Source organism: Osmia bicornis, chromosome 8, assembly GCF_907164935.1.
Source record: "Osmia bicornis bicornis chromosome 8, iOsmBic2.1, whole genome shotgun sequence".
Classification (NCBI taxonomy): domain Eukaryota; kingdom Metazoa; phylum Arthropoda; class Insecta; order Hymenoptera; family Megachilidae; genus Osmia; species Osmia bicornis.
The window spans coordinates 4810211-5963643 of NC_060223.1; the positions used below are offsets into that span (position 1 = coordinate 4810211).

The following is a 1153433-nucleotide window of genomic DNA, read 5'->3' on the forward strand; positions in this document are numbered from 1 at the left end:
TTTCCATCAATATTCCATTTATGTTAAGTCTTATTTATATTCTTTTTTTAATCAGTTAAAGTTCTTCATTTGTAATACCAGATTTTGAACTTTAAACGTAATGTTTTCGAATTTCTTATCATATCCAATAACGAATTGCAAAAAATATTTTCGACAAGCAACACGGGCAAAGAGCAAAGTTTGAGCCTTAAATAAACACTATAATCATGATTAGCACCGAGAATCTAGTGTTGTTTTCCACAGATCGATAAGAGAAGCATTTTTATATCGATAAAAATCTATTATTGTGCCGCGACGTATTAATTTCGAATGTTTTCTTTTTATTAGTACTTCTTGAATTTGAAAATAAATTTCAATCTATCAAAGAGGAATAAAAGTTCGACGGGTATTAGAAGGTAAATAATAAATAAAACACTGAGACATAGGTGTTGATCAACATTTATTTATACTTCACGTTCGTTAAATAGTAAGATTTGCTCGTACAAAAATAGAGCATTCACTCCGAAACATTGGTAAACCTTTGTACAAAATCCATCCGTGAAAATATATTTACAACCTTACAGGGTAATTGCTAGAGGAAATTTTTCTAAAGTTAATTCCAAGTGTCTTCACCGAAGCCTCTTCAACTGATACCAACTTTCGAATCTTCCGAATGAATGTCACGAAGTTCCTGCAATAAGGAGCAACAAAAGAAAGAAAATGGTCACATATATTCGTAACTGCGATTGTAAAGCGTTCACTTGATACTGAAGCAACAGCAACAACAACAACAAAAAGAGGAAGAAAAAGTGCGCGAACGTACGTGTAACATCTGATAGTGGCCTCCTTTCACTTCGTGTTGCTCAGTTTCTTCGCTAGTATGATTCGTTAGAAGCGTTCCGTTTTCCACGTCCAATGGGCCAAAGGTCCATCCACCTTCCCCGTTAAAAAGTAACAATAATTTGTGATACTTGGCGAGGGAAGCCACGCGATGGGTAATCGTCAACAGGGTGATCCCTTTCTTTTTCGCCGTTTCATATATCACACTCTCGGCCTCGAGGCTCACCGCGCTGGTGCATTCGTCCAAAAGCGCGTACTGCGGGGCGTGATAGAACAAACGGGTCATAGCGAGCCTTTGTTTCTCACCGCCCGACAAGGTAGAGTCCCAGTCACCGAAGGCATCGAGTCCTTCGGTTTCCCTCTCAGCCAATCCTCGTAGATCAACCTCTTCCAACAGTTTCAGGAGTTCTTCGTCCGAACACTCCGTTGTCTGCGACTCCGAAGGATATATGATCTGGTCCCGCAGGCAACCGACGGTCATGTAAGGTTTTTGAGGGATGTAAAACAAGGCTGGCCTTCCACTCTGTGCGGAGAAACTGTCACCGGGTCTCACCAGGATGCCTCCATAAACTGGCCACAAACCAGAGATTATGCGAAACAGGGAACTTTTTCCACAGCCGTTAGGGCCAGTGATTAGTATATGGTCACCTGGATTTATCTGAAAGCAAATTGATATTTGATATTTTGTTTCTGCTGTTTTCTTTGTCTCTTATCTCGGGGTACTTACAGTAAGGGTTAAACTAGGTACAATAACTTCACAGTTGGGTGTAACTATTGGCACGTCGATTAAACTTATACTGCCATCTGCACTTTCGCGCACAATTCCTGTTGAAGCATACGTATTAGTATTTAACGAAGCATATCTTTGGATTGTGGCATTATGTATGTTACCTTTTATCACTGGTGCACCATCCTTTAATTCAATTATTTTATCTAAGGCATGGTTTGTTGTACCATTTCCTATTCTCATCGGGCTATTAACAATATTTCTTCTATATTTACATAATGCAGCATCCTTAAACACATCTAGCATTTCACTAACTCTGGCTGCGTACCCTGCTAGTGCTACTAATTCCTATAACAAATAGAGTTGTATATGTATATATTATGTTATTTATTGGAATTTTCTATACTATTGTAAATCTTACTTTATAAGATGACATAAGCCTTTCTACAGCATCTGCCCCGGAACTAAGAAGATTTTTGGAAGTTGTTAGATATCCGGTTCTCTCGCTAACGCCACCTAGTTATTAACAATTTTATTAATACTTGATTTTTATGAAATTAATTTATATTAACATTTACACACCGTCACCATTATCTATATGTGTACTTCCAGTGGCTGTGTAAAGGAGAGGCAGAGCAATAACTAAGAGTCCAGTGCCAGACCACACGTACTTCATCAGCAGTTGTTCCAGCATCACGTACCATAATTTCAAAGCCAACACTCTTCTTAAATGCGATACAAGAGATCTGTACGCAGTGATCAAGTAACGGTGCTCTGTATAGTGCCCACCATAAAATGCAATTTCTTCTGCATGAGCACTGATACGAGCATGAGCTTCTCTCAATCTACCACGCTTTGATGCTTCTTCGGCCACCAGTTGACCAAACTTAGGTGAAGCTAGACGTAGGATCTGTCCGGTGACAGCAATAACTACGGATGCTAACAGTGGTCCTGTAAGACGATGCGAATGAAATTTAAATGCAGTTAATTATCATACAATTTATATTGCAAATGACCTGTGTCATTTATATAATTCATGAGCGCGCCGATTAACATTACCTTGTATCTTTCTTGCTCCCATTTTAGAAGAAAATGAAATAAGCGCAATGCCCACTAAAGCACAGTCCAACAATGGTTTGGTTAAACTCGAATAAAGATGCGCCACGGAACTCGCCAGTTCAGACAAATCGTCTGTCAGTCTTTGTTCTGCACCTCCAAGTCTATTGTCCAGTGCTGACACTCTATAGTACGTTTGTTGGCTCAAATACATTTTGTAAGCATGCTCCACCAGGCGTCCTCTTTAAAAAACAAACGAGATACTTAAGGCTAGTTGAACGCTCGCTAAAAAATGATGGAGATAGAATATTCAGCGGGTTCAAATACCTAAAGCTAAGAGCCAATCGACCCTCCAGATATCTGATGGCCGAATTGACGAAAGTCGCCGGGAGGGCGATGGCGAACCATCTCGTGAGCATCAAGGAGAACCCGTGAACATCTCTCAGCACGATCCTCTTCACGATCTGACCCTCCAAAGTGGCCACGTAAATCGAGAGGAACGTCCTCGCTAATAGCGTCAGCGTCGCGCATGTTAACAATCCGGCTTCCCGTGTTCTCCATCCGGGCACCATGATCCTCAACAGCGCGATCAGCTGTTTAATGAACTTTCGGTCCAGACCGACGCCAGATTTCCCATCGGTTGCCTCCGATCTCTTGCCGACGGCATTGTCGTCGCGTCGGTTGGAAACCTGAGAAACCTTCTCCGCCTGTTTCCTTCTTTTCTGGTACTGCGTTATGCCGAAACTCACTAACGGATAACCGATTTTCAGGAGGTATAGCGTCGTCGCTACGCCGACCACGCCACGGATCAGCTGTTCGTGTCTGATACCGTATTTCGCGGACGTCTTGTCGATTAGCTTCGAGAACACCGACGACATCCTGCCGGTGGCACACTCTCATCGGGAGTGTACTGGCGATGAGTGGTTCCTCGAACCGTTTAATCAAAAACGGTCGTTCGACGGCGAACTCGTCAACGACAACCGCTCATCGTGTTGTGGCTGGACGTCTCCTCCCGTCTCCTCTCCTCTCGCCAGTCAGCACGCTTATCGCGCGAATCGCTCGGCGAACGCACGAACGAGAGAGAAAAAAAAAAGAACCGAATCCCGCTCCGACGACTACACACGATCCACGTAGACCGGCAACCAGCTGGCGACTGCTCGTTGCGTATCTCGTAGACCACCGCTCCCGTTCTCTTTTGGACCCTCTCCGCGGCAACAAGCAGTCGCGACTGGTTAGCTCGTCTATCGCTGGACTTGGACCCGAGTTTATAAGTTACCCGTTCTCTCGAGGCATCCGTTACGAACGCACATGCTCCTCGACGATTGTCAACGAACTCTTCTCGCCTCCTTTCACGAGGACCGTGGACGTGGTAGCGCGATTGAATTGAAAAATTGTCTAATGACGCAGAGTTGATAATTTTCAACTCGGATAAATCCCCACTAGAGGGCTTGCTTCTCTGTCGTTGATAATTTATGAAGGCAATAGTGTTGATCTATCGCGCCGGCAGACGATGAGTCATTTTGGGATAATATCTACATATCTACATGTCTCATTGTTGGAAGTTTCGGACCGATACATAATTTTTATTTAACGAGGAGACTCGACAGTTCGCAGGAAACTCGAACACGTGGTACGTTTGTGGATCAAAGTGCCGCTATTTAACTGTATTCGCAACCTTCCTCTCGTCTCCTTCGAAGATAAGGCTACACACGTACGCAGATTAATCGCGTTATATTGGTCGTCTCGTGACGCGTCTTCCATATGTATACACAGGCTTCAGATTTTCTTTGTCCTTTCGGTATTCTTATTTCTCCTCTTCCTTTGGTTCTTCTTTCTTTCCGCTCTGTTTACAATGAATTCAACGCGGTTAAGGGACAGCGTCAGTTGGACAGATAATTCTGAAGACTTTTGGCCGACGCTGATTGTTGGCCACTGATTTATTCTTATTTTAGGTACAGTCGGGTTGCACACGGCTCGTGCTCTCTCTGTCCGCCGCTGTTGTGATTGTATAAAACCAGAGGCTGTTGCAATTTGTAATTATAATAAATCATACCCGACCCATGATTATTTATATCTTAGACAAAGAGATTCCATGTTTCTTTTTTACAGTACACATGGATCCTGCGCCGCGCGCAGCGTACAGTGACCCCTGGTGTTCTCACGATTCATCATTGGTGCGTGAAAATTGCCTTATGAATTGAGAAGAAATCATTTAAGTGTTTAACACGTTTTGTTCCACGTGGAGCTTTGTTTTTTGACAAAACGTGGCACGGAACGTGTTAACATGGATTTTAGGACCTTTTTGTTGTCATACCGCGTACGAGTCATCGTGGAAGCATTTAAACGAAAGAAAAAGTGTTTGATACCAGTTCCACGGCCATGGTGATATCTTTAAATGTCCCGAGCGTGGAAGATGCTCGTGTAGCAACCGTCTCTCATGAAATATGGAGAATAGCAAGGTCAGTGCTCTGCTCTGATTCGCGTTACGTGCTTCTCTTTCTTCCTGTTTCTCGAATCATGCTTTTCTGCGATTCCACGTTCCACAGAAGAGCACGACTCCCAATGGGAGACGCGGAAATTGTACATTGGCATTCAGCTGCTGTTATCTACAGTCCATGCTGAAACGTATCCGACGTGACGTAATACACGTCGAGATACGACTAGACTAGACTTTACGCTTTGCTTCTTATTATTTTTCTTCTTTCTCTGTTTTTATCGTTGATCATCTGAATTAATTAAACGATCAAGCTTCGTCTTTATCTGTACCCGAAACTTTCTAGAAGACGGTCATTTTTTTGAAATGGTTATGTTTGATCTAGAATGACTCTTAAATGTAAAGAAACAGCTCGGGCTGCACGGATGTTGCAAGAATTTGAGGAAATGTTTTAAAAAGGTTTAAGGTGTGGGATTAAATAAGATTTCTTGGTGATACGATATTATAAATCTGAAGGGAAATTTGAAATATTATTTAAACTTTTTTTTTTATAATTTATTATCTGATATTAACACGAGGATTAATAGACATCACAAAATATTTCTTTTAAAGGAAATAAAATAACTTTTCCGGAAATAATAATATATACTTACCGAAATTTCCGGGAAATATTTTGTTTCGCATAAAAGCGGACGTGATGCAAGGAAACATTCTAATCAAACATTTTGCAATCTCATGATTCATATAAGGAAAAAAAACTAATTGTCGTTTATTTTCTTGTGATGCACTGTTAATAACCTAAATTAGGTTAGGATATCGTTTGATTAATTTCGTTCCATTCTATTTTGCAACGAGGCTAGAATTAAGTAGCATAGTGAATTGCATAAAAGCGATGTTAAAATGTAGAAACAGCGTCATTGAACGAGCGTGGACAAAGATGGCAAAGTTTGACAGAAAATGAAAGTTATTTCACAGCAGTGAAATGCAAATAAATTTAAAATTATGTATTCAAGGAAGTTGAGAATCAATCTTTTATTCATTTTTAATTGGAAGAATTATTCCTTTCATTATTTGATCTTCAAATTGTTCAATTACTTTTAAATGTTTTTTTGCGTATATAGGAATATAGTAATAGTTAATACATATGTTCATGACACTTCTTTTCAAGTTATTAACACGTGTATAGATATGCAAAATTAAGTCACTGATAAGTTGTGATAAAAATTTGAACTTTGTTCATTTCTAAGCAAGTTAATTTTCCTTTACAATTATTTATCTAATGAACTTCGTGGTAATTTGTTTATTTAAATTACACAATTGTAATTGTACAAATTGGATAAGAATAAATTACACGAACAGTGCCGGATTAAGAGGAAGTCTAAGGGGGGTTACAGTCGGGGCCCCATTTTCTAAGGGGCCCTCTACCAACCCTTTATTATTATTAATAAGAATAAAATTTATAAAAAGCCTTTCTAATAATTCTAAGCTTTTATAAGCTCTTACTTACTATGTCAAATCATATCGAATCAAATCCTTTTTATTGTTTAATTTTATTTAGAATAAATTTCAATTTTTGAACCAAGGGGCCCCTCAAATATTCAGAAAGCCCTGGTCCCCGGAAATTTTAATTAGATTCTGCGCATAAATATGACAATCGTAAGAAATTTGTTGAGCTCGAAAGTGTTCTAGTCATATGAATCACAAAAGGATTCTGTAAGTGGCCACGAAGAGATCAGACAGGACGAGAGGGAAAGCGTACTCCTTTCGGCTTTTACTTTACAACGCGCGACACTGTTTTGCGTTTCGTGCAGAACAGAGAAAGTAAAAGTAACCCATCGTTGGAAGCTGGTTTCTTCCATCATTCGCTTTCGTTCTCTCCGAATGTTTCGCGGCTTTAACGAGCTCCTCCGCCACATTTTCAGACAAAACATTTATGATAGTTTCACTCGAATGTTTAATTTTTTACTACTCCTTGAAAGAAATTCTCCTATGGCACTTTTATAAGTTTGGATTATTTTAAATATCATTCAAATGTTATTTTTTATTTTTTATAAACAGCGCAGTAAAAATTTATTTAGACAAAGTTAATTAATAAATATCATAAAGTACAATTTCTTTTTAAATAAGGAATAAAATAATATTTCATTTGGGTTAGATTTTTATTAAATTTTATTTAATATTTCTTGACAAATTGTTTACAAAAAAAATTACTAAACATTGATGTTACTTAAACGGTGACTATTTTAATGGACATTACACTTATCTTGTATCTTATTAAATATACGAAGAGGAAGTTGCTTGTTAAAGAAGAAAGTTGGAGAAATTGACTTCCTTTTTTTTATTTTTTTAGTTCATTAGTTACGGGGTCTTCCAAGGCCACGTTTATTTTCGTAAATGAAAGCATGTTCTTTTGTTACATAAACCGTGCCGTGTCGAATACATCGAATCAAACAATTCATCTACCGGAAACGGGATGTAACGATGTTCCATGTTTGTTTCGCGTTGTAATTTGAAACGATAAATCAGCATCGTTATGCGAAATTGAAAGCGCCTATTGACTTTGGGTCAATGTTCATGACCTGTATCTTATCAAGTGAAAAGAAAAAGATAAGAATTACATGTGACTTATTTTAATAAATTTGCAATGAAATGTAGTTAGCTTCAATTAATGAAGAGACGTAATTTTACATAAGCAGGGCCGGCCCTGGGGTTAGGCGGATTAGGCGGCTGCCTAGGGCCCCCTAAAGTCCAGGGCCACCCATGGTCCCCCCATAGGTAAATACAAATCTAAATTAGTTATACAAGCTTTAATGTTAATTTTATAAATTTTATTTGAGGAAACTTTTTAAGATGTCATATGTAAAGGGGCCCTTTCTTGGAGCTCGCCTCGGGCCCCCGAAATCTCAGGGCCGGCCCTGTACATAGGTTGAGAACATAACAATTTTTACATAAGGTTAATAAAACTCTCATTAGTAGAGGGATAATTAAAAGAAAAATTTAAAAACGCATAAAAAGGTGTAATGAAAAATTTTTTTGCAAATTTCAATTCATTTCGATTTAAACGTCAATTAAATTTAATTACTCGTATGAATTAATAACAGATTAATGACGAAATTCAAAGTTCATTCTTGAACAATTACTAGCACGTAGAAATGATTTTACGGGTTACAGCAAACGTGAAATGTACTTTTTTTCCAGTGCAGATCTCTCTCAGAAAACGGTGCAAAGTAAACTGTTTAACTGAAAGTCTTAGAAAATCTAGCAATGATTCAGCAGGGTCGTTAGGAATGAACAAAAAAATCAGGGCGTAATACGTAATTGTTGAGGATAATTATTAGGCCTGAACGAGGTTGTGCACTATCGATGGTGCAATTTCTACGTGGTTACTTTCTTTTACATTTTTTTTTTTCTTAAATGGAATTGTGTATAATTGGGTATAAAATACATCAATTGAAGCGTTATTTTATTCTCTATAATAAAGTATTATGTTACTTGGATTGAAAATCGATTAGTTGAAAAGTTAATTTACAAATTTTTTTTTAGGAACTTTGCATTTGAAGCCAAAGTCTGCGCCTTGTTATTCTCTACAAAAAGTGCAAGGGTTCACAATCTTTGATTCCTGACCTCTCTTTTTTTAATGGTAGTTTATTATTTTTTGACTACCTATCACTGCAGTTTTTATAGAATTTAAGTTATCTTTTCCATCCAATTCGTAACATCGTTACGGTATCGTATGCTTATTTGCCATTGCAAACAATTATTTCTTGCAATTTCAGTTTTGATCATATTTAATCATATTATATACAAATTTGCTATTATAATATCAAATAAGCGCGTGTAAATTTATGCTGCCGTAGCGATGTTAATGCGATTACTGGATAATGAACATAATTTAAATTCTGTATAAAGTTCAGCGTATGTAATGAATTATTAATAAATTAATAAACAATACGTAAACAAAAAGAACGAAACTGTCATTAGAAAAGAAAAAACGTTAGAAACCAAGGATTCGAACCGTGGACCTCTAGATTGTGATTTACTGTGACTTATACATATACCACTAAAATAAAAATAAAATAAATCTTTTAAAATGGAATATCACTTCGGTAATATAATTTAAAATTAGATCGATCGATTGTGCTAAAAGTACCCGCAGTTAAAGGGTTAATAACTGAGCGTAACACTTAGTGGCCTCTCCCTAAAATATTTTTTGAACTAATCAATTTTTTATCCAAATACCATAATACTTTATTAAAGAGAATAAAAAGACGTTTCGATTGATATATAGCAAAGCTCACAATTCCACTTCACAAAATTTTATCGGTATAACACCTTATGATACGAAATGGCCTATAGATCAATGTGAACTCTCATTTATGACTTTGGTCCTTTCTCTGACACTTTTATTTTATCCCCCCAACGAGGCACGTGTCAAGTGAAAACCATCAGTCTGTACACTTTAAATCTCTCCAGCCTGAAATTTCTCAATAATCAATCGGCTACCAGATTGCTAGTTTTCAGTTATCGAACCCGTGATTTTCTCTTTTCCTCGATGGTTTGGAAATTTTTAACGAGCAACACCGTTCCCTTTCAAGTATGTCGAATTGCAAAAGCCAAAGGAATCGTACGATATTTTTATGCAACCATTTCCAGCACGTTAGATTTCGTAGAAAGGCGAGCGTTTAGATACAATCGTACCAGTCATCAAATTTGTAATCTTGAAACAGGAACATATCAGGATATAGGAATATAAAAAGATACTTTTAAGAATTTCTTGTAGATCTTGCCTTAGATATTTTTATTAATTTTCATAAATTTTAAATAATGATTGTTTGAAAATGATAAAACAATTCTAAGTTTATAAAATCAAGAATTACATGTTGATAGAAATTAAAATGTTTCACGGATGAAGTGTTCGAAACACGTTTACGATGAATGTAGAATTACAAGATCAAACGTTTCCCGAAGAGATTGATTAACTAAAAATGTTAATTCCCTGAGAAGACAGTCAGATTGCAATCTTCTCACGTTGAGAAAACAGTGTGGTCGTTGGCCAAACCTGGAAACCTTGATGACACGATGGTCATTTATTACCTGATTATCCTTGCGAAAGATACTTGTCAACGGTCCTTTTATAATTTCTGAAAGAATAAGTTTGATTTTTATCACTCCAATTGAAAAGGTCGATAAAGGGTAATTAATCATGTTTTTTATCAGATCGTTTCTAGAAATATATGTACATTTTAGAGGGCATCGAAAACTATTACATAACAACGCGTTTATTAATGTATTTTTAGTGGTCTTAATGGACACGAACGCCGTGACCCTATGCAAAATTAATTACATTACGTACGTACAATATCTTGGGTGAAATATGACGCAAACGTTGAAGGAAAAAAGAGTTTATATAAACTTTCTAAATGTAGAAGCGTGTTGTTAATTTTGAGCTTGTTTTCCCCGGGATAATATTGTAGACTTAATTTGTTTTCATCATTAGGAATAATTGGAATGATTCATGGAATGGTACGAAGGTGTGAAATTAGTCAGCGAGAATCTGAGTCAGATTTAATGGAATCGTGTGAATGACGATATACAGTCGTTCAAGAAAATATTTGAAATTTGTGAAATAGTATTCTGATGTTGGAATTTACGAGCATTAGAATATTAGAATGTTGGAATTTTTGAAGCATTAGAATATTAGAATCTTGTAATTTTGAGGCATTAGAATATTAGAATATTGGAATTTTTGAGTATTGCAGTTATGGATATTAGAATATTAGAATATTGCAATTTTCGAGCATTAGAATATTAGAATCTTGAGGCATTAGAATATTAGAATATTGCAATTTTGAAACATTAGAGTATTAGAACCTTGTAATTTTGAGGCATTAGAATATTAGAATATTGTAATTTTCGAGCATTAGAATATTAAACTTTTGCAATTTTGCAGCATTAGAATGTTAAAATATATGAATTTTTGAGAATTGTAGTTTTGGATATTAGAATATTGCAATTGTTGAGTATTAGAACATTAGAATATTACAATTTTTAAGTATTAGAATATTAGAATACTGTAATTTTGGGGTATTAAAGCATTAGAATATTGCAATATTCGAGCATTAAAACATTAGAACATTGCAATTTTCGAGTATTAGAAAAATTTCTAATTCCTCTTACACGTGAATACTTTCATTCACTGATGTACTAATTACTATTTATCTATCATAGTACATAAACTATTAAATACCTCATAAACATCTTCCAATCATCATCCTAATTCACTGTTCCCAATCATCATCATCTCTGATGTCTTCAATTTCAATACATAGGGGAACCAGTTTGCCCAACCATCGAACGATTATCAGCCACTTCGTTAAACCTCGACGATATCTTATCAGAAATCCTATCTGATATTGATTTATTTTCAAATTTCAAGGCACTTTGTGGATACGAAGGCAACGCCTCCAAAATACGAGGTGGATGTTTCTTCACCGTTTGGTTGTGAAAGGAACTTTTGTTGAGCGAATTTTCTTCTGCCATCCAACCAGGACGACTAGTTCTACCGGTTGGTAGATTTTGGCTAGGTTTGTAATTATCCATTTCGCCAATTACCGGTGTGCTTGTTTGCAGATTTAAAGCGTTCAATTGGAGATGACCAGCACCGATTGGTATGCAATCTTCAGAACCACCTGACTTACTGATGCGATTATTTAGCTCTGCAAGGTGATTATGTCATTTTTCTATTATCTTAGATGTCGTGTTACACAGAGTAGGATATTATTTTAAATAATTTTCTGACAGAAATTTCGTCTAAAGCAATGATATCGAAGAATAAGAAAATAAAAATAAAAATTCAATTAGTTGTTTGAAACTAACAGGAAAAATCAAATTTTATTTAACTATGTATATTAATTCATAATGATTTATAAAATTTTAAGCAAGACTTAATTTTTATTTATATTATACTAATATTTGAAATAAAAACTTTATTTCTTTAAATTGAATATTATTCGCTATCTTCAAATAATTTTCATTCTTTGAAAATATGTATCAGAAGATTATTTAAAATAATCTACTCTTCAAAATTTTATGTCACAATTTTCTAATTAATTATATCAACAAATGATCAAAACCAAATATACCTAAACTTACCGAAAGTCTTTGCTTGCCTAACATGAGCCAATAACTTGTCAATTCTACTCCGCCGGAAGTACGTGTCCACAATGTCCAATTTCTTGGTATCCTCCTGCTCGCTGCTTTCCTCGTTATCAGCCTCATTCCCAATCTCATCCTCGTTATCCTTACTATTGTTATTAAGATCAGGCTTGGAAGGCACAATGGTATAAGGCGTATTATCCTTTGGTACCAAGGAAGGTGGCGGAAGCGGTATGTGCGGGGAGACATCCGGTAACCTCCAACGTCCCAATTCGTCACACCAGGTTGCAGCTGCTCTAACAGCAGCGACGTCGCGCAATGGACAACCCGGTCGAAGATGAGGAACCATCGAGTCGCATATTTGCGAGGTGAGTAATTCTCTTCGTAAAAGATCGCGTCGTTCAGCGTCCCAGGAAGCTTGGAGATCGGCGGCTTCCGCTTCCAGTTGCTTCACACGCTTCGCCATCCGCTTCAAAGCGTCCTCCGTTGACCTGGAAGAGAACATAAATTCATTTAACACGGTGCAGGAAGAAATTCTTTCTACATCACCAATTTCAAAAATTCTTCTGCAATATATGGTAAAAGTTGGGTAAGTACCCGGGCAGATCCATTGGATAATCATCCCCAGCACTCAGGGAAATTCCCCTTGAAAAACTGGGAAGCTGGAGCAGTGAATAGTTTAATCTGATCTGAACTGGAATATTGAAGGCATTTTTTGATTTTTGATTTTTTTTTAAATGAAACTTTTGCTAATGTAATTGAGCTTCTTCTGATTAAAACGAGACCAAACACTATACTAGTTTGATTTAATTTTAATTAGAAGAAGAGTTTTAATTAGATTCTAATTTTAGAATTAAATTAAATTAGAATTAGATTCTAATTTTAGAATTAAATTAAATTAGAATTAGATTCTAATTTTAGAATTAAATTAAATTAGAATTAGATTCTAATTTTAATTAGAATTTTAATTAGAAAGTTTCATTTAACAGAAATAAAAAATAAGAAGGTTTTATAATTAAATTAATATTGTCTGAGCAATATGTTTTTCTGGGTTCCTCTGATTCTCAGACCTCCCTGTCGTTTTCTAAATTCGGCAACACTCAAACACTTAGTCCCAGCCGAAAAGACACCCCCGTTTCATAACTGCCCGCATTGGTTCCCGATTTCCGGGTAGTTATCCAACATTTACTGTGCAAGACGGACCTAAGTTGCCCATAGACTTGGAAGACACTTCCATTGCCCTCCTGGGCGCTGGACTCCAAAGCCGAAGCAAGAGCTTCAAGTTTCTTCCTCCTCTTCTCTCTTCTTCTTCTCAGTTCCGTGTTCCCTTGTTCCTCTCCGCCGATGGTCAGCTTCTCCAACCTCTTCAGCACCTCTTGCATCGCTGCTTCCCGTTTCTTTCTTCGCCGCTCCTCTCGTTCCAGGTCCTGCTCGTCCATCGAAGGCGGAGGAACAGGCTTGGGGCTGACAGTCTTAATTGCACCAGCTTCGTAATGGATCTTAAGCGCCTCCAGTTCCTCTCGGAGCTTCTGAGCGGATAGATTAGAATCTTCGCATTCTTTCTTCAGCCTCTCGACCTCTTCCGCGTATTCGACCTCTTCCCTCTGCATCCTGGTCTCCTCGTCGTCGGTTTCATCCTTCACGGAGGAGATTATCTCTTTGACGATCGTTTGATCGTTCGATTCGAGCATCTTCTTTAATCGTTGCAATTCTAATTGATACTGTCTTAGCAGAGCGTCCTTCGGGTCCTCGTTGATCACAGGCTTGTTTTTTATGCATCGCGCTCTGGCCGCGTATCGCAGGGTGCTCAGCGTCTCTTCGGCGTCGGCGTCGCTGGGACTTACGCAGGCAATCATCAGGGTTCTCGCGTTGCCGCCCAGACTGTCCCTTAGGAGTCTTGTCAGCTTGCTGTCTCTGAAAATGAATATTTAATTAATTGTTAATGATTTTTTATCTTATTTTTCATCCCCTGTTGGACAGGTATATGGATACCTGATATGAACAACATTGTAATTGGTTTATTTAGCGATTTACAATTTTTGGATTCTATTTTTTATATCTGCTGTTTGTATTTGTTAGTGTAATAAGAATTTAAGTAGGATAATGTATACAGTTGTTAATCTCTATGCATTATAATGAGTTTTTTAAATTTTGGACGGCGGACCAGGGAGAGACTCCCAAAACGGAGAGAGTCACAATTTTAATTGCTAAATCCCACGCTGTTCTTTTAAAAATTATTAAATAATACTTTATAATTAAAATTACAGAAAAGGGTTAATCATTATACAGGAGTCAATAACTGTATACGTTACCCTATCATTTTTTTCTTATTTTTCTAAGTATTCAAAACACCTATTGATCAAGGACATGAAATAAATTTTAAAAAGAATTCTCCAATTGTAGATAAAAATGAAAAATGAAACTTTACCATTTAAATAAAAATTTGTACGAAGTAACAAACTATTGGAGATAATCAATTCTTTATCAATACCTACAATGTTTTTAAGACCATATGTCAGAAAATGTAAATTTACAATGTTTCATCTTTAGCATAATAAATAGTTCCTAAGTATAGATCCTAGACAGCAAAAAGATAATTTTTTAAAATTCCTTTGTAACAATAGTTACAATATTATTTAAATCACGTGTCAATATGTAGTTACACCATTGATCTACAACACTTTGCTCGATAGTACCTATAGGGCACGTGTCTTCCTTGGCCAGCCGCCAAGGCGCTAATTACATTCCCCAGCGCCGAAAGACTCAAATTAATACTGGCTGCTTCTTTCAGACGATCACCGGTGGCCCCGGTCCTCGCTTGCCTCTCGGAACCGGCCAGGTCCACCAGGTGCAATCTACCCCTCTTCACCGTGTTCTCCGTCTTGCTGTCGTCGTTAATAGCCAACGTCTCCAAGGACAATGTAAGTACAGCATGACTTCTCGAACTGGCAGCGTTCATTTTCGTAGCCGCGGCAGCTCTTCTTCTGTCGCCCTGTTCCACCAGACGGGCGCATTCCGCGGCATCCTTAACGGTAACCTCTCTCAAACCACCGGCCACGTAAGTCCCTCGGCTAGGATCCTCCTTCAGGGTCAGAAGGTCGCCGATGCCGTCTTGGAGCAGGTCCCTCAGTCGCTCGTTGTAGATCTCCAGATAACTCAGCAGCGCCAGGTACCTCATCTCCGAGCTGGCCGTCGACGTCGCCTCGAAGATGTGGTCCAAGGTGCGTTCGATGAACCCTCGCATCGTGTGAGACTTTCCGCAGCCCGTTTGACCGTACGCGAACACCGTTCCATTGTAACCGTCGAGAACAGCCTCCACGATCACGGAGCCCACGTTCTCGTACACGGTCTCCGTGCTGGCTTCCGGTCCGATGGCTGCGTCGAACTGGTACACCTTGCCGCTTCCGGTACCACCGGTTGGACCCTCCAGGGTGCAGCATTTCGACGGTGAGTCGATCGTTATTACGTTCTATAAATATGAGGATTAATGAATTTTGAAGATGAAGCACTGTTCACTATTAGGATAAGTTCCATGAGAATAATGCAGTCTGATTGGTCGCGCCCTACTTTTTTTATTTATTAATAGTATTATTGCTTCTTTATTGGCTCTAGAACAAATTTTAGCATTTTCTTTTATAAATTATTCATATTATTTAAATTCGAAATCTTTTATTTTTTTGCATCTACTAATTAAGTTCGTGTAAAACTTAATGGGAAAATCAAGTTAAAAACATTTACGATCCTTCTGCGATCCTAAGTTAAAAACATTTTAGCATTTTCTTTTATAAATAATTCATCTTATTTAAATTCGAAATCTTTTTTTTTGCATCTACTAATTAGGTTCGTGTAAAACTTAATGGGAAAATTAAGTTAAAAACATTTTAGCATTTTCTTTTATAAATCATTCATCTTATTTAAATTCGAAATCTTTTATTTTTTTGCATCTACTAATTAGGCTAGTGTAAAACTTAATTGGGAAAATTAAATTAAAAAATTATTAGCAGTTTCTTCTATAAATCATTCATCTTATTTAAATTTTATTTCTTATTTAAATTTGAAACTCGTGTAAAACTAGGGGGGGGGGGGCAGTCCATGGATGCTTAGTGAGCAATAGATACGGTGAACTCTCGCTATATTGCCAAAACTCTATCAATTGACAATATAGCGAGAGTGTACTGTATTTGCAAAAAGGGTTAAATTTTGAATTGTTTTTAAATATTTTTTTTTAGAGGAATTAAACTTTATCACCTTGAGATACATTCAATTTGAATGGCTTTTTCCACAGTTATTATGATAGTTAATCAATTGCATTCTGAGAAATGTTGTGCAGCGTTGCAATAACATCGAACACATTAGCAAAAACGTGTTCATTATTTGTGGCATCGCTTTACTGATCGTTTATACCTTCTATCGATTCGGTTTCGTAGAAATACTTGAAAGGCTCTGGCAATTCGAAACTTTATTCTTTTTTAACTCCTTTGTAACCTCGGCGTTTTGTAATTTTACGTTTCTTTTTTTTTATGTAAAGCTGAATTACTGCTTGCAATAAAAAATAATGATTTGACGGTTTGACTAGGACACTAGGGTCATTGAAGATCTCATTGAAATATATCTCATATATTATTTTTCACGATATTTATTTTTATTTCTCTTCGTTTATTATTTTCGTTCGTTCGGTTGAAATTGTACAAACACAACGATAATTTCTTATCGCCTCTTTTTAATATTAATGATCATTTCTGCGGTTTTGTAAACACGTTACAAGCAGAAATGATCAATGTCTCGAAAAAATTATTAGAGAGAGGAAACTTTGAAAAGTATTGTCCATTTTTAGCCAGATTTGTCCGTCAGCGTTTCTTCATGAAATGCGATATATCGTGTACCATGAGTCGTCATCAAATTTACTATTCCATAATATATTCATCAGGCAACAAGAAACGTAAGCACGCTAACTGATCGGTGCATACACGGTGCATAGATAGCGGTATCGAACCACACATCGTTTTACCTACGTATGTACATTGTCGTTCACAAGTATTAGCACAATTGTAATTTCATTTTAATTATGTAATAATTTTCCTGAATTGCAGAATTATCATATCTTGGATATTCCAATACTTTGAAAATTGCAATAATTTAAATATCAACAGTTTGATAATTTTAATAACTGTAATATGTAACATTGCAAATTAAGTAAATAATAATTTTCCTGAGTTACTAGATTTTTATATCATGGATATTTGAATACTTGAAAATTGCAATAATTTTAAATATTAATAGTTTAGTAACTTTAGTAATTGTAATATGTAACATTATAAATCATAGCATATTGCAAACAATAATTTTTCTAGGTTACTGAATTTTTATATTCCTCTGTTATTTTATATTTGATTAAGTAGACTTTCATTTCTCATAATTCATTATATTAAGATTAGAATAATAGTTTAATAACCATAATAAATTTAGTAACTTATAATATTAAAATATCCAATGAAATGACTTATGAGCAAACGTGTATATGTACAGTTGCAATAAAATCAGATTTCTCTAGGGAAAGTAAGAATTCTTAAAATATAATAGTAATATTAAAAATAATATAGTTTTCAATTATTAAACATTATACAATTTAGTATATAATTAAAAAGTACGAATAACAATGTAAATATTAATTCAAATTTTCCCGCGCATTTGCCTGTGGTGGTCCGCCACAGGCCTATATAAACGGGGCCTTCTCCCCTCCACCGTCATTCTCTTCGAGAGCGGCTAAGGAGAAGGATGGCAGTCCGGGACATCATTTTTCTCGGGAAAACCTGATTTGATCGCGAGTGTACATTCACATGCTTATCGATGAAACAGAATATATGCCAAATCGATGAAGCTACATATATACGCTACTATACTGCCTTTCCTTTTTTGTTTGTGCTCATGCATGACGACATACCTGGTTGACACAGTGCCACGATGTAGTACACGTGTATATGCGTTCATTTTGAATGTGATTTTACATGGTTGCAATCGTGTGATTTATGAATATAAATAAAAAAGAAAAGAAAATACGTTTATTTATGAAAAGTATTACAGTATTTCTTGAGATTTATTTTGCATTCTTATCATGGGAGGAATTGTGTGTAGGGGTGGAATTAATTAGAACATAGGGGATATATTTTTTAAAGTTCATTATATCTTTGATAATTAAATTTATTGCCTCATAAATATTCAAGAGGCTTATTTTATTCAACGAGTTTTAATCTCAAATGCAATAAACTTAAATACAGTGACTTGCCAAAAATGTCTATTATAGCAAATGAGGATTATTCTGTTATGGAAGTACAATTGTATACGTCGAACTAGAGATAGACAGTTCCAATTCGATAAAAGATTCAGCCTCTAGAACTAGTCTTTAGGAACATTTATAGTCATTCAAGCCTTCAAGGACATGGTAAATTGCTATAAACAGTAATCATCCAAAAATCACTTAATGTCCTTTATAAATATACAAAACTAATCTAAAAATCATTCTCATTAATTTTAGTTAATTATTTAACATAAAATTGGTCCTGATTGTCATGTATCTTCATTTTAACACGTTCGAACCCGCTCGGGTACATCTACCCATAACCGAGAGCTGCTCTCGAGTGCCCCGGGCTCCATGTTAAAAATACTAATTAAATTGTCATCTTCAATAACCATGCAGACATTGGTACAAATTCAATAAATTAAATTGGGGAGATGAAATAATAACATATTTCAAATAAAGAAGCAAGGTACAGTTGAATCCTCAAGGTGACAGATGTGATCCTGAAAAGTCATCCCGCAGGAAAATTGCAACGCCGATGCATGCCAGTCGTGTGTTTTGATATGGTCGCTAGGCTACTACGCGTTCGATATGACGAGTTTTCCGTGCATTCAGGTGGATAAACAAAAGGAGAGAGAAGCGGAAGTGCAGGGTGCTTGCGTGCGAGATCAAGCCAGAGAGCATCGCTTGTCTCGTTCATCGTCCTTCGCCATTGCTCACGTACCCTGCATCCCTGTTGCAGTTCTCGAGCGTTCATCGGCCGACATCTCACGGCCACTTTCACGGACTCGGACATCTGGAAATAAAAGAAATTCGTTTCAGATCTCCAGCTTCCCTTTTTCCCTCTCCTTTCCATTAATTTTTCATTTGGAAAAGTGACCCTTCCAAATGCTAATCCTTTCCAAAATCTTAATCTATTTCAATTTATGGAACTGGATCCTAATTTTTTTTAAGTTCAAAAATTTTTAAATTACTTTAATTTACCACCACTCAACCGACAAAGAGTGATCCTAACGTCCCCTCAAATTAAACTATTCCTTATATTCTGTTCTAATATTAGATTAATTTTTTAAGTAATAAATACATTTTTAATTGGGTAGTAAAAATACCTAAATTCTACATAAAAAATCATATTATTTTACAGATTTATTTAAAAAATGGATGAAAGAATTAAAATAATTTCAATATCAAAAATTAAAAAAAACAATTGAAGTTAGGTTATTATAACAAGTTAGAAAATCAATTGATTTATCCTTGAGAGAGTCTCCGATTCTTATCATAAATTCCATTGATTTCTTTTTGTACAATTTCGATATGGTTCTAGTGACGCCACTAAATATCGTGCTTTTCAGGAGCACGTTACTTTTTTTCTTTGCTCGTTAAGTATTCCATTCGTGTGCCGGAGGAATGTGTGCGTTGCCCTTGAACCCAGTTCGTTGAATCATCCCAAATTGTGGCGTGTCTGACCACGCGCACGTTTCTTTGTACCGACTATAGATAAAAAGTTGATATATTTCAGTAAAAAATATTCGAATTTCATTATTTAAGATTGCAAGATGCAACAAGGACATCTGGTAACTAAGACTTGTAATATAAGAGCACGTGGATATTATTATATCTAATGATTCTAATAGCAGAGTAGAAGTAGTAATAATGAATGATAACATAATTTCGTTCATTAGTCTTAATAAAGACAGTTCATAGTAATTACTTTGATATATGACTTGTTATGTATCATGTTTCTACAAATAGTACAAAATAATCTTGAATCTATTCCTATAAGTGTTTACATTATGAATTTAAGTTAAACATATCTACATCTTTCTCCAAATATCATGAACACCCACGCATGCCAAGTGGGCAATGGACAGAAGTGGGTCAAGTGTAAGAGGTTAAATGGTGGTACAGTATACATACATATAATAATCGTATACAGATGTCGCTAATGTGGTAGTAACGATAACAATTATGGTACACCATAGGTATAGGGGTAACAATTTGTATGGTCATATATCACGGAGTGTTAGGAATGAAGTAGTTGGGCAGAAGTTAAATGCATGTAACATTCGTTTCGCGTACTTTACGTCGCGTTTACGCTTGGTATGTAGATGAATTCTGATCACGAAGGGTAGATAAGAAGACGGCCCCCTAACCGAGTAACTCTGCGATTTGACCTAGTAGAAAGAACACAGCTTAACTATAATCTTGTCTATAGTTGCAACTTAAACGTAGGTTCCTTTTTTATCAGTAAGATAAATTTAAAAAATTGTAAATATTGAAATAAATGGATCTTTATAACTATAATTATTTAATTAGAGTTCTTTTTTCCTTTGATGAAAGACAAATTTTGAGTTCTCTTACAAGTACATTAAAGCACACAATTTAAATAAAAATATTTCAAAAATTAAATAATATCTTCGCAAATGATTAATTGAAGAAAAATTTAATATAAAATGTAGGTGCAATCGAAGCTTCCTTCAATACTTACTTCAACGGAATATCCTATTTCTTTCTTGGCATATATGAATTATTCTTTAATCAAAAAGATAAATTGTTCTCATGTGTCGTGCGAGAATAATTTGTAACGTACAGTGCACCGCATAACAAGCACACCTGAACTGACACGCAAGTTGTGAATTACTAACACCTTCGTTGTCGACTTGCGCTCATTCGAAAAATCATAGATATGCGCGCGCATATGGTCTCGGCGTTTGATTGGTCGTTGAGAGCAGTGTTGTAATATTCGGGGGCATAAAAAGGGCGCGTGACGTAATTAAATGTCCCGTTTGGTTTTCCTTATTGGTGCACACCAAGCAAGGGTAAATGGTATTTTATTTTAGTTAGTATTAGTATATGGACATATGATTTACATATGAAACTGTGAATAATGTACAGTAACGCCATCAACCGCTAGCCATAAGAACCAGTATGTAACGTCTCCCTGTCCCCGAATATTGCAATCATGGTATCGAGTATAGAGTTAAAACATGTGCTTGCCTAACCAAATTTGTACATACTCGTTTCGTATATTCGTTTAAAATTTAACAATAATCATTTGACATGGCAGGATACAATTTGAAAGATGCCGATGAGGTTAAGGAATACCTGAAAAATCTTCATATCGAGTATCAGTTCGGTTGTCTGAACGAAAAGAGACCTGATGGTAGGTATTGAAAAAGTTCACCATTCTAACCTCTTTACAATGCCTTCTACTTTTTAAACAGTTTGTCATCTACTGGGAGATTATAACGACGCTATTAAACAAGATTATAACGAAGCCGCGAAGATATATAAGGATAATTGTGACACAAGGAATTACAATAAAAGCTGTACCAAGTACGGTGAATATTCTTTTGCGGGTATGTTTATTCTAGATGGCGCGTAAGTAGTCCCGCCAAATTCAATCTTTAATATTTAATGAACTTAATGGATATAGGTAGAGGATGCGAGAAAAATATTCAGGAGGCATTCAAATACATGAGAAAGGGTTGTGAACTTAATGATCCAAAGGGTTGCCTAGATGCAGGTGCTTTTGCAGTGTCTGATGAAAAGCTAGAGAAATCAAGGGATACTCAAGTTTCACTTGGAATACAAATGTTGAGAAAAGCTTGCGATGCTAATGAGGAAAGGGCTTGTTTTTATTTATCCGGTATTTTCTTGAAAGGAATAGAAGGATTTGTTGAAAAAAATATGAGGGAGGCATATGTGTTTTCCTTGAAGTGTTGCGAGGCAGGAAATCCTTATGCTTGTGCTAATGTATCGATGATGCATAAAAACGGTGATGGTGTGCAGAAAAATGAGGAGATGGCAAAAGCATTTAAGACTAGATCCACTGAATTGTTAAAAGATATTAGAGAAGCTAAGAGACAGTTGAAATTTCAGCAAGGTATTAATCCTTAACTGAATCTTCGATATTAAACATTGCATTGTATAGTAGATGTATTGAAATATTCATGTTGTAATTAATACACGAATATGTATTGTTATTTATTTGTAATTAAAACAGTATAAAATTTCGGCACATTTGTATGTTGTTGAAAGAGAATATTATCTTATTGTAAGGTAATTAAAATAGTAAGTTGAAAACATGCCTTATTTTTATTTTTCAATTTTAAAAACAGTACAGCTGGTATCTAGCCGCGAACCATCATGAACTTCTTATAACCACCTAATGGTAAACGTCTAAAATTAATGGAATTTACACAATAATAATTACAGATACAAAAAGACCGACATGCCTTTGATTTTTGGAGGTTCTAGACACCCCCGATGAAATTTGGTTTGCATATATACAGCACAGTCGATATGATAATCGTATCTGTCTTACCAGTCCCTTTTCTTACCATATTTTGCACTAACAACAGAGCAGTGATGAAAGATTTTTATATATTTTAATTATTGTGTAGAAAAAATTACATTATACTATATGTAATTCATGAAAAATAAATTGTATTACGAATAAAAGTTATTGTTTCTTAATAAGTTTGTATAATTAGTTCTTATATCCTTCTTATATATTTATGTAATTCTAATTACAAACAAATCAATTTTAATTCTATTTATCAAATGTGTTTATAAATTATTAATTAATATTTTGTCGGCGCGCAGAGTCACCGGGGTCCCTGTCACCCCAAGATATTATTAGATCGGCGCGCAGAGAGCCACCGGGGTCCCTAATACCCCATATGATATTTTGTCGGCGCGCGGAGAGAGTCACCGGGGTCCTCGATACCCCAAATAATTTTAGATCGGTGCCCAGAGAAAGTCACAGGGGTCCTCGACACCCATGATAGTTTTAAGTCGATGCACAGATTGTGTCAGCGGGGTCCTCGACACCCCAAGATAGTTTTAAGTCGATGCACAGATTGTGTCAGCGGGGTCCTCGACACCCCAAGATAGTTTTAAGTCGATGCACAGATTGTGTCAGCGGGGTCCTCGACACCCCAAGATAGTTTTAGGTCGATGCCCAGAGAAAGTCACCGGGGTCCTCGACACCCCAAGATAGTTTTAAGACGATGCGCAGATTGAGCCAGTGGGGTCCCCGACACCCCAAGATATTATTAGATCGGCGCGCAGAGAGCCACCGGGGTCCCTAATACCCCATATGATATTTTGTCGACGCCCAGAGAGAGTCACCGGGGTCCTCGATACCCCAGATAATTTTAGGTCGGTGCCCAGAGAAAGTCACCGGGGTCCTCGACACCCCAAGATAGTTGTAAGTCGATGCGCAGAGAGCCACCGGGGTCCCTAATACCCCGCGATAATTTTACGTCGATGCGTACATAGAGTCACCGGGGTCCTCGACACCCCACGATAATTTTAGGTCGGCGCGGCGCGCAGAGAGCCACCGGGGTCCCTAATACCCCATATGATATTTTGTCGGCGCGCGGAGACTCATCGGGGTCCCCGACACCCCAGATAAGTTTTGGTGATGCACATAGAGAGTTACCGGGGTGCCCGGAACCCCAAGAGTGTCAGGACGGCGCGCAGGCGGCCACCGGGGTCCCTAACACCCCATATGAAATCAGGTCCGTATGCAGAGAGCGCCACCGCTGCATCGGGGTCCTCGACACCCCGGATGCCTAATATCGATATACAAAGAGCATTATCGGCACTACGGGGTCCCTAACACCCCAATATGATACGAAGTCGGTATGCAGTGATAGTTCCGCCGCAAAGGGGTCCCTAACACCCCATATGAAATCAGGTCCGTATGAAAAGGGCACAGCCAGTATAATAATCGTCCTTTAATTTCTTTCCGGAATTTAATTTACTTTATTAATTTTCTTTGCATATTAAATAAGCTCGTCGAAGGGGAATAATATTTATGATTGTATTCCTCTTCTGGGCTTCGGCCGAAGGCCCCTTTTATTCCACTTTTTCCAGTTATTTATATAATTTTATCCCTCTTTATAGGCCAAGGTCACCCCTTTCAGTTATTAATTAGTTTATGCTTCTTTATGGGCCAAGACCCAGGCTCCCTAACTATTTATTATCCTACTCCTCTTTAGGAACCAAGGTCTCCCTTGGCAGATATTTATTTCTTCATTCTTTTTATGAGCCTCGCAGGGACTACCACTAAATCACTGTATCTCCGTATCCCTTGTGTTTAATAAAATAACAATAGATACAAATAGAATCATTTATTTAATCTTACACAATGTAAAATATAAATATTCTCATTCTTTCTTTTTTCTTTGATCGAGAGGGTTATATCTTAGAAACATGTAATAATAAAGTATCCAAGAATAAAGTACTCCTGTCGCGCAATATATGGATGTAATTGCTAAAGGTAGGAATGGTAGTTTGTCGCCAAATATTAACTTATGCAATACTGTTTCATATACCGTTAATATTGGCAAAATAATCACATATATATATTCATGAAAATAAAGCAGCTGCTGTTTAAACTTTCTGGAGAGAGTTAAAAACGATGCGACCATGTATGTTAGAAGTAACAATATTTTCAATGGAGTTAAATTTGTAGGATAAAGCAATGGTAGCAAGGCAGTGTGTCCAGCACTGCTTAAAATTAAAAAAATTCTAGCATCATTTTTATCAGTCACAGCCAGAACACTGAAACATATAAAAATTGTATTAGACTGAAATAAAATAAAGAGCTAATATGTATTTCTTCTTACCACAATGGAATGATAGCAGTTAAAATAGCTTTCTCGTGTACATGCCAACCAAATATGAAAGAGCATAAAGCACAAAGTATTAAGCTCCTCACAAATTGTTTCGGATTTGTGCTATAATCTTTTTTGAAAAAGAGGCAGTATAATGTAGGCTGCAATTTGTACAGCGTTTAAGTACCATGATCAGAAAATGTTACAAAGGTTAAACAATGCTCAAAACACCCACCAATATTGAAGACAATGTTAATAAAAATGTCACAAGTGGAGTAGGTGTTGGTAACACTAAGAATGATTGCTCCTGTACTAAACCACCAGTCATTACTGCTAGTTTAGTGGTTTTTAACAAACCTAATTGTTTTAAAACTAGAGATAATAATTTATCTGCACCTATGTATAGTGCCCAAGCATTAGCAGCCCAGTAAGCATGTACTAAGCCTCTTTTAAATGGAAACAGTCTTGATAATACCTGAAACAGTTATTATTAGCTTCAGGAAAGAAGATAGTGAAGATATTATTTACCTGAGGTAACTGAGAAATAAATGGACCAAATGAAACTGCTAATGTGATTATAACTATACTTCCAAGCATAAATAAACGTTTAAAAAATTGATTACCATTCATACAGTATGATTTAAGTAACCAGATTACGAAGACTGGAGCAACATATAAATAGATATGTTTCAAATTCAACAACAATGCAAACCACAGAGTTCCTTGCAATACAGAAACCTGAAAAACAGTCTCTTTAAGTAAGTCAAATTAAGAGACATATTTCCATTTACCTGATCATTTATTTTAGAAACATTTGCAACAGCTAACAGAAAAATACCAAGTAGAAACCCATTGTACTGAAAATGTATATGATCTACTACTAACAATCCCATGTTGCATAGTGATAAAATCACAAAAATAGCATAACTATCAAAAGAAGAGCAGAATACTTTTCCAATCCTGAAATTTATAATATAAAATATACATAGGTGTTATCTCTTTAATAAAGAATATTAATTTTTTGGGAACATACTCTTTCACTCCATAAGCAAATATAAAATCCAAGAATATAACAGTGCTTCTTTGAAAATAGATAGTATTCGATGATGCATAATTTAAGTTTTCTACTTTAAGCATCTCAGGATCAATAAATTGTGCTATACAACTCAGAATATATTCAAACCATGCAAACATTGGTGGATAATCCAATGTCCATTGTGATTTGGCATTTGTGTACCATTCTTTGACTGGTAAACTGTGCGTTATGGCAAGCCAGTTGCGGTGCACCTCAAAGTCTGTAGAGTGACTAAAAAATGAAATGACTTAACTACTGTAATAGTAAATTATTGTGAATATAAGTACAGTATTGTTTAAACATGTAAAGAGACATACTATGTAGGTATTAAGAGCAGCTTGAGACAAGTGATCAGAGTAAAGACACGAAAAACTATTCTATTTGCATTGTAATTTGTAGATGGAAGATCTACTTTTTTCGCCTTTTTTGATGTAGAAACATGTTTATTATCCATAGTATTTGTTGTTGATATAATGTGTTTCACGTGGCATCTTCTAACGCATTCCTGTGACTACAAATACAAAAAGACTGAACATGCATTTTTTCCCGAAACAAGGGGTCCCAGAAACCCCAAGATGAGGTTACATCCTATAAAGCAATTTAAATTTTTCCCGCGTTTTGGGATATGGTGGCGCTGAGATCTTGGCACGCGACCTTATACATTGCTTCAATGGGAAAAGTGGGGGCCTTTAGCAGTCCATAGGCAAAGTCTTTGTCAAAGGGTTACATCTGCATGCAGAAAGCTTTGTATTTTAGCGCCAATAATGTTTGCGAGGCAATATAGGGGAATTTTTCCCCCGAAACGCCATCTTGGGCTTTGCCCAAGAAAACTAAAGTGTAATGTAATGTAATGCATGCAGAAAGCAATGACCGAAAAACCGGCGGGGCCATCAGGGCCCCTGATGTTGGGAGTGGGAGCTTTGCACCTAGCCCAAGTAGAAGCTGGCACGATTTAAAAAAAAATAGGATCAAAGGGAGTGAAAATTGGGTCTTTTCAGTTATTTGTTTGAGGTGCAGTAAAAGAGTGACTGGTAAAACAGGCACGATTATCATACCGGCTGTGCTCTCTGCATGGGGTGTCTGGGACCCCATAAACCATGTCCCCTCGAAAACAAAGGCATGTCCAGTCTTCTGTATGATAATCGTATGTAGGTAAATTGGCGTCTAGTTTATTTACCGTCGGTATAATAGATTTCTGTATAAAACACTCATTTTCAATTCTAAGAAGTTTAAAAAATTGATATCATTTTGCAGAATTTGTCTGATTTAAAAACTGATTATGATTAATCATGATTGATTAGTTAATTTAACAAATGGTATCTATAATCTGTAAAAAAATAATTACTCTGATTTTAACTTTTGACCAATTAATACAAAAATCTTCATCATTTACCTTTTTGATATTAGCTATAACTCTTTTCATAAACCTACAAACGCACCTTTTAACATTTCTTTTCCATTGTCCTATTGTTTGAAATGCTGGCCTTCATTTTAATAACTCCTGTGGGTGAATGTCATTAGGGGTTGATGTCGAATCGTCAATTCTTCCAGAAAGATTATTATAAGCAAATGGAACGTTATTATAATAAAATAAATAAAAATATTTAATCTTAATTAATACTTATAATAAATACTCATAATATTTCATTCACACACTGGTGTTATCTAATTAATTAAAAAATTGAAATTTATCGTATTATCTTGTCTGATAATAGTATTATGAAATATGGAATTGATATGATTGTAGACGTACACAACTCAGAATTGTTCTTAGACAGGTGATGTCCAGACTCAATTAGTATGCTTGATGGCCATTTCCTCCTATTGTACCCTAAGTATACTTTCTTTCTTAGAGAAGGATAATATCTACCTTGTATTCTTAAAATTTCAATCGTTATTCGAATATAATCTACAGAACTATTTATTTCAATTGCTTTGATGGCTAGTAGAAAGTTTTGTGAAATGCTTTCTTCCTATTATCGAGAAGAGAAACGAGGTTCTAAAGGCATTTCGAATAATGAACTTTTGTTTGTCCCATTAGCAGTTTGCTTAAGCTAAGTATGCTAATTACAAGAATAAATTTTGTTAGTCTAGTTTGCACTTTATTTACATACCTTTTCTCGAAATGAATGTACGAAACAATGTTGAGTTTAAACAAATTTCAAATTATAAATTAATAGTCGGCTTTATTTGATCTAATTTACTGGAGGGTCATTAAGAAATGCTTCTAAATTTAGATAATGTGTAATCAGTAACTGTCCATTTCCATCAACATTCGTATCTGTACTCAATTTTAATCGACGTACTTTTCCTTTATTTGGAATAAATATCTCTATCGTCAACTTCCGTTGTATCAGATAAATTGTCTAACCTCGCTATCATTATCCATGTTTATCAAGAAAGTTCTTGCAGAAGTAATTATTTATTTAAAATCCTCTATAACTTAAGATCTACTGGATCTCTTCTTTATTTTAGAAATATATAGGGTGAACTCTTGAGAGAGGTAGAATTTTGCAAGGTGTATTTATATTAAAATTAATTGAATATTGAATGTTTTTTTATTTGCAACAGTTGCTAATATTTTAAAAGTAATAATGGGGCATTTGATTCTAAAATTTTACGATCCTAAATTTCTAAGATACTAAAATTCTAAGATCCTAGAATTCTAAAATTTTAAAATTCTAGAATTCTAAAGTTCTAAAATTCTAAAGTTCCAAAGTTCTAAAATTCTAAAACTCCTGATAAATTAGAAATCTTTGATCTCCAAGGTTTCGCCAGATCTTGATTAAGATACAACAATTTTCGATATGTCTAAATTGTTTGAGACCTTGAATAAGTAGTTTCAAACACCCATAAAGTTGTTTAAATGTTTCAAGTACCACCAAGTGTATTATTGATTACTCATCTCCGTCTCTCTTTGTCTCTCCCCTCTCTCAGTTGATCCCCTCCAACATTTTCGAGTCCTCCCACCCTTGCATTTGTCGATCATTCTATGCATAAAACGGTGGTTTAAAGAGGTGGCCGGTTTATCAACCGACCAGAGCGACCATGAGGTGCTACCTGTTCACCTCGAGCTGCTCGCTCGCAGTTTTTTTCGCGTTCCTCAGCTTGGTGAGTTTCCTTATTGAACTTTTCAAAATTTTCCAAAGCACTCGATTGGCATTCAACTGTTTACATTTTATCAGTTGCTTTACTTTATCTTTTGTGAAATTAATCCATTTGGCAAATGAGTGGCTAAATTAATAATTTAATAATAAATACTGGATCAACTGTGACCCAAACTTATAAGGATGCAGTAACATAAGACAGGCATCCAAATTAGTGTAAAAAGATTTTATTTCAAACTTATAAAAAGATAAGGGTCTAAAATTAAATTTAAATTGCCTCTATCTAAGATCCACTGTCCAATGGTTGATTATATAATTTATTATACGATTGTCACCTTTCTTATTTTTAATTTAATATCGATAAATTTCGTACTTTGGTATGATGATATTAAGAAGCTGTCAGGAGAGAAGTGAATCCGGTTTTCAAACACGTTTGTAACGTATAACAGTTAGAAATTTGGTTGATGGGTTCCTATTAATTCTTTCCTTATGAAGAATATTTTTTTCTTTAAAATACTAACGAAAAAATTATGAAGATTCTATTGAAATATTATTAAACATAGATAGGAGGAATTTAATTTGCCTTGAACGATTGAACTCTATGAATCTCCATACTGGGACTGACTACTTTCACCATGAACTCTCACTGAGACTCCATAATATTTTAGTATTTTAAAATGTACAATTTATTTTCAAACATCCATAATAAATAAAAGATATATCTTTTTTTACAATTACACTACTTGTATTATATTAATATTCAATTTAATTTAATTTATTTACAAGTATTCATCCTCTATAATTTTGATATTTTTTAAATATAAAATTATTAAAAATTTCAGATTTGCTTTTAAATATCTGTAATAAAAATCAATATCTTTATTATTATTTATTACAGCTTGGTATTTTTTCATGAATCTCAATTTAATTAAATTTATTAACTAGCATTCACCCTTTTTCAATATAAAATTATTAAAAATTACCAATATACTCTATTACCACAGGATAGTTAAGTTACACTGTTTCGATAAACACAGTATCTTCAGAAGGAAAGATAGGATTGTGTGAAACGCAATTAGATACTGTTATTCTAGAACCGGCACATGGTCATTTAGCGCTCCTGATAATTGTGCAGGTGGCTGGTGATGAACAATCATACACGGTCAAAGATGTAGGAGTCTACTATGAATCACTGTGCCCCGATAGCATACGATTCATCAAGAATCAATTGGTACCAGCGTACGACGCCGTGAAGGATCACATTCGAGTTACACTCGTTCCTTATGGCAAAGCTTCGGTGAGAAATATTTTTAATAAAAACAACTCTGTCTATCAATTCTTCGTTACCTAATAAAAATAATATTTAGAAGCTTCGTTTAGCACACACTGAGAAATTATTAATTTTCAAATTGCAATTTCCATCGCTCGATGGAAATTAAATTTTAGAATTTTCAGACTTTTACTGTTCTATTTATTAACTCTTTGTTATCTAATAAAAATAATATTTAGAAGCTTCGTTTAGCACACACTGAGAAATTATTAATTTTCAAATTGCAATTTCCATCGCTCGATGGAAATTAAATTTTAGAATTTTCAGACTTTTATTGTTCTGTCTATGAACTCTTTGTTATCTAATAAAAATAATATTTGAAAGCTTCGTTTAGGACACACTGAGAAATTATTAATTTCCAAATTGCAATTTCCATCGTTCGATGGAAATTAAATTTTAGAATCTTCAGACTTTTACTGTTCTGTCTATGAACTCTTTGTTAATTAATAAAAATAATATTTGGAAGCTTCGTTTACGACACACTGAGAAATTATTAATTATCAAATTACAATTTCCATCGCTCGATGGAAATTAAATTTTAGAATTTTCAGACTTTTATTGTTCTATCCATTAACTCTTCATTACCTAATGCAAATAATATTTGGAAGCTTCGTTTAAGACACACTGATAAATTATTAATTTTCATATTGCAATTTCCATCACTCGATGGAAATTAAATTTTAGAATCTTCAGACTTTTACTGTTCTGTCTATGAACTCTTTGTTATCTAATAAAAATAATATTTGGAAGCTTCGTTTAGGACACACTGATAAATTATTAATTATCAAATTGCAATTTCCATCACTCGAAGGAAATTAAATTTTAGAATTTTCAGACTTTTACTGTTCTATTTATTAACTCTTTGTTATCTAATAAAAATAATATTTGAAAGCTTCGTTTAGGACACACTGAGAAATTATTAATTTCCAAATTGCAATTTCCATCACTCGATGGAAATTAAATTTTAGAATTTAATTTAAAGTAAAATTTGCAAATTTGCAGCCTCTTGTTTTCTATAATTTTATTGATAATTATCTAGCATATTTGAGAAATAATTTATACATAATTATTAAATGTGTAGCACAAACGGAACGCTGCAACCGAAGAATGGGAATTTGCTTGCCAGCACGGACCTAAAGAATGTCAAGGAAACATGGCTCAAGCTTGTGCCTTACACGAGATTCAAAACAAGGAACCGGCTGAAAAGGTTCAACAACTCAGCGTATCTCTTGTTGGTTGTGTAATGTCAGCGAGAAATCCAGCGTCGTCCGTGCCACAGGTAATTTGTTTTTCTCTCGGATGAAAAGTAACATCCTGAAGGTAATTATTGGTCACAGAAGGCTAGTTTCCCTTAGCCAGGGAAATGCGTTCCTTGCGTAATTTCGAGGCTGAGAGATAGCTATCAGTTAATTGACGGTCATTTACATGTTGCATAGTTAATTAGAAATTAGAAAAATAACTTTGGAATTTTTTAATTGTTGATTGAAAGTATTCAATTTTTCAGAGAATGTAAATATAACTTTCAATTTCATATTCTAATTTTTATATTCATATTCTATACTGTTAGGACATTGATGGGTATATTGAAAATATCATTTTTTATTACATATGCAAAATTTATGTTAATATCTATTCATGTTTTGAGATATTTAACGTATTAGTATCACCCCTGGTCTACCCTTCCTCTATACCCAGGGTCGCGAAAATATTTGCTCGGGTAAAGGGGTTCGCCAAATGGAAAACTAAGATTCTAAAATTCAAAAATTTTAAGATTCTAAAATTCTAAGATTCTAAAATTCTAAGATTCTAAAATTCTAAGATTCTAAAATTCTAAGATTCTAAAATTCTAAGATTCTAAAATTCTAAGATTCTAAAATTCTAAGATTCTAAAATTCTAAGATTCTAAAATTCTAAGATTCTAAAATTCTAAGATTCTAAAATTCTAAGATTCTAAAATTCTAAGATTCTAAAATTCTAAGATTCTAAAATTCTAAGATTCTAAAATTCTAAGATTCTAAAATTCTAAGATTCTAAAATTCTAAGATTCTAAAATTCTAAGATTCTAAAATTCTAAGATTCTAAAATTCTAAGATTCTAAAATTCTAAGATTCTAAAATTCTAAGATTCTAAAATTCTAAGATTCTAAAATTCTAAGATTCTAAAATTCTAAAATTCTAAAATTCTAAGATTCTAAAATTCTAAAATATCTATTCAATATTTTGAAATATTTAACGTGTTACTACCACCCCCGATCTACCCCTCCTTTACACCCAGGGTCGCGAAAATATTTCCTAAAGTAAAGGGGGTCGTCAATTGGAAAAGTTTAAAAAGCCTTGATTAAGCACCCTCTGGGAAATGACTAATTTTCAAATCTAATAGACTAATATAAAATTACGAATGGTGTCTTCTGATTTGCTCAAAATATTAATTAATGTTCCAGTGTGCCCAGAGTGTAGGACTTAGCCAGGAAACTAAAACGAGCATCGACCAATGCATCAGTGGTTCTAAATCGAAAGAGCTGTTGGTTGCAAATGGCGAGAAAACAGACGCCTTGAACCCTCCCCTCTCTTTCGTTCCAACGATCACTATTAACGGAGTAAGTAATTAATTAAATCGAAGAATCTTAAATAAAAAGCCTTCATCATTCCTCCCCCTTTTCTTTTTTCAGGTGACCTCGAAGGAGATTCAAAACAAGGCGTTGAGTAATTTCTTGAAACTTATCTGTGACATGATACCTCAGGACTCGCGTCCAGATAAATGCAGCACTGCCTAAAAATTGACACTAATAAATTGCTTAGAAATAACATTAAATTTGATGCAACGAATTTGGAAAATAACAGAGTGAAAGAATACAAGAAAATTGAGATTAAGATTAAATAAAACGATTAAATTCTTTTTTAAATAAGAGAGTTGAAACCAACGGTAAAATCCTAAAAATCCAGGTAAAAGTACTTATAATTATAATCAGAATCATTGTATTTAATGATTAATATATACAAGCATTTATGTACAAAAATATATCTGATTCCATCTGTGTATAAAAATCAAGTATAAAAAGATGGGAACAAGTCTTTGGAAGTATAGTAAACCTCTGTATAACATAATGAATATAAAAGTAGTTAATACATATTTTCGTCTTATAATGTTAAATAAACATTGCGTTATACAGAGGTGTACCTTATGGCAACGAGTTGCCATGAGATCGATTAGAGTATTCTTCAAAATTCATCTCAACCATCGATGAATACAGCATCATCCAGGTTGCTCAGTTCGAGAAATTGTTGCTCGATATCGGAGCCTAGCTCCTGGAAATCAGGAACTTCATCTTCCACTTGGTATCCTGAAAAATAATATCACAATGTAGGTATTTGGAATTTTTGAACATATCAAAATTCTCGAGAATTAGAATAGGATTTCAAAAGAATGTCGAAGTTCCTATTTTCTTAATTTATAATCCAAAGCTTAACTAATCACACGTTATAAATAAAAAAGGCACATATGGTAATGTTTCATGGAAGGAACAATTATAGGTAAAGGGTTGAGGTGTGGAACCTCTCTCTAAAAATAGACACTCATGAAATAATTAAAATTCATTTAAAGATCGAAAGTAACTGATTGAAGCCTAAACAATGACACGTTATAAATAAAAAAGGCACATATGGTAATGTTTCATGGGAGGAACAATTATAAGTAAAGGGTTGAAGGGTGGAACCTCTCTCTAAAAATAGACACTCATGAAATCATTAAAATTCATTTAAAGATTGAAAGCAACTGATTGAAGCCTAAACAATGACACGTTATAAATAAAAAAGGCAGATATGGTAATGTTTCATAGAAGGAACAATTATAAGTAAAGGGTTGAGGGGTGGAACTCCTCTCTAAAAATAGACACTCATGAAATAATTAAAATTCATTTAAAGATCGAAAGTAACTAATTGAAGCCTAAATAATGACACGTTACAGGTAAAGGGTTAAGGAATGAAACCCCCTCCTACTGAAAATAGACACTCATGAAATAATAAAAATTATAAAAGTAATAACATTGTATAATTTTTCATATACATACATCATTAACCCTTTGGGTTAATTCTTAAGCTTGTACAGAGTATCATTAATTTAAATTAAATCCTTCCCTCCCATATATTATAAATCTTTAATGTCTACATTTATAGCTGATTTTGATATCAAAAATATAATGTAAAGAGAAAGAAACAGGGGTAGCTACCCTTATAGATTTATAACAAGTATCTGCTCTTATTAGTCCATCTGTTATTCTTTCGAGTATTCTTTTTGGTCAGGAGAGGGTTTTGGTGATCTAAGAAGGATGATCAATATGGTATTTTCGTTCGGATAAAAATCGCGGCCGCGAGGGCTGGAATTTAAAAGGGCGCGCGTGTGTCGCACGTGGCAAGTAGTGTCGTATGTTTTGGCGCGTGCGTACGTGCGTGTGCTCCAGCGAAAAAAGCGTGGAATATTATTTTAAGACTCGGTGTGGGGTAAACGCGTAAAGCGGCGAACCTCCTCTGAGATTAAGCATGGAGGACCTAGCGTACTGTCATCATCGGCTTCGTTACCATTCAACGGGACAGAAAAAGGCAGCACGCGCGGACCCTGTACAATAATCATTTCAAAACGAACAACTTCTTTCCTTTTTTTTAAGTCACTCGTGGTCATTGGAGTAATTAGAATTTTTCCATGGAGAGGGGTAAGTTCCTGAGTTGTTAACAGTGATGAGGATTTTTTATTTTGCCAGGGGATCTTAGAATCTTAGAATTTTTGAATTTGGGAATATTAGAAGTTTAGGAACTTAATATCTTGAAATTGTGGAATTTTGGAGTATTAGAAATTTGGAACTTTAAAATCGTAGAATTTGGGAATTTTGGAATATGAGAATTTTAGGACTCCAAAAGCTTGGAATTTGGGAACTTTGGAATATTGGAATTGTAGATCTTAAAAACTTGAAATTTGGGAATTTTTAAATATTAGATTCTTAGGACCCTAAAATCTTGGAATATTAGAATCTTAGAATCTTACAATCTTGAAATTTGGGAATTTTGGAATATCAGAATTTTAGAATCCTAAAAGCTTGGAATTTGGGAACTTTGGAATATTGGAATTGTAGATCTTAAAAACTTGAAATTTGGGAATTTTTAAATATTAGATTCTTAGGACCCTAAAATCTTGGAATATTAGAATCTTAGAATCTTACAATCTTGGAATTTGGGAATTTGGAAATTTTGGAGTATCAAAATTTTAGAACCTTGAACACTTAGAAACTCAGAATTTTAGAATCCTAAAATCTTGGACCCTGAGAATTTTTGAATAATAGAATTTTAGAACCCTAAAATCTTAGAATCTTAAAATTTTGGAATATTAGAATTTTAGAAGCTTAAAATCTTAGAATTTTGGAATTCTAGAACCTTAAAATCTTGGAACTTTGAAATTTTGTAATATTAGAACTTTAAAACCCTAAAATCTTGGACCCTTAGAATTTTAGAACCCTAAAATCTTGGACCCTTAGAATTTTGGAATATTAGAATTTTAGAACCCTTAAATCTTGGTACCTTAAAATTTTGGAATATTAACATTTTAGAAGCTTGAAATCTTAGAATTTTAGAATTCTAGAATCTTAAAATTTTGGAACTTTGAAATATTGTAATATTATATTTTTAGAAGCCTAAAATCTAAAAATTTTGCAATTCTGCAATATTAGAATTTTAGAACCTTAAAACCTTAGATTTGTACAGTTTCAAAACGCGAGAATCTTGGAGAGGCAAAAACATTCCTAAAACGTTAACACTTTTTCTCTTACCTGTACCGTCCACGTGCGAGCTGACGTCGTCGATGAGAAAACGCTTCACCGACTCGATCGGCACGTACTCTTGATTACTGTCAAGGCTCATGGAAATCCTATCGACCTGACACAAATTCGTGTGGAACAGGTCCGCGTCCTCGTCCGGATAAGAATCCGAAGTCTTATACGTCCGATAATTCGATTCCCCGTGGAACGGGAGTGACGTATGCGGTTGCTGATGTTTCGACGCGTTCGAAATCGGATCTTGTCGCGAAGAGCAGCTGGAATTATTGCCAATCACGGTTGCTTTGTTCTCGGACGTCAACGAGAGGTTGGACAGAGGATTCGTTGGTTCTGTATGGTTCTTCACGTGTTTTCGAAGGCTCGATGGATCCGTGTATCGTTTACCGCAACCGCTCACCTGACACGCGTACGGTTTCTGCAAACATCCATCGACATTTTCATAAAATCACTTTTTCCAATCATTAAATTCTACATTTTCCTATTTCTTAGACATTGAACGGGAAAAAGGATGATTTTTGTAAAATTTTGTTGTGATCGACAAACTGGATCTTTCAATTTCGGGCCTGATTTTAAATTATTCTGGGCTTTTAAAAAATCTGAAAAAATTCTGAGATGTTTATTGAAGCTTCTAATTTAATATACAAGTGACATTTAAGCGAAATATTTAAATCTTCATGCAATAAAAATAAAAACTCGCCTGGAACTCAGCGAGGGTTCATTCAAAATGGCTTATTCTTAGTTATAACGAATGATTCTTTTCCGCTATAGTAATCAGCGAATGAAATGATAAATTTACCGTGTCGTAGTGTGTCCTCTGATGTTTCGCACGATCACTGCTGTTACTGAACGCTTTCGTACAACCGCGATGCTGGCAAGCGTACGGTCGCTCCCCTGTGTGCGATCTCTGATGGATTTTTAAATTTTCCAGCCTTGAAAATGCCTTCTTGCAGCCGGTAAACTATAAAATAATTGCGATCGATCAATAATCAAATTTCGAAGTTATTTTCCTTTTTTCAAATTAAAAATAAAAATTGTTTAACCCTTTGACTGCTGAGTACTCTAGGCTTAAACATTCTATGCATAACTATTTCTCTTGGGTTAATTATTAATTACTAATTTACTAATTACTAATATGTACTAATTGGATTAGTATGTAATTAATAAGATACATTGATAACTTTTATTTGATCATGATTAAGATATACAATAAAAATTTTATTAACACGTTGAACGCCATGATGGTCACCGGTGACCCGCTCCGCAATTTATGCGCCCCTGAATAATTAAAAGAAAACAATAGAAAAACATTATTTTAAGTAATATTGCTATGTGAAATAGAAAGCTTGAAATTTGAAAATCATTCTTAGTAATTACAGCTTTAATACCAATTTCACTGTGCTGTTCAACGTGTTAAACTTAGCACATAGAATTCTTACATAAGATACAATGTTATTTTCTATTGCTAGCAATTATTCTTTATTTGATTATACAACTTTAGTTCTAACTCTGATTCTTATTCTGATTCTCATTCTAAAGGAAAAGTGTTACTGCTTTTAAAGTGTCGGAAGTCTTCTGAAAGTGATGGGAATGAGGATAAGGACCAATAGGATACTTAGATATTACTGAGGTTCGAAGGGTCAAATTTATGATTAAATGGTGAATATGGAATTCAGATTTAAAATTTACTTATCTCAACTAAAACGCGTACCATCTTCATATCAACTTCAAATTATCATAATTAATCACTTCAATAGGAATTGCAAGAGAATTTTTAATTAAAAAGAAATTAACAATTTAAATATTCTATAAAAATATTTGCTTAGCCTATGACATTTCACCTATCATATGTTTCCATAGCAATCAAAGGGTTAATACGTACCGGACACTTGTTCGGTTTCTCCCCGCTGTGCACTCTCATATGAATCAACAGCTTGTATCTGGCATTGAAGGGTCTGGCACGCGGACACCCTTGCCAGAGGCAGGCGAATTCGTCCTGTCCACCGGAATTCGCGAAACCATCACCCTCCTTGTCCTTATCCTTGTCCCTGTCCCTCTGAATCCTTCTGCCGTGCCCGTGGGAGTTCGAGGAGGATGATTCCACGTGTCTTCTCTCGATATGCCGGACGAGACCCTCCTGTTCGGCGAAAGCGCAGCCGCAATCTATCCATCGGCACTGATACGTCGACGTCAAGTTGTCGTCCGTCGTTGAACAGTCTGGGGAAACAAGCGTGTCGTCGAACGTTTCAGACCCGTGTAAACATGGCCGGTCGGGGTTGGCTCGTTAGGGAACGTTTAGCAAGTGCCACTCGAGTGGTTTGCCCTTTTATAAATACGGATGTTTGTTTAGAACACTTTTGTAACAACTTTGCCCCCCTTCTGACTGGTAGGTGCAAGTGAAATGATTACTGGGATTGTTTGGGGATGATGAGGAGGATTTTAGTGAATGTGGTTAATAATACATTTGTTAGGTATGTTTAACATTGGGGAATTTTGGAAAGGAACAATTGGAGGTAAAGAAATTTGAATAGTTTCATTAGTGATGTTAAGGCTCATTTTTATGGTACCATCTTAACTCACTACTCGTATCAATTTCAAATTATCAGAGTTATGTGAATTATAATAAGGTTAATTATTTAACACTAGAACTACTAAACCAATCGAAATGGCTTCAAGTTTCTTATTTTAATTTTATCAAATAAAATAATAAAATTATTCATTTTCATCCTTTATCTATTTCTAGTGTTCTAGTAGTTCTAGTGTTAATAATAAATTTGTTAGATATGTTTAACATTGTGGAGCTTTGATAAAAGATAATTAGAAATAAAAGAATTTGTAAGGAATTTGATTAGTTTCATGAGTGATGTTAAGGCTAATTTTTATGGTACCATCTTAACACTCTACTCATATCAACTCAAATTATCATAATTAATTTCTAATTAAAAAAAAAATTATCAATTTTAATATTCCTTTTTCAAATAAACCAATTGTAACAAAAAAATGTCTAATTAAAAACAATTAACAATTTAAATATTCTTTTTTCAAATAAACCAATTCCACCAAGAAAATTTCTAATTAAAAAGAAATTACCAATTTAAATATTCCAATTAGAAAATGCCTAATTAAAAAGAATTAACAATTTTAGAATTCTTTTTTCAGATAAACCAATTGAACCTTAAATTGGCATCAAAATGAAATTCCTCAAACTCACCATAAGATTTGCTTCTCTTCTCCACCTCAACGTTAGACTTGGACACCGGAACTCGTCTATCGGTGAGCATCAACCCCTCGTTCCTGGGCAGGACAACCTGGTTCCCGAATCCCTCGTTCAGCACCGTGTCATTAACAAAGTTCAACATCGTAACGGTGGACTGTTGTCCGGAAACCAGGTGCCCGACCGCGTAACACGCACCATTGACATTGGAAAAGGGATCCTGAAGTTCGTCGAGATAAGTGGACGAGGGTGAGGAAGGAGACTCGACGTTGCACAAGAGCGACGTAGGATCGCCTCTGATCAAACTCAGATCGAACTCATCAGTGGCAGCCTGCATTGACCCGGTGAATCCTTGATCCTCTTGATTGTGCAGAATCAAAGGTAAGGACACTGACACGTCGTCCTGGTACTCCTGGTACTCCTGGTAACCTTGATACTCCGCGTAAACGGTGTTACTGAAGCTCCTGGAGAAGGAGAAGGCAGAACCGACGGGGGGCAGCCTCTGGGAGTTGTCCGTGTCATTGTGGATGATCCAGGTCGGCGTTGTCGCCTCGCTGCCTGTGCTCCCTGGAGATCTATCATCGGTCGAGTACTGTTGACAGGGATACTGGAACACCGTCGCGAGTTGTTCCCAATCGTTGTACTCCCTCGGACTGGAATTATTCGGCAGAATAGGGGAGGGAACACCGTCCATCTGAGAAGCGAGCCAGCAAGGCTGCTGCCCGAGGGTGTTGATCGAGGCGATCGGGGCTAGATGCACACCGTTGAAGTCCTCCTGCTTGATACTCTTCGTACAGCCGCGTTGGACGTCCTCTTCGCCCCTGTTCACGTGGTAGTCCTCGAGGTGCATCGTCTGAAAATCGACGGGAGACGTTTAGTGGATGGACAGTGGATGTCGAGAAATTGTTGCGGGCATGGAAAATCACGGTGTTTTTAAATCGAATCAGATTGGCTGCGAATGTTGTAACGATAGGTCACGCGTGACATTCGCAACGATAGTGCCCGAAAGTGTCCGTATCTAGCGGAAGAAATTCGTCGATCGATTTAAAGCTATCCTGGTTAAAGAAAAGAGCACTTTATTTTTTAAATAAATAATTTAATAATTGATCGATCAAACACAATGGTCGTCACTGGTCACTTACGAGGAGATCAGCCGCACGGATCCAACTTTTTAAACAAGAACTCCACGTTTCGATGAAATGAATACTTTGAATGAGCTTATCACTTGGTCGACAGCCGCGTGGCGCGCGGTCGCGTGATCTTAATCGCGAAGAGGAAGGAACGGAAGCAGGGAACGTGTCTGAACGTGATGCAACACGAGGTGACCCGAAGATAAGGCAAACTCGGATCCAGCTGAACACCCGTTCCCGCGTCTACGCGACGACTATCAACCGGGACAAGACATCGGACAGTTTTTCCAGCAGACAACGCGACTAGCTGGAGCAGATCCCCTACCACCATTGCGCCCTACGTCTTGGAGGAGCAAGGGAAGAAGGCCTTCGAGAAGGGTACGCGCCGCCCACTCGCGTGGCCGTGCCTAGTTCCCCCTCGAGTGACAGAGATACATGCTCTTGGTGGCACTTGTGCATCGATGCACTTGTCGTTCTTCGCTCTTCAGACTTGATTCTTCTTCTTCTTCTTCTTCGGGACGAGTCAGGGTGGCACATCTGCGCGCGCGTCTGTCGTCTCCCTTTTTCGTGACTCTTCTTTCGAATTCGTATGTTTTTTCACCCGCGCCTAGATTCCTGGAACGATTATGCTCTGAATTGTCCCGAGGCTGACGAACCGATAGATTGCGTCATTTATTGTCCTCGGGATTCCTTGGTTGATTCTTGAAACAGGGGTTGTTGAATAGAAATTTGGATTTATTTTGGAGGTTCTTTGATTTATTGTTGGATAGCTGATTAATTGGGGATTTATTAAATTGGGGGGGATGTGAATGACATCTTTAAAAAGTTTTGTGGCCATTATTCTTCAAATAAATTATGATGAGGGTTGTTTGAAATGGTGCTCGTTGTCAGAAAGGGGTGAAATTATGTAGAATAAAATTGAATTTTAAAAATGATAGGATTTATCTTCTGCCATCTTTAATACTAGAAGATTAAAATCATTAATCTTAGATTTTTTATTTTAAATTTCAGAAATTATTAAGGTGCTTTTGTTGAAATTTACATTGATTTTTGTCGTGATAAAGAATAATTCTATATGTTAATTTATGTTTCCTTTTTTATTTATTTATTTTTCTACTGTATTTTTAATACCTAGAACTATCAAACCCATTAAAATGACTAATCTGAAATTTTTTATTTCAAATTCCAGAAATTATTAGGGTGCTTCTGTTGAAATTCAAAATGATTAATCTTAGATTTGTTATTTTAAATTCCAGAAATTATCAGGGTGCTTTTGTTGAAATTTAAAACAATTTATCTTAGATATTTTATTTTAAATTCCAAAAATTATTAAGGTGCTTTTGTTGAAATTTAAAATGATTAATCTTAGATATTTTATTTTAAATTCCAAAAATTATTAAGGTGCTTTTGTTGAAATTTAAAACAATTTATCTTAGATTTTGTATTTTAAATCCCAAAAATTATTAAGGTGCTTTTGTTGAAATTTAAAATGATTAATCTTAGATATTTTATTTTAAATTCCAAAAATTATTAAAGAACTTTTGTAAAAATTTACGTTAATTTTTGTCGCGATAAAGAATAATGCTATATCTAGTTTACGTTTCATCTTTTATTTATTTATTTTTCTACCATAAATGCCGGTAGTTGTATTAATCATAGGGGTGGTTCACCGATACAAATCGCAAGGGTTGAAAATCTGAACCCAAGCAATCAATTTGTAGCCGATAGGTGGTCATCGGCGCGTCTCTTTGAAAGTTGGTAGGAATATTCCAAGTCGAGGTGCAGCGAGAGACAAAAAACAGAGAAAGAGAGAGAGAGGTGGGGGTGCATAGGACGATCTTTCGTCGGTCGAACCCCGAGAATCGGGTGCAGGGGCAAAAAACGTAAAACCAGCTGCCGCACACGCGTCACTTATTAACAACAGCTTCTTCGCGCGCACACATGAGGGCAAGTCGTTCACTCCTTCCTCCTATTACAGGCTACTATTATTTCACCGACCTCCCCGTTCTCCTCCTTTCATTGCCTTTCAAACTTTCACGCGAATGCGACTGACATCTCTCGCTTCCTTTGATTATCAAATGAATCCGAAATAAAAACCTCTGTCGTCCAATAGCGCGAACATAATTGCCCCTGAAAACAGGCAATCGTGATTTCTGACCTGATCACGTGACAAGCGAATTCGGTTCAACTTCGCTCACGTATACTTTTGTATTGTATATCCTCGATTGGATGTTTGTTGGAGTCATTAGAACCACCTCTTAAGTAAAATCATAAAGCAAATAGTATAAGAATTATTGTTTTCGTTTAAGGAACGCACGACGCGAAACGCATTGTTATGATTCCAGCACGATTCTTGCGCCTGCATTATCCCCCGTTCTCGGTTTCTTCCAAGCAATACGCACACAACCTCCTACACACGCATCCTTCTGCTCAAGACCTCTATGTACACACGCGTGTTGCATCTTGGCTGGTGCAGTCACGCGAGCACGCTCACGTGTTCACAGTTGCATCTTATGGTCGGGTTATACGTCATATTACGGGTAGATAAGTGATAGAGTGGCACATGTGGCATGCCAGCCCTCTATGCTTACATTATACATACTATGCCCGCTCTCGACCACGCTTTTTTGCCCGGGCACCTGTCAACTCCGTTCGTACCATAGTCACCGCATGTGTACGACTGCCATTAAAATAAATATACTGGAAAAAGGATTTCGATCGTACACCCCATACGGATGCAATAACAGACAGAGAACGAAGGAGAAAGGAGGAAAAAAAAAAGGAGGGTTTAATCGGACAGGAGAGGATTAAATGGGGGGGTTTGCTTTTTCTAGATTTTGTAATTAATATTTCATTCAATAGATGGATTTGGATGTTATTTTGAAACTTTACCAATTGTTCTTGGGATAGTAACTTTTGTTATAAATAATTTAGAATTCCTTTTATAACCTGGCACGAGTTCAAATTCTAGTATAGAAGTTAATAAACACTAGCCAGGATAATAGATATATCAGAATCATACTTCTTTGTAGAAATATTAATAAATTGATATCTTCTTTATTTTTAGTAATATTAATAATATTCTTTATATAGAATTGTTTAACGATATTTAAAGAAATCATTCATTGGTATAGTATTTACTATACGGTTCATATTAAAGTCGCATTTCTCGAATCGTAAATAAAGCGGTTGCCTGCGATGATAAACTGAGTTCGAGGAATGTATATTTTGGTTAGGAGGGTGTTTCAAACAAGGGAACTTTGGTGGTTAATTTGTATTCGGTGTTGTATAGCGGTACGAGTGGATAGAGAAGCGGTATTGGAAATAGTGCGGGACGCATCGCGTACGTACGTGTCGGCGTTCAGCATTCGGTCAAGCGACGTAAAAATAGAAAGACGTGCGCTCTGCATGTGACTTCGTATAATTAGGTACCGAACCCGAGAGCGATGGCGTTGTATATCCCATACGTTAGGAAGCTAGCACATTAGAGCTTGACACGGGTCCCGGCGATCTTTTTTTTCCTTCAAGTACGTTGACGAATCGGTTATAAAATATTATATAATATCTGTCGGAATGCAGCATGACGCTCGAGATGCGATTTATTGCTCTTTCATACTCGATTTAACGAAATATATTTGTAACACTTGTATACTTATGTACACTTATAAATACAAATGTATAAAAACGGGAAAATAGAATCTTTGTAGATTGCGATTTAAAGGTTAATTAACAACGCTAAGAGTACGTGGAGGTTAAATTGAAATTATACGAATCGTTCCGTAATGAAAACGAATGCGACGTTAACGAATAATTTGTTTTCACGTTAACTGTGCTTTCTTCTTCGATTATGGGAAAATGTTGTATACGACCACTGTTCCAAGCGATCGTTAGACAAATTATACCGGATTTGTCGTCGCATTTCTGATAGAAATTCATGCAATTCGGAACTTCGCCTGTAAATCCTTTAATAAGGCAACTTGGTTTAACTTCGACCACCCTAGATAGCTTTCCGACCTTGGTTTTGATTAAGGCAATCCAGGGGCTATCCTAAATAATTAGAAATTCATTTAGAATTTTATCACATCAGGATGGAACTTAGATAAACCCTACCTGAAAAAGTATAGCAAGATATCTTCCTGTAGGATCCCATTCCATAGCAACTATTCTTCCACCGACAGTAACGTAATCGTCGTCCGATGAGAAATTGACTTTTGTTAAGTCTATCAAGGGTACAGCCATTTTTACATCGTCAAAGGATGTTTTCTTGACGTCGAAAATGTTATCTTGTAAGGGTAGAGAGAAAACTGTAGCAGGATCTTCGGTGGACGCGAATAGAAGGGTTAACTTTGGGCCGAAACACGCAGCTGCTACACGACCGTTAGGTACTGTCCATTTATCCGCATGCCATGGGGTTGCGACTCCGGTATTCCAAATTCTATGAGTAATTATTAATGGAATTAAGAGAAAAAGAGAAATGAAAATATGCGTAAGGGAAGGGAAGATATACCTGAATATTTTTCTACATGTAGCAGATAATAAATGAGAGCCACAGGATGACCACCGTGTAAAGCATAAACCACCACCTCCTACTCTCTTCAATGGAACACCTTCCTTCCTGGATATATCCCAGACAATCATACTGGTGTCTGCGGGTGAACAAGATACCAGCAGATCGCCCTGTGGGTGCCATGTAACATTTACTACAGGTGCATGATTGCGCTGTTTCAGAAACACTGCATGGCTAAGAGAGTTACTGGCTGCTCCTAATTCTATGGTCCAAACCAAAACACCTCCATGACAGGCTACCGCCAATTCCTTGCCAGCGAGGGGTCTCCAGCTTACGCAGCAAATTGATTTTTGAGCACTGTGCCTCAATACTGGCACTACTGGTATTCCCTGAGAAAATATGCGTATACGGTCATCCCTTGTAACCACTGCCAACCGTGGACAATGAGGATGCCAGGAAATACACCTGATCTGAAAATTGACATAAGGAATGATACACGAGTTACTTCTAAAATTAAATTGTCCGTATTGATTTCTTACAAGAGATGCTTCCCAATCCCGCGTGTGAACAACATCTGCAACTGATCCAGTTCCAGAAGTAGGTAAAATTTCTCTTTGATATAATCCTTTGTCCAATAAATCTAACCCCTTTTTAAGTCTGAAATTAAAAACCAAATTAGTTTCCAAAGTTAAATGAAACTAATACATCGGTTTTATTATTAAAAACCTTGTGGCTATCCAATGTATGACTGTTGTAACTTCTTCTGGTTCTGCGGATGCAGCGACACAGATAGCTTCAACTAAGCCTTTCTCCCTCCAAATGCTAGCAAGTTTTTTAAAAATACTATCATGAACTGGCAAAAATAAATCATCAGCGCAAACGGTGCGTGCCGTTTCACGCGTAGCTAGAATATCCGGGGCGATAGAAACTTCTGGATATTGTCGTATATATTTGAAAAAGGTTTGCAATTCATCTTGCAGATGTTCATAATTACAATAGCGCAAATTATTTCCTATAAACCCAACGGCTGCTTGCTCCTCAAAAGAAGGAGAATCGAAATCGTGCAACGATAATATTTTCAGCATGACTGATCGTTTTAATAATTACGTATCCCTGTTTAACCTATAAGAGCACAACATAAAACAATGAAAGACAACATTCGTTCAATTAAATATGACACAACAAATTTATTAAGCAATAACTTTTTCATTAAAACATACAGAGATTGATACAATAATTAATTTGAAGTTATTTCAACATATTTCGCGATAAAGCCTCTCATACCTTGCACAACAGACGCCGGATAAAATGGCCACTGACAGTTTATATCAGTTGCTACGGTAACGGCCAATCGTTGTGCAGGATCGGCGCGGTACTGCGCATGCGTCGTTTAGCCGCCATTTAAAACATCTTACTCCTGAAGAGAAACTTTGAATTAATATTATTGCTGTAAACTTGCATGACACCCAATATCTGTACGTTTATGTATTATAGTTTAATTCAAGAAACGTATACAAGTATTTTTTTCACGATAAAATCTTTCCAAAGTAAAGAAATATAAGAAAGAATTGAACGCGCGGCGGGATGCATTGAATACGACAGAGACAGAGGTAGGGGATCGTCGCTAGCAGGGTGGGGACCAAAAGGGAGGGGTGAGGTGGGGACACCAGCAGTATGCGGTCGCTATTCGAGCGGCGTAGATTACGTATTAGAATTGTCTTCTGCTACGGGCAGGCCTCGTTCGTCGGTTCATTTCGTTGTAAAAGCTATTTATCTCGCGAAGACTAGAAACGCGGCACACACTTGTCGGCGGACAATTGATAAAATGCTACCGCGAAGGTAGTGGCAAGATCTGTCACGATCAACATGATTTCGGTGGAGCTTTCGTTCTAGAAAGTCGGCCGAGATCGCTGGGGAGACGAGAGACAGAAGGGAGGAGGACCAGCTCGGTCTTCGCAAGAGATGGGCAAGAAGGGTTCTAAGCGAAAAACTCGATGGCGAACTCTAAGCATTGGTGGTGAGTTTCATTACCGAATAAAAATCGTTTACCAAACGTAAATCGCTTTCCCAAACCGTTCGTTCCTTAATGATACTTCTTTCAACTGCATTTAATGGTCGCATGTTCATGACTAATCGTTGTTGATCTATTACCAGAAATAAACCCTGTTACCGTAATACCCATCGTAGGCATTTGAATGCGTGTTGAACGTAGACAACCGATCAGGTATTGCCATTTTTGCCGTCTATGTAGTATCGAACGTGCATCTCAGCCACCATCGTGGGCCACAACTCGCTCCGTTTACAACCCCGCGTATACTCTTCAACGAATCACGTACACAAGTATCGTTTAAAGAAATACTTTCACGCCAGGTGCTCGTATTTATCGCGTGTCCCGTCTTCTTTGCCCGATAACTGAAAAAATGGCACCGCGTACCCGTGTCACGGGATAAACAAGGGCACGAGATGATTGTCGCGTAGATGAACGAGGTTACAGTGAGCCGTTTCATCCGGTGACAGTGCGCGATACTACGAGCGGAATTTCGTCGTTTCTGTCTAGGACCGTTTCCCCAGCCGGGCATCGATCCGTGGCACCCTCCATGATTTTCCTTCGTCGAAATGTGTCTAGCTAAAGCAAGTGCTTTACACGCGACCTTACCTATGTCTAGGCTGTTTCTCGTGGAAAGCCCGTCTCTCGTTACCGGTGTATCTCGCTCGTCGATGACCCGTTTCACTATTACGCTCTGCTTCCATCTATACCCGGCCTAGTGACATATCTAGTGTAAACTCGAACGGAAAAATTGCATACTTTATTCCATACTTCCGCATGCTTTCTTATAACCTCGTCTGTAATACTTTTCGAACAATATTTCGCGTTTACCGTCGGTAAACTTTCGACCAACCAGTAATGTATGTTCTATCTTTGGAGGGTTCTGTCTGTCTATACAGAGATTTCCAAGAGACTATTGAAAAATACTATGTGAAAAACGTAGAATAATCGAAAGGGCTGGAAAATATGGTTTGGTTAGACCAGCGACAGCATGCTGTTGAAGATCGGTGTGTAAGATGGTGGTGGTATTTAATACCGTAGATTGTCTGGATTTATCATTATGAGACAATACATTTTTTAATTTTCATTTATCGAATAGATAATGTTCACTGTAGCCGACATGGCGCTGAAAATATTTCATTGTAATTTGTATTTATTTTTACACCGTGTGTTGAAACACGTGCGCCTTTTCTATCATTGTTTCGTGAACGTACTATATTATCGTCGGCCATCGGAATCGTAAACACCGTTTTGTTTTGTTTATAACACGGCTTGTAGAATTTATTTATTTCGGCTTGAGATGTCATACACGGTCAATGTTGTACGACGTACGCGCTAGGTTAGAACAAGCTAAGCACGTGTAATTACAGAATCTAATAACACGTTCATGTATATTCTCATTGATACATTTATTTTTCAAAAGTCTAGAATTTACATGACACATCGGTGTTTATCAGTCTAGTTCGCGTTATCATCGTTCGATAAGGTTATAAGGGTTTACGTTCAACTAAATCCCATGTATTAGCTAAGAATGTGCTTTTTACCCTTAATCTTACTCTTTCTAAACGTTATATATTTTTCGCGTTTAATTACACGATTTTTGGTAGATTTTTATTAAATTTTGATTAAATACATAAATTATCTCGTCGAAAATTCAAAAATTTGGGATTTCTCCATGGTTTGCCGTCCGATGGTTAATGAAAATATATAGATGGAGCAGTAGTTCGTATCAAAAGGGTCTCTAATATCAATTATGTCAAAAATGTCGTTTACATTGAATCTTGAGTGATCTTGAAAACTTGACCATACGTAACACCAAACATTATACAAACATACTCGTTTCGCGCGCTTCGGTGTGACAATAGTTCGGTGAGGAAAGATAGCGCAGTGCTTTTTCCTGTTCGCGATGAATGTAGTGGAACAAATTCAATATAATCCCGTGTTTTCGTGCTTGGAGAATAATAATTTATTTTGAAAATTGGAAACATACCGGCAGAATTGCGCAACGGCCTTTTTCGCGCGCGGAGGTAGGTAAAACGAAGGTTATGTACATGTGCGTAGATGTAGTGTTTGATAACGAATTCTCGCACCTTGAGTATTTTAAAATGATCTATGTATCTTAAGCATTATAAATTAAATTTTAAACACGATATTAATATTTTATTTTACGTTTGAAACGCTGCCAATTATTCCACCCTCTACGATGATCAAACTGACAATTTTATGCATTGTGAATGTAAGAAATTCCGCGCATGCGCAGTTCGCGTAGATACATAGAAACTGTTATAAGATGAATGAGTAGGTTAGAAAATGAAAAATAATTTTTCTTTTTAGTCTCACATGCCAACGGTATTGCATCTACAGTGAACAAGATAAAATAGGTACGTTGGCATGACAAAAGAATTAACCTAAATTCTTGTTTCACGAAATAGAAAATATATACATACATATTTCTCTTTCAAAAGTCATAACCACTCGTTGCGTCATAGAATAATTTTTCCGATACGTCGATATTCATTAGCTGTTGAATAATTCCCACCCGCTTTCATGGGATTAATATTTTGTAACAGTTGCTATCTAATTAATAGACGATGATTCAATTGACATCTATTGAAAAGAACGAATCGATACGTGTGTAGAAGAACCGTCAAACAAATGCGCGGGAAATTTAAATTTGTTCAAAATGGAACAAGCTTTAGTTTCGGTCTCGTAATAACTACAACTATGCTTCTATATATAAGTATGACTTAAATATGAAATATTATTCATATAATACCGTTACTTAGAGGCTGATCCACATGAACTAGTTCATCTAATGCAATTAGGATGTAGTTGAAGACGGCGATGGTTTCATAAAAGAGTATAATTTAACGATGACAAATCAGTCGTGATATAAATTTAATATAATTTCTCGCCTGAAATCACCTTATGTCGTCTCGGGACATCCTGTATCGGTTAAATAGCCTATTCAGTCGATTTCGTTCGATGGGGGGTGATCCAGTCTGTCCCCCCACAAAAATGTACGTTCGCCAAGAATTCAGGATCCGCAACCCTTGACATTCACGGTCCTTCTCTCGTGGGGGTCAAAGATCTTCGGAGGAAACGAGAGAACTATGGCGGGCTGAAAGAGAGAGGGGTTGAAACCGACCGAATCAATAGGAACAGCCGTTGCGCCTCGATCGCGATGCTGCTCGAACTTGGGAACGAATCCTATTATGTTGAAAAAAAGATGGAAAGGATGTTGTTACAAGGGTGCTTCAGCCCCTTACGAATGTCTTTTGAAATAATGCGATTGCCTCAGGCTGTAGTACAAACCATATCTCTATGGATAATAAAGGAGGATGTTAATTTTCATAAATTTTTTATGTTCAATTTTCACAGACTTTATTGAAAAATATGACAAATTACCAGTGAACTTGATATTTTATACAGAAATATTATTTCGCGTTTAATATACATTTAGTTTCTCCTTTGTTCGTGTCTGTCTTCCATAAATGGAATTGTATGAATGTCCACGCGTTCTCTGAGTGTTATTAATCAATTCACTGAATTGTTCATACAATCTGAATTCAATAAATTGACTAGACTTAATTGGGATTAAACGAGCACTGAAAAATCGTTGATAAACCAGTGATAACGTTGTGATCAATTTAGAGCATGAAATAATGAAAAAGTTTCTTAGATTAGTTATGGAGATTCATTGATTTTTGTGTATTTGCTCATGGTGTTTCCTGTGATTCCCCATAAGTAGCGTCAGTAGTTGACTTGTACTACTTGCCGCGGAAGAATACGTTCCTTTCTTCTACTTAAGTTCTTCCATCGAACAGTATATTACTTTAATTTTAGAATATAATTTACATTTTCGTATTATGTGGGTTTAGAAACCATATTTAATAAAAATAAGCATTCAAATAAAATGACACACTAGGTGCGTCATATCAATTTAATCAATGACGCACCATATGCGTCTCAATAAAGAAAGTCATATTATCAATCAATACTCAAAAAGATGTTAAATATACAAAAGTAAAATGTGGAAATTAATAATTAATGTTAATTAGTGTTATAATACTCAAAGATGAAAATTCCATTTGTTCAAAATTGTTTTATAATATGATTTTGTATTGAAAGTGAGCATCTAAAATAAAATTAAGCGTCTATACGAGAGAAAAAGGTACACATGGACGTCTAGACGTGAGAAAAATGACATATTTGAAAATTTGAATATGAGATTAGACCGTGATGAACTTTTGATATGTGTGTAAGGTTGCTTGTGCGTGTGTAGAGATGCTAAGTATAACATTGACAAAGCAGAAGGAATGAGGATGAATATGCGTGAACACACGTGCGTTTAAAGTTGGGCCACATTGCTTGTTACGTAACCGTCGAGTCTCGCTTCACACTTCGCTATCGATTCTCGAATAGTCAGACGAATAAGCACGATGTGCTGGAAACAGTAACAACCTCTTTTTTTTCATTTAAACACGTTCCATCGTAAAACTGATAATAAAGCGGTGGATGATTGTTAGTTTAACTTCACTCGTTAGTGGTTTTCGTGTTAAGAATAGCAATAAACGAATGATAAGTAATAACAGTACAGTAGCAACACTTGGATCTATAATAGAAAATAATAATAATAGAATTATTATAATATACTATAATAGAAATAATAAAGAACAATAGAAGAATCATATATTTTAACGACAGTTTTGAAAATTTTCAAATACTAAAAATGCCTGTTTCCAAGCAATACAGCATTAAATACCGGTACTCAAGCCACTGACGCATTGAGCATCGGCAGTACAAAATATTAAGTGCCTTGAGTACCGGTATTCCGGCTAATAAACTTCCCGAGTACCGGTACTCCGACCACCAAATCACTTGGAAGATTACACATTTGCGGTATTTCGAACATAAATCATCAAATACTGGTACTCAATCCACTAAATAATTCACAGTCGTAACTTCTTCGTGGAATCAACTTACACCTTCTCTTTCATACATACAATACCGAATGTAATCACATAAACGATGACCATGATCATGTTTTCACTGAACACAAACAATCCTGCTGTTCGAGGAACAATTTCGCGATCGTGTATTGATTTTGTTTAAAAAAAAGAAAGCATTATTTTCTCTTCGAAGAGACTGCATTTATGCATCAGCGTGGCACGTGGTTGCAGATCGTAGACCTTCTCGACGTTCCCGCGGATTACGTAACAAGCTTGGGGAGCCACGAGTAATAAAGCGTGGCTTTGCATGCGTTACGTGTGTCTGCTCGAATAGAAGTGTTGGTACATCGCGTGTACAGTTGCGTGTGTTTAGTTGTGTGAAAAGATTTAATACGGTGACTAGCTGGATCGTCTCTTATCGTGATGACTCCGTTTTATTTCGGCCGAATAGGTGAATGGATAAGGTGGTGGAGAGAATAAATTTTCTTGGGAAAAATAGCACAGCAGTAGAAAATAGAAGAAAATCAAATATAATTAAATTTAATGCAGTACAGTGAAGCTACGAATTCTATTATCGTTAGAACTGATATCTGATTGAAATTATCGATGACAATCAATCAATTCTGATCTGGTATCGACTAGCATTAAATTTCGTTAAGCCAATTTGGTGTAACCAAATTAGATAAAACCGAATTATGATACGTGTGACTGTTCACCTTAAAATCCGTTAATTGTTCAGAAATTAGACGAGTCGTGTGAAGTTGTTGAAATTACAAATTGAATCATGCGACTGTTTTATAATATTCGCAGTGTAACATAAATTTGTAATCACAGAATTAATTTATTTATTTTCTAAGCAGATTTTTTCATATATTTAACTGTTTGATAAAGTTGATAAGAAATGGAAGAAATTCCTGAAGAAATCGTCATATGTAGATAACAATTAGTAAACAAGAAAGTAACAGATATATTTTACCGTTTGTAAAAGAAGTTTGTAAATGTGTGGTTCTTTTTATCGTATAAACTATACTAACTTAGACAGTGTTATGTATTCCATTGAAAATCAACGAGACAATCGTATAAAAGTTATGCGGTGATTTGCGGTTGCGCGCAAAAGTAGGAAAGTAAAAATGTAATAGTCACGTAACGACTACATAATCCGCAAAATAGTTTAACATTGTTGAATCTATAGACTCGTTTAATTTTTATTGCATCGAAAGAATTATTTTTAAAAATTAAAGTACACACTTTATGTTACATTTTTCAATCGCAACGTTGCCGGGTTAAAAATTCAACATATTTCAATGTTGTCGTTGAAAAACGGCGATGTTCACCATTGTAAAAGGTTAAAGCCGTTGCACGTGGGAATGCAATGCGTATCCGAGCGCACTCACATGTCTGAACCGACGCTAGGCGACGCGACGCGTCTGAAAACTGCGCGCGGAACGAACCACCTCGAGTTCAAGTTATGAATAGCAAGTGAGTGACCACGAGGCCCACATCACATGCTCGACCTTTCCGCATTCGAATGATTCGACCGTCACGAGACGTTTATACTTAACTTTTCGAGCGACACGCGAACAGGGAATCCCGTGCGGGGTGGACGAACCAATTTTTCTTTTCCATCGCGCGACATTTTTGCCAACTTGCGAAATCTTCAGCTCGCCGCATCATCAGTCATTTGATATTATGTAAACGCGATAAAATTTTCGGAGTTAGTATTATGTAAACATTCGCAAGGAAATCGTTATTTTATCGACTCGTTGAAATTTTAATTAATGTTCTGTTGAATAAAATTCGAGACGGATACTTGATAGAACCAGATTACCGTTTGAAACGTGATGCTTCAAGCAGCAATGGAAGAGCAATATCTGAATTGAAATTAGACGTCGAAGCTATGCAAACAGAAAAGTACAAAAGGATAGCGCCGAGAGGAGCGCAAGTCCGGCGATGCTACATTTGGCAAATCGTCAAAAGTTCTTTAACCTTTCGAGGCAAGGTGGCGGAAACCGCGAAAAGGTCCTCTTATAGTTATCAAACAACATAACATCGTTCGTAGATTATAGTAGAAGAAATTTCTTGAAATTTTCCAATAGTTAAAATATTGAGTACCGGTATTTAAGCGCATCCTATGCGCTGAGTACCGGTATTCAATACATTAATCTGTTTGAGGATAGCATAATTGGAATATTAAACATATTGAGTACAGGTATTTTTTGGTGTCGATCACAATGAGTACTGGTATTCCAAATATCAGACATATTAATTTTCCAATGCATAATTCTTTCTTTAATGAAGAGATGTATAGCTTTAAATTAAGAAACTGTTTATATTATAGAAATTCATTTTTAAAAAATCCTGTACCACTGAAAATTTTAGTACTCTGAAATATATCAAATATGTGCAAAGTGTTAAATATTTCAGTTACTTCAGCTATGAAATATTCTGCATAAATTATCCGATCAAGTTTTAATGAAGTAGGATTTTCATTCTGGTATGCGATTTCTCGGAAATGTGTTACATGAACGCGAAAGTGATTCACGGAAGAGTCGTTTGTGAAATTAATAATGGTTGTATTTTTATTTCTTTTCATTATTTATTGCTGATGTTGTTACGTTCGCTTATATACGTAACCTTCTTTCACGTCATTATACGACGTATTTGCGATAATCTTTTGTGTTTTCTTAGTCGCTTATTTGGATTTATAATACCCGTAGGTTGAATTTCTGCAGAAAGGCGATGGGAAGTGATTTTCCTTTAAAATTACGAAGTGCGAGGAAAAAAGCAGTTGCATTCGAGAGAGGAAACGATAAAAATAGAGCTTATGTTAAACTGTGAATTAAATGATAATATTTGTATTCAGGTCAGATGGTGTCGTTTTATTTGAAAAATAGATCTAAGTAAATTTCATACGTTTAATTAATCAACGAGTTACACTAATGAAGGCGACGAAGGGTTAATTGCTTGATTTTATACAAAACTCGAAACGTCGCGTCAGTGAACAGCTGATTTCTTAACACGATGATAGCCGATAATTATTCAATGCGTTATTCATTGTTCGAGAAATCGTAACCAGAGCTGAACGATTGCGCGAGAAATTAGTTGGCAATGTTCTATCGTTGTCCTGTGCATCTGCCAACGAAAGGGTTGGTCCATTGAGTTCATTGAGCACAGTTTAGTAATGCTTCTTCCAAATATTTCGGCGATGCCTGTCACCGAAAATAGCGGTGTGATTTTCTTGCCTGTTCGAATTCCTTTCCGCGAACGATTAATGTATCGGTGCCAGGTATGAATGGATCCATTAACACAATACTTACCGCTCGCTGATTCGAATTTCCCATTAAACCTCAGAAGGCGGACCATAGAGAGAGACACAATCTGACTATAATTTTGTATTTCATATTATTTTCATTTTCTTTAAAAATTATTCTTCCAATACATGAAACTCTTTCGTTTGAAACGTTAAAACGTGAAATGAGATGTCTTTTTGAGCTGATCAGACCTAGCTTGCGAATAATTTTCTTTCTTTTTTGACGATGACTTATGGGGGGGAGGGAGTCAGCAAAACAAGCTGGAGGCACCCATGAATATTCCGTGAGCCCCCCCTCCCACCCCCGAGTCAGCTTAACAGCAATCCCGAATAATTGGAGCTCTCTTCCCGGTCCGCTATCTGAAGCTGTCCGAGGCGGACCATGGAGAGAGCCTCAATTTTAATTTAATTTTCTATTTCATATTATTTTCATTTTCCAAATTTTACACGGTTCCATTAAAAGATATTCTTTAGTTTAACTTTAGGTTAATATCTTTGTTCGGGTCACGATTGACCCAGGCTCTGCTGTTTAAGAATTAATATTACATAAATTTCCTAAAATATCAAGCAAATAGCAGTAATTATTTTTTTAAATCAACCACTTACAATTAATTTCCAGCTTAATTAATTCATAAGTAGCCTTCGTTTTAAGCAGTTAATTAAGGATATCCTATGCTTCCACTGAAAAATGCTTTCCATCAAAATGAACAGATTGAATGATAGAAAAATTAATGCTACGTTTCACTTGAAAACATTCGTTGGCCAGTCTAAGCTTCAGCTGTGTCGCCAGTTAATCAAGACAGTATCTATGCGAGAACAATTTCCCCGGACTTCACTCGTCTAATTCAATTTTCACGTGTGATTTGTGACACCGTTGACGGTTAATAAGCTTAATGATCACCATTATCGGCCATTAGATCTGTAATCCAAAACCGAGCACCATGATCCTTTTCCATTTATTACCCACCGATCGATGGTCAAAGGATGTCACAACACGCTTTTTTTTTTCTCGCCCATATGGGATCCTGTAAGGGATCGTATTACTTTCTGTGACCACAGGGTTTTTACGTTCCCCAAAACAGAGTGCAATCTCGGGTATCGTATGTCCTCAGGGTGTTCCATGGTTATTTGTTATTTCAGTCGGACTCGATGGATATTTTCCGAGAAAGCATGGTTCGGACCCGTGAAAAAGTCCTGATCATAGAGTTTCTGGAAGGTGATCATGGGAATCCTTACTAAATCAAGTCCAGGATTTTTCGAAGCGAATAGGGGGTGCTAAGGAGTAAACCTACGTTGTCAGGAATGATTGCACAATTTATTAGAAAAATACATTTCATGGTGTAATAAAAAGGAATGGTAGAATTTCAGAAGAATGAAGAGAAGAAAAAGAAATTGCAATGACCTGAAAAATATGTGTCATTCCAATCAGAACAGCGGAATGTTTCTTTGCAATAAGTGCATGAGAAACTCGTCCATCTTCTTTAATTTTTCACATGCAAAGGAATCGATTGAGCCGAGCGGAGCTCGACGAGATACATTATCGATTTGGTTATTTATTCTTGGAGCCCGGAAACTCGACGGTAGACCGGCTTTAATTAACCCTTCTTGACCCGCGATTATAAGTGTTAACAAAATATGCAACGCAAAGTATTCTTTCCATAAAAAAATAATACATTTTTCAAGTTCATTGGTTCGTTGGTAACTTATTTTTTGCAAATTATCGAGCAACTCTTATTACAAAATTAATATGTGACATTGGCATACATTTTAATATTAATATTAGCAGAAGGATTCAATTTGTGACACCTGAAAAGCTAAAAATATTTAAGTGTTATAATGTCCCTAGGCCCTCCCTGGATTTTCTCTAGACTCCTCCTTGCACTACTTAGAGAACCTAGTGTATCTAGAGTATCCTAGAGTGAACCCAGTGTAGCTAGGGAACACTAGAGTGTGCCCCACTGTACCCTAGTGCACTTAGGGAACCGTAAAGTCTACCCCAATGTATCTAGGGAACCCCAGATGTTTCCCAGTATATCTAGGGAACCCTAGAATGTACTCCAGTGTATATAGAGAACCTTAGAATGTACTCCAGTGTATCTAGGGAACCTTAGCTGTATCCTAGTGTACCTAGGGAACCCTAGAATGTACCCAAGTGTATATAGGGAACCTTAAAGTGTACTCAAGTGTATCTAGGGAACCTTGGAAAGTATTTCAGTGTACTCCAATGTGTCTAGGGAAATCCAGTGTCCCTAAAGTGTATCGCAGTGTACCCTGGTGTATCTAGGGATCCCTAGAATGTATCCCAGTATACCTAGGGAACTCTAGGGTGTCCCTAATAGACAGAATTTGAACTCTCGAACGGTGGGTCATTCTTGACCCAGCTACCAGGTTTCCAGAGGATCCCCACCAGTTTCATAAACTATTAAATAAAAATTTCTGGTGTAAATGTTTACACGATACTAGCGATAAGGCTTCCTTCGCCTATATCGCCATTTTTCTTAAAGAAACCTATCATGCTCAACATTGTACACTCGTGTAAGTACATCTATGTCTCTTTTGACCATCTCAATGAACTCCTAGTGAAAATAGTAGAACACTGCTTCCAGTCACATAAATCGAATTAGTTGTTAGTTTCTAACAGAGTCAGCTACGAAGAAGGTTGACTTGGCAAGGTGATCGTGCGACAATCGTGCCGAAGGTGTCACGAATTCGAATCTAGTTAGCTAGCCGACATCAGAGAGGGAGGAGAAACTCGCGGCCAATGTTTTCGACAATGTTCCTAGCCGATTCTATAATGGTCCGACGTTCCAAATCACTTATGTCTGCTCGTTCTACGTATCTGCCAGCCACCCTTATAAGATCATCTAAAGCCGTGGGGACTACGACCGACAACGAAGTTCCGTGCTTCGTTTTCATCGATTTTGTCGACACATCATGATGCGAACTGTTCTCCTCGAACCCTTACATATCCTCCTGAACCAAATTCTCCTAACTATTTAGTATTTCAGTAGAAAAGGAAAGTACCATTCGAGCCGTTCAGAGACTAAAGTGATCAACTCCATCTTTTTAATTTTTTTAAATTTTAGTGTCAAAGCACTTGATCGGTACTTAACTCTGTATACTTTTTTAATTTCCCTAACTTTTGTTATTTTTAAGTTAATTGATTTGGCAAATGGGCAGCTCATTTTAGGTAAGGGTGAAAGAATTTCTTTTTCAATTTTTCAAAATTTGATAATAGAGAATTAAATAAATTTTTAAATAGGTAATTTTATTCATAATATTATAAATTTATGGGATCATGGTCCCAATACAGGGTTAGGGTGAATCGGTAAGGACGTGGGAAATTCTTTTGCAATTTAAAAAAATTTGATAATAGAGAATTACATAAATTTTTAAATACATAATTTTATCCATAGCATCATAAATTTACAGAATTACTATGGTTCCCATAAAAAGTAATGGTGGATTAGTGAGGATAAAAGAATTTCTTTTGCAATTTTTCCAAATTTGATAATAAAGAGTAATAAAAATTTTTAAACACATAATTTTATTAATTAAAAATTTGTTGGATCACTATAATATCTATAGAGATTTTTGCAGCATTGTTAGGGGTAGAGAAACGGTGTTAATTCCGCCCCCTTGGTAATTTTTCTATTATAACAAAGAATTAAATTTCCAAAAAATTATTGATCGTCCAAAGAAATCCCTTAGGCACTTTTATCACACCCTATACATTCGACCGGCGAATTTGCTGGTACTTTAAGCTCCCTCAAACCCTCTGTTATTCTCGTCTAGCATCTTTTCTTTTCTGCATTCCCACGTTGCTCTAGGCTTCTTCTTTAGATCGCGCTGGCAGAATCCTGAAATTTTTGAAATAGAATCTGAATAAATCACAGCGATTCTTCCAGATTTTTCGAATTTATCCTTTGTCGAGTATACTGGTAAAATAAATTCTACTCCCAGAGGGAAAATAAAGTACCTTTTGTTTTATTCGATTTTTCTTTTTGCCTTCTGGTTTCTGTTGTTTACGCTTACTTTTCTATTTTATTGAACTTATTTACCCTTCGTAACTTCAAAACTTTTCCAGAGTTCAATGTTCTTTCTTCGCATATAAATATATTCTGTTTTGTTGCTATAAACAATTTTAATAACGTTTGTTTAATGTTTCTTCTTAATGGTTGTAGTTTCAAGTTCCTAGTTGAATTATTAATAATTAGATAAGTGGTATCGTTCCCCTTGAAACGGATGATAATGGTACGAAATACAAATTCGTATCTGAAGCGTGACTAATTATGCAGTTTCCAACAAAATTGTCACGTTGTGTAACATTGGGATAACGATTTAGAACTACGCACGGTTTAATTCGATTTACGTTGCACCGTGGAAAAATTTCTTATCTGAGCTTGGAACTCATTCACTCAGGCTAATCGGTGTTCAGAAATGAAAACTAAGATGAAATGTAGTCCAAGGCTTCGGCAAAACGGTTATACTTGTACATTTTTTCTATTTCATTCTACTACAATTTTTAATTAGCATTGCTAGAAATTTCGGAAATTTCTTTATTAATTTTTCAGTACAAGAAAATTTATCTTCAATTTTATTCTACTACAATTTTTAATTAGCATTGGTAGAAATTTTAGAAATTTTCTATATTGATTTTTCAGTACAAGAAAATTTATCTTCTTCAATTTCATTCTACTACATTGTTTAATTAACATTGGTGGAAATTTTGGAAGTTTCCTATATTGATTTTTCAGTACAAGAAAATTTATCTTCTTCAATTTCATTCTACTACAATTTTAATTAATGTTGGTGGAAATTTTGGAAGTTTCCTATATTGATTTTTCAGTACAAGAAAATTTATCTTCTTCAATTTCATTCTACTACAATTTTTAATTAACATTGTTGGAAATCTTCTATATTAATTTTTCAGTACAAAAAAATTTATCTTCAGTTTCATTCTACTACAATTTTTAATTAACACTGTTGAAAATTTTGAAAATTTATCTATATTGATTTTTCAGTACAAGAAAATTTATCTTATACTTAATTTTTAATATAATTCACCTTTAATTAATTAATTTAAAGGAAATCATTAAATCTAATTTTTTCTAATGTAGACATCAACCCACTTGGCTCGTAAGATGTACAACTTCTTCGGATAATTACTAACGTTAATATTACTTGCAACAATGATTCACTTAGGCCTGTCTATCGTTTCTAGTGACAATCGTATTTAACAATGGCGTTAATGCCAGACAGAATATCCAGCTCCTCAGGTCCCTGTGCCAGGGTTACCGTTTACGTAACATGCCCACGCATCCAAATGTACGGAAAGGAACGTCGTTTTATCTATATTTATCGAGCTTATCTCTTCGTACAATATCGGGTAGCTGTCCATCGTTCAACATATTCACTGGTTACTCTTGTTATAATATAACATGATCTTCGGCAGCCGGGACTTCCTTCTTCTAATTATACCATACCGTTTTCTGTAACCCTTTGATTTCAGATGATTGAGATTTCAGTAAATCATTCAAATTGCACGAAAGCAAAATTGTGTATATCTTGACAAATTTTATTTGATAAAATGATCAATATTTTAATTATTAAATTTAATTTTATAAAGCCTAAGGGGTGTTTAATTACATTAATTAGTAAATAGTGAAAATGGGCTATTTCTTCTATCTAGAAAATTTCTAAAAAACTATTTATTTTTCTGTGTTTTCAAAATTAACCCTTAGATATTAACCTAAAGGTAAAAGCATAATTTTTAAACAAAAGCGTGTCATATATTAGAAGGATAATTTTTAATTTCATACAAATTTTAATTTCATCAAAAATTCATAGAAATATAGAATTAAATTAGAACTGTGGCTCTCTCCATGGTCCGCCGACTTAAGAGGAATAATTTTTAAAGGGACAGTGAAAAATTAAATCATTAAAACAATATGAAATACAGAATTAAATTAGAATTGTGAAACTTAATACATATTGGGGAGAAGTGATCTTGATTCTGTAAAAATATTTTGAAAAAAGGTCATTCTGATGTCCTAGTCTCTTCATAAAAAAAAGTAATCTAATGATCCTTAATCTGACGATCGGAACCCTGATTTTGAGATTTGAATCATCGAGAAAGGTTTTAATTGGACAGCTTAATGTACCGTGGTGAGAAAGTAAACCGAAATCGCCGATTAAAATTTCACCGAGAAGGGACGTCGTTGGCCAATACAGTTGACGTAACGTAAGGGGTGAAAAGGGGTTGAATATGTATACGAAAAGGAAAGTGCGGCTGCGCGCCCGAACGATCGGCTACAGAACAAAGTCGCCAACCAGTCGCTAATACATACAATACACCTTCAATAACAGGGGAGAAATATTGTTACAACTTTTTTCAATAAAAACACAACATTAACCATCCCCTATATTTTTACAAAGTTTCATAATTTTTGGGATTTTTAACTTTGAGATTTTCTTTTGTTATGTCTGTAGTGTTTGCAATTTTATGCATCTTCTGTAGTCTAATATTTAGATAAATAAAAACTGGTATTTTTGATTCTATTCGTTAAATACTATTAGATTATCAAAATAAAGGTGAACAATTTTGTGTCCCTCAAAGTGAAGTTAAATCGAATTTGGAAGCCATTATTTTGAGAAGTTTTAATTATTCTAGTATTGATTATCAATAAATCATTAATATCTGTGAAAAACCAAAGCCTAGAATATATAATCAATACATAAATGTTTATGTTCACTAGTAATACATATTTGCTATTAAAAATTTCTACATTAATAATGCTAATAGAATTAATCCGCCACTTACTTTTAAAAATATTTAATTAGCTAATATTTAATCAGCTTATCGACGTATGTCGGGTGGATCTCGATAAAATTGTTTGCAAGTGAAAAAAGGGTAACAAAATGTTTATACAATAGATTGTTTTTCCCTCTCGAAATTATACCTCCGTTAATGCATTAATTAATTTCTGAAATTAAAAAATAAAATTTATTATTTTGTTAATTGCAAATAGGAATATATGAATTTCAGAGCTTCGTTAATAATTTCAGAAGTTTCATTATCAAAATATTAAATCACAATTCGATTTTAAAAACGAATTAACCATCTAATTATTCGCGAAACCCAATTTACTTGATGAACTCATTAAAACCGGAAATTGCTCGGCAATGGCCATTGTTTCTCCGCTACAATTTATCGAAACCACTAAACTATTTTCGTTTTACAAAGAAAAAAGAAATTATTGATCGATCAAACGTGACAAATAGATTCGGTTGTAATCTGTTGCCGGGTGCAGCCTCGAATTTGTATCTACGACCCAGAATCGTATCGTCGATAAAAATGGAAAAGCGTCTGCGCACTCGAATTTGTCATTGTTACATTGCATCGTTTTTAGTTTAAATCAAATAAAATACAGAACAAATAGATTGAAACACCATGTGTTCCATCTTCCATATGAGGATTTTCTGCTTTCATAAATTTCAATGATATTTTATTCGAACTGAACATTTCAAACTTTGATGAAGGTTCTCATCGAGGTGGAATTATGTACTTAAAATTATTAATTTAGGTGAAATTGCTTAGAGAAATATTAATGATGTGACTATATTGAATCAGATAATTAAGTGGTACTAATAGATATTATGAACTGTTTCCTTCACATTACTTAATGAAATTATCGTAACAGGCTATACCACGCTTAATTAATTACAACAGATCTAAATGAGAATTCTCTATAGACCGTCACGTATCCGTGATGTATGCATCACCACATTGTATGCAACAATTATGCATCGATTATGAACGTGATGGATTTATGGAAATTTGTAAAATGAATAATTAGATACAGGAGATTATTAAAAAAAATGCAAAAATTCAAATATTCCTAATAATAATAAAATAGAGAAAAATCGTCAGCAATTATTAGTAATTTTTATTTCGTTATATATTTTAAATTAGAATCAGAGAAAAATAAAAAACTAATCATCAGCAATTATTAACCAACTATTTTTATTTTGTTATATGCTGTAAACTATAATCAGGGGAAGAATTCTTCAAAATAATTCCATTTCCAAAACAGAGAAAAATCATCAGCAATTATTAATCAAGAATTTTTATTTTGTTATTAGAAACAGAGCAGAAAGATTTCAAGATAATTCCATTTCCAAAATAGAGAAAAATCGTCAGCAATTATTAGCCAATAATTTTTATTTTGTTATATATTATAAATTATTATAGAATCAAAGGAGAAAAATTTCAAAATTATCCCATCAGTTCACCCCCGTGCGGCTAAGTCGCGTGCCTTCGGTCAAGATTTAACGAGGTAAAAGAACAATAATCCGTTTAACGTTATCCCTGCGGCCGCGTTATTCGATTATAATGTTACAGGGAAACTTCGATGTCAACGAGAGTCTACCCTTGCAATTCAACGAACACTTTTCTCTACCCTGTTTGAATAAATTTCTCACGCTATAAAATCGTGAAACAGAATTCTCCATTATAAAAAATTATAATATTACGTGTAATTTTATATTTAAAAATATTTAGACACAAATCTATTTTTAATATTATAAATTTCATCAATTTCCACCCCATTTAAATTCAACATGAAAATGTTGAATTTTATCAACTGACGAGCAAGACTGTCATTAATTATCACGGCGTGTTGGCAGTTCCTCTGGCGAGAAAATAATTATACGGTTAAGGGGTTGAAGATGAACCGTGACACTTGAGCCACCCTGTACATTCAACCCTCGGTCATAGACACGGGCCGAGCAACTCGCCTGGCGACAAGACTCGCAGGCTTGCGCAGATCTGCAAACAGGAAGTACGATCATTTGGTTGGAATCACGCATGCGACGGGGGTGTTGGCCGAGAGGGTGGTAGGGGTTAAAAAGGCGGCCGTATGACTGGGGAAAGGGTTGAGACGGGACAATCTGAAGGATAAGGAAACGTGAACTCGAAGATGAATGACAGATGCAGAGAAATTGAAGATAAGGGGTTGAAGAAAATAAAAACAAATTTGAAGATTTAAACGAATCGTTTAAAAATGATATCATTTATTCTTTTTAAATTTTAGAGGATTGAAAAACAGAGATTAGAAGGGGTGAAAAAATTGAGGGAAAATAATAGAAACCAGAAGGGATGAAATAAAATTTGAAAAATAGGGCAACATAATTTCGTAAAAAGTAGAAAATATAATATAAATTATAATCCTATTTGGAAGAAATATTCGGGCAAGTACATTAACCTAAAGTTAAATGTATCATTTTTAAACAAGATAATAATAATTAAATAGAATGAATAATAGGAAACTAATAATAATAATAATTTTTAAAGAGATACAGAATTAAATTAGAATTGTGACTCTCTCCATGGTCCGCCGTCTTGGAGGTCTCTCTCCATGGTCCGCCATCCGAAAATCGAGAAAAACATATTATATTTCCTACTTTTTTAGAAGAAGAATCAATCGTTGTATAGTGATCAACAGCTATGAAAAAGAATGAAATTATATTGAGTTAAATGACTGAAAAACGATTAAAGAAAAAAAAAAATGCAAAGGAGGAATGAAGAATAGGTGTAAAGAGGGGGTGGAAAGCGCGCGCAGGAGGGTGGGCAGGGGTCGACGTAAAATCGTTTCAGCTGCACAGTCGCAGGAAAATCGAAGCCAACCGCCAGTGTATCGTACAGCAGCACGGCATTCACTTCCGTTTCCTCCATTTCGCTTCGCCCTTCGTCCGAAGAACACGCGGAACCATGCTGCTGGACGCCGGTTGAACCTTCATCCCTTCGAATCGCGATAAATGTATCGAACTCGCGAAGTGTCACCATCGATGATTTATAACAATAATTGTATTTTGGCATTGTGTTTCCTTCTTATCATTCTCCAACCTACGAATATAATTCGACGATGAAGTTCAATATACGCGAAGTGTCGATTCATTTTTTGAATGATTATTCAAATAATTATTCGAACTACCGTGTTTTCTTCTATAATTCCCAAAGGTGTTTGAGAAACGTCCTCCTTTCTACGTGATTCGCAGGTTTGAATTTCCATTCGCTGAAACTGAACGAATCAAGATTTTGCTTAATTAAAATTGTGATTTTATTGCAATGATGAACTTTGAAGCCGGTTTGCCGGTACCGAGAACAATCTTTGAACAGACCAGAATTCAAGGCAACTTGTGTGATTGGAAATTTTGTAAAATCATGGGTAGAAGTAGACGGTGATAACGTGTTATTTTTAAAATGATTTGAATAATCGTACATGTGCATAATAAAAATTGCCTGCAATATAGGGGAGGGGAATAATAATAATATCAGTAGTAGATTATTATTTTAACAGTATCATATGTTCATCATGTGTGATACTGAAATAAAAATATAGAAAATTAGAAATATTTATTATATCATTGAAAGATAGTTTGAATATAAACGTTCCATATCTGAGGAATCGTATTTTCCTGATAAATTAGATGATTATGGAATTCAAAGTTCAGTGTTCAGTTATCTATAAATTAAACTTGTTAATTAGTTACATTTCAAGCAGACTCATTGTAGCTCGAAGCTATTTGAGATACTAGTTCTGACATACAAAACTTATTGCAGTAATAACAAGAATTAATATAGTTCCTTGAAATAATTGTTAAATACTGTAAATTATGTAAATCAAATAATTGCTAACAGTTCAATTACACTTCTGTGAAACGATCTGTTATTTCATCTTATGACAAGATGGTGTGTTTCTCATGGAGATTCGCTGCTATAGATTCCTTGTTATATAAGACAAACTCTATTGCTATTACTTTGCTAATTTTAATTCTGCGCTACTCGAGCTGAAAATAAATTTCAAAAGCAACAAAAGAAAATTTTTAAAAATGTTTTTAAAATTATAATCTGTTCCATGGAGGTAGGCATGAACTTTGGAAGCCTCACCATTTATATCTCTGACTGGAATTTTTTAAATTTAAATACAGTTCTTTTTAAATCTATAACGAACACCGAATAACACCACTCGATGGTTCAACGTTGACACACGCGAAGCCTCGAGCACGACTATTTCCAGCCTCCCCAAAAATATTGCACACTTTGTATCGCACTTGTAGTAACGAAAGGGTTACGACTGAACTCCTCGGTTACGGAGAAACGGCTGAAATTAATCAGGAAACCGGAGACATCGGGCACGTGAAGTGACGAAGTGCTGGTGTCGTTCATCATCCGTCTCGTGAGATGGAGGCGAAACGTGTACCGCGCGTGATTGCATCACATAACGCAAAGTCGGGAAACCTGACAAGGAACGTGTCAGGAAAGTCTGACGCTGAACGGGAGCCTTGGTGAAAATGTAGAGCACCGCCTACGGTACGAACTGGTCGAGGTTCTCTCGAAATGTCGTTATCCCGATCGATCATCGAAGCTTGGCGCTTAAGTATACATTACTTTTCTGGAAAAAAAAAATGTTGAAACGATAGTGGAATTACGATAACGGCCTGTTGCGTAACACAGAACGAGCACGTTCTCTTCCGTAACTCGTTATCTTCATCACGAGCCATAACTTTGCGTGTTCAACACCGGCGACGCACCCTGTGCGTCTTGTGCTATTTATGCGATCTAACGAAGGACGCATCGTATGCGTCTCGTATTGTATACAAGGATGACGCACCGCATGCGTCTCGTATAGTATACAAGGGCGACGCACCGCATGCGTCATGTATACGATACAAAGGCGACGCACCGCATGCGTCATGTATGGGATACAAAGGCGACGCACCGCGTGCGTCATGTATAAGATACAAAGGCGACACACCGCATGCGTCATGTATATGACACAAATGTGACGCACCGCATGCGTCATGTATTCGATACCAGGGCGACGCACCGCATGCGTCATGTATAGGATACAAAGGCGACACACCGCATGCGTCATGTATACGATACAAAGGCGACACACCGCATGCGTCATGTATACGATACAAAGGCGACGCACCGCATGCGTCATGTATAAGATACAAAGGCGACACACCGCATGCGTCATGTATACGATGCAAATGTGACGCACCGCATGCGTCATGTGTAGGATACAAAGGCGACGCACCGCATGCGTCATGTATGGGATACAAAGGCGACGCACCGCATGCGTCATGTATACGATACAAAGGCGACACACCGCATGCGTCATGTATACGATGCAAATGTGACGCACCGCATGCGTCATGTGTAGGATACAAAGGCGACGCACCGCATGCGTCATGTATGGGATACAAAGGCGACGCACTGCGTGCGTCATGTATAAGATACAAATGTGACGCACCGCATGCGTCATGTATTCGATACCAGGCGGACGCACCGCGTGCGTCTCGTATAGTATACAATGGTGACGCAGCATATGCGTCACGTATCCAATACACTACGACGCACCATATGCGTCACGTATCCAGTACACTACGACGCACCATGTGCGTCACATATCCAAAACACTCTATGACGCACCAGCTGCGTCTTCTGAAAAACTTACCACCGAGTATTGAATAAACAGTTTTGCATGAAAAATTCTACTGCTTTCTCTGATAAAAAAGAAACATAGGATCAATGAAACATGCTGATATTACCGGTACGTGCCAGATATGATCGTAGCCAGGCTGTCCAAGCGACCATAACTCACTTGTACGCTAAACGAGAATCTAGAGCGCGGCTTACACTTAACGCGGCAATGTGTTAGCGTGCAAGGCGAGCGGTTCGAAGCGGTCTCGTTCGAAGGGATTAAGGGAAAATTGTTTAATATGCGCGTTACGGGGAACATACAGGGGGGGGATTTCATTCACGTCAGTCCGCGAAGAAATTGTTGCATCACGATGGTGAATTCTGGGTCAGCGAGAAGATTGGATGGTGGTTTGATAAATGCATTGTTGGAAACTGAGAGACTGCCGGATGCTAAGGTGAAGGTTGCGGAGAACGAGAAACGTGAGGGATCTGTTTCTGGATTACGCGGAGGACGTACAGGGTTGCTCGATAAGAATACTGATACTTCAACCCTTAAAGCTTGAAAAATGTATGAAATATTGGAAACAGAGGAGAAATGAATTATTTCATTTTAGACTCCATAAGAATTAATCAAGGGCGGAATTGAAATAAACTTACAAGGACGCACCTTATGCGTCTCTTATAGTTACAAGGACGACACACTGCGTGCGTCACGTATACGATATACTCAACGACGCAATGTGTGCGTCATGTACAGTATGCAAGGACGACGCACCATATGCGTCACATATCTAATACACTCCGTGACGCACCCTATGCGTCTTCTGAAAAAATTAGAAAATGAAGTATATTCAAGAATTTTTATAAAAATTTTAAGTTCACTGATCATGAATCATTAATTCCTTACGTCTGCGTTACTATTATGAAAAATTCTTATGAAACACTGATATTAAGGTTCATAGATGGTTATCTATTGTTTCATAATGTGTTTTGAAATCGTCTAGAGAATTCTTATCGCACAATGAATAGTAATACGTTTGAAAGAGGAGTAAAAAAGTAACCTTTGCACCACTTCAATAGTTCATCAATTTATCGTTGGAATAACTAGAAACAATTTATATAAACTCAAACAAGGAATTTAGAAAGGAGAAAAGAAATTATTGCAGTGCCAGGAGGATCAATTGATTATATTAAAATTTATTAAAAATATCACTTGCCAACATCATTGGTCCAAAAATCATCGAAATCTAATTAACTCAGTTAATCTAAAATCACATGAAATTTCCAATCACATTTATAACAATGTATTTAAATATACAATACACGATACAGCACTATGCAAAATAACGATGTCGTAGATGGCCGGACAGTGGTTCATATTCTCAAAACATTTTCTGGCAGCCTCTTGGACTTTCGACACTTGGCTCAATCGATTCCCAACTCTCTTTTGCAACTTCATTTGCACGGATATCGGTTCACTTGTCCGTTCGATAATTGACCTATTTGCTCGATTCTGGTGCGTGTACTTCGAACAATCGTGTTACTCCGAACAGCATTCTTTGTTGCTACTCTAAACACTCCCGAATAATGATAACACAATGTTGCTCATTTTATTGCTTACTACAGGGTTATTCAAGTTAAGTGTCACATCTTCAAATTAAAATAAAATATCAACTATTCAAAATTCGATCGGGGTTGCTCGAATAATATTGCATTTTAATATTATGATATAATAACGAAGGACGCATCGTGTGCGTCTCGTATTGTTATACAAGGATGACGCACCACGTGCGTCATATATAGAATACAACGGCGACGCACCTCGTGCGTCAATAATAGTAATGCAACAGTGACGCACCTCGTGCGTCGTGTATAGTACACAACGGCGACGCACCGCATGCGTCATGTATAGTATACAAGGGCGACGCACCGTATGCGTCCCATACAGTATGCAAGGACGACGCACCGTATGCGTCATATATCCAATACACTTTATATTAAAATAAAAAGAAACCAAATCTCAAATAAGGTGTTTTATTTAAAAATGAAGATGGGACATTGATTTTGGATAACCCTATATATCGGTCCATTTCTTTTGATATTGTTTCACTAAGCTTGAGAAATATATCTGAAGAAATTTTGGTAAAAATCTCTTCAGTTACGATTTCTCTAAACAAATTGGAAAATGATGACAGAAAATTTATTTTTGATGATCGCCATTGTCCCTGGGGATGTCTACTATGCTCGATGTTGCACAAGACAAACGTGTCCATTGATCCAGAAATAACCTGTATTTCGGTAAAACGTTTTCTCGCGTATCCTATGATTGCGATGCACGTGTTTACATCGAGGCTGGCGTTTTAATTCATCGCTAAAGAGAAACGGAAACAGCTCGAGCCCGCGTTTTCTCTCGTTGTGTGCGTCACTGATTATTATTAAAGATCGCGGTTAGACTAGAGCTGTGGGCAGAAATTAGTGTCATTTAGTGATGGTGGGATAATTGCGACGAGGTTCAGCCGTCGCCGTTGCGTTCCTGACCTTTCGGGTATTCCTGGTCGCTTTCAGGTGCGCGATTTCCGGCCATCGATTTCCGTTAATCGGTGGAAAACAATGCACTTAAAAAATTCTCGAGAGAAAAAATAATTCTTTTGCAATATTCGAATATTTCATATGAAATAAGAAAAATTTTTGAACGCAATTGAAATTATACTAACAATCTAAAATTTTTAGTTAATTTCAAAATTGATCCACGTCTGTTTCTTACAAAGTGTATAACTAGACGCAGCGAGGTGTTTCAAGTGCTTTCTATTTGTTACTTAAAATACCCTTGTTGGCTCTCGTACGTTGAACCTTCAAATTTGATTAGCACCGAAGCAGCTGGCTTTGCTTTGAACCGTAGTCTGAAATGATGAAACGGCAATAATCCTTATACCGTGAAAGTAGGCCGTGTCTCGTATTTTGCATCAACGGGGGGATAGAAAAAAATAGATTAGAATAATCGATCTTTTTCTATCGGTGATACTGAACAGTTCTTCGCTGTTGAATGCGCTAAACAAATTTCTGAACTTACGTAACGTCCATCGACTGTTCGAAGGAATATTTTTAAACTCGAGCTATTGAAAGAATATTCGCAAAGGAGACTAGATTTTCTAGAAAATTATACTTGTAAACCTCCTTTGGTAACCGTGGACTATTTTATATTAATAATAATATTTTTTTTTTAATGTAAATTGAACCTTCTTAAGAACAGAAGAGAAACAGAAGTAAGAAATATAATATAATGTATTTCTTCACCCTTGGATGGCGGACCACGGAGAGAGGCCTAAAACAGTGGACCATTGAGATATAATTCCAATTTAATTCCCTTTAAAAATTCTTCTAATACATGGAACTCTCTTATTTAAAAATTATATATTCAACTTGTCACACTGGACCCACGCTCCGCTGTTCAAGGATTAAATAATAAATATAATTATCTTTTATAACCCGAATAGAGTTATAGTTTATTACGTAAGAATCGCATTATATTATATTTTCTACCTTTCTAGGAAAAGAGTCAATCATTATACAGGGATCAATAACTGCATACGTTACCCTAGCTTAAAAAACATAATTACTAATTAGTGAGGATCATTAATTTTGTACGCGCTTAATACACAGGGTGTCCCATTTTAATCTATTCATACATATGATTAATTTTTAAATTAGTTGACTAATTAATTAAGGAATAACATAATCAAAATTGTTAAATAAAATATAGATTTTCATTAAAAAGAACATAGGTCACATCTCCCTCTGTTCAAAAGACAGTTATTCGTATAAATTGAAAGGCGACGCCCGGCGTGTTCTCCAAAATGGCGTCTTCGCCCGGAACGGGAGGAAAGTTCTCTGGTTAATTGCTAATCCCAGGGGGACGGGATGAACGAAAAGTCGCGGTTCTCGGACGACATGGTTCGCGGCACCGATGGCCAATAGACCGGCCGTTTTCTATTCTAATTCCGATGCTATTCTAGTACACGAACGCCGGCCAATGGGCTACGTCCGCCAGTAAAGCGTTCTCTTCTCCTCGCCGTACCCCTCTGCACCCCGTTCCTCGTGTCAACCGCAGTCGTTCTCGAGGCATCGCGTGCACCAGATTACAGAGCCAGCCTCATCCTCCTTTTATTTGGCGCGTTTATCGGCCACCGTTAAGCCAGGAAAGCGATAACAATCGAGGGAAAGAACGCGGCTGGACGCGTGTCCATTTTCGTGACCATCGAAGTGGGGAGAAGAGACACTAAGGAGACCCCGGGGGATCGTCTCCCTCGTCTAGACGGACCGCAGAGAAACGGGAAAGGAAAACGGAAGAGTGTGCAGTTCGATAGTGTAACACAGGGTGACTAAACGTTCGTTTCGATCGAGGGACATTGAAATAAAACGGTGGAGGACAAGGAGTGAGACTTTCGGAGGAGCCTTGCGAGGGAGAGATGCAGTGGCGTCGACAACGAAGGGTTACCCACGTGATCGGCTCGTCCAATCACGTACTACTATTAGCGAGGTACCAAGACGGTACGGAAAGCTTGTGGAAGAGACTGATCATGGTTCTTAGCGGAGAGCTTCCGGTTCTTGGTTACACTCGGACACCTTAGAGAATTTTCATCGTTTTTCTATTTATTTCTTCGTTCGTTTTCTTTGTTAGTGGTGCTTTGATCGTTTCATTAATCTTTGTGTAATTAGAGGGTACACGAGGGGGTTGATTAATTACTGTGCTGATCATTGAACTCAAATGCAGTTTAATGAAATAATTTAAAAAATTGAAATTGGATGAAATTAGCTATTAGTATTTTTAATAATTAACATATCTATGTTATTTGTATAATAATTTATAGGCGATGTAAAAAAGAGGGGTTCGGTTGTTAATGACAAAATTATTTTTCGAAAAATACAGAGATTCATGAAGTGATCCAGAAAATAAATAGAGTAGATAGTGCACATGCTTACAGCCATGACCAGTCACGTTTCTTTTCTAGAGAATGAATATCGTAGTGATAGGACGTGTTCTAGTGCATTTGTATAGACCAGAGGGAAGGATTAAGTAGTAAGAATTGCACGTTAATAAGCTGCAATGCGATCTAATTCGATGCGGTTCTAACTGGATTTACGCACGTTAGGAAACAATAGCAGCTTTCGTACGCATTAAGGCAATTAGTGGATGTATTTTAGGGAGTTAGAACCGCCGTAGTGTGCTTTCACTGATGCTGACGTATATGATGCTGACGTATTAAATTAGAACTTTGCATTGTTAAAAATAATAAAACGTTAGAGAAAAATTTATATATAAGAAGGGGTGGTATTATGGCTCCTTGCTGGTAATTTCACCCTCTCGATAATTTTTATATTAATTCATCTTAAAATCAGGTAAATTATTTTTAAGGAGCCATATTACCACTTTTTTCCTTGTGAGAAAGGGTTAAAAGTGAAGACGCACCGTTTGCGTCAAGGGGTTAAAGGTGAAGACGCACCAGTTGCGTCAAAAGATTAAAGATGAAGACGCACCATTTGCGTCAAGGGGTTAAAGGTGAAGACGCACCAGTTGCGTCAAAAGATTAAAGATGAAGACGCACCATATGCGTCAGTACCGACGAAAGGGTTAACACTTTGACGAATATTTATTTGTATAACAGTTTGATTCAATAACAAGCTTATTGCTTTATAGAATGATACACTTATTGAAGTTTGATCGCGTCTTTTTCTCGTCAAAGGGTTAATAACACTTAATAACAGCTGATCAGAATGCACACGATGTCACCGTCGTATAGAATCAACATATCGAATGCATCAACTAACTCGATCAATTAATTCGATAAACTTTATTGATCAGTGTATATATTTTCACTAACTGCATGCTTTATCACTGTTTAATACAAGACTAACGTAATAATTCATTTTAGAAATTCGACTGGAAGCCCAGTTGTAAAAAAAAAATAGTTTCAAACTAGATTTCTTTGAAATTTATCTGAATCATATCGTCGTACACATATCAGAGTTCATGGCTTCTGATAGTGGTCACTCAAAGGGATTAGTTTATAGATAGTGCTTGGTGCACTCGGATAACAAAATTCCACTGTAATTCAACTCGGGTAGGTTTATGATCAAACGATGGTCTTTTGCTTGGGGAATCACGTAACTGGTAATAAACAGGATTTATGTAACAAATAAATAAAACAAACAAATGTAAATGTAAATAATAATATTTGCAAGTGGTAAATTTAAAATTCCCATAAAAAATATTTAATAACATTGAAATTGTAAATCTTTTATGGAAGAAGAACTCAAATAATATTGCAATATTAATGCAACATAAAAATATTAAAATGAATTAAAATCAAGGTAATGATCATCCATTTCTAAATTGCACCAAATCAACCCTTTCCAAACTCAATCCTTATAGGACCATAAAGGGTACACTTGTACTCCATCCTTTTTACTATAGAAGTTATGTTAATCAATATTATTTTCATTCATTTCATATAACATAAATTTTGAATATGGAATAAGGAGGGTTAACCACACCCTAAAAAATATTTAATAACATTAAAATTGCAAATCTTTTATGGAAGAAGAACTCAAATAATATTGCAATATTAATGTAACATAAAGATCAAGGTAATAATCATCTATCTCTAAATTGCACCAAATCAACCCTTTCCAAACTGAAACTCCAAACTTAATCCTTATAGGACCATAACTTGTACCCCATCCTTTTTACTATAGAAGTTATATTAATTAATATCATTTTTATTTATTTTGTATATGGAATAGGGGAAAATTAACCGCACCCTGAAAACAGCCCGGAAATCTCTAAGAATCTAATCAGTCTCACATCGATTCAACTTTGTTTGCAGCTCCACCCGGCGAGGAGGACGAAGAAGACGGATTGCGAAACGGGTTCGCGAAGGGCCAGGAAAATGACACGAGCATGCACAGTTACAGTCGGAATGGACAGGGTGGTTACAAGCCTCGCAGGAGCGGAAACGGTGATGCCGGGACACGATCTCACAAGGACGAGTCGTCCGGTTCACCGTCTCAGCCAAAGATCATCTTCAACGAAGACGAGTACACGAGGATCACTACCCCTCGCCAGGATATGCTGTTCAAGAAGGGCTATCTGTCGAAGAAGAAACCCTGGGCTGGTAACGCAAACACCAGCGCAACGTCGTCGACCACCGAGAGCCAATCCGCGTCTCATTCCACCGCAGGTAGAGGTATAGGTAGAAACGTGATGAAAATTTCATCGAATTTCTGACTTTTTCTCGTCCGTATCGTCCGTCCGTGTGTGTCCTGGTTGATGACGTCGTATCCTGCCAGCTTGGAGTTCCTCTCAACATTGTATGTGTGAAAACGATACCGGTACTCTGTGCATTAGGTTGTTGACAGAATTCAGTAGAAATAAGATCCTTGACCATAAAAAGGATGATTGGAAAATTAAAAAATTTAGAAAATTTGCTAAGTTTCCTTTCTTTTCTAAACACTTTGATGGCTGCATATTTTGTAAAATTGATAACTTTTCAAATTGCAGATAAAAATAAGGCAAAGGATAGTGATAGCAGCCATTAAAGCGTTGATAAAATAAATTTTGTTGATTATTTAATCTAACAATAAGTTACAAATTTCAAATTAAAATTCCACCATTGTCGAATTAAAGTTGTACAGAGTATCATCTGGCAAGGTAATCAATCATCAAATTAGTCGACCTAAGTACGTAACAAAAGCAAAGGGGGGGAGTTCCACTGTCACACACCTAATCACCGACACTCCTAAATCTAAACTTACGTGGCTTCGATGCGTTGTAAATGTCGCACTCGAGTTCCTCCTCGACGTGATTTAACACAATTTATCGTCTCAGATGGCAGCGAAACGACGGAGGATCAGCAGCTGTTGGACCGAGACTGCGGCACCGGCGAGTACCCACCGATGATCGAACCTGGGGCCCAGTTAGGCTACGGAACGTTTTACGACCATGCTAGCGGTTACTACTACGAGTACCCTGTGATGTTGGTTGGTCCCGCGCCAGTTCCTGCACAGGTTGCGCCCAGTGTCCTGGCGGCCGTACCCTGTGGACCCGTGCCACTCAGGCCGATAGAGTGGATCAATCCTACCTTTGTGCCTAAACTGGCCGGGCAACCTTACTACATGATGGATTATGAGGTACTGTCAACTTAAACAAATCTCTTAAAAATTTCACGTTCAAATAGAATTAGAATTAATTTGCATATCTGAATTGCAGACCAACCAATGCGTGGAGACGGCAGTGGTATCAGAAGAGCAAGAGAATGTGCTACCAGTGGAGACCTCGAATGGAACTTGCAACGAGAGTTGCACAGGAAGTACCAGTTGCAACGGTAGCGTGGCTGGCGAGGTTGAAGAGCAAGGAACTGAAGGCAACCCGGTGGAGGATGAACAGCAAGGCGATGAACAGAACGAGGAGCAGGTAGAAGAGCAATACTTGAACGAGCAACACGTGGAAGAACAGCAGTTGGAAAATGGGATGAACGGTGTTCCTTACATGGAGCCAGTGTTGATGCAACAACCAGTCCACGTGTCCCACGTGATACCGGCGGTCCCACAACCGTACATGTATCCTGGCCACTACATGTTCGGCCCTCCTTTGGTCAACGTGAATGGTTAGTTGATTAAAGAACCAGGAGGCTAACGATCTCCCTTTATCTTTGCCCATTGGCAGTGGACTCTTGAAAGTTACCTTTGCTCCCTTGCTATCTCGCATGATTTTAGAGAGAGACTTATCTCTCGTAGCTTTCGTTCTGTTCACGGACAGATGGACGGAACAACGGGCGAACACAAGCGAAGGTTGTTTTCTTTGGCTAAGAGAACCTGCGCACTTCGGGGAGGGAACGATGCATCGTGAACGTTGATTAATTCGCTTCGTAGGCGATGATGGATCGTTTAAAATGTTATGGAATGTTTGTTTCCTGATAGATCTGTCTCCCGTGACTTTAGCGAGATTCTTGAGGAAATATTTTAGTTAATATTAGGAGATTATTGGTAATTATTTATCACCAATTAGGGGTAGTGAAAGCAATTATATTTTTGATGAAAATAGACTTTGAATTTAATTATCAAAGACTGTAATTTATTATGAAATATTATGAATATTTTTGAGGACAAGTTTTTAGGAAAGCTTTCTGTAATCTTTCTTTATTTTAAGAGAAATTGATTCATCTTTGTTCAATTGTAAGTTGAACAGTACCCAAATGAAAAGAGAGAAAAAAGAAATAAAAAGCAACGAACGATGCATCGTATAGCTGTATTCGATCGCCCCTTCCCCGCGCTGCGTCAGTTTAAGCGTTAGTACGTTTGATTGTACCTGTTTCTAATGTTAAAACGAGAACAGTGTCGGTTGGATGCGCGGCCAGGAGAAAGGGATATAGCCAGATTCATGACTGCTGTCCCGTCCATCGGCATCATTGCTGTTTTATTACCGCCGTGCCTCTACCACATTCAAGGTAAAAGGTAATAATTCGCAAAGAGAGCTGCTTCTCTTTAGATACGATCGCGGAGAAACCGGGGGGTAATTGATGTGTCGTCTTCAGGCTAACTGATGATTAATTATTTTTGCCAAGGATTTACTTGGAATAGGAAGATACTGCGAACAGATATGATAAACATAAGCAAAAAAATAATAATGCCCGAAGGAAGGAAGGAATATAAAACGTATTCCTATTATTATTCTTTTATTATTCAATTATAGGATGAGAAAAAGAAAAGGATATTCCAAATGCTATTAATATTTTATTAAAGACATAAAATTCGAAATTGAAAAATTAGATAATACTGTAAGTTCCTTGAAGACAATATTTATAAAATTAATATTTAGTGAACTAGAGAAATTTCTAATTGTGTACTTGGCTGCAAATTGAAAATTTAGATAATACTGTGACTTCCTCAAAGATAATATTTATAAAATTAATATTTAGTGAAGTAGAGAAATTTCTAATTGTGTACTTAATTGCAAATTGAAAACTTAGGTAATACTATCACTTTCTCAAAGATAATATTTATAAAATTAATTTCTAATTATGTACTTAGCTGCAAATTGGAAGCATAGATAACACTATACCTTCCTTAAAGAAACCATTTATAAAATTTATATTTAATGAAGCATAGAAGCTTCTAATTGTGTACTTAGCGTACCACACAACGTTATAACCGTTACCACTGCGCCAGTGAACGCGTTTGAATAGCAAAAATTATCCAAACATATCCCTGAGGACATCAATCATTGCCCAATAGACGTTTCGCCACTCAAAGCCATACTACAACAATAAAAATAGAACGGGGAAAGCTCCGTTGTGCTCATCTTGGACAGCATTGCTTTGCTTTGCGTCACCGTACACGAAAATAGTTGACTTGTTCCACTGCGTGTTCCCGGGGTGATCCGACGATCGTACCTAAAGTCAACAACACTCTACCCCACGCTCGATCTATGTATGTGTGTTACTTTTTCTTGCATACATCGTATAATTATCGAACGAAACCATTGTTCACCGTAATTCCTCATCGAACCACGGCACGTTGCACAGGAAAATAGAATAAAAGAAAAAAGAGAAAAGGCGTTTATCATCCCCGGCTGGTTCATTGACTCGTGAACGTTTCACAAGGATACCGCACTCGCGGTACCATCATCGACATTTAAACCTTTCGACGGATTACACGTTGTCAGCCGCGCGAGGGGCGTCGAAAGTGGCTCTGGCAAAGCTCTGTCTCGAATAGAAACCGATTTTAAAATAGCTCCGTTGCGCGGAGCTCGATCACGGTACGGGGAAATAAAAGAAAGAGCCAAGTTCAGTATTCGCACCCTTCGACGCGTGTCCAGGACGTCTTCGTGTTCGCACCGACCCGGTCGAATACCCTGGGCATACGTGTTTCTCGTGTCGACACCTTAGATTTATGATTATTCATTTATAAAACCGATCGATTAATGCTCGACGTTTCTGCTGTCTAAGGTGTCACGATACAAGGTGGACCCATGATCAGAACCACGGACGTGGCGACTATGTCGGCGGCCTGTGCCAAGAGAAGAAAGAAAAAAAAGAGAAGGAAGCAGAGAAGACTTGCTACGGTAAATACCAGAGTGGATGGATGAGTGGAATCGATTAACACCAGGGTCTGTCCTGAGATTTCGGGGGTCCTAGGCGAGCTCATATATGACATACGAAAAAGTACCCCGAATTCATAAAATTAACGTTAAAGCTTGTATAATTAATTTAAATTTGCATTTGCATCGATTGATATTCAAGTAAACTCCTCTTATGGGGGCCCTAGGCGGCCGCCTAGTCTGCCTAGCCCCAGGGCCGGCCCTGATTAACACGTCTAACTTTTTAAATTCTCTCATTAATTTAAGAAATTAATGGTTAAATTTCTAAATTAAATTACTTATTCAGGGTAACACGGAGGGGAACACGGACGAGGAAGAAGGAGAATACAGCTCCGAATGTGATACCGGTCTACCGTCTTCCCGGCTGTCCTGGACAGCGTGTTCAACATCGACCACGACAACGACCACGGCCAGCAATCGGCCATTGAACCCTGAATGCCAGGAGTTCAAGCTGCGACAAGTCGTCGAACCTGATACCGCGTTATCAACTATTCCAACGTCAGCGAACGCGCCGGCCAGCGAGGAGTGCACGACCAACCAGCCGGGCACGTTGTCGTCCGACGCGACCAACGCCGGCAACGAGAGCGACCAGGTGTGCAACGGCGTCGTCCGCGACGAGTCGAATAACCGGAAGGGCGACAAGTTGATCGCGAACAATTCCGACGACGTTGGATCGTCGTCCTCGTCGTCGTTGTCGTTAGAGAAGAGTCAATCGACGTCGCCGGACGCGACAAACTCGAGCGACGAAGCGAATAGACTGACGAACAGTCTCTTCGAGCAGGAAGAGACGAATCGTTCAACGAACAAGGTGGTCCTAGAGGAGACCTTGGAGGTGGAGAAACTGCCAAACGCTAACGATAACGAAGCAGCGAACGACGCGTCGTTAGGAACGACGATTAAGGAGATGAACGGTGTAGAGGAGAGGAGCCTGGTGAACGGGAAGATGGACTCCGATTCGAACAACGAAGACGCTACGATAGCGACACCGAAACCATCATCGCCTTGTAACGACGAACGGACGCGCTCTAGATCCGTAACGCCAAAGACTGCTCCCTTGGAGAACGGAGGGATCCGCGAGGAGAATCATTCGTCCTTGTCCAGCAGTAAACCTTCGTCGAACAGTTTGCCGAAGAGGAAGTACAACGCGAAAGGTGCGAAGTTCGTGAGGGAACCAACGCCCGGTCCAGACTTGGACGGCACCGCGGAGCCGGAAATCGAGACCAAGGTCTTAACGAACGATTTGAACGATTTAAACGAGAATTTGGAGAAAGCGAATCTGTCGAATGACTCGAAACCGGATTCCATGTTCGAGCATCGCAGCAACAAGACAGAAGACGATCAAGTGTCGAGTAAGTTTGCATCGGAGAACGTTTGTAATCATTTGAGCAAAGACGATCCGATCGAGGCGTCGAACGAAGACTCCGGCTTCGAGAGTCAGACACGGTTGTCCGATTATCCCATCACGGACGCGGTGACGGAGTGGCTACGCAGAGCGAACTCGCCAGATATATTCATCACGTCGAACGTCTCGGTGGACAGCGAGACGGAGGACGAGGATGACGTGGACGAAGAGCCGCCAAAAAACTTGCAAGGCAACCCCATGCCTGCACTATCTGCTAATAGCGGCGTCGCTGACAATGCGTCATTGTCGCGTGCCGCTAGCAGCGAATTCGCAAGGATCAGCAACGTGAAGTGCCAGGAACAGCTGGACGCAGCCAACGGTGGTGGTTCGAGGAAAAAGAGAGAGGCGAAGAAGAGATCCGGTGAACGAAGGCGGGTTAGACACACGGATGGCACACGTTTGGACCACGATGTGGTGTCATCGTCGGATTCGTGCGGCCAGATGGAGGACACGGTGAACAGCAGAAGGAAGAATCCGTCGAGGCAGCTGGAGACTGTTGGTGATGTTTGCGAATTAACTGAGAAGGATAGCGTTGCGGGTATGAGGGTTGCTTCAAATTCTCGGATGGACTCGAAGAGGGTCAACGTAAGGCGAACGAAAAGACAGGGGAGATCCGGTCGGGATCCCACGAGCATTATTGATACGAAGATCCGTCGCACGAAGGACGCGGACGAGAAGAACGACGTCGACTGCGACGACGACGGCGACGAGGGTATCGTCGAGGACACGATGAACGTAAGGACCTTCGAGAAGGGTGAGATCGTCGTCTCGGAGGAGGGGAAGTTGTTGACGACATCCGCTCACGAGCCGGTATTGCGAAACAATAACGACGCTTCCACGACGATCAAAGCGATCGGGACGAGCGAAACTGCGATAGATACGGTTAACCGAAAGACGGTGGATAGAAAGAGGAGAAGCAGCGGCGAGGAGGAGAATTGTAGCGGGAGAAATTCCTTGGACAGCATAGAGGAGCCTGACGTGTTAGAATGCTGGGAAGCGGAGACGATTGAACCTGTGATAACCCCGAAGAGGATGTTGCAATGCGAGGGGGTAATGTGCGAGGGCGAAGCTGCTGAAGACGATATCATCGAAGTTGAACAGGTCAACATCGATTACGTTCAGAAATATTATAGATTAGCTCGGGAGAGTGCTACTAGCGTAGAGGATGATACGAATGGCTCTAAGATGAACGTAGATTTCTCAGCATCATCGAAATCAGTGCCAAATCAGTCCGAGCAAATTGATGATATCCCGACGCGCAGCGGTGACCTCGTCGGCGACAAGAACGTCCCCATAGACGAGGCTTTTGAGGTATACGAAAGCTGTTACACCGGCAAACCTCCGTTCCTGCCAATCGATTCGAAAGTTTTCAAGTCACGAACGTTCTACGGTCAAGAGGGCGAACATCCGATACCGTGCAGAGCTGTTTGTTGTAACATCCAATGATTCGCGACTGTTATCGAGAGCCTCGCTACGAGTACTTCTCCACAGGGACTGTTTCTGTATAACTCCGGCGTACCTATGTCATAGGCCGTCCTTTTCTAAATATCCCTAAGCCTCTGACGTTTTACTATTACTTTGATGGATGATTCGATCCCATAACGATGGACCGTACATTTAATCACCGTTAACCATTCATTATCGTCACGTTAATTACATTGAATGAAACTAGAGAAAAAAGAACCCTGTGGATGATCGTTGTATGGATGCAAAGATGTTGAAACTTGGGGGTATGCTCAAAGGGCAGCGGATAATATAGCAAAAGCCTACGTATTGCTATTCATTTTTGTAAATAGCTTTAAGAGGTCGCTCGCAAATCGTGTTTCATGGAAACTTCGTTGAAAATTAACATATGCATTGAAGCATATATATATATAATATATATATATACAAATATTTTTGACATTATCGTCAATGTTACTTGGTGCACATATTCTTTCATTTAATTTTCTTCTTTCATTCGATCATATTTTGTTCTCCTAAATTGTACCGCATGAAAGTTTCGTTACGTTGGATCGTTTTAAAATGAATCGTGCTTAGGATGTTTCATTCGATATTGTTGCGAATACAAAATGGATCTTAAAGTCTGAACTCTGCGAAACCAGAGTAAAAGAGAAACCAACCAAAAATCTCACACCAAATGTCGTTTCAGTTGTTCTCGCACTAATGTTTTTTATATAAGTACCGAACACGAATTACATTAACATCATGTTGACTAAGGCATATTTTTTACAAAACTTATCTAGAGGGTAAATTTTAAACTACGAAAAGAGTAAAATGAAAAAAAAAGAAAGATTAATAAAAACACTAGCGTCGTTCATCGCGTACCACGTTAGATGGCCTTTCGTTTAGGGAAATTTGCTCGTGTGCAAGTTTAAACGTAATAAAAAAACGCTGCAAACCGTAATGTGCACTCTCGTCGTTTGAAAATTTCTAAATGGGAAGAGATAACGAGATCCAGTAACCGAGCTACATTTTAGAAAAAATAATATGCGACAGTCGTAAATGATGATACGTTTGGCTAAGGTGCAGAGAGTAGTTGATGATATGAAATGGATTGGTAACAAAGTGAACTATATAACTTGTACTGTAGCTGTTATGAAGCTAACATAAGATGTATATAGATGAAACTTACAGGAGACAAGCAAAGAAGTTGCTATGGGATTTTTTTGTTAAAACGGTTAAAAGAGGAGCATTTTTTTTTTTTTTGTAATAGATGTTTGAATTTGAAACTAGGAGAACACATTTCACTCATACACATTATTGTACAACATATTGAAGTTGCACTTGTTACAACATAGTTCACGCTTTAGTTGAGTTGTGTCAAGTAGGTCGAATACCTCAGGTTGCATATTATGTAAGTTGATTGATAGATGTGGTTCGTGAAAAAAAAAAAAAAATCATACATACATATATATGTATATGTACCCCATATCATAAGATGCGAAACATACCTCAAATGATACCTGTATATATAAAAACTACCAATCATCCAGGCATAGTAACATCAAGTATGATAATGATAATATTAATATTAATGATAATAATAATGTTAATAATAATAAAAAAAAAAAAAAAAAAAAAACAACTATTATCACAACAGCGATATAGGCACAATCGTTCCTGCGAAGCTTTAGATTCCCTAGGCACCATTTGACATAACACAATATCCAGGACGATCCATATACTTATAGAAATTCATTGACATCCAGTTACATTAAAGATAAATATATTGCTATATTAAATACGTGTTGCATCAATTGTGTGCCTTATTCTGCGGCTGACATTTTTGTAACCATTTCAAAGCATTCTTCTCAATGGAAAAAAACACACAAAATGAAACAAAGGAAACAAAAGGGCTATCGGGTGATTTGCGAACAATTGACATTTGTTAAATTGACAAGATGACGACGACAAAATGGGAGCGATTGAGTTTTATAAAAATGATGGTCTTGTCAGGGCATGCATACCAAGCCGAAATACATTGATTTTTTTTTTTTTTTTTCATACGTCAACTAACATGTTCATTAGGTGTTTACAACTGATGTGCATACATTCATACGCATATAAGCATTAACATTGCATCTTACACGAGTCATGTTATCATATAATTATATTTTAGTTGAATTAAATTAAACGTGTAAGGAATAAGTGTACTTGAATTTTGTTGTGTTTTTGCTTAAAAAATATGAATAAAATGTTTCAATTAATTCGCCATATTTACAATTTACCACCATAAATATAATTTTTAATAATAACTTTGGCATTACAATTATAAATCATTGGGTTAATTATAATGTTAGGAAAAGATGACAATTTAAATAAAACAAATATAAATTACAATTAATTATTTTCTAAATAGGAAGTCAATTAAATTTACAATTTCAAAATTCATGCTTTAAAATGCGCAAGCGCGCGTTGTGCGTCAACCGCCCAAAGTCTATCGACGAAAGCGCCACCAAGTTCAATTCGATAGGTCGAACACAAGATGGACGTCGATACGATACGATATAAAGCGAGATACAACTGAGCGTACGGTGGTGCTACCGAACGGCCGAAAATGGAAGCATAACCAGTTGGTTGGACGAAGATGAGACGATAGGAACCGCTAAAAAGAATGAAGGTGAGAGAAAGAGGGGGTGAAGGGGGTTAGCGTTGTAATGAGAAAGAAGAACAGAGCCGGATCGTGTCGTGGCTATGAGACAGTCTTATATAGATGGACACGCGCAGGTCACACGACGAAAGGTCAGGAGTGTGTGCGTTCGCATAGAGTAAGTGTAGCGGTATCTCACTCTTTCGTACCGCGACGGGATCGGAGGTGGTGCGAGAGTGAAAGACGAAGAAGCGAGCGAGCGAGCGAGGGCGAGCGCGAGTCGGGCCAGCGAGCGTGGAACGGTGTAGAGCGAGCGAGCGTGTGGTGGTGGTGGTGACGACTGGTGCCGTGGACGGACGGTCGGTCGGCGGTCGGACCGTGGTGTGTGAAGAAGTGAAAAATTCGCAAGTGGTGTGCTGGGTTGGTGAGCTGGCTGGTTAGTGGTGATATATCGGGGTCGCGCCACGGACAGTGTCGGGGATTTTTGGTGATCGGGGCCTGTTGCCGAGACGTCGAGGGACGACGCGTGGAACCGAAGAAAGAGACCGCGTTAAGAGCAATGTCTGACCGGGAAAGCCTGGACGACCAACCGCAAAGTAAGAATCAGAAGATTCAATGAAATCCTCCCATGTACGAGTGTTCGACGTGTTTCGTTATTGGATAGGATCTTTGATACGTGTTGAAAATGTGCCCGACCCGACATCTTTCCGTGTCCGTGGCACCGTGTGCTGCGCCTCCGATTACCAGGACCGTCTTTTTCGTGAGCAAACGCAACGACCTCCGTTCGCGGTTGATCCGCGCCGTTACTCCGCGCACGGTCTGTGAGTACCGCGGGCTCGCACACGTCCGATCGTTCCTTTGGGCCCTCGTGGCGTTCTGTCAACCGCCGAAAAGAATTGCTATTTTTCAACGATACCCAGGATCCAAGATGGCCGGCCGCGTATCGGCCGAGAGACAAACCCTGTCCTCTTTCTTCCTTCGACTTAATCGCTCTTTCTCACTCGCTCCCGTTGGATCTCTCTTTCTCTCTCACACCTTTTTCTCTCTGTCTTTCTTCCCCCTTTTGGCTCCCTCTTTACCGCGCACCCCGTACTCCTTTCTTTCTCTCTTTTTCGACTCCCTTCCCTATTACTCTCCTTCTTTATTTCGTGCTTTTAATTTTTCCCCCCCTTTTTTCTATCCTTTTTCCTCTCTTCCTTCTCTCGTTCTTCCACGTCCTCAGCCCTCGCGGAGCTGAACATTGGTAACTTCTCGATACTCTATGCATCCCCGAATGCCGGTTCTCTCCCAGCTGTTCCCTTTGAATGTCCCGCTCCCTAAGAACCGTGCTGGTCTGTTGTCAGTTCCGTGTGACAGGCACCCTGACCGCGCTCGACCAGACAACCGGAATAGTCCCGGGTGAACACGCGTGATGTAACTTGCCTATCCACCTATCTGGCACACACGCAAAGGCACACGAACGCGTTCGACAGGACACGCGCACACGCAAAACGAAGGAACCACGTCTGGCCACGATTCGCGTAAATTTCACACGTGCCATAGGCGATCCCCACCCCAGAAACTGCCTGGCTCTTGGCCTCGAAACGAAACGGCCACGACGTGTATCTACTAGCGATGGGAGTAATTGCATTATCGTTTTAAAAAAGAATATACGCTCGATCGATGGGAATCTCGATAATCACGTACCGATATCAAACGAGAATTCGCGTCACCGTACAATTCTCATACGTATTGCAACCGTTGATGCCTGAACAAACATTGATTTGCAGAATACAAATATTCTTAGTGAAAACAGAGGATCAATCAATATTTGAAAATGTATTTGGTACAAGTGTGTTCATATACGGTAGCAGGAATCGAAGATACACTCGCGGTTTCAGTTGAAACGAACACGGTATATAAATTCAATCGATGTAATGTACTTGATAACGTGAGAAAATTATGTAATACTTTTTTCATGGACACATGTGAAACCGACGCGACGGTAGAGAAGTTTGTCAATTATTCAGCGGTTACTTATAAGATTAAATAATTATAAAAAATCGACTTGTATCGCTATATATCGTTTAGAAATTAATTAACGAATATATATTACAAGGAAATCGTCGATGCCATTTGGTAACGGTATCCTATCATTAGGATTTGGAAATCATGAATAACACGCGTTTCTTCGAGGTCAGCCTCATTAGCATAATCTACAACTGCTTTTATTTTTCTTATTCTCAATTCAAAAAGTCGCAGCAACAACGTTTAGTTGTATTATTTTGTAATTAGGTTAAGTTTCATAACAATGGTTTTATGAATTATGATTGGAAGTTGTATAGGAATTTCAGTGCAGAATTTAGTAGTTAGGTTACCACGATGTAAACGCTATCTAGTGTGCGTTTTACGATTCTTAGAGCGGGAAAATATTTTTAATACCTGTGGTTGATAACTGGCACGAAAGCGTCGCCCTTGATATTCGTTTTATTTCATTCTTACTCAAATACTCGATTGCTAACAGTCATTTTTTATTTCCAGGATATGGAAATCCAGGCGGTATGGACGCTGGAGGAACCGATTTCGATCCTAGTAAGTAAAGCAAATAAAAAGAAAGAATTTATACTCTTTCCGTTCCTTGTTTCTATAACAATCCCGGTAACATTGCTGCTTTATATTTAGTTTATGTTTATGTAATTTTGGCACCGGCCCAACAATATTCCGCAAAAATTATGTAAAAAGATTGCTCGATTTCACCGAACAATATTGACCTCGGTTTTATCGAGCGATACCAGAAGACCAGGGTGATAAATCGTAACGTGGGCTTGAACATTCAGATAAATCAATCTACACCGTGTTTTATTTTAATAGTTCCATAAAAATCGTCGCCTTGCTAAATTTCTACGATATGCCAGGAATATCAATGAAATTAACAAATTTAATAATGTTTAATTATGTGTTAAAGCATGGTGTAACAACGCCGCTTGTGCGCTTCAAATTATAGATCTCTTTGCAGAATCTCGTTTCCATAGCGTCTATGTATATTCTCGACTCGAATTCTTCACGAAAAATTGTCACCTTCAACATGGAAACTGTTTTCCGAGATCTGTTCTTGGAGCGTTGGTAATAGGACGCGTCCTATCCCGTCAGTTTCGTTGGGTTCGAAATGGATTCATGGAAAAATGGATGTCGGGAAAAGGAGTGCAAGTAGCAGCAAGACGAGGAAGAGGAGTAGGGAACCGTACTAGCGCAGTCAGCTGGTCGTGACGTCATCCGATCATGTCGTGGTGCTGGGTCGTGTGGTGGGAGGTGCGACGGTGTCACGTGGTCGGGCTGTGAAGTCACGTGGCGCGTGTGGTTCGCGAACGCAGAAGCCGGTGCTAAACGGCCCCTGATTGGTCGAGACGATTTCACCACCATGATGTGCGCATTCCATCGGCATGACGGCGGGCTCCATGAATGACCGGCACGTCATTCGTGTACAATTTCGCGTTCGACGGCGCACCGTCGTTGTTCGGTATCGTTGTTGCCGTTCAGTTTTTCACATTCGACGAATAATGTTCTGTGAGAACGCGCGTTGTGCTGTGCGGCATCGAGTGCGAGCAATCGCGACGACAATGCACCCGACCAATCGGCGAAACGCGATGTGTCATCGCGATATGACTGCACTGTTATACTGACGGTTTCTTTTTTCTTTCCTTTTTTTTTTGCACCGCGCTCTCGGTTGTGACACCGTGTCGTTGTACCGATTTTTCGCCGTGTTCTCGTTCCGCCTTCTCTGTGTGTGAAAGTTTCGAATGGGCTGGCACCGTGATATTTCGTTCGCCGTACCTTTCGACGCCGTTTGGAAATCCTGCTTTAATCTTTTAGCGGTAAAGCCAGCTTGAAGTCCGTTGCACCGTGAAGATAGCGCGAGTCGGTGATCGGTCGGGCGACTAACGAGTCACTCGTGCGATCAATCGGGTTCACGCATGAAATCTGTTGCTAATTTTTCTTTCCTCCTCGCGACAGTGCCTTATTTTATCGTCGAACGTGGATTACTCTCCGAGTGAAACAGCTGTTAGAAAATTGTGATGTTTTACCTTTCTATCGCTAAAAGTGGACAATACAGAGATTTAAACTGTGATTGGCACTGTTTCTAAAAGTATATCGAACCTGTCATTCGATCAAGTGTTTTCATGAGAACTGCGTTCAGTGATGTTGGACAGGTTTTGGGTGGATTTACAAACGAACCCGAACGAGGATCTCGCCTTATGAACGATTTTTATGACACAAGGATATTATAGATTACAAGTGTTTGAAATAATTCAGAAAATGGGAGAAATCGTAGAAATTTCGCAAGGTGACGTTCAGGAAAACACGGTGAACGGCTGGGGTGACACTATGGGCAAAATACAGTACTGGTGTCCTGAAGGTAGCTGTTACTCAATATTCGTGGTAGTTAAAAGCTTGATAACATACCGTTCCTCAGAAATACGATACAATATTGATAACCTGCTATCGTTAATTTTATTTATTCAATTTTTCATGCTAACGTACAATAAACGTATGAATTATAATTTTAAATTTACATAAAAATGACGTATCATCAGTTAAATACCAATTCACGTTGATATTATCACTCTTTTCTAAAAAGAATCATTCCAAACGTTACAAACTCTAGTCCTAATTTCATCATAACGAAATCTAAAAACATCCCTAGGAATTTTGCATGAACGGTCTAGGTTAGGTCGCGTGATGCAAGGCCTGGAAATAAGCCGTCGTTTCGTTGGCATTTTGCGGAACGGGAGGAAAAGAAAGAAAAGTTTCTAGGATTTGGAACACAAGTAGTTACGCTACTGAAATACTTGTTCGATGATTCAGTAACGGCGGTAAATGTTAAGAACTGGGGATTAAAAATAGCTGATCTGGATGAAATGATAAAAAAAAAATAACTAACCCTTCGCTGTAGTCTCGCGGAAATTGAATTGTTCACGAGATGCCGAGCGACACTGATAAAAAATTAACCAAGCTTTAGATACAAGCATCAAGTAATTAGAAAATAATGTATGCAACCTCACGAATCTCGGTCTCGTTCTTTATCGGCCAGCATGTCTCTCACGGAGATAATTTACCGACCGTGAGAAACAGACGAACGCGGAATTCGCAGAAATCCATTGGCGCTTTCGTCACTTGTTCTAACGAAACCAAAGTTTGGAAATGGAGATTCACTAAATAGTCGCACTCTTTTTTAAATTCTAAATTTAAATATAGAAAGATGGAAATGAAGTCTTGATCTAACCTCATTATTCATTTCGCCTAGTTATTTATTGAAATCTGCCTCTAATTAACGTTTTCTACGTCAATGAGTTTGCTCCTCGATCCTGCTCGTATGTTATTACGTTTTAGATTGTTAGACTTTGAACAGTTAGAATGGTCGAGCGAACCGATAAGCATGCAGTCGAGTATTGCCAAGGACTCGAGACGGTTTTCTAGTTACACGTGCTTTTTTAAATGGGGAATTTAACGTATGACAGCGATTGGTGTCTAGTTAGTTGGAAATGTGACACATACGGTGTCATTCGTTCATGATTTTATTTATTGAATAAGTGTCGCGGATCTGCGACGAGTTAATTGAAATTCTAGGTTTTAATTCGAATGGTATCGACGAGTGGTTGTAATTAAAAGTAACTAGGTCGAATCTTAAGCCCGCCAATTAGCATATTCGTAAAATATTACTAGTTTCCGCGTCGTTTTGTTTGGTTCATTTTTAAATATCCACAAATTTGGTTAAATTTAAATTATTATTGAATTAAATAAAATAAAAATTTTCAAGAAATTAATGCTGTTCTGGGTAGATGTTTGGTGTTGCTGATAGCGCAAGATCAACGGTTTTAGTTACACACTGAGTCAGCGGGGGAAAAAAATTCTTTTGAATGTGACTTTCCTCATCAGTGACGAAGCTGATTAATCATTCTTCCGCTTTAATGTCGATAACCATTTTTCATAAATATTAATTTCAACCGAGATATTTAAGAAACGAGTCTTTTGTCATTTAATAGTAGCATTTCTTAAATTTATTATTATTTTTTTTTTCAAAATTAATTTATGACGTCTATTCGAATGAAATTTCATTGTTTTATGACAGGAAATAGCAATGAAAGGTAACCTCTTGATCTGGTAACCTCGAATAAATTTATAATATCGTATCAACTGAAATTTCATTTGTCACATACTTTTTTAATATTCTTCATTCGACCGTGTTAAACGATGCGCTTAGATAAGCATATCTTTCAAAACCGAAACAAAACGACGGAGAGTTAAACTAAATAATCAGAAATTTAATTTGTTGCCTTTTTTACAACTTGGCGTGCAAATAATTTTCAATTACCTAATAATCCCATTAGAGAAATAAATTATAATAATTATGCGAATTTCTTTAACAGCTACAAATTGTGTAACAGAAAACGCGAATAAATTACTTTTATCGGGAACGTTTTACACATGTTCGAGCAGGAAGTTAAGTAGACCGCGAACGCGGACAGAAATGCATTTAGTAGGTAGGATTCGGAATCGGCGGTGCATCGTTGAAGAACCTTTACCTCGTTTCTAACGGTACAAAAATTCAACGAGCCCGTGTTCATCATGAATCATGCATGCCCGCGATGTATTCATAGCCCGCACAGTCTATCTTCAACAATCGCTGATGCGTGTCGGCTAAGACAAGTTTGAAGAGTGTAGGCAGATGAAAAGATGCGATGCAGTAATAACACACTCCAGTTCATCCATCTCCAAGAACATTAAATTACAAATTTTATAATAATTATTCAAACTTTCAAGTGATGGAAGCACGTGGAAGATTTCATTAGAATTAAATTAGAAGCGGGGCTCTCTCCGTGGTCCGTCGTATTGAGGCTCTCTCCGTGGTCCGCCGTCTTGGGAAGAATAATTTTTAAAAGGACACTGTAAAATTTAGAAAATGAAAAGAATATGGAGGGGAGAGTTAAATTAGAATCGGGGCTCTCTACGTGGTCCGCCGTCTTGGGAAGAATAATTTTTAAAGGGACAGTTTTCTAAAATTTAGAAAATGAAGAAACATGAAGTGGAGGGTTAAATTAGAATTGTGGCTCTCTCCATGGTCCGCCGTTTTGGGAAGAATAATTTTTAAAGGGACAGTGTAAAATTTAAAAAATGAAAAGAACATGAAGGGGAGAGTTAAATTAGAATTGTGGCTCTCTCCATGGTCCGCCGTCCGGGGATTCTATATTTTATAGATAAAGGGTTAAAAACTGTATAAATTACCCTACACCCTTTTATTTCAAGCCCCCAAGGAAAATTTTCAGTTCTCAAAGAAACCGCCCAATGTTCCAAAATCGCAGTAACATTGAAATTGAAATGGCCGACCGATTGAATAACCCCTTTAATTTCACAAGGAACCAAAATACGCTCCTCTGTTTCAAACCTCTAAGGAAGATTTCCATAGAAATCATCCACAGCTTCCGGAATCGTGACGGTATTGAAATGAAATTACTGGATCCGTTTAAAGGCCGTTTTAAATTTACAAGGGACAAAAATACGCGACTCTATTCCGAGCAGCCGTGGAAGACTTCCAGCGTTCATGGAAACGGCCGTGAGGCTGGAACTGAAGCGGTCGACGCCGAATTTGGGTAACGAAGACGAGGAGAAGATCGAGAGGGATCGTGTACACTAGTGGAATTAATCCTGGACACTTTTAAATTTTCACTTGAATTTCGCATTTATCCAAATTATTTAATAATCATTGTTTTCTAATTTTAGGCCGTCGCTAAAGGCCATTTACATCCGTACTTTTAACATACAATAAAAATTACAATTTCAGCACATCAAAGGAGGTAGAAAAAAATTAATATTTCCTGTGATTGGCTATTTCACATCATGCGACGTTTCCTGTTGCCAGGCGCAAGAACAAAAATAACAACACAGTTTAGATTTTTTTTAATTAAAATTTTCAAACATTTACAAACCAAATCGCGTGAAAACATTATAAACTACAATAAAAATATTCCGGTATCAATTTATCATAACAGAATATACATTTTCTGCCCAAATATGAAATAAAGAATATTTTTATTCAAACTGTCCAGAATAAATTCCAGCAGTAGTACGCGTGGGGAGGGCTGGGGTTGAGTCGACGCGCAGAGGCGTCGAAGGCAGAGCATCCGTGGTCGGGGCGGTCGTTCATGGAAACGAGGTTCCGGCGGTGGGGAGAACGGAAATATGCAGTTCGTATTGAGGCAGGTCGTTGCAGCGCCACGAGTCGCGCTCCAGGCGCAGAGATCAATGCGCCCACCCCCATCGCGTCCCGTCTTCGACGTCCGCGTCGAGTCCTCGTAAACCCGCGAGGAACAGGACCGCGGCGACAGCCCACCAGCTGGGCCAGCTAGTCTCGAAAATACGCGAGGAAAATGGAAGAACATTCCACTTACCTGAGAAGGAAACACGTGGAAAGGGTGTCGTTGATCAAAACGGATCTATCCTTATTGTGAAAACTTACTATGGGAACTTGAAGATTCGTCAGAGATGATCCCGAAGGTGAATTCCGCGCGGCTATCGTGAAGTAGTGAGAAACGGACCAAGTAACCGAAGCACCGAGGCTAAGGACTGAGGTGCTTTTGGAAGAGAACGTAACATGGAGTAGAAAATTTGAAAGTTTTCTTATTAAGCGATCCATTTCGAGGAAGGGCCAAGGATGTTAACCAAGAACCGTCCTCCCTGGCAGCCCGCAGCAGCCAGGTTCCTGCCGGATACCCAGGGCTGCATCGGCCATCGATGAGCAGTCGGAGCGCCTGCCTCGTCTCCTGATAATAAATGGTGACCTAGTAGAGGCAGGGAGCCGAGGGTGGAGTTGAGCCGCGCGAGCGAGAAAGACCTCGGGGGTGTCGAAGAATGACGGACCGTGTCGGGGTGCCGGGAGACGCAGGGACACAGCTCGGCAACGAGGAGGAGGATCGAGATGGACGCGGTATAATGGTCAGCTTCTAAACGGCGATCACTATGCCATTTCCAATGGACCGTTCCCATGGGTAACCCGGTGGTAACCTATCCCGGAGGGAACAGGACAACGACTGTGTTAACCGAGCAGGAGAAGACCTAACGATGCGGAGTTGAAGACGGTTCTTTCGAATTGGGCTGAGTTTAAAGAGACTGTTATGAGAGGAGCGAAGGGAGTGCGTGACGAGGACGCGTATCGAGGGGATGTCGTCGAGCAGAGGGTTTCTCTTCGCCCAGTGTTCTCGACCCTGTCCCAATTCCCAGCCAGATCGAGGCAGATCGAGAACGAGATGTCACGGATTAACCGGCTAACGGATCCACGCCGAATGGATCGGGATTCGGGGAACAGGAGCTTCTGAACGAAGAGGATACGAAGAGGCTGGGATTTGGGAGCGAATGTAACGCGAGGGATGACGAGTAGAGGAGTAGGTTCAGGTGCATGAACTGTCGTTACGTGTAGGCAGAATGTTCAAGAGCAGGATCTTCCAGGGCGATCTCAGCCCTGTCCCAATTCCGGGCAGCCTGCAACAGTCCAGTACGTAACAATGAGGGGAATCCTTTTACCGTACGATCGATCGGTCGACGCACGTTTCGCACTGGGCATCGATCAGAGGCCTTTTTTCATTTACCAACAATGGGTTGTTTTCTTTGAAATTCAAATTTTGGATATTCGACTTTGGTTGGGACAAAGTGGACCGGTTATTTTGTTACTTTGGATTATTCATATTTTTGTTATTATTATTGTTGATGTTATTCTTTCTTTTTGAAGGACTAGAAGTTGCCATTTTATACCCCCTGTAATTTAATGATCAATTAAAATTGAATTCATTTGTGTAGCTTTCTTCTAATTACAACGTAATTATCAAAGTTAAGGTAATTGGATTTTGAACGTTAATGGACATCATTAAGTCTGGTGATAGGCTTATAGTCTGTGAAATGTTAATGATTTTTGATCATGAAAATTTAGTTAAACTAAGTTAGATCGTTCATGTTTATTCTGAGACATTTCCAGGCTAAAGTGATTAACTCCACTTTTGGAATCTGTTAAAATTTGATTGCCATAGCACTTAATTGATGCTTAACTTTTTATTATTATTATTATTTTAGAATTAATTGATTTGGCAAATGGGCGGTTAAATTTTCCCCTAAAATTTTAGTACCATACCACTTAATCACTGCTTAACCCCTTATATTTCATTAATGTCTATAGTTTTTATTTATTTTTTTAATTAATTGATTTGACAAATGGGCGGTTTAATTATATCAAAAATTTTCCCCTAAAATTTTAGTACCATATCATTCAATCAATGCTTAACTTTTTATATTTTATCAATTTCTACATTTTTTGGGGGGGGGATTAATTGATTTGACAAATGGGTGGTTCAATTATACATCAAACTTCCCCTTAAAATTTTCCCCTGAAATTTTAGTGCCATATCACTCAATCAATGCATAACATTTTATATTTTATCAATTTCTATATTTTTTATTTTTTTTTTTTTAATTTTCAATTCAAAGTTTTCCTTAAAATTTTCCCCTAAAATTGTAGTACTATATCATTGAATCAATGCTTAACTCTTTATATTTTATCAATTTCTATACTTTTTATTTTTTTTTGAATTAATTGATTTGATAAATGGGTTCAATTATACTTCAAACCGTCCCTCTTCATCCCCGTTCAATTCAAACGAAGAAACAGAACAGAATGAAGACATTCCGAGGATAGAAGGTTAAGACGAGGCTGATAACGCGAAAAACTAGGTGTATCCGGGTGGAGTGGGATACCAAAGAGGTCGTTGACCTCTTTGGTGCAGCTGTTATTGATCGCCCGACGAGGACTAGCAACATTGCTTCGCGGTTTCGTCGAACGCTCGTTCTCGTCCTGTCCCGCAGGATCCGTCTATATTTTCCAACCGTTAGAAACGTGTCCGTTTCTAACCAGAGGAGACCAGGATTCGCCGTTCGTCCTCCTCGCGATTATCGTATTTCAGCAGCTCGACCCAGAAACGTAGCTCGACGAGGGAATCCGGCAAAGAGCGTGGCGCTAGCTGACCTAATAAATACTAGGTGACCTCTTTCCGGACTCACCCTCGTCTCTCCCTGTCCCTCTTCTTCCCTTTCGATGGCTGTGAAACAGCAATGGTCGTAGGAATCTTTCGATGGAATTCCTATTCAACAGGGAATGAATGATAGCGTTTGAAAAACTATGGAAAATATGGAAATAGGTAGGTCGAGAAAGGGGTGAAATCGAGCTGGGACGAGTTACTTGGTGCTTGGAAGATTTTCTTCTTTTACTTCATAAAATGATATTCTTACAGAAGAAATTTTGTTAAATTAAAATTTTCTAATTAAATTGAAAATATTCCCTGAAAGATTGTAAAGAGTAATGTTGTTTAATTTCAGGCCAGCAGAGTCAGCAGGGTGAACAGGAGTTGGCGACGAAGATGTTGCAGATTCAGAGCAAAAGATTCTATCTGGATGTTAAACAGAACAGACGTGGAAGGTTTATCAAAGTAGCCGAGGTATTTCATATGGAATTTTCATCGACTTTCCATTCGATAGCAATGAAACTTCAACGAATTTCAGAGAAAATAAAAAGGAAGAAAGGAGAATCTTTATTTTGTCATTTTACAGATTGGTGCGGACGGGAGGAGAAGTCAAATTTACCTGGCACTCAGTACAGCATCCGAGTTCCGGAACTACCTTTCAACGTTTAGTGACTTTTACGCATCCCTAGGTAAACCGCAATCTTCATTTATCCCTATGACACCAGATTTCATTCAACTTTGTTACCTGTTATAAATAATAAAAAGTATACTGTTCCAATAGATTTAGGATTATCTCCTTTGTCCAAGGAGAAAGTTGAAACCTATAAGAATCCCAAAATCAGTGAAGTTTATTAATTTACTAATGAGAAGTATTTAAAATCTCTTTTCTTGTTCGACCCACTGATCATGCAGGTCCGCCAAGCTCGGAGAACGTACCAGACGATGGGAAACTGAAGTCAGAAGTGATGACCAAGGATAACAGGCGGTATTATTTGGACTTGAAGGAAAATACTCGCGGCCGTTTCCTGCGGGTGAGTCGCCCCTGTATGTACCAGCCAATGCATTTGCTTTCTACATTAAAGCCTATCAATCTTGGATACACCCCTTCAACTGAAAGGGTTAAAGGTTTACAGAAGGATCAACCCATATAGTCATTCTCATAGTTCATCTGCTTTTATATTTAAATTGAAAAATTATTTCTCCTATTAACCCGGATTATTTATTTCGCAGGTGTCGCAGACGATCACGAGAGGAGGACCGAGGACGCAGATCGCGATACCTGCACAGGGTATGATCGAGTTTCGCGACGCGTTGACAGACCTCCTCGAGGAGTACGGTACGGACGATGGCGGTTTCAAGGGTGACTTACCAGAGGGACGATACATGCGCGTGGATAGCAAGAATTTCTATTTTGATATCGGCCAGAATAACCGTGGTATCTACATGAGAATTTCCGAGGTGCGTACAGTGGCGTGCTAAAAATACAGGGTTTCTCTTGATCCTTTCAGCTATCGCACTGATTCAGCTGAAAACTTTACGAAGATACTCGAAATTTTCTTGTATTTCGTTCCATTATTTATTGACTGATTTTCTACCCTTTGAAGATATTTGAATTTGAATTTTGAAATTTATTTGTGTTCTAAAGATAAAGACAAAGATCAATAGAATTTGTTCAATTGGCACGAATATTATGTAAATAAGGGTATGTTTTTACAGGTGAAGACGCACTTCAGAACAGCTATCACCGTACCAGAGAAATCATGGGCGCGTTTCCGTGACATATTCGCGGATTACTGTGAAAGGATGAGAGAAAGAGGTGCCGGAAGCAACGTGGGCATGAACAGCGGCGGCGGTGGAAATGTCTTACCCGAGGGGAGGGGCTCGGTGGTGGCACAGGTACCATCACCATCGACCTCACAACAGCCTAACCCCAATCCAAATTTAGACTCTCCCTTAATGAAGTGAAAAAGGCTTTAACTTAACTCGAACATTTGGAATTATAACCGTAACTCGTTTTCAAGTCATTAAGCGAAACTAAACAAACAAACCGAGAGAGAGAGAGAGAGAGAGAGAGGGAGAAAGAAAAAAAAATAAGGAACTTGTCAGAGTCTATGCCATCGTCATCGCCATTTTCATCGACATCGACATCGTCATTGTCACCGTCACACCGTCACCGTCATCGTTATCGCCACCGTCACTATCACCGTCACTCGTCGTCGTTAACTGAAAATGAATTTAAATAGAAAAGAAAAATTAATGAACATACACACACACACACACTCGGGGAAAAAAAAGAAGAACTCGCCTGGAACGGGTTTCCGCGTTACCGCGGAGAAAATTCGAGAAAATTCATAGATTCGTGATCGCAAGGAGATTCGTTTAGGAAAATTTTCAAATCGTCGCACGCGATGTCGTCATCGGATCGCGTTCACTCTGATCTTGTCGACCACGCGAGAGAGAAGATAAATAGATGGGTTAAACGATGAGGAATAGCGAAAAGGTAGGATGATTGTGTGTGCGTGCGCTGTAAGAAAACGAGCCCTGTCGTTGGGCGCGATTAAATCAGGAAGCGTTCAACGACAGGATCGTGAATTATATAGAATTATTGCGCGATGTCTTTTTAGGTGGATACGAGTTGCCATCGATTAACGTTATAAGTACTACCGTTCATTTCCCTCAACCAGTTTCCGCGTGCCCAATCGCGCGGACACGATTCCGTTCGCTTCTGTTTCTTTTTTCTCGCATATTCAAAATTCCCGCTTCGTTATTTCTCTGATCAATTCGATGGGGTGGGATCGGGGAGGGTGTACGGTGAGGAGGAAATCTTAAAAGAAATGAAAATATATAGATCGTCGATAGGAAATGAACTGTAGTGGAAATCACGTTACAATTGAATTTGATCGTTCAGAATTTATGAATAAATGAATAGTTGTTATATTAACGATTATATCGCCTGGGTGGTACGCGTCATTTAGATAAAGAAAGGAAAGAAAAATCCGGTATCCACTTGTTGTCGATTTAACCCTAGAATAAAACGAGACAGCCCCGCGGAGACGGTGAGTTCAGAGATGATTCTGAACGACGCTGACGAAGCGAGCCTCGTTTCTTTTTTTTTTTTTTTTTAAATCACCCGGTTACGCGAGAATTATCAGCGTCGCGTGGGATCATCCACGCGACGTCCATCGCGTTATCATCTTTTTCGTCGACGGGTTGAGTCGTCGTCGCTGGTCGAGGAAGGGAACAAAGGTAGAAGCGTTTATTCGCTCGACGAGCGAACGACACCCGTACACACTCGTTTGCTAAACTGAACGACGTCTCTATTAAAATGAAGAAAGAAACAAAAAAAGAAAAGTAATTATGAAAAATAATATATAAACATATAGATGAGAGAGAAATAATGGAAGAGTGCGCGTGTGTGCGTGTGTGTATGAATGAGAGGTAAAAAGAAATTCTAGCCGAATACGAATCCCTATGATAATGTATATTGTACGAAGTTAATTATGTTACGTTTTGTTTCAATCGATTCGTACTGAAATATTGCGCGACATACGCGTGGCTGTACAGATTCCAGAGACCGCCGGTGCAGAGATATACGTGTACACGCATATACACATACACACATGGGAACATACACACACGTTCATCGTTGAATCACCTAAATGTATCATCGTATACATTTATTCTACACAACGGTCGCACGTAAACACGGTAACAACGGATAATAAGAATTATATCGAATCACGAAAGACGAACGGTACAAGAGACGGTGTGCACGCGTACGTGGTTTACGTTACGTTTTCAGTGACGGCCGAGTTCTAACACAATTGCATATTAGGTATGTATTATACGAATGCATATTAGGTATTTATATAGAATCTATATAACTGTATAATTGTAACGAAATGCCAATGTCCAATGGACCCAGGCGACTGCGTACCGCCCTGGTGAACGCTGTGATCAATCGAATTGAGGGTGTTGCGGGCCGGCAGTCGCTTGGGTCCTGTCTCCATGGACGCAGGAGTAAAGAAAGGGGGGGAAAGAAATAAAAAAAAAAAAAAAAATGGTAACCACGAGACAAACAGAGAGATAGAGAGAAAACGAGGAAAAAAAAGAAAAGTTACAAAGAAATGATAAACAAAAAAAAAAGATATATATATATATATATATAAACAAAAAATCGAATGGAAGTGAAAAGGCAAATAAATAAATAATTTCATGACGAACGACCGAGTCGGAGGAGAATATAACGCGAGTCGAGTTATTTCTCAGTGGAAAAGGAAAATCTTAATACGCTTTGATTCTGCAACGCTGTGCTAATATCAACAAATGATAAATGAAAATGAAAAACGTAAAAAATGAAAAAAAAATACAAAAAAAAAATAAGATAAGAAATGATATTCTATCCGTTTTCTTGCGTTTCTTCGAATCGAAACGACGATTAAACCGTAAAGAAACAAAAAATAATAAATCTAAATGTTTCGCGCTGGTGCGAAACAATCGTGAACAGAGAAAGAGAGTCGGAGGGCGGCATAGATGCATTAAATAAAAAGAAAAAACGCATAAAGTGCTATTTAATTAAAGTAAAATGATAAAGATAAATGGAGAACGCGTACCGATTCCCGTTCGCGTTCGAAGAGATGAGTAAAAAAAAAAAAGAAGAATTTTATTTATTTTTTAGCAATGAACCTATTATCTATTTCGAATAAGGATATTTCTTTAATTGCATTTCCTTCGAGAGAAAACATAGAGAAAAAAAAAAATGGTGAATGAATCGACAATTTCGGCTGGTCTGAATTTACTTAGCACGTAGGTTTTGATGATATAAATGGAAATATAAATCACAATTAACAAATTTGAATACGCACGAGTGAGTGGGTGAATTCATGGTACGAAGAACCCCGATCCTCTTCAATTTCAAGTGAATAGTTTGAATTCTTTATTTTCTCGTTCTAAATCATTGTAACGTCATTTTTAATATAGCGAATTATTAAAAAAGAGAAAAAAAAATGATATCTAAGATAAGTAGATAAAAATGAACAGCTTGTTCGTGTTTTCCTTTGATCGATTGTTTCTTTATTTTTTAAATTCCTTTTTTTAAACACTTTGTCAAACTGTTTCGTTGAGTTCAAGGGGGTCGGCGAACCCGCGATCTGTGCACAAGTGTATAAAAAAAAAAGAAGAAGAAGAAGAAATGTCCAAACCGAGCGTTCTGATGGAAACGGCTAAGAAAAAGGCATAGATGAAACGAGATCGTTCAATGGCGGGAGATGGTATGACATTGTGATCTATACAAAATTACAAATTACAAAGCATCAACAAGTAGTAGATATTTAGGATATTAAAGAAAACAAAATACACACACGTACACCTACGGTGAGACCCTGGACACAGTGTCTGAACACACATATATCCAAAAAAAAAAAAAATAAATAAATAAATAAATAAAATAAACAAACAAATACACGTTATTAAAATGAGGACGACGACTACAGCGTACCTAACTAGTAAAGAAGAAAAGAAGAAATGGAAAAACAGAGAGGAACACAAAGGGACAAGAGTCAAAAAAAAAAAAAGGAAAACGAAAGAAATCGTCTGACAAGTATTTAAAAAAGAAAAAGGAAAAGGAGGTGAAAAAAAAAAAAAAATTGAAAGGACAGAATGGGAATGAAAGATGAAGAAACACGATGCTCCTGCCACGCAGCGAGTCCTTAGACAGCTTTAAGATAATAATTATAAATGAATAAATAATAATTATTATTATTAAAATAATTAACGATAAACTTTCTATATGTTGAATCGTGTCTAGTGAGAGAATTACTATTGAAGTAAAGCAAAACAACAAAAACAAAAAAAGAAGTAACGTCTACTATCGCCACACACATACACATACACACGGATTATAAACGAGAAGAAGAGAAAAAAATAAAAAACACACACACACACATACACAAAGTTTATAATGACCATTAATTAGTTATCTATCGAATGTTTTTTTTTTTAATTTTTTTTTTAAATCAATATAGCGAAGAAAAAGGTGATTGTTAGAGAATAGCTTGGTGTTTCGTTTGCTGTTTTAAACAAAACGTATAAAAAAAAAATACATTTTTGAACGGGTTGGTGATCGGCGAACCTTCTTTTTTTTTTCCTTTCTTCGTCGACGATTGAATATTAAAATAAACAGTGAGATAGAGAAGAGAGAAAAGAAAAGAAAAGTTAGCCGATGATCCACGCCTAAGTTTTTATATTTGGTGGGTCTTTCACCACTACTGTTATCATTATCACTGCTATTATCACGTAGGGTTTCCATACCAGAGCCGTGTTTCGCAAGCTGTTAAATAAAACGCGTGTAGAACCAAACGACGAATATGTCCTGTTAACTAAATATACAATAATCAATCTCCCGTAGGAGAAAGAGAGAGAGAGAAAGTGTAACAAAGAGAGCGTTTTACGTGTGCGTGTGTTTAAGCGTGTATATGTTCCTGCGTATGTTTGTGAATATATAAAGTTTCGATTTTAATTAACTACACTTCTCGCTGGTGTAGCTCTGTTCGTCTATGGCGAGGCGTTTAGATAATTTAACCCCCGAATTTTTATCGTCACGACGTTTTTCTCGCATTAACCCTCTATAGGCCGAATTTTCTGTTAATCAATGATGAAACTCTAAAGCACAGTATTTCCTTAATTATTCTATCATTTAATTATTATAGTAGAGTAACGTGTACAGTTGTTGATCACTGTACAACGATTGACCCTTTAAAAAAGTAAGAATATGATGTTTTTCTCAACCCTCGAACGGCGGACCATGGAGAGCGCCCCAAGTCAGCGCGGCGGACCATGGAGAGAGTCACAATTCAAATTTTATTTTCTACTTTATATTATTTTTTTTTCCTGAATTTTACACTGTAAATTTTATCCTTGTTTAGGACACGATTGACCCAGGCTCCGCTGTTCAAGGGTTAAATAATAAAATTTAATTATCTTTCGTAGCCCGAGTACTTTTTGTTCTTTCGAGTAGAGTTATAGTTTATTATGTTATATTTTCGGAATTTTTTTTTGGAAAGGGTTAATAACCGTATACGTTACCTTACTTGTAAGTAACATTGGTGCACAGTGGAAAAAGATGAGAGGAGGTACGTTTCGAAAATTTGATACGTTACCTGAAAGTTACTCGCGCCGATAGAGGGTTAAAATAAGCTGTTCCCTTCTCCGCTGCTTGCGACAGGAGATAATCGAACGACGCCCACGGTATGAAAACCCTGCGCACGCTGCGATTATTCTTATTATCATTATTATTATTAATTATTATTATTACGATTATATTGTCATTATACTTATTATTACGATTATCCTCCTTATTATTACTATTATTAATACTACTAGTACCATTTTATTGCGAGAGAATACTATCAGTTGTGTCCTGGCTGGGTGATCGCACAGGACCGGCCTCGAGGGGGCTGATTTTTTTTTTTTTTTTTCATTTAGTTTGCAAATTTATTTTTTACTTTTTCAACATAATCTCACACCGTCTACCATTCTTCTTGCTTGATTTCAAACGCGTTCGCTATCAGGCTGTTTCTTCCAATAAGGGATGAAAAATCAAACTCTATCGTATAATCTGAAAAATAATATAATTTAATAAGTTATATTATTTTAGAAGATAAGTGGTCTATGATGGAATTTTTTTTTCTTTTTTTTATCGAACACTGTTAACGAACGCGTCGATTGTTCTTCATCTTCTTTTTATCGTGTTTACGTTTGTCATTTCTCGAGCGTGTTACTTTTTCTTTCTCTTGCTTTTTCAATTGGCCCGCTCAGGTCTGGCGTGTAAGAAAGTTACGTGCAAAAAACGAAAACGCCGTGCGAAATATACGGGGGCGGGGAAAAAAAAATGCGATGAATAGGAGCGGAAGGTGCCGAACGGCCGCCACTTTTCACACCTCGATCGACGATGTTACATTTTCTTTCTTTCCTTTACCGTTCTCGCGATAATCGCCGTTTTCTTGTTTTCTCTCCCTTCGCTGAGAAAAAAAGGGGAGAGAAAAAGGGAGGATGAAGTTTTTCAGCGTGGCGTTTTCTTTTCTTCCTCTTAGCGCGCTCTCGCGTGTGTGCATGCGTGGGTGTATGTGTTCATGTGCGTGTATACTCGAGATAACCGACGAAGCGAGCTATCTCATTAAGAAAAATGAAGGAAATAGCGTGTGTGCCGATCGAGGGGATGATGCACCCTAATTATCTCGTAGAACAATTTCTCACCCATCGCAAGGCCGTTATTGTTTAACGTTGTATTTCATTGTTGATGCAGCGTGACACTGGACGATCGAATCCTTTGGGATACAAAATTTAGGAAGATTCTATGAATCCATGAAAATTATCCTCTTTTATTACTCGCACTCCGTGGACTTCGAGTTCTTTTAATTAAAACGGGTGTACAGGTGGAGACATGTTTTTTTTAATTTTCTCTCCTTACACTTATTTTTAATTAAGAGAAAGCTACGTTCACTCGGAGTGTACACTGTTCAAAAATATTTCTTCATTTGGTATCAATTTTTATTGATTTTTACAATTCTATGAATAATAAACCCACCCTCCTGATTTTCATATGTAAATTTTTATTATAATATTCTTCAGTTTACTTATAATTTGGTAATTTAAATATTTTTGAGCAGTGTTAGATGTCCACATGGACACTTTCCTTGATTAATCTAAGATTAAGATATAATCTTGCATTCGTTTAGAAATTTTCTTTAGAATTGTTCTTTCACTGTATCGTTGTCGGTTCGGAATCTTTTGTAAAGTTGCTGGCCAACTGATACAGAAAAAAAAAACGTTTCACGTTGCAAAGATTTGATAGGTATACCTTTAGATCGTTGATATACTTTTCGAATTATTCTTCACCGATCTTTGAATGATATCACTGCCTGAAATGTCCATTGCCTTCGATGGCAGATAGTTAATATTTCGGCAGAAAACGGTCCGAGCGTTTCTCCTTGTATACGTTCACGAGTACCGCGATTCGTGCCTTTTAATCTTATTATATTTCATTGCCATTTATGAAATTTCCTTTAGCAAACTTTGTAAATAGTTAAAAGAATTGATAGTTAAATTGTATTCTAGGTTTCGTCCGAAATGTCCACAGTGCTCAGCGGTCTGCATTGAAACGAAAGGATAAATTAATGAAAATTTTTCTGCATCGATTCCCTTTATGATTTCTCGAATGGGAAAATGATAGTTATTATTTTTCATTCTCATTGTGCATCATCTCCGGTATTGGTAAAACGCTATAAATGACTCTAGGAACGTTCAACAGCTCTTAAACGTTATTTATTTCGAGGATCGATATCAGCATAATATTATTGTTATATATATATATGAAAGAAAAAAGAAAGAAGAAGCTAATCGAGTCAAGTTTTCAAAATGTTACGAGCACGAGGATAATCCGCCGGATATATGGTTCATACTAATTATTTCTTCGAATCAACGTTTTTTCGCCATAGTTTGTAATATTTTAATATATTAACTATTAAAAGTGAAAAACGAGGGAGAGCCGACAGGGCGAAAGATCGTGTACCGAGTGGTCGAACGGATAGAACGTGTCATCTTATAATTATTAATACAACGATCGATAATCAGTGATCGACCGTAAGCGACCACTGGTGACGAGCCTTCGTCCGCATTGTAAGAAATGATCCAAAAATGTTGCTAGAAAAAAACAAAACGATAAAAAAGGGAATAAAATGAAAATCGAACCACTGGGGTACACACACGTGCTACAAATGCGTGTGTGTGTGTTCGTGTACGCGTCGATTGATTGTATGATTAGAAGACAAGAAAATCGTAAAAAAGAAAAAAAATATTAACAAAAATATAAAGGGAGAGCAAGAGAATGTGAGAGAGAGAGAGAGAGAGCGAGAGAGAGAGAAAGAAAAATAATGATAAGAAAAATCGACATTCATTTTAAGCATGACACAACTGTCCGTCTATTTGACTTGTGTGTTCGATGAAAGAAACAAGACAAAAAAAAAACGAAAAAAAAGAAAAGAAATGAAAGCAAAGAAACTGAAAACACAAATGACAGAGAAATAGAAACAGTACTACTACGGCTCACAACACGTTTGAAAACGAAAATCATTGAACAACAAGAAAGAGAAAAAAAAAGAAAAAAAAAATGATTCATCGCCTCGATGTTAAATGTAACACGTTTTACAAGGTAACAGAGCATTTCATTTTATAACATTTCTACTGTCTATACTTTTACCCGGACATTATTATCACCGTGGACGAAAGAAGTTGATCGATCCAGTAACCGCATCACCCCCCTCCGACCCACCCACCCACCCTCGTCACACTTCCTATTTCCGTTTGATAGCAAATTGTTTAGCGCACTCGATGCAACCTGCGTTCGAGACACGTACTTCCGGCGAACGCTTCTTTCCAATGAGAATATCTTGACCACGTTTGCGAAACACGATATATTGTGCAGCATTTAAATTTTAGTTAGAATGTTCTGTAACTGAAGTGAAACGAGAATCTTCTTATAACAAAATACACTTTATTCTGGTATTAAAATGAGATAAGCGAGAAGAAAGATACTATAGGATACTACCCCCTATAGAGTCATTGATTTCTATTTTTAGTTTATTTTTATTTCGTTAATAGAATATTTTCTTTTCGGCTTAGATAGTTCGCTTAGCTTGGAGCATTTCTGTTTGAAATTGAATTTTTCTTACGCGAAGGTAGAACAGTTTGTCAGAGACCAAAGGGATTTTGTTATACTCAAGTAGTTATCCGGGAACAGTTTCGGATTGAAATTGTTCTTTAATGGTTATACGATTTGCAAAATCCTTGTTGAAAATATCATTTCGTCGCGAAGAAGATGAACGTTGATGCTAACGTATCCTAAGAGTATTTTTCATCAGCGGTGCAATACGTGGAGCGTTTGCTCGACGTTCGTCTTCGATATTCTAAAAGAGATTTATTATTTTAAAGATCTTGTCGATGGTTAGAGATCGTCTTTAAACGTCCACTCGAGTTGGTTTAGGGAAACGAACATTTTTTATCTTCAAAGTGTACCACGAGGTAAATGTGTATGCACCATCTGCATAAACATATAGGAATTAAATGTTGGTCTTAAACAATTTTAACTGCTTTTGTTAAAAAAAGAGGAAAAAGGGAGAAAAAGTTTGTTAGAAATATTTAGTGCCTATTTTTTCATCGTATCGTTTGTGTACAGGGTGTTCCATATAATGGGATATGATTATAGCTGTTTTCAATATAAGAATAGACTAGAAAAATTATGCTTGTTAAAATCTGCTTTTACAGTTTATTTTTTATTTTCTAATTTGTAAAAAGCTATAATTATTCTTGATTACACGGATCACTCTATAGAATGATTAGAGTTCCTGGAAGAAAACCAGTAAAGAAAAGAATATTATTTTGAACGAGATTGTAATATTTGAATTTTCCCGCCATAAAGCTATTATTTAAATCTACCTTCTTCCCGGCACTCTGTTGTCATTTCTTTTTTTTTTTTTAATGATCCTTAAGGTATAGCAATGATCTGCGCGTCAGAAAATCCTACACTGACATATTGACTTCGACAGGTAACGCAGAAAGTCGGTGGCGTAAAAAACAAAACGGAAAAGCGGCAGGCCGACCAACGACAACGTGAGTCCCTAAAACGACGCAAATCCCTGCCACGCCAAGCGGAACCATCCTCGATCATTCCTGAAAAATCCATGTCCGCTCCTGCTTCACAAATCCCGACGACCACTGATATCCCGATGTCTTCTGGCTCTGCTGTAACAACGTCGAGCGCAAGCAAAAGCACGATGTCCGAGGGGAATATTTCTAGCGGTTCAACAGCGTCGCAAGACATTCAAGAAGTGCCGCGCTTAGAAAGTGTGCAGGTGTAATACTGCGCAGGTGTTCTGCGCACCCGCGCATGCGCGATCATAAGCGCGGCAGTGACAGCGTGGGTAGCGCGATCCGGTTTAGTATTTGCCGCGCGGAGCTTGGGGTTGTATCGTTTAAGTTGTTACTTTGTGTTCCGAATCGTTTCGTGAATAATTTAGTTTCCCTAAAATAATATTCAACTCTTACGGGAATAGTTTGCTTGTTGATTATTGAAAAGTTTAGATTAGTTTCAACGCGGGTTTCGTGTTAACAAGTGGTGCGTGCGCACGTGCTTCCATGGGCTTCTGGCGTTTCAAATAAAGTTACATTTTCGGTGTTTCCTGTCACGGTAAAGTTATATTTTATTTTGTTTTCATTACAAATACCGTTATGCATGAAAATTTCGAAGAAACTTTGCGTAAATTAAGTTAGACTTAAATATATTAATCTCTCTTCAATATATTAATACCGGTTACAAAACCTGACTGGGTTTGAGTTCAGACGCCATTTTGATTTGGTAGCAAATTCAAACTATCACGAATAACGCGTAGTTGAGAATTAATGTGTACACATGATACAAAATTGAAACACCAATATATTTTAATAGACAAAATCGGGCAACGCACCATTTTTTACACAATTTGAAAACGAAGAAACGTTATGTAAGTGTTGTTAAGTAGAGAAAAGAGGCATCGAATATCATGATGCGAATTTCTGTTTTTTTTTCTCATTTATTTTAGTAGAGACGGATAGGTTGCGTTAATATTTTGCTTGTTCTTGCATGAGATAATAATGATAAGTTTTGCAATAAACGTGTCTGGTTATTGATTGGATTTGACCCTAGATTCGCTTACTTTAATAGTAAAAAACAAAATGCGGAATAAGAACACCCATTGTATGTGAATAACAACTTAAGTTAGTTATCACATTCTGTTCAAAACCATTAAATTTATATTATGCACTTAACCAATAATTTAATAAAGGTATTTTCTTTTGATACTATAACTTTCACATCTTAATTTTAATGTTATATATTTCAGATATACTAATACATTTAAAAATTATACATTTGAAACAATATCTTGATATGAGTATTTTAAGTTTACATAAATCTATCACATATATATAATTTTATTAAATATTATTTTAATTTAAGAGTAGTTCTCCAAATAACTTTAACCATTGAGGAAAATGCAGCAACAAAGTTATTACGCTGTGCTTGTCTTCAAAATAAATGCTTTCTAATGTTCTTAAAGTTGAATTTTTAGAATCAGTTGTATGATACTCTGGTTGTATTTGCAGTAAAATTATAATTGATTGTAAATTTCTTGGGTAAAGATCTAGAATGTCATTGTCTTGATTTTCACAGCAGTCTTTAATGTGTTTCAACACTTTTTGTATAAAATTCATAACTGTGGAGGCATAATCTAATTGTATAAATAATTCTTTTAAAAAGGCACATACGAGTAGAAAAATACATGTAGATTTACTAGCAAACTCATACAATTGACTTAACAAATTGATACTCTCTGAGTTATCTATATTAACATCTTTATTTAAATCTGTACATAACATGAACTCTTCCAGTAGTGGTTGTTCTATTAATTTACATCTTTGGGAATTATATATACTTTCTATCGTTGAAAAATTCAGATTGAAATTAGCATCCTTCTGTACAGCATAACATAACAAATAGTCACTTTGATCACAGGATTCCAATTCCACAAGTTTTAGAAGTAGCTTTTCTACGTAATAATTATAATATGAATTTGTAGATGCTAGACACATTAAAGCACTGGTTAATGGTAATAGGTCGTCACTTGAATCGCATGTATCTAAGATATCATCTGTTATATACTTTTCTACCAAACTGTTGAGAAATGTTAATGTTTTCTTTTGATCTGTGAATATTTTAAAATTTTGAAGAGCTTCGTTGATCCTACACCAATCTCTTAGAGCACTCTGAAACAAAATTAGTTATCAAAGTAATATAATAAATCTTGTCTAATTACAAAAGTACATACAATCACATGAAGACGGACAGTGTAACGTTGATATGCTTCCTTTGAAACTTTGTAAGAGAGTAACTTTGTTAATGATACACAAGCTGCATTAAATATACCATTAGATGTTGGTAGAAACTGGTCGTCTTGTAATAATTTTTGGAAATCCTTTGATTTTTCAAGATCTTTTGTGACACTTTCACAGCTGCATAATATTGCTTTCAGAATCCTTTTATCCATACCTTGATATCGTGAAATAATTATTTAAATATCACAGAAAGTAATAATGCAATTTCGATCAAAATTAAAAAATCTTTAATCACACTTACTAAGGTTGTATTGTTAATTGATGAAAATAAATATTGTTAATCTCAGTTCTTGAACTGTATTATACATATACCCTTAGTTATGTTAGTTTCTTCTAATTATAATAAAAGCTGAATAAATATATTTTGATTTACTTTGATCTTGATAATTTAATTCATATAGTGACTACAAATTGCTACAGATATAAAAAGACAGGATATGTCATTATTGTTATGATTTTGGGGGTCCCAGAGACCCCACAGGCGAGGTTAGGTTTGCATAGAGTACAGTCGGTATGACAGTCGTGTGTATTTTACCACAATACACAGGGGCACCGACGAGATATGATAAGACATTTTGACCCCCTCTAATTTTATTTCGTAGGAATTATTTAAAATATACCACGGGACAGAAGAATTATTAAAATAATTGTTTAACAAATTCGTATTCACTTTATGTGCCTTGGTAAAAGAATAAACTGTAAAAGTTGTAACTTTTATTACTGTAGTGTGTATAACATTCAATAACTGTTCGATTTTTGATAAATTATAAAAATTAAATTTATATTAAAATACAGTAATTACTTCTCAATCTCGTTTTACAAAAGATAAATAATTCATACAAAGCAGGATATTTACTCATAAAAGTTATAAAAATAATCAATTTCAATATGTAGAAATTAAAAATTATACCAAAATCAATTGTAATAATAATAATAATAATTAAACATAATTATACAAGATATTCACGCGTAAAGGTAATAAAAATAGAAAATTTTAATACATATAACAATAATTTAGTTAATAATCAATTGTACAATAAAAAATTGTAATAAAATAAATTTTAGTAGAATAATTTAAAATTCGCCTCAAGGTATTCGGTCCTGGCGGTAAAGCGGAACGTTACGGTTGGTTGGGCACGTCGCTACCTGTACGACCTACAGCGAGGTCATACGTATTTAGTCTTATCGCGACCGGTGAGGGGTGCGGATCTACGCGTCAAACATATATCGGTAAGAGTCCACGTTTAGATTATTAATGCATATGCTTAGTGTTTTTTATTATGTGTCCACGCATACCTATGGGAATTTATTAACACATTTTATGGCGTGGTTCCCCATGTGTCTACATGTATATTAATGTGTTCCCTTATGTGATAGCGCATTTATTAGTGTATTCTACGGTGTAATTATTTATGTGTTTTGACATATTTTTGCAAATATTTTATGGTATTGGTAGATGTGTATTTCCAAATTGTTAAAAACATTTTATGAGGTTCTAGTGTTGTTGTTAGCTATGTATGCGTTTCTGCATGATTTTGCAAATGTTTTATGGGGTTGTTAGTTACATATTTTGGAAAATATTTGCAAATGCATTACTTTGTTTTATGGTATGGTTATGGCAAATTTTTCATTTTAACGTTTGCACGTTTGCATGAATGAATTCGTACACGTTAACTGTAACATGTGTAAACAGAATACGAACTGAGTTCCTTAATCGTTTGTTATTGTTTCTGTTTCAGAAGAGTGCTTTGACCACTGAGGGTACCAACAGACGAGCTGCCCAATCTTGATCGCGTCACAGCAGCGGATTAACCATGGGTCAATCGTGGGTCAATCATGGATCAATCGTGGATCAAGCTCCATGATGCGTGGCGAGTGCAGTGGTACAAGTCAACGATCGGTGTGTCGCATGTTTTATAGTTCCTCCGGTCCCCATCATGTCGTAGGGCGAATGGTCCGAATCGACACGGGGACCGGTTGTAATATTTATCTTTTGAGCAAGCATAGTGACTCACGAATATCACTGTATCATTTATACAATGATAATCGTGCAAATTGTTTTTCTTTGTATTTTATTTCTTAGCTCAGGCTAGGGTTTTCTTGTACATATTTATATACACATATTTCGAGTTTAAAAATGTAGAGAAGTCGGATGACCCTCCGATTTCAGAATACATTTTCTTTTCTACATGTACAAGAAATTATTTCGCGTCGAGCAGATTTCGATATCAAAGTAATAATTATGAATATCTTTGATTGTTTAGATTATTTATTTTGATATTGAAATTGCTCTTGATATTGTAACGTTCTTTAATTTTATTCATATTATTTTAATGATATTCTTTTTTTTAATAAAGTTAAAATATCAATGAATTAGTTTTTACTGATCATACGTTTTAGCTTAGGCATTTCAGCACACATGAAGAAAACTGGTAGGTGGAAATTACCATTGGCCTTGTTCATTTTATGCCCAAAGCTCATTCGGGTACTTAGATGTACTCGCGTGGGTGGAGGGCGGTGAACAAGGTTTAGTATTAAATATAATATATTTTGGCGGCTGACAAACATAGTGAACCATACACGATATAAGTTCCACATGTGTGTGTGTGGTTAGGACGTGGGACTTGTATCGTTTATTAACAACATTAATTTGCTATAATATTACCATACAATTAGAAAATACTTATCGAGAATAAATTGAAAAATTATTACAACTCATGCATGTTACATTAGATATTCAATGGAATATGAAAATAAAATATATTAATTTTTGTACAATGTTCACTATTAATTGTCAGTCGATTTCAGCTAAAAGGTATGATTTTTAGAGTGTGAATGTTGAATTGAACTCGGGTGACGGAGGCGTCCCGGGACGTTCTCTCTAGGTATAGGCATTTTTGCACCCGGATGGTACGTATGAGAATCGTGGAGTGAATTTTTGTGAGAATGCTTTTTGCCCTTTTTAAATATAGCAATAGGCAGGCAGGTAGTTTACTTCTGGTGTGAATGAGTTTAGTTAATAAGTAGGCAGGGCCAGAGCAAGCTTTCATGTTTCTCTTCGTATTCTCCTCCAATACGTGAGAAGCTTGTATCTGGGGTTGGAAAACAAAAAATCGAGAGAAAAAATGAGAATGCAAATTAATTAATTAATTTAACATTCTCTTGATTTTTCTTAAGGTCAAGCCTTAGTTTGTAAGTCGCAGTCGTGGTATTAGACCCGATTGCAAAAATGAAGTATCAAAGTGCAGTGAAGTAAAATGAAACTTAATTTGTGCTTGCTTCTTTTTACGAAGCAAGTACAATTTTTATGAGTGATTTTTTTGAGGCTATTGCCGAAGAAGGAAGAGGCTACGCGCTGAAGAGCCCCGGCAAAATTTGCCACAGAAGAGGGGAACTATTAATGGCTGTCCATCTTCGGATGGAGAGTCATTTTAATGTCACTATGCTTGCTAATTTGTTTTTTTTTTTTCTTTTTTTTGTATGTCTTTTGCAGGTATTTTTAAATAATATGAGCAATTCCCTCAAGTATATATTAAGCTCGAAATTTTACGAGTTTAATATCTACTAAGCTTCTATTGAATTATAGAATTCGGGTTTTATTTCCCTCTTTTTTCTTCAATTTATTATTTTATTTTAGAGAATTATTTTCTTATTGATTTCTCATTTATTTCCTTAAATGGTTTTGAGATTGCTATGTTAATTCTCTTTTCTGTATAATCGCGAATAGGAAAGGGTGCTGTTATATTTTAGGTAAGGGTGCACACGGGGATACATTCGAATAAAAGCGAATTTTCTTTACCTTTGCTCGCGTTTTGCGTTTTCCTTTATTTTATTATTATTTTTTAAATCAAGTTTTCTTCATTATTTTATTAACTTCATTTTCCATTCTGACGAGTGCAACATTAGAATAGCAAGTACAGTAGGGACCTTGTAATTAGTTTTAAATTAAGAGACCATCGAGAGTTATCGTGGGGTCATTGAGGAATTTATTTGTTTTGAATAAGTTTTAAGGTGTTTCATATTCCATAAATAAATTTTTTAAAATATCAGTATATAGCAAATATTATAGAAAAAGCCTTGCTAGTTTAAAAACTTCGAAATATGCTTGTTAATAGTTCGAAATAAAAATTAATATTTTCAACTTGGATGTCAATTATTTTTTTAAATAAAGAAATAAATACATATCGCTTTATTTTAATTTTATACGAGACATACTTCAGTTAATGAAAATGAAGTAACTAAAAGCTTTGTTTAATTATAAATGTTAATAATATGTATTTGCTATATAATTTGATACAATAATGGAAAGGATAGTTAACAAAAACTATATGTACGATTTAGAATTACAATCGTTACATTATTGGTTTAAAAATACTGCATCACAAAACCCTTTAAACAAATATAACAATGTGTTAAAAATCATGCAAAATACAATTTACAAAAATGATGTATCAGGTGTTACAGGTACTGATATCCAACACTGTACAAAGTAAGAATCCTAAATTCAAATTTTGAAAATAATAGAATCATACAAAATTGATCTATCCTTATTTATGTAGCATTATTCAGAGATCACATATTAATTTTCATAATAGAAGGATTTTGAGAAATGTTTTTGAACATTGGAAAATTTATGTTATTCATAAATTACATACAAGAAGAGACATGTATAAAGCAAACTATTATTATAACAAGAAGTTACAGAAAATGGTGTTAAATATATTATCAAAAAATGTATTATTAAAATGGCAACACATTGTTTTATCTACAAATAATTACTCTAATAATATTGCACCTTCTGTAAATTACATGAAAGCAGAGGAACATTATTCTAAAACTTTGTTAAAGCAATATTTTACATTCTGGCTTAAGTATATTTCAATCAAAAATAGAAAGAAAATATTATTAGAGAAAGCTGTTACATTTTATAATATACATTTCTTGAAGAAATGTATTTTTAATTGGAAAATATATGTAATGCAACAGAGACAAAAGAAAGCAATGCAGGATAGAGTATGTATAGTAACATTAACACTTGATTAATAATTGTTTCCTTCCTAATTTATAAAATTCTAATGTAGGCATATAAATTTTATACCAAAGGTATCTTAAAAAAATATATGGCAGCTTGGATTAGTTTCTGTGAATTCACATCATTGAAAGATAAAATAAATAATGCAATTGTGTTTCATAATAATAAATTATTATTAAGATACTTTTGTGCTTGGAAGAGATATTACAAAATTAAACTACAAAAATTAAATATTGAAGAATATATTCAAACGTATTATAAAAAGAAATTATTGAAACAATATTTCAAACAATTCATTACGGTATGGTTTTTATAAAATTAATTTAAATTTTGCATTCATATTTCTTCTTATTAAACTTTACTTTTCTTCTGTAATAGTATGTAAATGAATCTATTGCTGATAAAATGGCGCAAGAAAATGCCATAACATTTTACAATTTTAAATTAATGCAAAAGGCATTTACTGCGTGGCAATGTTGGTACAATAAAAGGATAGAAAATGCTGTAAGAATATGTAAAATTCAAAGCATATTTGAAAGTACAAAAAAACTTCAAGTATTGAACAATTGGCGTTTATATGTATTTACAAAGAAATGCAAAAGAAGAAAAGTGTTTATGTCACAGAACTTCTATAAAAAGAATTTAGCAATTAAAGTTGTAAGAAAACTTCATAGTTATGCTATTTATAAAAAGGAGAAACGAATTAAATTGCATTATTTAGATGATAAAAGTAAAAATATTATTCAGAAACTGCAATATATTTACATAGAAAGATGGAGGCTAGCGCTTTGTGCTGCTGTACAAGAGAAACAAAAATTAAGTCAAGCTATGCAATTTTGGGAATTAAATTTAACTCGTAAATATTTCTTCCATTGGAAAGATTTTTCTCAGCAATATAAAATAAAAATGCTTCATAAACAGAACTTGTATGCAGTAGCTACAGGTTTTCTGTTGAAAAGATTTATTCTTCGTTGGCATGATAAATTGAAAGATGTTCTTGTTGTACGTAAAAAAGAGTCCTTGGTGATTTCCATGATAGAACATAAAATGATGAGAAAGTGTATCGTATCATGGAAACAATATGTTGCAAGAAAACTAGAAACGAAAAGTCATATTGAAATGGCAAAAGAACTCCATAAGAAATTTTTACTACGTGAAGGGTTGAAAGAAATTTTAAGAAATTCTCTTCACAGTATTGATGATAAATATGATATGCAATTGGAAAATGTATTAACGAGATCATTTACAAATTTCGAAATTCTGAAAGAATATTTTGATAGGTGGTACTTTGTAATTTATTCAAAGAATCAATCTAAACCTTTATGCCAAATTATAAACGATACTTCTCACCTCTTCCACCCCCAAACTTTGAATAACAATGTGTTTGATAATCTTGAAAATAGCTGTTTAATTTTACCAGAGTATATGAAGAAAAAAATTACAATTAAATATACAAAATAAATGTATATTTAATTGTCACGTTTTCATAAAAGAATGGATCATTCAATTTATGTATATAAATAGCAACAAACGACTTGTACAAATCATTTATTATATTCGAATTGTTTATGTACATTTTATTACCTAAAAATAATTGTAGTCTGTATAATACAATTATATTAAAAATATAAGCTGCATTATATTAAAGATGAATGAAAAATGTAAGGAAGCTTGTATCATTGTCTGGAAATGTTGAAGTTCTAAAACATTTGATTAAATTTGAAAATTATAAGAATCTCATAAAACGCTAATATAGCGATTATGATTACCTTAATGTCGTTGAGATTTCGCGTTATTTTACTCCAAATTATTAGTATTTCCTCTACGAGATGTTAATATTTAAGATAGTGTGTGTAGGAGATATACTTATTCTACAATTGTTACTTCTTCCTTTTCAACTTCTTCAATTCATTCTGCTGCATAGCAGCGTCACCAAAGATTTCTCTAACTTTGCGTTTTCGTTCTTCGTCGTTTTTAATTTGTTCCTTTATTTGTAGTTTCGCCAGGAAAGCCCTGTCCCTTCGTATTTCACGCATAGCACCTTTCATTTCCTTCTTGTATTTATGTAATAATTTTTCCCGTTCTGCTTTCACCTTAGACGTGGTCCTGTGTTTCTTACCGTCATACCTGAAAAATGATTTACCAATTAACATAAAACATATCAATGAAACTGAACAGTTATATCTGAAACTATTACATACACTGCTTCAATTCGAGGCTCGTACAATCTCAATGGTTTTGGCTTCTTCTTTTCAAGCACAATATATTCTAGTTTCTTATTCTTCAATGCTTTCAAGTCTTTTCGCAATTGTTTAACAGACTTCCTCACACTTTGCGGATACTTATCATAGCTATTCGGCTTGAGTAATTTAACAACCGGCTCGAATATAGAATACACTGCGTCAAGTTGTTCCAGATGGTTTTTAAATTCATTTAATAAATTCACAGCCGTTAGAAGAGCTCTTATCTTAAATTCATCATCCATCTCTCCGTCTGTTAAATCACTTGCTTTCATAGATGTGGTATTTGGCTCGATATCTAAATCAGTTTTGTCCTCGTAAAGGATTAATAAGTTACTCAACTCTCCTGCTGTTTTAAACGGTGGTATCATTTTTATTCCTTGAATCAGGTGTTTAGGCGTAGATACGTATATTACTCCACGTAAGAAATTGATTACGGATGGAGCAAATCTTTTGCTTAGTACCGTATACTGAAAATATAATGGATACATTATATTGTAACATTATATTCATACATTACATTAAAAAGATTAGATTACTGTTACATTACCTCCAAAATAAGTGTGCATATAAAAAGACCTTTTGAAACATCCACTTTGTTTTTAATACGACATCTGAATAATATTTGAGACATAAATATTAAACAAGGAGTGGTAACAGGATGTCTAAAGTCAGACGTTGGAAATATTAAAGAAACTAATTTGAAGAAAATAAGCTGAAAGAAAAAAATGTTTATTATAAACTCGTAATTTGATTTGTATAGTGTAATTAAAAATTAAACGTACCGTGTCTAAACTAGGATATCTCTTTTTGTTTTTCTCAAATTCTTCGTGCTTTTCTTTAATTATTGCCTGCATAACATTTTTAGTATTTTGTGGATCTACATGTGCAAGATCGTATAAGAAAGGCGATAGTCTGGAAAAAACATATATTATTAAATTTAAATAATGATGAATAAAATCTTACTGATAATGATTATTAGTTATGTATTACCTATCAATAATTTGAAAACATTTGATAACACTTTCAACATCATCCTCAACAGCACAGTCATTTAAGTGTTGTAATAGTAATAAAAATAAGTTTGATAATTTTTCTTTATTTTTATTATCTAGAGACCAGTGGTTGCATTTAATAATACGATCTACAATAAGTGACTGATAGTCAGGATTACGATTATGTAATAATTCTTGCAATTCTTCAAAACTTTCTGGTATTTTGTAGGTATAAGGTAATTCTTTTCTTGCATTTTCCATGATTTCTTTTCTTTTTAAAAGGTCATCTCTAATCTCTTGTTCTCTGGTTTGGTCATTCAGTTTGAAAACTTTTGTATCATTTTCTGACTTCAGAGTTAATTTCTCTTTTGAGGTAATTTCAGTATCAGTTTCATCTTCGCTAGCAGATTCTGACTCTTTTAAGTCTGATAGATTGTCTCCTTCAGAACTTTCAAATTTTTCTACATTTGAATTTTCATCCAATTCACTTTCAACAGAATTCTCAGTATCTGTTTCTTTTTTAACAATGCCATTCATTTCAACAGCATCTGACTCTTCATTTACAATTTCTTCTTTATCATTATTAGAAACTGAATCATCAGCATCACTGTTATTATCTTTGTCATCATCATTATCGTTATCTTCAGTATCACTCATATCACTAGCTTCTTCGTTATTTGAATTCTTTTCTGAATTTTTGTTTGAATTAACTTCATCATTTACTGTTTCATCTTCTACAGTTTCTAATTCAAAACCATCATCAAGATCATCCGCAGATTTGTGTTTGATTTCACTATTTGAATCACTTACAAATCCTTTCATTCTTGCTAAACGGTCTGATTCAAGAGCCTCTAGCTTCTCCTTCTCCTCTTTTATTATTTCATCTTCAGATTTCAATTTATCTGATGGCATACCTTTGGCTTCATATTTCAATTCGCGTACAGCAATGTCATAATCATCAGCTTTTGTTTTTTCAACTGTCTCTTCAATATTCTTATTAGCAGTTGATATAATTGGAAGAAGATCTCTCCATTCAGAATCAAGTTTTTCTGTTAGGTCTATAGTTTGTTCGCGTATCTTCTGCTTCTCAGCTTTTCGTTTCTTTGATTCAGCTATAAGTTCATCTATGATATCTTTTCTAGATTTTTGGGAGTCTGATTTTGATAAAATTCCACCACCGAAATGAGCCTCTCCAACAAATTTATCGTGTAATTTTCCAGTTGTATTTTCATCTTCACTGAACTCATCATCGCTTTTTGGATCATCAAATTTTTCAATTTCTTCTAAGGTTTGTCCTCTATGCGTTAATACTTCCTCGTCATTTAAATTGTAAATACTTTTTTTCTTATGAGCTTTCACGCGTTCTGCTGCAAATCTAGCTATTGCCTTCTCTTCTTCGTTCATGGCTACATTTTTCTCACCTATACGCTTATCCAAAAATAGATTATCTTTGTTCTTTAATTTATACTCCTGAAGAAGCGTTCCTTTACGTTTATTAATTGCTTTTGCACGTGAAATTCCTGGAAGTCCTCTATCTGTTTTACTTCTTTTTCCCAAAACATTTTGTTTATCTTTATTTATGTGCACTTCAAATGGATTCAGGCTTTTCTTATTCTGCTGATTACGCTTTTGCTGAGAAATCTCTGATAATAACTTCTTTGTTTTGACCATTTTTAATTTCAATTCTTTAAACACTTACAAAGTATTACAACACATGGGCTTAAATCTTTGTGTTAAAAATTATTATTACGTTTTGACAGCTTATGTTACTGTTATGGAATATACTGTCATCGTAATTATATTATTATTTCTTTTATTATATGCTAAGAATTACTCTGCTTTAATCCATAACCTCCTTTCTAAGAAAATGGATACCAAGTTGAAATCTTGAAAAAACAAATATACTTTTATATTATTATAAGTTATACCAAATAGCTTTTTATAGAAGTGGTAATTAATATTAAACTTTTGTTTTGACAAATTTTTCTTATCTATTCAATGTTTTACCGCTACCCACGTGTATAATGTAAATATCCATACAATATCTTTGACTTATTGAGTCTGGCTGAAATGGGCTGAAACACTATCCCAGACATAAACTTCGTCTGTGGTTATGCTGGGTTATGGTAAACAGTACATTTCGAAAACGATCATATTAGCATCGTATTATATTATTATTTTAAGTTTAGAAATTTATAATTAAAAAGTTTTCATTTAATATTTAATGATTGTTGCTTCATAATATCAGTGGCTATTGTATAGCTTAATTTATATGAATTTATTTTGACATAACCTAAATGTAAAATATACATGATCATATATAAATTTTATAAGTTTTCAAATACTTACAAAAATGATATCAACATATAAATGTGGTGTTTATATTTTTGGAAGATGCACACAGGTAATATGTATCACATTATATTTTATAAACCTTATTACTGTGTCTTGCAGAAATTATTGATTATCATAATATTTTTCAGAACAATTTGCCTTTAGCATTAGCTCCTATTAATTATCCACTGTACAATGTCACGTTTCAACAATCTAGAAGTATAAAAAAACATTTCAATCAAAAATATCGCAAAGAAAGAGCACAAAAGTTTATTAAAGTGGATCTACCAGAGTTTGATAATGATGGAAATATAGCCAAAGATAAAGAAAGATCCACGATGAAAAAGTTAGGAATCTTACCACAAAGACAATGGACAGAGAGACCTATTCTTATTAGTTGTACACCTCAAATATTTGAATCCTATGTTGTTCCAGAAGGTGATGGAAAATTCTCTGCCATTTCTACTTCAGTATGTAATTATATTTAATGTATAATATTTGAGAAAGAATTGCAAAACGCTTGTACACGGTGTTAACTTTATGTTTATTAATCAGGGAGCAAAACAAAGGGTTGAACTTCTAGAAAAAAAGAGTAAATCTTATTTGTCTATTAGAAAAATTAGATCGTACGATGAAGAGTTTTCAACTAAGACATTCGGAGAGAAGGCATTCGAGATTTACTTAAAAGCTCATGAAGCCTTAGTGGCGTAGGTGATATTTATTAATCTTGTGTCGTTATATTTCTTTGTTTGTTACTAAACTATTGTTTTTGTAGTTGTTAGTAGTAATGTTAGTAAACATTATTTTAAATGAAATTGTTTTCAGTAAAGATGATAATGCACTGCTACAGTACATAACTGAAGCAGCATTTCCTGTAAGTTTTGTGCTTTTAAATTTACTATTATTATTTCATATTCTGGAACACAAATATTCGATTATAGATAATGATTCATAATATGGAGGATAAAACAATTGTATGGAAATTCATAGAATCTTTGGAGCCACCACGTCTTGTACATGCAAGGAATACAAGTATGATAACAAAAACAAATGAATTCGCTCAAGTAACCGTTCGTTTTCACACTCAACAGGTTTTATAAGAAACTTTATTGCATTATTTCTCACAATGTACATTCAGATTGTTACATAAGAAATTACTTTTTAGATACTGTGCATTTACGATAGATTCGGACGATTGATGTTGGGTAGCGAGACAGTGAAAAAGGATGTTTTAGAGTATGTAGTGTTTGAGAAGCATTTATCTAATGTGTACGGTAACTGGAGGATACACGGTAAAATTATACCAAAGTGGTTGAAACCGCAAGAAGTAGCGGCGAAAACTTTTGTATTACCAAAAGAAAAAAAGGAAGCTCCGTCTTCTGATGCTGAATCAGTCGCTCAGACAGTACGTCCCGAAACGTTGGACGCTAATCCATAATGAGTAAACGTATAATATAATTACTTAATGTAAAATTATTCATTCATTAGTAAAACATTTTAAAGTGAAAGAAAAAATATCTTAATTAGTATAATAAAACGTCAGCTTTTCAAGTATAAGGACAACAAGAGCTGTTAACAATCCTATACCGAATACAATTAGTATCAGAACCACATGTTCCATATTAACCGGATCTATTTCATTACTTTCTTCTTCCTCCACATTGTTTGATTCTATCCAGTACTGCTTTAATCGGTTCATTAAGCCGACTTCGTATAGTTTTATTATTCTGCATGGATAGAATTTTGTAGAATAAGATAGAATAATATTTCTTCTCGTTATGTTTAGTTTATCTTATAAACTATTTACCCGACGTCGATGCTTTTCTTGTACTCGAAATTCCACGCAATTCCAGAACTTACCACTACCGTGTAAACAGATTTTCCGACTGGATTTAATCGACAGATGCGCAAGCCATTAGCTTTCTTTATGTCTGCGATTTGCGCCACAGTAAATAGCTTGTTCGTTGAACATCCCATCCTGTATAGCTCATCCATCGTTTCTACGACAGTATATCGTTTCGTTTTTCTCAATGCCACCGCATTAGAGTCGGCTGTCTGAAATCAGTTGCAAAATAATGAACCGCGGCACCGGGTTTAATCTTGATCCAGTTCTATAATTCTGTTACCATCAATGTTATATGCGGCAAAGAACCCGATTTCAGAAGAACATGGTACGAGGAGCTGCTGATTAAAGTAGATAGATCTGAAAAAGGTGGTACGGTAATAGTTTTTGTCATGTAACAAATTACAATTGCACCGAAACATGTTCTAATTAGGGTAGAAAATATATTCAACCATAATTCCACTAGGTTCGAGCTCTTAAGAAGACTTGGCGGAATATAATCTGAAAAATAAATGTATTTTCTTAAATTATTACAAATTATTCGTTTGAAAAATGCGTTATAGTTTCTTCTTACTTTGACCACACATCACGCCAAAATTGTAGAATATGTGGTCACTCAGTTTTACATGAAACTTCTGATATGTAAGTGCCACCGCTGTCTTTTGACAAGCGTAACTGCAAACGCTTAGCAAGAGATACGTCCACCCTATTGCGTACCAAACTTTTGGACCGAATAATTGCACCATCCAATCCAACAGATGTTGCTCGTTACGTTTGATGTAAAATCGTTGTCTGTATATTAATTAACAGATATTTACTAAGCACAAAACATGTAACATAAGAATATTCAGGAATTTTATAAATTTAGAGTCTTGGAATTTTAAAATGATGAGGGGACCAGTCCACAGTGTGGAGAGACCAGGATTATCCTGCTGGCTACATAGATATGACAATGTTTATTTATTAATTTAAAGCTTAAAATTGGTGAAAAATGACTGCACAACCATTTTACTAATGATTTCTGGATATGTATTGATTGATATAGTATAAGTAAAACCAACTAGCCTGGTTATCCATAAAGGCATAGAAAACTGAGTAGCACCGGAACGTGTGGTAAAAGCTTCCACTCTTGGTATCACATCCGTTTCGTTTCCTTGAATAATCTTCAATAAACCGTCTTCGTAAGATCCATTAGGAAATCTACCTCCTAATGTTGGATATTTGCTTAAGATTGGTTTCAATCTGAAAGGATTAAATTTAGCTGAAATCTTACGTGTTTCTTATCGTGATAATCAACAGTCTTTCTGAATGGCTCTTTCTTTACGTGAAATTTAAGTATTGCGCTAAAATGTGCCACATTTCTCCAATCGCCCCCGACACTTTGGTTCCATTTGCTTCAGTGTCGACGAGATTCTTTTGCTGTGAATTGTACAGTAATGTTAAATAAGAAATTAATAAAAAAATCATCTTAATAATTTCTATAACTTAAAATCTATGATTTGAAAGGGTTCAACAGTATTATACTGATGGAATAATAATCAAATCATTAAACTGAAGAAACTTCACCAAGGAAGTTGAGTGACGTTACCTCAAAATAAGTGAATCGTACAACTTTCCCTTGGAAATTGTGCGTTTCTCGTTCCCGACTTCGATTAATAATTTCCTGATTAAATGCAGCAAAATATGGATCGCTGAAAATGGGCACGAAATTCCCTGATTTCTTATTCCATATCACTCCATTCACAGAATGAGCAGGTTTAAAAAATTCGCAAATTACTAGAAGCAATAGTAACTCTTTCAAAAAGGCAACTTTCCTTGGACCGTTTCGTTTCGAACGAGAACCTTTCATGACTGCTTTTTTTTCCTATTGTTCAGGATATCGTTATGATGATACAGAAATTATCGTGATATCTGACGTTTTAGCGTGTGGCTATTATAACCGAATCGATCTCCATTTGGTTTCATTTCATTTGATGAACGCTGTTATAAAACGTTTTGTACGGTGAATTAAAGCTTTAGATATTGTTTGATATAAGACACTTTTATTTTGTTTAATATTAACACAATGGAACTGTGTATCCATTGAGGTCATTAGGGTTTTTGTTTAGGGTGGGTCAGATTACCTAGCTTCATTTACATTTGGGTGCAATTTAGGCTTTTGTTGATTAATGTTGGACTTTTATTAGAGGAAGAATGAGTTATCTCATTGGTTGCTTTTAGTTTTGAGAGAAGTTAAGGAAAGCCAAAGTGGGCTCGAGGAGCTAGAGTAGATTAGGAGAACATAGGGAGATCCAAACTTAGAACTTCTTGTCATTATGTGTGCATTTGGATGTAATATAGGTTTTTCTTGATTAATGATTGGCTTTTATTAAGTGAAGAGTCTTTGCTTTTAACCCTGGGAGAAGCTAAGAGCAAAAGACAGCGGAGCTAGAGGTGATGAGGAGAGTATAGAGAGATTCTTATCCCCAAACCTAGAACCACTAGTCCTTAGACTTTAAAATCATAGCCAAATAAGGCAAGTGGCAGAATAGTCTATTTTTTCGACTTTCCAAATAAGGCAAGTTGCAGCACACTCCATTTTCTCCATTTTCCAAATAAGGCAAGTGGCAGAATACTCCATGGTTCCACTTTCCAAATAAGGCAAGTGGCAGGAGTCTCCTCTTTTTCCACTTCCCTTTGATAAAAGAATCCCAAATTGTGTATGACCACAGGTACTTATACACATCACCCTTGTAAACCCCAAGAGACTTGGATGTATACCCAGTCTTTTATCTTCACCATCCCCATACATTTATCCTACTTGCGTGTCTGTTACATCAACAATCAACGAATTCACTTTGTCAGATGGTGTTACGATTCGTGATCCTGCATTTCTTTAATGCATCCACGATGCACTGATAATCACCCTATCACGTAATCATAGCCGAGACTCAGGTCACTGATGGAAATACAATGTACGACGCAAATCTAGTATACCATTTTATGAAAAAAAAGAAAAAAGAAAATAGAATCTAAGGAAGAAGGTTTCTAAATTCGAGGCATAGTTTTTAACATTTATTCGTGGAACCGATCAGGATCGAGCGTGGCGAGGGAAGAAATGAACTGATCAGTTTCATTCAGAAAACATGGATCGTGTATATATATGTATAAAGATTTTAAACTTATGATCTCTTGTCAAAGCAGTTTGACATAAATTAATTGAACGTCTAACCGACGACGAGCTTTCGACGCGGCTACTAGTATTACCGCATAATTAATACATACACTGATTCGTAGGTTCGTCATTATTGCATTATTTCTTACAATGTACGTATTGTATCCAGATTGTTATATAAGAAATTACTTTTCATATACTGTGCATTTACGATAGATCCGGACGATCTATGTTGGGTGTTGGGTAGCGAAACAGTGAAAATGGATATTTTAGATTATGTAGTATTTGAGAAGCATTTATTTAATATGAATTGCAACCGCAAGAAGTAGCTGCAAAAACTTTTGTATTACCAAAAAACGAACAGGAAGCTCCGTCTTCTGATGTTGAATCAGTCGCTCAGACAGTACGTTCCGAAACGTTGGACGTATAATATAATAATTATTTCATGTAGAATTATTCATTAATTAGTAACATTTCGAAGGGGAGGAAAACAATCTTAATTAGTATAATAAAACGTGAGCTTTTCAAGTATAAGGATAACAAGAGCTGTTAACACTCCTATACCGAATATAATTAGTATCAGAAACACTTCTTCCATATTAACCGGATCTATTTCATTACTTTCTTCTTTCTCCACGTTGTTTGATTCTATCCAGTACTGCTTTAATCGGTTCATTAAGCCGAATTCGTATAGTTTTATTATTCTGTATGGATAAAACTGGGTAGAATAAGATAGAATAATGTTTATTCGCGTTATGTTTAGTTTATGTTATAAACTATTCACCCAACGTCGATGCTTTTCTTGTACTCGAAATTTCGCGCAATTCCAGAACTTATCACTACCGTGTAAACTGATTCTCCCACTGGCTTTAATTGACAGATGCGCAAGCCATTAGCTTTCTTTCTGTCTGTGGTTTGAACTACAGTAAATAGCTTGTTCGTTGAACATCCCATTCTGTATAGCTCATCTATTGTTTCTACGACGGTATATCGTTTCGTTTTTCTTATTGCCATTACATAAGGATCGTTGACTGTCTGAAATCAGTTGCAAAATAATGAACCGCGGTAACGGGTTTAATCTTGATCCAGTTCTATAATTCTGTTACCATCAATGTTATATGCGCAAAAGAACCCGATTTCACAAGAATATGGTACGAGGAACTGTTGATTAAAGTAGATAGGTCTGAAAAAGGTGGTACGGTAAAAGTTTTCGCCATATAACAAAGTGCAATTGCACCGAAACATGTTCTAATTAGGGTAGAAAATATATTCAACCATAATTCGACTAGGTTCGAGCTGTTAAGAAGACTTGGCGGAATATAATCTGAAAAATAAATGTATTTTTTTAAATTATTACAAATTATTCGTATGAAAAATGCGTTATAGTTTCTTCTTACTTTGACCACACATCACGCCAAAATTGTAGAATACGTGGTCACTCAGTTTTACATGCAACTTCTGATATGTAAGGGCCACCGCTGTCTTTTGACAAGCGTAACTGCAAACGCTTAGCAAAAGATACGTCCACACTATTGCGTACCAGACTTTTGGAGCGAATAATTGCACCATCCAATCCAACAGATGTTGCTCGTTACGTTTGATGTAAAATCGTTGACTGTACATTAATTAATAGAAATTTACCAAGCGCAAAACATGTAACATAAAAGTATTAATAACTAACGTTTATGTGCATTGTCATAATTAGAATTTTTTTCTGCTGGGAAACAACTTCACAAAATATTAAAATATTAAGATATTAGAACCTGAGTATTCAGGAATTTTATAAATTTAGAGTCTTGAAATTTTCAAATAATGAGAGGACCAGTGCACATTGTTGAGAGCCCAGGATTATCTTAGTTATGATAATATTTATATATTAATATGAAGTTTAAAATTAATCTAAAATGACTGCACAACCATTATTACTAATTATTTCTAGATATGTATTGATTGATATAGTATACGTAAAACCAACTAGCCTGGTTATCCATAAAGGCATAGAAAACTGAGCAGCATCGGTTCGTTTGCTAGAAGCTTCCACTCTTGGTATCACATCCGTTTCATTTGCTTGAATAATCTTCAATAATCCATTATCGAAAGATCCATTAGGAAGCCTACCTCCTAATGTTGGATATTTGCTTAAGATTGGTTTTAATCTGAAAGGATTAAATTTAGCTAAAATCTTATGTGTTTCTTATCGTGATAATCAACAGTCTTTCTGAATGGCTCTTTCTTTACGTGAAATTTAGGTGTTGCGCTAAAATGTGCCACATTTCTCCAATCGCCCCCGACACTTTGGTGCCATTTGCTTCTGCGCTGACGAGATTCTTTTGCTGTGAATTTAAATAAGAAATTAATCAAAAAGACATCTTAATAATATCTATAATTAAAAACCTATCATTTGAAAGGGTTCAACAGTATTATACTGATGGAATAATAATCAAATTATTAAACAGAAGAAACTTCACCAAGGAAGTTGAGTGACGTTACCTCAAAATAAGTGAATCGTACAACTTTCCCTTGGAAATTGTGCGTTTCTCGTTCTCGACTTCGATTAATAATTTCCTGATTAAATGCAGCAAAATATGGATCACTGAAAATGGGCACGAAGTTCCTAGTTTTCTTATTCCACATCACTCCACTCACAGAATGAACGGGTTTAAAAAATTCGTAAATCATTAAAAGCAATAGTAACTCTTTCATAAGGGCAAGTTTCCTTGGATCGTTTCGATTCGAACAAGAACCGTTCATGACTGTATTTTTTTTTCTATTTCTCAGGATATTGTTATGACGATACAGAGATTATCGTATGATCTGATGTTTTAGCGCATGGTAATTATAACCGAATCGATCTCCATTTGGCGTTCATTTGATTTAATAAACGCTGTTATAAAACGTTTTGTACGGTGAATTAATGCTTTATGTATTCATTGATATAAGACGGTTTTATTCTGTTTAATACTAACACAATGGGCCTTGGCATTCAATGAGGTAATTAGGGTTTTTGCTTAGGGTGGGCCAGATTATCTAGCTTTATTTACGTTTGGGTGCAATTTAGGCTTTTGTTGATTAATGATGGGCTTTTATTAAAGGAAGAGTCTCTGCTTTTTGCAATGGGAGGAGCTAAGAGCCAAAAATAGTTAGAAGAGCTAGAGGAGATGAGTAGAGTATAGAGAGATTCTTACCCCCTAACTTAAAACCTCGAGTCCTTGGACTTTAAAATCATAGCCAAATAAGGCAAGTGGCAGAATACTCCATTGTTCCATTTTACAAATAAGGCAAGTGGTAGAATACTCCATTGTTCCACTTTCCAAATAAGGCAAGTGGCAGGAGTCTCCTCTTTTTCCACTTTCCTTTGATAAAAGAATCCCAAATTGTATATGACCACAGGTACTTATACACATCACCCTTGTAAACCCCAAGAGACTTGGATGTATACCCAGTCTTTTATCTTCACCACGCCCATACATTTATCCTACTTGCATGTCTGTTACGTCAACAATCAATGAATTCATTTTGTCAGATGATGTTACGATTCGTAATCCTGCATTTTTTTAATGCATCTACGATGCACTGATAACCACCCTATCACGTAATCGTAGCAAAGATTGAGGTCAATGATGGAAATACAATGTACGACGCAAATCTAGTATACCATTTTATGAAAAAAAAGAAAAAAGAAAATAGAATCTAAGGAAGAAGGTTTCTAAATTCGAGGCATAGTTTTTAACATTTATTCGTGGAACCGATCAGGATCGAGCGTGGCGAGGGAAGAAATGAACTGATCAGTTTCATACAGAAAACATGGATCGTGTATATATATGTATAAAGATCTTAAACTTATGATCTCTTGTCAAACTTGTTTGACATAAATTAATTGAACGTCTAACCGACGAAGAGCTTTCGACGCAGCTACTAGTATTACCGCATAATTAATAAATACACCGATTCGTAGGTTCGTCATTATTGCATTATTTCTCACAATGTACGTATTGTATTCAGGTTGTGATATAAGAAATTACTTTTCATATACTGCGCATTTTCAATACATGCGGACGATTGATGTTGGGTAGCGAGACAGTGGAAAAGGATGTTTTACATTATGTAGTGTTTGAGAAGCATTTATTTAATATGTACGGTAACTGGAGGATACACGTTAAAATTATACCAAAATGGTTGAAACAGCAAGAAGTACCTGCAAAAACTTATGTATTACCAAAAAAAGAAGAGGAAGCTCCTTCTTCTGATGTTGAATCAGTCGCTCCGACAGTACGTCCCGAAACGTTGGACGCTAATTCATAATGAGGAAACGTATAATATAATAATTACTTAATGTAGAATTATTAATTCATTAGTAAAACATTTTAAACGGAAGGAAAACAATCTTAATTAGTATAATAAAACGTGAGCTTTTCAAGTATAAGGATAACAAGAGCTGTTAACACTCCTATACCGAATACAACTAGCATCAGAAACACTTCTTCCATATTAACCGGATCTATTTCATTACTTTCTTCTTCCTCCACGTTGTTTGATTCTATCCAGTACTGCTTTAATCGGTTCATTATGCCGAATTCGTATAGTTTTATTATTCTGTATGGATAAAACTGGGTAGAATAAGATAGAATAATGTTTCTTCTCGTTATATTTAGTTTATCTTATAAATTTACCCGATATCGATGCTTTTCTTGTACTCGAAATTCCGCGCAATTCCAGAACTTATCACTACTGTGTAAACAGATTCTCCTACTGGATTTAATCGACAGATGTACAGGCCAGTAGCTTTCTTTATGTCTACGCTTTGAGATATAGCAAACAGCTTGTTCGTTGAACATCCTATCCTGTATAGCTCATCTATCGTTTCTACGGTAGTATATCGTTCTGCTTCTCTTAATGCTATCATAACAGAATAGTTGCTTGCCTGAAATCAGTTGCAAAATAATGAACCCCGGTAACGGGTTTAATCTTGATCCAGTTCTGTAATTTTGGTACCTTCAATAATATATGCATCAAAGAACCCGATTTCACAAGAAGATGGTACGAGGAGCTGCTAATTAAAGTAGATAGATCTGAGAAAGGTGGTACGGTAATAGTTTTCGCCATATAACAAAGTGCAATTGCACCGAAACATGTTCTAATTAAGGTAGAAAATATATTCAACCATAGTTCCACTAGGTTCGAGCTGTTGAGAAGACTTGGCGGAATATAATCTGAGAAAGAAATTGTATAGAAATGTATATTTTAAAATTATTACAAATTATTCGTTTGAAAAATGCGTTATAGTTTCTTCTTACTTTGACCACACATCACGCCAAAATTGTAGAATACGTGGTCGCTCAGTTTTACATGCAACTTCTGATATATAAGTGCCACCGCTGTCTTTTGACAAGCGTAACTGCAAATGCTTAGCAAAAGATACGTCCACAGTATTGCGTACCAAACTTTTGGAGTAAATAATTGGACCATCCAATCCAACATATGTATCTCTTCACGTTTGATGTACAATCGTTCACTGCACGTTAATTAACAGATATTTACTAAGCGCAAAACTTGTAACATAAAAGTATTAATAACTAACATTTATGTGCATTGTCATAACTAGAATTTGTTCTGCTGTGAGACAATTTCACAAAATATCAAAATATTAAGATATTAGAACCTGAATATTCAGGAATTTTATAAATTTAGAGTCTTGGAATTTTAAAATAACGAGAGGACCAGTGCACATTGTTGAGAGCCCAGGATTATCTTAGTCATGACAATGTTTATATATTGATTTGAAGCTTAAAATTGATCAAAAACGACTGCACAATCATTTTACTAATGATTGCAATATATGTATTCATTGATATAGTATAAGTAAAACCAACTAGCCTGCTGATCCATAAAGGCATAGAAAACTGAACAGAATCGGTTCGTTTGCTAGAAGCTTCCACTCTTGGTATCACATCCGTTTCGTTTGCTCGAATAGTCTTCAATAATCCATTATCGTAAGATCCATTAGGAAGCCTACTTCCTAATGTTGGATGTTTGCTTAAGATTGGTTTTAATCTGAAAGGATTAAATTCGGCTGAAATCTCATGTGTTTCTTATCGTGATAATCAACAGTCTTTCTGAATGGCTCTTTCTTTACGTGAAATTTAGGTGTTGCGCTAAAATGTGCCACATTTCTCCAATCGCCCCCGACACTTTGGTGCCATTTGCTTCTGCGCTGACGAGATTCTTTTGCTGTGAATTGTGCAATAATTAAAAGACATCTTAATAATTTCTATAATTTAAAATCTATCATTTGAAAGGGTTCAACAGTATTGTACTGATGGAATAGTAATCAAATTGTTGTTAATCAATAGTAATCACCTCAAAATAAGTGAATCGTACAATTTTCCCTTGAAAATTGTGCGTTTCCTGTTCCCGACTTCGCTTAATAATTTCCTGATTGTATGCAGCAAAATATGGATCACTGAAAATGGGCACGAAATTTCCGGTTTTCTTATTCCACATGACTCCACTCACAGAATGAACGGGTTTAAAAAATTCGTAAATCATTAAAAGCAATAGTAACTCTTTCATAAGGGCAACTTTCCTTGGACTGTTTCGTTTCGAACGAGGACCGTTCAATACTGTATTTTTTTTTCTATTTCTCAGGATATTGCTATGATGATACAGAGATTATCGTGATATCTGATGTTTTAGCGCGTGGTAATTATATCCGAATCGATTTCCATTTGGTGTTCATTTCATTTAATGAACGTTATTATAAAGCATTTTATACGGTGAATTAAAGCTTTAGATGTTCTTTGATATAAGAAACTTTTATTCTGTTTAATACAAACACAATGAACCTTTGTATCCATTGAGATAATTAGGATTTTTGTTTAGTGTGAGCCATATTATCTAACTTCATTTACATTTGGATGCAATTTAGGCTTTTGTTGATTAATGTTGGACTTTTATTAGAGGAAGAGTGACTTACTTATCTCATTAGTTGCTATTAGTTTTGAAAGAAGTTAAGGAAAGCCAAAGTGGGCTGGAGGAGCTAGAGTAGATGAGGAGAACATTGGGAGATCCCAACTTAGAACCTCTTATCCTCATGTGTGCATTTGGATGCAACATAGGCTTTTCTTGATTAATGATGGGCTTTTATTAAAGGAAGAGTCTCTGCTTTTAACTGTGAGAGGAGCTAAGAGCCAAAGAGGGTTAGAGGAGCTAGAGGAGTTGAGGAGAGGGATCCTTGCCCCCTAACTTAGAACCTCTAGTCCTTGGACTTTAAAATCGTAGCCAAATAAGGCAAGTGGCAGAATTCTCCTCTTTGTCCACTTCCCTTTGATAAACGACCACAGGTACTTATTAACATCATGCTTGTGAACTCCAAGAGATCCTACATACATCATCCTTGTATACCTAGTCTTTTATCTTCACCACCCCCATACATTTATCCTACTCGCGTGTCTGTTACATTAATAATCAACGAATTAACTTTGTCGGATGTGATCCTGCATTTTTTTAATGCATCCATGATGCACTAATAATCACCCTGTCACGTAATCATAGTGGAGATTCAGGTCACTGATGGAAATACAATGTACGACGCAAATCTAGTATACCATTTTATGAAAAAAAAAGAAAAAAAATAAAATAAAATCTAAGGAGAAAGGTTTATAAATTCGAGGCATACTTTTTAACATTTATTCGTGGAACCGATCAGGATCGAGCATGGCGGGGGAAGAAATGAACTGATCAGTTTCATACAAAAAACATGGATCGTATATATCATACTTGATCGTGTATATATATGTATAAAGATCTTAAACTTATGGTCTCCTGTCGAAGTGGTTTGACATAAATTAATTGAACGTTTAACCGACGATGAGCCTTCGAAACGGCCACCAGTATTATCTCATAATTAAGACACCGATTCGTAGGTTCGTCATTGCCAAGAAAAATTCTATAATTTTTCTTCAACTTAATCGTTTACCTCTAATCGTCTCCTCGTTTACAATGTTCTCAAGCTTTTCTCGATGAAACGTTTCATCCGAATAGAAAAATTATCAAAAGTATAATACAAAATTCATTCGTACACACTCATTCACACTCTAGGCTCTCTCGTTACTTACTTACGACTCTATTATATTCACTCTATCGCTCTGAACAAGCGTCATTTAGTTTTATTTCTCACGTATTATCCAGTTTCACCGAATGCTGAGACTAGTTTTGAATCATTCGGGGACACGGATAAACGTCCATCCCATACAGTCGCACGTTCTACGCTCTATACACGAATGATAATTATGTTCCTGTATAATTTACACAATTAATAGCGTTGACAATTCCAATAAAACTCGTTGAAACGTCTTTACTACTAGCAGTCATGTGTGGGATGTACAGATGTTGGACAATTGATTCAAATCAGAAATCACATCTCTAAAGCAATTTGTAATTTACTTTCCATTAATTAAGTTTCCTTAAAACTGGGAATCACGAATTTTAGATAATAAAAAAATAATATAACATTTTGCTAGAAATTAAACCAAGATGGATCATTGACAAAAGGTAGCCCATATAAAATAAAAATCAAATCTTTCAATTACTTTGTCCAACTTCTGTAGATTCCTTAACTCTTTAATCGGCTTCCTTAACTTAATTTAAGAGATTCATTTGAAAAATTACCGTGTAAGTTCTGACAGTCATTTAGAACAAGTGATCCAGTTACATCAAAATATAATACCAAACAGTGATAAACGAATTTCATCTAAAGAAAGTACACGCTTAGTTTGAGCAGAATAATTGCTGTTCGTATCTCGATATGATTCGAATTGCTTTTCATTTTCGGTACGAATTAAATACACTGATAGTCCGCTGAATTCGTTTCTCCTTAAACGCACAATTAAATCGCGTATTGACTTAATGCTATAACTGATACTTTTTATTATTGTGCCATTCATGGATACCGGTTTGATGAATCGTTCGTAAGTGAATGATCTAAAGTACATCGTTTACCAGTCCGTTAGACATTACAAACACAACTAACGTTACATATTTATATTACACCCTAGCAACAATATATCAGTCGAAAGTTAATCGGTATCGCGTATGCAAAAATATAACTAAAAATCATGTAAAAAGTCTCGATAAAAGTTACAAAGATTTACAAATTTTTCTCACATAGACAGTACCTTCTAACATTACCACAGAGTAAACGTTCATTTTTCTACGTATAAAATCAATGTATAAATTGATTATTCCTTCGCCAGAATGATTGAAAAAAATACAAATAATTATTTGGAAAAGGTACACGCGAACAACATTAACGGTACAGTCTACTGGTAATACACGATTCATGTATTTAATTACCTGTATAAAAATTCTCAAATATTGTACCACCGTCCGACTCGTTATCGCCGGTATAAAATATGTAAATCTCAAATATGAAATAAATAAATACGGAAACGTGGCAGTGATTAGGTATCAGGGACACGGTACCTATGTTCAAGCTTCCAAGTACCCTAGAAAAACGTACCGTATAGATATCTTGTACAGCGATTATTGTAAATACGTAGAAACAATAGAGATTGATTCGCGAACGCGTTCACTTTGATACCCTGGTCTCGGTGGTGACCTTACTGGGGTCTGGTAACCTGACAACTAACTGCGCTCCGTTTTGCATTGGTCTGGTGCCGTTCGGCGTGTTCGTTTTCCCTGGTATTTGTGGTGCCGAAGGTAGAACCTTTTTAGCTCCGCTCAATTTCGGCGAACAGCACTGTTTGTCGTCGTATTCGTTCAAATTAACGTTCGTCGTCTGGTTCGGATAACCGGTTACCTTCATCGGCGTACCGTGTTCACTGAAACCACAATTCAGCCTTTGCTCGACAGGATTCGAATTCTGAAAGTTCGGCGGTAACATTTTGATCCCGTTACTGTGATCGTTCAGATTGCAGAACGTCTGTTCCGTTCCCTTGAAGTTCATATCCTTCGGATCGCATTTGTAGATTGGCGCCGACAACTGCGTGGAATTCGTTTTGTTCGTGCTTTTGTGACTGCTACCTGAGTAACTGGTGATCGACTCGTTACAAAAATCGCTCAGGTATGTTTGATTTATGTACCAGTTGTGCAAACGATGGTGAATCTCCGGGAACTGTGGTCTACGGTTCGCCACCTCGTGCCAACATTCTATCATCAGGCTGTAGATCATTGTGGGACAGTCCTCGGGGCAGGGTAGTAATTGCCTTGATCGTATCATGTCTATCACCTCTTGATTATTGTATCCGTAATACGGCTGTGAATTAAAATTAACATTAGTGATCGATACTTCATTAGATTGTTCATTACGAATAATTACCTGCAAACCATAGCTGTAGATCTCCCACAGTACCACTCCAAAACTCCACACATCCGATTCGGTTGTAAATTTGCCATAAAGTATTGACTCTGGAGGCATCCATCGAACGGGTAGCAGGCTCTTAGATTGAACTCTATAGTAATCGCTGCTGTATATGTCACGAGACAGGCCAAAGTCAGAGATCTTCACTGTTAGATTATCTCCAACCAAACAATTCCTTGCAGCTAAGTCACGGTGAACGTAGTGATGACTAGCTAGGTATTCCATACCTGAAGAATGATATTATTAATAAGAATCCTTAATTATAATTTATAAATGGATGGCAAGTAGCTGAGCTAACCAGATGCAATCTGTAAAGCGATGTGTAAGAATTCTGGCTGTTCCAAAATCTTTCCAGTTGCATTGTTCAATGGAACGTCTGATCTTGGGGAATGGCAAATGAGAAACTCGTGCAGATCGCCTTGAGTCATGTACTCGAATAACATACACATTGGTTCCCCTTTCAATATCACACCCAGCAAACAGATGATGTTTGGATGCCTAAGATCTGTCATAAGATCAACTTCCCTTTTGAAATCACTTTGTGTTTTTGGACTTGCGTTCTCTTTCAATGTTTTCACAGCTACGTAAATAGGTGGTTCGCATTTGTTGCCCGTTTGTAATTCCCCTTTGTACACTTTTCCTGAAGAAAGCATGAAAGGATGTTATTTATTGTATTATAATCGCAGATGAGATCTTGCTATTTTATTTCATGTTTACCGAAAGCTCCTTCTCCAAGTTCCTGTAGAAGCACAACATTGTTGGTAGTAAACTGTGGCACTCTATTATTAGATGTCCTACTACTACCGCTGCTTAATGTCCCAGTTCCTGGAGTTGTATTACCAGGGCCAGCTAACAGAGAGCTCATTTCCATAGGTTGCGTAGTGCTCCGTCGTCCGTCGTATATATTCTTGTCACATTGTATACCCGTTAACATCTGTTTAACGAAAATTTAACGTTCATTAAATGTTCGATTTAAACAAAGCTTCAGATAAATTCTTACTTTATTCGCTGGCAAGTGATTCATTTGTCTTCTAGATTTTCTGCTTCTATAGCAGCAGCAATAACAGACCAATATGACAACAAATCCTCCTGTTAGCACGAAACCAACAACTGCATAGATCCATAAGTTCTCAACTGCAAATAAGAAAAATTTAACATCATATTTAAACATTTTACTTTGATTTTTATTGGTTACATATGGCAATAGTTAAATTTTAAATAAAGCTAGGGAACCCTAGATTAAAATCCTAGTTACATCAAATAGTGTAGCCTTGGACCATACAATAACAATTAAGGGTTAAATTTTATATAATTCATTATCAAAATAAATATTTCATCCAAAATGCAACTAAGTATAAAATATAAAATCTTAATATTCTTAATAAAGCTAGGGAACCCTAGATAGAAATTCCAGTTACATCAGTCTAATAGCGCACCCTTGGACCACACAATAACAGTTAAGGATTAAATTTTATATAATTCATTATCAAAATAAATATTTCATCCAAAATGCAACTAAGTATAAAATATAAAATCTTAATATTCTTAATAAAGCTAGGGAACCCTAGATAGAAATTCCAGTTACATCAGTCTAATAGCGCACCCTTGGACCACACAATAACAGTTAAGGGTTTAATTAGGAGCTTACCACATTTAGGTATATTACAAAATTCCCTCTGTGGTTTGCTATCGACATAAACGTAACACCATGGTTGCGCTTCTTTATCACCCGGGTTACGGCAATACGAATGTTTTCCAGCTAATTCGGGGTACGCGGAAATCTGGAGATTGAACTCGCCATGCGACCATTGCATGCAAGGTCTTCCGCTGATGCTTGTCTTTACGATACCTCGATAAGACTTTCCGTTTCCCCAGTAACAATAGTCGTCTGTAAAAAATAATTTGCATAAATTACACGTATCCATACCGAGGCTTCTTTTAAATAAGGTAACTTACTTTCTTGCACATTGTTCCCTGAGGAAATTCCAAGACTCAAACAATCATGAGCTTCAGGGGTATTTTCCATTGGCAAATCAGAACAGTCGATTAAAGGCACTTGATGTCCAATCAATGGGTGTCTCTTAGCGATTGCATACTCTTGTCTACACAAGTCATTCTCTAACATTTCACATTCGCGTCGACAGATCCGTCGCAGTTTACGATTGATCTCGTTTCTGCTAGATGACTGTGCATCGCCGTAGCTCTGATTAATTATTTTCTTATTGGAAGGCTTTCCATCCTTGTATGGATTGAATTCGGAACCAGGACCCAACGTGGGGCTACGTTTTCTGGGAATACCGTGTGATCTTGAGATATCATCCATGTCATCTCCATCACCTGTGTCCCTTGATAAGTCGCCTTGATTCGAATTTAACAGGTGGAACAAACTTGTGCTTACTTCTGAATTCTTAAGTTTGATAATACTGGCAGGATCACGACATACTGGGAATGCAGAGTAACACAATGATGGTTTTGCATACCCTATACAACTTAATGAAATCTCGCTGAAATATGAAAAATGCAATTTGTATTTGTTTATCATATAATTCATTGTTGCAATTGGTTATATGTATAACGCACACTTACTTTGAATATTTAATAACACCAAAAGCTTTCATCAGTTTGTCATCGAGTAATTCCTGTGTCATTGGGTACGGAATATAAACTGATTGATTTCCTAAGAACTGGGCACATGTTTTTCCTACATATACCTAAAAATATAATAGATAATTTTAAAGGGAGAAATCATTTGTTAGTTTATTTAATTTAAAGTTGATATAAAAGGTTCCTTTTATATACCTCACATTTTCCTTCATGATTGTCTTTTCTCCCAGGAGATAATTGCATATTGACGTTTCTAAGGCCGCCGATTGTATGAACGTCGATATTACTAGATTGAGAACTAGTTGGTTGTGGACTTGGTGATAGTATACTAAATGGATTTGTCGAAGCCAGATGAGAGATGTGTGGCGTTGACATTCCAGTCCCTGAGAGGTCTAATCCATCCCCAGGTCCAATGCTATAAATAACAGAAATCAATTTAATATTATTGCAATAAAATAAAAAGATATATGTAATATTATACAAATTTTTATAGTAGGTTTAGCAGGTTAGGAATGCAATAATATTTTGCTTTATTGTTTTGAAAAATAATACATTTTGAATGTTATATATGGATACACTGATTCATTTTTACTCAAAAAGAAAGTATCAATTTATTGATTCATAAGGTGAATATTTTCTGTCATGATTTTCCCTAAAATAAACCATTGTTTTTCATAACATAACCTTACTCAATTACGATCAGAAGCAAACCAAACAACATCCTGATGATAAGATAAAATGTTTGAAAATCATAATAAAAACAGGCATATATAATTGTCGAATATTTATTTGATTTGTGCTAGTTACATTGTCTTGTACATAATAGAAAAACGAATTCGCGGTAGTTTTCAGTAACCTCACTCTAAAGACAACAAAGAGTGATCACCTTGTCTTTGTAATATTAGTAACATTTTTGACACTATTTATGGCACGTACAAAAATACACGTATTTCGCAACAATACTAGGTACAAGAGTAGCTTCATAATTATAAATTATCTATGAAAATTTTAACAGAAAGCTTATGTCATTTGACACCACACCCGGCGTCCATTTGTAGTTTGTAAACTGACGCTAATCATAACTTTTGGCGTGGGAATAAGGAAGTTTTATTATTTTATATTAAACATAATTTCTGAATGAAACAATAACAAAAATTTATATCAATTGAAACTCGATATTCTAATGAACTATTTCATATCATAGTTAATCAAATTTAAGCTCTTTTAGGTACTTTTATTTCTCTTCAAAATATAAGTATTTCTGGAGTAACAAAGGGTATCCTTTTCTTAGTATTTATAATAAATAAATTAGATATTTACCTATCTAAGAAATCACTATCTCCAATCATATCCGGGGAAAATCTGTCGTCTGATGTTTGACTGATAGAGTGGTCAGGATGGACAGGAACTGTAAAATAAAATTTTCAAATTACAAATGCATATAAAATATTTTAAAAGAATTTTGAGAAATTATAAATCGTGTTATATATCAATCAAAGCGTATTTTTATTCTCTACAAAAAAGTATTAAGGTACTTGGGTCGAAAATTCATCAGGTCAAAAGATATCTTAGGGAGAGACAGGGAGATCCTGGAGGTCTCTCCCTAGGATATTTTTTAAACTAATCAATTTTCGACCTAAGTACCTTAGTAATTTTTTGTAGAGAATAACAATACGCAGCAAATGACGTCGAAAGAAGTGAAAAATTCCCAAAAAATTTTTTCCAAAATTTAAAATGATATTCATATTTTTTTTGGAATTTTGTACTTTGCTATACATCAATCGAAGCGTATTTTAATTCTCTACAAAAAAGTATTAAGGTACTTGGGTCGAAAATTCGTCAGGTCAAAAGATATCTTAGGGAGAGACAGGGAGATCCTGGAGGTCTCTCCCTGGATATTTTTTAAACTAATCAATTTTCGACCTAAGTACCTTAGTAATTTTTTGTAGAGAATAACAGTACGCAGCAAATGACGTCGAAAGAAGGGAAAAATTCCCAAAAAATTTTTTCAGAATTTTAAAATGATTTTCATATTTTTTTTGAATTTTGTACTTTGCTATACATCAATCGAAGCGTATTTTAATTCTCTACAAAAAAGTATTACGGTACTTGGGTCGAAAATTCATCAGGTGAAAAGATATCTTAGGGAGAGACAGGGAGATCTCGGAGGTCTCTCCCTGGGATATTTTCTGAACCGTCGAATTTTCGACCCAAGTACCTTAATACTTTTTTATTAAGTATCAAAAAACGCTTCAAATGACGTATAGAAAGGTACATAGTCGTATTTAAAAAATCGAAGTTGACCTTGAGATCTTTAAAACGCCTCCACTTCCGGTACCGACATATTCATCAAGTTATGCCCTATTTTACACCATTTAATTTTCCCTAACGACATTTTTTTCTATCCTTTATCGTTCTAGAGATATAGTTTAGTTCAATTACATAGAACACTCTGTACGTGTCAAAAAACTGTTAGTAAAGTTTGAAATAGACGGTGCGATACGAAATCGCCTAAAATCTCTCCGGTCCAGGGTGTTCCTCTGTGGAGGGAGGGCTTTTTGTACGCCGGGCACGTCGCCTAGTCCTTTTGAAAATCTCCGGGTCTCGCGCGAGCCTGCATTTGCAGTTACGGTTTATTCTCCACCCTCTTGCTCGGCTTGTGCTCGCCTTTGTGCCGTTATAATTCTAAAAAGAGTTGGGACACGATGAAAGAGGCGTCCGCTAAAAATTCCCGACCGTCGAATTTCCCGATCTCTCCTCATTTTCTTTTTCTCTTTCCGCCGGTTTCTATTTCTGTACCAGGTGGAAAATTACAGCTTCTCCTCTGTGCGGGCTGATAGAATTCATTGAAAGAAATAAAAAACAGTGTCACTTCATTGAGATACACCGGTTTCAAAGTTTTCCGCGGTACCCAAAGAATTTTCCGGATTTTCATCAGGGAAATTTCGCGATAGCTACCCCCACGTCGGAGAGATTCTTTTGAGTATTACGAAAAGTAATTTCGTGTCGTAATCGAGCCGGTTTATTATAGGTGAATTGGTCTTCGGGGAGATGCCCCTCTGTGTTTGTCCTGTTCGCAAGATCTGCCCAAAGTCCAGGGGCTGGTACAAAGTAAATAATATCGGAAATCTGAATCTACCCTCGGATCGGTCTCCAAGGAGACAACTCGCTACGCTTCCCAAAAACTTCTCCAGCCATGTTGTTCGAATGACACTCGATAGGGAGTTATGTGTCTTTGAACGATTAAATAAAAAGTAGTATTAAACATTTGTTTGTGGAACCAAAAGTATTCGGGCTACGAAGGATAATTATATTTTATTAATTAACCTTTGAACAGCGAAATCTGAGTCAATCGTGAACCAAATGTATAATTTTTAAATAAAAATAATTTTTAAGGGAACAGTGTAATGTTTAAAAAATGAAAGTAACATCAAATATAAAATTAGATTAAAATTAGGGCTCTCTCCATGGTCCGCTGTCCGAGAGTAAAGGGGTGTTAAATAAGAAAGAAAATTAAAAATTTATTTGTGGATTCGGAATTAATGTTTATTAAAAATTCAACATATACATCTTATTATATGCTATTACCTTAGTAATTTCTGAAAATTTGAACTATGTATCTATCAACAGAAGAAAATGGTTGTTTATTTCATTTTAACCCCTTTCACCGAAATACCATTTGTGGTACCAGATAATATCTCTGTGAGCTTTTATCTGAAACAAGTTCTTTTGATCTTACATTAAAATAGACAAAGAGAACTAGTACTTGTCGAAGCCAATTTTGAAACTATCAATATTTTACAAAATGGCACCTGTTTGAACATTTTATAGTTTCAGAGATAAATTCTCAACTTCTTTTGTTAATAAAAAAAGAAAAAATTCACGAATCAAAAATTCCCTTCCACAAGTACTATATTTTAGTCTTAAAAATATTACCACAAAGTTTCATCCAAATTAGTTCAGTAGCCTTAAATATTTCTGGTATCGATTTGGAAAACTGTCTTTAAAGTTTTAATTGTCTTACTAGTAGATGCGACACGTTCTAATTGTTAAAGTTATTAATTCAATAGCTCTACAAATTCTTAAATGAAAATTTGGGAAAGTATTCTAGAAGAATATATAATACAATTTTCGAAAAATCGATTTTTTCCATTTTATCAAAGGCATGTAACTCCTTAAAGAAAATAATAGATTTGAGGATAAACAGAGTATACAGTCTTCTGGTTTCACCTTGATAAGTAAATCAAAATGGTTTACAGAATCAAGATGGTTTAGCAGAATGTTTCCACCATTCGCTTCCATTTATCGTGAATTCCATTCACGTTTAAAATAGAAAGCCTCCTATAATTACAGCCATCTTTTCATCGAACGGAAATATTTGCCGTTCGTGCGCCAATGGGACGTTAATAAAGCTGAACTGATGAATGAGATGTGCATAAAAAAAAATAAAAAAAAGAGCAAAAAAAAAATGGAAAGCTGGCTCGATGCTTTATGGACTTATGGAGTGGATTTTTATGCAGCTTCGTCGACAACCACATATAACTCGTTCGCATCGATTCTGTTTTGATTTCAATTATCTTTCATTACACGGACCGCATTGTATGATTTCCGGCCGCGAATTCGATACACGATACGACTCGGTTTCCGTTCGATTTATCGTGACGCTGATAACAGATGGCCATCGGGATGACTCTCTCGTTTTTTTGGGCTATTTTATTTATTGAAATTGAAAAGGTCCCCATGTGGAACGAAAGGAAATAAACGAAGAATCGTAAACTCAAATCGAGCGTAACTCGATCGAAATTGTTTTGAAATGATTGATATATTTGGTAACAGAAAATAGATTTTCAGTTGTATTGATGTATTTGATTTTGTTTCGTGTCGTGTGACATTTCTATCAAAAATGGATTTTTTAAAATAAATTTCACAATGTATAGTGATTCAGTAATATTTTTATAGTAGCACTATATTTTTTTAAGTATCTTTGTTCTTTTTAATAATAGCTTTATTTTATGATAATTCGAAGAGCATTCATTTAATTTGTTTTTTAATTTGGGAAAGAAGAAATATCTCTTGTTATTTACTGTCAATGATAGTATTAAAGTTTCACAATCAGTTGAAAATCTTTAGATCAATTTTGATTCAAATAATTAATTCTGTGTATAAATTATTTAGAATGAAATTATTTGCGAATGAAACAAGAAGGTGAATGGAAGTTGAACGAAAAAACGAGCTCCAGATGCGAGCCCATTGCGGGGGAGGGGTTATTAATGACCCACGAGTTGTCTTATCTTTTCCACTTCCTGTTCGAGATACATAATACGTGGGTTGGACACGTAACCGCTGCTGCATCTCTGTAACATAGTGCGTTCGACTTTGGTTCTTGTTCTACGACTCGTTTTCACCGATAAGAATCTATTTTTTTTTTCATATGTAGAGTTGTAGGTGTAGTATAGTTTAGAAAACAATTTCAAGGAGTGTCATGCACCATTAAATTTAAAAAATTTGAGTCAAAATTCAATATGCAATGTATCTAAATACAAAATATAAGGTGTTTATATTTTTAGTAAAACTAGGGAATTCTAGATTAAAATCGTAGTTACATGATTCCAATAGGACACACTTGGATCTTAATATGACAATAGCTAAATTTTAAATAATTTATTATCAAAATAGAAATGCATCTAAATACAAAATATACAATTTTGATATTTTTAATAAAGCTAGGGAACCCCTAGATTAAAATTCTAGTTACATCAAATAGTGTAACCTTGGACCACACAATAACAATTAAGGGTTAAATTTTACATAATTAATTATCAAAATAAACATTTGATCCAAAATGTAACTAAGTACAAAATATGAAATCCTAATATTCTTAATAAAGCTGGGGAACCCTAGATAGAAATTCTAGTTACATGAAATAGTGTAACCTTGGACCACACAATAACAGTTAAGGGTTAAATTTGACATAATTAATTATCAAAATAAACATTTGATCCAAAATGTAACTAAGTACAAAATATAAAATCCTAATATTCTTAATAGAGCTAGGGAACCCTAGATAGAAATTCTAGTTACATCAAATAGTGGACCACACAATAACAGTTAAGGGTTAAATTTGACATAATTAATTATCAAAATAAACATTTGATCCAAAATGTAACTAAGTACAAAATATAAAATCCTAATATTCTTAATAAAGCTAGGGAACCCTAGATAGAAATTCTAGTTACATCACTCTAATAGCGCACCCTTGGACCACGCAATAACAGTTAAGGGTTAAATATCACAATCGTCGAGCCAGTTGCAATATCCAGCAGTTTCTCTCACCATTTTGGTCAGCCACAAGATTTCCAATTATAAAAAAGAATAAACCAGAAAGGACAGAAGAAAACGAGCCACGACAGCTTAATTCCCTCTGCGGTATATTCGATAACAATTTCATCCTCGATATCGTTGCTCGATTAATCGAGTAACACCGAAGAAGAGGAAGAGGAGTAAGAAGAGATGGCGAAAAGAAGAAAAGGAAGAAAGTGAGATTCAGAGGGCGGCAGAAGGCAAATCACGTACACCGCCGCCTTAGCCGGCTACTGAATTGAATTTCGGACAACACTTACCACGCCAGCCTCATGAATAATGCATTCACCGGAGTGGTTGGTCGCGGGTGTCGCGCATGGAAAAGTGTTGACCCCTTTGACCAAGATGGATGAGCCAGCCGTTGATTATCAAAGACAAACGTGGCCTCCAACCGCGTTTCTTGCGCCCGACTCTCGGCACACCGTGTACACGTCCACAAAAGGGAGCAAACGTGTACGAGGGTCTTTGGCTGAAATTTCCTTCGAACCAGGAATAAACAACTCCTGATGAATTATTGAGCAACGATCGAGAGGGGGTGCATCGATCAGAAAGAGATTTTATATATTGGACAAATAGTATAAAAAGAGAATAAATTAAATTTTAATTTCCATTGTCTTCGTGGTCCAAGGGTTAATTATATGAAACTTAAATTTCGGTATTTTAATAATTTTTCACCCACCAAAATTAATTAACATATTCTCATCAAAATAATTAGAAAATTCAAAGTTACTTGCATACTACTTATTAATATATTTATTTTTTAATTTTTGAAAAGGTAGCACGTTTCGACAAAAACTTACTAATAATTACGAGAGGATATAATTTTGTAGGACGATGTAACAAGACGATACGCGTTGATACATTATGCTATTACGTTTCATTGCTCGACATTAGACGAGATTACGTTGCATCCCTTGATATTACGCTGGGGACGCTGACTTAATGGCTTATTTCATCATCGTGCTTGCGAGAATATATTTCTTTTTCTCTCGTTGCCCATTTTCCCAAGGATCTCGCGGTATCTTTAACGCGCCGTGTAATTTGTACCCTCGTAAACGAGTCGGTGAAAATTTGCGGGGGACCCAGATTCTATGGACTGCAGTAACTTATTATTTTTATCGTGCCGATGGTTCGTTTAACCTTTCCCTAGGAAGAAATGGGAGAAACCTTTCTTGGATTTGCGACGAAGACTTTCTTTGGTCGATAACATTGGACGACAAATTTGATGTATCTTCTCATTTTAATGAATAATTTAATCGACTCTATAAAAATGAAAATAAAAAATTCGTTGCAATATTGGTGTAACAGGTTTGTAAACGTAACCGGCAAGCGGTTTGCAGGAAATTAACGCGCGTGACCGCTGCCGCAATAATCAGTACTCGAGCGAAAACCAAACGCATTAACGATGCAATTAATTAGCATTCGTAATACGAGGAGCGTTCGGCCGGCACGAAATCATCGAAATTTGATCGGAGGTAGACGGAAGTTGGACGCAGATGGCGTACCGTAGTTGGTGCACGATTGAAAAATGCATCCGAGAAAGGAGGATCGGTGCAACGAGCCAGAGGCGCATCTAATTTCCCCGTAATTTCGCTAATGGGCTCTCGTAGTACCCATGATATAATGCCATTAACCACACTATTAAATCGCTTTTATCGTGTCCTATCGGTATTCCATTAATATTAATGCTCGCGGTGCTACTGATCGGAGATGTTTCGATCCGCCTGTCGTTTATCCTTGACGCTCATTCTACGATCAAAATTAATTTATAGAACGAGAAGATCTTTCTGGGAAAAATTTGAAAAATAAAGCGTTTAATTTGGTCAAGATTTGAGATTGTAAAATGATATCTTATTTTTATTTGCAGTTTGAAAAATATTGAAACTCCCCAAGTGTTACGTTCACTTATTATTAATAATTATAGAACTCGAATAATCATAGAAGTTGGATATGCCTATATTGCATTTTGGGAGCAGACGTCTAATTGTTTAAAAGATATTAACATTGCATAATATATAACAAAAAATTTTTATTTTATAGTAAATGCAATGTAATTAATAAATTAATTAAAAAAAATAAAATTTTAAATAAAAAAAATTAGGGAACCGAGATTCGAACTGGGAACCTTTGGATTTGCGGATATTTGTATGCATAACCCTTTGTATGCATAAGTGTTATACTTTCGAATGTAATTTATTAAATAATTAATCGTCTGCCTCTAAAATGGGTACAGGTATTCTATATAGTGGTAAGGTTTCGTTAATAAATCAGCCAAACATTTGTGGAGCTCCCTACGTTAGATTAGCCACCATGAAAGTATAATAAGAATTCGAAAAAGGTAGTCTCAAAGTTATGGTCGTAATTCCAGAGAAAAAAAATGGTAAAATGAAAATTAGCAAGGAAATATATTCATACATACGTAACGTGTAACCCTACCACGGCGTCCCTTAAAGTATACCATCCGACAAGACTGCGTACCCCCGAAAAATAATCCCCCTCCCTAGGCCCGTATTAAGGTAGATTACTGCTTAAACCCGCACGAGAAAGTTTCACCTTAATAGTATTCTATGTTCGCCCAACGGCTAATCCCCATTAGCGAAATTACATGAAATTATAATAAAGCTTGCTACCGCTGGTTCCATCGTTAAGCCACCCCCTTGAACCCCCATTTCAGTGGCGGGTTCTATACGAAAGTATCCACGGTGTATGCAGATCGGAGTTAATACAACAATGGCCAGGGAATTGGGGGTGGTTAATACAATATTTATGAGAGATACGTATCCCGTGCCAGTGATCCACGATGGAGGAAATTCGTCAAAAGTGTTTCACGTGGAAAAACTCGTGGAGTATGGGGAAATATAAATGGGGTTGCATAATTCTTTTTTGGGGTAGCTATGGACAAGGATGATAAAATTGGAGGATTTTCAATTTTTTATAAAAATTTTTAATATCAAAACAATGGGAAGCACCATGACAATTTTCAGAACTGAATTAGAACAATTTATATTTTAAAATAAAATTGAAGAATCTCTAATTTGTATTAAAAATTTATAATAAAACCATGGGTAGCACCATGATAATTCTCAGGACTGAATTAGAAAAATTTATATTGTAAAATAAAATTGAAGAATTCTTAATTTTTATATAAATTTACAATAATAAAACCATGGGCAGTAATACAAAAATTTCCAAGACCGTATTAAAATTTCTGGGGCCCTGGAAAATAGCCCCCCTTAGACTCCCCCTTAAATAGAAAAATGTGAAAATTGTCGTTTCGAGTTATTCCAACGTTAATTTTCTTGAAAAGTGAGAGTGAATCTCGTCTGGCTTGTCAGCAAGGATTTTTGGATTTTCAATTATCCTGAACGTCGATGACACGTTGCGGTTTGGGGGGATAGAAAATTGACCGCTCCTGTGTTTGAACGCTTTTCTGCCAGTGTATATTTTGCTCATCCAACGAATTCCCCGTTTGACGACTTTATTTCCCTTCTGACAAGCAATTCCACGTTTGTTTCAATGGCGGAACGGAAACGTGTCTGGGAACGAGTGATAAGAACTGACAGCCACGAACCGTGGCCTGTTTTATTGGAAATAATCAATTACATCGTTCGATGTTCACTCTTCACCTGTAATTTTGTTTCCGATCGTCTGTTGATCTTTCACCGAAACGTAGACGTGTTTCATGATTAGCTGAATGAAATTCACTTGGTCCGCGCGGAATTTAATCGATCGTCCTTTGGAAACATTTGCTTGCGTGAACGAGGAACTAATGTATTCAGAAATAATATTCTTTTTCTGTCTGGGAAGCTTTTCTCTGTTTTAGCATGGTTTTTCTTCTTTAATCAAACTCTTATTGGTATTGATTCTGATAAAACTTGATCAGGAGTAATAATTAAGTATTAATCCTTGAACCTAAAGTTAAATGTATAATTTTTAAACGAAAGAGTTTCATATATTGGAAGGAGAATTTTTAGAAAAACAGTGTACAATTTAGATAAATTAAAATGGGGCTTTCTTCATGGTCCGCCGTTTTGGAGAGTTTCTCTATGGTCCGTCGTTCGAGGGCTAAGTATTATGATCTTTAATTTTTTATTGTAGACTCTGGATAGGCTAAAACAGGGACGGACTGGACATCGGGAGTTTGTGAAAATTAGAAATTTGGGGGTTTAATTAATTAAAATTAAGGCTTGTATTTTTTAAGAGGACCCTTCATGTTACTAATCTTCCAGGAAAATTTCAACTCCCAGTTCGCCCCTCGGTCAAAAATAATGAACAATGTAATAATGTGATTATTTTGTAATTATCCCGATTATCTCGGTGATTTGAATCATTGCTATGAAAACACAAATGCATATAAAATGGTGAGATTAGCAAGTAAAAGTTTTAATCTATCGCGAGCAAAACGTTCCGTCAGAGACGATCATAATTCTCTTCTCGTTAATTGGAAACACTTCTACGAAGGCCGCAGGCTAATAATCCTCCTGCTGATCTTTTTCCCGGATTATCCTGGCTGCGGGCGAACGGTTCCCGTGGAAATTGCCTCCTTTAGTGGAGCCATAATTCCCGTGGAATTTATAGCGGCTTCGACACCCTTGGACGTCGAGCGTACTCGATTACCATAAGTCGTGTAAAATCGAAGATTTATTGTACACCCATAAACCGTGTCTCAGACCAGACTCTCTAACTTTACCGTGTCTTCCATTGATGGCCCATCGAACTGGGAAAAGTCTCGCTAATCGGTTCCTTTTATGATCTCATTTCTGCTCCACTTTGAATTCCAGATCTTCGAATATTCAGAGAGAATCCTAATTATCTTCAGACTCGATTATTTCTTTATAACGCATTGCAAGGGAAAATTAATAATTGAGATTTTGTAAAATAGTAATTTTCAGATTTTTGGAAAATTGATAGTTTAAATTTGGTAAAATAATAATTTTTAGATATTTTGAAAATTGATAGTTTAGATTTTGTAAAATAATAATTTTTAGATTTCTGGAAAATTGATAGTTTAAATTTTGTAAAACAATAATTTTCAGATTTTTGGAAAATGTAGTTGTTCGATGGAAAATTTTAATATTTCATATTGCCAAGGGAAAAAATTAATTTACTCATATAAAATCATATGAGTGCAGTTTCCGAAAGAATCGATCCCCCTCCGATCGAAAGGGTTGAAAAATTGTATATGTATAAGTAAAATTGATATTGAATATGAAATACTCGTATTTCAATAGGGAGAATCATTAAATTTCACGAGAAATAAACAAAAAGAGATACTCACGATCATCGACAGCCAACAATAATTGTCTACTACCGTTTGTACGTGGGGTGGTAATTAAATTTCGTCGGTAACAGTACGTTTCTCCTTCCTTTTTTCCAACGTATTTCCCGAGGTTTTTTCGATGTCCATGTGTCGTTAAAATACGACACGAATACAGTGCCGTTTCCGCGGCTTGGTCCACGAATTCCGCGTATATTGTTCTCGCGATAAATCAAGGTAATTTCGTTCCGTGTTATTAAATGAAATTAAATCACCGTTTAAACAGCCGCCGCGTGCAACAATAAATTAACGAAATTGAGCAACTGCGTCGTGACGGGAATTAGCATGGAATTATGGGGACAGGAAGTAGTGTAGGGTTGAATAGGGTGAAAGAATGCGAATGTGCCTGATTAGAATTCATCTACAGTATACTACAATATATTACAGTATATTAAATCAAAAATGATTTAACACTTCATTTCTTAAATGTATTATAGAAATTATTTTTCAACTATAAAAATTTATAGAAATTATCTAATTGCAAAGAAGGGTTAATCCTAGATCCTAGAGTCAGAGTATTAAATTCATTTTTTTGAAAAATGAATAACATTTTTAATAAAAAATTTAATTAATATTGTGGCTTTCTCTATGGTCCGCCGTCAGAGCCAGACAGTATCAAGTCCAATTTATTTTTTTTTTCAAAAAACAACAATGTCCAATACATAAAACAATGCATTCTCTATCCGTGTTAAAAAAATTACCTTCATGTCTCTAACGATTTCAAAATTACAAAGATTTTGCATCTTTGATTTGCTCTTCAAAATTTGAAAAGTGTGACTTGATACACTCTGTCCCTGGAGTGCAGATATTTACTACATACTCCATTTGCCTTTCCACTTGTTCGTCCAACATATTTGCCTGACAACGGTAACAGACCGCTAAGTACACCGCTATTTTATTAAACCCCTTTGATCCCGATAAAGCAATAAAATCCCGAACGATCGGCACTCGAGAAACAAAGCGAAAGGAAGAAACCAGGATCCAGATTGCTGGTACTCGGATGTCGAAGTACCAGGATCTTCTTTTTTTTTTTTTTTGCATCGCTTACAAGCAGTTCCGACGATATTTAGGATCGAAGAACGCTTATGTACGAGACTGGCTACCATTTATCTCGTTGCATTCTCTTCCCTTCGCGGTACACGCCCGTGTTCGTACACCTATATCTGCTTTCCACCGACGAAACGATCGCATCTACTCGCTGAACCAGTGGCTCTCACAAAGTTTCGACACTTTAATAGAAGGTAGTTTCAGTTGGGACAATTTCCACTTTCGACGTGTCACTTGGACGTGGCCGTAATTCACCTGGAAATTGCCATCTTTGGTACATATTCCTGATTAACGTTATTTGAATAGATTGCAAAAATCTTCTCGTTGGAAAATTTCCAAATCTAACTGTTAATGATATAGAATTCATCAAAGTGACATAGGGTAATAGATTTTCTATTTCACATTAATTATATAATAATTCCATTAGCTAGTTTATTTATTTATTTTTCTATTTTATTTTCAATCGAACGTCCATAGATCTACCACTGTGAAGCATTGAATTTCTAATAAATTTTTAGTAAATCTAGGGATCCCTAGGTAAAAATCCTAGTTACATCACTTAAATCCTATAATAACAGTCAAGGGTTAAATTTTAAATAATTTATTATCAAAATGAATATTTGCCCCAAAATATAAATCCTAATATTTTTAATAAAGCCTTGGATCATTTCATTAACATTATTTCGATTGGTTGCAAAAATCATTGTGTTGGAAAATTTCAAAATCTAATTAATAATAATAGGCATGCAAAATTAATTTTCAAATTAAACCTCATCAAAATAATAGATCATAGATTGACTTTTGTAGAGCTAAAAAATAATTGCATTAGTCAGTTTATTTATTTATTCTTCTATTTTATCTTCAATCGAACCATAGATCTACTACTGTGTTTTGTATTATTAGTATAATACTGATGCTACTTATCATCGGAATAAATAACTCGATGATATTGCATTTGAGGTGGTGGTAGCGACCCTCGCAGTAGTCAATTGTGACCCCAACCCTGCTTGAAAAGTATAGATCGCCACGAAATGCCACATTTGTAGCCGGTCGTGTTTAATAAATACACGGTCTCTGTGCGTTGCATAGTTTACAGAGAAGAGCGTTTCACGTACGCGCGGCTGGGTGGCCCGAGGATTATCCAAAATGTCGATACAAAGCTGGCCACACGCGCCGTTCCAATTTATCCGTTTTGCCGGCTCCCAGCCGCCCCATCAGTTTCACGATCGCTGCCAACTATCTAAAGAGGTGGCTTCTAATGGAGCACGAGCCCGTACTGTGCACCGTGCACGGTATTAACCGCTTTCGAATTTCGAAACCGGACGCCTGCGAATTTTGTTACATCCGGTGCGTTACGCGTTTCTGCGCGATTCCAGGCGATGATGGACGATGATCGCGCCGCGTCTTCCGGTTAACCCTTCCGGTTCGACGATTCGCTACAATCCATAAATAGGGATCGAAGAGTGGAAAATGAATAAGGTTGTACGTGGCGAAATTCAATTTTCGTGCAATTTCATCTTAAGTGCAACGATGCACTCGAAAAGTGCATATGCAGTTTTGTTTGTAAATCGAATTGCACATTTCTGTTGCATTTTTTACATAGAAATTTAGTTGGAAATAGAAAAAGTTGACTAGTGTAATGGTCATTACCTGACTGTTTTCATAAGTGCATCGATGCACTTGGAAAGTGCATATGCACTTTTGTTTGTCAATGGAATTGCATATTTCGATTGTACTTTTTTCAAGATTATTATACAAGAATTTAGTTGGAAATAAGAAAAGTTGAACAGTGTAATGACTATGATTTGACCATCTTCATAAGTGCAACGATGCACTCGGAAAGTGCATATGCAGTTTTGTTTGTAAATCGAATTGCACATTTCTGTTGCATTTTTTACATAGAAATTTAGTTGGAAATAGAAAAAGTTGACTAGTGTAATGGTCATTACCTGACTGTTTTCATAAGTGCATCGATGCACTTGGAAAGTGCATATGCACTTTCATTTGTCAACGGAATTGCATATTTCTGTTGTACTTTTTTCAAGACTATTATACAGAAATTAAGCTGAAAATAGGAAAAATTGAGCAGTGTAATGGCTATTACTTGACCGTCTTCATAAGTGCAACGATGCACTCAAAAAGTGCATATGCAGTTTTATTTATCAATAGAATTATATACTTCTGTTTATGTAGATCGATTCCTTGGAACATTCTGAGTGAAAAATTATTATGATAGGATATTAAAAAAATCAACAGTTTGTGAGATATTTTTATTGCATTTTCTGCTTGCATTTTCTGGATGCATTCATGCACTTACACCAAAAAGTGAAGTCGTAAAAGTTTTCTTAAATAAATTTTATAGCTCCTTACAATGTTCCTCCAATTCATTTCAAATCATCAGAAAATATAAAAGATTAAACATTTGCATTCCAAAATGGAGGTAACAAACGTTTAGCCTGTAACGTTTTGGAATCGTTTTCATCGGCTTATTATTATCATTTCGAGGCAGGTAGCGTTCGAAGGCTATTTATGTGTATTCGTTATCGAAGCACGAAATAAACTGTAATGCTATTAGGAGGGTGTACCGGGGTGGTATGGTGTACTACCACGTATTTACAATGAACGGTTCTGCACTTTAACTCCCGTTTTATTAACGCCCGTGTCACCGCGTGCACGCGAATTATTGAAACGAAATGGAATCTCGTCGGAACCCGTCAATAACGATTCGAAAACGTGTGCCCTTCCCGGACGTGTCGCTCTTTAATTGCACTATTAATCGACCACCGTATTGCCACTCCCTGAAACGTGGACGGAAACATGTATCCATTTTCTAACATTTTCTAACATATTTTTTCAATTAAACTATACAAAAAATAAATTTAATTCACCCTAACGTAACGTAATAGAGAAAAATATAAAATCAAATTAAAATTATAGCTTTTTCTCTGAGGCTCTCTCCATGGTCCGCCGCGCCGTTTTGGAACTCTCTCCATGGTCCGTCATATTATTTTTTCTATTTTTTAAAGAAAAGGGTCAATTATATAGGGATTGACAACTGTATACGTTATACTACTGAGAATTTTAAAAGAGGATGTTTGTATGTTGTTGATTCCAACATCCGGCGAAGCTTTACAGTAAAGGGGCGTAGATAGGAGACGATGAAGATTCATGCGAGATTACGTGAAACGCGAATTGTTAAGTCTCTTAAGCCGGGGATTTTCGAGGGACCTAGGCAGTCCTGGCTCCACGCGGAATCTATACGCCGTTTATGGACGATTATGTAGCCGCGTTTCCGGTTTACGTGCTCGAAAAATTGCGATTCGACGTCCACGATAACGCGCGTCCGAACCATCGGGGACTGTGTAAATTGCAAATTTGTTGAAAATATCGCCGGCAGTCGAGCGAAATCCCGAACCGATCGACTGCATACGATTTTCACGGTCGAAAAATGTTCCGATGAATACGGTGCTTTTAAAATCCTTCGAAAAGGAAAATTTAATATATATACATTTTTTTTTTTTTTCGAAACATTGTTTCCAATGAAAATACAGACAGAAATTGCGTTTGTTATATTTCATTGTTTTCCTTGTAACTTCGTTTTCAATATTCCTCTGAATTCTCTTTATAAAACACAGTTTCCAATTAATCGAGAATAAAACAATCATAAAATAAAAGGGAACAATTTAAAAAATTTATAAATACTTGTATCATAAAAGTTAAAAAATAGCATTGATTAAAAGTAATTTTATTTTGGGGTTAATTTTAACCCCCTCAGGGGTCCCCAAAATACGAACAAAGCACCTCGTTATTTTCATCAAAAATCACTTTAAAAATCCACAAAATTTAATTGGAATCGGTTAGAAATATTTCTTTTTAAACGAGAGAGGAACAAAACTCTTTTGTTGACTTGGCTCGAAAATGTCCGCGGACGACCACCGGGTGAAAGAAGAAGGGACAAGAAAAAAAAGAGATAGAAACACGTGGAAACGTGGTGGTCGCGGGTACACGAAGAAACGGGTCGAGATAAGGTCGATCGAAGGGTGGAATCCGTAGGCGCCACAGCACGAAAGGGTAAAAAAAAGGGGAAGAGCTGTTAGGTAGCGTGTGTGGCGTGCAGTGTGTTGCGACCTTCTAATGAATAGGCCGATACCGACACCCAGGGAATTATATCGGTGCTTCTCGTACACCAGGGAATCGTGCTGGCGTGCTGGAAAAGAAAAAGGAGCGAATCGTGGAAACGAGCTCTGGACCCAGCTGAACGATAACCAACCGACCTGTTTCATTTGTTTTCCTTTTTCTTTTTATCGGGGTGTCCAGGTTAATACGCTTTCAGGTATCTACCTGAAGTGTGGTGTCCGCTAATGTGCAGCTCCTGGAGATTTTGTTCCCTTTGCTCCTGTTTCTTTCCGGTCCTTTAATTGGATTTCAATTAATCTTCTGAGGACAAGGTATATTGTTAATATGCTAAAAATGATATTTCAATGGGGCCCAAAGGATTTGATAGCCTTGGGTTACAAAAATTTTAATTCGATCCTGGTATTTCTATCTTTTTTTAAAAAATATTGATTTCCCGAAAAGGGTCCTTAAGGATTTGATGGTCCCAAGTCTCAGAAATCTTAATTTGGTCCTAGTGTTTCTATCTTTTTTAAAAAATGTTAATTTTCTAATGAGGGCCCTCAAGGGCATAATCGCCCCAGACTCCTGAAATTTTAATTCGATCCTGGTGTTTCTATCTCTTTTAAAAAATCCTAATTTTCTAATGAGAGTCCTTAAGAGTTTGATATCCCTAAGTTCCAAAAATTTTAATTCGATCCTGGTGCTTCTATTTCTTTTACAAAATATTGATTTTCCAAGGGGGCCCTCAAGGAGGCTTGGATACTTCCAGGTCCCAGAAATCTAAATTCGGTCCTGGTGTGTTTATCTCTTTTGTAAAATACTAATTTTAATTAAATTTAATTAAAAGAAACTAAATTTTCATTCGACCCTTGTGTTAAAAGTATCTAATCACATTATACTATTTAAAATGTCATATTTTCAAACAGGGTTCTTTGCAATAATAATTTTTTATTTAATAAGAACTTCGCAAACAAAATAATAAAGGGACTATTTTATATCTTAGGATCATCGTTTCATAAATTATTACCTTCTTCACTTCCAATTATTACACAAAATAACATCTTTGAGAAACGTAGCAGAGGAAAGATATTCAAGTAAAGATTACGGTGAACGAGTGGATAACATTAACGCGTTATCAGTACGATTTATAAAGTGAAACTCGAAATTATAGATCGAACACGATACGCTCGAACGAGCCCAGACCAACCGGTCGCCTTAATGGACCAATATAGGAACGTTGCTGTGATTACTCTTTGCCACGTTCGATTATCGACGATTTGCATTCATCGATAGGAAACCTTGTCCAAGTGGATGCAATTTATTTAGCAACATTGCAATTCATTCCAAACACTCTTAGCTCGTTAAAATTGTATTTAAAATTAAATTTGTGTATATAGGAGGGAAGATGGTCATCGTAATCAATGGGGAAGGATGATCATGATAATTATAGAAATTACAGGAGATAATATATGTTTGTTTTTGTAACAAATTTTAGTGGATATAAAATGACCCTACACAAGTCAAATCACATCGATTATCAATTTTTTCTTTCATTGAGCTGTTAATTAAATATGTAATCTAGAGATTCCCAAATCGACGGACCATGGAGAAAGCCATAATTTTAATTCAATTTCGTATTTCATATTATTTTCTTTTGTTAAAAATGTCATTTTCTTTCAAAAAGTGAATTTAATACACTTTGACTCTAAAATCCAGATACGAAGTCTGAGTGATTAACCCTTCTTTGCAATAGGAGGATAATTTCTATAAATTTTTCTAATTGAAGTCATTTCAAATTTAAAATGAAGATATTAATAATTTCCCATAAGTGATCGCGATAATTCTCCCTTAATTAGTCACGAGGATATTAATTTTTTTTAATGAAAATTGATGCAAATTGCAGAGTTCCTTAAAGATAACATACATCCTTCATAAACTACTATCATCTTTCATAAGTTATAACTATATCCTACGTGCTTTGAAAGAAAATAAAACTTGGATCATGCCGAAGTCTAGTATCGTTCTGAGTGAAAAAGTTGAAGTTCTCAAAGCGTCGAACTGTTTTCGATTGAATTCGGAAACCTGACTGGCCCTACAATATCGGTTAACAAGCCGTCGAGAAACTGTCAGGACTTGTTCGGGAGTTCCAGGAAAGTTACTGGCCGTCCCCTCGGTGGAGATTTAAAGACGACCACAGAACTCTTTTCCGTCGGTCGAGTACGAGGAGCACTCGTGAAAGCACTCGATTTCAACCGCAAACTAACGCTCGTCTCTTTCGACTTCCCTTAACCGGTGTGAAATTACACACCTGATTTATCCTAGCTGCACGCCTAAACACTCGAGACACCGCAAAAGGTTCTTGAAACCTGTCGTAATTATCACTCCACCGATTCAACTTTACTGCAAAGTAGGTACAGTTACGATGAAAGCTAGCTTCCGTAGGAAAAATAGAAAAATATTAATTTTGACGATATTAATATTAAAAGAATAAAATTTCAAACATTCTCGGTGGTCAATCGACGTGAAATTCGGAGGGACAGGGGGAGGGTGGAGGAGGAGGAAAAGGAGGAGGAGGAGGTAGGGGATCCCAAATATCAAGCGATACTTTCATCAATCTATCAGTTTCTGAAATATTAATTCAAAATTTTTCATATTTAGATGTAATTAATAATGCAATAGTATGAAGATATCGCTTTATATTTGGGGTCTTCTACCCCCTCCCCCGCCCCCCAAATTTCGTGTCGATTGGTCACTGGGGATATTTGGGATCATAGTCTATTAAAATTAATTTAGAAACAAAATAATATAATTTTTAATTATTTTATATTATGAAATTTAGTATGTAATAGAAATATCAATTCAAATTTCCCGCGTAAATGTTTACACGCAAGTGGTGGGGCGCCACAGACATATATATGGGACGTTCTCCCCTCCACTGTCATTCGCCTCGGGACCGCCTAGGGAGAAGGGTGCGAGTCCGGAATTTCTTGAGAAATCTTTGATCGTGGATGTACATACTTATATGTGCAATCATGTGTCATTTATTCCTTTCTAAAAGTATTTTTTTTCTACTTGAAGTTTTATTCAAATCTAAATGAAATAATTATTTTTGACAAATCTTTTAATAGAAAAATTTGAATTTTTATTCAATTTAAATGAAATAATTATTTCTGATAAACCTTTTGATAGAAGAATTTAATTTTCTGTGCTTGAATTTCTATTCAGTTTAAATGAAATAATTATTTTTAATAATTCATTTGATAGAGAGAAGTAACAATTTTTTTCTAATATGCAATTATTTTAAACTGCAATTTTAAAATATACAATTTGATATTCTTGTTTTTGGGGAGTCATTACAGATCGGTATTTACAATTTCGACAATTCTAACTTATCGAAAATTGAACAGAGATTCGATGACCGAAGAGGTCCAGCGATATCACCAATATTAACGATCAAAAGTAGCATAATACCAGTTCTATAAATTTCGATTGAGAGATAAGCAAACACCCTCTGCCACTATTAAAACACGGCACCCCGGTAACTAATTAAGATAAGGGGGAATATTATTAAGATTTAAGTTACATTCGAATTTCATCCGACCCAAGGCTCTCGGCTACGGATACGCCCCTGGTGTTCAAGGTTTTACCAGTGTGGTTATCCGAAATTATCCTTGCAACCCCTACGGCCTGGGGGCGAATCGTGTGTTCCGTGTGCGTTTAATGCACACGAAACAGATGTCTGTACAACGACGAGTCAACGACGCTCTTGTGTATTGTTGAATTCATAATTTTATTGACAACAAAAAATTATACATCAAACTAACAATTAATTTTATGAATTGCATAAAATATTTATTGAAGGCGCAATAAATTTTGAAGTATTTTAATAAATTAACCCTTTATTGCATAAAATAATATCCTACAGAATTCTAGTATTTTTTTAAACATTTGTAATTATAAATATTTCTTTTATTATACAATTTCTCTTTGAATAAATTATATCTTTTAGAACTTGCCTCTAAATTTTTATTTTTATTGCAAAAAGGTTTAAGTATTTCAGTTAAACCTCACTTAGCTTTAATAAATATCTCAGAATTTTTTCAGATTTTTTAAAAATCAGGTACGAAAAAACACCCAGTTTAATGGAGGGTTAAAAAAAAACAAAAATTATGCAATAATGGGTTAAAAATAAATTAGGTATGCAATGATGGGTTAAAGTATGTATCTAAAAAAACCCGTTTCACACTATTACTCAGCGAAAGAAGAGCGTCGAACGTGCAACAACGATCAGGTATAATAGGAAGAAAGATAAAACGAGGGAGAAACTTGGTAAGGTGTAGAAACCCTGAGAAGGAGTTTCAAACTGTAGAGCCATGTAATCATATACAGATAAGCAGGGTACGTATGTATTCACGGGTAGTATCCAAGATTCTATCGTTGCAGCAGCTGCAACGTAAGAGGATGTGGCGAACCTTGGTGAAAAGCCTGCACACCCGATTCCGTCGTGATTTCGTTGGGTTATTTAGCGGTGGGTGGAGAGAGAAGGGTTCTCGGGAAGTTTCGGTTCGCGATATCGAATCGCCTAACACAATGATACAATGAACAGGGAGCATACACGTCGTTCCTCTTGCAAACCTGTCTTCAGACGCCATACAACCTATGGCTTTTGTGTAATTTCAGAAAATAGACGATTCGACAGCAATACTGTGAAAAGGGACATTTTATAAAAATTGAATTGAATTGAAATTGAAAAGGAGTGGAATTTTATTTTATTTTATTTTATTTCCTGGAAAATTAATTTTCTGTGTCCTCTTCATAGACATCCATGGGAAAATTACAATAAAGGGAAAGGGGTTGGTTGTAGCTGAATTAATTCTGAACAACTTTTTTCTTTATCAAAATACTCGTCAATGTTTACTTTTTGAATTATTAATAAAAAACAGCGAGCAATCAGAGCTCACAGATTCAGCCTCAGGAATCCAATATTTCCAATCTATTCTCTAGTACAATACAAATTTATAGTGATTAATTTTTCCTCAGGAAACCATTCGTACCTGTTCGGTATTAATTAAGCAAACCAATCAACTAGCGGACGCGAGTGAAAAATTAATTTTCCATATTTGTACGCTTCCAATCTATCCTCCAGTGGGATAATTAATTTCTCCCTAGAAGAGCATCTGTATCTCTGTTGAAAAATGATTAAACGTTAGAATTTATGTTTGAGGGTGTTACCGAAGCAATTCAAGGAGTAGTTTCGATCGTTCAGGCGAAGGCCAGTTATCAGCGAGGAGTCAGGAAAATCGGGTAATTGATGGTGCACCATGGCCACGAAACGCAACAATGCCCAGTGCGAAATACATTTCCCCGGGCGTGCTTTAACGACTATCTACGAAATATCGGCTACGCTTGCAAACCGACCACGATTTACAGTCAGCCGCGATTAAGTAGCTTACCTGGGAACTCTGTGCCCCGCCGGAAACTTCGGACGGCAAGTTTCGACGTTGCAACTTGCCATTGCATCGTCGCTCGAATGAGTTTATCAAAGGATATTCGGCAATAAGACGAGAGAGATTGGTCCGGTTCGTTGCTCGACAGAAACTTCAAAATTCTCTAAATTTTTAATTGAAACAATTCTTTGAAATATTTTTAATTTCATCTCTGCGAATTTTCAATGTTCGCAAGATTTTTGATTAGAGGAGTTTTGAGAAATATTTGGGAAATCTTGGAAGCGTTTTGAATTCTCGGCTCGGCCGAGACGAACAGAAATTCTAAACACCAGCCAGAGGAGAATGATCGAGCTTATCTGGAATCGACGGGCTCAGTCACGCCTGCCTCGAAGACGCTTTTCAGCCCGGGGCAAGGTTTCAACTTGATGCGAAAGTTAGCTGGTGCGCAAGCCTCCATGCTTGAAGCTTCAGTTTCATCGTGGACGTGCTTAACGAGAGGTATCTTGGTTTAATGATACGCCAGACGAGCCGTCTCTAATTATACGCCTCGAAATTTGTTAACGAATTTATCAGCAAACTTGGCTGTTCCCTCTCGTTACCTTCCCTACGCCTGGGTTATTTTGTTGTTTGTTATATTCTGCTTTTATTTTGATAGAATTTTTCTTTTTTCATAGTTATGATGATGATTTTCAGTATTCAAATTTTGTTAGAGACAGAAAAAGATTGAATATTACAAGGTTTTATTCTCAAGTGCAAGGATGCACCTAAGAAATGCAATTGCACTTTTTCCTTAAACACAACTGCATATTTTTTTTCATTATTGATTTTTGTGACGTTGTATCCTTTTATAGAATTGATCTATGTACACGAAAATATGCAATTGCATTGGTAAGAAAAAGTGCAGTTGCATCCTATGGATGCATCGATGCATTTTTTTCATAATTAAGATGACGATTTTCAGTATTCAAGTTCTGTTACAAGTAGAAAAAGATTGAACGTTGGAAAGTTTTATTTTTAAGTGCATCATTGCACTTAAGAAATGCAACTGCACTTTTTCCTTAAATATAACTGCATATTTTTTTCTTTATGGTTAATTTTTCAAAGAAAAAGTGCAGTTGCATTCTAAGGATGCATCGGTGTCCTTTTGTCATAACTAAGATGATGATTTTCAGTATTCAAATTCTGTCAAAGACAGAAAGAGATTGAATGTTATAAGGTTTCATTCTTACATGCAATGATGCACTTAAGAAATGCAGCTGCACTTTTCTTAAAATTGCACATTTTTTTCTTTATTATTGATTTTTGTGACATTGTATCCTTTCAAAGAACAGATTTATATAATCAAAAATATGCAATTGCATTGATAGAAAAAAGTGCATTTGTATTTTGCAGCTGCATCGATGCACCTATGCAACAGTTCCAATTTCTGACGATAGATAGCTTCGTTCTTTTCTCCTAATTGAAAATGAAATTTTTTCGACTGAATTAACAATGTCCATTGGCTTCTTGAATCTATTGTTTCACCATAAAAATAATTCCAATAATTCCTCAATCGGATCGATCATCGTGAAAAGGATGACCATCAAATTGTCCCCGGCACGGTCAGCTTTTCACGGAAACTTTTTCAATTATTTCCGCAAAATAGGCGGATCAAAGTTGCCAGCTGGCCGCGTAGATTAATAATTCTGGAATTAATTAAAATTCGGCCGCGACGAAGGCGTAATAAGGCTCAGCGAAGCGAAAGAGGATCCGACAATCAGTCGATATCAACCCGGGGCCGGTGTAATTGTGAATTAATCGAATCAACCGGAAATACGACCTATCGAATACCGTTGAATATCCTTTTACGATTGTTCTTCTGCCGTTCGAGATATTAGCACCAATTATTCTCGCAAATATAAAATTCAACCCTCCAAGAATCATGCGGAGTTCAATTAACCCCAGCGGTTTTAAAACTGTTCTGCATAAAAAATTGATAAATTCTTACGTTGGAATTTTTAAATAAATCGTTGCATTTTTATTTAAATGATATATTTGTAAATAAATAATTTTGGGGGTGAAACTAATGATTTATGGTGTGACTTTTATTCACCCGGAAGGGTTAAATTAAAATATCTTAAAAATTGACGATTTTATTCTCAACAATTGCATATTTTAGTGAAAATTCGTCGGTTCGAGGAAAGTCTCGTAAGAGATTAAGTAAACACTAGCACCTGGCTGACAGAGTTTCAGGGATAACTAAGTGTTCAGGCTGTTCGTTAAAAACCCGAGGGCAACATGGATAAGTGAATTAGGAAGGTGGGGGGTCAGACGTCCTTTTAGTGCAGCCATTTACCTTCCTCAATTTTCTCTCCTCCCTTCATCCTTTCGTTGTTGCGAGCTGGATAAAAAAGTCGCCAAGTACCCGGTCTAATAGCTGCGAAGCTTTCCGCAAAGGTGGAAAAGATGAAAATCGTTTATGTTAAAGGGTTGCTTGTCTCGTTATTCAAATATCACCGTCCTATTATAAATTCAGTTTCTCAGAAAAAAAGAAGAAAATATTTCCCATTGAAAATTTAAATTTTATTCGCGGTTTCGGTAAAACGAACGATTACAGGGGAAAGAGTTAATAGGTTTCCGATAAGTAAATTTAACATTTAACGAGGTTTATCTACTTCTGTTTAAACCCTTTGCGGTGTCAGGGTGTTACTTCACGAATCATTAAGTTCCACGCCGCTTAGATGGGTCAACATCATCCCCGAAAACAACACCTTCCCGTAAAAGCCCCGTTAGGCTGGCAAACTCGTTCCAATCGTGTACTGCCGGCAAACAGTTTCGACACGGCTTATTACGCCTGCCCTGAATAATTGAGCACCGTGTTAATTAACTCGACTTCTCACCCCTGAAATTAAACATCACAGGACAGGATGGGAAAGAGACTATGAGCCATGTTGATCATGTTTCGTGAACGGGCGACGAAATTGTAGGAAATAAATCGTAGTCGTTCGTGTTGATATCGTTTCTAATTTGCCATGGAAAGAATTTATTTCACAAGGTAATTAATTCATTAGGAGTAGAGTGATAATTACTCTTCAATATATTCTGTTTCCAAATTTCTTTCACGTATGATTGATTTAATTAACTCTCGAAGGACGGACCAGGGGGAGAGCCTAAAGACGGCGGACTCAAAATTTAAATATTAATTGCATATGAATAAATATGTACCTAATAAATAATAATAAACTTAATAACTTTAAATAGTGGTTATAACCACTATAATAATTATTTGTAGAACTTCCTTGAAGGGTTAAATTCATTTCCAAAATAAAAATCTATCTCGAGATTTTCAATTCGACCATCTTGATCTTCTTCGAATCCTCGTTCCATCAACCCCCAAAAGGGAGAAAAGAGAGAGGGATGAAAAGAAGTTTGAAATCCTTGGTAGAGGGGTGAGTTTGACTTGCAGAGTGCTAATATTAAAGTTGCTCGTTGCGAAGGGTCGACGAGGGGCCGGCCATCGGTGGACGAAAAGGGGAACGAGGAGAGGGTTTTCTTCGCGCATCGGACCCGATTAGATTAGAATTTGTTAGGGGTGTCGCCCGGTAACTTCGTCAGAGGAACGCTGTCAGTTTTGTTTCATCGCCGACGGGCACAAGAGCTTTTTGAGAAAGTTTCTCGCACGAAATTCCGCGTCGAGACACGCTGAAAACTTTCCGGCTGAATACCGACTTATGAGGAACGACGTGGGTCAGAGGGATGGGGGTGAATTAGCCATGGCATCGGCCTTAATACGCGTCTCAACCGTCCCTTCCTTTTTTTACCAGAATCTTTTTTCTTCATACTTTTATTTCCTTTTCTCCGTTGGATATAAATGGAACTTGCAATTTTTTTTGCATCATTTAACCTTTCAACTAAGAATGACTAATTGCTCGTCACAGGGAAATGCTTCTCTAGTGTGCATAAATGTATCACGTTTTAAAGAAAGAGTTTCATATATTGGAACAGTGTGAAATTTAAAAAATAGAATTAGGGCTTTCTCCATGGTCCGCAGTTTTGAGAGCTTTATCCCTTCTTAAAGGGATAGTGTAAAATTTAGAAAATGAAAATAATATGAAATACTAAATTAAATTAAAATTGTGGCTCTCTCCATGGACCGCCGTCAAAGGGTCAAGAAACGTATTATATTATATTCCAAAGGGTCAAGAACTGTATACGTTATCTATAAAATGATATTTCAAGTGGTTCTATTGTAACTAATGTAAAGCAAAATTGTGAGAGTAGAAACGTTAGTAGTTTTCCTTTTCTCTCCCCAAGGAGAATCACACCACCGGAGGGAATCAATTTCTCCTCACGTTCCTGGGGAACAGACGTCAAAGGGGAATTTCGATGAGTCGAATTGACAGTTTTACGATCTCTCGCTAAAGCTTCCTATATTTCGTTCGTCTCCTCCACGGATCAGGAAAAGCTTTTCCTCGACATCGAGGACACTTGGCCAAGATCCGGACGTGTTTTCTCGTCGTCTTAATTCGAATACCACCATGAAGGAATGACGTTTCCACTTACTTTCACGTAGAAGAACGATTTTTATGACCTACGTGTCTTTATTTAATTTTTATCCTTTATTTTATTAACATTCTTCTTACACGATTCTTTTTCGATTTCTCACAAGAAAATTAAAAGAATCTTAAAGTTTTTTTCATTGATTTCATTTTTATTTTAAATTGCTTATAGATTATTTTAAATAAACTGTATTCAAAAGTAGGTATTATTTATAGGATAATAAATTTGGCATGGAAAATTACATTTTTTTAATCGAAAAGATTAATATTTCAAATTACATTAAGAGAATCTTAAAATTTATATTTTTAATTATTTTCTGTTGTGGAATTATTTCATTTTTCTCAGTAATAAATAATCTACATTCAAAAATGGATATTATATTTATAGGACAGTAAATTTAGGAAGGGGAAATTACATTTTTATAATTGCAAATGTATTTCTCACAGGAAACTTATTAATATTTCAAATTACATTAAGAGAATCTTAAAATTTATATTTTTAATTATTTTCTGTTGTGGAATTATTTCATTTTTCTCAGTAATAAATAATCTACATTCAAAACTGGATATTATATTTATAGGACAGTAAATGTAGCATGGAAAATTACTATTTTTATAATTGAAAACGTATTTCACTCACCATGTATGCTTTTGGACGAATCAACTCGAAGTATTCCCTCGCTTTGTATCTGATCCTTTCCATTAGTAACTCGACAAGTGTAGAATCCCATATCCCCTACGTCCAAGTTGATGATTTTTAAGCGACTTCCGGCGATGTTTTTCGCTGCATGCTCGTGTGCCTTATCGTTAGTAACAAAACCATTTATATTTATGAAAAAACAAAAGATACTCTTGAAACTTTCCTACTAGATAGATTTAAATCGTTCATTTACAAAAAATAGCAATTTGGTGATGTTACCTGTGCATGTATCTTTTTGATAGTAATTTTCGGTCGTTTCTCTTCAACTGGTGCTTCATTTTTGAACCATTTAATTTTGGTTGGCGGAGGATCGCCAACAACCTCGCATCGCATGTGAGCGACTCCACCAGCATCCTTGGAAATATTCGATAAGGTCCGTATGAATTTTAGAGTGCCACTTTTCGCCCCTGACACAGCCTCCATATCGGTTCTGTAAAGCAAACAAGAAAAACAAAATTACATAAAATTTGAAATATTTTCAATTAATAATCTGTTCAATTATTTTGCTGAAACAAAAGTATTAATTAGGTAAATTTCATACAAAATTGGCAGTATTTCATTGTTTTCTTTATTACACAACCTAATATATAACTTTCGACTTTATTCTTTAATTTTTTGAACTAGAAATATTGCAAAATGGCAGAGTTATTTATTAATTTCTTGCGTTAGAACAATAATCAATTTCTACCGATGATAAATCAATGATTCTCACTTTTGCAACACCCGTTAGAGAGTTCTCATTGAAATTGTATGAGCAACATGTTGTCACGAGAAATTGACCAAAGAACGTTCAGGAGTCGGGTGAAATTTTTTATCGGTTCTCGGTTTACATGCACCGTTTAGCATGATTGCAGGCATAGACAGGCAGCTGGTATGAAAATTCAACGATTATTATACCTTGTATTCGAATTTTTACAACGTGTAAGCGTCGTCGAGCTAAATATTTCCTCCGATGGCTGGGAGTTTGTTACATGTATTACAAGCGCAAAACATGTACTATAGAATCGTTCAAAAATGTCCGTCTATTAAATTACACAACGTAAGCGACGCTTTTTTGTTTTAATAAATTTCAAAATTAATTTCATTAACCCTTGAAAGGCGGAGCCTGGGTTAATTGTGAAACAAATTAATATTGTGGCTATTGAGGGTTAATTCTACCTCTCAAAAATTTCTAATTTTCAGTGGCAAATTTAATTAATACTTTATTAATTTTTAGTATTTTATCAATTCTTTTATTTTTATTTTTTGAATTCAATCGATTTGGCAAGTAAATAATTAGATTATTGAAAAAAGTAGATTTTTTTAAATTCAAAATTTCACGAATAATAAAATATGTGTTCATTAACGTATTAGTTTAGAAAGTCGCTAGAAATGGTATAAAAAATTCATAATATCGGTCGAGAAGTTTAAATTGACTTTATCTTATGTTCACCTATACATTCGCGCTACTGTAGAGCGCTCGTGAATTATGAAATTAGTTGTCCCTGGAGGATGTGATTAATTTTAGCGTGGCAACTTTGAAGAACCCTCGTAAGAATTTATTGAAACAAGCTATAAACTCGAGCACGCTCGAACTCACTTCGAACTTTCGAGTTGTTCAAGCATATTGAACTCGTGTTGAAGTAACTCTTAATTGTAATTTATCGCAGCACAACATCTCAACGTAATACAAATATTTCCTGTTTATCTTACGTTTCATTACGGAATGCGTTCGCTAATTCCCTGTCAGGTAGGTCTTATGCTTATTACTCTTGCTTAGATAGACGCTCGATAATTCCGCGTTTCTTAGAATTGCCTTACAGTTATTTAAAATTAAGCAAAAGTTATCTAATTAACCCTTGAATGGCGGAGCCTGGGTCAATTGTGACTTAAATAAAGATATTAATATAAAATTAAATATATAATTTTTTAATGAGTGGGTTTTATGTATTAAAAAAATAATTATTAAGGAAATAGTATAAAATTTAGAAAATTAAAACTGGGGCTCTCTCCATGGTCCGTCGTCTGATAGTTAAAAAAAAGGATTTATACCGTCCGCTATTTTTAATAATACAAAATATAAAATTGAATTGAAATTGGGAATCTCTCCATGGTCCGTCGTTTGAGAATTACGAAAAGAATTTAAAATGCAAGGTATTTTATATTTTTCGTTATTTTTAATAATATAAAATATAATATTGAATTTAAATTGGGACTCTCTTCATGGTCCGTCTAAAGGTTAACCATGGAACGTGTCAGTGCAAAAAGATACGAATCATAGAAGTACAACCACCTTCCTACTATTTCTCATCATTGGCTTAATCAAAATTCCTTCGTCAATCGAGCGAAAGTTTCAACGAACATCACAGATAAAGCTGGACTCCTTTAATGATCTCTGTTTCAAAGTTCCATTGTTAGCGAGCCAGGTTGGATGATGAAGCGGGTCCGAACGATCGATCTGCATGTGGGTGGAAACACAAGCCTCCGGGGCATACGATGTAGGATCATGGTCCCATAAAAATCCACCACGGACACTGACCACTTTCAACCATGGGATTCGAAACGAATCGTTTTAAAACACCGATGGAAACTTGAGATATCCGGTTGCAATTCCTTTTTTCTTTTGACTGGCTTCTATAGGGTGTGGTTTTTATTTTAAGGGGTATCATGTTACTTTATATTCTTTTATTTTAATTTTCTATTTTGTTGTATTATTATATAATTTTATTCGAAGGTTGGTTTCAGTTTTGACACGTTGAATGCCACGGGGGTCACTGGTGACCCTTGCAAATTACACATACTCAAATAATTAAAAGAAAACCATAGATTATTCTGAATAGTATTGCTATATTAATAATGTAAAAATGAACTATTTTCATTTTTAATAATAATTAGAGATTCAATATGTCTCATAACAAATGTTCATTTTCACTGCAGACAACGTGTTAAATTTATTGAAATTGCCAAGATTTTTAATTTTGGAATTAAATTTTATTTATTTAATAATTTATATATACTTATTTTGACACTTATTTTTTTTATTGTTCAACAAGTTTTAATTTTTAAATTAATATACCATAAGACCATAAGTATGACATTTAACAATTCTTTGATGTCATCAAATTCTATTATACTTCCATGTTTCAAAAATGATTGTTTTATAAATATATTCAATTTTCATATTGATTGATCGCTAAACTAACTAGGATAAGTCGATCGACTGAACTAGTTCGTCTGAAAGACGCAGTTGAAGCGCGTCAAGGCGAAACGCCCGATGGAAGTTGCAATCAATCGTGACTTCCGGTCGATCTCAACTCGGCTGGGAGAAAGTAATCGCGTATATTAGAGCAATATAAATCCGTGAGGGCGGACGTTGTCGCCACGACGCTGTGACTGGAATATTAAGTATGAATATGTTAATGCACTGCCACCCTATTCTTCTCACCCTCTCGCGAGTTGCAACACGACGAAATAATGCATACTGTGCGGACTTCCCCCTTATCGCCACGGTGATATACGATCATGGGGTCGCGTCTATTTACCCCGAGTGTTTCTGGAAATGGACTGTCCTCAAGATTTCTCTGTTCCTTTATTTTTTACCTTTCCACGAGCACACTTTGTCTTACTTTTATTAAAAAACAACCCTTTTGGATTTATTACAAATCCTTCGATGCAATTGCATTGTACTGTAAAATCAACCCTTTTAAAATTTATATGTTCTTCATGATTTTTAGGTTTTTTGAGAAACCACCCTCTTTGAATTTATTTAAAAATACCTGATAGAGGTACATTACGTTATGAAATTCACATCTGATATGAACAGCATTGTAATTAATTTATACCAGGTTTACAGGAAAGTAATTTACAAGTTTTTACATTTGCTTCTCTCCATTAATATAGTTTCTTTTTTCAAATAGTTCATATTTTCTATAATTCATAATATATTTTTTTTAAGATCAAAAATTAACAATGTTTCATTTTTGGCAGTTAAAAATAATTCTAATTCTAATAAAAGCATGGTTTTCTAGACAGAAAAAGAGATATTATAATACTGCAAAAAAATTGCAATATTGTTCATATCAGGTGTTGATATTTTAAAAAATCAAGTATCCTATATGTATTCTTCATGATTTTCAGTTTAATCTCTTGCATTTATATTTGATAAAAAACCACCCTCTTTGAATTCATTTAAAATTACTTAATAGAGCTACATTACATTATGAAATATTTCCTCTACATTGTGCATAATAAATAAAATTATCCAATATTCTTATACAGTCATTAAATCCAACATCCTCGATGTCATTTATCAAGAACCTTCTTACATATCCAAGTAACTCAACCGTACCATTACTCAAACCGGAAACACTAGCTCTGCGCAAGGAGCCAATCACCAAGTTTGCTAAGAGGGTGGTATGTGTGTTGGTCCTTAAATGCACAGACACGCGTACGATCGTGTGTTCCTCGTGTGTTTACACGATGGAACGTGATTGCACGTGGCCACCGAGAGTAACTAACCCCGTTGGATATTGAATATAAATCAAGTCATGATCAGTAAGTCATCGGTAAGTTCTCCTGCACCTGCGGCCCGCAGCGTTAACCGTTCTTGACGTCGAGATGCATTATTGCATTCTGTTGCAAGTATGCACTCTATAAGCATCTCATCAGAAAATTAGGAGAACATTTGCAATTTAATAAAATTTTTATTTTACTTGTAATTTTGCATTGGGGTTTAATTATGCTAGATACACTCCATCACAAAATTAGGAAAACACTTGTGATGCAATGCAGAATGCATAAGATTACGAAAATGCAATTTTTAAAAATTTCTATTTTATTTGTAATTTTGCATTGGGGTTTAATTATGTTATAGACATTCCATTGCAAAATTAGGAAAACTCTGGTGATGTAATGTAGAATATACAAGATTACAAATTTGCAATTTTTAAAAATTTCTATTTTTTTTATTTGCAATTTTGCATTGGAGTTTAATTATGCTACAGACACTCCATCACAAAATTAAGGAAACGCTTATGATGCAATGCATAAGATTACAAATTTACAATTTAAAAAATTTTTGTTTTATTCACAAATAGAAATTTTCATTTTCTAATACATTCTAAGAGAGGCAAAAATTTAATTACTGTTATTCTCTTATTATTATCATTGGTAAGAGTTTAGAAATGTATTTTATTTTTTTTGGAGTCCAACAAAGGGTTAAATGTCTGATTTATTATTTTATTTGAAAATCACGTTTATTTTCTTTCCAGTATAAAGTCTTTCACTCGGTGTTTAGAACTTTTGTTTTGATAAATCCACTCGAAGCTTCGTCATCAAGTGGTCGAACGTTTGAAACTAAACGGGTTATTTTTCCGTTGCTTCCTGCAATTTTCGCCTTTTCATCGAGGACTTTTCGTTGGTCGTTATGAAAACAAGAGTCGCTCGTCAGTCGAGCGGCTGATAAACTGAGCCTCCTCAAAATGCATAGAATTACTTTGCATGGTAAACACAGAAGCAATGCTTGCTCCCTTTTTTTATTTTCTCTCTATTTTACACCCCATCTAGTTCATGGCAAAATTTTCCGGACGATGTTTAATTTTGCTCGTGTCGTTCGACGTCGAATACCGCCGGGACGTCGTTAAACGCGTGCACCGGTGATTTCAATTCCCTTTTTGCTTCTTTTTTCCAGAAACATGCCGAGCGTAACTTTTTCGTCCTCGGTAATTCGATAATCCTCTAATGGCGATGGAGAAAATCGACCGAGACGGGAGGGTGGTTAATCGAAAAACACCGTGAATTATAAAGAGATTGTTGCGAATTAAATTTCATGACGTAAAAGTACTAGAAAATAGCATTTATGGTAAGGGAGTCATCGCGATAATTATAAAAATTCAAGGAGATAATTCATCTTCGTTTTTGTAACAAATTTTAGTGGGTATAAAATGACCCTACACAAGTCAGATCACATCTTTCATTGAATAATTAACACATTGAATGCCACAATGATTATGGGTATTTCTGTGGGACGCATTGAAGTTCTAATTATTAAGAATAATTAATTTTCAAATTTTTAATTTCAAGCTTTCTATCTGCTATTTTACATTATTTATACAATAGCAATATTGTAATAACAAAATTTTTGTTGTTGTTTTCTTTTAATTAAACATGTGTAATTTGCGGTTCCGGTGATTGATGACCCCCATGGCACTCAACTTGTTAATTTTTTTTATTCTCATGAAGTAATAATAAAATCGTACCTATGAGCACTTTAGTCCATTCACCGAGCAAACATGGCATTCAACGTGTTAATTAAATACGTAATATAGAAACTTCTAAAACGGCGGACCATGGAGAAAGCCCCAATTTAATTTTGCATTTCATATTATATTCATTTTCTAAATCCTGCAGTGTCCCTTATGTAACTTTTTCTAATGTTTTTGATGATTTTACTTAAAATCAAAACCTTAACAGATACTTTACTTGTAATTAAAATATTTGAAAAAAAAATCAGTTTAAGTTTGTGAAAAATAGCCCAATTCGAATGTATTCATAATTTGTCGATTATTTTAAGTCGAAGTTCAAGGTTTGATAAAAATGATCCAACATAATAAACAAATAAGAATTTCTCGTACAATTTTATTTACAATCAAATTAATATTTTGCAACAATATGCAATCTGCACCTAATCCATCGTGAATCACCCCCAATCAGAACGATCGATCGCCGCAGTCACCCACGGAAATATTTCAGTCCGAACAAAAGGCATGCTTACAAGTTCCGGTTAACAGGAGAAAAGGTGTTAAAACGTAGCTAAGACGGGGTCGACGAATCGTTAACACTTTGACGCGCCCACCATGTTACGTCACTTCCTTCGCTGCCGGTTTTAAGCAGTCAGAAGACCGTCTCAGACAGGGATTAGGCGTTCGCGGGGTTTCTATAAATAATGCAACGTTTAGCCAGGCTCGGAGGGATCGGTTTTGTCCCTCAACCCCCCCGGACACGGGAACAGCGTTTTAAAGTCGCCATGCAAATCATCGAAGAGGCGTTGGATTATCGAGAAGTCAATCCGTACATTTTGGCGAACCTATTGTTTCGTTTTATGCGATGTTGTGTGGGTTTAAGTGTTTTCTGTCGTGAAAATTTGTTCAATTCTAAATAATGGAGGAATAATCGGATATAAAATGAATATTTTCATGTACTTTGATTACAATTTTTAGTTAAATTATTATTCATATCTTGGTGGACCGATACAAGGTTGAATTAGAACTGGGGCTCTCTCCATGGTCCGCCATTTGAGGGTTGTGTATTTTAGGGGTGTTCCACAGTGTAAATCACATATATTCGAATAATTAAAATAAAATTATAAATAAGTAGGTATTATCGTGAATAGTAAAAATTTGAAGACTTAAAATTTGTAATTTTTCTTATGATAAATTATAGTTTCAGCATTTCTTAGGAAATTATTATTGAAACCGAGCAAATTATAATTTTGTAATTAATTATTCGTAATTTTCGTTTCATTAAATGATTAGAGCGAGCACGAAATAGATTTTAGAGAAGCATCGTAGATTTACGGGGCCATGTTACGGGGTGATAATGCGACAAACGTGATTGAAATTACGTGTCGTAACCGATCGTAACGGGGGCATTATGGTTACGATATCGTGCGTACACGGGTCGACGACTTTCAGGCAACTACATTATTCCTGAACGCCACGTGGCTCCATTAATATTGATGCACCGATTCTCTGGAACCCCTTCTGCAAGGGATGTCGAGGGAGAAACTGACAGAGATTCTGCTAGACGTTGTAGCGACACAGGCTTTAGCTCTCGGTGAATCTTGCGGGATCAATTCTTCCTCGATCCAAGCATTGTTCGAATAAATTTATTTCACCCTGAATATTCAAATGATCTGTCATACGAGACGATGAGTTTAGCCTTAAGTGTTTCTGTTGTTGAAAAATCAAAAATTAAAAAATTGGAATATTCTAAGATTTTAAGATTCTATACTTCTAAGATTCTAAGATTTTAAGAATTTAAGATTCTAAACTTCTAAGATTCTAAGATTTTAAGAATTTAAGATTCTAAGATTTTAAGAATTTAAGATTCTATGATTCTAAGATTCTAAGATTTTAAGATTCTAAGATTCTAAGATTCTAAGATTCTAAGATTCTATGATTCTAAGATTCTAAGGTTCTAAGATTCTCTGATTTTAAGATTTTAAGATTTCAAGATTCTAAAATTTTAAGATTCTAAGATTCTAAGGATCCAAAATTCCAAAGTTCCAAAATTCTAAGATTCCAAAATTTCACAATTCTGAAGTTTTTAAATTCCAAAATTTTTAAATACTAAAATTCCAAAATCCCAAAACTCCAAAATTCTATTGCGGCGCATGCAAATTATTCGTTGGAACAAAAAGAAAAAAGGGAAAAAATGATATAAAAAATAATTAGATAAACAGAAACTACTCTTGATTCTTAAACATTGAATTAGAAAATGTTTGCGACGTTGCTGGGAAAATTGTTCCACCCCGAAAATCTCAGATTCGACGAAGGAAACGCGTAAGCGAAATCCAAGATGAGGATCCGATTCGTTCGGAATTCCGATTGGCCCTATCGACGCTTCCTGGTTGAATTAGCCTGTCAGAAGGAAGGAGAGAATTCAAATTTAATCACGGCCACATCTCACCCAGTTCCACGACACACGGGAAGTGGCATTATTACCTTTCGAATCGAACCAATCGAGCCGTTTCCTTATTAAGCCCTGCGGCATTCCCCGGCTCTTGCTTTTCCATCGTACCAAACCCATGAAATCCTTCAACCACCCATTCCCCCACCTCTCCTCCCTTTTTTAATTTCACCTACATCTCCGATAGAAAATTTTACTCTTCCCCGTTTCTCATCTGATTCTCATCGATTTCGACCGATAAATATGATTGAAATATACGATCTTCTGTCAAAGGTGTTTTTCAAATAACTATCTTGGATTTTATTATCATGGTGTGATGGTAATAATTTTATAGTTGGGAAATTTGATTTTATAGTGTAATTAAAAATTTATATTTATTTTAATTAACCCTTGAATAGCGAAATCTGAATCAATCGAGACAGAAAATTACAAAATATATTATATTAAAATTGGGGTTCTCTCCATGGTCCGCCATTCGAAAGTTGAGAAGGAAACAAGAATAGGAAAATTTTATATTACATATTCGGACTTGTGATATTTTGTAAATAATCAAAAGATGAAAATCTGAAGATTTACTATATTTACGTGTGAAAAATTAAAGAAAGTAATATTCATTAACATACCCATTAGCAGTTGCGTCAAAAACATCGTTATAGTCTTCATCGGTGCTGTAATCCTGAACGTCAGGATCCAAATCCTCGATTTCGCCGTTTCCTGCAACTAAAATAATAAAAAAACATAACAAAATTTATAATTTAGATACTCATGCAAAAGGAAATATTGCAAGTTCAGGTTTATCAACAACAAATTAACACCTAAATTAATGTATACAAAACTAATCGTTGAAAAACTAATTCCAGTGCGAGGCATTATGTTTGATAAAAATGTAAAGCTTTTTTTCGTTTCATCGCGATAAGGTAGAGCAACCCCTTTCTCGGTCCCGACACCCGTCACCCTATCAGGCCACGATTTACCCCATAAGCACGCTAGACACACTCGGTGCCGCGTCTCAAGTTATCCAACTGCCTAACAATGTAACAGCTAACTACTTCGAACAACGGTAGCCGTTCGTTGTTTCGTACACCTGCGCAAATACCACATCAACAGCCGTCCCTTGAAGGGTCCTACGAACAAACGTCCAACCCTTCACCCAACACGGTACTAGAATGTATACGAGGATTTCGCGATTGACTTCTTCCGTCCAGCGTCAACTGGACTTAACTCACTCTATTATCACAAAAGAACTTTTGATGATAAGATATTTTATCGTAGAAATTGATTTATTTTCCTTTATTATCAGCTCTTATTTTAATAATCTTATTTCTTTACCTACATTTTAATTAATATTTAAAGAATTTTAAGGGGGTGCACTTGGCACACAGAGTCGAAAAGTCGATCTTTTTGTAGAATTTTTCTTATAAATAATGGCTAAGTGAAAAACTTCCTGTATTCGACTTTGTTCTTTAATTTTTTTAACTAGAAATATTACAAAATGGCAGAGTTATATATATTCATTAACCCTGAACCCACGTGATCTAAGATGAAATATTATTATATTAAACCTAAAATGAAAAATTCTGTTTGATTTACAGATAAAAATGTATTACTCACAATGTAGTGTAGGATTTTTAAAAAATGTTAGTAATTATAGAAATGGCGACACTTTGAAGACGAAAAATCTATTTTTATTTAAAAATTGAATTAAGAATTTAAATAATTGGAATTTTGAAAAACTCCTACGCTACATTATACAATAATTTATGGAGAATATTTCCTGAAAATTTGAAGAAATTTGAGAAAACAGTTTCAAGAAAAACCTAAAAAAAGCCTAAAGTGCTATAATTTAGCCAAAAATTTAAATTTAGAAATTTCCCTTAGACATTGCATTCTATACACCTCCAATTAAAAAAAAATTTTTTTAAATTGATTTCTTGAAACCGTCTGACAACTGTATCCCCATAAGTCAAGAAAAATAACAAAAATAGCCTGTTTCAACCCTTTCAACGATTAATCCATATTTTTATGTAGTTTAAAATAATCAGGTGATTTATGATTGGAAAATTTCAATCTATACGCAATTTCTCGTTGCACGACCTAAATCGCAGCATACTATGCATAATAATGCACCGTGACAAGATGGATTACACCATGAGATATCAGGTAATCCCATGATCTGGATTATAATGTGATTTGTCGCGAAATGACCAGTATCACTCCATAATCTCTGACATCGTGATCTAAATCACGTGTCATGATCCCTCTCATGGTGAGCAATAAGCTACCCTATAATTTCACTTACCCCCATGAGATTTGCAATATATGTATTCCCATAGATCTCTATCGATCGATGAAATATTATCACATTTAAATTGTATTAAAATAAAAATTCTAAATGAAGTGAAATTTTTCTACGATAAAAATTCTCTTCTCGCGTTTGTTAATTAAGACATCTGGTCGCTGGTTAATCGACTAACGAGCAATTTACCATGGAAGGTTTAATATAGATCGCAAGTGGAGAATGTCGAGGCCAGACTGCTCAATGTTGTAGCTAGGCGCCAGGCCAACCTATTAAATAATCGAGCGAATTATACGGCTTCCTGCATGCACCCCTTTTCACCCCTTTCCACCCCATGGTTCGCCTGCTACGTCAGCCGATCAGGTGCCAAGTGCAAATTTAAACTCACAGTTTCCTGGCTCTTACTATTCGCCCAACCTCCCCTACAATCTTCTTTCCACCCTCCAGATCGAACATGATAAAGGATATATCCAGTGTACATGGAACATTTTGAAAATAATGAAAATCCATGGAGTATTTCAATTTTCAAATAAGTGAGATTAATTTTGCCATTATATTAATTATTCGTATTTCGAATCTTATTGTTAGTAAGGACTCATAAGAATGATTTTTAATTAGGGTAATATCTAATTTAATTAGGAAGTATTAGGTGTAGAAATTAATTTGCTACCTTTAGCATTACACCTTCTTAATTACTAAAACATCAATTAAAATTTAAATTAATTATTCATTTACTTTTTTAGCGAAAATTTAAAAATTCGGTATTTTTATTGAGAAAAATAAAATTAAGTATTATTCAATTATAATTGAATAATACTTAATTTTAATATATTAATTAAAAAAATATCCATTAAGTACACTTGACCCTTAGGAATAAAATTTTACTTTAAGCTGTCAATTATTTGCAAAATTATAAAGGAAATTTAAAATCAAATAAATTTTTTATTTGTGAGTAGGATGTAGGTATTAAAAAATAATCAAAAGGAAAACCGATTTACTGAAAAATAAGAGAAAACAGAGATTATTTTCTCAATAAAGAAAAGAAGACAGATTATTGATAAATACGATTTAAACAATACATAGGTGGTTTGTTTATGAAACGTAGACACCCTGTATGAAACACGGGGGTGGAAAAGCGTGCACGATTCCCCGGAGTGTAAGGTCGGGAAATGATGTGAGCACGTAACACATAGGCAAGAGAGAGCCAATAAAATCGAACGCTATTGTATTCCCGCGTTTCTTTTTGCTTGTATTTATTTGTTTTCTTCTATTGTTCTCTCTTCGTCTACATCTATCTCTATCGATTTCGTTCTTGTTAAACGAACCTCGACGTGTCGGCTCTCGAACAGGCCATTGAAACGAGGATTTAATTTTGTGAAAATGTTGGTGTCTTGCTTTTAGTTTCGCAAATGTAATCGGATATAATAATAACCACCTTTTCAATCGAAAATTTTCATAATTAAAGGTGGAAATATCGAGCTTAATACACAGACGAAACATGTGTTCAGAATTAAAAAAAGGCTTAATTATTAATTTATCAAAGAAGGAAGATTAACTAAAATCAGCTTCGAATGAGAAATTTTATAACAGACAGTTTTCATCTTTTTTATTTTTTGGTCGGTAGAAGCTAGTTACATTTTGTTCCCTTCTTCCACTTTTTATCCCTCGAATTTTGTTCATTCCCGACACAGCCGTCCGGCATTTAAATTGCTGGAAAATTCCGGGGATTCGATGGTTACGTCTGGTGTCATCGATAACGAGCCTTTATTTCTACTGGGTGTCCTAGGTGTAAGTTCAGAATTAGGTATTAAAGTCCAAGAATCTAATTTCCACTCGAGACAAAGGAAATAGAGTTAAAGTGCCGTGCGTCGCCGACTTTCCGGCAGGATTTTTAATTTAATTTCAGTCAATCGCGACCCAAAATTGCAAAATATATCAAGGATATTAATCTAAAGTCAAATATATAATTTTTAAATTTTGAAGTTTAGGAAATTAAAATAATATGAAGTACAAAATTAAATTAGAATTGTGATTTTATTTATGGTCCAATAATTATAAGTAATCCTTATTCCCTTAGCAATTAGTTATTCTATCAAAAAGGGTGAAAATCGTATTTAAGATTTAATCCTTAACCCTTCGTCCCATAATTATCTTAATCCCCAATAAAATTTGGAGGAGGAATTTTCCAGCTATCCGAGCTGATACGCCATCGATTCGTTTCATGCTGGTAAAAACGGATTCCCGTCGGGTTTTGGCCGATTTGAGATTATTTAAAACGGTCGACGACTCGTTTTTCCGCCGCGTTGCGGCCTGTTATTGTCGCGTTAATACTTTCCGGTTTGCTGCGACGCCTGATCACGTTCCCCGGGGCTGAATTTATTTTTCGACTCGTCTGCTTCCGATACTCGTCCATCATGCCTATGTACTCGTTAACTCCGGCTCACTGGAATTTTCGATAATTCCTTTCCTTTCCTTTTTTATTCGCGGGTAAGCAAATCGTGTTTCACTGCTACCGAAGAAATTTCGATACCACTGATCGTATTAATTCAACTAATTTGTAATTTTACTAAAAATAAAACCAAGTAATTACTAAACTAATTTACTAATCATTAAACTTTTGTAATTTTATTAATTATAAGAACTGCTAATTATTGAAACAATTTGCTAATTACAAAAATTACTAATTACTAAATTTTTGTAATTTTAGTAATTACCAAAATTATTAATTACCAAACTTTTGCAATTCTACTAATTTAAAAAATTGCTAATTCCTAACCTTTGGTAATTTTACTAATTACAAAATTAATTTACTAATTCTTAAATTTTCATAATTTTGCTAATTAAAAACTATCATCGACTTCAAATCTTTTCTTCTAAAAATAAGTGCAATTTCCACTCTTTCGTTCAACCCTTTCAGGGCAAAATGACATCTTTTAAACATCTATGTAAAATCTCAGACGTCCACGAAAGTGTAAACAACCCTTAATTATTGTATGAATGAAATCACCCTTTGTTAGACTTAGAAACGTGTCAGAAGTGAAAAACATAGACACATCAGAAACAAGTGGCCATTTCTTCTGGTCCATCGCGATCGTGCCAGTTATTTGACCTGTCGATAGATAACGAAACTCAAACACAACGTGAAACGGATAGCGGAGTTGTCGAAGAAGCCCGAGGAAACTGTCCGTAGCAGTCGACCGATGAAAACACCCCCGTCGAGAGGGGTTGGAGAGAGGTTGTTGCCGACAAGCATGAACTTTCCCCGGGTCCACTGTTGCGGCTTCCTTCGCCGCGTTATCCTGATCCACCCTTGCGGAGAGCCTTCCTCTTCAGCATCTAATTGCCAAGTACCGAGCGGCAAAGTTGCCGGTGCCAATTGCAGGGGAATGAAAAATCTGACGAGCTTCAGAGCGATACGGGCTCTCCTGCAACTGGTATAGGGGTTGAAGATAGATAGCAGCATGTAGTTTGTTCGAATTTCGAATTGGCCATATTCAAAGTATTTTTTGGAGGAATTTTATATTAAAGAGTTGAATTAGAATTTGTAATTAATACATATTTTTTTTGATAAGGTAAAGAGGTAGACAAATTTAATAATTAAATTAGAATTTCACTTTCAAAGTGAAAAATGCAAAAAGAGGAATACGTAAATAATCATCTAAATCAAAATAATTCAAAAATAAATAATACAAAATTATAAGTAATCATTTACAATAGTTAGTCATTAGTGCAACAATTTTTAGGATAAATTTATGATGAATTTTAAATTAATTAAGAAAAGGGTTGTGATCGGGAAGTAGTTAGAACCACGAATAATTAGAATTTACGATTCGTAAATCTTTCTTCAAATTGGACAAAGAGGTAGATATAATTTTCTTTTACATTTTAACAAATGTAATGATTAAATCATCATTTCACTTCCAAAGTGAAAAATGATTAATACCAAAAGGAGCAATATTTAATCATTAAAAAATAATTAATAAAAAATTGTAAGTAATCATTCAAGATAGTTAGTAACTAATGTAACAATTTTTTAGAATTTTATTATGAATTTTAAAGTAATTAGAAAAGGGGTTTTGTTCAGGGACCAGTTTCTTAAAAATGTCACACTATATTACCAATTTTTTTTATTTCTATATAATCAAAGCCATGAATATTTTTAACCATGCCCAAAGGTCACACCATGAACGCCATAAATTAATCGCCAGCAACGTTCGTGCGTGTTCTATACACCATAATCGATTCCCACGACGATGGTGTCCCATGGTCGCAGATAATTCACATCGGAACTAGACAAATATATCTCTCCCCCCATGCCGGTTACTTAGCCGTTAAATGATTCTAACGAACCGTCGAACCATCACAATGGTCGTTCTAAACGCGAACGATATTTCATAGGGTGTACAATGCTCGTGAGTCGTTCGCCTTTTTATTTTGACAGCCACTCTGCGGTCCCTGGAAAATACAGGGGTGCCATTCTCAATCATCGACCTACAACCTTCTCTTTCACACCCCAAAACTTCCACCATTAATATTTGAGGAATTGTGTAGACGGTGAAAAGATGCGATTTGAAATGCAGCTGTTGAAATAGTATGCTGGTTCAAAGATCGTGGTCGAAGTTAAATTGCTTGGAAGATATTTATCTTTCATTTTTCTGATGTAAAAAAATCCCTTTTTATTGCTTATTTAGATCCAGTAAATATTTATAGTATCATAATTAATCATAGAAAGATCAAATATTATTTCTAATGTTTCTAATATTGTCTTTTTTAAAATTTTTGAACGGCGGACCATGGAGAGAGACCCAATTTTAATTTCACACCGTTCCACTGTTCCCAGTGTAAAGTTTCCTCTTTAATCTTTTTAGATTTAAATTATTTCTCCCATTTTTTATAAAAAATTGCCCCGAACCATTCTAATATTGTCTTTTTTTAAATTTTCGGACGGCGGACCATGGAGAGAGACTCAATTTTAATTTCACACCGTTCCACTGTTTCCAGTGTAAGGTTTCCTCCTTAATCTTTTTAGATTTAAATTATTTCTTCCATTTTCTATAAAAAATTGCCCCAAACCATAGAAAATTTTTAATAATTTTCAAATTTTGTTCCGCAATCAATATCCATTATCCGATCTCGCTGAAAATCATCGAATTTCTCCTGCATACAATTCCCAGTAGGATTTTCTCGAGCAAGATCCATTGCATCCAACACAGCATGGTACGTCCCTGAACGCATTATCGTGTCACAATAGGAACAGACCGGGCGTAGATTTACGAAAAGATTTTTCAAAAGCCGTTGCGATGCCTGTTCCTCGAGGACAACGTGTGAAAGGAGCGCAGAGAGGCGAGGAGGGGGTCTAAAGGAGCACGAAATTACCATAAGAATAAGGAAGGCTGTCAACGGTGTCAAAATACGGGCCATTCGAGACCCTCGACAGACGAAAATGGTGCATTCAGTCCTTTCCTGTCTTGCTTTGAAAATTTCATCCCGTAAACTATTCTACGGGTCGTCTTAATTTATTTTTCAACCGTCTTACCATTAGTGAATTATTTGATTGCTGATTATTCAAAAAAGGGGGAGAATTAAGGCGATCAATTTTAAAATTAAAAAAATTTAAAGTTTATTCTTTTGATGACTATAGTCATCTTACAAGAGTTTCACATTAAATTTGCCATTAAAATATTCGAAATACCTGTCAGGGTATTAAATTTTTATCTCTCAACAAATCCCTCTGACAGATCCCTATTAATCTTAAATCGTCAAGATTGCCCACGCTTCATCGCACCGTCATTCGTCATTCTGCATAATGGGATATACAAAGTCTGCAGGCATTTTTTCACACCCAGAAAAGCAACAAGAAATACTGACAGATAAAAGAAAAGGTGTGAATGCAATGCAGTGTATAGACAAATGCATTTCATGCTGCATATGGTCGTATGATTCTTTTTACACAGTAGTACTCTCCTGGAGGAATTTAATATTATTGGATAGATAACATTTAGAGTTAGAAACTTTTTCCTAGTCCTTGGAATCTTCCTGGTACCATGCTCTCATACCAAGAATCCTGCCGGAAGGTCAGCGACGCACGGTACTTGGATTCTATTCCCTTTGTTTCGAGTAGAACTTAGATTCCTGGGCTGTAGTACCATTAGGTAGACGGAATTTGGACTTAGAAACCTTTTTGCGATCTTCGGGGTCTTCCTGGTACTAGTACCAGCAATTGTGCCAGAAGGTCGGCGACGCACGGTACTTGGACTCTGTTCCCTTCATCTTGAATGAAACTTAGATTTTTGGGCTTTACTACCATTATATGGGTAAGCTTTAGACTTTCTAGTCTTTTCCTAGTCCTTGGAATCTTCCTGGTACCACGCTCCCATACCAAGAATCCGTCCTTAAGGTCGGCGACGCACGGTGCTTGGACTCTATTCCCTTTGTCTCGAGTAGAACTTAGATTCCTGGGCTGTAGTACCATTAGATAGACGGGATTTGGACTTAGAAACCTTTTTTTCGATCTTTGGGATCCTCCTGGTACCATACTCCCATACCTAAAATTCGTCCGGAAGGTCGGCGACGCACGGTACTTGGACTCTATTCCCTTTGTCTCGAGTGAAACTTATATTTTTTAACTTCAGTACCATTAAATAGATGGGATTTGGAATTAGAAACTTTTTCCTAGTCCTTGGAATCTTCCTGGTACCACGCTCCCATACCTAGAATCCGTCCGGAAGGTCGGCGACGCACGGTATTTACACTCTATTCCCTTTGTCTCGAGTGAAACTTAGATTCTTGGACTGTAGTACCATTAGATGGATAGGATTTGGAATTAGAAACTTTTTCCTAGACTTTGGGATCTTCCTGGTACCACACTCCCATAGCTAAAATCCGTCCTTAAGGTCGGCGACGCACGGTGCTTAGACTCTATTCCCCCCGCCCCAAATGGAACCATTAGATTTCCAGCCTTCAGTACCCAACTAATCTTACTTTGATAACATCCTAGCATTACTCTCTGCAACACCAGCATCATAATCACATCCCTTTCGCAGCTCCACCTCATCCATCATTTCTCTTTCATCGAGCATTCTCCTCTTTCCAAATCGCACCAGGAAGCAAAGAATCAACGTCGTCAACCCCACGGTATCGTCCAAAAATCTTACAAAAACTTATCGCAGACCGTTTAGCCTCGTTCCTCCCCCTTCTACCACCAGCACCCTTTTTTTAACTGGAACCTTTGCGAAGGCGGGCAACAGCGAGGATCGCGAAAGGAGAAACGCGTGACGCAGAGAAATGGCGTTTCTAAAGAAGGCACGGGAGGAAGCTTCTCTGACAAGGCTCACAATGCCACGGGACGCCCTGTTGGATTTATGCGCGTGTCAAAGGCTCGGTATGCACGCGCGAGACTGCACGCTGCACACGTGCAACGCCCCGGCTTCGAGATGGAAAATTCTGACAGCACGCCGTGGACGAATGCACGCTCTGATGGGGATATTGTCGGACCCTTCCTCAGGGTCGAAGGTCATAACAACGCTGTTCTAGACGAACTTTTCACTACTCCGGTTCTTTTCACGCGACGGTCATTAATCGGACGTAAGGTTTTTTAAATAAATTTAGTTTTCTTGTTCCTCGATGCACCGTATAGAAACATAGATATATAGGAAAGCTGCACTTTTTAAAAATACCCTGCGACTTATATTTTTAAAAAGAAAAAAAATAATTAAAAAGAACATTTAACCCTTTAACTTCATATTTATTTTTATTATACTTTTATTTTGTTATTCAAATTTTTGGGGTTCAATTTGTTAAAAAATATTGGTATATTTCTCATGGAATAAGGCACCTCAGAAATTCCATCACTGATGTTTGACACGAGCTCAACAAAAATAACAAATTCGAATGAAATTTTATTTTACATACATATATTTATCGTTTGCTCTAGAACCAACAAAAGAAAATTATTTTTTTAAAAATGATAATTATTTGAATCCAAATATTCAATTTTATTTAAAAAGTTCTTCAAACTTTTAGCAATAAAAATAAAAATATACAATCTATCATCTTACCAATTAAAATTTCAAGTTAATCAGTCCACTACTTTTATCTAAATCATGTCAACCAGTTGCAAAAATGTTATTTCAAGAAAAATGCGTTTTTGTGGGTATTATTTAAAAAAGAAATCTTTTATTATCCTTTTGAATGAAAATAGACAGTTAGAAAAAGTTGGGGAGATTATATGAAAAAAGGAGGTACAGCTATCTAGATACATAAACACAAGTCGTTCACCCTGGAATGGAATGAATTAATATCAAGCAGAGATTCCATCGGTAATGTGCGTGCAACAGGACCTTTCTCTCGACAAATTCGTAATCTAGATCGGAATTAAGCGAACGACCGGAAGAATTCGCGTGCGGAATAGCGAGAAAATCCAGCCGTCACGGCTGCGTGCGACCGCGTCAACCCCATCGTCCTCGTCGTCCTCCTCGTCGTCGTCGTCGTCGTCGCAGAAACGTGTCGCGAAAGGTTCGTGAACATATTTCTCGGTGGCGAGTGAAACACAGCCGGCATCGTTCCTTATCGCGGCGAATATTGGACGCATTATTCAAGGTACGTTGCCGGTATCAGCGGATACGAGTGTTGCGTGAGCGGCGGCGAGCCGCGTGAGGACTGCGTTCGCCACCGCCCGCGGTGAACACGGAAATCGTGCCGATGTCGCGTCCGCTCGTTTTCCTGTCGCCCTTCGGTCGGCACTGCCGAGGAAAAATATTAAGGGAGACTTTGACTTTTCGTTTGGGAAAATCTGGAGGTGCTTGGGAGTTTTCAGTCTCCAGATTCAAGCTGATTAGTTTAAGAATTTTGAAAATCTAGGGAATTTAAAGAATTTTTGATCTCCAGACTCGAGTTACTTGGTTTTGAGAATTTTGGAATTTAGGAGAATTTTGAGAATTTTCATTCTTTAGACTTGAGTTGCTTGGTTTTGAGAATTTTTGAAATTTTGAGAATTTTGAGAATTTTTAGTCTCCACATTTGAGTTGCTTGGTTTTGAGAATTTTGGAAATTAGGAGAATTTTCATTTTCCAGACTCGAGTTGCTTGGTTTTGAGAATTTTGAGAATTTTCATTTTCCAGACTCGAGTTGCTTGGTTTTGAGAATTTTGAGAATTTTCATTTTCCAGACTCGAGTTGCTCGGTTTTGAGAATTTTTGATATTTTGAGAATTCTCACTCTCCAGATTTGAGTTGCTTAGTTTTGAGAATTTTGAGAATTTTTAGTCTCCACATTTGAGTTGCTTAGCTTTGAAAATTTTGAGAATTTTCACTCTCTATATTTGAGTTGCTTGGTTTTGCAAATTTTGGGAATCTTGAAAATTTTTAGAATTTTAATTTCCAGGCTCGAGTTGCTCAGTTTCCAGAATTTTTAAAATCTCGACAATTTTGAGTGTCCAAAGAGCAGAATTTTGAGAATTTGTAAAATTTTTAAAGCCTTCTGCCTACACATCTTTAAAATTTCATTTCTTCCCTCCTTCCAAATAAGTAATTAATCCATCGATGACGAGATTAATTGTTCAATCATCGCATCAGAAAATAACCAATAGAAATTTAATTACTTAAGAACCAGAACAATTGATATTAATTTGTTTGTAATGAAATGCTGATTGAACGACAAATACTTGATTATCTCCAAGGATTTTTACTCCACCGAATGCCAATTAATTAATATCCGTTCAAGCATGAAACCCGATTCGAATCAACAATGAATAAACAAGTAGCACTTAATTGAAGTCTAATTATGTGAGAGAAGGACAATTGAATAGCTGAGGAGTGAATATTGATCGTGTATATAAAGCATCAAGGGCAGGTTGTCTTAGAAGATGTCGGTTTGATTAAACACTCGCTAATAAATGACCATTTCAGCTTCGAAATCCGATCGCCTTAGCAGATATTGTCTTGGCTAAATACCACTTAATGATTGATTGCCACTGCCTGAACCTGATCACTCCTCTAGATAACGACTCGACTAAATAGTGATTAATAACTAAGCTTGTACCGAAGCTGTTATGCCTTCATCATCGAGCTAATGACTGGAGAAAAAGAAAAAAAGTTAATGAACGATTGAAGGTGAGATTAGTTAACACCTTCTGATTCTTTGGCTTCATTATTCACCCTTTCGTTACCATAGACAAACAGAAATATTTAATAATTGGTAGATTATTATCGAGTAATTATTTAATTATCATCTAACGACTATTAGATTTTTCTTGGGATGACTAATTCCTTTTCTATTTGGATTTTCCTAATTACTATTACAAAAATTAGATTTTAGATTTTTCTTAAGAAGACTAACTTTCTTTCTAAGCATTTTCCTAATTAGTATACAAAAATTAGATTTCAGATTTTTCTTAGAAAGACTAATTTTCACTCCAAGTTGCATTTTCCTAATTAATATACAAAAATTAGATTTTAGATTTTTCTTAAGAAGATTAATTAACTTTCAAAATTAAATTTTTCTAATTACTATAGAAAAAATTAGATTGCATATTTTTTTAGAAAGACTAATTTTCTTTCCAAGTTGCATTTTCCTAATTAATATACAAAAATTAGATTTTAGATTTTTCTTAGAAAGACTAATACCTTTCTAAATTAAATTTTCCTAATTACTATACAAAAATTAGATTACAGATTTTTCTTAGGAAAACTAATTTCCTTTCTAAATTAAATTTTTCTCATCACTATAAAGAAATATTTACTATTTCGAAAAGTATTATTATTAGTAGATTATTCAAACCTGCAATATACTACTAATTTTCTTCCTAAAAAAAATATCGTCGCAGCTGCACTGATTAATAGATACAAACGAACTTCAATACAGAGTGTACGTGTACACTGGTGCTTTCTTTCCAGCTGTGCGGCATTAATCTTAGATTCTTAAGTGAAAAACAATGATTAATGGGAAGTTCTCGCGCGTCCGTGCTAATAAAGCGATCACGATGAAGAGAAATATCTAGCGTTGCCGGTGGCGTGCACCCTTGCCACCAGGGGCGGTGGCAAAATAAATGTTGCCTGATATAGAAGAAACACCCTCTTCCATTACTTCCTTAAAGTTAAATTGTTTCTCGACTCGAGTTCTTCCAGTAACGTGAATTGCAGATTGTTTCCATTACATTACTTTTCAAGAAGTAGAAACTAACTTGTAAGTACAACGTGAAATATCATTTTTTTAAAGATAGATATGCTCTTTGATAGTCAACTTGCAAATAATTGCATCATTTTTAAACAAAAGAGTTTTATATATTGGAAGAATAGTGTAAAATTCAGATTATAATTAAATTAAATTAAATTATAATTGAGGCTCTCTCCATGGTCCGCGGTCCAAGGGTTAAAAAATTATTCAATTTTTATTTAAAGATAGAAATGCTCTTTGATAGTCAACTTGCAAATAATTGCATCATTTTTAAACAAAAGAGTTTTATATATTGGAAGAATAGTGTAAAATTCAGATTATAATTAAATTAAATTAAATTATAATTGAGGCTCTCTCCATGGTCCGCCGTCCAAGGGTTAAAAAATTATTCAATTTTTATTTAAAGATAGAAATGCTCTTTGATGACCAACTTGTAAATAATTGCATCATTTTTAAACAAAAGAGTTTTATATATTAGAACAATAATTTTTAAATGAACAGTGTAAAATTCAGATTATAATTAAATTAAATTAAATTAAATTATAATAGAGGCTCTCTCCATGGTCCGCCAACTCGAGGGTTAAAAAATTATTTCTCCCTTTTTTAGCAAAAGGGTCAACGACTGCATACGTTACCCTACATAATTAAGAAACGTGAATTAATTTAAAATTAGAGAAATTAAATTTGAACTCGTTGGAGGGTTAATAACGAGAAACGAAGAAATCCCCCACGATGAATGAAAACGAAACGAACCGAAACAAGAGAACGGTGGTAGAGGAAATGGTGAAAATTCGATTGATTGTATCGGCTGGCATCAAAGGCGCATCATCCCTCGTGTCGCCCGTGTGTCCACAGGTGTACAGAGATAGGAAGCGGTGAGAAATGGGGTTGAATCGGTTCACGTGGCGACGGAAACACTTTCGGCGTTGGCCACCTACTAATTAACACAGGCCGAATCGAGTTTTCAGTTACGACGTCGTTTGCCCGCCAGCCTGTACACCTATCTTTCGTTTAATTTAATCGAAGTAATTACGAACGAATTCGATAGCCGGTACCAGGGTTAGGAATTAACCGGGACGAGGAGGAATCATCGGCTACCAGAGCCTCGTGGTTTAATCGATACCATCGAGTGTCGTTTTACTGTTTGTGTGCGGATAGTGTTTGTCGAAAATCAATACCAGACAATGTTTAATAGTGTTCCGAAAATTACTCTGACTTTGAATAAATCACTTGTTCAAAGTGTCGATTTTTATAAATATTTGTAAATTTTATTTTTTCATATTTTTATCAATCTTTAAAATTTCAAATCAAAATTTCAATTTGAATTTTTAGTAAATTTTTGTTATAATAATAGAATAATATTATAACTAATAAGTACTCTAAATCGTTGAGCAGGTAACGTGAAATTCAAGCAATTAATTAATATGAATTATTCAATCATTGAATCGACTCGTAATTCTACATTAATGAAATAATCCGCTATAATCGAAACGAGCAATCTTTTGCCCGTAAGCGCCATGCAAATGAATCGAGACGGTAATAATATTTGAATTTATTAACCTAACATTACTCAGGCCGATTAAATTCAGTCAGTTTGCATCATGAGGGGTGAAATTATGTTATTATGTTTATCTCTGATTTAAATAATATGAAAATAATATGAAATACAAAATTAAATAACAAATGGGACTCTCTACATGGTCCGCCACTCGAGCGGTAAAATATATCTTAACTTTTCTTAAAATTTAAAATATAAAAAATGATTATAAATTAATTCAAGAATAATTAATTAAAGATTCAATAGAATTTTCGTCGTCTTGGGGGTCTCTCCATGGTCCGTCATTCGGGGGGTAAAATATATCTTAACTTTTCTTAAAATTTATACAACAAAAATGATTATAAATCAATTTAAGAATAATTAATTAAGGATTCGATAGAATTTTCTCCACATAAAAATTTCTGTCGTTATGGGGATCTCCCCATGGTCCGTCATTTGAGGGGTAAAATATAATATTTTGACTTTTCTTAAAATTTAAGGTATACAACAAAAATGATTATAAATCAATATAAGAAAAAATTAATTAAAGATTGGATAGAATTTTCTCCACATCCAAATTTCTGTTGTCTCGGGGGTTTCTCCATGGTCCGCCTTCGAGGATTACTTTACTTTTTTTTTAATTTATGATATACAACAAAGATGATCACAAATCAATTCAAGATAAATCAATTAAAGACTATTTTCTCACCACCAAAATTATCAAACGTCTCGTCTCAAACGTAACTTACAAACAACCACGAAATTAATCTAATACCGTGCTATTCTCGATTTGCATAACGTAACAAACACTATTCAATTTGCCATCGGACAACCTAATTATCTCAACAATGTCGTCGTTGTTTCCGGCATACATTCTCACCCCCTCGACAGTATCTCGTCTTCCCGTTCCTCCTCCATCCCCAAACAATGACATAATTGTTTCACGACAGGAAAGGTTCGCGAGACCGTGAGTAATTCCATCCCCTTTCACGAGCCATAGAAAGAGCGAGATGGATAGTATTCCTCGGTGTCGATCGCAAATTAACTCGCTTTAATTAACGGTCCACTTAACCACCCCAATTTCGTTGGAGCGTTCAACGATCAAGGCGATGCGACCGAAAGAACATTCTCTTACAACCCTTTCGCTTTCCACCAAAACCCTTCTCTAAAATGAAAAGATCCGTACATACACACGTATGCCTGTGTACTCTATTTCAATTTGACCCCCGATATTTTCCTGTATTTTTTATTATTAAAACCCGAATGATTCTCGGTTAACAGGTGAAAAAAAAAAAATGTCCAACCGAACGGTTGCCGTTTCCGTTTGAAGTCGACCTTTCTCTCCGGGCGAATCGTGACGAAAAAAACTCGACCACCTCCCCCGAAACGTAAAAACCACATTCACCCCCTGAAAACACTCGTGCCGGGGTCCTCGACGAAATTTCAATAAACGTCGCGCAAAGCTGAGCGCGGCATCCGGCCATTAACCCGACATTGCTCAGCCAATTTCTCGCCACTTCTGTTCTAACCCCCGTACCACCCCCTCTGTGTGTGTAGCCGTGCGAGGTTGCATAAGGGGAGGGGGTGGAGGAAAAAAAAGCCTCAGTTAAAATCGATCCGAAGCTTTTTCCACGCGAGAAGTCGAAAAAAACTGGAAGGAACCGCGAACGCAATAATCGCGAACGAGTACGTCACACAGAGAAAACCTCGCCCCTTCCCTCCCCCTCTCCTCACCCTCTCGCCATCGTTTCGCTTATAAAGAGGGTGAGCGAACGAATTCGAGGCAGTGCAACCGGCAGAGAGAAACGCAGAACGTTCGGTTGTTTCACATCAAAGAGATGTTTTGTCCCGTTCGTTGGAGGGATTTGGCGAACGACCAGAGAGGGTGGTTCGCCACAATACGCCACGCGTAAGGGTGCGTTCCCAGTGAGAATCCGACGGATTCGACCTCACGGTCAACCGACCGGATTTTTCGGCGAGCTGGTTAGGGGACCTTGCGGTATTTCCGTGGCTGTTTAGTTATTTCCCGGAAGGGGCGGTTTACAGGTTTGGACAAAATTTATTTGCAGCTTTCGGGGGATACGATGATTTATATTTAGCTTGATATATTCGTTGCTGATGATGGGAAGTTATATTTTTGGGGTTCGGGAAGAAGGGGTCATTAGATAATACGTTTTCGCTTTTGTAATAAATTTTACAAGAAGTCAAATCACGTTCATTGTTACTTTTTTCTCTCATTAAGCTAATAATTAATGTAATAGGGCAACCACTAGGACGGCGGACCATGGAGAGAGCCACAATTTTAATTTAATTTTGTATCTTATATTATTTTCATTTTCTTAATTCTACACTGTCCCTTGTGTAACTTTTTATAATGTTTTAAATAATTTAACTTAAAATTAGAATCTTCTACTTGTAACGGAAAAGTTTGAAAGAAAATTAATTTAAAATGAAGATATTAATAATTTGCCATAAGTGATCAATAATTCCATTCTCCCTTGTATCGATTTGAAGCTCAGGGTTTGATAAAAATCACCTAATATAATAAACAAATAAGAATCTCTCATATAATTTTATTTACAATTAACAAATTAATCATGAAAAAATTAATTTAAAATGAAGATATTAATTATTTGTCATGAGTAATTCTCCCTTACATCAATTTGAAGATTAAGGTTTAATAAAAATGACTTACAGTCCACAAATTATTAATAAAAAAGAATCCATTTAAAATGAAAATATTAATAATTAGTCATAATTGATCGCCATAATTCCATTTTCTTCTATATCAATTTAAAGTTCAATGTTTGACAAAACCACCTAACATAATAAACAAATAAGAATCTCTCGTATAATTTTATTTAGAATCCACAAATTAATAATAAAAACAATGAATTTAAAATCATAAGTAATTCTCCCTTACATCAATTTGAAGTTTAAGGTTTAATAAAAATAACATAATGTAACAAATAAATAAGAATCTCTCGTTTAATTTTATTTCCAATCCACAAGTTATTAATAAAAAAATTCAATTTCAAACAAAATAACCCCATTATTCTCCCCTGCACCCTTTTTCCACTACCCCAGTATAGTACGACATTTGGAATTGATTCATTTCAATGATCCATGGTTACATAATTTTCTGCCGGAAGATAATCAATTTCAAGTACTTTCACCAACGACTTTGAAACGGTCAATTGATTTCAGTACACGACGACGGAGTAAAAGAGACCTGCACCGCCTCGACGACAATACGTTTCAGCTCCATTAACTGGCAACGAGGAGCAATTAAAATTCTGCTCGCGACACGGTAGCCAGCCTTATCGGCGAACTGCAGCCGCGAAACGTTTTATTTCAGCAAGGCGTGACGCCGCCGGCGGAATTACGCGGTAGTCGTCTGGACGTTTTAAGAGAATAAAAGGGAGAGAAAAAGAGACAAGGTAACGGACGACCGGAGGAGAAGAGGAAAAAAAAAGAAGGAAAAGGAAACGCGTGTTCACACGTGCTCGAAAGCTAGGTTCTTGAAGAAGAAAAAGGAGAAGAGTTTGGGGAAGGTGGATGGGGGGTTGGATTTAACACCCGTGTCAGACGATGATGACTTCTGCCACCCTCTTATGTCACTCGAACTATTAGTAGCTTTTCATGGGACACGAAAAGCTGATCTTCAAGAATTGATTCAACGTTCATTAGACTATTTATCAAGTACTTTATTTGTCTATTTATTAGATGAGTTTTGAAAAATTTTATTCCAACCCCATAGGAAGTTTGTTAAATATGTAATAGGGCGATCTCCAAGACGACGGACCATGGAGAGAGCCATAAGGGAACACTGTTCCTTGTGTAAAATTTTATAATGTTTTTAATAATTTAACTTAAAATTAATTGAAATTTAAAATAAAAATCAGAGTTTGCATTATTAGTTATTAGTTAAATATGTAATAGGGCGATCCCCAAGACGACGGACCATGGAGAGAGCCACAATTTAAATTTAATCTTCTATTCCATATTATTTTAATTTTCTTAATTATACACTGTCCCTTGTGTAACACTTCTGCAACCCTCTTATGTCACCCGAACTATTAGTAGCTTTTCATGGGACACGAAAAGCTGATCTTCAAGAATTGATTCAACGTTCATTAGACTATTTATCAGGTACTTTATTTGTCTATTTTATTCCAACCCCATAGAAAGTTAATTAAACATGTAATAGGACGATCCCCAAGACGACGGACCATGGAGAGAGCCACAATTTAAATTTAATTTTCTATTCCATATTATTTTTATTTTCCAAATTATACATTGTCCCTTTTGTAAATTTTTCCAATGTTTTTAATAATTTAACTTAAAATCAGAACCTCTTAATCATCATCATAATTCACTGGGAATTATTGAAATTCAAAATAAAAAATGTGAATTTGCATTATTCTGGGGAAACCAGCGTACTAATTGCAAAGTAAATAAAAAGCTAAAGATAATCTTCGGGATCCAGGCTTTCAATCCGCAGTCTCGCAGATAATAATCGATCGAGACACAATTACGGGGGATGAAAAGCTCGATTCTCGAAAGACACCGGCTAGCAGGAGGGAAAAAAAGGGGTGTACGGGATCGGGAGGGGGAGGGAAGAGAAGAGCCATAGAGGGAAACTCGTCGATATTCCGCGACTTTATCGGCCTGCGGAATAATTCATGAAAGAGGGCGGATAGTGCCAATTATAAAATAACGAAGCCGCCGTAGTGGCGTAGAAGAGACCGTAGGAACAAGAGGAGGGTAGAAAGAGACGAACAAAAGGATCCTGGTACGCTGCAGTCAAAGACAGACAGAGAGAAAAGCTACGAGTAGAGAAAAAAGAAACAACAAGCGAGGGGTTGAACGAGCAAGAGAAAGGATACGCATTTTTGTACATGTAAAGGGATGAAAGAGAAAGCGAAGGGTGGTGAGTCTTTGTTGCAGGAAGAAAAGAAACAGATCTAGATAGAAATTATTAAAATTAAACAATTTATTTTCATTTATCACATGGGGTGAATTAATTAAAAATTTCAAATGCATTTTACGCAGGATCGGATTAAGGATTTTAGGGCCCTGGGCTATGGAACCCTCGAGGGTTCTATTGGTTGCTGAACTTGGTTTAAAAATTGAAACTTATTCTAAATAAAATTAGGTAATATTTATTTGTGAAGAAGAAGAGTGACAATAATTCAATATTTCTTGACAGAGTAAATAGAAGTTTTTTTTCTCAAACAACAAGGGAAAATATTTTTTGATAGTATAAATAAAAAGCCCCCTTAGATCCCTTAATTTGTAGAAGACGGACCATGGAGAGAGCCACAATTTTAATTTAATTTTGCATTTTGTATTAATTGCCCTAATTAGCACCCTTAAAGAAGCCAATAATTTAATTTTAAAAGATTAGTAGGAAACTCACTAGTTAGACCCCTTAATTTGTAGAAGGCGGATCATGGAGAAAGCCACAATTTTAATTTAATTTTGTATTTTGTATTAATTGCCCTAATTAGCACCCTTAAAGAAGCCAATAATTTAATTTTAAAAGATTAGGAGGAAACTCACTAGTTAGACCCCTTAATTTGTAGAAGACGGACCATGGAGAAAGCCACAATTTTAATGTAATTTTGTATTTTGTATTAATTGCCCTAATTAGCACCCTTAAAGAAGCCAATAATTATTTTTAAAAGATTAGGAGAAAAATCACCCTAGAAAATCATGAAAAAAAGAAAATGAACATAAGATAAACCATCCCCTTTGCGGATGGTCTTGAAAAGGGTTGAAGAGGTCCCCTAATATATCCTAACTCCAGAAAGATATAAAATAGAGAAATTGAAAAAAGTAGGGTGTAACTGTGTCCACCCTTGATTGCAGTGTTACGATGACCCTCCTCTGATTTGACCAGCAATTTCGTACGTCACTCGCAGCAGCTTCGATTCCATCCCCTTTCCTGTCCAAGAGAGACTCCCCCTCTCTCTTTAGTTTTTATTCGTCTTCGTTCGCCAGGAATTTTACCGGCTTTAATTAAACTTTAATTCAGTTCGTTCCAGCTGTCGTTTTGAAAATAGTGGCGAAGGGTGTTCGACGACGTGGTCGTGACTGTCTCGTAAGTTTTGCGGGGGTGCTGGGATAGTTCTCTTTGGTGATCTAAGGGACGATCACGATTTCGATGATAGTTTGGATAGTTCTTGAAATTAGAATTGAATCTTGATAGGAAGGTTTAAAAAAAATATGAATACTTAAAATATTATTTAACAAAAGGGGTGTTGTTCTTATGGTAAAAATTGATGATATAAAAATAATTTAAAATAGCACTTGTGATTTATTAATTTCAACTTCAAAACTTCCGCAAAATGTTTACATAGGCTTTTCATTAATAATCCTAATACAAAATGGTTGATTATTAATTACAATAAACAATGAATCAGGGTTCAAAGTGCATAGCTACTCCATGCTACTGGTAATTTAACATGAAATTTAATTGAATTACAGTTAATGAACACACAATAGGTACAGTGTTAGTTTAATAAATTTTGATTAGAATATATGGACTCTCAAATAGGCACATATAATTAACTAAAATGTATAATTGTAAACAAGAGTTATAATAGTGTAATTAATTTACCTTAATGAATAATATATACTTATTGATTTTATTAAAATAATGTAATGAAGTTTTCGAATAGAATTGAACAGTAATGAGATGCTTATTTAAATATTGAATAATGTTGTGGTTCCATGCAACCCTGAAATTATACATAAAACATCTGTGTTCATTATGTAATGTTATTCGAGCCTTCAGAACGCAAGTATATTATTATTAAATTTAATTCACGCCTCTAAATTTATTCATATTCTGATAATAATAAAATATTTCGAACAAAAATTGTATGATATTAAATTTTGAAATGTATAATTTTTTAAAGGAACAGTGTAAAATAATACGAAGTACAAAATTAAATTAAAAGTGGGGCTCTCTTTATGGTCCGCCATATGAGGGTTAAATGGGTCTGTAGTATAATAACTTTTTATTAGAGTATGATGATTATTTTACACTATTATCTTTAACTTAATTTTTTCTACTAATTATAATTTAAAAATTAGATATTCTACAGCGTGTATTAAACAAAATTTTCAAACTTAATAATCTGCTACCAAATATAAAAGAAATTTTAAATGTTGAGAATAAAATCATTTTATAAAAGAAAAATACTAATTAACATAAAAAGTTTCCACTAATTTTGACGAGGAAAACAAATTAATCGACGTTCCTGGTAAAAATTCCTGCTCCTCTTTTCGGGAAAAAACGAGACTGGACTGTTCATTTCGTTGTCTCCGACGGTGAATTTTAATTAAAGGCGAAAAATTTCGTATGGACGAAGGAGGCCCCGCTGTGACGGCCTAGAAAGGATAAAATGATTCTCTGCAAGTGACATCTGAAGTCAGGGAGGGGAGGGTGGATCAAACCATACCCCAGGCAATTTCTCATCCTGCCTCGAAAGGTGGATTGAAAAGAGATTATGTAGATAAAAGGCGAATCGTGTTCATCGTTACCTCTTTATCTAGAGTAGAATCTTATAATACAATAACACTTTGCAACAAAAGCTATTGAATCACTGAACACGTTTCCTTCTTGGAAATTAAAATATTTATTTTAAATTATATTAGAAATTATAATGCTTTTTATTTAGAATAGGGATTTCCAAATTTTGAATTTTGACCCATGTATATTAAATTTGAAAAAAAAGAATGAAAGTAAAAAGAATGATCAAAATTAATTTTAAATCAGTTTCTCAAATTATAAAAATTCATATTTATTTTCATCTCAATAATCAAAATTAATTTCAAATCAAAGTCTCTCAAATTATAAAAATTCATATTTATTTTCATCTCAATAATCAAAATTAATTTCAAATCAAAGTCTCTCAAATTATAAAAATTCATATCTATTTTCATCTCAATAATCACTTTCAATAATAAAAATTAATTTCAAATCAGTCTCTCAAATTATAAAAATTCATATTTATTTTCATCTCAATAATAAAAATTAATTTCAAATCAAAGTCTCTCAAATTATAAAAATTCATATTTATTTTCATCTCAATAATTACATTATATTTTTAATTAAACAAGCATACAAAAAGCAACAACTTATTTCAGAGTGCTTTATAAACACTGTTGAAGGTTCAAAAGCTTTCTCGTAGCACAATATTTCACTAGTTTTATGAAAAAACATTATCGCGAAAAGAGTCACGAACACTGTGCCACCCTCTGTGTTAAATAAAGAACGCCGTACGACGGTGGTTGATTTTCCGTGGAAGTAATTAACGACCATTAACACGCCGTTTTTTGGTCGAGGTCGAGGCGAAAGATCGCGCGAGTGGATAATTAAATCGCTTTCTAACTATGTACTTTGCACCTTTTACGCCAGATTAACGACCTTACACCCCCGTTGCCGGAAGATCGTGCATAAGTATGCTGTTTCGCGCCCCCTTGCGAACAAATTTCCGCGTCTTTTCACGCTTCGAATACCGAGGGAGGCATTTCACGGGGGCAAATTTCACCCATGGAAAAGTGTGTCTTTCTTTGATATCTCATTAACTATTTAAACTTCAACCCTTGCGTTCCAATGAAATTATTTCAGATTCTTTTCCATTGAGAAAAATGTTTCATTTTTTTTTCCATTATTCCTTTACATACATTGACTCTTTTCCTTAAAGAGTAAAAAATATAATACAATGCATTTCTTACATAATAAACTAAAATTCTATTTGGAACAAAAAGTATTCAAACTATGAAAGGTAATTATATTTTATTATTTAATTCTTGAACAATGGAGTCAGGGTCAATCGTGACCCATATTTATGAAACATATACAAGGATATTAATTTAAAGTTGAGTGTATAATTTTTAAACAAAAGAAAATAATATGAAATGCAAAATTAAATTAAAATTGTGGCTCTCTCCATGGTCCGTCGTCCAAAAATGAAGAAACGCATTACATTTCCTACTTTTTTAATTTAACTTTAATTTAATTTTTTCGTTTTCCATTCCAAATATCTTGTTTCGAAGCTTCGATTTTCAAGCTTCGTTCTCAAAGAAAATCGAAGGAAATTACCTTCGAACGAAAAGGGACACCCTTAAAAATCGAGAGGGGTCGCCGAAGGTTTCCCTTTATTTTCCTCTCTAACTGAATCACATACTGTAAACGATAATTTTGTTTGCTACGTATTTCCCCGTCTACGTGAAATTAAAGATCCTGCAGGAATCTTTCGACAGAAACGAGCAACCAGGGGTTGCTCTAGAGACGAAGATCAAAAGGGAAGAAAACGAAATTGAGGAAAATATAGTGGAACAATTTCTGTTCTTTCTAAAACAATGAAATAAAATTCTTTTTATAGAACTCGAGTCTCCAGTTGAAAAAGAAATTTATTACATTTTGCTTTCTACATAAATTCTTAATTTTCTAAAAGGCTCCATCCACCCCTTTGCCATTCAACCCTCGAATTATCTAATCACCAGCACACCAAAGAAAAAGGAAACAGGAACCGTGTCACGTTTCTCTCCCTTTCCAACAGGGGTGGTCGGTTGTTTACCTCGGCGAGCGTCCACCCCCAACCCCCGTGTTTTCCTTTCCGTCGAATCGACGAATGACAACGAAATTCACCGGGGAACAATACTTACTTTCCTGTCCAGAACGTTTCGGGGAAACACGAGCGTGTCCTTTCGCGCGTGAAAGAAGAGGACCAAGGGGTGCTTGGGTTTCGCGAAGGGAGAACCAATGAACTTCTGTTTTAAATCCAAATCGCAGGGACGGTTCTTTTTGGTGAAACCGGCTCCTATCAAGGGTAGGGTGTTTTAAATAAAGCGGAGTCTCTTGGTGAATTTTCAATAAGATGTTCATCTAGGGGGTGGAAGAATTTAGGGATGCATCGTAAGATAATTAGCCTTCTGTTTGTTAAGGGTGTCTTTGCTCCAGAAATCTGCGAAGGGGATGATTTCGATGAAAATTCTTTTAATTCTGAAATAGCAAAGTCTGGGTCAATTGTGACCCAAATAAGAATATTAATTTAAAATTAAATGTATAATTTTGTAATGAAAGGCTTTCATATATTGCAAGAATAATTTTTAAGGAAACAGTGTTAAATTTAAAGAACAAAATCAGGGCTCTCTCCATGGTCCGCCATCCAAATTTTTCTCAGATAATTATTAATTTGGAGGAATTTGAAAATAGGGGTTGGAAAAAATCGAAAGAAACAGTGTTAAATTTAAAAAACAAAATCAGGGCTCTCTCCATGGTCCGCAATCCAAATTTTTCTCAGATAATTATTAATTTGGAGGAATTTGAAGAGAGGGGTTGGAAAAATTATTTTTGTAAATTTATAATAATCCAAAAGAGGGTAATTCTTTGTTACACCATTTTTTATATTGTCGAAAAATATTCCAAGGACCAGTGAATACAAGAAAAGGGGACGAAAGGGTAGTCGCTTTGAAACTGAAAAAAAAAAAAAAGAAAGATTTACGTACACTCGCCTGACATCCACACTGGTACAGGGTGCATAAGTGGTTTCGTTATCTAACAGGTGGAAAGAGCTGCCGGCTGCAATTAAGGCGCAAAAGCAGGTTAATTGAGGGACGGTAGCGGGTTACACGCCCCCGCGGAGAACAACCACTAATTTTCTAATTAAAGGAACTCCAGCGACCCTGTCGAAATTCTACGCGAAACCGTTTCGTCGGCTCTAATTCTCCCCGTCGTTATACTGTATATTTTCATTTTATTTCTCTCGTATGGATCGTCGAAACAGGGGTTGATTTATTATTCAGACAGGCAACGGTAATTGGAAAACAGCTTCCATACGTGACGATTGAATTTCAATGTTTTATATTGAAGTTTAATATTGAAACACAGAGTAGTTGATAATTAACTTTTATTTTAGAAAAATATAATTGGCAATTAATGCTAATTAGCAGTTCTATGTATGGAATGTGCAATTAGCAATCATACGATTTTACTGAATTATTTTAATTATGAATGGAAAATAAAAATTTCAAAATTATAATTATCATGATATATATTTCACAGTAATAAATGATACAAATCAGAGGAGTGTTAATTATAATTTATTATCATTATCAGAAAACATTTCTAATTTTCATAAAATGATTTTGCTAAAAATTAAATTCAAATTAGCACTGCCTTAGCAATTCACTATCCAAGGGTTGAAATATTTTTCTAACAACCCCCCAAAAAGTCTACGATATAAGTGACTCGGCTATTTGATTAAAGATAGCCAAGCAACGGCTCGTGAAACGTAGAAATAACGATCGAAAGCTGTGGTCGCGAGCGGGTTGATAGCGGTACGAGGGCGGAAGCGGCGTAACAGAGCCGCAAAAGACGGTTAATTGGGGGAGCACGTAGCAAGGGGTGCAACGGGGTGCACGCGTCTCCGTTGGCTCGAGAACCAGGGATATCCTGACCTGGACATCAAAGCCAGAGCTTAAAGCGACGTATCCGTTCGCCTGAAGCGGGTTTAAGGGGTGAAATTCACCCCTGTTGCGACGCTACGGATATCCTGCTAACCACCCCTGTTGCAGAGACCACCGGCTGAATACGTTGAGAAAATCGGTGATGGTCGACACGGAGATGGAAAACAGATACGCGATCCAGGACGATTTAAATTTTGTTGAAAATAATTGAAAATTTCAGTAAATTAAATTAAATTAAATTTGTAGTAGTAGGGTAATCTTATTACTTAGGAAATTATAAATTTAATTATTTATGAGATAATAAATCAACCTGCTCATTTTATTATCAATAAAATTTTAGAAAACATAAGGTTGTAAATTTGTGATATTACAAAATTTTATTTTAAATAGGGTAAATTATCAACCTCTATACATATAATAATTAACCCTTTTCCTTAACATTCGGACGGCGGACCATGGAGAGAGCCCCAATTTTATTTTCCAAATTTTACACTCTTCCAGTATGTTTATAAAATTTAATAAAAATATTCATCGTAAGAGTTAAAAAATATATTTCTCTTTTTAAACCAAAATTAAGGAAATTATATAACAAGAAGTTACATTAACTGGAATAAATTTTCTTCGTATCGAGTCATTAAACAATAGATTGCCGGGAGATTAGTGCTAACGATCGTTTGATTATCCTCGCAATAATCAGTAATCGTCGCTGGAATAGCATTCAGGTGTCTTAATGACCGGTTCATTAATAAACGCGTGTATTATTCAAAAATCGAGCAGGCTTTCACCGGTCGTAACAACGTCCGAATGTGTTATCGGTCGCGATAACACCAGGTGCACGCGATTTTCGCGACAAAATCGCAATCAGCCGGTACATTAAAACGCGTCGGTCTCGTTGACCCTTTTATCACGCTCGCGATCTAACTGCGTGCAAACTTTACCAACATATTATTCCCCGATTTCACGCAGCTGGAAATTCATTGATCCGTATCTAGTGCTATCGACTTTCCTTCCTTATTTTATTTTATTTTACCTCGGAATAGAAAAATACTTGCGACAAGTTTTCGTGTAAAAATTTGTTGATTCGAATTTAAATAATCATTTGCAACGTGTGTACCATGTTAAACGTTGTATCAAGTGGTTTGCTGTAGTTTATGGAGACAAGTTTGTTCTAGTATCTGATTTACGAGTGTTTTTGTGAAAGTACATGTTATGGAGACAAGATTGTCAGAGCTGTTTGAATAACTGGAAATGAATGATTTATGAGTTGCGATTGTTTGATTGATTAATTAATGGGACGTGAATTTAGACTAGATTTAGGAATTATGGAAAATTTGTATTTCGTAGGTTTTCTACGTCAGCAGTGACTACAATTTTTACTCTCTTTGATTCTATTTGTTTTTTTATAAATCAGTCCAAAGCAATTAACACCGAAAGATTATTAAAATAATTGTTTGACAAATTTGTATTCATTTCATGCGCCTTGGTAAATAAATCATTTTAAAAAAGCAACTGAGTTATTATTTTATTTAACCAATTTCAGTTCTGAGTTATTTATTTAATGCATGTAATCTTTTTTCGAAGTTATTTATATATATATAACATTCAATAACTGTGTGATCTTTAATAAATTAGAAACATAACAGTAATTACTTTCCAGTATGAGGAGTTTGACATAGAACGAGGTGCGACCTCCTCAGTCTTATAGCGACCGCCGAGGGGTGCGGATCAACCTATCAAACATACATATACTTCTAATTGTCTTTCGAGGTTTATTTAATTTACTTTATTTATTTTTTCTGCTTATTAACAAGCTCATCAAAGAGGAATAAAATTTAGGATTTTATCTCTCTTTTGGGCCTCGGCCGACCACCCCTTTTATTTATTATTTTATCCTTCCTTGTGAGTTTCGCCTCACTTTTTCCAGTTATTTATTATTTTATCCTTCTTTATGGACTAAAGTCCACTCTTTTCAGATATTAATTATTTTATTCTTCTTTATGGGACACATCCACGCTTCCTAATTATATATTATTTTATTCCTTTTCATAGGACTTGCGGGGACCACCCTTCCCAGTTATTGTTTATCCTATTCCTACTCTTTATGGACTAAGGCTACACTTTGCAGGTATTTATTTTTTTCATTCTTTTCATGGACCTTGCAGGGACTACTCACAAATCACTGTATCCTTGTATTCTTTGTATCCCTGCATCCCTTACATCTTAGCACTTCTTATATCACTGCATTCCTTACATCCCGGAATTCTTTATATCTCTGCAACCCTTCCATCCCTGCATCCCTTATATCCTAGCACTTCTTATATCTCTGCATTCCTCACATCCTGGCATCCCTTACATCCTAGCATCCCTTATATCCCAGCATCCCTTATGTCCCAGCATCCCTTATATCCCATCATCCCTTACATTTCGCCAAAATTTCTGCAAAATTTAGTTTCCTTTTTCGCCACTAGATGGCGCTGATTCGACGTCGAGAATTTAGTTCACATTTTTGCCGCTAGAGGGCCAAAATTGTAGCACGATTTAGTTCCTTTTTCCGCCACCAGATGGCGCTGATTCGACGTCGAGAATTTAGTTCACATTTTTGCCGCTAGAGGGCCAAAATTGTTGCATGATTTAGTTCCTTTTTCCGCCACCAGATGGCGCTGATTCGACGTCGAGAATTTAGTTCACATTTTTGCCGCTAGAGGGCCAAAATTGTAGCACGATTTAGTTCCTTTTTCCGCCACCAGATGGCGCTGATTCGACGTCGAAATTTTAGTTCACATTTTTGCCGCTAGAGGGCCAAAATTGTTGCATGATTTAGTTCCTTTTTCCGCCACCAGATGGCGCTAAATTTATTCGTACTTTAGTTCTTATTTTCACCACTAGAGGGCGCTTTTTCGAACACCGAAAACGTGATTTCAGGGATCAGTAAGTGCTAAAGGAATGTAAGGGAAGCAGGGTTGTAGGAGGAACAGACATTTAGGGGATGGAGAGATGTAAAGGATTGAAGGGTGTAAGGGACAGAAAGATGTAAAGGATAAAGGGATGTGAAGCATATGGAGATGTAAGGGATGAGGGAATATGAGAGATGCAAGGATGTAAGGAATGGAGAAATGTAAGGGTTGAAGAGTTGTTAGGGGTGTGAGGAATGCTGGGAATAAGGGATGGAAGGATTTAAGGAAAGAAGAGATGTCAGGGATGGTGGGACATGAGGAATAAGGGGCCGCAGACGACCTGGGTGGGGGCCCAGGGTGTCATTGCTCGCGGGCCCCAGAATAAAGCCGGCACTGGGTGCGACCCCCGGTGTCGGTCGTGAAGCGAGCCTGCTTTAAGGCTCTCTAGAGAAAGGGCACGAATGTGCAGGGGATGTTCCTGTGTAATATATATAAGAACCCGGAACCTCCCCTTAACGTTCGAGTAGGTCGCCGTGGGGTTTTAGTCGGTAAGAATCCGACACTCCCCCGCTGCCCTCCCCCAGGGGACGGTGGGGGGTCTTATGCAAGATTTCCCCACGTTAAAAAAAAAAAAAAAAAAATACGTAAGAGATGCAAGGGACACGCAAGGGATGCAAGGAATGCAAGGATTACGCAAGGGATGCACGAGATACGCAAGGGGTACAAGGAATACGCAAAGGATGCAAGGATTACGTAAGGGATGTAAGAAACAGAGATATAGGGGTTGCTGAAATACATGTGATCCAGAGACGTAAGAAATTTAAGGGTGTAAGGGATGCAGGGATGTAAAGAATGCAGAAAAGTAAGGGTTAGAAGAATAAAACATGTACAGAAATACAGAGATATAAGGACAGTCGTGGTCCTAGGGAGGCTCATAAAGAGGGATAAAATATTAAATCAGAGGGAATATTAAGTCGAGTCGCACACGAGGGATGAAATCAGAAATCTCCCCCCTTATGAGCTTAATTAATAAACTACGAAAATAAAAAAAGTAAATTAAATAAACTCAGAAAATAAATTAAAAGTATATATATATGTTTAACAGGTAGATCTGCACCCCTCGGCGGTCGCTGTAAGACTGACTAGTTTTCACCTTGTCCCACAGAACATAGGTGCGTTAAATGGATAAAGGACAAATGACTGATAATAATCAAACAATATTAATACAGCACACAATTTATTTAAACAATACATACAAGTAGATATACATGAAGGGTTGAAATTGAAAAAGAACAGGATTTTTTCATCATAATTTTTCCCTTACAAATACACTTCACCAGTGGTCATCGAACATTTTGAGGAACGGGCTGGATTGAAATTTTCAAAATCATGGGGGCCGGTCAAAAATTAAAACATACATAGGTGTTGGACGAGCATACATAAGCGTAGGAGAGACCGGTGGACAAAGTGGGAATGACAATATTGGGACAACGTGAGAAACATTACTGTACCTGGAAGTCTTATACCAAATTATAATAGAACAATAGAAGAATCGTTGTTGTATATTCACAACCGAATCATACAATTTTATAAAATTAATATTTTTTATAATAAAATATTTATAAATAAAAGTAAAAATCTTTGGAAGGCCACTGCACTACACACTACTGCATACGAATACAATTATTGTATTAGAAATAAGAGACATATTTTTATCGACTGATTAAGCATAGTAGTAAGTTAAACATTAATTATAGCAACCACGCACAAATACAATTGTTAGAAAATAAAGTTCATGTACATTAAACCAAATACAGTAAAATTACTCTTAATAAAAATTTTGTTCTTCAAATAAGACCAAGTTGATGAGTTTGTCTTTCTATATTTGAATTATTAATTTTTTCTATATATAAATGAATATATTATAATATAACAAAGAGATTTTATAAACAAAATAAGGCCAAGCTTCATATATTCAGAAGTAAATACAGTGTTTTAATTTAAATTTCATGTACATTATATTTTTAATTTATTAAAGATTAAACAGTTATCGAATGTTGTATGAAGAAATTTTTGAGCAAAAGAGTTAAGTACATTAAATAAATAAAATAAGAAAAGAAATGAAAACTATTCGATATATCATACGCGAGGCTTATTTTTTCACGTCGGGACAAAATGCGTCGCGTCGCATCAGCTCAAAGTAATCTGTGGATCTTGATTTTCCTGCGCCAAGGGACCAAGCACGTCCACTGTATTTGTTTGTTCCTATTCCATTTTCAACGTACTCAAAATCCTTCTGGGATACCCTGGAAAATCCCTGGTCCGTGTTCCACGGCTCGTTCCTTGGATATACGCGGTATGTCTGTCGTCGAGGAGGCGCGTTTAGGTAGATCAGCGTGTTAGACGGTGCAAACACGTAGCCAGTCAACGTGGCTACGTGATACGACGAGAAATCGCGATCAGCTAGCTGAATATCACGACACCTTGCGTTTTCTCTCTGCTTTCCAGATGCTCCTTCGAAGATACTTGGTCTATCGTAACCTGTTACCTAATCTGATATATGTTACCTAACTGATTAATTAACCCCTTTCCTACTAACGACCCCTAGGAGATATTAGATATTAAATCTTTCTATAATATATGCTTTCTGTACAGTGAAATCTGATAAATTTATCGTATAATTTATTTTGTAATTTGTTTTGTAATTTATTTTCTAATTTCTTTTCTTTTCTTACTAATTTCTTTTTTAATTTCTTTTCTTTTTTTGAAATATATTTTCTAATTTCTTTTCTAATATATTTCTTTTCTAATTGATTTTGTGCATACTTAAAACACTTTGCATACTAAAGAATTTCGAAGATTCCAATAATTAATTAAGCAATCAAATTTTACTAATTTCTTTTCTAATTTCTTTTCTTTTTTTCTAATTTATTTTCTAATTTCTTTTCTAATATATTTCTTTTGTAATTGATTTTGTGTATACTTATGATACTTTGCATACTAAAGAATTTCGAAGATTCCAATAATTAATTAAGTAATCAAATCTTTCTAATTTCTTTTCTAATTTCTTTTCTTTTTTTCTAATATATTTCTTTTGTAATTGATTTTGTGTATACTTATGATACTTTGCATACTAAAAAATTTCGATGATTTCAGTAATTAATTAAGCAATCAAATTATTCTAATTTCTTTTCTTTTTTTCTAATTTTTTTCTAATTTCTTTTCTAATTGATTTTGTGCATATTTATGATACTTTGCATACTAAAGAATTTCGAAGATTTCAGTAATTAATTAAGCAATCAAATTATTCTAATTTCTTTTCATTTTTTCTAACTTTTTTCTAATTTCTTTTCTAATTTCTTTTCTAATTGATTTTGTGCACACCTACGACACTCTGCATACTAAAGAATTTCTAAGATTTCAGTAATTAATTAAGCAATCAAATTATCAATAAGAAATTTCATCAAATTTTCAAGATAATTAAATACATTTTCGTATCTGAAAAGGGTAAGAAAAAACAAACTCTTGCACGTGGATCTCTCGACGTGAAGAGTCTCTTAGAAGAAAAAAAAAAAGAAAAAATATTAAAACGGCACCCCATGAGTCACAACCGTGATTCCATGGTGAATCGGTTCTCGAGAGGCTGAAGTCGATCGTTTCAGAACGCGTGGCTCTGTTCTGGAGGGTTGGAGAAAGAAAGAGGGGTTGCCAGAGGAACGAAGGAAGGATTTAATAGGGGAAAAGTCCCGCGTTTTGCAACATAACCGCAGGGACGACCCCGTAGCTACAAAGAATCACTCGTCACCCCAACGATGAAGAAAGCTACGATCAAGTTTTCAGGCTCGTTCGGGTAGAGAAGGGAGGGTGGCTCTCTAAAGAATCCAATCCGTATTCCTCAACGCGTCGACGCGCTTCCAATGAGGCCACGAATAAAGAAGCTTTCTCATTCCTGTCGTTGACAGAACGACGATTATTTCGCGTTACCGTATAATCCGTTCGTGTACACGAACTCTCGCTTCGTTGCAACGAAACGGGGCACGAGAAAGCCGAATTCAAATAAAGGAACCTACCCTGGTTCAAGAATATTAAATATATAAGAATTTTATTTAAATTTTGCTCATTTCCAAGATTTCAAAAATAATTATCCAGGTCAATGCGATGGATAAATTCCCAGGGTCCACTGTCTTGGGGCTCTCTCCATGGTCCGCCATTTAAAGGTTGATGAACTTTTCTAAGTTGGTTTTTAATTTGAAGGAATTTGAAGATACGGGTTGGAAAAATTATAATAATCCAAAAGAGGGTGATTTTTTCTTATAAAATTTTCGGTATTGTCGAAAAGTATTGCAAGGACCAGTGGACCAGGAAAAATATAAATATAATATAACAAGGCTTCTTACATAATAAACTATAATTCGCCATGAAAGATAACTATATTTTATTATTTAATTCAATTAAAATTGTGGCTCTCTTCATGGTCCGCCGTCTAGGGGAGTCTCTCCATGGTCTGCTGTCCGATGGTTAATGAACTTTTCTAAACAGGATTAAAAGAAAAAAAAAAGGTTTTTAATTTGAAGGAATTGGAAGATAAGGGATGGAAAAATTATTTATGTAAATTTCTAATAATCCGAAAGAGGGTGATGTTTTGTTAACAAAATTTTGGGTATCGTCGAAAAATATTGCAGGGACCAGTGGACCAGGAAAAATATAAAATATAATATAACAAAGCTTCCTAGATAATAAACTATAATTCTATTTCTAAGAAAAAGTATTTGACCTATAAAAGATAATTATATTTTATAGAGACTCTCCCCATGGTCCGCCATCCGAGGATCAAGAAACCCACTATATTATATTTTTTACTTTTTTAAGAAAAGGATCAATCATTCTATAGAGTCAACAATCTTGTATATTAAAAATAAAATGCAGGGATTACCAAGAGCTTTATTTTATCCTATGTTTCACCAGGCAACAAAAATATATCGTATCGTTTGAAAGAAACAAAGCCGGTTATTTCAGTGGTTTTACGGATTCTTCCTACGAGGCGATGGAAAAATATTTTTTTCGCAAAACAAGAGTTTCCTTATATTCGTCGAAACGTGGAAGGAAAACTTGGCAACATATTCCCGGTCTGTTGTCCCGTGAATTAGAAAGACAGACAAAGGTGTATCCTCTGTTTGCGTCTCGGCTTTGGGAAGTCGGATACCCGTGTCACCGTTGCCCTAAGAAGAAACCCCGTGGCTGCCGATGGAAGGGATGGAAAAGGATCGTAGGACGAAAGCGGAGCAGCGTAAAACGTGGAAAAGCCGTTAGATTGAGTTTCAAGTTGTATGCCAACGAAACTCACCGCTCTCTCGTCTCCAGCCTCTTTCCTGAAACGGCACCGGCACAGAGCTCTTATTTGCCTTCAGAAACGTAATTACAAGTCGTGTTTCGACGTTGGAAAGCTATAAAACCGGCCAACTCTCCGTTATTCGTTCTACGGCTAAAAGTCGAACGAGATATATATGTATAGACTTCACTTTTCTCACTTGGTCGTCCTTTGAGTCATGTATTTCTGTGTTACAGTGTGACGTGTAATTTTTGAATTTTGAATTTTTGGATTTTCGGATCTTGGGAACTTTGGATTTTTGGAACGTTGAGAGTTTGAAATTGTGAGACTTTGGGACTTTAGATTTAAGGAATTTTGGAACTTTGAGACTTCGAAATTTTGAGGCTTTGGATTTATGGATTTTTGGAGCTATGAGATTTTAAAATTTTGAGGCTTTGGATTTAAGGATTTTTGGAACTTTGAGAATTTGAAATTCAGAGGCTTTGGATTTATGGATTTTTGAAGCTATGAGATTTTAAAATTTTGAGGCTTTGGATTTAAGGATTTTTGGAACTTTGAGAATTTGAAATTTAGAGGCTTTGGTTTATGGATTTTTGAAGCTATGAGATTTTAAAATTTTGAGGTTTTGGATTTAAGGATTTTTGGAACTTTGAGAATTTGAAATTTGGAGGCTTTGGATTTAAGGATTTTTGGAACTTTGAGAATTTGAAATTTGGAGGCTTTGGATTTAAGGATTTTTGGAACTTTGAGAATTTGAAATTTAGAGGCATTGAATTTATGGATTTTTGAAGCTTTGAGATTTTAAAATTTTGAGGCTTTGGATTTAAGAATTTTTGGAACTTTGAGAATTTGAAATTTAGAACTTTGGGATTTTGAATTTATTAATTTTTTGAACTTTGGAACTATGAGGCTTTGAAATTTTGGGGCTTTGGAAATTTAGGGCTCTGGATTTATGGATGTTTGGAATTTTGAGACTTTGAAACTTTGAAACTTTAGAATTTTAGAATCTTAGAATGATAAGGGAACCAGTCACTATAAGTAGCTATTAAAATTTGATCACCTATATTCCTAACACATTATACTAATTACAATTACAATTTTCAAACCTCTGTACCGATTTCTTCTGTACCTTTCCTTCTCATTTCCTGAATAATAGTGTGCCAACGATATCCGCGCGTCACCAACTTCACCACGGAAGCTGGTTTTAACGAACGCTGTCATTATCCGGTAAATAACGTGCCTTGCAAACTTTGTGGCCGCCTCAATAACGAGTCACGCCGCGTTGTTTCCTCAAGTACACAACGCGGACGGTTTGTTGTCGCCGTCGCTGCGTTTATGTTACATAGCAGAAAATTTCCCCCGTAAAACTAGACGGCAGCCTTTCCAGCCCTGAAACTCAATCTAACGAGGCTGCTTTGTCATCCGCACCCCCTTCAACCACCCCACCAGCTTCTTATCCACTCGCGTTCTTCTATTTCGCCCACCTCTTCACCCCTTTATTACCCTCGGGCGGTACGAGAATCTCGATTTTAGAAACAGCCTGGAAAAGGTAGATGCTTCTCCTTTCAGACACATTCAACGACCAAAAAGGCTATGCAGAAATTTCTATTTGATCGTATTTTTACGGAAAAAAAGAATGAGAAGAGGTGTAACACTTTTTTATTTCTTATCACCCTATAGAAATGACTCTTTTCCTAAAAGAGTAGAAAATATAATAAATAATAAATTATAATTCTATTTGGAACAAGAAATTAAATGTATCATTTTTAAATAAAAATGTTTTATGTAGTGGAAGAGGAATTTTTTTTATGGAATGAAAATGAATCTAATATAAAGTACAGAATTCAATTAGAATTGTGACGTTCTCCATGGTCCGCCATTCGAGAATTATGAAATTTAATTAATAAATCTTCGAGATTTGTCATCTTTCTAATAAAATGATATACAATTATTAACACTGTAATTACCAACGTTTGATGTTCACTTATTTTTAAGTGAAAAATAATGTAGAAAATTAAATAAATAAAGGAAGAAACATAATTTAATATATGCATCGACTTTTTATCTCGACAATAACCATTTTAACAAAAATGCCTTGATAACATTTATAATTTAAAATAAGAAACTTGAAACCAATTATTTTGACTGGTTTGGTAGTTATAGTGTTAATTTAGAGTTAATTGTATTACAGTACATATTATAGTAGAAAATAGAATCCAAAAATTGAAAATGGAATTCTTCTTTTAACAAATAAGTCCCTCTATTGTTTCGCTATGAAAAAATAATGAAAAATAATCCACATAGACGTTTGGTAGTTCTAGTGTTAATTAATTCTGAAATTTTCAAAGTAATTATATGTTCCTAAAGAAGTTAATTAAATGCCATCCAAATCATATTAATAAAAGGACGCAGAGGACAGTAAAATATTATAGTAGAAAATAGAATCCAAAAATTGAAAATGGAATTCATTTTTTAACAAATAAATCCCTCTATTGTTTCGCTATGAAAAAATAATGAAAAATAATCCACATAGACGTTTGGTAGTTCTAGTGTTAATTAATTCTGAAATTTTCAAAGTAATTATATATTCCTAAAGAAGTTAATTAAATGTCATCCAAATCATATTAATAAAGGTACGCAGAGGAACAAGGTAGAATTAGCCCTAAGCGCATCCCCAGATCTTGTATTTCATTCTAATTTCCTGCATGTTTCCGGAACCACCGACAACAGGCCGAGTTCCGGCGAGCAGCACGAACTGGCAGCGGCAGGGAAACACGAAGAAGACGACTCGGTTAGATTGAGTTTCAAGTTGTACGCCAACAAAACTCAGCCCATTCCTCGACGGAGGCACCCTATTCGCCAGGGGCAACGGGTCAGGGGCGTATCCACGATACCGTGAACAGGGGCTGCAACTGCTTAGGGGTTGACTGATCGCAATACTGTCCGAAGCTCGTTCACGCGTGATCTATCGAGAGTTTTCAGTTTCCTATTCGCTTGTTGCGTTTTTCTTTTTTCTTTCTTTTTTTCATCCTTTCTTTCTGCACGTTTTCCGCTTTGAATCTCGAAGACATGCTCGACCGATCTCCGCTCGATCAGACGGGTTTCTTTTCTTAATGAACCTTTCAGAGCCTACTTGACCCTTGAGTATTCCGCTTGAGGAGCTGAGTACTTTTGGAACGATTCGAGGGGTGGGATTACTCTGTGATTCGTTGGAAATAAAGAGCTTCTTGGTAGATTATTTTTCTCTGATTAAAAGACGAATATAAATAATTATTTCACCTCCCTTGAGCTATTTAGGGTAAATTGGAGACGGTTTGATACAACAAAACTACTTATATGTACCAAAATTTTCCATAGTTACCTGACATTATTAAGCCAAAAAAGTTTCGCTCTATGACAAGTATTATCCAAGTTATTAATAAAAAATGGAGACCTCTGATCGGTTGTAATACTGCATATTACAAAACTAAAATATTTATTGATTTAAATTATAATAATAAACGAAATAAAGTAGAATTTGTAATCAATTATTCTCAATTGCTTCTCAAAATGGATACCACGGCACCCTAGGGTGCCGCAAATACGCCACAAGGGTGCCGTGAAATTTTGAATTGTTTATATGGAAAAGGTCAAATATTAATAAAAGGCTTCATATATTTACTAACTGTAAAAGCGCAAAATAATAATAATAATATGAGTGCCATGAGTTTTGTCCTGTCAGACAAAAAAGTTTGAAAACCACTTAATTATTTTATTAATTATACACGTCTGCTGTGATTCCAAATATCATTTTTCATTAAATCTTCAAAATTTATGTTAATATCTATTTAATATTTTAAGATATTTCCCTTTACATTCCCAAAGTTTAAACCACCCCCTCACAATAACAAATAAAATCACTTCCTTCCCTTAAAATTATAAAAATTCTTCATCACCCGCAAAGATCGCATCTCCAACCGCTATTCTCCCGTCTCGCACCCCGGCAAACAATATCCACCCCCGCGAACACTGACACTCCTCGGCTGGCTGTACATAATTACTTAATAACAGCAGGCTCTACTTAAACGAGAAGGCATCGGAGGAAAACTCTTGCCGGCTGTTTGCCAAGCTTTCAGCTCTCCCTTTCGCTTGAAATATTTATTCAGGACAAGGAAAAAAAACCACCCCCTCCCCATCTTTTGTCCACGAAACTGGCGTATCGACGAATTTAATACGCGTCATCGAGGCGAGGATGAACCCCGGGGAAGGATATTCGCGCCACGCGACCCTGTTTATTCTTCCCAGCTAATCCATCCCCGTCGTTTCCCTCCGCCCCTCGCTTTTTTTTCCCCCGGCAACCAGCCTCGAAAAGACGGCTCTGTTTGCCCCGACAATTTATTCCGGCTCGCGTCTCTCTTAATACGCCACTGACGCGATATTTCGCTGGTAACAACGATGGATATCTCGTCACTGCTTTCCAATTCGACGGGGTGCATTAAAGATCGAGGGGGGTGGATTAATTGGGAGATCTCGCGCTACTAAATCCCTGCTTGTATACTTGCAGCATCGATTCGTTCTTGTTTGAATGCTGATCAGGGTACCGACAGGGTGGAATAGGCGAATGATGTAAATAAGATTTATGGTATATGTATTTTTAAGGGTAGTGTATTTAGGTAACCTGGTTGGAAAAATTGAAATGATTTATTCAAATGATAGTGTCTGTTGGGATTATTAATGATTTATTATTTGTTTTTTTAATTGTATTTTGTTAGTGATTAGTTGGGTAGATTTATTTGGTAACAGGGGTGACTGATTATATTAATTGAGAAATATCGTGCTAAGGGATTGTGTATTTCAAGATTGGTTCTTCAAGTATTCAAGATGACTGTTACATTAAGTATGCTCTCGAGATTAGTTCATTAGGGAATCTATTTAGATAAATTGAAAGTATACTTATGAGGGGAGGTTTCGTCAGGCTGAATACATCTACACCTCATTTTGGGGGTAGACGACTAATTGTTCAACAGACATTAATAGTTAAAATTAATTATCTCCTTACATTCTGAAGTATAACACACTCGAGCATACATCTGCAAATCCGAAGATCCTCGGTTCAAATCTCGGGTTCCCTAAAATTTTTTTTTTATTTAAAAACTCATTTTCATTAAATTAATTTATTAATTATATTGCACTTATTATAAAATTTAAATTATTATTATTATCCATTACGTAATGTTGATATTTTTTAAATAATTAGACATCTGCCCCCAAAATGAGGCACAGGCGTAATCAGCTTGATGAGTTCCATTAATTGTTTATTAATTATTTCTTAATACTTGGGGAATTTCAGTGAAATTGATGAAATATAAATATTTTTCAACTAGCAAATAGAAATAAGAATTCCAAGTCTCAATTAAATCGTACACTATTCTATAATTCATTCTATAAATTAATTAGTAGCAGAATATCCACTGCATCTTCATACACCTACCTAATTTTTATTTAAAACATAATAAATAAAATCAACAACGATTAAAAATGAATCACTTCCTATAAACCATCTAACTTACACGTCGATATATGATTTCAGCAATGGTTTCGGAAGCATCACTTCCAAGCATGGTTATTCTGATTCACGAATGGGAAAGGGGATGAAAATCCCGTTGAAAATCGGTTTCGGACGACGAATCCAGCAGCCATTGGAGGAGCAGGGAACATTTGACAAAGGGACAAAGTGTGTTCCACGTGTGTTCGACGACGCCAAAGTGAATGTCAAGGAAATGGACGGCGACCAGGCAGAAAACGCAAAATAAAAGGAAAGAAACGTTGAGCGCCCTAATATCGGCCCTGTAAGAGGGAGCCCGAGCAAAAGAGCTCGGAAAAGAAGAAAAAAAATGAGAATGCTAATACCTGGCCCCTCTATCGTGGCGTGGAAAGGTATTCAAAGGAACTTTTATGGATTTCTCGTCGTTGATTTTCCTTTTCCTGGTTCATTTTCCAGTTAAACCTACCCTCGTCCTCGTTCCAATATTAGGTCCTTCATGTAATTATGGATGCTTTAATATAGACGGCTTATCGAACAGCTCAGACTTGACATTCTCATGGTATTATCATTCTGTGATTTTTAGAAGAATAATTTTTTTTCTGATATCATTTTAATAAAACTTCACCCTTCAATAAATATTTATAAAAATGTAATTTTTATTTGAATTTTTTGTAATTTCCAGAGGTTCATTTTATATAAATAAAAATCCCAGAATTTTTCTGAAACTTTTCCCATTTCTCTATTTAGAAACAACATTTCCACCATACTCTGGAATATCCTCCAATCTCTCTGACAATCACTTTTCCATCCTATTCAGAGTAAAGAGGACATTTCACATGAATGATGTTATTGTCTCAGCCGCCACAATACACGATGGTTCTTGCAGTCCAGGAGAGAACAACGTTTGACAGCAATTGTGTTACATAAATGGAGCAAATGATAAGCCGACGGGTAAAAACACTGGTCGTTTGAATCGGGACGAGAAAAAGAGACAAGGTATGTATTCCCAAGACCATAAATTGCTGTGCAATCCTTCCAGAGATTCATCATGGACTCGGCATTGATGGTATTGGAAAAAAAATGGTACAACGAATGCTCGTAGATGTAAAAGGATAAAACTGACGAATGGATTTCATACAAATAAATCACATTCAGAGAATAAAATTGTATTAACTATCCAATTTTCAATATTGTATAATTATTGCTCCAATAAATTTTTAAGATTGAAAAGTATTTGTTATTATTAAAAATTTTGTTTCATCTATTTGCATCCCATATTCAACCTAAAGTTAGATTTATAATTTTTAAACAAAAGAAAAAGAAAATTATATGACATACAAAATTAAATTAAAATTGTGGCTCTCGTTCTGGTCCGCTGTCAGAGCCAATTTATTTTTTATTTCAAAAAGCAGCAATGATTTCACTTTTAAACGATAATATTTTTAAACTAGATAAAGAAAATAATATCAAATACATAATTGAATTAAGATTGTGGCTCTCTCCATGGTCCGCCGTCAGAGCCAATTTATTTTTTATTTCAAAAAGCAGCAATGTTCACTTTTAAACAATAAAACGATACACTCTTTATCTCTGTTAAGAAAATTACCTTTGTGCCTCTAACAGTTTCAAAATAACAAGGCTTTTGCATCTAAAATTTGAAAAGTGTGACTTAATACACTGTGGCACTGGGGTCCAGATACATATTTGATTTTCAGCGAAGAATAAAATAGAACGAGATGCTCGACACGTGAGAAACAAGGCATCAGGAGTAACTGTAAGCCCCTCATATGTCGGCACATTCACAGAGGTTCATCCCTAGCTGCTTATTTCGTCCTTCGACAGCAGTGCTGTCCACCCACCCTCAAGGACGAGGAGGCTAGAAATGGGGAGAAGCACGCGACACTCGAAGGGGTGCTCGAGTGCACCCTTCACGAGAAATTCGGGCACAGGAACCCCCCGTGGTGAAAGGTTCGAGCAGCCTGCATCTATCGGGGATACAAGTGTCCCAACATACGTGCCATGTGAATTGACTTCGCTTTCTCGACGTATGCTCGAATCGAGTCAGCCTGTAACTTAATTTCCCGTCTTAACGAGCTCTGTTCTTCGTTAATGAATCGCGTTCGCTGTTGGACACTCTGTCAATTAACGTCTTTATTTCCCTACTCGCTTTATGCGGACGTCGAGTTTTCACATCCCTTTGTAAATAAGGGAAAGAAGACGACGTTTAATCGTTGAAAAATTTTAAAATAAAATCTAATTAAAAATCAACAAAGTTGCAAATTCGGAAATCTGTGATTAGCCAAAGATATGTAATATTTAAATATAATATTTTATATTTAGATAAGACTCCATAAATTAAATGTGTTTTATATTTCTATATAAATTTTGTCACAAGTCATCATTGAAAAATTTTAGAATAAAATTGGATTCAAATATTTTTTTTAATATTTAGATAAGATAATATTCCATAAATTTAATATGTTCTATATTTCTACATTTATTTCGTCACAAGTCATACGTTTATAAATGGACGAATAATAGGACCATTCATTGGACACAAAGTGTTAATTTCATTTCTTAATGTCCATCGTTCGAGGCAGTAAATTCATTGTACTGGGTGTCGAATGAATTTAAGGATCGTCTCATCGCGCTCGTACAGTGGCAATCTAAAAGTCGTAATTCACGTGACCATTTGACCGTGTCACCGGAAATCGTGTGGGCAAACTATGAAACGGTTGCATTCGAGTATGGTGCATAACGATCGAGAGAAAAGTGTCTGATTGAACCGGTCCCCCGTGCGATGCAATTCACCGAATCAAAGTATCAATCAACGCGTGAAATTCGTCGAGTAGTGTTATTACCTTATCATGGCTTAGAAATTATACTATGTCTGAGTATTCGTTAGTTATTTATTTTTTAAGAATACCACTTTTGAACCTTTTATTATTATATTGTTTTATTAGTTAATTTGCGAATTGTGAATTTTTGAATTTGTGTACTTGCAACTTTGTGAATTTGTGATTATGTGATTTTGTAATTTTAGGACTTTGCATATTTGTAACTTTCCAAACGTGGAATTTTGTTACTTTGAGAATTTGCAACTCTGCAAATGTGAGAATCTGGGAATTGGCGGTTTTGCAACTTTGTTGTTTTTGAATGCCTCAAGAATTTCTGGTCTCGCGACATTACCTACTTTTCGAAAATTGCGAGTTATGGGATTAGCAACTTTGTTGACCCCGAAGAAATTGCAATTTTATTGGCTATCGGCGAGTAGCGAATCTCCGGATTTTCAACTTTGCTGGTTTCTAACGCGCCGCGTGATTCTGGATTTGCAACTTTGTTAACTTTTAGCGCCCCGCGAACCCCGGGACTTGCGACTTTGTCGTTTTTATATGCCTCGCGGATTTTTGGTCTCGCAACATTGCCTAATTTTGGCAAACTGCGAATTATTGGATTAGCAACTTTGTCGACCTTCGGCAAATTGCAATTTTGTTGGCTATCGGCAAGTAGCGAAAACTCTGGATTTCCAGAGATTGTTGGTTTTTGGCGAATCGCGTAATTCCGGATTCGCAACTTTGCCGGCTTTTAGCGCGCCGCAAATCCCCATGTTTGCAACTTTGTTGTTTTGAACGAATCGCGGATTTCTGAATTTTAGACTTTGTTGTTCACAGCGAACCTCCAATTTCTGAATTTGCAACTATGTGGCTTTGGTAAACACGCGAACCTGTAGCTTTGCAACTTTGTACCTTCGCAAATGTGTAACTTTCTGACTTTACGAATTTGTAATTTAGTTAATTACTGAGTTTCTTCTTACATCAATTTAATTTGCTATTTCTGCAGTGAACTCTAAGACGTGTAATATTTATTTGATGAACTTTGTGCAAATTAATTTTGCCACACCTCTGCTTTTTATTAGCAAAAGAAGAACCTTAATACCGTCTGAACATTGAGATACGTATCAGATTATTGCCGATTGATGACTGACGTTATTGAACATTGATGAAACTCTTAACGAGATTTCAAAGGGGTATCTTCTAATTTACGACGAACACTTTACGACTTGTACGAATTAGAGATCAGAGATTTATGGGTGGCTGCAACTCATGGGATTACGATCCTCTTCGGGGGCAATCAGGGTGCAATAACCATGACGACTGGTTAAGCGAGATCATTTTATTGTCAATGACTCCACGAAATATAACACTCGAAAGCAATACTAAAAATAACATCCTTTTAAATAAAGAAAAAGAGAAGAATCACTATTAATTTGAAAAATTCATTTAACCCTTGAATAGGGGAGCCTGGGTCAATCGTGACCCAAAGTTAAATTTTTAAACAATGGAGTTTCAAATAATTCTTAGAGGAACAGTGTAAAATTTAGAAATGAAAATAATATAAAACACAAAATTGAATTAAAATTTGATCTCTCTCCAAGAGTTATTTTAATTAATTTACACTATCATTTAAAGGGAACTCCCTTACTTCCTTTACAAAATATTTAAAAGAAGTAGAAAAGAATGTGTCTTATAAAAATGAATTCCACCTTCGTCGAGAAGGTCTCGAACCACCCTCCAGAGATCTTCCCTATCTCGTCCATCCGCTTTCTTCTCGAGAAGACAAAAATTACCCGTTATCCGACCAATTCCCCGAAGTCCGATAATTAACATCGTTTGTTCTCCGCACGGCGGGACTCGCGTCTCGATCAGACCTCTCTACAAAAGCTAATTAACGACACGGGGCACCATAGCAATCTCTGTCCAAGACACACGTGTCACTCTTTGGAAAGACCGAGTCATCGAGCTAACGACCAAGACGTATCCCCAAAGAAACGTTCGACAATTCGTTTCCTCGTGTTCGAACGAGAGAAAGGTTCGTTAGAAATAAAGTTAATTATCAAATTTAAGCATCGACAGGGACCGGTAGGAGGGAAGGTGTTAAATGATCGGAGACGACGTCGGACGTCGTTGTTGCATGATGTCTCGCAATTTTCTTCCCTGCTTTTCGCACGAGGAACGAGCGTCTTTATTAGAGGTTCCTCCCCCTCCCCGTGCGTTAAACGTGGCTCGTTAAAGGCCCGTTTTCGTGCTGACATCAGATACGCCTCCGACGTTTCCAGCCACACGCTCGTGACTTTGAAGCCAGAACAGAGATTAAGTTTTATTGTTCCGGGCATTTGTAGATTCGCGTTCTCGCGACGGTATCTGATGCTGCTCGCTTCCGCGAACGTGACCCCTCGAGTACCCTTTCCGCTCTGTTCTTATTGGGATCTCGTTATATTGTCATTTTCCCCGAGTTTGCTTACCGGGGGAAAAAGGGGCCCTTCGTCCTTACAACTAGACTGCGGAAGTTTATGCAGTTATGTGCACTGAATGTGCAGAATATGTGCACGATGTATGCAAAGTATGTGCAGGATGGAATTGACGAGTAAGCATTTGAGTAGGAAATAGAAAATTTGGATAATTGTGTTTATATGTGTAATAGATGAATTGTTATAGAAATAATTATGATTGAAATAATATAAAATTATTATAAAACTAATATGAAAATGCAACATAAATATCAAAACTTTTAAACGACTTTGCAATTATATTATTAAACTGTATTAAACATTTTATCTATTGAACTATTGAATTATTATATTATGTATTACTGTATATTCAGATTTAACGTATAATTAAAACCACAGTTATTTAAATAAATTGTAAACTTACAATGATTAAATTGAGCAAGTTCTAACTATTACTGAAGCTAATTAGGGAATAAATTCTGTATATGAAAGAAATATAAAGATATGCAAAATATATGCAATATGTAAATTTAAAAATCTTCTAATTATGAAACATATTTCTACAAAATCCTATTTGTTTCATTCATTTCTTTAAAATATACATTTTCATAAACTTCCACAGTCTACTTATAACTTAAATGGTTAGTTTGTATAATTGAAAATTTTAAATGTGATCCTCTAATTTATTCCGAATTTAATAAAATGTCAATTTCGATTGTATCTATGGATTTCTAAAAATAATAATTAATGCAACAAAATTATGATTGATTAATTAGCAGAAGAACAAATGATCTCAGATAAATGAAGAAATAAAATTGAACACGAAATATCGCGAATCATATTGATTGACATCGAACAATAGGAAACAATAGGAAATAAAGAAAGAGAATGAAAGTAGTACGCGGTTGTTCGATCTTCGAACTTTCGTTCACCTTAAAGGATTACGAGCTCGGTGCAGTCCTTTTCAGGATACGTTCCCGAGAAGAGGACTCGAGTGCGGTATCAAAGTGAGCTCCAGAATACAATGGTTGACACTATGAACCTCCGACGGTTTGATTTTATTGCGATCCCAGCTCGTTTCATCGTGTTTTTCCTCTCTTGTTGCCTATCCACAGGTAGCGATATTGTCTGCGGATCCTTGCTCGAGTTTCCTCCTCGAATCCTTTTCATGAAATAACTTCCGCTCAAGGAATACTGATTTCGAAACTATTTTCTGATATTCTCCAAAAAAATAATATCTGGAAGTAACTCATAGTTTAATTCATAAAATCAATTTTCGAATGACGGACCACGGAGAGAGCCACAATTTTAATTTAATTTCATTTTTATTCCTAAATCCTACACCGTTCTTTTAAAAATTATTCTTCCAACTCTTCTTTCTTTTCATTTAAATGAAAATTAAGAAAATTATTTAACAAAAGCCATTAAATTGAAGGACTTTGAACGTAGATCCGAGGAACGGCTGGATGATTTCGAAGAAAGCGAATCAATGCCGTATCCTAGACTGATGTTACGATGATGAAGTAGACGTTTCAGGACGCATTAAAAACCGCAGGCTTGATGCGAGACACGCAACTGCAGAGACATTCATAAGAGAGCACTTCCTTTGAAAGCAGACGCATCTTTGATGGTCGCACCGCTGGTAGCGAGGATTGTTCCTCGACCGGAAGAGGAAAACGCGGCCTAGACTGTCGGGAATGTCTTGAGAGAATTGCGGGCGAAAGTATTAAACGGATAGCCGGTGTTATACCGTCAGTGGAATTAATATTTCTACCGTGTTTAATAGCGCCGACGAACGTCGAAGTATCGTATAAAATGAAAGTGCAGCAAAAGTAATGAAAAAAAGAAAAAAAAAATGTCTCCTTAGTTGATTTTTCAACAATTGAAAAATTTCAAGTGTACCTACAGGATGAGTCAGATAAATTATGGCAGCTATCGATCTACTAGTTTTTCTTTTTTCTAAATTAAATGGTACGAATGGTAAATTTTTTTAAATGGCAACTGTGGGGCAGAATAAACTGACGTTTTTTTTTCAAATAGATTGCTATAATCTTTTCTTATTTAAACAGTTTCTATTAAATTAAATTTTATTTTATTTTTCATGGTTGACACTAGAACAACCAAAACTTGATTTCAAGTTTCCCATTTTAATTTATAAATTTTATCAAGGTACTTTTGTTGGAATTTATGTTGGCTATTGTCCGACCTTATGGTGGCCACTTTAGAAACACTTTTTACATAATTAGACATTTTGTATCACTTAATTAAAAAAAATAATTAGGTCAATAGCTGCTATAATTTGTAACACTCTATCTCACTGGCCTTGTATAAAATAATGAATTTGTTTGTGAATTTTTCGACATTAAATCCGACAATAAGAAGAAATAAGAATAATAATAATGAAAGAAATATGAATTACAGAGTGTAGCGGAAAGATCTGAAAAGGGTAGCGAAGATGGAAGAGGAAACGGGACAAGTGGCTGTGGCTGGTGGAAATTAATAACAAAGTAGAAAGTTACCGGTTTGTCGTCTGGAAACAAAAGACCCCCGCGGCTTTCCAGGTGGCCTTCGTGGCCCGTTCCTCCATTTACGTCGCTTGCATCTTGGAGTGCTTATCAGAAAACTTTCCGAGGGACGAGCACGACGTAGCCGTGTGTAAGGTCCCCGAGGAGTGAAAAAATCGGCACAACCGCATTTGTTCCGTCGGCTTTCTATCTAGGATCAGCATGTAGCGAACGTGTGGCCGGTTTCTTCCGGCCGTGTACGAAGGGAGAAAACAATGGCCACGTTAAAGGCAATATTAGTTTTTGCCCCGGTTGCCCTCGCCAACGGAATGCATATAAGCGGATGAGAAATATTCTCAGCACGTTGGATTATTGACGGATAACTTTCTAAATTCTTAATCCAACAAATTATTCGTCTTGATAATACCATTATTGATATTAAAATATTAGAATATTTATTTTAATTAATAGGGAAGAATAGGGTTATTGTGATCATATATGGAAAATTATTAATATCTTCCTTTTAAATTCATTTTTTTGATCATTAATTTGTTGATTGTAAATAAAATTATACGAGAGATTCTTATTTGTTTATTATATTAGGTCTTTTTTATCGAACCTTGAGTTTCAAATTGATATAAGGGAGGATATGGCAAATTATTAATATCTTTGTTTTAAATTGATTTCTTTTCAAAACTTTTAATTATGAGTAAATTAGAAGATTTTAATTTTAAATAAAATTATCAAAAAGATACATAAAGGGCAGTGGAGGATTTTGAAAATGAAAACTATGAAATACAAAAGTGAATTAAAATTGTGGCTCTCTCCATGGTCCGCCGTCTTGGGAGTCCAAAGGGTTAATAAAATCAACTACTTGTATCATTTCAGTATTAATTTTAAAGTTATTTATGAAACTTAATAATTAAAAACCCACCCTTTAACGCTGTACAACGAGAAACTCAAATTATTAAATAAAATTCATTTTTTAAAAGAACCTTTTGAAATTATTTGCTTTCTATAATAAAAATTTTCTCTGGAATAAAAATAATTTCTGACCATCGTTCACTACGATGATCCCTGTTTTCCCCTAACATTAACAAATTTCAGAATTCTTAAAAGAAACCTCATCGTACCGAATCTCGAATATTAAAGGAAACAACAGCTGAGAAAAGTAAGGGTTAGTGTTAATAAAATTCGAACGACGAACCTTCAGAATCGTTTTTGGGGGGACATTTTACGTCCGGGCCATTTTCCTCGGTGCACGAGACACAAAGATGCTCGGTGTTTCACTTCCACGCACAACAAAGAAACCTGTAACGCCGCAAAAAGCCCATTAAGGTGTCGTTTCTATTCCATTCGAGCGGATCAATGCGACGAGGAAGTCCATGGGCCGGATAAAAGGAGGCTGTGCAGTAAAAACTAATATCCAACCCTTTACAGCTCTATAGCTATGTTTGGCCGGCCGTGAGAAACGTAATTGCATCAAGCAAATTGGAGAATGAAGAAAGCGGTTGAAAGTATCTCGTTATTAAACCTTGGAATGTTTTCTCAGACTGAGTTTTATCTTAAGGGTGAGCACTGATGAATGTTAATGGGGAAGGTAATGAAGTTCACGCTGCTACGGTGGTGCTGAATTATTCTTTATACGTGCTGTTTCATTTAAAATGAATATTAATTTGAGAAAATCAGAAATTAGGAATTAGTAATTGAAAATTAGGAGAAATGAGAAATTATAAAATTAGAAATAAGAAATTAGAAATTAGAAAGTGGAAATTAGAAATTATAAAATTAGAAATAAGAAATTAAAAATTAGAAAGTGGAAATTAGAAATTAGAAAGTGGAAATTAGAAATTACAAAATCAGAAATTATAAATTACAAAATTATAAATTAAAAATTGAAAATTAGGAATGGGAAATTACAAAATTACAAAATTAGAAATTAGAAATCAGAAATCAGAAATAAAACATTAGAAATTAGAAATCCGAAATCAGAAATAAAAAATTAGAAATTTGCAATTTGAAGAAATTTGAAGTTTAAAATTTTTGAAACCTTCCTAGACTAATTTATTTGATTTTTTAAAACCTTATAGTTTCTTGTCGAGTTTCCATTTAAAACTTCTACTGAATTTTTGTTTGATATTGTTTCTAACACAGCAAGTTTAATTTCGAATTATAATAACGTAGTTCTGGCTATCTAGATCTCATTTGAAGTTCATAAACTTGAAACGAGATTTCCACTTTGATTCAAATTTTGTACACGATAAGAGAATACTATGTATGATAATGCACATTGCCGAAAATTTCGCAGAAAATTGGTACTTTAAGTTTTGTGTCTTGCATACATAATACCAGAGGAAATGTATATCAAGTGCATATATCGTATCATAAATTTTGAAAATTAATTCAAGCATAGCGCAATTCAAATATAATTTGCAGGTTACTTGTTTCACAACATCAATTCAATTATTTCAATCTGCAGTTGGCTTTAATTAAAGAACTTTAATATCATTTACAAAATTAATAGTGTTAAGAACTTTAATACAGTTTGGAGTTAACAAAATTTCACGAAATATCAAACTCTTTAATGAGCTTCAATTCATGGAAATTTTATCAACTTTAAATTACAACATCAGAGTTTTACAGAATATCAGAAATATGAAATTTTATTGCATAAATCACGAAAATCTAATAATGTCATATGTTCACATTTGTCATATACTTGTCATATATTCCACATTTTATTACTCAACTTTGCAGTTGAATTCTATTAGATGCAAACCCTTAATGAAATTCTCAAATGTATAATTTTTGTAATGAAAGGATTTCATGTATTAAAAAAATAATTTTTAAAGGGACAGTGTACGATTTAGAAAATTAAAATAATATGAATACAAAATTAAATTTGAAATGTGACTCTCTACATGGTTCGTTGTTTTGGGGCTCTCTCCATGGTCCGCCGTCCACGAGTTAAAAATTTATAATTAAAAATTATATTGTATTTCTTACTTTTTTGAAGAAGAGGGTCAACAACTGTATACGTTACCCCACATTTCTACCAAATTTCACAAAATTATTTAAAGTAAACTTCTGTAACCTCGCCTTGCACGAAATGAAGAATGATTTTTCGTAGGAAAAATATTTTCATTCGCTCGAATAGAAAGCAGTCTTTAATCTTGCGATAACTCGGTTTTCTAAAGATAAACGATCACGCTGCAAGGGATATATCAACCCGTCGACGATAATCGAACACTGTATGTCCTAGAAAAGGGGTGCTCCTGCGAGGGGTTCAAGTCGAACCGACACCTGAACGCGTCGACGTCGTGAAAAATGCTTCGTCCTCAAGGTTGACAGATAATTTGAAAGCTTTGTTGAAGTTTCGTGATAAATCGTTCCTGCTTCAACGAATGAAGAATCGATGACTTTAAATTATTGAAAAGTGTTGCGTTTACTTTCACCGGTTTAGAAATCAATAAATCAGGTATAATAATAATTGTTTGGATAATCGATTGCTTCCTACCTAGCTACGCTACTGTTTACTAGATTATTTACAGGAATATTTTAAAATTTCAGAATTTTAGAACATTGGAACTTTGGAATCTTGGAATTTTTGGAACAAAATTGAAAAATTAATAAAAAGGGCTAGGTCTTTCCACGGTCTATTAGAATACATGTTCAAATCATTTTTTCATCTAAACATAAAAAAATGATCCTTATTTCTAAATCACTTTGATTCGTTATATCTCCTAAATTAATGTCGACTGCCACCTAATTTTTGCGAGGAATCTCTCAGAACCCTCCACCCTACAATATATCCAAATGGCGCTCAAATCGGAGTGACCCTTAATTTTTACTGTATATTAATATAGTAAAGTTTCACGCGTCGAAGGGTAGACGCGAGGCGTCTGTCTGGCGTCGCTGAAAACAGATGTAAATTCCGACTTCTCGAGAGAAAGTTACCCTTCGGCTCTTGATTCGTCGATGCATGAGACGACGGTCGCAAACGCGTTCCTCGCGATTCCGAACGCTTCGCGTGTTCCGATAGTGTCCCGTTCCAGCACGAGTGCAGTTGCTGGAAGAAGCCGTCAGGTTGACTGGAAACAAAGGAGACGAGCGAACGGTGATTGCCGAAGCGCGACAGAAAGAGGACACAGGTAAAAGACGATGAGGAACGGAAGGACCCGAAGAGAGAAAGACAGATGGAAACGGATAGAGGGTGCATAAGGGATGCGTGATTTATCTGACGGATTACGAGGAAAGTTTTCCAATTGTTGGTGAACGACGACATCGGAAACCGATAAGTTTTCGCGTCCCCGCGAACGTGAGGAACCGGAAGCGCACCAGAGATAGCCACCAGAGACATTTGTTCGTATTTGATTTGGCCGATCCGTCGTTGCGTGCCGATTGCGCTGAAGGATAGATGGGAACGTTCAGATAGTCAATTTCTAAGGGATTCGAATATTCGGGTAGCAATATTTGAAAGGAATTAGGCAATAAATGTGGTAATGGTATAATTAGGTACGGGTGGGCCAAATTTCAAAAATTGGAGTTATTATTCTAATACTCTATGATTCTAAAATTTGGAAATTCTAGAGTTCCAAAATTTTAGAACTGTAGAACTCAAGGACTCCAGGATTCAAAAATTTCCAAATCTTGAAGTTCTAAAATTTCAGAACTCAAGAACTCTAGGCTTCCAAAATTCTCAAATCTTAAAATTCTAAAATTTCAGAACTCAAAAGCTCAAGGACTCCAGGATTCCAAAATTCTCAAATCTTAAGGTTCTAAAATTTCAGAACTCAAGAACTCTAGAATTTCAGAACTCCAGGATTCCAAAATTCTGAAAATCTTAAAATTCTAAAATTTCAGAACTCAAAAACTCTAGAATTCCAGAACTCTAGAAATACAAAAAAAAAATTCTCAAATCTTAAACTTGTAGAATTTCAGAACTCAAGAACTTTAGAATTCCAGAACTCCGGGATTCTAAAATTCTAAAATCTTAAAGTTCTAAAATTCTAAAGTTCCAAAGTTCAAATTGTCCAAAATTCTATAATTTTAAAGTTTTAAAATGTCGAAGTTCTGAAGTTCCAAAGTTTCAAAATTTTGAAATTCTAAGATATCAAAGTTCCAATGTTCTAAAATTCCTAAGTTCTAAAGTTCTAAAATTCTAAGATTCCGAAGTTTCAAAACTCCAAAATTCCAGAATTCTAAAATTCTAAAGTTCCAAAGTTCTATAATTCTGGAATTCTAAAGCTTCAGAGTTCCAAAATTCTAAAGTTCTAAAATTGCAAAAGTCTAAGATTCCAAAGTTCCAATGTTCTAAAATTCTTAAGTTCTAAAGTTCTAAAGTTCTAAAATTCTAAGATTCCGAAATTTCAAAACTCCAAAATTCCAGAGTTCTAAAATTCGAAAGTTCCAAAGTTCTATAATTCTGGAATTCTAAAGCTTCAGAGTTCCAAAATTCTAAAGTTCTAAAATTCGAAAGTTCTAAGATTTCAAAATTCTAAAAAATCTAATAATCCTAACAATTTCAAAGTATTAAACATTACTCCACGAATCGTGTTTCCGCCTTATTTACCCAACAAACAATAATTTCCTGGAAAAACTTTGGATATGCGCATGCAATTACGAGGGAAATACCGGACTGGCTGGTTGCGCGTACGTAACAGGCGAATACTGTCTTCTCCATGGAAACTTGGACGACACGAGGGTAGGACAAAATGACTCGTTTAAAGTTACGGTGAACAGTCACGTGCCTGGCGCATCTCTCGAATGTCGTTCGCGTGCCCAGACGTCGTTTACACGACGCCATAAGATTCATGGCTCGAAATTCTACGATCAAATACTATGAAGAGGGTAGAAACGCTCTCAATTAATTGATATCGAAGATGTAGCATTCAATTAACAACATTAAAGGGTTCAACTCCATAGAAACTTAAATTATTTCGTGCTTTACCTATTTTCTAATTTAGCTAATTAGAAGATTTTCGTAGCACAGTAAGCACTTGATAATTCCCTGTATTTGAAGCTTTGAAGAATCACACTTCTAAAATATGGGGAATTATCGAGCGCCAATGGCATTATATTTATTTGTATAGCACAGCTGTCCATTCATTGGCTACCTAGCATAACAGGAAATTAGAAGGAATTAGAAAAAATTAGAAAGTACCTACTCTACTTTATCCCAGGGTGTCACCAAATTTGTTGAGAAATAAATTGAAATTTTTAAAAACATGGGAACCAAACGAAAAATAGAAAACAGGCGTGGGAAGAAACCGGTGGACAAATTGGGTAGAGCAACATTGGGACAACGTGAGAAACATTACTGTACCTGGAAGTCTTATACCAAATCACAATAAAACAATAGAAGAATCGTTGTAGAATTAATATTTCTTATATAAAATATTTATAAATAAAAGTCGGGGGTCGGATCCGACCCGAGGGCAGTAGTTTGGTGACCGCTGCTTTATCCATCTGCCAACGAGGCCATCATTCATAATATTCCACGTTTATACAACCAGCTATAATGCTAAACTAAACTTGCTGGCGTTAGTCGAACGAAGGGATGCTAACGGACTGAGGATTAACCCTGTAAGCTAAAGGGTGGGCGCGAGTTCGTTGACTGGTTCAACCGGAAAACCGTTCGAACCCTTCGATGGCCTAGTTTTGGAAGTCTTTCGATTGGAATGTTGAAGCTGTTTTGATGGATCGATCTCACGATGCTAAGTTATTGCAGATTTAAAGGTGCAATGCTGGTAGAGGTGCATGGGGTGAGATGGTGAATATTATTTCTTGCTTCTCTTATTAACACATTGACTGCCATGGGTGACGAAATTGGGTGAAATTTCAATAGGAATTCATCACTTATATTATTAGGAATTTTTTGATTTACTTAATTGGAAATACTAGTATTAGATACTTGAAATTATGGATAAAAATATAATATTTATGATTAGAGGAAAGAAGTTGCTTAAAATATCGAAATCGGAGGAGTAGCTTCTCTACAAGTACACCCTTAATAGCGAGGCAGTCGAAGTGTTAATACATGCCAGTTTTTATTGTTATATTATTTCTGCTAAAGTTCGGCATGATAGAGTATAGACCATCCAACGAGACGAGATAATAAATGTGTATAAACTCACGTGCTCGAAGCAAACCTCGACCGAAGCGTTTGAAGAACTGGAAACAACTGTGCTTCGACCCTGCTCGAGCGCGTGAATTTGTAAACATATACTGACTTTTCTCGTTCGACGAATGGAGTTTAATTACAACAATGGAAAGTTCACAAGTGTAGCTTGTAAAATTTTTTCAGCATATATTAATAAACAGAAAATGTATGCATATATTAATAAAATCGAAATTACGTAAATGTAGATATTTTTCCATCATATGTTAATAAATAGGAAATGCATGCATATATTAATAAAATCGAAATTTCATAAATATAGCTTGTAATATTTTTCCATCATATGTTAATAAAAAGAAATTTTAATAAAAGTGCGTATTGCATGGGAAGTAAATTTTGGCATTTATACAAATGCAGAATTGAATATCACATAGTAATTTAAGATAGTTTTAATATTTAATTATTATCTGCATAATTTATATGAGGCAAGATGGCAGGAGTAAGGTGGTGAATTTGCCATTTTTCTGGGATAATTGTTTTATCTTACAATTAATGTATTTCAGAGTTACCTGAGTTATTTTTTCAACCCTTGGATGGCGGACCATGGAGAGAGCCACAATTCTAATTTAATATTTCATATTATTTTTATTTTCTAAATACACTACCATTTAAAAATTATTTTTTTAGCACCTCTTTTGTTTAAAAATTCTACATTTTATAGTTATCCATCTTACTCTATCCTTTCTTTTTTTTTAACTATCGATGCAATTAAATAATCTTATCAATTAGAAATCTTAAATTAAGTTCCCATTCTCTTTTTTTTAATGCAACTTTATTTAACTTAATCACTGAAAAATCGTAAGCCACAGAGGATAGATGCGAAATCTTCCCTTCGTTTCGAAAGCACAAGTTTGAACCTTCTGAAAAATTCAAGCGAACTCGACGGAATTTGAATGTCATCCAAGAAACTGTCTAAAAAAGTGCTGGAGGAAAAGAAGGGCGCAAAATAATCAGCTGCCTGTTTACGTTGAACCAGGGTCGCGGAGGGATTAGATTTACTCGCGTGAAAGAAACGAGCCGCGAAAAAGTTCTCGTTCACGTTCGTGAAGTTTTTAAAATTCATGTCGGCAACTCGTGGAACCCGGTGAGCACCGGTGGGAAAAAGTTTTTCTTAACCTCGAAAACGTTTGACGAAGAGGTAGCCCTCTTCCTCGTCAAGAAGAGGCAGCTTCGTGAAACTAATGAAAGTAGAGGAGAATTAATATTACACGCCAAGCTTTTGGGGTGAGAACGGGGTGAAATAAACGCAAAGACGAGATATTGCTGCCAGAGATTGTATATTCTCTGCGGTTCTTACAAATGGCCTAAGAATTCATATTTCAAGTTGCACTGGTTATTATTATCTTCTTGCGTTATAATTTTAATTAATTTTTATACCTATTCGCGATAAATTGAAAAAAAATGTGGAGTTAATAAAAATAATTTTAATTACAAAATTTAGTACTTATAAAATTAGAAGAAAACATGGTTCTAATTAGTCCTTAATAATATCGCAATTAATTTTATTAATTATAAAGTAGAAAATTAATTTTTCATTTCACGTTGAAATTCTAATTAATTTGTACACCAATTTGCGATAAATTGTAAATAAAAATGTGCAGTTAATGAAAGAAATTTTAATTAAGAAATTTACACTTATTAATGAACCATGTTTTCTTCTAATTTGATATCTAGTTAGTCTTTATTAATACTGCAATTAGTTTTATTAAATACGAAGTAGAAAATTAATATTTAATTTCACATTGAAATTTCAATTAATTGGTACACCTAATTGCGATAAATTGTAAATAAAAATGTGGAGTTAATAAAAGAAATATTAATTATGAAATTCAACACTCATTAATGAACCATATTATCTTCTAATTTTATATCTAATTAGTCCTTATTAATATTTCAATCAGTTTTGTTAAATGCAGAGTAGAAAATTAATTTTTCCAGATACAAGGGTGAGATTGTTAAAATACCAGTTTCACAGTTATTTCGTTAAACAAAATTTATAGGAACAAGGTGGTTACATTTATTAACGATAATTACGGGACTGGTAAATTACCCTCATTTTTACCAACACGTTTTCGCACTACCGCGTTCTCCTTAACCCTTTGCAACCCCAAACAACTTTTCCTAACAATTTATGAGCATACATCCTTTTTACTGCCTGATTTCCTGCATAAAAACACGACTTTAAGAGCCCCTTTTCTCCTTCATGGCACTAAAACATCTACGTTATACCCACATCTAATTTTTGTTCTTCCAGAAAATGAAGAATAAAATGAAAAGTGAAAATCTCACACATTTAGAAGAGATAAAAAATAAATAATAATAATCTATTAATATTTAAACTTCATAATATATCATCTCTTTTTTATGTATGACTCCCATGAATCGACGTCATAAAATTTCGAATTCCAGGTGTCAGATGAAGGAGAAAAGGCAAGTAGGGAGCCAGACACATTTCCTCGTTACTTTTTCCAAAACTTTTCCAACAGTTCCGCGAAACTTCCCACCCCCATCGCAACGTTCCACCGGCACGTAATAATATTTCATTTGAGATATCGGCCTCCTTCTTCTCCTTGTTCTCTTCACGTTTTCGCAAACGCCTAGGAAGTGAAAAATCACGGACGATAATAAATTCTGCGAAGAGGTCGGAGGATCGTTTCCGGCGGCGATAGGGATGCTAACCGCATACCGGGGGGGGTGAGAATCGGAAAGTGAATCGGTTCATCGCCGTTTCTTTGAACACCTAAATTGCTTATCATTTATGGATCGTTCTTGACGGCATAATTTCGAAGTTAGTCAGGTTTCTGATAAAAATATTATTTATGGGGGTAGGAAATTGTTTTCATTAGTAAAGTAGTGAAAAATATTTAGCAAATAATGTAAGAACATTCCAGATGTAAATAAATAAAATTTCAAGTACGAAGGAATTCGCACCCCATCTTTTCCCTTTAATTCATGTGACTCTTAAAAAGAGCAGCGAGAGGGTAACGCGAACGAAACTTACCCTCTGGTGACATAAAAGAAAGAGAGCTTAATGGTCTTTGTTAAATAATTTTCTTCGTTTTAATTTAAATAGAAAATAATTGGAAGAATAATTTCTAAAGGGACAGGGTTAGGAAATGAAAATAATATGAAATACAAAATTCAATTAAAATTGAGGCTTTCTCCATGGTCCGCCATCCAAGGGTTAAACAACACATTATGTTATATGTTTTATTTTTTTAGAAAAAGGGTCAATCATTGCAGTGTTTAAATTTTTACCAATTTTTAGAAAGTTATTTAAAGTAAAATTTTGTAATATTGCAAAATTGTAAATCTTGCGTTGCAATAAATAATGAAACATTTTTCAAATATTTCAAAATAATAATGCAACAAAATTCCGCATCTGAAATTTCGGACAAAATTCAAAGTACGAAGCAATTCGCACCCCATCTTTTCCCTTTAAATCACGTGACTCAAAAAAAGAGCAGCTAGAAACTCACCCTCTGGTAACACAAAAGAAAGAGAAAAAAAGTGACGGAGAGCGAAAAGGTTGGGAAAAAAAAGAAAAAAGAAAAGAAGAAAATCTGCGACAAACGGAAGCTGACAGTATCACGAACACCAAGCGGAACCCTTGTAAGAGTAATTAAAGGACGAGAAAGAAAGATTTAATTCCCAAAAGGACGCGACCTTCCCTTTCGCCTAACTGAGTTTTAACGAAGGGAGACCTCCCTTCGAATGGGTAGAACTCCTACGGGGTCGTAATACGTCACATAAGGCTCATCCCTTAACAGAAGTCTAATGGCTCACAAAGGAGCAAAGGGCTGATTACATAAAAAAAGAGAAGAGGCTGTATCTGAACCAGTAAGTAAAGGAATAATAAAAATATTGCCATAAATCTGTCAGTTCATTTTTTTTGTGCTTCTTAGCTTTTTGATTCTCCTCTCTGAAATATTACTTAATTAATTTTGCCAAAATATCTTTTAATTACTTTAGTCAAATTAGGTGTTCAAATTAATTCAATTCTTTCAGTATCACGCTTTCTTAATTACTATTTTAAATTTGAATATTTTCCCACGCTTCTGATTATTTGAGTGATACAAAAATTAAATAATAAAAATGATTATTTAAGTAATTGAAATTACTTACTAAAGGAATATAATTAATTTCTACACCTAATACATTAGAGTTAGAGCTTAGATTACACAGAAATTGAATCAGAGATCCAATTAAGTTATTTCCTAGAGAATTTTATTTTTAAATAAATTTTTTTTCAATCTCACCATTGATCATTATTCTCAAAAGCAACAAAGCTGCTTGAATGTTCTCCTTTTTAGTATTCGACATAATGCAATTCTATCGTTTAATATTATTCTTGTACGTCTAAAAGCGGAGATGATATTCAATGCCCTCTTTCATCTGCTTCAACCTATATTCGCGAAGGGTGCACATAGATTCTTATCTATTACGTGCAACGGCCTTAGATCCGCTTAGAAGACTCTTTGTCGTCGGGAACGTAAGGTCTGACGGAAAGAAGGAACCATTTCCAAGAGTTTCGGAAGCATCCAAGATCTCGACCAAGGACTCTCGTCCACCCCCTTTAATCTCTCCTCTCTTTTATGGTGTATCGACTGCTACCCTTAGAGAATGTTCTATGCTGCTTAAATTTTGAAATACACTAGTGTGATTGGTCAAATTTTCAAAAAAATATTATAAGGTAACTTAGTGTAATATGTTCTTTTTTAATAATTTCTTATTTAATTCAGAGATGATGATAATTAAGTGTGATTAATTAAATTTCTAAAAAAAATATTACTCGGTGTAATATGCCACCTTGGGTAATATACTATTTCTCAATAATTTATTTCAACGTCGAGCCAATAAATTATTTAATTCAGAAATTACAATAATTACATGTGATTAATTAAATTTCTAAAAAAAATATTACAAGGTATCTTGGTGTAATATGCCATCTTGGGTAATATACTATTTTTCAATAATTTATTTCAACGTCGAGCCAATAAATTATTTAATTCAGAAATTACGATAATTACGTGTAATTAATTAAATTTCTAAAAACATATTATAAGATAACTCGGTGTAATATGCCACCATGGATAATATGTCCTGTTTCAATAATTTGTTATTTAATTCAGAGATGACGATAATTTCGTGTTTATTTTGTTTAGTTTAATGCCTACATTACAATAAATATTTACTTTTATTTCCATTTATTTTCAACTGATCCACATAAACTATAAAACTATCATCTTAATATAATTCTATGCTCTAATTAGAATACAGATTATTGACTTCTGCAAATAGTCACGTAGCTAATTAATAAATCATAATAAACTACACTAATAAATCCGCTAAATCTTATTAGAATTTCATTTATAGAATGAAAGAAGAAAAATGAAAAATGACAAAATACAAGTTGACCCAAAGGAATATTTCGTATTTCTTTTACTACAAATTTTATTAAAATAAATAAGAAAAATAAAAAATGACTTTTATCTCAGCCTATATTTCCCATGGAAATATTATACGACCCCTATGCAATATGAAACAATATAAAACCAGTTATTCTCCTCGAAAAAAATCTCTGTTCTATAAATTTTCAAAAGATATAGAACATCCCGGCGAGAATTTATAAGGAAAGAGAAACGGTCGCCGTCACCATAACGAATAATGATCACCATCGATTCTAACCGGTGTGTCGTGAACGTCGGGGAAGGAAATATTCGTACAATATCAGTGAGTGGAGGCAACGAAACGTCCCGTATGAAACAGAAATGAAAATTCTTTTCCCCTACGTCTCTCTTACCCAGCGTCATCCGCGCGAATAAGATCGTCGAGTTATGGACCGAGGAATTTTAGATACTCAGGAATTGCTAGCTCGCGGGGAATTCGTAGGAAAACGGAAAGCAAGTCGAGTGTTACATGCAATATTTACGGCATCGGGAGAGCCAATAAAAGAGGCTTCCTGTTTCCGATCGAAATAAAAGCATCAATGTCGCTTCAACGTCGAATACAAAATAATAGATCGTTCAATTATATATGTATCTCGAAGTTATTCTCAACGGGATCGTTTTTAAATCGACGATGTCCCGACAGGATCCGCGGCGAATAGGACTGATGTTTATTTCATCGGATCCAGGATCGTGCAAGTTGAGAAGTTTCGTAAGTTTCGCGAACTCAAACAGCCCCTTGTTCGACTCGAGTGTTCAATCGATCTCTGTCGACGCTGTGTCGAGGCTCAGAAACGAGTGCCTTCGAGCAGACAGCTCGAGCGACGTTGAAAATGCAGTCGGTTGTTCGAACGGCGAAAAATAAAGCATTATTTTAAGAAAATTTTTATTTCAATTCTAACTCGTGATTTGGAAGGTACTGAAAATACCTCGGTCTGACATTTGGAGGAGTTTAGAAATACAGCATTATTTTAAGAAATTTTTTATTTCAATTCTAACTGGTAATTTGGGAGATAGAGAAAACTACTCTTATTTGAAATTTGGAGGAGTTTAGAAATACAGCATTATTTTAAGAAATTTTTAATTTCAATTCTAACTGGTAATTTGGGAGGTATTGAACACTATCTCTATATGAAATTTGGAGGAGTTGAAATATACAGTATTATTTTGAGAAATTTTTTATTTTAATTCCAACAGGTATTTTGGAAGGTACTGAAAACTACTCTTATTTGAAATTTGGAGGAGATGAAATATACAGCATTATTTTAAGAAATTTTTCATTTCAATTCCAACAGGTATTTTGGAAGGTACTGAAAACTACTCTTATTTGAAATTTGGAGGAGTTTAGAAATACAGCATTATTTTAAGAAATTTTTTTAATTTCAATTCTAACTGGTAATTTTGAAGGTATTGAAAACTACCCTTATCTGAAATTTGAAAAGGTTGAAAAGGTGAAACTCAACTGGTGAAAAGGTATAACAACTACCCCTATCAGAAACTTTTTAAAGTAACTTTAATTTAAGATCACTTAATTGTAAAACAACCTGAAAATAATTGAAACCTTTGTGAAAACTTTCACGATTCCTGAGTTAGAATAAGAAATAGCGAGAAGGCAAAGTACCTAGGTCGTTACGTCAGCAAAAATTTCCCGTTGATCCCAGCGGATGTCCCGCAATCACAGCAATTTCCCGATTGAAGAGGTCGATCGATAACAGAGTCGAAGAGAGAGTAGAAAAAAAAAAAGAAACTAGCGTCGAAGAACACCTGACTCCAAGGCAATTTCATCGATCCCAGCTCGGCTTTGAGGATCGTTCGATCCCTCTGGGATAAATCGCGAGGCTCGTTGACCACGCCTGCTCGAGCTAAATCGATCTACCTCGAACGATGTAATGCCAGGTAATCACGATGGCCGTAATGACTGTGATAACGAGCCACTTCCCGTCCGAAAAGGTGCTCGTCCCCTTGGTAATTGATCGTTCGCGGTGAAAAGACGCGGTCAGAAATCTTATCGTGACTTTGAAACTGCTTAGAAATTGATTAAGAGACACTTCCATGATTCGTGCGGGTCCTTTCTGTTTATGGTGTTGAAATTTCTTTTTGTAAACACGTTTTGTTTAGAAGAAAATTCAATATCAGAGTAGAAGATTTCTATTATTATTCCCAATATTTGAAATTTACTAATTTTGGATACATTTCAAAACTACCCTTTGGAATTTTTTAAAAATTTCAATGCCAATGCACTGGATTTAAATTTTATCGATTTTTCTATATTTCATATTGTGGAGTTAATTACTTTGGTAAATAGGCTGTTTAATGAATGATTAGAAAATGCTAATGCAGATTCTTTTTGGAAGAAAATTTAACATAAGAGTAAGAGGTTTCCATTATTCTCCTCAATATTTGAAATTTACTACTCTTGGATGAATTTCAAAACTACCCTTTCGAATTTTTTTAAAATTTCAATGCCAATGTATTGAATTTAAATATTATAAATTTTTCTATATATTTATTTTGTGCAGTTAATCAATTTGGCAAATAGATTGCTTAATTGATAATTAGAAGATTCAATATGAAAGTAGGAGGTTTCTATTACTCTCCTCAGTATTTGAAATTTACTATTCTTGGATGAATTTCAAAATTTTATAAAAATTCCAATGCCAAAGTATTGGATTGATATTTTATCAATTTCTCTATTTTTTATTTTATGTAGCTAATCGATTTACCAAATAAGCTGTTTAATTTTTGATTAGAAAATTCTTGATTGAAGAGTACTGAAATGTGTATCAACCAAGGCAGGTAGCATATAAAAACGTTCATCTTCATTTTTCTTGGCCGAAGGGCAGCGCGAGACACGAACGAATGGACAAGTAAAAATTTACAGCGGTGCACGGACGTGTCTCGGTCGATCGTGAAAGAACAATTGAGTCACGCGTCGAAGGATCCGAAGCGGAAAAGAAAGAGGAGACGACGATTGCCTTCTGGAGGCGTTCGAACGGGCGCCAAGGAAAGGAAAGGAAGGGGTTGCTTTTCAAAAGGACGTTCGTACGTGACGTCGGTGAACGATTCGCAATATTCCCTGTCCGTTTCGCCTTTCGATCTCTGCTACCCCCTTCATCTGCCTTATTTACCTCCCCTCTATCCATCGATCTAATTAACTACCCCTTTTTACCTATCTTCCCATCCTCTACTCGTCACATAGAAATTTCCTTTTATATCATCTATCTGATTTCTTTTAACTGGAAATATCCACCACTTTCCGATCATTCTCCTGGAAGGAATTATTTTCATTCCAGAGAAAGTATTTTAAATAGGTTCTCTAATGAATGCTTGTTATGAACAGCAAATAGCTTCAAAGGATTCTTTGAAAGAAGGAAGAATGAAGAATTTTATTAGTGAATTTATTCAATTGGAAGAGGAAATAAATTTTATTGAATAATTTGGATTCTTTAATTAATAAGTTTCGTAATTAATTTTAAAGTTAATACTGAAATGGTACCAGTGGTTTTATTAATTTTGGCATGGCGGACCAGGAAGAGACCCCCTAGAGCGAGGACCTTGGAAAGAGTCCTAATTTTATTTTTAAATTTTACATTGTTCCTTTAAAAATTACTGTTCAAGAATTAACTAAATTAAAATTATTTTGAAAAGTATTAAATAAAAAGATAGTTTTCAAACTTGAATACTTGAATTAAATTCTCTGCTCTTTATTATAGACATGCAGAATAAAATGAAAACGAATGCCTCTATAAAACCTTCATTTATCTTCTTTTTAAAACAAGATTATCTTTCCCTTGCTCAGACTTCGTCATTATTATCACCGTTCATTTACCACTGTTCCAACTTCCTATCCATATCCGACCATTTTTATACTTTTCCCTCCATTTCCGTCGTGATTCTCATATTTCTGTTTCCGTCTGCGTACCTGCCTCCCTCCCCATTTCTCCATCTGTCCAACAATTTATCTCCTTTCACCCACCCACCCCTTTATTCTCGTACGTGTGTCGAATAGACACGTGTTCCTGATTCAGGCGCCGACTGATTGATCGACGCTGGAAACCGGTGCTTAAGGATTCAATCCAACCAAGATACATGCGCGAGTTGCCTTAATCTTGAAAAGAACGGATGTTGGATGGAATCTTCAACGAAACGGGTCTTTTGTTAGTTTTAATTGTTTCTTTTGTGGGATTTGTAAAGAGCATTTCGTTGTTTCTTCCTGCAAACACCCTGTTTACCTTTCTATTTACCCCTATTTTTTGGGAAATGAAATGAAATAGAGGGTGAGATTTTCTGTTTTAGGTCTTGGAAAATATTTTATTGTTTTTCATAAATTTTAAGACAATTGTGATAGTTTTCTTGATTATAATAAGAATTATTATTTATTTTACTTATGATATTTTCTATTTTTTTTTCTTTGACTATTAAATTATTCCTTTAGCTACATTGAATCTGTGATTTTATTAATTGCCTTTATTATTTTGATAACTTAATTATTATATTTATATTTTAAAAACTGTAAAAACATGAAATGCAAAGTTGATAAAGTTTCAATGAAAAAATCCAAGAAATTATTATTTTAAGAAACCTTTTGATAATTTTTACAATTATGTGTTTTCTTATTTATAATAAGAATTACATTATTTATTGTATTTTGCTACCTAGAATGTTTTATAATAAACCTCGAAACAATTCTATTTACTTCCATACCTTCTTTTATAGAAATAAGACTATTTCTGAAACCGCCTGTAAACGTGGTGGCATTGAACGAGCTCGATTCGAATGGAGGGTGAAAAAGAGAAAACCCTAACTAGAGATATCGCATTGAAATATCAATACCGTGTATTGACAAGCCGGAACACTTTTACCAACCGCTATCGATAAGTTAATCGAGTCGAACAAACATGGAGAAAGGCATTTAATGGTTTTATCTGGTCAGGTAGGTATTGAATGCGTCGGTTTTTCAACCAGAGAAAGGTCGATCTGTCTTCCCGTCCACCCCTATCTCTATTCATACACGATATTACAAGTGGACTTGCTGGTTTTTATTATACACGATATTTCATAATAAGCAGCTCATTATTATTCTATCATAGTTTATTATAGAAGGTAATTTGCAAAATGTAATCCTCTATAATATTGCTATTATTGCTACATTATTATTCAATTCAAATTGAATTCAGAGCAAATAGAAATTATATTTTAACACGTTGAAATAATTGAAAGAAAACAATAGAAAAATAAAATATTATTTTATACAATGTTGCTATTTTACAAATAATGTAAAATAGCAAATAGAAGACTAGAAATTTGAAATTAAAAAATTAACTATTCCTATTTTTAATAATTAGAACTTCCATATGTCTCGCACAAATGCCAATCAACGTGTTAATAATGAACTTGGGGTTAATGAAAACATGATTCGAATCTATGAAGTTCGAACTTAACCTTGACCCAGTTAGAATAAAATTTGAATCTTAGATGTAAGATCCATTTAGAGTTAACTAGAAGCAAATTTAAGCAAAACTGGAACTTAATAGATACCTAACCATGGCCTAGTTTCCATTATGGGCTTAGTTCTAAGCCTGATAATGATTTAGGGTGAATTCAAACCTAACCGAAGTTCAACTCAGAATTAGAAGTACCATTAATTATCAAAATTTTGCTAAATAAAATTGTTAAATAAAAATTCAATGAATAATTGAGAAAATTTATACATTTCAATTCATACAATCTAATATAAACGTAACCTTCTCCCTAAATTGGAGGGTAGCAAAATGTGACATCAAATAAATTACTTAAATAGCATTCCATGGCTATAAAAAGGACACGAAACGTCCACTAAAGGGAATCTAATCTGTTGGAATAGACATTTGTAGTAAATAATGGGAAAAAAGGGTGGCGTAAAACACGCGCCACTGGGAAACTTGAGGGAAATTCTATTAGGCTAAATTACTATAAATCATTCGACAATGGTAATTCAAATTTCAATTTCGCTGTTCATCGAAATGCTTCGTTTTAAATTGTTTAATAAACGCAGAGCTGGGTATGCGATATTTTGGAAAAATTTTCAACCATGGGTAGCCAGATTCAAACAGTATCGAACCGAACAACACACAGTGGGAAATTAACAGAAGGCAATAAAGCGACCTCCGTTCCGGCCAATCTACCGTCAGCTAGATTCAAATCCGCCTCCGGCATTCCGGTCGATGATTAAATTTCACCTACACCAGGCTCTGGAATATTAGTCTCGTCGGCATTGACCGTTGTTCCTCCTGAGAGCCATCATCGGCACGATGGTGCACGTCGCGATCGTAAATTCCCCGGCGTTCGTCCATGGGACCACATGGGCAAAGGGACGGAAACCAAGGAATCGAGGATAGGTCTACGTTGTGACGAGCGAAAAGTGCTGGTTAAGGGAGAAGCGACAGGGGATATATTGATCCGAGCATCGTTGCAGGGTCCTTTTGACCCGGGATGCAAAATGTTGAAAATTGAATTGCAAAGAAAATAGATATTTACTCTTATATAATGACCGAACCTTTTACTAAAAAAATTAGAAATTATAATATGAATTATAATTCTATTTAAAAGAAATATTCGGGCTACGAAAGATAATTGTTTTCCAAGTTTTAAACAAAAGAGTTTGGAAGAATAATTTTCAAAGGGATAGTAATGATATGAACAGTAGAATTATTAGGTGTACAAATTAATTCGGCTTTAATATTACACTTGCTTAATTACTATTTTAAATTCGAATATTTTCTCACGCTTTTGTGAATTTGAAAAATGGTACGAGAATATGATATCGATAACGAAAAATTCTATAACTACTTAAAAATAAGCCATTAATTAACTTGTACACCTAATAATTAGAATTGAGGCTCTCTCCATGGTCCGCCGTCAAAAAACGCATTATCTGTATTATATTTCTTATCTTTTTAAGGAAAAGGGTCAATAACTGTATAAGCTAGTCTATTATATTAGTGAAAATGATCCTTTATTCCTCTGCAAATGTTCGAAATGTTCGAAGAGGATCATTTCGTAATTAGTTAGCGGAAGAGATTGATTACATAATAGTTCCTGAAGACTACTGTTTCTGGATACCACATTAGGTAATAATTGATCGATCGAGGCAAGTCTTCCGATAGGGAAAGGAAATTGTACCGTTCGATAGTAAAAGAGTGGTTGTCGAAGGTTACTGTTCATTATTATAGTGATGTATTGCTTTAGGTATCGTTTTCGACGTCTCAGAGTGGATAACGCTGTCGAAGTGATGAGTAATGATAGATTAGGGAGAAGATTAATAAAAAGATTGATATTGATGATAGTAGAAATAATTGAAAATTAATATATAAATCAAATTAGAAGGAAATGGAATTCTAGACAGAAGCTTCAAATCCAATCAAGAACAAGGCATTAAAAAAATAAATATAAGAGAAAATAAAAACTAATATATAAATCAAACTAAAAGAAAATGGAATTCTAGACAGAAGCTTCAAATCCAATCAAGAACCAGGCATTAAAAAGGGAAATATCAAAAGAAATAAAGATTAATATATAAATTAAATTGGAAGAAAATGGAATTCTAGACAGAAGTTTCAAATCAAATCAAGAACCAGGCATTAAAAAGGGAAATATCAAAGGAAATAAAAATTAATATATAAATCAAACTAAAAGAAAATGGAATTCTAGACAGAAGCTTCAAATCCAATCAAGAACAAGGCATTAAAAAGGGAAATATCAAAAGAAATAAAGATTAATATATAAATTAAATTGGAAGAAAATGGAATTCTAGACAGAACCTTCAAATCCAATCAAGAACAAGTCATTAAAAAAAATATAAAAGGAAATGAAAATTAATATATAAATCAAATTAGAAGAAAATGGAATTCTAGACAGAAGCTTCAAATCCAATCAAGAACCAGGCATTAAAAAGGGAAATATCAAAAGAAATAAAGATTAATATATAAATTAAATTGGAAGAAAATGGAATTCTAGACAGAACCTTCAAATGTAATCACGAACAAGACCCTAAAAAAAAAGAAATATAAAAGGTAATAAAGATGGGAGGAAAAAGTATCAGAAAAATCTCGAGACTATAAACCTGAGAACGAAACAAAGGAAGGAATAGAACCGATAGAATAGTGGGAGGTAAAAGAAGGACACGTACTCGTGTCTGCATATATCCTAAGGGAGGATTCCCTTTATGGGGTACGCTGCATCCCATGCACGGTATCTCAACGGGGGACCAAGGCGTGCAGCATGACGTAGCCCGCCATTATATGAATCCCTGAAATTATGGGAAGCCATGTACGTATGGGATAAAGTTTTCTCTTCTATGTGTATGTACAAGACCCTACATGTCCTTGTTCCATGGAACGATTCGTTTCCAAAATTATGCCTCGCGCATGCCGTGAAGTTAAATGAAAATTGTATCTTTGTTCGAAACGGTGATCAGGTGCAGCTGCTTGAATATCGATACTTCCGGTTTTAAGGTAATGGATAACTACTTACAGCTCAGCCAACGAGACGAGACAGTAAATGCGTAGAAATTCACGTGCTCGAAACAGGACCGACAAACAGTACACAGACCTCGACTGAAGCGGTTGAAGAACTGGAAACAACTGAGCTTCGACCCTGCACGAGCGAGTGAATTTGTAAACATACACTAACTCGTCCCGTTGGACGGATTATAGAGTTTAATTACAACAATGGAAAATTAGAACGAAATAAAAATTTCCCAAGTGTAGTTTGTAATATTTTTTCATCATATATTAATTTAAAAAAAATGTATGAATATATTAATAAAATCGAAATTTCATAAATGTAGCTTGTAATATTTTTCCATCATATATTAATAAATAGAAAATCTATGCATATATTAATAAAATAGATATTTCATAAATATAGCTTGCCATCATACATTAATAAAAAAAAAATGTATGCATATATTAATAAAATCGAAATTTTACAAGTGTAGCTTGCAATATTTTTCCATCATATATTAATGAATAGTATGCATATATTAATAAAATCGAAATTATACAAGTGCAGCTTGCAATATTTTTCCATCATATATTAATGAATAATATGCATATATTAATAAAATCGAAATTTTACAAGTGTAACTTGCAATATTTTTCCATCATATATTAATTTAAAAAAAATGTATGAATATATTAATAAAATCGAAATTTCATAAATGTAGCTTGTAATATTTTTCCATCATATATTAATAAATAGAAAATCCATGCATATATTAATAAAAGAGAAATTTCATAAATATAGCTTGCCATCATACATTAATAAAAAAAGAATATATGCATATATTAATAAAATCGAAATTTTATAAATGTAGATTGTAATATTTTTCCATCATATATTAGTAAATAGAAATTTTAATAAAAGTAAGTATTGCATGGGAAGTAAATTTTGGCATTTACTTCTAAAGTAAATAGAGTGCAGAATTGAATATCACATAGCAATTTAGAATGGTTTTAATATTTAATTGTTATTTGTATAATCTATATGAGGTAAGATGGCAGGAGTAAGGTGGTGAATTTGCCATTTTTCTAGGATAATTGTTTTATCTTACAATTAATGTATTTCAGAGTTACCCGAATTATCTTTTCAACCCTTGGATGGCGGACCATGGAGAGAGCCACAATTCTAATTTAATATTTCATATTATTTTTATTTTCTAAATACACTACCGTTTACAAATTATTTTTTTAGTACCTCTTTTGTTTGAATTTGCCATTTTTCTAGGATAATTATTTTACCCTAGCCTACTCTTCTTTCGACATGTATTCCTACAATATTTCTAACTAATCTATGATATTACACTAGAAAGAAGACCATCTGAAATCTAAAATCAACGGTGGGATTTGCGTGCCTGCTGAACCACATTTCCCAGAACACTATCAACAGTTCCGCGGCGAGTACATCATCCCCTTGGAGCGCGAACTCCCTCGGGAGTCTTATCCCAACTTGGCTCCATAAAAGGGCGATCCAACGCGAGAATCCACCCTCTGCGCCGACCTATATATACGTAACATCGCGCAGTCCTGTATCCAGATAAGAATTGCCGGAACGAATTCCCAGGATCGCGGCCGGTGTATCGACGGGATCAATTCGATGCTTTTAGTCGCCACGGGACCCGTAAATTCTCGCCAATTTGCACCGGCCTAGGGGGTGCTTTTTGTCCGTGGGAAGGCATGGTTAATAAGGGTGGAAAGTAGGGGATGTTTGTGAACGAACCGTTGTGAATGAAATTGGATCAAGTGCTTTGAATATGATGCTTCTTCCTCCATTTCATTTAGTTCAAAAAATGCAAAATATGATTCACATAAAAAAGTTGAAAAATTACCCTTCACTGTTTTCTTTCACGATTTCAACAAATTGTAATTTTTTAAAACGACAAAAGCACATTTTGTATAACTTCACAAAAAACCTAAAGTCATTTGGTCCAATTTTAAATGAGGTATTCTGTTTTAAAGAGGGTTTCCAAATTTTTTGATGGTACATACAAAAAAAAATGTACTGATCGAATTCCTCCTCCTTTTTCAAAGTTGGTTAAAACTAAAGCAGTTAGCCCTATAAAACCTACATGTAGGAAATAAAAGACGTATTCCAGAATATTCTGGATTCCACTACTGATGGCAGGGGGTCGCAGGGGGTCAGCGACGACGACGTATGGGGAATAGACGTGCCCTGCGACGAGTCTGCAACGAATCCGCGACGAATCCGTTTTATTCATAGTTTACGTAGTTTTACAGTTTATAATTAGTTTAGGCACCTAGAATTAATAAAACCTATATATATAATTTTTTGTCCAGCATAGGAAATATTATCAGAAACCACCGTCAAATCAAGGCACCCAAATTATCGGAATCTAACCAAGATAATAAATATAAAAGGTGAACTTAATAATACAATCGTATATCAGTCATACAGTGATCGTCTAATTAAACAATTAATTAAAGAGCAGCTGAAAGTGAGCTCGTAGCTCAGATATTTATAAAAGACCCTATCATAGAATCAAACGATTTCATTCGAAGCATCGGTTTCTTGAAAATACGAGCAAGATAAGAGGAATAGAATTGTCGAGGAACAAGAGTGGAACGCAAGTTCCGTGTCGCAGTACGTGTACACGAAAGTCGTATCGTGCATTTCAAAGCGTCACCAGCCCTGTCCAAGGTGTAGAGAGACTCGGTTAGAGGAGATACTCGTAGTTACCTACTAATGAGCGAGCCAATCCCTTTACGTGATACGCATTCCAGGACGGACCTGAAAGAGGGACCTCGGTTCATCGCAAAAAGTCACGACACCGGGTGCCTCCAACCTACCGGTTCCCTGTCCCGCGTCGCGTCGTTGCAATTAAGCGTACTTTGTTTCCGAATACAATTTGTTGTTATACCAGCTCGTTTGTTCCCTGGTCCGCCAGTTTTTTCCCGCTGTTTACTCAACTTACCCCCTACGCTTTTGTTCCCACTTTCGCGATACATTCGTTTGCTCGCTCGCTCGTTGTCTCGCTATTGATCCGGCTTGAGCCTGTACACGCGACAACCAGGCGCACGCGATGCGATCCCATGCGTTCGTTAGACGCTGTCGAGCGCGGATTCTGGCGCGAGGAAAGTCGGAAGAATGGATTTTTCTTTCATTTTTCTGGAGAAATGAATATCTCCGAAATTTGACTACGAAGGAGGCGGGTGTTAGAACGAGCTTCCAGGGTTCTGCCTGTGTCAGAAAAAAAATGACGACCTGAATTTTCGGATACCGCACACCCCTGGCGGTCTCACGCTTCTATTAATTATCCTTATGAAATAGGAGCGTAGAAATTTTAATTAAACATTTTTTGTTTTGCAATGTGTTAGGGTGGGAGACCAACGTCCTCCCTGTAACTGTTTCTGTGAGCATAGAAATTTTAATTAAACATTAAATTATTTTTATATTTTAACTCTCGGGCGGACCACGGAGAGAGCCCTGAAACGACGGACCATGGAGAAAGCCACAATTTTAATTTCATTTTGTGCTACATATTTTGTGCTACTAAAATTCTTTTGTTTAAAAAATAAAATGTAAATGTAATGATATGAAGTATTAAATTAAAATTTTTAAACAAAAGAATTTCAGGTATTAGTAGAATAATTTTGATATTAATGGGTCACGATTGACCCATGCTCCGTTGTTCAAAGGTTAATACTAAAAAATGTCTTATTTTCAAGTACGCAAAGGATATAATAATAGGAATTTATTTCATCTGAATATTTAAAAAGCAACCTAGTATCTAAATGAGCATTTTTCTCGCGACCCTAGGCGAGCTTGTTGCCGCATTTCAAGCCAAGATGCGAAAATAATTAGGAATAATTGCGTCTCGAGGGTGAAGGGTGGAACCTTTCACGTGCAACTGCACCCCTTAAGTGAAATAAATGTTCATAGACGGTTAGAACCGGTACGTTCGTCGCTTTTTAACCAGCCCCGGTCGGGCTGCTGGTTTGCCCATTCAGCGGTAACTTTAATGCGACCTGCGAATTAAATATTACATCGGGGACGAGTTAAAATGCGCGAATTACACGAAATATCGGTGAGCTTCGTTACTCTGGGGTCGAATCAGCCCGTAATGCGAGTCTAACTCGTGATTGAAGACGGGAAATGAACGAACCAGAAGGGAAATGAAAAGCAAAAACCTCTTCGAGGGATGAAGAAACAGCAAAATTTGAATTTTCTTTCTTTAATTCTTGGTATTGAATCTAATTGAACAATTTTTAAATAAAATACTTAAAATATATTTTGAATACACCGCCTAATTTTGAATAAATTGAATTATTATTTTGTTTGAATAAATACCTATGTATTTTTTAATAAAATAATTCTACAGTGTTTAATGTTTCTTGTAAAAATATTCCAAAAAGCAACGTCGCACTACGAATACATTTGACAAATTCAAACATTCCTGAATCCTGTTTTCAATTTCCCTATAAAACAGTCGGGAAGTAAACTTGTAAATTTGCATTCTCAAAGTAACCAACTTTTAAAATCCTCTCTCCGCGTAAGAACACTTGCCAAAACAACCCCAAACATTTTAAAGATTCATTCCCCCTTTACGATCAAGGAAAAAGACTGAAACTTTCCTTCCTCTTTTTTTCTTCCTCTCCAAACGAAACAAAAGCCCGAGAACCCTTCCACGCTCAACTTCCTTTCACGCTAAAAGGAAAACCAACCGTTTTCCGCTCAATAAAATTATACAATTTCATGCAGCGATCGATGGGAAACGTTGCCCGGTTGAAACATCACGGATCTCTTCCTCCCACCGCCACCCCCCTTGAACCTGGAACGAGCAAATTTTCCCGGTGAATCCTCGGGCTGGAATTCGACGAGTATCGCCGGCTTGAATTCCACGGGAATTCGAGCTACGCGAATGCAATTTGATTCATAAGTTTCGCTCGCAATGAAGTGCTCTCTCGGCAAGGCCTAGGGGTTGTCGTTCACTGTATTTACGTTCGCCCGACGCCATTTTCCCTGCTTTTAAACGAATTTCTCTGGGCGACGAGACGGGACCTTATGCCGTACACGTCCCATAAACGGGAACTCGACTGGAGGACTCGGGTCCTTCTCATCTTCCAACGGTTGGAAAGCTAGACGGTATTTGCCGAAGAAAAGGACAATTTCTGAGCGAATTTCTACCACCTCGTTTCTCTCTCCCCTACGCTTTATTATTCCTCCTCTGTATTGCATTTTTCTATTCTCTTTCGACCGAACTTCACTTTCGGGGACGCGAAATTGTTGACTATTTTTTATATATTCTGATAGTATATCACGAGTGGAGTCCGAAAATACCAGTTTTAAGCTCAGGAACCTACTAGTTCAAAAGTTATTGCGGTTCAAAAGTATTTTGAGGTTATTTTGACGCCATATTGATTTCTACCCATAATTCGTCCAATCAGCGGAGTCGGTGATTCTAAATAGATCACGTGGGCCCAGCCATTTTGGCGGGAAATTCAAATAGTATATTGTCTTTAGCTAGATGTGTTTTATAAATGTTGATGAATGAGTACACTTTCTTTCCTTTGAATTAAGTAAGTTCGATGATCAAAGTCATTTGACTTCCCGCCAAAATGGCCACCACCAATGGGTAGAAATCAATATGGCGTCAAAGTAACCTCAAAAATTTGCTAAAAACGCTCAACTTCACATAGGCATAACTTTTGAATGCTTGAATCCCTAACCTTAAAACTGGTATTTTTAGATTCTATTTGTGAAACACTATTAGACTGTCAAAATAAAAGTCAACAATTTAGTGTCCCCAAAAATAAAGTTTAATCACTAAATGCTGTATTTCTTTTAAGAATCATGCAACGAGGAATCTTTTCGGGGTGAAAAAATAGGGATGAGAAATGGAAGATAGCCATCGATGAATATGAAACACAGTGACGATGGAAAAAAGAGGTGTTGAATTTGTTTCGCCGCCCCTATGGATTCTCGTTCTCGAAAGACACGTTAAGAGCCTTTTAATACCCCGTGGCAGGATCCAGTACGTCACGTGAACGTGGCCAGTAACACCCCGGCGTAATAACATAATGGCGTGTTACGGGTATTACGCAGATTACGCAGCTTCCGTTCGGTCACGCATGACGAATCCCAATTGGGGAGAGAAAGGGGAAGCTCCGGCCCTTGTTCACGGTGTTTATGCGGGCGTGGAGGGCGGACGGCGGGGCCGCGAGACGACCCATTAACAGATTAATGATTTCATAAAGGCCACGCGGATGGCTAATAAAACGAAAATCTAGGATGCGTTTCGCGAGCGAACTATCAACACGAGGTCAGCAGTTGTTTAATATTCAACGGAGAAACAGGAAATGCGAATTGTTTAATTTTTAGAATAAGTTAGTACTTGGAGAAAATAGCCTTCTCGATCAGCCGACAAGTATTCGCACCCTTACCATCGCAAGCCGCCCACATTTCTCACTGTCTCTTCGAGGAAAGACCGACGCTCTTTCGTCACGACGCGCGGAACCCTCTCTTTTCCGATGAGAAATTGTTATCTCTTCCAGCAGAAATTCCTTCGTTCCTTATGACTCACGTTGAAACAAATTACGCTCAATTTGTAAGCGAAAAAGTCATTTTTTTTACCCGGGAACCGTGAATAACAGACAACTTTACATTTTAATTCCTGGGAAATTTTCATTTATCACTAGAGTTACGTATACAATTATCGATCCTTATGAATTACCCTTTTCCTAAAATAGTAGAAAATAAAATATAATGCGTTTCTTACATAAAAGAAAATAATATGAAATAGAAAATTAAATTAAAATTGTGGCTTTCTCCGCGGTCCGCCGTTTAGTGGGAGTCTCTCCATGGTCCGTCATCCGAAAGTTAAAAAACGCATTATATTATATTTCTTACTTTTATTCGAAATATGACAAGTAAAATAGTATTCAATATTTTTGTCACCCTTATAAAAAAAATTAACACCCTAGAAAATTCTCATCCCTTGAAAGATAATTCCGACTTTGAAAAGGAATTTTTTCTCCCAAGATCGGGAACATTGTCCTGCAAATTGTGACGTAACACAGGCTCCATCGTTTTCGAGGGTTGCAGTATGGGGTGGCGTAGGACACTGGCGATGGTGGATGGGTCTGAAAATGAAATTCCGCGGAGAGGCAAATTCCATTCTGTTACGTGTGTGCGCACGGAAAATCGAGTGGAAAGGGCAGGCCCTTCGCGTTTACGTATGCATTACCAGCACCGTGAATTTGCGAGGGGAATAAACTATGTCTCATAGTTAATTAAGCCTGGTATTAATTGAGGTTGATCTTAAGGATTTCTCCTAACAGTATCCATGGGGTGAAAATTATTCGAATAATATTAAATAAATAACAAAGAAAAATAAGGCTTCTGCTAGAAAATGTGTAAATGAAAATGCAAAAACTTGCATAAAAAGTTTATATGAAAAACTGTTTATACAATTTTTTACACTGTAAAGCGAATAAACCTGTATTATAATTTGAAAGCTTTAAATAAAAGAAAAAAAAACTTCCACCATGGAAGAGTTCGAATGATACGAGCAGAAAAATCCTGACACTTGCATTATTTTCCTCCAGCCACGGCAATAAGCTTACGGATGCGACTTCGAGGAAGCCAGAAACTCGGAGGAACGAGGGTGGGATCGTAAGAGCAAATGGTAAGAATCAACTCGAGGTGACTGGAATATCGTGGGACAGTTTTCCGATATCGTGCATTCCCTCAGCCAGATACTACGGTGATGGTCCTATGGTGCACATACGTTTCTACAGGTCCCTGCAAAAGTTCCATTTCACCCTTTTCCGACACCGCAAATTACACATGCTTGAATAATTAAAAGAAAGCAATAGAGAAACATTATTTTAAATAATATTGCTATTGCACAAATAATGTAAAATATCAAATAGAATGTATGAAATTTGAAAATTAACTATTCCTATTCTTAATAATTAACCCTCTGCACCCTTTACTTTTTTTCCCTCCCAACAACTCCTTAATTAATTTACACAAGAGATACACAAAGAGGGTCTTGATAAAATGTTGTATTGCAACATTAAAACATTGAAATTTTTAATTATTTTAAAAATTGCGTTGTATAATGTCGTGTCACACTCGACATAGGAGTAGAAAGGGTTAAAGCTTCGATACGTCCCACAATACGTCCCACAATAATTTACATGATTTACAAGAAGCTATTCTAGAATCTGCGAATTTCCATAGGTCCTTCATTTCAAAAGAACAAGAAAAAATACCCTAAATCAGAAATTCAAGTGACCTTAAAGTATCAGCTATAAAAGTTTATTTCAGGTGAAAATTCCTGTCGATTTCACTGGGGAGGACTCGACGTTCCCGCAGAGAAACCGACCGCAAAGCTCTGATCGTAGGTTAAGCGAAACAAATCAGCCAGGGTCGTATCGAACGGAAAGGTGGCGTTCGTTCCCTCCCACGCGACCGATCGAGCCAACGAAACGATTCCGGGCCGGTTTTTCGATTTTACTACGGTCCTGTATTTATATATCGAATTTCACGAGGCCTCGTGGAAACGGGAAGGATTCGAAGCGACGAAAGACGATTCCCGTTTCGTTTCTCGATTCAACCTGTTCTCCTTTGCCCCCCTTTTTTCTTTTATACAGAGCCAGTTCGCAGCTCGATGGCAAATTGGACGTGGAATTTCATTTCACCGGATGAGAGGTCGGCCGGGTACCGGAAAGGAAGGAAGGAAAAGCTTTCCGGAAGAATGCAATATTCTGGTGGCCTGTAGAAGACAAAGAATGTCATCCACACGCGAAACTGGATACCCAAATGAAATTCAATATGGCAACGCAGAAATCATCCCCCTAAGCTCCACGATCGAGGCTCGCAACGGCTGCTGCACTATCGCGATGCGATTGCCATAGTTTGCATCCGTCGCTTTATGAAAACTATTTTACTTGGAGGAATCTTTATGGGCTCTTCGTTTTTCTGTTTTTAAAAATCTGCTGTGTTATTTTATGAAGGGTGTACGAGAAATGCTGAGAATTCGTTGGTTTGATATTAATTAGACGAATGCTGTCGTTGATTTATAATTGAGCTAATCATCTGCTAAATTGATTAACTCCACAAAATAAAAAAAATGGAAAAATTTATAAAATATAAAGAATTGAACGTTGATAAAGTATTTGGGAATAAAATTTTAAAAAATTCAAAAAGCAGAGTTAATTACTTTGAGCTATGAGGGACTATATTAGTAGAGGAAGATAATTTTCAAATTAAGTCAAATTTCAAGCAGTTTAAATTTATAAAATAATGTAAAATTGAAGGATCATATCACCTCGATTAAAAATCTTCAGAAAGACTTATTTTTCAAACACCCCAATGGTTCCAAAGGCTCGATTAAATTTTTGCAAACGATTATAAGAGATTGGAAATTATTATGCTATTATAATCCCCTCAATAATTTTCAAATTTAGTCAAATTTCAATCAGTTTAAATTTAATAAATAATGCAAAACTAGGAAGCCATATTACCACCACTAAAAATCTACAGAAAACCACGAAAGCCATCCCTTCCAATAACTCTAACGTTTCGATTGATCATTGGCAGAAAATTACAAGGGATTCTAAATTATTATAGGATAATTATCAAATTTAGTCAAATTTTAATCAATTTAAATTTATAAAATAATGCAAAACAAAGGAGTCATATTACCACCACTAAAAATCTACAGAAAGCCATGAAAGCCATCCCTTCCAATAACTCCAAGGGTTCGATTAACCTTTGGCAGAAAATTACAAGGGATTCTAAATTATTATATTATTATGACCCCCTCGATAATTTTCAAATAGAGTCAAATTTCAATCAGTTTAAATCTTTAATTAATATCAAATTGGGGGTCATATTACCACCACTAAAAATGTTCAGAAAGTAACGAAAATCATCCCTTATTTCTTAAACACCTCAACATCTCCAAAAGTTGAACTGAATTTTTACAGGAAATTAGAAGGGATTCGAAAGTGAAATTAGAGAAATTTCAATATAGCATCATCAAGATCGCGCGAATGGCGGGCCGTTATTGGATAGAAGGGATAATCTTTCCTGCGGGCGCACCATTATCCCGGCTAAATTGGTATCCATTGTTTGTTGATGGGCTTGCTAATTACCCCGCGCCTCTCACTGACGTCCTAAAGGGTTCGAGGATTAAGTAGATCGGTAGGTATTAGTCTGCGGTTCCACGGTAAATGCACACTGTCTAGTACAGGCCGCTCCTCGCAATAAGTTTCCTTAATGCCCGTGCCACCGCTGTATCGAAATGCCCGGATTAATGAGACCTTACTCGCGAACTGAATCGATCCGAATCGATGTCACAGGTGGAAACTGATTGGATCCCATCAGGATTTCAGGTGTAATCGAATCTTCTTCGATCTGCTTGATTCTATCAGCTGGGTAATATCATTCGTTAAAATTTTAATTAATATTATTTTTAAATATCGTTTATCTTTAATATTTTTCATAACCAGATAGAGGGTGGTTAAATATCAGACAACGACATCCACGTGTTTCAACGTCGTTTCAAAAATCGTTTGTCCCCCTTATGGTATTACCGCCTCCACGTGAACCCCCGATGGGTAGCACGCGATGATTCACTCGATCGCGTCCGGAAAACGAACAGATTCGGAATGTCGTGCGTGCCCGACGACGATAATGATAACGCACCACGTGGGCCACGATAACGTGGATGGTTTTTCGAGGCTGATTCACAGTACCTTCCTGGGTTAAACCTGGGTTAAATAACGTTCTTTGATAAGGTAATGTTCGGTAACAGATATATTTTGTTGATACATTGTGCCACTTTCTTTGTTTTCCGTTTTCTATATCGGTTGCTGTGGACTGAGGTGTGATAATATATTGTTATGAATGCAGAAGTTAATTAGATTTTATCATTTTGAAGTTCTAGAGTTCTGGAGTTTTATGGTTTTAGAATTCTAGAATTTTAGAATCATAGAATCATAGAATCCTAGAACCATAGAGCCACAGAACCATAGAATCTTAGAATTCTAGAACCTTAGAATTCTAGGACCCTAGAACCATAGGATCCTAAAACCATAGAATGCTAGAATAACAGAATCCTAGAACTATAGAGTCGTAGAACTATAGAGTCCTAAAACCATAGAATCCTAGAACCATAGGATCCTAAAACTATACAATGCTGGAATAACAGAATCCCAGAACTATAGAGTCCTAGAACCATGGAATCCTAGAACCATAGAGCCACAAAACCATAGAATCTTAGAATCCTAGAATCTTTGAATGCTAGAATCTTTGAATCCTAGAATCTTTGAATCCTAGAGTCTTTGAATCCTAGAATCTTTCAATCCTAGAGTCTTTGAATGCTAGAATCTTAAAATCCTAGGATCTTAGAATCCTAGAATCTTAGAATCCTAGAATCCTAGAATCCTAGTATCTTAGAATCTTAGAATCCTAAAATCATAGAATCATAGAATCATAGAATCCTAAAATCATAGAACCCTAGAACTTTAGAATTTTGGAATCTTAGAATCTTAGAATCATAGAACCCCAAAACTTAGAATTCTAAAACTTTAAAATTCTTCAATCATAGAATCCTAAAATCCTAGGATCTTAGAACCCCAAAATCTTAAAATTTTACAGTGTTAGAATCTCTAACCATCCATTAAGAAGCATTGTCGTGTGTCCAATCAACATTTCCTCATCAGTTACTTCGGGTTTCCTTCGGCGAGCCGCGGAATAGAGCTCGGGGCAATTTCTCTCGGATGTTTAGTTGTCCGAGTGCTCGTAACTCCTCGATACGAGGGCGTAGGAAGAAGATCTTCAGGGCACGCAGCAGAGAACGAAACAAAGGACGTAATATTGCTACAACACGGGGAATTAAACTGGTCGAATTTAGTGGACGTTGCCGGAAGATAGTGGCTTAACGTTAAAGCTTCCCGGGTAAAATCTCTGGTTACACGCAGATGGACGGGATATCGGGTTTCCACCGCCACGATGTCTAATTACAAGGGATGCTTTAAATGTCTTTTCTCGATGATATCGATGCTCTAGAGCGGAAAGTATCGTCTACTGTGGTCTAACCGAAAGAAACCAGGAAAATTGTTGAATTAAAAGGACCGAAAAATAAATTAATCTATTCTGCTGGAATATGGATAGATTTTAAAGAAATTTATTAATGAAAGAAATAATTAGCCCTCAGTTAGCACACTTCCATATAGTTAGGGAAATAATATGAAGTATAGAATTAAGTTAGAATTATGGCTCTCTCCATGGTCCGCCGTCTGAGCGTTAAAAAACACATTATACAATATTTTTTACTTTTCTAGAAAAAGGGTTAATTATATTACATTTTAATGGACCAATTTTTCACTTTTCGTTTTTGAGAAAAATCCTATGGTGGTTTTTAAATTAAAAGTATTACAATATTACAGAGTCTGCTGGACTCAAAATACTAACCAAGGGTAAAATGTTAAAAGAGATAATTAATAAGAGAAATAATTAAATAGTAAATATTTTGTTATTATTTAGATCCAATTGAATTTCAACGTTATCAGACAATCTTTCCCAGTAACTCGATATCGGTTATAGTCTATAAAGAGTGAAATTTTCAAAGATTAGAACGGAGAAATCGAAACAATTTGCGAGCGTGTCGTTTTACGCAATTAGCGTCGACTAACCAGAGGCAACGGTGCCACTTATCGGAGAAACGATAACAGAGAACGTTTGTACACGACGACACCGAGGAAAACGTTTTATTTGTTTCTCGCCCTTTTTCCTTTTTCTCGATCACCGGACGATGGCTTAATTGTTCCAGACCAGTCTGAACGAACGATATCTTCATTCGAAGGCGAGAGAAAAAGCGAAGGGAAACGGTGAAGAAACAAGTGCCCGTCCACTCGCAATTAAAGATCGCTAATGAGACGTATGCAAATACCAGAGGCTCGTTAAAACTTCCCTCTACTTGTCCTTTTCCGTGGTGGTACCCACCGCTCCTGTAACGATGGGAACCTGTTCCCTTCGACCAGGAAGCTCTGAACAGCCTTCCTTTTTTCAAGATATCTCACACGAAAGTGCACATATATTTGTCGAATTTTTTAAATTGAAGTACACAGAAAAGTACAATTTTTTGAGTATTTTACTACTCGAAAATTCGGGTACCCGAGCATTGGGTCGGGTCGGGTAATAATCAAGTAGGCTTTTTTTAATAATAACCAGTGGGCTTTTGAAATTTGTTTGGGTACCCATAATTTCGGGACTCGAATTTTCAGGATTTGAACTTTCGGGACTCGAATTTTTGGGAACTTGAATTTCGGGGACTCGAATTTTTGGTGACTCAAATTTTCGGGACTTGAATGTCGGGGATTCGAATTTTGAGGACTTGAATTTCTGGAACTCGAATTTTGAATACTCGAATCTATGGGGACTTGAATTTCGCGGACTCGAATTTTTGGGAACTTGAATTTCGGGGACTCGAATTCTCGGGGCTCGAATTTTCAGGACTTGAAATTCAGAGACTCGAATTTCGGGAACTCGAATTTTGAGGACTCGAATCTTTGAGGACTTGAATTTCAGGAACTCGAATTTCGAGGACTCGAATTTTCGGGATTCGAATTTTTGAGGACTTGAATTTCGGGGACTCGAATTTTCGGGTACTCGCACATTCCTAAATCCCTATATGATTAGAAATTTTTTCAGGGCTACTTATAAGGAATTTTTAATTAATTTAAATTGAATTGAAAAATTGAAAATTGATCAGAAAAGGGTAAACATAGGGTTGGCACGTGTTCAAGAAGAAGGGAGGAAAAGCAAGAAGATTCGATTGGGATAACAGGAACGCGAACGGAAATCGAAAGCGATCGAAACATCGCCAGGTTTTGCATTTCGCGAGCTGCATACACGCGCGAGCACGCCCGGTGTAATGGGATTCTTCGGGGACTATCTAATTTCTTCCTCGTCCGTTTCTCTCGAAACGGAATTCCTGGCCGTAGGTTCCTTAAGTAATGATCCGGCAACGCGAAGTGAATTTACATTTCGATGGGATCGACTTCATTTCTCGATCCTCCCACGTTCTCTGCTCTGTTTTCAGCTTCGATACCTTTCGTTCTCCACTTGGATCCTCTTCGTTCAATAGCAAACTTGCCTCTAGTCGTACAATTTTTAGAAACCCTTTTCTTTTAACATTTTTCATCCATCTTTTATTTATAGTATTTTTAATAATCAGATACTATGTGCAATGTTCAATTTAATCAATATTTAATTTTACCATATATTCAAATAGCGTATGTTAATCAAGTCAGAGACTTTTGTAGATAATTAAAATGAAAGTAGAAATTTCTCTTCAAAAGAATTGCTGTTGGATCTTCTTCGTTCAATAGCAAACTTGCCTCTCATAAAATAATTTTTAGAAACCCTTTACCCATCTTTTTCATAGTATTTTTAATATTCCAATGCCATATTTAATTTTACCCTATATCCAAGTAGTATATGTTTAGGGTTGAAACAATCAAGTCAGAGACTTTTGCAGATAATTAAAATGAAAGTAGAAATTTCTCTTCAAAACAATTGGTGCTGGATCTTCTTCGTCCAATAGCAAACTTGCCTCTGATCAAATAATTTTTGAAAAAATTCTTTTCTTTCACAATTTTTCATTCATCTCTTTTTACTCTATTTTAAATTCCAGATACTATGTGCAATATTAAATTTATAAAATTTTTAATTTTACCCTATATCCAAGTAGTATATGTTTAGGCTTGAAACAATCAAGTCAGACACTTTTGCAGATAACTAAGATGAAGGTAGAAATTTCTCTTGAAAACAATCGATGTAGAAAGTTGTCGAGTTAAAAGAATGTCAGATAACGAAATCCTCGAATAATTCGTCCGAAATTGAGACTCCCTTCGAGGGAAATCTTCAGGGAGATCCAGTAACTGTCCGCCTAGTTACGTCGAACGAGTGCCGTTCATTTTCCTTTTTCCTTCTCATCCGCTACTCTTCTTCCTCTCCGTTTCCTGCCGGACCTCTCGATCGTTATCTAAACGATCATCTCGTGCTCCTCCGAGCGGCGACTCGGGACAAGATAACACTCTGCCAGGATCTCTCGTCCTCGGGACCACCTTCAACGATCGTCTGGATCCAGCTACTCTCCTCCTTGAATCCTTTCTTCCCGCGTAGCCAGCGAATTAACTATTTCCATTGTTAAGTTATTAGACGATAGGAGGGAGACTCTGGTGTCCTTCTCGTTGAAATTCGTTGCCTCGATCGCTCTACCTTGATGAATTAATTAACGTGCTCTTTGTTAAGCTCGGCTGCAAAGATGAGGCAACTTCGAACGGAGAAAGACGAGGAAATTGAGGAGGTTGTGCGATGGAATATTCAGCTTTGATGGAAGTCTGATCGAAAAGGGATGAAGTTACTTCGAAGCTACTTTGGATTGAGCTACGTAGTTTACATCATTTGACAGTGAATTTCAAATTTTCTTCTTATAATCCTTTGTTGCATTATGCACTATGTTGCAAATATTGTCTTCATCTTCGTTCATCGATGTCGTTCATTTTCAATTTTCACCAAGTAAGTTTCTAGGGTTATTTATTATTATTGCAGTAACGAGAACAGACACGACGATTTCTGTGAAATATTCATCGAAACAGTCCGATAAATTTGTCGACGCAACAGGTTAAACGTAGAAGCATCTACGCGTTCACCCTCTTTCTACCCCCGGAATGTCGAGATAAATAATTAATCCGACCCTCGAATCTACGTCTGACTGCGTGAAATAATTAATAAGAGTTGATTTCGTGAACGGAAGTTCGAAAAAGGATCTGAACTTTACTCTAGGGGACACAAAGTTGTTGATTTTTATTTTCACTGTCTAATAGTATTTAACAAATAGAATCCGAAAATACCAGTTTTAAGGTTAGGGATTCGAGTATTCAAAAGTTATGCCTGTGTAAAGTTCAGCGTTTTTAGCATATTTTGAGGTTACTTTGACGCCATATTGGTTTCTACCCATAATTCGACCAATCAGCGGAGTCACTGCCTATAAACTGATCACGTGGATGGTGGCCATTTTGACGGGAAGTCAAATGTCTTTATCTACTTATTTAATTCAAAGGAAAGAAAATGTACTTAGAAATATTCAATTTAGAAAATTTTTAAAAACACATACAGCTAGGGACAATATACTATTTGATTTTCCCGACAAAATGGCTGCGGCCCACGTGATCTATTTAGAAGCAGCGACTCCGCTGATTGGACGAATTACAGATAGAATTCAATATGGCGTCAAAATAACCTCAAAATACTTTTGAACCACAATAACTTTTGAGGTAGTAAGTTCCTAAGCTTAAAACTGGTATTTTTGGACTCCACTCGTCAAATGCTATTAGACTGCCAAATTAAAAGTCAATAATTTTACGTCCCCCAAAGTAAAGTTCAGCTAGAAGATTTCGCATTAAAATTTATATTTTTACCAACCTGGCATCAGTTACCATTGATTTGAATTCCAAAAAATATTCAACAATATTTGAGAATGAAATTTCTGATGAGAAAAAAAATATCCGAGAAAGATCAAGAGCAAAGCTGCAACGAACATCGTCGTCGTTCATCTTAAAATAAAGGATACTTCCCAAGCAAAATACGTCCCCGAAGAGAGGCAAGGAGACTCTGTTTAAAAAACGATCGCCATAAATCTCTCTGGGGTTCGGTTCACAGGGATTTCTGTCCTTGAAAGATAAAGTCAATACGATAAAGGGGACGATGTACGCGATCGGAGCAGACGTCACAAAGAATACCGATAAAGCATCATCGCTGATGTCCGCTATCGTTCTTGATCGGATCCAAGATGCCTCTCTTTGATTTGCAACGCTATTGATCCCTGAGGACCAAATGGTAAAAGGAAAAGAAGAGGAAAAGAGGTTACGACGTCGGGGAAACCGGTCTGACCAAGAATTCTACTTCGAATAAGATTCTTAAAAGAAATAATGCAAAATAAAATTACATATTTAATAATTTACTTAGCCTCCTAATTATCAAAACTACTATTCTAATATAAAGTTACATATTTAATAATTTATTTAGCCTCCTAATTCTCAGAGCCACTGTTCTAATGTGAAGTTACATATTTAATAATTTATTTAGCCTCCTAATTCCCAGAGCTACTGTCCTAATATAAAGTTACATATTTAATAATTTATTTAGCCTCCTAATTATCAAAGCTACTATTCTAATATAAAGTTACATACCTAATAATTTATTTAGCCTCCTAATTATCAAAGCTACTATTCTAATATAAAGTTACACACCTGATAATTTATTTAGCCTCCTAATTATCAAAGCTACTATTCTAATATAAAGTTACATATTTAATAATTTATTTAGCCTCCTAATTATCAAAGCTACTATTCTAATATAAAGTTACATATTTAATAATTTATTTAGCCCCCTAAATCTCACAGTTACTGCTCTAATATTTTTCTAATTTTTTTTTTTAGAAAGGCGACGTGATGCTTCGCTATATACTCTTCTTTTATTTTTTCTACGCTCAGCAGAATCGAAGAAAGGTACAACAATAGAAGCTTCTGGGAAGCCAAGCGACAGCTCGTTTACCGGAAGCAACGCAGACGATAGGGTTGTTTACGGACGGTAGGCAACCAGGCAAAAACAACACTGATAACGCAGCGTCGTCACCGTTCCCGGAACGTTTAACGCGTCCTGGGGCCACCCGCGGCGGTCTACGTCGGGAATTCGAGTTAATTTGTCGCTTGATCGCCGACGGATTCGTGGTACCCGCGGGATTTCAGCCGCTTCGAAATCAGCCATCGTCCGACACGCCATAAGGCTCGACGCGCCGGTTAATGGAGCACCATGCGTATCCCTTTGTCACACCCTGTTAGATCGTCAAACCTCCCGATTAAACGGCAAGCGTTCGAAAAATCAACTTTATTTCGTTTCAATATTTTGTAAAAATTTGATGAAAATAATTGGAGAATTAATAGAGTTGGGATTAAAATTGCAAGAGCTTGCATGGTTTATTTATCGCGTATTGGAAAAATTCATTCCTATGCCTATTTTATAATGCCTTTCTTAATTATCGGACGGCGGACCATGGAGAGAGCCACAATTTTAACTTAATTAAATAATATATATAGTTATTACCGCATTATAGTATATTTTTTACACTTTTCCTGATCCATGGTCCTTGGAATATTTCCTGCTAATACCGAAAATTTTGTAACAAAAAATCACCCTCTTTTGGATTATTAAAGATTTACAAAAATAATTTTTCCAACTCCTATCTTCAAATTTCTCCAAATTAAAAACTATTCCTTTTTTTTTATTCCCATAAAGTAATAAGTCGTACCCATGAGCACTTAATCCCATATGCATGATGACTGAGGTTACCTAAATAAAGTAAAGGGCAATATGGACATGAATTATGAAAACAAGGGAAAAGAATTCCTTTAAATTAAAAATCATTTTTTCCAGTTGTTTCATGAGGTTGTTTAAATTAAAAACCATCTTAGAAAAGTTCCTTGATCCTCGAATGGCGGACCAGAAAGAGAGCCCCAAAACGGTGGACCATAAAAAAGCCATAATTTTAATTTAATATTGCATTTCATATTACTTGAATTTTCTAAATTCTGCATTCTTTGAAAATTATTGTTCCAATATATGAAACTGGAAAGCAATCGTGGCAAGAGATTGTGGTTAACATAGAAACAGCTTGGTTCGATGAAAGCACGCGGCAACCCCTATAAACTACCTACCCCGAATAGATAGGAAACGTCCAATCGAAACGTTGCAATTGTGAAAACGGTAGTTTCTTCATTCGCCAATAGAGTAATTCGATATTTTCGTTAGTTTGGTAATCCTAGATTTTCCGTGCCATCTGGCACCCCCGGTGCCTACGGGGGTCAATTTCGACGGGGTTCGGTTAATTTTCGCAAAGGCCACTTGCGCCTTCCCATTTCGCCAACAATTATTGTACGAGTGCAACCAGGGGGAAGATCGACGGAGTTCGTTCCTTTTGTGGAAAACGGAGACGAACAGAAGCAGAGGGTGGCGAATGTCGTTAACAAGGCCTGTTCGACCCTTGTCTCCCATTGCATTTCGAGACACGAGGTGTAAAATTGCGTACCAGTTGTGTTTTCGATGCCTTCGTTTCGATAGAATCGATTCGGTATTACTGGAGAAAACTTTCAACCTCCAATGGGGTTGAATTCATAAAGATTCTCAATTTGTTGGGGACAAAAATAATCGTAAACTTCAAATTGAAATTATACCAATTTTATGTAATATTTTTGAAGTTAAGTTAGAAAATTAATTAGAATTAGCAATCAATCTTTCACCGAGATTTTATTAAATTTATAAAGGGTTAAACTATTTGAGCCTGTTTGATATCTGTTTGAACTGAAAGGTAAAATCAAATTAAATTTCACGATCACAAAATTCAGAAAATTAATTAATTCAAAATTTTTTTCTGTGTACATCCGCAATTAATTTTTCACTGACAATAGAATTTTACTAAATCTGCATTTGAAACTGTTTGAATTCGGAGATGAAATCATATTAAATTAAGGATTACAAAATTGAGAAAATTAATTAATTTGAAATTTTTTCCTCTACGGATCAGCAATTAATCTTTCACTGAGAATGGGATTTTATTAAATTTGGAGAGAATTAATTAAATTTGCATTTGAAACTGAATTGGGAGATATAAAATCGTATCAAATTCATGATCACAAAATGGAGAAAATTAATTAATTTGAAATTCTTTCCTCTACGCATCAGCAATTAATATTTCACTGACAATGAGATTTTATTAAATTTTAAAAGAGATAATTAAATTTTCATTTGAATCTGAATTGTGAGATAAAACCATATCAAATTCACGATCACTTTTAGAAAATTAATTAATTAACCAAAATTCTTTTCTCCATATATCAGCAATTGATCTTTCACTGAGAATGGGATTTTATTAAATTTTCAGAGGGTTAATTAAATTTACATTTCAAACTGCTCGATCCTGTTTGATATCTGTTTGAATTGGAAGGTAAAATCCTATCAAAATGATATCGATATTATCATAAGCGTATGAAATTGAAGTTAAACATCCCTCTAGTATTATGAAGTACGCTTTAGCGTGACAGAAACGTCTACGAGGATTTTCCGTGAAAAGGCACGGTGAACGGGCTACGCTTGCTGACGCGTAGATCGGCAAGCATAAATCAGGATCTAGCCGAGCTATCAAGAGCGCAGCTCGACGAAATCTTCTTAGAGCAATTTGTAGTACAAACGAGCCTGAGCGCTCGTATAAAAGGGTCGTTTATGAAACGCGACGAAGCAAAATGCTTCCTACGCTTCCAGCGACGACAAAAACAATGAACATCTTGGAAATGGAAGGAGATGTATATCACCCGAGAAAATAGGTCGCCGAGGAAGATTATCTCTCTCTAATGTGGGTTTGCTAGAACTACACAACCAAATATTAACTTGAAGTAGCTATTTTAAAATACTTGATCATTTCAATTTAATTTAATTTTATTTAGATAAAATTTAATATTGATTTTCAATGCTCCAAATTCGATATGACACGATGATTAACACAAAATTTTTAATCCCAAATACGGCGGACCATGGAGAGAGCCTCAAGAGGGCAAATTCTAAATTTTACATTATTCTTTAAAAATTACACTTCTAATATATAAAATCTTTTAATTAAAAAATCATATATTTAATTTAAATACTCTTGTATACATTTTTTAAATTTGGGTCACGATTGACCCAGCCTTTGTTGTTCAAGGATTAAAATTCAAAAAAATTTTATTAACTTAGTTTTAAAATTCTAAAAAATTGCACAAGATTCCAGAATACTCCTGATATCTTTTCAGATACTAAAAATACTAGGTCCAGTCTACAGGATCACCAGGTACGTGTAATCTTAGCCGAGTCACGCGATATAATCGCCGTGTCCTCGGAGCACGTGAATTGAATAAGACTTCGTCGTATTTGCTTCGTTCTTAGGAGCTAGCGTGACGATATTACCCAGTTGATTTATCGTCCCTGTCCTGCGAACGTTTAATACCCTTCCTTTATTTTATATTTTCTTCGTCGACTCATTTTTATCAGACGTTGGTGGGTATTGAATCTTAATTCTTCGAAGATTCGACGTTCTAACCCTTTAGAAGACGGACCATGGAGAGAGCCACAATTTTAATTCAATTTTGTATTTGATATTATTTTCATTTTCAAAATTTTACATTGATCTTCTAAAAATTATTAGCGAATGGCGATATAGTAATTAATTATTATTTAATTATTAAATAGTAGTAATTCTTAAAACCTTATTAAATAGTAAAGATTTGATATTTTTAACCCTCGAATGGCGGACCATGGAGAGAATCCCAATTTTAATTTAATTTTGTATTTCATATTATTTTCCTTTTTTAATTTTACACCGATCTTCTAAAAATTATTAGCAAATGGCGTTATAGTAATTAATTATTATTTAATTATTAAATAGTAGTAATTATTAAAACCTTATTAAATAGTAAAGATTTGATATTTTTAACCCTCGAATGGCGGACCATGAAGAGAATCCCAATTTTAATTTAATTTTACACTATTCCTTTGCAATAAATGAATCAATTTTCAATTTTTCTCATTTAAAGTATCATATTTATAGGACAAAGGTAGACTTAAATTATCATACATTCTCGAGTAACAGTTAAAAAAATCTTGCTGTTTTTCTCAAATTGCGTTACGCTCGTTGCTCTCCTTTCGCGTCGACTAATTTATCGTTCGTCGTGTGTATTAACTGAAAGTTTCATTAACCCCGATGAATCCGGGCTGCGTATGCCAGGCAATTTCGTGCGGCGCGCCACGCAATTTATTTTCCATACAATTTTCATGGGTCCTTAACGAGCCCCATGCTCGTGACCATCGCAGATCACAATTTAATTTGTTCACGATTATTGCTACTTGTTCGTTGTTAATCGAACGTCCAACAAATTTGCATATCCACTTTGTTTCTTCAACACCGATTGTTAGTATTTTTCTTTTCAAATAAAATTTTAATACTGCAATATTTTTAGAGTGATTCTGCTGAAGGATACTCTAAATTCTTTAATTAATGGGTTTTCTTAATGAGAATTTTTAAATGAAAATGACGATACCGATTAATGTAAAAATTTTCGTATATATTATAATAGATTTAAAGAATACATTAAAAATTTTTTAATCATAAATATGTGTAAGTAATAATATCTCAGCTGTCCTGTCGTAGCCTCCCCCCAAAAAATTTGTGGACGGTAACCACGATTGTAGTTGTTATTATTATCAAAAAGATTTTAATTTGTACGAGTGTATCTATAGTTTGACCTAGAATCGTGGAAAAATATTGAAAATTAAAAAAATTATAGCGTTTTTATTTTTGTGCTTCTATTTTCAAAATAAAGTTCCACAGTCTTTTATTTTTCAAAAATTTTTTTTTAAACGCACCGAAAAAATTTTAGGTCGAGCGAGAATTATATATCTACTGAATGCACCCCCAAAATTTCAAATGAATCCGGCCAGTTTTAGAAATTAAATTAATATGTGGTAACGTAGTTTTAGGTCTCAGCGTAGTATTATATTTCTAAAGACAGGAAGAGAGTTGTAAAAGAGAAAGGCGATGACGAAAACCAGGCCCAAGGGTTGGTAAGTGTTTTTCTGGGTGAGACCTAGGGCCCTAGCGAGGGGTGCGGGTGTAAGCAAAGCGAGGTATGTGTGTGCTTTTGCGGGATGCGGCAGACTTGAGTTGGCCTTCGAGGAAAGAAGAACGTTGAGTTGCGAGCTATCTAATCAATTTTTGTATTTTATTCAATATCATTTTTATTTTCTAAACTAATAAACATAAATCATTCTTATTACCACAAATTTAATAATTTTGTTTAATTTTATTTTAAAGAAGTTAAACTTTATGAAAATGCAATAAAAAAAAAAATTCGGTTATTGGTTTTCGAACCGATACACCAGGGGAACCCCTTAAAATCGTGGAATCCATCGCAGCCATCACAGTTGGGGGAATACGCGTAGCGCGTAAAATTCCCTAGAAACCGTTGATCCACGCCACTTGTCCGAAATTGCACCGCCGTTTGTGATCGACGGAATATGCATTTCACCGAGGGAAAAATTGCATCTTCCGTTGAGATACGTATGCATATGCATACATCCGTGAAACAACGGGCTTTTGCGCCACGCGTGCCACGCCATGGGCCACCGGGGGGTTCGGTACACCGTGCATTGTGTACAAGCCTTCATTCTCTTCCTCCTAGGGCGGCCGGCTTTTAATTAACCCGTTTGTTTGCCCACGCCGGAATTCCCGAATCGTTGTGCACGCGCCGCCCGCGAAATTGCATTTTTCTTCGTCGCCATTCTTCGGACACCTGGGTGTCGCGAAATTTCTGCGTTCGACAGGAACGCCATCGGAGCCCGAACAATGCGTATAAGGGCATTTTTGTTCGCTCGAATCGAACATCCACGCGGAAAGACGCTCGGAAGAGGGAAATTGTTTCGAACCATTCATCGTCCGTCGATCGATGTTTGCCTCGATGGTTCAGACAGGTTTTGTGACGTTGTAAACGGATCGTATGAATCGGAATGATCCAAGTGAAAGGCTCCTTGTTTCGAGCACTTTCCGTCTACTGCGATTGTTGAGGATTGTTGACGATAGGACTCGTGACAAAGCTTCTGGTTACGACTATTTTTGGATTTAAGGATTTTTATTTTTATAGCACTGTGTTTTGAGATATTTCAAACAGAAGAGAAACAGTAGGAATTTAATTAGGTCAAATATTAGAATTATAATTCAGAATTTCGTTCAATGGATATTGAAGTGGCTAATTAATTATTAGGGTGTAATAATTTGTAAAAAAATACGGTGGAAAAGAATGGAATAAAGATTATTTATCATTAAATATAAGAAAATATTTTGTTCACTACTTAATTGTTCATAATCTCCACTCCATATTAAAAAATATATCTTTTTTCAAAACGATCATTGGTAGGAATAGATATACATGAAGTACCTAAAAATTTAATGTTAATACCAGATATAATAGATAAAAATAAGGTGCCATTAACCCTTGATAAGCCTGGCAAGTTGAATTAAAATTGGGGCTCTCTCCATGGTCCGCCGTCCGAAGGGCGAAACAATAGAACCAAATTTGAATTGGCAAATTGAAATAATAATTGTTAACTTCTGTTATACTATGACTAAATTTTTGACAAAATTTCAAAAGAATCCCACGAAAGTTATTTCATATCCAATCCTGATATATTTCACGGTACTTTATGACAGAATTTTATAGAGGAATTTGAGATATTGAAGTCGCATGAAATTTCCTAGCGTCCCAAAGGTGTCTCGTTTAATATTTCCATGGATGTCATAGCAATTTCAAAGTGACGACCGATCAATATAGGTGGTCGACCGCGAAAAACCGATAGAACTGCCACCTGGAAATCGTACGTGAATCCTGAGACGTTCTTTCGTTTCGAGCCAGCTTGGAATATTAAAAGCCGGCCAATATTGCATTTCTACGGAAATACAGCTGCTATTTACACGCTGAGATTTGAATCAGTGATCAGCTGCCAAGATAGTTCCCTTAACGTTCAATTACTATTCTTAGTATAAATATCTTCAGAGTTAAAATTTTGATAAATCCGAATCGTCCCATCTTCCTAACTATTCTCCTTCAGATAAATCTACCATTTCAAAGCAAATCACCATAATCGCCATAGTCGATCAACGATCTCCGCGATGAAGTAATCGGACGAGGATCGCGCGAAGAGGGAAATAAAGCGTTCTCAACCTCCGCTATCCCGCTCGTGGCACTTATGCGTCCGCCGGTCCAATTTATAATAGACTGGAACACGGCGTGGATTTAACTTGGGATGTAGGCCACCCAGTGGCATGTGGACCCGCGTGCGGATCGCCACCGAGTGCTCGTGAACGTCGTCCAAACTTCATCCGAATCGGACGATCGACGAAGCGGTCGAGGGGCGAGACAAAGGTAGACGACACGGCGAACAGGTGCGTTCAAATTCGATGAATTTATTCTTGAAACTTGTACACGAGTGTCGTTAGATTCCCCGCGACGAAATAGGAAGTCGTTACAGTTTGAACAGATTTTAGAGATTTCTTCTCGAGTGACCTCGTGCAGAGGATTCTTTGAGATGATTCAAATAAACGTGTCCGTTTTTCAAACTTTGGGAATTAAGTGGAATTATTTGGAAGAACGAGATAATTCGACGTTTTGAATTCTAATTATTAATATTTTAAATTAATTAAAATGAATTTGTGGCTCTCTAGATGGTTTGTTACTTTGGGACTCTCTACAGGGTCCGCGCTTTCAGGGGGAATGTTTAACAATTTTACTTTGTTTTATTTATTTTTATCTGTGTTATAAATCATTTCTTTTAGGCATTATATTTGAAAGAGTTACTATAATTTTATAGGATAAAATTATCTAATGGGGAATATCTAATAACTTTGTTATATTTATTTTTATTTATGTCATAGATCAGAATTTGCATCCTTTTTAGGTATTATATTTGAATTAATTACTATAATTTTGTAATATAAAATTATCTAATAACTTTATTTATTTTTATTTATGTTATAGATTAGAATTTGCATTTTCTTTTAGGTATTATGTTTGAATTAATTACTATAATTTTATAGTATAAAATTATCTAATGGAGAATATATAATAACTTTGTTTTATTTATATCATAGATCAGGATTTGCATTTTCTTTTAGATATTTTATTTGAAATAAATACTGTAATTTTAAGCTGAAAATTACCATCTTTCGCGAGCTCGATGTGTTAGAAATGATTAGATTTCAGAGTGTTTCCATCGTCGGATCCGCGTTTCATTGAGCCATCATTCACGGTAGCCCGTATCATGCAATTATAATCACTCGAAATTCCCGGCTAACATGTTTATGGATCAATTTCGTCCAACGAACGCATCCGACGCATAGAATCAGACAACTGTACGTCCAGTTCATTCATAAGTTTATGGCGCGTGAAATGTGCTGCAGGAATTTACATACCGCGCTCGCTGTTTCGTTCACCTTAACCGTAACTTGACCGCTACATTTACGACACTTTTAGTTGGAAAATCACCCCTTAGAGAACTAAATTGCCGCGTTATCGCCTCTTAATTAATATATTACACGCCTCCTTATTCAATTTATCAGCTCTCACTATACCGTGTTCTCCTAAGTGGAAGACTTTCAACAGGGAATTTTATATTAAATAAAAGGTATATTCTAAGGTGAAAATTTATTACTTTATAATTGTTTATGTTAATTACAAATAATACCTTTGAAAATCACTGAAAGTTTAAAATGAAAAATTAAATAATTACTTCTTTAGTAATGCGTTGGATTAATTATTGACTCAAATTAACAAAATTAAAAAAAAGATGGAACAAAGTCCATTTCTCTCTTCATTCACATGTCACCATCAAATTATCTGAATAATCGGTGTTCTAAATATAAATTTTCAATAGAAAATTTTTTGTTAAATAAAAGATATATTCTAAGCTGAAAATTTATTATTTTATAATTTATGATATTAGTTACTGATAAAGCGTTTGAAAATTATTAAAATTATTATAATTTTAGTAATACTTTGAATTAACCTTTTAAAATTATATAAATAACATGTTAATTGCTAATATCAAATAGCAATCTGGCTTATATACTACTAAAATAAATATAAAAAAAAATCCTTTAAATTAGAATATCACTTCAGTAGTATAATTTAAAATTAGAGCGATCGGCTGTGCTAAAGGGTTAATTATTGACCCAGCGATTCCGGTGATGGCTACCAGGTTAAGAAAATACAAAAAAACTCACAAAGCCTAAAAAAGATCAACTGTTCCACCTGCCAGATCGAACAAAATCCATATCTCTTTTCATTCACCCGCCACCATCAAAGACCCTCTCTAATCCTCAAGGAACCGGCGTTAGTCCAAAATTGACCCACGTGTCACTTAAATAGCTCCACAAGTAGGTTAACCTTCCTGTCCCAAAATCAGCAATGAGAAAAACGACGTTTCCCTAGATCCTCGTCGTTTAAGTATCATCAAGGTTGCGATGAAAAATCGAAACGTCGACCTTCCGAAGGCGATCATCCACCTGATAGGGAAACTCGCGCGAGGAAGAGAGAGAATCGATCACGAGCTGAAGAGAAACAACGTAACTCGCGTCGGTTCTTCGTTTCTGGGGTAATTTTAGATCGGTGAGATAGCACGCTACGTGTACGAATGCGTGCTCCAAGGGAGAAGGGGGTGGCCGGGATGGGTGACTGAAAGAGAAAGAGCAAATCGCGAGATGGGTGGGGAGAAACAACGACGAAGAGGGGTGAAAGAAAAAGTGGAGGAGAAAATCGGGATCAACCAACGTGAAATGTTTACGAAAGAGAAAAACGAAACGAGGGGAAGGTGTTGGAGGAGGGAAAACGTCCCTGTGAGAAGAACAAGGCCAGACACCGAGGAAAAGATCAGGGTGAAGATAGCGATGGGACTAATTCAATTGCCAGTGAAAAATACTCCTACACTCGGATTCGGGGGTTTAAAAAGATTTTATGTTGCAAGTGGATATAAATGTGTTTTATGTTGACGCGATACCGCGTTTTCTTTTATGATAAACGTTTATTCAACCGTCGCGTAGTAAAATGTTATTTAACCCTTGAACAGCTGTCTGGGTGAATCGAGATTTAAATTTATAAAACAAGGATATTGACCTAGAATTAAATGTATATTTTGGAAGAATAATTTTTAGAGGGAGATTAAAATTGGGGATCTCTCCATGGTCCGTCGTATAAGGGTTAACATATTCAGTGTCACAGTGAAAATGTCCATATATAGTCAGACGCGTTTTAATTGTAATTATGAAGTAGAGTGGCTGTTATTTAATTTTAGAAAGACTAAAGGAAGAATCACCAATTGAAAAATACTTTATTCTTTTCATCTAAGAAATTGTTAAACAATAATTGATTCTCATTAATGCCTTCAAGATTAGCACTGAAGAAGTGATTTTAATTTAGTGAAAATATTAGCAAAAATAGAATTAAAAATAAATCCCAATTTTTCTAAGATTAATACTACGTTTTCCATTTTAGAAAATGTTTTATTGAAAAAATAATCAAAGGCTAACACTTTCAGTGGTACAGTGAAAATATCCATATATAGTCAGACAAGTAATAACTGTAATTATGAAGTAGAATGGCTATTATCTAATCCTAGAAAGACTAAACAGGATCAACAATTGAAAAATACATTATTCTTCTCATCTAAAAATTGTTTAAAAAATAATTTATTATCACTAATGCCTTCAGGATTAGCACTGAAGAAGTGATTTTAATTTAGTAAAAATATCAACAAAAATAGCATTAGAAGTAAATCCCGCTCTTTCTAAGATTAATATTATATCTTCCATGTTAGAAAAATTAAATAAAAAGCCTCTAACGTTCTGTCTAACAAAAATTTCTCAAATTGTAAGAATGACAGCTGATGATAAAGCACCTGTTGCTCTATAAAAGTTTAATATCGTTGAACGTAGTATTACATTCCCCTTTTATATCGGTAAAACTGAATGCATTCTGATGTTACATCAGGTTTCTAGAATTATAAGGAAGACAGCTGATGATGGAGTAGCTTTTGCTTTATACAACTTTTCCCATTTGTAAAATTGGAGTTAACAGATGTACTATTTGAGTTTCCAAATACCACCTAAAATGTCTCGTCATTTCACTAAAATTTCAATCATTTCAAAACTAAATTTTCTAAAAATTCTAAAATCCACCTGTCTGCAAGCAACGTTCACCTTCCCGTCAAATGCAATCTACTTAACTTGAAATTTCTGAAAATTCGAACGCCCAAGTTCTTTTAAGGAGCACCGAGACGCTCGGAGACGCGAGGCGTCTCGAAGCCAGCGCTGGCCGTCAGGCACGGAGCTTTGAACGCGGCCAAGATAGAGAAGGCTCGTGTAACGCGAGGAAAAGAGAGGGAGGAGCGACGAAGAAGACTATTTTGCGTGGAGGCGAGGAAGGAACGATGGAAAAGGAGAGAGGCCACAAGTCCGGGAACGAGTGGTCTACTCGAACGCAGTTATGCCGACCAGCTCAAACCGGGTGCCGCCAAATCGAACCCTGGTTCGAATTCCGCACGGCCGTGGCCGCGAGGAAAAGGAAAGCCAACAGAGACAGGGGGAAGAGGAGGAAGAGGAGGGAGAGAAAAAGGGCTCGTGCCGGTGAGAAAGAAAAAGGTACGTCGAGCGCGAAGAAGCTTCCTGCCTTCCTGTACCAGCGTGAAAAAGAAACAACGGTCTAAAAAGAAAAAGGGGTTAGAAGAGGGACGTGGAGAGTTGAGCAGTGGGTGGGACGGGTGTTCGACGAGGGAACAACCCGTGGAGAGATAAAAAAAAAAACGAGCGAAAAGGTTGGCCAGCGTGCTCCCGGTCGTTAGTGAGGTGCTAGTAAAAGAAGGATGAAAAAGGCATTGTTGTTGGTCCGTTCGTTCTTTTTTCTTCACCTTCCATTTCTTTCTTTTGTGATTCGGTGAATGTGTGTCGCGTGTGACGACCGTCTTGTCGCGTTACTCAGGAAGGAAACACCGGCTTTCCCTGGTGCAACCCTTTCTCTTTTCATCCACCGGGTCTTCGTTGCTCTTTACACGAGCTCTTTCTTGTGGTGTTTCTAGTGGGAAATTTTATGAAGGTGGAAAATTTTGGAAAATTCGAAATTAATATGCGAGAATCGAGTTTTCTCTTGTGGTGATTTGAGTGGGAAATTCTTATGTGGGTGGAAAATTTGGGGAAATTGAGAGGGTGGAAAATGCAAAGCTATCCTTCTGGAATTAACACGCGAATCAATTTTTTTCTAGTGGGGGTTCGAGTGGAAAATTCTAATGAAGGTGGGAAATTTGGGAAAATGGGAAGGTGGGAAATCCGAAGTTAATATGCACGGGTGAAGTTTTCTTTGTGGTGATTAGAGTGGAAAATGCTCGGGAATAGGTCGAAAATTTTGGGAAATTGTGTAGATGGAAAATCCAAAGTTAACACGCAAAATTTCGGGAAATTTGGAAAGTGGAAAATTCGAAGTTTTCTTTATGGTGGTTCGAGTGGAAAATTCTTATGAATAAGGTGGAAAATTTCGGGAAATTGTGGACAATCCTAAGTTTAATTAAAAATTTTTATAAAGAAGGTGGAAAATTTCTTCAAATTTATAAAGTGAAATAACGAAAGTTAGCAGACGCGAATAAAGTTTTCTTTATGGTGGTTCAAGTGGAAAATTCTTATGAATAAGGTGGAAAATTTCGGGAAATTGTGGACAATCCTAAGTGTAATTAAAAAATTTTATAAAGAAGGTGGAAAATTTCTTCAAATTTATAAAGTGAAAAAACGAAAGTTAACAGACGCGAATAAAGTTTTCTTTATGATGGTTCAGGCGGAAAATTCTTAAGAAGAAGGTAGAAAATTTCACGAAATTGTAAAAATTGAAGATCCGAAGTTACTCTTCTGAAGTTAACACACGCGAATGAAGTTTTCTTTACGATCGTTCGAGTGAAAAATTCTTACGAAGAAGGAGAGAAATTGAGAAGATACTGATCGATGGTAGTCGGTTCTTCCAAAGGTGGAAAACACGGACGCGGTTCCTTTGGGCCGAGGATATTTTCTGCGACGATGATTCAGAGACGGCAGGCAATCATATGGTTCGTATTTACGACGCGGAACGATCGAGATTCGACTCGTTATAGAGATTGATAGCCGGGACAGAGAGACAGTGAGTGTAAAAATTGTGCCACGACCAGGTTTTATCTCCAAAATCATCCTGAACTTGGTTTTTAAAATTCATATTCAAAGCAAAAATATTTTCAACGTAAGTAGATACTTCTAAAAATTGGAAAATCATCAAAAGGTTAATAATCTGTAGAATTATTCAATTTTTAAATAGAAGACAAATTTCAAAAACCAACTACTTTATAAATATTTAGATAATTTTAAGTAATAAAAGGTTTCTCCAACCATTTTTCAGAAATTGAATAAGTTTCCTCCAGGAAGTAATTTACTTTGAATATATACGGAATACTCTGTAGGTAATAAATTATGTAATTTTTAGACTGATTTAAAAGCGAGGTTTGAAGACATGAAAGAATGTATATTTGAACAAGCTCAGCTTTTAACTTGTTAATCAAGGAAGAATAATATTTATAACCCATCAAAGTATCTAAGTTTTCAGAAAAGAAACTTGAAAAAAGAAAAATTACGAATCTTCTCAAAAATATAAATTGATTTTGAATAAAATTAATCAATAGTGAATTTTTAAGAAAATGTGTTTAAATATTTTGTTTATATTTGTAATTATTATACAATTTTTTTAAATGGATAATCGGTTAATGAAACAATACATTGGCTTGGAAGTAAAGCAAAAATCCGCAAGAAGAAAAAATTTATTTTCAGACTGACCGCGTGTCAGCTGTTCGACGATTGTCAGACATCGGTCGCTGAAAATTTTCACTGTTTTCTTTTCTGCCTATTAATACCCAGCTGTTTGGATTACGAATGGTGTGGCTTTAGGAATGCACATACGTCTTCCCTTTCGTTTCATTCACAAAGAATGCAATTTTCCTTTGGAAATTTGTTTTCCAATTCTCGGGGATACATCGACCGTTCACATTTTTCTCCCTCTGCGCTCGTTTCTTTCTCGTAAAACCGTGGGAAAAGTAGACAAGTTTTATTATCTTTTCCAATATCGAACCAAACAGACCTGTCGAAACGTAAGTTTAGGTTTCTGGCTTTAAATTACAGAATTTATTAAATTGCAGAAGGAACAATTTCGAAAAATTTTAAATTAAGATAGGGAGGGGAAAACTTAAATTGAAAAATAAAAGAAAAATTAATCATCCTTCGATCCTTACTCGAGACGCGATTTTAAAATTTCAAAAAACAATATACTACTCCCTCGTAAATTTTCAGCTACATTGAAATGAAAATAATCATCGTGCCATGTTTTGCTTTATTAACGCCTTTTATTAAAACAAGATAATAAACATTCCTATTTTCCAACCATTAAAAACAGTTTTAACGTCAACAAACAAAAGAAAATTGACTTCAGAAACGCGAAAATAAGTTCTGCTTTTTAGTTGCCTCGGTATAAGTATCAGTAAACATTAAACTAAAAAGGAAAACACGTGTCATGAACACGGTGTACTATATCCATTAATTACCGCGAATAATTGGAAGAAAAAAGTATTAATTAGCAACTAGGGAATTAAGTAGATTGTGCTGAATGGAGCAGTAATTGAGAAAATAAATGCAAAAAGAGATTACAAGCCTAATTGCACCCTCCTCGATTATTCTCAATTTTTATATGGAAAAAAATATGCAAATTAGAAGTCTAATTATGAAATTAGATTAAAAAAGCCTTGGTCAATCATTTGAAGAAAAATAAAAGTTAAACTTCAGAAACCAACCCCATCGCCTTTCTCAATTATAAACAAAAGTCTCATAAACATTACTTAATATTAGAAGAAAATATTATCCAGTTAATTAATCGCTCTTTCTTCATCAACTACGAAAGTAACACCACAAACACCACTGAACATCCGACAAAAAGGACTCGGTTTAATAACGCCAGGACTTCTTCCTGTCCAGACTCTCATTTAAACTAAAGAAAAAGAGGGGGAAGCAATTTCAAGAGCACCAACTTCGATGATGAATCCCTCTGGTAGAAAACATCGTCGCGAAAAAGGAAACGCTAGATCAAATTGCACGCGTATTCGTCAACTGTCCCGCCGCTCGAGCGCGGACCATGGAGACGTTCCATTGCACCCAGGGTGAAAAAACAGATTCTTTCTTTTTTTTCCTCCCTCAGTTAACCGCGCCACTGGCCTTTATTACCAACCCCCCTTTTTATTGCACTGGAACAGCCTCGAAATGACTTCGCCGAGTTCTGACCAGTCGAAACATGGCTGCACCCCTGAAATATAGAACGACGAGGGTTGTCTGTTACCGCGGGCCTCATTTCTCGGACGCAATTCCGTCGGCCCTCGGTGTTTTTCCGTTTTCCTTCCCTCGCCACTGGGAAATTTCATTTTCCTTGTCAGCCATGCGAACCCGCCCACCTCGTTGGGAAAGCTTCGACGCGTGTTTTTGACAAGGCTAATTGGGGAGGCCGGCCGGGAAGGGGATGAAAATTTGTGAGCACCGATCCTGCGGAGTTTCGGGTGGTTCATGCGATCCTTCGCATAACTGTTCGTTACTTTGCTGATTTCGACAAATTTTGGTTAAAGATTTTTCAAAAGTGTTATAAAAAGAGAGATCTGAAGTACTTAAAGTTGAATGATTTGGAAGATATACATTTTGAAATGTAATAATTTCGCACTTTTTTGAGTATCAAGAGATGATACGTCGCTCGTAAACGAACGGTATGATTGATGTTTGATTTTCAAACGGCGCCGCGACGCTATTTCGGTGCGGAACTGAGAACTTGTCGAAAAGGAAGGAGACTCGTTTGCGGAAGATCGATCAAACTTTCATCGCGACGAATTTTGGATAAAGAAAGCAGCGTTAATCGCGAACTGTTGATGAGAAATTTATTCTGCTTGCTTTTTATTCCGCCGCTGAAAGGGATCTCGTATGTGGCGAGGTGCTTTTAACTCGACACGTGGAATAAAATTACAAAAAGTAAGAAGTTTTAACATTTCGTGAATTCCTTCGTTCTACTTGCAAAATTTAAAAATATCGAGTAGCTAAAAAAAGAAAAAGAAAATTTTCTTTTTCTCCGAAACCATTAGAAATATCGCAGAACTTCATGAACGGAAGTTGTTCGTCTTAACACTTTATCTACTGAAAGATTAATAGGCTTTTTGAAAGTATCGATTGTTGAAGAAAAGTCAATTAATAATTTTTTGATTATTATAAATTCACATATAATTCTGTTGAAATATTGAAAGATGTTCTTCAATTAAGAGGAAATTGAAAAGAAAAGTTACACCTTCTAATCTTTAATTATTGTTAATTAGGAGGAGGAAGAAAATTAATTAATAACCTTCTGATTATTACAAATTCACATATAATCCTGTTGAAATATTGAAAGTTAGATATTCTTCAATTAAGAGGAAATTGAAAAGAATGGTTACACCTTTTAATTATTAATTATTGTTAATTAGAAGGAGAAAGAAAATCAATTAATAACCTTTTGATTACTACAAATTCATATATAATTCTGTTGAAATATTGAAAGTTAGATATTCTTCAATTAAGAGAAAATTGAAAAGAAAGGTTACGCCTTCTAATATTTAATTATTGTTAATTATAAGGTGATAATGCGTACTTATTTTATTTATGGCCGGTGGGTAATGTGTTAATATATAACATTTTTTGGTGTCGAAGCAAAAGATTGATTAAACAATTATAAAAAGTTACAAACAAAAATGTTTCCACATAAAAAAATGCTGTACATTAAAAGGAACAAGTTTTGCTTATGAAGTTCTTCGATACCTCTAACGATTCCGTAGAAAAAAAAAATCAAAAAAAGACGTAAAACAGTCGAAATTTGAATGGCTATTTTCATCCCCTTAGATTAAAAACTGGCGGCCATAAAAACCAGGGTGTGTTTTAATTAGGAGAACATCCCTTTCATACTAAGTTTCATAATTTTCCGAATCATTTCTTGTAAAAAAGCAATAAAATGAAAATGAATAAACTCACAGTACTGAAGAATCCGGTAAATGATGAACAAGCAGCTCGATGATAATAAATTAAATAAATTCACCTGAAACAAAAAAGAGAGACAGAAATTAGAAAAAATTCAGATACAATAAAAAAAAATTGCACCCTTAGCATTTGAACATTTTAAATCGAACCCCATCGCATTGGCAAGCCGCAAACTTTCAATTTCCACCTTTCCCTTTCGATTCTCAAGCTTTTCCATGACCGTCCCGAATTTCCTTGCCGGCAAGTCACCCATTGGGTCAAGAGCTCGCCCTCGGCTCACACCCTTCCAATTTCACGCGTCCCATGAATCACGTCCGCGTCTCTCAAAACTCCATAATCGTCCTGCTCGTCGGAAAAACTCCTCGGGCCAATTTATCCCGCGACAGTTTTCCCGGCCGCTTCCGAGCCGGTTGTGAGAGCAGAGGGGGGTGAGATTCACGTGCCGCGTGATTTAGGGGATGGTAACCCGCTTTCGAGGACAGAACGATAACCCAAGTTTAAATTGGAGGGTCGACCACTTAAGATTCAGTTCCATAAACTGGAAAGTTCAGTCCCACTTTCCATAGGGGTAGAAGCGGCGACGGCGAGAGGGGGTGGGCAGCTTGACGCTGCAATTAGGCGAGTATTTTCGATCGAATTCAATTAGCCTCGAGACGAAATCGCGAAGACAAAGTTCGCGGTGTCTGCGAGTCTCGCGAACCAACCCCCCCCCATCTGCCGTTCGTCGGGAATAAAATCGAGAGGGTAGCAGGCGTGATTTATTTTATTGTTGAGAAGAAAGCATCGTAGGATTCGACGGTACAGAGAAGTTCTCTCGGTTTCTCCGCGCCTTTTGTTTCATTTTTCTCGGCTCATTGTTGCACGGGATCTTTGAGGATGAAATGGGAAAGCTTGTTACCGCGGGGGGAGGACGAGGGTAAGTTTGTGCAGAGGGAAATTGAATTGATTGTACTGAGTAGACGGGGGATTGCGGTACACTGGCGGACAAAGTGAATTTCAAACAACTCGGAAGAAGCGTGTGGCAGGAATTTTGTTTGCTAAATAATTTCATTGTCGTGTGGAACAATGGAGAACAACAATTTACAGAAATGTTATTCTATTCTGAAATAAAGTAACGTATATATATATGATTGATCCTTTTTCTTAAAAAAGTAGACAATATAATATAATGAGTTTCTTGAATAAAGGAAAATAATATGAAATATAAGATTAAATTAAAATTGGGGCTCTCTCCATGGTCCGCCGTCCAAAATTGAAGAAATTCTATATATTCTTACTTTTATAGGAAAAGGGTTAACTGTATACATTACCCCATAATTTTTACCAAATTTTACAAAATTATTTAAAGTAAACATTGAAACCTTGCGTTACATGAAATAATGAATCATTTTTTGCTCGAATAGTCTTGTCTCTCTCCATGGTCCGCCGTCCAAAATTGAAGAAATTCTATATATTCTTACTTTTATAGGAAAAGGGTTAACTGTATACATTACCCCATAATTTTTACCAAATTTTACAAAATTATTTAAAGTAAACATTTGAAACCACGAAATAACAAATCATTTTTCGGACACAAAATATTTTCATTCGCTCGAATAATCTTAGGGGCTCTCTCCATGGTCCGCCGTTACAATTACCCTCTACAACACTTTATTTTATTTTCTAAACTCCCCCAAAATAAAACAAATTCTCCCTACTCATGTTATCAATTTTCGATTTCAAAAGAAGTATGTATTTCCAAAAATGTTCGCAATCCACTTTTGTGCGATTGGAGAAAAACCATGTCAGCGCTGAAACGCTCGGAAAAATTGACTCTCGCGCGGCGTGTTCGGGCGGATACACGGGAGAACCAGTGAATCCCCGGCTCGATCGAGTGCATAGAGCGAGAGTGAGCGCGAGTACGAGTGCCGATGACGGTGCATTTGCGACACGGTCGAGGTAACGACAACCCATGGATTACTCGCGCGACACGTGTCGACGACGTTTACCCGCGTCACGTTAACGTGTGCATCCGCGTCGTTCCGCGTAAGTGCGCGCGGAAGTGCGGGTACACGTGGTTTCGATCCGGTTGCGGATGATTTACATGCGGTCGCGCAACACCGGCCAACCAACCTGCCGCACAACGACACCCGACACTTTCCGCTTTTGCGTTTTAGATCCGCATGCCCCGCTGATTTCGACTTTGCCAAACGACCCTGGAGATCGAACCAGGCGCCGACCTTTCGCTCGTTTCGCAAATCCTCCAGGGATACGAGCTTTTCGAGAACAGGGAATGTTCGGTGGCTCGAAAAACATCCCCAATATTGTTGAAGTTAACACGTTGATTAGTGGTCACCGACATTTCGAATTTTTTACAATTCAATAATTAGTAAAAGAAAATGAAAATAGTAAAAAATAGTAAGTTAGTAAGTTAAATATAAAAATAATAAAAGAAAAGTTTAAATAAATTTGGTATTATATTAATAATGTAAGGTACTGATTTAAAATTTTTAAATTTTACTGATGAAAATTAATTGATTATACCTTTGATAATTACAGGTTTAATATGTCTGACTACATATGGCTTTTTCTACTGTGGCAGTCAATGTCTTAATTCTTCATTATCTAATTTCTTTTTAATTTTGATCTTAGAAGTATATTTGAAAGAGTATTGTATAATATCGAATTTGTAAAATTTACTAAAATTTATAATTAATTTATGACATTATTTTAAAATTTCAACATTTTGTTATAGTGAAGTTATTAAAATTTTTATCTTAGAAGTATATTTGAAGCAAAGCAATATAATACTGAATTTCTAAAATTCACAAAAATTTCTAATTAATTTATAACATTATTTAAAAACTTTAGCACCTTGTATGGTGAAGTTATTAAAATTTGTATCTTAGAAATATATTTGAAGAAAACTGATATAACACTGAATTTCTAAAATTTACCAATATTTCTAATTAATTTATTTTAAAATTTTAGCACCTTATTATGGTGAAGTTATTAAAATTCATAGTAAATGAAATAGAGAATTTTCAGTGAATGAAAAGCACATACCCCTTTTCCGTTCAATTCGTATTGATAAAACGCCTCAAGGTTTTCGAATGATACGAGCTATGCTCGAAGCGATCAACAAACTCGAACGAAGCGAAAAAGGATGAAATAATCGGTTAGAAAGGAAGGTCGTGTAATTCCATCGTAACGACTCGTCTGCTTTACGTCGTCGAACCGATCGCACGTAACATACGGCCATCAGAATGCGTATCGAACTCGCAACCGGAAATCGTTAAAATCGCGCCAGCTGGCTAAATACGATGTTTTCCGCCTGCAATACCATTTTGAATTGTCAACGTTGCTTCCTTGCATCATTTCAATTCCTATCAGCAATAAATGATGCAGTATCAAATACTAGCAATAATATATCTTTGTAAATTATTAATAATTTATTTCAAACTCTTTTTAATTTAATCCTTATTGATAGTTGCACTTAGGACACTGTGGGGTATGAGACGACCCCAGGTAATTAAGCTTTTTTCCTTTTGGACTAAAATTCGTCCCTTAAAATGTCCAATCTCAAGAGTGTCCAGCTAAAATTTTAGCTATTTATATGAAAATTTTAAAAAGTTATGAATTTTTGTGTGAAATTAATTTTTTCGATTTTTCTAGGTTTTTCAATTTTTTTTTCATATTCAATATTTAATTTCACTAAAATTAGCTATGAAATATGTTAAAATGATTTTCGAAGATTATCTAGGAATTTTTTAGTAATTAGGGTCTTAAACGCTCCATCTATGTTATTCTGCTGAATTGCAAAGATTTTTTATTGAGATTATATAGTTTGGTTTAATTCCAAATGATTGAACTGCAGGAGTTTTAATATGGAAAATTTAATTTCAAATTTAATAATACATCTGAAAACGAATGGTTCCTTCATGATTTCACACTTCATTGTTTAATCTGGCACGTTTTCCTTCGGTGTTCTGTGATTTTTCACCTGTGACTTCTTATTTACAAGTGAATCCTACGATTTACTGCATTGTTTGGCTAAGAAATTGTTTCTAAATTTAATCCACCATGATTTCGAATTGAGGTATTGGCACGATAGAAATATATTTCCTCGTTTGAAACAATAAATTTCAATTTCTGATGTAAAATTATTAATCACAGAACTTTAGAAAAATTGTTATCCTATTTTCATAATAAAATAATTTTCATTTCTGATGTAAAATTATTAATCACAGAACTTTGTAGAAAAATTGTTATCCTATTTTCATAATAAAATAATTTTTATTTCTGATGTAAAATTATTAATCACAGAACTTTGTAGAAAAATTGTTATCTCATTTTCATAATAAAATAATTAAGGAATGAAGTTCTGTCAAAATAATCATCAGCTTAATCAATTCAAGCGTTTAATTGTTATTTCTAGCTTCATCTTTCCCAAACTATATTCATCAAACCATTTATATCCAAGCTTCCAAGAATCCTCCAAGTTTCCTCGCAGCAAACGTCGGGAGAAGAGACATTCCTTCTCCTTAATCCCCCGTCCCGTTATCCTTCTCAGCTTGTGTACCTTAAAAGACCCCGTCCCGTTCTCTGATAAGTGTCACGCTAATGCACGACACTTAACGAGAGCTAAGTTTTTGCTCGACAACGCGGACAACTTTTCGAATTGAGTTCCTCTCTCGTTTGTGGCATTAAAATGCATCCGTGTTCAAATGAACGTGATTACGGTCGCGAATATTTCGGGAAACCGTGGAATCTCGTTTCCAACAACGGCAAAACTTTCCCTACGGTGAATTGAAAAATAAAGAGAAGAAAACTCCTTCTGATTACCCGCTCGACACGTTTCTTCTTGAATAAAACGAGTACCGCTTATTATAATGACAATGTGGAATTTTTTTTTTTTAATTAAAAAAGAATTTTTCTATTTCCTTCTACTGCTATTAGTGGCAATAACAACAGAATGTTATTTTTCATTAAAACAAATAGAATTGATGTAAAAGTTTCAATTGAAATTTTTTTAATGAACTTTGATCAAAATAATTAACCCTTTAATAACGAAGGTTGGGTCAATCGTGAAGCAAATTTACAAGATATTGTAAAGTTAATGTATAATTTTTAGACGAAAGAGTTTCATATATTGGAAAAAATACTTGTAAAGGATTAATTAAATTAATTAATTGTAATTGTCACTTGTAATTAAATTAAGATTGGGGCTCTCTCCGAGGGTTAAAAATATCACATTCACTAATCATTTTTAGTTTAGAAGAAGAGTTTAGAAGAAATTTTAGAAAATGAAAATAATATGAAATTAAATTAAAATTGGGACTCTCTTCATGGTCCGCCGACCAAAGAATCAACACGTTCACTGACACAGTGAAAATATTCGTGTACAATCAGACACGTTATAATTGTAATTAGGAAGTAGAACGACTATTATACCTAGAAATTTAAAAATAATATGAAATACAAAATTAAATTAAAGTTCGAGCTCTCTCCATGAGCTCTCGAATGATTTAAATTTTCAATATTAATTCAAAGTTCTTTCCATCTATTTTATAATAAATTATAAGACTCTCTTTTACGACTTAATAATCTTCATCTTTTGTTCATTTCTTTTTTACCTCCATTCTGCTCTCAGAATCATCTTTTTCGAGCTCATTCTTTTCTCCCTTCTGTCCCTCTGTTTGCATCTTTGTGTCCTAGTGTCTCCTTTCAAATCTCTCACTGTTAATCCCTCTTCATTCAGCCTCCCTCTCTTAATCCATGCGTTTCTTTCAGCTCCCCTTTTCTAGGATTCCGCAGCTTAATCTCTTTAGTCTCTGACCCTCTTTTCTCTGGATTCAACTTCCCCTCCATAGGTGAAGAACACTTCTTCTTTTAATTCTTCTCTATTTAAATCACTCCTCTTCGGTGCCTCTGCTTCTTACGTCTTTTGATTCACCCTCCTGTAAACTACCCTCAGGATTTTATTAATTTTTATCCTTCATCCTCGAGAAAGTCTATTTTCTTCAGGCAATTTGTTTTTACCAGTCTCCTCTATCCTTTCAACCCTTCTTCGCCATTCCCTTTTCTCTCCACCTTTCTTCGTCCCTCTTTCCCATTAACCTTTCTCCTCTTCCAGAAGCAACGTTCCCCGTCAATCTCTCTGTGACAGGCCGAAAAAGCAGCGTATCCCACAAACGAACGACGATATGCACCTGTGCTTTCATCCTCCTCCCTTATTCCCCCCACCCTCACTTTCTCTCCCTCTGTTCCTCTCTTTCCCGGCCACGCGTTCCTCTTTGATGTCACTTCTCAGACTCTGTGTACCGTGCACGGTAAAAAGAGACGAGCTGAAACGCTGTTCAAAGCATAGATTTACGTTCCACCGCCGCTTTCCAGCGAGAATGTTTTCCTATTCCATGTATATCAGCCGGGCAAGCGTGCAGCTGCGGGGGTGCGCGACACGTTACGCGAGGGGTGAATCGGCCCGCTGGCGAACGCTTTAATCGACCGTCCCCCCAGGGGAGGGAGAGCGCTTCAAAACCAAGACGAACCCGCGTACGACCCGGATTTTCCACCCACGAATTTTTGAGACTATGCACCACCGCAAACGCTGATGCTCGTTTCTCTTCGCGTTTACAGAGAACCCACGTCCTTACCAGGGAAATTTCAATTTCGGTCGCTACCCTTTGAGCTCTTATTTGGTAACCTCGGTTTGCTGCTTACTTTACTGTCGCTACGCTACCTACGAGCTAGCTGAAATTTTCAAACCCCTGACTTCAATATCGTTGATTTCTGGGATTTTTCAGATTTTATTCCATGTAATTTTGAGATATTTTAGTTTTAAAATAATTAATGGTGCATCAACATCGTAGATTAAACTCTGGGATTTCTGGAATTTTACGGGTGTTTATTACTGTGCTGAGACTGGTTTTTAGATAATTATTATTTACTGCTTTTTAAATGAGATATTGCAAAATTTTTATTTGATTAATTTTGAGATAATTTATTTTAAAAATAATTGATCGTGCATTAATTTCTCGGGGTTTTTAGAGATTTGAAGGGTGTTGAGATATTGCCAAATTTTCATTTGATGTAATTTTGAGATAATTTATTTTAAAAATAATTGATATTGATCTATTTCTTTTTGTTTCAGAAGAAGGAGCATCAGAGAAATTTGCAAATCACTTATGGAATTCAGACTATAATTTCGGTTCCTGAAGAAATGAAAAATTCGAGGATAAGGTTTTTTGAAATATAAGAGAATAACAATAATTTATGAAGATCCATCGATAGAGTAGACAAATTTAATTAAAAGACACTTCTCATTGAGAGGATAGCGGAGAAATTCGCAGAAATTCAGTGAAAATGTCCGAGATACCATGGAAAAACACCTTGGACGCGTGATGGGATGGCCAGGAACGTGAAAAAATTCGTCGGCGATAAATTCGGATCACTGGTGCGAATAAATCCAGAGAAATCGAAGGGAGAGGTAGACCGGAAGCGGGCTAGCCCGCGGCGGAAGATCGCGAATATATTGAAAGAAATACAGAAGGACAACGGTGGACAGGAAAGGGTGGGAGAGAAAACGCTTGAATACGCTGATAAACGGTTGAATAATGGCCACGCAAATTGCGTCGGTGGAGAACCGTGTGATAAATGAACGACCGATGGAAATTCCTTCGGGTGCAACGTGGATGCACCAGGCCCGGTTGCACAACTCGTTGTCGCTTTCATTCAAACAATTCTTATGAAATCATTCAGCTATTCTGAATCTGATTCAGAGCTGTTCTAGGAAATTTCATTTGGAACTCGTGGTGAGTTTGAAAATTCAAATGGGACGATCGTGACCCATATCTATTAATTAAAGAATTAGATGCAAAAACCAGGCAGCTGCATTTTTATTAAATTCACAGGAACTGAAGAAAACTGTTTAAATATTTTTTTCTTAAATATATAATTAAATTTCAATTTCTATAAAATTAGAGCTGCCTGGTTTTTGCATCAAATTCACCAATTAGATTGGTGAATTAAGAATAATTAAAATAATTAATTATAATTCTTTTTTAATGTGATTTCAATCTTTTCTCTTTTTAGAGTTAACTAATTTGGAGGAACTTTGAAATAAAAAGTTTGTGAAGAAGAAGAAAGGAAATTTGGAAAAGTATCAAATAAAAAAGAAGCAGAGCCACAGACACAGTTTCTTCTTATAAATAAAATTTAAAGTTTAGGTAAGTGTTAATAGTTAAATTTTAAGAAACAAGGGGATATACTAATAATAATAATACTTTTAGGATAAACAGAGCTGTAAGACCCATAGAAGGGAAAGAAGTTTGTGAAGAAAGTTGGAAAAGCTGGAAAATTGCATAATAGAAGATAATCTGAAGAAATATAAGAAACTAAGGAGGCAGCATTCAGTACTTTCCATAAGGAATAAAGTTTCATATAAAAATTTATAAAAGAAAAATTTAATTGAAAGACATTTTGAAAAATATAAAATTAAAAATTCAGCAACTACAGGTGTGAAATTGAAAACTGGATACTGACAGAATTATCAGAACGGATGCTGAGGAAAAGATTGCATGAAAAGCTTGCAAAAGAGAAGGAAAGCTGCAGAGGGATGTAAGAAAAATTTAGAGAGTTGGAGGGAAAAAGGAAACAATAGAAAAAGTATAAAAGTTTAAGAAGGGAAGCGTAGAATCTGGGAAGGATCCAGAAGAAATTTAATTTAAAAAAATCCAACAGGAGAAAAATATCGTAGAGAAGATTGTAACAAGAGAAAAAAAAGGAAAGGCAGAACCAGTGGAAACTTCGGAAGCACTTTAAGAAGGAAAGCAAAAAGCTAAAGAGGAATCGGTGCAAAATCCAAGGAAGGAAAGAGACGCGACAGTGATTTACAAAGTCTCTGGGAAACCATTAAAGAAGAAGTAACAATTCGAAAATCGAAGAACAAAACTCTAATTGCAAAATAAAATATAAGAAATATATATTTCAGATCGATAAAGCAGAGATTTAAGAAAAAGAAAAGTAGAAAATTATTAAATGTTTCGCTAATTAACTAATCAATCGTCATTAATTAATAGTACAAATCTCATAAAATAAATTAATTATTAAATCTAGATTGAAAAATCTCCTAAAGCAATTTAGTTTTCTAGTAAAATTTTGTTAGTGTTCAATTTAAGAAGTTCGTGAACTGCAAGAACAGTGAATTTTAATTGAAACTTCTAATTATGTCAGAAATTTGCGATCGCTCGTTTCGAACATTCTAATATACTCAAGTGTGTTTTTGTGATCGCGGTGAGATTGTAAATTAATAAAAATGATGGCGGGTGCTGGAATGTTGAGAACCAGACGCAGGGACGTGAGTGTGAAACCGAATAGGAAACTCGACCGGAAGTCGTCGAGGGGGATGATCTACGAGAACGAGGAGCTCAGGTTGAGGACAATTAATATCAACGCTGAAGTGGAACAAGGTAAATATCCTTTTCTCAAACAGGAATCATATCAAAACCTGTAGAAACATTTTCTGAAATTCTCCATTATTTTAAAAAATCTTTTCTGTTACTTTAATTCAATCAATAACCACAATATATTAATTACAAATTTAAAAAAATAATTAGAATATTGTCTATTAAAAAGGCTATCTTTTACATATCTTTTACAAAGAGCGTAAAAAATATGCCAAATGGTTCAACTATCCATTTAGCCATCCTGGAGAAATTAAAGTGTACTAGTGACTAGGGACTTTATTCAAAAAACATGGCGAGCCTGCACGCTGCCAGTAATTCCCCGCTAGAAATAGACACTGGTGTTCACTAGGTTCGTGCGTCGAATCCGCTGCAAACTATTTTGGAAACTTGGCCAAACTTTCTGTTCGACCGGCATCTGTCGAGGTTCCAGCGGTTCCATAACTTTTCCAACTTCTTTCCTCGATAACTAGTGCTAATCGCGTACGATTTAACGCGAAAAAAATCCCTAGTTTAATTCGGTGCAGTAACCATTGAAAAAAGATTGTGATAATAAAATTTCGGGAAGGATGAGGCAGTGAAACGTTTTAAAATAGTGCAAATTGAATGAAAAACGGTGAATTTGTAAAAATTTCTAGAAATTAATTTGGAGACTTTAATTATGGTAAGTGTATCGATATTATTTGGAGCAAAGAATAGATCGTTGAATAGCGTGTTCAAATTTAAATGGAATTTTGAAATGATTTACGAAACTGTAGGATAAATGTTCAGTTGTTGAGGGGAGTACATTTTATGAATTGTGTACACACTTTTGATTGATATATGTGTGTAGAGGGGATGATTATGTAAGCAATATTAGCGGCGATTTTTGTACCAGTGGGCCAGATATTTGGAAGCGTAGAAATGATGGTTTAGATAGCGTCTACGGTGTATGAAATATATTCTTTTATAAATAGAGAACGCTCGTGAGACGCTAATAATAAGAACAGAATTTTCTCGACGGTTGTGAGTTAAAAATTATATCAAATCGAGGGTGCAGATTCTAGTTAGCTATGAATCATATCGCAATTTAAAAAAAAAATTGCAAAATAAATAAGAAGGCTTAGAAACTTACAAATAATTATCAGAATATTTAGACTGATTAAATTGAACAAAATTAATTTTAATTTTATAATTTTTTCAAAATTCTTAAATGTAAAAAATCGTGATCTGATTGAAAATATTGTTAGATCCACGAATTTCTAGAAAAGTATAAGACAATATATGAATGAGGAAACTCGAAAGGTCAACAATTTTCCGAAAATCTGTTTACCTGTCGTGCCAAGAAAAGCTTTGTTTTGGCAACAGTTCCCGCCTACGGATCATTTGTTCTCCAAAATGCTCTAGAATACCCAGATGTCGTTTCTATACGGTTTCTCAAAGAGCTCGTGGAAATGTGTTCCGAAAATGAAAACAAATTTCATCGCCAATTGAAATGTTGACTTTCCAGAAATTGATGTATTATGGTAGAAGAAACAATTTAAAGCGGATGCTCCGGATAGTCATTGTTCTTGACTGCATCATTTAACCCTTGACCCAAAACATACAAAATATATGCAAAAATATTAACTTAAAATTGAATCAAAAGAGTTTCATATTACGGAACAGTGTAAAATTTAGAAAATAAAATTAGGGCTTTCTCCATGGTCCGTCGTCCAAGGGTTAATTATAACTTATCAAATTTGCAATTTAAAATCTTCGATGTTTTATTAATAAAACAATAATATTTAATAATAATTCAATGTTAAATTAAAATTTTATAAGGTATAAAAATTAAGGTTCATAAATTTTTGAATAAATTAAAAATATTCCCATCGCTTTATACTAAAACTATAAAGCATATTTGACGCTATCTCTACTAATTTCCAAGCTATTATTTATCACCGTGTTTTCTACCTCAAAATTTGAATTATTCACCGAGACATAAATATTCCAGTGCACTCTTAACATCTGGTTACTTTCAACAACAATTAATCAACCTTAAAAATCAATGAAGTAGATTTAGAGTATAGACTTTGTTGCAATTTGCTTTCTCATTGGTCAGAAATTATTATCAGTATAATATACTATCATTTGAGCGCATCGGTAGGCCTTGATTATTACATGAATCATTAAACCCCATGCAAGGCTATTAAAACGGCTTAAGAATCTAAATAAACGGAAGCCCAGTTGCAAAAACACCTAATCCACTAACATAAATGTTTCTTATAATTCCTCTACGAATTTTACGTCAGATTCTCAGCTTCTGATAGCTGTGATTCTTTGAATCTTTGTTTCGAAGAATCACCCTCAATGTCAGGGATCACTGTTAAAATATTCTTTATTTCTTCGCCGATACCAGGGATATTTTTGGAGTTTGCATAATTTCATTCTATCAATCGAAAGTTCCCTCGATTGAAAAATAAGCAATTACCCATGACGGTAACAGCATTGGAAGTGTAAAGAGTTGGTAATTTCCGCTGAGAAATTTAGAACAATATACACCTTTCCTTGTTTGTTCGGATATTTCTCGCGATCAAATCAGGCTTTCATTAGGAAAACAGTGAATTAGGGGAGGCAGGGATCAACAAATCTTAAAATTAAGTATCCATTTTCTGAATCCCTCGAAGTAAAAATGAAATTGAAGAAAATGTAATTCCTTCAGAGACGAAAAATCTCTGAAGAACGTTTAATTTCGAGGGAACGTCGATTTGAAAATGTTGCTGGCAAGTCTGGAGCCTCTTGTTCAAGCTATTTCTACCTGTATCGATCCCTCGATTTCGATGGGGCCTGTTTTCACGACGTCACACGAAAGCCAGACGCCCCGTGCGTCATGCTGGCTTATTTTCAGGCGCTTTTCAAGACGCTTGACAGATTACACCGAACCGCGACGAAGACACGCGTTTCTAATCAACGGATTTGTCAGCGATCGCCGAACAACATCATTTTTCATTCCTTCCGTATGCTTTCTGACACGTGTGAAAACAGCGATGTTTTCTCGGTTTTCCTTATGAAACTCGAAACTTGGGGCACTTTCAAGTGAATGAAATGAAAATTGTTAGGGTGCCTTTCGAAACAGAAGAGGAATATTAGTATTAAATAGCAGGGGATAACAATTATTGTAAGTTTGAAAAATGAAGAAAATAGAAAAATATGCGACCTTAAACAATTAAATTAAATTAAATTAAATTAAAGAGAAGATTTGTGGAATATAAACTTGGGGCACTTTCAAGTGAATGAAATAAAAATTATTAGGCTACCTACCTCAAGACGAATATTAGTATTAAATATCAGGAGATAACAATTATTGAAAATTTGAAAAATGAAGAAAATAGAAAAATAAAGAGAAGATTTGTGGAATATAAACTTGGGGCACTTTCAAGAGAATGAAATGAAAATTATTAGGCTACCTTTCGAAACAGAAGACGAATATTAGTATTAAATATCAGGGGATAACAATTATTGAAAGTTTGAAAAATGAAGAAAATAAAAAAATACAGAGAAGATTTATGGAATATACTGTAAGAGTTTCTTTTTATGGAAAGATGACACACGGAGAAAATTCATGGAAAATCATGATTCATACAAAGTAGAGGACATCTGTTTCCCTGGAAGAATTTCCTTGTATTCAAAAGAGTAAAAAATTGATGACAAATAAAACTCAGAAAGTTTAAATACAGTTATGAAATAAAATTTTAAATAATATAATTAATATCATATTAATTATATAGAACAAGTGGAAAGGCTTGAATTATAATTACAAGGTGTCTGACTACATAAGGCCTTTTCTACTGTGCCAGTCAACGTATTGATCTTTATCACTTAAACGGCTAGTAAAGGTGCAAAAAGCAATTGATTTTAAATAATCATCTACCTTTTTATAATATAAATAATTATTCTAGGGTAATATATACAATTGTTGACTGTTTTCCTAAAAAAATAAAAAATATTGGACGGCGGACCAGGGAGAGACCCCCGAGACCTTATGGCGGACCAGGGAGAGAGCCACAATTCTAATCTAATTTTGTATTTTATATTACTTTCTTGTATGTAAGGAACGTGTTATATTATATTTTCTACTTTTTTAAGGAAAAAGATGGTCAATAACTGTATACGTTTAGAATAAATTCTAAATTTTATTAATATCCCTTAAATGAAACATTAATCAGTGGTCATAAAATTCAAAGTCAAAATAGAATATTGAATGAAACGAAGAAACAAAAAATGGAATATTGAATCAAGCAAAGAAAGAAAATGGAATATCGAATCGAACTTAATACAGGACAGCAAAGAAAAGGGTTAAGAATCGAAAGCACCCCAAGACGAGCCTGGAGGCTGCGTAACACCATGGATCCTCCATCATCCATTTCCGTCGACACGTGACGAAAGAATCTCCCTCGAGGCTGATCCAACACGCCACGGAGCAGCTACTACAAAAGATTTAAATAGTAGCGCCCGTGAGCGAGAAAGAAACCGTTCCGAAAGGAGAGGGCTGCCAGGCTTTCGGCACCGATGTACCCAATCCGCGAACTAGTTTTCTCCGGCGACTCAAAACGGTCAGCATGCCGGCCTCTTTTCACGGAAACTCATATTTTTCCATAAGCATGGGACACCATGCTCGATCAGTTAATTCTGGGATACGAAAAACCATCGACACTTTCATTACCAGCTGATCGATCTCAAATGTTTCGGTGTCAGTGAGATACTTTTGTGCATAAAAATTAAGTGCATTCAAGAAAATAAAAAATAAAAAAAAGGGTGAAAATTGAAGAGAATTTGATGAAGAATTTGTGATGTTTTAAAGAGGAATAAATTTATCCTTAATTGGAGGGTAAAATGAAATCAGTGTTGATAATTAACAATTTCTTAATTTTTTAATTGTATGTATTAAGTGTAAATGACTTCACTGAATGATATTTATAAATTGAAAATATTTATCAATGGAACTTAAATTTTTTGAAAAGACGCTCAAGTGTTTTGATAATGATACAAATAGATTACTTTAATCATGAGTTTAATTGAAATGCAAAGATGGTTTATTGAAAGTCGTAACTGAGCTGACAGTTCGTAAGCTGTAGCAGACATTTATCATTGGGCACGAGTGCGTTATTTCTGTCTCGAAACAATATCCAGCAACAGGATACACACGATGTAACGTTAGGAATGTGATGTTTGAATGATTCGAACGATTTACAAACCGATCATTTCGTTACTTCGAGAAGAGATTAATGATCATCTATTGGCGAACAGATTAACAGAGAGTTTGGATCTCGAATTTTAGAAATTGGAGAAATTTTTAAAGAAATCAACTCCTCCAAATTTCCAAATAATCAAAGAAGTCACCTTCTCCATATTTTCAAAAATTTAAAGAAGTCACCTCCATATTTCCAAATATTTAAAAAAGTCACCTTCTCCAAATTTTTAAATATTCAAAGAAATCAACTTCTTCAAATTTCCAAATAATCAAAGAAGTCACCTTCTCCATATTTCCAAATAATCAAAGAAGTCACCTTCTCCATATTTTCAAAAATTTAAAGAAGTCACCTCCATATTTCCAAATATTTAAAAAAGTCACCTTCTCCAAATTTTTAAATATTCAAAGAAATCAACTTCTTCAAATTTCCAAATAATCAAAGAAGTCACCTTCTCCATATTTCCAAATAATCAAAGAAGTCACCTTCTCCATATTTCCAAATATTTAAAGAAGTCACCTCCATATTTCCAAATATTTAAAGAAGTCACCTTCTCCAAATTTTCAAATATTCAAAGAAATCAAGTTCCCCAAACTTTAAAATATTTAACGAAATCAACTTCTCCAATTTTTCAAATAATCAAAGAAATCAAGCTCTCCAAATTTTCAAATATTCAAAGAAGTCAACTTCTCCAAATTTCCAACCAAATCAAGAAACAATCCAACGAATCGAATAAAAAGGGAAGAAGGGTCGCCCTCGATCGAGATACCAAGGGATTTCTGGATCAAATGGATCTAGAAATGTAGATCAAGGACGCGGTGTCACAAGGTGGCCAAGTCTCCCTTCCAACGCGAGGGAAGAACCGAATGACCCATCGGTTTTTCGAATATTCCTCGCGTTTCATTCTCGGAACCATTCAGGATGACGTTCAGGTGTGCCACGGGCGAGGCCTTATTTGTTGACAGAACGCTGACTATGATTATTTGATGACTCTCCTCGGAATGACTCCGTCAGCTCGCGCGGGATCCGCACGTTTGTCAGACGTAAATCAGGAGTCGTGAGTTCGCTCGAAGCCAGAATTATAATTCACTGGCCGCCAAAAGCGAGAGGGGGGAAGAACTAGTCGTTTGGAATGGAGAGATGGACAGAGAGAGACGTACACGATGCAGAGAAGAGAAAGGGGACGAAGAGGGGAAGACGGACGTGGTATGTTTTCTACCCTCCATCAGGGATTTCTCAACTGATTCCTGAAATATAGATTGTCATCGCCTGTGAAATTCAACAGTTTCTTTCATTCATTTTCTTAGTAATCAAATTGAGCTTCAACAGGGAAAATAGTGATATAGGGAAATCTGAGATCCCTAGGGAACCCTTTGATCACGAGTGTACATCATCTATCACCCACAAATAAAATAGATAAGCTTTATCATCTTAATGATTTAAATAAAAATTCAAAGGGGTAACAATTTTCTTTAATTAAAATACACCTGATCTTTGCTAATTTTAATGAATTTTGGGTGATTAGCCTTCACGATACTAAGTGAAAAATGGCAAAATAATTATCTTCCAATCATTTGAAATGGAATAGAAGAAAGAACTTGAGAATTATTTCCTAATTAGCTGCTGAACCCTATGCAATTATTAACCCTTTTCCTACAAAAATAAGAATTATAATATAATGCGTTTCTGAACCCTCGGATGGCGGACCATGAAGAGACTCAATTCGAATTTAATTCAATAATAATAATTCAGTAATAAAATATAATTATCTTTCATTCCAAATAGAATTATAGTTTATTACGTAAGAAACGCATTATATTTTCTACTTTTTTAGAAAAACAGGCAATCGTTATACGAATATAGCGTTTTTGAAATACCATTTACTAACTGCTATTATTTCATTTCTAACAAACCCATTTATCCAGCGGAAACATCTCGAGTACGTTTATCTTCTACGCGCAAGGAAACTCTGTCGGAAAACTGTCTGAACTAATTCGGAAAAACTGGTCGGATACGGTTGAGGCTGCAAGAAAGCAGCTTTCATGCTACCTCTAACGGAGCCACGGTTCACGAAGACGCTTTATGGAAAAAGTTTTTAATATTCTCTCCTTCGCCGCCCCTCTTCAACCTCTTTTGCACCAGCATTGCCCGTTAGCGAAAAAACGAAGACAGGATATAATGACCAGAGGGCACAGGTGGATATGATTTTCACTGATAGAATCTACATGTACTTTCTTCTTCTTTTCACCTTCAAGCGTGTCGGACGAAGAAAGAGATATCAGGAAAGAAATTTCCTGCGAAGGGAATAGAAAATGTCGACGGTGGAAGAAGAGAAGGGGGTGAAAAAAGCTCGTGAATACCTCCGGAATTATCGTTTCTTTCGTGATATTAAATTCTCTCGAGGATTTTTGCAACCTCTTTCGGACCACTCCTCGATCCCTCTGATTCTTTAACGGATTTATTTATCTTTCTCTTTCGGTCATTCCCTTTGTTTAGATGTTTCGAGTAATTGTTGTTTGAGAAAGCTTCTGTTTGTCCTGATTCTTTTTATCCTCTCCTCAAGCTTGTACATACTTGATTCAATGAGATTTTTCTTATTCCGTTTGCTGCCTTGGAGCAGAGTTTCTTTTAGAAAGAAATTCTTAAATGAAATGTTTTCTACTTGCAACATACCTGTTTTGTTTGGAAAATGTAATTTTTCTCTTAATATGATTTTTTTAATTTAATGAACTTGATCTATTTTTCTATTTTTCATTTCATTAATTTTTCTCTTATTATGATTTTTTAAATTTAATGAACTTGCTCTATTTTTCTATTTTTCATTTCATTAATTTTTCTCTTATTATGATTTTTTTAATTTAATGAACTTGCTCTATTATTTTTCTATTTTTCATTTCATTAATTTTTCTCCTATTATGATTTTTTTAATTTAATGAAATTGCTCTGTTAGTAACATTTTTCATCTCATCAGGACACAAATTGTAATTTTTCTCTTATTATGATTTTTTTAATTTAATGAGCTCGCTCTGTTATTTTTCTATTTTTCACTTCATCAGGACAGAAACATTCCTAGAAAATCTTTTTGCAAAAGTAATGAAGTACAGAATCTCTCGAGGGAGTCGCGTTGTAATTACATTAAAGTTTTAACACAATTATCCACTGTAATTAACTTTATTGGAGCTTATTAAGCGAAAGTACTAATAGCAGTTTCCACTGCACTCTACTTCCCCTGCGCATTATGGAAAATTTATTTCAACTTTGATGGGAATTACAGGATCATGGTGTGGTGGAAACGAGGCTTTAATTGGACAGTGATACAAAAAGATATTGGAATCATTGATTCGTTTGATTTTTAATTGATCTTCTGAAACGAGATCTCGTTAAAACGATGTTAATTAGAATTTTCAAAGCGAATGAGATATATATTAATTAAATTTGATAGAAAATATGGGAATGGTAGAAACCTTAAAGAAGGTCAAGTATTTCTCGAAAATGACAGCCATCAAAATAGAAAGATTTATGGAATGACTTTATGCTCGAGACTATAAATTTGAAAGTACCAGCAAGGTGGACTTATTTCACTTCACTGCATCGTAAAATCTATTTCCAACTGCACAATCACGATCACCTGAGTATTCACGTAATTTTACCCCCGGATGGCGGACCATGGAGAGAGCCACAATTTTAATTCAATTTAACAACACTAATCAAGATTTATCTTTCTTTTCCTTGTATTATTATTATAAATTTGAGACGCCGGTGATCACCGTGACGGTCACCTCGTTAATGAACGTTCTGGGTCGGCGAAGACCCACGCGGCGCGGAACGATGCACCCTCGTCCAGCGCCAGTCGGCTTCGACCGCGTTGCGAAAGCACGTGACTGCATTGGCAAAATTAGCATACGCGAGGAACGCGATCCGCCGGCTGGATCGTCAGAAAACGCGAGTTGACAACGCGACAATGAACCACTCGCGAGCAGGATGTTTCGTTACGTTTAAACGAGCCTTCTATCCGCTCGATCGACGCGATATTCGACGAAATTGCTGAGAATTTTCCGTTTCGACTTGACGGATGCAGAACAGTGAGTAATTTGTGAATCTTTTCGTCTAAACTCGATGGATAGAATGGAGATTCGTTTTAATATTAATTAAGTAGAATTTTAATTTATTTGAAAGTGAAATGTATAAGTGGAAAGTTTAGGGGCTTTCTCCATGGTCCGCAAAAAATTAATGGCAGGGATTGTAATTAATTTTTAAAAAATTAATTTTGAAATATGTATAGTTCCGGTTGCAATTTGCAAATGAAAGTGGGTGAAGGGTGCTGGAAATATTCCATGGTCCGCTGTCCGAGGGCAAAAAATTAATGGCAGGGATTGTAATTAATTTTTAAATACGTATAGTTTCGGTTGGAATTTGCAAATGAAAGTGGGTGAAGGGTGGTGGAAATATTAATAATTCTACTGAACGAGTTCAATGTTACAAAATTACATTGTAGATCTGAAAATATCAAAATGAATTCATTAACTCCCCCTCTGAAGACATAAATTTCCAGGTATCGAATTTTAACATTTTATCATAAATCTTTAAATAGAAGATTGCGTCAAACACTTCATCTTCCGACCTTCAAATTTAGAAATCTACTCTTTATCCTATCAAATATAACTTCATAAATCGAATTAATATGTCATATTCAAAATTAGAATCGAATCAACAATAGATTAGAAACTAAGTAATATTTGGATTTTAATGGAGTATTCAAATTTCTATTGTCAAAATTTATTTCACAGAGGTGGAATTAGCCGAGCCGTGTTTCAAAGTACTCGATTAGGTTTCATTAATTGTCCTGGAGGTACGTCGCGTAGTCTGAGCCGGTAAATTAAAGGTCTTTGCAGTCCTGCGTGCAAAAGCACGACTGTAATCTTGCCAAGTGCGAGCAAGCGTAATAATATTGTAACACTGACTAATTTTAGCGACAATGGAACGGCTTTTTCTCTTTAACATGATTACTCACCGTATTGCAACCCGAGACGTAATTAGAAAATTATGAAATATATTTTAATATAAATTAAAATCTGCATCCCAATGTCAGAGTCTATTAAAAAAAATGTTATTTTACTTGTTTTTTATACAAATATTCGAATTACGAAAGAAAACCTGGGTCAATCGTCGCCCAAACTTACAAAATATGTACAAGAATATTAATCTGAAATTAATGTATAATTTTTAGACAAAAGAAATTAATATGGAATACAAAATTGGAGCTCTCTCCACGGTCCACCGTCAGAGCCAGACAGTTTTTATTTTTTATTTCAGAAAGTAACAATGTCCAGCACTCAATTTCACTTTTAAACAATAAAACGATACCTTCTTTATCTGCATTAATTAAATCACAAGGCTTTTGTTCCTTTGATTTGCTCTCCTCTAAAATTTGAGAATTATGATTTAACACACTCTGGCTCTGGAATCCAGAAATTTAACTTATTAACCGAACACATGGATTATTAAATTAGCAATTAAATTCTCCTTTAAAATCCTAAATTGTATCACAAAGAAAATTACAAAATTTAGAAATTGCTATAAAATTGAAAAAATTGCTATTTTATAACAATCTTATGTACCCAAACACTTATCATATAAATATTCAATTAGAAATAATTCAATAGGAAATTGCTATAAGATTGAAAAATTTCTATTTTATGATAGTTTTATGTACCCAAACACTGATAAACATTATCTCCAAGCTGGAATAAAAGGCAGAAAGCACAACGAGCTTTAGCAACGAATCGGTGCAATACGACCCTTTAGCCGGTCTTTTGAATTCGCGCTCGATCGCCGCCACGACGAGCGTAAAAACAGCGGGCTTTTACGAGACGCGGCGAGCTGAAACGCGAGTGCACTCGAGAGGGGAAACGTTGTCTCTGGGCTGTCCTCTGTTATCCTCCTTTTTTATTTTTTTTTTTTTTTTATTTTCAATGATTTCAAGCTGGACAAACGAATGCTTCCCGCCAGGCTTCAAACCGAGTCTCTCCTTTGAAATAACGTTTCCACAGAGGATCTAAAATTTCGTCGTTGAACGCGTCGAAATTTTCAAGTTCTCCGTGTTACGTTACGATATACGAAGGAATTTCTCGACTGACCTGATAATTTACTCAGCGCCAGTTTCCGGGCTTTAAAGGGCGGAGAAATCCCATAGATTTCCTCTCGAATTTCCTGCCGCGCTTAAGGGTGGAAAGTTTCGCGACGCGAGAAACGGCGACACGCGGGCAAATAATTTCGAGAACAGTCCCCAGCTGGAAAATAATAGTAATAACGATAATAGAGACGGTCGGTTTCGAGTTCACCTGGAACTTTAGCTGAACTTTAAATGCTTCTAGCTGGATAATAGAGGCGTTGGGAAATTTATAAGAGGACGATTTCGTTGAAAGCTTCGATAACGAAACCCGTCTTGGAGTTTCGGAAACTCGTCAAAATACGACACTTGAACCCGTTTCTTCGATTGATTGATGGAACGTTTATTATTGTATCTAGATTGCATAGGGTGGTCCGCGTTGCTTCAAATGCTTTCGCTATTTTTAGCCCTTCTTCGGGAACGTGCGTTTACGGCAACGTCATTTGCCCCGAATGTTTTCTTTCAAATTATTTCATCGAGTTTTGAAGATAATTATACTTTATTTTTATTCCATAGATGGTTTTCGGGGAACATGGATGAAAATTTCGAAGGGTTGGATTTCAAAAAGAAACTTAGAATTTGAAGTTTACGAGTTTAAATTCTCGAAAATTTCCAAATTTTCACAAACTGAACCTTAGAATTTGGAGTTTCCAAGTTTGGAAACTTGCTAATTGCCAAATTTCCACAAATCGAAGCTTGGAATTCGAAGTTTGCGAATTTGGAAGATTGCAAATTTCCAAATTTCCATAAATCGAAACTGGGAATTCGAAGTTTTTGAGTTTGGAAACTCGCAAATTTCCAGGTTTCTTCAAATCGAAGCTTAGAATTCGAAGATTGCGAGTTTAAATGCTCGAAAATTTCCAAATCTCCACAAATCGAAGCTTAACATTTAAACTTTGCACATTCGAAAGCTCGAAAAATTCCAAATTTCCACAAATCGAAGCTTGAAATTCAAAATTTGCGAGTTTGAAATTTCGCAAATTTCCAAGTTTCTTCAAATTGAAGCATAGAATTTGAAATTTGCGAGTATAAATGCTCGAAAATTTCCAATTTCCACAAATCAACGCTTAGAATTCGAAGTTTGCAAATTTGAAAGCTTGCGAATTTCCAAATTTCCCCAAATCCAAGCTTAGAATTCGAAGTTTGCACATTTTAAAACTTCCAAATTTCCAAATTTCTTGATGTGAAAGTTTAGAAATCAACCTTTCGAAGTTAGAAAACTGCCAAATTTCCAAGTTTTCACATTCAAACTTCGATGCTCCAGATTTTTACAAAGAATTAACAAGAACAAGTTTTAAAACGTCGAAAGAATATTCACAGTAAAAAAAGCATTTTCAGCTGTGCCGTTTTAAATAAAGAGATCGTTCGAGCCAAATATTTCGTTGAACGTAGACTACCCTTTCGGGAAAAAGAAAAATCAACCCGTTTCCCGTGGATCGTGCACGAGCAACACGATGGAAACGTGACTAAAGAGTCAATGAAAGCTTCTTGTCGCGACACTTTACAAACGTTTTCCGTGAACTCGCATCGCCCTAGCTCCTCGGGGTTAAAAATACAGAGGATGGTAATTATTCAAAGGCATGCAAGTGGATATTTTGACATGGTCATACGCGAGGAGGACGTCATCGAGCGTTCTATGGAACCCCATGGGCCAGGAATACCCCTGTCGTGTACAGGGTGAATCATTTAAATGGGTTCAATTTATCATTCTTTCAAATTTATACTAATACAGAAAATAGTTTTATAAATAAATTTTCTACATTTTTGTTGAATGTATGAAATCAACTTTAAGAATGTTAAAACAGGAAATATCTTATGATTTATAAGCTCTGGGAATAACTAAGAACTACTTGGACCGTTCATCATTCTGTCAATAGATACAAATTTTGACTAATGATAGAACGAAGATTTTCAAAAATAAGTAATAAATTTTTATCTCGAATAACAATTTTTTGGAATAATTAAAATAATATATAATTAAAAATTCAATCAGTTGTTTGAAAATGGCAAGAAAAATCAAATTTTGTTTGAAATAAAAACATATCAAATTGAAAATTATTCGACTTTTATTCAAAGGGACAATTATTTCTGATTTTTTAATATTTTCATTTCATTAAAAATATGTATCAGAAGATTAACGAAGATTAACATTGTTGCACATACACAATTTTTCTGAAAAATCTGAAATTTTCATAATTTTATAATAGAAACCTTTTCAATATTAAAGCTCAAAAAATTATTTCAGTGCCTTTCTTCTGTTTTAATTGAAGATTTATTTTTGAAATTTTCATAATTCCAAAAATTCAGGAGTATGCAAAAAATAATATTAAAAAAGGTCATAGTATCTCCAATTATTAAAATATGTAATCCACTTTTTAAAGCCACAGAAGTGCAGGAAAATTGTAAATTTTTACAATTCCTAGTGCCGTAAATACCCGAATCCTCTTCCACGATAATAGGACAAAAATAAAACAAAGAACCAGCTTCAAATAAAAAAGCAACCCTTAGGAAGTAGATATCTTCTCTGAATTCGAGACTCGTTAACATAGCTCGTAAATATAGGGTGGGCAAACAGGGCGCGAACTTTTCGCAAAGAGTATCGCAGAGAGGGAGAGAGATCAATCAGGCTGGGCTTACGCGATTTCTTGTTTCCCAGGCTCAAAGGGAAAACAGCCCACAGGCATCTCGACGGCGCGTTCGTTTGCGTCAGGGACGCAATTTCCATTTTTCAAAGGGCCAACACGAGTGCCGACCGATGGAAACTTGACGAAACCAAATATGCACCTCCGGTGTGCGTGGCTGCTTTGATCAACTTCTTCTCTCTTCCGACGAGGAAGACGAGTTTTCCTCTCCTTTTTCCATACCGATCCTCCAGCTTTAATGTACGTCGTCTCTGTTTATGTACCTCTTCCGGGCTAACGCAATTGCGACCTGGCTAAACATTTTCTTCCTCTGGTAATAATTAATATATCGTGGGTACAGAGAGCTGCCCGAGGGCATCGGCAACTTCAGAATATACCGATCGTTTTCTTCTTCCTCGTTCATCAACCTGAGCGACGTTATACTTGCTCGTTTGTAGAGAAATTAATTTTCTTCTCTCTGATTGAACTGTTAACCATCGGAACGAGTTGATTCGTCGTTTCAGCGAGAGATATATGGAAACTAATAATCATGTTACTTAAGAATTCTTGCCCCTGGTGGTATTGTTATGAAGACGATTCATTGTCCTGTCACAGATAATCACGGTGCTCGTTCGAACAATTAATTTTCATTGCTTTAATTAATTACTCAATGGAACGTTTATTAAAATACAATTGAATTGTTCGGATAGGATAACGTGTACAGTTGTTGGGTGAAATATAATATAACGCGTTTCTTCGCCCTCGGACGGCGGACCATGGAGAGAGCCAGAATTATAATTTAATTTTGTACTTTATATTATTTTCTTTTGTTTAGAAATGATATGTCTCATTTTACGTAATATTCTTATATATTTTATTATATAAATTAGGAAAATTGTGCATTATATTATTTAGGAAAAGGGGCAATTATTATATAGGACGTTACTCTAGGTCGTCATTTTTTTTCTATCTCTATATCCTTGGATATCGTCGGAGCTTTGTGAACAGGCACTTTCGCGTAATCCTTACAAATATCACTCCCACAGAGCCTTGACATTTCGCCAACACGGAAATCTTCCACAAATAAATAACTTCTCCGAAAGGACAAGCGACTTTAAAGTCACCGTCTTTATGAAATTTAATATTTAGAACGATATTTCTACACAAACTTCTTCAAATTTTTTAATCTTCACGTTACACTTATAATGAAGGGATAACGAAGGGTGCTGTTCGAAACAAATAAGAGAAAAAGAAAACGATCACAGACGATTTAATAGGATCCAAATAGCCGTCGGTTTCTACGTAGAAAATCCGAATTTATGAACCTCCGCAAAGGATTTAATTTATTTAAATTTCCGAGCTCCAAGAGCCCCCCTTTAATCCTGATTTACCACGTGGCTTTTCTTCTTGCACGCGTATACTCGCCGCGCGGCTTACGCGAGCTGTTATCACACGAATGCTTGTAATGCGTTTTGCGTGGCTGATAATAAGCGATGGATCCGAGTGAGATTGCTTCCATTAGAAATATCACGGAAACCTAACTCCACCCGTCAAGATATTAAAGGCGGTTTTACACTAGCAGTCGCAGAAAAATCAGTTCACATCAAGTTAGACGTTTAAACGCGATCTAATTAAAAATATATTGTTTCCATTTGGTTTAGTCAAATAAAATGAAAATTTATTGACCTTAAAATCCAAAATAAACGCGATTTTTATTAGCTTTCGAACGGCGGACCATGAAGAGGCCCCCGAGATAACGCGGCGGACCATGGAGAGAGCCGCAGTTCTAATTTAATTCCACTAGTACCGCTGTCTAGATTTAACATAATTGCAAATAAATGAAAAAATAATCGAAATGTTATTAGACTCGCGTGTTCTGGACCGAACGTATTAATCACCGGAATGGGACAGGCACAAAGGAAACGGTCCTACGAGTCCATCTAATCGGTTCGCTAATCTCCGTAGCGAGGAACGATCGATCAAAAGCACGTACATCCAGAAGAGAAAAGCAGCCCCGTAGGATCGTGATTTTTCATTTGTTTCGCACCGGTCAGCCTTTCGGCGGTGAGATTAGGCGGTCCGAAACTTTATTCGTATCAGTCGGTTAAGTAATTGGAAGGGAGCCCACGGGCCACGGTGATTTATCACTGGTTCCTTGACGCAACGAAAGACGAGGAAGGGTTAGAGGGCAGAGATTGTTGTACGAGCTGACCAATGATCGATCGTTTCGATAGGTACACCGAGGCAGACCGTCTGTTACCGTAGCACCTTGATTAAACGATCCCCGTGAGAAAAACGTCGCGACAGTTTGATGAGCTTCGACTCGACTGTTCTTCGCCTTCTGTTGAATCATTCTTCAAGTTGGTACAGTCGTTAGGAAAGAAGAAAGATTAATTTACTAATTGATAAATTAGTCGCTAGACTTTCGGAAATATCAGAAAGAAGAGAGTTGAATATTTAAAATATTCTTTGATGAAAATTCTGATTATTTGAATGGGAACTTTGAATCTTCACGAGTGCAACTCTTCAAGTAGCCGTTCGTCTGCTTTCAGGTCAAAACGACATCAAAAAGCTACGCAGAGAGAACGAGCAGCTGCGTAGGGAGATATGGAGCCTCAGGGACGAGTACGACAAACTCGAGGAGATCCTGAAGAGGCAGAAGAGCCGCACAGAAAGCGAGGAATACGAGGTATCCATTGATGAATTTGTTGGGGAAGTAGCGATCGATGCTTCGAGTTCGTAGATTCTCCCTTGGGGGATGCTGCGTTGATTTATTGAAATGAACCGTGTTTTGAAAGCGGGTCTCTAAGTTGCCGATAGAAAAATTCAACAATAAATAGATCGTCCGGAGTCGATCGATTTTTAACTTTCCAAATTAACGTTCCAGGATCGCTCCGAAGAGGATGACGAACTGCAATCCGACTACTCGTTCGAGGAGGACGAGAAAGCCGAAGAGGAGGACACCGGAGAAACCTGCAAGGATCTCACTAAATCCGAGCAGCTAGAGAACGCTGAAAATCAGAAGATCTCGTCCGAAAAGATGACCAGCAGTCTGCACAGGCTGCACGTGGACTTCGACGACTTGTCCGTAGTCGACGAAGAGGAGGAATTGAAGAGGGACAGGGAGAAGAAGGACCAGTCCTCTGAAGACGTCCGACAATTAAAGGAAGAGAAAGGTCCTCTGTCTATCCTAAAATCCAGGCAACTGCACGAAAATATACCTTTCTACCCTGGAACCTATCAGCCACCTACCGACTTGACCAGTCCTACCTACTACACCGAGTGTCCCTTCAAGTTCCCAAGCACCCTCAATCTCATGGTGCCTTCCGATGCACCAGGGATGCTGGGTGATCAGAATATGGATCAGATCAACGATCAGATACTGCACGCGCCTCCTCTAGGCTGGCAGACTAACATTCTGATGCCTCAGAATCAGATCCCAAATTTTGGGACCCAAAATGTGGACGATGCTTTAGGTATGCAGGGTTTTGGAGGGAATTATCAGGACACAGGGTTCCTTAATTACCCTAGTTTCTTTCAAAAGAGGAATACAGGTCTGAACCAACCTGGCAGCGCGTTCAATCACCCAGTCTTTGGGAATTCGCAAGCAGTTTCTGACAAAATGGTCACTGAGAATGGCTGGGGTGTCGAGGACTCGAAGGATCAAGGATCGGATGAATCAAAGAAGCAGGACGCTGAAGAGAAGGCTTCGGAAAAGCCGAAGCACTTCTTCGCGCCGTTGCCTTCCAAGATCAAGAAGCACACCGAAGAATCATCACCGACTACTAGTAACTTTGGAACGGGGAACAGTTCCAGCAGTGGCAAGACTGGGTCTACCGTGATTTCCAAGAACCAGTTCGCTCAGAAAGGCTCGGCTGACATTTACGTGAAGGGCGCAGTGCCGTGCGAGGAGGATTTGCTGAAGAATAGGACTGAACAGAGGACATATTTGAGTACAGACAACCTGGTGATCAACGAAGATAAATCCACAACAGGGAATCAGTTGACGAAGTCGATGTCCTGTCAGGATCTCTCCTCTGAATCCCAGATCGCCTCTATCAGCGAAGGTAGACAGCCACTGATGACCCAAAGTGACAACACTTTGGACAACATATCAGACTCGAAACCGTACAAGTCCCACCTGACAGTGACGTTAAAGACCCCACGCGCGCAGCAAGCGGTCAGCCCTGACACCCCAGAGATCCCTCAACTACCTTCCATAGAGTCCCGACTGTTCAAGAACCCTTTCCTACGCAATTTCGAGCCGAGCCGCAGCTACGTGGACCAGAACAACGTGACCAGACCCCTGTCCGTCCAAGTGAACGACGACAGCCTCTGTTATTATTCACCCCGACCGGACGTCTCCACTTTCAAGAGAGGCATCCACTCGGGGGACAGGTACAGACAGGTGCAAACCGATCCGAATCGCCTGTTGATACCCTCCAATCAATTAATCAACGAGAAACTGACGTCACCGAGCAACAAACATCAAATTCAAGTGACATCCTTCGAGAGACCGAGTCCACGGACTCTGGTAGGTTCGTCCAGTCCCTACGACTATGCGACCCTGCGCAGGTTGAACCCTTCTTACCTCCAGAAGCAGAATCCTTATCAGAACATGAACTTCCTGCCCAGAGGTGGGTTTTATCCCCAACGGGGGATGATGTATTACGACACCCTGACGCGCAAGGTGCCAGCGCAGACCCAGACCTCCATAGACGGAGACTCTCACCACGAAGACGAGCACGCGTTGTTCCGCGAAGAGAGTGCGCCTAGCACTCCAAGTGGGCAACGTCGCAGGAGGACGATTAGGAAGGAGAAATTTGGGGTGATCAAAGAGCTGAAGCCTATGACACCGTTGCTTCACAGGAGGCTGAGGAAGCAGAGCAGCGTCACCTCCTCGGAGGTGCCTGAGTCACCTGAGAAAGCGGTCAGGAAGAGGATGAGGAAGTTGAGCATGACTCCGACGACCGCGTCGGAGTGTCAGGAGGATAAAAACGAGAGCAGATCCTCGTCGTCCGGGCAGGACTCGCCTAAGAAGGATCAGACGAGGAGGGTGTCGCTGTATTTCAACGCGAAGAAGAGACCCTCCCTGACGTCCGTGAAGACCAGCAGGAGCGGAAGTGTCGACGTGGCCAGAGATAAGGATATCGTAACGAACTCGGAGAGGGAGAGGACCAACTCGATGAGCAGCAGGGAGACGAGCGCGAAACCGAGGAAAACTAGCACCAGCAGCGGGAACGTGCCTTGGTGCGCTTGCTGGGGCAACGGGTGTATCTAGGATCTCCTAATTGATTTCGTTCGGTTTAATTAGACGTTCGAATTTTGTTTACCTCGCGGATCGAGCCGATCCCGTGCGGTCTCGATCGAATTAAAAGCTGCCTCGTGCTCGGTCAGGAGGTATCGTTAGAAAGTGTGAGACAGGTTGCGATACTGGTTCCGACGGAGACTCGTTTATGAGCGTTGAGTAATTAACTGGTCTGAAGGGAATTTTTGTTCGCCGCGATACTCGGTGGTTTCGTACCTACGACTCGGGTAAACTTTGGAATATTCATAAAGAGATAACGAGCATGAAATACTTGATGTTTACGAAGACTGTCATTTATCTGAAGAGAAATTATTGCCTAGGATTTTGTTTGAAAAATTCTGCAATTTTTTGGTTCAACGTTTGAAACGGTAAACTTTAGGTTTTGTGGAATCAGAAGGAAAGGGGTAATTATATTTGTGATTTAAAAAGTAAAGTGGAAAGTCAAAAGTAACCCCATTTGGATCATCAGAAATTATAATATGAATCATATGGAAATAATGGATAATTGGAAATTATGTGGCAAGTTGTAATGAGAATTAATTATAACTGGGTCAAAAATTATAATGGGAATCATATGGAAATAATAAATAATGGGATGTTATAATGGGAATCATATGGAAATAATAAATAATGGGAAGTTATAATGGGAATTATAACTGGGTCAGAAATTATAATGGGAATCATATGGAAATAATAAATAATGGGAAGTTATAATGGGAAATATAATTGGGTCTGAAATTATAATGAGAATCATATTAAAATAATGGATAATGGGAAATTATATGGGAAGTTATAATAGAAATTATAACTGGGTCAGAAATTATAATGGGAATCATATGGAAATAATAAATAATGGGAAATTATATGGGAAGATTACCTTCGACATCTTGAAAAATGACAAGGAACGACTTTGAGGATCGTAAAAAATTACCCCATTTGGATCATCAGAAATTTCTTTTGAAAAAAAGCAACGAGATATCGAACCAGTAGCGATATGTTCCAGGAAGAGCTGTATCGACCTTCAACGCAAATATACAGCAACCGCTGCAACCAATGGGAAAAGCCATAAAACTAGCAACGGGTGAACCAGGACACCATAAAACCTGTTAGCGTTCCGGTGACAGTTGTAACCGAAATGGCTTCTGCCAACACGATCGGTTCGTGATGTCTATGGTGTTTCTAGATCGAAATAGGAAATTAATATTTAACTAGAAACCGAAGGTATCCGATGGAACCGAACTATGATGGAAAATTAAAATGTTATTTGTAATTTTATACCGACTGTAGGTTCCAAACGTTAACTGTATTATTTTTCATTGTGGACTTTCAAGACAAAAGTGTCTTAACACTTTGATTAAATGGACAGAGTTTAATGAAATAAAAATAGTTAAGGTGTTAATTAGAAATAAATTTCATTCTTATATTTTCAGAACTAATTGATTATGATGTACGTTAGATAATAAGCTTTTTGTAATACATCAATTTAGAAATATCATCCATGCATTTATTTAGCGTTAATGATATTGTATATATATTATTATAAATAAGTTTGATACACGAATCAATCGAATCAATATTAAAGTATCGTTCATTTAAAAAAATTATTAAATAGAATAAGTGTACAGTTTGCAAATATAAAATTTCTATTGTACTTGGAAAATTAAAAATTAACGATGGTAAACTACTTCAAAATTCTTTGTCAATATAGGGTGATTTATATAATTGTTTACCCCTGTACAATAATTGTCCCTTTTCCTAAAAAAATAAGGTATGTAATATAATGCATTTCTTAATCCCCGAGGAGCGTGCCATGAAGAGAGACATTCGATGACTTTTTGAAAAAATTCTCGATCAAATTTGTTCTATTAATTAATGCATTCTCTTCATTTTCTTCTTTTTATTTTACAAGGGAAGGTTTAAGAGGAGAAATCTTAATACAGCCCTCGCTGCAAGTATTGCAATTTTGCAATTGTTGTTAAGCTTACAATTATAAAAAATTACTACGAATTCATAAAGATTATTTTTTAGAAATCACAATAATTTCCTCTTTTCTTAAAAAATTAAACAATATCATATAATAACAGACCAAGGAGAAAGACACAATTTTAATTCAATCTTCTATTTCATATTATTTTCATTTTCTAAATCTTATACTTCAAAAATTATTCTCGCAATAGAATTATAATTTATTATGTAAGAAACGCATTATATTATACTTCCTATTTTTTAGAAAAAGAATCAATCATTTATAAAGGTCAATAAATGTCTACATTTTCCTATACTGATAAATTCATTATGTATCACTATTCCTTGCTTCACCTGTTCTCGTTATTCAATAATCATTCCTCTACATTGATCTAATAAACAGTCCATAAAAGTGCAGTCGAGAAATCATTGTATTACCAATCGAGTTATTCATCGAATTATTGATCATTCTAGGCAACTTATTCAAAGAGTCCCATTTATTAATGGCCGTGCCAGGGGGTGGAAGTTAAAGGTAAAGTTCGCGAGCATCTTGCGCGTAAACTTCTCCACCGTTCCGTTCCCCGTTATTCCTTGCTCCTTTTAAAGAGAGGCGGAGCCGGAAGAAATTTAAAGAAGCCGGGAGAAAGGAACCGTTCGGATAAATTGAATGTGCTTACAATTAAACGCTTCCCTCCCTCTTTTTTTTCTATTCCGCGGAAAGGAAAGTTTAAGAGCGTCGAGATGGAAGAAGCCGCGAAATTGAACGTGGAAAGGAACTCTTGAAGAAATTTTTTACAAAATTTCTTTGATCTTATGATCTTCAAAAAAAGAAAAAAAATACTGATCGGATTGAATAACCTTCTCCTTTTTCAAAGTCGGTTAAAAATAGAAAATTGCGACCAGAGAAGCATAATAGATCTCTGAAATTCAATTTCAATGTTCAAAACGTTTAAAGTCCGATTATTCTTTCAGAAGGGTGCCAAAAATATTCCAAACGATCAGTATTATACCCCTTCCCTATCGAGCGTGCGTCAAAGCTAAAACGAGGCTGGAATAGAAGCAGAATGGCCGTTGGAACAAAGCTTGGGAACGCGGTAGGATAAGGTGGTAGCAGGTTGCAAGGGTGCAGTGTCAACGTTAGCGGAGGGACGGCTGGGCGCAGACTGGTGCAATTAAAATGCAAATTATCTCTTTTCGCGCGGCCATCTTTCCAGAACAGCCGGATATCTCGCGACCCTACGCCGTCACCGATTAACTTGGAACTAATTTACGAGACGACTCGGCCGGAGCAGACGTTTTGTCTCGGGATAGACCCGTTTCGTTAATACCGGCTAACGTCATTTGCAAGTGTCAGTCGGGGCCAGGTTTCTTCCTTACGAGCATGATTTTCGTCCTGAGCGAACTTAAAGATCGAGCAACTTGAGAAATTATTGCGAATAATCTTCTTTTATCCTCTCTATTTTCTCTAGGAAAGTCTGTTCTATGGATACAATAAAATAGCAAGAGTTTGCAATTGATTTCAATAATAAAAAAATAAAATAAATGGAATTTTTGAAAAAGGTTCGTCAAGTGTTGAAAAGGTTTCTTGGGAAATTATTACGAAAAGCCTTCTTTTACCATTCTTATTTTTCCTAGGAAAGTTTGATCTATGGATACAATAAAATAGCAAGAATTTACAATTGATTCCAATAATAAAAAAATAAAATAAATGGAATTTTTGAAGAAGTTTGTCAAGTGTTGAAAAGCCTTCTTTTACCATTCTTATTTTTCCTAGGAAAGTTTGATCTATGGATACAATAAAATAGCAAGAATTTACAATTGATTCCAATAATAAAAAAATAAAATAAATGGATCTGAGTGAACTGAAAGATCGAGCAATCTTCTTTTACCCTCCCTATTTTCTCTAGGAAAATCTGATCTATAGATACAAGAGTTTGCAATTGCTTTCAATAAAAAAAAAAATAAATAAATGGAATTTTTGAAAAAGGTTCGTCAAGTATTGAAAAGGTTTCTTGGGAAATTATTACGAAAAGCCTTCTTTTATCCTCCTTATTTTTTCTAGGAAGATCTAATCTATAGATACAAGAGTTTGCAATTGATTTCAATTAAAAAAAAAAATAAAATAAATGGAATTTTTGAAAAAGTTCGTCAAGTGTTGAAAAGGAAGAAGCAACGAAGCAAACAAGGCGAGCCTGTACGTTAATTACAATTCTGCACGTGATTTACAGTAATTGAGCAGCAACACGGCTGAGATACGTTTATCGTTCACTTGCAAACAGACCTAACTACTCTTAGCTCCGATATCAAGCGATACAGCAAAGATTATCGGATGGGAATAGTATGCAGTCGACCCCATGAATTCCAATTAAAAGCCTATCGTAAGTATTTATAGACCGAAGACGCGTACAGTATCTACTGTTACAATGGCCGTTTAGATAATCAGCTTTAATTACGCACCTCGTAAAGCCTTTATGAATCTGCTCTGCTCGAACAATACTGCGTCACGGTTTAAGCAAAGATGTGTAGTTACCTGAAAACAGAGAAGTGACTGTTTAGTATCTGTAATAGCATTCTTAAGTGTTATTTATCAATTAGCATTTATCACTTGTATTTTTATTAATTTAAATTAATATTAAAAATATTTAGGAACAAAATCCAGTCATGATAAAGAAAATGATAATTTCTAAATTCCTAATTTCCTAATTTTGAAAATATTCATATTAAGAATTATTTAGAATAAAATTATTTCATAATGGAATATTGCAAAATTTAATAAATGATATTTTTAAAAAAGTCGTCTGCTTTGCCAAAATTTTTCATTTACCTAAATTAATCAGGTAATTAGGTAAATTTACTCAGAGTAAATTAATTAGTCCTAGTATAATTATTATGTATTTATGTGTTTTCCTTTTTATTGAAAATTTACTTACTTAAAAAAGGTCTTATGCTTTGCCAAAATTTTTCATTTACCTAAATTAATTGGGTAATCAGGTAATTAGGTAAATTTACTCGGAGTAAATTAATTAGTCCTAGTAAAATTCTTTTTCATTAATAATTTACTTATTATTTATATTTAAAGGCATCAAGAGTAAATAATAAGACCTGCATTAGGATGGGACAGAAATGAAAGTATGAATGGTGTTTCATTGATTCTACGTAATCTTTGTTAAAATCAAGAAACGAAAACGTTCATTTTCCACAGCTGACTCGAGTGTCCGGCGGGTGATATTACGAGCACGAAATTACGGTAGAAGGTAATAAAGCTTCAAGTTTCGCCCAAATTCCCCGTCGAAATTGGAGGGACGAGACACGGGCAAGGAAAGAGTAATGAAACCGGTGTGCAAGTGTAATATGGAATAGCGCGAAAACAAGGGATTCTTGCGAGCTTCCGCGAGCCCCTGGCACGCGAAGTGTTTGAAATTTCTTTCCAACTGAAAACTTGCAGCCACCTTTCGTCTACAGCTTTTTTATTAAAGCCAGAAAGACCCAGAAGCACCGCGAGAATGTTTTATCTCGGTAGGAAAGTTTCGTTATGTAACTTTAGAAATATACTTTTTTTCCCTTCTCCTACCAATTCATCTCGACGGAAAGGTTGTTCAAATTTGTTCTTTATCCTTTCACCAAGAGATCTTCTAATTACTGGCAAACATTTTCTTCGTTTAAAATTAAAAATATTTTATGTATTATTAGATTAAAAATTTCTGTGGTTTAAAATTGCTTTACAATTCATATTCTGTATTTAATATCGTAATAAAAAAGGTTTCGAATTTAATATGGGAAATATATCTTCATTTTTGTAAATTACACAAAGAATTAATAAACTGATAAAATCTTTCTAATTCAACGTACCAATCACACGGTTAAATGAAAAAGCTTTTCACTTTAATTAAACATATTTTTCGTGATTAAAAACTTGCCAATTTTTCGACATTGCAGGAATATCACGTCGCGCGAATGGTTCAATTACACGAACCGTCCAATATTTTGTTATGAGCATTGTACGCATCGAGGTTGCTTTCTGTCGAACCTTTACATTTTTGCAATCGTTTTTTCGTCGCGCAAATATTTGCCAACTGTGTCTACATGCGAAACGAGCTACGTCATCGATGAACGAACTCTGAACAAACGATGCATCGTTGACGAGCTACACTGATACCTAACGATTAATCTTTTTCGACGATCGGTTACACATTCGATGACCTTTTGAAAAAATTCTCAATCAAATTGGATATATCAATCAATGCACCTCGATCTGCAATTTCAATTTTTTTTTTTTAGTGCTAAAAGGAAAGATCTTAATTCGACCCTGGGTGCAAGTGTTGCATTTTTGCAATTGTTATCGAGCTTGCAATTATATAAAATTATTACAAATTCATATAGATTATTGTTTAGAAATTATAATGATTGATCCTTTTTTTAATTAGGTAAGAAATATAATATAATATAGGGTGTTTTTCAACCCTCGGACGGCGGACCATGGAGAGATTCCCAAAATTGCACGACGGACCATGGAGAGATTCCCAAAACGACGTGGCGGACCTGGGAGAAATTCCCAGAACGACGCGGCGGACCATGGAGAGACTCCCAAAATTGCACGACGGACCATGGAGAGATTCTCAAAATTGCGCGACGGACCATGGAGAAATTCCCAAAATTGCACGACGGATCATGAAGAGATTCCCAAAACGACGTGGCGGACCTTGGTGAAATTCCCAAAACGGCGCGGCGGACCATGGAGAGACTCCCAAATTACACGACAGACCATGGAGAGATTCTCAAAATTACGCGACGGACCATGGAGAGATTCCCAAAACGACGTGGCGGACCTTGGAGAGATTCCCAAAATTTTTAGAATATTTGCATTTTCTAAATCCTACATTTTCCCTTTAAAAATTATTCTTCCAATAGAATTATAATTTATTATATACTCAACATCTAATAATTCACCTTCCAACAACAAAATCGTGGAAAATCAGCGTTCTAATTAATTCACGTAATGGAAGAGACGACGTTCCTATCAGAATGGTATCAAAAGCCCGTAGTTTTACCGTCAAACGCAATTTCCCCAGACACCAGAGCGACAAGCGTCGCAATTCGATCGCGAGAGGACGTTTCGTCGAGCTTTCGACTTTTATCGAGAACGCTTGGCACTCAGTTTCAAATTTCCTGCGATACGCCGGGCTGAACCCGAAGGGTGGTTCGAGTAGAAAGCAAGCTGATCGAAAGCGAAATAAAAAAGTTTCAAAGTTTCCTGGTGCGTTGAAAGTGTCGAGTTTACTTCTGATCGGATCGAAACGCGTCGCCTCCCGTCGTCCGAGAAGTTAATCGCTCAAGTTACTCGTTGAATTTCCACGACCATCGATACCAATTTTATCCTCGAAAATCCCTTTCCAATCGCCCGAAAAAGTTATCCTTTCTCCTTTCAAAAATTTTCATTTCATCCAAATTATTTCCAAAATTACTTTGGCAATATTTATTTATTCTCGCTATTTCTCTGGCAAAACGTCGACTGCTACCTAATGAATTCATCCGAGTGCCTAATGCACTCACGTACAAACGTGTGTACACTTAGCAGTGTCTCGCGAGACATAAATGCTTCAGAGCCGGTCGCCGAAGACGTTCTCCGGTGTCTAATTCTGTTCGGTCGAAGCGGCTGTTGCTAAAAGAGTGTCGAAACGCTTAAAAGTACGCCGGAAATGGGAATTCCTTTCCAGCGATCACGTTAATGGACCCGGCCCACGTGCAATTCTCCGAGCTACGTTTTCTCTGCGTCTCCGAAACACGTTCGACTATTACAAAAATATATCCTTAACCCTTTAACCGCGGGTACTTTTAGCAGAGCCGATTACATTCTAATTTTAAATTATATTACCGAAATGATATTCTATTTTAAAAGATTTTTTTTTTATTGTATTTATTTTATTTTTATATAGCCACTATTTGATATTAGCAAAACAATTTTAGTATGTGGTTTATAAACCACACCCGCAGTTAAAGGGTTAAGACTCAGTAAGTCCCAAACTTATTTTTCAACAGCTTTCTACGGCCCTCCAAAGATTTTCATCCGGCTCCTGACTTTTATTTATAAATATTTTATATAAGAAATATTAATTTTATAAAATTTCATGATTTAGTTGTGAATACACAAAGATTCCTCTATTGTTCTGTTGTGATTTTATCTGTTGTAAATTCCAATATAAACTATATTTGTTTACACATGCAATGTAAATTAATATTCTAATAGAATTTCAATAAGAATATTTTTCGTCTGCCCCCCATGTTTTTAAAAATTTCAATCCAACCCGTTTCTCAAAAAGTTTGATGACCCCTGCTTTGTACCAAAGGGTATAATAAATTTGCCCGTGTAATAAAATAAAAGAAAATAAAAAATAACTAACTCTTCCTTTTTCCTAATTTTTCTTATTAATAGCAGACAAGATATATATCAACTAGAAAGGTGTCCAGGGGTTGTCTAAAAGCAACCCCAGGAGGCAGCTGGTGGCAGAGCGAGGCCGATCGAAATCGTCTAAGGTTATTCTATCAAATGCATAAATCTCCGGTTTATTGGTGTTATATGCAAATCAGAAGGAATCTGCAAAACCAGTCCAGACTCCGGGAACCTAAGAATAATGCGTCCCGTCGTAGATCGACGCTGGCTCGTCGTCTATGTTTATATGGGCGCACGCGATAACGATCGGTGTGGACTTATTTAATTTGGAGGGGACCGGTTGGCCTCCCGAGTTGTTTGCAGAACGATCGTTAACGCTGATTTATATCCTCATTCGTTTCCACTATGAACTCTTCTCTCCCTTCCCGCGATTCCATCGTGGTTCTTGACTGGCACCACAAAAATATACGAGTTTCGGTGACACGTGTTCGCGTTTCAGGAGAGCGAAAATCAAGCTGCTACGCTAATAAGCCTTTTAAAAAATTCCTATCGACCTTTTGGGCGAGACTGGAAGCAGAGAGTTATGGATATTGAAATTCGAATAGTCTAGAATGTGATAAGTATGCTCTTTCTTAATGATAAATGAATATCTTGCCCTGGATAGTAAGGGATGTTTGGAAAAATAAATAAATCAATCAAAAATGATAAAATACACATAGATTTTAACTTGGAATATCAAAATACAAAGTAAATTAGAAATCCAATTGATGAATTGATGAAAAAATTCTAAAGAATAAAGTCTGTAATAATCAAAATTAATGGTAATTTGAATCTGAAGAGTTACAATAATAGCTTGCTATAAATGAAAGTGGCTAAATAATTATAATTTAGTTTAGATTTTTAATTAAATTTTTATTAAGTTATTTTCATTAGAATCTGACTTTTAAATTGATGCCTCATAAGTGGTATTTTTTATGCTTTTATGTCAGACTGTTTATGAATGTTGATAATAATTAAAGGTAAAATCAATCAAGAGGTGTTGTAATTTATATAATATTTAAACCTTCTGCTGTGTCGTGGTTTTGTAATAATTACAAATCGATTGGTGAAACTTGGTAAATAATGTACTTGATAAATATTTCACCCCTTATTCACAGGGAAGGATGAACGAATGTGACAAATTGGAAATAATGGAAGATAAAATTAATTACTAAATATCAAATTAACTATTCATATCAAATAATTCTAAGATAAAAATAAATCATCAGCAATTTTGTATATTTAAAATAAAATGTATATTTTGCTGACGTATTACATAAAATTATTAATATTAGAATTTGTATTTTTATCTTAGAATTATTAAAAAAAAAAGAGGAATAAACAGAGGGTGTGTTAAGAAGTAACGGTGTAACAGGGATGATGAGGTAAATGAGACACGGAAAGATGTCTGTTAGGGAGAGATAAGGGTTTAGAACGCGACACGGATGTCTGGGAAACCGAGGATTTGTATGCAGTTTTACTGTGCCATTCTCAGGCCAGAAACACTCGAAATTCTAATTAGGAATTAGGGAGCTTGAAGCTTCTTCTTGCTCTTGGGGCGACTTAAGACAATGTCAGCCTTGAAGCAGACTTGGACTATGAAGTTAAGGGCATCAAACTTTGGGAAAACCTTCTTGCTGCTTTACTTGTAGCCATAGTTCACAAACAACAATTTAGAAAGAAAAACTACAATTCATTTATCTTTAAAATTTAGAACTTGTAAATTATTCAAAATTATTTAATTTCATCAATAGAATTAAGAATTTGTGAATTATTCAATATTATTAAATTTCATCAATAGAATTAAGAATTTGTGAATTATTCAAAATTATTAAATTTCTTGAATAGAATTTAAGGCTTGTGAATTATTAAAAATGATTAAATTTCTTGAAAAATAATAATTAAAGCCTCAACTAATTAATTTCTAATTTAATTACCTATTATTCCCTACACCTTTGCTTCTCTACTTCAAATTATAAAATTAATCCTACAAAGCTGTCTAATATCCAAATTACAATAGAACCCTTTTCATGCTAATTTCTGGTGTATTTAAAATCCCTTTTTTGGAACATGGTGTCGAAATACCAGGGAAAATTAGGTGTCAGTAAGCAGCGTGTGGTTGACGGGGAAGGATCAACTATAGGAAGGGGTAAAGGAAAGAAAAAGCATGTTGGAAACGTCGATGCAACTCCGCGGGGAGCTAGGATACAGAGGAATAAGGTACACGATATACTGGGATGTCCTGCGAGGATAAAGGTAGTAGCAGCTGCCTGTAACAAGTCCTACATCTTCGAATTTCTCTGACGTTTTCGAGGAAAACTTCGACTTTACGACCTTCTGCTAAATTCGACGAACCAACTTTTTCCAACGACAAGGTCAGACTTCGTTATGTTCCTTCACCTTTAAACTTTCAATCAGCTTCTTTATCCTTCTTGGTATCTTTCTACTTTCACCAAGGACTTTTATGAAAGAATTTTGGAAAATTCCAAAGGAAAGATCAATCTTGCTATTTAATGGTAGAAGAATTTACAAAAATGATAAAATGAAGAAACGTTAATTAATTAATTAATTTTCAAAGTTCATCAATGTCCCTTATGTTTAATTTTTGCAAATGTTTCAAAAATACTCTGCTAAAATAATAATAGGGTGTATAATTGAAATTATAAATTATGATATAAATGGTTAATAAATTTAATTTTATCTCTAAAGTGGAATTTTTATTCGATTAAAATGATTTCAATTTTATCATTTTCCCAGGATAATCGACGAATGTGCCTTCGAAATATTCATCGAAGAAGCTCAGCCACTTTTCTTCCAAGCCCGATTTTCCAGTGCAACCGTTTCCCTGAAAATCCATTAATCCGTTCGTCGAGACGAATTCCAGGTTCTACCATAATCCCGTTGTCGACGTAACGCGGAGCCGATTGAAAATCGGTCCCGGCTCATCGGCCACGTTTCTTCTTCTCTTTTCTACCCGGCTACTACTTCGCCCGGCGAAGAATCGCGCCACCCCGCGAGACCTAATTTGCATTTATATCGATCCGCGTCGCGAATGGAAATATTAAATCCATTTTCGTCAGGGTGCCACCCACGCGAGCCCCTCTACGAGCGAAAAAAAGAATCAATCGTGCAAGACGATGTCACGTATCAAACCGTGGAGGGACTTATCTGGCTTCCACGAAAGCGTTTCGGTTTATCTTCAACGAACGCTGCGCCGCTGACTCGTTTCACCATCGCGAACACGTTTCCGCTCGATTCTTCGATGCGTGTATACATATGTGGATCCATGAAAATATGTTCATGGTTGAAATAGATATAGGCACTTTATATTTTCGATACGAACCAGGGATGATGGATATGGGAAATACTTTTCTTTCGATATGAAATTATTTTTTTATTTCATTTTGGATAGTGTAATTGATTGAAGATTCATAATTAAACAGAGCAACGATTCCCAATTAGTGATACACGTACCTGGATAATTTGCTGAATATACAGTATAATAATTCTAAAATTAAAAGTATCGTTATAAAACGAAAGAATTTCATATAGAAAATTTAGAAAAATTTAGAAAATAAAATTAGGGCTTTCTCCATGGTCCGCCGTCTCGAGGTGGACAGAAAAAAGATTTATTTTCAAATGAAACGAATTCGTTACTAATTTCTAATTTACTAAATTAGGAAACAATTAAAAAATTAATTTGTTGTTTAATAATTGTACAGTATGCCCTTCTCCATCATAGCTTCTCCCTCCACCTCGAAATTCGAGAACTAGTTATCTCTATTGTCAAAACGTTGATTAACTCACTGGCCGAATTAACGAGCCGTCTAATTAAAGCGAAAACAATAATGACGAAATTCTTCGACAAAATGGTTCGCAGTCGGTTGTACGTATCTCGTCTTCTCCCGGGATAGCCTGATACAATGGGAAACATCACAAAGCAAGGTTATTGTCGTCTGTTCGGTACTGATAGGGCTAAACCGTGGCTCAGTATCAAATTAACGTTTATGATAGGTCGCCATTCAAATCGGGCTTAAAGCCTCGAGCACATTAGAGTCACCTCGAACCTGGACACACGTCACCTCACAAATATAATTGTCAATCCTTCCGAAATTCACATTAACATCTTCGTTTTTATATTCTAGGAAATTATTGTTTAGCAAAGATTGTTGAATGAATTAAGCTAGACGAATAATGAATTTTATTTCTCAGAAAAAAAATTTATTTTCAAATCAAAGGAATTCTAATTTAATTCTAAATTCAAATCTAGACGAATGATGAATTTTGTTTTTCAGAAAAAAGATTTATTTTCAAATCAAAGGAATTCTAATTCAATTCTAAATTAAATGTAGACGAATGATGAGTTTTATTTTTCAGAAAAAAGATTTATTTTCAAATCAAAGGAATTCTAATTCAATTCTAAATTCAAATCTAGACGAATGATGAGGTTTATTTTTCAGAAAAAAGATTTATTTTCAAATCAAAGGAATTCTAATTTAATTTTAAGTTAAATCTAGACGAATGATTTTGAAAATATTTCATGACATAAAAATATTATAAAATTGTATCCATCAATTTAAAGCTTAAAGTCTTCTAAAAATGACTATGATAAGCTATTATTAATTTTTTAAAGAGAAAATGGTTGGCTGTTAATTAAAGCAAACAATGGATCAAAGTAAAATTCCTGTATTATTCCTTGATGAATTTCAGTCTGGGCATTTCATAACAAAGGCTGTTGGTAATTTAATGAAATAGTTAGAGAAAATACAGTTAATTAACTTGAATTTGTTAAATATTATTATTTTAGAAGCTTGATAAATAAATCAGAAATTCTGTCTAAAAGAATCCAATATAAATATTAAATTACCTAATTTTCTCAAATGTTTTACTACTCTCAGTCTCAAACAAAATTTGCTTATTCCCAAACTTCCCCGCCGAGTATTTCAGCGTAAATCATTTACTCCGACGAATTCGCCGAAACACTTAGAACATAATGAATAAATTTAGCATATAAATTAATCTACCAGCATCCTCTCGAGCGTTAAAGCTTCTATGAACTCGGAAACAACTGTTCCAGCCTGGCAACATTGTTTCGTTCAACTCGGTTTACATGCCAACGAGGACCCTACCGAATATCGAAAACTTCCTTCGAAAACAAAGCCCCATGATTCCCAGCAAGCTTTCGATAATCCAATAAACCAAAGAAAAAATTCATATTAACCAACGAACAGAGAAAAAGATATAAAAATTCTAAACCATACTTTTATCAACTATTATTCAAACTGAAAATAAAAATTTTATTAAAACTTTGCACCTTTATTTTCAGCAAAGTTTAAGCTTTAAATTGATATAAAACAAGTATTATTTTGTTATACTTTTATGTCATGAAAAATAAAATAAAAATAGAGATTTCACAAATTTAGGAGCGCGGACCATGGAGAAAGACCACTGAAGTATGAACAATTTCAATGTTTCATTGAAAATACTTTTTATAAATTCATTTTCAGACTTATATTTGTCGAATATATTTTTCCCAGCTTCGAGCAAGCAACCTTAAGTCTGATTTCAATTAGACATCCGCCTTAGTTAATCTATTCTGGCGCGTTTCAGGATATCTTATGGCTCGTCCAGCAAGCTGACAGCTCGAACGCAATGCTTGAAAAGCTGGCGCATGTCTCGCCGCGAACCAATTACGATGTATTCAACTGTGGAACGGCTAAAATTCCGGTCGAGTGGTTCTTGAACCTCATCCGCAGATGCGGATAATCGTGTAATCCCGCGCGAACGTGCACGAGTGGCTGCCACGACCTCTTGGATCCTTGGATTGAGCCACCTAAACGTCCCCGCTGCCTTTCGTGCAACCGGGACACGTTTGTCAACGCACAGCCGACTGATTACAATCGGCAAACATCAAGATATTAACACGCCGAATGCCAGGGGGTCACCGGTGACCGGGTCGCAAATTACACGCACTCTGATAATTAAAATAAAACGATAGAAAAATATTATTTTCAATAGTATCGTTATTGGTACCTTAAATTTGGTAATTGGTTGAAAATTTTATTTATTATACATTATTTAAATGATAATATATTGAATTAATTAATATAAAGTACTTTTAATTAAATGGGAATTTTAAGTGGAAAATAATTTTATTATATTTAAGTGTCAGCAATAGCGGTTAAATTAGATTTAAGAATTAATTTTAAATAAATAATAATTTAATAGTTATGTATTAATTTAATTTGGTAATTAAAAGCTTGACATTGGAAATTTGAATTTTTTAATTATGGCACTTTGTCGATTTACTTTTATTTTTATGTAAGCATTTTTATAGGAAATAAAAAGAATAAAATGCTTTAATAACTAAAAACTATATAAAAAATTGGAACAGATCCAATTGAATTTGTATGGATTTGTATCAAAATAATTGATACGTTATACCGCTTTTCGTTTAATTAGAATAATTACAGCTTTAATACCTTTAATTAATAATTAGAATTTTAATACGTCTCGTAAGAAATGCCAAAGGTCCGATCACGCGATATCGCGTGCCGAATCAATCAGCTTTACGATGACATAATAAAATAACTTGATTTAAACACGAAGCTCAATTAGCGAATTAATATCTAATTAATATCAACATTTTTGCTAACAACGTTGTTCTGTAAATTAATTAGAGTAGGCGTTCTGAAACAAAAGCCGAGCGATTAGAACGGAATAAAATCATCGTCATCCATGAATCACGACGTTCTTCCGTCAAAACATCGAGAGAGAAAATTCTATACGCGCTATCGAGACTTATCAGAGTTCCTGTTTTCAGAATTTCCTATGTTTATCACCGGTCGTTAGACGAGCAAAGACGGTTCTCAATGGACCGACCTTGCTGTTGAGAAATAAATTCAACCGTTAACGAATCATAAAAGACCTGACAATATTATTTTAGCGAAAAGCTTAACAAGATTCTCTCGTCGCGAAAGCTTTAAAACCGGAGCTAGATCCACCAGAGAGCAATGAAACTCTCGTCACCCATGAATCACGGTGACGATATTCCATGGAAGTATTCCAAGGGATCCACGAAACATTATCAAGATTTATCCAAACCCCTTTATCACCAGGTTAATAACAAAGTTGCGAACGGTGGTGCAACAATTTGCGGTGAAAATGGCTGACAGTGTGGATCGCGAACAGTCGGAGGAGAAGGGTCAGATGACACTCCGGGGAACAACTAAAGTGTTTTCCAGGAAAGATTTTGCGGTGTCAGAGGAAGGGAGTAGTAGAGTTCATTTTGTATAGGTTCTTTCATGTCCTGACATTTTCATTTCGTTTGAAATTGTAGACGATACTTTATAAATAAGTATAAAAATATCTAGGTTTTATATATTTTCAATAAAATTATTCTTGAATGTATATGTATCATTTGGATCATTTTTAGGTCATCAGGAAGACGTATATTATTCTTTGTTAAATAATTACAAATTGATTCCCGGCGGACGGCGGACCAGGAAGAGACCTCCAAAACGGCGGACCACAAAGGAGCACAATTTTAATTTAATTTTGTATTTCATATTATTTTCTTTTGTTTAAAAATCATATATTTAACGTTAGGTTAATATCACCGGTAATGCATGAAAAGGAGGCATTGTAAAGTATGAAATATCCGAATTATTTTAATGATATATAAAATTTTTCTAGGCATTGTAAAAATTTTTGTTAAAATAGTTATTCTAAAAATTAGTAGAATAAGAAAAAATCCTAAAAAGTCTTTAATTGAAAATTTTAATTTAAGATAAAATTAATATTATTTATATTAGGATTTAGGTCGATATTGCTTAGCCATTCTATACAATGCCTAACATATATATTTTCTAAATTTGGGTCTTGATTGACCCAAACTCCGCTGTTCAAAAATTAGGATAATTTAACTCTTTCAGAAAAAATTTGTGTCTTATAATAATTTATTTATTCTGAAAGATTACATCATTGCAATATCTTCTACCCTTAAATTAAGTACCTTTTGTAAATAAATAAATTCCTCCTACCATGAACAATCCAAGAAATAGCAGAGTGCATTTTCAGCCAAACCACTTTACAGAGTGAATTCTGTACCCTCAAACGACTACATTTTCCCATTTCCCAGTGTTCGGAATAATATCCACATATTGTGAGTCAACCAGTATCTACACACACGCACACATACGTTGATATACGTTGACAACAAAGAAGCCAAGGTCCCGACGAAGCACGTACGATTCATGGGGTTGCTTACCAGTTCTCTGACCAAAATTCATCCGCCCACGCAACCCTTGCCAGCTCTCCCCAGACGACTATTCGTTGTCGAACCGAAAAGCGAAAAGATATTTATCGCCGGCGCGCCGAAATCACGAAAGACCAGCCACGTGTAAAAATAATATCCAATTATTCCGACCCCGGGTCGAGTCTTCTAACATTGTCTTTATGGTGTCAAGAATCTGGAAGAGGATCCCTCTGGTATCTGGGCCAATCGCTCGTTTGCATAAAAACAACTCGAGATTCTCGAAACAACAGATTTAAAATATCTGGGTGAAATTTTTTCATATCAAAATGGGGAGAAAAATATGAAAATTTCAGGCAAAGAATTTCGTTAATTATTTAATTGAAAATGAATATAAAATAAATTATTCCAACTATACTTTGACTTTAGTTTTCGTTCACTGATTTATTTATAAGTTTATTTTATCCTCGATTCAAATAAATTTCTTTGCAACAAACAGTGGAAAATTTCAACCGAATCGCAATATTGCTTTTAATAAATCATAAAGAAGTATATCATAGTTGTTCTTTTACTTCGAACGAAACTTTGTAAAGCAATATTTATTATACCATCCGTTTTATCGGTGTTCGTATATTGCGGAGGATATTTTTAACGAGATATCTATCTTGAAAGGAAAAACAAAAATGATAAATTATTTACTCGGTGTACATGAGAAGAAATTGACAGGGAGAAGTTATTACTCGCGGCGATCCAACGGTAATTCGCGATCTGTATATCTCGGGATTAAAATTGTTGGGTGTAATTAATCCTGTCCCTGGCAGACCGTTTTCACCCTCGTGCACGGTGGTAAAAATACTTTCATTCCCTCGACGCGAACGACGGCTCATATTTGACCCTCGCCGTGACAGCTTGTCGAGACGGGCTTTTTAACGCAGAAAAAGCTAATTTGACATAGTTAGAGGGTACTCTTCGCGACAGGGTCACATTTTATTAAAACGATAAATAGAAAGAGGAGGTGTTTAAAACACGATACAAGTGGGGGAAACGATAATCTCGATATTAATTAACAAACTCATCATTTTTGAAAAAACGAATTCTACAACCGTAACATGTACAGTTTTCCTAGAAAAATTAGGAATAGAATATAATGCGTTTTTCAACTCTAGGACGGCGGACCATGGAGAGATTCCCGAAACGACGCGACGGACCCTGAAGAGATTCCCAAAATTGCACGACGGACCCTGGAGAAATTCCCAAAATTCCGCGACGGACCCTGAAGAGATCTCCAAAATTCCGCGACGAACCACGGAGAGATTCCCAAAATTGCGCGGCGGACCATGGAGAGAGCCCCAAGATGGCGGACCAGGGAGAGAGCCCTAATGTTATTTTCCTAAATTCTACACTGTTCCAATACATGAAACTCTTTTGTGTAAGAATGATAACTTCTATTTTTAATTATTCTTTCGCCATTGAATCGTCGGTAATTGTAGTGGCGGAAAAGGCAGCAATTCAAAGTTACAGTCAGCGACCAGGTGTTACACGGCCGGTATTATTTTCTGGCTTGGGTGCAGTAACAAATGGCACCTGACTGAGCTCGCAATTAATCGCGAGGGATTCATTTAACGTTCGACTTAACTACGTATATTCCAACCGAACCTAGCATTCAAATATTTCAACCCGAACGGAAAAAGAACAAGTTTCGCTTGGATCGATGATTATTTTATCGAATTCTATTTATGATAAAAATTAAAATTACTACGTTCTCTTTGAAGAATACCCTAATACTATTTCCTGATAAACGAAGATCGAATGAACAGGACGAGAAGATAGCGCCATTTTCGGCGTCCACACGCGTCTGTACGCTTCTGTAAGCTTGTAAACGGATTTACGCTGATAACGCGGTCCGAGTAGACGGATAAGGCGTACAGTTGGCATTCGCCAGGCGTTCAGGATCGAAATTGGCAATAGAACGTGTTCGGGATGCGAGAGGAGAATTTCGAGAAAAACGTCCCGCCCAGACATTAGCGACGAAGGGAGCGAAGAAAGAACGAACGAGCACGTTTTCTTCGCGCCCAACGATCCAAAGATGCCTTATGAAATATCCTACAGATTCATCTTTATTTAATTTATCACGAATTAAGGGAATTCCTTGGTCTCCACCAAAAATATTGGAATAAGAAAAATAAGACATTCATCGTTTGATAAAAGTTTAAATAAAAATGAATAAATTGCCTCTTCCTAATTAAATTATTTTTAATTATGATTTAATAAATTTCGATTTAACTATTGTTCCAATACGATAGCAAAATTGAAGACAAATGTTTGACCCGTGGAGGTTCTTTTTCCAGGAAATTACAGTATCGTTCGGGAGTAACTTATTATCAAAGATCCAAGGATGCCTTATGAAATATTCTACAGATTCTCCTTTATTTAATTTATCACTAATTAAGGGAATTCCTTGGTCTCCAACAAGAAAAATAAGACATTCATCGTTTGGTAAAAGTTTAAATAAAAATGAATAAATTGCCTCTTCCTAATTGAATTATTTTTAATTAAGATTTAATAAATTTCGATTTAACTATTGTTCCAATACGATCGCAAAATTGAAGACAAATGTTTAACCCGTGGAGGTTCTTTTTCCAGGAAATTACAGTATCGTTCAGGAGTAACTTGTTACCGGAGAACCGGTAATTACCAGCCCTGTACAGGCCGTTATCGAGCCACCAGCCTCTCTGTGGAACCTCTTTCGTTTACCTTTCCTTTTGAAATTCTCCCCCCTGGTTCGCGGTGAAAACGTTTTTGCCGCTTACTGTGTTTACCTCGTGCACCGAGCACACTCGCTTAAACGCTGGTTAACCGTGAACAACCTTTCATCGTGATTTCCTTTGCCGACCGTTTGGATTTTCATATAGCTTTTGATTCGCGTTCCTCGACCCTCGGTCTCGATTCCCAAGAATAATCGTCGAGTGGAAGTCGATTCGAATATCCGCCGCTTTCGAGATCCGATCGTTGGAATATAGTCGCCCGAACCAGAGAGGAGCATCAGGATAATCCCTTGGAATAACCCGATACATACATTGTAATCCAAACCGGGGTTATTGATTTCACCCTAGTGTCTGAGATCCCTGATGACACCCTGGAGTCACCCTGGTGATTAACAAGGAATGATCTTGAACCCGGAATTTCGAAAAATTATGAATTTTTATGAATATGTAGAGGGTGTCCTCCTGATTAACCCTTTCGCCCATGATTTCTTCATGTCCTGTAATTCTAATTATGAAAGCTTCAAGATTCTGATGATTCTGAGTTGGAAATCATTTCATTTTCAACCCTTAAGGTACAAAAGGTTAAAATTTGTAAAATTTGTTTCAAATTCATTTTCCTCCTAAGGAATAAGACTCATCCTGGTCCCTAAAAATTCTATTGTAATTCTAATTATGAAAGCTTCAAGATTCTGATGATTCTGAGTTGGAAATCATTTCATTTTCAACCCTTAAGGTACAAAAGGTTAAAATTTGTGAAATTTGTTTAAAATTAATTTTCCTCCTAAGGAATAAGACTCACCCTGGTCTCTAAAAATTCTATTGCAATTCTAATTATGAAAGCTTCAAGGTTCTAAAGATTCTGAGTTGGGGAACATTTCTTATAAATTAATCATTTCATTTTCAATCCTTAAGGTACAAAAAGTTAAAATTTGTTTAAAATTAATTTTCCTCCTAAGGAATAAGACTCACCCTGGTCCCTAAAAATTCTATTGCAATTCTAATTATGAAAGCTTCAAGGTTCTAAAGATTCTGAGTTGGGGAACATTTCTTATAAATTAATCATTTCATTTTCAACCCTTAAGGTACAAAAGGTTAAGATTTGTAAAATTTGTTTCAAATTCATTTTCCTCCTAAGGAATAAGACTCATCGTGGTCCCCATAAATTCTACCGTGATTCTGATTATGAGAGCTTCAAGATTCTCAAGATGGTACTGTCTAGCAAGTTAGGTGATTCGATGATAATAAGGTTGAGTAGGATCTAGCTCTGCAGAGGAATCTCGAGAAAGGAAGATACAAAACGAGAAGCACGTGTGGTTTTGCGGTGGACCAGCCTCAACAGTGGTGAAACGTACAACATTCGAAGCCACGTGAGAAACAGCACACGGTGGTATCGCTCGAGACCGGTTCTCATCGTAGATCTTCCAGCCAAGAACCTATTTTCGAGTGACACGATCGTGTTTCAGGTGTATCGATGTGCAGGATCGATCAATCTCACGTGGTCAACCTCATTCGAATAAAGGTTTCACTTGATGGTTTAGGAAAGAGGTTTAAGAACCTTTTGCTATTTTAGATTTCAGATCTTTTAGAATAACTTTGCAATAAAAATTAGGAATAAAATTATTCCAGACATAGAAGTAAAAAAAATTTCAAAGATGTCAATCCTGACCCAAACTTACAAAACCTAAAGTTGATGTATAATTTTTAGATTAAAGAAAATTGGGGCTATCTCCGTAGGTCTCCCTCTTGGAGCTCTCTCCATGGTCCGCCGTCAGAGCCAGACGATATCAAATCTAATTTATCGTCATTTGAAGGAACAAAAAAGGGCGTTTCGCCTCGGGATCGTCTGCCAGACTCGTCAATGCGGCTGACGACAGACGATCCCTGCCCCAAATGCCCATAACCCCGGATTTCGGAACTTATATTCATATAATCGCATGGAGGGGGACCGCCAGCGAGAACAGACCAATCCCGCCGCCACCTAGCGGTCGCCGACCCGAGTTAAGGGTGCTCGGGGAGACTTTCCCTTTGCCCCTTCCGCCTACAGATTAAAAATTTGAAAATTGAGCAAAACGAAGAAAAGGAGGTCAACGTTCCGCACCAAGTGAAAATCGCCTGGAAACACAGGCACACGTTCGGCCCGTAATAACAGAAGGAGATTTCCGTACATGGTTATTATGTAAGTGTACACGTGCGCAATTGGCCGCGTGAACACCGGGTACACGTATGTAAATGCGGTTTCCACGCATATATATGGCCGGCTTTGCGGAGTTACTGCAAATTGCGCGTGCGAATACGCGACCGTCTACATCTATTCTGCACGTGGGTACACGTTGGCACCGTACACGTATACCCGGCGTGTAATTCCACCTTTAAGGAACTCCTTTCCAAGGAGATCCTTGTTGTTAACCAAACCGTGTTCGCCGGTTCGAAAAACAGGACCGAGTGAAAAGCGAGGGCAGAAAAGGTGAAACCAAACGTGGAAATGATTTTACCTATTGTTTCGAGATCGTTTGAAATATTTGCGAAATTGAAACAATGCTTTCCATTACTTTATGGCACAAGGTGCACAAAGGCTCTATAGAAATTATGGTACAATATCTGGAACCCAGGGATAGAGTGTACTGAATCAATTTTTTTGAAAAAATGACATTTTATGTGCTTCCATTCTAAATTCTAGGTGGAACAAAGAGAATTCGGGCTGTGAAAAAAAGCCTGGGTCAATTGCGACCCTTAAATTTACAAAATATATAGAAGAACATTAATCTGAAGGTAATGTATAGTTTTTAGACAAAAGGAAATGGTGTAAAATACAAAATTAATGCCCTTTCTATGATTCGCCGTCTTGGGACTCTCTCCATGGTCCGCCATCAGTCAGACAGTTTTTATTTTTTATTTCAGAAAGTAACAATGTCTAGTACTCAATTTCACTTTTAAACAATAAAATGATATATTCTTTATCTGCATTAATTAAATTACGAACATGTCTCTAATGGTTTCGAAATTACAAGGCTTTTGCACCTTTCAGTTGCTCTCCTTTAAAATTTGAAAAGTGTGATTTAATACACTTTGGAATCGAGAAATTGTTAACCAACGAATACATGGACTACAAAATTATCAATAAAATTCTCTTTCAAAATCCTAAATTCTATCACAAAGATAGATAATATCCAGTACTCAATTTCACTTTTAAACAATAAAACATTCTTTATCTACGTTTAAAAAATTACCTACTTATTTCAGATAGTTTCAAAATTACAAAACATTGTACAAAAGTCTGACTTAATACAATCTGCCTCTGGGGTCCAATATGCTTCGCAGTAAATTCTTGTAACATGAATCAATTTTCTAAATAAATGATAGCGATGATTCCATCATAAAATTCTAAATAAACAGTGAAAGAAACCCACGTACCCCTGTCCTCGTAAAAATTCTCATTTCTTCTGAAAAGTGTTCCAGATACATTAAAAAGATCCGTGGCGCTTCGAGCCATCAACAATTCCCGCATCAGCGATGCTATGTTTCTCTTTCAGCAGAGCATGCTACGGATCTGATAGGTACAAATGAATATTCACTGCCGATGCCAGGTTCTCGTACGTGCGCTATCTGGCTGGCGTGATCGCTGTAACCGCGACACAACAGTGTCAAAAGGGTCCTTTGAGTTCGCTCGGTACAATGCGAAGAAAGCACGAACAGATGCTCGTCACGATGTCGAAGGTGCGACTCGTAATTAACCAGAAGCTCGACCGGATGTTGATTAAGCTGACCTCGCAACGAGGAAGCCAAGCTATGCACTCCGTCAGTCACCTCTCTGTTCCAAGCCTTAGGCGTTGTTCTTCAATTACAAATGCTAATTGAGGACACACAGGCCCGTTAATTAAATCGGCACCGGTTCGCGATCGGCAATCGAACGTTTATGAAATAGATATTTCTTTGGAAAAAATTCATTTATAAATTTCAAGTTAATTTAAAGTTTCGCTAATTTTCTTTGAAAAGAAATGAAAACAGTTGTATTCGAAAGCGATACGCATCGAAGGAATTTCAATTTCATAATTTTCCAGTCGTTCGGAAGGCGTTCAATCGGGAAACCAGCTTCGTTGTTCATCGGAGCAAAACAAACGCGTTTAATTTCCTCCTATCAATTGCAAATTAAAAGTCGTCCCTGCGGAAGCCACGGTGTTGCTACGAAAGAACTTCTCCCCCGCCACCCTTTGGGCTCGTCTTTTTTACAATTCACCCGGTTTCCCTCAACCCCTCGGCACGGTTCTTCTTCCGCAATTACAGCGGAGGCGGCGGTGCTTAAAAGTCGATTACCTTTCGTCGGGTAGAAAACGATTTCAGTAACGTGCTCGCGGGCTGGAAAGCGTTCCGCGAGACACAGACGAGTCCTTAGAGGTGAATTCTCTTCTCCGCTCTCGACGCACAAGATGTAATCTTGAAAAGAGACGAGGAAGCGAAGCAGACGCGAACGCGCAGGGAAGAAGAGATTATGCCCCGATCCCTTCGAGCAATCTTGTTAGCGCTAACCCGATGCCTGGCCAAAGGAAAAGACAAGCTCGCGGAGCAGGGATTACAATGTTGTTCTAACGGGCATTCTGCAACATGCCGTTTGCCCTCTTATATGTATCGTACCTATAGATACCGCGTAACGAGACAATGTGGTTACATACCCTGCCGCATTGATCAATCCTCCGGGTATGTCGAAAGGGAGGAACTATATTCCATTTCGAAAGGTAGATTATTAACTCTGAAATCTCCCTTCGCAATGAAAATCATATTTCCATATGTACGGTATCGAGAAATGTAGACTTTCCTTGGGAAAATGATCTTCCTTAGGAAAATACGAAAGAAAAGTCTTCCATGGGAAAATAGCAATGCAGGAAAATTAGGTCTTCTTAAAATCTTGATTTTCAAATTTAAGAAAATGACTTAGTAGGGAAAATGGTGTTACAGGGAAATTAGGACTTCTTAAAATTTTAATTTTCAAATTTAGGAAAATGATTTACTAGGGAAAATAGTGTTACAGGAAAATTAGGAATTCCCAAAATCTTAATTTGTAAATACAAAAGAAAAGTCTTCCTAGGGAAAATGGTGTTACAGGGAAATTAGGACTTCTTAAAATCTTGTTATTCAAATTTAAGAAAATGACTTACTAGGGAAAATAGTGTTACAGGAAAATTAGGAATTCCCATAATCTTAATTATCAAATTCAAAAAAAGCCTTCCTTGGAAAATGACGTTACAGAAAAATTAGAAATCCTTAAAATATTAATTTGCAAATGCAAAAGAAAAGTCTTCCTTGGGAAAATTAGAAATTCTTCAAATCTTAATTTTCACATACAAAATAGCTTTTCTTGGAAAAATAGCGTTGCAGGAAAATTAGAAATTCCCAAAATCTTAATTTTGGAATATAAAAAAGTGCCTTCTTTGGGAAAATGGTGATACAGGAAAATTAGAAATCTTCAACATTTTAATTTTCAAATACAAAAGAAAAGCCTTTCTTGAAAGAATAAGAAATCCTCAAAATTTTAATTTTCAAATTTAAAAAAAGCCTCCCTTGGGAAAATAGCGGTACAAGAAAATAAGGAATTCTGAAAATCTTAATTTTCAAATACAAAAGAAAAGCCTTCCTTATAAAAATGGGGTTACAGAATAATTAAAGATCCTCAACATTTTAATTTGCAAATACAAAAGGAAACCTTCCTTGAAAAAATTAGAAATTCTCAAAATCTTAATTTGCAAATACAAAAAAAAGAATGCAATCACTGTTCATAAATTTCCTAGTTCTTCAAACGCAAGAACACGTTCCTGCAACCTTATATCCCCGGAACTCGATGCACTAGTGAACGGTTTATCTAGAGAGTGAAACGAAATGCGTTCAGGGCACGAATAAAAATACGACGAAACAGAATCTAATTAGAGGAAGCACGCGACGGAATAAAAGCTAAGAATGCGCCGGCCGATTTACAGCGTCGCGCCGCTCGGTCCGGCGCGTAGAGAACGTTTTATCTTGGCCAACGAAGAGTACACCGGTCATGATTTATAACGATACTCGATTTTCTGCTTATCTTGTTGCGACATGTAATACGGTAACGAGACATCGTGTTACTCGACTCGGGACATCGGTCAATTCGCGTGTATCCTGCTAATAATCTGTTCGTCTTCACGATATCGTGGATGCTTCCACTCCAAGAAAGCACTATACCTCCATTCCACACTCTGAATGTTCTGAGAATCGTTATTGCAATATCTAACAGCCTTGGAACCCTTTTAGCTACCTTATAATCTTACAATTAGCATAACAGTGTAAATTCAGTCATTAGAAATTTACAGTGTGTTATTTGAAACAAAAAGAGACTGAACTTTATTTTGGGGAACACAAAATTATTGTCTATTCATTATATATTCTGATAGTATTTGACGAGTAAAATCCAAAAATACCAGGTTTAAGCTCAGGAATCCACTGGTTCAAAAGTTATGCCCATGTAAAGTTAAGCATTTTTAATGTATTTTGAGGTTATTTTGACGCCATTTTGACTTCTATTTGTAATTAGACCAATCAGCGGAGTCGCTGCTTCTAAATAGATCACGTGAGCCCAGTCATTTCAAATAGTTGATTTTAATTATAGAGCAATTATAAATGTTGATGGATGAGGTTGGTTAGGTTATATATTTTCTAATTTGAATATTTTCAGAGTATTTCTAAGTACATTTTCTTTCCCTTGAATTAAGTAAGTTCGATGATCGAGACAAGTGTAGATAAAGACATTTGACTTCCCGTCAAAATGGCCTCCCACGTGAGCCCGCTCATTGGCGGAATTATGGGTAGAAATCAAAATGGCGTCAAAGTAACCTCTTAAAATATACTTAAAACGCAGAACTTTTGAATGCTTGAATCTCTGAGCTTAAAGTTATTATTTTTGGATTCTACTCGTCAAAATAAAGATCAACAATTTTATGTCCCCCAAAATAAAGTTCGACCAAACATTCTAACTAATAACTAATATTTCAAAAAATATTTTCTCAAAGTAATATCCGAGGTTCATAAACAAATGTGAAAAGTTTTCGTATATAAATCTCAAACTGTTGAACTGATATTTCAGAGCGATATATTCAAATCTTTGAAACGACTTTTTCTTTGTACTCAATTTCCAAAGAACGACCCCTCTATAAATTACACATGCACGAAGTGTAGAAGGAAGTACACACGATTTGACATCTTTATACAGGCATGGTTGGAACAAGCGAGCACGGCTTGAAATTGAGAGCGACGAGCGTTCCTCGTGAAACTGGAGACGAGGAACGGAGCTTGAATTTGCGAAGAGCCAGATCGATGACACTGTCAACACTTAATCGTGCGACTCCGAACACCGCTGATCCTCAAGTGTTTTGACAAGCCAAGGAAAACGTAAGGTGATAGCAGATTGTAATAACATTCTCGAATATCGCTTTTTCGTGGCGAACAGAACACCCTATCGCTTACAACCGCATTAACCCTTCGGTGAAGAATGGTGGGTCATTCAAGACCCACTATATCGAGACTCTGACACCTAACTGACACTAATAATTATCTAATAATTCAAAATAAAGGTGAATATTAATATTTCTTCCCTTAATTAATATTGCAATTATTTCAATGAGGAATATTAATAATGATTGAATTTTTTACTTCAAAAATGAAATATTTTCTCCCTTATTTTAGTTCTCTAATAATTATCATAGAAATTTTATAAAACTCAATGTAGAGTAACGTTAAGGGTAGGACGTTCAAAGGGGTGTTAATTCAATTTCGCGGTTACCGTGGTAACGAGGTGAAATTTGCGCAAACTTTCGGTGATGTAATGTTGAAGGTAGACGTTCACAATGGCTTTAATTCGGTTTTGTGGTTGCCGTAGTAACTACGTGAAATTTGTGCAAACTTTTGCCCGGCTAATGCTGGGGGCCACGTTTCATTTGCATCTTCCTGCGATCGCGTCAAATCGACCTAACAATTCTCTCAATTTTCGCAATCTTTTTCAACCTCGCCTCAAATAATAAGCCAAAAACAGGGCAATTTTTAAGAAATGATTTCACTTCACCCTCTTGAAATTTTAAAAAAATGGTACAAGATTACCAGAAATTGCACGAAGGCCAACAAATTTAAGTCCCCTTCCCATTGCCAAAATAATTGGCAATTTTACAAAACTTTTTAAACACCCAGTAACGAGGCGTTCCACTACAATTCTCCTTTCCGTCTGTTAATGAAGCTCTGATATTCAGACGCAGCCGGTATCACGGCTGACCGAGTGGCCGATAAATCTTCTAATAATGTGAAAATTAGGAGGGCAGGAATGTATAGAGAGAAGGCTGGTAATGTCTGTGCGACTGGAATTTTCATGGAGGACCAAGAATCTCTCTCTCTCTATCTTCGTTCTCGGCTTTCAGCCAGCAACGCTATTCGAGCGTCGCCGTAACACATCGATTTTCCATTCTGGCAAAATGTCCACCGACGGTAATTTTCTTAAGATGACTCGTAACCACATTCTCCCGGTACCCTGCCCGTTCCCTTTTCCGATTGTGCTTACGTGGAATACCTCGACGTAACAATCCTTTCCAGGCCTACAAACATTAAAGATTCAGCTCGCATACCGGCGTGCTTTTCCACTCGAATCGACAGATAACGGATGTACAGGGTGATTCGACCGGCTACGACTGGTTATGGCCCTCTTTTATAGGCAGAGATACGGGGAAATTGCACGATGGCTTCGTTCGCCATTTGCCGGTCACGGTGGTCGGGTTAAAAGTGACGTAAATTTTTCTTACTGATAGCTTGAGTGCGCTTTTAGGAATACCTTTCACCTTTCACGGCTATCTTTTTCTTTTATTTCAATCTTCCAACTGGTATACCTTCATTAATTCGTAAACTTTGGTGCGCCAAGTTTTTCCAATGATAGAAAGTTCCCAAATTGAAATAGAGTAAATTTTCTTAATGACACAAAATAGTAATTAATGACAAAATTAGAGTTAAAGAATACAATTTGCAATTTAAATAGGAATATGAGAAATATAATATAATGCGTTTTTCAGCGCTCCGATGGCGGACCAGGGAGAGAGCCCTAATTAAAAATTACTGTTTCAACAGAATAATAATTTATTATATAAAAAACACTTTGCATTATGTTTTCTACTTTTTAAGGAAAAGGATCAATCATTACAGGGATAACTGTATACGTTGCTATAATCGTTAATAGGAAAATTCGAGTCAAAGGATATTTGCCAAGTTGAATATCACGGGATATGCGAAGATAAAATAGTGGAAAGATGTTCCGCAAAAGGGATAGAAATTAACCGAGCCATTAACCGTAATTGGAATGGAACAGAAGAAAGCGTCGAGCTCCGGGGTCATTTCGATTTCCATGAAGCTACTTTAGCGATGGAAGAAATTCAAGGGAACTAAGGCCGCAGATTCGACCAGATCTGACGTCCAATTTTCATCCGAATTGATATTCAAGGCACCGGCATCGCTCAGGTAATTACCTGGGCTTCCTTTGTGCATAAATCCTGTCGGTCAAGCCGGTTCGCCTGGCCGGAATCAAATGTATCCCATAGAGAATTCAATTTGCCACATCAATCTGAAGTTCCCTTTAAAGTGCTCATTATCGTCGTTCACAGGCACGGTAAAGCACGGACAATTATAATAACAATGTGGTCCGTTAATAGACGTCCGACATGTAAATGCGCTTGTCCATCCCGATTTCTCGTTACATCGTCCGTTAACGACGTTATTATTAATTTTATCCTCCTTGTTCGTTGTGATTTTATTCGTTATTTCGTACTTTATGCCATTCCTCCATCGTTTTATTTTTGAAGTTATTAATAAAAAAATGTTAGATATGATTTTGAGTTAGGTATATTGAAAAAACGGATGGTGCAGTATGGGGGTTAACACACTTCAAGTGTTATTTTTCTTTTCAATAATGAGGTGTATTCCCCAAGTGTTCATTTATTAATGAAACTTTGATATTATATAGAACTCGTCAGGCTTTGGTGGCGGACGACTAATTGTTCAATAGATATTAACAGTTAAAATTAATTACTTGTTACATTCTAAATTATAACACACTAATGCACTGCAAATCCAAAGGTTCCCAGTTCAAATCTCGAGTTCCCCAAATTTTTTTTAATTAATTTATTAATTACATTACACTTATAATAAAATAAAAAAGTTTTATTGTCAATTAAGCGATGTTAATATTTTTTAAATAAACTGGGGTATTCAGCTTAACGAGTTTTATAAGATGGCAAAGTTACATTAATATGCGAACATTCGGGGCATTTCCCCCATAAGAAAAATCAAAATCAACGGAAAAAATTGTTTTCCAAAGTCGAAAGTTCCGAATCCTAATCCAACAAACGGGAATTTCTTACAGCATGATTTCAATGAACGCGAAAAGTTTGACTCGAGCGAAGACGTTTACCACTTTTTTCGCCGGAGCCGCTTAATTACTTCGGGCTTCTTTTGTCCCTCGAATCGTATTATTCGCGGCAATTCGTGTATTTAATCGCGGTCGTCTGGATTTGCCATAGCGTTTCCACGTCGAACAGAGTCCCTCTCGTTTCGAAGCCGGCCATCGAACCTTCTTTCCTCGGTACGCCTTTCTTTCTTTCGTTCGCTCGTAGAGACCGGGATAATTGCATTTTTACACGGAGAAACACCGTTTCCTCCCCGTGAAATTTCCCATTTTTCATCCCCTTAGTAGCCGCGCGTCTACTCGTTTAATATTCCGCAATTACACGAAACGAAATTATTCCCCGAACCCCGCTAACAAGCTTGATTCAACGTATTTCGTAACGAGAACCAACGCGACAAATAATATTTTAACGAGGATCCATGATCGGTTTTCCCTTTCTCTGCCCTTTGTTCCATGATAAAATACTGCAGTGAAAACAAATATCAAAGATGTATCTTTTATCACCAATATTTTGATATTTAATTTCTACCTTTTGCAAAATAAAGACTTCTTTTTTCAATATTGATACAAATTAAGGTTGCTAAATTAAGTATAATATATTTAGAATCGTTGACAAATGAATGAATTTTTTATCCAATATCAAAGGGAAAGATTAATTAGAAATTGTGCAGGTTGCATTATTGATCTACAAATGAAAGCAGTTTGTCTGAACTTGGATCTACGACAGTCACGTCTCATGGGAACGAGAAAATGTAAACGACAATTTAATCATCCCTACAACGTCTATCTATCAGATATTTCTCATCGTTCGTTCGGTTTTTATGGGGTCGAACAGGCAACACGTGCATCTGCCACGTGGAAGCTTATGCATCAGCCTCTCGAACCCATGATTTCCCCATTAGAATGCTGCTCGTCGTGTCAACGCGAGTCCAGATAGATATTTCATGGAGAACAGAGCGAACAGATGCTTCACGAATATCGAAGGAGCAATCTTTCGTGCGTTGAATTCTGTCCTTTTGTTAAAAACTGTCTTTGAGATAAAATATACATTACTGGATACGAATTTTCTTAGATAAATTACAGTATTTTATATTAATTTAAAAGAATATACTTTGAAATTTAGATTCATAGAAAAGCTTTTCAGTAATGTAATTAGTACAGAAAGTAAATATTTTGAAAATATTCCAGTGTTCCTCGTGCGAACAACCCTCTGTCTGAGGTCTTGAATGGCTGCGCGTGACGGCCTTATTACCGTGTAAAGTTTTACAAAAGCTCACTCTCTGTGAAATGTTTTTATTGTGAAATAGAAAACAGAAGGAACGAGTTGCAGTTGCGGTAAAATAATGTATGGAATTGAATTATTTTCATACTTCTGTTCTTAATATAAAATAAAATAAAATAAAAAATGAAAGAAAATTATAATATAATATAATAATATTACAATGACATTATAATTATTTATACATTTATTTCCGGAAGATTAATATCTCAGCGTTAATTCCATCAATTATCTCATCAAACCTTGTCAGCGATAATAAACGATTTATTTATATATAATTTCACTGTAATATTATTATATTATATTATAATTTCTTTAATTTTTGATTCATAATATATTTATATTATTATATTTTCTTAAAAGTAAAGAAATAAACAATTTTTATCCCAAATTAGTGTTTATTTTTTTTCAATACCTTGAAACATAATTCATCCCTGATTCGTTCCACCTTCTTCTTACCCCATCCCTTTCTGAAAAACAGGAGGAAAAAACCTTTCAAAATTCCCACGTTCACACCCCAACAATCCGTACCACCGATCTCACCCTAATGTTAAAAATACAAGCTTCGCCGAGCATGCCTCTACCCTCGTCCCCTCTTTCTCTCTCCCTCGACTTACCCCCGAAAGAAAGAAAGAAGATTCCTGTGTTCGACACTATCAAACAACTGTTTTCCCACCCCATCGATCACCGGTCGGAATTTAATCGGCGACCACGAGGCGGTCGGCATTCATTAAACAGCCGGGCGCGCACTTGCTGCACTAATAATGATCCGAAAGCCACGAAAAGCTGTGCGCGAGGGTGCAAAAGGGGTCTCCACGGTAACCACGGCCAGACCGACCGGCACAAATTTAATATCTGCTAGTTCATAATGACACTCCTGGAAAATGAGCCCGTACGCGTTCCACCCCCGATTCCGAACCCTCCAGGCCCTCTTCGAGCCTTTATTTGTGTAATATACAGGGTGCGCGATGAAAATCGGGGTGAGTTTTGAAAAGGAGCCTTCGAGAATATGGAAACAGCTGTTTTCTTTGCTAATCATTGAAAATCATTGAAAAAGGTTTAATTAGATCGAATGTTTATTAATGCTGACAAGCTTTGAAGGGATAATTGATTAATCTTGCGGAAAGGGTGGATCTTGGAATGATTAGTACAAATTAAAGGAAGTAAAATATACTTCAAATATTTTTCTCTGATTTTTAATCATTTTTTCTAATATTTTTCTTTTAGAAAAAAGAATCTAGAAAAAGAAATTCTAATAAAAATCTGGTTCTAATATTGATAAATATTATTATATTCATTGTTAAATATTATTACACTTATTATGTCTATATAATTTGATTTATATTAAATTTGAGTAAATACATAACAAAACTGTTATGTTTTATTTAATAAAACACATTTCATCAGAAGTTGAGTAATAGAATGATCAAAATCCACTTCAGAATGATCAGAAATTGCTCCTTTTATTCTTTTCCATTTTAATCCTTAATATTTATTTAATTATAAGTGTTTAATAAAATTTCTTTGCTCCTGTATCAAAATAAAACCTTCACCCATAGAAAGAAACCAAATATTTGGAATTTTTCACCATCTCAAGAATGCTATCAAAATTTTTCACATAAAATCTTTTCTCTCTCACAAATCCTAAGAAAAGAACCTTCACCTAACGACTTCGCACTAATTAATACCCGCAACATAAACCCTCCCCCAATCAATTTACTAATTATATATCCCCCAAAATCGCGACTAAGCACGAAACTCATTAAATTCCGTTTCCTAAAAGAGTCATCCCCTGCGCGATCGCGATTTCCACCGCACCCTGTACGCAGAATTCGCGGCGTACCGCGCGAAACGCACGAATTCCACGCTGCCTTTATTAGGGGGCGAGAGGGGCAAGGGAAGCGAGGTGAGATCACGCTTCGACGAAGACGAAAGGAGACGTTCGGTGACGGGGTGGCAAAGAAATCGCGGGGATTTCGAGCAATTAAAAGCGGAGAAGCAGAGCTAAGTGGCGAGAGCATCGGCTCGCGCCTTTTCGCACCGACGCCCTTTCCCTTAGGTGAACCGGAGCCTCGAAAAAAGCAGTCGTTCTGATTCGTCCGGGAAATAACAAGCGACCCCCGGTGGACTCGTCGAGCCATCAACCCCCTCGCTCTTTAAAGGGGTGACTCGAAGAGTCTCGCAAACGCGTCGAATCGAAAGGTGCGCGTAACGCGAACACGCAAGGGCGAGCGTTTGTTAAAACGGTGTAATCCGAGACATCAAAGGGCGTTTCGTCGATTCCGGCAAGGATTCTTTTTTCATACCATTCCCTTTTGACATCCGCCCGCTTCTTTGTACCGCGCTTTTAATTTCCACCTGGATTTTTCGAGTTTGCCGATCGCGGACCGTTGAACGCACCCGGGGTGTGCCAAAAGCGGTCGATCGCGAATTCCATTTAAGATTCCGTTCGAAACGGAAAGTTAGAGTCCTAAGAGCATTTCGATTTCAAACTATCGCATCGTCCCGGGGGGGTGAACGGAAACTTGCCGGATCCGAAGGACCAGCGACAATTTCGGTGACATCCGATCCCCGTCTGGCCGGGGATTCTCCGTGCGGGATAACCTGGCCTCACGGGCAATCAGACGGAGCGATTGTTGCACGACTCGCGAAAGCCCCGGGAATCCGAAACGGGAGCAAAGTACCACGGGCTGGCTTCAATTATTAAAACCGTCGCGACACCGGATACACGAGGGCTAAAGTTCGCTCTAGGAGGGTTCCGTGAAAAGCGAGGATTTACCGTAACTATTAAATCATGTATAATAGCCCTACAGGAGAGCTGCCTGCTCCTAGACGCTGTTTGTTCCGACAAAAGGCGACGTTACAAGGGAAACCTTGCAACGAAAACATTTCAATTACACCCCTCGATGTTACAGAATTTTCACGTAGTGAAATTAAGAATGGAAATAGTTAATTTTCAAATTTCAAATTGCAAGCTTGCAATCCTCTATTTTACATTATTTGTATTCTCTTTTTTTAATTAATGGCTTATTTTTAAAAAGTCAATATCGTATTCTCGCGCCAATTGAAATTCACAGAAGCGCGGGAGAATATTCGAATTTAAAATAGTAACTATGAAAGTGTAATATTAAAGCCCAATTAATTTCGGTTTTCTTTTAATTATTCAGGCACGTGTAATTGACCCCTGGCAAATTAAACAATGTTAAATGTTTTCAAATTATTTTCATCGATTTCCCGAATACTCGTGGCAGAAAATCATCGCTATTCCCTCGGCAGTTCCCTCGGATGAAAGCAATCAGGGAAATCGAAGCAGACGGGTTCTGGCCGAGGCAAGAATTTCGTACAACAAGGATTGTATCAAATGTGCGAACGTGTCGTTCGATTCGATTAGCTTTGTCGGGGAATGGTATTCGTGGCTCGCATATTAGCAAAGGCACGCGGTGGGCCCGAGAGTTCACAGGGTTCGCCCAGGTATTCCTTTTCGATGGACGTACAGCCAACCCCGGAGCCAAGTTAATCAACGAGATGCATTCAGAGGGATGGTATCGCGAACGGGTGAGGAGACGCGTCGTACACGAAACGTGGCATGTCGACAAAAAGGAGCAAGCCGAGCGTGTAGCCACGGAACACAATAGACGGCCCGCCAGGATATTCAAGCAGCGAGGTTAACCCCTGCTGATCGGCTGGCTCGAACGCGTTCGACGGGAAACACGATCGAATGCCGTTTACCCAACACCGGCTACTGTTCGACGGAACGACGAGCAACGGAGAAATTGCCCTCTCCTTCGAGATCGTAATTGAAAGAGCGCGGTTTATGGAGCGAGAGAAAAGGAGGATCGACTACTTCCGGCTTAATTTTGCGGAGACTGGTAAGAAACAAGGTCTGACGTTGTTTGGAGGTTGATCGAGTGTGTTTTGCTCGAAGCTAATCATTACCTCGTCCACGCTGATATTGGGAAATAAAATATTGAATCTATGTTCGATCGTTGGGAGAGAATTTTCTCTCAGTTTTTTCATTAAGGCGATAGGTTATCGAATAGGATCTCTCCATGGTCCGCCGTCCGAAGAGCGAAACGCATTGTGTTATGTTTCTTAATTTTTTAGGAAAATAATTTTTGATTTTTGCGAAAACGTGATTATAAAATTAAAAATAAATTTGCTCATTGGTTTGAAATAAATTAAACGAAATATCTATTATACTTCACGAAAATGATTCTCACCAATTCTTTAAACAAAATGAAATGTATGATGATCTATTTGTTAAAAAGAATACATACATTCATATGGTAATTTTAAATACAGGATGTTTATTCAAACGGATATCAGAGAAAGCTGGATCACCATCGATTTCTATCATTCTGTGTAAATATAAAATGGCAATAATGTCGGTTTAAAAGGACGTTCAACTATTCTGTGCGACGGTAGCCTGAACCAGTCCAAGTTAAAAGGAAGCAAGCGAATGGGAATCGAACCGAACGAACTCGTATCAGTGGCTGAATCGAGCCGGACCGAATCAAAGGGAGGTCGAATCGAAAACGCGCGTTTCATTGAAGGAAATCGAACGTATGGATAGCATCCTCGCGAGAAAGCTTTGCCAGAAGCGACATTCCAATCCTTTCACTCTCAATCATCGGTGCATCGAATGCAAAGCAACAAAAGCCTTTCTCGTCCCGATCTACGCCGTCCAATTTCAACATTAATTCTACCGATCGTTCGCGTCGGTTCGAGCTTAAGCGCAAAACCTATTCTTCGGGATATATTATTCATACCTAACCCCTACAAGGTAATAATCCCTCTTTCCACCTACACACGGTCACCAATCGTTCTCAGTATAAGCATCACAAGCCATCATTTGCAATGGCTTTTCATCGTAAAATGAACCGATTTCAAGGATTCAACGAGAAGCTTTAACCAGAGAGGAAAAAAAATGATGATTTTAAGAATATAGAAGACCTATTTGCAAAATTTTATTTGCTAATAAAATGTAAGAGAACGTCAGAAGTACGAGAATCTCAAGATTGAGGGCTTCTCTCCATGGTCCGCCGCACCGTCCGCGAGTTAAAGGGTTAATTTTCATCTCCCCTTGTCGTCGTAAAATGAACCGATTTCAAGGATTCAACGAGAAGCTTTAACCAGAGAAAAAAATGACGATTTTAGGAATATAGAGTGCCTATTTGTAGAATTTCATTTACTAATAAAATGTAAGAGAACATCAGAAGTACGAGAATCTCAAGATTGAGGGCTTCTCTCCATGGTCCGCCGCACCGTCCGCGAGTTAAAGGGTTAATTTTCATCTCCCCTTGTCGTCGTAAAATGTACCGATTTCAAGGATTCAACGAGAAGCTTTAATCAGAGAAAAAAATGACGATTTTAGGAATATAGAGTGCCTATTTGCAAAATTACATTTACTAATAAAATGTAAGAGAACATTAGAAGTAAAGGTGTGAGAGAATCCCAAGATTGAGAGCTTCTCTCCATGGTCCGCCGCGCCGTCCGCGAGTTAAAGGGTTAATTTTCATCTCCACCATCGTGTACAAATCTCACCCTCTTTTCTTTATCATTTAATAATATCATATTTGGAGTTGGAGAAGAGAAGAGAACGAGAAGAGACAAGATGGATTTTAGTAAAACTGGCCTTCGGGCAAGGTGAAGGCTATCGTTTTCCACAGGATTCCCAGATGTATCGCGGAATTAATTAAAATCGTTAGTAATATCCTCCCAATTGGACGGGTTCCGGCGTTATTATCGTTCCAGGGATATACGTATAACGGCGTAAGTGCGTGGGAGTAGATCGATAATCCTATATAACGTCGCATCGAGTAATCGTAATTGATGCGCACGCATGGCCGCTATTAAATTTGCGCGCTGCGTAAATTCGCTATGAAACATGATACAGGACCGACAGCACTTAGACGAAACTACATTACATCGTGGCGTGTATTACATGTAAATAATAGAGCGAATAATTAATGGGAAAAGGTGTCCAAAGTGTTGAAGCTTTTAATTTTCGTTCGAAATTTGCATCATATTAATTGTAACACGTGTTTACAATTTCTTTCTATCGTGTAACTGTTCTTGTTTAAATAATTCATTTCTGAAGAGTATCTGTTATATTTTGTTAAATGAAATGTTTAACTTACGCTCAGAACGGACCACCGTGAACGTACTCTTGATTTTCCTATCAAGGTACCGCGGATTTAGATCAAACGAGTATTAATTATCATGGCAAGAGTAGCGCGGCTTCGAGGGAGGGATGATATTTGAATTGACCGGGCGAATATTAATTATAACTCCATGAAAGCGAATATCACGGTGAAAGCGTTCGCTCTACCAACAAGGATTCCGATCGTGTTTCAGTTTATTTCATCCCCCGCCTACCGAACCGACGTGAAATACGATTTCTTCCGGGAAAATCAGAGCATGCGAAACTCTAAAACTTTGTGCCTAGCATCGAATTTCAGAAAATTCAAAATTTCGAGTTAATAAAATGTTTTCTCCTATCGCAGGAGAGTTTTAGTCGTATAAAAGATCCAATTAAAGCATTGTTACTAATTATGAATCATCGTGAAATTTCGTGAAACGTTACCGTCTTCGTTAATTATTAATTAAAGCACGAGTGGATGTTTCGAACAATAACGAACGAAAACAAACTACGCGCAGACGTGTGCATGCATCGTGGACGACTCTTGAAAGCACGAAACCCGGCTGCATGATAACCGACCGTAAAACAGAACTCGGAAAGTAATTTTCATTCATAGAATATTTCATTTTATTGCCGAAACTACGCGGAGAATTGCCATCGTGTGGTCTTGTTTAATCAGTCCTCAGATTACTCGTCGTCACGTTTTGCAAACAGTATCACACGATTCATTTGTTGTTTCGCAGAACGTATACAGTTATCGAACTCTTTTCTTTAAAAAGTAGAAAATATAATATAATGCTTGTTTAACGTAATAAACTATAATTCTATTCGAAACAAAAAATATTCGAGGTCATAGGAATCTCTCCATGGTCCGCCGCCCGAATGTTGAAAAATGCATTATATTACATTCTTTACTTCATCAGGAAAAGTATACGTCACCCTAGATTTATAAAACTTCCATAGGTAACAAATTCGTTAACGCTAAAATAATTCCTCGAATAATTATTGAAATCCCAAAGACCATAAATAAATCGAAGAAGAGCAAAGACAGTGTGACACGTAGGATCTCGGTGTGAAACCGAGTGCACGCGATTCGTGCATAACGAAGAGAGGAACCACTCGGCTCACACTCGTCAGACAAGATTCGCTAATTGGGATTAATTCGCACTAATTAATTAAATCACGAATTGCTCGGCTGCCATATAGCAGACGGTGCGAGTGCACAAGTGCCACGGTTTATCGAATATTCGATCTACGTGTACGTGTGCACCGATGTGGGTGTACCAGGCAACGAACCGTAGCCAAAACTTTGTGACACGCATCGTTGATAAAATCAGCACGTTTATACCGCGAGAAAACGCTGGACGCGTAAATTCGACGCTTCATCGGTTCGCCGCGACACGAATCGATCCGACTTGAAAAATCCTGCTTGATAAGGAGTTCCATGCTCTGATAACGGTACCCGGAGGAGAACTGAATTTACGAGCTTGCGAAGTGTCCAGCTGCTCGTGAAATGTTAAGAAAGCAACTTTCCAAAGTTTGCCTGGGAATCTGCCGTTGAAGCTTTTCGTTGAAAAGTTGGGGAGGAAATTTTCTCTAAGTATCGGACCGTCTAAGATCGTTTACATTCTCCGAGAAAAATTCAAATAAATTCAATATTTTTATTTAAAAATCGATATTAATTCTGACAAAGCTTGTAGTTATTTTTTCCTTAGAAAAGAATGTTAATTTTTTTTTGTGAAATATAAAATTAAGAAGATTCATGAATAAATTATTCCCTGTTTCGATTGTAACTTTAGAAGAGATTATGATACTGAGCCCCGGATGAAAGGAACTTCTGAAAATTGTAGCAAGTGTCGATAAACTTAGTCGACAGACATCGTGAAAAGTTAACTTCCGAAAGTTTTTGAGACGTTCAGGTGACTTTGGTATAAATCTAACTCGAACCTTAAATCAGGACTTTGATCCGAAAATTTCAAAAGAATCAAAAGTTAATATGGTGTAAAAAAATAACCACGTTAAATCTTTTTCTACTGATTTTGTTAGTGAAATTAACGAGCTCCGGAACGGACAGCAGAATTTTTTACAGACCAGAATTAACGAGGCTAAAATCGAACAAAAGAAACGAAACGGCTAGGATTAAATAACGTAGACTCGACGTATGGTAGGTTGAAAAAAATTCATTTATCCTGAACAAGCTACAAGCTGATCGAACTGTCCGTCAAAGCGTAAAACGAGAGTAATCCGATCGATCTGGACAGTATCAACATCAAACGCGAAACTATGTACAGCTTGATTTTTTCCTGTCGAACAATGGAACGAAAAATCAACGGAGATAAGAGTTACCAAACAATAAACGATTCTTTATTAACTCTATAGATCTCAAATTGTAATCTATATTTTTTATTTATATTTGACATGGAATCATCATCCGTTCATAAGTGACAGTTTTTGAAAAATTTTGTTTTCATAGAAAAATGTAATTCGGGTACTCGGTACGGTCGGGTCTGCATTCTTCGGGTCGACTCGGGTCGGGTCGGGTCGGGTCGGGTCGCATTGTTCGGGACAACCCCGACCCGGCCCGACCCGACCCGAGCTAAGCCGAGTCGAGGCAAGTCGAACTTATCCGAATCAATCCGAGCCGATTCAATATTTTCGAATCCTCGCACCCCTCTAATTAACACCTTAATTACCGGGGGCCACTAATGATCAACGTCTCAAATATAATATAATCAACTAATTAGTAGAAAGAAGGATATTCTGCTATCCCATAATAATAAATTACAGAAGATAAAAAATCCATTTTCTTAATAATTAAAATTCCAATATATCTGACTATCAACGACCCTTTCCCCTGTCCCATTTAAACATTAAAGAATCCAAATTAAAGATAACACGAGTTCATAATGTCAAGACAGGTAATAAAAAGCTCGAGCTTGTACAATGGTCATACGAATAAATATTATTCTTTCTGAAATACAGAGGATAATAGGGAGGATATAAAACAAGCTAGAAACGAACGTTTCAAGAGAGGAGATAATTAAAACCGAATGTACAGTCAGTCGAGAGGGAATCAAGGAAAAGTAAAAAGGGTGGATTCGACGAAACTCTGATGGAAATAACGACGGAATACGACTCGCAGATGTTAACCAATGCTCCCCGAGCAAGGAACGCTTTATTCGCGGATTGCGCTAGTTAAAAAACTGTCGCCAGAAATAACATTAACACGGGACGAGTTGTATTCGTTTCGTTCGAGCGACGGGCCACGAGTTAAATTTGTAAGATGCCATCCCTTATTGTTCTTTTACTAACCTGTTGACTGAGCAATGTAAAAAGAAGAATTCTATTCTATTCCTCTCTTTTTATTACTCCTCGTAAAGATAAATTTAATTCACCCATCTGCTGTTTACGCATCAACTTTTGATTCAATCTGACTTTTTATACGCAATCGACGTTTATTAATAATTACAAATAATAACTCGATTATTTTTCAACGTGAAACAACTTTTAATCCGACGAGGTATATTTAGTTTACCTTGAGTATTTTTTTTTGTCTAACGAACAGGTTGTTAAGAGGAAAGGAAAATTATCCATTAAGCTTTCGTTCGAGCGTGGCTTGTTTCTATTAAAATCGAAACACAAACAGACGAAAGTTTCCAAGGTAGTTATGTACTTTATTTGATGCACGTTGCGCGCCTTGATTAAATACTCGACAAACGGTACAACCTTGGCCAAATTAATAATCTCCGAACGTTATTAAGCTCGCCGATAAAGAAACGCTGACGCCAGACGGCAACAATTTTTCCAAACACTTTTTCCCGCCACGATAAACTTTCTAATTACGAAACTTCCACCGAACTAAAGTGTATCAACGGCACCGGATCAAAGTGATACTCGAGATCACGGTGTAAAAACTTCTCTTAATATCGCGGGAAACAAAATACAAAGTGAAATAGAAAGGAAAAGAGAGGAGAAACATCATACTGGATCCTCTCAATTTCCTGCTGACTCGTTATTAGCTTCGAGGCGACCAACTTTTGGCGAGAAATTCTCGTTGATGAATAAAAATTATTTTAGTACTAAAAACCGAGAAATATTTGTTAAAAAATTGTAGAATTTATTGGAAAAAAAATATAAATATTCCCTTGTCTTCTTCTTGGTGATATTCTTGTGGTTTGATTGAAACAAAGATTAGGGTAACGTATACAGTTATCGATCCCTAATTTTTAAATAAAAGAATTTCATGTGTTGGAAGAATAATTCTTAGAGGAACAATGAAAATAATATAAAATACAAAATTAAATTGAAATTATGGCTTTCTCCATGGTCCGCCATTTATGCGCAATCAACAACAGTATCTTTGTTTCAAGCAAACCACAAGAATATCTCCAAGAAGAAGACAAAGATCAAGAGCAAGAAAGGAGAAGCATGAAGCCTGAATGGAAAGCCATGACCCTGACCAAGGAAACGATCAGTCTAAAGAATCGCATCGTGGAAACGGATTTTCCGGTTCGATCCTTCTGGACACGATGGCAGCACCGACCGTCAAGATAGAAGCGTCTCGTGTAGAAAGGAAAATCGTCGTTTTAGAGACGATCTAAATTTAAGTTTCAGATTTATACACCTTCACTCACCGGCCATTGACTTTCCTCGGACTTGCTTTCAACCCTGCGCTTCAGCGAGCACCCATTCCTACCCCCCCTCCCACCCACCCACCTCACCCCAACAAGTAGATGCGACTCTAACTCACGATTTTTCTCCCTTATTTCATGCTGCAGGCCTGGGCATAAATCATGCGAAATACCGAGTGAAAGACGACGGTACGGACGGTAAATCTTTTGGATAAGTCGATTGCTTTTGTTGTTAGGGTAATTGAAGACATTTCTATGGTTCTAACAACATCATACAATGGACAATTTAATGGCAAAAGATACGATTTATATTATTTTGTTTGATAAGATTGCAATTGTATTAGTAGAAAATATTTCTTTTGATTAATATTGAATGAAAATGTATTTGGATATTATTTCTTGTGGAAAAATAAAAATAGTGGAATTTTTTCTACAGTTTAACCCTCTATAACCAAAATTTGTTATTTTATTTAAAAAGATTCTAATAAAAGTGGAGAAAGCCCTAATTTTATATCTTAAATTTTACACTGTTCTACAATTTCTTTTAAAATTGAACCCTCTATAACCAAAATTTGTTATTTTATTTAATAAGATTCTAATAAAAATGGCAACAATTGTAGTGCTTTTTAGGTAAATAAAAATATAAGAACCTTCAGACGACGGACCATGGAGAAAGTCCTAATTTTATTTCCTACATTTTGGACTTGTTCTTTAAATAAATGATATATTTAGCTTTAAGTTAATGTCTTTGTACAAGTTTTGTAAATTATAATTAATGCTATGATAGAATTAATTAACTAAAGAATTATAAACTGATCATTAGAAATTCATAAACCTGGAATTCTTAATCCTATTCGAATGTATCATATTTTCTACTTTTTTAGAAAAAGGATCAATTATTATAATAGGGATCGATAACTGATCTATAATTTATAATATTCACAAACATTAAAAAATAATAGAAAATACGAACTATATTACAATTCTTTAGACAGGCGAAGAAAAATATCCAAGTCCATTCAACAAATCTCTGCTACATCGTAACAATCCGAATGAGAAACGGCGGTCATTGTACGCGGGAATGTTTATGTTGTTGCTGAGACAAGGAACACGGCAGCTGTGTCATTTGGTCGAAAGAGAAATAGCAGAAGTACACGAAAGACATCGTTCGCTCACGCGAAACGTCGCGACCGAATATCTTCATCGATTTGTACACCCAGTCACCCGTTCGCGAAGTTAAAGTAGAAAAGAAAAGAAAATATTATAGAAAACGTAGAAACGCGTACAAGACGGCTTATAATTCATCCAAGTTTCCCGAGAACTTGTGTCATTGTGCATGTCTCTATTGATCGTTCGCATCGTACCCGGTGTATAAATATTTCCGCACGATGAGATGTGCTTCCACTCTGTCGTTTCGATGATCGACGAGCTGTTGGATTATGCATTCGAAACTACCCGCGTTAGAACCGGGATTCCTCCTGTTTGTTACAGGTCAAACGGACTTCGATATCGCGCACCCATTGTGTACCGATTTTAAACGATTCACCCTCGTCATCGGAAAATGATTGATTAACGAGCGCTGATTATATAGAACAATTTCCTGTTAATTGGAAAAATATCGACACCTACGATAACTGTATTCATTGAACTTCGAACGGCGGACCATGGAGAGAGGCCCAACTTTCATCTAAATTTTATACGGTTCTATAAATTATTCTTCCAATTTTGAAAATATGAATGAAATTCAAATTCCTCGATTTTTGAAATACAGTGGCGATGAAAAGTTTCGGTCCTGGCAGATTTTTTTTCATATTTTGATTTCAGGAGGAATGAACATAACTTTAAATAAAATAATATATTTTACTGTAAATAATTTTTGGTAATGATTAAAAAAAAACTAATCCATTTTTTATTTAACAAAAAGCAAAAGCAAAATCATAAATATCGGGCCAGGTCGCTTCAAATCACAGAAATTAATTGAATCACTGGAAAATACTTAAAAAAACATTTGGCCCGTAACTTTTGATCGCCACTGTATCTGCAATTTTATATAAAAAGGAATAGAGATACGCGTGCACGACTGAATCGAAAATCCTGAAAATTAGTCGAATCAAAGGGAACTGCACAGTGTATGAAAGAGCCCGCTTTTAGCACATGAAAGATGCATACAAATGTATCAAAAACCGCCGCAATTTTGCAGATTCAAATGCTCGATACAACTGCGAAAACAAGCGTGATATGTATAAGCCCGTGAAAAATTGAAACACGAAGAGCTTTCAATATTTCACGAAACCAAAAGTCATATCAATGCATTATTAATACTCGGAAACGTTAATCCTTCGCAAAAGATTAATTCTACATCCATCAAACATTCTGCAAATATTAAAAATTCCGTTCGAAAGGTACAGATTCGAGTGGAAATATACGGTTATCCAAATTGTGTGTCATATCTTCAAATTGAAATAAAACACAAAGTATTTGATTTTAATACAAAGTCTATTTTATGACATTAATTATAAAAAACAATATCATTCAACAGTCCTTCTTCAATTTTTTTTTGCAAGCTTGATACCAGTAACTTTTCACGAAGAGGAAATACCAATTGCCACCAAGATCGGATGATTTAACACCATTAGATTTCTTTATGGGATTTATGGAAAGTGAAGTTTACGCCAATAATCCAAAGACTATTCAATAAAATCACTATTGATGAAATTGAATTCCACTTGTGTGAAAATATAATGAAAAATTGGGTGGAGAACATTTAAATAATATTTAGTTAGACTTTGTGTTAGAATAAAGAAACCATAAAAGAATCACATACTTTGCGTTTTATTTCAATTTGAAGATGTGAGACTCAATTTGGATAACCCTATATTTTATGAACTTCCAAGGAGAACTGTTCAAAACAGACCTCCACGAGAGTTTCTTTAAAAGGGAAGGCGTACAAATGTGCCAGATCGGCTGACAGAATTACGCGAATGCCTTCGGGAATGAGAATTCACTTCTGGTCATTATATCTGCTCATAAATTTCACGAAATCTCGTGTAATTCCTTTGAATTTTATTTCTCCCCCAGCTTACTTTATTTCACCTACTATTCTACGATTCTTCCATTTTTTATCTCCCTAATAGCTCTAATTAATATTCGGATAATAGTGGCACAGGAATAAAATGAAATATCGTTGCTTTTATGTTCCATTATCGTTAATAATTTGTTCGAATATAATGAACAGATTGGGACAAATATTGAACGTTTTTCGATTCCTTGTTTATTACCCGATAAATTATCGCTGTTAATGAAATATATGAATTACGCGTAATGTACAAGCGACAAGTATACTTAAGTATCGTGCTCTTCGAATATTAATACGAGCCACAGCGAGGAGCGAAATAAATTCGAAGGATCGTCGATAAAATATCGTCGGTGGTGTAGTTTATCACTAATCTCGAAGGAAAACGCGGCTGGTGGTGTTACAAGCATCGAGAATTATAGTTGTTAGCTGTTCCAACGGAAATATCGGTTTCTAATATATCAAACCGAGACGAAGAGGCGATTACCGGGCTTTCAACGGGCAGCTTCAGTTTCAAGATCCGAAACGCTTGCTTTTACTTGCTCTTTCTCTATTTCTACTTTTGTTTTAGGTGGTATTATGGTCCCCTGCGGGCTATTTTCGGCTTCTAAAGAATTTTCATATTGTGACCAAGATATTTTCTATTCTCTTCTTTTATCACTGATAACCTTATCAGTTTACTTGCATTTTAAGAAAAATTCAGAGAATAACAAATTAATTCGGTGCCTTTATTTATTTATAACGCCTTCTTAAGTAGTATTTTAGATTTGAATATTTTCCCAAGCTTCTGTGTATTTAAAAACTAGTGTGGGAATATAAAGAAAATGTAAAGTAATTTGAGGAATATTAAATATTAGATATACAAATTAATTTGGTGCCTTTAGTATTACGCTTTAATTCTTAAGTACTAGTTTGAATTTGAAATTTTTCCGAGCTTCTGTGTATTTGAAAAGTGGCGTGAGAATATTAAGAAAAATGTAAATCAATTTGAAGAATATTAAATATTAAGTGTACAAATTAATTTGATGTATCTTAATTCTGAAGTACTATTTGAAAAGTGGCGTGAGAATATAATTTTAAAAGTAAATCTTCAATTAAAAATACAAGGCACAGAATTAATTTGTATAATTAATACTAAACGCTAGAACTACCGGCGTTCAATGCACTTTAAAATTAAAAATAAAATAAGAAAATAGATAAATCCTTTATCTCAACAAACCAGTTTAATAAATTTTATCATTTAAAATAAAAAAACTAAAAGAAGTCATTTTGACCCCTTTGCTAGTTCTGTTACTAAATTAAACTAGGGATCATATTATCTTCCTTTCCCCTTCTAATTTTCCAAAATTTCTTCAACATTTGAATTCCCTAAAACTCTAGTTTTTCAAAAGGCATTCCATTTTTTTCTAAGAACGAAAAAAACGCAATGAATCATTTCTGTTCATTATCCGTCGACGGTTTTAAAATCAAAAGCTCGCGTGCGAAAGCAAGAAAGACGTAATTACTAGCACATTCACGGTTTTTGCGCTCGTAAATATGTTGAAAGATCGTGTGTAAACGTCGGACGAGGGATCGACGTAAAGCAGGTAGTTACGCGTTTATCTCATCGCCGCGCAAAGATGAGTAATTTAAACGTAATCTTTTCTCCTGGACGCCCGTTAACGATCGATCAGTCTCGGTCGATTATTTACGGACGCGGGTTATCATCGAACGTATCGATAAACCGTGGCTCCTTCGAGCTGCTTATTGACAATAAAATCGCTCCTTTCCGTCGATTATTCCCGTGCTCGATGAATGGAAACTCGTAACCGAGTACTCGGCTCCGAGCGATGGTAAATTGCTCGGTGTGGGCGACGCGTGACACGGCCAATCGTGAGAAATATTCAACTTTGATACGCGGAGAATAAAATCTATTACCTGCGTTCCATGACATACGAATGGGTAGGATGGATTGATACATGAAAACAGTTTCTGCATTTGTCGTCAGATCGCAATTTCTACTTTCTCGATAGTCCCTGAACTTCACTTTGAGAGACACAAAATTATTGACTTTTCATTATATTTTCTGATAGTATTTGACGAGAGGAATCCAAAAATACCAGGTTCAAGCTCAGGTTATATTCATGTAAAGTTAAGCGTTTTTAATGTTGACGCCATATTGATTTCGATTTGTAATTAGACCAATCAGCGGAGTCGTTGCTTCGAAATAGATCACGTGAGCCCAGTCATTCCGGTGGGAAAATCAAATAGTTGATTTTAATTATAGAGCAATTATAAATGTTGATTGATGAGGTTGGTTAGGTTATATATTTTCTAATTTGAATATTTTCAAAGTATTTCTAAGTACATTTTCTTTCCCTTGAATTAAGTAAGTTCGATGATCGAGACAAGTGTAGATAAAGACATTTGACTTCCCGTCAAAATGGCCGTCCACGTGACTCCGCTCATTGGAGGAATTATGAGTAGAAATCAAAATGGCGTCAAAGTAACCTCTTAAAATATAATTAAAACGCAGAACTTTTGAATGCTTGAATCTCTGAGCATAAAGTTATTATTTTTGGATTCTACTCGGCAACAATTTTATGCCCCCCAAAGTAAAGTTCAAATAAAATAACATTTCAAATATTCTTTTACAATAAAAAATAAATTATTCTAATAATTTATTAGTTTCAATGGATATGCCAAAGGTATCCAAAGGGAGTAGAAAATGATTTCACTAAAAATCACATCGGAAAATCTTTGACGAGACTGAAAAACGCGAAAACTAATTTCGTTTGAAAGCACGCTTTCTCGGAATAAAAACGCGCGCATAATCGTTGGGAATAATTAAACGGGGTTGGACGAAGTGGTAATTAAAAGTGAGCCCATTAATTCGGCACACGGGACCTGGTAGCGTTTGAAATTGTTTACAAACTAAAGTACACGTCGGTGGAGGCTTTTAAATGTTCGTAATTACGGGGCAGCTGGTGTCGGGTTACACTCGAAATTAGAATAGCGAAGCGACAAACGAGTAATAAATACAAACGCTCCGATCAATCTCCCTCCTCTCTCTCTCCCCTTTTCCCCCTTTTACAAAAATAAACCGTAGAATTTTCAGGGAAAAAAAAAGGAAAGGAAAATACGTCGCTGAAAATCGCGCTACGCTCGCTAGCGAATTGCATTCAAATTTTTATGAACCTCGCGCCCGTTTAACTGAACCGACGATGGAAAAGGTCGTATTTCGAGTGTTTGAACGTTTCAATAGGACGAAAATTCACATTTTATAGCGGATTTACAGGGTATTTTTCCAATCCTCCCTACTGTAAACCTGTCCTTCGTTCGTTAAAGAGGAATTGATATTTATTTTGTAAAGTTACCGTAAAATGTGAGCGCGATAAAATTCAAAGCTTTCTCTCGAATCGTTTAGTACGTGGAACAAATTTAAAAAAAAAAGAGAAAGATTAAACATCAATGTTTATTCGTGCGCTTCATTTAAACGGTTGATTGCTGCGGGGGTTTTTTTTATTGGAGATTTATTTTTTGAAGGATTATTCCTGTTATTAGTATTCTTGCGCCCGGGGGCATGTTACGGCGAACAATTTTTAGCGATAGAATCAGAATTTTATAATTAATAATATTGGTACCTAATGCGAAGAAATACTCTCAAAAGACAAAAATATAACTTCTAGCTTATATCACTTTCAACAATCACAGATCAATGATTGAACGAGCGAAAAATGATTCTTCAATCCGAAAAACGTTAAGCCGGATTATCAAACCGGATTCTTATTGAAGAAGCAGAGCACAGAAACATCGAATTGAATATCGTTCCGCGAAGGTAAACAGAGTTCACCCTACAATCTCGAGAACGGATTAACGTCGGAAGTTCGTAGAAGTAATGGTGGAAAAATTCGTGAACCTATCGGACGAAAGGAGCAGCCGTTTGAATTTCCAAACGATTTTCGCTAACGGAAACCGCGTCGTTTCATTCGGCAAACTAAACAGCAAAGTTCGGTCTGATTGTCGAGCCGACCGGGGAATACTTATGCAGTTCGATCGATTTTAAAAGGAACACTCGACAAAGTTTCCGCCGAGTCAATGGACCCTTTGCCACTTGTTGAATGTTTATAAAGCGGAATGTAAGTCGAAAGAGAGTAGTGCTCGTATTTCATTGCATATACGAGTTCCATTTACTTGAAAATTTAAAAAAAAAAATTGTAATATTGTGAAGCACTTTATTGCTGAAGTCAAGACGCGAATATTTGATCGATTAAGGTAACAAGATTATTGATTCCTATATAATAATTAACCTTTTTGCTAAAAAAATAGAAGATATAATATAAATTATAATTCTATTCGGAACAGAAAGATAATTATATCTTATTTTTTTTGGCTTTCTCCATGGTTCGTCGTTTTGGGACTCTCTCCATGGTCCGCCGCCAAAGAACGATTAATTTCTATAGAAATATTGCAAAATACCACGTATGATATATCAAATTAAAGCTTAAAGATTGGCACAAAGCTTTCATGAATATCTTTTATAGAAAATGAGCGATCGTTAGGTATAGCGAAGCTATAGAGGCTATAGACTCTTTTTTAGGAGAAGGGTTAATCGTTGTACAGAGATCAATAACAGTATATGTTAACCTAGTGAGTGTATATTATTTTTTATATATAATTTCATTTTTTAACACTTTGAAACACGTTGACTGCCATAGCGAAATTAAGCATTTGCAGTGTTCTAATTGAAAATCTAATTATTAAGAATAGGAATAATTTAAAAATTTCAAATTTCAAGCTTTCTGTTTGCTATTTTACATTATTTGTACAATAGCAATACAAATAATGCAATATTATTTAAAATGATGATTTTCTATCGTTTTCTTTTAATTATTCAGGCATGTGTAATTTCCGGTGACCTCCATAGCATTCGACGTGTTAAAAATAACAGAAAGGAAAGCAACAAGCTCGATAGTCGTAGAAAAATAGGGAAAATCGAACTATCGCGCGCTCGAATCTCATACCTTTATCCTTCATCTTCGATTTCGATTTTTGCATGCGACAAAACGAATCGGGTAATCTGAAAACGGGAAACTGGACGTTCCTAATCCGGATCACGCGTGTCCAGAATGAGATCGGACTCTGGAATGGGATTCGACGGACAGAACGAAATGAACCTCGCGTCGACGATTTTTCCATTCGAATTTCGGCGCAAGCTTTGCTCTCTTTCCTTCGTTCCTTTTTCACCCCCCGTGAAAAACGAGACACCGCTCGATATTTATTTTCCAGGAAACGTAAATACAACCGTCTATTTTTTATCGTTCGACTATTTAGATATGCGTGCCCCTCGTATTCGATTTGGCCAAAAGCGTTTTATTGAAAAAATAGTTCCTTTTACTCATTTTCAACTCTCAAACGATTGAATCCGATCAATAATTAGAGTAGAATTTAAAAAATCAAAATAATATGATATATAGAGTGTGAAATTAAATTTAAACAATTCAGATATTATTAAACATTTTGTTTTTTTAATATTGTACACCTTTTAAAAGATGTAGTTGTTAGGTTATTTTTCAAGAAAATTGTAGAACTTATACAAATAGTCTCATGTATTGTTAAGAAAATTGTTTAAAATAATAATTCTGAATAATAAAATTTATTCAAGATTTTAAATAATAGTACAAGGTTTGCATGGCATTTTTAGCAAAATAATCCTTTAAATTAGATATATTATTTATATTTGGGTATATAAAATAGATTCAATTTTTTAAAAGGCGTACAATATTATATTAGGCATTAAAATCTTCTTTTAAATGCTCTCAATTCTAATGCCTATGTTAGATGCGTAAGAATAATAATAATAATAGAAACTACACATGAATAGTATTCAGAATGGCTTCAAAACAATGAAACTCGGATGGCATTGTGTTGCCCTCGACACAACTGCAATCTGTATAAATATGTGTTTTGGATTCCTTTCCCTGCTACTTCCGTCGTTTCTTTTCATGTATCACCGTTTCAATGTAAACATAACCTTTTACGTTCGCCCATAAAAAAAGGGCACAATCACCGTGAGCAAGTCACGCGTACCCTTATATTTACATAAAGAAAATATATCTTCTTTATTGTGAACATCTCTGTTCATTTAACGATAAAAATAACACCAACAGAGCAATATTTTGTAAGAACTTTTCAAAATTTTACCATTGTTTGAGAAAATTATCAATATTCCATAATATTTATCAAATAAAAATTTCTGATAAAATTCTACGGTCACTAATTCGAATTCCAATATGGCGTAACGCAAACAATTGAAATAGCTCCGAGTTTCATTGTCTATCGAAACAACAGAGTCTTCCAATAAAATTATATGTTCAACGTTAATGACAACTTTATTGTAATAATAATAAAGTTTCGATCATGAATTTTACTTAATTCTTCTCGTATAAACGATAACCTACGTTAGTATCAAGGTAGAAGACTCCGGTGTCATCAAGACGTATCTCAATATTGTTATAACTTATTTGTTCATGCAAATAATTCATAAAAGTGATGGAAAATATTTCACTTACCTTTTAATACAGCTGTGAGAAGTAGCAGGATGAACAGCAAGTACAGTTTTCCGCAATTTCGACGTCCCATCGTGTCCTTAAAGAGGAGAACTCCGCAGCACGCAGTCAATTACGGTCGCACGAAATGCCACTTGAGAGTCTATCCGCAGTACACATCGTTCGACAATCGAAGCGAGTCCCGGCGCGTATCGATACGCGATTCAAATCGAAAACGCGTCACATCCCCGCACTCTTCTACCTAACCTCACAATCGAATTTTCCCGTTGGTCGTTAAACAAAGTTAACCCCGACTTGATTTATTTACGCGTCTAGAATTCACGGTAAACGAAACGGAGATTGAAGAAACGACTCGAATAAACCGTTAATAAATGCCAGATTGTTCGACACGGTCAACTTCACACGCGACACTTTTTGAACAGTTTTTAAACCGGCGGAACGTTCCAGTTCGCGTTTGCACGGAACACGAAACGGTGGAACGTTAATTCGCGCCAAAACGTCATTCGCACCCTTTTCTTTATCACGCTCGATTTTCGTATCACTGCCGTATCGAATCACGATTATTATTTGTTAACGATACCAGAGACGTGCTCGATTAAAGTAGAGATCCTCGAATGAAATGTATCTTTCCGAACCGTTTGTCAATGAATTTTATCGGACACAAATGCTAGAACGATTAGTAAAGTTCACTGTTTTTGTATTAAATATATAAAAATCTATCGTTTTTAAACACCGTCGATGATGTACGAGCGAAACGAATCAGGAGAACACCGTAGCACATCCGTACTCGCGAAGGATTCGCACGACACTGACCCCTCTGCTTGCCGCGGTCGGCGCGCCAGCGATCACAGATGGCGCATGCGTACCAGGACCTCTGATAAACCAAGGGATTCGGCTTCGCGGCTCGATTGCAACAAGTTGCTGCGCGTGGCTCTCCAACTCTAGGAACGTGCAATCATTGAATGCAGTCGACACGTACGCGAACGGCATAATAAAGTGCAATCGGCTGCATGCTGCCTTCTTGTCGACGCACAGGTGTAATAAAATTAAAACTCCTGCACGCCGCATGCACCACTTTTGGTAATGCTGCCGGTGTACCGACCGAAGGAAAAAGCTATTTCCAAGTATGAGCTCATGCTCTTTTTAGAGAAATATTGCAAACGTTTCAGGGAATTATTTTTGTCCTAAAAAAAAAAATAATAAAAGTTAATAATTTTTTTCAAAATGTCCACTTCAAAATTGATATTATATTTAATATAATGAGATGGACATTTATTATTATAATTGATTGCATTTATTATATCGTACATACTAAAAAAGATACTGATATTAAAAGATAAATTGTATACTATAGCCTTTGTTATCTGGACTTAACTGGACTCTCGGTGTTCGTGGTTAACGAGCCATCGGAGCTATAACAGACATTCTGTAATTAAAATTGAAATTAGTTTAAAATTATTCATTATATATATTAACATAGTAACTTCATAATTATAGGTACATACTTTAATATGTGGACGTTCCTTGGGGTAATTTGATAGAGTTGCTAAAACGGACTTAGCGAACCTTTTCTTTCTGCAGAAAAATAATGTCTAATTATATTACTTTAATTTTAAGGAGTAATTGGGGACAGATTTATACTCACTGATATCCTCTGCTACTGTTACTAACTTCAACCGTATCTTTGCTACTATAACTGATTGCTGCTAAACAACGTTCCTCGTCCACACAACGATCCTGACATTTACCAAACTTGCCTTTCCAATACTCTTTGAACTTATCCAGCAACCCTTTACGTGCCACTCCGGACATGCATGTGTCAGCCTCGCAGTATTCCTTATTTTCATACAGAACAGCAACCCTGATTAGGTGAAAAGAAAGAAAATGTTATTCTGAATTTTTAAATTTTCAAATTTCCAAGAGACCCCCTCTAGAAATAATTCTAGTTAAAAGTATGTCCTTAAAGTGACTTTTATATTTATCCCGATACCACTACCAGAAGTACAATCTAAAATAATTCAATTTTCCCTCGCAACATCCTATTCCATCCCCTGCTCCAAAACCCTCCCCCCAGTTCCAGGGGACACTCTGCATACTAATGGAAAGTGATTTTCATAAACCAGCATCGAGGGAGTAGAGGAAAACGTACGGAGGATCCTGCGGCTCGCTGGAACCACATTCGTCCGAGTGTTTCCTGAGGAATCTGTAGCAGACGACGCTCAGACCGACCAGCAACCACACCAGCAACGCGCTCACCGTGGCAATCGATATCAATTCGGTCGTCCCCAACGCGATACCCGCCTCGTCGTCTAAATTCAGCAAGAAATCCCGACGACATTAGAAAGCTGAAAAATTCGTTGCACCAAAGGTGGAGCAACGCTTTCTCCTTCACCTTTGTAGAGCGGTCGCACGCCTTCCTCGGGATCCGCGGCCGATGGCGCGCCTATTTTGGGCATCATCTGATAGGCTCCGCTTTTTCTCCAGTTCGCGGGACCGGTTCCCACTCCTGACAAGAAAAAACGATGGATCAATGGAAGGGGTTGGAAAATCGAGCGATGAGATAAAGGGATGAAAAAGATACCAGACTCCTCCAGGGTGGAGATCACCCTCAGAACACCGCCGAACGCAGGGTACCATTTGTCGTCGTCAAGGTGTCGTTGCACCTGAAAGAACGTTCGAAATCGTCAGAATGAATTTTTATAGGATTTCGAATGGGTTTTTATGGTTCTTAGCAAATGGCTGTGATGATCTTTTGGGAATTATTATTATTATAAATTGAATTTGAAATGCCACTTTCGGTCACAGCGACTCACAACGTACGGATTGCTGCAGCCAACTGTAAAGTTCTTGATTGAAGCTCTTCAATTCCGTTTTCGAACTAGATTTCGAGACGATGCATTTCACACTAGCTACGTAATATTTCACCAACACGAAAGCCGATCGTTCGTTGTACAGGGACTGCAAACTCTGGCTCTTAAACGGCAACGCGATGCTAAATAGAATTATTATTTAATATCGTTTTGTTAGTTGATGAAGGAAGAATGATTTTAGAGATTGATACCTATTTGGTTCGACGTCGTCGTCTAGAAAAGGAAGAGGAACGATAATTGATTCTTCGTTTCTTACAGATTCATCTTTATGCAATTTGTGCTTCGAGAACCTCTTCTTCTTCTTCGCGAAAGCAAAACGCTTAAGTTCTCGTTTGTTGTGAGTGATTGAAGCTGCGAGAAAGAATTAAAATTCCAAGTTTAATTTAAAAAATTGTTCTATTATGAAAATAAGAAGGTGGTAAGCTTAAAAATTTTAAATTGATGATAACTTTAGAATTGTCTTTCAAGGCAGCTTCACTCTAGCGGTCACAGTACGGTCAAACATCGGTCAATATCTCTTAAACCAATTGAAAATTTATTGTTCCAATTGAGAACGTTCACAGTACGCGGTTCGGTTAAGTTAAATTTAAATCCATTGACCGTGAAATCGGGTTGTTAGCATCGAGATCGCAACAGCCTTCTGATCCAAAAAACGGCGGACCAGGGAGAGCGTCCCAATACAGCGCATCATAAAGAAAGCCCCTAAACGGCGGACCATGAAGAGAGCCACAATTCTAATTCAATCCTATACTTTATATAGAGTTAAAGCATGCTTGAAAAGCGACATTATTCTTTTTTGGAGTGAATAAATATAAATAAATAAAAACTGCCACAGGAAGGGATTTGATCGTTCCTGATCTTGACTAATCGTAATTTGACCGTACCTTTGACCATTATTCTCAAACATATGTATCTAATTTAAATATCTAATTTAATATCTTAGTATCTAATTAAAAAAATAAAAGAAGAAATTTTCCTAAATATACGGAGAATCTAGAAACTCGTCTGCGCGGTTTCCACGGTCAACGAACGGGACCGATTTCTCGGAAAGCTCGATTGGCGCAATCTTCATCGAACAATCGACTGTTCCGACTGAATATTTTATAGTACACAACGATGTTCTTACACGCGGGGTAAGTAATAATCCCGTGGCACGCAACGGACGTTCTCGGCGGTGTGATCACGATCGAGGGAATTTTCGCGTGTCTGATCTCTCTCGAAGGCTTCAGCCATCCGGCACCGTTGCTCCTCAGGAAAAGCTTCAGCTGGTCGTGGAGCTCGAACAGCTTCCTCGCGTTTCGATACTTTATGTTACCCGCGTAATAGGAGTGTCTGGTGAGAGGTAGTATGTAAACTTGCAAGTAGCCGCCCATCGTGTCTGCCAGAGCTTTCAGCATCAGGTGCTTCGTTTTTCCCAGTGACAGCTTCCGCACGCTTTCCAGGCAAATGTGAAAGTAATCCATCAGCAGAGCTATGTACCGATCGTTCTCATAATTTAGAACTTTCACCTGCGGGGAACAGTGACGAGGGATACGTGATCAGAAAAGTTTTTTCCACGGACAATCGATGACGGGGGATGAAACAAATGTTTATTGATTTTTATATTTTTCGTAAGGAATAAGGGATATTTGGAAAGATAAATAAATAGATAAATAAAAAATGAAAAAATATACATAGATTTTACCTTGGAATATCAAAATATTAAGTAAATTAGAAATCCAATCGATGACGCACCATATGCGTCTTAGGAAGAAATTGATATTATCAGCCTGAAAAAATTCAAAAGAAAAAAGCCTGTAATAATCATAATTAATGGTCATTTGAATTTGAAATTAAATATGAATAGTCTTCGTGTTACAATAATACCCTGATCATGAATGGGTGAAAGAGGGCGTGATGGCACCTTCATTTCAGCATATGCAGAGTGTGGCTGTAATGATATGGTAAAATGGGATATGAATTGATTCATCATGGAAGAATGAATAAAAAACATGGAATAAAGTTCATTGATACGAGGCTTCGTTATCGAGAAAATTAATTTTGAAAGTTCATTAAGGACACTGTACTAATGATCGATTCGATCCTCCTACAGAAGTATCTCCTACTTCAGTTCTATAGTCGGATAATTACTACACTTCCAATAAAGTTAGATGTTTCCTAATTAACAGAATAAACTCGATACAAGTATACCTTTGGTAACAAATCTTGAAACATCCGTCGACTGTTCAAAATAATAAACTCCTCCGTAGTCCAGCACTGTTTAGCAGCATCACTTTTCTCAAATAATACCGTGCCTATGTTTTGTTCGTGTTTAAAAGTATTGGCAGCCATCGCTCTAACAAGAATAGTCAAATAGAATTATAAAATTATTTAAAGAAATAAATTATTCTAATTGCCTCAAAATTATATAATTTAATGTTGATGTCAATGTATTTAGGAGAGAGTACCTTTCTATCTTAACCAGAGTAGCTGCTACAAATACCGTAAGAAACCATAGGAAGCATGATTTCATACTCCAATCGGTGAATTCCGATCAGCACTTTTCCTTTTAGAATTCTGGAAAATTTGTACCGATTCCTTGAGTGTTCCCTAATCATCTCGTCGCAACTTTCTCTCGTTTGTTACGCGACTAATTTCACAATTATCGCGAACGATCAATCGACGAATTATAAATGAACGTATACGCTTAATATGAATTATCATTTCTTTTAAATTCTTACAGTGTTTACATTAAACTCCAACTTTACATCCGACGAAACATTTCGTACAAAACGCTTCTAGTTTTGTAAAAGCATTTTTTGGAAGATCTAAATCGTCCCTGTCACGATGAAAAGGATTACAGAATCTTTACAATAAGGTGTACTTATTTTACATAACTGGTGTGCTACTTTCGAACATGACAAAGAGAGTAGAAATCCTTCGACCTCTAACATCGTCTTCGTGAATTCATTTTCAAGTACCAAAGGCTGCTTTGGAATGGAGAATTACGAGTTCGATGGTTTCATTTTACACAGGAATCGCAGGTGCAACATCTTCACTTCGTCCTTGTTCAGCTTCACGACGCCTTCTTGATTATCTATAGACAGCAACGTGCCGACCGCTTCTCTGTCCTCGCCGATGATTACTTTCACTCGGTCCCCGCGAGATGGTACCACCGGTTCCAGTTCCTCGCAGACCAGGTTCACGACCCTGTCTTCCACCGGTAGGAACACGGCGCACATGCCTCCCTGTTAGCAAAATATGTTGATGAAAATTCAATCATTTCTACAGAAGCTTCGAGGAAAAATACTCACGGATATTCCTCGAATAACACCCTGTTGACCAGCAAGAGCAGGATCCTGATGAGAGTCCCGGATCCGAACCTCGATGTCCGTGGTGTGCCACTCGGTTCCTCCCACGATCCCAGCACCCACGCCAGTGTCGAGACCTGCACCTGGTGTTTGTGGATTATATGGACTGCCTGCAACTCCTTCACCGAACAACGTAAGAAACATGCAGAACGCAACCGTGAAAACGACCGGACAGAACGCTTACCGGGTGTCATAGGACTGTAACCCATCGGTGAGGGCGTAGCAAAGGCTCCATGGGGACTGGTAGTGTATCCGGTACCACTTGGCGAGGGAGTAGCGACGTATCCTGCCGGACTAGGACTCGCGGTAGCGCTTCCCGCTGGACTAGGACTCGGCTGATACGAGCTGAAGCTTTGCTCCGAACCGTACATGGTACCAGGTGTCTGGGGCGTGAATGGCCCACCGGTTGGTGGATAACCTGGCGCGTAGCCAGGAGATCCACCTTCTTCCATACTGTAACCGTCGAAGTCGTTCGTTCTTGCAGGGGTATTGGTCACTGCTGGATCCCAGGCACCTGACTGTCCTGGTGTACGAGAGCCATCGTGCGATGGAGTCATTGAACCATAATGAGGAGTACGGGAACCATCTACAGAAATGTTCAGAATTAATGTCCGAAGGCGTGTGTCAGTACTTTGATTTTTGATATTTGGTTTTGCATACTCACTTTCGTACATAGGCGTCTGAGAACCATGCATGGGTGTCTTGGACCCATCTCTGGCGTACATCGGTGTCTGACCACCCACGCCGTACGCAGGTGTCCTGTTGTAACTGCTGAAACCACCGTCCTTCGTTGGAACGCCGACGTTCGCAATGTGAGACCTGTCCACGGAGATGGTTTGACAAGTGGAATGCAACTCCACTCGGGCAGTTGTTTCTGTAGCGTCTTTCACTATGCCGACGTTTCCTTTGTACGGTCCTCCTGTTATTTTGATGGTGGTTCCTATGAGTTCTCTGTCGCGTCTGGCTCCACCCCCGCGGCCTCTGCCTCTTCCTCCACCTCCGCCGCCTCCTCCTCTTCCAAAACCACCACTGTGAAAATGATCTTTATTAAAATACAATGATTATTAATAACAGAAATAAGTTAGAATATTACTAACCCGCTAGGATGCATTGGAGATGTGATTCTAGGCGACATAAATCCTGCCACCGGTGACATGGACGATATATTGGACTTATTCCCACCAGACAGTTGCAAGTGCCTCGTCTTACAAACGAATATTCCACCGTTGTCGACGAACATCCTCGAGTGCAAGAAAGCAAAGCTTCTGTACAGGTGTTTGATCTCGCCTCCTCTTCCAGCGTGCGGTCCATCGACAACCTTGACGATATCTTTCTTTTGTATAGTATTTTGCTGAGAATCTAACGCCACCGCGTTTCTGTTTTCGCGACGTTTCGTGAGACCCTGGGGCCTAGCCTCGATCACCTTCCCGTGCATTGAGAGCACGTGGAAGTTCTCGCGCTCTAAACGAACGATTACCCCTACTGTTTGCGCGTCTAATTGAACTAAATCGCCCCATTGGAATTGACCTAAGCTGTCCACACCGGTTGCCATGTCCGAGCAGAGTTGTAAATCCCTTGGAAGGACCTCGAGCTCGTGCATGGATAAGTCAGAAAATAAAACCACGCGGTTTTGTTCTACTCGGACTATTAAACCAGTGTCGCCTTCGTATCTTCCTGCTACCACCTAAGCAATTATTTGTATTAGTCTATGAATTTTATATCAGAAGAGGTTTTGTATATTTGTTTTGTGTTCCTTTGTTTCTACCTTAACGTGATCACCCATGGTGAAATATTTCCTCAACTCTGAAGCTTGGAACTCCAATGCTTCTTTGAGCTCCTCGTGTTTCGGCATCACCATTATCATGTTCCCATCTATAGACACGATCTTTCCTTGCAAGTTTATTAATTCACCCTCGCACACCTCGACGTTATCCCCTGTGCTAAAGGAATGAGTGACCGCTGCATCCTCTTTATTCCCAGCACCTCCAGTTCCTGGGCCTCCGGTTATGTCTAACTCGACACCTTCCGGTGCCTCTTCAAACCTCTCCAGTTCAGACAGAGTTGGTTTCACACCCTCGGCGATAATCGCGCTTGTCGTAAAATTTTTGTACAAAAATCTGCAGCAAACAATGTTTCATTAAGAAAACTGGATACATTTAATGAATTGAATGATTCATTACGAAACGCACCCTTTTCTACTGTATCTGTTCCCTTCGAAAATCAAGAAATCACCGTCGCTGGTTACTTCTCCTCCAATTGCTCGAATCGCTTCCGGATCGAACGGTTTCGCCGGTGGTCTTCGTTTCTTTTTACGTTTCAAGGCTTCGGATTCACTCTGAGCCGTCCTCAATGCTCCACGCGGTCTAGTGTAGTCGATTCTGGGCAACAGTTTCAAGTGAACCTGGTTTTGTGCTAAATCAACGTAGTCAACCTGAGCAATGTCGTCTTTATAAATTCCTCTCTTCAGTCTAACCCATTGTTTTGCCTTCAAGCCTGTCTGCTCTTTAACGACGCGCAAGACATCGGTCATTTCTTTTATTGGTACCATTTGTTGCTTCCATATTCCCATTCTCAAATTTCCCACGTTTTCAATAGAAGCTTTTACGTGCGGTTGCTTGTAAGCTTCTATGTAAATGTAACCCTTTACTCCCTCTGGTGCAACGACGGATTTTATTTGAAGTGGTTCATCTAATAAATAAAATCATACGATTAGAAATACAATGGTTAATGAAGAATGATATAGTGATAGATTTTCGTACTTGAAAATTGATACGTTATGAATTTTCTCATTAGCAAAAGTACTGTAGCTTTCTCCTCTCCGATGCGGCATTTCACCATCCACAGGTTTGGGTCTTTTACACCTGGTAGCAATGTTTGCTGAGTAATTTCGTCGCTCATCTCTTCGCCGCCATCTCCAAAGTGCCGACTAGCCACCGACTCGTCGGCATACTTCTTTCTCAAGTATTCTTCTATTTCATCTTCCTTTTGAGAACTGGAAAAGATTACAATTATTAGTTTATGAATAAAGAATCGTAAGGTTGTTTTGATTTATAGATATTTACTCCCAAAGGTTGGTGCCTCTACGTCTGCCTTCGATTTCTCTGGCAGTAGGACCCAATTCATCCACCTCGTTTCCGACAATACCAATTTCTTGGGCACCTTCTTCCCATTCGTCTTCATCCTCGACTTCGTCGTCTACTTCAGCCTCTTCTATAATGAAATCACGGTATTTCTCTTTTTTCTTCCTCTTCCGAGGTCTGTCATCGTCTTCCTCCTCCTCCTCCTCATCGTATTCACTGCTTGCATCCAAATCTTCTCCTATAGAAAGATGTATAATACATTATTATACAGAAATGTCCACATTATATAATGCTACAATGTTTTTGTTTTACCTTCAGGCTCTTCTTCAGCTTCTGCAAGCTCTTCATCCCCGGATCTTGCTTCCTCTGCCTCGTCCCCTCTACCATCCTCAGACCTAAAGATTTAATAAATTGTAGTAATTCCTAATAAACGTTGTTACTTGAATAAAAAAATATACGTCTGTATAAAAATTAATGATTAATATGGAATAAAAAGCAGATCCAGATCTAACAATAAGTATGTCAGTGAGTTCCAAGCATGATTTTTAATATTTTGCCCAATAGATGTTACTTACCCAGAAGGTGATCTAGAACGTGATCGTGATCTAGACGGACTCCTGGATCTAGATCTAGACGGACTTCTGCTACGGGAAACGCTGCGAGATCTTTCGCCAACGCTGCCAGCATCGCTGCCAGCTGCAGATTTTACGGAGCGATTTTCCTCCTGATCGCTCTCGCTGCCTCCACCTGCTCGATCGCTTTCATTGTCGGACAAATTGCTCACCTCCGAATCCGACATTTTCAGCAAAAATTAAACTGTGCCTTCGTACATGCAAACGATCAAACAACAAACAGAAAAGTTTGGTTAGGCCAACGGGGCTTAATTCGTTCGAAGCACGGAACGAAAAAACCAATACACTGGAAACGTAAACGCTACCTACGCGCCCTTCTGATCTGCGGTAATGTGGGGTGATGGTAATGCAGATCGTGTGTCGGATGATTCCCACTGTAGGTAAAGGCGTGCTCTTCTTATCCCCACACAGTCAGGAAAATGGCGGATCGGACTCACCTGCGTTAATTTATTCGTAATATAAACATTTCTGCGAATCTTATGTCCAAATAAGCACTGGATTAACATTCTTTGGGTCGGATAGAGCAAAACGAGCACCCAGGGGATGTACTGTGCACCGATGACAAGATGTCCTATGAGAAGGCCGTAAATCTGCCTTTCTCAGGGGACATCTTGTCATCGGTGCACTATACAAGCCTCCAGAAAGAAGAAAATGCTTTTTTTTCTATTAATCGCTGTTATATTTTTTTCAAGAACTATGAGATTCTGAAGTGTACCACATTGCAAATATAATTTTACGGAAAGAAAATTAATAATAATGAATGCATGGTCAGTATTGTTTAATTATGTAGTTGGATGCAATAACTGAGATGGCACTTAAATCAGTTTCTGTTTGGCCTAATTTTCGATCAACGTGGACTATTTTATCGACGCGGAATTTCATTGATTCACCTAATTTCGGAAACTCGGTCGATAAGTTATCAAGTAGTTTCCACTGTTTTTATATAGATGTTGTATTTGTCGAATTTGGGACTACTTTTTGTATAGTCGATTTGATTTTGTAATTAAATTATAATTAACGTTTATACGCTATCAATAATATAACAGATAACTACTATTTATTTTACAATTAACTGGGACAATGATTATTTTATGGAACTAAATGTAGTTTCAGTTCAATGATCCATGTTTAACTTATCAAGTCATAAACTGCGTCAGTCTGCTGCGTATAACTGAAATGTGTAGAAATGTTAAAGTATATAGTATTAGTGGAATCAGCTATATACGTAATCAGAAGCATTGACAGTACTACATTTTCGAACGATGCTGTCATACCAAGTGCAAAAAACTTAGAATTAATCAACAATCGAATATAATCTGTCAGCGTCGACGGTTTTCTGAGTCGGATCAAGTGTGTCGTAACGGCGTATTATCGTAACATAAACTTGAATCGTTCATCGATAGAAATGATGACAATAAACAAGGACGTTTCGTTTGAATAAATTATAGCGGTCAAAGTTATTTCTCACGCATTATTTTTATTTATTCGCTACACAACTCTAGTTTATTTACATGGTAAACACGTATTCAAATAAGGTTATGCGATTCTTTTTTATCGATCGGTTTTATTTTTTTCTGTAACTACTCATTATTTAAGGTAGATCTAGCAAAGAAATGTTGATTTATTGTTACCCCTTTTCATTGATTCCATAGGTATTTTATACTGTTTTTTATCAATAATCAAAGATGGTTTTCGAATCGATCGTTGCTGAACTTTTAAACAAAGTGTTGGGCGAGTATATTCAAAATTTGGATTACACGCAATTAAAACTCAGTTTATGGGGAGGTAAGCATATTTTAAACATAAAAAGACATTTAATTTATGTACGAATGTGATAATAATGTTTAAATGTGAAATACTTATATTTGATTAGAAACTCCACGATTCCCAGGAGAATTAGAAAAATGGAATATGATAACAAAATTGATAACAGGCAGTCTGATATTTCATAAACAGAGATGTATTATTAGCTCATCAATGTGACATCAGCTTCTATTTGTGTTACAATTTCTAACTAGTTTTTTATTGGATTTAATATACACGTTCAATGAAATGATGACCATAGGCTTTTATAATGCAGCTTTTTAATATTTATATTTATACATTAATTTTGTATTTTGAACATAAATAATACAAGCACAATAAAAAAAATGTATATAGCTATAATTCTTTGTGTTTATTTCTTTATATATAGATTCTACAATAATTTAAACATTGCTATTTATATTATGAAATAAGGAAAGTTTTCATTTTCCTTAAAAAAATTCTTATATTTCTTCATTTTAAAAACACCTTTATTTAAAGTACACTTAGAAACAAATTTATGCAACCATTTGGTATAATTAATTCACATTTAAAAACATATTCTTTTTTTATTCTTGTAAATACATAGAAAATATTTGTTTTTAGGAGATGTAGTCTTAACAGATTTATTGATAAATGAAAGTGCATTAGATGTTCTGGATTTACCTGTCAGACTAGAATATGGAAGATTAGGTTTGTAAATAATATATCAAACAATGATATATTTACATTCAAAAAATATAAAATTAATATAATCTGTACTTTCATCTCTTAGGAAAACTTATATTGAAAATACCTTTCAAAGATATGTGGAATGGCCAGATTGATGCAATAGTTGAAGAATTATTTGTATTAGTAGTACCAACAAGTCAAATTGTATATGATGCAGAAAAAGAAGCAAAAGTACAGCTTGAAGCTAAACGTGCTGAGCTTGCAAGAGTTGAGAAGAAAAAACAGTTAGCAGATACAAAATGTACATATACCTTCTAATTGGTTCTATAATTCTTACATTTTGATTTTAGAATAACAGGTGTTTTACTTTTGTTTCACAGCACAAGAAAAGTTAGATGATTCAATGGTTGAAAAGCTTATTGCCCGCATGATAAAGAATATTCATGTAGAAATAAAAAAGATTCATGTAAGATACGAGGATCATGTTTCATTTAAAGGTCACCCATTTTCTGTTGGGTTTACGCTTAATACATTTATCCTAGAGAGTTGTACAGACACTTGGGATGTAAATGGTAATTTAAAAGACATGTATGCTATTCCACAAATTTACAAGGTGAGTAGAAGCTGCAAATAATCAATACCTTTGAAGCAAGTAATACTTGAAATACAAAATGTTCTTTCAGTTATGCACACTGGATGGTTTAGCTGTATATCTTAATCCAACTGCAGAACAGTTCAGTAGTAATTCTCAGCCAAACTATTCAGATCTATTTTACAGTGGTATCGCAACTATAGATTACAATCCACCTGGTTATCAATATTGTAAGTAAGTTAAATTTAAGAAACGTATTGTATAATTAATTATTGAGTTTATTTTGAATGCTTTCAGTGTTGGGTCCAATAAACGTCAATGCAAAATTAACATTAAATCCAAAGCCAGAAACAGATGGAAGTAATTATACTATTCCTAAGGTGTGGTTGGATCTGGAAATGCAAAAATTAAGAGTTGGATTAGCCAAAAAGCAATATCGAACCCTTGTTCAGTTAGGCGAAGGATTAGATCAAGCACAAAAAGCTGCACCATACAGAAAGTATAGACCAAATTTGACATCATATACAGGACACTGTAAAGAATGGTAGTAAATTATCATAAATTATCATAAAACTTGATATATTTAATAGCTTAAAATAATATATTTAATAAATATTAGGTGGCATTTTGCATACACTTGTGTCTTAGAAGAAACGGTACGTCGAAATCGTAGGAATTGGGATTGGAATCACATGAAAGAGCATAGAGATGTGTGTCGTTCTTATGCCGATACATATAGGACAAAATTAACAACTAAGAAAGTTTCACAAGAAATAGAAGATCTTCTTACAAATTGTGAAATAAAATTGGATATTTTCAATTTAGTTATCATCAGGCAACAAATTGAAATGGAAGTTAGTTGATAGAAGTTTTGGATTGTTAATGCATACATGTATGTTTTATATTTTGTTCACAATTTCTATCTTGTATTTCATAGGTTGAAAAATTAGCAGAAAGAGAAAAAACTTTGAAAGCACAACGTGGTTGGTTTGGATTCCTCTGGTCTAGTTCTCAAGCAGAAGAAACTGAAGAATTGAACTCTGCAGCTGCAATCAGTAATAGATTTGATTTCTATTAGCTATTTATTTGTTAGTTAAATAACAATTCATATAAAATATTTCTTTGCAGTGCGTAAATTCGAACAGGCAATGACGCCACAAGAAAAAGAAAAATTGTATAGAGCAATTGATTATCAAGAAAACAGCGCACCGGCTCATTACCCTGAAACATATGTCATGATTGATACAAGATTTCTTTTACTGGAACTTCAAGTTGTAATTTTTGATACGGATAAAGAACATCCATGTATTTTGGATCTTCAACTTCATAGCGTTGAAGCTTGCTTCAAGTCAAGACCATCAGCTAATGCTATTTTGTACGCAGATTTTCTTGAACAATAGTGTAAATTAAGATAAATACACAGATTTTAATGTTGCCTCTTTTGTTACAGAGTTACAGCATCCATCAATGAGATGAAACTTCTAGGAACAAAACAAGGTGAACACGTTCCTTCACTTTTTAATTCACAGCAACATAATACAGACGATGTTTTATTATCAGTATCATATGAAAAAAATCCTCTTGATAAATTATGTGGCGATCGTGTTATAGTAAGATCAACATCTGTGGATATTGTTTATGATGCACAGACTGTAATAGAACTAGTTAATTTATTCAAAGTACAAAATTCCTCGTCTTTGAATCAGTAAGAACAATCAGTAATACAATTTATATTATATTTCATGTGCTAAGCATTTTAATATTCATTCATCGTTATTTTATTTAGACTTCAAGCAGCTGCAGCAGAACAGTTAGAAGGTTTGAAAGAAATGTCGGCTCTAGGTTTAGAACATGCGATACAAAAGCACGCGGTATTAGATATACAGGTAAAATTATATCCTGTAACGTGTGTTGAATATGATGAAAAGGAGATAAAATGAGTATGTATTTAACAGGTCAATATGCAAGCATCTCAGCTGATTATACCACACGATGGATTCTATAATAGCACAAAATCATTATTCGTGGTTAATCTTGGTAGTTTACAAATGAATTCTCTGGTAAAGACAAAAGAAGACGAAACATCTGTTAAACAATTGATTAGTATGGGTAAAAGCGAAGAAGATGTATTATTACATCTCAGGGAGCACAGTTATGACAAATTTGTTTTAAAAATAGTTGATTTTCAAGTATGTACTTTAAAGTTTTTAAACATTAATGTAATGCCTTGAAGATCATATAATTCTAATTATAGTGTAATTCATTTATAAATAGGTATTAGTTACACTACCGGGCGAGGAATGGCGTAAAATTTCACCAACTCTAGATGATATGACATTATTACATCCAACAACGCTTGAAATTCAATTTCACAAATGCTTAGTAACAGATGATCCTTTGCTTCCAAAAATTAGACTTATTGGTCAATTACCATCAGTCTTTGTCAATATAACAGGTCTGTCTCTAAATGCACATGATTTATTTTACAACATTAATATTCCTTTCTAATAATTCCAAATAATGTTTCTTTCAGATACACGTTTATTACAAGCTCTTTCTATTGCGCAAAGCATACCGTTTCCAAAAGAGGAACAGCCTGTAGAACTTCATAAGTCATCACTTGTATGTTCTACATTATATTGATATATCAATTATCACAAACGTTATATTATTTTAATTGTCACATATTTTGTAGACCAAATCTCTTTCACAATTGTCATTGTTAAAAGAATTAACGACAATTTCTGAAAAGAAGAAAGATGAATCCAGTGTAACCCCAGTGAAGCAAACAACAGATTTAGAGATAAGATTTGAAATGAAAGGTAATATATAATATTTGTTAATTAATTGAACGTATCATTAACAGCTATATAATTTATTATAGAATTCGCAGTACGAGTTTCATCCCAAACAGATAGTACGATAATACCGTTTATTAAATTTCAAGTATTGCAATTAGAGGCAGAAATGCTACAACGAACTTACGACCAGGAAATATTATTAAGATTAGGTGGTGTTCAGGTAAAGCAGCACTATAATGAAATGGAAATATTTATGGTAAATACTCCCATGTCATCGGGCAAAGACGAATATTTAATAACAGTGCAATATATAAATGTAAGTTATAATTTTATGCGATATTATATTAAATCAGATATATTACAACTTTTTGTTTAATTTATCTTTATTGCTGTTAATTAGGTAAATAAAAGATCTCCTGAATTTACAACGAGACACGGATCTGTTATTCAATTACTAAAACTAGAATTTACAACACTGGATACTTTGCTACATCAGGAGGCTCTTATAAATCTACTTAAGTTTATATCACATATTCAGGTAATATTTTACAATATTTACATACACGAATTTCGTGCATTTTCATGCAATGTTTTTTCATAATATTCGAATTGTAGAATCAAATGAATGCTATAGTACAGAGTAAAATTAAAACTGAGTATCCTGTGCGTCCACGACCAAGTCACTTGGCTTCTATTCAAGAGGAAACATCTGCATTCTTTAGGGATCAAATTCAAAAACAAAAACACAGAACGACACGTAAGTGTTTGTACATCTTTTTTTATAATGATCTATAGACAAATGCAATTTCATTATTATGATCGTTAATTCTTTGACTAGGTCGAAAAAGAACGGTGGTTGAACATATAGATTTAAAAATTCAAGCAAAAGTGGGAACCATTTGTATGAAAATAGTTAGCGAATGTAGAGAAATTACTGCATTTTATATCGGTGGTATCACCGCCGGGTTTATGACAAAGGCTTCTTATTCTCAAGCGAATGTTAATTTATCTTCTATTAGTATTATAGATCTTAATGCTGCATCAGCTTATAAAGACGTAAGTCCTAATTGATTATTATACTTTAATATAATTGATGTACATTGTATTATATCATTTAATTATCCAATTATGTGTAGATTGTGTCGGTGACAGAAGATACCGAATCTTTACAAATCCAAGCCATAATGTATAATATTGAACCATCTGACGTTAATAAAAATAACATGTCCATCACAGTTGTTATGGGTTGCTATCGTATTGTATTTCTGAACATGTTTGTTACTAGTATAATGGTAATCAAAAATTTTAAAAATTATTATAGTAATTTAATTTATAGTAAGTGTAAAAATATGTTGAATTTTTTAGAGTTTCTTGAATAACTTCCAAGCAGCTCAAGAAGCTATAAAAGAGGCATCAGCAGCTGCTGCAGAGGCTGCAAAGACGAATATTAAAGACGTACAAGAAAGTGCTGCACGTATCGGGCTTGCGGTAAAAATTAAGGTTTGTATCAAAATAAATAAATTTAAATGTTGTATGTTTCAACTTCATTTGACAAAATATCCTTTGCAGGCTCCTGTTATATACGTACCAATGCATTCAAAAAGTGATCACTGTTTAACATTGGATATGGGTAATCTTACTGTGTGTAACGTTTTTAAGAAATTAGAAGTTACTAATGAAGCTGGAGATTGTCCTATTGTTGATGAAATGAAAATTGAATTACAAAATCTAAAGTTATCAAGGTAATGAAAGTATTGTCATTTCTACTAATCTTTGTAATTTTTTATTAATAATGTGATCTTATTATCTTGACGACAGGGTAAAATTAAATCTGGAGAAATTCACAACTGAAAATGAAGTATTACTGTTAGAACCAGTTAGTTTTACACTACTTATGAAACGTAATTTATCGAGTTGGTTCACTTCTATCCCTGATATCGATATGTCTGGTAGATTAAATAAAATTAATATACTAATAAGCAAGGAAGATTATGCGACTGCACTGAAAGTATTAGAACAAAATTTAGGTGAAACAGTTGAAGATTCAACATTTCCACAAACTGTTCAGCAGGCCGAGAAGAAACTTGAGGTTGAAGTTGTACAGCATCATCAAGCTGGTAAATATAAATAATTATTTTACTTACAATTTGTTTTAAACAAAAATTTATCATTTCTTTATTCAAGCAGACAGATGTAGGAAAACTACCATCGAAGAGTCAGAGGATATGGATTTACAGGAACAAGCACACGTACATACATCCATTAAATTTGAATTTGTAATGGACAGTCTTGTAATTAATCTATTTACAGGAGGTTCGAAAACGGTAATGAAAAAAATAATACATTATTTCTGTTTTTATTCATAAAGGAGTAATTTATATTAAAAAATGAATTACAGCTGCAATCTCAGCATTCTCCAATTCATCTACCAGAGAATGGATTAGCCAAATTTTGTCTGACTCATTTTGCCTTAAAAGGTAGAATATTTGCTGATGGATTAATGGCAACTTCAATTCTCCTTATGAATTGTACTTTGGATGATACCCGTCAAAGTAGACAGGGTTCTCTTACACGAATTATGGAAAGAACTATACTGGCACCTTCCATGGACGAAATAGAAAAAGAATCGAAGTCTGTTCGTAGTATGTTGGACATGACTGTTAGACAAAGCTCAAACGACACATTTGGTAAGTTTTACACAACATTATTACATTTATTTCTAAATTGAATTTATTCCAAACAAAAATTTATTTTCAGTTGATATAAGAGTTTTCTCCTTCAGTATAATCGTATCACTTGATTATTTAATGAAAGTAAAGGATTTCTTCACAATTGAAGAAACACCGGCACCAAATAAAGCGATATCTCAAAATACATCAAAGAGTCACAATGAATCAATGATTAAAAAAAAGCAATCTACTGCAACGCCGATTAAAAAGATGTTAACGATTAATGTGCATATTGAGAAACCAGATATTATTTTGTTGGAGGATATGGATGACATAAATTCAAATTGCATTATACTAAATGTAATAATCGTTTGAACATTTTTTATTATTATACACTTTGTCTTAAGTGCTTATGTAAATATTATTTTTTTAAGACCGAGCTGCTGTTAAAAGTGCGTTTAATGGATGAACATCAAGTGATAACAGGATCTATAAAAGATCTATCAATTTTAGCTGGTATATACAATCCAGGAAAGAGGAGTGATTGGATATATCAGGTAAAAAAATTTATATAAAATTTGTGTATAAACTGTAACTAAAATGTTAATTTTATAAAGGTACTAAGGCCATGCAGTATTAGTGTAGCAGGCTCTACACCAGAAGGAAAAGGCCTTTATATAGATATTTGTTGTACTGATATTCATGTGTCAGTTTCACCAGGTAATTTTGTAAATCATTATTTAATATCAGCTAATTATTAATTGTATTTCCTATTTATAGGTGTTATTGAAATACTGAATAAAGTCGTTCATACTGCCACAAAAACAGAAGAAAAAGATGACGAAGTTGTCGTTCATGAACAAAATTACGACGGGCTGTGGATTATATCACCATTTGAAGAAAGTGACTTTTGGTTCCTAAAGACAGGTACACATATTTAATCTTTTAAGAATATACACGCATTCAGTTAATGCATATTTCTATTTATTGTAGAAGTAGGATTAGAAGCTATAGAAGACTTTGTATACCCTGATGACGATGATGCAACTTACAAGCCGGAATTAGCAATCATTTCTGCACCAACCATATTATTCACGTTGGAAGCAGGTGTTGGTAATAAAACCTTACCTATGCTTTTGCTTCATATTGGGTTTCAGAGTAACATCAACGATTGGAGTACGAAATCTGTAAGAAATAATGTGATCTTAAGCGATGAGACTTGTTACTAGATTTGTTAACAATTAAATATTTTCAGATGAGTATAGAATCTACGATGTCGTTGGTAATGGCATATTACAATAGTTGTCTAGCATTATGGGAACTGTTAATTGAACCAATAGAAGGAATTAAAAAAGGAAAACGAGTATCAACACCTTGGGAACTAAAAACTAAAGTAAATTTTCAAAGACTTAAATATTACCTTATAATCTTATGTTAAGTAATTTGCACAAAATGTTTAATCATTATTTACTAGATTCAGTTTAATGACATATCAATGGACTCTAGAGGTATGAGTGTAATGAGCCCTGCTTCAGAAAGTGAACTAGAAGAATTTCACCAAACTTCGAAGATGTCTATTGATGTAGAATCTACTGTAAGTTAAAGAATACAACAATTATATATTCATCTACTAAAATTGTATGTTTTATACACAAAGATTTTCATATTTTATAATAGGAAAACTTGGAAATGACTGTAACAAAAACTTGTCTGGACGTATTAAAGCAACTTGGTAATGCATTTTCATCTGCTATGGAACCGGGTGGAGAAGGAAGCGCGAAAAATGCAGCACCTTATGTTCTTAAGAACGAAACTGGCTTAGCGATGGTTTTAGACTTGGAACGCAGTCAGTTTAAAGTTCGTGTTAATGATATTTTACCTCTGTAAAGGAAATTATGAATCGTAAAATCTTATAATATATACCATTATTCTAGGTTTTTAATCATGGATCAAAACTTATCAGCAGCAATACAGATTCATACATGGAAGTAATTCTAGAATCAGGTGCAACAGTAGAACTTGCTCCGAAAACAACGAAAGTTCAAATACCTTTACTAGACCAATTAAAAAACGAAACGGTTAAAGAAAGAGAGGATGATAAGTTTGTTATTTCGGTAATATATTTGTGATTATTGATAATTAAATATTGAAAGATTTAATTATATATTTATGTATCTTTTTAAGTTTAAAGAAATTCAATGTACATTGGCCATTCCCGTTTTAAGAGCTGATAAAAGATTTTTCTCATTAAAATACCGAAAAGAAAGTTCTGAGGAGTGGGGTATTGTTTCTGATGTTGTAGTCGACGAAGGAAGTACCATTGTTACCTTAAGAAGTATTCTTCAGGTAATTTACTTAAATTTTTGCTAATAATGAACAATAATAATCATAAGTATTTTGCAGGTACATAATCATTTTAGTGAACCAATATCTGTGTATTACATGACTAAACGTGGAAATGAAGTTGAATGTGTAGGCACTGTTGCCCCAGATAGTAAATTGAATCTTCCATTAGATACTGTGTATACTTCAACAAGTATTTATTGGTTGTTCTTCAGCGTTAACGGGTATCTTATATATTTTTTAAATATTATTTTTTATATGATTGCTGTACATATATTTATAAATATTGTTTGTTCTTAGGTACATGGTTTCAGAAGAACCATTTGTTTGGAAAGATTTGCAAAAGACAGTTTCTATGTCAAAACTTTTAAAATGTGAAAGTCGAACTAAACAAGATGTTACAGAACCATTTTACATTAAGGTAATGAATTCAATCAGATGTCTTTATTTATATACACTTAGCTGATTCTTGCATTCTATCTGTATCTATCACTGTATATGAAATATTTCACTGTTTAGTATGTGTTATTCACATTACATTACCAGTGATCGATAGTGATACGCTGAAACAGATATTTAATTAATTAAAAATAAAAAAAGAATTTGTGAAAATTATATTACATGCTTTTATAAGCAGCAGTTTTTACTTTTAGATGTTTTTCATGATGATTATGGTTGGTAGTATTTTATATAATAACAACACTATTGGCTTATTATTGAATGTTATTAACTGGCGATCCATATTCTGTCGTTTCGTTGATTACGTCAAGCATTTATGCTCGAAAACTTTACCCTCAGAACACCCAAAATATCTGGAAGCACCTATTCAGGTACTACCGTTTTCCTAATTAGTTGAGAAGCAATTGTTATTTAGTTTATGTTCAGTATCGGTCAAGTACGTATCTTTATTATTGCTGTTAGATAGTTCATACTTTAAATGTGAATGCGTATTTGTAATATAACTGATACCATAGAACATTTTTTTAATATCTTCACTATATTCATTATGATTGTAGTTATGAAGAATAGTTAATAGATAAATATGGACAAAAGAAGAAGCGAATAGATTACATACTAAACCCAAGAATTTCTAATAATCACGAACAAAAATTGTTATTCTGTTAGATTTTCTTTTACACGATTACTTTAATAGGTACAACTTTGTCTTTTGTTATAATATCAATTATTGTATATGCAATTAATTTTATTAGCATTTTTGTTCTTATTCAAATAATACACTATTATTTTCTTAATTTCTATTATATTTTTCATTATAAAATTATTTTCAAGTTGCAAACTCCATAGTACAAATAGATGTTGCAAACTTTAATTAATTTTTAATATAGTGTGTTTGTTGCACGTGTTTTATTTATGTTATTGTGTTATTAAAAATGAATGTATTGTTACAATTATTGTATTGGAAACATTGTTTACTTGTTTGCATAGTAGTAGGAAAGAAGTAATAAAATAATATAGTTGATTACACTATAAACTATAAGTATGTAGTTAAAGAAGTTACATGTTTCAATAATTTATTATCACATTTGCAGGTCGTTGGTGAAATAGAACAAGTTTATTATGAAAATACTAGCCGACGCACGATGGCAAGTACTATTTACAATGTTCACTTATATCCCTCCGTGTATCTGAAGAATTTTCTGCCCATCGACATTATTATTTGTTTGCCTGGTGCCGTTCAAGAAAAGCTTTTAGAAGCAGGCACAACTTATCAGATCCCTACAATTGATCCAGGAAAATCTTACATAATTATAAAGGTAAGTGAAGAATCTATTAATACTCAATAATTGTTTTTAAAATACTGCTTTTAATTATGACAATATTTTACAGCTACCAAATTATTTAGAAAAAGATTGGTCATGTAGAGGAGAAATAGTAGCCAATCCACCAGAATTTTCTGTCTGGTCTTTTGAATCTTTTGATAGTGCCCAAAAGGTTGTAATGGATTTAGGAATGCATACATCTTATCAACATGCTTCTATTGTTATGGCACTATATTGTCCATTTTGGATGCTGAATAAGACAGGTTTAATGTTGTCTTATCGGGTAAATATCAAGGTTTTTTTTTCTAAATAATGCAATAGATGATACCATTATTTTTTTTTGCTTAAGATAATTGTTGCTTATATATATATATTTTTTTTTACATTCTGTTTTGCCACTAAAGTTTCTCAATATGTTTTAATACCGTACATATATATATTTTATATTTAAAGATTATTTATAATGCTTTAATGTAATCATTTTACTCGAAATGGATTTTTTCATTTATCAAGTAAAACACCATATAGTTTGCTTAATACATTATATTACACGATATCAATGATTTAAGTTATAATCCGACATCATGGGATATTTTAATTTATTAAACAATAACACCAATCACAATGATGCTATAATTTTTTTAAATCTCTGTACGCAATGCTTGAGTTATGATATTTTATGCAGTATGTAAGTGCTCTGTTACGTTATGCATGCTGGAAGTAGTATAATGTTGCAAATTATTAATCTCTTATAAGAACATATCTTACTCAATGCATTATTTTACAGAAATCAAGTAAGGGTGGCAAAGAACACTCAAGTCCAATGAAGGTAGTGATTTCAAATTAAAGTATTTTTCATGCTTTCAAACACCATACTCATTAAAATACTGTAATCGTAAAATGGTGGCTATAATTTTTAATGTGCAAAATTTATTTGTACGGCTTGAAAATCAAAATTATTTGAATTTATGAGTACTTTTTATTTTAAATTAAGCGTAGCTCTTTAAAATAATGTAGTAGCATGTTCGACCTTATGGAATGTTGAAACAGCTTCCAGAAGTATTTTATTTTACGTCGTATTATTTCTGAATAGAATTACAAATTTTGCACAGCTTTCATAGATATAGGGGACAATTAACTTTATATGTATTATGTATTATGAAAATACATAAAAAGATATCTTTCAGAATTTGGTTTGTGGCATGAAACCCCATCAACCACGTTCAGAATACAAGAGGAAGAAAGCACGTTCGGTGATGCATTGTTTTCATTTTATATTGGTGATGGTTTAATCTTACAAACTGTAAAACAAAGTTTTTGTACAATTTAGTATATTGTATTAATCATATGTGATTACTTATTAATGTACAAATCATGGTACTATCATGTAAATTATGTTCATACCATGATGAAGGCTTTTTTACTAACTAAATGTTATATTTTATAATATGATATAACACAAGTACATTATTTGTTTTCAGTTTCTTTATTTATTAATTTGCTTATTGCAACATTATGTATACTTTTATAATAATATTGTTTACTTATCAATAATGAAATGCTGCTTGTACATTAATTTAATCGTGTGTTCATGTGTGGTTACGTGAGATATATTATTGAAGTTTGTTTGTACATGGCATGTGAGCATTTTTAAAAATAATGTAAAATTTCAGTGTATTACTGAAACTTTCAAACAACTGATGTAATGAATTTCTACATTCTGAATAATTCTTAAATACGGAAAACTAGAATAGAAAATGTGTATATATTTATAAATTCAAGCTTTGTCTATCGAGATACATTAGCAAGTTCACAAATTAAAGTTAACTGGTGTTGGATAATTATTGTTCACGTAACTGTGTAATATGATGTACAAATATGTATAAATATGTAATCAATTGCATTCTTACTGCATGATAGAAATCAATTGTTGAAACATCTTAATATTACTAAAAATATTAATTAAACAAATATCTCTTACAGAGTGGAGAGGATCATTTAAATGTATTGTATCATCCGGAGAACTTCAAGGGACCAATATTGTTCTCATTTCGTTCTAAAGTATTTTTTGGTAAAAAGAAGGCCATGATTAGAGTGGAAGATGGTGAATGGTCTGAAAAGTTTTCGATAGACGTTGCAGGCAGTGAGGGAGTAGTTGTTTGCAAAACTAATGGTCTATTATACCAGGTTATTATACTATCCATAACGTAGTAATTATAAGGAAACAAATTCATATTATTTTTTACATGATACAATTTTTTCTGTGTTATAGATTGGTGTTCATAATCAATTGACATATAATTCCTTAACAAAACAGATTACATTTACACCATATTATGTACTCATCAATAACTCCAGTTTGCTTATTGAGTGTCAAGAAGCTGACAGACCAGCTGATCCTATGATTAAAGTAATTATTTGGGGTTAAAATTATGATTAACTTTGAACTTTTAAATATTGTTATACTTATTATTTTTATTTATAGATTCCTCCTGGAGAATGCACCGCTCTTTGGCCTCGTTCTGAACATGAGAATAAAACCTTAAAAGCTAGGATTGCAGGTGAACCCGAGAAAACAGCCCCCTTTCTTTATACAGATAGTCATACAACTTTATTGAAATTAAATAATAAGGTTGGTATTGTTGAAATCATTTTTTAAGGGCAAGACAAGAATTAAATTGTGTATGTATTAAATGTACAAATTGCCTTTTCTTTATTTTAAAGAGCTATAGCAATTCCAATTATTGAAATAATCTTTATTCAAATGTTCAAAAACGCGAGAAAATATTCAAATTAAAAATATTAATTAAGAAGGCGTAATACTAAAGGCACCGAATTAATTTGTACACCTAATACATTTTGTTTTAAAATGAAATCAAAATTTTTGTTATCAGCATGGAGGAATTAATGTAGACATTCAAATAAGCGAAGGTGGAATTTATATTTCTTTATCCGTTTATACCTACGGAAATGCTCCTGCTTTAATCATTAACCATACTCCTCATACAATTAATTTTTGGGAGAAAGGTTCTTTGAATGTTAGGTATGTTTATTTATAATGAAAGTCAGTATTAGTAATAGAATTCATTTATTTAAAATTGTATTTATAATTTCATAGATCCGTACAGTCATATAACAAAATGTTCTATACCTGGGAAAATCCGGCAGGACCACGAAAATTAGTTTGGGAAGATGCGAATAAAAAAGAAATTGAAGATACACTTCGAAAGGTAAATATTAGGTAATATTTAATATAATTCAACAATTTAACATCTTTCATTTTTCAGGATAATTTAGGACCTTTTAAATTACCAGACGTAGAAGAAGAAGTATTTTATGTATCATTTTTAGATGGTACGCAACGAATACTTCTCTTCACAACAAATTTGAAAATAGCAGAAGATTGCCAATTAGCAGGTGATCTGGAAACTATTGAGCAAGACATAACAATAAGTATTCATGGAGTTGGTCTTTCACTTGTTAACAACGTAACAAGATCTGAATTATTATATATGTGTATAGCTAGGTAAATTATTAATTTACCTATTATTACGTATTATTTAACGCATGAAATTATAATCGTTATCATAATTTTCCTTTACATATTGCTATTTTCATCCTCAGCTCTGGAATTATATGGGAAGCACAAAAATCTTGTAAGCACCTTTGGCGTGGTCTTAGTGCAAGAGAAGTAAATCTTATAGAGGAAGGCTATCAAAAATATGTACTCGAATTACAGATTGGAAAAGATCCAACGCAAAAAATGATGCTTGAGCCAAAATTAGAGGTAACGTATTGAAACTTAATTATTCTTTATTTTTTGCGTTTACTATTAAATTAATTTCAATTCTAGATTGATTATTTCAATATGGAAATGACGAAACCATATCGTCGAAGTTTACGACGTACTTTCCAAACTGGTTTATGGTTGCAATATCGAACATCAGCACATCAAGTGCAATTACATGCAAAAATTAATCGGTTACAAATTGATAATCAACTTTCAGAATGTATTTTTCCAGTTATATTAGCTCCGGTTCCGCTTCCCAAAAGTGTCACACAAAGTACTGGTAAGTTCTGTTGAAACAATAATATAATTTAGACTGTATTCAATTCCATATTATACAATTTTGTACGTGTTTTAATAGTTATGAAACCATTTGCTGAACTTAGTATGGTCAAACGATTATTGGAACACAGCAATGTGCAGCAGTTTAGATATTTTAAGGTTCTTATCCAAGAATTTCACGTAAAAGTAGACATTATGTTTATTAATGCGATAATGGGATTATTGGAAGCGAATGATATGAACGATGCGGAGGAAGTAAGTTACATTTCTATTATTTTTATATTATACTTACAAAGGTAAAACATAAAATACTAAGATATTGTTCTATTTTATATCGTAGACTAGATTATTTAAATTGGACACGAAATTGGTCGATGAGCCTTTAATGTACCACGTCAGTTTAATTACCACTGCCGAACAGAAGAATTTCTTCGATTTACTTCACTTTTCGCCTTTAAAGGTTTGTTATTTGTAATTTGAATTGATACGATTATTAATATATCACAATTATACCATATACTTTTTTAGATACACATAAGTTTTTCAATGACTGGCAGCAGTAGCGGGCCTTCTGCAGTTCCTCAAGTATTAAATGTATTACTACAAGGAATAGGTGTTACATTAACTGATATTAATGATATTGTTTTCAAGTAATTATCTCATAATTAAACTTCGAATTCCATTAATAACAGATAAATAATATATTCATATTTTTCACAGATTAGCGTATTTTGAAAGGGAATACGTTTTCATGACTCACAAACAACTCATTTCTGAAGCTACAACCCATTACGTAGGGCAAGCAATTAAACAGGCATACGTTCTTGTTTTGGGGCTAGATGTAATTGGCAATCCTTATGGGCTTGTCGTAGGCACTATGAAAGGTATCGAAGATTTATTTTATGAACCTTTCCAAGGTGCTATACAGGGACCTGGGGAATTTGCGGAAGGTCTGTTTCTCGGTGTAAGGAGTATGTTAGGACACACCGTAGGAGGAATGGCTGGAGCAGTTTCCAAGATAACTGGAGCTATGGGTATGTCTTATCGTGTACCGTTATTTTATTCCAGTCGTTGTTACAAATTTTTTATTGTTTTATTAAAGGTAAAGGTCTAGCTGCCTTAACTTTTGATAAAGATTACCAAAGAAAACGACAGGAACAACTTAACAAACAACCTGCCAACTTACAAGAGGGTCTTGCTCGTAGCGGTAAAGGTTTAGTAATGGTAAGATTAGGAAATAATGATGATTGCAGGTTTTTAAAATAGAAGCAAGATAAATTATTGTATTTTGCTTTAGGGCATATATGATGGCGTAACTGGTGTTGTAATGAAACCTATATCAGGTGCTAAGGAAGAAGGAGTAGAAGGATTTTTCAAAGGATTTGGAAAGGGTGTTGTTGGTTTCGTTACTAGACCAACTGCAGGTGTTATAGATTTTGCCAGTGGTTCATTCGGTGCAGTGAAACGGTAAGGAAATAAATTTTGTCTGTTAATGGATGAAACTTGAATGATTGGAATCGAAACTTTTTTTATAGTGCAACTGAATTACACGAAGAAGTGAAGAAAGTAAGACCGCCTAGATTTTTACAACCAGATAATTTAGTTAGACCATATGTACGGGAAGAAGCTGAGGGAAATAAAATCTTAAGTGTAAGACGTTAAGGATATTAATTTAATTTTAATGTAACGATTAATCTCATCGAGTAATTATTTTTATAGGAATTGGAAAAAGGAAAATATGCCAACACTGATATTTATTTTTATCATGTTTACGTTAACAAAGATGTATTATTGCTTACCGACAAAAGAATAGCATATGTAGAGCATAGTGACTTGTTTGGTGGATGGAAGGTATGTACTTCATAACCGTATGATTTTTATAAAAATAACAAGAAATCAAAAGCAATAATTTATATTTATTTATGTAGGTGGACTGGGCTTATACATGGCAAGAAATGAGTGAATCGCCGAAGATTGTCGATAAAGGAGTTCAAATATTTATTAAGGATGGTACTAAAAAGAAAAGATTAGGAAACATATTCGGTAGTGCAGATCAATCAAAAGTAGTTCTCATAAATGATTATAACACGAGACAGGTAAGTTTGAAAAAAAAAACAAGATTAATTTGTATTGGAGTAAATAACTTATTTTTTTTTGTAATTTCCACAGCTTTTATGCAGTAAGATGCAAGAGCAAATTTATCAGTGTGGATTATAGATATACACAGTATATAATATAATATTTCAAATAGTTTATTAAACTAATAGTGCCTAGCATTTTAAACTTATATTAAGCTTTGCAAGCTGAATTTCATTACAGAAACTGTATACAATTATTATTTACAAGACTAATGTTCGATCAGAATCAACCAAAATTATAGAAGGTTCAGTATGTAATTTTATATTTATTATGATCTGATTTGGACGTTGGAGTTATTATATCTTTTACATTTTGTTATTATTTTTATCGTACAATATTTTACTTTTAATTTGTTAGAATATTGTGATTATTTTCAGGTTCATTATTAATACATTACAATGACAATCTTAGTTTCATAAATACAAAATAAGATAGTATAATATTTGAGCATCCAACAAAAATTTAACAACTTTTGAAAGTCTGCTGTTGCTATATAGTGAGATCATATTTTTATACTATTTGTTAATAAGTTAAGGATTAATTTGATATACAGGATGTTCGCTTACAAGTGAGCATCCTTTGGAGGGTGGTAGTTGAGGTGATTCTGAACAACTTTTTCCTTCACCAAAATGTTCGTTAAGACTTAGTTTTTATTAATAATTCAAAGCCTTAACGAGCATTTTGGTAAAGGAAAAAATTGTTCACAATCACCATAGCTACCACCCCCTCAAAGGATGCCCACCTGTAGCCAAGCACCCTGTATATGTGAATATGCAAACTAACTTAAACGCACATTCTATGTTCAAGTAATCTTTTGTATTTACCTGTATAATTGTTATTATTGTACACATATATACAGAATGTTTCTATATTTTTTTTATGTAGAATTGTTTATTACAACAGAATATTTATATGAAACACACATCACTCTTCAATTTTTTGTACAGTTCTTTCACTCAGTATTTTATATGAAACAATTACGTTTCGACATCTCTAATACTTTAATTTCAAATTAAAATTAACACGACATTACCAAATCTTAAGAAGAATTTGCTAATAGTACATAGCTTTCGTTAAAAACAATTATACAGTTAAACGTATGATTGATGTAGTGGAAAATGAAAAAGTTCAAAGATATTTGCTACATCTTCCATAAAATTAAAAATATCTTTGAAGCAATCTGTTTAAGATATATTATCGTTACGTTATCGTTAATGAAAGATATAAGCATATTGTTATATATTTACTTGTATAAATAATGTATATTATAATGAAAGAATTAAAACGATTTTCGCTTTCTATATTCTTCTTTTATTTTTCATACATATAATATATTCACTTGTTTATATATAAATTAATAATTTGACATTTTATGTATACATCATTGTCTTACCATTCTGTATTTACAAAAAACTAAGAAGCATATATGAAACAATTATTTATATATTTCTTATAACTCGTATTTACCTCAAGGTTTAGATATTTTTTAGTACATGTTACATATATAATTACCTAATGCCATTGGATCAACAAGCCCATAGGCTTAGACCAGGTCCCCCTCAATTGCCTCCTTTGTTCAAAGGGCAAGAAATTAGATCAGTGAGTATTATAAACTGTACTAATATTACAATACTTTAGAAATTCTTATTCCAACTTGTTCTTTATTACTAGGGACCATATACTACCATAGTTACCGATGAAATGGTAGCACGAAGAGAACGAGAAAATCTAGAGTTGTATAACGCATGGCTTGAGCAACAAAGAAGAAGAGAAATGGATCCAGATGACGATGGTTCAGATTATATAGGCGACTTTAAGCAAGATAATGTGAGAAGAAATTTCATTAGAAAAGTCTTCTGTATCTTAACGCTTCAATTATTATTTACAACTGGGGTCATAGCTTGTTTCCTATTTGTGTTAGTATTAAAAATGAGTAATACTGCAATATCACTGCTTTGTTATTATCATAATGAAATATTTTATTTTTATTATAGGGATGAGGCAAAAAAATTTATGATAGTCCATTGGTATTTGTGGATTATTGCTCTGTATGTAAAGTTTAACGTATGTGTAAACTTGAGAGTACTGATACATGAATAACTTTATTAATTATTTATCCAGGGTATCCTTTACTATTTCTTATTGTGCTGTGTCTTTTTCTCCAAGTGCTAGACGTAAAACACCTTGTAACTACATATGGCTATGTACATTGGTAAGATTTTTAATTAATTGTTCTTTCACAAGAAATATTAAATGCTATTATTTTCAGACCATAGCTATGTCATATCTAGCTGCTTTTGCATCTGTTTTTTACGAGATTGAAACAATTTTACTGGCATTAGGTATGACAACATTAATTACACTAGTAGTAGGTTTTATTGCAACATTTTCAAAGGTACATTCAATTATACATTTTTGCTTAATGGATTAAAATTCAAAATATTGTAAGTAATACGTTATAATTTTGCAGTTTGATTTGACAATGAGAACTGGACTTATGATGATTCTTGGAATAGCTTCTATTGTTGCCATTTTTGTGATGATGATAGTTCTGATATTTACATATATAAAAGTATTACACCTATTAATTTCAGTCATAGGAATGATCTTATTATCAATGGTTAATATCCAATTCATATATATCTTTAGAAGAACATTTACTTTAAATAACAGACTTTTTCTTTAAACATATTTAGTAGATAGTAAAGTAAGTTCTATTATTTTTACAGTATCTGTACTTTGATGTGCAAACAATCATGGGTGGAAGAAGGATAGAGATACATCCTGATGAGGTAGTATTTGCAACTGTGCAAATTTATGTTGACATTGTTTTGTTATACCAATATGTTTTAATGTTCATGGGTGTAGTTCATAATCCGTAAATATTTAAAATAAAAGTGTATTTTTAAGAAATAAATACACTATGAACTTGAAAATGACATATCAGATGTATAATCTTCTTTATGTATAACAGAATTATTTATTATTCAGATTGAAGGAATCAGTTGAAGGAACAGTGTAAACATTTTATTGTATGTAATACACTTAACAATACTTGTGTTTGGTAGTACAGTCACTAGTAGTATAACACAGTTGCTAAGCAACTGTTTGTCAACAAAGATACTACCTGTCTAACCTATTGCATACTCAAGTTTTTGTTACAAAAACAAAAAACCAATAAATGTAGACAATTGTGTAAGTATTCAATTAATTAGAACTGTTAAGAAGTGTGTTTTATGTTATCTGCACTTTATTTACCTAATAAATGGTATGAATTACTTCACTAAATTATTGTTATGTACACCCAAACAAATTAAGCAAAAAAGATGTGAAAGATTTTTTCATAATTTGAAAGTGTATCATAATGAGAAACGTGGTCTTTTCTATATAAAATTGGATGACAATTGTAAGATGTATTACCTAGAATATTGTTAATATATTCTTTGTTATTATTTTACAAATTATGTTATTTAATTAATTTAACTATAAAATTAAGTAATTTTCTTTTCTTTTTAGCAAGGGCAGTATTGCAATATAAATCAGATGGAAAAATATTGGATATGCAAGCAATTAATGTACCATATAAATATACAGGACAAGGTATAGCACGGTTGCTTGCAGAGGTATTTTTTATTTATTGAATTTCATAAGTTTATGTGAAAATTTATTACCATAAATAATATACAAATTGTATTTTCAGACAGCTTTTACATATGCTATTGTAAATTATTATTATTTATATTTAACTTGTGATTACTTGCAAAAATATTATCTTGCAATCAAAAATCCTGACCTTGAAGAACTCATTATTGGACCAAAACATATCTTAGAAGGACCTGATTCAGAATCTTTAGATCCAAATATCATTCATGAACTTCCAGATCCAGAAGATTTTTTGATATAATCTTCTTAATAAACATTTTTATTACAATAATTGCAGTTTTGAATAAATTAAATTAAATACATACCTGATATGTACTTAAAAATGACTTCTTTATATTTCTAAATTTGAGGTTTAAAGTTTCATAGTTTATTTACTAATAAAATGGAAGAAATAGAGTATACAACTTTGATTGAATGGTTTTGTTATGAATTTTATTATAATGGCATGTTACTTTACTGTAAAGAAGCATGTGAAGCATATCCAACTAGTGAACATCTAAGAATTCTCTTAAGTCTTGCATATGCATTAATTGGAAAAACTCAAGAAGCTGTTAAAGAAACTGCAAATTTAATGAATGATACAGATACAACACTAGCAGCACTATTTGTACAGAGTGTAGCATACTCGAACAGTGAAAATGTTGAAAAAGCTATTATGATACAAATTGAAACAAAAATTAGAGACGAGAGACGAAAATCATCTTCAAATGGATTGTCATTAGCAGCCTCAGTTTTGCTTCTATCACAGAAGATCGACAAAGCTAAAGATTATGCGGAGAGAGCATACAAGCTTGATTCAACCAATAAAAATGTTTTACTGACTAAAGGTTGGACAGATTTATTTCTCATGAATGAGAACAGTTCGAATGAACCGAATTTGTTTGATGTTGTTTTGAAAGAAGATCCAAAGAATGTAAATGCTTTACTTGGTTCTGCAAAATATAAACACCAACATGGTGATTATACAGAAGCAATATTAACGTTGAATTCATTAATTGTACGTTATCCTAAACTGTGTTTTCCTTTAATTGAAAAATTGTATAATCAACTTGCAATGAAAGACTGGGAACAGGTCTTAGAAACTGCTAATAGAATACTATCCATTGATTCAAATAATGTTGATGCTGTAAAAGCAAATGCATTTGTAGTTCTTTGCAGAGATGGAAATTTCAGTGAAGGATTAAAATATTTGCAAACGTTGTTTAAAAATCTGATACTTACAGAAGGAAGAACTGTACCTGTTTTAATTAGTAATATTCAATTATTTTCGCGGATAGCGTGTAAATATCAAGGGATTTTATTGGAACTCTCAAAAATTGCTGAAAAAATGATACAACATAATTCAAAAATGGCAGACCTTATGATTGAATTGGGAAATTTATATGTTTCATTGGACAAAATAAAAGATGCAGAACATTGGTATAGGAGCGCTGTTAGGGTAAACGAGTCTTCATTCGCTGGCTTGAAAGGTTTAGCACATTGTCAGCTTTTGGATACTTCAGAAGATGCTTCAGATCTGGCACAACAGCAAATAGACTTTCTTAAGGAGATGCAATCAAATTCAATGGATGCAGAACTACTTTTTATGTCTGCAAAGTTAACTACCATTGATTCAAATAAAGTTTTAAATTACTTAGACAGAGCAGCCACAATTATATTAAATAACTGCAAATACATACCGTATGGATACGAATATATGAAAAAATTAAATCCTGATTTATGCTTAGAGATTTCTAAGCAACGTTTAATTTATTCTGTAACAAATGATATGGCACATCTGGAAGAAAAGGTATCAAATTATAAAGAACCAAGTTTATATTTGTTGGAGCAATTATCAGAAGCATATCCTGGTTTAAGTATAGCTCAGTTGTTGTTAAGTAAAGCTAAAATACAAAGTGGAGACTTAGAAGGTGCTTCCTATATATTAAGAAATCTGTTGGATAATGTTGATTCATCCAATGCAGAAGCTCATTTACTTATGGCTCAAATATTGGCTCAACAAAGAAATTATCAACTGGCCTCCCAGAGTCTGGAAGTTGGTTTGAGCTACAACTTTAAAATTAGAGACAGTCCAATTTATCATTTGATCATAGGTATTATTCAAAAAGAGAATAAAGACATTGAAGGTGCAATAAAAAGTTTTCAAATGGCTATGTCATATGCTGGATTGCAATCCCATAAGAATATTTTGGATTCTACACAAATCTCAATATCGGACACAGCAACTTTATATGTTGAATTAATTTCTGCTTATAGTAAAATGAAACAGTTTAATGAAGCTATTGCTTTGATACAGGATGCAAAAATAAAGCTTGAGAACACTTTAGAAGAAGGCAAAGTATTGATAGGAAATGCAGAATTGTTTTTGGAAATGGAAGAACTAGATGAAGCCGTTGATTGCTTATCTAAAGTAACTCCAGATCAACCCTATTATTTACAAGCACATACACGTTTAGCTGAAATAAATTTAAAATACAAGAAAGATCGACACGCATTTGCTGTCTGTTTCAGGTTTGTATTTGTTGATATTTTCTATGTATTGGTTTCACAAGTTTAGATATTTTATTTTACAGGGAGTTAGTAGAACATTGTCCTGGTCCCAAGACATACAGTATGCTTGGTGATGCATATATTTCCATACAAGAACCAGAAAGAGCAATAGAGGCATATGAACAAGCTTTAAAACAAAATCCTTTAAATAAAGTACATATAGCAAGTAAATTAGGAAAAGCGCTTGTAAAGACCCATCAATATACAAAGGCTATAAACTATTATCGAGATATAATGAAACAAGAAAGTTTTAACAGCTTGAAATTAGATCTTGCAAAATTATTCATAACGATGAAACAATATGATAAAGCAGAAGCTACGTTAGTGCAAGAACTACAAGGCAGGTATTATTTTAATTAAATTCTTCCTGTATAAGCATTCCTGGTATACTCAACTTACAATATTTCAGAGGGTCGTCGAGATTCAGATATGCAAAGTTTAGAAGTGCGGGGTCAATTATTGTTACTGCTTGCTAAAACGCGAGAAAAAGCAGGCAATATTCAAGGTGCTTTATCAGCATTAAAAGAGGCTAAAGAAAATCAACACAGATACATACAACGCCTGGGAAATTCTAACTTAGAAGACGAGAAACAACTCTTAGCTAATGTTTGTTTCACGATGGCTGATTATTCATCTTCTTTGAGAGATTATGATCAAGCTATAACATATTATAAGGAAGTTTTGAATCATAAACCTACCGACGTAAATGCTTTACTATCATTAGCAAAGCTTTATATGCAGGTATGACGGTCTCATAACTTTTAATGTAAATCAATAAATTTATTAATGACCATATTTTAAATTAACAGACAAATAATTTAGATCGATGTGCTCAGAGCTGTACAGCAGTATTAAATGCAGATCCGAATAATGAAGCTGCTTCGATAATGATGGCTGATCTTGCGTTCAGAAAAGTTGATTTTGAAACAGCAGCCTTTCATTTTAGACAATTATTATTAAAGCAGCCAACATATTGGACTGCATTGGCAAGGCTAATAGAAGTTTCACGTAGAACAGGTGAAATGAAATTCAAAAATTATTGTTTTATGAATCAGTTTCTTTTATTAATTCTTAATATATTGATTGTAGGGAACATGGACGATTTGGAAGAATGGCTGCATCGAGCTGAAGAAAGGATGAGAGGTGCACATTTGGCAGCTGGTTATTATTACTGCGCAGGTTTATTAGATTGGCGTATGGGTAAATTAAATTCCGCGCTTCGTCATTTTAATTTTGCAAGGCGCGATCCTGAGTGGGGCCAACAAGCAATATACAATATGATCGAGATTTGTTTAGATCCAGATGATGATTCTTCTCTTTCAAATGAAGTATTCAACGACGACGACGCAGAGTATCAAGACTCCAGAACGATGGCTTTAAAAACAGCGTACCGTCTGCTACAGGTATTCAAAATCCTTAGAGTTGTAAAACATTTTTAATAAACTAATTCCTGTTTATTCCAGGAGCTGAATCCTAAAGGTAGTCCACATGAAATGTTGACACATAGATTGTTAAGTAATTTCTTTCTACTGACTACAAAACAGAAATCAAATATAGAGAAAGCTCTACAAGATTGCACAACTCTAGCTAGCCAAGAAACATTAAGAGATCATGTTGGACCAGCTTTAGGCATGGCAATGGCTCATATTCTTCTTAAACAGACTCCGCGTGCGCGAAACCACTTAAAACGTGTAAGCAAGAACACATGGACGTTTGAAGATGCAGAATATCTAGAACGTTGCTGGTTACTGTTAGCTGATATCTATGTGCAGTCTAACAAATACGATTTAGCAAATGATCTTTTAAAACGCGTTTTGCAACACAATGCAACTTGTGTTAGAGCTCACGAGCTCTCTGGTTATATTGCTGAAAAGGAACAGAATTATCGTGAAGCTGCATCACAGTACAGCCAAGCATGGAAATATGGAGGAAAATCTAAATTGTCGATTGCTTATAAATTGGCTTATTGTTCTATGAAAGCAAAATCCTATGCGGATGGTATTGAGGCTTGTAATGAAATTTTGAAACAGAGTCCAGACTATCCACGAGTTAAAAAGGAAATTTTGGAAAAGTGCATTAATAATTTACGTACTTAAAGTTTTATGTATAAGAAGTGGAAATGAAATACAAACTATCTTATTGTACAGTATATACAATACACCAGCTAGCTATAGATATGAAATAAAATAAAAAAACTATGTATTTCGTTTTTTAATAACAATTCTTATCATTTTCGTATCACTACCTACTATATCAAGTATTGGTACGTATGGATATACTTTCAAAATTTACCACGAAGATGGGGCACTACGATCGTGACATACAGCATACAACAGCAGCTTTCAACTAGTGATACAATACATATTTGGGTTTTGTTTTTGTTGTGATATATGTTTAATATAAATACATTTCCTAACAAGAAATCAAATTGTATATGTACCCACATTTCTTAATAGATTTGAGGTAGAAATATGAAGCAAATACAAATCTTTTTATATAAATATTTTTATTTGAAACATCCTCTGTAATCACAATCAGTCATTTAAGGTTAATAAAAATTAAATTAAAATGTATTTATATAATTTTAATGTACTTATGTTATTTGTAATTATTAATTAAGAATCATATATAATGAAAGTTAATTCTCTTGTAGGTCACTGTTCCTGTAAAACATGTTTAAAATTAAACATTGTTGATGCCATTGGGATTGTTTTATAACAATAAATAAACGTTCTTTGCAACAAAGTGAATTTATATATCTGAAATATAATTTATGCAAATATGTCATTTACTATAAATTCACAGGAAAATTATAAGAATTATTTAGTTCAGCCGCAATCTATGAATTTTATTTGCCCGGTATGTGACTCTGTATATGTAAATAAAAAAGAATTTTATAGCCATTTACATATTCATGCTGGAGATGTATTGAAACAAATGCAACACTTAAAACCAAATATAATCAATGAATCAAAGACAGAGCTGAAATGTTGCAATCAGAAAAAGATTAATGATAATTTATATCAAGCTGTATTAAGGCCTTTCAAATGTCAACAATGTAACTTAACATTTGATAGAGCCTCTCAATGCGATTATCATCACAGAAGTATACATTTGGGCGAGAAATCACAACTTTGTGAAATCTGTGGTAAAGGCTTTTTCAGAAAAGCAGATTTAAGAACACATTTGAATATACATTTAGGTACAAATTTTTGTATCTGTGAGATTTGCGGCAGAAAATTTAATCATGTATCTAATTTAATTAGACACTGCAGAATGCATGCTGGTAATTATATTTATATGGAACACTTTTTATAAATCAGAAGATGTATAATCAAAAATGTATGTTAAATTTGTAGGGGTGAAACCATATCCATGCTGTATTTGTGGTAAACGTTTTACTCAGATCAGTTCTGTAGTAAGGCACAAACGTATTCATGAAAGATTGAAAAATGATATTAAGCAACAGTTACAAAACAGTTATGATAATATTAATATGGAGAATGAAGATCAAGCTGTAAATAAGGACAAGGTGATCATTAAATCTGATATTACACATTTTTTAAATATACGTACATACATCTCACTGTAAATATACAGTTTGTTGAAGGTCATGTATCTGTTCACCAAAAGGTTATTAAGAGACAACATTATTGTAAAATTTGTGGTAAAAGTTTTAGTTTTATTTTTCTCTTAAGGGAACATGAGAAGATTCATTCACAAGATACTGCTAATTTGGAGTGCAAAAATAATGACATGGTAAGAGTTACAAAAAATTTAAATGTTTTTTGCCCTTTTTCTAACTTAAAATTTTCAGCTTTCGAAAGAAAATGAAAAATATAACTGCAATGCAAATAATATTGACCTTCCTGAGGATGAAACAAGTATGAAAAAAGTATTGCCATTGGATACTATTATTTATATCACTTCAGAACAGGTAAAGAGTTTAATACTGGAATACTTATAATTGAAAGATACTATTATACATCTTTTATTTTTCGTAAAAAAGTTAAAGAAGATCAACCTGGAAAATATTGAAGATATCAAAGATCAGGTTCCACAAGAACATCTAAATGAACCAAAGGAGAAGATTTTAACAACTAATGAACTAAGTGTTTCTGAGAAGATAGTAGTATTTAGCAATGACCAAACTCAGTTCATTCATGATAATCCCATTTTATTATGTAAAACTAGTGATTCTATAGAAAAAGGAAATGTAGCTTATGTCTGCCAAGTAGATGAAAATATACTTAAAAATACATTAAGTATACAATCATGCGAATCAGATATACAAAAATTAGAAACATTGCAAAATTACAATAATCTGACAAATGCTTCTCTAAATGTAACTGATATGTTTCAAAAAATAGATTTATCAGAACCCCATACCGACGAACAAATTAATTCTGATTCAAATTTGCAAGATCACCAAGAAATAAATTCTGGACAAGCTGAAAAAATTCCTGACGATTCAAGCGATGTGGATATTACAAACCACGATGAATCAATGTTGCGTTTAGTACAGACAGAAACAGGAGAACAATTTTACGAATTTTTGATCAATAATTTAGTGGAAAAATTGCCAAGCACGCAATCTGCAAAAGTTTCTGGAAACGACGATGAAAGTGCAAATATATCAGAGAATGTAACAAATAATTGCTTGGATATTAAAAGTACGAATGAAGATATTCATCAGGAAGAAAATATACGTGATGATATACATAATGATCTAAGTTATACACCATATGAGTTACAACCAACTGATTTTGATAAATATGTCGAAACGAACTTTGAAGTTTTTGAAAGATTAAATTACGACGACAGTTCAGAACGACTTTTTGAATTTGTTGAAACTACAGGGGTGGGGAAAATATCTGAATGTAAAGAAAGCGAACAATTTTTACAGTTTCAAAACTTTAATAAAATTGATGCAATACAACAGAATGAAAATAGTACTATTATTAATGATAATGAAGAGATTATTAACAAGGACCCACCGTGTAACATACTGAATCAAATTAATGAACCAAATGAAGATCAAGCACAAAGAAACGATTCGATTGAAAACAATGAAAAAATAGATCAACAGGATTCGAAAATTTCAAAAGTAGTCGCTATAAAGTTTCAATGCACAGTGTGTGAAAAATCATTTTCAACTAGTTATAACTACAAACAACATATAGGCACACATTTTGCTGATCAACAAAAGTTTCATTGTAAGGAATGCAAAATGTCCTTTGCTTGGAAATCAACATTAAACAAACATATTGCAAGCAACCACAGACCTGAAGGTCCGCAAAGATTTGCATGTGATATATGTAAAAAAATATACAGTACTTCTTCTCAAGTAAATGTAAGTACTGAAGTATCTATCTATACAACAGTTTTTAAATTAATACATAAAAATATGTATTTTGTCTGTGCAGGAACATGTGAAACGTGACCACTTGAAAGAACGAAATCACGTTTGCTCGCAATGTGGTAAATCGTTTTTTAAAAAATATGATTTGAAAATACATAATAGAATTCATACGGACGAGCGACCGTACGTTTGTCGCGCTTGTGGAAAAAGATTCCATCACCGAAGTCATATTATTCGTCATGAACGTATACATCTTTAAGAAAGAAGTAAACCCACGTTATTTGTGGTTGGATACGAAATACAATAAATATTAGTAAAACATGCACAATTTTTATATTATTAAATTATTGATTTGTTGTTTATTCTGATATCTATATTATAATAGATATTGAATATTGTAATGTAACTAATGAAAATGTATCATGGATCATATTTTTTCATTTGTTTTTTAAATCATTATTTTATGATAAAAAAGTCGTTTATAGTTCCTATTTCCCTTCCTTATATCATTGAAGTGTATACATGTAGGACAGGTGTTAATTCATGATCTGGTATAGGTATCAATTCTACAGAGTTTAGTCATCATCATCAATTGCAGTTTCAACATGGCGGACGCCGTATGTGAGGACGTGGTGAACAACGTGCAAAACTTAAATTTAAAAGAAGAAAAGGCATGAATGTGATTTATATTTAAATCTTTCTTTATTTTCATTTTTAGCATTAAAATATGTTGAAAAGTTTGAATATTTTCAACTATAGAAATCTTTATAGTGTTTCTAAGCGGACACATGCTTGGGTTGGTTATAGAGAAACATTATTACTGTGACATATTATTAGATATTTTTCTTTTATTTACTTATATTTTTAACAATATATTTTAAAGTAATGATGTTTATTTTATTGTAAAGATGACCACCCATATTATTAAATCAATAATCTGATGCAATTTTTTTATGAGTTAATAAGACGTCATTAGCAAGTTTTACAGATTTTAAAAATTAAAAAGTTTATTAACAAAATAAATTAATACCTGTTTTATATTTTAGGTAGCGATGAAGCAATCGAAAAAAAAGCCTGTCGCTACCGACAAAGAACAAATTTCGGAATTAAAACCTTGGCCGAGTTATATTCAGGTATATCGTACCGTTTTCTTATATATATAAATAAATTGTTAATAACATTCATTTAAATAGTATTAACCTAGAAATCAACATTAGTACACCATATATGTTAATCTTTTTCAGGATCGTATTGAATTATGGAATAAACTGAAAGCAGAATATGAAGCATCATTAGATGCAAAGACAGTTAATGATATAACAATAACTCTTCCTGATGGAAAGCAAGTTGTAGCCCAATCTTGGCGCACAACACCATATGAAATTGCAAAAAACATCAGTCAAGGCTTAGCAGATAACACCGTCATTGCAAAAGTTAATAATGAATTATGGGATCTTGACAGACCTTTGGAATCTGATTGTAAACTTGAACTTCTTAAATTTAACGATCCAGAGGCTCAACAAGTCTTTTGGCATTCCAGTGCTCATATTCTGGGTGAATCCATGGAAAGAGTATATGGTGGTTGTTTATGCTATGGTCCACCAATAGAAAATGGATTTTACTACGATATGTATCTGGGTGACAAAGGAATTTCAAACCTACATTTTCCATGTTTAGAAAGTCTTTATAAGAATATAGTTAAAGAGAAACAACCCTTTGAAAGATTAGAAATGACAAAAGAAGATCTCTTGGAGATGTTCAAATACAATGAATTTAAACTTCGAATTATTAATGAGAAAATACATACACCTACTACTACAGTGTACAGGTGTGGTCCCTTAATAGATTTATGCAGGGGACCACACATTAGACACACTGGAAAAGTTAAAGCCATTAAAATCACCAAAAATTCGTCCACTTATTGGGAGGGAAATGCTAATGCAGAAACTTTACAGAGAGTTTATGGTATCAGTTTTCCAGATACTAAACAATTAAAGGAGTGGGAGAAATTTCAAGAAGAAGCTGCTAAACGAGATCACAGAAAGATTGGAAAGGAACAAGAATTATTTTTCTTTCACGAACTTTCTCCAGGATCGTGTTTCTTTCAACCACGTGGAGCCTATATTTATAACACTTTGATTGAATTTATTCGTTCTGAATACAGAAAGAGAGGTTTTCAAGAAGTAGTTACACCTAATATTTATAATAGCAAATTATGGCAAACGTCTGGTCATTGGATGCATTATTCAGAAAATATGTTTTCCTTTGACGTTGAAAAGGAAACGTTTGCGCTTAAACCAATGAACTGTCCTGGTCATTGCATGATTTTCGACGTTCGTAATCGCTCTTGGCGTGAATTGCCGTTAAGAATGGCAGATTTTGGAGTATTGCACCGAAACGAATTATCTGGTGCGTTAACTGGACTTACCAGGGTAAGACGTTTCCAGCAAGACGATGCACATATATTCTGTTCAGCTGATCAAATTAAAGATGAAGTGCTTGGCGCTCTCGACTTCTTGCGACATGTTTACTCTGTATTCGGTTTCACATTTAATTTATGTTTATCTACGAGGCCTGACAAATATCTAGGAGATTTAGCCATGTGGGATCAGGCTGAAAAGGCGTTGCAAGAAAGTTTGGAATTATTTGGAGAACCATGGAAATTCAATCCAGGAGATGGTGCATTCTACGGTCCAAAAATTGATATAACAATTATGGATGCACTGAAAAGAGCACATCAATGTGCTACTATTCAATTGGATTTCCAATTGCCAATTAGATTTAATTTATCTTACATAAAGTAAGGAGAATTTATCTTATGTAATCTTAGATGTTACATTAACTTTCGACAAATTTTAATTCTGACTAACATTTTAGTGAAGCTGGAGAAAAAACAAGGCCAGTAATCATTCACAGAGCCATTCTAGGTTCTGTTGAAAGAATGATTGCAATTTTGACTGAATCTTATGCCGGAAAATGGCCTTTCTGGTTATCTCCGCGGCAAGCAATGGTCATTCCAGTTAGTTCTCAATTTGACGAATATGCTGCCGAAGTGAAAGAGAAACTTTGGAACGCTGGATTCATGGCAGAAATTGATACGGATGCAAGCGATACGTTGAATAAGAAAATACGAAACGCTCAGCTTGCACAATTCAATTTTATTCTTGGTAAAGAAAAACACTGATAACGTTGTATGGTAATCGAATTTCAGAGCATTTAATTCCAATATAAATATATTTTCAGTTGTTGGGGAAAAGGAACTGAAAGCTGGCACAGTAAACGTACGAACCAGAGATAACGTGGTGCATGGAGAAGTTGCTGTGCAACAATTAATTGAAGAATTCAAAGGATACAAAGAAAAGAAAGATAATAATTGCTAAAGAGAAAGTTTAAGTAAAATATTTATTTGTAGGTTTAATCCTGATGTTATAATATAGCTACTGCGGTATAAATCAATAGATTTACATGTCACTTTTCGAATGCATGAGGGCAATTATTCTTTTATTGTAAGGAAATATCACGATTTCTGTATAAATCATGTAAAAGCATAGGGTAGATATTTTATACTTGATCAGTTTTGTTGCGGAAGATTCATTTGTAGCATTTTACTATTTCAAAGTAAAAATAGAAATACAGGAATCTATACGTATTTTCATTTTCAGTTGGCGGTTAATGCATTTATACTTGTAAGATAATAAATTATTTCATCACCAGAAATTTGATTGACGTTCAACAGTATTTTATCATATGTAAACATTTTCTTTCCTAAGAAAATTTGAAAGAACGTGGTAAAAATTGAACCTTGCGCATGCGCCGATATTACTATTGATACAATGGGTAAAACCCCTTTTCTTTTTCAATATTTCAATATTACAACAAATTATTCAGTTCATCAATAACTTTAGTGAATTCATGCATGTTTCAGAATTTTTTTTAATGAATTAGAAAGAAATATTTGTAGCTGTTTATGGTAAATATTCTCAGCTAGTTGGATTAGAGAAGTGCGCATGCGTTAAAGATGGAGCTCTGTTTCCGGGAAGAACAGCCAGCGGTAAGGAAGAACCGAGGGTTTATTGTTTAGTTACTACAAAAATGACAGCCGTTACGATTTCGCCGGCTGCACATGGAATTATACAAGCTGTAAATGAAAGCAACCTATGCAAAATCGAAAGGTATGTGTTACATTACTGACACTACGAACTTTGTACAGTGCAAAATTCTACATGGCTGCTATCGATTTTTTCACAGCTTCCTCAATGACACAGCGTACAGGGAAGCCATAGAAAATTCGTCAAATTATAATAGTCGACTATGCAGGGAACGACGTCTACGTATGCCTTTTCTAGATTCGCAAACAGGTATCTTTCACTGCGATTATGAAAAAATTTTTATAATTCATTCATTTTACCATATAATGAAACGACAGTTCCACCGCGTCCTCAAAGTCCCCTTAATTAAATCATCTCTTTAGAATATAATTTTGGCATCAATTTTTCTCTAAAATGTTTCCCAACTATCGATCAGAATTTTATAATTCGTGAACTCTATAATTGTTCAATTAAAAATGATTTTACTGTTATAAAGTAATGATTTTACTTTGTATAAAATTACAGGTGTAGCACAAAATCATTCTGCGTTGTTTATGTCTGCGAGAGAAAGGCTGCCAGGTTTATTACACGGTCAAATATACACATATCCTAGCAAAAGATGGCGGAAAAAACGGCGGCAATATTTGATGCATTATTTGCATCCAAAAAGAGGACCAAGAGATACCGAAGATGGTGTAGAAGGTATAGAAACTATAACACATGTAAATGATGATAGCAAAGAATCTATGTCTTTGAAAGGTAAATATATATACATTGTTCAATACTAATCTGAGTACAATAAAACTGTACATTTAATTTTTTATGTTATAATGAAATTGCAGAAGAACATAGTAAAGATACATGGTATTACGATGACCAAGACATGCTGGATATGGATACGTACGAAGAACCTGATGCCGAAAGTGACTATGACTATGAAGAATATTATAGCAGTAAAAGGAAACGAAGGAAACCTCGTGGGGGTGGTCACCATCCTGTACGAAATCATCCGTCTTCCACAGATAGCCCTGGGGGCAAACGTACTAAGGTAACTTTGATTAATTATGCACTTTTAGTATTACGTTTCTTACACGAATAAGGAAAGAATGTAACAAAGAGAATTTGATTTTTATTAAATAGGGTGGGGGACGTGGGCGGAAAAAAGCCAACTATGATGCAGTTGACACTGATAAGCCATTCGTTTGTGACCGTAAGTTTAACCATAGATACAACTACAAATGACCACTTCCTGTTACTAGTTTCATTACAAATACTATTATTATTAGCTCTATCAAGTTGTTATTTCAAATAAGAGAAAATTGCATTACGTTAGAAGATTTGTTAATTTTATTAAATAACTATATTTTTACGACGCCTACGTATTATTTTACAAAATACGCGGTGGTTACTATATGATATATAAAATGATATTTGAAGCACCAAATAAATTATTGAAGACTCTAGTCTTGGTTATCGCATAATTCTATACTGGGGGATGGTGATTGATCTTTGTAATTTGGGAAGGTGCCCTTTAAGTAAATTAATTTCATATCGACTGAATACTCTTTATTTAGAAAAATATTGATCAGTATTGTATTGACTGCTGTTTTCCTTCAAGTTTATGAATTGCAGTATGGTATAGCATATTCCAGTCCTTGCTGTGTAACTTTTGTTTATGTCAATACCTTGTATTCCATTTCTCTTTTCCTATTTATTGAAGTATGAAGAGACATGGTATGATTCTGGATGAAAGGCAAAGATCGATTATACACGTTTGAAAATTCAGATTATTTACCGATAAAAGAATATACAATGTATTAGCAAAGCGTATGAAATGATACAAATCATTTTTCAAATTTCAAATTAGTACATTGTATGATTCCATATAAAAATAATCGTGCTCTTAAATCGTGTATCACAATTTATTATTCAGTTCGTGTTTTATAAGTCATCGAAGAAAGGAAATTACATATCTAATTAAAAAAGACTATTTACCGTGTCTGTTGTGCAGTAGCTGATAATTATTTTTTTTTTTTTTCTTTATTCGCGAGAGATTATATTAACTAAGGGTAGCATTAACGAAATACAGTGAATGAAAAAGTAACGTCTCGAGAGGAGAATGCCGCGTTTGTCCAAACCTTGAAGGAGTATAATAGTCACTACTAATTTTGATCGAACATTTTCCAGACACGAAGTCTATGAATTAACTCGAATGTGCCTGCAATCTGTTTACTTCTTAAAACCACTCCTGTTAGATTAGCAGAAAGATCTCAAGACATTTGGTCTTGACTAGTAAGCTTCAAGCGTGCGATAGTAAAAATAATAGTAATTCATATTAAAATTGTTTCTCGATGGAGCTTACGAAATTGGCCAAATATCTTCGGACACGTACTACCTGCCAATAACAGAGCAAGAATGTACTGGCTCACACTGTAGCGAGCTCATTCTGTAGGAGTATACAAGCATCAAGCCTTGCATCGTATTAGTTTTGCTTCTTGGGCTGGAACTCCTTCACTGCTTGTCCACATATAGATTCTTAGGTGGATAGGGATATGTATTGGTGCGGAAGGTGTGCAAATGCTGTTCCTTACCTGTAAGCTTCTAATCCTGATATCCTTTAACCGCCTCGTGTTTTTTTTTCTTTTTTCTTTCAGAACATCCTGCCTGTAACTTGATATTTTTCATTTATGCGTTCACCAGACGTGATATTCGATTTTGAAAGAACAACAGAGGAAACTGTAATGAAATGCACACATACACGTATAAAGAGAGAGAAAGCAAGAGCGAGTGAAATTGAGAGAAAGAAAGTGTGAGAGGGAGTATGAATATGCATTCAACGTGGCGGTTAAACGAATACAACCTCCTCCCAATTGTCCAATCAAATTCGTCGACCAAAATTTCTCTTATTATGGACGTTGCATTGGATGGTTTGTGGGAAAACAGTATTTGCACTTTTGCAGTATGCAGCGCACGGTATAAAACCAGACCTGGTCTGGTCTACCATTACGGTCATTCCCACTCTACTTCCTCCGGTGATCCTGCTAAGGAACTAAGTCCCAGTCCTGCCGAAGTTGAACCTAGGAGCGTTGCAGACACCGCTGCTTCGAACCAGCCAGGTTGGAGCCAAAATCAGCTCAATTTTCTCACAATCCTTTAAAAGCATCCCACCTCCCTGTGTCTTTTATTCATCCAGACGCCTATGATCATTGATCTGATCCCAGGTTCTTGCAACTACCGTTCTTCATGCCCAGTACAACAACAACAACAAGAACAACAATCATTTTCCCAATCTTGATGGAACTTGATATGATGTATGATCTCTTTTCGTGTTTTATTTTCATTCTTTACGTCTATTGCGAATGCATGCATTGCAAATAACCGTAGCTTTATTTGATTTCTGTGTGTTGATCATCATCTAATCACTGTATCAATTGCGTATGGAGTTTCATTTGCACAAAATAATTAATCGTTCACGCGTATGAATATCATACAGAAATAAAACTTCGAGCCAGTATGATAACCGAACAATTTTTCCTTTCTGTTTTCATTCCAAGTATGCGTACCTATTGTTGTACAGACAGATTTTATTAATGTGCCTTATGTGCTGAAGAAACGTTTCAAGATTCTTTTGTTGAGTCGAACAATGAGAAAAGCAACGATAGTTGCCAGTGTTTTGCAATAGCATGCTTCTGCAATCTTTTTCTTGAAAGTGTTCTTATGTTAAATTAAAAAGGCATTATAATTTTTTATCTTTTTTTTTTGGAAGCGATTGTGTGGCGCTACCTCTCGAGTGTTTGGTATGTGAGCGTTTCTATTCTTTTCTTTTCTTTAATACATGACATCAGTAGTTTTATCTATGTCCCTTCTTCAGCATGAGATTGATTTACCGAATTTAATCAAAATATTAGTTTCTTGTAACCCTTTCGCTGCTGTGTATCAATAATTAAGGATACAAAGTAAACGTGCTATTGTTATTTTGATTAGAACAATGCAGTAGCGAAAGGGTTGCGACAGCGTGCTGTTGGCGACTTTCTTTCTTTTCAACTTTCGTTTGCTCGTAGTTTAACGCTTCTCTGAACTCCTGTAGAGTAATTTTGGCTTTCATTTCCCCTCTTTAGATGACTACTCTGTAGAGCTTTGTTAAAAGATAAACGAGATCGCAGTGTAGTTTCTTGTGTCACCTTTGTGCCAATATGTTTTGTCTGATTTTTCGAACACTGATTACCTCGACCTCGTTGTTTTTAGAATGTTGGATTTGCTCTTTTGGTGATGGAATGCATCAGTTGGATGTAATATGTGCACCTTGTTATAATTAAATATGTATATATATATTGTATATATGCATACACATATATATACATATTATTCCATCTGTTTCTTTATTGTTGTGTCAGTTTCTTTTCATTAAATACTTGTGATGTTTGGAATAATCGATTCTGGTTATTCAAGAAAACACCCTTGTAGACTGTATAGATGGCTGCCTCTTGAAAAAGTTTTTCAAATTTATTCTATTTAAAATTAACTACTTGTTTGTCTTTTTAATAGGTGTACTTGAAAGAGAAGACAGGAGTTTCCAGGTTCAATTTTACGTACAGTTGATACAAACTTTTGAAAGAGGCGGTTGTCTACAACGAGCATTATCATTTTCATTCATAGTGATGGGCATTAAATTATTCTCTTGTAAATTTTCAAGCATTTGCATCCTACATGTAAAGGGTGATTCATAAATGTACAATACTTCAGCTAGTGCATTAAAACAAGTAGAGAGTGGTGTTCATTTTTATTACTATAACAATCAATTTATTGATTTTTCATAACTCATACAACGCTTCAATTTTTCAACCCGTAGATTCACACTTCTGAAACAATAGCATTTATGAATTACCTCCATGCATTCAATTAGCCCTCATCAATTAATGGTGTCGGTGTACCTGAAGGTACAGGTACGATCCCATCGCTCCTGTATCGTATAACAGAATCGATTATTGTTGGCGATCATCACACAGAATTTGACTCTGAAACAATCATTGTCTCTTAAGCCAGTGTGCATGGTCATTAGCTTGTGACGCAAAGCGCAACTGGGTATGTGGTCGGTTTGTGATCAGGTGGTACACGTCGGGGTCGTCAGAACGCAACTACGTCGAGTACTTCGAGCCCCTCCCCCGCAGCGCCTTCCGCGACCGCTGCGGGAGGAGCGTCGACGCCCCAGCCCCAGTCGCAGCCGGCGCCGCAGCAGCCGCAGCAACAGCCCCCGCAGCCGCAGCCTCAGGCATCGCCATCACCGCAGCAGCCGTCCCCGGCTCAGCAGCCGCAGGCGACCGCTGCACAGACGACGGTCGCGCCTGCCTCGCCGACGATACCCGCGACGAAAGAAGAACACCTGCCGGCCGCCTCGTCACCTGGCACGGCTGTACCCTCGCCATCTTCCTCCTCGGTCAGAGCCGAGGGGCCACCCACTCCAGGAGGGACGAACGAAAAAAAAGCTGGCAAATCAGCTCAACCCTCCCCTTACTGCGACTTCTGTCTGGGCGATGCTAGGGAAAATAAAAAGACCGGCGGCTCCGAGGAGTTGGTCTCTTGCAGTGATTGCGGTCGCTCAGGTAAGCCAGAGGAAAAGATCAAGCGCAAGTATACCCGACGAACGAATCACAATTAAGTGTACATGTATGTGTGTTGTCGATTGGCCGACGTATCCCGCGGCTTTGTTTGTTTCAAGGTTTTTAGCATTGTGTCACGGTGATCGCGTTTGTCGTCCGTCGATCGAAACCCTGCCTTCTACTAGCCCGAGAGGTAATCAGCTTCTCGTGTGTTCGCGATGATATAAAGCATCGCTAGTGGCCTGCGCTTGCCGGGGACGAGGTGCCCGTTTCCTTTCATTTCATTACTTATTCGTCAAACGAATACGTTGTTTCCTTTTTCTTTTTCTTTTTTCTTTGTTCTATTTAAATGTTGACTTTTAGGTGCATCGAAGTTATTACTGCTAGAGGCCTGCGCGTACACCATGTCCCAGGATGTTGCTGCTGTTATAGTCATCGGGAGTTTATAAATATGGACTGACAGCGGAGGGCATCGAGTATTTAGCGACACTTCTAACAGTAATAATTTTGATCCTGTTTGTTGTACGGTCGATCGTTTGTACCGTGAGATTTTTTAAGCGTTGATTCTTTCTTAATGCGACGGAACCTTTATTTCTATTCGTTCGGATAACGAAGGTTCTGTTATAATTTATCTTCCTGAGGAAGTTCTTTCAACGCGGGTTGCCGCGTTTGTTATTCCGTCTGTGAACTATTTGAAGCATCGTCTTCCTGGAAATGTAAAATCTCCTACTGTACATATTTTTATGTATACCGTATAGTTGAAATTTTTATTTATTCGTATAGAGCAGTGTTTCCCAACGTGGGGCCCACAGGGGGGCAATTTGATTGTTAAGGGTGGCAATTGGAAAATAGACTCGTTTCAGTAATAATTAAAATAATATAGAAAAATCTTTCATTAAAATTATCTCGTACTTGAATTTCAGTTCTCTATTACATTTCCTAGTGATTTCTTTCTAAAACCTATCATTTAAGTTTCTTCAGTGAACAATTCAATTTTTGAATATTAAAAACTTAACTAAAAAAAATTTTAAATTAACGTTTTAATTTTTCTCAGATTAATATTATTTATTGCTCTAAGAAATTGTATATGTTACATAGGGGCATAAGAATTTTAAAAAGGCTTAGGTGGGGCATGGCACAAAAAGGGTTGGGAAACACTGATAGAGTATCCATTTTTTTTACTCTTTTATATGTATATTCATTGTGAAGTTTTATTCACCCCTTTGCATTTGTCAATTATAATCTACAAAGTCTACCACGTAAATCCACCAGGATTTTCCGTCTTCTTTTTACAAAATCTATGAAAGTAAGATTATTATAGTGCTGGATAGCTTTATCCCCGTGTTTTCGTGGAAAATTTATGAAGGAATGTTTTCTTATAACGTTGAAATTTATTCATTGTAAGGCGTTACAATTCACCGTCGTCCCCGCACGCGCGTGGCCAGTAGCGTAATTTTCTGTCTCCGGTGTCTCTTTACGGTCCGCGACTTGTGTTCACACGGTAATACCGTTCCACGGGTGATGTACTATTTATCATCGATTAATTGAACATCATTCGTCGACTAAATTCTTGAAAAAAAAATCATTTCTTCGGGTTTCTCGATGGTTTCGTTAATCGTGTTAACGCGTTGATTACTGCAATAGGGATTAATTAATTAATCATTTTTTAATTATTCGATTAAATTGAATAGATGGTAATCAACGCGTTAATGATACTATTCGAACAGAGAGACAAGCTAAGAGAAAAGAGAGTATTACTATTTTTTTCGGAATGAGAGTAGGATAACTGGTTACTGTGTGACATACGTTCAGGATCATCGTTAAGGATAGAGATAACAGAACCGCGTGTGCAATAATGAAAAAAAAAAACAAAGAAAAACAAAAAAAGAAAGAGTATCTGCACGATTCAGTCGGAATATAGTTACGAGCTTTACGTACACTAGTCAAGGCACGAAAAGCAAAAGCAAAAAAAGAAAAAAAAAGAAAAATCATCGGTTTGTCAATGGCGCAACTTGGTCGCATCTGAGTAATAGGAATTGTCCGTGGGAGATTCCTTTTGCTGCACGGATCAACTGTGATTTATCTGTAATTCAATGATTAGTTCGTAAGGGGAAACAAATTTTTACGAAACGAAAGAGAGCAAAACGATGCAAAAAAAGAAAGCAAAAAAAAAAAGAGAAAAAACACTATGTACAAAACAAAGAGGAAAGAGACGAATTAAACGTGAAATTACGAATCAAACTCTGGATATATAAGAATTAGAAATTTATGGAGAATCGAGGAAAAATGAATAGAGAAATACGTCGATGAGGTATAAGAAGTTAGATGAATTTTCGAATGAGACAGAAGCGTTTCGTGCGCGATATCGACGAATGATTTTAATACAATGAAAAGAAAAGAAGAATAATACTGGTTGTACTTCCAAATGGTACCGATTGTCTATTGATTTGAAACTTGAGGTTGTTTGTATAGGTGTGGAAATTAATTAGAGTCTCAGCTTCGGTAGTTAGCACCTTGTTGAGATATTGCCTGCTAATTGTCTAATTAAAGCCTTGATTAGACTGGGAGTTAACACGTTATTGATAAATATATGAGCATTCCATCTTGATGAATTGCACAATTTGATTAGTTTTGAATTATAATTTGGATAAGGTTTGATCAATCTAATCAATATCCCATAGAGGATCTATTTATGGTCCTATGAATTCCCAAAGCTGAGATTTCATATTTTCAGTCCACCCCTTTCAACAACGCCCCCCAGGTATTATCTCCATCGCCCGTTGGTACCATTTGAAGGTGTATCCGAAATTCCTGTTGCACAGTATCACTAATGCACATATTGAACCGAAGATGCGTTTGTGTTCTCTGGTTTGACCGCGCTGTAAATCGCGTTTCTTACTTTACACCGTGTTCGTTGAGAATGAAAAATCAGAAAAAGAGGGATGACAAAAATGAGAGGAAGATGAGGAAAGACAGAAAGCTTGCCACGATTATCGGTCGTTTGATCAAATCGTGAAGATTCGAGAGAGCTTAATAACAAACGATACGATATATACATACTTTATATTATTATATATTTATCCAGCACAGTCGTGAATCGTTTAACGAGAGAAAACAATATTTATACATAGTAAGACGCGAAGAGGATTGACCATGTTTTCGATACTTCTACACTTTTCGAGCCTTGTAAATAATTTTTTCCGTTTCTATTTATATATATATACATATATATATATATATATATACTACAATAGAGACCACATCTTAAGAGCGCAGCACATATAACGATAGTAAAAGAAGAAAAAAAGTATTACAATGGAAAAAGAAAATTACTTTCTTATGGCACAATAATCGCGTAATTCATCTTTCTCGTTACTTTCCATCAATCGAAAGATCTGTCGCGGGAAAAAGAAAAATCGTTTTTTCGTACAAACATCCCGATTTTCCGACCGAGTAATTGTATTAGAAAAAGTCATTTTTCAATGATTTTTAATCGAATTTTCTGGACGAGGTATTTTTCAATCGGTTCAAAATCGATGACGCATCTTGTGCGTCATATATGATATAATCCACGACGCACCATATGCGTCATAGGAGATATAGTCCACGACACACCTTGTGCGTCATAGGTGATACCATAGATGACGCATCTTGTGCGTCATATGTGATATAATCCACGACGCACCGTATGCGTCATAGGTGATACCATAGATGACGCATCTTGTGCGTCATATATTATACAATCCACGACGCACCATATGCGTCATAGGCGATACCATAGATGACGCATCCTGTGCGTCATATGTGATATAATCAACGACGCACCGTATGCGTCACAGGGGATACAACCGATGACGCACCATATGCGTCTTTTGTAAAAAAAATCGAATAACATAACGATGGATCGAAACTAAACGACTGAATTACGAATGTTTTGACGAAAAATCGCGGTTTTGATGAAGGAACAATTTTTTATATACACATCAGTCTGATTTTTCCTCGACCGACAGAACTGCCGCTCTTAATCTTCCGTTTCGTTCTGGGCATTAATCGTTTTAGTCTCGCGTTGCACGCATCGCAGCTAGATCTTCCTCTTATTCGTATCGTCCGATGGCGAGCATATTTAAAAAAAAAAAAAAAAAGAGGAAGATGCAAATGCGTGTACGAGAGAGATACACAAAGTTTTCCATGATTTTCGAGTTAGCTACAGAGAGAAAGAGTTCGCGTTCGTTTCATTATCAGCTACTCGTTTTTAACGCTAACGTTATATTATCATAGATTTATATGGATACGATACACGCAAGTCTGTAACGTACACGCGTATTATCCTCCTCCCCCCACCTCCCCACCCACCCCCGCCTTCCTGACCCCTCCGACCCCCCATTGTTATTATCCGTACGTCCGACAGGGTGTAATTAAGCGCGTTGAAACAACCAGGTAGATTACTAATTTACGGTGCGTCTAATTAAAATAACCAGCCAACGCAGCGTTCTCTGTGCAGATGCAGATTTCCTTAGGTATATCATTGCTCTTAAGTGTGTTTACGCTTAAGTATAGTTTTGTATCATTCGGCAAAAATGATTCCACAGTGTGTTCTGCTGAAGCGTCGTCGACGGCAGTTAACGAGTCTCAACCAAAAGAATCCGTGGAAGAAAAGAATGGAAAAAAGAAAAAAAAAAAATACAAAATTGAGGGTGAGAGTGAGAGAGAGAGAAAGAAAGCTCGAAGACAGGGCGAGAGGGAAAAAGGAAAAAAAATAATAGATATGTTTAATGGCGAGAGAGATCCTTATAGAGTATCATTATAATTTAACAGGTAGCGACAGAATGAATTCGAAGATGAATCCACTATCGTAATCTTGATAAGCCCCCTTATATTTACCGTATTAAGAGAAACTCACGTGGTATAAAAAGAAGAAAAAAGAAAAGAAAGAAGGAGAAAATACACACACACATACACACACACACAAGTATGAAAGCATGCAGAGATAGTTCCTCCTTGTTATATGAAAGAAGAAAGAGAAAAAAAAAAAAATCGAAGACTTGTTATTAGGCAATTTTAATTAAGCAATACCCATGAGGCTTACAAATCTAGTATTTAAGTAACGCTAGTTATATATAAATATATATATTATATATATATATATATCAAATGTGATACGTTATGAGTTGCGCGCGTGTGTGTCTGTGTGAGTGGATGGATGTTGAGAAGAGATACATAAAGGAAGGGAGAGAGCAGGAAAGAGAACAAAAATCAGTGTGAAAGGGTTGAAAGAATGAGAGAGAAAAAAAGAAAGAAAAAAGAAAAAACATTTTTGTGTGTGAACGTATATAAAGAGAGGAGAGAGAGAGTGTGCTGGTCCGCGACGTTTATATTGTGCTGCGCAAGAAAGAACGTGAACTATTCCAAGGTACGCACCGCTATTACTTACCACCTTACTATTCCAAATAAACAACAATATGTTCAAGAGGCAACATCAAAAAAAAAAAAAAAAAAGAAAAAAAAATATCGCAGATATCATGAAATAAAATATTCTGTGCGGAAACATAACAGAACGTATCATTATTCCGGACGTTTTTAGTGCTGAGGAAGGGTGAAAGTCAATATGATGATTTGTCAGATCGGCACGCGTTTGTTTCAGTACAAAAATTATTCGATTCTTTGCTTGAAATCAAGAATACTTTATCGTGCTCGATAATGAATCGTTACTCTTCCAATATCGATACCAAAAAAAAAAAAAAAAAAAAAATACGTAATAATAGTCGAAACAATATGATAGCTTGGAGTTCACTGTTCTTCGGCACAAGATAAATGTCCTAGCACCTTTCTACTCGTCCAAAAAGAAAGCTCTATCCTGTTCCGTCCCATATGCGTGTTCCATGACCTTGCTACGTTCTTGTTATAGGGCATCCGACTTGTTTGCAATTCACAGCGAACATGATCGTTTCTGTTCGCAAGTACAGGTGGCAGTGTATCGAATGCAAATGCTGTTCCATTTGTGGCACTTCTGACAACGATGTGAGTATTAAACATTTATTTAATCCGGGGGTCCGTTTTTCTACGGGGATGCAAACGAACAGTCGACGTACACTTACTCCCAACTATTTTGCTTTTTCCCCTAGGGATGTTGTTATCTAGGGATCCCTAGATCTCGAGTAGCTGTGCGCTTTGTTTCATTCAGAATTTTCATTATTTTATACTTTAACAAGGAAGATCAAAATAGTTTGGACAAAATGTACGGATGCTGTTCGAAATTGGACAGACTCGATTAAGACATCGCGTTGTGTTATTAATACATTTTGCACAACGATTATTATATTATGTCCAAAGAAATAACTTCAGCAATATTGTGTTCAAGATTAAGAGACTTGGTCATGAGAGGTTCATGAGAGTTTCCTAGTCACGAGATTAGCTCGGTTTATAATTCTGTTCTCTTCTAATTACTCTTTTCTGCCTCTAGCTTTAGTTTCTTTTCTTCCTTCTACCAGGAACATTCTTCAACCTTCTTTGTTCAATCTTTCCTCCAGCAACTCCTCTGTTGCATCCCAACTTTCCAACTTCTTGCAGTCCACAATTTAACGTTCCCAGCTTTCATCTACATAAATAGTACTAGTACATCTTGCTCTTGCTATAAGATTCTAGCTGCCTCTATTTCCACTCTTCATTAAGCATTGCAAGACAGTTAATTATATTAATATGAAAATTAACATAACACACAAGTTAGGTAACATCGTTTCAAGCTAATGAATTTTTTCGCGAACCAAACCAGGATCAGCTGCTGTTCTGTGACGACTGTGATCGTGGATACCACATGTATTGTCTGTCTCCACCTCTTGCATCTCCTCCTGAGGGCTCCTGGTCTTGCCGTCTGTGCATAGCAGAATTTCATCGCCGTGATTAAAAGACGGTCTTGTTTCGTAGATAAGTCACGGATGTTTCTTTTTTCTTTTTTTTTTTTTTTTTCGTCTATTCGCTGTGGTGCACTGGCCATTTTTTTATTGTCGAATTAGGAGAGTATTCGAAAAAGCTCATTGTCCCTCCTTTTATGTAGTATTACGTTAAAATAGACGCTGATGTGTACAGCCATCAAACGAGGATCTTTTTCTTTTTTCGTTGATAAGAGAGACGAGTTTCATCAATAAAGAGTTGGCACCATTAAGAATTCCTTTGTTTGTTGTAAGTTCCAATTAATAACGAAGGAAATATCGCGAAGTATTCGTAGATTGCGTATAGGCTGCGTTTAGATATCTCAGGCACTGGTGATCTCAAGCAACTAAAAGTATGATAACTAACGTATTATAATTTATAATTTTAATGAAGTAGGGTTTATTCAGTAGATGTATGAAAAAATGTAGCGTTAAAGGGCTGTCCCTGATATTGTTTTGTTTGCTCATATCGAGAAACGAATGAACAGCCTCTTTAAAGCTTGCCGTTAAATGGAACTGATAAAAAGCAAATAACTTTAGTATCAAGGATCTTCGACATCCGTTTAGTGTTTATCGTCGAATTGCCACACGGTTTTAACTCGAAACGAAACGTATTTTTTATTGATTTTTAAAAGAGAAACGTAATATTTATGATGTTTTCTTATTATCTATCTTAGAAAGTAGTTATTGAGAATTGTGAAAAAAAAAAACGATAAATACTCTCCTAGTTCAGGGCCAATTAACTTTTTAGCCATTGACATTCGAAGTTCGGTTGCTTTGACGATTTCGAGGATGCTTAAAAGACTTTGAACGATATGGAGATCTCAAACTTTTCCAAAATTCTTCTAGCTCCTCTTGCTTATTGTCCTGGTCCAATCCATGGTTCATGAAAGAAGCAAGAGCAAGGAAAATAAAATAAAATAAAATAAAATAAAATTGATATTATAGGAAGAAAAAAAAAATAAACATGATATTATAGCATCTGTTTCATAAATAGCGATAAAATAGAACACTACCTGTTTATCTGTAATGTATCATGATACTAAAGCTTTTACACTTAATGACACAGCCATTAGTAGCAGTATAGCTATGACATACAGACTCGCAGTACCGCAGAAAATTATATTCTATATGCCCTTTATTGTTAGCTCAGTATTTTTATATTTTATATATCGAATGTACTTAATTTAAGATACTGTGGTGATATTTGGTACTCATTGATGTAATTTGTTTCTTTCTCTCTTTTTTTCTTTTTTTTTTTTTTTTATCAATAATTTTAGGATCACTTAATAAAGTGGAATTGCGTAATTAGGTAACACGAGAATTAGTCTATAAACAATTTTTGAGTTTGAATTGATTGAAAGTGGTGAACTTACATTTTATATTGCTTACCTTTAACACACTGTATGCAAATTTGAATAAACATTAGTTTATATAAACAAACGAATCACTAACTTCAGACAGTCTTATTGTGTGCCATGAATATTTTCTCGAGTGCAGGAAGATAATACATAATGATAGAGAACTTCTTTGGGTGCTATATTTCAGGGATTACTTTCCCTTTTGAACATTTTAGGATAACTTTATAAGATTGAAAGTCATGTCTTTGACCAAGGAAAACTATATTCTATAATTATAATAAATAATATATATATATTTGCGAAAGTGTAATGTAAGGTATTCATAAGTATCAAACAATACTCAAAAAAATATAAGTTTTTTTATAAAAAAAAAAAAGAAAAAACAGGATTTGTATAAATCTATGATTGTGTGTACACCTATTTTATATTATCCCACAAGCATGCAAATATTCTGATAAAAGTATTATTATTAAATAGGGAGTAATTAATTTTGATGATATGTCGATACATACATGTCAATCAATTTCTACTAAAATATCAGATAATTGTTTTCGCTGAAGATCAGGCACTGTTGCATCTTTCGCTGGATACCCAATTGGCAATAGTACAAGAAGCTTTTCATTTGGAGGACGTTTAAGAAGGTTGCGAATGGCAGGTCCACAGTTTAATGGAGTAGAAGTCAGAGTTACCAAACCTGCGTACTAGTTTTAAAGTTCATATATTATGATCCGTATTATTCATAGGTATACAATATAAAAGGTGATAGTATTATAATGGTATTACCTGTATAGCAGCGATAAGGATACCACAAGCAATCGATGTGCTTATTTCATTATAATAATGAACTTTTCTTTTTCCATTAGGTAAAATTCCATAAGTTTGTTTAAATACAAGTATCAAATAAGGAGCGGTAGTCAGATACTCTTTAATCCAATTGGTTTTTAATGGAAGTAGATCTGTTGTCCACTTTACTCCCATTCTTTTTGTATAATTAATTTCTTCTTCAGTTTCAATGATACACCGTATTTGCTCTTTCATCTTCTGATTTGATACCGCTACGAATGTCCATGGTTCTGTATGAGCACCACTAGGCGCAGTGCCTAAAACAGATTCAGATGTACAAGAAGTTTTTTGAATGTAATAATATAATATTGTACCTGCAGCTTTTATTATCTCTTGTACAACTTCTTTTGGTACAGGGTCTGAACTGAAAAATCTTACACTTCTTCTAGGAGCTACTATTTTATAAAACTCTGAAGCTTTAGAGAGTAACTCTGTTTCAGAGGGTCTTTTATATTCGTATGGAATGTGTTTTAAATCTTTTGGTAGCGCAGGTTCTTCGCTATCTTCTGTTTCTGAAAAATATTTTAAAAGGAATTATTACTTCATAATTTTTACTATTACGTCTCAGTTTTGGTAAACAATTATTGCAATTAGCTGTTATTATATAGGATAGAATAAAATGGATTTGACAAAATGTAAAATTAATTTGTATCTTAAACGATATACATTTTTTAAAAATTCTAGTAGCAATAAAATATGGTATAACTACCTTCTAGCTGCTGTACTGTATTATTCAAGGTATTAAAATTATATTTATTATTCTGAATAAGAACGGCGCCCTTTCTCGATATTTCATAAAAAACTTTTAAAAAAACGCAAGATATGATAAAGATTAATATATGATACCCGTATTTCGTCCAAAATGGTAAAAGTTCAGCAAACATTTTTGAAAGAAATTCAACCTGTTCCAATAATAAAGTTATCAAGAATTTTACTCGACTGCTTTAACTATACATTACAGAAGACACACGATATGAAGATATGCGTTAATACGAGTGGTGGGATACATCTGACCTAAAATGCCTAAGATATCGCTTTCAAATAAATGATGTACTCCATTACTCATATTAAAATCTACTTTATTTTTATTCATCGTTTACTATACAACGAAATATTTAAGTATTTGTGTCTTATACAATATACATACTACGCCTAATAAATTTATAATTTCTTAATTCTGAAGAAAAAAACAATGGTAATTCCTATTATACGATTAATAGCAATTAAAATTGTCGTTTGTACATATAGAATCGTGCAAAGTAGGCTTTCGTAGGAAAAAACGACGTTACAAGGGAAACAGGAATTCTTAAACTCTTAATTTTGACGATATTAATTAATGTGATTTAGAAAAGAAGAGGAGTATAATTTTTAATTATTAAACATTATAAAATTTAGTGTATAATTAAAAAATATGAATTATTATTCAATAAACATCAATTTAAATTCTCCCGCGTAAACGTTTATGCGCAAGGGGCTCAAACCACAGCCGACTCTAGTACTAGCCGTGCTGAAGTAAAAATGGCAACACCGCGGGAGTCCGGTCTGAATATATCAACATCTAACCCTACTCAATCTGCCTCCCGGACTCCCAGACTCCCAGCCAATCAACGTCGTCGGACTCTCGACTACTCTCTGGACTTCACATAACCTCTTTGGTTTCGTTCCAATAATTTCGCTTGTTTCAAGGTTTTTATTCACTTATATACACGTTTATCAATTCTTAAATGTTTCAATTTGATCCAAAGATGGTTTCATTTTGCTTCATACCTAAATTTTCTTGAAACCACTGTAAATATTTCAAATATCATGCTTCACAACACCAAACTACATCGAGAGTACACAAAATTTATATCACATTTATAACAATTTTATACTACCACATCAGTTCTACTTGCCATAGTTGCAACGTTTATGTATTGTTTATACATAACTAATACAAAATAGCGTATATTACTACAGCTTTTAATTAAAAAAGACGGTAATTACAATTCCGAGCACAGGACTCTGTTTTTGAAAATAGGACTCCCGATTGTCACGTGAGCGGTGTTGCCACGTTGTTCAGCATGGCTAGTACTAGAGTCGGCTGTGCTCAAACCTATATATAGGGAGCTTCCTTCCCTACCTCGTCATTCCTCTCGGGAACGCCCGAGGGGGAAGATAGGAGAAAAGCTTCTCCTCCGTGGAAGTCTACTATGCTCGGTGATGTACCTATTTAAATAAAGAACATGATCTATCGAAAAGCATCTGATTACATTTTAAGCAATACATAAAAAACAATTTAATTATTCAGCGTAAAAAGGGACTCAGGCTATCAAAAAGGTTACGACGCTGGCTTAGACAATGACTTTTATTACCATCTTACTATTGTTAAAGACTTGTTATAAATAAAGTCACTGTTTACTTTTAATAATAATCATTTATTTCAACTAACATCACTATCCATTGTTCGCCTTTTTTTAATTGCGTATCTGTAAAAGGTGTACCTTTTAAATTTTACTTAGTAATAAAAAATAAAGATTCGTTTCCTATAAAAGTGAAAATGCCAGATCATCGTGTTGCAACAGTCGGTAATTGGTCGACAGTACTGACGCATTAAACCGAAGCGGTCGGTGTTGTTGGGCTGCGCGGTACGGGTGCGCAGTAATCAAAACGTGCATGTCTTCGTTGTCCGTCAACACGGTTGCAAGAAAATCGTGGCAATCATGTAAACGGCAGTGTGTCAACGTATTATCTCGGATCGTTTATCGATTCACGGTGTGACAATCAGGACAATCGGTATCCTAACGCGTAACGAGGACAAAGAATCTTTTCTTATTCTCGTCGATCCTCGTTATTGTACGAGATCTTGTCACGCGTATACACAACGTACATATAGTTAAAACGTATACGTTTTGCGACGAACCAAGAGGATCATCGACCCGGGTGTTTCGCGAAATGTGTTTTCGTTGAATTAGATCGAATTCCATCGTGAGTGACATCCAAATTTAACGAGAAATAAGTGACATGGAGAACGTCATGCAGCCGCCACTTCCACCGCCACCCCCACCCTCTGAAATCCTTGAGAATACCAGTGCAGAGCACACGGTCACCCATGTCTTGACATTTGGTATGTTATATTCTCTGTCTCGTATAAGTTTCGACACGATTCTGCAGCAAAGATAATTTCGACTGCCTATCTTTGATCGTGATAACAAGAAATCGATTGCCACTTTGAATTATTGATAACAGCTTACGCAACTTTGTTGTTAAGCCGAATTGCACGTCAAAGGTTTATATTTAATAAAAAAAAATATGCTGCGCATATTTTGCTTCCAATAACAATGACATTGTTTTGATTCCTTGGAGATTATGAAAGATATTTTTTGAAAAATATTTTTGAAATACTTTTTTGTATTGAATTTGCATTTATTATGTTATTGTGCCTTGTTCGATGCAACAATGTACTGTATTTGAGGCTATCGAATATCTACTTATAAAACTTTAATTGTTTCATAAGACAATTATTTTAAATTGTTGTTAAAGTATGCATTCAACTGATGAGCCTAGGTGGAGATACGTATATTTCACTTTAGATAATTAAACAAATCATTCTCTAAATACTTTCAGTTATTTGAAGATTATATAACTTGATTCAGAGGATAGGCATATGAAGCTATTTTAAAACCATTTCTACATCCTATGATCGACTTAGAGTTAATATTAAACATTTATTGTCCTCCACTGTTATTCATCAGTCTGGATTTTGCATGTTCAAATAAAATCAGTGAAACATACGGGGTTAATAGTGTCTGAAAGCACTAAGAATAGAACATCGGTCCAAAATATTCTGATATTAATACAGTGGCCTTTATTCCTTGGATTTTTCTCAGAATAAAGAAAGCGTTTGTACGCAAGGAACCTAAAGAACAGAACCGACGTATACATGTGAATTTCTAAATTTACTGACCTCTGAACAGAAGGTGATAGCATGTTAAACGAGCAATAAAACAGAACACTGTAAATGTGCTGGTAAAATGTTTATCACCCTTTGTTCACGTGTGCATGGTATTTTAAAATAAATCAGTTGACCTTGATAATTGATTATGTAATTAATAATGAAAATGTTTAAGAAAAAGTCCAACTTCAATGCGAAATAACAAATAACATTGGATTTAATATAAATAAAAATTCACAGATTATTATTTACAAGTAAGTTTATAATATAATACGTTGTTACAGATTAAGTGCTCACAGTAGTTCAAGGACGTAGGTTCCTAATAGATTTTTAGTTCCACGAATTTAAACTGCAATGCTAAAATCGTAGTTGCGTTACGAGAGTTTAATTTTAATTATCTTATTTGCCTGCAGTAACGTCCAATTAACTCGGAATAATAACGTAAAACACGCGATTAAGTTTGATATATATTTAACATAATGTAATATAAAAGAGAGAAAAAGAAATTTGTATTCGTATTTACCTTTCGATTCGCATTTGTTGACTATCGGTAAGATAGTCGATACTGTATCGATGCAATCGATATTCGATTTATCGACGATCGATATTTATCGTCCGGTTCAGACTCACTGTCGAGTGCACTTATATAAATTACCCAATAATTTATGTTATATTATATTTTCTCAAGTATTAACCATTTATACATTCATTTATGAATATTTATAGCGATAAATGTTTATTACTTGTTTGAATAATACGAATCTTAAAGATACCTACATATCATGATTTATAAATGTTGTTCAAAGGCTCATGTCTCCGACATGATACTTCGAACTCTTTTAAACACATATTACCCAACTACGTTCTTTCCTTATCCTTACAATGCGAGAAGCAACATTATCTAAATACGGGTAGGGGAACGTGATATTTACGATTCACAACCAGAGTTGCCACCTTATTGTAAAATAAAATTTAAAGATGGAAAAAGAACAAAAGGATAACATTTCAGCTAGTCATTTATTTCATACAGTATTCTTATTTGTTATTCAAATAAAAAGTATTCCAACGAGATGGTTAACTCGATTTTAGTCGATTCGTGAAATAGGATTATCTGTTATTACGCAACAGAACGGGGCACCGAGTACGGTTGATCCGTCACTGGGCGGATCTCGGTGTTTTCCAAATCAGCTGTTAGTCGCCGGTGAAGGGTGACTCGTCGTTGACCGTAGTGGGGGGGCCTCAGTCGGCTTCGAGACTTGGGCCGGTGCGCATTGTGTCTCGTTGTTGCGCACCTTGTCTCGCTGTACGTATTTACCTACGTATACCGTAGTAAGCTCGTGCGCGCATATGTTTCTCTGGCTTTCGTTACGCGCACGTCAAACACCGTTTCTCCGTGTTTGTGGCCGTGTGTGACGTGTTGTTGCCCAAGTGAAAGTGAAACAAGCGAGGGCACTTTTTTTTTTTGGAAAGTATAATTCTACGAGACACCTTCATTTCATCTCGATAACTCGAGAATCGTGAATCGCACGATACATTGTCACGGAGTTCCGTGCGCAGTATTTCTTTTTTTCGTTCCTCTCCTTTCGCGTGGTTCGTCGCGCAACGGACTTACGGCAGACAGTTGCCACTCGCCGTGCGAAACCATATGCTCGTGGCCGCGTACGGATACACTTAGTTGGAAACTTCCATGTATCGATGAAAGGGGAACTCCGTGGTGTCCCGTCGAAGCTTAGCAAGTATTTAAAAATAAATACCAACGCGAAGTCCTGTTCGACGAACCGGAGGAACACGTGGCACCGTGGTGTGTGGAATTTAAGTGCGTTCTCCAGCCTGATTCTTCCTGAAGAGAGCAGATATTAGCGAAGGTGGCCAAGGCCGAGGCTTTGCTCTCCGTACAAGGTACGCGACTTAAAGTGTGTCAGTAGGATAAACGACGACGACGACGACGACGATCCGTTTCGTTCGGGCCGACCACTTTTGCCTGACTCGACGAAGGAATTGGAACACGACTGCATAACTAGAGAAAGGGATTACGACACGATTTTTGATACATTTTCGCGCCGCGATAGAGGGAGGTATATAGAAATAAAAGAAAGAAACGCTAGTCGCTTTTTCGTGCGTTAATCGTCGTCGTCTCCCCTGTGTCGTATTACGTCATTCGGAGAAGGAGGTGGAGGAGGATGATGATGATGATGATCGACGTGCAAAATAAAACAAAAAATCAAGTGAAATTGAAGCAGAGTGTACTGGTTTTCAGCGGATACAGGCGAATATCCGAGTAACCAGGTTAGTTACCGATTGTTCGCTTGTGGTATCCGGCTGTGCGGATAATACGGTTACGGGTTAACCTAATACACACGTGATACCATTAACACTACTGTCTCCCTTCGGGTATATACGATCCAAAGAGATAATTACCTTTCCATAAATACTATATTTTCAACATATTATTATAAAATTTAGTGTATAACTAAAAAGTAGGAGTAACCAAGTAAATAGTAATTCAAATTTTCCCGCGTAAACGTTTATACGCAAATGGCGGTCCGCCATTGGCCTATATCGTCGTTTTCTCCAAAGATGCCTACGGGAAAGGTACTCAATCATTTCCTCTACTATTTTACATTTCATTAATCTATAATAATATGGTTCAGATTTTCCTGGAAAATTGTATAGATTAATTTCTTACGAAACACTGTATAACCTCATTTCACGTGACAAACTGCTATGACACGAAATGTCATGACTTCTCTAGTGGAAATGACAAGTCGCATTCTCATGACATTGAATATTGTATCGCGATTTTATCACGCAATCAAATTATTTCTTTTAATCTCATGAATTTTTCAAATTGAATTCACTTGTACGCTCGCGATGGAATCAGGCTTCCCTAGGGAATATGGCGCTGTAGTAGAAGCAGGAGTTCTCAAAACCTTCATTTCGACGATATTAATATTAAAAGTAATTAAGAAACAAATTACAATTTGCAATTATTAAATATCATAAAGTTTACTGTATAACTGAGAAATATGAATTCAAATTTTCGCGCTTCAGCGCTTGGCCAATGGCGGGAGGCGACAGGCCTATATAAACGGGGTCTTCTCCCCTATCGCTGTCATTCTCCTCGGGGTTGCCTAGGAGGAAAGGTAGGCCTCTCAGGTCATTACCATTTTTCCTGCGGAGCCTAATTTGATCTTTACAAGCGTTACATGCATTATTTATCTATTAACCGATCACCTGCGTGTCGTTAACTAATTGTAAGCCTATATTTGGATAACGATAACCGTATTACTCGTGCCCCCGGATACCAACCGCTGAATCTGTTCTTAAGCGAACATCCGGTTATCCGTTGTCGAGTGCACGCTACGTTAGATATTAGAGTCTAAGAGTAACGCTTATCGACCGGCTCTTATCTAACGTGGAACGAACGATACGTGAAAAACACGATGGGTTTCTCGATGTCGAACGAACGGAAACTCGAGGGAAGAAAAATCGACGAGGAATTCGCGTGGTTCTTGGCCTTAGAATACGTTCCTTTCGGTGCCAGCTTCTTAGACGCGTTTCATTTGAAATTTTACACATTGATACGTAGAAATGTTTGAACCGGTCGAATTACAAAACTGTAGATTTCTATTTTAGTTGAATTCCAAGCTGAAAGACGTAAAAATCGTTTATTGGGCTGTTAAAGCGTCAAGATAAGAGAATTAATGACTATTTTTTCCTGCGGAAAAATTCTTTCAAATTTGATCAGTTTAGAATTCGAATAAAGATCAGGAGAACGTAAACGTTTTCAGTAAATTACTCGAGTCGTTAAAAAATAGAGCTAATTATATTTGACGTATAATGTAATACAGAAAAACGGTGAAATTTTCGTAGAATTTCATAGTTGGCCTCGTTAAGTAAGGATTAACATTAGCATCCTCGGTTTTTAACTATAATTACAAGTAAATTCCAAGATCCCGTCGTTAACCGTTTAATTTGTTCCAACGAAAACGTGTTATTACTGTTATTAGTCCGCGTTTTAGTAGAATAGAAATCTTTTCTCTTAATTTATGCCAGCCGTTTCTGTGCCGACGAAACGATTCAGTCTGATCCGTGATCTTACGTAAAGCAAGAAACATTGTAAACAGCAGAAAATGACCTATGCTTGTTGTCGATCTTCTGTTCATTACGAATTCCTCGTCGTAGCTCATAGTGCGGAAAGAAAACAAAAGATATTTTCGGGTAAAACGAAAATTTCAGTTCGACCACCATAGGAATTGCCGCGTAGCTAGCTTATTTCGAAACGCAGCTAGTCTGACGAGATTTCATGACATAAAAGTATCACGAAACACCGCTCGTAATATATCAATCTAAAGTTTAAAGTTCGAGGGAAAGAACCACACAAAGGCTCCATCGATATCTCCAACAGAAAATGGTTGGTTCTTTCTTTAGACTTGGTGTACCTTGAAATTGATCATCGTCTCCTATAACTGGCAGTCGGCCATTTTGTATCGAGAATTTTCACGAAACCTTTGCGTAGATATTTTCCTTAAGCTTCAAGCTTTGAATCGATGTATCGTAAGTGGTATTTTATGGTACTTTTATGTCATGAAATTGTATCAAGAAGATATATGTTCATCTTCGCTATGAAAGTTGAGTGTTGATCAAAAAACGAAGTCCTCTCCTCCTTCCAAAGATAATGTAAATGAAAGAATGGGATAAAATTTAGCGAATCTTCATTGGGCTGATTTTGTGCCGAAGGATCGCCATAGCTGCGACAAGAAAATCGCATTCCACCGTCAGGCTTCTTCTTCTTCTTCCTGCGAAAAGAGAGCGAGAAGAAGGAGCGTGTCGAAGAGTACCCAGGATGCGGGGATCGTTCGATTGACGAATACATCCTCGTCATCGTGTTTCTATTCCCGCGGTTATGCAGTGACGTTGCTAAGCCCGTGGAGAATCACGAAATGCCGAAGAGCCGGGACTCGTCGAGCACCATGAAGAATCCGGAACACGAGAGCGGATATTTCGAGGATGGTAGCGACGTGGAGACGGTCGCCGAGGAGACGACCGTAGCCGAAGAAAGGAAGTATGGATCGAGTTGTTACGGGCTTGCCAGGGGTATCCATCAGCTCGACGTCGGGGACTCCAGTGACCCGGTTCCCGATCACTACGAGGACAGATTGAACAGAGGTACGAAACGCGATGTTATTCGTCACAACTGACTTATTGTATCGTTTGGTTTAAAAATTCCTTGGATTTTTGATGGTTCAATTAAAAGAAACCTTGTTCGAATTAACCTAATTGATTTCATTTGGAAAATAATAGGGGCGTTTGAATGATTGGGTTTTGTCAATAGTGATTTTAACCTTTGAACAGCGGAGTATGGGTCAATTGTGACCCGAACGAGGATACCAATCGAAAGTTAAATATACAATTTTTAAACTAAGGTATTTCATGTGGAATAATTATTTTTGGAATAATTCAGAGTAATTTTTAAAGGAATAGTGTAGAATTTAGGGAATTAAATTAGGGCTTTCTATATGGTCCGCTGTTTTGAGAGGCTCTCTCCAATGTAATTAATTTCATTTGGAAAATAATAGAGACGTTTGAATGATTGGGTTTTGTCAATAGTGACCTTAGCCTTTGAACAGCGGAGTATGGGTCAATTGTGACCCGAACGAGGATACCAATTGAAAATGAAATATATAATTTTTAAACTAAAGTATTTCATGTGGAATAATTTAGAATAATTTTTAAAGGAATAGTGTAGAATTTAGGGAATTAAATTAGGGCTTTCTACGTGGTCCGCTGTTTTGAGAGGCTCTTTCCAATGTAATTAATTTCATTTGGAAAATAATAGAGGATTGGGTTTTGTCAATAGTGACCTTAGCCTTTGAACAGCGGAGTATGGGTCAATTGTGACCCGAACGAGGATACCAATCGAAAGTTAAATATATAATTTTTAAACTAGAGTATTTCATATAGAATAATTATTTTTGGAATAATTCAGAATAATTTTTAGGGAATTTAGATCTTTTCGCGTTTTTCACCATAATAATTCCATTGGAAAATATCACTTGTTTACGAGTAAAGAACAGAGGCCCTGTTTTGGGGTCAAGAATCCCGACGAATAACACTTAAACTGGGTAAACCCCAATTAGTCATAATCTGACCCGACGAGCACGTTTTTAAACGGCAAACCTGAAAGATTGCTCCGTTACCAAAGGTTCTATGGTGTTTTCCTGGTATCTTGAGGGGAAGTGAGTCACGCTTTAGGCGTGTACAATGTCGTATACATTCTATTTTTATTAAATGAATGGGAAACCCTCTTCTTTAAAGAAAAGAAAAAGAAAAATATTCACCATTTAAACTATGATTTTCATTTTTCAAATTATTTGTTTCAAAGTAATAAAAGAGTTATACAAATTGAGTATCACATCTTCAGATTGAAATAAAACGCAAAGTATTCGAAATTTCTATAATTTCTTTATTTTAATACAAGGTCTGCTTTATGACAATGTTATTCCACTGTCCTCCTTTTTTCACTAGCCCGATTGTTTAATTCAATTTCCCATTAGATTTTCGCATAACTCAGTTTTTCATCAACTCAATTTCAGTTCAGGAATTCAGTTTCATCAATGGCGACTGTGATATTAATAACAGTATGTTTCCCAGCTCATAGACTTTACTCTTTAAAAATCTCCATAGAAAAAAATCTAATGGTGGTTAAATCACACCAGTCTCCTCCTGGTGAAATTAAACGTTAATTAAATTTAGTCGTGAAAAGAAACCGAGGAGGACACCCGAATGATATTGTCATAAAATAAAGAAACTATAAAAATCTCGAATACTCTGCATTTTATTTCAATCAGAATAATACGCTACTCAATTCGGATAACCCTTTAGTTTTCTGTCCTCTTCTGTTCTCTTTTCCGAATTATTTGATTGAATGAAATTGGTGATGCACGCCTGGCACGGGTGACCACCATGGTTAGACAACGTGTTAACCGTTTAACCCCGTTTCGGTTAGCAGAGGATAGAAAGTAACGTGGCCCACGTGCAGCCAGACACGAGCTAGAAATTCTTTGAAATCTACGATGCTCCGAAAATAAAAAGGATTATAGTCGATCGTTTTACGACGCTAGAGTTCGACGATCCCCCGTTATCTGCCTCTTAATTCCCGGGTCTATGGTGTGTTTTCAGTGATAAATCATTGGTATTAGGTAACAATATTTAGATTCTAGGAAATTTTTAAGAAACAAATACTCGACGCCTCGCGCAAGGGACTTTGAATCATTTCGAACACGTATTTAGCGTAGGGTAGAGGATGAAAAACATCGGGAAACGTGTTTTCTTCGACACCATTCGAAGCCCGGAGCTTTCCTAAACGCGACTGCAACGATCCGGAGGAAATTGCACGATTTGATCGTGGGCCAAACACTTCTATTATTGCAGCTGTTCAAAGACAGTACGCGCGGTATTCTATTGCGCAATCCTAGCTCGAACTGCCATCATACTTAAGATTCATTGCAACAATGCTTCTACTTGTCTTTCGAAATATACTGTCATCAAAACATAGCAACTGTAGAGTTGATGGCTTTTGGACTCTTTCGTCGTGTTCGCCGCGCGCCCCTAGGATGGCGGACCATGGAGAGAGTCCCAGTTGTAATATAACGCTCGCAGTTTTCGGGGATTTTTCGGGACAGGGCAATTAAAATACGTGCAAAAACGAACTACCCAAGTGTAACGCTCACTTATTAATGAAACTTTGCCACCTTGTAGAGCTCGTCGAGCTGAACACGCCTATACCCCATTTTGGGGGCGGACGATTAATTGTTTAAAAGATATTAATAATTAAAATTAGTTACTCCTTACATTGAGAAGTATGACTAACTCACACATACAAACAGTTAGCCCCGCGGTTAAATACACGACCTCGCAATCTAAAGGTCCACGGTTCAAATCCTTGGTACCCAACATTTTTTATTTTTTTATTTTTGTCTTAAGGTCTTTGCCTTAACTAGTTTTAACCCTTTGACTGCTATGGGCCCACATATGCAAGGTAGTTTGTTTTCTCTGAATAAAAGTAATCAACACGAATTACTAATTACACGTCGTATGTTACCAAATTATAATGTGATAGAATAATGAAAAAATGAAAAAATAAATTCAGAAATGAAATTTCTGATTTAATTCTTATTTCATATACAGAGAACGTTTAAGCCTAGAGTACTCAGCAGATAAAGGGTTAAGATAAATTGCAAAAAATCACTTAGAGACGCAAATTGTTTACGAATCTTCTCGAAACAATTAGCTAAAAGTCCAAGGGTTAATTATGCCCCTTCGAGTGTACAGCATACGGTTATACAGAAATCCGACCACGGTCGGTTCCACCGCATTGCGTGGTCTTTTCCACACCGTGTGGCGTACGCTTTTTCCGCGGTTTGCACACACGTACACACTGGACACGGATCCAGCTACACACGCCACTTTCTCATCCGCATTCTTCTCCAAACGGTTGATCCCGGGGAAAGAGAGGAGACCGGACAGCATACGGTGCATATAATTGGGTCCAGTTTGAGGGGCCAGTTGCCAGTTGCATCTGGTATCCGAAGGAGCCAGGCGCAACGGAAAGGTAACACGATCCTCGTGTATAAGTATGGCGACAAGTGTCGCTAAGTTAATCCTCTCGGTGCAAAAAGCCTGTAAAGGGTAGGCACGTTTGGCTGATCAGATTCCTGGGGATCGCGATTCGAACCCGACTCTTTCGCTTCTGGGCTGTCTGCTCCAAAGTGTTGAGGTTACATTGGTACATGTGGTGGAGCAGAAAATTCTCTGGAGCTTAGGTTACATTGGTAAATGTACCAAATGGCTCTAAAAGTCTGAGCATGCTTTTGGTTGTGGAAAAATTCAAGGAGAACCTAATCCAGGATCTCTAGCATCAATGAGTACTTAGACCTAAGTGCTACTTAAAAAATTTTATTGATCTTTTTCTATAAATTTTTCATTAACCATGTACCTGTTTTTCTTTCATCTTTTTTGGCACACCTGTTACTATTATGTTATAGTAAAATTCAAGGAGAACCTGGTTCAGGACCTCTAGCATCAATAGAGGTGCTACTTAAAGAATTTCAGTGATGATCTTTTGCTAGAAACTTTTCATTAACTCTGTACTTGTTTTTCCTTCTGATCTTTTTCAGTACACCTGTTAGGCAGGTAATACCTGTGCCTATTATGTCATAGTAAAATTCAAGGAGAACCTAGTCCAGGACCTCTAGCATCAATGAGTACTTAGACCTAAGTGCTACTTAAAAAATTTTATTGATGATCTTTTTCTAAAAATTTTTCATTAACCATGTACCTGTTTTTCTTTCATCTTTTTTGGCACACCTGTTACTATTATGTTATAGTAAAATTCAAGGAGACCTCTAGCATCAATAGAGGTGCTACTTAAAGAATTTCATTAATGATCTTTTCCTAGAAATTTTTCATTAACTCTGTACTTGTTTTTCCCTTTCATCTTTTTCAGTGCACAGGTAATACCTATGCTTATTATGTCATAGTAAAATTCAAGGAGAACCTAGTGCAGGACCTCTAGCATTAATGAGTACTTATTGTTAGACCTAGGTGCTACTTAAAGAATTTCAGTGATGATCTTTTGCTAGAAACTTTTCATTAACTCTGTACTTGTTTTTCCTTCTGATCTTTTTCAGTACACCTGTTAGGCAGGTAATACCTGTGCCTATTATGTCATAGTAAAATTCAAGGAGAACCTAGTCCAGGACCTCTAGCATCAGTAGGGACTTAGTGTTAGGTGCTACTTAAAGAATTTCATTGATGATCTTTTCCTAGAAATTTTTCATTAACTCTGTACTTGTTTTTCCCTCTCATCTTTTTCAGCACACCTGTTAGACAGGTAATACCTGTGCCTATTATGTCATAGTAAAATTCAGGACCTCTAGCATCAATTAAAGAATTTCATTGATGATCTTCTTCTAGAAATTTTTCATCAACCATGTACCTACCTGTTTTTTCTTCAATCTTTCTTGGTACACCTGTAATACACGTAATACCTTCCCTGATTATGTCACACTCTTCTCTGCTCGTCTTCTACAATTATACTCTGTAAATTATTCGTCGAGCGGTGTTGCGTTAGAAGTTGTGTTTAACGAACAACCGCGACGATTGATCGTGCTACGTTGTGTAACGTTGGATAACCTTCGCGAAGGCTTTTTGCGTTTTTCGTGTTAATACCGTGGATGGAGTGGGTGCTCCTCCACTATGTTGTTATCGATCGTCCGATACCGAGCATCAAGGCTACGACGTCTCGCCTTCAGATATATTTAATGAAGATCCTACTCCTTGTTCAATGAGATCTTTCAGGCTCGTACCCGACCCACTTTCGTTCAATTTCGCCATTTAGGTTCATAGTTTTTTTATGGAACTCGTAGTTTGTCTAGAGTGTTCTTCGTATCGCATACCTAGCGTCTTTGAAGCTTTCTTCTTTTTAATAAAAAATCAGCTAAACGTGGAAGTTGTAGGGTTGAAAATAATTCTAAGATAGGTTTATGCGATGGGATAATCGCAGGGTAAATTAAGTAACAGATTTTATTTCATTTTTTAGGGTTCATCCTATCTTTCTTGGCTCTGATACTTTGTGTATCTTAAAATTGATAAGATTCAATTTAATATTAGAACGTTATTCTTGTGTTTCTTGGTGATTAGCTGTTGGTACATTGAATTCAGAAGAGCATCCCAAGTGTTACACTTATTAATGAAACTTTGTTGCTATATAGAACTCTTCAAATTGAACACACCTATATCCCATTGTAGGGGAATTTAACTAATTAATGTACTGATATCAACAAAAATTAATTATTATTACTGGTCCCTTTTGTAAAACACTGAAATAAAAAAGAGAAGTTTCAAAAAATCATAACATTAAATTGAAGTTAATTTTACAAAGAAAGGGTTAATTTTAAGACCTATGTTGATTAGGTATTTTTTACAGGAGTTCTCCAAGTGTTATTCTCATTTATTAATGAAATTTTGCCACTAATAATTGTTCAATAGTTTCGACATACAAATATTTCAACCTGTCTGCAAATCCAAAGGTCGCCAGTTCAAATCTCAGGTTCCCTAAAAATTTTTTTTTATTTAAAAAATTATTTTTTTTTAACTCGCCTATTAATTACATTACATTTATTATAAAATTGAAATTTTGTTATTATCCATTATATAATGTAAATATTTTTTAAACAATTTGACGTCTGTCCCCAAAAAGGGATATAGGCGAATTCGTTAATAATTCATTAATTATTCATTAACGATAAGTGAACGTAATTTCATTAGTATTTCTAACTACAATGTTAAATAATAGATGACGTTGATTATCTGAATGTCAGCTACCTTGAGTATAGGCTCGAGGACTTTATCGATAGCCAGCGTTCAGCATCGACCTGTCCTTAAATTCACGATATGTACATAGGTAGCTGCAATGCTGGTGAAATGTTGGAAAAGATCCAGGAGGACAGAAGCTGCATTCGTAAGCCTCTAGCACCGATAACCATCTCTAAATCTTAACGCGATACAGCGACAACAGTGTCGGACTTCAGGCAGGCGTTAAATATGCGATCCAAAGTCCTCGCATCAAAGTTCTGGGTCCAAAGTGTAGGTCCAAGTTATCGAGACTTCCTAATGAAATATCGTTCGAGCCGAAAATTGAAAGAAATCTTTGTTAAAAATATGAAAAACACGTTCTGTTATTCTTCGTGCAGAACCTCAATTCTGTTTATACGAAACTCTATTATCGAGCTTAATTTACAAGACCATTCTGAATCTCAGTCGCTCGATAAACCGTCTTTCGTGCAGCAGATATTCCCTCTGGAAACTCGGTTTATTCGGATTCAAACAACACGATCGCCACTTACGTTCCAATGGAATTTTAATGCGACTCGCTTTGCTCCGTGGCAACTTAATTGAACTCTCGTTCTGGTGTTGAAAATTCGACGGGAGTAGGTTTGCGAGGAGAAAGCGTGCACGATGGAAAGTGAAAGATATGATATCGTGTTATCAATTCGACGAAAGGATCCCGTTCCATTCGAACGAAAATCGTTTGCTCATGGATTTTTCATGGAACAACGATTCGATTCGTTCATGTTAATCACGGAATAAGAAATTCCTCGATGCAAAATGCTGTTGCGCAATTCGCTTTTTATAAACCGGGAATCTGCATGAATGTTTACGAGGTAATAGGTGATCGACGATCGAGGACGATCAGAGAGTATCGGTATTGTTTTGCCCGCTAAAAGGAATTCGTGTAATCGTCGATATCGACGTCCACCGCGTTCGAGTATCTTCGCGTCTCGTTTATTTGTTAACCTTTGCACTGTTAGTAGGTCGATTAACGTTGCAGATTCATTGTTGCTCGCTGGAAATCGTTTCACCAGGATCGTAACGTACGCTCGAGGAACGTTTGCGACACGGTGACAACGTTGAATAGACCATTGAACATCGCATCCGTTGGATGTGCGTTCTTGATGATATTGATTTGTTGCGAATTTATATTTAGACCCGACGCGAACTTGCCTCGGAGGAACGGGTTATTTATCCTTGTTTTCCTGTTCGGAGCCCACCTGGGAAAGAGATACGTTTCGAAAAGCGCTTCTATCATAGCTGGTGCACGTGCCGCCTTTTCTCGTTGTTGCCTCGTTTTCCCGGAAACGGGCTTCGATTCGTTCGAAAATTCCCCTGTTCCATTTAGCCTATGTACGTCAGAAAGAACGTTTATCGGCTAATGAAAAACGTGATTGATCAATCGAATTTTGTATCGAACAAATTTCCGAGAATTTTTCTTCCTATCTTACCGATGACCGTCTTCCTTTGATTATCGTGGGTCACCGAATATTTTCATGAATTTATTAACCATGTTGCATCGAAAAATCTTTCGTGAACTTTCGAAAGTTTCTGTAACAGGTGGATCCATCTTCCATTCGGGTCATCGATGACCCACGGAGCAAAATTGTGGAATTTATTTATTTATGTCATCGTTGGTGTTTACCTGATTGCGTAAAAAAATAAATGGCAGCCTTCGAAATGTTTCCTCTTAGCAACTTAATTAATCATAATGTACAAGGTGATTAATTATAGGGTTTATAGCATTCGCCGAGTGGAGTGAGAAAATGTCTAATTAGCATAGATTCTAAAATGAATCCTTGCTATGTAAAATCAGCTTTTATTATTTAGTAAGTATGGTTTAGTTGAAGATTGTAAGCATAAGCTTATAATTTACATATTAATATCATCAAAGATTATTTATTATTATTGGTCCTTTTTGTGACACATTAAAATAAAAAAAGAAGTTTTAAAGAATCAAGACATTAAATAATACTTGATTTTATAGAGAAAGGGTGAACTTTAAGACCTCTGTTGATTAGACATATTAATATTAGCAAAGATTATTTATTATTACTGTTCCATATCAAATTAAAATAAAATAAAAGAAAGTTCAAGAAGTCATGATATTAAATAAAACTTGATTTAATAGGGAAAGGGTTAATTCTAAGACCTCTGTTGATTAGACATATTAATATTAGCAAAGATTATTTATTATTACTGTTCCATATCAAATTAAAATAAAATAAAAGAAAGTTCAAGAAGTCATGATATTAAATAAAACCTGATTTAATAGGGAAAGGGTTAATTCTAAGACATATTAATATTAGCAAAATGATCATTTATTATTACTGTTCCATATCAAATTAAAATAAAATAAAAGAAAGTTCAAGAAGTCATGATATTAAATAAAACCTGATTTAATAGGGAAAGGGTTAATTCTAAGACATATTAATATTAGCAAAATGATCATTTATTATTACTGTTCCATATCAAATTAAAATAAAATTTAAAAAATATGAAATAAAAGTTTACTTCACAGAGGAAAGGCCATCCTCCGTGGGTCACCGCTGACCCACGAAGCAGTAACCTACGTCATTATTAACACTTTGACTGCCAAATATTACTTTCGCCTTCCCAAATCTTACGTATATTATCTTCAAAACACTTCATTATATTATTATCCATAATTTCAAGTATCTAATACGAGTATTTCCAATTAAGTAAGTCAAAGAATCCTATCAAAATTCAAGCGCCACCCATAGCAGTCAAAGTGTTAATGTTAATTGCATAAAAATAATTATATAAAGGGTATAGCAGGATAAGATGGTCAAAAGTGCCCTTGAGCCGAATTTGCTTCGCAATGCACCATTCGATAGCATATCCCAAAAAACCATGGTACACCAAGTTTCAACCCTGTACCTCAACCGGGAGGGTAGTTACAGGGTAAGAAAGAAAAAGTAGTTTTTGTCATATTTTCCCTATTTAATGGCATTCAAAAAATCTGAAAAAATTCTAGAATATTCTAGCCATGTTTCTTTATGATTGTGAATTTTTTCAGATTTTTCGTCTGCAAATCCTAGGCGTGAAAAATCAAAAACGCAAAAAAAAGTCGAAAAATTGAGATTTCGGGTAGAAGCTTTCGAGATACTAGACTTTTACTTTTACAGTAGTTAGATATTAGCATGATTGGTGTCCGCAATTTTTTTCAGATTTTTCATTCTGGTGCGTCAAACCGAAAAAAATCAAAAACCGATATTTTCGACATATTTCGTGCGATAACATGAGAAATACTTTGAATTTTTACATTTCCTTTACACACTTAGTGCATTATATGATTTCTAACATTTGTGCACTGGATGCAGTAAAATCTGAATGGAGAAAGTGAAGTTATTGCAAATAATTGAAAATTACGCACCTTATCTGCTAAAATATTAGAAAGTTTTTCAACGTCGCCGATGGCTAAGTCGGTAAGGTGTCCGTCTATGGAACCGCTGAAAACTGTTTTGTCTCGAGTTCGCGCCCCATGTATGTACAATTTTATTTTTTTTCATAAAACAATTTTTTTTGTAATTATTAATTACATAAGAATATACAATAATCATTTAATAACGTATGAAAATAATTTTGAAATATTTTATTATTAAGTATACATAAAAATAAGTGGTGTACTACCGATTTTCTGATTACGTATTGTTCTAATTACGGATAGCTCCCAATATCTTGTTAATTGAAAAGCCGCGTGGTTGTTGGGTTATGATGGATATTGAAAGCAATATATGTGTATTTTACCTTCATTGTACATATGGCCAAAGAGTCGGTAGTACACCACTTATTTTTATGTATACTTAATAATAAAATATTTCAAAATTATTTTCAATTAACAAGATATTGGGAGCTATCCGTAATTAGAACAATACGTAATCAGAAAATCGGTAGTACACCACTTATTTTTATGTATACTTAATAATAAAATATTTCAAAATTATTTTCATACGTTATTAAATGATTATTGTATATTCTTATGTAATTAATAATTACAAAAAAAATTGTTTTATGAAAAAAAATAAAATTGTACATACATGGGGCGCGAACTCGAGACAAAACAGTTTTCAGCGGTTCCATAGACGGACACCTTACCGACTTAGCCATCGGCGACGTTGAAAAACTTTCTAATATTTTAGCAGATAAGGTGCGTAATTTTCAATTATTTGCAATAACTTCACTTTCTCCATTCAGATTTTACTGCATCCAGTGCACAAATGTTAGAAATCATATAATGCACTAAGTGTGTAAAGGAAATGTAAAAATTCAAAGTATTTCTCATGTTATCGCACGAAATATGTCGAAAATATCGGTTTTTGATTTTTTTCGGTTTGACGCACCAGAATGAAAAATCTGAAAAAAATTGCGGACACCAATCATGCTAATATCTAACTACTGTAAAAGTAAAAGTCTAGTATCTCGAAAGCTTCTACCCGAAATCTCAATTTTTCGACTTTTTTTTGCGTTTTTGATTTTTCACGCCTAGGATTTGCAGACGAAAAATCTGAAAAAATTCACAATCATAAAGAAACATGGCTAGAATATTCTAGAATTTTTTCAGATTTTTTGAATGCCATTAAATAGGGAAAATATGACAAAAACTACTTTTTCTTTCTTACCCTGTAACTACCCTCCCGGTTGAGGTACAGGGTTGAAACTTGGTGTACCATGGTTTTTTGGGATATGCTATCGAATGGTGCATTGCGAAGCAAATTCGGCTCAAGGGCACTTTTGACCATCTTATCCTGCTATACCCTTTCGCCATTAGTTAAACGACGTCCTTCGCGGTAATTGTTTCATCGCATTGTTCGAACAGATCCTCGCGAAGGACTTCTTAAACCATCTGCACCGTTTCGACACCGGATTTAGTCCGGCCTTTCTTTTTTTTTTTTTATCTCGCCTCAATTAAGCAAGGTAATAGTTGCGTACGTATGGTGAAACTCGGGTTCGCACGTGTGGATGTACACGTGTGCACACGATTTACCTGGCGACGAGGCAAACGGAGGAATGCGTGTAACGTAAGGCAGCAGTACCGTATCAAATAACGGTTGTGCCACGGTAAGCCTCCGTTTTCACGAAGGGACGGCTTCCCTCGAACCGTTACAAAGCTGTTCTGTCAAAAACAGAAGGGATCTATAAATACGGCCGCACAATGCCAACTTTGCGAATTGCTTCTATTAACGTCGCGTTGTCCATTCGTATTGCGTCAGAGAAGCAGATACATCGGTTCGAGTGGATGCGTGGGCGTGAAATATGTTTCATTGATGAAAACCACGCAATAATTCACCGATAGAACCTCGCGTTTCTTTATCGATTCTTTTCGGGTGAAATTCTGTCTTATCTCGAATCACCGATAAAGTCGATCGATTCGTAGAGTATCTTCTTTTACGAGGCACGTTTTCGTGTTGTCTAGCAATCGTGTGGAACACGCGTTCCTTCGATTAATAGCATTACGCCTTTTTTTTCGCCTGGCTACGATAACGAGTCCGATACGAATGACGCAAACATTTCAAAGTGTCATCTGAACTACGAGCCCGACGAAAACGACACGTGGTACCCTAGGAATTAAAGTAAAAATCTACGATTCGATAGAACGCTTGACAGCCCGTGGTTTTATTTTAACGTTAACGAATAATCACCGCAATTTGAAAGTTCCTTTTTTGTCGTTCACGCCTGGAGGAAACGTACCTTTGAACCGCGAGCTACTTTTACACCGGTACATGTACATATTTGTTGGATAATTAAAGACGACACCGGTTCGCTCCTCGAACGTGCCGAATAACTAATTAAACCTGCCTCTTTGTTATAGTAAATTAATGTTATTGTCGGCAATCATCTGGCGAACGCGTCACGATTAATGTCGTAAATTCGTTATCGTTTGTTTTTTTTTCGTTCAGTATTTTCCTGAACGTCAGTCGTATGAAATATAATAAACAGGTCAATCCAGAGATTGTGCCACTGTGCGAATCATCGAGGTTTTAAAAGGATTCGTATATCGGAGGAAATAATGTCTAAAGAAATAGTGTTAGATCGACTTTTGGATGGCGGACCGCGGAGAGAGTCCGAAAACGCCGCGGCGGACCATGGAGAGAGCCTCGATTCTAATTTAATTCTCCACTTTATATTTTCATTTTCTACATTTTCTGAAGCTTAAAAATTATTTATCTAGGTTAATATGATATATTAGGTTAATAATAACTTTAGATTAACATCTTTATGCATCTGTTTTATAAATTTGAAGCCCAATTAACCCAGACTCCAAAAAAATTAAATTATTTCACTTTGCTGCTCCCTACAGTTAATTTCCTCTATTATCTTCTATAATCGTCCTCATTAAATGAAATTCTCAGTTACCTGCGTACTCCACTTTATTCGAAGCTTAGCATTGAATTGAATTTTCAGCGGTATCGGTGCGAATTCGTTCGATGAGAATATTTCTCATCCGATAAATCGTACAAGGAAATATTGTTGTCGGTGAGATATTAAATGCACGTGTAGTTGGCTTTCGTCCGGCGAAAGAAAGTAGTCGGTCCCGTTACGAAATAGCGAGTGAATGCCGATTATCTGGGTCAGACAAAAGCGGAACTTACACGCTTGCTCGAAAGATTGTCGAATCGTTTAACTCGCAGCCATTTACTTTAACTTCTGTACATTTCGACCGCTGTCGTTCCACTCGATGGCAAGGGTAATCGAGGAAAGCGATTACAATGCTCTGTTTGCTTTTCGAAAAACTATACAGCCTTACCTGGACAGCTTATACGAGCCGGGGCTATCTTCTGACTAAGGTTTGGGTTTCTCGTAGACCGCTCAATTTCTTGACCCATAGTCGAGAAATTGAGCTTTCTTATTTCTCGTTAACCCCAGGGTGAATGGATTTACGAATCCACGAAATTGTATAGATTTTTTCTGGCCGGGAAAGTACCTTTTGTCTCTTCAAAAAATTCTTCTTTTCCGTGTTATTAACACTAGAACTACGAAATTAATCAGAATGACTGGTTTCAAGGTTCTTATTTTAAATTAGAAATCTTATCGAGGTATTTTTGTTGAAATTTACTAAAAGTTATAATTTGTTAGAATTAAGAAAAAAATAGTAAAAGCCAATTTTTTTATTTTTTTATTTGATTATGTAATAAAAATTTAAAATATGACATTTGTAGTCGGTCATTTAAAACTTATAGGTAATTAAAATTTCCCAGAATGTGATTAATTAGGTTCTTAGATGAAAAATCAAGATTTTCGGAAATTTTAATTACTTGTAATTTCTAAGTGCATTGACAATATTAAATTTACAAATGTCATATTTAAAATTTTCATTATAGGCTCACATAAAAAAATTGAAAAATGACTCTTCACTATTTTCTTTTACAATTTCAACAAATTATAATTTTTACAGTTTCTCAAAAAACCTCAAGTCATTTGGTCCAATTTTAAATGAGGTGTTCTGTTTTAAACGGTGTCCGAATACTTTTGTACACCACCCACGCCAAAATAATGTTTTGGATCGACTAGTTAACAGAAATGTTCATAGAAATTTTGAATTCGAATAATCCTCCGTATAATGTAAGATGCTTCTGAAAAATGCGTTCCATTTCTCCGAGGCCCAGCATCTCCGTCTATATTTAAAACTGTCACGATTGAAGTTTCACAACGTCGTGTCACAATTTCAGGAATTCGTTGTGCTCTCTAGCAGTCGGTTAATTTCTTTCATCGAGACGGTTTGCTCGCGCGAATTACTCCCGCGAATCGGTGGCTCGGATTAACACGGTTCCGCGCACAGGGCCAAGTACGAAGCGCGCCTTTTCATCGGGTATGAATGCAGCGATTTCTTCTCGCCTTTTGCCAGCGAAAAAAATATCTCTCCTCGTGGGAGCGCGTTTCTTTTTTCGTTTCTCTCGCGAACTCGTCGGATTCGTTTGAAAGGATTTTTCTTTTTTTTCATCGGAACAAAGGAGACGTATAAACGCGGCAACGGGAGAAAGAGAGACAGAGGAGGAAGGAGGCTTTTTAGAAATGTAAAAGGTGAAACTGAAAAACCACCAAGATCTCGACCTTTCACGATTGAACGAGTATTTCGTTTGCTTTCGACGAGTTTCAACGACACGTGGAACTCGGTAATTGAATCTCGTATCAAACGATATGTTAATTAAGCCTGATTAGAATACAGGGGCTTAAACGTTTCCGGTTTCGATTCCGTTCAGGAAGTAAAAGACTAATACATTTTCATAGTTTTGTTTTAATGATCTATCGATAAGATCGGTAATCCTTAGATTTACAGTTTGGTAATTACCGTTATGTATTTCGAAACGTTCGTAGCACGTTTTTACAGCGTGGGTCATCGGTGAGTCACGGAGTATTTTGCTTCCAAACGGATTTCTGCATTTATTATACAATGTACAGTATCACGAGGGACCGTGTTAAGTTTACGACACGTTTTTATAGCGTGAATCATCGGTGACCCACTGAGTATTTTCCTTCATCAGTTCCTACGCTTGTTATGCTGTGCGTGGTATATCATGGTGAGTTTCATAAAAAAATGTAATACGTTCTTGTGGCGTGGGTTATCGATGACCCCCATGGAGTACTTTCCTTCATCTACTCTTGTTGTTCGATATGTGGTATATCATGAGGGGTTTTATAAAAAATTGTAATAAGTTTCTTTGGCATGGGTCGACGATGACCCATGGAATATTTTCCTTCATCAGTTCCTACTCTTGTTGCTCGATGCGTGGAATATTATGATGGGTTTCATAAAATATTGTAATAAGTTTCTTTGGCATGGGTCTTCGATGACCCATGGAATATTTTCCTTCATCAGCTCCTACGATTATTGTACAATGTATGCTGTACCATAATGGATTTTATAAAAAATTGTTATAAGTATCTGATTACTTGTAATTGTTTCATAATAAATTGTAATAAGATTTTGTGACGTGGGTTATCAACGACCCATGAATAGGATTTTTCTTCTAAATTCTGTATCATGGAAAATTACATTTAAAAAATTGTAATTTGTTCTTGAAACGTTGGTGACCCACGGAGTATTTTTATTCTGAATAGATTCTTTATCCCACATTTGCTATATCATGGAGAATTACAAGAAAAAGTTGTAATTCGTTCTTGAGACTTGAGTGTCCCACGCACTAGTTCCCTTTCAAATCATTTTCTTACTCGGTATTTAGGTGACCCACGGAGTATTTTTATTCTAAATCAGTTCTTCATTTTACATTTGTTATATCATGGAGAATCACATTAAGAAATTTTACTTCTTGAGTGACCCACAGGCTAGTTTTCTTTCAAACCATTTCCTTACTCGGTATTCAAATGACCCACGGAATATTCTTATTCTAAATTAGTTCTTTATTCCACATTTGCTATATCGTAGAGAATTATATTAAAAATTTTTATTGTTGAGACGTGAGTGACCCACGGAGTAGTTTTCTTCTAAACCACTTTCTTACTCGCTGTTCAAGTGACCCACGGAGTATTTTTATTCTAAATCCCACATTTGCTATATCATAGAGAATTACATCAAAAAATTTTAATTCCCATGACGCGAGTGACCCACGGAGTAGTTTTCTTCTAAACCACTTTCTTACTCGCTGTTCAAGTGACCCACGGAGTATTTCATTCTAAATTAGTTCTTTATTCCACATTTGCTATATCGTAGAGAACTGTATTAAAAAATTTTAATTGTTGCGACGTGAGTGAACCACGGGCTAGTTTTCTTTCAAACCATTTTCTTACTCGGTATTCAAATGACCCACGGAGTATTTTTATTCTAAATCCCACATTTGCTATGTCATAGAGAATTACATTAAAATATTTTAATTCCCAAGACGCGAGTGACCCACGGAGTAGTTTCCTTTCAAACCATTTTCTTACTCGGTATTCAAATGACCCACGGAATACTTTTATTCTAAATCAATTCTTTATTTTACATTTGCTATATCATGGAGAATTATATTAAAGAATTTTAATTCCCAAGACGCAAGTGACCCACTGAGTAGTTTTCTTTCAAACCATTTTCTTTCTCGGTATTCAAATGACCCACGGAGTATTTTCATTCTAAATCCCACATTTGCTATATCATAGAGAATTACATCAAAAAATTTTGATTCCCAAGACGCGAGTGACCCACGGAGTAATTTTCTTCTAAATCACCTCTTTACTCCATATTCAGGTGTAAATAAAAACAAACGCAGGTATTTCGCCAGAAAATGATCTACCATTGCAATGAAACGACGTAACGAATCAATTGCTCAACAATTTCAATGGTGAACCATCGATGCGACGGTTCGGTTAACAGCACGTGGTACTTGAAACGGGAACGATACGCGTCAAATTCGTACGGATCTCTGTTTCACTTTGAATATTCATCGGCAGCTGTTAGCGGGCTAATCGATCGCCACCACTTCGCCAGTTCGCTGGTCGCATTCTGCTGGCTTGTTTGCGTACACAATCGTGGCCAGCTCTTTCCACGTTCACGCGACCACGGAAAAGTGTGTCACGCTTAAGCTTGCCCCGTAAATCGAGTCAGCGTTTAAGTTTTTCTTCCGGTCTACATCGTTTCCATCCCATTAGAACCGTGTATTCTTAACTTTCCTAGAACCGCTTCGCTACTTTAATCCCGACTCAGGCTACTTTCAAGTACACCTGAAAATCCTGGAAACTTGCGTCATCGTCGACACTTTTCCTTTGACTTTCGTCATTTCCAGATTACCGATCGAATTCAGTCGCGAAAACGTCTGTCGAGCTAGCGCCCCCACCTTGCAAAAATAAAAAAACACATACATGGAAATTATGAGCTTTCATATTTCGCAAATTATAAATTTTCAGCTCGTCAAACTAAAAAGGAATTTAAACATTTCAGTGGGGGGGCTCAGCCCCCCATTCCTTAATAATGAAAATATTGAATCGGTTTTTGCGGCAGAACTAGGAGCTATTTATGAGCTTTTAAAATAATATAATTCTGATTTTTGAGCTCATCGTTTTAACCCTAAAACAATCCCTTAAATAATTTAACTCAAGAGAGAAATACACCTGAGTCGACGTCGACTCAGCCCCCCCACTGAAATGTTTAAATTCCTGTTTAGTTTGACGAGCTCAAAATTTTTAATTTGCGGAATATGAAAGCTCATAAATAGCTCATAATTTTCATGTATGTGTTTTTTTATTTTTATGGGGGGGGGGGCTAGCTCGACAGACGTGTCGCAAAACTTGCAGCGAATTCTCCCGGTTCGAACGGACGTGGAAACTGGATGGATTTCTCGATCGAAAGGGATCAAAGATCGATCAAACGATATCGGTTACGGTGCTCTATAAAAATCGTAAAAAGCGGAGGGAACAGAATTCAGGTACACGGAATGGCAGGTAGAAGCGTACCGGTATACTCGAGTTTGCTTGTTGTCGCTTTTACTACCTTGACATGGATTCTCGCCAGTCAGGGCCGGGGACACTCGAAAAGGACCCCCGTCTGTTCGTTTCGCTCGGCAACCCTTTCAACATCTCGGCGAAAATTCAATTTCATTCCCGTGGATGATTATCTATCAACGTCCCAGAGGCGAGAAAATACCTTGAAACGTTTTGTGCACCTCCGTGTGTGAATTAATGATGATTTTTCATTCAGAAACGCGTTATTTCTTTCTCAGACGTTGAACGAAAATTTGATGTAGAAGTTAATTGATTTTATATCTGGAAGGTTGAGGAGGTTTGTCCATTTATAGCGCGATATATGCAAAATTTTATTCCCATTTTAATTCGATTTGGTATTTCTTTCATTTAAATTTACTTTAATTTCGCAACTTGTTATTGGATAAGACAGAATTGCAGCTTTTAGTGTTTTTTTGTGGGAACGAATGTTTTTCTTTGAAATGAACCAGGTATAAAACCGATCGTTTTGAACAGTTGTAATAATACAACGATCGTGGTTGTTTAATTCCATGCAGAAATTAAGTGATTGTTCTTTATTTTGCTACTGTGTCGTCGGTGAAATTTGGGAAGAATTTCAAGGGGTTAACCCTTTGAGGAGCAGTGTACGTATTTGTACCACCTTTTCGTCTTTAGTCTTTTCTTTAATTAGGAATTAATTTTCAAATTTGTTCAACATATGAGTACTTTTTAAATGTGTTTACTTATAATTAGTTGTAAATAATTAAAACCCCAAAAATTCGGTTTTTTTCCAGAATAAATTCGATTATTCTTGAACGAAAAATCCTACAGCTCTGAAAATTTGTGTGCATATATCCTATACCCAGTACTATAACATATATTTTTTCAGAATTTTTCGCATGCCAGTTTTCTCAAAAAAATTATTGAATTTTGCAATGACGTTTCGATAACCTTTGATTTCAAAAATGTGCCCCTCAAAGGGTTAAAGACTTTCAATATACTACCCTAATTACGTGGAGCAGCAATGAGAAAATCAAGAAAGAATTAATTTGTCTCGTCAGATTTATTTTCAAAAGTTTTCCAAACGAATCATTGCGATCATATTAAAAGCAGCGAACCTGTGCTAAACGCTTTAAATATATCTACACGGTTTCCCGTCGTACTCGAACGAAGAAGTCTGTAAATATTTTCCATAGTTTGCAAACACACCAGTTCCCCAGGTAAACCAACAGACGATAAATCTCCTTGCATGAAGTTATCGAAATTGTATTTTAGATCAGCGCTTCTCAACGAGCGTGGGTCATTTATGAAAAAGTTGAGTATTAATCTTCTGAATTTTTCAACCGTGATTTAGAATAATATTTTGGGTCGTTTGTAACCCATGTTTAAATTTAGAAAAAGGGGGAAAATAGTTATGATTGATTGAAATTATTAAGAAGACCTAAAGACTAAACGTGTAAATTGTTTAATATAACGCGAAATGGTGTTCTTATGACGAGTGTCAAGAGTGACGTTGAAAAGGACACGATTTCAGGGTCTCGTTCAAAAATATTGCATGAATGAATAGTGTAACCTATGCACGAGAATAAATTTAGCATAACCTTCTGAAACAGCTAACCTTGGCTAATCATCGTTTTTGTCTGTCTCCACGTCGCACTGCTGCTCGAATATGAGTGTATAATTTGATTTAAAAATAAAGAAAGAAAATACATGGCAGCCTTCGAAATGTTTCCTCTTAACAGCTTAATTAATCCTATTATGTAAGGTGATAAAAGAAAATATGGTCTTATGCTTACAAAGCTTGCAGCACTGTAAGTAGTGGAATAAAAAATGTCTAATTAACATTGGCTCTATAATTAACCCTTTCTCTGTAAAATCAACTTTTATTGTTTAACAAGTATGGTTTAGTTCAAGTATGGTATTAATAGAGTGTCAGCAAAAATTATTTATTATTACTGATCCTTTTTATAACAGACTAAAATAAAAAAAAAGTTTAAAAAATCATAGCATTAAATAAAAGTTGATTTTACAGAGAAAGGGTTAATTTAAGACTAATATTAATTAGTCATTTTTTATTCCACTTGCTCCTCAAGTGTTACGCTCACTAATTAATGAAACTTTGCCTCTATAAATATTGCTACTAATTGTTTAATAGATATTAGCAATTAAAGTTAATTACTCCTTACATTCTAAAGTATAACACTCACACGTACAAAGGGTTAAACCCATGCCTGCGAATCTAGAGGTCGCCAGTTCAAATCTCGGGTTCCCTAATTTTCTTTTTTTATTAAAAAATAAATTTTTTTTTATTAATTTATTAACTACATTGCATTTATTATAAAATTAAAAATTTTTTATTATTATCCATCACGTAACGTTAATATTTTTTAAACAATTAGACCTCTGCCTCCAACATGGGAAATAAGAGGATTCAGCTTGACAAGTTCTATAAGGTGGCAAAGTTTTATTAATAACTTAGTCTAGAACTTGTGGAGTTCCCTATATTTATCTTGTACTTTCTTGAAAGCTGAAGAAACAAGCAGAAAAAAAGTTTAAAGTGTTCAGTTTTCACAATGACCCTTCCATGTGTGAATACCCTCCTTAAGTGTCCGAGGATCACTTGTGATCATAGGATATGTAAATAGATATGCATTCGCAAAATCAGCAAACACTATCAAACAATTAAAGGTCATTTACTTTTCTTTTTTTTGCAACACAGCACAGATGGATGTAAATAATCTCCTATTGTGTGCATTCACGTATGAACACGTGTTCATTTGCATGATCGCAGGTATATATGTCTCTACATAATTAGCTTACAATTAAGTATCTAAAATTAAACTATTTTTTAAAAATTAAATTTTCTATGAAGAATTTCATTAAGTATTTCTTGGTGCGCAACTTTTTTAAAACACTGAGGATTTCTGAAGTCTTCGTTCGATCAGAATGCACTTATAATTGCAATTAGAATTACATTTGATCGTAGTTTAAACGGAACACGAGATTACGGTTTCGAAATCCTTTGTAGTTGTTCTTTCATACGGTGTTTCAAACACACAGCTGCATTCCCCTGGCGTATATTTACCTATACATATACTTATTCTCGGTTGCACACCTGCTCGTATTAGTTGCACCGCAGGTGCATCTACCTTTGCACACGACACCTCGAATGACCGGCATTCCATGACGATATTTCGTGATTTTTACCACACTTGAACAATTCTTCGCTCTGTTTATTAATTTTTAATATCTTTTGGATTATTCCAGAAAACAGGAAGCTTTTAATTTATTTTTGTTAAATTAATTTTCTGTTACCATTCGTTCTAAATATATTACATTGGCAATTGAATTTTTAATCTCGATATTTTATTAAAATTCAAATGAATAATTTTAATTTGTATTATGTATGAAGTCTTCGTAACGAAGAAAAATTTATTGTCATCGTGACATAAGAATCAATGATTCTTTCTTTTCCTATTTTATCCTCAAGGCCGATTATAAACCAGCTGATTCGATATTCAAAGTTAACAAAATCGTGGAGAATCATTTTGCAATCATCTTCGCCGACCTTGTCTCGATCTTGGGGAATAACAATCGATATCCAGCCATGGATTCCAGACTTGTGAAATCACATACCTTTTTCCTCCCAAAATTTCAATTAACACCGTCGTTAAATTCCGACATTCTTCGTGTAAATCTGTTCGATATTATTCAAATGAAAAAGCTAGATAATTGTACTGGTAAAATATGCAGTTGAAATATTTTAAAATATCCACCTTTGATCAAATTATTTTATTTTAGTTTTAAAAAATACTCGAATGTTTGCCGTGCAAATTGGATCCAGCCTTTGTCTCGAGGAATCGCAATTAAATCTCTGTCATGACGAAATTTCATATCAAACATTGAGTAAGAGCACTGACCGTGGATTCAGTGTTCCACGAAAGTCTTTAAATTTGTATTTTATTCATCTATCAATTAACCTTTTAAAATCCAAATTTTCTGTGTTTTTGAAAAAGTATTTCAAAAGTCGATGATGTGCAAGGTAACTTATTCAATTGTTGACCCCTGATTGCTACAATGTATTTCTTTTATAATAAACTATAATTCTATTTGGAGGAGAAAGTATTCAGTCTACGAAAGTAAATTATTATTTTATTATTTAACCCTTTAACAGCGGGGTTTGAGTCAGTCGTGACCCAAATAAGGATATTAATCTAAAGTTCAATATATAATTTTTAAACGAAAGAGTTTCATATATTAGAACAGTGTAAAATTTTGAAAATAACACTAGGGCTTTCTCCATGGTCCGCCGTTTTGGGGCGCTCTTCCTGGTCCGCCGTTCGAAAATTAAAAATTATGTTTTATATTATATTTCATACTTTTTTTTTTAGAAAAAACGTAAATCATTATTCAGGGGCTTTTTTAATTTCAAAAGTGTGAACAAGAAAATTGTGCATAAATGTAAGATAAACATTTGCTATGTTACCTTGAATAGTTACACGTGTCTATAGAAGGTTAAGCATATTTTCTTTTTCATATTTGCAATTGCTATTGTAGTTAATGATACTTATAAAAATTCAGTTTTTTAAGTAACATTCAATTAATCAATTTTGTATCGATAAATACATATTTTAATAAATTCATCTCATTTGTAGTCTACCGCAGTCTCTGCATAGATGTTTCATGATATTCAAATCTGGATAGCTTTTTTATTCAAGTCGAAACCTGGTACATTTCCACCGTTAAACCACCTGTTTGGTTCCTCCAGTTTTTTATCCCATCAAATGTAAAGAAAATTAACAAAAAACCTCAATATTTCAAAGGTGTTACGTTCTTAATGAGAAACACAGCCAGTCAGTTTTTTAAACCTCCCAAAATTTTTTGTTTCGTATATTTTACTTCAAAATCGCCAAAATTCCATCGCAAATAAATTAAATATCATTTGTTAACTTTAGTAAATTATTCCACGAAGAAAAAGATCCGAAGGTCTCAGACGTTGCTGTCAAAATTTCTTAATATCTCAATTAATTTTCTTTATAAAATCAAAAATTTGAAATTCCTTTTCCATTATAAGCAGTATACTCGAGCGTTGAGCTCTTCTGGTTCTTCCAAGTAATTTCACGAACGTATGACTTCCGTTTTAAAAATAAATCGCGATATTGATTCAAATTAGATATCTCGTGTGTAAGCGTGTAAAAACTGTTCGACCGGGTGTCTTATCGAATAAAGTACGCTTAACAAAGCGATTGCAGCACAGCCTTGGCCTAAGATAATTTCACAAGATTGACAAAAAAGAAAAAAAGGAAAAGAAACATTTTAAATGTTGATAAAGCGAGCTTTGCTCGACGAGAACTGTCGTGTTTCTTATACGAAAATATGAGACATAGGATTTCCTAATGAAAACGTGAATTAATTAAACCGGGAACTTAATCATATCAGTCAATAAAACTGGCTTTTATAATTATCGAATATGTATGTCCCTCTGAATCATATTTTTGTAAGTAAATCATCATTTCAAATGGTAATTTAATTTTATGCTATTGTACCCAATGGGTGATGCTTGAATTTCCATTGGAATTCATTACCCATAGGTTTAAGTAACTTAATTTTAACTTACATTTTACAGCGATCTTATTTTGGATCTGTGTTATGAATAATAAATTTCATATTTAAATTTAAATCAATATTTAACATCTCAGTTAATTTATAATTATTGATTATTAAATTATAACTTAGACTTCACTTTCAATTTTTAGTGTTAATTTAATATTTCAGTTTATTAAAGCCTGGGTCTTTTTATAGGAAAGGTGTAAAATTTAGAAAATTAAAATATAAAATACAATATTAAATTAGAATTTTTCTTTCATATATTGGAAGAAGAATTTTTAAATAAACAGTTTAAAATTAGGGCTCTCTCCATGGTCCGCCGTCAGAGGGTTGACATATATTTACATAAATTTATTAATTTACATTTACAATTAACTTTATCTAAAATTCAACATAGCTATATCTGACTTATATTATTCCAAGTGAATTCTAAACATAATCCAACCATATTACCTCCATCAATGTTATCATTTTACTTTCGAGTTACAATCATCTAAGTATTCCTGTTTTATCACTTCCTCCTGTCGTACTTAATCCACGAATCATTCGAAAGTACGTGGAACGAAAGTCCAGTCAGAGGCATTCAAATAGAAAGTTCAGTTATAACAGTATTTCGATAATCACAGCCGATGAAGGTCGTCTACTATTTTTCTGAAGGTAGTGAAAAATGGTTAAAAAATCGTTACTCCACCATTCGATGGAATGTTTAAAAAATCATTTGCGATAATGAGACATTTATATATTTTTCACAAATATCGATTGCAACCTATCTCTTTTATACAGAATAAATGGAATAAATTAAATATAAAATGGAGTGATCTTTTGTCGGTTACAGTGAACCTGGCCGACAGCGGAGGACAGAGGGTAGACATGACGCACTTCGATTTGCTGAAGGTCCTTGGAACTGGAGGTACGTGAACGAAATCCTTTATAAAAGATTATTCGCCTTGTCGCGCACACCGAACCAAAGATTAACAAACCAATTTCAAGAAACTTTTTAACCCTTTACAGACGATCTAAACATAATTATCATAATAATTTATAATTCCGTACATACTGCCTTATATTCTTGATACACAACAGAGATCTAAATGTAGGCAGTTAAGATTTATAATATTTGCTTTGGAGGATGGAATTATTACTTCTTTTAATTTAAATTAATTATACTCTCCGCAAGCTTAACAATGCTCCGTCTCCAAAGGATTAACACATTTCTGCAGGTGTTGAATTAAATAGGAATAGGAGGATCCTATCAGAATTTCCCAAATTTCCTAAATTTCCTAATTCCCTATATTTTTTTAATTTCCTGAATTTCCTATATTTTTCAAATTTCCTAAATTCTCTATATTTTCTAAATTTCCTGAATTTCCTATATTTTTCAAATTTCCTAAATTCTCTATATTTTCTGAATTTCCTATATTTTTTTAATTTCCTAAATTCCCTATGTTTTCTAAACTTCCTGAATTTCCTATATTTTTCAAATTTCCTAAATTCCCTATGTTTTCTAAATTTCCTAAATTCCCTATATTTTTTAAATTTTCTAAATTCTCTATATTTTATAAATTTCCTGAATTTCCTATATTTTTTAAATTTCCTAAATTCCCTATATTTTTTAAATTTCTTATATTTTTAAATTTGCTAAATTTCTTATATTTTTTAAATTTCCTGTTTTCTAAATTTTCTATATTTTTTAAATGTCCTAAATTTCCTATATTTTCTAGATTTTCAAAATTTCATAAATGTCACTATTCATATTTATAAATCATATTAAAATAACACAGAACCCGTTAAATGATTTTTTTCTCAAACGTCTTCGGTCAGAAATAATTAACACTATTAGTTGAAGAAGCTCTTTCGATAAAGAGCGAACGTAAGTAGGGCTACATAAGATGGGCAAAACTTTTCTGCAGCTTACGGTAAGGTGTTCCTGGTGCGAAAGAGGACGGGCACCGATGCTGGACGTCTTTACGCCATGAAAGTATTGAAGAAAGCGTCGATCGTGCAGAAGAAGAAGACGACCGAGCACACGAAAACGGAGAGACAAGTTCTGGAGGCCGTTCGAGACAGTCCTTTTTTAGTTACCTTGCATTACGCCTTTCAGACGGACGCCAAGCTCCATCTGATTTTAGGTAAATTACATGCGCTATGGTATCTATGATAATAGACAGAGCTGTCGTTAAATATCGCGGTGCCCGGGGCAAAGTCGAAATTATGAGAAAATATTTAATTAGAAAGAAATAATTCCTTAAATCTATTGTAATAAAATTATGGTTTAACAGAGGGTATTTTATCTCTGTCATTTATTGCAAAATTTAACATAGGGTATTTGTAGTATTTGAGCGTGGGGCCCGGGGCAAGATGCCACTTTTGTCCGGTACTGGGGGCTCTGATAATCTTAAAATCTGTTATGATAAAATTGTAATATAACAAAGAGATCTTATATCTATTATTCATTCTAAAATTTAACATAGGGTGTTCATAGTATTTTGAAAATATTTAAACGTGGGGCCCGGGGGCAAGTGCCCCTTTTGTCCGGTACTGGAGGCTCTGATAATCTTAAAATCTGTTATGATAAAATTGTAATATAACAAAGGGATCTTATATCTATTAAAATTTAACATAGAGTATTCATAGTATTTTGAAAATATTTAAACGTGGGGCCCGGGGGCAAGTGCCCCTTTTGTCCGGTACTGGAGGCTCTGATAATCTTAAAATCTATTATGATAAAATTATAATATAACAAAGGGATCTTATATCTATCATTCATTCTAAAATTTAACATAGGGTGTTCATTGTATTTTGAAAATATTTAAATATGGGGCCCGGGGCAAGTGCCCCTTTTGTCCGGTACTAGGAGCTCTGATAATAAAAATAAGAAGAGATGTAGAAAAATCTATGATAAGAGGAGTAAAACTATTTTTAATACTTCAATGACATCAGTTTGTTGCAAGATGCACATTATTGATGAAGTCAAACGAGAACTTTGCTTTTTACAGATTATGTCAGTGGTGGTGAGCTGTTTACGCATCTATATCAGCGGGAACACTTCACCGAGGACGAAGTGCGGATTTATATCGGGGAAGTTATTTTAGCGTTAGAACATTTGCACAAAGTGAGTCTTCATTCTCCCTTTTTTTTTTCTCTGCATTGAATATAATATTTTACAAATCAAAATTATACTTTCCTCTGATTCAATATTTTAATTAATAAAATAATTTTCTGTTCCAGCTGGGCATCATCTACAGGGATATTAAATTAGAAAATATTCTGCTGGACAGAGAGGGTCATATCGTGTTAACTGATTTCGGTTTAAGTAAAGAGTTTCTGCCGCACGAAAGGGACAGCAACGCCCGTGCTTACTCCTTTTGCGGAACTATCGAGTACATGGCACCGGAAGTGGTACGAGGGGGCTCAGCGGGACACGATATTGTGAGTCAGGATGAATTTGCGTCACGATTCGTTCCCTTCGTTCCTGGAACTTCGTTATCGCGGTCAACCTTTCCTCAGACCAAATCACTATTTATCGGCTCCTCATTATCTCCTTTATATTTTCTTTTCCTTATTTTATTTACTTAAGAAGGTAATATTATTTTTACCATCGTACAATCTCTTTAAATAAAAATAAATTCATTTATTTATTTATTTATGAAACACTCTGTACATTCTCAGCCTAATTAATAAATAATAAATAATTTAAGTTAAAAATTCCAAAGTCCATAGCCGAGCATTTTATTTTAAAAAAAGAAGAAAAATGTCCATCATTTTTCAGGCAGTGGACTGGTGGAGCGTGGGCGTTCTTACGTACGAGCTGCTAACCGGCGCGTCTCCATTTACGGTGGAGGGTGAGAAGAACACGCAACAGGATATCTCACGAAGAATCCTCAAAACGGATCCTCCGATTCCCAGTCACCTCAGCCCAACCGTACGAGACTTTATCCTCCGTCTTCTGGTGAAGGATCCTCGACAGCGGTTGGGTGGTGGGCCGAGCGACGCCAAAGAGTTAAAGGAGCACCCGTTCTTCAGAAGAGCACCGCCACCCTTCTGTTGGGAGTCTCTGGAGAGACGGGAGATACCTCCGCCGTTCGTCCCTCGAATCACCCACGAGCTGGACACCAGTAATTTCTCAGACGAGTTCACCAAAATGATCGCCGCCGACAGTCCGGCGGTAGTTCCTCCGAACTACGACAAGATCTTCAGGGGCTACTCGTACGTAGCGCCTTCTGTACTGTTCGGGGACAACGTGGTCAGCAAAGACATCTTCAAGGAGGCGACTAAAGCTAGTACAGAATCTCAGCGACCATCGGCGTCGGACGTATTAGCGGCCAGGTTCGAGGAATCGACCTTCTTCCAGGTCTACGAGCTGGATCCGCGCGAGGAGGCTCTGGGTGACGGTAGTTTCTCAGTCTGCCGCAAGTGCAGACACAGGAAGACGCTACAGGAGTTCGCTGTGAAGATAGTCAGTCGTAGAATCGACTGCGGAAGGGAGGCGAACCTGCTGCGCACTTGTCAAGGACACCCGAACGTGGTCAAGCTGATCGAGGTACACCAGGACAGGGCGCACACGTACCTAGTGATGGAATTACTGTCGGGGGGAGAGTTATTGAGGAGGCCGAGGCCGTTCAGCGAGCAGCATGCCAGCAGGATAATGAGGCAGTTGGCCTCCGCGGTACGGTTCATGCACTCCAGAGGCGTGGTCCACAGAGACTTGAAGCCGGAGAACATAGTCTTCGCTCACGTAGGAGAGGATTCCTCGGTGAAGATCGTGGACTTCGGTTTCGCCAGGATAAAACGCGGCTGCGAGCCTCTGCACACGCCTTGTTTCACTCTTCCATACGCGGCCCCCGAGGTGGTAGCCAGGCAAGGGTACGACCAGAGCTGCGACCTCTGGAGTCTAGGCGCAATTCTCTACTCCATGCTGTCGGGGAAGCCTCCGTTCAGGACAGGCTCCCCGGACCTGGCTACCAGAATCAGGGCAGGGGAGATCGATTTCGACGGCGAGTCCTGGAACCACGTGTCCAGCCTCGCCAAGCAAGTCGCCAAGGGTCTGTTGACCGTCGACCCGAGTAAAAGACTGACAGCCAGCGGTCTAGCGAACCACCCTTGGCTGAACGAGACCAGTTCCTTCGACGTGACCACAACCGGCTCCTACGACGTTCATGCAGCCCACGAGCACGCGAATCCCAGCTTCCTGGAGAAGCCGGAGGGCTTCCGACTGCGCGAGGTGGACGGAGCCAGGTTGGCGCAGAGGAGAAAGCTTCATAAACGTTCCACCTCCAGCTCCGTCTCCTCTTCCGCCTCCACCACCTCCTCGAGCCCCTCTGTACAATTGTTAAGACCACCCAGCGCGGCTACCAATCTCGCTACCTCCGCTTCTCCGGCTCAACCGAGCGCCTTCGACTTCGGCGAGGACAAAGTGAACGAGTACCTCAGCTCCCTGTCCTCCTCCTCGGACTCGAACTCGCCCAGGATCATGCAGGAGACGCCCAAGAAGCGACGCAAGCGCGACGACGACCACTCGGACCAGGATATCTACTCGAAGCGGTACAAGAGGATCCACCTGGACAGTGAAGTTTATAAAAACAGGACTGGCCCGGTGACTAGGTCCAGGAAACGAAAACTCGAAGAACAAACCGTGAACGGTGGCGGTGATCCTCTGACGGCCGAGTTGCGCGAATCTTCTCGCGCGGACCTCAGAGAGATCCATCGGAAACAGAAGGCTGGGAAACGGCCCAAACGTTTGGCCACCATCATCTTAGAGTAGATCGTCGGTCGTTCGTGTTCGATTCGGCGGGACGATTAAACTCGCGTCTCCTTCGTGTTGTGTCTCCTATACGTATGCATTTCACGCGATGTTGTAATGTAATGTAACGTTTGGCTGCCTTCGACGCTCGATGCGACTCGAGCGAGCATTGCGTCATTCCTATTTCCGGAACCTGCGGACGGGGACTTCCGCGTCTTGAATTTCGTACGGGCTCGTCGGAGGCTTCCTCTTTACAATACCTTTTCGGTGAAACTTTGCCTTCTAGTTTATCTGATTATTTGAAATGATCAAATCCAGTAGCCAGTATTCTTTTTTAAGATGTTATTCTTGTTATAAGTACATGTATAGTTTTATTCATTTAATTGATGTTTAAATTTTCAAACTTTTGTTCTCTGTAGGGTAGGATTAATGGTAATTTAACTGGAGAAGTTTAAAGTGTCTTCCTGCGTATTTTCTATTAAATAATATTTTTATTCAAAGCAACGTTCAGAATTTTGTTCATTGGTTTTGGAGTCTCTATTCAGTTCAATTTTTCTTACTTCTCTGATACTTGCATCCTTTTGAATACAGTTTGCTTTTAAACATACATAGAATATAATACCAACAGTATTAAAAGATATAGGGGAAGATTGCAGAATAATTTGCTTGTTTAAAGAGCACTTTACTCAGCAGTTATTGAAAGGTTCAGTGAAAGTACCAAGTGCTTCTATTTCAACATTTTTCAAAATTGTATGATTAAAGGCAAAAGAAGGATTTTTAGGTTTGTTCAGAAGCTTCTGCGGGCTCGTATCAAATTCAAAATAGGATCCCCGAGCGACACTGTTCCTTATCGCAATCTTTAAATTATTGTAGATACTAAATTTAATTTTATGCCATGTTTAGGATTACGTATTATCGATCAGAGCTGTGGAAAATAGTATTTTATATATAGAAACAAGCGTTTTCTTTGTCAAACGAATTAATCGCTTCATCCTTTAGTCATTTATCTGTGTACTATCTTAAGTTGAATTACCTCTGTAGATCTTAAGTTTATCTTCGTTCAAAATGAAATTTATATATTGGACCAATCTTAACATTTTGACTGCGATAGAAATTTATTTTTCTTTATTTAAAAAAACGAAGACAGAAAGAAGATTCTAAATAATATTAGAACTGTACTAAGTCAACGTATATGAACAATTCATAATGAGATATACTCTTATTACATTTAAGATAATTTTTCAATTATTCTATTGAAAGCAACAAAGTTATTTATTCAAGGTATCTCTCAAAGGGTTGCTCAAAAGTGCGCGCAATTTAGTTAATTAAAATCTTCTTAAAAGATTAAGGAATATGATATATTGCTCTTACGTCTCCCTGTAGGACCTCCCTATCTAAGAACCAGATATTTCATAAAATACTTCATTAGCATATAAAATTGACTCTTTGCTGTAGAAATAAAGAGATTCGATTAAGGTATATAGCGGCATATAAAAAGTAAATTACAATGCAAAGGGTTGATCAATGAAAAATTTCTTTTTCTCCTCGTTTATTATTTTATCATGAATACTATGTTCGCCCAGCTCGTTCGATATTATGTATGTACATATGTGTATGTATTCCCGTTGTTAACACATTGCGTACTCGTTTTCGCATTTTCTTACAATTACGTGTGAAAAATTATAGCTAAAGGGTGGGTATATCCCTTAATTCATCGATTATCGTGTGCTATTTTGTTCAACCCTCGGCCGGCGGACCATGGAGAGAGCCTCCCAAGACGGCGGACCACGGAGAGCGCCCCCAATTTTAATGTAATTTTTTTCATTTTGTAGATTTTTCACCGCTTCTTTTGAAATGACAAAATTATAATTAATATCGTTTTGTACGTTCGGGTCTCGATTGACCCAGAATCACACGATCAAAATACTATTCGAAAAGAATCTCCCGATGAAAATGTAAAATATACGAAGGAAATGAATAGCTCGTTGTACGCGGTGTGTTAATTCGTGAAGATTTCGATCATTCGCAACCATCGAGGCGACAAATGGTGGCCCGATTTGTACAGAAACACGATTCTTCCTCGTGTCGATACGAAAGATCGAACCTGATCAACGACTCCTTATTGATTTTTCCGTTCACTGTTGTCTGTGATGAAACCTTGTGTAAAAAGAAAAATTAGTGGCGGGTTAACGATTGCCTCGAATCACTTTGCGAATTTCGAGAAATTAGTATATTTTATTCCATAAATATATAGTTACTTTTTCTCACTCAGAGATATTGCAAGACTCTTCGTAGCATCAATATAATTCATATTTCCAAGTAATAATTAAAGGCTATCAAATTATTTATTTTGTTAAGTTTCTCGAAGTGATTCGAAATTGCACAATAATTATAGAAAATCACCATAAAAAATAAAACGTCGAAATGCTCGATCGTTTTCTTCCAGACGTTTATCGAACGAACGCCTGAACAGCCTTCTGAACCCTGTGTCCCTTGATCTTTCCTGAAGAAACACAGAGCAAAAAAAAAATTTAAAAAAAAAAACAGGAAAGCACGGAACTCGATTCGTGACAATTTACATAGAAAAATGTGCCTCAGACGAAAGACAATTGAGCTATTAGGTGTGCGTGTACGTTTCTGAGCGATCGAGAACGGCGAAGAGAACTTATTTATTTAACTAATGATTGTAAAAGGAAAAAAAAGATGATACGAATGTATGCGTGAGAGATAGATAGATCGCGTGTATTTCGTGCGAGGGAAACGATACACGCTCGGATGATTGATTATATTACATACAGATTCTATTCGAAAGGTATGTTCTGTTCACCGAGCATATATCGAATACACGCTATTCTTATACATTGATTTTTAGTCCTGAATCTTTATAAATATATATATGAGAAAAAAGAAAATGTTATATATAAGGAGAAAAAAATTATATATACACACACACTTATACACGGCGGACACAGAAAACCATGTACGTGTACAGCATTGCCTCTCTGAACGGAGATATAGGATCTTATGTACAGTTGCGCGCATAGATGACTTCCTTCGGTTAAGCGAGAGTGTACCCTACCACTCTTCAAGCCCGGTTTACATTGGTAGAGTGAATGAAGTTAGTAGAAAATTTGGCAAGTTATATTAATAGAGTATACTAGCATTGGTATAATGGAAGAATATATTTATACATCTGCAATCAAATTACGCTTCCCCAAGGAAAATGAGGATCCCCCCTGTAGGCTTCCCCCGACTGCCACTCTAACCCCTTGGTAGCTACGGGGAGAACTACAATACAGGGGAGTGGGTCCCCGAACGTTCACGCGGGAAAATTTGAATTTAAAATATAACGAATCGATGTAAAGAAGGGGTAACTGAGAAAAATCATCTATGCCCTTTATTTGCCATGTAAATTTGAATGAAAATTTTATTAACAAGCAATGTTATTTTCAAAAAATTTAACTTTTTCTATCGGTATCAAATACTTACTGAAATTGTTTATAATTTGAATTAAGTGGAAATATTGCTGTTTAGAGAGACAATTGTGTACATTCTATAGGGTATTAGAAAATATATGTATACATAGGGTTGACCGAGGTTTATCGAGTATTATATATGTATATAACGTACGTGTCATTTTTCTTGTTTCTCGAGGGGAATTCCTTCGTTTTACGTACTGCTATTTCGCGAACGGTGAACCGAGACTATACACGCGAGGTGTACATAGAAAAGATTTATTAACGAGACGAACATCGAAACGTTTCTTTTTCTTTTTGTTTTATTGATATTTGTTAAAAATTTTAATACAAGTCCATTCGATTTTTAGTTGTGTTAGGAAAATTAAAGAAAATTAATTAGACAATTTTGTTGTATATGGCGGCGACGAGTTGACACGGGTATCGTTATTTTGTTTGTTAAATTTCAGTATGTTTATTGAACAATTGGTGACTCACAGAATATTCTCTTGACTTTATTTTAATATCCTTAAATGGTAGATGATTCTTCCAAAGTTAATACACGTGCATCTTCCAAGAAATAATTTAACACGTTGATTTAAAAAAAAAAAAAAAATTGAATATTGTTTTGAGGTTAACAAAAGTCTGTGAGTCACGATGCATCGACCTTGTTTATAATCTAAACAGAACGATGATTGTTCGACTATCGTAAGAAAGGTACATTGTAAAAATAAAGAAAAGAAGAGAGAAGGAACGAAGGGGGGACGGCGAAGACTGAAATGGTTATACACCGACTCAGGGAACAGAGAGACGCAACCAAGAAAAATTCTCTTGGAAAGAAAGAAAAAAAAGTAAAATAAAAAGCTATTCGACTACGAGAGGATGAGCGTTTCGTCGAAACGCGTGCTTCTACCAAAGACGACCGAAGCAAAAATCGCTCTGTAAAGACCAAAAAAAGCCAACAAAAACAAATATATATGTATGTATGGGAAAAAAAAAAGAAACTGAACCCGCGTTTTGCAACGTTGTTACATAAAGTAAGGCGCGCGTTTGATTTTCACGAAGAAAAAAAAAAAGATGAAAAATGATGCAAAGAATGAAAGAAATATTTAATTGAGAAAAGAACAGATATGTATACATAAAGAATTATATATTTAATATAAGACTATTATTAGAAGATTATATTTCTTTAATAAGAGGATATTTCTATTTAGCGAACGTGCAAGTCATTTAACGAGTCTCTAATAAGTTGCAATCAGTTTGACCCGTAAACGAGACAAAGGTGGAACTGAAAAAATTTTTTTTTTCTAGATGCATATATATATATATAAATATATATCACTGTTACGTTATTAATGAAAAGGAAAAAAAAATGAAACAAAGTCCTTCGAAGAATACGTATATTTGTACAGGGAGTCGTAAGAGTCTAATGCATCCTTCAAGAAAATTCGACGAGCTCGAATTCATATCATTAAGTTTTACCTGTTGCAACGAACATTATAGTATTTTTGTTGGATTCGAACGATGGCGTATGTACAGTTGATGCATCCGTTTTACGATCCTACGAATTGGAACGTTTCTCGACGAGTAATTTGTTCATTGTTTCGATCCGAACTTTTCATTGACAGATTCGACGTGAAATTGTGCGATAGACTTTTAAGGCATCCTATAATGCATATATTATATATAAATATACATAGTTATATATACGGATTCAAGCTTGTACCATACGATAAAGAGTGCTGTTCTGTTGCTATAAGTACCGTAAGAGAGACGAGATACCTTTGTTACTACTGGTTGTTAAATATATCATAACATAATATTTATTTACATGATGGATTTTTCATTGATCAGTTAAATTATCCCTGTTTTCAATGGTAGAAATTTTGTTTTCATTTCGATTTAGAATTTATTAGTTAGCAAATTATGTGATAAGTTTTGTATATTTTTTATAATTTTCTCTGTGTTCTTTTATTAATTGTGTTCATAATTATTATTGTAAATTGATTGAAAAAATTTTTTGTTAGAAAAAAACATCTCCGATCCTGCCAGGATTCGAACCTGGAATCTTCTGATCCGTAGTCAGACGCGTTATCCGTTGCGCCACAGGACCGTCTTAGCATTGACTTCGACTACTAGTAAAATAAGGTTCTACTTAAAGAATTAATAATACGCAATTAAACGTTTATTTATTATAAAATAATATCAAATTAAATATTTGTATTCGCATGAAGTAGCGCCAACAACTGTATCATTATAGTTATTAACTGTAGTATTTAATTAGGTATTTCAACGTGATATTGATAAGTAAAAGGACAACAGCTATTATTTCGAAAACTAAAATAATACAAAGCAAAAGTGAATAACTATATTCTTAAATATGTACGAAAGGTATCTTTATTCTTTAATTTGAAAATTAAATTTAAATACAGTCTGTAAATTGTCAATATCAATGGAAGGTTCATCTGCACTTAAGCAAGTTGTATCATTATCTGAATACTGTTTCTTTTTTACAGAACTAAAACTAGCCTTCTTAAGGAATATACATTTTTTATTTTGCATAGGTGCAGGCAAAAATTTAATAGAGGATGTGGTTTTGCCAAGTTTCTGTTCATCCAAAGCCATTTTCTCTCTGTAGTTCCCCAAAGTGTTACGCATTATTTGTCTTTTCTTAATCAAAGGTGCATTGTTGCTCTTTAGGATACTTATGTTTTTATTTAAATCAAGAGCCTGTTTTTCAGCAAGTTTTCCAGTAGCTAGACACATTTCTAATTGCTGGATACACCAGCATAACTCTAACTCAAATTGATCTTCAGCTTCTTGACTTAAACCACTAGTAGTTTCTGAACCAACATTTGCAGAATTTGATGTTCTTCCTAGCTCTGGTTTTCTTTTGTTTACCGCTGGTTTTTTAGCACTCTGAAATCAATATAAATGAATATAAATGAACATTGTTATTGCTCTGTTAATGACAACGTAGTCTAGGGTAGTTTTAATCAGGCACGCGGTCATTGTTAAGAAACAAAGATATGAATAACAGATCAAATCAAGATACCGTTTTGGGTTTTGGAGGCATTTTCCATTACATTAATTTTGACGATTATATAGTAATTAATCTTATTTCCCTGCTTAGACTTCTTATTAATGTTGACATCCCTACAGATGTCACTGCCAGTTCCAAGCAGAAATGGGACGGGTTTTCTCGCGCAAACGCGGCGATTTTAGCATCAGTATAGTACAAGTTTCAATAAAATGGGGCACCTTAATCACCCTGCATAATTTTAATAGCTCCTTCACCAATATTAGATGATTTATGGGGTCCCAGACACCCCAGAAGTTAAATAATATTTATTTATTCTTACCTCACACATATGTATTTACTTATTATTGCTACTTATTTATTAAATATGAACCTGTTTAATAAATGCCTGCTCTGTTTATAGATTTCTGAACAAGATTCAATCTTTATACATTGTCGGCGCAATTTTGAATTATAAAGAATTTAGGGAATTGTAAAGGTTATGGCAAAGATGGATTTATCCTTATTAAGAAGTAAATTTCGGGGTTCTATTCTTGGCGGATTAATCGGTGATTGCCTTGGAAGCCCTTACGAAAACGAAGAGTTGTCAAATGGTATGAAAATAGTTTTACAACAATCATTCGATAAATTGGAGGGTCCGATGTTTAAAGGTAAAGTTGATTTTTAAAATTATCACTGTACAAGACAAAATCTGAAAATAAGTAAACATCTATTTATCAAGTATTTTTTAACTGTATAGCACCTGTCATGCAGTTTACAGATGATTCTGCTATGACTCATTCTTTGGCCAAATCTTTTGTCGAGTTAAAGGAATTGAACATTGTTGATGTTGCCAAGAGATTTGTTAAGAGTTATTACCAAGAACCTAAACGAGGCTATGGCCCTGCAGTTGTAACGGTACAATATCATTACAAATACCATAAATGCAGAATTCAAGATCACTGTTATTAGAAACACCTTGCCATTGTTAATAAAATTATATCATTTATTTATTTTTGAACTTGACATTTTTGAAGGTGTTCCAGAAGTTAAGGGTTAACAAATTTGCAGACATTGTAAGTCCAGCAAAAGAGCAGTTTAATGGCCAAGGTTCATGGGGGAATGGTGGAGCAATGAGAGTCACGCCTATAGCATTGTTTTGTTATAAAGACTATGATAAACTTTTAGATACCGTGAGGAAAGCAACTCAACTCACCCATACAAATAAAGTTGGAATAGATGGTGCTATTCTCCAAGTATGTGAATTTAATATATGGTATTTATCACTATAATTGTAATATTAATTAATATTACTTTTATTTTGAAGGCAGTAGCTATTCATCAAAGTCTTCTCTTAAACCCTAGCGAAGAACTGAATATAACAAATTTTATTGATGACTTAATTAATAAAATGGACCAAATAGAAACAGATGAAGAAGGGTATGTTTTGAGAATATCATAAGATGCATTATTTATAACAAAAATGTTTTTCAGATGTGTATTTAACACAATGCAAATATCTAGATTAATTTCAAACAATATTTTCTGTATTTCTGCTGTGAGAAAATGAAGTAAATATATCTATTTACTTTAGGACTACAATAGTAGATCATTTCTGTATTTTGCAGCTTAGGTTTGTCAGAACCACAACCATATAAAGTACAATTAGGCATACTAAAAACGTTAATATCTGAAAATGATGATGGACAGCACACTGAAAAAGTAGTAGAAAAGCTTGGAAACAGTGTTACAGCTTTGTATTCTGTACCTACAGCAATATTTTGTTTTTTAAGAGCACAGAAACCAATTACAGGTATACAAACTGAAAATCCATTTAGAAGAGCAATTCAGTATGCTGTACGTATAATACTATACTATATTTTTTAAAATAAAAATATCGCAATCAATAGTACTTTCAAAATTAAATTTTATCTACTACTTTCCAGATTAGTTTAGGCGGGGACACAGATACTATTGGTAGTATGACTGGTGCAATTGCTGGTGCATTTTATGGCGAAGAAAAAATTAGTTCTAATCTTTTACAACATTGTGAAGCTTCGAAAGAATTTAGGACTTTAGCTGATCAGTTATTTGATATAGCAGTACAACAATAAAAACTTAATTGTATATTTATGATTTTAATGAAAGGAACTTGTAATCAGATAAAGAAGTTACGATTAAGACTGAAGACCTGCAACTATAAAATAGTTAATTACATTTATATATTATTAAGTTTATGTATAGTATCATGAATTTGTAAATTTAGTAAATATCTTTATAATTTTTAATAAATGTTATTTTCTTTGATTCCCTTTGAAAGTGCATCCATGAAATAGAAATTTATAATCAGATAAGGGATACGGAGATACAGTGATGGGGTGTCAGGGACCCCGTTGACTCTGCATACCGACATGGCATCTGGGGTTTCAGGAACCCCGGAGTGCCGGTAGTGCCTTCTGCATACAGACCTGATATCATCGTGGGGTGTCAGGAACCCCAGTGACTCTGCGCGCCGACAAAATATCATCTTGGGGTATTGGGGAACCCGAAGCATCCGCGATACTCTGCATACCGACATTATGGCATTCGGGGTGTCAAGGACCCCGAACCTAAAATTGCGTATCTCGTGCATGCCTTGTGTAATCCTTGCATTCCTTGCGTATCCACTACATCCTTTGCGTGTCCCTTGCATCTTTTACGAATTTTTTTTTTTTTTTTTTTAACGTGGGGACATCTTGCATAAGACCCCCCGCCGTCCCCTGGGGGAGGGCAGCGGGGGAGTGTCGGATTCTTACCGACTAAAACCCCACGGCGACCTACTCGAACGTTAAGGGGGGTTCCGAGATCTTGTATATATTACACCGGAACATCCCCTGGCTTGCACATTCGTGTCCTTTCTCTGGAGAGCCTTAAAGCAGGCTTGCTTCACGACCGACACCGGGGGTCGCACCCGGTGCCGGCTTTATCCTGGGGGCCGCGTGCTATGACGCCCTGGGCCCCCACCCAGGTCGTCTGCGGCCCCTTATTCCTCACATGCCACCATCCCTGACATCTCATCTTTCCTTAAATCCTTCCATTCCTTATTCCCTGCATTCCCCACACTCCTAACAACTTTTCATCCTAGACATCTCTCCATCCCTTACATCCTTTCATCCCTCATATTCCCCCATCCCTTACATCCCTGCGTCCCTCACATCTCCATATGCCTTACATCCCTGTATTCTTTACACCTTGCCGTCCCTTACGCCCTTCAATCCTTTACATCTCTCCATCCCCTAAATGTCTGTTTCTCCTACAACCCTGCTTCCCTTACAGCCCTGCTTCCCACATATCACTCTATTCCGTACATTCTGCGGTCCCTTACATCCCTTTAACACTTTTACATCCCGGAAATCACGCTTTCGACGTCGAATCAGCGCCCTCTGGCGGCGGAAAAAGGAACTAAAGCTCGCAGAAATTTTGGCCCTCTAGCGGCAAAAATGCGAACTAAATTCTCGACGTCGAATCAGCGCCATCTGGTGGCGGAAAAAGGAACTAAATCATGCTACAATTTTGGCCCTCTAGCGGCAAAAATGCGAACTAAAATTTCGACGTCGAATCAGCGCCATCTGGTGGCGGAAAAAGGAACTAAATCATGCTACAATTTTGGCCCTCTAGCGGCAAAAATGCGAACTAAATTCTCGACGTCGAATCAGCGCCATCTGGTGGCGAAAAAAGGAACTAAATCATGCTACAATTTTGGCCCTCTAGCGGCAAAAATGCGAACTAAAATTTCGACCTCGAATCAGCGCCCTCTGGCGGGAAAAAAGGAACTAAATTTTACAAAAATTTAAATTTAAAATTATTTTTCACGAGACTTTACTTACCTTTATTTACCTTTACTTACCTTTACTTACCTTTACTGGAACCAGTGGCCATATGTATATTATTTATAATATATTTATAATAAGGGTTGATAGGATACAAGAGATGCAGGGAGAATTCAGGAGTGTAAGGGATACAGAGATATAAAGGGTACAGAGATGTAAGGGATGCCATCGGCATAAGGTATACATCGGTATAAGGAATGCCGGCATATACGAGATGCAGGAATATAGGGAATGTAGTGATATAAGGGATACAGGGATGTTAAGGATGCAGACATGTAAGGGATGCAGTGATAAAGGGTTGGGCCTTGGGAGGCGCTTAAAGACAAAAAAATAATAAATAACTGGGAAGGTTGAGCCGAGGCCCATGAAGAGGGATAAAATGATAAATGACTTAGGAGGGTGGTCCACGTGAGGACTTATACTTGTCCATACTTTTAAATCTCGCACTCTTTCCATACTTTTAAAGTCTGCTCATCTTTATCGCTTGAATCGGTGTATGTGTGTGCGTACGTGTGCACGTGTGTGTATGTGTTTGTGTGACCCCTTTTAGTCGCCTCTTACGACAGGCAGGGGATACCGTAGCCGTATTCTAAACCCCCCGAGCCACAGGAGGAGCTAAACACACCGATCTGATATCATATTGGAGTATTAGGGACCGCGTTGACTTTTTCTGCATACCGACATTATGGCATCCGGGGTTTCAGGGACCCCTGTAACTCTGCGCGCTGCCAAAATTTCATCTTGGGGCGTTGGGGGCCCCGAAGCTAAAATGTGCGACCCACAAACTTTTTATAGAAAAATTGAAACCTCCGTAACTTTTCACTCCGACCACTTTGATGCACAAATGCAACGGTTTTGAGCTAGTCTCAGCGAGACCTTTTTAACGACCTATAAAGCGTATCTCTAACCCTAGTAATTCTTAAGTTGAAAAGTGACACAGACGGACGTCTTTGCGTTTTATATATATAAGATAAGATAAGATATGAAGTTGTATCTTGAATATTAATTAACTCAATTTTTATCAAAATAATGTAATGTGTGTCATAGAAATAAACCTAATGATTACTACATAAAAACCTTTTGATGTAGTAGAATACAAAGAAAAGTTTGACATTTCTATCAGCTGATGGGATTCAATATGGCTACTCAGAAAACACGCTGTCTGTCTATGGTCGAAGGGACGCCAACAAATGATTGATATCGTATATAAAAATAACATTGTATAAAAAGATAGTGAAACTTTTTTAATTATCGCATTTCACAATGGCTGGCAGCGAAGAAGTATTAGAAGGATTCATTTGTCCAATATGTATGACAGATTTCAAAGCACCGTATCAATTGACTAAACATTTCGAAGATTTTCATAATGATGATCCAGAGATTTTGAAATCGCTTAAAGGTGTGAGCTTTACCTGTAACAAATTATTTGAAAACAATTTTCGTCAATGTATCAAAATTAATGTTAAAAAATAAAGTAATTCATGTATTTATGTTAATGAGTGCATTGACCTATTAAGATAATTCAAACTTCTATGTTTCTAGATCTTTTTGGCAAGGCTAAAAAGAAAATTTTAAAGCAAGATGAAATATCAGAATCATTTGCAGAAAACATATCGCATAAGAGGCAACGCAGTCCAGAAATTAATTGGGGACCTCAAGAAATAGGTATTCATATGTTACAAGTTTAATACATACAAAGCTTTCTTGCATTTGCATATGAACATGATTACTTAATTTTAGGCGAAATAAAATCACATACAAAGTACTTTAAGGAAATAAGAAACATGAGACTGGAACGATATTCTAGTGAAACAAACAAACTTTTGATAAGACTAGATAAATTATTAAATAATTTACCAAATGATCCAGTTGATAGAAAAGGTATAATTGTAATTGGCTACTTTTAAATCTAAGCGAATTATTATTCCCTTATCTTTATTATTCTTACCATAGTTCATGAACGTACCATTGTGCCATGGATAGATGAAAAGGATGTAAAATTATGTCCAACTTGCGCAAAGAGCTTTCATGTTGCAAGAAGGAAACATCATTGTAGACTATGCGGTGCTGTTATGTGCCACAGTTGTACAATATTTCTATCTTTACACGATGCAAGTGAGTAATTCTGAAATTAAAAAGCAATATATGTAGAAGAAAATTTCAATACATAAAATTCATTATTCCTTTCTAGAAAAAATGACAAGTCCTGTATCTGTACAAGATGATTTAGCGGTATCTCCTGTTTCTGAACGTCCAATTTCAGAACGGATAGTACGCGCTGGTATCGGTCTTACAAAGCTAGCTAGGTCACCGTCCAGTAGTAGTTTAAACAGTGTACTATCATTGGTTAATGATTCAACAGGTACTGAACAGCATTTTAGGATTTGTACACATTGTGCAAATCTGCTTGATGCACGAGAAAAACAGAAAGCAAAACATTTTGACAAACCAATTGTATGTCAGTTCTATGAAAAAATGAGATCATACATGGAAGAGGCTTCTCAACATGTCAAAATGTATAACAAAATGTGGGAATCCTTAAGGTATGTTATTCAATTATAAAATGAACATTTTTAACATTGTAACATCTACATATGATTTTATATTTTTTTAGCGAAGGAGAATCTACGTATAATCTAGAAGATGCTCAAACTTTAAGAGTTAAGATAGCGAAATTAGGAGAAAATATAGACTTGATTAGCAAAAGAATTTCTGTACTTGGAACAAAGTGTGTGGAAAGTCCTCCACAGGAACAAGAAGTACGACTGCATCACATGGTCAGAGTATCCGCAATGATATTTCTAAAGGAAGAATTACTAAGCGTGCAAGCTTTGCCTTCGCCAGAGAAATATGCAGAATTACAGAAGGAACGTCAGAAACGATTAGAAGCTAGAATAGCATATGAAAGACAATTAGAAGAAGAACAAAGGGAAAGGTCGAAAGAACAACGTAGAAGAGAAGGATGGAATACCGAGGTTCGACCTCCTGTAAAAGATAACAATCAAGATAAAGTAATAGTTCTTATTTTTACCTAAATAATATTTCACTTACATCGGTTTAAATAATTCATTAATCTTTCCATTAGCCGGCAGTGGTGTTGAACCAATCGCAAGGTTGGGGTCCTTCTAATGTTACACCTATAATGCCTCCTTCTATGGATCCAATAATCGAACAAATGAGCAATCTTCGAGCTTATATCAAGCAAGCTAGAGCCGATTGCAGATACGACGAAGTTGCAACGTTGGAGAGTAATCTTAAAGAACTTCAAAGCGCCTACTTTACTATGAAACAAAGTAATAATAGCGATGGATAGGTCGTAAACATATCTGCATTTTTTTTTTACTAGAGAATCCTGTATTTCTTATCAATTTCAATAAGACTTAATAAATCTCTCTATTGTATCACAAGTTTCGTTGCATCTGTTTTATGTATTACTGCACAGTGTGATATATTTTAAAAGTTCCTTTGCATTGATGAATTTAATTATATACATCGCCGTGATATTTCACAAAAAGTATACTACTGAATTATTATTGTACATAATAATGTAAGAAAGTATGTGGTTTATAAAATAATATTTATATTGAAATTAAATGTACAGAATTAAAAATATATTATACATATGTATATGTATATCCGATTTGCTATCACTTAAGCAGCTATTAATACTTTCACATTCTCATTAAATTTTAAATAAAATTGTATGTTTATGTATAATATACGATTACTCGAACGATATTTACAATTTTTTATGAAAAATATAATTTCAAACTAATTTATGAATAATTAAAGATGTTGTTTACCATTTAAAATAAAATAAAGTATACATCTCTTGAATACAATTAACTGGCTTATTTATTATATTCCAAAACCACAACTGGTAATTCGTGGGAACTTAACATATTCTGCTGTATGTTTTCATTGATTTTTATGCCAGAAGTGTTATCCTTGTTAGTTGTAGAATTTTTGTGAAGTTCGATGATACATTGAGGTAATTCAGTAGAAGTCATTTCGTATAATGTTTCACTTGTTTCATCTTTACTTATTGTTAAACTAGTATTTGACAAATTCGTACGATTATTTACAAAAATTGGAAGTTCATTAGAGAGCATTTCCCGATTGAATCTTGCTTGCTCTGTCTGTTCAAATTCACGTAAAGATATAGGTAATTCGCGCGATGACATTTCTTGGTTCCCAAAACCAGGATGTAAATTATTTGCATTAGGTATATTTAAAGGTAGTACTGATGGTACTGCTTCTAGACTCTGTTCCGTCTCGAATTTTATCAAGTCAGAAACCTCTTTACTCGATGATACTTCTATCGGTTTCTGTTGAAGACCAATTTCTCCATTTTCTTTATTATGTTTCTCTTTTATAGAAATTAATTTTGTAGACTGCATATTTCTTTCTAAAGAACTATTATTCATCTGTTTATCCATTGCACGAGGATTGATGTCTTTATTGTCAATATTGTTAGAAGGTAGTTGGAATGTACAAATTTCATGTAATTCTTCTTCTTCTTCTTCTTCTTCTTCTTCTTCTTCTTCTTCTTCTTCTAATTGTCTTTTTATATCTTCATGTGAAATATTCACAGGGGCTGCAGGTCCATATGTTGGGCGTTTTGGAGGTTCCACTATACAATAAAGAAAAAAGGAAATAGTTAAATATAATATCTTAATAGTTATAATTTGATTCATTATACCTTTTAGTATATCCTCAGCTATATAATCGGCAGCTCTTAACAAATCTACTTTTGTCAAAAGATTTAACAAAGTACCCAACGTTGGTCTCTTCTTACCCATTGTTCCCCATTCTGATAAAAATATTTCAGCTGCATTTCTTTTCTGTTGTTGTGCGGCTTGCTCAATTAAACTATAAGAATGTAAGTTGTACAGATGTAAAAATGCATTATTCTGTTTCAACTTATTTAATTAAATAATTTTATAGAATTACCTAAAATGTTCAGAAGTAAATTTTGGAAGATCGGATGTTTCATCTTTTGGTACAATTGCCATTAATTTTTTCCATGAATCTGATAGATTTAATATCTGTCCAAGCGTACACAATTCTCGAACCCTTAATTTCCGCAATTCGGTGTCCGAACAGATTGTATCCTGTGACATTCTTTTACTATTTTATATACTGTGTAATTATTATTCCGTTTCCAATAATAATTAATACCTCAGATAAAAATTTATTCATCACTGCAACAAGACTGCATATGTATCCTTTTAAATACCTAACTGTACCTAACGCAACGTCTAACCTATATAATGCAAGTTGACGGGATGGCGTCGAGCGTCGAGGCCGAACTTCGAATTCCGCGTCGGTAAAACAGTAAACGTTTCATCGAAAATTAGGCCGAACAGAAACTGATTTAAGCGCCACCTCAATTATCGCATGCTATCAACCCTATCAACTAACGGCATGCTATACTACGTCATCTTTCGCATACACCTAAATAACACGTGTATGCTACGATAGCTATATGTATAAGTACATAATTAAACAATACTGACCATGCATTCATTATTATTAATTTTCGTTCCGTAAAATTGTAGTTGCAATGTGATACACTTCAGAATCTGAAAGGCATAGTTCCTGAAAAATATGTAACAGAGATTAAATAGAAAAGAAAGCATAAATTTTGACTAATTTAATTAGTCATCAAATAATAACGATTGCCCAGTTCTCACCACGAGGAGGTTGCTGTGGTTTGGAGACCCTCCATTTATGGAAATTTTTACTTTCATTCAATAATGAATTCCTCTCGAAAATTGTTCTAAGAAAAATATTTGTTAGTCAACGTAGCGAATTTCTATCAAATGAAAAGCAGAAATTATGTGTTCTGTGGACAAGAGCGAGATCTGTCTCTGCTTGAAATATCTTCGCCAGGGTTGATTTCTTTCTACCATTGCGTATCAAACAACTTCGTTCTTTCTAAATTCCATATTTTGTGATTTTCTTTTTATTTTATTTTTAACCGACTTCGAAAAGAAGGAGGTAATTAGTCATTTGTAATTAGTCAAAAATCATACAAGTTTCTTTTTCAGGAACTATAAAATTACTATGGTTATACGTTCTATATGGTAATATTGCAATCCCGAAAATACTTTTCTGAATTTAAACTATTGTTTCCCAATTAAAAAATATATAAATCTTTTTATCGTAGCTCTTAGCTTGATATCGCTTTCTAAAAGTTATCTTTAGAAAACGATATCAATTACCAGGTCACACCACATGGAGGTGGCTACGTTAGTGACCCACCCTAAAATCATAAGAACGTGAAACCATTCAAAACATACAACATAAAATAAAAATTTAAACAATACAATCTTGAAATAGAAAATAAAATTAACATCCTAATATCAGAAAGAATTGAGAAAATAATAATAATTTAACAATAAAATGCTGAAATAAAAAATATAATTAACATCATAATTTCGGTAACAATTAACAAAATAACAATTGAACAATAAAATGCTGTAATAGAAAAGATGATTATTATATACACGAGGAGAATAATTTCCTGAAATAAAATAGTGACCTCCCTAAAATCACAAAACCCCTCAAAACAAACAACATAAAACTTTCAACAATAAAATGCTGAAATAGAAAATATAATTAACATCATAATTTCAGTAACAATTAACAAAATAACAATTGAACAACAAAATGCTGTAATAGAAAAGATGATTATTATATACACGAGGAGAATAATTTCCTGAAATAAAATAGTGACCTCCCTAAAATCACAAAACCCCCCAAAACAAACAAAATAACAATTCTACAATAAAATGCTGAAATAGAAAATATAATTAATATCATAATTTCAGTAACAATTAACAAAATAACAATTCAACAATAAAATGCTGAAATAGAAAATATAATTAATATCATAATTTCAGTAACAATTAACAAAATAACAATTGAACAACAAAATGCTGTAATAGAAAAGATGATTATTATATACACGAGGAGAATAATTTCCTGAAATAAAATAGTGACCTCCCTAAAATCACAAAATCCCCCAAAACAAACAAAATAACAATTCTACAATAAAATGCTGAAATAGAAAATATAATTAATATCATAATTTCAGTAACAATTAACAAAATAACAATTCAACAATAAAATGCTGAAATAGAAAATATAATTAACATCATAATTTCGATTACAATTGAAATGAAAAATGCAGAGAACAGAAAATATAATTACCATTACAATCTCAGAGATATTTAATAAAATGAGAACTCACCCAGGCTATGTTTTAAATAAATTGAGCCTATTTAAAATGAGAACATGAAATATAATAGATGGGCAAATTAATAAGAAAAGAATAATTTATTTCAATAAAGTAATAAAGAAAAAGGAGATAGGGGAAATAAAAACGCGAGTTGACCATTCAACGAGCTGGCTGTTGAACTCGTAAAACTTCGAATTTAATATGTTCTCGACGATATGTGCAAAAGGATCATACAAAAAAAAACTAAAAAATGAAAACACAAATTAGCGAGCATAGTGACAGAATGACTGTCCATCCGAAGATGGAGAGCCATTAGTAGTTCCCCTCTTCTGGGCAAATTTTGCCGGGGCTCTTCAGCATATAGCCTCTTCTTTCTTCGGCAATAGCCTCACAAAAATCACTCGCGAAAATTTTACGTTTGCTCAGACATTTGTAAAAACGTAACACGTAAAGGAGCAACGATCCCTTGAATCGCTACTCGCATACCTGCACAATTTTTTCAAATGTCCAAGCACAAAACACTTTTTAATTTCACTTCACTGCACTTTCACTTTAATACTTCATTTTTGTAATCGGGTCTAGCACCACGACTACGACTTACAAACTAATAAGGCTTGGCCTTGAAAAAATCAAGAGAGAATGCTAAATTAATTAATTGATAAATTAATTAAATTGCATTTTCATCTTTTCTCTTGATTTTTGGTTTCCCAACCCCAGATACAAGCTTCTCACGTATTAGAGGAGAATACGAAGAGAAACATGAAAGCTTGCTCTGGCCCTGCCTACTTAGAAACTAAACTCAATCACACCAGAAGTAAACTACCTGCCTGCCTATCGCTATATTTAAAAAAGGGCAAAAATCATTCTCACAAAAATTCACTCCACGGTTCTCATACAACCACCCGGGTGCAAAAATGCCTACACCTAGGGAGAACGTCCCGGGACGCCTCCGACACCCGAGTTCAATTCAACTTTCACACTCTAATAAAATCATACCTTTTTGCTGAAATCAACTGACAAATAATAGTGAACATTACGCTAAAGTAACACATCCCATTTTCGTGTTTTATTGAATATCTAATGTAAAATTTTTCAATTTATTCTTGATAAGTATTTTGTAATGTAATAACTTAAGATTGTTAATAAACGATACAAATCCCACATCCTAACCACACACACACATGTGGAACTTATATCGTGGTTCTCTATTAGTTCACTACTTTTGTCAATCGCCAAAATGTATTACACTTAAAACTAAACCTTGTTCACCGCCCTCCACCCACGCGAGTACATCTAAGTACCCGAATGAGCTTTGGGCATAAAAATGAACAAGGCCAAAGGTATTTTCACCTACCAGTTTTCTTCATGTGTGCTGAAATGCCTAAGCTAAAACGTATAATTAGCAAAAACTAAAGATGATATTCTCACTTTATTAAAAGTAAGAATATCGGCGAAATTTCACGGCTTCGATTTAGTATATGGGCAGGTCCCCCCAGGGGGGTGGAGTATATAGTCGGATAGCTTGGAGGATGACCGCGAAAGAAAGACAGAGTGATTGGGGGTAAAAGGATACGCGTAACGAGGTGTGAGGTCAGTCGAAGACGAGAGCGAATGGAGAAGATAGCGAGGAAATAAACTAGACTATTTTAATAAAAGTGACTCGACTTTGCAAATATAAAGCTTGAAGAGCAAATACAGAAAAGGAAAATTGAGCAACTATGACACAAAACATGGTGCACTGCTAATATCAGCTGGCAACGGAGGTTCTTAGGCCCCCTGAACTTGCGTTCGACGCTACATACCACCCACCCCGCCTGGACGTCGTAACGCCAGGACAGGATGCACCCCTTCGCTAAGAGCGCTACCCGCCCGTCCAACACGTTGCATCCAACGGTGTCAGATTGACGGACGCTCATAGTATAGACAAAAGGACTACAGTTTAGAATATGGTAACATATTTTCATATGTTCCGTATTCTAAAGCTGCGCCTGCAAAGGCCTAGTAATGCATGGGTTTGTCTCCCATGAGATGGTGTTTCACGGTCTTATGCCGCGGAATCCTTGTAACTAATTTGATTAAATAAATAAAATATTGGATTGAGTTTAAAAACCAAAAGGATTCCCACCGAATACTAGTCAGTGCATTGTCATATTTACTCACGCGTTGGAAATTTTTCGCAACACTAATTAAAATAGAAAATCCTGATCTAAAAACATGACTAGTACGTGAACATCGAACGGGCTAATATTTCACTATACTGGGGTATGCGGGTGGATAAATGATTATGTGATAGAGTTCGTGAGGCTGAAGTGTGAATGATGAATGTTTAGAGTCGAGAATCGTGAACGTGACAGAATGAAGTTGAAGTATGAACGAAGAGCTTTCTACAATGCTTGAAGAGCAAATACTGAAAAGCAAAATAGAGCAAGTATGACGCTAACATGGTGCACTTCTAATATAGGGCTGGCAAGGGAGGTTCTTAGGCCCCCTGAACTTGCGTTCGACGCTACCACCACCCACCCCGCCTAGGATAGGATGCACCCCTTCGCTAAGAGCGCTACCCGCCCGTCCAACACGTTGCATCCAACGTGTCAGATTGGCGGACGCCCATAGTATAGACAAAAGGCTGCAGTTTACAATATGTAACATATGGTCGTGCGCCACATTCTAAAGCTGCGCCTGCAAAGGCCTAGTAATGCATGGTTTTATCTCCCATGAGATGGTTTCACGGTCTTATGCCGCGGAATCCTTGTAACTAATTTGATTAATTAAATAAAACATTGTGTTTAAAAACCAAAAGGATTCCCACCCTATACTCGTAAGTGCATCGTCATATTTACTCTCGCGTTATTTTTCGCAACACTAATTAAAATAGAAAATCCTGATCTAGCAACATGACTAAAGGGGAGCTTTAAATTATGCTTGAAGAGCAAATATTAAAAAGCAAAATTAAGCAAATATGACTCCACATGCGTCCACTGCTAATATCAGCTGGCAACGAAGGTTCTTAGGCCCCCTAGTTCATACGCCAGACGCTACATACCACCCATCCCGCCTGTTTAAGGCACCTGGCCGTAATGGCACCTGGCCATTAAGGCAGGATGCACCCCTTCGCTAATAGCGCTACCCACCCATCGAACACGTTGCATCCAACGTGTCCGAGTGGTGGACGCTAATAGTATAGGCAAAAGGACTTTAAGACAGCTTAGCGTATGGAGTGCGACATACTTAAATGTCCCGTACTCTATGGCTGTGCCTGCAAAGGCCTAGTAATGCATGGTTTTATCTCCCATGAGGTGGTGTTCACGGTCTTATGCCGCGGAATCCTTGTAACTAATTTTATCACATAAAAACCAAAAGGATTCCCACCGAATACTAGTCAGTGTATAGTCATATTTACTTTCGCGTTGGAAATTTTTCGCAACACTAATTAAAATAGAAAATCCTAATCTAGAAACATGTCTGGTACATTAATATCTAACGGGGTAATATTTCACTACACAAAGGTATGCAGGTGGATAAATGGTTATGAGACAGAGTTCGTGAGGTCGAGAACCATGAACGTGACAGAATGAATTTCAAGTTCGAAAAGGGAACTTTATACAATGCTTGAAGAGCAAATACTGAAAAACAAAATTGAGCAACTATGACACTAACATGGTGCACTGCTAATATCAGCTGGCAACGGAGGTTCTTAGGCCCCCTGAACTTGCGCTCGACGCTACATACCACCCACCCCGCCTGGACGTCGTAACGCCAGGACAGGATGCACCCCTTCGCTAAGAGCGCTACCCGCCCGTCCAACACGTTGCATCCAACGGTGTCAGATTGACGGACGCCCATAGTATAGACAAAAGGACTACAGTTTAAAATATGGTAACATATTTTCATATGTTCCGTATTCTAAAGCTGCGCCTGCAAAGGCCTAGTAATGCATGGGTTTATCTCCCATGAGATGGTGTTTCACGGTCTTATGCCGCGGAATCCTTGTAACTAATTTGATTAAATAAATAAAATATTGGATTGAGTTTAAAAACCAAAAGGATTCCCACCGAATACTAGTCAGTGCATTGTCATATTTACTCTCGCGTTGGAAATTTTTCGCAACACTAATTAAAATAGAAAATCTAACGGGCTAATATTTCACTATACTGAGGTATGCGGGTGGATAAATGATTATGTGATAGAGTTCGTGAGGCTGAAGTGTGAATGATGAGTGTTTAGGGTCGAGAACCATGAACGTGACAGAATGAATTTCAAGTACGAAAGAAGAGCTAATACTGAAAAGCAAAATAGAGCAACTATGACGCAAAAATGGTGCACTTCTAATATCAGCTGGCAACGGAGGTTCTTAGGCCCCCTGAACTTACGCTCGACGCTACATACCACCCACCCCGCCTAGAACAGGGTGCACCCCTTCGCTAAGAGCGCTACCCGCCCGTCCAACACGTTGCATCCAACGGTGTCAGATTGACGGACGCCCATAGTATAGACAAAAGGCAGCAGTTTATCAAATGGAAGATTTGGTACTCCGCCACATTCTAAATCTGCGCCTGCAAAGGCCTAGTAATGCATGGTTTTATCTCCCATGAGATGGTGTTCACGGTCTTATGCCGCGGAATCCTTGTAACTAATTTGATTAATTAAATAAAACATTGAATTTAAAAAGCAAAAGGATTCCCACCGAATACTAGTAAGTGCATCGTCATAGTTACTCTCGCGCTGGAAATTTTTCGCAACACTAATTAAAATAGAAAATCCTGATCTAGCAACATGACTAAAGGGGAGCTTTAAATTATGCTTGAAGAGCAAATATTGATAAGCAAAATTGAACAAATATGACTCAAACATGCGTCCACTGCTAATATCAGCTGGCAACGGAGGTTCTTAGGCCCCCTGAACTTGCGCTCGACGCTACATACCACCCACCCCGCCTGGACGTCGTAACGCCAGGACAGGGTGCACCCCTTCGCTAAGAGCGCTACCCGCCCGTCCAACACGTTGCATCCAACGGTGTCAGATTGACGGACGCCCATAGTATAGACAAAAGGACTACAGTTTAGAATATGGTAACATATTTTCATATGTTCCATATTCCAAAGCTGCGCCTGCAAAGGCCTAGTAATGCATGGGTTTGTCTCCCATGAGATGGTGTTTCACGGTCTTATGCCGCGGAATCCTTGTAACTAATTTGATTAAATAAATAAAATATTGGATTGAGTTTAAAAACCAAAAGGATTCCCACCGAATACTAGTCAGTGTATAGTCATATTTACTCTCGCGTTGGAAATTTTTCGCAACACTAATTAAAATAGAAAATCCTGATCTAGAGACATGACTGGTACATTAATATCTAACGGGGTAATATTTCACTACACAAAGGTATGCAGGTGGATAAATGATTATGTGATAGAGTTCGTGAGGCTGAAGTGCACATGATGAGTATTTAGGGTCGAGAATCGTAAACGTGACAAAATGAATATCAAGTACGAAAGGGGAGCTTTAAACTATGCTTGAAGAGCAAATACTAAAAAGCAATATTGGGCAACTATGACGTAAAACATGGTGCACTGCTAATATCAGCTGGCAACGAAGGTTCTTAGGCCCCCTAGTTCATACGCCAGACGCTACATACCACCCACCCCGCCTGGACGTCGTAACGCCAGGACAGGATGCACCCCTTCGCTAAGAGCGCTACCCGCCCGTCCAACACGTTGCATCCAACGGTGTCAGATTGACGGACGCCCATAGTATAGACAAAAGGACTACAGTTTAGAATATGGTAACATATTTTCATATGTTCCGTATTCTAAAGCTGCGCCTACAAAGGCCTAGTAATGCATGGGTTTATCTCCCATGAGATGGTGTTTCACGGTCTTATGCCGCGGAATCCTTGTAACTAATTTTATTAAATAAATAATACATTGGATTGAATTTAAAAACCAAAAGGATTCCCACCGAATACTAGTCAGTGCATTGTCATAGTTACCCCCGCGCTGTAAATTTTTCGCAACACTAATAAATCTGAAAATCCCACCCCCCTGTGGGGGCCAGCCCATATAATAACCTGATGCCAATTTCACGAATAAAATCGGAAAAACGTTTCAATTTCAAGAGTGATTTCCTTATCAAAGTAAGTAGTTGGAGTAATTAAAAGTATTCATGCTTATTACTTTGATATTGAAATCTGCTCATCGCGAAATAAATTCTTGTACATATAAAAAAGAAAGTGTATTGTGAAATCGGAGGGTCATCCGACTTCTCTACATTTTTAAACTCGAAATTTATATGTATATGTAAATATGTACAAGAAAACCCTATCCTGAGCTAAGGCATAAAATACACAAAAAAACAATTTGCACGATTATCATTGTATAAAATGATACAGTGATATTCGTGGGTCACTATGCTCGCTCAAAAAATAAAAATTACAACCAATTCCCGTGTCGCTACGGACCATTCGTCCTACGACATGATAGAAACCGGAGGAACTTTAAAGCATGCGACTCACCGATCGTTGACTTGCACCACTGCACTCGCCACGCATTTTAGATTGATCCATAGCTCGTCTGTTGGCTCGTCAAAGAAACTGTACACCCACTGGCAAAGCACTCATCTGAAAGCATAAAAATCACGATTCTTGAACGATATACGTTTTCTCTCAATTTGTTGTAGTTAATATGCTAATACATAGGATAATTCAAAAATATGCATGCAAAACTATATTGGAATAACTACACTATAAAACATGGTAAAACACATGCAAATACATCCCAAAACACATGAAGATCAAAACCATAGAACACCATAAAATAGTTGCAAAATTATAGTAAAACAGATAGGGTACCACTCCATAAAACCCACTAATAAATCCGTATAAATATGCCAAAACACATAGGGTACCACTCCATAAAACCCACTAATAAATCCGTAAATATATGCCAAAGCACATAGGAAACCACACCATAAAACACAATAAAGCACATGCAGATACATGGGGTACCACACCACACTAATGCACTTGTATAAAAAAGTTAAAACACATGGGTGACCACGCCATAAAACGCACTAATATATCCGTATAAATGTTCCAAAATACATGGGAAACACTATAGGAAACACCATAGGCACACACAATAACACTTGTGGTAACACACTGATAAATCCATGCACGAATATCCATGGTGTCAACCCGTACCGGTATATGTTTGACAGCTTGATCCGTATCTTCTGGCGGTCGCGATAAGACTGATTAGATTTGACCTCCCTCTAGGTCGCGCTTGTACCGGCGCTGCGCGCGCAATCAAACGTGACGTTTCGCTTCACCGGTTCCGCGGCCGGCTACATTTAACTATTTCTATCTGATATTTGTTAATATTTGTTTAATTATTATTTTATATTTTACAATTGTTTATTAATCAAATTATTGTTAAATCTGTTTAAATTGTTTATTTCTTTATATTTCCGTGTGGGTATATTGCAAAATTTTGTTTAATTATTCTATTAAAAATTATTTAATTATTATTTTTAATTTTACAATTGTTGATTGATCAAATGATTGTTATATCTATTTAAATTGTTTATTTCTTTAATTTTCGCGTGGGTATATTGCAAAATTTTGTTTAATTATTCTATTAAAAATTATTTAATTATTATTTTTAATTTTACAATTGTTTATTAATCAAATGATTGTTATATCTATTTAAATTGTTTATTTCTTTAATTTTCGCGTGGGTATATTGCAAAATTTTGTTTAATTATTCTATTAAAAATTATTTAATTATTATTTTTAATTTTACAATTGTTTATTAATCAAACGAACGAACTGCGCCCTACAGAATGAACGAGAAACTAAACTTCTGGTCTGTTTTACCTTGTTGACGTCTTTCGCGAATGAACAATCAACGAAATCGTAGTTTTCAAATTACGTCTACCTGGAGACTTGTACATCATCCCTTGGGTACTCGTTTTATTCTATCCGACCCAAAGAATATCAGTCTGGTCCCTATTTGGACATACGATTCACAGAAATGTTTATATTACGAATAAATCAATGCAGGTGAATCCGATCCGCCATTTTCTTGGCCGTTGACAGACAGCAATTTCAATATTTTATAAGTTTTTGACAATTTGGATAATATAAGGACCAGACAAATATTCTTTAGAACCTCCTGAACACGTCCCTCAAATTTTTTTATATTCTGTTTAGAAATGAGGACGTAATTTGAAAACTCGCGTTTAGGGATTTCTCTAGGGACTGTCGGTAAAGTTTTCGACGCTCGCATCACCTTAATTATAAATTAATTACATAATTTAACTTCAACTGAAAAGGCACAAATCTGACTCTCTTTAATTCTATTTGTTTTTAAATTAATAATTAATAAAATAATTGCTTGATAAACTTGTGTTATCGATCGGTAACTTGTTGAGAAGTTTCCGCCGTTTTTGCTTAGATGGCGCTGGGATGGAATTTTAAAAATACTTGATTTATGGCGGTCTTTTCAAAACGCAAGTTTATCAAGCAATTATTTTATTAATTATTCGGTCTTGCACTAATTTAAAAACAAATAGAATTAAAGAGAGTCAAAATTGTTTTATTTCAGTTGTAAGTGCGAGATGTCGTAGTATTAGTAGGACTGACATAAAATCCTCATTAGGTAATAGCAACTGATGCCAACAGAAGTACAAAAAAGTTACAGAAAGTTGATAAATCATTCTAAACTGTTCAACTTTGACAACTAATATTTTAGAATAGAATTTGATGATACTTTAAATTTAAGATAAAACTGAATAGATCTAAATAATAACTGTATAAGAATGGAAATAATGAAAACTAAATGTCAACTTTGTTAGTGTTAAAGTTGTTTATACCGCAGTGCGGAAACTTACACGTTGCTTTAGTATTAATAAATAGCTTGTAAGAAGAGATTAATGTTGTAAAATGAAATCAATTTGACTTTGTTTCTATCCTGTTAAAGATAAATAATTTTAATAATGTACATAATATACTTCTGTATAAGTTTGATACTTAGCGTGTCATCGGTGGTTCAGGGGGTTAGTACAGCCATAAGTTTATAATAATTCGTAGTTTGTCATGTATTAACAAATTTTATCACAATTTCAGAGTGAATTAGACTATGATGGATGGCTGCACCTAAGATTATGGCATGCGTTCAATGATGAACCAGAACCCATTTTCATAGAACGTGGAAATGTCACAATATCTAGTGTACGAAGTGGTGCATCTGTTATTGGGCAAAACGGATTATTGCATTTACATATAAATGAGTTGAAAAACCTTGCCAAAAATGATGGGAAGTATAGACTCAAAGCAGTAGCCCGTACCTCATCTGGAAATGAAATAACATTTTTAACTTCTGTACCAGCGGTAATTGCACTTCCTTCATCATTAATAACTGCTACATTTTATAAATAACATCTGTATTTCTATTCATTTCTACAGTGTTATCTTCTCGGTTCTGATCTTGAAGACGTAATAACAGTTTGGCTGGATAGTGCAGCCGAACCAATAGTTGTAAGCCTTTCCTCGCCTGGCCCATGTAGTACAGAGAGTCCATTTACAAACATGTGGACAACTAACGTTGTTGTTAAATATCCTGATGGTGGTCCAGTTCCAGACACTGCTACGTACATTCAGAAACTTGAGCGCGAAAGAGAAGCAAGAGAAAGAGGAGAAGCTAAAGATAACAGATCTTTCCTTGCAAGATACGTAAGTTCTTTGTTTCGAACAACATTCATATTTTTATTCTCCAATTACATATCATCGTATGCTTGTTTCAGTGGATGTACATTGTTCCTGCATTAATCTTTGTTGTTCTGTCATCTGCAACGAATCCTGAAGCCGGAGGAGCAGGAGGTGGTAGTGGCCAGAGACAGTGAGGAGACCGTATCATTACATCTGTGGGTGCGGGTATTTCTCGAAGAGTGTTCGTGCGCGGATCGTTTATTTATAAAATATAATAACATAATATCATAATAACAATTGTAACAATCATAATTACATCTCCTGAATAAACTCAATGATTTAAGTAAAATTCTTCGTTCATTTACATTTCTACTTAACCATTTTGATATTCTATATAAAAACATAAAAATCTATATTGATGTGTTACTACTTTGCCTCTCTTTGAATACTAACAGCTGTAACTATGCACCATCAATATGTATAGTTTAATACAGAAGATAAGGTTCACAGGTGTAACAGGGATCAATAATCCACCCCCAATGAGCAAACCATAGCCTGTTAGCACTATGCATTAGAATATGTGTAAACAAGTATGCCAGTTTAAAAATGGCAGCGTTTTCTCTGAATATCGAGAAACACGTGGAGCCTGGCCTTGTCACTTGCGGCAAGTTTGACGGTTCCCATGCATGTTTAGCGGTGGCTACTTTTGGCGGGAACATTTTGGTGCACAGTCCTCACAGGCAGCCGCAAATAACCGGTCATGATCATGAGCAAACTGACAGGAAATTATCTTGGAGTGGAGAGTTGGCTGAACTTCAAATTGGTACCAAGGTGAAATTAAATATTTTTCTCACCTGATCCAAGATTAAATTTAAAATATTTCTATTAGATTACTGCACTTTGTACTGGTCGACTTGGCGAAGATGAAAGGGATATCCTCTTAATTGGGACCGTCACTCATGTTCTTGCTTATCACATTGAAGACAACTCTGACATCTTCTATAAAGAGGTACCTTGGATCATTCTAAGCTTATCAAGAAGAAGATACTTAACTATTTCTTTCTCCAGATGTCTGATGGGGCAAAATGCATACTCATTGGAAAATTAAGCTGGTTATCAAATCAGGTTGCAATAGTGGGTGGAAATTGTTCAGTGACCATCTTGGACTCGCAGGGTGCAGAGATATTCTGGACAGTTGTAGGAGGTGTGGTCAGCTCTCTGGCAGTCTTTGACTTCAACGGGGACAATGAGAATGAGGTAAAACTAATCAAAACTTCCTTCTATGAATTATTCCTTAATGCATACTGAAATCATTGTTGAAAGCTGATCACTGGCACGGAAGACTTTGAAATAAAAGTGCACAAACAGAGTAGTGTACTATGGGAGGTCAAGGAAACAGCCCCTATTACCAGCTTAACAGCTATCCCTAATCGAAGATTCGTTTATTCCGTCGGAAATGGAACTCTGGGCGTCTACGAAATGTCCCAGAGGCTCTGGCGTGTTAAGGTCGGTCTGAACAAAGGAATAAAAATAGATGAGCAGAAGGTTCGATGCGATGAATTTTTCAGTCGAAGCACAGGGTGGTGGTTACGCGTAGCTTCGACGTTAATGGGGATGGCACTCCGGAAGTCATAACCGGCTGGAATAATGGAAAAGTGGACGCCAGGTCGTCCGACAGTGGAGAAGTAATTTTTAAAATCCAATTATCAGCTGGGGTCGCTGGAATCGTGGAGGCCGATTACAGGAGGCTAGGCAAGCCTGACCTGGTGGTAGTATCTACAACTGGAGAAGGTAAAACATCATTTTCCTGTGACACTATGATATTCCTTTCAGTCTTAATTATTTAATGAAGTATCTTTTTAATTATGAAGAGAAAGAATTGGAACATTCAGTTGATTCAAAGTTGATTTTAGTTAGAGGCTACAGTTCCAGTTCCACGATGGACACTCCAGAACCTGGTGAAGCTATGCGAGAACTGTTAGCCAGGAAACAGGTGTTGCAGATGGAACTCAGGCAAAGGGCCTCATCTGTTCCCAACATGTACCATGGGACCAAATTGGCTGTCAGTTTAATGACGTCTAGAGGTGCTGCACGTGTGTCCCTTGCCTCTGGACCTGGACTCTTGGTCAGTCAATCAACTGATTCATAAAATTGTTTTTTACTATTTATCCTTTAACTTCAATTACTTTCAGATTCATTGTGCCATAGTATTTACTGAGGGAGTGTTCGAAGGTGAAACCCTGGTTGTCCATCCCAGCAAACCAAGAGGAGAGCTGGAAATAGAACTCCATCCAGCGAAGAACACTCCTGTGGACATGCATGTGAAGGTCTGCGTAGGTCCAGCTGGAGCAGATTTGCTGCAGGTATGAAATACAAGTCAGCGTTGAATAGAATACTCACTGTTGGAATATTTCCTCATTCTTATTTAACTGATAGGTGTTTGAGATGACCCGTCAGCTGCCTAGGTTCTGCATGTACGAAGTCATAGAGCATCCTGAGCAAATTGCTGATGACTTTAAAGAGAATGTAGTCACAGCTGAGGTATATTAATGGATGGAACATGGACTAGTAGACAATGATGCTTTTCTATACATCATTTTACTGAAAAGAGGATGATTTTTTAATACTTCTGCTTGTTCAGCTTGCAGAGAGACCTCAGAGGATCGCTCTATGGTTGAACCAGTGCCTCATCCTACCGGAAGAGTTTGAAATAAAAGAAGACGATACGAACAATGGAGGCATTGAACTGTGGCTTCGTGGGATGAGGGACGACACGGTCCATTGTTTCCTAGCAAACTCCACTGGTAAAGTGACCATTCATACAGAGGATTCTGCGTTTGCTGGCGACATTATTCAATCGCTAGCCATGTATTTGGGTCTAAGAGAGCTTTCCTCCGAGGTCACGTTTCCGGCTGAAGAGAAGAAGCTTCTGAACGCATTGGAACGTGTCAGAGGTGAACGAAATTCCATTCCCTAAGTTTCTAAATAAATTTTCATCATCAGTAATCTGAATCATCTTGCTATAGAACTGAAGGAGATCGATGCCAAACTGCAAGCAGAGGCAGCGAGCGAGACTACGTTGCTGAAGAATATTATAATTCGATTGGAAGATGCAAGAATTCTTGAGAACGTCGAAGAAATGAGAAGAAGATTAGTGCAATTGAAGAATGTTAATGCGGATTTGATAAGAGAGCACGAAATCAGGATGAAGAGTTATCGAGAGCTCACAATGAACTTGAAGGAGTTGAACCTTGGAGTACAACGTGCAGCTAGATTAAGAGGTAGCCTTTGAAATAAATTTCTATCGGAGGATGATATAATCTTTGAATCTATTTTCAGTTGGGAAAAGTTCCTCGAGCACGGTGGCTCGTTGCAGGGCGGCTATTCAAGATGAAAATCCAAAGGCACTCACAGTGGCAATAAGACACGGTTGAATTATACAACGATTGCGCTTTTTTTATTATTGACACTTCACGTTAATAAATACTGTTTTATAATAAATTTTAGTTATTATTCTAAAAGAAATTTGAAACCCAAGCGATCTCAGCAGGGCCGGTCCTGAGATTTCGGGGGTTCCCGAAATTAAATAAAATTAACATTAAAGCTTGTATAACTAATTTAGATTACTCTTCTTGAATTCTTAGACGCAAAATCGTCTTATGGGGGCCCTGGACCTTGCGGGGCCCTAGGGGCCCTCCTAGTCTGCCTAGGCCCAGGGTCGGCCCTGGGTCCCAGGCACCCCTAGCGGGTTTGAAACCCTTCGGATCAGATTTCTATTGAACTGAAATATACCAATCTTCAATAAATACATTCTAGTACTATAAATCGCCGATTCAATGAGTAGTTCCTCGCACGGAGATACTGAATCTCCTCTTGAGCGGAACAGGAGAGGGTCGTCGGAGAGCGTTCAAAGTACTGTCAGTGGATGCCCTCACCCTGAAGGAGCTTCCCTGCTGTCCAGAATTACCGGGCAATTCCGTCAACAGCTTGGAGATGTCGGTAAAAACGGCCATGACCTGTCGAATAAAAATAATCGGGCCAGTCTGTTGCTATCGTTACATAACCTATATGTGCGATTATCTATTCAGCCACCGTGCCGAGTATTTTTCTCTTTCTCTCGCATTATCACAATACCGTTTCTTTTTTTTTACGTATCGGACACGTGTACGGTGTTATCGATATAAATTTTTATTCAACCCTTTCGAATCGAATCGAATATTTCTGTCGGCAATCGGGAGGTGAACAGCGAATGAAACGAATCGGGGAGAGCACGATCGTAGGAAAAAGGAAAAGGAACGCGATAGATAAAGTGCTCGAGATTCGAGCAGACGGTGTCTGCGGATTATAATTAATTGTGAAACAAATTTTTAATTGCGGCCACATTACGATACCCTTGATAAGCAGGGACGATCATGTCCGATGCTGGTGTATCTCTCAGCCAGCTCGGTCGCGATACAGATTTTGTTTACCACTTCTCGATCACGCGTAAACGCCATGACCGATTTCCCGGTGAAGTAAACAATCGCTTTAGAAAAATAACCGGACCGACGATTAAATCGATCGTGCATCGGATCGGGTATTGTCGATTCGCCAAATTGCCCTCTTCCGCGTTCGGAATAAGACTTCCGGTGATGATTATCTCGATCGGGCTCGCCAGACGTCTTGGTCGATCAATGACGTAGTACTACGTCAATCGGCTCTCTGTATCGTTTGCCCATGATATACCGATGATCCGTGAATTTCGCTCGATAAAAGCAATTCGCGTTCGATAAAACGATCGGTTTGTTTGTAAATTTTACTCGCACGTAGTACTACGTTCGTCGGGTCCGGAGAATTTTCGAAGATAGCCGACGAGTTGTTTGCATGTTAACCGTGTTTACGAACGATGCGACGAGTCGAAAATATCAGAATGTAAACAACGTAGTACTACGTTGTATGCAATGACAGGAATTTTTGAGTAGAAACGTTGGAGAGATTTTTGTACCCTTAAAACTTTCGTAATCGATAACACTTTGCTATCTGTCTGTCTTCTCGGACGTTACAAAACTAAACACGTAGTACTACGTCACTTTTTTTGAGTAGAACTTTGTGGAAGCGTTCGATGGATCTTTTCGCAATTGATTGTATAATCGAGAAATAGGGTAAAATGAAACACGTACTACTACGTTATGCCCGGGGATCATATGTATGTACGGGGAAGGAGTCAATGTCAGTGTTACGTCAAATGCTTCCATCATTATCGTTCGAGACGTAACACGACCGTGTCAACGACTTCTGATTTTTTTAAAGCCGATGTCGTGCTGTTGTGTCATCTCAAATAGCATGATTTCATGCTTCAATTATACAAAACTCTTCTGGTTTTAATTAAAATTAAATTCCTGCGTTTTAATTAAAATTAAATTCCATATAAAAAATTCAGTAAAATCGACAGAAGATCCAAATAACGTAGTACTACGTTTAACCCTCGAATAGCGTTCTGGGTCAATCGAGAGCCAAACTTAGAAATATATACAAGGAGATTAATTTAAAACAATTTTCAGAGGAACAGTTTAAAATAATATGAAAGAAATTAAAATTGGAGCTCTCTCCATGGTCCGCCATCCGAGAGTTCATATTTATATGGAATTACAAGCTTCCTGGTACAACATTCTTAATAAATCTTTACGTAATTAATTTTGTGAAATTAAGATTAAGGTATGGTTGAGAATAGTTACCTGTTCGACAGATTCTCTGACAGAAATCTCGTGAAATGCATTAGCCTCGATCTCTTCGGCTCTCTGACGACCTTCCGCAGTGGATACTACCCTCTCGCCAGGTGTGTACGTTACGTCTGCTTTATTAGCTATCAGTACCACTACGGGTGGCACTCGCCTAGTTTTCCTTGCGTGTGATACTAAGAACCTAAGATAAATGGAGAATCAAATTCTATTTATCTACCCCTTGCAATATTACAAGTTTCACCCTCTTTTAAGTTCACCCTTCGCTCGGCGCGCGTTCCTTTGGCATTTCTTGCACAACCCTTTGATATTTGCACAATTCATTAAAAATAGCATCGATGCGTCGATACACATTTTGCTCGAGGAAAATATGTCTCTGATATTGTTTTAAATTCTCATATACCCTATTTCTATGTGGACTATTTTTCATTAATTTTATACATTTTAATTAAAATGTAGCGAAACAATAAAGGGGCTTATTTGTTGAAAAAAGAATTTCATTTTCAATTTTTGGATTCTATTTTTTACATCTACTTACATTCATTTAACTACCAAAATGACTGGCTTCTAGTTTCTTATTTTAATTTATAAATTTTATAAAATTTCATCTTTACTGTTCTACATTATTTTAAACTGAAAAACAAATGTGCATCAAACTTTGGTTTCCTTTTTTTTTTGGAGTACTTTTATAGTTCATATTTTTTGTAATTCAAAATATAATATTTTTAAGACAGAAAGTCAAGAGATGTTTCATTTTTAACAGTTAAAAATAGTTCTAATTACAATAAAAACATGGTTCCTATACAGAAGAAAGATTATTATTTTTTCGTACTATAGTTGCAAAACACCCTAACAAAAATTGCAATATTTTTTTCTTACCGAAGACGAGACGTCTCGTCGAAGCTAACCCGATCGGACACCGAATAAACCAGAATAATCACATCTGCCCATCGTAGTTTCAGCTCGGTAGGTGGTGGCAAGTATCCCGGGGGGTCAGTTATCTCCCACGTGGCATCCAGGAAGTTATCAACCTTGTATATCCTCTCGGTACTGCAGTCGTATTCGCCTATGTATCGTTTCGTAGCGAATCTCACTGCCAGAGCTAAATAACAATGATTTCTTCTTTTTTATTTTACATTTAAATTTTTATATCTAAATTTTACGATTCTTACCAGTTTTACCGACACCCTGATGACCCAACAGGATCGCTTTAACGAACCTTGGTTCCCTGCTGGTCAGGCCCAGATTCCATGCTATCGGGGGACTGATTCTTTTCTTCAATGAAGCCGCTGGTGGACTGAATCTCTCCATGACTTGACCGTCACTGCTTTCCCTCGGATGCGTCCCATCGATTTATGAACCCTCTCTTTTACCCCATGATATTTAATACACGTATTATTATGCGTGTATCCTTCGTGCCTACCTTTCCTCCTCGTTGAACCGTGCTTGGTAAACAAACGATCGATCGTACCTTGTTTTATTTCATATCTATTCATGAACTTCTTTCATTAAGCAGAATCTTTCATGTTCATTCAGAGTTTAAATTAATTCACGTTGTTAGTCGAATTTGTAAATACTAGAATTAATGATTAAATAATGGATTTTATTTGTATTCGGAAGAGAAAAGATGTGCAACATTTTGAACCATTGCGACCCTTCATTGGAGTTTTGTTTAATTTGTTATCTGTAAAAGCTAGGAGGTTCTTCTCTAAATTTAAGGAGTATCTCCCTTAGTAATTTTTGAGGGGACAGTGCAAAATTTAGAAAATAAAATTAAAGCTTTTTCCACGGTCTGCCGTCTTGGGGCTCTCTCCATGGTCCGCCACGTCGTCGTTTTGGGAGTTTCTCCATGGTCCGCCATCAAAAATTTTAAAACTCCATGACATCGCAAAAGTACCTTTAATCAAAGACTACGTAGCTCATCTTCGCTCAAATTACTCCGCCAATGACCATTCAAATCTTCTACTTCAATTTATTACACCAGAGGAAAATGTGCCTTTTCGCTCTAGATACCCTTTTCCCACCCTATGACTCTGTCATTTTACTTCCTGCTCGCTTTGAGCGTTTCCTCTCTCCTTGATATCTAGTACAGCTACATTCCTTGGATTTTTCCCTGTATGTGCACTGGTGCCCCCAGTGCTCCCTCTATCTGTTTCTTAATTTTCCTTCTCCGATTACTATGTCAGCAGGTTTTTTGAAAATTTTCCTGCTTCTCACTTAAATCATCCAACAATTCATGTTGGTAACGCGAAGATAAATTTCTTTTATTAGTTGGTAAGCGAGCATCTGCCCGCAGAGACAACTTATACGGGAGTCCTGGAGATTGGGGCACACCCTCCCTGTCTCCCGACCTCATTGCAAAAAAAAAAAAATATATATTTCTTACTTTTTCAGAAAAAGGGTCAATCATTGCATGGGGGTCAATAATTGCTTACCTTACCCTATAAACCGCATGAACCTATAAATTTTACTCTGTGAAATTGAAAATCACCGCCTAATAATTTCAATAAGTAAAAGTACAACTCTTGAAAGTTCTGAAATTTACCGTAACATCAAAGCTTGTAATAGTTTACCATAAAATCATTTCCTAAAGATCCACCCGAAATTCCTAAGGCTCGAACGAAGAATCGTCTGATATTCTCGGATTCTATGGCGCCAGGAGCCTCGAAGCAAACGCAAAGGTCGTTCCATACATATGTACATACGTTCTAATCAAGATTCTTCGTATCAGTGTCGTTAGGTCAAACTTGGAACGATCGTTTCGCAATTCCAGGCCCTCCTGCTGGATGGAATAAAACCGAGCATCGTGGCAATTGCACTCTCGGCACGATAGGTCCTGGGTTAGGTCTGGGTTATGTTACATGGAATAACGGCACGCGTCCAATTGGTTGTTATTACTTTTATGTAAGACACATCAGACGCTCGTTGCTTTATCAATTATTCTTAACCCTCTTCCTCTTCGATCGCGTTTCACACACTCCGATACCGTGGATACATCTGACTCACTGCCACTTTCATTTCCCGTTGCTTCCACGTATTTTCCTTGAATTTTTCTGTAAACGCTGGTAAACTGGATATTTTGGAAGTTTTTGATAAAGCTTATCGTTCAATGAAGTATTTATATTATTATCTGTATCGTGCATCGTTTTTATCGTTTGATTTTGTTGTAGAAAAGAAACGTCTCTCTCTCTCTCTCTTTCTCTGTTTTTTATTTTTATTTTTTAATTGTGAAACGATAACGGAATATTTACATATACTGATATTTAGCTTGAGAAAATTTAATTGGAATTAAATCTTTGTTTTTGAAAAGCGTTTGTTTTTCTCTTTATAAGGAAAAGTGAAGTAATTATGTTTGTCCGGTTATTTCAGTGAAAATAATGAAGGAGTGAAAATATCGATGAGGAAAAAAACACGGCATGTTTTGTACACTTTTGTTTTCGATCCTCGAATAATCAATATTAATTCTCAAAAAATTCCAAAATAGTTCGTTGACTTCAATTTGCATTCTAAAAATATTCGATATTACTTATCAACGATAAGCTCCCTTTTTATTTCTATAATACATTAATATCTTAACTCGGTTATATTCGGCAAATTTTATGTCTGATACAATCGATAATTAACGTTGATACCCTGAACTCAATCAATATTCTTTTTTGTAGTAATCTTGCAATTATTTAACCTGTTAAGTAATTTCAGCTTGATTATATTTATTTCTTGAATCCCATCATCCAGTCACGTGCAAAAAAAAGTTATAATCAGTATTAATTATAGAGAATTGTTCATTAGGTCCTGAAACTAATTTTCTACATAATTACCAATTTACGATATTTCTTTAAAATAAAGAAGTATTTGAGGGATGGAAATACACCTCTTGATTATATTTATTTCTCGAATCCAATCTTCCAGTCACCTGCAAAAAGATAATTTTTTATTAGGCCCTCAAAGTAATTTTCTTCATCATTACCAATTTACAATATTTTTTTAGAAATAAAGGGTGGAAATACACCCCTTGATTATATCCATTTCTCGAATCCCATCTTCCAGTCACCTGCAAAAAGAAATAATAATAATTAGTATTAATTAGGAATACACAAAATTTTTCATTATGTCCTCAAGGTAATTTTCTTCATCATTAACAATTCTAGAAATAAATTTTTATTTCTAAAAATAAAAAAGTATTTAAAGGGTGAAAACTCACCCCTTGATTTCCAGTCACCTGCAGAAGAAAAACAATAATAATTAGTATTAATTATTATGGTTATAAAAAACTGTTTATTAGGTCCTGAAAGTAATTGTCTTCATCATATCCAGTTTACAATACTTTTTAGAAATAAAGAATCATTTAAAGGATGGAATATACACCCCTTTACTCCACAGAATTAAAAACTTTCAAACATTTCCCTGCCTCTGGCATCGAATTAAATCAGATTCGCAAAGTAGAAGCTTACGAAATGAACACGTGAACCAATCCACAGACTAATGATAACACGGTCCACACAGAACATTAATATAATCCTTGGCGACCTCTTGCGGAACTGCGATCACGTCGACTATTTTCGCTTTAAACACGATACTATCTCTGCCTTGTCTCGTAACAGCCAACCCTGTCTCACATTCCTGAATACAATCTGAAAGTCTCCAGTCTTCACCCTACTGACCAACTTTCTTCTCAGATCCGTTGACCTACACTCGATTTAGGAAATGCAACCACCTAACAGTGAACCTTCCAGTTGCAAGATACAAAAATTTGCATTAAAATTGGAAGGGGTTGAAATGAAATTTATCACCAGGTGTAAATCTTCATCAGCGACCATTAAAATCCGAAACTTTATTCGTGGAAGATATCGAGGTCGTTAACACCGAGTTCGAGGAGGCGTCTCTAAGATTTTTCACAGACGATCAAGCGGTTCCATTCATCCGGGCTATTCGGTTTCCAGGAATTCTGGATCAACTTCTCCTGAATCTCCACGGAGGCGGTGTTTCCTGGTACATCAGACCGGCCATTGATAATCTAAATATAGACGCCACGAAGTCGGCCGTGTTGAAGGAAAGCGTGCCGTTCCCCGGTTGACCTCATGCGAGTACCAAGGGGTTATCACCGCGTGTAACTCGCGGCCCTTATCGCTTATCGTTGCCCTGGCCGCCGCGCCATGGTAGCCGAAAAAAAAATGCGCCCGCCGGAGTTACACCGGCCGATCGAGAAATAGAGTACGAAAGGGAGGCTGGATAAGATAACCGTTGGATACCGATCGATCGATCCGAGTCGACGACCGGTAATTATCGTGTCTCGAGGATGATCTAAGGGACTCTAGCACGAGACTGACGTCTGACCTCGGGTTCGAGAAATTATGTTCTCGAAGGGGGGTAACAGGGGCCTCCAGGCGCCAGTTAGAGGTTCCATGGTGAAGTTTATCAGGGCTTCTAGCAGTGGAAATCGAAAACATCTATTTGTTGGGAATTCTGATAGGAGGATTCAAGGTAAATTTGAAGAAGATTGCTCTATCATTTGATGTTCCATTTTCTAAAGGTTTAGGCCTTTGATGGAAAAGTTGAGGACCACAGGTGAGTTGGGAAATATTTTAAAAATAAAAAATTCATTACTTCTAAAAAATATTGTAAACTGATAATGATGAAGAAAATTAATTTTAGCACCTAATGAACAATTTCCTATAGCCATATTAATTATTAAGGTATAATACGCACGACCTCGGATGGCGGACCAGGGAGAGAGCTCCAAATTTAATTTCTTTAGAAATTATTCTTCCAATACATGAAATTCTTTCGTTTCAAAATTGTACATCTAATTTTAGGTTCATATCCTTGTATATGTTTTGAAAGTTTGGGTCACGATTGACCTAGGCTCCGCCGTTCAAGGGTTAAAACGATTAAAGAGAATAGATAGTTCTTTAGAAATGTGTACGTTGATTTTTTTTGTTCAATACATTTGATAGATTGTATTTTTTGTAGATGCTGTTTGTTATTTTCGTGGCTCGAGGGAAGGGAGTGTTATTGATGATCTATCTGCTTATCAGAGATCCTACCGGAGCCAATTATGTGTCTATTATTTCTAAAGTCAGTTAAGTTCTATGACCCAACGAGATATTTTTGTTTTTCCTTCGAATCTATGGAAGTTTAAAAATATTTTCGATTGACCTTTCGGTGAATATCTCTGTACACGTTGCCCTGTGCAACTAAATTCGAAACCGAATATGAAGTAATGAATTTTTAGATAGAAAATCACTGTTTAGATAGTCAAACTTCTGCTTTCGTTTATATAAAGATTTTGAATAATAAATTATCATAGACTGGCTGCACAATTTTTCTGTACCCTCGTTTGTTATTTTTTAACAAAGTTTTATTAACTAACAAATGCAATTTTCAAGTTGAAAAGAGTGATTTTTCGCGGGGTTTGAAATACTTGGAGTGGGAGGATCTATCGCGCACGCGCAGAACGACTCGCCAATTTATGGCGCGAAGGTGCGCGAATTTGGATTTTCTTTAATTTCAAGAAATGATTTCACAGATTTTGCGAGGGTTTTACCGCAAATGTTTCTGTGCAACGAGATTCCCCGTTGTTCGACATGACTCATCGAGGTGTTGATAATTCTCGAACGAAATTGGTAAACAACCAAGCGTTTGTTTCGTCGATGATCGAAACGTTTCCGGTAAAAAGTCGATTGTTCTTTATTTGCTTGTATGTACATACGTTATTGACATAGCGAGTGAACCGCCATAAACTCGTTCACTGTTATTCGTTCATATATTTATGTCGATAAAGTAATCTCGTGGCGCATACATTACCCTGAGGCATAATACCATAGGACTAAATAAATATTTGCCTGATTATTGCGGTTTGATTATTTTAAGGACAACAAATGAATATTTATACAAACAAATAATTTTAAGTTAAAATCTGCTATCTGTATTAAAAATTTCTATCAAAGAAAATGAAATATTAAAACTCAGTTTAATTTGACTAACATTAACTTGGTAAATATTGAATATAAACTCTGTAAATTGACACAGAAATTGCAATTCAATTATACTTAATCTCCCAATTTCAAGTATTTATTGTAATTGGAGCAATCAAACATTTGAACCTGGTAAGTTCAAATGTTTAATCTGAAAATTTTTATAAAAATCTTGGAAGGCTCGATGAAGATTTAAATGAATTCCAAGTTGTATTACTTGAAAATTTCTAAGAAGAAGTTTGAAATATCCATCCAGACAATGGTACTCACTTTCACAGAAGCCTAATTGGAAACCGCATTGATCTTCACATTTCCCGGAATATTCTTCCCGATCTAACACGATTCCTTTCGCGATAGCGAAGGATTGTTGACCAGCCAGGAACGATCCGCGAGCGAACGAACGAAGAAACGAAGCTGATCTATTAATAAATGAACGCTCTGTAAAAAACCTATTACCCCGTCCAAGAATAATTGCTGCACTAAAGATTGTCGTTTCAATTATAACGCGGTACCCATTAACGCGGGGCGCCCGTTAACGGACGCTCTTTTTTTTTCCTTGTCTCTTTTCAATTGATTGACCTCTGAACCGATGTGAACGGCCAAGATAGCGTGGCCAGTTCTCTTCTCTCGCGAGCCACGATGTGTCATGTACCTTATTGAATATCTCTCGTGTTTGTTCGTAACAACCAACGCGTCTATATATACGTGTATACGGGGAGAAACAAAAATATTCGAACGATAACATAGGTATACAATAAAAGATCGCACGAAGTGTATCGGTTCGTAATTTTCTAAAATCTATTTCTAAAAATTTTTTATAGGAGATTATGAGCTGTGTTAAGTCCTCGAGGTTTCCTTTGACTAAGGGTAAGTGTAGGGAAAGTCTAGGGATTCGTAGAAAAGTTCTGGGTAACTCTAGGAAAGTTCTAGGGAACCCTAGAAAAGTTCTAAGGAGATCTAGGAAAGTTCTAGGGAACCTTGGAAAAGTTTTGAGGAACTCTAGGAAAGTTCTAGGGGGATCTAGGAAAGTCTAGGGAATTCTAGGAAAATTCAAAGGAGACCTAGGAAAATTTTAGGGAGACCTAGAAAAGTCTGGGGAAGCCTGGGAAAGTGTAAGGAATTCTAGGAAAATCTAGGAAGACGTAGAAAAGTCTAGGGAACCCTAGGAAAATTCTAAGGAGACCTAGGAAAATTGTAGGGAGACCTAGGAAAATCTAGGGAGACCTAAGAAAATTATAGGAAACCCTAGGAGAGTTCTAGAGTCTTAAGAAAATTCTAGGGAACCCTAGCAGAGTCCTAGGGAGCTCTAGAGAGAGTCAAAGCGAATCTAATATTAAGGATTCTCTTACCTAAGTAGAAATGCTCGTACCAAGTACTTGTAACTTTAAAAATGAAATATTGCAAATATAGTTTCCAAGATTTGACCAGAACACCCTGTACGTACCCGTGAGTATATTAATAAATGCCACACACATAAGGATAAGGTTTCTCGGTTAAATATAGAACAATAACAATGAGCCGACCACTCGGTCGGCGTAATATTCCGAATATTTAGTCACCCGCGTCGAAGAAAGTGATAAGAGCAACCGGTCAAATGAAATCACACCAACATTTAAATACAGCTTCAATTTCCGCCCAATCTCACCAAGGGTTGTTTACCGACACATTCGGCTACTTTTACCGATTATATCAGTGTGTTTACACGGATCATTATTGTTACACAACATACGTAATTGCACGCAGAACGCACATGTTCCGAAGAGCAATGGTCGGGACGTGTTGTTCACGAATCGGGTTACACCAACAGCAATTGTGTAACTTTTGTTTTCCTGTGACGTCAATCACCATGAAAAGAGGATGACTTTTCTAGAAAAAAATTTCATACAATCCACGTCAAACCATCTCAAACTTCATTCAACTTCAACCTTTCTAATATGATAATCAATTTAATTTGAACAATTAACGGTAGTAGAAAAATAAATTTAACAAATGTTCTCAAACATGTTGCAACTTCCCTTGAAACAACCTCAAACACCACTTCAACTTAACTAATGAAAAGAGCTTCTTAAAAATTTATTTTACCTTCATTTGGAAGTTGTTCGACAACAAATTTTCGCAAACGTGTTACAACTTGACTTGGAACAACCTTAAATATAAGACCAGCTTAATTTCAAACCATCGTCCATCTACTTGGAAGGCTAATGAAAAGAACTTCTTAAAAATTCATTTTACCTACACATGGACGTTGTTTGACAACATTGTCAACAGCAGACTACTTTATACGACGTGGATATTTTCCGACCGGTATCACGATTACGGAGTCGTCGACACCAGGCTGTTTCATCGACACAGCCAGGTCGATCGTGGCGTCTGAACTTGGACCTCGCCGGCGTAAATCAGCAAAACAACACGGTCTCCTCCGATTGCATGCATAATTGTATTATATTTTTATACTCGGTCCGTTCTGCTTGTACCCGTGCTCGATCCCCTAGGCAATTTGTCCCTATCGAGAAATTCCACGGCGGTTTGCATCCGTCTAAACCCGGTATCTGAAAGACAAGGAACTGGGATGAAAACGTAGCTGCTTTGTAAACAGGTGATCATTAAAAATCCTATTTAAGATTTGAAATTTGAAAAATTTTATTTCAGATACTTAGGAGTACTCTTAAGTATTTGAATTTAATTAGAATAATAGTTTATTTTACAATATTAATTTTCTAAGATTTTATAATCATCCTGGGTGCGGTCGCTCCCCTTTCATCTTATTTTCCTCGGTGTTCATGACTCGTTTCTTTATCAAGAGTAAACGCGTTAAAGGTATCTCGAGTGCATAGAATTCTGATGCAACTCGCTAGTTAGAGGATCGGCCGATTATCTTGGCGAAGGTTTACAGACTCCCGGCACGACGGTGAATGCAGTTTCTTGATCCGAAGCTGACCGCGAGAAAAACATCGATGGCAGAGGTAGCAATCTATGAAATTGGAACATGAACTTTTTGATCTTTGCTTGCTGCATTCCTATAAACAATTCTTCTACGATTCTATCGTTAGGTTCTCGGAAAAAGGAAATCGTGGCCGATTGAAAATTATCTTTACACATGAGAAGGGGTAACTGTAAGTTTCCGGAGTCTGGGTTAATTAAATTAGAATATTATCAAAGAAAGTTCTGTCTATGTTAATTTTTATTTCATTACCGTTAGAATAATTGAAAATCTATTGCTTTTGAAAAAATGAAAAATATAAAATAATCCTCTTTGGATTCTTTTAATAATAAGAAAAGTGCAATCTTTGGAAAACACATTGTTTAAAAGAAATTCACCCATAATAATTTCTATTTCGGTACCGTTAGAATAATTAAAAATCCATCGCTTTTGAGAAAATGAAAAATATAAAATAATCCTCTTTGGATTCTTTTAATAATAAGAAAAGTGCAATCTTTGGGAAACACACTACTTGAAACAATTTTTTTTTATTCTTTAATTGAATAATTCTATTAAATCAGAATACTTTTAAAACATTCTATATTAATTTTTATTTGGGTATCGTTTAAACAAGTGAAAATCCATCGCTATTGAAAAAATATAAAATAATCCTCTTTGGATTTTTTCAACGATTAGAAAAATGCAATCTTTGGGAAACGCATTATTTAAAAGAATTTTTTAAAATTCTTTAATTGAATAATTGTAACGTCTCGGTGGGCAAGGAGACAGCAATTGATAACCGAGTCATCAGCCTCGGTGTAACGGTGTATTGACCGAGTCGAAATGGACCAAAGGGCGAAAAAAAGAAATCGGGTGTCAAAGTATGGCAGCTGGATTTGCGTGTCTGCCAATTATTACGAGTAATCACGATAATGGGGTGTGTCAATCGGTCAGAGGAACGGCGCGAGTCGAAAGACGATAGAGAGGAGCAGACAGAGGTCAGGCCGCGTGCACTAACCAGTTGCATAGGGGGATGTGTGCATGAGCAAGGTGCATGATCAGTCAACGACAATGAGGTAAGTACGGGTAACATAGATTAGGATGATCCCCGACGAACACCGAGAGACCTACTTCTTCCACGTGTACTGCACTTCTCTCTATCGCTCTTATGCCCATCCTCCTCCTCCTCCTCCAACTCCTCCTCCTAGTCTTTCAATTCAGGAAGCTTAGATCGTCGGGCCAATTTCATACCGTGCAGTTGAACCTTAGAAACTGAATTGCGATTCATCTTAGAGAGCTATTTATAGAGAACTATGCACTTCTTTGTCTCTTTATGGGTTGATAACATTTTTCTTTTAAGGGAATATCATTAACATGTTGAATGCCAGGAGGGTCATTAGTGACTGGTACCACAGATTACACATGACTGAATAATTAAAAGAAAACAATTGAAAATTATTATTTTAAATAATATTGCCATTGTACAATTAAGGTAAAATAGGATATGGAAGGATTGAACTTTGATATTTGGAAATTAATTATTTCTGTTCTAATTAGAGCTTCAATACGACAACAAATGCCAATTTGTACTATGGCAGTCGTTTTAATTGAAATATTATAGTTCTTCTTTCATTATTAATTTCTAGGAAATGTAATTATCTAATTTAAATTTGAAAATTAACTATTTCTATTTTTAATAATTAGACATTCAATACAATTAACGTGATAATTAAAATATCATAGTACTTCCTTCAATGTTAATTTCTAGGAAATGTAGTTATCTACTTTAAATTTTGAAATTAATTATTCCTATTAATAATTAGAGCTTGTTAGTCAAAGTGTTAATTGAAATATTATAATTTCTAAAAATGTAATTATCTAATTTAAATTTGAATATAATATATAATATAAATATATAAATATAATAATGATATAATCGAATAATTGTTAAATATTTAAATATCAGACAATGCTATTATGTTAATTACATAAACTCGTTTGAAATGTCTGAGCAACCGGGAAACAATTATTCTCAGTCAGTGGTACAATCATGTCTGATCATTTAACCAGTCCCGAACGAGGCAATACAGTGAATTAGATCACTAAGCAGAATTATATTCGCCAATCGCTCCACTCGGTTCGCTCGAGACCCCTGTCCCATTCGATTAGTGTAAAGCCCACTATTAACCTGTTGAGTCTGGCCTATCGTAAATGACCCGTGTTAGGTGCTCGCTCGTCCTGCTTTGCAGTGATTACGTTCCTAAACAAAGAAGTGATATTAGAGCGTCATTCAATTACCGTGTCCCCGTTAAGCTCCTCGATACAATCAAAATTCCACACAAAAAAAAAAAAAAATATATAAGAAAATAAGAAAATATAGAAAAAATTATAAATAAAATTTTTAAGCTTTCACGATCCAGTTTGTATTTTTAATAATATTTTGAGGCTCTCGTGGTTTAATTAAAGATTTTATACCTGGATTCTATTTCTAACGAACAACATTATTTTTCATTAATTTCTCATTTACATGATCTCTGATTATAGTAACACTGTTTTAAACCTCGTTGAAAGGAATTATTCTTATTGCATCGTGTTATAGGAAGCCTTCCTCGGCTACGACAATGTAATAAAATCGTAATGCATGCAATAAACGCGTACAGAGTCCCGCCAGCTAGAACTAACGATCTAAATTGAATATGTAGGGTAAACTTCGAGTAAACGTTCAGGCAATTACCTCGGTTAACTGCACGGACTCGCACCGACCGTGCCTTCAACAGCCTCGTGCATCGTTTTTCCCGGCTTCAAAACGTTATCTCTTATCCTTTGTTTCTTGATAACAAACGATACGAATGATTCATCGGGAGTGTTGCAAAATGACACGGTAATGAATACACGTGCCAGGATCAATGGCATGGGGAATGATACACGTGTGAGAGAGAAAATCGATTATGCAAATAGTGTAATATACGATCTTCCACGTGTCGATAGAAAGTTTTCAAATTTCTTGCGTTTTAATATGAATTTTTTCTTCGTGTTTCTGGAAAAGAGCGTTCGGGACGGTGGAAATTAGGAAGCTTGGAAAATATGAAATCTGGAAATTAGAAAACTTGGAACTTAGATTGATTATAAATTAGAAAACTTGGAAATTAGCAAGCTTAGAAATTCAAATGATTGGAAAATAGAAAGCTTGAAAATTAGAAAATTCAGAAATTAAATGGTTTAAAACTTAAAAGCTTATTAACTGGAAAACTTGGAAATTAAGAAGCTTGGAAATTAAAAAGATTGGAAAATAGAAAGCTTGAAAATGGGAAAATTTAGAAATTAAATGGCTTGAAAATTAAAAGTTTAGTAACTGGAAAACTTAGTAGTTAGAAAGCTTGGAAAATAGAAAACTTGGAAATTAGAAAGCTAGGAAAATGGAAAGCTTGGGGAACAGAAAACTTGGAAATTAGAAAGCTTGAAAAATAGAAAACTTGGAAATTAAAAACCTTGGAAAAATAGAGAATTTAGAAAATACAACTCTTGGAAATTAGAAGGCTTAGAAAAATAGAAAACTTGGGAAAATGAAAAATTTAGAAAATACAACTCTTGGAAATTAGAAAGCTTAGAAAAATAGAAAATTTGGAAGATAGACAACCTGGAAATTAAAAAATTTGGGAAAATAGAGAACATGGAACTTAAAAGGTTTGAAAATTAGAAACCTTGGAAACTGAAAAACTTAAAAGTTTAACTATTAGAAAACTTAGAAATTACAATATACCTAATGGATGTTCCAAAAGCATCCAACAATACATGTACTTGAAGTGTAGAAGGTTCATGGAAACGTTCATAGAACAATTATCACCAACGAACAGTACACATATAACACTAAAAAAAGAAACGAGTTACGATTCCCGTACTTGGTCATAATCGTAGCCTGAAAACTCGAGTGGAAACTAGGCCGAGCATCTTGAAGTTTGTACATCAGCGAACAATATTTTTCTCCATCTCGAATCAAGGGAAAATGCAGCGAGCGCATCGGACAGCGTTTACACGATAAAACGAGTCAATTGTTATTTCCTCGATCGTCATATCGGTTTCAGGTCGTACACGAGTCGACCTTAGACCTCACTGCTTCTATGGCTACCTCTGTCGGACGTCTTCGTTGGAAATATCGAACGAAGTTGATCTCTCGCGTTGAAAATGTGGTACATTGAACGATAAAACGGCAGCTAAACACAATAAGAAGCTCTGAATATTATTAAATATCTCTCCTATTGAATGAAACATATAATACGTTTGTTTTCTTTCCCCTTTTTTTCTAATCTTCTGAACAATGATTCGAAGAGTAACATTGATTTTTCATAGTTTCGAACTATCCAAGGTCTGGATTATTGTTAACGAACCTTGTACTTGTTTACAATTCCCCCGATCGTCGTGCCGACCCATTTTCCGACGATATTTTTCACATCCTCTGGATCAAGGCCGAGGCGCAAAAAGAAGAAATAGGAAAACTTCGTTCAAGGGAAATACACACGTTTTAATTAACTACCGTGTGAAATTAAAATTTGTGCAGCATATTTACACCACTTTCTACTTTCTATCAGAGATATATTATTGCAAGGTGTGATACGTTAAAATAGAGGGAATTATTAGATAAGTCGATAGATAAATAGGGTTGAAATTTCAGGGGCAGTAGAATTATTATTAAACATTCAAATTTGCAAAATATAATTAAAATACAATGCAAATTAATGTAATATTGATACTATTTAAAATTTTCTTTTAGCACTATTTATTTCAAATATGTGTCATTTTCTATTACAAACTGTCTTACTTAACGTTGCTAAATACTACGTACAATATTTGTAAAAATTTCTTTTCCCCTCAACTATTCGATTACGTGAAATGTTTCGATGACTCCCTCAGTCAACGTGTCAACGAAACGGGTCGTTCCGCGTGCAATCAACGAGAGCCTACCACGTGCACGAGTACGAAAATCGCCGGAAACCACGTGTCGTTACGTGTCGTCGAAATCAGTGAAACGAACAGGCCGTTGATGCACGTGTCGTCGGGCGGTCAGTAGTACGAGTCGATCGTCGGTCGGACCGAAATTCGAAATACGCGTTCGCGGATGCGACGAGAACGGTGCGGGCACTGGTAACGAAGAACACGGGGACATAATCGGGAGGATCCTCTCGTAGCGGATCGTCGCTGAATGTAACACAAATCTCTCCTCGGATACCGTGGAGACGCGTGCGGTTATCGCCCCCCGCGAGTCTGCAGACCCAATTTCAAAGTGCAATCAACAACGTTACACGTGATCCCCTGGCAAATCGGACCTAGATTCGGCCAGCTGCACGACCGCGTTTCTCCTCGTCGTTCGGGATTATCCGAAGAAAAATTTGGCCGCTGCAAAACATACGATACCGCGTAATGATCGACAGTCTACGATACCAGACAGTTCGAACTTAACCCCGTTTGCACACCACCTAGGGGGCAGTCAATCGTTTCTTTCGTGCGAAGTCTAATATGATTATGCAATATCTTGGATCGATGTTTCAGGGACTTGGAAGATGCGTACGCGTTTCCTACGGAAGTTTTCTTAATTTGCTTTTTAATAGGATTGTTGTTTGTGAGGTTTTTCCTTTTGCAGAAACAACCGCAAATAATGATTCTGCAATGTGGCAATATTTATGTTATCCACATCATCGGAAATGGGACTTTAATCCTCCTGTATGGAATTTTGTGTAAAGCATAGGCAGAGGATTGTTATTTGTGAGTTTGTATGGAGTGTATGTTAACATTTGGACGACGGACCAGGGAGAGACTCCCGAGATAGCGGATCGCTGTTTCAAGGACTTAGAAGATACGGGCAAAATAAAAATTAATATTAATAGCACAATCAACGGTTATGATTAAATAAGATGCCAAGAATCAAATAGTTAGTTTTTCGAACTCCCTGGACTAAAGGCGTCAGTAACCTAATATGTATACATAAAGTGTTGAAAAGTAGATAAGGGCTAATGAGAACCGGCCCGCCTGGCATAAGGATTTTTTACCTCTGCCAGTCAGTCGTAGTAGAAAAGCTAAAGGGAGAACATTACAAAGAATTCAAAATACGTGTTTCTTTTATTACTATAAATACCTTAATTCCAATAAACCAATAGAAGTTTTCTTAATTTGCTTTTTAATAGGATCGTTATTTGTGAGTTTGTATGGAGTGTACGTTAACATTTGGACGACGGACCAGGGAGAGATTCCCGAGACAGCGGACCCTGGAGAGAGCCATCCTTCTAATTTAATTTTAGTGTTCGATGGTCAATATGAAATTGAATGAGCTTCTATAACAAAATTCTATTTGAACCGAGCGTTTTCCGGGAATTGAAAACCGAGAGACTCTTGGCACAAGTGATCATTACCTACAGCAGATGAAATCTAGTAACAAAGATCCTGTTGCATCCGTCAAAATACCAAGAACCGTTGCTTTTGACATTTGATTCCGCGTGTCGGTGATAAAACACTGTTGCGACTAAAAATACAACCGAGAGTCGGTCGTTGAAGTCGTACGAGACGGGTTTCTTGGCCTTGCAATTACGCGGTCACTGGCAGGGAGGAGCGTCGAAAAATCGCGGCAACACGAGCCTCTCCCTCGAAATCCTCGGCTTGCATCCGTTCAGATAACGCTTGCGGATCCGCCGCGACGCGACGCGATTAATCGCGCGAGACGGAATCGTTGGCGTCGTCAGAGACGCGGGTCAATCGCATCTCGACACTCTTACCCGACGTCTCGTTTGCTTCTGATGCACGCCACGTTGAATAACCATTGATTATTTATAAGAGAGGTCGACGATACGAACGATCGTCTCCTGGCATTCCATGGATCTATTTTTCTGCTTCTTTCATTTTTCAGGTCCCAATCCAAATAATTCATTACAGAAACGTGTATTTAAATGGCACTAAGGTACAAATAAATGGCACTTATGGCACTTATGGTCAAGCTTTGAGTTTGATCAAAATTCCTATACAAAGGCTTTATTAATATTTTTAATATAAAATGGTTGAAAAGGCAAAAATCATAGATAGATGATATGGTACCATCTATCTATAATTTTTGCCTCTTCAGCCACTTCATATTAAAAATATTAACGAAGCCTTTGTGTAGGAATTTTGATCAAACTCTAAGTTTGACCATAAGTGCCATTTATTCGTACCTCAGTGTCGATGCTTTATAAAATTACAGTTTATTTTCATTTTTATCATTTGAAGCCAACCAAGTGTAATTTGTCAAAGCGTTGAAAGGGTACCGGTGGCCCACACGGAGGGGGGTGTTAGTGGGTAGTATACCACCCCGAATTTTTAGCCAGGGTGGTATAAGCCCCCTTAGCCGAATAGGCAATAGGCGACAACCCACGTGTACCTAAAAGTATTTCCCCTAAAAAAAAAAAAAGAATAATTTGTCAACCCCCGGTGAAACTGGACAGGGAAACAGAAGCAAGTCAATTACCCCGCGATCTTGTTCGTTCGAGATAACCGACGAAAAAGATGTCCGCGACAATGAATCAGAAATTACGCAAACGTCCACTACCATGCGTGCCGAAGCGCACACGTACGCGTGCACACAATTCTTGCCGGAATATTGAATTGCCATTGAAGCAGTACACGTGTCGCGGTGTCTCGTCCTTGGCTCGCGCAAAAATCCTGGGAATTTTCTTGCAAATCGTCGTCACGTGCCGCAGAATTTAACTAGAGGTTAAATCGTCACCGATAACGATGTGAATGAACAGATCGTTCGTAAGTCTTGTTGTTTTTCTTGTTTAAGATAATGAAGATTCTACATCGTAACCGGCCACGTGTATGAAAAAGTATACACGAGGGTTTTGTGAATGATGATTATACATTTTTCGATTGCTTCCGGGGTTGCGAAGAAATCACGTCATTTTGACGCGTGTTTCTTGGTACTATCTTTTTTAGAATGTATCTTGTTCCATTTTTGTTACACGCGATCTGCTTTTTGATATGGAACACGTGTGTTACAATTGGGTGACACCTTTGGTAATCAGCGTTTTGGAGATGACACGTGCTTCGTTTATTTTTCTTAGCTGTTCTGGGTGGATTTAGGTGACAATGGTTTAATTTTGTGGTTTTATAGCTAAGATTTTTAATTGAAATTGGCAATTTCAGATAATTGAAATATTCTGGGATAGAAATTAGAATTTTTCTAGAAATTAGGAAATCTAATGATAGATTGAAAATTGCTATTAGAATATTCTACTGAATTCTAATAAAAGGTTCTATTTGCCAAGAAATTTTTGTTTTATAAAAGATTGTGCAGATATGAAAGATACGATTTTTCTTACAGCTAGGATTTTTAATTGAAATTGGCAATTTCAGATAATTGAAATATTCTGGGATAGAAATTAGAATTCTTCTAGAAATTAGAAAATCTAATGATATTAGATTGAAAATTGCTATTAGAATATTCTATTGAATTCTAAAGAAAGATTCTAATTCTGAAGAAATTTCTGTTTTATAAAAAATTGTGTAATTATGAAAGATATGACTTTTCTTATATTTAGGATTTTTAATTGAAATTGGCAATTTCAGATAATTGAAATATTCTGGGATAGAAATTAGAATTTTTCTAGAAATTAGAACATCTAATGATAGATTGAAAATTGCTATTAGAATATTCTATTGAATTCTAAAGAAAGATTCTAATTCTGAAGAAATTTCTGTTTTATAAAAAATTGTGTAATTATGAAAGATATGACTCTTCTTATATCTAGGATTTTTAATTGAAATTGACAATTTCAGATAATTGTAATATTCTGAAATAGAACTTATATCTTTAGCTCAGATAATAATAAAATTAAATAACAGTAGATTAAAAATTGCTATTAAAATATTCTACTGAATTCTAACAAAAGGTTCCAGTCGTAAAGAAAATTCTGTAATTATGAAAACTTTAAAAAACTATGCAAAATAAAACTGAAATTTCTAAAATAAAAAAGCTGTTAAATCCACAATATTTAAAACTGACAATGCTCATTTTCAATAAACAATATTATAAGAAAATTTTGTATTGAAACTTCTGGAACAGCGTCTATAAATTCTCTACGCAAATTGTACCTCTAATTGATCCAATCTTTTAATTCTAAGGAGAAGCTTATAAGAGGAATCCAAAAATTGGATCAATTACTTATCAAGGTCGAAATCCTCTTCCTTCTGATTGATCTTAATTGTCTAAACAATCGATGATTAGTTTTGCAATCTCCGAATGAAAATTCCTGAAAGGCATTTGAAATTGACACTTTTATCGAGTCTCGTTTTCCCTCTGGACTGCAACGATTCTGCACAATAATTCGCCGATAATAATGTAGATCGGTTGGAGAAAATCGTACATAGCGAAGCCGATTTATTTCCAACGACCATTATCTATCCTTCTCTGCAATTAAACGTTCGCCTCGCGCATCGAAGGAAATAAAAATAGAAAAAGCAATACCGATTTCCACTGGCAGACACAACGAACCTGTAAACCGACACGATCTATCGACTCCATGAACCAGCGACACGAGTATCGTACTTGATGCATGAAAAAATTAGCTATCATCGGGGATCAGGATTCAATGAATCAGATTTTTCCACCGTCAAGTCATCGCCTTTCGACCCAACGAACCGATCGACGGAAGAGAGTCACCGTTATCAGCAGCCCCCAACGAGTTCTATTCATAGAGAAACGATAATCAGGAATCGGCAACGAATCGTCGGCGAAGGAAAACGAGGGTAGGAGGTCGAAAATACTCGGAATTATCGAGAGGAAATATAGTCGGAACGAATCCGACGCGATCGGACGATCTATGCCGCACGGGTACGTCTGATCACACGGTATACCGATCGTACTACACTCATCGTTACCGAAAAACACGATTATTTACGATCGAGATCACACTATTCGTCGACGACCACAAAAACGCTGTGAAAATGAGACGAATGAAACGATCTCCTGGATCCCCGTGCGGGATCTGTTCGGGTTCTTCTGTACCGAAGAAACGGGGAAAGAGATGCCGCGATCTCGCTTCATCGACCCCTTCTCTCGATCTACTGTGGAGCTGACCGCACGGATGTTCGCTTACCGCCAACATCCAACGGCGATCTCTCCCTCCTCGCGTTGGACGGAGCCGAACAGCGGACCACCTACTCCTCCGTCAGCCTCCGATCTCATCGGTTCCCCTCTTTCATCTTCTTCCTCTTATCGTGCCTCTCCTCCTAATCCGTGAAATCTGGAACAAGAACCGCGTGGCGAGGCAAGCCGGTACCAGTGGCACCGAGCAACTCGGTACCAACGGAGGTCTCTTCTTAAACGAGTCCCGCGCGCTCTCCGTGGACATAAGTCTTCCACGTCGTTCCGATCGCCATCGCGACGATCAGACTGGCGCAGAAAGTTTCCTATTCACCTGGACCAACGATCAGACAGGTCGGGGCCAATTAACGATCGCGGTGAAAGGGTCCGAGGTTAATACGCGGTGTTCGCCAGTGTCATCACCGAGAACGGGACACGTCCAATCGACCGGTGGTACCGATCCCGGGTCGAATAGTGAGAAAATCGAAGACACGTGGCAGTCGTGACGGAGAATGCATCAGCTCGCGGACCGACGGTGATCGATTCAGGGAAACGAGAGAATATCATTCAGTTCGGTTGAAGGCTAGCAAGAAAGTAGAGGAGATTCGTCCGGTGTCGATCTATAGTATTTCTACTCGGTTCGTACGTTCCAACGTCGAAGAATGCCAAGAAACGGCGCGATGACGTCCAGAAGGAGCAGAGCGAGGACGATAGTCCTGCTGGGTCTGGTGCTGCTCACCCTGCTCGACACTGTCGGCGGTATACCTTACAAGAGGTCCTTGTTGAGGCTGTGCTCAAAGAGTCTGAGCGACGCCTTGTTCCTGGCATGCAACGGTCGCGGATACAACGAGCCCTTCTCCTACAGTGGGGAGGACGATCCCCAGGACTCCGTGGGTCCAGGACTCGCGGAGGAGTGCTGTTACCACCAGTGCTCGTACTCGCAGCTGGAACAGTACTGCAAGCCGAAAAAGTCCAGTACCGCGGACGTCGAGTGAGTGGATGTTAGTTTCTCGATTTTATTCTTTTGCTAACCCTTCTATCACCATCCTTTACCTACGATCAACCCTTTCGCCTGTGGCCTGGCTCGTACTGCTTCTGGCGCCATCCTGCGCGTTCATTGTTGATCAATCCTGTTAGTGGTTCAGTTTACTCGATAACAGCAGTGATCTGAGTGGTGCAGTCGGTGGTAGGTCTGAGAGGATCGTGGAGAAGTGCTCGTGAGTCTAGTCTTCTAATTATTTTATTTCTCTTTTGAATTTAGAATATTTATTTAATTATTTTATTCATTTAGAATATTAATTTATACATTTTATTGAGGTATGTTTCATCCCTTATCTATTCAATTTTCTACATTATTTTTAATTAAAAAATTAGTCGGTAGTTCTAGTGTTAAATATGTTATAATGGCGAACGATCCCCCATGGTAGTCGGACGATTAACTTCATCGAAACGAAGTTCCTGATAGTGGATTTTGCGTTTTTTTCGGTAGCTCCGATTAACGATTATGGCTGCTTACCTCTGACACCGTTAACCTTTCCAATAATACTCGATTCTTCGAGCTGTTCTTCGGTATCTCTCGTCGATGAAGAGAGAAAAAAGAAGAAGAAGGATTTATTAGCTTCGCGGAATCGAGCGGATTTAACTGTTAGATTGAACCGCTCATTATCTAAACGATCCATTATGCAAAAGATCTGCGAAACAATGTTCACCTTTAACGCGGGTTTTTTCCAACCATTTCGAATCCAATTACCAGCGCAGATTAATTCGCCGTTGCACGATACCGCGGCGCTCGTTACCCTTCTATCGATGTTGTTCAATTATTTATTCACGCGATTCCTCGCGGATCCGCTTCGAACGTAGCCGATTCGTACGAGAATCTGTGCGGAACGCACGTGCCACTTCGGCGATAAGATTAATTTTTTAATTTTAACGCACGATACCGACACTGACCATTAACAATTAGGTCCAATTCTTAACCCTTCCGAGGCAATCACGAGAAGCGTTCTTATTTAAACTCTTCGAATATTTTAACGACCCTGAATTGCATTTTCATGCAATTTGCATATAATATAAGATACATTCGATTTGCATATCACCTTGTTAAGGCTTATCAATCCTCATCTAATCAAGGTGAGTCCAATGGACTCGGACACAGTGGTCCGACGTTTGATCAGATATTTCGCTCAATCATCCGGAAATGCATCGATCCTTTTATTGTTTACATCGACCGTTCGAAAGCATCGAATCGGCAAAAGCACCTATTTACTCGATCGGAATTCTTCGAAACGGTTAATCGTCCAGCTTGTTGTTATTCTTTCATTTTTTTTTCTTCTTCTTCTCTCACGATAGAAGGGAGTCATCGAAGCGAGTGGACTTTTACCTCGGTCGATAGTAGGTGGCTCGGGGCGTGTTATTAGCCCGGTCGATCCCGGTCTTCGTCGACGAACGGAGCGGAGCCGATGGTAGATAGAAAAGCGGAACGAAAGAGCATCGGGAGAGATCGTTTCGTATTTTTTTATCAACCGCCTGACGATAATCTCTGTCGCTTTTCCTAAAGTTCACGGTTGCGCGGAGTGGCCTCAGCAGGAAGGTTAGTCCGAAGTACTAGGACGACTCCCGGCTAATCTCTGCCACTGTTTTTTCATTCTTGTTTCTCCCCGCTCGCGACCGATCTCGCGTGTTTTCGACCCGGGCCGAACGTGGACATCGATACCGATTTCGCCTGCCCCTTGTTTACGCGCCGCGATACGAGATACACGTGAATATTCTGAGATCGGTTGGGAACAGGTCTGTTTCCATCGTTTCTTCTTTTTTAAATACGAAACGGTTTGTTGACATCGTTTCTCTTGCAAATTTTAGGTCCATTCAATGTCTCCTCATAATCGAAACTTAGAAATATTCTAGGGAGTTAAATTTCAATTTTAAATCTATGTTTGCTTCTTCCAAGAGTACTTTCGTTAGAAAAATAGAGAAATGTATCTCAAATAGGAAATTGTTTGAAAGTTCAATAGAAATTAGAGAAATCAGAGGAAATATTGAATTCTGCGAATACAATTTCAGTAGAAACTGATACCACGTGTCAGACACGATCGGTTATCTACAGTTTATTCTACTTCTCCGTTTTTCTCAATGAATCTTATCTTTCTAAATCGTTATTTTAATAGAGAGAAGCTAAATTAATGAATTATTTAAAAGTATCGCAGTCTATTGAATGACACTTTGTTTTACTACGTTCAGTTTATATCGATTTATAAACATTCTTACCCGAAAATTTCTGCGATATTTAGTGCAAACTATTTTTATAATCGTTTTTTCCTTTTTTCTTTTCGACACGTCGCTATCGTTCAAACTTCAGACACGGTGCGTGACCTTAAATAGAAGTGTAGGTCTCGTTATCGGATGGAAAAAAAGAAGTTTATTCTATCTGAAATATAAAAACAAGAACTCCAAAGATAGAAATAAAAGATTGAAAGAAATCTCGAAAAATTTCATTACTATAAACATAATCGTAAAATAATACACGCGATACACTTATTCTTACATAAAGTTATTATCTTTACTGATTAGAGAACAAAAAAATTCTCCGTTACATCACATGTAACTTATTTATCCGCCGAGTTATGCTAATAATGACACTTAAACCTTATCTCAACAAATCACCACGTTGTGTATAATCCGTACATATTTTAATTACATTTCTCTTGTACTCAGGACGAAAGGGTTATAAATAGAGAATCACCTCCTTAAATACCTTCAATATTTTTTTTTTTTTCTTTCAAACACGTCGATCGATATTTATGTGGTTTTTTTTTTGATCTGATTTCAGAAAGAACTCGATCTGGATCGAGAATTTCCCGTATCCGTCCACGAGGCCGGGAACGTCGTCGTCGGAGGAGAGATCAAAATCGGATATCGACAATGTAGTCGACCATATCAAATGTAGGATCCATGGGTCAAAAGGGGCACAGAAGAAGGGGACTAATATGGACCGTGACGACGACGCCGCCTGCTGCGATGGGAGAAGCTCGCAGAAGAGGCATCGCGGCGGTCATTTCGGCTGCAGGCATCGACGACAGAGGCGTCGTCGTCTTGGCAAGGTGTTTATCCGTTCATTTTCTTTTAATAACCACCTACCAACCAAGTGCTATGATTTTATAACATTTTTTCATCAAATATTTGATCGTTGAAAGGGTCAGAGATAATTTTAACCATTGAGTCTGGGTCGATCGTGACCCAAACATATTACCCTAAAATTAAATGTATAATTTTTAAACAAAAGAGTTTCTTAAAGGGACAGTGTAAAATTTAGAAAATAAAAGTGATATATGATGTGGAGAAATAAATTAGAACTGCGGCTCTCTCCATGGTCCGCCGTCTCGGGACTCCCTCCCTGGTCCGCCGTCCAAGGGTTAAATAACGCATCGTTTATCTTACGCATATTTCGAATAAGTCTGAATCTAATTAATAACTATATAAACATAATTCAAGTCACGATACATTTTTATCGTGTTTCCTTACTGATTAATTTTCTTGCAACGAAAGCAAGTTGCTATTATTAATTATTAATAACCGCAGAAAAATATCTTGCCGACTCTGTTCGATCGTTTATAAAGCGTTATATTTAACTATAATAATCTCATAAATTTCCTTCTTCTCTTTTAACAGAAATCCTTTTTTTCTCCTTTTCAGGCATTGGAAAGGATGCTGGCATCGAACTCGCCGAAATCGAACAAAAGTTCGCCGTTCCCCTAAGAACAAGAGAGAAGAAATCCAAGGAAGTGATAGAACTGAAGAAAGAGAAACGACGATGTGCCTGGTATCACGGTGCAAAAATTCTCCCTCCTCTTTTCTCGCTGAAGCGATCAAATATCAAAATTCAACGACTAAACACAAAAAAGAGAGAGAACGAGAGAAGAAAGGATAGAAAACCGAGGAAGAGAACCGTGAAGAAAGGGCGAAAAGGACGGTGGTGTACGCGAGCGTGCAATCAGTAAGATGTCTAGTCCCATTAAACAGTGATAGATAATTAAAGGAAAAAGAAAAAAAAAAAAAAAACAATTTTGATCATTATATTCTACGGAGTCAAAGAGAGACGAGTCAAAAAATTTTCGTCGTTCGATCGTCCCACTTGAAATCCACGGGACAATATTCAAGATCGAAGGTGATTCGGATCATCATGGATCATCTCGACGAAACAACAAGGAAAATGAAGGAAAAATTCTCGATGCAAAAAGAAATCGAGATTTGTTTTTCAAATCGGTTGCGAGTCGAATCGATTAATCGCGACTGGGTGACGACAATGATTTAAGTTAGTCGCGCGATCTCCTAGAGAAAGACTTAAATACCAGTGCTGTATAATATATATGTACGTATGTATATTGTTTTTATTTTTGTTCGTTTTTATTTGAAATTTTTCTTTTTTGTTTCTCTTTTTTTTTCGTAATTTAGCTCAATTCTCGATGACCACCTTTTTCTCGGTTGCCGGTGACTCTCGAGCTCCCTTGTCGAACAATGATCTCACTAGTATTAAAGTTAAGGATTTGTTATTATTATTATTATTGTATTTTGTTTTGTTTGTTTTTTTTTTGTCTTTTTAAATTAGTGCTAAATGAACTAGTCACTAAGGAGAACGATCCGAAGCATCCGGCAACCGCGTGATCGGAAAAGGAAGTCGGAATTGTACGATGCGTTTGATTCTCGAACAAAAGGAGCTGGGTCAATTATAACCCACGGTGATTCAATTCGAATTGAACCTTGAAATTTTTAAAATAACAATTTTTCTGTGTAGGTAAAATATGTATTACCTAAAGTGATGATAGAAATTTGGAGAAAAATTGATAATTGAATCCAAATTCACTGTTAGAAAAATAATATCTAAAAGAATAGAATGGAATTAAAGAAAGGAAAATTGCTCGGCGACCCATTGTTCGAGGATTAAGGGTTGAAAGTGTCGAAGGGAAATAAGAAAACGGGTCAGACTCGACCTAATCTATTTTCACCTTTTTCGATCGAACATCTAACAAACTATTGATCGTCTGTCTTTGAAACGATTCATCGGTGGTTCTCTGACACGTTGACGGATATTTTGTATGCCTTCGATCGATCAAGCATACGAAAGTATAATTTTTTAAGTTAATTTTTTAACTTACTATCTCGTACTATTGATGTAGAATGGAGGATGTTCAGAATCTGAATTCTGAATACAATTTTTATATAGTTAGTGTAATTTCAACGTGTTAATATTTTAACCCCTTGCACTCGATATTTGTAATTATTATTTATTTTTTATTATAGTAAATTGTTCGATTTTCATTTCACCCCATTCGATGGTGTTTTAATTTGAATTCTTGATCGCGTTATATAACTTTTAATTAAGGCAACGAAATAGGAGATGATTCGAGTACAAAGGGTTAAGTCCCACCGAAAAAAAAGCGAGGATCTCTGTTTGACAGAACGATATTGTATCAGTGCTGTCCCATGGGGTCCTGACGAAGTTAGACACAAAGAAATCGATGTATTTCGAACGAATATTCATTAGTTACATTTTTATTGAATGTAATGTGATATCTGCCAGCGTTTCTGGCGTATTAGTGAGATTAAACTTCGAAGCTTAGCTTGGACAGCACTGTTTTTCCAAGTGAAAAAAAAGCAAAGTAAAAGAATATTATAATTTTAGACAATTTAACGCGTTTCATACCATATGAATAATATTCAAACGATTAGTATAATTGCGACAATTTTTTTACGAATCCAAGATTCGATTATTTAGAACATTTTCATATAGCATGAAACGTGTTAAACAAATTTGTATAGTTAAAATAATTTGATATATGGGACAAGGCAACATTGAATGATTTTAAATAATACATTATTCGATTGTAAAAATAATAATAAATAGACTCCATTCAATAGTGTCTTGTGTCGTATCGCAAATTTAAAAAATAATTTTCTATTTAAGAACAATGTCACCGAAAGTTCCATTTTTAAATTATTATATCAATCATTCGTCAATAAAACTGTTATCTAAAACAGCAAAAATATCTCCTTAATATATCCTTCGATTAAATAAAAGGCATAGTAAAGTCTCCGGTAGATCGTAAAAATTTTTACAATTTTCAAACGATTTCCTTCGGATTGCAACACGTGGCGAGTTATGATTTCATTTCTCTCGAGGATCTTTTTTATTTATAGAATTTTTTTTTATTTTTGACAATTCCCAAACATTGCCATCAGAAGTTAATTTGATAATGAAAAATTTTCCTATTTAAAAGATTCACTTTTCAAAGAATAGACGAACTAGGCGAATTGCAGCGCGGTTTAAAATGCACTATTGAGTGCATTTCGGTGCATCTGCCGACAGATTGAATCGTTAGGCGGTCACGTTGGTGGCAACGTGTCGAACGCGATGCTCGTGCACCACGTTTCGTCTATTCTAGCTGGTAATTTGTACAAAGATCCTCGAGAATTTAATAAAAGAATCAACAGAGTCTATTGGTAGATTTCGTGACCAACTTATTTCATTGTTCCTGCTTTGGAACACGCCTCGCGTTAGAAATTGAAATCTTTCAGAGGGTGTCGTTAAAATATTTTGTTTTATTAAATTGTTTTAATAAAAATAACATAAGAAGATATATTTAATATTTTGTTGAATATTTTTACTAAAATCTACTGGAGCTAATAATAACCCTTTCGTTTTACAATATCGAGTCACAGTCGTATAAATAAATAAAAAATAGTACTGAAATATGTTTACGAGGGTCCCATAAAGGGGACGCGTTACTAACTACAGAACACAAGTGCAATTTTGTACGACTGTATCAGCGAATTTTACAGCTTAGCTGAAAATATAGTCGTTGGAGGGTGCAAGTTATGGCCGGAAGTAGTATTTTCAAACACGAAAATAAATTTTACGATTGTTCGCTGAATCCGTTTGCTGGGCTCTTAAAAGACCTTCAAATCGAAGCCCTCTTTGGAGGGAAGAGAAATGTTCTTTTCTCTGTTTCTGTATGTTTTAAATTAATAGGTATAGGTATACACATGGAAATTTTTAAAATGATAAAAATCATTGAAATTTTTGAAATTTTTGAAATCTCAGTAGTTTTGATGATTAAATAAAATTAAAATTCGTAAAATTCAAACTGATTGAAGGTATCGAAAATTTTCAAAAAGAAAATCTCGAGTACCTATTGCAACTCGAACCCATTACTACATATGTCTCCTATTACATTCTTACAACCATTAAACGCTGCACACGGTTCGCTTATAAATTGGATGATAGTAGCAAACCAACTACGGGACATGCAACTGCACTATGCAACTGCACTATCAACCTAAAGATTCTTCCCATTTGATAGTTCAAGGCGAACCATTATAATTCCCTCGGTTTTTCACGGTCAAATAAAGCAGAGATTAATAGCAATCTCTTAGAATATCTTCTAGAAATTCAATTAAGATTACGAATATAATGTGACTCGATATTATAAAGCAAAGGGTTAAGAAACAGATTAGTGAGGATTTTTGTATTATCATTATTAAAAGTGACGTATTAATTTTCCTGTAAATAAATATGGTTTAAGTAAAAAATGGTTCCTCATGGAATTTCGATCAGACTTCTCAATACTTAAATAATAAATTAAACGGAGGATGTTATTTGAAAATGTCGAACCAATTTTACTTATGTGATATGAAAATAACGTCCATCTTAAATGAAGTCTGTGTTAACATTGAATTAGATTTAAGTTACGACTGTTTAGAGAAGCAGAATTGTTTGAACCTCCAATCGAGATTCAAACGAGTTGTGATATCCATTGTAAATAAATTTACTATACTTGACTTTGTTTGCTTCGAGCAAATGAATTTTGTAAATAGACACTTGTAAATAAACATTATATCAATTTTCTGTAAATAAATTCTGTTTGTAAGAAACAAGTGATTATCGTTCTTTATATTTAACCTTCGATATCGTTATCATTAAGTCATACACTATCCAATAAATTCACTAAAATCCTCTTTCTCATTACCATATTTAGTCAAAAAACGAAAGAAAGAAAAGTTAAGTTGAATTAAATTAAATTGAATTAAGTTAGATTTTAATTTGGCTAGATTACCTATCAGATGACCCAAGTGTACAGCACCGAGCATGGATGCCTCAGTGGATACCTGGGCCACATTAGTAAGAAAATGGCGGGCAGTTGGTACCACTGCGGAATAGAGAACAATTCTACCCAGCATGCTTTGAAGGAGTGTCTCATGAGATCGTGAAGGACTCTAGAAAATATTATAGGGTGTTAGAAAAGTTAGGTTAGGTATCACTGTGGAATGGAGATCAGCTCTACCCAGCATGCTTTGAAAGAGTGCCTTATTGTGATCGTGAAGGACCCTAGAAAATATTATAGGTTAGGTTAGAAAATATCTAAGTTAGGTTAGACCCTCAATTAGGTTAGGTACTACTGCGGAATGGAGACCAATTCTACCCAGCATGCTTTGAAGGGGTGTCTCATGAGGTCGTGAAAGACCCTAGAAAATATTATAGGGTGTTAGAAAAGTTAGGTTAGACGCCCAATTAGGTTAGGTACCACTTCGGAATGGAGACCAATTCTACCCAGCATGCTTTGAAGGGGTGTCTCATAAAGTCGTGAAAGACCCTAGAAAATATTATAGGGTGTTAGAAAAGTTAGGTTAGACGCCCAATTAGGTTAGGTACCACTTCGGAATGGAGACCAATTCTACCCAGCATGCTTTGAAGAGGTGTCTCATGAGGTCGTGAAGGACCCTAGAAAATATTATAGGGTATTAGAAAAGTTAGGTTAGGTATCACTCCGGAATGGAGATCAACTCTACCCAGCATGCTTTGAAGGGCTGTCTCCTGAGATCGTGAAGAACCCTAGAAAATATTATAGGGTGTTAGAAAAGTTAGGTTAGGAGCCTTCTCTAAAGTGCTGAGCCCGAATGGCGCGAACATCAGGGAAGGTTAATTATAAATATCCTCCTTCAGGATCAGGTATGACAACAATGCACGATGTGGGAGCTCTAAGAGTGTTTATTATAGTTCTAGTAAATAAATGTACCATACTACCTTATCTCCTCCCCAAGGAAAAAAGAGTGTCTTTAGAAAATTTTCCCCACATAATAAAAAGGAAATTGGATTAGTGTAATAATATATAAAAAAATAATCATTTTATTAAACTTTTGCCTGCTATTTTATATTAGATATACTATAAGTAGATTTAATTCACTCGATACTGAGGTAGTTGAATAAAAATTGTAAGAAATATAAGATCTTAAAACAAACACCAAAAAATTCTGAATTTTTTATTGTATAAAGATTCTCAAATAGAGTGTTTACTTGAGAATTTAAGTACAATCGATAATATAGATTTTCGATTCGTTTCCCAGAATCGTGTCCTTAAGATTTCCATTCGACATTTTTTGGCAGTGGATCAAGAGTCTTACAATTAGTTTTAATATCCCATGCACGGGATTAAACTCGGATTATCGTAACATAATTTCGGGTTCGGGCAGCATTTTGTAGCGACTGTTTGAAAAATCTTTTTCTTCAGATCCTTTGAATTCCTCGGCATCCTGTCGCCGACCTCGTAGAAAAGTTCTTCAAGTTCCTCCGAACTTAAATCGAAACCAAGAAGTTTGTCTGGATTCTGAAAAATAATCATCGATAAATCTATCGATCACTGTTTCCTCAGAGTCGTCAATAAATTCGACAAGAATCCTCTGTTAATTAATCGCAATCACAAAGTCTTCTCGAAATCGATCAATGAAATCGACGATTGTTTCCTAATTCAAGCAATGTACCTGAATTCAATCACGTGTCGTTTTACTCACACTGGACCTTATCACGGGATAGGATCCCGAAGGTCGATACGGAATAGGAAATTCAGGAACGAAGCTCTCTTCCACCATCGTGGTATCCTGATTCTCCGCGTATCCAATTCCTGGAACGCTGATTTCCGTTTTGTGAAACGTGTTGGTGGCAATGTTCGTCACCGGAAGTCCCATACCACCGAATAATCCAGAAATAGAGGGAGCTGACTCCGGGAAAAATTGTCGTTTCTGTTGTTGGACGCCTGGCGCCGTATCTTGCGATGCTTCTGAAAGGCAAATCACTTTTCCATTCACTAACCTTCGGCCAGAGGTGTTTGCAAATAAGTCGGAGAAAAAGTTGTCGCTCCTTGCAAATTCCTTGCATATGATGCCTTTTTTTCTCGGCTATGTATTGCAATATGAAAACGGCACGGTATACCATAGTCATAATTATTTAATATTCGATAATTAATATTTTCAACATTAGGACTTTGAGTATTTTTATGTATACAGTGAGCAGTGAAACCTTTCCCTAGGAAATTTTAGACTCTTTTTTCCCTACATTTAATCTCAGCCATCTGGAAAGTCTACGTTGCTCTGAAGTGTACGTTAAATCCCCAAAAATAAATTTTTTCCTAGGCTCTTTTCTCCTTACACTTAATCTTAGGCAGCTGAGAAGTCTACTTTGCCTCCAAGTGTACATTAAATCCCAAAGACTGAATTTCTCCCAAAACTCTCCTCCTCCTACACTTATTCTGAAGCACCTGGGAAGTCTACGTTGCCCTGAAGTGTACATCAAATTCCAAAAATTGAACTCTTCCCTCTACACTCATTCCCAGCCACCTGGGAAGTCTACGGTACCCCCAAGAATTCCTCCTTCTACATTTAATCTCAGTCAGCTGGAAAATCTACTTTGCCCTGAGGTGTACATTGAATCCCAAAAAATGAATTCCTCCCCCACACTCATTCTCAGTCACCTGGGAAGTCTACGTTGCTCTGAAGTGTACATTGAATCTCAAAAAATGAATTCCTCCTATACTTAATCTCAGTCAGCTGGGAAATCTACTTTGCCCCCAAGTGTACATTGAATTTCAAAAAATGAATTCCTTCTTCTATACTTAATCTCAGTCAGCTGGGAATCTACTTTGCCCTGAAGTGTACATTAAATCCCCAAAATATGAACTCCTCCCCCACACTCATTCTCAGTCACCTAGGAAGCCTACTTTGCTCCTACGAATTCCATCGAGATCAACGGAATGTCTCACCTGTAGGCTCAAGCTTGCCCATCTCATCATCCATCATTTCCAGATCGAACCTAGGGTTGGCTCGTTTGATCCTCGGTCCCTTGCAACTATTCATAATCACGTCCCTAGCGATGTTCTTGCACTGCAAGGACAGCCTGGAATCCGCTACGGACAACCGTACGAACGCGATCAAAGTCGCGGCGAGAAACGCGGCCCGTATCGCTCGTTGCACACGATGCATCGCTTGCACCAGTTTCTTAACTAAGAAAGCCTGTGACACACTCTCCTGTTTACAACACGAATCGCACGAGATCGTCGATTCCCGATGGTCCTTGCTCCACTCGAGTCGTCTCCGACAGTCCTTCGGACTTTTAACAACCGACTTATCCGCTCGAACGTGTCGCACCGATCATCTCGCAATCGCGTTTGTTTACCTGACTGCCGCATTTTCGAGCGTGTTTGATAACAATTCGGTATCATTGCCGTGAAAAGGCTACCGCCACCGTTATTACGTCTTAATCGTGACGACATCCCGTTACCGATTACCGAGAATCCGCAGGTGGATTTCCTTTAACGACGGTCAGAGTCGCGGGACGTGGGTCGATTAGGCGTGTGACAGGTGCTTGAATTATTTGCAGCTTCGGATACCAGTCGGAAAGTCATTCGTCGATGAGCTAATAGAATTACTATACTTTTTATCAATATCTCATTTATCATAGCCAATGGTTTCGGAAATGTTGCTATTAATTTTGGAAAGGAAATTACTGCTCCGAGGACACCTTCAAAGGATTTTCACCCTTCAGTCCTTTCCAGTGAAGATTTCCATTGGGGAACGAGTAGCAAAGGTATTTATTATATTTTGTCGTGTTTAATAATTGAATGACTGTTACTAATAATTCCATCAGGAATATTTCATTCATATTCGATTGCTGAATGGTACAGTGCGTACGAGAATGGCGAGGTGTACATTGAGGTACGATAAGTATTTAATTCGAGTGTCAAGCATCCCATGGCACCTTGTCGTTTTTAAAGAATCCAACTCGACGAACCGCCTCGCTGGCGTCAGACGAAATTAGCGGCTAGATCATTGTGCCCTCGTGTGCACCGGCTAATTGCAAGCGTCTCGACGCGACGCCGGAGCCAATCTTCGGCTGTTCCCCTCTTCGTCTTGCCTACTTTTTTCGATTAACTCCCATTGCACCGACTGTCGCATCGGTCTGCGCACAAAGGGGGTCAAACACGCGTTCAACTACTTCATCATTCCATCTTTGTCCCTCTAAGGCGAGCCACCGACTCTGTACATAGATTCCACGAGTTAATGGATAATTTCTTTCGCGATAACCGCCGTTATTGACTCAAAGAGTTTCGCGGTTTGTCGCGTTCGTCGGCCGCCTTTATTCCAGCCAGGGCCGGCCCTGAGATTTCAGGGGTTCGAAAAAGGGCCCCTCCACATATATGACATAAAAATAAGTATCTTAAATAAAATTTATAAAATTAATATTCAAGTAAATGTTACTCTTCTTGCATTCTTGGATGCAAAATCGTCTAATAGGGTCCCTGGACCCTGGGGGGGCCCTAGGGGCCATCTGATTAAATTCTTCCGTACGAGGCTGATTGATTATTTATAATTAGAAATTTTTCATTTTTACTTGTTTCAAAAGAATAAATTTATTTGTTGGGAATCTGATCGCTTGTTACGAGAAAAAGGAAAAGATCAGGAAGTTATCGCAAGGGTATTTTGCGTGTCAATGAAAGGAAAAAAATGAGATGCTCGTGCACGCTCGCGATGCAACGTAATTGCTTTGGAATATTTCAAATAACTGATAACGAAACTATGCTGGCTCGTGCGATTTCGTTGAATAATTCTATTTGCGTGTAACGATGCTTGCATACTTTGATCTAGCGCCAACCGAAATAGCATTTCTAATTATCGTTAATTAAAATTATGTTTCCTCATTTTCATGTTGATATCGGTTCGATAATTGAAAACGTTGTTGCTCGTGAAATTAACGAAGTGTTATTGTAGGGTATTCGAGTACGTTCGCGATCTAATTTAGCTCGGTTTCGTTTCTGGGTCAGTGGTACTCCAGTTGAAGCGTTACACGTTAATCGGGATCGTTTATCTTTTAAGGAATAAATTAATGGGCGTTGCGAACAACGAACGTTGTACAATAAATTGTTTCATTCGCATTTTCGCGTTGAGTAGGAGTTATTGAAAGTTACTTGGAAAATTCTTTAATGGAAGATAAATTACGACGCAAGTTAGTACGTGACGAACGATACGTGAATAATTCAGATAACGGAATTAATTATATAATCTAACAGAAGTTAACTAAATGAATTTTTGAAAAAGATCGCAGTGGTGTATGATACGATTGAAAATAAAATTTAATAACAAGAATACTACTGTTAATATATTCTACATTATATTTATATTAAAAAAAAATCATTTTTATATTAAAATCAATGGGGTCTTTTTTACTGAAAAGCATAGTCGTTAATAACTTTGCTATTGAACTATTAAAGATTATGATTGTACAAAACAATAGACATTAACACTTTTTGAAAATATCATCCCATAAAGAATTGTTTAAAAAATAAAAATTGCACCAATGTATAGTTCGAAACACAATTTACACATAGATTTTCCCCAAATATTTTATAATATATTTTACATAAAAACACGATCATTATTAATTTAAAATTAAACTTATATAAACTGAGGAAAATAAGAAACGTTGATATCGTTGTTTGTATGAATCAACAATGTTTGAACAATATTTTATAAAACAAACAATACGAACATTTCAAAAGATACCCGACTTACGTGGAGGCGTAGACCGTGGCGCTACCTGTTCGCATTTTAGTGGTCCCCTAGCTTAGGGGGTTTGACACGTATGCTGTTTTTCTTGTTTCCGGACTCGTATAAATGTCAGTTCATCAATTGAAAGATATCGTCGTTCTTCGTTTTTCCACGATTTTCTCGCGATCAAGTGCGTCAAACGTCATCGGCATTATTATAGTATCGTGTTCAATGTGACACGTTAATATCTAGTGAACGCGACATAACCTCACTTTCGAACTGTTTTTTAAATAACCCGTCTCCGACTATTCACTATGATCATTTGATTTTAAATCGTACATTGATCGTTTCTAGTTTACAGATCGTAACGCAGGTTCTTCTTGACAAAGTGTGAAACACAATAGGAACAATGAGCACCGTTGCTGAACAACCTTGTTACACTTTAATAAACATTCCGACCGATACGGAGCCATTGAACGAGCTCCAACTGAAACAGGATCTCGAAAAAGGCGATGTTCAAACGAAAATCGAAGCACTTAAGAAAACTATTCACATGATTTTGAGCGGTGAACGCCTACCTGGTCTGCTAATGACCATCATCAGATATGTTCTTCCACTGCAGGATCACACGATAAAGAAGCTTCTATTGATATTTTGGGAAATTGTTCCTAAAACATCTCCCGATGGCAAACTGCTTCAAGAAATGATTTTAGTATGCGATGCGTATAGAAAAGATTTACAGCATCCGAATGAATTTGTCAGAGGTTCTACTTTGAGGTACTATTAACTGATACTTGAGATTCACTAATCGAAGTATGAATAATTTAAAGGATGTATTCATGTATTACAGATTTTTGTGCAAATTGAAGGAACCAGAGCTTTTAGAACCACTGATGCCTGCAATAATTGCATGCTTGGAGCATAGACATTCTTATGTGAGACGTAATGCGGTTCTAGCTATTTTTACAATTTACAGAAACTTTGAATTTCTCATACCAGATGCACCCGAGTTGATAGCAAAGTATTTGGAAGGCGAGCAAGATATGTCTTGTAGAAGGAACGCATTTTTGATGTTGCTTCACGCTGACCAGAGCAGGGCGCTGGCTTATTTAGCTGCTTGTTTGGATCAAGTGCCCTGCTTCGGTGATATACTGCAGTTGGTTATCGTTGAGTTAATTTACAAGGTGCGTATATCTTGAAGAATGTATTTTCAACATTCCTGCTTGATCAGTTTCTAATAAATTTATTTTTCCCCAGGTTTGTCTCGCAAATCCATCAGAAAGAGCTAGATTCATTAGATGTATTTACAGCTTGTTGAATTCACCGAGTGCTGCTGTGCGTTATGAAGCAGCTGGCACTTTGGTAACACTTTCGAGTGCTCCCACAGCAATCAAAGCTGCAGCCTCGTGTTACATCGAATTGGTTGTCAAAGAAAGCGACAATAACGTGAAACTGATCGTTCTTGATCGTTTGATTGCAATGAAAGAGAGTCCCGTTTATGAAAGAGTCCTTCAAGATTTGGTTATGGATGTGCTTAGAGTTCTAGGTAGGTTCTAAAGAACAAAGAGAAACGATACACCGATCCAGACAATTATTTAAAATATTTCTACTTCAGGTTCACCAGCATTGGAAGTCAGAACAAAAACGTTAGCTCTGGCGATGGATTTGGTAACCACACGCACGATTGAAGAAATGGTCCAACTTTTAAAGAAAGAGGTTCTCAGAACAGCTGGCGGAGAACACGAAGATGCTGGAAGATATCGACAGCTTCTCGTGCGAACGTTGCACGCTTGTTCCATCAAATTCTCAGACGTCGCGGCAACAGTGATCCCTGTGCTGACTGATTTTCTATCGGAGAACAACGAGGCTGCGGCTACCGATGTTTTAGTGTTCGTTCGCGAAGCTATTCAACGATTTGAGAATCTCAGGCCCCTTATTGTCGAGAAACTCCTTGAAGTAATTATCAAGTATCATTGATCTTCCTATGTTTCAATAAATTAACCCGTTCTTCTATTTTCTATCCAGGTGTTTCCACACATAAAATCAGTCAAGGTACACAGAGCAGCGCTGTGGATCCTCGGTGAATATGCAACATCAAAAGAAGACATAGAGGCTGTGATGAACCGAATACGCGCCGCCTTGGGCGAGCTGCCGCTGCTCGAAGCAGAGAATAAACGTCAGGCTGGCGAGAAATCGTCGGAGGATGGGAATGCACAAGCTGCACCAACGCAACTGGTCACCTCCGACGGGACATACGCTACTCAGAGCGCTTTCAGCGCAGCGTCTGCTCGTAATTGTCTTTAGAAATTTACAATGTAACAAACCACGCAATTTCCTAACATCCTCTCTATCCGATAGGTAAGAAGGAAGAGAAGCGTCCAGCATTGGTTCAATACATGATGGAGGGCGACTTCTTCATCGGCGCTTCCTTAGCCACGACTTTGGCCAAGCTGGCCCTTCGTTACAAGAGTCTCGAGAACGACAAGCAGAAGAGCAACCGTATGCAAGCGGAAGCGATGCTGGTGATGTCAAGCGTGTTGCAGCTGGGTCGTTCGGGTCTGCCTACGAAGGCGATGACCCACGACGACGCCGAGCGAATATCTCTGTGTCTGAGATCGTTGGCTTGCCCGGTGCCACTCGTGCAGACGGTGTTCACCGAGGGTTGCCGCGAGGCTCTAGGCAGAATGCTGGCAGCGAAGGCCGAGGAGGATTCGCAGAATCAGAAGGCGAAGGAAAAGCCAGGCAGCATCGTCCAGGTGGACGACGCGATACAGTTCCTACAATTGAGCCGCGGGTCAGATTTAGCCGGCGGGGCTGGCGACGTGTTCGAACAGAGCTTGAGCGCTGCCGTTGCCGGAAGACCCGGTGCCGGCGGAGACGCGCCAGCTCCCAGCGCGTTGAGCAAAGTCACTCAATTAACTGGCTTCTCCGACCCCGTGTACGCGGAGGCCCTCGTTCACGTTAACCAATACGACATCGTGCTCGACGTGCTCATCGTTAATCAAACCGAGGATACTCTACAAAATTGCACTCTAGAGCTCGCGACTATGGGCGATCTGAAGCTCGTAGAAAGGCCACAGCCCATCGTATTAGCGCCACGAGACTTTGCTAGCATCAAGGCTAATGTTAAAGTAGCATCTACAGAAAATGGAATAATATTTGGAAACATAGGTGATTAAGAATCTCCATTCATTTATACTGTACAGGGTGTAAAAAATTAATGGCTTCAGGGGGTGATGACTACAAAAAAAACTTGCCGCAAAATTATAAATAATTTTTTTTATAAATGTCCACTGATCCTAGGGTGTAGATTCACCCCCTGAAGCCATGAACATTGATTGTTTTACACCCTGTACAAAATTTTAGAACATATTGAACTAAGGATATTTATCGATTGATTTTCAGTTTATGATGTATCCGGCGCGGGTTCCGATAGAAGCGTAGTCGTATTGAACGATATACATATCGACATTATGGATTACATAGTGCCAGCAACGTGTACCGATGCCGAGTTCAGACAAATGTGGGCAGAATTCGAATGGGAGAACAAGGTTTCTGTAAACACGACACTGTCAGACTTGAGAGAGTATCTTGCTCATCTGTTGAAGTCTACCAATATGCGTTGTCTTACTCCGGAAAAGGTATTTTTCTCGTTTTCTATCCATGTGAAAAATACTGAATTGCTAAAGGGAAACGTGTTTCTGTTTCAGGCACTTTCTGGACAGTGCGGTTTCATGGCGGCGAATATGTACGCAAAATCTATATTCGGAGAGGACGCACTGGCCAACATGTCTATTGAGAAACCATTGAATAAACCGGACGCGCCGGTGGTCGGTCATATACGTATCAGAGCGAAGAGCCAAGGGATGGCGTTATCGTTAGGGGATAAAATCAATTCCACGCAGAAAGGACCACAGAGCAAAGTGGTGCAAGCCGCTTAAAACGCGTAGTAATTAAATCCGTTTCACGTATCCTCAGTATTCGAGTCGTTTCGGGGGAAAAAAAGCGTAGCCAATTGAATTTATTCAAAAGATGGGTTTTATAAATGGCGCGTCTCGTTTGTCTTCGGTCAATTCCAAACGATTTAAGGTTTCTTCTAACGCAGTGACGTTCAAACTATATTTTATACGACCAGAATATATTGGTATTTATGCGTTGCTTTATTTTCTTAATTAGATATTCTTGCTGTACCCGAAAGCGAAGAAATATACGTACACGATATACTTTAGTTACACGAACTTCTATTTTATTCTGTTGAAACTAACGTTTCTAATGCATACGATATTTTTTACAAAATAAAGAACAAATACTTTACATTGTATTCTATCACTCGTTTTACACTGTCTTTTGTTTCTTGCTAAAAAATTTTTCTTTTTTTGATTTAACGCTAAGTTTCACAGATTTTGATCTGTACACTAAAACAAGTGTAATAATATGAAAATAAAATAAATTCATCATATTTTATGTCAATCTATGTAAAGGTGCTTTGAAAGCAGTACTGTTACTGTCGTTTAGCAGTGAAGAGGTAATAGAAAATTGTCTCTTCCTTTTTTTAAATAAATCAATTTTCTGATTAAGTGACTCGAGTAATTGCAAGCTTTAATTATTTTTGTTTCAATTATTTGGTTGATATACGAACAGAAAATATTTTACCCGATAGTAGTAAATTTATGCTAATGTCGACAATAAGCTACTGATGGTTCGAATAAAAGGTAAAATATTTGCGACTTCCTTTTGATGGTTCGCAGTGGTATATGAAGTAAAATTGGTGGTGCAATTTTTAACAGGTTTCACATCAATACTATGGGTTTCAATCTATGAAAAGGACAACCTTGCAAAATCATAAGAACTCGAATTGCAAATGAACTATGAATATACAGTGGGCTATAAACGACCATAAATTTTAATTAATTGTAACTTCCAAGTGCATCAACCGATCTCCATGAAATTTTCATTATAGGCTCCCATAAAAAAGTTGAAAAATTACCCTTCACTATTTTTTTTCACGATTTCAATAAATTGTAATTTTTTAAAACGACAAAGGCACATATCTTAGTAAATTAATTTCTATAGCTTCTCGAGAAACTTCAAATCATTTGGTCCAATTTCTTTTTATAAAACCTAATCATTAAGTATACTCTTTTTATTAAACAAGAATTCCTGAAATTATTTTGCAACATTTAGCGTCTTCATTGCTTCGTAACGCGATCATCTTTGATATTCTCTTCGCACGATCCTTTTTATGGGAATTACCTTCTGAATTGCTCCTAAAAGTTACGATCCCCTTATCTCATGGATTTTCCAGATCTATTTATTCATCGAAGCACAGCGGTACCTTCTACAAAATATTTATAAGAAATTTCAAATTTTCCATCTTCCATGGTACTTTCCAGATTTATTTATTCATCGAAGCACAATGGTACCTTCTTCAACAAAATATTCATAAGAAACTTCAAATTTTCCATCTTCCATGGTGTCGCGATTAAATTCCATCGTAACTATTCTTCGTTATTTTCAATCTAATTTTAACTTCTCGGGAACATAATTTCCACCGAAAGGGTTAAAGAAGAAATCATCGTCTGTCTAATTCCATCTTGATGATGTCGTAAGATGCGTCACAGAAGATTGTAAAACGTCTTCGTGGTAAGAGCAATGGTATTAAGGTCGATTAATTTATTAAGCTGAGAAATTCATTAAACTGCACCCTTATTAAAATGTTCCCTCTTAAGGCTTTCCAGAGAGATAGGGGATGTATGGGGTTGAAGGAGGCAACAGAAACAAGGGAGGAAAAAAGGTGGCTGTTTGCACTGCAGCTTCATCCTCTGCACAGTCGATTGCAGCTGATGTTTGCTTGGTGCATCCAGGGGGATGTGATCATCAACCATCCTTCTTTTTTTTTATTTTGATGCGACAGAAATTCGAAAGCTATCTCGATGGATATTTTTAGAATATTTTTCAGCTTTTAAAAAATATGTTGTTGATTGGTATTCGATAGACAAAAGCAAATTTCACGAATAATTTATAAAAATTCTATTTAAAAATTGAGGGATGTTAATTAAAGAAGGAATAAATGGAGGACGTTAATTGAAGGTAACTGTGAAATATCAACAGTCTGGAAACTCGATTCTTTGCTCGCAGAAATAACACGTTCCATTGCTGAAGAGCAGCGGAAATAAGGGAAACATTGACGATCCATGGTGTTAACATAAAAACTATACGCGTTATAATTGCGTCTCATCCTTAATTGAAATACAGTGGTACCTCGGTATAGGTCCTATTTGGACGAGACAAATTTTGCTCGATTTACGACATAAATATTTTCTGTAAATTTTGTGTCATTTTTGAATAATTATCTCAGAGAAAATTTTTTTTTCTAATGTATTAATTTACAAACTGTCGTAAAGTGACAATAAATAAATTTGTTAAATTATTACAATATCATGTGAGTACTTCCCCAATGATTAGTACCCTTACATCCAAAAGGGATGCTCTTAAATAAAAGAGGAAAAATTAATGAGGGTATAATAATATTTTTTACATGAGAACGGGTTAATCATTTTTACATTACTATAATTTAATATTTAATAACTTTCTTATGGGAAAGGTCTTATGGTATAAGTTCAACCATCAGGAACAAATTAAGGTATACCAAGGAACCATTGTATATCAAATCTTTATAATTATTGACGAATAAAACTTTTTAGTATCTGCCGGAGAAAGCGATCGTGTTCATTGGATTCTCAGAACGATGAACTTTCTTCGATCCTCCAAGAGAAAAATCATCTGCACCGGATGATCAATCGAAGATGAAATCAGGTGAAAGCGGAGCGTAAAGAACCATCTTTTTCCCCTCGTCATTCGGAAGCGAGAACTTTCTTCGATGCGGTGAACAAAGGAAACAAGAGCGATCTTATTGTATTTGTGGAAACGGATCAGCGAGGAAAAAGTATCCGACAGAGGAATCGCGGGATCCATAAATTTCAGCTTCGAATCCGTGCGATCTTCAGTGTTTAACTCGACCGCGTCCAAGTTCACACAAAGATGATTAAAATAATTAAAATGAGACCGGAGGTAGGTTTTGTGGGATTGATACTATTTATCATACTTTTTATGGACGATTGCTCGGCTGGTAAAAAAATTATCAAGGTTCCTGATGACTTCCGGTACAAGGAGGACCTTGAAACAGCTGCCACAGAACACAAAGGTATTTTTAATACAAATTACCATTAAAAATCTTTCACAGGAATTTAATAACGAGTTGGTTGAATTTAAGAAAATGGGGTACACTTCAATCGAGCTGATTGTTTACCATAGATAGCCCTTGACCTGGCGATTTCAATGGTGGTCATCCTATCCCTTAAGGGTTAAAAACTGAAATAGTCCAAAAAGTGTTTTTTTTTGCAGATCTCAGTGAGTACCCTCCCTCCCTCCCAAGGGAAAAATACCTAAACCTAGCCTAAAATGATCCTATGAGTAATAGAGGAAGTGTACAAAGATTGAGGTCTTCACCTGACTCCTGATGGTTAGATCAGGTTAGGTTAGTTTTTTCTTTTTTTCTGGAAATTGAGATCGGTGCAAAAAAAAAACACTTTTTGGACCATTTCAGTTTTTGCCCTCTGAGAGGGGGGAGTTAAGGGATAGGACTACCTATGGTAAAAAAATTAACTCGATCGAGGGGTAAGTACCTCATTTTCTTAAATTCAACTAACGAGTCTAATGAATTTCTAATTAATTCCGAAACAGATGAAAGCAAACGAGAGGAGAAAGGAGGAGGGACGAAATACCAAGAGGATCACCACGAAGCCGACGAGGAGAAAGGCGACAAGGTACAACAATATTGTCATTAATATTAAACTAAACCCTCTATACAATTTGGATTCAGTGGAAGACAAATATTCGAAAATCATTTTGTACCTTTCGCTTCGACGCCCGTGTCTCTCGTCATTGTCAACGTTCCTTGACGGCTCTTCTTTCTTTCTTTCTTTTTTTATCGCCGGTAATATTAGTGTCCAGGGTATTATTTATTATACGGTCGTTTTTACGCGAACGACCTTCTCGCAACGTCGCCGAACGACGTCTCCTTTCTTCGTCGAGAAAATATTCTTTGTAACGATAGGGTGTACCGTAGCCCACCCCTTTTGTACTGCACGCCGGCTGATATTGCTTTTCACTTTTATTCCACGAAGATACCGGTCTGGGGTGGCAATTAATACGTCCGCCAACTACGTTACCCGCTAGAGAAACGCTTCGAGATTGCCCGTCTATCTGCTTCCCTACATCGACGTCCTCCTGCGAACTGTCTCCTTCCTGCTCCCGATGAGATCCTTCTTTATAACGTGGGATACTCGTTATTATATCTCCTTCTGAACTGGCCGTTCTATTATCTTCAAAAGGGATGAACGGTTCTTCTTTAAAGGAACAATTTCAAGTAGAATGATCGAATGTCACGGACTGAAAATCATGACATAAAAGTGTCACAAAATGATACCTACGATACATCAAATTGAAACTTCAAGTTTTAAAAAATTGACTACGTAAGCGTTTTGTTGATATATTTAAAGAAAATTGATTGATTCTTTGTGGAAACAAATATTGGATAAATTTGATTACTGACTTGATATTTTGAAAGGGGTTGAATCATGAATGAAAAGTGATACAAAATCATAATTCATTTAATAATTCTAATTGCAGAAAATATGTTCTTCCAAGAGTGATATAATATGGATTTGATTGATTCTATGCGGAAATAAATATTGGATTTTTATTACTGACTTGATATTTTGAAAGGGGTTGTATCATGAATGAAAAGTAACACAAAATCATAATTCATTTAATAATTCTAATTGCAGAAAATATGTTCTTCCAAGGGTGATATAATTCACATGGATTTTCCAATATTTTTAATAAATTATTGTGTCATTTATTTTGTCTCCATCGAACAGGGCTACAAAGTATTCCACGAGTTCGACAAGGGCGAAAAGGGCCACCACGATAAAGAGAATCACAAACAGAAGTACGACGAGAAAAAGGGTGAAGAAGAGAAGAAGCACGAGGAAGCGGATCATTACGACGAAAGTCATCACGGCGAGGAGGGTGAGAAAGCGGCGAAATTCGAGGATGAAGGGAAACACCAAAAGGGTTACAGTACCAAAGGAGAGCACAGTATTTTCAAAAAGGTACGTTTCAATTTATATTTTAACGAAAAATTTCCATCGTTGTTGCGAACGTAACAGGACGAATACGAGAAGAAACACGATTTTTACGACGAATACCACGAGGACGGGGAAAACGAGAAGCATGGAGGTTATCACCATGAACACGAGGGTAAGAAGGGTGGTCACGAGAAGAAGGGTCATACGGATTCCGCTAGTCGCGAGGTTTGTTCAAAGAGATAATTTTTCAGCAATTTCAACAATATTTCAGAAGCCAAATATTTGAAATTCTTCGAGAATTTATAGTCTTAAAATATTGAAACTAATTAAAGAACGATTTATCAGGATCATCACGGTAAAAAGAAGAAACACGAGGAGGGTCATCATCATCGCAATCAAAAGGGTCGCAAAGTGGAGGAAGGTCACGATAGTCATCATCAGCATGGAAAGAAATACGGAAAGAAAGGTGGACACGAATCGGGAAAGAAATGGTTGGCTAGCAGTGGTCATTGAACGATGAACTCTCCGACGGCGGACCATGGAGAGAAATCCCAATTTTAATCTACTTCTGCTATTTTCTCGCGATGTATGAAACTTTTTCGTTTAAAAATTATGCATTGTATATTTTTTGTAAGTTTGGGTCACGATTGACCCAGGCTCCGTTTTATTTTTATATCCTATTTCTCGACTAGTCATAACAATGTACTTCGTTAATTATACTTGAAAAATATAAAAATGATGAGGAAAATAAGCTTCAATTTTCTTCCTAATATTCAAGGTAAACGCGTGATTTATTTATTCCCGATGGAAAAGCAAGCGCCTTTGTGCACTTTCATCGAAACGGAAGGTATTTCCGTTAATCCCGACGAAATTCCTGAGAAAACCAGTGCGTCATCTTTCCTATGAACCCTACGTTCGAGGGTTGAAGCGCAAAGGGGAGCATAATCGAAGCTGGAAGCGGAAAGCACGCGTAAATACCGCTGCAGGTGTGTGGAATTGTATCTGTCGGGTTAATGGACTTAATAAGCACAATTCTAGCTGAACCTCGCTGAAACTTGCCTCGCTATTATTCCTATTATATTCCACTATGCATTCGTTGCTTAATTTGAAAAATTTTCCCAATCAATTCGAGCCTTAAACATTTCATTCTCAGAAATTAAATACTGAAATTAAATCCTTGAAAATTACCATAAATATTTCAGATTTTTTTAATTAAAAATATACACAATAGACGTATAAATAGCAACTTCTTTTTATATTGATGCCAGATGTTTTAATATCTGTGCTAACAATGTTGATGAACGAAATAATTACTGAAATATCCCTGCTAATGATGGGTGAAAGGCGAGTTGAATGAAGGAGAGCTTAAGAAGTGATTGAAGAAATCGAGCACAGTATGAGGTTTCTCGTTGAATATTAATGAACCGTATTCTTTTCCTAAGAACATCGTTGTTGTTTCATTATCAGGCTTCGCAGATATTAATAAAGTGTCAATTAAATTTTAGCTACCTTCGTTTAAAAATTTCTGTCCATTCGCCGAGTTGAATGAAATTTGATAATTGATCTAAAATTTGATGATTGATTAGAAAATTTTAGGCGTTTGAATGGTAAAGGGTTCTAATAACGCAAGACGGAAGTTCGTCATTGGTAAACGAAGAAATTGACGAAACATCGTCGGTCAGGGCAATCGATCAAGCAAGAAATCGTTTACGTTCCGTGTTGGCGTGAAAAGTGAAAATCCTGGCGTGAAATTGGCTACGGTCCGCTAACGCGTTCCATTGTCGCGATCTGAATCGACTCGCGAGATTGCAAGTCTTCCTACGATAGGAAGCCAAACGTTTCGTATCGAGCTTCTTCGTCGTTCCATAACAGCGAGAAACGATAGAGTGCGGAGCAGATAGTTAATTAACTTTGCTAAACATAGCATCCGAGATCGCTCGATATAAATGTTATACATTTTCATATTATCTTCCCTTCGTCGTTTCGACCATTAAATAGGCATTATCTACAAACTTTTGCCTTTAAATTGATGCGTCGTAAGTGCCATTTTGTTATACTTTTCTCTCATTAAATTGTGATAGACTTTGCACCTGTTGAAATAAATCATTTGAGCAAAGTACGAATTTCACTCGCAAAGATCAATAATTATTCACTGTATATTAAAAATATTTTAAAATGCTTTGGATAGTTATTTTTGGCAAGCTTTAAGCTTTAAATTGACACGGCACAAGTGCTATTTTCTTACACTTTTCTGTCATGAAATTGTAATAGACTTTGCATCTCTCGAAATTAGTCATTTGAACAAAGTACGAATTTACTCGCTATGATTAAAAATTATTCACTGTACATTGAAAATATTTAAAAATTCTTTGGATAGTTATTTTTGGCAAGCTTTAAGCTTTAAATTGACATAGCACAAGTGCTGTTTTCTTTCACTTTTCTGTCATGAAATTGTAATAGACTTTGCACCTCTCGAAATTAGTCATTTGAACAAAGTACGAATTTCACTCGCTATGATTAAAAATTATTAACTGTACATTAAAAATATTTAAAAATTCTTTGGATAGTTATTTCTGGCAAGCTTTAAGCTGTAAATTGACACGGTACAAGTGCTGTTTTCTTTCACTTTTCTGTGATGAAACTGTGTTACACTTTGTAGACATCAAAAACCTGCAATTTCTTTTTTCCTTTTTAAACGCAACATTGAAACAATACCTAATCTGATTCAAGAAAAATTCCGCGTCTAAAACAGTTAATTGGATCATGATTTCTTACAAAATTCGACAGTCAACCCCTCGGCTAAAAGAAATAAATAGAAATAAGTGACCACAGTACGATATTCTTGCGCAACGTTCAGTCGAAACTTCAGGATGTTTAGTTATTCAATCTAATGGAGTGGTAATCTTATGTAACCCGTAGAGAAAGTAGGAAGCTGAATCATTAGATCGATCAATGCGAATCGGGATCGCGGCGAATCGAGTCCCTTGATCGAAGTTTACCTCCTAATCGCTGTGAAATTGTCATATCATTCGGGAATGCCTTTCTGAAACGCGAAAACACGCGATATAATTGCCTGCTTCGGCTAGAATCGTTGTTCAGTCTTCGTCGTGTTCTCGAAGAGTCATGCGAGTGCAGGGAACATTGGCTGGCATAGCGCTGCTTCTTCTACTTAGCACGGTAACATTTTCGGAAAGCTTAATTAACTTCGAAATCAAAGAAACGAAAATACAAGAGTGTAATTTTAATTAAAAACAATTCATTTTTATTTTAGTGGAAATGAAAGTGTCAGCCGAAAGCACCTAATTATAACTGCTCTCTTTTTTTCTCTGTAATTAGTGAATATTAACTTGGAATATTAAATTTAGAATAAAAAAGAATCTAAAATTAAATTCAAACTAAAAATCAAAGAAATTCATCGTTGAAGGGATAATTTCAGTGTTTAATATTTGACTGATAAATTTTTTATAGACAACAAGATCAGCGACACTAAATGGAAGGATTAAATCAAAGAGAGAAGCCACGAACACCACAGAAACGATCCCTTTAAACGATAATGTCAAGAAAGAAAGTCCTAAAATCCAACTCCCTTACAACTCTGGCAAAATCAACGAGGACTTACTGTCACTGGCAGATAGTCAAAATACTGGTTCAAAAGAGGACGATGTACGAACGAGCACGGATCAACAGGTGGATCAGTCGCGAACGGTGTTGATCGAAGATATAGAGAACATGGAGGATGCTTTGTCTATCCTGGAATACGAACCGCAAAAGATAAACAAGAAAGACAAAAGGAAGATCTCTGTTTCTTATAAAAATCCTGGTAAATAATATCCTTGAATTTCAATTAATTCATCTTCGACAACTAAAGTTCCCTTTTTTCAGAACAATTTGACAGTGAAAATAAGCAGCCAGTTCCCACGGTGATTGGCAATACCTATTACGACCCAGTTATTACAAACACGAAGAAAATTTCAACAATACCAAGATACTACTCGAATCCTAGTCAAGAAAGTCCACTACCATCAGACAGTGAATCAGGATCGAAATCCCCAGAATACCCATACCCAGTGTCCACTCACAGGTCCCATAAATCAAAGTCATCCAAAAATCGACCATCGTTAAATTCACCAGAAGAAAGAAAGCTTGAAAATCCATCCACAACGTCGATTACTCTTCCATCCAGGCTATACTCTTCATCAAGTGAACTGAAGAAACAGAGACACCATGTAGATCCAGCAGTCACCAGCACCCCATCGAGCAATCTTCAATCCACAAAATCAATTAGAAAGAAGAAGATTCGTAAACGTCCTCGTGACAAAGTAACAAACAATGAAAACAGTAATAATAGAAACAAATCAAGACGTTTGGGACCATCGTCTTCAGCCAAAGTGAATCAAGAAAATAATTTGGAGAAGTTGAACATCGAAGGTTCATCCAGTCCTGATAAAGGATCTATTAATCAGAATAATAAGGACGAAGAACAGCTGAGCAGGGTGATTGAGCCTGTAAGAAGTCCTTTGGGTGGTTCAAGCAGAAGGTCGTACGAGAAGAAGCATATCAAAGAAGAACATCCCATTAGGGATGATGGTTCTTTGTCTTCTGTAGATGAAGACAAAGTTTCTTCTTATGGAGGTTATTATAATTCACCTTTGCAGGATCAGATTGTGTACAAAGATAGACCCCAGTTGGGTATTGAGGACCTGACTGTCACTCCATCGAATTTGGAGGTTTATGAAAATGATAGAGGATCGAGTACTTATCAAAATATTAAGACCTCTGTGACACCAAGTTTGAAGGTTCATAGGAATCATAAGAATATTTATGAAAATGTTAGGACCTCTGTGACACCATCGTCGAATTTTCAGGATTATGAGGATGATAAGAGTCCAGTGACTCCGAGTTTGAGGTCTCATGGAATCCTGAAGGGTAGGAGTGTCTATGAAAATACCAGGACCTCTGTGACACCATCGTCGAGTTTCCAGGATTATGAGGACGATAAGAGTCCAGTGACTCCGAGTTTGAGGTCCCATGGAATCCTTAAGGGTTCGAGTGCCTATCAGAATGCTAGGACCACCTCTGCAACACCATCGAATTTTGAAGCCTACGAGAACAGTAACGCGCCAGCTAATTCAAGGATCTCCAAAAACGTGCCCTTATCAACCTTGGAATCTTACCAAGTGATCGACGAAAATAGCAGAGTGCCAACAGTGACCCCATCGATCCCCGTTTTCCACACGGTGAAAGCTCCCACTGTCACTGTGTACTCTGTTGGCCCAGCTGGATCTACAAATCGTCCTTACGTCCCGACTTTACCAGCTCAGCGTTTCGAAGCCAGCACCTGGGCGCCTAAAACGAAGTACAAACGGTTAAGAGAGCCCGAAGTCGACGAACAAGGTGAGAGGAGAAGTTCTGATGTAGGTGAAGCTACGAACCTGGGAGACGAGGAACCTGAGGAATCTAAAGAGAATCGAAGAAGTTACGAAGACGATACCTCGACTGAACATAGGGCTGATGATTATCATCAGAATATTAGACAGATGTACAGAAACAAAGGAAACCATGGTCACCATAATGGAAGATACGCACAGAAATATGATGAACAGAATGATGATGTTCAAGCTGAGGGTACGCATGGTGAGGGGAAGTATGAAGCTTCCAAAGAGGGTGCAGGTGGTGGTGGAGAGGGTAAAGGAGGCAAGGGTGAGTTCGAAGAGGGTGCAGGTGGGAAACAGGAAGAAGGACACCACGAGGTCGAAGACGAGAAAGGGGAGAAGGTGATATTTTTAATTTTTTATATTAATTAGTTTTTATTATATATTTCTTATAGTTCAATTTGGAAACTTTTTTTAGAAAATATAGGGTGATTCATTTCTTATTTTTCTACAGGGCTACCAGAGCTGGCACGAGGAGGAGAAGGCGAATAAGGGTCACCACGATAAGGAACAGCACAGCAAACATTACGAGGAAGAGGATGCTAAGAAAAAGGAACACAAAGAGGACGGAGAATACCATGAGGAGCATCAGCAGGGTGAAAAGGGGGAGAAGGCTGCAGAATTTGATGAAAAGGGCCAACATCAAAAGGGTTACAATACGAAGGGTGAACACTCTGTGCACAAGAAGGTATTTATTTCAACGTTTAACCCTTGAAATTTTTCCATCCCTGAAAAGTAAGGGCTAATTATGATGATAATATTTATTTTCACTTTTTTTTGTGGTAGGACGAGTTTGAAAAACGAACCGAGTTCTTCGACGAGTTCCACGAGGGCGATGACATTGAGAAGGAGGGCGAATTCCATCGGGAACACGAATCATCGAAGGGTGGCCACGAGAAAGTGGGTCATCTCGATAAAGCCGACCACGAGGAGCATTATGGCAAGAAAGGAAAGCACGAAAATGGTAAACATTATAACGAAGAAGAGGGGCATAAGGTGAAGGAAGGCAAAGAGGATCATTATGAACACGAAGACATGCATGGAGGGAAGAAGGGACAAGAAGAAGAGAAGAAATGGGCGTACAAAAAAGGTGACGATGGAGGAGATGGTAAAGGTGGTGGAAAAGATGGCGGAAAGGGCCATGAGTCTGATCATTAATCTAATTTTGTTGAATTTTTACAAATATAATAAATTGTTATAGCAAAGATTCTTAATAATACACTGTTTGAAATAATTAGAATTTTATAAAGGAAAATTGAATTTCTAATTTTAAAGCAGTGTATCATTAAGAATTTGTTAATTTTGTTATGTTTGCAACTAGAGTGTCTGTGTTGAATAATGAATTTAAGGAAGGTTTTAGAAGAAATTCTGAAATTAATTGTCACCTTGATATCTATCAAACAGAACACTTCTATGCTCAACAGACGATAGAAATAGTTATTATTTGTTAGCTGGTTTTTAATAAACGTTCGAATAGCGGAGCTGGTTTTCGCGTAGCTCGAAAAGGACGAGGTTCACGAAGCTCAATTTCATTTCACTTAGACACGACGATGTAATTCATTCGTTTTACCCTAATACCAAGGTAGCCAGCCTTGTTTCCTCGTTTCCACAATTTCCTGTATGAGAAGAAACGCCAGTGAAAAATGAACGTCTGTGTGGAAAGTGCGCTGAGAAGGTCAGCGCAATCCAGTAGACAGAAGGTAAGTAAGGTCAGGGGTGTTTTAAGAAAGACCTCGTTCTGTAATTTAAAGAACGATGTTGGTGAACATCTGGAGACTTCAATTGCAACCAATGAAAATATTGTTACAATTTTGAGAGAAGAAAAAGAGATGGAATTTTGTAGGCAACGTAGGTTACAGCAACATTTCATTTCTTTTATTTCATAGTAATTACTTGAAATTACAAACTTTTAAAACCGACTTGCGAAGATAAAGATAAAGAACCATCGATTTCCCATTTAAACTGATTATTAAGAAAATACAGGTAAGTGCAAGTGCAAGTGCAAGTGCAAGTGCAAGGATGCACTTCATAAATGCAAATACAAGTGTAAGGATGCATTTCAAAAATGCAAATACAAGTGCAAGGATGCATTTCAAAAATGCAAATGCAAGTGCAAAGATGCACTTCAAAAGTGCAAGTGCAAGTGCAAGGATGCACTTCATAAATGCAAATACAAGTGTAAGGATGCATTTCAAAAATGCAAATACAAGTGCAAGGATGCATTTCAAAAATGCAAATGCAAGTGCAAAGATGCACTTCAAAAGTGCAAGTGCAACTGCATCGTTGCATTTAAGAACAAAATTAAAAAATGAGATTTCTGTTCGATTGGACAATCATACAAGAATATTAATTTAAAATTAAATGTATAATTTCTAAACAAAAGAGTTTCATATATTGGAAGTATAATTTTTAGAAGGTAATAGTTTCTAGAGAAATGAAAATTGGGGCTCTCTTTATGGTCCGCCGTCCGAAAGTTGACACATTCAGGGATACAGTGAAAATATCAATGTATAATCAGACGCGTGGCTATTACCTAATTTTAGAAAAACTAAAGATACTAGATACAAAGAATAATTTTGTTGGGAACAGTGCAAAATTTAGAAAACGAGAATAATATGAAATAAAAAAATTAATTAAAATTGGAGTCCGTCACCCAAAGGTTAATTGCATCAAATGGAAAAAAATTGTTCGGAAGTCCAAAGTACCTCAATTTCAAACTTTCTACCACCCCTTCGTTAAATTTATCTAAATGACAAGAAAAATAATCCCGAGAGCTCGAAAAATTCTAAATCAGCTACCCAGAATCCCAATTAATCATAATAAAACAGACACGTCGAGAGAGAAAAATAAAAAACAACTCCATCTCGGTGTCGATCATCCCGACTCCAAGCATCCACCTCCCTCGTCGTCGAATTAATCGAAATAACCCTAAAAAACATCACCGTTTCAAGGATCTTTCACGAAACAAAACTCAATCTCGATTCGTCTGAAACTTTCCGACTTTGTTCATCCCTCGCATTTTCTCGGACCCGTCAACTTTCATTTCAATATCGATCCAGCTTGTTATTAGTTTCGAAATCTCACGATTCCAGCTGAGAGAGTCGCGGATGCCGGCGACAGGTGATTTACAATCGTCCACCGGTATCGGCTCCTTTTCGAATAAGATAAAGAGCTAGCAGGCCGTTGTTGAAAAGTGATTTACGCCAACGCTTGGCATCCGAGCTGATCACACGGATATTGCCTATCATTAGTTCGTTCAGAGGGATGAGCCTCGTGCGAAGAGACACCGGTTTCCGCTTCGGCCATCCTGCTATCGTCACGTACTACAGCACGAACGCGTGCCTCGTCAACGGTCGCATACAATAAAAGTGATAATCGTTATCGTCGCAACCTCTTTCCTACTCTGTTTGATAATTTACCATCGATTTCGGATCGATGCTTCTCACGCGTGCTATCGTCGCTATGACGGTATTTAACGTTCTCCACCGAAGATTAAAATTATCATTGAATTTTGTTTGTAATTTTTTAGATGCATTCTTGTATTTGAAAAATTGTGAGAGCTCGTATTTTGCAAAAGTACCATTTTTGGGGCCATTTTTACAAAAGGGTTGCAAAAGTCAGGAGTGTTAAATATTGAAATTTCTAAGGAAATTACCCTCAAAAAAAGTACCATTTTTGGGGTCATTTTTATAAAAAAGTTGCAAAAGTCAAAAAAGCGTTAAATATTGAAATTTCTAAGGAAATTACTCTCAAAAAAGTACCATTTTTGGGGCCATTTTTATAAAAGGGTTGCAAAAGTCAAAAAAGCGTTAAATATTGCAATTTCTAAGAAAATTACCCTGAAATTTGACTTGATAATCATGAATACCGATCTCCTAGTATTTTAAATATCCATGTTTGATATAAACAGAGATCTAATACTCTGGAAAGTGAGAATTCATGTAGACTCGATGTTTGCTCGAAAGGGGATGATAAAACTTCATACAAATGTTTGACCAGGTTATCATTAATAGAGAAAAGATCAGTCAAAGTAAATCAGCGGAACGATTAGAATCTTTATTTAACATTTTATCAGAAAACAAATTATACGTTCACCTGTTTTTATCTGAAAAATCCCGGATCAATCTTCTGCTTTTAAACATTTGATTTCTTTTATATCCTTTAAGAAGAGTCACCCTCTTTCACGATATTAACTTTAAAAGAATTCCTAAGCTTTTGATGGATCTTCCACGTACTTCATCTAAAAAAAATTACCTCCTCTTAATTTTGAATTTTAATTAATTTTAACGCCTAAATAAGTAATATAATGCATCCCTAAAAATCACCCCTCGTTATAAAAAGAACAAACAAAAAAGCAGGAAAAAAAAGATGTCAGTATAAATAGAGTTCTTGTAACAACAGTTTTGTTTTCTCTGTTCAGAAACTTCCCCATAATAAATTTTCTACCCCATCTCCTCGATAATAGAAGCCTGTGTGTTCCACCCTCTTACTATGTTTCACTGGCAAACATCAGCCTTCTTTGAAACCGATCCACCCACTCGTATTCGTCTCGCAAAAACTCCCATTGACGTATTGTGATGTTAAAGTCACCTGTTTCACTTTTTTATCCAAATCGATGCACATCCGAAGGGCAGACCATTATTGACGGTTAGTCGACAGAGGTTAAAGATGTACATATGCACCCCCGTACGATGATATACGGTCTCGTTCATTGTACGAGGGTAAATTCCTTAAATCCTCACCAACGGGGAATCGAATAAATTGAATTCATACAGGGATTGTTTAGTTTTCATTGCACTGCTCGGTTATGACTGAACGGGACGCGATTCTCCGCGGTGATTGATGTATTTATTAATACAGATCTTGTTTGATAAGCTTGATTCGTGTCAAAATATCTGCATTATGCAACTGGAATTTTTTATATTATCTTCTAGAATCGAAATACCCAATTTCTGATCATTTTTTCACATAAATCGTTTCGTTAAATTAATTATAAAAGAGACAGAATAAGAAATGATATATCTAATTATTTTTATGTGAAGTTTTAAATACCAAAATGGCGGCAACATGACGTTTTAATATCGATAAATATCGAAAAAATCGATAAATATTAATTATTAATATTGATTATGACCCTTATTATATTTATATAATTTGCTTTATATTAAATTTATGTATAATATTAATAAATTTGAATAAATACATAATAGAAAATTGTTTAAACGATTTTTTAATCAGTTTATTTAATAAAATATATTTTTGATCAGAAATTGGGTAATAAAATGATAGGAAGCTACTTCAGAGTAATTAGAAATTGCTCCTTTTTTACTTTTTTATTTTAAAACTTAATATTTATTTCAAAATAAAACCTTCATCCATAAGAAGAACAAAAAATATTTTTTTGATCGAGAGCACGACTTATTTGCTACAAAGAAAGTTATTAGAAATTGGGTTCATAACCCACTTTTGAAAATTTTCCTAATATGTATATTTCTAATCGAATAACTCGTTCTCATTTACAAGGAGATATAACTTTTATTACTGACATGAAAAATTCGAAAATCACTGCACCATAAACGCAAGATGCAAATCTAATGGTGTTTCTCGGATAGTAAGGGCGACATCAACTTTGAATGATAAGCCGGAAACCACGTAACGATCCCTCGTCTTATGCATGACAATCTCTAGCACATTAATGCATCGTGAAGCGTATCTCGAAGAGGAAAAGGAAACTTTTTCCATAAGCTATCACCTTTATTAACTCGGATCCGCAAATACCTAAGTATCATCTGAAACACTATGCGAAGGAAAAACGAGCTGTCGCTTTAAATTGAAGAGTTCTATGAACTCGTTGAATTGCCTAGTGACATCTTAAATGAGAGTGATTATATAATAATTGTTAAGATAAAGGAAGTTCGTCGTCGCAAAGAATGTTTAACGAAGCTGTTATCGTTAATTAGAATCGAACATTTCGAACAACAACTGAGAAGACTACTAAGACTTTACAAACACTCGAACTCCTTCAACTTAAATTGCTAACGATTAAGCTGACACTTTCAGCTGGAGTTGTCTCTGAAGCTTTAAACAGGCCATTGTTTGTTGATCCACTTTCATTGCAATTTCTGTGATTTACGTTAAAAATCGCTTTCTCTTCATATTTTGATATAAAAATCATCAATTATTGCTAATATTTCGATATTAATATTGACTGTTTTTGTCTGTTCGAAAAATTAATTTACAACCCATATATCACTAATTTATTTAATTAATTCAAAATTCATTAGAAAAGCTAATCGTAAATATATTCGACTATTTGAAAAATCAATTTACAACCCTTTCATCACTAATTTATATAATTAATTTAAAATTCATTAGAAAAGCTAATCGTAAATATATTCGACTGTTTGAAAAATCAATTTACAACCCTTTAATTAATTTAAAATTCATTAGGAAAGCTAACCGTAAATATATTCGACGATCCAACTTAAAGCCGACGGAATGTTTAAAGACAATTCTACCGGAAGCTGGCTACCATCGGCCACGAGTTCCTGGCTACAAGATTTTCCAGCGAGCTGCTCGTAAACGGGCAAGCTCGTAAATGCTAGGCCACGAACAGTCCTGGGAAAGACGAAGAAAATCCAGGCGATCAGCATTTGCATGCTTGCTATCCGCGTAGCTGAAGCCGGAAGTGAAGACGTGGACCCGCATTCAGCCACGCGAATCTACCTTCTCGTGATTTTCTCGTCTCGGTGGTAAAACGCGTATTCGACGAGCAAATTTGCTTTTATATCATGGATTGTATAATAATTTTTTAAAAATTGAATTTAGAAGTCGATACATTTTAGAAAAAATGGAATATCAGTTTTCTAGAATTCAAACGGCAATTTACAAAAATTTTAAAAATACCTACTTTTTTCTAGAATTGAAATGGCAATTTATAAAAATTTTAAAAATACCTATTTTTTCTAGAATTCAAATGGTAATTTATAACAATTTTAAAAACACCTATTTTTTCTAGAATTGAAGTGGTAATTTATAAAAATTTTAAAAATACTGATTTTTCTAAATTTGAAATGGCAATTTAAAACAATTTAAAAAATTTAAAAAATACCTATTTTTTTCTAGAACTGAAATGGCAATTTATAAAAATTTTAAAAACACCTATTTTTTCTAGAATTGAAATGGTAATTTATAAAAATTTTAAAAATACTTATTTTTTCTAAATTTGAAATGGCAATTTAAAACAATTTAAAAAATACCTATTTTTTAGAATTGATATGTCTAATTTTAGAAGTTTTATAGTATCCACTTTTTACTGAGAGCATACATATGAATCCTGGTGACGCGTAAAACGATTCAAAAACGATGGAAAATGATGGGGTGTGACAGCAGTATCAATCGGAAACGCAATGTCCTGAGAAGCCAATACGAGGTGAACTCAATTTCGCGGAAAACGCATCATTATCGGGGAATACAAGTTATATCTCATACAACAGCAGAGAAATATCGAAGGAAAGAGATGTAACCCTCATGGAAAATATCTTAACGCGTGCGTCCGTTTCATCGCTCAGGATTTGCCAACTTTTCCTCTGACATTTTCCAACCACCTCGTGTGTTCATCGGTCACGAGACTGCTGTTCCTTCACTTTTATGGGGATAAGTATTGTTCTAGATCTAGATTCCTTTTTTCAAAATTCTTCTCGAAAATATAAATAAGGGTTGAAGGAAAGATCGATGAAAGTGTTGGTTGTATTACCTTAATGGTACCTAGCAGAAGGATGCAGGTCTCGAAAATATCCGGGTACCCGAAATTTTTGATTTCTTACACAGAAATATCTGATAATAAATACCTACTCAACATTTTCGAATTTTCACCCATAAACATTCGGGTGCCCAAAATTTTAGGATTCTTACACAGAAATATCCGAGTACTCGAAATTTTCGAATTCTTACTCATACTCAGGTGTCTAAAATTTTCGAATTCTTATTTACAAATATTCGTATGCCCCAAATTTTGAATTATCACTCACAAATATCTAGAAACCCGAAATTTTAAAATTTTCACACCCCTTTGGTGCCTACGTATCTCGTAATTTTGAGAAAATTTCCAAAATCTACATAGAAATTTTGCAATAAATTGTCAAAAATGTAAGTGCTTATTCGTGTCTAATATAGCAATAAAATAACTCTATTTCATTTTAACAACGACAGAGTCGTTTAACTGTTAAGCGTGAAATATGGAATTTGCTGCAACGAAATGAAAAGTAAACAAAATCCGGAGGATACACGTCGTTTTAACAGAACGATCCTGATATTATGTTTTCATAGTCGGTCAATTATATTGGAAAAATGGTGGTGCACACATGCTGTCGCGCGTTTTTTCTTCTCCCCGTCGGACACTCGAAACATCCCTGCTGACGCATATCATTTTTTCCGGGAAAGAGAACGTGTCACTGTTCGTGTAATATTCTGCCCGTCGGAGAAAAAACCCGATAATACACTTACTGTTCTTTCGCTGTTCATCTTTCGCGATCGCGAATCTCCCGGTTGGAAAAAGAAAAATGTTATATCTGCAACATGTATGAACGTTTACCCCCGGGCAGTAAAATTTTAATTCAACGTTCGAATCTTTTTCATTTTTATTTTCTATTTTCCAGGAGAGACCCTGATTCAATAAACAATTATTATTATTCAAAATTCAAAAATGTATCGTAAAAGGATTTGCTTCCTTTTATGATTCATGAAACTGTATCGATACACCAATTTTTGTTTCTTTCATAAACCTTCGGCTTTAAAAATAAGAAAAGCAGAAACAACGCTTCTTTTATTAGCTTTTCCATTGATTTCACAGAAAGAGAAAGCTACTCAGGGAAATCATCTCTTGCAGGCATCGAACTGTTTCATCCCCCCATTTCATTCGTACTCTAAGTAGTAGAGTCAATTCCTAGAAACCATTCTCACCTTTTAGTAATCAAATTTCCACCCTCTTTGTTCAACGTATCTTTCACGAAGAATACACTGTTAACGACACTGTTTTCTATCTTCACCGTACAACAAACCCCCATTTAAATATTTAAAGAGCAAAAATGAAAATTTTATTTCAAGTCAAACGAAGAATAGACTATTTTTTGTATTCACCGTGCAACGAAAGAGAATTGAATGCCTAGATCCGTTGTCGCGCGTATGCGCAAAAGGGAGGAGGATTTTAGTAAACAAAGAGGAGAAGAAGCTGAGGGTTGTACGGTGGGTCGAAGAATGGAAGAGGATGGAAAGCGAGCGGCGCAGATAGGAGGCCGACACGCGCGTCCCACGAACCCACAGGCGGCTTACACGCGTATAAAGGCTGGCGTCGCGACGCTCTGATCGTCATATCCCGCGTAGACGTCGTACTTCGCGACGCTCGGCGTTCACATTCAATCCTCAAGCTCCTTCGGCTACGCGTCACGTGAGAGAAAGAGAAGAGGACGAGCGGTTTAATCGACTCCCAGAGGAGCCAGTTCACTCGTCCCGAAGCTTTTCCAGCAACAGGTGAGCTGCATCTCTTTCATCGAAAATCGAGATTATACGGGCGATTTTCATGGTCGATCGATCGAAATTGTTATCAGTGAAGTGGATATTCCTTGTGAAATTGTTGTTTCCCTTTTTCTCCAATGGAATTTATCATTTCCCGGCGTAATATATGGAACAATCGAAGCATAAATTCAAACTTTGGCACAGTGCGTAATGTTAATTCATTTTGGGATATAAGAGGTGACGGTACATATCCGAAAAATGAAAGCGAGTATCTTAAAATAATAGCTTCTAATATGTATAAGAAATTTTCAAAATTGTAAGCTTTTAAAATAAGAAATATTCAGAATCGAAAGCTTCTGAAATAAGAAATTTTCAAAATCGAAAGCTTCTAAAATAAGAAATATTCAAAATCGAAAGCTTCTAAAATAAGAAATATTCAAAATCGAAAGCTTCTAATATAAGAAATTTTCAAAATCGAAAGCTTCCAAAATAAGAAATATTCAAAATCGAAAGCTTTTAAAATAAGAAATATTCACAATCGAAAGCTTCTAAAATAAGAAATATTCAAAATCGAAAGCTTCTAATATAAGAAATTTTCCAAATCGAAAGCTTTTAAAATAAAAAATTTTTTAAATCGAAAGCTTTTAAAATTTGTATTCCTCAAAATTGAAAACTTTTAAAATTAGAAGCTTATAGTAATCATTATGCAGTAAGCGCCTGACATTAGCTGTCTATACTCATCTTCAGTGATGCAAGGGTTAAACGTAGACATACAAACATTTACCCATGTACAAAAACAGAGCCCAAGGAACTAAATATTTATTCAAAAACACGTTCACCTTTGTTTGTTCGTATAAAAAACAGCCTCAATGGAAAGCAAAAAACTGGAGGTATTCCCTTGCACGCTGTTAAAAAAATGTTCTACAAACAGTTTTTATACAATTGATAAGGTTTCAGAGTTATTGCAAATTTCTTTCTTTCTTCTAAATTCAGATGATCAAGTTACTTGGATTTTTTGTAACAGTAACATTTTTCAACTATCCAGTAGAATACTATGAAAATATAAATTGAACTAATTAACATTCACATAATCAATATTTTTGATTGTATAAAATTTATAGTGGTAGTCATCGATGATCACCATAGTAAAAAAATAATATTAATACTGTTCAAAACTATTCAGTACAACTGAGTGAAAATAGAAATTAAACTAATTACTCTAACTGTGTCAGATATTAACATTCAGGTAATTAATTTTTTTGATTTTATGAAATTTGTAGTGCTAGTCATCGATGACCATAGTAAAAAAATAATATTAATACCGTTCAAAATTATTTTCCAAATGAGTATATTAAAAAATATCTTCTATTCCACAATGTTTAAATAATCGCGGAATTCCTTTGGCATCTTTCCACGAATTCACGTAGAATATCTTTTAGCTTGCATAGCAATGTGAATACGAAACATTATGCTCCTCCAATTCCAACTTTTCCATCCATTTAGGTTTTCCTTTGTAAAACACTTCAACTATCCGTCGGAAGGTGTTCAAAGAGTGGAATAATGAGAAAAGGAATAACGAAGCCAATGAATCGTCGTGGAAAATGAAACGAATGTCCATTATTACGATTAAATGCACCCAACTTTCGAAAGGTTAAAGCAAATTAGCATTTAATAACGCATCTTTCGCTTCTTTCGCTATTGTAGGCGGAAGCCATTCAATTATAAGAATTTAGAATGAAAATATTCAGTGTCAAAATAAATAAATAGAACAGTGTTTGGAGAAAATGGAAAATCCAAGCGATTGAATATTTCTTTTTTTTTTTTTTTTTCGTTAGTCGAACCTTGATATAACTCGAACCAAATATCACTGCACCTCTGTAATATAACAATTTTTTTCTGAAATTGTTTTTCAAATTAAATTTTGCTCACATTTTTGAGTAGGAGGGAATTTCATCGAAGAGTTCCACAAATTGAATTTTTTTAAAAACTTCACATGATAAAATTTTATAATTTTATTTCTGATTTAATTCTGGAGTCTCATAATTATTTTAAACAAGTTATTAGGCCTTTCTTCAGATAAATTTTGCCATTTTTGAAAGAAGTAAGGAGAAATTTTTATCACAAAACAGCAATATCGTCAGCTGGACTTAAATAAAATTTTGATTTGGAGGGAAGAGAATAATCAAAAGAATTCTAGAATATTTTAAAAAACTCATGAATATTGCATTACAGATGAGATTTTCTTCCATTTTCGACAGAAAATTCAACGCCATCCTTGAATCGAAACCGAATTCCAGCCGGAATAAATTCCAGGGAGTATTTAGAAACTTGATTCTCAGTTTTCAAAAAAAGACCATTACTCCATTGTCGTCTAACTATTCTCTAATTTTATCATAACTCAAAAGCCAAGCAGAAAATTAATCAAAGTTTCGAACAAAGTATATCAGATTGCAATTGGAGATTTCTATAATAAAACTTCACCACCGACGATTTTTTATCATTTCAAGACAAATGAAATCGTATTTCGTGAGTTTTTGAATTATAAAAATTGCGCGAAGTGCAACCGTATATTTAATTGCTGAAAATGTTACCGAATCGTTGAGAAAAATATTTGCCAGACGCCTGATGAAACACGAGCCCATGCGTTCGTTTTTAATTATCTAAATAATTCCACGTGTCGCATGTAGGTAGAGTTTATTGATTTCTTTCGTTTTTTGTTTTCTTTTTTTTTTCGTATGACGTTGAATTCCTGTCGAAATGATTATCTATGATGATCTAAAATGAAAACGTAATAATAAGAGGAATTATTGGCTTTGTTGTCACAGGATATCAGCGTTAAATAACTCGAGATCAATTTACTCTGATATGTTTGTATAACAACAATATCATTTTACAATAACGAATCGAATTAAAATTGGAATGTTGAGGGAATAACAGGTAGGATGATTTGAAACATTGTTAACGTAAAACCTATGGATCGCAATATTTATAACACGATTCTTTTATTAACTTTCAATTTTGCGAAATTAAACGTAGCTTTTTTAAATTAAATTTCAAATATATTATATTCTTTTATCAAAATTATAAGGGGGAAAAAATTTTTTTATGAACTACCGGAAGTCTTCGTTAAAACTCAAGAATTAATTAGCAATATTTCGTTGAACCGTGGAAAAGATTTTTAATTATTTCGCGTAGACAAGAAAACTTTTGATTTCTCTCTCGGTAATATATAGCAAAGATCCAACGTCATATTTACGACCGCTGTCGCAAGAGAATTGATATCAGAACTTCCGTTTCATCGAAGTTCCCGAGCGAACAAGTCGTCAGCTGCGATCCCCATCCTGCCAGTGGTTTCTTCAACAAGCTTCCTCGCAAACGACAGACGAGCAAGCAAGTAATTGAAAGCTCGTCCAGTAGGCAGGAAAAGTTCGTAGATTGATATTTTGTTTCATTTATTCATTTACATTCAGTGAAACGACTTCCGCGTAGAGAATGCTTAAATACAAATACATACATTTCTTAAATTATCATGCAACTAATAAAAATTGTATGTAGATAATTTTCTGGGATTTAAACGAAAATGAATTTATTTTATAATAAAATAAAATATTAAATCGAGGGCAACGTATTTTTGATCCTTTCTTAACTCTCGAACGGCGGACCATGGAGAGAACCACAATTCTAATTCAATTCTATACCTCATTATTTTCATTTTCTACATTTTACACTGCTCCAATATATAAATTTTCTTTTATTTAGATTTAATTTAAGTAACCACGCGAAGGATAATTAAAATTATTCTGTATCCTTGGACGAAATTGAAGAAATACAAATATTATGATTTTTTTAAATTGATTCTCCTGAAACTAAAAGTATAATTCAATGTATGATAACCCTATAGAGAGGAATATTTAGGATACTGGAATAGAATAAGGCAATTGGAAGATATCGAAGAGATATTATACGACGCGTTTGAAATCGTAGCGAAATAACCAGTTCCTGTCGGATGATCAGGATACATCGGTCTCGGGAAACAAATCCCCGAAGAGAAGTGTTACATGGAACCAGGAGATTCATAAATTATCACGATATAAATTCTCTGTGACACGTGGAAAATTTAAAGATTGTAAAACTGCGAGCGTTCGTTGCTTTCGATAACTTGACACCAAACCTTCCAGTAGTGTGGGTAAACGAAAAAGGGAATAGAAAAAGGTCAACATCGCTGTTGAATAATTTCTGAACAATTAATCATTATCGAAGAAATATTTTTCATATATAAACGTTACGGTGTAAATTCTTTGTGAAACATGGAGAATTTGAAGATTTGTTGAAATTAAAAATTCACAGTAGTACGAATTAATATTAAAACCAACGTGTCATTATCATTAACGAAGAAATATTTTTCATTTATAAAAATTACGATGTAAATTCTTCGTGAAACATGGAAAATTTTAAGATCGGTTGGAATTAAAAATTCGCAGTAGTGCGAGTCAATATTAAAACCGACGTGTCATTATCATTATCGAGGAAATATTTTTCATTTATAAACATTACGATGTAAATTCTTCGTGAAACATGGAAAATTTTAAGATCGGTTGGAATTAAAAATTCGCAGTAGTGCGAGTCAATATTAAAACCGACGTGTCATTATCATTATCGAGGAAATATTTTTCATTTATAAACATTACGATGTAAATTCTTCGTGAAACATGGAAAATTTGAAGATTGATTGAAATTAAAAATTCGCAGTAGTGCGAGTCAATATTAAAACCGACGTGTCATTATCATTAACGAAGAAATATTTTTCATTTATAAAAATTACGATGTAAATTCTTCGTGAAATATGAAAAATTTTAAGATCGGTTGGAATTAAAAATTCGCAGTAGTGCGAGTCAATATTAAACCCTACGTGTTCTTAATTCTCAATAATCAACTGTTACCTTGAGCTGTACTACTTAGGTCTGTTTCCACTGTGCCGTATCAGCCCATTATGCATCGCGCTGAAACACATACCAGCTAACCCTCGAAAAAGCAAATAATCATCCTGGATCAAGGTGGATCATTAGAGCGCCAGCTACGTTCGCTGATTAGCCCACTTTCGTCTTTCATTCGCGCGACAGAATGCACGGTCTCCGAGCAATAGCGCGCGAGTGCCTGCTTATAAGCTACGAAAAAGGTCCAGTAATAACGTGGCTCTAATAACTTCCCCTGATCCCAGTGTTTCCCTCCTTGTTCTCCCTGCACCTACCCTTCGTCGTGTTATCAGTCCTTCGACCGAAACTCCTCGAGCACACGCGTCGTAGCTCGTTATTTGCTCATCTTCCCCGTTCAATTTGTTGTACACACACGAGTCGAATTACGAGGCGATTTATCACTATCGGGTATCTTACGTACTGTAATACTTTGAAGAAAGAGAGCTTTGATATGTTCTTAGAGTCATTAGCAATATTATCAATACTCGTATTAAATAGCGAAGCGTTGGATCTTCCATCGGTCGAACGTGATTTCATGACATAAAAATATCGCGAAACGGCACTTATGGTACATCAATTTGAAGCTTAGAGTCTGAAGAAAAAGACGGTATTCGTGTTTCATGAATATTCGAAACACAAAATGAATGGGTGCAAGTTAGAGCGAACCATAACTAATTTCGAAACACGTAAAATCTGGAGAGATGATGTAAGAATTCAATATCTTGACATAAATGAATTACAAAATGCCACTTATATGGTACCAGTTTAAAGCTTAGAGTCTGAAGAAAAAGACGGTATACGTGTTTCATGAATATTCGAAACACAAATTGAATAGATTCAAGTTAGAGCGAACCATAACTAATTTCGAAACATGGAAAATCTAGAGAGATGACATAAGAATTCAATTTCTTGACATAAAAGAATTACAAAATGCCACTTATACGGTACCAGTTTAAAGCTTGAAGTTTCAGGAAAATGACTGTATAAACGTTTCCAGTTAATATTCTTACGATTAGTACAAAATGGCCGATCGATAGGTGCAGCAAACAATACCAGATTTGCCGTCGAGTCTACGAAATCAAATCGTACAATCGAATTCAGTGATCGAGTTAATCGATTTGTTCTCCCGATATACCGCAAAGAAAAGGGTGACTCAACGGGGTGGTCGGAGTTCCTCTTGAAAGGGTTGAGACGTGTAGACGCTGTTGTTGCGATTACGATCGATTTTATCGGAGCACTGTGAACAGGTATCCGAACTCCGTGGTCCGGAAACGAGATTAACGTCACTTCTCGATGTTCCTCGCCCAAGGGAGAAGTGAAACGTGCCCCGTGGCGTGAAATTAAACCTCGTTAGGGATCGCATCCCTACCTGTTTCCACGCTCTTTGCGACACTCCCGATGGATAATTTCATTCATTAAAAATCCATTTACCGCCACGACTTACCGCTAACTTTATTCATGGAAAATTAAAATATGAACGAAGATAATTGTCTAAGAATTAAGATAAAGAATCCCTCTGAATGACCATCGAAAATATACTCGCGAAAGTCCATTTCGAGCGGAAGAGGAGGACGTGCGACAACTCTCCAGCCAACTTGTCCATTTCCTATCATCGACCACGTTCAATCTCATTAAGGATGAGAAGAGAAAGAAGAAGAAGGGTAACGCGTGGGCGTCGGTCAACAAGGGTGACACACAGAGGAGACAGCTTAAAATTTCATTAACGAATCGTCGAAGGGATAGCCGAGGGCTGCGTTAATCTCATTTCCGTCCAAGGAGTGGATCATAGAAACAGACGTCCTATCGCGAACGGAATATCGATCGTACACCCTTTTTCTATCTCGAGGATCGCTCACGACACCCTCGTGGCTGGGATTTAAATCGACCGAAAGGACAGACCGTCACGAAACCACGAATTTTATCCTGGCTCCGCAAACACGTCTCCGTAATCCGGAAATGGTGAACCGAACATTCTAGATAAGATCGAGGAATCTCGGGAAAGGGTCGCGATAAAGGATTCTTTATACGAAGGGTAAACCGACGAACGGAATGTTTGATGTGGGAGGAAAAATCGAGAATAATTTTTTAACCTTTGAGATAAGAAATGGAAGAAGAATAATGTTTTTAGCAGCTTTTGCAAGGAACTACGGGAAATAAGAAATTAGATTGAAATTGTGGCTCTCTCCATGGTCCGCCGTACGATTGTTAAAAGCGGTCGCTAATTTTTAATTTTCTTAGACCTGATTTAAAATTCAATACTTAATTTTAGATACTGAAACTTCAATACTGCGTATTTCTATAAAAAGAGGAAAATACCTTCGGCTTAAAACTCAAGAATAATTTCTGAAAGTTCGTAACAGTTTCCAAGGATTAAAGAACTTCCGTGTTAAAGGAGCAATCTGTTTTTCACGGAAGATTACCGCGTCCTATGCGAAAAAGCTCTTTCCAAGGCATTTAACGTTCAACAAGTTTCCGCTGGAAAATCAAATAGCATTAAACGCGATTTTAAAAAAACACAAAATATTGTGAATTATTGCATTTTAATGATTTGCGAAGATTACGGTGACTAAAGGGTTATTTCATGCCAAATCGATCACTTTTTGACGTCACCATCGGCGATTTTGTTCTGTTACCAGTTTCGAATTTGTTTCAAAATTATAGGCCTTCGAAATTTTCAATTTTTGCCCATTTTGCCGAAAACGGGCTTTACTTCCGAATTTTTATCTCCGGAACTATTTGTCCGATTGACCTACATCTTTTTTTGTTTTATTCAAAAAGGATTGGACTATTATAAAATAATTTTTTAACCTCGATAATTAACTTTATAATGTTAAAAAATGTAAGTGATAAATTTTTCGCCAAAATGGGCAAAAATTGCAAACTTCGAAGGCCTGTAATTTTTAAACAAATGATAACTTAACCCACCCCCTAGTTTCATATGGGCTACGATATATTTCATTTAAAACAAAATCGCCGATGCTGATGTCAAAAAGTGATCGAGGAATGAGCCTATAATTATTTTTAACAGTGGAAATGTTGAATTATAAAAGAAAATCTAGTAACATATAGAATTTGTAATGATTGATGTCCCCTAAACACGCGAGATGATCTGTGAAAAGCTGATCGCAACCTTTTCAGCAGTTTTCGTATCGCTGATCGATTCTTTTCAAAGTTTTCGGTTCGATGACCCGAAATTCAACGGAGAATCAAAAGAAATCGTACGATAAGCTCGACGTTATTCGACCGAACCGAGGATGTTGTAAAGGGGATTCGCAATTTTATAAAATCTATCGATCTCGAGAAGCATCGCGACAACGAGAAGGAACAGGTTCGAAGTAACTTAAATTCACTTTGGCGGATTAACGCCGGTAAATGAAGTTACTGCGAATTGATATTGCGCTGGAAATAAAAATACGAACGACCGGGGTGTAATTAAAAAAGTAAATTACAAAGAGGAGACACCTGTTGCGACGAAAGATTTCATTCTCCCAAAGGTACTTTTCTTTTCTCAATCGAAGGTGCCTTCTCGACTTTGATGATTCCAATTTATTTATTTATTTCTGTGTAAAAGTATACCATCGACTTTATATTTGATGACTTATATTTTTTAAACAAATTCGAAATTGATAAAATGATTACTTAAACTACCCCTAATTTTACATAAATTATATTAAAATTCAATTTCATTGAAAATCCATTCGATCAGTTATAAGGAAATTGATTTGTAACATGCTGTAATATAATTTCTGTTATTTAACCCTGGGTCAAACGAGACCCAAATTTATAAAATATGTATACAAGAATATTAATATAATTTTTTAATGAAAGAGTTTCATATATTGGGAGAAAAATTTTGAAAGAAACTAAAGGAAATACAGAATTACATTAAAATTGGGACTCTCTCCATGGTCCGCCGTCCGAGAATTAAAGCTAATTTCTAATTACCGAATTAACGGAGGATTAAAAATTGATATTCAAACAGGAAACGTCGATCAACGCTAACCACAATCAAATTCGATCTCTACTAATCTGATAATCGTGGCACTAAATGTCCCGGTGTGTCCAGAAACTCGAAACCGCGATTCTAGTTAGACGAACGTTTAATATTTCAAGCGAAAATCCATTGAATCGGGAGTCTTCCCTGCTCCCGATCAATTTCAATCCTGGAATATTAACAAACATTGCAATCAACTCGATTTGACGGTAAAATCAAAGGTCAATGAGCTATAGATTAATTCCGATATGGTTTCAGAATTTCTCACGCGTTTATTATTCGAAGGAAAATATAAATCGTGCAGTTAAGCCAGTAACTGGGACCTTTAGCAGCACCGTTTACCCAAGCATTTCATTTCTTGCGAGGTAGCTGAGAAATTAAATCGGCCCCGGGATTTAAAGTGGCAATTTCGTGGAGGAAAAGGCCGCCACGGGTAAACTAGGATACATGTTCGCAGGTCTCATCTCGTTCAGTTTGTCGGATTTACGATCAGCTCGGTCCGAGCTTTTAAAACTTTCCAACGATTTACTGCCATTTAATCGTTCAACGAAGCTGCATATTTCTATTAACTATGATTTAATGATCATAAAATATATCAAGATAAGAAAGTTTAATAACTGAGAACTTCTTCCATCGCAATCGAAACTTTATAAACAAAACGAATCACAAAATTTTCATGATTCTAATATTTAATTGATTTAAACAACTCGATTCGATAGATCAGTATCACAGGGAAGCAATTTTCTCGCCAACTTTCAAACTTAATTCAAAATAGAAATAGATTGTCAGCATCCTATTCTCCATTGAATTAACTTATCATTAATACTCGTTAATTAAATTATTGTAATGAATTTATTCACGAATCTTACGAAAATTTATAGAACTGGTAGATCAATAATAGTTTCCTTTTCAGAGTTGAGAAGGAAACGAAGAACGAGAATGATGACAGGAACAAGCATACTAACATCGAGTGTAGCTGTTCTATACGTGGTTGGAATATCTGTTGCGGCAATGGAAGAAACACCCTCTTCCTCGACGAACTTTCAACACTACAACACGATGTTGAATTCAGTAGGTTTTGACGATCCAGTTCCAGACAAAAGAGCATACACTTACGTTTCCGAGTACAAAAGGCTACCGGTTTACAACTTCGGTATTGGAAAGCGTTGGGTCGATAATGGCGACGATAAAGTAAGCAAGAAATGGCAATATCTATTTAAGATAAATAGATCAAAATTTCCAAAGATTCAATTCCTTTCGATATTAAAATTTTCAATCTCAAAAATTAAACCCCCTAAGCTTAAAAAATTCAGATGAAAAAATTTTTGAAAAATTAAACCTTAGCCTAAAAAATCTAAGTGAAAAAAATCTCAAAAATTTAACCTCAGCCTAAAAGGTCCAGGTGAAAAAAAACTAAAAAATTAAACCTCCTCGACCTAAAAATCTAAATGAAAAAATATCTCAAAAATTAAATCTCCTCAACTTAAAAATCAAAGTGAAAAAAATTTCAAAAATTAAACCTCCTAAGCCTAAAAAATCCAAGTGAAAAAAATCTCAAAAATTTAACCTCCTCAGTTTAGACAATTCAAGTGAAAAAAATTTCAAAAATTAAACCTCCTCAGCCTAAACAATTCAAGTGAAAAAAATCTATAAAATTTAACTTCCTTAGCCTAAAAATCTAAGTGAAAAAATATTTCAAAAATTAAACCTCCTCAGCCTAAACAATTCAAGTGAAAAAATTTTCAAAAATTAAACCTCCTCAGCTTAAAAAGACCAGGTTAAAAAAAATCTCAAAAATTAAACCTCGTCAGCTTAAAAAATCCAGATGAAAACAAAAATTTATCAAAACCTTGAAAAAATTATTCCAATGTTCCAGAGAGGACGACCGTATTCCTTCGGCCTGGGTAAACGACTGAAGCAATACAGTTTCGGTCTGGGAAAGCGAAACGACAACACCGATTATCCAATCAGGCTAAACCTTGATTATCTTCCCATGGATAGTCTCGCCTTGGAATCGCAAGAAAACTCGAATGATTTTCTCGAAGAAAAACGAGGAAGACAACCGTACAGCTTTGGACTGGGCAAAAGAGGCATGCACTTCGCATCCGGACAATCGGTGACCACTGGAAAAAGACCAAACGATCCTTTTAGCCAGAGATATCACTTTGGTCTTGGCAAAAGAATGTCTGAGGACGATGAGGATTCGCTGCAATAGGACCTCTTGGTCCGGAACTACGTCGCTCGATCAGTCGAACGATACTCGATCATGTAAACGCGTCAAAAAAGTAGCTCCACCTCGATGTCGCACAGTTTTATTGTCAGACAAAAGTATATCGATAACGACAACAATAAAGAACAAGTTTTGAAGTTTCAACGTCTCCTTCCCGGATTCTTCTTCATTCTATTCTAGTTTATTTTTCTTTTATTGCTCTTTCTCTGGTAGAAATTCGAATTTTAGAACTGGGTACCTTGAAATTAGAATTTCAACTGATTTTCCCTTGGATCGTGGAAGGTTTCGATTTACTTCTTAAATTTTCATTTTTTCGAAATTCTTTTCCAATTTAGTAGATCTACTTTTCACAAAAATTTCGAATTTTTGTAATTGTAATTATGGAATTGGATATCTCAAAATTAAATTTTGACATGGAAGGTGATGGTTTTTGAAAACACTGTTGAATACTAAAAAAAATCGATTATTTTTATCTAAAATTTGGAAACATTTTTGGAAAATTTAGTAGATCTACTTTTCTATGTTTCTAGTCATAATTGCGAGGTTGGATATCTCGAAATTAGATTTTTAATAATCTTTTCTTTCTTTTAATTACATAAAATGGTAATTGCGTATGTGATAATAATAATGAAAGGATGTTATCTTTATGCTTTTATCTTTATGCTTAGTTACTTAGAGCTACAATAAGCTTCTATTGTATATTTTTACTAAAATGAATTAAAAGTGTTAAAACAGAGTGTCTCGGTTGTATCTTCTTCATTTAATATAAATAAACAATTTCAATTCATACAAAACTTGTAAGACCCTCTTTCATCGTTCAATTTTTGTTTCCATATCTATCAAATAAATGTTCTTCAAAATAGAAAGAGAATAACATTGAAGATTCATTTTTTCAAGCCCTAAAAATCCAACATTTTCGATATAATTAAAAATTAGAGGAATCAATTAATATCAGAAATCATTGAAACTGAAGAGCAGTGTGATAAATAATGAGTCTGCGACGTATCATGATGAATCTGACACGCCCCCCTTTTAATTCTGATTATTCCTCAGTTATTAGCAGTTTCTGCTCAGAGCTGTTCGTCGAAGTTGACAAAAAATCTTTTTCCAGTGTTTTTAATAGAAAATTTGAAAGAAAATTTAATAAATTAATACTTCAAGCTACAAAATTATCATAAATGGCTACGATTTCCTAAAAATCATGAAGACAAACGCGTGGTTCGAGATTCTTCTACTTTTTATATCAACAAAAGTGTCGTTTGGGATTGAAAAATATTGGCTACCAAACTTGGAATGGGAAACAGCTAGCAACTGGGTGGAGAACCGGGTACCGGAAATAGACAGTCGTGTGATCTTTCCTTTGGAAATGAGACACGCTGCGGGTCTCTCGACTTCCAAGGATCTCAGATTCTCTGGAATTGATTTATCCAGGTCTGGATCATTGGCTTTGCCCAGAAATGGAAATCTACAGGTTTGTACTCTATAATTTGGGTCAATCATTCGATACTTCAATAGGACCGGCCCTGAAATTTCGGGGGCCCGAAGCGAGCTCCCTTCACATATATGACATAAAAAAAGTAACTCGAATAAAATTTATAAAATTAACATTAAAGCTTGTATAACTAATTTAGATTTGTAGATTAGAACAAAATCATCTCCTGGGGGGGCCCTAAGCTCAGGGCCGGCCCTGTACTTCAAACATTGTCCCTGATAGAAAAAGTAAAGGATCAATCTTTTATAGTGGAAAAACATTTATTACGGTAGATTCATCTTTAAAGAAAGAATTCTAAATTGTGTTCCGCCGGCAGCATCAGTTTTTAATTTCGCGATGAGAGAAAATATCGACGCGTCACAAGGATTTTGCAAGCAATGACAAATTACTTCGAAAATTGTGTTGAAACTTTCTCATTTCGTGCTTCCATTAATCCGTAAAGTACAATTGACATATAAAACATAAATCAGTTTCTCTTGAAATAGAATCTAAAAAGAAACATCAAAAGATACAAATATGTCTCCGTTGATGCTTTATTAACCGGGCTGATGAATTTCAAAAATCACAAAGAATATTGTATTGTATTTTATTTTTTCCCGCAATTTTGGGTTTTGTTAGGTAAAGTATATACATGAATTCGCAAGTCTTTTTCTTGCTCTACAATTTTTCAAATTAATTAATTTTAAACAATTTTCAAGCTTTTGAAATGGAAGTTCCAGGAGGCAAACAAATTCATTTTCGACGTCTAACAAAATACGAAATTGCGGGAAAAAATAAAATACAAAAAACCGTGGGAATTTATTACACAACCTAACAAAATATTGCTTTTCATTTATTTTATAATCTATTAATCTTTAATTTACGAGATTCTGTATGGAATCTAAATCAAAATTTGATTACTTATATTTTTTAATAAAATTTTTAATGAAATTTAATAAAACTCATATTTTTTAATAAAATATCGCAACAGTTGAGCGAGAAAGAAAGATCGTCAGAAAGAACCAGCCAATGGCTGAGATCGGGACACCTGTTTTGGGCCGATCCCGAAAATTGGAACGGAAGTTCCGAAGCCGCGCCTCATCTCGAGCAAGTTCCGTGCCGTCAGGACGACATAGTTTTGCCAGAAAGGAAGAACACTATCAGCGTCCTTCTACCGATAGGAAGTATAGAAATAAGATCCGTTCGAACATCCGACAAGAAACAACCCCTCAGTTGGCGGCTATGGGTCGAGGCGCAGAACGGAAGAGATTTTTACAAAAGGACGTACATCGTAAGGTAAGTGAAATTTTACATTCTACGAAGGAACTTGTAAAAATCGAAGAAAATATTCAGATACACCGAGTACAGCTGCAACACGTGTCCCTGCCAAAATGACCCGAACAACGATTACTTGGAAGAAATCTGCGCGATTCAGAGGCCGAAATGTGGATTCACGCCCTGCGAATTCCCTCTTACGGTATATTAATTTAAATTCGCGTTTTCTGACACGAATTAACGAGGGAATTCTTCAGGTCGAAGGCCACTGTTGTCGATACTGCGGCGGTAGACTGTCTTTGACGAAGGAAGCATCTCTGCCTGTCGTTCGAACAGCCGCAGAGGAAGCTTTCGAGAGTTATACGAAAAGACTTGCATGGCACGTCAGACGTACCTGGAAGGGGACAGTCGAGGTTTTGATAAAGGGAAGGACTGATTATTCTGCTATCAATATCCTCGAAGCGGTGGAAAATATGAAAAGGATCTTGATAAGTAAATTTTTTATCAAATGAGTCGCACATTTTCCAAATCGATTATTTCCAAAAACATAAAAGCCAGGGAAATTGATAAAATATATAAAATTAAGCATAAAGATAAATTAAATGAATGGAATTAATCACTTTAGACCTGTGAATAGCTTAATTATATATTGCTAATTTCGTCGTCTTAAAGTCTTTGAATTTGAAATAATATTTCATTTCTTCCTTTCGAACAGGTATGAATATTGAAGTATCGAGCACCGAAACCGCAGGTGCAGCTTTGCAAGATAATCGATTGGCAGTTGCACTTGTTCCTCTCCTTGGAACGCCGTTTATCATCCTTCTTATCATCTTCTTCGTTTTCCTGTACTTCGGCTATTCGTACAGACAGTAAGTACAATCGCAGATATGATTTATATAAGAAATAAGACAACAGTAATTCATTGGAACAAATAAATTCAAAATGAAATCGCGAGCTTAGTATTAAACTCGTAAAATATCGAGCTTAATACTTCATGGTATCATACCATTCAAAAAAATAATAATTATAAAAGATACAGAAAAATCAAATTAGCGAGCATAGTGACATTAAAATGACTCTCCATCTAAAGATGGAGAGTCATTGATAGTTCCCCTCTTCTATGGCAAATTTTACCGGGGCTCTTCAGCGTGTAGCCTCTTCCTTCTTCGGCAATAGCCTCAAAAAAATCACTCATAAAAATTGTACTTGCTTCGTAAGAAGAAGCAAGCACAAATTAAGTTTCATTTTACTTCACTGCACTTTGATACTTCATTTTTGCAATCGGGTCTAATACCACGACTGCGACTTACGAACTAAGGCTTGGCCTTAAGAAAAATCAAGAGATGTTAAATTAATTAATTGATTTGCATTCTCATTTTTTCTCTCGATTTTTTGTTTTCCAACCCCAGATACAAGCTTCTCACGTATTGGAGGAGAATACGAAGAGAAACATGAAAGCTTGCTCTGGCCCTGCCTGCTTATAAACTAAACTCATTCACACCAGAAGTAAACTACCTGCCTGCCTATTGCTATATTTAAAAAGGGCAAAAAACATTCTCACAAAAATTCACTTCACGATTCTCATACGTACCACCCGGGTGCAAAAATGCCTATACCTAGGGAGAACGTCCCGGGACGCCTCCGACACCCGAGTTCAATTCAACATTCACACTCTAAAAACCATACCTTTTTGCTGAAATCGACTGACAATTAATAGTGAACATTGTACGAAAATTAATATATTTTATTTTCATATTCTATTAAATATCTAAGGTAATATGTATGAGTTGTAATAATTTTTCAAATTATTCTCGATGAGTATTTTCTAATTGTATGATAATATTATAGTAAATTAATGTTGTTAATAAACGATACAAATCCCACGTCCTAACCACACACACACACGTGGAATTTATATCGTGTATAGTTCACTATGTTTGTCAGTCGCCAAAATATATTATATTTAATATTAAACCTTGTCCACCGCCCTCCACCCACGCGAGTACATCTAAATACCCGAATGAGCTTTGGGCATAAAAATGAACAAGGCCAATGGTAATTTCCACCTACCAGTTTTCTTCATGTGTGCTGAAACGCCTAAGCTAAAACGTATGATCAGTAAAAACTAATACATTGATATTTTAACTTTATTAAAAAAAAGAATATCGTTAAAATAATATGCATAAAAAATTGAAGAACGTTACAATATCAAGAGAGATTTCAATATCAAAATAAATAATCTACGTAATCAAAAATATTCATAATTATTACTTTGACATCGAAATCTGCTCGTCGCGAAATAATTTCTTGTACATGTAGAAAAAAGAAATGTATTCTGAAATCGGAGGGTCATCCGACTTCTCTACATTTTTAAACTCGAAATATGTGTATATAAATATGTACAAGAAAACCCTAGCCTGAGCTAAGAAATAAAACACAGAAAAATAATTTGCACGATTATCATTGTATAAAATGATGCAGTGATATTCGTGTGTCACTATGCTCGCTCAAAAGATGAACATTACAACCGATCCCCGTGTCGATTCGGACCATTCATCCTACGCCATGATGGGGACCGGAGGAACTATTAAGCATGCGACTCACCGATCGTTGACTTGTACCACTGTACTCGTAAAGCATCTTTGCAATTGACCCATGACTGACCCACGACTGACCCATGATAGATGAGGTGTTCTCGTACAATCCAGATTAGTCACTTTGTCCCTTAGTTTGCCAAGGAAATGATACCCTCACTGGCCAAAGCTCCGTTCTGAAACCGAAAGTACTAAACGGTTGAAATATTTGTTATATATTCGAATTTCGAATAATCTATATTATTTTCCAATATATTACAATTAACATACTTAAATTTATTCATTACAACGTCCAACAAGCAAGCATTTACAACTTTACAAATAATTAGTAGTTTCCTAACCTAACCCAATTCTAATGCGCAAGTAAATTTTTAAACACGCGAGAATAACCACGCTATAACGCGCAGTAATACATTTGCGAATGCATGCCAAGATACTAGAAAATACAGTAGAATAATTACCAAAATATGCCAAATCGTGTAGATAATCACACCATAAAACACATTAACACGAGTAATTAAGGAGTCTCGAAAGACGACACAAGGGCACACACATCGACTAGTCCCCTAGTTATACAAGCCCAATTAGCACGTGACCACTTCGACCAATCATACGTCACGATCGGAAGTATATGTAAGCTGAGGTGGGGCGCGACCAATCACAGATTGCGTTATTCTCCGGAGACTTCTTGTCAGCGAGAAACAATGTATATGCATAATAGAGAACCACACCACATAACGTGTTAATAGACCCTCATAAATATGCGTAATTATACATAATATACGTAATTATGTATAATATAACACTCAGATGAACACATGCTCCATTAATTTAATCGTTAACTCGTACGAATACAGATTGACAGGTAGACGTAACCCCCTTAACGGTCACGGGAAGACTGACTGTGTTTGACTGTATGCTAGGTCAAACGGTTGACAACAAAATACCGTGGTGCTCAGTAAACTTTTTTGTTTAAATGAGCTACTTTGATTCTTTCAGTTTATTCTACTTATATTTATTTAATCACAATATTTAATTTTATAACTATTTATTAACTGAAATTTTATTAGATCTATTAAAATTGATTAGTTTTGTAACTTCTACGTGTAGTTATATTACAAAATTTCTTTTAATTATTATACTTCTATATGATTACCTTTAACTGTGGAAATGATTTTTGAAAAATCGAGGATATGAGAACGTGAAACGACGAGTAACATTTAAAGCCAACAATTTAACGAGAAATAGGTATGGTATCTCGAGGAGGTTATATTTCGGTGAAATGCAGCATTTCACCGGAAAAGTGGTGATCAACTTTTCCATAAGATAGTTGTGTTTGACCCTTATATCCCGCCAACACTGTTGAAAGAGTATAGGTCACACGAAAAAAAGAGATAGAGAAAAAAAAATAAAAGAGCGGACGATGGAAAAAGTAATTACACGGATATGAAACACGAGACACGGTATGCAAGTGCCTCCACTTCCCCTCCTGTTGCATCCTTCAGACCGGAAGTCTGCGAAATTAACTTCCCTGCTGGATATTTCTCCGCTAGAGTGGGTGAAATTTGTTTGTTTCAAGTCTTTCAGGGTAAAATTTTCTCGAAGATACAAAAATCTTGTTGGAATTTTTATTTTTCATCGAAAATAAATATCCGTACTATTTCTGTCACAAATTACAATTCGAATTTCGTATCTTAATGAAATCAACAGAAAAGGTGGCTGTTTCGAATTTAACCAGCTGAATTATGTTTGCGTGCAGCAAACCGGACATGTGCAAATTCAAAAGTTCCGTTTCCGGTTGTTTGCCTCCTAGTGAGGTCGCTACAAATGGAGTTGGTAAAGGTACAAAGGTGAAACGGATATCGAGAGATTTACCTACTCAACAAAAGTAAAAAAGAAAAAAAAATGGACCAGAGTGAAAATGAAGGGACGAAACAAATTAGAAAAATCTTGTAAATTGTAAAATCAAAAAATAGCAGAGAAGAATACGTAAATAGAAACAGACGTAGGAATAATGAAAGGGAGATCATAAGCAGGGTCCGAGAATGTTTCAATTTACGAAATAGCGGTGGCAACAACCTAGTAGCCGACGAACTCGCTTCCATTTACTATTTACCATTTTACACTCGGCAATTCCTTCGTCGCCGTGTTTTGCAGCGACCCTTTTGCCAGAAACTCATGGCATTTAATTAGCTCGATCTCCCAAATTGACTCGAATATCTTATTTCAGGAATGCCATGATTTTTGGCATTTTGCAATGGAAAATTAATGGAAATATATAATAGCTTCGTAGAATATAATACTTTTCAAATTTATTTAATTAAATATTATGGTGCATCAAAATAATATAAAGTATTTTATTTGCAATTTTCTTCGCCCAGGGCCGGCCCTGAGATTTCGGGCCCCTTTACATATATGACATAAAAAAGTACCTCAAATAAAATTTATAGAAGACGCAAAATCGTCTTATGGGGGGCCTGGACCTTGGGGGGCCCTAGGCGGCCGCCTAGTGTCCCTAGGCCCAGGGCCGGCTCTGTCTTCGCCCCCTGGATATTCCATGGTTTATAAATTTTTGCCTTCCATTATTCAAGCTCTGATAATTTTAATTTAAAAAAAGAATCATCATCGCTTCATTAATTTTTCTCTAATAAACTACAACAAAAAATTATGTTTTCCAGTATGCTATCCGGCTGCACAGATATATTCTCGTCCATCAGGGACGGTGTACGAGTGGACAAATCTCAACCCAGCAAACCATTTGGTTTCGCTCGTTTCGAAAATGTTCCAGAGGGCAGCGTTCAAATAGCAAACGTAGAAAACGTCGAGCAACCTGTTAAAATCGAGGAGAACGAGGAGGAGGACTCGGGTGGAAGATTCGAAAATCCTTTGTACAGATCCAAGAGGAGAAGAAAAGAGGAAAGTGAGGTGCTAAACATGGAGGCTCCTTTGAGATTGGCTACGCTTAGAGATAAAGTGGAGGAGATCGAAGAGGCGGAAATTGATATTGATGAATGAAACAACAATTCCAGAGTATATTTAACTTTTTATTGAATATGCAATAAAGAGTTTTCATTCACTTATGGAAGTAACTGCAAAATTTAATTTCCATTCACGAAGCACATATTAGAAGCGTTAAAGGTTGGAGGATAAATAAGAGACTTTCCAGCCCATGGAATAGCGCGGAACTTACTGAGAGAAAGAGCCAGGGGTACTGGAAGAAGGGATTGTACTGCCAGCACTCCCACCCTCTGATGCGCAACCCCTATACCAGAACCTCCAGTGCGCAACAACCCTCCAATTGGATGATTACCATTCAACGAAATTTGAAATTTCTAATGAGAAATATCAATAAAATTGTTCTCCAGTTAAATAAAACAGGTGTTTTAACACTAGACTGCCGGAGCGAGTCAATTTGATTCATTTACGATTTTATTGCTATATTAAATAATTTTTTTTGTATACAAATGTATACAAATACTAATCCCTTCCCCTCCCCTCTCCTTAGTTCCAAAATCCATATGTGCTATACTATTTTGACGGATGTGAGTCTGGCAATCTAGTGTTAAAGAGTAGTTAGGATGTGTAAGAGGGTGGTCCTTGAATTACTATAATAACATACCTCCAGGGAATGAATTTATGTAAAAAAATAGAAAAATGCTAAAAAGCTAAAAATGCTGTGTAAATCTAACTTTTTATTCATTTTAATTTTAAATTGCACGCCCCAGTTTGAAAACTATACCAGTGGCGCCAGTTAGCGGTGAGCGCAAGAACTAACAAAATTAAATATCCCTTTTTTTCCATAAAATAAGCAACTTTTATGATTCATTGGCATTAGTAAAATATTCTATGGATTTAGTTCTAATAAAATAATCCTAATTCAATTAGCTGCGAGCCTTACGTTTGTTATTTAAAAAATAACACTTTGGGGACGCTGAAACACTATAGCCATCTAGTGGTGAAACCCTCATCAAATTACTGTTCAAAAAGTAAATTCGAATCGTATTCAAACATTCCCGTATATTTTATAAAAGGTAAACATTTACAATACTATAATAGTGGCATAACGTTTATAGAAATACCAAACAATTTGTCTATTTCATAATATGGTATATTATTCTAATTCAACTGTTCACTATAGAGTTTTCTATGATTCTAATTTTGTTAAATATTATCAACTTTTGTACATTGCAAATAAATAACTTTATATTTGTTTTCTATGTTCAGAGAGTATGGATACGTTCATTTGTAATAAATGCTTTGCTACACCATACAGGGGGAAAAAACCATTTTGCTTAACACAATGTGGTCACATATATTGTCATGGATGCATACAGCAAGGTAAATTTAATAAAATAATTTTCCAAGATAATCAGTATTTATGAAAATATATTTCTTGTAATATAGCTGAGAAGCAGTGTCCTCAGTGCCAGCAACCAGATATATTTTCTGTGGAGTTACAACAACCATCACTGGCAAAAGTAGAAAATTTCTTTGCTCCACTCAATGAATCATTGGAATCATTGCATAAAATATGTGGATTCCAAAATAATCAAGTGAAAATTATGATACAACGTTTCTATGAGATTGTATGGTTTATTAATTTTTTTTATATTTAATGAAAACAAGAATCTAATCAATTAATTAAATTTAAGGATAAAAAGTATGAAAAACTGAAGTCTCACTATTATAATCTTACTCATAATATAAAAATGCTGAGAGACAAATATATTAAGCTCAAAACGGAAAATACAGAACAAAAGAAGAAACTTATGACCTTTGAAGTAAACAATAGAACACTAAATTCTTTGAGTGATTCTACACCATTAAGCGTTCAAAATCAAAGAAATGCAAACAGCAGGTATAATATATATATATATATAGTAATTTTATTCTATGAAATTTCTTCTTTGAAAATATTTAATCTTTTCTGTTTATAGACAAGCACCAAATTCATATTTTTCATCTTGCGGAACTAATATATCAAGTCAATCTTTTAATGTAGGAAGAGGACATACAATATTAGAAGGTTTTCGTATACCTTATCCTCTATCTGTAAAATCAGTTGGTTCTCGTGGAACTTCAGATTCTAATTCTACTTATACATTTAGACGTTAAATACGATTCTAATATTTTCAAGATTTAAGTATTATATGTATTTATTAATCAACTTTTCAGAAATTCTTAAACATAATTTTTAAATTTTTAAATTAAGTTTTTAAATTATAAATTGTAGTTTTGTTTTATATCGATTAAGCATTGTAAAATGCAATGATTATGACGAACAGAAACAAGTGAAAAGGTTAAGTAAAATCGAAGATAAAATAATTTACATGTAGTACTTTGAAAAATACAGATATGCTTATTTTTACCATCAATCATAGGTCTTGACAACTAACAGATATTTTAAGAGAAAAATATCTGTGGAAAAACAAGTTTATTTTGATCGTAACATTGAATAAATGTATAAATTTAGAAATAATTACATGATAACATGAGATTAACGATTACCTCATGATTGTAGACTAAGTAAGCTAACAATTTAAAAATAATTCATGTTTTCATTAATGTTCAATAAAAGCTACATTGCCATATATAATTGTGTACAGTTTATGGCCTTCTTGCCCACGTGCGATTTGTGTTAGCATAGTATTTTATTCGTTCAACGAAAGACCATACCTGTTTTTGCGCCGCTCGGGAAGGCCCTCTATTCTTATTTCTAACGTCGCACTTGTATACACGGTGGACAAAATATATGAACAGAGAAAACAAGCGATAACGTCAACAGTCGAAGGGTATACCGAATATAAGACCACTAAGTATGCTGTCCGGTACCACGACACGCTTGCGCAGACGAAGCATATTTAAGCCAATCAGGGTCAACATGCGTAGAACGAACGAACACTTGTCGTATGAAAGGTATGGTCTATCGTTAAACGAATAATAGCAATGGTAAATAAATACATGTAACAATGGTAAAGTTATAAGCATTAATACAAAATGACAACACAACCTAAACAATTAAAAGTGGCAGATACGAAAGCCTCATTTATTACATCGTTGATAGTAAGTAAAACATGATAATTTCTACATAATTTACTATAGCACGTGTCAGATATTTCTACAAGGTTCACTGTAGAAATTGCGGAAAATTTAACTAGAATTTTTAATTATAAAAACTACAGTTTTATATTTTTAAGAAGTAAAATTCAACAAATTTATTTTCGATTTAATATTTAAGTTTATCAAGATTAGTTAGATTAATATAATGTTATTTTAGAAAACAAGAATCTTATTCATTGTTTTACAATGTAATAATGTTGATTTGAATAGGCAGGAGGACTAGCTGGTGTTTCTGTAGACATAATATTATTTCCATTAGACACATTAAAGACACGACTACAGTCTAAACAGGGTTTTAGGAAATCAGGAGGATTTTCTAATCTTTATAAAGGAATTTTTCCTGTGTTCATTGGTTCTGCACCAACTGGTAAAAATACATGTTGTATAAACATGATTAACATGTAAAAGAATTTAATATATATATAGAGAGAAGTATGTAAAATAAAAATATATACATAATGTTCTTTACAATATTGCAGCATCTTTGTTCTTTGTAACTTACGAAGGTATCAAAAATGTAACACAGCCCCGTGTACCTGAAAGATATCACTCTTTGCTACATATGAGTGCAGCATCTTTAGCAGAAATGGTAAATTATATATACAATTAAAACAGAATTATAAATCAAATTTTCATATGTATTAAACGTAGGTAGCTTGTTTAATACGAGTACCAATAGAGGTTTTGAAACAAAGAAAGCAAGCTTTAATATTTCAAAGAAAAGATGTCAGTCTTAGATTACTGTATTGTGGCTACTGGAGCACAGTAATAAGAGATATGCCTTTTAGCTTAATACAGTTTCCATTATGGGAGGGCTTTAAAAAAATTTGGAGTTCAAATGTTGATAGAGATATCTTACCAGCAGAAAGTGCGATATGTGGTGCAATTGCAGGTATAAAATTTTATAACAATAGGTTGTACAGTTTTATTTGTTGCATAATTGATAACATAAATCCTCTTAGGTGGCATATCAGCTGCTATCACAACACCACTAGATGTTATAAAAACAAGAATAATGCTTTCACATAAAAATGAGAGTGCCTCAAAATTAAAAGTACTTTATGTTATACAAAATGTTTATAACGAAAAGGGCTTACATGGGTAAGACTTAACATTTATATACATTACAGTTAGTTTTGATTTTATAAAACATTTATTATAAATTTTATAGACTTTTTGCTGGTATTGGTCCTAGAGTAATGTGGATAACTTTGGGAGGTTTCATTTTCTTTGGAACTTACGAAGGAGCAAGAACTGCAGTTATGCAGTATTTCTTGCCTCTTTCTATTCTTACTGAACAAACTGATAAATGTCAGTAATGTTGATAGATATTAAACAAATTTAGTCAAAGTGTTATTGTTAATAAGTACAACTTAGTAAATATAATAATATTTACAGTTACTATATATAAAAGATGCACTTATATAGTTATAAAAATAAATTTTATACTTACTTTTGAAAATTGTATATACATTTCGTTTTAACAGTAATTATTTATAAAAAATAACGACATTTTCGCAATATAAACATTTTATAACATTTATGTATAAATATATAAACTCTTTTTTAAAAAAGTTATTTAACATTTTTGAAGGTATATGTATATCTTTCTTTTAAAGTATACAACATTTTGTAGCGCTTAAAGTTTAGATTTTAAATTATACATTAATTTTTCTAACTTCATTGCTTTCTGAAGATTACCATTAATCTTCAATTTTCCCATCATGAACGCTGACGCAGGTTTCAGTTTTCCTTAGTAAGCATAAAATTTGTAATCATTAGTACAAATTACTATAATTTAAGTATGAATAGTGCATAAACATGATATACTGTACTATACATAAAATATATTTAAATAGAGTAGTTGTAGAATTTTCCACTATAAAAACATTATGGCCTATTTTAATATGTATCTACATACCAGTAAACATTGCAAAAAAGTTTTGAGAGTCCATCGTAAGTACTGCATCTGGTGGTTGACTGGGCTCTCCTTTTCCTACTGCACCTTTTCCATTCTTAAGATCCAAGAACCATATACTAGCTTCATCACCTACAAAAGTTATGTTAAGAACACAATCTTAAATGCTATACAAAGGTTATTACCTTTAACATTAAACTGATATACAGCTCCCGTTTTGTTAACAAGTTCATTGTTTAAATTAGCTTCAATGGCAGTGAATATTTGTGCAACTTTTGCATTTGATTTACTACCATCTTGTGTGGTAGCAGTTTTCTGCATGCCAACAATTTTTGCATCATTTTGCAAATCTAAATTTTCTTCTACAAAGAAATCTAGCATCAATTTGTCTTTGTTTGCTAGAAAAAACACAGTTATTATAGAAAATATTAGTATTTTACATTAGTTGTAAAAAAAGTTGATAAAATGAATATTGCACGAAACAAACCTGGATTACATGCATACTCAGTAAAGTCAGTAATTCCTTCCTGTTTTAATATTTCTTCATCAATTAAAAATTGTCCTGTAATAGATCTACTGTCCTTGGAAATTAAAGCATACACAGCATCTCCCATTATCTCAGGTTTACGGCTAAAATCACTTGAATCAGGACCAGATAACATTTCAATTGCAGCAGTATGAATGGCTAAAATAAAAGTATAAAGTTAAAAATTAATGAATAAAAACAAAACATTGTTATGAAAGTAAATAGTGTACCAGTTTTTGGCCAAACAGCATTTACAGCTACACCATTTTCTTTAAACTCTTCTGCCATTCCAAGAGCACACATTGACATACCAAATTTAGATATTGTGTATGCTACATGATTTTTAAACCATATTGGTTTCATACTTAATGGTGGACTTATATTCACTATATGAGGATTTGAGCTTTTCAGTAAATAGGGTAAACATACTTTAGACCTTAAAATAATTATTGTACTATTAGTAACTTCAATTTTTACACAAGAAGGTTACATCAACATATAATATGGAATTTGTGTGCTTACACTAAAAATGTTCCCCTGGCATTGATAGTATTCATAAGATCATATCTTTTCATATCGGTCTGTAATGTGCCTGTTAAAGAAATTGCACTTGCATTATTAATAACAACATCAATACCGCCAAATTTATTAACAGCATTTTCTACTGCAGAAACTACTTGTGCTTCGTCTCTTACATCTACAATACAAGGTAATGCTTTTCCACCCATTTGTTCAACTAAAACAATTGAATACTTTATTTAGTAAAATGAATTAAAGAAAATGAAATGCAGATGATTTTGTATGTAAAATGTATATTATAATTACTCTCTTTAGCTGCAGTATATATAGTGCCTGGTAATTTTGGATGCGGTTCTGCAGTCTTAGCTGCAATAACAATATTTGCTCCATCCTTTGCAGCTTTCAAAGCAATGCTTTTTCCAATTCCTCTTGATGCTCCAGTAATAAAAATTGTACGACCCGCAAGTTTTCTATTTTAAATACCCATATATTGTGTAATCATTTCACTAACTAATACATAAATAATATAACAACTATATTAATTGAATCTACAAATTTTAACTCCATATAATTTTAAACATATTTTTATTGATATATCAAATCTGTTTAACTACTTCAAATGGAAGGTTGGAATATATAATTTTAGCTCTGTCATATTTGTATTAAAATGAGTAGAAATGAATATTCATTATATTTTAAAGTGATTTATCTAACTAATTTACAAATATTTTATAAAATTTATAATACATACCCTGTGTTAATCATATTGTAAACAGATTGAGAAACTGCCATAAGAGTTAATAATAATTAAAGAACTTTCTTATTGTAGTAACAGTGTATATTTATATAAGCAGAAATAATCAGATAAAAAAGTACACTTTGCTTCGAAAAACGTCACAGTTTAATGTCCAATTTCAATAATTATCATTGTTGTAAATTGTAAGATTACTATATGTATGTATTTGACAACATGGCGAAAATTTCATGCATCACAATAATGGGGACTAGTGTCCCGCAAATTAATGCACCAGTTTTATGTCTGTAAATTTAAACCTTAGAACATAAGTAAGATTCAACAGATTAATATAAATATTCAATGAAAAATAAAAATCTATAATCGTCTTTAGTTGAAAATTAAATGTCAGAATTGTCTCTTAGGGTTTTTGTGTTTCTGATTTGCATAAGTTTTTGTAAATATTATATTTTATCTTTATATCAGTATATGTATATATATGTATCGTTAGGAAATATAATATCTAATACAAGATTCATTTTTAGAATAAATTACTTATTCTATTTACACAATCATTGTTGTTTTGCTGATGTCTTTATATTGACAACAATCTAAAAGGAAGTTTGAACGTTTATCCAGTGAACTTGGTGAAAAATGAACTTTTGAAACATTTTATTATATTGTTTAACATAAAAATATCATAGGTAAACTGTGTATACATATATATATACTCTAAATAAAGTTATTTCATTCATATTAGTTTTCAGAAGTCAAGGTTATGTTTATACCGGTACAACAATGTGTGGTATATTCTGTTATATTTCACAAAATCATGAGAAGAGTTCCCAAGTACCAAATGAGGTATTATTATTTAATTATATTAATCATAAGTTGAAATAAATAAATTATAGAAGTATAATTTTCTAGTGGAATGCTTGTAAAGACTTAATATGTGCCCGTGGTCCTGATAAAGTAACAGAGCGAATTGAATATTTAACTCCAAATTGGTTTGGACACTTTAATGCTTCTGTACTATGGATGCAAGGTTCCAATTTAAATATACAACCTGCTATAGATTCTATTGGAAATATACTTCTGTGGAATGGAGATATATTTTCTGGAGATTTGGTAAATATTTTACATCATATAAATGTATTAAGTACATTAAACTTTTGTATTTAATTTTATATGTTTTCTAGGCACAAGATAACATGTGTGATACCGATATAATGTTGAATGCTCTTCAATCATCCTTAAATATCATACCTGTATTTCAAAAAATACAAGGTCCATATAGCTTTATATATTTTCAAAAGTCAACTAATATTTTGTATTTTGGTAGAGATATTATAGGAAGGCATAGTCTGCTCTTAAAAGTGAATACAGATGAAAATGTTTTGACTTTAACATCTGTTGCTAGCAAAGAACTACATGGGATTACAGAAGTTCCTGCAATTGGAATTTTTGCAGTGAACTTAACTAGTTCAAGGGTAAATCTTTCATGCTATCCATGGAAAGAACCTGATTTAAGATTTACAGATATCATTGAAACATTAGAAACACACTTAAATGTAGACATTAACATTAGAGAAACTATATTGGAATTTGATACTTTAACACATTTGCACATGCATCCTGATATTAAAGATTTGGAATATCTAGAAAGTAGTTCTTGTCTTGACAATTTTTACAAAACATTAAAGTATTTATTAGAAAGTAAGGAAATATATGAAAGAGTAGATCATTTATCGCATCTCCTTCATAAAGCTGTAGAAGTTAGAATAAAGAAACAGCCAAAATTCTGTAAAATGTGTGTACAGTTAGTTTTAAACGGAGAAAAAGTTGAATGTAATCATGCAAAAGTAGGCATATTATTTTCTGGAGGCTTGGATTCTGCAATTTTAGCATTAATTGCAGACAAATATGTATTACAAAACGAATCTATTGATTTGATAAATGTTGCATTTGAAAAGTCCGTTAATATATCTAGAAAATCCAATACAAATAATGGTGAACAAGCTACAGAAGACCAGTATGATGTTCCTGATAGAAAAACTGGGAAGCAAACATTTATGGAACTTTCAAGGATCTGTCCAAAGAGGAAATGGAATTTTATAGAAGCAAGTATCATTACTGTCAAATCTTTATAATTTATGGGTATGATAGATCTTTATATATGTTTTTCATCTGTTTCAGGTAAATGTTAGTCAGACAGAGTTGCAGAAACATCGTTCTTCCCGAATTTGTAATTTACTGTATCCACTTTGTACCATATTGGATGAAAGTTTAGGTTGTGCTGTATGGTTTGCAAGTCGCGCAAAAGGTACAATTGATGGAAGTGCTAACATCTATGAATCACCTTGTAGAGTACTTCTATTAGGCATGGGGGCAGACGAATTATTTGGTGGATATATGAGGCATAGAACGATATTAAGGCATAAAGGGTGGGATGCTTTAGCAGAAGAGTTAAACATCGAACTAGCCAGAATTTCTGAAAGAAATTTAGGCCGTGATGATCGTATCGTATCTGATCATGGACGGCAATCTAGACTGCCATACTTGGATGAAAATCTAGTACAATATGTTCAACAATTAAAACCATGGGAAAGGTAAATCAAAGGATAAAAGAATAATACTAATGGCAAAGAACTAATATCCTGAAATTGTTTATAGGTGTTATCCAACAGATAAAATGACATCAGGTTTAGGAGATAAATTATTATTACGTTTGGTGGCCTGTAAACTTGGTTTCCAAGATACTGCAAATTTTCCTAAGAGAGCTTTTCAATTTGGATCTCGAATTGCTAATAGTAAAGAAAATGCTAAAGATATATCAAATCGTTTGTAAAATGACGGTATGTATAGTTTTATTTAGGTATTGGTAAATAAGATTATAAAATATCTAATGTTGGGATTTTTTAAATGTTTATTGCAGTTAGTTTTTTAATGTTACTTGACAGGATGATACTTGTCATAAGTATGATAAAAAAGTGTTCAGAATTGTTTGAAATTGAAATGGGCATTGAGGGGTTTACAATACAAGATTAATAAATTATGAAGCCAAAAGCATACAAGTGTACCCTGAATTGTTACAGTCTACCTCAAAAGTATGCCTAATTTCAGCAAATCTGTGATATTTCATGTGTGTTACTGCTTTTTTGTGTGTTTTATGTGTTCTAGCTTAGTATGTGCTTGACTTTATAAAAATATTTTTTTAACCTTATATAGTTTTTTATGTATAAACAAAATAAATGAACAAAATAATGAATTTTATATTGTATACCAAATCTATCATGTATAAGTTATTTAGAGTAATATCAGATAACATATAGTATGGATACTCCTATTGAATGTTGTATGTAGTTCCTGAAGTCGTCGTAGAGTGCGCAACACGACGGTTAGCAAAAATGATTTTATGCTACGTCGGTATTTCAGAACGTGAGACACGAACTTCAATAAGACGGCAGCTCTATTTCATATCTCATCTGTGAGTCAAACATATATTTAAAGTCTATATCTCCCTGTTAATTGTTTACATAAATTGTTGAAAATCATATAATATTTTATATTTTCAGCATAAAAATAATTCAATGCTTCAAACATAAATTTTCAACTTTGATCATTTTCATCCATCATTAATATTTTAGCACTGATTTTTCAAAGTGAGAATTAAAAAAAAAAATTATTACATTCTTAGTCAAAGCCGTATAAAAGTACGCAATTAAAAAAAAAAGAAAGACAAAGACCCATGAATTGGTACACCTCCTCCCCCTATTGAAGGGGTAAGAGGTGGTTTGCGTTAAGGGTTAGTTTTGGTCGGAAAGGATCGAGGGGGCAAAGGCGCGCGAAGGAGGGCGTCGATTGGTCGGACCAGAGGATGCGTGGTCCGCTCTAACCCGGCCACATCCAGTCTGCCGCCGACTGCATAGTGGCGTGGTTCGTTATTTTTCTTCAGTTGATTTTGGTTCTCGTGCGACGGCGACCGCTGTCAAACGAATGTCGTGATCGTGCGTACGTTATTATATCGGGCATAGACATGACATAACACGTAATTTTGGATGGACACTTCTGTGCATACAGTGCCGGTACACAGTCAGAGGAGGCGAGGTGTTGCGATATGCCGGTGCTGGGACCAGCCTGACTCTTTGCTCCTCTCTGGAACATCGCGGCTCTCCTTCGACCAGGGTCATCCACCCTGTGCTCCAGCCGCTTCGCGTGTCCGCTTTTATCCTGGACATCAACAACCCTCCTGTTAGTGAAAGGTAATTGATCTTTTCTGTTATTTTTTTTTTAATATTAATGTTTTGATATGTATTTACAAAAAACCATGCGTTACTAGATTATAAGTCATCTATAGGGTAGTTTGTTTTGAATGTTTCTCAGACACTGTTTTTACTCTTTTATCCCGGCAATTATTGAATGAAAATTACTCAGGGTTGAATAGACACGGATTGATTAGGTGTTAGTGGTATGTTTGCGCGAAGAGTCGCAGCGTTTGAATAGAATAGAGGTTAAGGAGACGGTGTATTTGTCTTCAACTTCCATGCTTGACTTCACTCGCGTTGGCGGAGTGAATTGACTTAAACCGAGTTCTAGGATTAAAAAAAAAAGCAACATTAAGCGTTAAGATGAAAGGAATTAAGGAAGGAAAAAATAGTTCTTTTAGTGCCTCGTTTTTATTGTTTCTGAAATAGAAAACGGTATAAAATTTTGATGGTTAATAGCCAGTTTTCAGGTGTAAGCGTTACGTAATGTTATTTTACTGTGCATATCTCTGTCCCCTGTGCCTCCGTAGTAAATTGGCCGTATTGTTCCCAGCAGGAGATGGTGTTCTATAGAGTCATTCGAGCTGTATCTGCTCGTAACGAGCAATTAACTTTTGCTCGATTTATCGTTCGCTATAGATCGATATCTCGATACCCCCTGTAAACGAGATAAGCTGTTCGAAAGAGTGTGTATTGCTTTTACGAACGATTTAAGAAAATAAACGAGACATTTATGTTGGTAATATTTCCTTCCTAATGTATAAAGTATTTAAGGCGGTTTAAAGGTAGATTAATAACCTACTATTTAATTATCGTAATTAAGAACAAGAAGGATAGTAGTCCATTCGTTTTCTGTTTATTTTCGAGAGCAATTGATTTTCCACGTGTAATCAGCGCTTTTGTTGGTCGATGGAACGCACAGTAGCGTGACAAAGATGTGCCCAGAGATTTATGGCCGGAGCATCGCCATGGAAAAGCGATTTACTCGGTGATTTAACGCGGTGTACCTAATTTCTTACACGCATGGTATTCGGTTTACTTCATCGTCTATTTTTGATGGCATCGAAACGATCTCGATATTTACCTCCTACGATGAACGCTGAAATTATCGTTCGATGGAAACGGATCATTTCGACTATCGGTAATCGAATAATCGACTATCGATAATAGGCGATTAATCGTTAGTTACGCATATTAGCCACTATCGTGTATGCTTGCGGTAACTTTTATGTCCGATAAATTATACACAATATTCCTGAAAATTGAAAATCACCTGGGTTTAAAATACAAGCTTTTAAAAATATCTTCTGTTTATTTAAAGACTATTCAAATGTGAATAGTTGTATCTGATACTGGGTCAGTGAAGAATGAGAATTTTTTAAACGTAAAACGCGACAATATGATAACGTGGAATACGAATTTCTTTTGGATTTAGACTTTCTATGTAATTTATCCAAATTACGCCGGTCGTTAATTGCGGTCTTCATTACCTACTTTTATAGAACCTCATTCGTTACGAGAGTGTAAAGATTTCTTCTAATTAAATTGCAGGGGAAAAGAAACAAACCTTTCGGAAAATATTTACCGATGCAGTTTCTATAAATATATACACATCTCATTAAGGAAATATCCCAAATCTTTTATTTTTTATTTTACCACAAGGGTCGTCGATGACCCGCAATATCTAATCATTGCAATTTATTATATCGATTGGCAGTTTAAATATGAGAATTATTTTCATTCTTAGCAATTAGAGGTTAAGTATGCCTGACCATACACGTTCTCTATCACTCTAGTGATTGACGAAGTCGCGTTATGAAATGACCTGACACAAGTAGATCGTTAGTTATGAATAGAAATTCAAAATTTTCACCGACCAGGAAATATTGGCCCGAGAAAAACTTGTTCTGCCAAATATTATAATTTGCCTGAGGTTGTCGCAAAATAACTAAACGTGTAAACAGACATTCAAGTTCAACTCGTATACGCATTTTCTCACTCCCACGTGCTGGCGCAATATCCAGCACCGATTTAACGCATCTTTAATTTTTATCTACCGAAAAACAATTCCTCACGGAATTTATTATACTTCCGTATTTCTAGAGACAGGGGCGGCCCTGGGCCCCCCAAGGTCCAGGGGCCCCATAAAACAATTTCGCGTCTAAGAATGCAAGAAGATTGTTTATTTGAATATTAATCGACGTAAATGCAAATCTAAATTAGTTATAAAAGCTCTAATGTGAATTTTATAAATTTTATTTGAGGTACATTTTTTTGTGTCATATATGTGAAGGGGCCCTTTCTCGGAGCTCGCCTCGGGCCCCCGAAATCTCAGGGCCGGCCCTGTCTAGAGAACGAAATTTATCGAGTATACCGGCAGTTTTATAAGCGATTTCTTTTGCAAAGAATCCGAGTCTTTTGGAAGTCGCGTTTGTAAAAGGGGTCGATAACGGTCGGGCAGAGGGTGAATTTAAGCAGAGCATTGAAATTTATTCCGGAAATTCGCGCATGCACTGCTTTTGCCAAACAACTTTTCCATCAAAACATTGCATAACTGTATGCGGTTGCTAGACACGAGGTAAACCAGGCTATGTGTATCCGTTGATTACATACATGCATGAACGTATGAGAAATGAAAAAAAAAAGAAAAGAAAAAAAGAATTTCCTTTATTTATCGATCACACGAGCGACACAGACTGTTGCTGGCACGTAACAGCGCGATTCCAACGAACTTTTTCATACGTGTTGCATCAAGGTTTTACAGAAAACAACGTTCGCGTTGCTTTTCTATTTCAACGCTTTATCGTCGGCCAATTTGTGCTCGGCGAACACAGAGTTGCAACTGGTACTCGAGGAAACTGTACGTTCCGCTTTTATGAAGCTTTGTTATCAAGCTTTGTTTTGTTTAGCCGTTCATCGTGGATGAAATTGCACTGAAATAGAGTGTAATTCTCCTGTGAATAGTTGAATAACTATGGATAGAATATACAGGGTGGATCATAAAGGTATTTGTCTTCAGTATGGTCGTAGAGGATCAGAGATATGTTTAAATTAAGGTTAGAACGTATGCGGTAAGGAAAATGGCGTTACAAGAGAAGCAGTAATGCCGGGACTCTTAATTTTGACGGTATTAATATTAAAAGTGATTTAGAAATAAAAATAGTTATTTTTAATTATTAAATGTTATAAACTTTAGTATATAATTGGGAAATATAAATATATGTATAAATATCAATTCAAATTTTTCCGCGTAAAGGTTGGTATGCGAGTAGTGGGGGAAGGCCACGGACTTATATAAGGGGCCTTCTCTCTCGCAACGTCATTCTCTCCCTGGCCGCCTGTGGGGGAGGATGGGAGTCCTGGGAGGGAGAAGGCGGTAACCGCGGGGGAGGGCCGGGAATCTAGGGGAACCGGAAGTCCCCGAGGATTTCTGGGAACCCAGAAATTCCCGGGGAGGACGAGAATCGTGTAAACCTGGAATATCTCGGCTTATTTTAAATTGTGAAATATTTCCAATAAAAATTCTTCCAATTATACAATAGAATACAATTTAATAGAGCAGATTTGTTTATTTGGGAGAAGAATGTGTGCGTATCCGTTATAGAAGCTCGTAAATTAGGAATGGCGAGCAAATAATCGTGTAAAAGAGAACAGATTCTTCTATCGGGAAACCACCATAAAATATTTCGAACCATTGGATACATAAAACTTCTTGAAATAGATCTCAGCTTTACGTGGTTCGAAACGAAACTATAAAAACCTATCTCGAAGTGAAAATTTGATATATGAAAGGAAATAAAAGAATTTTATTTTACTAAAAAGAGAAATGCGAGGAGTCTGAAATAATTTCCTCGAATGTGTTAGAGAATATACGGTATTGAAAGCATTCAAAAATGTGACTGAAAGAAACGAAATATTGAACTGCCATCGATTGCTAAAAGAAGGCAGCGATGCATGACGAACATCCGCCCGTTTATTACTTTTTTCTTTCCTTTTTTCTCTTCTTTATAGCACACAGTTATGACGTTCTGTTTGATTCAGTAGGCAGTAACTGAACGATTGCAATCTCGCCAACCACAGATGCTCACGTCACTTTTTTTTTTGTTTCAAAATTCATTCGATACAAAATTTATTTTACGTTAATTGCCACGAAGGGTCATCAGTGACCCACGCTTCAAATCTAATGCAATCGAATAATAAATAATAAAAAGAAAAAAAATTAAAATAACTCGCCAACCACAGGTACTAACGTCATTTTTTTTTTTTTTTCAAAATTCATTCAATACAAAATTTATTTTACGTTAATTGCCACGAGGGGTTATCAGTGACCCACGCTTCAAATCTAACGCAATCGAATAATAAATAATAAAAAGAAAAAAAATTAAAATAACTCTCCAACCACAGGTACTCGCGTCATTTTTTTTTTTTTACAAAATTTATTTTACGTTAACTGCCACGAGGGGTTATCAGTGACCCACGCATCAAATCTAACGCAATCGAATAATAAATAATAAAAAGAAAAAAAAATTAGAATAGCATCATTATAATATTAATAAAATAAAATAGAAAATATACGCTTATTCCTATTCCACTGATTAACGCGTTAAAAGAACGGTACCTACATATTTGGAATCGGAAGTAGAATAAACTTCTGTTAGGCCAGACCACACGATCCACCGAACATCTGGAAATTCGATTCGCAGAAGGATCGATTTTCATGGTTTTCTTGTTTAATCGTCGGGGTCGTTGTAGCTTCACCAAAATACTCATGCGCAAATATTTGACTGGTGCGTTCGGTTTGCTGTTTCGTGCAGGGTGCCAGACACGTGGCAGGGTTTTAAATCCATCATATTACACCGTCTCTCTGGAATCCATTTCATCCTTTCAATACCAGTTGAATGTGTAAAATAAACCCTGCATTCATCCCAGGAATTTTAAATTTACATGTGAAACTTTTTTTGTTATAAATTCGAAATTATGGCAATTAGCGTGTTCAAATTTTTTGCAATATCTATAAATTATTATTCAGAACCGACGGTACGAAGCATTCTGTTTTTATACATTTAAAAAGAATCGATAATCGAACCGATGCACTTAACGTCTGACCAATGGTTTACTTTTTCCACTTGCACAGCCCATCTTTCAAATGCATTGCTTATTTCTGTATCACCTCGCAATTCGAACTTTATCGGTTAAATTCATCGATTACCAACCAACTTGGAAACTTTCTACCGTGTCACCGTGGCAAAAGTTCAACTTTTAATTTATATCGCGCTTCCTGTCCTAAATAAAAGTGTACAGCAAACTCTGTTCCAGACTTTGACGAATTTTAAACTGTCGAACCTATATAGAATAAAAAAAAAAAATTAACATGAGAAGAGGAATTGAAAGGGGGGGAAAAAATTGTCTGTTTACAGTTGGCTGATCGATCGGTTGCGGCTCGTTATTCGTGAAACAGGAAGCGGAAGCGTGGATAAGGAAACTGATGAATATCAAAAGGTTGAAAATAATGGGGAGGGATGAAGTAACGTCGGTGTGACGTTGAGAGGCTCGAAGAAGGGCTGGAAAGCCAGACGCCTGGTATAAAGGAAACATTTAATTGGGAGAGAACGAAGGGCTGCACCAGGAATGGCTACGCCGCCGGACTCGCCGGGACCGGAAGAGGCACTTTTCGACTTCGAGAGCTCGAGAACAAGGCAACAGACCACCCGGCCCGTCGCCCTCGAGGAACTTCTTCGGCAGACCAAGTTCTCCAGACAGGAAATACGAGTGATGTACCGTGGCTTCAAGCAGGTAAGCGATGATGAATAATTAATCTGGATATACGATACACGAAATCGTGATGGGTTTCGTGGAATAACTAGGAGAGACATGATTCATTCCCGAGGTTCTTGGAACTACTTCAATTTTCTTGTTAAGATACACTTTGAACTTTTCTTGTGTACCTGGTTTATTCGATTAAAATTCAAATCATGTACACTCGCGATCAAATCAGGCTTCCAGGGGAAGTAGGAATTCTGAAAATCTGAATTTTTATTATATCAATATTAAAAATAATGTATCTTTCAATTGATAAATATTATATTATGAAATTTAGAACGAATAGCAATATAAATATTGACTTTTCGACGACGGACCATGGAGAGAGTCTCGAGATAGCGCGGCGGACCATGGAGAGAGCCCCAAATCTGATTCGATCACGAGTGTATCGACCATAAAAATAATTTCGGAAATTGTTTTCTATTTCAATCTGACGCTAACAATTATTTTCCAAGGAAAAATCCTCTCGGTTTCTATATCAATCGTGAGTATATTCACGGTTGTACTCACTCAATTTTCTTCGTTATAATTTTATTTGCATGAATATTCATGGAAGGAAAACGTTCCAGCGAGACCTTATTTCGACCAGCTCACGAAGACCCAGCCTGTTATGCATACGATGCTCTACCTTAGCTGGAAATATTCCTTGGTGAATCAACACCGTATCTCCTACATTATTGCTCGTCCAATTTCTTGTTTTTAACGTTTACGAGTACGAATCTCTCCGAGGTGATTAGGCCAATTATCATCGGGCCAATTAAGCTCTCCTTGTATTTAATTAAAACCTTCGAGCACTGTGGATGGATATATCCGCTTAATGAAAATGAATAATTTTAATCAACAACCCTGGGGAAAATTTACATTTTCATCTTCTAAGGTTTAAATAAACTTTAATACCTTTTTCCTCTAATAAAAGGTTCAAACTGAAAAGAGAATTTCTACACTCTTTTTTCTATTTGATTAATAGATGAAGGCAATTTAGAATAATTTTAATCAACAACCCTAAAAAAATCATTTTCTAAGGTTTAAACAAATTTTAATGCCTTTCTCTTTTAGCAAATTGGTCAAACTGAAAAGAGATTTTTTACACCCTTTTTTCTATCTGTTTAACAGATGAAGGCAATTTAGAATAATTTTAATCACCTACCCTGAAAAAAATCTACAATTTCATCTTCTAAAGATTAAACAAATCTTGATGCCATTTTCCTCTAATAAAAGGTTCAAACTGAAAAGAGGATTTCCATACCCTTTTTTCTGTTTATTTAACAGATGAACGCAATTTAGAATAGAACATAAAAATGAGCATCCCTTTGATCGTAACTCGTTGTTTCATTAAGCCGTTAGGTAAGCTAGAGATTATGGTTCGTCCTAGTTTCCTCAGCTATCCTCTACGTAATCTAGCGCATATACGGGGTGCACTGATATAAACCTGGATCGCTTTAATATCTTGTCTGTTTATGTTGAGCCTTTAAAGAGAAAAGAAATCTCATTTGCACGCTTTCGTTATGTTCGATAGCCGATTCGCTTTGATTATTAAATCACGGGTATGTGGGTCACGTAGGTGATATTTTCCGGTCTACTGATTTCATCAGGAAATTCACTTTCTAGATAAAGTAACGTGCCAACCCCGCCGTGGAGGTACGTTTACTATTGACCACCCCGTGTATACCGTATCAACGATTTTCGTGACGAGGAAGGCCTTGCCACGAACCGCAGGATTTCGCGTTTCACTCGTGCGTCATTTTCGCGTGGAACGAGGCCTATAGAAACACCAACTGCCACGTCAGTCGGTGGTAAAATATTCACATACCGTTTCAAGGGTGCTGTCTGCTTCAAGGTTGACACCGCTTCCAGTTGGACGCAAATTTTGCCGGCTACAGGTCAATACAACACGGTTGAACGCTTGCTGGTTCATCTTGAAGGTTCAGATTCTTTTTGAAATCTTAAAAATTTAAGATTTGAAGTTTATGTAAAAAAAAAGAATCTTCAGAAGAGATGTAGAGAATTCAAGCTTTGAACCTGACGAGGAATTTTAGATCAATAAAAATCAATAAAATATTAATTAAAATAATTCTCTTCCCCCGAGTGATTAATCTTACAAATTTAAGGTGTGAAGTTTATATAAAAAAGAAGATCTTCAGAAATATAATAAAAATATCAGAGATGTAGAGAATTCAAGCTTTGAACCTGACGAGGAATTTTAGATCAATAAAAATCAATAAAATATTAATAAAAATAATTCTCTTTCCCCGAGTGATTAATCTTACAAATTTAAGGTGTAAAGTTTGTATAAAAAAGAGAATCTTCAGAAATATAATAAAAATGTAAGAGATGTAGAGAATTCAAGCTTTGAACCTGACGAGGAATTTTAGATCAATAAAAATAAAATTAATAAAATATGAATGAAAATAATAATGATTAATAAAAATAATTCTATTCCCCCGAGTGACAAATTAAACGATCGATCGTTATAACAATAACGATGCCAAAGGTAATTAGAAAGATGAATAATTAACGAAGCAGCGACGTATATTCGCAGTGTACCAGGTTTTATTAATTCGTTGATAGAAACAAAAGAGGGTAGTTTTGGCCGTCTTTCAACGAGCCATTCGCTGCTTCAGGTCTTGGCAAACAGAAAACGTCGGATTGGTAGAAAAAGTTGTGAAGTGGCATCCTTTTCGATTGATTTTTAGAAGGTTTTAAGTGCTCCATGCCACTTGTCGGTGTCTTCTGAGATGGGTGCTACTCTTCGCCGCAGACAAATGAGTTTGGAATCGCAGAACCACCTGTACGTTCGGTAACTAATTGAGGTTTCAAACTTTCTCTTCGTTGTTAGCATTTCACTGTAATTTCCACGTTGTTCGGTTGATTCGAATAAATTGATCGATTCTGATAGAACACCTGCTGTTTGGGAAAACATTCATCTGTATAGTAGAAACAAACTCTAAAAATTCTTTTTATTATTTGTTTTTTTTTTTCACGTTAAGACATTATAGGTGTGCAGGGTAATACATATATCTATTAAATGTATCATTTTTAAACAAAAGAGTTTCATTTAACCTTTTAAGTGGAATGTATTTGTACTATCTTTTTATTTTTAGTTTTCTCTTTAATTTGGAATTAATTTGCAGTTTTTTTTCTAAATTAAAATTGTGGCTTTCTCCATGGTCCGCTGTCTTGCGGCTCTCTCCATGGTCCGCCGTCTTGAGGCTCTCTCCATGATCCGTCGCCCGAGGGTTAAAAAACACATTACATAATATTTCTTACTTTTTTAGGGATCAATAAATCTATAAATTACCCTATTTATCAATTTTCGATGCTAGAGATTCTTATAAAGGAACCTCGATGTTTGATATCGAACATTCTTACAGAGGTAGTTTAGAGGTCTGACACAATTTCATGACATAAAAGTATCGCACAATACCACTCATGGTGGATCAATTTAAAGCTCAAGGTTCAATAAAAATGACTACATAAACGTTTCATGAATATTTTTCATTTTCAACGCTCGGGACCATGGTTCTTTCGATTCGCCAACATAAACAGCAAGTTGAACGATCGAAACTTTTCTTCTCCAACAAGATCCTCCGATGTCTGACGATATAGTAATCGTCGTGACATACTTTTAGGCTGGCAAGAGCATAAAAGCCGGATCGATATCTAACGTGGAACTGTGTCTGGTTACAGAAAAACAGTGCGAAAGGACTTACGTTGGTCGCGCGTAATCTCTCGGTTTGATCACTGGCTACGAAACGATCCAGCAATTTGTACGCATCCGTCTCTTTCATTTATGTCCCATCGATCGAATTCAGGAAACCTGGAACTTCTATTTTATCTGTGACGGATATTCCGTCTTCAGAATATTCCATTGATTCAACCAAGAATTTCCAACCGAATTTTGACGGAACCGTTGCTTCTTAATGCATCCGCGATGCGACGACCCAGAAATTCGGCAATTGCAAGGGAAATTTTTCAATTTAAAATTCGTCAGTCATAACTCAGCCAGAAATTATCAGTTATCGAATTTATCAAAGGGTAAACCAGCACCGGATTAAACGGGGGTCTAAAAAGGTCCCAGGAAAATTTTGTCAGCATGAAAGTTATCGAAATTTTTCTTTATCATAAAATACTCTGTTCGGGCTGTTCCATTTGATTCTAAAAAAGAAAGATTGATATGCATGGACGTTTCATGGCTTTGATGGTCTTGGAACTAGGTGGACCATGTGTTAAAAGAGAGATTCGCGACAGCAGTCGACTGATAGCAACTGTGTCGGAACAGTATTTCATTGTCTCGTTCGTGCCAGCAGCTATCTTCAACGATGGCTATCGAATGCCAAAGCGTTTCCACCCTCAATGACTTTTATCTGTCGTTAATTGAATAAAGATCTGTATTATAAACTCGCTGAAATTAATAAACGTCCAAGTGAATATTTAAGCGAACTCGAGTTACACCCTTTTCGTTCTTTCGTATGATAATCAAAATATCTTCCAATAGAAAAAAAAAAAGAAATCTTCTGTAAAATTCGTTCCTAGTAGGGATATGCGGGTACCGATATTACGGGCTCGGGCGGGTTCGGAAAACATCGGGCGAGCTCGGTCGCGCGTCCGATATATGCGTGCAGTCCGGTAGCTCAACTATTTCGGGTTCGGTCGGGTACAGTCGGGCAGATTCGGACGAGCTCCCGCGGGCCGCGGCCAAACTTTCATGTACTTGTTAATAATTGCAATAAGCATGTGCAAAATCTGTTTTATTTATATGGAATTTTGGAATAAGATAGTTTAATAATAAATATCTATATTTTGGGAGCTAGTCCGAATCTGCCCGACTGTCCCCGACCGAATCCGAACTAGTCGGGCCACCCGACTGCACGCATGTATCGGACGCCCGACCGAGCCCGCCCGATGTTTTCCGAACCGATCCGACTAGTCGGGCCGCACATCACTGTAGTCCCTAGATTCGCGAAATGTCCTGCGACACTCGTTTCGCCCACTCGTGTCCGTGCAAACGCATTCTCTTGACACGATTTCCAGGCTTGAGTGGCAAGTGTACAGCGAAATAGCGCAATTAAAACATCTAAGGAATTGCTGAAAAGTCCGAAGCTTTTTTCGCGATACGCAATTTCGAGTTGCTTTCAGCCGGTAAGTGGCTGCGACAAAAGCACGAAATTCAACCTTTCGATCGTTTCAAGCTGGCGTCAAGGAACGCGACAGGGAAAAAATGTCGGAATAGTCCTTTTGAAAAGCGCCAGGTGGATAACTTCGCCTTTTGCGTACGTGTTTTTATGTTGCCGTTCGAGCACCCTTCTGAAAGCGTTTAATATCATGGTATTAATCAAAAGGAGAGATTTATATGAAAGTCTCTTCCCTGTTTTGTAGGATACAATCTTTCATATTTGGAATACTGATATTTTTAGTTAATAAAAGGTTAATATTAAAGAAATTATTAAAAATAATATTAGAGAAATATTAGAAGATTCAAAGAAAGCTATTTGGAATCTCTCCCTTATATTTTATGAAATACAATTTTTTTGATTCTAAATAGCTGAAAATTTAATTTAAAAAAGAAGCTATTTTTAATGAAGATATTTTCATTATACAATTATTAGATCTACAAATTAATTCTGTCTCCTCTTTTTTTTTAATTGAAGATTTATTTTAAAAAAATAATCTTCATTATTATCATATTTCAAATACCTAGAAGCGGGAGAAAATATTCAAATTTCAAAAGAGTAATTAAAATACCTAGTAATTAAAAATTTCGTAGTTTCATACTTTAACATAACAGTTCGTTACAATTCTTTTTGTCACACGCCGATGTATAACAAAACGTAAAATATTGAATGAATCTTTCCGATTGCTGTTCAATAGCACGAGAACCAGCCATTCTCTCAGCTCTTTGTCACAGATATCAAAGAAAGCCTTCATTGTTTCCCTTGTTTTCTTTGATCGGGCCTGGCTTAACCCTCTTAGATAGCAGGTTCCAGCTTTTTTCTTTTTTCTTCTTCTTTTTTCAATGAAAGCGTAAAGGTTAGAGGAGCATTAGCACGTCCTATTGAACTCGATTCTATTTAAGGTTGTACAGTGTTCGTATCTAATGGAAATCGAAGAAGGCCTAGCAGAGTCGAGGCCAGGACCTTGACGTTTAGGAAAATCAGAAGGATCCTTGTACCGCAAAAGCCACCTGGAAAGGTCGTGAAAAGATAAATGAATTTAACCGGTGATATTCGTTGTCAGCTTGAAACATTCTAATTCGGATGAACCTTCGAACTTTCACGCACCCCTGCTGACCTGATTATCGGAGTTGACTCTTTTTTTTTTTTTTAATGTAATGAGAATCCAGCTCCCCACGGGGGGTAAATCGATGCAATTTTCTTGAATTTATATTGCATTGTGCCTATATTGGTGATACAGTTAATTGCTAATCAATAATTTAGAGGCTCTACCGAGCTATCGTTTCGGTCGTTTGTACTTTTATACTGTCATTTGTATTAAAAATATCCAGGGGACGTTTACGTGGTCATTTTTATCGAGCTTCAAGCTTCAGATTCGTGTACCATTTGTGACATTTTCTAATACTTTTGTGTCATGAAACTATTGAAGACTTTCCGTGTCCTAATAAAAGTTTCTTGACACTTGACGATCTTGTACTTTCGATGATGAAAAATATATTTAATATAGTAATCGAGATGTTTACAGTTATTGACCCTTTTTCTAAAAGAGTTTTTTTAACTTTCGAACGGCGGACCACGGAGAGAGCCCCAATTTGAATTTAATTCCGTGCTTTATATTGTTTTCATTTTCTAAATTTTAAATTGTCCCTTTAAAAATTATCTACCCTAAAAAAATCTTCCATTTTGTTCCAAATAAAATTATAGTTTATTATGTAATAAATTCATTATAATATATTTTCTACTTCTTTAGAAAAAGAGACAATCATTATACAAAGTTAACTGTATAAATTACCGTATAAAAATTTACAGAAAATTTCACGCGAATAAGTGAATCGTTGATAAGAAGAAAAGTATTCCTCGTATGAAAAACGACGTCGTAAGTACCGGTTAACGAGAACTATAAGTTGAGTGGCTCTTCACTGAAGAATCTGACGTTTCTAGGAGGCACTAGTCTCTTCTTCATTCAGCTCCGTCATTTTATAAAATACCTTCCATCCGGTTGTCTCAATCCGTACGTATAAGATCGTAGAAGGAAGAAGAATCAACGAGCTCGAGAGTAATAACGCGAGAATACATTTCTAAGATTCCAACGTAACTGGGATGTATCTTTCTCGCGTTCGTTCATCTTAATAATGAAACAAAAAAAAGAGGAAGAAAAAAAAAGAGGTCTTAGCTGTGGCCTACTTTTGTCGCAATTTACCTTGCTAAGGCTTTCGCGTAACTTCCTGGAAGAAGCTGCACCCTCGTTTCGTTGCTCTTTTGTTGCCACTTCTTTCAGCAAGTCCTTCTACGTTACACTAGTCATTCTTGTTATCTTGAACCTTTTAACCCGTTCGTAACAGGAGCAGTGACAAATTTCGGAAATGAGAATTAACGAGGGTGTGTAAAATGGAATTTCAATTAGCGCTACTGCATTGATTATAGCGATCTCTAGCGCGCTGTGATTAAATAGCTATAATTAGGGGGTGGACTGGATCTTCATTTTTTAGTGGGAAATTAGTAACACGAGATTTCTAATTTAACACTTAATGGAGGGGTTGTTTTTCTCTCTATCTTTCTCCATTTTCAGGCTTTTTAAGGGTAGTGCAATCAGGGGGCGAACTGGAATCCAAATTCCTAAATTAGGGACATGAAGAGCCCTAATTTAACACTTAACGAAAGGGTTGTTTTTTCCTATCTTCCGCCATTTTGTTTTTTTTTTTTAGGGTAGTGCAATCAGGAGGCGAACTGAAATTCAAATTCCTAAATTAGGGACATGAAGAGCCCTAATTTAACACTTAGCGAAAGGGTTGTTTTTTCCTATCTTCCTCCATTTTCAGTTTTTTTTAGGGTAGTGCAATCAGGGGTGGACTGGAACTCAAATTATTTAATTAGGGATACGATTTACCCTAATTTAACACTTAACAGAAGGGTTGCTTTTTTCCCATCTTCCTCCATTTTCAGTTTTTTTAGGGTAGTGCAATCAGGGGTGGACTGGAACTCAAATTCTTAAATTAGGAACATGACAAGCCTTAATTTAATAATTAACGAAAGGGTTGCTTTTTCCCTATCCTCCTCCATATTCAGTTCTTTTTTTTAAGGTAGTGCAATCAAGAGTGGAGTGGGACTCAAATTCTTTAATTAGGAACACGACATACCCTAATTTAACACTTAACAAAAGGGTTGTTTTTCCCCTATTTTTCTCCATTTTCAGGCTTTTCCGAGAACAATGCAATCAAAATATGTGCAAAAACGTAAATCCACGTAGTCCGTCTTAAGAAGCTATTAAATCTATACGTCCCGTTCATAAGGTGTTAAATTAATTAGTCTTGAAATCCCGACCGCCCCACTGGGAATCTCCCGCTCCTGATTATGATCAGTGATTATTAATGACCTTTCAAATAATCCTTGAACATAGTATACTGAAATCTGAATTTATTTTCAAGTAGACGGTAATAAATCATTATCGTTCTTTAAGTGTCCTTTGCCCATTTGCCGGAGTATCATCCGTCTCGCCTCCTCCTTCTTCCTGTTCTTTCTATTTCTGTAAGCAAAATAGGATACCGAAGCATTGTCTGAATCGGGACACAATGCTCTTCCTTACCTGAGTACATTCTCGTAGATAGAGAGCTCCGATTGTTCGGAGAAATTACACATTCGAGCAGCAAAGCCGATGATAAACGGAGTGGACTCGAACGCAGCCTCGAACGCCTCGCCAACTAGAATTATATCGCATCATGGGGTCTTTCGTGGGTCCTTTGTGTTTCGATAGTTACAGAAATGTAAATTGGTATTTCTATTAATGGTAGAACTGTGCTAATTTAATGTGCAATACGATTTAGACCGCGTTAATTATAATTATACAAAAGTGTTCTTAAAGAGTTAGGCCACCTTGAAGATTTTTAGGAATTTTTTTTGAAGAATCAATGATGTAAATTCAAAATCCAGTTTAGACATTCTATTATACGTACCTTGAAGTACCTTGAAGTATTTTTTTCAAAATTGTGGCTCTGAACTTAATAAAAGCAATGGGTTTAATTCGACTCACTCCAGAGCAAATAAAAAAATATTTTCATTATATAGGTACAATTTTCTAGAGAAATAAATATGGATCTTTTAAAAAATGAGCATTTTTAAGTAAAAGATTCTATATAAAATTCTCTATAACATAGAAAATTATTAATAAATCCTAAAATCCGTATGTACTTCTCTTAATAATTTATTTTTAAAGATCCTATCGAAATTTGAATTGAATCAATCAAATATTAATATTCTTAGACTTCTACTGTTCGCCAATTAAAAAGATACAATTTTGAGAAAAAGACGTTTAAAGTTTTAAATTGCAATATTTTTTGAATAAGAAAAGAAATTTTTAATTTATTATTACTGTGTTATTCTGGCAGCAACTATTTCAAGTCAAAAACAGGAAATTCGATTTTCTGGAAGTTTCAACGTGGCTTAACCCTTTGAACCTATTCTCTTGCCTGTTTCATTAAAGTCATTATTAGACACGTCGAGGCTGAAAGTTTCGAAGCTCAAAGAGCCAGAACCGAATATTTCGGCTAACGCTGCACCTCCGTCAGCTGTTATTCCGCAAGCGCTCAAGTCCAGAACTTCTAAACTGTCTTTCCGTAGTAGATCTAAAAGAGAAACATCCATCTTCTCGTGTGTCTAGGTAAAAAGTATGGAAAAATATTCGGAGAAGCTTTGAAAAATAATATAAAAATATGATCTCAATATTACCAATAATCGTGCAAATATAATATAATTTTCTTTTAAATACTTGTAGAATTAACCCTTTGAGGGCCAAACTTAATTGTCATAATAATTTATAATTCTGTATTTATTGCTTTATATTCTTAATACAAAAGAAAGTTGTAAGTGTAGGTGGTGAAAAATAATATTATTATAATATTATTTATAATATTATTAATTCTTTCACTTTAAATTAAAAATATTCTCTGCAAACTTAGGAATGCTCGAAAGGGTTAAATGACCAGGCTGACAAAAGACTAGCCTGACATTAGCCCATATCCCCCGAAGACTTCCCTGAATTCTGACTCAAGTAGACCAAATTAGCAAGACAGAAGTGAATCACTATTCTAGTTTGCCCCAGTGGATACAATCAACGGCACACAGCCGTCGATACGTGGCCAGTGTAAATATTGACTCATGAGAGAGGATAAAGTTAGCAAGCCAATACTTTGGGGGTATGTAAGTACTTACAGGCACATACGTGAACCACTCCATCGTCGAGCAGAGGGTTCAATTTCAAATTTAGATGCTTCAGTATCGAGTCTTCTCTTTTAAGTAATCCGTTTATTATCCCTGACACTCCTTCCGGTCCTATATCATTATTGGCTAAATGTATGGTCTTCAAATTTTTATGGACTCGTAGAAATTCACCGATAGCATAGGCTCCTTTGTCTCCTAGTTTGCAATGCGAGAAATCTATTTCTTCTATCTAGAAAATAAATTGAAAATCCGATTGGATATTTTGTACGGTGTTTCTAAGAAAATTTGAAGAAATTCAGGAGGGACACCGACGTGGTGGTTCCCCAGAATCCCTTGGAGCAAAGCCGCGGCACGTGGCTGATCCAGGTTGCTCCTGGACAGAATGAATTTCCTCAATTTCGGGCAGGCCTCGATCCCTTTTCCAAGAGCCATGCAATCTTCCACCGAGAACCTTAAACAGAATGAAATTCGAAGGGGAAATCAGTGTTTAAAACGAAGGTGAAAAGGAATAATTTTTATTCTTTGAATGAAGTTAAAGATTGAATTGAAATTGGGACTCTCTCCATGGTCCGCCGTCCGAGGGTGAGTCGGATAATATTTTATATGGTAGAAAACTCGTTGGAAATAGAACTTACTCAAAGTCTCGCCATTCGAAACCGTCGTTCATGTAAACCACCTCGAAATTGATGCGAATTTCGGTGAGATGAGGAAGCTGGGGTAGAATAATCGCGAAAGGGATGTGGTGAACGGGCTCTTCTTCGACGACACAGGGATCCTCGTCGTCGAAAAATTTTGTACGTTTTCTGGAAAAGTTTTCAGAAAATAGAGGATCCGTAAGAGGATTGAACGATAATATTAAATCGATGAAAGGAAAGTTTTCCGAGTAAAATGTATGCTTATCTTTAAGATGGTTATGGTAGAAGTTTTGATAAAAGATAGAAAGTTTGTTTACTTAAAATTTGGATTACTCAATGATATGCAAATAAGGAACATTGTGACTTTAATTACTTCGATGATATGCAAATCAGGGACATGACTATCACGTTTCCTTGTAATTATTACTCTCAGAATATGCAAATTGGGAACATGGTAATTTTCCTCTATTCTTCCTTTCAGTTTCGTTAAAAAGAAAACATCTGCTGTTTTTTAGAAGAAATTATAGTTTTCTGTGATTAATTAAAATATTTTACTTGGTGGGACGAAGAGTACGCAGTACCAAGGTGTGTACATAATTTTGTACAAGTTGAATTGTTTCTTCGCATTTCTCTTGCTGGGACTCGTAGTAACTTGGCTCGAGATTTTCCAAATATTCGCAGAGATGACCCTCGCAGTAGAGTCGTCGCCAGGAATCGCCATGATCCGCCGGATTGTTGTGCTCCCATCTGCAATAATATCATGTTTCTGGTTATCGCAAACCTCCGCAAAGCTCTTTATGGAAATTCGATATCGTTCTATGCAGTTTTATATTTTCAAATTGAACCGCTGGATACGTTCCTTGAAATTCGGCCAAAATCCTCTCTCTACAAATGATCAATGAGATTTATAACACATACACTGTTACCTGATTATCCAAAGGCGGACCCTGGAGAGAGCCCCAATTTTAATTGAATTTTGTACTTCATATTATTTTTATTTTCTAAATTTTCCACTGTTCCTTTAAAAATTATTTTTGTCTTTAGTCTTTCTAGGATTAGGTAATAGCCATTCTACTTAATAATTACAATTATAACGTGTCTAACTGTACATGCATATTTTTATTCGGATGGCGGACCATGGAGAGAGCCTCAATTTTAATTCCTCTAGAAATTATTATCCTCAAAAAATTATTTTTCCAATATATGAAACTCTTTCATTTAAAAATTATACGTTTAAAATAATCCAGATTACTCGATTAAACGTTGATTTAAATTATTCAATCGAATAGAAATCTAACTTTCCAATTTTATTCATAAATGCAACGATGCACTTGCATTTTTTAAATGCATCCTGATATCTGTATTTGCATTTTTGAAGTGCATCCTTACACTTGCACTTGTACTTTTGAAGTGTATCCTTGCACTTGTATTTGCATTTATGAGCTGCATCCTTGCACTTGTATCTGCATTTATGAAATGCATTCTTGCACTTGTATCAGCATTTATGAAGTGCATCTTTGCACTTGTATCTATATTTATGAAGTGCATTCTTGCACTTGTATCTGCATTTATGAAATGCATGCTTGCACTTATATCTACATTTATGAAGTGCATCCTTGCACTTGTATTTGCATTTATGAAGTGCATCCTTGCACTTGCACTTGCACTTGTATTTGCATTTATGAGGTGCAACCTTGCACTTGTATCTACATTTATGAAATGCATCCTTGCACTTGTATTTGCATTTATGAAGTGCATCCTTGCACTTGCACTTGCACTTGTATTTGCATTTTTGAAGTGCATCCTTGCAATTACCTGTTTCTAGAGCATCGTTCCCAATACTGTTCGTCCTCTATCTTCTTGATAACCAGTTTAAATGGTAAATCGATGGGTAAGATTTCCATAAGCATATCTCTATCCTCGCAAGTCGGTAGTTCCTCTAATATAGGGTTGTCTTTCCATGTCGAAGCTATGACACTAAGGGCAAGCACCCTCAAGCTTGTAACATTTTTCTCGTCCCAGAATTCATCTTCAGCTCGAATTGTTCTGTCGCGTTCGCTGAATAAACGCATTGTCTCGTCCGAACATCTGTGGAAAGAAAAAGAAAAAAGTATAAAAAAATCGTAGAAATAATATGAAATTCTGTAATTTCTCATGCTTGAACCGTATAATGAACCCGAAAGGTTTACTTGTAGGCTTCAAAGACGTTCCTCGGCACAGCATAAGGAATCCTCATTTTTACGTTTCGCTTCGGGGATTATATCCGTAAACAAGAGTACACGAACAACCCCTCCTATCCCATCCACATTTTTATCATCTCGTAAACCGCTTCAGGGAAGATGTAGCCGAGATTTACCTTCAGTAAATTGACCTACCATTACTACTATACCAACAGATCATTACTGGTTGCATTTTCAAACCTATCTGCCTTTTTATCTTCAACGTAAAATGAAAAAAAAAAAGAAGGAACGACGATGAAATTTGTCACAAGACTCGATCACACGAATCTGGTCGAAGTAACCATTCACTGTGATTTCTTTTTCAGGAGTGTCCGGAGGGTGTAGTGCACGAGGACTCGTTCAAGGATATCTATGCGAAATTCTTCCCCCATGGCAGTGAGTTCCAATTAAATAAGAGATCCCGTTTTTGCGTAATTAGTTAACGGCGACTCCTACGAATTCCAGACTCCAGCCTCTACGCCCATTACGTGTTCAAGGCCTTTGATGTTAATTGCAACGGTGCCATCAGCTTCAGGGTAATTTTTTCCTCGTTACTTTCACCTGTAATTTAAAGTTCAAGCGACTACTCTTTGCAGGGGTCAATGCTTCTTGATTCGTGGCAAATGAGTTCATATCAGGGGTGGGCAAATAACGGCACGCTGAGAGTTTTTATGTGGCCAGCCAAGAGAGTCAGAAAAATCCTCCTTGAACCGAGATTTAAATATTTTACTGAATTTATATTTATTGATTTTTAATGAATATTTAATGAACCATCATTTTAAAAGGTACGGCCCTTCGCTAACCTCCGCTTCCACAAAGTCGCCCCCGAGCCAAAACAATTGTCCACCCCTGGTTTAGATTGCTATTCCTATTAGTAGCATAGCTGGTTCTATTATTAATTGCTATACTATTACTACCACTGCTACTGTTAATTGTTATTAGTGACATAGTTGCATCGATTAGGCGTACAAAACACTGTAATTTCAGGATCTCCTGGTCACCTTATCCACATTGTTACGAGGTAGCATCTACGAGAAGCTACGATGGACGTTCAAGCTGTACGACATAAACGGCGATGGGTGCATTACCAGGGGTGAGCTAGGGGAGGTGGTGACTGCCGTTCACGAGCTTATGGGTCGACGACATCATGCCGAGGAAGAGAGAAAAGCGAGGGAGCAGTTGGATAGGGTGTTCAAGAAGCTCGATCTAAACCAGGATGGTGTAATAACGATCGAGGAGTTTATTGAAAGCTGCTTGAAGGTACGATGCAGTATTCCGTCCACCTTGATTTCAAACTCTGAAACTCGTTAAGTTATTATGAGATGGGAATCTATTAGTCTTTAACATTTTAGATGATTCAATAATGGAAGGTGTTTTAACTTAGTTTGAGGATGATGGATTTATTATTTGCAGAGATTGCTTGAATACAAATATGAGGACATTGTGATAAGATTCCTTTTCTTCTTAATGACTTTTGCATCACCAGAATTACTAATTAATCAGGAGTCTCTTAAAAAACACAGCTTGTATCATTTTATACAGACTGAAACACACTGATAAGAATTGAAATTGTGAAAAGATGAAGACAGAGAATTAAACTATTGATATACTTATTGTCAAATCCAATACATAATAACAGGAGCTTACCCCTTTCCTTTTCTTCCTACCCTTTCAAAACAACAAATGACTCTTTTATATGTATATGAAAACTTCTGTCATGTATGTTTTTAAAATGTCCAGTCTACAAATTATAATTAGCAGATGATAGAGATACATAAGATAAACAATAATGACTTTAGCATCAAATCAATCATCAGTTTCCACTGAAAAGCAGCTTGTATCATTTTATACTTCAAAAGAACATATTCTAAGAATAGCATTTTTCCCCAGGATGATGTAATCACACGGTCGCTGGCGATGTTCGATTGCGCGCTTTGATCTCCGGCTAAGGAAGAGCCACCGGCAGTGACCACGACGCCGCCAACACCGCTCTCCACCACGACAACCTTTTCACAGTCCCAGTCACCGTCACCACCGCCACCATCTTACTCTCTGCTGCCACCGATTCCACCACCTTTGCCTTCTCAACCACCTCCAGGTTATACGGTACAGGATCAGGAGCTGTACATGCTTCTAGCCGCACATTGGTGGAACCAACCGGAAGCTCCGCTATTTTGCTAAGGGTAAACTCTCCGAATGACCGTTTCGCTCGAATTTTAATCATTTAAGGTCAAAGAGTGCCTCGCGTGCACTGGATTAGATGAAATGCCGTTTTAACAGCAACCCTCGTTGCCTCTTTTATTTTCAGGATGTAAGGATAGACTTTGATTCCCAAGAAGCGAGAGGCCAGTACTTCTAAACGACAGGAAGGAAAACTGAACGAGGGAAAGAACGACGAAGTTTGTGAAAAATCTTGCGGGTTCAAGAGTTCAATTAACGCGTTTGTTCGTCGTCGAGAGACGAACGAGCTTGCTGGTATATTTCTTCTTGCAGAAGAACTATTTTACGTCACTTAAGTGAATTTAATTAAGCGTCCAGACTGCACAACGGAGTACGCCGTTCCTTGGAGGGAAAAGGAAATGGTATGTCAATTGTGAAATCGACAAAAGAAAGGAAAACTAAGGTATACAAAATTGTAACATTAAATTAATGAACCGTTCGATTGATTGGAAGGAAACGATAAAAGAAGCAGGTTGAATCCTTAGAATCCGTTTGGGAATACAGAGAACAACGGACGATGAAGAAACTATTTAATATTCGAAGAAGGAAACGTTGGTAACGTTGAAAATCGATATATATATATAACAGAGAATTATTGATCTTATTTGACTTCCGTGCCAAACTCCTGTTGAAACTGTTGCATTTCTTTCGTAAAGGGGACAATAGAATTGCGAATCGACCAGGAACTTTGTATTTAAATAAGAGATACGATTCTTTATCTAAGGAATTAATATTGAAAACAATGTAGGGAAAGGGGTTGCGTACGGGTATCGACCCGAAGGGATAAACCACGCACAGGGTGTCCTTAAATTCGTAACGCTATCAGAGGCGATTCCTCGTGAAAAGAAACCAGTTTTCATGGTCGTTTAATCGAATGTTAAATTAATAGTTAAGATTAGTCTGGTTGAATAAGAAAAGGGAGATACGTTTCTGTAATGTTTACCAAACGAAACACCAAATTGCAATAATTAAATCGTAACTTAAAAAAGAGAAACAACTATTTGGTTGATAAAGAAAACTTAATTGAAAATTATTGATTCGACTGGATGTTGCCATAGGCTTAGCCAGCATTTTGTCTAATTGTTAGACATTTCCTTTACTTTTAACTATACAAGCTGAGGAGAGAATTATAATTATATGTGCACTTTGGGGACGCTTCTATTCGTATTTTGCAATTAAAATTTTCTTATTAAATACTTAATAAGTCATTCTGCACGCAAATCAATTTCTTTGCAATTCTCTTCGCTGTTTCGTCATTATTCTGTCTGAAATACTTATTGATTTACTGACTTGTCGAGTATTTAACATAACAAACAATTGATAAGTGATAGTTACCTCGCGAACCGCCAGAAATTATTAAGTGATATCCTTTTAATCAGAGCCAATCCCCTTCAAGATAGAGAATGAAACGAATTAGAGCCACAAATTAAAATAATAGAGAAATCTAGTGTAAGAAGAGTTTGTTAATCGTTATTGTCTCTTCGTAGCGCTCTGTCACTTGTTAATCGATGAAACTTCTTCGCCACGATGTTTTAACTAGAGTCGAGGGTGCACAGGTTGCTAGGGACGTTCCTATAACAACATGTTGACTGCCATAGTAGAAATAACCATGTGTAGGATGGCACAATATACGGTAAAGATTCGATGAAAGCGAAACGCTTGGGGCTGAACTTTCGTTTACATCGCGCAGTTCCTACATTGTTAGAAGTTTACCGACCGCTTCAAATATAGAAAAGAACAGCGGGTGAAAGAGGGACTGTTCTTTTTCATTCGCTATTCTCAGGGCCGGTCATGAAATTCCGGGGGTCCGAGGCGAGCTCCGAAAAAGAGCCCCTTCACAGATATGACATAAAAAAAGTACCTCAAATAAAATTGATAAAATTAACATTAAAGCTTGTATAATTAATTTAGATTTGAATTTACATCGATTAATTTTCAAGTAAACATTACTTTTCTCGCATTCTTAGACGCAAAATCGTCTTATGGGGGGTTCTAGGTGGCCCACGACCGGCCCTGGCTATTCTTCCGTGTGTGCGAAACTTACTATGTATCGTCAATTTAACAAGTAAATATAATTCAATCTATATCGGTCAACGGCCTTAGCCACTTAGGCCATACCGGTACCCGTAAGATCACCGAAGTCAAGCTAAGTGGGCACGGTTTCGCCAAAAGATGGGGTTACCGTGTGCTGTTGGCAACGAATAAGCGGATAGCGGATATGAATAAAATGAATAAAGCGAAAATGTTGTATATGAATGGAAAATAAGAGTATGGCCATAAATATAAAAGAAGTAAATGTAAAAATCTAAAATAGACGAGATTTGAAAAAAGGCGCACATGCGTGGACGCCAACTTTCGTTGGGCAGAAAGGGGCCGTTAGCCCCTAGATAATGCCGCGCCCTCAAAATCTGGGGAAAAATTATCACTCAGTCAACCTATATATCGTGTTTGGTATCATTTTAATCAGAAAAATGTCACAAATACACTTAGACAGAGAAGTTTTAGAAGAAAAAAAATGAAAAATAACAAAGTTTAGTCGTGTTGCATTAGTATTAGATCTCAGATCATGTTTACAATACTCGGTGAGTAAACTTTGCGGTATCTCAAGGGGTATATAAGTGGTGGGGATGAATTCTCTTCGCTTTCATCGAATCTTTACTGTAATATGAATTATTAACACTTTGGCTATCACTGACAGAGCCAGTATTTGAAGGCTAATAATTTTGTAGCATGTATTGTATTTAATATTTTCTTTATTTATTTATTATTTCATTAAATCAAGTATGTAGCGTCAGTCCCTGGTGACTCTCATGGCAGTCAACCTGTATTAACCTGTTAACCAGTGAGCTACTATATAGTAGGAAAAAAGTGAGTTGCATATAAAATAGATTAAATGTTTATTTACTTTTTAGTTGGAAAATAAACCAGTTAACAGGTTAATTGAATAATTATTATAAATTTGCGTTTAGAACTGGAACTGTTTATAATTCTATGCAAAACTCGTAGTAGATTTTCAATAGTATCTTAAAAACGGATTTAAAATTATATTAGAATATTTAGTTAAATATTACCTCGATAATTGCATGAATTTTTCAGTTTCATTTCCCTACAACTATCGAGGTTTTATTGTTTCATATTTCGAACATTGTAATATTCGAATGATTTCGAGTTCTCCGAAGAATTCCTCGACTTCCGGATGGAAGCACAAGAAAATGCCGAAAAGGATCAAGGTTTCCAGTCACGCTACGTGTGTACATTGTATTCGATCTACTGTTAAACGATTTTTACATATTTTCTATGAAAACAAAATAAGACGAACTTTAAGGGGGGAGAAACAACGAACGTTATATTAAACAATTTTCTACACGCGATACAGAAAGTCGACCAAGCGACTACTTTGGGTAAAAGAACGTCGAGTACTTCCGGTTTCGTTGAACGTACCCCAAAGGAAACATTAAAGTTAAAAGAGAGATTAAAACAAAATTTTTTATTTTAAGAATTTGTTGTTTATTTTATTTTTATGTTTTTTTGGTGCAGTTTGCAGGTTAGGTTCTTCAAACCGGAAGTGTTCTATACGTTTCAATTTCATTGAAATATTCAGAGAAAATTTTTTTGAAACATTTAAAGTACCCACTGATTACAAAGGTACACAAACGTTGAATGATCATTTTTTGATGAATTATAAGGAGGAGAAGATCAGCGTCAAAGTGAATTCAGTATGATCGTGTCTTTATTTTCATTTACTAAACTACTTAAGCATTTAGATTACATACAGAGTATCATTTAAAATAGGAAAAGTTTTGTTATTTATAATTAGGACAAATAGTGATTAGGTAACGAACAATATCAACTTTTAATATTCATCACATCTACATGTTATATCACACCGTTTGCTTGAAAATAATGAAAAAAGTTTTTAAAAAAAAGAGGATCATGATAAAATGTAAACGAGAAATTCTAAAATTCATGCATGCTATAACGTGCAATTTTCGACCGATATTTTCCCCTATTTTATACCTTTTGCAAGTGAAATTTTTTTCTCAACTAAGTATGTGTAGGACAAGATTCTTGTACCAATAATGATTCAAAGAAAAAGTTTCTTAATTATATTTAGTAGAAAAGGAAATAAGGCAAGGAACGATGATCGATATTTTCGTCGGCGCAGCTTGTGTCCTTGACAAATTCGTAATTTAGATCGTTACATATCGTGCGTGCTTACTGGTCGTTCGATAAATCGAAACAAACTATTGAATTCGAGTTTTAGAAGGCTCAAACTCGATGTTCTAGAAAATCAAATTTCGAGAAACTTATAGATCGTAAATCTAACGATTATCGATTTAGTATGAATTTAAGAAGAATCGTAGCTATACGGAGTGTCTCAAAATAGTATACCATTTAATTTATACAACTTTTGAATTAATTTATTAAAAGACTAAAACACTTATTTTTTTTCAAATAAACTATCTGCATATTTCGAGACACCCTGTACAGGTTAAAGAGAAACTTAGTCAATTGATGAGCGTTAGTGGTAACGTAGTTCGTAATTAACTCATTGGTCCTTAGGGTTAACCTCGTTAAACTATAAACCAGTTTCCAAGCGTGTCCAAACCGTTACCTTAAAGGTAGCTCTCGACATATAATGTTCGTTTCGTTATTTTTACATGTATGATTAAACAAGTTTTTATTTAAATTTATTTAAATTGTCTATTTTAATTGTTAAGATTCATTGATTCACTTGATAGCAACGAAAAAGTTCTCAAACATTTCTTTTTTAATTTTTAAATAATTTAATAGTGAACATAACCTAACAAGCCGTCGAGAGAATGTATTGGACGAAAGCACGAGTAACGAATCAAAAAATTTGTTACAATAGCATCACCATAGCCTGTAACGGATATCCGGTTAGTTCATAGCGAGTACGATCCAATTGTTAAGCTTAAAAAGCAGTTTTTTATGAGAAAACCTTTACAACTAGAAAAGTAACGAATCCACGATCGATTAGCGATCGATCTACTCGCGGACGTATTCGAAACGTTTGCTTCACTTCTTCAAATTAATTAAATGCATCAATTGCATACATATGTCTCTTGTTCTTACCGCAAACGTTCGAATACTTCGCTGACAAGTCGCATCTAGCTGTGCAGAGTACGTTCATTAATTCTCGTACTGCCAATTTTCAAATGAAAATCTGTGAGAATAATGTTAATCGAGGATGAGAAAGATTTTGCATTCGACAATGGCGTGATTTACTATATCAAAGAGACTCGTCGCAAGAAGCATCATTAGCTCATAATTAAATAGCTCATGATCCTTTCCTACTCCTTATCCGAGCCTTTCTCCGATACTTCTATAGCATCCATTCTCAAAATCCTTCGTTCGTTAGATCGAGGAGTAAGTATTGATGTGATCAATAAAAAAATATTGATCAGTAATTATCGATCATGCGACAATTGTATCTGCGTCAGATCGCCATGCGTGGGCAATCGTATTTCGCAACAGATGAATTGTAAATTCAAAGGAATAAAAGGAGATGGTCGTTATTGTTAGCCATTGAAGTGATTTCCCTTGCCGATACTTATTTTAGATTATATTCTTTTAATTTAATCACACGTTAAAAGAGATTTTATAATAATATTTTTGAAACTGAATAATAACCTTGACCTGGAAATTATTAACTGCAATCCAGTGAGTACAGATACAGAAACATTAAACTTCTATTCGCAACTTTGCATTTTATAAAGCCCGCCATAAATTAAGTTTTTAAAATTCGATTATGGCGCCATGTACACAAAAACGGTGCAAACTACACAACTTATCGAGTCTCCTAGAACACAGTCGGTATGACAATCGTGCCTGTTTTACCGGTCGTCTTATAAACATAGTATACATGAAAATCACATAATTACTTCTCAATATGGGTCGCACATTTTAGCTTCGGGGTCCTTGACACCCCGGATGCCATAATGTCGGTATACAGAGAAAGTCATCGGGGTCCTTAACACCCCAATATGATATTAGGTCGGCGTGCAGAGGGCGTCATTGGCGCAACGGGGTCCTTGACGCCCCTGGCGCCATTTAAATTTAAATTTTCCCTCTTTATAGGCCCTCTTTTCATAATTTTATCCCTCTTTATAGGCCAAGTCCATCCCTTTCAGTTATTAATTATTTTATTCTTCTTTATAGGCCAAAACCCACGCTCCCCAATTATTTATTATCCTACTCCTTTTTATGGACCAAAGTCTCTCTTGGCAGATATTTATTTCTTCATTCTTTTTATAAATCTCGCGGTGACTACCACTAAATCACTGTCTCCGTATCCCTTGTTTGATTATAAATTTCTTTTCAGCCTTGTTTTCGAGCATGCATACACGTCTCAGCGTCACTCACAGACATGTTTCCGCGTTATTAAAAGGAAGAATTTGCTGTATTTATCTTCTTAGCTTATTGAATAAACTCATTAGGAGCATGAACATGATTCTATTACATCTGTGTGCCTCGCCTATTATTTTATGCTTTTATTTATTATTTTACCCCTATTTTCGGGCCTCGTGTGGACCACTATCCCAAGTCATTTATTATTTTATCCCTCTTCATGGACCTCGGCTCAACTTTCCCAGTTATTTATGATTTTTTTGTCTTTAAGGGCCTCACGAGGCCCAACCCTTTATCACTGCATCCTTAACATCCCTGTATCCCTTATAGCACTACGTTCCCTATATTCCTGCATCTCGTATATGCCGGCATTCCTTACACCTCGGCATCCCGTACATTTTTGCATCCCTTACATCTTTGTACCCTTTATATCTCTGTATCCCTTATACTCCAGAATTCTCCCTGCATCTCTTGTATCCTTTCAACCCTTATAATAAATATATTGTAAATAATATACATATGGCCACTGCGTCCAGTAAAGGTAAGTAAAGGTAAGTAAAGGTAAGTAAAGTCTCGTGAAACATAATTTTAAATTTAAATTTTTGTAAAATTTAGTTCCTTTTTGTCCCGCCAGAGGGCGCTGATTCGACCTCGAAAATTTAGTTCACATTTTTGCCGCTAGAGGGCCAAAATTTCTGCAAACTTTAGTTCCTTTTTCTCCCACCAGATGGCGCTGATTCGACGTCGAAAATTTAGTTCACATTTTTGCCGCTAGAGGGCCAAAATTTCTGCAAACTTTAGTTCCTTTTTCTCCCACCAGATGGCGCTGATTCGACGTCGAAAATTTAGTTCACATTTTTGCCGCTAGAGGGCCAAAATTTCTGCAAACTTTAGTTCCTTTTTCTCCCACCAGATGGCGCTGATTCGAGGTCGAGATTTTAGTTCAAATTTTTCCCGCTAGAGGGCCAAAATTTGTGCTTGATTTAGTTCCTTTTTCCAAAACCAGATGGCGCTGATTCGACGTCGAAAATTTAGTTCACATTTTTGCCGCTAGAGGGCCAAAATTTCTGGAAACTTTAGTTCCTTTTTCTCTCGCCAGAGGGCGCTGTTACGAATGCGAAAGCGTGATTTTAGGGATGTAAAAGTGTTAAAGGGATGTAAAGGACCGCAGAATGTAGGGAATAGAGTGATATGTGGGAAGCAGGGCTTTAAGGGAAGCAGGACTGTAGGAGGAACAAACATTTAGGGGATGGAGAGATGTAAAGGATTGAAGGGCGTAAGGGACAGGAAGGTGCAAAGGATACAGGGATGTAAGGCATATGGAGATGTGAGGGACGCAGGGATGTAAGGGTTGGGGGAATATGGGGGATGCAAGGATGTAAAGAAAGCAGCAGATGTAAAGGGTACAGTGATGTAAAGAATGCTAGGATGTAAATAATGCAGGAATATGTATAAGGGGTGCAAAGGAATCAGGGATGTAAAGGATGCAAACGGGAGTAATAAACTCAACACGTTTGTCCTACTAATGAGTTTATTTAATAAGCTAAGAAGATAAATACAGCAAATTAAATGAACACAGAAAATAAAATACAGATATATGTATGTTTAGCAGGTAGATCTGCACCCCTCGGCGGTCGCTACAAGACTGATGCTGTTTCACTTCGCTCTAGGTCGATCGGTTGATAACGGTACCGCAGCCAGCTACCTTTACTCGAATCAGTGGCTGTAATTTTTTTTTTTTTTTTTTAACGTTAGGAAATCTTGCATAAGACCCCCCACCGACCCCTGGGGCAGGGCGGCGGGGAAGTGTCGGATTCTTACCGACTAAAACCCCACGGCGACCCTGGCGCTAAAGGAGGGCTGAGGGACCTTATGTGTATTACTCTGAAGCCCTCCACGCCTGGCACACTGGTGCCCATCTGACGTGCCTAGCATGTAGCCGACACTGGGGGTCGCACCCAGTGCCGGCTTTTACTTGGATCGCGTGCAAAGACGTCTGGAGCCCCCACTCCCGACGCCAGTGGTCCTGACGGCCCCACCGGTTTTGGCAGTGAAGCCGTCCATCAAAGGTGGTAACTTGATGGTAACGTACCATCAAAGTACATACAGACTGTTGCAGTACGATGCATTTCTCATTTTTATATTAGGATAAAGCAGATGGCGTTCGTTCTCAAAGCACAAATTCGAAACCGCTTGAAAACAAAGGAATGTCTATATGGTCTATAGTCTTGGGTAGTCTTGGATATTGTTGGATATGTAGTTTCATTAAATAAAACTGTTTGACAATCTGTGTTTACATTTTCATTTTTAAATTGTGATCTAATCTCGACGCCAAACTGTCTCACACAGGGGAGTATGTATTCCATAAAACAGTCTTTTGATATAAAACATAACCTTTTTGATATCAACAGTGTTGAGATTATTTTTAATTCCTATTAATTCTTGACTTCCAGAAAGGAACGAAATCGAGGCAGCATGCCAGAACCAGTACATCATCAAATAAATGCTGCTCGAAAAACGTTCCAAACATTATACCAAATATCTAAATTATTAAATACAAATTTAGATCCCACAACATTAAGTATATGTATTCGATTATGTGAGAATGGTGTAAATCCTTATGCACTTGCAACTGTAGTGAAGGAGTTGCAAAGAGAAGTTAAAGCCATGGATAATACTAATCAGTTAGAATCTCCAACTAGCAAATCTAGTTTAAATAAATAATTAAATCCATGTTATACACTTAACAAATAAAATTGATCTGATAGTGAATAATTTTTTATACATATTTTAGTTAGTTACAATGAAAAAGTACATACACTGTTTGTAATGAAAAATGTTAAATGATTTATTGTTATTCCTGTTTGATATTAGTTTAACAATGTAACCACAGCATTAAAATTATAGGATGAACAAAATATTTAATTTTCTTCCTGTCATATAGTTTATACAATTATATAAATTTCATTTTATGAATTTGTAATTACACCATTGTAAAGTAAATAAAGAATAATACTACAAAGAAGGTTAAATTGAAACTATGCAACTTTATACATTGAAAAGAAATTTCATAGGAAAGACAAAAATACAGAATCAATTTGAATAATAAATCGATTTTTGCAATTAAACAAATCCTTATATACAAAATTATAATATATATATTTGATTATCAAGATATGTATATATATACAAACCGAAAATATTTAGTATCTTTAAAGAATATACATAGTAAAAAATTACAATTCTTGTCTTTTCTTTCCCTCATCCTCAGGATTACTTACTTTATTAATGTTTGCCGTATTTGCATTCTGAAATAAATGATAAATAGCTGTAGTCTAAGTTAAATTACACAAGAAAGAATATTTCTATTTCATTGGTTAATGTACATGCTACAATAAAGTTTTACCTGTTTCTTTGGATCTCTATAATAGCTTTGCCCTTCAAGGGTAACATGAGACAGTTCTGGTTGTTGCAATAAAAAATTTTTGGCATCTATAGCTTGTGAACCTTCGCGAAATAAGAAGATAGATCTTTTTTTATCAATTGGATACCTATAAAATAAACAATATAAAACAATTAAATTATTAAGTATTTATAACTATCTAAAATAAAATAACAGAATGATACCTTTCCGCAATAATGTGGTTATTTTGAAGACTACTTTGCCAGATCTTCATTATTACATCAGCTTGTTCCACTGAAATATCTTCATTAGTATCAACAAACATCATAACACCTTTACCTTTTTTTGTCATTTTCAATACATTATCAGGATTAGACATATCAAGCTAAATAAAAAATTTATACATATATATAAATATATAATTCGTACGACTAACAGAAATATTTAAAACCAACAATTACCTTTGATATATCAATCTTTGGGCTAGGTCTAAGATGTTCTGGTAGTTCATCGGGTTCCAATGGTTCATCATTTTCCTTAAAGAGTAAATGTACTTTAGTATCGTTTATATTTGCTATGTACCTCTCTCATTGTTTATATACAAAAAGTAAATGGTGGAAACAAAACAATATATGTACCTCCCATTGATCTAACAGGTGTTCCAAATCAGCATCGGTCATGTCTCGTATATCTTTGTCCTTCCATGACTTTTTTTTATTTGATTTTGCATCATTAGCTGCATCCACATATAATAGCAAAAATATGCTACAGAAAATAATTTCTTTTCTCATATTAATGAATTTTTAAAAATTAATATTCAGTACAAGATGTACAGTACTTTGATCATCACAGAACTAGCACATTTTTGAGTATTATCAAGTCTATTTCAAAGCAGACACTATTGTTATACAAATCTGTTTCAAATGCCTAAGTACTTATATTGTTATTGGACAAGAAGAAACTATATATAAAATGAAAATAAATGTTCCGTTATTGAGCTCCATTCATTCCTGAAAGAAAAACGATTAGTGTTGCCACCTATCGTAATTCGAAATACAACAGTGAGTACAACAATATTCACAGTTTCAGACGATGATGAAAATTGGAGGCGATATGTCCATTGTTTGGATCCTGTGAAAATTGTGAAGCTATTCATTGAAACTCATGTTACAAGGTATGATTCATTTATTGCTTTGCCATTGAGATAAAGAGAATTTCATTTAGTTAACAGTATTATTTAGCGCAAAGTAGGTCAGAATGGTATTCGTACTTCTGCTTGTGCTATATTCAAGTAACTTTTGAGGTATGTTTAAAATTATACGCTACGCAGTAACGTTGATGTTAAAATATTAATAAAACGACTAAGTAAAATGATTAAATTTATTATAAATAATGTATGTGTCTTAGAAATTTTACCAGTATACATAAAATAATATACACTAAGGTCAGTGGACTGTGTATTAAAGAATATATTTTAAAATAGCAATCATCATTGACTTTTTGTTAGGACATGTCATATACTGTTGATTTGTGATAATATTTAATGTCTATAGTATTTGTGACTGAATGATATATTTATCATTGATGAGACATAGATCATAGGCAATGTTTGATAATATAATAAATTTTGTTTGCTATATTTCATCATAAATAACAAACATTTTTATTCTTTTCTAGATTACCATGCAGACGCATAAAAATAAATTATAAGTATTACTGAAATCTTTTAGTTTCTGAAAATTAAAAACATAAAACATGAATAATTTTCAAGATGCGGTTAATATTAAAGAAATAATAGAACTTGGAAAACTTCTGCATCAAAATGGAGATAAAATATTAAGTGCATCAAGTAAACTGTCTTTGTCAACTACGCTGTTATACAATTTAAATGAAGCTTTTTCATTAATAGTCGATGAACCTGAAGATTTAGAGGCTTCATTTCAAGTGTGCAATAGTTCAAAAATTGATATATTTCGTGATTTAAAATTTCTACATGACTTTGTGCAAAAGACAATTGGATTGAAAGTGACTTACTGTCCAAAAAATTCTGACATCACAGTTGATATCACAAAATTTAGGCATTTAAAATACTTGGAACTGAAGAAAATAAATATAGATTTTGTGAAAGGACTCCAAGGTATCAGAGGTCAACTTGAAACTGTTATCTGTGCTGGTAGAAAAGGAGTTTGTACCGTAAGACAGTTATTAGGTAATTATAATTAGATAAATTTTAATTAAGAAATATATCTTATCATTCGTGTCTCTTATGATAATAAAAAATTTATATAGCTTCTTGTGGTGGAGATGCTGGCATTGGATTTGTATGGGGTTCATTAAAACATTTAGCACTACCTCATAATGCTCTTGAAAGACTGGATACATCTTTGGAATTAGCACCTTGGCTACAAATAATAGATCTGAGTCATAACTTCATAACGTCTGCTGAAGAATTATCTTGTTTACCCAACTTAAAATATGTAAACCTTGGGTATAATAAATTAGAAACAGTACCTACTTTTAATAAAGCTGCAGCGCATAGCTTGCAAGTATTAGTTCTAAAAAATAATTACATAGAAAATCTAAATGGTAAGACATTATTGCGTATAGTTTTTTAATCTGAATTTTATGAATAAAATAGTTATGGATAATTTTTATTGAAACAGGCTTGCAAAATATAGAAAGTTTAACAGAATTAGATTTATCGTACAATTGTTTGATGGAACATTTGACTTTGTGGCCTTTAGAAAAAATGTCTACTTTGTTATGGATAAGTTTGGAAGGAAACCCTTTATCATACCATCCAAAACATAGAAAGTTATCTGTAAAATATTTACACCCATGTTTAAGGGATAGCAAGGTAAATTAATAGAAAATGGTAGTATTATAAAATAAATTGTGATTGAATCGAACCTGGCATTACACGAATATAATAAAATTTTACGATTTAGTTTGTTTTAGATCATGTGCCTCTTTCAAAGTCAGAGAAACAACTTATTGCCGAAAATCGCCTTTTTACAATCAGATCCAAACAATCCGCATCAAACGAAGTTCTGGCTTCATTGACAAACTCTGTCAGTTCTAGTAGTCTATCTACATCTGTTAATGTATCTACCACTAGTGAAATTGCTGCAGGAAAATCTATAGATATTACAAACAGTGTAGAAAGAAATTTGTCTAAAAGTAAAAAGAAATTAAATGTAAAAGAAGCCCTTATCGCAGAAGATGATCAAGAAAGGAAGGAATCAGAAGCAAATTCTAGTATTTGTAGTTCTTATTTAGGTAATAAATTATCATTTGTCATTGAAAATTAAACCAATGAATAACGTGTAAATGTAATTAAAACAATATAAATCATTTTTACTTTGTTCTGTAGAAACTTCAAAGGACCATTTAGAAACGAAAAAGCAAATTTTAGCGCTGAGAGAAAAATATGGAGAGGATAATTGGTTAAGCAGTCATGCTGGAACATTTGTTCAAGATATAATGGGGTTGCAAGCTTCATCGTGTCTTGTATTAACACCGGAATCTACCGTAAAAAATTTAGATGGTACAAGTCCTATGTCAAATACTCAGGACGATGCAATTCTTTTAATTAAAAATGCAGAAAGTGAAACGAAAGAGGAATTGGAAACGAAAGAGAATGATGTAGTTGATAGTGAAAAAGAAAATCAAACTAAGGTATTAAACGAAGAAGAGAATATTTTTGAAGAATCTAATGATGCAATAAGTACTAATTTAAATATACCTGAGCCTCCTTATGATCCCGAAGAAGGTACATTATAAAAAGTTAAATGAAAATTTAGGGTAACAAATAATTGTTTTAATTGTTGCTTTTTTGATATTTAGAAAAGGGGGATCTATATTTAGTTCAAAAGAAGAAAAATGATAACGAGTTAGAAGATTTATTCTTAATAATAACTTTAAAGTAAGTACAAGTTATTGTATCAGTTTAAAGCTTTTAGATAAGTCAATATTTATTAAATATAAATATAAACTGTATTATTATAGTGATATTAAAGAAAGAGATGCAATTTCTGGCAAACTAAAGTATTCTTGGTCAACAAATTCTGTGTTGTCATGTGTACTAGGCAGAAGTGAACCAGTTACAGTAGACATAATTTTTGATACAACTCGAGAGAATCGTCAAAATAGGAGATACTATGTAGAACCGGATGTTGCAAAAGTAAGAACGGGAAACATAAACATAAAAACAAATGACGAATAATATTAATATATAATCTAATCATTTTACAGAAAATAGTAGAAATAATTGGCGAAAGAATGAAGAAGAGACCTATATCATTGAAAGTTTTTAAATGCATGAAATGTTCAACTCATTTTTCTCAAGATACAGAATATATGACAGTCATAACTTCATCTATGTCAGGTATGTTCATGAATAGATATTCTGTTAATTATAAAGCAAGGAATAAAATCGTCAAAGTATGATATAAAATTTATTCCATCAGGTGTGAAACAATTAAAATGTCCTACATGTGAAAGCACCCTGGTCATAGAAACAGATGAAATATCAACTCTTGATGCAGAGAGTGATGTTTCGGAGGATTCTTCTGAATGTATGATTAAAAATCAGCATTCAGAAAACACTATGAAAACTAACTTGCAACATTCTGAGTCTTTTTCTAGTATTGGTAAGCTTTATTTCAATAGGTGCATGTTATACTTCAATCAAGTTAATCCAAGGATGATTAAAATATTTTACATGTTACTTCTTACAAATGTGCAACTATTAGTAATTGATTAATTGTAAAATAATGTAAAATAATCAAGTTGTGCACTCATAGGGTTCCTACAGTAATTATTAACTATATAATTATTCCTTTATAACGTTGAGTTTTTGTAGTACTAGTGGTTTTTTAAGTTTTTTATCATAGTAATAATATTCATTAACTGATTGAATATGAACGCACTAATTATACTGCTGACTGCATATCCATGCATTTTACTATCGACTGGGACTATAACATACTAATCCCGGTGCAGGTGGAACGGAGGGTGGAGCTAAATCCGTCACCACTTCTCTGGTACACTCCGACTTTCACACCCAAGCTCAAGCCTGCTGTAAGCTACAGCCACAATATTTTATTACAGCACTTTCCGTTTTTTCAACCTTCTTTAAAAGACATATTAGGCTGTATATTAAGTGCTTAATTAGTTAAGATTAAATACTATTATTAATGGAAGCTTACATTTAAAAAAATTTTCTTTTTATATTTATTTCAAAGCAATTGTAGCTCTTCTATTTTATTTAGAGGGTTCACTATAAATAAGAATTATATAGAAACTCGCAGGGGGAATATAATCTATATTTTTTAATCATATTAAATACTTTATGTTGTCAATAAAATCTTTGGTTATGTCAAATATTAACATCTGATACTACAATTATCATTATTATTATTATTAACAGGTTCAGCAACGAGTTTGGAAGAATCACGAGAATCTACACCATCTATAAATACGTTGAACAAGAAGTATGAAAGTGATATTGAGATACTCAGCAACCCCAGTCAAAGTAGTATTGAAGTTCTAGATGAAGCATCAAGGTAGAATCATTATTTAAGTGATCATATTTTTCTCTCCACATATAAAATATAAACATATAGATCCTAACTAATTAATCAATTGTTGCTTTATAACATTTGTATGATTATCGTAGAACTCATCTGACACCGCATAGAAAGCGTTCTTCAGAAGAAAGACGTACCACAGTTGCTCCGTCTCTTTTAACGATACCAGATAAAGTGCCAATTACGACTGGTTTAACTGAAAGTAGTTCTTCAGGTTTGCTGCAAATTTTACAATAACTGATGTTGCGTGATTATCTGTAAATAATCACTAATAATATTGTGTTTAATAAAGGTTCCTTAACGGATAGTATTTGTACCGCGTACGAAAATAAGCCAATTAAACAAGCTACTGTAGATGAAAAATCCCTTAATAACAGCACTGACAAAGAGATGAAATTCACACCTGTAACAAATTTAACTTCCATGCTAGGGGGTAAGTAAACATACATGTTTTCTATGTTTTAATTTTAAGGTTTCTTTGAATATTAAATGTGGCAATAATCAAATTATTAGGTTTACTTCAAAGCATAAAGATTGGTAGTAACAAATCATTAGTGTTGAAAGAAGAGGAAGCATCAAACTTTCTTGGTAGTAACATTCAGTATTCTTATACGGATTTCGGAAGTATAGATCATAGAATAAAGTTGCATATTATTTTGAACATATTTGAACACGAAAAGGAGGAACTTATTCTTCTTCTTAGGGTAATGTTATAAAATTTACCTTATTTTATTTTTAAGTTGTCGTTAAAAATTTGTTTCTAATTTTTGATCAAATTTCAGGCTGAAATTCTTATGCAGAATACGAAAGATACATTTCCTGGTTGTTTAGTTCTATCTACATCAAAGGTTTATGTTCTTAAAATTGACGGATTTGAGGGGTATAAATAAAATTTCTTATGATGATTTCATATTTTTTTAAATCCGCGTTTTATTATAATTTTTGTATTTATATTATAGAGAGGATCCGCAACGTTGGTTGCATAAGGAAATCAGTTGGACAATGGATAGATTGAGATGTTTTGCACCTCTACCATTTAAACAAGGGGTTCTGATTGAATTAGAACAGCCTATCAAATTAAACGAGGAATTACATTCTACTATTACATTTTTATGCATTCTACAAGATTTTCAAAGAACATCAAACTTTTTATTTTATATCACTGGTAAACAAAAAGATATTTCAATTATGTACTATCCAGCTACAATTCTATCTCTGAATACTAACTTATAAACATTTATTTGTAGATTTATCGTTGCCGCCTAGTTGCGAAGTTGAATTCACGGTACCGGAACACTGTACCATTTTTATGCATCGTTTATTAAAAAATTGTAAGAATTATCAAGATGGAGATTCTGTGAGACTACTTGCCTTATTTTCTTCTGCCTTATTAAAATATCAAGATCTGAAGGTACAACTTAAATTATCCAGTTTAATAGTAACTGCGTCTGTTCTGGTAATATGCAATATGCAATGGCTTCTATCTGGTAGCAATGAAACACCAAATATAATAAGGGAACAAGCTATGAGCAACTTGATTGGAGTGGTAAGTAATATTTCTCTTTAATTGTAATTTTAATAATAGGTTTATATTTGATTTCATTGCTTTCTGTATTGTAGGAACATTATAGTTCTACGCTAACCCTAAATTTCTTAGATGAGGTAATGGGACAGGAAGAGTCATGGGTTTTAGATTTTGTTTCTGCAAGTGCCGTTGAAACGGTCATAAATTCTGTGCAACCACCATGGGAAGAATTATTCTCGATTCCATTACAAATCACAGTTGACAAGTCGCAAAACGCTGAAAACGTGTAAAACGATATTTTACACGCATAAAAGGATATTCTAGTCGAACGAAATATATCAGGTAACCATTAAACGAATATGATTGGTTAAACTGAATCAATAAAACTTGTGATCCAACATAATTTTACACATGTTAGTAGAATGAATAGTTTTTTTTCTTCGTAAAATCTGTGTAAGTTAATGAGTGAAGAGAACAAAGTGTAATGTTTGACCAACAAAAATATAAGTAATCATGTATGATATAGAAAAACAGAAAATTTTATTACAGAGATTTATTATAATTTTATCAATATTTTAAACGTCACAGCATATATCTTTGGATGATTTTTAGTACATTTCCGTACCTTGTTAGAAATTTTAAATGGTGCTATTAAAATTAAGATATTCTATTTTAAAACACGTGTTACTGCAAAGAAACTTTTGTATTAATAGTTTATTGCATACCTTGTATAATAACACTGTAAATGTTTATTCGTTATTTTAATACTGAACGTGATATATTGACAATTTATCTTCAGCAATGTTACGTTAATCAAAAAAATAACTTTAATATAACAAAATAAGCACATATTTTTATATCACAAGAAAGGAGAATCATACAGGTGTTATTTAATTTTGAATGTCTTGTTTTGTAAATATTTAAAATGTGTACAGAAATATTACACGTAGGTGTAGGTAAATGCATATTCGTCAAATTTTTGTATGCTCTCTTTGCCTTCAAAAAGTGCAAAAGTTTACAATACTGAATAATACTTGAATATCGTTATCAATCTGTGATATATATTTTGATTTTTATTACATATTTCACGTGCACCTGTACGTCGTAAAACTTTATAATATTAAATTAAGAAGAAACATAAACGACAGTGTTATACTAGCTAGATCAAACTTCTTGGTACTTTAGTTTAAGTAATGCAATTAAACATAAATTATTTTCTTTATATATTATATTAATGTTCGTGAAATGTCAAATTTTTCTGGAATTAATATAGCTCAATATACTAAAGATAATGTTCATATCATTTTGTATGTATATATGTAAATAAATTGTTATTGTGTCTATTATATATATACGTATAAATCTTTCATTATAATTTCATAGTAAAAATAAATGGGTACAATGTACAAGAAATAAATATTAAGTTTTGCAAATTTGTTTGATTTATACATATAAAAAATATATTATTATTTAATTATTAGGTACAATTCGTATGCCACTAAATTTATTTTTTTTTAACTGTTAATTAATTTTGTTTAGCAAGTGTTACATACGAAGTGAACAGTTGAATATGGTATTAATACAGTTCTAATAGAGACAAACACAGAAAAGTGTGTACTCAAGGTATTCTGTACCAATGATAATAAAGAATACAATATGTAAATGAAACAGTTGGGAGGTGCTGGAAATAACTTAGTATGTTTCTTAGATGCATACATGAAGTATGCATTCTAAGTGCATGTTACTGTTCCATTGAATTCTTTTTTTCATAGATTTTAAATATTTCATAAAAGTATAATTAAAAATACATTTAAATAGACATGTCTAATATCGTAAAAATTATAAGTTTACTACTGGTAACCAGTAAGTTTAACTATTTCTTTTAACTATTAATAATAATATATAAAATGTGTTCAGATAAGATTGTGGTATTATTAATATTCATATTTTTCTTAGTATCACTTGTTATTGGACATTTTGGATATAAAAAACGTGGTATGTACTATAATATTTTGTATTTCTTTTCTTAATTTTTATTTACTATTTAATATAACATTTTAGATCAACACATTTGGGCTCAAACATTTAAGTTGTGTGCTGGAAAGTTACAGTCTCCAGTATCTATATCAACACACAAATCAATTGCTCTTCCTTTACCAGCACTTGAAATAATTGGATATCATGATTATCTTCCAGGACCATTGTATTTAAAGAACAATGGTCATTCAGGTAATACAATATAATCAAATGACAAGTGATAATGATATTTGATAACAAGATAATGTTCTTTTCAGTTATGATGACTATTAACAATCATTCAAAACGGAAACTGCCTTACATATTTGGTGCTGTGTTCGATACAAATGAAGAATATGAAATAGATCATTTACATTTTCATTGGGGTGGAAAAAATAACAGAGGATCTGAACATATTTTAAACGATATTAGGTATAAAATAAAAGAAAAAGTATAGAATTTCTATGTATTTGTGTAGCATTAATCACATTATCATTGTGCTGTAGGTATCCTATGGAGATGCATATAGTTCATAGAAATAAAGCATATTCAAATTTATCTAATGCATTGAATCATGAAGATGGTCTTGTGGTTTTAGGAATCTTTTTTCAAGTAAGTTGAGATCTTTATAAAATATACAAATTTAATAAGAAGTTATACTGTTACACTATATTTAGTTACAGGAAAAGGATAACAAATTGTTATACCCCCTTGTAAATGAATTGATAGATGTAAAATGGTTAAATGAAAAAGTGAAATTAAGCACATCTATTACATTGATTTCATTGTTACCTCGTAACATAGATGTATTTTATACCTACAAGGGTTCTTTAACTACACCTCCATGTAACGAAGCAGTAACGTGGATCGTTTTTTCAAAACCAGTACCAATATCTTTTGATCAGGTATGCTTCATATGTTACAATTAGTATATTATTTCTATTTCATAAATATTATTTATTACAGTTGAATGAATTTAGATCACTTTCGAATGGAGAAGACAGATTAGCAGATAATTATAGAAGATTACAAGATATAGGACTTAGAAAAGTGTATGTTAGGAGATTGAATTCATCTGATGAAACTGTTTTTAATATTACAGATTTAGATTGGTTTATACGTTAGATACATTCTTCTCAAATTTATATAATATTTAATAAATGTTCTGCTAATTGCAATTACAGAAACATTTAATAAAATAAGAATCTAAGCAGACTACGATGTTTTAAATAAACAATAGCACATATTTATAATGAGAATACGAAATATGATTTAGAACAAAATAATTCACTGAAATAAAATAATAATTTAATTTATATTTTTCCTGGTTCGGAAAAATGGGATGCATTTTTGCATCCGGGTGGCGCTCCCGCGCAATTTTGAAACTTCTTTCTTTCGCTTTGACCGTTACATCACCCTTTTAGTCGCCTCTTACGACAGGCAGGGGTTACCGTGGCCGTATTCTACTCCCCCCGAGCCACAGGGGGATAAAGTAATAAATTAAACAGAAAAAGGGGAAATAAAATCTTGATTTGGTAATACAATAAGAGTTTCGTCGGTATTAAACTCGTCAAAACTTGGCGAGTTTCGACTCCTTTTGATTTTGTGTTGGAAGAAATCAGTTAAAATCTGTATAAGACCGAAAAGTTATTGAAATAATTGTTTGACAAACTTGTATTAAGCGCAACCATTAGTTCTGGCTAGAACTATTTACATCTTGCTTTATTGTGAACGGATATAACGTTTCTATGAACAATAGAGTGAAACTCAATCTTCTCTAATGGACGAACAGAAACGCCTCTTTAAATTTTGAAACAATTGAAAAACGCAGCGACAAATTTCGCGGGAACATGACGTCACGATATCATTAGTTGTGTATGTAAAATCAGTGATACAAGGTATGCATGCGAGAAGCGACATCAGCGCCGAGTTAAAATTTGCATCAAATTCACAAGAGTGGAGCTTGGAGGGCCTGAAACGCACTACTGCACTGTAGCGCATGCGGCCATGTTGTGTCGATCTCCCCACTCAACCAACTGTGAAGAGTGGGAGACGACTCGGTACATAAAATTCTATCCTAGCGCCATCTCTACAAAGACAGCTCAAACTACTCAACAACTTACCGACAGTTTTTTCGAAAGAGGGGAATACTTATCGACTTATCATATGATAGTCGGTAAATTGTTGAGTAGTTTCCACAGTTTTCGTATAGATGGCGCACGTGTTCCCCGATCGGTAAGTTGTTGAGCAGTTTGAGCGGTTATTGTAGAGATGGCGCTAGGATCGAATTTTTAAAATATTGAATCTATGGCGATCTTTTTAAAATATAAGTTTTTCAAACAATTGTTTTAATAATTTTTCAGGGAATGACATTACAGGGAAAGCAGAAAATCTCAAAACTTTAATTTGGACAGAGAAAGAGAATGATTATGCCCTGGATTTTACTTGTATTGTACTGGCATGACTTCCAAGAGGAAAGTTAGGTTCATTTGAAGCTTACATAATTAAAAAAAAAGAATAGAGGTGTTCCCCTAGTTTTACAATGAAGTGTATATTCCAACAATGTTAAATTCTGATTACTGTAAAATAATTTTATAGCTTATAAATGATATAACATTTGTAATTAAATAATTCAACACTGTAATTATTTTCTTGAATAAAAATCAAAATTTGTATTTCACTAAAGTGTTGTTATTTCCCTTTCTCCTAAATTATTATCTATAATTCTATTCAATTAAAAATTTTAATTACTTCAAGCTCAAAGATACTGCTTTCCCAAAGAAATTTCCCTAAAACCCTTTTTCTTCAAAAGATCCAGAATAGTTGTTCATCACCAATAAATAAAGCTTCCATCAAGAAGCATTGAAGGTCCATGAATCAACGAAGGAAGAATCCTGGCGCCAGGACGTTGCAGTAATCAGAGGCGGTCAGTGTTCCTCCCTTCTGGAATTCATTTTATCTCCGACGCAAAATGCAATTTGTAGGAATTCTCCTCAAGGCCTGGCAATGTTCGACGACGATAAAACAAGCCGGCCGGAAGCAGATAGAAGACTATCGCGGCAGCATGACGACGGAAGTGATGTTCCCGCCTTCGATTCGGAGCGGAATAACCCCGAAACCCGGCATCCTTAGTCCATTCATAGATGCAGAACCATCTGACATCAGTTGAATTTCATTTCTAATTCGTTCAAGTCTTACAGTGTTTTTTTTCTTCGATCCTCCTGGCATCCCTTCTCCTCTTCCTCGGTGTCGATCACTTCTAACATGTGCACAAGATTTTCATTTTAACAATTCAACAGTGAAAGAGTTAAAGAGGGCGTCTCGAAACTGGTCCTCGAGTTATGATTAGTGTGAATTGTTTCCTTGGGAGGTAAATGTTCTCAGGATGAAGATATCTCGATTGACGTCCTTTCTTTTGTGGGTACTCTTCTTGAGCCAGTGCAACGCTTTGTTTTTAATGTCGAGTAAGTGGCAAGTTGATTTGTTAACACTTGATGATTGAAATTTATCAAATTTCCAAAATCATTTTTATAGACTGTGATGTTAAAAAAAGAAAAGTAACGGTAAAAATTTGTACGTGGGTCAAATCACTCACGTGGCAATATAACGAGAGTCTACTGTAAGACTATTGTATAAATTTCATAGGGGTGGAATTTTCAATTGATGTTATGAAATATTCTATTTGATTATTTCAAAATTTTAAATGTATTGTGAGGTAAGATTAGGGGCTGAGTTTTGTTTTGGTGAGTCGCTGATACAGGGAGGATTTAAATTCAATTTTTTATTCATGTTTCAATTGTTATTCTTACATGATTTTCATTTCTGTGCGACCTCGGTAAATTCTGATTCAATAGGGTTAATAATAAAAATAGAGACCAGCTTACGGTATTTACGTTCGCACTTTCCACCTAAAATAGAATAAATCTCTCTGTTTAATTCAAGGATTTCGCGTCACTTCCACGGTTTTAGCTCCCACGAATAAAGAAATAATGAGATCTCGCTTTTTAAGCCGATTAACTTGTTAAGCTCATCGTTGTCTAAGCAGGTTTCAAATATTTATAATATTTGAGAATAATGAAGAATTAACAGAATAATTTAATCTAACTAATTATCATTAATTAATCATAAAACATGTTTAAAATTAAAAATTTTCATTTCTCTCTTCAATTACAGTAGACTCTCGTTATATTGCCTTCGACGGTATTGTAGGAGCAGAAAATTTGTCAAGCTTCGAAAAATTAATTTGAAGGAGAGAGGGGGAATAGAAATGTATCATTTTTATAGATTATGATAATACAAGAATAGAAAAATCAAATCATTCGAATTCACTCACGTGGCAATATAACGAGAGTCTACTGTACGTATAAATTTCATAGGGGTGGAGTTTTTATTTGAGAAGTCCTATATAAAAATACAAAAATCAATCGAACAATCAACAATTTAAAATTGAATTAAATAAATAATTGAACGAAATAATTTCAGGTAATTCTCGATACTATGGAAAATTGAAGCAATTTAATTTATCTGTTGAGAAGATAGGTGTCCTGTGGTAAGGCTGTTACATGGCAAGGTCCGAGCAAGGGCCAGGGGAAGGATCGTCAGATTCAGTTGTCTCGAGGGTTTCACTCTCGTAGGTAACAAGTATTCCACTTGTATTCAAGGCAAATGGAATACACCTACGCCTGTATGCGTCAGTAAGCACGGCTTTCTAATCACACTTGATAAAACTCTGTAACAGCGGATTTTAATTAAAACGTTCGCCCGCTGCGACCACGCCAGATTTCCCTCTTTTATTTCGTGGTTATCATTCAAGTTTCAAAATCAACTGTATCATTTTTTATTAATTGGACGACTGGCGTTAACGTATCTCTAATTTTTATGCTTAAATTGTTCACCGTTATTCTTTACTTTATTTTTATCTATTTTATCAGACACAATTAATGACTTTTATATAAAGAAAAAATAGAAATTAGTACGAAATTTAAAAATAATTAGGGTATACAGTTGTTGACGTCTGTGAAATAATCAATATCTGTTTTCTAAAAGAGTAAGAAATATAATATTTGTAATGTGTTTCTTCACCCTCGGATGGCGGACCATGGAGAAAGCCACAATTTTAATTAAATTCTGTACTTCAATTATTTTTCCGATAGAATTATTGTATATTATGCAAGAATTGTATCATATTTTCTATTTTCTTAGGAAAAGAGCCAATCATTACATAGGGGACAATAACTGTATACATTATCCTATGTTTTAATTTAATATTTTTATTACACCGTTTTACTCGGAATTTCTTATTGATTTTTTTTTCACCCTGTTAATGATTTTCTTAATTGCTTCATTAGACGCAGAATGCCCTCTGCCTCCGTTGCCCGAACACGCTCTGGTGGCACCAAAATACAACGGTGCAATATTGATGTATTTCTGTGAACCCGGTTACGCGTTAATTGGTCCAACTGAAATTTTTTGCAACGGCATGCAGTGGAATGGAACAACACCCCATTGTCGAGGTGATCCTTTTTTTTCAATTGACTTTTTTTTAATTAACACTTGGAAATGGTTGCGAAACTTTTGGCTTCCACGAATGATCAAAGAGCATCCGAGCATTTTCAAGAACGAAAAGGATATAGAGGGTGTTAAAATAAAAGAATTTTTCATCTTTTCGATTTTCTTCTGGACTTTGAAATTCAATCTTTAGTGGATTAGCAAACTATTCGAGCTCTCAAACTGAGCCTCTTCGATAATTAGAAATTAAAACTTTGGATCTCTTGTAATCAAACGCTTGTGAACCCTGAAATTTAATGTTTCTTGAAAATTACAAGAGGCTCTAAACAGCTAAATGCTTTTGAAATTATGGAAAATAAAATTTCACATCTCAATTATTGTAAATTCTAATTTCTAATTTTCGAAAATCAAAGCACTCGAAATTCCACCTTATGGAATTATTAAAAATTAAATTTGAAATTTCAGTCACTGTAAATTCTAATTCCTAATTTTCCAAAACCAAAGCAGTCGAAATTCCACCTCCTGCAATTATTAAAAATTAAATTTCACATCTCAATTATTGCAAATTTTAATTTCTAATTATCTACAATCAAAGTAGTCGAAATTTCACCCTCTGCAATTATTAAAAATTAAATTTCACATCTCAATTATTGCAAATTTTAATTTCTGATTATCTACAATCAAAGTAGTCGAAATTTCACCCTCTGCAATTATTAAAAATTAAATCTAATTAAATTATTGGAAATTATAATTTTTACTTTTATTATCCTTTAATTATTCAAGATGCCTCGAATCTCTCCTCTTCATCGCTTCCTTGGATCATTAGATGCTTCCCTAAAAATACAGTCGATTAGAACCATTACAGGATTCATTAACTGAAAATACTCATTTAATGTTTTTAATTAGGTACAAATGCGGCAGCTCCTATGCAGTGCGATTTCGAGAAGCCAGATCTTTGTTGGTGGGAACAGGATCCTCAGCATGATTTCGATTGGCGACGACACAATTTCCAAACACCGAGCTCTCACATAGGAACTGGTCCAACACACGATCACACATTGGGACCTGGAAACGATGGTATTTGTTAATTTAACATAAAAAAAGAATTATTTTTACAATTGATGTAATCAGGACCAAATTAAAATTTCTGAAGTTCAGGGTCGTCAAACCTTCCAGGCCTCCCTTGATTAATAAACTAGCTTGAAAAATTGAAATTCATTCTAAATAAAATTCAATATTTTTGGACATAGTAAATGAAAGATTTATAACAAGGCTCCCTGTAGCCTCCTTTGAACCTTCCCTTAATTCGTTACTGGATTTTTAATATTTGCATCACGAGAGAATTTTAACGAGGGTAAATTAAATAAATTTGCATAAAAATTTGCGATACAATGGAGATTGATATTTACATAAATGCCTCCATTAACGCAAATTAAATTAACCAACCGGCTTAATAAATTTTCAATAAACCATAATACATAAATCCGTGTAAATTTTTATACAGATTCTTTTCTCATTTAGGTTATTATTTGTACATCGAGGCGTCTGGACGATTGGAGAACGACACGGCAAGAATCATTTCACCTATTTACAACGCTTCTTACACGGAAAATGGTTGTTTCTCATTCTGGTAATTTTATTTCCCGATATTTCACAGTCAGTAATTGCTAATAAAAGCAGAACGACGTTGGTAATTAATTAATTTGTCGGTGTTCTTTCAACGGTAAAAAGGTCGATGAAAATAAATTCTTGCCCGTTGATGGTTAAAAAAAAAAAAAGAGAGAAATAAATTTCTGAACGACAGAGCAGCAGCTAATGAAACTTCAACACGGTCTACCGAGCAAAAATACGTCTCCTGATAATTTCTGGTTGCTACTCGATAGTATTATGGATCACATAATTACGGGCTGATCGGCGAGAGTTCATTAAGGGAACGAGCTGTCCTCGATCGTCATCCGAATATAATTTCACCCTCTGTCGCTATTAGAAAGGTGTTCGTTTGGAGGGATGGTCGAATGAACAATTTTCATGGCAATATCACTGGTATTATTACACCCTGTAACATCATTACACGGTTGCAACATTGAAGCTCGACATTACTTGTTTAGTACGTTGATTAGCACAGTGAAAATGGGCGTTTGTTGTGGGCTCTAATTATTACGAATAGGAATAATTAATTTCCAAATGTCAAAATTCAAAGTTTCATATTCCAGTTACTGGAAATTCTAATTTCTAATTTTCCAAAATCAAAGCAATCGAAATTTCATATTTTGTGATTATTAAAAAAGAAATTTTACATCCCAGTTATTGAAAATTTTAATTTCTAATTTCTTAAAACCAAAGCAGTCGAAATTTTATATTTGTTAATTATTAAAAAAGAAGTTTCACGTCTCAGGTATTGCAAATTCTAATTTAGCTATGTTGGTTACTGATAACCCCATGGAATCTAATATGCTCTCAAATATTGCTTTATTATTATTTATATAGTGGTGGTTTGCAATATTATCGATTTATATTTAACGGTTTTCAAAAAAATAATAGTAGCTTTTTAAAGGGGAGACATTTTTAATACTATTACTTTCTTTTTTTATTTTCACTTGAGAAATTTTGTTAACATGGAGTGAAATTACAGGTACCATATGTTTGGAGCCACGACAGGTACTCTAAATGTGTATTTCAAAGAAGAGAAGGAAAACTCATCCCGTTTGATGTTCACCAAAGACGGTGACCAAGGGAACTATTGGTTCCATGGTGTTTTCAATCTTCCCAAAGCTAAGAAAGGTTTCCAGGTAAAGAAATAAAAATATACGTATTTGTATTTCAACCTGATTAGTTCACCTTCGAAATAAATAATTAATTTCCACTAATATACATCAGTATACACATCTCTTTCTTCATATTTTACAAATTTTGTATAAACAATTGCTTTGTATTTTTAAAATTTAAAGAAAGGACGAGATTATTAGAAATTTTATAATATGTCTGACTAACCGCGACTATTACTACTGTGACAGTAGACTGGCCCAGTGAAAATGCGTACGTATAGTCAGACATACTGAAAATTTGATCATTAACCCTTTATAAAGGGATGCTCTGTCACATGGAAGGGTCATTCTGACCTATAATAACGTCATTATGAATGTATACAAAATTTAAAATATATTTTTACTTTTAAATATTATATTTAACCATTTGCAAAGCAAGTCACTTCCTAAACCATATGGGATTAATTTTACCTCGAATATTATTTATCCACAAATATACCATTTAAATAAAAATGCACTTTAAAATCCTTTCATTGATTTTATAATAGGGTCAGGTCTAAATAAATAAAGATTTATCTTTTAAAAATGAACCAACGCGATAATTTGTCAATTATTGAAATAGACTCGTTGGGGTTAATTTAATCTAAAGTTAAATGTATCATTTTTAAACGAAAGAATTTCATGTACCGAAGGAATAATTTTGAAAGAAATATAGTGAAATTTAGGAAATTAAAACAATAGGAGATACAATATTGAATTTAAATTGGGGCTCTCTCCATGGTCCGCCGTCCGAGGGTTGACGCGTTATTCGACTGGTATCTAATACCGTTCAGCATCGTTACCTGACTGCAAATTTCATTTCGCTTTCAGATCATAATCGAGGGTGTACGTGGCAGTAGTTACGTGAGCGACATCGCCATCGACGACGTCGCGATTCTGCAGGGTGACAAGTGCCCGGATGCGAGCAAAACGGAAACAGATGGTGTCACGGAAGGCGACGACGGTAAATCCGCATGAATCTGAACGCAAACATGTCATTTAACTAAAATTGAAATATCAAATCACTGAATTAATAACCTTTTCAAGGAGTTGCAAAATAATTTCATTTGAAACTTTTCATTTGAATAATCTCTGCTGACATATTTGATCAATGCAAAGAAGGGATGTAAAGTGGGTATAACGTTTTCGAACAGTAATCGTGTGCCATGAAAAATTGAGCTTGCAACCCTCTAACTAGTAGCTGGATAGGTATCTTTACATTTGAACCGATAAAATGCTTTCTAGATCAAATCGAACAAGTGAATGCGCAGCAGAGCTGCCGTGGAAGATGTAAAAATAGTGTGACATACAATTTTACGACCACGATACTGCCCACGCTGTCCGATGCTTGTCTTTGTACCCTCGACTGTGCTGAACATTCGATTTGTTGCCCGGATTACGCGGAATATTGTGTTCTCGGTAAGTGTACATCTAAATAAACTACAACTATCGTTCAATCGGTTAATAATTTTAAACTCACGTTTATTTTCCTCGTCTCCCAGCATACACGGAAGAAGTGACAACGGCGATAGCACTAACAACAGTTCACAATTATGAAAATGGCTCGATTCCATCTGTAAAAAATAGCACTGTGTCAAATATGACGACAATGAGGATTGGTTTTTATGGTGGCAAAGGTATGGGACACATCAAAATATAGGGCTGGGATTTTTAGGGTTGTATTGGAAGAAATCATGGAAATAGGGGTGTCAATGGACTGACTATAACATTCAAAATACACAAATTTTATTATTTCATTGAATAATCATACTAATCATCCCATGGACTTCTTTTCTTCCCCAAAATGTGGGGTTGGGATTTTAAGGGTTGTATTAAAAGAAATCATGGAAATAGTGTCAGTGGACTGACTATAACATTCAAGATACACAAATTCTAATATTTCATTGAATAATCATACTAATCATCCCATGGACTTCTTTTCTTCCCCAAAACGTGGGGTTGGGATTTTAAGGGTTGTATTAAAAGAAATCATGGAAATAGTGTCAGTGGCCTGCCTATAACATTAAAAATACACAAATTCTAATATTTCATTGAATAATCATACTAATCACCCTATGGACTTTTTTTCTTCACCATTAATTAAAAATCTGTGCCCATTACATAGTAGCTCAAGGAAAAATGGGAAGGGGGTGAGAAAAGTTAATTGCTCCTCTATTGATAAATGAAGAAAATTAGGCTTACTAATTATCTCCACAGTCATAATGAAATTGACTAAATTGTCTTCAAACCTAAATTCATTAATTAAATAATTATTAAGGTGTCTCCATAAATCCGAAAGACGACATCGACCCCGTCACCCTGAAGCCATTGCCGACAACCACCATGAGAGCAACCAGGCCAGAGATTGATAAACCGATGAATACAACGCGATCAACCACCTCTGTCGCTGTCACCACCCTGAAAACTGTCCAGACAAAGGAAACACCATTTGTAAAAGCGACCACCGTTACCGGGAGATACGTACGAGTGGATGAGCAAGCTGGTAAAACGAATTCTTGTTCACGCTACTGATCGACAAACTTTCGATCCTTTTATGTCCGTCCTCTGACAGGATGTTTTGAATGGGAACCGAGGAATTGCTTTAGGGATGAGGGTGTGTTTGCTCGAGGTGGAAGGTTCGAAAGTAGGTCGTAAAGTTACTTTTCTCTATGGTAGGAAACAAGGTTTCCATCGAGCAGGGATCGTTCCTGGGTCATCGGTAGTCTGTGAAAATACATATATATTTTTCTATTTTAGATATCATGGGAATTCTTTTATTTATAAAATTTCACTTCAGAAAATTCATTAATTTTATATTTTTACTTTCACAGTCTTCACAGTGCTGGGTTAAGGGGAGGTCTAAATGGGGTTATAGTCTTCCAGTTACTATATCAAAAAATATTTTTAAAAACAAAACTGTTTATTTAATTTTGTTTAGAATAAATTTCAATTTTTAAACCCTGTTTATAATTCAAGAGACCATCGAAGATTTGATAGCTCCAGGTCCTAGGAATCTTAATTCAGCCCTGGTACTTAACAATTTCCATATTTAATAATTTTCTATTTTTTTTTCCCCATAGATTCCAATACAAAAAGACAGGAATCAGAGAAATTGCATCGAGCCTCGACGAAATTCAGTTCCCCTGGGATTATAGGTATAGTTGTGGGTATCATAACAGGAATAACTATCTCCTCTATGGTGGTGATTATTATATTGAGAAGAAGAAAGACCTACAAACGTGGAACGAATGGATCGGCTCTATCAGAGGACAGCGATGTTCGTTTTCTAACGTCTGACGAGATCTTAGACTTCACTCTTGCCAGACCCAATGACAACGATGAGACATAAATGAAATCTTTTGGGATACCAAAAAAGTTATTAAAGATAATTGACACGGGGAATCGCAGCGAAGTCTAGTTTTTGAGGGAGATATGTAAATGTAATTGTATTTAATAATTAAAGAAGGATTGATATTCATAAGTAAATAAGTCTTGGTTGGTGTAAATGTATCAAGGATGATATAAATTATAAATGAAAAAGGTAGCAGATAACAATTATTAGTTTCAAGATGAATCTGATAAATTTTCTCATATTACTTGTTCAACTTTAACATTTATCATACTGATTGAAATTGAAGTGGTATCAAGCAAATTATAGTTTATCAATAATAATAATTTTAGGATTAATATATTGTATATAGTAATATCAATACTCCTTATAGATATAAGTTTATAAAATAAATAAAATTTTATTTAATCTATCATTTAGAAATTTTCTATGCAATATTTTGGAATTTGTTAAAATTCACTGTTAATAGTGATGCAGTTAATTATAATTATTTTTCAAGACCTTTTTTATAAAATTTTCTATGGAAATTTTGTATAGAAAAATTTTTCTACATTCACCCTAATATTGTTAATTTGTCTCTATTTTCTAAAGTTAATCTACCACTAAAATTTGCTATCAGATACAATACTGAAACACGAATTCAAATTTTATTCGAAAAAGGGTTGGAACAACATTATGGTTCACTGGACTGTAATTAAACGTCAGATAGCGTAACGCCTGTAAAGGGTAGTTTTCCCTCCACCTTTCAATGTAATCCTCGAATTTCTCCGAATGGTGCTTATCTGGTCACCGTATCGATTCCTGTGAAACATAGCGAGGATTGCACAGGAAACCGGGATAGTTTTGCACGGGCTACACCTACGACCGGAAATCGTAAACGGCGATAAAGTAGAGTAGGTGGAGTAACCTTGTTTCAGTTGTCCTTTTCTCAATGACCATTTCAGATCAGGAATCGCGATAAGAGAAAACCTCTGGAAAACTTCGAAGGTTGAATAGATATCAATAAGGATGTCCTTTCTTTCTTTTCTTGGAATTACAGGTACGTTTGTTTTTTATGGAATCTGTGAAATTGGCTTTCTTCTGATTATTTTGCTAATTAGGTATTGTACTTTTATCTCTAGAATTTTTTTTAATTTCCGTTGCACAAATGTTAGTACTAATGATAAAGGTATTATTAAAATTAACTCTTAGACGGCGGACCATGGAGAGAGCCCCAATTTTAATTGAATTTTATACTTCATATTATTTTTATTTTTTAAATTTTACTATGAAACTATTTCATTTAAAAATTATACAATAATTAATTAAAATTATATGACCCAGGCTTCACTGTTCAAGGGTTAATATTGATGGAAGGAGTATAAAAATTAATTTTGCATATTTTCACACTCATAATATGATTATTTTTTTTTAATTCTTCTAAAATTGTAATATTTTTCCAGAATCTTTTAGAATTTTTGTTTATCTCATTTGTTGATTAAACTTCAAATAAAATATCACGAAGAACCGAGTGAAGTAGAATGAACGAAGCTTACCACTTGAAGTTCAGCCGGTTAGTCCGTCAGGTTAATCGATAATCAGCTTAAAATAGCGGCATGATATTAAAATTAAAATTTGCACCGCATCGAACCCTAAATTTAGGGGTTCCGTTTTCGAACCTTTCAACCCTGTCCGCGACGAGTGGTAACACGCGCTTTTATTACGAACTTTTCCATCTTTTCAAGCTTTATTCGAGAGCAAGGATTTACTTCGAAGCTCTTGTTCGTCGAAACGATTCGAGGACATCTTTAATTGCCAATAAGTTCTCGTAACGTCAGTTCTGCGAAACCGACCGAAATCTTATTACAAGGAATGTATCAACCTCGATTCGAAATACAATTATTCCACCCTATAATTAATACATCATTCGTTGAATGCGCGTCTCTTTTTTGCATTCATTTTTCCTCCCCTGGAAAATTTATTATAAACTCCTATTCTTAATTTGATATAGCAAATAGTTGTAGGTTTTCAAAAATTAATAAAATTATCTAAAAATTTTATGTTCCTTCTTTTTCAATAAATTTGCATTCTATTGTATTTCATTTTTTGAAATAAAATTTCAAAGGAGGGAAACAATGAAACCATAAAATCCATTGCAATAAGTTGCATCACCTTTCCCACGAGATAATATCAACACTGATCTTTATAATTAAAGTTCGAACAACGATGAAATTTAAGCCAGTTCGGAAAGTTTCTTTAGAGCTCAGTGGAAAGCAAGATTTTCCTTTCCCGAAAGGGAAAACTTTTCTTCGTCGAATGGTAAAATTGCTAGCTGTCGAGAGCCGTGGAAAACTTGGCTCGAGTTGACAGAAAAATTGCAGGACCGTGAAAGTTATCTAAAAATTCCACGTAGCAGGTGTCAAAATGCTGCCGGAAACTGCTCGTTTTCTGAGATTGCTCCGAAGCTGTTCGCACTTATACGAAAATAAAATTTGAAGAAAGAGAGAGATAAAATAGACTTCTGTGTGATTTCAAACTAAATAAAAAAAAAAATTATAGAAATTTGTTTCTCGCCATACAATTTAAACAGTAGAAAATCCGATCACGCGATATCGCGTGTAGGATTGTTAATTTTTCAATGGTAAAAATAAAGCATAAAGAAATAAATTTTATTTTCTTAATTATAATATTAATTGCAATCCAGTCATATGGAATTTGTTTACTCTTCAAAAAATATTATTTCTTTATTTTCTTCAAGGAAACGACATAGAATTCTGAGTAAACCTCGACAGTCACATCTAAACAACATTTTTCTTTCTCTTTTCTCTGGGGTAGAAGTAAATTGACTCAATTGCCGTTTAAAGTATCCTACGGTGGACAGGTTTGAACAACACCGAGGTTGCTTCTCTGGGATTCTCAGGGTTTATTGCTGGGTTAAAGAAGGCTCTTTCGGGGGATATTAAGAAAGGGAAAAAAACTGCTGAATCGAGTTAGATTGACCAGACGGTATAGAGAGCTTGCTCGAAGCATCATGGTACCAACTGGGTCAATGCAAATTGGAGGTTTATAGTGTACCTATTTATAGTTGTACTTGTGATCTTGTTAATTGGATTATTCTTCGTGGCATGGTTATATACCATGAATCAGAATAAATATTTATACTTCTGCTTTTGCAAACAAAATTTCTTTTGGTGTTCGAAATACCAGTTTCATAATTAATTAATTTTGTAATTATTGTGTAGGTAAAATTTGATTTGGGTTGTTGACAATAATTCTGTGAAATATAATATAAATATAGCTCCATAATATCAATTATTATTCAAGATTTAAGCACTCTTTGAATACTAATATTATATACCTTTTCTATAATTAATTAATTAATCTTGTAATTATTCTATTGGGTTATACTCTTTTTTTCTTTCCATAATATGAATTCTTATTCAACATTTAAATATTAATATTATACACCTTTTGTATAATTAATTAATTTTGTAATTAGACAATGATTCTATGAAATACAAACTGTATTTTTGATCCCGTTATATATTACTTATTATTCAATATTTAAGCACTTTTTAAACAATAATATTGTTACCTAAAATGTTACAGAACATTTTGAGAAAAGGTTTTGCGTAGACGGTGATTCTTTACGGGCTTGAAACAGTAGTATAGGTCAAGCATTAGTAAGCTCAACCGCGAGCTCGGTGAAAATTAATTATTAATAAATGGCCGGTCGTGTTTGCTTAACTTGAGGTTCGTAGTAGCAACCTTAATTAGCTGTTCAGTGGTTCATTTTACGGGGAAATATTAAAAGTTACGATAACACTTTATTGTGGAAAGACGATAGATTTTAATCACCTGTTGAATACATTCACCGAACCATTATTATTTCATTTTTATCTGTACATACAGGATTTTATTTTTGAGAATTATTCATTTTCTAAAGCTTCTTTTTCTCATACTTTTTTCAATTAAGATATCGTTCAATATTTTCATCGTTCATTTATCTTTACTATACCTCGCTTTACCATCATCATCAATTGATTAACGTAAATTCGGTTCGACTTCAGCCTAGTTTCGTAGTCATTAATGATTCATCCCCTCGAGAGACAAACTAACTTCAATTGAATTCAAATACTACCCTAATTACTTATCACGCAATTTCGATTAGATTTATATCATCCAACGAGACGAGACAGTAAATGCGTACAAATTCACAGTACACAAACCTCGATCGAAACGTTTGAAGAACTGAAAACATATCCTGACTCGTCTCGTTGGATGGATTATAAATGTTACACTTTGTTTCGGTTATGAATTTTAAATGTAACCCACTTAATCTACTTAACTCATCTGATAGCCTAACAGTTAGGTTATCAGATAGGTTAGGTAGATTAAGTGGGTTATGCCTAACCTAAATACTTACTAGGACAAAAAATTATTTAAGTGGCTGTCTAATTGATTAAAACAATCAATTACATATAAATTACTATGTATCAACAAAAATTCTCTAACAGTTTCATTAATCATTATTAATCTTAAATACAACCCACATAACCTACCTAACCTATCTGACATACCTAACCTACTTATGGGGGATAATGAATTATTTAAGAGGCTGTCTAAATGATAAACACGTACAATGGTATATAAATTACCACGTATTAACAAAGGATCCTCTAAAAGGATTATTAATTCATCTTGAAATTTCTAAAATTATCATTTCTGAGTGGGATTGTAATTGATTCCCTTTGTCACCTTAACCCAAATTCCCCTACTGTCCTTTAACAAGACCCCATAATTTCAAACTCCGTTGTTATTCTTTCAGCCTGGTATACTTTTGCGTCATCAGTGAAAAATTCAAGGCCTTTCGACCTTGACTCAATTTTCCTATCGTTTCGAACAAATCGGGAAATTAAAAGTTCAATTTTAATAAGGATTTATTAATACCTTCAGCTACTTAGGGTTGCCAGGGACCGACCTAAATTTCTATAGAATCGCTTATTAAATTAATTAATTTTTTTTAATTAGATGAAAATAAGCAGACTTACCTGTGAATAAGTAGAAAACAAAAACTCGTTAATGGGACAGAGATAATAATTCGGTTAATTAAATTAACACACTGCTGAGAATTACTGTCAATTGAGAGTCACTCTTATTCCAGCATCCATTGAAGGAAATATTTGAGGAAAATCTGAAAAGGTAAGAAAGCACGGTCTGAATGAAACAAGCATCGCACATTTATTCGAGAAGCATGAAAAAGAAAAGAAAAAATGAAAAAAGAAAGAAAAACCAGTTGAGTTTCCGGCGTGGCGCGTTCTGTCGCAAACGAAATGGCTGAAAGATTGAAATTGACGCAGTTATGTGTGTACGTGTCGTCTATGTACGTGTACATGTGTCTCTCTGTGTGTATATATACAAGATATATCGTCTAAAAATATATCTTCGAAGCTTGGCGACGATTAAAAACGCAATTAGTTAACGCTTTCACCCGAGAACCTCTCGCGGGCTAAGTCTACAATTTCTTCTCGTTTGTTTCAACTTTTCTCTTTTACTATTTCACGTTACAGTGACGGGAGAGTTTCTCTTATATTTTGCCTTTTTCCAAATTAAACACTAGACGTCGTATCAAAAGACGAAGGTGCATAGAACGTGTGGCGAGCAATTTTTGCGCGTGTCGCTTGCATTTATAGTCTTTTCAAATCAATGACCGTTCAAGGTCCACTTTTCATTATAAAATACTCAATTTTAGCAAAATTTTAGTCGCTAATAAATTAAATAATTTTATAAATAAAATATCATCGAATTTATACTAATTTTTCAGTTTTGAAATAGAATAGCAAACATTTATCTCCTGAATAAAATCACAAGGTAACGTTTTAAAGGAAAGTTAAAATTTCGAAGAAAATCAATTTGTTATAATTTATCATGGCCATTAATTGAAGGGACTATAATATTATAGGGTCACGTATACAGCAGTTGATCCCTAAACAATGATTCCGACGGCGGACCATGGAGAGAGCCGCGCGACGGCCGACGGACCACGGAGAGAGACAATTCTAATTCAATTCTCTACTTCATATTATTTTAATTTTCTAAATTTTACAATGTTAACTTTAATTTAATATCCTTTTTAGGGTCACGATTGACCCAGGCTCCATTGTTCAAGGGTTAAATAATAAATAAACCGCATTGTATTAGATTTTCTACTTTTTTAGGAAAAGGGGGCAATAACTGTATACGTCACCCTACTGTTTGCTTGATGCTTTATTCTTTTTCTACACAATTACTCACTTTCGGTATCGCCTAACGTGATTGTTCTCCGCGCTGTATCGCTCTGCTACATCGATCTCTTGATGAACTTAGACACGCTTAACTGGCCACGATATTTTAATTACAACATTTATTTATTTACCTCGAGATTGAACGCATCGATGGACACAAAGGTACAATGATTTACTGTAATTTATTATTTTCACAACTTTTATTTCATTCTCAGGAGGATAGATTATTCGAAAAAAACGTGTCAGGATTATCAGAGCTTGTCGAACGTATGAATTTGTTGTGTGTGTTTTTTTTTATTTTCATTGTTTACAGGTGATTTAGGTTTTTTTTTTTTCGTCGCAGAAAAATACAACAGCCAAGAATATCTTGTCCACTAATTTACTTAGAGGCTACCTTAGAAAATCTGATTAATATACAATATATTTAAGCTGTCGATATATCTTGTCAACAAATATAATTCATGCACGTTTCAATTATAGTTAGATTTTCACGACGATCGAAGTGGAACGTTGAATCCCACTTCTATCGGTTCCCTCTCGAATAACTTACGATATTTAAGTACATGGTTCAAGAGACGACAGACAACGCGGCCGGTTAAGCGTTGACAATTAAACAGAGTACGCAATTGAATAATCGCACATCGAACAATTATAATTCGCACGTTGGTGCCGCTGAATTGTACAGAGACAACACAACCGCTGAGCAACAGGAAGTCGTCGTTCTGGGTGAATATTAAAAATATTCTGTTCTGATGAAAAATACGTAGAGTAGATTCTGATATGTTCAGTTCGCTCAGCCCTTCGTGACTCAATGTCGAAAAGAAATGAATAAATATAAAATAAATTTAATAAATTGAATCGACGAATTAAATATAATCCTAATCAATACTTTAAGTAAGGAATATAAAGGGTTGAAAATTTACAGTGAGTCACAGAGGGTTGAGGGTTCAACCCTGTATTCAGATGACTCGATCGAACAAAGTCGTGCTCCTCTTCCTTGAATTATGCCAGGCTTACATTACTATAGATAAATCGATTAATTATCATTAATTTATAAGACACTCATTAACCCTAAGGTGAACTGAATACAAAATTCTCGTAAATAATTTACAAATTATTTTGAAAATTTTTCAGATTCTTAACTCTGGCAAATTACTATAGCAATGTAAGCCCAGAATTATTATACGTTAAACTACGAACGAAAAAAGTGTCTACGAACGAATCTGGCACTTGACGTGTTGATAGAAACGATCCCCGAACGAGTCGCGCCATTCAACCCCTCAAATTTTTAATTATGCACTTAATGAAAATTAACCTGTTAGCTGTGGAATAATTTGCAAAAGTCTACTCTTGAGCGCGGAATTAAAATCAGGGAATGACGAGTATATACAATTAAATGACATTGTTTTTACTTTTTACTGGAATTTCATATTTTCAAATTAACAAATTAATGAATATAGCAATTATTGGACAAATTGAATATTACAGTAATTACTATCAGAATTCTTTTCAATCGATTCTAGTGTAAGGGGGTTGAAAGGGTTAAAATCCACCCCTGTAATATTACGTTCAAAAAAACCACGAAAACACCTTCCCTAATTCATAAAAATGATTTATAATTAAATTTTTTTTCAAATTCAGGTTTCGAAGGGGTTGAAAGACGCTCGATAGATTCAAGAGAGACCAGCTGATCGCTTTAATTTCTCGTTCGAATGAAAACTTCGCAGTGGAAAATCCAGATTAAAGTCCTCTCTACGAATTCACTCGCGATACGTTCAAGGTCCGCTATTAATCCGCTCAAGTATTATTCCACTTAGCTCAATTCATACGTGCCGGGTCAGAGCGTAACCCATCCACGATCTAAAATAAATGGAGTAATATTTAAGTGGAGCATCAATGAACCGTGAGCGGATCTGCAATGTGAATTTGTCCTAATGGAATTGATCTACCAAAAAAAAAAAAAAAAGAGAAAGAATTTTCTCAAGTCTCGTTCCTCGCGTTTCTCCTCTTCCTCTTCATCTTCGTGACACACGCAACACGCATGCACACATACATACACGCAGACACACAAATAGATATATTGCGTATTTGAGCCTCGTCGGTGTCTGCCAAAATTAACCTCGAGATCCTTACATATTCTATCGATAGTTTCTTCATAATCATTAACCCTAGGAGCTTTTTTTTATTCATCTTTCGTTAAATCGTAAATCTTACAAGTCTATTCGACGAAAGGAGTGATCGAACGAATCGAAAAGGCTGCACATCTTCTTCGACATACCACGTGCGTGTTTTATGTCATTCTCTTTTCTTTTTTTTTTGGAAACAAGCGAAACACACGGCAGTACAACAAAACGTAGGTCTCCATCGAAAGAGACACTTCAATCGTCGACAGCCTGATCGTTTTTTCCCTTTTTTTTAGCTTTGTTTTTTCCTTTTTTTGGGGAGGTAATTTTTGCATGAAAAAGCTCGTCGTGATGGCCTGACGTTTCATTATCGTTCGAGAATTTTAGAGGAATTTTGATTTTTCATTCTTCATTTGGAATTTAATTGACACTTAAAATTTAGAAAAATTCGTATTGTATCATTTTTGACGAATTTAAATCGCCTCTAGGGAGCAAAGGGTTATTAAAATTAACGTGAAATCATGAATTTTAATTTCATTCCAAATGATAAAAATATCCGTAGTTAACGGAAAATTATATTTCTTCCTCGTTTAAAGAATACACTCAAGCTCGCACGATTCACTTTTCCACCTCGTTCAGAAGAATTTGCAGAAAAGGTAGATATCGCCTGAGATACAGTCAAACATTTACCGCTAAGCTAAGACGTACTTAAACGCGAATGAGAAAGAAACCCGAAGAAGAAGAAGAAGAAGGATCAGGAACGCAACAGAAGGTACAGGTTGGTGGAGTTAAGAATCAAAAAAAGGGGGATCGTTCAGCACATTTATGATCACTCAATCATTATAGAATCACTCTCATGATTCCTCGAATCGGTCGGATATCGAAAGCGTTTCCTTTTCATTGATTCTTCCGGTTAGGATGCTTCAATCAACCACGTGACTCGAGCATAAATGGCTGAAAATCGATATGGAAACCGAGCTGGTACGTTAACCCTTTCATAAACAAAAAATCTTATGACACAGTTTCAATTTTATGGAAATCATTTTTAATCCATTCGAAGAGATTAGATTTCTTCAAGAATTATTTTAAAAAATTTGATTTTTAAATTGTTAAAAAGTCTTCACTTAAAAAATTTACATTTGATTCACATTAAAAGATGCAATAATTTTATTCGTCTCATCGACGAATTCTCAAGACTTTCAATGTGAGCTTTGTTAAAAGAGGAGACAATTATTCAGCTCGGTTTTCGTTTAACTAAAACAGGTGGTTCAGTTCTCAGTCTTCAAAGTCTTGATAGGAGCGTTCGTTATCGTACGAAAAATAAAGTGGCCGAAGGTGAGTGTCACACGGAAATCGTTCGATTGCACTGAGAAATCGGAAACGGATCGAGTTATCCTCGGCCTTCGTTACCGCTAAACGCCCTTTTGAAACCTCGGACACCCTTAATTTGTACTTTTAACATGAGGATATACCTGGTTGCCATGAATGACGGGCTCGTGCAACGCGTTCGGTGCCTTGGCGAGCAATGATATGTTCCATTATTTTTATCATTTTCACGTCTACAGCTTGTTTAACCGGCGAGAAAGTAGCCTCTCGTCTAGGAATGATCCAGGAAGTGTGTAAGAATAGCTCAACTTATTGTTAGACATTTCTTCCCCTGTACTTCCTATGGGAAACAAAGTTGCACTACAAAAAGTTAATTAAACGAAAGAAAATCAATAATTTCCTAAGGCTACATTTTCAAAATATTATTGAAGATAGTACAATTTAACCCTTGAACAGCGGAGCCTGGGTCACTTATGACCCACGCAAAGATATTTAAAATTAAACATATAATATTTAAAGAAATATTATAAAATATAGAAAATGATAATGATATGAATTAAAATTGGGGCTCTCTCCATGGTCCGCCATTCGAGGGTTAACAAAATAATACCTCTCTCCCCTACAATGTAATTTTCCTTAGGGAAACCTACCATGCTCGGTACTGTACTACCTTAACAATGTCAAAAATAAAAATTCTAAAGTAATCAATTAAACAATACATTCCTTAATTAAATATACCTCCCATAGAGCTATCTAGATACCTTTAGCGCGTGTAGGAATGCTCTCAGCTGAATCGAGCGACGCGTAGCCGTAGAACGTGATGGTTTATTCAACCGGAAGTTCTTCGTTCGAGTCACGTGTCTCGCCATCAGCACGAAACGCGTTCCTCGTACAAGCCTCGTATCAGAATCAATCCGCAGCCCTCGGGGTTGTGTTCGAGCACGGATCTGCCACGCTTCGGCTGAATGCTGGCTCGAGAGACGATTCATCCTTACGTTCCCCTGAGTTTGATTTCAACGTGAACATATCACTCTCACTCCCTCATTCTCACCGTTCGCTAACTCATTCATTCGCTCGTACACACGTGCACACGCAATCTTTCTGTTTTCTTTTTGTTTCTCTCTGTACGTGTATTTTTTTTTTTTTTTTAATTTCTTTACGAATTACCGCGGGGGGAAAAAGGGAGGAGAACTGTCTGCAAAATAGACGATGCGGGAGAACGGGGAGAATGCGAGCAGGGTGTTCGAATCTCTTATCAGCCGGCGTTCGTCTAGCGAGCGGATTTCCCGAAGAGAGAAGCTTTCCCCGGAAGCTCTTTCGATGGATTAACACGTTGACTGCCTCGACTGTTGGAAGTTTCCTTAGGTGGTATCTTTATTTACGAAGAAATTCTTTGAAAATAATTTTTCACTAATTAGGCGAGTCAAAAAATTGAATTTTAAGCGTCACTTCCGCATCAGGGGTGACAGGACAGTCAACGTGTTAAATACCACCCCATTTGAAATGGGGATGAGTGTCTTTGTATCCAGATCAATCTGTGATATAAAAAGAAAAAGGGTAAATTGAATTTGAATCCCACTAGAAATTCCAAGATTGAACTTTCTGTATTATTTTCAACCCATTTTTCATTGCTCGTTCAAATATACTGGCTTAACGCTAAACACTAATTTACCTCTAATTTAAAATCAATTTAAGTACTCTCATAGTCTAAATAAATATTGAATTCCGTTTGGAATTACAAGATTCATTTTTCCTGTACCACTTACAAATTCAGATATTAACTTAATACTACGAGCTAATTAAAGGAATTATTTACTCGTTAATTCTAAACTAGATATACTCCAATATTGAATTTTCTATCAATTTTCTTTCTTCCTTTTTAAATTCGAGGATTAGATTTGATATGTTTAAGATCAATGAGGTAGAGAGCTCGACCCGCACGATTGTATATTTGATAAAAGAAAATCGAAGGAAAAACCTTCATCCCCATTCATCCCCATTCACCTGTCGCTCGCAAGAGAAATACTCGCTGGCAACGAAACGAAAACCCACGTTTATGTGCGCGTGTACACGAGAGATTGTGTACGCGTACGCATATATGAGAATATATCATATACATATCATATATATTATATTTATATATATATAGATGAATGTATAAAGAAGTAAACTCGTCAGACTTATGATTTTATGCATAGGTCAGAGGTTCGTCGTCAACAAAGGAATTAGCGTCCTCTTGCCCATCGCAAAATGGCATCAGCCAATACGTCAAGGTGAGCTTTCGTCTGTAACAAAGAAAAGGAAAAAAAACGTTTGCTTTTGATCCTTCGATTAAAACAGGAAAATGGCATATCACTTCTTAAACGGGTGCATCGCCCCAGGGGCATCTAAAAATAACCAAAGCTCAGAAATATGTATATATATATATTTATTTTTTCTCTTCAATTTTCGTCTGGATTTATTGAACTGTCAAAGGGTTGATGCAAGGTAGTCGGGTAGAGGATGGCAATCGTGTTTCGACGACACCAGAGGATGGTTCGAGTGGCTGAGCCCGACCAGCCGGAAGGAAAAGAAGCGAATATCGATTTCAAAGAGGCGGTAGACCGGGTCTGGAATCAGCCGGAGAGAAAGGTCAACAGTTCGCCGGATGTGAAGAATGATAAATCCGCGAGAGGGCGAGACGGGGCTCAGATTTCCCTCTAGCTGTTTCTTTTCCCTCGCTTACCTTTTTTTTTTTCTTTACTACCATCCCTTTCCTTCATATTTCCTTTTTCTCTCTCTTTCTCTCTCACCGTGAACCGACGTTAAAGAGTGTACAAGGTATTTCTGGGAAATGGTCCCTTTAAAGGGAGGTGATAAAATCTTGCGGAAAGAGCGATGTAACATGAACGAGAGGGAAATGTGTATTACCCGACGTTAAAATGTAGAGTGGAGTTATTTAAAATGCTGTTGTTGTGGTTTATACTGAGCTTATTTTAGTCAAATTTTGAGAATGAGAATAAAATTGTGGCTCTCTCCATGGTCCGCCATCCGAGAATCCAGAAATCTTAGAAATAGCTCAATTGATCTATTTTAAATTGATAGATTCTTCAATAAAGTTGTGGCTCTCTCCATGAATTGAGAAATCTTAGAAATAGCTCAATTGATCTATCTTAAATTGATAGATTCTTCAATAAAATTGTGGCTCTCTCCATGGTCCGCCATCTGAGAATCAAGAAATCTTAGAAATAGCTCAATTGATCTATCTTAAATTGATAGATTCTTCAATAAAATTGTGGCTCTCTCCATGGTCCGCCATTTGAGAATTCAGAAATCTTGGAAATAACTCAATTGATTTATTTTAAATTGATAGATTCTTCAATAAAATTGCGGTTCTCTCGATGAATTGAGAAATCTTAGAAATAGCTCAATTGATCTATCTTAAATTGATAGAATCTTCAATAAAATCGTGGCTCTCTCCACGGTCCGCCATCCGAGAATCAAGAAACCTTAGAAATAGCTCAATTAATCCGTCTCGGATGATGAATCCTTCAATAAAGAATGATTGAAAATAAAATAAAAGATTGTATATCCTCTCATAAATCACAATGGATATTCTAAAACTCCGGCATCGTATTTTGTCGCTTTAATCTCTTCTTTCCTCTTCTCTTTGTGTCTTATTCAACAAAAGAGAGATTCTCGCGAAGGAACTGAAAGGAAATTGTTTTCACATCTCCCTTTTCGCACGCGAGAAAGTTTCTCAGCGTTCTATCTTTTAGTCGTTGTTTTTTACACGATGGGAGAAACGAAAGGATTAAGGAGACGGCAGGCTTTTTTCCAGATTTACACTCGAGCCAGACACGGCAGTGTGTAAATTGAGATTCCCAGCCCTGGAGATTAGTTCCCTGTGGCTTTCGAGTATTTGCGAGCTCGAGGGGTGGCTGAATGTCGCAGAACAGAGATAATTGAGCGTGAAATTAGGCGAACATAACGGTGAATACTTTCTTGCTCTATGTTCATCCACCATGAATTGTGTTATCTCATAGGATTCACGAGATGATACGAGTTTGATGAGGAAGAAAGTTCGTCGGGTAATCGAGCGAAGAGAACAAGAATCTTTTGCTTAAAAATGATTAATCTTTCATAATAAAAAAAAAATATATAGATTAAAAATAAGAAAATTTTTTCATTAAATGAAATTTGTTCAATTTACTTTGAAGTTAGATAAAAAGAAAAAAATAGAAAGGATATGGATGTGAAAATGATGGTAGATTCTAGGTTGCTGATCGAGTTATTTATGGAATACCTACTTTATCAAAGGAAAGGATTGATTAAAGACTTACAGTTTTGTAAAACATGCAGGCTTGTCTGTCCTCGTCTTCGCCTGTAGGGCAGTCTATGAAACCGTCGCACAAGGCGTGATCGTCGATGCAGTGATATCTACCCATTCTGTCTGCAGTGGGACACGCGAACCTTTCCATCCCATCTTCTGACATTGGACATTCTGTAAAAAAAAAAGGAAAAAAATTTGAGTAATTGGAAAATTTTTAGCCATTTAATTTACCAGAAGCATTAGATTGGCAATTGGTAGTTTACTATCTTGGGAATTTTCTATTTTGTTATTTTATAATTTTGGGCATTTTCTATTTCAGTATTTGCAATTTTAGAAATTTCCTAATTTGCTATTTTATAGTTTAGATAATTTTCTATTTTGAAAATTTTTATTTTGGTATTCTATAATTTCCTATTTTGCGATTTTGCCATTTTGAGGATTTCCTAATTTAGTATTTTACTATTCTAAGAATTTCCTAATATGCTATTTTATAGTATTGATAATTTTTTCTTTTGTTATTTTACTATTTTAGAAATTTCCTAGTTTGCTATTTTACACTTTCGATATTATTCTACTTTGCTATTTTATAATTTTGATAACTTTCTACTTTGCTATTTTCCTATTATAGGAATTTTCTATTTTAATATTTCACAATTCTGATACTCTGCAATATTATCAATTTCCTTTTTCAACATTCCACTGTTTTAACAACCTGGATTCTTAATATTCTTCAATTTAGGTGCTTTTCAATTTCCCCACCCTTATTCTTTCCTACATCAGCGTTCCATTATTCCTTACTGCAAGCATTTTAAAATCCTGCTACATCATTATTTTACTACATCGTTATTTTCCAACTTCATTATTTTTCTTCTATATCATTTAGAACATCATTACCCGTTTGTCTCGCTTCTTTCATCGTGTATCGCTACTTTCAATCACGTTATTATTTTTATCATTATGTCTATGGTGGTTCGTGTAATTTTTCTATTACATTGTTCACACTATTGATCGTTACTATTTTTATGCAAAAATCGTCACGACCCTTCAAGGATCACTGGCACCATTTTTGACGTGAAATTTCTTACAAGGTTGCAATTTAAAAATTGCATATTGCATGAAATTCAAAGTCATCAAGAAAATATCAAGGTTCCTGTTAACATTTTTATTTTATTGATTTACACGACACCCTATTATCTTTAAAAGAATTAATTAAAAATAATTTTTAGAGTTCTAAATAAATTTATTAATACTTCATTCCACGTCAATTAATCCAATGTGAATGCTAATCACCAAAGTGGTAATTAATTGTGATTATGACAAACAAAAAAAATCTGTATTGTTATATTATATCAGATTTTTCGCTTTCAAATCATATTTCTTACTTCGCAATATTCATTCAAATTCATTCTCCCTCCACCCAAGCATCAGCAACTTATTTGTTCAAGATCGATTAGGGTGGAACAACCTTGAATATGACATCATCCCCGAAAGCTCGAGGCTCGTGGATAAAAAAAGAAGAAAGCAGGGTGAAACTTGTAGGAAAGAAAAAACCTCTGGATCCATCAGTTTTAAGAATTCCATTAGCATTTCCTTGCCAACCGATACATTCATCACCAACCAACCCCTCCGAAAGTGTAAAAGAGAATGGAAATAAACGTCACCACCCCCGCGTTTCCAACACTTTACATTCACCCGGCTACCTTTATTTCCATATCCCAATTTTTCTATTTTTTCTATACCATTATTCTATTTTTATTTATTTATAACCCCGTAAATGTACGAAAATTCCACCCTTCAATTTTAAAGTGAAAATAAATGAAACATATATATTTGTTTTTCTTTAAATATTATTTTGGAATTTTCAGTATTAATTCTTTTAAAAAAGAAAAAATGTCTCTCTTTGAAATTCAGCCAGTTCCATTACCCAGTCGTTCCACGATCTCCCTCCAAAAAATGCAATCCTCTCACCCCTTCTTCATCAAAATGCTAATTGACCGAATGCATACGAGATTTCCATTAATTCTCCTAGCGCGGCCGATCGATTACTAATGAAGCTTTTGTTGGCCCTGGGACAATGGTCGAATAAAAAGGGGGTAGGTACGTCTTTCCTTTTACCTTGTCCGACGATATTTCCACCTAGTAATCCAGCAAGGTTCTAGACTACCAACAATGCACGACTATTTCCGACAGCACCCACCGGTTGCAACAGAATGCCACACCCTTCCTTTCGTGTGTGTGTTTGTACACTCGAAACGAATCGACGGAAATATCGCAGGTTACTTCGTGACAAGGTCGTCTTTCATTCTTTCTCCGTTTCCTCATTTTTATTTATTTATTTTTTTTTTTATTTATCAAATTTGGTTAACACGACTGTCGTTGTGGTCGCTGGAGACCTGTGCCACGAATCTTTTATAAGGGGATGATTGGTGAGGGAAAAGAAAGGGTGAACTTTAACAGCGTTAATTTCAGTAGAAATAATGCAAGATTAATTTGCATTTTGGTATTAATGAAAATTGCAGCTCGAATTTGGAAATTAACTTTTGAATGGCGGACCATGGAGAGAGCCCCGAGACCAATTATAATTTAATTTTCTAAATTTTACACTTTCACACTTCAGGTTAATATTATTTTATATATTCTATAAATTTGCTAGGCTTCGCTATTCAAGAGTTAATCATTTCCACGATGGCAATTAACGCGTTAATCCTTTATTAATTAACGAATAAATAATTTCCAAGCTTTATTCACTTCGTACCGAGATCTCAACAGGTGACTATCAATCTCGTTTAATTCTCAGTTTGATGGAAGGGGGTGGGTCGAAAGGGGTAGAGTTTCGATCGGGCCAATTTTAACACGTACTCTGCAATCAAACTATCCAACCCAGTGAGTCGGTTACGAAACAATAAAAGTCAGCGATAAAATCGGGGCCAATCGTGACGAGGAAATAAAAAGAGGACTTGAAACCCGGCTCCTCAAACTTTTACCCCTTTCCGGATAGGAGAACGCATACAAAATGAATAATGTAATAATTTCACTTCCGCGATCAGAAAAGTGGTATTTTTCTATTTTTGCTTGACACCGATTACCAAGCTGTTGGCCCATATAGGCGTGTAAAACTGCAACAGGTGCGAGTAACATCCATCGATAATAATAACTCGGTAATCGTCATCATTTCAACCTCTACGAGTGATTACCGGCTCAATGGATCTACCTTCTGACATGGAATCACCCCACTACCGTGATATTACAAGGGAGGTTCAATATAGGGCATTAAATCTCCGTTAGAAAAAGAATTATACTTTCTAAAAGACAATTACTATAATAATTAAATAATCAAAGCACACCCATATTGTAAAACTCATTAAAAAAATGACATTTTATTTTGTGACATATCTTTCCTTTTTGTTCCAAATATCACAGTTAAAATCAATTTCTACAATTAATAAATAATTAAAGTACGACCATATTGCAAATCCCATCAATAAAAAAATGAAACGTTACTTTGACATATCGTTTATTTTATTGCAAATATCACAGTCAAAGTCAATCCGTACAATTGATGAATAATCAAAGTACACCAATAACAAATCCCACTTTTAAAAAAACTGACATGTTACTTTATAACATATTCTTTCTCTATTCTAAATATCACAGTAAAAGTTAGTCCCCAAAATTAATAAATAATTAAACCATATCGCAAATCCCACCCTTAAAAAAATGAAAAGTTACTTAATATCATTTTTTTTATTCCAAATATCATAGTGAAAGTAAATCCCCACAATTAAAGAATAATCAAAGTACAGCCATATCCTAAAATTCATCCCTTAAAAAAATGACACGTCACTTTATGACGTATCACTTTTCTTTATCCCAGATATCACAGTAAAAGTCAATTCTCATAATTAATAACTGTCAAATGTAACAGCTGTACTGAAAAAGTTAGCCAAATAAAAATCCCTCGATTCCAAACATGTGACGAGACAAACTCGCGCGCCTGGTCACATTAATTACTGTAATTAATCGCGCGACCTTTCACGCTTCGAGCACGTTTAACGTTTCTCGTTAGGAATGTTAATTAGCCCGGTACGCAAAAAGGTGGAAGGAATAAAAAATGAAAAGAAATGGGAGAACCGATCATTTAATCACCCCCGTTTGTCGTACAGGTGGTCAAGTGGTAATTAAAAGGGAACTCGATCGAAACGAACCCTCTTTAAAGGTCACACTAAAAGGCAATTAATCTCGCCTGCGAGTTATGTGGCACGTTTATCATTTCTCGATTGTTTTTCGTGGAAAATGTTGGCCTGCAACGTGTTACCACGATTAAAACTGTTACTTCGTCGTAATCCGTCCCGAACATCAGCGGGGCGTGCCATCGTGATCAGCGAGCATGATAAAAGTCATTAAAAAGCGAGCAGAAGGCTGCCCCACTGTCGCGGCGTTTAGAATCGATACACACTAATGAGCAAAAAATGTTTACGGTAATTACGCGACTACGCTGTTAATTAACGTTAATGAAGAACAACTGTCAACCGTGTGTTCCTCCCGGTACGATCTTCGGGTGTTTAAATCGTCGATGATTCGGGAAAGAAAAAGAGAATTCAAAATTTCAAAGTTATTGGAACAGTAGAATTCGAATTTCACCCTTAATTATTTAATTAAATAAATGAACTATCGTTGGGGTGATCAGTGAAAATTGCAAATTACACATACTACAATAATAAAGAAAAATAAAAAATAGAAAATAATGGGAGGAGGCTATCTTAAAATTTGAAATTTAAAATCTGAAGTCTGGAAATTCTGTTCTAAATCATTCTATCTGGAAATGAGTTTTTGATTGCAGATCAGGGGTGCCATTTATCAAGGATGTTATATACCATAATCCGAAAGCATTTGAGAAATTTTTTGCGGTGATAAGGTACACCTGAAAATTGGTCCTAGAAGGGATGACAACTAAAGGACACTCGTGGGCATCGAGAAGAAATTGCTCTCCATTTTTCCCCCGCGTCGTCTCTTTTTCAACCCCTCGATTTTTCATGCCAATGAAAAATTACTCGTTCTAGGTTCAAGGCGAGATGTCCATTCAATTAGTTGCCCCTATCAAATTCGAGAGTTCGTCAAACACTGTTCAAAATGTACCTATCGATCGGGTCTTGAATTTTTAATCAAATTTGAACTTTATCGACCATTTTACGTGGCGTTGAACACTTACCAAAGTACCCAAATTTTTAATTTTAACATTTATTAATGAAAATATAGAAATAGATATCTGAAAAATGGGTATCCAAAACAGAGCGTTGCAATATTTTCAGGAGAATATAAAAAATTGTTGAAGGAAAAAGAGAAACGGATACACGAGTATCCGGTAACCCATTCAAGGATTAAATAAACTGGTTCAAAGGTATACTCTCGAGAATGGGAAAGTTAAAAAAGGGCGTCGAGAAAATTGCGATCTCAGTCGCGGACTGCAACGAAAACGAGGTAAATTTTATGGCGAACAGGTGAGAAGAACAGGTAAAACGCGAGTTTTCAAATTAGTTTCCCGGCAACGACGTTGAGTGAACGATGAAAATTCTCGCAATTGAACGAGGGAGGGATTTCGAGGGACAGAAGTTAAACCCTTGAGCGAGCTACCGTAATGAGGGATTATTACGCGTGTCAGAATTCACTTTTTCTAATTAGCTTTCAGATCCCTTAATCGTTGCCAGAGACAAAAGCATTAATCATAACGTTATAATAAAAATGATTATTTAATGGCAAGTTGCAATTACAGTGTAAAGAACAGTGTAAAATTTAGAAAATAAAATTAGGGCTTTCTCCATGGTCCGCCGTCTAATTCATAATTGATGTATTATTTATAAGCAGCCTCTAGTAAACTTATTAATTTATTTTACAGTAGACTTTCATTATATTACCACAAAGGGAGCTGTAGAAGTGGAAAATTTGTGAACTGTACAATTAAATCTAATTGAAAATCCATATTGCGATATAACAAGAGTGAACCGTATTCCTAAATATTTAATACATTACAATAACATTTCACCGAATCATAATGGATTCTCTTTAAATCCCACCCTACCCGAAATAATGAAATATAAATGACATCAGCTCACCGATCTGCGGCACGTCGTACTGTATGCTACCTCTGGTCGATCTGAGCATAAGTTGAGAAGCAACGGTGTTCCCTGGGGATGACGGAGGTTGAGCTTGATGCTGGGCGGCTTCACCGGGTAGGTCGATGGAGCGTCGTCCGACCGGCATTTGGCTTCTCTTTCCAGGAAGCTTGTTGCCGTCCAACGGAAACGGTGGCCTGGCTATGAAACCCGGGCTCTGATAATCCCTCGGTTTCTCCGTCCGTGGTATCGGATCAGTCTTCAGGTTCGCAGCAGCGTTGAATTTCTTCTGCTCGAATAGATCGTCGTAGTTGGATTGTCTGGTATCCTGTAACGTCTTTCGTCCGGTCTCGTCGTCGCACACCCTGATAGGTAAACTGACCGTGTTCCTCGAGTGTCTGCAATCGATTCGTAGCTTCTTCATTCGTTGCTGCCCTATATGGCCGTTCGGTTGATCCTCGACCGGGTGAATCAACTGTTCGCCGTTCTGCGCTGCGTTGTTCATGTACTCCGAGTAGAGTACGTTCAGCATCGCCGGTGACAGAGCGAAGAATACCGTCTGAAGCTCTCTGGGCTCTCTGATCATATCGTCGATCAATATACCGGCCGGTGTCCACGACGAGATACGCGGCTCGTCGTTCAACAGCAACCAATTGGACAGGTCGTCCCGGTGAGACGCATCGGGAGGATATATCCTGAAGTGCAACAGGTTATTGCCAACCGACGAGCTTAGCTCGCTCTTCTTTCGTATTCCGCCGCTACCGTGCCGGTAGTCCTGTTCCTGTTGCGCCCCTTGCATGACGATCACCGGTCGATTGCCCACCGCGAGATCCAAACCTTGTCCCACGTACGTGAGAAGCCAGAACATGCACACCGCCATCATATATCTGTCCTACGTTGCGTCGTCCAACCGTATATGGTTGACGACGACTGACGGAGGCTTGATACTAGTCACCCGCGCCCCTTCTGACAAGGCAGATCAACCCTTCGGTGGCGAATCGGAAGGCACGACGCACTGTTTCTTTTACTTTCCACGCGGTTTAGGCCGACTACTTCTTCTCGTTTCTTTGTTTACAGGCTGGACGGGGAAAGGGAACGAGCGAGCGGGGGCGCGACTCGAGGGAAGAAAACGCGGACGATGAGCGATGACCGGCGATCAATCGATAACCCTGTCGGCAAGCAGCGTCACATGGGGAGATGACGTTTCTTAAAAGCGCAGTGTACAAGCAGCACTCTTAATACTCCTCGGGAATTATAGGAACAAGAGATGATGATTCCGGATAGTCTTCTAACTCTCTACACCCGCGTGTCGAGCGTTCCTTTCCTTTTCTAATTGAAACGTTTCCTGGTCCTGAAATCAGGTGGTTATGTAAGGAACAAGCTGACGATCGGTGGCCAGAGTGGGATTTTGAATGTGGTGTCGGAGGTGCCGTGATCGGAGGTGCTGGTGCTGATGCTTTTTAAGGTGCTCGACGTTACATGGTCAACAATGAAACCCGATCGATCGGTCACAGTTACGTACTCGTAATCGAACTATCTTTCTCCTGGGTCTTCCGTTCGCTCGCTTACCCCTGTTTCTTCCGATCCTCGCTCCCATAGCTTCCAGCAACGATCCCACGATCTTTTACTTAAACTTCCTCGTTACGACAGTTGACTCTTCCCTCTCTCGGATCCTCTACGTTTCTTTAAACGAAACTTACGACTCGGTCCCGGTTGGTCGCACGACTTCCGGTGTGCTGGTGCTAGAGTGCCGTCGAGAACCCCGGGTTTCTACGTGCGGCGACGACAACGGCGTGCAGCGACCACATCGAACTCCCCCCGAACGACTTTAGAGTGCGGAAAACTGGCTATGTAGGACGAGTGAGAGATCAACAGGTGCCCGAAAAATGTGCAAAACCGTGCTCCCAATATAACATAGGTGGGTGCGAAGAAGGGAATTAATTAGACACCAGGTAACAGGGCGAGAGTGCGTGTCGAAGAATTGGTGAAGAAGAAGAGGTACAACACAGGTGTTACACACATCGATCATAACAGAGAGAACAATAAAGTGTGACACAGAGAGAGAGATAGATAGAGACAGATATAATTACAGGAGATAATTATCGGGCAAAAAGAGGTGCAGTTGCGATACACGCGCGCGTGTGCGTAATTGTGCGTGTCTTTTTTTTTTTCTTTTTTATGGTTTGTGCGAAATACTTGCTTCTGTGACTGGGTGCCCTGTCGAGGGTTCCTCTCCTTATTTCCAACCAGGAATCTTTCTCATGCGTTACGATCAAACGGATAACCTTCCCTGTCAGTTCAAAGGAATCCCGTCCAGTCGCACATGCTCTTCGTCAAGGACAGAGTCGAGGCGTCGTGGGTAGACGCTGGTATCCGCGGTCCAGTTTCACGGGAAACGGGAACGTTTACTGTCCCTCGTTCTATCACGCGAACACAAAATGGTGCGAACTAGTCGGCTAGCATTGTTGCTGGTGTTCGGTGTGCGGCTGCGACGACGGTCGGGCGAAAACAACGCTCGGGTCGATCGACGTCCAACGGCAAGGGTGCCGCTGCTGGTATACACCTCGAGTGTCCGAGCGTCGTGTGGTTTTCGCTTACGTAGACGTCGGGCCAGTTGCGTCGAGGTCCGGGTTTTAATCTCGCATGCTCTCGTCGGTCGAGTCTTCGCGACGCGTTCGGCGTCTCTCGTTCCCGATGAAACAAGGTGTTACCCACCGTAACGGCTGCGATCTCTCTTCGGCTGTGGTTCCTCTTCCCCTTTCGCCACCGGGCCACGTAACTGGCGGACGAAGTTGGCGTTTTCGGAAAAAAAAAAAAAAGTGAACAACTGCTACACGGAGTCGGTGTGAAAGGAGGTTGCGGCCGTGGATGTTGCTTTGCTGGCCGAAGGTCGAGGGATGGAGGATCGAAGGGTTGGGACGGGTTAGTTTAGCGAGTGAGCTGGCTGGCGCCCTCACCAGAACTAACTCCCACGCTGCGCGGCAAGAGTCACCGGGTTTAATACAACGCGCATCGTCTCCCACCATCGGCTGAGTCGCCGACGCCGTCGTCGTCGTCGTCGCCGTCGACGTTTCCCCCTTTTCACACCCCCGCGCCTCCGCTGCCAACCCCCGGATAGACCCCGGCCGCTACGTGCATCGTTCACGCTTCCGTTCCGCATACAACACGCGCACGCACTCACACCACTCTTCTGGAAAGCACTGTGCCTCTTTTTTTACTTTTTCGCTTTTCTTTTTTCTTTTTTTTTTTTTCATGGTTTTTGAACGTCAGACACCCCTGCTGCACGGGGCGCGTTTGAACTACGGACCGAGAGGATTTGAGGGTTTGATGCTTGCTGAATAATGGCTGGATAGAAAGGCTGGACAATTTTTTTCTTTTTTCTTTCTTCACTTTAACCCTTCAGCAGCGAAGCCTGGGTCAATCGACGCTGAAACTAAAAGGAATCATTTTTAAATAAAAGAGTTTTATGTATTGGGGAAATAAAGGAACAGTTTGAAATTTAGAAAATGAGAATAATATGAAATACTGAACTGAATTGAAATTAGGACTCTCTCCGTGGTCCGTCGTGCGAAAGTTTAATGAGTTCACTTGCAGTGGGTGTCGTCTACGGTTGGTTATTCTGTAACAAATATTTGTTGCCCGTTAGTGGGAAACTTTTATTCCCCACGTAATATTAATGCTAGATGTAAGCTTCGTTCTGTTTACTTCTCGTTAATTATTTAATTCAATTAAACTCGTGACGTAGGCAAGGGTGACATGATAATCAACACGTTAACGGCTATCTTAACAAGCTTTGATAAGAATATCTTGCCCACGCTTTCGTGTGTTATTGCAATTAGCTATTAATTATCATAATTATATACATTCCATCTAAATTTTCATTACTTTCAGAAATTATTAAGCTATTTTTTACTCATTTTTTATGCTATTACTTATCTAATTTATTGCCAATTTAAAAAGTGTCGACTGTCTTTAATTAAAGATTCTTTGATTCTAACTTGAAGCTTTAAGAAATTTTACAAATATTCATCTCTGTTTCATAAACACCTAATTATGAATAGGTTTCTCGGTTTCTCTAGTTCACAGAAACTTTTGTACTTCACGCTAGAGTAGGTGTCAATGTGCTTCGAAGAAGTTTCTCAGTTCGATGATAATTAGAACAGTTTGATAAAGTTCCCTTATCGGTGCATCTTCGTGTTTTTCTATTATAATAGTGCTGTTAAAATGCAAAAGCATGATAATTATTTGAAACTTTAACAAGCTTCTTGGGGTTCACTTTATAATCACTAGACTCTGAATATTTATACCATCTAAACATCTTCCTTTTTTTTCTTTTCTATCGAAGAACAACTAAAATCATTCTATCGATGAAACATTAGAAAATATGAAGAAACGTAGAACATCTTTTCTTCGTTTATACCTTGAACGCAGTTCTATGGCTGAAAGCTTATGCTAAGGTGTTCGCTCAAAAGCAATCACTTTACCTACTTTTCTTCGTTTTTTATGCTTTTCAGGTACTTTTACTTTGACACTCGACTTCCTGTCGTTTCCATATTTTATCGCAAGCTATAAAGGTGGTTTCAATACTGCCCTCGCGTTTCTCTTTCCAAACGAAACCTGACAAATTTTGAACAGTTTCAGAAATAAACTGTCAGTGATTCTGAAATAAATCACAGAAAATTATATAACAATGATCAGTGAAATTCTCTCGCGTCTGACCATACGCTGACCTTTTCCCCTTAATTTCATTAAACTCCCTCTTTACCATTCTGTTTCTTTAAAATGCTTTAAATAATAACATTGGTAGACACTAAAATTATTTAATTATTTCAAAATTCATAAAAATAAATGTTATTGTAACGTTGAAGTTTATATTCATTTAGGTTCCACGTGGGTGAAATCAATACTTGCCAATCAACTTGTTAATGCAATACAACGGACAAAAAAGAATCTACGTTTTACAGAATTTTCATTCCGGTAAAACTGAAATGCCCATGATATTTTGAAACAGAATGCAATCGCGCGTGTCTTGCAGATCAAAGGTCAGAGTTTGAACGTTCACGGTGAAATTTTTCATTGAAAGTTGGAAAGGATATTACTTTTCTAATGGAAAGATTATAAATTTTCTCGTCTTTCCATTGAATCAAATTAAAGAAGCTAGCAAATTACCTTCACTTAGACAAAACTCGTACATTTTCTTGAAAGATTATTAATTTATGCGATACACAGCCATATATATTTCAAGGTAAATTCGGATCAAACACGTGTCTGATTGAATGCAAACTTTATCAGAAAATTGTTTCGTACACATCTCATTACAGATTCAACGACATTTCAAAATTCAATCCACTGTCGTTATTTATTTACCATCGAATCGTACAGAGAGCATATTTTATACAAATAATCCCCTGTTTGCCAATGTTTCACGCAAATTATTATTGCACGAACCTCTGCTCGTTTAAATGCACTTTGCATTCTGCGAGGTGTTCGGTTAAAAAAATTTGCAAAAATATTGTATTGCTCCAAAATTCCAAGAAGATTAAATAAAAAATACTCAATGCAATATTTTTCACCCGCCCTGTACATTAACGAGTACATAATTTACACGTTTAACAACTTTTCCGTCGTTTGGAAGCTCATTTACGAAAGATCCCAGATAAAATAAACCGGCAGCTTCGCGAATCATAAAACGTGCGCATAAAAAAGGACAAGTTCAACACGTGGAAAGTAAAATCGTATCGGAACACGGGTTCTTACCTATCGATTCCACTAAGACATTCGCTCTGAAAGTGGCCTCCATAACCATAAAGATGGTGTCCAGTAAAAAAAGAGAGGGAGAAAAAAGAAAGAAAAAACGCAGACCGCATCGACAACGTCATTAAAGTTGTTTTATAGCGTGCTAGGCTGTTGAATGTCACTTCCTGTTGCCACCGGGTGAAAACAAATTTCGAGATTAACCGAAACAACCTTCGCGTACAGCCACGATCGTCATCGATCGCGTCATCAGGGGTAAGTGGGCGTTTTATGGCGTTCAACGTTACCCTTAAACACCGCCCTTTCACCATAACGTGGAACGGAAAGCAAGTTACACGCGATGAATGAAGTATGGCTTTTGTACCCACGTTTCAACACTCGATACTGGGTCAATGGTGAGCCAGTTATGCTTGGAAATTCTGGGTGGAATAATTAAAAAATTATGTCAGGGTGAATTATTCAAAGAAAGTTTAGGGTTTTTCAATCGTGACCCAGACAAATCGAAGGTGTAATAATTAAAATTGCAGCGATATAATTTGTGAAAGGAAAGTTTTGCAGTGGAAGAGGGTGGTAATTTGGGGCGGTTTTTCTAGGTTTCTGGTTAATACTTGAATGATGGGGTCTGGGCAATTATCAGACAAATTATGGGTGTAATAATTAAAATTACAGTGATCTAAATTATGAGACGAAAGTTTTAGAGTGAAAAGGGGTAGTTTTTCTAGATTTAGGGTTAACCCTTGAATCCTGGGTCAATTATGACCTAAATTTGTAAATAGGTGTAATAATTAAAATTACAATAATCTAAATTACGAAACAAAAATTCTGGAGTGAAAGGGGTGATTTGTCTAAACTTGGAATTAACCCTTGAATGGTGAATCCTGGGTCAATAATGACTTAGATTTGTAAATAGGTGTAATAATTAAAATTACAATAATCTAAATTACGAAACAACAATTCTGGAGTGAAAGGGGTGATTTGTCTAAGCTTGGAATTAACCCTTGAATGGTGAAGCTTGGGTCAACTTAGACTTACAAACAGGTATAATAATTAAAATTACAATAATCCAAATTACAAACCAAACTTTTGAAGTGGAAAAGGTGGTAATTATGATTGGTCTTCCTAGGTTTCAGATTAACCCTTGAACGATAGGGGATCAATCGTGACCCGGCCTTACAAAACGTATGCAATAGTTGCTAAATTACAGTAACAATACAACACTTAATCAAATATCCCTTCCTTCTTCCCTGAATATTCATTCTTCCCCTGAGTTTTCGGCAAAGGATATTATCCACTGTTATTAATTAAGCTCGGAGTGGCAGGGAATGTCGTTAACTAATCAATCGGCTTCACCGACACTACTAATGTTCAATAGCACAATTGATTGATCCTTTGTCGCGTATAATTGGTCGATTAAGGAGTAACACGAGCCACGACAATCGTTTCTCATTAGTCCTGTTGGATTTTCCTGTATTAAATTCCGGTAAGCGACGCAGCTGATATCCTCGTATTGTCTTTTCTTCTTCCCCTGTTATTTAATCTCATTATTTTGAAAGAAAGAAAGAAAGAAAATTTCTTTTTTTTTTTAAGTTGCAATCTGTGCTTCGCATGTAATATTAAAGGGCACTTGTTGCTCGAAACAAACGACTACAATCTTTCCGACCATAAAACCAACCGAATTATCGCGTCTTTAAATATAACACCGTTTACACGATCTAGACAACGTACTCACTGATCCAATTGTTCGATGTCTTTAAATGGAATCGAGGCTGTTATCGAATACTCCCGAATGAACCAAGGAACTCCTGTTTATTGTGACTTATGGAAATTCAAAGCATTGTCGGAAAGAAGAAGAAACTCTATATCAGATTCTCGAACAGATGAATCTGACGGTCAGAGAATATTATTATTAGAACGGCTAGGAAATTCCGCAATTTCATATGAATTCTACTTTGATACCGTCTAAATTCTATCACGAGAAAGCTAAGGATTGTTTCGATGAACAATCTGTTGTATTTCTGGCGATGCAGAACGTTTATAGAATGCTTTTCACAGAACCTTTGGAAATTATTTCCGGCGTCTGTATTTCATATGATTTATTCCTGAATCCAGTCTGCAAAGATTAATCATTGTCATTCCTTACAATTCGCCAATTATGCGAGAATGCTGGCAAGCGGAGGGAACATTTTACATCAACCGGATGCCTGACATATAGCGGACATATTCTACTGCGCGCAAGGAATTCGTTTATTTTCGCGACATCGTGTGTATTAGCTCTCGAATCGCGAAGCCCGGGTCAATCGTGACCCAAATTTACCGAACATACGCAAGGATATTAATTTAAACAGTGAAAAATGTTTCCACGAATTGAATTAAAACTGCGGCTCTCTCCATGGTCCGTCATCCGAAGGTAAAAATCTCGTTTGATGTTTTCAACTACATTTTAACTATCTTTTTCATTTGTACAAAGGAAATTTTAATTTCCAGTTCCCTGTGTGAATTAAAAGGCGCTCGGAAATGCCAGCAACCATTTAAACCTTCCCGGAAACAAAATATTTCTGTAGCCCTGTTCAACGTGCTTCAGTTTGAAAAAGTTTGAAAAAAGGAAAAACTATCACGACCATTATTTCCAGGAAGGCATTAATCTAACGCGAAGGTGCAAAGTGAAAAATCATCAACTTCCTCCGGAAAACTTCAAGGCGATGAATGGTGATGTAACCTTTCACCTCCTATCGATTTAAAAAAAAACGTGTGCAAACTGTTGAAATGGATTAAAAAAAAAAAGGGGAAGAAGCAGAGGGCGAAGGAAACCGTCAGACCGATCCTACGACGTGCAACACGAGGCCAGGCTACAGTATGGCCGCGTCTGCGATCGATTCAGCTTCCAGAATATTTCGCAGAGAAGCGGCGTCACGAGCACATAATCCACGAGAGCGTCATTATGCACGGAAACCGCACACGAACGCTGCTCAGCCGCCACTTCCGTGCAACAGATTACACTCTACATACACTGGTCGAGACGACCGAAACTTTTCCCTCGACGATCCATCATCCCCGAATTGCATAAACCTTACCAAACAATTTTCTTTCGAAAATTCTATCGAAAAACGACTTCTTTCTGCGTCTATATTCCTGAGGAATTATTTGCAAGTATATCGTGTCCGAAGAATTGCGGTTGTTTCTTTAATAACCGAGCAGACACGTGCGAGGAACCTTCAGGGCGTGGCTCCAGGGTGTTCCAAGGTGTTCTGCAGCTGTACCTGCTGGTAATTTTGAATTATTACCATTCTTTTCCATTGTCAATTATGTGTTCGTGATTTTATCGGCCTTCGAATAAAATGTATACTACTGGAAGTATACTGGAAGTCTGGAGGTCTTTATTATTCTATACTACTCACAATGTATAATAATTATTTCTTTTTTCATAAATTGTCACCTCCAATATATAATATTAATAAAAGATTACTTGTTTAACACTAGAACTACCAAAGAGGTCAAAATGACAGGTTTCAAATTTGTCAAAATATTTTTGTTTAAATAAAGAATTTTAATATTTACCTATTTATTATTTTTCTAATATATATTGCACGCCAGTAATTCTAGTTGTAATTAGAAAACCTGATTGGTTGCATGTTTCCCAAGCAGTTAATAATAAAAAATTTTAATAATTTCCAATTTTCAATTATTTTCAATAATAGATTTCAATTAATAATTACAATTTTCTAAACAAGACTTTTAAGAATCTATGGGTAAAAGAAAATCTACCAGTGTATACAGTTAATACTTAAACGACCTTTGACATTAATTACATAATTACCTCTAAGCCACCAATTCTGTGTTCAATGTAAAAACACTAGTTCGACATGTTTCTGATCTTACTAAATCCAGTCTCGTCATTCGCTAACCACTAGTTCGTACACTTTTTTCTTTTTTTTTTCTTTTTTTTCATTTAACTTAAACCACCTTCATTTCTGCCACGTTATCAGTGTGGGTGAACGGGTCTTCCTAAGACTGGGGTAATAACGAAGGCAAGCTCTTTTCAGAGCCTACGGAGATTGTTGTTGTTTGCATTTTTATGGACCTTGAGTAGATAAGGTGGGTGTGTAATCGGACCTGCTGATCGTCGTTGCTAATACTCGAAATCGTGCACACGTGTCTGAACTTCTTCTTTGAGGGAGAAAGAAAAAATACACCCATCGAATTGAGTATCCTCCTCGTTTTCGAAGTCGGATAATAATCGGTGAACATACACAAAAGTAAAAAAAATATACACATCGAATTGAGTATCTTCCTTCTTTTCGAAGTCGGATAAAAAAGGAGTGATTTCTTTTGGAAGATAATTGCAAAAAGTTCATTGGTGGTGAATGAGACCACGAAGGGGGCACTGCTATTCTCTCTGGAGAAGCCTACCTAATAATTAACATTTTTGGTTAATTATAATTTCATCATTGGAATTCGTATTTCGAGCTTAGGAATAATACTTTCATAAATCGCCTTATGAATTTTTAAACGTTCATTTAAGGAATCACTGTAATGCTTCTCGTTTTGACGCGAGGATAATACACGCAAATATTTGCAAAAGCGTAAAGAATAATACCAGCAAAGTTGGATGCTTCGTTTTCTCTCTCGTTAGAATGCTCCTTTGTGAATTTTTCCTCTTACACGGTCGTTTTTCGAGGAGGGTAAATAAAATAGAGCGGGGGCTTCTCTTTGAGCGAACTTGATCATAATTACTTTCGTGGGAAATTCCTCGTTCTCGAGCAGAATTTTAACGCGAATATTACCGAGCTTGTGTTGCAAAAATCTATTATGCTGTGTTGTACAATTTAAGCTCAACACTTCGTATTTCCATTCCTCTGAATAGCGGTCTTTATATAATGATTAACCCTTTTCTTAAAAAAGTAAAAAGTATAATATAAACGCCTTTCATAATCCTCGGACGACGGACCATGGAGAGGGCCCGGAGACGGCGGACCATGAAGAAAGCCACAATTTTAATTACCCTACTCTAATAAAGTAAAAGGCGAGGAAAATGTTAAAATCAACAAATTCAATTTTAATAATATTTTCCTTTCGTTTCTCCTTTTTTTCTATAACAATTTTACCCTCAAATTTTTCCTCCCCTTCTCGCCCCGCGTTATTGAGATAATAATGAATAATAGTCTCGCTGAAACTCCCACGGGGAAAATATCATCGAAAGTTTACAGAGACCCCCCTCGTTTCAGAGCAGAGTATTACGGAGATAATTTTTGCCTGGAAATGAACACCGTGGCCGGATCTTAAATCAACGCATAACCCGGCAACCTTTCCTCCCTCGATAATAGAGTACACGCGTTATCGAAACGGTGTACTCGCAATTCTAACGAAAATTATCGGCGAACTGATCGACAGAGAAGCGAGCACGAACCGATGTGGTTTAAAATACTTGTTCGCTCGAAACTCCAGTATCCTGAAAAGTTTTCTCATGAAACTCCCGGGTTTAAATAAGACTCTTCCACGGTTGGAAGTCTCACGTTTCATCAACTTTCATCTCTATAATTAGAATACGAATATTTATACGCTCGAGACACATGTGAAAATACGCAAGAGCGAATATGTGAAATATGCAAATATAATGCATGTAGAAATACAACGAGATACGCGAATGGTGTTAGATCGTTGCATATCAAGTAGCGGATTTTTAAGGGTAGAAAGTCTGACTGGATTTCATGACATAAAAGTACCATCGAACACTACTTAAGGCACATCGATTTAAAGTTTAAGATTTATTGAAAATTACTATAAAATTGTTCCATCAATTTGTGAGACTTTTATGTCATCAAATTATACTTATACTTCAATGCTTCAAAACCTGTCATTGCTTGCTATAAATTACAATCCCCTATTTTGTATAAAGAATATTAATAAAATCTTTGTACAGCCATTTTTATTAGATTTCAAACTTTAAATTGATGTGTCATAAGTTCCGTTTCACGATGCTTTTATGTCATGAAATTTCGCAAAAAGCTGTCTTTGCTTTCTTTTCCTGCGAAGTCCTGCGTTTGAAATTTCGATATGACAACGTGGGCGTTCTAGCACTGTATGCTTGTTTTTCTTCGATTCTCTTCTTCTTTGTGGGTGCATCAAGCTTTCGAGAGCCCTTTGCATAGCGTGAAGTGATTGAAAAAAGAAAAATACACAATCGATGTCCTGACCGCCTTCGCAAGAACCTCTGACATTTCAGGATTGTTTAAAGCAAGAACGCAGGATACGCGTACTTAATAACATAAATCGTCATTTATAATAATTAATCCCATCGGCGATCATGATTTTCAGCCGTAGGGAAAGGGTTTAACAGGTTCGCTGTAACAGCTGCCATAATTTCGTTGCATTGATACATCCTGAAGATCAAATGTCCAGGAAATTCGCGTTAAACGATCATCGGATTTGCGTGTTCTGATTACAATACGCGGTGTCAGCCGCACGACATTCGAATCACCGTTGGAAATTAATTGTTAGATACATCGGTAGCTGCGAAACGATTCAATTTTAGCAAATATTTGACGAGTCCGTGGAATGCGGTCGTCGGGTATAATTGAATGGTTAATATTTAACGAGGTTGGACTTTAATGGCAAAGTTCCCTCGTTCTCTAACGCTTTTCTATTCTTATTAAATAGAAGGAAAATTTTGACTTCCCCAAACAACGAACCGTTAACCCCTTGGTAGAGAATTCTGGATCGTTCGAGACCCAAAAGTTTTGCAATTAAGACATTGACAGTAAAATAAGATTTTTATTCCAAGGAGAATAGTGTTATAGATGGTAGTTTTTGATAAGGATATTAATGGGATAGTAATAGTGAAAATAATAGTAATAGTAATAGTAATAATAACAGAGTAGTATTAATTAAAATAGTAGAATAGTGAGAGAAATAAAGTAGTACTAGAAAGAATAGCAGGATAGTAATTAATAGAAATAGAATAGTACTAATTATAAAATAGCAAAATAGTAAAAGTAATAGAGTGGTGTTAGTAAAAATAGTAGAATAGTGATAGTAATAGAAGAGAACTAACAAAAATAATAGAATAGTAATAGTAATAGTAATAGAATAGTACTAGAAAAAATCATAGAATTGTAATAATAATAGACTACTAGTAAAAATAATAGAATAGTAACAATTCCAAATAGTACAATTACTTTAGAGTTTTAATTTTGAAAAAATTTCGTTCAATCGAAGGTGTATTGATTTAATATAAAATTGCAAATGAAAGAACTGTTAAAGGCACTCCTATGAAATCGATGAATGTGGATTGTCAAACGACTGAGATTTATGCAAATTTTCCTTCTATGTTGATTTTAATTTAAAGCTCCAGGGTTTCGAGGACGAAAGTTGAAGGGTATCAATATTTCCCAAAGCCTAAGGAGCTTAAGGATTAAGAGAGAAAAGGATTTGATGGTTGAAAAACTTAAAGCATCTCTGTGCATTGTGTTATCTCTGTAGATAATAAGTAAGAAACAATTGAAGAAATAATAGAATATAGGGTAAACGTCAGAAAGAAATTTTCCAAACGACCGCATTACGTTTCATTGCATCAATAATAGTCAGACATTCAGATAAATAAAACTTATTACAATAATTTATTGATAAACGGCACGCTTGCTTTGCAACCGATTCCCCTTCGCACGTGTTCCACTCGTTAGATCTTATCAAACGTTTTCCTTCCCTTCTTTGTCATTACATATACTGACCGCTCACGACACAAATAACCTTTGTGTTGACAATTACTTTTATGCAATTGAACTATACCATGTTAAGATATTCCCGGCAAGTGTATAGTTCGATTAAATAAAAGGCTATTTATTGCGTTTGCTCTTGTTCGTTTTCTTAGTCATTCGATCGATCTTAGTCATTCTCTAATTAGTCAGTCAATGTTATCGGTTGTTACGATTGTTCCGAGAAATAACAAAAATAAGACTTTTGTTTCAGGGGGAATAGTATTATAAATACTTGTTTTTGATAGAAACACTAATTGGATAATAATATAATAGAAATAATAATAGTACCTATTAGAGTAGTAATAATAAATGTAATAGAATAAGAATTATAATATTAATAGCAATAGAGAAGTAATACTAAAAATAATAAAATATAAATAATAATATTAGTAGTAAAAGAGTAGTAATAGCAAAAATAATAAAATAGTAATGTTAATAGTAATAGTAACAGAGTAATAATAGTGAAAATAATAGAATAGGAATCGAAATAGTAAAAGTAATGGAATAGAAATAGTAATATTTGTAGCAAAAAAGTAGTAATAGTAAAAATAATAAAATAGAAATAATAATATTAGCAGTAATAGAGTAATAATAATAAAACTGATAGAATAGAAATAATAACAATAAAAATAACAAAATAGTAAAACTAATAGTAATAGTAAAAATAATAAAATAGAAATAATTATATTAACAGTAATAGAGTAGTAGTAGTAAAAAAGAATAAATTAGTGATACTATTAATAATAGTAAAATTTTTCAAACTGAATATTAATAGCATTACTCTAAGAAAATAAAACTTATCTCTGAATTTCTTTCTTTTATCCTACAGATCTTTTATTCTTTAACGTTTGATTATTTGCATAACGAAAATATTATTGCTTTGTGCAACTCACAGCTGAAAAGGGGGAAACATTATTTGAGAAAGAATATAGCTGTTTTCCTTACACTTTACCACTACAAAGGAATTCTACGAGAACGGAAACGAGTCGATACTTTTTATTAAAAGTGTCCTTTTAACAGAGGAGATACTCAACAGGTGGAAACAGGACGTTTCTTTTCAGCCATAGCTTATTTCTACATACAGTTAGAGAATTGCTTTTCTTCGAGAAAGGTGAAACTCTTTTAAGCGGAAAAACACTAAAGTTGTATTCGAAATTTACTTATCCAACAAGATAAATGAAATTTCACTTGGAGAATCGTTTGAAAGAATATTAACTGGAGGGAAAAGAGCATTACTTTAATTCGAAGAGATGAAATATTTTCAAATCTGAAATAGAGTAACGTATACAGTTATCAACCCTTATATAACGATACTCTTTTCCTAAAAAAGTAAAAAATATAAGAAAGATAATTATATTTTGTTATTTTACCCTTGAACAGTGGAGCCTTGGTAAATCGTGACCCATATAAGGATATCAACTTAAAATTAAATGTATCATTATCAAACGAAAGAATTTCATATACTGGAGCAGTAATTTTTAAAGCAACAGTGAAAAATTTTAAAAATAAAAATAATATGAAGTAGAGAATTAAATTAGAACTGTGGCTCTCTCCATGGTCCGCCGTCCGAGGGTTTAGAAATTCCTTATTATATTATATTTGTTACTTATTGAAGAAAAGGGTCAATAACTGTATTACTCCAGAAATATTTCCAACAAAATATTCGGAAATCTAAACTAATATTATCAGGATTATTGTCGCGATATGAAAAGTTTATTCGCGAATAGTTTACTCGATTTAATATCCACAATATTCATCGTTAGTTGGATGAGCACGTACATATGTAGATACAAAACGCTTGATATTTCAGAGAAATATTCGTATCACGAATGTTCGATTACGTCACACTTTGATATCGTTCATATAGATTTATGCGAGCAATGACGTCAGTTCGTATATCGTGACTGGAATACGTTTCAGAACGAAATCATACGAATTTTAAGGATACCCTCTAGGATAGTCGTATTCCATCTCTGGGACACCTTTATCCTCAAAGAGCGAAAAACTATTATATTCTCTCTTAGTTTCCTCCCGAATCAAATTCGAAATAATAATAAAAGAATCATAAATAATATTCCACGTATTACAATGTAAAGTGGGACAATTAATCCCTAATTATTACCTGAAATATTCTCCTCAAATTAGCATCGATCGATGATAATTAATATTCAAAAGGACATAAAGCATGGAGGATCAGTTTGAATTAATGAAGATCGACGATAATTAGTTTCCTACAATTAGTAATTAAAGGAAGTTTAATTTTACAAATGGTAATTCGAAAGGGTCATAAAATTCGATTTCATTAGTAGATGACCATAATTAGCTTTCTACAGATGATAATACGATAGATTTCAGTCGATGAAGTCATCTGTTCTAAAGAATTAATAAATAAATCATTTTCTTCGTAGAATTAATAAACAAAGTGTTGTGTAGAACAGTGGATTAAAGGATTGCATAATTATCTACTGATGCACGTGACAAATTAATGCAACACGAAAGCAGAATAATTTCTTTTAATAAAATAAATTTTCAAATTCATAATTTGGTATAAAAAAAATGTAATAAAATGGAGTAAATTTAAGACTACAATAAACAGAAAATTCCAAAATTTGTTACAAGGTAAATTAAATAAAATACAGTTCAAAAGGTTGAATGATTCAATCAATTTTTAATTCCAATTATAATAGAAAATTGTAAAATTCAAACAAGGTAAGTTAAACGTTGAAAATTAATTAAGGATTGAAGTACTATTATTAATTAATTAAAAAAAAAAGAATGTAATGATGTAACGAGAGCAATGTAAACGATGCTTGTGTACTCAGTAACTTGCAACATATCAGAAGTGATGATATCCGATACGCGATGAAAATTCCCATGTTCCAGGACTGTTACTTGATCAATATAAATTGCTGACTGAAAATGTCGCGACATATTACGTAAAGCTGCACTATTTACAGGACGAAATATGCACACGCAGCATTTTCGAGTCTCTCGTTAAACAGAGACCATCGAATTACAGATGATGTTTCCCCGAATAAAAGGGAATTAACCCTTCGTAATTCGTTTACGGTATCAAATGAAATTTAACATTCCCTTGAATTTCGATTTTTAAAACGTTTTAAACATTGTATAAAATAATAGAAACTTTGATAAATAGCTTAGAATTTTATCAAACCTTTTTGGAAAAGGAACGACACGAATAACCCAGTTTTTTCGTGGAAAATTAAGCCAGGATAAAACGACGAAACGAATCATAAAGGGAACTGAATTGAAAAGCATTTAAATTTCCTCTTTTTTCATCCACCACGCTGGACAACTTTTCGTTTATCCATAAATGCGACTGACAAATTGAATTCCACGAAATTTTTTATTTTTATATATGAACCCATTAATCAGAACAAACCTGTTGCTTTCGAATAGAAAAATAAATAGAAAGAGAATAACGATAAATTCAATTGGTGGAACTTTTACTTTGTTTCAAGTGATGGAAAAATGGATTGTGTCAAATAGGAAATATCTTTGAAATATTGAAAAAATAAATAGGGGAAGGTACAGTTGGTTGGAATGAAGATTTTTTCATTTGCTTTTAATTAGGGAACCTAAGAAGAACCTGGGAAGAACCTAGGGAGAATTTAACAGAAAACCCTGGAGGAATCTAGAGAAAAGCTAAGGGGAAGCTAGGGAATACTTAAAAATAACTCTGGGGGAACCTAATGATAACCTAGGTAAATCCTAGGGGGAACTTAGGGAGAATCCTTGGCAAACCTAGAGAGAATTTAGGAGGAACCTAAGCAGAGCCCAGAGAGAGCTTAGGGAGCCCTAACACAGAACTTCCTCTCTTCGTAAATAAACGTTACCGCATTTCTCTTCAAGAAGGATCATTCTTTTTATTATACTAGGAAATATAATACACCTTATACAGTTGTTCCAATAATCGGTTCCCCTATAAGGGACATTTCCAACCACCCTAAGAATCCATTATTCCAAAAAATATAGGGAAACCGTCTATACAAATGAATGTCTTAAATAAAACAGGTGATTGTAGTCAAAATGCGTACGTGCCAAAATGAAGAAAACGGGGAGACTGTACCTTGAATCACTTTAAATTGCTCATGCTTCTTATTGTTAGAGATCCTCTAGTCAAAACATTTGATAAGCTTTTGTTTTATAATTTCTTAATGTAAACCACAGATGGTTTCATTTATTTTTAGATTAGTTTCCTTATAATGAATAAACTTGTCTAAGCTTCGGTTATACTACCACTTCGTTACTTTTTCATGTGCAGTTTATTTTGAAACAGTTCGTTTCTTCAAACATCGATCGTGGACTTCGTCCATTTCAACTTTATAGTCATTTGTTTGTTTGTAACGTTGGCCGATAGTGGAAGGACCCCGGTTAAGTTCGATTAACGATCGTCTTGTTCCAATTAACGACCGCTTATCAAAATCAACTACATTTTGTTAAAATAGAAACAATGTGACGGAAATTTGCGTGGATAAATGAGCAAAATTTTAGAATACAGAAAATTTAATTTTTTTCAAATTTTGAATAAAATTTTTCTAAACCAACCGAGATAAAATCAACGGTAAAATAAGTTACTTGTTCTCGTATCATGAAAGTTATAGAGGAACTGCAATTTCTGCTGATTGCATTAAAAGAATAAGTATGTTCGATAAGATTTTTCCTCGAATCAAGGATAACCAGCGCAACGATGCGACATTTTCTCGAAGTTTGCACAGTATTGTTTGCGATTCGTTAATCAATCGGAAGAAACGATGAATCGGAAACGAATATATTGAAATGGAGTGAATAAAAATCGGATCGGCACTTTCCTTTGCCGATAAGTCTGACACAACGCGACGATTGTTTAGCAATCTTTGTTTAACAAAGCTTCATCGTTCCCAAGTTTAATTGTTGTTCGATCGTAGATGACAATGGTATTTATTTGCAGATAGAGGAAAAAGAAGAAAGAAAATTTTTTTATAAATTCCATACGTAGTGATATCAAAATATTGGAATACTCTATTTCATTTAAAAAAATGATGTAACAAAATCGTAAAAGCTAGCCATGAAAGTTTCTTTTATTTATTTTGCTTGTTAATTAATCTTTTAATGTCAACCGTATTATCGCCTGTTACCTAACAGCATCGTGCTACAATGTTTACAAGAATTCATAACTTTTGAAGATAACGCACAACAAGGTTAAAAGGAAAGCGAGAATACGAATTTAGCGAAAAATAACACAATTTATCTACGCAAGAAAATAAAAAAAAAGAAAATAAAAAAATTGTAGATCCTAACAATCTTTAGCTGTAACAACTGTAGAAGCATTCGTAAAGTGTACAGTTAATATCCTGATAGACATTGGAAATATATCCTTGCTTACAATACTCTGGAAACACCACAGTGTCCCTTTTCTTTCGTCCTTTTAAAGTTGACACAAGGATAACCGAGTTACTATGTGGACGCGTATAAAGTAATCAAAGGTACAAAGGAGGAGAACCTTGTTTGTTTTGTCCTGCTCTCGAAAACACACAGGACCTGTAACAGGATTTTGAACGATACATCCCATGCAATCCTTTGATCTCCAAAACAAGCTGCACGCTATGAACATCCACATGGGTGGCAGCACGTTCGACCTCCCATGGAAGGATTATCAAACTTAACATCTAGCAGCATTCGAGAAGTTTTTAGACTAAACAATGTTATGAAATGATATTTAGGAACCTGTACTTTTGATTAAATGACCTTCTGGTGAAAAGGATTGATTTTTTTCGAAGAAAATAATTTTAAAAAGGATGCTCCATCAGATCCAATATCGAAATTTGAATAATTCTGAATCTAAATAATTTCTATGAGAATGATTTTAATTAGAAATGATATCTAGAAACCTGTACTCTCGATTAAATGATCTTTTAGCAAAAAGAATTGATTTTTTCCAAAGAAATTTAATTCTATAGGGGACACTCCATCAAACTCAAGAGTCCCCATAGAAATTTGAACAATTCTTGATCCAAATAATTTCTATGGGAATGGTTTTCGTTGGAAATGATATCTAGAAACCTATATTCTTGATTAAATAACATTTTAACAAAGAGGGTTGATTTTTCCCAAAGAAATTTAATTTCAAAAGAGAACACCCCATGATATTCGAAACTCCCCATAGAAATTTGAATAATTCTTTATCCAAATAATATCTACGAGAATACTTTTCATTGGAAATGATATCTAAGAATTTATACCCTCAATTAAATAACATTTTAACAAAGAGAGTTGATTTTTCCCAAAGAAATTTAATTTCAAAAGAGAACACCCCATGATATTCGAGACCCACCATAGAAATTTGAATAATTCTTTATCCAAATAATATCTACAAGAATAATTTTCATTGGAAATGATATCTAAGAACCTGTATCTTCAATTAAATAACATATTTCAAGAAGAAAATAATTTTTTCCAAAGAAATCCAACCAAGAGCGAACCAAGTATGGTCGCTTCGCTATGCCTGGACTCTCGACTCGATGATTTTTTACTTTTTCCATGGAGCAACGGTCACGGTGTTATCGCGACCGTGCTGCTTGGCTACAAGACTCGTCGATGACGTTCAGTTTCTGATCGAATATCGCTGCTTCCATTGATTTTCATATTCCATCGTGCCCGCCTACTACGTAAACACCCACTTGCGACACCAATGTTTGGGAACACGGTTGTTTCGTGTCGAAGCAAAAAATGAATGGCCGTCTGTTAATTTATCTGTCGATATGCGTTCCAGATTAGACAAAACAATTATTTTCTTGTTTGTTTATCGACCATTCAATGGCGAATCTGCTAAACAAGCGTTATCAAAACAATATTCTGAATAACAGCGAGGGTCGAGCCGGGACGAGATGCGGCACACGATCCGTTTCCGGTACGGACCCCCCATCCGCCAGCCGGAATATGTTAATAACGCGTCGACCGGCTAAGGAATCCACCGACCGTACACGGTACCATTTCTTGAATGGGCTATAAAAAAAGGGACCGTATTTCATCCAATTTAAACAGATACCACTATGTAATATTTCTCCTGACACAAAAAGTCACCAAGTGATATCACGATGTGTTTGCCAGTTAAAGTCCGTGTTACTTTCCACACTGCACTAGTCGCCATTGTAAACAGATGATTAATCCGTTGCCGTACAATTTTCCATTCAAATCTCTCTTATCTGACTTGACCAATTCGTCGCGATTGTCGCGACTAATTGCGAGAACTGATTTTCAATTGTTCCTCGAGATAACACGTTGTATCCTAAGACAATACCAGATGACATATCACTTCTTCAATTCTGAAGGAAAAGAAAAGAATATATTTTTCAGGACTTATCTATGCGTGCTTTATTTTTCATTATTTTATGAAATATGTAGTTTCGTGAAAAATGAATGTTACATCGATAAGAGATATCGATATGCTCTTTCAAATTATAATTAGTATGAATGGATACCAAGTGTCAAGCATGTGATGTTAATAAACAAATGAGATAAGGTGTAAATCGGTGGGGGATTTGTAATGCATAAACACTTTTGATATCTAAACGGATATGATAATTCATTAGAAATCCGAGGTTATCAAGAGCTATAGTTTTGCTTTGGTCGCGTGTACAAGGTATTTTTAAATTTATAGTTTCCTTTAGCAACTGCAACCGAGACCTCTGTGTTTCAATCATGTTTCAAAGTGTAAAATAAATAAGAAAACATGAAGATAAAATGTATAAATTAATATAGTATAATTAATACTTTAAAATAAGATGGAGGAATTTTTTTTTTTAATTTTATAATGAATGAGAGCAAGGTAGTGTACTTGTGAGCGAAAGCCCACTTACCAACAAAAGGAAGTGTGCTGGCATTACCTACATGAAATAATGATTGAGGATGAAATTTTCACGGAAAAGTAAATAAAATAGTGGAAAGTTCTAATGTTAAGAAACTTAACCCTCGGCGGACCATGGAGAGCGCCCCAATTTTAATTTAATTTCAATCTATTTTCACAAGGAATTTTAAATTATTCATACTCCGCAAAGTTTAATGAGAAATTAATTTCGATGGAGTTCCCCTTTGTAATTTTCTAAATATTTACTTCACCTAGAAAAGAAAAGAGGTCAATTAGAAATTATCAGAATACTTTAAAACACGAACCTAGCCTCTCAAGCTTTGAACTAATCTATTTTTTTTTTTCCGGTATGCAGTAATTAAAGCGTCACGGTTCGAGCGAAGCCACGAAGGAAAAAAGAGGAGAAACAGCACGGAAGAGGAAAAAAAAATCGCTCGGCCCGATAAGCCGCGTAGAGAAATAAAAGACGAATCATGATTGCACGCGACACGGGAGCGCCATAGATCTTTAATTCTCGACTAAAAACTACGAAATTCGGGATATTGCGTCTTTTTAAAAAACAATCCTGAATTATATCGACCTCGCAATTCAGAGCTGGAGCTTCCGGGATATCCTCTTTTTTCCGGAACTTAAACTTGCCTCTCCATCATGTCTATGTTATCGTTTTAATTCCTCGGAAGAATAAAAAACATAGTGAAACATAATCAAAGTTAAATCAACTTCCTTTTCTCTCTCTTCTGAGCATAATTGAAAATAAAAATGATAAATGATAAAATTGAAACGCTATGGACTATTAACATTTACCATCTTTACAAATTTAGAGATGAAAATGGACATTTATTAAAATATTAATTAATAATCATGCGATTGACTTACTTTCAAGTTTAAGTTTTCAATTTTGCATCATATATTAATAGTACAATAGCAATTCCACCTGATTTATTTATTTCCTTCCCTTTTTTCATTTTTTCAATCACGTCACATTTGAAGAATGGCAATCAACGTGGTAAATTAATTTTGTTTTTCATTATTTTTTTGAGCTTTCTAACTTTATATAAAATTTTGAGAAAATCCATGAATTAGCCAACAGCTAAAATAAATTATATTTCAGCATCGTATTCCTCGAGAGATTCGCTTTCATTTCTTATCATTTCGGCACTTACATCGTTCACCATTTGAACTCTTCAATTAATGAAATCATCAATTGGACGAATGCAAGGAACGAAGAACTGATAATTAATGAAAATATCAAGAAAAATTGTAATTGATCGATCGAGAGGAATAACGAGAAGCAGAAATGTATGGCGAAGGAAGAGATTGAATTTTATTCGAGTTCATTAGACATTCATTGTACGGTGAACGCACGGAAAACGAGCTGTTTCAAGAAAAATGATAATACTCATTATCGGTGCTACAATTAATCACCCGGCTTGAAATAAATCGATTGTCCGTGGACAACTGTAACGCCATTCAACTCGACAGAATGTTTCTAACCGCATCAATTATTTACTACGAGACTCTAACTAAGTGAAGCATAGAAATGAAATTTTCTTTTTAAATATCCAAAATCAGAAATAGAAGAATTTTGTAAGAAAAAAAATTTCGAAAAATCAACAGGGACTTTTATGAAATGTAATCATTTACAGGATCGAAGAAGAAATACTCTTAGCTAAAGGCAGGATAAATACAAGTTAGGTGCTTTCTTTCCCCATCTTTTTTCCAGTTCATTTAAGTCGCAACGCACCATGAATATCTTCCTGTTGGAAAAGGAAGAGAGAATGGAAACAGTTAAACAGAGTCGCTGGTAAATTAAATTAATTAAAGTCGAATTGTGTGAAAAGGTTCGTTTGCTGGGCGAAGGTTAACGAGGTTCCTTCGACAATTCCCTGCCTTTTCCAGCCCATTGCAATGCAATTACACGTTCGAAGTTGGACGGAACTCGCTAGAGAATTGTCACCTTACAACATTTTGGTTAGCTTCGTGGGGGAAAAAAGAAACAGAGAAAAAAGAAGAGTCGTACACGAAAGCAGCATTACAGGAAACGTCGTTACGTCAAGGGAAAAGGTCAAAGAAAATATATGTTGTTCTACGAGTCAGTGTCATGTCAGTGGACTGTGAAATTAAACAATTGCACGTGCTCTGGCTATAATTGGATATGGTAAAATAGAGTAAATTTGAAAGAAAATTTATCGTTGATACAATATTACATTAATTAGTAAGGTAGTAAGAGGGGAATTTAGATTGCAAAATGGCACTGTTATATTCTTAAAATTTTTTAATTACTAATTAGGTAATTAAACAGTTCCTGAAAATATAGATGATGGACTTATACATGAAATTCAAGTGCCTCTTAGATATTAATTCTGATTTTGGAAAATTCTGAATGCCAAATTCCTATTATACAAAATTTCAAGTACTCTAGTTAGGTAATTAAAGAATGAAGAAAAGTAATTAGGCAATTAAAATAATTCCTATTAATCTTCATAAAATTCATGTGCCAAATATTAATTCTCCAATTTTTGAAAATTCCTATTATCCAAATTCTCAAGTATCCAAATTAAGCAATTAAAAACTAAGACTAACTAATTAAGTAATTAACAGAATTCCTATCAATATGAGCAATGGAGCTTCATAAAATTCATGTGCCAAATATTAATTCTCCAATTTTTGAAAATTCCTATTATCCAAATTCTCAAGTATCCAAATTAAGCAATTAAAAACTAAGACTAACTAATTAAGTAATTAACAGAATTCCTATCAATATAAGTATTGGACCTTTACAAAAATCCAAATACCCCCAAATATAATGTTATTTCTTTTCCTTCGAAGAAAAGCGTGAACAGTAAGTGCTCGTAATCAAAATCACGAGGAAACCGGTGACGAATGAATGACGAACGAAACGAGCCAAGTATCTTTGAATCGGGAAAGGTATCTCGGTAATCAGCTGGTAGGTAAACGTTCAAGGAGAGTTCCCGGATGGTCCGCGTACCCTGATTGTCTCGTTGTTTCCCTCTGTTCTTTTCTATGGCTCGCGATCTGTCTCGTTATCTCAGCGTCAGCGTGATGAATAGAGTACACAAGAACCGTATGCCAATGTCCAGCAGCCATGGGGACAGGCTGATGACGAGTCGAAAGAGGGGGTCCACGAGAGCATAAAAGCAGCCACGAAGAAAAGCATCGGTGCTTTTGTGGTGTTTCTCTCGTGGTCGCATCGTGTTCCAGCTGATATTATAATTTATTGTGCGGCAAGTGTTTAAGAAAACCCAAGACTTCTGGCTATAAGGGGTCGTCATGGGGCACCCACCTCGACTGTCGAGGACCACCCTCGCCTGTCTCTTACTTCTATTCGTCACCGTTGAATCAGCCAGTAAGTACTTTCACCGTTTCATCTTTATATTAAAAAATATAAAAACAGTGACGAGTCATTCGCGGTTCCACGTGAATTACATTTGACCCAGAAACAAATGGGGATAGATGGGTCCTAAATATTTCTCATCTTCTGTCGAGAAGAAAAATATTCGTTCGAGGATTTGATGCTAGGAAAAATGAAATGTCATCTTTCTACGAGACAAAAGATAAGAGGATAAATGGTTAAAGGAATGACAGATTTGCGTCACCGGAAGTTTCTAATGGTTTTCACGTCAAAAAGAAAGGAACAACGTTCCTTCTTACGTTTCATAGCTGAAATACAAAAAAGGAAACACACAGCTCGCTTCTTTAAAGCATTAAAGCTTCTTCTTCTCGGGCTAGATTATTTTTTGCAAAGTGAAATAAATAAAGAAATAATAACATGTCTACGAACAAAAAGTCCAAGAGGTCGTTTTATACATTTTTTACGTGGCCGACCTTTTTTCATTTCTGTGAACCTTCGAGAGGGATAAACTGTGTCTTATTCGGGAAAAATATTTTTTTTTTTTTTTCGCGGGGGAAAAAAAGGAACTGAAGGACAGAATATTCTTATTCTCTGGAGACACTTGCGGTGTTCGCGTGTATTAGGGTAATAGTATAATAAAATTTCGTGGAATTCAGAGATACCCAGTATTTCTTTCTCTTATGTAAAGTAGTTTTAATTAAAATAAAAATCGTTCCGTTCGAAAGATAAAAAATCGAAGTGAAGATAATTTTTCGATCTTCCAATTACAACAGTTGCGAAATAATTTGCGAAAAGTTTCGTAACTCTTATCTCCTTCGAAGATTAAAGACATTTGGAAACTTCTTCGGATTCTCTTTAACAAAAGTGAAAGAATAGAATTTTAATCGAAAAAAGATCTACAAATTTTCTGACCATCAAGAATTATATCGATAATTAAAATGAAAATTAATTAATTACGAAACTGTTATTACATACACTGAGTCAAAATCACCCCCAATTCCTGATAGAAGGATTTCAGTGAAGGGGTTGACAAATTCTTTTTTAATTAAAAAAAAAAGTCTCGCGATGACAATACAGCGAAGAAAACTTGCCGCTCGATTTTGAAAGTTTCTGAGCCGTCAACGCGAAGAAAATATATTTTTAACGGGCTGATAAATTCAATTTTACACGGGAAAAGCATCGAGCAAGCACAATGGGGCGAGAAGTAACCCCACGCAGCAACAAATTTTCCTTCAAGTTTCTTCAGCCTGTGTAAAATGCATGGAACTACCCCTTTCGCAGTCTCCCAGGGATTCTGTGTGTGGACCGAGTAAATAACTTCCACCCCCGCAAATACGTACGCCGTAGAAAAGTTTTCGTATATCGCTTCTTCGAGACTCTATCAAGAGGTCAATGCTGAGATACCTTCTATTCGTTGTCAATTGAAAAAAAAAAAAAAAGGCAGAATGTTTATTAACACTTTGACAGCCATCGCGTATTTGTGACTCTGATACATGATTTTTTTTCGTTACAATACCCTGAAATTTATTTCTGTTTAATCTGTTATATAATAATTCCATATAGAAAGTTCGATAATTCTGTGTTAATTATGAAAATTCTTTGATATAATTCATTTCGGTAATCTGTTTATAAATAATAAAATTAAAATAATTTGAGTCTTCATTTCATACGGTATCTTGCTTGATTATTGAAATAAATTATGCGAGTTACAAAAGTGTTTTAATATAAATTGTTGCACATCAACGTGGCTTATTTCGAAATGCAAAAAAAAACTCTGACACGATTTGATAATATAAAAGTATCGTAAAACGAGGCTTATGTCACATCGATTTGTTGCTTAAATCTCGACGAAAATAACTACACGAATTATTCGTTGATGTTTTTAACAGAAAATTGCTGATGGTCAATTATAACTAACAATAGTGCAGAATGAGATTCGTGTATTGTGTTGCATTTCAAGATTTCAATCAGGGATATTTCGTAACAGGAAGTTACTGGTAATTTAATTAGAATATTACAGAAATAATACGAAGTTGATTTAAGAAATTTCAATTTCGTCTAATGAAATGTGTACCTAAAAGTAGAGATTTATTTGAGACACGTTTTGATCGATAAATATTTCTCATTGAGATATAGCTACTGAACATTCTGGGAATTTGAAAGAAATTTATATTTAACAATTTATGCTTTTTGATCTCTACGTTAATATTTTCTCTAGAAATTTTTCTAATGGGAATATTTTAGTTATATTTTCTCTTTTAAATATAGCTTATGCCTGGATGCTTTGAATAATAATAGTAATAGTAATAGTGATAGTAATAAAGTAGTGATAGTAAAAATAATAGAATACTAATAACAGTAGTAGTAGGAATAGTAATAGACACAGGAATCGAGTAATGATAGTAATAATAATAGTAAAATGGTAAATTGAAATTTTTCCTAAAACTTCCAAATATTTTGCACTCGCCTGCAAACATATCTTAACATTCACATCGGGCTATTTTTCACAAAGAATTTATCAGGAAAGCGTACACTTGTTGCAAAACGAGAATTCTCGTTTCCCAATGCGAATGGGTTGATAAAAATTTCTTCTTTTCTACCAACGTGTACCTCGTCGTTTGTTCAAACGAGCAGTACAAACGAATTCGACGGATTATTATCGTTCATTTAACGCGAATTTCTCGCTCAACAACAGTGTGCATGATAGAAAGGGTCAACGAGCCCGGGTCTGGATGGTTCTTCGTGTCAAAAGGTTATTCCTCGTGTCAAGGATGAAGAGATTAGACGACGCGACGGACGGATGTCGAAATCAGAGATTAATTCCTCATGATACGATTGGCAGAGATTGTTACTAAAAAATTTCTCCCAATCAATTTTTTCTCTCTTTTCTTCATTCTTTAACGCGGGACATTATTTCAAGTTCAAAGCTTGAATTATAATTGCAAGCCTGGGTTAATCTTGACCCGAACTTACAAAAAATATGCAAGGATATTAACCCAAGGTTAAATGTATAAATTTAAGAAGAAAGAATTTCATATATCGGAGGAATAATTTTTAAAGGAATAGATGAAACATAAAATTGAATTAAAATTAGGGCTCTCTCTGGTCCGCCGTCCGAACGGATGCACAAAAGAGTATAATTCTAAAAGCAGCAGAAGATAGCTGCTCGATTCGTTGACGATTATCTTTGACCCTCGTTAACTCGGGACTTGTTTCTTCCTTGCATGCACAGTACGAATCATTGAGATCACATGTGAACTTTGTAATCTAATTCCTTCTTGGAAAGAAAAGTAGAAACGCAAGTAAACAGCTAGTGTTTCAAACGAAGAAAATAAATAATTCAGGGATGGCAGAATAAATATTTTAAAAAACATCCCTGCAATATTTTTTTAACAAAGCTTATTTGTTTCGAGTGAAAAGAAATTCTTTTATTTAAAGATATATTATAATTCTACGATTTTAATTTTTAATATTTCTTTTTCTGGTTTAGCTAGATTTTAAAATTCTAAATTAAATTGTTCTTATGACATTTAATACACGATCGTGTTCCGTGTAAACGTTCGTCTAGCAAACATTAAGAGATCATTAGAGAACATCAAGGAGTAAAAAATAAACTGTTCCAGTGTGTTTTCGCTCAGTCATGAATCATCAACGTTGCGTGTTCGTTATCTTCAACCCCCCCGTTGGTCAGAAAACAGTGCATAAACCAATTTATCAGATGGTAGTATCGGAAATGAAGTCAATAATTCCCAGTCGTAGCTCTAAAATAACGGCTAACTTGTGTTTAATTAACCCTTCGTGGATAATTGCATGGAATAACGAGCATACTGCATTTGACTATTATTACTAAACGAATTACAATGCTACTAATTGCTCTTTAATGATTAAAAGAGGATTCGTCGGATTTATAAAATAATAATCAGACATTATTAATTACGTTGAGAAAATTGATAAAGAAGAAGAAATCTAGAAATTATTTTCTTCCAAGCTTTTGAATTTTTTTTCCAAAAAAGAATTGCTCATTTTTTGAAACAATCAAGTTTGAATTTCTGCAAAAGAAAAAGATGGAAGAAATCGGTATAACAAAATTTGCAATGAATTTCTAAGTAGAACAATAATTTCCAAGGCCGCCTACATTTTCTGTCTCACGAAGAAAATGAAAAAGAAGGAAGTGTAGCCTCGATTTTGAATGAATTTTGCGAAGGGTCACATGAAAAATTACTAGGAAATGGGTTGAGTCTCAAAGGACCCGGGTAAATCGATTCACGTTCGATAAGAGCCGAAGGTTATCGTTTATTCGAAAAATAAACAACTTTCCCCAAAATTGAAGGAATAAAAATTTGTTCGATAGTAAAAGCGTTACGACGGAACAACGAGATCAATGATCCACGGAGACTTCCTCCACTTTGCAGGCACCCATTGTCGACGGAGTTAGATGGACGATGATGGACAATGATTAGCTCGCGAGTTCTACGAATCATTATAAACCATCAGTCTCCGTTATTGTTGTCCCACTTCCGCGAGCTAGACGCAATGTTTAGAACTCATTCGTAGTTTCAAAATAATGCAACGGTAATTAAAATATTTTTGCAAAATTACTTCCTTTCTTTAATTGAACCAATGAAAAGCATTAAAAGGAAACGTTTCACAGCGCGATATTTCTGGAATTAGAATTTTGCATAGTTGAAATATTTTTTGACATATGAGGACAGGGTTGCAGCCGGCTGCAGGGGTGGAAAATTTGTCAAGCTTCCAAACTTTCAGTTGGAAGGAAAAAGAAGATAAAAATGTATCATTTCCACAGGCTACTGTTATAAATATTTTCAAATTTAAATAGCACGAAAGTATAATAATAAAAATTATTTAAATAATTGGAGTTATGGTGACTTCTAAAAAATAAATCTTCAATTGAAAAAAAGAAAAGGCATAGAATTAATTTGTACGCCTCTCGCAGTCAAAGGGTAAAATAAAATAGAAAAAGAGAAAATTTCATGAATTTCTTTGAATAATTATTCCAGCTCCTAAAAAATTTAAAATGAATTTCACCGAACAGCTATCTCATATTTTCTTCTTTTCCCTTCGAAGCTGCGCAAGACGGTGTGCAGATGAATTTCGAGTTAATCAGAATTTCATTTTCCTCCTACGAGGTGTAGCTGTGAAAAATTAGAAAGACCAGTTTCGAAGCAATTCCAGATAAAAATTGAACGCTATTGTTTGAACGCCGGTCGAGATTAGCCTAGCTAACCATGTTGATCCTACAAGATTTATCGTTGAACAATGAAAATACTCTTCTTATCGCTCGTTAGGGGCAGATACACTTAGAATCACTTGGTAAACAATGTTCGTTCATCTGTCATGTATCGCTAACTTGGTTGCACACGATATCCAAGTTCAGGGAAATTCTGGTAAAGGGTTTTTCTTTTCCAATCGATAACAAGAATCTTCTCAAATTTAAAATCACAGTTAAAAATATTACACTCGATTTTCTACCTTCTATTATTACCCAAAGAAATATTTAACACTGAAATACTAAACGTAAGACCGAGGGTTCCTTGGGAAAATGAACATTTAATTTATGGGACACTAGGGGTTGCAAAAGTTTTCGACATCGAGTAAACGAAAAAATATACAGCATTACAGGACATTACATAGATCCTTGTTTGTTTAATTCAAAGCTATAGTGTGATAAAAACCTTGAAAGGCGGAGCCTGGGTCAATCGTGACCCAAAGTTAAATATATAATTTTTAAACGAAAGAATTTTATATAATATTGAAAGAATAATTTTTAAAAGAAAACTGTAAAATTTAGAAAATTAAAATAATTATATGATATGCAAAATTAAATTAGAATTGGGGCTCTCTCCATGGTCCGCCGTCCAAGGGTTAAAGACGATAAAATGTAAATGTATCAAGTAATAATCTTTATTACACGAAGAAATTCCTTTTTAATTAACGTCTACACGAACTTGGAGCAAAGTTTCTTTCGTTTCCATCGTTTTCAAAGGGATCATTAAAGAACAACAAGGAAATCAACTGAAACGTTGAATAATTGCCGATGAGCAGCACGAACAAGCGGGGAAAATGAATTTTCAATGGAACTACAGACAAGTAACAAATCTGGGATAATTAGTGCCGTGATAAACGAACGTGCACTCGTGTAGTTTTCCACGCGATCAGCACGCAAAAAGCTCGCTGCTCGAAACAATGCATCACGGTGAAATATAAGCTTTGCTTTCGAACGACCATAATTCCGGTAATGAAGACATATCGCAGGGAATAGGGAATCGATAATGCGGCCAGCCTCGAAAATGATAACCCCAAGTAGATTTCATATACGGATGACATTATTGATTACTCCTATGGAGATTGAAGAAACTTTATTCCTTGAAACGACATTAAAATTACTTGAAATTCTTTTCGTCCCTTTAATACACGTATATCTTATGGTACATAACCAGCTGGAACAAGGTCTGTATCATTGAAATGATTACAGGTCCCCCATGTTAAACCGGACATTTGGTAAATTGATCTAACGTCCCTACTTCCCAATAAAATAGATCAGATACGATACTCTGGTCGTTGCATATATTTTGTTGCTCCCAATTTTCAGATTTTGAATATCAAACTTCAAATAAAAAATTCGTATTGAGGCAGAGAATTTTCTCAAAGGACTAGAAGTGTTAGAATAAAGAAATTGCAAATTTCTATTTGGTACAACAAATTTTGAATATCAAACTTCAAGTACAAAATTAGTATTAAGGCAGAGAACTATTTTAAAGTTAAGAAAATTAAATTTCTCAAAGAACTAGAAGGGTTAAAATAAAAAAACTGCAAATTTTTATTTGGCACAAAAAATTTTGAACATTAAACTTCAAGTACAAAATTAGCATTAAGGCAGAGAACTTTTTTAAAATTAGGAAAATTAAATTTCTCAAAGAACTAGAAGGGTTAAAATAAAAAAACTGCAAATTTTTATTTGGCACAAAAAATTTTGAACATTAAACTTCAAGTACAAAATTAGCATTAAGGCAGAGAACTTTTTTAAAATTAGGAAAATTAAATTTCTCAAAGAACTAGAAGAGAGAATAAAAAATTGCAAATTTCTATTTGGTACAAAAAATTTGGAATATCAAACTTCAAGTACAAAATTAGCATTAAGGCAGAGAACTTTTTTAAAATTAGGAAAATTAAATTTCTCAAAGAACTAGAAGAGAGAATAAAAAATTGCAAATTTCTATTTGGTACAAAAATATGTGAAAAATAACACTTTAGATACTTTTATGCTCTATCAATGATACAGCTGTGAACAGATTTATCTCGTTCTTAAATTTCATCGCAGTGACATTTTCGATGCAATCGTCGAGAAATTCGTGAAACGAGTGAAATTTCAAGCGAGATTGTGATTTTCACGCGTAACCCTGCACCGATTACGCGTCGCGACGCTGCAGCGAATCTCTGATAATCGGATAATGGAAGGGTGGAGATGCTAGAATTGCGGCCGAAGCTATTAATTTCTCGCTTCATCCTGCAATCCCTTGAATCTGTGTTACTCCATTGTTAACGAGACACTTTGAAGGATTGCAGGAAATGGAATTTATCAACGCTGAAGATCGTTCTAATAATAAATAAGAAAGCAAATGAGAAATTCGTGAAATTTTCAAACTATGCTCTGTAATTCTATTTTCATACGAAACTGAGAAATAATTATTATTTAAAAGAAAAAAAATTTTATTTCCCAATTTTCTACCCTTTTTTACCGTTTGGACGATGCCTTGAAATCGGTATTAATTTCAATTTTCTACGACCAGCGAACACCATTCTGGGTAAATCCAATCTGGATCCAGTAAAACGGAAAAATGGCAAAGGCGTACGTGACAGGAAATACATCGAATTCCCGGCGACTCTTTTATTATAATTTATCATGACCTTTCTTACAAAAGAGTGCGGACATTGCGGTATTTCGCTTCGTGACTATTCTTACCGCATTCTGCTATTAAAATGATCTCTCAAAAGGATTCTAATAAAATGGAGAACATTTACTTCCAGATTACACTTGTCCACTTTTATTGCGATTATGTTTCAATTTAAATTATCCTTTCGCTTGCTACTTCAAATATGAATATAACATTACCCTTTATAAAGAACGAAAGTAATATAGAATAGAAGATTAAACTAAAATTGGGTTTCTCTCCATGGTCCGTCATCCAAAAGTTAATCCTACTTACCACGTTCCAAATTTCTTTCTTCTTTAAATTATTTAATTACGTTAAATCATCAACGATTTTCGAGATTTTCCAAAGAAATGGCAGGAAAAATTTTCCTTTCAATTTTTTGAAACGCCGAATTTCGCGTTCGAGCACACTCGAGAATCGATCGACTAAAAATAAGCGTTTCAAGATCGAGGGTCAACCGAGTCAGCGATTATCGCGTTATCGATGCGACCTTACTTTACGAGGTTCAGCCTCCCTTGCACAAATATGCCTCTTCTTTCTCTCTTTTTCTCCCCTTCTCTACGGCCGGTAATCAACGCGGTGAATAAAAATGTAATCGATTACAACGGGGAGTCAATAAGATTTTTTATCGTATTTTTGTTTGGTGGATTTACCCGGTGCATATCGTGCACCATTGCTGGAATAAACGATTAATCCGTACGTTGTTATCGCGGTGTTCGAGTGGTTGGAAACAAACGACAACTGTTCGATCGTTGTTTAATATTCTAGCGACTGATTGAACGAGAAAACGTCTTGATTATAAAAAACGCTCTTCAGGATTTTGCAATCGTTTCGCGACAACGCTTTATTCGTTCCTGTATTATTAACACGTTGAATGCCGTGTCATCCATATTTGGGTGACACTTGAATTGTCAAAGGAAACCATTATCTATATTATTAGGAATTTGGAAATAATGGAAATAATAAATAAGATTAAAAAAAAATAAAAATATCTAATGAAAGTTTCAATAGCATTTGCTTGGCAGTCAACGTGTTAAACTATTCATTTAATTATTGGTACCATTTTACCCAAATTATATTCCATAAAAATATAAATGATGCGTTACCCTTTCACGAAAGAAATAAATAAATCATGCCGTGGGAGGTGAGAAAGATTTTCTCGAGGACACTGATATTCCGGTGAAAAGGCAAAAATATTCGATCCTCTAGGAATAATGCCGAGCAAACACTGAATTTCGAGCGCGTGATTGCCCTACGGGTGAAAACGTGGACCATTTTCCTTTTCTTTTTTTTTTTCGCGGTCAATTTATCAAAGGCCATTCGAAAAAGGGGATCACGGTTTCCAGTCACGTCGAGAAATCCTTCAACGACGGGAAACTTTCATTCTGTACGGGGTCGGAAAGGAACGAAGGTATCTCGAGGGAGTCTCGTGACGATTAAATACCGACGGAACGAAACGGATTAACACCCACACTGTCGCGCATTGCTGCCATTTATATACCTGGACGAAATTAATATATTTTTCTGCGCCGATTATTTCGAGATATTTATAGGTACTCATCTGTTAATTGAATGTAAAAGACAGACGTGAAAAAGTTCCTTTCGACCGGTCGAAAGATGACATAACGTCATCCATAAGGCTTTTGTTGTCTTCGTTATCATATTGCCGTCGATTACGATACGATTAGCGTGGTTATTATGTTGTTACAACGTCGTTGACAATGATTCTCTCGGTTATTATGCTGTTACACATTATCATGGGACGTCGAAACAAATCTCGATGGGGACCAACTATCGGTCCCCCTTAATGACGAATTCAAGTGGCCGATTTAAGGACTCGGTCCCCGTCCCTCGCTCCATTCACAGTAAATTGTTACCAAAATTGATGGCCGGTCGAATAATCGGTCAACGAGACGAGTTGGAATAATTAATGTTAAAAAGAAACATTTTTCACTGCGACTTAATTATCTTTCAAATTAATGACGCACCGTGTGCGTCTAATGTTAAGCTAAAATTAATATACATGTTCCTTGATTTCTATGCTTTTGTGATATTAATTCTTGTTTCTATTGTTTCAGGCAAATGTACAGTCGGCTGTCATGGAAGTAAGTGTCCAATTTTTTTTTTTTTTCTATTAATCTTTGCTTCTGATTTCGATCGACTGATATGTAATACTGTTTTTCTCTTACCTTTTCCTCAGTGCACCCGAGCAAAGCGTACCAAGAAGGTCACACATACGTCTACGAACTGCATGGTATGTCGGTGACGTCCGTTACCGAAGCAGAAGGGGATGCCACCCTTAAATTGTCCGCCACCGTGGAACTGTCTGTCAAACCAAACTGCGTCCATCAGTTGCGGCTGAAGAACGTCCGGTTCAATGGAGCGGTAAATACGTTTCTTTGATCTTCGAACTGAAAGTTGATAGAGATAGAAGATAAATAAAGTATCGAATTCGATTCAACGATAGAAAAACCAAGTCGGATTTCAGATTTTCTATTAAGTTCCTATGGACATCGAATGGGATTTGATCGAAAAATTGATGGAAATGTACGTACGCGATATTGGCTGACGAAGGAATGTCTTTTTTCAGCCTGCATCCACGCCGGACGTTGAACAGTACGCGGTTCAATTCAATTATCACGATGGACACATTGACACGGAGCTGTGCACCGAGCCAGGCGACTCCCAAGGATCTCTTAACATCAAAAGAGCAGTTGTCTCGCTGTTCCAGTCGGCTGTTATGCAAGAAAGTGGTACGACGACTCACCACGAGGTTGGTATACCTGGAACAAAATAATTAATTGGTCAGATCAAATGAAATAACGAGTTCAAATTTACTTAAATTTTCATTGCAAAATAATAGATAATAAATGTTTAAGTTATAGAGTAATATATATAGTTGTTAACCCTTATACAATAATTGGTCCTTTTCTTGAAAAGTTTCGTCTAAGGATTGTGTGCCAGACTCATTAGTAGGGTTGACGACACATCCCTGCCCTAGACGCCTACGATATTGATTTTTGGATCACGTGCCGGTCGACCGCCAGCGAGAAAGAAGCAGTCTCGTAACCACCTGGCGGCCGCCGGCCGAACTTTAGGCGTTCAGGGAGAGGAGCACCCCTCCCTTCCCCACTAGCCACTTACAAATGTGTTAATTTTCCAGACCGACGTGATGGGAGCTTGCCCGACCGACTTCTCCTTCCACAAGGAGGGTGACACAGTGGTGGTCCGGAAGAACAGGAACCTTGTACAGTGCGCCTACCGCGAGAACATCAATCAGGGTCTGATTTCAGCCAGCGTCGACACGGCGGCGGGCATCAAGTCCTCTCCTCTGCTCGCGTCTCAGCAAGGTGTCGTTCAACGCTTCAAACGCGGTGTTCTGACCGAGGCAGTGTCCAAAGAGGCCTACGAATTAAGGCCGTTCAGTAATGGTAACGCGGGTGCCAAGACCGCCATGGAGACCAGACTAGCCCTGAAGAGCGAGAAGGCTGACAACCCGACCGCGGCAGTGTCCCAACCTAAATCTCTGATCTTCGAAGCGCCTCATCCGGTGTTGCAATCATCCGCAGAGGCCATCAGCAACGCGCTGACAGCTGCTAAGGCTGAAGTGGCCGCAGGAGTGAAACCAGAAGCAGCTAGCAAATTCAGTGAGCTGGTCAAGGTTCTCAGACTGAGCAACAAAAATGACATTCTATCGGTTTACCAAAAGATGAAACAAGGCGCTGGTTTCAACAAGGAGGACCGGAAGCTGTTCCTGAACACTCTGTTCCGAGCTGGAAGCGGCGAAGCAGCGGAGGTTGGAGTGGAACTGGTGAAGAACAAGGAGATCTCCGGCATCGATGAGGTCTTCTTCTACGCGAGTTTGGCTTTGGTACATCACGTGAATCTGCCTTCGGTGACGGCCGTCTCTACTCTGTTGGACCAACCTAATCTACCTCGACTCGGCTACCTGGGAATTGGACAGCTGATAGGCAAGTACTGTCAGGACCACTCGTGCGAGAACGTACCCGAAGTGAAGGAGGCTGTGCACAAGATTCGCGAGAAGGTGGGCAACGGCAAGGCTAAGACCAGGGAGCAGGAGAACCTCGTCGTATCCGCCCTGAAGGCACTGGGTAACACTCGCTTCCTGGACGACGCTACGCTGCAGAAGTTGGCCAACATCGCGGCCGACAAGAACGTCCGCAATCGTGTCCGAGTGGCTGCCCTGGACGCTCTGCCCAACAGATGCTCGATGAAATGGAAGAACACCGCGTTCAAGGTGCTGGCCGATCGCGAGGAGGACAGCGAGGTCAGGATCAGGACGTATCTTGCTCTGGTCGCCTGTCCTTGTCCCCACGTAGCCAATCACCTTAAAGAGGTGCTGGACAAAGAGACAGTTAACCAAGTGGGATCCTTCATCCAGACTCACCTAAGGAACCTAAGAGCCTCCACCGATCCCAACAAACAGGAAGCTAAGAATCAACTAGGACTGATCAAACCACGAACCAAGTTCCCTGAAGATTTCCGGAAATACTCCTTCAACAACGAACTCTCCTACAAGATCGACGCCTTCGGTGTTGGATCCAGCCTGGAGAGCAACGTGATCTACAGTCAGAACAGCTTCGTGCCGCGCTCGACGAACTTGAACATGACGATGGAACTGTTCGGACGCAGCTTCAACTTCCTGGAGCTGGAGACCCGCGTGGAGAACCTGGACCGAATACTCGAACGTTACCTGGGACCTAAGGGAAAGCTCTGGGAGAAGGACCTGGAGGATGTGAAGGCCACCGGCACCGAGACGGCCAAAGACCTTGAAAAATACATCAAGGAACGATTCAGGAAGACCGTTCGAGGAAAGCGAGAGGTGAAACAAGGAGAATTGGACAAATTCGCGAAGAACGTTCATCTGAGAGGCAACGAGGTCGACCAGGACTTGGATCTTGATCTCTCGGTTAAGTTATTCGGCGTTGAGCTCGCTTATCTTAGCTACCAAGGCGACAGCAGCAAGTTGAACCTAGAGGCCATCGTTGACAAGGTGTTCCAACACTTGGAGAAAGGCTTCGACATCGCCAAGAACCTGAACTACGACCTTGAGAACTATATGCAGTTCCTGGACGCCGAATTGGTATATCCAACTGGTTTGGGAACTCCCTTGAACCTTGGTGTAACCGGAAGCAGTGTGGTCCGCATAAAGACAAACGGAAAGCTCGACATCCCAGCTATCCTGGATAACCCCAAGAACGCCAACTTCAGAATCGCCCTCGACCCCAGCGTGTCCGTCAACATAGTTGGAAACATGATCGTCCAAGGTCTAGGAGCTGAAGCTGGAATGAAAATCGTCAGCACCCTTCACACGGCCAGCAGCACGGACGTAACCGTCTCCGTACTAAACGGCAAAGGCGTCGACGTCAACTTTGGTATACCAAAGAGGAAGCAGGAACTCATCAGCGTCAGCAGCGAGGTGTTGCTCAGTTCTGGAGCGAAAGGTGACAAATACGTGGCTCCCAAATTTGGAAAGGGTAAATCGCACTCGGACTGCTTCGATCAATTCTCCACCATCCTTGGTCTTACGGTCTGTGGACAGATCTCCTACCCGTACGAAGATCTCGCCACCATCCAACAGAAACCATTCTTCCCATTGAGCGGACCAGCTAAATTCGCAGTCACCGTTGAAAACAACGACGTGAACAGCTACCACTTCAAGGTCTACCTGAATACTCAGGATCCGAAGAAAAAATCCTTCGAGATCCTCCTGGATACACCCAACAGCAAGACCAACAGACACGTGTCACTGAACCTGGAGGCTGGTCTCGAACCCCACAAGTACGTCAAGGTCTCCGTCGACTCGCCCATCAAGAAGGCTTCCTTGGAACTGATAAACAAGGACACACCTCAGGAACGCAGCCTCACCCTTACCGCGTTCCACGATCAGATGGAATACTACGCTCGCATTGGAGTGTTGGCCTCCGGAAGCAAATACAAACCGGTGCTGGAGTACAGAGTACCCGAACACATCGAGAAACTGGCCAGCGCGAAGACTGGTCTGAAGTCGGGACAACATTACAACGTCGAAGGTACGGTAGATGTTTCCGACTACCAAGGTGGTCAGAAATACGTCCTCGACAAGGTCGCCCTCGTGGTCGGCGGTCAGAAATTGATCGTCGTCGACGGTTCAGCTGTAATGACACCCACAGCTGTCAACGTTGACACGAATCTTGGCTACGGCGATAAGAATCTAGCTCTAAAACTGGACGGAAAGAAGGTGGCTGACAGTAACTACGCTCTGTCCGTGTCTGCAATGCCATCGACCGACCCCAACATAGGATTCAACCTGAACTGGGAATTCAAGAAGGGAAAGAACGACCTGACGAACAAGTTGGTCTTCGTCCATGGGGCTGATCCAAACTCCCAGACCAATCGTTTGTCGTTGAACCAGAACGCCGTTTACAAGCTGGACCCTAAGAACCTACTTCTGTCCACGTCCAACGAGCTCACTTATCCAGCGCTGAACATGAAGCTGAAGTTGGATGGCAAATTAACTCGTAAATCGATCAGCACCGATATCGAGGTCAAATACGAGACTTTCAAATTTGGCACCGAGCTATCTGCCAAGAAGGACATGGAGAAACCAGGTGACTACGAGATCGAGCTGGAGGCTGAGCTGATGCAGAACGCCGTGGAGGTAAAGTCCAAGCGTACCGTCCTCGATCCCCAGAAGAGCAAATTCACGAACTCTCTGGAGCTGAAACCAGGTGGTAAATACGAAGCTGACGCGACGGTGACCCACGACGTGAGCAAGAACAGCGTGAACGTCCAACTGGACGGCGACGTGAACCTGAACGGGAAGAAGGTGAAGATCGACACTGGCCTGGAAACTAATCGCGAATCCATCAACTCTCGCGTCTTCGTGAAAGTGGATAGCGTTAAGTACGTGGAATTCTTGTTGAAGACCAGACGATCGCCGCATCCTCACGGTACCTTGACCTTGAATCTGAAGAACTACCTGACCGCCAGTGGTCAGTACGTCTTCCAGAATCATAAAGGAAACGCCAACCTGAACATCGACATCCCTAAGATCAATCGCAAGATCAAGGTCAACGGTGACCTTGCCATATCCGGCTCCGAACAAGTGGGCAACTTTGAGGTCCTCTATGACGCCGAGAAGGACCCAACGAAACGCGTCAAACTCTCCACCATCTCTGACATCACGAAGAACTCGATAGATACTAAGAACGTTTTAGAAGTCCTTACTTACAAACTGGAACTGAACGCTAAAGGCAAGCTACAGGGAACCATGTCCGATGGTCACCTGCAGTTGGACATGGACGCCACCCTGCCGAATGGACGCTACCTGGTCTACAAGTTCAAACGTAATTCCGCGAAGAAGAACAACAAATACGACATCCAAGTGGACTCAGAGCTGATAGACAGCGAGAAGAAAGGTGGACAGTCGAGGAAATTCGCTTACATAGCTGACGTCAAGGACATGAATTTCCAAGATTTTACACACGGGAAGAGCTCCGCTCAACTGAAGTACGTGGACACGGAGGGTAAGGATACGCAGGTCACCTTGGGCGGACAAGACGTTGTCCAGCCGGACAAGACCAGAATGAGGGAATTGTCCGTCGAAGTGAGTGGTGCTAATATTCCAAAGAAGTTCCAGCTTGAAGCGAGCTCGACCTGCGGTGATAACGAGGCAGCTTACAAAGCGAAATCCTCCTTGGGTGATGACTTCTCACTGATGGTGAGTAATTAACGATCACAAATGATTCTTTGGGTCTATCTGACCTGGTTAACGCTTAATTTTATTTACAGAGCAGTGGAACAGTAAACCAGGGCAACAAGGTCGATAAACCTTCCAAGCTGGAAGGAGTCCTGGACATGAAACTGCCTAGCGACAAGTTAAGCAACTTGAAAGTTGAAATTTCTTCAAGTATACTGGAGGCTATAGAAAAGAACTTGCTCGAATACACCGAATCCGTGAAATTGACATACAACAATGACAAAACTATGCAAGGAGAGTCGTACTTGAAACTGCAGATCCCTGACAAGGATCCTAACGCGGCTAGCTCTGGTACTGGAAAGCTAACGTTGAACGTTCTCCAGCATCCACCACTGAAACTAGAAGGTAACTACGAATATGTTCCCACCCCTGAAAAGCAGACAGCTATGGTTGATCTGAATGCTAGTTACGGAGACAAGAAACTGTCCCTTCGAAGTGACAACGAGTACCTTCCTAAAGTCGCAACGATCAATCTGAAAGCCAAAGGCAATGCCCTTCTGGAGAAATTGCACAATGTTGCCTTGGACCTCAAATACAAGGTAGTATTTCAAGAATACCTTCGTTTACAATGTAATCTATCCTCAACTGATCTTCTATTTTAATTTACAGAGATTCAAAGAAGAGAACAGGATGCTAGTGGACAGTGTCCTCACTGCTGATGGTAACAAGTATACTTTGAACAGCGAAGTCCAGCATCAGCCTACCAACAACGTGTTCCATCTGACAGCTGGTTGTCCATCAGGCAAGACTGAGGTACTCTCGAAGTTCCAGAAACTTGGAGACAAAGAATACAAAGGTAATTATCCTAGAATCCTTAGATCAGCTTAGGTAGAGTGGAGTATTATTGGGAATTTCATTACAGGTGAATGGAAAGTGAACACCCCCAAGGGATTCGTGGTTGCTGACACCCACGTGGACCTGGAGAGCGTCGACAACTTCGTAATCAACGCTAACTTCGACAGTGACAAGCTGAAACACCGCAAGATCCACGCTGAGATCGCCAACAAACCAACTGCCAAGGCTGGAAAGAGGATCGCCATCACTGTGACCAGTGATGGTCGGAACATTGTGACTGGAAGGTATATCAGTTGCAATTGTATAAAGATCTGACAAGGTTTCTTCAAACAGACATTACTTGTCTGAACGAACCAATGTCTTTGTTGATTATTTCAACGATGATTACTTGGGGGACTAAGCTTCTACTGTCTATTCAGCACAAGTTACAAGAAGCGAGACGAGGATGGCAAGATCGTGGTGGAAGGAAACGGAAATCTGAAGGTTGGCGACGACACCAAGAGCTCGTCCTTCAAGTACACTCGTCAACAGCTGACAAGGGAGAAGGATGGAGAGGTTGGTGTCGCGATGGTGTTGAACGCTAACTTTGGACCATCGGCTATCGTTGGTGAATTGAAGCTGTCGAACAAGGAGGTGCATGTTTTCAACAGCTACTGCGAGCAGAACAAGGACTGTGCTCACTTCAAGCTTCAATCGACCCTTGATGTAGAACGTAAGTAGTTTCTTTATTTCTCAACTCCTCTGTTAATAGAGTGGTCCGATATGCCTTTTGTGATACATTTTCAGATAAAGCTCTACTGAAACACCAAATAACTGTGGAAGTCGACCTGAAGAAGTTCAACGTACCTGCTGAATTTGGTTTAAAGACCAGCACAGAGTTGAAGAAACCTAACTTCGACCATACTACCAACCTTTATCTTCACTCCACCAAAGACAAAACTGAATACACCTACCAAGTGTACATTCATCCTAAGGAAGCAGGTAAGAACCATAAAATGATGTTAGAAATATTTACTAATTACTGTTAGATGACTTTGCTAGCTTGCCATAACATTTGACACTGGTAAAACTTAGAGTGATGTTAAATTTTGATTACAGCTACCATCCTGACCCTGCCAGCTCGTGAAATGGCTGTTATCCTGACATACGACTTGCCAAAGACCAAGCAAACGGGTGCATACAAGATGGATCTGTCACTTTATCTGGACAGGAAGAACAAGCCATCAGATAAGACCAGCCTGTCAGCCACTGGGGACATAAACGTCGATAAGAACAGCCTGTCTTTTAGTGGAGAGACCAAGTTCACTTATCCTACACAACCTAAGGTATTAATAAAATTAATAACTCTAGATTTTTAAATTATGAAGAAGAAGAGGTTGCAATTAGAAAATTTTAATTAGACTTAGATACCTCCTGGAAAAAATGAAAATAAAAATCATTATTAATCTTTTTAGGACATGGTAGTGAAAGGAAAGCTCCACACCGGTGGAGACCATCTGTTGGACGCCAATCTGGACATCGACGTGTTCGCCAAGAAATCTCAAAAGATCACTATCGTGGCTAACGTTCAACGTCAGCCGATTGCAGAGGGTACAAACGTGACCGGAGTGGTCGAAGTGAACAGCCGTGGACAGCAGTTGAAACTCGATCTGAAGTCTCATCTGACTCTGTCGAAGCAACAAGCAGGATTTGGTACCTTCTTCACTTACAACGACGTCAATCAAAAACCAAAGACTATGGGTGTGCTCTCTTCTGTGGATGTCAATCATGCTTTCTTCCTGGTCACTTTGCCTGATAAGGAACTGTTGAAAGATGACTGGAAGATGGAGTTCTCCAAGAACGTGCAAAAGGTCGACAGGGAATTATCTGTACTGGGTGAGCCACCACATGTAATGAACTTCGAAGCCAACGATTTGAATCGTTTCAAGCTCCAGGTGTATTCGAAAGGTGAGATTATTATTTTGAGGAATGTAGAAAAATTTGTTTGGATTGAAAAATGATTTGTTTTTCACTTCGCTTTTCAGACAAACCTAATAATAAATTGAGCGTGAATGGTCAAGTAGTACTCGGTCAGTTAGCTGAGATCCACGCAGATTTGTTCAAGAATGGCGGAAAGAAGGATCTGTTCCACGTTTTGGTTCATCTTGATGAGAAACAATTTTTGAAACCTGACTTTGGTTACAACAAGGATAACGTAGCTGAACTTTTGGTAAGTAAATGGATACGGTTTTATCGATCGTTGAGAGAATAGGGTGCCAAGGACATCACGTTCTACCCCTCGTTGAAATATTCCAGGAATTATATAAAAATAGAAACATCGAATTGGCTAAGAGGAAGAAGGAGCTTCTTGATTACGTGGTCGAGGAAGTAAAAGTGGAGGGTACAGACTTACTGGATCACCTGAAGAAGGCCCAACCTAACATAAAGCCCCTCATGGACTATTATCAGGGAGAGTTGAATAAGATGAAGGATGAGATCTATGCTGATGAGACTGTTAAAGAAATCCAGGCTACCTTGTAAGTATTCCTATGGGGTACTTTCTGTTTTTAATGGAAGTATCGTGGAAGAAATTTCTTATGGAAAGTTTATGTTAAGGTAATTTAACACTGATGCTCGAGCAAGGTGATTGAGGAAATTTATTATCTTATATATTTCTTTGTTTTCATCCTTGGGTGGGTTAAACAATATCTCTATATTTCTATATTTGCAAGTTTCCAAATTTCTAAATTCTCAAGTTTCTAAATTTCTAAGTTCCCAAATTTCTAAATTTACAAATTTTGAAATTCCTAAATTTCCAAATTACTAAATCCCCAAATTCCCAAGTTCCCAAATTCTCAAACTTCCAAATTCCCAAACTCCCAAATTCCCAAATTGCCAAGTTTCTAAATTTCTAAATTTCCAAATTACTAAATCCCCAAATTCCCAAGTTCCCAAATTCTCAAACTTCCAAATTCCCAAACTCCCAGATTCCCAAATTGCCAAGTTTCTAAATTTCTAAATTTCCAGATTACTAAATCCCCAAATTCCCAAGTTCCCAAATTCTCAAACTTCCAAATTCCCAAACTCCCAGATTCCCAAATTGCCAAGTTCCTAAATTTCTAAATTTCCAAATCCCAAGTTTCCAAGTTCCTAAACTTCTAAATTTCTAGCTCCCCAAATTCTGAAATTCCCAAGTTCCTGAATTTCTAAATTCCACTTCGAGATTATTATAAGAATTACTAAACATTATTATTTCTTTCCAAGGGACAAATATTTCGGTGCACTGGTCGCAATCGTTGCGGATACCATGAAGCAGATCGCCCAAGGTTTAGAAAAATTGCAACAACAGTTGAACGGTATCATAACGAACGTAAGGGAAGCCATCAAGGCGACTTATCCTCAGCTGAAGGCGTCTTACGACAAGATTTTCCATGAATTTATGGAAATCCTCGACGCCGTGGCGAAACTCACGAACACTTATCTTAAAGCGATCTTGAATCTCATCAACGAGCATCAAAAGGAGATACAAGACGTTATGAGCGTTGTATCAGGAATGACTCAAGACTTCGCGAAGATTGTTACCAAGGGATTAGAACAGATCAAGCAGAATCTCGAAGAATTTGGTGCCATGTTGATTAATCAGTTGAAGGCTCTTCCGATTTACGAGATGGCCAAAGAGAAATATCAAGAATTACAACAGTTCCAGATACCGGAAATGATTGTTAGCCCTATCGAGGAATTCTGTAAGGTCATGAACACTGCCCTACCCACGGAAGAACTTCGTCAGTTCACCGATGCCACCTGTCAATACTTCGTCAAACACGTCAAACACGAAAAGGTAATTGTAAAAATTATTTAAATTTCACGTAATTATTTAAAAGATCATCTAATATTGATTAGCAAAAGAATTTTAACTAATTATTATGACTGAATATTTTGATTAAATAATTTTTTTTTTTTTCTGAAATACTCACCAGATTGACGAGATGGCCGAGCTAAAGAAATTGTACTCTCACGCAGTGACTGCGCTCCAATCAGTCCTGGCTCTTCTACAGAAACAGGCAACATTCGATAACGTGTTTAACTTCGTTCAAATCCAGGCACCCATTGATTTCAGCCTTTTGTCCAAACTCCCTGGCATTTCCACTCTAAGGGTGTCTGTTTTGAACCTCTTGCGCAACAGGGAACTACCGTCGCCTCTGGATCTGTACTACACTTATAGGTAAAACGATTTCGATAAATCAATTTTCCATAAACTACGTTCAACCTTCCCTTTGTCTATTTCTGCCCTTACCTTAGCAGAGACTCTAACGAGAATCTCCGTCTCAATATTAATTACTATTATATATTCGTCACAAAGCCGGTTAAATTAAAGTGACAAATATAAATTGCGCTGTATCCTCAAAACGATCCAGACATCGGGTTATTTCCTTCGATTTCGAGATTCAATCTGAAAAATGTACAGGGTGTTAGAAAAAAGAAGTGAAATTTTAAAGAAGTTTCTTAATTATTGAATAATTAATGCCCTCTGAAATATTTTTATCCTTCTAACGGCGGACCATGGAGAGAATCATAATTTCAATATAATTCTGTACTTCATATTATTTTCATTTTCTAAATTTTACACTGTTCCTTTAAAAATTATTTTTGACCTTAGCTTCTTTAATCTTTCATTCTACAATAGCCATTCTACTTCATAATTACAATTAAAACTTGTCTGATTTTACATGGATATTTTCACTGTGCCACTGAATGTGTCAACCCTCGAACGGCGGACCATGGAGAGAACCCCAATTTCAATTTTTCTAAAAATTATTCTTTCAATATGTAAAACACCTTCATTTAAAAATTAGATTTTTAGATTAACTTCAAATTAATATTGCATATATATACAAATTGTTTAAAATTATGTTTATACAGACCAACCCTTAACCCAAGAGACATCCTACCACCGTTCAGCAAATCAGGAGTCGTCACCGATGGAGGACACTTCTTCACCTTCGACGGACGTCATCTGACGATGCCTGGAACGTGCACCTACATCCTGGCGCAGGATATGCAGGATGGAAACTTCTCGGTAGTGGCAAACTACAACAATGGAAATTTAATCAGTGTCACCATCACCGAACCTAAGGAAAGCATCACGCTCAAGAACAATGGAAATGTAAGGGAACATGCATATACTTCCTTCGCAGAATAGTCTTAGGGGTGAATCTGAATAAAATTGAAATCTGGGACTTTGATATTTTTCAACTACTCCTGAAGAATTACTATTTTTATAATTTTTTATTAATAATGTAATCAGGAAAAAATTAAGATTTCTGGGACCCTTTTGATTTTATTCTAACAATAAGTTAAAAAATTAAACAAAATTAAAAAGGCAACAATATTTTTTGAAATAGTAAATGGAATATTCAGAAAAGGGCCCCCTGGAAAGTGAGGCCCAGGGCTGTGGTCTTTAAGTAATTTTTCATTGCAATTAAATATTTTTTATTTACAAGAAATCACAAACGAATCGACCCCTCGTTCCTGTGTACGAGCCATTAAATTATAATTAATTCAATTGCTTCTTTCAGATTTTGGTGAACAACAAACCGGCCGATTATCCGGCAAGCACGAAGAACTTGCACGCCTATCTCGTTCCGCCGTTCGCCAATGTGAAATCCGATTACGGTGTACGCGTTACGTGTTCCAACAAGGTGCCTATGATTTGCGCCGTCCACGTTTCCGGTTTCTACTTGGGCAAACTACGCGGTCTCCTCGGCGATGGCAACAATGAACCGTACGACGACTATACTTTGCCCTCCGGAAAGGTATGTGTCTCGTGTCACGAAGTTTCTAAAGCGTTTTAACTCACGGAAGTCGAAGTTTTCGTGGAAATAGCGAGGAGGTGGTTGCCTCTCGTGCCGGCTCGAATATCGTACGATCTTCAAAGGGCAACGATCCTTCGACCCCTGTGCTCAATCTTTTAGGACACTAGACTATTTTTGTACCTCTACTTTCATGGAGCAATCAATTAATTCCCTTCTTCAAATTTAAGAATATTAATATCACTATCGGTATTAATTTAATATTTTTCGTTAGATCACCGAGAGCGGAAGCGAATTCGGGAATGCGTACAAATTGAAGGGCGACTGTCCGGATGCAGCTGCAGTTGAGCACAAAGATCGTGCTCCACTCTGCACCGATTATTTCACCAGCCAAAGTTCATCGTTGAAGTAAGTAATTCTATTTGTTTCAACAAATGACCTCCGAAGGTTTCAAATATTTTATTTTTAAAAAGAATCTTGGTGACAGAAAATCAGTAAAATAATCTACGATGTGCGATTACAGATCGTGCTTTAATTACGTGAATCCAGCTAATTACCGTGATGCTTGCGACCACGCGGTTGCTGCAGGTACACCTGAGGGTGCTTGCGTAATCGCCACAGCTTATCATTACGCTTGTTACGCGCAAGGTGTGATGAGTACTCGTGTCCCTTCAACCTGTGGTAAGTCATCAGATTTTTCTCTGATTAATCTTCTAATAAATCTATAGACTAATATTTCTTCTGACGTTTTAGGAAGCTGCAAAGTAGGAGGAAAAAATATCAACATCGGTGACACGTTCAGTGTGAAGGTACCAAAGAAAGAGGCAGACATAGTGTTCGTGGTGGAACAACAGCATCCAAACGAGAAGGTTTTCAAGGAAATGGTTACCCCTTTGATGGCTGAGCTCAGAGAGGAATTGAAGCAACAAGGAATCACGTGAGGAATTTGTTTCTTTGTTGTAAATAAATATTATTTATTTCTACTTAATCGATACTTATATTTGAACAACAGGGACGTGCACATCGGTCTGATTGGATTCAGCGAGAACACAAAGTGGCCACAGCACTACACTATAAATGGCAACCCTAACATCGATGGTGAAGTGAAGAACATCAAATTCAGTGACAAGAAACCTAGTGTCAGTCTGGAGGTAATTATTTTTTCATGATTATTTGTCTACTTGGAAGTACCATTGGTGTAATTAGAATTTTGGGGGTAGGCCAGGTTTCTTGGTAATTGTGGATTTATAGAATTTTTAATTTTGTAATTGTGGAATTTTTTTGATTTTGGATTGGTGGAATTTTTAAATTTTGAATTTGTGAAATCCTTAAACTTCAGATTTCTGGAATTTTTAAATTTGGATTTCTGGAATTTTGGAAAATACCACTTGCAGGATCGAATTAAGATTTCTGAAACCCCGAGGCTATTGAACTTCCAACCGAATGAATACTGTCAGCTGAGAGTAATTCTCGGTACAGTGTCCTCTTGCAAAACAAGTATTTCATTTCCCAATGAATGTTAATTGAGAGTTCATTCACACATCTAATGCTTCCCTAATACGGAATAAAATGCCTTTTTCCTTATCATTCACCGACGACATTAACATTCTCATCAACACGAGACAATGTCGCTAGAGCCGGTGCAACACGTGTTATCACTAATGAACCTGACTCATCAGCTACGATACACTTTTTCTTATCTCTGACGTGATTCAGAATCGATCACGTGTAACAAGATTATGTTTTTCCTTTCCTTTTTCTGTCAAGATAAATATTCATTCCATTCCAGTGACTAATAGACTATGCTAATTCAAAGATGATTCGATATCAGAGTCACTTCAAATAAATTTCAAACAGATAAGGATTGTTATAAATTACCACAGATCAAAATGAAAAAATAGGATGATTATTTTGTATTTTACAAAATAAAGTGAAAAATAGGGTGAATGATAATTAATAGCAACGAGAGTCATTAATCTTTACGCGCGTCTTTCAAGAAAAATAAAATTTCTTCGAATTGTACATTAAACGCGTACCAAGTTTTTGCTGCTTGTTTGCGCGCGTTAAACGAGAAAATAACTAATTGCTTCCAGGAAGCAAAGGAAGGCGACACGGAAAAGAAGATAACCTACTTGCACCAGAAGTTGGACGTTGAACTGGGAACATTCAGACTGACCGATGCCTACGAGGAAGCTATCCGATATCCATTCAGACCTGGTGCAGCCAAAGTAGTAATTGGTGTGATCGCTAATCCATGCGAGAAGAGTCCATTCCCTATTTCTGTGAGCATCATTTTCAGCCCACTAATTAGCTAAGAAATTAATTCGAGTCAATTTCATTTCATAGAATTTGAGTTCTATTTATAAACAATTAATTTTGTAATAGGGTAAGGTATACAATGATTGACCCCTTTCCTAAAAAAAATAAGAAATATAATATAAATTTTTACCCCCGGACGGCGGACCATGGAGAGAGCCCTTTTATTTTCTAAATTTTACACTGTTCCAGTATATCAAACTATTTCGTTTAAAATCCCTGTAGCAGATGGAAAGTTTAGAGATTCTCAGATATAATTTTCATCTTTCAGCTGCAACAAATAAGGCTTCTGTTGGGCATGAAAATCTACCGCGATCTCGGTCTTACCTATCATCACATATCATACCCGAACGAGTTGCTTGTATCGGGTAAACCCCAGAAGAATATCGTCGGCTACGACCAAGAAAACGCGTACACGTTTGCTGATAGCAAGAAGAAGCCTCTCAGCGGAAACAGCGACATGAAGAACAACCTCGTCGCGACGACCAACGACGTCTGCGCTGATTTCGCAGTTTCCGTAAGTGCCTGATCAAAGAGCGATCTTTCATATAGATTTCAAGAGATTTATTTCTCATTACAAATCTGAAAATTTTCACATGTTTTTACTTATTACAGTCTGGAGGAGCAGCTTTCAGTTCGGACAACTTCCTGGACGCGAAACCGAACCAGAAGAAGCAATTCATTCAAGTGGCTGCGAAGAGGGTCGTCGATGGCTTGGTTAGCGTAGAACTCGAGAAAGATTGCTCGTGCGATTATCAATTCGGTTTCGTCGGGCGTACTCAATGCAAAATCGTCGGTCGCAAGGAGGCACCCGCGGTAAGTGAACAATTTCAACATTTTTAAATATTAATTTTCAAATTAAAAATTTCTATGCTTGCTGTTTCAAAATATAAATTTATAGTAATGCCCCGATAAGAGACGTATTTTTACCCACATAATAGACGCCTCCCCTGTTAGTAGACGCATTTTTTCCCCTATAATCTCAAAATTGCTCCAATTTAAAAACTAATTAGGTCATCATTAAGAGTGGTCCATAGACGCCTCCCCCGTTAATAGACGCATTTTTTCCCCATAATCTCAAAATTGCTCCAATTTAAAAACTAATTAGGTCATCATTAAGAGTGGTCCATAGACGCCTCCCCGTTAGTAGACGCATTTTTTCCCCATAATCTCAAAATTGCTCCAATTAAAAAACTAATTAGGTCATCATTAAGAGTGGTCCATAGACGCCTCCCCCGTTAGTAGACGCATTTTTTCCCCCATAATCTCAAAATTGCTTTAATTTAAAAACTAATTAGGTCATCATTAAGAGTGGTCCATAGACGCCACCCCCGTTAGTAGGCGCATTTTTTCCCCCATAATAGACGCCTCCCCCATTAATAGACGCGACCTGATCCCAACTTGCGTCTACTATGGAGGCATTAATTAAAAAAAAAAATTAATTATCTTTTTCTATATTTCAGAGATCCACCAAGGGAGTGAAAGGTTAAGATAGGAGCTCACCGCGCAGACTAATTACCAATTAATTTAGCTATAATTGTATTTGTTACTTTGTTATAACACAACAGGCGTCTTTTTTGATACTTGTAAGCGAATTAAAACGTTCATCAGACCTTAAAAAGCAAAACGGGGTCGAAAGAATCACGAGGACTGAGTGTTAATTCCTACACAGGATGATAACGTCCTTATCTTATTTTCTTCACGCGTACGTAACATCGTGGACGTGAGAGAAAACGTGAATCGTCGTTGATTTAGCCGAAAAATTTGTGTACATCGAAGAGAAGAAACGCGTAGGTATTAAAATTGCGTGACGATCAAAGTAATCATAGAGAAAAATGTAAGAGGGTGAGGAAAAAGAAAAATGAAAGACGACGAGTAAACAGGGGATGGATATCGATTCGATTTTACGGTACGATTTGTACGGCTTACCTTTATTAAATTAAGATACCGATGCTGTACGACTCGAGCCTGTTAATCTGAATTCAATACCTAACCGACGTATCGTTTATCCTCGATACTAGATGCTATGTCTGACTTGTGAAGAAATATACATTACATTGTTCTTATGTGTACCATCGACCATCTTTATTATTTCAAAACCCTTCACCTTTTGTACCGTTTACCTTCACGCGATATCGCGTGATTGATCATCAATGTCTAAAGTTAAACTTATAATTTATATACGAAAGAGTTACATGAATTGGGGCTCTCTCCATGGTCCGCCGTCTAAAGGTGAACCCTTTGACAGAAGAGAAAGATAGGAACCATAGATTTAATCTTTAAAAATGATTTGAAAATTTAATCTGAAAAGCGTTAAAATCAACCCTGTCTCCACCCTCGCTGGAGGAAAGATAGTTGATCGAAAACCACTGTGTTTAATTTTAAACGGTGGAGAAAATAAAGGAGAGAAATTGAACAGTGTCGAATGGAAGTTTAGGAATCACGAAATTCTAAAATTCCTTTTCCTTCTTTTAGAACTACCCCTTATCGACATGTTTTTTTTTTTAAGTATCTCCCTATCGCGATGACGTGAATGTTACGCTAACGTTAGATCGGTCACGTTAGCAGGGTGTGCATGCACACGGTTCACATTCACCGGCCTCTATATCTGTGTTTAAAATCAAAATTCCTTGCCAGGTTAATAAGGGAGGTTCATCAGATAACGCTTGTCCAGCGAGCAACGTGCTTATTTTTAAAATGTATCCCTTAATTACGGCGAAGATTTGGAAAGATTAAGCCCGCTTCGTTTCAAACTATTTAATCACTATTAATTATTATTCAATCTCTAATCCATCTTACGTGTCGAACGATAACACGGCTCTCTGTATTCAAATTTTCTTTTCTAATTTTATTTACCTATTAAATCTCTCCTCTCCTATTAAAAGTCTTAAGCGATAAGTCTTATCAATGAATTAGAAATCGAGAATTGGAGCGTAACTTCGACTGTACAATTCAATTCGCGAAACCTTACGTACGGTCGTCTACGGTAAATCGAATTATTTGTAAATCTTCATTACATTTTCCTTCCGCTACATTTGCTTTTGCATCGGGAAACCTATACCAGTGAATCTGTCTGGGCATCATGGAAATGAATAGAAAATTCAAACGTTAATTATCAAAGTTTTTCTGATACGTTGTAAATGAAGAAAATTCACCTAGAAGATTCTGGATGAAACTGAAAATTGTATAATCAGCAGCAGACGTTTCTACTTCACTGACCTACTTGGCTGATGCTAGACTACTTAACCCTTTGACGACCGTCTTCGTGTAAAAACACTCGTCCCACGAGTGTCGTCGACGTCGCGGAGCTATGCGACTATTTCTGTGTCAATTTTCGTTTCATAAGACTTCTGGCAACTCGGCCGATCTTGGTACTCGTGTATTGTCATTCTACGCAGAACTGAATTAAGATTTCTAGGGCCTTGAGGCTATGAAACCTTCGAGAATCTTCTTTAGTTGATAAGCTTGGTTGAAAAATTGAAATTCATAAAAAGAAAAAAATTAATTCGATATTTTTTTAATTGGCTTAGGAGGGGGTCCTTGGATATGAAAGGCTTAGAAGAAGGTTTTTGGATATGAAAGGCTTAGAAAGAGGGCTCTTGGATATGAAAGGCTTAGAAAAGGGTGCCTTTAGATATGGAAAGCTTAGAAAATTTGGAAAGTAGGGCCCAGGGCCATACCCCCTTAAACCTCCCCTTAAATCGCCCCTTAATCCGGCGCTGATTTTAGAGGAACTTAGAATTTTCATTCCATAAATAATAATAAAAAAAAGGTCATGATCATTTTCAATTTTCACGGTAAATCAACAACGCGGAAATTAATGTTCCTCTTATATAAATGCTTGAATCATTGTAGCAAAAAAAGGAGATATAATGTTCTTACGTTCTTTCTTTTTCCTCCGTCTCCGAGCGTTCCTCTTATCAAAGAAAACCAGGAAAACTCGACGAAACAGCCTCGACGAATCTGCAAATAATATAATAATTTGTAAAGACGTCTGGGATACACTTTTCCTTAATGAACGTCATTTTTATTTCACGGGTGTTTGTGACAAAAAACTATGAATATCTCGTTGTACGAAAGCAACAAACGATTTTTGCCCGCCGCGGAATCGGCATCGTCTGACCACTACACCTGAACACGATACTTTGTTCGTCCAACAAAAGTAAAAGGAACATGTTTGTACAACAAGGAATAATATAAACACATTACACGTTCCTTGTTCTCTGCTTTTTGTAATAATAATACAGTGGACCCCAATGTAATGCAATAAATTATACAAAGTGTTTCAAAAAATGGGACCAAAATGAAAAGAAGAGTCATTGGACAAAAGTAAATTAAATATATCAAGTGAAACATATAAAAAAAAAATTATCTAATTTATACCAAGCTTTACATAGGGGTTCACTGTAATTAATATTCCTCTAAGTCGACGAAAAGAAAAAGAAAGAAATTTTTATTGTGGACGTAGAAACCAATAATTTAACGATACGCTGCTCGAAGACAAAGGTGCGTCTACTAATAATATTTAAATAATTATTTATTGAATATCATAGGTAATATGAATTAGCAAAGATCATACCCACAGCGGTTTTTTCGTTTAAATAAAGAACAATAACTGTTCGTAAACACTGATCATATATACCTGCACATGTTCTGTGTGTATCCTCTCCACATAAGCTTCACCCACACATTCTCTCTATCTCTCGTTTCCGTTCTTCAGCTTAAATTTTCTTCAACGAAGTCATTCTCTCCCAGTCGTTCCGTCGGCCACATTCTCGCTCTCTCACTCTCAGCATTGGCTTAATTAATTGTCTTAATTAACACTTTTTATACGGTACTTAGAGAGCTGGCGCATTCGTGTACGTACACTCACACGCATTTTGTATCACGCCTATACATTGTGTGTTACAGGATATTGCAAAGTTAAAACGATCAGGAATTACACTATTTAATAGTGAAATATTGAAAGATTATCGTTTAAATAAATTAAGATCTATTTGTGGCTTTGCCATTGCCAATTATAACTTAATTAATTTCATTTAGAATAGAAGACTGATTGCTCAACTTTGAAACACCCTGTATGTACAGGCTGTATCGAGCATCATGTTTCAAACGAAAAAAAGGGCTGATTCCTAGTGTAAAAATAAGTAAAAAATGTAGAATAAAATTTCTTCCTAGAGAGCTTAATTTTTTAGAAAATTAATTTGGAAAATTTCATTCTGAAGAATCTAATATTTTTGTTACATTGTTACTAATTTTTCATTTCTATTTCAAAGAATAATTTACAAAATTAAGGATCACTAATTATACAATTATAAGATCAATTTCCTCGAAAACGAATGATGATAAGAAAATAATTTATTCTACGTAATCGACTTGTTCCTCCATCAAGAATCATCTTCCTCTCGTTCGTACCATGATTCCCCGATATATCCTGTATAATTTAATATGAACGACAGCTGCAGCTGCGTCTCACGCCCGTCTGCACCTAGAAATTACCATTTATAATTACGTGATTGTATCTAACAAGCAATGAACTTTCCACGATTACCACGAGCCGCTGTCTCGTGGTTTCACTTACGATTAGGAAGTATCCTGAAACCAAAGGGGGTCCTCTACACGGTTCGTTAAGCTGCTAGTTAAATTAAAACGTGCGTACAAATCGTATCGGTGGCATTTGTACCCGCAAGAATTCAAGTTTTCATCGACGACGTTACACGTGGTCTCCTAGCGAACCACGAAGAGTGCACTTCTTCGTATATACCTTTGAGAAAATTATACATCATTCTATAAATTAACCCCTAACTGCTCCCACATAATCAAGCATAAATTGCCAATTACATGTATCGATAATCTAAATATCCTATCACCTTTTTGTTCGATCGTTTAAATAATATTTACAACGGTTAAATATATACAGTTTGAAGGATCGTTAAAAGGGAATTTGCACGAGATGTCCACCTTACAGGTGTTCTTTTACAAAGTAACTAAGCTCGTGCAAGGAACGTGTCCATTTTGGTTCCATACACCTTCACTTTAATGAAGGTATCAAATTAGCTATTATATTCAGAACAATTATAATTATAGCATGCATTCAATTGCTTTAACGAAGAGGAGAACGATGATATACAAAGAATGCACTCGGTGGTTCTCTTTCGATTCATAAAATAAGAAGGAAAAAAACCACCCTTTCAGGGATTTCATAGTTGCCATACAGTCCTTATTTCATAGAAATCTTAAATAAATCTCGGTAAGGCAGTGCCAGCTCGGTGGTACATGTACGGTGGAGGAGGCGGTCCGGAGTAGTGCCTCTGATGTGGATGAGGAAGCGAAGACCTATGGGAACCCATGGTACCGCTCGACGGTGAAACATGCTGCAGAAGATGGGACGTTCCATCGCCCAGGTCTAACTCTAACTCTTGTTCCTCTATCAATTGCAAAGCCCCGAACGAAGCTGTCGCCATCGCCACATCCGGCATCACGCCTGACAATTGTCCATCGCTACATGAATTATTTTCTTGTTGCTGAAACATGAAGTGACGTTGCGTTTTATTTAAAATTATACAATAAACAAATGGTCTATGGTGAACGAGTTTCCAATCGAGCGTCGGTGTTAATTCCTGATGAAATTAAAATAATTGTAGCTGCTGATGTGAAACAAGCCTGTGCATCGATATCTGCACCTATTGCAAACGTATGGTGTGCTCGTGCAATAATTTGCATCGAATCACTGATCAATTCTATCTGATTACAAAGTAGGTCAATAGAATTGAGATTAGTTGACTGAGGGGTGAATCAAGTGTGTTCTCTGCTCTCTGATTTAGAACATCGGTTGAACATGTCAGAAATTAAATTTATAAAGATAGAAAATGATTTGAATTACTCTCAATGATAAATTAGCGATGGAATTTTTCAGGGTTCTCCTACCTCAGCGAGAAGCCTACAGCTTTCACCCTCGGTCACTATGGCCGGAAGCTCGTGTCTGTGGGCACAGGACGAGGCTGGCCGGGGGAATGTCATGTTTCTTCCGTAACACAACGGCGGAACTGTCCTCGTGTTCATCCCGATCCCTGGTGAATCCATGTCCTCGATATCGGTCAGCCTTTCGTTCTGATCTTTCATACTGTACGCCGCAGTGTTCTGCGAAAATACGCGGAATGATATCTATGGTTAGACATAAGATTCGTGACATAAAAGTGTCGTAAAATTTCACTTGTGCCATATCGATTTAAAGCTTAAGGTCCAAAGAAAATAACCACATAAAGCTTTTGTTGATATTTTTAATACGAAGTGACTGATCGTGGATCAAAGTAAAATTGATGTATTCGAAAGAGGAATTTTGACACATACGAAGTCTAATATAAATTCATGACATAAAAGTGTCGTAGAATCCCACTTATGTCATATCAATTTAAAGCTTAAAATCTAAGGAAAATAATCACATAAAGCTTTCGTTAATATTTTTAATACAAAGTGGCTGGTCGTCGATTAAAGCTGACAATGGATCAAAGTGAAATTAATGTATTGTTCGAAAAAACGATTTCGACATATACAAAGTCTAATATAAATTCATGACATAAAAGTGTCGTAAAATCCCACTTATGCCGTATCAATTTAAAGCTTAAAATCTAAGGAAAATAATTACATAAAGCTTTCGTTAATATTTTTAATACAAAGTGGCTGATTGTCGATTAAAGCTGACAATGGATCAAACATAAATCTAACATAAATTCATGACATAAAAGTGTTGTAAAATCCCACTTGTGCCATATCAATTTAGAGCTCAAAGTCTAAGGAAAATAATTACACATATGGCAATAATTATACTATTACCGACACTGTGCTATTAGTATTTTTCTGCAATCTCTTCTCGAATTCTCATTTAACTGTTCTAATACTAGACATTAACAAATACTTGCACAATCGCAAGTCGTCCCGAAATACTCATCCATTCCCAGAATGGAACACTGTTGTATAACAAGGCGTTCGTTGATTCTAAACAGATACAACGCGCGTCTGTAAACTTTTCTCGCTTATTTTTCAACCTAATTCCTCTTTACTTTCTCACGTTACGAAACGCTCTATATAATTGAAAAAGTAATTAAACGCAATCACTCGGTGAATCACGGTAAACAATAATCTTAAACAGAATTCGAGACACAGTTCCCCAGAAATCCGCTAAATCAACTTTCAACTGCAACAAGAATCTATCGCCTAATTGAAACACGACTTTCACGTCCGTTACTCAAACTCCGACCGCACGATTGCAAGCAAATCGATGAAACTGCAACAGCGAGGAGAATTAAGGTCCAAACCCGTTTAGATCAAATGCAAGTTTAATTCCAATAGAAACGCTTAACAAACTTTGCGAGTAGAACCCTCGAAACAGGGCTGGGATAGTAAACGCCTACCTGATTTAATCGTCAAAATCTACTGGTATTTACTAGTATTAACTCTTCGACGATAGTTAGAAAATCAATGGCTCAGAGAGAAATATAATAAATTCCTGTACTGTAGAATTTATTGATAACCAATATTACAATATAATAATAGATGAAAAGCTCAACTCTCGGATGGCGGACCATGGAGAGAGCCCCAATTTTAATTCATTTCTATTCCTTTAAAAATCATTCTTCCAATAAATCAAACCCTTTCGTTGAAAAATTATATGTTTAACTTTGAATTAATATTTCTTTACGCGTATTTATTGAAGAGTTGAATTTAAAATAATTAATTTTTCGACATGACGCTTTATCACCGTTTCGCTCCGACAGAAATGCCTCTCTTACCGTGAATCTACGGGTAAGTGTAATAAATTCCTGTACTGTAGAATTTATTGATAACCAATATTACAATATAATAATAAATGAAAAGCTGAACCATCAGATGGCGGACCATGGAGAGAGCTCCAATTTTAATTCATTTCTATTCCTTTAAAAATCATTCTTCCAATAAATCAAACCCTTTCGTTGAAAAATGATATGTTTAACTTTGAATTAATATTTCTTTGCGCGTTTTTATTGAAGAGTTGAATTAAAAATAATGAATTTTTCGACAGGGCGCTTTATCACCGTTTCGCTCCGACAGAAATGCATCTCCCACCGTAAATCTACGGGTAAGTAGCTTCCTCTAACGCGTATTATTTCACGCTAATTCGTATCGAAGTTAAAAGATGGGGATAACATGAATGAGCGACGAAAAGAGGGAGAAATAGGGGTCAAAGTCAAACGGTAACGAAGCTCGGCTCAGTTGTCATTGCTTCGTTGTGCCAACCAGCTGCATTCGTCGTCGATCGGCCACGTTCGACCGCTATTTCCGATTATTCGACGCTGCAGCAGCAACAGGTATATCTCGATAACGATTCTAACACCGTCGGCTTTTAATAATAACGCCGCGAAAGTCCAATATCCGTGCCAGAGTTCTCGTGAATCCGCGAATTTCGTGAACTGGGTCGCGTTTGATTGGATACCATTTCGGTGATTCTTCGTAGCTGCCAGAGGAATATTAATGAATTTCCGCTGATCGAAATGGTAGAGAATTTTTGATCAGCTTCGAAATGGAAACTTTAATCATCTCTTCGAAAAGGAAACTTTAAATTGAAGATTCTCGGAAGCTCGAATCTTTTCAGGGATACTTTGACACTTTTTAATTATTCATTTTTTCTATCTTCCACACCTATCGTCAAAGCTTCGAGAGGCTCTACAGATTTTTCTTGCCATTTTTCAAGCAAGTTTTCATTCAATTTTATAGTCGACAATCCCCGATAAAAGATTCTAAACGAATTGAAATAAAATTTTGGAGGGTTTATTTTTTCAAATGAAACCTCTCAAGTGTTCCACCAAAAATTCTATCGAACGGTTTCAATATTATTCGAAGCTTTCAAAGTTTTATAGATCCTGAAATAAACGCGATCGCGGGCGTGATCTGTGTTAGCCAGTTGTGTGACCGGGATCGTGTAATTGCGAAATTGACCAGCAACAGGAACAGGTAACCGATCGATTGGAAAACTACCGGGCAATGATATCGAAAAGATTTCCTGCATTTTTGTTGATGATAAAGCGACATCTCGGCTGAACCTCTGACACCTCGACGCGTCAGCTGTTTAACATGCATAAGTTAATTAACGACGCTGTAATGCTTACTGTTTACCGAGACACTGCTCCGAGCGATAAAGAGAGGATAATCTTTTGTTGGATCAAATCTTATCCATAGAATCATGAGAAAAAGTCGTCTAATATTTAAGAAGCAGTAAAACTATATAAAAGAAGATTGAAGGTGTTATAAATTGTAATTAGAATCTAATTAACATTTTAATTAATTAATCGTCACCTTTTCTATAAATTCAGATACTGAATCTAAAATTGATTAGGCAAAAGCAAATGATAAAAATCGAAACGTTTCTTGAATTAAAAAAAAGAGAAGGTACAACGTCCTCAATTCATTAAAACGTTATCGAAAGGAAAAGAAAAACAGCTGACTCGTATCAGAAAAACGACGAGTCAGATTAGACGGTATAATGCGTTCGCGACTCAATTATTCAGTAATAAAATCGCGTATCGATACTGGAACTGGTATAAGTAAAAAGTTGGCGAGTAAAGAGTGAAACGTTTGCTTTTCATGAAAAGTTATTTCCCATGGAAAGCAAGCAACCAGGCGAAATGTCAAGTCGTCTAAAGTAAATAAACTCGATCGTCTGGATTCGTTTAGGACTCCGAAATTGAGTTTCGTTTCCAGTAGATACAACGTTCCAATATCCAGCGAATCGATGGGCGGAAACGGTACGACGGAAAACTTTCAATCCTTCCGCGACCTTTTTCTTTTCCGAATCTTTTTAAATTTATCATCAAAGTTTCGAGGAGTTGGGAGGCAACGAAGTTGCTGGACGAGACGAGCGAAGGATTTCGTGTCGAACGAACACGAATCAAGGAACATCGATCGGATTAATGAAAATAAAAGGAAATAGATCCTACGTAACGGACTCTTAGGTTCCCGACACTTTCTCTCGATCAAATGTTCTTCGTAATCGGGCAATTGGAACGGAAAGGAAGTCAGTGAGTCAGTTCTTTTTGTTTTTTTTTTTTACCTTCGAGCAAAGAGTTGCATAGAACGGTGTTGTTTCTTCTATTATTCTTTTAAAGTGCCATTTCGTCACGATCGTTCCTCGGCTATTGTGTTTTTAATATGTCGACTGTGTCGCTGTGAAAATGACCGTGCGCGGCGCGATGGTAATTGCAATTATTCAGAATACAATTGTCTTAATTTTCAATTTAATCATGCTGACCGATGTCTCAAATTGGCAACATTTAACGCGTTAATGCGTTTAATACGGTAGAAATGGAAGTAAGTGGTGGACTAGAAAATGGCGATAGAGGGGAGGCAGAAATTCTCAGTTTTATCTTAATTTTGACGATATTGACGCTAGAATTACAGGATACACGCTTATTTTTAAGTTGAAAATAATGTAAAGAATGAAACATAATTCATTCTTTATCTTGACAATAGCCAAAATACATTCCAACAAAAGTACCTCGATAAAATTTATAATTTAAAATAAGAAACTTTTTGACTGGCTTGGTAATTCTAGTGTTAATATTAAAGGCAATTTAAATCGAAAAATAATTTTTGATTATTAAATAAATAAATATCAATTCAAATTTTCACTTCAATTCACAGACCTATAGGTGGTTCCTTTTGATATATTGTCATTTTCTCAGGGGATGCCCATGGGGAGGGGTGAAAACCCAGGACCATTACCGAGTTTCATTTTTCCTAAGAAAACTTAATTTCATCTCGAATTTAGTCATTCGCTATGAAATATTATTTTTAATTTGATCGTCCAAAATAAAATAAAGTTGAGAATGTTCAATTGACTTTGGGGTAAATTTTCACACCCTGAAACGACACTGAAATATTTCATTATTTTTATCCTGAATCGTTCTATAAATCCTCAAAATTTTATTCAAATGGTATATCTTAGTGCACAAGGATCGAAGGATCTATTTCCACCCGACCTCCCAAAGTACTTATTGTTTTCCTTTTTTCGACATAACCGATAGAGACAAATTACGCGCGATTAGAGTTTTCCGGCCTGTGTGCGACAGTTATCGCATTACGTTAGATTTCTTGATGTGCCTCGCAAACTATAAATAGAGTCCGCTTCTAGCAGCCTTAGAGTATCGTCCAAACGACGGCTTGTTTAACAGTGTTTTTACAACGCTTCTCGCGACTGCATTTCGCTCCTCGATCCCCGTGGAATCGTGCAAGGAATTCAGGACATACAGTTTGAGAATCCTGAGGAGGGCTGACTTTTAATGCGATTTTGATTTTGAAGGTATTTCTGATAAGCAGACCTACCCTGGTGGAATTAATTCTGGACACTTTGAATAAAAATATTCTTTATTTTATATTTCTGCAGAAAATGTTTATTCTGCTATGCTAAATTGATACCGTAATATTTTTATTGTAATCTATAATGTTTGTACTTAATATTTTCATACGATTTGGTTTGTAACTGTTTGAAAATTTTTATTTAAAAAAATCTAAACTGTGTTGTTGTTTTTGTTTTTGCGCCTGGCAATACGATGTGAAATAGCCAATCACAGGACGAAAGGATATCCAAGGAAATATTAATTTTTTTCTACCCCTTTGATGTACTGAAATTGTAATTTTTGTTATAATCTTTTAGTGTAATCTTTTTATATAAGTGACGTCCTAAAATTAGAAAACAATGATTAGAATATAAAATATAAATGATTGTATATTAAATAATTTGAATAAATGCGAAATTTAAAAGTGTCCAGAAGTAATTCCACTAGTGTACGTGTTTCGTTTCAAAAGCTTGTTTTAGTGATAACAAATCATTTGAGAACAGGAAGAGGTTCATAATTAACCCTAGAAAGACTAAAGAGGGGTGTCGAATCCACTAATTAAAAACTATTGAAAATATATCATTTTTTTCATCTAAAAACTTTTCAAAAAATTATAAAGTTTTACTTGTGTCTTCAAGATTACTACTGGAGGAGTGATTTTGGCTTATGATATTATTAAAACAATGAAAGCATTAGAAATGAATTGAAACTCGCTCGCTCTGGAATTAACCCCTAACTGTTAAGATGAGGTCTATCACACTCTAATTATTTTTTTTTTTTAACCCTGAATAGTGGAGCTACAAACTTAAAAATATGTATAAAGTTAAATATATTCTGTATATTAAAAGAATAATTTTTAAAGGAACAGTGTTCAATTTAGAAAATGAAAATAATATGAAATAGAAAATTATATTAAAATTGACTAATTTTTGAGGGAATATTTAATTAAAAAATGAATAATCCAATGGTTTTGTAACAGGATTAAATCTCGTTCAAATTAGAAAATGAGGAAATAATAATCATCAGCTCTGAATTTCACTTTTTTTTCCCTTCTAATGGCTTGTATAATATCAAACAATGGGTTCTCTTAATGAAAGACAGATTGATCGTTGTTCGTGATAAACGATGAATTGAAATGCCAGTCGGCATATAAATATTAATGAGGGAAATGTAATTAAACCAATAGGTAGTTGATGTATTTGATTTCGATTATTGCCTGTCACACATAATGTGATAAAAGTCAAGGCTGAAAATCGTATCGTATTTTCGTCCGACAATAAACAACATTACAAGGTATATATGCAAAGAATGATGATATCGATGAATTCGTACATTTTTCTGCATTATCACGTTCCTTTTGACTCGTCATCAAGATTAAAGATTCCATCTGAAACCGTTTCCTGTCATTAGAAACAATTTTTCCATTTATGTTCGACCGGTATCTGACGAGCGCCATCAAAATTTCTCGCATCCTCTTACGAAACGAGATTCCATCTAATTTTTTTTTCTCTTTCAAAATACGTACGAATATTTTTCACTGTTAATCTCTTATAAAGAACCAAGACTTTCCAACAGCTCCGAGACTATCAGTGTAATCAAAACTTTCGAAATCGTAATTTTCGTTGCGAGTGATTATGGTCGCAATTACACGCGTTACGCAAGAAGAATTTCACGGTACAATAGAGTCGTCTTGACGTAGATCAAACGTTTCCCAGTAATTTACATATTCGGATGTGCCGGGGTCTCCTCCTACTCGCGTGCGAAAACGCCGTTCACAGAATCACCACCGCGGAAGTCGTTCAAGAGATAATATCGCCGTTGTAAATAATTTGTCGCGAGCACGTTGCATTCAAAAACACCGCTCGTGCGACTTCCTACAGCGTTTATCTCTCTTTCAGCGATCTTTGACCACGAATTCGGTGGAACGAAATGAAAGATGAATATGCAAAGAAAAATTCTTATGCCGAAAGGTTTGAAGTTCCTTTTAGAATCGGGTCTCTCTCCATGGTCCGCCATCCGCGGATTGATAATTTCTATTATAAATAAACATAGAAACCAGTAGGTACGTGAAGCAAATATTAATTTATAATTCTAAAATTGTAATAAAGATTCCAGGTATCTTTTTAAGACAATTAAATAAGAAATTTGTGATAACGAAGGAGCGTAATAAAAAGTTGCGAAACTTGGGTATTAACGGGTTAATCACAGTGAGTATATCAAGTAGCAGCTTCTTTCATTAAACAAATGAATTTTCTAAACACAGATACTGATAGACGGTGAACACGCGTTTGTTTTTGCCTCGGTAAACTGTTTAATTAACAGCTTAACGGGTACGCGATAACATCGGATTTGTTTGCCCGCTCCGAATTATGCATGCGCAAATATTGAAGTTGTTAACATTCCTGCGGTTAACGATCAATTTATTAATATCCACCGTAATGAAACTGGTAATAACGCTAAGAAAATTGTTGAACGTTTCGATGATTTTCTATTTGAAACCGATAAAAAAATTTCATTTGCAATTAAGAATCTATATTACTGCGATTATAAAATCAATAACTCGTTTCACTTCATAGAACTCCTCGATGACATGCGATCGACAGTTGAATAGATAATCAAATGCATCGAACACTATTAAAATCGTCCTCGACGCGTTAGTTTCTTATCAACTTCGCATCAAAACCTTTCGAACATGATGACGGAAAAATGTTAATTCTTGGGTACTTTACGTTGCAAATAAAAAAAGATAATTTACAATACGTTACAATCGTCTAAATTTTAATATTTGAGGGAATGCAAAAATTCCAAATCGACCAGGTGTAAAAAAATTATTAATTTTGCTATCAAGAAAAATACTATAGAAATTCAATGTAATAGTACTCATAGATTTTCGCGAATATCTCGCAAATTAATCGAGTCCTACATAGAGCTTAGAGAAAAAAGTTGCTTAAAATGACGAATTTTACAACATATTTAAAAATCATCGAAATCGAAGGGAGAGTAGCTTTCCTACAAGTTCAAAACCTCTCAATCAGAGCCGCCCCTGGGCCTAGGCAGACTAGGCGGCCACCTAGGACCCCCATAAGACGATTTTACGTCTATGAATGCATGATGTTTACTTGAATATTAATCTAAATTAATTATACAAGCTCTAACGTTAATTTTATCAATTTTATTTGAGGTACTCTTTTATGTCCTATATCTGAAGGGGCCCTTTTTCGGAACCCCCGAAATCTCAGGGCTGACCCTGCTTTCAACCTTCATCGAAACGGATGAATATACAAAGGTTTGTCAATATTTCAGGCGTAACGACGAATTACCACAAATCGATGCATCGATGCATTTCCGTTTGTCGTGCGGCAACCTACTTATGTCGTCGGGAATTATAAACGATTCGCTTAAACCAACACGCCACGAAGCACGTGTTTATTATGGTAATTCGATGATGCAATTTTTTTGAAAATTACTATCACGCAGCCAGCGCACGCAGTACGATTTTATCCGACATGATCGGACAACTCGAACTACGATGCAGCCGATTTGCATTCCGGAGACAATGAGCGAGCGTTAATTAGATTCCTTGAAACGATTTCGAGCCAGAGTACGAAACAAGCGAAAACACTAAAATGCAGTACGATGGACCGATAGTGCAGCCTGTAATCGGTGTAATTGCGAATGATATGGATGTTAAAAAAAAAAAAGAAAAACAAAAAATGAGCACTTACGATAAGTGTTATCGCTGTTGCCCGGCTGGCTTTAAACGTCTGCGAAGGCATTTTATGTTCATATCTTCGATACGTAGCTCTATATCGACAGTTTGCCTCTATATAAATTATATGAATTTAGATCGTTAGCTAAAACGACTTGTGAACAGTGATTCAAGCTCTGGTGCGTAAATATCATCGACGAATAATCTTCCTTAGGGTGAGTTATTCAAAAAGAGTTTCGACAGATTTTTCCGATTATTTTAGCTAATTTCATTGCGAAATTTGAAAGAAATTTTGGAAAATATTTTTTTCATATATTAATAGTGGAATTTGAGAATAAACAATTGATAAATTTAATATTTTTATCGAATTAAAAAAGTGTTAGATTTTGTCATTTCTAAGTACTCAACTAAAGTTAGGTGTATAATTTGTAAATTAAAGTTTCATATATTAAAAGAATAATTTAAAAAATGATACTAAATTAAATAAAAATTGGAGCTCTCTCCATGGTCCGCCACCCGAGAGTTAATAAGAATATTCCTAATTAAGTAAAGAAATTCAAGCATCACTCACACATGAGTAACTTGATAGTCACTGCGTTAACACATAGAGAACGACGGTGTCACATAAGAATTGAAATTATGCAATTCCTGAACGCAATTACGTCGCAAATAATGGGCAGAAGATATGACTAATGAAACGTGTAACATTGTATATAAATAGTTTTCTAACACCGATGATTTTATGCAGACGTGTGATATGGCAAAGATAACCCTAGGATTCCACGAGCAACCTCTATTTACAAACACGATTCTAACAGTCTGAGTAAAATTTATTACAAGTTCTAAGAGAAAACAGCAAGTAATTTCATTACCTTTACGTAAGACTCTGACGAGATCCTTCGAAGAAACAAGAATCTTCTCTAAGAGGGGGCCTTTATTTCTTTTATAATTATAATTAAATAGACAGTTGTTTCACTGTCAAAATATAAGAAGGAAAAATAATTTAGAATAACAGCAAAAATATTTTTCCAGGCAAACGATAATGTCACCGTCGATAGAACCGTTCCCAGTTGAAAACTTTAACGAACTTCTGGCTCAGAGTCTGGGCAAGGACATACAAGTGAAGCAGATAGAATGGAGGCCTCTAACCGCTCCAGGGGAGAACTTTGGAAGCTTAATGTTGGCCATCAACGTCACCCTGACTCGTCTCAACAAAACGGACACTCTGCATCTAGTTGGCAAACTGCCGCCCACATCCGCCTATCTGTTGGACCTGTTTAACAGTCCTGTAACATTCAAGAAGGAGCTTCGATTCTACAGCGCAATGGCTAAAGAGTTCACGAAACTTCAATTAGAAAGCGGTATCAACGAGAAGGACATAAACGATCTGGCACCGAAATACTTTGGTGGTAGAATGGGTCTGAAAGATCCTGAAGCGTTCGATCAACAGGCAGCTATCATCTTAGAAAATCTCAAGTACAATGGATACGACACAGAGGATAGAATCCATGGACTGGATAAAATTCACACAGAGTTTGCTCTTGAAGGATTGGCCAGGTTGCACGCCCTCACGATAGCCCTGAAGATCAAGAAACCTCAATTGTTTCAGAGAATGGCAGCTGAAGTGTTGACCGACGTGCTGAACGAGACAACCGAGAAGTGTGTGATCGATATGATCAGAAAAGCTCAGGCGGACGTCAACGACATAGCAGAATTAAAGCCATACTTGGAACGTGTGAATAAAACCATAGAGTATGGTATTCAAATGAACAAAGACATGGGCCAACCCGAAGAACCATGGGCCACCTTGGTGCACAATGATTTCTGGGTGAACAACATGATGTTCAGACACGATCAACGCGGTGAACTGATCGACATGAAGATCGTAGACTTCCAATTGTGCGTGTACGATTACGGGGTGAACGACCTGATCTTCTTCCTGATATCCAGCGCGAAGAAGGACATCCTGGATAACAAGCTGAACGACATGATTGATTTCTATTATTCCTGTTTCGTCAGATGTTTGAAGACACTGAAAGTGGAGACAGACAGTTTCGCCAAGCAGAAATTCGACGAGATTGTGAACCGTTGTGCCACCCTCAAGTTTAATCAATGCATGATGATGGCCCAAGTGATTCAGGCCCCTCGAGGATCCACGCCGGAGATCAAGGAGACGAAGGGTGATGATATATTCCTGAATCGAGTCGGCGATGATGTTTACAAACAGAAATTGGCGCACAACGTGCAGATCTTCGATAAGATGGGCTGGTTAGTCAAATAATTATGACGAGTGTAGATATTTTTATACGAGGGCGAAAAGTACAAAAACGATAGAAGACAATTTTAGAAGGAATGATGATTTAGAATGAATTATATATTGAATAGAATTGTTGCTAGTTAAGGATTTGCATCAGCTGTTTATTTTAAAAATGATGTAAATCTAACTTTTCTTGTACAGAGATATCATTTGTCCTTCGATTCTTTCAAAAATATCGATAAGATAAATAATTTAATCAAGTATACAAGATTATTCATTCTAAATGGATTTACAACATTTTCAAAATGAAACAGCTTAACAGCTTACTCTTAAGGAACCACCAAATACGTAATATTAATAATGTTCACGCTTCATTAATGAAGCTTCAATAATTAGATAGATTTTTGTAACAAAAGATTATTATACCTCTACTTTGAAATGTTATACATTGCACAAAACTGTTTTTATGAAATAAAAAGTTTATTTTATTATTGAAAAAAATTAATTCTGCTCAATAATTGTTTGAATTCTCTTTGTGGTCACACGAAATGGAGATGTTGCAAAGAGTATCTTGTCTCGTGTTGCTTCGACGGATATCATGCAACCCGATAATGACAAGTATTTTATGTAACGCGACATTGAGACGCACTTTAAACTACATTTTCATTCTCGATTAATTGAGTGTACTGTTTCGAGACAATAAGCAGTCAATTACCGCGGTTCAGACTTCTAAATAACACGAAAACATTGAACAGTCCATAGTCATTGCAATACGGAAGCTGTATTTCAACCGCTCTACATGTTAAACCCTCCATTGATGTAATGGAAAAGTTTTAATAACGTTTGAAGAAAATTTCTAGATAATACTATCAACTGAGCTGATAAAGTATTAAGTATGTTACTTACTGCACTCGCTGCTAAATTATTATTATCACATAATAGCACACAAGTACCAAAAATACAAAATAATAACGAGTCAGTGGAAAACAGTTTAAAAATAATAATTGTGGAAACGGCTACTCATTAACGCGAAGGTTAAAAATATGAAAAAATAAAGATTGCACTTACCTCCAGGAGATCAGCCACAGTGTCAGGTAAGTTGAACTCCCTGACAACGCGTAGTCGCACCTGCCTGTTGATTTCATGACGCGACGAGAGTGGTAAACTGATGGCCCTCTGACAACTGGGCGACTGCCTTAATTTCTGTTCTCGTTTCAACATAGCTGCCAAGGTTGCTGAATCTGGAACTTAAATGGAACGCATACCAAACGACCGAATTTTTTGAGAGACCTTCAAGTCTCTTTGGAAACGCGATGAAATAACGAAGCGGTCTGAATTAAATTACCTGGAAACGCTGCGGCGAGAACGTCAACACCCGCTGTACCCATTGGTCTTGGTTTCTCGTCAACCATGTACAAGGCATCGGGAATATCCGCCACGTATCGCGGCCTTCGTAATCTTACTAAATCTGCTTCTTGGACCATTTGTTCCTCGACTAAAGACTGCAAACCGAGTAGCGTTTAGAGAATAATGAAACGATGAAACGTTTCTTCGATACGTACCTTTATTTCTTCGTAATAAGGCATGAATAGGCGCGGCCTGACAAAAAATCCATTTTTCTTTCCACCCCTTATCCAAGCATTCATGCGTAAATTCTCCCTTTCATCCCCTATCATATGACTCGGTGGAGTTGAAACTAATCCCCTTCTAATAGCCTAAATAATTTATAAAAGCTCGATTGAATTCCTCGTAACAAGTATTTTGAATAAATTCAAATGATATATGATCCTAGTTTCCGTACCTGTGCCAAGGCTTCGCTATTAGGCGGTAGTATATGATCCATTCTGACAAGCGGTAAAAGTTCACTAAGTATCTCTCGCAGTTCTATATCACTTAAATCCCTTTTCTTCAGTCCCTTTCTCGTAACCGAATGTACAGTATGACTGAGCAAATTTGGTTCCCGATCCTCCATGCGACGCACCAATTCTTGTTCCCCCCACTTGAGTACCGCCTGCAGTATTTCAAGTTCGCTAGCTTGCAAGAAGTGGCTTTGCAAAACGTTCGCTAAATGTGCGTGATCCAGTTGATGAAGAATGGAAGAAGAGGCGACCGGTTGAAATTCCTCCCTCAAATAATGCAACGCTTGCCTGTGTACCCAGGCAGAACCGTGAGGTTGACTGCCCCATCTGAAAGAAAATTAATCACAGGATAATTAAAGAAATAATTCATCGAAATCTATTCGTAGGATCGTTGAAGATTTACTTTAAAACAGCCGGAAGCGATTCCAATGTAAGGTATTCTAAAATAAGATCTTCACAACCCTGTGATAATATATCTAGCTCCAAAAATCGGCCGATTTGGTACAATTCCATTGCTTCCTCTAAGGGACTTGGTCGAACCCGTCCGGTATGTGTAAGGGCTTGAACCTGGGAACAGATGTATAGGAAATAGTCTATTTAAAAAGAAACAAATTTTTCTTTAATACTGAATCTTCGTCGATTAAAGAGGTCCTATTATCGCACACTTTAGAGACAGCGAATTAGAAGGAAATGATATAATTACCTCTCCAAGACTACCAGCGCTGTTCCCGCAACCATTACCTCTCATTATTAACGATAAATCAACGGTATCTAAATACACTGCATGTAATAATACTCTGGCGTATCGTTTGGGTATTACACTCTCGTCCAAAACTATTCTAGTAGGTATATGAAGCGCCCTTTCTGTGTGATCTTCCCCCGATCTAGTCCGTCTTTGTATTAAGTTCCTGAAGAACGGAGATCTCGCAGAAAGTATCGCTTTATGACATGGCAGTTCTAACTTTGGCCGGAATCCGTATTCTGAACTTCCACTATCTGGTCTCTGGTAATCACTGTCCGACGTGAACACTAATGCGGCGTCCGCGTAATCACCGGTGTCGAGCAAGTATCTGAGATCGTGTTCCAAAGGGTTCGGCGTGCCGAATTCCTCTCCCAGTCGTCGCAACAGATTCGCCTCCAGAGCAGCATCGTGCGGACAAATATCACCAGTGTAGAGATAGCGCAGCAGAGCCGAAAACATTTGTACTTCGAGATTCGGTGTTCTCAGTTCCAGGCATATCCTAGCACCATACCCTACGATCAAAGACATCCTTTCAGTCTACGCTGTGTCCCAATTCACAGTGACCCACGTATATTTGTTTCTAATAAAGTAAATAACAATGTACAAAAAAACATAAGTGAGTCACTGTATACAAACAGGCTTGTTTATTTTTTAAACTGAAACCTGTTTTAAGTTTACATTTATGTAGTTATTGCTCTATTATCTGACCTCATTAATACTATTATAATCCGTTACTTTGCCCTGCAAACTACTTCCCTCATTTTAATAATAAAATTTGATATGAAATCAATTTTTGTGATCTCGAAATAAATTATTAAAATAAGCTATTAAAATTAATTCCAATGTGCCCTATTCCTTAACCATGCCCAATGCAGCTCGACTTGAATGATTCAATGAGAATCGGTCAATCCTACTCGGCTAAGATTATTGGCATAACTAAAATCAATTTACTACACCAATGTAAACCCAACTCCAGAGTATACAGAAGACAAAATGTACCCGGACATCCAGCTAGCAAGTCCCTGAAGTATGGACAACGCGCGGACAAAAGAGCCCTATGAACGGGGAAGCAGGCTCCTCGGTAGACGAGATCCACGTCGGAACAATGTTTGTAATCGTACAGCTTCGACAAATCTTGTTTGTACGTGGCAGCCGGTGGTCTGGCTAATTCGGCTTGGACATGGAGATCCTTTAACGCGGCCAACGCCTCGTATTCTTCCAAGAGAGCGGTCGCTTCCAAGTGGCTCCAGGTTGATACCAGATCTCGGATAATCCTACCATGGTCGCAAGCCTTCGAAGAACGACGCCTTCGAATGAATTTCTTCCTCAATGTCGCGAACCCCGTCATTTTCTTCTTCTTTTCCCTGTAAAAATTCCAACAGGCTATTCAGCATCGGGTTCGACTTTATCAATTTCATGATCTAAAGATCAAAGACACGTTAAGACTCTGATACGTTTAATGAAAGTGTATCATTTAGAGATCTAGGGGATAGAAGAGACGACGAGTACACAAGATAAAGTCTGACGGTAAATATTGAAATACCTGATAGCAATGCCATGTTGATCAGGAGGATTACCGGAGGATGAGAGTCTAGCTGCTTGGACCGAATCTCCACCTACATTGGTGATGCTTGACGATGCAGAAGCACCCATTCTATGTATCATGTACGAAGCATCTCCGCGCCGTCTTTTAACGAACCAGCAATCCCTTTTATCGGAATTATCTGCCTCCTTTGGTCGTCTACGTTGCAATACACACGGTGTCAAAATTCGGAATACATTCATTGCTCACCCAGACGACACAGCCTGTAATCATCGTGCATCAATTATATAAAACGAATCCAATTTAATCGGTCTGTAAAACGCGTTAAACAACGTTCGATAATTTTTCAACGATTAAACTGAATTCGATTGTACAATTTTATCGGGATATTATTTTACACAAACGAATATAACGAACGAAAAACTGAACGTCCAAATTGGGGGACCAAAAGAGCCAAAACGAACAATCCTCGAGGGGATAATTAAATAACTCGCATGCAATTCGATTCTATATTCGCCAGGATGGAAGAAGAAAATTTATTTGGCGAAAATTAAACAGTTTACCACGAGTGTACTACTTTAACGAGCTATTTTCGCGCCTCTACGTTTCGTGGGTTTAAACACCCACCGTTTCGTTGAACGGTATTTTTCTGCGCAAAGTGTTTCGCAAACGGCGAAAATGATTTTTACGTAAAAATAAACGAAAGTTACCGATCGCATCTGAAACTTTCACTTTAGCCAACGTACGATATTTACCTAGAAAGTGTACTGCATTGATTCTGAAGCGCCTTTTAAACGGATACGTTTCAATTGTTGAAACTTTTTTCACCCATTTCCAACGATATTATCGAGGCTTGAAAGGAAGAAATTTTATCAAATTGATCACATGTTCATTAAATTATTATTAATGATCTTATATGGACTACGTCAGGCTGCTCCAACTAATGATTTCTTTACAGAGCTCTTCGATTCTCTGATCTAAGCGGAAGCTATAAATAAGCACTAATTTCTATTTAAGAAAAAAAAAAAGAGTTCTTGCAGACGAGTGTAGCTAAACAAACGCTTTTGCGTGATTCAACAGCAGAAAAATGATAACAGTGATTTATGTCTGACCTGCTCTGAAAGATTTTTTTATCACTGAAAGTCGCAAGCGTAATAGTGGAACTTTAAGGCACGATGTGTTCAAGGAAAACTGACTATAATAAAGAAATATAAAGGTTGAAGGTTTTATTACAGGAACATTATCAATGTACGCTTAAAATAATCTATTACACGCAGACATCTTCATAGAAATAACAGAAGCGATACTAGCAAACATAATTCTAAGGACAAAAATAATACAGAATAACAAAATTATTTTAAAACAATCATAAATCAAATAATAATCAGCAGATATGAATATACTGAACATATGATGCATAGATATATATATATATATGTATAGTATTCTTCAGATATATTTGCACCAGAAAATGAAACACTCATAAGAAGCACAACCAAATTTAATTGCACAACAACACTATTCGCAAAATCCACTAAAAATCACTAATCCTACAAGGGAAAAGAAATAAAGAGCACAGCATCCAGCAACTCCATTACAAAACAGCTCGGACAACTGACAGCAACACATCAATAGGTCAATAGTAGTCAGCTGAGCTATGATTGCGATCGCGTTACGTAGTTAACACTGCGTGTGACGTATGCCTGGCGAAGTTCAATCACCTTCGCGATTACGCGGGGAAGGAATAGAGAAAAATAAATGAAAACAAACGAGACGTGTATCTAATAACGAGCGTGCAGGTACGTGTACGATAAAACCGAGATGCATGATCGACGAGCGAGCCGCGGTTTGATACCGAGGCATCGAGATGATCCAGGATGCGCAATCTGTTTCGTTACCTGGATATCTCGGCTACACACGTTCCGTCCATTATTTCCATTCTCTCCGGACATCCTTCGATTCAAACTGGCACGAGTAATCATCACAAAGCGCGACGGCCATGTTTATACTCGTCAGCTTTAGTCTGCATGTAAATAAAACTTGGTCACGGCACTATGCGTACGATCCGTAACCCCTTTACCTCCATATCGTCGAAACTTGCGAAAGGAAAAAAAAGCTCTACGACGAACAACTGTTCAGCCACGTTAAGTAAATAGAGCCGTGCAAACGACGATGCATAATTGCGGTCGCAGCGAACCGTCTGGTCGTAGGAAAACAAACCCCGACGGTGGTAGACATACTAACTGCCAACGGATCGAAGATAAATGAAACGAAAATAACGGGAAACGTTAAAAATAGCGTGTGAAATAGTTCGTTTATATTTCGCGAAGGTTTCACAGATAAGAGTATCAATTAAAGGGATATAAACAGCGACGAAATTTTTCTATAACACGACAAGATTTATATGTTATATAGATTTCGGTCTGATCATGCGCGAATACACACAATTCAAGAATTCATGTAACCAATCTCGTACTAGTTTCGAATGATAAAGAGGTTAGGTTTACTGATCGCTGATAGAAATGAGAAAAATTTCTTCGATGTTGCTGAACAATGACGAGTTCTTTTTTGTTTAAACAAATTGCATGACCAAAACGATTGTTCGGAACTGTTATCCTGCGTTTCTATGGAACTAATAAATTCTTTGCCCTAAAGGTGGAGCCACAATGAAGACGCTCGAGGCGTCATCTGCATACGAGAAACATCGCGTTGGAACTAAATCTGTTTGGAACTTGGTAAGAATGGATTGGTAAAGCTGGTAGTACACAGGTCGGGATTCAATCGTGTATGATCGTATATTAAAAAACGGGAGGGAAAGTGAGAGGTACGCGTGTTGAGCTGTTCAACTTCGACAAGAGTATTGAATAGAATTTCGATTTTCGATTGTACAGATCCGTGGAGAGAGTACTACCGATTTGTAAGATGCAGTGAGTTTCAAATTATTTCTCGTTGAATCATCATAAATGCGCGTAAAGTGAACGATGTTTTTCTCTCTGTCAAGTAGCTGTCACTTTCAATTTTGCAACAATCGTATATTCGACAATAGAATTACTTTTACGTGCACGTATTTATCGATTCGACAAACGTAATCTCCAACTTGCGATCCACAAATACATGCTCACTCGCGCGCATCGTATACGTTTTGTTTGCACACACTTTTGTTTTCGTTTTCGTTGTGTCGCGTGATGTCACATACACGTACAGCTGTTAAAGCGTATTGTGGCGGATTTGGCGCGCTCGATTATTTTACAACTTGCCGTCCTTCTAAATGTATTTCAAGTTTGCCAAACCTTGAAACCTGCATAAATATGAATTAATCCCAGAACGAGAAAATGATCTATATACTCTAAGATTGACGCGATCTGAAAGTATTGAATCAATCCTGACGCAATATCGCTATATATTGATCCAATATAGAAAACGATGTTAATAACAATATAAAATAATTATTTATAAATTTTTTAATTGATAATTATTGATTCTAGATAATCTAAATGCGCTACTGTTTTCTTTCTAAAGTGATTCCTAAAATATTAATTTTTTAAGTTAAAAAAAAAATTTTGCAATCTGCAATACGTGTAATTTATAATATTTGAATATGATGTAATGCTATTGCAAAACACGCGATTAATGAACTAGATTTCATTCAGAATTGTTGGCTACAATAGCAGAAAAATATTGCTACTTTTAATAGTCTGAGCTTTCAAAATAGCTTTTGTTTATATGCATTATAATTCATATATTATTAGTTGCTCTGATTGCTTGAAACAATTATCGATACTTCTAACTGTTTGCAGATATGGAGTCTTTCTTCGAATTGTTTGATCCAAATAATGGTAAGAACACGAGAAAGGAATCTTGGAATGACTCAGAAAATGAAGGGAATGGGATATCTGATTGTGAAAATTCGAGCATCGAGGATGATCAGGAAGAAAGACTACCACCGGAACCTGAAGAGGGCAACATTGAATATAAGCTAAAGTTGATCAACCCGTCCAGTCAGAAATTTGAACATCTTGTAACGCAAATGAAATGGAGACTTAGGGAGGGTCATGGGGAAGCTATTTACCAAATTGGTAATTAAACAAATTTCCCTAAATCATTGTAGATGTATTCCAGTGATGTTAATAGAAACTTGATCTGTTCTCAGGTGTAGAGGACAATGGAAAGTTAACAGGCTTAACAAGGGAAGATATGAAAGCATCTCTAAAAACCCTAAACGATATGGCAGCTAGATTAGGTGCTACCACAAGTATATTGCGTGAAAGGCTTGCCAATTCTAAAAATAAAGACATGTCCACGCACGGTAATAGCAAAGAAGAAAGGCGGGTAGCCGAGGTCTTAGTGAGAAAGTTAAGAAAAGGAGACAGGGAGGATCAGGATAGTATAATTGATTTAAGGCTCGCTGTCACTGGTGCGCAGGATGCTGGAAAGTCAACTCTCTTAGGTGAGAGGATTAGCAGAGGACATTTAAGGTAGAGAAATATACTTAGAGTTTACTCTGCTATACCCATTGTTTGTCCATTTCATACGATTCCAAGTAAAACACGAATTTTAATGCATCCACGATTCTACGCAGGTGTATTAACCCAGGGTGAATTAGATAACGGTAGAGGAAGAGCGAGACTCAACATGTTGCGGCACCTGCATGAGATAAAAACGGGTCGTACGTCATCGATATCGCACGAAATTATTGGCTTTGATAACGACGGACACGTATTGAACTATGCGGAAATGGCAACTGCCGAAGAGATATGCGAGCACGCCTCGAAAGTAGTCACGTTTATAGATCTAGCTGGGCATAGGAAATATTTGAGGACAACTGTACTCGGACTCACAGGTATAAGAATCAGAATTATCTGAACAGATTAAAAAATTTGCCGACCCTTCGAGATTGATATACAACTCCATCCTTTAGGATATTCACCTCATCACGTGATGCTAGTCGTAGCACCCCCCATGAACGAGGCGTCACAGGAACATATGGCTCTGTGCCTCACACTGGGACTTCCATTCTTCGTAGTTGTAAACAAAATCGACCTTGGCTTTTATAGTATTCCAGAAACAATAAATCAATTAGAGAATGCTATTAACGCGCAGGGATATTCTAAGCAACTGGTGACGTACAATAATAGTCAAATGACGTGGGATTACGAGTCGAATATAGTACCAGTCTTTAACGTCAGCTGTGTTACCGGGGAGGGTTTAGAAAATCTGACAAACTTCATCAAGAATTTATCACCGCATGATGTGAATTCTATAGAGTCAGATTCCGAATCCTGTTTATTTCAAATTGATGAAACATTCAGGTATATACGCACAAAATAATCAATTAATCTTCTTTAGGTATTTTATAAATACAACGTGCTTTGTTTTATAGGGTGGCAGGTTTGAACGAGCCCGTTTTAGGAGGATTACTCGTGAAAGGAGCAATCGCTCCTGGTACCCGACTGTTAGTCGGACCTCTACCAGATGGTGAATTTAGTCCAGTCAAAGTCGTCAGTCTGCATCGTAATAAGGCTCCATGTTGTTTAGTAAGAGCCTCACAGAGTGCTAGTTTAACCCTAGCACCACCGACGAACCGAAGTCCCCCCTTACCTCATCTTCGACCTGGGATGGTTTTAGTCTCTGTATGGGACCACCCACATGCAACACTTTTCTTCCAAGTGCGTCTCAATATTTTCACGTTCTTTTTGAAATACATTAACCCTTTCGCTGCCATGCGAATTTTTGAACTTACACCAATGAGCCACGATACAAATTTCATATTAAAAATTTTATAATGGCAAAGAACTGCGAAATATATTAAAATAACAGTACAATCTTGCCAATAGCACATTTTTCTTAGTGGTGGCCCCGTGACGCAGTTTATTAAATTCATGGTGGTCACCGGTGTCCACCATGGCCCAAATGAAAAGACAAGCGCCGGGTCCCATGGGACCACCGTGGCAGCGAAAGGGTTAACCATGAAACAAATCAGTAATTGATATTTTATTAACTTTCTTAGGCAACTGTGTTAATAGTGTATCACGCAACCGCAATATACTCTGGATTTCAAACAACTGTACACATAGGGAATGTGAGGCAGACGTGTATCATTAAAGGGATAATGGATGCTAAAGACAGAGGCTTGCAAACAAACGACACAGCATCCGTGCTGTTTAGGTTTGTTAATCATCCGGAATACCTGCACGTTGGTATGCGACTTCTGTTGCGAGAGGGTCGCACTAAGGGGATCGGTAAAATCACACAGATATTTCCTCTAATTGGTCAACAGAACAGTATGCAATAAACCTGATAAACTTTTGTGTGTAAAAAGTATTGCAAATTGTTTGCAAAGGAAAATTTACTTGTCGCGTGCCTAGTATAAGTATCTTTTGAAGACTTTATCTTTATAGAATACAAGAAAATAGTACTTTTTTTTTTACCAGGTCTTCGATAGATTTTATAGTTTTTTGAATGAAAAAACAAGATGGAGTTTTTTGTTGGTTTTCTGTACGTGTATATTATTTTAGTTTTCTGTACTTTTGCGACAAAGATTTTTTTACTTGGAAAAGCGAAGGGTTAGGCGACCTGGATAGTTTCATGTCTTTATTATTAGAGGATATATTTTGGGCTGTTAAGAATTGCAACCCAATAGACGAGGCAATACAAAACGAATGAAATACACAATAAATACTTCGGGTACGTGAAAGGCAAAGAGATTCTAAAGAGAGAATGGTCTAACGATCGTAAATCTCATTGACATTCATCACCGTACCTTCTATTATAGTCTTTATGACCATTTTATTTCGTATTACGAAATGAATGAACGTTTTAAATGGTTGATGTCATCATTTTGCGTATGACGCTATAATTAAAAAATTCATTGTGAGAACAATCATTATAATAATGTAATGTTTCTCTGTCAGATTTAAATAAATTTATCCTTGAGTTTCTGCTAATGTCGTTTGAAAAAGAGAAAGAAAAACATGAAAAAATGAAGAATATATTTAAAATCGATTAACACAAGATAAATATTTTCGTAGTTATTATTATCAAATAATAATGATGCCGAATGTAATATTATTTAGTTTGTAAGATTTTTCAGAGAGAAAACGAAAAGAAAAATCTATGTAAGACGGTTGTATTTGCGAACTACTTAGAATTATATCTCTTTCAATATCATCCAAAGATACATATCGCGTAAAACGTTTAACGTTCAGTTATGTAAATTATTATACAGCCGTCCTCGAGAGAAGAAAAAAAGGAATTTGATTTATTTATGTTAAATCTGGATTGTACCGATTCATTATAAACTGTAAAATACCTTGAATAAAACAGAACGAAAAGAAACATTCTCTTCTTTTTCTTAGTTATGCCTTTTCATTGATCCATGTAATATGAATTAGAGAGAAAGATTTTATCAGACGTTGATAAGTTAAAAAATAAAACATATATTTATTTATCGCGATTAATAAAAAATAATTCTTAGAATAACTTAATACAGCACTATCTATACCTAGATGCAACTGAATGCAACGTTCAAGCACTTAGAGCACTATACGACAGCATTTAATTCTCTGAAAATACTGTTTAGTTAGGAATACATATTTATCATCTATAAATTCTTACAGCACGCGATTATGCTCGTATTTGACAAGCATTGCTAAGGAAAACGATAGAAGTAAATTGTACCAGGAACATACCTCTGCCATCGACCTCCTATCCAATGCAAGAGGAAGACTGCATTGTTCTACTCCCAGGAAACAGGTCTCGTTTAACCCATTTTCATGTAATTACTGGATGGATGGCCATCGATGGAAACAAATGCAAGTTGAGCGAGAAGCTGTGATAAATGGTATCGATTAAAAAGCTAAGGTTTCTGAATGCAATCACTGCCTCGAGCAGCAATAATCCAACTGCTTGTCTTATCACGAATGTTCACATTGCAGGTTTATTAGCAGAATAATTTGGAGTAGGAGTGTTCAGAGTGCCCCAGAAGAGCACGAGCCTCGTAGGATGGTGCCTGATGAAGAAAATAAATGGTCTGTCAGCTATCAGCCTTTTCTGACTTCCATCGCGTTCCAGAACCACCGCAGTCGTGGCTGCAGCCTCTGTACCCTTCTCAGTGATATCAATCTCTACTTTATGTAACACGTTGGAGGCAAACAGATGAGGATTCACCAGATTGGCGCTATTTCTTAGCTTATCCAAACCGAATGATGGGAAATTCTTTTGCTTCACAAACTCTAGAAAGTCCTGATCAATTGGCCTGCTCTGTCGCCTGCTCCTCTCTTTCTGTACTTTCTCCTGGAAACGGTACTTGTTCCCCTCGAGGTTTACAAATTTTGTGCCATTATTTAATTCAGATCCCTCCACCGAGTAAGAGTTTTCGTTTGTAGATTTTAACGTTTGTTGGCTTTTAGACTGACGACGACCACGGGACTTTTTGATGCTGAACCCATTGGCCCATTGTTCCACGGTGAAACCACGGGCGTTATCCTCGTATGTGAAGTAATTTCGTTTCACCAAGTGGCCCATGTTTCCTTCACCACCGCGAGAGAAAATCAGCACGTCGTTGGTGCTCGGTGGTACGTTTTGAGGGATCGTGTTGCTCTTGCCTGGACGAGAAGGAGTAGTCATCGTAGGACCTGCGGGCATTGGTTGAGTTTCCGGGACGGCACCGAATCCTTGAGACATCAGACTCAAGTCTGCAGTCATTGGATCGAACAAGGAAGTCAGACCCATAGCAGCAAGGGTTGTTCTTAATTCTAGGCTACTGGTCAACTTCATTCGAGGTAGACCGATGATGCAGGTCTCGTTCTTCATGTTACCGATCAGTCTTTCGATTATGTCAACTGTTAGCTGATTTTTGAAATTTCGCAGTGCCTTTGCACCCTTGGCCGTTGGGAGAAGAACATACATGGAGATCTAAGAGAAATTGGAAACAAAACAATTGCTAGGAGATGCTAGAAGAATTTCATTTTCTTTGGTAATGCTATGTTAATTTGCTAGGATTTCACTGTAATTAATTCAGTTACTCACTTCATGTCCTTTGTAAGGTAGGCCCAGAATCTTCACACCCAATTTCTTGTCTTCATAGAAGGGGAACTGGCCTCCATTGTACATCATATCAACTTCAATAGGTTCATTAGGTTCAACGAAGAATTGTTTTCTAAATGAACAAAAATGATGTAAGTGAAATGTCTATACCTACTTTGACAATATCAATACAATTCAAATAAACCTTTATTTTCTTTTAAGGAAAAGAATACGAACCTTCTGGTGGTCTTATCCAAGAAGTGTTGATTCCACTCTCCATTGAAATAAAGCGCTGACAAGAGGATGACGGTAGTTTCCGGTCCTGGTACATCATTCAGGATGCTCGTGATTTTCCCCATAGTTTTCTCTTTTACCCATGCGTTTATCGTCTGTTGGGCTAATCTCCCGTTTCTGATGAAGTCTGTGTTTATCACTTCGTTCTGGTACACGTTCGTACTGAGAGCCTTAAACTGCGACCGTATTGGATATCCATCCTGCACATACGAGGCGGTAGCAAAATCTACACGAGGCCCAGAACTTCCCGCTATCTTGCTATGAAGTTGGGTCAACAGTATGCCAAACATCTGATGAACGATCTCAGAATTTCTCGATATATCCACGCCAGACTCCAGTCCAAGGACTCTGGACACTTCGTCGAAGGTTCTGCCGGCAGAACCTGCCAGGACTATCGCCAACGTCACCGTCAGACTAATTGGCGAGAAAACGATATTGTCTCGTTGATCGATCAAGGATGTGCCTCGGGTTCTGTAGATCTCCCTTTCCATATCCAGAGCGAATTTCAACACTCCGTTAACTATTATGTCGTTCACCTGGAATTGTTTAAAAGAAGAAATGATAAATTTATACATCCATCATTTGTGACACAAGAAACTATATACAGTTGTTAAATAGTTATGTACTTAAAAATGAATTTCTGTGATTCTTATGCAACACCAAGAAGAGATGAGTTGTTAACAACCAATTAACACCTTTCACTAGACATTCTCAGCATTTTTGGTACTCACATGATCGCTCCATTCCTGCAACGCGTTTTCAGAGAATGTTGAAACTACTGGAGGCGATGAGATTACTTGTGCTGGTCCAGAACCCAAATTACTCGGTGGTAATCTAGGAACTTGTGCTTGCGGCTGTCTAGTGCTATATGGATAGGGAGCTGCTACTTTTCTGTTAGACGAAGGATTCATTTTACTATTTAGGGGTGTAGAAGGAAAAGGAGGAACAGTTGTTGTCCTTGTTAAGATGGAGTCATCAGGATATATCAGCTGAGCGTAACTGCAGGCCAACAGGCCCAGGAACATCAGTGTAGTCGTCATTTCTGAAATCATAATAATGGTATTTTGTCAGTGTACTTAATTTTTATCATTGTTTATCTATCCATTAATCGGTGGAATTAAAAGCGTAAAATTGATAAAGGTTGACTTTCAATTTCTTATCTTCTTCCAAAGCCTAATACAAATATTTTGACTATTTCAAAAAACTGTGTATCCAAAAATTATAAATTGGATTCTACAGCAATAATACTAATTTTTTTTAGATTTAAAAAATTAATCTGATGATTCGAGCTCGTGGCACTTGTTTTTTTGCAAAATATAACGCGTCAACTTGAACAGTATTACGTTCAATCATTTACATATTACGTTTAATTATTATGTCAATATTTGTTCAACCGTTTCGTCGATCCTCGAACGTGTACCGTTTGCTCGTCTGTGTGAATTTATTAAAAATATGGAAAGAAGGAAGCAAAAGATACGCTCGATAAAACGGGACATTGTTTGATAAAAAAGCTTCATCGTTGCTTTTAATTAATCGTTTTCCGGTAACGATACGCAGTGTCTGGGGTCTTTATTATCTTACTTTTGTGGGGAACACATGGCCGTATGAAATCTATTATTTTGCATACGTTATTGCGATTTTTTATGCGGGTTACTATCTCTATAAAGTTAGACGAATCGATTAATTTTTACCAGTGAAATTTATTTTTTTTTATTTTTCGAGGATGCTTTTGTTCTACGGTAGTGAATCAACTTTGCATTTCTTTGTTGTACACTCTATCGGAATATCAATTAATGGCAAGATACGTTCGGCCTTCGGAATTGACCTCCGTTTTCGAGGGCATTTAAATACACGCCTCCCGTAAATGACTTCCTTTTGCAATTAAGAGAATTAATTTAGTTCGTCACATCGAAAATAGGAATCCTCTTGGACATAATGTCCATTTCTGGTAAATTTATTCTTTTAATAAACATAGTGTGCATATGCTTTTATTAATTAAACTTTCAATTTCATTACTTATGACTACATATACTTGATAAATTAGTATGTGCATGCACATTACATTCACTAAATTAACACGCGTATGTTTAATGATTTTACCAGGTAATAAATAAAATTAATTTCCAAACTTTTACGCAACGGTAATCATCATCAAATTTTTTTCAATACCATGAAAAAAATATATTTTCATACAGGACACCTTCTTCGAGGCTTTAACTATCCTCGAAGAAAATAACGACGTGGATAATTATTATAATCACCAACGATTGTGAAAGTAATGACGTTAATTATCGATCGAAGACAATCATAATGTATTCTTTTTCTTCTTGTTCAATGAACACGAAGAATGGGTGCCTAACAACCTTACGTTACCGTGAAATTATTTGCTCGCATCATTAAATGATGAGAGACGAAGATCTACCAGTGTCGATCCAGTGGGAAAACCCATGTCGCCCGGAATTGACTCGAAGATTAAATGAGAATGCACACGATGTTTGCGACTGTTTAAGGTGCATCAAACGAAGCACGGATACGTCGTAAAGTCGTGTTAACGAGCAGGAAGAATATTTATGGGTAAAACAAATGTCTTACAGCTGCGATGAAACGTCATTGGAAATGATAAATATGATCAATTGCGAGTGTAAGATGGAGATCTAGGACACAGTTGATCAATTTCAGGATTAAAATTTCTGGAACTTCTAGGGCTATCAAGAATCTTAGAGCCTTTTGGTTAAAAATTTGAAATTTATTTTTAAACAATGTCCTCCAATATTTTTAGAGATAATAAATGGAAGGGTTGAAGGGAGGATCATTAGAGCCCCTTTAGATCTCCCCTTGATCCAACGCTACTTGGATGTTATTTCTGGAACTTGAGGGTATTAGGTAATAGGGATCTAGGGCTATCGAGAATCTTAGTCTTTTGATTAAAAATTTGAAATTTATTTTTAAAAAATTTCCTTCAATATTTTTAGAGATAGTAAATAGAAGGGTTGAAAGGAGGATCATTAGAGCCCCTCTAGATCTCCCCTTGATCCAACGCTGCTTGGATGTTAATAAACTAACTATGAAAATAAATAATTTTCAATAAATCACCATGAGAATTTCTCCAAATTTCGATGGATTCTCTGTGACCCAGTTTGCAGAGTTCAATGATCCCCGATAAAAACAATATCTCAAGACACCTTAATTGGAAATTCCACCTTCGAGATGCAAGTTCCGAGACGTTTCCTAGATCCCTAACGGTATTTCGTTCAAGGTAAGGCCTCAAGACACAAGAAAGACAATACACAATAATTAATTAAAAAATCCTATGGTGAGTCAGGATGAGTCTAGTTACTATAAATTCGAATAAGGAAAAAGAACCATCGATTCCTAGAATCCTTCAACAAAAATTAACGAACGCGTCTGCATACAGGAATTTCTTCAAGACTACAAGCTCGATGACCCTGCATAATTAATCATCGTAGCTATTCAGCAATGATCTGCGAACAGGATTCACATGTTTCTCGAGGATAGTAGAAAATAAAACAAGTAATTAAATGGATCCTCGAGGCATTTTATTAAAACTGACGTATGTAATGACCTTATCACGAGCTGTCATCGAAAGGATCTTGCTAGATCAAAGAATCCATCCCGCGGATAAATATAGTCACCACTTTCAATGATTACTCATCGAAGAACAATTTACTGGAAAATTATGTATGTAGAGGAAAGAGTATTTTACGCTTTGAAATAATCATCGTTGAAAGATAAACAATTGAATGGTTCCAAATTATGCTGCCATTAGGTGCGTCACCCTTCGATCGAAACGAGTAACAATCGTGATTACGTGTTTCCTAGCTGAAAATTACGATTGTCGTTGAAACGAGGGGAATCGAAGTGAGGAACACCCACCTAAAACTGGTTCCACGATTTTGCGTAATTCACGGCCGAAATTTGCATTAACACTACGTAAATTGCATCTACATATACTGGTACATTGACATTGTTCCATGATTTCAGAAAAAAAAGAAAAACAAAGCTGTCACCAATATTCTTGAATCAAAATCTACAAAATGGATTTCGGATTTCTTATTTTAAATTAAAGAAACGATTCGAATGCACAGTGATTTCTCTTAAGCTAAGAAGTCATTGCATATGCAAATTTATTTTCCATCGTGCGTTCGTTTATTATTCCAATTTATTTTCAATTTCGAAGCAATTATAATACCGGTTGTTCTACTATTGAAAGTGCCTATTCGAATAGATGAGTCACTATTAATAAACAACAAAATTAATTTTCGATATTTCAAAATGGCATTCAAAGCTCCGTTGATCAGCAAGATTTTAATCAAACCCGCAGGATCAAAGCGATTATAAATTGATTACAATCATCGTGGCGCTTTAAAATTCCTCTCCTCTCCGACACAATCCGCACGATCACGTCTGGTTTACCTTTTTCAGCCTGATCTTCTCGCGTGGCTAATCACGTTCAGGTGTATTTTTTAAATACCGCGTCCAAGGATGCGTCTTCGTTGCAGCCTGCGCACGAAGTTTAGAGTTCACGGTGCTCGTTCACAGCATCGTCCGAGAGGAATCGAACACTATAGCGATGATCACCGATCGAGGATCTTCGTGTAAAATGCACAATGTGAACCGGCAAGAATGATCGAGACTCGGGACCGTGGTTCGTATCGATCAACAGTCACGACTCGACTGACTCACTCTGGCCTCGGTTGTGCTCTGTTGTATTTACCGGATTTCTCTCCACCACTTCCCCGTACGACGATCATCCGGGTCGTGTACGAAAGCGATGTTATACAGGTCGCATCGCGGACCTCGCGATACACTATCTCTAGCCACTAATCAATTTGAGTCACTTTGGATTTTACGGGGTGTCTCCGTTGATGTAATTAAGACGTCTGGATGGGATTAGCCGAGTGTCAAATATTGGCATTGGTATAATTCAGATTCTTTTTTTAGCGTGGGCCAGTAAAAATGGTGGAATTATGGCAATTAATTACACTAATGAGAATTGCCTAATTTGAATATTATCTTTAGTCATAATTTTTTGTAATAAAAATATTGTTTATTTTCTTCCAAATTCTTTTTTACTTATTTGAATAATTTTTGATGATGTGGGTGGAAAGAATAAGCAGGACTGGATTAAGATTTCTGGGGTCCAGGGCTATTAAATTTTCAAGAGCCTCATTGAAATTTTTGCCTTTTCAATGGTAAAATTGAAATTTATTCTAAATAAAATGAAATAACATTTAATTACTCAATGGAAGGCTTATAATGGCCCCCCTTAAACCTTCCTCTAGCTCTGGGAACAGACCCCCTTGGACCCTTGTCTAATTGATTAATAATAATATTTAGAGCAGACTATAAATGACCAAATATGGTCTGTCTACTGAGGAAAATTCACGTGAAACATTGATCGACGGGTTTTCCGGCTTCGAGGGTTTCAAGAACCAAAAGATTTGTGGATCATTGTTTGACTTGTAGTCGGATATCGGTAACTTCCGGCGAACACATCGGATGTTTGTTTCTTCAACATTTACAAAAATCCTTTCAACTTTTTTACCGGTTTTCAAGCACCGTTGACAAGTCGATTGCATGTAACATCTGCTGAATGATGATACATATTCCTTTAATGGATAACGAGGAAGGGTAGGAAGACGAATTGCGGGTTTTCCCGTTCTTAGGACAAGGGGTCAACGATGTGCAATTAATTGTAGATTTACTTCGCACTTGGAATTCCTTGATTACACTTTATCGAGACACATACGCGTATTTTGCATGCAAACATTGCGACGGTGAAAACGATCACGTATGATGTAATACATTATAATGATTACTGAAAAAAACAGTGATTCATTTTGTAATCAATTATTGTCAAAATAAAACTTTCCTCCAAATGAAATATTTGGATAATAATAAAGATATTGAAAAACAGATTTCAGTTGGAGTCAATGGATTTTTCCAGGGAAACCCTGGGATTTAGGATCAAGAAATACCTAATCACAGAAGTGATTCTATGGAATTCAAATGAATTTTCAATTTCTATTTAATCCTTGCTACGTTGTTCAAAATAATTAGAGAATTAATTGAAATAATTGAAACATTATTAATAACTGAATTTCGATTAATAAATTCTCGGGATCAATCACTGTTTGAGTTTGATAGATATATTATCAGCTACTTCTAAGGTATAGATACAAATTGTTTGTAATAGTTGACGCATTCGACAAGAATAGTAAAAATCTAGGTTTTCCCGAGGGTGGCTGTTGGGAGAAGGGTTTAAGGAGGAATTGCACTATCATCCAGTAACGACGAATAAATTCCTGAGCTGTACACTCATGTTACCATAAATTTATCAGATAACATCTACTGAATTGAAGAGGGATTTGTTTGAACAATGACATATCTAAAAAACCACTTAACTTTCAGGATGAATGAATTTCTTAGAACGATGCATTTCGAAAATTTTTATTTTTGCTGACGAATCGAATTTGAACTTTGCGTGGAGATGATGCCAACTTACGAAATTGAATTAAAATAAATGAAACTGATTTAAATATTTTATAATGACACTGTTGCAATAGTTTCATAGGATAAAAATAGAATTGCACTTTGTGAACATATGGTTCTAGGCATCGAAATAAAAAAGTAAAAAGGGAACTGATGGCAGAAAGATAAACATTATTGTAGCATTTAACACACGCCAGCCCAGGACCGGATTAAGATTTCTAGGGCCTTTGGTTCAAAAATGGAAATTAATTCTAAATAAAATAGTATTTAATTGTGAAGAAAATAGACAACAATATTTTTTAAAATAATGAATGAAAGGTTTAGAAGGAAGTCCCTTGGAAAATGGGACCTAGCTCTACAAACCCTTTGAGGACACCCTTGGATGATAATCTTAATTCAAAAATTAAATAATACTTAATCCTGAAGAAAATAGACAACAATATTTTTTGACATAGTAAATGAAAAATTTAGAAGGAAGCCCCTTGGAAAATGGGGCCCAGAATTATAGCCCCCCTTGATCCGGCGCTAAGTCAGCCCCGTAAAAGTTCCCTATCTTCATCAAACATAGAACATGCCACAATTGCAAACGTTCGATAAACCTGCAACATTAATTCATTCCGGACACAATGATCGAATCATCCTCAAACAGAACGTTCAGTCCAATCACCGTGTAATAAAAGTGATAAGGATCAACGGTGGCCGAAGAAAGATCCTGCTGACAATGTAGATATAAATGGAAAATCGATTAATCGCCTGCTTTCCATGAAACTGCGTGGTCTAATGCTAACGACAAGTATGCAAATGAATGTTTTTCCAGCATTGTTTCCTTGAATTTCAAGAATTTCAGATCTCGATTTTTCCTTTGCTTTATTTGAATTTCAACGTTTATTTTGAAAGCGTCGTATCGACGAACATCCAATTGAATTTTAAACCAGTGGCTTTGTAATATTTCGTCTTTCAGAGAAACATAGACGAGAAAAATTATTTTTGATGTTCCTTAAAAATATAAAGACCAATGAATTGAATATGGAACGATCGTTATTGTTTGCTCGCATGCTGTTTATTTTTTAATTATTATAGAGTTATATTTTAATGGGAAATTCTGGTGTAAGGGTTACAAACCAGAGAAAAATGCGATCACTTTTGCAGAAGGAAATAAAATGATGTACTATGGACAAACAATCGATGACGCAAAAGGAAAACCTATATCGCTAGAATAAAAGGCGTTCAACTCATGTAAATGAGTTGTTAATACCAATCTACCGCTTACATTACTTTGCATTTTCATCCAAACAAACACTTGGGAATACCGAATTGCAGTATTGTTACAGAATGCGTGACGACTTCGTTCTTCATTCAGAATCTTATCCATCAAAGTGGAATAATTTTAAATAATTCTTTGTGGCAGAATAACAACAGGGAATCTTAATAATTTATTCATTAAACGTAGGCGAAATGAATTGAAACCATTGCCGAATGTTATTTCAAAGATATTTGGGTCATTGAACAATTTCAGCATCGAAATTTTGATTATCAAAATAATCTATAATTAAATCATTAATCATTGCCAAATATTGTTCTGAAATATTTGGGTCATTAAGAAATTTCAGTTCTAGTATTTAAAATTAATTTAGAAGTATATATTCTAAAAATAATACATTAAATTTTATATATGACGAACAGTTAGATAGACTTCGTCTAATTTTGGAGAGAATTATTAAATATAAGTGAAGAAACTAACAAAATTTTGAAAAAAAAACTAACAGTAAATTTCCCCCTCCTTACTTTTGTTCTGGAAAGATGCGTACACCATCGATCCGTGTACTGATTGACGTTTCCCAGGGGGCACCTTTATAACCTCGCTTAGATCTACCCCCACCACGTACCCCTCTGGAGTGGGGGTAAAAGTCTATATATAAACACTATCAACTGCAGTGTGAAGTAATCTGCAAATTGTGGGCGGGGAAGGAGGGCTTCGCTCATGTAAACGAAAAATTATTAAATAATTATTAATAAATTTCATTTTTAAATGGTTAATATTTCAGTTATTGTTACCGTTAGTTTATTATCCGAATATTTAATGTTATTTCTGCAATTTCAGTTTCATCATCATCCTTTTTAACATCAAGAAAGGAAGATTTTGAGAGAAATCGAACGATGATGCAAGAGTTTTAAAAATAAAAAAAGATTTTTGGATATATTAATGATATTATATCGAATTATATTAGCAAAATTGTTATCTACTTTTGATAACATATCAGCAGAAATGATTAGGTTTTGAAATAGAAGAAATAGGATCAAAAATAAAATAAAAAATATGGCACCTTAGTCGTGTTGTTATCTAAACTAAATATTAAGTAAAATTGTTATATTTTAATGAAAAAAGTATTTCTGAATACTGCAGAAAACTTGTGGTTGATTTTCAAGTATACTTCCACCGCTTGCAGCTATCTTCACAGTGCTCCTTTTCATTCTTTTCATGAATGTCTGCCTTTAGGTGCGATAAATATACCACACTCTTGAATTTATTGATTTCTACAGCCGTGACACGATTGGACGAGGCGTTGTGCGTAGTGTTCCACAAAAGAATCGACCAATGAGCGTTCACCTTTTGTATGTATTGCCTGCGACGTGTATATTTAGAAGCGGAAACAGTGCTCAGTCTCCCATTTCCGTCTTCCCAGTGCCTGCCTGCCATTGCCGCTCTGCTTGCCGGGTCTTGCAGGGTAAGTTCATCTGGATATTCTTGCTTCTCGATTACAAGAATCTTTTCGTCATTTTCCACAGAATTATTATGCAAAAGGTTCATTTGCTCACACATTCGTTATAAATAGTTACTTTAACGGGATATTCTTGATTACAGGTGTAACTGGTACATCTGACATAGTTTCTCGAAAAAACTGAAGTTCGTTCCTGCATAACGGTTATTGTGTCAGCAGATTTTTCCGAATATTCATCAAGATGTATAACAACAGTTATTCCAATCATACCAGGTACGTTGCATTAATTCGTACCGTTTAAATTTTTAATATGTTAAGATGAAAAGCTGTTAGCTGATGAAATGGGAGAAACTTTTTTCATACATCATCATATCCGCCATTTTGTTCGTAAATCTTCTCCACTGCAGATATTGGATCATTTTATGCTTCTGATTAAAGATACGCTATTTGATAAAGAATGAAGATTTTATAATGTTTTGCCACTTTTAAATCTAATAAAATATAATTTATCTACTTTTTAAATAAATGAAATGCAAATGTCTCTGAACGGAATTAGAGACACGTAAAAAAAGTAAAATGGCGAAGCGATTATCCAATGGAAAGTTACTGACAGACCTAAAAATTGAAGCCTTAGCATTATTTAACTACTTTAAATGATATTGATTATTTTGATATTTTGCTGAGAAATATATGGACTATTGTTTTATTATTTATACCGTATATATTATTAACAAGAATAATTCAATAAATGCATATATGTATAGAGTGTGAGAGGTGGGAGAGTGTATGTGTATGTGGGAGAAGGGTGTGTACATGAGTACATGTATGTGTGTATAGTGTATACTTATGTATGCTTGCAGGTATGTACGTATATGATTGCTATCCTTTCCAATTTATTTAATCTTAAAATGTAAGAACATTTCATTAATTGTAAACTATTTTAATGCTAACATTAATCATTTCTATTCAAATTTAAAATGTTCCTCAGAGGAAGAGCATTTGTATCATCGTCATTCTAATCATTTTTGTACTCCTAATTAAGTATAAAACTTTAACATTTTATTGTAATATTGTTTCTTTAATAAATATGTTGATTTGATTTTATAGTAATGAATGTTTGTATGCTGACAGTTTGTCAACAGCATTTTCTGAAAACAGTTACAGACCTAGGGGGAACAGAGACTCTAACAGTCGTAATGGGAGTGGAACATTCTGGAATAGTCAACAACACACACAGAAGGATAAGACGCTTAAGAAGCAAGCTCAGAGGAGAACACCCGGAGATTCGTTGAAGAAGCCTAGTTGGGATTTAGCCAAATTACCCGTGATCGCTAAGAATTTATATATTCCACATATCAACGTCCTGAAACGTTCGATCGATGAGGTCACCAAATATCACATTGGCAAAGAAATCACAGTAAAAGGAAATAACACCCCGTCTCCGATTCAAGCATTCGAAGAAAGTAACTTCCCGGATTACGTAATGAAAGAAATTAGAAAACAAGGATTTGCTGAACCAACTGCTATTCAAGCACAGGGTTGGCCAATTGCGCTTAGTGGACGTGATTTAGTTGGAATTGCTCAAACAGGATCTGGAAAAACGTTAGCTGTACGTATTTAAGTTCATTATAATTGATACAATGAATATCCTTTTTTAGAAGAAAAAATAATATATGTTCTGAATACTTTTCAGTATATTTTACCAGCGACGGTACACATCAATAGTCAACCACAATTGAGCCGAGGAGACGGTCCGATTGTTTTAATTCTTGCTCCAACGAGGGAGTTGGCTCAGCAAATTCAATCCGTTGCCAGGGACTTCGGATCATCCTCGTGTATCCGTAACACTTGTATCTTCGGTGGTTCTCCGAAAGGGCCTCAGGCTCGCGACTTAGAGCGTGGCGTTGAAATATGCATCGCCACTCCCGGCAGACTGATCGATTTTCTCGAGAAGGGAACGACGAATCTGCGCAGGTGCACGTACCTTGTACTCGATGAGGCGGATAGAATGTTAGACATGGGATTCGAGCCGCAGATTCGTAAAATCATCGAACAAATAAGACCCGACAGGCAGGTGCTAATGTGGTCCGCGACGTGGCCCAAGGAAGTGCAGGCTCTAGCTGAAGACTTTCTGACAGACTACATTCAGATTAACATTGGTTCTCTGACATTGGCTGCAAATCACAACATACGTCAGATAATCGAGATTTGCCAGGAACACGAGAAGGAATCGAAGCTTTCGGGTTTGCTACGAGAAATCGGCAAAGACCGAGGAGGGAAAATGATCATTTTCGTTGAAACGAAGAAGAAAGTAGACGACATAACTAAAGCTATTAAACGGGAGGGTTGGTCGGCCATCTCTATTCACGGCGATAAGTCTCAACCTGAAAGGGATTACGTTTTGTCCGAGTTTAGGAACGGAAAGACGATGATACTCGTCGCCACCGACGTGGCTGCTCGCGGTTTGGACGTGGAGGACGTGAAATACGTGATCAACTTCGATTACCCTAACAGCTCTGAGGATTACATTCACAGAATAGGAAGGACCGGACGTTGTCAAAGTGCTGGCACCGCGTATGCGTACTTCACACCTAACAACGCAAGACAAGCGAAAGAATTGATCTCAGTTCTAGAGGAAGCTGGCCAAGTGATAAACCCGCAATTAGCAGATCTGGCAAACTCGATGAAGAATTCCTACGGCAAGGGTCGCCAACGCTGGAGTCACTCTCGCTCTAACAAAGATAACAATCCTGGAAGCCCGCGAAACAACAGTAGCCCGACGAATAATTGGCAAAATCAACATTCTCAAAGTATTCAACACAACGGCGTTAACGGGCAAGAAAGAACCGTTGCGCGCCAACAGAATGGATACCAGAACAGTCGTCAGAATAGTTTTCAGCCTAACTACCAACAACAGCAGCAACAACAACAACAACAGCAACAACAACAGCAACACCAGAGACAGCCTAATGCTTATACCACCAGTTGTCAGACTAGTAGCAGCTACCAAACTGGTTATCAGAATGCAAATATACCTAGATACCACGGGAGGACGGGAAGTTTTCAAGGGAACCGTTACCACAACCGTCAGAACACCTACAGTACCAACCAAACAGCTGGGGGACAGAACGTATACTCTATGCCACCTCCGTTCATGATGCCATCCGGTGGTCATACCGACTCTGGGATGCAAAGCCTTGTTAATAACAAATTCTTCCAGACAAATCGGCCACCGCCAAACACTGGAGCCTGCGCTTATCAATCGATGGGATACGGTCAGTTCCAAGCTGTGCCACCGTATAGTTACCCTTATCCGCCCACTCCAGTGCAGCAGTGACGCTTTTCAAAGAATAAGTCGGTAAGAGTGCAGGCTAAATAAGAGATCGAATTTTTTCTTTTTCTCCTGTCTAATATCGGACCCATTTAATATTTACGGTTTGTGTAGAGGATACAATTGGGTCTCCCTTTGAATATATACGTAACGTAATGTTTCTTCTTTTCTTTGTCGTTTATTATTTTCTGGAATGGTGCCGGTTCAACGGTTGGTATATGCAGAGCAAAATCGTTTGAGTTTATTCGTTCGTTGAACAAACACGAGTGACGGAGATGCCGGAAATGGTGTGTAGTATCGTTTTGCATCGGCCAAGTCAAGTACAATATTTCATTATTCGTTCTATAGGAAATGAAACAAAACCGAAAAAAAAAATGAAAAAAAAAAATGAAATTGATTGTTGCGCATTATTAAATCTTCGAGGCACATTCCAGTCGAGTTTTTTGAAGTAGTGGTAGTTGTTTAGCAATGATACATTGATATAATCGTTACTGGATGTAGAGTATGACCAGAAATGTAGGCTTTTAATAACCATAATTGGTCGTATCCCTAAGGAAACACACGTACACACACAACCACACATAAAGTGAATACACAAAGCAAACTAATTAATCTTTTTGCGATAACTATGTAAACGTCATTTAATGCTTTTCGAAATGCACGAAACGTATAGAAGGGGGGTGGGTTAAACGTTTTCATATTTGATAATTTATTTATATTTTGCATATATATATATATATACACACACATACGTATGTACAGGCAACGCTCTTCAAAATGTAAGGCCTTTTGCATAAAAATTAAGCCGTACCACCCGTTTTTTATATATATATAAAAAAAAAACAAAAGAAAAAAGAGCACACGACGTACGCCATCGTGTCGACGTCTGTTTTATAAACTGGACAGACGAAGGGTGAAAAAGGTATAATCTCATCAAAATTAGAGAACTTTGATGGAGGATATCCAGCATAATAATTATAGCGTACAAAAGAAATAAGAAAAAAAAAAAAGAAGTGAACAAAGCGAAGTACTTCGAGACTATGCCGGACACGCCAAGCCGGAATCGTTTCGAACGATTCTCTTGAAACCACCCGGGTAATGATCCCCGGGGCAGAGAGACGAGTAGAAGGGGTGAAAAACTTGGGCTCTAGGGGACAACTTAAAATTTAAGCATGTAGTCACAATGGCTGTGTACCTCGGCGCAAAGTTTGATACCTTATTTTTATAATATATATCGAAAGTAATTTGTTGTTAAACCAACGAATGATTATACGAAGAGAGAAAGAGGATAGAGCGAGAGAAAGATAACAAAAAAAGAAGAAACGCGAGTTAATAAGAGAAACATTGTTTGATGTTTATGCAATTGGCCACTGAGTGGTCTTGTCTTTGCGCGTCCATGTCAAAATGGGTGTATATTTTGGTGAAAACGCGCATTGCTGGCCGCGATCGAACGAATTTCAGTTCTTGTATGTACCTGCTTTTTAGTTTCGCGCTCATTAATGAAAATTCTTGCTGATTTTTGTTCTTTTTTACTATATATTATTTTTCCTTTTTTTTTTTTTTCTTCTCTTTATTAGGATAAACGATCGTCGAGATTTATCCGTGTGACATTTATCGAAATGAAAAACGTTCGAATGCGCTGCCGTGAACGTTGTGTACGAAAAACAAAAAGAAATAACGCGTGAGAGGAACACGAGCCAAATAATGTCATTATGGCGACGATTAATCCACGTGTTATATATATATATATATTATTGCGGCCATTCTAAAAGCGACTCTCGAGGGAACTTTTTCAAGCGATAGAGATTCGAACACGAAACATATATTTATATTACATATGTATTATACCGTTTAACGACAGCGCATAGCGATTATTTGCGGGCCTCCAGATTTAACTCTGTACACGTCACTTACTCGAAATGTAAAACGTATCGGCAAAAAAAAAAGAAACGAAGACGCAAGAGAGATATAGAGAGAAAAAGTAAGAACCAACAGAGATGAATTTAGGTCTCGAATATTATATTTATATCGTGACTCGAGCAAGGGTTCTCCTTTTAGCGAACGCGACATTATTGTGATAATTAATACGTAACGCTTTTCGTGAAACGGTCTCACAGTTCGTTACTTAATTACGCACAGTAGAAAATGTTGTGAAGCAGTACGTGTGCACACTAATCCATTCTCGGTCGGTTTCGAACCGCGTGTCACACGCGTTTACAAGCGGATGTTGCTCGATAAGAAAAAGAGATATATATTTGTCCAGAAACTTTGTCGATTCGTTTCTAGGTTCACGTGTGTGTGTGTGTTGTCGTAATTTTTGTAATTTTCTTCTTTCGCCGAGCCCTGGATTAAATCGAACTTCAAAACGCGTGTGGATCGCGAGAGGGATAAAAAAAATAAGAGAGCAAATGTCGTCGGATATTCGCCGATTGTCTTCGCCACTTTGATAAAACATGGTTTAAAACGCTCCTACTGTGTTGTAAATCAGACCGCGCGTTGCCGTAGCGGAGTGAATAGTTATATAAAATAATAGGAAGCGTATGCTACCGAGTATTGAACGATTCTGAATACTCATATATTGCGTACGCCCTCTATTCAATCGTCTTATTGTTTCAGATCTGCATTCCAGTTCCTTTGGGATCTTCATAGAAATTTTCTCTCTGGTTAGCTTTTGTCTTTGGTACACAAATTCTTCTGGTATTCTTCTAATAATTGTTTAAATATTTCATTGAATTTCTCTTATTCTACCGAACAGCTGACCTATTGTTCTAGTATCATTTTCATTATCTTCGTTCATTTTCCTTTGCAGATAGAGGATATTTCACCGCTATTGCTGATTACTGAGGCTTTTCTGGACGCGCGAAACGTTCAGTGGTGTCGATCGATTGGAAATTACGTTCCCACGTATGGGTAACGGAAGTGACTAGTTTCTGAAGGCCTTGGAATAAGATAACCCTTTGGGCTCTCTGTTTCTTCGCATCAATGACGATAAACGCATATCTGTCCTCAAGAGTGTGAATCTCTCAAGGTGGTCGTATAATTTTTAGAAATCTTTACACACACACGCAAATCGTATTCGGCTGGAATTAACACATAGATGAAATGGGGTGGCGAGACCCGAACGTGTTAGGGCAGCAAAGGGTTAACACAAACAGGTTCTTATATAGTTTTCTTCGTTTCGAAACGGAACCGCTTGAGTTGTCAGCAAAAAACGTGATCCTTCGTAAAAAGTGCAAGTCGCCTATTGCACGTTTTTCTCGAATTGCCGTTGATAGCGGGGTGTACGCGTAGCTCTGTGATATGTAAAACGTAGCATATTTATAGATCTACCAATCGTGCATCATGATTAAAAAATAAGGGAAACGTATCTTATCAGTTTTATAACACGTGGTATTACGAATCATGTGATCCTAAATGACGTGTACTGCGGGAGGAGCTCGCTGTCTACTTTAAGGGGAGAGAAAACGAGAGTTGTTAAAGCGAAAGATCAGTATTTTCCGTTTATTCGTTTTGTGTGTTTTTTTTTTCTTTTTCTTTTTTTTCGTTTTCTATATTCCGTTCGCCGCGCGAATTCGTCTTGTTGTCGTCCTCGTCGTCAAGGGGTTTCAATGAACAAAGAGAAAAGAGGAGGGAGAGGGAATCGAGAGATGATACTTGTATTTATTTTCTGCTCTTGCGTTCTTTTCTTCTGTTCCCTCGGCGTGACCGTGTTGTTCTATCATCCGTATTATACTTTCTATTTAACGTGACAAATTTTTCATTTAACCGAGCGAGTTATATAAATCCGTGTATCGCGAATCCGTTCATTTTGTACGTTTGTCTGTTTGTTAGGATGGTGTATAGTCTTCTAGTAGTTTGCGTGTTTGTTCGCTAACAAAGGAGTGTTTCAGTACTGCAATGATATGTACGAAATTGTTTTATCTAATTTTTTTTTTTTGTTTTTTTTTCTTGTACTTGTGTTAACGAACACTTGTAAATCCTACGTTCATTTACAATGGTATTTAGGTACAATCTCGTGGAGAACTGTTAAACTTAGATATATTTTTTCATGTAACAAGACTCACTGTGGTGGTGCCACAATCTCGTACTAACACAATGAAATTCATAAGTAATACCTAGGTTTTCGCACCTGGTTACTGTTACGTTTTTTTTTTTCCTTTGATCGTTTAATGATCTTCTCTGAGGCATATTAAATACTCGTACTAAATATATACTGGACTAGTGCGCGTTATGGTGTAGCCAGGTGGCTTTTATGTTCTAGCGTTTATAATTTCATTATCTAATGCCGTCTTGGTTCCTAGTAAATTTTAATGATCGCTTAACGATATCCGTACCTGGTCAATCTTCTAATTCGTTCGTAATATTTTTAATCGTTCGCAAACATCTGCATATCTGAATACCAAAATTGCATTTCTTTTCTACAATTTCCAAATATCCGTATTGTAATATAACATTAATTCATAGCGATTCGACAAATTTCCAACATCTTCTCATTCCTTCTCATTAATGCTCGACGAATTTAATGAATTTTTCGAGCCAGCCTAGTTTCTCCGTTAAAATTCTACTCTTTAATTGGTGTTTCTATGATGGCAAACATCGAATAGAGCAGGGATAGTTTTTCATGATATTCGTGACACGCCTTCAGCGTCTATTTTATCGAATGATCCAACCGAATGCAAATCAATCTTCTTACGCTTGTATCAAGCACTGTCCATTGTACATTTCTTCTTTTTGCGTCCTGTGTCCGTTGTTTTGCCTCCGAGGAAGCGTTAAAAAAAAAAAAAAAGAAATGACGAGGGAAAATATAATGCAAATAATTGGCACAGTTCTCCGCGCTTCAGCCGAGTCAATGATTCAAAGGAAAATAAAAGAGATATCTTCCGGTGCGTGTCGATCGTTCGCGTGCTGAGATGAAAACTTAAAAAAAAAAAGAAAGAAAGAAAGAAATCGTTGACTAAATAATATTTATATAGCCTCCGGGAACCACGAGTACCTTTTTAATCATTAATGCTGAACGCTGTGATATCGCGTACATTAAACAATTTTTATTATATTATAAACGTAAAGTGTGCATATTGTAATGTTAACGAGAAAAAGAGCGAAAAAAACGAAACGATAGAGAGAGAGAGAGAAAAAGATAGAGTACATATTTCTCCTTTATATGTGAAGACTGAAGAAAAAAAAAAATAATAAAATCTCGCCAACTTATATACACTGGTTTATAGAGCAGCCGACAGAATACGTTCGTATACTGTAGACCTACAGATAGACTATTTGTACATTATTAATTATAAAACAATATGTTTTTTACGTGGGTAGTGCCGTCGCGGGTGAGACCACGGTACTATTTATGTTTCTAGTTCGATAAACCAACGGGTGCGTGTTCGTATTGTGCATTTTTTATTGAGAAAACGAGAGAATGAGGATGAGAGAAAGCTTATTAAATATCTTGTTAATCAACGAGCAGAGAAATTTGCCTAGATTCACGCGTTTCATTTATCTTATACTTTTTCCGTTCCCGGGTTGGAATTAATCTCGCGGATCCCGTTTTCCATTGTTTTCTTTTGCGCAATTTCTCGACAGATTTTCCTTCGTTTCATTTTTCGCTATTTTTCGATTCGTCCGTTTTCCCGGTCTTTCGTGCTAAAACTAGGGTAAATTTAACAACAACCAGTTTCATATCATAGTTCCTACGTTCGCGTTCTTCTCGAAACGGTGTGAATGAATTTTCAGCTGATCATTTTCATACGTTGACTCGGTAGGTTTCTTCGTTCATTCTCCTGGCTTTTATATTTCGATGGAAATTCCGTGTATCTTTCTATGGGAATATTCCTAGAGATTCTTCATCGTTTATTCGGCAAATTGTGAAACAAGGTTTTCTCTCATGCCGCGTACAATTTTAAGAGAAAATTCGATGTTTGGGACGGAGAAGCGAATACGACATATTGAGATTAATCTTAGGAGTGATTTAGTTTCAAACACTTTTTAATTGTTCTTCTTGTTGACTCGTAATAACGTTCCACTATTTCATTTCTTTCCTTCGGTCTGCGCGATAGACACGTGGAATAAACGTTTTCACTGTTTTAAAGGAATCCATTCGAATCAGTTAGCGTTCCATTGTTAAGAGAGAAAAAGAAAATACTGACACGATTATTGTTATCCGATTTCGTTCCTTCGTGAATTTTTATCGAACGTAGACTCGTTAGTGTATGCACGAATGTCGAACACTGCACACTGTACGACAACAAAATTTACTGTGCAAACTTTTCACGGAACTGTGCGAATTCAACTGTAACGATGCAGTTTTAACGCGATTCAGAATAATTTCTTATTTTTACGCGATTATATACATATGCGTCTCTTGAAACCGATATGGGTACATGCGTAAAGCCCTGGGCTATTTAACGTAAGAAAAAATGATACGGCGGGTACCTTTTTATTAATCCAACTTAACGTGTGCTGAGACCTTCGAATCCACAGAAATATTGTAAAAAAAAAGAGAGAGAGAGCGAGGGAGAGATCGTTCAATCGATGAAACTCGACACGTATCGAATCGATGAAACACACGAAATAACGTTTCGAACAATTGCGTACGAACGATTTGTAAAAGTTTCTTCTTTAGATCTGCGTACACCTGTTTCATTTTTTTCTATATTATATGATTTACGTTCAGTCATTATAAAAGCAGTTCTTTTTTTTTGTTCCTCTTCTGTACAACTTTAACCCTTTCGCTGAAGACTTCCAATTACAAACGATTAATATTGTAATTAATACTCTGACGTCCGCGCGTTTCATGGAATCTAAGGTTCTTCAAAACTTTCACGTTCCTTTTTATATCTAAAGCAAGATTGTTCATAGAATTAATACGTAAGAGTTCTTCATAATCAACGCAGCAAAATTACCGATCGACGAATTGTAATTAACGCGTGATTAAGATAGATAGAAATAAGATGAAGAACAATGAAATATAAGACGAATGTTATGCATCAAAGTTGTAACCCAGCGGACGTCAAATTAATAATTAATTATTCGATTGTCGAACGATAAGCAATGATTCTAATAATATCTCAAAGAGTTCTTATCGATTAGCTGTTAACATTAATAATCTTACTCTCGCTAACGCACGTACTTTTAAACAACCCCCGTGCAATAATCCTGAATTGTGCCTTAAGATGGCACTTGAAAAAAGAAAAGAGAAATATTTAAGAACGCGTACGTTTTTCATTGCTGAGAGAAATTTCCTTTTATTAGAATCTCTAGAGTCGAACGAAAGGGTTGAAGAAACAATGCTATACCGAATATTATTATATGTATAAAATAGGAGACAGAAATGTTCCACGGGTTTTTTCCTTTCCGCGATTTTTCTCAGAGAAACAATGTGCAGAACACACGAATCCGTCGTATTTCGTCCTTCTGAGAGAGCGCAATTAATATTTATATCCGAGAGTAACTTCGAACGTATTTTTCGAGTCATCGAGGTTGTATTCTAGCGACAATTCGATCTGTAAACAGGTGAATAGCTACACGCTTATTATCCTGTAACGATTACTTATCGACGTCGTTTCTCGTATGCTCTCGACGGCATAGAAAGAAAAACGAGGATGTTTGAAACGTTCAAGCATCGAGGCGAAGTAACAATCGTGTAGAACGGGGGAGATTGTCTCCCGAGAAAAGGGTGCTTTTCTTAAAGGAAGATCAAACACAGCGGCGGTAAAAATGAAGGAGGAAAGATGGTTCCATCAACGTTAGGGTAGAAAACTAATAATCGACCAGTGATTACACTTAGTGTATCTGGAGTAAGAAATAATGATTTCTGTAAACGCTAATTGCTTCACCCCGAAGAAGATAATCAGGTGATCGAGAAGACCAAGTTTCCAAGTGGTTATTCCCATCGCTCTGGATAAATAAAGTACCAAGGTACCATAGTCTCTGACTGGAATGACTGAACGTGCCAAGGAATACCTTTCTGTTTGGAGCAACATTGTTCTCATTTCCGGTTGGGAGTGTCTTCCAAATATCATTGAAAGGTGATTTGTTGAGGATCAAAGGTACGATTTGAAAATGCCATGTTGATAGGATATTTTCTTTTCACCGTCTCTTCGACTATGCATTCCTTAACGAGACCATCTTTTTCAGAGACTCAGATCCCGTAGGAATTACATTGATCGTCACGGGGGAAACGGAGTTTACAGCACGGTAGACTTCCTGTTGTTGTAATAGTTCAGATTTGTTGATGGCGTTTGCTCGGAGAACGCTCGTTAGGAAGCGAACACACGAGAATGATCGCAGATGGTTAGAAAACGCTATAAAAGATGTATCGATAGTAAGAAAAAATTGCAGGAGACTCGAGGATGTCTTGCAAATGAATTTAGAAAATCGACAGATCGAACCGCCGCTAAGTGTCGAAGGGGGGGAAAAAATATGGTGTACAATTATACAAAGGACACAAATAGGTATTCTATTGTTAAATACGGCTTCATTGATTCATCACGCCTTACAATATGAAAGAGCTCGGCCAGTTTCTCAAGAAGCAACGCAAGATTGCGAAACAACGCTCTTAGACTCTTGATAAAACCAACCGCTCCTTGGTCGTCGTTGAAATGAAAATTTTTCACCAGCGTTTGCAAAATCGTCTGAACTGCAGCACATATACGGCGTTACGCGATTCTTGTTGAATAAACGGAAAAAATGTATGCGAAGAGATACGCTTCAGAGATGCATGTACGTTCGCGTCGATGTGCCGTTTAGAATACAGTTATATCGATTCATTGCATGTATGTATACAGTTAAACGTGTCTGTAGAAGGTAAAAGAAGAATATTCCGTTGGGAACGGTGCTATTCGCGCGAATAGAAGCTTTTTTAATTGCAGTCGTTAAAATCAGAAAATTATTATGAAGACCAATCAAAAGTGTATCGTTAGTTCTGAAATAATAATTAGTATCCTCTGTGTAATCTGAATTTTAAACGATACAAATCACACAGGATATTTATTGCTAAATAAAAATATGGTTCATCGCATTAACTCTTGAACAGTGGAACCAGGGTCAATCATGATCCAAACCTGTAAAACATGTACAAGGATATTAACTTAAAGTTACAATATATTATTCTTAATATGGAAGAACAATTTTGAAGGAACATTTTGTAAAATTTAGAGAATGAACGTAACGTGAATTGAATTAAAATTGGGCCTCTCTCCATGGTCCGCCATTCGAGAGTTAACAGAGAAACACTTTTGCCTAATGTTTCATGGTTTTAGTGTTTGATTAAAATAAAAGCACCGTTTCCACGATAAACTTGGCAGTGAGTATGTTAAGGATAAAAAGTAATCTAGTCGAAATTGTTCTACTGTTGATTGTCACCCTTGATGGGTCGTATACTGAAAGGAATATCTGTTTTATAGAGTACAACCAATATTCGATACCTTTCAAGCATTATCGTTGTATGTAATGCTTCAATGAAGAAAATGTTTTCAATTAATCGAGGCACTTTAAGGATTTTGACGCGGAATTGAGAAAGATCTCTGATATTTTGCATTGAACAATGTTCGAACTGAACACGACCATGTTATTTACAAGTACGGAAGAGCAGTATTAGCATGTGTAACCGGAAAGACGATTGAGTGAATAATACACGTCGTCGTCCTTCAATTTTCCCGTTGTTTCGGATAAATTTTCATTAACGCGAATACGAAATTAAATCGTGTCGAGCCGTTTTACTGCAGTATACCGTTAGTTTTTTACGACCAATGAGAGGATAACGCGAAAAAAAAAGAAATGGCTTGTTTTGTCTTCTTTGACCATGACATGATTTTTCAAAAATCGAATTGTAAATCGATGGTATGCACTATGCGAATACTTTAAAGCAATCTTTGCTAATGATATATAGGAGAAACAAAGTGACAAGCGTTTAATTAAAAGTACCTTAGAATTAATTAATTTACGACTCGCTCCTGTTTGATCACGTTTTACGGTTTCTTTTAACGATGTAGAGGAAAGAAATACGAGCATACACAAATTATTTATATAAGGCAGCGTACAAGACGAACGATTTAAAAGTGGAAAAAAAAAGTGGCGTAAACGATGTTAATATTTCTGTATTTCAGATTCTCTTCTGTAGGTTTCATTAAAGTGCATTTCTTGTATGTTACACAGTATTATGGTAGAATATAAGAGAATAAATACTGCAATAGCAGCCTGGTCCTACTTCAATTATTTTCCAAAATTTGTTCCAATAATGCGAAAATTATCCTAGCGTTACTTTACTGTTTCAAATTGTTTTTTTTGTTATAACATATATTCCTAATACAGATAATTATATACTTCCCGAATCCTCTTTAATTGTTTAAATGTCAAGTCTCATTAGAATGTTCATTAAGAGAAATAAATATGAAATAAATAATTTAAATTTAATATTCTATAGTAGTTTCATTTTATTATTAAGGAACTATTAAATAAATGTAATTTTAAAGTAAAGGTAAGTCAGTTCTTATTTTTTTAGATTTATATTACACCAATTTTTTTATCCTTATATTTGTTTTTACCTGGATACGTTCATACTATGGTAAACGTAGAACATTTCCTACCCTTTTAATTTATATGAAGTACTAGTGATAATTTGAAAAAGTTACCAAATTTATTTACCAACTGGACATGATAGGCTTCCTCGGGTTCACCGGACCCTCTCCATGGGTTTCTGGGGTTCCTGGTCCTCGCCATACACCTCATCTCCACGCTCCCATAATGCAAACATTAAACAAAAAAATATGGCAAAGATAAAATAAAAAAACAAAACAAATCTCGCAGCCAATTCGCTCGTATTATTTGCTGCATAATTAATAAGTGTACCATAGAAATAATGATACAGTTATTAATTAGTCATCAAATAATAACGATTGCCCAGGTCTCACCACGAGGAGGTTGCTGCGGGTGGAGACCCGCCCTACCTCGTCCCATCCACCCTCCATTTATGCAAATTGTTATTTTCATTCATTAACATCATCCTCTTGATGTACATTTGCAAAACGTTTCGACTGTTGTGCAAACGAACAACAAAAGGAGCATTATCTTTATTCACTACCTAACTACTTATAGTTTTCTTTCTTAATTCTACAATACAATTTTTGCATTTTTATTATAGATCTGTAATTAGTAATATGCAATTGCATATTTTTCTTACATCTAAATACTAAGAATACGAGCGCTCGTATAATGGCAAAATTACACTTAAATCTAAAATTTCTTAATTAAACACTGCAGTGTTTAAACTTAATTATGTACTTATTTAATTACTTAACTTTAGGGTACTTAAGATATAATTGTCTTATCCGACCATTAACTTACAACCTATCCCTAAAGGGATATAAACAAACACCTATTGTCGATTTGGTTGTCTTTACCACAATAGTTCCTGAAATAAACTAAAAAGATTTAAACATAATTAAAAAAGGAATAAGTAAAATTTATATTGCCTTAGATCATAGACTTACTACTTGCCTATATAAAAATCGAAATGAATATAAACAAATACCTCTAATAAATTTGTTGGTTCGATGATTCTTACCAGAATATTTCCTGGATTAGGTACAATTTTAAATAATTTTTACATCACCTTGGTTATAATTAAATACCTTAACTTCATACTTCCTATAAAGATATTTCTCTGTAACAGAAACTGATTAATTGAATCCAGATAAAGACAAAAAAAAATTAATAGCTGGAAAGAAGATACATTAGTAATAATAAAATTTTACAAAAGTCAGAGTGGTTGTTAATAACTCAAAATCAATTTGATACGAAATGTGAATTAAAAGCAAACTTCAGTACCAAAATAAAGAGGAAAAGATTTAGAAAAATATAAGTTTGAGTTAAGTGATTTTAGTTAAGAACATTAATTATTTCATTTTATTGTATTTAATATTCGTTCATTTCGCGATAAATAGTACACAATATTTTAATTGAAACAACTGTCTTTTACTGCAATAAACGTACAACTATGACTCTACTTAACTTTATTACATTATATTATTCAATACACTTTTATAGTGCAAGTTTTATGTAATTTGTAAAATTAAAAAAAAGGGATCGCGAGTGGACTTTATTTACGAAAAAGAATTTGAAAATTTATAAAAGTACACTACATTAATTAGCTTCTCCGTAAGCTTGAACCTAAATATCGCGATTAAAAATTAAAATTGAACAACCCTAACAACGATCATCTACTACTTTTGTTTAAATAAAGTAGAATTAAAACTTAACAAGCTATTTCAAATGAACAAATATTCCTTGAAATAATTTATCACCAATCATCACAAAATAAAATAAATTTCCATTTTAAATAAAACTTTGAATAAAGTTCTATTTAAAACTATATAGTATTTAATAATATTCTGAAAATATTAAATTCATATATTATTTAACAGTATTTCCAACAACCGAAAGCTCAAAATTTTTGAAATTCAAAAAAGAAAGCATGGGGTGGGGGGGAGAGAGGGGAAGCTGAAAAGAAAAGTTTGATTGCCCATGAGAGCAATCCCTAAGCAAACCCTATAAAACAAACCGAAATCACACGCAACACTAATTTCAAAATTGCAAACATTCTGAACTATGACAAAACATCGGCTGGCAACGAAGGGTCTCACGCCCCCTAGTCTTACGCCAGACGCTACATACCACCCACCCCGCCTGGACGTCGTAACGCCAGGACAGGATGCACCCCTTCGCTAAGAGCGCTACCCGCCCGTCCAACACGTTGCATCCAACGGTGTCAGATTGACGGACGCCCATAGTATAGACAAAAGGACTGCAGTTTAGAATATGGTAACATATTTTCATATGTTCCGTATTCTAAAACTGCGCCTGCAAAGGCCTAGTAATGCATGGGTTTGTCTCCCATGAGATGGTGTTCACGGTCTCAGGCCGCGGAATCCTTAAAAGGACTCCCACCGAATGTGAGTCATAGTTACTTCCACTAATTTAATAACAATCGCGAATTCATTCGCAACACTAATTTCATTAATTATATAATATGTACAAAAGCGTACGCGTGAAGGCTGCTCCATTATGCGCAACGCTAAGCTGAAAAAAAGAAAAAAAGAGAAAACGCGAACTGTAACGCAACACTACTCAAATCTACCGAATTTTGTAAGACGCAACACTAATCTAAAAAAGGGGTACAGCCAATCCACGGCTGTACCATGGCAGCTGGTCCATAGCTGCCTTATGGACCATGGCAACTCCACTGGATCGTTTTTGGGCATTTCTAACGCAAAACGCGAATGTTCGTTATCGCAACACTAATTAGCAGGGAACTCTATAAATTAATGCAAAGCAATCGCGTATTTATAAGTCGCAACACTGGGAAACAATCGCGCTAATGTCATTCGCAACACTATCTTTAACAGACATGCAATTAAAATGCAGAAAAGGGGGATTCTCAAACTGTGAATTTTTTACTCGCAACACTAATTTCATTAATTATATAATATGTACAAAAGTATACGCGTGAAGGCTGCTCCATTATGCGCAACACTAAGCTGAAAAAAAGAAAAAAAGAGAAAACGCGAACTGTAACGCAACACTACTCAAATCTACCGAATTTTGTAGGACGCAACACTAATCTAAAAAAGGGGTACAGCCAATCCAAGGCTGTATCACGGCAGCTAGTCCATAGTTGCCTTATGGATCATGGCAACTCCACTGGAGCGTTTTTGGGCATTTCATCATATATCGCAACTCTAATGCAAAACGCGAATATTCATTACCGCAACACTAATTAGCAGGGAACTCTATAAACTAATGCAAAGCAATCGCGTATTTATAAGTCGCAACACTGGGAAACAATCGCGCTAATGTCATTCGCAACGCTATCTTTAACAGACATGCAATTAAAATGCAAAAAAAAGGGGATTCTCAAACCGTGAATTTTTTACTCGCAACACTAAAGCAATCAACATTAAAAAGCAAAACTTTCAAAAATCTTAAAGCAATCAACATTGAAAAGCTAAATTCTATTTTAAAGCAATGCAAGAAACAAACGCGATATTTAAAGTTCGCAACACTAAATGAAAATCGCGATAATCATGCATACGCAACATTAAATTGAACCGTGATCGATATTCATTCGCAACACTAAATTGAACCGTGGTCAATATTCGCAACACTAAATTAAAAACGCGATTTGCCCAAAATCATGGGGGTCACGAGCCCCCTCTTCTCCTGAAATTACAAAACTACAACTACAGGCGAGCACAGTGACAAAGTAGTAACGAGAATGATTTCCCATCCTTTTTTGCAAAAGGATGCAAAATCATTAGTAGTTCCCCTCTTGAAAGACAGTTTGTCGGGGCGCTTTGGCATATAGCCTTTTCTTTCTTCGGGCGGTCCACCCACCTGAAACTTATATCTAAAGCTCGAGACTTGCAAATTCGCAAAACAAAAAAAAAACAATCAATAAAAAAGAAAAATCGCGAAACTCTAATTGACACGTGGACGAAAAAGGACTTTATATAAGTCGTTGTTCGTGCACACGTGCCGTGCTCGAGCAAAACTTGTGCGTTTCGTGCCATCGCGATCGCGTATGACGACTTATGAAGTCGCCAAAAATTTGAAAAATTGTACAGATAGAATCGAAGGCGAACGACATACTCCGTTCGTATCGATAGTATCGTCAATTCTTCAAATATATTCCAGGTACAGGTTGATCACGCGAAATCACGCCTACCCGACCAAGAGACTGTGACAACCTGTCCCGGCCCTACCTATTTACAATCTATCACACACACCAGAAGGTATACTACCTACCTACCTAACGCTATATTTAAAAAAGGCAAAGTCACATTCTCACAAAAATTCATTCCACGACCCCCATACACTCCACCCGGGCGCAAGACCTACACTAGAGAGAACGTCCCGGGACGCCTCCGACACCCGAGTTTCATCTCACATCACACTCTACGGTACGTACCATTTTTCACTGAAATCGTCTGGCAAGGCTAGCAATCATTGCGTATAATAATAATTACAAAATTTAATTAACTACTTTGATATAGAATATTTCATAATAATGGTAATAATCATGGTAATAGTAATGGTAATATAGTAATAGTAATGGTAATAAAATAGTATTTGATTTGTACATTCATCGTACATCTTGTTGAATAAAATATTATTTTAAATTAAAAGTTAAATGAAAATGTTATTAAACCGACGCAATTCCACAGCCTAAAAACACACACACCATATGTGGAGATTACGTCGTGCACGATATACTAACACAATGCCAGCCGCTTATTAATTATCATTCTTATGAACTAGGTCATCGTGCCCATTGCCTCTACCCATCCAAGTAGCACCTGGGCATGTGAATGGGCTTTGGCAATAAACACGGAAGGGGTTAAACCTGAAAATCCTGATCTAGAAACATGATTAGTACATAAATATCTAACGGGCTAATATTTTACCATTTTAATAAAAGTGACTCGACTTTGTAAATATAAAGCTTTAAGAACAAATACTGAAAAGCAGAATAGAGCAACTATGACGCAAACATGGTGCACTGCTAATATCAGCTGGCAACGCGGGGTCTCACGCCCCCTAGACTTACGCCAGACGCTACATACCACCCACCCCGCCTGGACGTCGTAACGCCAGGACAGAGTGCACCCCTTCGCTAAGAGCGCTACCCGCCCGTCCAACACGTTGCATCCAACGGTGTCAGATTGACGGACGCCCATAGTATAGACAAAAGGACTGCAGTTTAGAATATGGTAACATATTTTCATATGTTCCGTATTCTAAAACTGCGCCTGCAAAGGCCTAGTAATGCATGGGTTTGTCTCCCATGAGATGGTGTTCACGGTCTTATGCCGCGGAATCCTTGTAACTAATTTGATTAAATAAATAATACATTGGATTGAGTTTAAAAACCAAAAGGATTCCCACCGAATACTAGTCAGTGCATCGTCACATTAACTCTCGCGTCGGAAATTTCTCGCAACACTAATTTAATAAAGGCAAAACTCTAATAAAAAGGAATTTAATGTCAAAATTGAATTTGATATTTTATTAAATGCAAAATGACTCTAATTAAGAATTGTTTGCAATGGAAAAAGAATTTATTGTGAAAATTAATAAAAAATTAAAACATCCTCGGGCGACTCCCTCCTCAGAGTGAATTTTCAAGAATACGCAAAATGTGTTGAAATAGATCACTCTGATTTGGAAATCTACCCGTCACGAATTGTCTTCTTGTACATAAATTGTTCATTTTTTCATGAACGTATAAATAAATTAAACTTCGCTATTGAATGAATGAAATTTCAAAAAAATTCTCAAATTATATTTGAATTTATAATATACAAAATGTAATTAAATCAATGTAATAGGATCATTAATATGTATATCCAGTATACATATTACATAATACTATCAATATTATATTGCTTTGAACCTTCGCAATAACTAAGTCAGACAAACTAAATAAAATTGTATCGGTATTAAAATATTTCATATTCCACATTTAAGAGCATTTAAAAGCATTCATATATTTCAAAAATATCTATCGGAATATGTGTAATTCAAATGATATTAAAACGCGGAGTACAAGAAGACCTAGCCTGAACTAAATGAAATAAAACACAATAAAAATGTTACTACTCATGGGTATGTATAATCATACCCATGGTCACTGTGCAAGCCTACCACGTATACAACCAGTACCCGTGCCGATTCGGACCATTCGTCCTACGGCATGATTGGGTACCGGAGGAACCATAAAACATGCGACTCACCGTTCGCAGATATACTCTTCTTCCGTCAGTCAAGTAGGAGGATGCACAACACCAGGTAGGAGACTGCCTTGTGGGAGAAGACGGAAGTCGTGAAGAAAGCCATCTGTAACAAAAAAAGAAGAATTACGGTTAATTTTGAAAATAATCAATTCATATTGTAATAAAATTATATATAAAGTTGGATTTTATAAAATATTAGCAATTAAAAAGAAATCTCAATTATCAAATGTTGAAATTGTAAATTATTCTATTTTAATAAAAAGCAATTAAGTGACGTACCAATACGGAAGTCGTGAAGAAAGCCATCACCAGGATATCCAGGAACTCGGCAAAATAAAAAAATTCATCTGTAACAAAACAAAAAAGAATTACGATTAATTTTGCAAATTATCAATTTTTATTCTAATAAAATTATATATGAATTTGGATTTTATGGCAATTAAAAAGAACTCTCAATTATTAAACGTCGAAATTGTAAATTATTCTATTTGAATTAAAATTAATTAAATAAAGTAATAAGATACTTACACTCTTTCCTTGTGGAGCAACGCCCAAGACTCCTCTTCAGTGGTGCACTGACTCTAATACCGAATATATCGAGCAATTAAACAAAAAAAAATTAAAAATAAAGATAAAGATATAAAGTACTGGTAACGCGACCGTGAATAATTTCCGGCGAACAAATGTAGAGACTCTACTTTCGCGATTGAAAAAGAAAAATCAGAGCCACGATGCTCTAGAAAATATTTTATAATACGCAGCAAACACTGACTCTACTATCGTGTGATTCCTAATCGTACAAACGCAACTCTATTCAGGGCCAGTTCACCCTTGTCAAAATCAAAACATTGGAAGTATGTTCGTACAAACACTGACTCTACCGACCGCCTTGCGCGCGGCCACAACAATTCCTGGAAGAAAAGATTAGTGAGGAGGTTGGGGATGGGTGGAAATATACAAAACAAAACAAACATACTTCTTATTGAACGTTCGTTCAGGAAATACTGTTATTACGTGTAAATGAAAATGTCTGTGTCCGTGAAATATTTTCAACGAACACGAATATTAATCAAGTTGAATATTGATCCTAGATAATATCGTAATAATGAAATATATTAAATAATTGTTGATAATTATTTCAATGAATATTACATGGAAAGAAAATCATTGTTTTATAAATATGATAGACTATTTTATTAAAGTAGAAGATTTTCGTTGTTAAAATTGTAAGCATAGTAAAAATTGTTGGAAACTTTATCACGTTGTGATTTATAAATTGTCTAAATTCTTTTCAATAAATCAAGTCCAATAATTAATCATGCTTAAACAGCATGTGATTTAATAACGTGATTCTATTCTCATATAAACTTGCACCGGAAACTGTATATTATAATATAATTACTGTTTAATAAAAGCAGATTGTTTAAAATAATCAAATAATTGCAGAAGAGAAGCAATCATGTGCAGTAGAATACAAATGGTTTCAATTATGTTCTAATTTAAAAGACATGTATTAAATTAATAGAAATTATTTAATAAAATGAAATATTAGTTATCCTTTTTCTGTTAATTAATCAAAGAAAAAAAATTAATCTTTTTTTCCTTAATCTTAGTACCAATAATTAATTATCAAAGATGCTTACAATTAACAACGACTCAATATAAGAAAAAGTAATAATAAATGTTAATAATTGATTATACTCAATCGAAATGTTACCAATTCTTTACGAAATTATATCTCATTGCCAAACCAATATCAATTGTCATGGCGTCGTATCCTGTGGCGTCTTTCTGTAACAAATAAGAAATACAAATTCGTGTTAATAAAATTTAACTAACAGCAACGAAATTATTATTAACGAACGATCGAGCTTTATAATTTGTGCAAAATATTCGAGTAGGTAACCTACGCATATCTATCTATTGTTGGTACGGAAGGATGCCTTCAACACGTCTTAGCACCTCGCCGTTCGCGAGAGCAATGGCGCGACTACTGTGGCACGACCTTCCTACGAAGATCATTCGGGGCCGCTCGGCAAGGAACCGAAGAAGGCCGACGAACCGATCACGAAATATTACGATTTTCAAAGAAGAACGTTATTAAATTCTCTCGTGAATATCAATTTTCACAGTTTAAAACAATAAATTATGGAAAAGGTCCCAAAAATATGAGAAAATTCAATAATGTTTACGAAATTATCGATTTAGAAGGGAAATAGTTAAGATAATACTGTTCGCGACAAGAGTGAAAAATTTCATCTTACGTATTTCTGAAGACTATGTGGAATCGATGTCAGAAATCACAAATTCGAACTTCCCTTCGGCTTATTCTTTTGTTCTTCTTACTTTCGACAACAAATATACAATTTAATATAATATTTTAATACAATTTATTCTCCGTTATCAGAAATACGTGCAATCAGAACGAAGCGTCGAAGAGTAGTGACGTAAGGGGGCAGACTTGCGTACATCGCCGACAACGACGATTCTGATTGGTCGAAATAGGAACGCCAATCACCGTTCGTGATAGAAACGAAAAATTGCGAACTTCAATATCCTAATACTAACTATGTTCACATATAAAATTCCAAAGTAAAAACGAATAATATATTTTTTTTATCACACCTCTCTTATTTTCATTTTTAGTTACTTAAAATTAGTAATAAATAAATGGAAATATTGCTGTAATAATAGTTTCCTATGCACTGATTCTGCTAAGAAATATTTTATAAAATATTATTTTTACATACAATGTATCAACAGAATACGAGTAAGCGAAAAACGAATATATCAAGGGAAATGCTGATTGAAATCAGAGAATACTATGCCCATAACTGTGGATGGGTATTTTAACTTACGAATAGATAACCTCAACTAAGTTGAAACAGCTAAATCATTTTTCAAAGTTTAAAACGATAATATATGAAAACAAAGTAAGAAATTGTCGATATAGAGAAGAAATAACTAAGATAATATTACGTCCATTTGAATCTGAATTCGGGGTATGAGTAAAAAATTTCATCTTACGTATTTCTACAGACGATGTTGAATTGATGTCAGAAGTGATGAATCTAGACTTCCCTCTCACTGTTTTTTCTGTTTTTTGTACTTTTCATGCCAAGAATACGATTTAATATAATATTTTAATACTATTTAATGTCACTTTGCTACGAACGCATGCACTCGCGACAAAGCTTCGAAGGGAAGTGACGTATGAATCAGACCTGCGCAGTAGACCTTATCGACGATTCTCATTAGTCGAACTTGGATGGTAAGTAATTCCCATTGGTGGAAATTTACAATTGTCTAGTTCAAGACTTCAATACTATTGTAGCTACCTTACCTTATCTTGTTTTAAGCTTTATTATAATGAACTACTAATTTAATAAAGTAATTTGTGATATATGGATAAAGTAGATTGCATATTTATTCACCAATGGCACACTTTATGTACAGTGTCGCCTCTGCTATTGAAAAGAAGAACTACAAATCGATGGGTTTTTTGCGCTCCCTATCGGAAAAGTAAAAAAACTTATTTATAGCACCTAAGAATAGATGACACCACATATTCATGGCGATTTTTAAAAAGATAAAGGTTTCAATGAATGTTCAACATCAACTTATATTAAAATAAAGCCTTTTTCGAAAAAATATCATTCTACACTTTTGATATATTGTTTTATTTAAATTCATCCCCTTTACATTTATACCGCCAACACCCACAAGGTCAAAAACACCCTGTAATTAAAAAAATTATAGATAATAAGAAAGACGAATTTTTTTCTCCTGTACTTTTCTTTAATTAATTACAAAAATGTCCTAAGTCCCACTAGACTGTATCCAATTCACGCTTTGTATACAATCTAAACCATAACGAGGCTGTTTTGGCGGTCGATTACGATCGCTTCAGCTCGTACGATTCTCTTCATCCATGTCCCTAGTACGTCTTGGTCGGTGGTCAGTATAAATGGGTTTGCTGTCCACAGGAGTCCGATAATTTGGCAGCGGAGAGGGTTGTAAGAGGGCTTTGACCAGTTTGTCAGCCACCGATGTACCTAAGAGAGGGTCCTCCGCTCCTCAAGCTCAGCTACGTCGATTTGTCTTCGGCTACGATGGATAAACTCCCTACGATTTGTCACTGTGACGATTCTCTCATTGAAAATCAATCGATGATCGCCTGGTTTAAATATCCCCGTCCCAACGTGGACATTAATATATCCTGCTCGTTCGAATAGCTCGAAATTCAAAGTGGAATAAAGCTTCTAAGGATCTTAAAAGAAGGGCTGGATTTTGTCGGTGAATGTTAATGTTAAAGAGATCGGATCGTTTAAGCCGGCAACAATATGGCCGAACGAATAGAAGAGAAGAGAACGGAATGGAGTGAAACGTGCAAGGCTGTCGGGATGGAGTGAGTACGGTCGACAGTAGTTGGTGGGCTATAATAACGTATAAAGTAATTAAGGACATCGGGCGACAGCCAGGAAAAGGGTAGGGCAAGGAGGGTGAAGAGGTAGTGGGGAGAGAGGAAAACGGACAGTTTAGGGAATGCGACATTTACATAGTAATTAAATCGCGGGAGCAAGTGGGACCGTTGGGGAAGATACTGGTGCTCGAGCAATTACAGACGCATTAGATTGCGGTAAGCACTTGTTTATGGCCTTACCCGGCCTCGCTTCACTCTACTCGATTCTGTTCACTCGTTCACCTCGCAGTTACATTATGCGACGCCTTCCCTTTTTTCTTCTTCTACCGATCGTTTTCTACTGTTTCGATTCCAATGGTGAGCTGCCTAATTACCAATTACTAACATTAGATTTACAGTTAGCACAGAAATTCAAACAACTTGGGATAATTGCTTGGAAACATTGCTTGGAGTTGTTACTGAATTGCAATATGAGGATGATCAAAATAATAAATAGATATACGTATAGAATTTAGTAAACCTAAACTTAATTACCAATTACTAACACTAGATTTATAATTACCAGAGAAATTCAGATAACTTGGTGTGATTACTTAGAAATTTGGAGTTGCAACTGAATTGAAATATGAAGATCATCGAACTAATCAAATGATCAAATAGGTATATGTGCAGAATATAGTAAACTTAATTACCAATTACTGATATTAGATTTACAATTACCACAGGAATTTAGACAACTTGTGGTAATTGCTTAGAAATTTGGAGTTGCTACTTAATTGCAATATGAGGATGATCAAACTAATCAAATGTTCAAATAGGTATATGTGCAGAATATAATAAACCTAAACCTAATTACCAATTACTAACATCAGATTTACAATTACCACAGAAATTCAAACGACTTGGAGTAATTGCTTAGAAATTTGGAGTTGCAACTGAATTGCAATATGAGGATGATTAAATTGATCAATAGGTATATGTACAGAATATAGTAAACCTACTGCATCTAATGTACCTAGAGTACCTAGTGCACTTGGTGCATCTCCAAGTGTACCTAGTGTACCTAATGCACCTGGAATATCTTCTAACGTATGTGCACAGTGTACCTAGTGTACGTAGCATATCGTTTAATATCTGCTAACAATTGTTTACCCGTTTATAAATCAAGTGACCCGTGCAATTATCACTAAATCATCATCGTCCCACTTGTTTAATCCCGTTTCAATTTCATTAAGTAATTCTTGGTGCAATAAAGATACATTTTCGAGCAAACAAAACGGTCGATTAACGTTCCGGATGCACTGTACGCTTCATTCGTCCTCCTTCCGTCTCTCAATTAACTAATTGAAACGATTGCTGTAGTTCGTTTCGATCGTAAACAAAACGAGCACGCTCGGGTTCGCGAAGCTCGCATCTATGGAAATGAAATTTTACTTAAAAGCAGCAGCAGCAGCATCGCCGCGAGATGGAAACGGGGCCATATAAGGGTGCGATATTCAATTAGCGAGCGGCGACAACGATGACACATAGTTGTCTTCGTCGGATGTTAAACGAAGCAGAACGGACCCTTGGGGATGGCCAGCTGTTAGCATAACTCGTCGGCAAGTGCTGCGAGCTACATCGCGAACGAATGAGCTTTTTTCTTCATCCGAAAACAATAAATTCTTTTCCTACCGAAATAATCATTTTAATACGAATCTTGAGACGTAATTGAAATACGAAAAATATTTTATCATGTGCAGTGGAAAATTTTTGAAAAATTGAATACCTTTTCACCCCCTGCATTGTTTCTTTATTCGAAAACAATAAATTTTATTCCTCCCGAAATAATCCTTTTAATACGAATCTTGAGATTAATTGAAATACGAAAAATATTTTATCAAGTGCAGTGGAAAATTTTGGAAGAATTGAACACCCCTGCGTTGCAGAAAATTTGAATTTCGTGAACTAACGTTTCGGTGAAGCTGTTTGAAATTTGTCCGAGCCAGTTCTCGTCTCACAGTGACTTTCCTTTTCAAATAAATATTTCCATCTATTTGTACAAGGGGGAGGGAAGAAGGGATGTACACGATCAAAGGAAGGGAGACAAGCTTATTGTTAGTCTATTTTGTACCCCTGCTGCTCGCTGCCACTGGGATACGTTTCAACCAACAGCCGAATTGGAGTCAATAAACGAAGGTATGATAGTCGTTACAATAACAAAAGCATCGAAACTTACATTGTCAACTATGTATGTACGTTCAAAGACGTGAAACGTGTAATTCGATTTTAATCACGTTTCACCGAGAGGATCGTTTTACGGTTGTACATTAATTTTCGTTGCCTTTGAATCGCTCGTTCTTTTTCTCTATTCATCTTAATGCGAATACAAATGCGCTAAAAAAAAATAGAGGAAGAGAGTACCGGGCAATATTTCATTTTGTGTATTAGCAAAAGAAGAGGATTTATTATAGGAAGGTAGACACCTCCGGCGTAACTAGGAAGCTAAATTTCATGTACATCATTTCAACAACGGTAATGGTATTTATTATATGAAACAGGTGTACACTCAAGATTACTAGATTCAAATTAACCCTCTATTGCATTCCGTTCCCAATTGGGAACTTAAATTTCAAATGTCCTATAGTAAATTAAATAGACAATACTGAAGACTGAGTTGGTTCCAAGTGGGAACATCGCGCAATTTTCTAATAAAATTTTATTATTTATATATATTTTTTTTCACCTCGTCATAAAAATTCATGCAATAGAGGGTTAAAATTCATTTCTACCCCTACTCTCCAAATGAAAACCAAAACACCCCATTTTACCAGGAATAAAACTACCCAACCCATCTCTAATTCACAGAAAATTCATCTAATCCACGATCAAAGCTCTGCGAAAAGATATTCGTCCTTAAAAAGACAGCAAGGTACTTGTCTGCGGTCTGACCCAAAAAAAAGGAGTATCCAGCTTGTGAAAGCGGGGGTGAAAAAGGGTACAATCGAATCGTGGCGTTAAAAAGAGGGTACTAAAAGAGCAACTAAAATTGAAGAAAGACAGGCAGAGGAGAGAACAGTATGTTGCAGTAAGGGATAGAAGAAGAGGGGGGGATTTCTCTGTGGCAGGCTCGAATGACTTTGCAGGCAACAATCGAGGGAGAAAGGTAGACGCATAATGGTCGGAGATCAAGAACCATAATAGACCGTAGGGTATACGCTACAGGGTACCAACTGACTGACTGACTGACTGACTTATTTGTATTATGGTATTATAGAAGGCAACCCTATATCCGGGGCCCGTGAATCCGGTGCCCCCCTCTCCCCCCGACGTTCGACGCCTAGAATTCAGACCGACACGTCGAAGGGACGACGCCCATCCAGTTGACCTGCACCGCCTAATTTGACGCTTTAACCTATTGTCGGTGCACGAAGGGCCCTTTCAATCGAGGAGAGACGTGAAAAGCGCGTGGGTCGTTTGTCCTGTCCCGAAAAATGCGGACAGGATGCGGAGCTGGTGGCGGAAAATATCGTAACAATCGTCCGTGCTCGTTTCCTCGAAACGTTCGTTCGGAAGATCGAAATTATACGACGAGATACGAAGACCGAGTGTTTGGTAATTTGTCCATTTTTCAATGGAACGGGATGGAGGGGTGGTTTCAGAGAAGTCGATGCAGTTTTCAACCCCTTCGGTGGTTTATTCGAAACTGTAACCTTATCAATTAGGATATTTTCAGAAAATAATTTTAATTAGTATAATACATTTTTTTGCTAAGTTGTTGTGAAGTTGGTTTAGAAATAATAGATTATTTAGTTTGGAAAGATTTTATTGTAAGAAAATTATTATTTGTATTCAATCTGAGCATATATTATTTTTTATAATGAAATCAATCATTGTAATTAAAAAAAAAGAATGTTGCTTGGGTCCATTTAGACCCATTACCGTCTAGTTCAGAAATATTGCTAAATACAATCTAAATTTCTGTCTTCTCGTGAAACGTCAGCGAGGATTTTATAACGCGTAATAAAAGAATAAATCGCAGCTTATCGTTTCCATTTAAATGCGAAACAGAAAATCTATGTTATCTGCAATGCGTATTATCTCTAATAAACCGATACGCTCTACGTAAATATCCTCGCAAATTGTATTCGCGCCGGGGTAAACGCTTTTCATGATCTCTGTTATTGCTCTCGATAGCGATACCTGTATCATCTATAATCAAGGAATCACCTTTATAATTATATTTTAATCAATTCCTGATGACGAATGAAAGATATCACTTCCAATTGTAAATATTAACACGTTGATACCATTTCCCAGAATTCTATTTTTTATCACCATCATCCAGAATTTTTAATTAGCTAAGTTTAAGAATTTTTAATTCTAGGAGAAATTTAAAATTTTAGAAAATGGGTCCAGTTTTCATTTTGCAATGGAATCATCCCGACCGCTACCCAGTTACGCCACTGCATTTTTTATGTCCATTATCCAGAATTTTTAATTAGCTAACAATAAGTCTAAGAATTTTTAATTCTAGTAGAAATTCAAGATTTTAGAAAATGGATTCAATTTTCATTTTGCAATGGGGTCATCCCGACTCCTACCCAGTTACGCCACTGCAAAATCAACCCGGGACCATGTCCATGGAACCGCTGGAAAAACGTATTTGGAAAGCATGGTACGGCTCCTAATTGTCCTTGAACGATCCCTCCCTAAAGCGGGTGCAATAAGTAACGCCGGCCTAAAGATGAGGTCCAATGCATCAATGTCATCGCGAACAACATTGTTCCCGGTTACGAGCCGAGGACTTTACCTCTAACGACGTATTTATGGCGTCAAGTTGCGGCTTAAATAATAACCAGTCGATGATGGATGGTACGGGCCAAGCACGCAGAAAATCGACATCATTATTGTTGTTACGGGGTTTTGTAACATCTAGCCAAGATATTTTCTCGATCGGCAACAATTCTGCCTGGACGTGAGCTACGAGACGCGGCAGATGCGTATAATCTCTCTTGTATTAACGATACCACGATCCTCGCCCTATCGCTTTATCTCGCAAATCAGCCCTGGGAACAAAGTACCACTACACCGATTTACTTTTTTCCTTTCCGACCCAACAAGAAAATAGGGAAATCTGGGAACGATTTCGTATCGAAAGAAGCATTTGAGAACATTTCAAAGTAATTAAAATGCGTTTAATTACAGTCAATGACGGAGAATCCTCCTTTTTTAATTGAAGAAGAAAAATTCTAGAAAGGTAAATTTATGAAAAATTGGAGTTTTCTGAAGAAATGTTATTTAATTAATTAAGATAATTGAATTTTTGGGGTAATTGAAGAGAGTCATTTGGACAAATTTTCATTAGAAAGAATTGGAAAATCATCCCCTAAAATACAAGGCTAAAAAATTTAAGAAATTACGAGATATTCGAATTGATTTTCTGTCCGCAGGATGCTTCGTTTATGAAAACGAACGATCTTGAATCAATTTCGATTGAAGGATCGTCCAAACAATTACGCGGGTGGTTTATTAACATTCACGCTAATATAGCAATAAATTAGCGCGAAGTAGCCAGCCAGGTGGATCGATACACGCTTTGTATATCGTTTCGAACCGTTCGCGATAGTATATTATGCAAATATTTAGCTATTAATGTTTTCTTTATGACAGGTCGCAAGTAATTTGTTTCGTAATTAGTATTTAGCGTAAGAGTTATTCGTTTGGTAATTACGCGAACGGGATACTCTTGCTGTCGATGAGAATCCGACAGTTTTGCATACAATTTTCATTAGTCCATCGTGGTGCATTAGAGGTTAATGTGATCGGTTAAATATTGGAATTTACACGTGCTAAACTCGCGACGGAAAAGTGCATTCCCTGCATTTCTGGTCCAACCAAATATTCACCATATTTCAATCACGTTTCAAATCAAATTTACAAATCCAAATACGTATTTTTCTCAAGGGTCTTATTATAATATTTGGCAATTTCCAACCCCTGAAAATCACAAATTTTAATTAACCCTTGAACAGTGACGTTTGGGTCAATCGAAATCCATAAGGATATTGGGGCTCTCTCCATGGTCCGCCGTCCGAGGGTTAAACAATTTTAGCTCCCCCTCTTCATCTATCTTTGATACTTCAATGATTTATTATTCCTTTATAAATAACTTTTGTAAAAATTTGTATTCAAAAATTATTCTTCGAAATCTCCATTCACTTTCATATTTTCAATCCACAAAATTAATCAGTGGAATAAAAATTGAAAGCAATTTTTAAATTCACACCATCCTCATATACAAAAATGCATTTTCTTGAAAAGATGAAACTCTGTTCATGTTGTTTCAAGAGAGAAAAAGGAGCCATGTATGGCGCGGAATGAATGTAAAAATAAACGAGATCGGGAACGAAGTAAACAGGGTTGTTCAGGATAGTCTCGAGTGAAATATGCAAATGTCGGTGTGTGTAGTAACACGAGGGATAAAGAGGGTTGCCCGCGTGATTCCGGACAATTCAAATCTTTCGTTGTAGGCGTCGCGAGGGTGGCCCTTCTCGAATACGTGATTTACCATCAAATTTTACGGGAGAACGAAAAAGAAGAGGGTTAAGGAGACTCTTCTCTCGGCATTCATTGAAATGAAGACATCCTTTGAAACATGAAGACGTTTTTAAACCTTTTACCAAAGAAATTTCAACTTAGATTTAAAAGAATAATTTTACACTGAAAATAAAATAAATTAACTAAGATGGTGGCTCCTGAAGTCTATCGCTTAAAAAATATTGAAAATAAGTATTTTTCTTCCCAAAAAATTTCCCAAAAATTAGTACACAGACGAAAATCCTTCAGTGGGATGAATTTGAAAGAAAAACAGTGTTCGGTCTCTGAACTTCTTTATTTTACGGATCGTTGACAAATGAATGTCTCTTTTCTCTCGCGGGAACTTCTCTCGTCTATCACGGAACGAAGAAGAAGAAGCTTGACAAATGATAAGCGCATGCAGAGCGAGGTAAAAGCAGATTTTGAGTAGAGTAAACGTCGCCACCGGGCACAAGATATCCCCGGTGTGAATGGACCCGCCGGCATAATGTTCGAACCTGTAGCCGTCTCTCTCTCTGTTCCCTCAACCGAATGATTGTTGGTAGAAAAAAGGACGGAAAGTTAAGCCTGTTTGTCGGGGTCTTCACGAATCGAAGGCAGCTGTGCCTTTTGGGCCGCGTAGGCCCCTTTATGGGGGACCCAACAAAGCCGGCTGTCGTATTTGGACAGTATTAGCGTTAAATTTGGTCAATGAAATAGTTTCACTGGTACGTGAAGGGTGTGTAACACCGGGAACGCGGATCCTTCATCAACGATCGACCGTGTTCGACTTTCAGACGTGTCGAGGACATTGGCGTAACTGGAGTTTCTACAGGAGGGTGGTTAAAGTACCCTAATTTAGACTGGAAATATCAATCGTTCAACGATACTTAATATTTTGTGAAATTTTTATTTTAAACCCTCAAATTCGACAAATAGAAATTGTCATTATTTTCAAAATAATTCAAATATTAGATCGTTCTTTTATTAATTATAATTAGAATGGTTATTTTGATTATTTTTATGTTTTCTAATAGAGTGTCCGAGGTAGTTCAGTTACGCCACTGGTCCAGAGAGTCCTTCTAGCTTCTAGTAGTCCTTTCGTTGTCGGTGAACTTCTTTTGCGTCTTTAGCCGGAGAAGAGCATCGTTATTAATCATCCATTCAACTCCCTCTGTTTCCGGCTTAACTCGGATCTCAGAATAGCAGGTAGCGGGTCTCTCGCGACGGTAATTATAATTAGCCTATTATCCAGCCGGTTGGAATTTTCTGTTCCTTCTTTTTTCTCGTCTGGCCAGAGTTCTTCTTTGTTGTTCGACAACGAGTTTAAGAGTCGTTGGTCATCTCGAGCCCACGGGCTGGCTTCTGGGTACAGATTTCTAGGGATCATCAGTACGTTTTTCGATGATTTAATGCGACATTCAAAACGGATGATTTATGATCTTCGAAAATTGTTGCGAATGGATTTTTCAAATCGAGTATTTCTATTCGTTCACTTTTTCTAGATTACAACGAATAAAATGATTTCCGTATTAGATAGCTATTGGATAGAGTTTCATTAACACGTTGAACGTGTAAATAATTAAAAGAAAACAATAGAAAAACATTATTTTAAGTAATATTGCTATGGTACAAATAATGGGAAATGGCAAATAGAGAGCTTGAAATTTGAAAATTAATTATTACTATTCTTAGTAATTAGAAAAAATGCTCAGTTTCACTGTGGCGTTCAACGTGTTAATATTGTCCCAGAATGATCATCGCATTATCGGGGTTCACAGTGGTGTCACCCGTTTCGTTACGCATCGGTACTTCCTTCGGAACGGTCCCACCTCTGTGAACACTGAAATGTCTCAATTCCTTCCTTCTAATTCAATACGAAAACTATATAAAAATCAATGACTTTTTCCATTGAATAATTTATCATCGACTTATCATTATCAAAATATTTACCCTAGAAAATTAATACTTCACTTTCTTTTCATAAAATATTTTTAATAAAGCAATAATAATATTTTTACCAAAGCAAAATCATTTTCATACTAATCTCGAAGAAATTTTTAATATTTTCTAACCGGTGGGCCCCTTCTTTGGTCTTTTATATTTTTATTAAATTTACCCTAGAAAATTAATACTTCACTTTCTTTTCATAAAATATTTTTAATAAAGCAATAATAATATTTTTACCAAAGCAAAATCATTTTCATACTAATCTCGAAGAAATTTTTTCTAATATTTTCTAACTTCTTCTTTGGTCTTTTGAATTTTTATTAAAAATCTCTTCATTTCACGAATTTCAATAAGCATTTGACGACCAATCATCCCCTCAGCTTCGAAGCGGAACCTGAACGCGCATACGATTATACGATTTAAATACGACGAACGTATAGTAAGCGTGACACAAAGAGGAGAGGAGAGAATGAAAAAGAGAAAAGAACGTAGTAAAAATTAGAGAGGGATAGGGAACGAGTGGCTAACTGTATGGTTATCCCATCATCTGCCGTGGAACACGATGACACGGATCACCGGCGGGCAAAAGGATCTCCGCTGCATGGCTAATATAATGCAATCATCGGCGTGTAATGATCGGGTGACAATGGACGCCGGTCGGATTCCCCTGTAAACTGATTTCAGCCACGACACTTTCGTTTGCTCCTTTATTTTTTTCCGTCGCGCTTACGACACTCTGCGGCCGTTAATAAAAGCCGATGATCCGTGAAATTAGCGAGCATTTATCACCGTGCCGAACCACCCCATAAGCTGGCTCAATTATCGCTTTATGTCCCGTAAAACGAAACGCTACCGAGAGGAACGGTAGGTTGACGAAAATTTTTCAAACTTCTTCCTTCGGCTGATTGAATTTTTATTCTAATGAAACTTTATTCATTACGATTAATTTTATCTGCGATTAAAATATTTTATTCGTGATTCAGAGAACTTCTATAAACCCCATAAATGATGCTTTAAACGTCCTTCGTTTGTTCACGCTTGAACGGAGGAACATCGGCTAAACGGATGTCATCGAAATAGTCAGGTCTCCCTATTTTCCTGCAATTGGTAGCTCGACTAACGTTGCTGAAAAGGCATCGAGGGCCGAGTGAAAAATTAGCACCGAAAATGCTGAGCAGGGAATAAAGCGAGTCCCGAAGACAGGGAATACATAACTATAACAGATGCGTCCACCGGCAGTGGAATATTCAGAGGGAATATATGGAGAAATTTATATTCGACCCGCGATTACGAGTCTCATGATCACGTCATAGGCGTTGGAAAGTTTTTCTTTTATAGTTGTAACTTGGAGGACACCCACGATTCCTCGACTTCGAAACAAATATATTTTGGGAAAGGTATAAGGGGGTGATGATGTACCTCGTATGGGGTTAGTTGGGAAAAGGGAGATCCTTTCGCGAATCAAGGGACAACCTTTACTATCGTCGTTTTTAAGCCTCCACCGAGACTGATTTATCGTCTACCTTGTTGTTTAACCGGAAGGGTTGTTCTTGTAGCAAGGTTTATTATTATTCATGCGATTGCGACTGCGTTTAGAATACTATCTAGTAGATAATTCCTTTGGAATTTAAATCAGATATAATTATTCTAATATTTAAACTTTTTTAAATTAAGAAATTTCAAGATTTTAATTTCAATACTACCCCTATTAAATCTAGAAGAATGATACCAAGTAAATAAAAATCTCTACTGAGAAATTCATGATGTTCTTGTAACAAGGTTTATTATTATTCATGAGATTATGCTTTGAATCCTAGTAGCTAATTCTTTTGAAAACTAAATTGTATATCATAATTATTCCAACGTCTAAACTTTATTAAATTGAAAAATTTCAAGACTTTTACTCCAAGCAATACTACCTTTATTAAATCCAAAAGAATAATACCAAGAAAATAAAAATCTCCATTAAAAAATTCATGAAGTTCTTGTAAGATGCTTTGAATCCTGGTGGCTGATTTCTTTGAAAACTAAACTAAATATCATAATTATCCAAATGTCTAAACTCTACTAAATTAAGAAATTTTAAAATTTCAACTCCAAGCAATACTACCCCTATTAAATCCAAAAGAATAATATCAAATAAATAAAAATCTGTACTGAAAAATTCATTATGTTCTTGTAAGAAGCTTTGAATCCTAGTGGTCAATTTCTTTGAAAACTAAACTAAATATCATAATTATTCTAATGTCTAATCTTGTTTAAATTAAGAAATTTTAAAATTTCAACTCGAAGAAATACTACCCCCATTAAATCCAAAAGAATAATACCAAGAAAATAAAAATCTCTACCAAAAAACACACGACGGAGATCTGTTAACGTTCAATTGACAATTGAATTTGCTAATTCGGAATTCGTTAAGCGTTTCAATTGCCCTGGAAGACCTAATACCAGCAGTCCATTAATCGCGCCGACGAGCTGGAGAGCTTTATTGCCGACTGATCAACGCGACGATGTAATTTGCACGATTTTATTGGACGGTCCAGCCTCGCGGGTAATAATTTCACTGTAAACAGGAAGGTTCCGTGCCAATGGGGAGGATAGAGAATAGAACAGAGGTGTTAGGCCCCACACGGATAATCGTAGGAAAGGAGATAAAACCGAACGGTGGGACTAGTTCTTAACGAGAAATTTATGCTTCGCGTTTGCCACCTCGTACGAACGATTACGACGGCAGAAACGTGATTTTTTTCGAATTACAAAAGGACACGGAACGGATGTTAGGTTACATACGTGCGTGAGTGAACAACGATCCGGCAAATGGATTTTAAATTGCGGCTCGGAGCTTGGAATGAACTGTTTAAGGGATGAGAAAGTTCTGCGAAGCCGTTCGCGCTATTCATTGCTCGTTCGACGATGGAAATTTTGATGATTTCGTGAACAGATGGCGTCCGTTCAACAGAGACGATTATTTGATTAATAATTTATTAATCTCTTAGTCTTGCTTCTATAATTATTTTATGTTTCATTAAAAATTTTGCAAGCGAATAACTTCTGAATTTTCACATTTAAATTTGCTAGTTTTTTAGAAGGAGATTTCTTTTAAAAACACTTCGCTTCCCGACGGCTACCACCTTTTCTGATATTTTAAAGAATCAACAGAAATTATTTGTCACTACTAAATTATTTTTATTCTAAACAAAGAATAATTTCACCTGTGTACAAAGATACTTAAATCCATCCCTAACTGACACGTGTATCGAGAAAAATAATAAAGCAATGTTATTACGATGACGAGTTGATACCCCAAGTGTATCGAGCGTCGTATAATAAAACTTGTCTTATTTAAACACAGGATCAACAGATTATTTTCCGTAATTCAAACGTCGCTATCGAGGAGCATCGTAAAACCTGCCATATGCCGCGTCCTCACGAAGCATCAAGTCGCGCTTTTATCGCGTATCATTGTCTCTATATTATTATACCGTGCTGTACCGCGGCCGTTTAATACGGATTATTACGATAACCGTTCGCTAAATAGATTCTCATCGATTTCGATTGAAATTTTCCATTCGAATCCCTCCTACACAACATTCTCGATAACGCGTTTAATATTCAAACGAATATTAATTATAATTAAAACAAGTAACCTAACAAACGAAAAAAAAATTAATCATTTATTAAAAGGTGACAATTAAAAAGCTAATAAAACGAAAAATCTGAAATTTGAAATAATAAAAAGTACAGTTCGTCATAGTTCCCACTGTTTCCCATCTAGCAATAAAGAACGAACCTAAATGCAAACAATGATCTCCGTACTCTTTGTTCATAACAAACTCCAGAAGACTCCATAGAAAGGGGTTGAACCGATCGAAGGGAAAAGAACAGCTTCCTCTCTCATCCCCGATGCATTTAGTCGACGTAAAGTTGGATGAAGGACGACGAATGAAGAAAGAGAGGCTCGAGTAACCGGGGGAACGAGCGGCTAAGAGTGGCATAAATTATTCATCCTGCCGGCGGAAAAGAGCGAAAGGTTTGCCGTGGCGATCATTAGATCGGTGGAACTCGAGCCAGGCCAGTCTGGCAGCCGTGGTAAGTTCATCCGACATTAGTTACGTCATCCGCGAAGCAATGGTTTAGCCGGACGAAGTAACCGAATTCTCGTTGACACGTGCATCGCCATACGTAGAACGGCGAGGAACAAGCCAAATGGACCATCGGGAGCAAATAACTCGATTTGCTCCGGGCTACGCGTACTTGACTGGTCGCGAGGATCGCTGTAGAGACTGGGTGGCTGGGAGGTGGAGGGGAGGGGTTGAAGTAAGAGAGAAAGAGGTAGACAGAGGGATGGGGTTGGAAGAGTGAAATGGGGATGAGAGAGCGTACGACAGCCAGGGTGGAAGGAAGCAAGGAAGCAAGGAAGTTATCGAGGCGGTAGTGTCACCATAGTCGTACAGAGGTGCCCAGTTGTCGAGCAAACTAGCGGAGCCAGTCAGCCAAACAGCTCAGCCAGCCAGCCAGCTAGCCAACCAGCCAGCCAGCCAGTAAGCGAACCAGCGAGTTCTTGTTTTATTCAGTCAGGATCATAAATTACGAATTTAAACACACAATGAAAGACGCTTAACAAGAAGCTAACGCGAGATTGAGAGGCCCCGCCCGAAACACCTCTTCTTTCAGAGGAACGAGCTAGCCCGGCCAATCCGAGTACAGAACCGCCCTCCGACGTTCAGCCGACCCACCGTTCCCACGCCAATCCACAGGCTCGTCTGGTAGACGGGCTAGCAGGATCGACCTATCGGTGCTTGGCGTCGCGCGTACCCGAACCCCAAACCCGAACTCGAGCCGAGCTCGTCAAGCCCGACCGTGCGCGACCATGCCGAGAGAGAGTGAATCGCTCGGATAGCGAACAGACTCGTCGTTCCCCGATGCACCCCAGTCGCATACCACTTGGCCAGGCGAGTCACTCGGCAACCCCCCATTAGTTCTCTCCATCGCGTCTATCCTCGTGCTTCTCGATTCACCTTTAAACGACACTATCCTAAATACGTGACTCTCTACGTCTCTCCGTTCGACGATCGTTCAAGGGTAACCGTGCGCTACTTCGACTTTTCTTCCAGTCCTGCCGGATCGATCGGTCTGGATTAAGCCTTCCAGGTAGCAGGGAGCCGGGACGAACGCGTCGAACCGTCGCGATGGCACCGTCGAATAGTGATCGAGGTTAACAACGCTGTGACACGGTTTTTATCGTCACCGGGTACCAGAGTGAGTGAGAGGATGCCTCTTGTGTGTCAGTGAGTGTATACCCCTAAGGATAACCCGACCGCTGACAGCCGGCTGAATCGCGACCACCTCCGTCAACATTTTTCGCTCATTGCCGAACTATGCGTGGTGCGAGATGGTGTGTTCTTTGACCAACAACAATAACAACAACAACAACGGGAAGACTTGCAACGACACCGGTGATCCCTGCACGGACTTGGAGTCGCGATCCAGCCCCGAAGGACAGCCAGGCGAGAACATGTCGTCGCTGAGCGACGCTCACAGACGGAACAGCCATTTGGAAGGCGACAGAAGTTCCTCGGCTGGTTCTTCGTTGGGTTCCTGTTCGCCACCGCCGGCATCGAGCCACTCGCCACCGCCGCCCAGGCCGCCCTGGTTGCACGATTTCCACGCGGCCGCGGCGCCCCACGTCCTTCAGTTCCTCAACCTGAGCGCCGCCGGTGGTAGCATGCTGGCCAGTCAACCTCTGGCGGCTCTTCATTCCATGGCGGAGAGAAGTCACCATCAGCAGCATCAGCAGCATCAGCAACAACAACAGCAGCAGCAGCAACAGCAGGCACATCATCAGCAACAACAGCAGCCGGGTCTTCAGTTGCCAAGGATCAGCGTACCGTTGTCCACGATCACCCAGGGTCAGTCGTCGCCTACCGGAAGCGGGAAACACAGTCCAGCTACCTCCATCACGTCCGTCGGGAGCAATCCTCACGGGATCGACACGATACTATCGCGACCGGCGGCCACGCATCCTCAGGCACCGGTATCCGCCGCCCACGCCGCGTTGCAACCGACGCCGCATCCTCAGCACATGACCGCGCCACGGTACAGCATGCACGCGGGGTTCACAGCATCTTCCGGTTTGTATTCAGTTTTATTTATTTATTTATAAATCCATGTATCAGGTGTGTAACGGAGTTAAATGAATCTTGCCTGAAAGTTTTGCGTTTCTTTTCACTTATATTTTGCATCTGTTTATCAGTTATTGTTGGTACATATGTGTACGGGAGTGTCACACATTATTGGCTGTGTACGAACAACGGACACGTTTTTTTCAAGTTTTATTTTTGAAATATGGATCCAGAGCGTTTGCAGTTGATAAACTTTATTCGGTTGTCAGAGTATATATTTACTATAGGATTAATCCTTGTTTCTTTTTTTTTATGTTATACACACCACTCTTTTTCTTTATATTCAGGGATCGTTGGTTAACTTTTATTGAAGTTAAAATTTAGAATTTATTAAGGATTTTATTGAAACTGGCGAGGGAATTTGAGGCAAAATAAGAACAGTATTGTATTGGTAAAAATTAAAGTTAACGATGAAAGGAAATTAGAGCAAGTTTTAAGGAATTAATATTTCATATTCGTGATAAAATTTTCTGAAAATGTGATCGAATTTGTCTCCGTAATTTTTGCACTGATTTATAAAATGAAATTAGATTTATAATTCAGAGAATAAAAATGAATTTTTTTCCCAAATCTGACAATTTTTCAAGTAGATAATTCAAATTGAAACGTCTGAATTCGTCGAGAAACAGGTATAATAGCAAACTTCCGTCCAATTATTTCGAAAGGAAATTAATTGTTGGGTAAATACGGGGCTGTTCTATGCACAAGTATAATCTGTAACTGTCGGAGGGCTCTATCTTGAACTTGATCCCAGATTACCTGTGCATTTAAAATGATTAAAGCGGCAATTATTTAGGAAGCCGTTCGTGTCGCTTTACTAATGAAACGAAAGTGAATTCCAAACAATTTCCCTTCGCCATTAATCGGGTATTGATTTTAATTATCGCGCATGAACGGAGATACGATTAACAACCCATCACAAATCACAGAAACCTAAACACGATAGACGTAATAATTAATTTCGAAGAAAAAGAATGAAGAAAATCTTTTAATGAAAGGTTTTGCGGAATGCAATTTATCCGAGTGATGAGAATCTGTTCGGGGGATCGGTTGATTGAAAAGTGGGAACCCCGAGGGATCGAAATCGATTCCGCATCGCAAACTCGCCTAACCGAATTAGATAAACGCGTCGAGTCTCGAAGTTAGCGTATTTTGGGTTAACCACCTGACGACGGTGGCCAACTTGCCCCAAGGATCCTGATCCTTGTTCAAGCACACATTGAAACTGTGAAAAGGATCAGCTGTGTCCTCTTCCATTGTCTCCTTATCGAAGACCATAATTAGACTGATTGCTCTACTAAATTCGTTAGAAATTTTCAGCACATCTAATTTTAATATTTTTACCATCATTCATAACTTAATTTTGATATAATTGGATAATTAATACTTTGAGTGTCATGGAAATGACTACTGATTGACGCGTCATAAATTAATTAATTATTTTAATTAAGACTTTAAATTTGAAACTCAATTATTTCTATTCTTAATAATTAAACGAAGGTTCATTTTAAAATTATTTACCGTTTCTCGAGTATAAAATATACCCACAAATTTGATACAAGGTATGTAACAGCTTCCATTCGAAACGGAAGCACCTTAGAGGATACCAGTTCCGACGCTTACGATCATCCAACGCATAAAATCAAGCCCGTTGAAATTGCTCTTCGTTTAGTCGTTTCAACGAGACATTGTGTGAGAACCGAGGGTGTTCGATCTCATCGAACGGCTTACCCGTTTATTATTAATGATACGGTGGCAGAGAGGAACGACTATAAATTTAGAAGCACGGCCATCAAGAGAGAAGCATAGAAATACTAAACACATTTTATGAACGAGGGAGGCACGTGACCGGGGTTCATGAGTTCATGAATTAGGCTGTTGATGGCACTGGCAAGGTCAGATTTCGAGGGTCCTCCAATTAGATTGTTCAATAATATTGAACGCAACAGGGAACCAATATTTTTTCTTAATACACATTATGGTTCAATAATAATTTATTATTTCCTTGAAAAAAATTAATTTTTCACTTTGGAAGTATTCAATTGAATGTTCTATATTTACATATAGGAAATCAATTACATTTATCTTGATCTTTATCGAACCTATTCTATTATTACCACTATAATAACTTCTCTTATCACTGGTGTTATCACTTTCAATATTTACTCTCATTATTACACCGTCCCCCTCGATACATGTATTATAATACTTAAAATGAATCTAATCTCATTTCCTTAACCCTTGTCGATTGAGACCCAAACTTATAAAACGTGTTCAATCTAATATTAAATGTATAATTTTTAAACAAAAGAGAAAGAATAATTTTCGTATCAAATTAAAACTGGGGCTCTCTCCTTGGTCCGCCGTTCAAGGATTAAGCTCCAGAATGTCACATTTTTATAAATGAATATATATATCGGTTTTGATACCCGATAGAAAATGATTTTTTATGGAAATTATCTTTTAATAATTCATGAGCCATCGGTAACCATCGGATCGTTGTAAAAGAATCATGGTTGAGCAACACTGTAGACACTATAAAATTGTTTTCCTTCCAATAAAAGAAGAAATCTTGGTGGTGGCACCCGTAAAAGCCACCAAGAGGGTTTCTGAAAGAATCCTTTGCGATTTATATCCGACTGCCGTGCCACTTTTGTCCATGGCGGACGTTCAAATATCTTCAGGAATCGTGGCCATAATTCGCAATAATGGAACCGGCTATAGTTTCGAAAAGAGCCGCGTTCCTCTTGCGAACATTGTTTAAGATCTCTCCTCGTTTCTTACTATCTCACTTTCTCATTGTTTTTTGTCTTTACCACCGTTCCTTACTTTTTCTTCTCAATCTAATTTTCCACACGCGAAAGGTGTCGAAATTAACACTAGAACATTAACACCAGAGGGGTCAAAATGACATGTTTTTTAAATTAATAAGTCATCATGCCTCTTATGGTCATTTTCTCCAATGTAGATGTACGAAAATATACTTAGTTTTTTAAAAATGTATTTGAAATAAAAATAATATGAGAAACTTCAAAACTCACAAGTATACCTACATTCCATGGGGGTCAAAATGACTCATCTCGGTATATGGAGGTATACTGCATAAAATTTTACAAAAAAGAAAAAAAAGAAAACTGTTCTACAGAATTAGTTATTTGCATATTTTAGAAAAAGTACAATATTTTAGAAAACAAAATGTACTGAAAATGAATAATGATTATAAGAAATGCCAAACAAGTCATTTTGACCCCCCTTGGTACATCTAGTGTTAATATAACCACGCGAAGGCTATTGAAAATTCCATTAGAAAATATTTTCTATTTTTACCAAATCTGATGAAAATTGAAGCTTCATCGAAACACGAGTGATAATCAACGTGTCAGAGGGTTAATGACAGAAGCTAAGAATCGTCGTTCCAGTAAATTGACAGAAAATTTCTTTCACTCCCCCGTAAGTAAGTTGTCGGAGCACCCTGTTCATGGTGCACGCTGTAGAAACGTGTATCCCGCCCCCGAGGTAAAATGGGCGAGCGATGCATGTCGCGCAATACGGAACGCGCAGGTTCGATACGCATCCGTGTGTTCATTCAACCTCCTCTTGCTTCCAACCCTCGTTGCATCTGCTTTCGTGATAATTCACCGTCGCTTCTCCGTACTCGAAAGGAGTTTAACAACCCTTTACCAAATACCAAGAACGCGAAACAACTAAATAATCGTTAAAAATTTAAGATATCGATATTACGGATTAGCTAGAAAATTTGAATAATTCAAATAACTTATCGAAGGGGTTAATTATTGCAATTATAAGGAAATATAAATTCCATATACCAAAAACGCGAAACAACTAAATGATCGTTAAAAATTTAAGATACCGATATTACCGATTTGCTAGAAAATTTGAATAATTCAAATAACTTATCGAAGGGGTTAATTATTGCAATTATAAGGAAATATAAATTCGAAGAGAACTAGATATCCAACGATATTTCTCAAAATCACCCTCAAAGCCTCGATCCATCCTCCTCTGTCAGCAGGAAAACGCTCGATCTCTTGAAATCGAGATTCTCACACCCCCACCCAACCACCCATCGCTTACATATAGGGCGAGAACCGTAAAAATCTCTGTTGGAGGTTCAATTAAAGTCGGAGGATCGTGGAGCGATCGTCAGCTTCTTTGCCACTGAAGGATGATACCGAATATTTTTGTTGATGAGTATGCAGCCTTTAGTCGTTTATGATCCAATAAATTTTATTTGATTTCAACGTAACCGGACAAAAGGAATAACGATCGAGCGATCGTTTCTGCCTCGAGCACACCGCTCGATGGAACACTAAAACGGGAAATAACGTTTTATACGTGCCGGATACGGGGGTTGCTTTGAGAAAGGATCGTTTCTACTTAAATTACGACTAAATGTACGCGACGATATTCTTGGTAGAAGATTTTATAAACCTTTGAGAATGATGAACCAATATTAGAAGCGAATAAGAACTAATTGCAGACGCTCAGATTTCTTGTACGTTTTGAAATAAAAAATATCATTTAATTTAAATTTGGGGATCAGTTAGAATTGAATAGGATTAATGTTGACAATAGGGCAGGATGGTTGGTTACTTTTTGCCGGACAGGAAATTCCTGTTTTGATTGGACTGTAGGTGGCCACAAACGTCCAGTTGTGGTTTATCCTGCTAGCTATTCCCTATTCTCTTGATAGATAAGATAATGTATACAGTTGTTGACACTTATACAATGATTAACTCTTTTCCTGAAAAGACAGAATATTTTTTTTCGCCTGTTTCTTGAATAAGGAAGAGCCTTTCCTGGGAGAAAAATCGCGGGACCCTTTATCGGTGGTGTATGAAGGAGTTCTAAGTAGTATTATATTACCGAAAGGGAGTTGAAAAATTTGTGTAGGATAGAAGAGAGAAAAAAAATCTTTTCCTAAAAAGGTAAAACATAATGCGTTTTTTAACTTTCGGACGGCGGACCATGGAGAGAGCCCCAATTTTATTTCCTAAATTTAGATTTTACACTATTTCCATAGAAATTATTTTTCTACATGTAAAATATATTTATCTTTTATAGCCCAAATAGAATTGTAATTTATTACGCGTAATTCTACTTTTATAGCAGTCAATAACTATCTACGTTACCCTATAACGAACTATAAATGGTGATACAAATTGCGACACTTTCCTCATTATATTCTCCTACGTGCAGTTTAAAATTTTCACGAGGCATCGAGTGTCTCGTTAAATTCTCATTAAATTGAAGATTTACAAATAAATCAAGAAAACGAAGAGGAAAGAATAACTCTATCCGTGTATCTGTGCATACCATGTTCTCTTCACGGTGTGTTTGCTTTTGAATGCAGGTATCGGACAATTCCAACAAAGAACGGAACCACGGCATCCTGCTGTCTATTGGCCGGGTCTTCAGGGATTAGTCAGCGATCCTCTGGCATGGCGAGCAAGACTACACACGCGTAAGTTTCCTCTCGCAAACTTGTTCTAGATTTGTAAAGCGTACTCGAACTTCGCAGTTTCTCCTCCCAGAGACGAATAATTAAGCGAAATTCTCCTAATTCCGAACGAAGAAACCGATGTTCCTCTTCATAGAGAAATAGTTACGGAAATAGAAAGTTAAGGAAACAAAGAAAAAATGAAACGAGAGCGTTGAAACGAAAAAGATTGGATCGAAAACATTGATCCATAGCAATGAGGGGGCCTCGAGATATTTTTCTACCTTCGGGATATTTCGTTACCGACGATATTACACAGATTTGACAGCTGCTAGTGTTTGCTTTTGCTACGAGGAAATCGGTTGACCGAAGCGAAAAAACACGTGTCGCTAAACGCCGCTTCCGAGATCTGAGAAAACACCTTTTTCCTCTGTATTTCGAAACAAATTTTTTCCCAACTTCCTTTCGCTTATACAAATAAAATACAATCGAACGGAAAATTGTACACCCCCTGTACAATAGGGGAAGAATCTCCAACTAAACACCTCCTCAAAACCCAACGCCTTAAAAAGGTATCCGCCGATGGTCCATCATGGAAACGTCTTCAAAATCAAATTCCGGAAACTCGCCGCCAGCCACGGTCCGCTCTAGAAACTCCCACATCCCGTACGAAACTCGGCGCACGACTACCCAGGGCGATTTGTAAAAGCGATTAAGGGCGCCGCGAAAGAAGAACGAAAAGAAAGAAAAAAAAAAAAATCACAAGCAAAGTGAAAGAACACGTGACGTCGAAGAAGAGAGCAGAACCATCCCCTTTTCCGAGAGCATACATCAGCCCTGTTGTGGCACATGTGCCAACCCAGCACGCACACCACCGTCCGAACGTAACACGCTGTAGAGAAGGACGGAGCGTGTAGATACGAGAAAGGGAAAAGAAGGGCGAGGAAGATGGGATGTAAGTACGCGTGGAAGGGCGTGGACGAGCAAGCGTGTGTTGTTTCAGCGTCGTCGGGTACGAATGTCACTGCGGGACGAATAAGAGGGTAGCATAGCGGTAGTCCGCTGCGGCGGCGTCGGATCCGGAATATCATATTCAATATCAACCCTCGAGAAAGCATCTCCTACCCCCCTCGCGATGCCGCAGCCGGCCCCTGGCTTTCCACACTCACGCGAATAACTCTGGCAATATTTTAACTGTGGCATCGTACGAACGACGGGTTTACCGTGTAGACCCGGTATTCCTGGCTTGCTCCGGCGCCTCTTCCATCGCCATCCCTCGTAACCTGACTTACGACCCCGAAATACACCGCTACAACTCCTCGATCTATGCTTTATATTCCGACCTGTAACGCCGATAGGCTTCTGCGCGAACCTCGGGAGAGGCGTCCTCCAACGATCGCCATGGGACCAGACTTTCCACGGGACGAAGGAAACAGGTGGACAGAGAGGTTGGTGTTTCGTAATAATTTCGGATTGTTTAACTGAGAAGAGGAAAGGAATTGTAACTTTTCTAGTTGGATACGAAATCGTTGATGGAAATGGTTTTTCCTCTTAGCTGGATATTTATGGGCAGCTTTGGACTACGAGTTTCCTCTCGCTTCGAGAGCCGGTTACCAGCGATGAAATAGTGTTTCCGGGTTATTAAGGACTGCTGGATTGAGATTGGAGCGACAGCGTGGGCGTAAATATCGGAGGATTTAAGTTGAGAATTAAAGAAGTTGAAGATAAAGATGTGGAATGGAATTGAGGACAATTGAGAAAGAGAACTCTATACGGAAATAAAGAAAATATAGTGATCGAATTAGTAGAACCGACGATTTTACATAACAGCAATTAATTTTTAAATGAAAACCTAGTTAAATGGAGTTTCTGTTATTTTTTTCATGATGCATTGATGCTTGCAAAGTTATGATAGATAGTTGAAGAAAGTGAAGAAATTCTCCGGGCCTCACCCCCATCGAAAATTTGTGGAAATATTTATTATTATGGGCTAGAAATAAAGCAATCAAAATCCCGAAAAGATGTAAATATAATCTTGTTTATTTTTATAAGTGTTTTTTTTGTATATTATCAAGTTATTCAATGTAAAAACCTTAAAATTGTGATTATATTTCTACAAAAACACGAAAAACCCATATTTCATACCGAGGCTCTAATAATTTGATCACCCACTGTAGTCTACAGGGTTGAGTAGAATTCCGTAAAAAAAGAATCGGATTGAAATGATTAAAATTTGGTCAGGTAATTAAGAAAAGGACGAGCCGAGTGGACGAGCGGTAGCACGCGGTCAGACCCGTTTACCCGTGGCACATAGGGAAGGGATGCAAAACGAACGAAAAGGGACGAGAAGGGAAGGGAAGAGGCGTAGGGTCGTCACAACAGTATGGGTTGTGGGACTTTAATTTAATAAAGCAATTTGTAACGGAATACGGAACGAGGCAATAATGGCCAGTTGGCGGGGAGGGTTCTAATGAGCTGCTTACCGCACTCCACCCTCTGCTTCGATGGAGGTACACGTTTCACGCGATATCCCCTATTCATCTACTTAGAAACTGCGTAAACTCGTACAACTTCCTCTACGGTAATTCGATAAGTCCCTACATTTTTTTCTTTTTCTTGCCATCGTTTAACCCTCCCATCAGTCTTGGAATTTCACTTCTGTCAATTTTCCCTGAAATTCACCAAATTTTCCAGCTTTCTCCCTTAATAAATTTCTCAGTTTTCTCCTTTGATAAATTTCTAATATTATTAATAACACTTCGCTAATAAACCCTTTAATTATTAAAGTACCATTGTTTCGTCTAATTTCATCCCCCTTTTGTTCGATATACTGAACGAGTCGAGATAGATTAATAGATAATTTACCAAATTTTCCAGCTTTCTCCTTTGATAAATTTCTAATATTATTAATAACACCTCGCTAATAAACCCTTTAATTATCAAAGTACCATTGTTTCGTCTAATTTCATCCCTCTGTTGTTCGATATAACGAACGACGAGCGAGATAGATTAGTAGATAATTTTCCCACAATTTTCTGGACGATTGGTTAAGTTTACGAGCAGAACGGACGAGGGAGATCATGCTAATCGCGCCGGTTTTTCGCGTCACATCGCTCGTGAACATCTTCGCGTCGCGATAATGCCACCCGAAATTTCACCCCTCTCGTCACGTGCCATCCTATTCGACGATAGTATCTATCCTGGGGATCGAACACGGGAATCAACGGCACCAATGGCAAGGATAACAAGGATAACAAAGTCCTCCCTATTTGCGGAACACTAAACTCACGTGGCTGGCACGTGCCGGCAGCCGTCCCGACGCCATCATTGTGGTCTATCGCACAAGTGTTTAACCCTTGAACGACGCTATCCTGTCAAATTAAACGGCGATCTCCTTCTGTCTTTTTCTGCCTACCAAATTTTCCCATTTTCATAAAATTCGAATTAAAATTCTCAAAAATCGAACATTAAGCTAATATTTTTACAATATTTCTTGAATAATGGTTCAATAAACATTTGCAACATCGATTTTTAACACCCACGAAACGAGGAGAGTTAAAGGAAACACCTCGAAAGGTTTCGATCGACCGATCATCGTGAAATAATTTGATGGTTTTTAATAGATATGTTGTACACAACATTTTCGGCGTGTAACGAGATGTAAATTTATGACGTAATTATCGATAGGGTATGTAAATCGTCGGGAACAAAATACGCCGGCCGATGGCAAGAAGAATGACGCAAAATTGATGAAGATTAATTACTTGGTAAAAGGGATGCGTGGCGTGCTTACGATTTATTGAATAAGTTTAATTCGACTCTGTTAACGAGGAGCACTCTCCAATTACAAAATTATCCTCCTGCAAATTTCTTTTTTTTTAATTTATCATTGTAATCTAGTTTACAATTGGTATACTAAATATCCTCTGATAGTTTCAATAATCAACTCACACAGATACAGTTTTATTCGACCAATTTAGCCTTTAACGATTAAACGAGTGTTATTAAGGTGACGAGAGTATCTCTGAAAGATATTGATGTTACAGTGTCGCAACAGCTGGGTTGTCAGCAGACGATGACAGGCTCAGGCGGTGCTGGGGAACACGAGGGTGGTAAGAAGAAACACACAAGGCCAACGTTCAGTGGCCAGCAAATCTTCGCCCTTGAGAAAACGTTCGAGCAAACGAAATACCTTGCGGGCCCTGAACGTGCTAAATTGGCGTACGCCCTCGGCATGTCCGAGTCCCAAGTCAAGGTAAGAGCAAAAAGAAATCTTCTCGTCCACAGGGGCAGATCTTTCGACGATTAAGCCCTTCGATTTCGAAACGAGGACGGAGATAGAAAGAAAAATGAAAATAATTATTTCGTTCGAACGTTCCGTTGGAAGATCGAAATCGATGTAACGAACGTTATATCCACGGTCATTAAAAAGGATGATTTTTCAAGCTTGTAATCCCCGCTTAAACAATTAAGCCGACAAGGAAATATTAAAACGATGGCGAGCGTTAAAAACAGGCAGCTACCCGTTGATTTTACTTTTTATCGCAGCTTCCGTTCGTTCCATCATTCACGGATTAATATCGGAGCCCCGGCGAACGCTTAACTGTTATGAATTTTTATTAACCCATCTACATCTGTTACTCATAATTAGCCGGCTCTCCACTTAAATCATCGTGACGTTTTTATTGAAGATTACCGTAAACTTTATTAAAAACCGTGCCTGCTACGCCACATCCTAGTAATATCGTCATCTAATTTTGAGAATGACTTTTTTTCTCTCTCTTATTTATACCATTACAGTTACAATTATTCTATCTCCTCTTCTTGCGTTAATCCCGATTTATCCCGATTGATCTTTCATCGATTGCCAAGAATAAAGCATTCGAAATCCTCCTCGCCAAGGGTTAATACCACCGGAAAAAGGAATAAAATAAAAAAGCATACAACCCATCGAGATTCAGTAGCTTTCATTACGGATGGGCCAGTTTCCCGCGTGCTCCGTAACAGGAGGGTAGGTAAGCGTGATTTTAAAACGCATTTGTTCAACAGCGGCTTACTCCATCAACGCCGAGAGCAAGCTTCTAACGAGGCAGCTTGTAAAAAGTTCGAAGGATAAAAGAAGGTGACAAAACAGCCCGGAGACGTGTCAAGCTTTGCGGCACCTGCGTCATCCTCGGGCGGCCGCTCTCTCCTCGCCCTGGAGTCCCTCCGTTCCCTCCTCCAACACACCCACCGCGCTCACCCTACCCTCTTCGTCTCCGATAATATTTCCAGTAGAAACCAGAGGAACGGAGAAGGAAGAACAAGCTACCGTCCGGAGGTGACGACAGCCAACGTCACGGTAGCGCTCCTCTCCTCTCCTTTTTTTCCCTCTTCTTTTCATCCACATCTCTGTCTATTTCTCTCCATCTTTCCTCCTCTCTCCCTCTTTTTCTCCCTACCCCTATTACCTATCTCTTCCCATATCCTCTCCCACCCCCCCTGTTCGAACGATCTCTCCCGGAGGCTTCCACCTCCTCCACTTTTACTCCCGCCTCTCGCCGGCTACATCTGTAGAGTACTCTTCTGCTTGCAGCTTCAGCTCAGCGGAGAACACACCGTTCGAAGCCTCCTCTTGGTCCTCGGCTACCGTCCTCCTCCTTCGTTCGCCATCTTCGACCCTCGCAAACCAGCTTGCCATTTCGATGCCTCCAACCCCTCCGTATCTCTCTCTCCCACGACGCGTTCCCGTCGCTTCCCTTTTTCTCCCGTTCCTCCTCTTCCACTCTGTCCGTCCGTCTGTCCCGCGGCATCGATGTAGCGCTGTCATTGGCTCGTTCTACGCCGCCATATTTACATTTTTATTGAAAGCTACAAGTCTGTGTCGGTGAGTGATGGCAAGGGGATGAAGGTAGCGCCCTCTCTCTCTCTCTCTCTCGTTCAGCAGTTCGGCTTTTCAGGGCTGTACAAGGACGGCGAACGAAAGGGAGGAGGGTGGATAAAGGGAGGAGGGTTAGCATTCAATTACCTCGGATTTCCTCGGCAAGAGGCGATTCACCTCTGCGTATATGCCATCTTCGAGGGTGAGATTGGACCCCGGTATCCGACGGTGGCAGCGCGTTTTCCGAAATATTACGACAATATATACCCGTAGCCGGGATACGACTCGCTGATTCAGAGGCATCGATTCCTCCTCGTCGCTCGTTGTTTAGCCGACGACGATGCTGCGGCCAGATTTGCATTTCATCCTTTCATATGGAACGTTCCTCCTGCAGCTGCAGGCTCCGAGGTCTTTTATTCCTGGATTTTATTAGGCCTTCGTATTTGCAATATCTTTGTTTATAATTTCTCCGTTGAGACTCCACGTCTTCGTAAAAATAATTGTTATGAATTATCAACCCTTATTCCTTAGGGTTGCGAACTTTTGATTTTTCTTTGTTTATAATTTCTCTGTTGAGACTCCACGCCTTCGTAAAAATAATTGTTATGAATTATCAACCCTTATTCCTTAGGGTAGCGAACCTCTGATAAAAATGTTTAAAAATATCCTTTGTTAATTTAGAAATTCCTATTGAAAGAGGAATGCAATTTCGTGAATAATTTATTGTTCACCTGTTACTCTTACGAGGGTTGAAAATGCTTAAAGGAAATGAAATCGCTGTATGAATTATTAAAATCGGAAAGTTTGATGAAATTCTATCGATGCTAATCCATATCGTAAGTTTTCTGTTATTCAGCAAAAGATTTTAAAGAATATTTCGCTATCTCAAATGGAGATACTTTTTTTTATATAAAAAGGGGACGAGATTGAACTTTCGTTATTGTGAGAAAAATCAAGGTGTAGTGGTTGCTTTGATACACTACCGGAAAAGCTTCTTCTTCGCGAACTTTGCTCGTTTGCTACCGTGTTATGATCATGTGCCGACTATTACGTTCCTACTTTGTGCTTTCCTCAATGTCAACCGGTAGACATCCAGAAATTTACTACACTCTGTTACTGTGTATTAAAAATCATGAAAATTCTGTTGTATGATGAAGAAAAGAAAATAACAACCCTTATACTTAACAAAAAATTAAAATTAAAAATACTATTGCACCCTGAATTTAATTCCCTTATTGAAGTAAATATTAATTTTCTTCAATTTTTAACTCTTGCTTTTTTAATAGAAAAAAAATAATACAACTCCTATACTTAATAAAAAATTAAAATTAAAAATATTATTGCACCCTGAAATTAATTTCTCACCAAGTGCTATCGATAACAATTGCTAAAGGCTTAATAGAATAGAGATTAATTTTTTATTAATTTTTAACTTCGCTTTTTTAATTTCCACGCAGTAAGTCTAACGTGCGTAACACATTATCATCGTGCGTTGAAATCTCTAGGCTAAAAATGATCTCGCCAACGCGACTGAATTTATTATTGATAAATATTATTTGCTCGATACATATATTCACATAAATATTTTGTTTTCAAGCATTATACGATAAGCTTAATCGGTCTGACGTAACGAGATATCAATCATTAACATTATTTACGAAAGGATTTCCGTCCAATCGATATTATATATTTCAAATGAATGTGAATTTATGAAGTACATTTTGTAATGAAAATTTTCACCGATACATTTGATCTGATTAAATGAAAATTTCATCTTCAGAATTTGTTCAAATAATTATCTTGTAAATTTCTTCTTCTTCGATTGATCTCACATGAAATACAAGATATAAATTGAATTTTATTTAACCCTTGAACAGCTGAGCCTGGGTCAATCGTGACCCAAATTTAATTTAAAGTTAGATGTATAATTTTTAAACAAATTTTCATATATTCGAACAATAATTTTTAAAGGAACGGTGTAAAATTTAGATATCTGATTAAAATAATATGAAATACAAAGTTACATTAAATTCTCTTCATGGTCCGCCACCCAAGGGTTAAAAAGAAAAAGAAAGAATTTATTATTTTTATGTACGCGATTGTTTGGAAAACCATTAAGCTACATGGGCAAATATTTTGTTCATACAATTCGCAAAGGAGCTTAAACGTTAAACTTCTTATGGACCACTTACGGATCGTCCTGTATACAAAATCGATATCCTACGTTCGTGGTTTTACATCCGAGATTTATCATTTTTTCAGTATCGGAAAAGGATTAGTACGGCATATAGGGATTCGCTAGTTCCGTTCAACGAAGATATATGTGTTCTGTCATTCCACATTTCCAGATTTATCACTTTTTCGTTTCCGAAACGCGTATCCCACCGATATGCGTTCCCGTCTTTCTCTTCCTTTTTTTTTCAAATCAAACACACGTAGAACTTTTACACAACAACTGATCCCATAAAATGTCAATATTAATACATCGTTATGACGTAAAGATTAATTAAACACCATCCTTTGTCTCTATTTTTCCAATCTTTTAATTAATACCACGATGTACAATAAAAGTTAATTAATCAACACCATTTAAATATTACTGAAAATAAAAGAAAAGAATTCCTTTCCAATTTTCGCAGAAAAATCAAAACGAAACTAGTATTCTTTTCCTATACAATCAACAAAGAGACACATTTCGTCCGACTCTAATCGAATCCGAAAAATGGCAACGTTCCATTAACCTCATCCTCTCGATCCTCCCTTTATCCATCACCCAAAAAATCCCTCCACCCCGTTTCCATCAGGCTTTCATTTTCAAGAGCACCGTCGCATATCCCGAGAAATATCGCGAATTGGTCTGACGCGACGGCAATCGTCGCAGCAGAGAACTGGACCCTGCTATTAAGACTATTACGCGGATCGTCGTTCAAATTGCCAACGCGATATCCGTCGCATGATTTAGTTATCTCGCTCGACGAAGCATAGCAACGGCGCAAAGTGCAACGACAGGTCCAGGAAGCGGAAGGGATGAGGGAGAGACCGGGAGAGACAGGCGCGTCTGGGGGGTAGTAGCGTAATAGCTGAACTATTCGAATAATTTCCAATACAAATTCTGCATTGTAATACTCGAAATATTTAACTATTCGAACGCTGAAATACTCAAATTTCTCTAACATCCTCGAAACCGTGGCAGCGCGGACCTCAAAGAGCGCCTCTGATCAGCAGAGAGAAGAGCAATACAAATTCTGCATTGTAATACTCGAAATATTTAATTATTAGATCGTATAAAGCGTTGAAATTTTAAAACACTCAAATTTCTCTAACATCCTCGAAACCGTGACAGCGCGGACCTCAAAGAGCGGCTCTGATCAGCCGATAGAAGAGCATCATCCATCCCCCTATTAGAATCTAATACGGCAAAGTGAACGCGTAGAATTTGCGAGTTAAAGACCGTGACACCCCTTGATGTAGGCGTATCAGACCGTGTATCAGAGTGAAGTGAGAGAGAGAGGGTGGTTAGAGGAGAGACCAGGAGCAGTAGCCGAGTAGAGAGATGGGGTAACAAGTTGAAGTGTTCGCGATGGACCGGAACAGGGAGCGAAGGGTGGGGTATGACGAGAGTTCTGTCGACCAATAGTGGTGGGGGGGGAATCGCGAAGCGTCAGGGGTAGGTTCGAACGAGTAAAGGTGGGGAGGGGATAGGGATAAATAGCGCGGTAGGGTAGAATGAAGCAGAGGGAAGGAAAGGGCTTAGATGGTGTTTACGCAACGGTGGTGGTAGTAAAGTGGCGGTGGTGGTTCCCCGTGACGGTAGAACGCGGACGATAGGGGGTGTCGGGGAGGGATTCCGGCGGTAGGCTGCTGCAAGAGGGGTGGAGTTGTTTACGGCGGAGTAATCTGCTCGTCGACGGATACCAATATCGATGACGTCAATTAGTACGAGCGAAAGCCTCCTACCCGGTTTTCCTCCACCATGTATCATCATGGTGGTGTATGTATGTACGGCGCGGCGGCATGGCATGCCGTGATAAATCACGGCAGCAGGCGGCGTTTCCCTTCATTCACCTCCCACAGCTCGTACCCTCGAAATTGGCCCACATGTACTTGACTCCATAATGCCGCACCACCTGTCTCTCTTTCTCTCTTCGTTTCGTTACCTTTATTCTTACGTTCGCGAGACTTTATATCGACGTCTAACACCCAATGGGTACTCGTGCCGTTTCTTGCTTCTCTTGTGTATCGGCCCGAAGGATATTATATCCCGGCCAGCCGCGACCTGTCCTTCCTATTACGTTTCATGCCCGGGTGTAATTGCGCGAAACGACGACGATATTTCTTCCGGTTCGACCGCTTCCGTCTCTGCTCGCGCGTTTGCGGCCAATGAACGCGACCCTGCGGTCAAGTGTCACGTGATCGAATGCTTTTTCAGATACTTCGGAATGGGCTGACTTTTGAACTTTACTCTTCCGATGGTTGACTTTCGGTGGGATACCATTGTTTGATTGTGATGAGCGATGTTCGGAAGAAGAAGAGCTCGGTGGTGTCTGTATTACGTATCGGGAGACCGTCCGAAGAGTCGGCGACGCACGGTACTTGGATTCTGAGCTGTCCGCAAGGGGGTGGCAATCGGGGCACTTGCCCTCCCTTGCATTTATTGTCTCTTTCGTTTCGAACTCCGTCTCTAGAAGTGATATTTTATATCATGCCCCCCCTAAAAAAAATCTTGCAGATGCCCATGGCTGTGCTATTAAAGGTTCTCCGATGAGAAATATTGAGAAAAGTCAATAATTTTTTGGTAAAAAAAGGAAAACGAAGCGTTAGAGAGGAATAGAACAGAGGCTAAAAATCCGACTGATCAAATCGGGCTTCTATGAAGGGGACAAACTAATCCTGCAACACCCTCGAGTGTTTCCTTGATCAAATTTGATGAATGTATCTGTATCACTGTACACACGTATTAATATTCCCCCTTCCCATAATTCATTCAGCCTGCAGAGATCAGTGCGGCGCTTAGGAAACAAAGGAGGACACGCATCGCAGATGTGATCAATAAGATTTGGATGCGTACTACTTCTCGACGAGCAGGGGATTATTTAATTGACTTTCAGCCCTTTTGACAGCGGTAAAAGGCGTTTTGGGTGAATTGAAACACCCCTGTGTCACGCAGTTCCGTTCCATTAACTTTGTTTTAATACCTACACTAGTTGATACATTGAGAAGATTGCTTAACAACTTGGGGAGACGTCGATTGATATTCCTTAACGAAATTACTCGAAACAATTTCTATGAAACATAAGCAAACATCGTCGAAATATTATCACAATCATTCAATTTGGAAAAACAGATAACTATATCTGTTCAATTCTTATATCAGGAACTTAATTCATTGTCTTGCTTTAAGAAATTTTTATAATTATCAGCTTCTAACGCGAGCAATCGCCTTCAAACTATTACAATCACTCAATTATGAAAAATAAAAGAAATCTCATTTTATAAGCTTTTTACCCCTTCCTTAATTGATCATATTTCAAATTATTATTTCAAGCAACAGTTTCAAACATAAGCAAATACCTTCAAACGATCAAAATTACTCAATTTATAAAAATAAAAAAATTCTTATATCATAAGCTTTTCACCCCTTCCTTAATTCATCGTATTTCAAATAATTATTTCAAGCAACAGTTTCAAACATAAGCAAATACCTTCAAACGATCAAAATTACTCAATTTATAAAAATAAAAAAATTCTTATATCATAAGCTTTTCACCCCTTCCTTAATTCATCGTATTTCAAACGATTCTTACAATCAACTGCTTCAAACGCTTTCAAACGATTAAAATCAATAGATCCTCGGTGGGAGCCGATCATAATTCCCTAAATCAATCGGTCCAAAGTAATTTCCCCGTAATATTACAAAGTGCTTGGAGCAGAATGTTTCTTCAAATAATAAGTAATGCGATCCGCGAGAATGGCAGAGGGTAGTTGGCTGTTGGCGATAATGCGCTCCTCTGTATTCCGTTCTCGTACCGCTTCCCCATATCGATATGTTTCCTCACCCTTCCCCGTATACCCTCCGACCAACCATTTGCCCTCACTCGAAGATCAAATGGCTTCACCGATTCGCGTTATCCCCAATATTCTATTTTTATTTCGGAATCAAATTTCGCGACCGGGCCAACCGAATTTTTACGACCACCCTCTCTTTCTATCTAAGAAGAAAAAAAAATAGCGCGCGCACACCCTTTTGGAGTTTCGCTTACTTAAACCTAATAGAATATTTCGTGTCTCCATTTCAACCCTACCTGGAACGAATATCTATAATGATATTCGTTCTTGAAATATCTCTGTCATCTCCGAGATTCACTTACCTTTGAGACATGATAAATTGAAGAAACGTCGCGTTAAAAGAAAGAGAAATGAAAAGACTCACCGTTTGATGACTCGAAGGAATAAAAGTATCCAGGGAGGCGATTTTTGAGCAGTATCCTCTCGACAGGTCCTCCACTTCCTTTTCCGTGTACCCGAATCGCTGGATCGACCTTAAAAATTTATCGACGTGTCAATGAAACGGTACCATTTGAATGATAAGCGGGTTCAATGACGCGGAAAGCGTTCGAGTGAATGTCACACACGACTTTCCACGCATCATTAAGCATCCTGTTCCTCGATCCACGTACACTGAATTTCATTTTTCTTTTTGCTATTCATTTTACACGTCACTCGAATGGCTATAAATTTCAAAAATCAAGCGGTACAGTACTTTTGAGTCGCCCTGTATGTTTCAGAATTCTATATTATATTTTTTACTATGCTAATTAAATTATAGTATTTCACGCTGTTTTGATTTATGTAAAAATATAAGCCAAGTATAATTTAGAGTCGTTTATCTAAAATTGAAAATTGCAGAGTGTTAAACAGCTTATTTCGCAATAAATTTCGCGTTCATTTCGCAAACGTTGCAGACTGACAAGGTATGATCAGCAGCTCAGCCAACCACGGTCAACCGCATCCGATATAAATACTCTCATTTGGTAATATATCTCATTAAGGCCTCATTGATCCACCGTCCTGATAAATTCATCCGCCAGTTCAGAATTATACGGGTACAAATCTCTGCTGGTTGCACCGATAAAAAGCTGCCGCAATTGCAAGTTTATCATGCTGGATCAATTTATAGAAAAGTGAATGAAATGGAGCTGAAACGTTTGAATTCACCCTCAATTTCGTTAATGATCAACAGATACTCTGAAAATTTTTCAACAATTATTACTACGATTAAACGATAAATAAAATATAGTAACGAAGAAAATTTTCAATTCACCCTCTATATAAAATTATTGCACAAAATGGAAGAAGAATGAAATTCGTTCGAGTGGTTGTTAAAACTTCTTTGCCCTGGCACGGTTAATTTAACCTGCAGTCCAATTTCATAATTAGAAGTTAGCAATCTCCATTAAGACCCTAAATCCCGATCGCGTCTCGGTTTTCCTTTCCCCGGGACGACGTTTCGTTTCCATCGACGGAGGGAATAATAAGAGCTGGCGCAGCAAAGCGGAATAACAGGATACGAAAGCAGGGAGAAAGTAAAAGTTGAGTGCGGATCGGAGACAACATGAAAGTTCAGCTAGAATATGTGACAGGGTGGAAAATTCTACGTGGGGCTAACTTTATCGTCCAAGAGACCTATAAATACCGTTGACAAACTTTTTCGTGCAGATAAAATGATTTCATTTATGTATTAATGTTGCTAATTAGAAACAATTCATTCATAAACACTCATCTCCTTCTGAAACTAATTAATTATTATCTAATTCCGAAATCCTCTGTCATCATGTTTTCATTTATTATTCATTTGTAATATGAAAAATAGCAATTTTATTTTGTACCAAATACCAATTCCAAATATTCAATGATATTAAAAATAAAAATCTTGAAGTACTAAAATAAATAAACTACCTTCTAAAAGTTGAAATTTTGATAAAAAAACTACAATAACCACCCTTTAAAAATGGAAATTTTGATAAAAAAAACTACAATAACCACCCTCTAAAAGTTGAAATTCTTATTAAAAACTACAATAACCACCCTCTAAAAATTGAAATTTTGATAAAAAATTACAATAACCACCCTCTAGAAGCTAAAATTTTGATAAAAAACGACAATAACCGCCCTCTAAAGGTTGTTACTTTGATTTTTTAAACAAGTAATCCCGATCCCAGCGGTGACCCACCCTCCTACCCTCCGAGCTCCAAACTCACCCCGAACGCGTGTCCATGCAAATTGTCTGTTGTTCGATTCGTGTATCAAGATCTGAGTCACGCCTGTAATCTTTCGCATAGTAAATTATCCGCCAATATCAACGAGATTAGATACTGGCTGTTACATTATCTGTTACCAGAGGGGGGAGGAGTTGAAGGAACGGAGAAAGCCTAAAACAGGGATGAATCCGGTTAGAGAAAGAACCAGAGGGTCGGATAGAAAGAGAAAACAAAAAAAAAAGAGACACTCGAGCCTGGGCTGTAAGGGCTTTGCGCAGTTATAAATGCGGTTTTGTATCTAGCTTTACAGGACAAAGTAATGGGCTTAGATAATCCTGATTTAATAAATCGAACAGTTGCGAGGGACGAGCCCGGACGGAGCGTTTACAACGCGTGCGTGACTAACGCGTTCAAAAACAAGATGAATGACACGCTGGAAGACCTGCTCCTGCATTTACATTTCACCACTATATTTCTTTCTTTTTTCTCTCCTGCCTGGAAAAATCCCGAAAATACCGATCCAAGTGTGGCCGCATTAACCACTGACAGGGATTTGTCTGAAGGGAGAAGTTTCGTCAGATTTTTAGGGGTAGCTGTTAACAGTATGGACCTTCTGTCAATTTTTAACGATTTCATGACAGAAAAGTGATATAAAATAATACTTGCAGCATATCGATTGAAAGCTTGAAATTCAACGAAGATGACTACATAAATTTTTCATTAATATTTTTAAAAATATCTATTTTATTTCTGACTGATTTAGGTCCGCCCTGGGCATAGGCAGACTAGGGCCCCCTAAAGTCCAGGGCCCCCTAAAATTCAGGGCCCCCATAAAAACGATTTTGCATCTCAGAATGCAAGAAGAATAATATTAATCTAAGTTAGTTATACAAGCTTTAATGTTAATTTTATAAATTTTATTTGAGCTACTTTTTTTATGTCATATATGTGGAGGGGCTCTTTTTTCGGAGCTTCCCTCGGACCCCCGAAATCTCAGGGCCGACCCTGGACTGATTACATTTTTTGGAAATATTTGAACAATTTCACCAGGGTAATGTTAAACGTTCAATTTGAGGGTACACTGCAGAGAGATTTTAATGGCTTATTATCGGTTACTTGCGTCACGTTTTGGCCCCATTACGGTCTATTAAATTAGAGGTAATTCCTGGTTAAACAGTGTACCGCCATAATGTTATCCGAAAATCAATTCTTACGATGTAGTGGGATCATTTTGTCGGGCTTGATTAAAGATGAATCGTTGTCAAAACAGGAACTAAAATACCAATTTTGTGTCACAGGATAATTTATAGAAGTTGGATATTAAGGAGGGTGTTTTTAATAAATTTAATTATGTAATTAAGAGGAACAGACGCAGATGAATTTTATGTCCAGGGGGAGGTCAATAACCTCCCAGGAAACCTTGACCTTTGTCCATGAAAATTGTTCAGACGAACTCGCACTAGATGGCAGGATCGTCAGTTCCTTAAAAAGCAGAAATTTCCGAGGAATATTTGAATAAAAGTTTCCTTTTTAAATTGAATCTCCCCGAAACTATCCTTGGAGAATACACTCCGCGCAATTTAACTTAGAAAAAAAGTACCAAGGGGATTCTTTATTAAATAAATACCAAGCTAAGTTCGACCTCCTCTTTCGGATGAAACAGCAATAAAATCGTCGATGGAATATTTTCTGTTGGGAGAAAACGAAAAATCAAGACTCGATAAAGCAAACTTAATAATACCCCTACAGTATTTCCGATCACGATATGTTGATCGGCTCATCGATCGAGCGTTTTACCACCGTAGATAAAATGAAGGGGGCACAATAAGAGAGATAAGCGAAAGCTGGAATGGCGAAGGATAAATTTTTATCGCACCCCCTGCCAGCCACTCGTACGATTGAAAATCGTGTATTTCATTTCTCCTCCGGAAAACTCGATTTTCATTCCATGCTAGACGAATCTATTCTATCAATACTATTTCGAACGCTCAGCCTCTGTTTAAGCAACATTAAATAATTTCACAAGCTAGCCTTTGAATTAGGCTTGAAATTAATAATGAACCTCGAGTGCTTACAGTGAAATTGGGCATTTTTTCTGAGACGTATCAAAGCTCTAATTACTAAGAATAGCGATAATTAATTTTCAAGTTTCAAATTTCACGCTTTCTATTTGCCATTTCACATTATTTGTACCGTAGTAATAATCCTTTTCTATTGTTTTCTTTTAATTATTCAGGCGCGTGTAAATTGCGGAGTCGGTCCACCGATGACCCCCATGGTGTTCAACGTGCTAAATAATTTATCTTGTACCTTGGAACGTACATAAACTAACGAATGTCTCGTTGAACTAAAATCGAAACGAAGACGCGAACAAGTAGCCGCAGGGGAGAAAAGTCGAGCACACCTGAAGGAAAAAAGGAAACAAGGGTGACTTGAGGTGGCCCTGTACATCTATAAAGCTCGAAATACGCAGCAGGAGTCTGTGTCCCCACAACAATGTATTTAATTAACGTAACGGGCGTCGGGGGAGCGAGCGGGACTCTGAGCGTACCGATTGCACCCACAAACCACCCTTCTCTCTATCCATGCCAGCTCCGCGTGACCCCACTAAACTCCACCCCTGGCCACCCCTCTTTTCTCGCCAATCCGCAGGCTTGTTCAATGGCCGCCAAGTCGAGAGCTTAAATTAAAGATATAAGCGTGAGCGCGGGCGCGAGAAGCGGTAAACGAATTAAAAAGTAAACGACCAGCCGTAAAAGTTAATAGCTGTTCCGATGAAAATTAAAACACTCGAGGAATTAAGATAACGGAGAGAAAGGAAGCCAGACAATCTGGGTGAGATTGACTGTTCCTACTCTTCGACCTGGCCGACACGTAAAACGTCAATTTCCTCTTTAAACGGAAGCCTTATTTCTCTTCGTTCTTTCTAGTTTCGTTATATTCATCCTCTAGCCTTTAGCGAATTTCCTGTTGCTTTTTTAACACTCTGCCTATATAATAATTTTCTAATTTAACCCTTGGACGGTGAAAGGCTTATACAATGGCAAATTAAATATAATTTTTTCCTTTAAATTTTACACTCTTCAATTATCTCCATCAAGCAAGGGTTAATATTAAAAATAGTAAACTTTGAAAAGAATTAGCGGGTCCAAAAATATTCAGAGTTGAATTATTCTATGTAGGGTAGTATCTTATAGAGTGTGCAATTTCTTCTTGGACCACTGTGTATTATTAACCCTTTGCGGTCGAATGTCGCCATACAGCGGCATCACATTTCTATTCACTAGGTCGATTGTGGCCGCAAGGACGGCAAAAAATAATACCGTCACTGGGTATATTTTCCTATTTGCCAATATTAACGCTTTAGGTACATAATATCGCATTATACAAAAAACTATATTCGACCCAGTGAGAAGTACAGTTGAAAAAGTCCTCGACCTCAAAGGGTTAAAGTCCTTCCAATTGCAGGATATTTAATTATTATGAAAGCACCTACCGATGGACTCCAACCGGATAAAGCATTCTGCGTGGAGAAACAGTTCCAATGAAGCGATCGCTCTGTTTGCAGGTCTGGTTCCAGAACAGGAGGACAAAATGGCGGAAAAAGCACGCGGCCGAAATGGCGACGGCGAAAAGGCGGCAAGAAGAGGTCGAGGGCGTCGTTGCGGAGGGTGAGGATGGTTGCAGCGATACGGAAACCGATGGAAACAGCGAGACTGCAGCGAAGAGACTCAGAAGAGAGCTGGAACAACAATACAGGCATTAAATAATTGAAATAAAAAAGACATTCATGGAGTAGATTCCTCTTTTAAACCGAGGACAAGATGGATTCTAGCGACCAGAATATAGATTAATAAATTTGGAAATTTAGTCTTTCTAATTTGTTACATGAATTTTGTGATGTTTCAGTGGAAATGTGATCAGCCCTTGGACGGCGATCATTTACATTTAATTTCCATTTTATAAATTCTAAAGTTGAAAGATTTGAGTTAGGTTTACTCGAAGCATCGTTTTCTAGGTCTGAGTCGTGACTGACCCCTAACATTCAAAGGGTTAAGGGGACTCTGTATTTTGAATATTTGTTGCTATCGATTTTCTGTCGTTTATAGAAATCTATCGTCATTTGTATATATTTGTACTAAGATACTCGTATACGCATCACGAGCAAAACGATCGTGCCATCTGTCTCGACGTACGTTAACAAAGTCACACGAGAAATTATTGTTAAGTAAAGAAAGCGACGAACAAATTATTTACGGGTGAAATTATTTGCAGGATTCTTTATGAATCTTTATAAAGGAGCAAAAATTCTGTGTAAATTACAAGCATTTTTTGTTTAGAATGATTTTAAGGCAAGAAATGAATTCGGCGATTAGCAAAATTAATTTTTTATTAAGTTAATCAAATTGGTGCCAATTTGTAACGAGAAATATTAACAAGTCTAGTCAAACGTACGTAAAAAGAAATTCAAGAATACTTATTTTGAAACATCCTATTCGTTGCAACTTGCCTTAAAATTAATCAACTACTTTGATCCTGCAAGTAATTAATTAAGGAAAATGAATGCAGATAAGCTCGTATTCAATTAACAACACGTGTATAGTAAATGTATGCTGAATATCGGACAAGCCATTACCACCACTATAAATATAAATATATAAATATAATAACACGCAAACGAGAATGCAAGTAAATTAAGAAGAAGGAAATGATTCCCCTTACAAATTGTCTATTTACGTCCCAGTGAGCTAAGCCAATGAAAAAAAACTATGCGGATCGAAATGAATTTTGTATATTCTGTAGATACGGTAAACGTGAATGTGATATTTAATAAGAGTCTGACATTAATTATACAGGTTGATTCTAAAGCTGGTCACAGGATTCTTAATGTGTAGTGAGCGAAAGAGAATCGTGCAGATTAACTGTGATACTGGGTATTAAATTTTTATGAGTTAAATTGATTATGCCACTCTATTCAACCTCAAAGATGGAATAATAATCTGAGGAACGTTGGAAATATGGTAGTGATTCATTATGATTTATTAGAACTCTGAGTTAGAGTAGTGATCCTCTCTGATCCAAAGTTACCCTAACAATCTATTTTCACTTGATGTATTAATTTACTCTAATCAAAAGTTAGAGTAGTGATCTATGAAAACTCAAGGTTATAGCAATGATCTACTATAATTTTGAGTGATAATCTACTCCGACTCAAGATTAGAGTAGCATTCTACTCAAGTTTTAAATTATATTATAGTAACAGTCTACTCTAACTCAGGTTTGAAATCTATAGCAATCTATAGCAATAATGCACTCTAATTTACACTAACAATTTGCACAAGATTAGAGTTGTTGCTATAATTCATATTCATTACAGTTTTAATTAACAACCCCTTCCATTCCAAGTTCATTCCAAACTCAATACACAGAGGATCTATCTGTGCCTGCTCTAGAATCTTCCAGTGAGTAGATATCACCAGTAACAAACACAAAATGGAAAAAAGGCAAGCAAAATAGGAATGTAGATATAAAATAATGTATAATCACACGAAACATGCGGCTAAGGAGGACACGTAGATTACCAATGAGAGACCGAGAGTCGCGCAAAAGCCACCCCCTGCTGTTCGACTGCGATTCTGTCGCGGCTACTCGGTTTAATCGATGTTTTCTGAATAAAAGACAAAGTGGTATGCGAAAGAATAAAGTGGATGAACCATCGAAACGAAGAGAAATCTAGCGTACCGCACGAGTTAATCGAGCATTCAGCGTTACTGTACAGTATATTTAGATAAATTGCTAAGCGAACGAAGGTAGAGACAATCTGTATAAAGTATTGTATAAATTATACATACGTGTTATCTATCGCTTGTGTATTATATCTCCAATTTAATAAATGGAACACGTATTATGGTAATTATGAAACTATTCTTGTGCTGATTTTTTCATTGATTCTACGATTCTCAAACACGTCTCCCTTTTCCCTGTTTCTTCTGACCAAAATCTGTAGAATTCAAATATTTCACTAAATAATTTCACTAAAAGTATAATTTACAATAAATACTATTTTCTTGTCCATTTATATTATTAATCTTAACGTTAATTAGCCATCGCTTAATTAACTTGTACCACTTAATTTCTTTTTTCATTTATGTTATATATTTTTATGGATCGTTTAACAATCTTTCATGCAGATCGATTGAGAGAGCAGGAGTAGGTAGACTAAAGTGAAAATCAGGAGGAGCATTAGGACCATTGATAACGACATGCAAGGGGTCGTAATGAACGGCACGTTGCACGAAAGCCATCAATCATAAGGGAAGGCACTTGAAAGGTGTAATTTTTAACACATCGACTGCCAATAAAACCCGACCAACGTTGATTACAAAGAGGATTTGCACAATTTTAAAACGAGAAAACAAAGACGTAGACAGACAGATGCGATCATTCGCATAATAGAAATAATTCTAAAGTACAAAAATACATTCTATACTAAAAGAATTAACTGAAAGAGAGAAAAAACATACAGATGAATTAATAGATCATCCCCTAAACCAGAAAAGTGAAAGACTATACGATGCTCATCGTTCGAAAGCCTAGTGAACCGGAAGCGATGTTTCGCAGTAGGGACAAGTAGAACGTAATAAACCGTGGAAAAAGTCTTGTTGGCCTGGCGTTTTCGTAACCGGTATCGATTTCAAATATACGTACGCGAAAGAGGGCAATGGGGTGGTGATTAATGTTACGAGAGTTTTCGTGAGTCATAAAGTTAGCATTCGCAGAGAGAGGTGTTAGAGAGAGAGTCCGGGTCTTTTACGCCTCTCCGCCCTCGATCGGTCGTAGAACAGTTGAAACCTTCGTCCCGGGTCCATTGGCAGTGTAAATTTATCGTGGTGTTAAGCCGTTAATATTTGCTCTCGCACGGCTTTAAATCAATGAGAAAATATTCTAATTGGAATATGAAAAAAGTTGGCACACGGTCCGCGCCCGTTGCCGTGTGACAGAGGGTGCTGTTTGCCGATGCCAATAGAGCGGCGAAGGGTGGCACGGAACTACGGTAAGGTGGCCTGTCTGCCACCGTTACAGAATAGAATATAAATTGTCTTAACGAGTTGCCGGGCCAAAGAAAAATGGCAAAAAGTTTTCGACTCGGGACCATTCGCGCTCCGCCGACTCTCCCTGTATTGACCCTATAGATTCCGTCCTAACGTCACGATTCCTCTAACTACAAAGCAAGTTTACTAATTTCCTGAATCGAAACTCGGAGTAACGTTCTGCCAACGCACCCACCCCGACCACCCTCTGTCACGACCCATTAATTCGCCAAGATCCATTAACATCTCGTGGATATCGTATCGTCGCGGCAACGTATGCGTATACGTTGTCGCCTAATTGGCTGGATTTAATTGATTTCGAATTTCCTACGGTATACGTGCTTTGTTCCTGAAGTAATTAGACTGTCTCTGTTTCTTAACAAATGAATCTTATTCAGATTAAGTGAGAGGGAAAAATAAGTAGAACGTCGTTTCGTTCTTTTATGAACAGTCGCGATTTTCGGAAATTTTAATTACTTATAACTTTTATGTTGTTGAAATTCACGATTTCAACAAATTGTAATTTTTTAAAACGATGAAAATACATATTTTAGTGAATTAATTTTTATAGCTTCTCAAAAAACTTCAAGTTATTTGGTCCAATTTTAACCGAGGTATTCTATTTTGAACAGTGTCTACTTACTTTTGCCTCTCACTGTACACCTTTAATTATTCGTTTTGAAAATATTCTAAAATTAGGATTGAGGGTGTGTTGGATGTACCTTGGGTTTAGGTTGGGAAAGGTTTAGGTCCATTATTTTGATAGATGCTCCTAATGAAGATGAAACTGTCCTCTCGAGTCATCTCCTGTTCTCTTCAGGTTCCAAATTAAATCTGCAGAAAATTAAGTGGTACAAGTTAATTAAGCGATGGCTATGTTAAAATTAACGTTAAGATTAATGTTACAAATGGACAAGAAAATATCGGAAAGGGACCGATAGGACAGTTCGCCAGTCATCGAGATTAACCCCGTGTAATCACGGTGAAACGATCCTGCTCGATCGATTAGCAACGAAGAGTTGGAAATGTCGGAATTAAGGGATGACGATCGGTTACACGAGGATTTTCAAGAACACGGCACGCGGCGTAGATGAAAGCTATCGCCCTATCCGCGCACCCGATGGGCCTGGACTCGATTTCGAACGAGATCGACCCCGATCGCGATTCCAGCCGACAATAATTTCTCTTCGGTAACCGGCTGACAGGGAATCCCAGGTTTTACTTCGAATACCGCATTGATTAACTTATCTAATCTAATTTAAATGCGAACCTGCCAGAGGGAAAACCGGCTTTGTCTCGCTTCCACTTTTCACCCGGTGGATAGAGGAAGAGCAACGGGCCATCGGTTAGACAGCAGGGGATGTAGGCGAACACCCTTGCGGTGTAACCGATGCTACACGGGGTAAGGAAGAAAGAGAGAGAGAGGAGGAGGAAACTAGGAACATTAAGCGCGATAGCGAACGCCGCGACGGGCAAGGAACGAGACAAAGAGAAAAATGGGGATCCGAGAGGGTGGATGTTCCGAATCCGAGCGAAGCGGAAAGAAGAGGAAAGGCTCGCGGTGCGAAAAGGGAAGAAGACATTCGGGGTGGCAGGGAAGTGGTTGCACGAGATAATGAGAGAAGCGAGGGTGAAACAAAATGAAGCGATCTAGTATGGGCGGGTCGTAGGAGCAGTAATACGAACAGGGTTATACCGTGTTGAGTAAGGCGAGTTAGGGCATACAAACCGCTGTGTAACGTATCAAATCGAGTGCTGAATCCGGGATTAAATCGGCGAGAAGCGAAACAAGGGAACCGGGGGCCGTGAACGACATCCGTGGTGCCGCTACGAAGACGAGGAAATCCACGTAGCTAACGGTTAACGTCTGCGCAAATGAGCTACCAAGTTAGATCGTTTCCTTTCGTTTTATTCGCCATTGAATACGCGCGGAGATCGTTAAACAACGCTATGTTCCTCCAGGAATTGAAATATCTGTTAAACAAAGAAAAAGAATTTTGAGTTAGATAGCATCAAAAATTGTCCTCGAGCATTAAGTCAGGGTACAATTACTACGCCGGCCCTGAGATTTCAGGGGTCCGAAAAAGGACCCCTTAACATATATGACATAAAAAAAGTAGCTCAAATAAAATTTATAAAATTAAAATTAAAGCTTGTATAACAAATTTAGATTTACATTTACATCGATTAATATTCAAGTAAACATTACTCTTCTTGTATTCTTAGATGCAAAATCGTTTTATGGGGGCCCTGGACTTTGGGGGGCCCTAGGTGGCCGCCTAGTCTGCCTAGGCCCAGGGCCGGCCCTGATGGTTATTATACTTCTGTTCACAAATTATTTGAAGCAAATCGTTCGACTAATTTGTGACGATCATATTCCTCCTCTCTCACGGAATAACACATGATTGACAGTACAATAATAACAGCGATTACGACAATATTGAAGCAACGGCTGACTTTGTTACCGTATATAACTAGGGGATTTTCCCCCTTATCCTCGGACACCCTAACCACCCTTAACTTACTGCATTAGTTTCGCAAATTGAAGAATTCCGGCTATATTTCCATTCTATCTTCAACTGTTCCTTCCCTCCACGTTGAAGGCACTGTCTTATTGCATGAATACAATATCGGAACATGGATTTTCAATAATCCCCTGGTCGGATCAAAATCTATACATAAATTAAATCAAATATTACTAATGCTGCTATTAAACTATAAATTAACATATGTTAGAAGATATTACCTGCTTTTTTTATTATAATAGTCGTCAAATAACCACGCAACAGCACTTATTGTTCTGTGACGAAATATTCGATACTTTATTCGATACTTTATTCGATACTTTATTCGATACTTCATTCGATATCGAAACTAATCAGAGAATGCATAGAAACAATATGGCGTCGTACTAACCTATCCAAGTACGCTAAATACACTTTTTTCACAATCGTATTTTTTAAACAATGTTTCAGATCGAAAACTGTACGATTTGATATTTTTTAACCAAAATTTTTGGTCTCCTAAAACGAAGTTTGACCGATACTTTATTCGATCTTTCGTATCATACTTTCGGTTGCGACACCTGCTCTCGATTTCGATACTTATCGATTGAATAAATGTATCGATAATTTGGGAGCTACGATTATACCTCAGCACCTTGCTTTTATTTAACAATGAAAATACATTTACGTAAATAATTAAATCAAAACTGAAAAAAAAGAAATGTCATAGACTTACCTCTCCCCTTTTCGCCTACTTCTTCTACTTTTCGAACATCGTTTACCGTTCTTCCCTTCCCTATTTATCATCCGACTACTCATCTGCTGACTTGTTATTAAATTAATCCTTCGTTTAGTCAAATTGATGCATTGATATCATAGAGCACTCATAACTCACGGCACCCTTTCCGCCACGATTAGTACACGCGCAGCCGTTTTCACGCGCGACCCCTGATTCAACGAAGTGAGGGGGCTTTACTCTGCAATTCCCTATTTGCACCGATGCAGACTCCACTATTTATTAACATCATTACTTATCATTTCAACCACTCGTGCATCACGATGACGTCACTGAGATAAATGCATCCTAACAGTGGACCCGCGACAAGCTTTGTTTAATGGTTAACCTCGAACACCTCGGCTAATGACTAATGACATTGGCGCGCTTTTCTTTTTGATCAGCGCCACGTTGCGAAAGTATCTCGCAATAGGTTCGAATATCGATTCGTTTCGATCGCGAGAGCTTTGGATCGACCGCGAATATTTGAAATTGTTAAGTTAATAATAAACTTTCGAATAACAGAAACATTCGGAAAATTTACCATCGAAATGTTTGGTCCCATCAATCATAGAAACGACAGCAAAGCAAATACTAAAATCGATGAGACCGCGTAATTAGTATACGCGATAGAGACGTTGATGGCCGGGGAAGTTTTATTTTCCGTTTCCTCCTCGGAGCGTTTTCAATTTGAATGCCGATTAATCTGGTCGAATAATCTTACCGTATATTTCGAGCGGTCCTCCGATATTCGTTTGAGGGCATTTGTAATTTTTTTTTTTTTTTTTTTTTTAAACTAAACGTTTCACTTTATCGGCGGCGCACAGCAATTAATAATAACACGCAATCGCGGCCGTATCTTTTATAACCTTTTGGAGTATAAATCGCGAAATTCTGGAATTATCAGGCAGCCGGGAATGAAAGGCTATTTCCGTCGCACGGAATCACGGGCAATATTTTACGTGGGATTGGGGTTGAACGCGGACACATCGACGTTTGATATTTTTATGCAGTGGCGCCACCGCGGAGAGATTTACGAGGCAGATATGCGATCACAAAATGTCCGACACTAAATCAAACATGTTGCATCGGAAAACATCAGAAATTATTATTGGGACTTTTATGGGATCGACGGGAGCGAAAGAAACGTACAATGTAACTCGACGCGCCGTTTCATTGGGAGTATCTTACGGAGGATCTATCAGAGAATAAATCGTGATATATTAAACTCTCTGATTTCTCCATATTTTTTTATAGAGATGCATTTTGGAAAGGAAGGTATTATGACTACTCATTGAACTGCAACAGTAGTGCGAGCGCCATTATTATAACAATGAAATAAATTACTGCCTGCACTCGATTTACATTAAAACATGATGTTTTTTTTCAGCTGAAAATGAAGTTTATTACTGCATGACGTTAACAAATTTGCCTGCTACGTTTAGCGTATTCTGATATAAATTTCATCATGACATTTTTTCCACGGTATAAAAACTATCATAAATCCGTGAATACATCAATTGAACGATCGTCAATCATATTCAATAGGAAATAAAAGAAATAAATTCCGCCACGAACAATACGATACAATCATAAATTTACAATACAAATGACTCCTTGTTAAACAATTATATTTTCCTGTATTACTGAAGAAGAGTCCAGGAATTTAGAATATTTAATTTATAAAAATGATATATTGGAGCATAAATCGAGATGGAAATGGAGCATTATTATGTACGTTTCACGGAGATATATTTTTATGTTTAAAAAAGTAAGTAACGCGATAAATAATATAAATAATAATGTGTTTATAATAAAGCTAAAATCAATTTTGTCTTTGTCGGTACACCAGTTTTAGTTGCGTGTATCCCAGCAGATAACTAATTCTGCCAAAAGAAGAAAAAAGCTATTATACATTATTTGATTAGAATATTAGCAGATACAAGTACCCTATGCTCTACATTTACATATTGTTACTTATCAATCATTTTTACCTAAATGTAATTGATAAATCATTGTAAATAATTTTATAAAAATTGTATCAATTTCAGATAAGTAGGCGTGCAACAAAATGCGTTGCATTAGTGCCGTTTTAATGCTACTAATGAAGGAACACAGGTTTTCCTTCCCTCTAAACCCCTCCTTCTTTGGCCCTTACATTCTTTATCCTTAGAAGAAATAAAGGCAGAGTCGTAACAGCGGGATGATTAATATCCGGCTGACAGTTTGTGAAACGGGCAGCCAATAAACGGGATAAAAATACTGGTGAAAAATAGCGCGCTCATTAGGGGTACAGTGACATCTGCGACTGCTGCGCCCGAAAGTCTTTGAGAAACGTAGGAAGGTGCCTGGACGGAGGGAACAAAGAAGACAGGTTTATTAAAGTAATGGCGGATCATTTTAATATTGCAATGAGAGCGCATAGTATTCGCTATCTTCAGAACCTAATAACTTTTTATCAAGGGTATTACTTCTGTCTTCGCCTACTTAATTTAAAACTTTTAAGGCAATTAATTAATCTAACTTCAATTTCAATTACTTATTAGTTGTTAAAGCTTCTAGCATCGTTATAAATATCAGTATGATATTATTAACTTTAATGCTGCATTTATTGCATTTCAATCTTTGTATTTTTTAAATATTTAAGTCCACTGTATATTTATAAGAACCCAATGCTTCTAATGTTATACTTGCTGCATTAGTTATAAATTATTTAAATTTTTACATAGTTGTATACGTATTATACCGTGTGCTCTAATTCATATTCAAATTTCACGCTAAAATGGGGCTTAACCTCTCTTACTTCGTGGGTTATGTACTAGATGTCGCTAAACATCAGCTTGAAGGCGCTAGAAGGCGCTTGAAAGCGGAATGTATGTAGCCGGATTCAAAACAATGCTGTACTAATTAATATACATTAATAATACATGTATAAATAATATAAGTTGCACAATAAAATTGCTTCATATTATATTAAGTTATAAAATTTGTATAAAAATGTGTGACGGTGAGTCATTCATATCAGTACATAAATATAACCTATTCTAAATATTTCCAGCACCCATAATTGTAAACTTATTTACACTTAATATATTAATTTCATTTCATTTTCAGAGGAGGTAATACGTCGAAGATTGCTCATAGATGGAGATGGTACTGGAGATGACCGTAGAATAAATATGCTTTTGAAATCATTTATTAAATGGGCAAATTCCTCGGATGTAGACAATACATTACATGAAAGAATGTTATCGCAACTGGCTCAATGTGAATTTGCACAAAGGAAATCTAGATTAGTCTCAAATATGAGTCAAGAAGAACTAAAAAGTTATGAGAAGTTATCCAAGGAAATTGAAGTTCAAATTGAAGAGGCTAAAAAGGATATAGAAAAAACAAAAGCAGAACTACAGGAAGCAAAACGTGTAAGAAAGAACAGAATTGAATATGATGTATTGGCAAAAGTCATAAATGAACAACCGGACAGAGTAGAAACTAATTTGAAGCTTGCTACACTACGCGAAGAATTAGGCAAGTTAAAGGTAAAGTAGTTTGCATTATTATGATTAAGAAACTGCAGGTTGTTTGTGCAACTCAGAAAAGTAATTGAAATATTTGAATGTACAGGAAAAGTCTGAGCAATTAGAACACAAATTGGAAATGAGAAGGAAACAATTTCATGTCTTAATATCCTCTATACATTCTTTACAAGGAATGTTAGATGAGTGTGATGAAGAAATAATGGATGTGAGTTTAGAAAATTATGAAGATCCAGATACTCCAGTACCGGTTAAAAGTGAAGCATCTTGAAACAAAATTATAAATACATATTTATAAGTTGCTTGAAAAAGCTCAAATTTTATAAATGCACTTCGTAATTCTTAAGTTTTTTTTATAAAAGTATATTATCCAAATTTTAATTTTAATTTACTAGTCTTAGGAACATGTCTGATTGTCAAAGACAACCTAACACCTCTTTTTAATATCTGCCCTTCCGAAAATTCTTCTCCGCATATGCTCAAATTTTTCATAGTTAATTTTGAAACAACATCAGTATCTTTCTCTGCAATTGAATGTAAATAATTATGATATAGATCTCCTTGCAGAATAAGCAAACTTCTAGGTTCCAATAGAAAACTAAATTCTAGATTTTGTTCATGTTGCTGCAAAAGAAAATCATTAGTAATTTATGATGCTTAATTATGGCAATTTAACAATTATAACTGCTACAACCTGTGTACTGTCAAGTCGTTTATAAAACTCAAGAAGCGTATGAGATCCACAACTAATGGTTGTTACAATAGGATGGAAAAGTGGACCATCTGAATGTGCCTGATAAACATGAGACATGTTACATTTTGTTCTAATTGCTTCCCAGTATTTTATAATTATACGTGATTAAACATATACCATTATTCCCTGGCCTGGTAAATATTCATTAATCAAGACATGATTAGGTAACTTTCCCTTCTCAAACACATTACAGGATGAAACTTTGTCAACATATTTTGTTAACCACTGAAAATGAGAAACATATTTGTATTATCTAATGTTAATGTTACTTTCTTAAAACAATTCTGTACATTATTGTAAAATACTTACACTTGGTATTTCTTCTGCTATCATACCTTTAGGGTGTGGAATACCACCCCAATTTTGTAACCTTCTATGACTTAATTGTGTCCACTTTGGCAAAGGAGCATTATTGACATATTTGATTATTTCTTCTTCTTCCTCTGATGTAACAAAATTTGGTATATACATGGCCAACTTGGGCACCTATAAGAGATAGAATATAATAGTTTTTCAATATAAAAATTAAACATAACCTTTGATAAAAATATTAATGATATCAACAATAAACCTCTGAAATCACATTTTTGGGAAAAACACAATTGTATTCTTCCATTTTGAGATAAATGCAATGAAGAAATAACAAAGCTAGTAATAATGCATTCAATCAATGATATATTATTTATAAAATAACAGATATTTCAATACACTGATTTTGTCCATGTTTATTACTGGCATGTATACCTATAAATGTCATACATTTTTAATATTAAAAATTTATGTTAACTTTTGTTTTACTGTTACATATTCGATGTAAGCGCCTATGCCTAATACCATTTCATTTTATGGTAATCATAGGTTTTCAAAGACTTAAATTGATTTTTTCTTATAAACTATCTGTTTGACAACAATAAATTAGTAATTATATATTGCATACAGTAGTATTCCGTCATTTTTCATATAATACTAGAGAGTGTTTTCTTATCAAACATGGAAATACAAACAATTCGAATGGGTTAGTGATGTGCTTACATAAAATCAATCATTTTATGGAAGGGAACATCCTTGGCGCAACTACACGAATTACGCAAATATTTAAATACAAAATCACTAAAAAACAATATTTGATGTTTATAACATCATATCATTATTTAAATAAATAAAGAACGAAAATGGATGAAAGTAAAGCAATAGATCAAATGGATAACAAGGAATTAGAACTTCTTAAAATCCATCAGGTATATTTTGAAAATTGTACCGTGAAATTATTGCAATTATTGTATTCTACATTTCTATAGAATAATTAATATTGTAATTATTTAAAGAGAATGTATGTAGTTTCTTATAGATAACAACTTTGAAAATACTGCTGATGCATTGATGATAGAAGCTGCAATAAAGGGCCATAAAAATCTTGATGAAAATTTGGAAATTCAAAATGTGACCTATGCAGCTAATTATGAAAACATGATGTTAAGTTACAAGACGGGAGATTGGAGAACATTTTTCAAAGTAAAAATATCTGTTAACTTAATTATTATTATAATTTCTAAGATATTTCTTGTTTTTAGTTATGGAATTTGTTGGTACCTGATGATGCTAAACAGACAAGAGCTTATAAAATTCTGATGTTGAATCTACATGTATATTTTACAATGTTACCTAAACGTATGTTACTTTCACATTGTTGTAAAGAGAAAGGTAAAACAATGGAGTATACTCTAAATAATATAGAAATATTCATAATTTATACTTTTTGCTTTGTTCAGATAAAACTAATCCAAGTGATTCTATGATATCCATAAATCAACAAGATTTTGAGCATGATGAGGTAATTTCAATGATGTTAAATTTGATTTTTAGCAAGTACTTCACCTGAGTTATTTTTTATTTATCTGATAAATTTTGATTTAATAATAATTGGAAAAGAAACAGCTGTAACTGATTTAACATTAATAACACACAGCATGTTAAAACTGAAATAGAGAAAAACATGAATGAGAATATGGAGCAATTATGTGTATTTTTAAATACAGAAGGTAAAGAATTAGAAAATGATATTGAACTGCGGCCGTTTTTTGCATTACCCTTTATTGAAGATCCATATGCAGAACCATTTCTATCTAAAATATTTGAACAGAGTTGGATAGATGAATTGAGAGACAATGTACAGCTATTTCTTAATGAATACAAACCAGTAAGTAAAACAAGGTAACTAAAAATGTATATATAAAATAATTCATAAAAGTTTATGTAATTTTTAAGAACTTTGGCGATAATGGTTTCAACAAATTTTCTTCAAATCAAGAATTTCAATCAGAAGAATTGATAAAAGATATAGTCGCTGAAAAATCAACTAGAGACAATATACCGATTGTACCAAATGATAGAAACATTCCAATATTTTTAGAAGATGGAGAAACTGGAGAACAATATAGCTTATGCAGCGATACAAATTACAATCAAAAGACAAAGTGAGAAATACTGTCAGTACTGTGTTTCTTAAATTAAATAAACTTTAATGGTAATTATTTTTTTTTACAGAAGTATACAAACTGTATCAATAAATTCATCTGCAGAAGAAATACCTTCATCATATTCTGGCAGAGGCCATAAAAAATTATTGCAGTGTACTCAAGAATTAGCGCTAACACAAACCAATTTATGTACTGTTCGTTCTAATTACGAAAAACTGAAGCTGAGATTTCATAAATTGCATGCTGATTATCATAAATTGATGAGCATTGCAAGAGTATTAACAACTGCTTTAGAAAACTCAGTAAAAGGGCAATCAATTGATTTCCAAGCTATGTTAGAAACTTGTATAAAAATTTTTCCAGATTTGTTTAATCAAAATATACGAGATAGTTCACATGTAAGCAGTAGAATTTCTATGTACATATATATATTTTTTGAATGATAATGTTATGTTACTTTTCATATATGTGTATAGTGTTCCTCAGAAGCACTGTCAGACAAATCCCGTTCTGATATGAATATTGTTAAACATTCTATGTCATACAGTATATCTGTTCCTCCAAAATTACTGGATTTCAAAAAGATTAAATTACACCTAATTAATGGAAGTATTAAAGTCAAATTGTTCCTTTTGCAAGCATTGAGAAGGGTAAGTCAATATACTCTTATTGATGAGCTATAAAATTTTGAAATTAAAATATAAATGGTTTTCAGAAAATAACTTTTGGTCAACCTGGGGAAAGGGATGAGACACTACACGAGTATATAAGTAAAGATTTACTTGGCCTTCACAGTCAAATTGCTAGTTATAAAGGCAAATCGATTTTGCCACACTTATTAACTCCAGAAAACTTTATTATACCGCATCCTTTGCAGCAGTCAGTCACGAGATTATTAAATACTTTAGCATCATTCAGATGTGGACGAGATTATTTGTCATTTGATTCTACTGTTGTTGATATGGTACTAACATAGTTTTATTAATCCTTACATATTTTAATTTAGTTATGTTGCAAGTTTTATTCTAATTCTTTGAAATAAAATAATACAATTAATAGAATGAATATTTTAGGTATATAAATGCCTTAGTAATATCTGTGATAATAATATAGATACAGTGACCTGTAACATGATGATTGCAATGCTGCAGAAATTATCATTACGAAAACAGCAAAGACTGTATATGATTGAAAATGGATTAGTAGAATGGTTAATTCATCATTTGCATGACCAGTGTCGCATTATGGATTCTTACCGACTAGAATATGCTACAGCTCTTTTGATGAACTTATCATTACATCAGGTAGCTCAAAAAAGGGCATCTGCAATGGCATCTTTACTTATTTCAACGTTAATTACTTTGCTTTTAATGGATCATGCATCGGTATAATAATTTTTTTCCTGTGTGTTTTATAAATATAACTGTAATAATATAAAGTGTAATTGAAATCCACATTTATATTAGGCATTGCCATATGTTAATGGGGCATTAAACAACTTTTTGACAAATTATAAAATTAATGAAGAAGCAAAAAGAATGAAATTTTCATCCATGCTAGAACAGTACAGTAAATATAAAACTGGAGAGATAAGGTAAAATAGTTTCTGATATGTTACACAAAAATTATATTATTTCCCAAAATTAAAAATAACATGTTTAATAGGAAACATTTGGATCACATTTTAAAAATCCATAAAGGTGAAATTACTATTAAAACAGAAGATGAAGAAATGGCAGATAACGATAATGTTAGTAATAATTCATAGCATATTTTGTTCCTTGTCAATAGAAAATTGTTATTTCTTCAGGAGGAATTTGATGTAGTAGAAAGTCAATTAGAAGAAAATGATCCTGTAAAAAGTAACTATGGAGAATTATGTGGAGAAGCATTACTTGCATCGTGTTATACGATTTTACGGAAAGTAATTCAGCGAAAAGAAATGAATACCGAAGTATCATCTATCGCCCAAACAGATTATGTTAAAACAGATACGATTGACCACAGTTTACAAACGAGTCAAGTTAAAAATTTATGTTCGGAACATGAAGCAGTATTACAGGAGGAAAATTTTCCAAGGTATTACTATGTAGTACTCCTACTGAAATTTATTTCTTCCCAAATTCATTTAAACGCGTTTGCATATATACTTCATATATTGGGAGAATAATAAAATTTTATATTTTTCATATATTTTAACCATCCAATGATACATTATCTTTCAAGAAGAAAACATATGAAAGACAAACATAACATTATGGTCATACAAGATTTCACTGAAAAAACAATCTTATATCCAAAATCACAGTCGCGTGTAACTAAGTTAATTTCTTCCTCGTCTAAGGTATTTAATGAGAAATAACAGGGCGTTATTATGGGAACGTACCATCATTTAAATTACCATTTTTTCAAGGAGCGCATTTCTAAACAATTTACGAATAAAAACCGGAATCGTTCTAAATCTGCAATTGAAAATTCCGAGGAAATTGACTCAGAACTTGAAATGAAATTACAAAAACCTCATAAACGAAATAAAGATTCAGAAGACTCGCAATTAAGAATAATAAAAGATCATAAAAATTCTGTAAATGAATTGTTTAATGAAAGTGCTATATATTTGCTCGAAAATCAATGTTCGAAGTTCGTTATTGTTTTACAAAGAATCAAATTTAATATCATTGAGTTAATGCAAAGTCTTTTTCCAGGCAAAACAGTAAAGTGACTGTAACATCTTCTGTGTTCCTAGCAGTTGGAAGTAAAGCTGATTCTTCAGGTGAGAATCATCCATATAGATTTCTATGTTGCTTCCATTTCAGCAAAACAGGTATCTGATAATTAATTACTAGTTCGAACGGTTCTAAATCCAGATATCTAAGCACGTTTGACAAGTAAGATATAATTCAAGTACTAGATAGTGAAAGCCTCATAACTTTCTCCTAAACGTTAGATCGTGATCTTGGGAAAATTAGATCAAGTAAATGAAAGTGATGAACCCTTGAACGACATTCAATACAGCTATTAATTAATAAAATATATTATCAGTATCTTTAAAAAATTATTACTTTTTTTCAGTCATGGAGAAGCTGAGCAGTATTGCGTCACTGTGAGTCAAGATGTTAATGTTCAATTGCACTTTGTGATTTTGTACATAGTTATGCACTATTGACCATTTTATATTAGAATTTAAATCTTTTTGTACACTGTGAACTTTCAAATAAATTATATATTTTATTTTACTTTCAAGATACATTTATTATTACTTAGAGTTAGACATTCTTTTTACAGGAACAGTAGTAATGGGATTGAAACTGTAAATCATAATGATACATGGAGACGAGAAACAGAACTTGACACGGAAGAAGCGTTCTTATCTAGGCCAAAACTTCCACGGACCCCACCTTGATTCAAGCTTTGAAGAATGATAAAGAAGACGAATACCTTTTATAAATTTTTTAATAATTTTATTTTAAATAACGCATAACAATCATGTTTTTAATTAAGTTTAAATATCTCATACAATAAATATATACAGAACATAATACGTCATCATCACACTCATCGCACGTAAACCATCAATAATAACCAGAGTATATGCTAGGATGTCCAGGTACATAATTACTACTTCGGTACCTTCTTAACAAAGGATTATCACTATAGCTGTTACCACTGAAACTACCATGTAAATTAGACATTGAAGAATAGCCAACAGGAGAGCCATTGGAATAGCTCATATAACTCGGTTTGCTTTTATGAATTCCAATGATTTTATTAAGATAAGAAGGTCCTGCAACATAAGATTGGCTACCATAACTGCTTGGTCTGGTTTCTTTGAACGGTACCAGTTTTCCACTGCCTTTACCATAATGGCTGAGCAAGTAATCAATATCTTGATCTTTGGAAAGATAATTCAAACCTCCACCAGGTGTATATTCACCCATGTACTTGTTATATTTACTATATTTTCCTGAACCGTAAGGACCAGAGCTTCCTCTCATACCACTGAAGGGGCTGTGCGCAGAGCTTGATACATATACAGGTGACCCCATGGCTCCATGATTTCCTCTTACATAACGTGTGTCAGAGTGGAATGGATATATGTCATTCACGTATTTACTACCTCCGCCCATTCCAAACATACCATCCTTTTGTTGGCTGTAGGAATAATCATGACTAGGGCTATTGTAAGAGCTCGAAGGCTCTCTATGGAAGACTTGATCACCATCCATGTATCCTCTCTGTGAAGTGTGACCTCTAAAGGAATCACCAGAATATTCTTTGAAGGAGGAACCCTCAGCACCTAATTCAGAGTAACCAACTGTACTAGAAGCACCAGGAAGACTATCAGCAAATCTCATGAAGGTAGAAGTCTTTGGCTTGCTGGAGAATTGATTGAAATCCGAACTCGCCTGATCGGTGCCCTGAGTATAACTCTCAAAATTTGAATCACCATTAACGCTGCTGCTAGTGTAAGTTTCATAATTGGACTGAGCTGGATTGCTAACGAGATAGGGGCTGCTAGCAATATTGTCTCGAGTGCTACCAGAGTACTCTGAGTAGCCAGTATTATGAGAAGTTGGAGAAAACGCGTAAGAGTTGCTTCTTAAACTTTCTTCGAGATTTCCTTGGCTCCTGCTGGTGGTCAATGAGTGTCCATTATTCCCTCCACTGTAAAAGTCTGCAGTTTCTCTGTGACCTTCTTTGCCTGTTATATAGGCCCCATTGATGATGTTGCTATTATATTCGTATCCATTGTTATCCCCGGTAATGGAGTAGCCTATAATGAGTTGGATGAAGAACAATGGACATACATTATTTTAACAATGGACCAATAATTATTTTGTTTAATTATAAGGTAAAAGAATTATAAAAAATAATTTATTAAAGCAGGGAAGGAAGTATTAGCCTTCATAAAAACACACAATTATTTTCTAATAACTTTTACAGAAGAAATGCAATTACTATACGTACTGGTAACTGGAGGTTCCGCTCGTGCTAGTAGGACGCAGCAGAGGATTACCGCGCTCTATAAGTAGAACAGTTTCACCATAAATTAATAATCACGATGCGATGGAAGATAATCTATCCAGTTAAATCGCGAAACATTATCACGCTAATTAAGAGTTAACTGAACTGTGACACTACAAAGCGTTAATAATACGGATTTAATATCCTGAGAACCGACGTTTCTTCTACAAATACTTGGCAGCAATTAGACCTTGATTTCACTCAAGATTTTCCTCAAGAACCTTTGTGATCCAAATTACATTTGGTATTTTATTATAATGCTATTAATTTTACATTTTATTACTATTTTTCTAAAGAAAAAATTAATGTATTTAATCTTTACTATGTTTTATTGCAGTGAATAGAATGGAAGTGAAAAACACCCTCTTCAATGAAGGATACTTAAACTTATGACAAATGAATGATAAGAATTATCAGAAATGTATGAAATGTGTTTTAAAAAGAGCGAATGTTGACGATTACTCACGAGTGAAATGATTCTCCCCATGATAAGGGTGGGCCGATTTCAATTGAATTATATTTAACGACCCCAATGTCTCCTCAATCAAATTGAAACTACACACATACTGGCACGTGAATCGGCTCCTTACTGTTTTATACTCCTAGGAATCCCTCCTCGCTCACAAAAAGGTAAAAGCGATCTTGATGTGCACATACTGATAGGACATTGGTTGGTACCCGACCATACAGAGCAGGGAGAAAGAGTCAACCTGATTTAACTCTTCACTTTTACGGGGAAAGCAATGGGTCAGTGTGACTGACTATTCAGTGAACTATAAGTAGCATGACCTACCTAGCGTAATTAGACTTTTTAATCCATGTAGAAAAGTATCCCTTTCACGGTACCTTTAAATGGCTACTTGGAACGTAATACTGGCATTGTTATTACGCGTACAAAGTCTTCCAAGTAATCAAAGAAACAGAAAAAAATTGTAATATATACTAAACAAAGTTTAATTTAAATTTAACTTTTATTTTTGGTAATAATAAATGTTACAGTAGCTTTAAAAATACATTGGGTTTCTTGTTACAAAAAGCCATAAAGATTGTAATTTAATGACATTAGTCTCCCTGACTCTGATATGTGTTATTATAAAACTGTAGCATATATTTTCGCAATTGTATGTTATTTATAAACCATCCGTTTCATACACGAGTGAACTCTCAGTTAAGACTTCTTTTATTTTAATTAGCTCGCTCGAAGGATTCCACTGAACTCAGTACGACGCAGGCTTTCGTAAAAATGCTGTCCCGATTTCTATGCATTACCATTGCCAAGGTTAACATATATTTGTTACGGTGGATGAATAACTTTCCTTTGGCGAGGCTCGAGAGAGGAGGAAGAGCAATGTTACGTTTGCGTCCAGATTCAGAATATAATAATAATCTTGAAGAACGATAAATCGAGTATGTCTGCTCATTATCATACAAAATCACTGTTTATTTCGTACTTTTGTTCATTGAACTTTCATCTTTTTCAGGATTTTCTTGGAGTAAGAATAAAACAAGTATCTTAAGATTTTTTAAGAAATTTAATCAACACGTTAAACTTGAACCGACTGATTGATGAGTCTCAGACTAATTCATACAAATTGATGGAAAATATGCATCGCGTTGAATATGTTAATTACAATACTTGAACAATATATGTTCACATGATGTAAGTACATTAGCAACATGAATAAAACATTGCTTTAATAAGTAGCGCTCTTAATTCCGTTTAATAGACGCGTTTATGGAGTTAAATAATAATCATTACATAAAGTCATTGTTTCAGGGCCTTTTAACTGTACGGTGCAAGCATGCGATCTTCTCATTTTGATCAAAGGAGCCCTGAGAAACTGCTCGAGGATGGACGTGCTTCTATTTTAAAGCATGGATGTAGAAAATGCCCGGGAATATCTCTGTACAGGGATCGAAATTCTTAAACATCGGTGCGAGTACCTTGGTCGGTTTACATCCCGCATAAAACGCACGGGTTTCTTGAATACCAATTGCTTTCCTTCGAAAGAAAGTTTCTCGAGGCTCCCTTAAGCACTTCGTCGGATCTTTTGGGTAAAATTTAATTCTACTATTATTTAAACAGATTTAATATCTTCCTTTTTCCTTAGGTTTACAAGAGATATCCAAATTGTTCTCTGTAAATTGCATCCATCAAAGAAATTGTAGAAGTATAATTTCAAAAGTTGATTTATTTCAAAATACAATGATCCAGATGTTATTAGATACATCACATGTGGATAACGAACGTCTAGGGACGATCGCACGCTGTGTTCTGACACGAAAACCGGAATGACACCGCTGCATCCTTGTCATTATCTTCTGCAATGCTTTCTACTTTCCGTGCGCACACGTACTCATTGAAACGTGTGTTGGTAGTGCAGTTGAATCGGCTGAATTCCTATACGTAAATGATAAAGATCTAGGATACTTTTAATAGAACATTATTTATTTTGTTCTATATTAAAATGCAAACCGCGCTTCTCTAATACATCATTAAGTAGTTGTCGAATGGTAAAAGTTATATGCCCGTAACAATGCAAAGCATTAGTATACCACGAAGAAAGTAAAATGAAAATGGAAAGTGGACGCTATACTAATCCTAAGTAGACGCTTCTTTGATATCAAACATTTTGCATTCTGTGAAGTACGCTAAACATGCGTGCGACGTTCTGCATCATTAATAGTTACTTCTCTGCCAATGTCAGTTCACGTTAGAAATTCTAAGCTAACAATAAAAAGGATTATAAGTATTTTATGTATTAAAGAAGTTAGATATTAATAATTTGTATCATTATTCAAATGAATAACTTGAAGTTAATTGTTTTTGCTTAATTTTTATTTTACATCTTATTTTCAATTGTGGAAAGAATGCAGCATGTTTGTGTAAAGAAGGGCTAATAAGATACGCGACCAGATGCATTAACATTGCACTTTCAAGGCGAGATAGATTTCTGGCGCGAAAGTGGAAAAGGTATGTGGTAATACCAGTTGATGCGATACAAATAACTTCGCTATCCTCTGACCTGCTGACAGATCACTTTTGAAACTGTTTTTAAATGCGGTCGTATTCAACGACGCGGTAATCTGAGAGAATTGACTAAAATAAAAATTGCGTTTTCTCGTTTACGCGGTTTTAAAATTTGAATCCATGCCAATAATTGTTCTGTGTGCAACGCATGCGTATTATATTCTGGTAGTCCGCCAATTGAAGAAACGTTCGATTCTATGGATTGGAATATTACGTCTGTATGCAAGTTCAATCGTATCAGGATGTGACAATCTACCATACGATGAGATCATGTAGAAAATATAACCACAGTTACAAATTAAGAGATTTAAATCTCGTCGTGGCTTTTCGCTCTTTTACAGTTGATTATTATTGTTTCTTGTAAAATACCAATAGAACCATCAACCATGTCTTTCAGTAAGTACATTAAATATCAACATATGAGTTCTATCATGTCTAGTCTTTGATAACAGTTATAATCAGAATAACCTGATCAATATTCAACTGCATATATAGAAAAGCATATTTCTCCCAATATTACAGAGAAGAATCCAATAAATTGTATTAATAAATTAAATTTAATCATTGCTGCAATGTTCTCATATTTAGTATGTATGAATAATACCAAATTTCATTAAAATGCAATAATAATTATATTTTAAGTTAGGATCATTACTCCGGACAGTATGGAATATCGTTATTTTCCCATCACAAAGTCCCGTTTTAATTTAAGCGTGCAAGCTGCTCATGATGCAAGAATTTCTTTACGTACCCATTTGGGTGGAGATTCTAATGTGTATGAGGTATAGTTTAAAATCTTAAATTATTTGAAATCTTTTTAACTTTGGTATATAAAGTACACATATTTTATTATTATAGATTGTTATTGGAGGATGGGGAAACACAATGTCTGCAATAAAAAGGAATAACGAAGAACCTGATGTTGCAGAGGCTGAAACAAGGAACATATTAAATGCTCAACATATGTGCAATTTCTGGATACAGTAAGAAATTAAAGCAATCTATATAATTTGAAGCAATAATATAATATCAATAAAGGCAATAAATTTATTTATTTGATATAATTAACTAAAAGTCATATATTTGCAATATGTGTTAGGAAACTATATAATTTGATTTTAATTAATTATATATTAATAATTGAATATTGAACAGGTGGTCGTGCGATGGACTGTTAAATGTTGGCCGTAGAGATGGGGAAGTTTTTCTGTCATACAAAGACAGAAACCCATTTGTCATAAATTACATAGGAATGAGCACAGCATGGGGAGCTACTGGTGAATTCTTAGTAGAAGGTGTGTTTTGAAATGTTATCATGCACGAAACTTCAATTATCTGTCTATCTCTTTCAGAATCAGTTTGTACATCTACAGTTATCAGACAACAATTGATGGATACATCTCATTTTTGGATAGATTATAACGAATCGTATGGTCTTCCACCAAATGCTATAATGGCTTCTGAAGATGGTTTGTACATAGGTCGTGCTCGTCATAGAGACTCGGTTACACCTGGAAGTATTAGGAATAACGTATGCACAATTGCGTGGGGCGGATCAGCCCACGATAAAAAAGAATTTCAAGTATTATGTTGTAAAGATATAAATTGGGTAAAGTCATGGGAAGGTAGCGTTCCATTACATGCGCTTCCTGCTGGTGAAAGCGAAGACGGATATGCCCTTTTCATTGGCCGTGTCTTACACGAAGGTGTATATCATATAGGAAAAATACAACCAAACCATCAAGCATGTTACATAGCTGTTAATGGTCAAGAAGAACCGGTCGTAGACTATGAAACTTTGGTTATTTGCGATTATTATATCGCTGAATATATTGGGAGATAGAGCATTCCTCCCAAGAGGAAATATTTATTTTTCATACAAAATGTAAAATATTTTTTTATGTCGCATATGTTTAAACTAATTTAGTAAAAATAACGTGTACATTAAAAAAAAGTCATAAATAGTATTATACTGATATTACAGTTATATCACAGACGAGGTGTAAGACAGGCCAATCATTTTAGAGAAGTTTATGTTCCATGAGCGCTCCAAAAGCTCGTCTTCACGCTTAAACCGATGATTTTGGAAAACGGCATCGCCTAAAACAATGGTAATTAGTGAGGAAAATCAGCGTTATAGACGAGATTATGCACGTGATATTATTACTGTGTCGTCAGTATATTTTTGGATTCCGAAATACGAATGTTTTTACAAAAGATTTATTTATAAACCGCTTATTGACCTTATTTCCAGAATTTCATATACTTTTGTATCCATGCCCGTATCTTACCACTTTTTTCTAGCCGTACTCAACGACATAAGTGTTAATAAATAATAAAAATTTTAGACATTTTGTTAATTCAAGTATTATAAAGTTGAAAAACAGACTGACGCTAAGCGAATGACTTTATAAGCTAAATGTGGATCATTGAATTGGGACCTTCTCCCATTTAATCTGAAAATAAATAATAATCTTTTGTTATATTAGTTATGATGACTTTTCTACCACAGTCCGCACTTACAACTGAAAAGACACCATTTTTATTCCCTTTGATTTTATTTTTCTTTAGAAATTAGCACAAAACTTGTTTTAAAAAGACCGCCATAAATAATTTAAAAATTCGATCCTAGCGCCATCTATCCAGAAATCGCTGAAACTAGTCGACAAATAGTTTCCACCCTTTCCGGATAGATGGCGCTTGTGATCCCTGTTTCGAAAAATCGATCGGTAACTCGTTGAGTAGTTTGAGCCGTTTTCGTATAGATGGCGATAGGATTAAATTTTAAAATATTTAATTTATGGCGGTCTTTTTAAAACACAAATTTGTCAAACAATTATTTTAATAAATTTTTCGGTCTTATACTGAGTTTGATTGATTTCTAAAGAATAGAATCAAAGGAAGCAAAAATTATGTTTCCAATTGCGGTTTAATTTTGCAATTAATTTATAATTAATGTGTGACGCCACTAAAGGCTTCATAATGAATTCTTCGTCAGGTATCAGTGATATAACTAAGCAATCTGTTGTGACCGTCAACTTGCATTAGACTGTTGCAGCGCAAAGTGTTTCACATTTTTATATTAGGATAAAGCAAATTTTGCTCGTTCTCAAGCATTCTCGAGGCACAAATTCAGGACCCTTCGAGAACAACGGCATTATAGAGTTGACCGCTTCGCCATCTGCTTACGTCGTTTCTACGAATGAACTTACCATCTCAAAATTTAGACGAAGTATTCATTCTACAGTTTTCTAGACGGTAGCGCTATTTTGTATTGTTTGACACGCAAATACACCGCACGTGCGAGTGTTAAGTATTTGTTATACACGAGTTAAACAATTCAATCACGGAGCTGAGGGCAACGTCCTTTCGTGTGAAACGAAGCTTTCTCAGATAAAGGTGTTCCAAAGATGTTCAATCAAACCGGAGGACTAAGAAGCGGCACTACAACATCATCAAATCCAATGCAAGATTTTGAGGTTGTTTCACCTCCAGACGATTCTGTCTCCAGTCTTGCGTTTAGTCCTGCCTCGATTCCACAAAATTTTCTCGTTGCTGGCTCGTGGGATTGCAATGTCCGCTGTTGGGAGGTCGAACAATCTGGAAAAACAGTTCCGAAGTCGATGCAATCTATGGCAGCTCCCGTGCTAGATGTTTGTTGGAGCGATGTAAGTTTATTTACTTTATAATAAACGTTGCTAAGAATAATTTCATTGAAACAGTATTTCAAGTGTATACTTCTGCTTAAAATAGGATGGAACAAAAGTGTTTATGGCATCTTGCGATAAAACAGCAAAATGCTGGGACTTAGCTTCGAATCAGAGCATTCAAGTTGCACAACACGATGCACCAATTAAAACTTGCCACTGGATCAAAGCAAGCACATATTCATGCCTTATGACAGGTTCCTGGGACAAAACACTAAGAGTATGTTATCATTTCTTGTATGTAATATTTCTTTATAATGCAGAGATAATAATGCATAATTAAACATTGCAGTTTTGGGATTTAAGATGTCCTAAGCCAGCAATGACTATAAATTTAATTGAGAGATGCTATTGCGCAGATGTTGTAAGTACATGTAACAGTCATTTTAAGTCATAACTATTGTCTCAAATAATTGTTAACTACTTTGAATTGTTATAGGACTATCCAATGGCTGTAGTAGGAACTGCAGGACGTGGATTGATAGTTTACCAATTAGAAGGCAGTCCTAGGGAATATAAAACAGTAGAATTAAGTCTGAAATATCAGTATAGATGTGTTGCTATCTTTAGGGATAAGAAAAAGGTTCCTACTGGTTTTGCAATCGGTAGTACGGAGGGTCGTGTGGCAATACATCATTTGAATTTAAGCTCTAAAGAAAATTTCACTTTCAAATGTCATAGGACAAATGGGACTCCCAATGGATATCAAGATATTTATGCGGTTGGTTTAATTAAATCTCGCGATGGATTTTTTAAAGGACAAATTTCTATATTCAAAATTTGTTTTAATTTCTTGAATTCTAATGTTTAGGTGAATGATATTGCATTTCACCCTGTTCATGGTACTGTTGCTACTGTTGGAGGAGATGGCACATTTGGATTTTGGGATAAAGATGCAAGAACTAAACTAAAGTCTTCTGAACCTATGGAACAACCAATTACACGTTGTTGCTTTAATCATAATGGGCAAATATTTGCATATGCAGTATCTTATGATTGGTCAAAAGTATGTTTCTTGTATATGGTTGTTAAGTGCATTATTTTAATATGGAGTTATATTTTATATCATGTAGAGGACCAAAGGGGATTAAAAATTATAAATATTCATAATACCTTTCTCAAGTTTTAGTTATTTTAATCTCTATACATAATGTCTGAAATGAATGTTCGTTTGAAATAATACTAATTAAATGTAACATTTCTAAGAAAAATGATTAATACTAATACGTTTATATTACAGGGTCATGAATATTATAATCCGGCAAAGAAAAACTCCATATTCCTTAGACCATGTTTTGAAGAACTAAAGCCTAAAGCCTCACCGTAAACCAGAGGAGCACCATCTAATTAACAAGTTTCTGAATTCTGTGATGCGTTTTTAAGATACTAGGTTTTATAATTACAATTACAGGTTATACTGTTCTTATTAATAAATTATAACTTTCCTATATCTTTCAGCTACGTGAGACGTTTTCTGCCATTATACCATTATTAATAAATTGTAAATAGCTTTGATATACAATACAATTGTAGTTTACATTTTCATTATGTATATATTTCACTTTTTCACACAAGCTTATTGTACAAAGTAGTATATACATGCAAGAAAAGTCTTATTTCCTTTTTTTTGTCCGTGTAAAAATGTAAAAAAATAATTTCGGTAAAAAATTCTTTTACATCTCAAAACTAATACAGAAACTATGTTTTATCTACCTGTTTTTCGAAATAAATATAAGTCCAATTTCATTTAACAAATCAATACCATTGTGTTGTGTTAATTAATCAAACAAAAACATTTGTGTAATTACTATGTTGTCGTAATTTGAAAATGATCAAAATACAAATTATTTCCTCAAAATTAATTGATTCGTTCATCAAATTTGTAAACGGAAAACGGATGTAAAAGTTACATTTGTATTGTATGTATATCAATTATTTCATTACAGATGAGGAAATGTTTAAACAACAAATACTTTAAAAGAATTTCGATTATAATTAAAATCTTCGTTTTCCTACAGTCATTCAGTAATTCATCTCGAACAGAAGCTGCTCTTCGTATAATTAAAAACCACAAAAGACGGAAATTCTATAAGAAATACAACATTTAGTTTATTCTGCGAATTTCTAAGCGATAATTTTTTTAACAATACCGCGCGAAAAAAAAAAAAGAAAAAAATGATAGATCTATGCTTTTTTGTCAACGTATATTGTCCCATTCGATGTGTTTACAAAATTAACATCCGTTCGATTAAAAATTTCATTTCCGGAACAAAAGTAGATTGAAATTTATTAAAGGAAGTTCAGGGATATCGGGCCGATGAGTTTGGACGTGACTTTGCGCTATCCTATATCTGTAGGAAAAAAAGAAAAAAAGGAAAAATGTTACATGACTTCCTTTTTAACATCACATTTCTTAAATGATTAATATTAAAAAGATATTAATTAATGATTATTACTATCGGTTAAGAATTAGATAATATATTAATACTAATAGTGTACAACCATACGTTATTTTTTCTTTTTCTTGCGGGCGTTAAGGATATAACATTGTGAAATGTTTTTTTTTTCTTTCGTATTTAGGCTCGTGTCTAATCGGTTCTTGAATAATATTACTTTCTCTATCATTCGTACATATACATACAACACGTACACGCGCTTCCATACAATATATTTCAACACGTTTACACAAGGTTTCTTCACGTATTCTAGGTTGCTTGCTGTTTTTTCTTTTCTTTTTTCCTGCCACGCATAATATAAGGAAATAAACACATACTCGGAAATAACAGGCACACTTCCATCTGCTTTTCCGTCTCGGCAATAATTTGTTTCTTTTTTTTTTTTCTCTTTTCGAATCTGTTCAAAGAGGAGAGCAGCTTCGAGTCGCAATTATATTACATGTTTTATTTCAGCCCGCTGCGTTCTCTTAAGGATGAATTACATTGAATCTTTATATGTTATTTTTCTTAACCGTTTAGGGACCTTAACTAAAGTGTCCGATTAAGTTTTGTTTTCCTTTCATCGGAAATTATCGTTAAGCTCTGCGTCTTCCTCTTTTTTTTTTATGATCGTTCAACAAAATAAACTCTAGCGACGGTAATCGGTAATTACATCGTTAATTTTACGTATATACATACGCTTTTAGTTTTAATATGTATATAGCGGAGTAAACATTTATATACTAGATCTTGAGCGAAGATCAAAAACATTATTCTTATCGACACTTTTACAATCATTTCTCTGGATTTTAATTCTTTCCTCTGTGTTCTTCATGATTCCCTCTGTTTTTCCCTTCGCTCTTAGATTTTTCATGCAAAATTATGCAAACTGCTCAACTTTGCAGAAATTTAGGCGAAACCAAATCCTTCGCTACATTCGTGGATCGCTTTTAACAAATTCGTGCGAAGCTTGTCGTACGTTTCGTAAACGGGTAGATCCAGTTGATTGAAACTAGGGAGAAAAGATGTGTCATGAAATATTTGTTAATGGAATTTTTTAAGTAAAAGATAAATTGGATATGCAATATATACCATGTGTGTGCCGAGGGAAGTCTGTCTGTAGATCTATCTTCACGGTGAATTTGGAATTTCTGTATACCATTCATTCCTTCTAAAGCAGCGAAACCTTGCAGCGGTACTTTTGAAGTTCCGGTAACGAATTGTAAAAATTTAGCTCTGTCTGCCTGATCAAAACCACGTAATGCCCGCCAGAACCACTGGATCTAAGTTAAACAAATAATATATTTGATATAGCATTATTGATTTATCAATTTAAATCAATATTATGAATATGTTTGAATGACTGGAATACATACTTGTAGAGAGTTTGCGCTATACTTATGATATTCAGTATTGGCCTTAAGATCTTCGATATCTACATTAGGTAACCCACTAATTAACAACTCAAGTTCTTGTTCATTGAATATAGAGATCAGTCGTTTCGGAATAATATCGTAAAAACCTTCTAGGAACGCGTTCAACCTATAAACAGAAACAGAAAATATTACATCTTGTAATAATCACATTTATCTATCTCTAATTTATTTTACTTACTGTTTACGAATAGCTCCGGTCATTTTCATTTGACAAACGAGCCGAATGTATTCTAGTTTCGTTTCTTCGGTGACGACGATGTTACGTCCGTTTGGTATTAAATCTCGTACATCATTAACACCAAATTCATTAACCTAAAAATATTATACAGATTTTAAAATAATTACTCGTCAACGTAGTAATAAATAAATTAAAGAAACATTGAAATGTACCTCCGTGGAAAACGTTAATTCGTATCCAAGATCAGCGATATTGTGCTCAGTGAGATATACAAGACCTTTATAAAAGCTATAGTCTTCGCTTTCCATATCGGTATGTTTTACCAATATTCCCAGAATATGTTTATAAAAACTACGCGTAAAGTAACATTCTAGAAGTTTGTTGTCGTAGATTGCTTTAGCTGTAGAAATAATTATTAATATTAGTTACAAAACAGGATATAATATAAACATTTTTCTAATATAGCAGGAAAGAAAATACTTACCAATAACTCGACCGACAAATTTGTAGTAACATAAGTGGTTAGGGTTGCAGTGCGAAGAAGAGTTTATCATATATGTTACACGATCGCCGGGGCTCACAGTGAACAGAGCATACATAGGGTTGAAAATTTCTCTGGAAATGATGACGTACCATTCTCTGAGTAATCCTCCAGCGTCTTGACCTTCCTCACCTACAATAAAGAATTATTAATTTTTAAATAGTCGAGTTTCGAACTATTCGGGTTGGTTCGGGAAACATCGGCCGGACTCGGGCGGGTGTCCGATACATACGTGAAGTCGGATAGCTCGACTATTTCTAATTCTTATATACTTGTTAATACTTGCAATAAGCATGTGCAAAATCTGTTTTATGTGGAAAAATAATACTTGTAACGAATTTATTTGAAATGATTCAAAATAGATTTTGAACATGCTTATTGCAAGCACTAGCAAGTACATGAGAGTTGGATCGCGGGAGCTCGTCCGAATCTGCCCGACTTTATCCGACCTGACCCGAAATAGTCGGACACCCGGCCAAGCCCGCCCGACTTTTTCCGAGCACGTAATATCGGGTACATCCCTATTAAATACACGTCAAAGAACAATCCTAACATGTAATACTATTTGTTACAGATTTGATGTACCTTCAAAGACGATATAGAACCGATTCTTCCACTCGTCAGCATTTCGCCTATGAAGTTGCCGGAATGAATCTTCAAACACATGACTCCTACGAACATGCACTGCTAATTCCTCCCTACGAATGCCTTCATCCATTCGTTCCAACTCTGTACGGAAGTATCGTCTCTTTACGTCGAAGTCGAGAACTCTGGTGTGATCCACTAACACAGAGAATGGTCCATCCGCTAAATGCGTGGTGGTCTGGCGAAGGATTTGGTTTAGGACAGTTCTGTGCGTTTCTGTAATGAAAATATATGACATTAATTTTTCTATGCTTATTAATTTTTATATTAAGGAAATTTAAGGACTGTGTTATACCGGCAAATTTGAGGAACTTAAGCTGGTCCGGTGGAAGAGTCTTCTGTGGCGGAGGTGTCATATCCCATGAAGTGTTAATAGTAGCCTCAGATTGGGATGTACCTTCGTTGTCTGAGTATATCGGTGAAACTGGTGCTAGATCAGGAATAACCTCCCTGTTGTCTGCATTTGTATTTATCTGACGATCACGAGAAATGCTCGATGACGAATGAACCAAGAAAAATGCTTCTACCGCGGGCTGTAAAATATAATAAATTATACGATTAGATAATTCCAAGAGTGAAGATTAAAAAATTTGTAATTAATCATCTTACCTGCAGAACTAGAACTGCATGATGATCTGGAGTATATTCCAATTCCAATAAACAGGCGCTAAGTGTCTCCCACAAATGATCCAGTACTAAACTTTCACTTAATAATGGAAGCTTTTCTTCGCCTATTAAAAAAGAATTTCATAATATATTTTATGTTCTTAATTTATGAATGATTGAATTACAAAAATTTCACAACAATTACCTCCTTCTGAAGATTGATTAGTGTTTCCAGTATCTACAGAACTTTCTGAAGTTTGGTTAGCTATAAGAAGATTAAATTTTAATTACTTGTTTTATTAAAGGAAAATGTTAACGATAAAATTGTTTTCAGATGTACCTGTCTTTTTATTATTCGCTAAGCGCACAGCTTCCCTTATTTGTACGATCACTTTAAGTATTCTTAAGAAGAATGCCTGACTAGAAGTTTTGCTAACAAGGGCAGCCATGGATGGTAACTGAAGATCACTTCCAGCTTTAACTTTACTCGGTGCAGTGACCACTACGCTCTCGTTTGTAAACCTATCTAAAAGAATTCCTCGGGAACCACCGCTGCTGGTCGAAGGTTGATCATCCATAGAATTTCGTCTGAGTTCACGATTCAAAACCTTCAACTCCATCATTAGATCCTTTATATGCTCGCAAACGACATTTGCCAATTCCATAGCGCCTTCCAATAATAATTTCAGTATTAATTGTTTAGTAGGATCAGGACAGTAAGACAAATTGAGCAACAAAGCAGTTGCATCCTCCAACCCTTCCTCTGAACAACTCTTGCTGGTTAAAACTTGAACAGCCAATCTGAGATGTTCCTCAGGAGCAGCGATGCTCTGTTCTTTGTTCATCTCCATCCTCTTGTTCTTATTTCCTTCCTGTCTACAGTAAGGATTCACTTCTGTCAGTCCAATGGAGATCAGTGATAGCAGTCTCAAAAGTTTATCAGTTAATTGACTGCTGCGTTTAATAACGGACCAATTCAACATGGATATTAATTGACCGAATGCGGACGATTCGAAGGTAGTCATACTGTGCTCGGAATCGTTTCCTAAATTCGTATTCGAATGCGATCTAGCGACAGACTTTCCTTTCTTCGAGGCACACGAGTCTAGTTTCAACAGCATGTCCCAGAAATCTGGCTGATCGCTTTTCCCTGGTTTGGACGCGGATTTACTCTTCAAACCACCCTCTTCTTTGTTACACGAATCTTTGTCCTTGTTACTTTCTTTCTCGTCTGATTCCTTAGATTTGATTGGCACAAAATAACCGGGAAAGCCTTTAGCCAACGATATCAGCAGCTCCAATGTATGTCTGTAAAAATACAGATGATTATATCTCAAGATAACAGACGAATTTTCAATTGATGAAAATATTTATTAATTTACCTGCATACTGTGGGCGCTGCCTGAGGATGAATGGCAATACTACTACCTTGTCTCTCTGATTTCTTACCACCGTGTCTTACAATGTGGAAAACATTTGCTCTGCATCCTAGTGCAGCATCAATGCTAATGTTCAACCATGATTGTGCATTACTTCTTTGGTCAAAAATTTTAGGAGCACTGAAAGAAGGAACAAATGATTAATCATTCAACTTGAATTAAATTAAAGATAAATAAAGGAAGGTCCTTACCAATAATCGTGGTGCATCATAGGTACCAAGCTTTTCCTTCTGAATTTCCCACCAAAGTCCATGGCTATGTCTTTATTCTCATCGTTACTTCTTTCCATGATACTCAGCAATGCTCTGACCACCCACTCCCTAGTGCTGCCATGATAGCAAAGATTCCTGATAACCCTATGGAGCCTGAGAGTGTTAATTTTCGGTTCATCGACAAACAACAACACCAACACACAAGCCATGGATTCGTGATCCAACAACTGCCTGCCTCTGAGTCTCAGACTGGCTCCTTGATGCGTTATACCAGAATCAAAACGGGTGTTCCACGGCTCCCATTGCCCTCTCTGCGCTACCGTGTGAATCGCGAAACGAGTACCACCCCCTGTACGTCTACCGGAGGTCCTCAATATACTGGACAAGGTGGTGTTCCCTTGGCTAACATGGTTGAGGAATCTTTCTTGCATTATGTGCCTGTTCCTCGCCTCCCATTCCCTGCGAAGATTCTGAGCCTCCTGAGCTAAATCCGGCGGAAGGACCGATATCTGCGATTCTTCCATGTCGGTCAGAATCGCCTGTCGAAGAGCAGGCTGTAGATTCTGGAAGAACGCAGCCGCGTCGACCGGATCCTCAGGGTTCGCGCTCGCAGCCGCGTGTCGTTGTTGCTCCAAGCGTTGCTGGGCGAGAACCTCCTCTTGAATGGCCGGAGGTAAAGCGGCAAGAAATTCTGGATTCACTTCCACGGGTCCTGTTAATTCTTCAACTACTGTTGCCTGCGCTCGTTGCCTGATTCGTTGAAGTCTCAGCTGTTCAGCTATAACTTCGTCCCTCATGTCTTCTGGCAACGCAGCTAGGAATGACGGATCCACTCCATCCGGCAATTGCTGTTCTTGAGACGGTTGCTGGACCTGTTGCTGTTGCTGTTGTTGCTGCGGCGGTGGTTGTTCCTGCGACTGCTGTGCTGGTTCTGGTTGCTGTTGAGCTTGTTCTTGGGACTGCTGCGGTTGTTCCGACGCCTCTGCGTTAACGGTGCCCGAGGTGGAAGTGGTGGGATCTTGGTTCACCACGTTAGCGTTTCGTTCGACGTTCGACTGACTGTCGTCGGTGAAAATTCGGATCCATTCGGAGCAATCGATTTCTCTCAACAGATCCTCGTTAGCCTCTTGACTGAAATCTACAACTATGGAGGTGTTGGAACGATTGGACGTATCGTTCGTGTTGGATCCTTCGACGATGCGTTCGGACTGTCTCAGTCTACTCGCTACAGAAGCGCACGGACCAAGCACAGAGTCGACTATACTTTCGGCAAGTTCCAAAGTTGGGTTCCTGTTAGTTATTCGAGGGTCTCTAGGTTCTGAGGGCTGTTCCTCGGGCGGCGGGGGAGGCGATCGCTCCTCGTCCTCTTGAACAGTCGCGTCCATCTCTCCGGTTACGTCGATTATGTCCTCGTCCGGTGTGCGTTCAGGTCGAGTCGTTTCGACGCAAGTTTCGAATCTGGGAACGAAGTCGGTTATGTCCTCTCTTTGGGAGGTCGATGCGGTTGATATCTGTTCTTCCATGGGTATCACGGTGGACGAGCCAGACTCTGTGTTATTCAAATGATCCTTCCCCTCCTTCCCATCCTTCTCGTTCTTCTTCTCAGAAGCGTGCTGCTTCTTACGTCTCTCCCTTCGTTCAGCTAATTCAGCATTCCTATACTTCTCCAGTCCGGGGATCAGTTTGTACACAACGCCCATGCAGCAGTCCGTCTGAGAATCTCCATCGAGTAATTTGCTCTCCTCTATCCACCAATGTAAAGCGGTCGGGGTACTGTTTAAGGTGGCTGCTAGGCTGGGTCCCAGGAGATAACCAGATTGATCCACAAGATCTATCTGTTCCTCTTCTTGGTTCGTTAGTATTCCAAGACCGTTGTCCATCAGGACGACGCGGGTGTCCCGGAAACTGGATGCCAGAACCTGACTGGCGGATAAAGGAAGCGCTTGGGCAGCCGGTCCTAGAAGTCTCTGCAGTATTACCGGTGGATTCGGGTTCCGCGAATTCGGTATCTGAAGGTACTGATACCTCCGCGGTCGCAGAGCCCTCTGAGCCCTCGTACCGCCGGCGTCCAAACCGCCCTGTGGTGTTAACAGTGGATGGGAATTAATACCGCTGCTCTCGGATACCGAGGGTGGGTCCTCGAACAGGCCCAAAGGTAAAGGAAACGTTGTATTCCACGGAAGGCTAGATCGCGGTGTTACCGTAGCGGATGTATTACATTGTCCTGATTATCAATATTGTGCCGAATCATCACGACATTGCTACCCTCGCGCTCGGTCGACGGGAACATACGGAATACACCGCTTTCCCCGACATCCTCGTAAAATTCGATCCCATCCTCCTCGTAATTCGACGATTCCTCCTCCTCCTCTTCCTCTTCCTCCTCGTTCTCTTCGCCGTCGTCCTCCTCCTCCTCCTCCTCGTCCTCGTCGTCCTGTACCTCGTCCTCGTTGTCGTCGGATGGATTGCTGTCCGAGTCCGAGTCGGAGCTGAGAAGATCCTCTCTTATCGTCGCGTCTCGCGTCGGGTCGAAATCGGCCTCCCCGTCACGTATCGCGAGACTTTCGTCGTCGATGTCCATGGGTCTGTGAGGCCGCGAGGACTGGTCCTCCGCCACGCCAGAGCCGTCCCTGGAAAACAGTACACTGCTTGATTATAAGTACAGCAGCTTACATGAACCTAGAATGCTAATATTTATTTACATTATTCATTTTCTATTCTATTCACGTTATTAATCAGTACCTTTCCAGAAGCTGATCCATGATGTCCTCGAGAACAGCCTCCTCGTGCACCTGGCTCTCGGACGTAGGCTCGAGGCTCTCAGCAGTGACGGATATATCGTGTTCCGTGTTTTCAGCGTCCTCGTTTGTCTCCTCGCCGACCGCGTGCGTCGCCTCCGACGTAGTGGTTCCTGTCTGTTCGCCGATAGGCTCTTCTTGAACGGTCCTGCTTTTCGGTTTCGAGTATTTATTGTTAACAGCACCAGGCATTGGTTGGTTTATGATTCGTGAAAGCGTCTCCAAAGGTTTCAATGCAGCATTAATGGTACCAGCCATGTTGGGACTGGATAGGTCAAGACTATGAGGGATCTTTGCCAGATCAGTTATTATCCCCTTCCTCAACATGATTCTGACAATGTAATTGACATTGTTGCACTGTTGCACCTTTAAGGAAGCTCTCAATGGATTATGGGGAGTCGGTGGACAGCTATCGATCATAGTGGAGATCAAACCGATCAATAATTGCAGCTGGGCATGTTTCTCGGAGCTCTCAGGAAGAGCCAAGGTTCTCGTCAAGGCTGCCTTCACTTCGGTAACCAGAATTGTTTGAGCATCAGGAGAATGATTGCAAGAGGCGATCGCAGCTATCAGCATCCTCGCCATGTTGTACTGTTTGTCGTTGGAATTCTCTGGCAACATTGGTAAAAGTTTGTCCAGGAGAAAGGCAAGAGCAGTGGTGTCCTCTGTAACCATTTCACTTTGCCCTGCTCTGTACACGTGCTCTGTAATCAAACCCGCCACCGCGCTGTACGAACGAACAGCCTCGGCAAGTATCTTCAGAATAGCAGACTTTGCCAGCAGAGGTTTCTTTGCCTCTTCCGGCTCGGCTTTAGCAGCACCGCTGGTTTCTGGGTAGATCTTCATAGGGATTATCTGAGAGACTTGGTCGTCCTCGTCGAGAGTGTCATTCGTTGTAGTAGCATTGTTCCTCAGGACATCTCGTCGAGAGGTTTCCACAGTGGAATTTAAGTAAGACGCCTTCTTCTCCGGGCTTCTGGTGGGCGTGGAGGATTTATCGTCAGAGGTGACCGGCGTTGGTTTTATAAGAGCGTTCAGGAGATCCTTCACCACGGATATGGAGGCCTCTTCCACCATGGGCAAGGCTAATGTATGGCTGGGTGGAAGAGCCTTCACTATCAGCCTGTTATCACCATCCTCTTTCCTCAACAAGCTAATGTCGACTCTTAGAATGTTGGCGCAGACCTCTCTGTAAACCTCCGGGTTGCGACAGACAGCGCTGTTGATCTGGCGAGTCATGAAGAGGATCTCCTTGCACGCCGGTGGTATGTTACCCTGGGTGCGACTGCGGATCACCTTCTCCATGGTCTGGCGAAGGGTGCGCGGCTCCTCCAAAGCGTGGCGTATCAGAAGGGTGCAGAGATTGATGCAACCAGCGAAGCTACTCGATTCGGCCATCTCCAACAGAAGCTTCACACCCCCCTCGCGAACGAATATCTCCGCGTTCTCGTAATCTCTGGTGAACCGCAGACATACTTTCATGGAGGCGTGCAAGGCATCTCGGTCGACAGGAATGGCCATTAATTTGACGCAGGCGCGTATTATTCCTGGAGCCATGCTGGGATCCAATCCTTGGAGAACAGTGTTCCTTTTATCGTCTATTCGATTTTCATCGGTGTCCATGTTGGTGTCGGACCCAGAACCACCGTCTTCGTTACCCATGTGTAATTTAAAGCCCATGGTTATGGGTCTCCTGTTGTCGCTTTCCTCGTTCACTTGAGTCATGGAAGAAAAGTTGATCACGTATCTTCGTTTGTTGCACGTTACTCTGGTACTGGATTCTCCGGCCCAGTACGCATCATTGATGATCCTATTGTTCACGGATGAATACCATGTCCACCTTCCTGTACTCAGATCGAACCATTTCCACATTCTGTTTGTTATTTTATACATGAACTCCTTTCGTTTCTTCAATATCGCTACTTTCTCCAGACGTTCGATGAGCAGCAACAAAGGCGCCAGCCATTTAGGTGTCTTCGCAGCAGGTGTGTCTTTGTTACCCTCTTTGACGATTCTATTTTTATTCGCCGTCAGTGGACCCTCGCTCAACACCAACAAACGCACCAGTTTGTTCAAGATAGCATATTCCTCTACAATCTGAGCGCACGGTACTCGCATCTCTTGGAACGTTCCCTCGAAGAACATGGTGTACAGATAGATGCGTCCAGTAACTTTGTTAGCCTCCTCGCATTCCACCAGTCGCGCGCCAGCACTTGGATCTTGACTCTCAGCGATCCCAATCAGATAATCTATCAGACTGCCTATTTCCTTCATCAGTTGTCGCAGCATGTTATCGCGCCATTCGTCACCGTTTCTCTTAGCAATGGCGACTAGTAGGTCGCAGATTCTGTATACAGTATCAGGCATGAGGTCCAGTAGGTTCAAACACTGAGTCAAAGCACTGCGAGTGAATTCGTCTATGCTTTCCGTTATGGTAGTCTCGCGAGTTGGTTCTTCCGAACCGAATACTTTCTTCGTTTCCGTTTCTCCAAGAGACATCGCTATAGCGTGCATTATCTGATCGTCGTCTACCAATTCCAGGTCCATTATCAGGTCTTGCCCGCTCGCATCGCCTGCTGGGACATCCGATCTGCGCAAGGTGGCGGGATTAGTCAGAAGGTAATCTGTGGCTTGTTCAACGGTTAAGGTATGGAGCAATGCTTCTATGCAATGAGCCCTGCTGAAACCCATATCCATCAGTTGTCTAAGATGTTCTGGATTCACGTCCGGTTCCAGTTCCTCTCTGTCGGATATCGTTCCAGTTCTTGCAATTCCACTGGTTCCACTGGTGCTACCAGAGATCGCTGCTTCGGTATTTTCTTCTTTCTGAGCGTGTTCTTTAATGATCTGTTCGCTTCTCAAAATGTGCCGTAAAATGGATAGGATTAATTCTGTCATGTGGGCCCCATAGCTCTTCAATGGTTTCTTTCCCCACATTAGCATCACTGCTTCGAAAGCCTCCTTGTGTATGTCGGTAAGATATTTGATCGGGTCGAATGTTTCGTACACTTTATATATTCCAGTGCATTTTAGAGAAACAACGTAAGGTGAATCTAGCAAAGTTTTGGGATTCACCATTTTCTCTAAGATCATCAGCCAACCGTCTAAGAATTCTCCAGTGCAGTCAGGTAAGTTTGGATGTTCCAATCCTTCGGCTAAGGGAAATTGCCCTCCTCCTGATAGTACCCAATGGAAAGCACTGAAAATAAATAATTCATAATTAAATTATCTAAAAATTAATTAAATAATATACAGTGAGAGGGAAAAGTAAGTAGACACTGTTCAAGATAGAATACTTCGGTTAAAATTGGACGAAATAACTTGAGGTTTTTTGAGAAGCTATAAAAATTAATTCACTAAAATATGTATTTTTCACGATTTCAATAAATTATAATTTTTTAAAACGATGAAGATTTTAGTGAATTAATTTTTATAGCTTCTCAAAAGACCTCAAGTTATTTAGTCCAATTTGAACCGAGGTATTTTATTTTGAACAGTACTTTTGCCCAGTATTTGTCGAATTAGTAATGAAAACTTACGCAAAGAACGCATTTTGTCCGCCTAATTTAACAAATTTCTGTAGCATCAGGTGAAACGGATAACCTTTCTCATCGAACAACGCAGGGGGTACAAAGCTGAGGGTGCACATCAAGAAGGTCACTTGAAGTTTGGGCACCGTTGACGGTGGTAACTTGTCCCATGATAATCCACGAATCAGTACGTAATTCAACGCAGTCGCTACGCTCCTCGCTGCTTGCGAAGGAAGAGCCGGTATCAAAGACATCTGCTGTCCCCTGCGTTGCCTGAGCGGGGAACCCATGCAAAGCTTTACGAGAATAGCGAACAGTTCAGCCAATGCTCTGCCCATTTTAGACGTGAGTCCCAACAAGTGTTTAGGATAGGCGAATCGATGAGAACTCGGAGATGCCCTTCCAGTTGTAGTAGGATTTGGTTTCTCGTCCACCTCCATAGGGACTGGCGGTGGATCTGTGCTCAGAGCTTCCATAGCTGTCGTCATTCCGTTGCTTCCCATATCTGAGGATGCAGCGCCGGACCAACCAGAACTCTCTCCCTCGGTCTTCGATTCAGGTGGCACCAGTTTATCCATATCTTCCTTTCCAAAATCACATCCAGAAGGAATAAAATCTTCTGTCGTGAGTGCCAACAACGCTGTGCTCTCCCAAATCAGAGCTGTATACAACTCTGAGAGACCTTTCAAAACCGTCAGACCCAGCTCTGATCCCCAGTGGTTCATGGCTAAATTTCTGATCTCGCTTTGACTGGTGCGGCACACCTGAGCGAACATTATTATGTAGCCATAAGCGGCGTTCATAGCGTGAAGCAAGGGTGTCGCTGTGTCGCTGGTAAAAGCTGTCTCTAAATTCGGAGCAGAAACGAGTTCGTGTAATAAAACAGAACCTCCTGGAGCTTCCATGTAATTGTACAATGGTTTCAATAAATTCAAAACCTCGTTTAATTGGGACAGGCCAGTTTTCAAGACCAGCGGTTCGCGAGCAAGATTCAAGATACTTTTACAAACTGAAGCCACAGCCTGAGCTGTCTGGGCGACTGAATAATCCACTGGAAGATTGGGCAGTCCCAGAATTGACAATAGGGGTACGAGGCCCTTTTGGGCAACGAATTCTCTGCAGTGATCGTCGGTTGAATTATTGCTCAGAATAGCATCAACGAACTTTGTAACATTCTGTATATATTCCATCAAAGCTATCGGTGTTTTTTCCCTGGGTTGAGGTGGTGGACCGGATTGGGCGGAGGACGAAGAAGACTGTTCTTCGCGTTGGGTGTGAGAGCTCGTACTGGCTTCCTCTTCGTCGTCTTCCTCCTCGTCGCTGCTACTTCCACCTCCGCCGCCTCCTCCTCCACCAGAATCTCCCACACCAACTCCAACGGACTGTCCCGAGGATTGGCGACTCCCGGAATTCGAATTCGACTGCGAACTGTCGAATTTATCCTCGGCTTGCAAGCAGATGTAACGTGGATCGCAGCCCATCACGCAGAGCTCTTCCAACAGCTTTATAACCGCGGCGATCGCGTCGACTTTCAAGCTCGGCTGATGTCTCATCAATTCGTCCATCGCGTTGCCCAGGTTCGAAGCCGTGTCGCCCAAAGGATCCGTGCTCCGACGTCGTTTCATCGCGGGAAGGTACATCGGCGATAAGAGTACTTTGAATAAGCGCTCGAACGGACGTCGCTTCACGAATGACTCCAGACCTCGTTGATTTAAGCACAGGGCACTGAACACGTTAGGCAACGATCCCAGAACTTCTCTACTGGCTGGAATCTCTTTAATGAGCAAAGCGTGTAACACGACGTCGGTCAATCCGTTGTCCTGCAGAGAGGACAACAAAGAAGGCTCTTGAAAGACGTATACGGTTACGACGTCAGTCGCGAGAAGGAACAGAGAAGGCCCGTAATACTCTGAATTGCTAATAATATGTTTCAAAGAAGAAGGTAAAGTGCCTTCCATAACGTGTCTGATGCTGTCGGAAAAAGCTGGGTCTTGAATAATTTTCTTTGTAAAATTTAACATTGATTTTAAAACCGCAGCACGTTGAGGCAGACAGGTCTTCCCGGTCTTCAACGCCGAATAATCTGGTATCTGTTCGTTTTTCTCGTCCGCTTTAGAGCTCATATTTTCGTCTTCCGAAAACTCCATAGGGGGATTAGAGGATTCCTCCCGTTCGTCGAACGCTTCGTTCATGCGACGCGAGGTCGCAGGATTCTCCTCGCGATCTACAGATCGTTCGCGAGCAATCTGCGGGCTGTCCTGGTAATGCGACGGTTCTATTTCAAACGGTTGCTCCTTTCTGCAAATGTTCACCTCCATGTCGAGACGATTAATGAAGCTTTGTAGGCCACCGTGTGCTTGAAATCCTTGCATATCTATGTTCGTTATTAAATCTATCACACGAACTGCTCTTGTTACAAACTGCAATTGAATTGATCGAATATGTAACGCGATTATTATAGAAATTTATGTGCGATACAATAACAAAAGGCTGGTGAAATCTTACCGTTATGTGTTCCAGCTCGCTTCCAGGCCAGTTTATGATTTTTAATAAGCTTTCCATCATTCCACAGCTGACAAGAGACTCGCCTCCGGCTTCGTAACTTGCTAGATGATAAAGAAAGCTGAATAACGCTGTTACGAGAGACAAAGGAAAAGGTTGACCATCGGATTGCGGTGAAATTAACGACGTAATGCAAGTGCGAATTAATACAGGAAGAAATCCGTGATAGGAGCTAGCTCCAGTGACGTCGATGATCATGTTTAACCTCGAGCCAGGTTTTCTGAAAAATAAATAAATAAATTTAGCACCGATGGAATTAATGATTTCTACTGTCGAATTATAAAATCTTTTCTTACTTTGGAAAATGTGGGTTACGATCTAAATGTATAATACTAGTAAGAGTTCGCAGTGCTGCTGCACGAATTTCAACGAGATGTGCGTGTGGAAGTTCCAACAATTCAACTAACTCTTCTAATAATCCAGGATGCAGTAAACAACGTGCATTCTCCTCCAGTTCGCTATTATATACAAGTACCGATAATGCTTGCAACCGGGCGTGTACACACTGCAAGCGTCTACGGTAATCAGAAAAGCTGTGCGCCAGCCTTATGTGTGTGAACAACGCGATTTGTCGATCTTGGGGTACGTTATAGACTTTTAATAAATCATTCATTATCTGTGCCGGTGTTTTACCAAGTTTGTCTACGTTCTCTATGTGTATGCACGTTACGAGATTCGTTTGCCCAGATTTCTTAGTACCGCTACTCGAGTTGGTATTCGACGCGTCTGTCGTTGGATTTTCCGCATAAAATTCGAAATGCAGCGTCGTGGCACTCGCCGGAAGCGGTTTGTCCGGATATTCTTTACAACATTCCGCTAAACCAAATCCGTTCTCCTTACCACCCCAACTCTCCGCAAGAAGATTGAGTCTACTTAACAGCGCTTGCCTTTTGTCATTGTTCAAACGTGCAATGAAATTGCTACGTTTACTAAACATATAGAGGATGTTTAGTACGCCAAGTACAACGTGCATGTCGCAGCTTGATAACAATGTTACAAGATGCTCCATACTGTTGTACAAATGCCGAGAGTACGAATGCTCAATGACCAATGTTGTGAGATGGAGAACCCATAGAAGAAGCTCTTTCGCCTGTAAACGGTTGTATAAATATTATATCATCATTCCTTGCTTTTAATTAAAGTTACGTAACAATAAAAATTATAGAATAATTGTACCTCTCTATTCTGAGGGAGATCACAGGCTAGCTCCCATGGATTGTCTGGACTTTTTGTTGCGGCTTCCTCCAAAATACTATCGCTTAGATCTAACACATCGATCCAATGAAACAATTCGCATTTACCAAAAGTCCAAGCGTCTATTTGTTTCAGCTCTTCCAGCAGCTCTGCGTGGGAGCAAGAGCGCAACTTGCTTATAAGAGCCTGGCATTCCGCGGGCTGAAAATTTATTCATTTGTAATATATTCATATGTTTTATTTTCAGTTAACGCTATTCTCTTCACCCTTAAAGAATTATTACTTACGGGTACAGAAGTGTACTTCCTCAATTTATTTCTATCAATTTTCATTTTGGCAGGTTAAGGGTTCCTTTGTAAATTTAAAATCTGAAACATTATTTTACATATAATTTATGTGTCGTTAGGAAACTTCATGGATGTAAGGATATCACAATAATTTTTTTACTAATGTTAAATGAAATCATGTTTCCTTAATCGCTATATACATATATATTATTAACATATATGATCTTATTTTATTAAATCTTCTTAAATTAAACAAATCATTAAAGTAAAAATTATTGCACAACTGTTAACACATAACTGATGATAAATATCTTTTACTATTCATTCACACAAAATTATCAGTTTTCTTTTATGTATGTCAAGATATGATGAAACAAATGTGAAATAAGTTTACACAATATTAATGCAATTATTTTCAACAAAAGCAACAAGATCATTAATTGATAACAATTCAATACTAATTTTACACAATAGTACAAAATTTCTGATTATATTCTTAAATAATATTTTGGTAGGTGTATATATTTAATGGTTTTTTTTTTAAACATACAAATTTCGTACATCATAGACAATATTAAACAAAAAAATTACAATGTAACAGTAAATTAGTATATAAAAATAAAAACATTTTTTTACATTAAAATCAGTTACAAAAAACGTCCATATGGTTTTCTGAAGATAAAAATAGAATTATGCTTATTAATAAATAAATCCTTGGGCATCGATAGTTTTAACAAAAAAAATGTTGAAATAATAATTTATTAATGAAACGACATATCGTAACAAAGAAATTTGTATTGATTTCAAAAATCAGGGTACAGATGCAGTAATTTTAGACACAATATTCATAAAAGGAGTAACAATGACGTTACAAAGCTCGCGACAATGATCAAAAACATGACAAATCGTAACAAAACGTACAATCTACGTCATAAATAGTAATTTAAGAAAAAAAAAATACCTAAATAAAGAAATACACGAACGATTACGATGCAAAGAAAATAAACAAAGAATAATTTGTGAAAAACTGTTTAAAAAAAAAAATGCAACGAATGCCTCGATGTTCTAGAAGATTGCACCGTTAGAAAGATGATAGAAACGAAAACAACCTGGATTCTCGTCAAGATGCAGAGTCATCGGTTTCTAAGGCCTAACCTAACTAGGCTTGCTCGATGAGTGTGAAGCAACAACAAAGGGGCGATATGCGCATAAAGAATTTCGAGATAATGAATATAGCTGTGAAATGACAAGTTGGATTGAGGATCAATTAAAAAATTCGTATCGTACGATGTATAAAGGTGGTGAAAGCAGAAAAAAATTGGTACTCGTGGCAAAACTTACCTATAGATAAGCCGACAAGGATTTGATAAACTCGTCCTCGTCGTACGGCCTTTCGATAAATTCGAGGTCGGAACGATGCGGCATCACGGCCGTCGGAAACCGTTCCGTCGGTGGTTCTTACCACCTTAATCGTCTTCGATTCGATTTGATATATTTCGCCAGCAAGACGCTTATTAGAATTTCGCACGGTACTAAATGGGGAGGGAGGAAAAAAAAAATAAAGCCCGAACGAATTTGAAGGAACGAGAATCGACCGGTTCCCGTGAGGCTAACTATCGAACGAGATCAAAACAAAACTTGGCGAGCGTGAATAGAGCGCGATCCTCTTCTATCGCTTAGCGCCAATCGGAGTACCGATCACCGCCATTTTAACCGAGGCTTTTCACGGAGAATCGTCCACCTTTCCTTTTAACCTTTTCGTAACGTGTGCTTCCGTACGCAAGCTTCTCGAACAATCTTACGAAAGTTCACGACCTTCGTACGACACTCCACAAACACTATACCACGATTCGATGATTCGACGACGAACACGATTTTAATCGCGCTCCTCAGTGCACTGCACTATTTCCTTGTGTACGCATACTCATGTAATAACACTATAGACAAGGCTTAACAATGCAACACTAGCTAACCACCGCTCTGCATCTTTTATCGAGAAATTTCTGAATACCGTACGCTTGCATTCTATTCACTGCGCAATACGGGAATTATGTGGCAAATGCGTCCTAATATTCACCGATATTTCTGATTCGTTCGTTGTCAAGAAACTCTACGTGTGATAGGACGCTTCGTAACCATCCGTAACTGTTCTTCATTATGTGTCGTCGCTGAACATGCGTTTAGAAACGCGTTGAGAAACTCGGTCGTGCATTGTGAAATAGTTACATGTGGATGCGACTTAAGGTACTGACCGATCTAGTGTTTCTCTTATTTTAACCAATTGCAACACACCTTTCCGTTATACAGCGCTCTCCTTGGTCAAATTTACAAAGCCTTCAACTTTTTTTGTTCCTGTACAAGTTGTTTTCATTTAATTTTTATTCCAAGAAATATTGATATTGTGGTAAGGAAACTTGTTAAATTATGTAAAAAATGACAACTGTATTCTCTAATTCATATGTAGATATCGGTAATCCTGAATAATTTCTTAGAAATATTTGTTTAAACATTTACGAAGCATTAATGTCTGAACATTATAGTTAAGATATTCGAAACTGTAGTAATTAAACTTATTCATTATGCATTTAAAAATATCATATTTTTATATTAAACAACATTTTCATGTGTAATAGAATATTTATATGATAAAAATAATGACATAACCACGATTTTAAAAAAATACAGGATTTAGTAACTAGGTTCTAAGTTCTAGTAATTTTCCAGTAACAATTGGCATTAGTTGGACTCAAGAAGATGTCGGTTTAAACTGCACTCATTTTCAACTTGTTTTATCAATTTTATCGATTTAAAATTCTATAAATCTGAGATGCATTGATGGAAAAAGAAAAAGGAACAATAACCAAATAAGTTCATACAAATTGATTTACTCAGGACTTAATACACAACCTTGTAAGTAGAATAATATATCACGACTCGTGCACAGTAGCATTTTCAATAGAAAGTGGCTTTCTCAAAACATCACTAAATTTTCTTTTCACTTAATTCACAGCAGTTGTCACCTCGACGGTTCGCCGAAAATGGGATTTCTAGCTGTTTCGCGTTGTGAAGCGAGAAAAACAATTAATTCTCCCAAGAAGAGGAATAATTTACAACCGCCTCGTGACGGGATTTTAAGTAAGGACAGTTTTGCCGCGTCTTATAAGAATGTCCGTCGCGGTACCAGTTGCAGACAGAAGCTAAGAGGCGGGTAAGTACAAAACAATGCTTAATTACTGTATCAATATTATATTTATTAAATAGAAAATAATTTGTGTATGATTAATATCTTCTATCTATATAAATAAAAATTAAATGCTGTTCATTGGTAAGCGCATCACTTGAGAACGGCTAGACCGATTTGGCTAGTTTTTTTTTTAAATGTTCGTAATAGTCCGAATAAGGTTTTTTAGGGAAAGAAAAATTGGAAAAGTTGCCCTGTACCTCAACCGGGAGGGTTGTTATAGGGTAGGATAGAAATTACCGTTTTTGCCCTATTTCTCCTATTTAACATTATGCAAAAAATCTGAAAAAATTCACAGTGATAAATAAGCATGTCTAGAATATTCTAGAATTTTTTCAGATTTTTTGCACAATGTTAAATAGGAGAAATAGGGCAAAAATGGTAATTTCTATCCTACCCTATAACAACCCTCCCAGTTGAGGTACAGGGTTGAAACTTGGTGTACCATGGTTTTTTGGGATAAACTATCGAATGGTGCATTGCGAAGTAGAATCGGCTCAAGGGTACTTTTGACCATCTTATCCTGCTATACCCTTTATTGAAATTTGGTCAGGACGTCTGTCGGGTCAGCTAATTAATAATAATTATAAATATTATAGTGTTCCAGGATGCGCCATTTGTTCCTGACGTTACTTTTCGTCACCTGCGTTTGTTCCATAGAAGGGTACACTAAAAGCCATGGAAAATCTTGCAGATATTGGTGCAAAACCATGGACGATCGATATTATTGTTGTCCATCGGGAAAAAGCGAGAGTTGGATGGAATATGTCTGGTACAACTTTTTATATCATTTGCTGTGGACCAACGCTGAGGAATCCCCTTCGTTCCACTTACCCTGGCGAGAAGTGTACATCGAAAAAGAAATAGAGACCAAGAAGCATTGTCCACCATTGAGAACCCATTGTCCACGAAGCTACGATTGGTACATGCCGCCAATTTCTTGCGACGAGCACGAGGATTGCCACGAATGGGAAAAGTGCTGTTACGACGTTTGTCTGGAGCATAAAATATGTAAACACGGTGAATAGCAAATTGGGCCGTTCGTTGAAAATAATTAAAATAATTAAAATCGTATTAAATTGCTATTACATCTACAAGAAGATTCTTTTTCTCGTCACTTTGGTATAATTGAAATGCACGAATAAAATCACGTACGTTCAATGTAACCCAACAAGGTTCCCAAACATATTTCGCTTAATTATCGTGGGAGCCCGGCTAATTAGAATGCCCGAAGGTTATTTTATGCTGATGGTAACAAATTCGTCAGTAACATTTCAATTAACTGGGCCGACGAGTTCCTTAATGAACAGTTGTGTCATGGTGCGTTCTTCACCGTGACCTCTTCCCCATTAAGGCAGATATTAACTTAATTAATGCGACCGAATGTCTGACATTCAAATTTTCGGTAAAAGTTCAACAATCTCGTTTCGCGAACTTTTTTCCTTCGGAAACTCGTTGAGTCTCTGACGCGGCGAGCGTAATAAGTTCCGAAGGGGCGTTAAAACAATTTAGATAAGGTCGAATGCAACAGATGTTCGATAATTTCAGGGCGTTCCATAAAGACCCCTCTATTTATTGTGTTACCGGCTTTGTAATTAAGTTCGCCTGATAAATGCTCTATGGACAGAAGAGAGCAGGCGGCCGCATAAATAATTGCGTTTAAAATGAATTGAACAATTTTTTGTAAAAAAATTGTAAAAAAGTAATGCTGTTATAATTTTTCTTAGATCATTATATTTTACTGCTAGTTTCAGAGGAAGAGGAAAGAGAGGAGGAAGAAAATATTTGAACTATTCGAAAGCGAAAGAAGTATTCGATCGACGAAATTACGGGTTTCTGGGTTAACCATTATCCACCGGGGGAAGATTGTTCGGCAAACACTTGCCCTTTCATTCCGCCTCGCAGAGGCAGAACCATGTTTAATGGAAGCTAAGAAGCGAGGGTGTAAAAAGAAGGGGAAAGAAGCGGATGAATTAAGCTGGCAGGTGTGTGCGGTCATGGTACATTTTTCTCGGATTATCCTCACGTCACAATAGATTCACATGTTTTTCCTATAACAATCATTGTAGTAATTAATTTAATTAATATACAGATTGTTCCAGACATTTTGGTGCGAGTTAAGAATCATTTAAATTATTGTCAATTTTGAAAATGTAAAAATGGATGAAAAGAATTGAAGATTCGATCTCTTTTCCAGGGAACAATATTGGAAACCCTTCTCGCGCACAAAGACTCGCAAAGAAATCCGTAAAATCTGAACTTCCGACGAATGCTCACGTATTTCACGCATTCTTTAAATCGACTTTTCAAAGAGGATTCCATTTGGATCTTGAAACAGCTTGTATGCACTTTCATTAAATCACACTCTGTTACTGGTTTCTGGAGAAATTTCAATGAAACGCATCCAAGGAAGATGAAAATGATATTGTTTTACACGAGAAATATCTTCATAAATAAGTCAGAGCGTAACGCAACAATTGTCGTGTTGGTCAACTACGAGGAATGATGTTTCAAAGGAGGTATGCCTTCAATATTCAGTGGCATTGTTGCCTTTTGACTGTCAGCTGCGAATTTTAAAAAGGGAGCCCACCGTTCACGGCTTGTACCGACAAGTTGTAACCTGCTATTGTGACCGTTATACACATTACAAGTGTCCTCTTCTCGTTTCGTCTCCCTTCAGCTTGGGAAGATTCAATATCGAACGTCGATACCGTGCGACACGCCTCTTGAATCTTAAATATAAAATCTACATACATTTACAATTAATTTTGTCGACCGAACCGGAGCAACGAGTACAATCTTAAGAATTATAAAATTGTTTTGTTATTGTATTGGAATAGGATAATGGAAAACCTGTTACCGACGCTGCTTGTCGAACAAGAGATGAAATTATTAGATTGAGAGTAATTCCTGTTTGAATACTAACACTCTGAAAGCCATTTCGGGGAAATTGTGCGGAGACTCCGTTGAAGAGATACTGATCTCCCAAAGCTGGACTTTTCAAAAGCGATCGTATCTTAACAATCCACGTAAAGATGCAGCTTTTGCTACTACCGGTTCATGGAACCTGAACAGCATTAAAAAACAGATCTATGTATACTTCATCTTCTACGTGAGTAATGATAATCTGTGTACGCTTTTGATTTTATAATTTCAAAAATATGTAGGGCCGGCCCTCCGAGATCCAGGGCCCCCATAAGACAATTTTGTGTGTAAGAATGCAAGAAGAGTAATGTTTACTTGAATATTAATCTAAATTAATTATACAAGCTTTAATGCTAATTTTATAAATTTTATTTCAGGTATGTACTTTATGTGAAGAGGCTTGCCCGGACCCCCGAAATCTCCTGGCCGGCACTGGAAATATGTAATGGTAAACGACGATGTTTTTTTAATCTCTCGTTACAAACAATCCTAATATAAAAATATCTGCATTATTTCAGACACCGTAGAAGTTTGATTGTTTAGGACCGAAACGGTATGTGGGAAAGGTAATAGCCTTCTTATCTGACTAGAGGGAAAACGAGAGTTGCGGCAAGCCAGGAATTATACAAACTAACAGGCTAATTTAGTGACGGTACCGACGCGCCACGGTGTTGTGCAAATATTTTTTAACGACCAAAGAAAGACGCGTTTCGTAGCGACGTTCATTCCTCGATAAGGATCCCACTCGGAGTAGATTCTTTTTATGAATTCTACAGCTGTTGTGCACGTTCACGGTGTGTACCTACGCGGCAAAGGATAAAGCAATGAGAATAGAAGCGGGATCGGAATGGGAATGGAATTTGAACCGGCAGCGCGCATGCGTCAACCTCGTTCATTCACTCGTCCGAATCATTCATAAATCCCGGAGTCCTACGCTTGTTCCTCCCGGTTAATGATAAAAGCGACCAGCGAACTGTGCGAAACGTTCCAAGTTACATCATTGCCTTATTCCACGGATTAAACGGGAAAAGTTACGTGACCACGTCACGAGCGTGAGAAATAATAGTTTGCAATGTTGTTCCTTGGAATCAAAGCACAAGTAACTTACAGGATGTCCGTAGATCGTTTCAATAATACGGTAGTTCTGTTTGAAAATGTTTAATGAAAATTATCAGTGATATGACTTGTAATACTTGTTTCATTTTTCAGGCTTGAGAAGTTGCATCAGAACACGTTTATTAAACATTATCAAGGATTCCAAACAGACCCCTCCTAACTTGACTTCATTGATAAAACGGCCAGCAGATTTTATTTTTATATAATCCCCATGATGCGTCGCCTTCGGATTCAGATGTAATTGACGCATTGACCGCACACGCGTTTGGCTAGATATAGTGGGGATAAAGGAAGTGCGGATATACCGGATTCGAGGCCGGCGGAAAGTAGAGAAAGAATGAAACTAGCCTTGTGTGTGGAACAACACGTATCTATGAAATCAATAGTAAGATCATTTTTAAAGTAATTATTTTATAATTCATAAAATATTAGATGTACAAATTAATTCAATGCCTTTTCTTCATTTTAATTAAAGATTTATTTTTAGAGCTATAGTAATTCCAATTATTGAAATAAACTTTATTTTTATTATATCATATTGTCACTTTTTAAATTAAAAATATTAATTAAGAAGGCGTAATACAAAAGGCACCGAATTAATTTGTAACAGGATTTTCAATTTAAATCCCCAAGACTGGAACTTTAATGAATAGTCTACAATTATAAATGCATGCAATAGTAACACGCATTTGTTGCATCGAAAGTGACTATTTTACGTTTATCTTTGGAAGGTTCGATCGGCAAGAAAGTATCGTATTTTATTTTCCAGGGATCATAAATTTAAGAAGCTTGAAATTAGATCGGCCCCATTGCTAATCGAATGCTGCACATCTCCTGCATTCGTAGCAACGGGTAAGGAAGATGGTGCGCGCAACTGAGAAGCCAGTGGTGGGGGTAAATCGCGGTTGGAGTGGGGATAGGCGCACGCACACCTATGCGCCGACGGAATTCGGAAGAGCGGCAACTTCAGTGGCATTCGTTTGCGGACCGCAACACGGTGCGGCTCGCGGTCATATCGTGCTTCTATCCGATTACTTCAACCCCTCGGATGTCACTGCGTCTCAACCCTTGACACAGCACCGATGAAGTGACATAGAATATCGAATCATCCACGATCGCGTCGACCGAGACATTTTTCGAGAATCGATAAACACCGAGGAACAGAGGCTGACAAAATTTCTCTGAAACTTTCTGGTGACGATTCGCGAACTGTCCAGCTATACACTTTTAATCTACCAAAGAACAGTATATCAAACGGTATTTCTATCGCGTTCCTTCACGGCTAAACTCGTGGAAAGTGCTGTACGCTCCGGTTCACGGGTACACCATTCAGAGGGACGGAACAAGTGAGAGGGGAAAAAAAAAGGGAGGAAGGAAAGAGAAGAGTCACGTTTTGCCGAAGAAAGGCGTGCACACGACCGAGCATTTACGCTCTTCGTTGACGCACTCCGCACCGATTCATATATTTTTTTCTTTCCCCTCTGCGCAACGTTGAATGGGATGGCATCGGTTCACGAGTAATTAACGCGAACGTCGCTCGACGCGTGCCGGTAACTCGATGAACATTGCGCGGACAGTTTTGTTTTGAACGACAGTCGATACGTCGCGGTTTGAACTGAATACATCGAGCAGCAATAGTGAGCGAGTTCAAAAGGCGCCGGAACGGATTGAAGTTGAAGGAAGCCGGACGCGTCTTGAACATGAGGCTGAGAGGAACGCTCGTGTTGTTGGTCATTGCCAGTGTTGTCTACAGTCAAAGTGAGTATTAATCATTTATATTTTCTATGTAAACCCTGTTCTTTTTCCTGAATTATTAATATAATAAATTGGGGAAGAGATGGCCTCTTCAGGCAAAGTAGTAGAAATTAAATGAACAAAATTAAGATGTAAGGGTTTGGACGTTTAATTAGAGCTCTTTATTTATTTTAAATTACTGAAAAATAATTATTTATATTTTCCTGAATTATTAATATAATAAATTGGGGAGGAGATGGCCTCTTCAGGCAAAGTAGTAGAAAATAAATGAACAAAATCAAGATTAAGGTAATTTAAATGTATTAGGGTTTGGACTCTTAATTAGTGCTCTTTATTTGTTTTAAATTATTGAAAAATGATTATTTATTATATTAATAATTCAGGAAAGAGAACGTCTTTTAGACAAAGTAGTAGAAAATGAATGAACAAAATTAAGATTAAGGTAATTTAAATGTACTAAGGTTTGGACTCTTAATTAGATCTCTTTATTTATTTGAAATCACTGAGCAGTAATCATTTATATTTTCTATATAAACTTTGTTCTCTTCCCTAAATTATTAATATAATAAATTGGGAAGGAGATGGCCTCTTCTGGCAAGGTAGAAGAAAATGTAAGGGTTCGGGCTCTTAATTAGAGCCCTTTATTTATTTTAAATTACTGAAAACCACTATTACTTACTTTATAATGGAGCAGGTTTAATCTCGAATCGGTTCAATGGGTTTCACATTAAACTGCAGGCGAAAGAGCCGTTCGTATTTCGTACCGAAATACTTTTTCGTTTTAGTTTCACGATACGGTTGCGTTTCTCCCCATTGATCAAACACTTTTTATTCACAGTACAGACGACATTGTACTGTTTAAACTTTTCCTCTGTTTCAATTATTTCAATTTATTATCCATGACTTCTGATTTTAGGAAAGCTTTCCAATTAAATGCGAGAGTGTTAATTGGTCACATTAGATCACTTCTTTATCGCGTATCAATCATCTGAACGGAATTCAAGCTTCATTTCTCAGACCAGGATTATTTTTATTCTTAGTCATTCCAAAGGTGATCGACGGCCTTCTACGAATGTTTCATTCGGGAATTCCCTGCTTCGTTATCATCGAAATGAGCAGACTTCCTCGAACGTTTTCGATTTCCGCGATGTCTTACGAATTCCTCTGTTTCGGATTTAGAAGGACTATGATCATTAATAGATTTCCGATCGTGGATATAGATCTTTGCTCGGTTTCTCGTTGCTATAAATGGGCGAACGAGTGGTAATATCACTGGTAAGCCATCCTAATGAATCGTCCTTCAGCGAAGCTCTGTGGTTCCCAGCATTGCTGGAGATCGGTTTTCGAGATTACCGATAGTAAACTCAACTGCAAAGCTGTCCAAAATACGTCTCCTCTCTTTTTTCCCCCTTTGACCCGTCAATCCGCCTTTTAGGATTCACGGCAGCCAAGAAACTCTCTATTTACCTGAAGCAACCCCTTCGAAACGCGAGAAACATGCTTTGGACGTTCACGGATGATCCACTCTGAGTCCTTTCGGCTCATTTTCCTTCCTTCTGCTCGGTTTTTCTTACGTATTGTATCATTAGAAGAATGCTCTTTGAGGGGGGGAACAGTGTTTACGATTCTTCTTTCAGATTTCTTTCAGCAGATTTAGTGAATGCTCGTCGAAAATTTCGATGATCGGGTTTTCTCAGGAAAAATGATTATATAGGGTAAACAGGAATTCTCAGAATCTTAATTTTGATGATATTAATGTTAAAAGTAATTTAGAAAAGAAAATAATATAATTTTTAGTTATTAAATGTTAAAAAATTAAGTATATAATTGAGAAATACGAGTAACAGGTAAATACCAATTCAAATTTTCCCGCGCACGCGCTTATACGAGAGTAGTGGGGGAAGGCCTCAGGCCTATATATATGGGACTCACGCTCCTACGGTAGCATTTTCCCCCGGAATGCCTAAGGGGAAGGGTGGGAACCCGGGACGTCATCATTTTTCCCGGGGAGCCTGATTTGATCGCGAGTGTACGTATAGGGTTATTTAGTAATTCTAGAATAATTTGTTCAATTAAATATTGTTATACGCGTATCTCTAAGGATCATAAAAATATGAAAGAATTGAAATGACTTGGAAAAATTCCCACAATTTCAACTTGTTTTCTGTAATAATTAATCTAATTAGTGATAACCTAGCAGATGTACTGTAAATCGTTTTAATTACTTAATAGAGTAATTAGTATCTCGCATCTGATCCGCAATCCATCCGCGCATGATCCGTTACGCGTCCACTTTTCCATAATTAAGTACTATTCTACTTTAAATCATAACCCAGAATATTGGCAAAAAAAAGGTCCAGTCGGTAGTCATTTCAAGGTTCTTTCGATTCACCGGAAACAAGGTGGAGCTCCTGCGTGGCAGTTAATTTACACCTTTGCCCGGGTGGGATAAAACAAAAAATGAAGAAAGAAAATGAAAAAGGGCTCTCAAGGAACCATTAGGGTTGACCGACAAAAATGTTTCTTACCGCAGGACCGACCAGTAGGTCTCTCTCTCTGCTTATTTCCGTCTCCTCTAATCTCGAAATGTACCGCGGAAAGATGAAGCATGCCGGAGCGGACAGGAGTCCGGAGAGAGACTCGTCCTTTTGGTGGCAGTCGATGATGGGCTGTGTGAACCGAGGAAAAACGAAAGGACCAACGCGAACACGATCCTCTTGGAAGCCGGTAATTACATCAAGGAGAAACTGTTCTCGAACGGAATACCGAACTCTGATCTCGGATAAGTGAAACGCGCTTATAATTTGCCTGCAAGCATCGTTTGCCCCGTGGCAACGAGCTGCTCCAGAAGGGACAGAAGAGTATCTTCTTCCAAACAGAAGGAAGACCTTTAGAAGTCGAAACTTTACTCAGTGTATCATTTATTATAATATTCTATCCGGTTACGGGTCACGGTTTTGGTCTGCTGGGGGTCTCGCGTGGTTATTAAGGTTTCACGTGGAGTCACCTTACCGTAACAGCTAGTTCGTTACGTGTCCCTATGCAAAGTAGAATACCAACGAAAAAAGGAAACACCGTGATTCAAGTACAAATTGAAATTATCCCCAACAATCGTCTAGTTATTCGAAGAAACTGGATTTACACCTGTAAGGTATTTAAGAGAGAAACTTGGCCGAATGTTGCAAGTATAATGGCTGGTGCATTGAAAGGTTCCCAAAGGAAGATTGCGAGTACCTGGCCACTTACGTTCACAATACATTCCGTGCGTAAGTTCGCATGTGTATATACACATACTTACGGCATTGTCCAGAATCGCAAGCCATGAAAAACCAGTCTCTGCTCGTAGCTCGTGCCGAACTTTCAGCGTTCATTTGCGTGATATATACGTATCATTAAACAAGAAATAAGGGATAAACGGGTGCACGAGATGATGGGACGTTTCCGTACGAGGAGGACAATTTTCGAACGATCAAGCGACAGTAATAAACCATGATTCTTCGATGGAAATAATTATTTGTAAAAATAGCGCTCTAAAGTGTTTCTATAGAAATGAAAAGAAATGAAAAATTCATTAATAAATGAAAGAGATGCTTAGCAGCTTGCGTGCAAGCGGGGACGTAAAAAGTGTCCGAAAAGGGTTGTACAATAGAAACGGGGCAAGCTGTTTCTCGAACACGAATTACAAGAGAGGAAGGAGGGAACTGTCTGACCTCTTGTACAACAATAAGGGCGCGTGTACGATATCAAGAAAGAAGCAAAGGAATTCTGCGATACTCTTGATGGAACATCTGCCATAGGGTCAGCATACCACCTACTTCCGACTCCGCGTCTCTTTTCTCTCCCCTTTCGCTTGCTCTCCTCTTCGCTTCCGTGTCCCGTGCACACCATGGATATTCAATCCTTTTGGTCGTTGAAAGAAGAAAGGGATAGCAAAGGCGCGTGACACGAGACGCAGAAGGCACCTGGCCGGTTCAGCTAACCATCAGTTGGTGGGTTGAAGGGTATCACCTTTGGGTCTTTGAAATGAAAATAATTTTGCATTGAAATTTGCAGAGTTATTACAATATCTTGGGATGAGATCTAAGCTCATGGGTTTTGGAAGCTGGAGAGTCTAACACGATTTCATGACAGAAAAGTTTAAATAAATAACACTTATGACCCATCAATTTGGAGATTAAAGTTTGAGAAAAACAGCTATGTAAATGGATGATCGATATTTTTAACCCTATCGATATTGTAGGCGATTGGAATTGGTTCATTTATAATAGAAACACCATAGACGTGTACAGTTTCATTTTTAAGCAAGGTTTCTATCGATTGCTGGAGGGTGCTCTCCACTTCAACGAGGTGATTTACAGGACCCCATGGTACGAATCCAAGGCATTAGAGGTTGCTGGCTCTATTCAGGGGATCCGAATGAAATTCAACATGTTCAAAGATTCAACTGGTCCCTCGAAAATAAATGTCTTGGATGGTGGCTACCCTTCGTGCTGTACCCTTCACGTCTCCCTTGATCAATAAATTATTCCGGCATACGTTTACGAAGTCGAAACTAAGGGAGAAGAAACGATGTTTTCAGTTTTATCGATTAGAAAAAAACGAAGGAACGTTTAATCGCGGGTCGATCCACGAAATTCGAACCACTTTCCAGCCGGAAGAGGAAACAAGAAGCAATCTTTTCTTGCTGCCTGGAATCTCTCGTTCCCTTCTTGTACGCCCAAATCGATTTCACGGCAAAGAAGAGGCATATAATAAAAAAGAGAAGATAAGCCACGGGTACCGCGAGCATCTTTTGCGGTTTCCAAGGAACGCCCCAGAGAACGTGAACTGGGTTCTGTGTCCGCTTATTATTTTCCGACCGATCGAACATTTGCGCGGCAAACGGAACGGGGCGACCCGTACAAACTGTGGGAAACGCTACGGACAGGCTTCACGTTCATCGTTTTCATCGCACGACGCGAAATGCCGAAGCCATTGAATCGCCGAAGAGACAAAGAAACCTAGGCCGCACACAGGACGGAACGAAACAATGAGCCGATCTTTGGAAATCGAGAGGTGGTTTTGCTGACACACCGGTATCGGAACTCGCCTATTATCCTCCATCAAACTTATCAGGAATTATAATGAAAATTAACAGGATATTTTAGTATTAAAATATTTATGACGCACCGGGTGCGTCGTCATTTGCTTTCAATAGAAAGTAGGAGACGCAGCAGGTGCGTCGTCACTTGGTTTTAATAGAAATTGACTGACGCACCGGGTGCGTCGTCATTTGCTTTCAATAGAAATTAGGAGACGCAGCAGGTGCGTCGCCTTTTGTTTTCAATAAAGATTGCCTGACGCATTAGGTGCGTCGTCACTTGGTTTTAATAGAAATTAGGAGACGCAGCTGGTGCGTCGCCTTTTGTTTTCAATAAAGATTGCCTGACGCATCAGGTGCGTCGCTATTTGTTTTTAACAGGGATTGATTGACGCACCTGCTGCGTCGTCATTTGTTTTCAATAGATATTGACTGACGCACCGGGTGCGTCGTCATTTGCTTTCAATAGAAATTCACTGACGCATCAGGTGCGTCGTCGTTTGATTTCAGTACAAATTAGCTGACATACCAGGTGCGTCATTAATTGTTTTCAATAGAGACTAGCTGACGCACCAGGTGTGTCGTTATTTGTTTGAAGCAGAGATTGATTGACGCCAGGTGCGTCGTCAGCTTTAAATATGAAGGTGTCAACACGTTAATTTGACACAGTGTTGTAAAAGATATTTAGAAATGAAACTTCTTCTCTAGCTCGTAACGTTACATCGTCAATGGTATCTAGCTTTGAAAGACACATTTGCATATCAATTATTCGCTGCCTACGCGCTGGCCAACATCATGCTTCGATATTCCACGGGCAATCCCGTACGAATATTATCCCTCTGACATCCACCCACTGCGTTTCGTTGTTATGAAATATAACGTGTTATGTTACACGAGATTCCTCATTTTCCTTGTGGAAAAGTTTCATTTTATTTTGAGGAGACTCGATAAGTCATCGGCTCGACTTTATTTGGTCCATTCGATAGAATTATTAGAAATAATAAAATTTAGGAAAATTAATGCTTAACGTTTCGTCTGGATTTTTCTTTTTAAATCTTATCGAGCTGAAAATTATTCGCCATTGATACGAGGTGTATTATGAATCGCGATCGGGAAGACCTCACGCACGAGGTATTCTTCGGGATTTCAAGGGCCATCTGTTTGAGAAAGATTCGTGATACGATCTGGAACCCTCCCTAGAAGGATCGTTAAAGGGAGGGGAATCATAATCCGGCCTCCCACGATGTTTCTAAATTCAATATTTTTTTGTATCGATTAAGAAGTTAATTTCCTTCATTTATTATCTTATTCGATTTACACTGATGTTACACAACAAAATGACGTTACGTAAATGTTATTACACACGTGTATGGGCGTAATCGACCCGATTAACGTACACTATCGTTCAAAAGTTTGATTTCCAAGATCTAAGCTCATCTAAATCTTGCTCTAAGATTCTCTATTTCAACCATGGTTTCATGGTATCACAGTTTAGTGCGATTTATTCTCTTTATTCAAGAATGATAATTGGTGTATTAACGTATCACGATCACGTTCGTGTAATCATGAATCATTGGAGTGAATAATGCGCTCGTGGCGCATCTGCCTTTCCTGGCAGTCTACTCTCGAAACAACAGGTAGATCGTTATCTACGATGCCACTTTCGCCACGACAGAGGTGAATGAAGAAAGCCGAGCCCACGGATAATCGCGTGTACCGAGGCGGAGATGACGTTTCCGGAAATGGCTGTGATTCCTTTGCCTTTGAAAGGAAATTTACACGCGTTCGACACCTTCGCTTTATAAAAGAACTAAATATCGTTTTCCATCCATCAGAAATATGGAAGTCTTTAAATAAATCAAATTCAAATGCGTCTAATGCTTTTTCAAATACTATCCTAATGGATCTTCCTCTGCGCACTTTGTTCTCGATTTCATTGTAAAGAAACAGAGACGAAAAGCGCGATGGCTTTGATAGCTTTGGCTGTCGCCAAAGCAATGATTAATGACTTCCCTCGCAAACGAGCACCGCAGGTAAAGGCAGACCGATTCAGAAACGATGGGACTCCCTGTTTTTTTCCGGTCTTGCGTTGTATTCCGAGAGGGTGATTAATGAGCTCGATCTCGTGACGAAAGTGGCTAATTGAGAAACAGGTGCAAAGTCGCCTGTTTAAATTCTTCGAATTTTCGGCGAACCCATTCGGGTGATTGGGATTTCTTGGGGGATAGCCTGGGTCTATTAGAATTTTAGAACTTAGGAACCTTAGAACTTAAGAACTTTGGAGCTTGGAAACTTGGGAATTCGAAAGTTTGGGAACTTGAAAAATTGGGAGCTTGAAAACTTGGGAACTTGGGAATTTGAGAGCTTTAGAACTTAGGAACTTTAGAGCTTAGGAACCTTAGAATTTAGGAATTTTGAAGCTTGGAAACTTGGATATTCAAAAATTTGGGAATTTGAAAAATTGAGAGCTTGAAAACTTGGGAACTGAGGAATTTGGGAGCTTTAGACCTTCAGAACTTTACAATTTTAGAATCTGAAAATTTTCAAACTCTGAAATTCTAAAATTTTAGAATGTAAAAATCTCAGAGTGTTGAGAAGGCCACTCTACATTTTTAAAAATAGAAAGGAATACCAATACAATTGAAGCTTCGAAATTATTCACGCTAGACGTTCAAATTAAACGTTATTCGTAAAGAACAATAGAACCATAGAGAATCCATTCTGTAGCTAGCAACAGAGGACGAAAATTCGTGTGATTATCAGTGGAAAGAATTCGAAAATGGTCGCTGATGATAGGTCGTCCGACAAAATACATCCTAGAAGGAAGCTCTAGAATTTAACAAAAGAGATACCTTTTTTTGGTCACGCGAGTTGTCCGTTCGAATGACAAATTCAGCTTAGAACTTCCGTTAGGGCGCGGCCGAGACAACGATTACGCTCCAAGGAATTTGAAGACGAACAACCTGGACCAGACCTCACACGCGATCCTCCGTCGATCCTTCCAAAATGCCAGATGTTCCAGCTGACTGCAATTTTGTTAGAAATTATACGTTTGCTCGTTGCGAATAAAAAGTATTAGCAATTTCTCAGTAAAATTTTCAGTAAAAGATTGTCGACGATTAGGAAATTAGTTATTCATATTTTTCGAAGCTTCAAATTGCAGGAGGTCCATTAATTAAATTATAGAAATAATTAAAAAACATAGTTTTTTAATTGAAAATTTATTTTTAAAAATTCATTTTTTAAATACACAGAAGAGTTGAAAAATATTCAAATTAAAAATAGTAATTTTTGGAAGGTCTAAATTGTAGTAGATTCATTAATTAAATTAGAAAACTCAGGTTCTGTGCCTCTTCTTTTTTTAATAGAAGATTTATTTTTAAAAAAATCACAGTAACTCCATTCTTTTAAATACACAAAAGCGTGGAAAAATATGAAATTAGAAATAGCAATTAAGAAGGCGTAATACTAAATTCCTTAATTATGATATCATACTAATTTAAAAATATAATTCACCTGAAAGAGAAACTGATGTACTCATTTCTATTTCTAACGAAGATTCTAGACCTTAGAACCTCGACAATTGTTGTACATGTATACATTATCTCTGGGTAAAGCGAAGACACGCACGTAACCTAGGTAGGCATCCGCGGATTATAAGAAACTTCCGGTTGACTCCTTCGTTCTCCGTTCATTCCAATGGTCATTGTTGCATTGCCAGCGAGTGTGACGACCTGACAACCTCGATCCATTCCTTCAGACACCTCTTCCTCGCTTCGCGATTACGTTCTAAAACGTAATTCCCTCGGAACGAGGCCACGTCGGTTAAGTTTTTTTTTTTTTTTTAAACGTCTTGAGTAATCGGCTGAGAACCTCGCTCCAAGGAGTTCACCCAACGAGGGCGCGGCACCTGCGTGTCTTTGCTCTTTTCCTCTTCCACCAGGGATCACTTTCCTTTGCGTTCGATCTGAACCGATTGAAATTACACATTCGATACCTGTTTAATTATTATTCCACCTATTCCTTTCAACCAGGAGATCCTTCTTTGATCCCGTTCGAACGGTGACGTCAAGTCATACGACACTTTCTTCAGAAGGCATTTAAAAATTACGTCATTGCGAGACAAAGTGTACAAAAAGTTTTCTTAAGGTTCCGAGAAGTCAGTCTCGACTGATTAGATAGCGAAGTCAAATCGAACGACGAATAATTGTTCTGTAATGCAAGCCTCGGTACAAAGACTTATCGGATTAATTACCATGGAAATTATCAACGACACTTTCAGAAGCATAATGATGCAAGTTGATAACTACATGTATGACAATATTGATGGGGAATCGTTGTTCATATTGTATAAAATGGTAAAGAGATCCTCTCGGTGCAGATACCTCGTGTGCGCTGGATGGAACAGGTATCCACCCTGGTTATGTACTACATAAACCTGGTTCACAGCCCTTTCGTACAGTTAGACGTGGATACAAAAGGTTCGTATGCGTGCAGATGCAACTAGTCACTTCTATGGGCGAAACAGAAGAAAGTCAGGACGGTGTACATTTCGATGTAGATTGTGTTGCATCGTGTTAGAGTAGAGGATCTTTCTTAGTTTTATTTTTCTTCTTTTATCATATTCTGGATGGAAATTTTATCAATTTGAAGGAGTAACTAGGTAGGGGGCAGGATGGGTGTTTTAAAATATGGGGATTGGGCCCTTTACCATTCTAAAATTATAAAATTTTATTGTTCTCAAGCTTCCAAGCTCCTAAATTTCCAAGTTCCCAAGTTCCTATTCTACCAAGATCCCAAGTTTCTAAGTTTCCAAGTTCTCAAATTTTAAAGTTTCCAAGTCCCCAAATGCCAAAGTTTCCAATCTTCTAAGCTCCCAAGTTTTCAAGTTCCCAAGCTCCTAAGCTCCTAAGTTACCAAAGTTCCAAATTCCAAGTTTCCAAGCTCCTAAGTTTCAAAAATTCTAAGTTCCAAGTTCCCAAGCTCCTAAGTTTCCAAAGTTCCAAGTTCCAAATTCTAAAATTAAAAAATTAATAATAGCGCTTATTCACTTCCTTTCCAAGGTGTAAGAAGATAAAGAAGAGTTTAATGACCTGTTGTACAAGGTCTTACCGTTTCACCTAAGTTCGAACTTTTCCGACCCAAAAATAATCCCACGTTCCTGTCCATCGTGATTCACGGTGCCAATTAACGGCTTTAAATATAACTAACACCGGTTGAGTAATCGTAGCCGTGAACTGCATCGTTAAAAGCGCGTACTTAAAGAACTCGGCTAGAGAACGCTTTGGAAGGTCTTCGCTGACAAGCAGGAAACAACGTGCATATATCCATTAACATTCCAGAGCGATCTATCTTATTTAATGCGTATCGTGTCGCAATTACGTTACCATTACACACACTGCCAATTAGTCGAATCTCATTTATAGACGCGAGTTCTTTCAACGACAAACTCATTATACCGAGCGTAAACGATTTTCTAAGTAGAATCTTATGAGTTCGCATACGTGAGAAGGGACATAAGAAAATTCTCGCAAATTTGCATAATTTCTTATACAAAAATTCTATAATTGCATTATAGATTGTTGCATACCAAATGCATGAATTCATCACATAAAAGTGTCATAAAATAACACTTATAGTATATCAATTTAAAATTAAAACTTTCAAAAAAATAACTACATAAATAATTTGCCAATTTTTATATTACAAAATGGTTGCTGATTGCAAATTGAATAGACAATACCAAATTGTACATTGATTGATTCATAATTTTTTTTAATGATCTTTATTCAGAATATTGATAAGGCGTTTATATAGTTATTTTGATTAAACTTTAAGCTGTTAATTGATGTATCATAAGTATAATTTCGAAATACTTTTATGTTATAAAATCGAGTCAGAATTGTTATACTATTTCCAAGGCTTCGCTAGATAGAAATTTTATGATAACAAATGAACCAAAAGGACGAGGAAATTCTTCCTATGCGTAGAATGGTTCCTCGAAATTTAAGCATAAAAGGGGATTTGACCACCCTGGACACACCTACGTCCCATCTATCCTCGAATTCCCAGGCGCTTCCACCCACAAACCAAGTATACCCGGCGCTTTCTGAACTAACGCGAACATCTTCTATCGCGTTCTCTTCTTTTTCGATGTGCTGTCGTGTTCCCTCGTGAATAATCGTCCGTGCACAAAGGAATATCGTTTCGATACAATAGAATGCGACGCCTACGAGAATCCGCAGGGATACATATTCCATAAGGAGAATCTTCTTCTCGTTTTACTGACACTTTCGAAGATGATTGCCCGCGGTCGTGAAAAGAAATGAAAAATTTGTATTTAATTTAAAACCATGGATACGACTCCACGACACACGTCCATGGTTCTGGATATTCGGAGAAAGCGAGACGAGTTTCAGTCATCATCGGGATCCAGCTGACACCGCCGGACTTTTGATAGGTGGAACGTGCCCGAACATATGTCACGCGTTGAAGGACCGGATACTCTTTCGCGTCCTGCTCCCGCATTTTCGAAGCTTCCTTCCTCTTCGCCCGCGCGGGCTTCTCGCGGTCTTTTCTGTTAGTTGTGGTTCGGAATCGCTCGCATGGCGCAAACTGCTCCTAAGACGGGCAGGTGCGACCACGTGTCACGTCATTTTGGGACCGGGACAGATGGACTGACGTTGGCTGCTGCCACCACGCTTCCTGCACTTTCTCGTTTTCCGCGCGAACTGTACAGGGTGTCTCAAAATCTTACATTCAGAAAATTATTTTACTATTTTGTAATCTTTCGTTCTTTAGATATAAGTAATTATTGTAAAAATTGAATATTTGTGGATCATTTTACTTGGTGCCATTTTCTTTTTCCATTTTTCAAGCCTTCAAGATCTCAAGCTTCCAAGTTTTCAAGTTCCCAAGTTTTCAAGTACTCAAGCCTCCAAGATCCCAAGCTTCCAAGTTTCTAAGCCCCCAAGTTCCCAAGCTCCTAAGCTCCCAAGTTTTCAAGTTCCCAAGCTTCCAAACTTCCAAGTTCCCAAACTCCCAAACTCCAAAATTCCAAAATTCAAAGTTTCCATTATTGTAATATTCCAAGCTTCTAAAATTCAGAGATTCCAACTCTGCGAATAGGTACCCAAGGTCCCTCGCCTAATAGAACTGATTGAAAATTAGGTAAAATAATGTATATAGTTGAAGATTCTGATACAATAATTGACCCTTCTCTTAGAAGTTTTTTAATTCTCGAACGGCGGACCAGGGAGAGAAGCCCAAGTAGGCGGACCATAGGGAGAGCCCTAAGACGGCGGACCAGGGAGAAAGCCCTAATTTTATTTTCTAATTATTTAACCTTTGAAATTACCCAAAATGGAGATCGGCAAACCATATGCTGCTCTCTATGTACTTTTTTCGACGTTCAACGAACCCTTCATCACCATTCGCCAAGTTTATATTTAGACATTTCTCTTCTCCTCTGTCTGTCTTTACGCGAGCTTCTGTTCTTATTCACATGCTGGTACTCCCTTTGATCGGAAGAGAAAGAAGCGTTAAAGTTCGCGCCTCTGTTTGCATTCCCATGAGAATCTCGTTGGTAATAAACCTTGTTTCTTTTCATTTGCCCTAAAAACTAATTGCCTCCGTTCTTAATTTTCTGACCTTTCAATCCTCAAAATAATTTCTTTTTAATTTCACCCAGGTAGAGGACTTTGGTCCCAAAGTATTGGCAAATTTTTTGAATGCCCTTCCCTTGGAAAGTGTTAAAGAAATACTCTTTTTATCAATGGAGAGTTAGTAACGAGATATTGTTTTGTTGAGACGATTGTTTATTCATGAAAGACAAGACATTCCTGACTGTACGAGCACGGTTTCCTGCACGATTCCCCGTGTTACCACTTGGACACGTATTTATAGTTTTCGTCTTCTTCTCTGGCTGGTGTACGACCGGAAGCCGAGCGATTATATTTAGAAAAAGACTTGACTGAACGTGGAATAACAATTCTGGCCGCGTTTGCGGAGAATCGGCATTGCAAAGCAGCCTCTTCCTCTCTTTTCAAACGGTTCTTCATCGTTCATTCCCGTCGTCCTTGTATACCTTTTGCGAATAAAAAGAGAAAAATTAGAGAGGAGAATAAAGGAAAAGCATCGCGTTGAATTAGGTATCGATCAAGGTTTCGTATCGAGGATGATGAAGCAACTATAATCATCCTCGGACCATATGTTGCGCAAACGAAGATCCTGAAGAGGTTTCTCGTCAGGATCGTGCAAGGTCGCTTTTTGCAAGCGCATCGACCTCGATGAGAAAAGGATGGACCACCGGATGTGGATCATCGAGAATTTTCTTGCTACGGAACGGTTTATTAAAATCTTTCAACGTCGAACCTTTCGAGATCCTCTTCGTTGAAAGCTTCAAGTATCGCAGATGATGTTTCTTGTGAAAAGTATTCGATGCATTAAGAGTGATATTAAAAGAAAGGGAAGTCAGTGTATAATTAAAATAGAAGGAAACGTTTGTTGGAATTTAGTTGGTGAAAAAATGTAACGGTACAGTTTGGAGAATCGCTGCTCGAAAGGAAACGAGAGACCCCGTTCTTCTTCGTGATTTTCACCTCGTAGACCGGCTTCAGAAAGCGTGAAGCCGTGCGTTATGCTTCGTTGCAATCAATCGTCTAGTTATTCAATAGATGATGGCGAAGAATGCTCGGTTATTTTGTAAGAAAGAAAGCTTATATTTTAGTAGAAACTTTGGTAACGATGGTATCTTTTGTTCCTCCGAATTTGCGAAAAGAATTTCATTGAAATTCACTGTTTGTACGAATGGAGACATCAGATAATTATTCTGAGGGAACGGTTGCGAAAAGAAGAAGTTCAAACGGAAATGGCAAAGTTACACATTAGCTGTTGCAATTAAACAACCTGTTTCGGAGGATTCCGTCACGTTACCCTGCGTTATTCTTTAACGCAGTACTTTTCGTTTGAACACATGCACGACTCGCGGAAAAAAAGCTGATGAACAGAAAAAGCATCGAGGCAATTATAAAGGAACACGTGATCACGGTAAAACAAGAGTCCCGGCTAATAGCGTGTTTCCGGTTTACGATGGTAAGCTGCGTGGCAACGATGTTACGTAGGTACATACCTACCTGAAAGGTAAAAGGCAAGCCCTAATCAAGATCAAACTTAAGATACTCCAATTCTAGGGATTTTAAACGAAGTTACGGTTAATTGGCAACTTGATAGCTTCGATTTTTATGGAATATTGGATATCGCATACTGAGTACCGGTATTTAGGTACAGGATACCGAGTATTGGGTACGGGTATTGAATTTAGAATACGGAATATTGATGTTAAATTCAGAGTACTGAGTGCCTACTGTTAGGTACCGAGTACTGGTATTAAATTAGAGTACCGAGTGTCCATTGTTGGGTACCCAGTACTGGTACCATATTTAGAGTACCGAGTACTTAGGGTTGAGTGACGAGTACTGGTATTAAATTCAGAATAATGAGTACCTAGTATTGAGTGCCAAGTACCGGTATTAAATTTAGAATATTGAGTACCGGCTACTGGTATTAAAAGCGTGCCAAGTACCCAGTGTTGAGTGCCGAGTACTGGTATTAAATTTAGAGTACTGAGTACCCATCGCTGAGTGCCGAGTACTGGCATTAAATTTAGAGTGCTAGGCACCCAGCGTTCAGCGTCGAGTACTGGTATTATATTTAGAGTACCAAATGCCTACTGTTGAGTACTCAGTATTGGTATTAAATTTATAATGCTAACTACTGGGTATCCTACTATTAAGTACCGAATGTAGAGCACCACATATAAAATATCAAATCAAGTACCGAATACCTCGTATAAAGTACAAAATACCAAGGAATCATGTTGAATACAGAAGAAAAAAAGAATCAGCAGGGTCGATCTAATCAGAAAGTCAAGAGGTAAGTAAGATATAATTTATGGTGCACACGGTACTTTCCAGCTGCACTTGTTGCCCTCATTATCGCCCTCGAAGAGCCGTTTATACGGCAGAAGGTAGCATCTGCGTGTCGCGTCACGCGAACTGCATCGAACAAGCATCTAAAATAAATTCCTCGCGAAGGGGAGAGATCGAAGATTTATAATTCATGGTTACTTAAGGGCAAGGACGTCGAAGAACACGCGAGATACTTTTCACCATTAAACGTTCCCTCGTATTCGTTACGTACCTTTCAAATTGATTAAACGGATACTCTTTATTCTCCTTTTCTATCTTCCTTGACATTCGATTCTCACTACCCTCGAGTAACTAAATTAAATATCCTTCTTCTCCAGAGGAGTTGGAGTCCAATTAAAGGAACTAAAAAAGAATCTTTCCAGTCTTGTGAAACGCATCCTGTCCTCTGTGTGTAACGTTGCCAAAATAAAACCAATGCTCCTTCTTTAACATGGACCCCGAAAATACTCTGTTCCTTTCCAAAGACAAACGGGACCCCGTAGAAACGAAACGTGTGTACAGCTGATCAATGGGAAGTAAAGCAAACAGAAAGAAATATGTATCCAGTAACGAAGAGGAAAGAGATGAATTGTCGGTAAATGGAAAAAAAAGAAAAGAGACAATACACCTGTGTATGTGTGCGTGCGTGTGTATACGTGGAGAAAGGGCGTAATGCCTTAGCAAAGCAGCTTGTTCTTCGCATTCCTTCTCGCGGTGCTTGTCGCGTTCTCCTTCGTGCATTATATACGGACTAAACTCGGTGGTCTCAGGTTCCTGAGAACCAAACTCATAACGCCGTCGATCCCATGCCGCGCCTTCTTCTACAAGCTCGCCAAGTTAAATAGAGAGTCCAACGTGACCGTCGTCATTCAACGATTCCTTTTTATTATATTCGACAGAGAGAACTAAGCTGCTCTTTCGTGCTTGCGTCACGGTGTTGAGTTACGCGATCACTACCATAGCATTCCTGGATTCTGTTACCTTCAATGGTACTGTCTGAGAGTTCCTTGCAGGATAAATGGTTCACCCTTTTATCGTACAAGTGTTGACACTTTGAGTGCCTTGGCATTTGGTGAAAGGGTGATTTAGGTGTGGGGAAAGTAATTAGGGTGAATCTCAGCTTTGGTAATTAGCAGGTGCTGGAGGTCAGGGCCTTCTTCACAAATGTGCATTGGTCATTTAAAAATTTTAGAATTTCCAAGCTCCCAAGTTTTCAAGTTCTCAAACTTCCAAGCTCCCAAGTTTTCAAGTACCCAAGCCTCCAAGATCCCAAGCTTCAAGTTTCCAAGTTTCTAAGCTCCCAGGCCTTCTGACTCCCAAGCTCCCAAATTTTGAGGTACTCTAGCCCCCAAGCTCCCAAGTTCCTGTGCTCCCAAGCTCCCAAATTCCTAAGCTCCCAGACCTTCTGACTTCCAAGTTCCTAAGCTTTCAAGCTTCCAAGTTTTCAGGTTTCCAAGTTCCCAAGTTTTCAAGTACTCAAGCCTCCAAGATCCCAAACTTCCAAGTTTCTAAGCCCCCAAGTTTCCAAGCTCCTAAGCTCCCAAGTTTTCAAGTTCCAAGGCTCCTAAGCTCTCAAGTTTTCAAGTTCCCAAGCTTCCAAACTTCCAAGTCCCGAAACTCCCAAGTTCCAAAATTCCAAAATTCAAAGTTTCCATTATTCTAATATTTCAAGCTTTTAAAATTCAAAGATTCCAACTCTGCGAATAGGTACCCAAGGTCCCCCGCCTAATAGCATAATAGCCTTTAACTCAGTTTAAGATCAGTTTAGGGAAATGAATTACGTGATTGACGCCACGTGAATGGATAACAAGCGGTACCAGGGCGTCACAAAGAAGCGATAGTATTATGTTTCGTAGCAAAGTTTCCTGGTGGTCCACCTGTCGTCGTAGCACCTGCCTTCGTAACCGCTTAATGCCAACGTTAATGACCATTCATGGATCGTTGGGCGCACGACATGTGGGCAGCAAGGTGGAATGCGATTTATTTTCCATGCTAATGTTACCGATGTCCATTCCTGCTGAAGATAACCAGGAATGGAACTTATAAATAAAAGAACCGTGCATTTCTTTCTATCGATGAACCTCCACGCCGCGACCTGCTTCTTTCAACCGGGAAGTGCAACGACGTTATACAAATTAATCGAGGCTTTCATCAAACACAAAGGATGCTTAAGGTCGTTCGCATGACCCCCGGGCTCGTTCATGAGAATTCATTTTATTCGGTGTATTGATTTTCTCGCGGAAACAATCAATCTCGTGAAAGTAGATTCGCATACCATCGAAAATTCTTGATGTTAACACTTTCCCAGGCACAGGTGTATCTAACGCGATCTGCAGATGAAAGATAACAAACTTCTTTGTTAATTTATCCATTAATTTTACAGATACAAACATTTTGCAACAGACGAAAAATTACTTAAACTTAAAAGCCCTCCTTATCTTAGCAGAGGCTGCAGAAACTTAGGGTCCAAACCCAGCATGTTATGAAAGAATATAGAACATAATAATTCTACGAAACAATAAAGGTCTAATTGACCATTTAAATTGCCTAAAATCTGCTATGTAGTAGAAGAAATGATATGAGATTGACGGAGGACGTTATTTGATTTACAGATGCGACTGTGATCACCAGCGACGGCCTTCAAGGGTACGACCCCCAGTTCATGGTCGGCTGTTACTTTCCCGCGGAATTTCAGGGTGAATTCGTGACACAGGTGAGCGGAAAGGAAGCCGGTGACACGAGTAACGAGCCAATTCAATATTCCACCATCAACATCACGTTTAACGCCATACCTGTGTGGGGATACTGTCACAGGAGGGTCGGTGATAACGTGTTGCTAATGGACAGGTAAATTGGCCCGACTAAAATCAGAAATAATTCATATATTGTAATTTAAAATTGCAGCAATAATTTCCAGAAAAAGAGTATTGAGAAATAAATCATAATAATTATTAAGAATATTGATTGCTGGACGAGGTAAATGTACTGATCGAGTTCGCTTACTCAGCGCATCCTCAAGGGATGCCCCGACGTCTGCAGTGCGTCTGGGATGGAAATAGACCAGACTCCAGACGGTGCCGGATATAATTTCTGCATTTCGTGGCTAACCACGTATAAGGGACTGAATTATTTTCAATTTCAAGCCCCCTTTTTGTAGATCATTAATGTACCACTGGAAAATGAATTTTTACCATAAAATTAATTTGAAATTTCGTTTCATTTTAGATACGGCGATGGCGACTGTATCCGATGTTTCCGTTTAACGAGAAGATCACGCAACGTTATAGAAGTGTTTTCAGAAAATCTGAACAGGTGTTACACATCTGAATCCACCGCCCTGTCTTCCTGTGATAAATTAAATTCCACGTCCATTTTATACCGTAAGAGAAAGTTTCCTTATTCTACCATAGCTTTAATTAATTTTTGTAATATATTTAATTACTTCATTGTTTGAACAGGTACTAAAGAAATTGGGAGTGTTTCTATTAGCAACGAATATTGTCCTATAAGTGGACAGTATCATTTCAAGTACAGTCTTAACAATGGATCTGAAAGAGCCATTGAATGCAACAGCTTCTCATCTTCCTTTAACAATTGCCCTGATGGTTCTGTTTTGAGGCTGCATTTTAATCGCTGTACCTTTGAGTCTCACAGTAATGTTTCTTTCAATATAATAAATTCTTTTCATATGTGGAAAAATCAGAGTACTTATTGTTATTAATATTTCAGCAAATTTAACGTTTAACTGCTTGGGCAATTGGCCTGGTCCAAATGGGTCCACCTATTTCGCCCTTTTGGATAATAATGCAATTAGTGAAGGTAGACCACAATACAGATGCGGGGTAAGTTTAAAAAAATACATTACAAAAAAAGAAATACAATTTTTATTTAATGCAGTATCTTTTCAGCTATTCCATGTGGATAACAAAAAAGGAAAAACGTACATGGCACTCAGCAGTGATTCAAGTTGTACACAAGATTTAGATAATTCAACCAGTGGATATGAAACGCTGGTCCTTAGTAAAATTCCGACTCAAAAGAAAATGCCAAATTATGTAAAAACCCACGTGGCAACGTTAGTATATCTTTTCATTTATTAATTAATTATTTGTCCCAATTTAGTTAAAATGAATGATTAATTTAGATTCCCAAAATGGGCACAAGGTTTGTGGGAAGAGTCTCTCATAGTCAATGGCACTATGACATTCACTGATCTCAATGGATATAACAGTTACACCTTTATTACTGTAGATTCAAATGAAGAAACTGGTCGGTACATTGTTTATTCTAAAGATCAATGGTAGGATGGCATTTCAATTAATAAAGTTTAAATAAATAGCTTCTTATATCTGTTACCCTTAATTATCTTTGTATATTTTTCAGCGAACAAGCTGCCTATGTGTGTTTAATGATGAGACAACGAAGTGAAAATGTATTGGAGTTCAGAATAGGTATTCACCCTTTGTCTTAATAAGTAAATGATTCATTAGTTTATGAAATAATGTACAAAGTACTTAGTAAAATGACACATTTTTACAGGAATGGTATTAAGTCCAGTTTATCAATCTTATTTGTGCGATGACCCGAATTTAGATAAACCAGTTTGGATGACACAAGCGCGTAAGTTAATTGTCACTGTTCACGTTATTTAAAAAGAAAAAGTGGATTACATGTATGATATTTTTTAAATTAGGAGTGGAACGTGTAGTTGAATCTCCCTGTCCAATTACTGGTCAGTATATGGGAATGATAACTGACTTATCAGGAATGTGTGCTGAATTGAGTAGCAATTGTAATACTCGTGAAATAATGTATTTTAAAGTTACCGACTGTGAGTCCGGTGAACTTTACGAAGGTAGAGTGTTGAATTCACCATTTTGAATTATTATCCTTGTGGATTGTTCTTTTAAATTCAACGATCATTTGTGATATCTTAGAACGAACATACTTATGTCTGGGACAATGGGAAGAGGAGGGTGTAATGTATACGTATACTATGAGAAACGATACTAGTACTAACGAATGTTTTGTCGGTTTAATCGTGAATGATGAAGAAATATATATCAAAGAAGCTGGAGACCACTGCATGAGAAATATTGATCCCAAACAGGAAGGAATGCGTCTTTATAAAAAAGGTAACTGTTTAAGTCATAAAATAGCATTCACATTGAAGATTTAATATGTAACAAATTAACGAAATTCAAGGTCAATGTTATGGAAATTCTCCAAGTCCTGCACCAACTCCAATGAAACCAATTCATCATAATCCAATAATGAGAATTACAACCACGCCACGGTCTAGGATATCTGGTAATAAATTAAATAATTAGCATTGTTATTAGCATTGTATCATAATATTCATTGTACATTTTTTGTTTTATAACAGGTACTACCAGTATATCGGGAAATAACATTCCATCCTTTGCCTTAAGCGCAGCAACTGCATCCTATGGTTTGGTAATATTTGTGACGGTAATTACTTATCTCAGAAATATTTATGAGTATGTTTGAATGGCAATTAACAACGAATAATGAACTAGTGAATGAATATTTCTATAGAACTGACAAAGTACCATTATTATGATACAATATGAAGCAGAATAATAACAGTAGACTTCTGTACGAGAGGTCTTAAAAAATTGATTTTAAATCATATCAAAATATATTTGAAACTAATAAGAAACTAAATTTTATACAGGAAATCTATTTAGAAAGTGACTGTCAGAGCAATGTGAATATTTTTTAATTATATCTCTATTAACAAAGAGTATTATGATCTACTTTATATTTTAAATATATTTACAGTCAATATTTTTGTAGATACATAAATTTTTAGTATTTTTTATACTATCACCAAACACTGCCTTGTAAGATACAAGTATAATAGTAAACTGGAAACTGCATTTTGCTAGGAGAATCCAAAGAAACCAGTATCCAATATTTTTTAATTTTAAATACATCTTTTTCTACTTATTTCAATTTTATATTAAATTATTAATAATATATCTGCAATGCAATTACCGATGTAATACTAATAATAACAGTAGCAACTTTATAACGTGCAACCGAATTCGTGTTCAGTTTAAATCAATGAAAATGACAAAATTGAGTAAATTAAATAGATATAATTAATACTATTAATTGACTAATGAGACTGATCGAATAAAGTACATCATACAAAGTGGCCGACTATTAATAAAATATTTGGTTATCTCTTCTGCTGTTAGAAACATTTTAAAAATGTAAAAATCACTTTTTTAATAGCAAAGTAGGTAATAATGTTTTGTTTTTGGTAATCTATTAATGACTGTGTCAAGTTACTTCTAAAGGAATATACGCCTCAAATTAATTAACGTAAGCACCTAAGATCACTTTTAAATTGTACTTAAGGAAAGAAGTTCTATTTTCTACTGAAGTACATATTAATACTTAATAATAGATTTTAAAGTAAAAAGTAAACACAGGATAAATTATGAAAATAATCTATTTTACCATAGACAGTTTTCGCAGTAAGCACAAAATTTATTTAAAGAAGCAAACATTTGTGTAACAAGTAATAATTGTGTAACAAGTGTCAACAAATTTAATGTCAACAGTAGGATTTTTATAAAGTATCGTGTGAAATGAAACTTTTATAAAATACTTTTGTAACTTGTTTTTATATTTATATGTAAATGTATATACATATGTATTTATACCTTCCTATTCTTATTTAGTAATGTATAATATCAATTACATAGTGATATTTGTAATGTAGATAGATTTTTGAGTTATACTGTGAATAAAATTATTACAGATTGCTCAGATGCCAAACTTCGCTTGTGTTAGTTTTCCAATTTGACTATGTTTTATTAATATGTGATGAAATATAAAATTAACTTGTTACATCAAACATTATGTGAAGGTCAATACAAAATTATGTTATTTTACATATGTGTAATTTATATTTCCATCTTATAACATTCTAACAGAAGTGTTGAAGTTCACCATAATGTGTATCATAGTATTCCTGTTGTAATATGCAAAACTTAAATGAAAAGAATTAGATATTTTAAATAAAACAATTTATTCTATTTTATAAAAATATATTTTCCTTTTTATAAAATCTTACAAAAATATATGTTGTATAATTAAACATCTGTAGTAGCTACTTTAATTTGTGTAAGTACTTAAGGTAACGAAAAAATACTGTATAAATCATAATTATCATGATATTTCACTCTGCTTAACATTAATACCACTGCTTATATTTAAATAAAACAAAAAATTATATACTTGATGCATAATACCGTAGTAACAAACTTAAGTATTCAAAAATTTTCGCTCATGCATGTAAATATGTTTTTTACGATTTATTCCCCATTTGTATTTGTCACTGTTGGATTTTCCTACTACTCTATGACATGGCACCAAATATGCAATATTGTTTTTCATTACGGCATTTCCAACTGCGCGAATAGCCGTTGGTTTCCCTATATTTTCCGCAATTTGTTTATACGTAGTTAATGTACCCTCTGGAATTTTTGGCAAGGCCTCCCAGACTTTGATTTGAAACTCCGTTCCCTTTAGCACAACCACGATGGAATCATCATTAAACACGCGTTGATTGAAGATCTTTTGTACGATTTCTTCTGTTTCATTTTCATTGTCTTCTATTAATTCAGAAAAATTCCAGGTGTTTTGTAAGTCCAATAATGATTCTTCAGTACTTTTATCGACAAACCCTAAGTATAGTATAGCTTTATCGGTATTAGTTATACCGATTAAACAATTTCCAAAGGGTGTCGATTGGATGCCATAATTTATTTTGAATTTATTCGAATTTTCTTTATATTCCTCTGGTGTCATAGTTCGATAACGTACCATAGTGATAATAAAATCTTTCTCGATATATTTTTAGTACTGCGGAAATAAGATAAGTAAAATTTTAAAGAAAAATTATGTTTAAATATTATTTATTATTCTTACTGTTCTTGTACGTTCTTCCAACTTCAAACGTGAAGTTTCTACTTAAACTGCTGTAAAGACGTCTGAATTTAATAATACGTTTAACTTCTGTGCTTTTGAAACGTAACGTAACGTAATAATATATCAACACGTAATAGACGAAACCATTTTTCAAACCTTGCGTGACCTTGCTTTTGTTTAGGGTACATACATATATATGCAATTGATTCAACCCTATGTGAAAGGTTAAGTTAAAATGTGAACCATTCTTAAGGGGTTGGTATTTATGGATTCAGTCTCATACTCAATTTAAAAGAAAAAAAAAAAATTACAACTGCAATCCTAAATTAAATGAAACAAAGAATACAAATAGCCATAAGATACATTAGTAATGTATATAAAACTTAAATTCCAAATCATAGTCAAAATAGTACATACATTACATAAGTTTGAAGTAGGGATACTCTTTATTGTTTCCTACCCACAATATCATTATTGTAAAAAATTTATTATTTATAAAACGAATATTATAAAAAAATAACTAAAAATCTACAATACATTGTATGTATCTGCACGTTATGAAAAACGACGATGATAATGTACGATTTACAAATATACAAGAATGATATTAACAATGAAATCATCATATAGACAATCACTTTAGTGCTTTGCCATTGATAATATATGGTTTTATTTTATCAGGTCTCGCATCAGCATTAACATTAAAATATACCTTGCGTGCTTTGGCATCTGATAACAACGAATTCCACATTAAATCCCTCTGTAATTCAATTTTTATACATCAGTGTTTCTGTATTGTTATTCTACTGTTTGATTATTATAACTTACCATAAAGATATTAAAATTACCACATATTATCAATGTGTGTTTTGCCCTTGTAAGAGCAACACAAAGTCGTTGTTTATCTGACAAAAAACCAATCCTATGACTTCGTACACAGGACATGATAATTACATCACGTTCTTGTCCTTGAAAACCATCAACAGTATTTACATCAAACTTCATTTTTCTTTTAATATTCTCTGACAGTGGACCAATTCTACAATCATTAAAATGAACTTTTAAAATAAACAATTATATAATGATGCTTGTGTAAAATATTCTAACTTACTTTTCATTAATTTTTGCCAATATCACAGATTTCTGATTATTATACGGTGTAAGAATACCATATGAAATACATGATTCCCAGACGTTTAAATTAGAAGATGTTATCATACAATAAATTACATTGGCAACAAATTCTGCTTCATCGTTATTTGAAAAATTATCGTTGTTTTGATTAGTATTGAGATTTAAAATTCGATACGGATAGAATGGAAATTCGGGGTGCCATTTGACTGCGGTTTGTAACATTCCACCATAAAAAAATTTATTTGGCCAATAGGAAATACTGTGCTGCATTCTATACTGAGTATTTAACATTATTATTGGATTATCTGGAAGTAAATCAAATGCATTCTGAACTCGTGAAAATAGAGACTGATCTAAACCATATTTCTTTGCTTCTGGACTTAATACAGTAGCTGGTAATTGATTTGGATCGCCAACTAGAACCAATACATTTATACCTAGCATTAATGGTATCAGAGTCTCTGCTTCACAACTTTGAGTAGCTTCGTCAACTATACATACTGATATCTTTTTTTTATTACCACCAAAAATAGATTCCATTTGATTGGTATAACACGATGAAAGAGTACATGTTATTATGTCAGCGTGTTCAAGAATTCTATTTTCCGCTGCACGCTGTAACCTTATGTATTCTCTTTCATTTCTGTTATTCAATGGTCTACAATTTTTCAGTAATTCATACTTTGCGGCCATATCTCCTAATTTCATTTTAATATACTCCCTGTGAGTTTGATCCATGTTACGAGAGGTTGTAAGTTGACTTCTCAGAGCATTCATTTTAGATTCCAGATGTAACTTTTCGTTCTCAACACTGTCAGGTGTAATATTGTTTGAACTAGCCATTTGTTTTTCAATGTCTCGCTTCGCTAGTTCGGTTACAGAAATATCTTTTACAGTTGCATTCATTGTCTCTGCGCGACCAATACGAACCATTTTAAACGGTTTTATTTTTGCTTTATGCTTGATGTTGGATCTAATTTCTAATAATCTTAGGACGATCTCGTCGATTGCAGCATTGGACGGTGCGCAAACTAAGATTTTCAATGAACTTTTGTTATTTACATATCTATTATTACCATATAGTACCTGAGTAACAATATTTACAATAACTTTTGATTTTCCAGTACCCGGTGGTCCTTGAATAAAGCATAATTTCGCGTCTTTTTGTACTACAGCCTCAGTTACTTTGTGAACAGCTTCCAGTTGCTTTTTATTTAATTGATCCTCAGTGATCAATGTCTCCAGTCCAGATAAGGCTGGTAGCTGATACAGTTCAATTTTTGGATTTAATATTAATTTTAGTAACGGTGAATAAGGGAGATACTGTAAAGCTTGCACCAGTCTTAAACTAGGACGTAAATAAGTCACAGTTCTTAATCGTTGAACGCGATTCACTGGAATATTATTATCTAGCGGTTTTGTTTTCATCGTGTATGTTAACAGTGAATGAGGATTTTTAACATAAATTTGTAGATCCTTATTATAACGAGTCTGGGGCGTTAATATTGTTTCATGTATATTTGTAACATAGGCAAATATTTTATGAAACGTCGTCTGCCCTTTTTCATGATTCTTAACGTATTCAAAGAATACTAAATCTCCGAAAAGTGGACAGGTTTGTCTATGTATATCTTCTTTCGTGGCCAAAACTTCTAGCATCAAAGTAGTTAAAACTGCATTTCTTTGAATGGAGTTTTCAACTATAGAGCACATTAATGTTGGTCGTTTGGAGCTTTGCTCGATATTTTGAAATTCTTTAGTTATCGAGTACCAAGTTTCAAGCAACAGAAGGGGTGAAATAATTCTATAGTAATCATCGTATGACTTGTAATGTGTTACCATTGGATGAATCTCATCTTTTCTTACAACTGGTGCAGAGATATTTAAATACTGCTGTTCCTCCAGCCAAACTGGATTCCACGTAAAGATGCGGGCTAAAAATTCATTTAATTTCGCATTAAATTCCATTACGTTTACAGGCTTCTTTGTCGGAACTTTTTCAGAGGGCATGGGTGCATCTTTTCCTATTAATTTTTTCAAAATATTTGATTCATCTATCTGATATTCGTGTACAGTTTTAATGTTTACAGAAAAAGATACACGTTTCTTTTGTTTCCGAGATGACATTCTTATACAAGATTTAGGAACTTGAGCAGATAACTCTGTCTTTGATTTATCGCTTATCTCAATTTCTTTTCCATCAACATCTTTTACCTTTTCCACTTTGTTTTCCAATGAATCTTTTTTCTCTGCTGCTTGCAATGATTTTGCTTTAGTTGTCTTTTTCTTTGGTATTCTACCTAAATTAGGAATATCACTGAGCGTCAATGAACGTTGAAGACATACTGTTATGTCTTTTGCAACATCTTTATCTTTTGGAGACCTGTTCGTTTTTGAGCTACCCGAGGAGGAACGACTAGACGAAGCCTTAGGTTTTTTTATTGTATCTTCAACCAGAAAATCAGTTCGCGTTTTCATAGTCACTTTAGCTTTTGGTTTTGAAACAACACGTCTCTTGTCTTCGTTGCTCTCTAGAGACGCCTGTTTTTTCTCCATTGCAATCTTTTGCAACATAATTTTTCTACGATCCGCTAAATCTTTCTTCTCCTCTTTGGTAAATGAGCTTACTATGTTTTTAGTATGAGGTAGACAATCAGCCCATTTGTGAATCACTTTGCGATTCTTTTGCTCTTTCTTACGCAAATATTCGTCTATTTTTAATTTTTCTTGCTGCTCTTTCTTCTCTTTAGCAGTCAACTTTTGTTTCGTAGATTTCTCACTTTCTTGTACTGTATTGGAACTATTGCGACGTCTATTTGTTGCTAAATGAGGTGGTTCAATTTGAGGCACTTTCCTTTCAAGTGATTTCATCCTTTTTTTGGATTTCATCTTTGATGTGGTAGCACTTGGGGTCTCTGTAAGACCTTCTGTTTCATTCTGTTTTAAATGCAAACTCTGATTGCTTGAAGATTCAGGAAGTTTCTTACTACTATTGTCTGTAGTATTACTAGGAGATTTGACTAATTCTTTATCATAATCTTCGAAATCAAGATCTATTCTTTCAGTTGTATTACTTGTATCTGGCAATTTTTCTTCATCAATACTTTTCTCCAGTTCTTTATTTTGTTCTGTTATCGCGTTTGTTACAATGTCATTTGAAGTATCAACACCTGTTTTCATATTTAGATCTTTCATTTTTCCATCAATTTCATCATCTTCACTGAGCAACTGACTCCTAGATAATTTATGCAACCAATTATTGTCCTCATCTTCACTATCCGATAGTAAGATTAACTCTGTATCATCAAGCATACTGAATCTTTCGTTCTCTATTTCTGTAGGTTCTTCTTTAATTTCATCTTTAATCGTAGTATCCATACCAAACTTAGTATCAAACAACTGGGAACATGGAAATATATCATCCTCGCTGTCGCTTAAATTTACAACATCGACTTCGGAGAATTGTGTTCTTGGTTCTTGTTTTACCTTCTTCAATTTTATCGGAGATACAACTGGAATATTTTTCTGCAAAGACTTGTAAACGTCTTCGTCAGTGTCCGTTAACTGTAATTCATCTTCTAGTTTTATTACGGTATTCCCATTAGTTATAAAATTTGTAGTTGGTGCTGCTGAACTCTTGCAGACATTATCTTCGGTCCTACTTATAATGTCACTCGTACTTAATGCTTCACTTTCATTTATATTATTTTGCTTATTCTCTTTTATATTAGAATCTATATCATTATGTTTTTCCTCGATACTTTTAGACTCTGTATTAGGAATAACATGATTATTTTTAGCATTCTGTACACTTTTACTTGATTGTTCCTGATCTTTAGACACAGTGACAGAATTTTCTTTTTCCTGAATTCTATTCTCCATCGTAGAGCGTAACGATGACTCAGACTGTTTTGTATTCTGTTTATTTACATTTGATTGAATGTCATTTATTAAACTATGATCATTTTTACTCTCGTTCAGTGTACTGTTATTCAATGAAATATGAATTACTTCAATATCATTTTCATCATTTCTTTTACATTTGTCTGAAATTTGAGCAACATTTATATTTAATGAGTGAAATTATTATGTTTCTAGTTGGTCAAACAATATGAATAAAAATTACACAACCTTCGAAAGAATTTTTAACTACAAGACAATTTTTAATCTCCAGTTTCGGAATTTTATTTGGCAAAATTTTTATATCATGTTTTTGTTCCTCTCTTTTACGCTTAATTAAAGTGTCAGGCTTACTGGTAGCCGTATTTTTAAAATTTGATATAGTTTCTAAAACAGCAGTAGGATTGTAATTGTTTTCCAAGATATCTGACGTCTGAAATTGGTACAACAGGTAAAGACTTAATGAGTATTAAATTATAGATGCTGAAATAATATTGATATAACACCTTACCGTAACTATATGTAATCTATATGCAAACATAGTGTTATCTTTAACATCAAGATCAGGACAACCTATGCCAATAATGTCATTTGGTTGTAATTTAGTCATCTGATATGGTGCTTGAACGACTCCATTTAGGAATAAACCATTAACACTCTAAAAATAATAAGGTGTTAGCGATACAAAAATATTGCTGTTACACATCAAATTTTTATTACAGCTTCTGATATGGACATACCTTTAAATCTGTAACGTATAATTCATCTTTTTTACGAAAAAATATGCAGTGACGACGAGATACTGTTAAACCAAGACATACTATTTCATTATCTTTGGCTCTGCCACAAGTATACTAAAACAAAACAAATAGAGTTACATGTATTCATAATTCAATTCCACATTAATTACTTTTGATTTAACGATATCTTAGAGTATTAATTTAAAGTACTCTTTTTATTAATAAAAATTTAATTTTACTAATTACATAAAAATGATAATAAGTGTTAGGTACATACTGAATGTTCTGGTATATCAAGAACAATTATACCCGGAACATTAATTCGTTTTAATATGAACTGTGAGATATTATCTGACTCCATCTTTTTAAAAATAATTACTCCGTTTGTAGGTAACCGCGTTTTTTGTTAACCGGTTCGTTAGGCCAAAACCATTTCGCCGAAGTTGCTTTCATCAAGTTCTGATACCCGTAAATTTTAGAGAAATTAATCAACATATCTTTAAACGATATTATTCTGAAATAAACAATTTCTATATGTTCCATATGAAAACATTTATTTTTGTATTGAATCAAACACATGCATTGACATTTACCGCCATACAAGATTGAAAATTGACCAAAATTACGTATCTCCGTTATCAGATCAAGGCTTCATAATGAATTATTACTGATCATTACGAACGTGTGCAAACCAATACGACTTTTACACACCATGAGGGAATTCCTCGTACTAAATCGCACCCGCCTAAGGATTTATCATTGATATAATTATCTGCTTTTCGCTAGGGGGTGTCAGTTTGTCTTTGGATATCGAAGAAGGAAGATCGTTTATTTTTACATTGTATGATAAAACGATAATTACAATTTAATTGCAAAATTATGTCGCCTGTAAATTTTAAATTAGACCGCAGCGCCATCTATACAATAGCGGCTGAAACTACTCAACAACTTACCGACTTATCGACCGACCTTCCGGTCGGTCAAAAGACGTCGAAAAGGTAAAATATACCACAAATTTAGTTTCTCATTTTTTCTTTAGGGCGCAGTTCATTCGTTTAGTATGTGGCGGCCGGCGTCGAAATCGATAGAGAAGAAAATGTTCTTCTTTACCGACTTCAACGCCGGTCGCTACATGTTTCAGAAAATCGATCGGTAAGTCGTTGAGTAGTTTCAGCCCTTTTTGTATAGATGGCGCTACGGTCGAATTTTAAAAACTACTTTTCAGGGGAATTTAACTTTGCAATTACATTGTAATTAACGTTTATACACCATTAATAATATAACAAACAGACTTTTTGAATAAAAATTCATTCGAATAACTTCCAGGAGATAAAGTAGGATGAGGTTCCTTTTTCGTTTCTTTTGTTCTGGTAGTGCATGCGCATATGGAGCTTCACTCTCACTTGGCACAGTTCTATTGTTTCCTCGAGAGAAAAAAGTTCAAACTTTCCTTTTCAATTAAAATTTGATTGCAACTTAAATTATTACAAAAATATAAGATCAACTAAAATCTACGATCAACTTAAATTAATCAACATTCAATTACATTATTTGGGGGCCTACATGTGTGACACGTGCTTCATGTTATTGACTTGTAAAACGTAACAGTGGCTCTGTAGTCACTGAACGTAGTAACACCTGGGGAACGTGATGCAGATATAATAAGGAGATAATGTTACACATAAATTTCTTCCTTTTATTGAATATTCGATTATATTAAATTGTGGTGTCAGTGGTGTGCTCTATGACAGCGAGTTAATAAATGACAAAGACGAATAGTGATGTTGTTTCTAATAATGGTATTTAACGATATCTACTGACTAGTAAGCTGCAAATTATGATCTAATCTATTATAGCTGTCATTAATTCATTATTGGTATTTTAATCATCGACATATCGACATAAGTGAAATAGAAGGAATAGTTGTGTGGAAATAAAAAATGTTTTCATTTCTCAATTATTTTTTATTTTTTTAATTTCCTTGGGCTGCAATCAAAGTGCATTCTATTAATTGGCGTTGTGCAATTCTGAACGATGATCAGACGGGTTTCCCCGTGCAAATATTTGAAAGGTGCACTCAGGTATCTGCAGTTTACTTTACGTTGGCACTAAAGGAAAGCTATAATACGTGCGCGCGCCCTTTAAACAATATTTACCCTTACTTCTATATTTTTTTTTCTTTCGTAATCTTATCTTTTTTTCACCTCGCATCCCGACTATTTCCATGACCTGTTACACGCATTAGTGCACAGTGTTGTCAGATAAGAATAGCTTAGGGTAATGACCTTATTTCGTGACATTTGAAATTCTCTATCCTGCGCCAATTTTGATGAAACGGTATTCACAATTAACCAATAAGTGTATAAAATAGAAATATAGTTTACATTCATCAGTATATAACCTCTTAACCCTATGGTCCCCATATCCAATAAAAATTTTATTAAATAAAACATATTACATTTCAAGATATTTACAATATTATTTTATATCCCATACGATAAAAATCAAGATAATTTTCCAAATCGGTGCCTGTGAATCAGAAAAATTTGTGCGTCGGTAATGTACCAAGGTCAGGTCTGAGGAGTTTATATAAATAGTGTTTTCATCATCAAGTGTAATACAACGTAATCGAAGGAATGAAGGTTCATTGATGGATAGTGAATACAGGAGACATGATTTCATGTTTATTTCACGTTAGAATGAGCACCCATTATTAAACTACGGACTGTGATTCAGGCCGGTCAAGGCACGTGCGTCGTGTGCGTGGATGGGGCAACGGAACGAGGCGCAGCCGCAGTCGTCGCTCGGATCTCGAGCGAGTTGGTTGCGTACCGCTTTTATAGATTCGCGAGCATCGGTTCTACCTCGTTCGATCTATTTCGAACTAGTGGTTAGGACAGCCTTTGTCCTGGTTATTCTACATGACAACGACGTTTACGCATCTTTACTGTGTACCTCTGTTCATGTGCTTTCGCGTATCGTCGATCGTTCCACTGTTTAACGCAAGTTCGACGAAGGGAGAGAGATAGATAGATAGACAGATTGAGAAAAAAGCAGTGTGATTCGAATCGCCATGGATCGGTCGACGAAAATAATTCTACGAAAGATCATCATAGATTTCACGTGTTTGTTTATCGGTAAGTGAACGATACTTGTATCATCAATAGTCCACGATTTACCCGTGATTTGCAGCAAGTGGTATATAGGAATGGCTCGAGATATTCCTTTGTATTCACGGTAGAAGGGTACGATGAACGATGATTATGTTATATCGAGCGGCTGTCAGATTGACAGTCGAGGCGCCGCACGCGGTACGTTTGATGTTTAAGCGAACTAACCTTTAAATTAGCAACCGCTTGGTTCGTACAGGATAACATAACGCCTTGGTGCCCTGTTATTGCGCATGTACACTTGTGTATTCCTGTAATTAATTCGGTTAAACAAATATTTCGTTTAACCGTAAAATAGATTCCCTGTCGTCGATGCGTTACTCATACCTATGCATAGCTAGGTGACTCTTTCTCGATACCCATTCGAGAATCGAGATTATCGATCGAACCTTCGATTCAAACCTTGCGCTTGTAAAATCGATTCTTTTTATTTGAAATGACTAAAGAATACTAAAGATTCATTGAATTCATTGAATTAGCGTTCGGCTATCGCGATATTTGATAATAAAACACCCTTTGGCTCGATCGATTAATTCGGACAATGAGCAGTGGTGACACAGTTTCGTTTAACGGGCCATCTGGTGCGTTGCAGTTATTCGATACTCTTCCTATTTCATGAATAAATGTTACTTAATGAAATTACGTACGACGAAATAATCAGATCGACATTAAAGGAAGTAATAAAATCATTCTGGTGATAAAGATTAGTTTTTATCATTTAACATTAATTGATTGATTGGTCGTTTATGAGTTAATTTTTAATCACTTAATGAACTGTAAATTTGCTTTCATTGCAAATGAGCGACAACGCGCAATCAAATGTAAATTATGAAAATCAATTAGCATTAATTTATTGATAAAATTATATTCATCTTTTTATACATTTCTCATGGTAAGCTATTTTTAACAGATGAGATATATTTTATGAATAACAAAGTTTTCCTTGTTCCTCAACGTATCCTGTAAATGATCAAATTCATGATATTTAACCACAGTGAAAATATTTAACCAAAAGTAGAAAATTAGATTATTAAAAAATTTATATTTTTCTAATTAATTTAATAATTATTTTACACGTTATATTTATAATATTTGTTAGTCTTGAGAAGGATCAAAACAAATGATCAAAATATTTAGAAAAACAATTAATTAGATTAGAAGAAAATTAGTGATTGAATTTATTTTCATTATCAGGCCAATTCTCAATATAATGTCTGACGGTATAAATGCTAAAAGAGAAACGTTTCTAAAGAGAATGGTACACTGTAAACGTAGATGAGGAACAGATAACGCAAGAATCAGTGTTATTCGTACATACCGTAAAGTAGGTCGAGGACGTATGATTACGTCAAAAGTTGCTCGCAAATGTGTCTATTTATTCCTGGTCAATCTTTGTCACGTTTATTTTCAAGTTCAACGCACGAACTGGATTATCCATTTGTAGCTTTTCTTATATGGTACATATGTTTATCGCTGAAACACGACAACATTTGCCTTTCAAGCATGAAGTTATTTAGATTATTTCATTTAATGGCTGATTTCGTTTATAATATTATCAAGCCAGTTCTTTCAATTTTAAAATGTTATATTACTTATTAATTTGTTTATTAAATGAATAAAACAAAATTTCAAAAAAGAATCCAGTGAAAAATAATAGATAATATATTTTAATTAAGCAGAGTTGAATAGACAAATTAGTTAATAGAAAATAATTGATTCTATGTTTCACAGTTAATGAACCATGACTACTGTTTTAATTTAAATGATTATCATAGAAGGCGCGTCAGTGTTTAATTATTACGTCAGAAATATTTCAAAAGGACACCTATACCTCTCGTTATCTTTCAGTATTTATTAAAGACTAGAATTCAATCTTCAAATTTGTGTAGTATTCATTAAAACAAAAAAAGTTTCGATATTAACACTTTAATGACCACTGTCAAATATTCGTGATTTTAATATTCAACTTTTTACACCACTATTCTTCGTTTTATTTCTATCTGTTAAATGCAAATTGCAATTTGAAAATTAATGGTTTCTCAGTGTATACTGAATGAAACTCAAAAATAATTTTCTGTTAATAATTCTTGTTAAATATAAAAAGTTTGAAATTGCAAAAATTATAAATTTGATAAAATGTACAGCCATCTAAATGTGAAAAATTTTAATATCGTAGTTTATTAATTATAGACCAGTTAATTGATTTATTATTAATATATTGATTATCTAATAATAATAATAATAAGTGAGCCTTTATAATACTTATAGAAGGATATTAAATTAAAATTGGGGTTCTCTCCATGGTCCGCCATTCGAAGATCATATCTAAATAAATAAAAATTATAAATATGATAAAATGTATGGCCATCAAAGTGTTAAAAATTTTAATATCGTAGTTTATTAATTATAGTTCATTCAATTGATTTATTATTAGCCTATCGACCAACTAACAGTATTAAGTGTATAAATAAGTATTTATACATTATATAACTACAATTTAAATGGGTTCAGAGTTAATAATTACTCGAATAAATAATCATAGAATGAAAATAATTCTTTTTCCCTTCTGGCATTCAATTACTTAGTCGGTGCCTTTCGACGGCTGGTTGTTCATTTAGCCTACTATTATTTGCTCTTTCAGTTAGTAAATGGTGTGAAACATGCCCTTCACCATTCTCCCTAATAACCGGACCCTTTCAAACTTCGTTACGCCACACAAATAGGTTCAATTCAGTGTATAGCATTGCGGCGAATTTCGTCGGAACCTGTTACACTAGACCTTACAATGGATAATTGTACCACTTGACGGGTCATTTCTATATAGGGAAAGTTTTTCGAAATACCAACGCTAATGAATAAATGTTAACCCTTGAACAGAGGTGCCTGGATCAATCGTGAGCCGAATTTACAATATATATTGCAAGGATATTAAATTAAAATTGGGGCTCTCTTCATGGTCCGCCGTCCGAGGGTTAATAATTAAAAAATTTAAAATATCATTATTGATAAATAAAATATCAGTGAGCTAAATTTATAATACTTATAGAAGGATATTAAATTAAAATTAAAATTAAATTAAAATCATATTTAAATACTTAAAAAATCATTATTTTGCATTATTTGTTATAAAATTTATTATAAAAATGAATATCAGGGAATTTATATTTATATAAAATAAAAGAAAATTATTTGCCATTTATTTATAATGACTGGTTGAATAATAAATGTGGAATTTCATATGATTGATACTAATTTCTTGATACTACTCCAACCAGTTGGAAAAAATGTTTCCTGTTGCCTTCGAAACATTCAAAGGAATGGAGCTCTATTATAATTTAAAATCAGGTTCACATTTGAATAAGAGAAATGCGTGTACCGTTATTTGACAATACTCTTGTTGAAACAATAGTATCTATTACTCGCAGTTAAAAATGACAACTGTATCATTAGAAAATCGTTTGATTTAATGAAAGATATTTTAGAGAATAATTAGCAGAGAAAGTATTTACGATATTCTTCCATAATTTCATCGATTTTCCTCGAAAGGAATGCGTGTTTGACAAATGATTTTACACTTTCTCAATCACATTATCGCTATTTTCGGCGATTCATTTAACTTTCACTTTAACTTTCAAATAGATACAGAATAAGCGTTATTTTACGATACTTTAACGTTTTGAAATTAATTAATTAATTATTAAATTAAATTAAATTATTTATTCTGTTAACTTTTATTAATTTAATTAATATAATTTAACGCTCAATCAATCAATAAGTGCTACTTTCTCATTAATTCATATCATATTTTATCGTCTTTGAAATTAATCGTTTCTATGACCGTCCAAAATGTTTCGAAATCGTTTATTTTCACCGGAAGAAATGTAACATAGAAAAAGATTGGTAAACACGGTCCGATCACTTTCGATCACGTATGCGCAGGTTATTTGCATGTGACACACCTTATTGGCAGTGATGCATGAACGCCAAGGCGGGACAAAAGGATGAGCGTTGAGTAATAAGAAGCGTTAGCGTGCAAATGGTGAAATGTTGAAGCGAAAGGGATACGGTTCGCAGAATAATGCGATGCAATGTGAAGCTCGCTGCATCGAAACCCGTTAGGATGAATATGTGCAGTGGTTTGCCAGAAGTATTCGCCCACTTGCTCTTTCGACAGACGTTCGATTCTTTTCTTCCATTTACTATGATGTAACTGGACTAGGGATGTTTATGCAAAACATTGATGAAGCAATTTGGTTTAGTCAGTAATCTAATTCAATTGGAGTAATTTGGAAAATAAAGAAAAAAGAAAAATGATAAAAAATTTCCAACGCAGAAAATGCAATCGCAAGATAAATGTTTTCTCTATATTTTATAGTTCTCCTATCGATTCTGTTAAAGTTATATTCTCAATTCTCCATCAGCGTTCGTGTTCAGTTTCAATGAACCGTGTTCTCGTAAACGCTGGCGAATAACCCAGATTTAACCCACACTATCTGGATTTCTTCTGGTTAGAAATCTTTCATCACGAAGTCTTGCATAAACTGCATATCTGTCAGTTGGTTGATTAGAATAAGCGTGAATAGGCATGTTACCAGAGAAATATTATTATATAAATCAGTTGAGTTCCGGTGGATTAAAAACCTGACTCATTACCTGTTCGATATCTATCTGCTGTTATCGTGGTTTCAATAGATCGATATTTGATCGATGATAATACCTAGTGGCATAGGAAAAAACAAATAGGAGTAATATTCATTTGATATTAATTAAAATCTCATTTTAATCTATCTATGATATGTTGATGAATCAGGAAAAATCTAATTTATTTTGAATAGGATAGATTCTAATAAAATAAAAAAAATAAAATAGAATTGTGTACTGTGTTATACATCAATCGAAGCGTATTTTTATTCTCAATAAAAGATATTAAGGTACTTAAGTCGAAAATTGATTAATTTAGAAGATACATATCTTAGGGGGAGATTAAGCTTTTTCGATTTGAAAAATATTTCTCGGAATTTGATACTCCTTCCAACGGTATTTGCTGCGTCTTGCTATTCTCAGTAAAAAACATTAAGGTACTTAAGTCGGAAATTGATTAGTTTGAAAGATATTTCAGGGAGAGACCGAAAAAGATTAGTGGTCTCTCCCTGCGATAACGTTTGATCTAATCAATTTTTGACCCAGGTACCTTAATAATTTTTTATAGAGAATATCAATACGCAGAATTTGGCATTAAGCGAAGTCCAAAATTCCGAAAAAAAATTTCCAAATTTGAAAAGCTTAAGTCTCTCCCTAAGATAATTTTTAAGCTAATCAATTTTCGACCCAATACCTTAGTAATTTTTAGTATAGAATATCAAGACTTAGAATTTGACGTCAAGGGAAGTACAAAATTGCAAAAAAATTCTTCCAGATTGGAAAAACTAAAGTCTCTCCATAAGAAATCTATTGAACTAATCAATTTTCGACCCAAGAACCGTAGTAATTTTTTGTAGAATATAATAAAACACAGTGATTGATATTGAGAGAAGTAGAAAATTCGATTAAAAACTTTGTTACATATTTCAATGCTGACTGGTCTATGCATAAGCTCGATTATACTTCTCCTGGTTAAACTGTACAAACCCGAGACTTTGCTCGTATTCACAAACAGTACACACATATTGTATTCGTTATCAGTCCTTGCATAACACGCGTTCGCTAAATGCATTCGAACGTAATGATTACCCCAAGTAGATTAGTAACACGGACACTGTTACAGTAAATTGTTTTCGCGTATGGATCGATTGCGTTTATTAGTTGGGAGATAGGAGAGAAACGTGTCGATACACGAGATGTATTATTGACTGAAATGGTAAAACTTGTATTTCAATTCTTAGCTCTTCAAACGTGCAATTAACGATAAACAATCGTGCGTTTAACATTGTTACATTCATTTCTTAATTTTCTAATAAAATTCTAATAAATCTATTTATAGATTTATAATTGTGGGACAACCTTATAATTATTCAATTCTTAGCTCTTCAAACGTGCAATTAACGATAAACAATCGTACGTTTAACATTGTTAGATTCATTTCTTAATTTTCTAATAAATTTTCTAATAAAATTCTAATAAATCTATTTATAGATTTATAATTGTGAGACAACTTTATAATTATTCAATTCTTAGCTCTTCAAACGTGCAATTAACAATAAACAATTGTTAGATTCATTTCTTAATTTTCTAATAAATTTTCTAATAAAGTTTCTAATAAAATTCTAATGAGTCTAATAATTGTGGGACAACTTTATAATTATTATATACCTCTAGCAATTTTAATTATTAAAATAATCTATTGATTATTGATAGCTTTTCAAACACCTCCACTTGTGAAACAAACACATGCAACCATTTCACAATATTTAATATTATCTTATAAAGTTTCTGCCTATCTTTGATTACTTATGCTAATAGATGTTTGCCCAAGAAATTTCGGTGCACTCTGTATGCAAGGTAGTAAAATCAACCGTGGTCAGCTACATAAATAATGTCTGGTATAATCATGTGTGATCTCACGAGTTGTTACCAACCTGTTCACCGTATTGGCTCGTTTCACTCAAAAGCAAAGTCACAATTATCTTAATAGCTGACTCGCTCGAACGATTTCTACGTAACCGAGGCAAGGGTTTTCATAGCAAATGCGAGGGATACGTATGCAACGCGTTCCACGGGACGGCCATAATTTTCCTCTGTTATTTGCTAACTTTTTCACCTCCGGCTATTCTTTGTTTTAGTTATTCTTGCCGGTAAACTCGTGAAACCTCGACGGTCGGTGGTTAGGGAGTTACGGAAACTTGTTATGATAACGGTTCGCTCATGGCTGATAATAAAGTGGTATTCAATTTTCGAATTATCGGAGGTTTATGGCGAAACTGGCAGACGAAAAAAATAGTTGACACGCTGTAATCATGCTGAGAAATGATATAACGTAATGTACTAGCGTTTCTACAAGGTGGTACAGTTTAATTGGTTCATCCAATTATCTTCCAATTTAGACTTATTTTTAATTAATTGTAAAATAAATCAAGCTTCGCCAGGAAAAATGGGGATATCTCGGGTTTTCATCTTTCTTTATAGATATCTGGGTGATGCCTAGAATTAGACCGATGATGTATATTCTATATGAGGTACCTGTTTATTTTATAGTTTGTCATGATGTTGCTATGCGAGGTACACCTATCCTTATAAATCATGCCACTGTTACGTGCATACACGTGACAAGTTTGTTTACCATCGTACAGTTATCCCATTTGATATGTTACCTACCATGATGTTCGTATCGTGTGTCAACAATATATCACTTCTTACAACAAACATTGAACGTATAAATTTCAGCTATTATTGTATCAACGTCACTGGATTAATTCAATTACCACTTTCGTTGCCAGTAACTTTGTAACTCTGAAATTTATCACTTGTTATTGTTGTCTAAAAGATTATAAACTTTCAAAGTTTCAAGGTTCTGAAATTTCCACACTTCAGAATTTTATAATTTCAAAATTTTAGAAGTTTGAAAGGGTTCCCAATTCTAAAATCCTAGAATTCGAAAGTGTTTTCTATTCTAAAATTCTATAATTTGAAGGTTTTTTAAATTTTTAAATTCTAGGATTTGAAGGTGTTTTTAATTTTAAAATTCTAGGATTCGAAGGATTATTTAATTCTACAATTCTAGGATTTGAAGAATTTTTCAATTCTAAATTTCTAGGATTAGAAGCCTTTTAATTCTAAAATTCAAGGATTCCAAAAAATTTAAATTTTAAAATTCTAGGATTGGAAAGTGTTTTCTAAAATTCTACAATTTTCCTCCTTTCATCTTTCCCCTTAATTAAGAGGCACCTACATTGCACCCAAGTGTCCTCCGACATCATTAACTAATCATTTCTATTATTTTTATTGTTTCAGTGAGCATCGCTGTGCTACTATTTTTCCTTTACGGGAAACCATACAAACGTGGATTCTTTTGCAACGATGAATCGTTGATTCACCCATTTCTCCCATCTACGGTGACTAGTGCGATGCTTTACATAATTGGACTTTTCCTTCCTATATGTACGGTGAGTTATCTTTGCATGACGGAAAACATTTATCAGATTAAATTTGACTGGCAATGTATAAACAAATCTTACGTAATTAGTAATTAATCCAAATCTCGGATGGCGGACCATGGAGAGAGGCCTAATTTTAATTTAATTTTCTATTTCATATTATTTTAATTTTCTACGAAACTTTTTCGTTTAAAAATTATATATTTTACTTTAGATTATTATCTTTATATATGTCTTGTAAATTTGGGTCACTGTTGACCCAGGTTCTACTGTTTAAATGTTAATAGAACTTAGCTTATTGCTGGAAGAAACTTCGATTTTCTTTTGAAAAAAATTTACAAAATTTACATTGTGATCTTCGAAAGTTTGCTTATACATAATGTAACAAGTCTAGTTTAGTTAATAACCTTTTTTACCGTGATTTGATCTAATAACTGTGTATGACTAAGCTTCGTTAAAAGCGTGGGACGTATATGATGTCACGTTCCACATTCTCGTAAGAAATATTCTGAGAATCACTTAATTTGTATTAAAAATATTCAATAGTCATTTTTATTAAAATTTAAGCTTTAAATTGACATGACATAAGTGCCATTTTGCAATACTTTCATACCATATAATCATGATAGATTTTGTAATCGATCATCGATCACTCTAACTGACAACCAGTCACTTCCTCTTTAGAATACTAATGAATCATTTACGTAGTCATCATTATCAAATTTTATCATTCGAATTGATATGCCACATTAAATGGTGTCAGACATATCGATATCCGACATTTGATATACAATGACCTGTGTTACACAACACGATTGCTTCATTTCCATATAAATGCAAATTATAACTGTTTAATTTGTAATGACTCATCGAACTTAGTACAGAGTCGACTGTTGTAACGTTGACAAGTGGCTGGGTGATAAAAAAAATACCTTTCATGTTTTATCTAATTTCTGACGACACGGTGCGCAGCTGTTCTTTATCTACTTTTTGCTTGCTCGAGTAGATAGAATCCTCGCAACCGATCCAACGTGTATAATGCTAGGTATTTTTAAGCCGGTCCCTTCGAAACGGTGCTCCCGTCCCGAATGAAGAATCCCCGTTTTCACGCTGTTGATATTAGCTGATGCCACGTGAAATATGACCTCGCGGTGTTAACACATGCCATAGAAATGAAGCAGTACTCTTTTATTTCACGTAAAGCCCATTTAAATCACTCTTCCTTCTAAATTACACAGGGTAGTATACTATTTACCTAAGATTCAACACAACTGACTCATTCATGGGCTAAAGTGATTAAGTTGGCTTTTTGAATTCTCTAAAATTTTATCTAATTAATTTATGTACTTTTTATTTTTTCAGGGATTAATTCATTTTCATAAAATTTCAGGACTATAATTTGGGATATCCAATATATACAGAGTAGTATTTTTTTTTACCTAAGATTCAACGCAACTGACTCATTCATGGGCTAAAGTGATTAAGTTGGCTTTTTGAATTTTCTCAATTTTTATCTAATTAATTTATGTACTTTTTATTTTTTGAGGGATTAATTCATTTTCATAAAATTTCAGGACTATCATTTGGGATATCCAATATATACAGAGTAGTATGTTTTTTTACCTAAGATTCAACACAAGTGACTTATTCATGGGCCAAAGTAATCAAGTCGATTTTTTTAATTTCCTCAAATTTTATCTAATTAATTTCCTTACTATATTTTTTTGTAGGGTTAATTAATTTTTATATTATTTTGGGGGTATAGTTTGGGACACCCTGTATATATACAGAATAGTATTTTTATTGCCTAAAATTCAACACAACTGACCCATTCAAGGGCCAAAGTAATCAAGTCGATTTTTTTAATTTTCTCAAATTTTATCTAATTAATTTCTTTACTATATTTTTTTGTAGGGTTAATTAATTTTTATATTATTTTGGGGCTATAGTTTGGGACACCCTGTATATGTACAGAGTAGTATTCTTTTTACCTAAAATTCAACATGACCCATTCATGGGCCAAAGTGATTAGGTCGCCTTTTTGAATTTTTCAAATTTCATCTAATTAATTTCTTTGCTATTTATTTTTTTGAGTATCATCAATTTTCACGTTGTCTTAGAGCTATAGCTCGGGGCACCCTGTACATGTACATGATCCCATAATTATGAAATATTGGACTAGTATCGTTTCTCGAAAAATTATTTTATGGAAGGTGGTTCGCATAAATCTTCATTAAGTGGAAATTTGGATTGATTTTGATCTGCTTGCCTTGGAAGGGCTGTATAGGTTATGGATGGATGTATGCACATATGGGATGCAAAAGGGAAAAAAGAGCATTCGTTAACTTTCGGTGGTCGTGGGAATCGATTTACAGTATCTGGAAGCGGTGCACGTGTACGCCAAAGTATTTTTGCCGAGCGTGAAGGCAGAAGAGACCACATCCTCTATTTGCATCCTTGGAAACTGCACGCAGCTCAGGCTCGGATCAAAGGGTTGTCAGCCGCTGAAGGAGAATTGTACTCCTATATAGGCTGTTTCAAATTAAATACACACGATTTTTTAATAATCTTTTGCAATTTCCAAATAAATAAATAGGGTAACGTGTGTAGTTATTGATCCTTTTCTATTCTTCTATTTTCTATAATTCAATTTGAAAGAAAATAATGAATAATAAAAATTAGAAGAAGAATTTTTAAAGGGACAGTGTAAAATTTAGAAAATGAAAATAATATTAAGGGCAGAGTTTAATTAGAATTGTGGCTCTCTCCAGGGTCCGCCCTCCAAGGGTTAATAAACGCAATATATAATTAATAAACCTTAATTTTATAAGGTTTAATCATTGCAAAGGGGCCAATAATTGTACACGTTACCCTATAAACATAAAATTTGAAACATTTTAACCCTTTGGCCACTCTAATTTTTAAGCAATAAGTATTAAATTTCTTTGACAAATTTCAAACTTCACATGTATCATAATTCATTTGAATTATTTATTTTTTAATATTCATCTAATTGTAATAGATGGTTTGAAAAGGCAAACTTTTGAAATTCAAATCTTTTTCTGAATAATGTATGGAAACTGGAATGTATAAAACCAAATGAATTTCTGGTTTAAAATCAAGCCCTGCGAGCAGGCTCTTCAAACGTCACTTCCTATTCTGCTTTTCTTTTCTCTTATCCCTCAGCCACACGATGTTCGAATTAACGCTGTCATCGTAAGCAAGTGTGGAGATGTATTACACGATCTTCAAAGTCGTTTTCCTCGAAAAAGGAGCTACCTATAAAACAAAAACCATACCGATTCACACTATAACTTATATTTCTTTTTCTACGTAGAATCAATCCTTTCACAGCTGTGCCACCTGTTTTGAAACACTCTGTACATTATTAAAAATTATTTCAGAATTTGTTAAACATTAATTTTTCGATTTTAATTTCCTATTTTCTACCTTAAAAAATTTTCATTTAAATTAATCAACCTGTATACGAATACTTTTTCTACCCACTATATATCAAGCTATCGTAATGGAACTAAGGGGATCGTAAATAAATGAATCGTTCGAAGATACAGGACTCGTCCCTTTCTCGTGGCCATGATATATTATTCGTTTCCATCGGGGTAGAAGAAAAGAATGTCGAAGCAGGTAAAAACGTCTGAACCTGCTGTTGTATTTCATTCATTCGTACCACTCGCTTGTATCACCTGGCGACCTTTATCTGGAATCTGGCCGGTTAACCCACTTTTGTTGAAACCGTGACAGATCGGTAAAACCTGAAGGAGAGATTACTGGCTTTGAGCCTCTTGAGAATTTTGGAGTCGTTGCCTTTCCCCTGGCCTTTGTCCACTAAACATTTATCTTTGATTAATCTCAAAGGAGACGGCGTTTCATTAAAACCCCGGCTATCAGGCTAATAACCTTTGCCAGATACTCTCTGGTCAGATTTAAGAGCACTAAAAAAGAATTTGATAAAATACAAAATAAAAATAGTATTACTTTTGATAATAAAATTCGTTTGCTAAGAGTTTTATATTATATTAGAAGAATTATTATTAGAGGAACAGTGTAAAATTAAGAGATACGAAATTAAATTTAAATTGGGGCACTCTCCATGGTCCAAGGGACTTATAAAACTAATTTGTTAAGAGCTTCATATTATATTAGAAAAATAATTATTAGAGGAACAGTGTAAAATTAAAAGAATAAAATTGGGGCTCTCTCCATGGTACGCCATCCGAGGGTGAAACTAATTAATATAAGGGACTTATAAAATTAATTTGTTAAGAGTTTCATATTAAATTAGAAAAATAATTATTACAGGAACAGTGTAAAATTAAAAGAATAAAATTGGGGTTCTCTCCATGGTCCGCCATCCGAGGGTGAAACTAATTGATATAAAGAACTTTATACTGATTTCTTTAAATATTAAAAAATTCTGTTACAGATGTTAATAAATGAATATCTATACACAAGGAACTGCAAGATGGATTCTTCAAAAATATTTTTTGGCTACAATATACCTCCATGGGTCTGGAGTGCCTACGAAAAGGTAGGTGTTCAAGAATATTTCCATTCCTTTATGATTCGAATCATGGTCCTAAAAAAATACCGTAGAAGTAGAAAATCGTGTAAGCTTATAGACAGAATCTCTTCCCTTTATTTTATTGTCCTAGATATGTATTAAGAATTGATTGTTAACGGTATACTTAAGATTTCTTACAATCTATAATCGGTATTTTTCAGATTGGGATTTTCGGTTTCGGTGCAGCCACAAACGTTTTAATCACCGACGTGGCCAAATATTCGATAGGCCGATTGAGACCCCATTTTATTACTCTGTGCATGCCTAACGTGAATTGCAGCCTAATTGAAAATCAGCATAAATATATTGAGAATTTTACCTGTACAAACAACCTCTCGAGGAGCCTATTGAAAGAACTCAGGTAAATATTTTTAAATATTCTTTTATTCAATGATTGAAAAGAGACATAATTTTGCGAACTTTTTTTATAAATAAAATTACCAAGGCTCAGCCATTGAAATTTCCAGTTTCAAGGGTCTTGAAGGTTCAGAGCAATACCCTTTTGGTATCTGGCAATGAGATCGCAAATCGTTGAATCGCGTGACGGTAACAATTGTGAGCATCGTTGTAGAACCATGAGAATGAACGGTAGAATTAAAGTTGATGAAGAGGAACGATCGCTTTCACAATTTTTTTCTTTTCGCGTCACTGATCCAAATAGCTGGAAAATAATAATAATAAATCCTTCAGAATCAATTCCATAAATTTCACAAGTGTTGCTTAAGGTGTAATTTTAATTTTATAAAATTGAAAAATATGTAAATTACCATTCGAATCAAAGAAAATAACCGAACAAGTCGGTGAACAAGTTACAAGTTACCATTTTCCTATTCGTACAAAAATATTACGCTATTATTACCCCAGGGTATTTCGTTAAAGAACCCCTTTCGATAAGTCGTTCCCTATTATTTGCTCGAGGTCCAGTGTGGCCTGAAATAATCACTTTGATCCACGGTCCAGTCGATCAGCAAGGCATTATTTACCGTGCACCCGTGCCTTATTCGCAACGGAATTTCGTCGATTTTTTGCCGTGCCAGTACCCTGGGGCCGGTTCCAACGGATACGAGCAACAAAAAAAGAAGGGAACGCCGGTAGCAGCAAATGACAATGATGAGAAGCTTTGTGCAGCCCTGCTATTCGCATGAACTGGATTCGAATCCAACTTGCTTGGTTCAATAACGGAAACGCTATCGCAGGGCTGGATCAAAATTGTGAATCTCTTCTTTAGAATTTTCTGATATTAACCCTCTTTAAATATTGCTGTGATTAGGATTTTGATAGGGGTGGATTAGCTCCCTTAGCTTCAGTGTTAATTGTTTAAGAGAAATCTTAGATTTTTAGAATTTTAGAATTTTGGAATCTTAGATTTTTAGAATTTTAGAATTTTTGAATTTTGGAATCTTGGAATTTTGAAACCTTAGAATTTTGGAATTTTTAAATCTTAGAATTTTTGAAACTAGGAATTTTAGAATCTTGGAATTTTATAACTCTAGAATTGAAAAAAATGGTAAAGGTCTACTGCACCCTTTGTTATGGGGGTAAAACCACCCTATCTATTTCTAGTTACACCTCTGCAAAAATTTCTAAAATTACAACTAATTTTCATTGATAAACGAACAGTAAAAGTAGTACAGAATGAAACGTCTACGATAAGAAGGAGGTTTCTTCCTGGCTAAGAAAGTGTCCTGATATTTATGAACCATAGTGTACACGCGCTCGGGCGTATCTCCACAGGTCGGCCGCCCTTCGTACGAGCAGGGACAGTTTTATGTATAGAAAGATTTGAAGAATTAGCGATAAAAGCTGACAGAGAATTCATTCATACGTTCTTCACCCTCTGATTTCTCTGGTTCTTTAAAAAGAAGCCTATAGAGCAGCGTTTCCCAATCTTCTGTATCTCATTCTTGCTAGCTGCTAATTGTCTGTTCCGTGAACCGGTTATTTCGAAATTAGTTCAGCCAGTGATTTTCGGTAATCGTGCTCTAAATACTGTCCAGTTATGTTTATCTACTGTTCATCCATCGGAGCTTCCAGAAATTCTCAACAAACTTTGTAACACGTTGATTACTGGGTAGTGATCGATCATCAACACCGCAAATTACATATACTGGAATAATTAAAAGAAAATAATGATTTATTATTATTCTACCAAAAATGCAAGATAGCTGATAGAAAGCTTGAAATTAAAAATTTAATAATTATCAATCAACCTATTAACTCTTGGATGGCGGACCATGGAGAGTCCCAATTTTAATTGAGTCTTCTAATTATTCCTTCAGTAGGTATATGAAACTCTTGGGTCATAATTGACCCAGGCACCCCTGTTCGACGATTAATCACTACTTTACCAAATGCATCGAAACGAGAGAAAGAAAACGTTGAAACATTGTTCCGTGAATAAATAAAGGAAAGGGGGGGAGGAGATAATGTTTGATCAAAGGTGTAGTCTTTTTCTTTCGATGGTCAATTACTCTCGCAGATGGAAGCTTAGCCCACTCGACCAGTTGGTCTTTTATTTTTTCCTTGTCGAAGAATCTTCCCGCCGAATCTTTACGATCCACGCTTCGGGGCATGCATCCGTCGATTGTAATCGGCAGGAACACGCCCCTGGAATTAATCGTGATAAAATTAATAGGGTCCCATTATGGGACATGTGTGGAAGAGATGAGGACGGTGCGAGGTTGGTACACGGTAGAAGAAGAGAATTTTTGTATGAACGGTCGTTGAACGAGATTTATTTGACACCGTACAATTTATAACGTTGATCATTTCAGATTATCCTTTCCCTCGGGACACTCGTCGTTCTCGGCCTACACCATGATCTATCTTGCGGTAAGTCCCCGTTTTTCTCTCCGTCAATTTATGATTCTACGCTTACTTAACTTCAATTTTCTAATCACTTTCTCATCTCTTTTATTTCAACCCACCAACTCTTGCTCTGTTTCTAAACAATCGTTATCCAGAAAGTTAACACCGTTTCGAGCTCCCGGGTTTTTATGGGGGTTTCACCTCCCATTAAAAGGCACTTTTAGACCAGTAAACAAGATACCCTGATAGGAACGAGTAATACAAGTGTCTTTTATAAACAGAGTGTACAAACAGGCAATTGAAATAGTAGCTGGTTAATTAATTCAAGTTAGAGTTGAAATTTTATTGAAATAAAAAGATTATTTTTTAAATGGTAATATTTAGAGCTGAAGAATTCCATGGTAAGATGGGGTTGTTATTTTATTGCCTGGACCGATCGTTTGTTATGAACAGCTGATTTACATCTCTGGGATCGTTCCAATAAAAGAACATGGACCACGTGCTGCTTCTTACAAACAACAAAGTACGACGAATGTCATGTGTCATGAAAGATATACCGCTCTGTATCAATATGTATCGCCTTCATTTGTTACGAAAATAATCCCGATGTTCAAATAGAGGAAACGAAAATTAATCAGGAAACTGTCATCTCTTCCTCATTATCGCGTCATCAGTTAAGATTGGTTAATTGCAATTTCGCGTAAACAAAATATTATTGGAATTGTGTACCATGTTATATATCAATTAAAGCGTGTTTTTGTATTCTATAAAAAGCATCAAGGTACTTCGGTTGAAAATTGATTGGCTGAAAAGATATTTTATGGAGAGACTTAAGTTCTTTCAATTTGAAACTTTTTTTGGAATTTTGTACTTCTTCCAACGTTGTTTACTGCGTCTTTTTATTCTCTATAAAAAAGTATTAAAGTACTTGGGTTGAAAATTCATTAGTTTAAAAGATATCTTAGGGAGAGACCACTTGGCTCTTTCAGTCTCTCCCTAAGATATCTTCTGAAATAATCAATTTTCGAACCAAGTACCTTAGTAATTTTTTGTAGAGAATAACAAAACTCAGAATTTGACTCCAAGGGAAGTATAGAATTCCAAAAAAAAATTTCCAAATTCGAAAATCCTAAGTCTCTCCCTGCGATAACTTTTGAAATAATTAATTTTCGACCGAAGTACTTTAGTAATTTTTTATAGAGAATAACGAGACGCAGAATTTGGCATCAAGCAAGGTACAGAATTCTAAAAAAATTTTCCAAATTCGAAAAGTCTCCCTAATAGCCATTTAGAAAAATAAAATTGACTTTGAAATCTTTGGAACGCCTCCACTTCCAAGGCAGATACATCATATAATATTCCTAATGACATTCTTCTCTATCTTATACCATTTTAGAATTATAAATTGGTCCACTTACACGAGGTCCCCCTAGTTGTACTACATATGAAGAACTGTCCTCCAATTGTATCGCTATAATATTTCTTTTGTAGTTGTACTTGCAATTAAGGATGACGTGGAAAGGTAGCAAATTATTAAAACATTTCTTTCAAATTGGGTGCCTGCTAATGGCCTGGTACACTGCAATGTCACGAATTTCCGACTACAAACATCACTGGAGCGACGTTCTGAGCGGTTCGATCATTGGTACCGTCGTGGCTCTAGTTGTGGTGAGCTTAATTAATCATCCTTAACTATTCCATTGTGCTATCATAAGGTGTATTAGATGCGAAGAGTAGGGTATGCTGAAGTTAATAATTGCCATTATATTTCAAATATTTACATGTTAAAACGTAGCTTGAAAAATTGAATAATTTTAAACAGAACATAAATGATTCGTAATCGTTTCTTTCAGGCTAACTGTGTAGCGGATCTGTTCAAGGAACGAAGACGTTTTCTGACAGAAGAGAAGCACCGCGCGGCTGATTACGAAACAGAAGGCGGTACACAGGTGAATAATGGCACTAGTAATCACAACTGTTGATTTAACGAGCTAGCTCTTCGTTTGCTGACCACAACAAGGCCGTGACTGTCTTCTAGCTATCTCTGGGAAGCTAATCGGGTCTCAGGGAACAATACTATGGGTGCCTGGATATCGAACATCGCGGCCTACCATCAACGCGCTCGCGTACCTTTTCAATCCAACAGCAACTGCCTTACACGCTGGGACCGCTCATCACGTACCACCTTCTTCAACGAGCCTTCTATATACGTTGCTGATCCACCATCCTTAGCATCATCATAATCATCATCATCGAGTGGTTTCATTCATCAAAATTCTCCCACTCTTTTTGTAAAAAAGCTTTGCGAGAAAAAAGGTCTTGTCGTTAATCCTATTCGTGATCGTTCTAAACGAGACTGTCATCGATTGTCCATGAATTTCGAGCCTTGAGTGGTCAGTTTTCAAGTTTGTCCAATATTTTTTGTGGAAAGATACGTTACACGTTGAAGAGCGAAAATTGTGATGTCGTTGTCCTTAGCTTTTACGTTGTATCGATGGACAGTTTCTGTAAACAATATCTTGGTATTCTTTTATTTCGTCCAAATTATCGTTTCGATAGATCCGCGCCAGGATCTACGCTTATTTTATTAATGTTTTATGAAAACATATTTAGTTGATCGTACGATAGGTATCGTATAGAGATGAATTATTTTAAAGATACGGATAGGTGAGAGATATGTTTGTAACATTAACGAAGATGTATTTATTTCTTGTTGAGCGTTATTTATTTATAGGTAGAAAGCAACGAGCAAGTATCCTCCGTTGCCCTTGCTAGAGAATATTGCTATTCAATTTTATTCTTAGTTTAGTTCTGCCAAGTGAGAGTGGAGGTTGGAAGCAGGGCAGGATTGATGGGGTAGATAGGGACAAAAGTCGTTAGCAGAAGTAAAAATATGATGATTAATCGAGGTTTTGACTCACGAGGTTCTAGTTAGGCACTCCTTAGGCTTGGAGATCTCCATATCTTGGGAAACTAATATTATACTTAAAACGTAATGACCGAAGACCTTAGATCTATGAGAAGAGCCATAGGTTTTGACAGCGTAGATCTTCGACCTTAAAGTCTCTGTCACCCATGGTATACTTTGAAAAATCGTTCCAAGCATAATGTGTCAAAGGGATAATTTAGAGCTTACAATTAGAAGTTCAGAGTTTAGAAGAAGAACTAAGATAAAATTTAAGAACACGCATTTAGAACTTCATTCTTTCTTGGCACAGCTACACTATGTTTTTAGTAAATTACTTATTGTTATGATAAATTACCTTGCTCGTATTTGGTGCTTTGGAGAACGTTGTGCTAATGTTATTTAGAGTTATGAACTATTACATAAGAAATGAAACGCGATAATTTCTTTTGTTGAATTTAAAAAGTACAATTGTTCTTTGGCAATTGTAGCAAAATTTTCAGTATTGATCGCTTCTTACATTATACGTACAGAACGAATATAATTCAAGTGTACGTATTTCTAGATCGACGATTTTGTTAGCACTTAAAAGAATATTCGAAATTCCTATTTACTTCAATCTCATCTCATCGAGCAATGGAACGCAATTAATAACAAGCCTATATGCAATAATCACTTGATAGTCCGAAAGGGCGTATAATTTAAAGTATTAACAATATCGATTTTTATTAAGGAATAAAAAGTAATTAGTGAACATTGCGAAACAATGTAATGCTATATTATAATACCATTTTGAAGTGTATACACTTTTAGATTACGGGGGTATAGATTCTAATATCTAGAATGCAGGATTATTCTTCTGTAATTGATTCTTCTTTTTTTTTTTCTTTTCTATTAAACTTTTTACATAATTCTGATAGCACATTCGATAGTACACATTGCCAGTTGAAATTTTGGAATCACTTGTCAATTTCTTTTTTCAATAATCCATAAACAAATTTTAGTTCATTGTTTTTCTTCTTTTTTTTTGTACAGTAATTCCAAATTTTTGAGGCAGTGTGAGTATACCTATATGATAGGATATTTAGTGCTTCAAAATTGTAAGACCTATGCAAGTTTATCACAGCGAAAATTAAAGAATTTGTAAAGATTCTTTTTCTTTCATTTATGTATGTCCTGATAGACTTGCATATTTCTATTGGTCCTACAATTTTGAGACGTTCTATATACATACTTATGTACGTATGTATGGTGCTCGTGTGGTTTTACACGTAGAACAAAAATGTTCTGAAATACGGCAGTGCTGTATTATTAAGTGGAAGTATTGTGTACCTGTACACTGTTAATAGACGAAACTGTGTACGTTTATATATGTTAAGATAAAGATCCTTATTTATTTTTCAAAGATTCGACTCGTAGATGTTTGAAAACGACCAGTCAATGATTTTCTCGTTTCTTTCAATAATAATCATAAAAATCATGTTAATCTTTAATGCAATCTACTACTTACCTTTGTTTAACAATAAGTAAATCTGCTTGATTTCATTGGCTGCTGAATTTTGCAAACTTACTCTGCGAATAATATTAATTATTACTATTTCTACATAATAGCTTTAACAAGGTGACAAGGTCCAAATTTTTTTGGAATTTTATACTTTCTTTGATGTCAAATTTTGCGTCTCGTTATTTTCTACAAAAAATTACTAAGATACTTGGGTCAAAAATTCATTAATTAAAAAGTTATCCCAGGGAGAGACCGCCAGCCTCTCCCAGTCTCTCCCTAAGATATCTTTTTAACTATTCAATTTTCGACCCAAGTGCCATAATAATTTTTTACAGAGAATAAAAATACGCTTCCATTGATGTATAACAAAGTACACAATTCAATTAAAACAAATTAAGTTGGCCTTGAAATCTTTGCAGCGCTTCTACTTCAAAAGCTGACATATGCATCAAACGATGTTCCATTTAACACAATTCAGTTTTTCCTAATGACATTTTTTTTTAGCTTTGTTCAATTTAGAGCTTGGCCCAGTTGTATGGCATTTCCTGTTAGTATTCTTCATTGAAGCACTTCTTGAAGGCATTGAAAAACCTATGTACCTAGGTACTACTTTTCTTACAATTTATGAAAAAGTAACATAAATAAACGGCCAAGTATTACTTAGAAAAGTGTCGATTGTACTATGACAGTATTTTCTATACTTGTCACCTAAGGGATCACCCGTAACAGCTACTTTCTCGCAAGTCCTTGCTCAATTATCCATCATAATGTACAGAATGCCACAATGTAGGTCTGGCAGACCTACAGCTCAAACCTTAGGCAAAGTTTGAACTGTTGAAACCACTATAACTTTATTAAATTTGATTTTTCAGTTTTGTAAGAATTTGAAATGGTGACTGGTACACCTTATGTTTAAATAATTATTATTGTGAATCAGTATTTTTCAAATTATTGCTGATAGCCTATAAAGGAATTAATTATTGTGATATAAAGGTACTGATAATTTTAAATTTCCTATATACCTTGTATTATTAAAATGTAATTTTTCAATAATAATAGTAATAAATTAGTATCTTAGAATTATATTTGGAATTGTTGAGTAAATTAAAATTGTTTCTATTTAGAGAAAGAGGTAATTGCAGAAGTTTGAAAAGTACTTGAATTGTTAATTAAATGAAAGTCGAATTAGGTGTAGGCTAGATTGATAAACTAGAAAAATGTCTTTTGACTATATTTTAAATTGAAAGTAGTAGTTAGCAATAAACTGTATACGTATATTTATAAAATTCTCGATAGATACTAATGTATACTTATGAGACGATTTAACAATAATAAAAGAACACTTTTCGAAACTTCTTCCTTTCGACAGTACAGGGTGTTTTAAAAACAAATATATAATTTGCTTATGGGGGTATTATGGTTTAAAGTCCGGGAATGGTGTCTTCCGTGTTAACGAAAAGAATATAATTAAGTTAACTTTGTGTAATTTCTTTAATACTTCTAAACTTCCAGTTAATAAAATATTGTAGATAAAACTTATTCTTATAAATAATGAATCACCCATTATCTTGTACAAATAAAAATACCATGAATTACATGGTGGTATTTAATTTATAATTATATAAAACTGAGAAGTTAATCTTATGTATATTTACTATAAAATTGTTTTCTGTATGAAATCTTGAAATAAAATTTCTGTACTATAAATTCGGTAAGTGAATATTATACCGTATTATAGTTTAATCAAACTAAATAGAATTCTGTACTCATTCTCAAGCTTATTTGTAAGCTTGATAGCTTTAATTTTTTGCTTAAATGTTGCTCGTATTTCCTTATCATTATTTCATAAAATCAAACTTTATCTAACCACTTACAATAATTCTAAGCAAAAATTTATCTTAATGTAAAAAATCTTGTTTACGTTTCAGAACGAATTAACAGGACTTCGAAGTGCAGTAACATCTTACAACGGAATTGAAAGAACTGAAAACGTCATTTAAGAAAGACTGATAGTAGTTACAAAATATGTGAAATCATTCTTTTTTAATAAAAATGAATCCAATTTTGTGTAGTGGAAAATAAGATTTCCTTTCGTAGAAAACTTATAAAGAAAAGAATTCCATCAGCCCCTTCGTTTCTTCATATTCTCTTTCTTTAAAAACAGCGGGTTCCCTAGCGAAGGGGCTTTTTCTACCATAGCGCCATCTGGTGTTAAAAAAATAGAACTATAGATAGGAATATTTTTTGCTCTCCTTATCGACAAAACAAAAAAGCTCATTTTTATCACCAAACCGTAGATGGCGATACTTGTTTATAGAAGGTTTTTTGAAATAGAATAATTTCGATGAATATTCAACATTAATTTATTCAAAAATGAAGCCTCCTATGAGAAAATGTTACTCTACACTTTTTTCGTAGATTTATCCGCTTTACCAGATTTGATGACACCAGATCCGAAACACCCTGTAGAAATAGTTTAAAATGAAAGGAATGAAATGTTACTGCAGCTGAACTAAGCTTTCTCAATAATTAACTTCATTTTTTACGAAATATTCCTTATGTATAGTATTCGCAATTTTATGGTGTATTTATTTCTATGATTTCATACAAAGTAATAATTCTTAACCCTTACGAACTTATATCTAATTTAGTGCAGAATTACTGGGTTATAGTACTAATTGCAGGTACAATAATTAACAGAACAAAAAAGAACGATTGTAAAAATACAAAGAACAGAAGAATATACAGTGCGCATAAAAATATTTTATTTTGCAAAAACGAAAAAAAGAAATCTTTCGATAATACAGTAATAATATACGTATAATTTTGCACAATTATTAGATTAAACAATTCTCGTTTCTTTTCAATTTATTTATCATTACACAATTATCCTTATTCGCCATTACAATTAATCTTTTATTACTTCATTTAGGAATTATAATTTCTGACCTTGGAACGATTAAAAACAATCGTACTGAAATGTTGAATGATCAAAGTATAAATATTTGCTGATGACAATTTAATAAGGCACTTTGTGTCATAGCTGAAATATAAATGGTACTCTTTACGAATTAATCGACTTGGCAAACATTAATTTTGTTAACTGTAAATATCTATTTAATCATTCAAAGGCACACTGTAAATTATTGTTTCACAAGTATTATTATTATATCTTATCGATTAGCAAATTTATTGCGAAATGAATCTAATTCGTTCAGTCGAATAATAAGCAAGAATCATGTCTTTATATTAACAAATACTATCAACAATACTGGTTAAATAAACATAAATTAATTTCAAATAAACATCTTATGTACATACACGCTTCTTGATCAAACTTCAAATGATTCTTTCATTTCTCAACTTTTAATATCAAATTAAAAGCCTCACTTTTCAAAAAACAATGAAAGCTTAAGGAAAATTAACACGTTGAGTGTCGCAGTGAAAATAATTATTTCAAATTATTGAAAATCTCCAATAATAATCTTACAAAATTAATACTTAAAATTCAATATTCATTGGAACAATTTGAACCATCCTGAAGGCCTCAATATGGTAAACAAATAAAATGAACGATTTTCTTCTAAACTAACAAGGATATTTTTTTATTTCAGGTATTCAAATGCGAAAGGACCACCAGAGCATTCAACGTGTTAAGAAGAAAGAAAAAACATTCATTTTAAAGAGTATCCAGAAGGGAATCTAAGAGATCTAATTGATTCTCGTCCCACCCCGCGGTGGCTATTAATAAACCAGTTAAATCATCTTCGCTCAAACTGACTTGGGTGGACTCCGGTATCTCCGAGAGACAGTCCGGAATCGGAGGGGACACGCTACTCGGAGGTGTCTCGTACAACGTTGACAAACTGTTGACCGAGGATGCACCATTGCTTTGCGTACTATTCGTTACCGTTGTTTTAGCTGGAGCGAAGTTCTTCGAGCCACGGATCCGCTGGGACATCGTTGCGCGACGTTTCGACTTCCTGCCCTCTTCCATCCTCTCCAGGTCCAGCTTCCAGAAGCCACCCTTGCCTGGCTCGTCCTTCGATCGTGGTAATTTCACGAAACACTTGTTCAATGACAAATTGTGCCGAATTGAATTCTGTAGAACATCAACGGTGATATAATACCAGATAAGAAGGGTAGATAAAAAGAAGGGCGAGGGTGGTTTAATACCTGCCAGGCTGGATCGGCGTACTTGTAAAATAAGAAATTCTCTCGGATCCACGCGTATATGTTCGAAAGGGACACTTTATTGTTATTTGCTCGCATTGCTAAACAGATAATCGTGGCGTAGGAGAAGGGTGGTTTTGCATCGGGGTCGGTTCGGTACTTTTCAGCATTCGCAGCGAGATCTGTTTAAAGTAGAATATAGAGAACGTTTTAATTTAGTAAGATTAGGATTATAATTACGGGGGTTTGAAGAAATTGAAATGCTCCCTTAGTTTACGATAATTCTAAAGTAATTCTTAAGGTAATTTCTTTTACCTAATTCAGCTTTGATTAACGGTGAAAGTTTCTTTTTCGGTTGTCGCGTAACTGGCGGAGGAGATGGAGAACAGGGTGGCGTTGGCAAACTAGAGGCACTTGTAATGTCGAGCGATTGTAACCACGTAAGGCTCGTTAATTCCGCTTCGACACCGTAATCCTCACTATGCATATTCTCTTTGCTATCACAATCAATTTGTGTATCACTGTCGATCGTTTCCGCTTTCATTTTGACCATGTTTCATCGCATAAATATCGACCGCGTGCTAAGAACCTGCATAGAAATATGAAAAACGCAAATTCATATATTCTTCAATTATATCATTTCATATTTATATTTTTCAATCGAGGAAATCGTCTCCCAGGTAAACTCCAAAACTTAATAATATAAATTAATTTCATTATTTAAAATAAAGGAGTGAATTTCAATTCTTTGCTTAGTTCTGCTGATATTAATATTATCTAAGAATAACTCAAATTTTGACTATTTTTGCAAAAATTAATTATAAAGTCACTTTTATTCATAGTGATACTCGGTAGAAATAGAAATAAGGAAGAAATTTGAATTGATATCGTTACCTTACACGAAATCGTTCAAACACACCTTTGAAAATTTAGTAAAAGCATCGGAAGATTAACACTATTGCGATTTATTTACATCACGTTTGCTCATATTCACTGACATGTGGAATAAAAACATCTAAACCGCATGATCGTTCGAATGAAACTAGTACTAAGGGGTAGTGAAAAGCCTGATAGACCCCCACTTTGAATCTACTTGTTCGCCGTAAAGCATTCGCCCTGGCTAGTGTGCGTGACAGGTGTTGGCTCTCCTCTGCAGGTGGACCATGTGTACCCACCTACCTTCCATTCGAACCTGCGTGCAAAACCTTTTTCCTTTTCTCTTCATTCCTATGACAGCGAAATCATTTTTGCCATGAAATTTCTATTTTTATGTCGAACAATCCTTATTGCATTCATTTTTGCAATTTTCTTATAAAGAAAGGAGGTATTCTTTCAATTACTATGTAATATGAAATGTTTTAATTTTTCTTTTTAATTTATTGTACATTATTTTATCCTGATTTGGGTACTACTAAATATAAAAAGAAATTCTCGACATTCCCCCTTTTAAATCATCATTTTTATTTTAAGCAACCCTGTTGCGTAGACACAATATAAATGTGATCTTTCAAATAATGTGGTAAAAATAAAAGCTTAATCAATATTACAAGACAGAGTTCTCTGAAGGTTTACAGTTACAGTTAGACAATATTTTCTGCATTATAATGCAACGTTTGCCTGCTTATCTAACACCTGCTCTTTACAACTTATGCGCCTACACGTATTGTTCCATAATTAGAATATTTTGAAACTCTGTTTTTGAGTGACTTGTTATATATAACCGACAAGATATTTATCTCGAGGCTGTAATAAAATAAATGTAAAATTCTTGGAAGCAGAATAATATGACGTATTATTCTTTGAATAGATATTACTCATTGTTATCGACGTAAAACGAACGAGTAGAATAACGATTCTGATGCGCATTTTACTTTATTTATCGTTTATGAATCATTCACATTTCTATTTATGTCATCAACATTTACATTCTTTCGGTACATTTTCCGCACGAATCAAATATCCTTAATTTTATTTATTCGCACAAACCTCTAAAGAAATATTCAGAAATTAAGAAACGAAAAAAAGGTACTATCGTGAGTCACACCTACCTCTTTATTTAAAAACAAATTATTAAAAGATATAAAAATATCTGGGGTCTGATAGACCCTGCCCCGCCATTTATAGGTGAACAGTGGCGACAGTCTGATCGATAATGGAGGCATGGTATTGTAATCGATTGATTCTAATATTCTTTAAATGAAAAATTAATGAAAAACCCCTCGTTTCTTTCCTTTTTAATCGGTGTCTTCTCTGTTAACAATTTCAAACTGATACGACGTTTTGGTACATTTATATCAACCCTTTAGGTGCGAAGAATTAGAAAAAAAATAGCGGCCGGAGATCATTTAGTTGGTCATAGGCCAAAATGGGGGTGGTCGTGTAACCTAGACGTTCTGGTACAGGCACTTTCATTGATCGAATCAGGAAGGCAGTGACCGTCACTTACGATATCCCAGTCGCGAAAGGGAGGGGAAAGAAGCGCTGCTATTCGACCGCGTACAGAATGGCGCGTTAGATTTCCGAAGCCCGCTTATTATTGGCTAACGTCCGTTGAGATCGTTAGGAGAAAATTTACCTGACAAATTCACCTGAAGCGCGGACGCGTGGGCGTTATTAGGACCAAAGCTTCTGTCCACCTGATCATTAGATCCTAATGGAATTCTGGAGTTTTACCCTTAATTTTATGTCTATTATTAGTCTGTATAATTGGGTAGAGAGCTGGACGAAATGACCCTCCGAACAGAGTTTATTGGAATAAATAAAAAAAATTGTTATCTGGACTTGGCCCACTCTAAACAAAAATCCTATTGATAATTATAAAGAATATCTACGGAATCTTAGGACCTTAGAATTTTAGGAGCTTAGAATCATAAAATTTTAGAATTTTAAGAGCCTACAATCTTAGAATATTAGAATTTTAGGAGCTTAGAATCTTAGAATTTTAGAAGCTTAGAATCTTGGAATTTTAGAAGTTTAAGAGCTTAGAATCTTAGAGATTTTAAATTTTAGGAGTTTAGAATCTTAGAATTTTGAAATTTTGAAATCTTAGAAGCTTAGAATCCTAGAATGATGCGGAAGTTATTCCACATTTTTGGGGAACCACCCTGGTCCCCGGACAGAATACCATAATTTTTCAGAATTCCATTACCATTGAGTAATGCCCCTTGTAAGGTACAGATACTCTAACGTATCGACGTAAGATTTTGTTTTTCAGGGAATTTCCGAGAAAAAATACGGATTCAATACGTTCCAGCAAAGTTCCGTGTCATGTGCATAGTGGAAGTATCTACGAGCCCGATCAATAATCTCCTGGGAACATCCGTTCCCCTGCTAGCCTATCCAGCTGGTCACCCCTGCAGTAATGATAATGGTAGCACCAGCAGCACCAGCAGCACCAGCACCAACGGTAGCAGCACCTGCTACCCTCCCTATACCGTGTCAGGTTGTGACTCATGACTATTTTCCGCCTTACCACCATTCACCATTGCCAATCGCTACAACAATACCTTCATAACTGTTATTCTATTATTTTATTTGATCGTAGAAAACGAACTCCCATGATTTATTCTCAGTTTCTCTGAGTTCTTTACCCCTTTCTTTTCCACCTTCTAGATGAAAGGTTTTCATCTTTCATGAACTTCAAATAGAGAAAAAGATTTCTAAGGGTAACAAATAACAGAATAAATATTATTAGGTTGAAAATATCCTTTATGTATTAAGGAGGCGGTAGGAATATGAGAAGGGTAGAGGCCACAATGATTTGCTTGAGAATAATACAATTCTTGACTTTTCTTTTAAAAAAGTAGGTTTGCAATTTCGTATGAGGTTTACCACCCTTATTGTTAGTACCACGTTCTTTAAATCAAACGAAATAATCAAAATCCATGATTTCAACCCTGCAACAATCATTATAAATCTCTGCTAGTTAAATGACTGTAGAAATTAGAGTTATGGACCAACATTTCAAGTATTTTCTTTAGATTATTGCAACCTTCAGAATATTTCAGTTGAAAGGCAAGAATGTTAGAAGTATATTGAAGAACTTACAGCAAACTTGTACTGAGAAAAATTTAATGTTTCCTTGAAAAGTGCTGATCGATGAGAGATCGATAATAGGGTTTTAATGCATCCCCTTAAGAAATGTTTATAGGTCATCGCACGAAACATGATGTGGACGTATTTCAATGGTTAACTTAAAAGACCAGATACCACCCCGAGAAGTTACGAATATAGACACGAATGTGAGTATAGATTTCGAGAGAATGATGGAGATCTCATCAAATATTCAAAGAAATTGATCCCGACGACAACCATCGCCGGCTATAGTAACGATTCTAAGGCGATGATAATTAAAAATCTAAAGAAAGAAAGAAACTATTATACGTACGGACTCACTGAAAATTAGTAAAACCATAATGAATTTTAATATTCAATGCAACCACAATAAGTATAATACTTACTTAAATCATAACACACACTAATTCACCAGAAACGAGATTTTTAAAAATTTTTATATTCAATTTGAGATTAGTAAAATAAAAAAAGAATCAGTAGATTTATTATTTTTCTACCTGGACTCTCGTTTAAACAAATTTTGATAATTTAAATATTATTATACACTATATTATATTGATATTCACAAAAATGTACGTAATTAATGATTACTCATTGTCTTTAATCTTTTACATCAGATACATGTTATTTAGCAACGAATTAAAAAAGATTTGGCAAGTAATTTAAATTATGATCCAATGCTACGTTTGAAACTGCCATTACAGCCACCAACCACCATTGACACCATTCTACCGCCATCTTCTTATTCGTATGAATGATATCATCACTATCACAGATATACAACATAAATACATAAACATTGATAATACAAATGGGCTTGTAAAAATGGTCAATTATAATGAAAATTTATTTTCAACCATATATGTTTACTAAGCAAATAGTTTAGGAATGATAATTTATTCGAAACAAAACAAATATCCTTGTTAATATTAAAAAACTGTAAAACATTTGTTTATGTAATTTTTAAGTTTTTCTGGAATTAATACTATCATACTTTTACATCCTTTTTTTAGTATTTCAATACCTCAAAAAATCCTAAAAATATGTGTAAAGGTATTATTATTTTCCATGAAAAAAATATTAAATTAACTTATACATTATTATTTTCATTCATTCATAATTCATCTGTGCTAGTACTTATCATCCTTTGTAACTTGTTTTGTTCCCTTATAAAGTGTCAAATTTTTTAAACGCCTCTTGTATCTTTTCTTAAATTCTTTTTGCAACATTTGCAAAGGTTAAACATTAATTTTAGCGTCCTGTGTATATAATGTTCTATACAGAATGCATATACATTATATATACGTATTTACAAGCATTAATTATACGTTATTTGTTCTATACATTATATATTGCGTATATTTTGGGGCCTCTATAAATATTATTATTAAAATAAAAAGAAAATGCCAAATATAATTAAAGACTTGATTTTTCTAATATCAACGTGTAAATAATAAAAAGGAATTTATTATTTCATGTCGTAAAAGGTCTTGACATAAAGAAATAAGAACAATTAAAGGATAATGTAGTATTCATATTGTAATTCAATCGCATGTAATTTTCTTGTTACTAAACATGTTTTCGGCAACAAGGAAGCATATCATGACAATACTAAAGTTTTAATTTATATCCCATTTTGCTTTACTTAATTCAACGAGAATAATAATCATAGTTTTTTCCTTCTTCCTCACTTATACAAAATAGATTAAATTAATACACAATAGATATACGATTCATAAAATTGCAAAAAGTTGAAACACAGTATCTAACCTGATCATGTGTAACATTCATCATCAATACATATAATTAAACCATTTAACTATTGAAAAGATACCGCGATTTTATTACTACAAATTATCATTACAAATGATAGGAATCAACCAATAATGTAACGTGTAAATAAATCATAAACGTGAAACATCTAATTGTTGTATAATTTTATAAATGTGTTTCATTGAAATCGTATAATTATTTCAATAAGAAAGCTGATTTAGAATTTCTTTCATTCTACATACTATTTAATAAATGTCAACTTGTCATTAGAACACTTCTAATTGCTATGTATATAAGAACTCTGTACCACGATAATATGATTCTACACAAAATGGTTTATTATCGACAATGATCGATGTTGATTGATTTCACTATCTACACTAAATTGTGCAAATAACCTACTCATTTACAATAATCAATCTTAAGATTTGAAAAATTATAGAAATTAAGGTACAAATGTGTATTATTTTTATATTTTCGGTTTAATGCCGATTAGTAGTAAAAGGCGTTAATCCCCTGAGAGTCATGTTGTCAAGAACGCCGCTTATGTACGTCGAAACATCGACCGTATCTTCTTCCGCTTTTCTAATAAAAGGATGTTCTAACAATTTGTTATACTTCGGCCTCTGAGTCTCTTCTTTGATTAAACTGCAAAAACAACGGTATAAACATTATTAAACAAGTAAAACAATTTCAAAGTTATTATCAAAATTAATTTACCATGTATTCACAAAGTTCACGAAATCCATGGTAAAATGATTTCCATTTTCGTTAGGAGACAATCGCGGTGGATCACCCTGAACCACTTGATAAAGCTGTTCAAAAACTGAATTCCATTTTGGATATGGAAAATATCCAGTTGCAATTTCCATTAATGTAATCCCTAGTGACCATACATCACTTCTGACATCATAACCCTTTGCACGCTGAGGGTCTATCCTTTCTGGCTGAAAGATTATGATAAATGAAGCACTTTAATTCATCTATAAAATTATGCTATCAATTTATTTAGTGTTTTACATACAGCCATGTACGGTCTGCATCCAGCATCCCGAGTTCGGGCAATTGAATCTACCAACTGCCCTGATATACCAAAATCGCAAAGTTTTATATTACCATGTCGATCTAATAAGATATTACTAGGTTTTACATCTCTATGAATTATTCTTAATTTTTCCTTGAGGTAATTCAATGCCTTTACTGTGGCGACAGTAATTTTTCCTAAAATACGTTCCGGTATTCTTTCCTCTAATACCTCATGAATAAACTTATAAAATATATCTAATGAGGTGTCCATGAGCTCCATGCAAATCCAACAGTCACCCTAACCGAAATACGGAAGATAATTAAAACATCTGAATCTTCAAACGTATCTTCGAGACTTACTTCTTTAAATAAAGCTCCATAAAATTGCACAATACACGGACATTCATTAGACTTCATTACAACCTCTAAATCCATTAATAGTTGCTTTTGCTCCCTTTCATCCACTGTAGAACGAATTCTCTATAATTAAACGTAGCGTTATGAACATTTCAAATGATTTAAATAATAATATTAAATCATGTACCTTCACAGCCATAACAGTATTACTTAGCCTATGAATCATCTTATTTACAGTGCCAAATCCTCCTCTCCCTATTTCTCCTAAATCTTGAAGATCTTCGCTTGTAAAATCATATACTCCATCCGGTGGTAACTGTAATTTTCCAGTACTTTGCATTGACTGACACATTCGCAATTTATCTCTAGAAAAGGATTCGTTGTAACGCAAACAATATTATTGAATATTACTATCGTATAGTAAGCTCCCGCTACATTGCCGGTTACGCGAGTTCGAAAGTCAGATACTGCATGGAAGGAACTCTTCCTATATTGCCAATTTCAGGAATCTTTTGCTTTCATAGCACAATAACCGACAATATAACAAGAGTTTAGTGTACTTCATTTTGAATACCTTGTTTTGTCAGGGAGTTCTTGCGTAACCTTAGTACATGCTCTTGCTGGTAGTTTGGGCAAAGATAAAGGTAAATTTGGACGAGAGGATCTGTTATTAAATACAAAGACAACTACATTAATAGATATTCTATGAAAACTATAATTAAACTACTTTTGTACTCTTCTTACACTGGCACGCATGCTGCAGTTCCACTTGAATTAGAATGAGATGAATTAGTTGAATTACTAAATGACATGTTACTTCCTTGCGTTTGAAAGTTAAGTTTGAATTGTCTTCTTTTTTCTGTTACAAAATGAGTGTAATTATTATAAGTTTCTAGTAAATGTTAATGGGATACATATACATGCATAGATGTACACACAATACCTGAAATTTCATTCTGAACATCATTAATAGGTCCAAAATCCATATGCTGAAAACTGAATGATCTGCTAGAACCTAAACATTAGTGATATAATTATTTCACATATGAATTTATTATAATCCATGTTTATATGTATTTATGTATACACACGCACGCACACACACACTTATATGTATTCCATATACGCGTACGTGTATGCATGTATACAATTAAATTATGAATTTCTATCAACAGAGATAACAGCACCTAGGTTATGTAGCTGAAACAATATTGTTACATTTATTAGTAAACTTCCAAACACGTGGGACTTACTTTGATTGGTTGAAGCTGAAAAATTTCCCCGATTTTCCGTCATTTTTAAGATTCTCGATATCTGATCAGTACAACAAAAAACCCCTTGTTAAAGGCACTCCTTTTAGGAGACCTTTCCGCAAGATTTTAACAATCTAGCATACGTATTCTCCAGCAAACGCACCATTTGTGCGGTTTTGTTCCTTTATAAATGAGGAGATAGACAATTTTATTTCAATTATCCTTTCTGAAATACTCGATTTTAATTGCAATTTCAATTTTTCATACAAAACTACATCTTACCATAAGCTTATTACGATCACTTATTTGACGAAGGTAACTGCTATGATATACATACCACTCACTATTATATGTATACGTAAATAAAAAGCGAAGATGATAATTGTAAGTTTACATTAATCTCTACCAGAACTTTAACAATTTAGGTAAAAAACTTCTGTGTTGAATTACTTCTGGTTATTCATTTATTTTCGTTTTATATACATGGTTCCTGAATATTGGGAACTCTATGATGAAATCTACGAACTATGATGGTTCTTTGCTTTAATCGCTGAAGGCGCTAGTAGCCAGTATTAGCAGTGGCTGCCTTTCAATTTTTGTGAATTTCTTGTGGATTTTAGTGATCGCATGCAGTTGATATAGTAGGATGTGGCACGAAAATGGTACAGGGTATGAAAGAGAAATTTACATTGCATGGTAGGTTCTATTTTATACGTCGTCTGTGACTTTATTAACAGTTATCCTTTTTGGATTACAATTGTTTACACAAATGAACCATTTCATTTTTTATTACTAGAATTCAATAATTATAAATCCTTCATATGCTTCTACAATCTCCAAAAGTTCATATCGAGTTTTTTCAAAACATTTTAGAAATAAAGCATGCAATTATTAATGTATCCAATTCATAAAAATGTTAAGTTTGAAACAAATTTTTATAATTTAAAAAATGTACGTTATAGCAACAGCAAATTGTTTTTATTTTGAAAATTCGCAAATCATTCGTTCATTGGCTATATAAGTAAAAGATATTAAGATGAAAAACTGTGGTCTCAACAGTTTATTGCATAAGAATGCATCGATTTAAGGATTATATATAAAGTAATTAAATTAACAAATCGTCATATATTTCAGGTAACAACGGGAACTAACATTTCTCTGAGAAATTGTTAAATTGGTTTACGCAGTGGATTTGTGTGCAGCGCCATCAACGCGTGATAAGATGAATCGTGAGAAGCGGTTGTGAGGGCTGTAATACACATTTATGTGTGGAAATTTAATTAACACTTCGCCGAAGTATTGCTTTGGGGTTGCACCATAGATCCCAGACAGATTTTTGAAATCGGCTGTGAAGCCGATAGTCACGAGACGCAGAAGTGCTACGAAAATAAAATTAAAAATCAATTTCGAGGTTTCTAGAAGAAAAGGCCATCCGAGAGGCGGACGATCTGCCAGACTTTCCGGGCCGACGCGGGGATATTTTCAGATAATCGTACGTATATTATGGTTATACACGAACCACTCATATTTCAGGCGTTCTTACACGACCAAGACACTCTGTAAGGTTTAGTTTTTGTACATTACGTGACCTGGTGCACGCATTCTTTGTTTACGCGTATGCAGAAGTTTCCAACAGCTTTGGAGGTTGGCGGAGATGTTGAGGAAAAAGATTGGAATATTACCGTACCATTTGTTCTCTCGACGATTTGTTTAGTATCATTGTTGATAAGAAGCGTTGTAAAAATTTCTATCAAACCTTTTGTTGGTTGTGTATGATAGTAGAAATATTTATTTCACTTCAATACACATAGCGTGATAAACTGTCATTTAGCGGTGAATCGGCTTTAACTATTAAAACTACGAAGAATCTTTGTAATCTCAACATTTTGCAAATTTGTACAGCGTACATTATGCCTATAAAAAAATAAAAGAAAGCATTCTTTGATAACCTAAATTTTCTTTTGTTGGTTATTTCTAAATTGTACTGTGTTGTATGTATCTTTGTATGCAATTGATATTTTATGATAGGATTATTAAGAATAACACGTTTATTTGATTTTATACTTTTATGTTTGTCATCTGAGTTTGTTAGAACTTTAGTAGTAGGTACTTGTTCAATGTATTAATTTATCTGTGTAAAAGATATGTAAGAAATAAGAAGTTTTATTCTGTTATTTAGTATACATATTTACTTAGGTAAAAGGTGATTATTATGAGTTTACATTATTTGGCATTAGTTTTAAAAAGGTATATATTCATAAGTGATAAACATTTAGCATGATATTTAAGAAATTAAGGTAAAACGCTTGTAGTTACTTGTTAAAATAAAAATAGTTTGCAAATGTAATCAGTTTGGTACAATATTGGTATATTTTATTATGTGTGTTTCGTTCGTTGTATCATTATGACTTTTAAATTGAGAACAGAAGGTGCATGGATAATTTTTTTTAGGGGAGCTTCAGCAAGTATGGCTGCTCTACCACGGAGGATTATCAAAGAAACACAAAGATTAATGCAAGAACCAGTTCCTGGTATAAGCGCTGTGCCAGACGATACAAATGCTAGGTATTTTCATGTAATTGTAACTGGACCTGAAGATTCACCATTCGAAGGTGGACTTTTTAAACTCGAATTGTTCCTACCTGAAGATTATCCAATGTCTGCTCCTAAAGTTAGATTCATTACAAAAATTTATCATCCAAATATAGACAGGTGATATACACATCTATACATACGTTATTTATAATAAGATAAATACTTTGTGCTTATATTCTTACATTTTAATGCGATATTATATGCAAGGTTTAAGTTTAAGTAATGCATGAAACATGTACTTTATTTGCATGATATTAATTGTTTGTTACATAGATTGGGCAGGATTTGCTTGGATATACTCAAAGATAAATGGAGTCCTGCTCTTCAAATCAGAACAGTTTTATTGTCAATACAAGCATTATTAAGTGCGCCAAATCCAGATGATCCTCTGGCAAATGACGTAGCCGAACTTTGGAAAGTAAATGAAAGTGAAGCAATACGTAATGCCAAAGAGTGGACTCGAAGATATGCTATGGACAACTGATCTCAGATCATCCATGATGAAAAGTGACGTTACCCCTATCTTTCCGAGTTTACCGATCACTTTACCCGCACCAGCTGCGTACCCTGCACCTGTGTCCACAATTTTGCTATAAAAATAATAAAAGTTTTGTAAGAGTAAAACAGAATGAAACTGTATTTTCTATATTGCGGGGAATACAAAGATGTCGTGTTTAGATTTCTTCAACGATTTATCAAGCAGATTTGTAAAGAATCTTCTGAAATTGAGAAAATTATCAATTGTATGAAGATTTGCATTTCAGCAAGAAGGTATAATTTTAATGAATTACTAGTTTTTACTTAAAAAAAAAAAAAAAAAACAAAAAAACAAAACATTACCTTTGTAGTAAAAGTAAGTGAATGTAGTATATTGCGTAAACGTTTTTCTTTTTTTTTTTTATATATGATTACAGAATGGCTTGTGCAATCAGTAACTTATAGCCTTTATTTCGGTACCTTTAATGTATCCCTAAAGACAGAAACAGTACCGGGTCGTTCATTATAATATTATACTAATATAATTATATTTTCTGTATTTCATAATGTCTACTAACTGGTTGTCTGATAATCTTTATGTATTTATGATTTACGCGAGTTTGATGAAATAATGGTATTTCAATTCGCGATGGCATTTATTTATACTTGGTCCTGCGTATAAAAAGTATCGATACCATTCGCAAATGCAATGTTCCATTTTTTAAGTTGTATAGTTAATGTAATACCATTTATAATATTGCTGGAATTTATTTATTAGTATATTGTTGTAAGACAAAAGATTTTTCTCATTTACAGAAAATTTCAATTGTTTCTCATCACAACAAAACTCATTTTACTCATGATTATATTTATTTACATTTTTACTGTGTAAATACATACAATTGAGAGAAAAAGTTTCCTATCTACTGCTTCCATTTTTTTTGTTTTTTTTTTCTTTCTCTAATATAAAATTGCTTCCGGAATATGAAAAGCGAAAATTCAAAGTATTCCTGTTTTTCGCGTCATTTGTAGTAATATCTGTAGGATAAAACTACAAAATTCTCGAACATGTACTTATATATTTTGAAAAAGAAAACAGATTTTAAATCACAAATAAGTATATGTTTCGTAATGACATATATATTTAAATATTTTTTATATTTAAATATTTCTTTTTAATTGTTGTTTCCGTGATATTTAAAATAGAAGGTTTAATAAATAAAATGGACAGTACATTTATGAATTTATTCATACTACATCCTCAAAGTATTCAGTTAATAATTAATTTGATGTTCATATATTATTTTTAAAATGATTATAAGTTATTAAGAGGATTAAAATTAACTATTAATAGAAAATTGGGATACAACATTTTCGTGTATTTATAAATTTGATGAATATTATCGAAACTTTCCCAATTTAAAATGTATTTAATCTGTGATTAACGAAAGTAAATTTTCAAATCGTTTATTTACTAATTCACTAATTCATTGATATTTTTATTAAAGAATTCGAACAACCAGTTGGTATGTTTGTGAATCTAATGCTTGTATTTGTATAATATTTTAACAAACAATGAAGCTTACCTTAAATATTATAAAAGGACACTGGGATCGGTTACGCAAAAAAAAGGAAAAAAACGGAAAAAATATCTGTAGATAATTTGCAATAATAAAAATGTTATTATAAATGTGTTATAAAGCAATATTGACATGTCAATATATTGCTGCCAATTATTAAACATGTAATTATTTTGAAGACATACAAAGGTGTAGGATAGTTAGTTATAAACAATATGTATAAAAATTTAGCTGAAATTTTCTATTGAAAAATGAACAAGGTACAAGCAATAAGCTTTCCTCGAATTTAAAAGTACATATAGTTTTCAAATATATTTTAACAAAGTTCGGATTTATAATCTGCTAGAAAATGTTTAAGCACTTTTCAGTATCTTGTTAAAATATTTCGAGTAAAAGTGAATTTTTTCCTTAGAAAGGCACATTGATATTTTATCTTGAAAAAATTTTATTCAAAATCAATTCTTAAAAATAGGTAGAAACTTTCCCCCAAAAGATCCAATAATGAAAGTTACTCTTAGCGTTTTAAAATCCACTTTTCGAGAAAATAATTAATAAAACTGACAAGTAATATGTAATGAGAAACAATAGATGAAATGATAATTTGTATGTTCTTAAGTTATTCGAAAAAAGAAACAAGAAATTAAAGTTGCATTGCATTTAAGAAATTTAATAATAACTTGTTTTATGATATCCAATTTAACATTAAAATTTAGTTAAAAGATTTTAACATAATTGTACTATTTATTTTCTACAGTTACTGTTTATTTATTGAAAGAAAGGAAGTTACCGTTAAAAAAATTGTTTCGTATAAAAAGGAATATAAAATCTGAATATTCAACAATTTTCTATAATTCACTTGAAAATTCTGTATATTAAATGTTGGAAAATTAGCTAACGCAATTATTGATGTTTATTATAATTTAGGTGTTTCAATATTTTATTTTACATTCCTTTTATCTATAAGTCTTCGGTGTGATGTTATATATGTATATATAATATATAATATTTATTTCCACTCCATCCTCAGATGGTAAATAGAATCTCCCCTGGGTAAAAAGTTTCGTGTAATTTATAGTAAACTTTATTAAATGTGGAAAGGTAAATAAAATAGAGAATAAAAAAATAAATGTGTCAGTTTTTCAATAATAAAATTAACTATATTTAACGTTAACTTATTACATTGCTATCAGACGGTAGTTTATTGACATTGGTGTGCCCTCTACGTACGGGCCTGATTTCATCCTGGGGTGTCAGCGACCCCGAAGCACAGGTGGCGCTCTGTACATACCGACTTAAGTCCACTCCGGGGTGTTAGGGATCCCGAAGCATCGGTGATATTCTGCATACTGACATTATGGCATCAGGGGTGTCAAGGACACCATAGCTAAAATGTGAGTCCCATAGACTTTCTATAGAAAAATTAACACCCCTGTAACTTTAGACTCCGACCACTTAGCCACGCAAATAAAACGGTTTTCAGCTAGTCTCAACGAGACCTTCCTAATGATGTGATGTACAAAGCTTTAGTTCTCAAGTTAAAAAGTGACACGGACGGACGTCTCTGCACTTTATATATAAGATTACCTAGGTGCATATCTTAGACCTCCAACCATTTTGAACCCTTTCATTATTAATATAATATAAGGGTAATTATCCATACTATAAATTCTGAAGGGTTGAAAATAGCATTAAAAATAATAAAAATTTTCCTAAACATTTATTAGACATCGAGCTCACAAATATTAAAAAAATAATAAAACAGGTCCTACAATTTAATAAGAAAAAGTTCTTATTTCCTAAGATAAGTTAAATAGTAAGGGGCTGTCGACAAGAACAATTAAAATCCGACCCTTAACAGTTTAATCAAATCGTGCATCGAGTTTCTCCAAGGTAACGTGGCCACACTCATGAGAATTCGAACGTGGCACGACTACAACGATCCATGAATCGCAATCCATGGCATTTCACAATTTACTTAATGGCACGACCCCGGAATTCTGATAGCCATTATCATCCCGCGTGGCGGCCTTGTTATTCACCCCGTAGCGCACGTTGAGTGCTCAATGTATCTGCACGATAATTAGAACCTACGTTAATGCGCTGTATAATGCTACCCTAGCGATCTACTAGCTGAAAAGCATTTGAGGATACGTTGATCCTTGAAGACTTTATGGAAACTAAGAAAACAGAAGAAAGATGTCCTGAGACAATTGGACGGTAATAGAAAATTTATTACTATCATCATTGATCAGTGATAGTTATATGAATGAATAGAAAATAAAAGCAATTTGTCAGCCTATAAATTTGAAAATATGAAATATTTGAAAATTATTAGGCAGAAAATCTCGTTACTTCCGCATCATATATTTTATTCGGTTCACAATGGCACGCAGTATGGACGTATTGGCAGGCAACATTACTCTCTTAATCTTATTATAATTTCCACGCTGGCAACGGCGTTCCAAAGTGTCCTCCTTACTGTATGACTAAAGTTTTCGTGAGCGTGGAATCAATATAAGAAGGACAAAGCGGGTCCAACAACGCGGGGGACAAGATGGAGAGCTCGGTTATTGGTACGTCACGATTAATCGCTTCGGTTGGCCCCCGTATAATTAAATTAAACTTCTCAAGAATCTCACTTAGCCCGGTAAACGAGGGTCCAATGTGTTACCGATTCCTACACCGAGAATTCCCTGCCCCAAAGGAACTTAGGGCATACATCAGGCCTGGGGCCACTTGTTCCGCCACCAAATCATCTAGCTTTTCCTTATTCTCCTCCTCGTTCTTCCTTTCAACCTTATTCGTTTCCACCTTCTTTCAACTTTACCCTCCTACTACGGTTTTCACGCGGGAACATTAATAGACCCGAGATGAAATACCTTGCATACCGTCCACGGCCATTCATCGCTTCTAATAATAAAGAGTTTGATGAATGTAAACGAATATGAACGTTGCCGAAGATACATTTTAACAGAGAATAATATTACCGTATCTTTACGAAAGATGCTTTGTATATAAAAAATTATAATAAGATTCGTACATTAGAAAAAGAATTTTTAAAGGAATCTAGTGTAACCCCCTGTGGCTCGGGGGGATCAGAATACGGCCACGGTAACCCCTGCCTGTCGTAAGAGGCGACTAAAAGGGGGACGTAAAGGAGCGAGTAAGGCGGTATGATGTAAAAGTAATGCAAAAGTGTGAGAAAGAAAATGTAACTGGCAAGGTGAAAAATGTAATGCGAGAAAAGGAATAATGTAATGTGAAAAAGGCGCAATCGCGTGGGCTCGAATTTTCGGTGGGCAGAAAGGGGCCGTTTGTCCCATGATCATGTCGCCCTTTTTAAAAGGGAAACTATAAAAGAAAGAAGAAAGAATCTAGTGTAAAATCTGGAGAATGAAAATTAAAATCGAGGCTCTCTCCGTGGTCTGAGACTGAGACTCCGTGAGACTGAGTTCGAGTAACGAAATATATCTGAATGGTGAAGTTTTTTTCATTAATTTCCCACTGTTGTTCTTATTAAAACTACTCTTGGTCTTTTTTTCGAAATTAAACATCCAAAGCTTGAAGCTTCGTAGCCTGAACAATTAAGGCCAGGATAAAACGAAGGATAGGCATCTTTTGTTTCGCGAATTTCAGTACCATAACAATACACAGTCCGCGTTCGCCTTTCTGTCTCCGTCTAGTTTTCCATTTCACCCCTCTTTGTTCCTTTAACATTCGTACCGTGATTCTCTGTTCTCGTCACTCCTGAATGATAGTCGGTGTGCAGTTAACTGCGGTTCGCTTACCTTTATATACGATCCGACGAGAAACAGGCAGCAGCCTCAGAGGGCAGGATGGCCCCAGACCGAGGCTCAGCCAACGCGAACAAACGCAACAGGCTCTGTCTGACACTCGTGGAAAGTTAGGGCTGCCAATTTTCCGTTATTGTTTTGTTGTTGCCTCTGTACATGCGGCCAACCATGCGCAAATCAAAGGCCCCGGCCTGCCTTGCCACCGGTTCCGACGATTTCGGATTCAGAGTTGCGGCTTGGAACGCCGGCCCGTGGAAACGCAACGATGTCTTCGGGCGAAACGAAGGTTCAACTAAAGTTTCTCTAACTAAATTTTCGGGTTAACGCGATTTAATATCGACGCTAGAGGTACTTCGACCCGTGCGTTTATTGTTATTTCAAGATTCGATGCTGGAACCAGGTCGGCTCCTATCTTTTATTCTTTGCAAGTTGCTAAAAATTAACATACCTTGTGCCATTTAATTAAAAAGTAAGGAAATAAATATTTTAGACGGCAGTTTATTGTATACAGGATATAAAATGAATGATTAGGTTCATTTTTCAGGTAGAGCATGTTCATTTAGAAAACAATTTGCAATAAATCTTGTACAGTAGAAAAGTTATTAATTTTCTGGGAACATGAAGACTCCGATTAAATGACCTGTGAATGAAGTAACTGGAAACGGAATTATTCGTTCAAGTTGATATCCGCAAAATTAAGATAAGTTCGCGTTATACTGTGACTAATTATTGCAATTTGTACGCGGCTCGAAAACTAATTAATGTTATTCAAAAATCGTGAGTCTAGTTGCATTATCGTAACAGTAGCATACCATTTGTTATAGTATCTTGTTAGGGAAATTACGAGAAATAAACCGGTTGACGGTTGCATTTAATGGCCATGGCTATACAGTGCGCCTCAAAAAGATTGCGCAGCAGGAATACCACAGATTTATGGCATCGCTGGCGAGCTCTTCGAGCTGAATAAAATTAAATTTATGTTGGCTCGATTCACAACAGCACGCATACTGGTGTACGGTACTCTTCGTCAAACATGACAGTGTTTTTCTGCTACGGTTATAATCTGGCATCGATGCAAAACGCCAAACAATAGCAAAAGCTTCCACCATAGGTAGAGAATAATTTCAGCGAGGATTTTTTTTTTATTCTCATTTATCAACAACCGAGAAAATGAAAATAATTATGCGCCGCTTTTCGTACGTTCTTTTTATATCACCTCTACCCTCATAATTGTTTGATTTCACGGTTTATAAATGTTATACAATTTTTCAACGCGATTTTCTGAAATTTATATCGCTGGTCATTTCGTACGTTCATAAAGATTCATCGGGTTTTCAAAACAATCGGTAAATAATAAAACTGTCTCAATTTATTGATGTAATTATCAGCCTGTTAATATTTTATTTCAAGCGGGACGAATGTATTGTAATAAATAATGAAATGTATATTATTTTATTTAATCTCTAGTGGGTTTTACGAATAATCGTGAAATTTGCAGGGAGAGGAGCAATTATTTTGGAAATTTTATTTAAAATATTTCGTTGTTACAGAGAGTTATCTAGGAGAGTCACTTACATTTGATGAAAGATTTATAGGTAAAATGTGAACACTGATAAAGGCTAAAAAATTCATAGAGCATATTTTCGCGGGTAAGGAGAAATGCAAATTAAACGCGATGTTTCATTTTAGCTGGGATGCATTAATTAATCAACGCCGAGTAATATCTCGTTTCACTTTTTCTTTTATTTTTGAATGTTTATATTAATATACATTTATATAGCCGGATATTTAAAATGCATTCTACTAGATACAAACTTATTGAAAGGAAATCAGGTGTTAAATTCAGCTAAATGAGGGACTGAAGAAGGTTTAATATATTTCAGATAATTTTTTGAAAAGCGCTTTTGTTGTTTTAAGAAATGCATTTTGGGCCGCTGTAGGTGTCTATGGCCATTTGATATAGACAGTAGTGCAGTTATGGGGTCAGAGGGCGAGTAGATATCGGGCAGTTGCAACAGAACAAGTGGCGTCCGTATTAAATGTGTTTCTCTCGGACATTATAGGAATAGGGCTCGACGAAGTTTGTTTATAAAGCGAAAGTTTAGAATAACGGAGGCCACGTTAAGCTCTTTGGCCGGATAAACTTTCCAGACTCCTGCATCGATTGTGGCCCAGAGCCAAGACCTCCTTATCCTAGACAATATTTTACAAGCGTGGACTTTGTTTTGCGCCTGAAAGACTAAGAGAGAGGACCACGGAAATGGTGACGAATATACAAGGAAAGGAAAGTGAAAAGCAGATTTCTTTATCCATTAGAATGTTTATTTATATTATTCATTGCTGAGATAATTTACATTTAAAATTATCAAATTTTGCAATTAGTATTTATTTTAAATCACTGTGTTTGGATCCTTATATTAAATTGAAAAACAAATTTTCAGTAACACGGATAATATAATTTTAAACAAATTGAAATGTTCATTTCAATAACAAACTTTGAATCAGAATATGACCACGAGTAAAGTTTGAACATTTCACGAGCGTGCATGTAATGGAGTACTTGTAAAGACATTGAAAATTATAATTTCAAAAACATTTCCTAAGCTGATATTAGTGTGAGTTTCGTAAATGTGATTGTACTTGGAAGTCTCATTGTCTACCATGTACCAGAGAGAAATCTCCAGGGATAACGTGACAAAAAGTTTTCTCGTGTAGAAGTTTTCGTTTTTACGTAACAGGTTGCACAAACTACCCACGAAGTAGGTTCTTAAGTAAAAATTCGTGCATTGAATTCTACATTACCGTAAAATTTAGTTGACATTAGTTTAAAAATAGTAGAATTTATTGCACTATGCAACAGATATTAACAAGAATGCCTTAGTACTCTCCAAAAGGCTGTAAAAATAAAATTTAAAATAAAATAGATCTTTAATTATTACCTATAATAATGCATAGTGCAATAAATTCTATTATTTTTAGACTAATGTCAATTAAATAATAATAATTAAAGATCTTATTTTATTTTAAATTTTATTTTTACAGCCTTTTGGAGAGTAGTGAGACATCCTTGTTAAAATTTGTTGCATAGTGCGATAAATTGCACTATTTTTAGACCAATGCCAACTAAACAAAATCTGTTAATCCTTTCGATGAAAATAAAATTTTATTATATAAAAGTTTATGGAATACAAACGGTATAAAATAATAATACAATTTATAAAAGTTTAATCAATTTCATCGAACGATAAACAACTGCCTCCTGTGTACGGTATTTTTGAGCAAACGAACGTGACCAATAAATCGCTCTCGATTGTTGGTAACGTGTACTTCCTAAGCCCATGCTGGCTTCCTAGAGTTAAACTGCTGCCCGTATTGGTCAGCGGAAGCGAAATCAGCAGGTCGTGTCGAAAGTTCAGCAAACCTGCGCACCGGAGGCACAGTTGAATGACTGATACCGCAGCCGTAATTTCTCAGTGTCGTGTAGTGCGTGTGCGTGTATTGTGGTGGATTGTAACCCATCGCTTCTCCCTCGAACTTGGAACAGACCGACACGGCCTTGGATCGGTTTAATTTCGTGGCGAACTTGTCGAATTTTCATGCCGATCCCTAAGACCACAATGAATTGTTAGAGATCTTTTTATTTTTATATATAAATGCAAAAATTTAATATTAATTGGAATAATTATGCAGAGGTTAGGTTAAGAGTGAGCACTCTTTGAAGGGGTGGTAGCTGGGGTAATTTTGAACAACTGTTTCCTGTACCAAAGTGTTCATTAACCTTTTAGTTTTTGAATTATTGAAAAACCGCGGGCAATCGGAGCGCGCATAGTGCGCATGCGCAGCCGCGAGAGTCTGCTATAAACCGACTGCGACGCGCTAGTGAGTATATAGTTTGTCCGCGACCACGCTGGGGCGCGGTTGTCGTAGTCGACTCTCCCGCGCCTGCGCATGCGCACTATTCGCCTTGTGGTTGCTGGATGTTTTATCGTTAATAATTTAAAAAGTAAACCATAACGAGTATTTTGGTGTAAGAAGAAGTTCTTCAGTATCACTTCAGCTACAACACCCTCAAGGATGTTCATCTGTAGTCAAACACTGGGTATAAATATTTCCTTACTATTTTTAATATGAAAAGGGTTAGATTGATTGCCAATCGCAGGAAATAATGGATTTCTATGTAATGAAATTACAGAGTACCTAAAAATACGTGAAAAGTAGAGGAAGGAGGATCCCGGAAATAAAGTCATTATTTTTCAAGTTGTATCTCGCCACCACCAGTTCGTTGACATCTCAACTCCCACGATTTCTCTTATTAGCTCTGACGGTCCTGATCCCACAAAACGTGGAACCGAAGTTCGACGGAACTTCCATAATAAGGTACGGAAACTGGTACGGCATATTCGTCGAAGCGTAAGATCAGTCCATATTTCCGGCGATTTCTAGGCAATTTCCGAGCTCCGAATGCTTGGTTGCACAATTACCGCGTGCGATATTATTAAGATTTTCATATGAACTATATATCTAACATTAAAGACGAAACGAATTCGTCCTCGTTCATATTTCATGGTCTAACTGACGTTCCTACAACCCCTTCCTGCTGAAAGAAAAAAAAAGATGAAGGGGAGGGTTGTATTTTTCCCGGTGTCGCGACCCTCGAAATAGGTTATTTTTTGGACTCTCATTTTATCACATGAAAGATACTATATTTATTAAACTATGTTGACTCCTGGTAGTTCTATATTTCCAAAACAAAATATGAGAAGAGGGAAATATCGAGGTGTTAAAAAGATCATGGTATTTCAGTGAATCTTTGAAAGATTGATTTGTGACTTCCAAGATTTATTAAATGTCATGAAAAATTCTTTCTTAGAATATTTATTCAAATTACATACACATGTTACAATAAATATATAGAATTAATCCTATTAATCTAAACTATTTGGTTAGGTTAAATTAGTTTAGAAATATAATCTGACATTAATAGTTTGTAGATAGAGATATATTGCACTGCTACGGCTAATTGACGTATCTTTAGATTTTACAAACTTCGTGTTATGAGCAATTCGGATACTAAAAATTATTTTTTATATGATTCCTAAACCAGGAAGTCGTATTTATTTTGTGTATTCTCATAATTGCCTACAAAAGTTCTATGTATTTGCATTGTGCCACGTGCTATGGCAAAGCATGGGAGCCGAGCTTTTCCGAACTTTTCCGAACTTTGTCGACCTATTCCGATCTATTCCGATCGGTGGCGATCGGCGCCATTTTGTTATTCCCGAGTCAAAGTTTTGACAGACGCGTCAATTTGTCGTAGCAGGACAGTATTTAGAAGATAAAAGGTAAGATTCATTATTCTAAAAGTGCTTTTAAATATACGACGATACGTAATCAATACTTGAGTCCATCTGTTAATCATTATATTACAAATTGAACTTGGATACAGTGTTACAGACGACGCAAAACTCGAGTAAGTGTTTCGTACGTTACGAAGTGGCGTTTCTCGTTGGCACGAGTGGTACTTGTTCCTGAAAACTAGAGGCAAAACCAGACAGCCAGACGTGGGACGTTCGGGAGGACCTGCGCGTTCCATTACCCTGCGGGATCAGTCGACATTCGAAGCGGCACTCACGTTCCGCGGCCGTGCCGCGCGCACCTTTATATGGCCTCACTAAATCGTCCTTTTGAGTCCTGCACGATCGAACCTTCTGTTATTCATTGCCGCGATAAACGTCGTGAATGTCGAACAACCTTCGCGTTCCACTCTGTTGACGAAGGTACGAGACGGTTGCTGTTCGTGCCTTGATCGCAAACTATGTACTACTTCATAACTAAATTGATTCATCGATCTGTTATTGATGCGGGACCGAGGTCAGAGAGGTTAGGTCCGTTTGATAAAACAGTGAAACGCGTTTTTCTATTTCAATGAGTTATTTCTCAACGAAATATTTTCATCAATAGTTTTTATTAACGTTACTACGTTGTTTACTGAAAAGAAGGTTCTGTCGGAGGATTTTTTTTTTATATTTCGGACTGATTAGATAACTGACGATGAGTGCGAAGTACGTCGGTATTGTGAAATCGGTTTCGGAGTGCACGTGTATTTAACGAGTGACCAGTGATGCTGGAGTTACATTGTGCTGCATTTCTGGAGCTGCATTCCCCTGCAATTGGTCTACAACGGTGAGTAACAAATATCAACTTATAACATATTATTTTGTATTATATTTTGTTTGTAAATTCATTCGACGAATTTTAGAAGTTTATCTTCTATTCTGCATAGAACCGAAATATGATTATCTCATATATCTCTCAACACGGGTGTGTTGATACAGTCATTCGCATAGTTCGGCTTCTATAGCTTGTTTATACCAAACAATGGGATTAATGAACGCGCAGCAGAGTCTGAGAAAATTTCAAACATAATTCTGTTAATAATCTCTTAGCTATAACAAAGGGCGTAAAATTATAAATTTTACAAAATATGCAAATATCAAAGTATTAATATATTTTTTTTTCTTTTCTTAGTTAATAAAAATTATATAGAGAAGGGTTAATGTTTCTATTTTTAAATATCGATAATTATATTAGAAATTTTATTTCCTAGTATAATTAGAAAATTGCAGATATAATTCTATTAATAATGTCTTAGCTATAAAAAGGATTTAAAATTGCAAATATGGATTCCAATTATAGATTATCCTCCTTCTTTTCTTAGCAAATGAAAATTATATAGGAAAGGGTTAACAAGTTGAATAGTGAAATATTAGAAATATAATTTAGAAATATAGAGTTAGAAATATAATTTTCTAATACAATTAGAAGCTTGCAAATATAATTTCCAAAACTAGAAATATAAAATTTTAAAAATGATAAATTCCACAAAACATTCAAATACCAAAGTATCAACATGTTTCTTTTTTACTAACAGATAATCATGTAGTAAAGTTTATATACGAAGATATACGAATAGTTAAACATTATATTTAACTTGGTATCATTTTGAAAATCAGTTTGACGTTTCCAAAGAAGGAAGTCAATATGCGTTATATCTCTTCCGACGGATGAGAACAATATATCATAATCGATCATACCTTGTTAGTTAGGACAGACAGGAATTCTTTGCCCTGGCTGTGGCATACCGATATTTCACGAAGGATATAAAACGCGGAAAGAACAGTTATTAATAATAGATAATTGTTTATTAAAGTCAACAGATTTAAAATTATCGAAATAAGTAATTACGCAGCACGATTGAATGGTAAATTAATTTCAATATTACGTCTGGAATTATGACCTGAAATTGATACAGGGTATTGGTGCTAATTTGTGATAATTCAATTATTTCTTTAAATATTGCAGATATTTTTGTTTTACAAAAATGTATACCAAAATGTTTTCAAGCAGTATATGCATTAACAAACAAAATCCAGTTTTTAATAAAATACATTATGAGTTTTAAATAATATCAAAGAGCATCATATTTTTCGAATATCAAACGAAAAAGTTTATTTAACCCGTTTCACCACAGTTCAATTGGAAATTTATCATAGGCTATTTTTTTCTTTTTTAATAAAGTAAGATATAGTATCGAAGGGTATTAAAAAAAAGTAGGTTATCGCTTTTTGATAAGAAATAAATATATCCGAAACGCTGCATTCGGTTTAAAATATTAAAATAGCCGCATTATGGGAGAAGTCAGGGTAATGTCTTAGGGTTGCGAATTACTCTTTCAAGTAATTCGAAGGAGATGATTGGAAGACGGTCTTGGAACTTCTCACCTTAATGCGAATGGGGTCATCAAAGAGCGAACCTCCGATTCTTTGGAGAACTGTTTAAAATTCAAATGTAAATTCGATGTCTTTCTAGATTGACTGGAAAGCTAACTTTAGAACAGAGATCCGAACAGAAGCATAATTTTTCTATAAATTGTGGTGCAAGGATTATTCCAATATTTTACCATTTTTATATTTCAATCTTTCAAATGGCGACTTTAATTTAAATCAATAATATAGAAATATAGAAACATGATTTTTCTATAAAATTGTGGTACCATGGTTGGTTCAATATTTTACCATTTTTATATTTCAACTTTTCAATTGGCGATTTTAATTTAAATAAATAATATAGAAATAAAAGAAAGCAATTTTCCATTTCTATAAAACTATCTATAAGATTGATTAAATATTTATAATAAAATAATTAAATTGATTATATATTGATTAGTATTTAATTGGATCAATCAAACAAAATTGATTGAATTTAAAATCGAATTACTGTTTTTCCTTTAGATATTTAATAGAATGGCAAAAAATATAAAATTGTACAATTTTGGTGTATCAAAGGGTTAATGAATGGATAAGAAAAGGGATTTAAAAATTTAATCATGAATAGAGGTTCAATGAAAATAGTTTTATAGTATCGTTCATCTATTTCTTTCTTCTAATTTAATCACAAATATTTATAAACCATGTTTATCGTGTATTTTCCTTCTATCGTGTCCTGTAGGGATTACCACTGCTTTATGGATGAATACACATTTGATCGGTCGTACAGCTCGTATCTCCCGTGAATACGCGTATTCTGCAAATGTGTAGGGTGCAAATACCGGTACTTGTACATGCATGGCCACAAGTATTTCACGCTAAAAGGGACCCTTCCGTGCAATCGCTTCCTCTTTTCATATTTTTACCTTTGGATCCGCGATGATGAAGAAATCTTCGACGCAACGGTGCCCATAAAGTGAAATGAAACTACCAAATTTTTTTCTTCCTTTCGCCAAATGCATCTTCGAAGAAATGCACCTGCTACCTGCAGTTCAATCTTCTTCGATCTTCTGCAAGCTTCGCTACCTTTGAAAACGGGTATCGTGTAGTAAATTCTTTTCCGTTCGAGGCGATAAGTTAAACGAGTTATATACAGGGTGTCGATCAAACGTAAATTGGAATTTTGCCAAACTTCATTTATTTCTCAAGTATTATATTTCTGCTGTTACTTACTGGGCAAAGGGTTAATACCTCCACGTTGAAGTTGTTGAAAATTTCATCAAGTATTATTTTTGTTCTTCACAAATTATATCTTTTATTTTGACAATATTTCGTTAGATCTTCTGTTTATAATTTCAAGCACACGAGTATTTCTAATTTTTTCAATATTAAAATTATTTTCTCTTTCGAATATTCAATATTCCAGATATCGTTACAATAAATAATGTTGTAGACTAAAAAAAGTTAATTACATCTATTAATTAAATTAATATGTACTGTTACTTATGAAGTTTCATAGGAACAGATTTAATTTCACATTTTTATCATACATTTCCATGGAACGAGTTCAGTTATTTCATTAAAATACACGTTTCTATTAAATATTCGTGAAAATTTTTTCCCCGTGCAAATACACGATATTAATTGCGAAATACTCTCTTCCGAATATTCATATTTTGTAAATAAAATGTTTATGTATCGATTATTACATAAGCATCACGGATTGCAAATATTTATTACTGCTTTTTTAATGAAATTTTGTTATATCCATCAGACGGTTAGAGCTGAAATTGATGGAAATATTTCGACATGACAATTGAATCGGGGACATCGTTAACGTTTGCTCGCATTGTTGTTTGCGCCATAATAGCCCTACGAGAAGAGCTTGGGACACGTATTTCGGATTCCTAACGCAACAATGCAGAATAATTTCGATTGCTACTTGGCAGGCCAACTATGCACCGTTAGCTGCGTCGCGAATACAATTCATTTAAACGCAACGTATTGCGTGATTCGTTCCTGAAGGATGTCCTTTTGAATGTCCACGAAATTTCGGGATTTACCGTGAAATTCATCCAGTTATTTCGCGATCGAATTAGGAAGCTTGGAAATTAGAAAGCTTAGAAATTATTGTTAGACAAGTTAAAAAATTTCGAAATTAGGAAGCTTAGAAGTTGGGAAACTTGAAACTTAGAAATCTTAGAAATTAGCATCTTGAGAATTTAGAAAACTTGGAAGTTAGTATGCTTACAACTTAGAAAACTTAGAATTTAGAAAATTTAGAACTTAGAAAACTTCGAAATCAGGAAACTTAGAATTTAGAAAACTTAGAAATTAGCATGCTTAGAAGTTAGAAAACTTAGAAATCAGGAAACGTAGAATTCAGGAAACTTAGCATTTAGAAAATTTAGAATTTAGAAAACTTCGAAATTAGCATGCTTAGAAGTTAGAAAACTTAAAAATAAGGAAACTTAGAAATTAGGAAATTTAGAATTAAAAATATTTAGAAGTTTGAAAGCCTTGAACTTAAAAAACCTAGAAATCAATTAGCTTGGAAGTTGAGAAACTTAGAATGTAAAAACCTAGAAATTAGAAAATTTAGAACTTGGAAAACTTGAATTCCTTCTTTCTCTTAGTCTGAATGACTAAATTAAATGAAATTCATGACACCAATTGTCGAAAGACCGGGCAACAACAGTCACCGTACCGAAGTTTATTCCTCTTAATCAAACTTTAATTAGTAGAAGTTATGGTTACGAGATAACCGACAAAGGTGTCAAGCGAACTGGGTGGAACCTCTTTATCTCATTAGTCACAGTACGAAAGTTACATAAATTTCCGTAACGACAACGACGGACGAGAGTTTCATCCTGGTTGTCCTCGAGCCGGTAATGGCCAGCAACCTGGGAACCACTTTTGCTTGGCATTTAATTATTCGGCGGAGGAATGTTCCGGGAGAAATTGTCGAGCAATCGTGTAGCTCACGTTTTAACGTCTTCGTTGGAACTTTCATCACGGCTAATGAACACGCACGACGAGAACGCATCAGTTTGCGTTTCGTCATTAGTCAGTTTCGCGAAGCGCGAGACGGTTTCAATTAATTTAACGAAACGCGTCGATCACTAGCCGACCATGAAGGGAGAGAAAGAAAAAAAAAACGAAGTTCGCGCCCTCTTCGCTATTCCATTTCAAGAGATACCTGTCTAGGGATTAAATTCAACCTTTAATACGTAGGATTAGAAGCGACATTTAATTTTTGTATTTGCATTTTAATGGTGGGCGCGGTCGGATCCTCGTTGCGCTAGCGATTTCCCTGCATTTCGGTTAAATCTTTAATAATAAAAAATAATCGTTAGAGATAAAAATTTCTCTTGCACTCGCATAGAACTACTCGATCTGTGCAAACGAATACAATATAACTTTTTAATTATCATTTCGCGTTTCTGTTTATCCCAGAATTTTTCTAATAAGTTTTGGTTCAGATCTAGCGAGGGTGAAAGTAATTTAGAATCACCCTGTATTTGTTTCAATTTCTTCCATCTATTTCAACTACAGAGTACCTCGTTTAAAATTGGACCAAATGACTTGAGGTTTTTCGAGAAGCTATACAAATTTTTAATTAAAAAATTGCCTTTTACTATCTTTTCCCTGATTATGACAAATTTTAATTTTTTTAAATAACGAAAGCACATATGTTAGTAAATTAATTTGTATAGCTTCTCGAGAAACCTCAAGTCATTTGGTTCAATTTTAAACGAGGTACTCTGTTTTGAATGGTGTACAAATACTTTTTGGACCCAGTGTATACATCTAACCATCTTTTGAAACGTTCCTCGGTTCTTTCCTGTTCGAAGAGACGCAGTAATAACAGTAACCGATGGATTATACGAGTCCGGACGTGGCTTTGATAGTCGACTTTTTCCTCTCACCCAGGAGTATTTCTTGCTTCGATTCGAATCACGGTTACCTTCATATCTCCTCCTAGTCGGCCAGTGAATCGGGATAAGGATAAGAAGCAATGAAATGTTCTAGCAAAGTCATTCGTGACACACCAGTCGATGGAATCCTCGGATCTTTTCAGTTCGTTCGCCACTTTAGCCACCTCCCTGCTAGAATAGAATGCTTCGTTCAACGTCTTCTTCCACTTATCCATTGCTGACTCTTATGTTCTTTATGATGATACTATATTTTCATAAGGTAGTTGGTGAAAAATTTCAGATATCTCTCCTAACATTTCTCTTTATTTTGCTGTGATATATTACAGACTTTAACTCTTCGCAGATAAAATAAAAACTTTCTTATACTAATTTATTTTATTTTAAAATTGTACAAATACCTACATCAGTCTAGGTACAGAAATTGCACAGAGTGTAATTACACTCTGAAGACCTTTTTTCCTTAGGTGCTTTCTCTCCTATTTCTGTGTAGGTAGAATCCTAGTTAACTATCATGGCAAGGTACTAGTTGAGAAGGAGGCATTGAAAGTATGGGTAACATTAGGCTCAGGCCATTAGAAGAGGGCACTCTTGCAAGTGGCATAGGGCGTATCAAGGTGTATTTAGCTAAGGTCGAAAAATATAGTCGCCATTAGCGGTAATACTTTCGCCAAGACTCTGGGCGTTTCAAACCTCGACTTCTATACTACTGAAAGTGGAAATAACTTCGTCTCCTTTTAACCCTTTCGTTCTTTTAACCCTTGAACAACGGATGCTCAAACCAACATGATCCAAACTTATAAAATCTATGCAAGAATATTAATATAAATTTTTAATCAATGAGCTTTCTATATTGGAAAAATAATTTTTAGAGCAATAGAAAATGAAAATAATATCTGAGGCTCTCTCTATGGTCCGTCACTAGAGGATTAATAATAAATTATGATATTTTTGTTGCTTATATCTTGAATTTCATCTTTATATGAAATATTGATCAATAATTTATTAAATTTTCTATTTAATAATGGATTGAACAGCACATGCCACTTAAACTACCTTGAATAATTTAATAATAATTCAGTTTGGTTAGGATTGTAAAGAAAAAATTAAGGTATTCTTTTACATTTTCCATGTCTGCTATTCTCTTAATCTTAGTCTTTTTCCCCCCAATTATCACGTTCCTCGTGCATTTAATTCAGTCCAGCTTGTCAGCATCTTTCATTATACCGTGGATCTCTAACAGAGAGGTATTTATTTCCTATAATCCTGTCTTCTCCAAGATAAGGTTCGTACTCTGGATGTTTTAACGATGAATATCTTCGTTATCGTTGCTCACACCGTAAAGGATTTAATCACGGTTTAACGATGGCAAAAGGAGACGAGCAGGCAATCGCTCGAATTATTTAAACTCGGACCGTTTTCAGAACGATTTCGCTAATAAGATACGTTCGAATCGAGGATAAAGTTTGAATTCTAACGAAAAAGAGAACACCGTTCCGTCGGTGCTGAATGGTACGAATCTAACCAGCAATGGTCAGCAAATCTGTAATTTTTTTTTTTCATTCTAACCCTTCCGAATCGGTGTTTGATTTAATTAGAGGGTCGGTATTTTTGCTTTGAAATTAAAATTTATCATCCACGTTCAGAGTCAACATAGGGAGCTTGTTGACTCTCAAAGGTAGGAGAAACCAGGTAAATGCGAGCCAGTTAATTAGAAGCGAAAATGTTTAATTAATCACTTGAAATATTTATTAGACCCTTTAGGAATATTTTAAACGATAGACAAATGAAATCAACATTTTTCGAGCATCATAAATTCAAAATAAAGTATAATATTATTCTGAAAAAAGAATTTAAACTATCATTCTTTTCATTTAATAATTTGCTTCGTCGCTGCAACAAGGTTTTCACGCCTAAATGAAATTTATCAGCGGTTATTTTTTCCAAGCAACTTCAATTCGCGTAATTGAATTCCATCATCTCTTTTCTATTTATTTCGTCGTTTCATGTCTGTTTACTTTCGCTAAATTACTCGATTTCCGTTCTCGACTCAGACTCCATCTTGTCCTTTCCCTTTTTCTGCTCCTATCTCGCATCCATTGCGTTGGTGGAATAATTTCGCTTAGACAAAAATTCGAGATCATAGCAGTGTTTAATATCGAAGAAGGTTTCTGATATCTTTTTAATAATTTAATTACAAATTTGTAAAAATTAAAATGTTCGATAGACTGTAATAGTTGGAGCCTCGGGTAATCTGTCCATTTTCAAGGAACTAGTTTAAACGTTTTAAACTGCAGATTCGAACAGTTTGAACGTTTTTCTCAATCCGGTGTTTAAAGTTCGAAACTAAATTACTTCATCACCACACCGCGAGGCTTTAAATTTTAGTTCCTGCCAGTACAAGGCAATTGCGATATATATTCTTACTTGGTGCGGTTTTACGCTGTGAAATATCTACTTTAAGCCACTTTTCCCGGCTAATTCAGACATTGGCTCTCGACTGAAAGCTATACGTGATTCGAAATCGGTGACACGCAAAGCCAAATACCATCTGCAACTTGTTTCCAGGCCGATCATGTCGAGGGAAAGGTAATAAACGTCAATTTACTGCTATGATCGTATCTCGTTATTACCATTCCGGCTCTTAACGAGATCACGATCCGATCTATAAAACATTTGAGGCATTACTATGAAAATAACTGCATCTACTATGAGCTGAATTTCTAGCGACTTGAGTTATTGCGTTCCATGGTATACTTAATGAGTTTATTAACACCAATACCGTAGTGTGGTTTATGATTTAGAAATTGGAATTTGAAACTTGGAGTTTAAAGCTTAAAATGCTTGGGAATTAGAAAGCTTGGATATTAGAAAATTTAGATATTAAAAAGTTTAGAACTTACAAAGTTTAGAAATTAGAAAACTTAGCTGAAAACTTAGAAAATTTAAGCATTAGGGAACATAGATTTTTAAAAACTTGGGAATTAGGAAGCTTAGATGTTAGAAAAATTAGACATTAGAAAATTTAGAATTTGCAAAGTTTAGAAATTAGGAAACTTGGAAATGGAAAGGCTTAGAACTGAGAAAACTTAAGCATTAGGAAACTTAGAATTTTAAAAACTTGGGAATTAGGAAGCTTAGACGTTAGGAAATTTAGACATTAGAAAACTTAGAACTTGCAAAGCTGAGAAATTTGGAAACTTGGAAACGGGAAGGCTTAGAACTGAGAAAACTTAAGCATTAGGAATCGTAAAATTTTTTAAACTTGGGAATTAGAAAATTTGGAAGTTAGGAAATTTAGATATTAGAAAGCTTAGAAATTAGAAAGTTTAGAGCTTAGAAAATTTAGAACATTAAAAGCTTGAGAATTTGAAAACTTTGAAGTTAGGAAACTTAGATATTAGAAAGCTTAGAAACAAGAGTTTAGAACTTAGAAAACTTAAGCATTAAGAAGCTTAGAACTTGCAACTCTGCAACTTAGAACTAATGATTTAAGACTTAGGAATTAGAGCAGAGTCACATTACAAAAGAAAAATGTACACCGTTTTTCTTTCACAGAAAGAAATATAGGGCGAATAAATGGTCTTACACAGGTAACAAAGAACATGTTCTCTGACAGTTTAACACCTCTATAATGCAAGGAAACGTTGCAATTCGAATTCTTCTTTTTACGGAAATTAAATCCACTCGTAAGTTCGTTGAGCTCGAGTTTCTACAACACATTGAACACCATGACACGCGAACGTAACTGCTATCGACAACTAGACTTTAAGCAATTGCTGCCGAGAGAACGTTAACAGACAGATTTAGGAACACGATAACGTTACTCGAGTAGCAATTCGACTAATAAGGTCAAGACGGAGAAAAGCGGATCGACACACGCGATCTAAAGATTTTCCTTTTTTTTTTATTTCCTTTTTTTCCATATATTATTAGGTTGTTGCATATTAAGTGGTCAATTATAAAATACCAGAAGTCTGACAAAATTGGATGATTTCAAAGTATTGCAAAATAGCACTATGGTATATCAATTTAATGGAAAATTGTGTATTATATTTCTACAGTGATCAATAAAGCAATTATTTGACAAGAACTCAATTTGTAATAAAAATATTTATAAAAAGCTTATGTAATCATTTTCAGAAAATTTTAAGCTTTAAATTGATACGTGTTATAAATGCTATTCTATGGTATCTTCATGTTATCAAATTTTAACAGAACCGATATATTTTCAATACACTGAAAATAATATGGACGAGATCCATGCACGATATTATTGACATTTCCATTTTACTAAATTATTTTGTATAACATTTGTGCAATAAGCGTTAATTGTAAATAAAGGTAACCGAGGCTTCCTACGAAAGCCCACATTGTAGGTGAACATCGTGATGCATTGGTAAACGTAATTCAAGGTATCAAGATTTATGGATAGCACGAGAATACCCATTATTATTTATCGACGTTCGTTCAGAGTCTGGTCGTGGATCAATGCATAAAATATTGGCTATCGGAGTTCTGTCACGTTATCGCTCCCATTGTCTAGTATCGCTTATGAGCTACTATTGTTTGAGCTCATATAATAGTATCTTTTTCGATGCAACAATGATTTCCCAATAACTGAGAAATAGACGTGGAAGCAATGTTTTCTTTTGAGATGAAATCGAAACACTGGCAATTGCATGGTTAATTAATGACAGAAGTTGCGATTTAGGACGTAGACCTTGCAACTTAGAATTTAGAATAGGAAACTTAGACTTTGGAGCTTGTAATTTAAAACTCAGAGCTCAGGTCTTAGACTTCGAAACTTACAATTTACATCTTAGAATTCAAAACCTAGAATTTGTAAAGAAAACATCAGTGACATATTTTACACTAACACTAACTAGTATGCAGTGGAAATCATTTACATATTCCATTTAACCCTCCAATTCAGTCGACTGATAATACTCCATTATAATCACTTAGCTGCTTTAGCAAGGTCACGTGGGCTATGCACTAACGCAGCATTGATCATTGATTCCTGATGCAGATCGACCCAGTTCAATCAGATCGAAGACAATCCTTGAACTGGTTGAAGTACGTCTTATCTGTTGGTATATCAACTCTGCAGATGATACAGGAGATTACAATCGCAATGCTAAGGGGTCTTTGTACAGAACCAAGTCATCATACATGTACCCAATGTACTGTATTAATATTAGGAAATCACGATATGTATTTTGTTATATATAAATTAATTTAATATTTTGAAAATTTTTCTAACCATACTATAAATCTTCATTATTAAAAAATTAACGTAGACCTCGTGATTTTTATAATATTGATCTATACTACTTGTTCGCGCCTCTCATATTATTGACCTATACTACTTGCTCTTCTCTCACATATCATTGACCTATACTACTTGCTCGTGTTCCCCGTATTATTGACCTATACTACTTGGAACAAATTATTTCATTAATTTGTACTACTTAATATAACATATTCTATATATTTTCTACTGAAATTTTATTGGAAAAAAAGTGGCGCATAACAATTTTTTAAATATTTTCTGAGAGGGAAATTTCATACAGAACCATGTAGAGGTGGATCTAACTGCATTTCAACACGGGTATAGAAGGTTATAACCTTGTTGGAAAAAAAAGATAATTGAAGGGGTGGCTTGGGGGAAAGAGAAACGAAAGGGATTAGTACGCCAGTGATTACATGGGTTATGGTCGTTTTATGCTCTGCCTTGTTTTCGGAACGATATTATTTGGCTCTCGTATACACCGACGAATTGAGGTTTACATGTTTTTGTGTCCTCCTGGCTAACAAACCAGTCTGGTTTGAGAAGAATCGCTGACATTGCTGAACATGCCGAGCGTGAGTAGAGGTTCGTTTGGATCTGTCTCGAGAGGGTTGATATTGGAAAGCGATGTGATTATAATTATAATATTCTCAAGCTCAGGGAGAATTAATTGATTCTGACCGAGTGAAAGCGCACGATTTGTTGAAACATTACTGAAATAAATTTATTAATTATTGACAAACAAATTTAATAGTAATATAATTAGGGTGTTTAATTGAATCTTTTATTAGAAATCAATAACAACGAGAGCTTCTGAATATAACAAAGAAGCATCTGAAATAAAAATTCAGCCTCGTTTGTCTTTTCAACCCTTGGAGGATTAAATCCCTCCTCCTATACATTACACTTTTGTTTACTATCACGATTCTTTCTGCACCCCCTGCTTTATCCCCTTCTATTATTAATTGACCCCTTCAATTCATTCTCGCCTCATTTTCCTGTCCCTGTGTGTACTCTGTGGAAGCTCTCTGTGGTGACATTGGGGTTCTTGCGATCGTATCATCGTCGTAAGACCCAGAATTACAGGTCGACCATGTTACGAAAGGATAGGCCGTTTATAAGCGGCTGTTATTGGCAAGCTCGATATACGTACGATAATACGACATATAGGACGCGCATACCGCCCACGTTCATTGCCTAATGGGTCATGTAGTGAACATACAGCAGGTGCACCGTGTATACGGTGTGTTTCCTTCTTGCTAGTATACCACTGCACGTGCAAATTGGTAAACAGAAATATGTAACAACTTGCCTCGTTACGAGTACTTCGTACCTATCCTTAATCACCCGACACCTTTGCATAGTCTGTTACCACGGTGACACATATAGTTGACATTCTAAAATTTATGAGAATGTACACCGTTCATTATGATCCTCGTTATTTAAATTTTTTATATTTGTCACTTGTAATAATCGTATATTAGAAGAATAATTTTGAGAGGAACAGTGTGGAATTAAATTAAATGGGGCTCTCTCCATGGTCCGTCATCCCGAGAGTTAAAGTAAGATATTATTTAATTGTTTAGAATAAATTTAACGAGAAGGCTCATTCTTTTTAATATTCCCAATTGCAACGAATTTGTCAATGTGCACTATAAATGATTTGCACGAATGCTATTCCATCTCTTCGTGTGATTTATTTTAATATACTGGAAATAACAGCTTCCGTTGCATACTGTTTGATGAAAGTGTAATGGTATCTGGCTTTTAAAGAGATATACCGTCTGCGAGCGAATGCATTAGATTAAATTCTACGAACCGAAGATAACGTATACCGGGTTAGGTATCTAGTAAAAGAATCACCAGGTGCACTTGAAACGGGTCGAGGAAGGAGAACCGAAAATCCTTTGTTTTCCGGGGAAAATTCTCCTTGTCAGACGAGTTTAAATCAAGGCTGCGATGTCTATCATTGTCACGATCTACTACTCATAAGAGATCTCTTTTCCTTTGCCACGATAAATCTTACAACGTATAATTAAGATAAGGATAGCAGGAATATGTCCAGGAAGAGGTTCTCTAGTTGAATAATTAATGAAAAAGCTTGTGATAAATTCGGGGCGAACTTGTATGATGAATGTGCACGGTGTTACATATCTCCAACCAGTGGATATGGAAACAAGCATGCAAATGTGTAATTAACGTAATCAGACGCTGAAAACGTAAATGTTCCTCTCTACAAATGGTTTCTTTCACACCTCGCGTTCGTAGAATTCCGGCCTCTGCAATAAGAATAAAATAGTATTTGTAAAGAGATTCATGAATGTTTTCAGAACGAATGGAACATAATTCACTGTAAATGGACTAGCACTCGATCCTTATCATCGTTTTTATTTACGTGTTGTATCGGGACTCGTAAGAAATATTTGCTCGATGATGAATCTCTTATGAAGTCGGTTCTCTCCATTTGAAGATAAAAACGTAGATAGCCAGTATTTGAAAAACAAACAATACACGATCAAAAGTTTAATATTCTTTTTATTTTTCTTCACTTATATTCGTCGAATCGATGAGAAGATTTTGGTGAAAATTAAGATACATTTAATTTTCAAAGGGCGGACCATGGAGAGAGGCCCAATTTTAATTTAATTTTCTAAATTTTACACTGTTCCTTTAAAATTTATACATTTAATTTTAGATTATTATTCTAATATATGTTTTGTAATTTTGGGTCACAATTGACCTAGACTCCGATGTTCAAGGGTTATGGGTCAATCTCAGAGATAAACCGGGTCAGAAGATTCGCGTCTACACTCGGCAGAATTATTTATTGGTAAATTCGGTCAGATTATTCGACAGAGGGGTAATATCGAAATTAAGGAAACGCTCGAGCGACTTCTACTCTAGCGCAGTATGATGAATCGTTCAGACTATCGACATACCGTAGGGAATATTTGTCAGACTTGCGAGTAATTGCCGAAACTTCAGTATTCAACGAAGCATTAATCATAACTGCAAACTAAATTTTCGTCGGTTCACGAACTTATTAGAATAGTGTTAGCTGTTTGAATTTTTTGCACCATTGGTTATCATCTTCAAAGCAGTTCTTCGAGACAATGTTTCATTTCATTGACATGTACCATGTCGTACATTTATCATATCGTGTAATTAATAAATTAACAGCTGGTAATTGATGTGATAAATGAACGACGACAAGAATTAATTTAAATAATAATAATGGTTTCTATTTTAAAGTAACATTTAATTGATTCTTTGATGAGCTGACTGATAAATAATGATGCATTGTTAATTAATATTATAATTAGTGAATCTCGTTGGCGACAAATGGGATATTCAGTTAGCCGATAATTAACCGTATAAAGGACCTACCACCCGTTGACGTGTAATTTGCAGCTTCGTATTTGTTACCTTCGCTTTTTTCTAAGTACACATACATACATAAAATGTGCCATAATTACACCAACAGCAAAGCACAAAGGTGGCACGGTACATTTCGTAATTGCAAAAGTAGTGATGATGAATTTTTGCTTTATCATTATGTATGTGAAATGAAGAGTGCTCTTAAGAGTGATATTACAAAAAGTATCAAAGAAATGATCCATCTTCATTTTATAAATTCTCTATGAACATTTTGTATTATGATAATTGAACATGGTTTCTTAATTAAGTCATCAAGTAATTTCATTTTCATGTCAAAGGATTTCTGCTTGCAAAATGATTTTTATAATTTGCATTATTTTATTAAATATCAAATATTTATATTGAACTATTTTTCAGACAAATATAAAATTTATAATTATTGAAACAGGGCCTAGTGTAAATAGATTAAAAAAGATAGGAACCAGCAGGGATGGAAGAATATAGCTAGAAATGATTTGCTCGAAAGTTTCTGAAAGATACTATATTAAAGAAGAGATAAGTAGACGAAAAAGTTTGGAATCGATATTCTGGAATCCCCTAAAAGACTCTAACTGCTCGGTCAGACATCAGGAAGGTACCGTGACGCGCGTTTCTTATTAAATTCGGCTTCTGTTAAGAAAGAATGATAGATGACGGGGTTATGTTTTGATCTGTTAGGTGATATTCTATCAGGGTTATCCGAACCCGAGTGTGCGTCAATGCCAGCAGGGAAACCAATAAAACACACGTGACGATAAATTGGCCGTGGTCGCATGAGCGTCGTCGAGTGGGCAATAATCTCTGCCTTCTGGTCAAACGGTCCTGTAGGCGGAAATCAAAAAGAAATTGAACTGATTTACTTGTCTAAGCGCTTAATCTTCAGGACGATATTTAAATGGGATTAAGCAATCGTAGCATGATAAAATATTAGGGGTGCCCGGGTACCCGAAAATTCGGATTGGGTACCTGAGACTTGGGTCGGGTCGGCTTGTCCTGCACAAAAATTGATGCTGGTACCCGAAATTAAATTTGGGAGCCGACACTGCATTCGGGGCATGATTTAGGGATTCTTTCTATTGACCACCTACATGTGACACTTAAAATAGGGTAGCTGGAAAAGTACAGGTGTTCCTCTCGCTTTTGTACCCTTAGGTGGCAACCAAGGGAGAAGATTGAGGCTGGTTTAGCCATTCTATTTTCACTATTGGTTCAGAGTGACTTCGTTCCATTCCAAAAGAGCTCTCTAGGGACTTCTGTCTACTGGTTCAGAAAACGTGGAAAAGAATTTCGGGGTTTTACGATCTGAATTTTGATGGCAAATTTTCATTAATTTATCCTAATTATTTTCAATTCAAATATCCTCGGGTAAAAGATTCATTGAATCTTACTAATTTCTAAGAATTACGGATTTTCTAATTCCTGAAATATTGTGATTAATTTTATTGTACTTGCAATTATTTTGAAAAGCAAAATGTTAGCTACAAATTGAATTAACATGATATTCTATTTAGTATACAAAATATTTTCAACATTTTCTGAAGTACTTTCTGTTTGATCGGGAAACTGAAATAAGAAGGTTAGCTAATTTTTGCGGTTAACCTTTCAATTATCTTGCTTCCTAAACAGGAACATTGTTTTTTGCGTTTCCACGGAACGAAATTGCAAGCCGGTTCGTGCTTCAAGCTTTCGACCTATTTCAAACTCGAGCATTGTTGCGCATCGGTGAAATGCATGAATGAAACGTTGTTTAAAGCAGATATGCCAACAAGTGAACCAGTTGCACATAGCAAAAGTGTGTCTAAGGATGGTTTAACTTAACGCTTCGTTTTCTAATTAATTAATTATTCATTTATTATGGTATTAATTAGAATTATCTCAATATTCCTGAAAATTTTACTAAACGGACGCTGTATGTGCACTAGTTTTAATAATAGTTAATTACATTATGGTAATGAAAATTGTAATTATATATCGGTAGTTAATTACATAATCAACAACCAATTAATAACATAGCTAATTATTGGTTATAATCTCGATAATAATTTCACTATCAAATAAAATTTCTAAGAACATATCTACAATATAAGTAGGTAAATAGAAAATAATTACAAAAAATATTCTCCTTTATAATTTATCTTTCTAACCAAAATGGTATTTCAAATGGTTTTGTATCTCCTCGACATCCTTTTACGCTGCAACAAGCATCGCGATGGATCGAGCGTTCAAAACAGCATTAGATTGGACAGGTTTGCGAGGAAGTGACAGGGGAAGCTGGTGGATCCGCAATGGATTGTAACCAGGTCATTATTCATCCGCGCTTTATACATTATTTCACACTTCGGCGATCAGCTTCTCATGGTGGAAGGGTTGTACCCGACTCCTTCCTCTGTTTATGAGCCTTTCAGCGGAAATGGAAAATGTCGGGAATTCGCTGAAGTGCCTCGGCACAAAACTCCCCGGCGCTCACGGCGAAAGCAATCTGCGACGCTCACGTTGCATCGGGAATAGCTTTCGCCTTCGGCACTCGGTTGCGGCCAGTTTAAACCCTGTTTCTGTGAACGGCATGGGTCTACAAGGGGTGACTGTCCGATAGCGTACACCTCCCGGCATAGTAGCCTTTCCTAGGACGAACGACGACGTTAGAGACGGAGACTCCTATCATTTGCCCCACTCCGACAGCGTTTGAACGATCCCCACCAATTAGACGCTCTGTCTCCCCACCGTCAGTCAATCCGAATCGTTCAATGGCGAGAGAAAGGCAGCGTAAGAGAGTAGGAGGCATGGTGGGGAACGTTCTCCTACGGCGGAGGGAGAAAATAGAGAGGCGAAAGCGTATCTTCTTTAGCCAAAGAAGCTCTACGTTGCCGCGGAGTGTACACGCCAGGAAGCACGGCACGCGAATACGATGAACTCTTGAACCTGACACTCTGTCAGCAGTGATTCGGATATTTTCTTGCCCTCGTACGGAACGTGTCGCGAATACCAGCCCATGGAAAAATCTATGAAACCGAATTGTTTCAGGGTTGTCTGTATCACGACTGTGGCACTTGCAACGGAGATTCGAATGTAGATTGGCGTGGCACGAGCAGATCGTTCTATCAAACGAAAGTCTTACTCTGGTTTTATAAACTGTGTTAGTTTTCTGAAGGAACATATTTTTAAAAATTTATTAATCGAGCTAGACTAAATAAAATTATTTATGATTAACACTAGAACTACCAGAGGGATCAAAATAACTTGTTTCAGGTTTTTTATTTTAAATTATAAAATTTATTAAAATGTTTTTATTTACATTTACGTTTCACTCTTTACCTATTTATTTTTTAATTTTATTTTCAATTTAAAAGTCAGTGTATATTCAACGCCAGTAGCTTTAGTGTTAAAGTTTTTTAAATTATTATTTATTGAAAGAATTGAGATAAATGATTCTCGTTAATTTTTATTTCAAAGAGAGATGTATTCAGTCTCTTCCGACGTGTCATACTTTTTAACCGAAGGTCTACACGAGCTTAGTCCTCAATTACACCGGCTTATAATGACAGACGTAATTGTGACGAGTTATTTGAGCTCCATTAAGCCATCTTTTCTCCTTGAACCACTTATTCCTAGGGTTTCGCGGCTTCATTACTCTTTAACGAGTAATGAAACTGCGAAACAGCGGTGAAGACTATCAATCAAAATTAACGAACAACGCTACAGGCAGTAGTTTCGTAAACCGCTTTATTTCCAAGCTCGTTCCTTCAATCTGCAGCGCGTTAACACACAATTTGTAACTGCAACGGAGTTTCTTGAAAATCAAAGAACAACGAGAAAAGATGTTCCATATTAATGATGGAAATTTTGTTCCGCGTATGAGATAAAGTTTCGTAATTCAGACAATTGGAATGTTAGCTTCGAGCAAAGATTTCATTCTTTTCTTTTCTTTTTTTTTTTTTTAATTAAACTTTTAAACCGTCTTATCGCGTATGCTCATTTTCACTGAAACAGCGTTGAGCGGTGTAAAAAGAATTACGAAGGAAAAATAGGAGATGATAGGAGGTAATAAATTTATCCATTTTCTACCATATAATATTCTCCTTTCTGTCTTTTTGGTAGAACGAGACGCATTTCGCCAGGAGCGGTGCCATTTATTCGCGATAAACCAGGCAGACACCGGCTAACGGACCATTAAAACCGAATGGCCATTAAAAATTAGCCGTGCAGATAAGCGCATAAAAATAATTTCGCGAGGTGCGTAGGTCCTGGCAAACGGCACTTAAGCAAATTCATTCAAATTACGAAAATATGAGCAGTTTTAAGATTGCAAATTGCATTAACCGGTTATTATGGACTTGCCACGATGAAATGACGTTAAATAGCTATTTGTAGTGGACCCCTATCCCCTCTCTCGCCACCGTATCCCATTGTCGATGCAAATAACGAGATACCCGGGTACAAATTGTTCAAACAACTTCAACGGCCATTAGCAGCCCGATTGGCTTGCTTCACCCTCGTTGAATTTTCGCGGCTACTTTGCGATTTTATCAGCGATGTTCGGAAACTTTCTGCGGCCGAAGTAAAAGCCGAAAGGTAATCGTATGTTTCCAATTGTTTTCACGGTATTTGGCTGATTGTTTGCTCGCAAAATAAACGCCGTACGCGGGAATTCGTTCTGTTTAAGGATCGGCTTGTTTGGGTAATTTTGGGAAGATCGTTTCGCCACGTTGTAGACAAATTAGTGAATCATTGTTTGGTTAACAAGTCGACTGCTGTTCAATTTAGATTTTCCATTTGTTATCTTGCACAATTAATTTAATGGTAACATGTTGAATAATACGAGGATCATTAATGAATGGTAGATATATTTGAATAATTAATAGAGAAATAGATTATGAATAGTGTTCCTAATTATTCCTATTCATAATAATTAGTCAACATGTTATTAAATAATTTTTTCTAATTATTCCTGTTTATAATTAGCAGTGGATATGTTATTAAAATATTTTTTCTAACTTCTTTTTTATTCAGTTATTAACACTTATATAAAATTCTATATTTTATGGCCTACATGTTGAGTGAAATTTGAAAAAGATTAGCCTAAAGGAACTCATATGTTCATCAACAGAAATTATATCATAACTTAAATCCTTCTGAATTTTGAATTTTGAGCCGGGGTCGGTAGCCGCAACGTGAAATTAAGTATACTCGTTAGCAAGGCGACGTTTGCTAATGCAAGAAAGATTCGGGTATCCCAGTCTTCTTATCTTTTTTCTACTCTCCGACCACGATGTTTCGCATTAATTCGCAATCTTGCGGCCGGGTCACACGTACTGTCGAAGAAGACGACACCCTTGCAATATTTTATACAGCCTTTACTGAATGCATAAAAACCTTACAAAATGAACCATCCACTTTTTGCCAGAGAAATGTACTGCGGCGCAATAATAGTCTCGTGAAAATCATGATAAAGAAAAAAAGAAATGAATTTGAGCAGTCAATAACTGATAAAAGAATAATAAATATTTCTGAGAATTTTGTATATTTTTTTTAAATTTAACGGATCTTAATTCAGAAAGATTTATATGCAAAGCTCGCGCAGAGAATAAAATTGCAACTGAATGCTAATTCGAGGAAATGGAAGTCGCCTTTTCGTCCACCAGTCACAGTGTCTGGAAATGTTATCTCGAAAGTGTGACACAGGTTCGGAGGTAGCATGGCATTGATTATGATCGTAAATAACAATCGAGCATGAGATCGACGTTTACCCGATGTCGCATGGTGATACATGTGTGAGAACACTAGCTGACCTGTTAGAAGAGCCAGAAGGATTATCTATCAATCATAACCGTTCAGCGATGCACACTCGCACCTATTTCGTGTGCAACTGTAGTTTATTCCCGTTCGAATTTCAGGACTAGGGTTCGAATCCAGTTCGTTCCAAAATTGTTTTTTATTCGAAATCTTTGAGATTTAACATGTTTTTTATCTCTAAAATAAAATTATAATTTTCCAGTGTTAAAGAAACGTGGGTACATGATATATTTATTAAAATATCACAGGATATATTTCATAATAATGTTTCGATCCTCTAAGTAATTAATTATCCGATACTTTGTTAGTCCACTTAAAACGCCTACAGAAAATTGTGTTATATTTTGCAAACAAATCGAAATTTTTGCGACCGGAAGCATGTATAGAATGGAACAGACATACTTCGCAAATGAATGAAATTTAATTCAGCTTTTATAAAAATTGAGTTTTCCTCGTTGTATCACACGCTCGGTATTATTGCTACACAACGGATTTCAACACGATCCATTCAAATTAAACAAAGATCCAATTTTATCACTCCATTTGATTTTATTTCATATTCTATTGCAAATGTAAAGCTATAAAATTGCCCGTTTGTATTTAATTGTAGCGCGCTATGTGTGTAATTGGAAAAGTAACATAGTAGTCAGCAACGATTCTTCTATGAATTTCACGCATTTGCATGCAGTGTATTGTTTCAAAGGATGAAGGAAATTTAAGAAAAACAAAATAGAAATTTTGGAAATTGGGAAATTGTTTGAATTATTTTATTTTTATTTTGATCAATTTGAAATAAATTCAAAGAAATAGTAAAACTTTCTTTGAGTGTTTCAATTATGGATAATTTTTATTTAATATTTGCACTTGATTTAGTATAAATAAAATATTTTTATTTACTATTTTCAATTTTAAAATGGTGCATTCTAAAATTCTGAAAGCTAACATTTCCAGTAATTGAATCACACATCTAGCACAATTTTTTTATTAATTTAGAGAATTAGATAAAATTTCTAGCTCTGTTATACAATTAGAATTCGGTACTTCGATAAAGTTCATAAGCGAAAGAACGTTTCTTTTTTCTCCTTTCTCATAACTAGAGATCGCACGTGGCGAGAATCACGAAAAATAAAAATAGTTTTAATTGCAGTTGTTATATCCACCAGGTTCCGTATCGGTGTACCTTTTTCCCTTTGAAAATAGCAAAATGCTGGCAAAAACTCAAACGAATCCAATCAGCGGCAATAGAGAACAGTTAACATTCTAGGTGCTGAAACTTTATATATTGAAAATGAATTCGTACTAATATTTTTTATTACATCGCGGTTGCTTTTATTATTGTAAATGGAATTACAAATTTTTTAGCTTAAACTCCGTAGGTTCTTATTAAAATTTATAATATGGAATCTCCAAGTTTTCTTTTAAAAATTAAAATTTCATTAATCAAAGTTCGCATAAAATAGGGAAGCTATTTTTTAATATTCTAAATGAATTTACCTATAATTTTCTTTGCTCATTATTGTACAAATTTCGTACAATTTTTGACTTTGAAAAATACACATTTTTGGAGAATATTTTACACGATTCTCGTAGTGCCGTTTAATTTTCGATTTTTATCATTAAAAACACCGTTCGTTCTGGAGATTTGAAACGGTCCACGGTAGCTTGTTATTAAAATACATTCGCACGAATAATGCCGTTTCGTGTTTAATGTTCATGTAGGGAAACGTGTTTAGGTTTGCACAAGAACTTGGCCTCGCTTCGCCAGCAATTTTAGTCGTTATGCAATTTTAATTAACGTTCTGGAGCCGGTTGCGCGCTGACCGATTCCCGGGGAACATTGGAAAATTGAAATTTTTAGAGCGGCAACCGAAAACTCGATTCGCAATTTTACAACGAATAGAACGCAACGTCGGTGCTCGTTAGATTCCTCGGGATGTTATAAAACGTAAAATTGTCTGCCCCTAGCATCATGCTAATCGTTAAAAGTGCAAGCAATTTCATCCTACGCTCCGGATAAAGTATACAGGAAATTTCATTTCACTTTTTAAGGATTAAGTGAAACGTTTTCAAATATAATTAAAGTAGTGCAGAAGTAATCTGTGTTGTACTCACAAGATTTCATGCAGTGCATTTTTTTTTTTTTCATTTTAAATTCATTAGTTTCTGAAGCAAATATCATTATTAAAAATTTTCCTTTTTTTCCATTCATGTGCATTATCGAATCTAAGAAAATTTATAATTTTTCGACTGATTGTAGATCATAAATAATGCATTGTTTATCGTGATTCGTAAGCTGGAAATTTGAAGTAATAAAACTGGAAGCGAAATGAGGAAAAAGTTGAATACAGCGATCAATCGATTGAGACCACGGTCGACGAACAGAGATTTCCTACGTTCTCGTTCTCAAAGAGAGGCAACAGACAATCTGATTAAGCCTTTGCGGTTCTTCTCTTCAAACACCCATCGCAATTGCGTTTCAGTGCTTGTCGATGAATTGAAACAGACTCTTGAAAGAAAATACAAAGGTAGCTGCGAGCTGCAAATAATACTCACAATGTTACATTTCACTATTGATTAATTTCATTTTTTACCATAACACAAGATTTGTTAGTAAAACAACAATTAGAGGATTAATTCTTGGATTCTGGGTCAATTGTATCCTATAATAGAATCTATGGAAAAGATTTTTGAAAAAATCTCATACACTAAAATGTAATATTTAAAATTTTTCCAAATGAATAGAAATTGCTGCTGTTATATTAAAAAATGGTAACACAGATGTAATTTGAACCATGATCTTAGATGCTGGATTTTCACAAGTAAATTTGTAAACCACCTCCAAGAATCTTTGAAAGTTTCCTTTATGTACCTTTATAGGTTTTCCTGAGGTATAGTAAGCGAAGGCGTATAAGCTTACCATTTTCCTATGGTAAGAAAATGGGAGTATTCGCTTTTACTTAAACCGACCACGTAATAACCTGTGCGATATCGGTTGGGTTATATCAGCTCGGTTGTTTCGTCGCTCGGATCTACTCTCCCTTCCACGTAAATGCCATTTTAAAGGTCCGATGGTCTTGTTCAAGCTCAGCTGGTGAATTTTTCCAGCGTTCAAAAAGATTCCTGCTGCTCCTGTGTACTGTTATTGGGAAATTTGAATGCGATATAAAGGAAAAGAACGTTTATTTTTATGAAGATCATAAAAATTGATTTTTACTGTTAACAATTAGGTACTTGTTTTTATTGGATCACCAAAGTGCATTGTTAATTGTTATAAATATTGTTTTTAAAACAGGGAAGTAGAGATATATTGTCGACATATTAATGTGTTAGCCATGTTTAGGTATTGATATAACTTGAACCTTTTTGGGGGTGGGTCATATCCTTTAGAAATTTAGAAATTTTAGAAGCTTGGAAATCTGGAATTTAGATAGTTTGAAATTTTAGAATTTTAGAATTCTGAAATTTTTAGGATTGAGAATACTAGAATATTGTAATTTTGTATCTCTAGAAATTTGATATTCTCAAATTTTTAGGAATTGGAATTTTAGAATTTCGAAAGTCCGAAAGTTTGGAATCTTGTAACTCTGGAATGTTTTAATATTAGAATTTTAGAATTTTGGAATTCTGAAATCTGGAAAGATAAAATTGAAAAAATAAAAAATTAAATAAAAAACTTGGTTCATGTTTCAATAGTAATTAATTAACTGATGAACTTTATGAACATTTTTGTATTAAAATATCCTTCCACAACTATTTGCTAGTAACAACCAGCTCTAAAGCGATGGCTGTTAGCAGAAGTAAAATTGAAAGCTTAACCGAAAGTTGAGGTATTTTACGAAACCGCTAACCGGTACATTCAGCAACGTAGATTAATTTCATTCTGATTTCTGTTTCATACCTCAGATCACGTGCATTGTTCTCGAAATGCATTATCTTTTCATTGAAACGTGAGCAGAACATTTATACACGTCTCTGTGGTAGGATACATTCATGAAATTGAAATACAACTGTTCATGTTATGATAATCAATCTGAAAAGCAAATTTATTTAGAAATTTGCCAACTTAATTGGCATGCATTCTGATGTGTTCATTATACGATTCACAATACCATTAGTTCCAATGAAATAAAAAGACAATGCATAGCAAGGAATTTATATCAGCCTTATTTTCATATTAAACCAAAGAATTTAATTAATTATTTTTAACAAATTTAAGCCAGCTTCAAATTATAAATAAATAATTCCATCGAAAAATAAATAGGAAGATTTCAAATTTAATTAACTTTCATCTGAGCTCTCGGATATCTATCCAACAATATCGCCAATATTTTCCATAATATTTTTAATATAAAAATATGGAGAAAAAATGTAATTTTCTCAAATCGTCTCACCAGCAAAGTCCTTCAATATTACATACTGGCAAGAGAAAGCCAGAGTCATCAATAAAGAAATAGATTTCTCTGGTCCTCACGAGAACACAGGGAACATATGTGTTATGATATCCGAACATCTCTTATATTCTTCCTTCGGTCATCGTTTTATTTCGATTTTATGGCGTCTGAACTCTCTTCGCATTTTATCCTCCCATAGCGATGTGTCTTGCGATTCGACCCGACGTTGAACAAAGAATTGTTTGGAATGAATTGTGACGTTGGCATCGAAGAGAATACCATTGATATTATATAACTATCACATATTCGACGTTCGATTAAATTTAATATCTTATTCGAACGGCGCCGGTGGCCAGACGGGGATATTATGGTGATTCGTGTTGGTTTTTCATGGTTGTCGGGCACAGATTTACAAGTATACACTGGCTACTATGATTGCTTCGCGTGTTCCAATCCATATTTCAAATCAGCCAATTTTACTCGTGAATTCTTGCAGCTAGCATAATACGTTCGTATCCTTGATTACTCTAACGTTTCTTTAACACGTTCACAATCTAACGTGAAAATGCATTCTTTTAAAATTTTCAAAATTAGAAGAAAATCAGAGATAAGTAGCTGATAATTCCATCAATTAATTATTAAAGGCTTTAAAATGAATAAATAATTACAAGTCTGCAATTTTAAACCTGATAAAGCTTAACCCCCGGATGGTGGACCATGGAGAGAGCCCCAATTTTAATTACTACTATTCTCTCGCCTCTACTTTTAGAATCTCTACAAGAATTATATTCCATTGATTAAACTTCGCCAGAATAGAATTCATTCATTAATTTCTTGCAATCAAATCCTATTCAAATATTTGCTTTACGTCGACAAATAATATGAAAGATCGAAATAGGAAGATAAGAATTCAAAGAGAGGGATGAGATTGAATTTCCTGCACCCTGGCTCTGGGTGCAATAATGAAGCCAGCATGTTTCGTAGAAAATGCAAACGCAGTCTTAATTGCAGCCCCATTGTAACTTCTGTTCTTACAATTAAGAGGATATTTGTCATCGAAAAGTAACGCGACTGGATGCAATATGCCGTGGTACAACGTGAATTTCCTATATTGCCGGTGGTTCTACATCCTAGTGAAACAGAAGTGCACCTATACAAACGTGAACGGAGGATACTGGAGCAATGTAGAACACTTGTGTATCCAATACAATCTAAACCCGATTTTAGTCAGTTGCGCAGACTGCGTTCTCGTTTTGCTGAGCTGGAAACTATGTATTATAGGCTGTATTACCAGCTCTGTTCTGGACTTCCGCCATCGGATTAATTTGGAATTAACTGAGATGCATAAATACCTTTATTATTCTCAAAGAAAATGCTTTATCTTTCAACGAGCAAAAAGAAGAAGCAAAATTTCTCAAAATTTGAATTTTGAAAATGTAATATTAATTAGTAATTTAGAAGAAATTAATATGATTTTTAATTAATGAATATTATGAAATCAAAAAGGATCGAAGTTCTAGAAAAAAGTGATAATTGTCAAATTCTTAATTTAGAAAATGTAATAATAATTAGTAATTTAGAAGAAATTAATATGATTTTTTATGAAATCAAAAAGGATCGAAGTCCTAGAAAAAAATGATAATTTTCAAATTCTTAATTTTGAAAATAAGAATATTAAGATTAATTCAGAAGAAAAAAGATTAATATTACATTATTGGAACATTTGTGGCAATTCAATAGCTCGTGTGACACGAATTGAAAAACAAAGATGGATATGAGTAATGTTTAAGGAACCACGGTTAAAGCGGGCCGAACAAAAGTAAACTTATTTTCTGGTAATGTGAAAAGTTTGAAAGGCGGAGAAATGTTCGCGACGAGCCTTTTTGTTCTAATCGATTACTGGTCCGTTCGTTGCCCGCATTTATCACAGACGAACGTTACAGGAATCAGTCTTTGATCAGCGGATACAAGGAAAGGATTTTCAGTCATACTTCAGTCTTTTAGCATCGGGAAAATTCATAAGACGGCAGTTTGAAACTGCACCCTTTCAATTTTCTTTGCTGAAATGGAACACGGGTTGATTGTACGAAGAAGAGATGATTTGTGCAAAAGTGCAAAAAATGAATTCAAATAAAATATATTAACGAAAGCAGCAATTCCTGATAAGAGAATAGTGACAATTTTTTCATTTGTAAAATCCCAAGGCTAATCGATCAAAAATATTTAAGAAATATTAATTTTTGTTTTAAATTTTCGCATTGTATTTTCGAAAAAGCAAAAGTGATTGAACACAATGGACCAGTGTAATTGAATATGTTATATTAACCAGCTGTTGCATGTTTTTGTTGAAAAACAAAATTCCAATAAATCCTAAAATAAAATTTTATACACAATGTACCTTGTTCAATCATACTTCGTACAGTTCGTAGAATTGATTGTCAATAATTGTCGAGTGCACCTTTTATGTTAAATTGACAATGTGCAGGCAAAAAGTACTTATCAATAATTATTTCCAATCGATTGGAAGAAATATATCTGCGGATTTTAAATATCCTGTTCAAAAGTAACCCAGACAGGTTGACCTAGAAAATGTCGAAGAGTCAAATGTTAAAATTCTAGCACTACTATTTATAAACATGTGATCCAACAGTGAAATAAATTGGTAATATTTATGTTGAATGAAAGATCATTTTATGAAATGATAATATTAATACTAATTTTATAACTAAACGTTAAATTGAAAATTAGAAATCTTTGGTTTATTTTTGATTACGTCGTTCGTTTCTTAAGCGTCAGTAACTCCATTTATTCATGCTAGATTTCAGATTTATCGTTCGTAGAAACGGTCATTCAACATTGTTACGACTAACAAGATCCTCTGGGACATTTTTCGTCTTACGACCGTTTCTTCCGTTTGCAAGTGGAGTTGCGCGAATCTTCCCTTAGACCATGTACAGTTTGTACTGTTTCTATATTTTTCAAATAATCCCCAGGACACGTTCGTTGTTTCAAAATCCAGTAGTAAATATTGAAAAACCAGCTCTTAAAAATTGAATACAATCCTCTCTATTATTTATTATAATTAAAATAATATTCACACCAACATTACCATCGTGATAATATACCAAACTCTCGCTATATTGCCAGTTATGGGGCTGCAAGGGTAATACTTGAAATTGGCAATATAAAAAGAGTTCTTTTTGAAAATCGATGAAGGGAAATTAATTCTAATTAGTGATAATTAGTTCCAAATCTGAAAGATTTAAATCAACCGTTTCGAATATCACGAAAGCAACCATAAAACATGAACGCAACGCGAATAGAAAAAGATTAGAACGAGTAATTCTTAAATCCATCAACGATATCACGCGCGTGTCATCCGAGCGTAAACGTTGAATCGGTTATAAATGTCAATACGCATCCATATCCAGTGGAAAGCTCGCAAACCAGGATAAAAGCTGTCGGTGATCCATCGATCTGCCGGCAATTTTCCCGTTTCGCCTACCGCACGCGTACACAGATCAGGCCAATTCATTCTACGGCCGAATGTATCTGTTAGGGAAAAGGAAAACGTAAACGTTCACGCGAAACTCGACTGTTTATCCGGTTCATTTATCTGCCGGTTCGATTGCGTTTAATTCTTTCTCCTGGACGAGGCGTGGTCGTAACAAATTCAGGATAACAAATAATAAACAAGAGCCTGTTCGTCGGCGACGAAGAAAGGGCGGTGGAAAAGGAGAAACGGGATGCTTTCTATCTCGTACCGCGAGAACATCAAAAGCCGCCGTCGAAATTGTCCGGAACGAAAGTGGGTTGCGAGTTGAACGGTCGAAAAAGAAAAAAAAAGGGAAACAAAAAGATAGGAAAGCAAGAGGCTTGACTGGCACGCGTTATCGTTCCAGGACGATCGATGAAAACCGCGAAAAGAGGGAAAATGTAGGAAAATCGAGACGCGTCGCGCGGCTGAATCTGCTCCTACGATCGGGTTATAGCTCGTTACCGTTACACTCGTCGCGATCGGATCGATCCGAACTTGGAAAATGCTATTAACAAACGTTTTACGTGTGTCATGGTTCGTGGAGAGGGACGATGGTGTTCTATGGGGTAGGTTTCTCGTTCGTCGCTGTTCAACCCTTTTGCACTTCAATTAAAATCGTCCTCCGTTTCGGTAACGAAATCATGCCTGTTTCGGATGAAAATTTTTGAATCATGGGATAAATTTGAACGGGGGTTTCCGTTGGTAAAGGTTTATAAAGAACCCTTTTAAAAACAAGCTTTTCCTAGGGACCTTTGTACGCTTTCCCGTCGTTGCGTTCCAAACGGCAAGAGTAACATTTTGGGAATTGTTCAACTGCAAACTCGATACGGTTCGACGACTTTGAATTGAGTTCTAATTTAATTGAAACGAGATTGAAACACGGCCAATATTACGCGTTGTAATCGTTACTGTGTTTGTTGTTTAGGATTGTAGAAACCACAATTAAAGTTAACGTGCTTAATAAGGCAATGCATAATTGAAACTACCTCGAATATGCTTATTTAATTGATCGATATAAATTTCTAACTTGTTATTTCAAATTGTAATATTAATTATTGTAATATTAATGGTCCTTCATGGTCCGCCGTTTTGAGGCTCTCTCCATGGTCCGCCCTCCGAGGATTAAAAAACACATTACTGTTTTTTTAAAGAAAAGTGTCAAATTCCTAAGATTATCTGTTGTTTCATAATAACTCTTCGAATAAATGGTTTTCTAAATTCAATTTTCCTTCTCACTGTACACGAGAAGGGTGTTAAAATAATTAGTCTAAGTGTCAGGGGAAGTAAGCCATGATGTAATTCTCTGCGCGATCGATGAATCCATTAAAACCACCATGTACCGGCAATAAAATCCAATCAATATGGATAAAAGTGGGCTAATACTGGACGATTTCAATTGCTTAACTATAGTCAGCAGATCTGGACTAACAGCAGAAGAGGGATCGATTTGCAATTGTAATTTCGTCACGCTACGCGGCTTTTCCCGCGTCACTGTAACACCTGTGAAATTTCGTTTCTGCTCCCTCTAGAAAATTATTTCTACTTAACAAATAGCGGTTCAAAAATAAATAGGCTCGTTTTTCATCGAAATTACACTCTTACGTGGAAAATGTAATTTACGTTTATCATTTAAACGTTATGGATTTTCAATATTTATCACCTTTACGAATATACTACACGGGATTGACTTTTTTTTTGTTATCGGGTCATTACATCTTTAATGGAACGGAATTGGGGTCGAAAATAAAATTGATTCTTTTTGGTACTCGTAAACTAGCAATTGGGTGTTCTATGTGCAAGCGAACTTGATTAATCAGAACAACGGTAAACACGGTACGATTGCCATTAACACACGTATACGTTTGATCTGTTCACGAGTTTCACGCCTCCAGGCACTGGCTTTAGCAGGTAAACACATTTAGATGGCCCGCTGCGAAGGGGTTAATGATAATGTAAGTTCACGTCTCGCAACCGCAAGCTCAGCCGTTTCATACCCGGTATTGCTAAGTGTTGAACAGGAAATTAGGTTACTTGTATTTGTATTTTCAGCGACGATTTAAAAAGCCGTCGAATTTCTGGTAATTACTGAAAATATTTATTTCGCAATTAATGTTCTCTTTTCAAAGCAATTAGTTTTTAAATATTTCTTTTCAAATTGGTAAAAATAGAGGTGTATCCTTTCGGCATCAATTTTCTAATTTTCTAATTTCTTAATTTCCTAATCTTTCAAGTTTCTAATTTTCTAATCTTTTAAGCTTCTGATTTTCTAATTTTCTGATTTTCTAATTTTCTAATTGTCTAATTTATAAACTCTCTAATTTCCTAATTTCCTAATTTCCTAATTTATTAAGCTTATTTTATTTTATTCTATTCCATTGTGTTTTTCCCTTATTTATATCTTTTTTATCTTATTAGTGAGGGGAGCCATCTTTACTAATGGAAGGGTTAACACCTATTCCAAAAGAACATTTCCAACGACTTCATAAATTGCAATTAGATTAAATTAAGATATACCGAGTTTGATACTTTAGAATGAATAAAACGTGATAATGGAGGAACTTTTACAGAGTGTCAGATGTTTGTTTGAATTTTTTATAATATTAAAGTTCCAGGTTAATGAGTATGAACGCACGTCATTGCAGGAAATATGTTTTATTTTTCTGAAAGTTTATTTTTTCATACGACTTGTCCCTAATAAAAGTCTAAACATTACATCTTATTTTAAATTCCATTCATAAATGGTTTTGTTATATTTACACTATTAGGATCGTTTTCATTATCCTCGAAATTAATTGCACATTTTGTGTACATTATTTAGATAATGACGGAGATTTTTATTTTTATTCACTTCACCCGGTTCTCGAATTTCGCTGAACCGTTTAAAATGAATGAACGTTTTGCAAGCGAGCTTGCGCATGAAGCTGCAGTTTATTTCGGATAAAATCATTTTGACATACACCTACCTCATGGCAGAGAATTTACTAAAATTCAGTCGAAAGACCGTACAGCATAATTTTATAAAAATACATTACGTTTCGTTAGAATATAATGGTACATTACATCCTACAGTATTAACAATTTTTTAAATAAATTTCTATACAATCCACGAATTTAACAATCGATGGTAATTCAGAATTCCTGGAAAAGCGGAAAATTTACAATAAAATTTAATCAAATAATTTTCATTTCATAATTTTATCCAAAATAAATAGAAATGATAAAAATTGAAAAGATTTTAAATTAATTAAAAAGGATCATTAGAATGTAATCTCTTCACTGCCCTTCGGTAAAATTCATAAAAGAATAATGTATTATTTACCATTGAAATTCCTGATTGTTTAAAGCGAAAATCACTGCATAATTCATAGCGGCAAATGGGAAAACTAACTGGCACGTGGGAAGGTTTTCCGGTTTGCAACGTGTCTCGAAAAGTAAATAGATGGTTGAATAACATATATAGGTAATCCGGATACTCGAAGGATTTGACGTAGTAATAATAGGGGATATTAACCGTAGCAATACCGTGAAGGATATTAATCCAGGACGAGAGTCGCATATAGCCATCACTGTTACCGCGTTCATTTCCTGTTCAATTACCATTGCTCGTTGAGGAAACGTTTTCATGACGCGACGGTCGACATCATCCGCATCACTCGTTTCTTCATTTAATTTCCCTTGTACGAGGAAGTTCTCGACGAAAACGGAACCATAAATCATTTCTTCCAAATCTGCGCACCCGCGGCCGACGATTAAGTACCAATGGAGTCGGGAAGATTTATCGTCACAAAGAAAGTTTTACGTGTATAGGCGATATTCGGGAAATATCCTGGACGGGAATCGTGAAAACGAAAAAATTTCGTAAGGAAATTTTCTTATGCAAAAGTTTGCTCGCCGTTCGTACGGAATTTCAAAATTTCCGAACGTTAGTTGCAGCTGGAGCAACAGAATTGAAGAATTCTCAGGGCGAAACTTTAACTATAACTCGTCAGCGGACAAAGGACATTCGAAGGCACAATGGTGTCACAGAAAGTCTTCGAGAGGAGTAATATAATGTTCAAAAATCGATCGCCAATCGATATTTTCATTCGGTATTACTTTACAGTATGTCGATTTTGTGATGTATTAATTAGGCTAGGGAGATGGACGTGCTTAATAAGACACTGTTTAATTGCTCGATCTAATTTTTCAGTTTGATATTACAAATTGTATTGTAATATTAATGGTCCTTATAAAGGGGCTTTCTCCATGGTCCGCTGTCTTTCCTCAGGGTTTTATTAAATTATGAATGGAACTGCAAATTCTTTTTACGTAGATTAATTTTTTGGAACATTCTATGTAAAAAATACTATGATACAATATTTAAAAAATTATTCTTTGGGGGAGGGAGGAGAATCCGGGATATTAGTATTTTTTCTGGGAAGCCTGATTTAATTGCAATATTAACATAGCGTTTAATTATTCACAATTAGTGATTAATAGATTTGATTACATGTTGCCAGTTGATCAATATTATTATATATTCCTTTGGGGGTTGCAAGATTATTTTAAATAAATTTGAAAATAAAACAATTATTGTTGGCGTTAGGTAACCACTACCCCTTAGGAAAGTGATTTATGTTTGCGTGAAATGTTAACGATTCAACCCTGAACGGTATCCCGAGTGTACACTGAAATGTTGAACATCAAATCTCGATACATGAATTCGCAATAACGACGACAAACAGTAATAACATCGAATCTCTATTGTACCCTGTAAATCCCACAAGGCTAATAGACTTCCATGCCGCGGTAATAATTACGAGTACAGCTGTTTGTTCGGCAATTTGACAGATCTTGGAATTAAATGTTCGGTTGCCGGCGAGATTGCACGCGTTTCCAAGTCCATCCAATAACTTCTTAACGAGGAAGTAAGAGGTTTGCTTGTGTTTCTGCTAAAAGAGAAACCGTCGAGTGCAGTGCAGTTTTCTTCCACGCCGATTAATTTCCGCTAGCTTGGACACACTGGCACTTTATTACTCCTCGCCAGGCTAAGGAACACGGCTGAAGTAACTACACGGAAAACACTATCGGATTTCTTCGCCTCGTTTTACACGTATACACTTTGAGAACGTGTCGTCGTTCTCAGAGGAAGTCCAGTTTTAATAGTTGCCCCTCAACGCTTGTGCTTTATCTTCCTTTGAAGCCACGATTATCAAATCCTTTCCTCGAAATTGATTTCCTGATAAGGTTTATAGGGAATCTCAGGTAAATGGACGAATGTGTATTTTTAGAAGGGTGGAAGGTAGAAATAAATGTCATTAGATGAAATTAAATGGTGTAGGGATTATTATTTTATTAAATTTCATATTTTATTGGGAAATAGTATATGGAATTGAAATTATCTGACAAGGGGATGTAAAAACATATTTTAGTATTTATTAAAGAAAAAATTTGCAATTTTTTAATAGAGAATTAATTAACTTTTGAAACTTCCTTTTCCACCTCAGTTTTAAAAATATTCTGATATTTATTTTAAAGAAAATTTCAATTTCTTAATAAGGAATTAATTGACCCTTATGACGCCCTCTTCCACCCCTTAGTCGCACAATTACTGGGAAAGAATGCATTTATTTTGCTCCCAAGTATTTACCAAGTACTAATACACTTTGTAATTGTTTCTTGATTGTTTAATCTACGATCGAATTTCGCAAAATTAATTGCAAACTAATAGTTTCGTTGTATTTAGTTATCGTCGTACTACGAGACGAAAGTTACAGTAACTTCTGCTCTGGAACAAGCGTGAAACATTAATTATGCTTTACCTTCAACACTCTAATCGTTCATTGATTCACGAAGTTTCAATTCGTATAAATGCGTGACACGTTATACATTAGAAATAATTTGGAAGTATAAAATATATTTTTGATTTTAAGTCTCGTTAATTGAGGTAATTATGGTAATGATTTAAATAAATCAATCAATTTCAAATTACCAAGTATATTATTGTGATTTCTTGATTAACAAATTTTGAACATTTAATATTTTATACAACGGAGTTTTGTAAAATTAGTAAGAAACACTATTTCTTTCTTATTTACAAAATCAATTATTATACATAATATATCTTTATATTTCAAGTGTATCAATGATACGTGAAATATTATTGGTAATGGAGTTATTGAATGGTCCATGCCTGAACTGCTAATGTCGTATTAAAGAAGCAATGCACTGTATTCCAATAAATATGGTAGTTTTCAATAACCATTTCGTAGAATTATCGAGTACATTCGTATTTCTTAACTTTCATACATTTTTGACATTAATCTGAATATAAATCTTATTCTAAGCATGATAAATTATTTGTTTTTCTCATATACACAAGCAATTTGTTTATTTCTTAATCTTCTATCTGTGTAGAGGGGTACAAATACACCCTGGTTTAATAAAAATTTTAATTTTAATTTTTATTGTACCTATCTTAAAATTTCATAAATGCTTAAGCAGTTAATTACTTTTTCTTTACATTTTGCACTAAAAATGCATAGGATGCAATTGCACCGCTGCACACTGTTAAGATTAAAATATTCGCATATAGACAAATGGTTAATGAAGTATCATTAAAATTGTTTGAATATTAAATACAAGAAATATAAAATATTATTGAAATAACCGAACCTTTTGAAGAATTGTTACATCGAAGGCATTCGATCTATTGGATTCCAAGTCAAAATTGAATGAAATAAATATATCGTAGCAGTTATGGCACTGCCACCATTCCTTTACTCTTTCTTCTCTTCTTTACACTTTTCTATGACGTTCCAAACTTGAACCTTTTTGTTCGTTCCAATCGTTTCCTGTCCAATGTGTGCCCGATGTCGTCGTTCGAGGACTTGTCTGTCTTTGGTCAATATCTAGCTTGCACGAGGAGACAGCTCCTTGTGCACTTTTCTGTTGTCTACTTGCTTCTGAATTCTGGAATTTCTCAAGCTCTTTTCTGTTCCCTTTATTTTCGAGGAGACGAAACTTTCGACGAAACTAGAAGCATCATTTTTGGTTAGAAATATTATATTCTTCAAGTCGAAGAAGAAATAAATATTAACACGTTAAGATACTTACATAAAATTATTAAATATTATTCACAGTTACAGTATGGTTCAAATATTATAGAAGGGTCGAACGAAATTATTTAAAAAAGAATTCATCAATTTTAAATGATTATTTCTAATCAGAATAATTTTGTTTCAAAAATTCTCGAATAGGCTTTTTAAAGTAGGCTATAGAGATTTCGAAAAATAATTTTTTTAAAAATATTAACAGATATAATTTTTTCTTCATTTTTAACAGTAATGATGTTTTGTCATATATACATATACAAGATTTTATAACTGAAAGTGCAAAAATGATATAAATATATCAAAGTGTTCAATCAATTTAAAAATAAAATCACCGCCTCGATATTTACGGTCTGCTACTTTAAATAAAACACACTGAGCTTTTCCACTGTGCAACCGTCCAATTCGATCTTTCGCAACATTCACATCAATTTTACCCTGTCGTTCCGCAGAGAACCGTGAATCCGTACGAAAAACCGCAGTCTCCCCGGCAAACTGAGTGTACACACAGCCTCTTCCCCCTATTCCTTTTCCTGTTTTTTTCCCTTTTTTTCACGAGGGAAGGGTGAAGTGTGAATCGTGCGTGAAAATGCTTTACGTCTGGTGGAAAGGGGTGCCAACCCTCGTTCTTATGTGCCGTTTTCATCCTTCCAGCCGAAGGAGAAGTTCAGGTCCTTTCGTATCTGCAAGGACGAACACGGCTCGACGATCCCGCATTTCCGCCACCAATAATTTCTCCCTTTCCATTTTGTTCGACGTCTCGTTTTCATACTATCGCGAGCATATAAATAGGAAAATTCTATTTATGAACTTCGATTAGATATAAATTTACTGGAAATGGAAATTATTTCATCTATAAAATATGTTTTGCTAATTTCGTATTAATTATTGAACGACGAATATTGGGTCAGCAGCGACCCAGACCAGTGAAATATACATAAAGACACTTCCATTTAAATTAGGCACTGAATTTTTAAATGATAGATTTTCATATTTCGAATAAGTAATATTTAATGACATCATTCTAAATAAATAAAAATATCTAAAATTATTAGGCGCACAAATTAATTATTTTAAATTTGAATATTTGAGTTCTAAAAATAAATCTCCAATTAAAAAGAAGATAAAACACAAAATTAATTTGTCAGGTATTTTAATTAATGAGGTTTAAAATTCACTATTTCTATTTCTTTTTTTAATCATAAACGAAATGGAATATTAAACGTTTATGCCTATGTGAATAAATTTATTAACATTCATCCTGTATACTGTGCAATAAATCAGTGTGAGTAATCTCTTCTGCGTCTAATGAGATTAGTTCTTTAAGTACTTTCTCTCTACGGCACCGCAGTTTCATCTTCTACGCCAGTCAGACAGGAAGTGCAAAAGATATCAGTGTTATCGTTGCTGGAAAAGTTTTTCAAGAATTTACAAGTGCTCCCTGAGTGTACTTAATGAGAGCAATTTCGCGCTGTGGTAAAAGCAGAAAGATTAGGGAAAACTGACGCTCCAATTAAAAAGAGAAATAAATTGCAAATAGTATCGAACCTATCGATATTAAGAAAGCATGAAATCAAACTAAAGTACACCTGATATTAAATGAAAAATAAAGAATGCAATGAAAATTCGAAAATAGATGGCGCTTAAAATAGGAGAACGAATTATCCAGTTAACTTGATCCAGACAGCGTAAATTTTCCCAATTTCTTCCTTTGGAAAAGCCGATCGCAATTATCTCACTATAGATAGCTTCTGGCCCCAAGAGCTGACTTGGCTGTTCGCTTTTGTCCTCTTTTCTACGACCCCTTTTTGTTCCTGCTGACACGTTGTCGGTTGCATGTCGTTTCGCAGTGCACCGGCTCCCATCCAATGCAGCCGGTGCAACATGCCATTCTTTATTCGTTAACACGCAGTGTTACGCTCTCACCCCGTGTATATGTATGCATGCACGCCGGAATCGCATCATTTCACCCCCTTTCACATCTAGCCATGTCAGTCGGCCCTTCTGTTCGATCTGGTTGCATTTCGAATTTTCTTCGTTTGCAGAAAACTGTTATGCAAGCACACTTTAATTGGTAGGTTTTGTTGATGGACCCTCGTTGCAAGCCTCCGCTGCACTATTATGCAAAAAAGTGCATTCGTTAGGTGGGAGGACTATTTAATAGCACGCTATACTATAGTTACAATAATTTGAATTCTAATTGTATCATTTTCTAGTTAAAAATTTCCATTTGCTATTCAATTAAATTAATTTAAAATTAATTTTCAGTACTTGGTATTTTCTTTAATTTATTTTTCTTCTTCCATTTGTATTAGAAGATGCGATTTCCGATCGTGTATAATGAAAGATACATTCGATAGAAATTGCAATTGGTAATAATCGTATTTGCTAGCCGTAAATTTGTATTATTTTTTTCTCTCCTGAAAACGTTTCTTTGCCCCTTTACAGCGTCACATCATATATCTTCCAACCTCGGTGCTCGTGACAGCGCTGTAGAAATACAATAACTCACATTTTCACGAAAAAACACATTACACGGGCGCACAAGGGTATACTGTGACAAAAGTGATATTAAACCACAAGTGTTTAAACATGTGATACTTTCTATTTTTTAGTTGTATTAACACTTTGACAGCCGGTGTATCGTATTCCTGATTCTGACGTTTTACTTTAAACATCACTTGATTTTACCTACTGTGGTAGTAATTATAATTATTCTTCATATATTGGAGAAATAATTTTTAAAGAAGCAGTATAAAATTTAGAAAATAAAAGTAATAGGAACTACCGAATTTAATTAAAATTGAGGCTTTCTCCATGGTCCGCGTCCGAGGGTTGACTTACTTTGTAATGTTGCGTATCAAATTCATGACATAAAATTGACGCGAAATGGCACTTATTTTATATCAATTTGTAGCTTAAGAATCACTGAACATAACTGCATAAACGTTTCATCAATCGTCTCAGTACAAAATGGCTGGTTCTTTGTTGAAACCAAAGATGCACCCATCAAGTAGTATAGGTCAACGAAAAATCAGACAATTGGTAAAAATCATGATCAAACGTTTCCACAGTTATTTTCGTTAAACTTCAAGCTATAAATTTAAAGGTACTTTCATACCATTAAATCATTTCAGATTTCTATGTTTAGAAGTCTAACCTACTATCCAGATAGCAATTAATTTCAGTAGAATGAATCTTTCTTATAATCGCTGAGCTCGTTTTAACGGTCTACTCTACTGAAAAGTAGCTCGGAATTCTCAAGCTTGTTTCTCTTGTATGAATAAGCGTTACCATTCTCACGGGATCGATCGAGTAATTTCATGGATATGGCTCGACTTGCGAAACGTTAAACCGAACTACCCGAGAGAATCGCGGAGCATCGAAATGCAAGGCGTCGATTTTCGGTGCCTCGTGAAGCTATCGGAGAAACCAGGCCGTGCATATAGGGTGTCATGTAACTGAAATTACGGTTGGAAAACATTAAAAATTATAAATGGAAAAAATAAGATGAAAACGTGGAATAACATTTCTTTATACATCTTTTCATTCTGAAAAAAAATTAACTTCAAATACGTTACATTTGTGACTTGATGTATTACCTGAAAATTAGCAGAGTTTAAATTTAACAATTCCACATGTATATTTAAACTGAGCTATAATATTCTATGACACAATCAAACCGAACAGTTAAACTACCCATAAAGAGGAAAAGAAACGGAACAGCGTATCGCTAATTGTAAGATCGATATGAAATATTTCCAGTATCTAGAATTATTAGATCAGTTCGTGGCGTGGACACATTAGCGGGACATTAGCTTTATAAAAAGCCATTTATACGAACGATCGAATGGATAGGAGCTTTTATATACAAGTCGAACTATCGGTTACGTTTCAACGAATCGATGCTAATATAGCCGACCTTAATGTAGACATTACCGCTTGATTCCATCCTGATCGGAAGGAATCGAGGCTGTCGTTTTCAACCGCTTATTTAATGCAATATTTCGCGGAGCGCAATATTCCTAGCAGCTCGTGCCGACAGATAAAGGTAGAGAGAAAAGGAAGTCGGGGTGAAATAAAAGGAGGGGGGGAAAGAAAAAAAGGAAGAAAAAGCGAAGGATCGTAGCAACACTCGTATAAGACCCGAAGCTAAGCAGCTTATCTGTTGATGATGCACTGTATTTTCCGCTGCTGCTCAGCCCACTGGTAGACACCGGAGTGTTCTCGCTTGATAGCGTATCGTTTTCTACCGCATAACCCACCCTTTATCCTTACTTTCTTCTTAACAGTCCCTTTTACCTACGTTTTCTTCCTTAAGCCACGGACATCGGTATCACTACCATACTTGAACCACTCTTTTTTTTTTCTCCTCCCCCTACTTTCTCCCCCGGCAAACCACCACTTTCGACCGTCACCCTACGGACATCATCTTTTCAACCCTATCGTTCACTCCACGTGTTACACGTGGCGAGCAATTTGCCTCCATTTACCTACACTTGCTATCAAAAATGTAGTCTGCGGTGCCGGAAAATAGAGCGTGGTTTTTCTTCAAATAGCAGGGAAAGAATGTAATTATTCAGCTACGGTTTAATGAATTTCCGGGGTTCATTTTCTGTTTTCGTTTATTTAGGAATAAGAGATCTCGGTGTTTTTAAAATAAAGATGCAAAGTTTAAAGGAATATAATTCAGTGGCTCCTAGCTTTGAAAACATGGTTTGGAGAAAAACGCGTTTACCGCACCGTGTATTATATTAAACCCTTGTAACTTCGTCAATTTTCCTCGGATTAACTTGAAACTCTCAGGGAAATCTTTTTAACGTGTGTTTTAAGAAAATGTTAGAACATGAAATTATGTTTGTTGCCTCAAACATAAATATAAATAAACGATATTAAATATAAAATTAAGTTAAAATTGTGGCTCTCTTCATGGTCCGTCGTCAAAGGGTTAAATAAATTTTCAAATGTGAAAACCTTGTGACTTCCATGGCTAATAATAATTTTATTGCATATAAATTATTATAGCTTCCAAGATAATATTTATAATATTAAATTATGATTTTCCTAATTACAGTGAAAAGATATATAAGTTTCATTATTATTATTAGGAATTGTCACATAAAAATTGTTAAGCTATCATAAATTTATCAGGGTTTATTCTTGTTCCTTGGAGAAATTCTTGTTCCATTTGTTCAGAAATTTTCAAAGAAGATCAAGAGTGTTTGAACGTTCAACGATGATCAGGCGAATATTCACGCTAGCATAAAAGTTTCGATGGATATTTTGCTGCGTCTCGCCGCAGGGTAAAGTTTGTTGTGATCCGTTGGAAACGAAGTCGTACGAAAGGCGAGGAATTTATCGCTTTCGAATGCTTATTGGCTCAGCGCCGTGAAATGATACAAGGTGTACTCACTTTGCACGGCAAACATTGAAGATACATGCGGAGTTTGAAAGGAATTGTGCCGAAGGGGGAGAAACGAACGTAGATATTGAGAGTGCCAGCTCGAGAAAAATATTGCTAAACTAGAAAATTCTTTCGTGCAGATTCCATGAAAAATGGTAGCTATTCATCGAAATGTTTTCGTGCTCAACAATAATCTTCGTTTCTTATCTATGTCCAATAAACTCGATATTAGTAGAAATGTATTGTTACAATCTCTACTATTGAAATAACTTTATCATCCTTAATGGAATGTTATCATTTAGATATCATTTAAAACATTTTTAATGACAAGCAAATAAATAAGGACGTATAATATTTCTACTGGTGATTAGAAAATTAGGATAAATTAAAAAAAGTAAACAGGAATTGAAATTTTAATTTAATTTAATTATCACTGCGGTGATCAAGGTACTAATAATTATTACAGTTTACATATTAAATTTAAAAAATGAAAATGTTGAACAATATATTTTAAATAGAAAAGAAAATTAAATCTCTTGATGCAAATCCTGGTACTGCTATTGTCATTGCCAATAGCAGGCCATCAAGGGAACAATTTTCTGCAGCGTTGCTTCGTAAATTGCTTCGTAAGGAAAAGCTTGCGACGTGCATGACAAAGTCAGAAAAATTCTGAAATTACGTCGCCCATTATTCCCCTAGATTCTGTTCCATTATGCTTGGGTCCAGACCGCGTCTCTACCAATTAATCCACACGTCTGTAATTGTCACGTTCAAGGATGCACGTCTAAAGTCGCTATTATTACATGTACGTTGTGTACGTAGCACGGATGTCATCGTCGAAACAAAAGCCCTTTACACCAAGATCCAGACGACGACTACTTGCTCCTTCAGAAGTGACTGCAATCAGAATCCCTGCCCAGACACGTGGGTACTATACCTTGTATTCACGCTTCGAGTATACTTGTGGCTCCTTATTCTTGGGAATGATGCATATACATACTATTCCATGGATAAAAATGAAAAATTTTTCAGGATGAAGTTTGATGTTAATTGAATAAAATTTGATTTGATTTCTCTTGGAATAAAATAATATTATTTTGGCTGGTATTATGAATATGGATGATCCATGTTATAAATGGCCCACACCACAGATGGTCTGTTTCATGAGTGGCCCATGTCATGGATGGGCTACGACATTGATGGCCCATGTTATGGACAGCCCATACCACTGATGGTCCATTTCATGAGTAACCCACTTCACTGACAGCTCAAATCACAGATAATTTATAGCAATGATGGTCCATGCCATGGATAGCCCAAACCATAGATAACCTATAGCACTGATGGATCGATGCCATAGACAGCCTGGAGCAATGTTAGCCCATGACATGAATAGCCCACACCAGTGATAGCCCCATAGATAAACTATAGCACCGATGGCCCATGCCATGGAAATTCCACACAACTGATGGTCCATGTTATGAATAACCCACATTACTAATAGTCTATGCCATAAATAACCTATAGCAGTGATGGCCCATGTCATGGATAGCCCACATCATTGATAGCCTAAACCATAGATAACCTATAGCACTGATGGTCCATGTCATGGATAGCCTACATCACTGATGACCCATGCCATAGACAACCTGAAGCAATGTTAGCCCATGAGATGAATAGCCCACACCAATGATAGCCTCATAGATAAACTATAGCACCGATGGCCCATGCCATGGAAATTCCACACAACTGATGGTCCATGTTATGAATAACCCATACCGATTCACTGTACATAAAAGCACGTATACACCCAGATGGGTACGAACACAGTGAAATGCATAAGAATAAAAGAGAACAAGATGGGAGAAGACAGTCTGCTGGTGGTGCAACTAGTCAGCAAGGTAGAGGAGACTTAGTATAGAAGTTGGCTGGTCGTAACGACAGTAGAGGGGGAGAGACAGGTGGCATCAAATTATTGCAAACAATTACGTTTAATGAGAAGGTTAACGCCACCAGTCGGAGGCTGGTGCGAACGTGGATGCAAATGTGCCGACGCCGAGTAATTAGCAAACAGAGTAGACCTCAGCTTCTATCCTCCTTCCTTCCTCATCCTTCTCCACTTTTAGTCGTCGCCTTCTCTAACGCTTCAGAACCTTCCAAGGAGAATCAAGCGACTCGGCTTCCTTATGCGAATATAGATGTTTGTATACGCGAACGTGGATATATACGCGACATCCATGTCACAGGCATATTTATTCAACCCCCTTCATGCATATGGCGGTGTGTCTGATGTGTAGTCTAAGGAAGTTATAATATTTACAACGAACAAGAGTTCTCTAATAATTAATAAAATGATTAATAATACAAGCTTCAAATTGCATAACGATGCTAATCAAATTTTTAAAAATTGCACTGTGGGTTTTTCCTTTTTGTTAAGATATCCATTAAAATATAAAATTAATTTTGAAAATCGTGAGAATTTATATTGAAATTATCCAACGAATTATTACAAATTTCCCAGCAAAAGCAAATTCATCCAGCAATCTCAATAACAGGATTCACAGATGGCGTGTATAATTTTCCAGGCATGTACCTCTATCGGTATACTTGGATCTCGACACTGCTTAAACGTTTCGATAACACACAAGCTAGAGGTATATGCTTCTAACAGCAAGTTTGCACGTGATTTCTGATCCACCATACAGTCACGTCACGAACTGTCACTGTAACACCCCCCGAACTATTCGCACACAGACCCCCCTCTGTTGACGGACAACCTTTATAGCCGTGCAACGCGGTATATGGATTCCGTTCGGCGAAGGCCACCGATTACCTGTGACAACTGTCACGTCAAAACATTTCCCTCGAAAATGCTCGACAGTTCGCCACGACGATGTCATGTTAGCCCCTAACGAAGCGTTTCAAACGTACGCCGTGAGCTCCGGAAAAATATTGCTCAAACTCCGATAACACAATAGCCGGTAATTTTCAATGCGAAAAAAACCTGCGGAATAGTAATGTTCAATTAAACGTATATATTTTATTTTATTATTTTGGGAAATAATATTAAGATCGAGGGTTGACACTTGGGGAGGAAACAATTCATCCAATGACGAATTTGGAAATTTTCTAAGTCTCGTCGAATTTCATGACAGAAAAGTATCACGAAATAAGACATATGGTACAACAAATGAAAGATTAAAGTCTAATAAAAAGGACTACATAAAGGTTTTGTTGATACTTTTAATACAAAATGACTGGCAGTCATTTATAGCAAACAATGAACTGGAGTAAAATTGATATATTCTGATCGAATTTCATGACATAAAAGTATAATGAAATGAAACATATGGTACATCAAATGGCAGATTAAAGCTTAATAAAAAAGACTACATAAAGGATTTGTTAACATTTTAACGAGTGATTTATACAAAGTGTACATTTAGCGACTTGCCAGACGATTGAATGTAACGTATGCTTGATCTTTATTTACCCGAAAGTTAAAGATATCTACCATTAACTATGAAACTTTTATTCCGCATCTTGGATTGCATTCAACAAATTTTACTCTAAGACTCCGCGAAACTTCTTCGATAGCAAAGTTTAATCGATTCAAGGCAATCCAATTTCTTCGATTTCTCGCTGACCTGGAAGTAAAGGACCGATTTCGGCAACGAATTTTTCTAAACTCAGCCGCGACTGTTATAACATAAAATGAAACTGATGTTAACTTATCTGTCTGCTATACTACTTGCTATGCACCATTTAACTTTAAGAATCTAAAGAAGAATGTTCATTTATGATTCAAAAATAGGAAGTGAAACACCCAATTTTTGGTCACTGATTTTAAATTCTTTTAATCTATTTTGTGTAATCTAAGCTTATGATATTAATTTAATATATTTTTGTTACAGATAGTGACGTCATCTACCCTGTAGCCTGTCCATGGTGAGTAATTATATAATTATCATTATATTAGGCGTGTAAATTAATTCGGTACCTCTAATAAAATTGGGACTCTCTCCATGGTCCGTCATCCAAGGATTAATAACAGCAGCGACGATCATCGTAACATTGATAAAAATAATAATAATATTTATAGTAGTATTATTTTATAACGAGATGATTTGAAGTTTCATTTTCATATTTTTAATATCATATTTTAGAAGCTTGACGGATGAAAAGGCAAATTAAATGTCGTCACTGTCGTTATTCATGCTAGAGTAAAATCAGCTGGAAATCCACGCAGCTGGTCGTAATAAAAGCTGAAAATTCATAATACGCTCGTAGTGATGATAATACGTCATTTCGTACGTATCTGGGTCAGTTGTTCGGTCTTTCCGCGAATATGCGCGCACGCAGAGGAGTTGGACTGGCTGCCAGGTGGATGTACTTTCTTGCGTGTGTACGTTATGTCATACCTGATTGCATGCATGCGTAAAATGCGTACAATACTTCCGGCGATCCATGCTGACTTGATGACATGCGAATGTTTTGAAAAACTGTTGCTACACCAGAGTTTTCTGCTCTCAACAAGTCCTGTATAGCGAAAGATTCGAGATTAAAACAGGTAGATATTAAAAAAAAGTAGAATGAACAATTCAAACCCTTTCAGAAGTCAGAGGACATTTATTAAAATTTTATGAACGTCCAAAGAAATAATTGAAATAATTAAATTTTCTATTTTTTTCAACATCGTTGCTCGTTCTCTTTGTATCTTTTAAATAGAACACCACTTTTTTTTTGTTCCAACACGAGTCTAAAAAACTACTTTCGTGTAACTATTTTTTTTCTACATTTTTTGTCCTGGTAACATAGTGGAAATGGTTGTTGAAGGATTCGATCGATTGTTTAATTTTGCCGGGAGCAAATCTACAGTTCAAAGAGGATAGGTTGACCCCTTTGCATTGCACCTCTCTTTCAATTCTTCTTTTCTCATTGCCAGTTGCATTAGGAATAATGCATATCAATTCTCATTTAACCCTTTGAGAATGGAACATCTATTAACATTACATATTTATGATATATTTTTCATAGTTAAATTAAATAATAATAAAAATATATTTTTTATTTCTAAAAGAAGAAATAATTTTTCAAAGAACAGTGCAAAATTTAGAACATATAAAAATGATATGAAATGCAAAATTGCACTGAAATTGGGGCTTTCTCCATGGTCCGTCCTCCGAGGGTTAAATGAATAATTGCATATCATTGTCTCCTTCTTGGAGTAGATATTCTTACACAAGGAATACTCTTGTCGCTATAGTCTAAGAGGAATGGTAATTCTTTGAGGAAACAAGATAGAAAAAAATCGCTAATTCTTTTTCAACGAGTGTAGCAAGATAAGGTAGTAGCGCTTAGGCTACGGATGAGAACAGCTGTAGTAGCTCCTGTGCATTGCAAATTGGATGGAGTTTCCTCGTCTCCTAGCCTTTCGTCGGACTATCCAATTTGTCCTTTGGGATAAGAGACAGAGACGTGCAAGATAAGTGAAAATTTTTACCGAACCTAACAGTGTTGGATACAAATTTCACCGGACAGATGGGACGGTAATGCGTCTTCCTGACGATTTTCGATCGTTCAAGATCGCTTTTCGATAGGATAGAGGTATTACTCTGATAAACTCCAAATGATCGCGATACAAGTTTTAACGGCAGATTTACTGCTTCGATTAATTCCAGCATACCAATGAGCCAAATAATAAACGTGCAATCGTTTACGAAAGTATTCAATAATCTTAAAAAATTTAGAAATTTTTCAAATTTTACCTTGTCAAATATTCCAAAGCTATCTTTTATTTTATTTATAATTTTTTTATAGATATTTAACTGCTTACAGCTTAACTGTTTTATAATTTTAATTGCACAGCGATGATATTTTCAGAATGCACAGACGGAGTTGTTTTAACTTTAACGCGAATATTTGCCTTTTGAAAAGTTAGCTTTGCCAAATATTTCAAAAGCGCAAAACCAAGCTTATGTCTTATATTAAGGGTGAATTTGAATAAAACCGCACGGGAACGAACTCATAGTGTTGTGTTTGTGTTAGTTGACTGTTTATCATGAAAAAAGACAATGCGTAATACAGCGTACGTGCATACACCAATAAGCAAACACGTACAAATGTATATATATATAGAAAAAAATATGCCTACATGCGTGGTGCTGTTCACTATTCAGGGAGCAAATAAATGAAACGAGGTCGCGATGTAATACCGTCTTCTACAGCCGTAGACTTTTATGCCACAGTTTTTCATATTGCCTTCCAGTTACTTCAACATGAAAATCTGTCTTCCAACTTCCCCACGAGCTCCATATTGATCGTGGTTTTATGTTAATGAACGTCTTGGAACATTCGTCAGACTGCTCCGGGTAGTTTATTGTTCATGTAGTGACATCAAGGCGGTAACAAAAAAAAGGAACTCGCCTTTACATAATACATATCACATGATCAACAATAAAAGTAACGTTTCATAATAAAAGTTCTTTTCTTTGCACCCTTCGTGCAGGGTTTATTTTTAAAACCATTATTGCAAGGTTTGTGGTATTTCTTATTATCTTTATGTTATTTTTAATTATTCTTTGTTATTATTATTGTTACAGTTTAATAGGAACAATTAAAAAATTCTTTGTAAATTGAAATTGTTGCATTTCAGGGGACAATAGGGAAGTCGAGTCAATCATAAGTCAGACAAAGGGTTTCTACTAAAATTAATTACTTAAATTTTGAAGTAAGAGGCTTATATGTATTCAAAATATTGTATTTAATACAGTATTTTAAAGTGTGGAAGATATTCTGGGAGGGAATTTAAAATTAAATTGAAATTATTGCATTTCAGAGGATAACAGGGAATCGAGTCAATAATAAGTCAGACATAAAAGTAATCGAGCTTTTATTAAAATTAGACACTCAATTTTTGAAACGAGAGGCTTATATTTATTGAAAAATTATATTTAATACAATACTATAAAATGTAGAAGAGGAATCGAGTCAATTATAAGTCAGACATAGGACCAATCAGGTTTCTATTAAAATTAGACACTCAAATTTGCATTTACTATAATAAATGATCCTTCATTTCTATTAATAATGCAATGTAAGAGGTCGAAGCGAACGAAATTTCGTCGGAGCTATTTCTAATATAATCACTCGTCACATTCTCCCTCGTTCACCCTTAACGTTAACCTGTAAATGATTCGGCGCGATCATCAATATTCAGCAAAATTAGTAGGGAACAAATTTATGTGTTTCGTTGGCAGGAAGCAGAGGGTGGTTCGTGTAATTCCGTTCATTCGGTGGCAGTTTAATTATTAATTAGCAAATACAAACGAGGCTAAAATTGTCGAGCAGAATTATCACGCGTCGACGAGAATCTGCTAACGATCGCATTCGCGACCACGAATTTCCCCTGTTTCACCGTGTATTCTTTGAATCTCGCGTGCACGATTGCATCGTCCTTACCGCAACGATCGGAAAACATCGACCGCGTTAAAATATTAGCTATTTCACCCTCGCGAAACAATATACGATCGGTAATTCTCTTGGAAAATAAATTTTTCCAATCCGCCTAAAAATTTATTTTCATAGCTTTGAAAAATTATCGCGTGTTACGTTGATCGATGCCTTTATCGTTTTCTTTTGTTATCTTCTATATTCTTGAAAAAAATATTCCTCACATATCAGTTCTTACTTCGTTTTATTTCTTCCAAATCGGTACGCCGGTAAATAAATGGCGGTCCCAGGGTAAAGATAGAAATATTTCCGATACAGATAAAGTAAACCATTGACAGGGATGAAGCGTTTCGTATTCGAATGAAAGTACCGTGTATCCTTTCGTCTATCCCGAGTAATGTCATGTAGCAGGCCACGATAGAGATATGCCTGAAGGATTACCTAAATCCCGGTTTATTGTAATCTTTAAGGAACCTCAGCTTCATTTTTTGCCAAATCGTCTCGAAGGGTTTCATTTTTTAGTGAAATTCTCTTGACTTTTGTTAGATAAAGTTAAATTGAGCGTGTTTAAATAGACCATTAAAGAAAGGAATCATTGGGTTTGATGAAAAATATTTGGAAAATGGATAATTTGTGGCGACCCATTGAATTTTAGGATAATTCATAATTTAGATTCTCTGCATAATGTACACTTTCAGAAATACTCTCGAGAGTTTCTCGCGACTTCAGATATTTAAAATATCTAAAAGATTAGGATTCAAAGTATTAGGTACTATATTTCTGATATATATGTCTGTTTGTTGAAATTGATATCACATTCCACCGAGCGTGAAATTTTCAAACAACAAAAAGTGAAGCACTCTCTATACGCGATGATTTATTTGTTTATGCAAGTATGAATGCCGGAATTTATGGATGAATACATTTTCCACACGAGCTGAATTAAATTTATAGTTCACCGTACAAAGTAATCGTATGCAAATATAGTAATATCCGATATAAATACATGCAAATGTTAGACAGCATTGCTATAACTAATTTAGAGGAATTATTTAGATTTGTGTGTGAATGCCATCAATTCGTTGTAAGATATTCATTAAAGTAATGAAAATTTTTATTACTTTGAGTGATAATAAAAATATTATTTTTAAATTGAATATTTTTATCAGAGTCAATTTAAAAGAATAAAAAGAAATGGCATTTTTAACACTTTCTTTCACATGAACACAAAAGGATACTCCCTTGAGCTGCCTTTAGACCTCCTAACACCCTGGGATTTCAGGGGTTAAGGATGTCAAATTTCTAAGACACGTGAAATAAAGGATACAGTTTTTCTATCAAGAAGTTGTGATTATTCTTACGTCTTACTGAACAGATATGTAAGTAGCATAATAATTAAATGAACCATTCACAGGTTAAAGTAATTAACCCCATTTTTTAAATCTGTTAAAATTATAGTGCCATGGTACTCAATTTATGCTGAACTTTTTATATTTTATCAATTCCTTTATTTTTTGTTTTCTTGGAGTTAATCAATTTGGAAAATAGGCGATTCAAATGTTAAGAAAATAACGTGGGCCGCATATTTATATGGCTATACTACTGAAAAATCATACCATCAGTAGTGTAATCATTAAAAATGATAGTCAATGGTTAAATGCAATTCAGCATCAAGTACAAATAATTTTATCTAATATTAATAGAGAATGACAGGATGAAAAAGTTAAGGGGAACAGCACTGATAATTACATAGCGTTTATTCACCGACAGTATGCAATTACACAGTTCAGTATCGTAATGGTAACACTAATACAACAGATGCGGCGCGAATACCTAGGCCAGACAATAAGAGACAATGTATTTAACTTAACTAACAGCAAAGGTGTTAAGGACAGGAATACATTTACAAAGGGAATAGGAGAAGCCCAAGTCAAACACGAAACAAAGTTAATTGAGTTTCGCAATGCGTGTATGATAACATGGTTCGATTAAAGGATTATAGTGACAAGCCGGAACAACGACGATATAGAACACTCTGTAAAAGGTGGATTATCGATGGGTTTATACATGGCTTACGACGTTACAACGAAATCAAGTGAAAATTCATGTAAAGTAAAGTGGTAAGATGTAAAATCTTAAAGGAATATTCAAATCAAATGGATGAACATTAAATTTTATTGTGTTTATTTTGTTCTCATTTCAAATGGAAAATTATTATTGTTAAATTTAAAAATGTACATCATAGGATCGATAAATAATTGCTTTTTAACAACGCGAAACCAACGATCACATAGACATTAACATTCTGTGACGGGTAGACAGTTTGAAGTTATAAATGTTGCTTTTAAAACACACGTGTTGTAACGACAGGTATGAAACACAAGCTCAAGTTCCAGACAAAACATTTGTCATGAGGCCATCATAAATCAAACCCCCATGAAACAGCACATTGCACCGTTCGTAGTGTAAATGTAAAAAGTTTTGAAAACATGTCAGAGAAACCATACACTTTAAGATGGTATTAAAAAACATTTGTAGTATTTGAAAATTCTTTTCAATTCATGGGTGTTATTAATCATTAACCTTAGGAACTTGTAGAAACATAAAGGGATGATAAATCTTTTTCCTCTTGTAAAAAAAATATAATTACTTTTTTAAATTTTTTGATATAAAGTTTGAAAATATTCAAATTATATTATATACTCCGGAACATAGTAAGAGTAAAGGATAAACAGTACTTAATTTCAGTAGTCATAGCTCATCTCGGAATTATATAAAGTCTGATGGCAGTCTGCCAGCATGAACTGGAACGTCACGTTCTAAGCTCAACTACGGTATTTTTGGAATTCCCTGGCGTGTTCTGGCCGGGAACTATGTTTCGCGATACATTCGTGACGGAAAAGGTAAAAAACTAACGCGCACGTTTGCGACTTAATGGCTTTATGCTAATGATATCCTGACTGCATCGCTGATTTAACGTGACTTTGAAAACAAGCACTTAACGCTTTCACCAACGATAATTACGTCTTTCATCGTTTGCAAAATTAACAAGCTATTAATTTATCATTGTGTCTACTTTGTTGCTTACAAGAAATTCATTTGTATTTTAAAGGAAATTTTTGTTAGAATTTAAAGTTATGCATGATAATGGATATTAGATATTAGACTTTAAATATGAAGGCATTAGGCATTAGACATTAGACATTAGACATTAGGCATTAGGCATTAAGAATCAGGATTTAGGACTTAGGAATTAGGAATTAGAAATCAGGAACTGGGAATTAGGAATTAGAAATTAGGAATTAGACATTAAACATTAAATATTAGCCATTAAACATTAGACATTAGACATTAGACAGTAGGCATTAGGCATTAGACTACAAAATATAATAGATATAAAAAACACAGAAGTACTCTACTTTCTAAACATTATATAGGATTTTTGACGTGTTATTGTTGAAATAATGGCAATTTTAATCAAGGAGCCTATATTGCACCCAAGTGTACATATAATTCAATTTCTTTTTACCACAAAGAGAAAGGATCTGAGGTATGTCACATCACGTCGTCACTTTTTTTTAAAACCAAAACTTCATTCGAAAGATGAGAAGGATTAGTATTCAGAAAATGAACGATTCGTTGAGCAGCTCAGAAAAACATCAAAGTCGTTGATCACAATGCTTAATGGAAAACGAACTTCTTACAACGGGCTCTAATTACATAAAAACGAGGAATAGAAATAACGAGGATTAAGAGAACAAACGAGAATGAAGGAAGGAAGTGGAAGGAAGAGTAAGAAAATTAGCGAGGAACGAAAGTTGTTACTGTTTTCATTCTTTTCATTTTCCTCTGTTTCTTAAAACGTAAACAGAGTAACTTGTCGTTGTGCCAATTGAATCTTTTTTCGTAAGATAAAGCCATATATTTCACCGGTTACATTTAGGACGACGAAAAGAACTCGATTTAACTCGTCGATGCGTTGTAAATTTCCTTTTAAACGATTCCTCCCTCGTAGAATCTTGTAAACGCGGATGGATGGCAGCCACTGTAAAGGGAAATAACTTTGACTCCTTAACAGGGTTTTATGAGGCAGATAGTTTGTCCTCCATACCAGACCAGCCCCATAAATTTTACACCAAATATTAAACGCCCACCGACTAAATATGTATCAGCTTCCTGCATAAGTCTCTGTCGTTTTCTTTTGTTCAAGTATTTTCTTTAATAAGTATTGCATTCAGGTTTTATATTAAATAGTAGTTACTAAATACTGAATACTAAATATCGAATACTAGATGCTAAATACATATAATATTAGCTGACATATCTCACCTTTAAAGCTTAATTAATTTTGCATATAACTTAATTAATTTTGCATATATATCATCGCTTCATTATATGCCAAAAATGATCAATTTCAAGAAGCGATTATCCAATTTCTATGCAGTTCTTTTTACACCTTATTATTTTATAAAAATTGTCTTCAAAGAGAAACGTTTCAAACTTTAAAATTGGGAGTACATCTTTAATAGTTTTCAAGATACCCTCAGGGGGGCAATCTTGAGTATCCGTAGATGAAAAAGATACTTATTAAATGCCTTAGATACTATTCTTTCATGGTAGTAAAGAGGGAATGTAATCAAAAAAGAATTCATTTTGTCGCTGCAGTATTCAAAGGGTTAATAGGATTGAGTTTGAATATTTTATTTAACACAGAATCTAAGATTACTTATTTTTAAATTGTGATTAATATGCAATGGAATAGATAAGAATAAAAAACGGATCAATAGCATGAAAAGATTAAAATTAAAATAAGTGAATCTTCAATTTCAACTTTTTAATATTTATTAAATTAAATTACTGACTATCTGAACATCATATATGATCCTATTAATTTGACATATAGAAGATCGTAAAATTTAAACGAGAGCACAATATCGTTTGAAAAGAAAGTTCGTCAAACAATGTGTGCTCTGAATAATATACTCGACAAAAGTTTGGGAAAATTGAAAACAGTTTTGTTGCGGGAAACAAATATCCCGGCTAAATTAAACACACTATTTCGTTAGGACAAAGCTTCTTGACATTTCAAAGCAGTTCGTTATAATTCGTCTACTATAATTAATTATTATTAACCATTCCTTGTTCTAAGCATTCCATGTTCGTTTATCAAGGTGTTCATAGTTTCGATAGTTTTCCATTGAGATGATTACGTAAGTTAATTAATTAAATCATTGAAAAATGAAACAATTGAAGGTAATTGGGTTGGTTTTCGTGGCAACCATTGAAGTTGTTCTCGCGCATCAGTGGCCACGAATTGTTATCTTTTTGCGATTGGAAACGCTGTTTGCTTTCAATTTTCGACCAACCGGCTTGCATTATTTTATGCCGCGCTTCAGAGGATACGCGTGGGAATTGCTTTTTGTACCTTTTTTTCCCCCAACGATGCTTTCCACGGTTTTGTTACGTTTTTGATCGAACAAACGATACTTGCTATTCTTCGTGTTCAAGTAACAGATTTTTCTGCTACGCTGAAATAACGGGGTAATACCGATGCATCAAGAGTTTTTTCATAAATAATTCATAGCTGGGTTAATTTTTAATTCGTTACTGAACTGCCAATATTATTTCATTTCTTTGCAAAGAAATTTAAAAATATTGTATAGGACCCTTTGCCCAGGGTCTTTAATTCTATTAAGACGGCACTGTTTTTTTTAGTAATAATCTTAAGTATAATATACGATATGTTGATCGCTCGTATCTTAACGCGTCCATGTCTTATGGGTATGTTAAGACCCGTGGGTAATCGATCGGGCTTAACGGATCTGATATCGATGAAGCACCGTTCGTAATTAATACCGGCTGATCCCCTCGAAAGTGGGCGAAAAAGAGCTCATCAAACACGAAGGGGTTGGGAGGGATGAGGAAACGGAGGATAATTTTGTCATCCTGGATGCTGACGAAAAAGTCAAGACAGGAAATTCGTCTCTAGGTACCAACAGAATTTTTTACCCAAACCTTGTGAGCTCATCATCGTTGGTATCCTTCAAGTACCGTGATACATATAGGGTGTTCTATTTTAATTTGATTACCAATTAAATTGGGATACAGTTGGATTTTAATTATTAAATTTAAACTATGAATTTTTTATCATATTAGTGTATTTATTATGATATTATTATAATTATTTTATATTTATTTCATAGAAAATGGTAATCGAATTAAGAATAGATAATTAAAATTGATTATTTTAATGAACGATGAAATTGTTGTATTTCTGATATTTTCTATTGGTAGATTTTATTTAAAAATTTTCTTTCCGAACACCTCGTATATTGCATAGTTTTCGTTAAAAAGAGAGGCTGCAATCATTTCGTATTCTTCGCTTACACAGGCTGTAAGGAACGCAAGGCGCACGCCAGACACAGATGTTTGTACAGTCTAAAATTAATCATGTCGATGAAATAAGCTGCCTGAAATCCTCTGTAAAGGATCTTTATCTTTAATGGAGATGAAGTTTCCTCCTGAAAGAACGTGAAATTATATCGTAAAAATGTTGACGCGAGATTTCTTCGTTTCAGAAAATTTTCATGGATTTAATTTGATGACATAAAAGCATCTGAAAATTCAATTCATGGCATATCAATTTATAGATTAAAGTTTAATAAAAACGACTATACAAACGCTTTGCCAAAATTTTCAATTCAAGTTCATTGATTCTTAATTAGAACAAATAATGATACTTACTATCACAATACAAAGTCAATTAAAATTTCATGACATAAAAGTATTGCAAAATGGCACTTATGGCCTATTAGTTTAAAGTGTAAGGTTTAATAAAATTGACTATATAAACTTTATCAAAATTTTTAATTTGATTGATTCTTAATTAGAACAAATAATGACACCTACTGTCATAGTACAAAGTCAATTAAAATTTCATGATATAAAAGTATCACAAAATGGCACTTATGGCCTATCAATTCAAAGTTCAAAGCTTAATAAAAACGACTATTTAAACACTTTATCAAAATTTTTATTCTGAATTGATTGATTCTTAATTAGAACAAATAATGACACCTACTGTCATAGTACAAAGTCAATTAAAATTTCATGATATAAAAGTATCACAAAATGGCACTTATGGCCTATCAATTCAAAGCTTAAGATTTCACGAAAACGCCTACCTAAACGTTTCATTTATATTTTTAATTAAAAAATGATTGATTAAAAGCTTTTAAAATGACCATTTTCTTCTGATGAGTGAATCATGTATTAAGTTAACCAGCACTGATTCCGTCAGAAATTGAATACGAAAACTGATAAATCTTCGTGTTCGCCCTTTAAACCGAGGCGACGTCTAAAGTTCTAAATAGTAACAGAAGACGGCAGGACAGGTATGGAGCAACGTCGTCGTCGCGTCGGGTGGAAATTTTGCGTCGCAGTATACAGCGAGGCATTGAAATACTGTCGTTTGACGTGCAGCCCCCTCAAAGGCTCACATTATGAGTACCACGATCTTTTCACGGGCACAGTAGGAGATATCTCATAGAAATGCTCGCGTCTATTTACCGCGGACAGAGGGGACCTCGAAGGAGGGAGCGAGAAAAACGGAATGAGGTGGAGCTGTTCTGAAAGAGACCAAGAGAACTAGCCTCTGCAAACGTCGAGTGGATAACCCGGGGGAAACTCGAGTGGTTCGGTCGTCTTTTCCGTAGCGCGTGCCTTGAGACCCGTTAATAGTACTCCTGCTAAGATCTTCCATCTTGCTACTCGATCTCTGCTAGGTGAAAGATGTCCACACTCCGGAAACACTTCTCGTACTTCCTTCTGAAGTAGGTCGTACCGACAGTCTCGAGCAATGAACTTCTTTCTTTTTCTCTTCTTCTGTTCTTCTTCAACTTCTTCTTCAACGAGAGTAACGGATTTCAACGGATACGTCCACTGGGCCGAGGAGTTTCTCTCCTCTGAACGCTCATTAGTCCTTAATTAGAGATGCAGTTAGCGACTGAGAGAAGAGTGTCACAAACAATGTTGAAAAATAATAGACCTGTACCTCGATTCTGGGTGGACTCTTTCAAGGATACCCGTGTGTTTTCTTTTTGGTAAACGATGATTATTTTATTTTTATCCTTGTGGGAAGTAGAAATGTTAAATCTTATGAATTTTAGATTATGGATTATGTATTAAATTAATTACAACTTCTGGCTTTATTAAAAGCGTGAAATATCTAGTGTTAGAAATTTTTTCATTTCTGTCAGTTTTCATTCATAATTTCATTCGTAATTTTATTTTAAGATTGAAAGACTGACATGATTTCATGAAAATGTAAACGTATGATATATCAATTTAAAGCTTAAGCATTCACGAAAATTACTCTATAAACCCTTCATTAATGTTCTTAATGTAAAATGGCTGATTGCCAGTTACAGCAAACAATGACCAGTTTCCAAGCGTATAAGCTGTAAATAGGTTGATCCATTGTTTGCTGCAACTGGCAGCCAGCCATTTTGTATTAAGAATATTAATGAAGGGTTTATGTAGCCATTTTCGTCAATGCTTAAGCTTCAAATTGATGTGCCATAAGAGTCACTTTGCAATACTTTTATGTCCTCAAATCCTGTCAGACTATGAACGTTTCAAAATCACAGCAACTTAATAAAAAGTCTGAAGCAAATAAAATTTATCATTTTTAACAATTTGCCATTTTAATACAATTATAACTACTGAAAGATCTCAGCTTTCAAAAATCCTCCCAATAAACCGATCGTTGCTTAAACGATTCAATCGATTTGGGCGTTTCGAAAAACAGTAAATAAGAGCTGGATTAATTTCCCCCTATCCGTGGGATCTCGTTCAAATAAGAATTTCCCATCGAAGCGCAGTAGCTACCACGTTTCATCAATAGAATCTACACGGTAGCACGCGAAGCGTGATAACCGGATCGTAACTTTGCAAGCAACAGAGAATCGATTCTTCCGTCTATTACCAATAAGTTAACGAATTCTCAATGCACAGAGCTGTAGACGGGTTCATAGAAAGAGGGCAACGATGCAAATTCCGATTATACTTGGCTTGCACTTTGGACACGAGCAATCGATTCTACAGAGCTAACAAAATTGTATCCCAACCACATTTTATCCTCTCCTCTTTATCGCGTACCGATGGAATAATCATCAACCGTTCGCCTATAAATATCATGCACAAAGCGTGTAAAGGGTAATATCGATCCATAGGTTCGTTACTTTTTATTATCTGTACGAAAGGACAGTTGGCGGTTTACGGTGGCATGGATTTCTTTGGTTTCATCCTACCGTGCGCCATGGTTCTTTCTCTTCGTTGAAAGAAAGGCTAACCGGATTACGCGGTATCTCGGAAGCTGAGTGGTCAGTTGACTGGGGAAAACGGGATTCGAAGAGGAATTCCGGTTGCAAGGAGTGAGATGCTTTTTAATCAGACAGCCATAGATTTAATTGGCTCTTTCGGCGAGGAACTCTCTTTTCGGACTGATGAATAGTATTGAAGGAAAAAGAATGAGAAATTAACTTTTTTGATAATTGGCAAGGATTACTCTCTGGAAGAAAGTTGAAGTTATAACGAAGTGTTTCGGTTTTCTGGATAATTGGATGGTTCAACTTGTGTTTTTTCCAAAAATTTTGGTACTTATGGTGATTAACCCTTGAACGGTGTAAAATGTATAATTTGTAAACGAAAGAGTTTTATGTATTGGAAGAATGATTTTTAATTAATTTAAGATTCATTTTTAATTATTAAATAATTTTTAATAATTTGTACTTGAATAGCATAAAATTTAGAAAATGAAAGTAGCATGAGATACAAAATTAAATTAAAATTGTGGCTTTCCTCATGGTCCGCCGTCCGAGGGTTAAAGTCTAGATCATTTACTCGGTTTAATCAAGATTTTTTGAATAATATAACACAACATTTTGTACAAATATTGCATGTTACGAAGGACTGTAGGTACCATTTTTTCTCTACTCTGCCTTTTTATGGATTTTGCAGATGAAAACTTGTTCGCAGGTGGTATATTTCATAATATTAGCAATATCAAACGTTGCGTTTGACAGTTCAGGTTTCCTTTTTACTTTTTCCCACTCTACCATTGATATGCATCAGCTTGTCGTGCTCCCTACAGTGACCCAAAAATTTTCATGATCCCATTTACTTTCTTGTTAAAGGAATTTATTTTTGAAAAAATTCAATTCATTACTGGAGTATTCTAAACGCTATTCGAATAATAAGACGACTTAATTTAATAATTACCCAGAAGATCTATTCATTTTTTAATTTTATTTATTTTATAAAATAAGAATATATTTAATTATTTCTAAACACCTAAAATTTCATCAATCTTCAAACAGTAACAATATTTTTATACAATTTAACTTGAAACGTCTTTGGAACATTTTCCAAATGGTCTCCCCGCGTTTCGTTCTATGAACGTTTCCCAAAATTAAAACGTACGACAAAAAGAATTATTAAAGGCACTTGGCCGAGATAATAGAAAATTCAACAAAGATCGTTCAAAGAGAATCGCGTTCCACGTCGTCTACTTATTGGTGATATCATCTATTCCGGACATCTTTTTAACTGAACTGGACCGCGGGGGCGAGGCTGGTTGCTCCTCTGACATATATTCGCCCCATTCTGTCCAGCAGCTTTCCTCTTCTTGAAAATTAATGGTCTCATTCATTTCTGAAATTTCAGATAATGAGAGATACCTCTCCTTTGCCTCTGCTTTACTTCTATCTCCACTCCCTTCATGTTCTTTTCCTTTCTCATGAAATTCTTTCCATTTTTATCGTGACCTCCCCCTCTCTCTCCCATCTTCTTTTCCGTTCTCCCTGTGTCCTATCTAGCATCCCTTTCCGGAAATGACGCGGTATTAGGGTGCTCGCGAGGCGACCATTATTATATGCTGATAACATTGTACTTGAATTCTTGTCCACGATTACGTTCCAGGATAAAGGGGGATAGGAAGAAATTGCCACACTCTACTTTCCAGATAGTTGGGTGCCTCTTTCCTGCACGAGGCACCGAATCATCGGATGATTATTTCTTGTTACTGGAGCAATGAAAATTCTCGTTGAATTTTAATTGAGATTAATTTCAGTCTTTGGGATTTACGGTGGAGACGAAATGGGACATTCTTCAGATGTTTGTAGTTCATTAACACCTTTGCTACCTGGAGTTATTTGTAAATTTGGCTATCATAGATTATTTTCTTGATTACAAAATAGTGGAACTTTAGATGAGGGTCGAAAAAGGGAGGTCACTTCACTTTTCAAGGAACCCCCTTTCAAATCTTCCATTTATTATGTCAAAAAATATTGAATGACATTTTTTTACTGGTAAAAAAATTATTTCATTTTATTTGGAATTAATTTTAATTACAATTTTTGAACCAAGGTGTCGTTTATGTACTATACCATTTTTTAAAGTATTTAATAGAGTTTGATTTGTAGGATATGTTAATTATAGTCTTATTTAGAAATCAGAGGTGTTATGGATACTCCTCTTCTAAAAATTAAAGCCAAATAAAATCATTCTCAATCTTTTGCGATCATCAATTCAGTGATTTCATTTTGCATCATACATACACTAGTTTCTGTTCCGAATATTCATAGGAGATAGCACGAAAGAGCCTACTTCCTTCGTTCAACTAGGAAGCAATGTATCGTTGCACATGGTGTTGCGTTCCTCTGACTTCCTTTAATTTTCTGGTTCTGAATCTTTCTATCCTTATCTATATTGATAACATCTTGAAACAATAGGTAAAATAATTCGCGATTCATTCAACAAATTGAAAATTGAATGTTTTATTTAATTTATTATTTATTTCATTCATATTAAGAATAATCTATGAATCCCTTACGTAGCCATTTTCCTTAAACTTTAAGCTTCAAATTGATGTACCATAAAAGCTATTTCGTGTCACTTTTATGTCATCAAATGATATCAGACTTCATGCCCTTCGAAATCGATCATTGATCAGCTATAACTATCAGCTATCGATTTTATGTTAGGGCCAGCATTGAATCGTTTATGTAGTGATTTTCATGAAACCTTAAGCTTCAAATTGATAAGCCATAAGTGCCATTTCACGGTACTTTTATGTCATGGGATCGTGTCAGGGATTATACGTTTCGAAAGCCCGTCGTTTGATACAATACAAGCCGGCATAACGGTTTTATCGTTTACGCGGTCAGTGTACTGGATACAACAATTTTCCAGTCGATCCGGCAACAATTTCGTAATAATATACCGAACCGCAGAATGAATTACGATAAGCTTGTTTAAATGGTAACCGAAAAATACTGTGCTTTGTGGAAAAGCAGCCGGCATTAACGACGCGGATTTCGGATACGTGCTACCATTCCCGTGTTCCACCCCCGCCCCACCCTCGACAACGAAATGAGAACAAAGCAACGACTGGGCTATTCATTCGGGTAGAAAATGTAATTAAAGCTAGATTATAACAATGAGTTTGTCGCGTTTTATCTCGATTCGTTCTTTGTACCATCGCGTTATCGCACCGTGAAAAACGAAAGCGGTACCTTCGACATGATTACCCGTCCGTATCGACAAATACGTTCCTTTTGTAAGAACAATAAAACTTATTAACATCCGTTTGATGGACTGCCTCCATTGAGCGGTTATTTGTACGACTGCGGTTCATTGGCTCGATATTTTCTTCCGGTTCAATTTGTTTTTAACCCCTTTGGTTTGTTTTTTATTCGTTCCATTTTGCGGTCGCCTTTTATGCATTTTCCTCATTTTTCTTTGTTTTTTGTTTCAATAGGTAGAAAAACTCGTATGATGTTTAAATTTAAATTGCATTGTTTTTAGGGGTGTGCGGGTACCCGAAATTACGGACTCGGTTAGATTCGGGAAAATTCGGGTATTCTCCAACCCGAAAACATTTAGGACCGAATCTACCCGACCGACTTCTCGGGTACTCCGACAGTCCTAAATTGTTCCTAAAATTAATTAAAGAACTGTTAGCGTCAGAAAATAAATTGAACTTTCGTTATTTCGATTTGGGTTCGTTGTGCATTCCTCGTCTGTCTCGTTGATCACAAAAAGGGTTAAGAAGGGGGAAGGAGAATACGGTTCGGTTTGGTCCAGTTACGCAATATCTCGACTGAAACGTCATGTCTGGTGCTCGAAAATATGGGACATGAACGTCAGAACCCCGAGAAAAATGATTCGGATTCAAAGCATAAATCCTTCCGAAATCCCTTTACATCTGTGCAGAGTATCGTGCGTCTCTTCCTTATTTTCCTCGAATGACCAAGAGAGGAATATCTCGGAAAATTATGGGAATAATAAAAATGTTCTCTTAGAGTGGCCAAAAGTAAAGGGGGTGGTTTGATATGTGCGAAAAAAATAGTGTCTTGTAAGGAGAATTCGAAATATGCAGGTAATCAAGAAAATTTGCATATTTCTATACTTGACTTTTCCTTTTGGTATAAAATTAAATTTTGTAAAAATTATAATACTTTTGTGTAGGAATAATTAATTTTTAAAATTTAAATTTCAAACTTTCTATTCTTATATACTCTCCACAAAATAAAATTTTGTTCAGAGAAGGAAAGAAATAAATTTTCATGAATACAGAATTTTTTAAATAATTCAAGACTGTAAGTTTAGGGTTAAACTCTTGACCTCTTGAAAAATATAAAAATATGAAATTCTTTGTACATGGTTCGATAAGTTGTGCCTCGAAGCGTTAGCAGGATTTAAGAGAACAATAAATGTTTCATCGGGTATCAGGATAGGTTTCATGGTTATTCGGAACGCTGCAAAATTCACCTCCGGCATACAGTGATATTCTCATTCGCTAGTCAGCCATGTGGCTAGTTGCCTGCCATTCGATGCTATCATGGAACCGTTGCAACGTTCTATATTTTATGCATTCCTCGAATATATCGAATCGAAGAAAAGCCAAGAAGTATTAGGAAATCGGATAACCGAAAGATCGAACCAACCGAAAGGAGTGTGTAACCCTGAAATGGACTACTGGGATCCATTAACATAGAATTTTCCGATACCCAGGGTATTCATCCATTTAAACATTTTTTATAGTTTGATTAAAAATTTGTGGGCATCTAATTAGCACTAAATTTCAATATTAAAAGAATTTCCAATATCTTTCAATTTTATTAAATTAATTTATAAAATTGAATATTAATATTATATAAATATAATTTAATAACATTCCTCTCAATGTTTCAAACAATATATTATTATTTATTGAGTGTTTGTTATGATAAAGTATGTTTATAAAAAATTAAATTAACAATTTTTAGATTGTTTTAATATTGAATTTGTATTTATCAACTCTAATGAATGAAAAATTTTAAAGCAAAAGCTGCATGAAAGCTGTAGCTCAAAAGGGGTGTTATCCACCCGCGCGCGTGGAGTTCAATAAAATTTCGATACGATGTAAAAGTGTAGAAAAAAAGAATATTCGACACGTATTTTTTTGTTTTCATCGGCAACCGTTCGTGTCGAAGGGGTGAGAAACAACCGTCAAAGTTGGACTTGGAAAACATATATGATCGAATATCTCGGAAATCTATGGTGTAGGAAAATACCTTCAAATGTAAAACTTGTGTATTTTTATCTAAATTCTCAGTTATGCAAACAAACTCCCAGATATAACGTTTATTGAAAAAATACGTATATTAAAAATTAACGTTACCCTGCAAATTGATTCGTAAAACGTTGATTCATTTTTGTAGAAAAATTGTTGAAAATATTAAAAAATATATTAAATGAAAATTTTTTAAAAATCTTTCACATTAGATATTAGCCATAACGTTAGGTAACATTATCAAAGATTAGAAAATAAATTGTAATTTAATTACACTTAAAGGTGATACTAATAATTAATTAATAATTATAAATCTTTACTAAAGTGTCAATAATTATAGTTTGTCAGATATGTTTTCTTTCGAGTTCTACATCGCATTAAAATTTTATTAAAATCGTCGTGTGCCATTCGGGGGAAAGAAAAATGCGGATGCACGTTCCTTGTTCTTTTCAGCTTCCAAGGCCTGGGGTAATTTTATTAGCCTCCCGCTTAGCGGCATTATTGGTTTCATTTACATAAACGGCAGGGCTCGGAAGAAAGCTAGAACATCGGGCGGTGGTTGCAGTTGTAGACGACGTGGTGGGTGGAAAATGTAGCTGGAATGTAAATGAAAATACGACGTTTTGTAAATTGAGCGTTTAAAGTTTTGATGAATCTCCCGTGCAGATGGCACAATTTACTGGAAAAGTTGAAACTTTTTACACCTGGATGACTAGATTACATAATCCTCTCCTAATTAAAACTGGATCGTTTTAATTTTTTACAGTACACTCTGGTTATATTGCAATGAGAGCGATCTTCGAGCACACTAGTGTCTTTTTTCAACTATCATACCTGATACACTTCTATTTTCTCTTCCTTCCTCCGAATAAGAGCTTGGAAGCTTGAAAAATTTTCCTTTCTGCAGCTCTATGTTCGTGGCAATATAACGAGAGTCTATTTTCCCGGGTATATCACTCTTCCTTGCGAAAAATGGATACGTTTGATGAATTGTGTGGAGTTTGCCACGCCACTAATTTCAGAGTTATTTTTTAAAATTAAATTCTTATTTTTATCAGATAAAATTTTAAGTAATGATTTTTGGGGAATACTTCTGAATGTATACAAACGTTTTATGCAAACAATTTCCTTACCTATGGGTTGAAAAGGATCCATTTGGGGAAATTAAAGAGGCTTCCTACAAAGAAGCAATATTCTTCTTTTGTAGCAGAAGAATCCAATTTCTTCGTCAAACATTTTAGATCTCAACAATTACCAATTTGTTGATCAATATAGTCTCTTTTTTTTACAAATTGATTTTATACAAAATTATTAAAATTAAAATTTAATTTCTTATTTCTGTTCTTCATTTAAAATAATGGAAACAATATTTATATTTTAAAATATATTATTTTATTTATTTATTTATTTATACGATAAATAGTGTATATATTTAACAGATGTATATAGACAAGGAATAATTGAGGTAAAAACAGCATTTAATGAATTCACCAGAGAGCAAAATAGCAGAACAAATGTTTCTCTGCAATTGTGATTTCCACCGTGCATTTTCTGCAGCTGCAGCGATGAAAGTGCAATGCTACATTAATAATACGAGATAGATGAGATGATGAAAAGACGAAATAAATTTCGAAGTGAATGAGAAAACAAAACAACGGAAAATGTATCTGCGAGAAAATAAGAAAACAGATGGACAGTGCACAGAAAAATAATCGAAGAAAAGGGGATGATATCGAGTCATTTTATCATTCGTTCAATGCTAATCATTTAGAATTTTTGGTCAATTTAACAATCTTCCTTTAAATACATATTATCGACCCTTCGTTCCTGCAATATCTCCCATTTCGTTGAAATCCCACGATTCTTTTCACTTCTACTCCTATCAATTTTCTTTATGTTCACGTGGGAAGGATTTATGACTTCGTTGTTCAACAGACATCTGAATTCTTGCAGATTTTTCTGATTTTATGGTATAATGCGTTTCAGAAGAATTATGCCATCTTTGTTACAGTTCGGCGTTACGAAAAATTGGCTCTACGATTAATCGAAGGGGGTAGTAAACTAATTTTTAAGGTAATAAAAATAAATTTCAAACTAGAAGATTCTATTTTCAAAGTAATAAAAATAAATCTTAAATTAAATTTAAATTCTAGATTACACATTGGATATTAATTTTATTATTAATAAAATATAAGTTTGAGAGTAATAGCAACAAAATTTAATTATTTACAAGTGACCAAAAATTATCCTATTATCAACAATTATTTCCAAATTAACTTTTATAAAATGTCTCAAACATCCCCTAAGGAATAAATATTTCACAACCTCCTAAATGTATCATCGCTTTCTCAGACCATGTCCTAATAACTGTGACCCAAATTACCTCTTGAATAGCAGTTGAACAACACGCTATACTGCCATCAATCATTATCAGTTTCGTCGTCAAAGAGGAAACTGTCTCGTCATGAGGTTCAGGAGCATCCCTCCTGGAATTCCAAGAGGACTCCGACTTTCGACCGACCAGATGTCACTTCTATTTGACGTACATTTCTGTCACAAAGTGTCTCTTAAGAATCAACCATATTATTTTTTAAAAATCGATTCGAAATGGACGGAAGGGACATTGAGAAGTTTGAAAGGAAAGAGACAAAGGATAGGAACGATAGCAAGTCCGATTGGGGACACGTTGCAGGACTAAGTTGACAGGGATCGGGGTTATCAAATTTCATATCGGTTCAACCTTTTGCGGCACTCCTGGGAGTGGTTTGGTATGGCCATACCAGACCCACCTCTCTCTAATTCCCGCAGACGATCGCCAGCAGCTGTTGCTGGTCCATCGACTTCACTCACGTAACACGCCAGCTTCTACATCCTCCATTACTGTATCGAAATTTCTTACCCGATACATCTATACCTCGAGCTTTTACCGACATCGTGACGGATATGCGACCATGTTCTGTTAGTTTCTAAAAGATTCATCGGGTGATATAACGACCCGATGCTGGAGAATCGATAGCTTCAGCTCGATTACAGATTCCTGTTAGAGTAGAGCTACTCTTATCTCAGTTCGTGTACAAGGTAGAAGAAATTCTGCTGCAAAAAGTATGTACCAAATCGAGTGTCGCATCTTCAAATTTAATTAAAATGCAGAGTATTTGAGATCTGTATGATTTTCTTTATTTTAATGCAAAGTTTACTTTATGACATTAATAGTAGAGCTATCAAATTAATTAAAATGACTGGTTTCATTTTCTTATTTTAAATTAGAAATTTATCTATTTAATCTTCGATATTATTTTCGACTTAGAAATAAGTATGTATGAAACATCGATGTTTCCAGTGTTAATTATGAAAGATAATAACATTCAAGTGTCCTCCTCGAACCCCATACGTTTGATCTTTAATGGGCACATAATTTCACGAGGAGACATTAATTAGTGGCCAAGATCGTGTCATATAATATCATTAGAATTTTTTCCACAAGGATTTTCGAAAAGTAGAGTCTGTGCTAATAATTTAAAACCTATTGACGAGCTGAGAGACAATATTACAGCTATTGATGAAATTGAATTCCAGTGATGTAAAAATGTAATGGAAAAATGGGTCAAATGCACTTGAATGATATTGTCTTTCTTAATTAATATCATAAAGTAGATACAGGCCTAAAATATTTTACGTTTTATTTCAATTTGAAGATGTGACACTCTTTATGTATCTTACTTTTGAATTCACAATTAATTTTTTGTATTACACCTGAAATTTTTTTTAAAAATGTGGTGACGATAAACTGTGAATGTTCTGTCTGCCCTTGACTATATACTTCATATTTTTATCAATGGCTAGGTCACGGTTACTTAAGTTTCAAAGGTTTTACTGACACGCTTTGCGGTTCATGAAGAAGGAGGAGCGTGTCTCCTCCAAGATGAAGCGAATGTAGGAAGTTTTATGATATGAGAGTGGTTAGGCTGGTATCAGGGGTGTCTCGCAAGAGCGATGTTTTACGATCGTATTATTTCGCAAGTCATTGAGTAGATAACGATGCATGCAAACAAGAATTCCACCTTGCGTATCGTTTGTAACTTCAAGCTAATATATTTGATTTTGGTCAATCTTGAAACCAGATTTCATGAGATAAAAGTATCGTAAAATAACATTTCTGGCATATCATTTTGAAGCTTAAATTTTAGTAAAAATTATGGTATAAATATTTCATTAATATTTAAAATACAAATTGGCTGGCCCTTAGAGCAAATCAACCCTTTAATCGTCCCTTCTATACTTTATGGAACATCTCTACCTTTTAATCTAAAAAATCTCTTTTTCAATCTATGGATATTGAAAAAGAAAAAGCTATTACTGCGTGAAAAATACAACATGCATGTAAAAATGGAAGGTATATGTGTTTTGAGATTTTTCGTTTCACAAAATTCCTTTTAATACTTTGAAACATTGGAACACTTTTATTATTGATAAATTTTCATTTTATTTTATAGAAATCACTTTTTCTGCGTCAGAAATATACATTTTTTACATACTTGTAACTTTGATTCGAGGAAAGGGAGCTTTTATTTTCTGTACGCATACGTTTTCATTAGATATACCCTTTATTTTTTGAGAGAATTTCCCAATTTTTTTGACCAAGAAAACTAAAATATAAAATACATTTGCCATTATTTTTCTATCAAAAATTTCACTCAAATATATTAATATAAAAAAAAAAGAAGAATACAGCTTGTTACCTAAAGAAAATTTACAAAATTTACAATGCGAAGAAGCTTTGCCCGCGTTCACCGCTCCTCACCGAGGGAAAGTGACGCGTTTACACTGCACTACACCCTATTTTCCGTTCTCGTCATCGCAAACCGGTCTTCCTACATTATTACGCGAAACGCCAGTCGTTGGATTCGGCTAGGGGGATGAGAGCGCGCGAGACCGTGGGGGTGGTTCGGAGCCGAAACGTGATTTACGGTGCGAGAAGGATACGGACGCGGCCAAATATCTGTGTAAACGGCATTGATGCGACGGAAAACTAGATTTACGTTCTACCCCGGAAGCTGTAAATAAATATGCCGTTTAATGTTCTCCTGTAACTGGAATTAATTGCACGTAAAGGGGTAAGGGTGCCTTGAAACTGTACGAAATACGAATTCCACCGTCCAGCTGTCAGACGTGAAAATATGAATTATGCGGATATCAGTCGAGGATTAAGTCAATAGAGAGCGAAGATTCAGGCTAATGAAATGGAACAATGGAACTGGTCCGTTTGTACCGGTTACGTAGCTAACCCCTTTCTGTTTAAACCGTTCCATGTCAGTTCCTTTCTGATGAGTCTAACTAGAAGAGTCAAGTTGTTTTTCTCGTCGTTACTCTGTGTGTAAGCACTTTATTTCAGGTGGTTTGTTTTACAGTGTTTAACTGTAGAATCTGCACGTTTATCCATGCGATGGTTTAAGTGTGCGCTGTTCAAATGTCTGCTGTGACCCCATTTCAAATGTATCCAACCTTTTCTAAAGGTAAATTTATCCTCTAAACATTTTTCACGTATCCATTGAGTGTACGAGGTGTCTGTTGATTATAAATGCAAATGTTTGCAGTCTGGTAGACCAGAATGGATTTTCAGAAGGTGTCGGTGAACGTTAATTAATTAGTAAATAGAATATATTTTTGACAGAGAATTTGTAAAATTTTTGAAGTTGTTACGAAGTGATTTAGAAATATGTTTGAAATTGAAGTATGGCAAGTTCAAGTGTCATACTATTCACTGTTCGACTAACTGTATAACGAGCCACCCCGTTCATCAATCGACCAACTAAATGACTTCAATGGCTGTCCACCACGCACGCGTCACACCTTGTAGAATTTAATGGTGCTGTTCGCTTCGATGGTGGCTTGCTGCTTCAATTGAAGCTTTGTTGATCCACTTGAACGTAAATTAATGCATTCAAGTCCGACGAAGTGACACGAGAATATAGAACGTGTGGCATAGAATATATTCTTACTTGTATGGATAGATAGGATGAGTCATCTATTAGATTGCTCTATTTCGACGGGGTTCTAATGTTATTTTATGACATAAAAGTGCCGCGAAATAGCACTTATGGCATATCGATTTAAAGCTTAGAAAATAGAGAAAATGAATACATAAAGATCTCTCTATTGATTAATCCTTCCTTGAAGCAAATAATTAATTAACCAACTTGTCGCTTATGTATTATCGATTAGGATATGGTATTGTACCTCATACTTTTATTTCATATATAAGGCGTTTATGTGGTCATCTTTGTAAAGCTTTGAGCTTTAAATTGATATAAAATAAGTGTCATTTAGAGATACTTTTATGTCATGAAATCATGTTAGACTTTCCATGCTTCGAAATTAGCCATCGTCATTTTGTATTTAAAACATTAATGAAGGGTGGGTATAATCATTTTTTTCAAACCTTAGCTTCAATTTCACGTGTCGTGAGTGTCATTTTGCTATACTTTTATGTCATCATTCGATTCGAAAACATGTATAGTCTGATCGATATATTTCCCTGAAAGGACATCCATACATTTTCATTTTTCCTTTTTTTCCGAATGTAGTATCGGTATAAAAATTGGAGAAAAGCAACGGTTAGGAAGCATACGGACGTCGGAATTAATCCTTTATTTACATAACCAGGCAGCGAATCAAACAGTAATTCCCTCAATAAGTATTCATCTCGGATATCGCAATTTCCATAATCCCGTCTAAACGTAAACGAACGCTTCTGATTTCGAAGCGGCACAGCGTGGCATCGCGAACGAACCTTCCTGATAGGCTGGCAAAATTAGATTCGCGACGGGTAGTAACACCACCGCGACTCAGCCTCTATATTGCATCTCTCTTCGTCGTTAGACACGACGAATTATTCTTGTCCCGGCTCTCGCCCGATCCGCCATCGTCTTGACGAACCAAATAAGATTTTGCATCTAGTTTTCGACCGGCGAAACTTGTTTCATCCCCGACGAATAGAGTAGCCGATCGATAATTTGCAGCTTTCAGAGTTCTAGAGGGTTGAAATAGGAAATTATCGATGCTTATTTTAGTTCGCGACAATCAAGGAAAAATTTATGTGGCGGCTAATTATCGCGCGGTTACTGTATATCAAGGCCCAGTTTTTCGTGCGGCTAATTATCGATTGACTAATTGGCTTTCTGAGCGGCTAATTACCGAAGGGCTACTGTATATCATGGCCCCATCTTTGCGAGCGACTAATTATCGAATGACTAATTATCCTAAGGTCCGGCTTGCAAGCGGCTAATTATCTAGCGGCCACGGTATATCAAGGTCCAGCTTGCAAGCGGCTAATTATCTAGCGGCCACTGTATATCAAGGCCCAGTTTTTCGTGCGGCTAATTATCGAATGACTAATTATCCCAAGGTCCAGCTTGCAAGCGGCTAATTATCTAGCGGCCACTGTATATCAAGGCCCAGTTTTTCGAGCAGCTAATTATCGACCGGCTACTGTATATCGAGGCCCATCTTTGCGAGCTAATTATCGAATATCCCAATATCAAGGCCCAATATTTCGAGTGGCTAATTATCGAATGGCTACTGTATATCAAGGCCCAATTTCGGAGGCGGGCTATACAGTAGGCTTCCCTTTCCTCGCTGCGATATTATTCACTTAGAAAATTTCTCAGTTCTACCAATCAATCCCGAATACATTCCGCGACCTATCTTCCGAGCTGTGCGGGGTAATTCGTCCGGTTAAAACTCGTGGGGATGAAAAATGGGCAGGTGAGACGAAATCGTGCGTATCGTCGGATCAAGCCTTTTGATCTGTCGTGGAAATGCGCGAAATTGGATTCATGACGCATAGAAAGGGACCGGCACGTGCATCAATCGAATATTGGATTTCCCCGCGTCGTTATACGGCTGACGAGTCGCTTCTGTTCACCGTTCACTACGGCAAGAGCAAACGATGATACCCAATCGGGGATACTCGTAAGTGGCAATCGCGTCGACATCACGTCCATACGATTCCAACGTGTCTCCGTTCCGAAACGCGGAACGACAGGGAAGTGTAGAATGAAAATAGAAAAGTCAGGCCGAAATGAAAAAAGAAAGATAGGAAAAAGGAAAATACAGAGGTACCGGACGGGAAAGCTGTCGTTTTGTTGATTGAAACGTTTCACGGTCCTTCCTAGCGGTGGATTGCGAGCCTCGATATTATGACAAAAAAATGTCTGATATAACATGTGTACCACTCGTTTGTTGTCGTACTGGATACCCTTGTTATGTTTCGTTTCTGGAATTCTGCCGGACATTTGAATACGGATTTTGAATATGGATTTTTCCTTATGGTTATGGAGGATATTTAAGAATCACGGATTCTCCGAGCAATCAACCACGCTATTTGAAACATTTCTTTTTAGTTCATCAAAATTAATATTCCAAATGGAAATTTCGTTCCTACATTCTCTGTTTATCGATTAGCTTGTACCATTTTCTAAATAGTCGAAGGACTTTAACGAAAGAAAAATTTCATAAGATTTTTTTGAAAAAAGAAATGAAATTTTCATGAAAATCTGAAGTTTCAATTTTCCCTCGAAACACCCTCTTTGTTCTTGAAACGAGAAAACGGTATCGTTTCTCTTTCTCCTCGAAACAATTACATGCAGCAACACTTGAAGCGATTCTGATGCAGAAATTACTTTGCACACCAGGGTATACATGGCATGGAGGGAAAAAATTACCCTTTGGACCAAAGCTTGGCGGGAAAGAAAAAGGAAATAGGCGGATATCACAAAAAGAAAGGTTGAAATATCTGGACCAGCGTCATGAATCCTTATCCACTTACCTTGCGGAGCACCTGACTGTAACGTCGGTAAAAAAAGAAGACGTCCTTTTGCCTTTTTTACCTGGCTGCTAGAAATTACTTTTTAATGGTAGATAGCGTCGGTTCGCTTGGCAGTGAACGCTTAAAATCGTCTTTATACCGGCGATGTGCTTGACAGACTCAACTCGTGCAGGCATCGTCGTTTTATCGCATGCCCGCATGTACCTCCGATCTAACTTTTCCTTGCTTTTGATGGGAACCTTCTTCCAAAAAAAAAAAAAAAAAGAAAAACGAGGAAAAAGAGCTCGGTCGGATGGAAAAGGGGAAACAGAAAGAGGAAAGTTTAAAAAACCGATGTACAAGATAAGTTACTTTACGCTGTAAGTTTGTTTTTTAACAGATTCTTCTACGCTTCCCTGTATGAGAAATTGGGTGATATTTTGGAGAATTTTATTTACTTAAGATAAGGGTGGATGAATAGAATTAGAGCAAATTTTGAAATGTTTCGAAAAGTATTACTATTCTAGTGTTGTTTTAAGTTTGCTGGGGAATTTTGTTTAGGTTTCGGCGAAATGACGGGTACCCGAATTTTATGTGCTGGAAAAATTTTTAGGATTTCACCCCACCCATTCGACCCTTATCCAACCTTTACCCGACCCTTATTCGACCCTACTCGAGGCTCCGATTCCCGAATTTTCGCCTATCTTAAAAATCTTCAGTAATTAACGAACGGTCATTGCACTTGCACTGTCAGCTCACTAATTAATTTAAATGCAAATTCGATGATTTTCAAAAAGTACAAGGTATTTATACATATAAATGAATAAATCAAAGAAAAATGATGGTTAGAATATTCCTGGCACGTTATAAGCTTTAAAAAACGAAGACATAGGAGTGGTATAATAAAGAGGAAATCTACTCTTACGAATAAAGGTAATTGATCCTTTCGAAATGGCAATGTGAGACGTTACGTGGACGGAATGATATATCAGAAGATCCTAGATCCTCTTTACACTATCATATATTCATATTCACCGCTTTAGATTACTATTTGTAAATGTGAAAATTCAAGAGAGTTACTTTTACTCCGACCAAAGTTATATTTATGAATCCAAGCGGCAGTCTCTTTGTTATTCCACTTCTGTTTAATTTAATTAAACAAATTTCACGGATAACTTTTTCATTCTGTACTATGAACCCGCTACTGGCTGAACCTTATGACATTTGAAATTGTTTATAATCCTTCGGGGCTTTGAGTAAAGCTTGCTTTTCCCGGTTGAAAATAGTTTCGCGACGTTTTAAAACTTCCCTGGCTGCTTCTCTGTACGTACATACGTATACTTGCTCCACTCGGAAAGTATTCAGTTACCTTTTGCTACGAAAGACTTTGTAGAAAAGCAAACAGTTCACAATTTCCGACACCGAGGCAAAGTGAGAAGTTTCTGAAGCGGTATAAGCAGAAAACAGGTGGAGCTGAAACGAATGTAAATGTTGGTATTAGAAATGCAATAATCACTTTGCTACGGGGAAAGATGAAATTACAAGAAAATATAGAAATAACCGAACAGTAAATTAATCAATAATTCTACTTCTATTTAAAATAAAGATGCAGAAATCTATAAATAACATTCAAAGTATCTTTGATCCCTTACTGCCCGGTGGACAGTGATCCTTTAATCTTCTTTTCGTACTAAATTATCGACGGTGCGAAAGCTCGTTAACGTGCGTGTAATTGAACCGATAAATTCCTGGGAACGAGTGTAATTTCCTCTGTGTTGGCTAGAAAGAACGGAATTCGATTTAATAAGATCTCATCTGGTAGAAACATCGCGTCTGTGCGTTAACAGCGCTCGTTTAAGTGGGTCCTTTTAATTCTACTGCAACCCGTTCCATTCCCGAAAAAAACACACGACGAAATCTCTCCAGAATTATCGTTCAATTCGATATTATCACCGAGAGCGTGTACTCGTACGTGTGCGGTAGGTTCTGAGCGGGCGAACGCGTCTCATCAAGCTCGTTCTGCTAATTGCTTGTTTCGCTGTGTTTTTCCATCCAACGGGACTGGTTTTTCGCCGGATTTAATGTTTCAGTGGCTGCATTTCCGGCGGGTAGGAGGGTCCGTGGAGCACGAAAGTATCGTCCTGTTTCCCGTTGTTAACCGAGGGCCATCCCTTCGTAACCGCTACCCTTTCGTGTACGTTTATTACCGGCCAAGAAACTTGCGAATTGGCAAAAATAAAGCACGGCCAACGGGGCGGGGGGGAGGCGGTGTAGCCAGGGAAATAGGGGAACGAACAGAGATACCAGGTGAACGGGAGAGAGATGGTATAGCATTAGTTAATTAGGTTGGGCAGGAGGCGTGACGTCGTAATTATTGCAACGTAGCTCCAGCTAGCAAGCCTGCCTGTCTGCCTACAGGTCTGCGCGCCTGCCACAACAAAGTTATTAATTGCTTCCTACCATTCCAGCCGCGGCTGGGCCAAGGGTGGTCGTGAAAGCAACGCTACATCCACCTACGTGACTATCTAATAGCTTCACTATTCATTACTATATTCCATCGTTTCTATAGCCACTTGCCTAACTCACGGGTTATCATTCCTTTTCAACTGATAAGATATTATGACACTGTTTTTTATCCCATGGAGAAGTTTCAGGTGGTTCAGAAGTAGATATCTCATCTATTGGAAGCTTTTTTTTTTAAGAATTATTGAAATTATACCTGGACATTTTTATGGAATCCTTGGATTTTTAATAAATCTCCAGCTTTATTTTTTATCAGAGAATATCACGAGTCGTGATTTATAATTTTAATAAAATTCGGTGTTTTATGAAAGATGTATGCAGGAATTTTAGGAAAATCCGTTTGATGGTTTCGAGGAAAACGAATTTAGTGCTAACCAGAGGATTATTTTTAATACCCAGTTCTCAGTAGTTTGGGTCAACGATTTCAAAAATTCTCTTCCTGTTCGTTAAAATATTTGTTGGAATCTGGTGGATCGCATCGATGTGTTGGTCTTTCAAGTGGTTATCCTGTACTTTGGAAAATTTCTTCCTTCCCATGTGAATTTTCATTATTTTCATTCTCTGCACTTAGGAATTCCCGTTTTACATGGTTGTATACATATTTTCTATATACCACTTTGTTCTCATTAACGTAATAACATATCTAGAGTTAAATCTAGAGCAGGTTGCTCAATTAGTTGCCCCAACGGGCAGCTAATTTTCTGCTTGAGCACACACTAACTGCTACCGCCTAAACCACGCTTACACGACCAGTAGCCACATAGTAGGGATACGATCATGCGTTACTTAAATCAAATGGCAAGATCCGAAAAGCTAACACTGTAGAAACGTGAAGCATTTTGAACTAAATGTGACATTTTTATTTTTCTCTTCTAAATTCAAAATTTTTTTAAAATGTCACTTCCACCCCTTTGATTCTAAACTAAAGAAGTAGAAAATAGTAGTAGTAATGAACTATAATTCTATCCAGAGCAAAAGGTATTCAAAAAACAATGCAAAATTTAGAAATTAAAATGGGGCTTTCTCCATGGGGTTCCCTCCATGGTCCGCCGTCAAGAGTTAACAACTGCATACGTCACTCTACAATAATTTTATTTTTGGCTTAATTAATTTGGGAACATTCTGTTACTAATTGCAAGAAAAGAAATGTGCACCCCTCAGTTAATAACAAAAATTATCAACAACCACTGCGATATTTAAATGGTTTCGAAAAGTGCATCGAGGAAACGCAGTTTAAAAAGTGCATCGAAGAAATGCAGTTTGTAATAAGGTATCAAAGAATGCAATTAGCCAGCGTTCAATAACCAGGTACTCGATCATTCAGGGCAACAATGTGTTAACGTCCGCCGGGAATCGACAGATCGCTTACATTTGTACATCCATATGCATGCACCGGATGTCCTGGAGACGTGTGACCGATACCGTATATACGGTAAATCTTCGGGAAAGCGGTAATCAGGAAGGTCGCGTTAATTCTCTGACAGGTGGCGAACCGGGACAAAACGGTGGCGAACGTTGCTTTTATTAAAACGGCTCCCAGAGCCGGGTTGATACAACCCGAACGATGCAATTAAGATAATTTAAGCATTCAACCAGATGCCTCGCATCGCATTAATATACATACATCGATGAAAACGCGTACACGTACCACGCTAAATTACTAGTTATTGTTCTTTAAAGTGGATTTCACCAGCGACGCGTACTGCATTTCGCATTTATGGCCATGTATCGAATTTCGTATGACTTCGAATCTAGAGGGACCTCGACACTTTTTATGTCTCCTTGGACACCGTTGAAAGTGCAGCAGCGAAACTGGCGTGAAAATGGGAAAATTATCGCCAAATAATTTAGCCATTCCGGGGAACAATTGTGAGCCTATAGAAAGGGTGTTCAAAATCACCAGAAATTACAAATAAATTAAAAAGCCTAATTTTGAATTTAGGAAAACTCGATATTATTTCATAAAATTTTCTCGAAGTAAATAAAATAACTACCAGGGTAGCCGGTTATTGGCACAAGAGTTAGAGGAAAGGAGAAAAGAAGGAACGTAGTATCCGATAGAAGAATAATAATTTACAGACAGCGGGGAAAAAGTTTTAATTAACTTATCGAATACTCAACAGCAGTTGTAGCTGCAGCTTGGTCAGACTCGGTTCGAAGGTTCCCTGAAAACTTCCTAATTGTTCGAGACATCAGCAATAATGACCGGTCCTTCGATTAAGAAACTACGACAGCCTCTGAACAGCATTAAAAACGTGCAGTCTTTCCACCTGGACTTATTCTACGGTTACTCGAATTGAATCTTGATTAAATTCCACGAGGGGGTAGAAAAAAAAAGATACGATAAGATGAAAGATTCCTTAACGGACAGATTTACCTAGTCGAAGGGAGATCGGTGAATCACGAAGCGGCAAGTGCTTCAAGCACTTGAAAACTTCTTCCATTCACTCTTTTCTTTCGTCCTCTGCCCCTCCCTCTCCCCTTTTTTTTTTACATCTTCACCATCTATCCATCGCACTTGGTCGCGAAAAAAAAGCAGAAAAGCGCAAGAAAAGGATTTAATGAAAACGCTTTTAACGCTGAAGGAACATTATGTGATGGCTGTTCATAAAATAGAGAAGCAGAACTGGAATTCTTCGGGTGTAGCAGACTGTCTGAGGATCAGCCGAGCAAAAGCTTGATCCGTGTTACGTGCCGTATCCTTAGCGTTCTCTGATTCATTAATTCTTCAGGGTAAATCCGCAACCGTCTCGTACGTTCTTTCCTCGTTGAAGTCTTCAAAACGAGTGAAAGGGTTAAATTTCTTATAAGTCGATTATAAAAGACGGTGAAAACAGTTGAATAAAACTTCGCTTGCTGCGTAAATTCAACGGATTATCATTTTCAATGTTCCTCTTCTTTCGCTGTGTCGAAGAGGTTAATGACATTTTTTTAAATAATTTAAAATTATAAACAGTGGTAGCTATACAAAATTCAAATTTATTATAATTTGTGCAATATGTAGTATAAGAGTTTTGATATTGTTTGATAATTGTACAGTATCGAGCATGGTAGACTTTTCCTAGGAAAAGGGTGATACTTCCCTCCAGTAGGCCTCCCAGGGCTCCCACCCAATAGGAAGCCTCGAGGAGAATGACTGTGGAGGGGAGAAGGCTCCGTATATCCCCCTCCACTTGCGTTTTCACGCGGAAAAATTTGAATTAATATTTATTTTGTTATTAGCACTTTCAATTTATTTACTAAAGATGGTCTAAATTACCTTTAATATTAATACCCTCAAAACTACTTCCCTATATTGCCATTTTTTTTTTTAAATTAGAGAAACCTACATAAATTTGTACAATTATTCTATTAGAAGCAAAAAAAAAATTAATTAATTATACAGTCTTTCTTAAATTCTTATCTACAGAATTCGATTATATTTTGAAGGTCGAGACTCGCTAAGGTAGAATATATTCCCGAAAATTAATTAATTTATTTCGTGTATCAGTCGTCCGCTACGCCGAGGTTCCTTTAAAAGTCAAATTCCAGCCATTATTATTCCCCGTCAAATTCATTTACCCCTGCTGTCGTGGTAAACAGCAGTTTCTTTCGGGAACAGCGTGTCTGACGGCTACGGAACTGAGTGATTACATTGTAAAACCGGAAGGGAAGTTTTTCCGTTCCTCGCAGGAAGTTCCCGTTGTCGTTGCTGCTCTATTTCGCCGCATAAATTTCTATTTCCAGCTGGGAAGTTCCAGGGCTTATTCCCGGTGATGGAGAAGGCGTCAATGGCACTTGAGCGTTACGATAGTCGACGAGAGCAATAAGACCGCCGCGTCGGGCTCTCGGCGATTGCTTCATTTCCGTAAAGAGGCAGCCTATCTATGCTTCCGTTTTCATCGAAGCCTGTCGACGTTTCTGTGTACGTTCTACCGATCCTGTCCCACGTCTATACACTTTTCCATACCTCTGTGAAATCGTTTTTCCAGAATCTGACGGTTTCCTTCGAAACACCCCGACCAGACGTCCATTCACTGTCCTGTAATGAGTTTTCGCGAAACACCGAAGCGACAGATTTGTTTAACTAACGAGGAAACAGGACGAATTTTTATTTATACAGTATGTTCTATTAGGATGAAATTTTTCAAGAACTTCGAGAAATATTTATTCGAATCAATCATGAAATATTGTTTAAGATTCGTTAAGATGGTCGGCGAATTCGTTTCAAACTCGTGATGTTACTTGGTAATCTCGGGGAAGTAACTTGAGAGTGAAGTTTTAGCTTCCTTGCTTAAACGGATTTGGAAATATTAAATTTTCAAGTTGTAGAAAATTTAGCGAAACGAAGAGACTGCCATTTCGTTCCTCGTATTTATTTATTATGCTTCTGACCAAGGAAATATTCGAAACAAGCTTATCGTTACGTATAATTGTAATTAATTAATTTTGTGATTATTAAATTTTAATTATCAAGTTTTTAAATTAATTCAAATTTTCTAACCCTGCGGGGGTTAAAGTGGTACACTTGAGAGATCTAAAAAAAAAAAGATGAAATTTTAATTCTATTCAAGATTATAAGTTTCACTATTTCAGCAATAAAGCGAAGTAATTATGCAAAGCAAGTGGCAGCGATAGTTGAGAACTTGAGGTTTGCCAAGCGATCTTAATAAGCTGATTAGTCATCCGCGTTAAATTTAAGACCCCGTTTGTCTTCGTGCCGCTTCTGGTTTGCGCACAATGCACCGTTCCTTAGACCAGATAATTATTATATACAAAACACCTTTGAACGGAGTGCATACATCAGATAACCGGAGAATCGTTGAAAGTTCTCGACGACTTTGTAGACTGGGTCACAGGTACACACGGAACGAACAATCCTTTCCATTGTGTTGAAGAGTACTTAATGGTCGAAACTGGCGCCAACTTTTTCCTCGAATCTCGACTCTTGTTATTTTTATTCTTCGTACGTGCTTTGACTATTAGTTTACGTTTCAAAACGTTCGCAATTGCCAGAACCACTGCAGACAAGAGGTTGATAGTTAAATTAGCTCAATCGGCAAATCCGTTCCAATTGCAATCTGATACTGGAACAAGTAGAGTTTCATGATTCATTTATTTATTTTTCAATCAAAAATAAATTAACATATACAGGGAAAGGAAATGACTATATTAAAAAATAAAATTTTCTTTTCATAAAGCTTGTGAAATTTTCTGAAAATTTTGAAAATTTTATTTTTTAACGATTCAAACAATAGGCATCTTCAAATTGATGTTAATATTTGTAATTGCTCTTCGATGTCCACTAATTTAATCTTCCTCAACGTCGGTTCTTAATGAATAATTCCAATTAATTGGCAGTATATGTAACTTGTGAATAATACTAGAGTTGTAAGGCAGAATTAGAGTTCCCAGCTCATTCCCTCCAATTAGAACTAATTCCTTGGAAGTTAATTTGCCGTTGCAACCAACTACAGGTGGCAGTAGCAGTTACATATGTACAGTAGGCGGAAACGAGTATTAAGTAATCATTTTAATTAAATCCTTCCTTATATCAATCTTTCAATTAACTCGAGCTAACTCTATTTATTAATTTCATTGTGTTTTCACCCAATTTTTAGAGGGTCTCTAATCAATCTTCATTTCATTATTGTACAACTTTCAAATTGTTTATTTATAATTAACTATCGTTATTTATCTTCGGAAAATTACTAATTGTTCTGCTAATTTCTAAACACCAGCTCAGCCTTGAAATTAGCCGAACCTGTTCTATTAATAACGGAATTACAGGAATTATTGTGATCACGTGATTAATTTAATTAATCAGTCGTCTAATTAGCCGGACCTTTTCACCGTGTAAAATGGTTCCCACTGGCATATGTCCTGATTAATTACGAAATCAATGCTGGTCATGTAGTGAATACAATAACGCAAAGTGACCGTGGTCCCACGCAATTGGCTATAATACGGATAAATAGCCGAGAATCGTGTTGTACATGCACTAATGGCGGGAATATCCCCTTCTTGTCGTGACATTCAATTATTACGTCGGAATTTATGCACAAATCTTCCTTTCGCTCCACGATATTGCATCTTGCCAAGCACAATGGCCAACACAGTTTCCTTTTTATTTACTGTGCAATATTAACTCCAGAATTTATTCATAGTGTTTCTTTAAAAATAATATCTTCACTGTATTAAGATCATTTTTTCGGTAGCAATCTTGGAAGTATAAATGAAAATAGATAATTTTGTAAAATTTTCAATACTTTCTAATTAGTTTTTCTAGAATTAAATTAAAAAAAATATTTGATAAAATACTTTTAATTAATGGAACTCTCAAATATAACTCAATTGATTAACATACTAATTTTTTCTTCTCAGTATCTTTGCAAATAACGAAATAATTAAACATGATGAAGTTGGGTGGTATATCCTGCATATTAAGTTTCACCATTACCGGAAACTAATGAGTGAAAGCTGGTATTTGCAAATTCCCCATAGCAAATACAGGTTTAATGAACGCAGGGGATAGAAACTTAAAATAGAGTTTAGTTTTGGAATATTAAAATCTTTGTTAGAAACGTACTACCTAATATTGAAGGGAAGTTCAATGTACCTACATAGTTATCAATTGATAAATGAAATTAAAACCCTAGTGTCTTTATTTTCATTGATGTACTGTATTAGAATAGAACTGTTTTAATTTTACTAAAATTTATTCCAAATTTTCAATGATTATCAAAATAATTTCTTTTACAGATAAAAGCTTTAGATGGATGCTTAATGCTTTTTTCACTTTTAATGCATGAAAAATGAATGTTGATGCACCTATAGCCGGTTTAGCTGAAATGTAGCTAACTTTTAAAGAAGCTAGGCACGTTTCCTATACACTTTTATTAGAATATACACCGAACTTTGAAACGAACTTAATAAACTTTTACCTGGTATTAATAAAAGCACGATGAAATTGCTCGAAGCAATTTAACTTTTCTACTTTTTCGATGGTAAATTGCTCTCTTTCTGTAACAGAGAAAAATGTATCGTTAGAACACTTCGATTATCGATACTCTGTAACATAAAATGGTAACACAATATACCATCACGAAGCCAATGTAAAAGTCAAAAATAATATCCATCTTTGTTAACATCATAATCGTCACCATGATTGTAAATTTAAAAAATGGGGCTCTCTACATGGTCCGCCCTCTAATAGTTAATATTTAAATGTATAAATTAATTTTTTGTCGTTCCTTTAATTGGAAATTTATTTTCAAAGAGTTATGGTAACTCCAATAGTTGAAGTTACATTTTCCCTCCACTTTTCAATTACAATTACAATGTAATTAAGAAAGTACAATACTAGAGTTACCGAATTAATTTGTACCCCTAATAGTAATTTTCTTTTTAATAATAAACAAAGTTGGTCCCAAATAGAATTAAAAATGTTTTGCAATCTAACTTTAATTTTAATTCTCTAAATTTCTTACTAACCGTTGTATACGTTTCGTGGGTCTGCTACGGTGTTAAAATAAACAGTCGCGTAGGAATTTGATGAAATATTTGATAATAATGATACACAGCCAAAGATCGCAAGCTATGATCGTAATTCGTAACGAGACACGAACCGTGGCGAAAATTTCGGCGATAACGTGGCAGTAGTGTTAAATACCATCTAGCTGGTATCCTCTTAACGCCGTTACTGGTGCCGAGTAATGGAAGTGTCGCTCGTTTTAATTATCAATTCCCTTCGTGTGGTATAGCGAGGTAATCCCTTTCTTTTTTTCTCCTCTCTCACCCTCTCTGTTCAGAGGTACTATTATTTACGACTTCACGTCGTGCATGCAGCTGCTGGATAAAAGTGTCCCGGTAAACTGAAGCCCTTATTGATCGAGAGGAGCGAGAAAGAGGGAAAAGAGGGCGAGAAGAGGGGAAAAGCGGTACAGTGGAAAAGTGGTCGGCTACACCAGTAGTGCTACTAGCACAAAATGTATGAATTTTTCCCCTGTAAGCTTCGACTCTCCTGTTGATTTCTCTATTTCTTCTCTCGACACTCGTCCCTACGTTTACGAGCGCATTAACGAATGCAAAATGCGGAGCATCGCGTCCCAGTCTCTCCCTCTCGCGAGATTAATAACTTCCTGTTCTTTCACTCGGTCAAGAAACTTTGAAAATATTTTCAATGCCGTGTCACGGCCACCACTTGTCGCTCGTTCCCTATCATTTTCCCCTTTATTCGGGAAATTGAATTGTATTCAATTATTTACATCGATTGAATATGATGTATTTATAAAAATTTTGGTGTGAAATTTAATTAACATTTTACTAAATTAAATTTCATAAAATAGAATTAAAATAGAGCAGGTTTTGTTTATAGCATTTAATATTTTGATCTAGCTGCCAGGATAGGAAGTGTTCGAAATTTTTGGAATGATCTAATATCATGTTCCTATAATAATTTTTTTTTTTTTTTTGGGAGAATACATTCCTGTAACAGGAAGTGCAGTCGCATCGTGATGCACATACGAACGTTCGAAATGTCATTCGTCAATTTCAATTTATTCGTGCAGATTTATCCAGTAGTAAAAACTACTATCCATAGTGTATTTGGAGCGTTGTTTGAACATCTTCGTAAACTTTTTTATTCCGGTTGCTCTACATAAAACATGGAAACGGTATCTGTGCACGACATTTATTGATTCGTTTTTAAAATGCAGAGGTTTGTTGAAGAAATTGGAAGATTAATTTTGAGCAAATGAAAAACCAATTAAAATAATTAAACAAAGCAGTGCTTTTCATTAAATTTTTCATTAAATTTTATGAAATGATTATTTTACATTATCAAATAAAACTTTTGTTTGTTCAATTTTTTAATTTTTTGTTTCACATTACATAATTAAGATAAAAGATTTTTTTAATTTGAAACTAGATAACGTGATAATAAATGAACTATTGAAATATCGAATATAAACAACTAGTAAAATCTTTCTTGAAATACACTCCAGGATTTTTCTTTCGCAAGGCAGGTGATAGAATCCTTTTCGAAACGTATGGCAGAATTGTTTAACCTGTGGTAAGTCTGTGACACGCTTAATGTACACCGGTTCCTGAATCAGAGATGAGATATTCTCTATATATTTCTTTTTTAGTATCCTACATCTGTTTCCTTAAGGTTCACGTTTTACATAAATCGTTGAAGTTTTGGTTCTTTTGTATTAGGTACTTGCATATCAAATAGTGGATTTTGGTACCTACAAAGTCTGATTCAATTTCATGACATAAAAGTATTATAAAATAACACTTGTGGCATATCAAATTAAAGCTTAAAACTTAATAAAAATTGTGGCATTAACATTTCATCAATATTATTAATAGAAGTTGTTTAAATATTGATTCAACAATACTAATGACTAAACTATAAATTAATTTGTTTTTTATTAGTATCAACAATTTAATATTATAAATATTCATGAGTCCTTTGGATAGTAATATTTGTTAAACCTTAAGCTCTAATTTGATGTATCATAAGTGCTATTTTGCTGTACTTTTATGTCATCAAATTTCTATAAAATAATCTAATACATGTACACTTATTTTTACATTAATACAGAAAATCTGTATAAATTTTCTTCGAATATCAAACGTTTAATTTTGATCAGGAAATATTTATAATTGGTGAATGGAGGCATTCGTGTTCAGAATTTCCAATAGCGGAGCAATATAGGAATTCAAAGATGCATTAACCATCGGGGTAGGTTCGCGAGAAATGGTTTAGCTTTCGCGTTAAATGGATCCAGAGCGTGGAAAAGCGGGATTCGCACATGCCAATTGTTTGCTGCGATTCACACGTAAGTTTGCTAGGAAGCAACGTGTGACCGCGTGCTAGCTCTCTGAATAATGAAAGCGGTTTCGAATTCAAGCGTGCCCATCGATTTCCCGTGTCTGGACTGTTCGTCGCGATTGTTTCGTGGTTTAAACTGAAACACGACCACCTTCCTCTCGCGGTGTACCCTTGGTATTTGCAGTTTTATGAGATCTCTTTTTTTCCCGTTAACAGAAATTCATCAGGTTTTGATGAAGAATAATTGATAGAACCTGAACAATTTTTCCTAAAATTAATTAGAAATAATACAATTTTCTCAGACATCCCTATTATTCCAGAATATCTTCATTTTAAATACGCTGCAGCAAGAAGCCTTGATTTGTTGAATTTCAAGAAACAACCGACACTGTAATCCATCAGATTACTTACTTCAATCTATTGTAGGTTCCTTTACTCATGGTATTTTTACAAGTTCATTCGATAAAAGGAAAGTCTAATTTCCTTGCAACTTATTTAAAGTAGCCGTGTTTACTCTTGCATGTCTAAGGATCGAAGTTAAAGTTACAGTTTCTCGTTACGTATCGATGAAAATTCCGATCTCAATAAAAGGGAAGCAAGCAAACAATTACGAAATCGCATCCTTAAATACACTCTAACCAAGCTTGCTTTCTTCTTTCTTTCCCTAAGGAAAGGTCCTTTCTGCGCAAGGTAGAATGGAAACTAAAGACCATTGATGTTTTCTTTTTAACGCTAAACCGATACGCTTCTAACGCCCAAGAAAAAGGTTCCCCATTGCTTTTCTATTACCTTGCGCAAAAATTCACCGTTCGACTTTTCCGGTTATTCCCGGTTTTATTTGACCAGTTAAAAGCGAATAATCATTGGTGTTTAATAAAACAAAATTCATAAACTTCTATTTGATTATTTTAATCATTTCAGTATTTTTTGCGATAAGAAATTTGTTAGGGTAGATTTTCTATTAAAATTTTTATTTTGAAACGTCAACGCTTTGTTTTGGATGAGTTATAGATTATAGGTGCGCGGGTACCCGAAATTACGGACTCGGGTAGACTCGGAAGAGTTCGGGTAAGCTCGGAAGTGGTTGGGCTCGACCGATTCCCGAACTAAATATACGAATGTTCCCGACCCAACTCGAACTCTTCCGAACCTGCCCGACCCTTTCCGAGCCCGCGATTTCGGGTACCCACTCACCCCTAATAATTATCTATAGCAACGAAAGGGTTAGCAATAAACAAATTTTAAGTATTTTCACAATATTCCATCATAGAACAAACTATTACATTTCAAAAATAATTTATTCACCCCTAAAAAAATATAATAGGCTCTAATATTTTGCACCCCTATAGTGTGAATAGGAAAAAGATCTAGTAAGTCGAAGTTCTTAAAAATAAATAAAATCATCGTCTATCGTTTGTCCATGGTCGTGTAACGACTATATTCTGACAGGATTACAACGGGGCATATTAACGACGAAACAGAACGTTAAATCCGTAATACCGCGGAAGATTCTGTACACAGTGGTACACGTCACTAGGTTGGCTCATAGATCTTGCAACCCCAAACAGCAACGATTTACGTTTATTTGCTCTCACTTTATATAGAACTGCTCCTCGCCTCGTAACGGCCATCGCTTATCACTTGAACAATGTGATACGGTTCATAATGTTACTTGTCGCTGATCTGATAAATCTGTTCCGGAATAATAATTTATGCATTAGACACGAACCAAGTGACACGCTTCTACCCGACACCCTTTTTCCTGATCCTCTAGCATTTCCTGGGGGATTCTAAATATTCATTGCAAACGATTCCTCGACTCTGCATTATTAAACTATATTCTGTGATTGATATTTTTAGTAAGATACTGAAATAGGGAGTGATAGAAAAATATTTGTAGATTATAAAAATAAAAAATAGTAACAAATAAAATTTTCAAAAATTTAATTAATATATTAACCTGATTTAAAACTTAAAAATTGAAAAATAAAAGTACTATCAAATAAAACTTTCAACAGCTTAAATAAATAATATAACATTAATTTGACTTAAAATTTAAAAATCATGGCAGTGCTGGATCAAGGGAGGTTTAAAGAGTGCTGTAGCCCAGGGCCCCTGAGTTTATTAACCAAAGGGTTCCCAGAAATTTTAATATGCTCCTGTCCAACGGTATTAAACTCGCATTTTTATCATTCAGAACAAACTCCTTCTCCAGTAATAATTATTTAAATATCCCGAGGTCTAAATTACGCAAGTCACTGTATAAATATTCCAGGTTGCATTAAGCATATCAGGGAACTTTTACGAGACAAAACCGTATTCGCGGGTGTGTCCAATTTGACCCAGGAACAGTACACTCGTCACGCAATATCATAATTATCGTTGAACACGATGCAGAAGCTCGAACGTGCCCAAAGGAGCTTGCATTTCTTTCTTCTCTGACATCGTTGTCATGAATGTCTCTTAATTCTTTTCCTTCGCCAAAGAACTATGATCTTAAATCATAATGTGTACCGGGTAGAATGGCGGTAGAAATGAAGACAAATGCATAGGAGCGAGTGTTTTGAAGAGGAAACGCGATAGCTGCTGACGCCGGATGCGTTTGCGTGTACCCAAACTCTTCGCGGCCAGACACAACGGAGCTTGAGCTTGAACTTTTCGGGAAAGTTTCGCGATAGTTTCCACCTTCCTACGGTGCTGATGAAAATTTGAACGAAACTTCGCCGAGCGAAGGATTTTATGAAAAATCTGTGAACATTTAAAGACGGAAACTTCGGGATACTTGATGAGGCTAGCTTGTGCTTATCGCTTAGAAACTACCGATCCGCCCCGAGCGTAATTTTTCTTTCACTTACAAAGTGATTAAACAATCGTTTTGATGTATTAGCACGAACGAAGGCATTCATGTTTAAAGTTGATACAACCCTCGATAAGTTTCACTTGAATTTATCAGATCGTTTAATACGTTTTGTTTAATATACAGTAGATTTTCCACTTTGGCTTGGAAAATTTAAAAAGAAAAGAAGTTACTGTCTCAGGTACTAATTAAAATTTTAATACTTAAGGAAGACTTGGAAATTTTTTTAAATTCCTTCAAAAATTTCTGTGGTGAATTTAGAAAAATATAAATTGCATGTCTTTATAGAGGAAATTTAAAGAAAAATAGATGGTATTTTCTGAAATGAATCAGACAAAGAAAATTCCTTTTACTATTTCAAACAACGATACATATATATTGTATATGAACTTATGTTCGTGTTAAAAAGCTCGTGTTTGTGGACATTTTCGAGGCGCGTAAATGTGAGATTGTATCTTATCTATGGAGATCCAACGAGCAGCACGAAGTTGGAATTGCACGGGGTTAAAATTACTGTTATCAAAGTGAAAGTATTCTGGGTACCAGTAGATCGATGTCGTAACATGCGAATTTGCATTAATCTCTTTTTTATGGATGTTGGACTTAACATTTTCTAACACACCGCCGGGATATTATTTGGTCTACGTTTAAACCGTGTTATTCAGGGTGACTTATGGAAATTATAATTAATTTTTAAGTAAATTATTGTGTTCTTCACATGTGATAATTTTATACCATTTCTATACCATCTATTTTTATTTTTTAAGAATTTCAAAATGAAATTCATTTGGAATTTTATTAAAAGCTTTATTATTAATTTATTATTAATTTTATTAAAAGCTTAGGCTTATATATACGGGACTCTCTCCCCTCCACTGTCAGTCTCCTCGGGGCCTCCTAAGGGAAAGGGTGGGAACCCGAAACGTCACAATTTTTTCTGAGGAGCCTGCTTTGATCGCGATGTACCAGGAGGCTTGAAAGGGTTAAATTGATGCTTCCCATATTTTCTCAAAGGTCCATATTGTAATTATTAGCCTTCGATCCAAATATTCGTGCTACGTTCCGAATTCCATGTCTGCAGTTATTTTCCAAGGAAACAATTTCGTGCTACCTAACACCTGCGATACGAGTTCTTGGCAATAAGGTGCGTGTCGTGACTGTAACGCTGTAAACATCGATTAACACGATAAGCGCAATCGTGACAAGGTTTTCTTACGAACATTTTACTAATTACCAGATAACAATCAACGCGTGCGCAACGTAAAGCTGGGAACTCGAAATTGGAACGTACAAGGATTTGGATAATACAGTCTGTTTCGAGTAATCGTGCAGATAATAAAATTTAACTCCTGCGTTAATTAAATGATATTAAGGGCTAGAAGGGTACTTTTAGTTTTCGAAAAACGAGGGAAGTTGGAAAATTTATAAATGTCTGTGAACGTTTATGTTTCATGTTCGATATAATTACAGTACATTAAACTGAACTACGATGAAACTGCAATGTAATCGACGAGTCTGTATAATGAAAGTTAGAGAATCTCAAAATACAAAGTGATCCCTCGTATTATACACGTAGTCACGTACCTTCGTTACGTGACTTCCCCACACAAAACCAGGCAAATCTCTGCATCATAAAGTTAGTCTAACACCGTATTTCTTGCAAATATCATTACTTGTAGGATTACTTGTGGAATTACTCAATAGTTCGCGACGAGACACAGGAAACAAGTAATTCGAAATTATAGGAGTACGAAGTTCATGAATGTCAAGTTTGATATAAGCAAAGTTCTGGCTTTCCGGCTGATCCCAAAAGGATAACCTCGATGCGATGGTCAAAAAATATAAAGTTTTCAGTAACAAAAAAAAATGAAAGAGGGTAGTATTAGGGTAACAAAGTTGAGGAAAATATCATCTGTCTGAGATATAAGAAAGGGGGTAGATATACTTTGAAATAAAAATATATAACAGTGGAAGAATCTGGGTGCAAGTAAGACGAAGACAGATATTCGGGAACAACCAAATGTGGGATCGGGATCCCTTAGACCCAATATAAAGAGGAATTATGGGAGAAGAGATGTCAGTGGACTGGTGGTGGCGTGGTGGATAAGGTAAGCCGGCTGGGAAGATCTTCGGTTCGATTTCCGGTGCTGGCAGTCCCTATTTTTCACGAATCCCTACATAATGTTCAACACTTTGAACATAGTTCAATTTGATATACGATTTTCTCACTGTCCTCCAATTTTTTCGCTTAAAATTTTTATGATTGGATTAATCGAAATTAAAAAGAAAAAGTTTATTAAAAATGTGTGGTAATCTGTGAAGATTAAATTGATTAAATTGAATTGATTCATTTTAATCTACCTAAGTAACGTGTTACCTAAAAATGAAGTATTAACAATATTGAAAATTTTACAAATATTACTAGTTATTTAATTGGAAAATTTGTATTAATATTGATACTGAAAGCAATGTTTGTCGTGATACCGTTAGCAAGTTGAATAGTGGAGATTCTGTTGACCATCACCGATACATATTTAATGTTCCTCTATGAATATCGTGGAGATTCTGCCCACAGTTTGTAAACATCCTGTCTAAGACAAATTTGAGGTAAGGGAAACCAAAATTATGTACAATCATGGGTTTTGGGGAAAATGGGGACTTGGAAACTATGTTAGACAAGCTTAGAGGAAACAAGTAGCCAGCATGTTGAGGTCGAGTCTTAAAGCAGGAGGAAGCTATAGGCAAGATAAAGCGAGGAAATTTCTTGTATTATAATAATTTTGCAGAAATTTTCTTATTGTTAATATGTACATTGCCTTAATATTAAATTGATGTTTAGATACAAGTTATAAGAACTTTGTTAATTAGAAATTAATGATTATAGTTTAGAATATTATGTCTTCAATTAAGGTGATTATTTGAACATATTTCAACTATTTAATTACATTTGAGATAAGTTATAATTTCGAGATTGACACCAAGCTGCAACGCTCAGTTCCTGTAAAGAATTATTTAATCTGTAAATTAGAAACGAGTTGGAACTTTGTATGAAATTATCGTTCTGTATTAGAACTCCTTTGAAATTCGAAACTTTGCTACAGAATATTTAACTAGTGCTTGTATTGCACGTACTGTGCTAATGTATACCGCTGTTACTTGCCAACATTTGCTGATCATTATTGCTGAAACTGCTGGTAAAGTTAAAGTTTGTCTTGCTTTCTTCGATGAATAATCTAAGACATGAACTTTAACATTTTAACTAGTTGAATACTTGTTGGTTGAATCGGTTATAAGCAAACATATCAATCATTACAAAGGATTTCTTTTCCGTGTATGAAACTTTTTATCAATTTCAAAATTGCTGTTAAATCATTCGTCGAATAAAATTTGACAGGGCTAATAAAATGGAATTTGATTACTCTAATTACTCTAATTATAATTAATTAGTTGACAAAACACTATCTACTGAAAATAAAATTAAATATTTCAATATTTAATATTTTTTGCATCATTTTTTTTTACTTACATGCTTTTATTTTTAATGTGGCATATTACGAATTCTCATTAAAACTCATGGACTTTCTAGATAAATCTCTTTTATAATCCCTTGATCTTTATTCAGCTAAGTACTTCAATCTCCAAACGGGGATTACAATAAAAAATGAGTTAAGTATTAATTTTCAACTGAGAATTTACAAAATGGCAAACAGAATCAATCCTTTGAATTAAAAGAAATTTGTAGATCTATTCAATTTGTCACACATAAGAACAGAAGAAGGTGAGATTGTCTGATAAAGAAAGGAGGATAAGCCAAGACAAAGGAAAAGAGAAGAAGAAAAGCTGAAGGTGAAAAAAAAATGCTGGAGAAGAAACAGCAAGGAAGGAAACGGAGTAGAAAAAGCACAAGTGGAACATATAATAAAAAGGGTAGATGGAATAACGAAGGGTTAGGAGCACGAGGAAGTGGTATCTTTGGCCAACAGTGGAGCTGCATATCAGGAAAAAAAGATGAGCATGAATAAAGACAAAGGAAAAGGAAACGATCTAAGGCAGACAGAACAGAAAAAAGAGGGTAAAAGAAGAAGTGACAGAAAGTTGCATCCAAAAAGGGGGAATGATCGAAAATGATCAAAGAAGTGCCAAAAGAAAAGGAAAAGGAATAAAAGCATAGGTCAGTAAAAAGAAATGACAAAGAATTCCAAAGAAAAAGAGGGAGAAAGAATGTTATATAATAGCTACCATTAGAATATTTAATGTTTCTAATAATTAGTATTTAAATATTAATTATTTCTATTTTGAGTAATTAAAATTTCAATATTAATTACTTCTGCTTTTGGTAATTAGAATTTCCATTTTCGATCATTAGAATTTCACGTTATAATTATTCTAAATTACTCAGGATGCATTCTTTATTTAGTTCTTAAATTAAATTTGTCATTTCCCACCTTGGATAAATAATATAATTTTATTTCCAGAAGTTGTAATTAAATACAGATTAGTTAAAAAGACATAATACAATTTTTCTCACATTTTCAACGTTACACTCGATTTTTCTTTTTATATAATCAAGATCTTACAATCAAATATAACATACGATCATTAAGGTTTAATTAGCATTAGTGCATCGTGTGTTGAAGAGTATTGACTAAGCTTGCGGTTTTATGATCGATATCGGCGAAAGTTATCACATCCCTGAGCTTAAAGAAACTTTATAAACACCGTATATTGCAGTTACGTGTAGTACAACTTTATAGAGAGGAAATCGAACCTATTTCTGGGTGAGATAGAAAGCTGAGAGTTTGGGATCTATCAACCACTCTTCCCTCAAACACACCCTTGAGTCAGATGGATTTAAAGATAAATTGAGAGTTGTAGAGAGTGTCAAAGTGGACGAACGTATAAAAGAAATATAGTAAAATTCTTTTATACAATGCAGGCTCAATATTTTTGAATTCTCGCACCTCTTTATAAATTCTAATTTTTAGTGTATGAATTTCTTATGGTTGACAAATTTGAAAATTTCTATGTACCTACCTTGCTATATTTTAGTTTCCTGTATTTCTATATTGGGGCGATAAACAAGCAATTCAATTACTATAAAAATCGTGAAGCAGAGGGTAAACTCTACACGCTATGTGGACGAAAATTCACCTCTTCTCTATTTCTAGTTATTGTAAAATTTTGGTGCATTTGTTTGAATTGTTTACTTATTTTTAGAACAGTTTTATTGATTTCTTATTATTCTAAATAAAATTATATAATAAATACCTAAATTCACATATTGCATTTTATGCATACCTTCGAATGTAATTGAAGTATTTTGTTTGAGAAAGAAAATAAATTGAGTTTCCTCTACACAATGAATAATGGATGTACCGAAAATGAAGCATATTTTAATTTATGGTCCAATACAACTAGCTGTTCCTTTATAAAATCTTATTCTGAATACATTAATATTTTCAACATCAAAAAAAATGAATATTGAATGAATCTACGTGGGGTAAAAGAGAGCCAGTGTTTCACGATGAATATTTTCTTTTGAAATAGATGTAACCCATTTTGAAAACATATTTTCAGTCGCGAAGACGAATACTGTGATCAAGATACAGTAGCCATTACTTATCACATGGATATTTGATAGTAACATCGTACGTTAAAGTGATATCCCCTGCAGTGGGTCAAATTTGAATATAGAATAGCAATGTTGAATTTACTATGCGTGATATCGCTGCCGATGGATAGAACCTATTGAATGAGAAGAATCTTTCAAAGAAGAGGTGTTCTTTCTTAGAATAATTTTTTTTTTTCTTTTCTTTTTTCGATATTGAATTGGGAGCCGAATGCATAATGCATTAGTTGAAAATATTTCATGGACCAACTTGTTACCGATACGTCGTTCCGCTCCTTAAACGATCGATCGTGACTCAACTAAAAAGAATGGGAAGAGAAATAAATTTCGTCCGTGTCACTATACAAAGTATTTTTTAAAAAAGCACTTCAAGAAAATTGCAGATTCTATATATTGAAAGAAATAACAAATATTATCAATTATTTCAGGATTTATGATTCCGTTTTTTGAAATTCAAGATTGTATGTTTGATTTGCTTTTATCTAATTATGAAATTAGATTAAAAATTACTATTTTTAACCCTTGAACCTGGAGCCTGGATTAATCGTGACCCAAAATTACAAAACACATACAAGAATAATAATCTTGATATTTATATTAAAATTTAGAAAATGAAAATAATATGAAACAGAAAATTAAATTAAAATTGTATTTCCCTCCATGGTCTGGCGTTCGAGGGTTAATGTACCTCTGCTATAATAGCTATAATATGTAGGGTGTTGGGTTAAGGGTGGAGATTTTTTGAGGGGATGGTAGCTGGGGTGATCTTGAACAACTTTTTCCTTTACCAAAATGCTTGTTAAGGCTTATTTTTTGAATTATTAATAAAAAGAAGCGGGGAATCGGAGCGCGCATAGTGCGCATGCGCGGCCGTAAGAGTGTCGGCTACGAACCGAGCTCGACGCGCAGCCGAAGTAGTTTGTTCGCGACCGCGGTAGAGCGCGGTACTCGTAGCCGATGCTCCCGCGTTTGAGCTTGCGCGTTATGCGGCTGTGATTGGCCAGTGTTTTTCGTTTATAATTTAAAAACTACGCGTTAATGAACATTGTGATAAAGGAAAAAATTATTCAAGATCATCCCAGCTACCACCCTCTCAAAGGATTTCCACACCTGCACCATGTACAGCAATATACAGTATTACTATAGCAATCAACATCATAATTTCGCAGTAAGTTGACAAATATTTGAATGGCTTAATTAATTATTTATATTATTATTAGTGATAATAATTTCGAATCTCTTCATTTAACCACTTTGCTTAAAGTAATGGGTGTTGTTTGATATGGGTCCCATGCATATTAGGTTAGGTTAGGTTATATGTGATTGAAATACATTTTCAAAGAAAATTTTGGTGTATTATGTAAGCAAATATAATATTTGTCGGGGATTGTCTGATATGGGTCCTAAAATTTTCTTTCAAAATGTATTTCAATCACATATAACCTAACCTAACCTAATATGCATGGGACCCATATCAAATAACACCCAAAGTAATATCGAAATATGTCAGGCAACCATATTAAAACATTAAAATTCATTGTGAAATTTTATACGTCACTAAGAATGCCTCTAATTTCAACAATTTTTGTGTTAGACAGTTTTCAAAATAATGGACACGCTAAGAATTACACGCAAGAGAAGTAGGGTACGAAATATGTCTGACATGTACTGATCTCTTTTTTTCGCGCTGTTCTAGTTTTTTTCTTTCGCGCGTTTTTTGTTCAAATTAGCCATAGTTTATAAAAATAATCTCTAAAGAAACAATATAAAATTTAAGAAATGAGAATGAAGAGAAATTTGAAATTAAATCATGCCTGGGTTTAGTAATCATTTGGCTCTGTCATTTGAGGGTTGAACATTTTAAAAAGTGTAGGTGTTCCATTAAATCTTGAATATAAATTGCTGTATGAAATATTTTTATTAATTTTAATAGATTGTAATTAGGCATCTTACAATGATTGTATGTTAGTTTGACAAATTTTATAGCATTATGTTTTGTATAATAGTCAATAAAACTAGGAATGTTATAATATAAAGTTGTAATACGGTTACTGTACATATATTAAACTGTTCGAAATGATTAAACGGCAAGGAAGATTGACGAGGACGATTTAAAAGACAAAATATTTTACAGATTTCGTTACTTTGCTTATAGGGTCGTTAGATCCAACCCCTGAGGAGAAGAACTTTCAACGAAATTCCAAGGGTAGAGGATTCCCCCTATTCATGTCCACCAGCATTTTAGGTCAGTAATCTTACCATTCAGCACCGAGATGAGTTTCCTCTTCTCGAGAATTCTAACTCTTGATATTCCGTCGATATGCTCATGATTGCAGCTGTCACATTTCACTGAATGTCTAACGTCCAATGTTACATAGAACTTTACGTAATTTAACCAAAGTTGAACGATGAGTGTGGGTCAATCGTGACCCAGACTCACCATAGTATACTTTGGTATCTGAATTATAAATCAGTGAAATTTTTAAACAAAAAACCTTCATATATTAAACAAAATAATATCTCAAATAGTAGTTTGAAATTTCCATAATTAAAATGAAAAACTATTTAAATTCTTAATTTCTTCACTTGTTCAAAATATGTTTTATTTATCTATTATTTTAATTTAAAACAGTCATTATGCTAAAAATCAGATACATTTTTACTCTAAATATCTCGGACCCAAAGACACCATATCTCCTAATAATTCATTTTCTACCCTTCTCAATCTCCAACCGTATTTTTAACCCGGGTGCAGTGAAACCCGGTCGTTCGTAAGGTTATAAGGTTAAAGTACCAAGTCGAGGCGTCACTTTCAATTAAAAAAACATCGGAATTGGAGACTGAAACACGGAGTCGTATAAAAGTGTTGAATTATCGAGAGGCGGGGCTATATAGAAGCGAATGGTAAGTTCAGGTGCCCATCACCTGCTAAGAATGCACCTGGAAAGAGTTTAGCAGCCTCCGCGACAAAGAGGGACACCGAGAGGGTTGTTTTTGTCATGGAGCAATGGACTAATGGATCGGTGGGAGGGTTGGTGTGCAGGACAGAGAGGGGATGATTCGAGGGGGGTAAAGGTACAGGGTGAATTCGAGTAAGGGTGGCAGCGCTGTGACGGGCAAACTAGGAAACACGGACGGGATTGGCCCGTAAGCTTTCAGTCGCGGACAAACCGTTACGCGAGGATAACATCGTACGCGTATTATCGTAACAGAAGTTCATTTCGAGGACGTTATCGCTCGTCTATCGTCGCACGATCACCCGTAAGCGTTTCAGTGAGATAAATAAGGAAAATATTATTCTGTGCACCAGACACGAACGTCGCCGAGATTTATTATTGTTTTTCTATTTCGGATACTTACCTGGCTACCACGTGGACGGTTACAAAGAGCGGGTCCAGTGAGCTCGTGAATAGGATCGAAAGGTTTTCTAACAACGTTACAGATGATACGCACGGTCGTTAGGGGTGTATAATTGGGTGTAACAGACGCTAATTAGAGGCCGTCGATAGCTTTGTTGCGATGCGGTATGCAGCTTCGTTACAGTTCGATGATATCGAATCCCTTCGATAAGGAGCTTGACTTATTGGCAAGGAATTGAGATTCTAATTGAGACTGGTAATTTCAGCCTGATTACAGAGGATTAATTATTCATTTTGCTATTATTCAATGAACTTTTTCGGGCGATTTGTTTAAATTTCTTAAAGTTAATTCTCTTTCTTTTTTTAAATCTTGAATTTAATTAAGATTGATAATAAAGGATAAACAATATTACTAATTTGCTATTAATTGGAGAAAGTTTTCTAGACTTTGTGATAGTATTCTTCTAGTTTACCCTGTTATCTTTGGATTGTGAATTTAGGTATAATTCTAATTAAAATTGATAACAAAGAAGTAGGAATATAATGTAATTAATTAAGTATTAATGGTCAAAGGTTTCCTTTTGAATCCTAAATTTAATTATCCTAATTCTTTTGAAACGAGAGCTCAGTTTTTTTATTTTGAGATGAGGGTGCAGGGTCAAAGGGTTTTTCAGGAATTTTTCATTTTCTGCATTCGCGATTTTATTCTTCTTTGTGGGAGAATTGAATCTCCGATTTTACGATAGGTGCGAATTTTTTAATAAAACTCATTCTGATTTAGAAAAGGGATTTTTCCAAATTTTTGATAAATTCTCTTTGAAATCGTGGATGATCGCTAGTGTACACCGCACCTTTCTCATAGCTCTAAAAAAAATAATCCAACAGTGTCGAATTATAGGATTTTGAGAGTTAATTAACACCACTGTTTCCTGAGAATAATTCCACCTCTGAATTTCAATCGCACCGACGTGTTGGAACTGTATATCCTCATTTTCGTAATAAATTGCATTGTTTGACTATAGATCGTAATTATCAAACATAAATTAGGAACCATAGTTTAAATATTCTAAAGTTGAGTAGGTTTTGCAATTCAATTAATAAATCTACTTTTAATAACTACCTTTTTCAATGTTGGAATTTTGAGTAAAGTGATAAATGTTAATTAAATATTTCAAACAGTTCTGTATAATAATTCAAAAATTATTAGCATGAGTTCTTTAGTTAAAAAAATAAGAATGCAACACTGCATTTTTAATTTTTCTTCGATTTTTTTTAATATAAAAATCAACAGATTGTTGTTGCTTCTTCTGCAGTTACAATTTTTTGCAAACGTTAAATAAAACGAGATTAAAATTCGATGTACTGAGAAGCGTACACTGAACAAATACCGTTGACGCTTATTTTTTTTTCCTCCTCGTGAAACATGTCAACTGTCGTTGTTATTCTTGCAAACAGCAAATTCATTGTAAACGTTGGGTTCAAAAAACATGGTAAACATTTTCAGATTGAACTGAACGGTAAAAAAATTGTTTGACAAATGTTTGACGTGAATGTTACGCCCGTCATGAAATAAATTTCAAATATTATTGCATTTTTATTTACTAGATTTTATACGGTTCGTAGCTGTTACAGGTTGCTTTATAATTTTTACAAACGCACCTTTGCGAAATAACTTTGTACAAATTTTGTTATTCATTTTCAGTTCAGCAAATTTTAAAATTATCTTGTTTCATTATAAAGATCGGGCGATAGGAAATTGGAACTATTTCGCGTTGAATTTATCCGAGGAACGACGTTCAATCGTTCGAACGTAAATGCAGCAATGATAAGCTCCTTTTTCTCGTCGATTTTCCTGTAAGACTGCAATCGCTGTATAAACAATTCTTTATACTAAATAAATAATACCAGCATTATATCAGACAGATGGTATTCAATGGAATTAATAAAAATAAGGAAATGAAAGGAAATATTATAAGACTGCGACTTGGAAACTTAAATATGAAAAGGGTTATTTTGCAAAATGCTTAATTTCATCTGAAACATAAAATGGCTAATTTTATAACATCTAATGTACCATCTAATTACATTCTTATTCTATTAATTGCAATTGAATGGTCTGCGAAACGCGAACAAACGAGGTGGTTAAAGTAAAACTACCGAATCAGTTTAAGGGTTTCCCTTGTTCGTCGAACTTAATTGAACAATTACTAAGGTAGTTGCGTAACTTCGTCAACTTTAAACAAAAACAATTTGCGTATGTTTTTCACGATACCTCAGTAGTTACGCTACGAAACTCGTTTACCTTAAACGCTATTAACTTTCATCGCGTTGTCTGAGGCGTAATTTTAACGAGCGCGTAACATCGATCTATAAAATTGAATCCTTTCGATGAAACAATAATCGAACCTGTCTGGTTCGAAATATTAAAATTGCAGGAAATTTTGAGCGAGTGTATTAAGCGTAAAATGGAAGATTGTAATACGTTGAAACGTTGGGAAGCTAATTATGTAGCATGGCGCTGAACATAATGACACAATCATGCTATTATTACCAACGGTTACAGGGCTTTGATGACTAGCTGTGTATCATGGAACAAGAAATGATGATGGAATATGCGTGGAAAAAGAACAGGGGATAATGATGTACAAATTAATATGAGAACAAACATATTCATTAAAATAACTGACTTTTAAAGCAGAAATTATTCGCGTGTTTGACTCTTTTAAAGAGTAATTATGTATATTAATTTAATTATTTTGTATTTAAAGATGGGTACCATTCGGTGATAGTTATTCTATTAGAAGACACTCTTTGTTTTTTTTAAATATTTAATTTATATTTACAATTTCGTACAATAATTGGAATTATCATAACTTTTTAAAAGTAACTCTATAATTAAAAACGACATAGAATTAATTTTCGAATGGCGGACCATGGAGAAACCCCAGTTGTAATTTCATTTTCTAACACAAAATTAATTTGTAAATCTAATAATATTTACTATCGATGACAGTAATTAATAATTGAAAATTATTTTCCAAAAATTTCACCAATTGATTAAGTTTCTTGAAAGAATAGAATTAAAAGAGAAAAATTTAAGATGATCGGTGTGATTTTTCCAAGCTTTGAAATCTTTGAAAACGAAGAGAAATTAATAATGATCAGACGGGTGTTATTCGTGCGTGAATCCTCAACGGTGTAGAGGAGTTAGCGAAGGGCGAAATTTCCTGAGGAAATCTCTTAGAAATTCGCTGGAAAATGAAGCAGTTACACGGGCCGACAGACCAATCTTCTATAACGCCGTTCCCTTTTTGAGCTTGTCAGATTAGATGGGATCGTGTGATGCAGAGTGCAACGGGTGACGTACTTTTCATGGTGAGAGTGAATGAGGCTATTCTACATCTTTTCGCATCGCTTACCAACGCTCTGTGTGTGCCTCTGACGGGTTTGTGCAGCGTATCGTTTGTTCGATTAAGTGCTAAGTGAAAGATATTGTTTTCGCGGTACGTGAATTTAATACGGTGTGACGACAAAGTGAACAAAGTTACGTTATCTCGTGTTGGTTCCTCTTCCCCTACATATATCAATATTTTCTGCAATTCTTCTTTGGTCACCATTTTCTACTTTTTCCTAACATTTCAAAAATATCTTTTCATTTTATTTTCACATTTGAGACATCGAAACCATTCCTTTTTCAGAAAAATATTTGTCTCTGTGTATTTTTAGCAATTCTTGCTGTCAAACGTTTCTAATGTCTCGTCTCGTTTCATTTTTTTAAAACAACGGAAGTGCACTTGTTTCGTCTCCAAACTGTTGCATCCGGGGACCGAGGATCCAGCTTTGTGTCCATCTTCGTGTTGTGTAAACCAAGAGACCCGATGTACTCGTAGCCAGGTACCTCTAGCTCGTAGATACGATTGCTTAGTTGGCAGGAAGCTGCCATGTAACCGTCGAATTAGTGCGTCGACGAAAGACCATTTTCTCGGTGATCGAGGCTCCAGCAGTTTCCTCTCGAATAGACTTCCTATTCGCTCCGACCCTCCATTTCCAGAGAAATTCTAACGGTGATTAAGAGGTTCCTTCTCTTCTTCTCCCATGGCTTTCGCGATGTCGACATTGTGTAAATATTATTTTCGACTACAGTGAATAACGCGCCATGAAATTACCATTTTTCAGAGTGTAATTAATATAATTGTTAAAATTTTCAAGTAGAGATAAGAATCAATATTTCAGTACGCAAATGACTTAAGTCTAGAAATCAATTTACAATTTGAGAATTTTGAAAATTTCTTACTGAAGGTTAGACCAAACGTATCGTAGAAAGGAAAGAGTAATCTCTGCTTGGATGAATAAGACACTTTGTAAACAGACATTATCTCTTGTTTTCCATTCCAACAGAGAACAAAGACGGGCCAATACTTGTCTATGGACTGCTTGCAGATTTGTATTTTGTCTTCTGTTGTCTGTAGATCGTCCATGGACAATGTATGCAGACTGTTTGCCGACTGTCCGTGGGCAATTGTCTGTAAGTTTGGACAATCCTTTACACGAACGTTGGTCGTAATTGTATTACAAATGCAATTTGATTTACTCTTGTGAGTTGATTGATATATGGAATGATGTTCAAAGTGAAAAGTTATTAACTCTTGAAAAATTCTAATTGACTATATTTATCCAAATATTTTGTTACGTACCTAATTAAAAATGTCCTTATTAGTACTTGATATATTTAATGATGTAAGTAAAAATTATTACACTTTGAAAAATTCTAATTGACTATATTTATCTAAAAATATTTTCACTTACCTAATTAAAAATTTAGTACTTGATATATTGAATGATCTAAGTAAAAGATATTTACATTTTGAGAAATTCTAAAAATTTTTTCACTTACCTAATTAATAATGTCCTTATTAGTACTTGAAATTGCGAATAACACCAATAACCAATAGATAATCGATAAGATGGTGAATGTACAGATAGAGAGCATTCCACTTTCCTAAAAAGCAACACGTAACTTTAATCAAATTTCTAAGCAGCACGAGTGTAGAATTCGCCACAGTTCCTTTTCCCAAGGTAAAATGTTTCCGCAAATGGTTCAGGGATGTATATAGCGCAGGTAGTGGGTTGCAATTTCTTCTCCCTGTGGTCTGTTGAGTATTGCTAGAACCGGTGGCCCAGTTGTCTGAATCCCGGTCATACTCGTCCTCTGGGACATACTGTAATCGTCTCCGTAGGTCAATCTTAAATTGTACAGCTATACGCGTGACTCTGGGCTACTTTAATCCGTCGGACTAGCCGGTGCACCTGGTAGACGACGGTGCTATACCAACGGAACTTCAAACTTCGGATCGTATGGAGGACGAGGATAGAAGGAGCCAATTACATCTCGTTCCTGTAGAATCGGACGAATGCATACAAGACGCTTAAGACGCCTTAACTACCTTGGGATTTGTACCGCCGTTCTCTAACTGTCGAGATTCGTTTAAGAGCTCTGCCGACCTGTATCAATCACCACTGGCTGCTCTACCTTCAACGTTCCCCGACTATAAATTCATGAAATTCACCTTGTTGGCTAGGAATTGTCCGAAATGGTACACTTCCGGTTCGATTATTCCACCAGAGTATGGTCACTTGACGCTATAGTTGTATCGATCAATTTTAAACGGCACTAAAATTTTAGTTGAAGCAATTTTTTGGAAAATTATTCAAATGTAAATTCTTGAAAATAAACAGGAAAATAATAATAAATTCATTGAAAGAAATTCGGTTAATAAAATGGAATAATGTATTTAAGCAATTTTTAATTTTCGAACGGCGGACCATGGAGAGAGCTCCAATTTTAATTTAATTTCGTTTCGATTCCGCTGCTCGATGGTTAATTGTGCAAACCGATGATTAATTACGCAATGGTTAATTAATAAAAATAAAGGTGCAAGGTATTATTCAAATATAGAAAAGGGAAGTTTGCTAGTATACATGGATATGTAACCAGTAACTCAGCAAACAAATTCAGAGTAAAACTGTACCAGCGATCGGGGTAAGAGAATCGATGGGCGTGAAGTTTGAGCGATGGACCAGTTATTGGATATTTTCGATACGATATCGAAATGCCCTGGTAAATCAATCTCACGTTTGGTGCAAAGTACGAGGGTTTATCTTTTTACTCCACGAATACGAAAAAATATTGAAATCAAAATATTGCCGTAAATTAAAATAAAGATATTCCCGTGGATCGATTAAATGTCTAACAAATTTATTTCATTTTTGTTTCAGGACAGAAAAAAGCTCAACCAGGATCATCAGAACCAATGGATTCCAGAAACTCAGCAACCAAATTAATAGCTAATTAACGTTCGCTTAATTACTAATCCTCTGAGCCTGTGACCTTCGCGCGATAAATTGGACATCGCAAACTGAAGTGTGATATCAGACTAAAAAAAATTCTGTGATTTTTATGATTCGAAATCCAAATTGTGAAGTGTTTCAAAAAAACTGATGGTCGAATCGAACTCTGAAGGAGTACTACAGTAAAAAAAAAAAGGAAACAGGTGATTTTCTGTACGAAAAGTGGTCGATCTAATTCTCTAAAATATTCAAACATTAAATAAACTAAACAATGCTCGGTTCCGTTGAAACGTTACAAATGAATTCGGCGAATCGATAGTGCGGGATCGTAAATCCTATCCCGGGTCAAACCTGTGTGTCTGATGAATAATACAATTCTTCCGGTCGCGTTGGATCCTCGCCTCCGTAGTCAGCCAGTGATCGAAAAGCTTCGGGCCGGTTCGTAGAATCCTTATCGACTGACAACTGTAAGGTATCCCTTTCCCGACGCTGGCGTCCCGACGTCGACGTCGTTGCCCGTTAACGTTGATCCTGTAAGGATATTTAAAGAGACGACAGTGATCCGTGACGTTTATCGTTCGCGCGATGAGTGATAAATCAAGTGCTAAACCGTTCGAGCATTGACCCCGATTCGAATAAGTGATATCGCGATCAGTTATGATTCTGGACAGTGATTTGCATACGGAACGCAAATAAGCTAAACGAAGAGAAAGGGTAACAGAGTGACAGTGATGTGGGTGAATCCGGATCGTGATTTCAACAGTCTACGACGATCTCTGTGAGTAATTGATCAAGGAGATCGGAGGTGTGTTTACGTTCGTCGAAGCTCTTCTTAAAAGAAGAAGGATAAACGTAGAGAACAGAAGGAAAGGAAGAGTGACATCATGAAGGACCGTCGTAGAAGATGGCTGTACGTGGCGCTACCATTAATCACCTTCCTTTCGCATCAAATCGGTGAGTTTCTATTCATTTTATTCCTCCATCGATACGAATGTTGCCTGCACAGATTCTCAGGTGAAAAGAAAAATCTTGTTCACTCGTTTGGAAAAGAATTAACCCTTTCTTCTTTACTCTGATAATTAGCAAATTAGTAACGTGATCGAAAGCATACGTTCGATCTTTTGAATTGGTTTATATTTTAATATTGTAATTTCCAGCCGGGGAATGCATATTATAATATCATTAATAATTGAACAAATATAATAATTAGAGAGATAATACAGAGATTCAGACGAGGATGGTATAGCTTTTAGCGTTAATTAGTAGTTATGTTACTGTTTTAATTAATTCATATAAATTTTTTCGTATGAAATGTAATAGAGTTGCAATGCTTTCATTATTTCTATAAATTCATGATAAAGTTTTAATTATAAATGCATTTGATTTTGACAAAAGTAAAAATAATTTTATAGCTTTTATCTATCCATTTATTATCATGAATAATTAATATTTTTCATCGTGGAAAGTATATGCCTGGTTTCAGTAAAAGTGTTAAAACATTTAAATAACAAGAACCATCCTCACGCTGAAGTAAAAAGGATTTTTAAATTTTTGAGAAGTAGAGAATTAATACAATTTGAATATTAAAGTTTTATAATATGAACTTATGACCTTTTTCTGTGACATTCAGTAGTACATGTAATATATTCTTGTTATACGATTTTTACTGCAATATTACCCAGTGCATGGAATGCAATTTTTCATTCCGACATCTACCGCGGCCAAAAATTGCAGAGAAAGGGGGGGAACAAATTTCAACAACACTCGATTGATTTATGAAAAAATACGCAAAGGAATACTGCATAGAAAATTACATGATTCCAGTCGCTCTTGCAAATTACGTTCCTTATATTCAGATACAGAGTTTATACAAATGAATTTAAAATTAATTTCAATAAATTTGAATGTTATTTATCGAAGTAAAAGATACAATTAACACGTTGATGACCACTGTTGAAATTGTCATATTTAATGACACATTATAATGCACATTATTAAAGGTATTTAAAATTAACTTTCAAATCTACTGCAGAAATTTCCTGCTCTCAGAATTGATTTCCTTTTACCAATGAACGTGTCATTAAACATTCATTTCAACATTTGTACGTATAGTAATGGATGTACGTTTACAGTACCAAAAGGATAAGTTGTGAAATTTTAATAAACCATGAAAATTTCGTCGTCACGTTAGTAGGAAATTAACCAATTCCACATTTCGTTTAAGCCGTTAAAAGCATGAATTCATCGTAATCCGATTATACCTTCTATCACTGGACAAAGAAAGAATGTTACGTACGCCTAATCCTACGGTTGTACTACTTGCAGTGTACCGGCGGTCCGCGTTATTTCGTGTTACTCCACTTAGTCCTTAGGCACTGAATACGAAACTATAATTAATTTTTTTTTAATGGAACTATATATTTTTATTTAATAATTTCACTTGAATATTATTTTATTGAGAAAATTTTACGCATTTTTAATTTTCTAGATCTGACTCGTATTTAAATATTTTAACTTTTTATATAAATTATATCGTAAATTATTTTCTAATATTTTAATATGTAAAATCTTTAAAGAAAAATATATAGTTCCATCTAAATAATCAAAGATTAGTTTTAAAAAATCAAGGCAACTCTGCCCAGAAGAAAATTGTTAGCACCATATAATTTTCACTCTAGTTCCTTTGATTTAAAAATATTTCAGATGGTAACTATCGATAGTTAGTTGATATACTGCAAGAGAATTGCTCGAAAATTGCTCTCCTCAAGAAAGAAATTATTTAAACACGTGAAAGTTAAGTTTTCGCTTGTATATTTTACATTCGCCAGGCAAATATGATTAAGTTAGCGTGTAACGTATGGCTTGTTTCAAGCTACGCAACGTAGCTAATCATAATTTCTGGCGCAGGTAGTTAAAGTTTATACACGTAGGGTAATTCTATCGATCTCGACAAGCTGCCGGAACGTCTTACTCGTGAGCTTTCGTGTTTCCGAAGAATTTCTTTAATCGAATAGTTCACACGCGACGGTTTTTTTTTAGCTAGGATACGGAATTCGCAGTTATCCGAGGAATTCGGAACATCGCAAAGGAAAAGGTCGGTGAAACAGCAGCCGGGCTGAGATAAGAAGCTTCGAGTGCTTTTGCAATTACGAAAAGACGGAGAGCTATTTCAACTGGGCATTCTTGAATAACTTTAACCGCTATCGCGTTCTCCTTGATTTCCATACGATGAATGGTTTCATGAATAACGCAGTCGCGATCCTTGAAAACCTTCAACCAGAAGAAAGCTGCCGATAATTTCGATGCGAGGGGAAATAGATATCTTCTGTTACTTGTCATTCGAAGAATCATTATTTCTGTCAATTTCATTCATTCGTTTGAAATGGGTCAGGCACCAATGCTTGCGATAAGAAATGTGAAATTATGATTCGAGAAATATTTGTGAAATTCATTGAAACTTAGGTGAGGTTCATTTTGCACAAAAATATGACTTGTGTTGTACAGTCAAGATGATTTCAATCAATTTTAATTTATAGATTGTGGATATTTATGCATCTATGAAATCAAAATATTTCAGGGGTAGAAATTATACAAAAATCACAAGACAAAACTTTTCAATATATGTTAAAATGGATATTTGCATAGAAATCTGCAATCGAATCATTATATTTCTTTAAAAAACATCGGTAATAGTAGAATCTAGACGAGCTTGTATGTTATTTATAAAGCAATAACATTTGATACCATATATTGAAGATAAAGTGCCATAAAATTGTGTTTTCCCGAGCAGTAACGGTTTAAAGCATCCATCGATGGTAATCCAGGCATGGTTATCTTTTTAGTTTTTTACTCTTATCACAGCTGCCTGATTTAACTACCAATAAAGAGTTGTTGAAACAATAGTCAATCGAGCGATCTTATCGATAATTTGAATCCATGTCGGTGTGCTGACAAATTATCAGTCAATGTAACATTATCTTTTTGATTAGATAACAGGCATTATATTTTGTATCGATATTGTCCTGTTTATTTTGTTATAGTTCATTTCAAATTAATTTATATTTAATTAAAAAATTTCTATGTTGATAATTTAGCAATTTGTATAATTTAAATTATCATTGCTTGGATCATCATTAGACAAAATAATCACTTCTAATTAAAATATATCAATTAATTTTATAGGATTTCCATGAAATTATTCATTTTCACAGATCAATGACGCGTCTATAATTTTTTTTATTCACCCAGAAATGAAAATGGTGCCTTTTTTATTTCCTCGAAAGTTAGATGGTAAATTTTTTCTGGTACGAAAAAAGATAGGAGAAAAAGTGTGACCGTTCAACGAGGTTTAGTCCGGTTTCAACTGATTCAATCCTTTTTACCGAATTAGTTACAATGGCCGTTAATCTTCTCGTACTCGGCTTTAAAATTGCTATTCATCTCTGGACGGAGATTAGTAAATTCCGGTCTGATTACTTGCTGCAATCCATTTTTCATTTTCTTCTGTGAATTTCTCACTGCAAGAAATCGATGATAGGATAGCCAGGTTAAACTGACTTGCAGCTACCAATGCGTTTAGGTTAATCCAGATATTATGTTGTACGAGATAAATAAGCGAATTCTTCCCCCAATTCATCTCCCGAGATGAATATCGCATGTAAAGCTTGTAAATAGTGTCATCACTGGATTACAAATGTTAATGCAAATATATGGGTCTATAAAATATTTTCACCCTTCGCAGATTTCGCTTATTTCTCTTCTTTTCTTATAATTACATTGCAATATTATTTGTTATAAAAATATTGATGCTCTATATGCGCTAATAAATATCAACAGAAGGACAGACAGGCATATCAAACGTTCAGAATAAATAAATCTATAAATAGAAATGCAAACATTAAATACATTCGTGATTGCTGATTTCACGGAATTTTTACTGTGTCTTTTTTGTACTCGGTTTATTCGTACTCCAGTAATTGCACAACTGCATGCAATTATTGATAATTGCTTGATTTTCGAGCAATTGAGAGAGCTTCGATAAACATAAACAGAGCACAGTGAGTTAATTGAATTGTTTCTACATCATAAGTCGAAACCGTTCACTGTACTAGCTACGTGGTACGAATATACTTGGAAATATTTGATAAATGGATAATTAAAAGTGTATTTGTGTACCGGTCACTATGAGTGTGTATCGAAAGATGTATTAAATTGAAGCAATTAAGGATACAATGAAACGTTTGTTATTCATAATTATAAAGACTATCACACTGAGTGGTTCTAACATATTTCATGAATAGATATTGAAATTAAATATTACACCAGAGTTAACAAATGTTTTATTAAAAATTCTTAAAGAAAATGTAAAATAGTGAGGGACTTGGTTTCATATTAGTCCAATGTATTACATTTCATCGATTCTATCAATATTGTTAAATGACTTTATTGGAGTTAATAATGAATTAAACAATTCATTTGAAGCTTTACACTTTGCTAGAGGCAGATTTTACAAATTGTATGGATGCTATAGTGTAGTTTATGTACGGTTTGATATTTTATTGACTTATACTACTGAAACGTAATATAATTGTAAGCTGCAAGATGGACGAAGATTCAGCCATTTTGTGTTAAGAATATTAATTAAACATTTACACAGTCATTTTCATTAAGCTTTGAACTTTAATTTGATGCATCATAGGTGCTAGTTTGCAATACTTTTATGTCATGAATTGTCTGATTCTTTGTTGATCAATACTACTGAAATAATTGTAAACTCCAAGTTGGCCGAAGAATCAGCCATTTTTGGTTAAGAATATTAATGAAACGTTTATGTAGTCATTTTTATTAAGTTTTAAGCTTTCATTTTGTGCATCATGAATGCTACTTTGTAGTACTTTTAAGTCATGAAATCCTATTAGACTTTTAATATTTCAAAGTCCCTTGAATGGCAAGAGTTAATGGCATCAGTTTAAGTCAACGATACTTATCCAGCCTCCTTATAAACGAAAAGCTGATTACGAATAATGGAAAATATCATCTCATTTCGCGTTATTCATCATTCATTCGCTGTTTATTTGATTTTCCATTCATAACAGAAATCATTTTGCTCGATGCACGGGAATCACCGAATAATAGACAATTATTGCATATACGAGAGTCCATTCGAGCAGAAAGAGAAACATTTAACAATGTCTCGTTCGATCGTGCAGAATTCCCGTTAATAAAAACGTTTGGCGCATCGGACTGTTGTAATGAGATTAAACAGCAACACGAAAACAGCGAACGCTCGATTCGTTTCGCCATTGATGAAGCTTGCTTGAATCCGGTAACAACGTGATTGTACTGTGTAATATCGCGATAGCAGGAAATCGTGGACAGAAAAAAAAAGAGGAAGAACTTGAAACTCAATTATTCGCGTTCTCTAATTAACACGTTATTCTGCTTGCGCGTACAGCTGTTAGCTTTAGGGAGAATAAACATCGTTCGAATTAGCCGAAGAAATTTTCCCTCTTTCCACGTTTATATTCGTTCTGGCTATCCATGGTCGGATCAACGGGCGAGGTGTCTGGAAATTACATCCGAGCCCGGAACTTTCTTAGAAGCGTCCCGGAAAATTGCATTTTTAAGCGACAGCCTCATTTACCGGTGAGTAATCTCATCGGGCACCCCTTTTACTCCGTGGAATCAATCTTTTCTGTTTCTTGTTGACCACGACTTTCTTTGGAATTTTACGGTACAATTCTTTGATCTCTTTCATTTGCTCGCGATTCTGCGAGTGAAGCAGGAAATTTAGGAATGATTGAGTAGGGTGAAGATTGAAAACAGAGATTAAATATAAAATATTCTGGCTTCATTTATTTATGAAATTCTTTCACGAATTCGTCCGGTTGTACTATGAATATTTAATCGCAATCTGGGTAGTGCATTGGTAGCTCATTTTGGGGGATGGTTCACCGGGAATCTTCACCCCGTTGTTAAGTCTCCATTGGTTGCAACGTTCGCGCCGGTTATTCCGGATGAAAAAGTATAGTCGAAACGATCCCGAAGCGTCTGTCGTTCCAATAGCGATATCCGGCTATTACGAAGGAACCTCTGTCCCAGAATTGCGCACACAAGCGGACGTGTTACACGTTTGCGGAATGCGGTTGATTGTAAGTCGAGAACCCAATTTGCCAAACTCAAGTTCGTCGTTTAGAGGCGGGGGCGTACCGCAAGGACGTTGTGGCATTCTATTGAAGTTGTACCAGCTGATGTTATTATGCCACGTTCGGGTAACTACAGGGACGAATATTGTGGATTTAGAGCATACCTCGTTTCAACTCTATTGGAGAATGTCAAAATTAAACCCAGTACCATTGGTACGTTATTAAATCCGGCGTGTGTGTAGGTGCGTATACAGTGGCAACTTTATTTCTATTCCATTATTGCAACAAGTTCTTATTAGCCCTTGAACGGCGGAGTTTGGGTCAATGGAGACCCAAATTTAGAAAATGTATGTACAGATATATAAGCTTAAAGTTAAATCTATAATTTTTAATTGAAAGAGTTTCATATGTTGGAAGAATAATTTTTAGAGGAAGGCTCTCTCCATGGTCCGCCGTTCTAGGGTTAAGCCATTTCTTTCTTATTTTAATTAAATATCGAAAATTATTATTTTTATATTATAATTCCTTAAATATCATACAAATTTTGCTTAGAAAGTTTTTCTATATCTTTATAAATAAGAGAGTTAATTAAGATCATTTTGTGAGGTTCAGACTGTACGCAAGTAGTACAAGTCTACTATATCCGCGCCACGCCGACCGGCGCAGTAGTAATATCAATACCTACCACGACATGAGTTACAACAGTTATTCAAAATCAGTTTTCGGGTTACCTAAAGTATCACATTCCATATTTTCTTTTCTCCCTCTATATAGAGTGACCCAAAAAAGGGTGTGTAATCCAAAGGCTACAAATTTTCAATATTTATTATTTATTTATCCAATTTAAATTTTCTAAGCTTTATGGATCTTAAATTCCAAGTTTTGACTTTTGAATTACATGTAGGTTTCAAGTTTTAAATTTTAAGATCCAAATCTTAATTTCTTAAGTTACTATCATTTAATATTTTAATTACACAAATAAAATAAAGATTGTGTACTATAAATTTCATACTTTGATGGGTCGTTGGAAGTCGAGGCTGGTCAGTTGGCAGTTTATTAAATTAACGTGCTCTGGAGCATCGAAAAGTAGGGTCACTTGACCGGAAGCGCTTAGAGCAGTAAATAGAAGGGGGGAGAACCGTAGAAAGAGGTGCAACTACAGCGAAACAGACGAACGGATAGAGTGTAAACTATTGCTATTGGGGTTATCAAAGTGATTCACGTGACTGGTCGGCGGCATTATGCAAATGACCTGTAAAATTATCGTACCCTTCGGGCATCAGCGAACAAGAGCGAAACTGAACCTTTCATTAAACCGCGATAGAACACTTTTGCGTTCGGTAGCCAGAAAGGACACTAATAGCGCGCCTCTTGGATCGTGTTAAGCCCTATTTACAATGCCGACTGTTTAACATAATTCTATTTGATGTCTAGACTACAATTAAGACTTGGAAATTATTTGCTTCGAAACGGTTTCCATCAATTTTAATTAATTACTAGAGAGAAGACTTATGTTTGTTATCATTTATAATTTAATTACGTTTGATTTAATTTTCGAAATTTGCAACTGAATTAAATTAAAATTATTCAAACAGTAATTATATTTTTTACACTGAGAAATAATTTTAATGCATAGAAAATATAATGAATGATAGTTTTAGAAAATTGGATTATATTTCGAACTGTAAGGATCAAATTATCCTTCGTGGATGTTGCATACGAGGATGAAGGTTCTTCAAATATAATGATTAGCAATTAATAAAATGAACCATTTAACTGAAAAAACAAATTGTCAACTTTTTAGAAATATGATTTTGGAAACACACTGACGTATACAATGTGATTGATTGCTTTGAAACACACGTTCAGAAAAAGGTTGCTGCTTTTTTTGACGGATGATTTTTTTTGTATAACATTTTTAACAGTATAGAGAGGTATAATTGAAATTTTGTGATGAAAAATTGTAGAAAACTTCAAAGCATTCACTATCAAAGGAACAAAACAAATCTCCATCAAATTGGACGGAACAGAAAAGGGTTTATAGAAAAAACTTCGTTTTTCTGTTTTTTAACAACCAAAATGACGGAAATGCACGCACCATACGGCGTGCACAAACAGACGCATGATAGAGAAAAATATTTAGTAGGTCAGACAGAAATGTGTAGGTTTAGGGACATATTGTAACAATACCATTGTTTCTTCTGGTTTGCTCTTTTTATTTATTCAATAATCGAAATGATTATAGTTCATTGGATCATGCTTTTTCATGTTTATATAAAATTATTTAAAATCGAAATTTTTTATACTTTGTTTTATAACTTTCTTATTTTTATTTTGAATCAATTTGAAATTATAATAACTTCGTTATTTTTATTTTGCATTGATGTCAAATTGCAAAATAATTATTTAAACGTTAATTGCTGCAAAATAAGTGTCCACTGGAAAATGTTTCCCCGATTTTCCGCGCCTCTGTGTTAAAATAAAAAATTGATTAAATGAAAAGCTTTCGAACATTTAATTAGGAATACTCGTTATAATTGTGCCTCTTAATATTTGCTTCCATCGTTCCATCGGAAATTGAAATAACACAATATTAAGTATATTTCTTATTTCAATTCATAGACCATCGAGGCAGAGTTGGTAAGAAAATTCAGAAGCCTCTTGAAATATAAAATTTTCCAGCGGAGCATTCAATTATCACGTGTATTATTATGAAATACTCGAAAGCTTTTAGTTTAATTTTTTATTTAACCATAAAAGCGCACGAAATCCGTGGATTTTTTACATTGATTTTCCGGTAAGGAGAAAAGAGGAGCTAGAACGTTAAGAATGAAGTAGCTACCTACAAAAGAAAGACAATGGAATTCCATTTGTCTGTTTGCAAGAGCCAGCACGCCCCTAAGAATGTCTTACTCTAAAACAGAGTAAAAACGTTTTAACCGTTTGTAATGAAGAGAGAATCTATCGTGAACTGTATTCTCATTCTGAGAATTCTAGTACAGAAGAATCTCGCTTTAACACGTTGACTGCCAGGCAAACGGTATTGAAAATTTCATTAGATAATATTTATATTTTTTAAAAATTTTATTTATCATTTTCCGAATATTTTGTTGTTTCCGTTATTTCAAATACCTAATAAAAATATTTCTAATTAGATAAGTAACCGAATTTCTAATAATATAGATAATGGCTTCCTTTGATAATTCAAGTGTCACCCGTATATAGGTTATTATTAATTAATATTATTATTAACATGACTTTAGAAGTGACTAATTGCTAATTATTCAAATTATAATGAAATTATAATTCCCTTGTTTCAAGGGATGGGAAACTGTTTTCTTCAAAATGTAAGGTAGAAAAATGATTAAGTCTTTTGACACGACACAGATTAATTAATAATAGTAGGCTAGAGGAGAACCGCGTTCGGCCATTCTCAATTTCAATCGATGTCTTCGTTCTACATAACCCCGAAGAGCGTAGGAAACAGGAAGCAATTCCTTCGATGGTTGTCGGGAATGTGTCCGGCAAATTTATATCTGCAGACAACTAGGATAACGGTCGGGCAGTTAAATCACTTTTCGCTGCAGAAGAGGAATTACATGATCATTCAAAAGAGCAATGTCCCTAGAGAATTGGTTAAATGGTTTTCAAGGCACGTATTAAGATTATTAATTTATTGCCGACCGTTCTGGTGGAACGAGCTTTGTACGAATTTTAAACATTCTCGAATTTTAGATCTTCAAACAATTTCCATGAAAGCTATTAACTTTTTTCAACGCAGATATGACCATTATTTCATGCAAAAATACTGTTCCATTTCCAGAAATAACTGGTAATAAAAGTCTTTTTGTACCACTAATTGCACGGAAAAGAAACGCTTTTTATCTGCGTTTGATAAGGATAAATGAAAAGGGAATAAGAAAAGACTTCCTTTTTTTTTGGAGAAAACCACTCCTGTTTTATTCAAAGTAGAAAATTAATTCTTGGAATTTAGATCTGGTTGTTAACAATAAATGAATTTCTTTAGGAAAAAGAAAAAGGAACAATGAATTTCTTGAAAGCTTTTCTTAACGTTGAATACTTAATATTCAATTCTAAGTGGTAATCACTTACATTAAATAAACAGTGGTCTTAATAATATTCGTATTCATTTAAATTTATTCAATGCCTTTGCTCTGTGATAAACATTTTCAACCGGTCTTTCGAATTATTTAATATTAATGATGAGATTTGCATGCATCAATAATACTAATATATCAGTGGTATAAATAAATTTCAGTAGAATCTGCAGTGTGATTTCAATTTGATAAAATTTATGCAAAAATTGGCAACATCTTCTGATTTTTTGATGATAGAATATAATAGTGTAGTAGATACATAGGGGAACGAGACAACCTCTGTTTTTACCTTAATTAGAAAGGACCATTGCCTTTTTCACCTAGGTTAAACTAGAATTACGTGTTTGGAATACGAGTTGTTCTCTGAATGACTTCTACCCACTTGACCCGAGAAAATTGCAGGGAATTTCAAACTTATGTAATGACACTTCCGTTTCTACGACTGTTGACAATGTGTTTCATAAAGTTCTATGGCTGTTACCAAACTTGTTTTGCCATCAATAGTTACTTGCCATTAATTGTAATTCTGTTCGCGGTGTGAGGTATTACCCAAAAAGCAGAAATTATGATACAACTTTCGTACCTTCCTAGAATTTTCATTTAAGAATTAAAGAAAATGTTCCTTTTTGAAAGAAAATAATTTTTGATAGCCGGAAATGAAATATTAAAATTGCAGTTCTTCGACGAGGAAAATAACTTTTGGTACTTTATATTGTATCAGAGTTTTCTTGACAAAATACCACTGGGATATTCTTTAACCGAAACGGTCACACTGTCCATTGGACACTCGAAATGGTAGTACGTCAGCTCGAATGGCGATGCTTGACGGTATTTTATATCGCAATTGAAAAATAACTACGATTCATAAAACATTCGCGGATTCTCCGACCTAGTTTTTCATGTCGATATAACGCTGCAGAAAGTGGGTTTCCTTAGGATTTAAGAGTGCTGAAGGAATATTTGGTGGAGGATAGTAAAGAACGTAATTGCAAAGAAAGAGTTTTATTTTTATATTTTTTTTTTGCTGAAAAATTCGTGGAAAGTCGAGAAGAGTTAGGCTAATATACTTCCTGCTTTATAAGATTCATTGTTTGATCAGTATAAATTTTGCAATTAATTAAAGAAAATTATTTTCTCCAAAAAAGAATTAATTATTCATCATATGAATAATTAATATTTTAAATGAAAATATTTTTACAATCTTGTTTCTTAGAAAATGTATTAATTTGAAATCCTTTTATATGCTACTAATCAAAATTTTTAATTATGCCTAATTTATAAACTAAATTAATTTAGCGGACCATTGAGAGAACCCCAATTTTAATTTAATTTTCTATTTCATATCATTTTCATTTTCTAAATTTTACACTGTATCTTTAAAAATTATTATTCGAATATATGAAACTGTTTTATTTAAAAATTATACGAATGACCCAGGCTTCGCTGATCAAGGGTTAATAGATAACTGTTTAGATTGCTAGCTTTTTGTTTATTTAGAATGAAATATGAAGCTCTAAAGAAACAAGAATATATATTTCACCCTGTAGCGTACCACTCTGTCGTCTTTAAAGAGTCGAAATTTTCGTAGAACTTCCAGCCGGGCAAGTACGATGAAGAATCACAGTACATAAATCCATAAGGAACAATACATCTGGGTAACGTATAAATTCCTTTTCTCCTTCCTGTCGTCTGTATGTACACCGCGAACCGCATATCACGGATACCGCAGATGAAACTACGTTTTCACCGCTTTTCAGATCGATAATACATCCTGTTGGATACAGTCGTAGTTTAGACAATTCTCTTTCGATATTCCTCGCGTGGTTTCAATCGACGAAATGAGTTACCCAAAAGATATTCTTTCATATTTGAAGTTTTGTTACTTTTCATAAAGTATAGCCTTGAAATAGTTATTCCATAGATTGTACAAATCATGTGAACAATAATAATAGAAATAGCAATACTATTAGTATGTTAGCAAACCTAAGTTCTTAACAATTTATTTGCAAACATAGGATCTGTCACATTAAATTGCAAATTTGTAAGTTTAGAGATTCTAACATAATTTGATGACAGAAAAGTATCTAAAAATGGTACTTATGACACATCAAATTAAAACTTAAGATTCAATAAACTCAATTACATAATGCAAAATGGTTGAAACAGACAATGGATGAGAGAAATAGTGGATTATACCTCACTATTAGTATTTTTCAGTAGTATAAGTCAACGATAAATCAGCCAATTTGTATAAATATTGATAAAACGTTTATATGGTCACTTCTATCGAACTCCAAGCTTCTAAATGATTTTATAGGAGTGTTTTTAAAGCTTGTTAGTCAACTGTCGAATGGCGGACCATGGAGAGAGTCCCAATTTTCCCCAGACTTCGCTGTTCAAAGTATTAATCAAAGAGTTTCTTGTTATATTTATCATAACTGAAAGCTGTAAAAATATCAATCATTTCTTGTCAGTTGTTTTTGTGTACATTCGTTCAATAACTACGAGCATCTAAAAATAAAAGAAGAAAAATGAAGTAAATTCATTGCGGTGGGAAGAACCTCAGTCACACATAAATTTATATGGAACAATTGATATGGGGTGGTACATAAATTCTACCTCCTACCTTTTCCATAACTCCTCGAGTACCGCGAACACCATATCGGAGATACCATTCGTAGCGTATCGCAGACGAAACTACATTTTCACCACCTTCGGGATCAATAGTGTACCACGGCGGATGCATCCGCGACGCGAGACACTCGTGTCTCTTATTGTGGCGAAAGAATAGCTGCAATCCCGAAACATCCGTGGATTCTCTGACCTCTTTTAAGAGGACCTGCTTTCCATTCTTCCAACCCTGTCGGCATCCTGAATCAGTGTTCCTCTTCTTCTTCGGACGGACCACCTGCTCAACCTCTGAGCATGCATTTCCGTTTGCGCGCAATTCAACTATCATTTTCCATGGAACTTTCTTCTTATCCCGTGCCTTTCTAATAATTCGATGGAACGGTTATTCGTGGGGAATGAAAAATTCTTCCGCAACACGAAACGATAGGAATGTTATGAGAAATGGGGTTTGCGGGTTTACTGCGGACATCGGTCGCGCGATGGGGTTGTAATCTTGGCGATATGCGTGCGTCTGTGATCCATGTCGCGTTTAATTAACACTTTGAGAACTGGTATTCAGTGGTGTAACTTAGGTTCTTTTGGGGGTGGGAACCTTAGAAATTTTGAAATTAAAAAGTTCTATAATTTGTAAAATTTTAAATTTGCAAATTTTGTAATTGCAAAATTTTAGAATCTTATAATTATAAGTTTATAAGTCTACCCATTTCAATTCCAATTTGAAAACTGGTGATTTTAATGCACGCGTTATGAAATGTAGAATTACAAGATCCACTGTAGTTGCGAAAGTGTAAATTATGCAACAGACTGATAAACTTCTTATCAAAGATTTTCATGAAAATCGATGCGTGTAACTTTCCTTGTTGTCAGTAGAATTTTCATAAGAAGTAGCATAGTTGTGTGCGTATAAAGTTCCTTCGTGTTCATGAAGTTCCCTTTTCCACTACTATCCCTCTTATCTAGCGGTAATTCGATACTCGGGGAAAATTGCTAGCGCGGTTGCCGCGATGCTTTAGAAACCCACCCCCTTCTGTCGCATAAATATTTCCATTGTACGGCCACGATTTCTTGTTCGATTATTCAAGCAGATCAACGCCTGGTAAATCGATTTTTATGCACGGTGGGCGTGCCTGGTCGGAACTGCGTGTCCTGAAAGGAAAGGATTATAGCGGATCGAGCGTAAATAACGACGTACATTTACTGGAAAAAGGAGTATACCAGATCGCTTACCCTATAAAGGATGTTCGTGAACGAAATGTCATTCAAAATCCAATAAAACCAGCTTCGCACTGGCTGCTGGAAATTGAGGTACGAATGAATTGGAAAAAAGAAGAGGAAAAGTCAGGAGGAACTAATTTTTGGGAATTTTAATTAATGAATGTTCTATCAAGGATCAAAAGAAGGATCAAAGTGATGGCTTTTTAATTAAGCAGTACTATAAATAATTGGATGACTAGGATGAGTCTGGCTCCATTCTAAAATTTGGAGATTCCACAATTTCAAAATTTCTCAACTTCAGAATTTCAAAATTACAAAAGTCTGGGATTCTAAAATTCTAAAATTTCAAAATATCAGAACTCCAGAATTTCAAAATTTCACTCAGAAGAAGAGCCAAGTGGAGCCTGTATATAATATAAAAATAATGAGAAATACAAAATTAAATTAAAATTGAGGCTCTCTCCATGGTCCGCCATTCGAGGTCCTCCTCCAAGTCGACTATACAAAGATTAAACGAATCAAAGAAAGTTTAAAACGAAATCCTGGACAATGAGGAGCAGTTAAAAAGAATTTCGAATAAAGAAGGATGAGCGAACAACTGTACAGAATGGAAAGAATAGCTCTAGCTATACTTTCATCATATTTTATGATCGCATCGTACGCGAAGTTTACCATATTCTTCGAGCAGCTAGCGGAGGCAGTTTCCCGAAGCGCCGACAACTTGGACAGAATTCCTTGAGTCAAGTTTTCACCTGAAAGTTCGCCGTCGTACTCGAAACTCGTTTGTCGGATCAGCTATGGTTGCATTTTTCGAACAACTTGTTGACACTTATGCAGCGGGCGGCGGCGTTGCACACGCGTGGCAATGCATACACAACTTTTCTACCTTTTCGTTCGGAGCCCTGTGAAAGTTGCAGAGATAGCGGAACGGCCGATTCGTGTGCAGAAGCCAACAGATGGCTTGGCTACGGAATTTCATTCGATTGTACGCCGTTGAAATAAGTTTTGATATTATTTCGGAGTTCGTGGTTGAATCCATTCGACGCCTGGTACGCTCTGAACGGATATTTATGGAAACTGAACAACGAATTTGCACAGGAACGAAACTTTTTCCAGATATTTTAACTATCATACGTGGAAATAGTTTTATCGCTCGCGTTAACGATCGGGGACGGGAATAATTATTTTAAAAAAAATGTTAACTTGAAATTTTCCATCGAATTTCAGGCAGCGCGTTGAATTGTAAAATCAGGTGGGAAAAGTATATTTTATAAATCGACCAATCGTTTCTCTCCATTTCCTTATTTTCGACTTCTGTTGAGGTAGAATCTGTCTTGGTATTGCAACCACGTCACCGTGGCATGTTTAACCTCTTCCATTCGAGCCAAATTTGACCTCCCTTATATTCTTCCTAGAAAGAGGTAGAAACCGTAGGGATCGAGATCTGGGTTGAAGTACGACTTCGAATTTCAAGTCGATCAATTTTTCGCGAGCTTTTCCGCTGCACTGGGGGTCGCGTCTTATCATAATGCAAAAGAGAGTGGGTCTGATGCATCGAATGCGTGTCTACTTTTTTTTGGAGAGTGTAATAGAGTTTCTAGTTGATTGCACTGCCTTTTGACATGAATTTCTTGTAGACAAGGCCTTCGGCATCCGACAAGGTAAGATATGGTCTCCTTTGCAGAAGGCTGAGTCTGAAACTTTCCTGCTCTAAGCAATATGCCGCGTATAAACTTGGAAGATGACTTTCTGGATTATACAGGGAATCGATAAATTATTTGCACACTTAGTTACATTATAATGATGGTATTCGAGAATTCAGGTAGTTATTATTAACCGTAGAACAGAGCGGAGCTTGTTAATATGAAATACAACATTAAACTAAAATTGAGTCTCTCTCCATGGTCCGCCGTCTGATAGTTATACTTTGAGCTTCTATTTTGTCACGAAAGATGATTCTAATTTTATAAAAGATATTAAAAATTTATTATTTTTATTGGCAATTTACAGCAGTAATTTACTACAAATTACTAGCAGCAATTTCACACTCGGATATAACTTAAATCGCCTTGTTAATATTGAAATATCTGACGGGGCGAAAAGTTGTTTTAAATTCTTAATATCCTTTTTACGCCTTTTACTTCCTCGGTGGAAAAACTTTCACGACAAATTTCTTCCTACTTTCAGCTCTCTTAAATTATTGTTCTTATATTTCACCCGGACCACTTTGCCTGTAATGAATGAATTATTTTAATTGCACTGCGTTGGTTTTCATTCCTCTTCGCAGTTAATCCGTGTTTTTATTAAAACAAAGCAGATTATAAGAAATTACTTTACTCGTTATCCAAAGTGCTCCATCGTTTAATGTTTTCGAAAATGAATGTTTTCAAAGACGCATCTAATAAGCCCTGCGTATAGTTTATAAGCGTCTCGAAAGTTAAAGGAATCTTCATTCAAAGAAAAGGTGGATGGAGTTTCTTTCTCTCTGTCGTCAAATACGCAATTACTTTCTCACGGTCGAATGTGCAGTGAAAATGACGGGGAGCAAAGCGGAAGGGTTTCGGTCATTGCAGCCGCTATTCTCACAGACATACACACAGAGGGGGGGGGGGGGGAAAAAAGGAAAAACCTAGCACTGCTTGTGTTTTATCATGTGTTGTTGGCAGTGGGCCACCGGCACGCACGACCTCACATCGCTATTTGTTGGTTTCCGTCTCGTTAGGTGGAAAATCTATTTCTTTTCGTCGGTATTGTGCGGACTCGTTTGTACAGGCTCCGAAACGCTCACCGCATCCATATCCCGCGATTCCCGGCAAACAAAAAGAGGAGAAAGAACGCGGAGATGGTGAAAATAGATAGAAAAGGATTCTGGTGAGAGCTGGTGGGAAAGAAGAAAGACAGAACTATACGATTGTTTAGGATGTCTCTTTCTTTCTTTATTTCCTTCTTTCTCTCTTTTTTTATTTTTTTATTTGCAAGCTGAAGTACCAGCAATTTGGATTTTAATCGAGAAGCAAGAAATTACGGTATTGTTCTCGCTTGTTTCGACCGAATTCTCTTATTCCCGATAGTTGATGTTAGTTTTTGTCCCCGGTAATATGAAGTTTACGTTTCATGAAAACTTTTATGCTTTTTATAGCCCGTCACTTGGACGCGTTGTGAGCATCGTTAACGTTAAGTAAAGGGTAATAAATGTCCGGAGTAAAAAGTTTGATGGTAAATGTTTGTAAGCGACATTCGTCTGATTTCCATTTACAAGTTGTACGGTGAAACAACTTTTAATTAGACGGATCTCGATCCACATCCCTGAGACATTTTACATTTCAGGATGTTTTGCAAGTTTTTAGTACTAAATTATAACTTTCTTGATGTCCTTATCTTTTATTTTAAATATTTTGATAAATGGGAATGACACAGTTTCAAAATTACTGGTTGAATTTCATTTTATATTAGGTTAGGTTAGTTTTCTCGACGCCATTTTGGTGCTCGTCTACGTGGACCAATAGGATTATAGATAGAAATCAATATGGCGTCGAACTAACCTCAAAAGTAGACTAAAACCTCTCAACTTTAATTGGAATTCTACGCATCGAAAACTATTAATTGGCAGACAAAAGAATTAATAATCTTTTTAGTTGAATTAGTAACTCCTTCAGCATTGTAAAACTTGAAAAACCTTTCATGGAAATATTTATCGCCACTGATTGCATCAATAGAAAATCTATTATTTTTCATATCATTTTGATACAATCCATCAAATTCTTATTCTTCCAAAGCAAGCTAAGCACACTTTTATCTTGCGATACGTAAACGAGCAGACAGGGCTATTGTTTTAACCCTGTTCATCAAGGCCAATCGTTAAACTTCTTGTGGAGTGGACTGTGAAGACAGGTTCGTTGAAGAGTACCTGTTCTTACTAAACGAGGTTTCTTTGCTTGGGTTCGCTAAAGGGAATCTGCTCTTGTTAAATAAAGTGGCCCTTTTGTATTGGCTAGACTTCTCTGAAAAGAAATCTTCTTCAACGAGAAGAAGATTTAATTGTTAAAATATTAGGTGCATAAATTAATTTAGTCCCTTAACATCACGTCTCTGTAATTACTCTTTCAAATTTGAATATTTGGGGCTTTCTTCAAGGGTTAAATTAAAAAAATGAATTTGTACACCTAATATAATATTTTTCCATTTTTTTTTTTTTTCAAAACTGAACCAATTCACCTTCTTCCCTTAACTTCACGGGCAAACCTCTTAAAATAAAAACTCATCGCTCTAAAAACATCGAGTATCCTTCAACCGACCCTCGTTCCTTTGACCCAGTCCGTCTCTCGTGAAACACACTTCTCGTGCCTGGTCAAACATCGCAGTAAGCAAAAAATAATCTTATTACTTGGCTCTTCGAGAAAACGTAAGTCCCTCTCGAGCTTTCGCTATATTCGATAACGAGTTTATCCGTGGAACTTTAGATACGGTCATTTGAAGGCGATCAATTTATTTAACGAAACAAAGTGCTAGGAGTCGAGAAAAGAAAGAGCGATACGAAGGCGATTAGTAGAAGTGGGGACGGAAGTAAAATGGTCACGTATGGACCATAAACCTAATCCGTGTCGCTATCATGGTTAATACAATCATTTCGGAGCTTTTCATTGCAATCCTGTTCCAATCTGAAGGGATCAAATACAGCTTGATGATATCAGAAAGAAGACGTTCAATTTGAATCATTTCAAATTAATTTAACAATCACTGGGTGATCAGAATTTAGGATCCTTTTTAATTTTTAATAAATTGGCTTAGAATTTTTAATTTTAAAATTATTTTCAGGGACGATGATTTGAATTTACTTTAAATTTCAGTGAATTTCTTCTGCTGTTAGTAACTATAAAAGTTGAATAAAAAACTCGACTATCCAGTGATTTTGTGAATAAATATTGACACGAAAAGCGACATTTTCCGGAAGCTGCAAGCCTGAATATACGTGTTCTATAAAGAGTTGAAGCTTTTGAGCTGAAACTGAATACAACATCAAAGTTTGCATCCGTGATAGCTTTTGCGGCAACGAATTCTTGATAAAGTTGAACGTTTAATACAAAAATTCATTGAAACGAATCAGTGCAACCATGTTTTTACACATTCTATTCAGAGAAATGTTTTGTATCGAAAGTTTCCAGTGACAAAAGTTTCAATTCCTTTGTTCCATTTTCAGCATTTTCGTGTTATTCGTTACCCGTAATGCATTGAATTACATTAATTAGAGATGAATATTTGTTGTAATGTAAACAACAGCTGAGTTTTTGTATGTATCGCCCGTGAGAAGCACATACTGTAACGATTCGTGTTTGCTTCAATGAACTACAAAGGTTAACGCTCTAAATTATCGATTGCCACTAGGTTGTTATAAAGAGTGTTACACTGTACACATGGAAATATTATCATCCATTAATCAAGCTAAAAGTAGCAAACATGATTATTCAATTTAATATTAAGATTTAACATATCCACATTTCTTATCTTATATCTTATTCGAAACATATGCGGTTTGACAGGATTTCATGACAAAAAAGTATCACAAAATGGCACTTATGGCATATCAATTTAAAGCTTAAAATTCACTGAAAATAAGTAAATAAAAATTCCATTAACATTCTTAATATAAAACGAATGGTCGCCAGTTATAGCGAGCAGTAACCTTTTTGAAATAGGCAAACTCCGACACAATTTCATGACATAAAAGTATCACGAAATGGCACTTGTTACGTGTCAATTTGTGGTTTAAAGTTCAATAAAAATAACTGTATAAATAGTTCGTCAATATTCTTGATACAATATGACTGGTTTCGTATGGGAGTGAAAAGAGAATCGAGGCATTTGCAGTCTAAAATTAGTGTCGTTCATCAATGATTAATATTGTTAAAATAACGAAATTGACAAGTTAGAAAAGATTGTTAAAAGCTATTATCAGAGACTATTTCAGTGTAGTATGATTTGATTGAAAACAGGTAAGAGAAATGAAATGGTGGTATCTCTGGATGCAGAGGAATTTGATTTCAATCGAACGATTATCGATCATCGATCGACATTTTTCCTCAGTTAGGAAACCAATGTCCGCGGTATAGAAGCGCAGCAGCGGGCACCCGTGCGGCTAAAACGAGTAATCTTTTTATCCTGTTATTTTTGGCAATTTAATTCATTCGTCATACGCCTGCGAACGTGGCTTGCTCTCTCGCAATCAGCAGTCACCGGGCTTTAACGACGTTATCGAGGAACCGTGATTGAAGCAATATTTGCTTTGCACTTATTAGCAATTAACCGATATCCTACTTCCTCAGGTAAACATCAAACTGGTTTTTCGATTGATATTTCATTCGATTAAAAAATCGTCAGACAAACCATTTGCCCTTTTATCGAAACCTCCACGAAACTGTTCAATAATTTCATTCCTGGACTCTTTGTTTCTTCTGAAAGTGAAAAATATTATTTTCAAGATCGACGAAAGATTCGGATAAGAACGGGGGTTGACTTTGCTTGAAAAGAAAAATATCATCGTGTAAAGGCAAGGGAAATTTTTAATTTGAAAAATGGAACGGGGTAAACCAGAACCGTGACATTGTTCTTAACACGTATCTTTCTGCGAATTAAAAAAGTCACCTGCAAAGTGTCCGCGCTCATTTCAGGAATTACAAATTTCACCTCGTTTTCTCTTCCTCCATCATCTCCTCCCCCGGTACATTAACGTTGCTCCAGTTGTTGCAAGTATGTCAGAACAGACGAAACCAACAAGAGCCGGTGTTATTGAATGACACAGAGGCAGTAAATCAAGATATAAACGATTTACACAGCGGTGCTATTGTACGGGGTAACAGATCAATAAAATATCGCGCGAGATTTATCGAGCGTTTCAATTCTGCTCTGTCTTGCAAATTAGAGGTACGAATGAAGTTTACATTGAAATATGTATGTTTCGATGACACGTTGAATTCATTTTGTTACACTGGTTATAATTAGAAATTGAAAAGAAGAATTTATTTTTTTAAGATTTGGGTTGATTACTTTGAAATTAATGGGAAATTAAAATTAGAATGTTAAATTTCTTGCAAAGTAGGGTTTCTTGCAAAGTGGGGCTCTTTACAAAATGGGGCCCCTTGCAAAGTGGAGCCCCTTCCAAAGTGGGGTTTATTGCAAAATGGAACCCTTTCAAAATTAGACTTCTTGCAAAATGGGGCCCAGAGCTGTAGCCTCCCTTAAATCCTCCCTTAACCCAGCACAGATACTACCCTCCATATCTTCCTTTTCTGAACAAGAAAGCTTATAAAAAAGCTTATAAAAATCCTCTCAAAATTGCAACTGCTGTAATAAATAAATAACAATCTTCCTTTACTTTGTACCAGAAAACTTTTGAAAATAGTGCAGTCTGTAAAGGAACTAATATTCTGTCTCGACGGATATCAGTTTCTGACAAGAATTCTCTTCTCCTTCGTTCTATTTTTTCTTCGTAACGGCAACATCTCCTTTATCAAATCTTGGGAAGAAGATATTTTATCGTCAGAAGAAGAAGAAGCGCAGTGTGAAAAAGTAGCCTTGAAGAGCTCTTGTAACTAATTTCACCATAAAAAAAAAAAAATAGAGAAGAAACAGTATAAAAAGGGAAGCTCGAAGAGCACTTGTAACAAGATACACGGATAGCAATTACTGTAACTAAAACTCTAACGTCGTTAATTAAGGTTTCATCGTGTGTACACCTCATTCACCAGTTACACAAGATTAAATGGCCGTGTGATATGCGGGATATGCGGGAGGTCTAGGCAATTCTAGTTAACTCGTCACTCTATTTGTACAGGCAGAGTAATGCCAATGTTTGATTTTATTGATTCCCGAGGAAGACATTACGTTATTTGCTGTACCAGCGTCGTTTGTGTATTCACACTTAAATTAACCCTTTCGTGGCTAATTGGGCATAAGGGCGTTTCTTTTTTTCACTTCTACGAATATGCAATTTTTTTTCAAAATTAAAATTCCCCATCTAATAATTTTATAATATTCATGCTTAACCCTTTGGCTAGAATCGGGGGTAGTTGTGATATTCTTCTACACATTAGTGACGAAAGTTATCTATGATAAAAAATAATTTGCTAGTCGAAGAGAAAGTTTCCTTAATTACTTTCGTCGAAGCCTGAAATTTCTTTATCCATCCCTAGCGCTGCTGAAATTGCTACGAACTTCCACCGTTTTCTCCTGTCACCCGCTCATTTATTATCGGTCTTTTATTACGCGCCCTAAAAACCTTCTCCCATACCTTTGCTTCTTTCCTTCAATCGGCCGGGTAACTGGAGTGGCGCCGGATTTCCATGAATTGCCATCTGTTATTCATACTTAGACAGCTACGCTTGGAAAGTGTGTCGCGCAACCGGTAGTAATACACATGGTACGCGTACAGTAACTATCATTGAACAATAACTCTCATTATGATTCTGGCACCACTATACTTAAGTACCTTTCTATGAACGTCTCCATTTTCAATTGCATGACAAAATTTTTAATTCATTATTTAACCATTTGCTTGATTCACGATTCATTTCAATTAACAATCATACGATTTATATAAAAATATTTTTAAAGTCTTAATGTCACTAAATTCCTCAAATCTTAAGCTTCAATTTGATACATCAGAAGTGCCATTTTGCGATACTTTTCATAAAATTCTCCCAAAACTTTCTACGTCACACGACGCACAGGGTGCATCATCGATATAGAACGAATCAAAGGGTTAAATAGGATTTTTAATCGATAGGCTGTGGTAGAATAGAAACGTTTACTTCGCAAACTAACTAGAAACGGGTCGTCGTATCAAACCGAAGCGAAGGAACATTGAAGATTCCCTCCGGGTAGAGGTTTCCGTTCGTCAAAGCAGCGATTCCGACGTTGCTGGATGCTATACTCAGCAGCTCACGTCTTTAAGGCTATTCGGTCGGACGTTATCGAGAAACTATTAATCCCCAGAGGATGATGGAGAACGTGGTGGAACGATGTTCGTATGTTTAAAACGACAAATCTTGAGGGGGGGAGGACAAAGAAAGTTCGTAAACGAAATGGAACGAATATCGATAAAACGGCGTAGAAAAAAAAGCTCCGCGGGTAACGTCGATGAAAACGTGGCCGAATCACTTGAGATTAAACGTGCATTAAGCCCACCCTTTGTTCGAAGAATAAGGCGCAAAAGCAGTATAGCAAAGTATTGGAATTTTTATTGGAATCTATAGGAGTATTGGAGTCTTTTATTCCTTCCTATTTTTTTCACTTCTTCTCTCTATTATTTACCCTCCTTTTGTTTCACATTTTATGCGAAATAATGATTCGCGTGCGAAATGTAATATTCAGCTTGTAATGTTTAAATTCGAATTTATAGAAACATGCTCGTATAATTTTCTATAATTGGAAATTTCGCAATTGATACCTTGGAGATTAACACGTGCTTTACCTCTTTAGTTTGCGATTGAAAATTATACGGGTGGAAATCGATGTAATCTGTCAAAAGGCTTTTCGATGACAATTTATACGATTTTTGGAAATTTATTATATTGATAGCTCAATCAATGACACGGTTTAATTGGGTTTTATCACCGATAATTGTGTAATGCGATCAATTTATTTTTATTCGATTAATACATTACTTCAATTTATATAACTCATCTTTCTCTTTTTTATCAAAATAATTTTTCGAAAATTAGAGATTAATTTCGCGATTTCCACACTGTTTAATGATTTTCCATTTTAACATTGAGGGTGGTTTTAAATCGTAGCTTTCTCCGGGGTCCGCCGTCTTGGGAAGTCTCTCCATGGTCCGCCGTTCTAGAATTAAGAAACGCGTTATAATATGTCGTTACTTTTCCAAGGAAAAGGGTCAATCTCTAGCCCTAACCCTTGTATAACCCTATTTCATGAATATTTATCGATTCTATTCTGTCTTTCTCGTGTCACCATAAATTACCCTGGTATAACGAACAAAACAAAGTGTTCTTTTCAAAGTTAAAAAAAAAAGAGTGACACAGGTAAATTATCACGGTTGAATTCCCCTTAATATGTCGCGCGATCTAACAGAAAGTTGTCGACACCGAAGTTTCAAACGACACCGTAGGAAAATTTCACCTGAAACACAAGGCTTTGCTTAACTGATTGAAGTGACATCGCTTGTTTAATAGAATGCACGGTGTGTAGACCAAACAACTCACGTTCGCAATATTCGAACGGGATCGATACCTGTAATGTAAACTTTCTTTGGACGTACAGGGTTAATAGTTTTCCAATAAAAGTTGCTGAAGTCGCGAAACCCCGCTGCGTCTGCGAGACTAACGCTGCCGGACCTGTAGATGTCGTCGTGACGACAAAAAGGGAGGTCAGTCCGATTACTTTGGCCGGAACGAAATGTCCTTTAACGGAGAAACGATCTCTGTGAACGATAACTGGATTGATATATCTATACCGAAGGGAACGAAAGTTTGACAGTGGAATTCAAACGTGTTAACTTCAAACCGTCAATGATATAGACACATATATTTCCTGAAACGTATGAATCCTGGCAGTCGATATCAGATTTGCAGTGATTTTTTTGAAATTGAAACGGGAGAGAATTAATTCATAGGGGATATGATTTTTTTTATTAGATTTGCAAGATAATTCAACGAAAGGTTATCGATATTGATTAACCCTCGGACGGCGGACCATGGAGAGAGCCACAATTTTAATTTAATTTTGTACACTGTTTTATTAGTTATATTATTATTTTCTATTAGATTTGCAAGATAATGCAACGAAAGGTTATTAATTTATAATAAATTTCTTCGATATTGATTAACCCTCGAACGGTGGACCATGGAGAGAGTCCCAATTTTAATTCAATTTCATGCACTATTCTCTTAAAAATTATTCTTTCAATATATAAAATTCCTTAGTTTCAAAATTATATATATTTATAATATTTTGTAATTTTGGGTCAAGATTGACCCAGGCTTCGCTTTTCTAGGATCAAACTATCTAATAAAATAGGAAACGTGCTGTTACCTTTGGTAGCGCAATTTTGTTTCACAGTTTTAGTTCGGATAACAGCATTGTAAATTGCGAAGCGATTCTTAAACTCGTGCGCTGTATGCAAACAAATTGGAATTTGAGTCGAACGGTTCGAGGATCGATTTTACGATCCTGAGAGAAGGTAATTCGAATTCGTTGCTTGACGCTGACTCGGGGAATGTCTGAAAGTTCACCGCCGTTATCGTTTCAAGGGATCTGCCGTCCATTAAGAGACGTTTCCCTTTTTCTGTAACGACCCTCGCCATCCACGTGTCCCTTTTGCAATGGTAACCATGCACTTGAGACACAACCTGGGGTAGATTTCTGCTGGCACAACGGTTTTCATTAAAAAGAAATTTGTCAATTTGTGTGAATTGAAAATTGAACAAGTGCCTCGGGGATTGTTATAAAAAAATGACTATCGATTCTATCTTTCGAACTTTTCATTCATATTTTAGGGTCACTTATTTGGATTTGTTTACTAGAAACTGCACTCGAATGCAGTTTCGAAGACGGTAACCGCTATGACATAACAAAAGTCGAAGAAACTTCACCGAACTAAAATAAAAACTTCGCTTCGCATTTTTCTTCCAACTCAAATTTCTCAACTTGTAACTACAATTTGTTTATGCTGTTAAAAGAAGTATCGGGAAGGAGAAAAGTTTTCCATCGACGTCAGAATAGGAGAATTCGTGGACAATTCGCCCGCAAGTTTTTATTCGATTGAGATGAAAAAGGTCGTCAATTAAATAAAGCGAATAATTGCGTTGAAAAATAATTTAGAATTTATTGGTACTGGAATTGTTTTCATTAATTCGATTAAATTCTGTTCCTTCAAAAATGATATAATTATTTTCCACGTTTGAAACTACGTCGCAATTGCTATGTTCGATGCTAAATCACTTTTCTTCATTATACTAAAAGGTGAGCGACCTCCAATTGATTGGAACTTTCATAATGCAAAGTGTCCAATTAAATAAATCAGTAGCTATGGTTAATTACGTTCTGTTGTTAGATGGTTGTAGTTTGGATTTGTTAATAGATTGATTATTAGCAGTGATCATCGACTCAGGTTTTATATGATTAAATAATTGAATATCGTTAAAGTCTATTTTTGGCGGACCATGGAGAGAGCCACAGTTTCAATTTAAAACAGAAATAGCAGATGACGCAAACTGCTTAGTTACTTATTCTGTATTTCGTGCTAATATTTTTAAAGCTTAAATTTAAAAATAAACTATTTATATCCTTGATAACTAGAGTTTCAGTATGTCTTACTAGGTACGTCCATTTTCGCTGCACCAGTCAACGTGTTAAAAGAGTAGACAGGTATTATTCTTTCTTATTAAGTGGATTAAGTTTTTAAGCTGGTTGAAACCGTTCCTACCATGCTATCTAATTTTCTCAGCTAATACCATGTGATTCTTCTATTTTATCTCGGCTTAAAAAAAAGAAATCATTTCCAAGATACCCTCCATTTCAAAGTTTTCAGTAATTCGAGGATGACGACTTTTATTTTAACAAAGAAAATTAATGTATCTAGAGTGTCTGCTTTTTCATAAACGAAGAGTGGTGATTTAAATAACAAATATATCATTTGAACGTCGTTCATGTAGAATATTCAATGTTTCGTGAATTTAATCTTGCGATATAGAATTCAATCAGATGCTTTTGAAATTCCAATTTTCTGTCAAATAGATGCACGTTAATCGTGGTATATTTAGAATTATTAATTTAGGATAAATACGATGTTCGTGTTGCTTCAATATTTAGAAATTTTGGGATGATTTAGAGTTTTATAAATTTGAAAATTGTATGTTAATTCGAAATTTTTAAAACTTGGAATTTTAAAAATTTGTAAATTTTATGTTAACTTGAATCTTCAATAATTTAGGAATTTCGTGTTAACTTGAAATTTTATAAATTTGAAAATTTTATATTAAAATAGTAAAATAATATTTCAGTGACTACCAGAATCATTAATATTTTATGAAATATTAAAAATTTTTATCTTATTTAATTTGCAAGAAGTCTAGATTAATATGACCTATATCACGTTAATATTACATTTCTATTCGTTACCATGTTACATTCATATTAGATTTTCCTTTAATTGTGCGTAATTAAAATCCAACAGACCCGAGGGTACATTTCGAGGTGATATTAATCCCGGTGCAAGATATTACCGCATCAGGAAATAAAGTTTACCCTCTGACTGTTAGTAGACACGTAACGAGTAAACTTACGCTATAATGTTACTAAATAACAGGTACTTTTAGACACAGATTAAATTACTCTTTGGCGAAGTGAGTTTAAAGCCAGATACAACGATTAATAACAATCTAACTTGAACAACTCATACCTAGAAACTATTAACTTTATGCAATGATAATGATAGTAAAACAACACGAAAATTAACATGAAAGGTGTTTATTGTGTTATAATTTATTTTACACTCTTGACATTTTCAATACTTCCAAATATATGACTATAAAGAGGGATTTAAATGTTTTTAATTAACATAATAATAATAATAATCTTTTCACGTATACCTTATTTTAAATTAAATATTAATTAAAAAGAATAAATAAGTGAAGGACAGAAGATGATATAAGATATTCCATTTTAATATTTCCATGCAATTATTTGAAAAAGTATTTCAATTAAAAATTTACTTTGATATTTTACAGTTAATTTTATTAAAATTATTAATCAACGTCCTGAAGAAATATTACAAATGGAATATTATATTAATGCATCATTGGTGCATAATGGGTTAGAAGTACCTTGGCAAATGTGTACCTTTTAGAAAATTTATTTGGAGAAATCAAAGGGACTGGATAATCACGAAGAAAATGACTCGAACTCAGATGTTAGGAACTAATTAATAGTAATGGAATCACGGTATTATGCGAAAAACTAGATATTCCTTCTGGGATCTTCTTGCTGAAGCGCACTTTAGTGAAGAAGATGGTGTGAGAGCACGTAGAGGATGCTTGGTCTTACCTCGAATTCACTGGTGGGTCTCAGCTTGAGGGTGTGTAGGTCCCTGACGCGGCAGAAATGTAGGTTCTCGGTAAGACGGAAGTGAAAAAGAGGGGAAACATTAATTTATTCGCCCTCTCAACGTTGCATAAGATTATTGAATTGTTTACAAGAAAATCGCGTTGCATTGGTTAATTATTGCAACATCATGATTCTAATTAACCAGGCGTAAAGTTGAAATCTCAGAAACATTAAAATTCAGCTTTCAACCTTAACTTCTAAGAATAAAATGCAATTTTAAATATTAAAAAATAATTTTCTATTTTACATGATGATTTATCTAATATTATAAATCTAAGAGTCTAATTATGCCTTCAGCTAATTACAATACAGAGGTGTTAAAAAAGAATTAATAATTTTGTGTGCCCCAAAGTAAAGTTAGCTAATTACAGTATAGAGGTGCTGTATAAAAAAAAATTCAATAACTTTGTGTGACTTAAAGTAAAGAATTGATGCAAGAATGATTGGCGTTGGTAATTGACCGAAAATACGTAATTGAAGCAAAGCCTTCGGGGTTGAAGCATACATAATAAATTGTTTCCGGTCGCGATGAATGCCGCCTAATGATATTCCAATATTTTGGACACCGTTCACAGTTTCGTAGCCGTTGAATGCGGAAACTTCTTAAAGAACAAACGGGCCTTTGAATCGGGTAGAAAGCCAATCCCGTGTCTCGGTTCTCGCAGCACTCTGTGAAATTCAAGTCGATTACACTTCCGGGCAAAGTGTAATCCGAAGTTGGCGGAGGTGAACTTAAGATCCTAGGACATCCAAGTTTCGAATTGCTGCGGCGGATAGATTATTCCACGACGCGATTTCATTCGGCTCGACTTCAAACCGTTCGCAACTTCGAATTCGTTAACGTTCCATGCAGAACATCTGGCGGATGCGCATCGTTGCGACAAATTCATCTCCGTTACCAGTCGAATTGCTTCTCCCCCCTCTCCTCTCGTTCGCGACCAATCGTGGAATCGATATTAACGAACTTATTGCTTTGTTATCGGTTATCCAGTTCGATTACGTCGCTCTGCTCTGAGACGCTATCGATGCACCAATGATTTCCGTTCGATCGAGCTGACAAATCCGCCGGATGAATGTGACAATCGATGGATGAAGTTGTCAGTTGGGCATGTATAAATTGGAAAAGATAACAGATAGCCGGGTTTGTTATAAAACACCGTGTCCATCAACAGGTGTACCGTAATTCAATTCTATTTCGCTAACTGCTACTATCCATTATCTTAATTAAATCGGCAGAGGTAGAGCGGTGGGGTAATGCAATTTTTATATAGAAGATTTATTATTCTTTATAAAATTGTATAGAAAATTTATTATAGGAATAGGTTAAATTTCATTTTAGGGCAGCATATTTTTAAAAATCTTTTTTGCATAATCTGATAATTAATTTAGGTCAGATTAGATAAAATAGAAGAAGATACAATAACGAAGTTTAATTTAAAAATAAATTGATTAGGAATTGATTTGAAATAAAACTCGCCTTTCAAGGTATTTGATTATTTTACCATAATAGTTCTTTATAAAATTGTATAAAAAATTTATTATAGGAAAAGGCTAAATTTCATTTTAGGGCAGTATATTTAAAAAAATTTTTTTTTTTGAATAATATGATAATTAATTTAGATCAGATTAGACAAGATAGAAGAAGATACAATAACGAAGTTTAACTTAAAAATAAATTGATTAGGAATTGATTTGAAATAAAACTCGCCTTTCAAGGTATTTGATTATTTTACCATAATAGTTCTTTATAAAATTGTATCAAAAATTTATTATAGGAAAAGGCTAAATTTCATTTTAGGGCAGTATATTTAAAAAAATTTTTTTTTTTGAATAATATGATAATTAATTTAGATCAGATTAGACAAGATAGAAGAAGATACAATAACGAAGTTTAACTTAAAAATAAATTGATTAGGAATTGATTTGAAATAAAACTCACCTTTCAAGGTGTTTGATTATTTCACCATAATAGGGAAAGTTTTGAAAATAGCCACGTGAAACAATCGAGTCTTTGATAGCTAGATTGTATACATAGCGAGTGTGAAGATGACCGTGGGAATGTTTCGAACAGTTACCGGAAGCGGATTCGCTAGTCTAACCGTAAGAGCATTACACGCGACCAGAGCAAGTGTTGCTTTTACTCTCGTAACTTTTGTTAAAGGTGGACTGCTGGGACCACAAAGGTGTGCATTTTGTAATGACAAACGTCAGTTGTTAAAATAGAATCAGAGTTTATGGTAAAAATTTTCTACTCTTCCTCTGCGAACACAGATAGAAATGAACTTTTACATCCAAGTTTCTTAGTAATTCAACATTTATACAGAAATGCATTTCACCCTGTAGTATGAAAGTAAACCAAAGCCTACATTTGGTTTTATTTCCATTTTATAATAATTTATTGATTAGATATTGATTGTCGTTTTTTAGAGGATACTCGTCAATACTTAAGGGGTTGATTTATTTTTTTCATTTATGTCAGATTGACCCATTTTTCTGTTATTTTTTAAAATTTTTATTTGTAGTGTAGGATTTTCTCTAATTTTATGTTTTATCTCCATATATTATATATATTTCTAATTAAAATATCAATTTAATTACAACATAATCTTCTTGATTTGATACCTTGAAATATTTACAGAGACTGTACTTCATTCAACCCAAAGTGTTTAATAATACATGGTATAAAATAACTCAGGATAAAATAGGATTAAATGAGCCAACACGAAGTTATCGTGTCAGTTTTGTTATATAATTCGTACACTTCGCATAGTTTCTCCAATTCTCCAATTTCAAATTGCTACTAGCTCTCTGTATGCTAATTTAGTGTCTGATGTTTGCAACAAGCTGAAGGAACTGTTAGATAGTTATGATGATAAATTTCACAACTATAATGCTCTTGTAGTTTGTCGTTAACTTTTTGAATATTAATCACAATTATAAGTTAATCACATACAATTTGAAGCGACAAATTGAGATCTTCAATTTAGATTTATTATTACTATATAAAAATATGATCTAAACGTAGAAAAATAAAAATAAAAATAAAGAATAAAAGATTCAACACAATTATTATAAATTTTAGGTCTAGGTATCGTTATCGCGAATACGAAAATATAAAAAGTATCATTTCTCTCGATTTCCTACACGAATATACATTTATACGATTTTCGCATTCGTAATCTTCAAACGGCCTAGATGTTTCCCCGAAAAAAGATTATAGAACAAAGGAGTTTTCCAGCGCTATTTCGTTTTACTTCATCGCTGGCCCGGTCGAGATATAGGTCTGGAATTTTGCCAACGGGAAGATCTTCCACGAAGCCAGCAGAATTTAACGAGCACACTGGTAAGACTATGTGGGTACGTTTCCATAGAATACCATTAACCATTAACTATCCCCACGTACGAAAAAGTGATTAATTTTACGGACCTGTACCGAGACATTTCTGTAACTGACAAATTATTTTTAACCTTCTGACACAATTCAAGAATTAATGGAGTTCGTGTTAACCTTCGGGATATTAATAATTTTAGTTTCACCCTTTTGCATTTATTATACAGAGGATCTTTAATTAACTAGTGCTGTTCTTAAATTATTTTCTATTATTATACGTACACAAATTTGCAAAATGATTATAACAAAAATTCTTTTTCTGATATTAAGTATGTTTATTTTAATTAATAATTAGATTATGATATTAATTATTAATTAAATTATGATATTCATGATTTCTTCCTGTGAAAATAGAATGTAAAATTTGCATTTTTCATAACTTTTCCATTATTTCCATGAAAATTAGCTATTACAGTAATTTCTGAAATTTTTTTAATATTGTCCCTTCAATTTGAGTTTTTACGTTTATCATTAGAGGCCACTATATCATTACGGTCCCTATCAAACTCGCCGGATGTCTTTTTATCTTAATAAAGGGGTAAGAGAATCGAAAGTCGGTGTTCAAAGTTAGGATCAGTCAGCTTAATCGCTCTAATAGTGGTCCGGGTCGTTAATCTTCGTTGATAAACTGGAATCTTAACCCGGGTGAGTCGGGTATTCCGGGTGAAGAAGGTCGAACAGCTCTTTCCCTTCTCCTCATAAAGCATCTCTTGATCATAAACCCATTTTTGCACCAAGTGTAAACTCCCTGACTCCTTCGTGGAAAGGCAATTCATTTTTTTCTTTCTTTCTTTTTTTTATTTCTTCGAGCCACCTCGTATCGCCTTATGGTTCCCGCTCACGCACGACTAAGAATTACACCCTCTTAAATCCGTACACCATCTGATTCCAGCTTAATTGCTTGGCTAATTAATTGCGTAATTTATCGAGTGTTGAGATAAAGCGGTGATTTAATTTCATCGGTTTGCTGCGAGCCAACTAGTCCGAAGACGTTGAGAATAAAACGGCCGTTGAACGTTGTTTTATCACTGACACGAATCTTTTTATCAGCTCAGACATTCGGCCTTTTACTCGGCTTTGAATAATTTAATGCCACCCCTCCTTTTCCATTCGGAATCATTAACGCGATGTGTTAACAGTAATTCGTGAAATTGAGTATAGAATCAGAAGATGAAATATGATAAAAATAATCTTTTTGACAAAGAAGAAACCCTTCACTTCGTACTTTGAGAAAACCGGAAGCGGTCGAATTTTCAGCCACGTTGGATTCCGAGTAGAAATTATGTCACAATGTACCTACTACGACGAAAAACCTCGCTAGGGAACATCACGGGGGTTGAAAAACGGAAACTACTACGATAATGGTTTAGTCCTTCACTTCGTTCTCACAATCAGCGGCCTTAGTCTCCCTTAATTTCCTATTTGATTTTAACAGTTCCGTAAACCTATTTTCTAATATTTTTTTACTTCAGCGGATACTCAAAATATTTTTAAAAATTGTATGGCACAGAAGTACCATTTGGTTAATATTTATTTAAATTTAGTTTACTGAGGTGGCTGAATCTTTGAATCTCTGAAACTTTTTTACCTAAAAAAAGTTTCGTTTGACCCCCTTTATATCACCCTTGAAACCATGCAATTTTACTTGAATCCATTTTTCTCTACGGATAATAATATAGACGTAAATCAGGGTGATAGTATCAGGTACTCACCCTATATACACAGGGTGACAGGGAAATAGGTGGCCAAACTTCGCTAGCTTATTCTACTTCTAAGGGAAGAAAAAGGGCCAATAAATGCATCCTTCTAAGATATAAATTTCTTTTTATTGTAGTACATTGTAAGAGCACTTGAAACTTCAAAGAAATATTACAAATATTTTCCTCAATTTTAATTAAATACTTCTAGGTGCTAATGTAAACTGGTATTTAAAATTTTCCATCTATTTTCATTTCTTAATTATTTCACTAATGTAAATGAAATTCATCCCAGTAGTAACATGGTAATAAAAATTATTCTTATCAACAAAAGTAACCGTGAAACATAATGGACGTTATGTTATGTTACATTAAACGTTTATACTTCATGGAACACTTTCTTCAACGACTAATATCGTTAACGACTTTGTCGCTTAGTTTATTTTTCCTTAATGTCTTCTCTAAGCTACATGCACATATATGTCGCTGATATTACGCAAGTTTCTGCGATACGTTCTCTAGGTTGCTCTTTGTACGTTGCACATCGCTATGATACCACTGCTATTCCTTGTGTGCGCGCTTCTCTTTGATATCTTTCCTCAGTGGTATTCCTCATACCCACCGAATCTCTGTGGTATATACACATTGTATATTCACAATTGTACTTGCACCCCTTGATATCTTCCCTAAGTCGTATTCTACATCCTGACGACTACGTCGTTTCAAACAAATTCTGTTTTTTTATACAGGCTCTATTCAAATGCTTCGAAGAGCAATAATTTTTATGAAACTTTAAGCTTCAAATTGATATAAAATAAGTGTTATTTTATGGTAATTTTATGTATGGTTCGAAATCAATTATTATGAGAAACAACGGAAACTGGATCAATTAAAATTGGGGCTCTCTCCATGGTCCGCCGTTCGTAGGTTGATAAAGAAGGACTAAAGTACAGGATGGATATTATGTTAGGATTATATTTTTAAATAATACCACTATTTAATGAATATAATATCGTACTTTGAATTTAAAACCGATGCGCCATTTAATATCGCATATTTAACTCAACGTTTCGTATTTGGAGCAGCGTGCACGCCGTCCATATTTGCGTGTCTCATCTTTAGTCTAGCATGGAAGCATCATTTTTTATTTAAATCAGGCGTTCGTATTGCTTTAGCAATGATACAGCAGGATACACATGCTGCATCTGGTCCATTTCTCATGCGTCAAAACTATTTATGGTTGACGCGTGCACCTCTTGTCGACAGTTTTCCAATGGATCCATGATGGATGCACATTTCCGGTTTTTCTCCCGGATCCCGTTGCCGCGGGATCGTCGAGTAAATTGAACAATGATCGATTACACGATGTGAAAAATGAATGATCGGGGCCGGCTAATTGTCGATACGTAGAAACGAAGTTCGTGACGGTATCGCGTGTTACGTTTGAACATGGGAGGGAAAAAAGCAGTATCGACAGGGAGGTGAAAAAATTGAAAAATAATTGTTTACTTCCGAGGGTATTGTGTTGACTTTAAGGGGTAGCGTTAATAAATCTGCCAGCCGTTCTGAAAAATTCGTTTGCCATCGGTTATCAGCAAATTACAGCAACCCCTGCACTTTTCGAGTAATTAAAAACTTTTCATTTATTCGTTTGTTTAATAAGCAGTGTTCATAAATTTTATAAATATCTACTGAAACTGAAAAATTGAAACAATTTTAATGGTAATCATGTTTATTTGATATTTTTAAAAAGTACATGCATTTCAAATGCAACTTTACACCCTCTTCCACTAAACATGTAACCCAAATTACCTCGTTGCGTAAATGCCCAGCTACGAATGCAATTTACAAATCCTAATTCCAACAGCATAACTTATATTCACGTACTTTTCGTGTTAGAAATGCCTCACGTTTTCAGCGGTCCGAAATTCAGACAATTCTAGCCGGACCTCCGTGGAGAATTAAATTTGCCCGATAATTAAAACGCCCTATCTTTTTGCGCTAGTTTAATTTAGGACCGTTATTATATTTTCCCCTTGTCGAATGCCCTCTTGTTCCCGAAATGCATACACAACTTCGCGCCGAAGTGTAATTAAATAATCATCTATTTTCGGGGCACAGTGAGTACCATCACCGATTATTCAATTAAATATTCATTGGACAAGCTCATTTTTACATCGAGCTCTCTAGTGGACGTAACCGAATTACTTCATTAAAACGATTATTGCAAAAATGACCTGTGCTCATTACCTCGGCGCGTAAATTTTTGATACTCTTTTGAAATTTTATTCAATAGCGTGTCAAAATTTTTCTGTTCAGCTAATTATTCTTAAGTGGCAGAGCCAAAAATTTTATATTATTTTCCTAATCTATGGACATCAATTAATTTTTTATATAATGCATTTGCAATTAGAGTTTCCCTAAAATAGCTAATTAACTATTCACAAATATGGTAATGGCACTCGAGGCAATTTCGACGCAAATAATTTGTTAAAAATTAGTTGTTCAGTGATTGCATTAAAATGCATACCTTCCGAGCATTTCAAAAAATAGCGAGTAATATTAACCAACTTTTCGGACATGCATGATAAACGCTTGATTTTAAATTCATGTGTAAAAATCAATATTCAAATGGTCGGTAGTAGAATGAAGCAAGCGAATATTTAAATGAATATTTTACGCTCGAATATCGGTTGTACACAAAAAAAAGTATACCACCCTTGCCGTTGCTGTACATGCTTATATTTGCATTTACCTACATTTGAATTTAAAATTCATTTAAGACTTTAAACACTTTGCGACAGACAATTTTTAAGAATTTACTAGCCACTTTTATTAAGTATTTTTTAATAATAAGCAATATAGGCTTCCATGAATTTTTGTGTCTCCTTCCCTTAGACTCCCACCCTTCCTCGGAGGCGGTCCCGAGGAGAATAACAGCGAATGGGAGAAGGCCCCATTTAATTATTAAAAATTACATTATTTTTTCTCCAAATCATTTTTAGTGAAAATTAAAATTTGAGAAATTTCTGCTTCTACTGTAATACCATTTTCCCTAGGAAAGCCTTCTGTGCTCTATGCTGTAAATTGAATACAAAAATTTTTATTTCTTTCAAAATTTTAAATGATAATATTATATTTCTTCTATAGCACCATAAAATCTATTTATCCAAGGGTATTTTTGGCATTACTCAATAAATTCTCATCCTGAAAGCTTCAGCTTTGTGTCTCTCAAATACATCTCTTCGCAAACACTCGAGTGCGTCTAGAATTATCAGTCTACGAGTTTAGTTGTCGAAATAGAGAAGAGGACAGTAAAGAGAAGTGGGAAGCAGCCAGAGGCTTTCGAAATTTATTGACATTTGCTTGGTACAGGTTTCCTTTGTACCGTTTCGCGCATAGCCACCCTCTCTGATAATCTTTCTTCCGGAAAACCTGATATTTTCGGGATGGATTGATTTTCCTTTCAACGGACCTTTCCCAGAAACAAACGGTAGCTACTTGTAAACGGTTTGAAGTATCCTTTACTTTACTGCATCGAATTCTTTGAGGGTTGACTTATTGTTGACCTGTATCGTACGTTTTGCCACTGAAATGGTTCCACTCCGAAAAAAAAAATACGAGGGTTGCTTAACTAACTACCAGAAGTTTTGCAATTCTGAATATTCCCTTTGCTTTGATGCTTTGTAAGTGTCAGGCAACTTTTATTTTCGGTTCGTTTGGCTTTTCCACGTGAAAACGTTAAATATAATAAAAAGTAACCTGTGCTTTCCTCGTGTTTCGCGTTCGTTTCGAATGTAAAGGAAATTCAAAAGTTCAAAAAACGGGGGATGCTTAATTATGGGTCGATGAAACTTTCCTCCGCTGTTACATGTGCTTTGAAATTCAAGTTGCCTCGCATCAAACACGGCTTTCGGAAATATACATATGAACTTCTTTATGCGAAAAAAGCATGGCAGGATTTTAGAATAATTAGTGAACTTTCGTACATTATCGAATGGGAAACGTACGAAATTTGTTGGTATTGGGTGATCGTAAAAGTATTTGTTTGCAAAATGATTTAAAGCAAGTTGTCGAATTAAATTCATGGCTCTGAAAAGGAAGAGGAATGTTTCGATACTAAGAGATAATTCTTTCCATTAATTAAGTTTAGCTTAGTGGATGCGGTTAACAGAACTGTAATTCTTGGAAGAATCACGGTTACCTTAGGCACACGATGTCTGTTTTATTCCGTTGAAGCCAAGGAACCTCTATTTATCTAGCAATTATCTTGGTAGTATCTCGACTCTAGACTCCATATCTAAGACAACTGTTTCTCTTAGTTCGTTCCTTAAACATAGTACATTGACTTTCTTAATTTAATTAATTTCGCTGTTTGCATCAGATACAATGCTACGATCTTCCTAACATACACACAAGTGAACCAAAGTACCATAAGGAATAATATTGTTTTAATTAAATTAAATATAATTAAATATAATTTTAGAGACATTTTAATTTTAAAAATAATTAGTGTTTTAATTTCATTTTTAAAATCATGATTCATTCAAAATTATGAAATTTTAATATTATAATATTTGATAATTTTAAAATAATTTAGAGATTGTAATTAGTACCTATCTAATTGAATGTTTAATTTCTCTTATTTGTAAATCAACTTTTCTTCTCTGTAAATTCAAGAACGGGAACTTGAAAACGCACTAAGTGTACCGACGTTAAGATCCAAGCTAAACAAGAAACCATCGTTGGTACGCTTAGAATCGAGGTTTCCTTTTAGTAAATTCCGTTAGCAGACTTTCGTTGAATCAAGAAGTAGCTTCATTGTCACGCCACCTCCACTCTACCAGCAAAATATACTGTGGACCCTTTGAACTTTCGCTCGGCATAACTATACTGCAATGCAATTACAGAAACAGAATGAAGAGGCACGGGTACGAAAGAGGCTTGAAAGGTAGAGAAGGAACGTAGAGAAGAAAGCAGTCAGCGAGAACATATGGGGGGAAGATAGGGGGAAACAGAATGAAAATGAAAAGCTTTCGGATCTCCATGTGTTAACGCTTGCTAGTCACCGTTTGAATCGCTTTGACTAACGAACCACGAATGTCGAAGGTGCTCGTAGATAAACGCGTTGCTGCACCTTCAATTACATCAAGTATTACCATAGTACTTGAAAATCCATGACAGACTGATGAATTTTCAACTTCTTATGAGAGAAAGAAAAAAGCGTGACAGAGGACTCGTACGTACTCGTGAAATTTTCTTCAGGCTGAGAAGCTTTTTTTTTAGTAACTCTATGCATTTTAGGAAGCTGATTAATTAGAAAATAGGGAAGCTCGTATGCAAATTGTTTTCTTTAGTTAAATTATGCTACCTGAAGCATCTAATTAACTGCTGCATTAATAATTAATTTACTGCTCACAGACATATTCTAAAGAATTAGAAAATAACTAAATTTTTAAAATCTAAAATATTTAAAATTTATAAAATATTATTTTCAATAAACTTGGAAGTTTGAAGAATTCAACCCTTCCAATGTAAGATCGGTGTGCTTTCATCGTAACAGTCGTATGAATTTCAGTAGTCAGTCGATCGTGACGGTTCCCGGCGTATTTTTCCGAGCATAGACTTCACGACAATGAATATCGCAATTCAATAAATGGAAATACCGTGTATCGTGTCCAAGAAACTGTCACCGATGTTTCTTGCTCGAGTTAGATAGCATTCTTCCATTCACTTTTGAACAATGTGTGGATACTTCAGAATAAACGTACACATTGGATATAAAATAAAATATTTTATCATTTCACGGATACTTAATAATTTAATAATTTTATTATTTTAAATAATAATGTGATAAAATATCACGTTTTACTGTTCGTTTTGGCGGATTTTATTAAATCATACATTTACCATGATTTGTACACTATTATTAATGAATATATAATGCTTTCTCAATGAACAGAACCGAACAGATTAATGGCTAGTTATTTGCCGAACGGAATATTGGGTAATACAACAATTAAACGGAAGTCGGTCAACGATTCGAATAAATTGGCCTGGGTTAGGTCATTCTATAAAGAGATTCTTCCATTATGCGAATCATTAGCTTAAATGGCAGAAATTCAAATTTAATTATTGGTTGCTTTCCCTTTATTTTCCCTAAAAATTGAAATGCTTCATATGGAAAAATTTCTTTATTTATACTAATTACCTTTTCACCTTTCCCGATCAGAGTTAATTAATTATATCTGCTCAGATAAATGTTTATAAATAACGTTATTAGTTTCCTCTGCAGTGACATAAACGTTTGCTACATTATGATGAACAGTTCCATTTGTATTAAACAGGCAATTAATTTTCGAACAGAACCAATTTATTTATTTTACTAAATGTGTAAATGATTTCCATTAATAGTTCCAATTTTGCTTATCAGACTACGAAAATAAAGCTATGCTTAATAATTCTCTTTTAGAAAATCATTAGAAAATTATTAGAAAATTATTAGAAAATTATTAGAAGTCAAGTTTCATACATAACTTTTTATTATATTTTTTTAAATCAACACGTTGGTTAATAATAAAAATTCCATCGTGAAAGTAATAAAAGATGATTGAAAGGGTTCTTATTCGCGAGCTCTCTGTTCGAAATAATAAAACGTCATCAACAAACGACCGAATGGACGGAATCAAAGGGACTCCCGGATTCTCAACTAGAAACCATGCGTAAATCGGTAAGCAAAAAACAAAAGCTTCTGGCCGCTCTTACGAAATGAAATCGGCTGTTCGATGAGGAACACGAGACGAGCTTGTTAACCAAGCGATACCAGAATCGGATTCGTAGGAAACAAAGTCGCCATGCAAATTCAGTCGACGCGTCTGTCGGGTGTCTCGGATATAAAGGGCTGACGCGTCGGTGGCGGAAGTAATTTCCATGAAACATTCTCGAATGAATGAGAAGCGAGTAGGACTGACTATCCAGCCCCGTACCCTATACTCGACACTTGCATTTACACCCTTTATGTTCGCTTTTCCTTCATTCCGATTACTTTTCCCTAATGATCACCATTTTCTTTGTTGCTGAAAGTTTATTGTCTCTTTCGAACCAGTCCAAAACTAACCCGATACGAATATTACTGAAGTCTTTATGTGGTCATTTTCTTCCTACCATCAGCTTTAAATTAATGCAATCAAATTTGCATCAAATTTTCTGCAAAACTTTCTATGTCATATGACGCATAAGGTGCGTCATTGATTTAGAACGAGTTAAGGTTTGATTAAAAAGATTTAATAAATTGAATGGATTACATAGTTAACAGAGTCGTTCCACTGATATCAGGTGAAGAGAATTTTACGGGTTAAACGTGCAGAATTAGATCTGAAATTTTATTCGAACGATAGCTCAACGAAATGGTAACACGTGAAGATCTCCTGGGAATTACACAGAGTTACGTATACCTGTAAGAACGGAACGGGTAACGTGTGAGGCAAGTAATCCAGACAATTTTACGCCCACGAAAGTTTCCAATCGATACGCAGGGATTAAGCAAGCCTGACAATGAGAGCTTCCCATTTGGGACCTGTATGTTCTATTGGCCTACTAACTTCACCGTACAGATAGGACGGCAATTGGTCAATATCTTTAACTTCCGAACTCGTTGCCCCTGAGATTAGATTTCAAAGCGAATTTCCGTCCAGGGATTTTCCGTTTCAATCGTCCCGTGACGAGATGATACTATTTTCTTCAATCGTTTCGAGAAGAGTAACGTGAACGAGGTTCTTGAACAATGAAGTGAGATGTCGATGGTTTTGGTAGTGAAAATCAGATTATTTTGTCTGGGACATTTAACCCTTTGCGAGTGCAATTTAGTGTGGTTAATACTTGTTTTATTATTTTATAATTTATTTGTTACAATGATATACAGTATGGGACTTCCTCGGTCTCCCACCCCTTTTTGCAATAGCTCCCCACCACTGGCGTATCAACGTTTATGTGGGGAGATTTGAATTGCTATTTGCTTTGTTATTCCAAATTTTATATTTATTTTGCTTCTAAATCATAATTAGGATTTTGAGAATTCCTACTTCCCTTATATCGTCATTTTCTCTAGGGAAGCCTACTTTTTAAGATTAATATCGTCAACGTTAGGATTCTGAGAATTCCTACTAGTAAAAAGAAAATAGTAATTAAAAATATTCAAATTTAATACAGCAATGTCAAATCTAATTAATTTGTACATAATTAGAAAATAATATTAGAAATCCAAATTCTGTTGGCAAAAAGTCTATCTGTCGCGAAACAGTTGTTAAGCGAACTATGAATAAATCTGCAACTGATTATGGTTTAAACTAACCACCGATTTAATATGGCTATAATTCAGCTAGCAAATCAGCTACCAATTTCGCATACAAGCTATTTCATCAACAAGTCCGCGCCAGCTTAACATCCTGAAACCGTTAAGTGATCATGTATTAGCGTCTCTCTGTGTGATAGTAGCGAATTTGACATGTTACGAACCGTGTCATCGCGTCCTGTATGCATAAGTACCTTTGGTTTCAATTTGATATTCCGAAAGGATATTATAGAATCACATAGAGAATATATTTATAACATTTTCCAATATTTCTAATTAGATAAGGAATAGAATCTCTAACGATACAGGGTTGAAAATTGAACCATCACTCAGATATGGGCGACATGACTCTGAAATCTGATTAAAATAAATTTGAAAAATTGCTATAGAAATATGTAATCTTGTTATAATGTCAGATTTGAGAAAGCAAGTGTTTCGAGCTAAATGTATTGACCAATTTGGCTCGTTGGCCAGCTGCAAGTGCTACTTGCCCGACTAGAATATGTATGTTTGTCCGGAATTTCACTCTGTGATTGGTCTTCTAACTGCTTGCGTACATGTCGGCCACAGTTGTGTTCGCATTCGCAAAATTGGCACGGTTATGTTGTTACAAGATCGTGGCACAACACGTTAGGTATTTCTGTCAGAGTTTCCAACTGTTTAGGAATTTCTCTATGGCTTAAACGATTTCTGACACATCGCGTCAATTAATTACCAATGGTATTTTACCGAGGACATTTATACATCGGTGGACCCAATTACAAGACACCTCATTTCATCCTCACTAACGTAGGTACTCTATGTGTAAAATAAAAGGGAATCTACCTGTTGTTTAATTACACGTATGTTTTTGATTTTCAAGAATTTTGTTCAAGTGAAATTGCATTACTTTTATTTAAATTGAAAATCTTAAAGAGTGTCAGAAATTTTGTGCAAATTAAAAATTTCTTATTAATTTATGAAGACGTTAATAAAAAATAATTAATTTTATTTTATATACAATGTTTAATATAAAGAGTGTCAGAAATTTTGTCCAAGTAAAATTATTCAATTTTTATTTAAATTAAGAATTTCTTACATTACCTGTTTAATTAACGATGTTTGTGAAAAATAAATGGTCCTATTTTATATGCAATGCAGTTTAATATAAAGGGAGTCTTATAAATTTTGTCCAGAAAATTTCTTTTTCTTTTCAATTTTCGCATCGTTTTATGAGAAAGAAAATTCAAGTGCAAACATTTTTGTCACGTTTATAATGACTGTGTTTCGGTCTAATTTTCCTCGGAATTGCACACTTCCACGGGAATTTGCATTTTAATCGTTAATATCCCGTTATCGCGAATTTGTGCTGCAACAAGCAGCCCTGCCGAAATTTGTTCGGGCGAAATTTTCAGCGAATTGCGTTAGATAGCTTAACCGAGTCCCTCTAATGCGCTTCCCTCTGACGTAAACGTCATTTACAACAATTTACCACGGGTCACGCGTAAAAATCATTTACAAAGGTTAAGGGAGCATAATTTATAACGTCGGCCTGCAAGTCATTCGGCGTGAAAATGTTGGATACAAAAACTTGTTCCTGGAAGTTGGCATATTTAATTCATGAAAATAATTATATTCGAGAAAAACTGTTAACCGGGCTAACGGAACAATAGCGAGCCTGACGAGTGGTGAGAGGGCCGCTTCCTTTATGCTTCCTCTTAAAGGGAAGTTCCGCTCTAGAACTCGCAAATATATGTCACTTTTAGAAATTAAAATACAGAAACTAGGATAGATAATTGAATGAGAGTTTTGAGTTATAAGTATTATACAAGGTGATCCAAAAGTCGCAAAAGAAGTTTAAAAAGTTATTAAAATTTTTCTATTAAAAGAAAATAATTGGTAATTGTTAAAGTTGGTGGGTTATTTTTAATATAAAGTTCTACAATTATTTTTTTTTAAGCAATATTTATTGATTAAATTATGTTTCAAAATATTACAATTTTGTAAAGTCACAAATTGTTTAAAGTGATATATTTTAGTGGATTATAGTTGTTTATTCAAGTTGATTAATACAGATCACTTTGAAGGTTTACATCTTCTGGTCGAAATGTGTTAAACTAACACAGCATTATGGCTTCATTACCTGTATGTTCTCTAAATGATGTATTATATTACCAGTAACCATCGTTGTGGAGGGTTCTGATTGAAATCCATAATAGAACATTACACGAATTTCACTCGGTACCATTATCTGCTACAACTGACAATTAGCCATTTTGTATTCAGACCATTAGTGAAATGTTCATGCAGTAACCCTCATCAACCTTTAAGTTACAAATTGACGCGTCCTAAGTAATATTTCGAGATACTTTTATGTCATGAAATCATAGATATTTTATATTTGAAACAAAAATTTGATAAATAACATCAAAGGGTTATGGAAATTGAAGTAGAAAATTTCTAATTTTTAATAATGTCATTTGTCTTTAATTATAATTAGCCAACTATTTTGAAACACCTTGCACCCATAATTTATATTCATTTACAAAGGTGATAGTTTAATACCCTGCATAGAAAAATTCTGCATATTATTTCTATTTACTTGAGCATTACAAACAGTGTTAGGTAGAATCTGAGATTACGATCAGAAATAGGTCGAAGTAAAAAGATAAATATGAACTAAACGTTAAATGTAGCTGAACTTTAACAAGATCCAAATGGGTAATCAAAAGGAAAGAACTTCGTAACTCTTAGGAAATGAGAACTTTTACTCGAGCACAAGGTAAACTAGCAACAGTACCGTACACAATTTTACCAGAGAAAGTTTAAACCTTATATAAGACTTTTAAAAATTGCTATGAAAAATTGTAAGATACATATACGTAGGAGTGTGCGAGAATTCTAACATTTCAAACATTTGGACAACTGTGTTTTGGCCATCCAATAGTTGACTCGGATTCTCGAAAGTCTAAATATGCGAGACCCGAAAATTTCGGGTACTCGATACTCGAATCGGGTCGAAATTCCCGTAATTTAGAAAACTGTTTTGAATATCCGAAATTTTGAAAACCTAATCCGGCCCGATAATTACGAGTTCTCCCGTACCTCTAATAATTAAAGAAGAGCTTAAAATTAAAATTCAATTTTCTATGAATAATAAAGCACACATCTATATTTAGGCATATATTATTATTAAGGAAAAAGAATTGTCTGTGTAAAGGGAATACACGATTTCAATGAATGTATTACAATTCCTCGGTGAATGCGATGGCTTAAAGGTATTGATTAATTAATCTATCAGTCATAAAGAGAATTTGATTGAACTGATACAATGTCGATCGAGCATTGATATCTCCCTTTGATTGTTTAATATGTTCACGTACGTACGTGTTGACCGGTATACGATTTTCTGTAGAGTCCTAGAATTATCCGGATTTCGTGTTTCACAGGCATGCGACGCGTTGAGATCGAATAATCCGACGCATTTGGCAAACGTGAAACAGAATTGTGCGCCATTAAGCGATCGAACGAAAGACATTAACAGATCTCCGAAAGGTAGAAATAATTCCTATGCAGCTCTTTCTACGATAAAGGAAACTTTACTGTTCTATAGAATTTGAAATTAAAAAAGAAGATATTTTAGTGGGTTTCTGTTTGGATTTCTGCTTTTCCTATATCGTCATTTTCCCTAGGGAAGCCTATTCTAATTAAGATTTTGAGAATTCTTGTTTTCCCTATTTCACTTCTTTCCCTAGGGAACCCTACTGTAATTAAGATTTTGGAAATACCTGCTTCCCCTAGGTATATCGCCTTTTTCTCTAGGGAAACCTATTTTAATTACGATTTTGGGAATTCATGCTTTTCCTATATCGCCATTTTCTCTAGGGAAGTCTACTGTAATTAAGATTTTGGAAATACCTGCATCCCCTAGGTATATCACCATTTCCCCTAGGGAAGCCTACTTTAATTACCATTTTAGGAATTCCTGCTTTTCCTATATGGCCATTTTCCCTAGAGAAATCCACTTTGCTCGATACTGTACAATCATTCGTTGCATCAAATCCTTGAAACTTCCACTTATAAAAACACAAATTCGAAACTTGTACCATCAACGACCCAAATTACCTATAAAAAGTTAAATTTATAATAAGATTTTTCTTTTTAATTTCAAAACGTTGCTTTACAAATAAAATACTAGCTCTTTTATTTCAGCCACTCAAAAGACCATACTTGGTTTCCTTTGCTTCTGTACGAATAAATGGTATTAGTCAATCTATGAATGCCTCATTAACGAAACAATTCAATGTAATGGCACTTTTATGCGACAAACATGTTTCCTCATTATCGTTCCACCTTTACGGTGTATAAGTAAATAGCGTCAAAGTGTATGGTGAAATGGTGCATGTCGAAATTTCAATTAACTGGTCGGTCGTTCAACAGATGTGTGATAATTCGAGTATTTGCTGTTGGACAATCGATCCTGTCCATTGTACGTACATATTTTTTTGTCGTCAGTTACATTTAATGGCACCCATGTATCACTGCTAGAAAACATTTGATATTGTACATTGAACAGTATGCATAATATTAAATGGAAATTAATTCGTTTAATTAAATCGTAATTAAATGGATTTGAACGTGGTACGTGGAAAATATTCGTCCAGGATCGAATTAAAATTCCCGGGTCCCTGGGGTATCAAACCTTGAACCTTTGATTCAAAAATTGCAATTTATTTTAAATAAAATTAAATAACAATTAATCGTAGAGAATGAATGCGGGGATTATTTCATAATACTTTGAATGTACAATGCGAATAAAGGATTCATGAATTTTTCTCCTAATAGAGGGTGATTATAGTTCGTGCAGTACTATACCAGCGACCATTATTGTTCCCAAGCTGAATACTTGATGCATTGTCTTCATTTAACGACGGGTTAACGCAACAGCTTCTGCGTTATATGCCTGTTGATTTATGTCGATGATAGGCTTCGTAATAGCAGCAAAATGAAAGATTCAGCATGCATTGTTTCGTGTTCGATCACATCAACGTTGAGGAAGGGACCGTTAATAACGACTATTAATAATCGCATCAATCCTATCAACGTGATATTTGCTGACTCCGATAACGTGGCAGAACCGTTCGATGCATTAACGATTAATTTAATTGGGTTAAAGGTTTAATAATAAAAGAAAATTATATTAATATCACGTTCATGATACTTGGAGTGTAAGTTGAAATAAGATAATCAATTGATGAATTGAACTAATTATTTTAGATATGCGATGCATTAATTTAATGACGTGCTTAGAGTTGAATAGAGAAATATTGATACACGCTGAGGTGCTTTGAAAGCAAGCACTTCCGCTATCAATAAGTCCATTGGCACTTCCTGTTCGGAGAATTTCCTTCCTCTTCAAACGAGCAAATTTCTAAGCACCGTATTTAGAATATTAGATAACAGTAATTATTGATATTGGTGCTAATTAATGATAGAAAGTACTAAATTATTAAAGAGAATAAAATCCATGAATTTAGATAAATTTCCAAAAATAATTTTTCTATGGAAAAAGTTTGAAAATGATCCTTAACAGTGTGTCAGATTCATTTTTCAGAAAGCTTGAATTTCTCCTAACTATATCTGGATTTTTTGGAATTTTTATTATTTCACTATTCAACTTTTATTACTTTCCCTCCATCTCATTTGCAACGTGATTTACCGAGGATCGTTAAATTCATTTTAAACAGCGTGGTTCTAAAATTATTGATTCTCTTTTCCCTTTTCCGAGCGGCATGGAAATTTTTGCAAATGAGATTGAATGCGCACAAGCTGAATTTAAAACACAGGATGGGAGTAGTTTGTCAGGGGGTTTTAACTAACCAGTGTTCGTCGAACGTTTCAACAAATCCGGCCAATTCTATTTCACTAAAACATTGCTGATTTGCATACGGCGCGTTTTAATCTTCTGCATCGAACGCTATTGTTCTTTTACCTTTCACATTCTAATTCTTCATTGACTCGGCTATCGGTTGTCACCGGGAAAAATTATGCGACTCTTATTTAACGCGTATGGTAATTGCAGATTCAAATATGCAAATTTTCAAAAGAAATTAAATTGTAAAATCAAGGTATTAAGTGTTTAATAAAATTAATATGCAGAGAAAGTATTAAAATATTATAATAATTGAACTAATTTTTGCCAAAGTAAAAATACATAAATTAAATGGTAAAATTCCAATTGTTAATATTATTATTATTCGGTTTATAAATATTTTAAAATTTTTCTTTTGGAAAAAAATTAAGGTATTTATTTTTGAACAATTCGCATAAACGTCCATTTCTACGGATCGAAGTAAACGAACGACACCGATGGTATCGATACAATCGGATTCCTTACAGCGTGCCATATATTCCACTCATGACTACGTACACCCTAATATCTGTCCAGAATGGCACGTGAACTTACCTCCGCGGAGACCATTTGCTTCGTGGACGACGTTCACTGGCCATTTGCCAGGAACGAATATCGCACAGCAACGGGAACGTCGGTCTCGAATCGTTGAATTACCGAATGCCGGTTGCGAGGATATTAGCTTGCGATTTAATCGTAGGCCTAGTATTGCGTGTCCGCTTTATTATCTGATCCTGCTGACAACAAATAACGAAACGACCCTGTTCTGGACACGAATGTAGGTTGAAACGGCAAAAAAAAATTAGCCGGATGAACATTTTCGTGACAGAAATACTTTTGAATTCCTGGAAATTTTATAAATTATTTTCCTTTTATATTTTTTTTAATAGCGAAATGTTTGAAAGAATACTATTATTCTTGGGAAACGTGGAAAAGTTTTTAATGGCCATTTATAGACTGCGCGACAGGGAACATATTTATTTCGTATCCACTGGAGACGATACGATTCGAGTCACTTCGTAAAAACAGCGGAAGAAACAGTTGGAAGAGAGAAGAATAAACCTTGAAGAAACGCTCTCGAAGCGTACCTTCCTCTTCACTCTGTGCTGATGGAACATCGATTCACGTGTCGCATTAGAATGTCGGGAACACACGACGCCAGCCGCCTCTTTTCTGTCTGTGAACCGACGAAAATCTCGGCGAGGAAATACACTTTTCTTTGACTCGACGCCTCCGCTGCACAGACAAATGGTTCTAGCACGGGTTTCCACCAGAGACGTTCCCGTTCCACCCCATATGTATCCATATAAGTTCGCATCCTTTTTATTTAAGACTGCAAAATCTTGAGCTTGGGAAATCTTCGAAATTTTAAATTTAAACTCCAACCTTTAATACTCCCTATTTTGTGCTATTATTATATTTTTCAAACTCCATCATTTGATATATAAATATTGAAGAGATTTATGCGGACGGCGGACCATGAAGAGAGTCCTAATTTCATTTTCTAAATTTTACTGTGTTTCTTTAGAAATTATTCTTTTAATGTATAAAACTCTTCTGTAAAAAGATTATAGATTCAATTTTAAATTAATATCCTTTGGGTCACGATCGACTCCGGCTCCGCTGTTCAAGGGTTGAAAAGGGAAAAGTACAGCAAATATTGTTGCAAGTTCTACAGTGATGAATCTTACTTGAAATTCACCGCAAACACAATTTAAAAGTGTCCCTCGATTTCCATTTCCCACGGCTCAAGTTCCGGGGTATCTTTAAAATGGGGTGTCGTGCATCGATCCGCCAAAGTCCGGGTGATCGTAAAGAATTAATCGTCGCCGAGGAGCGAGTCAATTTTGCTAATCGAATGGAGATTCAGGAGAGGCAATTCATCGGGACGAAATAACGAACGTAGTACTCGAAGACTATAGTACGATGACACTTGAATCGGTTCGAGATAGAGAAAACGTTGGATCGGTGGTGGAATCGTTGATACGAATCGCTACGTCGTTTCTCTCTTTTTGCATTTCTCAAACTGTTCCAGCTCGTCGTTTAACGGCGAGGCAGGTAAAGAAAATGTCGGATTAAAAGGGAAAGAAGAAAGAAAGAAAGAGGCTGGCTGCAATCGATTGCGCCTCGGAGACACCGATGGCTCGACCCACTGAATAGATTCTGCTTCTAGGATAGGTTCGTTTCTTTCAGTATCGTTTCGACTAACCTAGATAAAATCGCGTTTACGTGTTAGTCTTCTCTTTTAGAAAGAAACATTCAAGAGAACGATTTTTTGTCTACCTTAAACCCTTAGAAAATAGACACTCTGTGTTACAGTCATTTCAACTCTTAATTAAAATTATAGGCCATTCTGTTTGATTGTGAAGACTAATTTACCTTAAAAATTTCAAATATATTTTAAAGTGTAAATATTATAGTTTATATATTTTATTTTATCTAGAAGAGTCAAAATATAATCGTCGTGGGGGGTTAATAAGTGACTTATGCAAATTTATTATTTTGCTGAAAAATTGTCTCCTCTACTAAAGAAATTCGAAATCGTAGTCTATTATATAAGAAAAATGATTAAAAAGTCGAAGCAATACTGAAGTTAACTAGAACGAATGTTTTCTATAGTTTGTTTGAACGTAGATGGCACAAAGGATCTCTCCGTTTATTGAAATTTCTTTTTTCAGATCGAACTGATGGAATCAATCCCATTCCTTTTGCTATTATTGAAAGCAATATTTTCGACATTAATCCCGCATTTCTACGCTCGTATGCACGCGATTCATTCATACTCACCCTCGTATGGTAATAAAAGAAAGGGTGAAGAGCCGAGTGCAGGGTAAAGGGGACGTTGTACGCGTCGATGGCATTGTTGATCGGCTGAAAAATCCAATAAATTCCTTATTATTAGTAGCGTGTACCGATCATCAGGAACTCTCAATAAAACTTTGCCTGCGCGAAAGTAGCCAGATTATCGTGCCTTGGTAATTATCCTAGGATAATCGTTAAGGGATAATTGGAAATTCATTTTATCAGCAGGGTTGGTCGTTGATTACCTTTGGGTCAAGATTCACTTCGATCGATTGTTCCAGGGTTGAGAATGTTAATGAAACATTTATGCAGTTATTTCTATTAAACTTTAAGCTTTAAATTGAAGTTGTACTTTTGTCATTTTGTAGCATTTTTATTCATTGGTATGGTTTGAACTTTCCTTTAGGGGAGACAGCTCTGTTAGAATTTTTGAAGTTTTGGTAATTTGGAACTTTTTAATTATAGAATTCTAAAATTATTGAGCTCTGAAGTTTTAGAATTTTGAAATTTTGGGATTTTAGAACCTTGAAACCTTGGAACTCTGGAATTTTTGAATTATGAAATTATTAGAAAATCTGAAATTTGTCAATATTTTAATTCTAAACTTTTGAAATTTTTTAATTTTAGAATCTGAAAATTTCAGAATAGTGAAGGTCCATATTTTTGTAGAAAGTCCAGTCCAGATTTTTAGGGGAATTTGAAACTAAAAAGTTCTCAATTAAATTATATAATACAATTGAAAATAATATAATAATTGATTTATTTCATCGAATATTGGATTTACAGGGTGAGTAACCCAGCTAATAAATGATTTAAACTCTTGCAATCCTCCTGTTCCTGTACGTACACGCGGATACTTTGCGAATGTATCTGTGATTTGATTTAATTCACGTACGATCACGGTGACCAGTTTATTGGAACATTGGAATTGCTCGTTAACAACTGGTGCGAAATTTCATTACGTTCAGTAATCGGAATCATTTGTCCGCTGACACTTTACGAAATCAGGAGAACAATCGACGCCACAGAGTATCTCAATTTCAGAATCTGCATCCTGTATGAAATCGACGCCATAAGTACTGGTAATAATTAGGTACTAATTGCACAGACCGCTAACCGTTTTACAATATTAAATCGATGATACGGTAAGCCTCTTTTCGATATTAATTTCCATACATATTAATTAATTACTCTGCTGTATACAGAGTATCATAGATAAAGTAGAGCAAAATTTTGAATATTTTGAAATAGAAAATTCTGACTTCACTTTGATTTATAATTAAATGCAGTAATGAAGGTACATAATTTAGGTAATTAAAAATGATCAAAATTTATATTTCATAGTTTCTTTTAATAGTTCACAATTTTAATTTCGACAATACTTGTATCTTCCTGTCAATTACTATAACACACGAGAAACTAAACTAGTAAAACTGAAGAGTACACGTTTCTTTCAACCGTATAATTAAATTCTGCCGGACTGCCTGCCGCTTAGTGACTTCGCTTTAAACTCCGTGTCTATTTGCCACGATCCTCGCTTACTTTTAATTACGACGAAATGCTCGTATTTATCGGGTATTCCCTTTGCCGTAAGAAATTGAAAAAGTTTCAAGGAACCTTCCGATACAGCAGCTCCACACATTCCGCGATGTAGATTACTTAAAAACCGTCTTTCCGAATTGCAAACGATACTCGATTATATTCGACATCCCATAATGGACAAAGTTTGCGACGAATCGGGCGTCGTCAGGCTGATGGCCTCATTTTACTGGTAAAAGAAATGTAATCTGAAAGTGGTACAAAGTGTACAGTATCGAGCAAAGTAGGTTTTCCTGTGAGAAATGGCATTCAGAATTTTTATTTTGATGATTTTAATATTTAAAAAAATGTAGAAACCAAATAATATAATTTTTGATTATTAGATATCATAAAATTTAGTGTAGAACTGAAAAATTCGAATAACAGAGTAAATAGTAATTCAAAGTTTCGCGCGTAAGCGTCCGTACGCGAGGAGTGGGGAGCCACAGGTCTATATACAGGGGACCTTCTCCCCACCATCGTCAGTCTCTTCGCGACCGCCGAAGGAGAAAGGTGGGAGTTCGGAGAAGGGGAACCTGGCAACCGTGAAATCTCTCGAAGCCTACAGAGTGGGGGCGGTGGGCGTGGATTGCGTCGCCATTTTCCCTAGGGAAGCATACTCGGTGCAGTACTGTTGGATACAAGAATGGCCATAGGCCACGCAGATTATTTTGGTATGGAAAACAAAATTAAAATTCAAAATTTTCATTGCCATATCTTTTGTCACCCATTTGTTACGATAGCAATTGCAACTTTATAAATTAATTATTTTAATTAGAGAATAGAATTTCGGAAATGCGGTTATTATCCTTTGTTTAGCGAAACAGAATAACAGTATTGTCTTAAAATCTTTGAAAATGATCTTGATCGAAGTTTGAAGTTTAATTTGTACACTTCGTTGGGCAAAGTTTCCGTAAGTCGGCAATCATGTTGAAATTTCTTGAGAGGATTAACTATCGCAAGACAGTATACCTGAAGGCACGCATCAACGCTATCTAAAAGTGTACACGAGCTAACATCCGCGTGTATTTCATTTTAACTTAGCGAGTTACTTAGCATCTCTTCGAGTTATGCCGCTATGGATGTGCGACTGTTTTTCTTCCATAAACTTTCGAACCGAAAGTAAAAGACGTTGTAAAAGTATTAGAGGTATCGCAAAGAAAATTGAGTTATCCACATGTGATATCGGAAAAGCAAACTGCAAAGAGGATATTGTTATTTTTTAAAACAGTTTCTTATTATTTTTGCTTAATTATTAGAAACTACCTCGAAAGCACGGTATAAAATAACGTATCGTTAAATTTTATTTTATTTGCTGTCAGATACAATTCTGATAATTATCCACGATAGACTGATAATAATTTAAATTGGTAATACGTATCTCTGCGGGCACACGTTTTTGAAAGTAAAGAATATAAAAAACAATCAGTGATACCGCTTTGAGCGACTGCAGTATTGTACACGATTCACAAGTTCCTTCAATATCTGCAAATATTGAAAAGCTTGTTGCTGAAAAGCAGTACCAAATATTCCGTTGAAAAAGCGTCTGCAATATTCAGTTATTTTATTCAAACGCATACATACATTTCATTATTTTTGTATTAAAAAAAAGTCGCGACGTGTTTCTAAAGATGTATCTTTTAAAATGAAAGAAACATTAATTAAAAACAGTTAATAGGTTTTTTCAGAAAAAGTTCCTGATGTTGCAGGTTATCTCTAGTAGATTTATCCCCTTAACGAGAGATGGTAATTTTATAAATAATTTTTACGTTCAACTTGTTCCTCTCAGGAACTTATGAAGTATATAAATCATCGTCTATGAATCTGTAACGTAATTACGAGTCTCTTTAATTAAAAATTAGCTTGGCTCTCTTAATGAGCTGCTTTAAATCTTTCTTACATTATTCGAACGATCGACTCTTCTTTTACCGATCCAATAAATAAATACCGAGGACGATACGGCGGAAAAATAATCAGCTACAGAAGGGGGTAAACCTTTTTTTTTTTTATAAAAATAATTTAACAAATTTCCCGATTTATTAAATTTTAATCCGCGGATCGTACTTGGCCCCTTTTACACTTTTCGACACACTCGTTCATGGACGAATTAATTTTAAAACGGTGAATTTCACCTTCCTCCCTTGTACATTGTTAACCCCGAAATGAAAAGCAATTATTCCCGAAATTTTTGCAGCTTTTTGCTACTCGTTTTCTACCTTACTTCTCTTAATGCCGGCTCAGCTTTTACCCTCATTTATTTCCTCCCCGCTTTTTTTTCGCTTCTGTTTTTATTTTTTTTTTCGCCCCCGTATATGTATATTCAAACACTGCTTATGGCGGCAAAGTTTGCACGCGAAGTTCGCAGCTCTGGGGACTTCTCAAAGACGCATCCATAGCGGCGCCGGTATAAAACGATAAACCAAAGCGAGAGAAAAAAAAAGGGAAAGGAGAGAAAGGAAAGAGACAGAAAGAGAAAAAGGAAAGGGAGCGCTTTTCCTTCGCGGAAAATACACCACGTGTTCCAGATTCAATCTCAAACCTAACCTAACCTACCTAACCTAACTCCAAAGGAACAAGACAAATTCCCACGAGCTCCTAAATGTAGGACAGTGAAATATCACGTGTGCTAGGACAACTGTCTGTAAAGGGTTTTGAATTTCTTTCTGGACGACGAATTTAAATCCACTTTTCTAACAGAATATCTCGACGAACGTTCATTTTCGGATTTCTCTCTCATCCCTTTCTTCGGTAAATTAAAACCAATTATATAAATTGCGACTCTTTGTAAAGGTTTGAAATTTCATTCTGGACTATAAATTTACATCCACTTTTGTGCCTTCGCGAACGTTCATTTTTCAATTTTTCTCAATCTTTGTTCCATGATTGAATAAAATTAATTAATAGATTTCAGGTTTTTTTGGACGAATAATTTATATTGAATTTTATAATACTTTGGTGAATTTTCATTATGTAATTATGATTTTATATTTTCATTCAGTATGTTAAAGCCAATTTAAAAGGTTTTAAATTCCTTTCTGGACGATGAATTTAGATTTAATTTGATTTCAGATTATAACATTTTTGATCAGTCTGTTAAAAGCAATATTTAAAATTGAAATTGGATTAGATGAGTTTAGATATAATTGGAAATGAAATTCGTGATTTTATTCATTCAAGAAAATGGAGATTTGCTCTCTTCTTTTGTATTATGTACTTGTTTCTGTGCAGACAATAACTTCTATATAAAACAGATTGCGTAACTATAATAAGTGAATTTAAAAGTCAGAGTATGATGGTTTGCTATCGTGGGTTATCCCGATCGTGTTATAATTTTTAATTACGAAATAAAGTTGCCGGTCGGATCGTAATTGCAAACACAAAAGCGGATAACGCTGTGCAATTTCGAATTACGAAATAATGGAAAACTATGTGGCCGCGGTGAGAGTACAAAGCAATCTCAAAAATACACTGTAATTTCGTTGTTATCGTTATTTCGAAACCTCATTTCCAAGCGCAAACTCTCCTTCTACGTAATCTAAAGTAATACGGAGATATTCTGCGTGTATGTATCAATAGAAGGGAGAAATTTGTATTCAAATTAATTGATTGTGAATTATTTTTGAAGCTATAACCCCTTGATATTTATGTAATTAGGGTCTTCTGGGGACGAGGGGGTAAGACTCTTAAAAAATCTTGAATTTATGAATTTTGGGATCTGAAATTTTGGAATTAGAAAATCTTGGAATTTGGGAAATTTGGAATTAGGAAAGCTTGGAATTCGAGATCTTGGAATTTGGGAATTCTAAAATTAAGAAATCTTGGAAATTTGTAAAATCTGAAATCTTAATATTCTGTAATTTTAGAATTTTTGAAATTTGAAATTTGGGAAATTTCAGATTCTGAGCTTCTCTAATTTCGGAATTAAAAAATTCTGGAATCTTAAAATAGGGGTGGGTCCAGTGACCAATTTAGAGGCGACGGTGCAATGGGCGAACAATTAATAGTTAAGTAAAAATATCCGATTGGATTAAAAATGATCCAGATCGATGCAATAATTCTTCGTTAACGAAGGTGCATACATCACTTGGTTAAATCGCTCCAATTACCGAAAGGAAGTTAGGTGGGAGTAGAATCGTGAAACACGAAAAGTAAAAGAGTATCCTACGTGGCTCTTCGTGACGGATAACAGTAAAAGGCGATCGACCACTCTTCTAAACACTTCCGGCTAGAAGGACCTTTCTCCCTTCGAACGGTACTGCAAGCGTTCTTCACTGAATCGTGGATATCAATTTTAAAAGCACACCATGCAAATCGTGTTTCACGCGAACAATACCGCGAAACGATTAAATATTATCTTCCACTTAGTTTGAAATTCTTTAAAGGTACATGCTGTATGATTTGCGACACCATACGCGCCATTGTTCCACCTCATGTATATGTAAAATAGCTGCTGTTACCTTTAATAGAGTTTAGGACAGCAATTCCTAAATTCATGATAGAAATTCTACACTATTATTCAGAAACTTGTGAACAATTTTTTTTAAAATTTTAATATTCAGTACAAGTGAATATCCATATTAGTAAGAAAGGGAAATTAAATTAAATTTTTCGTAATTCAATTAGTGGAACGTTTTATTATTATTTTCTTATAGAAATTTCAATTTTTTTACAAAAATTTTAACAGCATTTATGGTCGTAAGAATCTAAAACTCCCAAAGTAATAATTTAGACCTATCATAGAATGTCAGGTTTCTGTAAACACCTTCGTGTATTATTTTTTCACGCGAATAAATAGAACTTCCTTTCAACATCGACGAAGTTGCGGCAAAGGAGTGTACGCCTTTGAAAGCGTTCGATACGTCCACTGATTTCTCAAAAATGCTTCTGAACTCGATTCAGTAACGACACAAAGAAATCGCGAAGTGAAGAAAGGAGAGGTAGTAAAAAGAAAAAGAAACCACGCACACACACAGAAAGATGAGAAAAGGGTGCTCGTAATACGCAAGTACTTACTCGGTGCCTTCTCATACTCGGCCAGTATTTCTTTAGCTTTTGTACGGGTATTTCGTGAGAAAACATGAGACAAGTTGTGACGTTGAGCACATAAGCTACTTGGATTTAAAAAAAAAAGAATAGGGAAAAAAAGTTTTTGCATTACGTGGAGCACTTGCGCCCCGAGTATCGCGACTGGTTTCGATTTAACAGCGTTCCAGTAACCCGAATCTCAGTATTTTTGTTGCAGAGCTACGTTCTTCGCAGTAAACGTTCCAACTTTTCTATATCTCGTATTTCTCGGCTAAATCGGATCATTCTGAACAGTATTTTCCGGTACCTTTATTAATTCCTCGTTTAATAACCAAACAGAGTTTAAGCGGAAGTTAAATTCAGGATTTAGGAAGTTGGTAGAAATGAATAACGGAGTCTGGGTCAATCGAGACTGGAATTTATAAAAAATATACAAGGATGTTAACCTAAAGTTGAATGTATGATTTTTAAACAAAAGAATTTCATATATTTTTAGAAGGAAAGAATTGAATTAAAATTGAGGCTCTTTCCATGGTCCGCCATCGGAAGGGTTAATTAGATAGGAGTTAGTATAGGCTCTTTCCACAAAAATTATTGAAATAAGTAACAAATTTAACTCAAATTTTATCTGAATAGAAATAAATATTTAGGTCGAAGTGTAACTAAATAGAAAACGAAAAATCAAACGAATACAAGTAAAATTTTAAAAAATATTAAGTATTATACTTATCACAAATGTTATCACAAAATATCACAAAATATTTTTACAGTTGGCTGTTCCCAGAACAAAGAATTACATAAAATAACAAGTTTGTCATTTCATTCGAAACTGAAAATCCGTTTCATGCATTTGTTTGGACGCGAATTTCGTAAGAGATCGTATACAAATATCGAGGACATGTTCCACCTAGATTTCGAACGGAAATAGGAAAACGTTTGATGCATACGAAAACTGTATCGTAAACAATTTGATTCTAAAGCGATCGGTAGAATCCTAAAATCTGAATCGGATAAAATGATTATTACACTGTTTGAACCGTACGATTGTCTTCCAATTAATTATGTCCAGGTGTTTGTATTTTATATATCAAGTTATATAGAGTTACGATAAAATTCATTAAAATTATGTGAACGTGTCTAAAAATAATTTGCAACAACACAAAGGAAGAAAGATAATTCCGTGCATTAACAAAAATTGTCACCCCTGAAATATACTTTCATCGTATAAAACAGAGTGCAAGGGGATATTTCCCTCTCGATTTAACAAGACGCTGTTACAGAAATGGAATAACAAAGAAATTTACCTTTACACTTTATCTTTATGGAAGAACGGAAATGAAGTAAGAAAGAACCTCTTCATTTTATATATTCCAGTGCAATAGAAAGGGGAAGAAGGCAGGAATTTTATTCTTCAAATACTTTATTTCTCGTGAATCATGAACCCTGAAAGTATATAAAGAAACTTGTACCATCATAATTCATCTTTATGACAACAGGCTAAATTAACAATGCCTAAGAAGTTTTCTCCTCTTAATTCGGTACTTTAATTATCTGAATTAATTATGCAGAGGATAATTGAATTTTTCAAGCAATAGATAAATTATTTTCTCTGATATTAGGAGAGATAACTCTAGGAGGGGGTACCAGTTATAAAATATTGAAAATATATTATTTTTCTTATTCAAGAATTTTCCAAAAAATTGTTTATTTTTATTTTGTACTTTCAAGATTAAAATAAAACTATAGAAGAAGGGCTTCAACACTATTGTATAGGGAAATGACTCAAATATTTTGCTTTAGATTTTAGATTTTATTTCGCTTTAGAAGTTAGATTTTATTTTGCTTTAGAAGTTAGATTTAGGTTCCGGTAGTTTTGCCATATAAGTTGATGATTTGTTACATAAGAAGCTTTGCTTTTGCCTTCCATGTCCACATCAGATTTTCAACCATTTCTGCAACAATGGTGATTGTCAAGAATTGCAGCTACTGAAAGTTTCTGAACAAGATTCTACTGTATCTCAGTTTTTATATTTTAGTTTGGAAGCAATGAAAGGAAGAAATAAGAAGAAATTCCTCGTACGGTTTGGTTTTTACTTTTTACGTAAAACGAGGGAAAGAACGTCTCTGAAGGTAATATGGATCGTCTTGTATAGCACGCTCCATTTTGTACGATTTACGTAGCTCGTTTCGTATTTACTCTCGAAGAAAGGCAAGTTCGTTTGAATAAACACGCTCGTTAATCGTGGCAACTTGCATTCACTGACTCGAAAGGGGGAAAAAAAGGAGAAGAAAATTTGAACCGAGTGCACACGGTTGCTCTTTCAGAAGTTGCTACTTCTTCGTGTATGTACTAGGATAGACCAACCAAAACTGTTGGTCGTTTCGAGGCACAGCAATGTTTAGCAAGTCAACACATTAGTTTTTAATTTAAGGGTAATGGAAACTTAAGTTGTCGACAATTTCGTGGTGTACAATCCTAAGTGTTGTTGCACCCAGCATTCTGAAAGAATGATGCAAAAGAAAAAGAAACGGCAGATTTCTAGTTAGAATACGTCCAGAATTATTTTATGAATGAATTTCCTTCATACATTTTGATTTACCTTATTAGAAATCCACTTTTCTGTCAATGAATAATTTTCAAGTTTTCTGTTTTTCAAAACCCATCACTTCTTATATAAGAATTCTAATTCAATTCTGTATTTCAATACATGAAACTCTTTTGTTAAAAATTCATATATTTAACTTTAGATAAATCAAAAATCAAAAATTAAGAATCAAAAAAAGAAAATCCACATCTGATATATAATATTATTGTAAGTTGTAACATTTGAATTTTCATAGAAATCTATTACCCATATTATTAGGAACTGTTTGATTTACTTAATTAGAAATTCTCAGCATTAGAAACCCTAACCACTAGAATAAATAAATAATAGATCGTTGGAGAAATGGTTCCATTGGCCCAGTTTTCCTCTCCACTGTGCTATATCCATAACTACCCTTTGGAACTGAAAGTTCAATTTATCTTTCCTTTGAGGATAACATGTGCTAGACGTATCTAGATATCAAGAACGTAACCTACTTCGATTTATTAAAGAGCCATTTAACAGTATTTCTACCCTCGGAATCTTTTTAATCTACCGATAGTATGAAGTTTCATTTACGAACAGGAACCTTCTTGGTTGGCGATAACAAAATCTTTGTGAAAAATTCGTACGATTTCTGTAACATCAAGTGATTCGAGTTAGAACAATCGTTGAAATCTCGTATGAATTATCTTAAAGGGAACAAGACAAGGGATTCAACATACTTTCGAGTAAAATTGCATTAGTGTTAATGTTATTCGTACGGAGCCGTGTGTACGAAAAGGAAGCTGGAGAAAGCGTGGAGTGCACTGCTTCCGGTATGTGCTAACTTTTAGAGCGAACAAGCCGTAATGTTGAGGACACGAGCCACTTGGATTTTAGCAAGAGGTTTCGCATTTCGTTCTCACTTACCAAGACTGCAACGAGATACTTCGACGATGTTTACGAACCTTTCTCACTGCACTCGCAATATGAGCAATTCTACTGTTTCGTAAGAGAAGAAAACATAGCGGTGATTGCCTTCAGTCGAGCAATAAATATTTGCTTTCGTTGTTATACTCCTTACTGGATTGCATTTTGACAGAGGGTATACAATTATCTTCAGCCCTTTATAGATAGACATTTTTTCATACCCCTTTATCTATCTTTAGATTTTCAAAATTTTTTAAAAATTTCATTTAATAAAAATAAAAATAGTTCCATTTGAAAGGTTAAATTTAATTATTCTCAATATATTTGGTTGATTCTAATTTAAAATAAATAATTAATCTCCACTTTAAAGGGTTGGATTGTCCATTAGCATATATTCTATTTTCAATTATTTTTATCCCAAGATAATTTTGCCATTAATAAACAACAGCTTTTTAAAGAAATTAATTGAATTTTGCTAATGGTCCATTATCTATTTTCTATTGAGAACAATGTAAACGTAACAATTTAATGAAATGCCAGTTATAACAGAAGTAAATCAATGATACAATTATAAAAGAAGGAAAATTGTGCATTGAAACAGAAAACGAATTGTTTTCTGTATTTTTAACAATATCATTAAGAAAACAATATAATTGCTCGAAGACAATTGTAACTGGATAAAAGAACGATGGGAACCGATGGCCCTTTTAACTTCAGACTTTTCTCATTAAACATTCCACAGATGTTAAAACATTTCTACTATAGGGATCGAGGTATAGAAGTGTTCCACGAATCTCTCGAATGGTGTTTTTCTTCGGAAACTATCCGTCGACGAGGAAACGGAAGTTGGGTGGTGGCAAAAGTTGGCAAAAAGTACCGGCGCGTTTCAACAAACGGCGTCTATCAACGAGTGGTCGGTTTCGTGCCGTTAACAAGCGCCCGAAGTTCTTTTTTTTCCATCGAAGAATTCCAAAACTAAAGTTCAAGTGAAACGACCGGGGTTAACGATCTCGAAATTCAGAATCACCTCACCTCCGAGTAGTTCTAAGTTTTAAATACCCCTTCATCTTTGCTTCGAGTCGTACACTTATAAAGGCGAGCTTGATGAACTTTCCACCAATTTTCGTTCAATTATTTATTTACCGAAGAGTTTCGAGTGAAACTTTAACACGTTCGCTGCACGAGGGAAATGAATAAAAATAATATAGAAAACGTCACGAATGCGTTCTTGCAATTTGACAGTATTCTCAATGAAATTATAGCAAGGAATTGAAATGTACGTGCAATCGCAGAAATGATTAATCGGACGTGAGTGAAATATGAATCAATAATTAATCGCACGAACGTCCGATGTTGCGAGAGAATCGCGTGCCCGTTTAAGGGTCCTTTATAATGTCTACCTTTTTCACCTGTCACTCAGAAACGGTACGTTGTGTGCCGTTTTCGCTCGCCAGCTTTTTACAAAAGCGCTTCGTTACATAAAACGTTGCAGTCATATAAGACATTCTGTCACCGGTCGATCGATGGACTTGAGTAGAAAAAAAAAAAAAAACAAGCATCACAATTGGTGGCGTGTTGTAATGGAACACGTGACATGGAAGAAATACTTCATTTTTTGATCAATACCTTCATCGAGTTTTCACACATGTTGCTTCTGGAGCGTGTCGAATGAACAATGCTCTCGATTCGAATCAATTCCATTATTATACGTGGTATTAACAGGCTGAGTACTGCGGTAAAAATTGATGTAATACGGCACATTGAAATTTTAATTATTGAATATATAAATGGCTAATTTTTCAATATTAATTTCTGGGAAATTTAAAATTTTGTATTTTATTATTATAAGCGGGGAATGGGTTGTCTTTTTGCAATTATTATAAATAGATAGCGATTGGCGTTAGACAGGTTAGTCTGACGCCATAATTCTGCTTTGCGTGTTTTAGGTTAGGTTATGTTAGGTTAGTTTCTTTGCCAAAATGGCGTCGAACTAACTTCAAAAGTATACCAAAAACACTTTGCTTTACATAGGCATAACTTTTGAACCATTGAAGTTATAAAGTTAAGGCTTGCATTTTTGAATTATTAAATGGCAAAAAATAAGTTAATAATTTTGTGTCCCCTAAAGTTCAACCGCGAGTAGTTCCAAGATAGCTCCTTAAACTTAATTAAAATATGAGAAGTATATGATAAAATAGATTTTCAAATGAAAAATAGGGAAAATAACCATTAATTAAAGTTCAAGTTGAATACAAAGGCATAGTACCAAAGCAAACAGCAATACTTTCTCCGTTTTTGTGATTTATGTCCTCGACTATTATGATTCTAACAAGTTCATTCCAGGCTGATGATGTTTTCACCGACTTGTGTTGAGGTTCTTAACGCCTTCAAGAGTTTCTTTACACATCTTAGCAAAGTCGGAAATTGCACGAAGCTTTTTCGTGCCATGACCTCATAATTTTCGAGTCTCTTCCTCGTAAACACGCCGACCTTATAAAGATCAAGAGTTGTTTACGAAGTTGGTGAGACGTTTTTCCGCTACAGTATGCAGATTTAATTATAGATATATTAAAATTTTCATATTGTATTTGTTCAATATTTTCAAACCTTTATAATGTCATTTACATCATTTTATCATTTTTCGTTCCAATCCAGGGTTCTCTTCATTCTTTATTCTTCCTTAGAAATAGAAATATCAAGTTGGCAATTAAATTCCTGATTTTTTGAAAAATTATTAAAATTCTGTCATAGAAGAATAAGAAAAATTGTCATAAACGTAGGAAAAATTAATATTCGATTGAAAATTCTTATTTCATCACATTATCTTTATCTGATCACGAGACTCTGCTTTCATAAAGTTGGAGCGTTCAGAAATTCCTCGAATTTTGCCTGCACGGGAAACGCTTTCTTCGCGTTTATTTACGTTCAGTCTTCAATATCGTGCTCGAATCAGATCAAACAGATGAAAGCAAACTCCGGACCAGACACAACTAAAATATTCCAGATGGAGCGTCGACTCATCTGTGTCAACGATTCTATGAACTATTTTTAATAAAGTTGGCAAACTGAGATACAAGCTTCCACGAAACGGAACCGGGTTATGAGTAACATAGGAATGATATTGTTACGGAAAACATAAGCGTGTAAATACAGGTTTAAAGGGATGGTAGTCAGGGATTTGAAGTTAACTCTCCGAAGATAGATTTTCTATCTTCCTAGATGGATGCAGGGTCAGTTTAATCCATAATTAAAACGTCATTGTATGCAGCTTTATACACTGAATTATATGTTAAGTACATAGAATAACAAGAGAAATTTAAAAAGCAAATATTTTTCTATTCTATAAAATAGTGCATCGTTGCATTTTTAAACAAAAATTTATTTTTTCTAATTTGTAATAGAAAAAGGGGTATGATTTTTATCTTAAAAGATACTAGAATATTGTAAAGCATTAAAAAAAATGTTAGATAAATATTATCTACAACTTTATGTACAAAAAAATTTATTTATTCTATAGAATATCGATACAGCTTTCACAATAACAATTTTTTCATATTTTCAATAGTTTGCAGGATATTCATGGTTTTTCGTTATATCAGAAAATATTCAGCTGCCCCTCGATCGATGGATAGTTTCCATCCATCCGGCTAACGAAATTATGCAGTGAAAATAATCGTGACACCATTACAGATTCATGGTATATGGAAATCCTCTTAACAGCTATGTTTATTGCTTTTGACAGAGTGCGCGGCGAAAAGCAGCGGTGTGTCGGTGGAACACCATCCGTCTTCTTACTGGGAGCAACCCTTTAGCCAGCCTTACTTCGACAACACGACCAAGAGGGAGACCACCACGACCGTCGGCCAATCCGCTTACCTGCACTGCAGGGTGCGCAATCTTGGCGATCGTGCTGTAAGTTTCGAGTTTCCTTATTGGCATGACCTCCTACCCGTGTAATAAGAACGCGAGAGAAATCGTGTTTCACGGATGAGTAGCCGGCTGATGAAACGGTCCGGTTTGTCGCACTCTGTCCACCTACATACTACACTTTTCACTCGGACTTTTACCCGGCTTCCATCGATCCTGGATTTCCTGCCAATTTCTGCCGCGATTCCTGAACACCTGATTCCAATCCTTCGAAACGATAGAACGTGGCTTTTTTTTTTTTACTTTGACATACATTGACTCGATAAATGCTGAGATTTAACTTTCCCTCGATTCTATTAGGTTGTTGCATATTTACTGACGATTTCATGACCTAAAATATATCAATTTAAAGTTTAAAGAAAATTTAGAATAAAATTAATGCTTGTTAATTACCAATTTTGAAACAAAGAAAATGAGACGAGGATTTGATGACATAAAATTATTACCAAATGATACTTGTATCATATCAATTTAAAGGTTGAAGTCTGAAGAAAATTGCCCTATACGCGTTTTATTAATGTTTGTAACGTGGAATGGTTGGATGCCAGTTACAGCAAACAGTGACCGATTACAGTAGTTACAGGCAACGTTGGAGTCTGGTCACTCGTTACTCACTGTCAGATCTGGCAGAACGTCTGTTTCGACTGAAATTAGACGGTTAAATTTTTGGAAAAATGATATTCAAAAGGGAAGCCTAAATATGAAGTAAATTAAATTATTTTACTTGACAGTATAAAAGAAAAGTTCCATTTTTCTTTATTTCTACACATAGAGGGATCGTTGTATTTGACATTTCACGAAAATGTGGCAACTTGAAGTGATAACTGAAATTGTTTAGTCCGGCATTGTACGAGTAAATTGCTCATAAATCCCCGAGACAAGGGCTGCTATCCATGGCCATCTTAATGGAAGGTACTTTTGCGGATAAGTGCACGGGTCACCGTCGAGTAGTGACATTACTCGTTATCGGCGTTACTCATGCATCACCGCATGACGCATAGGAACCCGTCAGAATCCAATCACCGATCGTAATCGACGATAAATCAGATTTCCCTTCGCCTCGTCCCCACTTCAGCTAGTGTGCACCATGTTCGACTCTCTATCTACGCGAACCCAGGCGTTTATATTCGCGGCGTAAAATCAACCTGGCAACACTCGGTGCCATTGTCGTTCCGTACAACAGCTTCGGTGCCATTCATTGTTTCCAACGGTATACATACGCGTGTATCATTGAAAAAATTTTTTAAAAATATCCAGAACCATTTGCAAGGGAAAAGCAATCATTGGCATGTTAATTGGTATCGAGTATATGGTAACAAGATTGGTGAAAAATTAATGGATGTTCGATAAAAGTGACGGATTAAATATATGTATATTTTTTTTTTTTTGTATTTGAAAGGATTGACTCGAAAAATTCGTACGGCTTAATTAACACGATGAATGCGATATTGATAACGTTGGGCTATAATTACAATTACTCGGGATACGTTTCATTTTTCAATTGATGCTTTCCGATTGATACTTTTGCGCGAGCGATGTAATATTGGTGTCATTTAAAATTCTCTTTCATCCTCTTCTCTTTCAATTACGTTGAATTCATGGTGATTGTCACTCGATGTGTTAAGAATTAATTAGAGTTTCAATTTACTGACTCGTAAATTTAATTGTATGCCAGGGTGTTTAATAATAAATTACTCTACAGATTCGTTTGGTTTAATTGAATTTCAAATTTAATGGCTGTACTACCGCTTAAAACAAATTGATGACACACAATTGATTTCAAAGTATCTAAAGTGGAGAAGGAAAGAAATTTACTCGTTTATAGAGTTATTTTTAATATAAAGATTTTGAAAGTTAATCAATTTTTTATTTTTAAGGTTTATCGGGGAAATAATTTGGGTCGGGTTCTCGCACACCTCTGTTATACTTTTGATACAACAGACATAATATTTTTTCAATATTCTACCGTTATAGCGAGCTAGGATCTAATAACCAAGTACGATTTGCTACAATTAATTTTCTGCTACGACATTTTACGGGTATCAATTCTCCGTTTTCAACACCGTTCAACACAGGGGATAAACGTTTCGCCGATAAGCCATCCATTTTCCAGTCTCCCTGCTCGCTGCTGTTCTAATTATATCTGACCGAAAGTTAAATTGAACCGTGAAATCTTTTTTCTTGCGAAAAATTACGGTTGCAACGGGTTCAAGTCCAAGGTAATTGAGCTAGATGGAAAGCATTATCCATTGGACCAAGATTATTGCGGATCAGGTTTAAATGTTTTCACGTTGGGAGCTTTGATGAAGATTTTTCTCCTGTTTTTTTTTTCCCTCCTCCCCGAAAGTAATACGAAATTCGAGATACAGGGTGCATCGGATAGAGGGAAGATTTTCTCGATAATTCCATGCCGGATTTACCAAAGCGCAGAAACATAAATTCTACCTCTGTTCCGTTCGGTTTTATCCAATAAATATTGAGTTCGTTTTTGTAGAATTATTCGAGCGTAACAGTGAAAGATTATAAGGATTTATTGTCGATGATATGCTCTTTTTAAAACATAATTTATTACTTAATAAAATTTTTCATATCCCTTTTCATTTTTGAAAGTCTTTTCAGAATAGATATAGAATGAATATGTAATTATTGTAATGGTTCTTGTTTAATTACTTAGGGATATTACATGGATATTTAGAAATTTACAATATGTTACGTGACTCTGAATAATTTGTATTCCGTAAAGTTTAATTTAATATTAATGGATGTGCATGTTACCGTGATATTGTTATTTGTAACCTTGATACATTTATTAAATTATTTCCATTGGTGTTTCGTATATGTGATAAGGAAACGTTTTGCGATAAATAATTTTAATTGAATATGTTAATTATATTAATAATATTATATTTCGCGTTATTGCTGTCCAAGCACAGCAACGGTATACTATTTAGTCTGACGATAGCACTGGTTTACTACTTGGTCTGACCATAGCTTTGGTATACTACTTGGCCTGACAATAGCACTGGTATACTACTTGGTCTGACCATAGCACTGGTATACTACTTGGTCTGACCATAGCACTGGTATACTACTTGGTCTGAACTCGTGTTATACTACTTGATCTGAAAACGTGTTATACTACTTAACGAGTCATAGCTCGTTATTATACTACTTTCTCTAATCCCAATGCATCCACACTCAACAAGAAAAAAATATTTTAACGTAAATAGTGTCCAATTGATTGATAACTACATAAATTACGTTGATTTGTTTGCAGGTCTCGTGGATCAGGAAACGAGATTTACACATTCTCACCGTAGGCATCTTAACATACACGAACGACCAACGCTTTCAGTCGTTGCACACCGACGGAAGTGACGAATGGACCCTGAAGATTAGTTCACCACAGGTGCGAGATAGCGGAACGTACGAGTGTCAAGTCTCAACCGAACCGAAAATCAGCCAGGCTTATAACCTGAGCGTAGTAGGTGAGCAAATATATCAAATAATATTTTCAGAAGAAAATTCTCCAGAAATTTTACAATTTTTATTTCAACAGAAATTGCTATAAATCGATGCTATTGTTGTACAATCGATTTATTTTCCATTTCGATGGAAAATATTCATAGGGAAATATATTCTTTGAATGATACATATTGACTTAGCGAAATCAATTTTCCGAGCTCCTCCAATACGAATAGTATGAATCGAGTATTCCAAATGGAATTGATATCCTGATGTACTTTTACAACTGATTCAAGAAGAAGCTATCCTTTCAAACTTTCAATTTAAATGTTCGCTTTACCAAAGCACTGCTGCATTGAATTCTTCATAAATCGAAATTGCATCAGTTCTCTCAGTATTAAAATACAATGTCAATATCATATATTAAAACTATAAAAATTATTTCACTTATTTATTTTACTTCTGTTTAAATAAAATATAATTCCACTGATATACAAGGGTCGATAGTCCACTGACAATGAACTCATTAAATAAATTGATTATTATTTTAATCAAAGGTACTATGATCTGTTCTGTACAGAAATCCATTGATTTAATGACGGATCTATTATGTTCGCAGTGTCAAAGGCGAAGATTAACGGTAATTCAGAGCTGTACATCAAAAGCGGAAGCGACATCAATCTGACCTGCATCGTACTGCAGACACCCGAGCCGCCGTCCTTCATTTATTGGTGAGTTTAATTGGACTTTCTCGAATTCAATTTACGTTCGAACATAAACGCCGAAATTCTCACCCGTGACACGAACAAACTTTCACCGATGAACTTCTCTATAGATCATCGGCGGCTACGGTTTTCCAAGGTCTCGATTACACGCTAAAACGAACGTAGAACGGTGCTGCTGATTGGCACACAGCAAAATCATTTGCTTCGTCGGAATTGATCCCTTTCTTCTCGTTGTTCCCCCCCTGTGTCGATTGTAACCTGGGAATGATTTAACTGCGAAAAGTTCATTGTCTGATAAAGAATAGCGAAGTGGAAAACGCTTGGAAAGTGGATCACAGATTACACACGACGTTCATCTTAATTATTGATTATTCATTCAATTTCTAACGAGAACGCACTCCTTTTTATCCATGTTGCTTGATTTTTCAATTACTCGCTCTAATTGGTATAGTTCGTGAAAAGAATATTAATTGATTCAGAGTACATTCGCGATTAAATCAGAAATTTCCCTAAGAAAAATATCGATAGAAGGAAAGCAGGAGTTTTCAAAATTCTAATTTTGACGATATTAATATCGTAAGCAATATAATTTTTCATTATTATATTATTGAAAGGTACAAATAACAATAAATAGCAGTTCGAATTTCTCCGCGCAAATTAAGCGCGAGTGGTGGGGAGCCTCTGACCTATATATAGCGGGCCTCCTCCCCTCCACTGTCATTCTTCTCGGGAACGCCCAAGAGGAAAGATGGAAGTCTGGGAGGGGGTCAGGAACCCCGGAATCCGGGGAAGCCTGGATATCCCCTTTTTTCCTGGGGAAAGCTGGTTTCATCGCGAGTATACCTGACAATTTTTATTATTAAAAGGCAACATGGTTTATTTTAAAAATAATGAGACCAATATAATAAATAGGATTATCCTTGCGACAGAATCATAACATTGAGCAATTGTTCTTCGTGAAAAATTTATGTACAAAATTCTTTTTGGAAAAGTTGACAAAACGCTGAAACTATGGCAAATAGTAGAATTACCTGGCATTATTCTGGCACCCCAAATACGGGACATTTGTTAGAATAATTTATGTAAAACTTTGATAAAATAGCAAAAATCTGAGCTATCATTAATTTTAAAATATTATTACTGTCATATAAGAAGATAAGATAATTTTGTACTTTGCCTCTTCTTATTGTTGGTCTCTTAGTCTACTTTTCCCTAACTACTCTAGAACTTAGTCTCTAGGTTTTAGTGACTAAGATCTTTCAGAGTTAAGGGAGTATAAAACGTTAGTGGATGACTCGTTTAATTTTCATTTTTGCACTGATTCATTTTTCAGGTACAAGGGTGATCACGTGATAAATTACAGTCAAAGGGGAGGCATTAGCGTGGTGACTGAAAAGCAAACGCGAACATCGCATCTCTTGATATCCAGAGCGTTACCTGCTGATTCTGGAAATTACACATGTGCCCCGTCTACGGCCGAGTCAGCCAGTATCCTAGTCCACGTACTCAATGGTGGGTGAGTCAGAATAACACACAAATTTTCCAGAAAAATTCATTTTATTTAAACACAAATCTAAATATCCAGAAAAATCTTAAGAATTTAATTAATTAATGAATAATTAACCCAGACTAACACATAAATTTCCCAGAAAAATTTATTTTATTTAAATACCAATCTAAATATCCAGAAGAATTTCAACAATTTAATTAATTAATTAGTTAATCATTAACCCAGAATAACAGATAAATTTTTTAGAAAAATTTATTTCATTTAAGTACAAATCTAAATATCCAGAAGAATTTCAACAATTTAATTAACGAATGAATCATTAACCCAAAGTTCTATTTCTCGTTAGTATCAAAATTTAATTTTTCCACGTATCATTTAAATTTCTCTAATTGTACCACCAGTTAAATAGCATTCCGCGTATATACCTCGTTAACCGTGTGCCCGTGTTATCACCAGAGGATTTTCAGTGAAAATTTTCGAAATTACTGTGACATAAAAATACGGAGATGAAAGTTACGAAACGAAGTCCTGAAAAGCGTGAAGGTAGGGCTTTATGGACGTCATAAGTCCATGGTACGAGGAACTGGGTAGGTTGGAGCACAGATAAACTAAACGGGGAAAGTCATAAAAAAGGGGAAAGCAGAATACAGGCGTTACTGTCATCGCTTTCTAGCACCCAGCAGGCTGCATCGAGAGCAATAAACCTGATGCTATTGCCTTATATAGGATAAAATAGAGATCTTCCTTCTTAGGGTTACCTTTCTTGATCTTTCAAAATATTACCGTAAATAGAAAAATGTCACGGTCTGCTAGAAACAGGTACGTTTAAGCGTCTCCTGAAAGGATGGAAACCGTGTAATAAACATCATTTTTATCTACACTTTCTTCTTTAAAATCTGGGATATTAGGTAATCTCAAAAGCTTATCCTCTTTTTATATTTTTTCATGATACATACCATGGCCGGAAAATATTCGATTATATCTCCGTTTGGAGTTGATTTAAAAATAAAAATATAATTCTACGACTTGTTTTTAACAGTATATAATATCTTCTCACTGCGAATGACAGTATTTTACGCAGGACAAGTTATCCAGAAGTTTGTAAGAATTAAGTTATATCCTACTTTAGATATCGTAGCTTCTTCGAAAAGTTTTCAATGGCTATTGAAATATTACTAAACCGTTCAGAAACGAAGTTACTCATTGAAAGTGGAACGAAAGAATATGACTGATGTCGGTACAAAATTATTGTCCAAGATGTAAAAGTATGTTTATAGACACCCAGTCGTGCACGAAACACGTGAACATTTAATGGGCTTGTGAAACTTCAAACGTTCATTGTATTTTGTATCAGTTTTTAATAGAACGTCAGAAGTAAAAGAGACGTAATAAACCGAGTCGGTTGGTTGCTTTCCAGAGATTCTAACGAGCAAGTTTAGCGATAGGGATGAGAGTCTTGAGAGTAGAGAAGAAGCTCCGAAAAAACAAGAGCTCGTATCTTGAAGAGAGACTCTGTAACAAAGTATCATACAGAAAATGGTATACACTCTGTTTTTTTAGCAATGAAAGTATATTCTTTAAGGATTATTACAACAGTCATCTTTATATTATAATAGGAAAATAATAATTATTATTAGAGGTGGGGGAGGGCTCAGAATTATTTCGGTCGACTCAGGGGCCAGGGTGGGCTTACCTACCCTAAAATTGTCGAGTGGGTCTCTTTTTATTATTCTAACATTTCCTGAATTCCATAAATACAAAGTCTAAAATTTCCCAAATTTCGAAATCTTCAAATCTCAAAATTCTAGAATTCAAAATAGGAAAATATCAAGATTTTAGAATTTCAAAATTTCAAAATTCTAAAGTTCCAAAATTAGAGAATATCAAGATTTCTGAATTTCCAAATCTTAAAATTCCAGAATATCAAGATTTCTAAATTTCCCAATCGCAAAATTTGAGTACTCGATACTTGGACCGGGTCAGACCTAATCCGACCTTATTTGACCCTACCCCTTCCCCTTAACTCAACTCGATATTTTCAGAATCTCGCACACCTCTATTTATTTCTTTGAGCCTTTCTATATTATAAGAGCATTTTTATAAAATCCTCTATTCCAAACGAAAATTAAAAAGATTCGAAATGTTATCTTCTTAAACAATAATTCAGATATCCTATTTTCCTTCGCTAAATTCATTTGTGTAACGAAGATTCATATTGAACGGAAGGTATTCTTCGTGTTATACGAAGGTTTAGTGTATGCACACCTTTATCCATCGTATACACTGTCCCAGGGTAGTACACGTGGGGAATTGAGGACGATACAAATCTCTCAGATACGTCTGTCTCGTTATTCGACCTCTCAGAAGCGTGAATATATATCGGTCGAGATATTGTTCGCTGGAAATCCCTTCTAGCTGCTACCAGAAGGGCCGACAGACTAACATATGCACATTGCCTCTGTGTTGGTGCGCAAATCCAAAGAGTGAACAGCGAGGCACGCAAACGTATGGGGATACGTGCATCAACGTGCCCGGCCATGAAGATTGCGTGAAACGGTGCAGGAGAGTGTAATATCTTTCTACGCTTTTCAGTCTTGCTTTCGATCTACTGCTATACCGCTTTCAAGCTTATCTTTGTTTGCATTGGCATAATAGCCCAAGAAACTTGCCATACTTCAATATTTCATTTTTGATTAAACACCAATCATCAAGTATCAACACTTTTTATAACAAAAAAAGAAAGAATATTCTTCTTCCGTGACTAATGATATAACTGTGCTATTTGTTAAATTTCAAAGATAATGATAATTTTACATGTCATGTATCAATTAACAAGATCCCTTTTGCTCCTGAAATAGCATATAATTATTTTCACGATTAATCATCAGATAATCAGTCATTTAGACAGTTATCCCGTAAATTCCTTCTTTCGTGTCTACGTTCACTTCGAGTTAGAGTTAATAGAATTCGAGGAAAGGCGAGTTCCTTAAAGTGTAAGAGAACAATAGGTTCGTTGAAGTTAAAGATCGGCCCCGAAAAGTCTAACACGGCAATTTAATTTCATATTTCTCCTTATCGATCGTAGAAGTGCTACTGTGTAACACTTTGTAAGCCCGTTTATGTACCGTGATACACGGTAATGAAAATAATACTCGCGATCTGTTGACAAATCGTGAATCACTGGCCTCGCGAAGAAATCGCGATTACTTGCACGCAAACGAGCCACGGCTAATGGCTGACTCACGCTACTTGAATCGCTAAACAGCCGCTTCTGTAATTTCGTTAGAGGAAACGGAAGCATCTAGCTAAATATCAGTACCGAGATTAAGAAACATCAGAAGTGACTGTAGCGCCTCTGACGGTGTAGAAGTGAAACCATAGTGTTTTAGAGAAAAAGTGGTAAAAAACCTATATTTTACAAAATTTTAAAAGACAAATTGTAAAATCGGGCTTCTTCCATCGTCACATAATTATACAAATAACGTTTTTTTAAAAAACTCATGAGAAAATATCGCTTCTTCGTCTTAAAATCTCGAGGTGAACCGTTTTTTACCAACATGGCTGTCGTTCTAAGTTTCTCAATCTCGCCACAAGAGGCGCCTAAGATCTTTCTAGGACTTGAACCACCATTTCTTTCAATCCTCAATTATCTTCTAATAATAACCAACTCTGATTTCTATCATAATAACAAACGCGCCGAGGCGAATGAAAAGTAACATTGTAAGTAAAAAATAATAAAGTTTGTCAGAGATTACGCAAGAATATATACCCGAATATCTCCATTCCAAAGACGTTTCTGAAGACGTCGTTACCGCGTGATACCATAATATCCTCGAGCTAAATTGTGCAAGTTCCAGAGAACTAACTGTATGTACGTGCACGTAGGGTATGCGGTTGTAGACGGTCAGGAATAGCTCTGTACATAATGGCGGACGCGTAAGGACGTAATGTCTCTCTTTGCATTTCAACTTCGACTCAGCCAGGGAAGGCTTCCTATCGGAATAATGCCCGGGATAATGTCGGCGTCGAAGGAGAAGGCACGGATTAAAACGCGCGATATCTCGCAGATCGCTCGATCCGGCTTCGACTCGCTACCTGGAATTCCAGTTACCGAGTTTCCTACCGTTTCATAATGCATCGGTATGTGTAACTCCTTTACACGGTATGTGTACAATTTCATCAGTTCCCTGTCAAAACCTATTAGCCTTGCGCTTCAGATCGAAATTAGGTGTTCTGCGAACGGTTTATCGATCGCGTTCAATATTCGCGAAAATGTTCGTCCTGACAGTATATTGTAATTGGAATTCCGGTATTGCGATTTCGTGAATTAACGGCAAACGAAATGGCACGTCAACACCTTTGCCAGGAATTTAGGAATTTCCGTTTAGAACCAAGGTGCGTTATTTGTCTCCCGCTAAGAATTTTTCGATAAGAAATAAAGAAGACATTTTTCAAATTCTTCGAGAGATGCGTTATGATCATATTTTTCAAGATTCCATAAAAATTCAACAGAATTAATTAAATTGTCTTTATTGCCGAGCTACGTCGAATATGGAACTCAAGTCTCGATAGAATAAAGTAGACTCGTCCTCTTAAACTTCCGATTCAACGGCTACACCCGAGACTTCTACGTCCTCTGACTTTCGACTTTTATGCAACCTACTTTCTTATGGGACAGTAACATGGTTCACGCATCAGTGGTTGGAATGGTTTCTATGGAAATTTTTCAAAGGGATCCTTCGTGGCTCCCTATCTCGTGGTTCAAAGATTTTTAACGTCAGTGTATCGAAAATATTTCAAAAATTTTCCTGATATCACAAGGAAATAATTTTCCAAAACTTTTCCAGTTGAAACGGAACTTTGAATAGTACCGCAATTAACCAGACTGTAGAAACTTCGAGCCTTAGGCAGCGTTTCTAGATTGTAAGAGAGTCTCGTTCATCTTGCTGCACATAACTGACAGAGTTGCGATGCAGGACAGCTGGGCCCAGGGGATGCAGAAACGTTAGGTTCACTGACTGCATGCGTCACATGTTGGCTTATCGTACGTCACTTCCTGTTGAGGGTGAAGGAGTTAGGAGGATGATGTTGGCAGCTCGCACGGTCAGCGGAAGTGTTTAGGTATTGTGCACGAATAACGGTTCCTCGTTAATTTCTATCTCCTTGTTCAACAATGCATAGCTTTTCCGCTCGAATTACTCTTGAAAATAAAAATGGAACCATTTGAAAGATAATGGAAACATAGGAAATATGAAATGAAAGAAAAATAACAAAAATAGTTATTTGCAAAATTTTACGAATTTGTTAAACTCAACAGTAGAGTTTCCATTACCGCGTATGTGTTCATTGAACTGTAATATTACAATTTTCCATGCAAAACTAATTTCGGTGATAATATAAAAGGACCTCTATGTGTCATATGTTTCAAAATAAAATTTGCTTATTGGTGGCATACATATTATTCGGACAGCTTTTCATGAAAATTTCATCGGTCCCACGATCAACGGAACATATGGCTCAACGCGTTCTGTGTTTTCATTTTTTCGCCTTTATGGCTAGGAATTATCACATGGCTTTCCAAGCTCCGCGGTGACAAGTCAAAAGTATTCGTGTTACCATTTGAACAATTCTCATGCGGAAAAATTATTTACTGTTACGCGGGCTGCTAAAGAGTATTGTTACTGCGATTTATTCAGCCTGGAAAACATTGAATTTCGTTACAAGCGGAGTGTAGTCAGCGTATAAAGCGAGGCGACTATGTATTCTAGTGTCGGTGACATTGCCATGGAATATTTTGTGGTTGAAATTATTTCTTTCTTTGAAAAAATAATTTTAAAAAGACTAGTTATTTTCTATTATTAGAAATGCTTAAATTTGTGTTGCTTCATTAATCTGTGTACAAGAACATGGTTTTTTCTTTAATTAAGTTAATTGAGAACTCATTACTGACCACGTGCCGTCACTATACATTTGTAGTTAATACTTTCTATCTGGAGGGAAAAAATGGCGAGGTTTTCTATCGAAGGTGATAAAAGCAAGCAATTTCGGAACGAGGTCACTGCAAGGGATCAGACCTGATGATCGTGCAACGTAATTTAGCGTAAACTGTATTTTATTCAAGCCGATAAAACAGAATATACTCTTCGACGGAATAATACAAGCGATCAACTGGTATTACAATAATAATTCCACGTGAATAATTGACACCATAACAGTGATTACCCGATGACGTTAAAATATAACGAATCGTAGGATGAGTAATTGACAGTTCTATTTAATATTCATGGAACAATTTTGTAACTTAGGTATTGCAAAAATTACATAGGACACCAGTATCGATATACTGTTTCAACGTTATAAAATATTTTTCTTTTTTAATTGGTTTTAGTTATTTACTTTTATTGTAGTCAATTTTGGAGAGATGGGTGCTTTATTTATTCATTCATTTTTATGATATTGTGTATATTATTTATAGGGATGGATCGTTAAAGATAGTTCATCTTAAAGAGGATGTACTTGTATGGCAGGTATTGGAACATATTGATTTGCTATAGTATTATTTTTTTTGTTTAATAATAAACAATTTAAATACGAAGATATTTTCTTATTAAAAAACATAGGCAAACTTATAATTAAAGGTAATTTCACTAATTAATTTCCCTTCATAATTCTAACTTTAATAATAAAATTATAAATGCAAAATGTCTCATTTCTGAACTGCATTTGCAACTATATTTTATTTACAATATTTTAAGTATTTTATTCAGTTGATATAATTAATTATTAATCAGTGTAGTTCATTAATTAATGATCATGCTACCTGTCAGTCAGATTCTTCAGATTCGAATTTTTTCAGTCAGAAATTAAACACAATGTCAAATTTATTCATTATCGTATAAACATATACACCGACATGCAAAATAATAACGTGCAATTTATCAAGCGAATCGTAGCTAACCAGTAAATGTCGATACATCTGCGCGAGCTCGGTTAACTTTACAACGATTTGAAACGGTGCCAAATTTTTCCAGCAAACCGGCACCCGTACCTCTATAAATTACTCGTGTCTCCTGTTCCGTGTGGATATCAATTATCAGTTATGGGTTCTAGAACACGTTGAAAATATTAACTGAACAAATAATATCCTTAACAATCCTTCGAAAGTTTGAAGAATATCTAAGAATTTTTTAAATAAATATGAGTCTATAACATTTGTATATAGGATATTTCAGAAAAAAGAATAAATTATATTTTTTATAATTAGCGGTAAAATTAGTAGAAAATTGTAGAACTTTTCTAATTTTATAAATTGTAGAAAATTATTTTCAGTCATTGGTTCTCCTAAAATGTTAGCTTCTCTGAACGTTGATTAAATGCAAAAGTTATTTACATATGTAAATAGTTCTATCAGAAATCTATAAATGCAACGGTGCATTCACAACCATTCTGTATTTTGTAGATATTATCTATTAAAGAGATATAGATGCTCATATCACAGGCCATTGAATATTAATCGCAGTTTGTAGTTCATTAAGTTTAGCTGATTTAGCTGATCAGGAATTATACAAATAATTCAGTAATATTGATCGATTTCGTTCAGAGATTATTGAAATTTCCAAAATTTTTCAATTAAAAATACACTATAAGTCACGATAAATAATCAATTATACAAAAAATAATATCAAATATAACAAAATTGTATAAACTTTTCATAATTTAGAATCTAAATTAATATAAAAAGAATTCTTCATTCAATGAGAATATGATACTGATTTTATAATAAATTAATGAATGAAAATGACGTTGAGGTGTTGACGAGAATAGAGTTCAAGGTAGACCGGTTTAGCATTTGATCGACTGTACATAATCTTTCATCCAATCGATGTAACTTATTCTTGTTGTGTTTGATATCGATTCCAGCTTATTGCCAGCGAACAACTCCATATCGCGAGGAACAACCGTAGGAAGAATCTTTCTATCGATCCCCCGAAGCTTCTCTTCCATTTATCTTCAGTCAAGCTAAACTTCTGCAAGCTTTCCACTCTAGTTTCTCGTGTATCGATCTCCATCTTTCCTACCCATAAAAGAGTGGATACGCGTAACGAGCACAATTTCCACGGTGATTTGTGCTTAATTGCCGAGCGTTTTATAGGGTCGCTATTTAACCTCCTTTATCTTTAATCCGTTTTGCATGAAACTTCCAGCTTCCGATTAACTGCTCGCCTACCGTTTATTGACGGTTAATAAGCCTACGACAGGCCACGCTTAAACTGCTGTTCATAATCGTGTTAATTAAGAACGGTGCGTGTACCAGATGCGCCGAGAGTGTCGTATAATGTACCCCTCGTGCTCAAACTAAATACAATTGCTACACGGCTTTCGGACAAATTTCTAGGTAATTAGGTGTTGAAATACTTGCATGGATAATTAGTAATTTTCTTCAATTTAAGCCATTAGGAATTAATTAATAATTTTTATAATATTTTGAATTGAAATTGCAATAATTGTATTTTAGGAAAAGATGATTGGATGGATAATTAGTAATTTATTTTGTTCAATTTAAGCCATTAGGAACTAATTAACAATTTTTATAATATTCTGAGTAAACTTTCAATTATTGAATTTTAGGAAAACAGATTCCAATCATCTTCAAAGTTGAAATGTGCAATTGATAAGTTGAAGGGAAATTGTCCCACCTACTGGCAGAGTTAGGAACTGCACTTAATCTTTAAATTTTTAATTCTACTTTCTTCTTTATGAGATCTTCCTTCACCGACATATTTAATTATTTCATAGATTTCTATTATGACACTTGTCACTTTAATTCAAACGAAATATTAAACATTTATATAAAAGGAATCATTCGGAGTATAACTGACAGCTGTGACAACAGCAATATCTGGCCGAGTTTAAATTCGCCATGGCTGACAATTTCTAATATAACTTGATTAATGTTTCGAAATGACCCGATAAAAAATGTAATATCCCCGTCCAATATACCTACGTATCTTTGGAATTCACTTGGTTAAACATTGATCACCGGTAAAACATAGGGACGTTTAAGGGGAGCATAAATCCGATGGTAGAAGAGGCATTAGTTTTGGCGCGAATTTCTATTAAATCGGCGTGATCCTCGACACGTTTCTGTCGCACTATCTCTCGGGGCCCCTGGCAATTACTCGACTCTCCATTTTGGGACACGAAAGGAGCGCGGACAGCGAATTACGACTAAGGTGGGTCTATGCTCGATTTGCGTGAGAGATAATCGTCCCGAGAACAGGTTAGATGATAGGTAAACGTGGGTAGCCGGAACGAACGAGCGAAAAGATTGCGAACATATTTACGATGGAGTGTTGAACGAAGAGTATAATTTAATAAAAGGCGAAGGGCTCGAAATTGTTCGATCGATACGATAGAAAATTCTTTTCCCTTTGTTTAAATAAAATATTTATCCAGAAGCAAATTAATATTTCTAGAGCCCGGAGCTATCGGATCCCCCTTGGTTCAAAAATTGAAATTTATTCCAAATGAAATAATATTTTAGAGAAGCCCGGGGCTATAGCTCCCATTAACCCGCCCCTTGATCCAGCGATGTATTTAGCTGATGTAGCACCCTCGTACAATCATTTGTTTCGATCTCCGCAAAATTCGCTTGATCGTAAGAACTTCGATTCCCTGGAGAACTGCAAAATGCATCTGTCAAGTCTTTTTGCAGAAAAAGATAAATAGTTCTGGGAGAATCAGGGTGTAATACTAATTGCAATAGTTGTGATTCAAAATGAACAATGTTGTTTAATAAAGTTTCTTATGTATTTAAAAAATATCGTTATTGTTAAAAAGATTGATCTTTCAATTTCACCTGATTGTCTCGTAGAGCGATTAACTTGAACTTTATCGTTTCTTGCTTTTCGTACGTGAAAAAGTTATTTCTATGCAAATTATTGGATCAGTGGAAGAGTGACTTCGATCTTCATCGTTCTCGATTTAATTATTTCTACGATTTTCGTGGTTTTTATTTAAATATAATAAAAAGGCAATTTCAAGTGCAATCTATCATTTTTAAGCAGTTTGGTTGTTCTATTGTTAATAAGAGATCGAATTAGATTATTTGAAAGAAGATTCACCATTGCTTTTTATTCAGAGCCAAGTGCATTGTTCTTATCGAATACGATGATTATACGATACCGCTAACAAGGTGGCAAGGGCCTATTTACATGTAACGATTAAAGTTATTTTAACGAGAAGTCGTAGGCGATCACGATCACGTAATTGGAAAACTTTAACTATTTTAACTTGCTTATCGAGCCATTTTCTAGATATCCTCAAAGGGCCGGTTGTAGTTTCTTCCAGGAAGGTGTTGCAGTCTTTGGCACCACAGTTTAGCAAATTGCATCGAGAACACGATGCAATTGCAACTCACTAAGTGTGATCAGAAAGACGTTGATTGCATCAGAGTAGCGTTTTCTCAGAAACGTTTTCGTTTTATAAGAAAACCTTGAATGACATTCGTTATCGGGATTCAAATTACCATTGCATTCAAATAGACAGTCAATCAATCTGTCTAATCAATTGTAATTTCGAGTAACTTAAACTTTAATTCGTTAACCTTAACTTAATTTCAATTAGTTATGGCACTTGACCGATATTATTCTTTTAATAGAAAATCGAAATCATCGAAAATTGTGATTACAAAAAATTACTAATTTAATTATAGAATAGGATTAGATCGACCCTTTTCCTAAAAAAGTAAGAAATTTTAACTCTCGGACGGCGGACCATGGAGAGAGCCACAATTGTAATTTAATAAATGCGCTGCCACTTTTAGAAAAGAACTAAGTACAAAAGGAAATGGTTGATCAAAACTGTGTAAATTTAAGTTATCTAGTATGCAGAATTAACGGGTCGACTTGATTCCCAAGGGTGGAAAAAGCCAGTTGTTATCTACATTTAAATCTTTCACGGTGAAACGAGGTACGAGGCAAGAGACAGTTCTAATGTGGTGAAAGCAATAAATGGCAAACTTCCGTGGCTGCGGCTAGATGCATAATTAAAGCCGCGGAATGACGTCGACATGCCGCGATAATACGGAATCAGCCTTCGTATTTCGCAGCCGAGAAATGGCTCCTGTCAACGCAGTCCCCTAAGGAGAAAAGAAAACGGCCTCTTCCTTCTGGCTTGTATCAGATACAAGCCACCTTAGCCATCGATTCTATTAACTAAAATTCACGTTAACAATCTATTGATACTCCACTGAACATTTATTGAAACATCGACATTAATATTATTCCTTTCGATACTTCCATTCAAAAAATATTATTAAAACATAATATCAAATGATAATTAGTTAAATTAAGAATATTTCATTTTAACGTGCCGATGGCGAGTGTATCGCTTAAATAAGAGTCCAGAAGTGCTATTAAAATAATTAGGCGATTCCCTTGACGGCGTATAGCCGAAAATATGGAACGTTCCGTTGAATTCTACGAAACGATACCCCGTCGGAGCACATAACGTCGATAATCCTTTAATGCCGTGGAAGCCAGGCTAGCACGAACTGTTGGACACGCAGCCATTGAAATTAAAAGAGATCGAGGAAAAATGAAATGGTACGTTCCGGACGTGACAAACACGTGGGCACAGTTTAGCGATTACCTTTAGAAATAGCTGTTTAACGTTACGTTTTGTGGTAATGCTAGGTACATATATGCGGGAAAAATCGGGCGTGTTCGGGCGGGTGCCCGATACATGCGTACCTAACTCTTATGTAAGTACTTATTAATGCTTGCAATAATCATGTTCAAAATCTATTTTGTATAAAATGAACATACAGGTGACATGAAATTCCATTTTATTTTATTTTATTCCAAAATTCCACATTAAATTTTGCACACGTGCAAACAGATAAACAGGTAATGCTAATAACGTCACTGCTACGCCGATACACACATATATGTATGCATTTCGAATTTGCGGTGTTCTCTCTCCACTGACGTTACGCTTGGTTTGACATCATTATTCCCGGAGCATTAGATTAATGCGTCGGCTTTGGCACCGTCGTAATTTTATGGAATTAAAAATTAACTCCACCGATAACCGTAGGCCTGTCTCTATAGGACTTATCGTTATTTCTCTGGTAAAGTTATGGTCTTTGAATTTGTTCACCTATTACTCGTAGATTCTGTCCAATCTGTACGCGAAATCAGAGAAAACAGAAAGCTCTCTATATATAAAGGATTACAAAATGGAGTGGACAGGAATTGGAAAGTCGAAAGCGTAAAGCGAAGAATGCAACGCGATACCACGTCGAGTTGGCAATCCAGCCAGGGTATCCAATAACTAAACCAATTCTCTACGCTACCGATGAGAAAGTTTTAATCCGTTCGTCCGTGATGCTCGTACAGTGGTCTTCTCGCGTGGAAATTATTCTTTCGAATATCACCGTGCGATATATTCTGTATTTTCTATCGAGAAATCTTTCTCCCTTTCGCTTCCGTGGCCAGCATTTTATCAGCGCGCTTTTTATAATCGTGTGTCACCTATTTTTTTTTTTTTTTATTATTAAATACCGCTCGTCCAACGTGGAAATATGGTATTCGCTGCGGCCGACACGGGTTAGCTCGCGTGTAATTAATTCGCCGAACGATGAAAATTAGATAACTGAACTTTGTTTCCTTTAACGGGCACGGGGATGAAGAGTGGCCGCGAGAAAAGCGATAATGGGCTCGCTTTAAATATACTCGCTTCGGGGATCTGAATCAATTTCGATGGTCACGGAGAAACATTTGAACGGTTCGCGATAGAGGAGAGATGCATACGTGAAATATCGTTATGCATGTTACTAATGTTTCGCGCAATAAAATCGTCCACGACCGAATGAAACGGTTGAATTTATTTTTCAAGACAGGAATAACATCGGTGGTATTATTTAGAACGGATTGCGAAACGAATCGTTCGGATTTCATTAAAATAAAAATTGAAAAAAAATATTCACACTCGTGGATTTATCGTGACAATTGTGTTTCAGGATTGAAATATTGGTATGAAACATTTTTTAAAGCAGAGTGCGATTATCATTTTTTTGTCTGCTCAACAGAATTTGAAATTTTATGATTTAAATAAATAAATATTCTTTCTGGAAATGACAAGAATATTGTGTTCAGAGGTTTGTTTCTATTTTAATTAGGTTTTGTAAAATGAGAATACCTCGGCGTTGTTAACCAAGTCGGCGAAACGATCGAACGGGTTAAAAGGAACCGATATTACGCGAAACAACGTACAGGCAAGCACGATATTTCACGTGCTACGATCGCCTAGGGTTTGCGCTAATTGCGTTTGAACTTTCAAGAATTCCTCGCTCTAACTGCTGCACGATAATCAAGGAAGTATCACCGTTTCGCACGATACGGAAAACTCGGGCTCGAAACAAATGTACAGCTTTATTGGCATACCTAATCGAACGAACGATCGTTACAGCGGAATTACACGCGAACGTATCCTGTTTTACTAATCAGATGTATTTGTACATTTTTAAGACAAATAATAATCCGATGGTACCTACTTCGATTTTGTAGTTAGAAATAAACTCGGCAAATCTGGCACGATTTAATGACATAAAAGTATAATTAAATAACACTTGTGACGTACGAGTTTGAAGCTCAGAGATCGAGAAAAATAACTATATGAACACGTCGTGGATATTCTTGATGCAAAATGGCTGGTTGTCAATTAAAGCACTCTGACACCGTCCCGTGACGTAAAACTAACGCGAAGTAGCACTTGTGGTATTCAGAAATGTCAATTTGCAGCTTAAAATTCACTAAAAGTGGCTATAAAAAGATTCTTCGTATAGAATGTTTCGTTCTTCATTAAAACGAATGATTTAATCAACATACATCAGTGGTCCATTATTGGGTATTCGATTTTCAATCACTTATATCCCAAAATTCTAATGAACTTTCCGATTCTTCAATTATTTTTTTCGAACTCTAACCGTATGTAAATATTATTTCGCGATACTTTTATATCATCAAATCATTTATACTTTCTACCTTCCGAAAGCGTTCATTCGATGCACCCCCTGTGGCTGGGGGGCTTAGAATACAGCCTCGGTATCCCCTGCCTGTCGTAAGAGGCGACTAAAAGGGGGACGTAACGTCGATGATGGGAAACAGAAGTAAAAGTATGGCAATTTTTCGGTGGGCAAAGAGGAGCCGTTCGCTCCTAAATAATGTCGTCCTCAACAGAGGGAAATCAATCAATCATTCGATGCATTTGATTGTCATTTGATCGGTCATTTGATGCAACGCCCTGTCACGGTATTTGAATCCTATTTCTATATGTAATTGAAGCGCACGTTACCAGAATTCGTAAAGCATTTGCAATGATATTAAATTTTCATCGACGGTGCTTCGTTTCCTAGAAATTTACAACAAAACGACGTATTTTGTTTTTCCTGATGCATTGAAAAACATTTGACATTTTAAGGATAGCGAAAGGTTCTTCTATTTAATTCCTTTGGAAGAGAACGTCGTAGACAGATAACAATAACTTCGCTAAGAATACCAGAGAAAAGGCTATCCGATCGGCAAGGTATGAATAAAACAGAAGCGTTAAAGGGAGAGAAAAGGATTTGGAAAAATTAGTTGACCCAGTTCAGGTGAAGCTTAGTAACTGTCACATCTGATAAAACTAAAAGCTTTTTATTTGGAGACTAAATGGGGAGTTGCTGGAAGGGAATGGCTTTCAAACGAACGTGTTAAATGGAAAGATATAAATCTTGTTTTATAACGAAAAATCGTTTTATAAGTGTCGAGAAATGTCACAACACTCGTGATATATGTGTAGTTTGAATCTTCAGTTTTTAATTCTGGTACCGTGTTAAATTACCGATAGATCTGAGATTTGTTTTTAAATATTACAAATATTAGATTCTTCAATTTCCTTCATAAATATATATCAGATTTAGAGATTTCGCAACAGCAGCTGTCAAAATTTTGTAAAAATTGTTACTTTATGTTTATATTATTATGTAAATGTGAAATGATGTAAACTATGATATCCTGCATAGTTTCACTTTCAGTAGAATCCTGAATAAGTGGCGTAAGTGGTCACGGATAAGTCGGAAGAAGCTATTCGATTAAAAATGCATAAGCTTTACGTCTCCGCGACGCCTGCGACGGATTCTGGGTTCACGTATCCGTGCTCTGGGGAATACTCGTAAACTACGTGTCTCGCAGTAATTTTTTATCCTATTCCCGTAGCCGGTAAGAAAGTAGACGCGAATGGGGCAGGAAGACTGCAAATTTAATTTCTCAAGATGATTCTGACAGTGCTGTTTAGCGTGACTCGAGTCGTTGTCAGGTAATTTTAAAGCTGCCTCAATTGGGTCCTGAATTTACAAAACATACAGGGTGGGCCACGCAATTGTTTCGGGTTATAACTCCGTTCACGAAAAATTACCAAAAGAGAAAGATAAATGGTTCGAAGAGCACTACATCCGTAGCGCAAACGATGTACGTGCAATTAACAATTACATCATTTTTTTTAATGGAAATGCATATTTTTCTGTTGATTCTATGCAAAAAAGCATTAGCGTTATGTGACATAGGAATGCGTACTTCTCGAGATATTTTCAAAGAAATGTTATTGAACAGGGTGCTGAAAACTTTAAACTTTTCTTTCTCCTCTCCTAGCTTTCTCCCAGCTTTCTCTCTGGGCTCTTTCTTCTTGCCTTTTTCTACTCTTCACTTCTGCTTTTTTTTAGCCAGCGACCCCCCAGTGGACCACCCCGTGCGGGTGATAAGAACCTTTCGTTTAAAGAAATAGTAAAATATTTGTCTCGGAGGTTTCAGAATAGATTATCTGGAATAAAAGAAGTTATAGAAAATTTAACATAATAGTAATAAGATATGCAAATAATCATTCACCCCTCAGTGATATCGCAGTAAATCTCGATGTAACACAGGATCGCAGCAAATTTGAATGCTCTTTTTAATCATTTATCGCTGCGCTGAAGAATATTGATCGTTTTTGCTGATAACCTAAGCACACAGAGGTGAATACTAAATTCTACCCTGATTGGTGCCTGAGGTTAGCTGAATTCGCTTGGGAAATTTATTTCGATGGATTAATGCGAACAGTAAACCGCTGATACCGCGGTCTGCTAAACAACCTTTCGGATTTTTGCGATCAATTTATTGCAATAAAATTAAAAAGGTTTCCCTCGTTTCTCATACATCGTTCAGAGTGAAAAACGTGAACTGTGTATCGTTTACATTCAAAATTCGAATAATATTCCTGTTTTCTTTTCTGTGGAAATTAACTTGTACAAAATATTTCATTTCTACAGAAAATGATTTAGTTAATTAATTTCATTGTTGTTTGAAAAATAAGGGAACGTTCCATTTAATATATCAACGCATAGCAGCATACGCTAGAAACTGACTAATCCGAGGTGGAAAGCAAGCTCTCAGCTGTAAGGGATTACCAACAAGCTTTATTCTTCTTGCAAGAGAAACCAGGGATCGTTATTCTGGTGGGTTCAAGCACAAAGATGGGCATTGGTTATGCGCGTGCACGTGACGTAGCTATGCACAGGGTGTCCTATTTTCATTTTCTTACGAAATTATGCCTTAACATTTATTCCAACTTCGAGCTGCATTACGTTACACCTTAACACTTAATACCAACTTTAGAAATCATCTACTTACCCCCTTTTCTAATTTTTCTCTACTAAACCTACCCCAACTTAATACAAATTTTTTTATATTTATCTTCTTAAAAATTAATAAATTCCCAGAGATATTTACAGAGTCAAAATTTTATTATTTCATTTTACACTGAAAATACACGTGATGTAATTATACCCTCATATACGGTTAATTACTTCGAATATTTATTAGCTATTAATTGTAATGCATAGATACACCCCAATTAAATAAGGAATTTTTAAGACCACGATCTCTGAAGATAATAATGAAATAATCTGATAGGTGATCCAGGTGTCCAAGTCAGGTCCAAAATAATATCTTCTTTCATAAAACGTTTTCTTCTCGATTTCGAAGTATGATATATTTTTTCAAGACGATACACCCTGTAAGTTCAATAGCCCGGTAGAAACGATACAGACACCTGGTACAGGAAGCAGCATACGTGGCCTACGTCTGGGTTACCCTTCTCCATTCCGTGGGATGAACTTGGCTACATAGCTCGACCGGGTTTCCCTCTTTCCTGAACCCTCATCCTTCCTGTTTCCGAGATGAATACTCGGCGTCGGCCTGGCTTTGCCTCATTCACGACGTACCTCGGGTACATTGTATTAGCAGCAGCGTATTCGGCGACCCGGATACCCGCCTACTAATGTCTCGTAAAAAAACCGCAATAATTCTCGCTGGCTGCCGGTGCACGCCCTCTTCTCCATCCTTTTTCCTACGAGTCACTGCAAATCAGAGCACTTTAATGGGATTACGCGACGTCGCTGTGCTAGGCTTCACTGTACGATCAGGATTTTCATGGGAATCTGAGCTCGGGTAAAAGGAACAAACAGCTTTTACATTAAATCAACTCCCCTAGGATGCTGTTTTTATATCGTTTAAGAATCGATCTTGAAGAATTCGTTCGAATAATCTGTCTGATTATTTTTATTTATATAGACTGTATTAGATTAATTCAGTTAATTATTAATTAATTTTATTATTTTCTTAGTCTTCTTAATATTTACTGTTTAAGGTTCGAATTTAAAAAAATGATGAATTCAATAAGTAATTTTTGATTTTCCATTTTAAAAATTAATTGGATATACTTTAGAGCTGATAAGGGTGATTTGTAAATGTAAGGGCGGTCGAGGGAATAATGTGGGGGTGTGCGTATGATGGCCAAAACATCGTAGCCTTCATCAGTCGTAAACAAACATTGGCGACAGCTGATTTGCTAATTGCTTCCATACATCTGAAACTGGCTTTCGAAATCCAAGTACACAGTTATATAGAACCGCTAATGTGGCCACCAATAGCCCTAGATAAATTGGCAATCCCGTGATTAATCAAATACGATTGGATCTTATGGGAAATTTGATTAGGACCGCAGATGGGCTTCTCTTTTCGATCGATTATTACAAATCTCGATTGTGCTAAGGTGCTACCCCGCATTTCACGATGAAACTTTAACACCTTTCATTTGCATTTCAAGCCAGCTTGAATCCGGCGAAAATGATTTCCGTTGCTTTTCGAACACGCAAAATCTAGTCAACACGTATTTCTTCAATTTGAATATCATTTGCATTACTTATTAGGCGAGATTTCAGGAAGGTTCAGTCGGAAAATTGAAATAATTTCTTACTAAAATTGAATAGATAGATTTTATTTTCTCATGATATACGTTACAATCATATAATTATTATAATTATTATAATTTATGACACAGTTTTATTAAAACTTAATCATAACAGGGTATATCTGAATTAGTTTATATTAAATTATTCTAAATGAAGCCTTAAACAAGTCGTTTTCTTAGAAAAATATTTACAAATTTTGATTAATTCATTCTTTTTCTTTTCGTTTGAAGTGTACCAGTGTCATTTAAAATCTAGAACGCAAATGTGCAAATACATCACGAATATTTCTCAGCGACAGATTGATCTGAAAGTTGGAAAAATAGAAAATTACGCGTCGACTTTTCCATCGCGAATTCGTAAGTCGTATTACCACCTCCTTGACACAGTTCTATATACTTAGAAAGTGTACTGAGTATATAAACCTTCCATAGATTTTAAATAGGGCATTCAATCTATATTTCGTTCCACTTAGTTCTTGGTCGAAACTGTTTTAATTGCCATACTTTTTTTCTCTGTTAAATTTTAAGTATTACTCCAGTTAAATCCTTTTGTAACTGAAATATTCAGACCAGGAATTTTTATCTTTAGTGTGATAATCCTATTCGAGTTTTAAAAATATTTTTTATTTTTTATTTATCTTCTCATGTGTTTAATTAATTTATAAACACTCTAGAAAATTCCTACTATTACAAAACAATGACACAAATGTTATTCTAATGCACCATCTAATGTCTCAAGTTCAAAGAAACAAATGCAGAGTATTTTAAACATTGGCGAACAGAAACAACGTGAACGTTATAGTTCGTTCGCTGAGAAATTTAATTAAACATTTACTTGGCCGGTCAGCTTTCAACGAAGCACTTGCATACCTTCTACACCGTACAGATTCAATTTCGTCTTTCGCTGGGAAATTAAAAACGAGCGCCACGAGAAGCTTCCGGACGTTTTATTTTAGCCTCGAAACGTTATTTGCCTGATGGTACGTGAGATCGGAAGCACTACTAAGAATCATTACTTTCTCCTTCGTCTTCCTATCTTTTTTTTTTCTCCTTACTTCACCGAATTTCTAGTGACACGTTTCACGTTGATGCTCAAAGAAAAGTCGACGAGCTTTCAAACTTTATTTCAAACTTGTTAATTAGTGTGTCGCTGGCATCGATTTTCGTTCAAATTCGATAGAACCGTGCAACGTCGAAGACTCTCTAGAAGCGCTTCGAGCTGTGGAAAAACTCTTTAATTAAAAATACTTTCGACGTAAATGAGGAACGAAGGAAAAAAAAAAATTCATAAACGTTCTTTTCTTTCTCTCCCCCTGCCGTCTCTGTTTGAAAATCAAACTCGTTCGAGCAAGCTTATGAATTTTATTTCTATGGACGTTTTATTCGAATGAGATATTCTGCTAAACAATATTTCGAGGACTCGTTGAACAAGAGTTGAGAATATTTTATTCATTTCAGTTCACTTCACGGTAGCACTCAATAATATGTTTAAGTAATTTTTTATGAAAATTCGGAACGATCGCTCTTGCTTAATTAACCCCTTCGATATTAAAGTTTTCTTCTATTTTTCAATTATAATTCCATACTTAAATATAAAATAAAAAAAAACACTATTCATATTAGTAATAGATAATAATGTAAAACGAAGGAGGTGTTAAAATCTGAGCGATCGATTGTCCTGGACAAATATGAACCTTGTGACATTGTTTCAATTTATACCAAGTCTGGTTAAAATCAATACGTAGGAAATTGGGTGAGCCATTTCCTGTCACGTGTAATAATTATTTTAATAAAAGGTCGTATGTAAACTAACGTTCAGAGATACGTACGTGTTCGTTCACCTTTGAGAGGATCGAATTAATCGTATAAAACCCGGTAACATACATATATTATTCAAATTGTGAGTATTGTACATTGAAATTCGACATCCGGCTAATTAATGACGAACGTGTTCGATTCGTTAATTGTAATTTTATCGATATTGCCAGTTTCGATATTCAAGTTTTGGTACTCGCTGACGTAGATTTGACCACGTTTTGAATGATAAACTCGATATTAATATGCGTTGCAATATTATCAGAAGTTAATATTGATTCATGGTGTACCTCAACTATCCACTATTCATTTAACTTCGCGCTAATCAATTTCAACTGTTCGTCAATTCATTAGTTGTAATGGTTTGTTTGAAGAAATTAATACGTTAAACAATCTCTGCTTCTTAAGTTAAAAATTTATTTATTTCTTTTACATTTGTATTTCTGTTCCTTATTTGTTTTCTAAGTATACAATGTGAACACTGAAGTGTTTGACAGAATTATAATTTTCAGCACTTTATTCCATAAATTATTAAATTTTTTTCAATTCCTTGTGGCGTTTAATACTTCACAGTAAAACGTCGTAAATACATCTTGTAAGGTATTAACTTTTGAAGCTTCAGTTGAAAAAGCTTCAGCCAGTTTTCTTGTAATCCACGATTGCTTAGCTACAAAGTTACATGTTGACTGAAAGGTTTCTTATTGAAAAGAAATTCTGTTTACGCCCTGCTTCTTAACTTTCTTTCATTGCATAATTGACATCTCTTCAAAGTTAATGCCCACTTTTCTACCTTAAAACGTGCTTCACTACTTGTAATTCACTTCAGTGTTTCTGTAAACTGTAAATGATGAATTCGAAATTTAATTAAGTACACTTGTCTAACAAGATAGGGCCTAATATTTTAAGATTCCATTATTTCAGAATTATCAAAATTTCAAAATTTCAGATTTCCATTTCAGAATCCCAAAATTATATCTTCCAAATTTCAGAGTTCCAAAAGTACAAAATTCCAGATTTCAACCCCAGAAGAAGGTCCAAATTACGCCCTCAATTAAGTAATGGTTCATTTCATTCAAATGACAGTATTTTTATTTTTTGTATACATAACTGCAAAGTGAATCAGCTCCAAACGAAAATATGGTAGTCAATATTAAGAACACATCTTATCAATGGCTTGGCAATAAACTATCGCTAGTTTCTTTCAATCATCTCCAGTAATATTATGATTAAATTCCATTTCCGTTAAAAGTATCCTCGGACAGAAATCCAGCTTGGAATTTTCTGACAATCCTTTCGATGGTCTCGCTGGTATCGAAGTTTCTCCGATTTCGAACGTTTCTATCGTCAGTAAACTCAAGCCTCTGAAAGTGCAACAGAAACTTCCTTTTACGTCTCCTGATTTGATTGGATTACTCCACGTCGACTTTTGGTACGTGGTAAAAGAGCGGGAAAATTGTGCTCTTTGAATCTGACGTGCGATACGTGTCTAAAAGTTCAACCCCCTGACTGATATAATTCATCCTCTTCTATATTTTCTAAATTTCATAAAACAGAATTACTTTCTTCTTTCAACATTAAATTATATGTCATATAATGATTTTCTATTTAATTTTCTAAAAGCATTTGATACGATATTTAAAAAAATAAAACAAACTTGTTCAATAATAATTATTCCAATTCTATACCAATAACAATTCCCAAGATTTATCAATAATTTCACACTGCACCAATTACGACACACTAAAGGCTGCGTCTGTTGTTAAGTTTCCCGAGTTAAATTAACCCTTTAAAGCCTAATATCGATTTTCGCTCGGTCTAACGGTGAATTGTTGTGGTATACAACATGGGAGCAAACTCACATGTGATTCGACTGAAAATTGATGACGCAGTTGAGAACACGCCTCCTGGGTGTTTGCATCCATCAAGTCTCTTGGTTTCTCCAAGAAAACCTTCGTAAAATTTCCCTTTTGAACCTACGTATATTAAACCGCGCTTTTATCAAGATAAAATAGAAACAAATTTTCAATAAATTACCATAAATTGCTAGGTATTTTTCCTTCGTTTATTTGACAATGAATATTAACAATTTTCAAATAATAATAAATAAGAAATTCAATATATGGGGTACATTTTCGCTGAGATTTTCATGCGAATACTGTCAGGATAAACGTGTCTGATTTATGGTTACTTTCATCACTGAAAACAGTGAACTAAGGCTGCTGGCTTCCCGAAATTTGATCATTTTGACGGTTCGCGTAACCATCCATCCAGAAATGCGCCTCATCACTGGAGATGATGGTATTCAACATCAAAGCTTTCTCTCTTCGTCGATCATTGAACAGATTCTATTCGCAAACTCCTCTCGTCTTGACGCGGCTTCTTCGCTCAAAGGTCGGGCAAGTTGGATCTTGTACGGAAACATCTGCACACCTATTCTTGCGATGCGCCATACCGATGCCGGACTAACCTCCATTTCCTGAGCAAGTCTCACCGTCAAAGTTCCAGCCTCTTGCTTCAGAATACCATGGCTGCTTCAATGTTCCCTTGTGTCCTTGCCGTTTTCTGTTTTGCGGCCATTAAAACCGCGTCGTCAGCGACACTACTAAATTCCAGCGGTCTCTTCAATGCTGAATGGAATCACGGTGCTTGAACGCGCTGTAGCCGACTTTCTTCGTAGTTTCCTGGTATTTTAACCACTTAGGAATCAAGTTTTAATCCATGAATTTCTTAATTCAGGCGAATTTCTGAATTTCTAATCTTTCTTGTACATGGGTATATGGAAATTTGGGAATTCCTGAAGCTTTAGAATTTGGGTATTTGGGAATTTGGGAATTTGGTAATTTAGTAATTTAGAAATTTAGAAATTTGGGAATTTTTAAGCTTTAGAATTTGGGTATTTGGGAATTTTCGGATTTTAGAATTTGGGTATTTGAGAATTTCGTAATTTAGAAATTTAGAAATTTTTAAGCTTTAGAATTTGGCTATTTGTGAATTTTCGGATTTTAGGATTTGGGAATTTGGTAATTTAGAAATTTGAAAATTTTTGAATTTGTAAACTTTAAAATCTGAGATCAATTACCCATTTTGTAGGAGGTACTCTCCGGCCCTTACACAGCTATACCAGTGCAGAAAATAATTGTTAAAACCGTGCATTGATCAGCGTGCATACATACACGCCGCAGTAGTGCAAGTGGAATAGGTAGACGACAACCGCAACATACGCAGGAACGTGAACTTGGCACCAAAAGGAAACCGACACTATGTACAACATCGGCGTAGCGGCATTAAAACGAAGTATAAACTGTTAGTAGACACGCTACGGTTCCCGATACACACAGTGAACGTTACGTAAGTCTCGGTTACTTAACCTACACCAGAGAGATCTGAAACACTTTCTCCCGATTTTCAGTCTGATTAATGCCTTTGAATGTGTAGTTCGTACAGTCGCGTGCATTTTCTCGGTGAAGAAGAACTGTGATGCAGTGACTGCAGATACAAAAAGACTGGACATCCCTTTGTTCTCGAGGGGTCATGATTTTGGAGTCCCAGACACCCCCAGCTACAGTTAGGTCTGCATGTATAGAACACAGTCGGTGGACAATCGTGCTTCCTTCACCGGTCCTCTCATTGACAACAGGAAAGACACAATTTAAACTCCTTCTGACTCTATTTTTTATAAATTAATCAAAACTAGTACAAGATGGAAACATTATTAACATAATTGTAAACCAAATTTGTATTCATTTCATTCGCTTTGGTAAATAAATCATTTTAAAAGAGCAACTGAGTTGATTATTTCTCAATGTGAGAAATATAACCTAGAACGAGGTGCTACTTCCTCAGTCTTGTAGCGACCACCGAGGGGTGCGGATCAACCTGCTAAACACATATACTACTAATTTCCTTTTGAGGTTTATTTTAATTATTTTATTTACTCCTTTCTCTTATTAAATAAACTCATCAAAGCGGAATAAAATTTATGATTTTATCCCTCTTCAGGGCGTCGGCTGAACGTTCCTTTTATTTATTATTTTATCTTTCCCTATGGGCCCCGGCTCACGTTTCCAGTCATTTATTATTTTATCCCTCTTTAGGGGCGTCGCGGATACCACCCTTCCCAGTTACTTATTAATCCATTCCCCTCTATGGACCAAGGCCTCCATTGGCAGTTGTTTATTTTTTCACTCTTTTCATGGGCCTTGCTGGGACTACCCCTAAATTAGTGTATTCCCTTATCTCTTGTATTCCTGTATCCCTTATATCTCCGCATCCCTTACATCTCCGCATCCCTTACATCTCCGCATCCCTTACATCTCAGCATCCCTTACATCTCCGCATCCCTTACATCACCGCATCCCTTACATCCCTGATTTCTTTATATCTCCGCATCCCTGACATCCTTGAAATAAAGTTCGCATCATTTTTTACCGCCAGCGCCCTCTGGTGGCGAAAAAAGGAACTAAACTTTGCTAAATTTTTGGCCCTCTAGCGGGAAAAATGTGAACTAAAATTCCGATGTCGAATCAGCGCCATCTGGTTTTAAAAAAAGGAACTAAATCATGCACAAATTTTGGCCCTCTAGCGGGAAAAATGTGAACTAAAATTTCGATGTCGAATCAGCGCCATCTGGTTTTAAAAAAAGGAACTAAATCATGCACAAATTTTGGCCCTCTAGCGGGAAAAATGTGAACTAAAATTTCGATGTCGAATCAGCGCCCTCTGGTGGCGAAAAAAGGTACTAAACTTTGCCAAATTTTTGGCCCTCTAGCGGGAAAAATGTGAACTAAAATCTCGACCTCGAATCAGCGCCATCTGGTTTTGAAAAAAGGAACTAAATTTTGCTAAGTTTTTGGCCCTCTAGCGGCAAAAATTTCAACTAAAATCTCGAGCTTGAATCAGCGCCCTCTGACGGCGAAAATTGGAACTAAATTTTGCATGATTTTTCTCTCTGTGGTGCAGGGATGTATAGGATACGGAGATGTAAGGGATGAAGAGATATAAGGGATGTGGAGGTGTAAGGGATGTGGAGATATAAGGGATGTGAAGATGTAAGGGATGTGGAGATATAAGGGATGCGGAGATATAAGGGATGTAGAGATATAAGGGATGTGGAGATGTAAGGGATGCGGAGCTGTAAAGGATGCGGAGCTGTAAGGGATGCGGAACTGTAAGGGATGCGCGGATAAGAGATCCAGGAATATGAGGGATGCAGAGATATAAGAGATACAGTGGTACAAGGGATAAGGGAATACACTAATTTAGGTGTAGTCCCAGCAAGGCCCATGAAAAGGGAGAAAAAATAAACAACTGGCAAAGTCTTGGGACAAAAACTCTTATTCCTAACACTAATATGTGTATTAGAAAGTTCACACTTAAAAATGTAAAAGAATTAGAAAGGAAACTTGTATTCTTCATGAATTTATATAATACTACGAAAATCCTATAAATCTAGTTTAGAAAAATATAAAAATTTCAAAGAATTTTGTTACAGACGACTCTAAAATTGAAGCTGATAGTGGATACAAGAATTATTATATTATTAAGCACTGCATTTATATTTACAACAGAAGCATGTAGTATTTAAAGTAATAAAGAAAGACATTAATCTTTTGTAGACAGAACGCCCTGTGGTCAGTCTCTGCCAAGTAGTATAATGGCGTTATGGTCAGACGGTCTTTTCACGTCAAGTAGAAGCTATCAATCAATGACGCGAAACATGATGTATCGTACAGCACGCTTTAATTATCATTATTCAGAGTATAATCCTTTCATTTTCCAGTTTAAAGGAGACAGATACTGCTTAGAAATTAATAGTACCGATCACCAATTACCTCCACATGTCACTACATAATTAAAGTTTCAATAGCTCTTACTACCCTTGCTCTAAAATTAAAATATATTTCTAAATAAAATAATATTTTCGATATATTTCATTTCACGGTTGTTGAATAATAAATCTGCACGCTTGATTACAAAATATAACAGCTACTTTAAATTTTACAATTAGTTTTGTTAAAAATTCTTACACATCTTCGCGTGCGTTCGAACACGTGACACTCCATAAAATATTTCCAACGAGTCGGGTTGAGATGTGTTTCTAAATTCAACGGAGACGAGAAGCGTGTTGCGTCGAGTCGTGCTACCAGCCAAGTACCGAGAAGTTTTTCGTCCCTTGAAAAGAGACTTCAGACCAACCGAGCCGGGGATTTCGAAATTACGGTGGACTCTAATTTAACGAGATTCTTTGTGCTGAACTGGTGCACGAAAATACACAGAACCCATTGCCTTTTAATGGCTGCAAGTGTGAAAAGCACTGAGTTAAATGGAAATTTTGCGGTGTGTACACATACCATCGCACGGATACGAAACTTGTTTTAAAACAATGATTAAAAGTTCATTTTCTACAAATTGAAACAGAGAAAATTATTGCTAGTAACGAGCCGTTTCCATGTTTTCTTATTTTCAATAATGCAAAATCCTTTATTTCAAAAGACAAAGTATCGATTTGCTGCAATCAAAGGGTCAGAATTGATTTAACGTACGTCAATAGTAAGAATGGACGGTCCGGGTAACCGATACGTTTGCAGTGGCAGAAATTCGACGTTATTCCGCAGCTGCGGTCTGCTACTTTTTCTCCGTGAATGTTGATGGTCGTTTTCACTGAAAAATGACTGCTTCTTGCAGCGCACCGTTGTTTGTCGAATTGCACGCCATAAATTAAGCCCAATAGTAGCGGCATGCTGAGAGAAAAAATACGTTCGACCCAAGAAACAGGAACAGTAAAACCATAGGGGTGCTCGACGAAGAAATTCATTAAACGAAACAATAGAAAATTGATTGCCTCTTGAATTTTCTATTTGACATCTCTATCTACCATTCGTTTCATAAACTCGCCAATATTTTACAAATTAATTAATTAATATTCACTGCATATACGAACAGTATCGAGCATAGAGTAACGAAAGCAGTCATTTTAAAAAATTTTTCCTTACATCAAAATTTAAATTGAAATTTATGTAGAAAGTCAAGGATCAATTTTTTCCTTTTAATTATTAATTTTATTACAATGTTGAACGGTTGATTATCATCGAAATGGGAAATGGTTTTCGGATATTCAAGAATGCGAGAACCGTCGCATTTGCAGTCTGAAAATTCGATTCCATGTAATATGTACAATGTCCAGTAATTGCTTTCGACTTGTTCTCTATAACAAGGTGGTTCGCAAACTATTCGACGAAAATGTTCGTAGTAGTCGCGAAAGTGGAACGCAGTCGTTCTCAAATTGATAACGTGCACGCGCAGGTCGGTGTACAGGGTGCTCTTAGGTGCCTCCTATATTTGTCATCCTGGACAATCCAGTCGGTTTATTCCCTGGTAGCCGATTTTCTCTGCATTCTGCGCCATCCTAGTGCATTTAACGGGCAAGAATGCACGCGTGACAGAAATGCCGTCGCGTTGCCCGAGGCGGTGCAAGTATAAACCGAGGTACACACGTGAATACGAGCTGCGAAAAGAGAGGATGAACTGGGTGTGCTGTTCAAGAATAGACTCGGCCACTGTTTAATGAAAGTTTCTTTAATGAATACATATTAAATTTGTACAGAATATTATATAAATGATGGTACAATTGAAAAATAAATTGTAAAAAGACCTTAAGAATTCATTGAAATATTATTTTTTATTCAAGATCAAACTAAACAATGTATATTAATATTAGAACTACTGACGTGTGATGCACATTTATTTTAAAGTTGAAAATAATATAGAAAATTAAATAGATCCATTCTTTATCTAAACAATAGCCAACTTACATTTCAACAAAAATACCTTGATAAGATTTGTAATTTAAAATAAGAAACTTGAAACCAGTCATTCTGACTAGTTTGGTAATTTTAGTGGTAAAAATATTAATAATACATTTATGTTCAAGAATAGACTCGGCCACTGTTTAATGAAAGTTTCTTTAATGAATACATATTAAATTTGTACAGTATAAAAGGTAAAAGGACCTTAAGAATTCATTGAAATATTATTTTTTATTTTGATGATTCAAGAACAAACTAAACAATGTGTGATGCACATTTATTTTAAAGTTGAAAATAATATAGAAAATTAAATAGATGGAGGATGAAACATAATTTAATACATACATCCAACAAAATAGCTTGATAAGATTTGTAATTTAAAATAAGAAACTGCTTTGATAATTCTAGTGTTAAAAATCTGAATAATACATTTATGTAGTCATTTTTATTAAATTTGGAACTTTGAATTTCTACACCATGAGTATTATTTTATGATACTTTTATGTCATGAAATCAGATTAGATCTCCCTCTGAAAATCGTCCAAAAGGTTGGGTCAGCTTAGCTTAGCTATGATCCAACCTAACCTTAAAGAATAACCTTCATACCCATTACACTGGGCATTCGGCACCTTCAATATCTGCTGATATAAACGCAGCTTTAAATTTCAAACAGCCTAAATACAACTTCATACGCTCGTTTACGACTGAACGTAACCGAGATCAGCGTAGCAACGTTTCGCACGATATTAACATTGATGTAAGATTACCGTGACGGTTTCTACGGCGCCGAGTTTAATTCCCGGGATAATTTTCTTCCTTATTGCATGTTACAGGAGAGCATCCAGCGGCGATGCAACACGGAAACTCGAGCAACAGCGGTGCAGCGACGAGGACGCTCGCGTTGCTCCTGTTGCTTCTGCACGCCGGTTCGTTCGCGAGGTGACTGGTCGATCACGGTGCCATGCAATAAAAACGAAACCGAACCGCCGTTTCTCCCTTACGTAATCGGACAAAGGCAAAGGAGCGTGGTAGAAGGGATGAAGCGAAGAAGCAAGTCGAAGGAAGGAAACTGCCAGCATCGACCACCCTGTGCCCCAACATCGTTCCGAATCTTGCTTTCAAAGAGAGCAGAGAGACCCAGTGATCATCAAAGAGACTCCTAAAGAAAAGAAAGAAAAAATATGAAAAAATATAATGAAAAGAACACTCGAGACTGATGACGTCGCTGCTTTTACCGTTTCATTGATATCCACGATCATTTTTAGCCGATCAAATCGCCTGCGAATCGAGTATAATAAATCTACACTGTGTCCTAAATAGCAATCGGTTGTTTCGAGGCGATCACCAGTGACAAACTGTTCATTTTCTTTTCTTTCCTCGAGGTGCGCCGTTGCCTAAAAAGACTGGCGAACGTGAACCTTACCGTTTCTATGAAGATTGGGGAGACGGAGTCGATGGAACTCTTGTGAAGAGAACTCGACGACATGTAAATGGGTGTTTAGTATGATACAAGTTGGACTCGATGCGATCCAACCGAGACGCTTAGCGTCCATGATAATAAGGATCTGTGCAGCTGGTACTCGCGATCAAACGGGCGAACCGGAATCTCTGCCAAGTTGGGTGAACGCCATGTTTTTGGGTAACGTTTCTTGCTGATGTTTTACGAAACGAGACAGAACTAAATGGCGCTTTAAGGAACACGAGAGACAGTGTCAAGGAGCTCTTTAGGTGAATGATACCCAATAGACAGGACATTTATCTTGGCTCTCTTCTGAATCACCGCTAAGTTTCTTGTTGAATCTGTAGAGGCGATTGTTCCGATCGAGAGATTTTAGGATTATTTAGAAGAAATTTGCTTCTCTTTAGTATTTAGAATTCATTTGAAAAGAAAATTAATTAAAATTACCTGCTAGGCTAAGTAGATTTCATTTTATATTTTGACTATCGAATGGCGGACCATGGAGAGAGCCCCAATTTTATATTATTTTCATTTTCTACATTTTATACTGTTTTATACTAAAGTTTTATATTAAGAATCATTAAGTATGCTTCAGTTGAAGAACTAATTAAGACAGGGGCCAATAATTGACGGTATGAATCATACACCCCAATAATTTTTAAATCGCCATTCGGATCACGCGATCGACAAGTAGCTCGTTGTAGGAAAAAGTTATTTCTGGTTAACAACGAGTAGCAAAGAATTTAAATCTTCGCTCGGGAAGCGTTGTTGCGATAAAGGCAGTCTTTCATGAGCGCTACTTGTTCCGTGACAATTCCACATGCAGCCGCAATAATTTTCGCGATCAAACGGCATGCTGCACCACCCCGGTTAATAGTATCGTCTGACAGTGACAAACGAGCCACCTACGAAAGGACCAGAGAAATTAATAGGTGTTGGTTTACTGGTTTCTCTTCGTTGCTTCAGCGAGCTTTGTGCCAGAGACAAGGAACTTTTTCCGGGAATCAATTTGACGTTTAAGAAAATCCACGAACGACGATTTTTGCTCGTTCAACTCGCAAAAATTCTGCACAAAATACGCTCGCGACATTGGCGAAACGACGGAATGTTCCATGAATAATGAGAACTATTCGCAACCCTCTGTTGTACATTTTTGTGAATCGATTTGAATTTTATTCGAACCTTAAGGTTTTGAAATTTTGTTATTTCTGATATTTAGAGCCTTTGCAAATATTACAATTATCACGAAAGAAAATATTCACACGATTTCAATGAAGCTTATTTGTTGATAAGATGAAAAAATGACAGGTGACCCTTGAAAGAATTACAGGTAACTTGGAATAACACGGTACTTGAATTGCACGAAGTCTCGAACAGCGTGGTAAAAATGACAACCCTTGAATAATACGGTGCTTGAGCTGCATGAAGTTGGAATAACACAGTCACTTAATGAAAGAGTACAGCTTACAATTACTCTTACGAAGAAGTCTACTTAGGTTGTTGAATATATGGAAGCATTTCCTGATTTTATTAATTTACTAAATTCTATAAATGTTCATAATTTATCTTGAATTTTCAATAAAATTTATTTTGAAGAATTACCAAAAGGCAAATGTAATTTGCACTTCTAAATCACCAATAATTATTTTATTATTGTACAAATTATTTATATGCAGTAGAAAAAGATTTGTAATTTTTAACAAAAAAATTTGACACGTTGTTTCAAAATTGTATAAATATGCGAAAGGGTTAAAGCAGAAAATATTTTCAACATGGGATCATTCAAACAATCAGAGCTCCTCTGCGTTTCATTTTCCCAGCTTGCTGAAGCGTATAATTTTCCTGGGGTTGGTTAGAAAAAAGAAGTGTCAGTGAAAAATAGAAATGAATTCCATTTCACTCGTTCGTTTAAACATTCCTCGAATATCGGAGTTCTAACTGGTCCACATTAGTTCTTGCTCGAAATCACTGAATTCCGAAATGTTACCCGAAATCGAGCTCACCGCTGCAGATCCTTAATGTCGGATCGACATACGAGGCCATCACATATCCGTGTACGTATAATAAAATTGATAAGTCGTAGAATTAGGAACGATATACATACTCGAGACACGTGGAAGAATAGAAAACTCTTTCACGAGCCACGAGCTTGTCGTAGTTTTCAATCTAAAATTCCTCGAATCCATGATTGGACAGAAACGAAGCGAAGAGGTTCGAAAATTCTAATCTCATTGCGTTTCCATAAATACAGGTCATTTTGAGAGATAATCGATGATCTTGAATACAGAAAATAATTGACAGAATGTGATTGATAATAAGGTGAAAATTTTTTAAAAATTATTTGTAGAATATTTGGAAGGTGTAAATTCTTAATTTTCTAATTTCCCAATTTCCTGATTTCAAAATTTTTAAGTTATAATTTTATTTTTCAAAGAATGCCTTCTATTTTAATTTCGAAATTAATTTTAGTAATGATTCTATTACTTTAAATTAAAAACACTTCTTTTCTTTAAAATCTACATAATTTTGCATACATTAAAGTAGAATATAGATCAGGTATCACTCTACAAGAAAGGAGAATGACTTTGTGTTTTCCATAATTTTGTTTGCAAAGTTTACACCGCGTCTAGGAAACTTCGAGGACGCTCAATCCTTAAATCTGTCCTCGAGTACCTTGATATTCTCGGACATTTTTTTACTCACCAACAGTGTTTGTAACTTTCCAAAGCCATCAGCTTGTCGAATCGCTCAAGGATATTTCACTCGAACGGCCCATAGGGTGTTTTGCAATGAAATAAACTGTCCATCTGGCATCGAGGAAACTCTGCTTCAACGTGTATCGACGTTTCTTGATGCGTTTATACTGGAACTTCGATCTCACAGCCATCCAAATGAACAGCTCGAAGAGGTTTAACTGATCGATTTCGAATGAACGAGCCCTTTGTAAACACGAGATCAAAGCAAACTGTTAATTACCCGTTAAATTTCCGCACAAGGACGATTAATTACGAATCCTGTTAAGAATTTAATAAGGTTACATTCCCGTTTGATGTTACGTTTATGGATTGAAGATATGGTACACGGATTTGATTCACGTTAATCGTTGTTAAAATTAGAAAGAAATTCTAATTATTATTCTGTTTGTAATTAAGCTGGCGGTGTATGATAGTAAAGAGCAGAAATGTGGGAGAAAATAAAAATTTCGAGTACCCGATACTCGGATCGGGTTAAGAATTATTTTGGATGCCTTGAGGAATTTGGAAAATTGAATTTTGGGATGAATTTTGTTGAATATAACAACAAATATAAAATACAAGTACTATGATTTTGTCAGAATAATTTTACGTATGTTTAATATTAATTATTCGTATAATTTATGTGTAACAAGCTCTTCTTTTTTTCATATCGATTTTGATACTTCAATTTCTGTCAACGTTTCGTGTAAACGAAAATGTTGAATGTAGTTCGTAATTGGTACAGTGAACACGTAAAGTTACGTGATCAGTTTGAATATTGACGAACGTAAATATCCACGATTGATTGAATGCTATTGCACGAAGGAGCAATAAAATCACAGTGATTTTGCAAATAAAATAGATTCAATTACTATTTTCTCCGTTCTAGATATAGAAAATACACAAAGCTTGTTATTTGACAGAGTGGAATTCAATTTTGACTTTTAACATTGTGCCAGTTTTCTTTACCTTATTTTTAAATACTAATTGCAATGGAAAAATTGATCAATTTTTGGATAAAATAATAATCTTTGAAAATTTCTAATCTCTTGTTAAATGTAAAATAGAAATTAAAATTTTGAGAGTCAAAATTCCATCCAATTTTCAGTCAAATCGTCCTAATTGTTATTAGAAAATGAAATAAAATGAGCAGACGCAGTTACCAGTATAAATGTATGAATTTCAATTCACAAGTGAAGCAGAAAAGTGTCGATCAAGCATTGTTAAGTAACTGTAAAAAATATTGCAACTTAAAGTAAGGATTATGTCAAGAAACACACGTGAAAAGAACTCTGTTCATCGTAGACCGATAGATTGATATTTAAAGAAATTAAGAATTAAAAAAGCAAGAATTTCTCTGGCGAACGACGAGATTATTAAAAAAAAAAAAATAAACACACCTGAAGATCTATTTAATTTCGAAAAATGATGCACGATTGTATCTCTGCGAGATCGAATAATCCCGTAAAACAAAGGGACGTTCGATCGATGTATCTGTTAAATAATTATCGTTTAAGCTCTAAATGATTCGAACATCGTATCCGTACTGATTATACTCATGTATACGTTTCCATAGAACATTGATAATAAACCGATCGTGACAAATTACAATCGATATCTTTGTTTCCTGTACAATATTTTTTTGCTAATATAAAATCATTTGTTATACTATTTTTTGAATTAGAAACTCAATAATCCAGTAATTAATATTATTATTGAAGACTTCTTTCATTTGCCAAAAGCAGCGATTACAAATTAATTAAAATGATTTTACACTTTACTTTTTAATAGTCCAATACTCGAATTTTGGAAATACCCTTTATTTATTTTTTAAATTCCCCACTTTCTGTAAAAATTAATAGCACATTAATAGAGAATAAATAGCAGAGAACTATTTACAGTAATTAATTTACAATTCCATCAAGGCATAATAAAACATTAAAAATTTTCAAAAAGAAATCAGTCTCTGGTAGCTTTCCCCAAATGGAGATTTGGTGTTTAAATTTTCCATTTTATTTCGGCAAATCACCTAAAGTAAAAATAGAACAAGGGTGAATTTCGAAAGCTATTAAAAACAATTTATAATTTAAAGTCATTATTACCCAGTTTCCAGGCCGCTTTTATTTCACAGTAACAAGCGACACGGCAAACATGACAGGAAACGTTTGGAAATGATGGACGTGAACGATAAACGGTCTAATTTGTCCACGTTTTTTTTACACAGACACGACAAATTACCTACAGGACAGACCGTATCGTCATTTCAGGGTACCGACACATCCGTTGGCACAGTGTAAATATTTAACCGAACGTGAAAGCTACAGAGAGAGAAAAGTAAAAATTGCACGAGTCAATTACCTAGTTACTCGAACGAACGAGGCATGTTTCGTTGATATCTAACCGTACCCAGGCACATATTCGAATTCATCGAACCAGAGAGCCGTGATACGATAACGCTTCACTTTGCTTGCTAAATGGATTTATGATCGAAAAGATTTTTCTATCGACGACAAAGATTCGCTGCATTAACAGAACTTATGGAAAATTCGATGGTTCCTTGTGTTGCTGGAGTGAAACGTAACGATAAGCTTTATTCATCAAAATGAACTCTATTGCAATCGACAAACCTCTTCAATTTAAAAATTTTTTAATTAAATTATTTGAACCAGATTTGAATAGAATTGCATGATTCACGATTAACTTATTTAGAATCACTATTAAAAATATTAATAACAAATATTTTTAAGGAAGGATTAATATTATATAATTTTTGATGTTGAGTTAAATTGACAGAGGAAAATATCTGAAGAAATAAATACATCAATAATTGAAATGAATTAATGATCCTGAATCAGTACTTAATCTTTGCTGCCTTTTATGTCATTTCAAGAAACGATTTTATATTAAACAATACTGTTTGCGAAGTAATGATATATAGGCAGTATTTTTCTAAAAGTATCAAATAACTGGACAGGTCTATATTGGTGCTTTAAAAGCTATTCGATACGAAAGAACCTTTTAGAGAACTAGCATCAATATTGCTGACTGCATGGTTTCCATCACTGGTTTTACGTCAAAATGGATTATCAAATAAAAGAATGACTAATAATTGCATAGAATAAATCAGGAGTGTGGTTTTCCTAAAAAAGATCAGATTTTCCAGTTATATTCAGGTGAAGATATGTATTCAATTTAATTTAAAATTGTCTTTTATTTGAATTCTTCAATGTGAAAACGATGAGATAATCAGTTCGATAAGATTCGTTCATTGAATTTAATGATTTGTTCGTCAAAGAAATTTTCAATCATTCAACAAAAGAGCATCGTAATTTTTAAACACAAACACGAGCTAATTAAACGACTGGTAGCGAGTAAGTTAATCGAACTTATAACAAGATCAATTATATTGTTAACAAATAGCAAACGTACACTTAGTAACACTGAATAAGGATGTTACACTTCGAAATACTATTAATGTATATATACGTATTAATAATACTAATTTATCGTTTATGTTGAATCCAATTGTACCAGAATTCGTAAGACAATTAAAGAATAATGATTATTTGTGGGAATCGTGTGATTTTGAGTTTCTTTTCCACCTTTCCCCTAAATATATAAAAAGATTTTGAATAGAAAAAGAACTTCAGAGTTAGATATTATATCATCTTTGCATTACGATTATTTATTGCAAACATCATTTCACTTGAACACATAATCTATTACCCTTGTGCAGCTAGGAAGATTTACTTTGATGTAGAATTTGCACAGACTTATCAATATCTAAATATTTGATAGGGTGGTAATTAACGCATTGGAATTATCAAAGGCAAAGGGTGTATTTAATTAAAAATCAACTCTAATTAGCTTAAAGGTGCTTAACTTCATTGACAAAATATCAATATTGTAGAATTCTGATTTTTATTATTTTGCTGAACTGAAGGATACCTTTGAAGTTAGTTTGACGCCATTTTGATTTCTATCTGTAATCTGATTGGTCTGTCTAAAGAGGCATCAAAATGGCGTCGAAAAAACTAACCTAACTATATTAGTATTCTAATGTATCCTGGAAATCCAGCACATCCTGAATTTTTATGTAAAAGAAAGTGATCTTCGAAGGAGAAGCAATGACCAAGCATTTACGATGCTAGATCAGCTTCCTTGGACGTGCTAAATCGATCCTAATCTTATTGTTGTAAGCCGGAGCTTAAATTGAAACTATTTTCATCGACTCTGGGTAGCCGATCGGTGACACGAGCAAGAAGCAGCGAATTTGCTTAAGTGCCACTAAGTAGAGGCCCAAGGTATGAGGAATGAGGTTGTATCTATCGAGGATACAGGTGAATGGGCAATACATCGATACGGTTTGTGTACCGAAACGTGCTTATACAGGTATCTAGAGTACTGTTTATCGACACTCACGAGAGGCTAGATCGTGACTCCCAAGACTAACAGAGATGCAAATGAGTATCCTATATCACATCGAGGATGCGTTCATAGACAATGAACCGACGTCCGGGCGTCGTTGTCCTAGGGAGATTACATAAGATCCAAACCTACCCATTGTGTAAAATGATTTTTTGGAGAACTAAGAAACTCTGATATTCGCTGATAGCAAATTTATAGCACAAATAAATAGAATAATTTATATGATCCTTTATTAATTACAATTCAATTAAATAGCAGTAAAATTTGCATTATAGAATAATACACTTCAGCATATTTTTGTAAGAAAATATGAAAATGTATATTTCCATAAATATTCAGAGTCTACTATTACGTTGAATACCGTAGGGGTTGCAGCTGGCCATTGCAGCAAATTACATATACACGAATAATTATAATAAAAGAAAAATATTGTTACTATTATGAAGTATGCAAGGTAGCAAATTGAAATTTAAAAATTAACTACCCCTATTCTTAATTCATATGCCTTATACCAGATGGATGAAAAAATTGAAAGATTCTAATGAAATTAAACAGTACCAAAAGAATCTTGTTAGAAAGTATTAAACGACATCATAATAGTAAGTAGCATCGGCTATTATCAGTTTGCGGATCCTTGCTGTACAAATGCAACGCTTAATTTAAATCTGATTGCGATTTAATCGTGGCCCGAATCTAATGTTCTTTTAATTGAATCCGCAGTTAACCTCTACTTTATCACTGGTACTAATTTCAACGGTATCCTCGCCACGATTCAAACCGCGGTTAAAGCTTAACGTTACGCACCAATTAGCATACAAGTTGAATATTATATTCGGCCGGGAACGTGAGCTACTTTCATTACTAGCACGGTTAAATGCAGAAAGATCCTCCTGGACGATGCTAATTAGTCATGGCAAGAAGTCTCCGGCCGCTGCATTATTTCTCTGGGCGCAAAGCGTTTAAATACTTCAACCTTGCTCACTGTGATTGCATTTCGTGTTTCCAACGTTTGTTTTGATTAACGAGTACATAAACCCTGACCTAACTCTGACCTAACACGAAATACCGTTGAAGACAGCTTCCAACGTAAGCTTACCGGCTTAACAAGCTGACATAAGGGATAGTACAAGCATAGAGCAGCTTCTCTAACTATTCTTACTTCTGGCATAACAATTTTTTCGAATAAGCTTATAAGAAATTATCATTGGCCTAACAAGAAGTTTTCTGGGGCGGATCAAACCCCTTAGAAATTTAGAAATCTTAAAATTTTTAAATTTAGGAGTTTAGAAATTTAGAGATATAAAAGTATGGAAATGTAGAAATATAGAAATATAGAAATTTAGAAATATAGAGATTCAGAAAGTTAGAAAGTTAGAAATATAGAAATATAGAAATTTAGAAATTTAGAAATATAGAAAGAGAAATTTAGAAATTTAGCCTTATAGAGATTCAGAAAGTTAGAAAGTTAGAAATATACAAATATAGAAATATACAAATATAGAAATTTAGAAATATAGAAACATAGAAATTAAAAAATTTAGAAATTTAGAAATATAGAAATATACAAAATTAGAAGATTAGAAAATTAGAAATTCTGGAATTCGGGAATCTTAGGAATCTAAAATAATGAAAATCTCCAGCTCTAGAATTCTGAAATTCTAGACTTTTAAAGTAGCGACGGACCCAATCGACATGGGGGTGGTAGCGGTGGGGGCAGATCGAACTTAACCCGTAGGGTGCTAAAGAAATTTCTTTTTATTTTTTAGATTCACTTAAAAAAGAATCACACATTTTTCTATTGTTTTCTATGCAAACGCTTTTAGAGAAAACTTTCCATTGTTTGCACTTTTATTATACAGTCTACCCACAGTTTCCCTTTTTCTTTTAAAATAACTGTTACCATGTATGATCGATCATATTTTTCAACGAGTGTAAAACAAAAACATAAAGCTGAACAACAGAATGATAGAGATTTTTAAGCACGCCACGTATTTACACTCACGTGCGTTGAATTAACCAGCGGTTACTGCGGATAACCGCTGAAATTCTACCAGCCGAATAAATGTCATGATATAACGTTCGGAAACGTACTATGAATGCCACAGCAGTTGCGTATGTACTCGAGCGTTTTGTAAATATATTGATCCCTCAAAAAACAGGGTGGATCGAACCGACTATAATTCTCAATTTAAACCGAACTAGTTCAAAGTATTCCAGAGAAATTGTAACCTTTCGATTTTATAATAAAAGCACCTGAAACTACATAATATTATTTCATAAATTTACTGGTTTACCTGAAATTCAAAAGCAATTTCAATATACTCTGTTTCATTTACCCGATCAAACGAAGGTTTCATTCATTTTCATACAATTAATATCATGTATTATAATTTGTTTAATCGTTTTATTAAAAGACAAATTTTCACAAAAATGATGAAGTCTTATTATGAAATAGAATTTGATCGTACACGATCAATTACGAAAAATGTAATTGGTATTTGAAAAATATTCGGTTTTTCGAAGCTGATCATTCACAGGGTATGATCAAAAGAAATCTTCAACCGCTTATTCTTCCAATCGAAATCAATAGACTTTTTAAACGCACAGATTTTTGAAAAATTTTATAATTAAACCGGCGTTCGATCAAGCGAAAGCTCAAGCCCCGTTGCATTCAGGAATCATAAATGTCTAATAAAAAAGCTGGCTGCGTTTGGAGTATTCAGACGCATTAAGCACCTTCTGCTCTCTTTCCAAATATCGAATTGACTAGCAATAAAAATCAGAAGTACTCGTATAGCGAGAGAGCAAATATTGGGACGCAACCGCAATAAAATTTAAGCATCCTCAAAGATAGTTTACGATAGCAAAATTCTCTATCCGAGTGACACGCGTTTGAAATACACGCAGTGCGCGCAATGATTTTCCTCTTGTAATAAAAATTTTCATTGCCAGTCAAAGTATACTTGTTTCGCTTTTATCCTTTTCTCGTTAAATTCGAAATATATTTTTAGTAAACACCATAGGCTACTAGTGAACTAAGAATCCTGGGATCCTCTTTGAGGTCCGCCTTGATAAACTTGGTTTAAAAATTGAAATCCATTCTAATTAAGATATTTTTTGATATAGTAAATTGGAGGCTTTGAAGGGGGATTATTGAAAAGTGGGGGTGCAACCCTTCAGCGTTGCCTATTGCATTTCTAAAAAATATAGTATCTTTTCAACTATTCAATTTTTTCTAATTAAATTAAAAGAAGAGATAATTATACAGAACACCCTGTACATACCGTGTACTCTACGAATGCAAACTAATTTTAAGTCGCCGTTCTGTATGCTATAACCGTACAAGAAGTACTCGGTAAGTTGGTTGAAGAGGTAATGCAGTGCACAATGAATACATTAATTGCATAATTCTAAGGTTTCCGCTGCTTAAAGACAACCACTTATCCGATCTTCCCTGTCTTCTCCCGGTGCAACTGGCTCCGGTACTCGCGTTATATATGCAGATTCCTGGCCGAATTCGGTGTAATGGTTCACTACTATCCTACCTTTCTCTCTTTCTCTGCGGAGAGCAACGGGCTAATGCTGGCACAGTTAGGCGGCGCCGACCCCAATTCAACGTGCACACCCCCGTCCCGAAAATTCATTAAGCAATTGTGATTTCATCCACCACCACTTTTACGGATGGTCCATTTTTATGTTAACTCGTAAAGAGACTTTCTCCGTGCTTGTGTAAGTACTGCTTTCATCAGCAATACGATTCGGACTACCCATGATCGTTCTCAGTTTGATCATTATCATTTTCCATACTATGGAACAACGTTTTGGAACAGTTAAGGAGTTAGGAAAAAATATGGGACCATTTACATTTTATTACTCACCGAGTTGTTTAGTAAAATTCTATTAATAATAATTTTTTAGTCGAGGCAATGAGCCAATATTAATTTCCACGCTATTGTTATTTAAAATTATAATTTGAAAGACTAAATTTTTTTCATAAGAATAGAGAAATAGAGAAATTTTCATAAAAATGTGAAAGTAATGAAAATTGAAGAGAACCATAATTTTGTTCATATGGAATGCATAGAATTAAAATAACATTCAGGAGCAAATTAATTAATCACGAAGACTCGTGTATTATTTTTCTGATTTTTTTCATTTAACTTAAAAGCAAACATGTTAATTTCGTAATTCGAGTCACGTGTTCTGGATGATAATTCTGGTTAATATGAAACCAAGCCCAGAACATAACCGGGATAGGAATTTTAGATGTTCACGAGCAAAGTCTGGATGCTCTGTGGATTATTCTCTTTCATCATGAATATTCCAAAGGAGCTACTGAAAATTCTAGAAACGCTTGCAGTTTTGTATTAACCGACTTTCGTTTTAAGAATACAGACATCCGTTACAATCTATAGAAGCAATTAAAAATATAAAAATCGTTAAACGTGTTCTCTGAATAAAACGACCTTCTTTAACAAGAAATATTTGAGAATTACTTTCTCGTGGAATTAAAATTACGACGTCTTCGTTTCTAATTAGAGATTCAGTTTTTTCCGAGTACACAGTTTCTCGCGAATCTTTTCTATTCTCGTTATCTTAACAAAGTTGAGAACGAATTAAGCGTTGCTTACGTTATTTCAACATTTTCTGGGTTACGCGTTTGATGCTTGCTTGAGGATTTTATTTATCTCGCAGAAAGAGGGATTTTATCCTGAAACAAGAACAGCCCTTTTAATATGTGCAGTTCACGGTGAATGCATGTTTGTACGGATAAAACTTTTCCGGTTTTCCATTTTCATCTGAAAAATTTATCGTTTCCAACGACAGATCGTTGATTTATAAATATAATAAAATTGTTATTCGATAAAGAGAAGAAAGTTGTAAAGAAACGTTGTAATTGTTCGTGATTAAAATCGACAAGGGAAAAGTCGGAAGAAGAAAACAATCGTTTCCATTAACCGACATAACGTTGCCTGTAATTCCTTAGATTGAAACTGAAGGCATTTCGTAGCAACGGCGGAGCAATGAAAACGCTCGTCAAACTAAATTTTCAATTCGCGAGGTAGAATTTCGTTTCGCGTTTGTACAATGACTGAAGACCTGGCTCTTCCGGCAACGCTTACTTAAGATGGAGAAACGTAAATTTTAGATGCGCCCATCTTTCATTGCGTTAAAGATAAGGTAATCAGAAGTACAGAATGGAAGTATGAATTGCTTTTCTGATTTCCCTTATTTAAAATAAGTACATAAATATCGTTCTGAAGTTCATAATGCTGACAACGTTTCCAGCAGCAATCTTGTGACAAGAAGTTCTCATTATTTCCTCTACGCTTTTCAATTTGCATTATGGAGATTTGAAAAATAAAATATTTAAAAATTAGTTACATATTTATATAGTAACAGTGAAATAAATTTACATTTATATTTCTTTAAAATATTTTCTTTTATCAAGGTATTATTAAGTGTGCAAATTAATTTGATGTTTTTAATATTATACCTTTTTAATTACTATTTTAATTAATATAATTTGGATAACGTGTTTCTTTCATTTTCACTATCCCTTTAAGTACACGAATATCCGTATATTATGAGACTAAAGTACACATTATACTAAAAGGTAGCAGAAAACCTTTCAACAGATGCACACACTGTTTATATATGTATTTAAAAGCAGTTGTTTCTGTAAGAGGATTGTAGGGCGTTTGAAGTAGCTATTAAAAAATTCAATGAAATCGAATAAAAAAGTTGTCGGAACAGACTGTAAAGCGTTTACGAGATCAGAAAAATCCGATTATAATTTTGCTTTTATACTAGCAGCGCCCTTGCTTATTACAGCTGCAAAATGTTCTGTTAAATGTTGCCGAACTCCTCTCGTTCTCTCCTTCTGTTTCCCTCAAAATGAAATTTAATGCTCCCATGAGAGATACCGTAATCAGCCTACGTGTGGTTTAATCGTGGTTTAATATACATTTGATGGATTTATTAATCGATATTTTTCATTGACACGGTATAAACTTCCATCAGATAATAGTAAATGCATTTAAATTAGTATAATTCTTTTAAATTATTTTTTTCAAGATCACCTCTGTTCCCTAATTGAAATCAAAATAATTAAAAACTTAGAAATTGTATTCTCCAAAATTTATTTGAATGCTGGAATTTTTTTCGAAGAATTTCTACTTCAACAGCTTGATTTTTAATTAAATATTTATTCGGTTGAAGTTTAATAAAAAGCGTTTGATTCACTGCAGGTTTTATTGACACAGCGGATTTTTAAATGGAAGCTTTATGACACAAAAATTAAAACGAATATCCTGAATATTAATCTTCGTCGTTTTTTGAACAGGTTTTTATAGTCACAAAATTCGCGATACCGTAATTAAGAAATATCTCATTGATTATCAATTTTCCACGATATATATGATAAATCGTTCAGACCGGTGAATCGATACGTAGATAATGAAATCCCCAATTTAAATTGACTTTAATAAACAGAGATATGAAGGTAGAACAATTTTATCTAAATTGAAATCTCTACCTTTCGGTCAAAGTAATTCAGAGATCGATTATTATTTCATTCTTTATTTCGCAACAACGAACCTTTTATAATCTTGTAATCTGATTTCCTCTTATTACACAAATATGAAATGAAAATATTCCAGATTTATTGCTTCTTTTATGCGTCTCTGTCAAGGTTTGTTTCTGCGTGATTCATTTTCTCCCTCATTGCAAGTTTTAATCATTCTATTATATATTAAACGGAAATGTGAATAAAAAGTTTAATATACATTTTATTCGTCACGGAGATTCAACGTCGACTACAATTTTTATTGAAAAGAGAAATTTTCATTATTAAAAAAAAAAAGAAATTAAACATTAATAAATAATATAAAAGCCATGAATTTATCTAACACTCAAGTAGTTAGAAAAATTTTTGCAATAATATCTAATTAGATAATTATTTAATTTATCGTTGTTGTATGATTATTTGAATTTTTTCAGAATTCTGTAATCAGAACGTAGCTGGCCCATTTACAGATATTAAAAGTGAGTCACGGCTGTGCCTTAAAAAATATCGGTAAAAATATTTTCATGATTTTTTCTCATCGCCTGGTTTAAACTGGGACATCATAAGTACCGTCGAGCATTTAAACGTTATTCTCAAATCTACTTTACGGAGACGAAATTTCGAATATGGAAAAGGGATAGCAACGCGAAAGAAACAACAAGAATGAAAGTGACGTGAGGTTGAAAATGTTGGAGAAAAAAGAATGTAAAGAAACACCAGGGTGGTTCCTTTATCGCGTTTGATTTGCAAATGAACCCTGCGGAGAGATTTCTCAACAATGAACTTTGATTTATTCCGCTCGGCCACATTTAATTTGGCAGTTAGCCAACTTATAAAATCTCTATACCGTATATTCCTAATTTTCGTTATTCCACGCCTTCTTAAATTCTTGTAAGTTAAAAAAAGAAGAATGTTTATTCAAAAGAATTATTTATTTATTTATCTATTTGTAAGCTGTGTCACTGATATATCTATTGCTTGTTAAATTGTTCTAATTCCATTTTAAAAAATAGCAAGTCTAAATATAGAATGGTAGTTGAAATACAATATTCGTGATGCATTTTTAAACATCGTGACTGGATAGGAAGTAATATTCATAATGGATGTTTCAAATCTCAGAAAAGAATAAAACGATAAGTAGTCTTTTATCATATAATTAGTTCCAGGATTATTTAAATAAATCGAAATTTCACAGCAGGAAAAATGTGATATTTAATTAAAATTTTAATTGACAAAGGAATTTATTTGTTTCAAATCTACTATTGTTTATTATATTTTAATAAATGCAATTTCATCTTTTCCTAATAAATTCGTCAACTTTTACAACACATTTCAATTATCAATTAATTAATTTTAATTGGTTTAATTATCTTCTATTAATTGCTACTGACATAGCAATAAAAAAGAGAATAAAAACCAAATAGAAAGAAGTCGAGTCGAAAGGATTAAACACCCTAATAATTAAAAGAATATCAATTTAATGAACAGTTCTATACGCACAGTTCTGTATAAAACCGCAAATCAACTTCTCGGATGCAAATAACTGCAACTATAAATTACAACCAAGTAATTTCCACATAACCTCGCGATAACGGAAGTATCTGGGGAGAACAAGCAATATGAGCGTTACCAGAGTGTAGATATATGAAATGGTTTAAATTGCACACGTATCACACTGTTCATGACTGCATAAAACCGAGTTATGAATTTGTTTGTTTCTGATACACTCTTCAAAAACTAACCAAATATAATAGATCCAAATGGAAATCAATTATATTTATTTCATACAATGTTCTGTCTACTTCCTTGAAATTATACCTACACTTGTTTCCAATAAATTAATAAAACTGTACAGTGATGAGTAAACTACATTCAGAGAAAGGATATTTTTAATGTTTCGTGCGAACCATTTTTCATTTCCCTTTTTGTAATTCCTGGAAAATTTCTCTCTACTACAGTCTATCTCGTAATTTTTTCTATCTGCGTTAGCAAAGTCAGTCGAGACACTAAATCCATGGTACAGCTAGTCAGATGCAGAATATAATACCTTTGTCTCGTTGCAAAAGTGTGCGAATGAATACTTGCTTGACACTTTGTTTTGAAAAATTGAATTCCTTAATGAAAATTTATGAATACATAGGAATTATTTTAAAAAATAATTCCACTATTATTATCATTATGTTTTTCTAAATTATGAATTAATTTCAAACAGTAAGTACCTATTACTACACAATAATGACTTTTTGCTTTTTATTCAAGTATACTTGCTATGATGATACGAATTTCTTTTCAACTATAATACTATACGCATTGAAAGCTTTAAACGAATACACAGGGACCGTACTTGAAGCTTGTTACTCTTATAAACATCAAAGTAAACACTTCAAACAACTTTAAAAAGCGTGGGTTATGTTTTCTTATTCTTCTTACCCTTTGTACAAAACAACAGAGTACATTTTTACTCTGGCTGTAGTACATTTTTGGCTAAAGATAACATTTGTAAAAGCTGACATTTATTATTTTGCTTGAACGGTCAAAATTATGGATGTAGGTTTCCCTAAGGAAAATGGCAGAATAGAGGAAACAGGAATTCTTAAAATCTT

At 35.7% G+C, this 1153433-nt stretch overlaps 74 protein-coding genes, 4 long non-coding RNA genes and 1 other non-coding gene across 179 annotated transcripts; 46 read left to right on the plus strand and 33 right to left on the minus strand.

Annotated features, from left to right (window-relative positions):
• Positions 1–422: 422 nt before the first annotated feature.
• On the minus strand, positions 423–4484 carry LOC114877082 (ATP-binding cassette sub-family D member). The gene is made up of 8 exons (XM_029189225.2): positions 2930–4484; positions 2606–2844; positions 2129–2497; positions 1968–2062; positions 1711–1894; positions 1547–1644; positions 803–1477; positions 423–670 (listed from the first exon to the last, which is right to left on the minus strand). Exons 1-8 carry the CDS (start codon positions 3478–3480, stop codon positions 623–625), a joined length of 2259 nt encoding a protein of 752 aa, XP_029045058.2. The 5' UTR covers positions 3481–4484; the 3' UTR covers positions 423–622.
• Positions 4485–4784: 300 nt separating this feature from the next.
• On the plus strand, positions 4785–12433 carry LOC123988030. Its single transcript, XR_006829603.1, has 4 exons — positions 4785–5061; positions 11473–11601; positions 11667–11759; positions 12355–12433. It is a non-coding gene; the product is annotated as an uncharacterized LOC123988030 (long non-coding RNA).
• On the minus strand, positions 9825–19342 carry LOC114877081 (osmotic avoidance abnormal protein 3-like). The gene is made up of 6 exons (XM_029189223.2): positions 19211–19342; positions 14888–15660; positions 13395–14105; positions 12189–12682; positions 11284–11752; positions 9825–10177 (listed from the first exon to the last, which is right to left on the minus strand). The coding sequence occupies exons 1-5, from the start codon at positions 19340–19342 to the stop codon at positions 11355–11357; spliced, it is 2508 nt and encodes an 835-aa protein (XP_029045056.2). The 3' UTR covers positions 9825–10177; positions 11284–11354.
• A 653-nt stretch (positions 19343–19995) lies between these two features.
• On the plus strand, positions 19996–22572 carry LOC114877083 (cytochrome c oxidase assembly factor 7 homolog). 2 transcript variants are annotated; one of them, XM_029189226.2, is made up of 4 exons: positions 19996–20388; positions 21554–21649; positions 21711–21845; positions 21923–22572. In XM_029189226.2, exons 1-4 carry the CDS (start codon positions 20322–20324, stop codon positions 22384–22386), a joined length of 762 nt encoding a protein of 253 aa, XP_029045059.2. In that variant the 5' UTR covers positions 19996–20321; the 3' UTR covers positions 22387–22572. The 2 variants fall into 2 exon arrangements, with proteins under 2 accessions (XP_029045059.2, XP_046142617.1); XM_046286661.1 differs by having other exon boundaries at positions 19996–20385.
• Positions 22573–24614: 2042 nt separating this feature from the next.
• LOC114877084 (probable dolichyl pyrophosphate Glc1Man9GlcNAc2 alpha-1,3-glucosyltransferase) lies at positions 24615–26722 on the minus strand. The gene is made up of 7 exons (XM_029189227.2): positions 26508–26722; positions 26149–26421; positions 25907–26075; positions 25644–25853; positions 25351–25590; positions 25128–25276; positions 24615–25062 (listed from the first exon to the last, which is right to left on the minus strand). Exons 1-7 carry the CDS (start codon positions 26642–26644, stop codon positions 24666–24668), a joined length of 1575 nt encoding a protein of 524 aa, XP_029045060.2. The 5' UTR covers positions 26645–26722; the 3' UTR covers positions 24615–24665.
• A 2474-nt stretch (positions 26723–29196) lies between these two features.
• On the plus strand, positions 29197–33645 carry LOC114877102 (gamma-interferon-inducible lysosomal thiol reductase-like). Its single transcript, XM_029189256.2, has 5 exons — positions 29197–29301; positions 30433–30594; positions 31709–31906; positions 33068–33223; positions 33296–33645. Exons 1-5 carry the CDS (start codon positions 29239–29241, stop codon positions 33398–33400), a joined length of 684 nt encoding a protein of 227 aa, XP_029045089.2. The 5' UTR covers positions 29197–29238; the 3' UTR covers positions 33401–33645.
• A 128-nt stretch (positions 33646–33773) lies between these two features.
• Positions 33774–40713, minus strand: LOC114877105. The gene is made up of 5 exons (XM_029189259.2): positions 39654–40713; positions 38325–38659; positions 37242–37403; positions 36440–36860; positions 33774–33967 (listed from the first exon to the last, which is right to left on the minus strand). The coding sequence occupies exons 1-5, from the start codon at positions 40504–40506 to the stop codon at positions 33858–33860; spliced, it is 1881 nt and encodes a 626-aa protein (XP_029045092.2). The 5' UTR covers positions 40507–40713; the 3' UTR covers positions 33774–33857.
• Positions 40714–44367: 3654 nt separating this feature from the next.
• On the minus strand, positions 44368–48365 carry LOC114877095 (aladin-like). 3 transcript variants are annotated; one of them, XM_029189245.2, is made up of 7 exons: positions 47464–48365; positions 46514–46710; positions 46020–46415; positions 45833–45950; positions 45294–45763; positions 44897–45221; positions 44368–44833 (listed from the first exon to the last, which is right to left on the minus strand). In XM_029189245.2, exons 3-7 carry the CDS (start codon positions 46376–46378, stop codon positions 44522–44524), a joined length of 1584 nt encoding a protein of 527 aa, XP_029045078.1. In that variant the 5' UTR covers positions 46379–46415; positions 46514–46710; positions 47464–48365; the 3' UTR covers positions 44368–44521. The 3 variants fall into 3 exon arrangements, with proteins under 3 accessions (XP_029045078.1, XP_029045077.1, XP_029045076.1); XM_029189244.2 differs by having other exon boundaries at positions 46578–46710; positions 47950–48364; XM_029189243.2 differs by having other exon boundaries at positions 46578–46710; positions 47464–48364.
• On the plus strand, positions 46964–84362 carry LOC114877094. 6 transcript variants are annotated; one of them, XM_029189240.2, is made up of 7 exons: positions 46964–47310; positions 49675–49721; positions 74980–75345; positions 75981–76282; positions 76362–76758; positions 79099–79214; positions 79537–84362. In XM_029189240.2, the coding sequence occupies exons 1-7, from the start codon at positions 47288–47290 to the stop codon at positions 82096–82098; spliced, it is 3813 nt and encodes a 1270-aa protein (XP_029045073.2). In that variant the 5' UTR covers positions 46964–47287; the 3' UTR covers positions 82099–84362. The 6 variants fall into 6 exon arrangements, with proteins under 6 accessions (XP_029045073.2, XP_029045074.2, XP_029045069.2 ...); XM_029189241.2 differs by lacking the exon at positions 49675–49721; XM_029189236.2 differs by lacking the exons at positions 46964–47310; positions 49675–49721 and adding an exon at positions 72150–72643.
• LOC114877100 lies at positions 64972–67472 on the minus strand. Of its 2 annotated transcripts, XR_003789506.2 has the most exons (4): positions 66554–67472; positions 66303–66453; positions 65598–65684; positions 64972–65509 (listed from the first exon to the last, which is right to left on the minus strand). It is a non-coding gene; the product is annotated as an uncharacterized LOC114877100 (long non-coding RNA). The 2 variants fall into 2 exon arrangements; XR_003789505.2 differs by lacking the exon at positions 66303–66453 and having other exon boundaries at positions 66554–67466.
• A 468-nt stretch (positions 84363–84830) lies between the features above and the next one.
• Positions 84831–108675, plus strand: LOC114877097 (transcriptional activator protein Pur-beta). Of its 8 annotated transcripts, none has more exons than XM_029189249.2 (8): positions 84831–85341; positions 87266–87316; positions 96137–96255; positions 96368–96470; positions 96685–96812; positions 97012–97239; positions 97498–97677; positions 107382–108675. In XM_029189249.2, the coding sequence occupies exons 1-8, from the start codon at positions 85305–85307 to the stop codon at positions 107691–107693; spliced, it is 1158 nt and encodes a 385-aa protein (XP_029045082.1). In that variant the 5' UTR covers positions 84831–85304; the 3' UTR covers positions 107694–108675. The 8 variants fall into 8 exon arrangements, with proteins under 8 accessions (XP_029045082.1, XP_046142739.1, XP_046142740.1 ...); XM_046286783.1 differs by having other exon boundaries at positions 84835–85341; positions 96694–96812; XM_046286784.1 differs by lacking the exon at positions 84831–85341 and adding an exon at positions 86621–86639.
• A 13-nt stretch (positions 108676–108688) lies between these two features.
• LOC114877099 lies at positions 108689–110228 on the minus strand. Its single transcript, XM_029189252.2, has 3 exons — positions 110006–110228; positions 109698–109918; positions 108689–109635 (listed from the first exon to the last, which is right to left on the minus strand). The coding sequence occupies exons 2-3, from the start codon at positions 109914–109916 to the stop codon at positions 108820–108822; spliced, it is 1035 nt and encodes a 344-aa protein (XP_029045085.1). The 5' UTR covers positions 109917–109918; positions 110006–110228; the 3' UTR covers positions 108689–108819.
• A 4973-nt stretch (positions 110229–115201) lies between these two features.
• LOC123988040 lies at positions 115202–116239 on the plus strand (the record flags this gene model as incomplete). The annotated part of the gene is made up of 1 exon (XM_046286671.1): positions 115202–116239. A coding segment is annotated over exon 1 (1038 nt), but the record flags the coding sequence as incomplete, so codon positions are not given.
• A 90-nt stretch (positions 116240–116329) lies between these two features.
• Positions 116330–119708, minus strand: LOC114877091 (nucleolar protein 14 homolog). 2 transcript variants are annotated; one of them, XR_003789504.2, is made up of 6 exons: positions 118030–119708; positions 117822–117951; positions 117587–117751; positions 116998–117506; positions 116566–116923; positions 116330–116496 (listed from the first exon to the last, which is right to left on the minus strand). XR_003789504.2 is itself a non-coding variant. In XM_029189234.2 (5 exons), the coding sequence occupies exons 1-5, from the start codon at positions 119700–119702 to the stop codon at positions 116677–116679; spliced, it is 2724 nt and encodes a 907-aa protein (XP_029045067.2). In that variant the 5' UTR covers positions 119703–119708; the 3' UTR covers positions 116330–116676. The 2 variants fall into 2 exon arrangements, 1 of the variants encoding a protein (XP_029045067.2); XM_029189234.2 differs by having other exon boundaries at positions 116330–116923.
• Positions 119709–120347: 639 nt separating this feature from the next.
• LOC114877093 (probable 39S ribosomal protein L45, mitochondrial) lies at positions 120348–121919 on the plus strand. Its single transcript, XM_029189235.2, has 6 exons — positions 120348–120435; positions 120515–120835; positions 120921–121072; positions 121191–121239; positions 121307–121456; positions 121531–121919. Exons 1-6 carry the CDS (start codon positions 120385–120387, stop codon positions 121801–121803), a joined length of 996 nt encoding a protein of 331 aa, XP_029045068.2. The 5' UTR covers positions 120348–120384; the 3' UTR covers positions 121804–121919.
• On the minus strand, positions 121808–124057 carry LOC114877103. Its single transcript, XM_029189257.2, has 7 exons — positions 123797–124057; positions 123533–123627; positions 123274–123450; positions 122783–123000; positions 122492–122709; positions 122173–122420; positions 121808–122092 (listed from the first exon to the last, which is right to left on the minus strand). The coding sequence occupies exons 1-7, from the start codon at positions 124055–124057 to the stop codon at positions 121885–121887; spliced, it is 1425 nt and encodes a 474-aa protein (XP_029045090.2). The 3' UTR covers positions 121808–121884.
• Positions 124058–125466: 1409 nt separating this feature from the next.
• Positions 125467–130867, minus strand: LOC114877088. The gene is made up of 11 exons (XM_029189231.2): positions 130657–130867; positions 130355–130572; positions 130033–130283; positions 129767–129955; positions 127853–127955; positions 127601–127695; positions 127342–127518; positions 126760–126977; positions 126469–126686; positions 126147–126397; positions 125467–126066 (listed from the first exon to the last, which is right to left on the minus strand). Exons 1-11 carry the CDS (start codon positions 130838–130840, stop codon positions 125859–125861), a joined length of 2112 nt encoding a protein of 703 aa, XP_029045064.2. The 5' UTR covers positions 130841–130867; the 3' UTR covers positions 125467–125858.
• Positions 130868–133103: 2236 nt separating this feature from the next.
• LOC114877101 (tyrosine-protein kinase transmembrane receptor Ror) lies at positions 133104–359592 on the minus strand. 3 transcript variants are annotated; one of them, XM_046286693.1, is made up of 14 exons: positions 358775–359592; positions 175160–175256; positions 166089–166299; positions 165810–165969; positions 139665–139752; positions 138540–138759; positions 138327–138451; positions 137697–138244; positions 137389–137628; positions 136741–136874; positions 136458–136674; positions 136039–136380; positions 135699–135967; positions 133104–135635 (listed from the first exon to the last, which is right to left on the minus strand). In XM_046286693.1, the coding sequence occupies exons 1-14, from the start codon at positions 358842–358844 to the stop codon at positions 134949–134951; spliced, it is 3408 nt and encodes a 1135-aa protein (XP_046142649.1). In that variant the 5' UTR covers positions 358845–359592; the 3' UTR covers positions 133104–134948. The 3 variants fall into 3 exon arrangements, with proteins under 3 accessions (XP_046142649.1, XP_029045087.1, XP_029045088.1); XM_029189254.2 differs by lacking the exon at positions 358775–359592 and adding an exon at positions 214289–214345; XM_029189255.2 differs by lacking the exons at positions 165810–165969; positions 166089–166299; positions 175160–175256; positions 358775–359592 and having other exon boundaries at positions 139231–139665.
• Positions 285679–309385, plus strand: LOC114880212. Of its 5 annotated transcripts, XM_046286694.1 has the most exons (5): positions 285679–286282; positions 286563–286696; positions 286760–287938; positions 304485–304621; positions 304820–309385. In XM_046286694.1, exons 3-5 carry the CDS (start codon positions 287785–287787, stop codon positions 307211–307213), a joined length of 2685 nt encoding a protein of 894 aa, XP_046142650.1. In that variant the 5' UTR covers positions 285679–286282; positions 286563–286696; positions 286760–287784; the 3' UTR covers positions 307214–309385. The 5 variants fall into 5 exon arrangements, with proteins under 5 accessions (XP_046142650.1, XP_046142652.1, XP_046142653.1 ...); XM_046286696.1 differs by lacking the exons at positions 285679–286282; positions 286563–286696; positions 286760–287938 and adding exons at positions 292435–292830; positions 293788–294348; XM_046286697.1 differs by lacking the exons at positions 285679–286282; positions 286563–286696; positions 286760–287938 and adding exons at positions 292435–292781; positions 293822–294348.
• A 539-nt stretch (positions 359593–360131) lies between the features above and the next one.
• On the minus strand, positions 360132–362535 carry LOC114880214. Its single transcript, XM_046286673.1, has 9 exons — positions 362526–362535; positions 361833–361992; positions 361592–361763; positions 361353–361434; positions 361164–361277; positions 360921–361080; positions 360417–360632; positions 360277–360346; positions 360132–360197 (listed from the first exon to the last, which is right to left on the minus strand). Exons 1-9 carry the CDS (start codon positions 362533–362535, stop codon positions 360132–360134), a joined length of 1050 nt encoding a protein of 349 aa, XP_046142629.1.
• Positions 362536–364327: 1792 nt separating this feature from the next.
• Positions 364328–369004, minus strand: LOC114880213 (transcription elongation factor SPT5). Of its 2 annotated transcripts, none has more exons than XM_029195982.2 (11): positions 368647–369004; positions 368384–368466; positions 368054–368309; positions 367751–367983; positions 367181–367679; positions 366757–367108; positions 366089–366675; positions 365656–366020; positions 365176–365577; positions 364935–365074; positions 364328–364868 (listed from the first exon to the last, which is right to left on the minus strand). In XM_029195982.2, exons 1-11 carry the CDS (start codon positions 368868–368870, stop codon positions 364626–364628), a joined length of 3384 nt encoding a protein of 1127 aa, XP_029051815.1. In that variant the 5' UTR covers positions 368871–369004; the 3' UTR covers positions 364328–364625. The 2 variants fall into 2 exon arrangements, with proteins under 2 accessions (XP_029051815.1, XP_029051814.1); XM_029195981.2 differs by having other exon boundaries at positions 364935–365110; positions 368647–369003.
• Positions 369005–369726: 722 nt separating this feature from the next.
• Positions 369727–388873, plus strand: LOC114880202 (vacuolar protein sorting-associated protein 13). Of its 13 annotated transcripts, none has more exons than XR_003790044.2 (62): positions 369727–370217; positions 370356–370488; positions 371113–371199; positions 371282–371479; positions 371559–371791; positions 371862–372000; positions 372068–372314; positions 372390–372624; positions 372708–372825; positions 372899–373145; positions 373221–373475; positions 373557–373656; positions 373726–373959; positions 374045–374225; positions 374304–374392; positions 374466–374592; positions 374655–374887; positions 374972–375109; positions 375187–375328; positions 375410–375627; positions 375708–375863; positions 375937–376071; positions 376141–376313; positions 376390–376688; positions 376756–376895; positions 376970–377258; positions 377329–377600; positions 377675–377797; positions 377858–377960; positions 378021–378167; positions 378234–378427; positions 378496–378633; positions 378715–378834; positions 378918–379097; positions 379175–379354; positions 379425–379586; positions 379644–379807; positions 379884–380004; positions 380237–380413; positions 381134–381358; positions 381432–381647; positions 382152–382193; positions 382552–382644; positions 383348–383551; positions 383637–383774; positions 383850–383996; positions 384259–384407; positions 384483–384594; positions 384652–384890; positions 384989–385151; positions 385218–385434; positions 385513–385688; positions 385774–385893; positions 385962–386083; positions 386154–386467; positions 386536–386657; positions 386731–386900; positions 386969–387083; positions 387153–387284; positions 387362–387529; positions 387603–387821; positions 387950–388873. XR_003790044.2 is itself a non-coding variant. In XM_029195943.2 (61 exons), the coding sequence occupies exons 2-61, from the start codon at positions 370389–370391 to the stop codon at positions 387648–387650; spliced, it is 10026 nt and encodes a 3341-aa protein (XP_029051776.1). In that variant the 5' UTR covers positions 369727–370217; positions 370356–370388; the 3' UTR covers positions 387651–388873. The 13 variants fall into 13 exon arrangements, 11 of the variants coding, with proteins under 11 accessions (XP_029051776.1, XP_029051779.1, XP_029051778.1 ...); XR_006829599.1 differs by having other exon boundaries at positions 387603–387816; XM_029195943.2 differs by having other exon boundaries at positions 387603–388873.
• A 111-nt stretch (positions 388874–388984) lies between these two features.
• LOC114880210 (protein lifeguard 3-like) lies at positions 388985–391180 on the plus strand. 3 transcript variants are annotated; one of them, XM_046286766.1, is made up of 8 exons: positions 388985–389171; positions 389244–389488; positions 389567–389620; positions 389694–389967; positions 390043–390192; positions 390302–390364; positions 390564–390767; positions 391089–391180. In XM_046286766.1, the coding sequence occupies exons 1-7, from the start codon at positions 389088–389090 to the stop codon at positions 390579–390581; spliced, it is 888 nt and encodes a 295-aa protein (XP_046142722.1). In that variant the 5' UTR covers positions 388985–389087; the 3' UTR covers positions 390582–390767; positions 391089–391180. The 3 variants fall into 3 exon arrangements, with proteins under 3 accessions (XP_046142722.1, XP_029051810.1, XP_046142721.1); XM_029195977.2 differs by having other exon boundaries at positions 389694–389784; positions 389842–389967; positions 390302–390767; XM_046286765.1 differs by having other exon boundaries at positions 390302–390767.
• A 308-nt stretch (positions 391181–391488) lies between these two features.
• Positions 391489–396000, plus strand: LOC114880203 (tetratricopeptide repeat protein 21B-like). The gene is made up of 6 exons (XM_029195956.2): positions 391489–393746; positions 393809–394125; positions 394195–394526; positions 394595–394802; positions 394875–395188; positions 395249–396000. Exons 1-6 carry the CDS (start codon positions 391618–391620, stop codon positions 395879–395881), a joined length of 3933 nt encoding a protein of 1310 aa, XP_029051789.2. The 5' UTR covers positions 391489–391617; the 3' UTR covers positions 395882–396000.
• Positions 396001–396085: 85 nt separating this feature from the next.
• On the plus strand, positions 396086–399587 carry LOC114880205 (zinc finger protein 480-like). The gene is made up of 7 exons (XM_029195964.2): positions 396086–396332; positions 396439–397071; positions 397145–397317; positions 397386–397544; positions 397603–397722; positions 397795–399138; positions 399212–399587. Exons 2-7 carry the CDS (start codon positions 396567–396569, stop codon positions 399404–399406), a joined length of 2496 nt encoding a protein of 831 aa, XP_029051797.1. The 5' UTR covers positions 396086–396332; positions 396439–396566; the 3' UTR covers positions 399407–399587.
• A 128-nt stretch (positions 399588–399715) lies between these two features.
• Positions 399716–402864, plus strand: LOC114880206 (threonine--tRNA ligase 1, cytoplasmic). Of its 3 annotated transcripts, none has more exons than XM_029195966.2 (5): positions 399716–399818; positions 400194–400280; positions 400392–401947; positions 402025–402314; positions 402391–402864. In XM_029195966.2, the coding sequence occupies exons 1-5, from the start codon at positions 399753–399755 to the stop codon at positions 402525–402527; spliced, it is 2136 nt and encodes a 711-aa protein (XP_029051799.1). In that variant the 5' UTR covers positions 399716–399752; the 3' UTR covers positions 402528–402864. The 3 variants fall into 3 exon arrangements, with proteins under 3 accessions (XP_029051799.1, XP_029051800.1, XP_029051798.1); XM_029195967.2 differs by having other exon boundaries at positions 399725–399826; XM_029195965.2 differs by lacking the exon at positions 399716–399818 and adding an exon at positions 399833–399943.
• Positions 402865–403128: 264 nt separating this feature from the next.
• Positions 403129–417365, plus strand: LOC114880207 (zinc finger protein ubi-d4 A). Of its 2 annotated transcripts, XM_029195968.2 has the most exons (9): positions 403129–403319; positions 403396–403505; positions 403761–403994; positions 404078–404283; positions 404376–404445; positions 406196–406351; positions 408341–408835; positions 414738–414850; positions 415602–417365. In XM_029195968.2, exons 1-9 carry the CDS (start codon positions 403240–403242, stop codon positions 415731–415733), a joined length of 1596 nt encoding a protein of 531 aa, XP_029051801.1. In that variant the 5' UTR covers positions 403129–403239; the 3' UTR covers positions 415734–417365. The 2 variants fall into 2 exon arrangements, with proteins under 2 accessions (XP_029051801.1, XP_029051803.1); XM_029195970.2 differs by lacking the exon at positions 406196–406351 and having other exon boundaries at positions 403132–403319.
• On the minus strand, positions 416555–419329 carry LOC114880209 (iodotyrosine deiodinase 1). 5 transcript variants are annotated; one of them, XM_029195974.2, is made up of 4 exons: positions 418672–419329; positions 417903–418474; positions 417632–417820; positions 416555–416625 (listed from the first exon to the last, which is right to left on the minus strand). In XM_029195974.2, the coding sequence occupies exons 1-3, from the start codon at positions 418844–418846 to the stop codon at positions 417635–417637; spliced, it is 933 nt and encodes a 310-aa protein (XP_029051807.1). In that variant the 5' UTR covers positions 418847–419329; the 3' UTR covers positions 416555–416625; positions 417632–417634. The 5 variants fall into 5 exon arrangements, with proteins under 5 accessions (XP_029051807.1, XP_029051806.1, XP_029051809.1 ...); XM_029195973.2 differs by lacking the exon at positions 416555–416625 and adding an exon at positions 417304–417385; XM_029195976.2 differs by lacking the exon at positions 416555–416625 and having other exon boundaries at positions 417513–417820; positions 417903–418219; positions 418277–418474.
• Positions 419330–420517: 1188 nt separating this feature from the next.
• LOC114880204 (ribosomal protein S6 kinase alpha-5-like) lies at positions 420518–461334 on the plus strand. Of its 5 annotated transcripts, none has more exons than XM_029195960.2 (7): positions 421047–421068; positions 426637–427065; positions 451145–451219; positions 452220–452438; positions 453306–453421; positions 453538–453738; positions 454079–461334. In XM_029195960.2, exons 2-7 carry the CDS (start codon positions 426840–426842, stop codon positions 456068–456070), a joined length of 2829 nt encoding a protein of 942 aa, XP_029051793.1. In that variant the 5' UTR covers positions 421047–421068; positions 426637–426839; the 3' UTR covers positions 456071–461334. The 5 variants fall into 5 exon arrangements, with proteins under 5 accessions (XP_029051795.1, XP_029051793.1, XP_029051791.1 ...); XM_029195958.2 differs by lacking the exon at positions 421047–421068 and adding an exon at positions 421076–423795; XM_029195961.2 differs by lacking the exon at positions 421047–421068 and adding an exon at positions 421076–423795 and having other exon boundaries at positions 426809–427065.
• Positions 461335–461544: 210 nt separating this feature from the next.
• Positions 461545–461617, minus strand: Trnar-acg. Its single transcript has one exon. It is a non-coding gene; the product is annotated as a tRNA-Arg (tRNA).
• A 266-nt stretch (positions 461618–461883) lies between these two features.
• Positions 461884–462681, minus strand: LOC114880211 (UPF0488 protein CG14286). Its single transcript, XM_029195979.2, has 2 exons — positions 462560–462681; positions 461884–462423 (listed from the first exon to the last, which is right to left on the minus strand). Exons 1-2 carry the CDS (start codon positions 462578–462580, stop codon positions 461902–461904), a joined length of 543 nt encoding a protein of 180 aa, XP_029051812.1. The 5' UTR covers positions 462581–462681; the 3' UTR covers positions 461884–461901.
• A 75-nt stretch (positions 462682–462756) lies between these two features.
• On the plus strand, positions 462757–464771 carry LOC114880208 (ADP-ribose glycohydrolase ARH3-like). Of its 2 annotated transcripts, XM_029195971.2 has the most exons (7): positions 462757–462877; positions 462948–463194; positions 463284–463441; positions 463561–463779; positions 463851–463963; positions 464152–464380; positions 464470–464771. In XM_029195971.2, the coding sequence occupies exons 2-7, from the start codon at positions 463026–463028 to the stop codon at positions 464635–464637; spliced, it is 1056 nt and encodes a 351-aa protein (XP_029051804.1). In that variant the 5' UTR covers positions 462757–462877; positions 462948–463025; the 3' UTR covers positions 464638–464771. The 2 variants fall into 2 exon arrangements, with proteins under 2 accessions (XP_029051804.1, XP_046142720.1); XM_046286764.1 differs by lacking the exon at positions 462757–462877 and having other exon boundaries at positions 463104–463194; positions 463298–463441.
• Positions 464772–467156: 2385 nt separating this feature from the next.
• On the plus strand, positions 467157–470004 carry LOC114880215 (rabenosyn-5). Its single transcript, XM_029195984.2, has 7 exons — positions 467157–467791; positions 467935–468057; positions 468133–468273; positions 468346–468507; positions 468584–468935; positions 469007–469403; positions 469478–470004. Exons 1-7 carry the CDS (start codon positions 467656–467658, stop codon positions 469703–469705), a joined length of 1539 nt encoding a protein of 512 aa, XP_029051817.2. The 5' UTR covers positions 467157–467655; the 3' UTR covers positions 469706–470004.
• A 225-nt stretch (positions 470005–470229) lies between these two features.
• LOC114880216 (protein Tube) lies at positions 470230–471701 on the minus strand. 3 transcript variants are annotated; one of them, XM_046286911.1, is made up of 5 exons: positions 471574–471701; positions 471346–471506; positions 471095–471264; positions 470950–471025; positions 470230–470919 (listed from the first exon to the last, which is right to left on the minus strand). In XM_046286911.1, exons 1-5 carry the CDS (start codon positions 471592–471594, stop codon positions 470244–470246), a joined length of 1104 nt encoding a protein of 367 aa, XP_046142867.1. In that variant the 5' UTR covers positions 471595–471701; the 3' UTR covers positions 470230–470243. The 3 variants fall into 3 exon arrangements, with proteins under 3 accessions (XP_046142867.1, XP_029051818.2, XP_046142866.1); XM_029195985.2 differs by having other exon boundaries at positions 470230–471025; XM_046286910.1 differs by having other exon boundaries at positions 470230–471025; positions 471346–471697.
• A 10608-nt stretch (positions 471702–482309) lies between these two features.
• LOC114879873 (ER membrane protein complex subunit 10) lies at positions 482310–483693 on the plus strand. The gene is made up of 4 exons (XM_029195229.2): positions 482310–482692; positions 482763–483026; positions 483102–483368; positions 483440–483693. The coding sequence occupies exons 1-4, from the start codon at positions 482633–482635 to the stop codon at positions 483536–483538; spliced, it is 690 nt and encodes a 229-aa protein (XP_029051062.1). The 5' UTR covers positions 482310–482632; the 3' UTR covers positions 483539–483693.
• Positions 483694–483775: 82 nt separating this feature from the next.
• LOC114879871 (Bardet-Biedl syndrome 2 protein homolog) lies at positions 483776–486954 on the plus strand. The gene is made up of 11 exons (XM_029195226.2): positions 483776–484175; positions 484234–484353; positions 484413–484601; positions 484668–484850; positions 484913–485135; positions 485258–485469; positions 485537–485707; positions 485781–485885; positions 485986–486298; positions 486371–486625; positions 486684–486954. The coding sequence occupies exons 1-11, from the start codon at positions 483951–483953 to the stop codon at positions 486776–486778; spliced, it is 2091 nt and encodes a 696-aa protein (XP_029051059.2). The 5' UTR covers positions 483776–483950; the 3' UTR covers positions 486779–486954.
• Positions 486780–570258, minus strand: LOC114879872 (ras-related and estrogen-regulated growth inhibitor). Of its 2 annotated transcripts, XM_029195227.2 has the most exons (7): positions 570233–570258; positions 564567–564732; positions 491497–492974; positions 490234–491412; positions 489941–490163; positions 489059–489245; positions 486780–487360 (listed from the first exon to the last, which is right to left on the minus strand). In XM_029195227.2, exons 4-7 carry the CDS (start codon positions 490370–490372, stop codon positions 487178–487180), a joined length of 732 nt encoding a protein of 243 aa, XP_029051060.1. In that variant the 5' UTR covers positions 490373–491412; positions 491497–492974; positions 564567–564732; positions 570233–570258; the 3' UTR covers positions 486780–487177. The 2 variants fall into 2 exon arrangements, with proteins under 2 accessions (XP_029051060.1, XP_046142773.1); XM_046286817.1 differs by having other exon boundaries at positions 490234–492974.
• On the plus strand, positions 509197–514112 carry LOC114879882. Its single transcript, XM_029195242.2, has 3 exons — positions 509197–510048; positions 512884–513154; positions 513747–514112. Exons 1-3 carry the CDS (start codon positions 509720–509722, stop codon positions 513807–513809), a joined length of 663 nt encoding a protein of 220 aa, XP_029051075.2. The 5' UTR covers positions 509197–509719; the 3' UTR covers positions 513810–514112.
• LOC114879880 lies at positions 519355–521944 on the minus strand. The gene is made up of 3 exons (XM_029195238.2): positions 521141–521944; positions 519897–520162; positions 519355–519712 (listed from the first exon to the last, which is right to left on the minus strand). Exons 1-3 carry the CDS (start codon positions 521358–521360, stop codon positions 519518–519520), a joined length of 681 nt encoding a protein of 226 aa, XP_029051071.1. The 5' UTR covers positions 521361–521944; the 3' UTR covers positions 519355–519517.
• LOC114879875 (coatomer subunit beta) lies at positions 523960–528236 on the plus strand. Of its 3 annotated transcripts, none has more exons than XM_029195233.2 (9): positions 523960–524050; positions 524277–524699; positions 524773–525106; positions 525180–525468; positions 525538–525878; positions 525948–526212; positions 526281–527093; positions 527328–527563; positions 527633–528236. In XM_029195233.2, the coding sequence occupies exons 2-9, from the start codon at positions 524332–524334 to the stop codon at positions 527861–527863; spliced, it is 2877 nt and encodes a 958-aa protein (XP_029051066.1). In that variant the 5' UTR covers positions 523960–524050; positions 524277–524331; the 3' UTR covers positions 527864–528236. The 3 variants fall into 3 exon arrangements, with proteins under 3 accessions (XP_029051066.1, XP_029051065.1, XP_029051067.1); XM_029195232.2 differs by having other exon boundaries at positions 523965–524112; XM_029195234.2 differs by having other exon boundaries at positions 523996–524014.
• On the plus strand, positions 530964–533587 carry LOC114879879 (sex-determining region Y protein-like). Its single transcript, XM_029195237.2, has 5 exons — positions 530964–531126; positions 531666–531748; positions 532865–533098; positions 533156–533299; positions 533420–533587. The coding sequence occupies exons 1-5, from the start codon at positions 530964–530966 to the stop codon at positions 533585–533587; spliced, it is 792 nt and encodes a 263-aa protein (XP_029051070.2).
• Positions 547891–559360, plus strand: LOC114879883 (allatostatins). The gene is made up of 3 exons (XM_029195243.2): positions 547891–548034; positions 557900–558177; positions 558863–559360. Exons 2-3 carry the CDS (start codon positions 557926–557928, stop codon positions 559199–559201), a joined length of 591 nt encoding a protein of 196 aa, XP_029051076.1. The 5' UTR covers positions 547891–548034; positions 557900–557925; the 3' UTR covers positions 559202–559360.
• LOC114879876 lies at positions 560285–567948 on the plus strand. Its single transcript, XM_029195235.2, has 6 exons — positions 560285–560687; positions 561679–561983; positions 562041–562164; positions 562220–562454; positions 562678–562831; positions 567235–567948. The coding sequence occupies exons 1-6, from the start codon at positions 560418–560420 to the stop codon at positions 567569–567571; spliced, it is 1425 nt and encodes a 474-aa protein (XP_029051068.2). The 5' UTR covers positions 560285–560417; the 3' UTR covers positions 567572–567948.
• Positions 568046–570106, plus strand: LOC114879881 (RING finger protein narya). Of its 2 annotated transcripts, none has more exons than XM_029195239.2 (5): positions 568046–568662; positions 568781–568894; positions 568961–569142; positions 569209–569414; positions 569494–570106. In XM_029195239.2, the coding sequence occupies exons 2-5, from the start codon at positions 568786–568788 to the stop codon at positions 569669–569671; spliced, it is 675 nt and encodes a 224-aa protein (XP_029051072.2). In that variant the 5' UTR covers positions 568046–568662; positions 568781–568785; the 3' UTR covers positions 569672–570106. The 2 variants fall into 2 exon arrangements, with proteins under 2 accessions (XP_029051072.2, XP_029051073.2); XM_029195240.2 differs by having other exon boundaries at positions 568046–568587.
• A 180-nt stretch (positions 570259–570438) lies between the features above and the next one.
• LOC114879877 (S-adenosylmethionine mitochondrial carrier protein-like) lies at positions 570439–572178 on the plus strand. Its single transcript, XM_029195236.2, has 6 exons — positions 570439–570619; positions 570887–571043; positions 571156–571265; positions 571328–571568; positions 571639–571777; positions 571848–572178. Exons 1-6 carry the CDS (start codon positions 570554–570556, stop codon positions 571993–571995), a joined length of 861 nt encoding a protein of 286 aa, XP_029051069.1. The 5' UTR covers positions 570439–570553; the 3' UTR covers positions 571996–572178.
• Positions 572179–572199: 21 nt separating this feature from the next.
• Positions 572200–574565, minus strand: LOC114879868 (hydroxysteroid dehydrogenase-like protein 2). Its single transcript, XM_029195223.2, has 8 exons — positions 574391–574565; positions 573946–574109; positions 573643–573856; positions 573351–573556; positions 573082–573279; positions 572780–572992; positions 572598–572726; positions 572200–572428 (listed from the first exon to the last, which is right to left on the minus strand). Exons 1-8 carry the CDS (start codon positions 574429–574431, stop codon positions 572316–572318), a joined length of 1278 nt encoding a protein of 425 aa, XP_029051056.2. The 5' UTR covers positions 574432–574565; the 3' UTR covers positions 572200–572315.
• Positions 574566–574611: 46 nt separating this feature from the next.
• Positions 574612–577640, plus strand: LOC114879867 (asparagine synthetase domain-containing protein 1). Of its 5 annotated transcripts, none has more exons than XM_029195219.2 (8): positions 574612–574704; positions 574918–575076; positions 575140–575233; positions 575300–575500; positions 575572–576492; positions 576569–576981; positions 577046–577227; positions 577308–577640. In XM_029195219.2, exons 3-7 carry the CDS (start codon positions 575171–575173, stop codon positions 577218–577220), a joined length of 1773 nt encoding a protein of 590 aa, XP_029051052.2. In that variant the 5' UTR covers positions 574612–574704; positions 574918–575076; positions 575140–575170; the 3' UTR covers positions 577221–577227; positions 577308–577640. The 5 variants fall into 5 exon arrangements, with proteins under 5 accessions (XP_029051052.2, XP_029051054.2, XP_029051055.2 ...); XM_029195220.2 differs by having other exon boundaries at positions 574703–574829; positions 575133–575233; XM_029195218.2 differs by having other exon boundaries at positions 574703–574829.
• A 469-nt stretch (positions 577641–578109) lies between these two features.
• LOC114879860 (Kv channel-interacting protein 1) lies at positions 578110–600508 on the plus strand. Of its 4 annotated transcripts, none has more exons than XM_029195210.2 (8): positions 578110–578634; positions 584055–584430; positions 598023–598092; positions 598162–598232; positions 598684–598956; positions 599587–599879; positions 600005–600278; positions 600370–600508. In XM_029195210.2, the coding sequence occupies exons 2-6, from the start codon at positions 584266–584268 to the stop codon at positions 599632–599634; spliced, it is 627 nt and encodes a 208-aa protein (XP_029051043.1). In that variant the 5' UTR covers positions 578110–578634; positions 584055–584265; the 3' UTR covers positions 599635–599879; positions 600005–600278; positions 600370–600508. The 4 variants fall into 4 exon arrangements, with proteins under 4 accessions (XP_029051043.1, XP_029051041.1, XP_029051042.1 ...); XM_029195208.2 differs by having other exon boundaries at positions 578110–578379; positions 578453–578634; positions 600005–600508; XM_029195209.2 differs by having other exon boundaries at positions 578110–578308; positions 578453–578634; positions 600005–600508.
• On the minus strand, positions 594011–598016 carry LOC114879859 (dynein regulatory complex subunit 5-like). The gene is made up of 7 exons (XM_029195206.2): positions 597667–598016; positions 597293–597565; positions 596033–596224; positions 595478–595645; positions 595155–595293; positions 594834–595071; positions 594011–594247 (listed from the first exon to the last, which is right to left on the minus strand). Exons 1-7 carry the CDS (start codon positions 597711–597713, stop codon positions 594066–594068), a joined length of 1239 nt encoding a protein of 412 aa, XP_029051039.1. The 5' UTR covers positions 597714–598016; the 3' UTR covers positions 594011–594065.
• A 7975-nt stretch (positions 600509–608483) lies between the features above and the next one.
• On the plus strand, positions 608484–609326 carry LOC114879866 (mitotic-spindle organizing protein 1-like). The gene is made up of 2 exons (XM_029195217.2): positions 608484–608641; positions 608742–609326. The coding sequence occupies exon 2, from the start codon at positions 608764–608766 to the stop codon at positions 609010–609012; it is 249 nt and encodes an 82-aa protein (XP_029051050.1). The 5' UTR covers positions 608484–608641; positions 608742–608763; the 3' UTR covers positions 609013–609326.
• Positions 609327–609428: 102 nt separating this feature from the next.
• Positions 609429–610857, minus strand: LOC114879864 (LDLR chaperone boca). Its single transcript, XM_029195215.2, has 6 exons — positions 610773–610857; positions 610330–610701; positions 610153–610227; positions 609916–610076; positions 609695–609839; positions 609429–609596 (listed from the first exon to the last, which is right to left on the minus strand). The coding sequence occupies exons 2-6, from the start codon at positions 610480–610482 to the stop codon at positions 609525–609527; spliced, it is 606 nt and encodes a 201-aa protein (XP_029051048.1). The 5' UTR covers positions 610483–610701; positions 610773–610857; the 3' UTR covers positions 609429–609524.
• LOC114879861 (serine/threonine-protein kinase 11-interacting protein) lies at positions 610776–618155 on the plus strand. 3 transcript variants are annotated; one of them, XM_029195211.2, is made up of 19 exons: positions 610776–610865; positions 611369–611900; positions 611981–612277; positions 612355–612548; positions 612640–612970; positions 613065–613463; positions 613538–613616; positions 613700–613874; positions 613946–614078; positions 614161–614343; positions 614696–614773; positions 615123–615258; positions 615372–615496; positions 615575–615715; positions 615796–615986; positions 616065–616162; positions 616242–616447; positions 616530–616828; positions 616903–618155. In XM_029195211.2, the coding sequence occupies exons 2-19, from the start codon at positions 611447–611449 to the stop codon at positions 617095–617097; spliced, it is 3714 nt and encodes a 1237-aa protein (XP_029051044.2). In that variant the 5' UTR covers positions 610776–610865; positions 611369–611446; the 3' UTR covers positions 617098–618155. The 3 variants fall into 3 exon arrangements, with proteins under 3 accessions (XP_029051044.2, XP_046142661.1, XP_029051045.2); XM_029195212.2 differs by lacking the exon at positions 610776–610865 and adding an exon at positions 610875–610994; XM_046286705.1 differs by lacking the exon at positions 614696–614773.
• A 472-nt stretch (positions 618156–618627) lies between these two features.
• On the plus strand, positions 618628–620082 carry LOC114879863 (carbonic anhydrase 2-like). The gene is made up of 7 exons (XM_029195214.2): positions 618628–618670; positions 618764–618802; positions 618869–619036; positions 619102–619255; positions 619330–619435; positions 619501–619728; positions 619790–620082. Exons 1-7 carry the CDS (start codon positions 618628–618630, stop codon positions 619946–619948), a joined length of 897 nt encoding a protein of 298 aa, XP_029051047.1. The 3' UTR covers positions 619949–620082.
• Positions 620083–621939: 1857 nt separating this feature from the next.
• Positions 621940–630621, plus strand: LOC114879874 (MAM and LDL-receptor class A domain-containing protein 2-like). 2 transcript variants are annotated; one of them, XM_029195230.2, is made up of 11 exons: positions 621940–622287; positions 623356–623517; positions 624172–624336; positions 625238–625408; positions 625853–625961; positions 626964–627120; positions 627967–628099; positions 628381–628554; positions 628638–628772; positions 629414–629638; positions 630216–630621. In XM_029195230.2, exons 1-11 carry the CDS (start codon positions 622209–622211, stop codon positions 630482–630484), a joined length of 1779 nt encoding a protein of 592 aa, XP_029051063.2. In that variant the 5' UTR covers positions 621940–622208; the 3' UTR covers positions 630485–630621. The 2 variants fall into 2 exon arrangements, with proteins under 2 accessions (XP_029051063.2, XP_029051064.2); XM_029195231.2 differs by having other exon boundaries at positions 621941–622287; positions 623359–623517.
• A 10703-nt stretch (positions 630622–641324) lies between these two features.
• On the minus strand, positions 641325–653667 carry LOC114879869. Of its 3 annotated transcripts, none has more exons than XM_029195225.2 (4): positions 653576–653667; positions 650619–653397; positions 644519–644679; positions 641325–642481 (listed from the first exon to the last, which is right to left on the minus strand). In XM_029195225.2, exons 2-4 carry the CDS (start codon positions 651499–651501, stop codon positions 642422–642424), a joined length of 1104 nt encoding a protein of 367 aa, XP_029051058.1. In that variant the 5' UTR covers positions 651502–653397; positions 653576–653667; the 3' UTR covers positions 641325–642421. The 3 variants fall into 3 exon arrangements, with proteins under 3 accessions (XP_029051058.1, XP_046142719.1, XP_029051057.1); XM_046286763.1 differs by lacking the exon at positions 653576–653667 and having other exon boundaries at positions 650619–651969; positions 652188–653562; XM_029195224.2 differs by lacking the exon at positions 653576–653667 and having other exon boundaries at positions 650619–653562.
• A 21491-nt stretch (positions 653668–675158) lies between these two features.
• On the plus strand, positions 675159–702049 carry LOC114880858 (apolipophorins). The gene is made up of 26 exons (XM_046286785.1): positions 675159–675357; positions 685394–685420; positions 685516–685700; positions 685906–686088; positions 686479–691038; positions 691110–691616; positions 691687–691873; positions 691940–692156; positions 692292–692584; positions 692659–692853; positions 692971–693197; positions 693327–693819; positions 693897–694081; positions 694168–694388; positions 695116–695689; positions 695829–696073; positions 696772–697015; positions 697428–697664; positions 697936–698069; positions 698185–698342; positions 698415–698598; positions 698674–698812; positions 699755–699943; positions 700249–700494; positions 700593–700793; positions 701441–702049. The coding sequence occupies exons 1-26, from the start codon at positions 675282–675284 to the stop codon at positions 701465–701467; spliced, it is 10134 nt and encodes a 3377-aa protein (XP_046142741.1). The 5' UTR covers positions 675159–675281; the 3' UTR covers positions 701468–702049.
• Positions 702050–705218: 3169 nt separating this feature from the next.
• On the minus strand, positions 705219–725849 carry LOC114880859 (BTB/POZ domain-containing protein 7). Of its 3 annotated transcripts, XM_029197317.2 has the most exons (13): positions 725508–725849; positions 724354–724478; positions 723211–723307; positions 722456–722718; positions 721912–722276; positions 720874–721424; positions 720574–720737; positions 720113–720497; positions 719874–720026; positions 719657–719813; positions 719380–719558; positions 706905–707117; positions 705219–706501 (listed from the first exon to the last, which is right to left on the minus strand). In XM_029197317.2, exons 4-13 carry the CDS (start codon positions 722695–722697, stop codon positions 706214–706216), a joined length of 2697 nt encoding a protein of 898 aa, XP_029053150.1. In that variant the 5' UTR covers positions 722698–722718; positions 723211–723307; positions 724354–724478; positions 725508–725849; the 3' UTR covers positions 705219–706213. The 3 variants fall into 3 exon arrangements, with proteins under 3 accessions (XP_029053150.1, XP_029053152.1, XP_029053148.1); XM_029197319.2 differs by lacking the exon at positions 725508–725849 and having other exon boundaries at positions 719380–719552; positions 724354–725058; XM_029197315.2 differs by lacking the exons at positions 723211–723307; positions 725508–725849 and having other exon boundaries at positions 724354–725056.
• Positions 709222–718812, plus strand: LOC114880863. Of its 3 annotated transcripts, none has more exons than XM_029197329.2 (2): positions 709222–709321; positions 717087–718812. In XM_029197329.2, the coding sequence occupies exon 2, from the start codon at positions 717097–717099 to the stop codon at positions 718333–718335; it is 1239 nt and encodes a 412-aa protein (XP_029053162.2). In that variant the 5' UTR covers positions 709222–709321; positions 717087–717096; the 3' UTR covers positions 718336–718812. The 3 variants fall into 3 exon arrangements, with proteins under 3 accessions (XP_029053162.2, XP_029053163.2, XP_029053161.2); XM_029197330.2 differs by lacking the exon at positions 709222–709321 and adding an exon at positions 712143–712308; XM_029197328.2 differs by lacking the exon at positions 709222–709321 and adding an exon at positions 716123–716269.
• On the plus strand, positions 725109–729781 carry LOC114880862 (GTP-binding protein 2). Of its 3 annotated transcripts, none has more exons than XM_029197326.2 (7): positions 725109–725190; positions 726253–726531; positions 726606–726902; positions 727035–727295; positions 727374–727764; positions 727836–728121; positions 728463–729781. In XM_029197326.2, the coding sequence occupies exons 2-7, from the start codon at positions 726255–726257 to the stop codon at positions 728745–728747; spliced, it is 1797 nt and encodes a 598-aa protein (XP_029053159.2). In that variant the 5' UTR covers positions 725109–725190; positions 726253–726254; the 3' UTR covers positions 728748–729781. The 3 variants fall into 3 exon arrangements, with proteins under 3 accessions (XP_029053159.2, XP_029053158.2, XP_029053160.2); XM_029197325.2 differs by lacking the exon at positions 725109–725190 and adding an exon at positions 725197–725382; XM_029197327.2 differs by lacking the exon at positions 725109–725190 and adding an exon at positions 725206–725279.
• A 90-nt stretch (positions 729782–729871) lies between these two features.
• On the minus strand, positions 729872–740106 carry LOC114880861 (leukocyte elastase inhibitor-like). Of its 4 annotated transcripts, none has more exons than XM_029197320.2 (5): positions 740072–740106; positions 732505–732815; positions 731717–732309; positions 731483–731612; positions 729872–731368 (listed from the first exon to the last, which is right to left on the minus strand). In XM_029197320.2, the coding sequence occupies exons 1-5, from the start codon at positions 740097–740099 to the stop codon at positions 730379–730381; spliced, it is 2052 nt and encodes a 683-aa protein (XP_029053153.2). In that variant the 5' UTR covers positions 740100–740106; the 3' UTR covers positions 729872–730378. The 4 variants fall into 4 exon arrangements, with proteins under 4 accessions (XP_029053153.2, XP_029053155.2, XP_029053157.2 ...); XM_029197322.2 differs by lacking the exon at positions 740072–740106 and adding an exon at positions 736208–736491; XM_029197324.2 differs by lacking the exon at positions 740072–740106 and adding an exon at positions 733168–733190.
• An 836-nt stretch (positions 740107–740942) lies between these two features.
• On the plus strand, positions 740943–754532 carry LOC114880865 (DEAD-box ATP-dependent RNA helicase 20-like). Of its 4 annotated transcripts, none has more exons than XR_003790175.2 (5): positions 740943–741012; positions 741150–741279; positions 742138–742615; positions 742700–752385; positions 752474–754532. XR_003790175.2 is itself a non-coding variant. In XM_029197331.2 (4 exons), the coding sequence occupies exons 2-4, from the start codon at positions 741248–741250 to the stop codon at positions 744341–744343; spliced, it is 2154 nt and encodes a 717-aa protein (XP_029053164.1). In that variant the 5' UTR covers positions 740943–741012; positions 741150–741247; the 3' UTR covers positions 744344–754532. The 4 variants fall into 4 exon arrangements, 1 of the variants encoding a protein (XP_029053164.1); XR_003790177.2 differs by having other exon boundaries at positions 742165–742615; XR_003790176.2 differs by having other exon boundaries at positions 740998–741089.
• Positions 754533–779450: 24918 nt separating this feature from the next.
• LOC114875156 (homeobox protein Nkx-6.2-like) lies at positions 779451–804059 on the plus strand. The gene is made up of 4 exons (XM_029185132.2): positions 779451–780189; positions 785615–785725; positions 789748–789956; positions 803388–804059. The coding sequence occupies exons 1-4, from the start codon at positions 779451–779453 to the stop codon at positions 803583–803585; spliced, it is 1257 nt and encodes a 418-aa protein (XP_029040965.1). The 3' UTR covers positions 803586–804059.
• A 7208-nt stretch (positions 804060–811267) lies between these two features.
• On the plus strand, positions 811268–814056 carry LOC114875164 (THO complex subunit 7 homolog). The gene is made up of 5 exons (XM_046286710.1): positions 811268–811467; positions 811580–811960; positions 812241–813196; positions 813304–813728; positions 813814–814056. Exons 3-5 carry the CDS (start codon positions 813187–813189, stop codon positions 813994–813996), a joined length of 618 nt encoding a protein of 205 aa, XP_046142666.1. The 5' UTR covers positions 811268–811467; positions 811580–811960; positions 812241–813186; the 3' UTR covers positions 813997–814056.
• On the minus strand, positions 814041–815563 carry LOC114875162 (alpha-ketoglutarate-dependent dioxygenase alkB homolog 6). Of its 2 annotated transcripts, none has more exons than XM_046286709.1 (5): positions 815512–815563; positions 814789–814965; positions 814597–814704; positions 814420–814518; positions 814041–814349 (listed from the first exon to the last, which is right to left on the minus strand). In XM_046286709.1, exons 2-5 carry the CDS (start codon positions 814948–814950, stop codon positions 814092–814094), a joined length of 627 nt encoding a protein of 208 aa, XP_046142665.1. In that variant the 5' UTR covers positions 814951–814965; positions 815512–815563; the 3' UTR covers positions 814041–814091. The 2 variants fall into 2 exon arrangements, with proteins under 2 accessions (XP_046142665.1, XP_029040971.1); XM_029185138.2 differs by lacking the exon at positions 815512–815563 and adding an exon at positions 815051–815505.
• Positions 815564–815628: 65 nt separating this feature from the next.
• LOC114875159 (lisH domain-containing protein ARMC9-like) lies at positions 815629–820432 on the plus strand. 2 transcript variants are annotated; one of them, XM_046286707.1, is made up of 18 exons: positions 815629–815717; positions 815818–815991; positions 816051–816180; positions 816249–816310; positions 816446–816676; positions 816745–816953; positions 817024–817354; positions 817433–817606; positions 817672–817920; positions 818030–818341; positions 818423–818550; positions 818622–818706; positions 818767–819035; positions 819183–819300; positions 819370–819596; positions 819662–819729; positions 820029–820059; positions 820242–820432. In XM_046286707.1, exons 1-18 carry the CDS (start codon positions 815652–815654, stop codon positions 820357–820359), a joined length of 2982 nt encoding a protein of 993 aa, XP_046142663.1. In that variant the 5' UTR covers positions 815629–815651; the 3' UTR covers positions 820360–820432. The 2 variants fall into 2 exon arrangements, with proteins under 2 accessions (XP_046142663.1, XP_029040968.2); XM_029185135.2 differs by lacking the exons at positions 819183–819300; positions 819370–819596.
• LOC114875161 (probable ATP-dependent RNA helicase ddx17) lies at positions 820424–822579 on the minus strand. Its single transcript, XM_029185137.2, has 3 exons — positions 822448–822579; positions 821925–821979; positions 820424–821730 (listed from the first exon to the last, which is right to left on the minus strand). Exons 1-3 carry the CDS (start codon positions 822466–822468, stop codon positions 820529–820531), a joined length of 1278 nt encoding a protein of 425 aa, XP_029040970.2. The 5' UTR covers positions 822469–822579; the 3' UTR covers positions 820424–820528.
• Positions 822580–825184: 2605 nt separating this feature from the next.
• Positions 825185–827495, plus strand: LOC114875167 (C3 and PZP-like alpha-2-macroglobulin domain-containing protein 8). Of its 4 annotated transcripts, none has more exons than XM_029185145.2 (6): positions 825185–825408; positions 825655–825794; positions 825871–825995; positions 826168–826307; positions 826365–826897; positions 826978–827495. In XM_029185145.2, the coding sequence occupies exons 1-5, from the start codon at positions 825399–825401 to the stop codon at positions 826853–826855; spliced, it is 906 nt and encodes a 301-aa protein (XP_029040978.1). In that variant the 5' UTR covers positions 825185–825398; the 3' UTR covers positions 826856–826897; positions 826978–827495. The 4 variants fall into 4 exon arrangements, with proteins under 4 accessions (XP_029040978.1, XP_029040977.1, XP_029040976.1 ...); XM_029185144.2 differs by having other exon boundaries at positions 826997–827495; XM_029185143.2 differs by having other exon boundaries at positions 826365–827495.
• A 602-nt stretch (positions 827496–828097) lies between these two features.
• On the plus strand, positions 828098–830176 carry LOC114875171 (protein Rae1). Its single transcript, XM_029185153.2, has 6 exons — positions 828098–828680; positions 828766–828939; positions 829012–829083; positions 829159–829440; positions 829531–829725; positions 829960–830176. The coding sequence occupies exons 1-6, from the start codon at positions 828423–828425 to the stop codon at positions 830044–830046; spliced, it is 1068 nt and encodes a 355-aa protein (XP_029040986.1). The 5' UTR covers positions 828098–828422; the 3' UTR covers positions 830047–830176.
• A 728-nt stretch (positions 830177–830904) lies between these two features.
• On the minus strand, positions 830905–848760 carry LOC114875168 (E3 ubiquitin-protein ligase HUWE1). The gene is given in 21 exon segments (XM_029185148.2): positions 830905–832166; positions 832247–832437; positions 832531–832696; positions 832769–832902; positions 832981–833168; positions 833253–833441; positions 833895–834170; positions 834250–834487; positions 834564–834685; positions 834766–834825; positions 834901–835868; positions 835943–836119; positions 836191–838417; positions 838420–838856; positions 838954–842208; positions 842549–844959; positions 845045–845321; positions 845398–846191; positions 846278–846496; positions 846583–846663; positions 847924–848760. Coding segments are annotated over 20 exon segments (12477 nt in total). The 5' UTR covers positions 846628–846663; positions 847924–848760; the 3' UTR covers positions 830905–832063.
• A 135-nt stretch (positions 848761–848895) lies between these two features.
• Positions 848896–849784, plus strand: LOC114875173. Its single transcript, XR_003789209.2, has 3 exons — positions 848896–848986; positions 849307–849492; positions 849593–849784. It is a non-coding gene; the product is annotated as an uncharacterized LOC114875173 (long non-coding RNA).
• A 953-nt stretch (positions 849785–850737) lies between these two features.
• LOC123988058 lies at positions 850738–864833 on the minus strand. The gene is made up of 3 exons (XR_006829624.1): positions 864216–864833; positions 863552–863725; positions 850738–850818 (listed from the first exon to the last, which is right to left on the minus strand). It is a non-coding gene; the product is annotated as an uncharacterized LOC123988058 (long non-coding RNA).
• On the plus strand, positions 853584–877680 carry LOC114875170. The gene is made up of 15 exons (XM_029185152.2): positions 853584–853886; positions 853958–854249; positions 854634–855622; positions 873280–873514; positions 873893–874047; positions 874126–874320; positions 874397–874509; positions 874576–874742; positions 874812–874967; positions 875051–875118; positions 875207–875287; positions 875361–875522; positions 875605–875802; positions 875873–875977; positions 876054–877680. The coding sequence occupies exons 3-15, from the start codon at positions 855565–855567 to the stop codon at positions 876176–876178; spliced, it is 1818 nt and encodes a 605-aa protein (XP_029040985.1). The 5' UTR covers positions 853584–853886; positions 853958–854249; positions 854634–855564; the 3' UTR covers positions 876179–877680.
• A 127-nt stretch (positions 877681–877807) lies between these two features.
• LOC114875172 (methylated-DNA--protein-cysteine methyltransferase, constitutive) lies at positions 877808–878972 on the minus strand. The gene is made up of 2 exons (XM_029185154.2): positions 878636–878972; positions 877808–878569 (listed from the first exon to the last, which is right to left on the minus strand). The coding sequence occupies exon 2, from the start codon at positions 878531–878533 to the stop codon at positions 877970–877972; it is 564 nt and encodes a 187-aa protein (XP_029040987.1). The 5' UTR covers positions 878534–878569; positions 878636–878972; the 3' UTR covers positions 877808–877969.
• Positions 878973–879058: 86 nt separating this feature from the next.
• LOC114875169 (helicase sen1) lies at positions 879059–885132 on the minus strand. Of its 2 annotated transcripts, XM_029185149.2 has the most exons (8): positions 885003–885132; positions 884687–884923; positions 884410–884523; positions 884181–884327; positions 883901–884102; positions 879747–883815; positions 879464–879674; positions 879059–879395 (listed from the first exon to the last, which is right to left on the minus strand). In XM_029185149.2, exons 2-8 carry the CDS (start codon positions 884768–884770, stop codon positions 879270–879272), a joined length of 4953 nt encoding a protein of 1650 aa, XP_029040982.2. In that variant the 5' UTR covers positions 884771–884923; positions 885003–885132; the 3' UTR covers positions 879059–879269. The 2 variants fall into 2 exon arrangements, with proteins under 2 accessions (XP_029040982.2, XP_029040983.2); XM_029185150.2 differs by having other exon boundaries at positions 884687–885132.
• Positions 885133–886047: 915 nt separating this feature from the next.
• Positions 886048–911166, plus strand: LOC114875153 (putative phosphatidate phosphatase). 5 transcript variants are annotated; one of them, XM_029185127.2, is made up of 8 exons: positions 886048–886232; positions 895527–895678; positions 900114–900218; positions 900413–900612; positions 903026–903083; positions 904551–904727; positions 904913–905008; positions 909397–909535. In XM_029185127.2, coding segments are annotated over exons 1-8 (861 nt in total). In that variant the 5' UTR covers positions 886048–886231; the 3' UTR covers positions 909469–909535. The 5 variants fall into 5 exon arrangements, with proteins under 5 accessions (XP_029040960.2, XP_029040957.2, XP_029040956.2 ...); XM_029185124.2 differs by lacking the exons at positions 886048–886232; positions 909397–909535 and adding exons at positions 887141–887546; positions 911083–911166; XM_029185123.2 differs by lacking the exon at positions 886048–886232 and adding an exon at positions 887145–887546.
• Positions 911148–916170, minus strand: LOC114875154 (forkhead box protein J1-B-like). Of its 3 annotated transcripts, none has more exons than XM_029185131.2 (4): positions 916102–916170; positions 911957–912230; positions 911645–911823; positions 911148–911570 (listed from the first exon to the last, which is right to left on the minus strand). In XM_029185131.2, exons 2-4 carry the CDS (start codon positions 912192–912194, stop codon positions 911148–911150), a joined length of 840 nt encoding a protein of 279 aa, XP_029040964.1. In that variant the 5' UTR covers positions 912195–912230; positions 916102–916170. The 3 variants fall into 3 exon arrangements, with proteins under 3 accessions (XP_029040964.1, XP_029040963.1, XP_029040962.1); XM_029185130.2 differs by lacking the exon at positions 916102–916170 and adding an exon at positions 912561–914084; XM_029185129.2 differs by lacking the exon at positions 916102–916170 and adding an exon at positions 912536–914084.
• Positions 916171–917236: 1066 nt separating this feature from the next.
• LOC114875157 (dual specificity mitogen-activated protein kinase kinase 4) lies at positions 917237–920641 on the minus strand. Of its 2 annotated transcripts, none has more exons than XM_029185133.2 (10): positions 920407–920641; positions 920125–920306; positions 919815–919886; positions 919616–919730; positions 919446–919535; positions 919059–919236; positions 918875–918994; positions 918513–918812; positions 918209–918435; positions 917237–918136 (listed from the first exon to the last, which is right to left on the minus strand). In XM_029185133.2, the coding sequence occupies exons 2-10, from the start codon at positions 920165–920167 to the stop codon at positions 917971–917973; spliced, it is 1311 nt and encodes a 436-aa protein (XP_029040966.1). In that variant the 5' UTR covers positions 920168–920306; positions 920407–920641; the 3' UTR covers positions 917237–917970. The 2 variants fall into 2 exon arrangements, with proteins under 2 accessions (XP_029040966.1, XP_046142689.1); XM_046286733.1 differs by having other exon boundaries at positions 920125–920350.
• Positions 920642–921258: 617 nt separating this feature from the next.
• LOC114875158 (ubiquitin-conjugating enzyme E2 N) lies at positions 921259–925006 on the plus strand. The gene is made up of 3 exons (XM_029185134.2): positions 921259–921616; positions 922576–922836; positions 922993–925006. The coding sequence occupies exons 2-3, from the start codon at positions 922592–922594 to the stop codon at positions 923201–923203; spliced, it is 456 nt and encodes a 151-aa protein (XP_029040967.1). The 5' UTR covers positions 921259–921616; positions 922576–922591; the 3' UTR covers positions 923204–925006.
• A 7792-nt stretch (positions 925007–932798) lies between these two features.
• Positions 932799–1139488, plus strand: LOC114875155 (limbic system-associated membrane protein-like). Of its 8 annotated transcripts, none has more exons than XM_046286722.1 (10): positions 932799–932947; positions 934017–934753; positions 979110–979143; positions 1029055–1029144; positions 1036535–1037560; positions 1101806–1101975; positions 1105268–1105478; positions 1106075–1106186; positions 1107514–1107696; positions 1136474–1139488. In XM_046286722.1, the coding sequence occupies exons 5-10, from the start codon at positions 1037491–1037493 to the stop codon at positions 1136643–1136645; spliced, it is 918 nt and encodes a 305-aa protein (XP_046142678.1). In that variant the 5' UTR covers positions 932799–932947; positions 934017–934753; positions 979110–979143; positions 1029055–1029144; positions 1036535–1037490; the 3' UTR covers positions 1136646–1139488. The 8 variants fall into 8 exon arrangements, 6 of the variants coding, with proteins under 6 accessions (XP_046142678.1, XP_046142677.1, XP_046142679.1 ...); XR_006829618.1 differs by lacking the exons at positions 932799–932947; positions 1136474–1139488 and adding exons at positions 1130926–1131183; positions 1131271–1131615 and having other exon boundaries at positions 933494–934753; XR_006829617.1 differs by lacking the exons at positions 932799–932947; positions 1136474–1139488 and adding exons at positions 1130926–1131183; positions 1131271–1131615 and having other exon boundaries at positions 933494–934753; positions 1107514–1107692.
• The last annotated feature ends 13945 nt before the right edge of the window (positions 1139489–1153433 follow it).

Excerpts from the sequence above, each read along its gene's own strand:
- LOC114879864 (XM_029195215.2), bottom strand. The coding sequence starts at position 610,482 with ATGAGAAAAGAAATTATTTTCTGTAGCATATTTTTGCTATTATATGTG. Across the intron at positions 609,840-609,915 it reads AACCACATTATTGCGGAAAG|GTATCCAATTGATAAAAAAA; the intron begins GTATCATTCTGT and ends TTTATTTTATAG. Across the intron at positions 609,597-609,694 it reads ATAGAGATCCAAAGAAACAG|AATGCAAATACGGCAAACAT; the intron begins GTAAAACTTTAT and ends CATTTATTTCAG.
- LOC114877097 (XM_029189247.2), top strand. The coding sequence starts at position 88,991 with ATGACACAAGGATATTATAGATTACAAGTGTTTGAAATAATTCAGAAA. Across the intron at positions 96,813-97,011 it reads CTCGCGGCCGTTTCCTGCGG|GTGTCGCAGACGATCACGAG; the intron begins GTGAGTCGCCCC and ends TTTATTTCGCAG. Across the intron at positions 97,240-97,497 it reads TCTACATGAGAATTTCCGAG|GTGAAGACGCACTTCAGAAC; the intron begins GTGCGTACAGTG and ends ATGTTTTTACAG.
- LOC114877094 (XM_029189236.2), top strand. The coding sequence starts at position 72,562 with ATGCAGTGGCGTCGACAACGAAGGGTTACCCACGTGATCGGCTCGTCC. Across the intron at positions 72,644-74,979 it reads ATTAGCGAGGTACCAAGACG|CTCCACCCGGCGAGGAGGAC; the intron begins GTACGGAAAGCT and ends CTTTGTTTGCAG. Across the intron at positions 75,346-75,980 it reads CACCGCAGGTAGAGGTATAG|ATGGCAGCGAAACGACGGAG; the intron begins GTAGAAACGTGA and ends TTATCGTCTCAG.
- LOC114880209 (XM_029195974.2), bottom strand. The coding sequence starts at position 418,846 with ATGTTTGCTGAACTTTTACCATTTTGGACGAAATACGGGTATCATATA. Across the intron at positions 418,475-418,671 it reads TACAGTACAGCAGCTAGAAG|AAACAGAAGATAGCGAAGAA; the intron begins GTAGTTATACCA and ends AATATTTTTCAG. Across the intron at positions 417,821-417,902 it reads TCCTTATCGCTGCTATACAG|TACGCAGGTTTGGTAACTCT; the intron begins GTAATACCATTA and ends CTTTAAAACTAG.
- LOC114880208 (XM_029195971.2), top strand. The coding sequence starts at position 463,026 with ATGGCAAAGATGGATTTATCCTTATTAAGAAGTAAATTTCGGGGTTCT. Across the intron at positions 463,195-463,283 it reads GGAGGGTCCGATGTTTAAAG|CACCTGTCATGCAGTTTACA; the intron begins GTAAAGTTGATT and ends TTAACTGTATAG. Across the intron at positions 463,442-463,560 it reads ATGGCCCTGCAGTTGTAACG|GTGTTCCAGAAGTTAAGGGT; the intron begins GTACAATATCAT and ends ACATTTTTGAAG.
- LOC114875164 (XM_046286710.1), top strand. Across the intron at positions 813,729-813,813 it reads AAGAATTAGGCAAGTTAAAG|GAAAAGTCTGAGCAATTAGA; the intron begins GTAAAGTAGTTT and ends TTGAATGTACAG.
- LOC114875159 (XM_046286707.1), top strand. The coding sequence starts at position 815,652 with ATGGATGAAAGTAAAGCAATAGATCAAATGGATAACAAGGAATTAGAA. Across the intron at positions 815,718-815,817 it reads AACTTCTTAAAATCCATCAG|TTTCTTATAGATAACAACTT; the intron begins GTATATTTTGAA and ends GAATGTATGTAG. Across the intron at positions 820,060-820,241 it reads CTGAGCAGTATTGCGTCACT|GAACAGTAGTAATGGGATTG; the intron begins GTGAGTCAAGAT and ends TTCTTTTTACAG.
- LOC114875155 (XM_046286722.1), top strand. The coding sequence starts at position 1,037,491 with ATGAAGGACCGTCGTAGAAGATGGCTGTACGTGGCGCTACCATTAATC. Across the intron at positions 1,101,976-1,105,267 it reads GCAATCTTGGCGATCGTGCT|GTCTCGTGGATCAGGAAACG; the intron begins GTAAGTTTCGAG and ends ATTTGTTTGCAG. Across the intron at positions 1,107,697-1,136,473 it reads GTCCACGTACTCAATGGTGG|GAGAGCATCCAGCGGCGATG; the intron begins GTGAGTCAGAAT and ends TGCATGTTACAG.
- LOC114880859 (XM_029197317.2), bottom strand. The coding sequence starts at position 722,697 with ATGAATGTATTCCGAATTTTGACACCGTGTGTATTGCAACGTAGACGA. Across the intron at positions 720,738-720,873 it reads GCGCTGGTAGTCTTGGAGAG|GTTCAAGCCCTTACACATAC; the intron begins GTAATTATATCA and ends ATCTGTTCCCAG. Across the intron at positions 706,502-706,904 it reads GCTGTAGGCTTCTCGCTGAG|CAACAAGAAAATAATTCATG; the intron begins GTAGGAGAACCC and ends TTCATGTTTCAG.
- LOC114877081 (XM_029189223.2), bottom strand. The coding sequence starts at position 19,342 with ATGGAAAGGAGAGGGAAAAAGGGAAGCTGGAGATCTGAAACGAATTTC. Across the intron at positions 15,661-19,210 it reads AACTGCAACAGGGATGCAGG|AACGTAATAACGATCGACTC; the intron begins GTACGTGAGCAA and ends TCATATTTATAG. Across the intron at positions 11,753-12,188 it reads TAGGCAAGCAAAGACTTTCG|AGCTAAATAATCGCATCAGT; the intron begins GTAAGTTTAGGT and ends ATCACCTTGCAG.
- LOC114880205 (XM_029195964.2), top strand. The coding sequence starts at position 396,567 with ATGTCATTTACTATAAATTCACAGGAAAATTATAAGAATTATTTAGTT. Across the intron at positions 397,545-397,602 it reads AGTGCAAAAATAATGACATG|CTTTCGAAAGAAAATGAAAA; the intron begins GTAAGAGTTACA and ends TAAAATTTTCAG. Across the intron at positions 397,723-397,794 it reads TTTATATCACTTCAGAACAG|TTAAAGAAGATCAACCTGGA; the intron begins GTAAAGAGTTTA and ends TTCGTAAAAAAG.
- LOC114877103 (XM_029189257.2), bottom strand. The coding sequence starts at position 124,057 with ATGAAAGGTTCTCGTTCGAAACGAAACGGTCCAAGGAAAGTTGCCTTT. Across the intron at positions 122,710-122,782 it reads TGGCGTGATGTGTGGTCAAA|ATTATATTCCGCCAAGTCTT; the intron begins GTAAGAAGAAAC and ends TTTATTTTTCAG. Across the intron at positions 122,421-122,491 it reads TGCCGCATATAACATTGATG|ACAGCCGACTCTAATGCGGT; the intron begins GTAACAGAATTA and ends AACTGATTTCAG.
- LOC114880203 (XM_029195956.2), top strand. The coding sequence starts at position 391,618 with ATGGAAGAAATAGAGTATACAACTTTGATTGAATGGTTTTGTTATGAA. Across the intron at positions 394,126-394,194 it reads GTTAGTGCAAGAACTACAAG|AGGGTCGTCGAGATTCAGAT; the intron begins GCAGGTATTATT and ends ACAATATTTCAG. Across the intron at positions 394,803-394,874 it reads AGAAGTTTCACGTAGAACAG|GGAACATGGACGATTTGGAA; the intron begins GTGAAATGAAAT and ends TATTGATTGTAG.
- LOC114877099 (XM_029189252.2), bottom strand. The coding sequence starts at position 109,916 with ATGGATAAAAGGATTCTGAAAGCAATATTATGCAGCTGTGAAAGTGTC. Across the intron at positions 109,636-109,697 it reads CTGTCCGTCTTCATGTGATT|AGTGCTCTAAGAGATTGGTG; the intron begins GTATGTACTTTT and ends ATTTTGTTTCAG.
- LOC114880207 (XM_029195968.2), top strand. The coding sequence starts at position 403,240 with ATGACAGCCGTTACGATTTCGCCGGCTGCACATGGAATTATACAAGCT. Across the intron at positions 403,506-403,760 it reads TTTTCTAGATTCGCAAACAG|GTGTAGCACAAAATCATTCT; the intron begins GTATCTTTCACT and ends ATAAAATTACAG. Across the intron at positions 403,995-404,077 it reads AGAATCTATGTCTTTGAAAG|AAGAACATAGTAAAGATACA; the intron begins GTAAATATATAT and ends ATGAAATTGCAG.
- LOC114875162 (XM_029185138.2), bottom strand. The coding sequence starts at position 815,095 with ATGGAAGAATACAATTGTGTTTTTCCCAAAAATGTGATTTCAGAG. Across the intron at positions 814,966-815,050 it reads CCAAAAATGTGATTTCAGAG|GTGCCCAAGTTGGCCATGTA; the intron begins GTTTATTGTTGA and ends TATCTCTTATAG. Across the intron at positions 814,705-814,788 it reads TAGCAGAAGAAATACCAAGT|TGGTTAACAAAATATGTTGA; the intron begins GTAAGTATTTTA and ends TCTCATTTTCAG.
- LOC114877102 (XM_029189256.2), top strand. The coding sequence starts at position 29,239 with ATGAGGTGCTACCTGTTCACCTCGAGCTGCTCGCTCGCAGTTTTTTTC. Across the intron at positions 29,302-30,432 it reads TTTTCGCGTTCCTCAGCTTG|GTGGCTGGTGATGAACAATC; the intron begins GTGAGTTTCCTT and ends ATAATTGTGCAG. Across the intron at positions 30,595-31,708 it reads TTCCTTATGGCAAAGCTTCG|CACAAACGGAACGCTGCAAC; the intron begins GTGAGAAATATT and ends TTAAATGTGTAG.
- LOC114879881 (XM_029195239.2), top strand. The coding sequence starts at position 568,786 with ATGGATACGTTCATTTGTAATAAATGCTTTGCTACACCATACAGGGGG. Across the intron at positions 568,895-568,960 it reads TCATGGATGCATACAGCAAG|CTGAGAAGCAGTGTCCTCAG; the intron begins GTAAATTTAATA and ends CTTGTAATATAG. Across the intron at positions 569,415-569,493 it reads CAAAGAAATGCAAACAGCAG|ACAAGCACCAAATTCATATT; the intron begins GTATAATATATA and ends TTCTGTTTATAG.
- LOC114880861 (XM_029197320.2), bottom strand. The coding sequence starts at position 740,099 with ATGGTGTACGCATCTTTCCAGAACAAAA. Across the intron at positions 732,310-732,504 it reads TGCAGGAATGGAGCGATCAT|GTGAACGACATAATAGTTAA; the intron begins GTGAGTACCAAA and ends AAACAATTCCAG. Across the intron at positions 731,369-731,482 it reads TACCTTACAAAGGACATGAA|ATCTCCATGTATGTTCTTCT; the intron begins GTGAGTAACTGA and ends AATTTCTCTTAG.
- LOC114877095 (XM_029189245.2), bottom strand. The coding sequence starts at position 46,378 with ATGCTGAAAATATTATCGTTGCACGATTTCGATTCTCCTTCTTTTGAG. Across the intron at positions 45,764-45,832 it reads GGGATTGGGAAGCATCTCTT|ATCAGGTGTATTTCCTGGCA; the intron begins GTAAGAAATCAA and ends GTCAATTTTCAG. Across the intron at positions 45,222-45,293 it reads ACATGTAGAAAAATATTCAG|AATTTGGAATACCGGAGTCG; the intron begins GTATATCTTCCC and ends AATTACTCATAG.
- LOC114880216 (XM_029195985.2), bottom strand. The coding sequence starts at position 471,594 with ATGAATAAATTTTTATCTGAG. Across the intron at positions 471,265-471,345 it reads TTTACTTCTGAACATTTTAG|TTTAATTGAGCAAGCCGCAC; the intron begins GTAATTCTATAA and ends ACATTCTTATAG. Across the intron at positions 471,026-471,094 it reads AGCTGAGGATATACTAAAAG|TGGAACCTCCAAAACGCCCA; the intron begins GTATAATGAATC and ends TTTATTGTATAG.
- LOC114879859 (XM_029195206.2), bottom strand. The coding sequence starts at position 597,713 with ATGAGGATTCCTTATGCTGTGCCGAGGAACGTCTTTGAAGCCTACAA. Across the intron at positions 596,225-597,292 it reads GAACGATGCTCTAGAAACAG|ATGGGAGCACAACAATCCGG; the intron begins GTAATTGCAAGG and ends ATATTATTGCAG. Across the intron at positions 595,646-596,032 it reads CGTACTCTTCGTCCCACCAA|AAAACGTACAAAATTTTTCG; the intron begins GTAAAATATTTT and ends AAACTTTTCCAG.
- LOC114879875 (XM_029195233.2), top strand. The coding sequence starts at position 524,332 with ATGAGCACCGTTGCTGAACAACCTTGTTACACTTTAATAAACATTCCG. Across the intron at positions 525,879-525,947 it reads TTGTCGAGAAACTCCTTGAA|GTGTTTCCACACATAAAATC; the intron begins GTAATTATCAAG and ends TTTTCTATCCAG. Across the intron at positions 526,213-526,280 it reads TTTCAGCGCAGCGTCTGCTC|GTAAGAAGGAAGAGAAGCGT; the intron begins GTAATTGTCTTT and ends TCTATCCGATAG.
- LOC114880206 (XM_029195965.2), top strand. The coding sequence starts at position 399,875 with ATGTTGAAAAGTTTGAATATTTTCAACTATAGAAATCTTTATAGTGTT. Across the intron at positions 399,944-400,193 it reads CTAAGCGGACACATGCTTGG|GTAGCGATGAAGCAATCGAA; the intron begins GTTGGTTATAGA and ends TTTATATTTTAG. Across the intron at positions 402,315-402,390 it reads ACAATTCAATTTTATTCTTG|TTGTTGGGGAAAAGGAACTG; the intron begins GTAAAGAAAAAC and ends ATATATTTTCAG.
- LOC114877101 (XM_046286693.1), bottom strand. The coding sequence starts at position 358,844 with ATGGGACGTCGAAATTGCGGAAAACTGTACTTGCTGTTCATCCTGCTA. Across the intron at positions 139,753-165,809 it reads TTCGTCCAAAAGCATACATG|TTCCTGTCCATCCTGACCAC; the intron begins GTGAGTGAAATA and ends TTTATTTTACAG. Across the intron at positions 138,760-139,664 it reads GATAGTGATTTCTTAGATAG|CATTGGACCTGGGGATGGAT; the intron begins GTAAATATCTAA and ends TGTTATTTATAG.
- LOC114879877 (XM_029195236.2), top strand. The coding sequence starts at position 570,554 with ATGACAACACAACCTAAACAATTAAAAGTGGCAGATACGAAAGCCTCA. Across the intron at positions 571,044-571,155 it reads CATTGGTTCTGCACCAACTG|CATCTTTGTTCTTTGTAACT; the intron begins GTAAAAATACAT and ends ACAATATTGCAG. Across the intron at positions 571,266-571,327 it reads CAGCATCTTTAGCAGAAATG|GTAGCTTGTTTAATACGAGT; the intron begins GTAAATTATATA and ends TATTAAACGTAG.
- LOC114875172 (XM_029185154.2), bottom strand. The coding sequence starts at position 878,533 with ATGGTACGTTATCGAACTATGACACCAGAGGAATATAAAGAAAATTCG.
- LOC114879880 (XM_029195238.2), bottom strand. The coding sequence starts at position 521,360 with ATGCATCGTGTGCAACGAGCGATACGGGCCGCGTTTCTCGCCGCGACT. Across the intron at positions 520,163-521,140 it reads GGGCAAGCTTGAGCCTACAG|AAGCATCGCAAGATACGGCG; the intron begins GTGAGACATTCC and ends TTTGCCTTTCAG. Across the intron at positions 519,713-519,896 it reads ATCCCGTGATAAGGTCCAGT|AATCCAGACAAACTTCTTGG; the intron begins GTGAGTAAAACG and ends ATTATTTTTCAG.
- LOC114875158 (XM_029185134.2), top strand. The coding sequence starts at position 922,592 with ATGGCTGCTCTACCACGGAGGATTATCAAAGAAACACAAAGATTAATG. Across the intron at positions 922,837-922,992 it reads TATCATCCAAATATAGACAG|ATTGGGCAGGATTTGCTTGG; the intron begins GTGATATACACA and ends TTTGTTACATAG.
- LOC114879874 (XM_029195230.2), top strand. The coding sequence starts at position 622,209 with ATGAAGATATCTCGATTGACGTCCTTTCTTTTGTGGGTACTCTTCTTG. Across the intron at positions 624,337-625,237 it reads AACAACACCCCATTGTCGAG|GTACAAATGCGGCAGCTCCT; the intron begins GTGATCCTTTTT and ends GTTTTTAATTAG. Across the intron at positions 629,639-630,215 it reads ACGAGTGGATGAGCAAGCTG|ATTCCAATACAAAAAGACAG; the intron begins GTAAAACGAATT and ends TTTTCCCCATAG.
- LOC114875167 (XM_029185143.2), top strand. Across the intron at positions 825,996-826,167 it reads ATGTGCAATTTCTGGATACA|GTGGTCGTGCGATGGACTGT; the intron begins GTAAGAAATTAA and ends AATATTGAACAG. Across the intron at positions 826,308-826,364 it reads TGGTGAATTCTTAGTAGAAG|AATCAGTTTGTACATCTACA; the intron begins GTGTGTTTTGAA and ends TATCTCTTTCAG.
- LOC114880214 (XM_046286673.1), bottom strand. Across the intron at positions 361,435-361,591 it reads ACAGTTGGCTGCAGCAATCC|GTGCAACGACACCTTGACGA; the intron begins GTACGTTGTGAG and ends ACGTTCTTTCAG. Across the intron at positions 360,633-360,920 it reads AGCGAGCCGCAGGATCCTCC|GGTTGCTGTTCTGTATGAAA; the intron begins GTACGTTTTCCT and ends TCACCTAATCAG.
- LOC114879871 (XM_029195226.2), top strand. The coding sequence starts at position 483,951 with ATGGCAGCGTTTTCTCTGAATATCGAGAAACACGTGGAGCCTGGCCTT. Across the intron at positions 484,354-484,412 it reads CTGACATCTTCTATAAAGAG|ATGTCTGATGGGGCAAAATG; the intron begins GTACCTTGGATC and ends TTCTTTCTCCAG. Across the intron at positions 485,708-485,780 it reads CTGGAGCAGATTTGCTGCAG|GTGTTTGAGATGACCCGTCA; the intron begins GTATGAAATACA and ends TTTAACTGATAG.
- LOC114880213 (XM_029195981.2), bottom strand. The coding sequence starts at position 368,870 with ATGTCGGATTCGGAGGTGAGCAATTTGTCCGACAATGAAAGCGATCGA. Across the intron at positions 367,109-367,180 it reads AACAGATACAGTAGAAAAGG|ATTTTTGTACAAAAATTTTA; the intron begins GTGCGTTTCGTA and ends TGTTTGCTGCAG. Across the intron at positions 365,578-365,655 it reads TCAGACGCCTATGTACGAAA|ATGGTTCCCGTACTCCTCAT; the intron begins GTGAGTATGCAA and ends ACATTTCTGTAG.
- LOC114877083 (XM_029189226.2), top strand. The coding sequence starts at position 20,322 with ATGAACACCCACGCATGCCAAGTGGGCAATGGACAGAAGTGGGTCAAG. Across the intron at positions 21,650-21,710 it reads GAACGAAAAGAGACCTGATG|TTTGTCATCTACTGGGAGAT; the intron begins GTAGGTATTGAA and ends CTTTTTAAACAG. Across the intron at positions 21,846-21,922 it reads CGGTGAATATTCTTTTGCGG|GTAGAGGATGCGAGAAAAAT; the intron begins GTATGTTTATTC and ends TAATGGATATAG.
- LOC114880202 (XM_029195943.2), top strand. The coding sequence starts at position 370,389 with ATGGTTTTCGAATCGATCGTTGCTGAACTTTTAAACAAAGTGTTGGGC. Across the intron at positions 374,226-374,303 it reads AGTCTTTGTCAATATAACAG|ATACACGTTTATTACAAGCT; the intron begins GTCTGTCTCTAA and ends TGTTTCTTTCAG. Across the intron at positions 384,408-384,482 it reads AAAGGTTCTTTGAATGTTAG|ATCCGTACAGTCATATAACA; the intron begins GTATGTTTATTT and ends ATAATTTCATAG.
- LOC114880204 (XM_029195960.2), top strand. The coding sequence starts at position 426,840 with ATGCCGAAGAGCCGGGACTCGTCGAGCACCATGAAGAATCCGGAACAC. Across the intron at positions 451,220-452,219 it reads GAAGGTCCTTGGAACTGGAG|CTTACGGTAAGGTGTTCCTG; the intron begins GTACGTGAACGA and ends ACTTTTCTGCAG. Across the intron at positions 453,739-454,078 it reads GCTCAGCGGGACACGATATT|GCAGTGGACTGGTGGAGCGT; the intron begins GTGAGTCAGGAT and ends ATCATTTTTCAG.
- LOC114879883 (XM_029195243.2), top strand. The coding sequence starts at position 557,926 with ATGATGACAGGAACAAGCATACTAACATCGAGTGTAGCTGTTCTATAC. Across the intron at positions 558,178-558,862 it reads TCGATAATGGCGACGATAAA|AGAGGACGACCGTATTCCTT; the intron begins GTAAGCAAGAAA and ends CCAATGTTCCAG.
- LOC114880858 (XM_046286785.1), top strand. The coding sequence starts at position 675,282 with ATGGGGCACCCACCTCGACTGTCGAGGACCACCCTCGCCTGTCTCTTA. Across the intron at positions 685,421-685,515 it reads TACAGTCGGCTGTCATGGAA|TGCACCCGAGCAAAGCGTAC; the intron begins GTAAGTGTCCAA and ends CCTTTTCCTCAG. Across the intron at positions 698,813-699,754 it reads AACCTAGTGTCAGTCTGGAG|GAAGCAAAGGAAGGCGACAC; the intron begins GTAATTATTTTT and ends AATTGCTTCCAG.
- LOC114875154 (XM_029185131.2), bottom strand. The coding sequence starts at position 912,194 with ATGGTCAAAATGAAAGCGGAAACGATCGACAGTGATACACAAATTGAT. Across the intron at positions 911,824-911,956 it reads GTTAATCAAAGCTGAATTAG|ATCTCGCTGCGAATGCTGAA; the intron begins GTAAAAGAAATT and ends TACTTTAAACAG. Across the intron at positions 911,571-911,644 it reads ACGCCGATCCAGCCTGGCAG|AATTCAATTCGGCACAATTT; the intron begins GTATTAAACCAC and ends GATGTTCTACAG.
- LOC114879869 (XM_029195225.2), bottom strand. The coding sequence starts at position 651,501 with ATGATGGCGGTGTGCATGTTCTGGCTTCTCACGTACGTGGGACAAGGT. Across the intron at positions 644,680-650,618 it reads GTACGACGTGCCGCAGATCG|AATGTCCAATGTCAGAAGAT; the intron begins GTGAGCTGATGT and ends TTTTTTTTACAG. Across the intron at positions 642,482-644,518 it reads CCTGCATGTTTTACAAAACT|ACGAAAGCTCACCTTGACGT; the intron begins GTAAGTCTTTAA and ends TCTTTGTTACAG.
- LOC114880863 (XM_029197329.2), top strand. The coding sequence starts at position 717,097 with ATGTCACCGTCGATAGAACCGTTCCCAGTTGAAAACTTTAACGAACTT.
- LOC114875161 (XM_029185137.2), bottom strand. The coding sequence starts at position 822,468 with ATGGGGAGAATCATTTCACTC. Across the intron at positions 821,980-822,447 it reads TGGGGAGAATCATTTCACTC|AGCGCGGTAATCCTCTGCTG; the intron begins GTGAGTAATCGT and ends TTCTACTTATAG. Across the intron at positions 821,731-821,924 it reads AGCGGAACCTCCAGTTACCA|GCTACTCCATTACCGGGGAT; the intron begins GTACGTATAGTA and ends AACTCATTATAG.
- LOC114879872 (XM_029195227.2), bottom strand. The coding sequence starts at position 490,372 with ATGGAGAGATTCAGTCCACCAGCGGCTTCATTGAAGAAAAGAATCAGT. Across the intron at positions 490,164-490,233 it reads TCAGGGTGTCGGTAAAACTG|CTCTGGCAGTGAGATTCGCT; the intron begins GTAAGAATCGTA and ends ATTGTTATTTAG. Across the intron at positions 489,246-489,940 it reads GACGAGACGTCTCGTCTTCG|GTTCTTAGTATCACACGCAA; the intron begins GTAAGAAAAAAA and ends CATTTATCTTAG.
- LOC114877093 (XM_029189235.2), top strand. The coding sequence starts at position 120,385 with ATGATATCAACATATAAATGTGGTGTTTATATTTTTGGAAGATGCACA. Across the intron at positions 120,436-120,514 it reads TTTTTGGAAGATGCACACAG|AACAATTTGCCTTTAGCATT; the intron begins GTAATATGTATC and ends AATATTTTTCAG. Across the intron at positions 120,836-120,920 it reads TCTCTGCCATTTCTACTTCA|GGAGCAAAACAAAGGGTTGA; the intron begins GTATGTAATTAT and ends TTTATTAATCAG.
- LOC114879873 (XM_029195229.2), top strand. The coding sequence starts at position 482,633 with ATGTACATAATATACTTCTGTATAAGTTTGATACTTAGCGTGTCATCG. Across the intron at positions 482,693-482,762 it reads TGTCATCGGTGGTTCAGGGG|AGTGAATTAGACTATGATGG; the intron begins GTTAGTACAGCC and ends TCACAATTTCAG. Across the intron at positions 483,027-483,101 it reads TTTTAACTTCTGTACCAGCG|TGTTATCTTCTCGGTTCTGA; the intron begins GTAATTGCACTT and ends TCATTTCTACAG.
- LOC114877091 (XM_029189234.2), bottom strand. The coding sequence starts at position 119,702 with ATGGTCAAAACAAAGAAGTTATTATCAGAGATTTCTCAGCAAAAGCGT. Across the intron at positions 117,952-118,029 it reads TGTTTTCAAATTATTGATAG|ACTATCGCCTTTCTTATACG; the intron begins GTAATACATAAC and ends TGTTTTTTCCAG. Across the intron at positions 117,752-117,821 it reads GATATCCTAGTTTAGACACG|CTTATTTTCTTCAAATTAGT; the intron begins GTACGTTTAATT and ends TTTTTCTTTCAG.
- LOC114880862 (XM_029197326.2), top strand. The coding sequence starts at position 726,255 with ATGGAGTCTTTCTTCGAATTGTTTGATCCAAATAATGGTAAGAACACG. Across the intron at positions 727,296-727,373 it reads AACTGTACTCGGACTCACAG|GATATTCACCTCATCACGTG; the intron begins GTATAAGAATCA and ends TCCATCCTTTAG. Across the intron at positions 727,765-727,835 it reads CAAATTGATGAAACATTCAG|GGTGGCAGGTTTGAACGAGC; the intron begins GTATATACGCAC and ends TTTGTTTTATAG.
- LOC114877084 (XM_029189227.2), bottom strand. The coding sequence starts at position 26,644 with ATGGATAATAAACATGTTTCTACATCAAAAAAGGCGAAAAAAGTAGAT. Across the intron at positions 26,422-26,507 it reads CTGCTCTTAATACCTACATA|TCACTCTACAGACTTTGAGG; the intron begins GTATGTCTCTTT and ends TTCATTTTTTAG. Across the intron at positions 26,076-26,148 it reads TTTGCTTATGGAGTGAAAGA|GATTGGAAAAGTATTCTGCT; the intron begins GTATGTTCCCAA and ends TATAAATTTCAG.
- LOC114877105 (XM_029189259.2), bottom strand. The coding sequence starts at position 40,506 with ATGCACCTCGAGGACTACCACGTGAACAGGGGCGAAGAGGACGTCCAA. Across the intron at positions 38,660-39,653 it reads GAAGAGAAGCAAATCTTATG|ACTGTTCAACGACGGACGAC; the intron begins GTGAGTTTGAGG and ends TTGTTTCCCCAG. Across the intron at positions 36,861-37,241 it reads AGAGGACACACTACGACACG|AAACCGTACGCGTGTCAGGT; the intron begins GTAAATTTATCA and ends GGATGTTTGCAG.
- LOC114875169 (XM_029185149.2), bottom strand. The coding sequence starts at position 884,770 with ATGGAGTCAGATAATATCTCACAGTTCATATTAAAACGAATTAATGTT. Across the intron at positions 883,816-883,900 it reads AGTTAAAAATTCTTTCGAAG|ACAAATGTAAAAGAAATGAT; the intron begins GTTGTGTAATTT and ends CTCAAATTTCAG. Across the intron at positions 879,396-879,463 it reads GTAATTTTAATATCTTTATG|AGGGATTTAATGTGGAATTC; the intron begins GTAAGTTATAAT and ends ATTGAATTACAG.
- LOC114879879 (XM_029195237.2), top strand. The coding sequence starts at position 530,964 with ATGATTAAAATAATTAAAATGAGACCGGAGGTAGGTTTTGTGGGATTG. Across the intron at positions 531,127-531,665 it reads AGCTGCCACAGAACACAAAG|ATGAAAGCAAACGAGAGGAG; the intron begins GTATTTTTAATA and ends ATTCCGAAACAG. Across the intron at positions 533,300-533,419 it reads CGGATTCCGCTAGTCGCGAG|GATCATCACGGTAAAAAGAA; the intron begins GTTTGTTCAAAG and ends ACGATTTATCAG.
- LOC114880210 (XM_046286765.1), top strand. The coding sequence starts at position 389,088 with ATGCCATTGGATCAACAAGCCCATAGGCTTAGACCAGGTCCCCCTCAA. Across the intron at positions 389,621-389,693 it reads TATTTGTGGATTATTGCTCT|GGTATCCTTTACTATTTCTT; the intron begins GTATGTAAAGTT and ends TTATTTATCCAG. Across the intron at positions 390,193-390,301 it reads GAATGATCTTATTATCAATG|TATCTGTACTTTGATGTGCA; the intron begins GTTAATATCCAA and ends TTATTTTTACAG.
- LOC114880865 (XM_029197331.2), top strand. The coding sequence starts at position 741,248 with ATGTATAACAACAGTTATTCCAATCATACCAG. Across the intron at positions 741,280-742,137 it reads AGTTATTCCAATCATACCAG|TTTGTCAACAGCATTTTCTG; the intron begins GTACGTTGCATT and ends GTATGCTGACAG. Across the intron at positions 742,616-742,699 it reads GATCTGGAAAAACGTTAGCT|TATATTTTACCAGCGACGGT; the intron begins GTACGTATTTAA and ends AATACTTTTCAG.
- LOC114875156 (XM_029185132.2), top strand. The coding sequence starts at position 779,451 with ATGGTGTGTTCTTTGACCAACAACAATAACAACAACAACAACGGGAAG. Across the intron at positions 780,190-785,614 it reads GGGGTTCACAGCATCTTCCG|GTATCGGACAATTCCAACAA; the intron begins GTTTGTATTCAG and ends TTTTGAATGCAG. Across the intron at positions 789,957-803,387 it reads TGTCCGAGTCCCAAGTCAAG|GTCTGGTTCCAGAACAGGAG; the intron begins GTAAGAGCAAAA and ends CTCTGTTTGCAG.
- LOC114875157 (XM_029185133.2), bottom strand. The coding sequence starts at position 920,167 with ATGACGGAAAATCGGGGAAATTTTTCAGCTTCAACCAATCAAA. Across the intron at positions 918,995-919,058 it reads ATACTGTTATGGCTGTGAAG|AGAATTCGTTCTACAGTGGA; the intron begins GTACATGATTTA and ends GTTTAATTATAG. Across the intron at positions 918,436-918,512 it reads GATGCAGACCGTACATGGCT|CCAGAAAGGATAGACCCTCA; the intron begins GTATGTAAAACA and ends ATAATCTTTCAG.
- LOC114875170 (XM_029185152.2), top strand. The coding sequence starts at position 855,565 with ATGAGGCTGAGAGGAACGCTCGTGTTGTTGGTCATTGCCAGTGTTGTC. Across the intron at positions 874,321-874,396 it reads CTGTACCTTTGAGTCTCACA|CAAATTTAACGTTTAACTGC; the intron begins GTAATGTTTCTT and ends TTAATATTTCAG. Across the intron at positions 875,523-875,604 it reads GTCCGGTGAACTTTACGAAG|AACGAACATACTTATGTCTG; the intron begins GTAGAGTGTTGA and ends GTGATATCTTAG.
- LOC114877088 (XM_029189231.2), bottom strand. The coding sequence starts at position 130,840 with ATGTTGGATTGGATGGTCCAATTATTTACTCCAAAAGTTTGGTACGCA. Across the intron at positions 126,687-126,759 it reads TGGCGTGATGTGTGGTCAAA|ATTATATTCCGCCAAGTCTT; the intron begins GTAAGAAGAAAC and ends TTTATTTTTCAG. Across the intron at positions 126,067-126,146 it reads AAGAAAAGCATCGACGTTGG|AATAATAAAACTATACGAAT; the intron begins GTGAATAGTTTA and ends TTATCCATACAG.
- LOC114879876 (XM_029195235.2), top strand. The coding sequence starts at position 560,418 with ATGAAGACAAACGCGTGGTTCGAGATTCTTCTACTTTTTATATCAACA. Across the intron at positions 560,688-561,678 it reads CCAGAAATGGAAATCTACAG|TTGAGCGAGAAAGAAAGATC; the intron begins GTTTGTACTCTA and ends ATATCGCAACAG. Across the intron at positions 562,832-567,234 it reads TTCGGCTATTCGTACAGACA|TATGCTATCCGGCTGCACAG; the intron begins GTAAGTACAATC and ends TATGTTTTCCAG.
- LOC114879861 (XM_029195211.2), top strand. The coding sequence starts at position 611,447 with ATGAATAATTTTCAAGATGCGGTTAATATTAAAGAAATAATAGAACTT. Across the intron at positions 614,774-615,122 it reads CACCCAAGCTCAAGCCTGCT|GTTCAGCAACGAGTTTGGAA; the intron begins GTAAGCTACAGC and ends TATTATTAACAG. Across the intron at positions 616,448-616,529 it reads CTTTTTATTTTATATCACTG|ATTTATCGTTGCCGCCTAGT; the intron begins GTAAACAAAAAG and ends ATTTATTTGTAG.
- LOC114875153 (XM_029185123.2), top strand. The coding sequence starts at position 887,483 with ATGGATCGGTCGACGAAAATAATTCTACGAAAGATCATCATAGATTTC. Across the intron at positions 900,219-900,412 it reads TCTGGAGTGCCTACGAAAAG|ATTGGGATTTTCGGTTTCGG; the intron begins GTAGGTGTTCAA and ends GGTATTTTTCAG. Across the intron at positions 900,613-903,025 it reads AGCCTATTGAAAGAACTCAG|ATTATCCTTTCCCTCGGGAC; the intron begins GTAAATATTTTT and ends TGATCATTTCAG.
- LOC114879882 (XM_029195242.2), top strand. The coding sequence starts at position 509,720 with ATGCCAAGAAACGGCGCGATGACGTCCAGAAGGAGCAGAGCGAGGACG. Across the intron at positions 510,049-512,883 it reads TCCAGTACCGCGGACGTCGA|AAAGAACTCGATCTGGATCG; the intron begins GTGAGTGGATGT and ends ATCTGATTTCAG. Across the intron at positions 513,155-513,746 it reads GGCGTCGTCGTCTTGGCAAG|GCATTGGAAAGGATGCTGGC; the intron begins GTGTTTATCCGT and ends TCTCCTTTTCAG.
- LOC114879863 (XM_029195214.2), top strand. The coding sequence starts at position 618,628 with ATGTCTAATATCGTAAAAATTATAAGTTTACTACTGGTAACCA. Across the intron at positions 619,436-619,500 it reads TTTTAGGAATCTTTTTTCAA|TTACAGGAAAAGGATAACAA; the intron begins GTAAGTTGAGAT and ends CACTATATTTAG. Across the intron at positions 619,729-619,789 it reads TACCAATATCTTTTGATCAG|TTGAATGAATTTAGATCACT; the intron begins GTATGCTTCATA and ends TATTTATTACAG.
- LOC114879860 (XM_029195207.2), top strand. The coding sequence starts at position 584,266 with ATGGCTACGCCGCCGGACTCGCCGGGACCGGAAGAGGCACTTTTCGAC. Across the intron at positions 598,233-598,683 it reads ACGGTGCCATCAGCTTCAGG|GATCTCCTGGTCACCTTATC; the intron begins GTAATTTTTTCC and ends CTGTAATTTCAG. Across the intron at positions 598,957-599,586 it reads TTATTGAAAGCTGCTTGAAG|GATGATGTAATCACACGGTC; the intron begins GTACGATGCAGT and ends ATTTTTCCCCAG.
- LOC114880211 (XM_029195979.2), bottom strand. The coding sequence starts at position 462,580 with ATGCCTCCAAAACCCAAAACG. Across the intron at positions 462,424-462,559 it reads TGCCTCCAAAACCCAAAACG|AGTGCTAAAAAACCAGCGGT; the intron begins GTATCTTGATTT and ends TATTGATTTCAG.
- LOC114875171 (XM_029185153.2), top strand. The coding sequence starts at position 828,423 with ATGTTCAATCAAACCGGAGGACTAAGAAGCGGCACTACAACATCATCA. Across the intron at positions 828,940-829,011 it reads CCTGGGACAAAACACTAAGA|TTTTGGGATTTAAGATGTCC; the intron begins GTATGTTATCAT and ends TAAACATTGCAG. Across the intron at positions 829,726-829,959 it reads TATCTTATGATTGGTCAAAA|GGTCATGAATATTATAATCC; the intron begins GTATGTTTCTTG and ends TTTATATTACAG.
- LOC114879868 (XM_029195223.2), bottom strand. The coding sequence starts at position 574,431 with ATGGCAGTTTCTCAATCTGTTTACAATATGATTAACACAGG. Across the intron at positions 573,857-573,945 it reads ATATACTGCAGCTAAAGAGA|TTGAACAAATGGGTGGAAAA; the intron begins GTAATTATAATA and ends CAATTGTTTTAG. Across the intron at positions 573,557-573,642 it reads GCCAGGGGAACATTTTTAGT|GTCTAAAGTATGTTTACCCT; the intron begins GTAAGCACACAA and ends AATTATTTTAAG.
- LOC114879866 (XM_029195217.2), top strand. The coding sequence starts at position 608,764 with ATGCCAGAACCAGTACATCATCAAATAAATGCTGCTCGAAAAACGTTC.
- LOC114877082 (XM_029189225.2), bottom strand. The coding sequence starts at position 3,480 with ATGTCGTCGGTGTTCTCGAAGCTAATCGACAAGACGTCCGCGAAATAC. Across the intron at positions 2,845-2,929 it reads CGATTGGCTCTTAGCTTTAG|AGGACGCCTGGTGGAGCATG; the intron begins GTATTTGAACCC and ends TGTTTTTTAAAG. Across the intron at positions 1,895-1,967 it reads GGCTTATGTCATCTTATAAA|GAATTAGTAGCACTAGCAGG; the intron begins GTAAGATTTACA and ends TATTTGTTATAG.
- LOC114879867 (XM_029195219.2), top strand. The coding sequence starts at position 575,171 with ATGTGTGGTATATTCTGTTATATTTCACAAAATCATGAGAAGAGTTCC. Across the intron at positions 575,234-575,299 it reads GTTCCCAAGTACCAAATGAG|TGGAATGCTTGTAAAGACTT; the intron begins GTATTATTATTT and ends ATAATTTTCTAG. Across the intron at positions 576,982-577,045 it reads CAATTAAAACCATGGGAAAG|GTGTTATCCAACAGATAAAA; the intron begins GTAAATCAAAGG and ends AATTGTTTATAG.
- LOC114880215 (XM_029195984.2), top strand. The coding sequence starts at position 467,656 with ATGGCTGGCAGCGAAGAAGTATTAGAAGGATTCATTTGTCCAATATGT. Across the intron at positions 467,792-467,934 it reads GATTTTGAAATCGCTTAAAG|ATCTTTTTGGCAAGGCTAAA; the intron begins GTGTGAGCTTTA and ends CTATGTTTCTAG. Across the intron at positions 468,274-468,345 it reads TGATCCAGTTGATAGAAAAG|TTCATGAACGTACCATTGTG; the intron begins GTATAATTGTAA and ends TTCTTACCATAG.
- LOC114880212 (XM_046286694.1), top strand. The coding sequence starts at position 287,785 with ATGATGGCGGGTGCTGGAATGTTGAGAACCAGACGCAGGGACGTGAGT. Across the intron at positions 287,939-304,484 it reads CAACGCTGAAGTGGAACAAG|GTCAAAACGACATCAAAAAG; the intron begins GTAAATATCCTT and ends GTCTGCTTTCAG. Across the intron at positions 304,622-304,819 it reads CAGAAAGCGAGGAATACGAG|GATCGCTCCGAAGAGGATGA; the intron begins GTATCCATTGAT and ends TTAACGTTCCAG.